The following is a 1130000-nucleotide window of genomic DNA, read 5'->3' on the forward strand; positions in this document are numbered from 1 at the left end:
CTTAACTAAAATCTCCACCTTGGCAGCGATCCCTAAAACAAACCCCTCCCTATCGAACCTACTGCCTTTGAAAAAGGCAAGAACAGAACTACAAGCGCATCTTGCAATAGTCCATGAGAACCACTTAAAAAGACTCAAAATGTCACACTACCACTCACATAATAAAGCAAGCAAACTAATGGCCAATAGAGTTAAAGCAACAAGAGCAAACTCTAAAATCCCATTTTTAATATCTCAGACAACAAACAACAAGGTTTATAGTCCACAAGAAATCGCAGACGAATTTAGTAAATACTATAACTCACTCTACAACCTATCCCATGACAAAGACACTCCCCAACCCAATGACGACTTAATTAATACCTTTCTCTCAAAACTTACTCTCCCATGTCTGTCGCAGGAACAAATCCAAGAACTAAATCTCCCTATTACAGCGCAAGAAATAGAACGGGCTATTCACTCATTAAAACTGGGCAAATCTCCTGGCCCAGACAGGTTCTCAAATGAATACCTTAAAACATTCAGCCCAATTTTACTCCCTCACATTGGCGATTTCTTTAACCACATGATGCTCACAGGCGACACTCCTACCGAAAACTTAAAAGCAACCATAGTAACCATCCCTAAAGAGGGTAAGCCTCCTGAGTCCCCGGGCAACTTTCACCCTATCTCACTCCTTAATTCAGATATTAAGTTATATGCCAAAATCATAGCCAACCGATTATTCCCTATTCTACCTCAACTCATTAAAAACGACCAGGTGGGTTTCACTAGGGGGTGCCAGGCCCCAGATGGGACAAGACGACTAATCAACCTCATAGCTAGAGTGGGCGCTGCTCGAATGCCTTCTCTGCTCCTGGCTCTGGACGCGGAGAAGGCATTCGACAGGGTGCACTGGGGATTCATGCGCCGAACGCTGGAGAAATTTGGTCTATCTGGACTGATTCTTTCAGCCATAACTGCTCTCTATACTTGTCCATCAGCCTCGGTTTTGACAAACGGCATACTCTCTAAACCGTTCCAAATAACCAATGGCACTCGCCAGGGGTGTCCTCTTTCCCCGCTCATCTTCTCAATGCTAATGGAACCACTAGCGGAAGCAATAAGATCCAACCCTAATATTAGGGGCATCCCGGTAGGAACAAACATGCATAAAATTAATCTATTCGCTGACGATGTAATACTAACCTTAACAGACCCGAAAATGTCACTCCCCCAAGTGGAGACTATCTTGAAACAATTTAGAGCTATCTCCTACTATAAGGTAAACTCCACCAAGTCACAAATGATGGGCATTCACATATCAAAAATAGATGAAAAGACCTTAAGAACCACATTCCCATTCCAATGGTGCCCCTCCTCTTTACCTTATCTAGGCATAAAGCTAACCCCATCAGTGGATGACTTGCCTTCAGCAAACTTCCCTACATTGAAAATATCAATACAAAAGGAACTGGACCGTTTGGCCAAGTTCGAGCCCAGCTGGATGGGCAGGATGATACTGTACAAAATGCTTATTTTCCCCCGCATTCTATATTTTCTTAGAACTCTTACTGTGCCCATTCCTGACTCTGCTTTCCTGATGTTCCACCAGCAAATGAGCAGATTTATATGGAGAGGAGCAAAACCCAGAGTGGTGCTCTCAATTATGTAAAGGGCCCTTAAAGTTTGGGGGTATGGGACTCCCCAATCTTCGCAACTATCACAAAGCTTTTTTAATCGACCAAAGTAAACACTGGTGCAACACGGAATCAGACAAAACATGGGCCTTTATCGAATCTTCCTTAGCGGGTATAACCGATTGGAAAGCGTTTCTTCTGGCAAACTCGCTACAAGCACAGGGAACCTCACAATATCCCTCAACAGTGAAAGCTACCCTACAGGGGTGGAATGCAATGTGCCATTGGTCAAATCTAGATCCAAACATGGCAACAAAAATCCCTCTTCCATTACTTAGCTTAAAATATCTGATCCCTGACCTTTCCTTAAATAACTGGCCACACAGAGAAACTATGACTATCTCAGACTTATACCAGGGGAATATCATGCTTTCTTTTCCCCAGATACAAGAGGAGTTCGCAATTCCAATCTCTGAACACTATACGTATTTACGTATCCGCAGCTTTCTAGGAGCCCACATGGCTCTCTTCTCAAGCTTACCAAACCCTCTAAATGACCTACTAAATGCAAATACAAAACCGCAGAAAAAACTTTCAAAACCTATCTACACTTACTTATCAGGTGGTCACTTCTTTAAAAAAACGGTCAACTTCTTAAACTGGGAAAGAGACTTGAACAAAAAATTTCCACCAAAGGCGTGGTGTGAGGCTCTAAAATGGGCTTATAAATCTACCTCCTGCGCCTCCCACTGGGAACAGTATCAAAAACTACTGACTAGATGGTATTGCACTCCACTAAGACTGTCACAAATGAAAAGAGATATTTCTCCCCTTTGCTGGAGGGGATGTGGCGGAGTTGGGTCACTGCTCCACATATTCTGGTCCTGCCCCCTGTTACACCAATTTTGGACCCAGGTCTCACAATTCATAATTTAATCTGCTACCCTCCTCCAAGAAAGCAGAGCCGGAACTGGCCTTGCTCCTTATAGGAATAGAAAATTTCCCTAGGAGCCATAGAGTAATTGTATCTCACATATTCCATACTGCTCGAATCTTAATAGCGAGGAACTGGAGATCTAAATACACACCTTCTATAACAGAAATGCAAGATGCAGTCTCTTTGAACTGTGTCCATGAGAAACTGATTGCAAGTCAAAAAAACACTCTGGTTCAATACAGAAAGGACTGGGCAGTTTGGATTCGGATGAAAAAACTGCCGGTGGGATTTGACTAGTCACTACCCCCCCCCCCTCCCTCTTGTCATACTGCTTTGTCCCTTCTCACTGCTTACCCAGTCCTATCAGATCTGGCTCGAATATTGCAGAAATTACAATGTTCTTCGCCTTATTTGAACATAATTTTCTATCACTGTAGAACCCATATTGGACTACGCTAAACTTACATGGCTGTAATTTGCTGTCTAAAAACTAAAAACAGAACATACATATCAGCAGGGCACCCAACAAGGTTATAAACTATTCCTGTTTCATTTCCATATATCCTCTTCTCCCACCCCCACCCCATCTTTTTCCTTCCTTCCCTACCCTCCCCATACAGTTGTAATATGCAATTATTCGACTTTGCTGTTGAAATTCAATATGTTTTCAAATGTATGAATATACTGTACTTTATGGAAAATGCCAATAAAAATCTAATGTTCAAAAAAAAAAAAGGCATACTGTACAGGTGAACATAGCCCATTTTCTGTTTGGAACACCCAACTTTGTGAGACCTCCTAAATACTTTAATTAGAACAAACAAAAGCCAGCTAATATGGGAGGCCATTCCCACTAGACATGCGCATGGTAACTATTTCAGCAAGTGGCAATACTGGTATGCAAAAATGTCCAGTAGTAGGAATAAACTGTTTAACCTTTAATAAATCCTTTAAAAGCAGAGTGCAAATCCATTATTCCTACGACTAAGGACTGCAGTCCGAAACTCGTCAGCGGTCACGTAATGCATTTACACTTTGCTTTAAAAGACTTTATTAAAGGTTAATCAATTTTATTCTTACTATTGGACAAGCTGGACATTTTTGCATTTCAGTCCTAAATAATTTCCTTGCTTTAACTGGACTAACGATGTACCACCGTTTATTTATTTTGCTACTGTATTTCCCTGATAGTTAGCCCTATCCTGATAATAAGCCCTACCATGATTTTAGAGGGAGGGTGGTGGGGGCTTGAAATTTAAGCCCTCCCTCGAAAATAAGCCCTACCAACACTACTTGTAAAAGAAAAACAAAACAATACTCACCTAGCAGCTGGCATACAGGTCACTCGCGCTGGTCTCCGTCACTGCTGCAGGCTTCCGTGTTCTCCGGCACGCCAACAGAGCAGTTCTTCCTGGTAGCAGAGCTTGAAGGTATTAGTGTATCTTGACACCACCAGAAGCTAGGGGTTTGACAGGAGGAATGCCCCTCTCACACCCCTAGCTCCTGATAGGGACAAGGGTGTAAGGTCCTAGCAGCACACTGTGCATTGCTTTGTCCCAGTGCTGCAGGCTTCAGCTGAAGGAAACTTTTCTTCGTAGTCTGACATTATTATCTGTAAATACTGGCATGTTTCCTGCTGTAACATGGCACTATTAACTTATAATAATGTCAGACTAAGAAGAGAAATGTTCTTCAGGCGAAGCCTGCAGCACTGGGACGAAGCAAGGCACAGGCTGCAGCCAGCAGTGTAAGCGGACCAGCTGTTCCCCGTTAGATGTGTAGGGTTAGCACGGCCGCGGTGTGTGTAAGCTGTGTTGTGCACGGCTTTGTACTGGAAAGGCTTCTCTAACCTGTGTGACAGCCGTGGCCTCTGTGATCCCTGATGGCTGCTTCCCCACCGAAAACAGCCAATAGAGAGAACTTTGGGCATGAAGGATGCAGAACGTGTGCTGCCACGTGCACACCCGTGTGCCCCACAGCCGCCGGCAAATCACAGTGCATGGGAAATGAAAATTCACTTCTGGCATCTCCCCCACTGCCCTTCTAGCACCGCTGGGGAAGCCACATGCAGCTCCAAGCTGCCCTTCTACCAGCGCCCCAGGGAAGACACTTGCTGCAGTTCCTCCTTCATGGCCATTTCAGGACCTGCAGCACAAGCAGCTCAGCAGCCAATCAGATACAGGGGGCGTCAACCCCCTGTCAATTTTGGCACCACCAGGACTTCCTGGTGGCGACAAGATACACTAATACCGAGCTTGAATACCCAACTTCCAGTAAGCTATTGCTCTGATTGGTTAATCGAGCACCACGTCAGCCAATGAGAGCCAGTGCTCGATTAACCAATGACAGCCACTCAGTAAATGGCTTTGATTGATTAATCGAGCGCCGTCTCTCATTGGCTGACATGGCGCTTGATTAACCAATCAGAGCATTAGCTTGCTGGAGGCAGGGTATTCAAGCGCCACTACCAGGAAGAACTCCTCTGTCGATATGCCATAGGACACGGAAACGTGCAGCAGTGACAGAGACCAGCATGAGTGACCCGAACACCAGCTGCTAGGTAAATATTATAAGAGACCCCCTGAAAATAAGACAAAATGTGCCTCTTTTGAGGCAAAAATAAATATAAGACAGGGTCTTCTTTTCAGGAAAACACGGTAACTATAAGTCTACATGGTCGCCCTCATCCACTCCCGGCTTGACAACTGCAACTCGCTACTCATCGGCCTCCCCCGCACTAGACTGGCTCCACTCCAATCCATACTAAATGCGGCAGCTAGGCTCATTTTTCTTTCCAGCCATTAATCAGACGCCTTTACATTATGCCAGTTGCTGCATTGGCTGCCCATCCACTGCAGAACTAAATTTAAACTCCTCTACCTTACTTGGCCATGCAAGCACACATCGCCTCCCTCCTGTCAGTACACCACCTAGCCCGCACACCCCAATCCGCTAACACACTCAGACTAAACACCCCTGTAATACGAACCTCACATGCTCGCCTACAGGACTTCACCATAGCAGCACCCATCCTCTGGAACGCTCTACCCCAAGCCATCCGGACAATTCCCGATGCACGAAATTTCAGACGTGCCTCAAAAACTCACCTCTTCAGGAAAGCTTACAAAATCTCCTGACCTAGTCCCCCGCCCCTCCCAACGGCGCCCCACCCCGCTTGCCTTCTAATAACTGATTTCCACATGAAATCCCATATTGCCGGTGTTCCCCATGCTTTGCTCCTCCCCGCCACCCCTTGCACCTCCTGTACCATCCCCAACCCATTTGTGTCAAACCAAATGTACCTCACATTGTAATTGTTGTATTGTTTCGCATTTATCCATGCCTGAAAGCGCTGCGGAATAAGTTGGCGCTATACAAATAAAGATTATTATTATTATTACATTACTATGTAGTAAGATGTAGAAACATAATGTAATACACCTTTAAACCAAATTATTATAATGCAATATTCAACATCTCCTCCTCTGAGAACTTATTAATTACTTTTTAAGCACATTTGATGCTTTACACTAATCACTTTAAAACATATTTTATAAAATTTGGTTAGAAATATTGACACTTGTGTTTACAAAAATCCAACTATATATATTTAGCAACAAGATGAAAGACATTTAACATGACACTCCAGGCAAAAGTTGCCCATTACCCAAATGTCTCACTAATATGGTCCTTATTAATCAGGTGATTCACAAGTATATCCTGGCAGCCCGTCAGGGTTGTATTTGTCACTAAACAGTGAAGAGAGAGTATTCAATGAATGGCTGAGTGCTGTGACCAATCAGAGGCAGCGCTTTCTCAAGGCAGGTATTTTTCAATACCTGGCTTCCAGAATACAGATGAAGACTGCTGGGGACAGGGAGAAGAGCTGGACAGCGTTTCTAGGTGAGTTCATTTTTTTTAACAGATAGGGATGATTTTCGGGGTAGGCAGGGGATTCTTTCATCCCCGCTGGGAGTCCCATCATCACTGAAGACTGTGACAGTGCTGTCACACTGTTCAGTGATGAGGGGACCGTTGTGGAGCATCTGCACTTCTACAAGCACAGTTACTCCAGTAGCACGTAGCTTCAGTCAGCGCATTTTGCACATCCATGGAGTGCATTTTTTTGTGCATGTAGGTGCGCTAAAAAAATCGCTCATCTGATCGAGGCCTTAAAAGCAACAAACTACTTGGCTTTCATGAGTCAGTAATAAGTTGTAAGCTTAGTAGTAGAAACATGGTCGGTTTTAAAGGCGTAATATCACCGAAATGATTTATCAGCTATCCATAGGTGACAAATGTCATACATGTCACTAGCCAGTGATTTTACTGTTTTGGCTGATCTATATATCTGGCTGCAGGAGTATTCCTCCCTTGCCCTGTCCCAACCCATATGCCAACTGAAAATGCAAACCTTCCTTTAACGAACATGCAGAAAACCCTGCAGACAGACAGCACTGGCAAGTTTATATTCGGCAGTGCCCCTTTAAATTTAGGGGAAAGCCAATAGCCTGTCTATCTTGAAGACCAAACGTATCTTAATATAATCTATTACATAGTATGATAATTTCCTTTTGCATTTTGGGGTACTAAATACAAGTCTGGCCTCCAACTTCCTCCAGGACCCACAATTTTTGAGAAATAATATTTTATAGTACCGGTAGTATCAAAAATATAGAAAGCGGTACTCCCATGTAAAGTTTTTGTGGGTTTTTATCAAAATTTGAAGGTAATATTAAGGGAGTTATTTATACCTGTGAATTTTTATTGTATAATCATATGTTCAAACATGGTGTAATGTCCATACAGTTACATGAAAAATGAATTTCTGAGCTATAACACATTTTAAGGACTTCTTCACAAGGGCGTGATTTTGTCCCGTTAAGCGGCCGTGATAAAAAATATTAAAAAAACACTCATGTGCAACTACACTCCGTAGCGGCAAGTGTAGTTATGCATACAGCCATGTGTTTTTGACCTGATATAATTTTAGCTGTATTGGAAATTAAAATTGTGCTAACCAAAGCTAAAAGAACAAAAAACAAAAAATTGGTAAAAAAAACGCATGACTTTGCTCGCCTGAACCAAAAATTCTTCCATATTAGTGATGCCAAGCTTAAAGAGGTTTTGTCCTAAAAAAAAATCTATACTTACCTTTTCCTCCTCAGGCAGTCCACTTACTGCATCTTCTCCTCACCGGTCTTCTCCTGGGTCCTGCAGTCCTCGGGTCACGTCACCACAAGCTGGATGGGTTCTTCTTCCTGTTATGCAGCTGCAGTCTTTTTCCGGCTGGTCAGTGTAGGCACCCAGCGCTTCATGCTAGGCTGTGAAAGCTACATCACTCACTAGTGACGTAGCGTACATTGACCTTCAGGAAGAAGACTGCAGGTAATGGACGCTTCGTCACCGAAAGAAGAATCAGCCGGCTGGAGGTGAGGTGACCCAGCGGGACTGCAGGAATCAAGGGAAGATCATGTGGTAAGTAGACCTCTTGGGGAGGAATACGTAAGTATTGGTGTTATATTTTTGTTTTAATGACAGAACCTCTTTTAAGAAGGGATTTTAATTCTCCCACAAGACAGATGAGCTTTAAAATACCATTACTTCATAAGAAAATTGAATTGGCCAGAAAGAAGAGCTTGGGTAGTGTTTAGCGAGGTGGGCATGAAGCTTTTGGGGAACTTTAAAGAAATAGTGGAGGAGCCGTTATCTTCATACCAAACATTAGGTTACATGACATCTCTCAAATTTCATTTCCTACATGCACATTTGGATTTCTTTCGACCTAATCTGGAAGCTGTCTCAGATAAACATGGAGAGAGGTTCCATCAAGATATCATCCAAATGGAAAAACATTACAGTAGTAAATGGATTGAGAACATGTTTTCGGACCATTGTTGGGCCCTTCAGTAAGAGGCTACTGCTGAAGGATATTATAGATAGCAAGTGACTAAAGATACCTGTACACAAAGCGATTATCACCCAAAAAAGCAATTATTGATTTTTCACAGAAGCCTTCTACATCTCCAAAAGGATGGATGAACACTTCTGCTTTCATATTCTGATTCAGCACCCTCAAATCTTTATAGTTAAGGCATCATTTCGAGAAGGAGCAAGAACACTTTTTTCCAGACCAGTGTTATTCTAGTTTTGTAAATATGCAGGTTTTCACTTTCTACTGGTGTTATTTTTTTCAATGCAGTAGAGTACTCCTTACGAACAACGAACTGAGAAATAAGGACATCAACACATACCAAAAACACAGCTATTGTTGTAAGAATATTTTGCATAATTCCCCAGTATAGTTTAGATGTACTCTAGATTTTCTGTTTTTTTTTTTTAACAAAAGCTTAAGTACAGCTTTCAGTTCAGATTATAGCTAAACAAATGGTAATTGGACATAGCAGATAACATGCTATTCAAACAAAAGGATTTGCACTAAATTAGGTCTTTGTCAGTTCAGTCATTACAAAAAAATCACTCTCATTATGCCAAAAAAATGTAAATCAGAAATGGCAACCACAGAATTTAGACAATGTAGACGACAGATCAGAGAGTGAAGAGGGAGGAAAGCCTCTAAATCTTTATGGAGAACGGATTACACAAGCTGTACTGTATCACAGTGTAAATAGGGAGGGAAGCACATACATGGTAGTGTGTAGAGGTGGGGAGTAAGATCTCAGTGGCTGTGTATTTGTGTTAGGGCTTATGCGCTAATGTGCTTGCTACTACAGAGCATATTAGCAACTGAACCAGTGTTTTCTTTTTTTTGACTATTCAAACTTTGTGCTCCTGCGTGTGAGTTTGAATTTAAAAAAACGAGAAGACAGGTCCTGCCCTATCTTTCTTGTAGGTAGAAAAACTATGTGCGAGAAAGATTGGGCAACAATCCTACTAGTGAAAATGAACCCATTGAAATCAGTGGTCTCATCCAACTTTGACCGTGATCTCGACCGTGATTTTTGAATTTAAGGTAACCACTAACATGTAAACATCAATTTTTCCATATCAAAGGTGCCCAGAGCCTTTAAAAGCAATATTCGTCATGATGGGAAATTACAAGAATTAACTTAAGTATACAGAAATGTATTTAACAAAACAAGTTGAGTTGGAAACTTATGTGATCCAGGTATTTTTTCCTGACTGACCAACCAACCATACATCATAAACTTTGACTTCCACTAAATGATGTAATAAACCCATTATGTTAATTTTTGATCAAATAACAATATCAGTAGTTAACAACCTAGCACCTGTTTGTTTTCCCAAACTCTGATTAACTTTGTTTTCTGTTTGATCTATTTAAAGGGGTTTTAAACCTTTAAAAGCCCATTTACACGAGCAGATAATCGCTCAAAGATCACTTAAATGACAGTTTGAGCGACAGCTTTGAGGAATTATTTTGCATAAAAAATTATTGGCATTTAAGTAGCTACTCAGCTACCTAAATACCAATTATGTATGCAAATGAAGCCTTCACTAAACTCAGCTAATAGCCAGATGCTATTATCTGAGCTCAGACCCTTTGTTCTCCAAGGGGAAACAATGCTATCAGTACTCCCCCCACCCCACCCCCTTGGAGAACTACTGATAAAAGTGAGGGATGATTTTTAGGTGAGCTTGATTTTAGGGATGAAGCCAATCACAGGCAGCTCTCGCTGAATGAATGACAGGTGAGAGCTGCCTGTGATTGGCTGAGCGCCTCAGCCAATCAGAAGCAGCTCTTTCAGCAGGCGGGGATTTTAAATTCTTGTTTTTCAGGGAAGGGCGCATATGTAAAGCTCTTCCCTGAAAAACAATTCAGGGGTACCAGGAGACCATTGCCTTCAATGGGGCCGCCGGCAGCAGCCTCGGCTCCATTGAAAACAATGCGTGCATTCCCTATGGTGCACGCATGTCCTATCTTAACATGTGCACACCAAAGGAATGCATTTGTTCTAATAGAAACGTGTTTTTGTTTGCACGTATGCACATACAAAAACACCCTCCTATGAAGCCACCTTAAGTATTCAGGGTTTCAGCAGTGTAGGTGCAGTTAAAAGCTGTGACAATGTTTATTTAATCTAGGATTCCTTGTTCTATATATGCGTACCTTTTCCTGTCTACTTTCACCAGTCAATATATCCCATTCCTTGCTTACTTTTAGTCTAGTGTATGTTTCCTAGTCTGTGGCTTGTCTTATTTGTTTCTTTCCTTATTTATTCCTATTTGTCTTGGTTTCTGCATTGCTTGTTAGCATTTTGCCTGGGCCTCTTGTTCTCAGGGAAAGTGTTTCAGACAAGAATGAGTTACTTAGGGACAGTGGTGTTTGGCGTTAGGGTCAGTGTTAGGGAGAGGTTAAGGAAAGACATAGGTAGGGCTAGTGTTATGGTCAACATTTTTTGGTGGTTATTTCTATTCCACACCATCTGCTCCAGTCTCTATTGCCAGTTTCACTGTCACCCTCATCATGCACATAAATAATCCCCGCAATGGAGGGGATTCAGTGAAGATGGGAACACCTGCGGGGACAAAAGAATCCCCTGCCACAGCTGTGGCAGAGGATCACGATGGAGGATCTCTCATTGCTTTCAACGGGGCTGGCGCTGCCTCTGATTGGCTGAGTGCATTGACCAGTCAGAGGCAGTGCTCAGCTGTCATTTAATGAATGTCCGAGAGCCGCCTGTGATTGGTCACAGCGCTCAGCCAATTAGACCCTATGTTTTCAGGAGGTGGGATTTTTAATTCCCCAGCCAGAAGAAAATGCTTCTAAAGAGTGCTGGGAAGACAGTGCTGTCACAGTGTTTAGTGATGAGGGGACCTTCGTGGAGCAGCTGCGCAAAAATAAATACTCATCTGACTGAGCCCTAACACATAAAAAGCTATATAAATTTGGTATTGACACAAGTATACTAATCCAAATAATTTAGTTAACAGATCATTTATACAACATAGTGAATGCAATGAATAAAACAACCCCAAACCCCTTAAAAACATGCCAGAATTACAGCTTTTTGTCAATTAGGACTCAAGAAAATGGTATAAAATGTGATTAAAATGGTATCAATGAAAACTACAGCTCATCTTGCAAAAACAGGCTCTATTACAGTCCTATCAATGAAACAATAGAAATGTTATGGCCCGTAGAAAGCAGTAACACAAATACAAATTTTGTAAGTGTTTTTATAAGTGCAAAAGTAGTAAACCAGAAATAACCTACATAATCATGCTGATCCATAGAATAAGACTATCATGGTATTTATATCGCATGGTGAATGGTGTACAAACAGAACACAAAACACAATAGAAGAATCTGAGTTTTTTTTTCATCCTCTCTCAAAAATATAATGGAGGTTTTACTGTAAATTGGACGAACCCCAAAATATTGCAGTTAAAAAATACAGCTTGTTCCACTAAAAAAAAGCCCCATATGGCAATGTTCATAGAGAATGAAAAGTTATAGCTCTCAGAATACAACATCAAAATTGGTTTGTCATTGGGGCCCAAAATTGGCAATTCATTAGGGGTGAAAATTACATGTGCGTAACAGCAAAATATTAGGTTAACTGCTGTAAAGTTTATGGAATTCTATTTGCTGTAGCCTGCACAGTAGATATTGTTGTGTATCATTTTACCTTAGCTACCCTATTTTCCCAAAAATAAGACAGGGTCTTATATTAATTTAGGCTCCAAAAGATTTTAGTTTTTTTCTATGAATTGCTGCCTGGACACTATTTAAATTGCCCTTTTTATTTAATGTAGTTAGGGCTTAGTTTTGGAGAATGGCTTACATTTCAAGCATCCTGAAAAATCATGCTAGGGCTTATTTTTGGGATAGGGCTTACCTTCAGGGAAATAGGGTATTTGCTCTCTTTTACAGTGTAAACCATATTTTATCTGCCTTTTAGAGAGAATCAGAGATCAGAGTACTTGTATGATGCACTGAGCTTATATTTTAAAAAAAATTAAGGGATCCCTATTGTGAGCATTCCAGGGCTCAAGGTAAAATAAATTAATTAGTAGGAATAAGGAAATTTTGGGGCCTGATTCGAATTTTGTCAATTTGCCTAAATTAGGATGTATTAGCAAAATTGTCAAACCAGTATAATTATTTTTTATAAAGCAGCGAATTGATGAACTAAGCAAATCCATTATTGTATATGCTTATTATGTCATGTGATCAGCACTAATGTATAAATGACTGCATACATTTACATTTGTAAGACTTTTCTGAGGCTTTTAATGTATGCTGCGTTTAGCCTTTGAAAGTGTAAGTGTGTCTAGTATAAGAACTATGCTTAGGAAGACGGGGGTGTAGCATGACCAACTATAGTGGAAGAGCTACTGTATGGGAATATCTGTGTCTTGGACAGTAGCATGGCCCTCTAAATATGGAGTTGACGATTTGTCAGCTGGGCAATGTTTAATCAAACATCTCTTTGTTGAGCCTGGAAATTGTATTCAAGGAGGTTGTTTAATCACAGACCAGTATTTTCCAACGCCAGTCCTTAAAATCCCCAAATAGTTCATGTTTTCAGATAATTGTATAGAGAGAACACATGCGACCATTTCTGAGACACCGACAATTATTACATCAACTGTGCAATGTTAGAGAAATCCTGAAAACGTGACCTGTTTGGGGGGCTTGAGCACTTGAGTTGAGAAACATTGTAATAGACAATCCTTTAATCTGTGAACTATTTTATCATAAAGCTGACAGCCGCAGGTCTAGTCTTAAGTTTCCTATCAAACAGTTGGATAGATTGGCTAGCTGCTCATTTTCTCTGGCACAGCATGGAATATGTAGTGTTAGGCCGGCTTCACATGAGTGTAAGCGCCATTGCATGCCTCAGCACTGCGTTTTTGTGCACTGAATTAGGCTTTTTTGATCGTGTACTGGTGTATTTTACTGCACTTTTGCTGCCCACAGGGCATATTGATTTGTGCGTTAATTAGTTCTAGATGGTTTATTAACCAGATTTCCAAAGATCCTGAAAAGTAAATCTGCCTACTTATAAAGTGAGATAGGAAAAGCTAAATTATCACGAAATACTTAAGATTTGTCTTTCAAGAGTTTTAGAAAGTCGGGTGACTTTTTTTGTAGTGCTGTAATGGAGGCCCCACATGGCTGTTTAATTATGGCTTCCCTGATGCTACTTGCATGTATAGTATAGGGGCTGAGGAACTGTATACTATAAGAGCAATCAGTACAATTTCTTCTGCCATAAAAATGCCTTCTGCTATGCCAGTGGGAGTCAGTGAGGTACGGCTGTAGTGCTAGTACTGTTATTACAACTGTTAGCTACAGGATTCCTACCAACAAAACAACAATACTGAGGCTTTATTCTCACGAGCGTATATCAGTCGACTTTTTCACGGCCGGCCGATATACACTCCCATCTGATGCATTAGATTCCAATGCATCAGATCACATGGGCGTATTCCCCCAGAGTAGAAGCGCCCGGCCGGCCAATATAGCACTGGGCGCTTTCACGCCCGGCAAGAAAGATAGTCCTGGAACTATCTTCCTGGCTGGAATGCGGCAGCTGCTCCATAGACTCCTATGGGAACCAATGACAGCATGACTGCTAAACTCCCTTCCTTTTCTCTCCTCTTTTCTCCTCCCCTCCGCTTGTTTGCAATGGGAGGGGGCGGAGCTAAGTCAAGCCCCCCCCCTCTCATTGCTGGCTGCGCACAAGAGGCGAGGAGGGGGTGGTAGCTTAGCTCCGCCCTCTCCCACCCACTCCCATTGCAAACAGCATAGGGAAGGAGAGAGGAGGTAAGCCGGCAAGGGGGAAAGAAGGGGAGGAAACGTTGGAATGCCGTCTAAATGGGAGTAAAAATGCCTACGCTCGTGGGAATGAAGCCTCACTGTGTAGACCAAAAGTATACAAGCTAAACCCAGTCTCTTCCTCCCAAACGTCCTTGCTTACCCTCCCCCTAAACTTCCTGGTTTATGTATATCAGATGATGAAAATTGGCTGCCTTTTAAGAAAAGGATACAATGCTTTTCTTTTTTAATTGTTCATTGTGATAAAGGGCAAAACAGAAGCAAACAAAATAAAGATATTACATGAAAGGGCCACTCCAGTGAAAATAAATGTTTATATCCCTGCCCTTAAACTGATTGCCTGTCACATTCTGGAGGTCTCCTCTGCATATTATAACCACCATCTTGATGTTACTTTCACTTTCACATCAATTCACAGTATTACATGATCAGCTACAGCCAGTACCATCTCTGCAAAACTGTCATTGCCTGCTTTATTCTATATTCACCTAAATAAGCTATAGACTATAATTATACAGGCAGGAAGATTAGCTGTGATCTCCTCTATTATAACTGTGACAGCAGCTGTGTGATCGTCATCAGTAACTGCACAGGAGTGTCTGTGTCCTCCTCTCTGTAGTTTCTATAGTTCACTAAGTGGTGCCCCAAGCCTTTATGCTGCCTGAGGTAACGTGGGAAATAGCACTCCACATGAAAAAAAGCACACTCATTTTACAGGCATTGCAAGTGCCAATACACAAGATACCCAACACATATTTGAACCATTAAAACTTGTCTGAAGTGACAGATTAGTAATGCCCCCAATAATGCCCCCTTTAATAGACCGTAGTAGTAATAGTGACCCATTAATGACCCCAATAGTAATAGTGCCCTGTTAGTGGGTCCAGTATTAATAGTGTCCCCCATACTCAGCCCAGTAGTCATAGTGACCCCCATGGTGGTCCCAATAGTAATGCTGATCCCTATAGTAGCCCCAGAAGTAATAGTATTGTAGTAGTGGCCCCAGTGATAATAGTGCCCCCTCACAGTGGCCCCAGTAGTAATAGTGTCCCACATAAACATCCCAGTATTAACAGTGTCCACCTTAGTGGACCTGGGGCAGCAACCTAACAAGCACTGAACTCACTCTGTCTGCGGCTTCCTACTGACAGCCACCACTGTGGTAAGCAGTCTGTGACCCATGGCTTCTTTCTCCGGTCTCCACACTTGCATGCAGTCTATGGAGAGCAGAAGATGTGAGCTCTCTACTTGTGTGTGTTTAGGCTGCTGAAGCCTGTAGTCAAGTAGGATGGTCTCCTCTATCTTGGGGCAGCAGTAAATGTGTTTCTGGTATTGGACTGGACATACCGGCAGCGGGGATTAATGAGTGGAGATGGGGAGGAGATGGAGCCGGGTAGGCTCAGGCTAAAGACTGGGGCATGGTGTGAGTGGCTGTCCCTGTTGTCTATGTATTTGTGGTCCTAGGGTGAGCAGACTGCTCTGTATATCAGTCTGCATGTATGGATACAATGGCAGCGCTGCAACTTTTAGCACCAAACTGTGGGTGGGGAGTACTGGGTGCCCCCAGGGATTTCTGTGTGTTTCCCAGAGCTTGTCAGCTGCACTACTTGCTCGCAGCGCAAATGCTCATGGGAAAGGTCAGGGGTTACGGACTGTTTACAACAGTGGCTGCCGCTAGAAGGAAGTTGAAGACAGAGTAAGTTCCATGCCTGTCTGGTTGGTGCACAGCCGGTTTGCAGCTGGCAATTATCTTTTACCGGCCATTACTATGGCCATTAAAAATGAAATACTGACCGAGTGACAACCTGCCGCTGCCCCTCCGAGGCCCTGCAGACTGTTGCCTGAGGTGGCAGTCTCAGGTTGCCTCATGGAAAGGGAGCCCCTGGGTACACCCCATGTAAAAGCATCAAACGGACTGAGAAACTGACTAGAAACTGAACACATAACCTCAAGTACATCTCAGCTGGTCAAAAATGAGACCACATGACCACCTGAAAAGAAGAAAGCTAGGAGTTTCACTACAGGGCTTGCTACATAACAAAAGAAAAACTAATCAGTGGGGTGGCCTTCTAGCTTACATTTGTTTTTTGGTTTAGATTTTATGTTTAGTGGTCTTTAATGGATCTTTGTCCTCCCATTTCCCATTTAATAATGGTACTGTAGCCGAGACCTGTCCTCTATTCCCTTTGTCATATACATAAGTTTGCTGATGGAACACCAGTACTTGTATATACACTTGTCTCACCGACACTAGGGCCATTTCACCAATGTAGGCAATCACCATCTCACTTTAGCCAATCAGATGTGTAAAATATAAAGCATGGCAGCATAAATGATGCAGACAGCTGTCTAAATAAAAAAGCCTTTATTATTCCATAGATAGATATGTAGGCAACGTTTTGACCTTTACGGTCTTTATCAAGCCTAAAATAACACCAGACAATATAAACAAAGTGAATAAACATACATTATAGTGAACATAAAACACAAGATAAAAACAGAAGGTGAATTACATACCACTATCAATAGAAGCAGAGCAGTAGATCCATGCTCCGGATGTCCACCATGACTGAAGCCCATGCTTATATAGTGATAGCCAAATGACCAAGAAACCTCCCTTCCACAGAACCACTTCTGGTATTAACAGGTCACTATCAGTCACATGATGCTATCCATCACATGATAATCAAGTTGCCATGGCATCTAGCCCTTACTTTCAACAGAACCACTTCCGGTATTAACAGGTCACTACCAGTCACATAATGCTATCTATCACATGATAATCAAGTTACTCAAACACTTTAGCCAATCATCAGCTGCTGCGATCACATGACCTAGTGTCAGGATGTAATTCCCAACGCACTGCCCCTGGAGGTGCAGATCGGTGCGGACCAAGTGCCACCCAAAAAGGAGCGGTAGGGAATTAGGGAAAGTGAGTATATTCTCTTTTATGTTAGTTCTACATTCTGAGCAACTTTTTGGAAAAGATGTCCCTAGACTCTTTAGGAATCAAGGTATACATATCTCTGCTGACATAAACAGACTGCTCTCCTCTCCCTAAAGCTTCTCATACATTGGCCTCATTTGGAGGCATGTCTGTTGTAAAAACTTTTATAGTTCTTTCAGACTATCACCCTCATTCTTCCCTAGTCTCTATTTATTGACATACTCCATTCCTTCCCAACTCATTTTATTTGGGGACATATAGAAGATTAGACTGTACTACAGACTGCTTAACAAACCTAAAGGAAAGGAGGGTATGACTTGCAGTTGTATCACATAGTAGTCCTACCTACACGTGATGTAGACCTTTTTTATTGCTCCTCAACTAAACAAGTGGCAGCACTGGAATCCGACCTGTCTCCAGCTTCCCAAACTGCTATTCTATGGTGGTCTAGGAGGATGGGGAAAGAGCCCTCTTTTCTACCATTCCTCACATGTGCACACCTAAATTTTACACCCAAAGTTTCCTCTGTTCCATCTATTCACGAAATCCGGTCCTTTAACACCTATACCAAACAATATTCACTTTCCTGCTGGCATGGGTAGACATTCCTTTTTTGGGTATTCCTAGAGAAAATAAAATCCAACTTAGACAATTCATCTAATGAAATTGAATGAAACCTATTGCAGAGGTCTCCAAGTCCACAACAGGAATTTGGGGTATTTGGACTTCTACTCTCATCTGGTAGGTTATAACTAGAGATGAGCGAACGTACTCGGTAAAGCACTACTCGTCCGAGTAATGTGCTTTATCCGAGTACCTCCCCGCTCGTCCTGAAAGATTCGGGGAGCGCCGCTGCTGACAGGTGAGTTGCGGCGGGGAGCAGGGGAGAGCGGGCGGGAGAGAAGGAGAGAGAGATCTCCCCTCCGTTCCTCCCCGCTCTCCCCTGCAGCTCCCCGCTCCGCGGCGCTCCCCGAATCTTTCAGGACGAGCGGGGAGGTACTCGGATAAAGCACATTACTCGGACGAGTAGTGCTTTACCGAGTACGTTCGCTCATCTCTAGTTATAACCAATCTCTCACCTGCCTAATACAAATTCACCATAATATTACTCAATTTGAAGAATTGTGTTTTTGAGAAAGCCTGATTGCCATTCTATCACTATACTTTATGCTCTGTAAGGGTCAGGAAATGCAATAGATCTTGCTCAGATGGGATAGAGATAATAGACTGGATGCCATGAACACAGATATTCTAAATTGGAAGCCAGCCTTCTGTGACACTATTTTTGCGTTATATGCATATTAACCACCACCTACCCAAGTCACCTCATCCTCCACCTTTCTATTGCTATTAGACTTTGTTTTACATTCATTAGGCCCACCTCAGAATAGCTATACACATTATCATGCTTTAATGAAAGCAGGCTTGCTTGCCTTACTGTTTTGCTTTATACTTGTGGAGTGAGTTATATACCAAATAAACAAGCATTTACTGTACATGATAGTTAAAGTGACCAGACATCCCGATTTAGGTGGGACAGTCCCGCTTTGGGACCCTGTGTCCCACTTTCCCCAGGGTTTCAAGCAGGACAGACATTTGTTCCGCTTTTGGAATGTCTGGTCACCATGAAGGTGATTACCAGTCGGGGTGCTGCAGCTCCCCATCTGGTAATCACTAACTGCTGCTATGGGATGCACGCATCCTCCCCTGACCTCTCATCATTGGTTCTGCAGGAGGAGAGGGGAGGGGAGAAGGAGTCCAGGTGCACACACTTCTGTTAATGTGTCCATCATGCAGCAGCACTGAGCAAAGGAGCAGGGGCACTCTGAAGACAAGAAGGAGGTAAGTATATCAGTCTCGGGAGATCTCTATTACTACTATGGCTAATTTGGGGTCACTGTTACTACTGGGGTAGATATAGGTGACACTATTAGTAATGGTGTCCCCTATATAACCCTCAGTAGTAATAGTATTACAACTGAGGCCACTGTGGGGGTCGCTATTACTACTAAAGCCACTCTACATGTGGCAGCATACCTCAAGCTGACTTAGGGTATGCTTACATGTGGTGGAAATTCCACAGCATTTCTGCATCTAGAAAATGGTCAGGTCAGGTGGTGCTGGTCAGGTGAGGTCACTACAAGCTGCTGGGAATCATAAGCTGGAGAGTGCTTACAGCAAGAAGCCTTCAGAGGTGAGGGGAGTGCCACGTAGTATGAAATCTATGCAGCTGATTTCCAGTCAAAATCCACACCAGTACTACAGATTTTGATGGTTTTCTGTATTCAGAAATTCCAGTGGAATTAGCTCCCTCTCTTTTTTGAAAAAGGCCCTGTACATTTTATAATGATGGAGGTAAAATAATATGCTGTGATAAGCCCCACACCTGACCACACCCCTTTGTCCCACTTTGACCATCGGAAAATCTGGTCGCCTTATAAAAGTTAATATTAATGGTATTTAAAAAGCAAGTAGTAGTATGAAAATTCAGATGGGTTGGCCAAATTATTATCCAATACCTCGTATTTATATCAGTGACATGCAGTGCAGCTTTGAACACTGCGGGAGCCCAGGGTGGCAGTGCTGTAGTATCCCAGAGTTGGGTACTACAGAACCTATTAGGTCACATCTTATTTAAATGCGTTTATAACTCTAAGTGTAAAAGTTATGTTTTGCACTCAAATTCTGCTTTACCATTCATCTCAGTACCCTATTTACTGACAAGTTCCCCCATTCTATTAGGTCTTCTATCTCCTAGCAACAGGTTTGGAAGTGGTTAGTCAGGTAGCAGGAATAGAGAGAGCCTGTGATTGATGTATAAGCCCTCCTTATGGGTTGGTCTAGAGCAGTTAGCTAAATAGGTAGAGGGGGTTGAGGTTTAGTCAGTCCAAGTCCTAGAAGGGACAGGCAAGAAAGAAAAAACAGAGAAGCCAGTGTGGTGGGAAGGAGGAAAAAGTGAGAACAAAAGCTTGGTTATATTGAAAGCATAGAAAGACAGCAAGAAAGAAATGTAAAGTAAAGAAGAAGATAGAAAGAAGAATTAATAGGTCTTATTTTGGGGTAAATGGTATGCGCTGACAAGCGCATTTCAGCCTACGTATTGCCATCTCCAAACCTTGTTCATGTGCAAGTATGCTCGATTGCGGTGAGTGTATATGTGTATACCTTTGTCTGTTGAAGCCCTAACGAATATATTTGTATAATCACAGGTGACACCAAAAAGAGTGTGACTTTGGCACAGTATGAGTACAGAAGATTAAAAAAAGCTGCAAGTCCTGTCAGAACAAAATTAAACTTTAGATCTTTAGTTTATACTTGAAGATTGCAGAAAGTATTCTTAACTTTGGCATCTATCCAAACAAAGTCTAGGGAGATTCACTGATCACAATACAAAATTTACTCATGTCAAAGCTATCACTGACTATATTGTGAGCAGTGGAGCAGTAATTGAATCAGGAATATTCAATTGCAAAGCCATTGTGCATATTCCAAGCACTCAGCTCTTCAGTTTGGTAATATATGCAAACTGTTTCTATACAGGTTTTGTATCACTAAAATGAGGACACAGCACAAAATGCAATAGAAATAAGCATCTTAGAAGAAATATACAACAATTAAACAATATAAAGAAAATTAAATATTGGAATGTAAAACAGAGACACAATTATCGATGAAGGTTCAGTAACAACAAATGTAACACTTTACATTTGTGTTGAAAATGTGGTGGGTTTCAAAATCACAGTTTTTCACCTCTTACAATTTACATACACATATCTTAGGTAGGGTTATTTGCTTGTTGTACGTTTTAAGGTACAGAGAAGAACAATGTTACTATCCACAATTCCAAGTTTGATACAATGGAGACCATTTATTAATGTTGTCTAAAACATAGCTTAAAAATAGACCAGGCAGGCAAAAAATGCACCAAATGTGTCACAGTGGCACATGCTGTATAATACATATTGTCACACGTTATAAATTTTCTCTTTTTTATACCAAATTTTTAGCACACAATGCATTTTAAGCTATGCCCCTTTTCTTCCAAGCCATGCCCGTCTAATGAGACACAAAAAAGTGTCTTAGGACTCCTTCACATGGGCATATTGCAAAATACAACTTTGCCCACTAGTTCATATGTGCCAGTGCCAGTATTTGTGGATATGCTAGAGGCAGCCCAGCACGGTACTAGAACCTCCCTTCAAGTCTTTAGTTTTCCGCAATAAATTATCCTTTTGCTGTGATATTATAAAGACTTAATTATATCAACGTTATATAAAATATATAAAGTTTCATTCGATTTCAACAACTTTTTCTAGGTGCTTGATTTTTTTTTAAAGTGAGTGTATATCAGACCATCTTCCCCAAATTTCCTCAAACTTAGTCAAACAGCCTATTTTTGATATATCCCCCTTTCCAAAGATGCAACAAAATCTCCTACTGTTCTACTGTTCTCTGAACTCCCAAAAGAATATGCCCATCAAGCCTATCAAGAATACAAATTTTGGGATTAAGAACAATATTAAAAAGATATATATTTTTAATTATCTCTAGTACCCCAATCCAAAATTCAAGCAATTTTACACAGTTCCAGACTATATGCATTAAATCTGCAACATCCATGTAAAATTTCGAACAGCCTGAGTGTAATCTAATACCCATGTTAAATAATTGTAATGGAGTTTGATAAACTCTAAGCAATAAATTCAATTGCAATACTTGACTTTCAGATAGAGATATCATTGGAATCATACGCAATCCCATGTCCCATTTATTGTCACCAATATGGTCAAAATCTTTTCCCCATTTTTTTTTACCTTTATTGGAAATTACTGTAAATAATAAGAAAGCATCTGTCTATATAAATACGATATTACACGTTTCGTAGCTCCAGAACACCCAAGAAAATTCACCAAAGGGTGTTGAACTATAAACACAGATACTGACCTGGCCTAAGCAGCAAATGCGTGTTGTAGTAACTGCAGGAACTGGGAAAAATAACTATATGGAAAATCATAAACTTCTCTGAATTGTTCAAAACTATCAAAAAGGCTCCAGAATGTACCTGTTCAAAAAAGATTACGCCTTTCTTCTCCCATGGTGAAAATCTCTGCAATTTAAAGAATTCTGGCAATGTTAGGGTTCCTCCAGAGGGGGTGTATATAGTAAATCCATCTAGTTGCAAAATATGCTTAAATTTATTCCATAATCTAACTATTAACGTAATTGTTAGATACAGTTTTTTTAATCCTTTAATCGCTCTCTCACATATTATTACTGGGGGCTACAACCTGTCATTTTAGAAACCAATCTGCCATTCAACCCCATCCCATTGTTTTCTTCCCACCCCTTCAAATATGGCAATTGAGATGCCAGAAAATATATCCAAACATTTGCAATTGACAGCCTTCCAGATCATTTATCCCTCCAATTTAATTCTAGCAAATTTTCTATTCTATAATGAATGCCCAAATATCGTATGAAGTCTAAAAAAAATTTCCCTTGAAATTCCTGACCTTGACCTTATCCTCAAACGTTTGTACCAATGGAAGCAAATTGGCAGAAACATGGTCATGAGGCTCAGAAGATCCTACAACTTGCATATATTTGAATTCCTTCACTATTTGTAATTGCATTAGTTCCAATGAATAGTGCATCGCCCAACTAAAGGAAGAATCACACATTTCCCACAATCATTAATGAGACCCAAACCATAATATACCAACATTCCTGGTATACAGCAACAGATCATCTGCATATAATGAGATACATACTTCAATTTCTCCATACAGCAATTTAACTATATTGAGCAACTGCCTTATCAAACCAACCAGGGGCTCGATTACCAAGGCAAAGAGAAGAGGGGACAGGAGACACCCCTGCTTTGTTCCCTGTCCGACACCATCCGTCACAAAATATGACCATTTACCCTCACTCTTGTCTCTAGTATTGAATAGAGTAGATTAACCCATACCAAAAATGTCTCATCAAAAGCTATTCTATAAAGAAAGGCCCACAAATAATTCAAATCAACACTGTCAAAAGCTTTTGCAGCACTGAGTGAGAAAATAGCCCTGTTCCAGCAAACTCAATGATTTGCCTGAAGATTCAGATATACCCTCCTTACGATGATAGCAGTTGATTTATTTGGCACAAAGCCAGACTGATCCTCATGTATTAAATGAGTCATTACTAAGAATCTATCCGCAAGTATCTTCGCTAAGATTTTAACATCATGTTCAACAGAGATATTGGATGATAGGATTCAGAAAGACATAAATCCTTTCAGGCTTTAGGAATTAAAACAATCATAGTATCTCTCATTGATGGTGGAAGCATCCCTCCATGCAGTGATTCATTAAATACCGTCAATAAGTGGCAGAAGCATATCCTGATAGCACTTATAGAATTCATTTGGAAGACCATCCAACCCAAGCGACTGTTAATTAGGAAGTGCTGCTACTGCATCCCTTAACTTATTTAGTGTCAAAGGGACCTCAAATATTGCTCTCTGATGATCAGACAAAGTTGGCAATTGCAACCAAGCCAAATATCCATAAAGATATTCACAATTCACATTGCTTAATTTTCTTTAATTTTCTCTTTGAATTACTTGACATTTTGGGGCTATGAAACCTTGTGGCAACTTTCCTTAGAATTACAGTTTCAATATACATTGTTTTCAACATGCAATGTTATTACTAGTCTACAGAACATGTCATAAGAGTTTCATTCGAGGGAGTATATTCCACTGATCTAATAAACAGAATTAGTATTCAAACAATAGGCTCCAAATGACCTGTTTCTCTTTAATGATATGGAAGTATAGAAAGTGAGATCACTATCCAATATAACAAAACCTACAGGCTTTTTTTCTTGCACCACACTTTGAACCCTTTGCTTGGCCTTTGGTGGATAATTTTGGTGTACATTTGGTACATACTTACCACCGCCGTAAAATTACACCATAAAATTTCAGTTGGATACATTGAGTGAACTGTCAGGCCAGGTCAAAGTTCCTATGTTAAGTCTAGCGGTGCTGCTGTGCTTCAGCCAACACCACTGCTAGGGAGAGTCAAGCGTTGGTAAGCGGCATTCATATCAAGTGCTTACCAGTTTGACTGTTCTCATGTCCTCAAAATGTGGAAGACCAAGCCATGGACGGCGCATAGTTCAAAGGGTACGCTCAGATGGAAGTTGGTACACTGAAAATGCAGTTTATCCTGAAGTACTTGCTAATTAACATAATCAGTTCTTAAAACATGTACAACTATTCGACTAAACATTTCATGTTCCCGTAGCGAACATAGAGTCAATCTAGTGACATAAACTCAGCTTAAAGAAAAGTGCCTACACATGTACAACCATTTGTCCATTAACAGTGCCATAATAGGGATAATAAGGGTCCAAACTTACATACTAGAAAAAAAAAATGAATTCAATGCTCTGAATATTTTGGGTTGTTTTATGTCTTTGGCACTAAACTCCACTACTCCCTCGTTATTTTTCTTTAACCTTTAAACACACCGATCAGTCATGACTAGAGATGAGCGAGCATACTTGTCCGAGCTTGATGCTCGTTCGAGTATTAGGGAACTCAAGATGCTCATTACTCGAGGCGAGCACCACGCGGTGCTCGTCTCGATTAAACAAGCACTGACCATTGAATTCAATGGAGCTGGCAATACAGCCGGCTCCATTGAAAGCAATGGGCTGCCGGCGAGCGCGGGATGAATTTTCGGGAAGGGCTTAAAAATATAAGCCCTTACCTGAAAATCATCCTAAAATGTGTAAAAAGTAAAAAAAAATATATACTCACCTTGTCCCGGCAGAATGATGTTAGCCCATTGAATTCAATGGAGCCGGCAATACAGCCGGCTCCATTGAAAGCAATGGGCTGCCGGCGATCGCACAATAAATTTTCGGGAAGGGGTTAAATATATAAGCCCTTCCCTGCAATTCATCCAGAAATGTGTAAAAACAAAAAAAATATATATATACTCACCTGGTCCCGGCAGACGGAGTTCAGCCACGGCCAGCTGGCAGTTCTCCTGAACTGCTCTCTGTAGTATTCAGCAGCCGGGGATTTAAAATCCCCGCCTGCTGAATGCGCTGCCTCTGATTGGTCACAGCCTGACCAATCAGAGGCAGCTCTCACTCACACCCATTCATGAATTCATGAATGAGTAAGTGAGTGCTGCCTCTGATTAGCTCAGCGCAGCTCTCAGCTGAATGACAGCTGAATGATGAATTCATGAATGGGTGTGAGTGAGAGCTGCCTCTGATTGGTCAGGCTGTGACCAATCAGAGGCAGCTCATTCAGCAGGCGGGGATTTTAAATCCCCGGCTGCTGAATAATACAGAGAGCAGTTCAGGAGAACTGCCAGCCTGCCGCAGCTAAACTCCGTCTGCCGGGACCAGGTGAGTATATATATATATTTTTTTATTTTTACACATTTCTGGATGAATTGCAGGGAAGGGCTTATATATTTAAGCCCTTCCCGAAAATTCATTGTGCGATCGCTGGCAGCCCATTGCTTTCAATGGAGCCGGCTGTTTTGCCGGCTCCATTGAATTCAATGGGCTAACATCGTTCTGCCGGGAAAAGGTGAGTATATATTTTTTTTACTTTTTACACATTTTAGGATGATTTTCAGGTAAGGGCTTATATTTTTAAGCCCTTCCCAAAAATTCATCCCGTGCTCACCGGCAGCCCATTGCTTTCAATGGAGCTGGCTGTATTGCCGGCTCCTTTGAATACAGTGGGCTAACATCGTTCTGCTCTGCCACAGCTGTTACAGCTGTGGCAGAGGAGAGTGATTGTTATGCTGACAGTGCGGGAGGGGGGTGTCTCACTCTTGCCACTATTGTGAAATGCAGCCCTGCATGTTGCTCCTCGCCTGCCCTATCCATTTCTGTGTTTTTTACATAACTTTGGCGATTTGCTATGATTTTCACAAATGAAAACCTTAGCGGAGCACCAGTCATATACAAAAATGCTCGAGTCGTCCATTGACTTCAATGGGATTCGTTACTCGAAACGAACTCTCGAGCATCACTGAAAGTTCGACTCGAGTAACGAGCACTCGAGCATTTTGGTGCTTGCTCATCTCTAGTCATGACATCAAAACCACTGACAAGTAAAGCAATTAATCTGTTGGAAGCAGCATGAAAATGGACAAGCCTGAGTATCTGAGTAACTCTAACAAGGGTCAAATTGTGAAGAATAGTGGCATTTGAAGAAGTCATGGCATCTCCAAATGGCAAGTGCTGTATGATGCATGTAACAAGGAAGGACAATCAGTGAGCTAGAGACAGAGTCATAACACTCAGGGCTCATTGCTGCTTGTGAGGAGTGACGGCTAACCCATTTGGTCTGATCCCACAGAAAAACTATTGGAGCACAAAGTGTTGAGAAGTTAATGCTAGCTATTAGAGATGAGCGAACACGTTCGGCTCCGCCCCTTTTTCGCCCGAACACCGAACTTTGCGAACACTTCAGTGTTCGGGCGAAAAAGTTCGGGGGCCGCCGTGGCAGCGCGGGGGGGTGCGGCGGGGAGTGGGGGGGAGAGGGAGAGAGAGAGGGCTCCCCCCTGTTCCCCGCTACTGCCGCCCGCGCCGCCGCGCATCTCCCCGCCCCCCGGCGGCACCCGGACACTTACGCGCGAACACTGCAGTGTTCGGCAAAGCCGGTGTCCGGGTGCGGATGTGTCCGTAACGGACACGTTCGCTCATCCCTACTAGCTATGAAAAAATGGGACAAAACACACAGGACATTGCATGTAGTTGTGTATGGGGCTGTGTAGCCATAGACCAGCCAGAGTACACATGCTGACCAATGTCCATTTCTAATAGCATCTTTGTGGAGCATGTGAGCATCAGAACTAGACCATGGAAATTGGAAGAAGGTGGCCTGGTTTGATGAACTGCATTTTCTTTTATATCATATGGAATGCCAAGTTCATGTTGCTTACATGAGGGAGATATGGCATCAAGAGGCACTATGGATATAAAACAAGCAGCGGAAACAATAATGCTCTGGGCAATGTTCTGCCCGGAATCCAATGGTCCTGGCATTTATGTGGATGTTACTTTGACATGCACCACCTTCTTTCAAATTGTTACATACCAAGTAAACCCCTAATAACAGCGGTCTGTTAAACAGGGCAATACACCAAGTTATGCTGCAAAACAAATTTCAGGAATATTTAAGAAACATAACAAGGAGTTTAACATGTTGACTTGACCTCCAAATTCACCATATTTATGGCCTCCTGCACACTACAGGGTGGGCTCAAGCATGCAGGATCCTGCAGCGGGATCCAACCCTGTGCCCAGCCAGTGACCCGCTTACCTGTCTGGATTCTACTTTATATGTACTTCGGAAGCACCGGCTGGCGCGCATGTGCAGTACAGATTAAGCCACACCGTTGCTAGGTGATGACGCAGATCCCGTAACCTTTCAGCAATGATGAGTGCGGAAGGGCTGTGGGACGGTCGACTTTCATTGACTTCAATGGAAGCCACCCGGGTGGAAACAGCACAGAAATAGAGGATGCTGCGATCTTTCTGCCATGGGCGGGAATCACAGTTGATTTTCACTCATGTGCAGGAAGCAGCTGTTCTACATAGGAGTCTAGAGGCAGTATTTGCTGCAGAATCTGGGGACAGCCACCAACCCCCGGATTTCGCAAATCAAATACGCCTGTGTGCAGGAGCCCTATATCAAATTGAGCATCTGTGGGATGTTCTGGAAAAAGTAGTATGATCCATGGAAGCCCATGTCCCAACTTACAAGAGTTAAAAGATCTGTTGCTAAATTCTTGGTGGCAGATAACATTGGACACCTTTTGGAGTCTATGCCTTGATGGATCAGAGCTGTTTGGAGGCATAAACGGACCTACACAATTTTAGGTGGTTTTAATGTTATGGCTAGTTGGTGTATATGAAAAATAGATTATAAACTAACATAAAATCATATTAATGCTGAAGTACCGTAACTACTATTCATGAGGTGAGGAGTAAAAGGCCTATCTATAGTGAGTCTTAGCTGAAAAAGAATTTCTGGACATACCGTACATTGTGACTACAAGAGAAGAGACAGCCTACACCACTGATAATAGAGTGACAGAAGGAAGCAAGAAAAATAGAGGCAGATGATAACTCGCAGCTCATTATTTTTATCTTAAGCAAATATGAATAGCCATACAAATCACTATGAACTACAGTGTAGTTGCACAATGGTGCCTGCAATAACCTGAGAGTAGCACAGAATGTGAGAATCTACAGAGCACGGAATTGTGGAACTGCTCAAAATCAAGCTGGAACTTAGAAGTTGACGATATTAACCCCAAACAGACTAAAATAAAATACACAATGACAGTACTTTAGCTGACAAAATGTGAGGTCGCAAATTGAAAAGAAACAGAGTAGTAAATGTTTGAAAGACTTGATGATATAGATAAACCATTCAAGTACTTGGAAACCTGTCAACCCATAGCAACCTATGTGTTTAAATATAAATGGACACATTAACTTTGATGGACTTAACAGACATCACTGAACTGCAACTCTCAACTTCAAGGACAATATTGTAGTTACATTCATTAAACCTGAGACTTTGAAGAATTATGGAAAACTGGGAATGAACCCAACTAAGTATTCCACATGCTGTAAAGTTTTTGAGCTGCAGCATGAGCAAAAGTAGTGTGGCACCTTGTTAGTCAGAAAAGTCAATGTGGTGTTAAATATCTCATTTTTCTGGTTATCCAATAAAGGTATCACCTCAGGTAATCCTTTTGTCTTTTTGAGTATTTTACAGCATATAGAGCTGCAGCAGGAAAAGATTAATTCTCAGTATTCTTTATATGAATATTTATACATAAATATGGCTGTAAATCATTGTGAGCATGAAGAATATTATTTGTGGCTCTGATAGTCCTTCTTACAGATTGTATGGCAGGACTTAACTACAGTATTCCCAAGGAAGAATGAATGTGATTCATATAATCCTGATGTGTGCTTCAGCTTATTCCGACACTTGTTTTAGGTTGGGAATTCTATAGTTATTACTAAAAATATTCTCCTAATGACAACTGGGTATTCAGCTGCTTATTTCAAACTTACTAAACAACACGTAAAGTGTTGAATCTAGAGGAAATTTGGCCATTTTAATACAATTCAACTAATCTAGTAGTTTTGTGGTACGATTCAATCACACACAATGCTCTATATGAACTTAATAATAATTTTTAAAAGCAACACAGAAATAAAAAGTTTGCCATAAAAGAAGCAATCCTCTAAACATTGGTGACACTAGCATAAGATAATCACTATAGAAAAAGGAAATTCCTACTGCATACATGTAGATATGGATGTTCGCTTTATGATATTTATGCACTGTAACATTGAAATGATTCCAAAAATGCTGGAAAATGTACCGTTGGTATCAGAATTTGGAAGAGGAATGGAAACTAATTAATGTGAATAATTTAGCCACAATAATAATCTCAGTTCATGAAAATCATGAAACTAGGTATATTTTATAAGAAATGCAAGTTTAAAAAAATGCATGTTACTCAGAAAGTAATACAACTTGTTATACAAGAGCTAAAAACTACTGTACAATGAAAAATGATAATGGAAGCAGCAGTTACTCTGGACAATTAATAATGCACTTTCCCTATCATGCAGAAATGGTTCCTAACACTATTGCATGGAGGCCTAAGGCACTTTGTTCAATATACATTTGCATTGTCAGCACCATATTAAAAAGAGGAATATTAATGCTAGGGTGTTTTATTGATCACAGTGCTATTAGCAGAATGGATGCAATACCTGCATTGCCCAGGAAAATTATTAAGCAGTATATATGAATTTCACACTACAATTACAATCACTGTACCTGCACTGCATGAAATTGGTCGCCAAATCTTATGATCACTTATTTGACACAAAGGAATCTTATATAGCATGTTCCTCACCAGCCATAGAAATAATGCAATGCAGTTTAGATTCTTTTGTCTGATAAACCCATAAATACCTACTCAACCCTTAACATCCCTATCAGTTTACAAGGTAAATTATGTCAACTGTATATTGTACTACTGAAAAACAGTTTCAGGGCTACGGCATTTGTTTATTATGTCAGGATGGCCATGCTTAAACATATGTATTACATCAATATGAAATAATCACACTATTGGGTATTAATTTGTATGACCCCTGATATTCTCTTTTATTACTAAAAGAATGCACGCTATAGAGAGACATGCTCATCTTCCTTCCAAAGCAATTATGTAATTACAAAGAGATTGCAAGGCCTCATGAAAATCTATCTCTATCTATCTCTCTATCTATCTATCTATCTATCTCTATCTATCTATCTATCTATCTATCTATCTATCTATCTAATATCTATCTATCTCCATTCTCCTCTCTATCTGTCTATCTTTCTCATATCTATCTATCTATCATATCTATCTCATATCTATCTATCTTAAATTTATCTATCTCATATCTATCTCTCTATCTATCTCTATCTATCTATCTATCTCTATCTCTCTCTATCTATCTGTCTATCTAATGTCTATATATCTATCTATCTCCAATCTCCTCTCTATCTGTCTATCTTTCTCAAATTTAGCTATCTTTCTCATATCTATCTATCTATCTATCTATCTATCTATCTATCTATCTATCTATCTCTCATATCTCTCTTATATCTTTCTATCTTAAATTTATCTATCTCATATCTATCTAGCTATCTATCTATCTCACATCTATCTCATATCTATCTATATTATATTTATTTATTTCATATCTATCTATCTATCTATCTATCTATCTATCTATCTATCTATCGATCTACAGCAAACAAAAGCAGCACTGTGCCAAATTGGAGGAGTGCCAGCATCACAACCACAATCCAGGTCCTTTAAATATTCTAAAGCCACGTGGCACATCCAAATCTAGTAAAAAAAAAAATCTGCGTATATATGGGTGTCTATGGGTGAATAAACATGCTAATTATTTAGCCAGACTTGGATGTGCCACATATCTTTAGAATATCTATCTATCTATCTATCTATCTATCTATCTATCTATCTATCTATCTATCTATCTATTTATCTCATATCAATCAGTCTATTTGATGATGTACTAAATCCTTTTTCATAATGTATTTAATACCTTCCTCCACTATTTTATATGGGTATCTAATACAGCTAGCTATTCATGCACAGCTAATGAAGCAGCCCAAGTCAGAAAAGTTTCAGCACCACTGACAGCAACACTGCTGGAGACCATATACTGAAGAGCCTTCACAAAATCACAGACACAAAAACACTTAGATGCAAACTCCACACATCCATTTCCATTTTATTACCATAACTAATTGAACTCCTAATCTGAGAGTAATGGAAAGAGCACAAAGAAATCATAGCATCCCAGCAATATATGCGCCTGGGACAAACTTTTGGCAGCACATACACAGATTGTGAGTCAGCAGAAAAGACATTATGACTGATAAGAGCTTACCATGTTGACTTCAGACACCATGTCAATGCTGGCAATGTCTATATTCATTCCAACAGCTACTGGAGATCCTAGAAAAGGGTCAATAATGGGTATTCTTATTATCAGAAGTTTGTTCACCAGGGTATGGTCACCCTGATCACTGACAAGCTTCACACTGACTATACAAAACGTGGGGCTAGTATCCAACCATCAAATGACTGGGTATATATCTATCTATACATATACATATACATGAAAGAGACTTTAGTATTAGCAGTTGAAACATTTTACATTTACTCATAAAATTAGAGCTGTTTTATCATTTACCTCCAAAGTCCGGTCTTAGTCTGATGTCATAGCCTTTTAACAGTTTGTCCACCGTTTCCTTCACGAAGGACATGTTACCGGGATCATTGACACTGTGGAGACATACATTGGAGGTCATTGGGGAGCAACACTTGTATGAGGAGTTTTCTTTGAATTAACACTTTGTTCACTTGCTTTCATGTTAAACATTATTAGAAGGCTGCAGACTCCAGTTGAGGATGCAGAAATGAAGCTTTAAACCTAATGAAACCATTAAAAGTCATTTCTTATTCCATGCCACAGGCAAACTTACCTTTGGGCGCAGCACACAACTGCAACCAGGACTGGAGCAGAGATCAACCCAAACAGGCGTCCTCCAAGAGAGCTCCACATGCCTCCACTTTTCTCGAGCAGCATGAGGGGCAGCCACTGGGGGCAGATCCACCACCTGCCCCAAGCTTCTGGGTATCCAAAAAGGCTCTAGAGGCAATTCCTGGCCAGTTGCATTAGGGCTCTTCTTAGTGCCATCAACACAATAGTGTGATTGTATGGGGGTGGAGATAGTTCTGCCACTGGGGTCTAAAATGTGTGGATAAAGGGAGGGTGAGTAGTAGGGAAAGCCCTGAATACTATAGCATAAACAGCAATGGAGTTTTCCTCTTAGTAAAAAGGACTTGAGGCTGAAGAAATCTTCCTTTCATCTGCTTTTCTATCACTGGATGATGCTATCAGTACAAATTCCCAGGACGATGAGCTGGTGCATTTCTTGTGTCTTCTGCATTCTCTCAAGCGCTGCTGACATGGTGAAGAAGAGGAGAGGGACAATGCTTGTGTGCGCTGGAGAGGGCACCATGTGTGGTCGATCATCTAAGAAGGCTGCAGATTGTCCCTGACCATGGGGAGCCACATTGCTGCTGGGGAGCCCTTCAACCTCCCAAGTCAGAGCCAGCACTGCAGCATTGCACCTAGAAGTGTCCCTGGCTGAAGCCAGATGCAGCTCTGGTATTTCCCTTTCTTAGCAGAGGCTGGAGACACGTGTATGAGTGACGGGAGGAGATCCTGGGATTCCCTCCCCCAACAGCAGAGCCTGGGAACCTGTGCGAGGCAGGAGCTACTGGACTATAGGAGGCATCACTGCATGGATACTGCTCCCTCTGAGCTCTGCCAGTGCTAGGAGCCTGCAGACTGTGACAGCAGTTATTTAGGATGGAGTCCTCATTGCTATGTCATTTTTAACTCTCTTCTTCCCAGAACAGCGGGTACAAATGGCAGTAGCAGCAAATGTATTCCCTGTGTGGCGAAGAATCCTCAGCAGATCTGTGCCATTTGCTGCTAATAAAATAATGCTAAGAGGCCATCTGGCTTCCTGTGAGAGCTCTGGACTTACAGAGGTAGCATGGCATTTACACATACATTTTGCAATTAAGCTCTTTGTGGTTTTCATGCTTTTTCATTATGATTGCTAGGTTGGCTTAGGGCTCTTTTAAATTAGCGTTAGCAAAAAACGCTGATCGTGCGAATTCAAGCAATTATCGTACGGTGTAAACATGGCCAGCGATCAAACGATAATTCGCTTGCTTATCGTTTATTTTACGCAGACATAAAAATCATCGTTCGGTCATTTACAAGTCGCTACATGCAAAAAGTGATCGCTCAGACCTTACCATTCTCCTGAATGAGCAGGTGAACATGCGAACGGAAAAAAAATGGAAACGATTATCTGCGTGTGTGAACTGACTGCTCTGTGTCAAAGGACTCTTACTTGCACTCCTGGGACAGACAGCCATTTCTTCTACAAATGCAGTGTGATACTTCAATTATTTCACAGCAATGTAATCATTTCACACCTCCAGAGAGTCCCATGTAGCAGCCAGTATTAAATTCTATGTACAGATTGTTTGAGAAGTGGAAAAAAAATAAATAAAATACTATTCTCTGCGGTAAGAGTTTCCCATCAAGTTCTACAATCCGATCGGTGCTGTAATTGACATATTCCAAGCATCACGGCACTTTGTAAGTGCTGCACTTAAAACCCTGCCGCTTGCATCAAATAGGATTTTACTAATTGAAGCTGGCTAATCTTCCTATATTCTATAGTACAACTGACCTCAGCACAGTCTGCTTCTAGAAGCACTTTACTGTACTGCATGGCATTAGTAAGGCAACTGACTGCATGTTTTTTTTTACTTCTTTAGGAATACAAATACTAATTGCAATACTAGATTTATAGAAGTTAATGATCACAAATATAAATCAGTGGCCTATGGCCAGATACCTTTATTATACTGATGGCAATTCAAGCATCTTATGAAAAAAAAAAAATCTTATTGCTTTCTGGCTCATGTCTTGGAGTTGCTGTATAGAACATATTAGAAGAATGCATAGATAACAATTCCCCCATGTATTATCATCAGTAAATATCTCTTTAGCTACAGGAGTCATATAATGAAAACCTGCAGAGCTGCAAAACTTCAGTGCGGTGAGAGAATAAACTGCAAGCGTAAGCTGTCATGATCTGCTGACTGTTTTTTCAAGAGTTTACAATACAATTATAGCCAGAGCTCTATGGCGATGTATTATGGGTGATTATCACACAAGTGTATTTTCGTTAGAGCGCAGTGCGGGAAATGGTACATAATTCGCACATTTATTCATATTGGCTCAAATATAGTTCGGCTGAAGCAAGAGGAATTAGGCTGAAAATGCACCAAATTTTATCACACGCATTGCCTAATGGATTTTGTTAAATGTGGTGCATATATGAAGTTTTTTAACATCTTTATGCCATCTTTTGGATGGGTGAACATGACACCAGTATTGCGCACCAAAAAATGGTGCATGCATTAATATATCTGACATATTTTACATCTTGACTAGAGATGAGCGAACGTACTCGTTTAGGACAATTACTCAATCGAGCATCGCTTTTTTCGAGTAACTGCCTACTTGGGCAAAAAGATTCAGGGGGCGCCGGAGTGGAGCGCGGGGGTAGCAGGGGGGAACAGGGGGGAGCTCTCTCTTTTCCCCCCCTCCACTCCGCACCCTGCACCGCAACCCCCCGCTCACCCCCGGCGCCCCCCGAATCTTTTCAGTTACTCGAAAAAATGATGCTCGATCGAGTAATTGCTCTAAACGAGCACGTTCGCTCATCTCTAACCTTGACAAAGGCATTGCCCCTTTCTCTAGACCCTTTATCAAGAAAGACACACAATGGGGGAAATTTACTAAGACTGGCATTTCCAATGTCGGTTTTAGTATAATTTCTGCAGATGCACGATGCAACTAATATATGGAGAGGTGCATGCCTCTTCATATCTTAGGTACATCTTGGCTGCTTCATTCGCCAACACAGGAACATACACCAGATAGGAGGCGGCATAGATTTCTGGTTTAATTAACATCGGTGCAAGGAGCGGAAAAGTTGCAACATTTTTGCACAAAATGGACTTGAGCTAAAATGTGTGACTTTTCTACACCAGAATTCTGGTGTATGGCACTTTGTAAAAGTCCCCCAATGTGTCTAAAACAGAAATATTGTAAATGTGGGGCATGGCATTTGCAACAGTTTTTGGACACATTACCAGCTAGAATACTAGAGTAGTGGCCTGAGTAAATCTGTCGAAGTGTATTTCTATGGAGTTGCATGACATTGCATGTTTACACGTCACTGTGATGTAGTGCTAAATCACATCACAAGACATTTCATACTATATATCAATTTACTGCTCCAGCCTAACAGAGTCTACAGTATTGTATTAAGGAATTGTATTTCATGCAATTTTTTAAAATAATCATGTGGCTCTAAAGGTGGAGCTTTGCTCTCACCCTGTGAATGCAATGTTATCATTTTGAGATATTGATCATATAAAGACTGTAGTAAGTTGTGCAAGTATTTTCAGACATTGCATTGTTGACCTAAAAATTGGTCTATTGCTGCATCGTCCCAGGATGTTGTTCATCTATGATCGACGGCCTGTTTACTGTGAATAGAGGCAAGCAGGCTGGAACGATTCCCGGCCCACTGAGCCTCTATACATTGAGCGAAGATGCTCCTGAATAAAAGCACATGGTAGATCATTGCTGGGACGGCTTTTGGGCTGCAGTGCCTGACAGTTGTCCTGTGTAAAAGGGACTTTAGTTTTAAATTCCTTAATAGAGGCACCTGTGATGTTTTAGTAGTGCTGCTAAACTCTCTCTGCCTCCCTTTTTGTTCAGCTCCCATAGGAGTCTATAGGAGCCGCCAGCGTATATCGGCCAAAAGATAGGGCAAGACCTATCTTTTCCGGTAGCATATAAATTCGGTCACCAGTTTTGGTCATGTATGTCCTGTTTTTTCTGGTGCAACATTTTTACGCAGCTAAAATTTGGCAATCTGAACGAATACATTGGAGTCTAATACTTCAGATGGTCCCGATTTTGGGACAACGTTTTATTGCAGCTAAATAGCCACATAAAAATGCTGGTGTGAATAAGAAACAGGAAATTCAAATGCAACATAAGTGGACAATGATAACATTATTCCAACAAATATCATGGAGACGGACAACAGCTCGACATATATTATCCAAAACAGTATAGAATATTCAGAATATTGGCTTTTCACAGGTATGATCAGAGGAATAATAGATAGAATATAAAGAAAAGCCCAATGCAAAAATGTATCTCTGTGTATAGGCCCTTTTTAAATCCCAGGAGCTATATTTTAGTACAGAGTGGACTAATTGCACAGTAAGTAGAGATGAGCGAGCACGCTAATTTAAGGCTGCTACTTGATCAAGTAGCAGTCTTATTGAGTAACTGTGTACTCGCCCGAGCAGCATGCGGGGGGGGGGGGGGGGTAACAGCGGGGGGGAGAGAGATCTCTCTCATTCTCTTCGCCCCCCCTTCCCCCTTCCCCCACCCCCCCGCATAGTGCTCAGGTGAGTACGCAGTTACTCGGTAAGACTGCTACTCGATCGAGTATCAGCCTTAAATAAGCACGCTCGCTCATCTCTAACAGTAAGCTTAAAGTGGTTTTCCGAGATTATTGAAATACATTTTTTAAACCAGTTGGCCATGCAGAAAAGTAATAAAATAGCCTATATTTGTCTGCATTCCCTGCAACTCCAGTGGGGAATCTGTTGGTTCCCCCAACGGCACTCCATTTACAAGTTGCAGTCAGCCTATATGTGCAACATCACAGACTATTTGCAGCTAATCACAGAACTGAACATCAATGCGCCATCATAGATTCCTATGATGCTGTAAGTTCAGGTAAGTCAACTCGCTTTTGGGTCTCTAATCTGTAATATGGACCTAAAAATACACCTGCATTACATTCAAGCGATAGTGGCCCTAATGGCACAGAAAAGACCCAATCAACTAAAATCCTTACGAGTCAAAATTAGTGCTCATTAATCATCTGAGCATCTGAAATCATTTGAGAAACATTGTATCAATTCAGAACATATAGAAAAATCAATTACAATGTTTATGTCTGTTATCTATCCAAAAATAATTGTCCCTCTTTGGATATTGAAAATTTAATAATGATAAATGGTGTTGATATGGCGATTACCCTTCACTCATGTTACAGCACAAAGGAAATAATAAATCATATTTCAATTGAGTTTAAAAGACACTTTCTCAAAGTTTAGTTAGCAAGAGAAAAAGAATTCAGTTTTGATAGATGAGTCTACAACACTTTCAGTAGTGTTTGATTATTTATATTACTTGCCACATTGGAGACAGCCAAGAAATGATTTTTTTGGATGTTGTATTTTTAGGGAACCAAAGGGCAGAAGCAATTACAGGTGCACGTCTAAAATGCTTAAGTTGTTATGGCCTATGATAGGACTATTTGAAAAAATAAAGAAACTTGTAGCTTTTCCCTTTGATGGAGCCAGTGTCATAACTGAGAAAAAGTTTGAAATTACTAAATTACTAGAAAAAAAACTGGATCACAATTATTTCATAAGTTGTCATTGTTTAAATCTCAAATTAGACCTGGTAGTTCATGACAGCCAAAAGCTCTTAATTGAATACTTAAAGAAGCAGAAATTGTTTTTAACGGTGGTTTCACACCTGCGCCAGCGGTTCCGCTTTCCTGTTTCATTCAAGGAGCAGGAAAGGGGAATCCCCGTGGCAGAATTGCTCTGTCTCAGAATGGAACCGAACAGTTACAAACAGACTCCATTGACTATAATGGGGTCTTTTCTGTTTCCTCTTAGGTGCCTGGGTTTTGGATGGAAAATAAAACGCTGCATGTAGAAAACTGTGCTTGCACTTGCGGGGTTCACACCCTACCGCCTTTTGTCTGACGAAAGGGCAGCAACAGTTTGGGCTATGACCAAGCCACCTCATCTGTGATGTACCTGCATGCTAAGCCAGCAGCAGAGGGTGATCATGGAGTACCAGATGGTGTATGCCATCAGCAGGGGTTCTATGGAGATTGGGCACTTGACACCTGTACAGTAAATACAGATCAAGGATGTGTGTGTCCTTTTAGCTTGCTTTAAGAAAGTGACTAAAATGGTTAGTCATAATGATGCAGTGATCAGTATGACCATTCCTGTGGTCTGCCTGCTGGAACAGATACCACTCAGCTTAGGGATTATAACGTGTTGTCAAAGGAGGAGGAAGAGGGTCAACACGACAGGGAGGGTGACTTTGAGGGATAAACAGGTACTTCTCCTCTGACACACTTCTCCACTCATAGAGAAGGAATAACAGTGGAAGGAAAAGGAGGAGGAATAATGAGGAGGCATGGGAGGGATATTTCATCCATTACAAACTCCCATGGATGGTGGGACTAGTCAGGGGACACTCTTAGGCTTTACCCCAAGGAATGTGGGCTGTTACTGGTAGGCATTTTGAGGCATATAAGTGCCTTTATGTTGAAGTGCTTGCACAAGGACTGTTGAATAGTCCAGATCAAAACACCAGATCATTACTGGTTGGCCACCCAACTTCATCCTCCTTAATTCAAAATGACAAATCTTATTCTAGCAATGGATAGGGACCTCAAAATGCATCAGTAACAGGACAGACTGTTAAGCAGCTTGAGCAGAACATTTCCCCATGACAGCAGGGTTGCAACCACAAGCGATCACAACTTTGTGGCTCGGGCTGGATGAGCAGGAAGCAACAGCAGCACAACCAACGAGGGCAGGAAATGTCTAACTGAAGTGTGGCATAGTTTTTTCAGCCTGTCGCAGCCTGCAACAACCAAGGGTAGGACTCTTAGTCACAGGCAGCACTTTTCTAGGATGGCCATAGAGTATCAAGGATAGGTGGAGGGAATACTCAGAGGAACTATATGTCTGCAACCACATACCTGGACCATTGCATGACGTGGAGCTTGTGGACTTGGAGCCCTTCATTATGGAGTCAGAAGTGGTTATAGCAATGAAACAACTAGTCAAAAATAAAGCACCAGGCATAGATAACATACCGGCATAGCTATTGCTGCCAGTAACAGTGAAAACCATCACAGCACAGTGCCAGGCAGTATGGGTATCAACACAATGGCCACAGGACTGGAAAAGGCCTGTCTTCATCCGTCTATCAAAGAAAGGCGACTCTCAGAATTGCTCCAACTACCAAGCAATAGCCCTCATTCTGCATGCAAGCAAGATCCTTCTCAAAATTATACAGGAAAGACTGAGATTAGTAGTTGAAATGACACTCCCTAATGTGCAGGCAGGATTCTGGTGAGGCTACCATATTGCAAACCTGTGAGGGACCATGGAAACAGCTTCATCAACTACATCAAGGCCTTCGACTGCATCAACCATGGCCAGCTATCGCCGGCCCTACAAAAGCTTGGTGTATCGGCACATCTAGTCAAGATAATAAAATCACTTTATACCAATCAAGAAGCCAGTGTGAGAACACAATATGGGGACACAGATTGGTTTGGGATCGGCAAAGGTGTTCAACAGGGCTGCATCCTCTCACCCTTCTTGTTTAATCTTATATGCAGAAGTGATCATGTGGAAAATAGACCTAGATAAATAGGAAAATGGGGTGAGAGTAGGTGACTTTAACATCAACAATCTTCATTATACAGATGACACAACTCTGCTTGCAGAAACAGAAGCAGGTCTGAAGCAGCTGATATCTAAGATTAAAACTGAAAGGGAAAAAATGGGCCTCTACCTAAATTTAAAGAATAGATATGAGCGAACGTACTCAGCCACGCCCCTTTTTCGCCCGAGTACCGCGATTTTCGAGTACTTCCGTACTGGGGGGGAAAAGATTCGGGGGGCGCTGTGGGTGAGTGGGGGGTTGCAGCGGGCAGTGGGGGGGAGAGAGAGAGGGCTCCTCCCTGTTCCCCGCTGCTATCCCCCACGCCGCCACGCCTCCCCCCGCCCCCCGAATCTTTTCACCCAAGTACTGAAGTACTCGAAAATCACGGTGCTCGATCGAGTAATTACTCGAAACAAGTACGTTGGCTCATCTCTATTAAAGAAGACTAAAATTATAACAACTACAAAAAATGGCCAAATTCAAATCAAAATCGACAACGAGGCCGTAGAATGCCGTAGACTTCATCTTCCTTGGTTCAAAAATTGACCAGGCTAGAGCATCTATGCTAGAGATAAAATGTAGGATAGCATTGGGGTGAAGCGCAATGCTAAACATGGCCAAAATCTAGAAAAGTAGAGATATCGGCATTGCAACTAAACTCAGGATAGTACAGACCATGGTTTTTCTCATAGCCATGGACTGCCAAAAAGCTGATAGAAGGAGGATTGATGCGTTTGAGCGGAGGTGCTGGTGAAAGCTGCTGCGTATGTCCTGGACGGCAAGAGTAACAAACAGAGAAATCCTGAATCGTATAAGATCAGATATATCACTGGAGGCCAAGATGACTGTGTGAGATGAGGCTCAGACTCATGCATTTTGGCCATGTAATGTGAGCAGAGTCGCTCAAAAATTTATAACACTTGGATAGATCAGTGGCAAAAGAAGGCCTGGATGCGAAAAAACATGATGGCTAGATACTGTCAAAACTGATACTGGCATAGGTATCACACAACGGAAAGAAGCAATGCAAAACTGAAAAACATGGAGGGAGGGAGTCTTTAGGGTGGCCGAGGATTGTGAACAACTAAATGGCTAACAATCACAACAACATAGAGTATGTCAGCTCCCGTGTGGATGTAATCAGACATGGTGATGGCCCCTTTGACTTCTGGGTGTCTAAGCTGGATGATTGGCCAGAACTTGCCCAACATGCCTCAGAGTTGTTCACCTACCCTACTGCCAGCATGCTGTCAGAAACTGTATTTAGCACCTCTGGGGGTGTGATAACTGACAGATTCCTCCGCCTTTTCATAGACAATGTTGAATGTCGGTGACCTTTATAAAAATTAACCAGGTGTATATTTCATGTGACTTTTGTACCCCCATGGCAGATTCCGCTGATTAGTTTCAGCATACTGCCAAGTTTTAAGGCCCTTTTACAGGCAAAGATAATTTTTCAAACGACTGAAAGATTAAAAGATTTAGCGACGTATTTGCAAAAAGTGTTAATGTCCATTAACACTTTATCATCTTCTTTTCCATGTCAAAGGGCCTCTAGGAGCTGTTTGCAGAGCTCGAACTGGGCTTAACCCCTTAGTGACGGAGCCAAATTTTGGAAATCTGACATGCGTCGTTCAACGTAGCATAACTCCGTAAAGGCTTTACATATCCAAGTGATTCTGACATTGTTTTTTCGCCTCATGTTGTCTTTCATTTAGGTGGTAAAAAGAGACCGATATAATTTGTGTATATTTATTAAAAGTACCAATATTGGAAAAATTTTGAAATAATTGTCATTTTTTCACATTTTCAACTGTAATATCTCAAATATATCCAAACATACTGTACAAATTTTTGATAAGATATATATTTCCATCTGTTTACTTTATTCTGAATGCACACTTGAAAAACTTTTGTGTTTTTTTTAACCATTTATAGGACGTACAAATTTAACATTACTTTTCAGCATTTTGAGGAACACTTTGTTTTCCTGCACCAAGACAAGTTTGCAAAGGCTCATGAGTGTCAGAATAATAAATACCCCCCCAAATGACCCCATTTTAAAAACTACACCCCTTAACGTATTCACTAATGAGTATTTTGACCCCACCAGTTTTTTTCAGGAATTAATTCAATTTAGAGGAGAAAAAATAAAATTTCATATATATTTGCAAATATGTCATTTTAAAGACATATATTTTTCCTATAGTGCCCATGAAAATGAGGATTTACACCCCAAAATGGATACCCCCGTTTCTCCCGCGTTCAGAAACATACCCATTGTGGCCCTAATCTTATGTCTGGATGCACAACAGGGCCTAAAATGAAAGGAGTAGTCGGTGTCTTTCAGAACATAAATTTTGCTTGAAGGCGTTTTAGGCCCCATAGCACTTTTGTAGAGCTCTTGAGCGGCCAAAACCAAGGAGAACCCCCACAAGTGACCCCATTTTGAAAACTAGACCCCTAACGAATTTATCTAGGTGTGCACTGCCAATTTTGACCCCACAGTTTTTGAATGAATTCAAGCAAAGCAAAAGGAAAAAAATTAGATTTTCATTTTTTGGCAATTCTGTTGTTTTAAAAACTGTTTTTTTTGTACAGCACACACATGAATGAAGACTTGCACCCCAAAATGGATACCCCTGTTTGTCCCGTGTTCAGAGACTTACCCATTGTGGCCCTAATCTTATGTGTAGATACACAACGGGGCCCAAAATGAAAGGAGTAGTCGGTGGTTTTCAGAACATAAATTTTCCTTGAAGGCGTTTTAGGCCCCATAACACATTTGTAGAGCTCTTGAGCGGCCAAAACGACAGAGAACCCACACAAATGACCCCATTTTGAAAACTAGACCCCTTAACAAATTCATCTAGGGGTGCACTGTGTATTTTTACCCTACAATTTTTGAATAAATCTAACCAAAGCAGTAGGAAAAAAATTACAATTTTCATTTTTTGGGCAGTTGTATCAATTTAAAAACTGGTTTTTTTGTACAGCACACATAGAAATGAAGACTTTTACCCCAAAATGGATACCCCTGGTTGTCCCGTGTTCAGAACCATACCCCTTGTGGCTCTAATCTATTTAAAGGACACATGGCTAGGCCTATAATGGAAGGAGCACCCGTTGGATTTCAGGGTACAACAGAATAAATTCCGGGCCCCATTGCCCCCTTTTAGAGCCATTGAGCGTCTAAAACGATAAAGAACCCCCACAAGTGACCTCACTTTAATAACTAGACCCCTGAATGAATTCATCTAGGGGTATATTGCGTATTTTGACCACACAGTATTTGAATAAATCAAAGCAAAGCAGAAGGAAAAAATTACGATTTTCATTTTTTGGCAATTTTGTCAATTTAAAAACAGTTTTTTTTTGTACAGTGTACATATGAATGAAGACCTTCACCCCAAAATGGATACCCCCATTTGTCCCGTGTTTAAAAACATACCCCTTGTGGCCCTAATCTACTTAAAGGACACATGGCAAGGCCTGTAATGCAGGGAACCCCCGTTGGATTGCAGGGCACAACTGAATACATTCCAGGCCCCATTGTTCATTTGTACGGAATAAAAATTGACTCCCTAAAAATACCCCCCCCCCCGCGCGCCCTTTTTGGCGTTCCCCAAATCTTAGATAAAAGTAATAATGTGAACTGTGTAGTATTTCCAAAGGCCGGGGTAATTACGGAGGCTGGTTGCAATAAAACCGTGTATCCCCCCTCCTCTCATGCTTTATGGGGGTATTTTGTGACCTCAGTAGCGGGTATGGGGTGTAAAAAGTGGCGCACTGTGAGGCTCCGTAAGCTTGCCGAGGTGCGGTGGTCACACACAGTGGGCGCTCAACAAGCTGCTCCTGGAACTGCATGAAGGCGAGCGTTCCCGGGGCTTCTTGTAAAATACGTATTACAGGTAGCAGTCTGAATAATGCCGGGCTCACGCAGCCGTAGGTGGAATCCGCTTGCAGAGGCCCGCAGCAGATCCCAGCTGTGAGCCCGGCTGTAACCCTGCGTACGGCCGCGTAATGTACTGCGCATAACTGCCTACTCACACAGGCGATCATGCGCAGTACTTTTTTTTTGTTTGTATTTCCCGCACCGTCGCTTAGCGATGACGCGGGTACCCGCAGCCCGTACACAACGTAGTAGCGTATGGGCTGTGGGTATATCCACGACCGTGGAGCACAATGGGCTCTATGTTGCGGATATCCGCAGTAAAATAGAACCTGCTGCGTTCTCTTTTCTGCAAATGGATTACACAATTCCGACCCGCTAATGTGAGCGGAATTGTGTAATCCAATGCGATTGATCTGCGAATTACCGCGGATCAGACGCATGTGGAATCCGTAATTCCTATCCGGTCATGTGAGACCGGCCAAAGGTAGATCGCTACCTTTTTTTCACGTGACCAGGAACCACTCACCGCGGCCCCCCGTGAAATCTCCAGGCTCTCAGCTAAGTTTTGTAGCCAGGAGCAGGGAGATTTTAAATTATCCTGGCAATCCACGGCTTTTGCGAATGCGCCTATCGTGGCGACGGGCGCGTGCGCAGAAGCTGGGGTAAGGTCCGCGGATAAATCCGCGGGCCTTAGGTATGTCATTTCATCCTCCCTCATGGATATGATCCGTGGGGGGAGATGAAACGCAAGCTTTTTTAACTTTTTTTTTTACTTTTACACTTTTTTTTTTTTACTTTACATGATCACTGTTATCCATTGGATGACAGTGATCATGTCCCCAGTGACATCCCTCTGCTCCTGGCTACACACGGCAGCCAGGAGCAGAGGGATTTTAAATTTCCCAGGGCTCGAGCCCCTTTGTGCAGTCACCGGGCACGCATGCGCAGACGGGGATTTCGGGTCCTGGGACATCGGGGAGGACTTAGGTGAGTGTTTTCACCTCCGCTCATGGATCGGATCCATGAGGGGAGGTGAAATTGCACCTTTTTTTAAAACTTTTTTAACTTTTTCGCGATCGCCGCTATCGCATGGCCCGGTAACACCTCCTGGTTCCCGGCTACCTTCAGGAGCCGGGAGCCAGGAGATTTCAAATTTGCTGGGGGCTCCCGGGCTTCTGCGCATGCGCCTGACGTCATCGTCTGGCGCGCATGCGCAGAAGGCCGGCGGCGGGTTCGGGAGGACCCGATCTTCGTGGGACACTGCGGACAAGCCGGGTGAGTATTTTCAGCTGCCCTGATGGATCCGATCCATCAGGGCAGCTGATTATCTGACTTTTTCACAACTTTTATTTACTTTATTGCGATCGGCGCTATCCATTGGATAGCGCCGATCGCAATACCGGGGTGGACTGCCCGCATCCTGGGATGACAGCTCCATGCTGTCGGCTACCTGTGGGCTCCGACAGCATGGAGCTGTCACATCCTCAGGCAAGTGGGCATTAATCCAAAGAGGATGCATAAAACTACGTCCTTTAGGATTAAAGCCCACTTACTGAGGACGTAGTTTCCCGATGTTCTCCTTGCAGTTACCTTCAGATTGAATTGTTCTCTCCCGGCTAGTGTAAACATGCCGTGGAGAGAACAGTATTGGGTCTATTGAGAGATAAATGTGTTTGCTTTATCTCTCAGTGGTTGAACAATGGATTTTAAGTTAACCTTAAAATCATTGTTCAAACGAAAAGTGCACGATTCCCACGTTTGCATCTAACGATTATCGCTCATTTTCGGCCATTTGAATGAATTTTCAGTGATAATCGTTGCGTGGAAAGGGGCCTTTAGTCATCTATGACTGAGCATAGATTTCTATAAAAGAGCACAGTCTGCCCTCAAGATGATGTTGGTGCTGCTGCTGTCCTTCTCCTATGTCCACCATTTTCCTCTCCTCCCCCACAACAAAAATATTTAAAAGAAAGATCTATATCTCTAATGTTTTTCCATAGAGAAGGCCCATGTTTGGGTCTTCTCTTCACCTAGTATAATTTTTATTTAGACTCTAGTACCCTGTTTGGCTGCCTCTAGCTTGGATACCAGATGTGATACGGCAGGCATGGAGGTTCTAGTACCCTGTTGTACTGCCTCTAGCTTGCAAGGAAGATGTGATATGGGGGGGGGGGGCATGGAGGCTCTATTACCCTGTTGAAACGCCTCTAGCTTGGATACCAGATGTGATATAGGCGGGCATGGAGGCTCTAGTACCCTGTTGGATCGCCTCTAGCTTGGATACCAGGTGTGATATAGGCAGGTATGGAGGCTCTAGTACCCTGTTGGATTTCCTCAAGCTTGGATACAAGATGTGATTAGGGCAGGCATGGAGGCATACAGGTTCTGTATGGTATCCTGTGGCATATTGGTCCACATTTGCTGTACCTGAGCCTCTAGATTGTGCAAACACGTAGACTATCAAAGTTGGTATCTCAAATGGTCCCATACATGTTCTATTGGTGATAAATCTGGTAACTGGGCAGGCCACGGAAGTGTGGCAATGTTGTGAAGGCATTCCTGTGACATCCTTACTGTGTGTAGCTGAGCAGTTTCCTGATTGAAAATAGCTCTTGGAAGACCTGCCATGTGAGACAACACACATGGCTGCAGGATGTCCTGAACATATCGCTGAGTTGTCATTGTCCTTCGTACCACTACTAAGGGTGACTAACTGTCATATGTGATGCCCCCCCCCCCCCCCCCAGACCATCACACCAGTGCGCTGCTCCACAGCAAAGGCAGGATTGAAGAGCTCAGCCCTAGGTTTCCAGACACAAACACAGCTGTCATAAGTGCCCAAACTAAGCCTGGATTTGTCGCTGAAGACAACCCTGTTCCACTTCATAGCAGTCCAGTTTCGTTGTTAATTTTTTTGTTATAAATGGAGGTGATAGTGGATGGGTGTTACAGGCAGTACATGTAATGTGCCCCATGAGATCAAATGTTCTTCAGCCAAAGGCCTGCAAATAGTTCCAACAGACCCAGGAGCCTATAACGATAGTACCACCTGTCTCTCGTTGGTGGAAAAAATAAAATAGTTGTTTTCTGCTTGGGCTTGTCAGACAATCAGACAATCCCCTCTACAGGTGGTGTGTCGAGGGTATCATGAGCCTGGTTTCCTTGTGTGTGTGCCTTCACATGTCCCAACACCTCCTAGCAGTCTGGTCAGAACAGTCCAGGTGGCAGGCAATTTGTCAATATGATCATCCAGCTTCTCACATTCTAATATGCCCACTCTCAAACTTTGGAGCAAATGGAGAAACAATACTGGCAGTTCGGCGCAGCTCTCCAATGAATTTTAACAGGCAGCGGAATAAGATTTATCCAACTTCTCTTTTTATTGTGTCAATTAAAACCAGCAGATACTCGTTTCGGGGTAGGCCCCTTCATCAGTCAAGGTGGGTTAGACATAACTCTTGGGGCTGGAGAATAAACCCAAAACTGATGTTGTTACCAGAAGGCACTGTGGGCCTACCAGGAAACATCAGGAGAAAGTGGTCTTGACTGTAGATACCATACACACACACTATATATACCATTGTCACATCACTGCCTTACTACAATTGGTTCTATCCTTTTTGGCTATGGTTAATATGTCCTGTCCTGATTAGTTAGGGTTAATTAGGTCTGCTGCTGTTAGCTGAGGTAGTGGCTGGTGATGCATATTACACAACATTTAATATTGGGTTTAGTCCCCATTGAGGTTTACAATCTATACTCACCAATTCGTATGGTTTTGGAGTACATGGGTAAAACCCATGCAAGCACAGGGTGGTGTGGGCTCTAGTTGGGTTTGATTATAGACTGCGGCACTACAAGGCAAGAGTGCTGTTCATGCTTTCTTTAAGATGGGAAAATAAGACAGTGTATCAACATATCTTCACATTTTGATAATTTGCTCAGTTTAAACGTATACTTGTAATAAAACATGCACTTCATCCATGCCCTTTGATCACCGTGCATTAAAGAATAATGGGCGCAGTTGGACAATTGATGCTGGACAAATTAATTGCTGCTGAGCATCCTTTTCGCACAGCTTTGTATTGCAGCAGAAAGTGGTTAAGTCAAGAACTTGTTGATGTAAATGATTTGATCTTCCTGCACTTAAATTATGCAGTTACAAATAAAAATGCATTTTAGGCGTAAATTAATTTTCAATCTGGTTTTTAAACACATACTTTTCTAGCTACGACCTCTGATTTCCTAGCATTACATATGAGCAATGCAGTGAAGACTACTTTACTATTTGCCCTGCCACATTAAGGGCGGTGTTAGACGGCTGTAGGTGCAACTATGCTCGCTGGTACGTAGTGTAGTTGTGCCTAAACAAGTTTTTTTTGTGCAACCTTGCCAGACGTTCAAACTCTGCACCATAGCGCAGGAGTTTGAACAAGAACTCATTGATTTTAATAGGTTCATTCACATGTGCATTTTTTCCCTTCACATTTTGACTGTGCAAAAAAAGCATAATTTGTTCCGCAAAAAATCGCTACTAATTTTTATTACACTTTTCTTTACTTTATTATTTTTGGCCCACTGGGGCACCTGAATTTCATTTGGCATGATTACTCCTATAATACACTGCAATATTTCAGTATTGCAGTGTATTACATTAGCCTATGAGACCTTGCCTCTTGCTGGGCCTCATAGGTCAATGGCAGATCCCAAAGCCATTGTCACATTGCAATTACATTGTTGGACGTCCGATAGGTGAAAGAGGGAGCCCCCTCCCTCTGTCTGCTTTTTAAATTCCACGGTAGCATTGACCACATGTAAAGGGCTAGATGGCTAGGATCGGAGTCTGCTCCCAGTCATTAGAGCTGGAGCTTGGACAGCCAAGCCCCAACTCCCTTTGGCATGGGAGATCCATGCAGGCCTTATTCTGATGCTCTGGTCACTAAGGGGTTAAAAAGTGGAGTTACTTCTATAAGTAATAATATCACAGCACCTGTAAAATATCAGTTCTAGTAAATGAAAGATGCTAATAGTATGTATCCCACGGTAGATTTTCCCCACACAATTGTTGAATAGAACAGATTGTCCCCACACAGTACTGACACATAGCAGATTTTCCCTACACAGTGTTGGCATATAGTAGCTTGCTTCCATACAGCAAAGCACACGTAATAATACTGAGCAGCAGAGTGGCTCATTACTAGAGTGAGCACATACAGTAGTGCTAAGGTATGCTTGTAAGGGGGGTAGAACATGTGCATGTTGTGTACGGGTACATTCACACCTGCATTAGGGCTCTCAGTCACAGTTCTATTTCTCTGTTCTGTTCTTGAAGCAAAAAAATTGAATGAAATTGAATGCTTTAAGTTAGCTTTCCGTTTTTTTAATCTCAACACATAGCACTACAAAATGCGCTGTTTGTTCCGGTATTTCCATTTTTTGGCTCCAAATATGGAACAAAGAAACAGAATTATGACTTAGATGGGAATCTAAGTCATAATTCTGGGACTTAGATGGGAATATACCCTTAGTGGTTACACTGTTCTATTGTGATGACACTAATGGATGTATACAGTAGGGGGTATGTTGAGAGGTACAGTATTTCTGGCCCAGGCTTGTGGACACAGGGGGAGTGGTTTCAGTATAGAGACTGGTGCTGATTTGTATGAATAGGTCGCATGACCATTTTTGTGACCTGGATGGGGGGAAGCATCAGTATATGATGCAGTTCGTTTAGGAAGAAGCAAGAGATCAGAAGGGAGAAGTGAAACTTTGAGAGATAGCTGTGTGCCAGCTACATCGGAGAGGCCACCTGCTACTGAAACTCTTTGGCCAGGAGGTACTGTTAGATACAGGAAGATGCTCATAGTGAATGAGAGGTCAAAACCGACAGTGTTTGAGATCAGAAGGGCTACACCAGCAGCTTTCTCACAAAGTAATTTCTATTATTATTCTGTAAGTACCGGCTAAGGCCTCATGTCCACGAGCTTAAAAATAGGATTGAAGATCCGCAGCGGATCATCCGTATGCGGATCCGCATCACATAGGGATGCATTGACCACCCGCGGGTAGATAAATACCCGCGGATGGTCAATAAAAGTGATTTTTAAAAAAATGGAGCATGCAAAAAAAATGAACCATGCTCCATTTTCGTGCGGGTCTCCCGCGGGGACGGCTCCCGCAGGCTTCTATTGAAGCCTATGGAAGCCGTCCGGATCCGCGGGAGAGCTAAATCAGAATATTCTCACCTGCTCCGGATCTTCCCTTCTTCGCGGCTTCATCTTCTCTCCGCCGCGGCTGGATCTTCTTTCTTCGGGCCGGCGCATGCGCGCGGCACGCAACCGACGTGCCGTGCACATCCACCGGGCCGAAGAAAGAAGATCCGGCCGCGACGGAGAGAAGATGAAGCCGCAACGAAGGGAAGATCCGAAGCGTGCGAGAGGTGAGTTAATTCTTCTTTTCAGCGCTCATGTCCGCGGGGCAGGAGGGACCCGCTACGGATTCTCCATGGAGAATCCGTAGCAGGCCTGATTTTCCCAGTGGACATGAGGCCTAAGAGTTTATTAGTAAACACTGTTCGTGTTATCAACAAGTAGTGTTTCATGTCCTCTTTCCTCGGTATGAAACATGCCTAATAACCCCTGCAACTCTCTGCTATTCAAAGATACTCAAATCCTCTGTATGTGGAAGTACTTTTCAGTTGAGCCAGAACCGCACTTGAGCCGCGGTGACATCAGGAGGTAAGCCAGGGCTTACACATTTGGCATCAGCGAACAGGATAGCCTCAGGGAAACCGAAAAAATAAATCAACATGGCTGGTGATGATGTGTGTGGATTACCAAATATAATGACATCAACTAGAAACAACTGGAGTGATTCAAGAACCGGTGATTATAAATCAACTGGAGTGCTGACACCGAACAAACTTGACATGAGAGCTACTCAGATGGTGGACTCAGAGAAGCCCTCAGCTAGGCAGAGGGACAAATACGGTATGATGATAATGTCACTAGGGAGATGGATGAAAGCAGACATGGTAACCACTACGGTAAACTTAGAGAAGAGCTATTATCAAGGGAGAAAAGAAGAGCTTGAAGAAAGGGTACTCAATTGGGATGAGAGGCCACTGTTTTTAACATGCTCTAAATGGTGGTGCATTAAGCAACAACAGATGAAGTTAGAGTTACATGAACAAAAGATTGAAATAGAGAAAGAGGAAAGAAACCAACTAAGGTCCTACTATTAAAGGGAACCTGTCACCTCATTACAGCATCATAGGCTAAGTTATGGTACTCTTTTCAGATTGACGTGCATGGGCTGTCCCATATAGGTCTATGGGAAAGCACACAAACGGCAATCTGAAAAGAGTCAGATTTCTGTGCTCCACGTGATCTTCAGAGGAGGGACACCATAGAAACCAGGGAGTGGATGAGTATTAAAAATACATCACTGGCTCATTGTCACCTCCCTCTAAAAGCACTATAACTGAATTTATGCTGTTATAGGAAGGTCAAAAGTTCCCTTTAAGCAGAACTCCAATTAATCTGCAGAAACGCAAATGATTAGGGTTGTGATGTGATTGGAGAAAGAGCCTTGCCATCAGAGACACTAAAAGTGGTTCCACCCTTGGTCTATAGAATGGCTCTCAGAGGCTACTTGTGTGTAGTGGACATCTTTTTCTGCTTGTGTACAGCTTCTTGACTATTAGACATGTCTCTACAACCAATGCAACCAAAGGGATTTCACCCAGTTTGAGAGGGGGTGCATTATTGAAATACAAGAAGCTGGATGTCATATTGACGAATTGCCCGTCACTTGAGCCATTCTGACCAGACTGTTAGGAGGTGTTGGGGCCAGTGGATGCGTGAGGGCACACACACAAGGTGACTGGACTCACAATGCCCTCAACAGACCAGTAGTAAAGAGGATCATCTGATCATCAGAAAAGCACAAGCAGCTCTAATTGCTTTGCTGTCTGCCAACCAGAGACAGGTGGTACCATTGTTACACTCCTGTGTCTGTTGGAACCATTTCAAGTTGCTTGGCTGATGAACATTTGGTCTCATGGCGCCTATTACATGCACTGCCTTTGAAACCCATCCACCATCACCTCTGTTTACAGTAGTGTCGTGAACAGCAAAACTGGACTGCTAGGAAGTGAAATTGGGTTGTCTTAAGTGACAAATCCAGGTTTAGTTTGGGCACTGATGATAGCCGTGTTCATGTTTAGAGACTTAGGGGTGAGCGCTTCAATCCTGTCTTTGCTATGGAGCTGCACACTGCCCCCACGGCTGGTGTGATGTTCTGGGGAGCCATTGCATATGACAGTCGGTCACTGCTAATAGTGGTTCAAGAGACAATGACAGCTGAGCAATAAGCTCTGGACATCCTGCAGCCACATATGTTGCCTCTCATGGCAGGACTTCCAAGAGGCATTTTCCAGTAGGATAATGCTAGGCCGCACACAGCAAGGGTGTCACAGGAATGTCTCCACAACATTACCACATTTCCATGGCTTGTCCGTTGGCTAGATTTATTACCAATAGAACAGGTGTGGGACCCTCTGTAATGCCAACTTTGACAACTCACATGTTTGCATGATCTAGAGGCTCAGGATACCATACGGAACCCATATACCTCCATGTCACATTGTTAGGTCTGGCAGATGTAGGCATCATGCTCTGAATCTGTGATTGCCTTTTTTCCAGCACTGTCATGGTTAAATTGGTTCTGCCTTTTCCACCCAGCTGCAGATTGTTGGTCATCTCTTCACCACTATATACAGGCTTCAGACCTGACAGCCCTTTCTGCAGTGTTGGTGTATGAGCCCTCATATACCCGTCTGTCACAGCTGCTCCTGTTTGTTGCTGTGTTTGTAGTTTATGCTTTGTCTTCAGTTTGCTCCAGTACTTCCAGCCTGGTCCTGAACTTGCTCACTTCTTGGTTCTATAGACAGCATGGTGTTATCCAACTTCTTGGCTTCCTGGTGATCAGTCCTGTCATAGGTAATCAGTGCCTAGGTTTCCGAGCAGGGCCGCCCTTGTCAGGGCAAATTCTCTGCTGTTGTTAGACAGGGACTTTCCTTCTCCTGCTTCCAGCATAGGGCTATATCATCATGTCAGCTTGCATTCCAAGTCATGCCTTCCAGCAGTGAGTATCCAGGTTTCCAGAGTCGGCTGTCTGCCCTGCCGGTCTGTTCCATCTATTGGTTGGGTGACACAGCAGATCTACATCAAATCCTTAATGCACATCTTGCATCCAAGCTAGAGTCGGCTAAACAGGGTACTACCATGCCCACCTGCATCACATCTTGGATTCAAGCTAGAGGCAACCCAACAGAGTGCAAGAGCCTCCCTTCATGTGTTCAGTTTTCTGCAATAAATTATCCTTTTGCTCTAATATTGCAATCACTTATATCAACAGCAGAATCACACATAGAAAGTTTCATTTGATTCTGACAACTTCTTCTTGTGCTTGAATTTTTTTTTACAGTGAGTGTATCATTCACTATATGGTTATGGATTCATAAAAGACAAACATTGGGGAGATGTGGTGTTTGTGAGGAGGCTATCAATTATGAAAGCTGAGATGCCATGTGCTCCTGAGAAATTCAGGAGCTTGATGTTTTCTTTACATTTTGACTATATGTGTGTGAGTAGTATCTATTTTTTGTGTATATATGGTATATACGTGTGTGCAATGTATATGCATTAAAGGGGTTTTCCGGGACATTAAAAAGGTTAAATAGGCTTAAAGGAGATGTCCCGAGGCAGCAAGTGGGGTTATACACTTCTGTATGGCCATAAAAATGCACTTTGTAATATACATTGTGCATTAATTATGAGCCATACAGAAGTTATAAAAAGTTTTTTACTTACCTGCTCCGTTGCTGGCGTCCTCGTCTCCATGGTGCCGACTAATTTTCGCCCTCCGATGGCCAAATTAGCCGCGCTTGCGCAGTCCGGGTCTTCTCCTCTTCTCTATGGGGCTCCGTATAGCTCCGTGTAGCTCCGCCCCGTCACGTGCCGATTCCAGCCAATCAGGAGGCTGGAATCGGCAATGGACCGCAGAGAAGCCCTGCGGTCCATGAAGACAGAGGATCCCGGCGGCCATCTTCAGCAGGTGAGTATGAAGACGCCGGACCGCCGGGATTCAGGTAAGCGCTGTGCGGGTGGTTTTTTTAACCCCTGCATCGGGGTTGTCTCGCGCCGAACGGGGGGGGGGGGGTTTAAAAAAAAAAAAACCCGTTTCGGCGCGGGACATCTCCTTTAAAATTAAGAAAAATTGAATTCTCATCTATCCCAGTGGCTCCCTGTTCAGCGCTGCAGCCCTGGTGGCTACGGTACAAAACCTGGAAGAAGTGGCAGTCGGTCATAGGAGATGCTGGGTATGTGGTTGCACCTGGGCCCAGAAGCCTTAGGGGGCCCATAAAAACTCTCTTCTGCATATAGGGAGCCCAGTTCTATAAATAAAGCATTATAGTTGGGGGCCCTGTTACAGATTTTGCATTGGGGTCCAGAAGCTTTATGTTACGCCTCTGATTGTGCACGTAACTGCTCAGCTGCTCACAGGCTTCAGCGATGATTATTCTATGGCCGCTAAAGCCTGTCAATGGCTGAGTGGTCAGATGCACAAAGTACGGCACATGACGGCCCACTGCTTCTGCAAGGTTCCATGTAACGGGACTGCAGCACTGGTTGTGAGTGGTTGCTATAGGTAACACAGATGTTTTTCTTTTAGACAGTTTTACAAATATCCTCCCATGGTGTGGAGAGCCATAACTGCACCCTCTGCGGGACAGTTACTGAGGCAACCATCCAACGCTCAGTAAGTATCTGGAACGCACCCTGTTCAATAGAACAGAATCCATGAATGATAATTGCCTGATGTTTGACCGATTGCTGGTCCGTGGGAGGAGGAATGCAACAAACAGCTAAGCAACAGACTGTGCGGGAAAGGGTTAGACCGAATCCTTCCCCCGCAATTTACCGCGAAATCGCGGTTTTGCGCGATTGCGATTTTAACATTACAAGTCCCATAGACCCCTGCAGAAAAAAAAACGCTGTGAATTTTGCAGTGAAAAAAAAACTGTAGTGGGTAGTCACCCTAAGATGGAACTTTCGTCTGTCATGTATAGCTTAACCTCCACAATAATAGTAGTTCTCAAGCAATGTTCTGTTGTCTAACTTAACACCCTGCACCGACAGAGGCATTTAACTGGAAGATCGATAGAGTCACTGATGCCATTAAGAAAACTCAAGCTGTTTAATTGACCAAGGTTTCTTCAGTGACTGGATAGATTTAGATGTTATCACAGACAGCTCTAGGTATTATTCCCAGACCTCAGTGCTGCACAGTGGCAGTTCCTACTGCCAAGGCACTGTCATAACTATATGGAATACAGGGGATACGGTTGCACCCGGCTCCAGGAGGCTTAGGGGGCCCATATGGCCTCTCTTCTCCATATAGGAAGCCTAGTACTATGACTAAAGCATTATACTTCGGGGTCCTGTTACAGGTTTTGCATTGGGGCCTAGCAGCTTCAAGTTATGCCTATGTCTTAAGGGGTAAAGAGAAGTTGGGGGTTCCAAGATAAACTTTTGCACCCGGGCCCTTGAGCCTTTAGCTTTGCCCCGTGGCAAGACTTTAGTTACTATGCCTTACTTTGGTCTAAATATATTATAGCAATAGTTATAATATGACTAGCGAACTTTTACCATAACGTTTATTTCAGTTTTTTAAAGTTGTTAAAAAATAAACCTGTAAAAAATAAAAAGCAAAAAATAAACATATATGCACAGCATCAACGACGCCATGACTTCCTGATTACCGGCATTGGTCTAGGATGACATCACAATTTCAGTCCCAAACCATCTGGTGCACCAGGTGGGGCATGCACAGTCTCATGTAGTTATACGTCTTGTGTTTTGGACAGTGTAAAGTGGCTCTATGTTCCAGGACCCATGTCTAGAGCTTCTGTGCTGAGTAGTTCTATTACAAGAAGTTTAGTGTTCTGTTCGCTGTGGTTTAGTGTTTGGTGGTGGTGTCGCTTGTTTATCTCGGCCCTGTTCCCTGCTTCTCTCCCGCAGTTGAGTTGTCCTTTTCAAGGCTGTTCAGGTTTGAGTGTTTCAGGCAATACCCTGTCACCATTATCTCAATTCCAAGCATTCGTCCATTCCAATTACCTACGTTTGACCATAGATATCCCGGTTATCTACCCTCCAGTTTAATGCCATACTTAGTTCCAGAATCAATCATCTTCAGTTGCACAGACTGGTCCAATAATATGTAATAGTATATTTAAAAATTAATTTTGCAATAACTGGGAATACATTATTTACTCTATTGCAGGAAAGAATAATGACATTTTCTAGTTTTTTTTTTTTTACTAATATTACGATTTTCCCTACAATATAAGCAATATCCATTTTTAAAAATTTCTCAAAATGGTAGAACAAAGCAGTTTTTTGTAAAGGCATCATCCATCTTCATAAATTAAAAAAATATATATTCTGGACCTAAGGTTCAAAATTGCCTACGTTTATGATGGTTCTCAAGGGGTTAGGTGCACTGAAATGTAAAGGCGAAGTCCCCTGGTGCAAGCACCGAGTCATGACTGACTTCTTAGGGGATGTCTTTTTGACAAACTGTTTTTGTGGGGTGGTTTGCCATTACCTTTCTCAGTCATCCTTTACCCCCCAGCAAGCTGGTTACTCATTTTACCGACTTCAGAAGGATGGAAGGCTGAGTCAACCTTCAACCGGCTACCTGAACCAACACAGGGATTGAACCTGCAACCTTCAGGTCGTGAGCAAGAGCAAAAACATGCCATTAAAATGTTAATAAATTTGTCTCATATGTGACAGTTATCTGGTCTTCCTTTGTCACTAGTGTTAAGTGCTACTAGCTTATGGTTGCACTTGTTGTGATGAAAATCATCCATTAGCTTCTTGGCAAGTTTGTGGTTGGCATATGCAGCAGTATAAGACTACTTTCACACAGTGAATTTTCTCCTGCAGATTTTGTTTTGGATTTGTGTCAAAAGCCTCACCAAAATAGTGTAAAAATCATCCTTCAAGACCTCTTTCACATGAGCGTATGCACAAATGTGCATGCTTCAGTGCAACATATTTGAGCTATAGACACAGTTGATTTGTACTCTACTTTTTTGTGCTTGTAGGGCCTGTTCCTATGTGTGCAGGATCCATGAGGGGAGGTGAAACTTTATTTAACTTTTTTCAACTTTTCCGTGATTGCCGTTAACCAATGGTTAACGACGATCACGGGCCCGGGGACCAGACACAGCAGTCCCTGGTGACATCTCCTGTCTGCTAATTACCTGTAGGTAGCCAGGAGCCAGGAAATTTTAAATCTCCCGGGCGATCTGGGCTTCTGCGCATGGACCTCCAATTTTTCATTGGTGTGCATGCGCAGAAGACAAAGGAGAGTCCGCTCCGGAGCAGGACATCGCCAGACATCGCGGAGGACCTGGGTGAGACGTTTCAACCCCCCTCATGGATGTGATCCATGAGGTGAGCAGAAACTCCATCTTTTTTTTTACTTTTTATTTACCTTAATGCGATTGCCTTTATATGTCAGCCCATTGACAGCAGAAGCACTTCCAGGTAACTTGAAGTGCATCTTATAAAAATACCTTGAATGTTATGTTTGCTATGCTTGATAAAGGCACCATATGTGCGCAGAAACGCGTTGCAGTGTTTTAACCAGAAGTTGGGCTTGAATTTCCTCTGCCTACTTTTAGTTTAACTTTTTTGTAAAGCTATTTTGTGATTTTATTTCCCCCAGTATGGGGTAATAAATAATTCCTTCTAATGTATAGGAAGTTGAGAGCGCAGAATATTTCTTTTTCCTGCTCTAGCAGTATTTTTCTTCAATCAAAAAAGTCGGGCATAGTTACCGCATGACTCATGATTTAGGAAGTCTTTGCTACTGCAATGGTGTCAGATGACAGCCTGGCACTTGTTCTAATAGTGGGGACCAGAGAAACTGCTGATCCCCACTATTTAGCCCTTTACATGCCATAGTCAATGCAACCATGGCATGCAAAGGGCTGACAGAGGAAGGGGTCTCCCTCTGCCATCCATCGTACCCCTGCAATGTGATCGCGGGGTTCTGATGGATTGCTATGGCACCTGGAGGCTTGAAGGTAACCTCTGGATTGGCGGTCTATAAGGCTTAGTATCTAGCTCAGCTTTAGAGGCTTTGCAATACACTGCTATACTGAAGTATAGTTGTCTATTATAAGAACAATCAAAAGTGGTGAAATTCAAGTCCCCTAGTGGGATGAAAGAAAAAAAGAAGTGAAAAAAATTGTAAAAAATACAAAACTAAAGCTATATAGATAGGGTATAGCTGTAATAGTACTGACCCCCAGGCTTAACTTATTGATACCGTACAGTGAACGCCTCAAGCGACAAACAAAAAAAAATATCAGAATTGAACAGATTGTTTATCTTTCCTATAGAAAAAAATGGAATAAAAATTGTTAAAAATGTTATATGTTCCTAAAAATTGAAGACTATAGCTCATCCTGCAAAGCCCTCATAGAGATCCATTGAGCAAAAATTAAAATATTATGGCTCTTGGAATGCGGTGAAACAAAAGCACAGGTTTTAAAAAGAGTTTTTAGTGTATAAAATAGAAAAATATAAAAAACTGTATAACTTTGTTTCACCAGAATTGGTCTGACTCTGAGATGTTATCATATTATTTATTATTTATTTTGCATGCTGAATGTCGTAAAAATTAAACCGAAAAAACAATGGCAGGATTTTTTTTTCTGAATCCCACTTAAAAAAACCTAATGAAAGTTATACAATGCATGTACCCCAAAATGATAACATTAAAAAATACAACTTGTCCCGCAAAAATAAGCTTTCATACAGCTATATCGTAAGAAAAATTTAAAATATATGTCTCTAGGAATACAACAAAGAAAAAAACTGAAAAATTAGTTGGTCATTACAGTGCAAACAGGCTTTGGTACTAAGGGGCTTAAAGGGGTTCTGTCATTAAAAACAAAACATTTTATACTTACCTATTGCTCCCCAGGCAGCCTGCTTACCTCTTCTTCTTATCCCAAATCTTCTCCTGGAGCCGCTTGTCAATTCGGTCACGTGACCTCCAGCACCCGATTTTCCTCCATCCGGTCAAAAAGCGTACACTGCCTACCTTCCACTTCCTTCAGGTCAATGTATGCATACGTCACTAGTGACGTGTGCGTACATTGTCTTGTGAGGAAGCGCGGAATGAAGGTAGCCGCGCGACACAACGGCGCGACTGCGCACACGCGAATCCGGCACACGACTGCGCATGCGCGAGGCTGCAGCGCGCGCTCGCTCGCCTGGGAGCACTTTACACATGCACGGGCACACTCTCTGCCAATAGAAATGTATCCCTAACACTGTTGTCAGGCAGAATATATTTCTATTAGCCAATGGAAATGCAAGCTTCTGCATATAAGCATATATATATATATATATATATATATATATATATATATATATATATATGAGTGACTGCTGTGAGTGGCTACTGTGAGATTGCAAGGAAGATCTGGAAGCCCTTGGGAAACTCTGGGTGTTCAGAGACAGAGGCAGGGAGAAACACTAGCAGATTTTTGTAGACTGCAGGCAGGACTATTCACTGCACTGGATGGGTGGAAGTAGCTTTGTGAGTCAGCACAGCAAGGGGTGCTGGGAGATGACCTCCTAGCAGGAGGGGCTGAAGATGTAAACAGAGCATGGAGGTGCAAAATGGAGCCTAGGTAAGTACTACTTCTGAAAAAAACGTTTTATATGTGTTATTTACAACAGGTTGTGCCAGCGGGGCAGATTTACTGGAGAAAGAAAATACAGATTGTAATGACAGAACCCCTTTAAGCAGATAGCAGGTGCTACAGTATCATGCCAGGGGTTTTCTAACAAAAAAATGGTGACAAGTTTCTTTTAACCCAGTGAACAGATTTTAAACCTGGCTTTTGAACTACCAGAATAGTCAAAACATTTAGCTTTGGAAGCTTTTTTACTTTCTAACAAAGATAGAAGAGGTTTGTTATCAAAGGTTTGCTTTATAGGCTGAAACTTTAAAGCCAGTTCTGAAGAGAAGCACTTCTATTTAAGTGTTTTATGTTTACTTTAGATAAATTAGATAAAGTTGTTATATATGCTGGAAAGGATATGTCCATTATTCTGCACCATTTTATAGTTTGGAAGTAAATGACTGCATAAAAGTTGAGCTTACTTTGTATATTGCATCACATACTTTACATTGATATTCAATTACAATATATATATTATAGACTGGAATTACATTCACAACTCAGCTGTTTGTCAGTGAAAACAGTAAAAAAAACCTCCTCAGACACAACCATATCAGTTTAGGTTCTGTTTTACTCTATATTCTGGGGTTCAATCCCCCATAGTCAACTATTCTATTCCGTCTGACACAAATATCAAAAAGGAGAACTGCTCAAATGTAGACCTCTTTGGTTTACATGTTTGTATGTGTATCTGTGCTCACATAATAGTGGGTTTACTAAACATTTCACCAGAATGTCTCTGGATGCCTAAAATTGGGACAAACACAGCTTGGCTCCTCCTACAGCAGTGACGTCACCACAGGTCCTTTAAAGCTCACCGGATCTCTGTGGTGGTGGTAGGTCGGTGTCTTCTGTCAGGACCGCAGAGTTGTGTCTGAGATAGTAATGGCTCATGTATTCTATTTTGTTATTTTTGTCCCCCCCCCCTTCCAAGAGCACTAACTGTGTTGTTCTTCTCCATCGGTCAGGCTCTGTGTTTTATATTTCCTATAGGACCTGCAATGATGTCACCAGGGGGCGGAGCATGAGAAGAACCCACATACAGTACTTTCTACCAAACTGCAGAATGGCTCCTCCCACAGCAGTAACCTCACCACATGTCCTTTAGCTCACCAGATCTCTGTGGTGGATACATAGGTCGGTGTCTTCTGTCAGGAATGCTGAGTTGTGTCTGAGATAACTGCTTAGTTGTATTCTCGCTGGGTAATTTTTGTACTTCTCTTTTCAAGAGCCTTAACTTTGTTGTTCTTCTGTCTGTCAGGCTCTGTTTTATGTTGTAGGACATTCAATGACGTCACTAGGGGGTGGAGTGATAATGTAACCAGGGGTGGAGCATGAGAAGAACTCACATACTCACTGAAAAGTGGTCCTTTGTAGTTTAATGATTGACTATTAGAGATGAGCGAGCGTACTCGTCCAAGCTTGATGCTCGTTCGAGTATTAGGGTACTCGAGATGCTCGTTACTCGAGACGAGCACCACGCGGTGTTCGAGTCACTTCCATTTTCTTCCCAGAAAATTTTGCGTCGTTTTCTGGCCAATAGAAACACAGGGAAGGCATTACAACTTCCTCCTGTGAAGTCCCAGCCCTATCCCACCCCCCTGCAGTGGGTGGCTGGGGAGATCAGGTGACACCCGAGTATTTAAATCTGCCCCGCCCGCGGCTCGCCACAGATGCATGCTGAGAGACATTAGGGAAAGTGCCGTCCTGCTGTAGCTGCTATAGGGAGAGTGTTAGGCTGTCATCTTCATCTTCAAGAACCCCAACGGTCCTTCTTAGGGCCACATCTGACCGTGTGCAGTACTGTTGAGGCTGCTTTTAGCTTCTTTTTTTTTGTATATCGGGCATGCAGACCATAGCATCCTCAGTCTGCAGTCATTTTACTGAGTATAGGGGCAGTACTGGTGAGGCAGGGACAGTTGGACAGGGAAAGAGATATACTGGCTATATAGGCAGTGGGCTTTTTCAAAAAAATTGGAAAAAAAATCTTTGGGCTGCCTGTGTCCGTGTTCAGTTTACTGCGTGTCTGCAGGGGGTAGTAGTCGTTCATTAATACCCAGCCTTGCGCATAATTTTTTCTGGCTGCACTGTGCCTGCCAACCCTCTGCAGTGTGTGCCTCCGGTTCCTCCTCATCACAGAGGCAATTATAAATTGACATGAGGGTGGTGTGGCTATGAAGTGAGCGTGTGGCATGGGGGCAGCTGAAGGCTGCGCAGGGACACTTTGGTGTGCGCTGTGGACACTGGGTCGTGTGGGGCGGTTGGGCAGCATGTAACCCAGGAGAAGTGGCAGCGGAGTGTCATGCAGGCAGTGATTGTGCTTTGTTGGAGGTAGTGTGGTGCTTAGCTAAGGTATGCCTTGCTAATGAGGGTTTTTCAGAAGTAAAAATTGTTGGGGGGGGGGCACTCTTGCCGCTATTGTGGCTTAATAGAGGGACCTGGGAACTTGAGATGCAGCTCAACATGTAGCCCCTCGCCTGCCCTATCCGTTTCTGTGTCGTTCCCATCACTTTCTTGAATTGCCCAGATTTTCACAAATGAAAACCTTAGCGGAGCATAGGTCCCATACAAAAATGCTCGGGTCGCCCATTGACTTCAATGGGGTTCGTTACTCGAAACGAACCCTCGAGCATCGCAGGAAGTTCGACTCGGGTAACGAGCACCCGAGCATTTTGGTGCTCGCTCATCTCTATTGACTATATACTGTATATGCAGTACATGTACTGTATTAAATACCATTATCCCAAGAAGGAATGGAACAAAAGATGTAACTGAAAGTTCCATTTAGTCATTCACATGTATTCACAATTATTTTCAGTTTGCAAGTAAAATCTAAACAACTTCATACCTTGTATCATAAATTGCATATAGTCTTTTGTTTTCTTCAACAGCATTCCTGCAAAAGAAAAGACACATTTACTTCCTCTGCATTCAAGAAGGTTACCCTCATATATCCATATATGTGATTCTAAGAATGATTTATATTGCCAGAGTAAGCTATTTTTCTATATTGCCTTCAACCAACCGTCACAGGTCTGTGGGTACTATGAAGAAGCATACTGCTTGAAATAAACATGTTGCTGACTCTAGTAAAATTCTATTTTTGCACTGTAATGAAAACAGAATACAAAGAAGTTAATGAGACCTAATTAAGGAATATAATTTGCACCCAATGTACTATAAAGCACAGATTCTTTAAAGATTTATTTGCAAAAGGTTTGCATTGCATTACTGACTGGACTGCATGCATTACAAAAGAGTGCAAAAAAAAGAAACTGAATACACACATTGGCATGTTTTCACTATATTGAGAGCTATGATCTACAAAAAGGTCACAAAAATACTGTACAACACCAGGACCATTTTAAGTTTTTGGAAAAGGGCAATTTGCCCTTAAAACTACAAGATACCTCAAGAAAAAATGCACAGTGTGAATAGAAATCCATATTTTCCATTCACTCATGGCTTTTAAAAGAGTAATCAATAACCATACATCTAAAGTGTCATGTGTGAACCTGGCTTAAGACTGCTAATTAGAGAGGCAGAGAACAGAGCACAACAATTACTACCATGGAAACATGTAACTATGTACAATGAATTTCCAGCCTTTGCTTTATGAAATCAATAGGTTTCTCTGTTTAGCCATTCTAAGGCATAGAAATACCCAACTCAAAGGTCAAGTGTTTCATTCAGGATAATCATGTTGGCAACAGCAAGAGACCATCCTGGTGATTTTCTCATGGATATATTTCTTACCTTTTTATATGAATTAAAGATCTACTATACGATAAAATATCGTACAGTTGCAAGAAAAATTAAGTAAATCCTTTGGAATAACTTGTATTTCTGCATTGATTACTAATAAAATGTAGTCTGATCTTATCTAAGTCAAAATTATAGACAAACACAATCTAAATAAACTAATAACACATGGGCAGTTATACTATTCATGTCTTTTATTGCATGCTAATGGAAGATGGCATGTGCAGTTCAACTATTTGATGGTGGCTTCCCTATAAATCAGTGTCCAACCTTCTAAGAATATAACTCAAATTACAATCTTCTCTACAAAGAAAAGATACCCATGTACAGATAGCTGTTTTGAGGCACTTGTCCCTCATCAGTGCTCATTACAGTTCTAGTTGGCTGGGTGAGAGAGAGAGTCAGGAGAAGTACTGTTTCTTCTTGTAGAGACTGCCCTATTGTCTTTAATTGAGCACATTGAATAAACATCCACAGTGCAGGGAAAAAAGTAAATAAACCTTTGAATTTGATAACCTGTTTATACCTGTTTCACACCAATCCCCTCTACCAAATGTTTCCTGTAGCTGCAAATAATATTTGCACAATGTTGAGGAGAAATTCTGACCATTCCTCCTCAGTGCTGTGTTTAGGTTCATGAATATTTTTGGGATGCCTTTCATGTGCAGCCCTTTTCAGGTCATGCCACAGCATCTCGATTGAGTTAAGGTGAAAAAGACTTGGGCATACTAATCGATCATTGACTGAACATGAGTCAACAATGTGATGCAGCAGCAAAAAAGGTGAACACAATTCTGGGATGTATTAAGAGAAGCATAGAGTCTAGATCATATAAGGTAATTATTCCCTTTTACTCTTCCTTAGTCAGACCTCATCTGGAATACTGTGTTTAGTTTTGGACACCGCAATTTAAAAAAAGACATAGACAAACTGAAGCAAGCTTATAGAAAAGCTACCAGGATGGTGAGCGGTCTGCAAATCATGTCCTATGAAGAACAGTTAAAGGATCTGAATATTTGTAGCTTGCAAAAAAGAAGGCTGAGAGACTTAATAGCTGTCTACAAATATCTGAAAGGCTGTCATAGTGTAGAGGAATCAGCCCTATTCTCATTTGTACAAGGAAAGTCTAGAAGCAATGGGATGAAACTGAAAGGGAGGAGACACAGATTACATATTAGAAAAAACTTTCAGACAGTGAGAGTGATCAATGAGGGGAACAGGCTGCCACAGGAGGTTGTGAGTTCTCCTTCAATGGAAGTTTTCAAACAGAGGCTGGATAGACAACTGTCTGGGCTGATTTAGTGAATCCTGCACTGAGCAAGGGGTTGGACCCGATGATCGTGAAAGTCCCTTCCAAGTCTACCATTCTATGATTCCATAAGGTCAGGGCTCTGATTTGGCCATTCCAAACACAAACCTTCTTCTTTAGTTATTTACTTGTTTTGGGCCATTATCTTGTTGCATCACCCAACATCTCTATAGCCTGCGGTCATTAATTACTGCTCTTACATTCTCTTGTAAAATGTTTTGATGCACCTTAAAATTTATTGTTCTATCAGTAATTACAAGGTGCCCAGGTTTTAAGGTAGCAAAGCTGCCCAAGCCAGGATTCTCCCTCCGCTATGCTTCACAGTGTGGATAAGCTTTTGGTGTTGATGTGCAATGTTCTTTTTCGTCCAGGTAAAGCTCTGTGCATTTGTGCTAGAAAATTTCCACTTTTCCCTAGATATTTGGTACCAGGGGGATGTACCGCCAAGTAATTCAGTTTTGTCCAAAGTATTTAGATTAAATGAATCCTTGCCCTGTGTGAAGGAAAGCCTTGCTATGACTCTGCATAATGTTATAGGCTGTAATTATCGCTGTAGTTGTCATACAAAGAGCTAGCATCTTGTCTAGTAATTCTAATCAGTAATAAAGCAGTCAGTGGTTCCTTGGCTTAAGGGTCCTTTCATATGGGCGTACTACAGCTCCAATACAACCTCCAAAAAATCTGTATCATCATATGCCTTTGATTTCACATAGAGGCAAAAGAAAAACTGTGGCATGCTCGAGGGATGTCTTATTATGGATTTATTCTCTCCTAAAAGCATTGCCATAATTTAGTGCCGTACTAGGGAGCTGAAGGGATTCCGTAGGTTTCTGTGTAGGCTCCATGCACACGACTCTGCTATGTGAATAAAATATACCACAGTCAATAAAAGATTGATTTTCTATGATTAAACTCCCTGTGTATGTACTTTACATATATATTAGACCAGTGAGCAGTATTTTTTCGGGGGATCTTAGAAGCCAATTGCAATGTAATGTATAGGAAAAATGAAACATATCAATATGAACACACAAATTACACAGATGTATATAAAGGAGCACAATTTAGACATGACATATTCAGGGAGTTCTCATGTCTTTTTAGCATGTAGTATCAGTAATTTGGATCTAATGGTATTATGAATATATGTAATCACTCAAGCACATCTAGAGTTTTTCATGAAAAAAATCCATATCAAGGTTTTGGAACAAACCATTTGTAGATAGTTTATTAATAGAGATGAGCGAGCACCCAAATGCTGGGGTACGCGTTTTTCGAGTCGAGCTTTTCGTAAAATTCGAGAGCTCTACTCGAGTAATGAACCCCATTGACTACAATGGGAGGCTCGAGCATTTTTGTATGTGGAACATATGGTCCCGAACTTTTTTTTTCTTGGTTTGTGTTTCCCTCTCTCTCTCTCTCTCTTCCCCTTCCTGCCAGACCAAAAATTTTCAAATGACGCGCGCTGCGTCGTGGCAGGAAGGGGCCAAAACAGGCACGTCACAGCGGGGAGGAGCCAAAAGCTGGAGCGGGGTCGAACACGATTTGATGCTCGTTTGAGTAACGAGCACCATCAAGTACGCTAATACTCGAACGAGCATCAAGTTCGCCAGAGTATGTTCGCTCAACTCTATTTATTAAACATTGTATTCACTTTAACTATCATAAAATAAACATTAATCACAAAATTATAAAAGCACAAGGAATAATTAATGTCATTTAAAAAGAAAAAATACTAGATGTTCAAAATATGCAGTGAAAATGTAACAAAAATGCTATGTATAAATGTACCTGTATGGGAGTAAGCATTATCCTACCAAGGGTATGTGGATACCTGAGCAAATATGGTGATGGACGGCTTGTGTGCAGGGGCATAACCTGTATATCCAATAATGTGCAGTCCCCATGATATGGTGCTGACACTAACTTGGTTTCTACTCGCTCGCTGATTCTCAGTTTTGTTCCTGGATAGTAGAAAAGTGAGCTGTGCGAACAATCCCTCCTAGCTGTTGTTTGTTCATTTGGATTAGCATTTTGAGTCATCTGCTTCTTAGTTTATGTCCTCTCTCTTCCGCCTCGTGACATAACTCAGGGCAGTTTCAGACAAACATGGTTTTCTTCCATTATGTGGCCGTAGTAATCATGGCCGCATAACGGGACAAAACGAAACCATTGATTTCAATGGTTTCATTTTCATTAGCACTTTTCTCAGCTGTTAATTGTACAGCCAGGAAAAGATAGAACCTGCCCTATCTTTCCCGCACTTAGTGAATACTGCATGTGGGAAAGATCAGGCAGCACCTAACTTCCTGCATTTTTTTTCAAACTCCTGCATTATGGCATGGAGTTTGAATGGCTGAAGAAAGACCTCATTCAGGCTCAACTACGCTCCATAGATGCGAGCAAAGTTGCTCCTACGACTGACTGAACCCGCCCTTAATCTGGACAATTAAGTTTTAGCAGAAATATCACAAACCAATAGCCCACTAATGGGACAACCAACAGTGATACCACATGTGAACTCTTTAAATTCCTTGGAACGAGGCTTATGTAACAAACTATAGCTGACACCTCCAAGAGTCTGCATCTCATGTAGCATGGTTTAGGACACATGACATGCTAATAAGACATGACCCATTCTACTGATAGGGGTGTACAAATATTTTAAGCTGGATAGCGCATATTTGATGTATCTGATATTTCCAAACTTCTATAATTGAAAGGATTGTGGTCGGCATTTGTATTTGACTTTTGTTGTGCACATGAAATATCCCAAAAATGATAACCTTAAAATGTATTAAAGATTTCTAGAAGGGTTACTGCAGTGCTTTAAGAAGAAGCTTTGTGATTCAATATGATGGATTTTTTCCAAACACTATAGAAATAGTATTCAGCCTCACAATGAAATGAAGTACAGATCTGCAGTTTTCTAGCAGTTTGTACTGTTTCATAATAATTTAATGTAAGTTGAAGTGTTTGGTAAAATGGACTAAAAGAACAACAAATAGAAAAAAACCAAATGCACTCAATCTTATATTAATAACAGCAGGAAAGCAGCCTGTGCAGTATTTCTGCTTGTAGACATTTTACAAATCTGCATCAAGGTTATTTTCTAGCAGTTTTCTAAAGACTTAGCAGTAGAGAAAACGACATATTCAGGATTATGGCAGTTAAGGTATTATGGTTTGGCAAAAAGTGCCATGAATTGTGTACTAGCAGCTTTTGAGGTGCTGAGATGTGCACTTGACAAAGCACATATTGTACTGCGTATTGTAGTAGTATACAGCACATAAGCATTTTCAATAGCTGCAGCATGTTTCAACAGTTGCAAAATAACTACACGGGTTTGCCATTTGAATAGACACCATGGAAGGAGATGAATAAATACTGTACTAGGGGTGTAACTATACTGGGTAGAGAAGTGACAGTTTCACCCTGACCCTAGTGTCGGAGCGGAAACTTTCCATCACATTGGAAGACACTAATATTACAAATGGAATATAGCAAGTCTGAGTCCTATTTAGAGATTTTGCATTGGGATCCAGAAAGATTCAATTTATACTTCTCCATATTACCAAAGTTGTGTATCCCAATGTTGATGCATATGGTGCCATAATCATATCTGTAACCCAGCATTTTAAAGACTTTGAATATTTTTGATTTTTCCTTTCAATGGAATTACACAGAGATTTGTCATTCCATTACCGTATACCTTCATGTGAAGATAGTAGCAGATTCCTGTTGCAGCACTAATATAAAGGCATCTTGCCATAAAAAAGGAGAACAGACACTATTATGGTTTTGAGGTTGGCATTGGTTACACTGTCCACAGAGTTCCCATGCACTTTGCACTTATGCTATGCCCTTTTTTCAAGCTCATATAATCCAATATGGAAGTTTCACAATATTGTGAAAATAATATTCAAAAAGTCTTGGATAAATCATTGTTGTCATTGCTGTTATTCTTCTTTCTGACTAATGATGTTTCTGAATATAAGATTTCATACTACTCTGCTAAAATACTATGCAAATAGAAAGAAATATCATCAGTAACTAGACTCATTTTTAAACTTCACATTTAATATGAAGACTACGATTTTCTGGAAGAGTTGCATAAGCTAATTTCCAGGAAAATACATGCTACGTCTAGTGAAATATACAAAGGGTCCCTCCACCAAACCACAAAAGCATAATGAAAGGGGTCAGATGAGGATCTCAAGACTCCTTAGGATGAACAAGCGGTGCACAGATAAGCAACTTGCAGCTGAATAAAGGGGTCAGATGAGGATCTCAAGACTCCTTAGGATGAACAGGCGGTGCACAGATAAGCAACTTGCAGTTGATGCTCGTTCTCTAACTTTTGATGAATGCGCTATAACAGCAGAATACCGGTTTGAATGGTATTGCTGTCTAAGATAAACAAAAAGAAAAGACTCCAGTGGGCAAAAGACAGCAAAATTGGATCACTAAGCAGTGGAAAAATATGGCCAGGTCAGATGAATCCAAACTTCTGTTGCACCATGCTGATGGAAAGATCAGAATTTGGCATAAGCAGCATGAAACGCTGAACCCTTTCTGACAGATGTTCAGAGAGTCTTGTACTGGCCCAGAGCTGATAGGGCCCTTCCATAAATGTTCTATGTTTGTCTTATTTGTGGAATGCATCAGGGTTGTGTGTTTCATAACTGCAGGACTGAAAGGGTTAATGTCTGATATGTGCTGTCCTGTCTGATAAATGTATTGTTTTGTGTGTGTCATGTGACATCATTGTATATATGTGTTTGCCAGAAGAAGAGAAAAGAGAGAAAAGAAAAAGTAGAAGGAGCAGTACAAGTGGTAGATGTAGTAGTAAGAGAGAAGTGAGCAGTTCAGTCAGTAAGAAAGGAGCACGTTGGCCTGTATGTAGGACATGGAAGAGGCCGAGCGACGTCCCCATGCCCAACCTGGGTCCATTCTACCCAGAAGACCTCAGCACTGCTACTGAGCACTGGGAGTAGGACAAGCCACTCATAGCGAGTAGTGGACTACTGGAGTGAGTGTTGGCTGGTAAAGAGAGAGTTGCCGGGAACAGGATCACATGGATAATTGGGACTGTGGATTTTCCACAGACCCCGAGAATCCTCCCTGTCGCACTACTCTAGTTCTACTATTTTTATACCAAGACTGTTGAATTGGAGTTTCCCCAAGGTTATAGTAAACGGACAAAACTGACTATTCCCGGTTCTTGTTCAGAAAGGTGCCCTGTGTGTGGACTACTTTATTTTGTCTGGAAGATCCATCGCAGCAGACAGAATAGTGGTGTCACGAGTGACAATTGGACTTGAGGTAATCCCTGGTCACTACTCCTTTGATATCCCTCAGCTGCACCGTGGTCAGGTCAGGAGCTACCCACAGGGAAAGAGAGGGTAGAGCCCTGTGACAAGGCCTTTCTCTACCTTCCTATCTGCTCAGCTGTGGGTCAACTCCTTGGATGCTGCAGCGTCAGTACCTACATGTAATTTGTGGCAACTGCCAGAAGCTATACTGTACACAGGGGCCAATATTCCTTCAGATCAATTTCAACATTTAATAGAATCTATGTCATGATGAACTGCTGTAGTTCTGAAGGCCAAGGGAGGTTCAATGATACATTTTAACGCTAACAAAAACTGCTACACCGAGCTACGAAAACTACTTAGATCTCCTTTTCAGGCATAATAAAACAAATTATCTGAAGAAACACTATGTACATATATACACACACATACAAAACAGAAGAGATATGGTATGATTAATTGGCATCCCAGGAATAGTATTGTATTTAGAACTACTGTTTGAACCTCCGATTGAGCTACATGTTGGATATCCTCTTGTCTATGCAGAAGCTCATTTGGCTGATTTCTTCAAGGTTTCTGTTAACGGATTCACTAGAACAATCCACATTTAGTGCTCGTTCACACGGGCGTGAAAACTGCGCAAAAGATTGCCATGCAAAAAGCAATTATTGTAAAATCACACAAAAATCGTGTGAATGAACGATTGTCCATGATTCAGTCCTGAGCCTCATTATGAAAATCATCCATTCACATAATTGGGAGCAGCATGTTGCAGAAAAAATGTGGGGCTGAGAGAGTGAGATTTTTATTTAATCCAGGCAGCACAAAACCTCCAACTAACTACATACACCCATCTGACATTCTTTATCAGCACTGCCCACTGCTAATCTAACTTCCCCTCCCTCTGCCATTGTTTCACAAACTACCTGCCAATGCCATTGTTTTGCAGCATTAGCATGGCATCATTTAGCTAGAGCTGCTGATCTCAATCCCCTTCCCACTCCCTTTTTTTCCAGCTTCCATAGGAGTCTATGGACACTTCTGCGCTTTGTGCACCAAAGATAGGTCAAGACCTATCTTTTTGCGCACCAGGGAATTTCAGCTGCTGAATTTAAGTCGCTGATGTCCTTTCTTTTGAGGCCTCAGTCACACGGGCGCATCGGCATCCGTGCTCCGGCGCCGATGCGCCCGTGTGACTGACAGTTAGAAGACTGCCGGACCTGAAGACGGCCGTCTCTTTCCAGCGCTGATCATAGAACACATGACCGGCAATGGAGCTGGTCACATGTTCTTCCTCCCGGCGCTGCAGAGAGACGGCCGTCTTCAGGTACGTCCGTCTGCTGGTGTCAGTCACACGGGCGCATCAGCGCCGGAGCACGGATGCCGATGTGCCCGTGTGACTGAGCCCTTAGGTGCGGTTTTTTTGCGCGGCTAAATCTCCATCGCCTGAACACTTCCATAGGAAACCATTGGTTCTAAAAGTCGTGATTTTTTTGCACGTATAATTTAGCTGCGCAAATTCCTTCATGTGAACAAGGCCTTAACAGTATTTCTGCCGCAGATGCCTGCATACCAATATTTCTGCTATAGATGCCCCCAATATATGTGTGGCTGCCACAGTTTAACCATAAGGCCTTAGTCAGATGGGCGTTTTTAGCCGCGATTTGCGCATGCGCATGCGTCCGGCGATTTTATAAAACCATTGCTTTGCAATGGTATCGGACACATGAGCGCTTTTTATGCGCTCGTCCGATAAATTATAGAACAAAAAATCGCAGATCACACCTATCTGCGATCTGCGATTCCTGTTCTCTTCTCTATATGCGCTCAATGGGGCCGGCGGCAGCTGTGGCAGAGAAGAACGATGTTTGCCCATTGAATTTAATGGAGCCGGCAATACAGCCGCTCCATTGAAAGCAATGGGCTGCCGGCGTGCGCGGGGTGAATTGTCGGGAAGGGGTTAAATATATAAGCCCTTCCCTGCAATTCATCCTAAAATGTGTTAAAATAAAAAAAAAATTGTATACTCACCTTTCCGAGTCCAGCCGCGGCCGCTGTCAGTTCTCCTGAACTGCTTCTCGGCACTAATCAGCCAGCGGGGCTTTAAAATCCCCGCCTGCTGAATGATCTGCCTCTGATTGGTCACAGCCCTGACCAATCAGAGGCAGGTTTCACTCACACACCCATTCATGAATTCATGAATGGGTGAGTGACTGCTGCCTCTCAGCGCTGAGCCAATCAGGGGCAGGTCTGACTCACATCCATTCATGAATTCATGAATGGGTGTGAGTGAGACATGCCTCTGATTGGCTCAGCGCTGAGCCAATCAGGGGGCAGGTCTGACTCACACCCCCTTCACACCCACTGCAGGACGGCCGCGCGGAGCTCCGGCTGCCGGGAGAAGGTGAGTATACAATTTTTTTTTTTTTTAACACATTTTAGGATGAATTGCTGGGAAGGGCTTATATATTTAAGCCCTTACCGACAATTCATCCCGGGCTCGCCCGCAGCGCATTGCTTTAAATGGAGCCGGCTCTATTGCCGTCTCCATTGAATGCAATGCGCTGGACAGCTCCGGCCCGTTTCTAATGAAACGCGGCTAGGAGCAGATTTTCGGGCGACTTGCGCGCACCGGTCACGCGATTTGCGGATGCGCATCCGTCATGCGATCCGCAAATCGCGCGAAAAAACGCCCGTCTGACTAAGGCCTAACTATGTAACTTTCACAGATTTCATATAACAGTATCTTTGTCATCCATGCCCCCTACCTGGTGTTGCAGTCAGAGATGTCCACAGAAAAGTGAACAATTCACAGACGGCCCCATAACAGTATGTCTCCCACAAATTCTCACATACTAATGTGCCTGCCATAAATGCTACCAAAAGAATTTGCCTACCACAGATACCCCCATAACAAGGTATGTCTACCCAGGTGTGCCCCCTGCAGTATATGCCACATTAGCATTGTGTTTGCCACTGATACCACCAGAATGTAGAAAATAACAGCAGATTTCAATAGACGAGGGCAGGCACAAGATTGTAACTGTTTGTAATATACTGTCTTTGGAATTCCAAAAAGTTGAACACCTATCAGAGACATATTAGATATATTTATGGCACACCGTTAAGCCATTTCTTTTAACGAGCAAGCTATCTAAAAGAATAAGCATGCAAAATGATGACATTTTAATACCATTTAACCAGATGACTGCCATCTTTTAAAGAGCTATCCAAAAAGCATTCACTATACCCTCCTCATAAGAGGACTACATAGTTTTCACAATGCCATAATGGACGTAGAAGAGCTGGTAACTGCAAATCAGGGAGGTAAAAGCTTCTAATTCTATAGATCTATTTTGTTAGAGTGTCCTTCAATGCGCTATAAGTATGTTATGCATGTTCAGAAAATTGTCAAATCAATGCGTATTGTATGGGAGAATAGAGGCAGCATTCCTTCCAAGCAACATACTGTACATCTCGTAAATTCCTTCTTGTAACAGTCTCTCAAGGCATTTACAATGCTGTGAAAATGCATTATATACTTGTCTATTATTGGATATTTATCACAGTGATCAAAATAAGACAAAGGGACGTTGAAAAATAGTAAGAACGCTTTTGGAAAGATTACTGCATTTATTTAAAGAACAATGCTATCCAATCTCTTAAGAAAAAAGTAACTGCCCGCTGCAACTGGTTGCAACGAAAAAAACTATAAAGGGTATTCATATCTTGTATTTTACTGCATCCCGGGATTCTGTCTATATTTGGTGGGGATTCAGATGGAAGCATAGACTGCCTAAATGGAGATCAATAAGGTTTCTGCTTGGGCAGCTTGCAGTTCATTTGAGATATCTATGCCAAACAGAATAGTGCAGTCGGCTACACTATTCTGGCTGGCACAAAATCCGGAACGAATGGGAAGCTTCACAAATGGAGGCCTCATTGCTTGGGTAACCCTCTTACAGAGGAGTTCCACATTGTATAGTTTTCTTTTAAATATCCCTAGCTATTGCAGTGTGGTTGCTGGTGATAGCAGTAAAGGCCCATTTAGACACAACGATTAACACTCACAATTCGCCATCTTTTGAGCAATAATCGTTGCCTGTAAATGGGCCCATCTTTCACTCTTCTGCCGAATGATGGACTTCAGTTTGGCATGAAACCCATCGTTCAGCAGAACAGTTGATAAGACGGACCGCACGCTGTGTTCTGCCCGTGGAGCGCTGATTACATTGTCTCAGCTGTCAGCCCCATGGCAGAACAAAGGGAATTTATTCAGAAAACAGCGGGTGGTCTGTTCTCTGAATACAACTCAGGGCGGCTCACAGGCTACTAATTGGTACTAATAGACATTAGTACCAAGTAGTAGTTTATGCAAAATGATCACTCAAAAGCCATATTTTTAATGATTATCTTTGTGTCTATATGTACCTTAACAATCTACGTTTATTCCAGTAATCCTTGTTTAATTCGATACGTTGTTCTAGTCCAGGTTGTTCTTGTCAGTGTGCTCCTGTTCTTATGGTTGCCTAGTCCAGTCTTAGTTACCACCCTGTGCTTTTTGTATGCTCTTTCCTTGTTTGTATCTGCCTAAGGGCTCAGTCACACGGGCGCATCAGCACCCGTACACCGGTGTCGATGCGCCCGTGTGACTGACAGAAGACGGCCGTACCTGAAGACGGCCGTCTCTCTGCAGCGCCGGGAGGAAGAACATGTGACTGGCTCCATTGCCGGTCATGTGTTCTATGATCAGCGCTGGAGAGAGACGGCCGTCTTCAGGTACGGCCATCTTCTAACTGTCAGTCACACAGGCGCATCGGCGCCGGTGTACGGGTGCCGATGCGCCCATGTGACTGAGACCTAACTAATTTATTATTCAGTTTGCTTGTTTCTCTTTTTATCTGTGTTTTAGTACCCTCTTGTTCTCAGGGATAGTATTTCAGACAGGATCACTAGTAGAGATAACTAAGAGCTTCTTAGAGACAGTGGTGCCTTGTGTTAGGGTCAGGGAAATATTCGGGATAGACACAGGGGAAGCTAGTGTTACAGTCAACATTTCTCTGGTTGTTATTTATACTCCAAATCATCTGCTCCATTCTACACTGTCAGTTTTATTATTATTTTCATCATCGGGGAACCATCACCTTCTGCCCCTGTTATCTAATGATGAGCCCCAACTTCGTATTTTTGCTTTCATTTTGTTGATTCATACTTCATATCTACTATTATTACAATGATCAAGTTTTTTACACTATTCAGCTCTACTGTAAGTCTTGGGGTTATCTGAGTACTGGGAGATACTGTTGGTACCCAGGAAAAGCAACTTCTATAGATCGAGTCAAGTTCTGCTGTTTAGTATCCAGCCAATGTTGTTACAATAATAAATTAAATTACAGTTTTTCAAAACACTGGATATACTACAGCAGGTTGTGCCATGGGTGCTATTAGACCTTATGCTCCTAATCCCATTAAATAGACTCTCTGGGCCAGGAGAAACAAAGATGGCTGCAGCAGCTTCCCTGACTACCTGATGCACACTGTGCATGAGCAGTGCAGGCCAGTTAGAGCAGCATGCAGTCTCTTAGACTACCAATGCATACTAATGCACATTATAAACCCAGTAGTCAAAGAAGTGATGTGAACATCTTTGTTTGTCTAGGCCAGAGGGTTGCTTTAAAAGAAGTCTGTCACCTAAATTTTCGAATGGTAACTGAATATACTTTTAAATATGTATAAAGCATGCAGTGATACTTTTATCTTTTCCAAATATGTCTCACATGCCAGATGTTTGCCAAAAAGCTTCTTGTGCACTATATGCTAATTAGCCGAGGAGCGACTGATGGGCGGTCCCCTTGGCCAGCGGTCAGGGCTATATTCCTGCCTACTGTACTAAAAACTACCACTTTTCTTTGAAAATTATGCCTCTAGCCCTCTAGGGTCCTTGAGTGATCAGGCGCATGCACAATGACTTGTTCTTGGGCTGGACCAACGTAATGTGGTGTCATCTCTGCAGCACATCAACAATAACTCATTGCGCGTGCATCCGATTGCTCAGTGTGACACAAGCACATTACAGGGTGGGAGGCATCACTCAGAAAAAAGGGGTGTTTTTTTAGTATAGTAGGTAGGGAGAAAGCCTGGACTGCTGGCTGAGATGGACTGCCCTTGGCTAATTAGCATATGGTGTGTGAAAAGATTTTTGGGTGATATCTTAACATGAGAGACACATTTGGAAAAGATAAAGGTGAAGCTGCATTCTTTATGCTGTCACACATTTAAAAGTATATTCAGTTACCATTCCAAAATTTAAGTGCACCCGATTGCTCAGTGTGACACAAGCACATTACAGGGTGGGAGGCATCACTCAGAAAAAAGGGGTGTTTTTTTAGTATAGTAGGTAGGGAGAAAGCCTGGACTGCTGGCTGAGATGGACTGCCCTTGGCTAATTAGCATATGGTGTGTGAAAAGATTTTTGGGTAATATCTTAACATGAGAGACACATTTGGAAAAGATAAAGGTGAAGCTGCATTCTTTATGCTGTAACACATTTAAAAGTATATTCAGTTACCATTCCAAAATTTAAGTCACCGACTTCCTTTTACTGCTTTCCCCAGCTGCTAAAAAATGTGCAATATGTCAGTGATTAGATTAAATGATGTGACATAAAAACTATATACTATATTTTGAACTTTCAGATTGTTAATCCAATTTTGCAAGTACAGTGCCGCCTTGGTTTTACAAGTTCACACATGTACATTATTCACCTACTGTAGATGCATTTTTCAGCCACCCCTAAAAGCAACCCTATAATTTATCCCTGTTTTCTACAGGATGCAGAACACCGCACTTTAACAGTTTTTACAAGCTCATTGTTACATACAAGATTGTTAATGGCATGCTGAGTTAAATATGTTTCCAACACATGAAGAATTTGTGCCAACAGTATATTTCCATCTTCACAGGTCAGCTAAAAGAAAAGCAATGCATGGTATCCCAGATCACCTTTGTTTAGAGGTTGGATATGGAATAATTCTAATACACTGAACATTTCATAGTGTAATTGCTCCACCCACAGATGAGACAAAGAAATATCACACGCAATTATTCTACAACTAACCAGTTTCCTTATGGAAACATAGTGACCTCTATTGGCAGAAAATCAGATTGCACACCGTGTTAGAAAATGCTGACACAAAATCATAAACTGAATCTTTTTCAAGCTTGTTAAGTTCTTGCTGTTATAAAATACTTATAAATAAAATGATCAATAAAGAACTGCCTATCGATTATCTGTCTACATATCTAATTACCTATCTAATATCTATTTATATTATGCATTATTAATGGGAATAGCTGAATACACATACATGATCTGTATATTCATTGTTTTCAAATACTAATTCCAATAATTGCTGTGATTTGTATATGGCAGAAGGGACCTTATACAGAGATCGCACACACTTTGCAGGTCATATACTCAGCAGTGTAATACCGGTAGTTCTCTTGCTGTGATCTAGAAAAGCTGAAATATTCTGCACCTGGCTTCATACAAAGCACACACTGCAGTTTCTTCATAGTACTATTAAACGATCTATATGTGTCCAATAAAGCAGCTTGTTTCACTCCTGCAGCCAAGGGCGAAGCTATAAATCTAGGAGAGCCTTGCACAGGGAGAACCAGTGAGTCGGATAAGGAAATGAGAAGCATCATCCAGATTTGGCATCTGTATCAAATGACACGTATGATGTAATGACAGGCACATGGATGATATTCTAGACTGATGTTTAACACAATGGAAAGTCTGTCTTTATCCAATGTCACACAATGGCATCATTGCCTCCCTCCCCTTCCAAACCATTCAGATGCGGGGAGTACAGGATGATCAATGAGCATTCTGTTATAGCAGATATGAATGGGGAAATGCATGCTATTTACTTGGCAGAAGACCCCCGGAGTTGTGCTCCATGCTGGTGACCTGCTGAATCCTGTATATCGGAATGTGTTGGACACTTCCTTCTCTGAACTTGTGGATCTCTCAGGGGATCTCATTATGAGGCTGAGTAGACTCTGTGATCCAGTCCTCTACAGAGATCCCAGCAGTTACTGTGAGTGCACAGTCCATGGACTCAGGGAGGACAAGAAGTAGAGAAGATATATAGATCATAGGGAGAACAGTAGTTCATTAATACAGGAGCTGTTCATCCCTGAGGGAGGAGCTGAGCAATATCAGGACTAGAGGGGCCACCAGCAGCAGCAGCACCGCGTCTACTGAGGGACCACAGCCAGGGTGTGAACAGATCATGAGGTGATAGGAGATGAAGGACATCTGACACCACCTCAGGCCCCAATACAGCACTAATCACAGCTCACAAGGTAAGTCCTTTGCTTTCTTCTAGTAAGATGTGGTTGCCATGCATGATTGCTGTCAGGAAGAGTATAGAGATCATCTACATTGTAATGTCTGCAATAAGTACTGATCACCTGCTGAGGGACCAGGAAGAACAAGCAGCATGAGGTCTTCCTGCACCAGTGCACATACACATGCTAGATAATGGATACCAGACTGCAAGAATTGCCCGACTGATTTGCAGACAAGGCAAACGCAACATTGCATGCGTCTAATGTCCAGCTGTCGGGCGCACATCTGCGGACGTGGAGAAGCATCGGGACATGGTGTGCAGGATTACATGTGGGGATGTGTTGCTCTGCAGCTGACCTTTGTGGAGCTGCAGCTCCGTTCATTGGAAGCACAAGGGCTTTGTGTAGAAAGACGCTGGAGGATCATCTGTGGGGACGGGTGATAAACCAGCTTTGTGAGCTGCGATACCGGCGTTGGTGCAGTTTATATTGTAGAGCTAAGTAGATTTAATAGCGACAGCTCTAACGTAATAATAATAGCGCTGCTACATGCTGCTGCTGGTACGGGTCACAATAAGGGAGTAATGCTCGGCACCAGGCAAGTGGACAGCGCCAGTCACTGCTGATATAAGCTGATGGAGGTTCAGGTCGAAGTGATAGAACAAGCTTCAGCACCTGCCAAGTAATCTGCTACAACCTGCAGCTGGGTGTATATGTCACAGTGGTGGCTTAGGGCTCAGGACTACATCAGTAGACACCTCTTGTCACTTGTACAACCTGCAGCGGGGTGTATGTGTCACAGTGGTGGCTTAGGGCTCTGAGCTACATCAGTAGACGCCTCCTGCCACTTGTACAACCTACAGCTGGGTATGTATGTCACAGTGGTGGCTTAGGGCTCAGGACTACATCAGTAGACACCTCCTGTCACTTGTACAACCTGCATCTGGGTGTATATGTGACAGTGGTGGCTTAGGGCTCTGAGCTACATCAGTAGACACCTCCTGTCACCTGTACAACCTGCAGCAGGGTGTATGTGTCACAGTGGTGGTTTAGGGCTCAGGACTACATCAGTAGACACCTCCTGTCACTTGTACAACCTGCAGCTGGGTGTATATGTAACAGTGGTGGCTTAGGACTCTGAGCTACATCAGTAGACACCTCCTGTCACTTGTACAACCTGCAGCGGGGTGTATATGTCACAGTGGTGGCTTAGAGCTCAGGACTACATCAGTAGACACCTCCTGTCACTTGTACAACCTGCAACTGGATTTATATGTCACAGTGGTGGTTTAGGGCTCGGCACTACATCAGAGGGCATCTCCTGCCACTAGTACAACCTGAAGCTGAGTGTCTATGCCACAGTGGTAGTTTAGGGCTCTCTACTACATCAGTAGACACCTCCTGTCACTTGTACAACTGCAGCTTGGTGTATAAGTAGTAGTGATTGTTTGGGACTCAGCATTACATCAGTGGACACTTTCTGACACTTGTAGAACTTGCAGCTGGGTGTATTAGTAATACTGATTGCTTAGGGTGTAGTACTACATCACTGGACACCTCCTGTCACTCGCACAACTTGTAGCTGGGTGTATATGTCACATTGGTGGTTTAGGGTTCAGGAGTACAATCAGTTACCACCTTCTGTCAATTATACAACTTGCAGATGTGTGTGTATTGCAGTGATGCTTTAGGTTTTAGGACTTTACTAGTGGACAGCTCCTTTCTCTTGTGCAACCTGCATTTTGATTGTGTCACAGTGGTCTACAGTTCGGGACAATAACAATGGGTAGTTCCTGTCACTTATACAGTCTGCAGCTGGGTGTATGTGTCACAGTGTTGGTTCATGTTTCAGCACTCTACTAATGGACAGCTCCTGTCACTTGTACCACCTGCAGCAGAGGGTATGTGTGACGGTAGAGGTTTAAGATTGAGCGCCGGAACAATAGATAGTTCCTGTCACTGTAGGAGTAGTGAAGCAAGGTTCAAGTGACAGCAACCATCACTGGCACTAAATACTGATGTATGTTCATGGCAGTAGGCCATGTTGTGTTCACAGGTCATTTATAATCCTAATGAACATATGAGAACTAGCAACATTCTATGTACAATAAGGACTAATTGTCTGTTAAAGTAAAGTTGGTTGACTGGCACAATTAGTAGTAATTATTGATAAACAGCATGTATTATAAAAATATATACTGTATCAGAAGAAATATAGGCATGTAATAATAATAATAAATGATTATGGTGATGGATATATTGTTTATAATGTTTTTAGATTTTTAAAAAATGGCATCAATTTATGTTCTAAAATCTTTTTCCAAATTTAGAGTGGGTGTGGACAACAACATTAGCATCTGCATAAAAAGCAATCTGTTCACCTTTGTACTGGAGATGGACTGTGCAGTCAAGTCATCTTTCACATTCATCAAAAACATACTCGTGCCCTATTTTATTTTCAGTTTGCACATTATGAACAGGTAAGTGTAATTTTTAACTAGCTGTTTTCTTGGCCTTTGCAATTCAATGCAATGTAAACTGTTCTTTAACTTAATGATGGTCATGAAAGTATGTGTTCAACTATTTAAAATTGGAAACACAGCATCAAACTACTAATGACGATCTGTCAATCCGTGAGTGACGTACGTGCTCCGCCCCTGAGCACATGATGGTGACATCATCAAAGGTCCTTCATCCCCATTGAGGGAGTTACTTGCTCTGCCCCTGATCACATGCTGGTGACATAATGACAGGTCCTGTACACACATGGCTGCTGTCTGGCTAGGTATTTGTTAGTAATTCATAGCAACTGAGGCCGCAGGGGGTTTGTAGTCCACCCGTAACCTGCACAAGGATGCAGGACCTATGATGATGTCACTGTCCTGTGATCAGGGGTGAAGCATGTAAGCCATGCACTCAGGGTGAGCATCAACATCATGTGCTCAGGGCTGGAGCATGATGTGGCATCATCACAGGTCCTTCATCTCCAGTGCTGTGCTGCCTTGTTGTATGGGATGAACAATGTATGTAGCAGTGCTGTGTGTGTGACATGCATGCAGCACAGGTGTGTGGCGCATTGTGCCACCAGAAATACTGGTACTATATTTTTCCTAATAATTACTGGTATGTTAACTAAAAGTCAGCAGTATGAATATGTTGCAAGCATGTCCATTGTAGTCCATTAGATGATTACATCATGGTGGACTACTGGCACAGACTCAATATAAAGCTAAGATTTATATTTGATAATTACAATGAAATCATAATTTTAGTCTTAGTGATTTTGTATCACCTTATAATACAGAACTAAAGCAGATCGAGTGTCCATAGAATATTTATTATTCTAGAAGTTAAATGTCATTTTCCTTAACCAACCAACCATGTGATTCAAGAGAGTCCATCACTTCCTTTGCTCACATTATTACCCAAGACATTATACATAATTTTGTTTGTTGAAATGTGAGACAAATCATTACTTGCTTAGTCAGATGAAGCAAAGAATTCTCCAATAACATTATTTTTTGCTGCTCAATTATCATTCATACTACAAGCATCCACATCCACATTTACAGTATGAAACATAAATGATTAAAGCATTCAGCAACAGGAAGATAAAACTTACAGACAAGCTTATCCGAGGCAATCATTGGATTTCTCTGGGACTTTTCTGCCACAATATTACTGGTTTTACCATCCTTGTTTATTACATACTAGCTGATTACCCGGCGTTGCCCGTGTATTTTATTTTTAGACACGAAAATAATTTAAATATGTGTGTGCATGTATATATGTGTGTACTGATATAATATATTGGTATATGAGGAGGAAGAGATCATCTGTGTAATATTTTAGTATATGAGGAGGAGGTCGTCTGTGTAATATCTTACTGCATGAGGAGGAGGTCATCTGTGTAATATATTGGTATATGAGGAGAAGGAAGTTGTCTGTGTAATATCTTACTGCATGAGGAGGGGGTCGTCTGTGTAATATCTTACTGCATGAGGAGGGGGTCGTCTGTGTAATATCTTACTGGATAAGGAGGGGGTCGTCTGTGTAATATCTTACTCCATGAGGAGGAGGTTGTCTGTGTAATATATTGGTATTTGAGGAGGAGGTCGTCTGTGTAATATCTTACTGCATGAACAGGAGGTCATCTGTGTAATATATTGGTATATGAGAAGGAGGTCATCTGTGTAATATCTTTCTGCATGAGGAGGAAGTCGTCTGTGTAATATCTTACTGCATAAGGAGAAGGTCGTCTGCGTAATCTATTGGTATATGAGGAGGAGGACACCTGTGTAATATTAGTATTTGAGGAGGAGGCAATTGTCTGTGTAAGATATTATTATCTGAGGAGCAGGAGGTCTGTGTAATACTGGTGTAATTAAAAATTCAAAACTTATCGACTTCCTCTGTAACTTTTGTTGCCCATAGCAACCAATCACAGCTCATCTTTCACTTGTTATACTGCTGCCGTAAAATGAAAGCCGCGCTGTGATTGGTTGCTATGGGCAACGCAGATTTCTTTTTGGACAACTTTCATAAGAGTGGGTGCTGGGCTCATATCTGTGTGGTACATAGTGGCTCAGTGCTGGTGGGAAGCTGTGTGGTAGTTGGAGCAGAGAGGGAGGTTGTCTGTGTAAGATATTATCTGAGGAGCAGGAGGTATGTGTAATATATTAGTATTTGAGGAGGAGGTGGTCTGTGCAAGGGCTCAGTCACACGGGCGCATCGGCACCCGTACAGCGGTGCTGATGCGCCCATGTGACTGACAGTTAGAAGACGTCTGTACCTGAAGACAGAAGTCTCTCTGCAGCAATGAAGCCGGTCACATGTACTTTCCTCCGGCGCTGCAGAGAGACGTCCGTCTTCAGGTACGGCCGTCTGCTACATGCAGTTACACGGGTGCCGATGCGCCTGTGTGACTGAGCCCTAATAGATTAGTCTATGATGAGGAGGAGGTCATCTGTGTTAGATATGACTGTTAAATAAAAACCATCTGCTCAAGTGCAATTCTGGCATTCCCTCCCCCTCCCCTCCAGGAGTAGTGAGGTTGTCTTATCCCCCCAAATCTGTCCACATGGGATGAGTTATATATGTACCAAGTTTGGTTGAAAATTTTCCAGGTATTCATAAGTTATGATGGCACATACATACATACATACATACATCCTATTTTATATATATAGATTATAATGTGGCTGCAGATTTGTAACTTTAACATGTCATGGGAAAAGACTGCAGAAAGCATATCACTGATACATTTATAGCAGCATGTTCTCTGATAATTCCATGCAGCCTACAAGCAAAACCTCGTTATTGCAAATGCTGTATGCGATGATCATGGAGTATTATGGAAGAAGTCTGAATTTAATTTGGTTTCAAAATGTTAAGACATAGAGATCTACATAATGTATGAGTAATAAGCTTGTTAACTTCTGCACACCTGTGACCTAGTAGTAAGATATTTTATTACTACAGTCACAGTGCTCTTCTATTAATAATGTTCTCTGCAAAAGTAGAACAACATTTAATAATATTATCATTAGAATATCCTGAAACATTTCTTTGAAAAGCTATCGGATATTGATGAATACTTCTTATATTTGTGGAGAACAGTGGACCTGGCACCTACAGTTGAGTCCACCCTTACCTTGCATCTAATTTGGTTAGGAACTGCAATTTCTCATGAAATCATTTCAATACAATATTGCAACATGCTAGTAAAAGCATTGGACACTACAATTCACAACACAAAGAATGGGTGGCCACAATAGACACATATAAGGTAGAGATCTCATGACAGAGTATCGCAAAATCCTACTTGTTTGGAAAAGTTGGTTATTATCTCATGACACATATATCCAATTGAGAGAAAAGGTAAGGAAGGAAATATCTGTGTCTAGTCATGGCAAGAAAGAACTAACGTAGATTATTAAACTTATTAGTATCACAAATATAAATGATAGTACTACCTGAAAATTGTGTACACAGACAAAATCTAACAACCAAAAACGCAATTTACTAAAGTGACATACAGCATTGAATATAACAAATGTGATTCTACCATATGTGTGGGTAAAGCTAATCTCACACAGTCATATTGTTATTGCCCGTGGCGCCCCGCAATTTTCTTGCATGCAATACACAATGCCAATAGCCCATTGATTTGTATTGGGCCACTTACATCTGCGATTTTTTTTTTTTGCACGCTTGTATTACTCACGCATACACACCAAAATAGTGTATGAGTTTTGGCTGCACACAGCCAATACCAATGCACTAATAAAACATATAGGTAGAGTATGTCCAGCTATGAAAATCAATTTGAGTAGTAGTTTACCCTATTCATGACCAAGTGAATAGACACACCTGTTCCCAGGTCACATTCTGCAGTTCTAGTATTCCCATTTTCAAAGAAATCATAACTTTTTTATTGTTCCTGTGACATATCTATATGAGGTCTTGTTTTTTTTGCAGGATGAGTAGTGTTTTTCAATTAAATGTACCATTTAATGTATTGGAAGACTTTTAAAAATTTCTAAGTGGGGCAAAATAGGAAAAAAAAAACACAATTGTGCCATTTTTAATTTTTTATTTTTATGGTGTTCGTGGTGCAGTAAAAGTGATGTATTTCCTTTAGGGTGCATTCACATGAGTGTGTGCATGTGCCGTACATAGGTGTGCACAAAACCGCACAACCACGTACGTGCACAAACACGCATGAATGTTGTCGGTATCCCTATTGAAAGCAATGGGCTGCCAGCAACCCTCGCAGTGATTTTCGGAGAAGGGCTTTAAATATAAGCCCTTCCCTGAAAATCATTCCTGTTTGTGTAAAAAAATAAAATAAAATAAAATAAAAAATATATATGTATTCACCTCTCCACCGCTGCCGTGTAAATATTCCCCATGGAGAGTCCCCTTGTCACTGAACACTGTGACAGCACTGTCACAGTGATCAGTGCCAAGGGGACTTCCCACAGGAAGTAAAGAATTCCCTGCCACAGCTGTGGCAGCTGTGGCAGAGGATTTATTCATCTCTACAGGGAGTAAAGAATCCCCGCCACAGCTGTCAAAGCTGTCACAGCTGTGGCAGAGGATTGTGATGTTCTCCCATTGCTGTGACAGCTGTGACAGGGAATTCTTTACTCCCCGCGGGGAGTCCCCTTGTAACTGAACACTGTGATAGGTGCTGTCACAGTGTTCAGTGACAAGGGGACTCCCCGCTAGGAAATATTGACGTGCACCACGGACCTATGGTGCACGCATGTTCTATGTTTTGCAGGTATGTGCGTTTGCATGCCTGTAAAACACGGACATGTGAACACACCATAGGGAACCAATGGTTCTGGTAGGCGCATGTTTTTGTGCACACAGCTGTATGCACATAAACACGCTCGTGTGAATCCCCCTTTATCCTGTGGGTCAGTACAAGTACAGTTATGCGAAATTTATATAGTTATTTTATCAAGTAATAAAATACCTTTTTTGACCCTTCATAACTTTTTATTTTTTTTGTCCAATGGGCTGTGCCAGGGCTCATTTTTTGTGGGGCGACCTGTAATTTCTATTGGTTCCAATTAAAAGAACATATCACTTTTTATTCAAATTTTCTTGCATGTTTATTTCACAGAGCTAACCAGGCAGGATTAGTAACATCATATTTTATTAAATTAGATTTTCATGGATGTGGCAATAACCATTTTTAGGTTTTTTTTTTTGTTGCAAAGATTGGAAATGGCTTTTTTATTGTAATATTTTTTTATTTTTATAATAATTAAAAGATCTTTATTTTACTTATTTTTACCTTTTAAATTAGCCCCCATAGCGGACTTGACCTTGTTATTGTTTGATCGCTACAGTATAATGCAATATTGCAGTATTTTAAAAGACTGCCTACTAAAGATATGTTCCTAATAGGCGAAGGGAATCATGGCAGACTTGGGGGTCTTCAGAAGCCCCCCGGCTGCTATGACACCTGGACGGCACCCCCATGATCTTATTATTGGGGAGGCCATTTGGAGCATTTAAATCCCAATCGATCAGGACATTTAAATGGCGTTGTCAGAATTGACATTAGTGTTTAAAGGGATAACAACTGCGATCGAAGTTATCTCCAACTGCGGCCATTGCAGAAGGGTGTCGGCTGTTAGAGACACGGATCAGATTCAGCTCTCGAGTCCAGCATAAGTTTGGGATGGCTAAATAAGTGCTAAATGCATGGGGTATCTGCAGTTAGAATGTAAAAGTGTGATGGAAATTGGTAATGTCTTGAATCATCATTTTTAAGTAAAATGATAATTCATGTACATACTACAACATACCATAAGGTACAGTACAGCTTTTTGGAGCTGTTTTATTTTAACTCTCTGTATAAAGATTTACATATAGTCCTATGTTAAATCTCTGATAATAAATTTTGATAAGTTCTGCCAAATAACTCATCTTTCCTACATCTGACAGACTTCACTAAACTAAAATTTTAGCTCTACCTTTGATTGATATTACCTTTAAAGCCAGCATCATTATATTTCTGTATTTCCTTACCTTCATTATCTACTTCCATTGCTGAAACCATCAGCAAACAGCTGCTGAAAGGTCTGTTAACTTAATTGTGTGTCCTTGTGCATAAAGTGCGAGACCAGAGTAGCACCAGTTATTAATGACCCAAGCTGCAAAGTCTATTAAGGTTTACCAGCCATAATTAGAATAAAAATAAATCCATAAACCATTAAGTCTTGCCTCAGCCACTAACCTGCTTAATGTTAGTTTCCAAGCAGCAACATATTTTTTTTACACTTCATCAAGTAAAAAACAAACTCACCAACAAATGCTAACATTTAGGATAATTTAAAGACCGAGAATGGGGGAAATTTATCATGGCTATGTGGTAGTTTTTTGTCATCAAAAAGCCACAATCTTTGCTCAAGCAGAGTTTTGCTCAAAAGTTTTGTCGCCTTTTGCTGTTGTACGCCTCTCACTCCACTTTCCCAAAGTGTCTAGAAAAGGGTGTGTGGTTGAAGTGGAGTGAAGTTTTCAGACAGATTTAGGAAATGTGAATCTTTGAAAAGTCGAAAAATTTGTCACAATTAGAGATGAGCGAGCATACTCGATAAGGCAAACTACTCGAGCAAGTAGTGCCTTATTCGAGTACCTGCCTGCTCGTCTCTAAAGATTCGGGTGCCGGCAGGGGGCGGTGAGCGGCGTGGGATAGCGGGGAGGAACGGAGGGGAGATCTCTCTCTACCTCTCTTCCCCCCCGCTCCCTCCTGCTCACCGCTGCAACTCACCTGTCACCCGGCAGCCGAATCTTTAGAGACGAGCGGGCAGGTACTCGAATAAGGCACTACTTGCTCGAGTAGTTTGCCTTATCGAGTATGCTCACTCATCTCTAGTCACAATCTCACTCCAGTAGTTGAGTGGCAAATAATTTTGCAAATAAAGGCAATGTTCCCAGCAGCAAAACTAGCTTAAAAAACCCAGCAAACGATAACCCCCCGATTTCATGAACTCCATAAAAATCAATAATATGAAGTTGGCACTACATAGTGCTACTGAAAGGCATTGTATTCTCCTCTAGAAGTAGTTCATTTTGATAAGGATGCCCTGGTAATATGGCATGCAAGATTGTGCTACAATTTATTTCTTACTAACTCTAAATGAGCCTGTTTGGAAAAAAAAAAACACTTGAAGGTACAGTCTATCCACAGCAGACTACCGGCACAATATAATGGATCTGTACAATACATCGATTGAAAAAGCTGTGCGTGGGCCTTTAAAGAATAATATTGATTTGTGCATGTTTTCAAATCATTTTGAGTTGTTCAAGTTAACAATTATTGACTGAAATGTACAAAAATGTCATAGAAACATTGTTTTAATATGCGGTAGAGGGCTACAAAGCACAGCAGATAATTTAAAACCAAGAGTTGAAATATTTGCCTGCATAGCCTATAGAATTCATTGACTTGAGAGCAAGTTAAGATGAAATGATTTGTTCAAGGTTATTTTATGCTGGTTTCAAAACTGTTCGAACTTTTGCATTTCAAAGATACATGTTGTTTTGCTTTGCTGTAAAATGTGTATCAAAGCAAAATGCCATCTGAATTTTGCAATCATCAGCTGTATTTTAATGAAGACTCTGTAGTAATTTACTTAGAATTAATGAAGCGTGTTTAAAATGTTTTGTTTTAACCACTCAAACATAGTTGTATTGATTTAGAGAACTATGTTTAATAAGATATCAATATAAAAGTAATATATTTCTAAACTGAAAATATGGGTGGATATGTCCAAATTCATCCAAATACTTAAGAGATTGTCTCATGAACAAAACCATTTCCATATGGCCTATTATGGCATGTGTACATCATAGAGGACCCTCCTCACTAAAGACCCCACTCAAGAGTGAATTGCTGCTCACAAAAAAAGTTCTCACTTTGGCAAACCAAGCCCATCCATGTCCAGTATAGTCCGCCATTAAACGCAATAGTCAGTATGTACAGATGTAGCAAAAAGAATATATATATGCTTGAAGAAAAAAAAAAAATCCTTTATCAGATACATTCTGTCATAAGCCTGATGAAGACGCCTTGGCAACCTGAAAGCTTTCTGTAACATCATTTCATTTTCTTAACCATTAAAAGGTATCATGTCTATAAGATTATTTTGTCTCTCTTTCTGAGAACAATAACAATTTTACATGACATTTTTGATGTGTATTGAAAAGATGGGATAATCAGCTCATCAGTTAAGCAAACAGTCCATTAAAGTCCATTAAATACTTGCAATGACGAGAGTGATAGAAGAACCAAGCACTCTGGTCTGCTCAATTTTTTTTTTACATTTTTATCCTTTATTGAAAAAAAAGAAATATAAAAATATAATAATTTGTAAGCTGTCTTCTATGCTGGATTCCTCTGCCTTTTATTACAATTCCTATACAACAGCTAATGTAGGGGAGATGTATGGTGGTGAACAGTTATGGTGTAGATGATCCATTTGTTATATTGAAGCTGTCCGGCTATCAACTGATGCTGCCATGTTTGGCATACAATGAGTTTATAGAAAGTTATAAATCTACAATCACAATATATAAAAGTAATTAGACAAGGGCATGATGTATGCTTTGGTAATAAAATATGAGCCAAAGTTGAATTTTCACCTTTTTTATCTCAGTATGTATACTTTAACACCCTTGTTCCTCTTTTGACCTCAACTCTTAATTTGCCATGCATTGGAGTTATTGAATCTTTCAACCTCATTTCTGTACAAGTGCTTGAATCATTCTCTCATTATCTCTCATATCTTCTGGTCTGTGATAACATTCATTTCACCCACCTTTCTGCTGCCTTGTACCTTTCCTAAGGGAGAAACTACCCAAACATGAAGGTCATGTCTTATTAGAATTTAGCCATCACTTTTCCTCTATTCACTTTTACTTGTTACCTTTCCAAGTGTAACTGCACAGTTATTTTATCATCCAGTGTCTTCAGTGTTTTACTCCCTCAAGGAGGAAAAAAAACTATTGCTAAGCATAAAAACCTAAATTCAAAAAATCTCCAACCTTGAAATGTTACTGGCCTGATTTCTATTAGAATAGCCCTTACATTAGAGTGCATCATATCATTAAGTGATATGCTTGCTCATCTATCCTTTTGTGTACAACGTAATGTAACAGGTTAAAATGATAAACATACAGAAAGAACTACGTATATCTTACCTTAAAGGAAAACAATTGCCTCATTTGTCTTTTATTGACTTGAATTCACTATAGATATAATCACTTTGTACCCAAACACGCATACAGATATGTTTCCTTATTACAATGGCCATGCTGTAAATGCAAACAGGGTACCATGGACACACTTCATCAATACTGCTGTACGGAAAATCAAAAAGTTGTCGAAAGTTGCACTGAGTTTATGAGAAATCCCCATATATGTTAGGCATGCTAGATACTAATCTCTTCTTCATAGCTGCCATACATGTACGTCATAATTGAACACAAAAATGATGCATTTCTTTAATGAATTTAGGAGCATCTTTTTTTTCTTGACACTTAATATTCTGAAAGTAGGCACTAAAAATGTCTAAATCACACAATAAATGTGGTGCATACCATAAAGCACATTTGTAGCAGCCAAATTTGCAGTTGAATTATAGTGCTTTTTGATCACCGAATGAAGTGCAACATCTGATGTGCATTTATCCACTGCAAATAACAGAAGCTTTAAGTGTATATGTGTATACAGTAGTTTCCCATTTAAAAAACCTAGTATTACATCTATTGTTGTTTTCATATTAGGCTACAATCCTGCAAAAATCATGCAAAGCCCTTTTATAACTGTAGTTCATGAAACTATAAATGGGCCTTCAGACTCCTCTACATGTACTAGGTACTGCCACAAACTTGTCCAGACATTCAGAAAAATGCATTATATTCAACAGATTTTTTACTTTTAGTTTTACATCTATCCCATGATGCATCAGCACCGGTAGGGGGATGTAATCATTGTTACCTTTCATAGTCTTCTAAATAAGCTACAGACCATAAGTATATAGTCAGGAGGGTGAGCTGTAATCTCCTCTATTATTACTGTGTGACAGGAGCCGTGTGACCATCATCAGCAACTGCGGCAGATTTTATCTTCTCCTCAACACAGTTTCTATGGTAGGGATCATGTAATAGCAACACAAACTGAGAATTTGACTAGAAAAGGAATATATAACCCCAAGTAAATCTGAGTTGGACAGAACTAAGATCACATGACCACCTAAGGAAAAAGAGGCTGGGAGCTCCAGACAGAAAGAAATAACTAACCAAGGTAACACTAGATCACTTAAATGCACTATGGGGATAGCTACATAACAGATAAATTTAAAAAAATCACCAGAGTGGCCCTTTAAAGATGTTTTATCATCTGTGTCCTGTCCCTGTCCTTCCTTATCTTCTTTTCCTGGCCACCAGATCCAGGCTGTGAGAGATGGTCTGGTTGGCCAGAAACAGCCAAGCACCTTGTGTTTTTCCATAAGTTGTGTGATGCAGAAACAGTGAACCTTTTTGTGCTGCTCCCATTTACTTTTATGTCAGTTGCAGAAACAGTGTAGTACAGAGCGCTCAGCTGTTTCCATAAAACATAACCACTTTTCAGAGACTGAATGAAGTGGCCTGTAGGATGGGGTTAGGCGTGACGGGGGCCTCTTGTTCCAAAGACAAATGTGGGTTGCCAGAGGTGGGGCTTGTATTTGAGGATATGCCATATAGATAGAGATACCTCTTCAATAGTCTAATGTACCATTGACTTTGTGTTCTATATTATCACAGGCCATATCATGCTCTTAATAGCTGTTTGATAAACAACACTACATCTTCTTAGCTAAGTATGTTGGTTTTGACTTAATCAGGGTATATTGGACCTTCAGGGACAGACAATGTTTAGCTCTTTTAGTATGCAATAGTTAAGTGTAGAGATGAGCGAACGCGTTCGTCCGAGCTTGATATTCGTGCGAATATTAGGGTGTTCGGGATGTTCGTTATTCGTAACGAACACCATGCGGTGTTCTGGTTACTTTCACTTACTTCCCTGAGACGTTTGCGCGCTTTTCTGGCCAATTGAAAGACAGGGAAGGCATTACAACTTCCCCCTGTGACGTTCAAGCCCTATACCACCCCCCTGCTGTGAGTGGCTGGGAAGATCAGGTGTTCGCCTAATATAAAAGTCGGCCCCTCCCGCGGCTCGCCTCAGATGCCTGGTGAGTTAGATGAGGGACAGTGCTGTTTGTACCGGAGCTGCTGTAGGGAAAGAATTGGTAGTTAGTGTAGGCTTCAAGACCCCCCAAAGGTCCTTATTAGGGCCACTGATAGCTGTGTGTTGGCTGCTGTTAGCAGTGGCATTTTTTTTTTTTCTCAAAATCGGCTCTGCAGAGCGTTGCACCTGGCATTAGGGACAGAAGTGCTGCATAGGCAGGGAGAGTGTTAGGAGTGAGTGTAGCCTTCAAGAACCTCAACGGTCCTTTCTAGGGCCATATTTATCCGTGTGCAGTACTGTCCAGGCTGCTGTTAGCTGTGCTGCATTTTTTTTGGGCTTCTCAAAATCGCCTCTGCAGAGCATTCCACCCTCCATTGATACTGCAGGGAAAGAATTGTATAGGCAGGGCCACAACACAGTTATTATTCATTGAATATACGCAGTGCGGCCTTTTGCTTGTAAAACAAGTGAAAATAATTCTATTTGTCCTGCCTCTGTCCGTCCTAACGCCGGTGGACACGTGTGAGCTGCGTGAACAACATTGCTAAATCAGACGCACCCAGCTACGCTTTACTGCTGGCTTCGCCATTTGCTTTCCTTAATTGGGAAAAAAATACCTGCTCTGCCAGAGTTATAATAACTCTGCTACCCTCACGTTCTGTGACACATAAGCAGGGACACAGCACAGTTATTAAACTTCTCATGCTCATAGAATATACGCAGTGCTGCCTTTTGGTGGAAAAAAACTGAAAACAAATCTATTTGTCCAGCCTCTGTCCGTCCTAAGGGCGGTGGACACGTGTGAGCTGCGTGAACAACATTGCTAAATCAGACGCACCCAGCTACGCTTTACTGCTGGCTTCGCCATTTGCTTTCCTTAATTGGGAAAAAAATACCTGCTCTGCCAGAGTTATAATAACTCTGCTACCCTCACGTTCTGTGACACATAAGCAGGGACACAGCACAGTTATTAAACTTCTCATGTTCATAGAATATACGCAGTGCTGCCTTTTGGTGGAAAAAAACTGAAAACAAATCTATTTGTCCAGCCTCTGTCCGTCCTAACGCCTGTGGACACGTGTGAGCTGCGTGAACAACATTGCTAAATCAGACGCACCCAGCTACGCTTTACTGCTGGCTTCGCCATTTGCTTTCCTTAATTGGGAAAAAAATACCTGCTCTGCCAGAGTTATAATAACTCTGCTACCCTCACGTTCTGTGACACATAAGCAGGGACACAGCACAGTTATTAAACTTCTCATGTTCATAGAATATACGCAGTGCTGCCTTTTGGTGGAAAAAAACTGAAAACAAATCTATTTGTCCAGCCTCTGTCCGTCCTAAGGGCGGTGGACACGTGTGAGCTGCGTGAACAACATTGCTAAATCAGACGCACCCAGCTACGCTTTACTGCTGGCTTCGCCATTTGCTTTCCTTAATTGGGAAAAAAAATACCTGCTCTGCCACAGTTAATAACTCTGCTACCCTCACGTTCTGTGACACATTAGCAGGAAAACAGCACAGTTATTAAACTTCTCATGCTCATAGAATATACGCAGTGCTGCCTTTTGGTGGAAAAAAACTGAAAACAAATCTATTTGTCCAGCCTCTGTCCGTCCTAAGGGCGGTGGACACGTGTGAGCTGCGTGAACAACATTGCTAAATCAGACGCACCCAGCTACGCTTTACTGCTGGCTTCGCCATTTGCTTTCCTTAATTGGGAAAAAAATACCTGCTCTGCCAGAGTTATAATAACTCTGCTACCCTCACGTTCTGTGACACATAAGCAGGGACACAGCACAGTTATTAAACTTCTCATGTTCATAGAATATACGCAGTGCTGCCTTTTGGTGGAAAAAAACTGAAAACAAATCTATTTGTCCAGCCTCTGTCCGTCCTAACGCCTGTGGACACGTGTGAGCTGCGTGAACAACATTGCTAAATCAGACGCACCCAGCTACGCTTTACTGCTGGCTTCGCCATTTGCTTTCCTTAATTGGGAAAAAAAATACCTGCTCTGCCACAGTTAATAACTCTGCTACCCTCACGTTCAGTGACACATTAGCAGGGACACAGCACAGTTATTAAACTTAGATTATTCATTCACTAAAGGCAGTGGGGCCGTTCGTTTTCCAAAAAGTGCAAAAATTATATTTGGCCTGCAGTCTTGCGCCAATTTATTTCCTGCCTGTGAAATCAAATCACTGGTAATACAGCATGCTGAGGGGTAGGGGTAGGCCTAGAGGACGTGGACGCGGCCGAGGACGCGGAGGGCCAAGTCAGGGTGTGGGCACAGGCCGAGCTCCTGATCCCGGTGTGTCGCAGCCGACTGCTGTGCGATTAGGAGAGAGGCACGTTTCTGGCGTCCCCACATTCATCGCCCAATTAATGGGTCCACGCGGGAGACGGTTATTAGAAAATGAGCAGTGTGAGCAGGTCCTGTCCTGGATGGCAGAAAGTGCTTCGAGCAACCTATCGTCAACACGCAGTTCTGCGCCGTCCACTGCTGCAAATCCGAATCCTCTGTCTGCTGCTCCTCCTTCCTCCCAGCCTCCTCACTCCACTACAATGACACCTGCTCAGGAGCGGGAACACTCCCAGGAACTGTTCTCGGGCCCCTGCTCAGATTGGGCAGCAGCGGTTCCTCTCCCACCAGAGGAGTTTATAGTCACTGATGCCCAACCATTCGAAAGTTCCCGGGGTCCGGGGGATGAGGCTGGGGACTTCCGCCAACTGTCTCAAGAACTTTCTGTGGGTGAGGAGGACGATGACGATCAGACACAGTTGTCTTGCAGTGAGGTAGTAGTAAGGGCAGTAAGTCCGAGGGAGCAGCGCACAGAGGATTCGGAGGAAGAGCAGCAGGACGATGAGGTGACTGACCCCACCTGGTGTGCAACGCTTACTCAGGAGGACAGGTCTTCAGAGGGGGAGTCAAGGGCATCAGCAGGGCAGGTTGCAAGAGGCAGTGCGGTGGCCAGGGCCAGGGGTAGAGGCAGGGCCAGACCGAATAATCCACCAAGTGTTTCCCAAAGCGCCCCCTCGCGCCATGCCACCCTGCAGAGGCCAAGGTGCTCTAAGGTCTGGCAGTTTTTCACAGAGACGCCTGACGACCGACGAACAGTGGTGTGCAACCTTTGTTGCGCAAAGCTCAGCCGGGGAGCCAACACCAACAGCCTCACCACCACCACCATGCGCAGGCATATGATGGCCAAGCACCCCACAAGGTGGGACGAAGGCCGTTCAGCGCCTCCGGTTTGCACCCCTGCCTCTCCCCCTGTGCCCCAACCTGCCACTGAGATGCAACCCCCCTCTCAGGACACAGGCACTACCGCCTCATGGCCTGCACCCACACCCTCATCTCCGCTGTCCTCGGCCCCATCCAGCAGTGTAGTTCAGCGCACCGTCCAGCCGTCGCTTGCGCAAGTGTTCGAGCGCAAGCGCAAGTACGCCGCCACGCACCCGCACGCTCAAACGTTAACCGTCCGCATCGCAAAATTCATCAGCCTTGAGATGCTGCCGTATAGGGTTGTGGAAACGGAGTCCTTCAAAAGTATCATGGAGGCGGCGGCCCCGCGCTACTCAGTTCCCAGTCGCCACTACTTTTCCCGATGTGCCGTCCCAGCCCTGCACGACCACGTCTCCCGCAACATTGTACGCGCCCTCACCAACGCGGTTACTGCCACGGTCCACTTAACTACGGACACGTGGACAAGCACAGGCGGGCAGGGCCACTACATCTCCCTGACGGCACATTGGGTGAATTTAGTGGAGGCTGGGACCGAGTCAGAGCCTGGGACCGCTCACGTCCTACCCACCCCCAGAATTGCGGGCCCCAGCTCGGTGCTGGTATCTGCGGAGGTGTATGCTTCCTCCACTAAAGCACCCTCCTCCTCCTCCTCCTCCTCCTCTGTCTCGCAATCAAGATGTGTTAGCAGCAGCATGTCGCCAGCAGTCGGTGTCGCGCGGTGTGGCAGCACAGCGGTGGGCAAGCGTCAGCAGGCCGTGCTGAAACTACTCAGCTTAGGCGATAAGAGGCACACGGCCCACGAACTGCTGCAGGGTCTGACACAGCAGACCGACCGCTGGCTTGCGCCGCTGAGCCTCCAACCGGGCATGGTCGTGTGTGACAACGGCCGTAACCTGGTGGCGGCTCTGCAGCTCGGCAGCCTCACGCACGTGCCATGCCTGGCCCACGTCTTTAATTTGGTGGTTCAGCGCTTTCTGAAAAGCTACCCACGCTTGTCAGACCTGCTCGTAAAGGCGCGCCGGCTCTGCGCACATTTCCGCAAGTCCCACACGGACGCTGCCACCCTGCGCACCCTGCGCACCCTGCAACATCACTTTAAGCTGCCAGTGCACCGACTGCTGTGCGACGTGCCCACACGGTGGAACTCTACGCTCCACATGTTGGCCAGGCTCTATGAACAACGTAGAGCTATAGTCGAATACCAACTCCAACATGGGCGGCGCAGTGGGAGTCAGCCTCCTCAATTCCTTTCAGAAGAGTGGGCCTGGTTGGCAGACATCTGCCATGTCCTTGGTAATTTTGAGGAGTCTACCCAGGTGGTGAGCGGCGATGCTACAATCATTAGCGTCACCATTCCTCTGCTATGCATCTTGAGAAATTCCCTGCAAACCATAAAGGCAGCTGCTTTGCGCTCGGAAACGGGGGCGGGGGAAGACAGTATGCCGCTGGATAGTCAGGGCACCCTCTTGTCTATTTCTCAGCGCGTACAGGAGGAGGAGGAGGAGCATGAGGAGGATGAGGAGGAGGGGGAAGAGACAGCTTGGGCCGCTGCTGACGGTACACCGGCTGATTGCCTGTCATCCTTTCAGCGTGTATGGCCTGAGGAGGAGGAGGAGGAGGAGGAGGAGGATCCTGAAAGTGATCTTCCTAGTGAGGACAGCCATGTGTTGCGTACAGGTACCCTGGCACATATGGCTGACTTCATGTTAGGATGCCTTTCTCGTGACCCTCGCGTTGCACGCATTCTGGCCACGACGGATTACTGGGTGTACACACTGCTCGATCCACGGTATAAGGAGAACCTGCCCACTCTGATTCCCGAAGAGGAAAGGGGTTCGAGAGTGTTGCTATACCACAGGACCCTTGCGGACAAGCTGATGGTAAAATTCCCAGCCGACAGCGCTAGTGGCAGAAGGCGCAGTACCGAGGGCAAGGTAGCAGGGGATGTGCGTAGATCGAGCAGCATGTACATCCCAGGCAGTGCAACAGTCTTTAAGGGCCTGGCCAGCTTTATGGCTCCCCACCAAGACTGTGTCACCGCTCCCCAGTCACGGCTGAGTCGGCGGGAGCACTGTAAAAGGATGGTGAGGGAGTACGTAGCGGATCGCACGACCATCCTTGGTGACGCCTCTGCCCCCTACAACTACTGGGTGTCGAAGCTGGACACGTGGCCTGAACTAGCCCTGTATGCCCTTGAGGTGCTTGCTTGTCCTGCGGCTAGCGTCTTGTCGGAAAGGGTGTTTAGTGCGGCTGGGGGAATCATCACAGATAAGCGTAGCCGCTTGTCAACCGACAGTGCCGACAGGCTAACACTCATCAAGATGAACAAAGGCTGGATTTCCCCAGACTTCTGTTCTCCACCAGCGTAAGCAATACGTAGGCTGCACCCGCGGATGGAAGCTACGTTCTCTCTCACCATCCAAAACGGGGACATTTCTGCTTCATCAATCTGTGTCTAATATTCCTCCTCCTCCTCCTCCTGCTCCTCCTCCTGAAACCTCACGTAATCACGCAGAACGGGCAATTTTTCTTAGGGCCACAAGGCTCACTCAAATAATTTTTCAGAACAATTTTTATAAGTTTCAATGCGCTTAAAAGCGTTGGAACTTTAACTTGAACCAATTTTTCGTTACACTGGGCTGCCTCCGGGCCTAGTTACCACTTAAGCCACATTAACCATTGCTTACATGGAACGAAGACTGCGCTCCCGCTATACTGCTGCTTCAGAATTGTTACTGGGGCCTGTCTTGAGTGCTACTATTGCTTACATGGAACGAAGACTGCGCTCCCGCTATACTGCTGCTTCAGAATTGTTACTGGGGCCTGTCTTGAGTGCTACTATTGCTTACATGGAACGAAGACTGCGCTCCCGCTATACTGCTGCTTCAGAATTGTTACTGGGGCCTGTCTTGAGTGCTACTATTGCTTACATGGAACGAAGACTGCGCTCCCGCTATACTGCTGCTTCAGAATTGTTAATGGGGCCTGTCTTGAGTGCTACTATTGCTGACATGGAACGGACACGTGGAGAGGACACGTAGTGCCTCAAAAACATCCCCCTCCTCCTCCAACAGGGAAAACATTGTTGGCAAATGCCTTTGCATTGGTTCGTCTGGTGGCAGTCCAAGAATTTCACCTTTACCGACACTACAAGAGAGCCCCCCCACCATCCCCCCGCCACGGCCTACTTAATCCTGGCCACATTCCGAAAACCAACAAAATACAACCGTGCTACTAGGTCCGCAGTCACCACCACATTACCACCAACGCGGTTACTGTTAAGGTGCATATAACCACGGACACGTGGAGAGGACACGTAGTGCCTCAAAAACATCCCCCTCCTCCTCCAACAGGGAAAACATTGTTGGCAAATGCCTTTGCATTGGTTCGTCTGGTGGCAGTCCAAGAATTTCACCTTTACCGACACTACAAGAGAGCCCCCCCACCATCCCCCCGCCACGGCCTACTTAATCCTGGCCACATTCCGAAAACCAACAAAATACAACCGTGCTACTAGGTCCGCAGTCACCACCACATTACCACCAACGCGGTTACTGTTAAGGTGCATATAACCACGGACACGTGGAGAGGACACGTAGTGCCTCAAAAACATCCCCCTCCTCCTCCAACAGGGAAAACATTGTTGGCAAATGCCTTTGCATTGGTTCGTCTGGTGGCAGTCCAAGAATTTCACCTTTACCGACACTACAAGAGAGCCCCCCCACCATCCCCCCGCCACGGCCTACTTAATCCTGGCCACATTCCGAAAACCAACAAAATACAACCGTGCTACTAGGTCCGCAGTCACCACCACATTACCACCAACGCGGTTACTGTTAAGGTGCATATTACCAGTCTGACTGGGGCATGCAGACACCTTGACAGAATGAATAGTGTGTGGCACATAGGTTCCCCATTGCTATGCCCACGTGTGCAGCTCCTGATGGCGGTGGCACAGGATTCTATTTCTCATTGCTTCTGTACAGCATTGTGGGCTATCGCTCCGCCACTTTTAAAGAGGGTCGCTGCCTAGCCGTGCCAACCTCTGCAGTGTGTGCCTGCGGTCCCTCGTCATGGCAGACGCAATTCTAAATAGACATGAGCGTGGTGTGGCATGAGGGCAGCTGAAGGCTGCCCAGGGACACTTTGGTGTGCGCTGTGGGGGGGAGGGGGGGCGGTTGGGCAGCATGTAACCCAGGAGAAGTGTCAGTGGAGTGTCATGCAGGCAGTGATTGTGCTTTGTTGGAGGTAGTGTGGTGCTTAGCAAAGGTATGCCATGCTAATGAGGGCTTTTCAGAAGTAAAAGTTGTTGGGAGGGGGGGGGGGGCCCACTCTTGCCGGTATTGTGGCTTAATAGTGGGACCTGTGAACTTGAGATGCAGCCCAACATGTAGCCCCTCGCCTGCCCTATCCGTCACTGTGTCATTCCCATCACTTTCCTGAATTGCCCAGATTTTCACACATGAAAACCTTAGCGAGCATCGGCGAAATACAAAAATGTTCTGGTCGCCCATTGACTTCAATGGGGTTCGTTGTTCGAAACGAACCCTCGAGCATCACGGGAAGTTCGTTACGAATAACGAACACCCGAACATTTTGGTGTTCGCTCATCTCTAGTTAAGTGGCTATAATGGCTATAACATTGCTAATTACTCAGCTTAAAATTTGATTTTCATGGCATTTTCTCATGAATAGTCACTTCTCTCTCTATATATATAATGCTTGATTTTTTAGAAATTTTTATATGATAAATATACTTTGTATATTTTGAAAAAAGGAAACAAGATTTGATGGCAGAAAAGACTGCATGGTCCAGCTAGTCGGCTCTTAGGTTATTTCCTTTTTATTTTTCTCTTAGGATAGATATGCGTTTATCCCAGGCATGCTTCAATTCACTTAGTGTTGATTTTCCAACCATCTCTGCTATAAAGTTTTTCCAAGCATCTACTGCTTCTCTTTTAATAAAATAATATTGTCCTATATTGCTTCTGTTCTTTCCCCCAACTAATTTCACATTGTGCTCCCTTGTTCTTGCCTTTAATTTCTTATTAAAAACACTTTCCTCTTGACCCAAATTAGGTAAAGCATCATGCCCAGAAGGGTTTTCAAATGAATATTTCAAAACATTTCATTTAACTTTAACTCCACACTTATGTAACCTCTAAAATCTAACAATGAATAAGGGAGTTCTTTCTCAAGAAATGCTTCAAGCGACAATTATAACTTCGCCTAAACCGGGGAAAGCCCTGGACCCGCTAGCCAATTCCCGCCTATCTCTTTATTAAATGCAGATGCAGATCTATGCTACGTTGTTAACATGGGCACTCCTTCACGTCCTTCCATCATTAATGATGCAAGACTAGTTTGGATTTACAAAGGGCAGACAGGCCCAACAGCCACAAGAACTATTGACCTTATCACAGCAATGGTATCCTCTCAGGTGTCTTTTCTCCTCCTCTCTTTGGATGCGTAGAAGGCATTCGACACATTGGGGTTTTCCCTTTAAAAAATTATTGTCTTTTTAGTTTTAGAAGTCCAATTGTATTTGCTGTTAGGCCTTAAACTCCTGCCTTTTTCACACACAAATTAATAACCTTATATGGCAGAATAAAAAATCCAGGCCTGCCTTCTTGCTAATCAGAAAGAGCATGTGCTTAAGTTGTTTGGGCATTCCAGACCTCTCCCATTACCCCAAAGTATTTGCCCTGGAATAGGCTAGACATTGGTGGTCACTTAATTCTGATAAAAATTGGCCCACAATGGAGGTACATTTGACCAGTATAAAAGACTGGGAAGTACTTCTTCTTAATCCGTATGGCCGTATTCACCTTTTCTAATGCTCCCTATCTTCAGTGGTATTTACATTTGATAGCTGGAAAACCTTCCTTCACATGATGTGTTCAGATGATGCATCTGTATGTTTTCCTGCATGAACCTCTTCACTCTTCTTACATATTCCCAATATGTCATAAGACTCATGGAATGACTATGGAATTGCACCTTTAAATAATAAAGTTCTATGACAAAAAAATTCACCCAGATAGAGATGTTAGATTGCTGCAAGACTCCACAGTTATGTCTCAGGTAAATATGCAAAAAATTATATTTGTGGTATGAGTTCACACCAGGTCTTTCGACCATGGGCCATAAAAGAGCTCCCCGCGTTGCCCTATAAAACGTCTCTCAGAGGCTACTTTTGTGTAGTGTACCTTTTGCTGAGAGGTCATTGACTGCTAAACATGCTACTCTGATGCACTAAAAGGCATTTTGCCCAGTTAATAGACTTTGAGATGGAGCGCATCATTGGAATGAGAGAAGCAGAATGGTTGTTTTGACGATTTGCTTGCCATCTAGGCTGTTTTCACCAAGCTGTTAGAAGGTGCTGCGAGCTGTGGTTACATGAGGGCATGCACACATGACAAGCAGGCTCCAGATGGCCCAGACAAACCAATAAGAATCTTTTGATCCACTGACAAGCACAAGCAGAACCAACAGTTTCTTTGTACACCATCTAGACACTAGTAGCACCTTCATTACTGACCCTGTCTCTGCCCGGACCATTTCCAGCTGCTTAGCAGAATAAAATTTGGTGTTACAGTGCCCATTATGTGTCCAGTCATTAACAGCCCAACACTGTTGGCTTCATTTGCAGTGGTCTCATGAAAGAAAACCTGAACTGCTGTGGACTAGAAACGTATCATCTTTAGCGATAATTTTGGGTATTGTTTGGGAGCTGACAATAAATGTATTCGAGTATGGAGGCTTTGTGGTGAGCTCTTCAATCCTGCCTTTTCTGCTCCAACTGCTGGTGTGATGGTCTAGGGAGCCATCACAGATGACAGTTGGTCACTCTTACTAGTGATCCAGGGACACTGACAGCTCAGCAATATGTGCCAGAACTCTTGTGGACACATATGTTGCCTTTCATGGCACGGCTTCCACCAGCAGGATAATACTCACATATACACAGGAACAGTTTCCCAGAAATGCCTCTGCCAGGTTGCCACACTTCCTTGGCCTGTCTGGTCAGCAGATATATTGCCAATCAAGCACTTATGGACACCCCAGGATGACAATTCTATCAGCTTCCAAGTGTGCAGTATTTAGAGGCATAGCTGCAACATTTATAAGCAAATGTGCCACAAAATAACATGCAGAACCAGAATGCCTCCATGCCCAACCATATCTCATCATGTATCCAGGCTAGTATAATATTTGCTCTTATATTATAATCACATATGTCATAATATTCACATATACAAAGATTCATTTGATTCCAACAACTTCTTCTTGGTGCAATATTCTTTTTGTCAATTAGTATACAAATCCAACATCTATTCCATAGTGCAAGAAGCAACTCAGTTAATTATCCTAGGCAGGTAGCATCTTTTTTTCAATCCACCTAAAGAATTCAATCAAAGGGCCAAAACTGTTTTAAAATATTGTAACTAAAAGTATTTCTTTCACCAAAATTGCTAATATACTAAACTAGGAAAGGGACTTTAGAAAGGTGTCACCTGAAAACCATCGAGGTAGTGCAGTACTCTGGGCACACAAATCCAAGAACTGTGACAGTCACAGAGAATAATACTGTATAAAAAGCTTTTAAGTTTATACACTCAAACTCATCACCTTTTTGCTGGAGAAGCAGCAACGTGCGCTCTATATTTCACATACTTTTGGTCTATAATTTCGTAAGGCCTATTGGGGCAAACATTCAAGCATTGATCTTCAGTTTTGCCCAAGTTCCTTGCCCTATGAGCCCAGAATTTGTAATGTTCCTGGTGGGAATTAAAGGAATTCCACCAACTAATTTGAATTTAATTTGTCATGTACTACACACTGCCAGACTGGCTCTAGCTAAAAACAAGAAGTATACCATCCCCTCCATGACAAAAATGAATGAGATGGTGTATACCAATTACCTCCATGAGAAAATGATTGCCTTACACTGGAGTTACATAGAAAAATTCAACTGTGCCTGGTCTCCATGGTCACAGAAATTCTCCATATTAACTTAAACCTTCTCCCATGTATGTTACTCTTTTTTGTTCTGCAGTATCAGCTGTGTGGCCACCATGTTGTTGTTTACTTTTTTCCTCAGTGCATTCAGGCACATATCTATGTTCTGCAATGATTTTATACAATAAGTTAATATATTGTGTGAATTCACACATTCCATTATTTATTCTATATTGTAGATGTTTGTATTTCAAAATAATGTTGTTCTGTAATTACGTACTCACTTTTGCGGCATATTGTTTTTGTTTTGGACCCAGTGGTTGCCCCTATTTTACCATTTAATAAATAAGATAGTTTACAATAAAAACCCACTTGAACCCTCCTGAATCCCCTTTTAATCATTTCACATCATTAGAGGTTTCACTCATATCCCCCTCTTATGGTATGTGCACATATTTTGCCATAGATTCACATGTGGCTTAAGCCTGTGAATGGACAAAATCCACATGTGGAATTTCCAACCTAATTCCATGCAGGTCCAAGTTAAGAGTGACTTGTCCCACGTAGGTGAGGTCTACAGAGCTAAACATGGTATTCCACATGCGATTTTACATCTCTGTAAAATAAAAATTACAATCTCCCTCTTTTTACTGGTTATACAATGAATATAAAAAGTCTACAATTCCCTTTTGTGTTTTTGTCATGTTAAAAAATCCAACAGGTGAATAATTTCAGATTTATTTCCACCTTCAGTGTGACCCGTTATCTGTACAATTCCATTGAAAAACAAGCTGAAATCATTTATTGTGAGAAAAAAAAATTAAAAACTCATATAACGTGGTTGCATAAGCGTGAATACCCTCTTAGGCCTAAGTCACACAGGCGTTTTTTCCCGCAATTTGCAGATCACATAACGGATGCGTATCCGCAAATTGCATGACCGGGGCCGACGATTCGCTGAAAAATCTGCACCTAGCAGCGTTTTCAGCGAAAGGGCCCCGATCAAAGGAGTGCTGCCCGCTATCCTCTGCCACAGCTGTGGCACAGCTGTGGCAGAGGAGAACGATGTTCGCCCATTGAATTCAATGGAGCAGGCAATACAGCTGCCAGCAAGCGCTGGATGAATTTTCAGGGAAGGTCTTAAAATATAAGCCCTTCCCTGAAAACCATCCTGAAAATGTGTAAAAATAAAAAAAAAAAGTATTCTCACTAGAGATGAGTGAGCATACTCGTCCGAGCTTGATACTCGTTCGAGTATTAGGGTGTTCGAGATGCTCGTTACTCATGATGAGTACCACGCGATGTTCGAGTCACTTTCATTTTCTTCCCTGAGAAATGTGCGCGCTTTTCTGGCCAATAGAAAGACAGGGAAGGCATTACAGCTTCCCCCTGCGACGTTCAAGCCCTATACCACCCCCCTGCAGTGAGTGGCTGGGGAGATCAGGTGACACCCGAGTATTAAAATCTGCCCCTCCCGCGGCTCGCCACAGATGCATTCTGACATAGAGGAGGGAAAGTGGTGTTGATGCCGGAGCTGCTATGAATTGTCGGTAAGGGCTTAAATATATAAGCCCTTCCCTGCAATTCATCCAGAAAAGTGTTAAAATAAAATATATATATATATATATGCTCACCTGCTCCCGGCAGCCGGAGTTCCGCGAAATCGCGATTTTGCGCGATCGCAATTTTAACATTACAAGTCCCATAGACCGCTGCAGAGAAAAAAATGCTGCGAATTTCGCAGGGAAAAAAAACGCTAGTGGGTAGGCACCCTAAGGCCTTAGGCCATAGAAATCGCAGATTGCACCTATGTGCGATCTGCGATTTCTGTTCTCTTCTCTATATGCGCTCAATGGGGCCGGCGGCAGCAGCGCCGACCCCATTGAGAACATATAGAAGACAAATCATTCTTCTCTGCCACAGCTGTAACAGCTGTGGCAGAGAAGAACGATGTTTGCCCATTGAATTCAATGGAGCCAGCAATACAGCCGCCTCCATTGAAAGCAATGGGCTGCCGGCGATCGCAGGATGAATTGTCGGGAAGGGCTTAAATATATAAGCCCTTCCCTGCAATTCATCCAGAAATGTGTTACAATAAAAATATATACCGGCGTATAAGGTGACGGGGCGTATAAGACGACCCCCCAACTGTCACCTTATACGCCGGCAATACAGTGGAGCAAAGAATAAAAATCATTACTCACTTCTTCTGACTTTCTGCGGTGCTCCTGCAGGCTGTCGCTCCCTCCTGGTTCCCGGCAGAGCATTGCTTTCTCTACGAAGGGCTTAAAATCCCCGCCTCCAGAAACACACGTGCCTTCAGCCAATCACAGCCAATGACAATGATGTCATTGAATGGCTGTGATTGGCTGTGTTTCTGGAGGCGGGAATTTCAAGCCCTGGGTCCAGAAAGCAATGCTCTGCCGTGGACCAGGAGGGAGCGACAGCCTGCAGGAGCACCGCAGAACGTCACAAGGTGACAGTTGGGGGGTCGTCTTATACGCCCCGTCGCCTTATACGCCGGTATATATTTTTATTGTAACACATTTCTGGATGAATTGCAGGGAAGGGCTTATATATTTAAGCCCTTCCCGACAATTCATCCTGCGATCGCCGGCAGCCCATTGCTTTCAGTGGAACCTGCTGTATTGCTGGCTCCATTGAATTTAATGGGCAAACATCGTTCTTCTCTGCCACAGCTGTTACAGCTATGGCAGAGGAGAACGATCTTTACGCTGACAGTGCGGGGGGGGGGGGGGCACTCTTGCCGCTATTGTGGCTTAATAGTGGGACCTGGGAACTTGAGATGCAGCCCAACATGTAGCCCCTCGCCTGCCCTATCCGTTGCTGTGTCGTTCCCATCTGAATCCCCACCTGCTGAATGGGCTGCCTCTGATTGGTCACAGCCCTCACCAATCAGAGGCAGCTCTCACTCACCCATTCATGAATTCATGAATGGGTAAGTGAGTGCTGCCTCTTATTGGCTGAGCGCAGGGACCAATCAGAGGCAGCTCTCAGCTATTAAATGACAGCTGAGAGCTGCCTCTGATTGGTCCCTGCGCTCAGCCAATCAGAGGCAGCACTGACTCACCCATTCATGAATTCATGAATGGGTGAGTGAGAGCTGCCTCTGATTGGTGAGGGCTGTGACCAATCAGAGGTAGCCCATTCAGCAGGCGGGGATTTTAAATCCCCACCTGCTGAATACTACAGAGAGCAGTTCAGGAGAACTGCCGGACGGACGCGGCTGAACTCTGGCTGCAGGAAAAAGGTGAGTATACTTTTTACACATTTTATGATGGTTTTCAGGGAAGCGCTTATATTTTAAGCCCTTCCCCGAAAATTCATCCAGCGCTTGCTGGCAGCCCATTGCTTTCAATGGAGCCGGCTGTATTGCCATCTCCATTGAATTCAATGGGCGAACATCGTTCTTTCTGCCGCAGCTGTTACAGCTGTGGTAGAGGAGAACGATCTACAGTATATGTTCTCAATGGGGTTGGTGCTGCTGCTGCCGGCCCCATTGAGTGCATATATAGAACACAACGATTCGCAGAACGCAGATAGGCGCGTTCTGCAAATCGTTGTGTCCTATAATTTATCGCACATCCGCATAAAAAACGTTTATGTGCCTGCTCCCATTGGGATGCATTGGGTCTATAGATCTGCAGATCGCAAGCCCGTCTGCAGATCGGACGAAAAAACGCCTGTGTGACCGAGCCCTTATATTTAGGAATGTGGTTGTGTTCAGAATTGATCAATCACATTTAAACTCATGTTAAATAGTATTCAGCACACACCTGCCATTATGTAAAGTGATTCTGATTTACCCCATATAAAGTTCAGCTTCTAGTAGGATTTTCCTGTCATTTTCTTAGTTGGTCTGTAAAGAGCTTACAGCACATTAGATGGATCTGATTGTTGGAAGGTATCAGTCAGGAGAAAGGGACCAAAAAATTTCCAAGGTGTTACATATACCATGGAAAACAGTGAAGACGATCATCATGAAGATTAAATTCGGCACAACAGTGACATTACCAAGAACTGGATGTCCCTCAAAAATTGATGGAAAAAAAACTGAAGAACATTGGTCAGAGAGCCTGCTGAGAGGCCTACAGCAACATTAATGGAGCTGCAGGAGTTTCTGACAAGTACTGGTTGTGTAGTAAAGGGGACAACCATTTCCCGTATTCTTTATATGTCTGGGTTGTGGGGTAGGGTGTCAAGATGGAAGTCTTTTCTAACAAAGAAAAATATCCAAGTATTGGGTATCCAAAATATTGCCAAAGCATACGTCAAGTTTGCCAAAAGTATGTGGGAGAACAGTTTTTGCTTGTATGATATCAAGGTTTAGTTTTTTGTCCATAATTCCTGAAGGTATGTTTGTTAAAAAGCCAATACTGTACATCACCAAAAGAACCTATACCCACAGTGAAGCATGGTGGAGGCAGCATTATGGTTTGGGGCTGCTTTTCTGCTGCTGGAACTTCAGTCAGGGTGGAGGGAATAATGAACACTTGCAAATATCTATCCATTTTGGCACAAAACCTTCAGGCCTCTGCTAAAAAGCTGAAGATGAAGTTCACCTTTCAGCACAACAACCCACAGCATACCTCCAAATCATTGCCAGAAGAAGACCAAAGTTTTGGAACAGCCCAACCAGAGCCCAGACCGAAATCCCATTGAAGATGTGTGTGTTTACCTGAAGAGGATGCTACACACGAGGTGCCCTCACAATCTAACAGATTCGGAGCGCTTTTGCAAGGCAAAGTGGGCAAAGCTTGCCAAGTCAAGATGTGCCATGCTAACAGATACCTAGCGAAAAAGATTTAAGGCTGTCATTAAGTAAAAGGTTACCACATTATTTTAGGTTTATTTTCCACCCTAAAATATTTCAGTTTGTCTTTCAGTGGAATTGTACAGATAGCAGGTCACATTGAAGGTGGAAATACACGTGAAATCATTCATGTTTGTTTGATTTTTTTACCATGACAAAACCATGGCATTTTAACTGTACCTCTAGCTATACAGCTAAGCATCCTACTTGCTTTCCCTGCTGCTAGATCGCACTGTTGACTGACTTTGCAGCTGTCAGAAACCAAATACTCTAAAAATCTCCTCTTTTGAGCTTCTGGCAAAGACAAAACTGCCAGGATAATATTCAGAGGATCTATTGTACTTGAGTACATTATTTTCAATTTGTCATTACGTACTTCCTGTGTGATTGTGAATGGAATGCTAGCATACACATTCATGTGAGCCCGGCTATAGACATATGACCCAATTGCAAAATTCAGCAGTAGCATGTGAGAAGCAGAAATCCACTTTCCACATCTCTCTAAGACTTGTGGGACCGCGGTTATGACTGAAGTAAGGAAAGCGTACTTGAAGTGCCCTCCTTCTGCTACGATATATGCACGGAGCTGTCGTTGCATCTATGTTTATTTAAGGGACACTCAATGCAGATTAGTACCTGAATCTCCTGCAGATGACAGTGGATGACGTATGGGATGATGTGCCACTATCGTAGCAGAAGGAGGCTACTTCTAGTACGCTTCCCTTACTTCAGTCACAGCTGTGTCCCACATGACTGAGAGACGTGGAAAGCAGATTTCTGCTTTTCCCACGCTGCTCTTTAACTTTGGGTTTTACCATCTATCTTTTACAGGGGCCACAACACCAAATGGAAATATATGTTTTGGGGCCTGTATACCATACCATCATGTAGCACATCCATACCTTTCTATTAATGTATGCTATTGTTTTTTCAATATAGGACACCCGTATTGAGATATAGTGCTGGATCAGTCTTTTTGACTACACCCTGTATACTGAGTCATAAAAGTTAGTCTCTCTCTGTGCTTTGTCTTCATGATAACTTTTAGTCATGTGACTGTCATAGTAAAACTGGAGTGACCTGAATGTTTCAATCTTAAATGACCTTTCACGTAGGACGGAATATTCCACATCAGTGTTACAGAATATGGCCTCCTATCAAAAATTCAGCTCCAAAAGCCCCACTGGTAATGTGCAGATTTTGGTGTGAAATTAAAAATAGCAGAAACCTCCCAGCAATTTCGCCTCAAAATCTGCAATTAGCAGTGTAGAATTCAGGGACACCATAATCCACAATGTTGTATGAAAGGTCCCTCAAGTTTCTCTTTGGGACCTTTCATACAAAGAATCCTAGAATCCTAGAACGGTAAAGTTGGAAGGGACCTCCAGAGTCATCTTGACCAACCTCCTGCTCAGTGCAGGATTCACTAAGCAGGGGGTTGGACCAGATGACCAAATACGGGATGGAATTACGCTGCAGGACACAATCAAATCCATAGTTGCGGAATTGCAGACATGTTTAAAGCCATTTTCAACGGCTTGCGGTGTGTCATGTGGCCTATGCTGTCCCAGGGCAAGAAGAAGTTATGATAATCAAGCGCAACATTCTCCCTTTTGAAGAAAGGACATATGAATGATTTCTTTTAAGAAGTTGAACCTTTTGTACTATTTTCATACAATTATTGACATACTAGGCCTGAACATGTTAAAAAATCCTGCAAAATAAATCACAAGGACACATGCAAATAAAATTCATGCGGCGGTTAAATATGGATGATGTTTTATGTATTTGCTCTTGTCAAAAAATATACAACGCAGCAATAGATCCCCAGAGGGGCTGATATATCAAACTCAATTACACACGCTAACATTACATTTCTGTCAGGAAGTTATTGCCTGGAACAGCTGTGTTCTCCTGTAACAGAGTTTGATGATTTGCTACAGTGTTTTGGTGATATTTATCTGGTTCATGTACTTCAGTTACAGATGCTGAACTAGCATCAGCAAATGATTCCATTAGGTTTTATCTGTTCACACATTTAGCCAAGCAACACTTTAGACAAATTGAAACTACATTTTCGGATAGACTTGAGCATTTAAAATGATAATGCTTAATCCATGGGAGTTTGTAAATTTACAGAAATACAGTACAGCTGTAGGATGCATATTTCATGGCCATCTGTAAACTTTACATGCTTGTAATGCTACTGGACTGCAGCAGGTACAATGAGGCATTATGTGATGGTCACACAGGTGAAGGACTGCTTACGGTTATACTACAGGTGTTAGTGCTGAGTCAGAGAACCTGTGTGCCCATCACTTGACCAAGATAGATTTTTGTCCCATGGTAATAAACAATTAAAGTTCCTATGTAATGACAGCAAGCAGAGGTCTTGAAATTTGGGGAGTTAATACAAAATGTATATTGGAAAATCATACAACTGTTCACAGGGCTGGGATAATGGGTAGGTGAACATATGCACCCAACTACTGTAGGGTTTCATCCAACTTTACTTGTAAAGGAGCGCAATGTTAAGAAACAACTTTGTCTTTTTAACCTCTTAGTGACCAAGCCTGTTTGCGCCTTAATGTCCAGGTCAAACTTTGGAAATCTGACATGTGTCACTTTAACATAGAATAACTCCAGAAAGGTTATGCATAGCCAAGTAATTATTACATTGCTTTTTAGCAAAATATTGTACTTCATTTAGGTGGTAACAATTGATCAAGAGAATTTGTGTATATATTTATTAAGAGCACCAAAATTGGGAAAAATGTGAAAAAAATTGTCATTTTTTTTCACATTTTCAACTGCAACATGTCAAATACGTGCAAATATACTGTAGAAATTTTTGATGAGATTTTTATTTCCATCTGTGTACTTTATTCTGGAAGCACATTTAAAAAGCTTTTGTATTTTTTACCATTTAGGAGAGAGATTTAACATCAATTATTAAAATCTTGAGAAACATTTTGTTTTCCTACGCCAAACCAAAATTGCGAAGGCTCATAGGTGTCAAAATGGTAAATGCCCCCTCAATTGACCCCATTTTTTTAAATGCACCCTTAAATGTATTCACTAAGGGGTGTCATGAGTATTTTGACTCACAATTTGTTTTCAGGAGTTATTGCAATTAGAAAAGAAAAAAATATATATACATTTTTGTAAAAATGTCATTTTAAAGGCCATTTTTTTCCTATAGTGCACATGAAAATGAGGATTTGCACCCAAAATGCTTACCCCTGTTTGTCCTGTGTTTAGAAACATACCCATTGTAGCCATAGTCTGCTTGCTTGACCCATTGCTAGGCCTTTGGCTTTCAGGCCATAACTGAATAAATTCCAGGCCCCATTGCTCACTTGTAGAGCCATCAAGCTGCCAAAATGATAGAACGCCACTCAAAAGTGACCCAATTTTGAAATCTAGACCCCACAGCCAATTTATGTGTACTGAGCATTTTTGCCCCACAGTTTTTTGAAAAAATTATAATAAAGCAGGTGAAAAATAAATTAAATTTTATTTTTCTCACAAGTATGTCACTTTCATGACAGTTTTCTTTGTTTCAATCAGAAAAATTTGGGGGACACACCTTAAATTTGATAGAACTATTTCTTCTGTGTTCAGCAATACCCACACTGTAGCCCTAATCTGCTTACAGGACACATGGCTAGGCCTATAATGGGGGCAACTTCGATTGGCTTTAAGGGCACGACTGAATAAATACCAGCCCCATTGCACACTTGTGCAGAAAAAAATTGACTCCCTAAAAAGATTCCAGCCACCCCCCCTCCCCCCCCCCCCATTTTTGGCATTCCCTAAATCTTTGATAAAATTAATAATGTAAACTGTTTGTTTCAAGACAGAGGTGTGGTTGGTATGGGCACATGGGGCAATAAAACCAGGTGTGCAGGTGTGTAAAGTGTGTGTTTGGAGTGTGTATACAGGTGTGCAGAGTGTATGCAGGTGTGTGTTTGGAGAGTGCATAGTGTGTATACAGGTGTGCAGAGTGTATGCAGGTGTGTGTTTGGAGTGTGCATAGTGTGTATACAGGTGTGCAGAGTGTATGCATGTGTGTGTTTGGAGAGTGCATAGTGTGTATACAGGTGTGCAGAGTGTATGCAGGTGTGTGTTTGGAGTGACGCAGATTTTCACAGTGGTTTTTAGTTATTACATTGGAGGGAATGAAAAGCATGGCAAAAATCCATTGCTTTTCTGCAGCATCTAAAGCATGCTGTGTGTTTGAAAATCCGCAGCGTGACTAAATTCCACTGCGCCTTTCTTTCGCTTTGAGTGATTGAAGTTTGTTAAAACCCCATGCACTTACATTGTAGCAGAATTTCAGGGGGCATTCCATAACTCTCATTCTGCAACAATTTTGCTGCGTGTGACTCACCCCTCCGCCTCTTCCACTCTACAGTATTTAGCCTCCATATTTGTACCCAAAACCAGGAGTGGAATCTACAAAGATAGAAACTATGATGGAATAATTTGCACCTGTTCCATATTTTACACTCACATCTGGTTTTGACTTACAAATACTGACGCAAAATACCAACCAAAATGCCTTTGTGAAAGTTACATTATGTGATCAGTGTTGGGGCGATCAGAGCAACGAATAGTGTCTAAGGGCTCCTGCAGAAGAGCATTTGCATAGATACGCTGGCTATAGCGTGATATAATTGCACTGTGAAGGGTGTGTTCTCGCACCGCGATTGAACAGGCTGATCAGCCTAATTTCGCCTCAGTGTTATCGATTAACACTGCAAAATCGCGGAGTTCAGTGCACAATATTGTGTGCGGACGGGGTATACATTTGTGCACCCCCATAGACTCCTATGGTGCTTTCTGTGTGCAAATGCAAACAAGAATAAAGCATGTCGCATAGATTTTTTCACGCTAGAAAATATAGAGCAAGAACACTGAATGTGAGGGAATCCATTGAAATCAATACGTTCTATCATATGTGGTTTGCATGAGCGATTTTGCGTCCAGGAAAACGCATGCAGAATCGTCCGCCTGCAGAAGCCCTTAGATTACCAATGCACAATCTGAATGAGATAGTCAGAGAAGTAGCATGGCATTCTTGGCTAGCTCAGGTCTGAAGTGTTGCAGGGTCTTTCATGATATCTTCCTTTTCTCCTTTCATAGAGTCGGTGTTGCCAGAATGTTCAATCATTTCTTGGCTATCACACTGATGTATGTGGAGGAGGGGAAACATTTTGAAGCAATTCCCTTAGGCGGCCCATACACGGGCATTTGCTTCATTTTTCAATGCTGTGTTTACTGCGGTTTCAGCTGAAAAGAAAAAAAGAAATACTCACCTAGCAGGCACCAACCGGGTTCCTCCTGCTGTTCTCCGCCATTCCTGCAGGCTTCTGTGCAGTTGTCAGCGCCGACAGAACATCTCTTGCTGGCAACGGAGATTGAAAACCCTTCCTCCAGTAAGAGATTGCTATGATTGGTTCATCGAGCGCTGGCTGTGATTGGCTGAACCAATGCTCGAGAACCAATCAGAACAATCTCTTGCTGGGGGCGGGATTTTCAATCCCCATTACCAGTAAGAAATGTTCTGTCGGTGCTGACAAGTGCCTGGAAGCCTGCAGGAACAAAAAATTGTTTTTTTTTTCATGTAGTGTAGCTAGGGCGTTTAACGCAGTCAAAAACGCGGTAGCAAGTTGTGCCGTGTTTTCAACAGTGCTGAAAACACTGCCCATTCATTTTAATTGGCGACGAACAAGGTTTAAAAATGATGAAGTGCCCAAGAATAGAACACACACTGCTCGAAAATCTTTTCAGCACAGCGATCGAACAGCTGTCTGCGTCAGTGTGAGCAGTCCCATTGAAGATAATGGGAGCATTGTACCACGATTAGTGTGGTGCTGAAAGCACGGCGCTGACTGCGGTAAAAAGCACCTGTGTGAGGGGGGCCTAAGACAGTAAAGGAGTTTGTCCTGGCTCTGACTGTTCATTATATAAAAACATTTATTTGTTAAAACTAGAGTACTCCATTTAAACAGATCTGTCATCATTATGCTGCCCTCCTTCTGTCCTCCGCATGTGATGGCAGCCACTGTGCACAAGCTAATCAATCATTAGTGAAAAGGGCATGGCGGGGGGGGGGGGGGGGTAGGACAAAAGCAATGCCCTCATGACTACACAAGACAGGCATAGAGTATAGATAGCTATTGATACACAAGAAGTATCCATACAAGCTGTTATATAGATGCGATATCATTAGCAGTATAACACAATTATACTTTGCTTTTCGTTATCAGTTTTATTTAAATAACTGTAAGTAACCCTTTCTACATATCTGACTTCTTCTTTGTAAGCATACTAAAGAATTGACTGCATGATCCTTGGAGGATATTAATCTAAATTCCATGTATTCAATTAGAGAGGATTATGCAAGTTTTATATCCATTGCTAATAAATGCAGTATTTTCATAATGATGTATCCTAATTACACTAATTATACTCTAATTATGTTAAGCTGTTTCTTTTCCATCTGTCCTAAGATGAGGAGCTGAATGTGACCATGAAATATAAAGTGCTGCTATTACATTCCACAATCATAATTATGGAGCACCTAGATGTTTTTACTTCTTGGATTAAATTCTTGATGTATAAGTAGACTTTAAAAGAAATGATCCAAACATTTAAAAAAGTAGCAATCCAAAGATCAAACCATTTGGTTCACACAATAGGCACTCAGAAACAGATCAAAGCTGACATTTACAGCTTAGGAGAGATGTGTCTGTACTTCTTTACAAAATGTAATAGATTTTCGGATTTTGGTATTAAATATTGAAGATTATGCTTTTTATGAGAAAAAAAAATTCAAAGTTCTAACATATTTGTAATCCTTAAAATGACACATTCTCATCTACGTTAAAACAGCACTTCACAGATGACTACTGCTTCTATCAAGGAAGACACAAATGATAATATCACCATATTTACCCGAATACTTGACGGTTTGCTGGATGGTTACGACAATAGACTACGGCCTGGGCTTGGAGGTAAATGATTTGTGGGTATATTTGTGAAGTACTTATGAAAGCTCTTAAACATGAATATTACAGGCTAAACATTAACCCTTTTGAATCCACTGTCTGACCTCTGAAGACATTATGATTTAAGGCTGTACAGCTCCGATGTTGGAAGACATCCGTCGGGGTTCTCTTACTGTATATTGCCAGCCTCTCTGCTGTTGGAGTCTATCCAATGTGTCACCTCATGCAGTACTGGCTTGAGCCAGCATATAGGGCCGTTGTATAACAGCAGAAAAAGAGTAATCCCCCTAGGAAACCCAGGATACAAATTGGATTGGAAAGGGTTAAGCTGTGGTCATGCTTGTGACTTGCTTTATACAGAACCTTTTATTTAAAAGAAATCGCAATAACTCTTTAGATGGTTGTAGAGGTGTATAGGATGTTTTTGGTCTCTTCCTAAACAATGTTGATTTTTTGTAAGTGATGCAAATGTGGAGTATATTTTTTGTCTTAACGTACTTACTGCCTTCTGTTGTGATGTCATAGCTGCGCTGTGCGCTGAACTAATAAGATGTCTCTGTTTGCCGCTCCCGCTCTCCTTCTACAGTATGAGTATCACACATACACACACACTGAGGGAGACATACTGCAGCTGCATCTCCCCTCCTTTAACATCTAGTACTTTCTATTTTACTCTAGACAGACTGAGGTCTCTAACCATTTACAGTACTGTGCTAAAGTTTTAGGCAGGTGTGGAAAATGCTGCAAAGTAACAATGTTTTCAAAAAGTGTTATTAGTTCATTTTTGTCAATTAACAGATGCAAAGGCAAAAGAGAATCACATCAATATTTGGTGTGATTATCTTTTTTCTTCAAACCAACATCAATTCTTCGACGTACACTTGCACACAGTTTTTGAAGGAAGGTTGTTCCAAACATCTTAAAGAACTAACTGCAGATCGTTTGTGGATGTAGGCTTGCTCAAATCCTTCTGTCTCTTCATGCAATCCCAGACAGACACAATGATGTTAAGATCATTACTCTGTGGACCATATAATCACTTCCAGGACTCCTTGTTCTTTTTTACACTGAAGACAGTTCTTAATGACATTAGCTTTATGTTTCAGGTTGTTGTCCTGCTGCAGATTCATTTGAAATCAATCAGATGTCTTCTATTTTTGAAAAAACATTTTTGCAGCAATTTCTTCACACCTAAAACCTTCGCATAGTACTATATATAAAGCCTGCATACCGGAAATAAGGTACATTACAGAAACCCATATATTTACATATACTACTGAATTATAAAGAAAAAGCTAAAACTATAGGTACAATTTAGCTTTGTACCATCAAATTTCAACACTATATTTTTGATTCTAGCCACAGCTGGCAATCAGACTAATTAATCAAATGACCAAGGAAACTACCACATTTAGAGAACGTATGGTAATGTGCCTCGGTTGATAACATATCATACAGTCATAGAAGTTTTAACAAACTGTCAATGTCTATTATTTTACCGTGTTTCCCCGAAAGTAAGGCAATGTCTTATATTAATTTTTGTTCAAAAAGGTTTAACTTTTTTACATGTGTAGCTGCCTGGACACTATTTAAATTGACTTTTTAAATTAACTGTTACCAGGGCTTAATTTTGGAGTAGGGCTTATATTTCAAGCATCCTCAAAAAGCCTGAAAAATCATTTTGCATCCTCAAACATTCTGAAAAATCATGCTATGTCTTATTTTCAGGGTATGTCTTATATTCAGGGAAACAGGGTATTAACAAATTTACAAAGTTAAGTTGAAATATTTCACAGTTATTATTACTAATTAGTATTTGCACTTAGCAAAACGTTATGCTTGTAGCTTGATCTGCCATTGGCAATGGACTGCATGTTACGTGTTTTCATTACATGTTTGATAATGTTTAGAAACAAACCATATAGGATTTCATTGATTCAAAAATAAGAAAATTGGTAAGGTCTTAATATACTCCCAATATCCTCCATACTTTGCCGTCATTATCTTATCACTGTCAGGCATGCCATTATTATATTAGTACTTATAGTAATACTGGATAATTATTTTAGATGCTTGAGAGAATCGTGACAACTGGATAATACACCAAGTATATCAACATGTACATATGCAGAAGAAAGCAACTCACAATAGTGTTATGTTTTGATGAATATATGTCAAGTTCACTCATCTTAAGTACTTCAGTCAATTAGTTGCTGTGGTTACATGTAGGCTTGGGTTAATATTAATTAAGCTGTAAAGGCAACTTTTCTCAACAAGTGTGACAGATTTGCATTACTTAAGCTCAATGTGACAAAAAGATTGATACTGAGCTCATGCTACTATTTGGACATTCATATAGCAACTACTACAAATAAGACTGTCAGGACTAATAAAATGTTTCATACATGCAATCAGAATTCCTAGGGTGATAATTATAATGGCACGAAAATCCTTCTCGCTGAGAATGCAGAAGAGCTTATTTAGGGGACACTTATTACTTGGACGAGGTTTATTGGAGTTTTGGGCAGCTTTGACATAATTCAGGCATCGTCTCTCATCTTTGAAAAAACAGTGTTTACTAAACATTTCTGCTTAGTGTGTATGGAAGCGTAAAACCCAAAATAATCTAGCATCATTCGGGATGTCTTCTAATCAAGGTCCAGACCAGAATAATACCAGTTTATTGTAAAAACAAAATAGAAAATTAGGTTTGGGGTTCAGAAACATTTGCTTAGTGTGTAAAGATGGATTATAATCTCATTTACTATGAGAAAATAGCATGCCGATATGATGCCCTTTTGTGCAGTATACATTATTAGAATAGTCTAGAATTACTCATGAAAACTGAAAATTGATGATCTATTAAAACTGATAAATGCTCTCTCCATTTCTGACTACTCTGGTTGCTCGCTTCAGATAATCTTTAAGTGAAAAAAAGGCACAAGTCTGTTTAGAGGGTGATCTAAGAACTAGGAACATGGATATATGTATATATAAACTACCAGTCAAAAGTTTTAGAAAACCTCAAATTTTCCAGTTATTTTTGACATTAACACAGGTCAAGCAAATCATGTGAAATGGTTCAAAGGCTCAAAAGCATGTTAAAAACATGAACATATTATGAAAGTTTAACCTGAAATGCATCGATAGCCTGAATTTATGATTTCAACCAAAGGGTTTTTTTTTTCCGGGAACACACCAAGGACAGCTGCTTTGCAGAACAGAAAACAATTTATGGTTTGAGATTGGATGCAAACTATTCCTACAGGTGTCTCAACTTTACTTACATACACTCTGATTCTACCTAACAAGTGATGGAATAGACTGCAATAAAACAACCTCTAGGGCAGGATTTGGACAGTTTTGCTATAGAGGACAGAGTACATTGCTACCATAATTGCAAAAATGGGAATTAACTTAAAAAGATAGAAATACATTTATAACCATTAGAAGTGCAGGTCTGTCCTACAGAGAAATTGCCAAGAAAGCCAAGATGTCCGTCAGTACAGTTTCCTAAACCATCAAAAGGCACTCTGAAATTGGAAGAAACTCTTACAGGAAGAGGTCTGGCAGACCAAAGGCCACTGCAAAATCAGATGACAGCACAAAATCTCAAGCACATCTTAATGCAGCAAAAAATAAACAAGTTTCCATTTCAACTGTGAAGAGTGGATTTCTATCTGTAAGTTTGAGAAGTAGAGTATCAGTAAGAAAGCCACTACAACCACTGCAAAGTAAAAAAAAAAAGATGTATCTGGGCTAAGCATCACCTCCGATGGACTAGTAAAGAGTGGAAAATGGCTTCATGGACTGATGAATCAAAATTTGTCATCTTTGGTACATCACGTAGGGTTTTTGTATGCTGTTGAATAGGTGAAAGGGTGGTTCCTTAGTATGTGACACAAAGTGTGGAACATGGAGGAGGAGGTGTGGTGGTCTGGGGCTCTTTTCTTGATTCAGAGCTAACAACTTGCACTGGGTAACTAGCACACTGGACAAAAAGGGCTATCATAGCTTTTTGATATGCCTTGCAAAACACTCTGGTGTACCCCTAGTTGGTCAGGGGTTTAGATTACAGCAAGAAAATAATTCAAAACATAAATCTAGGTTATGTCAGAACTACTTAAGAAGACAAAAAGTAGCCAGTGAATTTCAAATGGAATGGCCTGCACAGTGTCCAGACTTATACCCCATTGAGATAGTTTGGAATGAATTGGACAGAAGGGTGAAAACAAAGGAACCTACAAGAGCAGCACATTTGTGGGAACCTCTGCAACAATGTTGGGAAAAAATTCCTGCACAATATATGAATGCAATTGTACAAAGAATGTCTTTATTGTTTAAAGCTGTTATATCAGCCAGAGGTGGCTACTTTGAAGAGTCAAAAATTTAGATTTTAATTTGGTGAAACAAAATGAATCCATTATTTTTATTAATCTTAACTTATTTATTTTTGTGTTTAATTGTTTTGTGCTTTCAGTTCAAAGTACATCTGAGACATTAAGCTATAAACATCAATAAAAACTGGAAAATGTTAAGTGTTCTAAAACCTTTGACTGGTAATATATATATATATATATATATATATATATATATATATATATATACACATACACACGACATCTAGAAGAATCAACAACATCACATATGAATTATTTTATGTTCAAGCAATGAGGGATGTTGTCATGGCTGCTGTATTGAAAGCTTTTGAGATAGATATAGATGCCTTTCTTAAAAAATATAATGTAACAAGCTAAATCTACTAAATTGTTGGAGATGAGTGATTGTTTAATGAATTATTGTGAGTGTCATATTATGACAAGAAAGGAATTGTTTTCCACTTATATGGTATAGTTTGTAACCACCGCACATATTATTTTTGACTTTGGATCAACATTGCAGGATAATAAGTAGAACTTGATGGACTTGTATCCTTTTACTCCATTTTACTACGTTGTGCAAGCTGTTGTATAGATTCTGGGCTTTGTTTTTGATGTTTCATGCATGTATAAAATGTCCTGCATGTACTTTACCCTTATTGGACCAAGATATCATAAATAAATCATTAATGTACCAATGTGATATAAAACAGTTGTGACTTTAATGGCACCTTCACACAACTGCTTTGGCGGCCTCTACGTTCAATGTGTTAATGTGGTGTTTCTAAACAATGCTGGGTCACCATTCCTTTTTTTTACTGTTTGAGTTTTACGATTATAGCTCTCTGAATGTGCTGACTGTTACTTCCTTAATCTGAAGGATACCTATATGGAAAATATAATGTCCCTTATGTTAAGCCCTGTTCAGCAATGGATTATTTGAGCACTTATTTTACATTAAATCCAGTGCTTTGAAAAACAATTACCCCCTTCCAGAAATGCCCTATTATTGGTTATTTGTGGAATTGAAAGCTATCTGAACTAAAAACAATTGTTTATTGTGCCAAATGTTCATTCAGTGTGCTATGCTATTTGCATAGGCTTTGCATTGCAATACAAAATATTGCTAATCAAGACAACATCTTCTCTAAAGACAGCTGTCCCAGGATGGACAAACATTAATACAAACAATCATTCCCAAGACATTTTCATCATCAGTATGAGGAGATTTGCTGCCAATAATGATGACTTTTGGGGCTGCATAAAAGATGCGATCATTTGCTCATTTGTTGGCTGATCCCCGGTTTCGTCACGTGAGGCACTTATCGGATGACAAATGCTTGTTCCCAATCATCAGCCCATATAAAAGGGCCTATAGTCATTCAGTTGTAATGTTGCTTTTATGCTTGATATTATTGCATTACTATAGCACAAGTGAGTTATAGGATCATTTTAAAGAAAGAGATAAGTTCATGACTCTTTCAGTAGTGACTACGTCTTCGATAGTGACAGGTGGAAAAACACCTTAACACCACCATGACTGTTATTGAAGTCACATCTATTGGCAAGCACAATCTAACTAAACTAATAAGACACAAATAGTTGTTCCATTCATGTCTTCTATTAAGCCCATTAAGTAAGCATTAGAGATGAGCGAGTATACTCGCTAAGGCTAACTACTCGAGCGAGGGGGCAGGGAGCGGCGGGGGAGAGCGGGAAGGAACAGGGGGGAGATCTCTCTCTCCCTCTCTTCCCCCTGCTTTCCCTGCTCACCGCCGCAACTCACCTGTCACCCACGCCGGCAGCCGAATCTTTAGAGACGAGCGGGAAGATACTCGGCTAAGGCACTACTCGCTCGAGCAGTTAGCCTTAGCGAGTATACTCGCTCATCTCTAGTAAGCATCCATCCACAGTATAGGGAAAAAAGTAAGATAACCTTTGTGTTAACTTCTAGACAACATACCCGCTGCCTTGGGGTCATATTCGACTCTGATCTCTCTTTTGCCCCCTACATCCAATCTCTCACCCGAACATGTCATCTGCACCTCAAGAACATCGCAAGAATCCGCTCTTTTCTCACTGTGGACACGCTAAAAACTCTTAGGGCTCATGTCCACGGGCAAAATATGATTTAAGATCCGCAGCGGATCTCCCGCATGCGGATCCGCACCCCATAGGGATGCATTGACCACCCGCGGGTAGATAAATACCCGCGGATCGTCAATAAAAGGGATTTAAAAAAAAATGGAGCATGGAAAAATCTGGACCATGCTCCATTTTCGTGCGGGTCTCCCGCGGGGACGGCTCTCGCGGGCTTCTATTGAAGCCTATGGAAGCCGTCCGGATCCGCGGGAGACCTAAAATAGGAATTTAAAGTATTTACCATCTGTAGCGGACCGGGAAGGTCTCCTCTTCCTCACGGCCGCATCTTCCTTGCTTCGGCTCGGCGGATGTGCCCGGCGCATGCGCGCGGCACGTCGACGACGTGCCGGCGACGTGCCGCCGGCGTCAGGAATTCATCCGCCGGCCGAAAATGAAGATCCGGCCGTGAGGAACAGCTGACTTTCCCCGCCCGCGCCGGATAGGTAAATGCTTTTAAATTGCTATTTTCGGCGCTCATGTCCGCGGGGCAGGAGGGACCCGCTGCAGATTCTACATTGAGAATCTGCAGCGGATCTGATTTTCCCCGTGGACATGAGGTCTTACTGTTGCGCTCATCCACTCCCGGCTCGATTATTGCAACTCATTGCTGATCGGCCTCCCCTGCACCAGACTCTACCCTCTCCAATCCATCCTGAATGCAGCAGCCAGGCTCATCTTCCTGTCCAGTCGCTACTCGGACGCCTCTGCCCTGTGCCCGTCACTGCACTGGCTGCCTGTTAAATACAGAATTCAATTTAAACTTGCTACCTTCATCCACAAAGCCCTCCACAGTGCAGCGCCCCCCTATATTGCCTCCCTCATCTCAATCCATCAACCAGCCCAGGCTCTCCGCTCTGCTAACAAAACCAGACTGCGCGCCCCTTTAATTCGAACTTCTCATTCCCGCCTCCAAGACTTCTCCAGAGCAGCACCGGTCTTCTGGAACGCACTACCAAAGGATACCCGGGGAATCCAGGACTCGCAGAACTTCAGGCGTGCTCTAAAAACAAACCTCTTCAAGGAGGCATACCCTAAACAAACCCCTCTGTACTCCGCCTGATAACATGCTCCCTGACCTATAGACTGCAATCCCTGCTAGCCATCATAAAGTCATCCTGCAGTCATACCGATTCTGCCGTCACATGGCTAAATGTCTGACCATTGTCTATGTGTATAGCATCCCTCACTCTCCACCTCGCTATACCTCGCACATCTCCAGCCCCTTTACCTTCTGTATCACCCCATTACTCGTAGTATGTAAGCTCGTTGGAGCAGGACCCTCACCAATATTGTTTCCATCAACTGATTACTATGTAACCGTGGTTCTGTAATTGTACTTTTGTCTTTCTGTATTCCCCCTGTCTATGTAAGCGCTGCGGAATATGTTGGCGCTATACAAATAAAGTTTATTATTATTATTATTAATAATGATTTATCCAAGAGCTAATTGGCTGGAGGTACAGGGTTATTTTAAATGATCTTCCCAATTTGAAACACTCATAACTCACATTTAATAACACTCAAATACCTAAATTTGATATCAGTGTAAACAGAAACTCACAACATTTTATTGCAGAACATCAAACATGTTTTCCAAATCAGATGTGTTCAATGTGAGCCCCCTTTGTCACTTGACACATTTTGAGTCTGTAGTCAAGTTCCTGCCATACACATTGTAGCGTGTCACGATTGACTGATGCATGGTGGGGGGTAAAGGTGGCATGTAGACTCTATCGTTAACAGTCCCTCAAAGAAAAATATCACAAGGTGTAAGGTCCAGGGAACGTGGAGGCCATGAAAGAAAGCCTTTGAATGAATACTTAAACAGAGCCAGCTCTCTTCTTTTCCTAGCGCTGTATGCCGAGTAACGTCCTCACCCTCCCTTTTTTTTTCGCTTCCCTAGAAGTCCTTTGTATCTTAGCAAAAGATAGAGCAGGACCTACCTTTTGACGTGGTGTATAAAATCGGCAACTGAAAGTGGTCGCCAATGAGTTTTTTTTTCTGGTGCAATTTTTTTATGCGTTCATTTGAATGAATACATTGGAGTCCAATGCTTCAGATGGTTGCGATTTTTGTTCAGTTTTTTGACGCGGCTAAAAAGCGGTGTATATACAGTCGTGTGAATAAGGACTAAGGATTATTTCTCAGAAGCTCAAGATTAGCTGGTAAAGTGGTTACTTGCACACCTGGGAACTAGTGCTAGTGGTGGATACAAGGTTATCAGCAACATAAGAGGATGCCAGTACTGCATATGATAACAGTACCATATTACCATGCCTGTAAAATTTGAAGGCCCTGCTACAAATTTTGTAAGGCAACCAAGGAAATTAGTGGATACCAGGAATACAATATTATGATATAGCAGAGAGACTGTAAATGTTATTCCTGAAACATTCCCATGCTTACTGTATATTTCATTAGTTGCCGTTATGCATCCTCTTCCCGTATTTTATGCCAGCAATGAGTATGCAAAGTGCCATAAATTCAGAATTTAATAACATACGCATTATTAAGACAACTGTTAGTAATAAATATTTCTTTCTGTTCTTTTCTAACAGTGATGCACATTTTGTAGGCTCTATTTCCTCCTCTGATAAGATCTCGCATCCTTTCCTGTCATTTCCACTAGCCTGCAAGAGTCCCTAAGAGCTTGATTATTTTGTATCAATTATGTAATAGGAAAGTTGAAGCTGCCTACTGAGAGTATAGACCTCCTACTTACATCACTAGATGCTTCATGCATATTCATGAGCCTCCATATGAAAGGTCTCTATACAGTAGAGTTATTGAATGAGAAAAATATTGGTGTGCACATTTTTCTCATTATTCATGGAAGAACTTGTAGAAGTAGCAGCAGCTCTAAAGGGTATTTATTTCACAATTTTAAATATTACCTCGGCTCTTTTCAGTAATTGGTAAGAATTGTAAGATTTATAGCCAGTGCAAGAACCAATATTTGTGCCTTTGCTGTGCAGCTGGTTTTAATAAACTGTATTATGTAAGTTATGTCAATTCTTTCCATCTATTTATTCTATCTCATATCTATCTATCGATCTTATATTTATCTATTAACTTGTCCATCTCAAATCTATCTATCTTTTATCTATCTCATATCTATCTATCTATCTATCTCATATCTATCTATCTATCTTTTATCTACCTCATATCTATCTATCTATCTTATATCTATCTATTTATCTCATATCTATCTATCGATCTCATATTTATCTATTAACCTGTCCATCTCAAATCTATCTATCTATCTTTTATCTATCGCATATCTATCTATCTATCTTTTATCTATCGCATATCTATCTATCTATCTCATATCTATCTATCGATCTCATATCTATCTATTAACCTATCCATCTCATATCTATCTATCTATCTATCTAATATCTATATCATATCTATCGATCTCATATTTATCTATTAACCTATCCATCTCATATCCATCTATCTATCTATCTATCTATCTTTTATCTATCTCATATCTATCTATCTATCTATCTATCTATCTTATATCTATCTATCTATCTATCTCATATCTATCTATCTATCTTTTATCTATCTCATATCTATCTATCTTATATCTATCTATCTATCTATCTCATATCTATCTATCGATCTCATATTTATCTATTAACCTGTCCATCTCAAATCTATCTATCTCATATCTATCTATCTATCTATCTATCTATCTATCTATCTATCTATCTATCTATCTATCTATCTATCTATCTCATATCTATTTATCGATCTCATATCTATCTATTAACCTATCCATCTCATATCTAATAGAGATGAGCGAACGTACTCGTAATGAGTACTTACGCACCCGAGTACCGCCATTTTCGAGTACTTCAGTACTCGCGCGTAAAGATTCGGGGGGCGCCGTGGGGCGGGGAGAGGCGCGGCGGTGCGGGGGGGAGCAGCGGGGAACAGGGGGGAGCCCTCTCTCTCTCCCTCTCCCCCCCACTCCCCACTGCTACCCCCCGTGCCGCCACGGCGCCCCCCGAATCTTTACGCGCGAGTACTGCTGTACTCGAAAATGGCGGTGCTCGGGTGCGTATGTACTCGTAACGAGTACGTTCGCTCATCTCTAATATCTATCTATCTATCTATCTCATATCTATATCATATCTACCGATCTCATATTTATCTATTAACCTATCCATCTCATATCTATCTATCTATCTATCTATCTATCTATCTATCTATCTCATATCTATCTCATATCTATCCATATCATGTCTATCTATCCATCTATCTATCTATCTATCTATCTATCTATCTATCTATCTATGTCATATCTACAATATCTGAATTATAATTATATTTACCTATATTTCCCTGTATATTATTATCGTTACTTTAGAGCATACCTTATGTTTAAGATATATTTAGAACTTTCAATATACAGTATATGGTTGTCTAATATATCGAGGGAGATTTAAAGTAACCCTCTGATCCCAGATGAACCAAGATGGCCACACTGTTTCATTTACTACCTGATGCACTTTATAAATTGGTAGTTTATCGTTAATCTAAAACACTATACACTGCTCTGATTGGCACATGCTGCTCACATGAACAGCACTAGCCAATCAGAGCAATATTTAGTGCCTTAGATTACCAATGCACAGCGTGCACAAGGTAGTCACGGAAGCATTGCCGGTTGCTTTAAGCAAAATACACCAGAATTATGTGATGCAAATTGCATCAAAAAAGGAAGTATGTTGCATGCAAGAATTTTATTGTGAAAAGTGACTAGAAAATGGGAGTGGCAAAATACATTTTAAAGTTGCTTCCTTGCTTGAATCCTTAATTGCTACTGAAGATTTAAATTCCTCAATTTTTTCTTGTCACTCAATCTACTGTTAACTGACTTGTTCCAAGAGCAATAGTGAAGAATCTAAATTTCCAATTTATTTTATATCAAGCCTGCTAAAAATAATAGGACAGATTTATCAATGTATTTATGCTGATTTCACACTTGGGATGAGCATTCAATTATTTTTACTTATGTAGAAAAATATTGGAAAACAATGCCTGGTCTGAACCAGCAATGTTTTTGCTTACTACAGTTAATGGCCCATTTACACGTAACGATTATCGCTCAAAATTAAGGCCCTTTTACACGGGACGATTATTCTTCTGGTTGTTCAAAACCCCATGCTCCTGAATGCTAATTGTCCCGTGTAAAAGCATGCAAAAACTGAATGGCTGCCTCTATTTGCCCAATTACTATTGTTCCTGTGTAAAACCGTGATGATAGGCATTGTGATAGATATTGGGAGAAGTGTTGGGCACTTATGTGTAAAGGTACATTAGGACCCTTTTTAAACTATCATCAGAAGCTCCATAGCGGGCTTTCTCTAGTAGACTTGACAGATCTGACGGGCAGCACAAACCTGCATGCAGCAATATTTTTTCATAAAAGTAATGTACACTGCACTAGAATGCAATTGATCACATTATAAGTCAATCTTCAGTGACCTAGTAATGTGTGAACAGTAGAGATGAGCGAACACGTTCGGCCCCGCCCCTTTTTCGCCCGAACACCGAACTTTGCGAACACTTCAGTGTTCGGGCGAAAAAGTTCGGGGGCCGCCGTGGCAGCGCGGGGGGGTGCGGCGGGGAGTGGGGGGGAGAGGGAGAGAGAGAGGGCTCCCCCCTGTTCCCCGCTACTGCCGCCCGCGCCGCCGCGCATCTCCCCGCCCCCCGGCGGCACCCGGACCTTTACGCGCGAACAATGCAGTGTTCGGCAAAGCCGGTGTCCGGGTGCGGATGTGTCCGTAACGGACATGTTCGCTCATCTCTAGTGAACAGTGCCTAAGAGAATAGTATGTAAGTAAATGAATGACCAGCATACGTCATAATCATTGCAGGCTCTGTTCACGCTTCCATTCTGGAAATCTATTGGGGTTTCCCTCTAGCTTTCTGATATTTTTGACAATGGGAATAGCTCACTCTACAGCTTTATTCTTGCCATCAAGAAATCCAGAACCCCAACAAGACCATATTAAAGCCTAAAGAAGTCAATTGGATCTAACTGTCCCCTTTGAATATTTTGCAAAATAAATCCACCATAGGGGCTATGGCCATTGAATAAGCAGAGAAGCCATGATATTAATGTAAACATAGCCTTAAACTCAAAATACAGAGGAAAGGCAACACTGGACTCGGTCACCACTTCTTACATTCTCTATATAATTTATATGGGCATGCGTCTTCTATAATATTGTTTTTAAGTACAAATGATATGTTTTACATAACTGGTTTCCATAATTATTGTTTGACAAGTTTAGTGACTGAGTAACTTAGTAGCCAGTAACACTAGCCTTCATATGTGATTTTTCTATAGGAACCCCTATGATGTAAGGAGTTCCTCAATATTCTTTATTTTCAGGCAAAGCCCTGGATGAGAAACTAGTGATTTATTGGAAATCCTTGGGTACTATATAGTCATGAGAGAAACTAAGTATGATACAACCTCTTTGAATTCTATGGGCTTGTGCACAGTATCAAGACAAAATGAAAAAAATCTGGTCCTCAGAAGGTCTTAAAATTAGGTATATACAACGTGAGATGACAAATCGGTGCCTTGTGTGGAGCAGAGTGTTAGGGCAACAGAAATGCAGTTCTAGGCTCCCACTGAGGGCCTGAAGGTTGCGAGTTAAATCCCCACCTGGTTTAGGTAGCTGGCTCAAGGTTGACTCTGAGGTCGCTAAAATGAGTACCTAGCTTGATGGGAGGGTAATAAATAAATTACCTGAAAGTGCTGCGGAATAATTGGGCACTATACAAGATTTATTTTATCTTTTTTAATTACCCCATTTCATTATTTATTTTACAAAACTAGACGAAAGTGCAGAACAGTGTGTGAAAAATTAAGCGCATCCTTACTGCTTCTATTGGAATTAAGAGAGTAAGTGGTAGGCAGGTGCTACTATTCAAATTTTCTTGATCAATTGATTATCAGTAGAGATGAGCGAGTATACTCGCTAAGGCACATTACTCGAGCGAGTAGTGCCTTAGCCGAGTTTCTACCCGCTCATCTCTAAAGATTCGGGGGCCGGCGAGGGGCGGGGAGCGGCGGGGGAGAGCGGAGAGGAAAGGAGGGGAGATCTCTCTCTCCCTCTCCCCCCCCCCCCCGTTCCACTCCGCTCCCCGCCGCAACTCACCTGTCACCCACGCCGGCCCCCGAATCTTTAGAGACGAGCGGGGAGATACTCGGCTAAGGCACTACTCGCTCGAGTAATGTCCCTTAGTGAGTATACTCGCTCATCTCTAATTATCTGCAAGTGTGACCACCTCTATAAAAGCATAAGTTTTAGCAATTTGCTGGTTTGCAGCATTCAGGCATATGTTAACACAAAGAGGAGAGACATCAGTAATGATCTTAGAGAAGCTATTAACGACACTTTAACTTGAGACACTTTAACTCCTAAAAAGCATTAACATTTACATTGCTTCTGTCAATAAACATTAACACTCTACTTCATCTCTTTAACTGAACTCTAGAGGCTGTAGCATTTACCCAACTTCACTAGATCAGCTTTCTCATCCCCCCTTACGTGTTTATTAACAACAAAATTCTCCATCCAAGTACATTTTAATTGACTGGACAGAAAATAATGTTTAACATTAGGGTCTGATAACCCACATTTACTAGAGTCAGTTTGTAATAGCTTTTGTTTAACCCATGGCTTCTTGTCCACCCAAAATTATATTACAAAAAGGTTTTCAAATGCCATCTACACTATTTGCAGAGACAAACTGAAGAGCTGTACAGAATGTATACCAGATATGGAAGCAATAGCAGTGCTATCCTATCTGTATTGAAAAAGGGTAAGGACTTCTAAGGGTAAGCTGTCACGTCCATTCTATAAATAGTGGACAGGGACAGGTTAAATTATGTAGAGAACATGGATTTAAGGGTAGCTAAATGCCCAAGAAAACAAAACTCATGGTGATAGAAATGGAGGTAAGGCCTAGGGTCTTTCCTTACTCTGCCCCAATTGGGCCTGCCAATAAAGCGGAGCACCCATCCTGAAAAGGGTGACCCCATATCTGGAATCATATTGATTCCCTGTACATCCTGAGATGTTATATGTAGAAGAAGGGATATCTGAGGACAGGCAGGCCTGAATGAACAAATAAGCAAGCTGAGAGAGGCAAAAGTTAGAACCAGAGAGAGAATCAGACAGACGTAGCCCGAAAACAGCTCAGCCAGCCTATCAGCTTTAAAATGGAAGTGAGATGTTTCTCCATCGGCACATGTGCCGTCAAGCACATCATACTGGACCCATTCATACACTTGTTGCCCGTCGGTGCCTTGATAACCAGCAGCGCTGTGACACTAGCCTTCTTTCTACATTTTTTTTGAAAAAGAAAGAACATTTAAAGGAAATTATTTATTCAAAGCATTCCCCCTTTCCAAGCACCAATATTGCTAAAGTATAGTCTTCCACATTCCCCCATAGGCAAGAGAACTTTCCACATCTAATATTGGATAATACATACACACAGAAAACATTCTGTACCCTCCAGGAACCCCACCAACATTGTTTTTTCTTTCTATCTTCCATTTCTTTTCCTTTGGCCAGTAGATTTTTATACATGTTTTCAGTTTCTTTTATATCCACCTTTAAGATTTTATTGTATCCCTTAAGTTGTGTTCCACTATTTTCCATCTTGTTCCACCGCTCTTTAATCTTACTGTAGTTAAATCCCCTCTAAAAAAGAAATCAGCTGCCAAATGAACATCCAGCCCCCTATGCTATTAATTTAGCTGGCTATAAGGCTCTATGCTATTTAGATAGCACGATCATTCTAATAGTGTATGTACAGTGCTCTATTTAGCTCTTATTCAGCTATGATATCAGCATAGATTGCAACAGCCATTAGTTTTTGCAGCTGTTACATTTTTCTATGACCATTCGATTTTGCAGCTGTCCTCTTTTGGTATTAGAGTTTTTCACTGAATATGATATATTTCTTTTAAAAATACATTTTTAGTTCTTGTAAGGTAGTTTCTTGAATGACATATCTGATGAGGTACTAGAGCAGCTAATCTGCAGTGCAAACTCTCTGTTACTTTTATAATTGTCAGACGTCGTACGGGGTTTATAAAGTTATCAATTTTTTATTTCCATGTTGTTAGATCCTGCTGCTATCCTCTGTGGGGTAAGACATCCTGCTTCCTCACTTGTGCAATATGTATTCAACATGGTTTTACCCTTAGAACAATGTAAAAATCCCACATATTAAATACAACAAAATACAACGCTTGTAATGAATTAGTAAAACAGCACAAAAGACAAAGAGTTCATACATATGTTACATACGATCGGTACCATAACCATATGCAGACCAGCTACTTGAGTGGAAATGAATGAGAACTGTAATAGATACAATATCACATGCTGGTGAAGTTGCCTATTAGCCTATGCCCTGCTGGTAAAGGATGATAATTCAATGCACTTAGCAAAGGAAGAATTGAGTTGGAAGGATATGGGAGAGAGGAGCAGAGAGCCACAAGCTAATGCTGCGTCAATTGCTCACCACTGCCAATTACTAGGTATTCGCATGTAAGCACTGTTCCCTCAGCTGTATGTTCAGGAAATTAGTTGAAATAACATATTAATTAGGCCGCCTGCACACGGGCAGAAATCCCGCGGCGGTATTTCCCGCGGGATTTCCGCCACTGAAAGTTTGCATAGGAGTGCATTACAATACGCACTCCTATGCAGACGGCCGCGGTTTGGCCGCACGAAATCTCGCGCGGCAAACAAACCGCGGCATGTCCTATTTTTGTGCGGGGCACGCACTCACCCGGCCGCCGGCTCCGGTCTGCGCATGCGCCGGCTGCGCGGCAGCCGGCACATGAAAGAGCCGGGGCCGCCAGGCGCGGGTGAGTACGCGCTTGTCTCTGCAGGCTCTCGGGTCGGCTCCCGCGGCGAGAATTCTCGCTGCCGGATCCGACCCGCTCGTCTGCAGGCGGCCTATGTCACAGAAATCTAGACAAAATCAACATATTTTAGGCAAAATTGAAATAATGTAACACATATTCTGAAACTGAAATCTTCATTATATTTATGTCTATTTCCATTGTAAATCAATGTGTGCAGCTCTTTATAATACTGCAAACAATATGAGATAGGCACAGTAAATAGTTATTATTTCACAGTATCACAATGAAATTCAGATTCACATTTTATGCATAATTAATTTTTATTGAAAACATTTTTGTTTTAACAAAACCAGAAATAAACAATTTTCCTGACAAAACTATATTTTTTCAATATATAGCATTTAATATATCACCTATTACGTCAGAATCCAGCCTATTGATTAGATACCAGAAGTGATAAATTCCTCATTAGACTGCTAAATCTTAATCAACGTCCATTGAATAACCCAAGAATTGTACTTTTCTAAACCCAACTCTGAGCTTTCCTATATCCTAGCTCCTAGTACGACTACCCAAATTAAAATATCCTAATTAGAGATGAGCGAACCTACTCGACCACGCCCTTTTTTCGCTCGAGCGCCGCGATTTTCGAGTACTTCCGTACTCGGGGGAAAAGATTCGGGGGGCGCCGTGGGGGAGTGGGGGGATGCAGCGGGGAGTGGGGGGGAGGGGGAGAGAGAGAGGGCTCCCCCCTGTTCCCCGCTGCTACCCCCCGCTCCGCCACGCCTCCCCCCGCCCCCCAGCGCCCCCCAAATCTTTTTTTACCCGAGTACAGAAGTACTCGAAAATCGCGGTGCTCGATCGAGTAATTACTCAAAACGACTATACTCGCTCATCTCTAATATTAATGTACAAGCCCAGTAGCAGGTTTTTTTTACAAAGTCCGGAACTTTTAATTCTTTCAGTTCCAAAGGGCACAGCTTAGAGAGAACATTGCATGTAACAGTATGACATGAACACAGGTATTACCAAAATGCCCTTTAAATGTTTCTTCTATGCATATAAATATTGGCCATAAAGAATCACAGTATTTTATTTATTTATTTCAGAAAGAATTACTCAAGTTAAAACAGACATTTATGTTACAAGCTTTGGACCAGTATCAGATACAGAAATGGTAAGTTATACAAGAACAAAGAAGGAATTCATACTATGATAATTATAATTAAGCCATATAATATAATACTTTCTTATGTTTCTGATATTCAGGTCTGATATTCAGGCATTTTCTGAATGGACAGGTAGTGATGAGCATTTATTGGAAAAATCAGATCGGCCTGATTTTCCAAAAATAATCAGGAATTGTGACAACCTAATTAATGTTAATGGGAGTAAAAATCAGTTTCACTAATTTGACCTCCAGAAGGTACCTGATGATTATGAAGGAGGAGAAAAACACATAAAAACACCATGAAGATATTGTCCTTGGACAGATTTGATCCTAGGACACCAGCTAAGGAAAACATTGGGTTGGAAGGACATAAGGGAGAGGGACTGATTGTCACAATCTAACACTTCAGCACCTGCTCATTAGTGCCGATGACTAGGTATACACGTATAACCAATGTTCCTTCTAAGCTGTGCACGTTTTTTATGTTCTTTTTGTGTTTATTCGTCTCCATATTCTCCTCCTCCATTGGAGAAGAAAGAACTAGTGTTGGTACAAATGCTGCCTTGCAGTGCTGGAGTTCTAGGTTCAAATATGTCCAAGGACAACATCTGGATGGATGTTCTCTTTATGTATATTCTTCTCCATCTGCATGCAGTTTGTATGTTCTCCCTGTGTTGTGTACTATTCACTTTTAAGTATATAGCACATAGATATTATACATTGCTTTACATCACTTTATATTTTCTGTGCTCATTGGGGCTCACATCTAGCTTCACCTATTACTCTGTACACAAACAAAGGGAGATTGTATACTCTGATTGGCTGAACGCTGTGACCAATCACAGGCAGCACTCAGCCATTCATTGAATTCAATGAATGGCTGAGCGCTGTGACCAATCACAGGCAGCGCGCAGCTGTCATTCAATAGTGATTAGAGATGAGCGAGCACTAAAATGCTCGGGTGCTCGTTACTCGAGACGAACTTTTCACGATGCTCGAGGGTTCGTTTCGAGTAACGAACCCCCATTGAAGTCAATGGGCGGCTCAAGCATTTTTGTATATCGCCGATGCTCGCTAAGGTTTTCCTTTTTTGAAAATCTGGGCAATTCAAGAAAGTGATGGGAACGACACAGCAACGGATAGGGCAGGCGAGGGGCTACATGTTGGGCTGCATCTCAAGTTCCCAGGTCCCACTATTAAGCCACAATAGCGGCAAGAGTGCCCCCCCCTCCCAACAATTTTAACTTCTGAAAAATCCTCATTAGCAAGGCATACCTTAGCTAAGCACCACACTACCTCCAACAAAGCACAATCACTGCCTGCATGACACTCCGCTGCCACTTCTCCTGGGTTACATACATGCCACCCCCCCCCCCCCGCACGACCCCGTGTCCACAGTGCACACCAAAGTGTCCCTGCGCAGCCTTCAGCTGCCCTCATGCCACACGCTGGCCTCATAGCCACACCACCCTCATGTCTATTTATAAGTGCGTCTGCCATGAGGAGGAACCGCAGGCACACACTGCAGAGGGTTGGCACGGCCAGGCAGCGACCCTCTTTAAAAGGGGCGGGGCGATAGCCCATAATGCTGTACAGAAGCAATGAGAAATTCAATCCTGTGCCACCTCCATCAGGAGCTGCACACGTTGGCATAGCAATGGGCAACCCATGTGCCACACACTATTCATTCTGTCAAGGTGTCTGCCTGCCCCAGTCAGACCGGGGTTTTTTATAAATAGTCACAGGCAGGTACAACTCCGCAATGGGAATTCCGTGTGCACCCACAGCATGGGTGGCTCCCTGGAACCCACCGGCTGTACATAAATATATCCCATTGCAGTGCCCATCACAGCTGAGGTAACATCAGGTTTAATGCAGGTGGGCTTCGGCCCACACTGCATGCCCCAGTCAGACTGGGGTTCTTTTGAAGTGGACACATGGAGCTACAACTGCGTGTGGACCGACAGCATAGGTGGGTCCCAGGAAGCCACCGGCGGTACATAAATATATCCCATTGCAGTGCCCATCACAGCTGAGGTAACGTCAGGTTTAATGCAGGTGGGCTTCGGCCCACACTGCATGCCCCAGTCAGACTGGGGTTCTTTAGAAGTGGACACATGGAGTTACAACTCTGTGTGGACCGACAGCATGGGTGGCTCCCTGGAACCCACCGGCGGTACAAAAATATATCCCATTGCAGTGCCCATCACAGCTGAGGTAACGTCAGCTTTATTGCAGGTGGGCTTCGGCCCACACTGCATGCCCCAGTCAGACTAGGGTTCTTTAGAAGTGGACACATGGAGTTACAACTCCGTGTGGACTGACAGCATGGGTGGCTCCCTGGAACCCACCGGCGATACATAAATATATCTCATTGCAGTGCCCATCACAGCTGACGTAACGTCAGCTTTAATGCAGGTGGGCTTCGGCCCACACTGCATGCCCCAGTCAGACTGGGGTTCTTTAGAAGTGGACACATGGAGTTACAACTCCGTGTGGACCGACAGCATGGGTGGGTCCCAGGAAGCCACCGGCGGTACATAAATATATCCCATTGCAGTGTCCATCACAGCTGAGGTAACATCAGGTTTAATGCAGGTGGGCTTCGGCCCACACTGCATGCCCCAGTCAGACTGGGGTTCTTTTGAAGTGGACACATAGAGCTACAACTGCGTGTGGACCGACAGCATAGGTGGGTCCCAGGAAGCCACCGGCGGTACATAAATATATCCCATTGCAGTGCCCATCACAGCTGAGGTAACGTCAGCTTTAATGCAGGTGGGCTAAAAATTAGTAGGATTACACTGTAGGCGAGGGCCCAAAAAATTGGTGTACCAACAGTACAAATGTACTTCAGAAAAATTGCCCATGCCCAACCAAGAAGGCGGGTGAATCCCATTAATCGCTTTGGTTAATGTGGCTTAATTTGTAACTAGGCCTGTAGGCAGCCCAGTTCAAATAAAAATTGGTTCAGGTGCAAGTTTCAACGCCTTATTGAATTGAGAATTGAAACGTATAAACATTGTTTACAAAAGTTATATGACTGAGCCTTGTGGGCCTAAGAAAAATTGCTCGTTCGGTGTTATTACGTGAGGTTTCAGGAGGAGGAGCAGGAGGAGGAGGATGAATATAATACACAGATTGATGAAGCTAAAAGGTCCCCGTTTTTGATGGTGATAGAGAACGATGTTTCCATCCGCGGGTGCAGCCTACATATTGTTTAGGTATCGCTGCTGTCCGCTGGTGGAGAAGAGAACTCTGGGGAAATCCAGGCTTTGTTCATCTTTATGATTGTAAGCCTGTCGGCACTGTCAGTTGACAGGCGGGTATGCTTATCCGTGATGATTCCCCCAGCCGCACTAAACACCCTCTCTGACAAGACGTTAGCCGCAGGACAAGCAAGCACCTCCAGGGCATACAGCGCGAGTTCAGGCCACGTGTCCAGCTTCGACACCCAGTAGTTGTAGGGGGCAGAGGCGTCACGGAGGACGGTCGTGCGATCGGCTACGTACTCCCTCATCATCCTTTTACAGTGCTCCCGCCGACTCAGCCTTGACTGGGGAGCGGTGACACAGTCTTGCTGGGGAGCCATAAAACTGTCAAAGGCCTTGGACAGTGTTCCCCTGCCTGTGCTGTACATGCTGCCTGATCTCCACGCCTCCCCTGCTACCTGGCCCTCGGAACTGCGCCTTCTGCCACTAGCACTGTCGGATGGGAATTTTACCATCAGTTTGTCCGCCAGGGTCCTGTGGTATAGCATTACTTTCGAACCCCTTTCCTCTTCGGGTATGAGAGTGGAAAGGTTCTCCTTATACCGTGGATCGAGCAGTGTGTACACCCAGTAATCCGTAGTAGCCAGAATGCGTGTAACGCGAGGGTCACGAGAAAGGCATCCTAACATGAAGTCAGCCATGTGTGCCAGGGTACCTGTACGCAACACATGGCTGTCCTCACTCGGAAGATCACTTTCAGGATCCTCCTCCTCCTCCTCCTCCTCAGGCCATACACACTGAAAGGATGACAGGCAAGCAGCATGGGTACCCTCAGCAGTGGGCCAAGCTGCCTCTTCCCCCTCCTCCTCATGCTCCTCCCCCTCCTCCTCCTCCTCCTCCTCAACGCGCTGAGATATAGACATAAGGGTGCTCTGACAATCCAGCGACATACTGTCTTCCCCCACCTCCGTTTCCGAGCGCAAAGCGTCTGCCTTTATGCTTTGCAGGGAACTTCTCAAGAGGCATAGCAGAGGAATGGTGACGCTAATGATTGCAGCATCGCCGCTCACCATCTGGGTAGACTCCTCAAAGTTTCCAAGGACTTGGCAGATGTCTGCCAACCAGGCCCACTCTTCTGTAAAGAAATGAGGAGGCTGACTCCCACTACGCCGCCCATGTTGGAGTTGGTATTCCACTATAGCTCTACGCTGCTCATAGAGCCTGGCCAACATGTGGAGCGTAGAGTTCCACCATGTGGGCACGTCGCACAGCAGTCGGTGCACTGGCAGATTAAACCGATGTTGCAGGGTCCGCAGGGTGGCAGCGTCCGTCTTGGACTTGCGGAAATGTGCGCTGAGCCGACGCACCTTTCCGAGCAGGTCTGACAAGCGTGGGTAGCTTTTCAGAAAGCGCTGAACCACCAAATTAAAGACGTGGGCCAGGCATGGCACGTGCGTGAGGCTGCCGAGCTGCAGAGCCGCCACCAGGTTACGGCCGTTGTCACACACGACCATGCCTGGTTGGAGGCTCAGCGGCGAAAGCCAGCGGTCGGTCTGCTCTGTCAGACCCTGCAGCAGTTTGTGGGCCGTGTGCCTCTTCTCTCCTAAGCTGAGTAGTTTCAGCACAGCCTGCTGACGCTTGGCCACCGCTGTGCTACCACACCGCGCGACACCGACTGCTGGCGACGTGCTGCTGCTGACACATCTTGATTGCAAGACAGAGGTTGCGTAGGAGGAGGAGGAGGGTGGTTTAGTGGAGGAAGCATACACCGCCGCAGATACCAGCACCGAGCTGGGGCCCGCAATTCTGGGGGTGGGTAGGACGTGAGCGGTCCCAGGCTCTGACTCGGTCCCAGCCTCCACTAAATTCACCCAATGTGCCGTCAGGGAGATATAGTGGCCCTGCCAGCCTGTGCTTGTCCACGTGTCCGTTGTTAAGTGGACCTAGGCAGTAACCGCGTTGGTGAGGGCGTGTACAATGTTGCGGGAGACGTGGTCGTGCAGGGCTGGGACGGCACATCGGGAAAAGTAGTGGCGACTGGGAACCGAGTAGCGCGGGGCCGCCGCCATCATGTTTTTGAAAGCCTCCGTTTCCACGAGCCTATACGGCAGCATCTCTAGGCTGATCAATTTGGCTATGTGCACGTTTAACGTTTGAGCGTGCGGGTGCGTGGCTGCGTACTTGTGCTTGCGCTCAAACACTTGCGCTAGCGACGGCTGGACGGTGCGCTGAGAGACATTGCTGGATGGGGCCGAGGACAGCGGAGGTGAGGGTATGGGTGCAGGCCGGGAGACGGTAGTGCCTGTGTTCTGAGAGGGGGCTTGGATCTCAGTGGCAGGTTGGGGCACAGGGGGAGAGGAAGTGGTGCAAACCAGAGGCGGTGAACGGCCTTCGTCCCACCTTGTGGGGTGCTTGGCCATCATATGTCTGTGCTGGTGGTGGTGGTGAGGCTGGTGGTGGTGGCTCCACGGTTGATCTTGGCGCGACAAACCTTGCACACCACAGTTCGTCGGTCGTCTGCACTCTCAGTGAAAGACTGCCACACCTTTGAGCACCTCGGCCTCTGCAGGGTGGCATGGCACGAGGGGGCGCTTTGGGAAACAGTTGGTGGATTATTTGGTCTGGCCCTGCCTCTACCCCTGGCCACTGCACTGCCTCTTCCAACCTGCCCTGCTGCTGCACTTGCCTCCCCCTCTGAAGACCTGTCCTCAGTAGGCTTAGCAAACCAGGTGGGGTCAGTCACCTCATCATCCTGCTGCTCTTCCTCTGAATCCTCTGTGCGCTCCTCCCTCGGACTTACTGCAATTACTACTACCTGAGTGATAGACAACTGTGTCCATCGTCGTCGTCCTCCTCACCCACTGAAAGCTCTTGAGACAGTTGCCGGAAGTCCCCAGCCTCATCCCCCGGGAACTTTACAAAGGTTGGGCATCGGTGACGACAAACTCCTCCGGTGGGAGAGGAATCATTGCTGCCCATTCTGGGCAGGGGCCCGAGAACAGTTCCTGGGAGTCTGCCTGCTCCTCAGAATGTGTCATTGTAATGGAGTGAGGAGGCTGGGAGGAAGGAGGAGCAGCAGCCAGAGGATTCAGAGTTGCAGCAGTGGACGGCATAGAACTCTGGGTGGTCGATAGATTGCTGGGTGCACTTTCTGCCATCCACGACAGGACCTGCTCACACTGCTCATTTTCTAATAAAGGTCTACCACGTGGACCCATTAATTGTGAGATTAATCTCGGGCCGCCAGAAACGTGCCTCTCTCCTAATCCCGCAGCAGTCGGCTGCGATACACCTGGATCAGGAGCTCGGCCTGTGCCCACACCCTGACTTGGGCCTCCGCGTCCTCGCCCGCGTCCACATCCTCTAGGCCTACCCCTACCCCTCAGCATGGTGTATTACCAGTAGTGCAGAAACAGAACGCTGTAATTAAATGTGCCGCTTATTGGCCTGTGGTTGGAGGCTGACTTCGCTTATGGAACGTACAGCAGAGCCAGGAAAGAATTTTGTGCAAGCCTGTAGTGAGACGTAGGTGCGTATGACTGAGCTAGTGGAATTCACAGCGCAGAAGCAGTCAAGTGTCCAAAGGCCACTAGTAGGCCTTAAGTATTTTGCTTCTATTTTTTTAAAGGCTGAGCTGAGACAGCAGACAGATACTGTAGGCAGCGTATATATGTATACTGTTTCCCCCTGGACGGGATGACGGCGGTGATGTAACGGGCAACGCAGAGCCAGGAAAGAATTTTGCGCAAGCCTGCTGTAACACTTAGCTGCGTAATAATTAGGACTACTACCCCCAGCAGAGATGCAGTACACTCAAGACAATCACAGACAGCCCAAAGATAGTATTTTTCCCAAATTTGTTTGAAAAAGCCCACTGCCTATATAGACAGTATATCTCTTTCCCTGCCTCACCAGTACTGGCCCTATACGATGTACAAGGACTGCAGACTGTTTCCCTCTGGACGGGATGACGGCGGTGATGTAACGGGCAATGCAGAGCCAGGAAAGAATTTTGCGCATGCCTGCTGTAACACTTAGCTGCGTAATAATTAGGACTACTACCCCCAGCAGAGACGCAGTACACTCAAGACGATCACAGGCAGCCCAAAGATAGTATTTTTCCCAAATTTGTTTGAAAAAGCCCACTGCCTATATATAGACAGTATATCTCTTTCCCTGCCTCACCAGTACTGGCCCTATACTATGTACAAGGACTGCAGACTGAGGACGCAATGCTCTGCACGCCCGATATACAAAAAAAAAAAAAAGTGCAACACTGCAAAAAGCAGCCTCCACACTACTGCACACGGTTAGATGTGGCCCTAAGAAGGACCGTTGGGGTTCTTGAAGCCTAAAATACTCCTAACACTCTCCCTATAGCAACTCCAGCAAGACAGCACTTTCCCTGATCTCTGTCAGAACGCATCTGTGGCGAGCCGTGGGCGGGGCAGATTTAAATACTCGGGTGACACTTGATCTCGCCAGCCACTCACTGCAGGGGGGTGGCATAGGGCTTGAACGTCGCAGGGGGAAGTTGTAATGCCTTCCCTGTCTTTCTATTGGCCAGAAAAGCGCGCTAATGTCTCAGAGATGAAAGTAACTCGAACATCGCGTGGTGCTCGTCTCGAGTAACGAGCATCTCGAACACCCTAATACTCGAACGAGCATCAAGCTCGGACGAGTACGTTTGCTCATCTCTAATAGTGATGCATATATTGTTTTATTTTTTACAGCAGCTAGGGATAATTTTCAGGGAAGGGCTTCTATTTCAAGCCCTTCCCCGAAAATCATTTTGGGGGTTGCCTGCAGCCCCGTTGAAAGCAATAGGAGAAGATCGCAATCCTCTGCCACAGCTCTCACAGCCGTGGCAGAGGATTCCTTCATGCCCGTGGGGAGTCCCCTTGTCAATGAACACTGTGACAGTGCTGTCACAGTGTTCAGTGATGAGGGAACTCCCCGTGGAGATATTTTGCGTGCAGCATGGACCTTGCCACTGCACAGATGTCCTATCTTTTGCAGGGGTGAGTATTTTGCGCCTGTAAAACATGGACATGTGAACACTGCATAGGGAACCAATGGTTCTATCAGACGTGCTTTTGTTGCACTCATAGGTGCACGCAAAAAACGCTCATCTAACTTTGCTCTAATCAGGAATTTAACTGAATAAAATACAAGTTATATTGATTCTTATTCCAGAAAACTACAGTATATATCAGTCTGCTCAGCTTGCTTTTGTATAAGGCCATCCAGGATTCCTAGGGGCAAGTCTGTACTCAGTAATCGGCTGGGTATTCTCCCCTCTCCTGAGTGAGTACCCTCTGATCCTCTGGACTTTTTCTGGTCTGAGCGCATTTGGGCTGTCTACTAACATGTTAAAACATTGCTTTTTCCTATGTAGAGGCGATATGAATCATGATGTTATCCTAAGCAAAACATGTTGAGATCTTCGTTGTTCCTGGTGAACAAAGCACACTTGTCTTCATAGAAGATTTTGACCAATGCCACCCAAACAGGCCTGCCATTACCCACAGGGCAGTTGCCAAACTTCCTGCTAAATCTGCTTTATCACTAAATAATATCTAATAGGGAAACAAGGGTTTATCTAAAGTTGTTGTGTCGCTGATTCTGCAAATTCAATCTGACAGTCTGGATCGTTCTCATTCAGGTTTTAGAGCATATGAATTTCAAAAGTGTAGACAAAGTTTGTTGAATTGAGTCACTGGCAACCACTCATTCCTGAGATAGACAGAAAGTGCTGCATGCTGTGTCTTACTAAATGAAGCCAAAAGAGCAGTTGCTACATCCATAGCTGTTTTTGGTTGTCCGGTTTTCGGTTAATTGGTAACTGCAATGTGGGGAATGGAAAGCCTGTTTGGGTGGCATTGCTTGAAATCTTCTGCATTGACACATATGCTTCTTAAACCCAGAAATTAGGAAGATCTCTACATGGATAGCTCCATCATTCACATTGTGGGTACAGAAGAAAAATCACTATTTTAACACAAGAACAAATGAAGTTGCATGAACTTGAAGGGCACCATCGTTTTTGTGGTGAAATTCTCTACCATTTTGTGTCCAAAACTATTTACATTTTATGTGTACATTTCCTTACTTTTGAGACACCTTGTATATTAGCTAACATTGATAATAAGTAGAAAAGTTAAAACCTTTGACATTGTTTTTCAGGAATATACCATTGATGTATTTTTCCGCCAGAGCTGGAAAGATGAAAGACTTAGTTTTCAAGGACCTATGCAACGTCTTCCTCTTAACAACTTACTGGCCAGTAAAATCTGGACACCTGACACTTTTTTCCATAATGGTAAAAAATCAATTGCTCACAACATAACGACCCCCAACAAACTGCTACGCCTCGAAGATGATGGCACACTGCTATACACAATGAGGTAAGATCAACTACCGGTACAATTTATGGCTTGTAAACTATGAAAAGGGATAATTGCCCAATATAGGAAAGTGTGGCATTCCGTTATTAAAACTCTTGGTTAGACTATAGTCTAGTATAGTCTTGAGGAAATTCAAGAAGGGGCAAAGTATAGTCAGTATAAGGATTGGCAATCGCTGAATGTAAGATGAAGGCTCAAATCAAGGGCAAATACTGGATTTTTAAAGCAGAGCTTTGAACCATGTTAGTGCCCATGGTGGAAACAACACAGCAAAATATTACTCCTTCTCTACATTATACAAGACTGAAAATTTACAGCTGATTGTTAACAATAATGGATAGAAATGGATCACTTCCATTATATTATTTTATTAAACTACTTATAGAAAGATAATCTTTTTTCTAATGCTTTCATATTTTTGAAATATTTTCTGAAGTGCAGCTATCTTGCCTGAGTTGCTGCTCTGTTAACACCTTAAGGACCAAGTTGTTTTGTACCTTAAGGACCAGACACTTTTTAGGGATTTTAGACAGGTGGTAGTTTTACTGCCCTATTTTTTTTCTTTAGTTACCAAAATTATTTTTGCTGTGTTTTCTTTCCATGACATATACAGCTATTTTTTAAATATCTTTTTCACTGACTTTTCCCCCGTTTTTTAGTTTAATTTTAGCTTAATGGAGGTAAAAACAAAAAAAAAAGATTTTTTTAACATTCATAGTTATTTTTATTAAATTAGTATATTTACGCTAAAATAAAGTATGAGAATGGGTTCCTCATTTTGTTTCGGACGTTTTGATATATAATATGTATGGTTTTGGATTACAGCGCACATATAGCGATGGTTTTGGCTGGTGTCGGCTTTGGATTATTTTCTGTATATATTGTTGTTTCATTCTGTAATTTTTATTTATTTATGTAATTACTTTTTTACTATCTATGCCCCATGTAAGACCTCTGGTGGACATTCACATGTTTTTTTTCTTTTATTTGACATTTTTTCACTGTAGCTGGGGCATCCATAGGAGCTCCAGTTACCTTGGGAAAAAAACCCTGCAGTGACATTAGTCACTGGCAGAGCTGGCCAGGGTCTTCTAGGATCCTGCTGCAGCAGGGAATTCCGGTGGTCACATGAACCCCGGGCTCCCGTAGTAGAGAAACATTTCCACTTTAACTTTTTAGTACATATCGCTCATTGAGTGCTGTGTACTAAAGAAAGGAGGAGGCAGAAAGGGTTAAAACTAGAGATGAGCGAGTATACTCGTTTCGAGTAATTACTCGATCGAGCACCGCGATTTTCGAGTACTTCTGTATTCGGGGGGCGGGGGGAGGCGTGGCGGAGCGGGGGGTAGCAGCGGGGAACAGGGGGCAGCCCTCTCTCTCACCCTCTCCCCCCCACTCCCCGCTGCAATCCCCGCTCACCCACGGCGCCCCCCGAATCTTTTCACCTGAGTACGGAAATACTCGAAAATCGCGGTGCTCGGGCGAAAAAGGGGCGTGGCCGAGTAGGTTTGCTCATCTCTAGTTAAAACCCATTTCCTCCTCCTCCGGGTTATCAGCTGTGACTAAAAGCTGTCAATTCGCCTTCTTCTGATTAATTCCATAATTTTACATACGTCTGGGCTTTAAGCTCGGGACCAGGCACCATAAATTTACAGCGCCTGGACCTTAATGGGTTAATAGCATTCTCAGATTTGCCACGTGGATATAGGAAACTATGGTCTGGAGATGGCTCATTGACTTCTATGGAAGAATGATCTAGGCTCTGTGATATGCAGAGGTCAATGTGCAGGGTGGTTTTGAGCTGCAGCCATCACCTATCATCAGTGGTGGATCCTGTGTTATCTTCTACCAGCTTTATAATATAGATGTTAATTTTCATTCTAATTTTGCCTGTGAGGACAACAAAATGATTGATGAAATGTGATCTCCACAATATAAAAAGTGTCAGCTTGTAGGTGAAATTCAGTGATCTGAGTGAAAACTGCAATAATTTGTGTTTCTTCTTAATATAGATAGGTAGACTAAATTAATCAATGCAAAAGGTTTTCTTCCCATGACATTAAGTAAGAGAAGGCCTCATAGATTAAAGAGTGAAAGCACTGGTAGGGCCACTAGTCGATTTATGAAAGCAATGGGGACAACAGTCCTATATAGGCAGCATCACCTCCAGTGGTATAACACCAGTCATTGGTGAATGTAGGTCAAGCTTTATCAGTCATGCAGCCACTGCTGTCTGACACGGCATGGCTCCTTGCATAGCTAGAATACTCGCCTTTCTCTTGCTCATACTGAACTCTGAGAGCAGGAGAGGGGGGATTTTTCAGGCTATGCACAAAGCACCTCTACAACTACAGGGATTTAGGTAGTGGATTAACTATACCATAGACCCCAAACTGCTTCCCAAACTTGCTCCTCCTAACCCCTCAAAGCCTTGCTACACCATGTCTATTTTCAATACCAACTTTTTGTGCTAGCATTGACAACTGGATGTTACCATTCTCATTGCTAAACAACTGTGCCCCTACACCCTAACTGTCAAATCCTCTCTGTCAGTATTAGATAGTGTAGAAACCCATGCCTTTAATAAGAGGAAAAGTAACACCTAGTTGTCAATTAAGTATGGAATCCCTAGAGACTCTTTGTATCCTTTTTGTGAAATACTAGCATTGAATAAGATATTTCAGGAGAGGGGATAAATTTGCTATAAATTCCAGGTAACAACTTTAGTTATTGTTGTTGGTCTCTTTCCCTTTCATCCCCATATGGTCCAGACCTCCATGATAATTTCTACTGAGTGTGCTGCCAGGACATCTTTGATTCCTTGCTTCTGCAGAACTTCCACAATCACTATAGCAACACAAATGAATTCAGACCCCAGACCAGATCCTGGAATAAATACAGACCCCTGACCAAACATCAGAATAAATACAGGGCCTAGACCAAACCATCTAAACAAATGCAGACCCCTAAACTCTTATAGTCCACAGATCAGACCCTGCTAAACAAATACATGTTTTTCAAAATCTAACAAAAAAATGTATTGTAACATTTAATTATAGGAAAGCTCCTTTAATTGAAACAAATCTACACAAAATTATTGAATACAATAACATAAAAAATTGTATGAATAGTGCCTATTGGGTTTACCTGGATTTACAATGATACAGGTATAGCAGATTTAACTTGCCTGTGATGACTTGTTCTCTCTTATTCATTTTAAAAATATTTAAATAACATATGTACCATTTAATAGCTTATCATATGTAACTGTAAAACATAATTAAACATATCAGTAAGTGCTGAGTATTATAAGATCAATGCTGTAGTATCATCCCCCCCGCGCGCGCCGTAAAACAAGAAATAGGCATATATCCACCTCTCATTGTGACATCATGTTTACAGTCTGCCACAGGCAGTTTATGGGAGATCACAGGCTGCTGCAGCCAATGATAGAGCTCGGCGATTGAGTGGTGCTCCCCCCATAAAGAGGCAGTACTGCAGCATCTAAACAAACAACAAGAGTGAGGACCAAGCGGTGGTGTGGGACACAATGGGGGAGGTGGGTATATGCCTTGTTCTTGTCTTATGGCAGGGGGAGCTGTTTTTTAAAGAAAAAAAGATCTCAGACAACCTCTTTAAAAACTGTATGTGAGTCATAAGAGTACAACATGTATGCTGACAAATGCAATGTGAAATATATAGATTTAGAAATGAGTTAATAGTCAGTTTCTGCATCTTTATTTATCTTCCATTAGACATAATTTGCCACTAATCTCCACTTCGGTAACAATGTAGACAGTGAACAAATGTCCAGTGGATACTTTACAATTAGAACATCATTGTTACTCTGAGGCAATAGTAAGGACATTTACAATGCAGTTGTGGCAATTACCAAGCAGTAAAATTAACAAGCTATATCCACAAATTGCTCCAAAGGATGATCAAGTGTAAAATGAGTGACATAAAGCAAATTGAATGCACTGAAAAATTTGTGAGATTGCTCCGTATTAATGGATTCAGTTTAGAGGCTGCTCACAATAATACAGCTTAGATATTGTGTGTGCAGATCGCTATAGAATATTTGCGGGCTTGAGGAAGGTAAAATATTTAATTCGCAATAACTTCACACCATGAAATTATAATAAAACTGGGAAGATGTAATGTAAGGTGAATTTGATGTTGACATTTAATCTGGATTTTCAGCAGAAATCGGCTGAGATTTCTGCAGTGGCATATCTGCGCCATTTGATGTACATTTGCAAATTTCCTGCTTTCATTGCTTTTAAATAATAAAGTACACTCATCCTCTCTATCTACATCTCACTCACATGCTCTCCTGACCTCCAGCAATGAAGTCTCCACTCGTGTAACCACTGCAGTAGTTATGTTCTTATACTACATCACTGGAGGTCAGGATGCAAAGAGCGGCGGGGACCACACAAGCCTCTGCATGGGAGTGGAGAGATGATGGAGAAAATGGATGATTTTCTAAAACTGATTTTACAGCTTTTTTTCTATTTTACAAGACCCTACCTGTGAATTTTGTTACAGCTTGTAGGTAATTTATGGCAAAATCTGCAACTGTTCGCATGTTTTGCGTATTTTAACTCCCCCTTCTAACTCAATGAGGAACATCTGCTATAAATCCTAAACCAATCCGCAGTATAAATTGCATTTTTTTTGTAGCATGTGGATGATATTTCTTCAAATTTCTTTCGTTTGGATTGTACTGTAATGCAATATTAAACACTAGAGTTGAGGGAACTTACTCTGCCGAGCAGGATGCTCATTCGAGTATTAGCATACTCGATGGCACTCGCTACTCGAGCGACCATCACGTCGTGTTCGATCCCACAACAGTTTTGGCCCCTGCCCACTGTGACGCTGCGCATATCAATGGTAGTTTGTGGCTGGTTTGGGGGGGGGGGGGGGGGAGGAGAGAGAGAGAGAGGGAACAAAAAAAAGCTCGGCAATCGGCAGGTCCCATACAGAAATGCTCGAGTCTCCCATTGAAGTCAATGGGGTTTGTTACTCGAATAGAGCTCTCGAATTTTACGAAAAGCTCAACTCGAATAACAGAAGTGCCGGCACCATTGAAAGCTATGGGGTAGCAGTGACAGCTGTAACCCAAGATTCTTTCATCCCCACTGCAGACCCCTCATCACTAAACACTGTGACAATGCTGTCACATTGTTCAGTGATGAGGGGGCTCCACGTGGGGATTAACTGAACCCTCTGGGAGCTCCCTCATCCCCGTCACCTCTGTCTTTATGCGCAGCATGGATCTTATCAAGTCCTTATGCGCATTTAAGGCACGCGTGTCCTATCTTTTGCAGGTGCAAAGATTTTGCGCATCTAAAAAACGGACATATGAGCACTTCATAGGGAAACAATGGTTTTAATAGACACGCTTTTTTGGCGCATATAGGTGCGTACAGCAAAACACTTGTCTGACTGCACCCTAAGGTTGCGGTCAAACGAGCACTTTTTTTGTGCATCTATGTGCGCAACAAAATTGCGTCTATTAGAGCCATTGGTTTCCTATGTGTTCACATGTCCATTTTTTAGAGGTACAAAATACTCACACCTGCAAAAGATAGGACATGTGTGCCTATAATGCGAGCAGGTAAGGTCCATGCTGCATGTAAAGACATTGTGTGATGTCCGTTTATTACCGCGGGGACTCCCATCAACACTGAACACTGTGACAGGACTGTCACAGTGTTCAGTGATGAGGGGTCTGCAATGGGGACGAAAGAATCCACTGTCACAGCTGTCAAAGAGGACTGCAATGCTATTCCATTGCTTTCAATGGGACTGGCGCTGCTGCTGCCCCATTGAAAGCAATGGGATGAAGGCAACCCCTGTAGCATCCCTAGCTGTTAAAAAAAAACGTAACTCACCTAGAAGGCTCTTCTCCCCATCCCAGTCAGTCTTCATCTGTATTCTGGTGGCCAGGGATTGAAAAATCCCTGCCCCCAGAAAGTGCTGCCCCTGATTGGTTGAGCGCTGTGACCAATCAGGGACAGCACTCAGCCATTCATTTGAGTGATCATTTTGCATAAAGTACTAATGGGCACTAATGCCCATTATTACTTTATCAGCTTCATTTGCGTACATATGAGCCTCTGGGAGCTGTTGCAGAACTCAGCAGGAGGTTTGAGCTCTGTAAGTAGCTCTATTGTTCAGCCAGGGGCTGCTAAGAGAAAACAATGTAATCTCTAGCTCCCGTGTAGATAACAGCCTTGGGGGCCGTTATCAGCCATAGGCTGCACAGACAATACAATGTTATCTCTAGCTCCCAGTGTGCGGTCTGAATGATGGTTTTTATGCTAAACTAAAAATCATCATTTAAACGAAAAGTGCACAATGGTAGCATTTAAACACAACGATTATCGCTCAAAAGCCATTGTTTTAACGAATTTTGAGTGATAATTGTTGCATGTAAAAGTGCCTTAAAAGTAGAACTTAGAAATTAATTTGCACAGTCTGATACAGAAATAAACTTGGCCTTTCGGTCAAGTGTAAACTACCGCTATGCAAAGACCAATATAACTGATATTACTGTCATACAGTGATCATATACAGTAGTGGTCAAATACCAGGTTCATACAGGCATATATCTGTGTGTGACTGTATGTATGTGTTACCATACAGCGTGGCACGGGGTCCCGCGGTCGGCGCGCGTCGCTCCGGCGGCCTGGAGCCCTGTGTCGAGGTTATCCCAGCAGCGTGGGGCGGCCAGCGGGCGGCGGCGTGGGTGTGTCCGCCCGTAGGGTGCCGCCCGCACTCCTCCGTTCTTCTTATACAGCAGTGGGTGGAGTTGCCTCCTCCCACTCTCCGCCCCTGGGCGGAACCTTGTGGTTAAAAGACTGGCAGTGAAGTGAGCTCACTGCCAGTTATTGGTTTTGCTTGCACCTAGCCAGTCTGTCTGCGGTTTCCTCAGCCAGTCCCTAGTTGCCGGTCAGCTCCCTCTGGTTCCCTTTTGTTCTGTCTGCTCTTGTCGGTTCTGTTAGCCTCTAGTTTAGTCTGGCCCAGTCAGCACTAGTTGCTATCCAGTATCCTGTCAGTTTGTCTGTGAGCTCCATCTCCAGCTTGGTAGTTTTGTTGGTCGGTTCCATCTGCCTCCCCTGTCGGCACTCTGTTCCCCCCATTAGGTAGCTTGCTTCTTGTCAGTCGCCAGGTCCCTAGCCAGGGCAAGAACCGTCGTCCAGTTGTCCGCCTGGGGTTAGCCAGGGCCGAGGCAAGTAGGCAGGGACAGTGGGGTGCGGGAAGATCAGGGCACCCCATCTGGCGCTCGGGGGGGCAGAGTGCCGTAACATAATAACTGGCCCTTAAAATACTGTTTTTCTTTTCATGGCGGCGATCAGCGCCCTTGCAAACCAGCTGCAAGACCTGGTGCCGGTGATCAGGGATTTGTCAGCTCGCATGGTGGCCCAGGAGCAGTGGGCGTTGTCGCAGGGGCAGAACGCCTTTACCAGTCCCGAACCCAAGTGCCCTCTTCCTGAGGTATTCTCTGGGGAGAGGAACAAGTTTTTCGTTTTTCAACAGGCGTGTCGCCTGTTTTTTCGGATGCGTCCCCGTTCTTCCGGCTCGGAGGCCCAGAGGGTCGGGCTTATAATGTCCCTGCTGCGGGGCTCTGCCCAGACTTGGGCCTTTTCCATTCCCGAGGGTTCCCCCTCCCTGCAGTCGGTGTACTCCTTTTTTCAGGAACTCGGGGGTATCTTCGATGAACCGGACCGAGTGGGGTTGGCGGTTTCACGGTTGCTGGCGCTGCATCAGGGGTCGCTTTGTGTGGAGGATTATTGCTCCAATTTCAGACGCTATGCGGGTGACACTGCATGGAACGATAGTGCCCTGAAGGACGTTTTTCTGCAAGGTCTCTCGGACGCGGTCAAAGAGCTGTTGATCTCCCATCCTGTTCCCGGGTCCTTAAAGGAGGCTATGGAGCTTGCGGTGAAGGCACATAGGAGGCTCAGGGCTGGAAGCAGGACAGGCAGACCAGTAGAGTCAGGGAGGTCGTTTGTCCTGTTCCCTCCTCTTCCGTACTAGTCTCTGTTCCCGAGCCTATGGAACTGGACCCGCTGGACCCCAAGGAGCGACGCCGAGTTCGGTTATTGCATCATCTCTGCCTCTACTGCGGGAAAGCTGGACATCGGGTGATAACCTGCCCCCTGAGGCCTCAGCGTCCACAGTCTGAATCGACAGAAAGACTCCCAGTCCTAGGCGATTGCAGGGAGGGTCGCCTAGGACCACAGGTACGTCCTAGACTTCTGATACCCTGCCAGGTTAGATTCCGGAACTTCTCCCGCCTAGGGCAGGCGTTTATTGATTCCGGAGCAGCCGCTAACCTGGTAAGCATGCGTCTCGTTGAGCCCCTGAGGGCTGAATTTGTGGCGCTGAAGACGCCAATTCGTTTTGCTAGCATTGATGCTACTCCTCTTGCTTCGGGCTTGGTACGATGGAGGACCCCAGTGTTACAACTCACGGTGGGGGGTCGCCATTCGGAAGGTCTATCATTCCTGGTGATGGAGAAAATGTCGGTAGACATGGTACTAGGGATGCCGTGGCTGGCATTGCACAACCACCAATTCGATTGGGCCACTGGGGAGCTAACCCAGTGGGGGCCGTCCTGCCATAGCCATCGCGCTTCCCTTCCTCCCTGCTCAGTCGATACCGCACTCAGTCCCCGAGGTCTCACTTACCTTCACACCCCATCCGCCTGCCCTGCTGCTGATGTCGCCACCGATGCCCTGCAGGGGGGACGGAAGAAAGGGGTGGGGTCTCGTATGCAGTTGCGTTGTGAGGAGAGTCTGTCGGTATTTGAGCCGTACAGGGTGGGACAGAAGGAGTACCGGTCCTCTGGAAATCGCAAAAGGAGGGGTCGCAGGGGGTTCCATAAGTCTTTGTCGAAACCTGTTGTCCCTGAAGGAAATGGGGCAGCCACAGGCTACCGAAGTCATGGACCTGAGGATAAGTCAATGGTGACCGCTCGGGAGGGTCACATTCTCGGGTTGGTACAGCATTTTCACAGCCGTTTTCTGGATAAGCCTGGTTGAGTTTCCGGGGGCCCGGAGGTCCCCCGTCAGAGGGGGGGTAATGTTACCATACAGCGCGGCACGGGGTCCCGCGGTCGGCGCGCGTCGCTCCGGCGTCGGCTCCGGCGGCCTGGAGCCCTGTGTCGAGGTTATCCCAGCAGCGTGGGGCGGCCGGTGGGCGGCGGCGTGGGTGTGTCCGCCCGTAGGGTGCCGCCCGCACTCCTCCGTTCTTCTTATACAGCAGTGGGTGGAGTTGCCTCCTCCCACTCTCCGCCCCTGGGCGGAACCTTGTGGTTAAAAGACTGGCAGTGAAGTGAGCTCACTGCCAGTTATTGGTTCTGCTTGCACCTAGCCAGTCTGTCTGCGGTTTCCTCAGCCAGTCCCTAGTTGCCGGTCAGCTCCCTCTGGTTCCCTTTTGTTCTGTCTGCTCTTGTCGGTTCTGTTAGCCTCTAGTTTAGTCTGGCCCAGTCAGCACTAGTTGCTATCCAGTATCCTGTCAGTTTGCCTGTGAGCTCCATCTCCAGCTTGGTAGTTTTGTTGGTCGGTTCCATCTGCCTCCCCTGTCGGCACTCTGTTCCCCCCATTAGGTAGCTTGCTTCTTGTCAGTCGCCAGGTCCCTAGCCAGGGCAGGGACCGTTGTCCAGTTGTCCGCCTGGGGTTAGCCAGGGCCGAGGCAAGTAGGCAGAGACAGTGGGGTGCGGTAAGATCAGGGCACCCCATCTGGCGCTCGGGGGGGGGGGCAGAGTGCCGTAACAGTATGTGTGTATATATTGATTTTAATGAAAGACCTCTTATTCTGTCCAAGAATTTGTTTCTTCTTCATACCTTTCCAGGTTAACTGACTGTTTAGTCTTAATGTCTTTACTACATTTATACTTGTTTAACATCCAATACATTTTTTACATATCTTTTACTGTTGGGCTGGGTTCACCCAGGACAGAAATCCCGCGGAAATCATGCAGAATGTCTGCAGTGGAACCGCACAGAAATTCTGTGAGATTTCCACCGCTTGAAGTGGGAGCTCGGAACAGGTGGGAGTCCTCTCTCTCTCCCTCTCCCCCCCACTCCCCTCTGCAACCCCCCACTCACCCACAGCGCACCCGAGTACTTTTCACCCGAGTAGTGAAGTACTCGAAAATCGCGGTGCTCGATTGCGAAATCGGCCTTACCGAGTACGTTCGCTCATCTCTAGTAATTAAGAATACGCTTTGCATGTGAATAATTACAGATGAGTTTTCGTCTTATCAACTGCATATACACTTGGTACTTTGGTACATGAGAATGCTGTTTGCTGAGGACTAGCAAGTTTAATCATCCTACATTGTAAGTGATTAGCACTGCTGCTAGCGGGTGTTTAATGTACCCTTTTTTGGGGGGTGGGACGGTGAGGGGTCTCCAGAAGTTTCTAATTGTTCCTTCTTTCCTGATTGAGCATATTTCAAGAACAGGGTGATTCAAAAAGAACAGTGCAAAACTAAAATTAATTTCGTCATACTTGAATTGACATACAACAGTCACAATGACATGAAAAGATAGAAGAACTCTTTAGGTTTTCAGTGCACCTTACAGATGTTGGATGTGGGTGCGGTTGGTGGGTTTGATGTAATGGAGCATTAGCTTGATAAAGACCCGAGCACAGGGTCGATACGTGGCTGCTTTCTTCCTCATGCTATTCTAATAAAGAAGAGGATTTTTAATGAATGCTGCCTGGTTCTTCTCCTTTTCTGCACTGATGACCAACGGTGGACCTGGGGAGTCGGGACCCTAACTGGGCTATTGCATAGTGCCTTGCACCAGCGGTGTGACTGAACTTTTGGAGTGCTGCTGTAACTCTTTTTCTTCTTGTGGTGCCGTTGGTGGAACAGACAGATGGCAAGTTGGTTGTTCAGATGCATTCTGGCATATATTATGTTATCGATTTCAATGCAGCGGAGATGTGTTGTTTTAGGTCGTCTAGTGTCACCAATGGCGCCACATGGAACATCTCTAAGGTGCATTAAAAACTTCAGCTCTATCATTTCATGTCATTCTGCCTGTTGTATGTCAGTTTTTCTATGAAGAAATCTGCTTCACTTTGCACCACTAGTTTTAAATAACCCTGTATTTGCACATAGGTAAAAGTCCCATTAATGAATAAAATGTAACAAGCGTGATAACTTCTGCTAATGACCGCAGCACCTGCTGTCCAGACATCTTTGGCCTCTCGCTTCTGCTGTCATCCCCTGTCTCTATAGATATACAAATAAATTCAGCCCCCAAACTAGACCTCAAAATAAATTCAGACTCCAAACCAGACGTATACTTACTTTCCTCGTGTCTTATTGCCAGCAACATCATTGGCACCAAATACTACTGTACATCATGGTGTTGCACAGTGTAGGTGGTACACAGAGATGAAGAGAAGTCAAGGAGAAGAAGGAATTTACCAGTTGTTATCTATTGGAATAGTGCAATAAATGATGGCAATTTAGAGAAGAACAAGAAAATAATGGCCCACTTCACTGCCAATCCTGGTCTCCTCCTGGTCCCCTGCTGCTCTCCATATCCTGCTGCAGTGGTCACATGTCAGGACGTTATCACTACTGCAGTCGGAAGGTGAGAGCAGCAGAGGACTAGGCACTTCCGGAATGGGAGATGTGGGGGATTGGGTGAGGTAAGCATTACTTCTTTTATCTCTTTGTATCAGATTGAGCAACTTTGAATTGTTGTCCCTGGATAACCCCTTTAATGTCTTGGGGTTATACTGGATTCAGATTTGTCATATCCTTCAGTCCACTGTCAATTCCTGTCAACTTCATCTAAAGCACAAATATGGCATCCAGGATCTGAGGAGTTAGTACATGTCATTGGGAACTAAAGATTGCTTCAGAGAGAATCCCTGGGTCATGCACTGCCCTTATCCCTCCCCCAGGCCTTGGACACAATGTATCATTCTAGCCCCGAGAATTTCTGATATCCCTCTCATTTAATTACCTCTATCAAGAATGCAGTGGACAGATTAATTTCTCTATCTAATGGTTATGCTTTTTGCTCTGCATCTCTGCTTTACTTCAGTGTATAGACTTATTGAACAAAATGTAACATTTTTAAATTTTTTTGCTAATCTGTATAGCTCTCCCCCATGCTGCATCTTCTATACCGTCTCTCTAATTGCTTTTATTTATCTACCTGCATTCTCTATTCTGTCAGTGACTCATTGTCCTACATCCTTTTATACCTATATCAAGGCCTTCTTCTATACTGGATATTTACTAATTAATGTTTTGCCTTCAACATGCAGACTAATTAGCAATCTCTGTAATTGTAATAGTGCCTCAAACACGATCATGTCACCTTTTACTCAAAATTCTGTATTTATACGTTCATAATTATGTATTTTGTGTAAGGACAAACCATGGGTGAATGGTTCTTGCAACAGTATTTATATTCTTCTTTTGTATGAGGGGTTTGCCTAGCCTTTCTGCTGCCTGAGGCGAACAGCAAAATGGTGCCATCCCCTTACTTAAAAAAAATAATTTACTATATATAAAATCTGAACACACACAGATAGGCCACCTGCATTCTCACCGCGGGACCCGACCCGAGCGCCTGCAGGAACGAGCGCGTACTCACCCGCATGCGCAGACCGGAGCCGGCGGCCGGGTGGGTGACGTTTCTGTGTGGGGCTCTGCGAGCCCCGCACAGAAATAGGACATGCCGCGGCCGTCTGCATAGGATTGCGTTTGTTAACGCAATCCTATGCAGGCTTTCAGTGGCGGAAATCCCACCACAGGGTTTCCGCCCGTGTGTAGGCGCCCATAGACTTACCGAGGAGTTGCCACTTGTGCTTCTTCAGCTGACTTTCTTGACCTCCTGCTGGCTCCTTGCTTTGTGCACAGTGAAGAAGGGTGGCGCTGTACCGCCAGCCTGGAGCGCTCGGTAGCCTATAGTCTAACTATTTGGCTTGGCATTTGAGGCACAAACTTTGAAGCTCTGATACTGCCTGGTAAAGTTGTTGTACTATAGTTCAAACAAGCAGCATAAAAAATTGTCCTGAAACAAAAAACCTCCTTCTTGCTGCACAGTGCCTGTAGTAAGAAGGGCAGGCAATCACTGAGGCCAGTCACTGACACATATATATTGGAACAGTATATATAGCACATCAATGCTGGCAGCCAGAGGCGTAACTTAAAGCTACTGGGCCCCAATGCAATATCGGTAACAGGGCCCCCAACTATAATGCTTTATTCATAGTACTGGGTTCCCTATATAGAGAAGAGAGGCCTTATGGGGCCCATAAGGCTTTTGTGCCCGGGTGCAACCGCATCCCCTATAGTTACGCCCCTGCTGGCAGCCTGTAAGCAAAAATCAGCAGGCAGCCACTGGACCATCTATGCTGGATCAGAGGCAGTTAGTGGAGCCAAGAAGGTGATTGCTGATTTATTTAGGTTTTTTTAAAGTGTACAACGTTATCTGTAACCTTTGTAACTATTAACACTTAAAATGCCACTCTCAAATTTGACAGCAGCATTTAAATGTTCCAATCGGTGTTTGGGGGTTCTAAACTGTCCCCTCATGGTGAGATTATGAGATGCCATTTGGCAGTAATGGCAGCTGGGACCTTCTGAATGCCCCTAAATCTGCCAATTGAGTCAGACCTGTGGCCTGCAGAATGCTTGCAGAATACCATATACTAAATATTGAAGTACTGCAGTATATGGTATAAGCAATCAAATGATCACAAGTTCATGTCCCCCATGGGAACTAGAAAAAAGTAAATATAGTATGTTTTTTTTTAACTACTGTAAAAATAAAGGATATTAAGAGTTTAAACTCCTTTTTTACATAATTTTAATTTTAAAAATCTAAAGAAACAAAATTGGTATTGCTGTGTCTATAAAGGTTTAATCTACCAAAGTAACAAATTATTTATCCTGAATGCTGCTAGAAAAAGGCTTTTTTGGTCACCCTATTTCCAATTTAAAAAAAATAAAAAAGTGATCAAAACGTTGTATACACTCCAGGATAGTACCAATAGAAACTACATGATGTCTAGCAAAAAAGAGCCCTGACACAGCTATATTGATCAAAATTAAAAAAAATGTATGTCAGTCAGAAGATGGCGGCAGAAAATATATTTTGTTTTTTAAAAGTAGTTTTAAAAATTAGATGAATCTGGTCAGGTGATTGTACCGACCCACAGAATAAAGTCATCATGACATTTTTGCTGCAGTGTGTACGCGGAAAAAACTCCTTCTATTTGATTTATTGTCATATGAATGCTTCTGAAAATGTGCTTTTGTGTGTATACTCATTTTCCTGACTGGGAAGCACTGCAGAATGTTTTGGCACTATAAAAATAAAGTGAATTATAGTTATTGAAACAAAAAATTAAATATTTAATCAAAATATGAATTCATCCAGCTCTAGAGAAGGGACTGCTTCAGCGCAACATTTAAAAGTATTCATCTGGAAAATTAGGGAGGATAGGGACCTTCTTGACCAAACAGCTTTTCCAAGTGTCTAAATTATGTATGTGATGCTCATGTTAAAAACAAACGTGGTACAAGCTTTTGGCTAAATACATGCTGATACCTTAAAATGCATCAATGGTTCTCAATATTTTTGGAATACAGAACTATATCAACAAAGTCTTTTATTATGCTGAAATCAATCCAAACAGCCAATAGCAACTAATAATGAGCTAGGTTAGCTTTAAAAATTACATTTATATGAAAAATTTACACTATGAGGGGTTAAACTCGTGTGGTGCAGAGTGTAAGCTCTCGCCTACGACCTGAAAGTTGCAAGTTCGATCTCTGCATGATTCAGGTAGCCGGCTCAAGGTTGACTCAGCCTTCCATCCTTCCGAGGTCGGTAAAATGAGAACCCAGCTTGGTGGGGGGTAATAAGTAATAATTACCTGAAAGCGCTGCGGAATAAGTTGGCGCTATACAAATACCAAGATTTATTTATTTTAAACTATATGGAAGTTGTTAAAACTAAGTTTGAGATATATAGATAGATAGATAGATAAAGACAAAATTTGCATAAGCTACATCATACAATTTGTTAAACTAACTATAAGACATAAACATTGGTTCTTAAACAGGTAATCCTCCCGAAAACGAAAGTAAATAAAAACATTTTTAAGTGATGCATGTAATAGCACCTCTTACCACTAGAGGTCAGAATGAGTCCATCCTTTAGCACTACAAGGTGAGGAAAACCTGGCTAAAATACATTTTGTTATATTTTTATGTTACAGGGTTGTTTAAAAATATAATAGTTGCAGTTTGCAAAAGTTCAGATTGTATACTTACACAATACAATATTATAAGCATATTTACAGATACAATTCAATAAGTATAGAGTTTAGTTTTTAGCTATTGTAAATTTTCTGTCTGTCACAGTACTTTGAAATGTCAATATTGTGGTACAGACAGTTGTACAAAGATTCTTTTTGACTGAACCTATACAAATTCAATGAAAGAAATTGTGGCATACTCTATTAGATGCCATATGTATAGAGGTATTCTCCTATATAGGAATTCTAACAGAGGCCGTAAGGCATAATATGGAGCCAAACAGGTTCTGCCCAAGTGCTCATGAGTCTTTAAACTGAGTGTAAAATAATCAGAGATTAAAGTGATCCTCTGGTTTAGGCTTTAGGGACAAAATTCTGTGCCAGGACCAGAGGGTGGAGGGAGTATAATACCTGCACTCAATTTTCTCCTCCGTCTCTCAGTTGTTCCAGTTTTGGTCCTGTTTTTGGCTAGCCAAGATGGCATCTGTCATTTTCTAACTAGCTTATGCACAGTTGTGCAATTGGCCAGTGTTGATCACATGAGAACAAACCCTAACCATATTGACACATACAGTATAAGTGTTTGTCTAAAAGTAAGAAAACACCTATATAAAAAATAAGCACTTTTAGACACGAGCTGTGAAGGATGAAACCTGGTAGGCCATGTCACCATCAAGGCAAATAGGGAAGATGGAACAATATCTCTGCAGCGCCACCTACTGGATGGCAGCATTACTGCAAGTCAATGTCAGACTCTTTAGACAAGCCTTATAGCACTGACTGGGAATTAAAAATCAAGCCAGAATACCATACACAGACAGCTGTTTCTGGGTTTTTACCCCTTATCAGTGTGCAGTAAGTTTTTGGCTTAGCTAGTGAAAGACCTGTGACGTGGGTTGGGAAGGGTATTGCTTCCCCTTAAGGAGAGCACCTAGCAGGTGAGTAAAGAGACTTATAAGGCCATCCATGCTCCTCTGGGAAATATACAAATAAAGAAGATGGAGCAATACCTTTGCAGCATCACCTATTGGAGGACAGCATTCCTGCAAGTCAATGTCAAACTCTTTAGACAGTCATCTTAATCACCGCCTTCTAGGATTCAACGTGAGATTTTTCAATGAAAAGGTAGGTAAGTGTGTGACACATGAAACTGGTAGAGAATTTCACCGGAAAAACAATGGCAGTGTTAGAAATGATAATTATTTTGTACAAGCAATTTGATAGATGGTGTCATCCCAATCAAAATGTGCTGAGATCATCCCCATTTCTGGTCACCAAAGCACACATGTAACCACAGAAGGTTTCAACCAATGTCACCCAAAAAATCCTCTCCTTGAATAGTATAAATAGAAATGTAGTGTAGCAATTGCATAATTGGATGCTCATATAAGGTAATGTTATTGTGCTTGAGGCACAGCTGCCTTAAGCCTGTATGGCAGTTCAGGTGGGTATACTGCACTCACTAGACCAATGCTCCTGATTTACCCAGAGCTTGAGTTCCATAACACAAAGGGCAAACAGTAGAGTATGTGCTCTCCAATCAATAATGGCATGCCAGTGTCAAATGATATCAACTAAGATCATTTTAATTCACAATAAGTATTATAAAAGATGGTTTTTGAAGGATGGAGCTCCTTTCTGAAGTTCATAGACAAATAGCAAAATCCACACCCAAGGATCCTTATATATAAAATGGAGAAGCCCCAAACATACCCATATTACCTCTTCAAGGAATCCTACACCATATATCACATAAAAATTGCACTATAATATAACCCATAAATGATAGGCAATCATTCATAAGCACAGATCCATCTTTAAGCATTAATATTTATCTAAAACCAGATGGCCATACATTGCCCAGCTATATTTAGTTTTACTCTTTGCTTGTTCGGTACCCTCATGTCATAACAGTAGGTAGGGACTTGAACCAGAAAAGTTATGATCATCGGAAAAGTTAATTGTACTGAGATGCACTATTGCTCACAATAGCTATCACAGGCCATGGCAGGCCTGAACACCAGTCATGGCAACCTATCAGCCCTCCGCAATTACATAGGGGAAGGCCTATGACATTACAAAGGGAGTGCGCTCCCTCTGTAAGATCTTCACAGGCTATGATCTACTTAGATCGTGGCATGCGAGAGGTTAACGGTGGGAATTGATGTTCTCACCAACCCCCTCCCTATTGCAGTGGAAGACTCTGGCATCCACAGGATGTAAGTAATTTCCAACTCGGACAGAAACCTACATCCTGTGACATTAAGGGGTTAATCAGTCCCTTCTAACAGGTGATGTTCCTGATGATGATGATAATAATAATAAATGATCTTGGGTGATATAATTTGACACTGGTATCCCATTATTGACTGGGGAGCATATAGTCTACTTTTTCCTTTGTCTGTTATGCTACCCATAAATGGCACCCTTATACAAATCAGATACTGCAACACCTGATGATCCAGGCCGTCGGATAGAAATCACAGAATGGGTGACACAACAAGTCCATGTAAACCCTCGTATTCTATATCAAATGCTGTTCAGTGATGAAACAGATTTAGCAAGGAGTTTGGCAGTTGCACTGTAGGTAATAATCAGCCTGTTTGGGTGGCAATGGTTGAAATCTTCAATGATGATGTGTGCTTTGTTCACTGGAAAATGAGGAGCATTTAATCACGTTCTGTTGGGATAATGTCATCAGTCTATACAGAAAAAACAGCACTCTTTTAACGTGAGTACAAATACACTAACATGAAGCACACCATTGTTTTTCTGGTGAAATTCCCCCCCAGTTGGATGTGCCACATATCTACCTTGACATTTGAAAAGCTGAAGTTGGGTCCAAGAATGGTTAAATTTAAAATGGCCGCAATAATGGTCACATGGCTTAACAGGTTTCCTCTTTCCATCTTCAGCTTGTGTCTAACACAGGATGACCATCATTTTATATGTGCATCTGTACTTTTGAGACACCCTGTGTATTATACATATGACAGCAAACAGAAAGCACATTCCTGCTATGAAATAACAAATGTAAGTCCAATAAGATAATACATTTTTGAAATATATAAATGCTATAAATGCATCGGATACTGGGCTCTGGCTGGGCTACATACTGCTGATATCGCAACTCCCAATCTCTAGTCGATGGCAAATTAGCATGTCCTGAAACATAGTACTAATAGGTCTAAACACTGGCCAAAATAATTTAACTAATTTAGCAGATTCATATGCAAAAATAAAGACAGCAAAAATATCATAAAATAAAATTTATTAAACATTGAATTTTGCGTAAACTTGATCATATATATATATATATATATTATATACTAGTATACAGAAGAATCATTCCTCTAAATGTTAAAGAAAGCAAATTACAGCATATACGAGGTGAAGCAAAAGTCTGCACATTTAACTGTTGTAATAATGAGAAAATTGACTTCCAATATGTGAAAGTATTGGGGGAGGCTGTATTTTAGGGGAGGAAATGTTTTTAATGACCATTTTGAACTGCCATATTGAATTCAGCTCAGATTTTCAAATAAGAAGGAGGTCTTGTGGCATATAAGTCTTGACTAGAATTTACTCAGAAACACAGTAAAAGTGTCAGTTTTGTCCCATATTTACTTGTTTAAGATTTAAGTAAGGGTAAAGTTTCACAAAGTGCTTTACATGACTTGTTCGATGTGTCCAACATTCTGCCAGATGCACATGGTTAAACATTTAACCCGGTCTTTGTGAATATGCTGAAGGATTGCAGGTGATATTTCTTCACAGCACTGTAGGATTCACTGTTTGAGGTGAACCAAATAGTGCTTTTTTTCCTGCACTGTTTTATGTGAATGGTGAGGTCAACAGCCACAATCTCCAGTACTGGTCTGATGATAATCCTTTGTGGATTGAAAGCTTTACACCACTGTCTGGAGTAAAAAGGCACACGTTTTTGCAAACGGGTACTTGTGCAACACTTTATAACCTCTGAACTTTGTGCACTGGCCCCACCACTTTTTCTAAAAGAAGATGGTACTTGCAGGGAGTGGGGCGTGGCCACCCAGACCGACAGATTTATGTATGATTTATGCCAGAAAGTATTAAAAACAAATGAACAGCATCTTGTATAGTTGTAGCATCTAGTTAAAATGCATAGAGAAATTTAAAGTGCATAAAAAGAAAGGACTCATAAAAAGGTTCCTCATAAAAGAATAACCCGCCAGCACCTCTGGGTCCTGGTTCGCTATATGTTTGTGGTGGCGACCCTTAGATCCCGTCCTTATCCAGATAATCCGGAGAGTCGTCAAGGAGAGTATGCCTGCTGGTCCTCAGTGCGCATAAGCATATATCAAGGTTATGGTCCAAAACGAGAATAAAGGAAAAAATTTTCCACGCTCAGTGGGTCGGGAAAGAAGTTGTCACTATACCGTAGCTAAATATTTATATATTCTATATTTATTAGCTATAGAGGTTTATAAAGTTACTCCTATAAAAGTTAGGGCAGAACTGACACTTTCAGTGAATTTCTGAGTAAATTCTAGCTAAGACTTTGATATATCACATGACCTCCTTTCCTTTTAAAAAATCTGAGCTGATTGCAACATGGCAGAGTTCGAAATAGCTGTCAAAAATGTCTCGTATGCCAAAAATACAGCCTCCCTCCCAATTAATACTTTCACACATTGGATGCTCATTTTCTCATTATTACATAAGTTAAACATGTGTCCAGACTTTTGCCTCACCCTGTATTAAAGGGGTTGTCTCACGGCAGCAAGTGGGGTTATACACTTCTGTATGGCCATATTAATGCACTTTGTAATATACATTGTGCATTAAATATGAGCCATACAGAAGTTATTCACTTACCTGCTCCGTTGCTAGCGTCCCCGTTGCCATGGTTCCGTCTAACTTCGGTGTCTTCTTGCTTTTTTAGACGCGCTTGCGCAGATGCATCTTCTCCCTTCGGCTGGTCTTGGAAGCATCGGCGTTTTGGCTCCGCCCCCTTGTACGCATCATCGCGTAGCTCCGCCCCCATCACGTGCCGATTCCAGCCAATCGGGAGGCTGGAACCGGCACACGTCATGGGGCGGAGCTACGCGATGATGCGTACAAGGGGGCGGAGCCAAAACGCCGATGCTTCCAAGACCAGCCGAAGGGAGAAGATGCATCTGCGCAAGCGCGTCTAAAAAAGCAAGAAGACACCGAAGTTAGACGGAACCATGGCAACGGGGACGCTAGCAACGGAGCAGGTAAGTGAATAACTTCTGTATGGCTCATATTTAATGCACGATGTATATTACAAAGTGCATTAATATGGCCATACAGAAGTGTATAACCCCACTTGCTTTCGCGAGACAACCCCTTTAAGAGTTATATTCACATCTCAGCAATCAAAGCTAACATGGTAGATAATGTAAAGAGTTTTGCATATACAATTATTTTTCAAAACTGTACCATTCTTTAGATCCTGCTTCAGCTCCACTATCTCTGTCTTTGTTTTTTTTAGCAGGCATGGTTATGGCCACTGTGACGGTCCGATAGAGGTGGCCATGTTTGCACACTTATTCCTAAACAATTTACATTGAGTATGTCTGGACTATCAAGATGGTGCATGGCGGAGCATACACAGTAGCTCCCTGCCCAGGCAGCAGCTCTATTCACATGTGTGTAGGGTGACCCCCAGCCAGCACAGTAGACTGAGAGATGTATTCCTTACCTCCTATCCATCTCCTCTGCTTACAAGGGAATAGGATCGCCCTTGAGCATGCTCTGTAGCCAAGAGACTACTTCTGCACACAGCACACATCTGCCTAGTTGCATGGGGAACAAGCACATTGAAGCAAGCAGTGCTGTAAAGTTATTACTGCACCTCTTGGTTCTGTCTTGGGCACAAACAAAAGTCCTGAGATGGGAATATGCATTTAAAATGTATACCTCTTACAGACCTAAAGTATTAAGTTTGTATTTTAAAAATATTGTAAATTAAACATGAAAAAGTGAGGTCTCTTAAAGCTTCTTTGGCGCAATTGCAAAGCCCGTAATAGCCCCCCTATCCACTAGGAGTCATTTATAACACTGCTGTTTTCTTATTTTGTAGTAGCAGTGCCTTTTGGCCTCCTCAGACACCAGAGCCCAGATGCAACTGTTACCTCTAAACCTCCTATAGCTGCACCCCTGGTTAGTTCTTCATGTTAATGTTCAACAACATGCAGTTCTCTCATTTTCCACTAGATGGCAATAAAGCATTTCTAGTGACCATATATGTCAATGTTCCGTCTTTGCCTTCACCGTTAATGTGAGTAATCTGTTTTTAATCTAATGTACTTTCCACAAAATAGATGTCAAATGACTTAATAAATACACCGCATAAATATTGCAGGTCTGACTTGCAGCGCTCTCTACGTCTAGTGATAATGATATCCATTTGTCTTGCTAAACAAGAAAAGAAAGCAAAAATCTGTTTATTTAGAAGTAAAATCCATTTTAAAAGATAGCCCCACCCAGAACTGGACAATCAATGCTTCCAGCTACTCCATAGAAATACAATGCAGCCCCATTTGTGGGTCCCTGGGAGTGCCCCTGTGCAGGGAATAAGCCGGAGTGACATTAGTTCATCCATACTTGTGGCCCACAGGTTGGATCCCTAATGTTTATGGCATAGCCTGGCAATGGGCTGTAAGTTTATAAAATATGGCTACAGTTATTTTTAGACTTATAGACCAATGGTGTCTAATACCCACATCTCATAATCCACATGTGTTTGGGTGACCAGGTACACAGTTTGCAACACTTAGCTGACATTCTCTCTGCAAAGTGCAGATGTGGGATGATGCAACAATAATGCTAGGTACAGGTAGTAGAATTTGCAGCAACTTTACATTTCTATTGAAAAGACACACAGTCCATCATTTATGGCAATTACACTCGATAAGATACTAGTATGTAAACAGTTCATGAGCTTTGCGGTTACTCATAAGAACCACAGTCCATGGTTATCCTATGTAAAGCTCATATACAGTCCATACAATATATACAGGCCTGATAGGTGCTCTCTGCCTCCCTATAGGGTATACAACAGCCTCTTCTGGGCCTTAGATGCTGCTAACTTGGGGTCCTTCTCTCCTTTTTACAGTCCCACTCAATGCTCAAATAAGCAACAGATAAGCGGTGCCAAAGTTGTAGCAGTTTTAGCTTTATTAGCAGAACCAGCTTATTACTAGTTAACCCAAAGTTATGGTTGCAAGCTATTTCTGGGAAGCAGGAGGCTGTGTGTAACGTCTGCAATCCACCTTACGTGCGCAATGGAAAGCAAAGAATATGAATGAGAGAAAAGTCACAGACAGAGAAGTGTCTGAGAAAGAAAAAGCTAAGGGGAAGACGAACAGTAATAGACAATAGTGGAATGAAAAGAGTGTGAAATAAGTTGTGGGAAGAGCCTGGATATGGATGATACATTGTACTTTTCTAAAGTATTTTTAGATCATGTATTAATGACTATTTTGGGTACTAATAAATCAGTGATGTGCTATATTGTACAGTTCTATGGTTCTGTTCACATCATATCAGAACAATGCATTGAAGGTACTGCATATATCAGGAGTATTCTCCACCATATACCTCCAACATATGCCACTGTATAGCCATACAGCTGCATATATTAGCTATTAACCACAATGTTAAAAAAAAGTATTGTATAGCTGACCGGCGTGTGTAATATGTCAGTTATCACTAGGATGGTACTAGTAATTAAACTACATCGGAATGGTGTACCTATCTTTCCTATACGTCTCTATATCTATTTCCCCTATATTTACTATGCAGAGGTCGTTTAGTGCCCATTACAAAGTGTATATATCTGAAGAGATTGTCAGTTGTGGTCCTTTGATGAAGACAATAGTTACATCTGAAGGGCTTACAACATTGCAGGTTGTTCACTACTAGTCTGGACAAATGTATTTTTATTCGTCACCCATCCATTAGATGGATAGTCGTCTGAAACCCAAATTTCAGAATAGAATAGAGTTTGAGGGGAGAGAAAAAGGCTCTCTCTGGTTTCAGTAGTTCTACCAGCCGACAAAGCAACAAGAGACACATATCAGTATATTCTCACTTCTGGTGGTTGTACAACTTTGGCTCAACTCCATGTACTGCATGTCAGTCATCATACCAGAAAAATGGGGATCGGGAGCTGCAGGCTACATTGATCCTCTACAGACTAAAAGTTGGAAAATGATCATTTGGATCATTACTGCTCATGGACCCCAAGCCAAAAAGTAATTTCTGTGGATTTCTGACAATTGGCTCCTCTCTAGCTTCTCTTACCTTGGTGATCAGCCATTATTTCCAGGGAACGTCATACAAGACGTGAGCGCTCATGCCAGGAGAATGGATGGTAACACAGCAGCCTCTGATTGGCTGCAGTAGTCACCTGACTTCCTCTGTAAACAGAGAGCAACTGGAGCTGTTGCACTGCTTACGCGAGCGAAAAGAAGTGAGTATTGCTTCTTTTATTATTTTCAGAGATGACCAGCTGTTTTTGTTTTTGTTTTTTAAGTGGGACCAGTCAACTATTCTTATGCATTTATTTATTGACTTTTCCCTGCTAATTACTCTGTTAATGATTTTGCAAGTGGGAATGGTGTACTTTTTTTCTTACTTGATTTTTAAATGTTGGCTTAAATTTCAGAAAAAAACACTATATGTTAAAATCTGCTGTATTTTTATACATGTCATGTATTAGTTTATGGACGTTGGTGAGCACCACACAATTGTTATTTGGGCTTTGATAAATAAAGTATAGTATTGAAGGAGGGGGTACTTTCTATTTTCCCTCCCTGTAATTATTGTCAGAATCATACAAAGTATGGCTAGCTTAACTAATTATGAGCACACAAAGAATGGTTAGACCTTAAATTGGAAAATATTTCGATATTGCACCTCCAAACTGTTATGTCTGCAGGGCGCCAGAACACCATGCCCAGCACGGACGCAGGGAAGTGTCCTAGTAAAACTGCAAATACACTCACAGGCAAAGAAAGAAGGAGACCCCTGTCCCTCACTAATCAAGAGAAGTGGAAAACCCCTGACTACAAGTGGAGTAAGCGGCCTGATAAGAACGACCCTATGGTCTTCACCTAGGACACAGGACATGCCCCTGTTCACACCTACACACAGAACAGGACTGCTCACACCTCATGTCCAGCCACCAGCACAGACACACAGAACACATTACTGTTCACACCAACACACACAGAACAGGAACCCCACTGAGAACTCTCAGGCATACAGATAGTAATTAATAGTTAGTGCAAGTGTCCTCACACCAAGTGGAAAGAGTCAGACACCCAACTGACATAAAGGTAACAGTGTCAGGCATCACCCACCTGATAACACCCAAGCTCAAACATCTGGAGGCCACACCCATCAAAGGGAAGGAGAGAGGGGGTCTGCATTATATGCAGACAGGGAATACAGGTGTTCAGACCGTCCTCAGGGAAAGTGGGAGAAACACTTTAGACTAAATATGTACAACACCAAGCTCAAAGTGGGGATAAGACAGAATGAATAAATGACCAAGATCATCTAGCTAGAGGAGCAGGTATTTATGTGCAGCGGATCATTGGGGATTGGTTGGCTGGAGAACTCCACAGCTAGCCAGCTCAATTATCGCACACCTGTGCAGCTGTGCTGCTGGAAACCCATATACAACAACAGATCCCAGCAGCACAACCTGACACAAACTTTATCTTAAGGCCACTTTACATACAATGATTGTTGTTTGAATGAACAAATGACTCAACAACTTTTTTCTCACAAATTTTGAGTGTTTATACATAAAGATAATTGTTTGAATTCCTTGCAATTTCCCTTGTTAGCTATGTAAACACTGTATATATTGTTTAGTCAGGTGGGCATGTGTATATGCAAAGAATGTCTAGGTGGGAGGTTTTTAATTAGTGCGAAGAAAAATCCATTGTCTTCCTAGGCATGAGTCATTGTGTTTAGCTGGGCAAACAATAACCCCTTCTCTCAAAAACTGAAAGATTGCCATAGCGACAGGCAAACAAACTAAAGAGTATTTTTATGCAGGCTGAAACTTGGCGATAAATGACAAGTGAGCGAATAGTGCACAGTGACTTTGCGTTTACATGTAACGATTATCGCTCACTTTTGTTCATTTGAACACATTTTGAAGGATAATCTTTGTGTGTAAATAGGTCTTCAGGGTTTAAATGCAATGTGGATTTTCATACATTTTTTCTTATTAAATGATGAGCACCAGTACAAAATAATTTTCTGCATGTAAAACACGTTTGAAGTGGCAGCCGCTAGGGGGTCTCCCCTTCAGTTTCTCAATAATCCACTCTCATTTCTTAGGTACAGGACTTCTGTAGTAACAAGGACACAGGGAAATTAGCAATGGAGGAGGAGATATCTTCACTCCTGTGCACTCAGGGGCTACAGGTTTACAGACATTGTAACAAGAACCTAGTGCAGGTTCCAAAAGCAGGGAGGGACTATGGTCATTTCTGGTGAGGTTTAGAGAGAGCGAGTTGTACTGAACGTTTGCTCCAGCATTCCACCACTTCAAGTGAAGACCAAGTTCCACTCAGGAATATGGTCTACTGGGAACTCCGTTCGCTGTTGGACCGTCAAAAAGGGAGAAATGCTCTCTGTTTCTGGGATTTACTGCTGAGACAGACTGCTTCCTGCTACACTTCTTTGTTCTGAAAAGCTGACCGCCAATGTTACTTACTTTAGCCATAACTGTTCAGTGAGAGACTTTCCTCTGTGACCTCCTACTACTGCTGTGCTGTGCCAGACGCATGCAGTGAGCACCCATGTGTTTTGTTCAATTGTTGCTGTTGAGAAATAAATCTATTCAAAAGCAATATGACCTATACCTGTTCTACCAGTTATGACTTCTCTGCATGTGCCCTATGTGGGAGACTACTGGTTGCATCCTTCTATGCAGCTGCATCCATGTCCTCTAGATTGCTGTCTCCACTACTACCCGTTGCCGTCTGTCCCACCTCTAGACTTATTTTCACTTGGCATCAAGAACAAAATGGGTCACAAGGCTGATAGGGCAGCACCAGATGTAGTACCAATGTTAGACACTTGTCCTGCAGTCCAGGTTTCATAACCACCAGCAGTAGAGGAACCCCTGCTGCCAGCATGAGTGCCATTACCACTCCAGGTGCACCATTACCACTAACATATGGAAAGAGTAAGCCGGGTTGCTCAGAAAGATTTTTCTTTTTCATTACAAAATGGCCTTTCTCATTACACACAAATAAAACTGCTAGATGCGTTTCGGCCAAAAAACGCCTGTCTCACAGCTGTGAGAAAGGCCGTATTTCAAACGAAACGCATATAGCAGTTTTATCTGTGAGTCCCACCATCTGATAAAAGAAAATAATAAAGGAAAAAAATATTTTGCAATGAGAAACCCGGCTTACTTGTTTGTTATGGGGAAATTTCACTGCTGCTGGGACTTGCAACTCACCAGAGTTACCTGTGCACTTCCAAAGAGGCAGTGGATTTAAAGCCCATTGAAAGAGATGAGATTACAATCTCTCCTTTATTATTGCACCAACATTTTGCTTTGCAATGAGAATTAAGAGCGAAGGGGTGGAGAGAGCAGTTGACCAGATACACAGCAGAGGAACATGCAAAGTATCAGCGTTATGGCACAGTACTGCAGTTTGATCTCCAGGCCAGATATGTCTTTGAGACTTTTAAGCACTGGCTCTCTGTGGCATGGCTCAATCTCCCTATTAAATGCCATGATTTGATTAAAGGTAAACGCATATTCCTTACTAGTGTGAAGGGCCCAAAGGGTGCCCGGGCAGCCTCAGGGCATTGTCCTAATGAAAGAAGTGGCTGACTGACCGTGATATAGGCTGGCTGGTATATAGAAACATACTTGGAACTGGGCTTACTAGGTCCAGAAATATGGGCCCCACCACCATCGGGGCCTTATCCCAACTGGGACCATTTGCAATGGGTACATCGCTGCTTGGCTGAGCGTGCTATGCCTAAACCCCAGCCCTATATGGGCATCTGCAAGTAAACGGCTTCTGCTTCCACTAGTCAACCACCCTCCATTGGACCTGTACATCACAGAAAGGCTGCAGTGAATGTCAACCCGAACCCTATGCTAATGGTGACTGTTGGGCGAGTTTCTCCAGTGCCATCCCCACACTCCTCATGAGCATACTGTGTGCAGTTCAATAATTGCAATATTTGTTAATGCCAGTGTTCTTGTTTTTTTTTCTGTTGCTGTTGGGTGTTGGGTCTTTGGTTATGTCATTGGGGTTTTCTGAATCAGTGGTCGAAGACAGCCATAGAAAAAGGGGGGATTACATAGTGAGGGACACACTTGCTTTATATCTTTGTGTACATTATATATTATAATATTTTATATATGTTTTCTACATCGTAAAGAACATTAAGTACACTGTTTAAGGTGGAATGTGTATTGCGCTGGGTGAGCTCTCATCTTAGTGTGGGTTTCGGAAACAGGGCCCATAGCCAGTTCCAGTAAGGTTCAGAGACTGCCAGTTGTACTGAAAGTTTGCTGTGGCATGCCACTGCTCCAGTGAAAGCTGAGTTCCACTCAGAAATATGTTCTTCTGGGAATTCTGTTCCCCACTGGTTCCTCAAAAAGGTAGAAACCCTCTCTGTTTCCTGAATCCGCTGCTGAGAGAGACGGCTTCCTGCTACTCCTTTTTGCCATGGAAAGCTGTCCACCAATCCTGTGGCCGTAATACTTCGGAGTGAGAATTTCCTCTATGATCTTCTGCTACCGCTGAGCTGTGCCAAAAACAATGTAGTAGGCAGCAACATGTTTTTGTTTGATTGCTGCAACTGAGGTCTTGGCCTGTTCAACTAGTCACAACTTCTCGGAATGTGCTCTACGTGGGAGAACATCGGTTGAGTCCCCCTGTGCAGCTGCATGCATGTCCTCTTGATTGCTGTCCCCACGATCGCACACTTATTTTTACAAACAGCAGCAAATGAGTGCGTATTGAGAACTTCTTATATTTTAGAAAACTTTTCCAAACTCAGGTATTCTTTAAGATCACCATTTAAGTAGCATAAGACCATTTCATGCTGTTTATGCACTAATGTATATCAACTAACTCTCAAGCAATCACTTTTTTTTATCAGGCAAAGTGTTTGAATCTAACATCATAGAATGAAATCAGTAGCAAGCAGGCAACCAGGAGACCCATTTAGTTTCATGCCACTGAAGGGAAAGTACATTACATTAAGAATGGTAAATGGATATCCCCTGGGAAGCCATAGGCTGCCTAGAGGATAACACGCCTCGGCTTCAATTTAGTATTTTTAATTCTCTTCGGTGTCTTGCTGCCTGGTACATGCCTCTTTGAACAGGAACATTAACATGCAAACAATACTGCTTCACCCAGACATAAGACAGATACTGTACCGAGGAAATAAACAAAGGTATGAAATATACTAGCTTATGCTTGCAAGGCAAGACAACAGAGGAGATTAAAGAACAAAACACAGTGTATTGGATTTGTCTTCTGCAATCGGACGGCTTTTATTTATATATAGCCCATCTCATTTGTTAGAAGTATGATAATTAATAATTTCATTTGTATCGGTTTATCGTCGGCAATTTCTGCACGTAGGATTAGAAATGTGTTTGTAAAAGTAAATATCCTTGTACATTATTTCTATGCATTATTAATGTGATATAATACCTGACAGAGAACACAATCACTGAGTTATGTGCGGATTGGGGTGTTCACTCACATTAAAGAGCCTGTCATGTTTTATGATATAAATTCCACTCGTCTGAACACTAAAATCAATGTAACGTAGTAAAGTACAGTGCTTAAGATGAAAAGGTGGTTCCTGCTCGGAGGTCTTGGGGACTTGTCATTTTTTAGTTTCTTGTATATTAGCAGCAAATGGACTGTTGTCTTGAACTGTTATATATACAGTAAATTGCTGGGAAAAACCTCTGTCTTGTGGATATATCAGGAATGTCTTCGATACATTTGAAGTTTACATTGAAGAATCAAATTAAATATAAATGTCTTTCAAATTGTGTCGAAAAAAAAGTTTCTATAGCAACCTTGGTTGCTTTACAATTTCCCATTAGTGCCATACAAATTGAAGTACGCATTAGAAATATATCAGCCCTCGACTATTTTGCCTTTGGTGCTCCTGTTGAAAAATTGCGGGTCCCCTCTGTTTTAAAGGAAATTCAGAAGATATGCATTTCATGCTCAGCATATAAATATGCTAGCAGTGAGACATTTGGCTCAATGATAAGAGAGCTGTCCTTTGAGGAATTGTGCCATGGGAAGAAAGGCTGTACTTTACATGAAGAGATAGACAGATTGGAGTATCTCATGTTAATGCAGTTTGACAGCAATGGGACTTAACAGGTAAAATCTGCCACATCTGCTTTTTTCTGTCTGTATAAAAACCTAAAATATTTTGAGGGATGATAATATACTGCTGAACAATTTAGCTAGTCCCCAGGTTTCATATAGCAGTGCCACAACTGTCATGTGTAAGCAAATGTATAATGATTGGATGCCCACTGGCAGGATTTTGTATAATTTTGTTTCCTTTTCTTTAATCCCAAATGATTTGGACAGATTGACAATTTCAGCAGAATGCCCCATGCAGCTAGAAGACTTTCCTATGGATGCTCACGCATGCCCTCTGAAATTTGGAAGCTGTAAGTTGTATTTAAATATTTTTCCTAATATTCTCACCTATTTCCTAAATATGTATTAGCTTGTGTCTTTTATATTGTGGCTTAGATGGACCATATAGTGACAAGCCATTATATTTGTGTAAAATTAGAGACAATATTTTGTTTTGGATTAGATGTCTACACCTATAAAGCATATTATTTAAAGACATCCATCACCTAAAACAACCCTCCAGTTCTGGATAAATAAAGATGGCCACATTGCTTCTCTGACTACCTGGTGCACATTGTGTATTAGTATTCATCGGTAGTCTAAGACTCTACATACTGCTCTAATTGGCCAGCACTGTACATGTGGTAAGCACTGGTCAATCAATCTCTCACAAGAACCCGAATCTGCAGTACCACTCTGGACCACTGCTCAATACCTGTAACAGCGGACAGCAGCATCACCAGATCTTGAACCTCCACTCTTTTATTGCTGACTAATCCTGATGATAGGTCACCGATAACAAAAGGCTGGAAAATCCCTTTAACAAAGCCAAATGAACATTAGCAAACATTGAGAAAAAATGAAATGACAGGAGTGACACAGTTTGTCAAGTGCTTCTAATCAATCAATCAAACATACATACAATAGGGAATATAAATTAAGGGGTTCTCTGCAATTCCTACCTAATGGAAGAGTTCCGGACAACAAGCTGATCACAAAAGGTCCTCTGGGTGACATCACCAGCAAGCAACTTGTAAACTACTGTATGGGAAACCTTGCAGGAAATGTTAAATTCCTCTGCAGAGTAACTACAGTGGAAATGAAGCATTCTACTGTGTCAATTAAAATAAATGCACTATGTAATGCAAGACAGAGCAAGTGCTCCAGAGCAAGAGATGTTCTTTGCAGCTATGCTCTACTGTCGCCAAGAAATGATAATCCTGAACACAAAACAACCCTCTATTAACCCAGAATTCCTTAATAGAGTACATAAACTGAGAATTTTTAAAATCAGACAACCCCTCAAAGATTTCCCAGAGCTCTATTTGTTTTACTGGAAAAGGACATTACAGTTTTGAATGAATAAGGTTTGGTCTACTTCAAATAGCTGTAGCACTGGGTCTAACAGTCATGATTCTTGGCTTTGAAATGATACCGAAAGCATGTATGTTATTTCCAAATGAAAAAACAAGTAGCTCATCTGAATGTAACCACGCATTTTTTCCATTAGTCCACTGAAAGCATGTGTGGAGCCTTGGCTAGCTGCTAGTCCAGCCATCATGTAAGCGGCGCTGCAGCCATTTGAAGTGGGGTTGGGCATACAAAATTTATAGCTGTCACTTGTCTGTGTACAGAGCAAAGGTAGGGGGAGGACATTCAGGGAGAAGAAGACAATAGAGAAGGATCTGTGATTCTCTTGTCTGTCCCAGGGTAACATGAAAAAATACTAGGCTTCTAAAACAATCTTTTCTTTTATTTATATATTCAATAAAACATCATGATAAAGTGTATCCGCAAATAACTTTATGCCCCGGGAGCAGGTGCGATTCAAGGATCTAATAGCAGAACACTTCTGAAACTCATGTTTGGTGGATACCTTATAAGATAAAGTATTGTCGTAATGGTAATTATCCATAGAATAAAGATAGCATAATATTTATTCCACATCGTGAACGTCATAAAAACAAACCTAAAAAAAATGGTGAAATACATTTGTTTCTCAGCTCCTCAGCAAAAAAATGCAAAGTAATCCAATACATCATATGTACAGTACCCGAAATTGGTTCCTATGAAAACTAAAGCTTGTTCTGTAAAATAAAAGGTGCCATATAGATAAAATGTTTGCTGGGTCTTAAGTAGGGATGAGCGAGTATACTCGCTAAGGCACTACTCGCTCGAGTAATGTGCCTTAGCCGAGTATCTCCCTGCTCGTCCCGAAAGATTCGGGAGCCGCCGCAGCTGACAGGTGAGTTGCGGCGGGGAGCGGGGGAGAGCGGGCGGGAGAGAGGGAGAGAGAGATCTCCCCTCCGTTCCTCCCTGCTCTCCCCCGCAGCTCCCCGCCCCGCGGCGTCACCCGAAACTTTCGGGACGAGCAGGGAGATACTCGGCTAAGGCACATTACTCGAGTGAGTAGTGCCTTAGCAAGTATACTCGCTCATCCCTAGTCTTAAGGTTAAAATTGGTTACTTCAATTAAGGCCCATTTACACGGAGCGATGATCGCTCAAAGATCGCTCAAACGACAGTTTGAGTGACAGTTTCAAACAATCATTTTGCATAAACTATTAAGTAGCTACTCAGCTACTTAATAGCTTATTAGTGTGCAAATGAAGCCTTTAGCTGAATGCAGTTAATAGCTCGAGGGCTCTTATCTGCTTTCAGTTCCTTTGTTCTCCAACAGGAAGCAATGCTATCAGAACATCTTGTGGAGAACTCCTGATAAGGCTGAATGATGATTTTTAGGTTGGACTGAATTTAGCGATAAGCTAGCAGTGCCCGAAAAGTGCACGATGGCCATGCGTTTAGACGCAACGATGATCGCTCATTGTGACTTTATAGCGATTTTTGAGCGATCATTGCTCCGTGTAAATGAGCTTTAAGTGGTTAAAATGGACTTAAAGGGAATCTGTCACCTACTTTCAGCCCTATAAGCTATGCTTATGGGCTGAAAGTAGGTGACTCATGGAGTCCGGTCATGCAAGTTTTATACTTATTTCCCCCGTTGTTCCCCCAGTGTCAGTCCTGGAAACCGCTGTGCATTGAGCAGCGTGCTAAGTAATCCGCCTATTTTAAAATTAGAACATGCAAACTACTTGGCAGCGCTGTTTGTGTATTTGCTTCTGTATTTGTATTCTTTTCTGTTGGGTATTTGCCCAATAGAAAATAATTAAAATACAGAGGCAAAGATAAATGAAAAATTGATGACATATAAATGTAATGTCTTTTAGAAAACGTAATATGGGCGTCTTTTTATTGGCTCATCTGAAACTGACCTTAATGAGCTAACTAGACATCCTCAATGAAAAGGTTTTCATTTCCTTCCGAACTAATGTTAGATCAACACAGCACTTTCGGCCATTAGAGGGTAACAAAATAAAGATCTCCTGAGTTAATATAGTGCTTTTCTCTATAATAATAGTCAGCAAGCAGAATTCTGGACTGTGACTAGAGATGAGCGAGATTTTTTGCCTGATTCACTGTCATGTACCATTCACAGATTCACCAGTCCAGACAATAAAATGGGGAAACTATCGTATCTAATATTTTTTAAATTTAAAGAAAATGTCATAAAAAATTGATTTGCTGATGCATTTTATTGGACAGCAAATTCCAAACCCATTGTTAAATCAGTAAAACTCAAATCTGCAAAAAGATACTTTCTCATCTCTAGCTAGAATCATGGACTTCAAAATCAGCAATAAAAATAATGTGAACTATTCACTAAGATTTGAGTCTTTTAGACTTTAAAATTTTAAATAGCTAAATGTTTTTAATCTTAAAAAAAAGAGTTTTTATATTATTTACTATTTACAGCGAAATAATGGCAATGTAGGCAAATTGATTCAAAAACTGATACTCAAAATGACAGTTTTGAGCATCAGATGGCTGTTGTAATCTTTAAAATCACATATTTATAAATATTAGTATTTGCTCATTCATCCATAACATCAAATTCACACATTATTTTACAATTCTGTAAAAAAAAATAGGTTTACATGCAAAAGTAAAAATGTGGTAGAGTTTTTTGTGTTCTTCATATAAAGCTAACCTTTCAATGCACTCCATATATAAAGAAGCTGTATGTCATCCTGACCATAGAATGTTATTTTAAGCACATTGTCAAGAACTATGACAGCAAATTGAGTGACATGCTGTATCTAGCCTAAAGTATCCATGCCCGGAAAAACTGTTTTCCACTGGTGGTTTAATGTAAAATCTGCTCTGCGGGGGTGACATTTCATTGGGTGTTGGAGCACCGCCAGAAAAGGGTGAAATAGCCCTGAGCAGACTAGATTTTAAGCTTACACCACTCTGTAACATGATCATTTTCATTGCTTCAATAATCCAGCTTTGATGTTACTACATGATTGTAAGCAATCTGTACACTTTAGCGCTTCCCAATCTGATAAACCTGGAGTGTGACTAAATAATAATTCAGCTGAATAGTACATATGTCATAATCCCATCCTGCCATATGTGGTTTCATGAAAAATTGGAAAGAGAACTAAAATTATTATCGCTAAAGAAATCAGCTGTTTTGCATTTATACAGACTTCTGCAGTGGCTTGATAAAAATAGTAGTGATGGAGAAAAATAAGGAAATATGGGATTTGAGAGGAAAACAGAAGCAATGACTTTATTTATTGCACAGATTGTCTTTAACATTTTCAAATAAGCCATTAATTTCAAAAATGGACCTAGACATACAGTAGGTACTGTATAGTGTTATGACTTATGTGACACTAATTCCCTCAAGCATATAAATAGTGTGTCTTCAAAATGTCCAGACTTCTCTTTATGGCTTCTGTGTTTCCTATATTGATGGTCATTAAAGGGGTTGTCCCGCGAAAGCAAGTGGGGTTAAGTACTTCTGTATGGCCATATTAATGCACTTTGTAATATACATCGTGCATTAAATATTGGCCATACAGAAGTTATATACTTACCCCCCCGGTGTTGGCGTCCCCGTCTCCATGGCGCCGACCGAAGCCTTCTTCTGCCTCGATTAGACGCGCTTGCGCAGTCTGCTCTTCTGTTCTCTTGAATGGGGCCGCTCCGGCGTGCTCGCGCCGGAGAGCTGGTCTGCGCATGCGGCCCCATTCAACAGAACAGAAGAGCAGACTGCGCAAGCGCGTCTAATCGAGGGAGAAGAAGGCTCCGGTCGGCGCCATGGAGACGGGGACGCCAACACCGGATGGGTAACTGTATAACTTCTGTATGGCCAATATTTAATGCACGATGTATATTACGAAGTGCATTATTATGGCCATACAGAAGTGCTTAACCCCACTTGCTGCCGTGGGACAACCCCTTTAACTACAGAATTGTGACTAGGGCAAAATAATTTCCTGGTTTTCCATAAACAAAAATGAATATATATTAACTGATATCAATAATTGCATGACCATAACTTTAAGAATAATGTATATGTTGATAGAACCGATGGATCTTACAACAAAGATGGTCAAACATCTATTTGACAGTTTTGGGCACTTTTGCGATCATTGCATTTTTTTCGCTTCAGAATGAGAAATGAGCAATTCAGCACAAAATTGAGTTCAACATTGATTTTCTATTACAGAACCATATTTCCCTCAGATTAGGCAATGGAGGTTGAAATAGGGGTCTCTGTTAAAGTATTTGAGCCTCCATCATCATTAGAAAATGATGTTTTGTAACAGTAAATTTACTTTTCTGTTAAACACCGATCTATGCATCTCAAGAAAATAGAAAGTCATGAAGCAGCTTTGTAAATTGTCTTCTACCATCTTATATTTTTGGTATGCAATCATGAAGATACGTATGTCTGTGTTGAAAAAGAATTGCAAATGTTGGTGCATTTGCCTTAAAAACCTGTGACTTTTTAACATTTTGTATGTTTATTTCATATTCAGTGGGTGGGGCTTAGCAGAAGGGGCATGGCCTCCACAGCCAGACACATTTACTATAATTTATACCACAAGCTGGCATGAATTATAGCGCCTGTTATACTGGCTCATAGCTGGCTTACTGTAGTCTTGCTTTTCAGGCACATGGACTGGTCAAAGATCAGCCAAATTTATTAAAAGGTGGCCGCCTTTTACTAAATTTGGCATATCTTACTTTGCTGCAAAAGACTAACGCTAGATCAACAGTTCCTAGTGAATTTCTCCCACAGACCTTAGAGGATAGACCAATCAAAGGGCTTAACAAATGACTTTGAGGTCAGACTGCATATGATTTGCGTTTAGTCTGCAACCATGGTGACATAAGTCCACATAGAGCTGTAGACACAAATGTGTTACTCTAAATCACAAAACACTCCTTACCAAAAAAAGGACACATTTATAAAAGGTTTACGCTCGTTTATGAATAAACGTGTAGGGGCTTGTTGGAGGGAGCATGACTGCCCCAGGCCAGCAGTTTTTCACATGAGCATGATGTGATTGCACTGTGATTGTGCATTGTCATGTCCTCTCACAAGTGTAACCACACTCCCCTACTGTAATTTTTGCACTACTGGGCCTGTTCACATCGGTGCAGGACACAATTGCGCCATGTTTGAAACGGCAGGGCGACCAACTTAGTAGGCGGGCCAGACTAATTTGTCCCGGCGTTATCGTTATATGGAGGAGCATTGCATATGTGAAGGACGCTTAATAAATAAATGAATCTTGTTATTTGTATAGTGCCAACTTATTCCACAGCACTTTTAAGTAATTTATTTATTACCCCCCACCAAGCTGGGTACTTATTTTACCGACCTCAGAAGGATGGAAGGCTGAGTCAACCTTAAGGCAACTACCTGAACCAAGCAGGGATTGAACTTGCAACCTTCAGCTCATGAGTGAGAGCTTAGGACTGCATTTCTGCTTTTAGTACTATACTTGCATGTAGATAAAGCATATATAAGATGTCAGGCAATATAGTATGTGTAGCATACCATGCAGGCTTACAATCTATTAGTGACGCTATATGCCCTGTTAGGACACAAAGAAAAGAGTTGTTTTAATAAGACGCCCTTTAAGTCTAGACAATTAATATAAAACAGACAATCTCTTCTGAAACTAAGGAGAGGATCACCTGTAGCGGGAGCTTCAGCTTTGTGCTTAGGGTTCATACACACGGCAGGGGTGTAACTATAGATGATGCAGGGGATGTGGTTGCACCCGGGGCCAGGAGCCTTAGGGGGCCCATAAGGCCTGTCTTCTCCATATAGGGAGCCCAGTACTATGAGTAAAGCATTATAGTTGGGCGCCCTGTTACAAGTTTTGCATCGGGGCCCAGGAGCTTCAAGTTATGCCTCTGACACACGGCATTCTTCCAAGAATTCCAATGTGGATACCACGCTAAAATCCACATGCATTCTGCCTCCCATTAATGTCAATCAGAATCTGTAGCATAGTTCATATAGCACTGATTTTTCTGCATGCAAATTTCATATTCACAGTGTAGAAAAATGTGAACCATCCGCTATATGAGTACAATAAAACCTCTACTAACATTGATATCTACTAAGGCTGATTTCGAGGAGGGCCATTTTTTTAGCCAAAATTTTGTCTCTAGTGACATAGGTTACCTCTAATAACACCGGCGTGTGCGGGCCCACGTGACCTTGCTACTGAACCCACGTGATCTCCTGCTCTGCGTCTCCTCCTTCTCCTGCTGCTGCTAATGCAACCCACCCTTCTCCATCATCATTGAATACACTAGTACAGTACAGTACTGTACAACTGCTCTCCAATGTAACGGAGAACACAGTGATAATGCTGAGGACAGATAATGATGTCACCTGCAGTCCTATGTAACACCACAGAGAACACAGTGATAACACTGAGGACAGATGATGTACTGTAGTACAGCAGATGTCACCTGCAGTCCTATGTAACAGCACAGAGAACACAGTGATAACGCTGATGACAAGTGATGTAGTAGATGTGACCTGCAGTCCTATGTAACACCGCAGAGTACACTTAGTAACATGTTCAATAGCATGTTAAATGTTCATTTATTCTTTACAGTAGTCTTTTATATTCATTTATTATTGTTTTTTGTATTAAAGACCATATTTATCCTCCATTAAATGTGCTTTGGTGTGTTTTTTGGAATGTCTAGAACGAGTTAATTGGATTTATATTGATTCCTATGGAAATAATTACCTCGTGTAGCAACAGTTTCAGGTAAAGCCGATTGCTTTCGGACGGATTACCAATGTTAGTAGCGGTTTTACTGTATACCCTTATTTGTCCTTTAGCCTGTGTGTTCAGAGATTCAAAGACAGCAGCAATGAACATTGACATGTACTTGTTCTGTGCAGTGGAGGCTGATCCCCCACAATAATCTCATTTGGTGGGTTCAAAGTGCTCCTGTCAGAAACTGATGTTAATACGAGTGTTCTCCTACAATTAGTAAAAGTCAAATGAGTACAGCCTGGGGTATACTTATTTATAATGTCTATCTCTCAGACAGAACAAAGACTTATGTGTCAGTTTGCTAAACTTATTGCTGGCAATTTAAACAAGTCTTCTATTTTAGCTGTGACCTTGAGCAGCATATGTTCACATATTGCAATGTTCATGCATCACTTCTGAAGGCTGCTACAATTGGTTTGAAAGTTACAAACTATTCTTTAAGAGCAACTTGTATTTGGGCAATTGTTTGAAATAATGACTTACCATGTAAATGTTACATCCCTCCTGGCCATTCATTACTGACATTGTAAAACCTCTATTTTTCAAACTATGTTTTGTATAGTAATCCCTATAGGAAAGAGGTCTCATTATCATTGCTTATTTAATAGTGTAAATTATCTTACACTTAAGGTGCATTTACACACACAGATGATCGCTCAAAATTCATCAGAAACTGACAGTTTTAAGCGATCATTTTGCATAGGTTCTAATGGGCTAAATCAGCCCTTTAGTACTTCATTGCATGTATTTAGAGAACAGCGGATGGTCTGTTCTCTAAATACATTACTATTGTTCTCCAGCTGGACAGCTGATGTTAACAGCTGTCAAAGAATGTTCAGAAGAATAAGCTGTTATCGTTCTGAGGGACGAGGATTTCATGCGGCACACATTTACACACGATTATCACTCAAAAGATGAGAAGAGCGCTGGACAGCGCTTCTAGAGTAGCTAAGTTTTTTTTCTTCTTTAGCTGGGGATGATTTTCAGGGTAGGGCTTATATTTCTCCCCGCAGGGATTAACAGACATCACACGATGTCTTTAAACGCAGTACAGATCTTACTGGCACGCATTATAGGCATGCATGTCCTATCTTTTGCAGATGCGAGCATTTTGTGCCTCTAAAAAATCCACATGTGAACACTTGGCACATAGGCACACTAAAAAAAATCGATCATCTGACCGTGGACTAATTGTCAAGCAGTTGGAGAATGAAATTTGCTCTGATCAAACGGCATCCAGAGGATATAATATAGTATTGCAAATTGGGGTGAAATCCTTTTTTTGCTTAATATTCACAAATTTCTCACTTTACCAGCAGCAAAGCATCCCAGGCTATCACATCAAAATTCCTCCACACGTTTGACAGGTGGTGTAAACAACTTTTTATTCGTTCTGCAGTTGACAAATGTTCCTCTCTATGATCCAAATTCAGGGCTTATTCAGATGGCAGCGCAATGTATTAGCCCAGTGAATGAGGTTTGGTTTGCGCAAGTATCAGCGCATAGTACTGTACTTTTTGCGCAAGCAGAGCATCTTCACATGTGCACGCAAAACACACGAGTCCTGATTTAAAAAGCTATTTTGTCTAGTAAGATTCAGATGTGTTCTGTTTTTCATGGAATTGTGCAGCCTATTGCGCACCTTTCATAGGCTTCTATGGCAGTCTTTACTGCACAATAGGCAAAAAGATAGAGCAGGTCCTATTCTGCGTGTGCATAACATATCATTGGGTTCTATTCTCTGCACATTGGGGGGTGTACAGCAGATTTCACCAGGGCAATATTTGATGCTGTACACTAATGCTATGGTGTATAATGCAGCCAATGAAAGGATTCTGTCAATCTGTAATTCAGATCGGTACAGTACGACTGTAATGCTATGACTTTCACGTTGCCTGAACATGCCTAGCTGATTAAACTTTATTATCGACGAGGTGGTAACAAATTCATCGAACATGTACAAGGAGCAAACATTGAACCATATCTATGGGTTTTTCCAACATGACAAATCACTGAGCCATAGTACAGTAAACATAATACTTCATTGTGATGCACTCTTTCCTGTTTTACACTTCAATAGCCCCAAATATTCGCCTGGTGGCCACAAAAATGCACTCTTTTTTTTCAAGAAGTCCAAACCCCATAGCTCACGGAGTATCCGCACCAACTTTTATTGGGTTCTGCCCCATTGTTTTTTTTGCCAGAGACCTTTGAACACCTTTAGTTTAATTATAATCAACCTGTGTATATAAACAAATTAATTCTTCTAGTAGAATCATGACTGTATCTATAGTTTGTCCCACTAAAGCAACTGAGTTGTAATGGTCAAAAGTCCTCATAAAAGTTTCATTATTTTCACAATGTAATGAGGCTTGGACAATGATACCACGCAAATTGTAATAAAATGTGATATATTGTGTTGTTGCAAAGAATGTGGCCATTTTCTGTAGGAGAGTGCGGAATAAATGGAAACATAGTAATTCTGAAATGCCATTTTCATAATGTCTGGCTCAATAAGGATATCAAAATTTTCTACACACTAATGGTTCTAGTGAGATTTTAATGCTGCAGATAAAGGAAAAAGAAACATAAGAGAAAAGGGAAACACTTAAGTGGCTCGTTAAAAGTATAAATGTGCCTTTAAAGTTCAATATATAATTCGTTTGTGAATACAGAATTTTAAAACTATACAAGAGATTTGATGTGTTTAGAATAGTTATGGCATCAAGAGTAGCACCTTCAGGCTGGAAATACACATGCGGTTTTTGAGCCACTCGTTTAAATTGACTCCTGGCTTTGCTTCTTCCACAAAAAAAATTTTTAAAGAGGTTTTCTGAGATCTTTTTTATTTTTATAAAACCCAGCTTCCCCAGCTAGATAATAACAGAGAGTTATATATTAGTATTCAAAAAGACAACATTGAATAATATTTAAAATAAAGGTGAAAATGGTGGTAGCAAATGAAATGTGACCAGCAGTCACCTCACTGTAGCCCTGGTTGTTGTTCCCCCTGAGGATGCCACAAGGTGAAACGTGTTGGGTGCCTCTAGATTAGATTTTAATAGAGTTTTGCCGGTGCTGATGTATTAATTTCCACATAGGCTTTTGGAAGTTGGCCATCCAGGCCTATGTTTTAGTGTGTTTATGCACAATTACACACATGATTTAACTGATGACTGCTGGTCACCTTGCACTGCTGCCACCATTTGCCACGAAAAAAAAATATCATTCAATGTTGTCTTTGTCTTTTTGAATAACAAAGTATTTAGATGATATTTTAGGGGATATTACCTATGGGTATTTTTTGTCTTTGGCAATTAGAATTGTGTTTGTATGGCTCGGAGTATTCCTAGGGCAATTTCATAATATATTAAAGAATCACATATTCAACTCTCCCCGCTGTGCCCCACGCTGCCACTCGGTCCTCACTTCCATTGGTTGTTTACAAGCTGCAGTACCGCCTGTTTTTGAGCTCTGCCATTGGCTCTGGCAACCTGTGATGTCCCATAAATAGGCTGTGGCAAACTATAAACATGATGACCTAGAGGATGCAGGACACAGCAGGGAGCGGGGGGGGGGGGGGAGGGTGTGATGCCCATATGCTAAACTACAATTCTGATAGGGGGGCAGAGGAGAACCCATTATTTCCATAAAGAGTGGATTTGACACAAATCAGGTAGAGTGCAGGTGAATCCACATGAGGTGTTAGATCTAAGTGCTGAGGACATGTGTAGTAAATAACATGTTTCCCCGATAATAAGACCTACCCCGATAATAAGCCTTAGCAAGGCTACATGTAAAAAAAACAATACTGAACTGGCATCCGGCATTCAGGTGCCTCACGATGGCCTGTGGCACTGCTGCAGGCTGCCGTGTCCTCCTTCACGCCGACAGAGCAGTTCTTTCTGGTAGCAGGGCTTGAATACCCTGCTTCCAGCAAGCTAATGCTCTAATTGATTAATCGAGCGCCGCGTCAGCCAATGAAAGTTAGCACTGGATTAACCAAGGATGTAATTCAATGGAGTGAGCTAGCAAGGGGACCATTATTAGTCTTGAGAATGACAGACTTTAGCCATGTAGGAGGTGGGCTCACCAGTGTACCATATAGGTTGCCCCCTATTTTCTGAGGGCTAAAGTGTATTTTCAGTTTAAATGGTTAACTCTGTTGAGTCTTCTGAGACTGTAGTTAGCCTGGAAAGAGATCCAGAGGTGGGTTGAAAGGTATTCTGCTCAAACCCAGGGGAAGCGATAGCTAAGTATTGTTGGGGATTTTAAAGTATCCCATAAGTCATTGTCTCTGTGGGTTGGTGAGACAGCTATGGCGAAGTCTAGTTCCCCTGCAGGCATGTGAAGTGACCTGTTAGTACGGTTCTGAACTAGACTACACTGGGTGGGATAGATAGTGATGATAGTGTAGCTGAAGCGCTTGAGAGTCAGAGCCAAGTGGAAAGACTTCCATATTGTCAGAGTAAGTAAATATAGAGTAATTCAAGTGCCCTGTAGTGAGATTATATATGGAAAATATTCTTAAAGGAAGTGTTTGAGTAGACAGAACCATTGCAGTGTTGCAGGAGATGGTTGTGGTCCATTGCACACAAACTAAGGATACCTGCCGAGACACCAGTAGCATGCATTGAAAGCCTAGAAATACAGTATGACTGCTGTAGGAATGCAGAAGAATAGTACTAGAATGGTAAGCAGCTGGTATGTAACTGGACGGTACGTAACACTGTGTTTGCAGTTGTGCTCAGTAAAGTTGGATTTTATTTGTCTGCAATTGTCTTCTGTTAGGACTCCGGCAAACAAGCGTATGCATATATATGCTCACAAGAGGATGATGTGATTGTGCTATGCATGGAGCGCTATCACGTGCTTTCGCGTGCGTTCCCATGTATTTTACTATACTTGTTTGCACTGCCGGGCCCATTCACATCTGGATTTTGAACTGGTTCAGCAGCTGAATAAGTCTTTGGTGTTATCAATTAACAGTGCAAAATTTCGTGCGAACAGGGTGCATATTTGCGCACCCCCATAGACTCCTATGGTGGCTTGGGTGCACAAATGCACACCAAGAAACAGCATCTTTTATTTTTTCGCTCGAAAAAAAATGCAAATACGTTGAATGTGAGGCAGCCCAATGAAATCAATGGGTTCTCTTGTCAGAGGTTTGCGTCAGTGATTTTGCATGTGCAAAATCGCCCCTGTAAAGGAGTCCTTAGAAGGGAACCTCGCAATGGAAGTTACCCCATCTTACAACTTTAACTACTAAATAAATGAACTGCATTATGGGTTATTCCTGTATATCATTATCGTATAATGTGTTTCCTTTTCAAGCAGAGCTCATCTGAAGGTATTTATCAGCATGCCAGAGTATTCATTTAAATGACCTACCAAATTCTTGCCAACACCATTAGAAGAATACAGGCTGCATTTTTAAAACATGGAATTCCGAGAATTATATCTTCTCTAGGGCTAAGATATATAAATCTGTATGCAATAAACTTCCCCTAGTGGAAGTTGCAGTCAGGCAGAATTTTATTGTTTAGTGAAGCAGGAAATGTGGTGCTCAATATAGGAATAACTAAGCTATGACCCCAATAAAGCTTTACAGTGCAATTTCTAGGTAACAGATTGTTGGCCACCCAAATGCTGTGGGAGTTTCAGAAGTACTTGACTGCCTGAACAGTTTTAGCATAATGGCATGTCATCGTCAAATACATAATGGCCAAGATATTTCTCTCCCAATGCTGTCAGAAGCATAAAGGTATATTCACATGTGGCAGAGGTGCTACAGAATTTTCTGTGACTACGAATACATTCTAGCTATCTAAACAAGGCAGTTTATTCATGGATCTCTATGAACCCTATTCAGATGAATAGAACAATTGCAGAAATTTCTGCAGCAAATCTGCTGTGTGTGAGACTATTCTAAAGAAGTTCTTTGAAGCTATGTATATTAAAATAAAGAACCTTTGAAAGTGTTGTCATGCTTTGTGTTAGCTTTGTTGGCTACTCCAAATGGGGCTCGCAGTCTGTAGATGGTGTCTGAACAGGAGCATAGCTAAAGGTTCACAGGCTGTGGTGCAAAAGTTAAGCTTGGGACCTCCCCCACACAACTTGTCGATGTGGCCTCCTGCTGAACCCCGTATGTAACATTCAGCTGCATCAGGGGGTTTCTTAAGACCCATTTACATGGAGCGATGATCGCTCAAAAATCGCTCAAACGACAGTTTGAGTGACAGTTTTGAGCAATCATCTTTGTATAACTCTAACTAGCTAATTAGCTACTTAAGAGTTATGCAAGCGATACAGGATACTGCAGCAATAGCTCAGAGAACAATGCAGCTGTTTTGGATATGCAAACAGCTGCATTGTTCTCGGCACCTTTAGCTGGTGTCCCACTGAGAACTGTCAGCAAGATACCAGCTGAAAGAATGCTATCAGCACCGCCCGCTGAGATATCAACTCTGATAACGCTCATCACTAATTTTTAGCTGGCTAGAAATGAGCGATGAATGAACAGTGCACAATGGCCGCGCGTTTAGACACAACGATTATCGCTTAAAAGATGGCTTTTGAGCAAATGTTGAGCGATAATCGTTGTATCTAAATCGGCCTTTAACTGACCCAGTGATACAGCATTAATAGCTAGTGGCATTGCTAGGCTGGTAAAAGATCACTGGCACAAGCCCCAAAATATATCCATTTACCATCCCTCATAAAAGATAAACATATACATACATACAACGGAGACAGCATATCTATTATATAAATTAATAGTGCACCCCCACAATATAAAAATTATCCCACATTGGGACCATAAAACTACCCATATTTTCATAACTTATATGGTGAGGAAACTATTCCATTACACTCTGTATGACTGCAAAATTACTTATATCATACTGCATAATTATAAAACTACCTTCTCATGCAATGTGTGACCTTAAAACTACGCCCATCATACTCTATAATGAAAAAACAACCAAATATTACTATGTGTGAGAATACTGCTTTCACCATGCAATCTGGCTAGAAAACTGCCTCATCAAGAAATATATTTCCTTTGCTGGATTTGCAAAATGAAATTTCCTTGATTATCCACAGTTTATAGCATTTTGTCTCCAACATTAGCTTTTTTTCCCCAAACTACAGTGAAGTCCATAGTTTTTCGGACTGTACTATTACTTTATTGCCCCCTTCCGGATGCACTAGTAGTATGGGGTAGTATCTGAATCTTGAACCCTCCTCCCCTGTCACCTACCCTTCTGGCAACTTAGCACTCTAGAGGAATCAAAGAGTAAAACCTGCTGCATGCCAACTGGGTTTCAAAAATAAGTATATTAAAGGGCTTGTCTGGGTGTAAGACAATTAAAAAATATAGATTGAAATCTGTTAAACCAATAAGGCCCAATCCCTGTTTCCTTCCCTTCTCTGCTCCCTTCCTGAAATGTGATTTGGCCAGACCATTGTTCATTATTGTATAATTTTCTTTCTGAAAGTAGCAACAAAAGATGTGAAATATGACAACAATTGATTGCTATTATTTTGTTTCATATTTTTTATTCAGAAGCTGCAAGGCTCGTAGCTACATTATTGTGTTACGACTAGAAATCTTTTCATACTGCTAAGCCCTTGTATGCGTAATTGAAAATTCAATAAAAACTATTGTTATAAAAAAAAAAGAACAATAAGGCCCAATGTCTATGGATGGACATGAACTGCGGACAATCTGCAGTTCAAACCACCAGTAGAGAAATATGGGCATCTGCAGCTCAGTTCAAGCATGTGGAATTGTTTTGCTGACCTTTTTGTCTGGAAAACAAATCGCAGCATGCTTTATTTCAGTGCAGTTTCCGCATGGACGGCTGCCATTGAAGCCAATGGAAGCCGTCCGATCCATGGCTCATCCAGATATCAATTGCCGACGAGCTGCGGATTCCACAGAAAAGCAAAAGTTAAAAAAAAAAACCCTTCACTGCGCCTGTGCAGCGGTGCGCCGGCCAGCTCTTCCGCACACATCCTCAGTAAAGCAAATAGAAGCCCTGGACGGGTAAGCAGAAGACCGCAGTGTCCTCGGCCATAGACAGGGTCATATTCCGCTGTGGGTTCCCGCATGCAAAATTTAATCCGCATGTGGACATGGGGACTAAAAGCAGCAGTAAATACCTGGTTTCTCTACTGGCGATCCAGTGCTGCAACCCTGTAGTCCTCTTGCTTTTGTTTAAAAATGGCTACCCCCCCTTAGTACTACAGTCAATCAGAGGATGCAGTGGGTACGTACTGTTGTCCCAGCATTACCACTCATATGCTTTGAGGCATGATGCTAGGAGAATGGCACTTAACCACTGCAACCTCTGATTGGCTGCAGCATTCAAGTGGTACTCTTTCTTAAATGAAGACTGGAAGGACCAAGGGTCTGCAGCACTGAATTGCCAGAGGAGAGGTAGGTACAGCTGATTTTATTGTCTTAACAAATTTGAATCCATTTTTAAAAAATCATATCACATCCTAACAACCCCATTAAAGCAACAGTACAGTCAGTTTCTGTATGGTGATGGGTGCCTAAAGGTTTAGGGGCCCAGTCTCAACTATAACCACTGCAACAACTACAGCTACGCCACAGTAACTGAAAGGAAGCAAGAGGAAACTTGAATTTTATTGCAGATCCATTAATAGAATTTTTCTCACAAATAAAGGAAGTCATTTTGATATATATTATAAGGGAGAATTGATCATATTGTAGATCTGTCAGGATTCCAGTTTTAGGCCTCCCTCACACAGGCAATTGCAGAAATGCAACATTTCTCAATGCTGCGTTTACTGCAGTTTCCGCCCGGTTTCAGCAGAGCTGGCATGCGTTATGTCAGCGTTTTGGCTGAGTTTTTAGTATGGCTGAAAGCGCAGCCAAGGCTGCTGATAAAAGAAAAGTATCTATACTCACCTAGCTGATGAAGTCGCTGTCCCCGGTGCCACTGTCAGGAACCTGTGAAGCTGACCGATTGCTCTGATTGGATAAGCGCCGCTGAGTTACAGCTGGCTGAGCCAATCAGAGCCAGCACTGGATGCGTCCAATCACAGCCATTCAATGAATGAATGACTGTGATTGGACGCATCCAGTGCTGGCTCTGATTGGCCGAGTGGGCTGTCACTCAGCAGCGCTCAGCCAATCAAAGCAATCTCTTGTTGGAGCCAGGAATTTCAAATCCCTGTCACCAGAGAAAAAATTCCCTTGCTAGCTGACAAGTCCTGAGAGCGCCGCTGGGGACAGCAACATCACCTATAAGTTGAGTATTGTTTTTTTTTTTTTAACTCAGGCAGTGTAGCTTGGGCGTTTAGCGGTGCCAAATGCACAGTACCAAGTTGTGCCACGCTTCCAGCAGCGCTGAAACGGCTGCCCATTCAGTTCAATGGGCGACACAGGGCTAAAAATGGCCAAAAAAAGAACATGCAACTGTTAGGACTGGCAGCTTTCAGGGTCCTCGCGTCCGCACCACCGGTCCTATCACCCGAGCGGATCGGGTGCGGTGCAGGGAGCTCCGGTCTTGGTGACCTCCCCTGGCCATCGGGGTCCCGGACACTGGCTCCAGGTGTGTGCCCCTGTGCTCGGGCGGCGGCGCCTGGGCGATCGAGTTGTTGGGGATGCGGCTGATGCTGTCCACATTGCCATGACATCCTGACTAGCAGCATCTGCACTTGTTGCTGGATGTCTGGGATCTGCACTCACTGCCTTTTGCTTGGGTCTGGCTGCTGGCAGGCTCCCCGCCCCAATCAGCTGCTGGGGCGGGAGTTCTGACAGCATTTAAATGTGCCTGTTTCTCTCTAGCATTGCCAATGTATGTTTGTCTCTAGGCTACACCCGCGGTATTCCTATCTGATTTCCCGTTGTGACCCTCTGCTTTTGGACCTGACTCTGACTTCGCCTGATCCCTGGTACCGCGTATTCTCCTGTTGCTGACCCGGACTTCCTGACTTGCCTCTGTGTCTGTTTGTCTCGGTATTTGTTTGTTAGTCTGACCCCCTACCCCCACTTTCCTAGCAAGTATAGGGACCGTCGCCCAGTTGTCGCCCTGGGGCCTAGCCCAGGGGGGCAAGTAGGTAGGGACAGGGGTTGCGGGTAGCTTTTAGGGACTTCCAGTACCCGAACCCCAGTTCCGTGACAGCAACGCTGTCAAAGTGCAGCGTTGAAGACGCTGCATTTTCAGCCTTGTGTAAGCAGGCCCATTGAAATGAATGGGAGCCTTGCATGGCGTTTAGTGCTGTGCTGAAAAAGCAGCGCTAAACGCTGTACAAAAATGCCTGTATGAGGGAGGCTTAAGTACTTTATACAATCACTGTTTATTAAATATAGAATATAAAACATACATACTATACAAATGAAGCCACAAAGGCCACAGGAAAGATACAGAGTGCATACAGTGTAAAAACAAACAACCTAATAAAGTAAATATAAACAAAAAGCAAAGGAAAGAGCGGTCATTCCTAATCCAGAAACAAGAGATAAATTATTATGCTTGGAAATTACAGGAGAAGAGAATTGTGTCCATTGAGTTATGCCTACTTAGTCCCAGGCGAGGCCAGATTTATAGAAACTTGCTTTTAGTGCAAGACTCCTAATCTGAAAGATTTTATTTCCCCATAGATCTCTAGAGGATGAAACAGAATCTTTCTATTTCATTGGACTCAATAATTTCGCAGCTGTTAATAGCATGGTGGAAAAGCTCACATGAGGATATAGATGTTGAGTTGGCTTCCACAAGAAGACTAATTCTGGGGCCAGCATAATAGTAGTCGAGCAAATTTTATTGATCTGCTCATTGACTATTGTAAAGAAAGGTCTGATCAAAGGACACTCCGACCAAGTATGGAATAATGTACCATTATGCTTCTTACATCTCCAGCAATTTTTGGACGACGCTTAGTCTAAAATAAAGAGGTAGGCAGGAGATCGGTATCATCTTTTAAGCACGTTCTATGAATTTTCCTAGATTCTCACACTTTTAGAGAAACCATGTGCGTTATGAAGAACACTATCCACATCTTTAGAAAGAGACATATTCAATTCCCACTCCTTGAAAAGCCAAGGTTTATTAGGGAAAGACTCAAGTTACAAGCTATTATATAGATGTGATATGAGTTAGCCAGGTAATTTAGGCAAACAAAGTTATATTTCATACCAAATTGGGTCTTTCAATGAGTCACCAAAGGTTTCTAGGATTTTTTTAAGTGTTGTAAGAAGAGCATATTATTCAATATGATTTAATAAAGAAATTTGAAAAAAGGTCCCCAAATTATCAAGTCTGTTTATCTTTAGCCTTTAGGATTTCTCATACCCCCAAAGCTTCCAATTTACTCCAGACCTGGGACTTAAGCAATGATTAACCTGCAAGAAGGGGTAGTATTTGAGAGGCTGGGGTCATAGAGGAGAGTTAAAGGGGTTGTCCCGCGCCGAAACGGGTTTTTTTTTTTTCAACAGCCCCCCCGTTCGGCGCGAGACAAACCCGATGCATGTGTTGAAAAAAAAAAACCGGATAGTACTTACCCGAATCCCCGCGCTCCGGTGACTTCTTACTTACCTTGCGAAGATGGCCGCCGGGATCTTTACCCTCGGTGGACCGCAGGTCTTCTGTGCGGTCCATTGCCGATTCCAGCCTCCTGATTGGCTGGAATCGGCACACGGGGCGGAGCTACGAGGAGCAGCTCTCCAGCACGAGCAGCCCCATTCAACACGGAGAAGACCGGACTGCGCAAGCGCGTCTAATCGGGCGATTAGACGCTGAAAATTAGACGGCACCATGGAGACGAGGACGCTAGCAACGGAGCAGGTAAGTGAATAACTTCTGTATGGCTCATAATTAATGCACAATGTACATTACAAAGTGAAACTTTGTTTCGCGGGACAACCCCTTTAAGACTTATCAGAAGAGCTAGAGCCTAAATTATGGATAGCTTGTTTAGTACCTTTAGAGAAAGAACTAATAGAATTCAATTTCTTCTGCTTCTTCTATGCTATCCAAATAGGATATGGAGGTGTCCACCAAAGAAAGCCACCTGGCTAAGCGAGTTGTTTTAAAATATTTACAGACATCTGCTAGGCCAAAGCCACTTTGTTGCTTTTTTGATACTTAAATGCTAATCTTTTGGCCTATAGCTATTCAAAATGAATCTACTAAAGATCTATTTAGGTTTAGAAAATAATTATTTTCGGATAGCTAAGGGAACCATTTGGAATATATGTAGAATGCTGTTAATATATTTTTACAACCTATCCATGAAAGGATGTCTTTAAAAGTGGGCCATAGTTTAGTTTTTATAATAAATTTAGATTTGAAGGCAAAATTATACCCAAATATTTTATGTCAAATTGAGACTAAACAAAGGGAGAGTGTTTCTTAATTTGTGTAATAATTGTAGCCAGAGCAAAAATGTTTAAGGATTTGAATTTGGTAAAGTTGACTTTAAACTTTGTGATCTTACAGCACAATTCAAACATCTCAAGGACTGCCGGGAAAGCTTGTTTTTAATTAGTAATTGAAACCAGTATATCATCAACAAAGGCAGCCATAGAATGAACTCCTTCATTAATTTTTAGACCTTTGTTGTCACATGCAATTTTTCGAGGGAGAGTCTCCATAACTAATACAAATAGCATGAGGGAGAAGGGGTACCACTGTCTGGTGCCATTCCTAATTTCAAATGGGGACGAAAGAGTATCATTAACTTGGACCCTAGCAGAAGACTGATTGTATTAGGTTAAAAGGGCAGATACAAAGGGTTTAGGAAAGAAAAATTTAACCAGCACCTCTTCCATAAATGACCAACTTACTTTGTAAAATGTCTTCTCAGCATCAGTTCTGAGAAAGGTAAATGGGATGTTGTTTATTCTAGCAAAGTGTATAGCATGTATAACCCATGAGGTAGTAAATCTACCCTCTCTACATGGAACAAAACCCACTTCTTCAGGGTGTATAATTCTGGGAATAAATGGCTAATGTGATGAGCGAAATGTTTGACGCACCATTTTAAATCAGCATTAAACAGCGACATAGGACAGCAATTGCTACGTAATTTGGGATTGTTGCCTTCTTTGAGTAAGATGGTAACAAAAGCTTCTAATGCCTGTTTAAGACATTGTGATCCGCTCAAAAGTGTGCTACACAAGTGTAAAAATCTAGGGATTGGAACATATAAAAAAAATGTTAAGTAATAAATAGGCCATCAGGGCCGGGCTTTTCCAGTTTAATATAGAAGCTAAGATTTCAGATATCTCAATACTTGTAAAGAGTTTGAGAAGCCCTTGCCTCTCTTCTTCAGCAAATGTAGTCTATTTCAAAGAAAGTTTTAATAAGTAAAGTGCCAGTTCGCAAAGGGACAGGTGTAGTTAGATGTAGCAAATTACACAGGGATTCATAGCAAGCTTTACATTTTGTTGCAATAGTGGTGGTGATGGTAACATAAATGTCTGAAAGCATCTTTGTTTTTTGAATGAGGGTCTACTCTCTCTGCTTTTAGATTAGCTTTGACATGGCCTTAGAGCTTTTGTCTGAATGCACATAAATTGTATGTTTAGAGATAAGAAAGACCTTTCTGGATCTCGTGTTTAAGACATCTGAAAAAGGAATATCCTACTGCGCTCGTGCATAGATGGATGGGAATATACTCTCTCGGGAGAGGGGAGAAAATCAACCCAACAGTCCCAGGGTAGATATCTCCCCCTCTAAATCCAGAAAAGCTTTGCATAGATATGGTGTAGAGTCCAACGTCCTGTGCCAGGTCTGTAGATATTCACAATTACTCCATATAGTAGAATGGTCCAATTTATTATATACGACAAACACATACCACGCGCTTCGGCTATACAGCCTTTTTCAAGTATACAAAACATTTCAAATTCCTAGCTTATATACTATTCTAATACACACACCGTTACAAGTGCCATACAGTGCAGGAAGCCATTGTTCTGGTGTGGGGGGGGGGCGGAGCTACACGTGACGAGACAAGATCACATGACCGCCGCCTCCAGACAAGTCGGGGGAAAGGAAGGCGCCGGCAAAAGCATACCTGGCATCATGCACTACAGATTACCGTGATTGTGACGTAGGGGGAGGGACAGAGGTATGCGTCACATGACTAGGTCACATGACCGCCACCTCAGAACGGAAGCCCAGAAGTATCTCTGTGCCGTAGGAGGAGGGGCGGAGCTATGCGTCACATGACCGCCATCTCAGAACGGAAGCCGAGAAGTATATCAGTGCCGTAGGAGGAGGGGCAGAGCTATGCGTCACGTAACTATGTCACATGACCACCGCCTCAGGACGGAAGCCCAGATGCATCTTGTGGGCCCTCCAGTATAGGGCACCATATAGGGGCCGAACTAATACTCACATGAATGGGTCACAGGACTGCTGTCTCTAGATGGAGGCCCGCAATTTCAAATAAACAGCGAAATTGCATTACATATGTCAGGGATCGCATAACTGACAAAACATTACAGGGCCACACAGACTATGTGGTCCACAAAATAGTGTAGACTCCTAACAAGGGTTTACAAATTAAACAGAGGGGACACAAAAAAATGTCACAAACAGGAGACATCCCAGTACAAAAGCACATGGACTATAAGGTCCCCTGAGATAAAGTGCTCACATGTGTGCCACTTAATCTCATATATCTCCTCCCTCTGTGTATCCAAAATCACACAATATTAAAAAACATTCATATAAATATATAAAAAAAATCAAAATGTTTTTACATGTAAAACATTTCCATACACTGATATGCTCAATGGGGGATAAAACATAGTCACTTCCAATGAACAATTATTTAAAATCTTTAAAATCATAAGGAGATATCATGGTAAAATAATCAGGACTTTTTGATGGGAAACCATCAGTTTATAGGTGAGGAATATACATAAATACATAGAGGAAAAGGTAAGGGAGGGAGAAAAGTTAAAAAAAATGTTTAAGACATCTGTTAATCAATGACAAAGCTTACGGTGATCAGTTCATCTCTCATAAGTGCTTTATGCGATTCCCACAGAATAGGGTCTGAAACAGAGGCGTAACTTGAAGCTCCTGGGCCCCAATGCAAACCCAGTAACAGGGCCCCTAACTGAAATGCTTTATTCATAGTACTGGGCTCCCAGTATAGAGAAGAGAGGCCTTATGCCAGGGTGCAACCAAATCCCCTGCATCCTCTACAGTTACGTGAGTGGTCTGACATATCTGTGGGGTCGTTAAGTTTGAAAACTCAAATACTTTTTTCATAAGAGAATGAAAATGTTTCTCCTCTACTATAAATGTATCATTATGATGCTATGACCAGTTTCTGACAGTAAGGCTATGAAAAGAGACAGTTATGGTCACTGGGGCGTGATCAGAAAAAGTAATTGTAGCAATAATAAATGAGATATATTTATCAGGGATAAACAATATGGGAGTACAAGGTGAAGTCTCTTACTTCTGGGTCCACCAATCTCCCGGTATCTCTAAAATGCAGATCTGCTAAAGCTACAATTTAAATCTAATATGAAAATGCGCACACACAGCATACAGGAATGCCCTCTGTATATTGTGCCAGGTTGCCATGTATTCTGCACTGCCCTGACCTACAGAAAGAAAGTCTAATACTAGACCCTGATTCTTTGTTTAAAATCTGATTAGTAATGGGTCACTTTCCAAGTCTGCGCTCAGCATTTTCTAAGGAATCATGCTTAAACGCATTTCAGCATTTTCTATCTAATCCCATTCAAGTAATTTTAAGAGCATTTTAGAAGAATATTTGAAGCGCTTCAAATATGATGCCTTAAAGTATGATAAAGAAGTGTCATTGTTGATGAAGGCTGGCACACACTAGTCTTTTCATCCATAATCTTAAATAGATATGTAGTTCCATTAAGCACTGGAAATCTGCTCTATTATTATTAGCAGTGTTATGATGTACTACTTTCATAGCATTTCCTTTTATGTGGTTTAATAAACTCTACTTAAGGTAAACAGATAAGTAGCAAAAATTATCTTTAATATTGCAGAATATACAGTAGATTTTAATTTAAAGTTCTGTGTAATTCATCTTGGACAGAAAAACATGTTTTTCTTTACTACTTATCCATTTGTGAAATGTCTGCCCATTTCTTTTCTAGTTTGCTGAGTAGAATCTACTGACTACAAAGCTAATCTCTCTGATTGGATTTGGCAATTATGCTAATTGCTTACCACAACATTTGGTAGCTGTCACTTTGCAAGCATGTTAGATCTCTTTCTCTTCTTTCCTAGGCTCACATTTAATGGCGTCAAAATGGGGTCAATGAATACAAAATATATAGCAAAGGGGCAATTTCAAGGGGATCATATAATATCAAAACATCTTAGGAAGTTACATTTTTTAATATTTTGAGATGTACTGGCTAAATGTATTGTATTAAAGCTACATACAGTACAGCATATAATAAGATTATATCATTGTGTCCAGATAGTAGTGACTTCTGAGTGACATTTACATATTTTTCACTGTCCAATGCCACTTTCTAATAATACAATTATTTTAGGGTTTCTATATAAAAAATCGCCCAACAGCTCTTTTAGGCCGCGGTCAGATGAGCGATTTTTTTCGCACATGTATATGTGTGTAAAAAATATCGGCTGTATTAGAACTAATGCTTTCCAATGAAAGCAATCACATGTCCGTTTTTTAAAAGCGCAAATAAAATCGCACCTGCTAGAGGTAGGACAGTGTTTAAAGTGAAGCCTTCCTCTCCATTGAAAACATAGGAAAAAGATTGCACTCCTCTGCCACTGCTGTGATAGCTGTGGAAGGGGATTTCTTCATCCCTGCGAAAAGTCCCTTGCCACAGCTGTAACAGCAATAATCTTCTATTTCTTTCAACCCTACCCCAAATATATCCCCTAGCTGCAGGGGGGGAAAAAAACATTACCTAGAAGCGCTGTCCGGGGCTCTAATGTGTCTTCTCCCTGGTTCCCCCGACACTGTGCTTCTTCATTTTTTCTGCCTGGGTTTGGGAAATCCCTGCCTCCTGTAAGCACTGCCTCTGATTGGCTGAGCGCTGTGGGAGATGGACAGCGCTTTTAGGTGATGCATTTCTTTTTTTCCCTGCAGCTAGGACTTCTTTTCAGGGTAGGGCTTATATTTCAAGCCCCCTCTCACCTCCCCACCGAAAATCCCTGCAGGGGTTGCCTTCATCCCATTGCTTTCAATGGGGCCACACTATTTAGGTGCAGTTTTTAGCTTCGGTCACACGTTTTTTACACATGCGTCCAGCAAGGTTTTTTTAGCGTGCATATTCATGCGCTAACAAATCGCTCCTCTGACCGAGCCCTTATTGCATGTCAAAAGTGTGAACAACATTTTTTAGTAACTGCTGTCACCGCTAATGATAGACCACCTTCTATGTGAAGAGCTGAGTGAGGAGCATTTATACTGAGTGACAAGCCTGTGATCCAAATTTGAAAGAATTTTGAGTGATAATTGTCCCATGTAAATGGCCCATTATTCCTATCTGCTAATCCATTGCTCCAGTGTCACCATGGCAATGCTTACTGTTCTGTGGTCTGGAATCCAGCAAATTCATGCCATTTGGAATGGTGACCCTGTCGTACAGTAAATAGGGATCTCAATTTGTACAATGATTTTGTGATACTGAATTAACTGAGCATAAGGGTGGCTCCACATGAGTGTGTTTTTGTGCATACATAGGTGCATACGTAAGTGTGCGTACATTCATGAATGGGTGAGTGAGTGCTGCCTCTGATTGGCTGAGCGCTGGGACAAATCAGAGGCAGCTCTCAGCTATTCAATGACAGCTGAAAGCTGCCTCTGATTGGTTCCTGCGAGACAACACTCATCCATTCATGAATTCATGAATGGGTGAGTGAGTGCTGCTATGGGTCCCCAGCTGTCATTCAATAGCTGAGAGCTGCCTCTGATTGGTCACATTGCTCAGCCAATCAGAGGCAGCCCATTCAGCAGGTGGGGAATCCCCGCCTGCTGAATACTCCTCACAGCAGTGCAGGAGAAGAGTCGGCTGGATGGGGCTCAGCCCCAGCAGCTGAAGAAAGGTGAGTATAGATTTTTTTTTAATTTCTATCGCCATTTTTTGTTGTTTTTCAGGAAAGGGCTTACAATTAAAGCCCTTTCCTGAAAAACAATTACAGGATGCAAGCATCTGGATCCTCTACCGCAGCTATCATCTGTTACAGCTGTGGTAGGGAATTCTTTATTCCCCGCTGGGATGAAGAATTCCTTTGCTGCATCTGTCACATATCTGGCAGGTGCAGCAGGGAATTCTTTTTCCTTGAGGGAATGAAGGAAACATCTGCCGCAAGCGGCAGATGTGTTCTTCATCCCCTCGGGGACATGGCAGCAGCGGACAGGTAAGTGATTTTTAATTTATTTTTTTTACACTAAAATTCTGTTTTTTTCAGGGAAGAGCTTATATGTAAAGCTCTTCCCTGAAAGACAATTCAGGGGTGCCGGCAGACCATTGTCTTCAATGCAGCCGCGGCTCCATTGAAGACAATGCGTGCATTCCCTATGGTGCACGCATGTCCTATCTTTACACTTGAAAAAGACGTGTATGTCGAAACGTTGTAACCATTTCTGAAGGAATAAAGGATCTTCCTGTGGAGAAATTGCACTGTACATGCTGCCATCCTCTTTACTTCATTTTGTCCTATCTTTACAGGCACGCACCTGTAAAACACAAACATGTGAACACACCATAGGGAATGCATTGTTTCTAATAGAAAGGTGTTTTTGTGCATGCGCATGCATGCACAAAAACACGCTCGTGTGAAGCCACCCTAAGATAGGAAAAGAATACTGTAGAGACACTAAAAATCACAGTATTAGTAACCTAGTACAGGTATGGAAGTTAAGAAAAATCTATGTATAACAGATGAACTAACTGTAGAACTTAACTTTTGTTGATATTTGCTAAAATATACCCATAAGCTCAAAATATACCAAATTAAGTATTACAAAATATAACAAAATACTACAAAGTGTATGCACAATAGCACAAGTGTCGATGCACAAGACGTATACACCCACTAACAGGAAATCAAGGCTGATATATAGACTATACGCTCACTCTAGTAAACTCCTTCAAGTCAATTCCTACCTAGCAGAAGCTGGAATGACCGCTCTGACAAGGATGATTCCAAAAACACAAATTCTAGGGCGCAATAGGACAATAATAGGAGGCTCCTATTGGACTTATACTTGTCAGGACGGACATTGCAGCTTCTGATAAACAGGGATTGGATTGTAGGGTCTTACCAGGGTGAGCATATTTTCAATGTATGGGCCCCGATCTCCTGTCAGTGGTTGTATACTTTTTGTTCATTGACATATGTGTCACTGGCCATACACTTTATAGTGTTTTGCTATACACAACTTAGTGATACTTTATTTGGTATAATTTGAGCTTATGTGTATATTTAAAAAAATATGTATAAAGGTCAGGTTTTATGGTTAGTCCTTCTGTAGGGATATAGGAAAAGAAAGCTACAGTTATCACACCTGGAATTAAGCAACGAATCAGTTATTAGCATCTTTAATGTTCTAAAACTGCTTGAGATTGTTTTTTCTAATATTTGTAGCATGCTGTTATTTATAATATAATAAAGATAATTTTGTATTTTCCATAAAAAAAGTGTGGAGCTATTTTTAATAAAATGGATATTAACTAAGTATAAACATGTTTTATATATTGTTTCATTAAAGATGCATATCCTAACTCTGAATTGAGATATGAATGGACCAATTTGACCCACAAATCTGTGGTAGTGGCAGAAGACGGCTCTCGTTTAAATCAATATCATTTGATTGGTCAGACCGTCGGAACCGAAAATATCAGCACAAGCACAGGTAAGAAAGCTTCTTAATGTGATATAGGCCTATATAATGCATATATATATATATATATATATATATATATATATATATATATATGCACACAGTGGTTATTAAAAGTCTACACACCCCTGTTGAAACGCCATGTTTTTGTCATGTGAACATATCCAATAAAGATGAATAATTTCAGATTTATTTCCATCTTCGATGTAACCCATTATCTGAAAAACAAACTGAAATCTTTTAGGGTGAAAAAAATAAAAATAAGAAATTAAGATAATGTGGTTGTATAAGTGTGAATATCCTCTTATGTTTGGGGTTGTAGTCAGAGTCAATCACATTTAAACTCATGTTAAATAGTCAGTACTCCACTGCCATGATTACACTGATTCAGATTTACCCCATATAAAGTTCAGCTCTTCTAGTTGCATTTTACAGCAAAAGCCAAGGTCCGTAAAGAGCTTACAGCACATCAATGGGATCTGATTGTTGAAAGGTATCTGTCAGGAGAAGGGGAACAAACAATTCCCAAGGCATTACATATACCATAAACACAGTGAAGACGGTCATCAAGAAGTGGATTAAATTCCGCACAACAGTGATATTACCAAGAACTGCAAGTCTCTCAAAAATTGATGAAAAGACCAGAAGAAAATTGGTCCAGGAGGCTGCAATGAGGCCTACAGCAACATTAAAGGAGCTGCAGGAATTTCTGACAAGTACTGGTTGTGTAGTGCGTGTGACAACCATCTACTGTATTCTTCATATGTCTGGACTGTGGGGTTGTGTGGCAAGAGGGAAGCCTTTTCTAACAAAGAAAAACATCTAAGCCTGGCCATGTTTTGCCAAAACCTACATCAAATCTGCTAAAAGTATGTGGGAGAATGGGTTATGGTCTGATGAGACCAAGGTTGAACATTTTGGCTATAATTCCTAAAGGTATGTTTGGTGCAAAGCGAACACTGCTCACACCAAAAGAACACTGTACCTGCAGTGTGGCATGGTAGAGCCAACATTATGCTTTGGGGTTGTTTTTCTGTTTCTGGAACTGGGACTTTACTAAAGGTGGATGGAATTATGAACAGTTCCAAATATCAGTCCATGTTGATACAAAAGCTTCAGGCCTCTGCTAAAAAGCTGAATATGAAGAGGAATTTCACTTTTCAGCATGACAATGACCCAAGGAATACCTTCAACTCATCAAAAGAATAGCTTTGCCAGAAGAAGATAAAAGTTTTGGATTGCCCCATTTAGAGCAAAGACCAGAATATCATTTGAAATCTGTGGGTTGATCTGAAAAGGGTGGTACACATGAGATTCTCTCACAATTTGATAGTTTTGGAGCACTTTTGCAAGCAAGAGTGTGTAAAGATTGCTAAGTCAGGTTGTGCAATGCTAATAGACAACTAATCAAAAAGACTGAATGCTGTCATAAAGTGAAAGGATACATCAACAAAGTATTAGTTTTAGGGTGTGCATATTTATGCAACCACATTAGTTTAGTTTTTTCCTACCCTAAAAGATTTCAGTTTGTTTTTCAATGGAATTTCACAGTTAAAGGGTCACATTGAATGTGTAAATAAACCTGAAATTATTCATCTTTATTGGATTTTGAGAAAAACCTGGCATTTTAACAGGGGTGTGTAGAAATTGTAATATTCACTGTGTGTATGTATATATAATGATGTGTGAACTAGCGAAAAAATAAAGTAAGAAAAGTGTACGGGAAAAGGCAAGCACATTATGATGGAGTAACACTTTGATCACTGGCTATCCTCTTTAATTGTCTTCCATGGCTGTTCTTTCTTCATGTTAAGCATAATATACTGTGGAATACTGTGTCCAGCTCTGGGCACCCCACTTTAAAAAAAGACATAGACAAACTGGAGCAAGTTCAGAGAAGAGTTACCAAGATGGTGAGCGGTCTGTAAATCATGTCCTATGAGGAACGGTTAAAGGATCTAGGAATGTTAAGCTTGCAAAAGAGAAGGCTGAGAGTTGACTTAATAGCTATCTACAAATATCTGAAGGGCTGTCACAGTGCAAAGGGATCAGCCCTATTCTCATTTGTACAAGGAAAGACTAGAAGCAATGGGATGAAACTGAAAGGGAGGAGACAAAAATTAGATATTAGAAAAAACTTTCTGACAGTGAGGGTGATCAATGAGTGGAACAGCTTGCCACGGGAGGTGGTGAGTTCTCTTTCAATGGAAGTGTTCAAACAAAGGCTGGACATCTGCCTAGGGATGATTTAGTGATCCTGCATTGAGCAAGGGGTAGGACCCTATAACCCTAGAGGTCCCTTCCAACTCTACCATTCTATGATTCTATGACAGTAAAACACAACTGAATATGGGTGTAAAGCACCTGTTTTATAAAGGAAGCTTTTAGTGGATGCTAGGACTAATAGAGCAACAGCTGAGAATCTTGACTTTATTTTAACCTTATTTTTGTATCACCTTTTGAGATATCATTTATTTATTTGTTTTACAGGGAACCTGTCAAGTAATTCATGCTATCCTCACTGAGGCTAGCATAAAGTATTGTCAGACAGACTGATTTCAGCACTTTGTCACTTATGGCATAATGATGCAGTGGGTTCTAATAATTTACAGCTTGTTTCTGTATGCTCCTGCAGCACACAGTAAGAAATTAGTCCAGTTTATTCATGAGCACCCAGTAGCTCCACCCACCTTAATTCGGCAGTTTTCTAGCTATAGCATACTGAGAAAACTGCCAATCATGGAGGTTGGACAGGAGTGTTAGGTCCTCATGAATAAACTGGACTCATCCCTTGCTGAGAGCTGTAGAAGTAGACAGAAACAAGCAGTGATTTCCTAAAAACCACTGCACATTACCACATAAGTGACAGACTGCTGGAATCTGCATGAATGTCACTACTTTATGCTGCCCTCAATGAGCATAGTATAAAGTACCTATCAGATTCCTTTTAAGCTGAGCTTAAAGAGTACCTGCAGTTTCACTTCAGAGCGCTCCTGCTTCATCAACCATTTTGGCCGCTCCCGGCAGCTGAAGATAGCCCCATATAACACTATACAAGCACTATATGTGGCCATCTTTGTCTGCAGGAAGTAGCTGAAAACGGGCAAAAGGAAAGTGCAGGTATTCTTTAATATATCAAGAAATATTCATTATGCCCCCACCTCTCACGTTTTCCCTAAGGCCCGATTTATCTGGTGTAATTTCGCCATAAATTATAGCATAATTTTTTGGCATGCGGATTTCAAATCTGCACATGGAAAAATAAAAGTAACATGTCACTTCGGACCAAATCTATGTAGGAAAATGAGCACCTAGATTTGGTCAATGAAAACGGCTAAATCCGAGCTTGGATCTGTGGCAAACCTAAGTGCAAATCTACGGCAGAAATCTACAACTCAATTGAATATTTCTAGGATGGATTTTGAAGCAAAACATTAATTCTGCGATCTGAACATAGCCTAAGGGCTCAGTCACACGGGCGCATTGGCGCCCGTGTTACTGCAGCCGGCTGTACCTGAAGACGGACGTCTCTCTGCAGCGCCGGGAGGAAGAACATGGGACCGGCTTATTATGTGGCAACTTTTAGTGATCTGTTCTTTTTGTATTGATGTAGAGCAGTGTTTCCCAACTTCAGTCCTCGGGGACCGCAACAGGTCATGTTTTCAGGATATCCTACATTAAGAACAGCTGTGACAATGTCTGAGGCACTGACAATAAGTACAACACCTGTGCAATATTTGGGAAATCATAAAACCCTGACTTTTGGGGTTCCCTGAGGACTTGGGATGGGTTACACATTATGTTACCTATGTGCTTACCCTGTTTGACCCTGGCAGCTAACTGATATTAGCTGATGTCTGGCTTCTGGTGAGTTCATTTACCAAGCACAGAACTATTTTACTATAGTTCCTGCAGCCAAAGAGTAAACAACACAGTTTACATTTCCTTTTATACTTTTGAAGCCTATAAGCCACATTTTACATTTTTTTCGGAATCGACTGACTAAAGCCCAGAGCTAATGGACTATCTAACCCTAGCAATAGCTGCTAGTCACATCTTTCAAATCCCTCACTGCACCCATGTTGACGGTACTATGGTTTCCAACTAGACTTCATACTGAGTGCAGGGATCAATTGTCATACTAGACACCTAACCACATTATGGATGGCATGTCAATGCTGCAGCCAGCAATTCCTTATTATGGCAATGGGTCAAGTTTGACATGTAATTGCTTTCCAAATAGAGGATTCATTGCTATTTTAAAACCAAACAGCAGAGTGACTCTTGGAGTTCAGTGACATGTGCCTGATGTAAAGTGTGGTTGTTTTAAGTTCTTATCATTAAAAATGCATATATTGTTATATTTAAAAAAAAAAACATTGAATTTGGTAGCGTGTTTAATCTCCAGTGACCTGCACAGGTGATTAATTAAGCACAGGTTACCCATTTAAGGTCTGCTAAACTGCACCCGCTGAACTTCCTGGGTCCATTCCAAATAGCGGATTCATTACAGGGGTTACTGTTGCTGATAGATATTTAAACCAAACAAAGGAGCGACTTTTGGAGTATTGCAATGTACTTGTAAAGTGTGGTTGTTTTAAGTGTGTGTGACTTAAAATATGGTGACTTCAAAGTTTGAGGACTTTAGAAAAGAATCACTAATATATATCTACTGTTATTTTTTACTTGTTTAAATTAATTGATTACTTGATTTTTATCTGTACCATCCCAATTTAGTATGTGCTCCATGATTGACAATGCTTTCCAGTGTCCAGAAGTAGATGGAAACGTTGCAGGAATTCTAGTCCTGTACTGGCACACCCCATTAAGGTTATAAAGTTGGCAGATGAAGGGAATGCCATTACAGGATTCGCACTGCTGCAAAGCGACATGCCCTCTGACTTCCAGGGAGATGTCTGCTCCAGTAAGAAGGTGAATAAGAGCGCAGGAAGGCTAGACAGATCCTGGTAGTGGGGGGACTCAATTATTGGGGGGACAGACAAGGCAATCTGCTACAAAGACTGGGATCATTGAACAGTGTGTTGTCATCCTGGTGCTCAAGTTCAACACATAGCAGATCGCGTTGGCAGCTCACTAGGAGGGTTTGATTAGGTTCCAGCGGTCAAGGTATACATTGGCACCAGTGACAAACATAGAAATAGTAAATGTAATCTTAGGGCAAGGCCCTCCAAAGTAGTATTTTCTGAAATGCCACCTGTGCCATTTGCTGCACCAGAAAGGCAGCAGGAGATTAGGGAGGTAAGCAAGTGGTTTAAGAGTTGGTGCAGGAAAGAGGAATTTGAGTTCCTGCAGAACTGGGCTACCTTTGCTGTTTGCTACAGGTTTTACTGTAGAGTTGAGCTGTATCTCAGTGGGGAGGGTTGGAAGATGGTTGGAAGGTTGGATGAATGTTTAAACTAGAGACTAGGGGGAAAAGGCAACCCGAAAGAGAGAGGGGAAGATGGTGTAAACAGTGATCTGGGACTAAATAATGAAAATGGGGGTGGAGTGGTGGTGGGGAGTTTGCACAGTTGGAACTGGCAGAACTGTTAATAGGGATATACTTAACATAAAGAATAGCCAACAATTTCTGAACTGTATGTTGACTAATGCTAGAAGTCTGACCAATAAGGTTGACAAACTGGAAGTAATTATGTGTGAGTAAAATAATGACATAGTGGAAATAACAGAGACCAGGTTAGATGAAAGCTGTGACTTGGCGGTTAACTTACAAAGTTATGTTTTTTTTAAGAAGGGATTGAAAAAAACAGAAAAGGGGAGAGGCTTATGAAGTCCTCTTTAAAGCCCACACTACATAAAGATATATGTGAGGGAAATGAAAAAGTGGAGTCTCTATGGGTAGAGATTAGAGATGAGCGAACGTGTTCGTCCGAGCTTGATATTCGTGCGAATATTAGGGTGTTCGGGATGTTCGTTATTCGTAACGAACACCATGCGGTGTTCCGGTTACTTTCACTTCCTTCCCTGAGACGTTAGCGCGCTTTTCTGGCCAATTGAAAGACAGGGAAGGCATTACAACTTCCCCCTGTGACGTTCAAGCCCTATACCACCCCCCTGCTGTGAGTGGCTGGGAAGATCAGATGTCACCCGAATATAAAAGTCGGCCCCTCCCGCGGCTCGCCTCAGATGCCTTGTGAGTTAGATGAGGGACAGTGCTGCTGGTACCGGAGCTGCTGTAGGGAGAGAAATAGCAGTTAGTGTAGGCTTCAAGAACCCCAAAGGTCCTTATTAGGGCCAGTAATACCTGTGTGTTGGCTGCTGTTAGCAGTGCCTTTTTTTTTTTTTTCTCAAAATCGCCTCTGCAGAGCGTTGCACCCGGCATTAGGGACAGAAGTGTTGGATAGGCAGGGAGAGTGTTAGGAGTGAGTGTAGCCTTCAAGAACCTCAACGGTCCTTTCTAGGGCCATATTTAAGCGTGTGCAGTACTGTGCTGGCTGCTGTTAGCAGTGCTGCATATTTTTTTTTTCTCAAAATCGCCTCTGCAGAGCATTGCACCCTCCATTGATACTACAGGGAAAGAATTGTGTAGGCAGGGCCACAACACAGTTATTATTCATTGAATATACGCAGTGGGTCCTTTTGGTGTAAAAAAAGGGAAACGAAATCTATTTGTCCTGCCTCTCTCCGTCCTAAGGGCTGTGGACACGTGTGAGCTGCGTGTACAACGTTAAAAAATCAGACGCACCCAGCTATGGTTTACTGCTGGCTTCGCCATTTGCTTTCCTTAATTGGGAAAAAAATACCTGCTCTGCCAGAGTTAATAACTCTGCTACCCTCAAGTTCTGTGACACATTAGCAGGGACACAGCACAGTTATTAAACTTCTCATGTTCATTGAATATACGCAGTGGGTCCTTTTGGTGTAAAAAAAAGGGAAACTAAATCTATTTGTCCTGCCTCTGTCCATCCTAAGGGCTGTGGACACGTGTGAGCTGCGTGTACAACGTTAAAAAATCAGACGCACCCAGCTACGGTTTACTGCTGGCTTCGCCATTTGCTTTCCTTAATTGGGAAAAAAATACCTGCTCTGCCAGAGTTAATAACTCTGCTACCCTCAAGTTCTGTGACACATTAGCAGGGACACAGCACAGTTATTAAACTTCTCATGTTCATTGAATATACGCAGTGGGTCCTTTTGGTGTAAAAAAAGGGAAACAAAATCTATTTGTCCTGCCTCTGTCCGTCCTAAGGGCTGTGGACACGTGTGAGCTGCGTGTACAACGTTAAAAAATCAGACGCACCCAGCTACGGTTTACTGCTGGCTTCGCCATTTGCTTTCCTTAATTGGGAAAAAAATACCTGCTCTGCCAGAGTTAATAACTCTGCTACCCTCAAGTTCTGTGACACATTAGCAGGGACACAGCACAGTTATTAAACTTCTCATGTTCATTGAATATACGCAGTGGGTCCTTTTGGTGTAAAAAAAGGGAAACGAAATCTATTTGTCCTGCCTCTGTCCGTCCTAAGGGCTGTGGACACGTGTGAGCTGCGTGTACAACGTTAAAAAATCAGACGCACCCAGCTACGGTTTACTGCTGGCTTCGCCATTTGCTTTCCTTAATTGGGAAAAAAATACCTGCTCTGTCAGAGTTAATAACTCTGCTACCCTCAAGTTCTGTGACACATTAGCAGGGACACAGCACAGTTATTAAACTTAGATTATTCGTTCAATAGAGGCAGTGGGGCCTTTCGTTTTCAAAAAAGGGAAAAAATTATATTTGGCCTGCAGTCTTGCGCCAATTTATTTCCTTCCTGTGAAATCAAATCACTGGTAATACAGCATGCTGAGGGGTAGGGGTAGGCCTAGAGGACGTGGACGCGGCCGAGGACGCGGAGGGCCAAGTCAGGGTGTGGGCACAGGCCGAGCTCCTGATCCAGGTGTGTCGCAGCCGACTGCTGCACGATTAGGAGAGAGGCACGTTTCTGGCGTCCCCACATTCATCGCCCAATTAATGGGTCCACGCGGGAGACGGTTATTAGAAAATGAGCAGTGTGAGCAGGTCCTGTCCTGGATGGCAGAAAGTGCTTCGAGCAACCTATCGTCCACCCGCAGTTCTGCGCCGTCCACTGCTGCAAATCAGAATCCTCTGTCTGCTGCTCCTCCTTCCTCCCAGCCTCCTCACTCCACTACAATGACACCTGCTCAGGAGCGGGAACACTCCCAGGAACTGTTCTCAGGCCCCTGCTTAGATTGGGCAGGAGTGGTTCCTCTCCCACCAGAGGAGTTTATCGTCACTGATGCCCAACCATTCGAAAGTTCCCGGGGTCCGGGGGAAGAGGCTGGGGACTTCCGCCAACTGTCTCAAGAACTTTCTGTGTGTGAGGAGGACGATGACGATGAGACACAGTTGTCTTGCAGTGAGGTAGTAGTAAGGGCAGTAAGTCCGAGGGAGCAGCGCACAGAGGATTCGGAGGAAGAGCAGCAGGACGATGAGGTGACTGACCCCACCTGGTGTGCAACGCCTACACAGGACAGGTCTTCAGAGGGGGAGGCACGGGCAGCAGCAGGGCAGGTTGCAAGAGGCAGTGCGGTGGCCAGGGGTAGAGGCAGGGCCAGACCAAATAATCCACCAACTGTTTCCCAAAGCGCACCCTCGCGCCATGCCACCCTGCAGAGGCCGAGGTGCTCTAAGGTCTGGCAGTTTTTCACAGAGACGCCTGACGACCGACGAACAGTGGTGTGCAACCTTTGTCGCGCAAAGCTCAGCCGGGGAGCCAACACCAACAGCCTCACCACCACCAGCATGCGCAGACATATGATGGCCAAGCACCCCACAAGGTGGGACGAAGGCCGTTCACCGCCTCCGGTTTGCACCCCTGCCTCTCCCCCTGTGCCCCAACCTGCCACTGAGATGCAACCCCCCTCTCAGGACACGGGCACTACCGCCTCATGGCCTGCACCCACACCCTCACCTCCGCTGTCCTCGGCCCCATCCACCAGTGTAGTTCAGCGCACCGTCCAGCCGTCGCTTGCGCAACTGTTGGAGCGCAAGCGCAAGTACGCCGCCACGCACCCGCACGCTCAAACGTTAACCGTCCGCATAGCAAAATTCATCAGCCTTGAGATGCTGCCGTATAGGGTTGTGGAAACGGAGTCCTTCAAAAGTATCATGGAGGCGGCGGCCCCGCGCTACTCAGTTCCCAGTCGCCACTACTTTTCCCGATGTGCCGTCCCAGCCCTGCACGACCACGTCTCCCGCAACATTGTACGCGCCCTCACCAACGCGGTTACTGCCACGGTCCACTTAACAACGGACACGTGGACAAGCACAGGCGGGCAGGGCCACTACATCTCCCTGACGGCACATTGGGTGAATTTAGTGGAGGCTGGGACAGAGTCAGAGCCTGGGACCGCTCACGTCCTACCCACCCCCAGAATTGCGGGCCCCAGCTCGGTGGTGGTATCTGCGGAGGTGTATGCTTCCTCCACTAAAGCAGCATGTCGCCAGCAGTCGGTGTCGCGCGGTGTGGCAGCACAGCGGTGGGCAAGCGTCAGCAGGCCGTGCTGAAACTACTCAGCTTAGGAGATAAGAGGCACACGGCCCACGAACTGCTGCAGGGTCTGACACAGCAGACCGACCGCTGGCTTGCGCCGCTGAGCCTCCAACCGGGCATGGTCGTGTGTGACAACGGCCGTAACCTGGTGGCGGCTCTGCAGCTCGGCAGCCTCACGCACGTGCCATGCCTGGCCCACGTCTTTAATTTGGTGGTTCAGCGCTTTCTGAAAAGCTACCCACGCTTGTCAGACCTGCTCGTAAAGGCGCGCCGGCTCTGCGCACATTTCCGCAAGTCCCACACGGACGCTGCCACCCTGCGCACCCTGCAACATCGCTTTAAGCTGCCAGTGCACCGACTGCTGTGCGACGTGCCCACACGGTGGAACTCTACGCTCCACATGTTGGCCAGGCTCTATGAACAGCGTAGAGCTATAGTCGAATTCGAACTCCAACATGGGCGGCGCAGTGGGAGTCAGCCTCCTCAATTCTTTTCAGAAGAGTGGGCCTGGTTGGCAGACATCTGCCATGTCCTTGGTAATTTTGAGGAGTCTACCCAGGTGGTGAGCGGCGATGCTGCAATCATTAGCGTCACCATTCCTCTGCTATGCATCTTGAGAAATTCCCTGCAAAGCATAAAGGCAGCTGCTTTGCGCTCGGAAACGGGGGTGGTGGGAGACAGTATGTCGCTGGATAGTCAGAGCACCCTCCTGTCTATTTCTCAGCGCGTACAGGAGGAGGAGGAGGAGCATGAGGAGGATGAGGATGCTAGGATGTTAGGATGCCTTTCTCGTGACCCTCGCGTTGCACGCATTCCGGCCACAACGGATTACTGGGTGTACACACTGCTCGACCCACGCTATAAGGAGAACCTTCCCAGTCTCATTCCCGAAGAGGAAAGGGGTTCGAGAGTGTTGCTATACCACAGGACCCTTGTGGACAAGCTGATGGTAAAATTCCCAGCCGACAGCGCTAGTGGCAGAAGGCGCAGTACCGAGGGCAAGGTAGCAGGGGAGGTGCGGAGATCGAGCAGCATGTACATCCCAGGCAGTGCAACAGTCTTTAAGGGCCTGGACAGCTTTATGGCTCCCCACCAAGACTGTGTCACCGCTCGCCAGTCAAGGCTGAGTCGGCGGGAGCACTGTAAAAGGATGGTGAGGGAGTACGTAGCCGATCGCACGACCGTCTCCGTGACGCCTCTGCCACCTACAACTACTGGGTGTCGAAGCTGGACACGTGGCCTGAACTAGCGCTGTATGCCCTGGAGGTGCTTGCTTGTCCTGCGGCTAGCGTCTTGTCAGAGAGGGTGTTTAGTGCGGCTGGGGGAATCATCACAGATAAGCGTAGCCGCTTGTCAACCGACAGTGCCGACAGGCTAACACTCATCAAGATGAACAAAGCCTGGATTTCGCCAGACTTCTCTTCTCCACCAGCGAACAGCAAGGATACGTAAGCAATACGTAGGCTGCACCCGCGGATAGAAGCTACGTTCTCTCTCACCATCCAAAACGGGGACATTTCTGCTTCATCAATCTGTGTCTAATATTCCTCCTCCTCCTCCTGCTCCTCCTCCTGAAACCTCACGTAATCACGCTGAACGGGCAATTTTTCTTAGGGCCACAAGGCTCACTCAAATAATTTTTCTGAACAATTTTTAAAAGTTTCAATGCGCTTAAAAGCGTTGGAACTTTAACTTGAATCAATTTTTCGTTACACTGGGCTGCCTCCAGGCCTAGTTACCACTTAAGCCACATTAACCAAAGCGATTAATGAGTTTCGCCTGCCCTCTTGGCTGGCCATGGCCAATTTTTTGGATGTACATTAGTACTGTTGATACAGCAATTTTTGTGGGCCCTCGCCTACAGTGTAATCAAATGAATTTTTAGCCCACCTGCATTACAGCTGACGTTACCTCAGCTGTGTTGGGCAATGCAATGGGATATTTCTATGTACGTCCGGTGGCTTCCTGGCACCCACCCATGCTGTAGGTGCACACGGAGTTTTTACTACATCTGTACACTTGAAAAGAACCCCAGTCAGACTGGGGCATGCAGTGTGGGCCGAAGCCCACCTGTATTATGCACGACATTACTACCTCAGCTGTGTTGGGCAATGCAATGGGATATTTTTGTGTACCGCCGGTGGGTTCCAGGGAGCCACCCATGCTGTGGGTCCACAGGGACTTCACAATAGGGAGTTGTACCTGCCTGTGTCTATGAATTAAAAACCGCGGTCTGACTGGGGCATGCAGACACCTTGACAGAATGAATAGTGTGTGGCACATAGGTTCCCCATTGCTATGCCCACGTGTGCAGCTCCTGATGGCGGTGGCACAGGATTCTATTTCTCATTGCTTCTGTACAGCATTGTGGGCTATCGCCCCGCCACTTTTAAAGAGGATCGCTGCCTAGCCGTGCCAACCTCTGCAGTGTGTGCCTGCGGTCCCTCGTCATGGCAGACGCAATTCTAAATAGACATGAGCGTGGTGTGGCATGAGGGCAGCTGAAGGCTGCGCAGGGACACTTTGGTGTGCGCTGTGGGGGGGAGGGGGGGCGGTTGGGCAGCATGTAACCCAGGAGAAGTGTCAGTGGAGTGTCATGCAGGCAGTGATTGTGCTTTGTTGGAGGTAGTGTGGTGCTTAGCAAAGGTATGCCATGCTAATGAGGGCTTTTCAGAAGTAAAAGTTGTTGGGAGGGGGGGGGCACTCTTGCCGGTATTGTGGCTTAATAGTGGGACCTGTGAACTTGAGATGCAGCCCAACATGTAGCCCCTCGCCTGCCCTATCCGTTGCTGTGTCGTTCCCATCACTTTCTTGAATTGCCCAGATTTTCACACATGAAAACCTTAGCGAGCATCGGCGAAATACAAAAATGCTCCGGTCGCCCATTGACTTCAATGGGGTTCGTTATTCGAAACGAACCCTCGAACATCGCGGGAAGTTCGTTTCGAATAACGAACACCCGAGCATTTTGGTGTTCGCTCATCTCTAGTAGAGATACATGGATGGAAAAAATAAATACATTTCATATAGGGGGTTTGTCTATACAACAGAAACCACTGAAAAACTATTATAATTAGGTAATTATTATAGGAGACTTTAACTATCCGGATGTAAAGTGAGAAACCGAAGCCTGCGAATCTCATAATGGAAATGAGTTTCTGCCAATAACTAAAGATAATTACCTTTTCCAATTTGTGCAGGATCCAACTAGAAGGACAGCCATTTTGACCTGATATTAACCAACAGATCTGCCAGAATAATAACAGGGGTGCAGGTTGGGAGGCAACTGGGAAGTAATGACCATAAAATAATACATTTCAATTTGTCTTTCAATAGAAAGTCTTATCAGGGAGCTACAAAACTACTAAACTTTAGGAAGGCAAAGATAAATCAGCTTAGAGATGCTCTTAAAAGGGTTAGGAACAGGAAAAAAAACTATGTGGCTCAATAAGGATGTAAAAGGGGGTAATAAACAACAAGAATGAAGCATTTAAACTACTAAAACAAGAAGGCAGCGAAGAAGCATTACAAGGCTATTAGAAAAAAAAAACATTATCTAAAAATCAAAAGTGGGGACTGAGAAGCTCATTGACAAAGAAAGTCAATCTAACCCTAAACTGTTCTCCAACTATATAAATAACAAAAAGATTACAATCGAAAATGTTGGCCCTTTTAGAAGTAATGAGGGAAATATAGTAGAAGGTGAAATATTTTGGAAACTACAGGCCGGTAAATCCAAGTTCTATTGTGGGTAAAATGTTTGAAGGGTTTTTAAGAGATGCTATCATGGAGTACCTCAAGGAAAATAGCTGTATAACTCCATATCAGCATAGGTTTATGAGGGGTCATTCTTGTGAAACCAATCTGAGTCGCTTCTATAAAGAGGTACATTTTTGACTGGACAGGGTAAAGTCATTGGATCTCATATATCTGGAGCGTTTGATACTGGGTTACATAAAATGTTGGTATATATAATGAGAATGCTTGGTCTTGGCGAGAATGTGTGTATATGGGTAAGTAACTTGCTCAGTTATAGAAAGCAGAGGGTGGTTATTCATGGTACATACTCTGATTGCATCACTGTTACTAGTGTGGTAGCACAGGGTCAGTACTGGGCCCTACTCTTTATAATATATTTATTAACAACATTGTGGAAGGATTGTACAGTAAAATATCAATATTTGCAGATGATACAAAATTATGTAAAGTAATTAACACAAGAGAGGGCAATAAGTAGTTGCAAATTGATCTGGATAAATTGGGGGCTTTGGCAGAAAAGTGGCAAATGAGGTTAAACACTGATAAATGTAAGGTTATGCATATGAGCAGAGGAAATACATGTCACCATCACACACTAAATGGGAAAACATTGAGCAAAACTGACATGGAAAAGGACTTAGAATTTTAATTAACAGTAAACTCAACTGGAGCAATCAGTGTCAGGCAGCTGCTGCTAAGGGAAATAGGATCATGGGGTGCATCAAAAGCAGTCTAGGGGCACATAACGAGAACATTGTTCTTCTTCTTTACAAAAATTACTCGTTAGACCACATGTGAAATATTGTACAGTTTTGGGCACGGATACTGAAGAAGGACATATCAGAGCTTGAGCAGGTACAAGGGTGGGCAACTAAATTAATAAATGGAATGGGCAGACTACAATACCCGGAGAGATTATCAAAATTGGGGTTATTTAATTTTGAAAAAAGATGGCTGATGGGCGACCTAATAACTATGTATAAATATATTGGGGAACAATACAGAGATCTGTCCCACAATCTATTTATACCCAGCACTGTGACAAGTCTACACCAACATAGAAGGGAGTTCTTTACTGTAATGGCAGTCAGGCTATGAAATTCTCTGCCTGAGGATGTGGTGATGGCAAACTGACTAAAAAGTTCAAGAAAGGTCTGGACATCTTTCTTGAGTAAGGGCTCAGTCACACGGGCGCATCGGCACCCGTACACCGGCGTCGATGCGCCCGTGTGACTGACAGAAGACGGCCGTACCTGAATATGGCCGTCACTCTCCAGCACTGATGAAAGAACACATGACCGGCAATGGAGCCGGTCACATGTTCTTCCTCCCGGCGCTGCAGAGAGACGTCCGTCTTCAGGTACGGCCGTCTGCAGGCTGCAGTAACACGGGCGCCGATGCGCCCGTGTGACTGAGCCCTAAAGCATTTTCACATGTTATAGTCACTGATTACTTCAGAAGGGTCAGTAATCCGGGGAAGTCAGGAGGAATTTTTCCCCCTAAAATTAGGAAAATTGGCTTCTGTCTCATAGGTTTTTTGCCTTCCTCTGGATCAACATTGGGGGGCAATAGGCTGAACTAGATGGACACCAATCTTTTTTTCTGCTTTACACATTATGGTACTAAGTTTGATATTTAATTGCTGAGGTCAAATACAGCACTAACAGCTACTAACAAATTAAACAACGGGGAATTTGAAAACAAGTATATGCCTATTTGTCATTTTCAGCTATTCTCAGTTATTACTAGGGTTCAGAAAATTCTGGTAAAATTCCTCCTATCCTTTCCTGCTGTGGCTTTTCCCTGCTGCTAATGAGAGAAAATGCATTAATAACAATACTAGAGATGAGCGAGCACCAAAATGCTCGGGTGCTCGTTACTCGGGACGAAATTTTCGCGATGCTCGAGGGTTCGTTTCGAGTAACGAACCCCATTGAAGTCAATGGGCGACCCGAGCATTTTTGTATATCGCCGATGCTCGCTAAGGTTTTCATTTGTGAAAATCGGCGCAATTCAAGAAAGTGGTGGGAACGACACAACAACGGATAGGGCAGGCGAGGGGCTACATGTTGGGCTGCATCTCAAGTTCACAGGTCCCACTATTAAGCCACAATAGCGGCAAGAGTGGGCCCCCCCCCCCCCCGCACTGTCAGCATAAAGATCGTTCTCCTCTGCCATAGCTGTAACAGCTGTGGCAGAGAAGAATGATGTTAGCCCATTGAATTCAATGGAGCCGGCAATACAGCAGGTTCCACTGAAAGCAATGGGCTGCCGGTGTGCGCGGGATGAATTGTCGGGAAGGGCTTAAATTGAGCGCATATAGAGAAGAGAACAGGAATCGCAGATCGCACATAGGTGCGATCTGCGATTTCTATGGCCTAAGAAGGACCGTTGGGGTTCTTGAAGCCTAAAATCACTCCTAACGCTCTCCCTATAGCAGCTCCGGCATCAACAGCACTTTCCCTGAACTATGTCAGAATGCATCTGTGGCGAGCTGCGGGAGGGGCAGATTTTAATACTCGGGTGACACCTAATCTCGCCAGCCACTCACTGCAGGGGGGTGGTATAGGGCTTGAACGTTGCAGGGGGAAGTTGTAATGCCTTCCCTGTCTTTCTATTGGCCAGAAAAGCGCGCAAATTTCTCAGGGAAGAAAATGAAAGTGACTCGAACATCGCGTGGTACTCGTCTCGAGTAACGAGCATCTCGAACACCCTAATACTCGAACGAGTATCAAGCTCGGACGAGTATGCTCGCTCATCTCTAAACAATACATATGGGAGTTACTGTTTCTATAGTTTCCTAACATATAAGCGATCTCTCGCTTTACCTTAACATTTACTTGGCACTCAAGTACTTCCCAGTGGAAAAGTAAGATTATTGAATATAATACATAGGAAATAAGTACTGTAGCAACCCCCAAGCTACTGTTTGACAATCAGTGCCATCCTTTCTAGAATCTCATGTGTCAGTGTTAATAGCTGCGATACTACTGCTATTAAGCTGATAAATACTGATCGCACCAACCCAGCATAACGTTCTGCTTCTATTGCTGGTCTTAATCTTCTACACAGAATCCATCTCTTTATCTTTAGTAGTTAAGGGTTGTGTCAGGTTGATCTGTACTGAAAAAAACTGTGTCAGTCCTCAGTGTCATTGAGGACACACATTTGTGATAATGAGCAAAGCCGCACAAGGAGTGAAAGCAAACCTAGCATCAGGACATTTCGGATACTAGAATACTATTTCCAGCTGAACTATTATCTCTAGTATGATAAGTGTGTATAAAGGGCATCATTTCAGGATTCTTTCTTTTAATAACATGTTTTAAAAAGGCATTAAGCACAGTGTAATTTTGGGGTGATGATGAGCTTTTCAGAGGTAGCAGCTTTATTTTATAAATTTTTGAAACAAATTGTATAGCTATACATTGAGCATAACAGTTAGAAGTAGTGTTGAGCAATTAGGGAAATATTCAGGTTGGGACTCCCTGACCCGATTTTTGAAAAATTTTCATGAATTGGAATAGTTGATTCTGACTCCTATTGAAATCAATGGGGGTAGAAATTGTGTGCGTGTCTTAGGGCGCCTACCCACTGGCGTTGCCGATTTTCGTGCGTGAAAAACGCACCGTTTTCACGCGTTTTTCGCAGCTTTTTCGTTAATTTCCATTGACAATCATGGGTGCATTAAGAGAAAAATAAGGAGACATATGCAACTGACAGTTCCTATGTTAAAAATGGCAACAGACCGGAAAAAAAACCCCAATGGACAAGAACACATTCTATACTAATTGCTCTTCAGAAAAAACGCAAAACGCAATTTAGCATCGCAGGAAAAAAAATCGCCAGTGGGTAGGCGCCCTTAGTTGTTAGCACTGTTGCTTTTTAGTGCTGGGGTCCTGAGTTCCAATTACATCAAGGATAACATCTGCATGGACTTTGAAAAACTGCCTCCAGATGTTGCTCTTGGACAGATTTCAACCCACAATAATAATAATAATAATCTTTATTTATATAGCGCTAACATATGCTGCAGCGTGTACAAGACAGGGGAAACAGAAACAAAACCACGGTTACATGTAGTAATCAATTGATGGAAACAGTAGGAGTGAGGGTCCTGCTCCAACAATCTTACAGACTACAAATAATGGGGTGATACAGAAGGTAAAGGGGCTGGAGATGTGTACGGTATGCGGAGGTGGAGAGTGTGAGATATATACACAGACAATGGTCAAATTGAGCTGAATAGTGGCCGAATTGGTATGACTGCAGGCGGGGTGAGGTGGATGATGGCTAGCAGGGATTGCAGTCAGTAGGACAGGGAGCATGTTATCAGGCGGAGTACAGAGGGGTTTAGTTTAGGAGATTGGTATGCCTCCCTGAAGAGGTGCGTTTTTAGAGCACACCTGAAGTTTTGTGTGTTGGGGACTGACCGGATAGTTTTGGGTAGTGCATTCCAGAGTACTGATGCTGCTCTGGAGAAGTCTTGGAGGCAGGAGTGAGAACATCAGGTTAAAGGGGCGCTTAATCTGATTTTGTTAGTGGAGCATAGGGCACGGGCTGGGTGGTGGATTGAGATGAGGGAAGCAATGAAGGGCAGCGAGAGCTTCATGGATGAGGGTGGTGAGTTTAAATTGAATTCTATATTTGACTAGCAGCCAGTGCAGTGGGTGGCACAGGGCAGAGGTGTCTAAATAGCAGCTGAACAGGAAAATGAGCCTGGCTGCAGCATTCAGGATTGATTGGAGAGAGGAGAGTCTGGAGCGGGGAAAGCCAATCAGCAGCAAGTTGCAATAATCGAGCTGAGATTGAGGGAAGCAGTGAGCATTTTTAGTGTGTTCCTCAACCCACTCACCCCCTAGGTGTATCCACACACGTTTTTGGTGCTTCACTTCAGGAGACATGACAGCCCTCCTGATCAATGTCGCAGGCCTCTAACCAGCTAAGCCAGAAACCTATTGCACACTGATAAGGAGTAAACACTCCGAAACAGCTGTCTGTGTATGGTTTCATGGCTTGGTTTCCTATTCCCAATCATTGTTAAGACTTGTTAAAAAGTCAAATTGATTTATAGGAATGCTGCCATCCAATAGGTGGTGCTGCAGAGGTATTTTTTCATTTTCCTTTTTTGCACGGTGAGAAATGGGCAGATTCTTGTGATGTTCTTGAGGTGCAGGTGACATGTTCAGGCAAAAGGTTGGATGTAGGGGTAAAGGAGAGAATATAACCTTAAGACGGCAGGCGTGCTGTCTGAGAGTTATGCTGATGCTAACAAATGAGCCACCACAACGCATATAAATACACAGCAAGTGTAAAAGAGCCCATCCAGATGTTCCCTTGGTCAGATTTAAACCTACACCTTTAGCATTACAAAGCAGCAGTGCTAACAACTGAGCCACCACACTTGTCTGTTCCACTGTCCTCTGCAGCGCTGCAGAGCAGTAGTGCTAATTGAGCTATATGTCTGCTAAATGTCTGCTCCTCTCTATCTTCTCCTCTTCTGGGGAGAAGAAGTATGAAGTAACCTAGCAAATAAGTCCAAGGACAACATCTTTATGTTCTTTCATGTTTATTCTTCCTGTTCCTCTCCTCTCTATTGCTAAAGAAACGGTGTGGTACTTCAGTTCTCAGCACTGCTGCTTTGCAGTGCTGGAGTTGTTGGTACAAATCTCACCAAGGGCAATATTCAGATGAAGTTTTTACATTCTCTTTGTGTTTATTCCTGTCATTGCTCCTCTTCTCTGGAGCAGAACAGACAATGTGATGGCTCCATTAGCACTGCTGCTTTACAGGTTCAACTCTGACCAATGGCAACATCTAGATAGAGATTTTCAAAGTCCAGGCAAATGTTATCCTTGATGGGATTCAAACCTAGGACCCCATCACTAAAAGGAAACAGTGTTAACAGTTGTGCCACATTAATAGAATTATGTACATAAAATTTTTTTTACAAAAAAAATTGTGTTGGGATCACCCTATCCAATTTTGCAAAAGTTGACATGATTTTATTGCCCAGCTGATCACAATGAGCAATACTACCTGTATGCATTCTGCAATCCATTTTCTTTACTAAACTTTTCATGCACACTACAGCGTTGGAACTCTGTAACTCTGGGATGCATTGATCAACAGTATGCACCCATAGAAGTGTATCGGGCTCTACTTTACTTTATTATGTCTTAAATGGGCACGAAGTTCTCAAATAACTTGTGCTTATGTGATAGCCGGTATGATAATTAGCAACACTACTAGGAATTTTATTTGCCTAAAAATTAAATTTTTGTGCTAAAAGAATTAATCTGCAATGCTCCTTCCCTTCCCCCTAGATTGCTGTTCACTGACTGCTAGCTCTTTATTGATAAGTGTGAATGCTAGGACAGAGCTTAGAATGGGTAGTTAGTGTTCATTGAGCTGAATGCAGAAAGGAGGGGGAGGGAGAGACACGCACAGAGAGCTACTAGTAGAGATAATGGTGAAATCGGATGTCTATAAACAGGTAAGCTGCAAAGTCTTTTTGCACACTCCTGCCTGATGGGATTATGTCTGTGTGTGTAATTACCATTTAGAAAGCAAGAATCTCTGTAGTTCTCTAGGAACAGTCTATTGGACACAGAACAGCAGCAGCCATTTCTTCCAGTCCTGATAGACTGGAGAAACAGATATATACCCTGCACATGGGGAAAAGGAATAAATACAGGATATAAGCCATATAATGGCCAGAAAGAGGGCTGTTCCTCATGTACACACACGGCAGCTTATTCTGAAAAGTTTTCTGAAAGCTCAGGTACACTTTAAATGTCATACAGAGGGACAATGAAAATTGATCCATTGGATACCATATTAACTATATTATATTCAGGCCCCATGGAAGGCCATATGGAGTACCTACAACTCAGCAATATTGAGCTGCAGGGACTTTAGACACCTCTGCATAGATTCTGCGATCATGGCTTTCCCATGTGCATGAGGACTTAGTTACCATATCTGCTCCCCATAGAAATTTCCAAAAAAAACTTGAAGTTAACTATGAAGCATGAGTTATTAAGTGGGAGCAATGAGAACAAGATACACTGTTGATTCATTGTGATTGAGGTGCCATATGGCATTTTGGGATATGAAGTTTCCTTTTACCAAAATTAACTAAGGATAATGGTGGGGACAGAAATCCATGATTGAGCATCTTGTGCTTATAGTTGATCAGAAAGCAGTATAGCTCTGTTCCAACATCAGTCAGCTTAGTTGAAAATATGGATCATGCCTGAAAATCTGCAAGGATTTTTTCGTATGCATATAAATAGAGTTTTGCAAAACGTCATTTACGAGCACTGTAGTGTACCTTATTGCAAATTTTCAGTGTTAGAAAACGCAATCCTATGCAGATGGCCGCAATTTGTCTGCGTGAAATCTCTCGCGGAAGACACATCATGGCATGCTCTATTTCTGTGCGGGGCTCGCAGAAATGTCACTTCCCGGCCGCTGGCTCCGCTCTGTGCAGGCGCCGGCTGGGCGGCAGACGGCACATCACAGAGCCGGAGCCGCGGGAGAAGGTGAGTGCCACGTTGGTCCCTGCAGAGGCTCGGGTCGGGTCCCACTGCGAGAATTCTCGCAGCGGGATCCGACCCGGCCATCTGCAGGTGGCCTAACTTGTAGTAAACACAGTGTTATTAAGTCAGAAAGGAAAATGAGGTAATTCTCTTCAACACATACAGTGAGTAACAAATGATATCTCCAGTAAATTGCCAGTGAATTATATATAATTTACAACAATGAAGATACTTTTGTATACCATGTTTATATACTGGGAGCTTAATCTGAATTTCTTTTCTCCATCCCTCATCATATCTACATCTCCTTATCTCCCTCTCTTCATCTCAGCTCTCTCTCTCTTATCTCTTCTGTCCTCTGCATCTGATCATCTCCTCTTCTCCTCACTGCGACAGCTCACATTCCCTGTGACAGCAGACTCCCCTCTAATCACTGTCACAGCTGACTCCCCTTCCCTGCTTCTCTCTGTTTCTCCACTTCTCTGCTTCTCTCTTTCTTCTCCCCTTTCTTTTTTCCTCTGCGACCGTTGTGTCCCCCTATATATCACTTCTGTCATCTGACTAGTCTGACTGCAGCCAATCGCAACCTATTTGGCTGCTAGGCTACCTGCATTTTCTCTATCCTGTGCAGCTGAATAAAAACGACCTAACTGGTTGCATCACCTGTGCCAAATGACTCAGATTAATTATTATTATGTTACCGGTCCCCACAGCTAAACAGCACTATGTAGTGCCCTTTTTCAGGCCACTTCATATGTTAAGTGTATATTTGGCCTTATGACTTATGCTATATTGCAATATGGCCTTATATGAAAGTTGGTTTTGTATTTCTTAGATCTTATGATTTTCCTATGTGCAGATATTGTATTCTAGGACAGTAAGGTAACTTTAACTTTGTCTGTTTGGGCATGAGTAGACACAGGTAAATTTCATGTTTAAAACTTACCTTATAAGCATCAAATGAAACTTTGTAATGTACACCAATCATCCATAATATTAAAAGCACTGACAGGTGAAATTAATAACATTAATTATCTTGTGATGATAAGACCTGTTAGGGGTATTATATTAAAACCCAATTGGTAGCATTCCCTGGTTAAAGCTTGCTGTGGTGAAAATCCAGTGTTCAAATTGTCATGGCCTCCTCAGTATAGCATAATACAGAAGAAAATGATACAAATAAAGATTTTATTGGAAATTCTCCCAATTTATGCAGTAGAGGTCAGGGCTTCATTTTGGGCCAGAGCCCTTTATCAAGCCAGAGGAAATGAGGATTGGGACCAAAGGTCACAAGAGTTGTCTTTGCTCTTAGTTCTCTGGCTTGACAAATGGCTGTGGCCCAAAATGTTGCCTCAACCTCCATTGAATACATTGGGAGCATTTCCAATAAAATCTTAAGATTTATTTGCATTATATTAAGTGTGTGCTGTCCGCTTCTGTGTTATTCTAGGGTGAAATATATTAAAGGCAGCAAGTGAAGAGTTAATTTTTGAGGTTTATGGGACATATCTGGTTAGGAATGGTCTTAGATAAGTGACACTATCGTAAAATGTGTTAAATGTAATAACAGGTGCCAGCCTCTTATTACATTTGTTGCTTCTTGGTGCTCTGTGCCACCTGCTGAAACCTACCAGAGGTAAAACAGGCCATACATTTCCGCTTTACTTTACGCCAATTTGTGGAGTAAATTATAGTTGGTTTAATGACCATAGGTATTCCCAACTGTCCCATCCAACTCCACCCACTATATTACAAAAGTGGTGACAGTGAGGGCAACCGCATAAAAGCCGCAAATTTTGGTGCAAATGCCACAACATTTTGATGCCAGAATTTTGACAAATTGTTTTAAGAATTTCCCTCTATGTGCTGCAATCAAGAAAAATGGTCAAGTGTAAGGATCTGATTGACTTTCATTTGGGGTGAATTGTGATGGCTAGATGACTGAATATAAAAAAGAGAAATTGGACATCAACATACCATGATAGCATGTTTGTTTAGACAAGAAATACACCCAAAGATGCCTTAGTTCCAAATATGAGCCTTTTTCAAGTTTTGGAGCAGAAACATCACTGATTGTATTTCATGAGTAAATTCACTTGCAGTTGTAGTATGCTGATTAGAGATGAGCGAGCGTACTAAAGATTCGGGTGCTGGCGGGGGAGAGCGGTGAGTTGCGGGAGTGAGCAGGGAGGAGTGGGGGAGAGAGAGTGAGAGAGAGATCTGCCCCCTTTTCCTCCCTGCTCTCCCCCCGCCGCTCCCCGCCCCCGCCGGCACCCGAATCTTTAGAGACGAGCGGGCAGGTACTCGCATAAGGCACTACTCGCTCGAGTAGTTAGCCTTAGCGAGTACGCTTGCTTATCTCTAATGCTGATGTCTAATTCCCCATTCTCATATTCATATTCTCATATTCAAGTTTTGTGGATGAGGGCTGCAAAGTTTCCTTCTCTCAGTGTCTGTGTGAAAAAAATTGGGAGGGGGAAAAAGTAGTGAGGGACAGTTCTCCTTTGACATCATATCAGGAAGACACTATTCACTAAGCAAGCAGTGAGAGAAATGCATGTTTATAAAAAAACATCAAAAGGAAGAAAGACTTACAATACGAAGGTTGCACTCAACATGTCTGCAATTCTGGCTGTATAGCTGCTAAATGATGGATTTTTACTTTTTGAAATATTGATAGGTATGGTTTAAAGCAACCCACTGATTTTGGGACACAATTCAGTCCTGGGACAAGAGAGGGAAGGAGTTTTATTACCGGTAGTTGTTCTTCCCTGCTATCTCACCGATTCCACAATTTATTTTTGGCCATGCCAGAAAGCCAACGCAATCTTCAGACTAAACTAATCCCTACAGTGCACTGGTGGCATTAAACTAGTAATGCACTATATCTCCCCTCTGATTAGCATGGGCTGCTCAGGTAATCAGTGGTTGCCAACCAGAGAGTAGTAGTGCTCAGTGTGCTTGAGGTAGTTAGAAAATTGAGGAGGTCAATTGGACAGCTAAAGAACCAGCAGATCGGAGGGATGACAGAGAAGAACAACTGCAAGTGATGTACCTCCTTCCCCATCAAGTCCTGGGACATAATTTTGACCCAAAACCAGAAGGTAGCTTTAACTTTTCATTTACACTATAACTGTACAAATGACATCAGATACCATGGAGACCATTATAGTGGTCATATGTTTACAAAGCCTAATGTGGCACAGAGTGTTAAGGCAGCAGAATGCAGAGTCCTAAACTCTCATGCATGACTTCACTTGCAAGTTCAATCCCCACATGGTTCAGGTAGTGGCTCAAGATTGACTCATCCTTCCAAGGTTGGTAAAATGAGTACCCAGCTTGGTGAAAAAGAAAATACCTGAAAGTGGTGTGGAATAAGTTGGCACTACACAAATAACAAGATTTATTTATTTTACAGATACTAGAATTACATTTTGGTTTAAATAAAGCCTGTTCCAAAGTGAAATTTGCCAATTGGTAAGTGGTAAGCACGACATAAAAATGCCTGATAGTTGTTGCAGTACCAGTCCTGGCCACTGCACAATGCCTGGAGCTGTGTGTTTCAGAAAACATGGCAGCTCTGTATACTAGAATAGCGGCCATGGTGAACAGTTGATCATTGAAGGTTCCGAACGATGGATCTGTGTTGATGGCCCACTGATGACTTATCCTAAGGATATATATACACATACACACTATATTGGTAGTCCCATCTTTATGTTGTGAGGAATGCAATTTGCTGTAAAATCTTTTGTACTATACGAGGAATTATAACACTGTTACAATTGTTACTTAAGCAATGTTAATTAGCAGTTGAGCTTATATGCCCTTTGGCAGTTGAGCCTTGTGTTGGATTTATCAATGCTCTGAATGGTAATCTGTCTAAGTCTTTGTACACTGGAATGTTTTGCGTAAAACCTTACATACAGTATTTCCAAGTACTAGTTTTTGTTAAACTGAATGAACCCTTTTTTTTACTGTGTATGTCCTTGACTGCATGTATCAGGCCGGTGTTACATGACCGTAAGCATATTTATATGTGCATTTGCTCTGCATATTTGCGCAAAGCGTGTTGTGTATTTACATATGGATGTTTGTGTTTTACATTACTTTTTGCGTGCGGAAATGTGCACGATTTGCACGCGCAAAAAACACAGAACCAAGCCCCATTCATTAAAATAAACAATTAGTATAATTAGTTCAATATTTGTCAATGGGACTTTCTAATGTTAAAATCGCATTGCCCAAAAATCGCAAACTTGTGTTCCTGCGATTTTTGTGCAATGCGATCTTAACATTAGAAAGTCCCATTGACATTTTCAGTAAAAAACACAGCGATATTGCAGCATTAAAAAACACTAGTGGGTAAAAGCCCTTATGCAGTGAATTTTGCATGAGATGTGTAGGGTGTCTCTAACTTACTAAAAAGATGCCCATAAACCAGGTGTGACCCGATCAACATTGATATACAGTTTGTAGTAATTTAACAAATTCAATAAACTCATGTTTTAACTACAGGTGTAGCTACAGTACAGGTGGTGCAAAGTGACAGCACATACCGCAGCCATTCATATGGTATAGGTAGGCTTCTACTGTATGCAATGTACATGTTTCACCGTCCATTGGTGGGTGATAGATTGAGAACTATATAAATAATCAGTTTTTCACCTCTCCCTTGAGTCAAGGTAACAAAGATCAGTAAATAGGTATCAAACTGTAAGGCTATATTCACACAGCTTATTATTAAGGTGGAAAAACTTACAAATAAGCATTAAAAACTACATCAAGCTGACACTGTGTAAACAATCAAAATGCTAAAAAAAACATGGTACTGTTTTAGCCAGTGCATACCAGCCTGATAAAGAGGCCTAAGTAGTTTTGAAAGTTCACTGTAACATAGTTTATTTTTATTATCCATTAAAAGGTATCATATCTGCAAGATTATTTTGTTTCTCTTACTGAGAACAAAACAATTTCAATCCAAATGCAATACATCAGCAAGTATGTGCACTCCACGGGGTCTGTTAGGCAATAAAAAAAATCCTAAATCCAGGGGTCTTGTCAATCAACTCTCTAGTTACCCCGATGATGTAGAAGCATCATCATCTCTAAAACATTCAGACACGTGTCATTGAGGTGCACAAGCAGCAGGGGCTCCCATTATTACCTCTGTGTGTGCAGACACAGCCGCCAGATGTGTAAGCATTAGATGAAAAGAAAGGTTTAATCCGGATGGGACACGTGCTGATCGCCTCTTAAAAGCTTGCTGCTCTGGTAGCTCCATGCTTCCCAGGGCTGATCTGATTGTATGCTGGGGAAGAAGGGAGGAGTGAGGAATCCTGACATCACGTGGCCCCTAGGTCACAGAAATGCATCTTTCTTATATAATACAGTCAGGATCAACACGTAATGGTATCACTCTTCCCTCTGACCTTTACACTTCAGAAATGATAGCGTTAAAAATGAAAGATCCTGCTATCTGGCTCATCAGCTGCTCATGGAGAGGTCCTCAGGAGAATGATATACTTCTTATTACAAGCAGTAGCATAGCATCACATATCAAATTACATCTTTTATAGAAAGATCAAGTATGTATATATATATATATATATATATATATATATATATATATATATATATATATATATATATATAGTGGAGCAACATGTTTATGAAAAGCAGTACTTCCAGTGACTACAGCACAAGTGATATACAGTACATCAAAGTGCAGTAAATACAAGAATATCATAGTGTCTGATGTTCTAAAAGTATAAAAGCTTGACCTACACCATCTTGCCCACAAAAGACTTCTGTATACTATTAATTCTATTTGCATTTTGCATGTGGGACAGCATCAGTCAAGTACCAGGGTCACTTAACATTCTTCAATGAAGTACAAAGTGTCTATTTTTGGAATTTTTTCCCGTTTTTCTCAAACATGCATAGTAATTAAACAACTATTTCTAAATAAAATAATAATTATTGTATGGAACATTGCATCTGCTCACCAGTTCACCATCATGGCCGCATTGTTTTCAGCAATAAATGGCAATTCTCCCCTGACTTGTACAAGAAGCAGCAGAGAGCAGAGGCTGAGGATGCAGAGGGACATGTCTTGAGTATCCAAATGAAGTGTGTCAAAAACTTAGGTCAGCACTCTGTGGTTCTGAATCCTGTATCCACAGCTAGTGAGTCCTGTGTGCCCAGCGCAGTGGGTAGTGCAGCCCATATACAGTCCATCTGGGCAGGGAGGATTCTGATTGCAGGATGCATGACAAAGAGCAGGACACAGATTGTAACCAGGGATTAGTAAAATACAGAAATCCGATTTTGCACAGAGAAAGCATCAGTCATCAATGGATTTTCTAGACCTCATCATGCTCTCAGTAATCACTTTTCTACGTTGTGGCTTTTCATTTGTTGCTGTGTTCCCTGTGCACAGGATTGTTTGCCGTGTATTTGCTGTATGTAATATTTGGTCTGCTCATGTTACAATGTATCTCTTATTCCTTCCTAGGTGAATACACGGTGATGACTGCACATTTTCATTTAAAAAGGAAAATTGGCTATTTCGTTATCCAGACCTATCTGCCCTGTATAATGACCGTCATATTATCCCAGGTGTCGTTCTGGTTAAACAGAGAGTCAGTTCCTGCTCGAACAGTATTTGGTAAGTGCAGAATCAGCTACAGGATGATACAATGTTATATAAAAGCTGCCACTTGTTGCTGGCTGATATACTGCACTGTATAGTTTTCTTTGCAGCATTGTATTACAATATATTCCATTTAGCTTCTCATTTGTAGTTAAAGCAGACCTATCCGCTCTTAATGGATCACCATCTGGGGACATCAAGTAATACTACAAGGATTATGGTGTTAGAGGATGGAAGTTTTATTTTAGAAAGTGCCAGCATTACCTCATTGAGGATAAGGCGCGCTATATGAAAGTGGTTTTTCAATGAGTGAGGAGGACACCCAAAGTCACAGCGAAAATCACATGTTTGATATATATATATATATATATATATATATATATATATATATATATATTAGAGATGAGCGAACGCGTTCGTCCGAGCTTGCTATTCGTGCGAATATTAGGGTGTTCGGGATGTTCGTTATTCGTAACGAACACCATGCGGTGTTCTGGTAAATTAAACTTTCTTCCCTGAGACGTTAGCGCTTTTTTTTGGCCAATATAAAGACAGGGAAGGCATTACAACTTCCCCCTGCAACGTTTAAGCCCTATACCACCCCCCTGCTGTGAGTGGCTGGGGAGATAAGGTGTCACCCGAGTATTGAAATCTGCCCCTCCCGCTGCTCGCTATGGATGCATTCTATATGCGCTCAATGGGGCCAGCGGCAGCAGCGCTGACCCCATTGAGAACATATAGAAGACAAATCCTTCTTCTCTGGCACAGCTGTAACAGCTGTAGCAGAGAAGAACGATGTTTGCCCATTGAATTCAATGGAACCGGCAATACAGCCGACTCCACTGAATGCAATGGGCTGCCGGCGATCGCAGGATGAATGGTCGGAAAGGGGTTAAATATATAACCCCTTTCCTGCAATTCATCCAGAAATGTGTTACACTAAAAATATATACCGGCGTATAAGGCGACCGGGCGTATAAGACGACCCCCCAACTGTCACCTTATACGCCGGTAATACAGTGGAGCAAAGAATAAAAAGCATTACTTACGTTTTTAGATGATCTGCGGCGCTCCTGCAGGCTGTCACTCCCTCCTGGTCCACGGCAGACAAGCTTTCTCCACGAAAGACTTTAAATCCCTGCCTCCAGAAGCACATGTGCCTTCAGCCAATCACAGCCAATGACAATGATGTCATTGAATGGCTGTGATTGGCTGTGTTTCTGGAGGCGGGGATTTCAAGCCTTGAAATCCCCGCCTCCAGAAACACAGCCAATCACAGCCATTCAATGACATCATTGTCATTGGCTGTGATTGGCTGAAGGCACATGTGCTTCTGGAGGCAGGGATTTAAAGTCTTTCGTGGAGAAAGCTTGTCTGCCGTGGACCAGGAGGGAGTGACAGCCTGCAGGAGCGCCGCAGATCATCTAAAAACGTAAGTAATGCTTTTTATTCTTTGCTCCACTGTATTACCGGCGTATAAGGTGACAGTTGGGGGGTCGTCTTATACGCCCGGTCGCCTTATACGCCGGTATATATTTTTAGTGTAACACATTTCTGGATGAATTGCAGGAAAGGGGTTATATATTTAACCCCTTTCCGACCATTCATCCTGCGATCGCCGGCAGCCCATTGCATTCAGTGGAGTCGGCTGTATTGCCGGTTCCATTGAATTCAATGGGCAAACATCGTTCTTCTCTGCTACAGCTGTTACAGCTGTGCCAGAGGAGGACGATCTTTATGCTGACAGTGGGGGGGGGGGGGGGGCACTCTTGCCGCTATTGTGGCTTAATAGTGGGACCTGTGAACTTGAGATGCAGCCCACCATGTAGCCCCTCGCCTGCCCTATCCGTCACTGTGTCATTCCCATCACTTTCCTGAATTGCCCAGATTTTCACACATGAAAACCTTAGCGAGCATCGGCGAAATACAAAAATGTTCCGGTCGCCCATTGACTTCAATGGGGTTCGTTGTTCGAAACGAACCCTCGAGCATCACGGGAAGTTCGTTACGAATAACGAACACCCGAACATTTTGGTGTTCGCTCATCTCTAATATATATATATATATATTACACACACACATATTTATATATATATATCATTTTCTTGGGCTTTCAAAATAAATGAGAAGTTCAAGAACACATTCCTAAAGGTATTTCTATGGAAGATACACATATTTTACTATTTATAAAAAGTATACCCCATTTTAATCTGTTTTCTTTTCTTCTACTCTTAGAGCATTCAGGGCATGCTGTGGTTTAAAAAAAAAAAAATGGCTACTCCATGCTATAATTAAAACAAGATAGGCAGGGATGAGATTCAAATTTTTAACAACAGGTTGTCTACTTGGCATGCAGGATGCCTGCGGTGTAGTGCGCCGCTGAAAATTATTCCTACTCTAATAATCCAATAAACGAATTGCCAAGTCAGATTAACCCCTGCTGTAGAAGTTTGTACCTTGTGAAATTGCAGTTTCCATTATTTTACCTAAACAATGATAAGTCCACGCTTTGAGCTGTTTCACAAGCAAGAATTGTATGACCCATCACCTCTCTGCAGACCTTACATCACTGAGGCAACTCGTTCAGAACAAACATTTGCATTCAGTGACTCACAGGTGAGGTCTTCTGTGTTTGCAGACATTCTCTTTCCTTTTTTCAGGATATGATAAATTCTTCCAAATACTTCTCACTTTTGCAGAGTTTGCTGTGCTAATGTCGTTGGCACTGTAATTTTAAAATTAATCTGCACTTGCTATAACAATCTGAGTTCCTTATGTATTCACTGTAGTCATTTATGTGATAATGTGCCTGCTGTAATCAATAATGGAACAATATGTCCCCTATAATCAATAATGCAACACACTGTGGCCGCTGTAATCAATAATGTTGTAGTAAAAAATAAGACTGGGTTTTGGGTTCTTGGAGAACTGGGCTGACTTTGCTGTCAGCTACAAGTTGCACCATAGGGACGGGCTGCATCTCAATGCGGGGTGTAGCTGTGCTGGGGAAGAAGATAGCTAGAAGGCTGGAGAAATGTTCAATCTAGGAACTAGAGGGAAGGGCAACCACAGAGAGATAGAGGGTAATATAGTCTAGACTGATCTGCGACTAATGGTCCTTTTACATGGGACACACTGTTGGGCAAACAATGCCCGATACTCTTCCTAGTGATGCTCACACATGTGCTGTTGCACAGGAGCAAGTATTATTGGCATTGCTCACAGCGCTGCCGGAATGGAGGCGGGCGGCCTGAGAGCGTTCTTCCTCCGCCCTTCTCTTTTCACAGTGAGCGGACAGTCGTTCAAAGGTGACTGACTGCTGTTTACACTGAATGGCTCATCCAGTTTTGTGCATGTATGCATTTACACAGAGCGGTTATCGTTCAGAAACTCGCAGGAGCGCAGGATTCTGAACAATTTTGAACAATAATTGCCCCGTGGAAAAAAAGGGTGTGGAGTGGTGGGAGGGGTTAGTGCAGTTAGAACTGGCAGAATAGTTAGTAGGAATACAATTAGTATGAAAATCTTCTAAGCTGCATGATGACTAATTCTAGAAGTCTGACCAATAAGATTGATGAACTGGAAGTAATAATGTCTGAAGAAAACTATGACATAGTCAAAATAACAGAGACCTGGTTGGACAAAAGCTGTGACTGGATCGTAGAAACTGGAAAATGGGAGAAATTTGGGTTTATATAAAATCCTGTTTGAAGCCCAAACTACGGGAAGATATATGCGAGTAAGATGAACATGTGGAGTCTCTATGGGTAGAGATACATTGAGGGAAAAACAATAATAAATTCCACATAGGGGTTTTCTGTAGGCCACCAAATGTAACAGAAGCCACTGAAAATCTATTACTAAGTGCTTTTACCCACTAGCGTTTTTTTTAACGCTGCGTTTTTTTCAATGGGACTTTCTAATGTTAAATTCGGAACGCACAAAAATTGCAACAGCACAAACTTGCGATTTTTGGGCGATTTTAACATTAGAAAGTCCCATTTGAAAAAAATGCAGCGACACCGTAGTGTTAAAAAAAAACGCTACTGGGTAAAAGCCCTAAGGCAAATGAATGAAGCGGGAAATCACAATGAGGTAATTTTTATGGGAGGCTTTATTTGGATATAAACTGAGAAGCCGAAACCTGCGGATCTCATAAAGGTAACAAGTTTCTGTCAATAACTAAAGATAATTACCTGACCGAATTTGTACAGCACTCAACTAGAAGGATGGCCATTTTGGTCTTTGAATTCAATGAATGGCTAAGCGCTGCCTCTGATTGGCTGAGCGCTCGGCCAATCAGACCCAGCACTTTCTGGAGTTGGGGATTTTTAAATCCCCGGGCAGCAGAAAGTGCTTCAGAGCAGTGCCAGGGACCAAGTGAGAAGACGCGCCGGAGCCCCGACAGAGGTGGAAGGTGATGTATATAATTTTTTTATTTTTTACAGCAGCTAGGGATGATTTATTTTTAGGGAAGGGGTTATATTTCAAGCCCTTCCCCAAAAATCACTGCAAGGGTTGCCTGCATGCCATTGCTTTCAATGAGGCGGCTGCAGTACTGGCCCCATTGAAAGCAATGGGAGAACATTGATGACAGGACTCCCTGCGGGAATATTTTACGCACAGCACTGACCTTCCTGGCACACAGACGTCCTATCTTTTGCAGGCGTGAGTATTTTGCGCCTGTAAAAGACAGACACTACATAGGGAATCAATGGTTCTATCAGACGCGCTTTTTTTGCACACATAGGCACATCCAAAAAAACACTCATCTGACTTCACGCCAAAAGAATAGCTTCAATCAGCTGATTAGCAGTGGTGTTGGGAGTGGAACTCCTGCACATCTGTTATTGATTGCCTATCCTAAGGATAGGGTATCAATATCTAAGTGATTGATATTTTACTATGCAAGACATGCATCTTTAATTTGTAGCTTTCACCCCTTATCTCATGTTATTTTACTATATCAGGAAGAAATCTTTTTCAAGTGAAATTCAAAAGACTTGTGATTATAGAACAAAGACCTGAGAATCAAGAGAGCACTCCTGGAAAGTTTTATAGTAGTTCATTTGTTCTAAATGTATAGAAAATAGATCAAATTCAACATGATTACATTAACATTTAAAGCAAAAATAAGGTTGAAGGGGTTGCAGTTTCTCCTTGTGGAGAGCACCTAGAAGACTTAAAAGGCCATGCAATGCTCCTCTGGGACATCTGGTATGCAAATGAGAGATGTTACAAAGCCTTAGCAGCATCACCAAATAGAAGGTAGCATTCCTAGAAGCCAAAGTCTGACCTTTCAACATGACTGAAATACATGCAATACATGAAAATATAAAATTGTATTACCTAACTTATCTTTATTCTGTTTCCAAGTCACTAAATTGATGTCCAGAGTTTTCCAACTGTCCTGTTATAATCTGTCAAGCTAGAGAAAAAAAAATCAGTCCATTTGCAACTCTATTAAATCTGTTTAGGGTCTGAGGAAAAATGTGCAATACTTCAGAACATTTGGAACTGCATTGGCATAATAAAGCGTCTGGCATGAAGTGTCTGGCAACTGCTTATATCCACATGCTGTACAGGAATAAGGCTCAGTTTAAATCTGATTTTGTCTCTATGTTTTACATACACCAAGCAATTCTCCTGATGTACTGCAGACATATAACATGTCTATACATTAAAATTAAACATATTGGAAAAAGAGTGTCCTTTTGGCATACATTTAGTCGTATTAGAAAATGGTTTACAACATTTTTCAATACCACTATGTAAAAAAATAATAATAAAATAAAATAATGAAAAAAGTACTGGACACTGTGAGGTATACTTTTTTCTGATGGCAGATAAATGGAAATTGCACAACAATATAGCTGAATACATAGGGTGTTTGGTGGAACGTTTCAAACAGTCTAGCTGAACAAAATAGCTAGACGGAAATTTAGCTTTTTATGCACGTTCAGCCAAATGTATATGGGACCCCACAGCAAAAACCAAATCCTGCTTAGAGAAGTTAAGGGCAAAAAACAGGGCTGCCTCTTCAGCTAGCCCAAAATCAGACCTGTTTGTGGTAAAGTGGTTTCACGTCCACCTTCTTGACAGTTTACTTAAGCTGTGGATCCCAATGGCACGGCATCCACCACTGCAGATCCAGCCACACGTGATCGCACATTGCAGGACCAGGTCTCATGAATCGTACTGAATGTCGCAACTGGCCTGTACTTCCTGGAAAACACATGATCTGCAAAGGTTGCTATTCAAGAAGCTTTTCAAGATGCTACACAAATGGTAACACAGCTAACTAATCAGTTGCCTAATCTGCCTGCAGCTCAGACTTTTTCTCTGACTTCAACACCTGTTCCTGTCTCCGGACAATAATTTCTATTGCCATCACACTTTGATGGAGACCACAAGTCCTGCCAAGGTTTTTCGAATCAGAGCCAGATACACTTTAAACTAAAACCAGCAGTTTCCTGCTAATCGCACCGAGTCAGCTTTTATCATCTCCCTGTTGTCTGGTGAAGCCTTAACCTGGGAAGGCAAAAATGCCTTGACTAGTGGTCATCTTCAGACATTCCTGATTACCTTCAATACTGTATTTGAGGAACGAGGTCAAGTTTCTTCAGCTGCTTCAGAACTCCTATGCCTATACTAAGACTCCAAAACTGTTGACCAATTTGCTATACAGCTTTGTACATTAGCCACAGAATTGGAATGGAATGACAACGCAATACAGCAACATTCTGGAAGGAGCTCTCCTTAGCATTAAAGATGAGCTAGCTGGGAGAGATCTGCCCACATCTCAGGAGGAACTTATCTCTCTGGCCTCCAGAATAGATATACATTTTAGGGAATGTCTACATGATGTTACCTGTGAAAAGAAGAACATTTGTATAGCTCACAGTTTCTATAGACCACTGCAGCCTCTGTCTGCTCCTTCTGCAATAGAATATATGGAGATTCAAAGAAGTACACTCTCATCCAAGGAAGCCTGAGAAGGCAAACCCAAAATTTATGCCTCCATTGCGGTGGTAATGGACATATTTTTAGATCATGCCCAGTTAAGCCAGAAAAACTCTGTCACCTTGTGCCAGCGGGAAAGACTGCCCTTAGTTACATTGAGCAATCACAAGCGTTTCTGATTCCTGGATCCCCAGTTCTCTATGAGACATACGTAGGCTCCGGTTCCACCAGAAACTTCATCCACCAGGCTTTGGTAGTCAAGCACAGGATACCTATGCAATCCCTGAAGAAGCCTGTCTCCGTCACTTCAGTAGATAGTAAGCTTCTGTCCGACGTCATCAGATTTGTTACAGTACCTCTGGATCTGCAAACTCTGCACAGAGTGGGGATTTCCCACCTGGTTCTATCTTGGTCCATAAACTCGGTTTTGGGGCTTCCTTAGCTGAATCTGCATTCACCAGTCATCGACTGGCATACTGGGCAAATCTGTCATTGGGGCACTTATTGCTACACCCACTGTCTACAGTCCGTTGTTTTAGTTTTGAAACACATGTTCCACCAGAGCTTCCAGGCCTAACTCTTCAATATGCTTCATATGCTAATGTGTTTACCACCACACAGACTGTTTGATTGCCCTACTGGCCTCCTGCCAGGGGCTTTACATCATAGATGTGTATACCTGATTTACCTGCCAGAAAACTAAACCATATCAGAGTACATTAAAGAAAATCTCGAAAGAGGATTTATCTAAAAGTCTTCCTCACTAGCTGACACAGTTCATCTTTTTAACCCCTTCATGACGCAGCCCCCTTTTTTTTTTCTATTTTCGTTTTTTCCTCCCCCCCTTAAAAAAATTATGACTCCTTTATTTATCCATTGACGTCGCTGTATGAGGGCTTGTTTTTTGCAGGACGAGTTGTATTTTTCAATGGTGCTATTTATTGTACCATATAATATACTGAAAAACTTTTAAAAAAATCTATCTGAAGTAAGATGAAAAAAACCCCGACATTTCGCCATCTTTCAGTGCATCTTGTTTCTACGGCGCAAAAACTGCAACAAATAAAACATGATAACTTTATCCTATGGGTCAGTACGATTACTACGATACCAAACTTGTATAGGTTTTTTTTTACTATACTACTCTTTTTTTTTCCAAAGACATTTAATTTTTTTCAATTATTTTCTGCCGTCATCTTGTGCGCGCAATAACTTTTTTATTTTTCTGTCAACGTAGTTCAGCAATGGCTCATTTTTTGCGGGTTGTCCTGTAGTTTCTGTTGGTACTAATTCGGAATTCATATGACTTTTTGATCACTTTTTATTGTGTTTTTTTCTGTGAGACGGGTGACTGAAAAAATGCATTTCTGGCGTTCTTTATTTATTTTTTGGACCCGTTCACCGTGCGGGGTAAATAATGTGCTACTTTGATAGATCGGACTTTTACAGATGTGACGATACCACATGTTTTCTTATTTTATTATTTAGACTTTTTAATTATAGATATGGCAAAAGCGGGGTGATTTAAACTTTACTTTTAAGTCCCCCTGGGGGACTACAATATGCGATACTTTGATCGCTCCTGCAGTATGACGTAATGCTGTAGCATTACGTCAGACTGCATTCTGACAGGCAGCCTATCAAGCCACCCCATGGGAATGGCTTGATAGGCAGTCTCTCAAGGCAGCCCTGGGGGCCTTTCAGAAGGCCCCCGGCAGCCATGACACCTGCATGGCTCCTCCGATCTCACCGCGGGGGGGCCATACGGGACCCCCAAACAGTGTTTGGGGGCTTTAAATGCGGCTGTCAGAATTGACAGCGGCATGTAAAGGGTTAATAGCCGCAATCGGCCAAATGTCAGATCACGGCTATTGCCCGCGGGTGTCAGCTGTAGTAAACAGCTGACGCCCGCACTGTATATATACAGAGATGTCACCGCACGACCTCTCTGCATACATAGCCAACACTCCAGGACCTAAATGTACGTCCTGGAGCGGGAGGGGTTAAAAAAGAACTATGGCTCCATGCGACCATGCATCAATTACAGAGGTCTCAATGTTGTCACAGTAAAATACAAAAACTCACTACTGCTAATTTCTGAGTTGTTTGACCGAATTCAGGGGCTACCGCTTTCACCAAACCTGAACTCTGCAGTGTCTAACATCTCATTAATATATGTGAACAATATGAGTGCAAAACAGTATTCAACACCAGAGGTGGGCATTATGAGTACCTTGTTAAGCTTTTTGGTCTGTGTAACATCACTAGTGTATTTCACGAATTTATAAATGATGTATTCCATGACCTCCTGTATTTTTCAGCCATTGTCTACCTATGTGACATATTGATTTTTTTTGCATGATGTTTCCTTGCACAGCAAACATGTAAAGATTGTCTTATAGCATCTGTTTGCCAACCTTGAAAAATGCCTCTCTGAACAAACCAGTCTGCCATTCCTAGAGTACATAATTTCTGCCCAGGGTATTGGCCTAGGGACAAAGAGAAGTTGTCTGTTGTTCTCAGTTGTTTGAAGCCTCTAAGTTTGAAGGCTATCCAGGGTTTCTTAGAATTTGCTAATTATTATTGGCAGTTCATCCCATATTTTTCTTTTTCTACTCAATTGTCTGCCATGGCCCTTCAAGGTGCTCAAGAACTCCAAGAACTCGTCTCATAGAATCAGAGAATGGTAAAGTTGGAAGGCACCTCCAGGGTCATCGGTTCCAACCCCCTGGTCAGTGCAGGATTCACTGAATCATCCCAAACAGATATTTGTCCAACTTTTGTTTGAACACTTCCATTGAAGGAGAACTCACCACCTCTCATGGTAACCTGTTCTACTCATTGATCACCCTCACTGTCAGAAAGTTTTTTCTAATATCTAATTTGTGTCTCCTCCCTTTCAGCTTCATCCCATTGCTTCTAGTCTTTCCTTGTACAAATGAGAATAGGGCTGATCCCTCTGCACTGTGACAGCCCTTCAGATATTTGTAGATGGCTATTAAGTCTCTTCTCAGCCTTCTTTTTTGCAAGCTAAACACTCCCAGATCCTTTAACTCTTCCTCATAGTACATAATTTGCAGAGCACTCACCATATTGGTAACTCTTCTTTGAACATGCTCCAGGTTGTCAATGTCTTTTTTAAAGTGGGGTGCCCAGAAATGAACACAGTATTCCAGATGAGCTGAGAAAAAAGTGGAGGATAGCTGCAACCATAAAACTCCTCTTTTATTAGCAAAAGAGCATTGCATACACGAATGTGAAATGTGAGGACACTGAACGCGTATCAACCGTCAAGTCTTTCTCATGGGCTGTTGAGAAAGACCTGATGGTCGATACATGTTCAGCGGTCTCACATTTCACATCCATGTGTGCAATGCTCTTTTGCTAATAAACGAGAAGTTTTATGGTTGCAGCTATCCTCTATTTTTTTCTTTGCTCTTTATTGGACTTCAGCTGCTTGCCGACAGCTCTATGAGGATTCAGCTCCAATTACATCTTCAACCAGAACATTGAGGCGTTGCAGGAGAGGTGAGCTCTGTTTTTTGCAAATTTTCTTTGCGCTCCTTTGCCTTTATATTCCAGATGGGGTCTGACTAAGGAAGAGTAAACGGGGATAGTTACCTCACGTGATCTAGACCCTATGCTTCTGTTAATACATCTCAAAATTGTGTTTGCCTTTTTGTCTGCTGCATCACATTGTTGACTCATATTCTGTCTATGATCTATTAGCATACCCAACTCTTTTTCACATGTGCTGCTGCTTAGCCCAATTCCTACCATTCTGTATGTGCTTTTTTTCATTTTTCTTGCCCAGATGTAGGACTTTGCATTACTCCTTGTTAAATGCCATTCTGCTAGTCGCTGCCCACTGTTTAAGCTTTTGTAGATCTTTCTGAATACTTTGTCTCTTCCCTAGTGTTAGCTATCCCTCCTAGCTTTGTGTCGTTGGCAAATTTGATCAGTTTCCGATCAATTCCCTCCTCCAGATCATTTATAAAAGTGTTAAACAACACTGGGTCTAGGACAGAGCCTTGTGGTACCCCACTTGATACATTCTTCCACGTGGAGGTGCAGCCATTTATGACCACTCTGTTAATACGATCACTCAGCCAGTTGTGAATCCACCCAACAGTTGCCTTGTCACACCCATATTTGGTTATTTTTTTAATAAGTATGGTATGAGATAGTTTGTCAAATGCTTTACTAAAGTCAAGATATACTATATCCACCGCATTTGCCTGATCATCCCAGTCGGTGATTCTGTCATAGAAAGAAATTAGATTCGCCTGGCATGACTTGTTTGTTACAAACTCATGCTGGCTCTGGTTAATTACACCATTTTTATTTAAGTACTTGCATACATGCTGTTTAATAATTTGTTCAAAGATCTTACCTGGTATAGAAGTCAGGCTCACAGGTCTGTAGTTTCCTGCATCCACCTTCTTCCCTTTTTTGACTACAGGGACAACATTTGCCCATTTCTAATCTTCTGGGACTCCTGTTCTCCAGGAATTTTCAAAGATTATGGCAAGTGTTTCAGAAATTACCTCTGCTGCTTTCTTTAGTATCCTAGGATGTAATTCATCTGGACCTTGAGACTTGAATTCATTTGTTATCTATGTGTTCCCTCACCATCTCTCCGCCTATAGATAGCCTGCATTCCTTTATTCCCCAAATAGCACAGGGAAGATTAGTTCATGTTCCATCTACGTTCTAAGAGAAAACAGATACAAAATAGAAATTTAAAAGTTAGGTCTTGTCAACATCATTCTTAACCAATTCAACATTATCATCTTGTTAGCATCTACTAGTATCTTTAACTTTTCTTTTGACATACCCCCAAAATCTTTTTTTTATTGCTTTTGGCCTCTGTTGCAGGCATCAATTAATTATTAGCTTTCGCTTTTCTGACACTTGCCCTACAGTTTCTGCAGACCCGAGGCTTAAGAGCCCATCACTAACGTTAAGCAGATGTTTACCAGTGCCCATATTCTTCACTACATGGACACCTAAAAACATTTCTATTTGTAGGTCAATGTCTCCTTCCTTAAGGCAAGAACCTTGTTATAGAAAATAACTTCAAGGGAAAAAATATTACCTGCAGTTTTTCTCCATGTTTTTCACATCCAGCTGAATTGCTAGCTACAAAGCTCGTTTTTGAAGAATGAAGGCGCATATTGGAGGGATCTTCTCATTTTTTCCATACTTATGCTGACCATAAGAACTTAACTAATATACAATCTGCTCAATTCCTGAATCCTCATCAAAGTTGCTGGTCATTGTTGTTCGCCAAGTTTAACTTTCTTCTGCACTTCTTTCCTACCTACAAGAATATTGAAGTTGATGTTTTGTCTAGGTCCTTTGACACATCAGATGACAACCCTTTCCAAACAGAGGATTTATTGCAGGAGTTATTGATACTAATTGCTACTTAAAATAAACAGAGCGACTGTGGGCACAGGGTAATATGTGCCTTCAAGTGTGGTTGTCTTAAGCATGTGTAACTTAAATTTGGGTTGAATCTCTGCTTATTTTTATTTGTATTTATTTTATTTTTTTATAAACAAGTCACAGTGGCCTAATAGCATATATAACATAGAAGGGGGTTCTCTACTGTTAGAGCAGTGAGACTATAGAACTCTCTGTCTGAAGATGTGGTGATGGTAAACTCACTAAGGCTTCATGCGCACAGCCGTGGCAGACTCCGCTAGCAGAATATCGGAGCGAAGTCCGCCACGGTTTCCCCTCAAAACCCCCATATACTCACCTCCCGGATCTGCCGCTATATTCCTGTCCCTCGAGCCGGCGCGCATGCACAGTACAATTCAGCGGTAGAATTCTGCAGCGTGAACATTGAGCTATTAGGTTCAATCGAAGCTAATAGCTGCGGCATAACACCACGGATTTCCGCTGCCTAAAACGCGGCAGAAATCCAGCCATGGGCATTAGCCCTAAAAGAGTTTAAGAGGGGCCTGGATGACTTTCTTGAGTGTAACAATATTACTTGTTATACTCACCTATGACTTCAGAAGGGTTGTTGATCAAGGGATTTGTTCTGATTGCCAGATTGGAGTTGGTAAGAGATTCTTCCCCCTAAAATGAGGAAAATTGGCTTCTACCTCATGGGTTTAATTGCCTTCCTCTGGATCAACATTGGGGGTAATAAACTGAACTGGATAGACATGTTTCTTTTTTCGGCCTTATATACTACGTTACTATGACTAGAGACTCATTTTCTCACGTCACTAATCTCATGAAGAAATCTTCAACCAGTAAAAAGAGAATTCCTTCCAAATACTGGGGATCAAGTATGATTTTCCTCAAAAAATATACATCTTAGGATGCTATTATTCAAATTTGAGCCCCGTTCCCTTTTATGCACAAGCTTTGACTGCCATTCCCCAGGAGAATTCCAAATTGTTTCCATGTCTCTCTCCTCAAGCTGTTGATTCTTATGTGAAATTCTCAGTCCTCTGTGTCTCCCCCACTCTCAGCTGTTTTTTAAAAAAATATGAGGTCAAAGAAATTCTTGATGCTAAAAAGATAAGAGGCAAGCTTTTCTTTCTGGTGAATTGGAAAGGTTAGTACTGTGGCGAGATCCTGGGTGCCCCAAGAAAACATTAACAATCCTGATTTGATCAAAGAGTTTTAATCAGCAAGGAGGGGGCAGATGGTTACAGTCACATCATGCAGCCGCTGCTTTCCTTTCCCACCTGCTACTTGGGCAGAAGTTGGGTGCCATTATCCTTCATGTACTGTACACTGTGTCTGTTTCACTGCTGGCTTCCTAGCACCTGCCCATAGAGCTCATACGTACTCTCGCCCCTGTTCTTAAAGGGTCAGTACATGCTCCCCTATTCTGTCCCCAGCTATATTATGTATTCTTCCCCTATAGAGGATCCTTAAGCATTCTACATTGTGACAAACCCCGCTGTGTTCATTCGGGTTCTGACCTCCTGCCTGTGTACTGGTTCTGTCTGTATTCTGTGCTCCCTGATCTCTACTCTGTTTATTGAACTTTTGTTATTGCTTGCTGCCTGCCCTGACCTCTGCCTGTACATTCTTATTAGTATTGTGCCCCCAGCCCAGACCATTGCAAGTTCTCCAGTGACGCACCTGTACACACCATCAGGTGCTACACCTTGGGTCAGTGCAGGATCAACAGTCACACTACTGGTATCTTTGCTTAGGGACCCTATTCTGAATACCACAGGCATAACTTGAAGCTCCTGGGCCCAATGCAAAACCTGTAACAGGGCCTTCAACTATAAAGCTTTATTCATAGTACTGGGCTCCCTATATGGAGAAGAGAGGCCTTATGGGCCCCATAAGGCTGCTGGGCCCAGGTGCAACCGCATCCCCTGCATCACCTATAGTTACACCAGTGGTAAATACCAAGTCCCGCTTGGAGGGGTCAAGGGTGAAAATTGGGGTTCCTCAAGATAGCCCAAAGTCAGGTAGCCTCCTCAGATAGCCCAAAGTCAAAATGGTGTGTGGCAAGGCAGATCCACAGCTGCCTGTCTGACAGAACTGCATAGTTCAAAACAAGAGATGAGGCCGTTTCTTAATGTGTAAACCTCTGGATAATGCATCATGGTAATAGTTGATCATTGGTTAGTTTCATCACATGCGTAATGTCTTTTTACACGGGATTACAGTCGTCTAACCGACTGCACAAGTGCTGACATCATTGCTAAGGTCATTAGCACTCATGCAGAGCATTCAGACTGGCAGACTTCACCCCAGGATCGCGGGCTTCACTCTCAGAGCTTTACCTTCTTTGAGAAGCGCTGAGTGGGGAGCGTTTACACTGAACAACAAGCTGCGATCCAGCGATGGTTTTTATGTTGACTAAAAAGTCAGCGAAATACAAAGAAGTGAAAGAACAGTAAACAATGTTTTTGCCTTTACACTGGATGATTATCGCTCAATTTCAATCGTTTGAACAAATTGTGAGCGATAATCATACTGTGTAAATGGCCCATTAGTTAAAAAAACAGACAAATGTCATCAGTAGTAAACGATGTAACTAAATTATCTGACATATTGAGGTATATTATTTGAATTACTATAATTATCCCAGCTTGGGAAATATTAAAGGGAGTATTATTCTTTGTAGGACATATCATGATACTCATATGGTTTACGTCTTTCTGTAAAGATACACCTGAAGACAATTACCTGCAAATTGTAAACCAACTCATGGTAAACTCGTTTTAAGTGAATTGTAAGTTAGCTCATACATTGTTATTATTTAATCTCTTGATTGAACATGATCAATGTATTGCATGATCCATTCCAAAAGGCATTTTAGAATATGTGCAGCTAATTGGTTAGAGGTTTATTGCTTGGAAGACAATATGTAGAGCTAATGGGGTGGTGGCCCTTTGCTTGGAAGACAATCTCCTAGCACATTAAGTAAATCAAGAGCCATTTCAGGATATAGCTGTTGGCACTGTTGTTCACCTTGTCCATTACATGCAATAAAGCTCCATACTAGAGGATTACAGAAATGTAGATGAGCTAAATTAATGGGTTATACTTTACGGAGGAAAAGAGCGCAGAATATTGCTTCAAGTCAACTTAATTGCTGGACTCAATAGTTTCAAAATATGGAACCCTCCTTCTTTGACTGGTTCTCCTGACACATTTGAGGAGCTGAACAAAATTAAACTTCTTTAAAGAAGACGTTACTGAAAGGACCACTAAAATTAAAATTTAACTTTTATTAATTAATTTTTAAAAAGGCGTATGTTACATGTATCTTAAATGTGACCGTGGTCACACACTAAATTAAAAAGGATCACTGAGGTGAATAGTTTCCGCTCTTTTTATCTCCAAATTGAGGATGCAGATATATCTGTTTTCACCTCTAAGCTGTTACAATTAGAGATGAGCGAACGTACTTGTCCGAGCTTGATACTCGTTCGAGTATTAGTGTGTTCGAGATGCTCGTTACTAGAGGCGAGCACCACGCGATGTTCGAGTTACTTTCACTTTCATCTCTGAGACATTAGCGCGCTTTTCTGGCCAATAGAAAGACAGGGAAGGCATTACAACTTCCCCCTGCGACGTTCAAGCCCTATACCACCCCCCTGCTGTGAGTGGCTGGCAAGATCAGGTGTCACCCGAGTATATAAATCGGCCCCTCCCGCGGCTCGCCACAGATGCATTCTGACAGAGATCAGGGAAAGTGCTGCTGATGCCGGAGCTGCTATAGGGAGAGCGTTAGGAGTGATTTTAGGCTTCAAGAACCCCAACTGTCCTTCTTAGGGCCACATCTGACCGTGTGCAGTACTGTTGAAGCTGCTTTTAGCAGTGTTGCACAATTTTTTTTTTGTATATCGGGCGAGCAGAGCATTGCGTCCTCAGTCTGCAGTCATTGTACAGAGTATAGGGCCAGTACTGGTGAGGCAGGGAAAGAGATATACAGGCTATATAGGCAGTGGGCTTTTTCAAAAAAATTGGGGAAAAATACTATATTTGGGCTGCCTGTGACCGTCTTCAGTTTACTGCGTGTCTGCTGGGGGTAGTAGTCCTAATTAATACGCAGCTAAGCGTTACAGCAGGCTTGCGCAAAATTGTTTCCTGGCTCTGCTGTCTCTGTTACATCACCGCCGTCATCCTGGCAGAGGGAAACAGTATACATAATATTATATGCTGCCTACAGTATCTGTCTGCTGGGGGTAGTAGTCCTAATTAATACGCAGCTAAGTGTTACAGCAGGCTTGTGCAAAATTGTTTCCTGGCTCTGCTGTCTCTGTTACATCACCGCCGTCATCCCGTCAGAGGGAAACAGTATACATAATATTATACGCTGCCTACAGTATCTGTCTGCTGGGGGTAGTAGTCCTAATTAATACGCAGCTAAGCGTTTCAGCAGGCTTGCGCAAAATTGTTTCCTGGCTCTGCTGTCTCTGTTACATCACCGCCGTCATCCCGCCAGAGGGAAACAGTATACATAATATTATACGCTGTCTACAGTATCTGTCTGCTGGGGGTAGTAGTCCTAATTAATACGCAGCTAAGCGTTACAGCAGGCTTGCGCAAAATTGTTTCCTGGCTCTGCTGTCTCCGTTACATCACCACCGTCATCCCGCCAGAGGGAAACAGTATACATAATATTATACGCTGCCTACAGTATCTATCTGCTGGGGGTAGTAGTCCTAATTAATACGCAGCTAAGCGTTACAGCAGGCTTGCGCAAAATTGTTTCCTGGCTCTGCTGTCTCCGTTACATCACCACCGTCATCCCGCCAGAGGGAAACAGTATACATAATATTATACGCTGCCTACAGTATCTGTCTGCTGTATCAGCTCAGCATTTTTTAAAAAAAGAAGCAAAATACTTAAGGCCTACTACTGGCCTTTGGACACTTGACTGCATCTGCGCTGTGAATTCCACTAGCTCAGTCATGCGCACCTACGTCTCACTACAGGCGTGCGCAAAATTGTTTCCTGGCTCTGCTGTGCGTTCCGTAAGGGAAGTCAGCCTCCAACCACAGGCCAATAAGCGGCACATTTAATTACAGCGTTCTGTTTCTGCACTACTGGTAATACAGCATGCTGAGGGGTAGGGGTAGGCCTAGAGGACGTGGACGCGGGCGAGGACGCGGAGGCCCAAGTTAGGGTGTGGGCACAGGCCGAGCTCCTGATCCAGGAGTATCGCAGCCGACTGCTGCGGGATTAGGAGAGAGGCACGTTTCTGGCGTCCCTACATTCATCTCACAATTAATGGGTCCACGCGGTAGACCTTTATTAGAAAATGAGCAGTGTGAGCAGGTCCTGTCGTGGATGGCAGAAAGTGCATCCAGCAATCTATCGACCACCCAGAATTCTGCGCCGTCCACTGCTGCAACTCTGAATCCTCTGGCTGCTGCTCCTCCTTCCTCCCAGCCTCCTCACTCCATTACAATGACACATTCTGAGGAGCAGGCAGACTCCCAGGAACTGTTCCCGGGCCCCTGCCCAGAATGGCCAGCAATGGTTCCTCTCCCACTGGAGGAGTTTGTCGTGACCGATGCCCAACCTTTGGAAAGTTCCCGGGGTCCGGGGGATGAGGCTGGGGACTTCCGGCAACTGTCTCAAGAGCTTTCAGTGGGTGAGGAGGACGATGACGATGAGACACAGTTGTCTATCACTCAGGTAGTAGTAATTAGAGTAAGTCCGAGGGAGGAGCGCACAGAGGATTCGGAGGAAGAGCAGCAGGACGATGAGGTGACTGACCCCACCTGGTTTGCTACGCCTACTGAGGACAGGTCTTCAGAGGGGGAGGCAAGTGTAGCAGCAGGGCAGGTTGGAAGAGGCAGTGCGGTGGCCAGGGGTAGAGGCAGGGCCAGACCGAATAATCCACCAACTGTTTCCCAAAGCGCCCCCTCGCGCCATGCCACCCTGCAGAGGCCGAGGTGCTCAAAGGTCTGGCAGTTTTTCACTGAGAGTGCAGACGACCGACGAACAGTGGTGTGCAACCTTTGTCGCGCCAAGATCAGCCGGGGAGCCACCACCAGCATGTGCAGACATATGATGGCCAAGCACTCCACAAGGTGGGACGAAAGCCGTTCACCGCCTCCGGTTTGCACCGCTGCCTCTCCCCCTGTGCCCCAACCTGCCACTGAGATCCAACCCCCCTCTCAGGACACAGGCACTATCGTCTCCTGGCCTGCACCCACATCCTCACCTTCGCTGTCCTCGGCCCCATCCACCAATATCTCTCAGTGCACCGTCCAGCCGTCGCTAGCGCAAGTGTTGGAGCGCAAGCGCAAGTACACCGCCACGCACCCGCACGCTCAAGCGTTAAACGTGCACATAGCCAAATTTATCAGCCTGGAGATGCTGTCGTATAGGGTTGTGGAAACGGATGCTTTCAAAGGTATGATGGCGGCCGCGGCCCCGCGCTACTCAGTTCCCAGTCGCCACTACTTTTCCCGATGTGCCGTCCCAGCCCTGCACGACCACGTCTCCCGCAACATTGTACGCGCCCTCACCAACGCGGTTACTGCCAAGGTCGACTTAACAACGGACACGTGGACAAGCACAGGCGGGCAGGGCCACTATATCTCCCTGACTGCACATTGGGTGAATTTAGTGGAGGCCGGGACACAGTCACAGCCTGGGACAGCTCACGTCCTACCCACCCCCAGAATTGCGGGCCCCAGCTCGGTGGTGGTATCTGCGGCGGTATATGCTTCCTCCACTAAACCACCCTCCTCCTCCTCCTTCTACGCAACCTCTGTCTCGCAATCAAGATCTGTCAACAGCACGTCGCCAGCAGTCGGTGTTGCGCGGCACAGCAGCACAGCGGTGGGCAAGCGTCAGCAGGCCGTGCTGAAACTACTCAGCTTAGGAGAGAAGAGGCACACGGCCCACGAACTGCTGCAGGGTCTGACAGAGCAGACCGACCGCTGGCTTGCGCCGCTGAGCCTCCAACCGGGCATGGTCGTGTGTGACAACTGCCATAACCTGGTGGCGGCTCTGCAGCTCGGCAGCCTCATGCACGTGCCATGCCTGGCCCACATCTTTAATTTGGTGGTTCAGCGCTTTCTGAAAAGCTACCCATGCTTGTCAGACCTGCTCGGAAAGGTGCGCCGACTCTGCGCACATTTTCGCAAGTCCCACACGGACGCTGCCACCCTGCGCACCCTGCAACATCACTTTAAGCTGCCAGTGTACCGACTGCTGTGCGACGTGCCCACATGGTGGAACTCTACGCTCCACATGTTGGCCAGGCTCTATGAGCAGCGTAGAGCTATAGTGGAATACCAACTCCAACATGGGCGGCGCAGTGGGAGTCAGCCTCCTAAATTCTTTACAGAAGAGTGGGCCTGGTTGGCAGACATCTGCCAGGTCCTTGGAAACTTTGAGGAGTCTACCCAGATGGTGAGCGGCGATGCTGCAATCATTAGCGTCACCATTCCTCTGCTATGCCTCTTGAGAAGTTCCCTGCAAAGCATAAAGGCAGACGCTTTGCGCTTGGAAACAGAGGCGGGGGAAGACAGTATGTCGCTGGATAGTCAGAGCACCCTCCTGTCTATATCTCAGCGCGTTGAGGAGGAGGAGGAGGAGGAGGGGGAGGAGGATGAGCAGGAGGGGGAAGAGACAGCTTGGCCCACTGCTGAGGGTACCCATGCTGCTTGCCTGTCATCCTTTCAGCGTGTATGGCCTGAGGAGGAGGAGGAGGATCCTGAAAGTGATCTTCCTAGTGAGGACAGCCATGTGTTGCATACAGGTACCCTGGCACACATGGCTGACTTCATGTTAGGATGCCTTTCTCGTGACCCTCGCGTTACACGCATTCTGGCCACTACGGATTACTGGGTGTACACACTGCTCGACCCACGGTATAAGGAGAACCTTTCCACTCTCATACCCAAAGAGGAAAGGGGTTCGAGAGTGATGCTATACCACAGGACCCTGGCGGACAAACTGATGGTAAAATTCCCATCCGACAGCGCTAGTGGCCGAAGGCGCAGTTCCGAGGGCCAGGTAGCAGGGGAGGCGCGGAGATCAGGCAGCATGTACAGCACAGGCAGGGGAACACTCTCTAAGGCTTTTGACAGCTTTCTGGCTCCCCAGCAAGACTGTGTCACCGCTCCCCAGTCAAGGCTGAGTCGGCGGGAGCACTGTAAAAGGATGGTGAGGGAGTACGTAGCCGATCGCACGACCGTCCTCCGTGACGCCCCTGCTCCCCACATCTACTGGGTGTCGAAGCTGGACACGTGGCCTGAACTCGCGCTGTATGCCCTGGAGGTGCTTGCTTGTCCTGCGGCTAGCGTCTTGTCAGAGAGGGTGTTTAGTGCGGCTGGGGGAATCATCACTGATAAGCGTACCCGCCTGTCAACCGACAGTGCCGACAGGCTTACACTCATCAAGATGAACAAAGCCTGGATTTCCCCAGACTTCTCTTCTCCACCAGCGGACAGCAGCAATACCTAAACAATACGTAGGCTGCACCTGCGGATGGAAGCATTGTTCTCTATCACCATCAAAAACGTGGACCTTTTAGCTTCATCAATCTGTGTATAATATTCATCCTCCTCCTCCTGCTCCTCCTCCTGAAACCTGACGTAATCACGTCGAACGGGCAATTTTTCTTAGGCCCACAGGGCTCAGTCATATAATTTTTGTAAACAATTTTTATACGTTTCAATGCTCATTAAAGCGTTGAAACTTGCACCTGAACCAATTTTTATTTTAACTGGGCTGCCTCCAGGCCTAGTTACAAATTAAGCCACATTAACCAAAGCGATTAATGGGTTTCACCTGCCCTCTTGGTTGGGCATGGGCAATTTTTCTGACGTACATTAGTACTGTTGGTACACCAGTTTTTTGGGGCCCTCGCCTACAGTGTAATCCAATTAATTTTTTGCCCACCTGCATTAAAGCTGACATTACCTCAGCTGTGCTGGGCACTGCAATGGGATATATTTATGTACTGTCGGTGGGTTCCAGGGAGCCACCCATGCTGTCGGTCCACACGGAGTTGTAACTGCATGTGTCCACTTCTAAAGAACCCCAGTCTGACTGGGGCATGCAGTGTGGGCCGAAGCCCACCTGCATTAAACATGACATTACCTCAGCTGTGATGGGCAATGCAATGAGATATATTTATGTACCGCCGGTGGCTTCCTGGCACCCACCCATGCTGTCGGTTCACACGGAGTTGTAACTGCATGTTTCCACTTCTAAAGAACCCCAGTCTGACTGGGGCATGCAGTGTGGGCCGAAGCCCACCTGCATTTAACATGACATTACCTCAGTTGTGATGGGCAATGCAATGGGATATATTTATGTACCGTCGGTGGGTTCCAGGGAGCCACCCATGCTGTGGGTCCACACGGAGTTGTAACTGCATGTGTCCACTTCTAAAGAACCCCAGTCTGACTGGGGCATGCAGTGTGGGCCGAAGCCCACCTGCATTAAACATGACATTACCTCAACTGTGATGGGCAATGCAATGGGATATATTTATGTACCGCCGATAGCTTCCTGGCACCCACCCATGCTGTCGGTCCACAGGGACTTCACAATAGGGAGTTGTACCTGCCTGTGTCTATGAATTAAAAACCCCGGTCAGGTTGGGGCATGCAGTGTGGGCCGAAGCCCACCTGCATTTAATCTGACGTTAGCTCTGCTGTCCAGGGTACTGCAATGGGAAACATTTATGTACAGCCGGTGGGTTCCAGGGAGCCACCCATGCTGTGGGTGCACACTGAATTCCCATTGCGGACTTGTACCTGCCTGTGACTATTTATAAAAAACTGCGGTCTGACTGGGGCATGCAGACACCTTGACAGAATGAATAGTGTGTGGCACATAGGTTCCCCATTGCTATGCCCACGTGTGCAGCTCCTGATGGCGGTGGCACAAGATTATATTTCTCATTGCTTCTGTACAGCATTGTGGGCTATCGCCCCGCCCCTTTTAAAGAGGGTCGCTGCCTAGCCGTGCCAACCCTCTGCAGTGTGTGCCTACGGTTCCTCCTCATGGCAGACGCACTTATAAATAGACATGAGGGTGGTGTGGCATGAGGGCAGCTGAAGGCTGTGCAGGGACACTTTGGTGTGCGCTGTGGACACTGGGTTGTGCGGGGAGTTGGGCAGCATGTAACCCAGGAGAAGTGGCAGCGGAGTGTCATGCAGGCAGTGATTCTGCTTTGTTGGAGGTAGTGTGGTGCTTAGCTAAGGTATGCCTTGCTAATGAGGGTTTTTCAGAAGTAAAAATTGTTGGGAGGGGGGGCACTCTTGCCGCTATTGTGGCTTAATAGTGGGACCTGGGAACTTGAGATGCAGCCCAACATGTAGCCCCTCGCCTGCCCTATCCGTTGCTGTGTCGTTCCCATCACTTTCTTGAATTGCCCAGATTTTCACAAATGGAAACCTTAGCGAGCATCGGCGATATACAAAAATGCTCAGGTCGCCCATTGAGTTCAATGGGGTTCGTTACTCGAAACGAACCCTCGAGCATCGCGAAAATTTCGTCCCGAGTAACGAGCACCCGAGCATTTTGGTGCTCTCTCATCTCTAGTTACCATCTTAGTTCATGATCAACGCGTTTCTACAGCCGGGTGTATCGGCTGTTTCCTCAGGATGGAGCGCAAGCAATAATATGGACCAGCTCTGTCAGCTGTCCTTCATGAAATGAGCTCAAATGAACTAAGATCTGATCTCTTCCACAGAGTACATTGATGGCTTAGAATTAGAGATGAGCGAACGTAGTCGGTAAAGCACTACTCGTCCGAGTAATGTGCTTTATCCGAGTACCTCCCCGCTCGTCCTGAAAGATTCGGGGAGCGCCGCGGAGCGGGGAGCTGCAGGGGAGAGCGGGGAGGAACGGAGGGGAGATCTCTCTCTCCTTCTCTCCCGCCCGCTCTCCCCTGCTCCCCGCCGCAACTCACCTGTCAGCAGCGGCGCTCCCCGAATCTTTCAGGACGAGCGGGGAGGTACTCGGATAAAGCACATTACTCGGACGAGTAGTGCTTTACTGAGTACGTTCGCTCATCTCTACTTAGAATCAAAATTAGTAACATAATATGCCAGGCAGGGATAGCGATACAGCGATTCTATTGGGCTGAACAGAAATTTAAATAAAATATCAGAGATTAACCTACAGCTAGCAGTTGCATATATTGTGATAAGATCACCCACCATCAGCCCTGTACAGGAACTATTCAGGGTTGGGGGTCAGTGCACTTCTCTCCCATACATGTAAGGGAGGGAGGGTGTAATAATTAAATCATCACATGGATAGCTCGAATTAAATTCTAGTCTGAAAAAACATATATACAGAATGGGCTTCAAAAGTGTACACTTATAGCATGTGTGGTGATTTATGACATGGTGCAACAATAGGCACTACATGAATCACACTATACGTTGGTTAAGCATATGTGGGGATCAGAGGACTACATATCAATTAAGTGTGGTCATGTCATATCGGTAATTAATTGTGGACCTTGAATGCCGAGGTTGGGCACACTGAACACTATCTATATGACATATTAAAAGTGATCACAGTTATGTACAAATGAATGCGAGACATCTGGTTTTCCATTGCTCTCTATGGGCGACAGAAAAATGCAAAACGCTGAAACAATCCTCCTGCTGCGATTTTTAATCCTTGTATCGCAGCTTGCCCTTAAACATCGCTAGTGGAAAAGTTGTCATAGAACAACGTGTGGGACTTTCTTGCGAGAGCTCGCACTCTCGCATCGCACTGAAAACGTGCGATTACCTCGCCAGTGGAAAGGAGCCCTTAGTGTGCAATCAGTGTTGACAGTCTCAGACTGTATAGGGATACGCTCCTGTAATATGAGGAGTGGTAACACCCAGTTGTCCAAATATTTATACATTTCCTGGAGCAATAACAGGGGGAAAGCACAATACAAAGTTTTAAGAAAAAAAAATGCTTTAAAATAAATATATGTTAGCAATCAATTAGTTTTCCTATTTTATATCAGATCCCAGGGTTTGTGCTCTTATTCTCTGTAATAAGGACACAAACTATTATATACTATTAAAGACAAATAAGTACTTGTGTACATAGCTGTATTATTGGTGTGTGTGTTCTGGATTTGTGATATGGCACCGATACATTTCTATGGGCCCATATTGTAGCTTGTTGCGGCTCTGATTTCACAAGAAGGCATACAGGTATATTTCTTAAAAACAATAGAAAATTGAAAACCAAATCGCGGTATCACTGTGAGAAACTGCAGCAATATCGCACAGACCAGCGATGCGATATCGCTGCGATTTTCTCACGGCGATGCTGTGTCGCTTGAGTGAACGAAGCCTAATGACTAGGTGATTTCACCAGGGTCTCGAATATGGCTCAAATAAGAATATAAAGAAAGGTTAATGTGATAGGGGAGTGGTCAGACCAAGAAGTAATGTCTATTTCAGAGGATCTAACTGAGGAAAGAGTCCATCTGTCCACTAAAAATAAGTCAATCTGGGAAAAAACCTGTGGCGCAGGGAATAAAATGTGTATTCTCTAGAGGAAGCATTTAAACATGTGTCAATTCTTTAAAGAGCGAAGGCATAACAGTGGAAGAGTTTTTTTAAGTGATCTGCATAGTATAGGTTTTTATCTGGGACGATATTAAAGTCACCGCAAATAATAATCTTGCCCTTTTGAAGTTTTCAAATTTTCTTGACAATTTTATTTAACCCCCTAGTGACAAAGCCTGTTTGTGCCTTAATGACCAGGCCAAATGTTTGAAATCTGACATGTGTCACTTTAACATGAAATAACACCAGAAAGGTTTTGCATATCCAATAGAGATGAGCGAACGCGTTCGTCCGAGCTTGATATTCGTGCAAATATTAGGGTGTTCGGGATGTTCGTTATTCGTAACGAACACCATGCGGTGTTCTGGTTACTTTCACTTCCTTCCCTGAGACGTTAGCGCGCTTTTCTGGCCAATTGAAAGACAGGGAAGGCATTACAACTTCCCCCTGCAACGTTTAAGCCCTATACCACCCCCCTGCTGTGAGTGGCTGGCGAGATCAGGTGTTCGCCTAATATAAAAGTCGGCCCCTCCCGCGGCTCGCCTCAGATGCCTGGTGAGTTAGCTGAGGGACAGTGCTGTTTATACCGGAGCTGCTGTAGGGAAAGAATTGGTAGTTAGTGTAGGCTTCAAGACCCCCCAAAGGTCCTTATTAGGGCCACTGATAGCTGTGTGTTGGCTGCTGTTAGCAGTGGCATTTTTTTTTTTCTCAAAATCAGCTCTGCAGAGCGTTGCACCTGGCATTAGGGACAGAAGTGCTGCATAGGCAGGGAGAGTGTTAGGAGTGAGTGTAGCCTTCAAGAACCTCAACGGTCCTTTCTAGGGCCATATTTATCCGTGTGCAGTACTGTCCAGGCTGCTGTTAGCTGTGCTGCATTTTTTTGGGGCTTCTCAAAATCGCCTCTGCAGAGCATTCCACCCTCCATTGATACTGCAGGGAAAGAATTGTATAGGCAGGGCCACAACACAGTTATTATTGATAGAATATACGCAGTGCTGCCTTTTGGTGGAAAAACAAGTGAAAACAAATCTATTTGTCCAGCCTCTGTCCGTCCTTACGGGCGGTGGACACGTGTGAGCTGCGTGAAAAACATTGCTAAATCATACGCACCCAGCTACGCTTTACTGCTGGCTTCGCCATTTGCTTTCCTTAATTGGGAAAAAAAATACCTGCTCTGCCAGAGTTATAATAACTCTGCTACCCTCACGTTCTGTGACACATTAGCAGGGACACAGCACAGTTATTAAACTTCTCATGTTCATTGAATATACGCAGTGCTGCCTTTTGGTGGAAAAACAAGTGAAAACAAATCTATTTGTCCAGCCTCTGTCCGTCCTTACGGGCGGTGGACACGTGTGAGCTGCGTGAAAAACATTGCTAAATCATACGCACCCAGCTACGCTTTACTGCTGGCTTCGCCATTTGCTTTCCTTAATTGGGAAAAAAAATACCTGCTCTGCCAGAGTTATAATAACTCTGCTACTCCCACGTTCTGTGACACATTAGCAGGGACACAGCACAGTTATTAAACTTCTCATGTTCATTGAATATACGCAGTGCTGCCTTTTGGTGGAAAAACAAGTGAAAACAAATCTATTTGTCCAGCCTCTGTCCGTCCTTACGGGCGGTGGACACGTGTGAGCTGCGTGAAAAACATTGCTAAATCATACGCACCCAGCTACGCTTTACTGCTGGCTTCGCCATTTGCTTTCCTTAATTGGGAAAAAAAATACCTGCTCTGCCAGAGTTATAATAACTCTGCTACCCTCACGTTCTGTGACACATTAGCAGGGACACAGCACAGTTATTAAACTTCTCATGTTCATTGAATATACGCAGTGCTGCCTTTTGGTGGAAAAACAAGTGAAAACAAATCTATTTGTCCAGCCTCTGTCCGTCCTTACGGGCGGTGGACACGTGTGAGCTGCGTGAAAAACATTGCTAAATCATACGCACCCAGCTACGCTTTACTGCTGGCTTCGCCATTTGCTTTCCTTAATTGGGAAAAAAAATACCTGCTCTGCCAGAGTTATAATAACTCTGCTACCCTCACGTTCTGTGACACATTAGCAGGGACACAGCACAGTTATTAAACTTCTCATGTTCATTGAATATACGCAGTGCTGCCTTTTGGTGGAAAAACAAGTGAAAACAAATCTATTTGTCCAGCCTCTGTCCGTCCTTACGGGCGGTGGACACGTGTGAGCTGCGTGAAAAACATTGCTAAATCATACGCACCCAGCTACGCTTTACTGCTGGCTTCGCCATTTGCTTTCCTTAATTGGGAAAAAAAATACCTGCTCTGCCAGAGTTATAATAACTCTGCTACCCTCACGTTCTGTGACACATTAGCAGGGACACAGCACAGTTATTAAACTTCTCATGTTCATTGAATATACGCAGTGCTGCCTTTTGGTGGAAAAACAAGTGAAAACAAATCTATTTGTCCAGCCTCTGTCCGTCCTTACGGGCGGTGGACACGTGAGAGCTGCGTGAAAAACATTGCTAAATCATACGCACCCAGCTACGCTTTACTGCTGGCTTCGCCATTTGCTTTCCTTAATTGGGAAAAAAAATACCTGCTCTGCCAGAGTTATAATAACTCTGCTACCCTCACGTTCTGTGACACATTAGCAGGGACACAGCACAGTTATTAAACTTCTCATGTTCATTGAATATACGCAGTGCTGCCTTTTGGTGGAAAAACAAGTGAAAACAAATCTATTTGTCCAGCCTCTGTCCGTCCTTACGGGCGGTGGACACGTGTGAGCTGCGTGAAAAACATTGCTAAATCATACGCACCCAGCTACGCTTTACTGCTGGCTTCGCCATTTGCTTTCCTTAATTGGGAAAAAAAATACCTGCTCTGCCAGAGTTATAATAACTCTGCTACCCTCACGTTCTGTGACACATTAGCAGGGACACAGCACAGTTATTAAACTTAGATTATTCATTCACTAGAGGCAGTGGGGCCTTTCGTTTTCCAAAAAGGGAAAAAATTATATTTGGCCTGCAGTCTTGCGCCAATTTATTTCCTGCCTGTGAAATCAAATCACTGGTAATACAGCATGCTGAGGGGTAGGGGTAGGCCTAGAGGACGTGGACGCGGCCGAGGACGCGGAGGGCCAAGTCAGGGTGTGGGCACAGGCCGAGCTCCTGATCCCGGTGTGTCGCAGCCGACTGCTGCGCGATTAGGAGAGAGGCACGTTTCTGGCGTCCCCACATTCATCGCCCAATTAATGGGTCCACGCGGGAGACGGTTATTAGAAAATGAGCAGTGTGAGCAGGTCCTGTCCTGGATGGCAGAAAGTGCTTCGAGCAACCTATCGTCAACACGCAGTTCTGCGCCGTCCACTGCTGCAAATCCGAATCCTCTGTCTGCTGCTCCTCCTTCCTCCCAGCCTCCTCACTCCACTACAATGACACCTGCTCAGGAGCGGGAACACTCCCAGGAACTGTTCTCGGGCCCCTGCTTAGATTAGGCAGCAGCGGTTCCTCTCCCACCAGAGGAGTTTATCGTCACTGATGCCCAACCATTCGAAAGTTCCCGGGGTCCGAGGGAAGAGGCTGGGGACTTCTGCCAACTGTCTCAACAACTTTCTGTGGGTGAGGAGGACGATGACGATCAGACACAGTTGTCTTGCAGTGAGGTAGTAGTAAGGGCAGTAAGTCCAAGGGAGCAGCGCACAGAGGATTCGGAGGAAGAGCAGCAGGACGATGAGGTGACTGACCCCACCTGGTGTGCAACGCTTACTCAGGAGGACAGGTCTTCAGAGGGGGAGTCAAGGGCATCAGCAGGGCAGGTTGCAAGAGGCAGTGCGGTGGCCAGGGCCAGGGGTAGAGGCAGGGCCAGACCGAATAATCCACCAAGTGTTTCCCAAAGCGCCCCCTCGCGCCATGCCACCCTGCAGAGGCCGAGGTGCTCTAAGGTCTGGCAGTTTTTCACAGAGACGCCTGACGACCGACGAACAGTGGTGTGCAACCTTTGTTGCGCAAAGCTCAGCCGGGGAGCCAACACCAACAGCCTCACCACCACCACCATGCGCAGACATATGATGGCCAAGCACCCCACAAGGTGGGACGAAGGCCATTCACCGCCTCCGGTTTGCACCCCTGCCTCTCCCCCTGTGCCCCAACCTGCCACTGAGATGCAACCCCCCTCTCAGGACACAGGCACTACCGCCTCATGGCCTGCACCCACACCCTCATCTCCGCTGTCCTCGGCCCCATCCAGCAGTGTAGTTCAGCGCACCGTTCAGCCGTCGCTTGCGCAAGTGTTCGAGCGCAAGCGCAAGTACGCCGCCACGCACCCGCACGCTCAAACGTTAACCGTCCGCATAGCAAAATTCATCAGCCTTGAGATGCTGCCGTATAGGGTTGTGGAAACTGAGTCCTTCAAAAGTATCATGGAGGCGGCGGCCCCGCGCTACTCAGTTCCCAGTCGCCACTACTTTTCCCGATGTGCCGTCCCAGCCCTGCACGACCACGTCTCCCGCAACATTGTGCGCGCCCTCACCAACGCGGTTACTGCCACGGTCCACTTAACAACGGACACGTGGACAAGCACAGGCGGGCAGGGCCACTACATCTCCCTGACGGCACATTGGGTGAATTTAGTGGAGGCTGGGACAGAGTCAGAGCCTGGGACCGCTCACGTCCTACCCACCCCCAGAATTGCGGGCCCCAGCTCGGTGCTGGTATCTGCGGAGGTGTATGCTTCCTCCACTAAAGCACCCTCCTCCTCCTCCTCCTCCTCCTCTGTCTCGCAATCAAGATGTGTTAGCAGCAGCATGTCGCCAGCAGTCGGTGTCGCGCGGTGTGGCAGCACAGCGGTGGGCAAGCGTCAGCAGGCCGTGCTGAAACTACTCAGCTTAGGCGATAAGAGGCACACGGCCCACGAACTGCTGCAGGGTCTGACAGAGCAGACCGACCGCTGGCTTGCGCCTCTGAGCCTCCAACCGGGCATGGTCGTGTGTGACAACGGGCGTAACCTGGTGGCGGCTCTGCAGCTTGGCAGCCTCACGCACGTGCCATGCCTGGCCCACGTCTTTAATTTGGTGGTTCAGCGGTTTCTGAAAAGCTACCCACGCTTGTCAGACCTGCTCGTAAAGGCGCGCCGGCTCTGCGCACATTTCCGCAAGTCCCACACGGACGCTGCCACCCTGCGCACCCTGCAACATCACTTTAAGCTGCCAGTGCACCGACTGCTGTGCGACGTGCCCACACGGTGGAACTCTACGCTCCACATGTTGGCCAGGCTCTATGAACAACGTAGAGCTATAGTCGAATACCAACTCCAACATGGGCGGCGCAGTGGGAGTCAGCCTCCTCAATTCCTTTCAGAAGAGTGGGCCTGGTTGGCAGACATCTGCCATGTCCTTGGTAATTTTGAGGAGTCTACCCAGGTGGTGAGCGGCGATGCTACAATCATTAGCGTCACCATTCCTCTGCTATGCATCTTGAGAAATTCCCTGCAAACCATAAAGGCAGCTGCTTTGCACTCGGAAACGGGGGCGGGGGAAGACAGTATGCCGCTGGATAGTCAGGGCACCCTCCTGTCTATTTCTCAGCGCGTACAGGAGGAGGAGGAGGAGCATGAGGAGGATGAGGAGGAGGGGGAAGAGACAGCTTGGGCCGCTGCTGACGGTACACCGGCTGATTGCCTGTCATCCTTTCAGCGTGTATGGCCTGAGGAGGAGGAGGAGGAGGAGGAGGAGGATCCTGAAAGTGATCTTCCTAGTGAGGACAGCCATGTGTTGCGTACTGGTACCCTGGCACACATGGCTGACTTCATGTTAGGATGCCTTTCTCGTGACCCTCGCGTTGCACGCATTCTGGCCACGACGGATTACTGGGTGTACACACTGCTCGATCCACGGTATAAGGAGAACCTGCCCACTCTGATTCCCGAAGAGGAAAGGGGTTCGAGAGTGTTGCTATACCACAGGACCCTTGCGGACAAGCTGATGGTAAAATTCCCAGCCGACAGCGCTAGTGGCAGAAGGCGCAGTACCGAGGGCAAGGTAGCAGGGGATGTGCGTAGATCGAGCAGCATGTACATCCCAGGCAGTGCAACAGTCTTTAAGGGCCTGGCCAGCTTTATGGCTCCCCACCAAGACTGTGTCACCGCTCCCCAGTCACGGCTGAGTCGGCGGGAGCACTGTAAAAGGATGGTGAGGGAGTACGTAGCGGATCGCACGACCATCCTTGGTGACGCCTCTGCCCCCTACAACTACTGGGTGTCGAAGCTGGACACGTGGCCTGAACTAGCCCTGTATGCCCTTGAGGTGCTTGCTTGTCCTGCGGCTAGCGTCTTGTCGGAAAGGGTGTTTAGTGCGGCTGGGGGAATCATCACAGATAAGCGTAGCCGCTTGTCAACCGACAGTGCCGACAGGCTAACACTCATCAAGATGAACAAAGGCTGGATTTCCCCAGACTTCTGTTCTCCACCAGCGGACAGCAGCGATACGTAAGCAATACGTAGGCTGCACCCACGGATGGAAGCTACGTTCTCTCTCACCATCCAAAACGGGGACATTTCTGCTTCATCAATCTGTGTCTAATATTCCTCCTCCTCCTGCTCCTCCTCCTGAAACCTCACGTAATCACGCTGAACGGGCAATTTTTCTTAGGGCCACAAGGCTCACTCAAATAATTTTTCAGAACAATTTTTATACGTTTCAATTAGCTTAAAAGCGTTGGAACTTTAACTTGAACCAATTTTTCGTTACACTGGGCTGCCTCCAGGCCTAGTTACCACTTAAGCCACATTAACCAAAGCGATTCACCTGCCATCTTGGTTGGGCATGGCCAATTTTTACTGAGGTACATTAGTACTGTTGGTACACCAATTTTTTGGGGCCCTCACCTACAGTGTAATCATAGTAATTTCTATGTTCTTCGCCTGCACTCATGGTACAGAAAGGTGTGTGGGGTTGGCCTACACTTTAGCTACATAAATGTCACTTGTGCCTTGGCTATACTAAGGCTACTGAAATGGAACTAAGACTGCGCTCCCGCTATACTGCTGCTTCGGAATTGTTACTGGGGCCTGTCTTGAGTGCTACTATTGCTTACATGGAACGAAGACTGCGCTCCCGCTATACTGCTGCTTCAGAATTGTTACTGGGGCCTGTCTTGAGTGCTACTATTGCTTACATGGAACGAAGACTGCGCTCCCGCTATACTGCTGCTTCAGAATTGTTACTGGGGCCTGTCTTGAGTGCTACTATTGCTTACATGGAACGAAGACTGCGCTCCCGCTATACTGCTGCTTCAGAATTGTTACTGGGGCCTGTCTTGAGTGCTACTATTGCTTACATGGAACGAAGACTGCGCTCCCGCTATACTGCTGCTTCAGAATTGTTACTGGGGCCTGTCTTGAGTGCTACTATTGCTTACATGGAACGAAGACTGCGCTCCCGCTATACTGCTGCTTCAGAATTGTTACTGGGGCCTGTCTTGAGTGCTACTATTGCTGACATGGAACGGACACGTGGAGAGGACACGTAGTGCCTCAAAAACATCCCCCTCCTCCTCCAAAGGGAAAACATTGTTGGCAAATGCCTTTGCATTGGTTCGTCTGGTGGCAGTCCAAGAATTTCACCTTTACCGACACTACAAGAGAGCCCCCCCACCATCCCCCCGCCACGGCCCACTTAATCCTGGCCACATTCCGAAAACCAACAAAATACAATCGTGCTACTAGGTCCGCAGTCACCACCACATTACCACCAACGCGGTTACTGTTAAGGTGCATATAACCACGGACACGTGGAGAGGACACGTAGTGCCTCAAAAACATCCCCCTCCTCCTCCAACAGGGAAAACATTGTTGGCAAATGCCTTTGCATTGGTTCGTCTGGTGGCAGTCCAAGAATTTCACCTTTACCGACACTACAAGAGAGCCCCCCCACCATCCCCCCGCCACGGCCCACTTAATCCTGGCCACATTCCGAAAACCAACAAAATACAACCGTGCTACTAGGTCCGCAGTCACCACCACATTACCACCAACGCGGTTACTGTTAAGGTGCATATAACCACGGACACGTGGAGAGGACACGGAGTGCCTCAAAAACATCCCCCTCCTCCTCCAACAGGGAAAACATTGTTGGCAAATGCCTTTGCATTGGTTCGTCTGGTGGCAGTCCAAGAATTTCACCTTTACCGACACTACAAGAGAGCCCCCCCACCATCCCCCCGCCACGGCCCACTTAATCCTGGCCACATTCCGAAAACCAACAAAATACAACCGTGCTACTAGGTCCGCAGTCACCACCACATTACCACCAACGCGGTTACTGTTAAGGTGCATATAACCACGGACACGTGGAGAGGACACGTAGTGCCTCAAAAACATCCCCCTCCTCCTCCAACAGGGAAAACATTGTTGGCAAATGCCTTTGCATTGGTTCGTCTGGTGGCAGTCCAAGAATTTCACCTTTACCGACACTACAAGAGAGCCCCCCCACCATCCCCCCGCCACGGCCTACTTAATCCTGGCCACATTCCGAAAACCAACAAAATACAACCGTGCTACTAGGTCCGCAGTCACCACCACATTACCACCAACGCGGTTACTGTTAAGGTGCATATAACCACGGACACGTGGAGAGGACACGTAGTGCCTCAAAAACATCCCCCTCCTCCTCCAACAGGGAAAACATTGTTGGCAAATGCCTTTGCATTGGTTCGTCTGGTGGCAGTCCAAGAATTTCACCTTTACCGACACTACAAGAGAGCCCCCCCACCATCCCCCCGCCACGGCCTACTTAATCCTGGCCACATTCCGAAAACCAACAAAATACAACCGTGCTACTAGGTCCGCAGTCACCACCACATTACCACCAACGCGGTTACTGTTAAGGTGCATATTACCAGTCTGACTGGGGCATGCAGACACCTTGACAGAATGAATAGTGTGTGGCACATAGGTTCCCCATTGCTATGCCCAGGTGTGCAGCTCCTGATGGCGGTGGCACAGGATTATATTTCTCATTGCTTCTGTACAGCATTGTGGGCTATCGCCCCGCCCCTACTAAAGAGGGTCGCTACCTAGCCGTGCCAACCCTGTGCAGTGTGTGCCTGCGGTCCCTCGTCGTGGCAGACGCACTTCTAAATAGACATGAGGGTGGTGTGGCATGAGGGCAGCTGAAGGCTGCGCAGGGACAGTTTGGTGTGCGCTGTGGGGGGGAGGGGGTGCGGTTGGGCAGCATGTAACCCAGGAGAAGTGTCAGTGGTGTGTCATGCAGGCAGTGATTGTGCTTTGTTGGAGGTAGTGTGGTGCTTAGCAAAGGTATGCCATGCTAATGAGGGCTTTTCAGAAGTAAAAGTTGTTGGGGGGGGGGGGCCCACTCTTGCCGCTATTGTGGCTTAATAGTGGGACCTGTGAACTTGAGATGCAGCCCAACATGTAGCCCCTCGCCTGCCCTATCCGTCACTGTGTCATTCCCATCACTTTCCTGAATTGCCCAGATTTTCACACATGAAAACCTTAGCGAGCATCGGCGAAATACAAAAATGTTCTGGTCGCCCATTGACTTCAATGGGGTTCGTTGTTCGAAACGAACCCTCGAGCATCACGGGAAGTTCGTTCCGAATAACGAACACCCGAACATTTTGGTGTTCGCTCATCTCTAATATCCAAGTGATTCTGACTCTGTTTTTTCGCCACATGTTGTACTTCATTTAGGCAGTAAAAATAGACCAATAGAATTTGTGTTTATTTATTAAAAGCGCCAAAATTGGGAAAATTTTGAAAACAATCATCATTTTTTCACATTTCCAACTGCAATATCTGAAATATGTGCAAACATAGTATAGAATTTTTTGATAAGATATATATTTCCATCCGTTTACTTTATTCTGGGCGCACATTGTTTTTTAACCATTTAGGAGATGTACAAATTTAACATTGATTGTCAACATTTTGAGGAACACTTTGTTCTCGTACACCAAGCCAAGATTGCAAAGGCTCATAGTTGTCAGAATGATAGATACCCCCACAAATGACCCCATTTTAATAACCACACCCCTTAATGTATTCACTGAGGGGTGTCAGGAGTATTTTGACCTCACAGTTTCTTTTCAGGAATTAATGCAATGTAGAGGAGAAAAAAATAAAATTTCATATTTTTGCAAATATGTCATTTTAAATACAGGAATTTTTTCTATAATGCACATGAAAATGAGGATTTGCATCTGAAAATGGATACCCCCGTTCGTCCTGTGTTCATAAACATACCCACTGTTGCCCTAATCTTCTGTCCGTATGCACAACAGGGCCGAAAATGAACGGAGCAGTTGTTGGCTTTCAGAACATGTTGCTTGAAGTCGTTTTAGGCCCCATTGCCCACTTGTAGACCCCTTGAGTGGCCAAAACGACCCACCCCAAATCACCCCATTTTGAAAACTAGACCCCTTAACGAATTCATCTAGGCGTGTACTGTGTATTTTGACCCTACTGTTTTTGAATGAATCGAAGCAAAGCAGAAAGAAAAAAAAATATGATTTTTGTTTTTCTGGCAATTGTGTCATTTTAAAAATAGTTTTTTTGTATAGTACACATATGAATGAAGATTTTCACCCCAAAATGGATCCCCCCGTTTTTCCCGTGTTCAGAGAGATACCTATTGTGGCCATAATCTTTTCTCTGGCTGCAAAACGGGCCCAAACCGAACGAAGCATCAAACTTTAACTCTTTAACTTTTACGTGATCGCCATTATCCATTGAATAACAGCAATCACGTGACCAAGGACCGCTCACTGCGGCCCACGTTTATGGCTCCAAGCTCTCGGCTACCTTTAGTAGCTCTCCAGCTTCTGCGCTTGCGTTCGCCATTTTGGCGATGGGCGCTTACGCCAAAGCTGAGGAAAGGTCCATGGATAAGGATCCCATCGTGGGACATCACCAGTTCACTTAGTTAAGTAATTTCACCTCCCCTCATGGATCGGATCCATGACGGGAGGCAAAACATTAGCTTTTTTACTTTTACATGATTGCTGTTGTTAACCATTTGATCACAGTGATCATGTGACCAAGAACCGGGTACTGTGCCCCCCCCCCCATGAAATCTTCAGGCTTTTGCGCATGCATCCACCATTTTGGCGATGGGCGCGTGTGCAGAAGCCGGGGTAAGGTCCGTGGATAACTCCAGGGGCCTTGGGTACCTAATTTCATCTCTCCATTGGATAACAGCGATCATGTGCCTGGGAACCGCATACAGCGGCACCCGATGACAGCTCCCTGCTCTCGGCCACTCATACTAGTCGGAAGCAAAGAGTTCAAAAATTTTTCCCGGCCCTCTGCGCGTGATAAATGCCGTCAGGCGTGCATGCGCAGATGTCAGCGTTAGGTCCTGCAGGATCAGAATGCTTGGGGACATTACAGAGGATTGGGGTGAGTGTCCTCAGCTCCCCTTACGGATCCGAACCGTAAGGGGAGCTGAAACTTTAACTTTTTTTTTTTTCATTCACTTTAATGCGATCACCAGTATCCGGTGGATACCGGCGATTGTGTGACCAGGGGAGGGGTCTCGCGGCCTGGGATGACAGCTCCAGCATATCGGCTACCTCTAGTAACCAATAGCATGGAGCTGTGATGTCCAGAGCCTGCAGGGCTTTCATTCCCAGAGGAAGCGTGTTTTTACGTCGTCTGGGAGTAAAGCTCAGCAAGCCAGGACATAAAAAGGCAATGGGCTGGTCACTAAGGGGTTAAGGATCTGATCTGGGAGAAGTTTGGAGAGTGAATCTACCTATGGGATCAATCAGTTGCTCAGAAAGTTAACATTTTCACTATGCAAATAAAACCCCTGCCTGCTTTCTATCCCAGCATGCCATAAACATTTTTGAAACAATAAATATAGGAAAAAAATCGGAGTAGCAGAGTAGGCCTGACAAAGAAGTCTGTCTGACTTTGTAATGCACAGACCTAAAGAAAATGATTCCTGATTCCTTCTGGCCCCACTGATAAAAGACAGCAGCGCTGATAGTATGTTTTTTTCATACAGTTATTGTTTTGATATACTGGAAAAGGTCTTGGTGTCCCGACTGGAGATAGTCTGCGGCAGTTCCATTGCACCCTCCGTTTGCACCCTAGAATCCTGGGTATCTGCCTTTAACAAAAAAAAGAAAATATAAACAGCCCTGGCAGGAAACAACTCCTGCATGTGGGGAAGCAAGTTCCTCCTTAGGAGGACCGTATTTACTTAAGCTTTTAGCCGCGTAAAAAAATCACCCAAAAAACGTGGCCATTAGATTCCAATGTATTCATTCAGATGAACGATTTTTTTTTTAATGCTTAAAAAGCAAAAGCAATGGAAAAATAACACATACGTGACTGTTTACGGTCACCAATTTTATACACCGTTTGAACAGATAGGTTTTGCCCTATATTTTGCCGAAATATGCAGCAAGCTCCCATAGACGTCTATGGAAGCTGGAAAAAAGGAAGGGGGAGGGAGTTACCCTGTGTACAACGCTGGGAAAAGAAGACATCTGGCCCTAATTAATCATTATTGGTCATTCCGAGCATATTACAGCGATCGCTGGTATTCATAGCTTCTGCATATTTCTTTGCCTATACACAGCAGTGCCCCGTGTGAATAGCTGGAAATATGTGAATAAAGATCAGGACTCGATCACATCAAATCTTAGTCATGCGATGCGTACAGTTGAACGTATAAATGCATACGGTTGTGTGAAGGAGGCCTTAGGGTTCGCTTGCACAAGCGCTGTGGACATGCAGTATAGCTGCACACAGAAAGCGCTTCTATAGGAACCAATGGTTTCCTATAGAAGTGTTATCATGAAAGAATGTTAGACGCGCTAAATTCGCGCAGCTAACAAAGATAACACATGCGACTGCATGTCGCATCTAAGCTCCGTGGTGCGCGCAAAGATAGGACCTGACCCATCTTTGGTCTGTAATTTCCATACACTCCCTGAATTACCCGCACCTCCGATCGTGTGAACGGGCTAATTTAAGTAGCTGGAATTAACCAGTTCATGCGATCTTTAGTACAGTATAGCCGCAATCTTTGCACGTGGCTATACTGCACGCCCACAGCGTTTGTCTGAATGAGCCCTTAAAGTGAGAACATTGTAGGTATTACTACAATGGGAAGAAGTCTTTTGGGAACAATCCTGGGGCACTTTAACCCTTTGCAATCCAATTTTGGATTCAGGGTTTCCTATGGGCCTTTTTCTATCTGCCATTCTACAATGGCGCCATCTGCTGGCTAGAGCCAGTACTGCGGTATGGGACATGCTGGAGAGGCCCCCGACAACAGAGCGGCCAGTAATACCCAGTAAGAATACCCTGTCGGACGTCTTCCGACATCGGAGCTGTACAGCCTTCAATCAGAATGCCTTTAGACGTCAGACAGTGGATTGGAAAGGGTTAAAGGATCGGTTCACACATGAGTTTTGTTGCTCTTCCGACACTTGGATGCTTACAGATAAGCAGCCGTCTTGGCATCTGGACGTGCCACAAACAAATGTTTTTCATGCATTTTGAGCTGCAGGTTTTTAAGCAAAAGCCAGAAGTAGTTCTGACAGAGAGAGAAATATTTCCTTTATAACTTTCCTTTCTCTTTCTCATTCCTTTTAAATCCATTTCTGTGTTTTACTCTAAATATTCATAGTCTTTTAACCCGCAAAAAAACGTAACAAAAACCCCTGTGAAGTAAGTCTTAGGGTAATTTCACATGGACAAGTGCAATATCGGGCCGTGAAACCCGATTCGATATTGAGCTCGCCAACTTGCGATATCCCCGCGGACGTGAGGAGTTTTTGTGTTAAAGCTGCCTTGCATCACTTCAGGGAAGTAGAGCTTTTAAAAGCAGCGGTTGAGGAACACAGAGTGTTTCCTATTGTTTTGAATGGGCAAACCTCGCATCGCCCGTACATGTACCTCGCCCCCCGTGCGATGCTGTGCTGGCCCCAATTAAACACTATGCGGTACGTTCTGAGGTAATGCCCCAAGATAGGACATGCAGCGATGTGTATGACCCCATCCAAAAGAATGGGATTCGTATTCGTGCAGGATACGCAAGGAAATGCATGAAGCAGTGCATAATAGCACTGGAAAAAGAACACGTGGAACTAATTAGCCATTTCAATCAGTGCTTTTGTTTGCTGCAAATGAATACGCCATGCAGGCAGAAAAAGTAGAGTAAAATATGGAGAACAGAAAATACTCATTCACAGTGCAAAAAAGTTGCACTAAAGAGTGCGCAATTGTGCTTACACTCGTGTGACACCAGCCTTAGGGTATGCTCAAGCATAGCTGATTTTTTGCAAATGTTGTTGTGCATTCTAGTACAGATCTGCAGCAGATTTCACTCCTTCAATTTCTGTGTGAACATACTCTAAGGCCTCATTCACATGAGCATAGTTTTAATGCTTAGATAGCCGCGCTAAAACATTGCCCACGACTGCTATTCATTCCCACGATGTAATGCTCAGAGTGCCGCGATGTGTTAGTGCAGCTATCTGAGCGTTAAACTGATGATCGTCTGACCTTAAGGTTGTGAAGCTGCAGCTATTGTGGCAGTTTTCTGAGCCAGTGCCAGAATTAGGTTCCAAATCAACAGGAAATTTTGTATAAAAGAAGGACTTATATGGATCCACTTCTGGTTTTCGCCCAAAGAACTGCATCAAAGACTGCCTAAACCTCCATTAAACACTGGTAAAAATAGGTACTTGCAAAGAAGAAATAAATTGCCTGGGTTAGCTTGTTTTTATGAGGCATTATGGGGTTAGAAAGAAAAGATTTTTTTTAACTAGTTGTATTGAATGTAAGCTGGAGAGGAAATGTTAAAGCCGCTTACATGCTTCTATTTAGACAAAATTCTCTTGGGTCATACTTCACATAACGATTATGGTGAAATCTTAATTGCTGTGGACACAAATTATAGCATGAAAATATTTTCGACTTGTCTTTGAGTATTATAGTGCAGAAATAGACACATTCTCACCGCAACTTCTAAATCCTCTCTTTTCTAATTTATTTTCACTTTTATCACCTTGTACCAAATATCTTTTGACACATTTAACAAGCATAATTAGCACTTTGCTGTTTTCCTTTTTCGCTGTGTTTAGAATATGTACACACATTTCCATGATTCCCTTTGTTTTGCCATAAAAAATTTTTGTACTTTTGTTTGGTCAGTTTGACATTTTAATATTGTAGACTGTAAAAAATACAGGATAATTCAAAAGTCAGGGCCATGCAGAAAATCTTCTGAATGAAAAGAGATCCAAGTAGGAAACTTTGTAGAACACGTAGATGGATGAAGGAAAACGTTTTAGCACTGTGGTGGTGACTGTTGGCCATCTTGGATCCAGCCCAAGAAACTTCAATAGAAAGGCAGCCATGGGATAGATGATTTAAGAGTAGAATTTCACCAGAAAATGATAGGTACTGTCAATTTTTTCAGTGTCTTCAACCATTTTTGAGTTATGTATGATGTAATGTTGAGTATTAATAGAGTAACATAGTATGTAAGGCCGAATGAAGACAATGTCCATCTAGTTCAGCCTGTTTATCCTCCTAAGTTGTTGATCCAGAGGAAGGCAAAAAAAACCCCAAGAGGCAGAAGCCAATTAGCCCTTTAGGGGGAAAAAATTCCATCCCGACTCCCTAATGGCAATCAGACTAATCCCTGAATCAACCTCTAATAGTTCCTACCTGTCTGTATACCCGGATCTACAACCCACTGGTCGCCTAAAATTTATATCCTGTAACATCCTTCCGCTCTAGAAAAACATCAAGTCCTCTTTTAAACTCCACTATGTATTTTGCCATCACCACATCCTCAGGCAGAGAGTTCCACAGCCTCACTGCTCTTACAGTAAAGAACCCTTTTCTGTGTTGGCGATGAAACCTGCTTTCTTCTAGATGTAGCGGATGCCCTCTTGTTACCGTCGCAGTCCTGGATATAAACAGATCATGTGAGAGATCCTTGTATCGTCTCCTCATGTATTTATACATAGTTATTTGATCACCCCTTAGCCGTCTTTTTTCCAGGGTAAATAATCACACTTTGGATAGCCTCTCTGGGTATTCCAGTCCTCTCATTCCATGTATTAGTTTAGTTGCTCTTCTTTGAACCCCCTCAAGCACTACAACATCTTTCCTGAGCACCGGTGTCCATAACTGTACACAGTATTCCATGTGGGGCCTGACAAGTGCCTTATATAGTGGGAGGATAATGCTCTCGTCCTTCACCCTTATACCTCTTTTAGTGCACCCCAGACTTTATTGGCTTTTGCAGCAGCTGACTGGCATTGGTTACTTCAGTTTAATCTACAATCCACCAATACCCCCAAGTCTATTTCCATATCACTTTTCCCTAGCAGTACCCCATTTAGTGTATATTGGTGACACCCGTTTATCCTGCCCATGTGCATAACCTTACATTTATCAACATTGAACTTCATTTGCCATTTTTCTGCCCAAGCCCCCAGCTTATTTAGGCCCATTTGTAGCCGCACATTGTCCTCCATTGTATTGATTATCTTGTATAATTTTGTGTCATCTGCAGATATTGATATTTTGCTGTGCAGTCCCTCTATCAGGTCATTGATAAATATATTGAACAGAATGGGGCCTAATACTGAACCCTGTGAGACCCCACTAGTGACTGTAGCACAGTCAGAGTGTAAAATGTTTATTACCACCCTCTGTTTTTTTTTTATCTCTGAGCCAGTTCTTTACCCAGATACACACGTTTTCACCCAGTCCGAACTGTTTCATTTTGTATATCAACCTATTATGCGGCACAGTGTCAAATGCTTTAGAGAAATCCAGATATGCAAGATCAATAGACTCTCCCAGGTCCAGCCTAGAACTTACTTCATCGTAGAAGCTGATCAGATTGCTCTGACATGATCGACCTTTAATGAAAACATGCTGCTGAGGAGTTATTCCGTTGTTCTCCTTGAGGAATTCTTCGATAGCATCTCTGAGAAACCTCTTGAATATTTTTCCAGTTACTGAAGTGAGACTTACCGGCCTGTAGTTACCAGGCTCACTTTTGGACTCCTCTTTGTATATTGGAACTACATTAGCAATGCGCCAATCCAGTGTTACAGCCCCGGTCTTGAAAGTATCCATAAATATTAGATATAGTGGCCTAGCTATCACATCACTTAGTTCCCTTAGAACCCTTTGGTGTATTTCATCTGGGCCTGGCGATTTATCGATTTTAATCTTCTTTAACTGGTTCCGCACTTCCTCCTGTGTTAAGTATGCAATATTTTGTGAGGGGTTCGTTCTATTCCCGTGCATCATATGTGGCATTTCCTTTTCGTTCGTGAATACGCTTGAAAAGAAAATATTTAATAGGTTTGCCTTCCCCCATCGTCTTCTATGATTTCTTCTACATTATTTGTTAAAGGGCCAAGCTCTTGGTGCAAATCCTTTTGCTGTTAATATAGTTGAAGAATAGTTTAGGGTTGTTTTTACTCTCTTTGGAAATCAGTCTTTTGGTCTCTTACTTGGCAATTTTGATCTTTTCTTTGCATATTTTGTTTTTTCCCTGTATGATTTTAGCGCTTCTTCGCTGTCTTCTTGCTTTAATAGTTTAAACGCTTTTTTTTTTCATTTATTGTCCCCCTTACCATCTTGTCGAGCCACATTGGTTTCCTTTTACTTGAAGTTCTTTTGTTTTTAAAGGGTATGAACTCCTCACAATTAGGATCTTTTTAAACTTATCCCATTTGTCGTTTGTACTGATATTTTTGCTTTACAAAAGTTTAGTTTAATTGTTGCTCCATGATAAGGCTTCCTATCGAATGACAGCTGTAAGTTAATTATATTATGGTCATTGTTCCCTAAGTGCCCCTCAACCTGTACCCCCATTATTCGGTCTGGTTTGTTGATTAATACTAAGTCCAGAGTGGCCCTCCCTCTAGTTGGTTCTCACTCAAGTTGAATAAAGTAGTTATCTTTAATTGTTCTCAAGAGTTTTTCACCCCTATGAGATTTGCATGTCTTTTTATCCCATATTATATCCGAATAATTAAAGTTCCCCATGATAATTACTTCATTGCGGATTGACACCTCTTCTATCTGCCTTAATAGTAAGGTTTCAGTTTCTTCTGTTGCTTTTGGTGGCCTATAGAAAACCCTATCAGGATTTTGTTATTTTTTTCTCCTTGAATAATAGAGATTCCACACGTTTCTCTCCTGCACCTATATCCTCCCGTAGCCTTGGCATTAAAGGGGTTGTCCCGCGCCGAAACGTTTTTTTTTTTTTTCAACAGCCCCCCCGTTCGGCGCGAGACAAACCCGATGCAGGGACTTAAAAAAAAAAACCGCACAGCGCTTACCTGAATCCCCGCGCTCCGGTGACTTCTTACTTACCGGTTGAAGATGGCCGCCGGGATCTTCTCCCTCGGTGGACCGCAGGGCTTCTGTGCGGTCCATTGCCGATTCCAGCCTCCTGATTGGCTGGAATCGGCACGTGACGGGGCAGAGCTACACAGAGCTGATCTCCGGCACGAGCGGCCCCATTCAGAAAAGAAGAAGACCCGGACTGCGCAAGCGCGTCTAATTTGGAGCTTAGACGCTGAAAATTAGACGGCTCCATGGCAACGAGGACGCTAGCAACGGAGCAGGTAAGTGAAAAATTTCTTATAACTTCTGTATGGCTCATAATTAATGCACAATGTACATTACAAAGTGCATTAATATGGCCATACAGAAGTGTATAGACCCACTTGCTTTCGCGGGACAACCCCTTTAAGTAGGATTTAACGTACAGGAATACCCCTCTCCCTTTCTGGTTTCCACAGTCTCTTCTGAAGAGATTGTAACCTTGTAAATTCACCGCCCAATTGCACTTATCATCAAGCCATGTTTCCATTATTCTGACTATATCGTAGTTTTCATCGGTCCTTCTCGCTTCAAGCTTACCCACTTTACCGAGCAGACTTCTTGCATTTGCGGTCATACAATTTATACAGTTGGTTTTGTTCTTTAGATTCATTTTGCCACTAGTGGTACTATTGGCTGATCTGACATTTCTAACTATACTAACCCCACCCCACCCCCCTGCTCGACCCCCATTCCCATTGCTTAGACCCAGGTCACTAGCTACACTAACTACCCCCTTATTTCTCTTTTTGCCCTCCCCCCAATTCCTCTGTTTAAACATTCCCCCAGCCTTCTAGCCATCTTCTCCCCCAGCACTGCTTTACCCTCCCCATTAAGATGCAGCCCGTCCCTACGGTAGAGCCTGTAGCCGACAGCAAAGTCAAACCAGTTCTCCAGGAACCCAAATTCCTCCTTCTTACACCAACTTCGGAGCCACTTGTTTACCTCTCTAAGATCCTGCTGCCTTTCTAATGTGGCTTTAGGTACAGGTAGTATTTCCGAGAAAACTACCCTGCAGGTCCTCACCCTAAGCTTGGCCCCTAAGTCCTTGAAATCATTTTTGAGGGCGCCCAATTGACCTCTAATTTGTTCATTGGTGCCAACGTGCACCATGACCGTTGGATCCTCACCAGCCCCTCCCAGTAATCTGTCCATCCGATCCACGATGTGTTGAACCCGAGTGCCAGGAAGAAAACACACCATTTGACAATCCCGGTCTTTATGGCAGATTGCCCTATCTGTCTCCCTTATAATTGAGTCCCCCACCACTAGGACCTGTCTAGCCTGCCCTGCGCTCCCCGTCCCCATCTCACTGGAGCAGTCATCTCCCTGACGTTCCGAGGGCATGTTGTGCTGCAGCGGTGCTGGCTCTGTGTAGTTATGTTGAATTATGTGGTATGTAAAATACTAATTGGATGTCTTCTCAACTACTAGAAGATGCAGTTAACAATCCAGGACAGACTTAAGATTATTCTGATGGTCGGTAACAGAAGTTACATGAGATGGCTGAGGCTTTTAATCAGGAAAACTCAGAAAGACTGCCAGTGAGAGCACAATCTGTCAGTAAACTGATTCAGAAGTTTGTGGAAACCGGTAGTGTCCAGGACAAACTAAAAACTGGATGCCCAAGCAGTGTTTCCAATTTCCAGGTGTTGATAGCTGTGCTAGCTCTTTTCACGAAGAGTCCACAGAATAGCAACAAGAGACTAGTATTGGTGCATGATGTGAGTCAAGTTCTCCAGTTTTTAGCTTGACCTAGACACTACCAAGTTCAAGGAACTTCTGAATCAGTTTCATGATAGTTCATCCACTCACTGTTTGTCTTCATGCTTGTTCTTCATTGAAAGCATTGGCCACATCATGTGAACCTCTGTTACTAACAATCAGGATGATCTCCATTGAAGCTGTAATATATGTAGACATTTTTACATAATACTGAAATAATCATATTGACGTTTTGAATTCTTAAGAAATGCGGACTCTACTTAATGTGTTGGGAGACTGATAAGACCACAATTACTGTGTATAGCCACTACTACTGTATGGGGTACAGAAGTGGAAATATTACTTTATGGAGCACAAACAGGGCATTTTTAAAGCGTGTTTCACTATTACTATCTGGAAGCATATTATGGGCACTATTTCTTTGGCACGATTATTTTTGGGGTAATTTTAGTTTTGACACTCTTATTTCTGAAATTATGTATTTAGAGCATTGTATAACACAACAGGTACAGTAATAGGGGTAAATGGAGCATCAGCAAGCACAGAATTGTGTACAGAAGAATGTAACTAGAGCTGAGCGAACATACTCATCCGAGCTTGATGTTCGCTCGAGTATTAGGGTACTCGAGATGCTCGTTACTTGAGACGAGCACCACGCGGTACTCGAGTCAATTCCATTTCCTTCCCTGCATGTTTAGCGTCATTTTCTGGCCAATAGACATGCAGGGATGGCATTACAACTTCTTCCTGTGACGTTCCAGCCCTATCCCACCCCCCTGCAGTGAGTGGCTGGTGAGATCAAGTGACCGCCAAGTACTTAAAGTAGTCCCGCCTGCTGCTCACCTCAGACACACGCTGGCAGAGATTAGGGAGAGTGCTGCTGCTGCTATAGGGAGAGTCTTAGCATCTTCAAGAACCCCAACGGTCCTTCTTAGGGCCACATCTGACCGTGTGCATTACTGTTGTGGCTGCTGGGAGCAGTTTCGCACAATTTTTTTGTTTTCATCTTGAGCTATGCAGACTATTGCGTTGTCAGTCTGCAGCCAATTATACAGAGTATAGGGGCAGTACTGGTCAGGCAGGGATAGTAGTAGTGTAGAATCCTGTCAACAAGTACCCCAAAAAAGCTCCTCAGGGCTACCTGTGAGCGTGTGCATTACTGTTGTAGTGGCTCACTATTAGCCAGCTAGGCCTTTCTGCAGCCCAGCGTATAATTTTTTCGGCCTACAGTGCGCGTTACATAACCGCTGTGACCCTCCAAGTGCAGGCCAATAATTACCTAATTTTTTACACCGCTCTGTGCGTCCCGTCAACTTCATGTACAGCGTATGCCCACAGCCGCTGATAGAGGGAAAGACATATACACGCTATCTAGGCTGCTGTTTTTTTTTAAAAAAAATCTGAAAAAAACCTCCTCCTTAGGGCTACCCGTGACCGTGTGCAATACTGTTGTAGTGGCTCACTATTAGCCAGCTAGGCCTTTCTGCAGCCCAGCGTATAATTTTTTCGGCCTACTGTGCGCGTTACATAACCGCTGTGATCCTCCAAGTGTAGGCCAATAATTGCATCATTTTTTACACCGCTCTGTGCGTCCCGTCAACTTCACACACAGCGTTCGCCCACAGCTGCTGATAGAGGGAAAGACATATACACGCTATCTAGGCTGTTTGCTTTTTCAAAAAAATTTGAAAAAAAGCTCCTTCTTAGGGCTACCTGTGACTGTGTGCATTTTACTGTGTGGCTGCTGGGAGTTGTAGTGGCTCACTATTACCCAGCTAGGCCTTTTTGCAGCCTAGCGTATAATTTTTTTTGGACTGCAGTGTGCGTTACATAACCGCTGTCAGCCTCCAACTGCACGCCAATAATTGCATAATTATTCAGCCCGCTCTGTGTCTGCTCTATTCGTAATACACCATGCTAAGGGGTAGGGGTAGGCCTAGAGGACGTTGCCGTGGACGCGGGCGAGGACGCGGAGGTACAAGTGAGGGTGTGGGCACAGGCCGAGTTCCTGGTCCAGGTGAATCACAACCGGTTTGCGCGGGATTAGGAGAGAGGCAAGTTTCTGGGGTCCCCAGCTTCATATTACAATTTTTGGGTCCACGTGGTAGACCTTTGTTACAAACTGAGCAGTGTGAGCAGGTCCTGTCGTGGATGGCAGAAAATGGATCCAGCAATGTATCGACCACCCAGTCTTCTATGCCGACCACTGCTGCAACTCTGCATCCTCTCGCTGCTGCTCCTCCTTCCTCCCAGCCTCCTCACTCCATGAAAATGACACATTCTGATGAGCAGGCAGACTCCCAGGAACTGTTCTCGGGCCCCTCCCTTGATTGGGAAAAAATGGTTACTCTCTCACCTGAGGAGTTTGTCCTGACCGATGCCCAACCTTTGGAAAGTTCCCGGGGTCCGGGTGATGAGGCTGGGGACTTCCGGCCAAGTACTAAAATATGTGGGTGTCTAAGAAGTTCTCTCCAGTTAGTTGTAGATCTAAGAACTGATTGTGTATTCAGGGATCTACAAGGACAATCAGTCTAAAATGATTTTGTACTCAACATTATCCATTATTTATAACAATAGTTCCACCTTTATCAGAGAGTTTAATGACTACTGATTTATCCTCTACAAGACTGACCTATAGCAGTCTTGCAGAGATTGAATTATAACTAATGTATGTTATGGCGACTCTCTAGTTCCCGAGTTACAACCTTAGTAATAATATCACCCATCAAGGCTATTCTTTCTTGGTGGTGGGGAGCCTAAGGAGACTTGCAACACATGTGGCTCCAGGATGTTACATTTTTCTGGATCTTCACTCCTTTCTCTTTTTTTGAGATTCACTTTTTGCTATATTAAATGCTACCTGGATCAGATGGTGCGGATATCCCTCCACTTAATGATATTACTCTGGAATACGAAATCTTTCTTGTATAATTACATTGGAGTCTTTTGAATTGACCAGATTGTATACTTGTTTTCCATTTATTATAGTGAGAGCTTTTATACATAGTTGGCTGTTTGTATCTGTGCTTTTACAAAACTTTTTGGTGATCATTTAAAATCTTCCCATTGTGGTCTTCTACCTATCTGGCCCCCAAAAAAACCCAGACTGACTAGGGCATGGATTGTGGGCCGAGGCCAATATGTATTATCTCTCACGTAACCTCAGCTATCCGGGGCACTGCAATGGGATTTCTTTCTGTACCGTCTGTGTGTTCCTGCTAGCCACCCATGCTGCAGGTGCACACAGACTTGCCATAGCGGAGTTGTACCTGCCTGGCACTTTTAAAAAAAACCTGAATGTCTAGGGCATGGCGTGTGGGCCACAGCCAACATGTATTTCCTCTCACGTAACCTCAGCTATCCGGGGCACTGCAGTGGGATTTCTTTCTGTACCGTGTGTGTACCTGCTAGCCACCCATGCTGCGGGTGCACACAGACTTGCCATAGCGAAGTTGAACCTGTCTGTTCCCAAAACACTGACAGACTTGGGTAGGGTGCAGAGTGCAGATGGTTTACCCCTTGCGTTGTCGATGAGGTATCCGACACCCAAACAGAATGAGTAGTGTGTGGACACATGGAGTCCCAATTGCTATGTTACTCGCAGCACCTTGGGCCACACAAGGTGTTTACTGGGACAGAGGCTGACCCAGGGCCCGCTCACATACTTCCCGCACCGAGTATTGCTGCATTGTGGAGATGTGTAGAAGTGCTGGGCTAGCAGCGGACTCCCCTTTATGCCCACGTTTGCAGCTCCTGACGGAGGTGGCAAAGGATTGGAAGGCAGATGGAACGTCAATCTATTATCAATTCTCAACAGCATTTTGGGCTATCACCCACACTTTCAATGAGGGTCGCTGCCTGGCCCTGCCAACCCTCTGCAGTGTGTGCCTCCGGTTCCTCCTCATGGCAGACGCACTTATAAATAGACATGAGGGTGGTGTGGCTATGAGGCCAGCGTGTAGCATGAGGGCAGCTGAGGACTGCGCAGGGGCACTTTTTTGTGCGCTGCGGACGCAGGGTCATGCGGGGGGGGGGGGTTGGGCAGCATGTACCCCAGGAGAAGAGGCAGCGGTGTGTCCCGCAGGCAGTGATTGTGCTTTGTTGGAGGTAGTGTGGTGCTTAGCTAAGGTGTGCCTTGCTAATGAGGGTTTGTCCGAAGTAAAAATTGTTAGGGGGGGGGCACTCTTGCCGCTATTGTGGCAAGAGATGCAGCCCTGCATGTTGCCCCTTGCCTGCCCTATCCGTTTCTGTGTCGTTTCCATCACTTTCGTAGGTTTTGCAGATTTGCACAAATGAAAACCTTAGCGAGCATCGGTCATATACAAAAATGCTTGAGTTGCCCATTGACTTCAATGGGGTTCGTTACTCGAAACGAACCCTTGAGCATCGCGGAAAGCTCGACTCAAGCAACGAGCACCCGAGCATTTTGGTGCTCGCTCATCTCTAAATGTAACGCTTGTATATGTTGGGAAATAGAAGGGAGGGTGCTGGTAAGGTAAAGAGCCCAAGATGTCTGGGCAGCACAAATTGTGGCTGGAAGAATTCATCATGGTGGTGTGGACCAGATGGAAAAGACAGGAGAAGTAAACACCTGCAGAGAAAATATGAGCTGTGAATCCTTGATTTAACTGTACTTTATTGATTTATACAGTCTGCAGACCACTTGTGTATAATATGGTTATTGTATGGTATAATATTGGTCTCCATGCAGTGTTTCTATTTAGTAACACTATGGTAATATTATTAAACCTTCTTGTAGTGGTAGTAATGGTAGTGGTCACTATATGTACATTGTAGGCCTTGTTTTGTGGTGACATTGGTAGTATTGGCATTGTATTGTATTAGAGATGAGCGAGCGTACTCGGAAAAGCACTACTCGCTCGAGTAATGTGCTTTATCCGAGTATCGCTGTGCTCGTCCCTGAAGATTCGGGTGCCGCTGCGGCTGACAGGTGAGTCGCAGCGGGGAGCGGGGGAGAGTGGGCGGGAGAGAGGGAGAGAAAGATCTTACCTCCGTTCCTCCCCGCTCTCCCCTGCTGCCCCCCCCCCCCTCCGTGCCGCCACCCGAATCTTCAGACCCGAGCACAGCGATACTCGGATAAAGCAAATTACTCGAGCGAGTAGTGCTTTCCGAGTACGCTCGCTCATCTCTATATTGTATGTTTTGTTCAATAATATGGATCTAATATTTAATCAGACATGTTGGTAATAGTTGGCCCTGCCCGCGGCTACTGCCGGCGTCTCTATTGAAAACAATGGTCTGCCAGCACCCCTGGGCTGCCGCGGCTCCATTGAAGACAATTTAGTGTGTGTCCTGTTCATCTGCACTATATAACAAGGCTGTACTCATTTTACACTGTCTATTTTTTGCTAAAGTGTATGCAAAATACTATTTTGCATACACTTTAGCAAAAAATAACATGTGGGGAGGAGAGTGTGAAATTTTCTCGAGCACGCAAGCGCCGCGCGGTGTTCGCTCGAGTAACGAGTACTTACGAGTATGCTAATGCTTGAACGAGCATCAAGCTCGGACGAGCATGCATCGCTCATCTCTAATTATCAAGCATAATAACAGTGTTATTTTTAATATGCATTCAATAAATGGCTTTTGCAATTCAATGTCTGCATTTAAATTTTAATCCACTAAGTATTCAACTTACTTACATATGTGCCTTTCCTTGAATTGTCTCTATGGGTACATGCACACAAGCTGCTTTTTGGTCCGATATTCAGAGTGAAAAATTGGTCCAAAAATAAGATGGCAATAGCACCGGCTGGGTGTATGCATGCAGGCTTTTCTTCTACTTGGACTGTTAATCCAAGTAAAAAATTTGCAACATATCCTTTTCTTGTTTTAGTTTTGGATAAGAATAGCCCATCAATGTGCAGTGTCCAGCACATTGGACAGCATATGGACAGGATGTCTGAGTGCCGTCCAATGCAAATTATGCCTGAAAATCTCAGGGGCAACTTTTTGATTGCCTGTGTGAAAGTAGTCTAAGCCTGACATATCTTGAGATGTATGGTGCGAGATATTAAGCACATATTTTTAAAAAACTATACATCTATGAGGAGATCTGTTGGCCATCAGTCAATCATCCATTGCCTACAGGTTTCCATTTCAAAAATGTATATGGGTATTGTATACTTTTTACTAGCCTTTTCTCATGGATGACATTTGTCATCCATAGACTCCCATAGGCTCCCACGATAAGCATACATTTTTTTGCAGATTGGCATGAGATTATATGGAATTGGTATCATGACAAATTGTATTAGTTAACACAAATCAAGAAAGATTAAGTGGATAAACATCTGTATGTTTTTGAAATAATATCAAATTCAGGATTCTGTTTTAATTGGTGCTGTTTATTGGATGGGAACTACAGGCTTAGAAAACCCTATCACTAGTAAAGAAATAGGATAACCCATATAGTTAGTGTTCCATAGAACACAGTGTATAAACTGTGTTGGATTTGCCGAGCTGTCAAATCAAGTGTGCCGCACTTACTGTTTGATTCATTGCTGTTTGTTTCACCATGACTATTGTAGACTCCTATTCCAGACTGAATCTCATAATTGCTAGAGCAGACTGGAGATTCAGTGTGTAACTTTACCATTTCATTTCTCACTTTACTTGTAAATTGGAATCTATTGATCATAATTAGAGATGAGCGAGCACCAAAATGCTCGGGTGCTCGTTACTCGAGACGAACTTTTCGCGATTCTCGAGGGTTCGTTTCGAGTAACGAACCCCATTGAAGTCAATGGGCGACCCGAGCATTTTTGTATATCGCCAAATGCTCGCTAAGGTTTTCATTTGTGAAAATCTGGGCAATTCAACAAAGTGATGGGAACAACACAGCAACGGATAGGGCAGGCGAGGGGCTACATGTTGGGCTGCATCTCAAGTTCCCAGGTCCCACTATTAAGCCACAATAGCGGCAAGAGTGCCCCCCCCTCCCAACAATTTTTACTTCTGAAAAACCCTCATTAGCAAGGCATACCTTAGCTAAGCACCACACTACCTCCAACAAAGCACAATCACTGCCTGCATGATACTTCGCTGCCACTTCTCCTGGGTTACATGCTGCCCAAACCCCCCCCCCCCGCACGACCCAGTGTCCACAGCGCACACCAAAGTGTCCCTGCGCAGCCTTCAGTTGCCCTCATGCCACATGCTGGCCTCATAGCCACACCACCCTCATGTCTATTTATAAGTGCGTCTGCCATGAGGCGGAACCGCAGGCAAACACTGCAGAGGGTTGGCACGGCCAGGCAGCGACCCTCTTTAAAAGGGGCGGGGTGATAGCCCATAATGCCCTACAGAAGCAATGAGAAATCCAATCCTGTGCCACCTCCATCAGGAGCTGCAAACGTGGGCATAGCAAAGGGGAACCCATGTGCCACACACTATTCATTCTGTCAAGGTATCTGCATGCAACAGTCAGACCGGGGTTTTTTATAAATAGTAACAGGCAGGTACAACTCCGCAATGGGAATTCCTTGTGCACCCACAGCATGGGTGGCTCCCTGGAACCCACCGGCTGTACATAAATGTATCCCATTGCAGTGCCCGGCACAGCTGAGGTAACGTCAGGTTTAATGCAGGTGGGCTTCGGCCAACACTGCATGCCCCAGTCAGACTGGGGTTCTTTAGAAGTGGACACATGGAGTTACAACTCCGTCTGGACCGACAGTATGGGTGGGTCCCAGGAACCCACCGGCGGTACATAAATATATCCCATTGCATTGCCCATCACAGCTGAGGTAACGTCCGATTAAATGCAAGTGATCTTCGGCCCACACTGCATGCCCCAGTCTGACCGGGGTTTTTAATACATAGACACTGGCAGGTACAAATCCCTAATGTGAAGTCCCTGTTGACACACAGCATGGGTGGCTCCCTGGAACCTACCGCCGGTACATAAATATATCCCATTGCATTGCCCATCACAGCTGAGGTAACGTCCGATTAAATGCAAGTGATCTTCGGCCCACACTGCATGCCCCAGTCTGACCGGGGTTTTTAATACATAGACACTGGCAGGTACAAATCCCTAATGTGAAGTCCCTGTTGACACACAGCATGGGTGGCTCCCTGGAACCCAATGGCGGTACATAAATATATCCCATTGCATTGCCCATCACAGCTGAGGTAACATCAGGTTTAATGCAGGTGGGCTTCGGCCCACACTGCATGCCCCAGTCAGACCGGGGTTCTTTAGAAGTGGACACATGGAGTTACAACTCCATGTGGACCGACAGCATGGGTGGGTCCCTGGAAGCCACCGGCGGTACATAAATATATCCCATTGCATTGCCCATCACAGCTGACGTAACGTCAGGTTTAATGCAGGTGGGCTTCGGCCCACACTGCATGCCCCAGTCAGCCTGGGGTTCTTTAGAAGTGGACACATGGAGTTACAACTCCGTGTGGACCGACAGCATGGGTGGGTCCCAGGAAGCCACCGGCGGTACATAAATATATCATTGCATTGCCCATCACAGCTGAGGTAACGTCCGATTAAATGCAGGTGGTCTACGGCCCACACTGCATGCCTCAGTCTGACAAGGGTTTTTAATACATAGACACTGGCAGGTACAAATCCCTAATGTGAAGTCCCTGTGGACCCACAGCATGGGTGGCTCCCTGGAACCCACCGGCGGTACATAAATATATCCCATTGCAGTGCCCATCACAGCTGAGGTAACGTCAGCTTTAATGCAGGTGGGCTAAAAATTACTAGGATTACAATGTAGGCGAGGGCCCCAAAAAATTGGTGTACCAACAGTACAAATGTACTTCAGAAAAATTGCCCATGCCCAACCAAGAGGGCAGGTGAAACCCATTAATCGCTTTGGTTAATGTGGCTTAATTCGTAACTAGGCCTGTAGGCAGCCCAGTTAAAATAAAAATTGGTTCAGGTGCAAGTTTCAACGCTTTATTGAATTGAGAATTGAAACGTATAAACATTGTTTACAAAAGTTATATGACTGAGCCTTGTGGGCCTAAGAAAAATTGCCCATTCGGCGTGATTACGTGAGGTTTCAGGAGGAGGAGCAGGAGGAGGAGGATGAATATAATACACAGATTGATGAAGCTAAAAGGTCCCCGTTTTTTATGGTGATAGAGAATGATGCTTCCATCCGCGGGTGCAGCCTACGTATAGTTTAGGTATCGCTGCTGTCCGCTGATGGAGAAGAGAACTCTGGGGAAATCCAGGCTTTGTTCATCTTTATGATTGTAAGCCTGTCGGCACTGTCGGTTGGCAGGCGGGTACGCTTATCAGTGATGATTCCCCCAGCCGCACTAAACACCCTCTCTGACAAGACGCTAGCCGCAGGACAAGCAAGCACCTCCAGGGCATACAGCGCGAGTTCAGGCCACGTGTCCAGCTTCGACACCTAGTAGTTGTAGGGGGCAGAGGCGTCACGGAGGACGGTCGTGCGATTGGCTACGTACTCCCTCACCATCCTTTTACAGTGCTCCCGCCAACTCAGCCTTGACTGGGGAATGGTGACACAGCCTTGCTGGGGAGCCATAAAGCTGTCAAAGACCTTGGATAGTGTTCCCCTGCCTATGCTGCACATGCTGCCTGATCTCCGCGCCTCCCCTGCTACCTGGCCCTCGGAACTGCGCCTTCTGCCACTAGCGCTGTCGGATGGGAATTTTACCAACAGTTTGTCCGCCAGGGTCCTGTGGTATATCATCACTCTCGAACCCCTTTCCTCTTTGGGTATGAGAGTGGAAAGGTTCTCCTTATACCGTGGGTCGAGCAGTGTGTACACCCAGTAATCCGTAGTGGCCAGAATGCGTGTAACGCGAGGGTCACGAGAAAGGCATCCTAACATGAAATCAGCCATGTGTGCCAGGGTACCTGTACGCAACACATGGCTGTCCTCACTCGGAAGATCACTTTCAGGATCCTCCTCCTCCTCCTCCTTCTCAGGCCATACACGCTGAAAGGATGACAGGCAAGCAGCATGGGTACCCTCAGCAGTGGGCCAAGCTGTCTCTTCCCCTTCCTCCTCATGCTCCTCCCCCTCCTCCTCCTCAACGCACTGAGATATAGACATGAGGGTGCTCTGACTATCCAGCGACATACTGTCTTCCCCCGCCTCCGTTTCCAAGCGCAAAGCGTCTGCCTTTATGCTTTGCAGGGAACTTCTCAAGAGGCATAGCAAAGGAATGGTGACACTAATGATTGCAGCATCGCCGCTCACCATCTGGGTAGACTCCTCAAAGTTTCCAAGGACCTGGCAGAAGTCTGCCAACCAGGCCTACTCTTCTGTAAAGAATTGAGGATGCTGACTCCCACTACGCTGCCCATGTTGGAGTTGGTATTCCACTATTGCTCCACGCTGCTCATAGAGCCTGGCCAACATGTGCAGCGTAGAGTTTCACCGTGTGGGCACGTCGCACAGCAGTCGGTGCACTGGCAGATTAAACCGATGTTGCAGGGTGCGCAGGGTGGCAGCGTCCGTCTTGGACTTGCGGAAATGTGCACTGAGCCGGCGCACCTTTCCGAGCAGGTCTGACAAGCGTGGGTACCTTTTCAGAAAACGCTGAACCACCAAATTAAAGACGTGGGCCAGGCATGGCACGTGCGTGAGGCTGCCGAGCTGCAGAGCCACCACCAGGTTACGGCCGTTGTCACACACGACCATGCCCGGTTGGAGGCTCAGCGGCGAAAGCTAGCGGTCGGTCTGCTCTCTCAGACCCTGCAGCAGTTCGTGGGCCGTGTGCCTCTTCTCTCCTAATCTGAGTAGTTTCAGCACGGCCTGCTGACACTTGGCCACCGCTGTGCTGCCACTCCGCGCGACACCGCCTGCTGGTGACGTGCTGCTGCTGACACATCTTGATTGCGAGACAGAGGTTGCGTAGGAGGAGGAGGAGGGTGGTTTAGTGGAGGAAGCATACACCGCCGCAGATACCAGCACTGAGCTGGGGCCCGCAATTCTGGGGGTGGGTAGGACGTGAGCGGTCCTAGGCTCTGACTCGGTCCCAGCCTCCACTAAATTCACCCAATGTGCCGTCAGGGAGATATAGTGGCCCTGCCCGTCTGTGCTTGTCCACGAGTCCGTTGTTAAGTGGACCTTGGCAGTAACCGCGTTGGTGAGGGCACGTACAATGTTGCGGGAGACGTGGTCGTGCAGGGCTGGGACGGCACATCGGGAAGGGTAGTGGCGACTGGGAACCGAGTAGCGTGGGGCCGCTGCCGCCATCATGTTTTTGAAAGCCTCCGTTTCCACAAGCCTATACGGCAGCCTCTCCAGGCTGATCAATTTGGCTATGTGCACGTTTAACGCTTGAGCGTGCGGGTACGTGGCTGCGTACTTGCGCTTGCGCTTAAACACTTGCGTGGCACCTACTAGTGGCCTTTGGACACTTGACTGCTTCTGCGCTGTGAATTCCACTAGCTCAGTCATACGCACCTATGTCTCACTACAGGCTTGCGCAAAATTCTTTCCTGGCTCTGCTGTGCGTTCCGTAAGCGAAGTCAGCCTCCAACCACAGGCCAATAAGCGGCACATTTAATTACAGCGTTCTGTTACTGCACTACTGGTAATACACCATGCTGAGGGGTAGAGGTAGGCCTAAAGGACGTGGACGCAGGCGAGGACGCGGAGGCCCAAGTCAGGGTGTGGGCGCAGGCCGAGCTCCTGGTCCAGGTGTATCGCAGCCGACTGCTGCGGGATTAGGAGAGAGGCACGTTTCTGGCGTCCCTAGATTAATCTCACAATTAATGGGTCCACGAGGTAGACCTTTATTGGAAAATGAGCAGTGTGAGCAGGTCCTGTCGTGGATGGCAGAAAGTGCATCCAGCAATCTATCGACCACCCAGAGTTCTACGCCGTCCACTGCTGCAACTCTGAATCCTCTGGCTGCTGCTCCTCCTTCCTCCCAGCCTCCTCACTCCATTACAATGACACATTCTGAGGAGCAGGCAGACTCCCAGGAACTGTTCTCGGGCCCCTGTCCAGAATGGGCAGCAATGGTTCATCTGCCACCGGAGGAGTTTGTCGTGACCGATGCCCAACCTTTGGAAAGTTCCCGGGGTCCGGGGGATGAGGCTGGGGACTTCCGGCAACTGTCTCAAGAGCTTTCAGTGGGTGAGGAGGATGACGACAATGAGACACAGTTGTCTATCACTCAGGTAGTAGTAATTGCAGAGCAGCAGGACAATGAGGTGACTGACCCCACCTGGTTTGCTAAGCCTACTGAGGACGGGTCTTCAGAGGGGGAGGTAAGTGCAGCAGCAGGACAGGTTGGAAGAGGCAGTGCGGTGGCCAGGGGTAGAGGCAGGGCCAGATCGAATAATCCACCAACTGTTTCCCAAAGCGCCCCCTCGCGCCATGCCACCCTACAGAGGCAGAGGTGCTCAAAGGTCTGGCAGTTTTTCACTGAGAGTGCAGACGACCGACGAACTGTGGTGTGCAAGGTTTGTCGCGCCAAGATCAGCCGTGGAGCCACCACCACCAGCCTCACCACCACCAGCATGCGCAGGCATATGATGGCCAAGCACCCCACAAGGTGGGACGAAGGCCGTTCACCACCTCCGGTTTGCACCACTGCCTCTCCCCCTGTGCCCCAACCTGCCACTGAGATCCAACCCCCCTCTCAGGACACAGGCACGACCGTCTCCCGGCCTGCACCCACACCCTCACCTCCGCTGTCCTCGGCCCAATCCACCAATGTCTCTCAGCGCACCATCCAGCCGTCGCTAGCGCAAGTGTTTGAGCGCAAGTACGCAGCCACGCACCCGCACGCTCAAGCGTTAAACGTGCACATAGCCAAATTGATCAGCCTTGAGAGGCTGCCGTATAGGCTTGTGGAAACGGAGGCTTTCAAAAACATGATGGCGGCGGCGGCCCCGCACTACTCGGTTCCCAGTTGCCACTACTTTTCCCGATGTGCCGTCCCAGCCCTGCACGACCACGTCTCCCGCAACATTGTACGCGCCCTCACCAACGCAGTTACTGGCAAGGTGCACTTAACAACGGACACGTGGACAAGCACAGGCGGGCAGGGCCACTATATCTCCCTGACGGCACATTGGGTGAATTTAGTGGAGGCTGGGACCGAGTCAGAGCCTGGGACCGCTCACGTCCTACCCACCCCCAGAATTGCGGGCCCCAGCTCGGTGCTGGTATCTGCGGCGGTGTATGCTTCCTCCAATAAACCACCCTCCTCCTACTCCTACGCAACCTGTCTCGCAATCAAGATGTGTCAGCAGCAGCACGTCGACAGCAGTCGGTGTCGCGCGGCGTGGCAGCACAGCGGTGGCCAAGCGTCAGCAGGCCGTGCTTAAACTACTCAGCTTACAAGAGAAGAGGCCCACGAACTGCTGCAGGGTCTGACAGAGCAGACCGACCGCTGGCTTTCGCCGCTGAGCCTCCAACTGGGCATGGTCGTGTGTGACAACGGCCGTAACCTGGTGGCGGCTCTGCAGCTCGGCAGCCTCACGCACGTGCCATGCCTGGCCCACGTCTTTAATTTGGTGGTTCAGCGCTTTCTGAAAAGCTACCCACGCTTGTCAGACCTGCTCGGGAAGGTGCGCCAGCTCAGCGCACATTTCCGCAAGTCCGAGACGGACGCTGCCACCCTGCGCACCCTGCAACATCGGTTTAATCTGCCAGTGCACCGACTGCTCTGCGACGTGCCCACACGGTGGAACTCTACGCTCCACATGTTGGCCAGGTTCTATGAGCAGCGTAGAGCTATAGTGGAATACCAACTCCAACATGGGCGGCGTAGTGGGAGTCAGCCTCCTCAATTCTTTACAGAAGAGTTGGCCTGGTTGGCAGACATCTGCCAGGTCCTTGGAAACTTTGAGGAGTCTACCCAGATGGTGAGCGGCGATGCTGCAATCATTAGCGTCACCATTCCTCTGCTATGCCTCTTGAGAAGTTCCCTGCAAAGCATAAAGGCAGACGCTTTGCGCTCGAAAAAGGAGGCGGGGGAAGACAGTATGTCGCTGGATAGTCAGAGCACCCTCCTGTCTATATCTCAGCGCGTTGAGGAGGAGGAGGAGGAGGGGGAGGAGCATGAGGAGGAGGGGGAAGAGACAGCTTGGCCCACTGCTGAGGGTACCCATGCTGCTTGCCTGTCATCCTTTCAGCGTGTATGGCCTGAGGAGGAGGAGGATCCTGAAAGTGATATTCCGAGTGAGGACAGCCATGTGTTGCGTACAGGTACCCTGGCACACATGGCTGACTTCATGTTAGGATGCCTTTCTCGTGACCCTCGCGTTACATGCATTCTGACGTTACCTCAGCTGTGATGGGCACTGCAATGGGATATATTTATGTACCGCCGGTGGGTTCCAGGGAGCCACCCATGCTGTGGGTCAACAGGGACTTCACATTAGGGATTTGTACCTGCCAGTGTCTATTTATTAAAAACCCCAGTCAGACTGGGGCATGCAGTGTGGGCCGAAGCCCACCTGCATTAAACCTGACGTTACCTCAGCTGTGATGGGCACTACAATGGGATATATTTATGTACCGCCGGTGGGTTCCAGGGAGCCACCCATGCTGTCAGTCCACACGGAGTTGTAACTCCATGTGTTTACTTCTAAAGAACCCCAGTCTGACTGGGGCATGCAGTGTGGGCCGAAGACCACCTGCATTTAATCGGACGTTACCTCAGCTGTGATGGGCACTGCAATGGGATACATTTATGTACAGCCGGTGGGTTCCAGGGAGCCACCCATGCTGTGGGTGCACAAGGAATTCCCATTGCGGAGTTGTACCTGCCTGTGACTATTTATAAAAAACCCCGGTCTGACTGGGGCATGCAGACACCTTGACAGAATGAATAGTGTGTGGCACATGGGTCCCTCATTGCTATGCCCACGTTTGCAGCTTCTGATGGAGGTGGCACAGGATTGGATTTCTTATTGCTTCTGCACAGCATTATGGGCTATCGCCCTGCCCCTTTTAAAGAGGGTCACTGCCTGGTCGTGCCAACCCTCTGCAGTGTTTGCCTGCAGTTCCTCCTCATGGCAGACGCACTTATAAATAGACATGAGGGTGGTGTGGCTATGAGGCCAGCGTGTGGCATGAGGGCAGCTGAAGGCTACGCAGGGACACTTTGGTGTGCGCTGTGGACACTGGGTCGTGCGGGGGGGGGGGGGGGTTGGGCAGCATGTAACCCAGGAGAAGGGGCAGCGGAGTGTCATGCAGGCAGTGATTGTGCTTTGTTGAAGGTAGTGTTTTGCTTAGCTAAGGTATGCCTTGCTAATGAGGGTTTTTCAGAAGTAAAAATTGTTGGGAGGGGGGGCACTCTTGCTGCTATTGTGGCTTAATAGTGGGACCTGGGAACTTGAGATGCAGCCCAACATGTAGCCCCTCGCCTGCCCTATCTGTTGCTGTGTCGTTCCCATCACTTTCTTGAATTGCCCAGATTTTCACAAATGAAAACCTTAGCGATATACAAAAATGCTCGAGTCGCCCATTGACTTCAATGGGGTTTGTTACTCGAAACGAACCCTCGAGCATTGCGAAAAGTTCATCTCGAGTAACGAGCACCTGAGCATTTTGGTGCTCGCTCATCTCTACTAGAGACCATGTAGGTGACGTTTTGGTGTTGAGGTAGGATCTCCTACTCTTTCCTTTTTGCAATTGTTGCACAACAACTTGAAATTACAAACTCCCATACTACAATAAGTCTGTATATGCAATGGTCCTGAAAAAGTTGTTGCTGCTCCCTAAAACAACCTTTAATAAGCTGAAAACTAAATCTCTATCTCTTGAAGTAGTTACAATTCATGGCTGTATTTGTGGAAACTAAAATTTAATTTTCAATGTAAAAGACAAAATGAAAAAGGCAGAATTTCTACATAAAACCTTATGAACAGATGGGTTCTTCTCCAGTTTTATACAATAATATAGGTCACGTTGTTGACATTAATAACAGAGTAGTCTGACATTGGAAAATATATTTCATTACTATTCAGCTTCCATTTTTAAAAGACTCAAGCAACAAGGGGTCTAGATTTCTTTTAGAATTTGATGTTGATATTGTGATTTCTATTATGACATTTTCCATCACTGTTCCGGAGCTTTTTATATAAATGGTAAATGACTTGTATAAAGCTTGTTCCATTGTGGCAATCTACTGCAATCCAGGTTGCATGTACTGAAGCTACCTTCAGGTTTTTATTTTCAGTAGGTGGATTTCTTTCAATTTGTACTTGATAAGAGGATAAGAATTATTATGTTACCATTTTGGTTGAGAATTAATGTTTCTTTCTAACAATACATATTCAGTTTTTACTGTAGTTCCAAAATATTTTGCTGTTTAATTGCATATTATGACTGGTACTGTATAAGAAGACAAGGGCAAGGCACTAGAACAGAAGATAGCCACAATAGGTGAAACATTAGGTGAGCACCAAAGGGGTGGGAAAGGTGCTGCCAAGCCTGGATCTCTACCAGGCGAACAAAGATGTTAGTGCTGTGAAGATTCCACAGGATCACGAGGAAAAGACCAAGATCTGGTGCAACCTGGTAGAAGAAGGCACCACTGGAGGCCAATGAGAGAAGCTTCATTTCTGTCTATAATATCCAGCAAATGATGTTTCCAGTAAGGGCATTACACAATTAAGGGCTCATTCACATCTGTGTTAGGCCTTTCAATCTCTCTGTTCAGTGTTTGGAGCAGAGAAATGAAATGAAAACAGAATTAAATATTTCCATTTTTCTCCATTGATTTCAGTTGTTTTTCAGAAAGAAAGAAAAACTTTCAGTTCGCTTCAGTTCTGTTAGATTTCCGTTTTTTAATGAAACAAATAGCACAGCATGGCTATTTATTTTGTTGAAAAAACAAAAACCTAATGGAATGGAAAGAACAAGTAAACTTTCCGTTTGTTTTTTGTTTTTTTTAAACCATTGCAATCAATGTGGAAAACGAAAGCATTTAATTCCGTTTTAATTCTGTTTGTCTGCTCCAAAAATGTAACACAGAGACAGTAAATTATAATGGAACCCTAACACAGATCTGAATGAGCCCATTCATATATAAAAAATAGTTAATTACAAAGATAGTAAAATGCCATAGAAGAAGAAAGGCTGAACAAGAATATATATGGATTTGTGAAGTGCAAATGAGGGATAGAATAATCTGCCACAGCATCATCTGTTTGAAGACAGCCACCCTATGAGTCAATATCTAACTTTTTAATAGACCTTGTAACATGACATGGGATGTAAGCCAAAACAGTATATATACATACAGCTCTTTGGGGTTTTAGTTGGCTAGTAGAGATGAGCGAGTATACTCGCTAAAGGCAATTGCTCAAGCGAGCATTGCCTTTAGCGAGTACCTGCCCGCTCGAGACTGAAGGTTCGGTTGCCGGCGCGGGGGAGCGGTGAGTAGTGGCGGTCAGCAGAAGGGAGCAAGGGGGGAGAGAGGGAGAGAGAGATCTCCCCTCCGTTCCTCCCCGCTCTCCCCCGCAGCTCCCTGCCCGCCGCCGGCACCCGAACTTTCAGTCTCGAGTGGGCAGGTACTCGCTAAAGGCAATGCTCGCTCGAGCAATTGCCTTTAGCGAGTATACTTGCTCATCTCTATTGGCTAGGTAAGAGGCCATTAGCATGAGTAAACCCCCCTTCCCCAACTATATATAAAGAAAATGGAAAGCAGTGGTTCCCAAACTTTTTCAGCCATGGAAACCCATGTACTTACTTCCTCCTTGTAGTCAGCGCTGCTTCTCCTCTACTTGGCTCTGATCCCCCGTGCACACTGACAGCAGTGTGCACCCGGAACATTTCTTCCCTTGTCCTCTCCTACAGAACTAAGAAGGAGAGGACTCAGGGAAGGAGGATCCCGAGTGCATACTGGCGTCATAGTGTGCGCCAGGATCAGTGTCACTGCATGATTGCCATCAGGGAGCTGCGGCACCCCGCTGGTAATCACTACAGTGGTGAGCAGCTGTTGGCATATGTGCCATAGGCTTGTCACCACGGACCCTTGGTCGGAGCCCCTGACTGTTGCTCAAGGAGCCCCAAGGGCTACAAGGAGCACAGTTTGCTACAGTAAAAACTATGATGATAAAATAGTAATAAACTATTAAAATAATAAAGTTACTTTGAATCTGTAGCAACTTACGGAAATAAGTAATGGAAATCAATATGATATCATAAATTCATCGTAATGTCTAATAAAACATATAATGCCGAAAGCCACAATAAATTACATATTACGGTATATTTTTATAAGGGTCAGGACTTCTAATCCCCAAACTCTTCATATACCTATAGTATAAGAGAAACACGCTGAAAATTAAGTTATACAGCTGCCATTGAATGTATTAAAAAATTCAATTTCTGTAAATTCCTAACCCCCATCACCCCATAATTTTATGCATTTAAAGACTATGCACACTTCATCTAAAATAAGATAGATTTTGTGTCTCCATCTGCTATCCAAAATTCTTTGTCACCACAGTTACAGACAAAGAAGCCTCTGTTTAGTCTTTTCATGTAGATGTTGCATTTGCCTGCTCCCCCACCCCATTTCTACTGTCTAGAAGTTACAGTAGCAAGAAAAGTTCACGAGCGGAGTAGAGCAAAGTAAGACTTCAGGATTATCCTACACTCAAGGTTTGTTGTGTTTCATGTCATGTAACTATGTAGACACATTGCTCTGCATAGGAGCTGAATACAAGAAGACATATAGGTCTTCACTAGAGATGAGCGCGCGTACTCGGAAAAGCACTACTCGCTCGAGTAATTTGCTTTATCCGAGTATCGCTGTGCTCGTCCCTGAAGATTCGGGTGCCGGCACGGAGCGGGGAGCTGCAGGGGAGAGCGGGGAGGAACGGAGGGGATGATCTTTCTCTCCCTCTCTCCCGCCCGCTCTCCCCTGCTCCCCGCTGCGACTCACCTGTCAGCCGCAGCGGCACCCGAATCTTCAGGTATGAGCACAGCGATACTCGGATAAAGCAAATTACTCGAGCGAGTAGTGCTTTTCCGAGTACGCTCGCTCATCTCTAGTCTTCACAGAAGCTGAATAGAAAGGACAGCATTCACCTTTATATAACTGTCATTGAATACAATAATACATTGTCTTCTGTAAACCTATGCAAGTCATGCTGAACATTCGGATACTATATGCATAGCAAAAACTAAAACTAATACTCAAACAATATACAAATATTGGGCATGGGCAACTTTTCAAAGGCTGCTACATCTGTAGGTTTAAGTACATTGAGACACACAGGTCTGCATAGGGGCCCAATGCACAAAACGGTAATTAGAATTAAACCTTACATTATTATAGCTGCCCCTGAATGCAATAATAAATCTGTCTTCTGTAATCTCCTAAACCCTCTCTCTCCCAATGGCAGTCACATAGGAGCTGTGGTTAATTTTATAAATGGAATGGAATAATATTACTTGGCAGATAATGTACATTCTAACTGTTATTTCAGATTAAGGCTTTTTCTGAGCTCTCCCTGAGTGTGACTTTAGTACATCAACTACGGTAAATAATGTGGGGTAACAGCAGAATAACAATAAAATTACATTGTTAAATAGCTGCAATAAATGTTATCAGATGCGTTTGAAAGTTTTTGCAGATCCTTATTACCATCCGTGAATAATGTCCTCCGCAGGAACGGTAAGTTGGGCAGTTTAAATTCTTTTAGCGGAAAAAATCTTTTCTATCACATTAAAAGTTAAAGGGAAACTATAGTAAAGCAGATTATTATAAATCATTCATCTGGTTGGTCTTTCTACAATTTTATAAATAATTGTACATCGGAGCTGTTTACAGGGGACAAATCAAGCTATAGCTTAAGCTCCGCAGCACGTTATTGTTGCCTGATGTCAGCAGAATCAGCCGATAATGGAATATAAATAGGGGCATGCTGATTGTTCCACAATGCAAATGCTGGCGAAAATGAAGATCAGCTACTCAATGTTATATTGCACTCCACTTGATCATTTGTCTAGCATCAGCTTATTTCCCTCAAGCTGGGCATGCACATTTATGAGAGGTCATGAGGAATAGCTGTAGGCAAGCTATCTTATGTATGTATGACTAGCCGAATTCATAAGGTGAATGGGTTTTTTAAAAGACAGTTTATCTAAAGACTATTTAGCTGCGATTTTCAATAAATATATCAGTGTCACATAATGATGAAAAATTTGTTGCATCTTTTTATCCCATTGCTCTACTGGATTGAGATTGCAACAAATTTTTTGAGACTTTTTTAGGAGCCAGAATTCTTAAGCATCACACAAACACAAACTTTACTTGCTACTTTTTAAAAGTGGCAACAGAAGCATAAAACATCTAAAGCGCATGGTAAATGTGAAACCTCTTAGTGCCAGAATTCTGGTTCATAAATTCCCCCCATAGGGTCTACAGAGAGCATGTGCACTAAACTACTGTGGCATCTAGTGCTGTCATTCACTATGCTACTGAATTGATGCATGCTAAGTCTAAAGGACATCGGTGGTCTACACAAAATATGTATATCATTCCCAATCACTGAAACATGGATTGTTAGGTAAATAGTTTTAATTTTCTTTCTTAAGTTGGCAATAAGGAAAGGAGAGGGGTTGCACCACGGGGAACACCAGATTTACTATTAAAAATACAAAGGTTGCACCACATTTATGATGTGTTTTGGACACATTCAGAGACTTTTCAGCCTCATCCAAAATGAGGCATGACTTCCTGGAAAGTGGTGTGTCTTCACGAAAATGGGCATTGCTTAAATGTGTCAAATTGTGGCAAAATCTAGGCAAACTAAGCCAAACAGCAGATGCTGTGAAGCTACACTAAGCAGCTTAAACATACTCCATATATCCGACTGAGTCTTTGTGATAAATCTGGCAATTTTTAAGACTATCTTGTCTAAATTTGCACTGTCGATTTATTAGAAATAGTGATAAGCCAACATTTGAAGAATTCAGCTCAGCTGGTTTGCTGAACTTTTGCAAAGAGTTTTGTTCGGTCCAATTTAGTTTGAACAGAGCCAGAAGTTCACCAAAACCCTTAAAGCTGCCGCATACCACTGCCTACAAGTCTGAAAAGCCCTGTATAACATTCTGAGATTGTTATGGACAAATTGTATAATGCTCTGAGAGTTCTTTACTGGCATTTATGGCTCTTAGACAGTGTTATACACCAATTTTCAAATGAGTGAACCGAACCAGTAGTGCTCTGTTTTGGGTAGAATTTTGTTAAAAGCTTGATTCGGGTTTGTGCCAAGTATGGTTCTGTTGCTTAGGTCTGCTCCACACTAACTAGAAAGTATTACTAAATCTGACACATTGTATTTCTGAAAGAGACAATGGGAGAGATTTACTATTGGAAATATACTAGTTTTCTGGTGCAAATTGTGCCAAAAATTGTTTTACATTGTCTGCATGGTGCATTTATTACATGTTTTTAAACAATTTTGGTCATTCTTTATGTCTTTTCCAACAAATTGGCATGGCTTTGTGAAAAGAGGGAGTGGCCTAAATTGCATCAAATTTGCACTAACATTTTGGCACAATTTTTGGTACAAGCTAAGCAAACCAATAGGTGGTTTAAAGACTAGAAAGTCTAAAAATGCACCAGATTTATTATCCAGAAGGAGGAATTGTGATAAATCTGGCACATTTTAAATCTTATCTATAGTTAGACAGTGAAAACGATATATATTATTAGATACTAATAGTAAATCTACCCCAATGTATTTATCTGTCACCCAATTTTTATCTTCCTAATATTTTGCTCAAAGAATTATACATTGAACTAGATGTCTTAAATCAAAGATCCCAAACTTTTTCTAGCTCATCAGCCACTTTCAGATATGACAGGTGGTGTTAAACCACAGAACATATTAAATGGGTTGTGCCAATATACACAACCACTTTTCAAATGCAAAGTCTGAGGCAAACAGCTAGCAAACTACTGATATTGCCAGGGAAAATCATGTCCAGACAGAAATTTCCCCTATAGCAGTTGTTGCAAGAGAAATGTAATGTTACTGGATGGGCATTCAGATAGATGGCTTTTTTGAAACACAATGACAGCACTAGATTGACCAAAATGGGGTCAGCTCTCACAAAGTGGCGTTTTGTTGGGACCATAGAGAGGGGGCTACTGATTGGAGGACTAGGTAGTATGACTTTCAGATGCCCTAATATAAACAAAGGCTGTGATGCTGACACAACCCTTTTAAGAGGGAAAAGAAGTCATAACATTTCAAATGAGCGATGTTGCTCTTACCTTAGTGGCAATGTTCAACAATACTAAGTCATCCCTGATACCATTAGTATACAATGTTCTTTACAGCTGCCAACAACTGGAGAGCCATGTGCAGAAAGTCTGGGAACACAGGCAACAGTTGGAGAACAATTTCTTAAAGGGAATCTGTAGTGACAGGTGTGTCGATTACAGCTGTCAATCAGGGGTTGGATGGTGGAGTGGGTGTGGCTAGTGTTATGGGTGGGAGGAGATTATGCAGCTCATGAATATCAAGGACTAATCCTCCATGTGTAGCTGCAGGCTTACTAACCTGATTTTATCTTTTTTTTTTCTGGTCAATTTAACCAAAAATCACAAGCAACCAACATTTTATTATGCACACATTGGAAAACCATTATGAATGATAAAGAATAAATAATACATGTAATTACCAGCATTTATATGATCTGTAAAATGATGATAATTACAATCACAAGAACTTGCTAAAGTAGCACCAACTTCATGGACACACCTATTTTTTTCATGGACACTGGGTAAAGGTCCCCTATTGCTACAGACTGTCCACTGTATAGCTGCTACCAATATAATGTAAGCTTCTGTCAAACTATTGCACAGATTCCTAAAACAAACATATTGCTATAATCAGCATGCTTGTCACTGTCTTATGATGCCCTCGGAGACAACACCATAAAGGTGGTGACAGATTCCATTTAAATGAAAAATTGGGATATTCAAGTAGAACTTTAGTATAGGCTGCAAACTGTATGTAACTTTTATTTATTTTTTTCATGCTAAATTTGTTTTTTATTGATATTGTCATTGTGAACTCTGAGGAATATATGCTTTGTATTTGTTCTTTTTTTAATTGGTACTTTCCAACCAAGATATATTTTAGATGATAAAATCAATGCAGTACTGACTAAGCTAATCATAGGCACAGGCTTTCGCTATCTGTATATACAGTAAATGTTTGTTGTAAAGATTTAGAAGTGTTGAGGACAGCAGTAAACAGAACATTTGGATGCTCATTGGATTTTCTCAAACATTTTGTAGAAATAGAATTCTCAGAAAGATAACACAGTTTTTTTTACTGCCACATCTTCTATTTATAAACATTTAATGCTATTTTACAGTATTTCACAGTATTGTCTTTGAATTGCTTTTTTAAATATAAGTGATCCCTAAGGCCCATTTACACGGGGCGAATGTCGGGCAAACGATGCCCAACACTCGTCCCTGTGTTTCCTCACTCCTGTGCTCCTGCACAGGAGCTAGCAGAGCTGTCTCGCTCATGGAGCAGCCAGCAGGGGACGGGGCAGTGCAGGAGATTTCTCTTCTCTCGCTGAACAATGTGCGATGAGCTCATCGTTAATGCAGCATACAAGATCAGCGATGAGCTGATTGCTTAGTTTAAGCAGCAGCCGTTCAGTAGTAAACGGCCGCTGTGTTATCTCAATGGAGAGGGGCGGGGGAGTGAGAGGAGAGAAATCTCCTGCACTGCCCCGCTCCCCTGCTGGCCGCTCCATGAGCAACACAGCTCTGCTAGCTCCTGTGCAGGAGCACGGGAGTGTGGAGACACAGGAACGCGTGGTGGGCATCGTTTGCCCGATATTCGTCCATTGTAAATGGACCTTAACCTAACAAGTGATCAAAAAGGTGTATGTACAGAGGAATCAATTTGACAGACAGTGTACAACACTATTAACATATTGTGCTATTCAAATAGTAAGTATACTCCAATGGTATGCTATGTTAACTAGTGTAGCATGCCATCTGTTGCACACCTGGCTGGTCTCATCCCATTTAACACTAGCTAGAGGAGAACTCATTTCTTCAGATGAACTACATTGTTAAAAGGTCAGGAAATAAAGAATTGGCCTATGAAATGTGACAAGTGATGTAAAGAAGTAATGAAACACCAGGGTTTTCTATCATAAGTGACAAACTTTAGACTATAAAGGAGTTCCTATTTTATCTTTGACTAGCAGAATTATCTGCCTTTGCTTGGGTTTGTTTCATTTAACTGTTTGTTGTTTGCATGTGCTTAAAATGTCTTTTGCTACTAATACAAAGCCAACATCTTTATAGCATCAAATTAGCCACATGGGTTAATCAGGCACTATGGAAAGTTGTAGATGAGGTTTCAGCTCATATTTGCTTTTATATTCTGATTTTTTGCAAATATGTTTAGAATGGCTAAAACCTGGTCTACAACCTGCCAAAGCACCCAATTTACCTATGTGGCAAATCTTGTACAGACTGTCCTAGTCATTTGACTGTATTCCATTTTTTTCATGAATATGTCATGAACAGTAGATCCTAGAGAGCTGAAACACAGTCCGAAACCTCCGGAAGCTCCTGATTTACCTTTGGGGCAAATTTGGTACAGATTGGTGCATTCATTTGGTTGCATTCTTTTTTTTTTTTGGAGGGGGGCGATACGTCACTAACAGTAGCTCCTAGAGAGCTGAAACCGAGTCTAAAATCTTCCAAAGTGCCTGATTTACAAATGTGGTATGTTTGGTGCAGATTTTTCTAGTTGTTTGGTTGTGCACAAAGAACAGACAATATAAATAATTTTATATATATATATATATATATATATATATATATATATATATATATAATATCTTACAAGCAAAGGTGTGTAAAGTTATTCTATAGTGTATATTTTAAGAAGGGTGTCCCACCTGACTGCTGGGAGCCCACCAATTATAAGAACAAGGTTTTAAAGGTCTTCGATTGAATGAAATGATAGACAAGCATGTGCAGTATCACTCCATTTACTTCAAAAGGACTCCTAGAGATAGCCATGTGCCAGTTATTTGCTACCTTCAGCAGTCCTATCAACTCAATTGACTTTAGGATCCCTCATACTCTTGATTAGTGGGTTTCCAGTGGTTGGACCCCACTGATCAGATAGTTGCCCCTTATACTGTGGATAGAGCATAACTTCTTTTTGTGAGCCAACCCTCTGAAACCCAAAAGCAGTGAATCATCTTAATGAAATCTTATAGGGAATTCAAGCATATCAAGCAGGAACTCTGCTGACTAGTTCAAATAAGAAACAGACACTCCAACAATATAATGGCCCTTTTACACAGGCCAACAGTTTAAACGACTGCGTGAGCACTGACGTCACTGCTAAGGTCATCAGCTCTTGTGCAGAGTGTTTAGACTGAAAGACATTGCTGGCTTCTCACTCAGCACTTCATCTTCTATTTGAATTGCTGAGCGGGGAGTGTTTAAACAACGAGAAGCCAGCGATCCAGAGATAGTTTTTTCATTAGTCAGCGATAAACAAACAGTGAGTGGTTTTTTTGAACAAATTTTGAGCAACAATTATAATTATTATATAAAAATGGGTCATCAGAATGAAACCTAATTCTACATTGAGTCCATTCAAAAAAAGGTGAAAAAAACAAAATGGACCCTTGGACAAGGATTTACCAAGTTTTTCCTGATATGACACAATTGGACAAAATGTTATGACTCAAAGGAGGTAGAACCTTACTTACAGGCACCCAATGAACTATTTTTTGTCTTAAAATGCATTCATTCTCTCCGAAGTACTCCTTTAGTTGAAATTCACACAGAAAGGGAAGTTTTATTCCTTTTACGGTTTCATTTATTATTTATGTTTTACCTTTTGTTTTTGCTTACTTATTTATTTTTTTACTTTACATTGATGTTGACAGAGTTCAAATGAACTAAATATTTGCTACTTTTATTTAAAGGTGTTACAACAGTGTTAACCATGACAACACTGAGCATAAGTGCTCGGAATTCACTGCCAAAGGTTGCCTATGCTACTGCAATGGACTGGTTTATAGCTGTGTGCTATGCCTTTGTTTTTTCGGCACTCATCGAATTTGCGACTGTCAACTACTTCACCAAAAGAAGCTGGGCCTGGGATGGAAAGAAAGCTCTTGAAGCAGCAAAAATAAAGGTACCCATTTTACGCTATGACTGTAAACCTGAATGTGTCCATTTTTACAGTTATAATAGGATTACTTAGAGAAAAAAATTGAACTCGTGGATAAACATGTGATGTTAGAAGATGATTTCTTGAAAGCCCATGATTATCTTTAGCCTACACTTAAATAATTCATAGTTACTTTATGAAAATTGTAGAATTTGGAAAGCACAGTGTTAACAGTAAATACATTTTAAAAAATACATATTTGTAGGACTGAAATAAAGAATAGATCCTTAATGGATTTGCTCCAGGTGGAATCTTCCCTTGTGTTTTAAATGCATTTATTTCTAAAATGTATTCTAAAAGCAGGTGCATACAATACTGGAAAAAGGAAAACTTGTGAATTCTATTTTAAAATATTTCACATTTTGTGAGTATTGTATATAACAAAAGGGGAAACGGCTAGAAAAAAAGATGTGTGTAAATAACATAATTTTGTTTTGCCTGAACCCTCTATCTGCCAACATTACTACCCATTGTTGTATGCAGCTAGGCAACAAGAATGGATGTGATGGTTCTACTAAAAAAAACACACTTATAACCTCGGTATTTTTGTTTTACATTGACATTTCTTATATTTGACTTTTCTATTGCTTGACTATAAAAATTTGGAATTTTAATACAAAGTGTTACTCAAAACCATGAACCTTTAACATACTGCATGGTTCATGCTTATAGGTCTCATTTATTTTATTTTACATTCTTTTCATTTTTTTAAATGCGAGTTTCTACGATAAAACAAAAATAAGGAAGCAGGTAGATTGTGAAAATATGCAACATTTTATAAGGTATAAAGTTACTTGCAAATTTAAAGGGGTTGTCTGCCTAGAAGATAGAAGAAAAGAGAGCAGAAAACTGTACTTTCTTTACGGTGCCTAACAGCCGAGCAGGCACAATAATATGCATAGTCATATTGTGCTGTTATTTGCAAAGTACCTTAAAGTGTTCCCTAATGGGGCAGAAGAAAATGTTCAAATAATTAGTAAGTATGAGGGCTCAGCCATGCGGGCGCATCAGCGCCCGTGTTACTGCAGGTAGCAGACGGCCGTACCTGAAGACGGACGTCTCTCTGCAGCGTCGGAGGAAAGAACATGTGACCGGCTTCATTGCCGGTCATGTGTTCTTTCATCAGCGCTGCAGAGAGATGTCCGTCTTCGGGTACAGCCGTCTTCTAACTGTCAGTCACACAGGCGCATCGGCGCCGGTGTACGAATGCTGATGCGCTTGTGTGACTGAGCCCTTAAGTGGAATAGTTTGATAGGTTGGTGAGCACACTGAGCATGCATCAGATCTGACTGCATAGCTGGGAAAAGGACATACATGAACTTAATTGATCATACTATAGATATAAATATAGTATGTTTATTACAGCTGACACCCACCGGCAATAGCTGCAATCGGCCATGCGGCAGATTGTGGCTATTAACCATTTGAATGCCACTGTCAATTCTGACAGCGGCATTTAAATCATCCGAACGATGTTAGGGAGTCTCGTATGGCCCCCCCGCTTTGAGATTGGGGGAGCCGTGCAGGTGTCATGGCAACGGGGGACCTTCTGAAAGGTCCCAGGCCTGCCTTAGCAGACTGCCTATCAAGCCATCCCCATGGGGTGGCTTGATAGGCTGCCTGTCAAAAAGCAGTATGACGTAATGCTGTAGCATTATGTTATACTGCAGGAGCGATCAAAGCAACACATGTTGTAGTCCCCCAGGGGGACTGAAAAGTAAAGTAAAAATAAGATCAATAAAGTTTTCGTAAAAAACTTGTAAAAAAAAAAAGTTATAAAAGTTTAAATCACCCCCTTTTGCCATAACTATAATTTAAAAATCTAAATCATAAAATAAAAATACATATTTGGTATCACCGCATCCATAAAAGTCGAATCTATCAAAGTAGCACATTATTTATCCCGTATGGTGAACATTGTCTGAAAAAAAAAATAAAGAACGCCAGAAATGCACTTTGTGGCCTTAGTCACACGGGCGTTTTTTGCTGCGATTTGCGGATTGCATGACGGATGCGCATCCGCAAATCGCGTGACCAGGGCCGAAAAATCGTCCGAAAAAACTGCTCCTAGCCACGTTTCAATAGAAACGGGCCGGAGCTGTCCAGCGCATTGAATTCAATGGAGTCGGCAATACAGCCGGCTCCATTGAAAGCAATGCGCTGCGGGCGATCGCGGGATGAATTGTCGGGAAGGACTTAAATATATAAGCCCTTCCCTGCAATTCATCCAGAAATGTGTAAAAAAATAAAATATATATATATATATACTCACCTTGTCCCGGCAGACGGAGTTCAGCGTGGCCGGCCTGCAGTGGGTGTGAGTGGGTGTGAGTGAGAGCTGCCTCTGATTGGCTCAGCACTGAGCCAATCAGAGGCAGCTCTCACTCACACCCACTCACACCCACTGCAGGACGGCCGCGCTGAACTCCGTCTGCCGGGACAAGGTGAGTATATATATATATTTTTTTTTACACATTTCTGGATGAATTGCAGGGAAGGGCTTATATATTTAAGCCCTTCCCGACAATTCATCCCGCGATCGTCGGCAGCCCTTGCTTTCAATGGAGCCGGCTGTATTGCCGGCTCCATTGAATTAAATGGGCAAACATCGTTCTTCTCTGCCACAGCTGTTACAGCTGTGGCAGAGAAGAAGGATTTGTCTTCTATATGTTCTCAATGGGGTCGGCGCTGCTGCCGCCGGCCCCATTGAGCACATATAGAGAAGAGAACAGGAATCGCAGATCGCAGATAGGTGCGATCTGCGATTTCTGTTCTATAATTTATCGGACGAGCGCATAAAAAGCGCTCATGTGTTCGATACCATTGCAAATCAATGGTTTTAAAAAATTGCAGGATGCATGCGTATGCGCAAATCACGCGAAAAAACGCCCGTCTGACTAAGGCCTTTCAGTCACTTTGTCTCCCAGAGAAAAAGCAATAAAAACAATCAAAAAGTATAAATATGAATTCCGAATTGGTACTAATGGAAACTACTAGACATCCCGCAAAAAATGAGCCCTGCACAACAAAGTTGAGAGAAAAATAAAAAAGTTATTGCGCGCACAAGATGACCGCAGAAAATAATTGAAAAAAATTAAGTCTTTGAAAAAAAGAGAGTAGTACAGTAAAAAAAACTATACAAGTTTGGTATCGTAGCAATCATACTCACCCATAGAATAAAGTTATCATGTCGTTTTTGTTGCAGTTTTTGCGCCGGAGAAACAAACGCACTGAAAGATGGCAGAATGTCTTTTTTTTTCATTTTACTCCACTTAAAATTTTCTTATTTTTTCAGTACATTATATGGTACATTAAATAGCACCATTGAAAACTACAACTCGTCCCACAAAAAACAAGCCTTCATACAGCGACGTCGATGAATAAATAAAGGAGTTACGATTTTTTTTTTAACGTGGGGGAGGAAAAACGGAAATGGAATAAAAAGGCGTCACGTCATTAAGGGGTTAAAAAAAAATAATGGCTTGCCATTGCATGAAACCGGTACTTGTGTACCTCTTATGTCACCTCTATTTCTTTGTAGTCTGCAAACTCTTGTGAGTAGGTCCCTCACTCCTACTGTTCAAACTGTCAATTGGTCTAAATACTATATGTCATGTCTTATTTTGTCTGTTCCCTCTGACATGTAAAGTTCTGCAAAATATGTTGATGCTATACAAATTAACATTATTATCATTGTGGACCTTAAATTGTATTTGTTTCAATAAGTCTTTACATTTTTCTTTATCAAACAGAAAAAAGAGCAAGAATCTCTTGGAAGAAAGCCCATCAATACTTATGGTGGAGGAAGAATAACCTACACACCCAATACCTCTAAAGACCTTACTTCCTCGGTCATCTCAAATCCTGCTTCGTTGCATATGAAAGTTGAAGAGAAGTGCCCAGAAAACAAAAAGACTTACAACAGTGTCAGCAAGATTGACAAAATGTCTCGAATAGTTTTCCCTGTCATGTTTGGAACATTCAACTTAGTGTATTGGGCAACATACTTAAACAGAGAACCTGTCATCAAGGGGGCAGCCTCATCCAAGGCGTCTCAAGTATTGCCAATACACATCTGAGCCATATTTTTGCACCTGACTATACCAATGAAAGTAATACAGTAGGTCTGGGACATTTTTTGTGGAATACATTAGACTTTTTATGTTTGCTTGATGGCATGAACAGTCACTGGCTCTATCTGCTCATCTGAATGTCTTACCTATTTTTTTATCAAAGGGAAAAAGACTAATGCCAAAAACCTGTCTTATTTGCGTCGCTACTTTAACAATTACAATCATGTCAGCGTTTGATCTATATAGTGTATCTAGTTATTTTCTAGGCGGCAATCTTAAGATACTGGTTTCTTTATCATGTGACAGTCATTAGACCTGAGTAAACCTATGGAAGTAAGGTATTATGATATTTCTGTGAACTTTTAGGTCTTAAGCCATATTTAGTATTCTTAATTAATAATCAAGGAGAGTACATGTCTAGTTTTATTAGGATGAACATGGTCTATCATGCCAGAGTTAAATTAGCGCTTCCCTTAAGGACCAGTATTTCCATAGGTTTATATATTTCAATTAATTCTGTCCTATATCTTATTCCATACAGTAATGTCACTTCCATGTGACAATGTAATCTGCTACGTCTCAGCTACTACAATGTAATATGTTAAATCATAGTAGTTAATGTATGTGCCATTTTTTTTTAATACACAGTATTTTGGTGATAGGAGAGTGCAACAATAGATTTTCAGTAACTAGCAGAAGGAGGCCATAATGAGTAAAATACTATTCTATATGCATTGCCTTCTTACACTTTACATATTTGGGTGTCTTGGCTTAGATGAAGGATAACTTTCTTCTGTTACCAATGTATATTTTTCTTCACTATTCAAACCTCTGTTTACTAATATGTTAATGTGTCATGTATCAATAGTTACTTTTAGCCAAAATAACATATCTACAGATATTTCCATTGGTTTGCTTCTATGAAATAATCACCAGTTTCATCAGTTTAAATATTTTGTATTCTGGCATGCATCATTTAAATGAATTTATTCAGCACTGCACATCATGCTAAGCCTAAGAAAACAACAATAACATGAATGGGTATACCACACATAGAGTACAATCAAAAGCAGCTTTCACATTCCTTTCTGCATCCTGCCTGCCATGCATGATTTACTTTTAGCATTACGGTATATTTCATGTAAATCACCCTTTGCTTTACTTATGCATATCTTCAACATTCCACAGTTTATATGTATGTAAAAAGTAATCTTGCACAAAATTATATCTAAAGGCTGCTTTCAAATTCTGTTAGTTCCTTTCTGGAATTTGTGTTGCCTGACAGCTTTGCTCTAACTGTATACAGTAACTGCCATCAAAGTTCCCACACTGCTTTCTGGTAAAAGAAAACCAGCATTTGTTTGAATGCAGTTGTATATTTCAATAGCTTTTAAAGTTTCTCTACCATTATACTATTGGAGCATTTCCTTAAAATACTTGCAAAGTACTGTCAGAAGAAAGAGAACTAGCTCCTTAGTGACGATTATAGGTGGCTATTCTGTAAGTCAATGTACCCCTCAATGGACCCTAAACATGACTCAGGTTAGCAGTCATGTTAGACAGAAACATACTCCCTACTAGCTGGATCTCTGGTAGGAGAATATGTACCTTGACAGAGGGATCTCTTTGGTGCAGAGCATTTTCTTGTGTTCCAGCTCACACATACTGTATGTTGTCCCCACTAGGGAGTCTGTTATAATTGCTTACTACAAGGGAGTACACAGGCAGCAAATGGCCCTTGTGCAATTAAAGTACATGGCCCATTCACTTGTAAATAGCTCATGATAAACCACCCCCTTTAAATCTCTTTATGCAATGTACAATTCCCCAGTAGCTGTGAGCCATGACATTCAGTAGGTCAATTTCTTCCATGCAATTTTACAGACAGTAGGAAGCTACTTTTAAGGTGACATTGCCTCCTTACCTACTGGGCATATGTACAAATGCACAGGTTGCACCTATGGTATGTCCTTCTCTGATATGCTCCACCTACTCCATCATTGAGCTGCACATGTACATAGTGCTACCCTCTAGTGGTGAAAAATGCAGTTGACAGTTTCAAGGCATATTTGTAGGGAATCAGAAGAATGATGCTCTGTGCTAAGGATATTACTGTAGCTTTGGCAAATAAATTAGGAGAATTAGGCAAATCATTTATGCTGCAATTAAAAAAACTTAACTTTATGATGACTAATTTACATTCTCACATTTTCATTCTATTTTATACAATCCCAATCATCAATCTAGAGAGGGTTGTAAATGTCAGAGTATGTGATAGCTGAGTTTTTCTTTAATTTATGATGTGTCAAGATAAATTTAGTAAAGCACTTGCCTAGTTGCTTCATATTTTACATCTATGTTTATATAAAGTCTACAGTAAACCTAGCTGCAGCCTCAGTATACCTGTATGGCGGAGTGTGAGTATTAGATAAGGACCGTATATAGATATTACTTAAATAGTAATGACTAATAATGAGATAAATCAGAATAGCTCAGGCAGATTACAGTGTGTGATTATTTAGTGTTTTAATGAGCTTTATTAATTTTTTTGCCTTTTCTCTTTCAATTTAAGGCAATTTTACAGATTAGGATATTTGATGTTTTCATCCATCGTTTTTACTCAACTACTGAAAATAAAATGGCATTGCACCATGTACATCACCTCTGTTTTTATATACGTTGTTCTGTTCAACACACTAGTACGGTAGTATTTCATTATGGTGCAATGTATCCTATACAGTCCTATTGACAAATTTGCTAGACGTCTGGTTTATTTGTCTGGATACAGGTATGCTTTATTAGGCCACTTTCACATGGCAGTATTTTGGGCAGCATATTATTTCAGCAATTGTGAGCCAAACCAAGAATGGAACCTACATAGAAAAAAATATAAACAAAAGCTTTGTACCAGTTCAGGCACTTGCACACGGGGCTGAATTAGCCTGCGTGGACATTTTCTGCACCACAATGTTATCCCTATGGGCCTGAATTCTGCATCTGTTCAAATCTGTGTGCTTTCTTCAAAACAGTAAGATTAAAGTCTGCTATGCAAAAACTTTCTATGTTAAAATTAAGGACATCTTGCAGAATTGTTGTTGCTGATTTCTAACATACAGATGTGTAATTCTGTAATTTTAGTCTGCGGAAAAAAACGCAAGAAATTCCACAAAGCATTTCAGTTTAAAACACAACATTATCCACACTGTTTGTCAAAATCCACAAGTGCTCTGCATCCTGCAGAATAATTCCCCTTGTGTGAAAGCACCCTTCTGCTTATTCTACCCACTCCTGGCTTTGGCTTACAAATACTGAAGCAAAATACTGACTAAAATATTCCAGTGTGAAAGTGGCCTTAGAAAGATTCACCAAGTCAAAGAAGTACTCTGCTTTTTTTGTTTTGGGAGAGAGATGTACCACAATATCACTGACCTCCGCAGTGAAGAAACCAGGTTTGTAGCTTGTCTCCTCTAGGCTATCTGCGCTTTTCTTCTGGCCTCCAGGTGACATGACAAGCAGTCATGTGTATAATAGTAGCGACAGGCACAACTACAAATGAGATACTGGAGGTGCATGCCGTTGGGCCTAAAATACAAACTTGCAAAAACTAAAACAGAACGCAAGTCCACACAGAAAGTGTGCACCCAAACAAATAAGAATACAACCTTTATAAAAAAAAAGGAGGCAAATGGCCCCCCAAAAAATCATTACAAACACTTTAAAAATTCAAAATATTATGCTAGCTAGCATGGTGTTACCGCTGTAAATTAACAGAAAAAGTTTCCTATCCATGAAGTACACAATGATAGCAGGCAAATAAATAATATCATGCTAGTAATTTGGTTTTAAGTGCACATATAAACAGGATTGATGAGATCAAAGGAGTTTTAATGCATACTATCTAGTATACCATATATACTCGAGTATTAGCCAGCGCGAGTATAAGCCAAGTCAATAAGTTTTAGCACAAAAAGCTGGTAAAACGTATTGACTTGAGTATAAGCCGAGCTATACTAGAGTATATACTAGGTAAAGAAAAACCCTCACTTCCCAGCCAGCATTTGTGTCCCCGGCGTGATGGTCTCCCCGGCGGTGCAGCAAACTGCTTGAGAATTCTCCCCACTGTCATCTCCCTGCTCGGCTTTGAATTCCCCTGTCGTCAGCACTGTGAAAGTAAGCCCTATGATTGGATCGAGCGCCAGCCAATCATAGCTGGCGCTCGATCCAATCACAGCTGGCCACACTGCCGGGGAGACCATGCCGAGGGACACAGACACAGGCTGGTAGGGGAGTATTGCAGTTTTTTTTTACCTCACTCGAGTATAAGCCGAGGGGGGCTTTTTCAGCATTAAAAAATGTGCTGAAAAACTCGGCTTATACTTGAGTATATATGGTAATCTATAGAGTTCAAGAAAGAACATTACAGGCTACTTACAATCAAAGAATGTTACACTTGATATATATTACCTACAATAGTGAAAAAGAAGCTACAATATAACACATATCAGGGATTACAAAACAGTTTCTAATTGTAAATGAAAAACATAATAATAAAGGATATAATAGCTTGTGTATATGACCTGAGGTTGGAGGATGTGGCCCTTGTGTATCTCTGTACACTTTGCAAATTCATCAGTGGTAGTTAAGAGCTTGGCAATCGTGCCCAGACGAGTATCCCTGCCTAATTAACTAATAATTATAATACTAATTATAATTAGTCATCATTAGCCATTATCTGTGTAAAGGTGCCTGCAAAACAAGTAGTCCATATGCTGCATACAAACAGAAAGATAGGAGTATTCCAATATTGTACATATGCCGTTCCAATCTTTAACTTTTGGTTTACCAGCCATAACATCACGCTAGCTGGCATGAGGCTGTGATTTTTTTAAGTGTTTTTAATGAAATTATTTGTTTTTTGTGCCTTCTCCGACTTTTACTTTGTTAATGAAGATTGTATTCTTTGCTATATCTATGAGTTTACGTCTTTTGTGCAGACCTGCTTTCTCTTTACGTTTGAGCATGAGCAGCACTCTGACAACTCTCTGTTTCCTGCAGATTTCTAACAACTGTCCATAGCAAGCAATCATACAGTAGATTTCATTTCGTATCCTGTTCCTGAAAATGAAAACCGCTATGTGATTAGTTGCTATGGGCAAGAAGAAAGTTTTTATAAAGTTTACCCATTAACTGCAAGGCACAGAACGTTATCAGAGTGCTGCTCATGTGACTTGGAAGCCTGAAAAAAGTGCAGAATACACAGCCAGGAAGAGGCAAGCTACATAACGGGATTTTTCATGGCAGAAGTCAGTGGAAGTGGGATAGTTTGCCTCCCACCCCCCAAAAAGTGTGCTTCTTTACATGAACAAGCACTGAATGTATTCATACTTGGTAAACACATTGGACACTAAATGAGAATTAAGAACAGATCTTGGAGGATCTTTGTTTTCCAACTGCACATTAGGGATTGGTTTTATGAATACATAACTTGTTTCTTCCAATCACCCATAAAATACATTTAACTGTAAGAATAATTTGTTGGTCGATTGCTAATAATGATCAGAAGTTTAATACTACATCATGTTTTACTTGTGAGGCCCAGAAATCCCCTTTAGAACCCTGATACTTTGTTTGTAGTGGTCTGTTATAGAACATGGAGTCCACATTTCTTCATAATTATAAAAAACAAGCAACTATTGGAAGGGTTCAGATTCCATTTAGAGACACTGAAGACGTTACCTTAAAGCAAGGCAATAACAGCTAGATAAATATATTCTAAAAACTGCCTCTGTATAATTATTCTTTTTTTTTTCTTTTTATAAAAGTTAACTCCTATTTAAAGTTCTCCTCTCCATTATATGTTATTCACAGAAGGGTTTAATAGAAATTGGTGACTAGACAGTGTGCAGTGTGCAGTGCTTTCAGTTATCTCCTTAGTCCATTCTTCAATACATTATTGCTTTGCCATATTGATAGTAGAATTAGCATTTTAAGAATGCATGATTAACAGTGTTTAACAGGGTCAGTGAGCTGTAACAACAAAGCTGTAAAACTAACAAGTCAAAGGCATTTATAGAATAATTTCCAAATGACTGCAAATATTCTGTGTGGGAAGAAGCGCCACTCTCATAATTTCCGTCTATTGTCGATGTTATATGAAATTAGGAATGTTTGTATTCAGAATATGACTGCTACAAAACACCTTCAATCCAGAAAGCCAGCTATTGTATATTTTTGCTCAAATAGAATGAATAGTCAAAATCAGTAATTCTTTATATTAAAGAAACAAAGATGTCTCTTTTAACATAGTTTTAAAATATTCATACAATGTCAAATATATTGCTGTTTCTCAAACTAAATGTATGCTCTGTACACTATAGATGATTTTACTGCTTCACTTCAATAACTCATAAAACTAGCTCTTAATTGTTTTCTCATTAATCTGATACATAATGTATATTAAAGATAACTTGTGATTTCATTATTTTTGGGGTTTCCTAGTTTTTATTGCATGCTTTCAAGAATAATGCTCCATAAAAGGTTCGCAAAATTAGTGGAAATTATTTTTATAAAGATTTATGCTATGTGAATAAACTATGGAATAAAGAATGGCTACAGCTGTTACTATGGATCCGAAGGTTCACAGTCCCTTTGGATCCATAGTAACAGCTGCAGGCATTCTTTATTCCATGTGCTGCTATATGCTTTCATATGTTTTTGTAAAACCTGCAAATCTTCTAGTGTAGAATGCTTACTTGGCATTCCAAGCATTTAAACCATCATTTTTATATCTTATTTATTTGAAATGTGTTTTGACTAGAGATGAGCGAACGTACTCGTCCGAGCTTGATACTCGTTCGAGTATTAGCGTGTTCGAGATGCTCGTTACTAGAGGCGAGCACCACGCGGTGTTCGAGTTACTTTCACTTTCATCTCTGAGACGTTAGCGCGCTTTTCTGGCCAATAGAAAGACAGGGAAGGCATTACAACTTCCCCCTGCGACGTTCAAGCCCTATACCACCCCCCTGCAGTGAGTGGCTGGCGAGATCAGGTGTCACCCGAGTATATAAATCGGCCCCTCCCGCGGCTCGCCACAGATGCATTCTGACAGAGATCAGGGAAAGTGCTGCTGATGCCGGAGCTGCTATAGGAAGAGTGTTAGGATTGATTTTAGGCTTCAAGAACCCCAACGGTCCTTCTTAGGGCCAAATCTGACCGTGTGCAGTACTGCTGAGGCTGCTTTTTGCAGTGTTGCACATTTTTTTTTTTTTGTACATCGGCTGTGCAGAGCATTGCGTCCAGAGCATTGCGTCCTGCAGTAATTTTACATAGTCCAGGGCCAGTAGTGGTGGTGAGGCAGGGACAGTGAAAGACATATCCAGTCTATATAGGCAGTGGGCTTTTCCAAAAAAATTTGGGAAAAAAAATCTATTTGGGCTGCCTGTGACCGTCCTGACTGTACTGCGTCTCTGCTGGGGGTAGTTGTCCTAATTCATACGCAGCCAGCTAAGTGTTACAGCAGGCGTGTGCAAAATTCTTTCCTGGCTCTGCGTTGCCTCTTACATCACCGCTGTCATCCTGTCCAGAGTGAAACAGTCTGCAGTAATTTTACATAGTCCAGGGCCAGTAGTGGTGGTGAGGCAGGGACAGTGAAAGACATATCCAGTCTATATAGGCAGTGGGATTTTCCAAAAAAATTTGGGAAAACAAATCTATTTGGGTTACCTGTGACCGTCCGGACTGTACTGCGTCTCTGCTGGGGGTAGTTGTCCTAATTCATACGCAGCCAGCTAAGTGTTACAGCAGGCTTGCGCAAAATTCTTTCCTGGCTCTGCGTTGCCTCTTACATCACCGCTGTCATCCTGTCCAGAGTGAAACAGTCTGTAGTAATTTTACATAGTCCAGGGCCAGTAGTGCTGGTGAGGCAGGGACAGTGAAAGACATATCCAGTCTATATAGGCAGTGGGCTTTTCCAAAAAAAATTTGGGAAAAAAAAATCTATTTGGGCTGCCTGTGACCGTCCTGACTGTACTGCGTCTCTGCTGGGTGTAGTTGTCCTAATTCATACGCAGCCAGCTAAGTGTTACAGCAGGCTTGCGCAAAATTCTTTCCTGGCTCTGCGTTGCCTCTTACATCACCGCTGTCATCCTGTCCAGAGTGAAACAGTCTGCAGTAATTTTACATAGTCCAGGGCCAGTAGTGGTGGTGAGGCAAGGATAGTGAAAGACATATCCAGTCTATATAGGCAGTGGGCTTTTCCAAAAAAATTTGGGAAAACAAATCTTTTTGGGTTACCTGTGACCGTCCGGACTGTACTGCGTCTCTGCTGGGGGTAGTTGTCCTAATTCATACGCAGCCAGCTAAGTGTTACAGCAGGCTTGCGCAAAATTCTTTCCTGGCTCTGCGTTGCCTCTTACATCACCGCTGTCATCCTGTCCAGAGTGAAACAGTCTGCAGTAATTTTACATAGTCCAGGGCCAGTAGTGGTGGTGAGGCAGGGACAGTGAAAGACATATCCAGTCTATATAGGCAGTGGGCTTTTCCAAAAAAATTTGGGAAAACAAATCTATTTGGGTTACCTGTGACCGTCCGGACTGTACTGCGTCTCTGCTGGGGGTAGTTGTCCTAATTCATACGCAGCCAGCTAAGTGTTACAGCAGGCTTGCGCAAAATTCTTTCCTGCCTCTGCTGTGCGTTTCGTAAGCGAAGTCAGCCTCCAACCACAGGCCAATAAGCGGCACATTTAATTACAGCGTTCTGTTTCTGCACTACTGGTAATACAGCATGCTGAGGGGTAGGGGTAGGCCTAAAGGACGTGGACGCGGGCGAGGATGCGGAGGCCCAAGTCAGGTTGTGGGCACCGGCAGAGCTCCTGATCCAGGTGTATCGCAGCCGACTGCTGTGGGATTGGGAGAGAGGCACGTTTCTGGTGTCCCCACATTCATCTCACAATTAATGGGTCCACGCTGTAGACCTTTATTAGAAAATGAGCAGTGTGAGCAGGTCCTGTCGTGGATGGCAGAAAGTGCATCCAGCAATCTATCGACCACCCAGAATTCTGCGCCGTCCCCTGCTGCAACTCTGAATCCTCTGGCTGCTGCTCCTCCTTCCTCCCAGCCTCCTCACTCCATTACAATGACACATTCTGAGGAGCAGGCAGACTCCCAGGAACTGTTCTCGGGCCCCTGCCCAGAATGGGCAGCGATGGTTCCAAATCCTCTCCCACTGGAGGAGTTTGTCGTGACCGATGCCCAGCCTTTGGAAAGTTCCCGGGGTCCGGGGGATGAGGCTGGGGACTTCCGGCAAATGTCTTAAGAGCTTTCAGTGGGTGAGGAGGACGATGACGATGAGACACAGTTGTCTATCACTCAGGTAGTAGTAATTGGAGTAAGTCCGAGGGAGGAGCGCACAGAGGATTCGGAGGAAGAGCAGCAGGACGATGAGGTGACTGACCCCACCTGGTTTGCTACGCCTACTGAGGACAGGTCTTCAGAGGGGGAGGCAAGTGCAGCAGCAGGGCAGGTTGGAAGAGGCAGTGCGGTGTCCAGGGGTAGAGGCAGGGCCAGACCGAATAATCCACCAACTGTTTCCCAAAGCGCCCCCTCGCGCCATGCCACCCTGCAGAGGCCAAGGTGCTCAAAGGTCTGGCAGTTTTTTACTGAGAGTGCAGACGACCGACGAACAGTGGTGTGCAAGGTTTGTCGCGCCAAGATCAGCCGGGGAGCCACCAGCCTCACCACCACCAGCATGCGCAGACATATGATGGCCAAGCACCCCACAAGGTGGGACGAAGGCCGTTCACCGCCTCCAGTTTGCACCGCTGCCTCTCCCCCTGTGCCCCAACCTGCCACTGAGATCCAACCCCCCTCTCAGGACACAGGCACCACCGTCTCCTGGCCTGCACCCACACCCTCAACTCCTCTAACCTCGGCCCCATCCACCAATGTCTCTCAGCGCACCGTCCAGCCGTCGCTAGCGCAAGTGTTGGAGCGCAAGTACGCAGCCACGCACCCGCACGCTCAAGCGTTAAACGTGCACATAGCCGAATTTATCAGCCTGGAGATGCTGCCATATAGGGTTGTGGAAACGGAGGCTTTCAAAGGTATGATGGCGCTACTCAGTTCCCAGTTGCCACTACTTTTCCCGATGTGCCGTCCCAGCCCTGCACGACCACGTCTCCCGCAACATTGTACGCGCCCTCACCAACGCGGTTACTGCAAGGGTCCACTTAACAACGGACACGTGGACAAGCACAGGTGGGCAGGGCCACTATATCTCCCTGACGGCACATTGGGTGAATTTAGTGGAGGCTGGGACAGAGTCAGAGCCTGGGACCGCTCACGTCCTTCCCACCCCCAGAATTGCGGGCCCCAGCTCGGTGGTGGTATCTTCGGCGGTGTATGCTTCCTCCACTAAACCACCCTCCTCCTCCTCCTCCTCCAACGCAACCTCTGTCTCGCAATCAAGATGTGTCATAAGCAGCACGTCGCCAGCAGTAGGTGTCGCGCGGCACGGCAGCACAGCGGTGGGCAAGCGTCAGCAGGCCGTGCTGAAACTACTCAGCTTAGGAGAGAAGAGGCACACGGCCCACGAACTGCTGCAGGGTCTGACAGAGCAGACCGACCGCTGGCTTGCGCCGCTGAGCCTCCAACCGGGCATGGTCGTGTGTGACAACGGCCATAACCTGGTGGTGGCTCTGCAGCTCGGCAGCCTCACGCATGTGCCATGCCTGGCCCACGTCTTTACTTTGGTGGTTCAGTGCTTTCTGAAAAGCTACCCACGCCTGTCACACCTGCTCGGAAAGGTGCGCCGGCTCTGCGCAAATTTCCGCAAGTCCCACATGGACGCTGCCACCCTGCGCACCCTGCAACATCGGTTTCATCTGCCAGTGCACCGACTGCTGTGCGACGTGCCCACATGGTGGAACCCAACACTCCACATATTGGCCAGGCTCTATGAGCAGCGTAGAGCTATAGTGGAATACGAACTCCAACATGGGCGGCGCAGTGGGAGTCAGCCTCCTCAATTCTTTACAGAAGAGTGGGCCTGGTTGGCAGACATCTGCCAGGTCCTTGGAAACTTTGAGGAGTCTACCCAGATGGTGAGCGGCGATACTGCAATCATTAGCGTCACCATTCCTCTGCTATGCCTCTTGAGAAGTTCCCTGCAAAGCATAAAGGCAGACGCTTTGCGTTTGGAAACAGAGGCGGGGGAAGACAGTATGTCGCTGGATAGTCAGAGCACCCTCCTGTCTATATCTCAGTGCGTTGAGGAGGAGGAGGAAGAGCATGAGGAGGAGGGGGAAGAGACAGCTTGGCCCACTGCTGAGGGTACCCATGCAGGGTCATCCTTTCAGTGTGTATGGCCTGAGGAGGAGGATCCTGAAAGTGATCTTCCTAGTGAGGACCGCCATGTGTTGCGTACAGGTACCCTGGCACACATGGCTGACTTCATGTTAGGATGCCTTTCTCGTGACCCTCTCATTACACGCATTCTGGCCACTACGGATTACTGGGTGTACACACTGCTTGACCCACGGTATAAGGAGAACCTTTCCACTCTCATACCCGAAGAGGAAAGGGGTTCGAGAGTGATGCTATACTACAGGACCCTGGCGGATAAACTGATGGTAAAATTCCCATCCGACAGCGCTAGTGGCCGAAGTCGCAGTTCCGAGGGCCAGGTAGCAGAGGAGACGCGGAGATCAGGCAGCATGTACAGCACAGGCAGGGGAACACTCTCTAAGGCCCTGGACAGCTTTATGGCTCCCCACCAAGACTGTGTCACCGCTCCCCAGTCAAGGCTGAGTCGGCGGGAGCACTGTAAAAGGATGGTGAGGGAGTACGTAGCCGATCGCACGACCGTCCTCCGTGACGCCTCTGCCCCCTACAACTACTGGGTGTCGAAGCTGGACACGTGGCCTGAACTCGCGCTGTATGCCCTGGAGGTGCTTGCTTGTCCTGCGGCTAGCGTCTTGTCAGAGAGGGTGTTTAGTGCGGCTGGGGGAATCATCACAGATAAGGGTACCCGCCTGTCAACCGACAGTGCCAACAGGCTTACACTCATTAAAATGAACAAAGCCTGGATTTCCCCAGACTTCTCTTCTCCACCAGCGGACAGCAGCGATACCTAAACAATACGTAGGCTGCACCCGCGGATGGAAGCATTGTTCTCTATCACCATCAAAAACGTGGACCTTTTAGCTTCATCAATCTGTGTATAATATTCATTCTCCTCCTCCTGCTACTCCTCCTGAAACCTGACGTAATCACGCCGAACGGGCAATTTTTCTTATGTCCACAAGGCTCAGTCATATAATTTTTGTAAACAATTTTTAGACGTTTCAATGCTCATTAAAGCGTTGAAACTTTCACCTGAACCAATTTTAATTTTAACTGGGCTGCCTCCAGGCCTAGTTACAAATTAAGCCACATTAACCAAAGCGATTAATGGGTTTTTCTGAGGTACATTAGTACTGTTGGTACACCAATTTTTTGGGGCCCTCGCCTACAGTGTAATCCAATTAATTTTTTGCCCACCTGCATTAAAGCTGACGTTACATCAGCTGTGCTGGGCACTGCAATGGGATATATTTATGTACCGCCGGTGGCTTCCTGGCACCCACCCATGCTGTCGGTCCACACGGAGTTGTAACTGCATGTGTCCACTTCTAAAGAACCCCAGTCTGACTGGGGCATGCAGTGTGGGCCGAAGCCCACCTGCATTAAACATGACATTACCTCAGCTGTGCTGGGCAATGCAATGGGATTTATTTATGTACCGCCTGTGGCTTCCTGGGACCCTCCCATGCTGTCGGTCCACACGGACTTCACAATAGGGAGTCGTACCTGCCTGTGTCTACTTATAAAGAACCCCAGTCTGACTGGGGCATGCAGTGTGGGCCGAAGACCACCTGCATTAAACATGGCATTACCTCAGCTGTGATGGGCAATGCAATGGGATATATTTATGTACCGCCGGTGGCTTCCTGGCACCCACCCATGCTGTCGGTCCACAGGGACTTCACAATAGGGAGTTGTACCTGCCTGTGTCTATGAATTAAAAACCCCGGTCAGGTTGGGGCATGCAGTGTGGGCCGAAGCCCACCTGCATTTAATCTGATGTTAGCTCTGCTGTCCAGGGCACTGCAATGGGATACATTTATGTAGAGCCGATGGGTTCCAGGGAGCCACCCATGCTGTGGGTGCACACGGAATTCCCATTGAAGAGTTGTACCTGCCTGTGACTATTTATAAAAAACCGAGGTCTGACTGGGGCATGCAGACACCTTGACAGAATGAATAGTGTGTGGCACATAGGTTCCCCATTGCTATGCCCACGTGTGCAGCTCCTGATGGCTGTGGCACAGGATTTTATTTCTCATTGCTTCTGTACAGCATTGTGGGCTATCGCCCTGCCCCTTTTAAAGAGTGTCGCTGCCTAGCCATGCCAACCCTCCTCAGTGTGTGCCTGCGGTTCGTCCTCATGGCAGACGCAGTTATAAATAGACATGAGGGTGGTGTGGCATGAGGGCAGCTGAAGGCTGCGCAGGGACACTTTGGTGTGCGCTGTGGACACTGGGTCGTGCGGGGGGGGGGGGGGGGGTTCGGCAGCATTTAACCCAGGAGAAGTGGCAGCGGAGTGTCATGCAGGCAGTGATTGTGCTTTGTTGGAGGTAGTGTGGTGCTTAGCTAAGGTATGCATTGCTAATGAGGGCTTTTCAGAAGTAAAAATTGTTGGGAGGGGGGGGCACTCTTGCCGCTATTGTGGCTTAATAGTGGGACCTGGGAACTTGAGATGCAGCCCAACATGTAGCCCCTCGCCTACCCTATCCGTTGCTGTGTCGCTCCCATCACTTTCTTGAATTGCCCAGATTTTCACAAATGGAAACCTTAGCGAGCATCGGCGATATACAAAAATGCTCGGTTCGCCCATTGACTTCAATGGGGTTCGTTACTCGAAACGAACCCTCGAGCATCGCGAAAATTTTGTCCGGAGTAACGAGCACCCGAGCATTTTCATGCTCGCTCATCTCTAGTTTTGACCCCTCAAGGACCAAGCATGGTAAATATATATGGTGCTTGGTCCTGGGCTTCAATCCCAGCTCGATAGAAAAAATACAGTGCAGGATTAAAGCCTCTGCTCAGCTTGTGTACATAGTGCTCAAAAATGAAAGTGTAAGTATTACTTCCACTATGCGAGCCACCAGTTGCCCCCTGCCACAGCAGAGCTGCAGGGTCTTAGCAGACCCTGATCAGCTCTTCTAGTGACTATTGCCACTACAAGCGGATGTTTTACCCTGTAACTGGGGCTCCTATGGAGGCCCCAGCTACAGTGGAAAAGTGTTAAATTAAAAAAAAGACAATGTGAATGACCACCAGAGATCTAATATAATGTAAGTTTAAAAAAATTACAGAATAAAATAAAAATATATGCATAAAAAAGAAAACGATCCAAAGCCGACACTAACCAAAACAGTCACCGTATGTGCCCTGGTCCAAAATTATACATATTATATATTGAAATGTCCGAAACAACAAGACAAACCCATTCCCATACTTTATTTTAGCAGCAAAGACGGGACGTGGCTGAGCCCCGGCAGCTGAAGAAAGGTGAGTATGTTTTTTTTTTAAATTTCTTACACCAGTTTGGCTTATTTTTCAGGGAAGGGTTTATATGTAAAGCCCTTCTCTGAAAAACAATTAAGGGGTGCTGGCAGCTGGATCCTCTAGCGCAGCTATCACCAGTGACAGCTGCGCTAGGGAATTCTTTATTCCCCGCAGGGATAAAGAACTCCTTTGCTGCATCTGTCACATCTGAGACAGGTGCAGCAGGGACTACTTTATACCCCACAGGGATAAAGAAAACATCTGCCACATGTGGCAGATGTGTTCTTCATCCCTGCGGTTGACACGGCAGCAGTGGACAGGTAATTATATGTATTTTTTTTATTTATTTATTTTTTTTACACTAAGAGGGATAATTTTACAGGGAAGAGCTTATATTTAAAGCTCTTCCCTGAAAATCACTTCAGGGGTTCCGGCATACCATTGCAGCAGCCGCAGCTCCATTGAAGGCAATGCATGGACCTTCATACATGCGTGTTTTTGTGCGTAAGGGGGTGTGCACCTATGTACGTACAAACACACGCTCGTCTGAAGCCACTCTAAGGCCTTCCTAACACAGGCGTTTTTGTACAGCATTCAGCGCTGCGTTTTCAGCGCTGTGCTAAATGCTGTACAACACTCCCATTCATATCAATGGGGCTGCTCACACAAGCATTAACCCTTTCCAATCCAATTTGTATCCTGGTTTTCCTAGGGGGCTTACTCTTTTTCTGCCATTGTACAACAGCGCTATCTGCTGGCTAAAGCCACTACTGCATGAGGTGACACATTGGATAGGCTCCAACAGCAGAGAGGCTGGCAGTATACAGTAAGAGAACCCCAACGGACGTCTTCCAACATCAGAGCTGCACAGCCTTAAATCATAATGTCTTCAGAGGTCAGACAGTGGATTGGAAAGGGTTAAAATGCAGCATTTTCAATGTATGTTCTATTTTTGGCTGTTTTCAGTTGTGTGTCTCTCATTGAAATGAATAGACAGCGGTTTCAGCGCTGCTGAAAACGCAGCACAACTTGGTACCGCTTTTTTGGCAGCACTAAATGCAGGTTGCTGCCCTGATTTTCGGGGGGTCGAAGGGAGTGGGGCCTGAAATATAAGCCCTACCCTGAAAGCTACACTACGTGAAAAAAAAAAAAGCAATATTCAACTAGCAGTCGCCACCCAGGTCCCTCCCGCTACTCTCCTGCTGTGATTAGTGCATTGAGCGCTTTGAGCACTGGCTCTGATTGGCTGAGCCCACGCCGATGAACAACGGGAGGGACCCAGACGGCGCCTGCTAGATGAGTATAAGGCCTCTCTCACACAGTTCTGGCATTCAGCTTCCTTGGCTACGTTTTCAGCACAGCTGTCAAATGCTGAGAAAACGCATGTCAATCCTGTTGAAACCACAGTAAAGGCAGTGTTGAAAAATGCAGCTTTTTTGCAAATGCTTGTGTGAGGGAGGCCTTAGCCTGCAGTACCAACTGGGACACCGCACAATGTACGGAGCAGTCCATTTCCTGTAGCAAAATAGCTGGAAGAGGGACAACCCCTTTAAGGTTTGTCTTAACTTACTTAAAGGACAGAAGAAAAAATGTCTGCCAGCATCTACTGTATTTTGTAATTGACTAGTTGAGATTTACTTTTTAGCAGAGGACACCCAAGAGGCAGACATTAGGCTTTACAGTGTTAGTCATGTCAGATTCTCACATATTGGATCGTATCATGTCAATAAGCAATTACAAAACCCAATTAAATGGGTCTATTCTGGGAAGAATAAAGATAGAAATTGTTCATTGTGTCGGGGATGGAACTTTAAAAGTGCATTTATTTTCTCAAACAACTGTTGTCTACTATTTGATGCACATTCTCTATATGAGATCTATTACAAACCTGACAATTGCTATTATAATTCTAGTGGAAGGCTATAATTCACTTTAAAATAGATTGTAGAATGTAATTTGCTATCCTGCCTCAACTTCTGTAAAGATTTACTGTATGTGAGTTAGCTCATGTGTATAATAGTTTTAATGGTGTATAAGATGATACAGTATACTTTTGCCTCCCTCATAATCTGTCTCATAATGAAATGCCTAGTGTTGTGCTCCAGGGGGCATCATACAGATATTTAAAGAACACTAAAGACAGAATACATGCACTAGGGATAAATCATTTCTTGCAAAAATGTCCCAACTGAACGACCTCTGCATATATGCTTCACTAAGGCATATGGACATCGTAGAGAGAGGTTCCCACTATTTGTCAAAGTGGAGTTACACTGTAATAAAGAGCGCTTTCCTCTCTGGCGGACTTGGTGCGATCATGCATTACATGGTTTTCCATTAATCTGAATAGACACTGGGAAATATTAGGTTTCTCCTGCAGGGAAAATTTGTGACTGAAGCTTCCTCCAATAATGACAGCTAGAGGTGTAAGCAGTCAGACTGAAGGCAACCAGCTGATCGTCAGAGCTGCTTATTTTTAAAAAGTGGTTATCCAGATCTTTTAACAAATTTTAGCGTAAACTGTTACATCAAAAAAGATAAAATGTATTTTTCAACTCCATCCATCAGAAAAACATTCTTTTTCCATTGGTGACATCAGTGTCATATTGATACCTGGTATATCTATATCAAAAATTGCAATAGGTTTTACTGAATTATTCCAGAATGGATTGAAAGAAGAACTTCAAGGTTTTGCATTGTGTTGCTGAATGAAGCTTGCATACAATATATTCAATGTAATATTTAGTTCAAAACAACTGGTTACCATATCTAAAAAGACTATATAACACCTTAATGATCTATATACATATATATATATATATATATATATATATCGTGGGTCACAATTAGAGGAATGGAGAGGGCACAGGAGTTTAAACCAAGTGGATATCAGCTGCTTTTAATAGCTGACAGCTACTGGCAATGGCTGCTGTCATAGCTAGTCGAGCAATTTAATCTGTCTGTTTAGTGAATCTTGCATTGAGCAGGGGGTTGGACCCGGTGACCCCGGAGGTCCCTTCCAACCGTACCATTCTATGATTTAATGCTTAAATGAGTACAGCATCTAAGCAGCTGCTGGTAAAGGGGGCTTGCTCCAGTGTCCCATCAGCACTCCCACTATTTAATTGCATGGATGTATGTATATTTAATTGGAAAATGTGCAATATGCTGCAACACTTAATTGTTACAGCATATTGTACAAACGATGAAACAATTGCAAGCTCATATCCCCTATAGGGATGGCAAAGAATGTAAAATTGAGTTTACTTTAAAAAAAAGTTTTAAAAATTTGAAAAAAAATTAAAAGTTCAACCCCCTTTCCATATTTTTGTGTAAAAAATCAAAACAATAAATAATTAACATTAGAGATGAGCGAACACCAAAATGTTCGGGTGTTCGTTATTCGTAACGAACTTCCCGTGATGCTCGAGGGTTCGTTTCGAACAACGAACCCCATTGAAGTCAATGGGCGACCAGAACATTTTTGTATTTCGCCGATGCTCGCTAAGGTTTTCATGTGTGAAAATCTGGGCAATTCAGGAAAGTGATGGGAATGACACAGTGACGGATAGGGCAGGCGAGGGGCTACATGTTGGGCTGCATCCTAAGTTCACAGGTCCCACTATTAAGCCACAATAGCGGCAAGAGTGGGCCCCCCCCCCCCCTCCCAACAACTTTTACTTCTGAAAAGCGCTCATTAGCATGGCATACCTTTGCTAAGCACCACACTACCTCCAACAAAGCACAATCACTGCCTGCATGACACTCCACTGCCACTTCTCCTGAGTTACATGCTGCCCAACCGCACCCCCTCCCCCCCACAGCGCACACCAAAGTGTCCCTGCGCAGCCTTCAGCTGCCCTCATGCCACACCACGCTCATGTCTATTTAGAATTGCGTCTGCCATGACGAGGGACCGCAGGCATACACTGCAGAGGTTGGCACGGCTAGGCAGCGACCCTCTTTAAAAGTGGCGGAGCGATAGCCCACAATGCTGTACAGAAGCAATGAGAAATAGAATCCTGTGCCACCGCCATCAGGAGCTGCACACGTGGGCATAGCAATGGGGAACCTATGTGCCACACACTATTCATTCTGTCAAGGTGTCTGCATGCCCCAGTCAGACCGGGCTTTTTAATTCATAGACACAGGCAGGTACAACTCCCTATTGTGAAGTCCCTGTCGACCCACAGCATGGGTGGCTCCCTGGAACCCACCGGCGGTACACAGAAATATCCCATTGCATTGCCCAACACAGCTGAGGTAGTAATGTCGTGCTTAATGCAGGTGGGCTTCGGCCCACACTGCATGCCCCAGTCAGACTGGGGTTCTTTACAAGTGGACACATGTAGGTTTAACTCCCTGTGGACCCACTGCCTGGGTGGGTGCCAGGAAGCCACCGGCGGTACATAGAAATATCCCATTGCATTGCCCAACACAGCTGAGGTAGTAATGTCGTGCGTAATACAGGTGGGCTTCGGCCCACACTGCATGCCCCAGTCAGACGGGTTCTTTAGAAGTGTACAGATGTATTAAAAACTCAGTGTGCACCTACAGCATGGGTGGCTCCCTGGAACCCACCGGCGGTACACAAAAATATCCCATTGCATTGCCCAACACAGCTGAGGTAGTAATGTCGTGCGTAATACAGGTGGGCTTCGGCCCACACTGCATGCCCCAGTCAGACTGGGATTCTTTACAAGTGGACACATGTAGGTTTAACTCCCTGTGGACCCACTGCCTGGGTGGGTGCCAGGAAGCCACCGGCGGTACATAGAAATATCCCATTGCATTGCCCAACACAGCTGAGGTAGTAATGTCGTGCGTAATACAGGTGGGCTTCGGCCCACACTGCATGCCCCAGTCAGACGGGTTCTTTAGAAGTGTACAGATGTATTAAAAACTCAGTGTGCACCTACAGCATGGGTGGCTCCCTGGAACCCACCGGCGGTACACAAAAATATCCCATTGCATTGCCCAACACAGCTGAGGTAGTAATGTCGTGCGTAATACAGGTGGGCTTCGGCCCACACTGCATGCCCCAGTCAGACTGGGATTCTTTACAAGTGGACACATGTAGGTTTAACTCCCTGTGGACCCACTGCCTGGGTGGGTGCCAGGAAGCCACCGGCGGTACATAGAAATATCCCATTGCATTGCCCAACACAGCTGAGGTAACGTCAGCTGTAATGCAGGTGGGCTAAAAATTAATTTGATTACACTGTAGGCGAGGGCCCACAAAAATTGCTGTATCAACAGTACTAATGTACATCCCAAAAATTGGCCATGGCCAGCCAAGAGGGCAGGTGAAACCCATTAATCGCTTTGGTTAATGTGGCTTAAGTGGTAACTAGGCCTGGAGGCAGCCCAGTGTAACGAAAAATTGGTTCAAGTTAAAGTTCCAATGCTTTTAAGCGCATTGAAACTTATAAAAATTGTTCTGAAAAATTATTTGAGTGAGCCTTGTGGCCCTAAGAAAAATTGCCCGTTCAGCGTGATTACGTGAGGTTTCAGGAGGTGGAGCAGGAGGAGGAGGAGGAGGAATATTAGACACAGATTGATGAAGCAGAAATGTCCCCGTTTTGGATGGTGAGAGAGAACGTAGCTTCCATCCGCGGGTGCAGCCTACGTATTGCTTACGTATCGCTGCTGTCCGCTGGTGGAGAACAGAAGTCTGGGGAAATCCAGCCTTTGTTCATCTTGATGAGTGTTAGCCTGTCGGCACTGTCGGTTGACAAGCGGCTACGCTTATCTGTGATGATTCCCCCAGCCGCACTAAACACCCTCTCCGACAACACGCTAGCCGCAGGACAAGCAAGCACCTCAAGGGCATACAGGGCTAGTTCAGGCCACGTGTCCAGCTTCGACACCCAGTAGTTGTAGGGGGCAGAGGCGTCACCAAGGATGGTCGTGCGATCCGCTACGTACTCCCTCACCATCCTTTTGCAGTGCTCCCGCCGACTCAGCCGTGACTGGGGAGCGGTGACACAGTCTTGGTGGGGAGCCATAAAGCTGGCCAGGCCCTTAAAGACTGTTGCACTGCCTGGGATGTACATGCTGCTCGATCTACGCACATCCCCTGCAACATGGCCCTCGGAACTGCGCCTTCTGCCACTAGCGCTGTCGGCTGGGAATTTTACCATCAGCTTGTCCGCAAGGGTCCTGTGGTATAGCAACACTCTCGAACCCCTTTCCTCTTCGGGAATCAGAGTGGGCAGGTTCTCCTTATACCGTGGATCGAGCAGTGTGTACACCCAGTAATCCGTAGTGGCCAGAATGCGTGCAACGCGAGGGTCACGAGAAAGGCATCCTAACATGAAGTCAGCCATGTGTGCCAGGGTACCTGTACGCAACACATGGCTGTCTTCACTAGGAAGATCACTATCAGGATCCTCCTCCTCCTCCTCCTCCTCCTCCTCAGGCCATACACGCTGAAAGGATGACAGGCAATCAGCCGGTGTACCGTCAGCAGCGGGCCAAGCTGTCTCTTCCCCCTCCTCCTCATCCTCCTCATGCTCCTCCTCCTCCTCCTGTACGCGCTGAGAAATAGACAGGAGGGTGCCCTGACTATCCAGCGGCATACTGTCTTCCCCCGCCCCCGTTTCCGAGCGCAAAGCAGCTGCCTTTATGGTTTGCAGGGAATTTCTCAAGATGCATAGCAGAGGAATGGTGACGCTAATGATTGTAGCATCGCCGCTCACCACCTGGGTAGACTCCTCAAAATTACCAAGGACATGGCAGATGTCTGCCAACCAGGCCCACTCTTCTGAAAGGAATTGAGGAGGCTGACTCCCACTGCGCCGCCCATGTTGGAGTTGGTATTCGACTATAGCTCTACGCTGTTCATAGAGCCTGGCCAACATGTGGAGCGTAGAGTTCCACCGTGTGGGCACGTCGCACAGCAGTCGGTGCACTGGCAGCTTAAAGTGATGTTGCAGGGTGCGCAGGGTGGCAGCGTCCGTGTGGGACTTGCGGAAATGTGCGCAGAGCCGGCGCGCCTTTACGAGCAGGTCTGACAAGCGTGGGTAGCTTTTCAGAAACCGCTGAACCACCAAATTAAAGACGTGGGCCAGGCATGGCACGTGCGTGAGGCTGCCGAGCTGCAGAGCCGCCACCAGGTTACGGCCGTTGTCACACACGACCATGCCCGGTTGGAGGCTCAGCGGCGCAAGCCAGCGGTCGGTCTGCTGTGTCAGACCCTGCAGCAGTTCGTGGGCCGTGTGCCTCTTATCGCCTAAGCTGAGTAGTTTCAGCACGGCCTGCTGACGCTTGCCCACCGCTGTGCTGCCACACCGCGCGACACCGACTGCTGGCGACATGCTGCTGCTAACACATCTTGATTGTGAGACAGAGGAGGAGGAGGAGGAGGAGGGTGCTTTAGTGGAGGAAGCATACACCTCCGCAGATACCAGCACCGAGCTGGGGCCCGCAATTCTGGGGGTGGGTAGGACGTGAGCGGTCCCAGGCTCTGACTCTGTCCCAGCCTCGACTAAATTCACCCAATGTGCCGTCAGGGAGATGTAGTGGCCCTGCCCGCCTGTGCTTGTCCACGTGTCCGTAGTTAAGTGGACCGTGGCAGTAACCGCGTTGGTGAGGGCGCGCACAATGTTGCGGGAGACGTGGTCGTGCAGGGCTGGGACGGCACATCGGGAAAAGTAGTGGCGACTGGGAACTGAGTAGCGCGGGGCCGCCGCCTCCATGATACTTTTGAAGGACTCCGTTTCCACAACCCTATACGGCAGCATCTCAAGGCTGATGAATTTTGCGATGCGGACGGTTAACGTTTGAGCGTGCGGGTGCGTGGCGGCGTACTTGCGCTTGCGCTCGAACACTTGCGCAAGCGACGGCTGAACGGTGCGCTGAACTACACTGCTGGATGGGGCCGAGGACAGCGGAGATGAGGGTGTGGGTGCAGGCCATGAGGCGGTAGTGCCTGTGTCCTGAGAGGGGGGTTGCATCTCAGTGGCAGGTTGGGGCACAGGGGGAGAGGCAGGGGTGCAAACCGGAGGCGGTGAACGGCCTTTGTCCCACCTTGCGGGGTGCTTGGCCATCATATGTCTGCGCATGGTGGTGGTGGTGAGGCTGTTGGTGTTGGCTCCCCGGCTGAGCTTTGCGCGACAAAGGTTGCACACCACTGTTCGTCGGTCGTCAGGCGTCTCTGTGAAAAACTGCCAGACCTTAGAGCACCTCGGCCTCCGCAGGGTGGCATGGCGCGAGGGGGCGCTTTGGGAAACACTTGGTGGATTATTCAGTCTGGCCCTGCCTCTACCCCTGGCCACTGCACTGCCTCTTGCAACCTGCCCTGCTGATGCCCTTGACTCCCCCTCTGAAGACCTGTCCTCCTGAGTAAGCGTTGCACACCAGGTGGGGTCAGTCACCTCATCGTCCTGCTGCTCTTCCTCCGAATCCTCTGTGCGCTGCTCCCTGGGACTTACTGCCCTTACTACTACCTCACTGCAAGACAACTGTGTCTGATCGTCATCGTCCTCCTCACCCACAGAAAGTTGTTGAGACAGTTGGCGGAAGTCCCCAGCCTCTTCCCCCGGACCCCGGGAACTTTCGAATGGTTGGGCATCAGTGACGATAAACTCCTCTGGTGGGAGAGGAACCGCTGCTGCCCAATCTAAGCAGGGGCCCGAGAACAGTTCCTGGGAGTGTTCCCGCTCCTGTGCAGGTGTCATTGTAGTGGAGTGAGGAGGCTGGGAGGAAGGAGGAGCAGCAGACAGAGGATTCGGATTGGCAGCAGTGGACGGCGCAGAACTGCGGGTAGACGATAGGTTGCTCGAAGCACTTTCTGCCATCCAGGACAGGACCTGCTCACACTGCTCATTTTCTAATAACCGTCTCCCGCGTGGACCCATTAATTGGGCGATGAATGTGGGGACGCCAGAAACGTGCCTCTCTCCTAATCGCGCAGCAGTCGGCTGCGACACACCTGGATCAGGAGCTTGGCCTGTGCCCACACCCTGACTTGGCCCTCCGCGTCCTCGGCCGCGTCCACGTCCTCTAGGCCTACCCCTACCCCTCAGCATGCTGTATTACCAGTGATTTGATTTCACAGGCAGGAAATAAATTGGCGCAAGACTGCAGGCCAAATATAATTTTTGCCCTTTTTGGAAAACGAAAGGCCCCACTGCCTCTAGTGAATGAATTATCTAAGTTTAATAACTGTGCTGTGTCCCTGCTTATGTGTCACAGAACGTGAGGGTAGCAGAGTTATTAACTGTGGCAGAGCAGGTATTTTTTTTCCCAATTAAGGAAAGCAAATGGCGAACCCAGCAGTAAAGCGTAGCTGGCTGCGTATGATTTAGCAATGTTTTTCACGCAGCTCACACGTCTCCACAGGCGTAAGGACGGACACAGGCTGGACAAATAGATTTGTTTTCAGTTTTTTCCCACCAACAGGCAGCACTGCGTATATTCAATGAACCTGAGAAGTTTAATAACTGTGCTGTGTCCCTGCTTATGTGTCACAGAACGTGAGGGTAGCAGAGTTATTATAACTCTTGGAGAGCAGGTATTTTTTTTCCCAATTAAGGAAAGCAAATGGCGAACCCAGCAGTAAAGCGTAGCTGGCTGCGTATGATTTAGCAATGTTTTTCACGCAGCTCACACGTCTCCACAGGCGTAAGGACGGACACAGGCTGGACAAATAGATTTGTTTTCAGTTTTTTCCCACCAACAGGCAGCACTGCGTATATTCAATGAACCTGAGAAGTTTAATAACTGTGCTGTGTCCCTGCTTATGTGTCACAGAACGTGAGGGTAGCAGAGTTATTATAACTCTTGGAGAGCAGGTATTTTTTTTCCCAATTAAGGAAAGCAAATGGCGAACCCAGCAGTAAAGCGTAGCTGGCTGCGTATGATTTAGCAATGTTTTTCACGCAGCTCACACGTCTCCACAGGCGTAAGGACGGACACAGGCTGGACAAATAGATTTGTTTTCAGTTTTTTCCCACCAACAGGCAGCACTGCGTATATTCAATGAACCTGAGAAGTTTAATAACTGTGCTGTGTCCCTGCTTATGTGTCACAGAACGTGAGGGTAGCAGAGTTATTATAACTCTTGGAGAGCAGGTATTTTTTTTCCCAATTAAGGAAAGCAAATGGCGAACCCAGCAGTAAAGCGTAGCTGGCTGCGTATGATTTAGCAATGTTTTTCACGCAGCTCACACGTGTCCACCGCCCGTAAGGACGGACAGAGGCTGGACAAATAGATTTGTTTTCAGTTTTTTCCCACCAACAGGCAGCACTGCGTATATTCTATGAATAATAACTGTGTTGTGGCCCTGCCTATACAATTCTTTCCCTGCAGTATCAATGGAGGGTGGAATGCTCTGCAGAGGCGATTTTGAGAAGCCCAAAAAAAATGCAGCACAGCCAACAGCAGCCTGGACAGTACTGCACACGGATAAATATGGCCCTAGAAAGGACCGTTGAGGTTCTTGAAGGCTACACTCACTCCTAACACTCTCCCTGCCTATGCAGCACTTCTGTCCCTAATGCCAGGTGCAACGGTCTGCAGAGGCGATTTTGAGAAAAAAAAAAATCCCACTGCTAACAGCAGCCAACACACAGCTATCAGTGGCCCTAATAAGGACCTTTGGGGGGTCTTGAAGCCTACACTAACTACCAATTCTTTCCCTACAGCAGCTCCGGTATAAACAGCACTGTCCCTCATCTAACTCACACCGCATCTGAGGCGAACCGCGGGAGGGGCCGACTTTTATATTAGGCGAACACCTGATCTCGCCAGCCACTCACAGCAGGGGGGTGGTATAGGGCTTAAACGTTGCAGGGGGAAGTTGTAATGCCTTCCCTGTCTTTCAATTGGCCAGAAAAGCGCGCTAACGTCTCAGGGAAGGAAGTGAAAGTAACCAGAACACCGCATGGTGTTCGTCACGAATAACGAACATCCCGAACACCCTAATATTTGCACGAATATCAAGCTCGGACGAACGCGTTCGCTCATCTCTAATTAACATACTTAGTAATTAGTATAATTAGTAAAAGTACAAAATATCACATTATTTATCAAATACTGGATGCTAGAATAGTCTCCAAAGTGACTTTTTAAATAGGCTTTTCCCCATAGCAGTATGGTGACGCAGCATTTCAGCACCATCATACACTGCCCCATTCTAGCACAAGGCTCTTCCTGGGCTTAACCAGTTCAACCTACCACCCACTATTACATCCTGCCAAAATACTCCATCTTCTGTACCCTCATAGCATCTCAATCACATCTACTCGTCTCACCTCCAGCAGCTTCTTGCATCATTTACTGGTTCCTGCTGCAACACAGGCATCTAGCAGCCAAAACAGAATATGGTAACATATTTACAACATAACATGTATTTATAGTATATACAGCAGCTCAGACAACATGCAATGCAAAACATATTTACATCGCAACACAATGTATACAAGTATGCATTGTAGTTCATTATCTAAAGGCAAAGGGTATTTACTTCACCCCTCTAACAAATTAGCACCTTTGGCTGTGAGAGCATTTCAAATACAACAAGACAATAGCAGGAATTTCAAGAAAAGTTTCCCTTTCCCAGAGATTTGCTAAAATTCTGTTGAAAGCATTTTAATAATAAACTGCAAACTGCCACTTTGTTACTAATAGTAATAGTTGACATTTTGGCATTTTATGGAGTTTTCTGCAGAAAACCTCAGTGAATGTACCCATAGGTGATCTCAGCAGCTTTGAATTTAACTCTGAAAATCTGTCAGTAACTTTTATCTGCAAAAACTAGAGTGGCCTCAAGGCCCATTGCCCTCATATGCCCACTGCCAGCTGTCCCTTTAATATATGGAAGCTATCCAGACATATTTGCATCACTGCTTTGAAACTTATTTTGGCATGTATCTATCATACTTAATTGCATCTATACACGATTTGATCTTAAGTTAAATTTGATCAAAATACAGCTTGCTAAACAGTGATGTATAATATGTGAGCTATACTTGATCCGAAATATGTGTACGTCAGAATAAAAATTGAATGTAATACGACTGGCAAAACTGATACTGAAGTGCATTTGCAACAAACTCTGTATATTTGTGATAGATAGATATATAGATAGATAGATATGAGATAGATAGATAGACAGATATTAGTTAGATAAATATAAGATAGATAGATAGATAGATAGATAGATAGATAGATGAGATAGACAGATATTAGTTAGATAAATATAAGATAGATAGATAGATAGATATGAGATAGATATTAGATAGATAAATGTAAGATAGATAGATATGAGAGATAGATATGAAATATATAGATAGATATGAGATAGATAGATAGATAGATATGACATAGATAGATAGATAGATAGATAGATAGATAGATAGATAAGATATAGATAGATAAATAGATAAGAGATAGATAGAAAGATAGATAGATAGATATGAGATAGATACATATGAGAGGGATAGATAAGAGATAGATAGGAGATAGATAGAAGATAGATAGATAGATAGATAGATAGATAGATAGATAGATAGATAGATAGATAGATAGATAGATAGATATGAGAGATAGATAAGAGATAGCTAGAAGAGAGATAGATAAATATGAAATAGATATGAGAGATAGATAGGAGATAGATAGATATGAGATAGATAGATTGATAGATAGATAGATAGATATGGAATGGATAGACAGACAGATAGATAAGAGATAGATAGATAGGAGATAGATAGAAGATAGATAGATAGATAGATAGATAGATAGATAGATAGATAGATAGATAGATAGATAGATAGATAGATATGAGAGATAGATAAGAGATAGCTAGAAGAGAGATAGATAAATATGAAATAGATATGAGAGATAGATAGGAGATAGATAGATATGAGATAGATAGATTGATAGATAGATAGATAGATAGATAGATAGATAGATAGATAGATAGATAGATAGATAGATAGATATGAGATAGATAGATAGATATATGAGATAGATAGATAGATAGATAGATAGGAGATAGATAGATATGAGATAGATAGATTTATAGATAGATAGATAGATATGGAATGGATAGACAGACAGATAGATAAGAGATAGATAGATAGGAGATAGATAGATAGATATGAAATAGATAGATATGCGAGAGATAGATAGATAGATAGATAGCGCTTGGAAGAAAAATAAAGCAATAGATGACATGTACTGAATAAACTTGACTCAGTGTACAGTATGCACTGGAGCGAGGAAGGATTTAACATTGCTTCTATTAATCTGGCTAGCCTTTTACTCTAGACTCTCTATATATTAATATTAATTAGTAACAGTAATTAGTACGTATATTTTCTTGCTCAGTGAATCATGAAGCTTTCAGTGCTACATTTTCAAACTGAAGACAGCTGATGACGTGTGATTTTGATGAACATAAACGGTTTTTATGTTTCAAGTTTATTTATTTTAGTAGAGACAGATTTTGATGGCATAAGTTCATAGATCACAGTTATCACAATGAAGCATGTGTGATTGCTGCTTTGATAGAGAATACATTCTGCTTGTACATTTTGCTGTTTGACAAACTCAAGCTCTCTGGTTGTATTAGACTGCTGATTCTATTTCTAGCTGATAAACTACTGTAATTTAGTCTTTATTTGATTTAACCCTTTTTACTGGAACATTAGCTGTGAAATCTGCATGTCAGAAACAGATTGGTAGCCTGTGTTCACAGTTATATAGAAGCATAGGAGGGTGAGCCACTGTTGAGCTTTGACTTTTGATGTGATTTCACGCAAAACTCAAAGGATTGAACTTATATTTATCACTAACCCAAATATTGGAATTTTGAGAGACATAAATATAACATTTTATTAAGGCTGCTTTCACACATGCCGCGGGGATTCTGTCTTCCTGCTCCATTCGGGAAGCAGGAACGGTAGTTCCCTGGTCGAACTTATCCATCTTATGACGGAAAACAGAACAGCGCTGAACAGACTCCATTGACTATAATGGGGTGCATTTGGTTTCTGCTCAGCTGCATGGCATTTTACTGGAAAAAAGGGGCTGCATGTGGTTCTATTTTCATTTGCATTTTGTGTTGGATCTGCAACAGAACCTCTGAACGGAGAGACCAATGCAGATGTGAGGGCAGCCTAACTCTCTTAAAATATCAAACTGAAAATGTGATCCATAAGTACAATCTCCAAGCTGTGTAAAAAGCAAGCACACAATGCTATATGTGATCAGATGTAGCAAAGTTTAACTTGATACTTAGGATAAAAACATACTGCCATAGGCGCAACTACGCATGCTGGTATGGAGCGTAGTTGTGGCTGAAAAAGGAAAATTTCTTCCCCTTTGCCGGCTGTTCAAACTCCACATCAGAGCGCATGAGTTTAATAATAACCGCGGGAAGACAGGGGCTGGCCGATCTTTCCTGCACGTAGTATTCACTAAATGCGGGGCAGATACGGCAGGTCTTATCTTCTCTTGTTCATAGTATTCATGGACAAGAAATCCCAATAGTGAAAACGAAACCATTGAAATCAGTGGTATCATTTTGTCCCGCTATATGGCCCTGATGATTATCACAGCCATATAAGGGGAATAAGACACGCTCTTGTGTTTTTGCCCTTAATACGTAAATAGAGCTTTCTGTGGCACAGTTTGTTTATCATTTTAATTGCTTTGCAATGGCTTTTGTTGTGTTAACAGTGTTGATTAATGACAGGTTTTACCCATCCTATAGACATCCCAGCTGCAGCTCATGTATGGTAGTGAGTGACCACACATGCACACCACTACTCTATTCACTTCGAGGGGACCACCAGAGATAGCAAAGCCAGTTTTCCTGAGACAACCCCTTTAAGATAAGAAAACAATAGCTTTTTAATGGCTTAAGCTAAGACGACTTAAATTAAATGTGTAGAGGGGAAATCTGTTATTTCTTACCTCACCTACTCTAGTAACACTTACATATTTGAAGTGAACAGTGTTTCCAGAATTTGAGGCAACATGTTCAAAAGGAATATTTTTTCTTCAAAATAATGTTACTCCCCCCAAGGACAATGTGATAAAAATATTATTAGTGTAAAAGTAGGTGAAATAGGTAAAGCCAAAGACTTATCAGCACCCCTTTGTATTATGTAGATTCCCCTCACAGATCTGACCTGGCAAGCCATAAACTATACAAAAGCCCAGAATATGCCTGCATTCACCTTTTTAACCATATATCCTACAGCATCAAAGAACTTGGGACACCCACAACCCTGTTGATGCTTTACTGGTTGTCCTTCCTCCTACCCACTGCTTTTAGTAGGTACTAACCACTACATACAACAAACACCCCACAAGACCTGATATTTTGGAGATACAGTCCTATAGCTAGTACAATTTGGCTCTTGTCAAGGTTACTCAAATCCTTTTAAGAATGGCTATTTTCCGTGCTTCCAGCACATTAACTTCAAGAACAGACTATTCAATTGCTACCTGGTTTATAACAGCCCTTGACAGATGCCATTGTCAGTAGCTAATCCATGTTACTCACTTCTCCTGTCAGCTCTTTTATTGTTGTAACTGATTGGTTTATGTGCCTAATGGCAGTCTATGTGCATGTTAGATGTGTACAGAGAATTCTTCAGGATGAACAATGTAGAGCTCAAACATGCTGTGAACAGAAAAAGCACTGCCGGTGCTGGAGGCGTCAAATAGGACCTGTAAGGTCATGACTAAGAGACTATTTTTTTTCTAAATGTATAGTTTGGTGTGGCACAGGGGAGTTGCTGTTATAAAATGGCATAAACACACTTCAACTGCAGCAACTGACGAAGTTTACTGTTGGGCACAGCATTATATCACAACAAGCACCATGGTCTACTCTAGTAGTTGGGAACAGTTTCTTAAATAATGCAATAATAGTTCCTTTTACAAATGTCTGTAGGGCTAATGTGTCAATGGTGATAACTAGAGATGAGCGAACGTACTCGGTAAGGGCGATTTCGCAATCGAGCACCGCGATTTTCGAGTACTTCACTACTCGGGTGAAAAGTACTCGGGTGCGCTGTGGGGTGGGGGGTTGCAGAGGGGAGTGGGGGGTAGCAGCGGGGATCAGGGGGGAGCCCTCTCCCCCTCTCCCCCCCACTCCCCGCTGCAACCCCCCGCTCACCCACAGCGCACCCGAGTACTTTTCACCCGAGTAGTGAAGTACTCGAAAATCACGGTGCTCGATTGCGAAATCGCCCTTACTGAGTACGTTCGCTCATCTCTAGTGATAACCCCTCTATCATGCATGATTTCTGATAGTTCCCTGATGCAATGGTATTGATGACTTGGTCACCTTTGCGGCTTGATCTGCTCATTGGACTGCATTGCCTTTCTGGTAGCCAAATAAATCCTTAGGTCCTGCAATATGCTACCAGGATCTAGTTTGAAGCCTCCTTTAATCTCCACCGTGTACAGGATTGCACACCATGTTTTCACTTTCTCGTGGAAAGAAAGGTGAACTGTACAGAGTGGTTCTATTACCAGCTTACCCTCCTCTAGCATTATGAGTCGTGTCTCTCTCTGCACAGGGGCACTGTCACTTGCTGAAGACATATGCCCCAACTACCCCTTTGGTGGGAAAGAGTGTCCCTTACATAATCGCTGCTACCTGGTACACATGAGGAATGTGGCACATGAATGCTTATGTGTTTAATGCTGCTATGGATCAATCACTCTCTTGCTGCCCACCAATCATGGAATCTGAGCTAAATTTACTGGTATCATGTTCGTTGGGCACGGCCAAAGTCTATACCCAGGAGAATCCACAATATCTTACAGGAAAATCATCTAAATAATCTTAACTCCTTCCCTTGATTTGAAAATGCAATTTCTCAACTTATTAGTGCCTATGATCATCATTTGACAACTTGTCAGAAGTCAGTTCTCCATATCCTCTTGGTTGTCAAATGACAAACGCCTTATAAAACATATTTGACAAGTCTAAAAAAAAAGAGCTGTTTTCTTGTTTTCTGTTGTCTATAACATATTTACAACATATTTCGCAATGTGAAACAACAATTCTGAAAGAAATAATTTGAGCACTAATGGATTAAACAATGCACAGCAATATTTCACTAATGCAGTGTATTGTGTCTATGGCATCATCCTGTTAAGCCCTACCTCTGCCAGGGCTTAATAGGAATGCTATGACAGGAGGCCTGGGGGACTTCATTAGTCTGACTGTCACAGCAACCACTTGACACCAGCGATGACGTCGTGGGGTGGTGGGTGATCAGATGACTAATCGCCCATATGCCATAGTTACTACTGATGGCGGCATTTGAAGGGTTAAACAGCTACAGATACACGTATATACAATATATCTCAGTTTAGCTTGAACCTCTGACAATTGGAAAAAAACACAAAATATAGTCCCGCTAAGTAGGATATGCTGTACTACAGTCATTGGTCATATAACTATATATATATATGGCTGGCAGTAACAGTCCCAACATTTGTAGGAGAGAGCACCTCCATACCTTACAGACCCACTAAGGATTTTGATTAGAGATGAGCGAACGTGTTCTTAACGAACACTTACGCACCCGGACACCGGCTTTTCCGAGGACTTCCGTGTTCGCGCGTAAGTATTCGGGGGGCGCCGGGGGGCGGGGAGAGGCGCGGCGGCGCGGGCGGCAGCAGCGGGGAACAGGGGGGAGCCCTCTCTCTCTCCCTCTCCCCCCCACTCCCCGCCGCAACCCCCCGCGCTGCCACGGCGACCCCCGAACTTTTTTCGCCCGAACACGGAATTCCTCGCGAAGTTCGGTGTCCGGGCGAAAAGGGGCGGAGCCGAACACGTTCGCTCATCTCTAATTTTGATCTTTCAAAATATTACACTTCTATAAAAGTAAGTCCTAATCTTGCTTAAATGATTTCTTCTGACACTGACTTAACCAGCCCATGTTAAATATTTGTTCAAGTTTTAACAAATTCATTTGATCAATTTCTACCAGTTTACACCTTTTCAGTGGAAAACTGCTGTTAACTGTAAATGAGCTGACTCTAATGGAGTTCCAAGAGTTTATACTGAATAACTGTAGATGTTACCTATTTCATTCACATTGGAATGTAAAGTAGATAAGGTAATTGGGTAAGAGTGGAGTGCGTGAATCTGAACGATAATAGTTCAGTTTAAATGCCTGCATGATCTGAAAAAACATTTTCGGGGTATCTATGAAGAGAGGTTGAGGGGCGACTGTTTACTACAGCTGACACCCGCGGGCAATAGCTGCAATCGGCCGTGTGGCCGATCGCGGCTATTACCCTTTAAATGCCCCAAACGATCTTCAGGGGTCCCATACGACCCCCACGTGGTAAGATCGAGGGAGCCGTGCAGGTGTCATGGCAGCCGGGGTCCTTCTGAAAGGCCCCAGGGCTGCCTTAGGAGACTGCCTTTCAAGCAATCCCCGTGGGGTGACTTGATAGGCTGCCTGTCAGATTGCAGTATGACGAAATGCTGTAGCATTACATCATACTGCAGGAGCGCTCAAAGCATTGTAGGTTGTAGTCCCCCAGGGGGGCTTAAAAGAAAAGTAAAAAAAATCAATAAAGTTTTTTTAATTGTAAAAAAATAAAGTAATAAAAGTTTAAATCACCCCCCTTTTGCCATATCTGTAATTACAAAATCTAAATCATAAAATAAAAATACATATTTGGTATAGCTGCGTCCATAAAAGTCTGATCTATCAAAGAAGCACATTACAAAGAACGCCAGAAACGCACTTTTTCAGTCACCCTGTCTCCCAGAAAAAATGCAATAAAAAATTATCAAAAAGTCATATGTATTCCAAATTAGTACTAACAAAAACTACAGGACATCTCGCAAAAAATGAGCTCTTGCTCAACTATGTCGACTGAAAAATAAAAAAGTTATTGCACGCACAAGATGCCTGCAGCAAAGAATTGAAAAAAATTAAATGTCTTTGAAAAAAAAAGAAAAAAGAGTAGTATAGTAAAATAAAAACTATACAAGTTTGGTATTGTTGCAATCGGACTGACCCATAGAATAAAGTTACCATGTCATTTTTGTTGCAGTGTATGCGCCGTAGAAACAAGACGCACTAAAAGATGGCAGAATGTCGGGTTTTTTTTCATTTTACCCCACTTAAAATTTTTTAAAGGTTTTTCAGTATATTATATGGTACTTTACATAGCACCATTGAAAACTAAAACTTATCCTACAAAAAAAAAATCCTTCACACAGTGACATCAATGGATAAATAAAGGAGTTATGATTTTTTTAAAGAAGGGGGGAAAAAACTAAAATGGAAAAAAAGGGGGCCTTATAGTTGAGAGGTATTTTTTTCTTAGACACATTTATTTTTCTGATGGGATTCACTGTGCAGGACTAATAATGTGATATTTTAATAATTTGAACTTTTATGAACACAGCAAAACCAATTTTTATTTTTAGTTTTTACATTTTTTTATTTTCTGATGCAATGACTGGGGATTGTGCTTTTTGATTTTTTATATTTTTTGCATCAATTGTACATTTTTCGAACTATTTCTTCCTAATCTTAAATTTTTAAAGCTTGTTTCCAAATTTCTGGAGCATCAATTAAAAACTTGGACGACGCTGACTAAAGTTGATTTGTAAATGTCTTTCCTTTTTCATCCCTAATGCGAATCAGCAACCCTTAACAAGATAGAGTAGGGTGTTTTTAAATGGGATGAAGTTTCTGAATCACAGAGTGATAAATAGGTTCTGGCAGAAGCTACAGTCACAATAAGGGAAACCTAAAACTTAACCTTAATTAATGTTAGATTAAAAAAGAAGCACACATAGCTGCATTAAACTACAATACACTAAATCCATAAACACACATGGTTAGTGTGATAATCATATTTCTCCCACAGGTTACCTTTTAGGATCTCCTTTCTGTGACTGTAGCTTCTCAGAACCTATTTAGCCCTCTGTGATTTTTGATTTATTTTGGCCATAATATGGCGGTCTTCTTATCCAGTGAATTAGATAAAAATTAGTGGGTGTATGATGCCAAAAATGTTTTCTCAGATAAACATTTTGTGGCACAAACTCAAAACACATCTATCAACCAGTCCTTTAAAAATCTCACCGGCATGTACAGGGAACCACTTAGAGAATGGTGGGAGGTCCAAGCACTCACTAATTATATGAAGCATAATATTATCCCTCGGGGATTAAAAATATAAAGCCCATTTACACAGGATGATTGTCAGGCAAAGGATGCCTGACACTCATCCCTGTGTATACTTGCTCCCATGCTGTTACACAGGAGCAAATATCGCTGGCTCTCTGACTCCATGCTCTCCGCTGCCCCTCTCCTTTCACTTAACACAGCAGCAATTCAGTACTGAGAGGGAGAATACGTACCTGACAAGCTTAGACATATAGGTGCTACATAATTCAATACCACATTTAGGTGGGTATGGAGCTGTAAGACACTTTTTGGCCCAGAGGGGACTGCAGTACAGATTGCACAATGAGTTCCTCATCAAGATACTTCATTTTATTTTGGAACACAATATTTTCCTTTTTAACGGAAAGCTCTTCCACTAGCTCAGAGGTGCCGTAATGGGGAGCTACAGTGCCCCCACGTATGCTATCTTATACCTGGGCTGGTGGGAGAAGTGTTGCATTTTCAGTGACGCTAATAAAATATGAACCAACCACATTTCATCATGGATAAGATATATAGATGATATGTTGATCCTGTGGATGATTACTCTAGAGGACTTCATAAATTTTGTGAAATGTTTCAAGGACAACGAACTAGGACTTTGTTTCATCTCTGAGATCCATCAGGACTCACTAACATTTTTGGACTTGAAAATTACAAAGAGGGCAGATGGTTAGCTTTCAACTACTGTGTTTCAAAGGCCCACGTCATCAAACAGCTTGTTACATTGGAACAGCTATCACCCTGGTCGTTGAGAGGTGGGATCCTGAAAGGACAACTATTGTGACTAAAAAGAAACTGCTCAGACCCTCATGATTTCCCAAAAAATAGTTTTAAGACCTGAGATTACCCTGATAAGGTAATTGAGGTAGCACACGAACATGTATACAAAACAGAGACCAACTACGTAAACCACGAGTGGACAGAGTTGACTAATCTAAGGCGGGGATAACACGCATTATTGTCATATATTACCAACAGGCCAGGAAGGTACTCAATATTATCAATCATTATTGGTGTATTCTACTCTCTGCCAGAGATCTGGTAAATAGTGTAACAAAAACCTCAGCTATTACTTACGAAAGGTCAAAATCTAAAAGACCACCTGGTCAAGAGTAGAGATGAGTGAGCATACTCGCTAAGGGCAATTGCTCGATCAAGCATTGCCCTTAACGAGTACCTGCCCGCTCGGAAGAAAAGGTTCGGCTTCCGGCGGGCGGGGAGCGGCGGGGAAGAGCGGGGAGGAATGGAGGGGAGATCTCTCTCTCCCTCTCTCCCCCCCCGCTCCCACCTGCTCATGGCCGCAATTCACCCGCGCCGGCAACCGAACCTTTTCTTCTGAGCGGGGAGATACTCGCTAAGGACAATGCTCGATCAAGCAATTGTCCTTAGCGAGTATGCTCGCTCATCTCTAGTGAAGAGTCATCTGAATCCTACAACTCATGCATAAACCCTCTGGGGCTTAACACATAAACCAGGGACGTACTACTGTTTAGGTTGTAAAGCATGGAAACATCTGAAAAAGAGTAGCACTTTTACAAGGGCCTTTGATGGATGAGTTTTTTTTATAATAGGAACATGATCAACTACAAATCTCAGTTCGCAGTCTATATGCTAACGTGTATGTGCCCGAAAAATTATATAGTCAGGACAATACAACAGCTCCGAAGATGAGTATTGGCCCATGTGAGCAACATTTTGAGAAAAGAAGATACCCCCTAGCTCTACATATTTGCTAGGTTCATGATAACAATATCAATGAACTTTCTCTTCAAGGCATTGAGCTACTAAAAAACAATGGAAGAAAGGGAGATCAGGATAAGAAACTCATGTGTAGGGAGACAGAGTGGATATATCGGATAAATAACTGTCATCCCTATGGGCTTAACGAGACTCTTGGGATATGCTTCGGTTCACACTTGGCCTGTTTGGTTCTGTTGCTCAATATACTCTATTGAATTACATTTGACCTAACTGCTATTGAATACAGCTTTTTGTTTTCTCTTTCTGAATTAATTTTTTATGGCACATGTCACCAATGTATAAGTCATTTCCCCAGCTCATACGACTTTACTCCAAATTGGACGTAATCTTTGCAGATGGAATTTCTTTAATGCAGGTGTCTATTACAAGCTACTAGAGATGAGCGAACGTACTCGGATAAGCACTACTCGTCCGAGTAATGTGCCTTATCCGAGTACCGCTGTACTCGTGCTGAAAGATTCGGGACGCGCTGCGGAGCGGGGAGCTGCAGGGGAGAGCGGGGAGGAACGGAGGGGAGATCTTTCTCTCCTTCTCTCCCGCCCGCTCTGCCCCGCTCCCCGCTGCGACTCACCTGTCAGCAGCGGAGCGCCCCGAATCTTTCAGCACGAGTACAGCGGTACTCGGATAAGGCACATTACTCGGACGAGTAGTGCTTATCCGAGTACGTTCGCTCATCTCTACAAGCTACCTATCAATAGCTGTGTATTACAGTCCTCTTACTATCAGAGATTGGTCTGTCATCCATCATTATTTTATGTTTACACTATACATGTAATTGTATATCTTAGTGTATAGTGATGGACATACCATGATCACACTGCAGAGATGTGGCAGGTAGAGATATTGCATTTATGCAGTACAGAAACACATTGAGTTTTAAAACTGTATCCTAACACTGGCATTGAGATTGCCTAGTCAGTGTTTGGATTGTCTTTTAACATCATTAGCCAGGATAGTAGTGTTTATTCCAGCAGCTAGCCTACTGCAGGTGCAACTACAATAGGAATAAGCTACTTTAAGTAGTGCCATTGGACTAAATAAGCTCATACCCAGGGAGGTTATTGCTGCAGTGGGCTTGTTCATCTAGAGTTAATGGTTAACAGAAAAGCCATCATAGTATTCCTATATTTGAGTTTTTAAGCTGTATCCTAATGCTGACATCGATTACCTATTCAGTGTTTGGACTGTCTTCTAACCTCATCAGCTAGAAGACTAATGTTCATTTCAGCAGCTAGCCAAGAGCAGGCACCACTGACAATAGGAATAAGTTACTCCGAGTAGTGCTATGGAATTAAAAGAAGCTCATATCCAACGAGGTTGCTGCAGTAGTGGGCTTGCTCGCTTAGGGTTAATCCTAAACAAAAGTAATCACAGCACTCTTATCTTTTACAGTAATTGGCACCTCAACTATAACTATTTGCAGTAAGGGCAAATAAGCCAAATTCATCTATCTGATTAGGCTGGCTCATAGATATGGCAAAAAAATAAAGTGGCAGCTATACAGCAAGACACCTTCCCAATTTGTTACATCTGCTAATAGTAATGTTAAGGTAAAGTTTTAGCTTTAAATTCCAACTGCAAGATAGTGCTCAAAACTGATGTATATTATGAGGAATAGCGCTTACGCGCAAGATTTTGATATTACGCAAGCTACAGGATTAATATTAACAATTTGTTTTTGCAAAACAACCACTACACTTTACAACATTATGTATTGACAATGGCATTTGTGCTTACAATCTACATATCTGTGCTGTTCCTCCAAAAATACCTCCAAATATATGAAAATAGTCAAAATTACGACACAAATTCTTGTCAGTCAGTGATTAAGGACTGAACAGCAGACGTCTTGGTAATCTGTGTTGGAACAGCCTTGCAATTTGCCTCCACGACTTGAAGCAACAGTTGTTTTTCTTCTTCATCATTAGTAAAAAGTCTGAACATTCATGGTCTTTTAGGCACAAACTTGTCGTAGACATAAGAATCTGAAACTCTGCCCCAAATAAAAGTTTGCTAAAAGGGAAAACAATTAGAGGGTGTCTTGCTTTGTAGTTGAAAGTTGAGTTTTTTCGGCCACCCTAGCGTGCATATTAGAGAGAGAGATGATCCATATGTCTCATCTGACCAACTGAATAATAACTGCTTTCTGGTGGTCTTGTGAGAAACAAACAAAATCAGTGCTTTTTTCACTTACATAGTGTGGATGGTTCTTTAGATTCACCAATATACTATACCGTCCATGACCTGTGAGTGAAATTTGATTATCACACTAACCATGTGTGTCTATGGGTTTAGTGTATTGTAGTTTAATGCAGCTATGTATTCTTTTTTTTTTTTAATCAAACATTAATAAAGGTTACGTATTAGTATCTCCTTTCTGTGACTGGATGAAGTTCCTGATAGCCATCCCAATGACTATCATCCCTGTGCTTTCACACAGAAGCGGTAGTCCTTCATTGAATAGAGCTAGAGCGCATTGAAGATCTCTTACGGCCACTCTCCTCAATTCACTGTGCACAAGCAGTCGCTCAAGACAAACAACTACCCCTGTACACTGAGAAGTTGCTCATTAGTTCCTTTGTTTCAGTGAACTGAAACGAAGAGTCTAGTGACTATTGAATGTTTTCTCACTCAATACCCTGTCAGGTCCCACTTCTACACATGTTGACTATCACTGGATATTGCTTGATTGAACGATTTCTTGGCCAATAGTCAACCAGTGAAAATGTGGCCTAGATTTATAATAGCCCTTTCATGTAATGCTGATTGTAATGGTTCAAAATATTTAGAACAGCTCAACTAGGGAAAGAAATAAGTAGAACCATCATGAAACTTAGAGATGCATGTCAGTTAATGTGAAAGACTTTAAGGATTTTGAAAGCTTCTTCTAGTGAAATGGCAAAGGGGTTGCATCAAGACTGTGTTTTATCACTTAACCAGAGGTTAGGTGATAAAAGTCTGATTGGTGGGGATCACTGCTGAGACCCCTACTGATCCCAAGAACTGGGGTCCCTTGTCCACCTCTTCTCCTCACTGTAGGCTCAGTATACCGACTTGCAGTGACTTGGAAAATGAATGGAGTGCAAGTGCTCAGCTATCTCTAGCAGTCCCATTGAAGATGAATGGAGCTGCGCCATGCATCATAGAGTGGCACTCGATTCACTTTCCTCTTCCTTGTGAGTGAGTGCAGTAAACCCACAGTGAAGAGGACAGGGGGCATGAGAACCCCATTCTCAGCAGTAAGAACACCACTGATCAGATTTTGATCACCTAAAATGGATAGGTGATCAAAGTCAACCTTGGTATAACCCCAGTAAAGCTGTATTTATTTACAGAATAGGAAATTATATGATTATTATATTATATATGTATTTAAAATTCTGCTCACATACATTTCTTATATTGTGCTGATTACATTTCAACACAAACTTTATTTTTTCTTTTTTTCAAGTTATGTTCTATTTATTTGAAAGGCCAAATCTTTTACTTTTAATATAAATCTCATTTATTGTAAACTGTATACAAAGCACTAAATAATTTATCCTTCATAACATATGTACCATAGTTCAAGAGTTCAGAGGATAATTGCTGCCTCACAGCTAGCAATCTTTCAAACGTGGGCTCCTTTTTGCTAGAGCTACTTTGTATATGTAGAGTATTTAATTATATTAAAGATGTAATACGTTATATTAAATGATTACATTATTTTTCTATCCCAGGCAGAATTTGCAGTTTTTATGAATTCTTGCCATTTACTGAGTGACTATAATTGGATATCTCTTGGGTAGCCCAGAGATACAAATTGTTTTCAGAAACATTGACCATTTATATAAGATTAACAGTGGTCACATTAATTATTTCTAGTCAAACTGGTAAACACAAATGTTATGTTAGCGATCCACCTTACTAAGAATCAGTCTACATCGAATATGCTGTGGATTTTCCAGTTTCTGGCATAAGTTATATGAATGAGATATACAAATGAATACAGCAAATGATTGTTACCTTGTCGTGGTGCTGGAGCTTGAGCACCTCAATAATGCCATGAGCAAAACCGTGAAGGAACACCCAAGACAGGAAGGTCATGATGGAGAGGTCAGACTAAATACAATCCCTGGGGAAGGTAATGGCAACCCACCCCAGTATTCTTGCCATGAAAACTAAATGGATCAGTACAACCAGAGATATGTCGGTATACCATGGAAAAATGTGATTCCCAGGTCAGAAGATGGTCAAAATGCTTCTAGGGAGAAACAGAGGATAAGTACAGCTAGCCCCAGTTGTGATGACGCAGCTAGCTCAAAGTCGAAAGGAAGGCTAACAGCTTACAGTGCTGGTGGTGAATGACAAATCTGATGTTCTAAAGATCAACACACTATAGGAACCTGGAATGTAAGATTAATGAACCAGGAAAAATTGGACATGGTTATTGGTGAGATGTCAAGATTAAATATAGATATTCTGGGTGTCAGTGAACTGAAGTGGACTGGAATGGGCCAATTCACAACAGATGACCATCAAATCTACTACTGTGGACAAGAGGACCACAAAGGAAATGGAGTAGCTTTCATAAAGTGGCTAAAGCAGTGCTTGGATGTAATCCAAAAAATGATAGAATGATCTCAATTCGAGTTCAGGGTAAGGCCTTTTGCCTTAGCCACACAGGTGTTTTTTGCCGCGATTTGTGGATTGCATGACGGATGCGCATCCGCAAATCGCGTGACCGGGGCCGAAAAATCGCCCGAAAAAACTGCTCCTAGCCGCGTTTCAATAGAAACGGGCCGGAGCTGTCCAGCGCATTGAATTCAATGGAGCCAGCAATACAGCCGGCTCCATTGAAAGCAATGCGCTGCGGGCGATCTTGGGATGAATTGTCGGGAAGGGCTTAAATATATAAGCCCTTCCCTGCAATTCATCCAGAAATGTGTAAAAATAAAAAAAATATATATACTCACCTTGTCCCGGCAGACGGAGTTCAGCTGTGGCAGAGAAGACTGATTTATCTTCTATATGTTCTCAATGGGGTCGGCGCTGCTGCCGCCGGCCCCATTGAGCGCATATAGAGAAGAGAACAGGAATCGCAGATCGCAGATAGGTGCGATCTGCGATTTCTGTTCTATAATTTATCGGACGAGCGCATAAAAAGCGCTCATGTGTCCAATACCATTGCTAAGCAATGGTTTTAAAAAATCGCCGGACGCATGCGCAAATCGCGTGGAAAAACGCCCGTCTGACTAAGGCCTAAGACATTTAACATCACAGTGATCCAAATATATTCCCACGACCTCAGCAGAAGCAGATCAATTCTATGAGGATCTGCAGCACCTGCTGGATAATTGTTACGATCGTGTGGGCAGACTAAGCACAGGGCCCACACAATCATACCAAAAAGGGATGGATGCAGACTGGTTGCACCAGGGTCACACGGGCTTCACGCAACTGACCCTGTTCTACACGGGAGGATGGCATGACTGTAAGCGGGGGATTTACCCCAATAAAGGGCGGCCCAGCGGTCTTCGGAACTGGGCCCTAGCTGATCCTAGGAGCCACGCAACCGAACAGCAGACATACACATGCCAAATGACAGGGACTGAACAACTGGCTACACAGAGACAGAAAACAGCATACAGCAGCCAAAATCTGGCAGAAGTGCAGCACGCTCTCCCATTGCTTTCAATGGGATCGGCGCTGCTGCTGGTCCCACTGAAAGCAGTGGTTTGTAGCAAACCCTGCAGTATGATTTTCGGGGAAGGGCTTGAAATATAAGCCCTTCCCTGAAAAGCATCAATAAGTGGTAAAAAAATAATTTAAAAAATTACTCACCTCTCCGCCGCTCAGACGCCTCCTGAAAGGGCTGTGCTGATTGGCTAAGTGCTCAGCCAATAGCAGCTAGAGCTTAGTTATTAGCTAAGCGCTCAGCCAATTACAGATAGTGCTTAGCTATTCATTTATGAATAGCACTATCTTGGCTATAAATTTAGTATTGTATGGTCGTCATTCAAATAAGTGGCTATCCATATAATACATTGATGGGTGGGCCTTTCACAGAAGGAGCTACTGTTGCAAAGTAGTCCTCAGTTCTAAATCATGCAGGGGGGCTATAATGTTCTTGTTGCCTAATAAACCATATAGACACTGGGTTGTCTTTATGCGGCAACCCCTTTAAAGTCAGACTGGCTGTGTACAGAACACTATAAACCGTGATGTGTATAATTCTGAAAATCCTTCAAATGCTATTTAGATTTTTAAAAGTAACCATTCTGAATATATTATATTAGTCTTTGTTTCATAAAAAATATGACAGTTGAAATATGCTTATTGATGTGACTTGTCAATTTCAAAGGAATCATCCCAAGTCTTGTCAAGAATTTGACAAATATAAAACTTTTCAGTGTCTGTCATTTTATGTCCTTTACTATGCAAGTTATTGCTTTTCGTCACTGATGCCCTGAAGGAATTAAGACATTGCCTGTAAAGTCCTTCAAAAGGCCTTCAAATTCAAACTGAGAATAAAAGGGGTGATCCATAAAGTAGTATAAATTGTGATAAAAAAAAATAAATCATAGACTTTAAAGGGGCTGATGTGCTGTATATTGGGATAACCTTAGTTGAATAAATTGGCACAAAGATACTAAGTTACAGTATATCTGTCACTGGCTGTTGCTCTTCCATATGCTCTCACTTTTTGTGGTATCAACAAAGCAAAAGAGGGGTCAGTCCACCCATATAAAGAAATAGAAAAGATAATGACTGAGAGCGCTGCTGTTATATACTGTATGAACATGAAGGAATTCACATCCTAGAGATCCTTTAAAGATTTATTGCAAGAACTGCCACATGTTTCATACCTAAGCCCTTTCTTTCAGGCACGGCAAGTTCCAGTTCTTACAGTATTATATACAACATATACTGAAATGAAGAGGAATTTACTGCAGAAAAGAAGACAATATAATTGTTGTAGTTCATAAGAAAGGAAATGTTGCTACTGAAATTGGAGGGGATTACTTTCCTCAATATTGTAAAGGGAACTATTAAAGGTGATCTGTTATTTCTCCTGGCGTGTCTGTTATAGCAAATACTTGTATTATATACTATAACAATTCTTATAACTTTGCTCTATGCTGTTCCTCTGTTATAAAAAAATTGACAACTGGGAGTTACCATTCCCTTTATCAAAGAGAAGAGATGTGTCACTACATAGTCTGATAATGTGAGCACTGACTGGCAATGAGAGAGTGTGTAGAGGCACTCCTAACTGGTAACATCCAATTGTCAATTTATTCATAGATTTCTAAGAAGCATTATAGAGGAATGGTATGATGCAGAGTTTTAAGAAAGGATGATCCAGAGTTGCTATTTCATGGGGAATACAATTATTTACTTTAACAGACATGTCAAGAAAGCTAATAGGTGCTCTTAAAAAAAAAGAGAATAGTTCTGATTTAATTATTAAATCAAACCACCAAATATACACAAATCATAAAGTAAGCAAATGTTACCTTTATTTATAATTCATAATAAAATAAATTAAGGTTGGGCTCATATGAACGTTTGGTAAAATGCTGTGTGTATAACACAGTCTTTCACCACTGTGTAAGGGCTCAGTCAGACGAGCGTTGTTTTTTGTGCACCTATGTGCGCAAAATAAAAATGCTCCACACATGTTAAAAATGTGCAAGACCGAAGCTCCATGCCCATTGCTATCAATGGGGCCGACGCTACTGCAGCTGGCCCCATTGAAAGCAATAGGATGCAGGTAAACCCCGCAGTGATTTTTGGGGAAGAGCCTTCCCTGAAAATCATCCCTAGCTGGTGTAAAAAAAGCATATATATATATATATATATATATATATATACATCACCTTCTGCCGCTATTGGGGCTCTGGCGTGTGTTCTTTCTTCCCTGCCAGCACTCTGAAGCACTTTCTGATGGCCGGAAATTAAAAAATCCCCACCTGCAGAAAGTGTTAGTCTGATTGGCTGAGTGCTCAGCCAATCACAGGCAGCGCTCAGCCATTCATTGAATAACAGCTGAGTGCTGCCTGTGATTGGTCACAGCACTCAGCCAATCAGAGGCAGCGCTCAGCCATTCATTGAAAAAGCGCATCTGATAGAACCATTGGTTTCCTATGAGGTGTTCACATGTCTGTTTTTTAAAGGTGCAAAATCTTTGCATTTGCAAAAGATAGGACATGAATGTGCTGGCAAGGTCCATGCTGTGTTTATTAAATTCTGGCAGGGAGTCCCCTCATCATTGAACACTGTGACAGCACTGTCACAGTGTTCAGCCACCCCATTGAAAGCAATGGGATGCAGGCTACCCCTGCAGTGATTTTTGCAATCAACCAGAGACAGGATAGGTTTTCAGCTGTTAGTCACAGCTGATAACCGGGAGAAGAAGGCAGGAGGGGTTTTTATCTCTTCCTGCCTTTTGCTTCCCTGAGTACACAGTGCTCAATGAAACCGCGGGGGTTCCCTGCTTCAGCAGAGCTGGAGGGTCATACTAAACCCTGGCCAGCTCTGCCAGTGACTAATGTCACTACAGGGGTTGTTTTCCCCTGTAACTGAGGCTCCTATGGATGACCCAGCTATAGTGGAAATATGCCAAATTAAAAAAATAAATAAAAAAATGAATGTCCCCCAGAGGTCCTATATGACGTCATGGGGTACATAGATAGTAAAAAACATAATGACATAAATAAGTAATACAAAATTACAGAATACAACACTAATAACTACATAAGAAAGAAAATAACCCAAAACCGACCCCAACCAAAACCGTCGCCGTATGCGCCCTGTAAACCAAAACCACACATATCATGTTTCAAAACATCCGAAACAAATAGAGGAACCCATTCCCGTACTTTATTTTAGCATGAATATACTAAATAAAAAAATAAATAAATAGAAATGTTAAAAAAATCATTTTTTTAGCTTTTTACCCCCAATAAAACTAAAAAACAGAAAAAAAAAGTTAGTGAAAAAGATATCAAAAAATCGCCCTATATGTCACAAAAAAATGCAGCAAAAATAATTTGGTAGCTAAAGGAAACAAAATAGGGCAGTAAAACAACCACATGTTCTCCTCGGGTCCACGGCACTCTTCGTCTTCATTTTCTTCTGACTGGGGATTGAATGGCTTTGATTGGTCAAAATGCTCAGCCAATCACAGGCAGCACTTCCAGGAGGCAGGGATTTTCAATCTCCAGCCAGAAGAAATGAAGAAGAACAGGGGGGAAAACTTGCCTTAGCCACTCAGCGATGAGTGGACTCCCCGCAGAGATGAAGCAATTTCCTGCCACAGCTGTCACAGATCGTGCTCCTCTGCCACTCCACTGTTGTGACAGCTGTGGCAGGGGATTCCCCTCATCACTGAACACTGTGACAGCACTGCCACAGTGTTCAGTGATGAGGGGACTCCCCGCGGGGATGAAGGAATCCCCTGCCACTGCTGTCAAAGCAGCAGCAGAAGAGCGTGATATTTTCCCATTGCTTTTTCGTCCTGTTACATTAAGTACCACCCTTCCAGGACATAAACTTACATCCTGTAGTGTTAAGGGGTTAAAGAGTCACTTTGGTAATTTTTTTCATTCATTATGTAGCTATCCACCAGCATATATAAGTGAATCAGGGCTACCTTAGTTTGTTTTTTTTCTCTATCTGAAACTTTCTCCTCAGTTAGTCATGTGACCGCTGTTTTGACTAGCTCATATCTAGTTTATGTTTGAAATTTCTAGACAATTACTCAATCTGTATTATGCTGTTGCATGAATCCTATTACAGAAACTGCCTAGAGGGAGACACAAGCACTGCTATCACACTTATTGATATTATTAGAGGCTTCTGTCACACAGTTATAATAGAGGAGCTCAAAGATCATCCTTCTGACTGGAAACTTATGAGCTGTAGCTGATTTAGATGAATATAGAATGTAATAATACTTCAGCGGGTAGAAATGGTATAGCCTCTAGCTAATACAATGCTGATGCATCATGGTATTGATTGAAAGTTACTCTCAAGATGGTGGCTGATAAGCACTAGACAGGGCTGCACTGCATGGAAATGACTACAATACACAAAGGAGACTTCCAGAGTGTGACAGGCAATCAGGTAAGAGGGGCAGGCGTGAGTGATCTTTAAGGCTAAATTTTGCTACATCTGTACCATACAGTAGATCAACGTCAGGAACGATTCATGCGTATGCATATTAGAGTATACTTGTATTATACCCTAATTGGTGCCTACTGTATTTATATGCACATAAAGTGCAAAAAATGCAACAGCCTGTAGTCTTTCATTTGAAAAAATGTTCTTTGCTTACCACGTGTCCACTTAACCTTATAGTTCACTTAAGAGGTTTTCTCAGATTATTGTTTGATGTAGTTTTCCTATTGCTCCAATATGCAGTATTCATATTGGAACATTCAACAACTGCTCATTTGTGTTTAATAAAAAGGGAATGTGTCATCAGAAAATAAATTATATTTTTGGGTTAAACATATTTTGTAAGAATTCTTGGTGTTCTTTTTTTAAAGATTTTCGTTAACAATCTATATATTTAAAAATCCTTAAATCCTTTTTTTCACACTGACCACAGAGCCTAATAATAGTCTGACACTTCCTGATCTGTAGAGAGCCTTGCAGTAGTCATCTCACTAAAGACTTATTTACAGCCAACAATTATCGCTCAAAATTTGTTCAAGCAATGGCTTATTGGTGATCGCTGCGTGTAAACGCTACCATCATTCACTCTTCAGCAGAACAATGATTTTAAGGTGAGCTTAAAATCCATAGTTTAGCCGGAGGCAGATAACAGAGACCACACGCTGTATCTGCACAGGATTTGGAGATTACATTGTATTCTGCTGACAGCGATGGCATATAAGTGTTTGTTGCATGTAAATGCTACCATCGTTCACTCTTCAGCAGAACAATGATTTTAAGGTGAGCTTAAAATCCATAGTTCAGCCTGAGGCCTTAGTCAGATGGGCGTTTTTTCGCCCGATTTGCGCATGCGTCCGGCGATTTTTTAAAACCATTGCTTTGCAATGGTATCGAACACATGAGCGATTTTTATGCGCTCGTCCGATAAATTATACAACAGAAATCGCAGATCGCACCTATCTGCGATCTGCGATTCCTGTTCTCTTCTCTATATGCGCTCAATGCGGCCAGCGGCAGCAGCGCCGACCCCATTGAGAACATATAGAAGACAAATCATTCTTCTCTGCCACAGCTGTAACAGCTGTGGCAGAGAAGAACGATGTTTGCCCATTGAATTCAATGGAGCCGGCAATACAGCCGGCTCCATTAAAAGCAATGGGCTGCCGTCGAGCGCAGGGTGAATTGTCGGGAAGGGCTTAAATATATAAGCCCTTCCCTGCAATTCATCCAGAAATGTGTTAAAATAAAAAATATATATATACTCACCTTGTCCCGGCAGCCGGAGTTCAGAGCGGCCGGCCTGCAGTAGGTGTGAAGGGGGTGTGAGTCAGACTTGCCTCTGATTGGCTCAAGGTGAGTATATTTATTTTTTTTATTTTAACACATTTCTGGATAAATTGCAGGGAAGGGCTTATATTTTTAAGCCCTTCCCGACAATTCACTCTGCGCTCGCCGGCAGCCCATTGCTTTTAATGGAGCCGGCTGTATTGCCGGCTCCATTGAATGCAATGCGCTGGACAGCTCCGGCCCGTTTCTAATGAAACGTGGCTAGGAGCAGATTTTCGGGCGATTTTCGGGCCCCGGTCACGCGATTTGCGGATGCGCATCCGTCATGCGATCCGCAAATCGTGCGAAAAAACGCCTGTCTGACTAAGGCCTGAGAGAGGTTACAGGGACCACACGCTGTGTCTGCACAGGATTTGGAGATTACATTGTATTCTGCTGACAGCCCATGTGAGAACAATGGAGTGCTGTGCTGAGCTCAGACCCCATGCTGTGCTCAGCAAACAGCTCATGGAGACCCTTTTACATGCAAATGAAGCTGATAAAGTGTTAATGGACATTGGTGTCCAATAACACTTTATGTCATCAGCACTTTATGCAAAACAATCGCTTAAACTGTCAATCTTTCAATCGTTTGAAAGATTTTCTTTGCATGTAAATTGGCCTTAACATCAAGGACAGGATTAGGCCTTAGTCACACGGGCGTTTTTTCACGCGATTTGCGGATCGCATGACGGATGCGCATCCGCAAATCGCGTGACCGGTGCGCGCAAGTCGCCCGAAAATCTGCTCCTAGCCGCGTTTCATTAGAAATGGGCTGGAGCTGTCCAGCGCATTGCATTCAATGGAGACGGCAATAGAGCCGGCTCCATTTAAAGCAATGCGCTGCGGGCGAGCCCGGGATGAACTGTCGGGAAGGGCTTAAATATATAAGCCCTTCCCTGCAATTTATCCTAAAATGTGTAAAAATAAAAAATATATATATGCTCACCTTCTCCCGGCAGCCGGAGCTCCGTGCGGCCGTCCTGCAGTGGGTGTGAAGGGGGTGTGAGTCAGACCTGCCCCCTGATTGGCTCAGCGCTGAGCCAATCAGAGGCATGTCTCACTCACACCCATTCATGAATTCATGAATGGATGTGAGTCAGAACTGCCCCTGATTGGCTAAGCACTGAGAGGCAGCAGTTACTCACCCATTCATGAATTCATGAATGGGTGTGTGAGTGAAACCTGCCTCTGATTGGTCAGGGCTGTGACCAATCAGAGGCAGATCATTCAGCAGGCGGGGATTTTAAAGCCCCGCCGGCTGAATAGTGCCGAGAAGCAGTTCAGGAGAACTGACAGCGGCCGCGGCTGGACTCCGGCTGCAGCGGAAAGGTGAGTATACAATTTTTTTTTATTTTAACACATTTTAGGATGAATTGCAGGGAAGGGCTTATATATTTAAGCCCTTCCCGACAATTCACCCCGCGCACGCCGGCAGCCCATTGCTTTCAATGGAGCGGCTGTATTGCCGGCTCCATTGAATTCAATGGGCAAACATCGTTCTTCTCTGCCACAGGTAACAGCTGTGGCAGAGAAGAATGATTTTTCTTCTATATGTTCTCAGTGGGGTCGGCGCTGCTGCCGCCGGCCCCATTGAGCGCATATAGAGAAGAGAACAGGAATCGCAGATCGCAGATAGGTGCGATCTGCGATTTCTGTTCTATAATTTATCGGACGAGCGCATAAAAAGCGCTCATGTGTCCGATACCATTGCAAAGCAATGGTTTTATAAAATCGCCGGACGCATGCGCATGCGCAAATCGCGGCTAAAAACGCCCGTCTGACTAAGGCCTTACAGTGAAGGGTAAACACCTGTATGTAGATAACACAGAATGCACTATTTACAATAGCTGATCAGCTGTGACAATCCGCAATTCCTTCCTGCAAAATAAACTCTGCACAAAACATGCATAGAACAGTCTTCCATACAAGTCAGTGGGTGAATGGCCCATTATGCAGCCACAAAGCATGTCTACCAAATGCTCTAAGTGCTGTTGAAAATATGGCAGCCCACATAGACATGTATAGACAGCAGAATAAAAAATTCTACAGAAAATAAAAACAGATTAGAAAAATGGAAAATCAGTTTTTAATTAAAGGGGTTGTCCCGCGGCAGCAAGTGGGTCTATACACTTCTGTATGGCCCTATTAATGCACTTTGTAATGTACATTGTGCATTAATTATGAGCCATACAGAAGTTATAAGAAGTTTTTCACTTACCTGCTCCGTTGCTAGCGTCCTCGTTTCCATGGAGCCCGTCTAATTTTCGGCGTCTAATGGCCAAATTAGACGCGCTTGCGCAGTCCGGGTCTTCTTCTTTTCTCAATGGGGCCGCTCGTGCAGGATGCCGGCTCCGTGTAGCTCCGCCCCGTCACGTGCCGATTCCAGCCAATCAGGAGGCTGGAATTGGCAATGGACCGCACAGAAGCCCTGCGGTCCACCGAGGGAGAAGATCCCGGTGGCCATCTTCAGCAGGTAAGTAAGAAGTCACCGGAGCGCGGGGATTCAGGTAAGCGCTGTGCGGTGTTCTTTTTTAACCCCTGCATCGGGGTTGTCTCGCGCCGAACGGGGGGGGGGGGGGTTTGAAAAAAACAAAAACCCGTTTCGGCGCGGGACAACCCCTTTAACAAGAAAAAAATTATTTTGAATGGGGTCATACACATGAGCAATGTTTTCCCTCTCTGTGATGTGGCGGGGAAAAAAATTGTGACATGTACTATTTTTTCACGTTCCTCGGAACGCATCGCCCATTGATTTTAATGGGACCTTAAATTCTTTGCATGGCTCTCATATACCATGCAATGTCCATGCGAGTGCGATGCGAGGTTTCCCATTGAAATGAATGGGAAACACATCACAACCGCTATCGTGCGTGAAGCTCACATGAGAAGATTGAAATTTCACAGAAGGGATGCAAGGCAATTTTACATGAATTTTAAATGCAAGTTGATAAGTGTGTTGTCAGGCCGGGTTTTTCAGCCGGATGTAGGTAATCTAAGTAAACTAACACACAAAGAGATGTACTCAGAGGTGTAACTTGAAGCTCCTGGGCCCCAATGCAAAACCTGTAACAGGGCCCCCAACTATAATGATTTATTTATAGTACTGGGCTCCCTTTATGGAGAAGAGAGGCCTTATGGGCCCCCCAAGGCTCCTAGGCCTGGGTGCAACCGCATCCCCTATAGTTACACCCTTGGGTGTACTGTTCATATATTTAATTGAGCACACAGAGTAAATATCAACAGAAAAAGGAGAAAATATACGTAAACCCTAGTATTTAATGACCCATAGATCCCACTTTAGCAACAATTTCCTTCACTGAATATTTTGTCTAGCTGCAAATAAGATTTGCATAATCTTGAGAAGGAATTTTGGACAATTTCTACCAGCAAATGTGTTTCAGTTCATTAATATTTCACAAGTAACTGATGCATTTACCTTACAATATGTACCACTACATCATGGTATACTAGCATAAACTAAAAGTAGGGGCCTTCAGTTAAGAATTGCGGCATATATATATTTTAAGTTACTTTATTATCTTAATGAGTATAGTATAACCTATTTTCTTCATCTATCTGTCCTTTATAACATAGATGATCATGCACATCATTTTTGGTATAATGAAATACATGGATAAATCACAGATAGTATAGTTCTCTACCTAATAACTAAATTCCTGGTTATTTATGTGAAATTTACTGTAAAGAATATAGATTATTATACAAGAAGATTGTAAGAGTTGCTAACTTTAAGGTCTATTTACATGCAAAGACAATATTTCAAACGATTGAAAGATTGACAGTTTTAGCAATCGTTTTGCATAAAGTGTTAATGAACACTAAAGTCCACTAACACTTTATCAGCTTCATTTGTGTGTAAAAGGGCCCCTGGGAGCTGTTTGCAGAACACAGCATGTGGCCTGAGCTCTACACATTGCTGCATTGTTCTTGCACAGGCTGTAGGCAGAATACAATGTAATCTCCAACTCCTATGCAGAACACATCCTGTGGTCCCTGTTATCTTTCTCCGGCTGAATAATGGATTTTAAGTTCACCTTGAAAATCATCATGCAGCCGAAGAGTGAATGATGGCAGCATTTACACTCAACGATTATTGCTCATATGCCAGCGTTTGAACAAATTTTGAGTGATAATCATTGTGCATAAATGGGCCCTTAGGTGTGCTTCAATTGCCAGTTTATACCCATATATTATTTTATCTCTACAACATGAGACCCTATAGTGCTACTGGGGCAAATTCAGGTCAATTTAGAACCTTTTAAAGTTCTCAACCAGCCAGGATACCCTGTACTGTATTATTGAGGGGCAAAATGCTGAAACAGTAATGTCTACAGATGGGTATCTGTAGTCTGATTGCTGTGAGAAAGTTTTTTTCTTCTGCAGGAAAGCTAATTTGCATACATGATCTAAGTTTGATATAGTAGGATCATTGATTTGCAGTGTTGTGGCCAAAATATAGACCCTAAAATATTAACATTTATCGGTCACTCCATTTCTAGCTATATTCATCATACTATCCTAATAAGCAGTTATGATACCACTAGAGCTTTATCTTACATAAGTATATTTATATTTAATGATGAGAGAAATTATCTCCAGCATTTGCTTGTAAAGACGCAGGTCTATCAATCACAAAGGTGATTTTATTGCTGTACATAAAAAAGAATAAAAGCAAAACTGCACTATTAATTTAGCATGTCAATATAATAACTTTTAAGGTTGTTATACTGTGTATAATATGCACAGATCTGGCAAAATATGATTGCAATACTCAGGGCGTAAAAAGAACTCATGATGTAGCAAAACTCAGAATTGCCCCCACCCCATGATGTTGAAGACAATACAGCTATAACATGACAGGCTAATATACAGCAGCTTAGCTGTATTTTACATTTAAATGATTCAGTCCCCACATAACAGATACCAGCTGTACACAATGATAGTGATTACAGTGTAGTTACCTCCAGTGAATACAGGTGACATCTTCTCTGATTGGTGTTATTTGTTTTCCTTTTTCTTCTCCATGCAGACCCAGACCACCATGAAGACTTATTTCAGCCATGATTCAGCTATCCACAATCTCCCCATTAGGGTCTTCCAGCTGCTATTTCCAATGAACATCTTAGCAACACTCCATAATTCTATTGCAATCACTGTGACTCCACGAAATAATAATGTTGCCTCTGTGGCCCCGTAAAAGTGATAGAGCCCACTCTGCGCCCCTCAAAGTTATAGTGCAGTGTCCCTTAAAATAATAGAGCACTCTCTGTACCCTCTAAAGTTATAGTGTGCTCCTCAAAGTTTTATTGTGGCCCCTTTGTGCCCCACATTTAAAATTCCAGCCAGGAGCAGAAGTCTTACAGTCTGGCTGTGCAGCTATTTGCATTCACAAGGCATTGCCCAACTCCTCGCCTGTTTCCTACTCTCAGTACTCTAAAACACCAGAAACAGAGTATGAGTCAGACTGTGCCATGTGAGTGCTCAGAGCTTCGTGGAAGGATTAGGAGTTAGGAGACTTAACATAAAATAAGGTTTAACATAGGGTTTACCATGGCATTTATTGCATTGTAACAACTTTCTGTGTCACTTTATTTGCCCTGTCAACTGCTTTACAGTGGATTTAGTAGTGTTAGGGTAACAATCGCTTTTTATTGGTTCAAGATAAGATTGTTGTAGAAAGTTATGACATTTGGTTACATTGGTATGCTACTATTATTTTGTTACTATATATTAGGCTTATACCATCCTATATATCCCTGACATATAGTATATACTACACACACATTACAGTACACTATAAGGTGTGTGCATATAAAGGTAAGATCTAACTTTTGGAACCACTGCTAATTTGCTGTAAAAGGGGTTGTCCAGTAGTAAACTATAGTAGATCAGTGGCGGTCTGCCGCTCAGGACACTAGCCAATCAGCTATTCTCTGTGCCGTTGTGCTCATACACAGACCTGATTTCTGCAGGGCAACAAATCACACCATTCCTACTGCAGTGGCCATGCTTAGTATTGCAGGTCATTCACGTCAATGGAAAGATTGCCAAGCCTGGCCACTGCAGTGGGAATTGAGCAGTCTGCAGATATTCCCTCAGTGCTTGAGCGCAACAACCCAGTGAACAGCTGATTGGCGGGGGACCCAGGCAACGAGCCTTCACTGATCTACTATTGATGACCTATCCCAAGAATAGGCCATCAATAGTTTACAACTGAACAACCTCTGTAATGGGCCACAGCTCTGAACTGAAAACTTTGTTTATTCTGAGCCCAGTTGAGACTTTTCTGAAGTTCGTAACTCATTCAAAGCACTGATCTATCACAACCTCTAAGTTGATTTCCAGGCACTATTTTAGAGTACTTGTTAAGTCGGTTCATTTAATTGTTCTTGCATACATAAAGTAATTTTCTTTTCTAGGAAACAATTGCCTTTGAATTAAGATTCTGTTCTCATTTTCAGAATGGACATTGTGTGACCAATTTTATACCAGCTTATTATTACTGCAAGTGTTATGTAGCAAAAACAACACATCGAAAAATATCCTGATCGATTTGTGTGTTAACAGCTTGGGCGCTTCCAATTTTAAAAGCTGATCACGCAATGGATTTTTCACATGATTGATACATTATTTTTAGCACAGTAATTACAGCATCGGTGTTTCAGGCAGCATTGAATAGAAAAAGAGATCTTACTGTCATCAAATAATTGCTAGTCAGTCTATATTGGGACTGTCACTAAATTGTGAACATCATGTCCTTTCTTGGTAAAAACAGAATAAGGTTGAGTTTGGTACAGTTTGTTCTGTACTATAGAATACAAGCAATAGGATATGTCCACACTAGTGCTAATCTCATCATGTATGTTCTAAGGGGGCCTTCACACGATGTGTAAATGCTGTGAAATTTCCACAGCATTTACAGTACAGGCCATGTGGAGGAAATTGTTAAACTCTTCTTCATATGGTGTGGAAATTTTCCGCATTGAATACCCAGCATTTTAGAAAAACATTGCTGATTCTAAATCCGCAGCATGTCCATTAATGTGGTAGATTTCTGCTGCGGACTCCAACCTTTGAAAAAAAAGGGTTAAACTATACCCTATGATGTTGAGGACAGTACAGCTATAACATGACAGCTCATATAAAGCGGCTTATCCCTAGTTTACATTTAAATAATGCAATCACCACCACATAACAGATACCAGCGGTACACAGTGATAGTGATTACAGTGCAGTTACCTCCAGTGATTACAGGTGACATCTTCTCTAATTGGTGTGATTTGTTTTCATTTTTCCTCTCCGTGGAGACCCAGACCACAATGAAGACTTCTTTCAGCCATGGTTTATCTATCCCTAATTCCCCATTAGGGTCTTACAGCTGCTATTTTGAAATAATGGTCTTAGTAAAGGCCCATTTAGACAGGACGAATGTCGGGCAAACGATGCCCGACACTCGTCCCCGCAAGTGCCCGCTCACATGCTTTTGCACAGGAATGAGTATCATTGCTTCACAGCGGGGCAGCTGCAGGAGATTTCTCCCCTCGCTCTCCCTCGCCCCTCTCCATTCACTTAACATAGCTGCCGTTCAGTACTGAATGGCTGCTATTTACACTCATCGCTCAGAATTTTAAGCTGCATAAAATTCTGAACGAGGAGCATTCAGTGTCGCCCTGCTGTGAAGCAACGATACTTGCTACTGTGCAAAAGCACGTGAGCGGGTACTTGCAGGGACAATTGTCGGACATCGTTTGCCCGGCAGTCGTCCTGTCTAAATGAGTCTTAACCTCTTCCAAGTTAATTTGTATCCTGGTTTTCCTAGGGGGCTTACTCTTTTTCTGCCATTATAAAATGGCGCTATCTGCTGGCTAAAGCCAGTACTGCATGAGGTGACACGTTGAATAGGTCCCGACAGCAGAGAAGCTGGCAATATACAGTAAGAGAACCCTTACGGACGTTTTCCAACATTGGAGCTGTACAGCCTTAAATCATAATGTCTTCAGACATCAGACAGTGGATTGGAATGGGTTAACTCTCCATAATACTATTGCAATCTCTGTGACCCCACAAAGTAATAGTGTTGCCTCTGTGGCCCCACAAAGTAATAGAGCCCACTCTGTGCCCCTCAAAGTTATAGTGCTGTGCCCCTTAAAATTATACAGCAGTCTATGTACCCTCTAAAATTAGTCTTCTCTTTATTGGGACTGTCACTATTTGTGTACATCAAGTTCTTTCGCGGTAAAAACAGAATAAGGTTGAGTTTGGTTTGTTCTGTGCGATAGATTGCAAGTAGAGAGGAGCGAAAGTGCACGTTTAGAGTAATTACTCGATCGAGCATCGCTTTTTTTGAGTAACTGCCCCCCCACTCCACCCCACCGCCCCCCGCATACCCCGAATCTTTTCGCCCTAGTAGGCAGTTACTCGAAAAAAGTGATGCTCGATCGAGTAATTGTCCTAAACGAGCACATTCGCTCATATCTAATTGCAAGCAATAGGATATGTGCACACTACTGCCAATCTTACACATGTACGTTCAAAGGGTAAGTTCACACATTGTGTAAATGCTATAGAATTTTGAAATACAAGGATTAAACTCTGCAGCAAAGTCTCTAAAAAAATGCAGTCAAATCTGCCCCATTTTCCTGCACATCTGCTGTTGGTTTTCAGAAGCAGTAGCCTGCAATGGATACGACTCGTGTGAATGTCGCCTAAAAGTCAGTAAGAAAATACATTTTCAAGCATTGCACATCTATCTCCATTTTCCATGGGAGTCACAGAAGCAGTTGAGCAAGCCTGGGTACTAACCTTTCATTAAAGTAAAAAGAGAGAGAAATCCACTTAAAATATGCATCTCATTAATTTGAATGGGAGACCGCATAGCTGTTTTCACGCTGTGGATTTTTCTACCATGGATTTCAAATCCACCATGCCCTTTTTCTGCTGAGGTTTCAGAGACAGAATCCATGTGGAAAATTCTAATATGGATTCTGCTATGTGAAGATACCCTTAGGCGACCGCATAAGGATTTGCCCCAGTAACAGGGGCTATATCCATGGCAGAACTTGAAGGCTCAGCCTCTAAGTATTGGTGCAGATAAAAATGTTAGATCAAAGTCAGAAAAATCCAGCATGTATCTGCCAGTTTAATAGTCCGTATAAACGAGCCTATACACACATCTGGAATCCATGTAGGATTTTTCTGTGTGGATGCTTTCTCAAAATCTGTGGCAGAAATCCACAGCTAACCAAGGATTTCAGCTGTGGTTCACTTGTATACTCACTTGTACACATGATCCACATGCAGATTTAGATGGGGATTCAGCACAAAATTCTTCAAATCCACATGTAGAAAGAATATGTACCGTATATACTCTACAGCATGAATTCCCATTACCCCTTCCCCCTCTATAACATACATGTATGTCACCGAGGTGTGCTTTCACTATAAAGTGTGCTCAGGAGCTAAACCCTTTGCATACACAGCAGGTGCCTGCTGTTTCGCATAACCAATACTAGATGCAAACAGCCGCAATAGGAGCTAAAGGCCCATTCAGATGGGACAAATATCAGGCTAATGATGTTTGACACTTGTCCCCACATACACTGATTCCCATGCTGTTGCACGGGAGCTAGTATTGCTGGCTTGCTCACAGAGTGGCCAGCAGGAGGGCAGGGAGGCTGCAGGAGATTTCTCTCCTCACGCTCCCCTGCCTCTCTCCATTGACTTAACATAGCAGCTGTTCATATTTGGTCATCTTTTCAATACGTATGCTATGAGATACTTTGTCAAATGCTTTACTAAAGTCAAGATCTACCATATCAACCGCATTTTCCTGATCAACCCAGTCGGTGGCTCTGTCATGGAAGGAAATTATATGACTTGTATATTACAAACCCATGCTGGCTCTGGTTAATTATTCCATTTTTATCCAAGTACTTGCATACATGCTGTTTAATATGTTCAATTATCTGTCCCGGTAAAGTTTCCTGGCCCCACCTTCTTCCCTTTTTGGAAAATAAGGACAGCATTTGCCCTTTTCTAATCTTCTGCATTTGCTCTTTTCTAATCTTCTGGGACTTCTCTTGTTCTCCAGGAATTTTCAAAGATTATGGCAAGTAGTTCAGCAATTACCTCTGCTGCTTCCTTTAGTATCCTAGGATGTAATTTATCTGGACCTTGAGACTTTCATTTAAGTTAGGTAAGTGTTCCCTCACCATCTCTCTGCTTATAAATAGCCTGCATTCTTCTATTCCCCCAATAACACAGGGAAGATCAGTTGGTGTTCCATCTACTTTCTAAGAAAAAACAGATACAAAATTGAAATTTAAAAGTTTAGCCTTCTCAACATCATTCTTCTTAACCAATTCAACATTTTTATCTCATAAGCATCCAATAGCATCTTTCACTTTTCTTTTGCTATTCACATACCCCCCAAATACTTTTTTATTGCTTTTGGCCTCTGCTGCAAGCCGCAATTCATTATTAGCTTTGGCTTTTCTGACACTTGCCCTACAGTTTCTGCAGACCACATTATATTCTTCTTTAGATATTTTCCCCTCTTTCCATTTGATAAACATATTTCTCTTCCTTTTTAACATGTGTGCAAGTTCTGTGTTCATCCATCCTGGTCTCTTTAAATGCTTCCCATTCTTCTTTGTTTTAGGGATTGTTAAAGATTGTGCTTTGAGAATCTTATTTTGCAATATTTCCCAACCTTCTAGGAAATTTCTCTCCTTATGGACATCCAACCATTGGATTCTTCCTACCCTCTTTCTGAGTTCATTAAAATCTGCCTTTCTGAAATCCAACCTTGAGGTCTGCGTTTTCTCAGGTCTTCCTCCCCTTTTTATCCAAAATTCAAGGATAGCATCATCACTGCCTCCTACGGTCCCAGCAACCCTTACTTCCTCAATCATTTTCTCCCTGTTGGTAAGAATTAGGTTCAAGATAGCAGATCCCCTTGTTTTCTCTTTGACCTTTTGGAAGATAAAGTTGTCAGCAAAAGCGGTTAAGAATTTGTTGGATCCATTACTTTTACCTGAGAGAGATTCCCAACAAAAGTTTGGATAGTTAAAATCTCCCATAATCACTATGTCATGCTTTTTTGAGAGCTTGGCTATTTGATACAGAAAGAGTTCATCCATATTTTCTGCTTGTCCAGGTGGGCTATAGTAAATGCCTACAAGAGTATCCTTTCTGTTGTTCTCTCCTTGTATTCTTACCCAAACAGTTTCTACAGAACTCCCATGCTCTGAAGCTTGAATCTCTGGGGCGATGAATGTTTTCCAAACATACAGCAGAATACCTCCTTCCCAATTTTTAGGTCTGTTTCTTATAAATAAGTTGTATCCTTCAAGCCTTGTGTTCCAATCATGTGTATCATTCCACGAAGTTTCCATGATGTCTATGACATCATATTTCTCTTCCTGTGTTAGGAGCTCCAATTCTCCTTGTTTGTTTCCCATCCTTTGTGTATTTGTGTAAAAACATTTGAGTTTGTGATTTGTGTTTCTTGCTCCTCTACTTGCCTTCTGAATTTTTTGTCTTTGTTCTTTCTTTCCACTTTAATAGTGAGATTCTCAAATGTATTAATTAGCTGTATATTTTTACCTGGCCTTTCACTTCCCTTCCCTAATATTTTATTAGTTTTACACAAGAAAATTATATATTATGAAAAGAAAGCATTTTTGTGTACCTGCATTCCAAGAGCTGCAACTTTCTAAAATTTTTGTTGCTGTAGCCAAATTGTTGGATATTGTTTTGGGGACGAGTTGTAGTCATTACCAGCATCATTTTGGGGTGCAGATAATTTATTGATTAAGTGTCATTACTTTCTTTTGCAGAAGGAATAGAAAAAATAATAATTCCACATAATTTCTTGCTTCTTCTATGCCATGCACTAAGCCTAATGGAATATTTCCATCTTAGATAAATATGGCTGAAATTGTAATATCCTCTGTTTGCAGCAAACAGAGTTGGAAAAAGTCAATCTGGACACTACATTCAAATGAATATTCCTATTTCAGCCATAATTGTCTGAGATGGGAATAAACCTTTAATGTACTAGAACCAAGTTCATTGCATATCTACAACACCTCGAGCCCAGCTCCTTTTCCAAACTATTTTCCATGGCTTCCTCTAGTAAACCTCTTCCTATGGCCCCTCTTATTGACTTCTCCAAATGACCTCCTCTATTAGATTATTACTTATGATGCCTTCTAATTTACTGCTCCCCAGGGCCATCTGAAATACCCTGCTCCCCATGGCTCCTCTAATAACTTGATCGTCATAGCACCTTCTCATAGACTGCTCACCATGACCCTTCTTCTAAACTGCCCATCATGGGCCCCTTCATAGACTGCTTCACATTGCCCCCTCTTATAGACTGCTCCCTATGACCCCCTTCATGGCTTCCTTTTATAGATCGCTGCTCATGGCCCCTTATAAATGGCTGCTGCTCATGGCCCTTTCTAATAGACTGCTCCCTGTATCCCCCAGTAATAGACTGCTCCCAATGGTGTCCCTTATAGACAGCCCTTCATAGCCTCTCTAATAGACTGTTCCCCGTGAACTCCCTCTCATAGACTGATTCTAATATACCCTCTCCCAGATTGTTTCTGATCCCTCTCATAGACTATTATACATGGTACCTCTCAATAGACTGCTTCCCATTGTCCCCATAATAGACTGCATCCCATGTTCCATCAACCTTCCCATTACCCCCTCCCATAACTACAGCCTTGCGGCTCAGTCACACGGGCGCATCGGCGCCCGTGTTACTGCAGACAGCAGATGGTCGTACCTGAAGACGGACGTCTCTCTGCAGCGCCGGGAGGAAGAACATGTGACCAGCTTCATTGCCGGTCATGTGTTCTTTCATCAGCGCTGGAGAGAGACGGCCATCTTCAGGTATGGCCGTCTTCTAACTGTCAGTCACATGGGCGCATCGGCGCCGGTGTACAGGTGCTGATGCGCCCGTGTGACTGAGCCCTCAATGTAACCATTTGGGTGATAGAAACAACATCCCTTATAATTATTTGTCCTCAGCTGCCAGCATTTTGCACTCTTTGCTGCAGGTTGAAAACTAGGTGCTGTCCTCTGAACTGGTGCTGAAATGGAACTTGAGCAACACTCTATACTGAAAATGTTATTTTACTGAAAGGCTAGTAGATGCTAGGAACACACTTCCTGTAGATGCACTATAGAGGCAGACCATGCAACTGTTATGGGCCCATGAAGAGAGAAGCCCCAGCGATGTTTAGTTCCAACCCCTTTTCTTCTGGGTGGCTTGAACCAGGGCAGGATTACCCTCTCCAGAGGAACTGAATTGCTCGAAAACAAGGGGAATGGGAAACGTCTTTAGATTTATGGAAAAAGAAGGAATAGAAACATCAGAGCGTTTTGTCCTGGATGCCAAAATCCATTCCCTTTTTATCTTTAGCATGGGGCCACCTCTCTTGTATGTATGCTACTCTATCTATCTATCTATCAAAATGTAGTAGAGTGAATTGGAAAATAATAATTATAGATTTACTAGTTAGTTAATAAAAGTATATGCATAAAAAACTAAATGGATAGATAGATATATAGATAGATGTGAAAAAGATAGATAGATAGATAGAACCATTTTCACTAGTTCAGCTTGATTTTATTTATCCATGCAAAGGTATCATGATTATGCCTTTCCATATATAATAAACTTCACATTTAGTTAATTATGCTGATTAAGTATTGTAGGGCTCCTTCACCCATCATTAAGGTAATTTATTATACATTAGGTCATTTTTTACACCTGGAGACTGAAAGCAGCAAGATGCTTCTCTGTGCGTAACAGTAATGAGGAAAACCTTCTGCCATTGGAAGGGTTAACGTTGTTCAAGAAGAATGAACTTTCTGCTAGCAGTTTATACTGCTCTGAAGCATCGGTAGCTAATGAAGCAGCATAGTGCACAGTACTGGCACTGTGAAGTCGTGTATTTTCCTTATGAGAAGATGATGAGATTCAACGCTTACAACACTAAGAGCTGATTTATGCTGGAATATGGTGTTGGTGGATTTAAACCCTCACACTTCTATACCTGGTTACAGTGGAGGGAGTCAGACTTCATCTTTCTGATGCCTGTTGGAAGTGAAGGTTTTATTATTACTCTTTGGAAATAGGTGTGCTTCATCCACAGTGCCTTGTGTGCTTCATTGCTTTTGGATCACCAGCTTCAATCTAAAATCCATGTACATATACTAAGTGAAGCAGGAGAAGCTGCATTACTTCAAGCTGAGTATAATTACAATAAAAGTGCAGGATCTTTTCTCCAGATGCAACTAGCACTACTGGTCTAAGGAACCTGCCTCATTCCTTCATTTGGAAGCATTTGTATCAGGGCAGTGCAAACCTACAAAGTATCCAGCCATTCTACTGTATTTGAAGAGGAAGAATCTTACTCTGAGGAGATTTTATGTGCATTACTGTTCTTTTTACTCAATTGCATCTGGTTGCACCCACCACAGTCATGTCTGCTAAGCTCTTAGTGCTTTTCCTCTTATTGTCAGTTTTCCAAGCCTGGTAAGTCACAATGGAATTGTATTGTGATGCTGTGCTTTGTGGTGATTGTACTGTACTGCAATAGAAAACGCTTGTTTGTTCCCTTTCCCCTGCTGTTATTTCACATTTAAGCCATTCCTCATTCAGAGCATCCTGATGAAAGTGATTGATTGTTCTCATATTAGTGAGGAAATTGGACTGAGGCAACCGATAGCATAGATGTACTGATGCCGTATCTCTGCAACAGGAAAGTTCTTGTTTTTTGCATTATAAAATGTAAGAACTTCCAGCAGTCTATAGGTGCAGAGTAGGTGTATTCATGGATGATTGGATAGAAGATAGATAGATAGATAGATAGATAGATAGATAGATAGATGGATAGATAGATAGATAGATAGATAGATAGATAGATAGATAGATAGATAGATAGATAGATAGATAGATAGACAGACCATCATTTCCACCTGTACAGTTTGATTCTATCTATACAGTCAAAATCTCATGATCTTACCTCTCCACATATAAAAACTTCGCATTCAGTTAATTGTGCTAATGGAGTATTGCAAGACTCCTTCATGCATCATTAAAGTAATGCATTATAAGTCATCTTCTCACCCGGAGACTGAAAGCAGCAAGATGTTTTCCCTTTCTGTAACAGTGGTAAGAAAAATCTTCTCTCCTTGGAAGGGTTAACATTGTTCCAGAAGAATGAACTTTCTGCTACAGTTTATATTGCTCTGAAGCTATGATAGCTAATGAAGCAGCATAGTGCACAGTACTGGCAATGTGAAGTCCTGTGCTTCCCTTATCAGAAGATGATGAGATTCAAGGCTTATAACACCAAGAGCTGATTTATGGTCATGTTACTATATTCTTGGTCGCTGAACAAGTCAACAGCTTTGTATTGAACTGATATGTCAGACTCCTGACTATTAGACAATGTTGTACCTCTCATAATAACCAAGTGTTTCCTAGACTGTCATCTGCTGGAATATGTAGATTTCTGTCTCACGATTGTCATCCTCTGTGATTTATGTCTGTCAACTTCTGTTCACATAGTATCCAGTCATGGCTCTCATACTCTATCACTCCGCCTCAATTCTTAAAGGATCGTTTCCCAACTGCAAGGACAGCAAGTACTGTATGACTGGATCTAATGAGCAGTGATGTACTGAGTCCAAGTCGCTAGCTACATGCAGATTGAATGTAGTGACACTATTTCTTTCTGCTATTGGGATGCTCTTTTTAGAGAGTCAACCCTGCTGCATACAAGCACATGTTGCAATTAGGTTCTTGAAACGCAGGAATATGGTGTTGGTGGATTTAAACCCTCACACTTCTATACCTGGTTACAGTGGAGGGAGTCAGACTTCATCGCTCTGATGCCTGTTGGAAGGGAAAGTTTTATTATTACTCTTTGGAAATAGGTGTGCTTCATCCACAGTGCCTTGTGTGCTTCATTGCTTTTGGATCGCCAACTGCAATCTAAAATCCATGTACATATTCTAAAGGAAGCAGGAGAAGCTACGTTGCTTCAAGCTGAGTATAATTACAATAAAAGTGCAGGATCTTTTCTCCAGATGCAACTAGCACTACTGGTCTAAGGAACCTGCCTCGTTCCTTCATCTGGAAGCATTTGTATCAGGGCAGTGCAAACCTACAAAGTATCCAGCCATTCTACTGTATTTGAAGAGGAAGAATCTTACTCTGCGGATATTTTATGTGCATTACTGTTCTTTTTACTCAGTTGCATCTGATTGCACCCACCCCAGTCATGTCTGCTAAGCTCTTAGTGCTTTTCCTTTTCTTGTCAGTTTTCCAAGCCTGGTAAGTCACAATAGAATTGTATTGTAATGCTGTGCTTTGTGGTGATTGTATTGCACTGCAATAGAAAATGCTTGTTTGTTTCCTTTTCACTGCTGTTATTCCACATCGAAACCATTCCTCATTCAGAGCATCCTGATGGAAGTGATTATTCTTATATTAGGGAGGAAATTTAACAGAAGTGACTGATAGTATAGATGCACTGATGCTATGTTTGTGCAACAGGAAAGTTTTCTTAGTTTACTGCTTTATAAAAATACAGTATATGCGCTTCTATTAGACAGTCAGCACCAGAGTACATATATTCAATGGGCACTTGCAAGGTAAAGCAGCACATCGGTAGGCATACCTACCTGTTGAAGTACTACCTTCTTTCCTAATGCATATTGTTATATTTTGTTGCATCTTTGCTGTGTTTGTTCTGTTTTCTCATATTTTAGGATTCTGAATAATATACTGTAGATTAAATAGGCAAAGCAGGACACAGTATTTTCATTGTATTGTGTAAATCAACTAGTAGTAAGTGGATATAGTCAGGACATTTCCATTTTTAGTATCTGGAATTGCTGAAGCTTTATAGTTCTTATTATGATTCAAAGTACTGAATACGATTTTTTTTTAGATATTAATGCAATAAGAAAACTTTCAGGTTGTATTCCTTAGACAGAAACCCTCCAATAATAAAGATGGAGAGAAGGATAGTGCAAACATTCGGGATCCAATTGTGCACTATCTTTGAAAACGGACAGTAAAACAACATCTTATTAAACCTTTCATATATCTGCCCTTGAAAACTTGGACAATGAGACTGCCTGTGAAAAATGTCAAAGAAGTCTAGTGTCTCTGTCTTACTGACTCTTAGACTAATACATTTCTCTTGTAAGGCCTGTGACAGGGATATTAATTCTTTAACATACACTGGTCAACTTGCCTTTTCCAACTGAGCTCTATTACATGTAGTAATGCCTAAGAGCATTGTTAATGTGATGGCTTATTCTTGCTCTTGTCTGATTTAGAGCTTAAACATTGGACTCCAAAATCTTATAGAGAGATATGTGTAGCTTTGTAAGATTTTATTACTATTGATAATCATCATCATCCTAATCATCGAAGGTTCATCTATAAACTGGCAAGATTAAAGCAAACTGTGTCTAAAATGTGTTACAATGGCAATTCTTTGACTTTCCCAAGTATAAATGGACTTTATGAAGGCCAGAATACATGCTATACTAATCAAAGAAACTAATCTAAATCTTCTTAGCTCCATTGCAAACTCTACTGTTCTCAAATCTGTAAGAACATATTTAAAATAAATTGAATTGCAGTATTTTAATTCTATTAAATGTATTCTAACATTCTGCTAACGTACTGTATATAAAAAGAGGTTTGGATATATTCATTTTGAGGTGTTTGACTTCTGATTTACGACTGCATCATGTTAAATTCTATGTACACTGTCCTATCTATTTACGACTTAAAAAACATTTGCCAAGCTTTAAAAAGTAATGTGTCTGCAGATGGTTACTTTGTGAATGCACAGCACTGAATACTTAGCATATTCATTTTCAATTAATTTAATTACACATTAATATTATAAAATCTCATCTTTTGTTGAATTATATCGCTGCAGCTCCAGGAAAATAGAAGAGGATGAATATGAAGATTCAACATTTAACCAAAAATGGGTGCTTGCTCCAAAAACACAAGACACAGATGCTACACTGATCCTCAACAAGTTGCTGAAAGAATATGATAAGAAACTGAGACCGGATATTGGAAGTGAGTATTGTTTAGTACTACTATACAGCATTAATATGTTCAGTAAGGAAAGATACTGGGGCAAATTTATTAATAGTATCTTCAACGTAGATAGCATAAAAATAGGCAAGTCAGGAAAAAGATGCTCTAGATTCATTATGTTTGATAGACTTGGTGCAGTTTAGCACATGTTACACTTCTTACTTCCTTTACCCACCTTTTGGTTGGCTTACTTTAGACCAATATTTTGTACTAAAAAACCTGACCAGCCAATAATAAGCCTGGCACATTTTACAACTGCAGTTAACCACGCCCACATTTCTATTCTAGACATCTTTCAAAAATGTCTGGTGGAGCCCAGAGGCATCTAAAACACATAATAAATGTAGTGCAAAGCATGTACAACAGTTTTGCAATCTGAGATAGATTTCTGGCCTCTTTGATCATAAAATGTTATCGATCTATCTTGAACAAATTAATGAATAAATGAATTTGGTTCTAATTAAGCTTTACAGAAGAACATGTATATGTGAGTGGGTGGTTGTAATGAACCTTCAGAAACATTTATATAGAAATGATATGAACATAGGTAGGCATATAGGCAAAAACAATAATGATTAGAGATGAGCGAGCACCCAAATGCTCGAGTCCGCTTTATTCGAGTCGAGCTTTCGTAAAATCCGAGAGCTCTACTCGAGTAACGAACCCCATTGACTACAATGGGAGACTCGAGCATTTTTGTATGTCGGACGCGCTTTTTTTCCCCCTAGGTTCTCTCTCTCTCTCCCTGCCTGCCAGCCAAAAAATTTGCCAATGACATGTGCTGCGTTGTAGCGGGGAGGGGCCAAAACAGGCACGTCACAGTGGGAGGAGCCAAAAATTGGAACGGGGTCAAACACGGCTTGATGCTCGTTCGAGTAACGAGCACCATCGAGTACGCTAATACTCGAACGAGCATCAAGCTCGGCAGAGTATGTTCGCTGAACTCTAATAATGATCATAGTAATAATAATAATAATCATAATAATGAAAAAATTGTGAATTATTTTAAAGAGCATAAAAAGTGGAGAATCATATGTAGAAATTCAAGGCTGATGATTACCAAAATTCTTCCTGCACCCATCTACATAGTTATTTTATAGCGGACAAAGGAAAGCAGTTATTTCTCACTGAATTAGGCATAAAGTAGTAGATATGAATATTTCAAGCTGTTTAAAAGGCTTCAGTAGATCATTTCACAACTATGTGCATTCCTTATTTAAAGCATGCCTCATCAGCTTATGATATTTGTAGATGTAAAGTAGCACTTGCCATTCTTGAATTTTGTAGATTTCTCATAGGTTTTGATGTTTTTACAATTTGCCATTTACATTGGTCCTACATTCACAAATATACAAGACTGTGCCCTTATTTATATGATATACTAACATTCAATAATAAGGAATATTTTAAATAATTTTTAGTTATTCATGGGAAGTAGAGGTATTGTTCCATCTTGCTTATTTGCATAAATTACCCAGAGGAGCGTGCATGGCCATATAAGTCTCCTCACTCACTTTTCTGGGTGCTCTCCTTGGAGAGAGACAATGATCCCTGACCAACTCACCCACTAGGTGTCTCCACACACTTTTTGGGGAGATGACATCCAATGACCCAATTTCTCCCTGCTCATATTTTCATCAAAAACTGCCGAAATCCTATCTTTAGCAATTGTGCATACTAGGAGAGTGATCAATGCATACAGGTGTAGTAGTTCTCAAGCTCAAAGTTCATGGCTGCACTGATGCATAGCAATACATGCATTCTCAAATTAAAAGACACATGGCTAATAGTTGGTGACAGAACTATCCACTGAGGATATTAAATGATAAAAATTGGACCAAGAAAGACTCTTCCTTAGCTATGAAGAAAGGAAATCATTATTTGCATGTGCATATCCCTCACTGTCACATCATGTGACTGACACCAATCTGAACAGTTTTAGACACTAATATGTGGAAACTAGATTTTTGTCCTCTGATATGTCTATGGAAATAAAAGAACCAAACATGATGTAACCAGTGTGCTCCTCGTATAAGGTTGGCCTGACCTATTTTTTATGTATTTTTCCCAACCTCTTGTATAGTGTAGTTTTCTGTATAATTTATCACATTTAAGACCTATTGTTTTTACTCTGCCTTAGAATTAAGTAAGTCAACATACATTCTATGAACAATACTGTAAAAAAAAACAGTAATTCACTATTTATTGGCAATAAGAAGGTATATAGGCCAGTGACTAACAGAAGCATCATTTGGAAGAATTACTGGTAGAAAACAACACAAATATAAAAAGGCATCATGTAAAATATTACTAGCTGAGCCTTCTGATCCCAGCACTTTTTTTATTTTTAAACATGCAGAACATTTTTTTTTATTAGAGTATAATTTGTCGTTCTAAAAGCTGTTGAGCCTCTAATGCACTGTGCACTGAAATGGTCTCAATAAAGCCAAACAAAATGATAACGCATTACCATTGTGAACTAGTATGTAGAGAAGAGCAGTGTCTAAATGTTAATATAGCATATCCCCTTAGCTGTCTTCAAGGGTGACAGTATGAATTCATGAATGGGTGAGTGAGAGCTGCCTCTGATTGGCCAAGGGCTGGGATCAATCAGAGGCAGCCCATTCAGCAGGCGGGGATTTTAAATCCCCGGCTGCTGAATACTACAGAAAGCAGTTCAGGAGAAGAGCCGGTTGGATGCGGCTGATCTCCAGCAGCTGCAAAAAGGTGAGTATATATTTTTTTTAACTTTTTACACTTTTTTTGGATGCTTTTCAGGGAAGGGCTTATATCTGAAGCCCTTCCCCAAAAATTAATGCAGCGCTTGCCGCAGCCCATTGCTTTCAATGGAGCCGGCTGTATTGTCAGCTCCATTGAATTCAATGGTCGAACATCGTTCTCCTCTGCCCCAAATGTGACACAGTTGTGGCAGAGAATAGTGGGTAGTGCCCGTTTGACCGAGCCCCTTGGGCTGATAAATGCTGCTAGCAGCGTTTTTTCAGCCGTGACACTGGCTTTGGTCATGTGATTTTTTGTGTGCATCAGTTTTGCGCACAAAAAAATCACGCAAAAAAACACCCGTGTGACTGAGCCCTTAGACACCTATAAAAAGTTTTAAATACTTTAGTTTGAAAAAAAAATGTTGATGTGTGGGATCATAAAATCCACTCTTTTTTTCAAATCGTGCACTACTTTTGTTACAAAATATTGGCAAAAATATGCATCACCAATAAGGTAACACATGGAATAGAAATGTGTATAACCAAAGTATGCTGTATTTAAAAAAAAGAATGTCATAGACCCAGAAAAACACCGTAAACCAAAATGCTTTGCATGTAGCACATTTTTTTTTCTTACAGACTTTAATTTAACATCTGCTGAGCCTCATGGACTTGGCTTTGACTGGAGCCTTTTATTGTATCAGAACCATGTCCCATTTTAGTGTGCTCTTTTGGGTCAGTTTAACTTTGCTCTAAGTTTTGACAGCAGATTACAGGTATCATTTTTGCACATTGTACAAGGGAACCATACAAGGCAATGCTGGAGAATTGAAATACCCTACAGCCCAGATGCATTTTCAAATTGGATTTTTTTGGAATATTGGAAATGCTTCTGCTAAATAATAATAAGCAAATAATCTTTTCACTACATCAAATACGTTTTCTAAAGACACACTGTATATCTCTTTGCCATGCCTATCAGAAATTGTAGCAGAAAAGGATGGCCTAATGAATACACGCTTGCTGGTTTGTCAAACCATTCATGTGCATTTAAAACATCTATGATAAGATAATTACTTTAAGTACTGTTTGTTTTGTTTCCATTTGGAATACTTAGATGGTGAATGTATACATTCTTTGTACTCATACAGTCTTACTTTATAACTAAAATTTTCTTGAAAGTGCTGATTGGCTTATAACTAGAGATGAGCAAGCGTACTCGGAAAAGCACTACTCGCTCGAGTAATTTGCTTTATCCAAGTATCGCTGTGCTCGTCCCTGAAGATTCGGGTGCCGCTGCGGCTGACAGGTGAGTCGCAGCGGGGAGCAGGGGAGAGCGGGCGGGAGAGAGGGAGAGAAAGATCTCCCCTCCGTTCCTCCCCGCTCTCCCCTGCAGCTCCCCGCTCCGTGCCGGCACCCGAATCTTCAGGGACGAGCACAGCGATACTCGGATAAAGCCAATTACTCGAGCGAGTAGTGCTTTTCCGAGTACGCTCGCTCATCTCTAATGAAAACATCAAATATCCTAATCTGTAACCCTTTAGTACTCAAGTCTAGTTTTGTTCTATCAAGTTTTTATTGGACATTGATACATATGTATTGCCATGCTATTATTATGTGTTTTATTGGCCAGTCCACCTGAGCTTCAGTTTAGATGTTTACTGAGAACATGAATGTTTATTTTTATGATGTGTTTTAATTTCATATTTCTCTATTAAACTTTCGTTTATTGTTGTTTTTTTTAATTTTAGCTTCATTTTCAATGTACAATATTATTTTGTCCTTTCATTTATTGATATTTTCAGAGTATTCCATTAAAAAATGGTTGTCATTAACTACCTTAAATAAACACTGAATCTGTTAGTCCAGAATGAGAAAAAAGCTAATCTAGCCCTCAACAGGAGACTGAATCTGTTAGATCAGTGTTCCCCAACTCCAGTCCTCAGGGACCCCCAACAGGTCAGGTTTTCAGAATTTCCTCAGTATTGCACAGGTGATGTAATTATTGTCGGTGCCTCAGACATTGCCACAGGTGTTCTTACTGTAGGATATCCTGAAAACATGACCTGTTGGTGGTCCCTGAGGACTGGAGTTGGGGACCTCTGTGATAGAGTAGGTTCACATAACCTTTGTCATTTGTATAAAATATGTATGTAAATGCCCCAGTAACTGTCAGTGGGCTAAGTTTATTTTTGTTATTTGTTTGTCAAATCTAGATTATATTTGTTGAAACAATTTAAAAATGTACCCTACACATATAGTTGGCACATCTTTGTCTAGTGGGCTGCAGATTGAGATCAGAATATGAAATGTTAATCTAGATAAATTCTCTCCATGTACACAGTGCAGAGGAAGGGGCAAAACTACTTTATGCTTCAGTCTTGACAGCAGTTCCAATTTTGATTTTTTTTTTGGAAATTTCTTCCAGAAGTTACATATTTGTATGAACAGTTTAGCAATATTTTCTATAAAATGCAAATTTATAGATGGTTGGCAACCCAGATTCGGTGATCACGATATTGTTGGGTGCTAGAGGACTGCAGAGCGCTGTTGCACTTGGATTATACATGCGCGAAAAAAAAACGCTCATCTGACTGAGCACTTAGGGTGGGTTCACATACAGTTTTTGTTGGAGTTTCTGGAGCCAAAGCCAGGTAGGATTAGAAATATATATATATATATATATATATATATACACACACACACACACACACACACACACACACACATATATCTATATATATATATATATATATATATATACATATATATGTGTGTGTGTGTGTATACATATATATTATCACCTCTGGAATTGGCTCAGAAACAGGATTAAAAATTTTTTTATTTTTTTTTGAAAGCCTACATATCTTTAGCGAGCTACATTTCTTGATCACAATGGATGCAGACATAGCAAGAGCCAGTCAAGTAATGCTTTTGCTGTAGAATTAGAATGTGTGCTTTCAAAAGGTCAGCGATATCGCTTTCTGGGTCGTAACAGCCCATCACTTACTAGCAACATGGGATATTATTCTTGACATCGTTTCCAATGGCACTGGTGAGACTATTTATTTTTTTGGTCATCCCTATAAAGAATCTGAGGTATTTAAAGAAGAGATGTACAGCTTGACCTAAAACTGACATGAATTTTGAAAGACACCTCATGCTCTGTGCATTAGATGCATACTTTAATCCAAAACTCAGTATATGAAACTAACTGCTTTTAAAAAAGAAATTCATACTGTGAATGATAAGAAAAGACAGTGCTTAAAGGAAGGAATTTAGTTTACAATTGTTTGGATTTTGTTATATCCCAATTATTTTTTATTTAATAATTTAATCCGTAAAGTTTGGATCCACAAGGAACAGGCGTCAGTGCTTTGTTCCTTTGTGCCACAGCTCCGAGTTTCAAGCAGTCTTTTCAACAGTTCGAACAATAGAAAGACCAGGCCACTCTAAGACCGCTTTCTCACATGGCGGAACTGCTGCAGACATTCCGCAACGGAATACCTACGGAGATTCCGCAAGAATTCCATGGTGGCTAAATCCACACCTAAATTTAACCCTTATATGGCAAGGGTTGAATTCCACACTACGATTACACAGCATAAGTAGACATGCTGCAGAATTAGAATAAAAAGCTTTTTTCAAAAATGCTACAGTTTCATCACGGTAAATATCCAGACCATGGGAAGGAGATTTTATAAATACCCTCCATATGGCTTGTACTATTAATGTTGTGAAATTACCACAGTCATATCACTAGCAAAAATTCTGCAGCTTTCCCAGCACACGAGAAGGCAGCCTAAGGGCTCCTGATTGATAAAGAGACGTTTATGCACATTCACCAATATGATGTAGTTATAAATATGCCTGTAATAGTAGAATATGTTTGTGCATAGTGCAAAACTAATGTTTGGGTAAACAATTTTCTGCTTATAACTGAAACGCATCTTTCGTCTTAAAGCAAAGGAAATGGGAAATTATTTTCGTTTACAAAAGAAGAGCACTTCAACTGTCAATAACTAATTTGCTGGAACAGCCTTGTGTGATACAAAAGACGCTTTCCAAATGGCAAGAGTAAAGTATTTATATAGCAATCATACATTGTAACCTTCTTTTTACTGATGGAGATGGAAGTAGACATTAAAAAGAAAAAAATAGTATGAGATCTTATTGAGTGCAATATATAATGTTTTCTACAACTGAAGCCATTTTAGTACTTAGTAGATATATATATATATATATATATATGTATATATATATATATATATACATATATATATATATATATATAAAATTATTATTTTTTTTCCCTTACTGAAACATTACTTTTAGTTTTGAAAATTAAAGAAAGTATAATTTTTTCTCATTAATCCCTAAATTGTCCTTTACCTCTTTTAATTAATATTTTTTTCAAATGTCTTCTTAGACATGACCCAAATATGTTCAGGTAGACTGAGTGAATACACTTTATATCCTTACTCAAATTTTATTGAATGAGCTAGCCAATTGGTGAACAGAGAACATATTTTTTATATTATATGTTTTGGTTATGAAAGGGGTTGTCTCGTTAAATAGACAGCAGGAGAAATATTTATTCAGAGAATGATTTCCTCTACTAATAACTACTGTTTGCTAGAGATTAGAAAAGCTGGGCTGCTGTTAATCAGTTGATTTTGGTGCCAGTTTCCATTTCATAAGAAGTTCTTTTCATAAGAAAATCTCTTTAAGGCCTCGGTCAGCCGAGCAATTTTTTAACGCATGAATAAGCGCGCTTAAAAAATTGCACATCGCATGTAGAAAAATCTTGTGAATGAGGAAATTTGCAATAGCATGTCCTATCTTTTGCTGGTGCGATTATTTAGCGCCTCTAAAAATGTACATGTGAACGCTTTTATTGGAAAGCATTGGTTCTAATGGAGCAACTCTTTAAGCGTGGCTATTTGTGTGCTAAATAATTGCTCTTCTGACCAAGGCCTAAAGGATATAGAAACAACTGCATGTATTATTTTTTGCTAATTTACTTCCATTATATAAAATCAAGCAACTTTCTAAATAGTCTTCATTACACATTTCCGACTTTTTTGTTTCAGTAGAGTCTGTGCAATTCCTTTACATAGCTGGTTGTGCTGTTGCACATGGTAATAAATCCTACCTCCACTGAGTGTTAGAGATACCCGCAGTGAGGGGAAAAGGTCATACACATAAGAATAAACTGTACTAGATATAGAGAAGAGCCTCGAGGACTGAATGGTGAGGAGAGATAACACAGGCAGCATCAGTGTAGAGAGAAATATTAAGGAACCCATGACAGATTATGCATAGGTAGGGGGGGAGAAAGAATGCAGACAGCATCAGTGTAAAGAGATAGTAAAATCTGAAAGGGAGATGGGTGAGTTCATGCAGTCAGTATCAGTGTAGATAGAGGACCTATAGCAAGGGGAACAGATATCACATATGGGCAACCCTAGTCTCAGTTTCTGTACTCGGGAGAAAAGATACTACAGGGGCTTTCTAAGAAATCAGTAGATGAATGAAGCTGTGCTAGTGCATGAAAGCTGCTGACAGCAGAAGCATTCTGGACACACAGATCTAACTTCCAGCATGTATTACTGAGAGGGATATATTCAAATAAGAAAACTGTAAATTATAGCTTCTGAAAATTCATAAAACATGGAGATTACAGCTAGAAAATCCACATTTTTTTTTCTTTTAAATTAGCTCTATTGTGCATTTTTTTCACACTATGCAAAGTAAATAGTATACCACACAGCTCTACATTGTTTGTGAAGTGAGGCCATTCTAACACAAATGAACATTTGTGCTATGCAGAGAACATAGGCATGCTATGTTAATGGCATAGCTTACTGAGAGCTTAAAGGGGTTGTCTCGAGGAAGCACTGAATTTTTTTTTTTTGCCCAGTCCCCCTAATTAAGCATACATTACTAAGCCCCCCTGTAAATGACTTTTCTAGCTGGTTTGTACTTACAGTTTCAGCGTTTCAGCAACTTATAAAAATTTTCCCAAGATGGCCGCCAGCTCTTTTCCCATCGCTTGCTGTAGCCCGACGTGCGCGCTCCCGAGACGCTACCAGCTGTGTCTCCCTGACAACCAGACGCCCCGCAGCCGCCGACCGGACCCCTGGATTGAACGCGGCCGACCACGGCACACAGTCACCCACTGCTAGGCAGCAGGTAACCGGCGCAGCCCCCCCCCCCCCGGCACAGTGACAGCCCCCCCCCCCGGCACAGCAACAGCCCCCCCATCACAGCGACAGCCCCCCCATCACAGCGGCAGCCCCCCCCCCCCCGGCACAGCGGCTGCCCCCCCGGCACAGCGGCAGCCCCCCATCACAGCGGCAGCCCCCCCCGACACAGCGACAGCCCCCCCATCACAGCGACAGCCCCCCCATCACAGCGGCAGCCTCCCCATCACAGCGGCAGCCCCCCCGACACAGCGGCAGCCCCCCCGCCGACACAGCGACAGCCCCCCCATCACAGCGACAGCCCCCCATCACAGCGGCAGCCCCCCCTCGACACAGCGACAGCCCCCCCATCACAGCGGCAGCCCCCCCATCACAGCGGCAGCCCCCCCCGGTGCAGCCCCCCCCCGGCGCAGCGGCAGCCCCCCCCCCGGCCCATCACTTACCTGGGCGGCAGGACGGCGGGACAGCTGGGCGGCTTCTCGGCACGGCTGGGCGGCTCTGCACCTTCCTCTAACAGAGGATGGTGCAGAATGGCTGCTCCAGCGCGCTCCCGAGCAGTGACAGCTCGTCTGCGCATGCGCAGAAGAGCTGTAGTGGGGAGCACACTGAAGCGGCTCGTGCTGAAAGGAGAAGAACAGACTGCGCAAGCGCGTCTAAAAAAGCAAGCTGCCAGCGAATTTAGACGGAACCATGGAGACGAGGACGCTAGCAACGGAGCAGGTAAGTGAATAACTTCTGTATGGCTCATATTTAATGCACGATGTATATTACAAAGTGCATTAATATGGCCATACGGAAGTGTATAACCCCACTTGCTGCCGCGAGACAACCCCTTTAAGTCCCATTTACACACAAAGCTCAAAATGAATTTAAACAAGTGAAAGGGAGAGATAATCATTGCGTGTAAATGTGAAGCCATCCTGCACTATTCATTCACTTGTTGTTTATCGCTGAGTTTCAGCCTGCATAAAAATAGTCGTTAGTTTGTTAGCTTGTTGTAAGGTTTAAACGCCATTCGTTCAGTCTTTCAAATGACCTGGGAGAGGGGGGAGTGATTGTTTGCTCAGCTAAACACAATGACTCATGCCACAGTAGACAATGGCTTTTTCTGCATACTAATTAAAAACCTCCTGCTGAAAGATTCCTCGCATAAACACAAGCCCACCTGGGCAAACAACATATTCAGTGGTTACATCGCTAATGAGGGAAGTGGTGAGGATTTCAAACAATTATCTTTACATGTAAACGCTCAACATTTGAAGAAAAAAAATCATTAAGTCATTCGTTCAAACGACTATCGTTGCGTGTAAATGGGCAATTAGTTTCAGTATTATTAGTAAAGTCAGCTTCAGACAAGCAATACGCTCGCTCCTATGTGTATTTGCGCAGGCACTGCTCATTCACAGGGGTGGAAAAATCCCCCCGCCCCTATTTAAATGGCTAATTAGCCTAATGAGGTGCCAGTGATCACGGGTCTATGCAGCATTTTGCTCATACCCGCACATGCAGACCTCTGTGGAGCTCTTTGGTGCACAAATACACAAAAAATAGAGCAAGCCATATTTTTTGCGCCCACAAAGAAGGAAGCAAGAATGAGCCGATTGAAATCGATAGGTTCTATTTTCCGTGTTTTGCAAATGGGAGACTCCCGCGCGCAAAAACGCTCGTGTACAATATCGTCTAAAGGAGCCTTAAAACGAATCTCTCAATATTGAGTTGTGTATTCCACATGCTGTGTGTAGTCAACTTTATTTATACAAATCACATTTCTATTTTCAACTTTCTTCCTGCTCTAGCTTTTAATAAAGAAATAAGAATGTACTATTGTGCTGGAGGGAGCGGCTGTGGGAGATCCAGAGCAATAATGCCAGGAGAGCTTCTACCAGAGCTTAATGAATGCCATCTACCAGCATTCTTCAATAAATTGATTAAGATTTATGAGTCCTGTTACATAGCTTATGTGGTGCAGAACTGTACTAAACTTTTCTACTGCAGAGAATAGCACAATAAATGAAGAGTCCCCAGCATTGTGCAGCAGAGAATAATGATAGCATAAAATAGCTCCACAGTTTTAGATCTATTTACTGTTTAGATTTTGATGTCGCAAAGGAATAAAATTGGTTTATGTTTGTCAACTTTGGACTTTTAATCAAAGAATAAGATTTACATTGTAGTTTGTCTCATGTATGCATTCTATGACAAATATCACTGGCAAATATAATGTACAATAATCGTAAGCAGAGGGGTTTTTTGCACCAAAATGTGTCTCCAAGGTTGCAAATATATAATATTATAGAGGGTGATTCTCTCACTAGCTAACTCAAACATTTCCCAATAGCATTTTTTAATTTTTGTATGGTTTCCTATGCATATTGGCATGGACAATTATTATGGAACAGATTTATGAAGACTGGTTAAAAGAAAAAGTATCCTTGTTGCTTATAGCAACCAATTGCAGTGCAGCTTTCATTTTTCAAGAGCATGAATGAAAGCTGAGCTGTAATTAGCTATTATAGGCAACAAAGACAGAGTTTGATTCACAGTTTCATAAATCAACGCCTATGTCTATTGAAACATCACACCTCTTAATGACGTGGACTGTTCCTGTGATGTCATTTGTGACAGGTGTTTGACTCAGAGTGCCACAAGCATGATCTCAGTTGAATAGCATGTTTTGTGAATGTTGATGAATGAGTTCATTTATACAATTTAAAAAATTGAAAGTTATTTCAGTGATCTATTGTTTTTAGAAAAATTTGTGGCTGTCAAGATAATCAGACCCGACTCCACCTTATTTCTTCTTGTATGGTTTACTGAAGGTTGTGTATATGGCAATAAGCTTTGCATCATTAAAGGGGTTCTCTGGGCAAAAACTATTGATGGTCTATCTTCAGGATAGGTAATCAATAGTTAATGGTCGTAGACTCACTGCTTGGGATCCTCAGCAATGGGCTGACTGCCTGGCCTCCTGTCAGTGTTGCAGGCCAGTCATGCATGATGGGGATGGAAGCAGAAGTGCCATAACTGGTGTCACTCCTATTGAAATCAATTTTAATTGAATTTGGCAATTATGGTTCTGGCACTTCCACCTCTGACGGCCGCGGATGTGTAATAGCCACTTCCCTTCCCATTGATTTCAATGGGAGTGAAGTTACCTAAGGCACTCTCACTGCCATCCCCATCTGAAGAATGCAAAAAAGGCAGACATGCTCACTGTGAAGGAAATGCCTTGATGGTAAATATGTTACAGGCAAAGTGTGAAATGCAGGCCCTGTATAGAATGCCTAGGTACTTTATAGAATGCCTTGCAGGTTTCATGCAAAAAATCAAATTTAATTTGCCTTAACTGAACATGTATAAATAAAGTTCCTTTTACACTAAATGACTATAGTTTAGATTATATTGCTGGATCGTTCAGTGTAAGTGCTGCCAATAACTGAGCAACAAATGATCATTTGTTCACTTTTCATTCAGTTTATGCAGGCATAAAAATCAAACAATGATCGACCCGTGTAAACAGGCAGTTGTTCATCTATGAATGACTGGCTGCTAATTGTGAATGGAGGCGAGCATCCAGAAGCAACTGATGACTGTCAGGTGCTTTAGCGCTCAACAATCATCCCTTCAAAAAGGACCCAAAGTCCTGGTTTCCAAAATGTTGCAGTGCTCAGATAGGATTGGGTCAAGTAGAAGTAGACAGTAGGAAATTTTGGAAATGCATGAATAAAGTAAAAAACTGTTCCACAGTAGCTTTTGCATTTTTAACAAACATGTCCTTATTCACAGCTGTAAGAGCCCTTTTCCTTGAAATGTATAAGCAGACGTGGACAGAAATCTGTCTTTTTTTTTTTACATTTTTTCAATAAATGGCTGAAGGCTGGAAAGGTGAAGGATTGTTGTTCCAGATCCAAAAGGGTATGAAAGATTTCATACTAGATAAAAGTTTATGCGCTCCTTTGTACAACATTTTACAATTTACGTGCAAAATGAATATACATCTAGATACAAAATTATGTAACGCTGCAAATGCATTATGTTTAGAGATGAGCGAACCTACCCGTTTCGAGTAATTACTCGATCAAGCACCGCGATTTTCGAGTACTTCAGTACTCGGGTGAAAAGATTCAGGGGACGCCGGGGGGCGGGGGGAGGCGCTGGGGGTAGCAGTGGGGAACGGGGGGAGCCCTCTCTCTCTCCCTCTCCCCCCCACTTCTCGCTGCAACCCCCCACTCACCCACGGCGCACCCCGAATCTTTTCGCCCCAGTACGGAAGTACTCAAAAATCACGGTGCTCGGGTGAAAAAGGGGCGTGGCCGAGTAGGCTCGCTCATCTCTAATTATGTTACTTATCATGTACTAATCCTGAGCACCAGCCTTCATTATACGTAATTCAGAGATACAATTCTCATTCAGTCCTTCAGTCACTGCATGCATTTACAAGGGATGATTATCATTCAAATTCCCACGCTCATGTGGGGATTTGAATGATTCTGAGCGATAATCGTTTTGTGTAAAAGGGACATAAATCTACCAACATGCCTTGTTAGCTCAGTGTTTGTGTGGCACAATCTCTGATGCTTTCTATGTAGTTTATGGCCCATTTACATGGGCCGATTATCATTCAGAGTTATTGAAATTACTGCACTCCCCCAGGAATTTGAACAATAGTCGTCCCATGGAAATGCATACAGCGACTGAAGACTGAAATAGAATTGTTTAGTCCTTCAGTTTCTGCATGCCGAAAACTGAACAACGTGCCATTCAATGCAAATAGCAGCCATTCACTTCTTAAGGACTATCTGTTAACTGTGAATGGAGGCGGGTAGGGGGAGAACACTCAACGGCTTGCTCCGCCTCCATGCTGGTAGCACTTTCAGCGATGCCAACTCATTCCTGTGTATTGCCAGGCATTGTTTGCCCGACAGCTCGTCGGTGTAAATGGGGCATTAGTCTTCACAGCAGACAGTGTTCAGTATTTCAGGAGAACAGCACACAAGCTCCCTTTGAGAAGCTCAGCTAAACTGTTATACAGCCATGTGTCTGACAGCAAGTTTGTCAGTTGTTTCTAGTGATAAAGGTGAATGCATCTCCAGACTATAATACAAGCTGTACCTCAGGCTGAGTTCAAGATAAGCAGTTCAATGAATTTACTAAGTTCCTCCAGGTTTTATTTAGATGATACCTACGATCTGTTAGCTTGTCCATGCTAAAGCTGCACCCATGATTGATAAATACTATTCCAAATGATGATTGAATGTGCTAATCTGTGTACCTTATCATTCTGAAGCCAGCCAGGTATCACAGGTACATGTGTTCTTTTGTCTTAATTAAAGTAAATCTAGTTAGAGTCTGTTTATACTTCTAATTTTATTTAGCTATGGCAAAAACAAGACATCTGAAGAAAACTCTCGGAAAAAAAAATGTCTACATTAATCTTGCAGAGAGCATAAATGTAAATTTCCTCCTGATCCTTTCGACTTTCAGCTGGCAGATGGCTGGTGCAGGCAGGGTTTGCCTGTTTGTGAGACAGCACTCCTACAGACACATTTTAAAGCTTTCTTCATAAATTTTGCAACCTCTCAAGACATTAAAGTAAGAAATACTGTTTTCTAAACTTGGTTTGCACCTTCTACAGTTATTCTTCTTTAAAACAATTTAAAGCTTCATAACTTTATACCTGGACATTTAAATAAGAAAGTTGATTTGATTCTGAATGTACCTATTAGTTGGCTATTGCTTGGTAAGTGGCTTAACATGCTGGCAATGAATGATGAGTATTGTCCCATTTAGACAGGACAACAGTCATCTAAACGACTGCACGAGGGCTGACATCACAGTTAAGGTCAGCGCATTTAGACAGACAGATTCACGCTGGATCATGGGCTTCTCGCTCAGCGCTTCACCTTCTGTGGGCAGCACTGAGCAGGGAGTCTTTACATGCAGTGAGAAGCCCGCGATTTAATAATGTTTTTATGCTAACTGAAAGTCTGCGATAACGAACAGTGAACAAAGAGTTAATAATTGTTTTGCATTTATAGTGGATGATTTCAATTTAGTTCCTTTGAATGAATTATTAGCGATAATCATACCAGGTAAATGGCCCTTATGCCACATCATGATGAGTATACGTGGGTCATGCTGATTTTGCAGTTACTGCTAGCCTGCTCATATGTTCAGTTGTATACACAGCTGCGATAATCAGAAAAAAACACTGTTCTTTGCCATTTCACCTCCTGAATGCTTCAGCCTACTCTGATTGTAGGAATCAGTGGGAGACATTGTGCTTGGGACTCCTTGATTCCATCAGTGGGAATCTCAGTGATGCAATCATGACCCATACATTATACTATTTTATAACAAAAGTAAACCTAACCCCAATTAAGATTATAGTATCAAAACCAAAACAAATTGATGCCAAATCAAGTTTTAAATTTGGTTGGCCAGTTTCATTTTATTTGGATGTTTATTTCTTTTGTTCTTATTTTATTTCAGGTAATCTATTTTTACTTTAATTGTATTTACTAAATGTATTTTTCTTTCTTATTTGCGTATAGATTTTTTGGCATTGTAACACTAAGGTTTATATTTTTTTCTTTTAATTTTTGGCTGTATTTCGCGTTCACAATTTAAGACTAGAAATTTTGTAATATAAAATAATAACATGGTACAGTCAAACAGCTTTAGATTACCGGTAGATTAAATAGTTATTTGCAATTTAAAATATATAAAAATTACATTATTGTTGTTATTATTGTTTTAAAATATACTTTAAAATAGTTTTAACAAGTATTTTAGAAAAATATGCAAATTCAGTTTTATGTCCTTTTATTATTTTTATATATAATTTTTCAGTTAATTTTGAATTTCTGAACGAAGATTACATACTAGAAGAAAGTCTGTCCCAGGACATGGACTGTAGTCTATCTGTATAAATATTTAGGAAAATTATTCAGTGGAATTGGGAATAATAGTTATAATGCAAAGGTGTCATCTTTTTCTAATACAAAAAATACTCAGGGCAACCAATATGGAGATCCATTTGTATGTTGCCCCACTGGCCTACTTTTGTAGACACTAGTGGAATTTTTCAAAAGCCTCCATAGACTTTTTTCTTTTCCTTAGCCCATCTAATTAAAATATTTCCAACATACCAAAGAAGTTTGCTGTGCAGGGTGGCAATGGAAAAGTAGCCTGGCACCACACTCTTATGACAGCTGACTAAAAGCTTGTGGAAATGTGGCCATATGATTTAAATGTTTAATAATTGGTCCATAATTTATTTTAGGAGGAAGTACCATGTCAGTTTGTTAGTTATAATCAAGAAAGGCGAGTCTTTCGAAACGCGTCTGATGTAGACATGGTGTTACATTGTACCTACCATTTGTAACTTTATGGATTTTCTTGAATAAAAGAAGAATAAATGAAGTGCTTTTAAGGAGCCGTTTTTTTTCCTTTGTTGTTTCTTTTAAAGCTTATTTGACTCACAGTCAGCCTGAGCACCTGAAAACCTTCAAGATAAACCAGGATAAATACTACCTACTAATCAGATGAAGATAATGTTTTACCTCAGCAGTGTAAGAAATTAAAGCTGAAATGTGATTGGTTACTATGGGCAACAAAGGCAGATTTCCTTTTAGACAGCTTTTGTGAGAGTGTGGTGCCAAGATGTATATATATGTACACAGATGAGTGCTGTTTTAGCACTGCTAAGCAATGCTCAAACCGCGCCTGTATAGGAACCAAAACTAAATTAGCACATCTAACAAGATAGGACATTTGTGGCTACGATGCCTGCTGCGTGAAAGAATAGGACCTGTCCCATCCTTGGTGCCCGATGCACAGGAGTTTTCATTGACTTCTATGGAAGCAGGAGTCTATGAAAACCCTGTGCAGGGAGTAGATTCCCTGCTGTTTACAGCAGGCCATATAAAATGTGCTGCCCAGAAGCACATTTTTAATGCCCCATTGTAAACTTCTGTTAGTACCGAAAGGGATGAGGCAACTCCCCCAGGGGTTCCCTTAATCACCACAGGGACTAGCAAGTATTAACAATGGGACATTTAAAATGTGCTTCTGGGCAGCATGTTTATATGTCCTGCTGTAAGCAGCAGGATATTCCTCCTGCCCCCCTGCTGGGGCAAATCCCCAACACCGTGGGGGTTTAGGGGACTCCCTCCCTCTCTCTCGCCAAGGAATTACCCTATATCAGGGAGATAGAAGGGGTGGGGTTACAGGGCTGCCCCTGAGAGCGTGGGATAAGGGTGTAGGGCTAGATGTATCTGCCTTCTAGCCCGCCCTCTCTACTTTTGCTATGGGGGATCTCTGTGAGAAGCCCTATAGCCCCACCCCTCTCTCTAGCTCACCCACTCTCTTTGCACTATAGGCATATCCTTTGGGGATCCCTAGAGCGGGGAAAAAAAGAGAGACGGACTATGAGTTAATCCCCCATAGCAGAGAGAGATTGGAGCTATGGGGAATTAACCCATAGCAAGGAGAGACAGAGCAGGGCTATGGGTTAATCTTTTTCAAGCGTACTTGCTCTAGTTAGCAGCTGCCTGTTCACATGATTTTTAGCACATGATTTTTTGCGCACCTATACTACGCTAAAACAGGGCTTGTCTGAACAAGGCCTTAGATATTTTATAGAATTGGTAAATTTATCACATTAATAATAAATTGACCAATTTACCATTCAGTGTACAGGATAAAAATATGTACTATATTCAGCTCAATCATTGCTGGATTAGATGTTACAATTAAGATATTTTGTATGTATATTTGATTTTTTGCTTAGGATATTTTATTAAGATCAACAGCACTCGAACACGTTACATTCTCATCTAGATTATAATCAATGTCTGCAGTCTGCGATGCTTGCATGTTTGATTCTGTCTGCTTATACAGAAGCTCTCTTTTTAAGTAATACATTTTAATCAATACACTCTAATCTTTTAATCATCCTTTTTTAAATTTGTGTTGTTCACTGATATATAATTGGTTTGGTTAGAAATAGTTGTTCTCCTTCCCTTGCATGCATTATATAAGTCAAATGCACAAACAGACTTATCTTTTTATTTTTATCTTTATCATCACCAATTCCAACAATGTAAACAATTTATACCAAGTTACATTTTTATGAAAGTTGCTGTATATTAAAATTAAGAAATCTGTAGCATTTTTATGTAGTAATATACTTGATAAAATTACTGCCAATAAACAGTTTTGCAATGTTATTCAGGAAGGCTGGAAAGAAAGATAACTCACCGGAGTGACATATCATAAACTCTCGCAATCATTTAGCAGTACTGAAATGGACCTTCTGATGCACTATATGACTCAAAATTAGGAAGGGTACTGCTTGTCCTTGTGGAGAGGGCCAAGTTTGCATGAGGAGACTTATAGGTCATGCAATACTCCTCTGGGAAATTTGGTGTCTCCCATTTACATCGGCAAAACTAGGAGTTCTTTATCTTCAGTGGATGGAACTATACTCAAGATGACTGGGGAAGGCAAAAACAGCCAGATGTGACGTCACCCTAGGAGTCAGTCATGACTCAGTGCTTGTACTAGGGGACTTTACCTTTTACCAAAGCATATTGTAGCCTTACCAATCAGGTATGCCTAATTGTACATACGATGCATTGCAGGAGAATACATGTAAAACAGACAAGATGGCATTTCAAGCTTCTCTTCTTAAGTACATTTATTAATTACATCTTATGTAGTAAGCTTCGTACTGACAGAAGCTGACCAAGAGCGCGCCTCGCCTGGCAGCATCCAATCAAATTACAATAAGCATTTGATAACAAATTATAGTCAAGTTATGGTTCTTGCACATTCATGTAGCTGCATAAAAATAGAGAATTCTTATATGGTAAGGACTTATAGCCCTGGAAATTACATCCAGTACCCAGGCTAGGAATAAAATATGGAGACATAATTACAAATACAAGTACTTTTGTTAACAATTCATTATAAACTGTATAAAATAATACTGCCATAAGGTTTCCAAGTAATGCTACCTTTCTCCGGCAATATGAGAAGTGTCCTATTTTTTTATTCTGTTGTCTGTACAGGACTATGAGGGTGGCCATGTTGCTTTTGCTGCAGATATATGCTTCACAGCAGCATTTAGAGTTATGCTTTACAGCAGCCTCATGGTCCATTCACACAATGGACAGGAGGGGATCCATTGACTTCTATGGGAGACTGTTCTAGGCATGTTCTGTAATCTGTGTGGAGGTTGTTGTGCATGGAGCGGGAATGAATAAACTGTGATCATCACCTATTGTGAATGGTAGATCTTGTGTTATCTATATAGAAGTCTTGCCTCTCACTGTAATCCTGCCTGTGATGATAATGAATTACTGCTGAAAAGTTTTCTCTATGGAAGAGGAAATGTCAGATTATTATTATGCTTGATGTGCAGTTTGAAAAGTTAAGCATTTTATTTTTTTATTTTTAATAGCTAGTAACTTTGAAAAAAATCACCAAAATCATTAAAAAATGTTTCACATAAAAACATTTATACAATGGGTAATTTTCTAATAACACATTTCTATTTAGAACCAGTACATTGTTTTTGTGTTCCAGTGATCGTAATCATTTTTCCTTTTATCAATGTTTTTTAAGACCTTGGATTTTACAGTACGAGTTCTATTTTTGTATTGGAAGCAATTTTGGGTATATACTTTATAATGTGTTAAATAACACATTATAAAGGGGGGGGGGTGAAGAAAGGGGCAAAAAACAACAGTACTGTGCAAAAATTTTAGGTAGGTGTGGAAAAAAAATGCTGTAAAGTAAAGTATGCTTTCAAAAATAGATATGATAATAGTTTATTTTTGTCTAATAACAAAGTGCAAAGTAAATGAACAAAAAATATAGAAATCAAATCAATATATGTCAGTTTTGAAATCTTTGCCTGGAAGAGACCTTGCTTCTCAGTCTTGAAATGTATGAAAGGGAGCTGTCTTCCACAACTACACCTTTGTAGGTTGGCTATTGCTCAACCACTCTTAAGCATCCTACACAGTAATTTCTGTTTCAGTTAATGACTTCATATGAAAATGATAGAATGATATTTTGTTAATTGAGAAAAATAAACTATTAACACTGTTTTTAAAGCATTCTTTCCTTGCAGTAATTTTTCCATATCTGCTATTTTCGGAAAGAACATTACACAAGAATAAACACTGGCCTGGCCAGGGCCAATTCACAATACAGGAAGGAATGGAGAGGTATGGGAAGAGTATTAAGGTGGTGGTGGTGGTGGTGGGGGGGGGGGGGGGGGAGTTAGGATACATTTTTATCCTGCAAGTTATTACAATAATAGCATGATCAAATTTATACAGCGTTTGTTTGACTACTTTAGCACAATAAAAGCACTTTTCTTTACAAAGATGCCGTCACCTTTCAAGAAGAAAACATTTTTATTTCTCCATCAACGGTGCTGTATGAAGGCTTGTATTGTGTGAGACGTTTTATTGAATGGTTTCTATTGGTTTGATTTTACTCCTTGATTTCTTTTATTCCTATTTCAGGAAGTGGCATGAATAGAAGACAGCTATTTTGGCATAGTTTTTTAAGCTTTCTTTTACTACATTTACTGTGCTGGATAACAAACCTAATATTTTATACTATAGGCAATTAGAAATGTGTTGATACCAATTATATGGCGGTGTGTCATTATCACAATGAAGTCATAATCATGACGATGTCAAAGTTACAATGATATTGCAAGGAAAAAAGGCCATAGTAATGACACTGGCTCAATTCATCTAGAATCCAAAGACCAAAAGTGTCCAGAAGACAAACTCAGACCCATCATTGTATCCCCAATTTACCAGGTAGAACAAAGTCCACGGATGCACATTGTTTATTTGTGTTAACAAAACAGCTGCAACACAGTATGGAGTGCCTAATGTGAAGGGAAAGGCACAAAATCATTTCGGTTTTAAAAAAAAATAAAAAATTTTACATTGTTGTATATTGGGTAGTTTACGTGGCCGGACTCCCATGTTGTGTGTCCCATAGGAGCCAATATAAAGATCAGCGCAGTACGGACCAAACAGCCACGCATGTCCTTTTTCCTGTGGTGCGCGCGTTCGAACGCAGGAAAAACACGGACATATGAACACTTCATAGGAAATACATGGTTTATATTTAAAGCCCTTCCCCGAAAATCACTGCAGGGCTTGCCGGCAGCCCATTGCTTTCAATGGAGCCAGCTGTAGCACCAGCTCCATTGAATTCATTGGGAGAACATCACACTCCTGTGCCTCAGCTGTCAGAGGATCGTGATCTTCACTGTATGTTCTCAATTGGGTTGGCACTGCTGCTGGCCCAATTGAGCACAAGGTGAAACCCTTGGGGGTTTCACATCCAGAAAAGACAGATGCTGCAGTTACTTGCGCTTTTAAAAAAAGGGCAAATGACCGCTGCCATTGAAAAGCATTGGTTCTATATAGATGTGGATCGAAAACGCAGGTAACATATGCACATAACCCCCCCCCCGTCTGACTGAGCCCTTATATGGTTTTCATTTATGTTTCTTACATACATGAAATGTACATGAAAGTGCCCATACTGCGATGCTCTGTGTACAAAAGTGTAATGTAATACAGATTTCATAAAATATATGGAGTAAACGGTGGCATGAAATAAATTGCACTGGACAGACTAATATATATTCACTGAAAGTCTGCAGTAGAAAATCTCTATCTCAATTCCTTAAATATTGTTATTAACTGAATCGGGAATTTTCTGAATTTAGAGCATGGCAAAAACTGAAAATAATTCAAGGGGAAAATCTTCTTTCAAGGTCTCTGTGAAAGAGGTCCATCAAAAATTATGTTTATATTTGGGAGGTGAGATTTTGTTCTCTTTTTTATTCTTTAAAATAATTTCTTTCTTTCCGTCTAAGAAAACAAACATTTGAAATTAGAGAAATATTCTTTATTATGTATGAGATCCACTTAGAAAAGTGCTGCATATATTTTGTTTGACAGACGGTGGAGCTATAGTTACTTTTGCACAATTGTTCTGTTAACTGACTATACTGTATGTACAGTATCCGGGGCAAATTAAGCACAAGTGAACCTACCTAGAGAGACTAATACTACATATCTACCAAACTAATCGCTTTTTGAAAAATAGGGGACTGCACGTAAAATTTACTAACCGCACATCTTGCATTACATAAATAGGAAGATATAGCAATAATACATTTTAACTCATAGTCATGTAGTAGAAAGCTACAAATATTACTTCCATTTCAAGTAAAATGATTTGTTTAGTCTTTCTTTCACAAATTGAGGCTTTTTTCACACGAGCGCATATTGGCCGGATATTTTAACAGCTGGCCGATATACGCTACGTTGTTAGTGAAAGATTTGGTGAACGGGCACACAAATCAAACGTTTGTGCGCCCGTTCATATGGCCTGGTGAGGCTGCCACAAATGTGCCAAGCTCACCAGGCCATCGCCCACTTCCCCTCCCTCCCCATCACAGGCTCACCTCTCTTCCTTGTTCCATGTAATGGGAGGGGACAGGGTGTGGGCGGAGCTAAGTGCTGGTCCACCCTGCCTCCTCCTATTGATGGCTATGGACAAGAAGTGGGAAGAGGGTGGGCACTTAGCTCCGCCCCTTGTCCATAGCATCAATGGGACGAGGCGGGGTAGACTGGTGCTTAGCTCCACCTCCATCTCGTCCCATCCCATTGCACAGAACGAGAGCGGAGGAAGACAGGTGAGCCTGCATGGGTTGGGGGGGGAGAACAGAGGTAGGGAGTTTAGCAGCCATGCTGCTAAACTCCCGCCCACCTACGGCAGCTGCCATGGGTTCCCATAAGAGCCCGTGCAGCGGCTGGACATATTCCATCCAAAACATAGTTCCAGAACTATGTTTTGGCTCCAACGTAAAAACGCCTGGTGCTATATTGCCTTGGCCGGGCGTTTTTACATCTCACAAATACGCCCATGTGATCTGATGCATTGGAATTTCACATTTTCACCGCCGGTCGATATGCGCTCGTGTGAAAGAAGCCTGAATCTGTTTGATGTATTTTACCTCAAGAAACTGTTTTTAAATGAGGCCTAAACTGAGCAGAAAAACCACTGGTAATAGTAGTGTAACTATAAATGCAGAAGTTTACAGTGTTTTTTGCTCTTCAAGTACGGTACAGTAACCATTCTTTGTAGAAAATGAAGAGATCTCACTTGTACATGACTAGGTAATGTAAGACATGGTCTACCTTATATGTTACTAATTAGCTGTTAAACATTGTAGCATAATTCTTTCAATCAGTGCAATATATATATAATATCAAATAGAACATTTTAAAGATTGTACATGGTGTTCTGCTCAAACCTCCCACATTTCAGTCAAAGAAATTATGACGAATGAAGGATTGTAATTAGCACTAGATGAAAGAAAACTCAAAGAATTTTGAGACTCATTTATCACATCTGTCTAATAGCAAAACTGTCTTTGTTGGTCATAGCAACCAATCACAGCGAAGCTTTCCTTTGACCAGAGCAGAATAAGAAAAGAGAAGCTGTGCTGTGATCGGCTGCTACGGGCAACAAGGACAATGCTACTATTAGACAGGTTTGATTAATGAAGATGAAAATTCTGTAGTGCTAATTCAAATCCATCATTTGCCATAATTTTATCAAATTGATTGAAATGCAAGAGCTTTGAATGGGGCACCATGTACTTTGGCCTTTTCTTCTCATGTAGTTTTATCAGTTATACTTAATTCATTGAGGGTACCTTCGCATCGGCCTGATTTGCAGCAGATTTTCTGCAACAAATCTGTTGTGAATATGCATGTTGTGCTTTTTTGCAAATCTTACTGCAGATTTCTTGTGTATTTTATCCTATGTATTGTAAAGGGTGTAATCCATGGTGAAAATGCACAGAAATAATTGACATACTGCAGTTTTTAAAATACTGTATACACTACAGGTCAATTTATGCATGGAAAGTATTGACAGTATGTAGATGAGATTTGTTAATATCTACTTTGCTGGTAATGAATTAAAGAATATTCCCATCTCAACAAGTTATCCTCTTTCCACAGATAAAGGATAACTGGCTGATCAGTTGAGTCTGATTGCTGTGATCCCCAATGATCGTGAGGTTTAGTACTGAAATTTTGGCCGCAATGGCCGCTCATTCATGCTTCTGCTTCATTCAGTTCAATGAGACCACTGGAGATTGAGTACAAATGCTCAGAAATTTGCGCTGGTCTCATTGAAATAAATGCACATGTGTAACCATAATTGGCAATCTTTCAGGACTCACTGGGGATGAAATCTCAGGAACGATGGGGGGTCCCAGTAGTTGGACAACACCAATCAGCAAGCTATTCTATATCCTGTGGATGGGTATAACTTGCAGAGATGGGGCAACCCCTTTAATGTTTACATGTATGATATATGAGATTATATAACATGCTAGTAGGTGACACCTGCACACTGGGAAATCTGTCTGTGGAGAATATATTGTTCCCCCGTATATTGTACAGGATATAAGAAAGGGGATGTATGAACGGAACGCTCTGCAATGTTTCCATGCAGGAGCACTGCAGGAAATTATATTTTCTTTAAATAATTTAAAAATTGTTGGCTAATAAAAAAATTAAAAAAATTAAAAGTAATACCTAAGCATGTAGGTATTCAACAAATTGATTTTTATTTTACTAGATAACAGTATATTTTAATTTCGTCTTTCTTTTTTTATTCCCAATTTAATACCGCATCATCCAAGTCAAGTTTTAAAAAGCTATAGAGCTTAAGACGTAGATGCAGTAGAACAGTTATTCATATGTAGTACAGCTATGCTTGTTGCGTGATATGTACTGTGCATCATACTGTTCTTTGCATTGGAATACAACCTACCTACTGAGTTAAGTTATTAAAGGTATCCATACTCTGTCAATAGCTGCCAGTTGTGGCATAAATATTGATGTAATATCAATTAGTTGCAGTTCAGGACTCTAGGAAAGCTGAACTGACATCCTCCCTGCTTATGTCCCCCCTCCCTCACAACTGCCAGGCCTTTGATGACCATGTGGCCTTAGTAAGTCTTTGATCATGCTGGCAATAAGGTTAGTCAGTGACAGGGGAATGATAATTACCTCCCTGCCAGTGAAGTGTGACACCTCGGATGGTTTTTAGAGACATGCTGGCTCCAAACCTTTTATTAAGGGAAAATATGTTAATAAGGGTTATTAGTAGAGATGAGCGAGCGTACTCGGATAAGCACTACTCGCTCGAGTAATTGGCTTTATCCGAGTATCGCTGTGCTCGGGTCTAAAGATTCGGGTGCCGCTGCGGCTGACAGGTGAGTCGCAGCGGGGAGCAGGGGAGAGCGGGCGGGAGAGAAGGAGAGAAAGATCTTACCTCCGTTCCTCCCCGCTCTCCCCTGCAGCTCCCCGCTCCGTGCCGGCACCCGAATCTTTAGACCCGAGCACAGCGATACTCAGATAAAGCCAATTACTCGAGCGAGTAGTGCTTATCCGAGTACGCTCGCTCATCTCTAGTTATTAGTCATGTGAAGCTCCATACCTGATATAAATTATAATTTTGGAATCGGGCAGCCCAGCTGGATGAAACGCATTTACATACGTTGCAGTATGGGTCCCAGGACATCCCCAAATAGCGTATCCGTGTACCTGGTGTAATTTATCTGTCAAGTTTGATATAGCTGAATAGATAAATTCATGACCAGAAATATACTGAGCATATATTCCCGATCGGAGTACCTCCTGCGGAAATATGGCCCAAATGGGGAATTATGCTTTTTTTCAGAGGTCATCCACATCTACCCATGCCTCTTTAAATGACCTCAGAGGGGGCGAGGGGAGAGGTGTGTTCTGGGGAATCCTTTATAACTCAGAGCTCAACATACTCCTATCGTCAGACTTCGGAGATATGCTACGGCTTTCCCATTTGCTTCAGTGATTCTGCATGAATCAGAACCTTGGTGAATATCCCAAATCTAGTTTCTTTCTTTATTTTCTCATCACTTTATTTTAAAATACTGTTTGTTGTGTATGCATGTAAATCTTATCTCCATTGTAACATTCTTTTTCTGTATATTTTTTGTATACATATAGATATTTAACATTGCTAGAATAAATCTGCAATTTATTAGTCAAGCCTTGTCTATTTTAAAATGATCCATAACTTTGAAAACTGTGTTTGTAATTCATGGTTCGGGTTCCAGTTTACCGGTGACATACAAGCTGGTGGTGAGTTTAAAGTTAGCTCTGTAGCAGCATATCAAAGTGCCATTGTTGCAGTAAAAAATAACTTTATTCCTCCATTAAAAGCAATGTTTCGATCACACAATGTGCTCTTTCTCAACCTTGAGAAAGATCATATTGTGTGATTGAAACATTGCTTTTAATGGAGGAATAAAGTTCTTTTTTACTTCAACAATGGCACTTTGATATGCTGCTTCAGGGCTCAGTCACACAGGCGCATCGGCACCCATTCACCAGTGCGATGCGCCCGTGTGACTGACAGTTAGAAGACGTGCTTGAAAAAGGCCGTTTACCGGCCGAAACATCGCAGCATGTATCCTATTTTATGGATTGAAAATAAAAATGAAGTTTTTTATGACATCTCCAGTCTGCTGCGGATCCTCTTTTGCAACTTTGATGACAGTTAGAAGACGGGCACACCTGAAGACGGACGTCTCTCTGCAGCGCTGATGAAAGAACACATGACCGGCAATGAAGTCGGTCACATGTTCTTTCCTCAGGCGCTGCAGAGAGACGTCCGTCTTCAGGTACGGCCGTCTGCTACCTGCAGTAACAAGGGCGCCGATGTGCCCGTGTGACTGAGCCCTCAGAGCTAACTTAAATCTCACAATCTTTGACTAAGGGAGCAGAGGCTTGGGTTCTCCATTTCTGTGGCTCTTGCATTTGGATATCTGCGAGTCCCACCTGGAAATGAGTTGAAAGTGAGTGCTGCTTGTTTATCTGCTATTGATAAAAGCTGGTGGTGGCAGCGGTAGCGTATGGGTATTATAAAGTGCTGGAAACGTTGGACCGACCAGGGGGTGATTTGAGCTTTCACTCTCTATATATGTAAGAGCTTGGGAAGCTGGGTACAAATTTACCTGCATTCTAATGACTTTCAGCTTGCAACCCCGTTAGAGTGATCAATCAAGGCTCTGCTGTGACAATTGGTCACGGTGAGTGCGCTCGAAGTAGTTGATCCATGACAAATCGGTGTCAGAGGTGGGCTTCTACAAGGCAAAGAGAAAAAAAAACGTATTACAAGCCTGTAAAAGAAATATCTGGTGTGGGTTAAAGAGCACCAATACCGGGTGCCTTGTCAGTGGAATTCGATAAGATGGAGTGACAAGTCAAGATTTTAGCCCTGCACTTGCAATGAGTGCAAACAAGTGATCCAAACTTCTGATGGAGCATTTCACCTAGACTGCAGGACAATGAAATTTCCAGCTTCTTTAATGATGTGGAGAACCACGTCAATTAAAGGTGTTGGCAGTCTCCACTTTATAACGAATACTGTCAATATAGCTACAGTATGTACTAAAACATTTTTTGTTCTCTATTCTGAAGCTTCAAACTAATAATGGAGAATTCATATTTTAACAAGATGCAGTGTCCTATCATACAGCTAAGCTGACTAAAGCCTGATTGGCTCGAAATGGCATTCCCACATTTTCCTGATTTGTAAGGAGTCCTGATTTGTTGTTAGTTGAGTCCTTATGGGAAAATACGAAGCAAGAGCTGTGGAAAAACCCTTGTTACACCAAGGACTAATTAAAAGTGAATATCCAGCAAATTTGGCATTTAACCACCGCCGAGGAGTGCCAAGAACTAGTAAATTCAATGCCCTCTTGACTAGAAGAATTCATTCAATGTAAAGCAGATGCAACAAAGTTTTAAATATACTCTTTATTGTTTTTTGCTGGACTAGTTCACTATTTTGGTATATGTCCGCTGATAGACTATTACGAAAGTATAGGCTATGCTTTAACATAAGAAATCTCTTTGTTTCTAGTAGCTGGATATTTGTAAAACACATTTTAATAGATAATTAAATCTTTTTTTTCTGACAAGCTTTGTTTCTTTTTTTTAACTATATTCTTTTTCAAATAAGGTAACTAAACAAGCTGATCTAACTGAAATATAGAGGGTAGCCAGATTAGTAATTGAATCCCTCCGTTGGTCATGTACTGGTTTGCCAAACACTATTTTTTATAAATTTTTGGTTTTTAGGTGTGCTTGATACTGAATGAGCGATTTTCTGCTCATTGACCCATCTGTGGCTATTTGTACACAGGTTGAGTATCGCCCAAATTTGCGCTTTCCAGCGATTATTCACACATTGATAACTGCATGTAAAGGTACCTGTAGTGAAGGTTAAGTGGTGAAACCACTTAACCCTACTATACAGCTTAATTTTACCTCCTCTAGACATACCACTAATCAAATGGCCTGAAACTTACCAGTTTTGTTTTGTCACTCCACAGAACAAAATCATAAAATTTATATTGCTTATTTATATGGTTATGAGCACAATTTTACTTGTGCTTTTGGGTTAGTAGAGGTATAAGTTTGGGCATAAAACCCTTCTGCATTTAGTATGCATCTTACAATGAAGAATCTCAGTACCTGCTGCGACCAAATCTTGCTGCAGATCATTTTTAGTCAGTCAGGTGTTTATGACATCCTCAGGAATCTGATGGCAACCAGTGATAAATTCCTCTTTCTACTACATATAGATCGAGTAGCCAGTGTTCCTTTAACTTTTTAACTTACAAGCTATGCTACCACTGAATCTCTGAAACATCAGTGCCTTTATTATGTTATTGCATCTTTTTTCTTGTTTGTTTCTTGTTTGTGTATCTCTTCTTTTAGTTTTTTGAACCACCCTCAAAGTGATATTTCTAACATAGAATCAAACATCACAGTCAACAAACTCCTAGTAAGTCTAGGAACTTTATGTGCTTTATTTCAAGCACTTCAGATGCAACTAATGAAGCCCCTGATTAGTTCCATCAGGTGCGCTTGGGACAATGCCTGATTTGCAAATGTGTGCTCTTCAAATTCTATTCAGGAGGCTAAAAAATTCTAAGACTGCAGCATTTTGTGTTGAATTTAGAAGAAACATTTGCTATAAATTGTGTTTTTGTTTGTAAATTTTGCAAATACAGTTTATTTGCAATGAAGGTTGAATAATTTTGCTTCAACTGTATATTACCAGGTTAGTGCCAATATATCCCTAAGACCTACCACTATTTGCGTAGCTCATCTTCAGACAATATTTTCATCTGTGAGATCTCCTGAACTGAACACAGTATTCCAGATGTGGTCTTACTAGAACTCTCCACCATGAGAGCAGCCTAGCATCCTAATTGTATATTCTACTGCCTGGCTACACTGTTGATTCATTTTGAAGCTATCTGAAATCAGTACTCGTAAATCCTTCTCTTCAGAAGCCTAGCCTAGGGCCCCTGCATAAAGTCGGAATTTCCGCGTCGGGATTTCCCGCAGAATTTCCGCACGTGGAAGCTGACATAGGATTGCATTAGAAAACGCAATCCTAGGCAGATGGCTGCAATTTGTCCACTCGAAATCAGGCACAGAAAACAAATCGCGCCATTCTGTGCTTCTGTGTGCGGCTTGCAGAGCCCCGCACAGAAATGTCCTTCCCGGCTCTGCTCTGAGCATGCACCGGCTGGCCGGCAGCCGGCAAATCAAAGAGCCGGAGCCGCGGGAGAGATGAGTACCGCGTAGGTCCCTGCAGGGGCTCGGGTCAGGTCCCGCTGCGAGAATTCTCGAAGCGGGATCCGACCTGGCCGTCTGCAGGCAGCCTTACACTGCCAGCTACTCAGAGAGAGGATTCTTTCTCCCCAAGTGAATTATATTGCATTTGGAAACATTGAACTGCAGCTTCCATAGATCTTTGAGTTGTTTCTACACCTTGATTGCAGTTCACCTGTGGTAAATTAAGTTGATTTGACCTAATTTTAAAAGATATACCCCTGTCTATATAAGATCTCACAGCTCAAAATACATATCAGAGCCGAAACCAAAGTTTTGAAAAACAGAGTGGCCTCCATAATTTTTAAATGGAATAAGTTTAAAATGACCAGTACTCTTCCTAGAGTTGGCTCGAAAGAAGCCTGAAAGAAGTCTCTTCTCAGTAAAAGACACATGAAAGCCCACCTGGAATGAAAAAAAAAACAAAAAACACCTAAGGGCTTAGTCATACAGGCGCATCGGCGCCCGTGATACTGCCGGTAGGAGACGGCCGCACTTCAAGACAGACGTCTCTCTGCAGCGCTAGGACAAAGAACATGTGACGGGCTTCATTGCCGGTCATGTGTTCTTTCTTCAGCGCTGCGGGGAGTCGTCCGTCTTGAAGTATGGCCGTCTTCTTACTGCAGTAAGGGCTCAGTCACACAGACGCATCGGCGCCTGTGTACGGGTGCTGATGAGCCCATGTGACTAAGCCCTAAAGGACAAGATTCTCTGGTCTGATGAAACCAAGATTGAACTTTCTGGCCTCAATTCTAAGTGTTATATCTGGAGGAAACCAGGCATTGCTCATCACCTGCTCATTACTATTCCTACAATGAAGTATGGTGGTGGCAGCCTTACTTACACTAGAGGTGTTTTTCAGCAGCTGTGACAGGGAGACTGGTTAGGGTTGATGGGAAGGTGAATGGAGCAAAGCACAGAGTTATTCTTAATGAAAATCTGCTCCAAAGTGTAAGGAATCTCGGACTGGGCAGAAAGTTCACCTACCAAGAAGACAATGACCCTATGCACACACAGCCAAGACGACACAGTAGTGGCTAAGGGGCAACTCTGTAAATGTCCTTCAGTGGCCCAGCCAGAGCCATGAGTGGAGCCCAATTGAACAGACCAGAAAATGGTTGTCCATAGATGATTCACATCCAACCTGGCAGAGCTTGAGAGAATTTGTAGAGAAGAAAAGGCAGAAAATATTCAAATCTAGGTTTGCAAACCTTATGGCATCATACCCAAGAAGCCTGAAGGCTGTAATTGCTGCCAAAGATGTTTCAGCTAAGTACTGAGAGAGGGTCTGAATACTTATATCAATTCAAAATGTTAGTTTTCATTTTTAAAAAAGTACAAAGATTTTTAACATTCACTTTTCACATTATCATTATGGGGTACTGAGTGCAGATTGATGGGGGAAAACGTGAATTTTCTTTATAATTTGCACAAGGCCACAACATAACAAAATGTAAAAAAGTGATAGAGTCTGAAGACATTCCATATATTATGTACACTATATGGGCAAAAGTAATTGAACGCTGCATGTTTTTCAGAAAAAGTGCTTTATTCTTCTATTTAGTAACATGTCGGCCCTCCCTTTGCTTGTATTACAGCGGTAACACGTCGAGGCAGACTTTCCACAAGTTCTCTGTAAGTCTGGGCAGGAATAGCTCGCCATTCCTCGTGCAAGGCTGTTGTGAAGATGGGCGTGGGTGGCGGTGTCGTACCCGTCGCTCCAGTTCGTTCCACAAGGGCTCGATCCGATGAATGAATAGTTATTACAAAATGAGCAGCTTTTTATTTTACCCAAGCCCTTCCCAGCATACCGTTCGGCAAACTGAGTATTTGCATATTTGCTGATTTTCTGCAGTGTCCAAATACTTTTGTCCATATAGTGTATATCGAAAGTCTTCAAACCCTTTCACTTTTTTACATTTTATATATATTAAGTTTCACATGTTGCCCATCCTTACAACTTGCTGCTTTGCCCATTCTTGGGATTAGTGATAAGGTTTCCAGTCTCGAGATCAAGATTTATGGAGTTGAATAGTGTATGCATTAACTTTTAACCTAGAATCTGTGACTAGATTAGTATATTGGTCATGGTAAATTCCTATCTTAATTGCAAATATTATACTTCAAGATTATACTCCCAAGTAAAGACAGTTTTTTGTGCGTCTTGTCTTAACCTCTTAGTCTTATTCTCCAAGTAGACATTAAATCAATCAATGAGAGAGTTGAAAGCAATCCCTTGAGATGAATGATTGAAACTGCACATAAAAAGATAGAGAAATTAGGGAAGTTGCTGACAGTTGATGGAATTTACAATGTTTGAACATTATCATCCTTAATTGAGATGTGCAAGCTGATTAATGAAGATCGGGATGTCACAGAAGATTCTCATACTAGGCATTGGTAAATACATTCATTCAATTACACTGATGCAGAATCAATATCTAGAAATGATACCACATTTTACTTATTTGAGATCCTCAGCATAGAAAATTTCAAAGAAAGGAATATAAAACACTATAAGGCCTCGATCAGTTAACCTTTTTTTTTTTGTGCACAAGTAGCCGCTCTAAAAGAGCGCGGGTATTACAGTCAATAGTTTCCTATTGAAGCGTTCATATGAACGATTTTTAGACGCGCAAGAGATAGAACATGCGTGGCTACAATGCACGCATCTAAGATACATGCTGTGAGAAAAAATAGGACTTGACTTATCTTTGGGGCATTTCGCGCAGAAGTTCCCATTGACTCCTATGGGAGCTGGATAACCACAGAGCACGCACCATGGATCGTGTGAACAAGCAAATTATGTGCAAATGTTGAACGCTCCTTTTGCTTTGTTCACCTGAGGTCTCAGGCACACATTGAAATCAGTGGGTCACATGTGTAATGCATAGATCTGATGTGCTGAGGAAGAGTTATTAAGGGGATGTTTCTAAAGGACCTTTCACATGGTCGGAATTGTTCCACAACTCATACCATAATTTGCTTTTCTGCAGAAAATCCCGTACCAAAATCTATATATCTAAGGGCTCTTTCACATAACCGTACACTCCTGCAATGCCTTATTGCTTATTACAGTGATCACAGGCACTGGCAATTCAGGACGCAGGTACCTGGTGCCCTGTTGCCATGGCAACCAGCCGGGCTCTCTGCGATTCTCTAAATTCTGTGAACCCTTATGCTTGGCTACAATGCACGTATCTAAGGGGCGTGCTGCGAGAAAAGATAGGACCTGCGTTTTGCGCAGGAGGTCCTTTTGACTCCTATGGGAGCTGGTTAACACACGGCACGCACCACGGATCATGTGAACTAGCAAATTATACGTGAATGTCGAATGCACCTTTTGCTTTGTTCACATGATTTTTCCTCATGCAATCCATGATCTTTTTGCACGGCTATTTGTGTGCCAAAAAATGCTCCTCTGAACGAGGCCTTACAGTGAAATATAAACTATCACTTACAGCAAACTGTAGTCTGCCTTTCAGATGCAAATCATAGACTGTAGTTAAATAGTCTATAACCACATGCGAATAGAGGTATATATTCACACTTAATTTCAGGCTTAGGCTGGCTTCACATGGGTGTATTTGTGCGTGCAATACGCAGAGAATGGAACCCATTGATTTCAATCGGTTCATTCACATTTCCATATTTTGCGCATGCAGTTCAGTTGTGTAAAAAGAATAGAACATGTTTGTTTCTGCTCATTTGTGCACCAAAGATCCCCACAAAAGTCAATCAAGAAAGAGGGGGTTGCGCAAATGCACAAAGCAAGGAGATGCATGAAATTCTGCTGCAATTAGAACACTTCTGGAACTAAATAGTCATTTCAATCTGTGTTTTTGTTTTATTTAGATGGGCGTATATCGGTCAGGTTTTCATGCCCAGCCAATAAACGCTACCCCTCTCTGCAAGGGAAGGAGATGGGATGGGCCAGGAGCTAGTGCACTGCGCTGCCACCCACTCGCTGCCCTCTCTCGCCACAGTTTGTAATGGGAGGGGGCAGGGGTGAAACTTAGCTCCGCCCTCGTTCCACCCCTCCCATTGTAAACAATGGTGAAGGGTGGAGAGGGGGCGGGAGCTCTGTGCACTAGCAGAGTGCAGTGTACCCGGCCTATATGCGCTGCCCCTCACAGTGCAGAGCTCAGTGCACAGTGAGGGGCAGCGTATATAGGCCGGGCGTGAAAACTCGATCAATATACGCCCGTCTGAATAAGTCCTCAGTCTGCAAATATGTTGAAAGGAGGTGCACACAATTCTTTTTACGCTTGCGTGTAGCTAGCCTTTTTATAAAACATCAGATTTCAAGGGTATGTATTTTTGTCATTAAATTTATTCCAGAGCACTTCCTGCCATGGCCACCAGGTGCTTGGTAATGATTTCACAATGCTGAGTTTTCAATCGCCAGGACAACTGGATGCAAATTAATTATGGCAGTCTATTTAAACATGCAAGGACCTGCTGACTCTAGCTTGAGAATAGCTTTCTGTTCCTAGCCTGCACTTATTCTATTATTGCCCATGTTGGACTCTTTCTCTTGTGTTGCCCCTTGAATTTGCAGCCTTCAATTTACCTTTTCAGTTTGAATTCTGGCCTAGACTCCTGACTCCAGCTATGTTAAGTCTTCTGAATTTGTTGTTTATGATTGACCTCCTGATTCTGACCCACGGTTTTGACTGATTACTCTCTAATCCCAAAATTCCATGTTCTGCTGCCAATTATGACCTGGGGCCAGGGACGAATTGGCCATTGAACGCATTGGGAAAATTCCCGGTGGGCCGGTCGGGTCCTCATGCCGAAGAAGGGACAGATTTTTTTTTAAATGTATCTGGTTTAATTCACTAAAATAAAATAAAAAACACATACTCACCTTTACAAGTAGGGGAGAAAGGAAAGGAAAAAAAAATCACGCCTAGAAGCTTACTTGAAGTGTATATAGGGATGAAGGAAATTGGAGGTGACCAAACAGTATCAGCAAATGCAATGTAAAAGTTACAGATATTCTTACTATTCACATCAAAGGAATGGTGATTGAAATAAAGATTAAATAAATGAAAAATAAAAAATATATAAAAGAGTATATATTCTGTGTTAAATGAATTGAATACCTATGCTGGTTTGTTCTACAGGAAAAAGGAGGCAGAAAGTGGGGAGGGAAACTGGGTCTAAAGGAGAGCATGTAATGTAAATAAAATTAATACAGTCATACCATAATATTCTTATAATAATAACATAATATCATCATGGACAAAAGCTCAGTATGCAGGGTTCATTGAAAAAGTAAAACAGTTCAACAACGTGAAACCATAAAACAATGGGTTTTGAAGTGTAAGAAGAATAGGGATAAAAAGTATATATTTTTAACAGAGTGAACAAGAAAGTGGAACTGTATTTCCAAATGGCCAATTACTCCATGATGCCTGAAAAGGTATTAGGATAATTTTAAAAAAGGGTGTGGTGCTATCAAGTTGTTGATTCCATAATGGTTGATCATGATGCCTAAATTTATTGAACTATCTGAAATCCTGACAAAATGGTTCAAAGAAAAGGGATACCCAAAAAACTTAGTGCAGTTGGCGTTACAGAGCACAACTCCAAAAACCATTGGCGAAAAAATTTAAGGACATGGAAAGTTCTATGATTCCTTTAATCATTACTCGCTACAACACACAGCATTTCTGTTTAGGCATTATTACCAAGTAGGGACCCATGAGAGGAATTATTACTGAGTGCAGGCATGTGAGGGGCATAATTACTGAGATTCTATGATGGTAACTATTATTGATTGGGGCACTTTTACTGTGTTTGGGGTACTAAAGGTGGCACTTTCTGTGTGGAGCCTACACAGAACACAAAAATGAAGAATATTATTACTGTGTGGGCCACCACAGCTGTCCTTATATATATATGGGGAACTATAAATGAGGAGATTATGTATAAGCATGGAAAATCAAGCCGGGCTGCAGCAAAATTGGATTTCTGTGTCAAATCCTGTAGAGACAAGTTGTGACTGAGCTAGGTTGTCATGATGGTCAGGGCCAGATGAAGAAGAAAAGGGAAAGTCAACAACTCCAGTCAGAGACAATGTCACCTGTGATCACTGCATATAACAATACTATGATCACTCATATGGTCTGTAGCTTTGTGGAGCTGCTATCGACCATGATATTGCACCTCAGAGCCGACATACGAGTTTGCACTCGCATGTTCTATCTTTTGCAGGTGCAAACGTTTTGCGCATCTAAGATTCCTTTTAGTGAATGCTTCTATAGGAAACCATTGGTTTTATTTAGACAGGATCTTTTCACGTGTCACTAATGTGCGCAGAACCCCCTCCTGTGAACGAGCCTTAAAATATACCTCCAGTCCTAATATGTTTTGTGCTTCAAAATACATGCTGCATAGACTTATTGCTTCCTACCACCTTCATTCCTGTGGCAGACAGTTTGTTGATCTCTGCCTACTTGATTTTGCCCTACCTACAATATGGGGCCACTTTGTAATTTTTTTCCATGGCCACTTTTGCTTCTCTGCCTGGGATCTACCTGTCTCGGTCCAAACTTACTTGTGGGGGTTTCTGGTGAAGAAAGGAAGGATCCCTTAGACTCTACACCTCCCATTAGTTAGTAGCAGACTGGTTGCAGTGTCAAGGTTCCACTTTTCAAGGTAGGTACTTATACCTAACAACACAGTTCTGCCATGAAACTAAACCACACTGCTCAAATAATTGCTCTACCAGCGGATGTTTATGATCAAAAAAATTAAACTGTACAACAAGGAAAGTATCAGCAAGAGATTATTCGATTTCTTCAGAGGATTTCCTCCTACCTACTTGTACTCCAGATGGCACCTGATGTTCCTCTAATAGTACTCGCTGCTGCTCCAGACATTTCTCGAGCTTTGCTATTGGATCCATTCAACATCTTGCAGCTCCTTAGGGATTTTATAGGAATCCTAAAACTTGTTTTTTAAGCAGCATTCCATCCATTTTGAACTCTGTGTTGATTAGTTACTCTTCAATCAGACCCAAATTAATCATTTGATTTCAATGCTCTCTGGCATCACCTGAGCTGCACCTTTCTAGGAATTTATCACCTTTTTCTTCACTACAGTGTCCTGGTAACCTTCCACGATGTATCTGAGAAAACTGGGCACACAGCCAACTGCTGATTCTGCAATGTTTTACTTTAGGAAGGACCTTCTTCCACTGGGCTATGCCATCAAATTCTGTACTTTGGCTTTAGACTTAGCTGGAAGAGCAACATTTGGTGTCTGCTTTATGGGAGGAACTTATAGACCCTATAAAAAGAACTAACCTGGCAAGAGATTTCTTCTCCATTGGATTGGACATCTACTTCTGGCAAAAATGGCTTAAGAGAAGGTGCACCACTGAAGCCAATGATTGGCTGCAGTCAGTCTGTGGCATTCCGTGTACAGGATGACTACAAGATGTACACAGAGAATGTTGGAGCTCCAAGGATCTGGGACAGGTGACTGTTTATATTCCATTATTATTTTTCAGGATGGTTAGCAGACTTTCTTTTTTTAACTATCTCAGAAAATTCCTTTACGCTCACTGTTGTCTATTTTAGAGACACGAATAAAGAGAATCAAATTGTATCCAAAAGTACTGGTTATGTCTCAGTTTATTTTTTGTGATTCTCCTTGCTTTTAAAATCTCTTCTAATGCTGAAGCTTTCTTTGACTCCAGAACAGCAGGGAACTTCTTGGATAATAATTTGGTCCTAAAGATTGCAGGTCTCTTTGTTTTCTTTGAATACACCACTTTGTCTAATATCTGTGAAGGGTGACCCCATTGAATAAGGTCTGATACACTCCTGCACATCACATATTCATTTGTAGATTGGTCTGCTACATTGTGAAGAAGTTTCTTTTTTGGTTCTACTATCGATCACCCTGCAGGTTTTAATAGAATTGTATTTACTGCATCTACAAAATCCTGCTACTGGAAGTGCTGGTGTTCCGTCTGTTTCCTATGATGCTTTCAAGTTGCTTCTCTGCCTGCTTCTAAGCCTCTTCTCTTGCTAGGGGCTTCTCCTGGACTCCCTGTGCAGTAATCTGATTTTGTTGAAAATTTCTTAAAACTGAAAACAGGCACTTCTAGGTCCTTGCATCTATGACTGTGTTACTAATCTCCTGCTCAGACAAGATCCTTCTTGGTGTTGAGTTTTCCCCTTCTAATTACTGGTATTATGCATGGTGTAATTTAGCAGCAAAGGTAGCAGTTTCCTAGACGTTAAGGGGATGTTTGTGGCATGAAGTTACTTAGAAAAAGCATAGAAGCAAATAGCAATCCAAAACAAAACTGCTTTATTCAGCATTTAAATGATTGCCAGTATGAAAACAAAATAGCCTAGCCCACTCATAGGGCACTACCTCCCTTCTTGAACCCTAACAAATGTCCAAGGCTAAATAACATTTATGGAGGTCTCTCCTCACCACAATGGCTCTCCCTGTGCTTAGTCAGGTCCTATCAGTAGACCTGTAGTCTTGGAATAGACGATCTGTCTGTTTCTAACTGTTCCACAGGACATCTGCAGGACACAAACAGTACTTTCCATCTCTCTCTCTCTCTGGAATTGTCCAGAGATAAGTGTGGTCAAAGTCCTTTTGAACTCTGATTTAGGTTGCTCTCCAGTGCCCTCTAGATTCACACACTTTCATTGGATACAAAGCCAATGTACACCTATATTCATGAAAACTTGCATATGGGCTTCATTCATACATCCTTGACCCCAGCTGGAACAGGCCTTTTCTTTTGTGAGGAAGTTTGGGTCTTTGAGCAACTGCATAGACTATAGAGGCCTAAACAATATCACATCACAGTGAAGGACTATTATCTTCTCCCTCTCATCTCTGAACTTGTCAACCAGTTAAATAGAGCTACCATCTTCATTCAATAGTGTCTTTGGAGATTTTATAATCTGGTCCATATTAATAAAGGTGATGAGTGGAAGATGGACTTTAACACCCATGATGGATATTACAAATACATGTTCGTGACGTTTGGGCCCTGGTAAAGTTCCATCTGTCTTCCAACATTTCATCAATGAAGTGCTTTGTGACATTCTTGATTAGAGCCTACCTAGATAACATTTTCATCTTCCCCAAAGATCTTTTTTGCAAACAAGAATATATTTGCTTAGTCTCACAGTGTCTACACAAGAATTAATCAAACTACTAATGACCACTTGTCCGTCCAATTTGTGTTTGTGACGTGTAAGTTGCTTGCACAGCCTGACAGCACCTGTGATGATGTCAGTTATTACCATCTCTTAGCTCCACCTCCTGATCACATAACCGTGACATAATCACAGATCCTTTATCCTCCTTTTGTAGTGAGTGAGGAATTATGGGCAGACTACATCCCCCACAAACCCCTGCAGCCTCAGTTGCTATGGATACAGCAATACTCAATCTGCCAGTTTGTACCTGGTGGTCAGACTGCTGCACAGCTCCAATAAATAACACCTCACAAATTTACACATACCATCTCTTAGCTCTGCTCTCTGATCACATGACGGTGACGTTACCACAGGTATTTTACACATACATAGCTGGCAGTGCATATTGACCAAGAAATTGGAAGCATAGTCCTTCACCTCTGTCTTCTCCTGAACAGGATATCATGTCATCTCAAGTGCTAATGCCACCAAAACCAGTCGAGCTTTCATCTGATCGTCAACCATTGTCCAATGTTGGAACAAACCATTGCTGTCATGCAAACATGTCAACACAGAGGGTTCAACACCACCATGAAGCTAATGCAGCTTACATGACATAGCAACAAGCCACAATTTTGTACCTCAGCCACCAGCTGAAGTTCTTAAAACACATGTAGCTCATATGCGAAAGCTACATAGCAAAGCTGTGTGTGTGATGTGCACGTATCAGAGCTGTGCTCTGCTACATTGCAGCACCAGAAACACTGGTACTATAATTTCCAAATAATTCTAGTTATATTAAGCCCATAATAATAAGCAATTTTTGTATTTACACTTATTAAAAAAATCTATCCCCAGATATTCTGGGAATAATGCTAGAATAGCTCCACCCTCTATTTCTATTGGAAAGCCTTTTTTGTGCTGTCCACTTCAGTAAATATTCCAATGTGGTTCCACATAGTCTTGCTTCTCTGCAGTAACACTGTCTCACTCTCTTATCACTTGCTCAGCATCTCTACTGACGTCAAGGAAGATGCTGCAGCTTCAGAAGCAGCCGCTCACCACACAAGGAATCCCTCCACATACCCAGTGGGAGCAGAGAGAGAAGCAAGATTAAGCATGTATGACCACTTTGGAATATTTACTGAGGTCAATACAGAATACAAACAACAAGTGACAATATTCTAACATTAGTCCTGGAATATCTGAGGATGTAAACATTTTTTTTAAATATAAAGGCAAAAAATGTTTAGAATTATGGGCTCGATCTACATCATTTAGTGCAGATTTTGACATGGATTTTGATGAAGATCCACAACAGATTTCACCCTTTTAAATCTGCATTTTGACACGGTTTATGGTATGGATTTTTCGCTGTGGAAAATCCACACCAGTTCAGCTATGTGTGAACATTCTCTTAACAATATTTTTCATGGGACATGCTCTGTAAGGTCTGGAGATGGATCCAGACAAGATTTTTTCTATTCTTTGCTGACCACTTCCTATAGGTTTGAAAATACAACAATGCTTCTAGGATTTTCTAAGTAATACCAACAATTACAAACAAAATACATTTTCTTTGGTAGTGCCTTTTACCACTCTGAATGTTCCTAGCAAGAGAAACCAAGTAATCTTGTAGATATGATACCATTGAAAAATACATGATGTTATAGCAAGCTTTCGAACCTCTCGGGGTTCTTCCTCAGGCATAATTAAATAGATCCGAAGAGGCATATATATATATATATATATATATATATATATATATATATATATATACATGCCTCTTCGGATCTATTTTATTATGCCTGAGGAAGAACCCTAACAGGTCTGAAGCTCGCTATTAACAGGTGACATATCTACAAAATTTCTTGGTATTTCTCACTGAGAAGAATCACATTTTGTTCTACTGGCTAACATGATACCAAACTTTTTTCACTTTACAACTGTCACACATACAAGTGCCAATAGTTGTTTTAGGCCTTAAGTGGCAGTTCATGCCTTCAAACAACTCAAAGCATGCTTGTGTCTGTTTCAGTGCTTTCTAATCTGGACAGTCTCAGCCCTTTCCTTTTTTAATTAGATGGCTCTTTAGTGGTTGTAGGAGCCAACTTGTCTTAAAATCATCCAACGGAAAACCCAATCCATATGCCTTCCTCTCTAAAAAAACATCTCTATAGCAGAATCAAATCATGCTATTGGAGATCAGTAACTGCTGACAGTGAAGTCTGCTTCAGAAGAATGGTGACATCTGCTGGATGAGGCTAAGCATTCTATCATCAAGTCAAAAGGAGACCTATTGTTACATGTTGTGCTTTCATATTTATGCACAGGCTAGCTGACAAGAATAATAGAGCCCATGCTCCTTTTCACTCCTTTGATGATTCTGACTCCTGTCCAGAGAAAGGCCGGACTCACAATGACCAGTGACCCTGTGTACAGTACTAACCTGTATTGAGATGACCACAGAGTCTCACAGGCAGTCATGCGCAGTACAGGTTTTGGGTTTTTTTGCTTGTATTTCCCACGCCATTGCTTAGCAATGATGTGCATACCCACAGCCCATACGTTACTCAAAAAAGAGGATTAGAGAGAGCTGTGCAATATTAAGTGGGAGTTATGCTACACAACCTCTAAAAGAGGAGAGAGGAGGGGGAGCTGAGCTTGTGCAGGAGCCGGTCAGTGCTGGGTACACCTACTAGCCAAAAAACCTGAATGTAGAAAAGCCTGTAAACTGAGTATAAGGGTTTCTAAATGCACGAGAATGAAAACTCAATGCAAAAAATAGATAAGTGCATCTTTTTTTCAACAGAGACTTAGGCCTTAGTCACACAGGCGCATCGGCACCCGTACACCCGCGCCGATGCGCCCATGTGACTGACACCAGTAGACGGACAAACCTGAAGACAGCCATCTCTCTGCAGCGCCGGAGGAAAGAACATGTGACCGGCTTCATTGCCGGTCATGTGTTCTTTCCTCCGGCGCTGTAGAGAGACGGCCGTCTTTAGGTACATCCGTCTCCTTCCTGCAGTCACACGGGCGCATCGGCACCGGTGTACGGGTGCCGATGCGCCCGTGTGACTGAGCCCTTAGTAAGATATGTGTGTATTGATTTTTCAAACACAAAGGTTTCCATATTCCATAGTCTTTAAACAAACCTTTGCCTTTTTTCTTTAAGGAAGGTAGTAATATATGTTTAACCACTGATGTTAAACCAACCTGAATGCATTCAAATTTACTTAGCTTTGTATGACTGGTATTTTACAAAAATTATGTCATTTTTATATTCTTGGATTTTTTTTCTTGAGATTTTATGCATTTTCTTTAAAATATGTTAGGCACATATTTCATTGTTATGGCAATTATAGTGATAAATTATCCACAGGTACATTATTTACATGCATGAAAAATAATCTTCAGCCTGATATGAATACTGATTGGCCAGATTTTGATTTGTCTGCTTCAATTTTAAACCAAAAATATCTGATATTTACTATTTGTCAGTGCATTTAATCATTTTCTCATTAGTAGTCAGTTCATTCTAGCAATTTATGACTTTTCACATAAATGTTTCAGCTCTTATTATTCAGCCATGAATCAGTTTTTAGAATTGCTTGTTATACACAGTTCTACGTCTTATGACCAAGTTTCATATGACTGGTCAGGAAATAATCTATCAGTCTTTTTTCACTAAATCAAAAACTTAGTTTATGCATAAAGTGGCCTTATCTTTATATGCAAGGCAGAGTACAAATCCTCTCTTCTGTTATCTTTACCTACAAGACAGCCTAAATCTTTCTCCATTTACAACTAAACTACTGCTAGTAATTCACTTGCTTGCATTTTCATAATAAAACTAATAAAGAAATGTCATGCTGCTCAGACTGTACTTGCTGAATTTGTTGCTAACAGTGTAATTTCTTATTTATTTTCAGATGCACACATTCAAAATATATACATTTTTCTAAATTATACAAAGAAGAAGTTATCAAAAATAAAGTAATTTTGTTGGGTTAGCCATATTCTTTAGCTATGTTGTGGTATTTCCTATTTATTTTTTTTGCAGATATCGCCTAACTTGCTTATAAGTTGTAGTAGACAGCTTTCCAATTTCTACTGTTGCAAGCAACATTTAATATGTGTCATTTTGACCTAATTTTTTAATTGTTTGACACAACATAAACCGTTCCAGAGGATTCTAGTAACTGCATTGTTTCATCCATTCTGTTGAAATAATACGTATATTTGCATATCATTCAGCTACAAAGCTATAAAAAGCAACTGTGACAGTAAATGTCGCAATATAAAAGAATGCCACTACAACACCACATATTGGAAGGCAGCATTCCTGTAAGTCAATGTCAGACTTTTTAACAAGCCTTTTAACAAAGACTAGAAATTTGAGCCAAAGCCAGAGTCTTCTCCAGAAGAAAAAGATAAACCATACACAGACAGCCATTTCAGGGTCTTTTTTCTTCATCAGTGTACAGTAGGTTTGCTGGCTTGTCTAGTGAGAGACCTATAGACATGGGTCAGGAAAGGTAACAAATTTCCAGTCAGTGTCACAAGACTTGTTAAAAGGTCTGACATTGACGTGCAGGAATACTACCTTCCAATAAGTGGTGCTGTAGAGGCATTATTCCATCTTCCTATTTGCATATTTCTCAAAGGACCATGCATGGCTCTATAAGTCTCCTTAAACCTTCTAGGTGATATCCCAAAGGAGAAACAATAGCTTTCCTGACCCAAGTATATCTCACAATAATGCACTCTAAGATATTACGCAAATATTTATGGGACCATACTATATTTCTACATGCTTCTGATATTCATATGCATGTTCCATCAAAGGCCATGTTATGGTAATATTGCTTCTTATTGTTTTGTTGATTGTTGTTTCTATGAGAGAATACTTCGATAATCATACCAAACAGAAGCATCAGTGGGGACATACAGAGCTATAGTGAATTTGCAAAAGGTGTCATTTTTCTGACCATTGCATGAACCATTGTCAACTTGGCACAAGTACTGCTGTTTAGAAAACTTTTCTACACTGTATGACTTGTCTAAAATGTTTTAGGCAAGCTGCTTTTTACTAGAAAACATAGCAGATACTTTATACATTTTACACATTTGTAATAAATTAGTTCCAATCCTTAAATATAAAACTGCTAGTGATCATGTAAAAAGGATAACAGCTATAGATAAGGTGCATGTGTTTGCTCTATTTTCACATTTTCTCCAAAAACTGTCAGCAACAAATTTTTTGAAAAGTGTGTAATGAAAACTAAAAAGTTTGGGTTCTATTTATTAATGATGCTAAGAATTTAAGTTTTATGAAAACAATATCTTTTAATAGTACACAATTTTGTAATGATAATTTTAGGCATATTGTATCCATGTATAAATACATAGTGAATGAAATAACTCTTTGACCGTTACATAGATGAAGGTGTTGTTTTATCATATACATTATAACCATAGACAAATCATGTTAGGGTGCAAAACACAAGGAGTAAGGGATCAGAGCAGAAAAAAATGGCCCGTCAATTAGCATGACTATTATTGGTCATAACAACGTTCACCCCATTCCCTTCCCAGCCTTAGCTGGGCTGGATCTGGACATAAATCAATGATATTGACATTCTTGTGCTTTTGTAACCAACATTTTTAAAGTTTTATAACCCATATTTTAAAATGTGATTGCCTGAAACAGGCTTTCTGTTTGTTGCTTGTTAGATAAATGGCACTGTTCTTTTCATCCAATCAAATATTACATTTCCACTTTGCTGAAAAAAGAAAATCAGTATTTACAATGTTTGAAAGTGCTGTAGTAATCATATTTCCAGTAAGAGTACAATATTAAATTATTGTAATGTTTGTATGTGGGACAACATTGTAATTATATTTGCTTTTATACACATTTTTAGTTTAAAGGTTTCAAATGCAAAGTTGCAAAAAAAAAAAAAAAGTGTAAAGACAAATTCAAATTTTCGACTCCTTAAAACTTCTCAGAGGTTACGTTAGATTACTTTTATTTTTCACTTTCTTCCTTTTGTTCCTTACTTCCTATTATCATCCAGTACTTTAGCTTCTTTACAGTTAATATACTCTGTATCAAGTATGTGAGTCTGAAATAATAAAACTGTTAAGTAGAGATGGTAGTTATTTGTAGTTTGGAGAAAGCATTCGCTCTTCTGCAGACATGGTTTAATGAATACACCAGGTTAAAGATTTTGTCTGCAAATTGAAATAATTAGCAATTTAGAAAAATCAAGGAGGAAGATTTTTTTAAAGATTTCCTCAGCTTTAATTAGAGTTTTATATTTTATCTTTTCCATAACTATTAAACATAAAAATACAGTGTACCTCAGAATGAATGCCTGAGGGCTCAGTCACACAGCCACATCGGCACCCATACTCTGGCGTCGATGCGCCCGTGTGACTGACAGTTAGAAGACGGCCGTACCTGAAGACGGACATCTCTCTCCAGCGCTGATCATAGAACACATGACCAGCAATGGAGCCAGTCACATGTTCTTCCTCCCGGCGCTGTAGAGAGACGGCCGTCTTCAGGTACGTCTGTCTGCTGGCTGCAGTCACACGGGCGCATCGGCGCCAGTGTACGGATGCCGATGCGCCCGTGTGACTGAGCCCTGAAAGTGTACTAAATAAAATCATGAATTTTCTCAATAAACTCTAACCTTTAAGAAACACACTATCGTTGCTGGTATAATATAAAGGACATTTAGTGTTAACGTTCATTAAATCTTCATTAAATAGTCTCACATATGTAGAGCTTGATCTATAGAAAAGCTATATTCATCAACATCAACAAGATTTGTGGACCAAATCTTAACATTATAGTTACATAATCTGATGTACTCATTTACAATAGTAGAGTAATAATAATAATACATTATAAAACTGCAATAATACTATAATTTTCAGTAACACTTTTCTAATTACATTTTTAATGTAAGCAGTAGTAATACTACTAACAGTTTGAGTTGTATATGTGCAGAAGAAGAATTTTATAGCTTTTGAATAAATAGGCTACTACAGTCTTCACTATATATTTACAATGTGTAATGTATGTGTATGTCTCATTTTTCATAGTTAAGCCTACAGTTATCGATGTGGACATATATGTTAACAGCATTGGACCAGTGTCTTCAATAAACATGGTAAGATATTTATATACTATATGAGTTACATAACAGCCTGGAATGTTGAACCTACTTGTTATATGGTATTTTGGACATAGTTTGTTTTTTTTAAATGCTTGTTGAAGTCAAGGCCGTGTAAATATTAGTTAATGTGATTGTGGTATGTGCTGATTTATTTGTCAGTGATAGCAGAAACACAGTTCATAATTTGTATTTTGAAGATGGAATTGTTATAAGTTGTTATTGCTGACTTGGCAAGAAACCTGCATGGACTTGCAGTTCATATATGATTTACCAAAGTGGACAATATGGTTGATTTTACAGTATATAATCCATGATATTATGTTATATACCGGTATTAGTCAGGGAACTGTGACATGGTGTTGCGTCCTTTTATATGTATTGAAGAAACAATGCGTCAGTTGCCACAAGGCGAAGTGGATGCCCATAAGTTAATTTTTCAGACTGTGTTGACCATCAACATACAATGACTTGCTAGGCTGATAGGACATTAATTATGGAATGTCTTCATTCTCTTACATTTTTGTTCATGTTTCACTTGGGGTTAACAATAGATATAATACTGTAGAGGCAGTTAAATGTAAAACCATATTTCCTGCAGTATGTTTCGTTAAATTTTGTATGGATAAGAAAATGTTGAAGTCTTATGCTTAATACAACCACTAAAGAAACATAAAAAACATGCATTCTCAGTATAGTAATATGCCTTATATACAATACAATCTAAAGATATGTGATCATTTATGCAAAAGTGTAATTAATCTGTAGCATAATGCTAACAGATAAATAAACAGATAAGTAAGATAAATGTAGAAGAATTTGGAATGATCTTCCAGTGTCATTGGTATTTTAATAAATAACCTTAGATGAATAATACACTAGAGAAAGAACTTAAGCAAAAGTTCAGTTGACAATAATATACGTTTTACATAGGTGTACTCCTAGCTTCTGTAGAGTTAACTAAAATTAATTAGTATCCAGGGAGGATTTTCTAAATGTGTCCCCAATGAGGAGGCTACATGATTATTATTATTATTGAGTGAGGCAAACCAGTCCAATCCTGTGTCAGATTGAACTTTGCTAAAAGTTTGGTTCGGAGTTAACCTGAACCTCTAGTGGCTTGTGCCAGCCAAACCCACTAAAGGAAAGTGGTGGGGGGAGCTAGCATTTGTTGCTTTGCAGTGCTTGGGTCCTAGATTCAAATCTGACAACATCAGCATGGGATTTTATGTTCTCCTTATGTTTCATAATAATCACCTTTATTTATATAGCACATGCATACTATCTAGTGGTTTAAATCACTTGACATTTTCTATCTATATTACTACCGTGTTAGCCAGTAGAGCAGAGTGTTCTCAGTAAGAGAAACCAAGTAATCTTGTAGATATGATACCTTTTAATGGCTAACAAAAATACATGATATTATAGCGAGCTTTTGGACTTACTCAGGGTTCTTCCTCAGGCATAATAGCATTATGCTTGAGGAAGAACCCTGAGAGGTTCGAAAGCTTGCTGTAACATAATGTATTTTTGTTAGCCAACTATCGAACTCTTTGGATGCTGCTGTCACTATGACCATAGCACCTAAGGAGTTAAAAAGATTGGAGACAAATGTTATTAATCTCCAATCACCTCCTATGCCCAAGGCTGTTATTAGCAGCCTAGACATTGGGAATGCAATGTACACAGTGCTGCTGTCTTCTATTGAAGTGCAGGCGAGGAAAGACATTGTATCAGAAGTACCCTGAACAGCCACTGTAAAAAGGACTATAAGGCTGTCATTAGGGGGTCAACACACTTTTAGTGTCAAATTAACATATATGTTATGGACTGTGCATAAACTCTCTATAAGATCCTCATTGATCCTTGAAATTGAGTATCTGTGTCTGCAGCTTGGCATAAAAGTTGTGATTTCTACTACAGAATCTCCATATAACCTTGAATATGTCACTATGATTCAGGTGCCAAATAAGACTGTGAGCTCTTCACAGCAGGCATTCACAACAAGTTATTGTTCTGGCAGGCCTATCTAAAAATCAATACGCATCTTGCAACATCTTCAACAACAATGAAAATTGTGATTCGCTACATTGGATTCAGGAAGGATGAGACACTTTGGTAACATTCCAACATCCATTTTCATCCATTTTTAGACAGGCATCTTGAGAGATATTCATTATAAGGCATGCTTTCAATAGGAACAGGTACAGTTTTTCTTTCATATAGTTCACATTTATTATTAGCATAATAAAAATGATCATTCATTTTTCTGCTCCATACTAAGTAAACTGAGGAGATTATTAATGTTCCTACAGCTGCCATCTGTGCAACATCCATTTTTAAAATGATGCATTAGAATAAACTCAGCCATAAACTTGTTTATGCTGTATGTGTCTGTGTGAGAATGTATCAAATTTGTATCAAAAAGTCGGCGGAAAGGTTATGGTTAGGGATGAGCGAGTATACTCGCTAAGGCACTACTCGCTCGAGTAATGTGCCTCAGCCGAGTATCTCCCTGCTCGTCCCTAAAGATTTGGGGGCCGCCGCAGCTGACAGGTGAGTTGCGGCGGGGAGCAGGGGAGAGCGGGCGGGAGAGAGGGAGAGAGAGATCTCCCCTCCGTTCCTCCCTGCTCTCCCCCGCAGCTCCCCGCCCCGCGGCGGCACCCGAATCTTTCGGGACGAGCGGGGAGATACTCGGCTAAGGCACAGTACTCGAGCGAGTAGTGCCTTAGCGAGTATACTCGCTCATCCCTAGTTATAGTAGATACATCTATACATTATCAAACCAATTAGAATTTTTTTCCCTATTCTCAGTAGGCACTTTTCCTTTTCCTTTCTTGTTATCTTAGGGTAGGTTTACGCAGGACAACTATCATTCAAATAGTCACTGGAAATAATTGCTACAGCAATTTGCTAGTGTAAGAACAACTATTGTTTGTATACTTTTACACAGAGTGATTGTTGTTCATGTTCGCGGTCATTGAAGTGTGCACTTCAGTGCAAAGTTTATTGGCTAGTTCTTGAATGACAAGAACATTTTGTACTACATATCAGCAATGATAAAAAAGTGGTAATGTTTCTTGAGGCTCTAAAGATGGTGATGATAGCCTCCTCATCACCATCTGGCAGAACAATCCAAACTACTGGTGCCATTTAGTTAAATGCAAGGACTGGATGATTTCTATAAAGGCAATGTGGTGACATGGATATGACATACCCAAGATTGAAATCCGTTAAATCAATGTTGAGAACAAAGCTGTCATGGCATGTTGGCCAAAACAGTGTAGCGGCATGACATGGAAGAAAGTTTGAGCTGACATCATAATGTCAGTCTGGCCCATGTAACCACAGCATCCATCCTTTCCCACCATTGTTTGTTGCTAGGCTGACTTATTAACATTACTTTGCTTGGTCGATAGTAAGCTGGTACCCCAGTTGGTCACTCAACCTTTTTCTAGTATATAAATTCCTCCCCTTCCTCTCAGAGGGTGCCGGTTATTCCTCTGTGTTGATGAAGTTTTGGTCTGGTTCACAACACCATGGTGTCATCCTCCAGTCAGATAAGTCTCAGGTGTTCATATTTATTTTTGTGGTGTTACGTCTGCTTTCTGTAGATTACATCTATTGTCACTCCCTTTTGGTCTAGGAACAGTCTAGGAAGTCCCCAGGTTCCTGACATGGGACTGCCCTCATGTAAGCGATCAGCTCCCTTTAGCAGGGTTTTTCCTGTTTTAGTATATCAGGGTGAAATTCCTTCCCTACTCCCCCCCCCCCACCCCCCCAACCCTTATTTAGTTTTGTCATCGGTTGTTTAGTTTTCTGAGATATCAGAGTGTATACCCATCCTTTTTGGACAACTATTACATCTGATCTAGAAGAAGTTCTTTGGCATCCAACTGGGACATAACAAATGCTAAGCATCTAGACTGAGCAGTGAATGAAGAGTAATATCAGAGGGCAGGACCAGGATCAGAGTCATGAAACAAAATCAGGAGACGTGTCATAGGGCAGACAGGACCACATATGAGGACCAGAGGGAACCACATGATTAAAACCAGGGTATGAACTGAGGGTCAAAGATAGAAGTACATGAAGCAAACATAGGATTCTAATCATACAGCCACAATATGAAGTATGTGTATGTAAACAGATCTTTAGGTTTAATTATAAACATGATTACAATTTATTCATTCCAGCAGATCAAAACCTAATATACAAAAAGCTGCTGCACAAATTCATTTCATTAAATTAATACATTACTTTGCCAGCAGAGAATGTCAGGTGCAGACAATGAAATCCTGATCCATATAAAGACCATAAAATATCAATTTGCCATGCCTGAATTGTAAGCTGAATTACATGAATGAATATGACATATTCTACACTCTTGTGCTCTACACGTGTCTCTACACTTATTCACATGTAACTTCCACAGAGAGCACCTAATTAACAAATTTATATGAACACTCAGTACAATGTAAAACTAATTTAGAATGGTTCCAGATCAATGTATATTGCCTTAGAAGGTTGCAATAGGTAGTTTTGAAGGTACAAATGTAGTAATTGTTAATATAACCGGCACATCATGAAAATTGAATTTGCAGCATTATAGTATAATGTAATTAGAGGACCTTATCATAATAACAAGTTAACATTTCTCAGTATGATCTTCACCACATCATAGAAAATATTTGCTGCAGCCCTAACTAATCCCTATCTGCACTATAAGTAACAGTATGACTATATGAGGTTCATCTATTATAATTACTATTGAAATACAATTCTAGTGCACTGGCCCCCTTGTCAGGGTCACATGATTCTAAGTGAAAAGTATTTTATGTTGTTTTATCTTATAGTTTTGTATATTTGCGCAGAGGTTTAGAGAAACATTTCTATTTTATCTGTAGTTTGACTTTGCGGATACCATACTTGATGAGGACTTGACTGCAGTGTTATAATTAGGAGCTTTGCTCAGCTGCCTGCTATTTACTTTTCTCTTTTTAATAAATATTTAGATGTATTGAATATTCACAGAAATGTCTGCAATAAATCAGCCTTGTGTGAATCAACCCCAGTGGCTGTATTGTGCTTTGTTCTTCATTAATTTAATGGCAATGTTTGTACAGATCTATTGCAATTGTGTTTTATTATAGAACGAGTTCTGTCTTTAGATAATTTTGCTGTGACACCAAATGTAAAAATAAAATATCATCAGGGAAAACTAAGACACAAATGCAACAAATAATGACCAACAGAGAGTGTAAAAGTTAAAGGGGTTGTCTGCTTTAGACAATTTCTATTTTCCTAATTTATTAGATGGGTCCCTTGACAATAAACTGATGACAAAGTGTCGCCTTGCTAGCGCTTTGGCAATCAGCCATAATCTGTGGAGAAACCCCACACTAAAGGCTTATTCAAACAAACAATTTTCATGTCCGAGTGCTGTCTATCTTACCAACTAACTTCACACAGACAGCACATTGACCTATTGCAGCCAGTGGGGCTATACAGACATGCATCTGTTACCGCAGGCCTATGGGTCTATTCTGGTCAGATTTCTCAGACGACAGCTAGTCATTTAGGTCAATAGGTGTGGATCTATTTTCATGGATCACTGCTAAGCAATGCTAAGTATTAATTTCCTTCCAACACCACCACAGGAGGAATTACACATTACACAGTGCCTATTCAAATCAATGGGCTATCAGTCTAAGGGCAGATTCAGACTAATGTTTTTTTCTCCCGTTATGCGGCAGTGATAATCACGGCAGTATAATTGGACACGATGAAACCACTGATTTCAATAGGATTTTAGTGGTTTTGATTTCACTAGCTCTTTTCTTGGCCATTCATTGTATGGCCTAGAAAACATAGCACCTGCCTTATCTTTCCTGCACATAGTGAATATTGCGTGAGGGAAAGATCAGGCTGCATCTATCTTCCTGTGGTTATTTTCGAACTTCAGCGCTCATTCAGGGGCAACTAAACGCTGTACCTTTGAGTGTAGTTATGCCTACGCCTCTCTAAAACCGCCCTTATACAGTACAGGATAGGCCCTTCGGAATGAGAGATGTTCTTTCCAATTGTTCTCCCTTTATCTAAGAGATATAGATCATGAACAAATAGCATCAAACATTACTGAGACAGAGTTCAGGACATGTTGGAAATTATATTGCAGGTTCATTTCATGTGGTTTTCTCAATAAATGCAATATACAACAATAGATATTCAGCAATCAATAGTCACAGCAGTCAACTAGAACAAAGTCTGAGGTATGTTTCGTCATCTATTCTAATTTATATAATAGAGAAAATTAATGGAATAGGTATAATTCATGTGGCATATATACAGATGTGTACTTGTAACATATTTCTGCAGTTGTGGATAGAGCAGGGGTTACATTAAAGACTTACCAGCATATAGCTGTTAGAAAAGGGGAATGATTTTGATCAATCTGGAGTTGGAGTTTCAGATACCTAGAATGAGGGAGAGATGAATTAGATGTTGGGACTGAAAGGCAAAGGGAGTAACGGCGATATTACATAGACCCATTATGGCCTATAAGGCTATTCATATGTGCGAGTTTTCATATGGGCCAATGGTTCACGTGCAAAAGAATTACAGTATATCTTATTCTAGTCTGTACCATGATCAAGAATAGAACATACAATGCACACTGTCCATGGAAATTGGACAGCACACATGTCTTTATGTGCTGTCTGCTGCAAGTTGCACCCAAGAATTTTGGGCACGACTCGCATAAGGCCTTCTGAATGCAGCCTAAGCAGCTGTCTACAATCGGTACCCAGCAGCAGCTTGGGAGGTTGCTCCACTGAGATGAATATAAATGACTTGTGAAAAGGTGACTGCAGAAATGCTACATGCTATCCTTTCCACAGCACTCAGTCATGTACATCCTTGTATAGCCACTGACGGCGGTCCTGTTGAACATTTTCTGTAAGATAATACAGCTTACTTTTGTTTCAACTCCTCCATTTGTCTTTACTATTTACAGTTAGAAATTATTTGGTTGTTATGCTAATTTGCCTTAAATGAATTTCCTTCAGTTATGGCCCGTTTACTCGTAAAAATTTGCACTCAAAATCTATTCAAACAATCAAATTTGAGTGATAATTGTTCAGTGTCAATGTGAAAAAAATTGCTCACTTGTCGTTTGCAGTTGTTTAAGCTGACTTTTCAGTCAGCTTAAAAAAACCTTGTTGGCTCGCTGGCTTCTCATCCTGTGTGACAGCTCCCCGCTCAACGCTTCCCATAGGAGGTGGAGCAAGAAGTGGACAAGAAGCCCGCGAGCCGGGGGCAAGTCTTTCAGTTTAAATGCTCTACACAAGTGCTGATGACCTTAGCGCTTAGTGGTGACATCAGCGCTTGTGCAGTCATTTAAAAGAGTGTCACCCATGTAAAAGGGCCTTTATTTTGTTCTAGAACAAGCATGCTTCACACCCTGGATAGGAATTTTTGTGGCTACCCTATATATGTTTCCCTAGTTTTTGCATCCATGTAATAGGATTTCAATTATTAAATGTCATTATTATCGCTGAAGAAGTACCGATTGTGTGGTTTATTGTGATCAACAAGAGGCTTTATTTTGGTGCATACGTATTATACAGCTCTGCATCAGAAACATAGCATGTGTATCCTATGTCAGGGGGAGTGGAAGCTCGGCTTTTTAATGACATCCGAGCACCAGCTCTAATGGCATGGATTGGAGAAACATTCGATCTCAGACATTCATTCCTTTACATGCTGTGGCCAATGCGGTCACGGCACGTAAAACACAGAAAGGAAGGGAGCTCCCTCTGTTACCCATCAGACCCGATGTAATTATGGGGTCTTGATGAGTTGCTATGGTACCTGCAGGCTGTAATATGGCCTCTGGATCTGCCACCTATGATGGTCTATGAGGGAAATTATTTCTAACTGTAAAGGATAAAAATAAATGCTATACTGAAATATTGCAATGCATTGTTGAAACAATCAAAGGTGATGACATTCAAATCCCTTAGTGGGCCAAAATTAAAAAAGTTTTCCTGTGCATCAGTTGTGGCTTGCAGACAGTCCTTGCGTGGGAGCCACTGCAGAGGAGCTGGTTTCTGATTTGCATAAAAAAGTTTAAAAGTATAAAAAAAGCAAAAAGTATATAAAAAAAAATTAAAACCCCACTTTCCTTTTTAAGTATATAAAAAAAAAGCCACCATAAATTCGGTATCACCGCGTTCATAATTATCTGCTTCAAATCTGTGAATGGTTCTTTTGGACATCAAAGACACAGTTTCTGTTTAAACACTTTCATAAATCTGCTCCATAACAGTTATTAGCTGTGGTGTTCAGCTTTAATTCCTTTTGAGTTTTCGTGCCTCAAAGACTGCAGTGTTCTATGGCTGAACGCTACGGTATTGCTGTCATTTTTCATACTTATTTGGAGGCACTGATATAATATAACAGATGCCAATGAGCACTCCCCATGAGGACAAATAGAAGATATAAGAATGAGGGTCAGTATGAAAACTCAGTGTTTAAAGGCCAACATCTTAAATGGAATGCGAAAAGGAAAAACCATCATTGAGGCCAGTGGGACTCCTGGAATTGAGACTAAATATCCATCTGGTCTCTTCCTTTAGTAATCTTGCATTTATGTCACCGCATCCATGAACCCATTCTAATCTTTTGCTTTCTTCTTTATCTCTGGCGGACAAGATGCCATATTTGACAAATTGTATTGGGATCCTTTGTCTTTTATCTGATACTCTGATGATCGTGGCGTATTAAATGTTATGATCTGTGAGATATAACAGTGATCTTCAGAAATTCATTCCACAGTGGCAAGAATATATTTGCAAAAGTGTTACACTAATTCATCTGGAACCTTAAGATTTATCCTATTATGTTCTCTACCTAGTGTCATTTATGTCTTACAAGATACAGTACAGTATATATAGAGACATCCCTTTACTAAGTGCCTGATATGAACTACACACGTGCTTGTAATCTCTTATGCTGCTGACTGAGAAAAAATCTAACTCTCCGTATTGTTTCTATGCATGCTGTTTGGGATTGAAGTCTGTGCTGTGCAATGTTTTGCAGAGCAGCATAGCTGAGCAAGCGCCAACATTGGTGAAGGATTGGTCGATTACTGGCATACGTAAGCAGGGGATTGCACCTTCAATATGTCAGTTCAACACCTTGTCCAATAACAATGTGATTTAGACATGGAACACAGGGATTGGCAGTTTGGGAAATTTAGTTACTCCCTTGTGACATAAAAAGGTTATCTATTCACAGATCCCTTACTTATAGCCCCAGTATGTTTTACCTGAGGACGCTGCATTAAGTAGCGAAACAAGTTGGGGAGTTTTGAATTTTAAACATGATTTCCACCTTTTATTCTATTGGCTTGATTCCCAGCTGCAGTAGGTGACTTAGCACGGCTCTATAGTAGAGCCTATATGGACTCTGCCTACTTAGGGAATACATATATATGTCCAGATAGGATGAGATAGTTTATATCTGTTGCTCTAGGCTTTTCATGTGGGCTGACTTTTTAATTATGTTTTTTCTTTTGTTGGGTGGTTTTATTTGAAGATAATAAAGGTTATGTTTTAGGCCTTAGTCAGACGGGCGTTTTTTTTCGCGCGATTTAGGGATCGCATGACGGATGCGCATGCGCAAATCGCGTGACCGGTGCCCGAAAATCGCCCGAAAATCTGCTCCTACCCGCGTTTCATTAGAAACGGGCTGGAGCTGTCCAGCGCATTGCATTCAATGGAGCCGGCAATACAGCCGACTCCATTGAAAGCAATGCGCTGCGGGCGAGTGTGGGATGAATTGTCAAGAAGGGCTTAAATATATAAGCCCTTCCCTGCAATTCATCCAGAAAAGTGTTAAAATAAAAAATATATACATACTCACCTGCTCCCGGCAGCCGGAGTTCAGAGCGGCCGGCCTCCAGTGGGTGTGAAGGGGGTGTGAGTCAGACTTGCCTCTGATTGGCTCACCTTTCCGCTGCAGCCGGAGTCCAGCCGCGGCCGCTGTCAGTTCTCCTGAACTGCTTCTCGGCACTATTCAGCCGGCGGGGCTTTAAAATCCCCGCCTGCTGAATGATCTGCCTCTGATTGGTCACAGCCCTGACCAATCAGAGGCTGAAAACACTCACACACCCATTCATGAATTCATGAATGGGTGAGTGACTGCTGCCTTAGGGGCAGGTCTGACTCACATCCATTCATGAATTCATGAATGGGTGTGAGTGAGGCATGCCTCTGATTGGCTCAGCGCTGAGCCAATCAGGGGGCAGGTCTGACTCACACCCCCTTCACACCCACTGCAGGACGGCCGCGCGGAGCTTCGGCTGCCGGCAGAAGGTGAGTATACAATTGTTTTTTATTTTAACACATTTTAGGATGAATTGCAGGTAAGGGCTTATATATTTAAGCCCTTACCGACAATTCATCCCGGGCTCGCCCGCAGCGCATTGCTTTCAATGGAGACGGCTGTATTGCCGTCTCCATTGAATGCACTGCGCTGGACAGCTCCGGGCCCGTTTCTAATGAAACGCGGCTAGGAGCAGATTTTTGGGCGATTTGCGGGCGACTTGCGCGCACCGGTCACGCGATTTGCGGATGCGCATCCGTCATGCGATCCGCAAATCGCGCGAAAAAACGCCCGTCTGACTGAGCCCTAAGAGTATCTGCTGAGCAGTATCACGAAGCACACAAAATACTTTTTGTGAAAGATAAACCTCTCTATAGAAAAGACTCTTCATTCAGTTTTTAGTTCTAGTATTTTCCACCTTAAATGGATCATGCTACATCCTCATATGTGTTAGAATTTCCAGGAAAGGCAGAGTTTATTATCCTATTCTTCTTTTCAGTAGTCCTAACATTAGTACATATCTACCCTCCCTAAAAAGTTTTTTTTTCTACATCTTCTTGTAGTCTTTAAAAATACACAAGGGGAGGAGCTGAGGTCCTTATTATAGGGTTTGCTCCAAATTTTAATTAACTCTCCGTGTCACCTATCCACGGTACATGGTAGGGGGAATAAATACCCACATGTCTCAAATGGGAAAAAGTGCTCAGCAAATGCTTCCACTATGGAATGTCAAGATTTTATTGCTTTCTGGGATTCCAGCAAGTTGTATTTCAAATTAAGACTACATTCTTCAGTGGATGAGGCTCAAAGATTTAATATTATAATTTCTGTGTTACAGGGAACTATTAGGCATGAGAGTTCTCCCTCTTGCTGACTTTGGCAGCACTGACTTCAGTAGGTAATTATTTTGGTGCTTTTGGCCTCCTTAATGAAGATTCAGACCATTTAGCTTTAGCTTAGAGTAAGAGGTGCACTTTTCAGCAGGGTAAATGACCAGTTGAAGATTATTGTGCTATATTTTGATGTTGGACATATCTTACTCCATAGAATAATATAGTTCTAAAGATTCAAATTTTGTCACAGGTTATCTGATCGGGTTAAAGATATAATGATCAGTTTTCATCATCCCGTACTTTAAAACATCTTTTACAGGCTTTGCAAATTCTAAGGAAAAATGCTTTGTATGCTAAAAAATAAAAATGTCTTTTTGTCTTACAAGATATTTTTTTTCTTAGTTACATTGTTTGTCCTCAAGGATTTTAAATGTGCAGCTATAAAATTGAAAATCCCTTCAATGCTTTCTTGGAGTTTTGAATTATTACAGAAAATAGCTAAGCCCCCTATCGATATGACCAAGAAAATAGCTAATCTAAGTGGTCTCCTGCTGCTCAGGTGTTTAATTTGTTGACAAGATCTTTGTCTTATTTTTCTCTGGGTCCCAGTAAATCTTCTTATTTTGCATCCTTGTGCATTTTTCTCCAGAAAGTGCTCATCAACAGAGCAAAAATTATGACATTGGCGATAGGGAATTATTGGCCATAAAATGAGAATTCGAAGAGTGTAGACATTTGCCTGAGGAGGTTTTACTGTAATTATGGATTATAAAAATCTAGTTTATTTGGAGTCCACTAAAAGATTACAATTAAAACAGGTCCAGAGGTCTTTGTTCTTTCTTCTTCTTGTTTTAATTTTGTTGTTAACTATCAACCTGGAAGTAAGAATATAAAGTCAAGTGTCCTGTCTATATGTTTTGTCCTTCAAATCTCTGAAGGAGCCACCAGCTCCTATCAAGGCAGTTAAAGTGATGGTTTCTGCCCATTATTGGATTTAGAGGGTCAAATAAAAGAGGCCCATGATCTTTCACCTCATAACTTTCCAAAGGAAAGATTATTTGTGCCTATTTAACTGCTTCAAGTTAATCATAGACATGCATTATTCAATTCTAGCAGGACATCCTGGAATAAATAATTCCTGTAAATTGATTTTAGGAGGTTTGGTAGGCATCTATCCATTGTGATGTAGATGGCTATGTGTAAGCTTGTGAGGTTTGTACCAGTTTGAAGTCTCCCTGAATTCTTCTGGTGGGAAAGTTATGACCATTACCAATTCCTTGGACTCATTTGTCAATGGATTTCATTGCAGATCTCACTACTTTTTAAGGAAATACAACTATTTGGGTGGTAGGCAATAGCTTTAGTAAAATGTGTCACCTTGTTGTTTTATCCAGGTTTCCGAATGCTAAGATCTTAGCCAAAAAAAGTCAAAGTTTAGAACAATACTTGCATTGTTTTGTATCTGCTAAACAGGAGCATTTGGGCATCTTTCTTGACTTTGGCATAGTTCGCACTAAATAACCATAATCTTGCATTAACTAGTACTTTACCATACTTCTGCAAAAATGGTTGTCTCCCTTGTTTTGGTTCTTTTTTTTTGCTTTTGTCTCTGATATGCCTGAAGAAAATAAATTTTCATCTTGTTTTGCTGCAGTATGGAAAGAGGTCCAAAAGAACATTAAGTGATCATTTTCAGCATATAAAAAGCTGCCAAAAGAAAGAGGTCTGTAGGTCCTAGTTTTACAGTAGGGTAGAAGATGTGGCTCTATACCAAATATTAAGCTTCAACTCCCTTCTTTAAATTAGGACCTAGGTTAATTGGTTCGAATAGAATCATAGAAATCATTAATGTCATCATTTAGACAGGAGATCCCACAGTCTTTTAAAATGACTGATGGTTTTCATAAATCCTTGCTTAAGAAATACCTTCCTCTCATCCATGACAGAGTTTCTGCTCCACCAGTTATGGATTATGGCGAAGTACAATTTAAGAGTAACAAAATTTTAGACTTCTGTTGAGCTCATAATTCTTTAGAAGATCTTGTACATTGTCATGGTTAGGAACCAGAGGAGAGGAAGTAGTTTCTGGTGGCAGATGTCAATGCTGATCATTTGGTTAAAAAATATCATGAAAAGAATCCTTTGAAGCCTGGTCATAATGCTCCAGAGACTCAATGTAACCCCCCGATGACACGATGCACTGGGCAGTGCATGCACAGTGTCATTTAGCGTTGAATACTGAGAAGCCTATCAGTTTTTTCTGTGAGGGTATTTTAACGAACTCCTTTTTTCAAAGGATGCTAGTTATATTTCTCATGTTCCTGGCCAGTGTTCTGTAAACCCGTGCTCAGTAGTTCTATGCTCAACAGTTCTGTATCCAGAAATTTAGTGCCCAGCTTCCCCATAGTCCATGTCTAGTACTCTAATACTTTGTGGCTCAGCATTCCATCATAAGTGTCACTTGTTCATCCTAGACCTGGATTTGGCTTTTCTACTGCCGCTGCCATGCCTTTCAGGGCAGGTGCCATATTTCAGTGGCTGATTCCATTTGGGCAGATGAAGGGATACCTTGTCGCTACCATCACAGATCCTTGTTGTAGTCTGTTTTAGTTTCCTAAATTTGTCCACAGATATGCTGTTAATCTGTCATCCGGTTTTATCCCATGCTTAAGTCCATATTTAACCACTTCAGGATCACCCACTATAAATATACATCTAGATTTTTATGCCATTTTGCAGAACTGATTTATAATTACATGCACTGGAGTAACTATAGGGGATGCAGGGGGATGCGGTTGCACCCGGGCCCAGGAGCCTCTCTTCCCCATATAGGGAGCCCAGTACTATGAATAAAGCATTATAGGTGGGCGGCCTGTTGCAGATTTTGCATTAGGGCCCAGAAGCTTCAAGTTACATCTCTGCTTACATGCATTCTTCTGCTGCTGATTGCATTCCCCACAGCAGTTCCAACATCCAGATTCTGATCTTACTGACAACTTCTGGTCCTAGTGGCATCTTCAGGACCTCATCGGTTTGGGTCTCAATCCTGTGCTTGGAGCACATAGAAAAAATCTGTTGTAGCAAAAAATTTTACTAGGTTCTGTTCTGTAAAAAAAATCAGTTTTTTCCTCATGTATACTATCAGAGAGAAACTGGAGGAGGAAGAGAAGCTTTTACATGGCATTCACATGCATTTGCATGGAGATAATTAGTTTTTAACCACTTCCTGCCGGTCTTAGATAAATTAGTAGTCTAATGACATAGTCCTCACTATTTCATGCACTCTGTTGGATGGCACTGCCCGTTCCTGTGCACAGTATTATCGCCTGGATCGGGAAGTCATAACAAATTAGTCCTGTACTGTGGCAGTGACGGGAAATATAATTTCCTTGTCTGCAAAATTAATGGAGAGAGGACTCATAAGAAATTAAAATGTAGGCCATGTCCTTGTAGCGTTATATTTCTGTCATATGTTAGACAATGTACACATATTTAGCGTGAGAGAATTAGGGTTAACTATTTAGAATTTTTAGGTTAACTATTGCAGATCAAACCAACTGACTTAGAAAAGAATGTGAAAATAATGAAGAAAAAGTGTATTTTCCCTGTTTCTGCCTATTTGTTACAAGAAGATGTCCACTTCAATTTTTAAGAATTAGAAAGCAGTATGCATTCCACAAAAAAGAAGAAAAAAACCCCAAGAACTATTAAGGTACACCAAGAAACAAAATAAAGAATGCAGTTTAAAATTCAGCATTCTATTATGTGAAGTTTTGCTCTAATCATCAAGACCCAAACGACTCTGGTCATAAAAGGGTTAATCGTCTTCGATTGCACCGACAAGTTGGCTGAAGGTTATATAGTAAAGAGAGAACTTTTTTATATTTATCATAGTCATCATCTGGAACATTGATGGATTGTGGTAAATTATCATAGTAATCATAGTATCCCGTTCGCTCAAATTGTTTTACAGCCTGAAAAATCATTATATTTATCCACATGTAATAGGTGAGGGGTAGAGCACATATTATTAAATTTTCAACATCTTTGGAATTATGTTTTGTGAGATTTGTCCATGGTCCACTGTGCGCACTGCAATGCTGCACAGTATGGGGCTCTACATACTTTGTTTTTAAACCCCTTGTCTTTTGAATGCGAAGAAGACACTAGAACAAGAACGATGGATATTTGAATGTGTTAGCATTTTTGAATGTCCTGTTTGAAGCATTCTTCTAGCAGCTATGCTTGCATGGCACTGGAATGAATTGTGATCATTTTTTCATTTATTTGCCATCACCAACACATTCTACAACATTAGGGCTTAGTCACACGGGCGCATCGGCACCCGTACACAGGCGCCGATGCGCCAGTATGACTGAAGCCTGACTGCAGGAAGAAGACGACGACTCCCCGCAGCGCTGAAGAAAGAACACATGACCAGCAATGAAGTCGGTCACATATTCTTTCTCCCGGCGCTGCAGAGAGATGTCCGTCTTGAAGTACGGCTGTCTTCTTCCTGCAGTAACACAGGCGCCGATGCGTCCGTGTGACTAAGCCCTAAATCTAAAAAAATTCAGGTCCTGTTTAAAAACAGAAAAAAAAAATACTTTGATCGTTTTTTCCTCAAGACCTACAAATATTTTCTTGAACTGATCTTATATGTAGGCAAATTAGAGGAAAGTATACTATTCCAATCAGCATGTAATCTTTCTTTCTCCTTCCTAATAAGCTATGGAATATCAATGATTATAATGTGAGCTATGCAAAAGACATTTAAATGAAATAAAATCAGGAAATGACCTTAATAACTACTCTGGTTATTAAGTAGCACATATTTCCTGCTATAAATGAGGCAGCAAATGTAAAATATGTCTCTGGGCATGTTATCTTTTCCATTGAGTTGTTGTAATAAGAACACTTTGCTTTTACAGTGGGGAAAATGTCACTTTACAGGCAGTTCTCAGCTGTGAGACCACTTGCTGAGTTAATTCCCAGAGCTCGGAAAAGCCACTGTAACAGTTCAAAGTTTCTTTCTTTTGGCATTGACTTTTAAAGCTGTCTGTCTATGAATGCCCTGCACAAAAGTAAAAATCCTTTATATGCTCAATTCTTCCTAGGAGTCCATGCTTCCTTGTCCACGCTAACATCTTTACCTTTTTAGATATAAATGTAGGTTACTGATTAATGGTTGGGGCATAGATGATGAATGCATTTCCTTTGTCTGAAAATAAATTATTCGACAAAACAGGACACGTCACTGACAAATGCATATAGTAGTAAGGATATGAAGCTTTGCAAAGCAGAGTAGAGGCAGGGTAATTGCCAGAGAGTATATGGCAATATATATTTGTATTATTTTTTTTTGAAAGATGGAAAATAATGCCATATTTATTGAGTCTAAGTGCTAAGAAGTTTGCTGGAGTCAGTGAAATGCTAATTTAATGGATATTTCTTCACTACTTTGGCTTGCGCATACTTTGCCTTGGAAGAACTATTAAAGGAAATCTGTCACCCTTGATGTGCACCACAAACTAATTTATGGTGCTTATAGGATAGGTCTTGCTGAGTCTGGGGGTGTAATTTTTAGACTTACCCTGTAAGGTTGGCACATGGTCACTCAGTATGACTATATTCAGTCCATGCATGCACACTCCACTGTGTTATATGGGAGTGAATGAATACAGACTGAATGAAAAGAGTCATACTGACTGACCACATGCTGATTTCCCAGGCTGACAGTGCAAGAACGGGGAGGCCAGTATGTATAAAAATTACAACTCAGCTGGATCTTTCTGAAAGCACCATAATTGGACAGGTTCCCTTTAAAGCATCCTTTAGACACAATTTTTTTAATGGACACTGTCCATAATTCCTTTTCTCTTGTAACTTGCACTGCAAATGTGCAATGAAAACAGAGCATCTTGGTGGGAAAAGAAGGAGAAGGGAGTGCATGAGAAAAAGGGGGCGGATACTTCATTTGGCCAATCAGAGCTCTTCTTATAAGAGATGGCGGGCAGAGAGAGTGTAAGACAGAGTGCAGCTAGGAAAGCAGGAAGGTACACTGTATGTGCGTCACAGGCTGCTGGATAAACGGGCACTCTGCTGTCTGCAGAATTTAGGGCTTAAACAGATGGGCGTGATGTATACAGCTGAGAAAATCACGGCTGCATAATGGGACGAAACAAAACCATTGATTGAACCAGTGTGAAGAAGCCCTTAAGGTGCCTTCCCCTTGGGAGTCTCCCAATATATTGGTTGCATTGTATTATCAGATGCATTATTTGCACTCCATGTGCTGTGCTCTCTTGTATAAACGATTTGTGTAATTTTCCCTGTCAGCATTAGAAACATGCAAACATGGAAGACTGATGGCAGAAAAAAAAACATGGTCCATCTAGTCTGACCTTTTATTATCTCTTTTTATTCCTCTCTCTTGATAGCTCTATGCTTATCCCAGGCAGCTTGAATTAATTTATTGATGATTTTCCAACCAAGTCTGCTGGAACTTTGTTACAAGCATTTACTCTTTCAGAGGAAAAAACTATTTCCTGACATTGCTTCTGATCTTCCTTCCAACTAAATCTCAGACTGCGCCACTTTATTCCAATAAAAACACTTCTGTCCTGAACCTTATTTATACCTTTAACATATTTAAAAGTTTTAATCATCCCCCCCTCCTTTCCTCCAAGCTATACAAATTACCGTAAAGGGAATCTGTCACCATTTCAGCCACTTTGTTGCTACCATAAATGCTTTCAATTTTCCATGCTGAAATTCCTAGATGATCTATTTGGTGAATATTTTCAGTGCTGTTATTTCTTTTTAGCATTCTGATGTTGGATGTTTAGATTTTCTCTTCTCTTTTTGTGAATCATCTATGAAAATTGCTTACATGTCTCTATTGCCTTTTAAGAGAATATATGTAAACCGATTAGTCTGTGCCATCTCTCATTTTTAGGGGACTGTTAATGTATAGTTTCAGATATCTCTCTTCTAAAATGGTCTAAACAAAATATTACAAACATTATTCAGTTAAAGGGGTTTCTAGTGAAATACTATTGATGAAATAGGGTAGGGTATCAATAGTTGATTGGCTGGGGTCCGCTGCTTGGGACCTCGACCGATCAGCTACGAGGGTGAATGGGAGGTTGGCGGAGACTTTCACTTCAAATACACAGAAGTTGGAGCAGAAACCTCTGCGCCAACCTACCATGTAGTGGCCGGCGCTTGTAAGTGCAGGCATGGCTCGCATTGATTTCAATGAGACCTCATCATAGTTACAAGCACCGGCCACTACACGAAGGTCGGTGCAGAGGCTTCCACTCTGACCTCTGTGTTATTGCGGCGCTGACAGCATGCGCCCACACAGCTGATTGATCGGTGTCCTGAGCGGCGGACCCTGGCCGATCAACTACCGGTATTGATGACCTATCCTGAGGATATTTAACTGGAAACCCCCTTTAATCACCTCTGTTTCTCTATGATGTATATCATGTAACAGGCTGCAGCAGTAAGACCCGTATGACTGATACATCACTGCTGTGGCCAGCAATTGACTGCACAGGTATTGTGTGTGTATGCTGCTCATATATACAAGACAAGCAGAGAGTGAGTATTTTTAATAATAGCCACAAAACCCTATTAATTCAGGTACAGAACCTTTCCATCAGTATATGGTCGCAGTGTGCTGCCGTACAGGCGTCATGAAGAACAAGATATTTTGTTCCCTTGGAGAAATAATATTTTTTTTTTTTAGCTCTCTGGATGATTTTTATGGCATACAGAGCTACAGTGCCGTAGAGTTCTCATTTGTCTCTACTGGAGCTGTATTATGGCACTCTACTAAAATGAAGCATAGTATTTTCACAAGACCATGGATGTTATAGTATAACATCAGACTTTCATGGCGCTTAGTTTTTAATCCAAGTACTTTTAAAATACCAAGAAAAGAAACAAATAATTACCACCTCCAAAGAGATAAGTAGAAGCAGGTATTATAGGCTGTTATTTAATTATATGGGGGACTTTGTATGTTTGCCATCTAAGATTAGGAGATATACGTTGTGAGTGATGCTTTTTTTCCCTTTCTTTTAAAAGAAGTAATAGATGCTGTGAAGTTTTACTTTCCCCCATATAGGCTCTAATCTTTCATGTTGTCTGATGTATTGCGCACTTGAACGAATACAGTGGTTTTATTGTTCGTTTCCCTCACCAGAGCTGTGATTTCCAGAGTGCTAATTCATTTTCTGGTTTCCAGCCTTTTAAAGCAAATATTGTTTTCATTAGATAGTTTGATGGGGTCTTTTGTAGCCTCTTCTTGCCTTAATCACCCCAGCTAACTGTCCCTTTCTCTTTGTTTACCTTGTATTAGCCATCCACATCTGTGGTCTAATTAAAATGATATGCTATGTGTAAAAAGCATCTTGTTTACTTACATTCCATCTTTCGTTTCCCTTTGCCACAGCTGTTTCTCCTGCTGTTGGATTCATTTTATTTTGTCTGCTTTTTTAAAGAAAAAGAACGCACCTCTTAGATCGAATGGTAAAATGGCACAAAAATCCACAATACAGATGGCCTATTGTTAGAAAACAGCGCACATAAAAGGAAATGTGTTCTATATTTTAGTATACAGGCCATTTTATGAAACGATTTTATCGTGTTTATCTGTTTTATGGATTAAACGATGCCATACAATACTAATGTAAGCGTATGCAATATGCATCTTGCGCCATTCTCTTAAGACTAATAGATTAGAATGTAAAAGATGCTATGTTCTCTACAAAGCAATCCGTATGGACACAAACTTCCATTTATTAGTAGTGTTAGAAGTAAAACATTTGCTATTACTCCTGTTTACGCAAATGTAAATCTTGCCACATTTTTAATGCAATGAGATTTAACTCCTTCTCAAACAGCTCAACATGTTTGAATGATGCAGTCAAGGAGTTTTATTCTGCAACACAGTAAGGCTGCTTTCACATCTGCGGTTGGGGTTTTGTTTTCCTGCTCCGTTCAAGGAGCAGGAAAGGAGAATCCTCTGGCCGAACGGATCCATCTTATGACGGAACCAAACAACGCCGAATGGAGTTCATTGACTATAATGGGGTCCATTCAGTTTCCGCTCAGCTGCCCAGTATTTCACTAGAAGAAATAGTATGCAGCACTATTTCTTCTGGTATTCTGTGCTGTATCTGCAATGGAGCTTCCCAACAGAGATCCCAGTGCAGATGTGAACCAAACCTTAAAATATCGAATAGGTGTAAGAGAATTGTGAAACCCAAGGATGGGTGTTCCACTCTGACATACAGCAGGATACCCAGTTATTGCCTTTTTAATTGCTATATGCACAGCAGTCAGTAAATAGTGGGTATATATCTCCCACATAGGCTTTTAAACTATCTTGCATTGCTTGCCATAATGAGAAGTAGCCAGGCATCATAGGGCAAAATGACATACCATATATACCGGCGTATAAGACGACTTTTGAACCCCGAAAAATCTGCTCTGAAGTCGGGGGTCGTCTTATGCGCCGGTAATACAAAAAAAAAAGTGTAAAAAAAAAAAATCATTACTCACCTCCCCCGGCGTTCTGTCGCGCTCCGGCAGGATGTCGCTCGCTCCTCGTCCCCGGCGCAGCATTGCTTTCTGAATGCGGGGCTTGAAATCTCCGCTTCCAGAAAGCTAATACACACGCCGTCAGCCAGTTACAGCCATTCAATGACAGCATTGAATGGCTGTGATTGGCTAAAACACACGTGGCTTCAGCCAATCACACTATTCAATGACATCATTGAATGGCTGTGATTGGCTGAAGGCGCACGTGTGTTAGCAATCACACCCATTCAATGATGTCATTGAATAGTGTGATTGGCTGAAGCCACGTGTGTTTTAGCCAATCACAGCCATTCAATGATGTCATTGAATGGATGTAACTGGCTGACGGCGTGTGTATTAGCTTTCTGGAGGCGGGGATTTCAAGCCCCGCATTCAGAAAGCAATGCTGCGCCGGGGACGAGGAGCGAGCGACATCCTGCCGGAGCGCGACAGAACGCCGGGGGAGGTGAGTACTGATTTTTTTTTTCTCCACTGTAATACCGGCGTATAAGGTGAAAGTTGGGGGGTCGTCTTATACGCCCCGTCGCCTTATACGCCGGTATATACGGTACTAATCAGTGTCTGTACAAGCCGTGGTATCAGACTGATTTGAGATTACCCTGATAATTGCCAATTATCAATTGCCAATTACCATTATCAATTATTAATTGATAATGAATTTCTGAACATATAAATTTTGATGTGGATTTCAAACATTGCTTTGATCCAACAATAGTGTAGATAGTTAGCTCGAAATAAGTAATGAGATTGGGGGTCGAGCGGTGGGAGGGGTTACTACAGTTAGAATTGGCAGAACAGTTAATAGGGATACAATAACCAAAAATCTCTAAACCTTGACTACTGCTAGAAGTCTAACCAATAAGGTTGATGAAATGGAATTAATAATGTCTAAATAAAACTATGACATGGATGGAATAATGGAGACCTGGTTGGACGAAAGCTGTAGCTGGGCAATAAACGTACAGGGTTACAGTCTGTTCAGAATGGATCGTAAAAATCAGAAAGGTGGAGGGGTTTGTGTTTATGTAGAATCCTGTTTGAAGCTCACACTAAGGGCTCAGTTACATGAGTGATTTTAAAGCGCATGTATAGGTGCGATTTAAAATCGCATCTACTTAGAACCAATGCTTTCCAATGGAAGCGGTCACATGTGTGATTTTTACTTGCAAAAAAAATTTGCACCTGCAAAAGACTGGGTGACAATGGACCCAGTCACGCGATTTTTCTACACGCAAAGTGCCATTTTTTTTTCACGTGCCTATACATGCGTTTAAAAATCGCTTGTGTGACTGAGCCCTAAGGGAAGATCTATGTGAGGGAGATGAACATGTGGAGTTTCTACGGCTAGAGATGCATGGATGGAAAAACAAGAATAAAATCCCCATAGGGGATTTCTATAGGCAACGAAATATAACAGAAGTTACCAAATAATCTATTACTGAGGCAAATAGATGAAGTGGCAAATGACAATGAGGTAATTATTATGGGGGACTTTAACTATCTGGATATAAACTGTGAAATTGAAACCTGGGGATCTCATGAAGGTAACAAGTTTCTGTCAATAACTAAAGATAATTAGCCAACTTGTACAGGACCCAACTAGAAGGATGACCATTTTGAAATCAATATTAACCAACAAACCTGACAGAATAACATAGGTACAGGTCGGGGGGCACCTGGGAAATAGTAATCATAATATAATAGATTTCCATTTGTCATTCAATAGGGAGTTTTATTGGGGAACTGCGAAAATACTAAACTTTAGGAAGGCAAAGTACAAACAGCCTAGGGATATCCTAGCATCAGCGGTCATATCCTGGCTGCCATGATGCCAGGAGTTTGGGGATTGGCCACAGAGGTCACATGTTTCTGCCCAGCCTATCCACCCAGAAACCCCTGCTGATGCCTGGACTGGCTGTCAGCTGCATCCCAGGGCCCCAGGAAAAATGAGTATACCCTTGATTGTTATTTTAGGCAGGGCCCAGCTGAGCGACAGCATTTTTTTTTATGACAAAACCTCTCTTAGGACTCTATAGTGATGGGATATGTTCCACTGGATTGGCACATAACAAATGTGGTGCCAATATTCAAAATGGTATCAAAAAGTGAGCCTGGTAACTATAGGCCAGTAAGCCTAACTTCTATTCTGGGTAAAATATTTGAGGTGTTCCTTAGAGATGCTATCCTGGAGTACCTCAAGATAAATAGCTGTATAACTGCATATCAGCATGGGTTTATGAGGGGTCGCTCCTGTCAAGCCAATCTGATCAGTTTTAGGAGGAGGCAAGTTCTAGACTGGACCAAAGAGAGCCATTGAATGTTGTATAACTAGATTTTTCCAGAGGGTTAGATACTGTGCTGCATATAAGGCTCTTATATAAAATGATAATGCTTGGTCTGTGCGAGAATGAGTGTAAGTTAGTAAGTAACTAAACAGATGAGATGGATCAGCGCACAGGAACTTAATAAAAGTCACCAATCTTTATTTCTCCAGCAGTTAAAAGGTTGCAGTGTTTCGACCTTTGTAAGGTCTTTGTCAAGCAAAGGTCGAAATGTTGCAGCCTTTTTGCTACTGGAGAAATAAAGATTGGTGACTTTTATTAAGTTCCTGTGTGCTGATCCATCTCATCTGTTTACTGTGAAGGGTCCTTAAGTCCAGACCTATCTAAATGAATCGTGCACAGTTTGTGAATTCTTAACCCCGTGGTGGTGAGTGTGGTTGTGCTGCTGTTTATGCTATTTCTGTTTAGTTGGTAAGTAACTGGCTGAGGGCCTATTCAGACAAGCATGGGCACAACTATGCTTGATGGCACAGGGCATAGTTGTGTCCCAATGAGGGAAATACCTTCACCGGCTTTTCAAACACTGCACCAGAGTGCAGGAGTTTAAAAATAGATGCAGGAAGATAGGTGCCGCCTGAACTTTTTTTTGGCATTCACTACCTGAGGAAAAGATAGAGCAGGTACTATCTTTTCTCGGCCGTACAATTAATAACTGAGAAAAGACCTAGTGAAAACTAAACCACTGAAATCCTATTGAAATCAGTGGTTTTATTGTGTCATGTTATGCAGCCGTGATTATGACACCCGCATAAGGGGACAAAACCACAATAGAAAGCAGAGGGTGGTTATTACTGGTACATATTTTGATTGGGTCACCGTTACTAGTGGAGTAGCACAGGGGACAGTATTGGACCCTACTCTTTTTAGAACCTTTTTAATTTATTAACAACCTTGTAGGAGGATTGCAAAGTAAAATATCAATATTTGCAAATGATACAAAACTATGTAAGGTAATGAACACAAAAGAGTACAGTATACAGTTGCAAATGGATCGGAATAATTTGGGAGCTTGGACAAAAAAGTGGCAAATAAGGTTTAGCACTGATAAATTTTAAGTTATACACATGGACAGGGGAAAGAGGAAAATACTGGGTCAGACTGAAATGTAAAAGGACTTGGAGATTTTAGTTAAGTGTAAATTTACCTGGAGCAACCAGTGTCAGGCATCTGCAGCCAAAGCAAATAGGATCATGGGTTGTATTAAAAGAGGTATAAGGGCACATTACGAGAACATTGTTCTTCCTCTTTACAAACCATTAGTCAGACCACACATGGAATATTGTGTACAGTTTTGGGCACTAGTACTCAAGAAGGACATATCAGAGTTGAGAGGGTTCAAAGGCGGTCAACTAAATTAATAAATGGAATGGGCGGACTACAATACAAGATTATCAAAATTGGGATTATTTAATTTAGAAAAAAGACTGCTGAGTTCTGATCTACTAACAATGTATAAATATATCAGGGGACAATACAGAGATCTTTTCCATGGTCTATTTATACCCAGGACTGTGACTGTAACAAGGGGGCATGCTTTATATCCAGAGAAAATAAGTTTTCTACACCAACATAGAACCGGGTTCTTTACTGTAAGAACAGTAAGACTATGGAACTCTCTACCTGAGAACGTGGTGATGGTGAACTCACTAAAAGAGTACAAGAGGGGCCTGGAAGCCTTTCTTGAGTGTAACAATATTACATGTTATGGTCACTGATTATTTCAGAGGAGTCGTTCATCTAGAAAGTTATTCTGATTGCCAGACTTGGAGTCGCTAAGGATTTTTTTTTCTAAAATGAGGAAAATTTGCTTATAGCCCATTAGTGTATATTGCCTTCCTCTTGATCAATGCTGCAGGAAATTAGGTTGTACAAATATCTTTTTTCAGCCTAAAGCATTATGTTAGTATATTTTAGTATGTTAATGGGATCTGTTAAAGCCCTGTTGACTTACAGTGCACTGAACTTTGTTGCTGAATTTTGGCATGGATTCTACAACTGAACCTCTGAAACAAATCAAACTACTGACGACCACTTGTCTGTATGTTTGTGTGTGAGTGCTTCTCATGCTCCGCCACTGGTAATGCCATCACTCCGCCCCTTGGTGACACCATAGAAGGTCCTACAACATATATAAAACACAGTCTGATCGACAGAAGAACAACACAGTTAGGCTCTTGGAAGGGGAGGCCAAAAATAACAAAATGATAATACAACTAAGCCGTTATTATCTCAGAAGACACAACTCAGCAGTCCTGACAGAAGGCAGCAACCTACCACCACCACAGAGATCCAGTGGGCTAAAGGACCTGTGGCGATGCCACTGCTGTGGGAGGAGCCAAACTGTGTGTGTGGGGTGTAGTAGAGCTGTGTGTGTGTGCATGTGCCATGTAGCAGAGCTGTGTGGCACATTGTGCCACCAGAAACACTTGTACTATTTCTGACACAACTCAGCAGTCCTGACAAAACACATTGACCTACCACAGAGATCCAGTGGGCTAAAGCAGTGCTCCCCAACCTTTTTGGCACCAGGGACCGGCTTCAAGCAAGACCATTTTTACAAGGCCCGGCAGGGTTGGGCGGGACATGGGCGGGGCTTTGGTTATAGAGGGCGGGGTTACGAAGGGGGTTGGAGTTTAGTGCATTCTTATTTAATTATGACATTTAGAATGTCCTGGCAGTACACACATAGGGCAGTATATAATCTATCCCCCCCCCCAGCACACACATAGGGCAGCATATAATTTATCTCCCCCCCAGTAATAGACAGCCCCCATCCCTCAGTAATTAGCAGCCTCTCCCCCTGTAATAAGTAGCCCCCACCCCAGTAATAAGCAGCCCCCCCAGTAATAAGCAGGTCCCCCCCAGTAATAAGCAGGTCCCCCCCCAGTAATAGGCAGCCCCCCCACCCGTAATAGGCAGCCCCTTCGCCTGTAATAAGTAGCCCCCCCCAGTAATAAGCAGCCCCCCTAGTAATAAGCAGGTCCCCCCCCCAGTAATAAGCAGCCCCCCTAGTAGTAAGTAGCCCCCACATCCCCAGTAATAACCAACCCCCTCCCCCATAATAAGCAGACCCCCCTGTAATAGGCAGCCCACCCCAGTAATAGGCAGCCCCTTCCCCTGTAATAAGTAGCCCCCACCCCCCGGTGATAACCAGCCCCCCCAGTAATAAGCAGCCCCTTCCCCTGTAATAAGTAGCCCCCCCCCAGTAATAAGCAGCCCCCCTAGTAATAAGCAGGTCCCCCCCCAGTAATAAGCAGCCCCCCAGTAATAAGCAGGTCCCCCCCAGTAATAAGCAGCCCCCCCCCCAGTAGTAACCAGCCCACCCCCCCAGTAATAGGCAGCCCCCCCCATAATAACCAGCCCCCCCAGTAATAGGCAGCCCCTTCCCCTGTAATAACTAGCCCCCAGCCCCCCGTAATAACCAGCCCCCCCCCCCCCCCCGTAATAGGCAGCCCCTTCCCCTGTAATAAGTAGCCTCCACCCCCCCCAGTAATAGGCAGCCCCCTGTAATAGGCAGCCCCCCCCCATAATATGCAGCCCCCCCAGTAATAGGCAGCCCCCCCCAACCCATATACTTACCTCCTCCCTGCTGTCACTGTCTCTCTGCTTGTCCGGACGTCAGTGTGCAGCCCGGAACGCTTTCTCCCCGAGTCCTCTCCTGCGGAACTAATGAGCAGGGCACTCTGGGAGGGGAATCTGGCTGCACAGACGTAAATGTGTGAGCCGGGAACAGCGCGATTACCAGCGGGGAGCTGCGGCGCCCCTGCTGGTAATCGCTTCAGTGGTCAGCGGCGTCGGCATGCCGCGGGCCACATAGCACAAGTCAGCGGGCCGGATTCGGGCCGCGGGCCTTGTGTTTAGAGCAAAAGTTCCCTGCGGTGCCACGGACCGGCGCTAACCACCCAACGGCCCCGCCCCGGTCCGCAGCCCGGTGGTTGGGGACCCCTGGGCTAAAGGACCTGTGATGAAGTCACTGCTGCCGGAGAAGCCACGCTGTGTATGTCTTTTGTGGTAATCAAGCTACTGTGAATGTGATGTGCCACCAGAAACACTGCTACTATAATATCCTAATAATTACTAGTACACTGGCATATATCGCCCGCATATTACGTACTTATTTTTCATGCACGTGATATGCCGTGTTAAAAGCCCATTGATTTCTACTGGGCCACTCACACCTGCTTTCTTTTCACGTGTGCATTACACATTTGTAAAAAAAACAGCATGCCTTATTTTTTGCACAATCCGCGTGAAAAATACGCACTAATATAGGCTAAGGAAATTTAACATGCAGAACTAAAACATGTATAATGCAAAGCTTTCTATTACACGTATTCTCTGTATGTTCCACTGCTGGTTTTGGCTCACAAAATACTGATGAAAAATATTGACCTGTGAAGGATGCCTTACTTGTGGATTCGCTATGCACTGCGTATTTTACATGTGAAAAATACCGCAGGACACATACACCCTAAGGGTAGATTTACTGCCTCTAATGAGCACTGGTCAGTGATATTAATGGTCTTTTATAAATGTACGCTGGCTGAATGAACATTCATAAGAACATTTCCAATCATTGTCCCACATGGATATAACAGCAATCAGCCAACAAACAAGCAAATACCAAAACATTTTCTTCACTATACGTATATTTATGCTTCATGGTATATAGTGGACATTTTATCGTTATTCTACTCTTGAAGTCTGGTGCAGTAGCTTATCTTCTTACTTGGATTAGTTGCTATTTCCATTGATGGTACTGGAGAATTCTTTCTATCTTCTAAGGTATAAAAAAAGTTCATATAATATACTTTTCTTTGCATCTCTTTATGAATAATTGTCTTAAGAAGACATGGAGAATGGCATAGAACAGGCTAGATTGTACTGTACATGCAAAGCTACAGTTTTTTTGTGCCGACATTGTTACTGCGACCTCCAACTGTTTGACAAAGTTGCATCCAGTCCTATTTGCATAAAATACATTATTCTATTTTTTAACATGTTCCTATGCTTTAGACACTTGACTTATCTACAGTATAGTAATTAGGTCTTTTCAAATTCAAGAGAACTTCCCTAGCAGTCTCTCAAAATGGTACTGTACAATTAGATATGCAAATAATCAGAAATGATATAATTACTTTTGTGTTTAACTACAGCAATTAATAGTGATTGATTGGGAGAGTATTATGAATGCATTACTGTTCTGCTATGATTAATTATGTTAAAACTAGTTGTTAAACACTTTACATTTTGTACTCTTTTTTTGAATTGAGATTGTCAGGGACTTTTTTCACACCTGATTAGCTCTTTCTGACACTGCAGCAGCTTCAAAATAGTTTCTTCCTCCCCTACATGCAGAGGTGGACAGTAATGGATAGATTGATATCACCTTTGGCGATTCCATTTGGCGGGAATATTTTTAAAATTATTTTACTTTGCTTATATAGATGCAACATGTTTTGGATAACTTTACAGACACTGTCATCATTCCCAGCAGTGCCTGTCCCCAAGTGTAGAGTTTACAGTCTAATGTCATTATTTTAGACTCACATATCAGGACCAAATCAACCTTTTGTTTTGTAGTGTGAGAAAAATCTCTAGTTCTCAGACAAACTCATTGCATTTACTACAATTTATGCCAGAAACTGGCAAGAATTATAGCTGTAAGCTTTGCTAGTTTATACCTGGTATAGATTTTAGTCTGGCATATGGACAGTCCAGACATGCACTAAGTTTATTCAGAGGCATGCACATCTAAATAAACTTTGCACACTTTGCTCTGGGGCAGTCTTTGCTTAGACTGGCATATAAAACACTGATCTAAGGAAATCTCCCGCATAGTTTTTGTTTTAGAAAAACACCATGAAATACATTATAAGGGTTTTTTTTACAAAGTACCACAAAAATAAACTATAGTATGCGTGAAAAAAGGTGAGCAAAGACAAAATGGATAGCCGTTTAAGCATGATGAAGTCACTTTAAAAATCTATCCATCCATTAATGGATCAAATAAAAAAAATCTAATAAATATTTTGGTAATTTTGAAATAATCAAGAGTACAAAGCTATCATCAAGTAAAACTGTAATTGCTAGTTGTCTTATGCATCGGACTGATATACATTCAGTACTACAATGATATACAATGTATATAATAATAACTTATTAAAACAAGGAAATAAATACAATTTATTCAAGGCTACTGAATTTGTCATATTACCACAACCCCTAAGGGGCCTTTTACACAGGATGGAATTACACCGCAGGACGCAGGCAAATCCACAGCTATGGAATTTCACTCCAAAATCTGGACTGCTAACTGTGGATTTCGATGTGAAATTGCCGGCAGGATTCTGCTTTTTTCGGTTCTGCACCAAAATCCACACGTTAGCAGTGCAGATTTTGGTGCTGAATATTCCGCAGGAGGACGTATTCTGCAACGCTATTGTGGAATATTCTGTCCTGTGTGGAAGGTCCCTTAAGATAAGTTTATAAACGGCAGACTTGTTGCAGTGTTTGTGCAACTGAAGATCCTTCCCATATATTTGAATGGGTTTCTCTCTGCATCATGTGCAGGTAAAGAACAGTTACAGAATGTTCGGCACAAAATCTGCTACTTTTTGAATATACACTGTAAGAATCCTCGTACATATTAGGAAAAATCAACATTTTTGACATCACAGTATAGTATGTGCATAGAAGCCTCCCAGCAGGTGATGTTGGGGGAAAGAAAGATCAGACATCCGTTTTGTTGGATGCTGCTGCACACGGGCGATTTTGCATGCACAAAATCGATCTTTCAAGTCGCTGACAATAGAGCCCATTGATTTCAATAGCTTCCATCACATTCAGAGTTTTTGCACCCATATTTCCATCGGGTGAAAAAAATTGCAACATATTTTGTGTGCATTTGCGCATCCAAGCCACCATAGGAGTTCATACGAAATTGTACACTTAACTGAGCGATTTTGCAGTATTAATTGATAATACCAGGGACTAATTAGACTGCTGAGCGCTGAGCCCAGTTTAAAACCAGCGCGAGTGTGTTCAGTGCTGATGTCAATGGGCCTGGCAGTGCAGATACGCTTATGAGGATATGTGATAGCACTCCATTCACAGAACAATCACGTTATCCTCTCGCAAGTGTATCTGCAAATTGCAAGAGTTTCTGCAAATGAAAATCCAATTCATACATCTGAGGGTGCGGGCAGACGAGCGTAGGCGTATTTATGTTCGCTAGAGCGCAACGTATAATCGCCCGAGCGATCGTTTTTCACCGATCACGACCAGAGCTAGAAAGCGTATTTTCGTTTGTTCCTACTTTGCAAACGGTCTTTTCGGCGATCGAATATGCGTTGGCGCGTATTTCGGTCGCATATGTTCCGTTTTTTTTCGAATTGCCGTTTTTACGCGCCGTAAAATCGCCCATGTGAACGAATACATTCGAAACCATTGCATCAGATGGTCACGTATATACGTTTGGTCGCAAAAACGCGCCGTTTATGCGCTCGTCTGCCCGCACCCTGAATGGGGTTGTTTCTGCATTATGAGCAGGTAAAAGGAACAGAAAGCTCTGCAACATATTATTCACTTGAGAGTATGCCCTTGTTGTTAACACATTTTTTATGGCTGTCATACACAACAGAGAAAAGTCATCAAAATCACCTGGTTTGTATAGGACTGGCCATCTATAACATGCATGTAAGGGTTTCTCAAATCTTCCCTGACAGATGATATTAGGGTAAAGAAGGCATTTCAATGCCCAGTCTTTTTGGCCTCCCTGGAGTTAATCTGCTACGAGAGGGGTCTGGGATTGCCAGTTTTAAAGAAAGTGTGGTGCTGGGCAAAATTAGAAATGGGGCCCCACATACTAAAATATTGCATTAACAGCACTGCAGTGCTGAACTATAGTATTTCCAAGGGTGTTGCTAGGGTTCGACAAAAATTTTTTATTCCTGTACATTTATATACCAGGACTAAATATTACTTCCATACATTGATTAAATATCCCCCCACCCAAAAAAGAAAACAGTTTTTGAACAAAACACATTATGTAATGGCCAACATTACCAATAATACCTCCACTCCCTGCCCAATTACAGTACCACTATATAGTGAGTATTATTGTCAGAACATGGGGGGGACATGAGTATGGAATAGAGCAAAAGGCAGCTTGATGAATTGAAATGAAAGTGTAAGGGCCCCTTTAAGAAAGCGTCGCCTAGGAAAAACATCAACTGCTGCTCTTGGCAAACAGTTGATTTTGATTAAGGCAACCATGGCCAGCCAGAGTGTATACATATATACAAATGTTATCAACATTTTCCCCCATTCACATCTCATGATGAAATGTGCTGGACTGTAACCCTTTCATTGCTGAAAAAATTAAATGCTTCTCACACAGCAGTAAAGACTAGAGATGAGCGAGCACCAAAATGCTCGGGTGCTCGTTACTCGGGACGAAATTTTCGCAATGCTCGAGGGTTCGTTTCGAGTAACGAACCCCTTTGAAGTCAATGGGCGACCCGAGCATTTTTGTATATCGCCGATGCTCGCTAAGGTTTTCGTTTGTGAAAATCTGGGCAATTCAAGAAAGTGATGGGAACGACACAGCAACGGATAGGGCAGGCGAGGGGCTACATGTTGGGCTGCATCTCAAGTTCCCAGGTCCCACTATTAAGCCACAATAGCGGCAAGAGTGGGCCCCCCCCCGCACTGTCAGCGTAAAGATCGTTCTCCTCTGCCATAGCTGTAACAGCTGTGGCAGAGAAGAACGATGTTTGCCCATTGAATTCAATGGAGCCAGCAATACAGCAGGTTCCACTGAAAGCAATGGGCTGCCGGCGATCGCAGGATGAATTGTCGGGAAGGGCTTAAATATATAAGCCCTTCCCTGCAATTCATCCAGAAATGTGTTACAATAAAAATATATACCGGCGTATAAGGCGACGGGGCGTATAAGACGACCCCCCAACTGTCACCTTATACGCCGGCAATACAGTGGAGCAAAGAATAAAAATCATTACTTCTTCTGACGTTCTGCGCCGCTCCTGCAGGCTGTCGCTCCCTCCTGGTCCACGGCAGAGCATTGCTTTCTGGACGCAGGGCTTGAAATCCCCGCCTCCAGAAACACAGCCAATCACAGCCATTCAATGACATCATTGTCATTGGCTGTGATTGGCTGAAGGCACGTGTTTCTGGAGGCGGGGATTTAAAGCCCTTCGTAGAGAAATCAATGCTCTGCCGGGAACCAGGAGGGAGTGACAGCCTGCAGCAGGGCCGCAGAACGTCAGAAGAAGTGAGTAATGATTTTTATTCTTTGCTCCACTGTATTGCCGGCGTATAAGGTGACAGTTGGGGGGTCGTCTTATACGCCCCGTCGCCTTATACGCCGGTATATATTTTTATTGTAACACATTTCTGGATGAATTGCAGGGAAGGGCTAATATATTTAAGCCCTTCCCGACAATTCATCCCGCGCACGTCGGCAGCCCATTGCTTTCAGTGGAACCTGCTGTATTGCTGGCTCCATTGAATTCAATGGGCAAACATCGTTCTTCTCTGCCACAGCTGTTACAGCTGTGACAGAGAAGAATGATTTGTCTTCTATATGTTCTCAATGGGGTCGGCGCTGCTGCCGCCGGCCCCATTGAGCGCATATAGAGAAGAGAACAGAAATCGCAGATCGCACATAGGTGCGATCTGCGATTTCTATGGCCTTAAGAAGGACCGTTGGGGTTCTTGAAACCTAAAATACTCCTAACACTCTCCCTATAGCAGCTCCACCAAGATACCACTTTCCCTGAACTAATGTCAGAATGCATCTGTGGCGAGCCGTGGGAGGGGCAGATTTTAATACTCGGGTGACACCTAATCTCGCCAGCCACTCACTGCAGGGGGGTGGTATAGGGCTTGAACGTCGCAGGGGGAAGTTGTAATGCCTTCCCTGTCTTTCTATTGACCAGAAAAGCGCGCAAATTTCTCAGGGAAGAAAATGAAAGTAACCCGAACACCGCGTGGTACTCGTTACGAGTAACGAGCATCTTGAACACCCTAATACTCGAACGAGTATCAAGCTCGGACGAGTATGCTCGCTCATCTCTAGTAAAGACCATTTGGAATTTAGGGGTTATTTTAACGTAAACATTTCATAGCTGTTGAGTTCTTTAACAGCTATAGCAAATCTAGCAGAGCTGCGGAAGGCCTATTGGGTGATCTTCAACAGGAGATAGTTCAGGGGCCTTTTGCAGTGACAAAAAGGTGGCAGCAGATTGTCATTTGTAAGTTCATATTATTAGTGAGGAGTGCCATTGGGCCCCCACAGCTTATAGACCCCACAGTTTTGGCTCCTATTGTTATGCCACTGCTCAGGGAGGCTGTTGAAACCTGTATGTACACTTGCAACATTGGCAAGTCCAGTCAGTGCCTCAGATTGCCTGGGGGCCCTGGGCAATTGCCCAGTTTGCCCTCCGTAACGTCTGCTCTGGGCAGAGGTTTATACATTTGTCTCCACTGAAAACACATAAAGGCTTGTTCAATCATTCATATATATGGGGAATCAGGAAGAATAGCTGTCGTTGACAGCCTTTTAGAGTATATAGTCATGTTAGGTTTGATGAGATTCACCCAATGAATTCTTTCAATAATTTGGTTATTTTGAAGATGGAGGATAGAAAATACCTTGTCCAGGCCACAGTGCAAGGTAGCTAGCAGATGATTTAGTACCTCCATTGTACATACATCTATTATAGTCTAAAAATAAGAGACTGCATGCAGGTTTTGGATTTATTGCACATTGTAGTAACCCATAACTGCCCATTCTGTCAACATATGATGAGCTGTTGCTGTAATCCCTTTTCTAACCTTTCCTTGTTCATAATGTTCTTGACATCTGCAATAAGTAATCTTTCTTGCTACAATCAATTCTGCTCCCAACAACTCCTGCAAAGTCATGCAGGTCTATTCTTCAAATTCTCACAGTCTTTTAATATTTATCATACATTTCTTTGTTGAATCTAGATATCTATATATCTATAAAAATGTACATTTCTTTTTGAGTTTTCAGTGCTAAAAATCTATATTAAATGGGAACTATATTTATTCTTGCTTCACAGACTTCAGAATATCGTCTGTGGATATTTATTCTCATCTATGTTTGATTTTATTAAAAGCTATCTCCTCCCGGGCCTTCAGTTTCAGGTCTATTATTTGTTACTTTATAGAGAAACTACAGCAGCCACATGAAATCAACCCACTAACCTCTAACCTGGCCATACTGTAAAAGTGCTATTTTATTGTCTCTGTACTGTCTAACTTGCTTGTTAGAAGAGCGGAATATAGCTTCTGCCTAACATTTCAATAGTAGAAATCACTATCTGCAAGCAGTAGGTGTGGTGACTACAGTTGCAACATAAAGAAAGTGAACCCTTTAGAATTAAGTATTAGTAATCTGCACTGATTACTAATAAAATGTGGTCTGATTTAGTAAGACCTCATTCATATGTACGATGCTTTTTTACGCTGGCTGCATCACGACCGAAAATCGCATCAATTAAGAATCATCGCGAGTTAGTCCCGAGATTAATTAACGTTTATTCACATAGGCATAACATGTAAAAATATGCTGCAGCACAGAATACCGCTGGTCAGCAGGAATCCTTCTAATAACTAAAATACTGTGTTAATAAGTTCTACCTCAATAATAAGGCCTACCCTGATTTTCAGGGTGTGGGGAAGGATGGGCTTGAAATATAAGCCCTCCCCCTAAAATAAGCTACACTACATGTAAAAAAAAACCACAATACTCCTCTAGCAGCCAGCATTTGGGTCCCTCACACTGGTCTCCATCGCTGTTGCCAGCTTCCATGTCCTACAGTACGCCAACAGAGCAGTTCTTCCTGGTAGCGGGGTTTGCATACCCCACCTCCAGCAAGCAAATGCTCTGATTAGTTAAATGAGCGATGAGTCAGCCAATGAAAGCCAGCGCTGGATTAACCAATCACAGCCATTCTATGATGTCATTCAATGAATGACTGTGATTGGTTAATCGAGCGCCGGCTCTCATTGGCTAACGTGGTGCTCAATTAACCAATCAGAGCATTATCTTGCTGAAGGTGGGGTATGCAAGCCCCGCTACCAGGAAGAACTGCTCTGCTGGCATGTCAGAGGACACAGAAGCCTGCTTCAGCGACGGAGACCAGCGCGAGTGACCTTAATGCCAGCTGCTAGGTGAGTATTATAAGATTCCCCACAAAATAAGACACTGTGCCTCTTTTGAGACAAAAATAAATATAAGACAGAGTCTTATTTTTGGGGAAACACGGTATTGGCAGTTGTCTTTTTTACGCAGGTAAACTCCACCCCGCTCCTTTTTTCAGCTCCCATAGGAGTTTATGGGAGCTGCCAGCATTTTTTGTCAAAACCTACCAAACTGAGTAGAGAGGGAAGCCAGAATAGTATTGCTCTAAGTCACAGCTAGAAAAACATCATGTAGAGTAGGATTGTTTTGTATATCATTTTGCATATTCACACTACTAGCTCTTGCTGAAATGGCCTGCAGATGAAGCAGATGAAGTATTAAACAAATAAAACAGGGCCATGCTTACCCTTCTCAATTACAGATTGCAATAATGTATTAAAAGTCCCATCAGAGGAGACAAATACAGCTGTAGATGTTTCATGAGCACTTTTTACCGGGTTCCAGGAGGAGTTGAATGAGCAAATTCCCCAAACCTGTTCTCCGCATCAAAGCATTTCTCAGAAAAACGACCAGAATGGTCAAAACATCTGTGCATTCCGCACGATCACCCTGCTCAATATTCAATACTGCCTCCAATTTTGCACAGGCAGCCTCATGGTGTAAAGTATTTGCAGCAGCTTTTGCAAATATCTTTGTTTGAGTGAAGTGCATGTGTACCACCAGCTTCTTTCCCCCTCATTATCACAACTTGGTTACACAACAGACCAGCCTTTATTATGACTACTTCTCTGCTCCTCCACATGTGGAACCATGGTGCAGCACAATCAAAAGCCCAGGGACCAGCAAGGCAAATAGCACAGCAAAGTAACAAAAACTGCCTCATAAAGAAAACCAAGCTATGAAGCTAGCCTAAGAGGTGGGAGCTCTCTTGGTGTGCCACGACTGCTGACATCATGCTCTAGGCCACACCCCACACCATACTATTTATACATTTTGAATTATTTTGGATAATTGTTGTTTATTGGTAAGCACCCTGAAGGATTAGGCAGTGGGTCTTCTTGTAAGCCATTTTAAGCGTTTATTAACATGTTTACGCCAAACATTTTTTAAAAAGAGTGTGATTTTTGTTAATTCTGGTGAGTATTGCTCATCTCTGACTCTTTGGTTTTTGTGTTTTTTGGCATATGGCGTGCAGCCAGGTTTATTATATAATGGTTATCAAGTTGTGCCAGCTTATATTTTCATATTCCTTAATGGCAGTGGCCTCTTTCCGTATGATAATGTGCCCTGCCATACAGCAAATATTTCAAGGTGTGGACTTGATTACAAATTCCACAAATCTCAATCTAGTCAAGCATCTGTAAGAAGTGTTGAAAACAATCCCATCCATGGAGGTCCCAGTTTGTAACTTGCAGGACCTAAAAGATCTGCTTCTAACGTCTTGCCACAAGATATCACAGGACACCTTCAGAGGTCTTGTTTAATCCATGCTTGGATGTTTCACAGCGGTTTTGAAGGTAAGAGGACAACCTAGATAATATTTGGCCAGTGGTTTAAATGTTCTGGCTGATTGGCGTATGTTCCTCATTCTAAACACAATATTAATGTGTTATTCAAAAGAAGTAAAAAGCAGTAGGATCTTTTTATAGCAAAATCCCTGAAATTGATAATTTTTACCTTCCTTAGCAAAAAAAAACCCCTCTTCGATTGATGTATAGTGTACAGCCAGGAAATGTTATCTGCTCTGAATTGTGTGAAGATGAGTGAATAAAAATATAAATAATGAAGATTTCATACATTTTTAACTACATTATATATTTTGAAGTATTCTTGAAAGACACTGTCCAGTGTTCTGGTACTCAAGAAGTAAGTTATGTACCCTAAGGATACTAAAGTAAAAATAGTGTTCAGAGTGTGCTGATCTGATCTAGTCTTGATATGTACAGGAGTTTTGTTGCTGCTCATTTTGTAATCCTTTACTGTCTTAGTTTTCTAAAAATTAGTTTTCTAAATTCCAGTTTTTTTTGTAAAGATTGCTGCACTGTTTCTTTATTATTTGATTTGCTATGTTTAATTAAGTTGTAAAGGTTCCGTATGGAATTGGAAATAAAGCTGTAAAAGTATATACCATAGATGCTATACAGTTTGAAACAATTGGTATCCATTTGTTTTTATGGACTCATAAGCTCATGTATGTCAGCATGTGTTGGGTATGGAAATCTATAGTTCAGCATCAATGCAAGTGAAACTCCAGCCAGAGATGGTAGACACAGTGATCAAGTTCAGAGCAGATTATTCCTTCTCTGTTAGATCACATGGATAATGAGACCACAGGTTTACACAATTTTTGCTGCATTTATTTTTAGAATTTGCTAACAAATAAAAAAATTAAGATAAATTCATAAGTGGCATAAGTCTCATTTTGGGCTGTTTTAGCACATGTACATAGACAGCGGACAGTTATTTTAATTAAATTTTATCAAATTTAATACATAGAAAAGTTGTACTACTTTTGTTAACTTAACATTTATGTTGTTTAATAGTTTGTTTTAACATTTATTCCATATGTAGTTCCATATGGAGATGTTTACTTTGAAACGTATCTATTTTAATTAAATATGTAAATTAAATATAAATATAAAAATATATTATACTCCAACATCCCACACAAAGATGGACTGACCATCTGCCAGGCGTACCTTGAGGCCTATTGAGTCGCCTCTGAATCCATGTTACAACTTACAAGGTTCATCCTCGCACACAACTATTTCTCCTTACCGGAACAGCCATGGGCAGTAAAATGGCACCGCTATATGCCAACCTTTTCATGGCAAAACTGGAGAGTGACTTTCTGGCCTTCTGCCCCAACAAACCATTGACCTACTTTCGCTACATTGATGGCATCATAATCATCTAAACCAACACCGAACAAGAACTACTAAAATTCCATAAGAGATGCAATGCATTTCACACCACCATAAACCTGATATTAAGCTACTCGCATACAGAAATCAACTTTTTGGACACCACCATAAACATTTCAAGCAACTCAATACAGACATCTCTATACCGCAAGCCAATTGATCCACCCACATACCTCAGATGGGACACTTACCATCCTAGGCACATCAAAAAGTCCATTGTCTACAGCCAGGCCATCAGATACAACTGGATCTGCTCCAACTCAACAGACAGAGAGGAACATTTACACAATCTCAAAAAGGCATTTTTTAAATCAGGGCTACCATCCCACCTCAATTGATGAGCAAATCACCAGAGCTACCAGGGTACTCAGGAATAAACTACTCCAATACAAGGAGAAAGAAAAAAAATAAACATGTGCCTACACAAAGATGACCGTCTGAAAACCATATTCCTGGCCCAACCCCTTCTATGTTACAGGCAACCTCCAAATCTGTGGAACTTTATAATCAGGAGTGCATTGGCCACTGACACACAAAAAGGAACCTATCCCTATAATGTGAGGAACTGCAAGACTTGCTCACATACACTAACTGTGTACAGGATACAGATCCCCAACACACAGCATCACTATAAGATCCCCAGGACATTCACATGTTCCACGTCCAATGTTGTGTGCCTGATCCAGTGCAGTATGTGTCCTGTTGGGGGGGATTTACATCGGGAAAACAGGACAAAAACTGCTCGGACTGTCTTGTGTTTTTTTAAGTCTCAAATTTCTGTGTGTGAAAATTTATTTAGATCAAAAGTGTGTCCCCCCTCCCCTCTGCATCTGTATTTTATAATTGTGTGCCATCCAAACTAGTTTAATTCAATGACCTGATGAAGCATCGATATCCCGAAAGCTTGCTGTCACATCATGTATTTTTGTTAGCCATTAACCCCTTGAGTGGCACGCCCGGAAATTTTCCAGGACAAGCTCCATGGCCCAAAGCGATATAGACTGGAAGATTTCCAGGCTATGTTTCACTATGGGAGCTGCAGAGCACAATGCCATAAGCTGTGGCAGTGAGCTCTGCCTGCACAGTCCCACACAGAACAGTGCAGGACTTTGAGCAAAGAAGCAGGAACATTATTTAACCCTTTAATGATGGGAACCCTTTTTTCTTTTTTCCCCTTTTCTTTTTTTCCTCCTCCCATTTAAAAAATTATAACTTCTTTATTTATCCATCAACATCGCTGTGTGAAGGCTTGTTTTTTGTGGGACAAGTTGTATTTTTCAATGGTGCTATTTAAAGTACCATATAATGTGCTGAAAATCTTTTACAAAATTCTAAGTGGAGTAAAATGAAAAAAATGACATTCCGCCATGTTTCAGTGCATTTGGTTTCTACGGCACACAAACTGCAAAAATGACATGATAACTGTATTCTACGGGTCAGTATGATTACTACGATACCAAACTTGTATTTTTTTTTTTTTTTTTGCTGTAGTACTTCTATTTTTTTTAAAGACATTTAATTTTTTTTTTATTATTTTCTGCTGCATCTTCTGCGCGCAATAACTTTTTTATTTTTCGATCGACGTACTTGAGCGAGGGCTTATTTTTTTGCAGGATGTCCTGTACTTTATGGTACTACCAATTCGGAATACATACGACTTTTTGATTGCTTTTTATTGCATTTTTTCTAGGAGACAGGTTGACTAGAAAAGTGCATTTCTGGTGTTCTTAATTTTTTTTTTTCGGACTACGTTCACCGTTTGGAGTAAATAATGTACCATTTTGATAGATTGGACTTTTTAAGGGCGTAGCTGATATCAATTATGTATTTTTCTTTTATGATTTAGATTTTTTTATTATAGATATGGCAAAAGGAGGGTGATTAAAACTTTTATTACTTTTTTTTAAAATTAAACTGTGAAAAAGTCGTGAAAAAGAAAAAAACTATTACAATTTGGTATTGGTATAATCGTACTGGGCTGTAGAATTACTTTAATATATTATTTACACTGCTAAGGGAATACAGTGAAAAATAAAAATAAAAAACATGCCAGAATTACAGATTTTGTTAATCTTGCCACTAGAAAAAATGGAATTAAAAGCGTTCAAAATTTTACATGTTCCTAAAAATTAGATAAATGAAGACTAGAGTTCATCCCACAAAAAACAAGGCCTTCTAGAGCTCTGGCAATGGAAAATAAAATTAATACGGCTTTTGGAATGTGGCGACACAAAAGCAAACCTTTAAGAAAAACAAAATGTTTCAAATGTACAAAAATAGCGAAACATAAAAACTGTATAAACTTGGTATCGCCGGAATCATGCTGACTCAGAGAATAATGTTATCAAATTCCTTTTTCTGCACGCTGAACGCCGTAAAAATGAAATCCAAAAAACCAATGGCAGAATTTATTTTTTTCCCCAACTTTTACAAAAGTTATGCAATGCATGATATATACCCAAAAATGATGCCATCAAAAAGTACAACTTGTCCCACAAAAAACAAGCCCCTATAGGGCGGTGTCAATGGAAAAATGAAAAAGTTATGGCTCTTGGAACGCGACTGGAAAATTTGTTGAAATTAAATAATTGGCCCATTTAAAAAACCTGCCCTGGTGGGTCTGACAGGGTGGTAAGAAACCCACCACTCAAGGGGTTAAAAGGTATCATATCCACGAGATTAATTGGTTTCTCTTATTGATAACAATCACACTCTACTGGCTAACACGATACCAAACTTTTTTCTCATATTAAATATAGATGTAATGCCAATCATCTATATGAAATTCTATTATTTTTTGCACTTCTAAAATGTGCAAGCATTGGTAAGCACATGCCTGAAGTTTTTCCTAGCTAGCTTTATTACTGGAAAGCCTTGGGGCCTTTTACAAGGCCTTAGGCTAATGGTTTTATATTAACTACATGGAGGGTAAAAATGGCCCAGAGGCAATGATAATGCCTTTAATTAAAATTAAAGATATTTAAGAAATATTTCAGTACTCTATCTGATATTTAATTGTTTTTAGACAATACTAATAATTTGTGACTTTTTAAATAAGATTTAATACTTATGTCACATGAAACTACTATCATTTAATTGCATAGCTACTATAGAAGCTATCTCCCATTTGTGGAATCTTTAAAGCTATACAATACAGTTTTTATCACTACAATAAGAATATTCCTGGTTAATAATCATCTCCAGTGGCATAGCAATAGGGGTTGCAGAGGTTGCAATTGGCACAGGCCCCATAAGCTATGGTGCCCAATGGCCCCCCTCACCACTAATATGAACTTACAAATGACAGACAATGTGCTGTCTTCCTCCTGCCATTTCAGAAGGCCCCTGAGTTATTGTCTGTTGGAAATCCCTTGGTGGGCTCAGTGAGTAATGTGTCCCCCCTTCTTTCCAGCTCTGCTATATGTGCTATACCTGCTACATGGCTTTTGCTATTTTAATTCAAGATCAGCTATTTTTTATTTAATAGTAGGGCAACCCTTTCAACCCTATTATTACTGGGGGTGGTAGTGTATGCAGGAGGTTGGGTAGCGTATGCAGAGAGTGGTTGGGATGGGAGCTGAATGTTTTCACCAGGGTCCATGAACCTGTAGCTATGCCCTTGATCAACTCCATGATACTAACAATGTTACAGTAAACATTTTAATAATAAAGCTTCTGGTAAAATGTAGAACATAAAAAGAGCATGTAAACAGTTCACATGCTTTAACATAAAACCACGTTGGGCAAATGTGAAATAAATAGAAGTTTAGTTCCAGCACTCTTAAAAGAGCCTAGTGATTACATCATTAGTAAGCAAGTAAATTAATGGTATTGTGCTAATTGTTAAGTTAAAGGCCACACGTCTTTACAAAATTGATGCTTTCACACCCAAATATTTACGTTCTCTATTCAAACATTATACAAATGGCATTTCTAGACTAAAACAATTACATAAAAAAAAAAAAAACAGAAAAGACAAACATCACTGACCATTTAATATCTACAAGTCTATTTCCTATATAAATATATAATATCATACAACATTATAGAACAATTAAAAGGAGGGAAAATCCATGTTTAAATTTATTAAGAAGGGCCATTGGCAGAAGACTGAGCTTTTAACACATGCAATCATTAACTTGGATTAAGTAAATTAGGAAAATGTCAAATCCTGCAGCAAAGAAAAAAATCTGGAAAATTTAATCGACTACATTAATTTTAACTGACATTTCTTTGGTTCTTTGTCAGTAAAGCATGACTGGATGCATTTTATAGTATTAAGCCATTTAGAAGGTTTTATACTATTTATGTATTTAACCATGCAAGTAGTTAGTTAATTATGTTGCAGTATAAGGTTCGATTCCCACATTTCTTTGTGCAGACTGGTAGTAATATAAAGTATTACAAAGTTCTTCCTTATTTAGTGTATTTCTCTGTTTCAATCTATTCCATTTCTCTAAAATTAATAACAATAAAAATGCTACAACAGTAAATGAGCCTGGCATACAAAGCATGATATACTTACTGTACATGTAAGGCTTAATTCACGCCACATCAGTGGTGCATACTCACTGCTTAGCATATACTGTACATCTAAGATGCCCATAGACTTCAATGGTAAACTAGCATTTCCCTTTTCACGTACTGTAGGTTTAGCTGATTTATGTCTACTTACCTTTTCTCTAATGAAAAGTGCCATCAAATATGTTTTCTATGTAAATTTATGTAAGAGAAATGGTCTAACATTTGGCTATATCCAATGGCAGAAGAATGCAACTGTGTAGGCATAGAGTTGCACAAGTTGGGGCATCCATTAGGTAGACCACTTTCAATGTAATCAGCTTAGTGAAAGTTGCAGATTTCTTTCAGCAATCTTCCTGTATGAAGTATTTTGACATTCTTTTTGAGCATTTTTGAATTATTTTAATCTCCGAGATGCTTTTTTTTTCAAATCAATCATTAATAGCGACTATTTTAGTGTCCACTGTATGGCTTAGACACTACAATGTAAATGTCACCCTATGATGTGTCCAGAGAAGTCAAATTACAGTATGATAGGTATTCATGTGGTTGAGCACAAATCACATGATTTTTATAGGCAATTCCAACCTTTTATAAAATTCATATAGGTTCAGTGGTGAATTGGTCTATAGCTGACGCAAATAACAGTCTTTCCCATCAATAATTCTAATAGACAACTTGTCTAGAAGTCTTTGAGGTGTGCAAGTACTTTTGAGCGTTTCATTATATACTTTAGCTAGATAAAGGAGAAGGAGTTAGATAGACCATATGGGTCAGGGTATTTGTTTTAGGGAAACTTTTTATCGGCCATGGAAATCTTTGTGAAAGGAGCGCACAGCAGGCTACCTTGTTGTTCAGTGATAACAGGAAGAGAATTCAAATGTAAGAAGTTAATCGGCATATTACAGAAAATGTAACATCGTCTAACTCTTGTTATTTAAACTCTTAATAAAAAGAGATTGAAAAAGAAAAATGTAATTGTGACACATTAAGTAAATCAGTGTAGGTGTTCCCTTACACTAGACTAATTTATAACTAAAAATATTTCAGAAATGAAGTCTTTAAGATAAACATAAGTCAAATTGCTCTTGCAATTATGATAGATGGTTTTACTGTGAAACATGCTGTTGTTACTTTGCCCTTGTGTTGAAATAATGAGTGCAGCGCAGTATGTCCCAATTTATTTAATGAGCGCAGACAGCACTCTTGCGTTCCCCACAAGTTAGTGTTGGTGGCTTGAGGTGTTTCCATCTAAGTAATGTAGCATAAAAGGGATATACAGTAAATAACAAGCCAGTATCTACTTATTGGTTCATGCTGTTCATGTCGGCTACTAATTAGCTCGTAAGTGGAGTTATATGTGGAGCTATATGCTGAGCCCAGATTTCTGTCTGCACATACTGTTCAAATCTTGATTGCTCTCATTGATTGCAGGTTTCTGCCTTTTTTTTCTAACAGAGTTCTAAAAATTAAACTGTTTTTATATAATAACGTGCACTATTGGACTAGCTTAATCTACCGCACATAGGCATGTTTATTTGCCACTTTGTATATCATAGCATTATATAACATATTCTATCTAGCCAGGCTTATGTGGACATCCCTTCCTATTAGTGTATTTTGCTTGCTTTACAAAATCAAGCAGACAGTCATGAAATACCTGTAGACAATCATTAGCAGTAGAATCATTTGTATTGTAGAACGCAGTCATTACTACTTGTTCCTGCTTGAGCTGCCCTTGTAAACTTTAAGTACTGTTGATTATAAAAAATCAGAGAAAAGAATGCTGTGTCATATAATAAAACATGACTTGTATTATTTCTAATAAAAAAAAAATATTTGCACCCTAATCCATCCCATCCACTAATCTGTAGATGATATAGCAGCAGAGCAACCGCCCTGATTAGAATGACCTCGCTCAAGAAGCTAATTCTACCTCACCCTACCTCACCCTTATTAAAAGGAGGGAGGGGGAGGTACACAATAGACAATGGAGATCTGATCCAACTAGTGGACATAGAACAAAAAAGATCAATATTTCTATTGTTCTAGGATTGGTACTCCAAAGGCAAACATTTATAAAGATAGATATACAATATTACTTAGTATGAGATTAATAGCAATAATACTATTGTATCCAGATAATGAACTCACATCCTTTTATCCTACACATTTCCCCCCTAGATCATGGGGCTCATCAGGGACTAGGAACCAATGTCTTGTGTCACGGTAAAAAGTCCAATCAACAACAATTCTTTATAGATATACGTAAATATTAATATATACCATGTGTTGTCACCAACAGAAACAGATATTGACTAGAGATGAGCGAGCACCAAAATGCTCGGGTGGTCGTTACTCGGGACGAACTTTTCGCGATGCTCGAGGGTTCGTTGAAGTCAATGGGCGACCCGAGCATTTTTGTATATCGCCGATGCTCGCTAAGGTTTTCATTTGTGAAAATCTGGGCAATTCAAGAAAGTGATGGGAACGACACAGAAACGGATAGGGCAGGCGAGGGGCTACATGTTGGGCTGCATCTCAAGTTCACAGGTCCCACTATTAAGCCACAATAGCGGCAAGAGTGGGCCCCCCCCCCCACTGTCAGCATAAAGATCGTTCTTCTCTGCCATAGCTGTAACTGCTGTGGCAGAGAAGAACGATGTTAGCCCATTGAATTCAATGGAGCCGGCAATACAGCAGGTTCCACTGAAAGCAATGGGCTGCCGGCGATTCAATGACATCATTGTCATTGGCTGTGATTGGCTGAAGGCACGTATGTTTTCTGGAGGCGGGGATTTCAAGCCCTGTGTCCAGAAAGCAATGCTCTGCCGGGGACCAGGAGGGAGCGATAGCCTGCAGCAGCGCCGCAGAATGCCAGGAGAAGTGAGTAATGATTTTTATTCTTTGCTCCGCTGTATTCCCGGCGTATAAGGTGACAGTTGGGGGGTCGTCTTATACGCCCCGTTGCCTTATACGCCGGTATATACGGTATATATTTTTATTGTAACACATTTCTGGATGAATTGCAGGGAAGGGCTTATATATTTAAGCCCTTCCCGACAATTCATCCCCGCGCTCGCCGGCAGCCCATTGCTTTCAGTGGAACCTGCTGTATTGCTGGCTCCATTGAATTCAATGGGCAAACATCGTTCTTCTCTGCCACAGCTGTTACAGCTGTGGCAGAGAAGAATGATTTGTCTTCTATATGTTCTCAATGGGGTCGGCGCTGCTGCCGCCGGCCCCATTGAGCGCATATAGAGAAGAGAACAGGAATCGCAGATCGCACATAGGTGCGATCTGCGATTTCTATGGCCTAAGAAGGACCGTTGGGGTTCTTGAAGCCTAAAATAACTCCTAACGCTCTCCCTATAGCAGCAGCACCAGCAGCAGCACTTTCCCTGATTTATGTCAGAAGGCATCTGTGGCAAGCCGCGGGAGGGCAGATTTTAATACTCAGGTGACACCTAATCTCGCCAGCCACTCACTGCAGGGGGGTGGTATAGGGCTTGAACGTTGCAGGGGGAAGTTGTAATGCCTTCCCTGTCTTTCTATTGGCCAGAAAAGCGCGCAAATTTCTCAGGGAAGAAAATGAAAGTAACTCGAACATCGCGTGGTACTCGTCTCGAGTAACGAGCATCTCGAACACCCTAATACTCGAACGAGTATCAAGCTCGGACGAGTATGCTCGCTCATCTCTAATATCGACCAAACCGAACACCCCCAGAAGCTCCGATTTTGTATCTACAGTATATCAGTGTATCAGTCCACTTTAATCTCTCGCAGGGAGTGGATCACTGATGATATATACACCCCTAATGCAAAACTAGTGGCAGATGGCAATAGAATATTTTATAAAGCATATAGATGTTAGATGCAGTCTATATAATTAATATATGCTACACCATCTGGTACTTTAAATATCTCATTAATTTAACTGGTAAATGTATTGGAACAATAAACAAGCCTTAAGGATCTGGAAACCAAATAAGAATGTAGCAGAATAGTACTCCTCAAGGTGCGACCTCACATTAAGGTCGGCTGCACATGGTAAAGCCGTATTTCGCATGCAGGAGCCCACAGCAGAATCCGGCCCTTCTTTCTTCATAATCTGTACTGCTGATTGTCTGCACAGCTTGCATGCTATGACTTTGTTTCCACGAGCTGAAAATCGCAGTCACTGTCTGCTTGTGTGAGTGGACATGTGATGCTCTATTCATTCAAATTGGTGTGGAATGCCGCAGATCGTCTGCGCGGGAGACGATTGCAGATTCTGCAATTCAAACCCGGTCGTGTGTAGATGGCCTTATGCAGATATAGTGTTACACTGGAACCACATATTATTAAATCATGGTGACCAAATGTCAAATATACAGCGCAGCACTGCCATGGACAATTGATACTATTTGCTCCATATTGTAATTGTAAACATATCCTGCACACACAGACTGTAAAATACACATTCCTTCAAATATTGCGTGAGAAATCTCCTTGATGGATAGATGGTAAATACTGTGGTAAAACATATTCTCAGGAATGATAACTCATGAAGATCCCAGGAGAATGTATAATGTATGTATGTGTGGGCTGATAACCAAGAGGATGATTAGAGATAATGGTCTGGAGTTATTTTTTGGGTTTGCGCTGGGGAACATTGTTCCAGCAACGGAAAATCTTAATGCTCTAGATCATGCTAAAAAGTCTCATTATACTCCCAACTTTGTGGTAAAGCCCTTTCATAGGATTTGCTGAATTTTGTATCAGGAAGAAGATGGTTTCTTCTTAGGGAGAACACCTAGAAGGTATGAGGAGACTTACAAGCCATGCATGCTCCTATGGAAAATGTATGCAAATGGGTAATTGGAACAATGATTCTACAGCATCACCTACTAGCAGTCAATGTCAGACCTTTTTTACAAGCCTTGTAACAATAACTCAAACTTTGGCTTATATTCCCAGTCATTGTTATGAGGCTTGTTAAAAGGTCTGACATTGACTTGCAAGAATGTTGCCTTCTAAAGTGGCACTGTAAAGGCATTATTCCATCTTCCCATTTGCTTGCATTTGGTGTGAAAGAATATCAAGTGAAAGCTTCATTTAACCCCTTAAGAACCAGGCTGTTTTGTACCTTAAACCAGGCACTTTTTAGGGATTTTACCCACGTGGTAGTTTTACTGTCCTATTTTTTGTCCTCCAACTACCAATATTATTTTGCTGCATTTTTTTTCTGTGACAAATAGGGCTATTTTTTCATATCTTTTTCACTGACTTTTTCCCCATTATTTAGATTTATTGGAAGTAAAAAAAAAAAGTTTTTTTAACAGTTATAGTTTTTTTTTAAAATTAGTATATTTATGCTAAAATAAGGTATAGGGATGAGTTCCTCATTTTGTTTAGGACGTTTTAATATATAATATGTATGGTTTTGGTGTACAGGGAACGTACGGTTGGTGTCAGCTTTGGGTCATTTTCTTTCTTATGTATATATTGTTGTTGTATTCTATTTATTTACTGATGCATGTAATTATGCTTTTTACTATCTGTGTCCCCTATGACGTCATATAAGACCTCCTGGGGGACATTCACATGTTTTTTGCTTTTTTTTTTAATTTGACTTTCCCACTGTAGCTTGGGCATCCATAGGAGCCCCAGTTACAGGAAAAAACAGGCAGAGGTGATCAGGGTCTTCTGGGACCCTGTAGCTCTGCCGTAGCGGGGAATCCCGGCAGTCACATGACCCCCAGGCTTCCATAGTGGAAGTTACACTTCTGCTTTCACTTTTTAGTACACAGCACTTATTGAGCGCTGTGTACTCGGGGAAGGAGCAGAAAGAAAGGGTTAAAAACCCCTCTTGCCTTCTCCTCCAGGTTATCAGCTGTTACTAACAGCTGACAACCTGTCCTACCTCTGATTGATTGCAGAGGCAGAAGGCTTAAATCCTTAAATTTTACATATGGCTGGGCTTTAAGCCCGGGACCAGGTGCTGTAAATTTACAGTGCCTGGTCCTAAACGGGTTAAAGTTCATAAGACATAGTATAATTGCATTGTCATAACTCCAATATTATCACAGATATTCTGGCTTTAAATGTGACGCAGCTCTGAAGATGTAAGAAGTGATATGTTTCTTCTTTAGAGACATGTATGTTAAAGCTATTGGGAAATAGCCGTACTGAGCATGTAATAAAACTAAATACATATGCAAGGATTTGCTTACATTGGCTCATTTTACTGTTTTGTTCTAAGCTTTAGTCAGAGATTAGTCATGTTCGAAGGCCTTTTATGTATGGCTTTCAATTTCCATAACAGATATTAATTGCATGGCAAAATGTATTCATATCTAAGGTTTGTATCCCTCTTTCTCAATAGAGCCTCACAAGTTGTATGGATCTGTATTGTACTTATTAAGACTGAAAGAAAGAACACGTTCAACAAGTTCAGCCTATTCTTCTACTGCTGTTGTATATCAGTGTTAGACAAACCTAATACACTTGTGACAAATTTTCCAGCTGTCCTCATTGGGTGGGATTTTTTTCCTTTGTTCAATAATTGTCAAACTGAATTCAGAATACTGCTAAGTATTTCCTAACAATAGAGTTTTCAAAAACTTTGAAATTCTATAATAATGAAACACACTTCTGTTCTCTGTGCAGAATGTCTTCTTTGCTCTAGGAAAAAGCTCTTTTACTGGGCCAGTGTACTGCATACACGTCTAATCTTGGTAAAAATGTATCTTACCTCTTACACAAACTGTAGAAACTTAGAAATTAATGTCTTTCACACATTCCAAACTTGACTTGGAAGTTTCCTCTTTTAGCTGTCCACTAGATTTTCCGTAAACCCTTCAAGATTTCATCCAGCTGGAACACATTGGGAATTTATCCAGAAGTGGGTGAGCTGACTTACTGCTATTTGCATTTACTTTAAGGGGAGCAATATAACCATTCTTTGCAGAAAGCATGAGGTTACACAATAGTATAATAGATTCATCAAGGAACCCCAATAGGTCTTTTCTTGAGAATTTCCTTAACATTGTACAAGTGTTTTAATTTGTTTCACTAAATCACTAACATCAGGAAGCAGTTATTGTTTTCAGATCATGTTTAGTGGTCCAACTGTGTGAAGAACTAATTAGACATGGATGGATGAATTACAGTGTGTCAAATACTTTTTATTCCCAGGAAGTTCCTGATGTCTGATGTCATAAATGTTTAAAAAATATTTATCAGTAGCTTTAAACTTTGGGTTTGTGGCCAAAAAAAAAATAACTTGACAAATTCCTATTATGCAATAAAACCTGTGATTTTTCCTTTTTCTTGTTTGCCTAAAATCAGTAAACCCATTTCAAATCAAGTAACATTAAAGGGGTTATGCAAGTATCCTAACAACCTTTTAAAAATGGATCCAACTCTATTAAAATAATAAGAGTAATGGTGCTTGCCCATCCTCAGATCCGGCAACTCAGTAGTGCCCAGCGGCCCTCCCAGTCTTTGTTGTGGAATGGCTACCACTGTTGTTCCTGGGTATTTAACACTAGTTTTGTGTTGCCCTAGTCACATGTAACTTGTAATGCATGTTTTTGAATAATAACTTTGGTTTTGTACCAATTGAGCTGGTATTTTAGCTGGCCCTATATCCTATGCAGTATATGATTGCACATATTACACCCAATCATGACAGATTGTAAACAAATGTATCATTGTGTACAGCGCATGCATCCATTTGTGTTTGCAAGTTTGCAGCTGCCTGAAAATTGGAAAAAAAGTTTCTATTGTTTATAGGAGACAAAGTATCTACTGTACATCGATTTTACCATGGCTTTGAGAGGTTGTTAATATATATACACTAGCAACTTTTCTAGGTCACAGGAAAACCAATACAGATACTTTGCTTGGCTAATTATCTTCTTCTTCCAATAACAGAAAAGCATACTTCAGATTTCCAGGCAGCTCCAGACTTGCAAAAATAAACTGATGCATGCTCCATGCACAATGACACATTTGTTTAGAATCTTCCATGACTGGATGTAATGTGTGCAATAATATGCTGCATAGGACATAAGGCCAGCTAAAATAACAACTCAGCTGGTACAAAACCAAGTTATGAGTTAATAAAAGCACATTCCCAGTCACATATGACCTACGCAACATAAAACTAATGTTAAATCCCCAGGAACAAAAAGAATTATTGGTTTGGTACCTACTGTTATGGGTGTTTAGGTGGTTTCGACAAGGTTTTCTTATGTAGTTTTGAATTTAACAAAAATCTAGCATCATACTTCGCAGTGAGACTTCACTATTATCCTGTAATGCAAAGAAAACTCCTACAGCAACCTTTTTGCTCTTATTCTGTACAGAAAATGTCTTCATTGTTTATTAAAGACTATGCATACAACACGTTTATCTTCCAGAACTTATGGTAACTTATGTAGTACTACCACCTGAGGGTTACAGGAAAACTCATTAAAAAGAGTGCTTGGTAATGAATTGATTTTTGTTGTCTGACTTTTACAGTTTTAAGAGTGAACATCAATCAATGTAAAGTTTACATTAGGCTTGTCTGACACTTAGGATAGCTATTAATAATAGCTATAAAATATTATACTAATTGAGCTTTTTTCTAAAGCTTGTCATTTTTAATGGCTAGTATTTAGCTCACATTTATGGAATACAGCAAAAATACATACATGTCGGAGTGTCCATAAAAGAAGAGCATGATCTCATATGACTGTGAAGTCAATGAAATAATAGCTTAAGGCTACCAACACATAGGCGAGCGAGATATCGGGGTGCAAAACTCAGCCCGATATTGTGCTCACCATCGTGCGTTTTCATGCCAATATGAGGCATTTTTCTGGCAAAAAACGCCTCACATCACATCAGGCGTGTTAGAGGATTAGCAAGTGTTTCCCATTGTTTTTAATAGGAAACCTAGCATCGCACTCGCATGCACTGGTGTTTTAATTTCCCATTGAAAATGATGGACGAAGTGTTCCGAGGAACATGAAAAGATAGAAAATGCTATCATTTTTTTCTTGTGCCGCAAGAAACATCGCTCATGTATCTGACTCCATACAAAAAAATGGGGTTCATGTTCATGCAAGTTTTTTGAGTCACACAACGCACCAAACTCATGCAAGATTCTTGGCCGTGTGAAACCGGCCTAAGGGCTCAGTCACACGGGCGCATCGGCACCCGTACACAGGCGCCAATGCGCCCGTTTGACTGAGCCCTTACTGCAGGAAGAAGACGGCCGTACTTCAAGACGGATGACTCCCCGCAGCGCTGAAGAAAGAACACATGACCGGCAATGAAGCCGGTCACATGTTCTTTCTCCCGGCGCTGCAGAGATGTCTGTCTTGAGGTACGGCCGTCTTCCTCCTGCAGTAACACGGGCGCCGATGCGCCCGTGTGACTGAGCCCTAAGGCATGTTTACACTCTCTACAATTGCAATGATAGTTGCTCAATGTAAAACGCTTATCTTTATTGTTGATCTTCATAGATTGTGCATTTATACAAATATTCACTACCAGCTCTGGGACCTGTGAATTTACTTGTTGACCGTAATGACGTGTACTTTTGCGCAATATATACATAGGTCTCACCGGACAGCTGTTGCTAGACAACAATGACAATCCCTATCAGGCTTAGAATAAATTGATTATAAGGATGGAAATGACAATCAGATCCTCAATAGATTTTTGAAACCACATTTGTTCATCTGAATAAAAATGCACTAATCAAAAAGAAGAAAACAAACATTATCAGAGAGAGAGAATTAAAGAAAAATTCTAAAATACACACAGTAATTGTTTGGAAACTATTAGATGCAAAACAAAATCTTATGGGCTGGAGATCTTTGGAGGAGAAAACAACTCCATATAAGCTGTTGCCAAGCATTATTACACTATTACATACTGTATATGTATGTATAGTTTTCAGGTTAAGTAGTTTTGGCTGGAAAACCACTTTGAAGGTTTTTCTCTGTTTCAGTGTTTTGTACTGAGAGGAAGAACACCGTGTTTCAATAAATCTATTCAATATGTTTTATTGACTTTCTGACAGATCTTCAGAGAACCAATGTTGCACAGAGGAAATCTCTGTAGAAATATTGGAAAAATAAAAAATAGAGCAATAATTTCTATAATGTGTCCTAATTCTGTTCTCTTGGACGTTATAGCAAGTGAAGAAGAAGGCAACATACCACCAGCATCATATCTATTTGACAAAGTGACATCCTTTGCTGTGGTTTTACGTACTAATGGAGGTTTTGGTGTGGAATTGCAATTTTTTCCCCACTAAGAATACCATGATACTTAGTCAGACCATTACCTACTACAGAACAAACAGCATGCCATGGGGAATTACTATAAATATCTTCTAGATTTATTTCCTTCTGAATGTTAAAAAACTAATTGCTACTTTACATACTGTGTCATGAGATCAATGTAAAAAGCTTACTTGTAAATTAAGTTTTGAATGAATGGTTGGGTTACTTAACACTTCCATGACAGATGGTCATTGTTGCACTTCATCCATGTCACATTCTGTAGTTCTGTTATTTCCATGTTCAAAAAATCATAACTTTTTATTTTTCGGGTGACATATGTACATGAGAGCTATTTTTTTTGCAGAATGTATTAGAAGACTTTAAAAAAACTTCAAAGTCATGTGAAATCAGTAAAACATGCAATTGCACAATTTGGGGGGGGGGGGTGTTTTACAGCTTTCTTGGTGCAGTAAAAATCATTTGTTGTCTTTATTCTGTTGCAGATGTATTTAGCGATTTTTTTTACTACAACTTTATAACATTCTATTAAACATCCCACTAATTTTCAAATACTATACTTCCTTCAGCCCCTCAGCCTTCCTAATCTCTCCCCAGAACAATGATGATCATTAAGCAGACCTATTACTGACCAGGAAGTCTTTACTGCCATTCTTTAAAATTTGGCAAAGCACCAGGTCCTGTCGGATTTTCAAATGAGTACTTAAAATCACTCCAGGATATTTTAACTTATGTAAAGTATTCAATTTAGCTATTGAAAAGGACATTTCCCAGAGGAAAATTTAAAAGCCACAATAATCACTCTTCCTAAACCTGGCAAAACCTTGATACTCTGAGCATTTCCCTCTTGAGCTCTGATCTTAAATTCTATGCTAAGGCCATTGCAAACAGACCACCCAACTTGATTAAGAATGACCAGATTGGCTTTACTAAGTGTTGTCAAGCAGCAGACTTTACTAACAGCTGTGGCAGAGAAGAACGATGTTAGCCCATTGAATTCAATGGAGCCGGCAATACAGCCGGCTCCATTGAAGCAATGGGCTGCCGGCGATCGCGGGATTAATTGTCGGGAAGGGCTTGAATATATAAGCCCTTCCCTGCAATTCATCCAGAAATGTATAAAAATAAATTTAAAAAAATACTCACCTTGTCCCGGCAGAACGATGTTAGCCCATTGAATTCAATGGAGCCGGCAATACAGCCGGCTCCATTGAAAGCAATGGGCTGCCGGCGAGCGCGGGATGAATTTTCGGGAAGGGCTTAAAAATATAAGCCCTTAACTGAAAAAGAAAGATTTTAGTGTAAAAAAGAATAAAAATGCTGGCATTCTTTTCAATGGAGCCGCTGCTGCTGCCGGCGACTCCATTGAAGACAATGGTCTGCTGGCACACCTGAATTCTTTTTCAGGGAAGGGCTTTACATATAAGTAGAGACGAACGAGCGTACTCGGAAAAGCACTACTCGCTCGAGTAATTTGCTTTATCCGAGTATCGCTGTGCTCGTCCCTGAAGATTCGGGTGCCGCTGCGGCTGACAGGTGAGTCGCAGCGGGGAGCAGGGGAGAGCGGGCGGGAGAGAGGGAGAGAAAGATCTCCCCTCCGTTCCTCCCCGCTCTCCCCTGCAGCTCCCCGCTCCGTGCCGGCACCCGAATCTTCAGGGACGAGCACAGCGATACTCGGATAAAGCAAATTACTCGAGCGAGTAGTGCTTTTCCGAGTACGCTCGCTCATCCCTTCATATAAGCCATTCCCTGGAAATGAATTAAAAGTGATTTAAAAAAAAAAATAGATACTCACCTCCCTTTAGCTATTGGGGCACAGCCGCGTCTTCTCCTGCTGTCCCCTGCACTGTGGTGCTGAACTGCTGTCATTCAACTGCGAGCTGCGCTGAGCCAATCAGAAGCAGCACTCACTCACCCATTCATGAATTCATGAATGGGTGTGAGTGAGATCTGCCTCTGATTGGTCAGGCTGTGACCAATCAGAGGCAGCTCATTCAGCAGGCAGGGATTTAAAATCCCCGGCTGCTGAATACTACAGAGAGCAGTTCAGGAGAACTGCCAGCCGGCCGCAGCTGAACTCCGTCTGCCGGGACCAGGTGAGTATATATATATATATTCTTTTTTTTTTACACATTTCTGGATGAATTGCAGGGAAGGGCTTATATATTTAAGCCCTTCCCGAAAATTCATTGTGCGATCGCCGGCAGCCCATTGCTTTCAATGGAGCCGGCTGTATTGCCGGCTCCATTGAATTCAATGGTCAGTGCTCGTTTAATCAAGACGAGCACCGCGTGGTGCTCGTCTCCAGTAACGAGCATCTCGAGCACCCTAACACTCGAACGAGCATCAAGCTCGGACGATTATGCTCGCTCATCTCTAGTCTCTATACAAAACTCATTTGATCTTGGTACATTACATACTTTGCTATACATTTTCAAAATGTCAATAAAAATGTATTAAAAAGAAAACAAGTATAGTGACCTTCTCAGTCCCCAATTAAATGCTTTTTTCCCCTCAAAAGCGAAAGCCCTGGGAAGTCTTCCTGCTCTCTATCTTAGACAACGATTACTATTTTCTAAGCCAAAGAAAGGCCCTATGGTATGTGACTCTTAGTGTTCCATCTCCCTATTAGAAAATGACATTAAAATCCTGGCCATTATCCAAATCAAAAAGGCTAAAAATAGCAATACTCTCTTTAGGTCCAATGTCCATGGGCGGATTTAATTTGCAGAAAATCCACAGTTCAAGCTGCCTATAGGAAAGCATGGGCATAACGTACCTCAGTTAGCACATGCAGATTAATTTGTGGATTACATGTGTGGAAAACAAATCGCAGCATGCTCCATTTTAGAACGGATCCCGCGTGGATTGGCTCCATTGATCTCTGTGGAAGTGAGTGATCCACAATGCATCTGTAATTCAATTGCGGATGAATTGCGGATTTATAGGCAGATACCTCTCTGGTTGCTTGGAAACCAAGCAGGGAGGTGGGGAAGAGGAGCAAGGCAGTTACTTTGGATGTGCAATATTTTTTCTGTGCGGATGATCCACAGTGCATCCCCAATCACCGGCAAGCATTTAAAAATAATTTCCGCACTGACACGCAGGTCTTCTGCTGCAGAAATTGGCATGTGCCGTCACTAGGCTAACTTAACACTGGCAAACACGATATGGGGCCGTGAATCCTGCCTCCATATCACGCTCACCACCATGTGTATTCCCCCGAGGATGCGAGACATTTTTATATCAAGACAGCCTTGCATCACTTTGGGGAAGAAGAGATCCTCTGCCATGTCTCTCAGCCACGGGAGAGGGTTGCAGAGTTTCCCTCATTGCTTTCAATGGGAGACTTTGTGATGCTGCTGCTGGCCCTATTGAAAATGGGGAGGTAGAAAATGCTGCAATTTGTTTCCTGTATTGCACCACGGTGTAATGCAGAAAAACATCGCTCATGTGTATTACCCCATTCAAAAGAATGGGGTTTATATTTGTGCAAGATTCGTGCGTCTTGCAATGCACAAATCTCCAGTGATTTTCTCGTCCGTGCGAAACCAGCCTTAGTGATCCATGATCAAATGGGCTTTATGCCTTACATAGCCAGTGCCCTAAGCATAAGACATTTATTCACCAACCTACAGGATGCACACAACAACACAAGCACCAGAGTAGCAGTATCATTAGATGCTGAAAAAGCCTTTGTCTGTTGAATGGCTGTATCTGTGCGAAACATTTTTAAAAATTTTTAAATTTGGCTCACATTTCATTGATTGGGCATGTCTCCTGAGTGTGTGTGAATGGGTGGCTCTCTTAGCAGGGGTGTAGCTAAAGGCTCATGGGCCTGGGTGCAAAAGTTTATCTTGGGGCCCCTCAACTTCTCTTAACTCCTTAACACATAGGTGTAACTTGAAGCTCCTGGGCCCCAATGCAAAACCTGTAACAGGGCCCCCAACTATAATGCTTTATTCATAGTACTAGGCTCCCTTATGGAGAAGAGAGGCCTTGTGGGCCCCCTAAGGCTCCTGGGCCCGGGTGCAACCACATCCTCTGCATCCCCTCTAATTACAACAGTGTCTCTAACTCTTTCACCTTAGGTTGTGTTACTTGGCAAAGGAGCACACTATCTTTTCTTTTCTATGCACTGTTAGTGGAACTGCTGGCAGAAAGATTGCATCAGGATTCACAAATTGAAAGCTTACTCAAATGCATACTTAGAAGATACTAATTCTAAATACTAAATAATACTATCAAATTCAGAGAGCACTGAATTTGATAGAGGGATTTGGGAACCAAACTTCAGGGGCTCCTCCCCATTCCTCATGCATGAGGGAGGGAAAGGAGTCCCTGAAATGTCACTGCTGCTGGAGTTGACATGCCACCATGCAGTGCCTCCAGCCTTTGTTTATCCTTGGCCTGCAGATATTTGGACTTGTTTACTTTACTTGGGTGAAACCTGCTTTGATAACTCCTTAGTGACGAAGCCTGTTTGCGCTTTAGTGACGGAGCCAAATTTTGGAAATCTGACATGTGTCAGTTTAACATAGAATAACAGCGTAAAGGTTTTGCATATCCAAGTGATTCTGTCATTGTTTTTTCATCACGTATTGTACTTCATTTAGGTGGTAAAAATAGACCGATAGAAATTATGCATATTTATTAGAAGCGCAAAAATTGGGAAAATTTTGAAAAGATACATATTTCCATCTATTTACTTTATTCTGGAAGCACATTTAAAAAACTTTCATTTTTTTAACCATTTAGGAGACATACAAATTTAACATTGATGATCAACATTTTATAGCCAGGTTTTTTTCTATAGTGCACATGAAAATGAGGATTTACACCCCACAAATGACACCATTTTGAAAACTAGACTCCTTATCAAATTCATCTAGGGGGGTACTGTGTATTTTGATGGCACAGTTTTTGAATGAATCTAAGCAAAGTAGAAGGAAAATATTACGATTTTCATTTTTTTGTAAATTGTGTAATTTTAAAAAGCTTTTTTTTGTACAGCACCTATATGAATGAAGATTTGCACCCCAAAATGGATCCCCCTGTTTGTCCCGTGTTCAGAAACATACCCATTGTGGCCCTAATATAATGCTTCTATGCACAACCAGGCCCAAACCCAAAGGAGCAGCCTGTGGTTTTAGAACAGAAATTTTGCTTAAAGGCCTTTTATGCCCCATAGCACACTTGTAAAGCCCTTGAGCGGCCAAAACCAAAGAGAACCCCCACAAATAACACCATTTTGAAAACTAGACCCCTTAACGAATTAATCTAGGTGTGTACTGCTTATTTTGACCCCACGGTTTTTGAATGAATCTAAGCAAAGCAGAAGGAAAAAATTACGATTTTCATTTTTTTGGCAATTGTGTCATTTTAAAAATGTTTTTTTTTGTACAGCACACATATGAATGAAGACTTTCACTCCAAAATAGATTCCCCTGTTTGTTCCATGTTCAGAAACATACCCACGTTCCCTAAATCTTAGATAAAAGTAATATTGTAAACTGTGTGATGTGTCCAAAGACAATGGTAATTACAGAGGCCTGGTTGGGATGGGCACATGGGACAATGAAACCGGGAATTCCTCCTCCCATGCTTTTTTGGGGTGTATTTCTTGACCTCAGGGGCCGGGATGGGGTGTAAAAAGTGGCGCTCTGCGAGGCTTCATAGGCTTGCTGAGGTGCAGTGGTCTCACACAGAAGGTGCTCAACAAGCTGCTCCTTGAATTGCAGGAAGGCAAGCATTCCTGGGGGTTTCTTGTAAATTACGTATTACAGGTAGTGATCTGAATAATGCTAGTCTCACACGACCATATGTAGAATCTGCTTGCGAAGGCCCACAGCGGATCCCAGCTGTGAGCCCAGTCATGGCCCTGCGTATGGCCGCGTAATGTACTGCGCATAACTGTGTGCTCACACAGGCGGTCATGCGCAATACACCTTTTTTTGTTTGTATTTCCAGCACTGTTGCTTAGCAATGACGCGGGCACCCGCAGCCCGTACACAATGTAGTTATCGGTGACAATGGAGCACAATGGGCTCTATGTTTTGGATATCCATGCTGTGTTCTGTTTTCTGCGAGTGGATTATGTAATTCCGACCTGCTAATGTGATCAGAATTGTGTTTACCAATGCATTTGATTGATCTGTGTATTACCGCAGATCAGACGCATGCAGAATCCATAATTCCTATCTGGTCGTATGAGACCGGCCTAAGGTAGATTGCTGCCTTCTTATCATGTGACTGAGGACTGCTCAACGAGGCCTCCGGTCACTGTGCCAGGCTCTCGGCCACCGTTATTAGCCGGGAGCAAGAAGATTTTAAATTTACTAGGCCCTCCCCGGCTCCTGCGAATGTGTCTGGCATCTTGCTAGCAGGTGCATGCGCAGAATCCGGGTGAGGTGTGTGGAGGAGGATCATGTCAGGGTTCAAATATAAAGGCCTCCGGTAAAAAGTTTCATTTTCTCTCACCGATCACATCGGTAAGGGGAGATGAAACTTCAACTTGTTTTTTACTTTTACGTGAGAGCAGGGAGATTTTAAACTTCTTGGGCAATTCTCGACTTTTGCATATGTGTCTGCTATGTTGCTGATAGGCGCATGTGCAGAAGCTGGGGTAAGGTCCGCGGATAAAGATCCCATCGAGGAACAAATCCGGGGACCTTAGTTATGTAGTGTTATCACCCCTTACAGATTCAAACTGTAAAGGGAGATGAAACTTTAACTTTTTATTCTGACTTTTTTTCAATTTTACATGATTACTGTTATCCAATAGATAACAGTGATCATGTGACCGGGAACCGCACACAGTGGTCCCCGGTCACATCTACCTGCACTTGGCTATGTTTGACCGTCAGGTGCAGGCAGATTTTAAATTTGCCGGGCTCTCCGTGCTTCTGCGCACGTGCTCCACATCGGTGCATGCGCAGAAGCCCGCGGCAGGTCCCGATCACGGGAAATCACGGAGGACCGGGGTGAGTATTTTCAGCTGTACCAATTGGATAGTGCCGATCGCATGTAGCTGTCACGTCCACAGCCCACGGGGCTTTAATCCTCAGAGGATGTACGTTTTACGTCCTCTAGGATTAAAGCGCACTTTGCTAGGATGTAGAAACACTATGGGGCCATCACTAAGGGGTTAAGAAGAGATCAATATAAAAATGTTTTAAAGCTAGTCATGTTTCATGATGTTGCATATTTGAAATACATAAATGCTGCATCTCACATATCTAAACACTTTTGATCAACAAGGTACTTGTCCTTTATTATTTTAATTTATATTTGGATACATGGACATCTTGAACCTGTTCACCTCACTTCTCCTGATTTATGTTCAGAATCTGTTTCTTAAATGCACTATATGAATGAGTAAATGGTTATATAAATGCTTCTTTTATTGTATTTTATAATGTATGTATTTTCTCTAGAACAATCATGTCAAACACAGGGTCCATGGGCCAATCTGGCCCACCTTCTCATTTTATGTGGCCCGCCAGCCTGGCAGCATCCATGTGGGGATTCCACTCACCCAGCCTATAGCTATGCTCTGGCGGCAGTGCAGAGTCTGTGACTGCTGACCTCTTCTCCTGGAGCCTGCGTGCAGCATCCTGTTTAGAGTGCAGATGCAGAAGGTAAAGGTTAGCGGTCACAATCTCAGCAGAGGTTTCTGCCACCGACCTGGAGCTTCATGCTGAGTGAGTGGAATACCTGTAGGGATGCTGCCTGGCTAGAAGCCAATAGGGGGCACTATTAGTACTAAGGCCACCAATAGGGGGGACAATTACTACTGGGGCCGCAATGGGAGTGACTATTAATACTGGGTCCATTATGGGGGTCACTATTATTACTGGGGCCTTTATGGGTGACCCTATAGCTACTGTGGCCACTATGAGGTTTACTATTATTACTGTGGTCACTATGGGGGACCTAATTACTACTGAGACCACTATGGGAATTGTTATTACTACTGAGGCCACTATGGGAGCACTAGTACTACTGGGGTTACTATTACTACTGCAGCCACTATGGGGATCACTATTACTATACAGTCTTACACTTACTATTGGCCCTTTAAAGTTAACCATAAGGCTTATGTGGCTTTTGGTGAAAATGAGTTTAAGACCCCCATTCTATCAGAACCATAAGACACAGAGTTTGCTATTAAGTATTGCTTTCCTTTATTTGCATTATGTTATGTGTCAACAAACATTGCTATTTTACTTTACTTTATTTTGTACACAGATTTGCATGACCCCTATGTTGTTTTTGCTTCTTATTTCAATAAAACCTTTCTTGAATTAAAAAGAAATCTATCCATAACAAAAATGTGCAAAAAATTACAGAAAATGCTGCTAGAAGCTGTGTTTGACCAGATGATTTTTTGCCTAGCGGAAATCATATAAATCTGCTACACCTCTTCTTCAGCAACAGCAGCAGCAGCAGCAGCAATAATCAGTCTTCACCACACCAACACCAGCCTCCTCGCTGCATTCACAGAAGCCAGGAGCCCCCCCCCCTCAATCTGTATAAATAATATCAAAAGCTTCCCCTTCACCATTCACAATAGGTATAAGTAAAATGCTCTCAGCCAATCAGTGTAGTTCACATTAAAAGCTTTACCTCCCCTATGTATAGGATCCAGGCTTCAATCCCGCTATTCACAGTCAATCAGTATAAATGTACAAGTTAACAGAGGGAAGGCACTCCCTCTGTGAAGTCATTTTCCCTCCACCATGAGATCGCAGAGGACTGATGGATTGGTATGGCAACCGAATGCCTGGCTTTTAGCTTGATCTTAGCAATCGTGAGATTGCAGGTTCAAGTCCCCTACAGGGAAATAAAAAATTGTTTAAGAAAAATCAGTATAGTAATAAAAAAAAACCACCTAAAATAGTAACTCCCCTCTTCTTCTTTTTTTGCACACTTTTCCCTTCCAGAAAAATTACCTAATGTGAATCAAGACCTTTGATGATGTGTTATAGACATACATGTGAAGCTGGAAGAAGCTATGAATTCATTACCTGGGCGTGCATCAATCTGTAGTTAGATAAATTATCTACAAATGCAAAAAATCCAGTATTGTTGCCACTGTACTCTTTCTAGCACATTTAGCCAAATGCACAACACTATGCTTGGAGATAAATGAACATTGCGAAGGCTAGCCTGTCTGGTCCAATCCCATAAAACAGCTAATGTAATATAAATTTATGTATGGGCTGTGATAAAAAACAGTATCGGAATACACATTGCTTTACAGATTGCCACATTTAAGGTTTCATAGGCACAGACTATTCAGAGTGCCCATTCTGATCCCTGTCCACCATCAAAAGTAACTACAATTGGCACATGAGCATCAGAACTGGACCATGGAAAATGGAAAAAGTTGACCTGATCAGATGAATCACATTTTCTTTTACATCATGTGGAACTTTATCTATATAGTTCAGTTAGAAGAGAAATGGTGGCTCGGTGGCTAGTACTGTTGCCCTGCCGGGAAAACATACAAACTCTATGCAGATGTTGGCAAATTTGCAAAACAATAGTGCTAGATGCTAAACCACAGGAGAAGAGGACTTCCCTCAAAGGTTTGGGTTCATCACAAACCAAACTTTTAGCAAAGTTTGACTGGTTCCATTCTCTCAGCACTATACATAATGTTACCCTTTCCAGGATGTTTGTTTCCATCTGCATGTACCCGTACCACGTATTTCTTCAGTTATACATGACACTAAGTTCCCAATACTTTTTATCTAGAGTATATTGTAACACATTGCTACTTCTCTTGATTTTTATCATTCCAGTGGGTTTACGGAAGAGCCTAAGGTTTCACATTTTAAAACACAATCCATCCATGATGACATTAAACTCTTAAAATAAAATCGGAAGACCTGCGTTGGTTCTGTGAAATGCCAGTGCACAGTTCATTTGGGCTTAGAAGTCAGGGCATGACACTTTGAGAAGTCTTGCTGCTTGAACTCCATTCAATGAGAGATTGAAGTACTTATATACATGTACACTTAATAGATAGAGGAGAAAATAAAAAGCAAAATCTTCATTTTTTATTATATGAAAGGTGCTCTTTCCTTATCTTATAAATTAAAAGTTCATGTCTATGCACTGTCCGCTATCTCATTTCCTAGCAGTACAGAAGAACCATCTGGCTCACCCTGGTATGTGATATTTATTTTTGAAACTAGGTAGCATTTCAAATCCTAATCCATTTCGCTGTGTTACAGAGAGCTCTCATGATCATTAATCATTCTTTTTGCCCTAATGACATTTTCAAAAAAGTAATTCCTTCACAGAAAGCTGTCATTTTATCAACTTTTCAAATGTCATTTAATAGCTGTTACAGAATTAGATAATCTTTTACTATGAGTGCAAAGCGTTCAGAGCAGCTGTGTTCGGAGCAGCACCAGGTCAGAGCAGGTTCTGCTATCATACACATATGCAAGTGATGCTATACAGAGACAACAGAGTGTCTCCATGCAAGAACAGTATGAGTCCCTTGGTCTCCAACAGTCAATTATGCTTCCATCACACGGGCGACAAAGTCATGCAATTTTTTCGCGACAATGCTACAAATCACATGTATGTGAAGCCCATGCTTTCCTATGGGTAGATTCACATTTGTGATGTTTTGTAGCATGCGACATTGCTAGTCCAAAACCTCGCTGGTTGTGCGATATGCACGCGACTCACGAGGCTTTGTAGCCCATGTTTCCCTATGGAGCCTTCCTCTCTGTTGCATCGCATGGCACGAAAACGCGCTTTTTTGTGTGATGCGATGCAACTTTGAGAGTAGGAAATCCTACTGTCAAAGCCATCTTTATTTGACCTGCAGGAGTATGTTCACAGGTACTGGAAACATGGCCGCCAACAGGACACCAAGCAAGAAATCCCTCACTTATTGGAGTCTCTTGACTTTACGCAAAACGGATGTATGCATTTTTTTGCGCACCTTTGCGCAACATATTTTAACTATAAAGGAAGCCTTTTCTCCCATGTATTGGCAGATTTTGCAGTATTTTTGTGCACGCAAGACATGTTTGATTGTGCGTAGCAGATGAATACGCCCTGATTTAAATGGCTGTTTAGCCTAATAAGTTCCAGATGTGTTCTTCTTTCATGGAATTGCACAGCGTATTGCGCATCTGTGTATACATTGTGCGCACACTTGTGCACCTCCCATAGACTTCTATGGGGACCTTTGGTGTGCAAATGCACACAAAACAGTGCAGGTCCTATTTTTTGGCGTGCACAAAAATGGAAAATATTTATGAACCCATTGATATCAATGGGTTCTATTCTGTGCATATTGTGCACGCAAGTATGCCCATATGAAGCAGCCCTAAAATTCAAGTGACAATTGGGCCATGTAAACAGGAGTCGCTCAGTTTTTGAGCGACTCTTGTTTACTGTGAAAGGAGGCAGGCAGGTCATAATGATCTGCTTGCATTCACTTGAATGGCTATCGCTCCAGTGTAATCACAGGAGTAATAGTCAGACAGAAAGAACCAAATAGTGCCATGTAAATGATCCTTAATTTGGATTTGTCTACCTTCACTGTTCCTGGGTACAGCTGAAGGATATTTCAGTGTAAACTGTTTTAGAGTGGTCTCACATCTGCGTTGTGACCTCCGGTCAGAGGCTCTGTCACAGATCCGGCTCAAAATAGCAGCAGAAAAAGTCCTTTTTTATTAGAATATCCATCTATGAATGTATGTACCTTCGTATTCATTTTGAATTTTGCATAAGAGACCAGCTGATATACCCAGCTTCGCCCAAGTTAATTTGGTACAGGTGTTTACTTGTTGTTCACATGAAAAAGTTTTTGGAGTCATGGTTGCTTCAGAGAAATCACAGTGGTATGTCTAATCTATATATTGTATGTGAAGCCCTTCACAGATATAGATTTAAAAGAAATAAACTTTATTAAATAATTATTAAAATCATGGGCTACCATAAAGACACTTACAAACATAGAATGACAGGACAAAATAGAGTATCAACCCTTAATAAGACTCCATTGGCCCACAGTGTACGGAGCACTGTGAATAACTCCGCCCAGGTGGAGGCGGGCCAGCCTACTTCTGCATCTACTATGGATACCACCGCTGGGATACGCCCCTACGTCATGCTCCTATAGCGAGGCATGTATACACCTCTTGCAGCCTACCAACCAATCGCACGATCCGTTGCGCGGTGATGTCATCACGCCGACCGCACAATCGGGGAGCCGGGAAGACAATCGGACACCGGGAAGCAGGTCAGGCGCCTGGACAAACATCTCCGCTGCTGGCATGTATACAGCCATGTTTCCAGCACTTAGGGAGCACTATCAGGCTCTGGACCGCCCTCACCCTCTCCTGATTGGCTTAGGGGCTGATCACATCCCCGATGGGAGGAGCACTGATATCTTAAATACCACTCCGGGACATCTAGGAGCTCAGATGCCGGCCGCTCACCACTAGAGCCGCAGGCGCTACTCTCTGTCCTTTCCTATTACACTTCTCATCCTATTGGTTACTCGATAGCAAGATTAGCAGTTAGTTAGAAAATATTCTGCCTTGTGCAGATGAGACTATTTGAAAAGCTATTTAGCACTGAATTTAATTCTCTTGAGGAGCAAGATAACAAGATTAGCAGTCAGTCAGATACCACTCTGTCTTGCGTAGAAGAAACTATCTGAAAAGCTATCCAGCCTAGAATTGACTGCCGCAGCTAGTGATAGCCACAAACTACTCTGCCCTGTGTAACTAGCTCTGATAGTCTGGGAACTCGTCTACATCAGTAGTTTCCCGGAGCTAATTGGGCAGCTACTATATATATGGGCTCGGACATGCTCTTTCTAATCGGGGCCCTTTTAGTGTCACTATCAAATAGGCCGGTGTGGTAGCGAGTCACGCTTATCCCACCGTCTTTAGTGACAACTAAGAAGTACAGAATATAAGGGTCACTCCACCATTGCATGGGGTCACTCTTCTAGGCTCCTCAAAGATCTCCTTACTGCATCTATATCACTTTAGGGTTATACATACCCCGTATCGAGTCTTTATCTAACCAGGGACACGCAGGGTGATATAGTAGAGCTCGTGACTTGGTGACCATATGATATAATTGGCATAATCGCATTATCCTAGCATTATAGCCACCATCAATATCACACGTTCTCTCTATATAAACGTTACAGCCCAGGGGCAAGTGAAGTATGATGAAGTACGCCACTGGATTGATTGAATTTCTAAATATGATGGTGTGACTTCGCCATTAGGAGTGGACATTTTAAATAAACCGGGCATTTAAGTACCCATCACAGGGCACAAATCTAGCTTGGGAGAATTTGACAGTCGATCATTCAATTCTGAAGTTTAAGACTGGTATCCACAATTGAGATCTTTCATTAACACACTTTGGGCAATTGTTTGCCCTGCTCCTGATGAACTGTCCCATATGAGGACAGGGAAACGCATCGAGCACTCAAATATACGGTGGATCATCACCATCTCGGAACTCTAAGTTAAACCACTAGAGGGTCTGAGCACACGAATACACTGTGGATTATCACTATCTATGAACTCGAAGCTAAATTATTATCGCATCTGTCCCCAAGGAACATAAACAAAGGGATGATAACCCTTGCAATTGAGTACCCAAACTCCTCCTGTTTATAATTATCGGAGGATTGGTGGCCATCAGTGGCCCTCATATTAGGGTTGATACTCTATTTTGTCCTGTCATTCTATGTTTGTAAGTGTCTTTATGGTAGCCCATGATTTTAATATTTCTTTAATAAAGTTTATTTCTTTTAAATCTATATCTGTGAATGGTTGCTTTAGAGGAACCAAAAAATAAAATATAGAGGAGCATTAGATTCTCCTCAGACTGCATGTACCAATGTCCCTCTGCAGAATGTGCCAACCGACCCACTCTCCTCACTTTTTACCTATAAAATTAACACACTTTTTATTCAAACTTACCCCCAGACTGGAGGTTGCAGCCCCTTCTTAGCCTTAAAGGCATGCTCCATCACTGCAGTCCATGGCCGCTTCCTTATATATAGGTGAGGTAGATTCTCATCAGTATATGAATATAGAGGTGAGGTAGATTCTCCTCAGTATATACACATAGAGGTGAGGTAGATTCTCTCCAGTATATAAATCATTTCTCTAGGCTTTATGGTTTCAAAAAAAAGAACTCTCTCATGTATCACGGATTTTCGCACATTTTTTCATGCTTAGAATTGAATATTGAAGTAGCGATCACTTTACTTTTCCTATTTAGGATGTAAAGAATGATCATCGCAAATTTCACATTTGTGTGGTACAGATGCATTTTATTAGTTACATTACATAGAGGGTCACTTCCTTTTGCACTTAGCATTGTATAATCAAGTTGTGACCTCTTTACTTTTCCTATTTAGGACGTAAAGTATGTTCCTGCAAAACTTCACGTTTGTGCAACATCAGAAAGTTAGAGAATTAATGGCGAGTCAGTCAGTCAGTGAGGGCTTTCACCTTTATGTATATACAATAGGAGCTGAATTAAAGGGACTTACCGAGAGTTTAAAAATACTTACCTGCTAAGTCGGCCACCACTTCAACACCAGTGCTCCTACTGTTCCCAGCCAGTCTTTGTTTACCTAGCAGCAGCAATGGTGCCAATAATCACAGTATGTCAGTATTGCTCTTAGGGCACCTTTATACTGGCGATTGTGATATCGCCATGAATAAATCACGGCAAAATCGTGACTTTTTCTCCCCACAATTTTTGAGCATCATCACTGTTTTTTCTCACAGAAACATCACTGCCACTTGTGATTTTCTTGTGCATTTTTTTCACGCGATTTTGCCAAGGTTTTTTAATGCGAAAGTCAACAGGACCTTCTCATGCTAAAAATGCATTGCATTGCATGAAAAACACAAGTTTGTGCTTTACGATAAAAAGGAGTCTCCATAGGGAAACATGGGAGATTAAAAAAACACAGAAAGACAGAGCATGTGGTGATTTTTTTTCTCTCTCTCGCAACATCGCATGAGTGAAAACATTGCAAATGTGAAGGAAACTATTCAAAATCATTGGTTTCATAATTCTGCATTTTCACTCACTCTCGCATCACATGAAAATCGTGCAATTTTATCGCCAGTGTGAAGGTGCCCTGGAGAGGCGGGAGATTTAACAGGTGACTTTTTTTGTTCTGCTGCTGCAGGATTTTTTTTTTTATTTTAACTATTGGGTAACCCTTTTAATTTTAGAATCCTTATGATTCATGGGAATAGAGTGTGACATGGGGTGTGGTCTCCAAAAATAAGCAGAACATACGCTCCTGAAAATTTGAGGCTGTCTGTGACTTTCAGTATAGCTTTCCAGAAAAAGATATTAAAGAGGAGATTGACATCCCAGCGCTGCACATATGGAGTTTCTATGTCTGCACTTTAGATTACTTTGATAAAACAGTTTTAGATTTCATACAAAATTGTCTTAATTTATTTTCAGAGTAAAGTTGTTTAAATAGGTTGTTAAAGGAAATACATACAACAGAAAGAAACTCATTACTTCAGAACAATTTGCAGGCAATATTCCCAGCGGCATAGCACACTACTAAATCACATCTATCACTGCAATCCATCTTCGCATTTACATTTCAAAAAGTGGATAAATATTAAGTTTTTTCAATTGACAGAGATGGCAAACAGGTGCTCCTCTTATTGTTCTCTGCGTAAGGCATACTCATCCAGAACTACAAATGATGTTTCAGAATGTAATAATAATCTTTATTTATTTAGCACCAACTTATTCTGCAGCGCTTTCAAAGCACAGGGAAACACAAAACAAGACAATAATTACATGTGGTATACACTTATTTGGAGCGAGAGGCAGTTGGGGTGGTTCAGGAGGTACAGAGGCAGGAGAGGAGGCACGGGGGAGCACAAAACAGTACAAAAATTACATGTGGTATTTTATTAGGAAACAGAATGAAGGGGTAATAAGGAGGTACAGGGGCAGAAGATGTATACGATAGGCAAAGTAGAAGGTTTGGTGAGCCATAGGGAGGGGCAGGGGGTATGTTGTGGGGTGATGGGTGTTGGGGGATTGAATCAGGAGATTTGGTATGCCTTCCTAAAGAGGTGAGTTTTTAAGGCACGTCTGAAGTTTCGTGCGTTGGGGATTGTCCGGATGTTTTGGGGGTAGTGAATTAAAATTAGCATTGGTACCATCCCTTGGGACCTTGCTGTTGGTGTTCTCTCTTTATTTTCTTTAGATAAAGATGTAAGTGAGAAAAGTGTTTATACTTCTTACTTTCTACAACAAAAATATTATGAAGTTGCATAAAAACAATACTATATAAAATACATCATTTAACTACGGTGCGCATTATAATCCCATTCTAAATAATTACAGCAGCTAGGTAGAATATACAAAACATATGTTCATGTAAAGGTCCAAGCAGCAATGAGATGAGATAGCTGAGATTTAAAACTTATAAGAGAGCTGGTCACTTTTACATCATACCTAGCTCATTTTAGGAAAAAAAAGATCATGTTCAGGAGTCCAGAGAGGAGAGTGTGAAATTTTCCTTTTTAGGAGAGCAAGAGACATTACAAACCACCATCATAGTAATATAATAACATAGTATGTAAGGCCGAAAAAGACATACGTCCATCCAGTTCAGCCTATTAACAACCAATTTTGATCCAGGGGAAGACAAAGAAAAAAAACCCCAATGAGGTAGAAACCAATTGTCCCCATTTGAAGGAAAAATTTTCTTCCTGACCCCAATCTGGTCACCGAGGCAGACAAGTTCCCTTTATTGTAATAGTTAGAATCACCGAAGAAAACCACTAAATATGAAACTTAACTTTTAATAAAGATTTAAAAAAAAAAAAAAAATTGCGTGATTTGATGTGTATTTTATTATTTCTATGCATTTAGGGCTGATGGAATAATGCCTCTTCTCTGTATCTGATCAGTTCTTTTAATGCAAATAAAATCACCCCTAAATAGGGGGGAATAAATAAACACTAGCTCTGGTTACTGGTTAATACATAAGTAAACCCAGAGATAGATTCTATGAATACCCTTTGATCATTCACCACAGTCCAATCTCAATGAGACTGAGGGAACGATATTCAATAGAGTAGTAATTAGGAGCAATGCAGATGATTGGATCTCACTTATGCATGTTCCTAAAATACATATTGCATTACTGAAGAAGTGACATGTGTTTTGTTATTTACGCAATCATTCCAATAAAGTTTGATTACAGGGAGGCATTCATTTTTATAGGACCAGATTTGCACAGGATCCTATATACTGCTATAATCTAACCTCCATATGGCTAGACCCCTATTCCTCAGTCGTGTCTTATGATACTATGTTCTGTCTCATTAGCTCAGCCATATCATGTTTGATTGTTTACAATCATGGGTAGCTGTCCCTTAAAGCTAGAGAGCTGAATTGTTTCTGTTTTTATCCAGCTCTTCTCCTATCACCATCAACGCGTTTCTGCAGTTGTAATGTTTTTACTGCGTCATCAGGATGGAACATTGAGGAGACAGGTCATAACAGCTCTGATAGCTGTGAGCGTTTGAGCATAGATGACCCCAATCTGGCAATCAGAATAATCCCTGGATCAACAACGTTTTTGATGTTATTAACGATTATATCACGTAATATTGTATTTCTCAAGAAAGTCGTCCAGGCCCCTCTTGTACTTTTTTATGGAATTTGCCATCACCACCTCCTCAGGCAGAGTTCCACAGTGTCACTGCTCTTACAGTAAATAACCCCTTCTATGTCGGTGTAGAAACCTTCTTTCCTCTAGACGTAGAGGATGCCCACTTTTTACAGTCACAGTCCTGGGTATAAACAGATCATGGAGAGATCCTTGTATTGTCCCCTCATATATCTACACATAGTTATTAGGTCACCCCTCAGTTGTCTTTTTTCTAAACTAAATAACCCCAAATAATACCTCTCTGGGCATTGTAGTCCACCCATTCCGTTTATAACTTTAGTTGGCTGCCTTTGTACCTGCTCAAGCTCTGATATGTCCTTCCTGAGTACCGATGCCCAAAACGGTACATAATATTCCATGTGTGGTCTGATCAGTGACTTGTAAAGAGGAAGAAAAATGTTATCATGTGCCCATAGACTTTTTTTCATGCACCACATAACCCTATTTGCTTTGGCAGCAGCTGCCAGACACTAGTTACTCCAGTTAAGCTTACAGTTAACTAAAATCCTAAGGTCTTTTTCCATAGTTTTGTGTTATCTGCAAGCATTGATGTTTTACTGCACAATCCTTCTACCAGGTCATTAATAAATATATTAAAATAATAGGGCTTAAACCCGACTCCTGTGGTATCCGACTAGTAATAGTGACCCAATCAGAGTATGTACCATTAATACCCACACTCTGCAGTAGATCATATTATTGCACATTCTTGGAGGGACTATTTGGCTATTGAATTGGCTATGTAGTGGCCTATCTCTGGAGATAACTAAGTACACAGCAGCCCACCTGCAAGTGTCCACTTACCCCTTTAGGCCTTAGTCACACGGGCGTTTTTTCGCGCGATTTGCGCATCGCATGACGGATGCGCATGCGCAAATCGCGTGACCGGCGCTGAAAAATCGGCCGAAAAAACGCCCGAAAATCTGCTCCTACCCACGTTTCATTAGAAACGGGCCGGAGCTGTCCAGCACATTGCATTCAATGGAGCCGGCAATACAGCCGGCTCCATTGAAAGCAATGCGCTGCGGGCGAGCCCGGGATGAATTGTCGGGAAGGGCTTAAATATATAAGCCCTTCCCTGCAATTCATCCTAAAATGTTTTAAAATAAAAAAAAATTGTATACTCACCTTTCCGCTGCAGCCGGAGTTCTGCCGCAGCCGCTGTCAGTTCTCCTGAACTGCTTCTTGGCACTATTCAGCCGGGGGGGGCTTTAAAATCCCCGCCTGCTGAATGAGTTGCCTCTGATTGGTCACAGCCTGACCAATCAGAGGCAGGTTTCACTCACACACCCATTCATGAATTCATGAATGGGTGAGTGACTGCTGCCTCTCATTGGCTCAGCGGGACCAATCAGGGGCAGCTCCCGCTGAGCCAATGAGAGGCAGCAGTCACTCACCCATTCATGAATTCATGAATGGGTGTGTGAGTGAAACCTGCCTCTGATTGGTCAGGCTGTGACCAATCAGAGGCAGATCATTCAGCAGGCGGGGATTTTAAAGCCCGCCGGCTGAATAGTGCCGAGAAGCAGTTCAGGAGAACTGACAGCGGCCGCGGCAGAACTCCGGCTGCAGCGGAAAGGTGAGTATACAATTTTTTTTTATTTTAACACATTTTAGGATGAATTGCAGGGAAGGGCTTATATATTTAAGCCCTTCCCGACAATTCATCCAGCGCTCGCCGGCAACCCATTGTTTTCAATGGAGACGGTTGCATTGCCAGCTCCATTGAATTCAATGGGCAAACATCGTTCTTCTCTGCCACAGCTGTTGCAGCTGTGGCAGAGAAGAATGATTTGTCTAGTATATGCCCTCAATGGGGTCGGCGCTGCTGCCGCCGGCCCCATTGAGTGCATATAGAGAAGAGAACAGGAATCGCAGATCGCACATAGGTGCGATCTGCGATTTCTGTTCTATAATTTATCGGACGAGCGCATAAAAAGCGCTCATGTGTCCGATACCATTGCAAAGCAATGGTTTTATAAAATCGCCGGACGCATGCGCATGCGCAAATCGCGGCTAAAAACGCCCGTCTGACTAAGCCCTTAAAGCTACCAACTAGATACAATTATAACACCACTAATGCACCTCATGTTAGCTGGTTACTGCAATAATGAGTCGCAGCTCAGTGCAACGTGACACAGCTGCAACACGGCCGCAGCTCAAACTGCAATTAGCGTAGTGTGGCTTTAAAGGCACCTGACAGTCTGCAATGCCTTCAAGGATGGTGATTCTAAGCTGCATATTTAGGACTTTCAGTGCTAAAAAGCCCTGCAGCTGATTGTGTGAAAATTCCGCAGTATCTGCATGATGTATCATTTGACTAGGAGAAGAATTGTTTGTTTCTAGGCAGCTCTGTAGACAGGGTGTACACACAGACATCATAGGGGCATCATTTCCATATTGAGACTTCCTTATAATAATATTTGGCTGAGCTGAATTTGCAACTAAGTAGCTTCTTTGGTTTACTATGATGTCAAAAGGACATATATTTTTGAGATGTCCTATTACCTTTTAACTACTCAATTAATCCCTTGAGGAACAGAAATTTTGCATATTTTTTATTTTTGTTTTTTTTTATCTGTTTTTCAAGAGCCAAAACTTTTTGGAAGCCAGGATAGCAAAAAATAAATAAATAACACAATTCTTGCATTTTGTCCTTATTTTATGGCCTTCGCCGTGTGGGATAAATATCAAGATATTTTAATAGTTCAGATTTTTACGTTGACAGCAATGCCATATATTTTTATTGGGAAAAGGGGAGGGGGTTGAACTTTTAGTATTTTAAAATTTTGTTTTACTGTTTAAAGTTATTAAATCTTTTTTGACACATTTTAGTCCCCTCGGGGAACTCTTGATCATTTGATTACTTATACTATAGTGGGGCTTGAACTTGTGATCATTTGAACACTTATACTACAATCATTGTAAAAAAAAAAGACAAACTCCTAGAAGGGGTTGTCAGAGTTGAATGAAGCTTTCCTTGTGTGATTGTACCATTAATATAATTAAATGATTACAATATCAGAACAAAAGAATAATTTATTGTGGAAAACTGAACACTTGAAGGAAGGCTTAAGTACCCTGTAGGACCGTGTCTAACTTAGATGAAGATGGAATACTGGTTGCCATGGAGGCATTCAGTCTTTATATGGTATCCTGAGGCATATTTGTCCACATTTGCTGTAACTGAGCGTCTTGATCGTGCAAACATGTAGGCTGTGGAAGTTGGCATCATAGATGGTCCCATACATGTTCTATTGGTGATACATCTGGCGACCAGGCAGACACAGAAGTGTGACAAGGGTGTGGAGGTGACACCCTTGCTGCATGCAGCCGAGAATTATCCTGCTGGAAAATGCCTCATGGAAGCCACAACACATGTGGCTGCAGGATGACCTGAATTTAATGCTGAGCTGTCACTGATCCTCCCACCACTACTAGGGGTGACCGATTGTTGCAGGTGAGTTTGTGATGGTCCCTCCAGACCATCACACCAGCAGTGTGGGCAATGTGCCACTCCATAGCAAAGGCAGGATTGAGATGCTCATCCCTAAGTCTCCAGAAATTAACAAGGCCATCGTTAATGCCCAAGCTAAACCTGGATTTGTCGCTGAAAACAACCCGGCTCCACTCTGTAATAGTCCAGTGTTGTTGTTCATGAGATCACTGCAAACTGAGGCAATGGTGAGTGTCAAAGGCAGTACACATGATGGGTGCTGTGAGACCAGACGGTCCTCTACACTATGAAGGGGTGTCTGTGGAGGGCGTCCTGAACCTGGTTACTTTGTGTATGTGCCCTCACACATCTACTGGTCCCAACACCTCCTAACAGTCTGGTCTTGGATTGTGTTGTAGAGGCATGTCTACTGGTCAACAAGTTCTAAACAAGTGGAAAAAGAGGTCCACTACATGTAAGCAGCCTCTGAAAGCCTTTTTATAGGCCAAGGGTGGAACCACTATAATCATTTGCATATCTACCTGAGATGTAACTGTATTCCAAGGTTTGCGACAAAACAACCACACCTACTAGGTGATTGATTTTTTTTTACAAAGAGTTTATATACTGCACTACTTCAGTATTGCATTATATAGCAATTTTTGATGTTGCCTATGAAACCCTACCAGAGGCATGGCTTGATAAACATCTATACATGGCAGCCCTGGGAGCCTTTAGTAGTCTCTGTGCTGTCATGCTACGCCACCGACACCTCCCATCTGCAATGTGGGCAGATGTTGATGGGGCACAGAAAGGGGTCTCACCTTTCCGCTGATTGTTTAGATTCATGGTCAGCTTTGACTGTGGTATCTAAAAAGTTAACTGCCATAATCAGAGCTAACTTCGATTGTGGTAGTTACCAGCAGCCATCTGATACAGCTGATATCCAACTGGTATGGAGTCAACTCTGCTCCTAAATCTTTTCCATACACCCTTTACGACTGCCCAATGTAAATTTACCATTGGTGGTCGTTAAGGGGTTAATGTCTCACTCTGTGGAAGAAATTAATATTAATAGTTGGGAGAAATTAATATTCTATTTTCCAATGAAGGGGCTTGAACTTCCATGTCCTGCTAACTCTTTTAATAGATGAAAGGGCAGGGATTTCACTGGCATATGAATGATGTGCATGACTGTGAGGGCTTCCAGAAGCATGCACCTATAACTGAAAACAGAAGGCTAGGCAGAAGTTTTCTGTCATCAAAACTTGCAAATTTTTGCAAAAGTAGGGTTTTGCTTCGGAATTCTGTGAATTTGCTGTTGCATGCTTTTCACCTTTCCAACGTGCCTGGTAAAAGAGGTATGGTTTGAGTGAAATGAGGTTTTTAGACATGGTGGACTGAACTGGCGAACAGCTGATTGCCAGAAGTCCTGAGTGGTAGGATCCCAATGATCTACTATTGATGGCCTATCCTGAGGAAATGAGACAAATAATGTAAAGCTTGATAATCCCTTTAACTTCACATATCCCAAGATATGCTGTGTGAGATGAGAAAAAAAGAATACTGTATATTTGATGGATGCCATTCGTTACCCATACGCTCCCATGATAACAAAATAAAAAAGCATATGCATTTAAAATACTATTTATGGATACAGATTTGTTGCAATTGATCTGCAGTTTTACACTACCCCCTCCCCCACTAGCTGTAGTACTTCAACCCCTTCCTTCCCATCCATCCCTTACTGGCAGCAGCACTTTAACCCCTTCTTTTAAATCTCTCCTCCACTGATAGCAGCACTTTAACCCCTTTCCACCTCTCCTTCACTGATAGCAGCACTTTAACCCCTTCCCAGCCCTCTTCTACTAGCAGCAGCACTTTGACCTCTAATCATCCCTCCTATTAATGGGGTTCTGACATTAAAAAAAAAACAATTTACTCACCTTGCCTGGCTAGGACCAATCGCCAGGCATGTCCCCTCCAGCCGGCATCTTCTTCTGTGGATTGTAGAAGCAGAGCAGGAGTGGTCAAAATGACCGCTTCTGGCTCTGCTCCGTCCGTCAGTCACTTCCGAGGTGAACAGACGGGCCGCCCACAGCAAGCACGTCACAAGCAGTGCTTGCTGTGGGCGGCCCGTCCGTCCTCGCTGAACTCCGAGATTCTGCGCGTGCGCAGTGGAGACGTGGCCCGTCCTAACTCCTGTCAGAGGGTACCTCTCCACTGCACATGCGCGTGATCCCGGAGCAGCGCGGCTCGTGGAGGAAGAAGAGGAAGAGCAGCGCCTGCTGGGAGATGACCCCCCCCCGATGTCAACATCAACAGGAGACAAGGTAAGTATTATGTTTTTATGTTTTAGCAGCCATTAAACCGTGGGTTCCCTGTGTCCATTAGGCAGACCAGGGAACAATGGCTGCTAAAGCATAAAAACCTTATTCGTGTCAGAACCCGTTTAAAGTATTTTGCTTTCATGTTACATAATTATTTTGCCCTGTGTGTTGATTTTGTTTGATGATGAAGGACCTATGATGTTATCACAGGCTTTAACCTTTCTAGGCTCGGAAACTGCACTGATAATACAGGGCCAGTATTGTCAATGCAGTTTGATTATTGGCAGTGATCGCCAACCCACTCTATAACCATCCAACCGGGAAACTGCCGTAGTTTTGACAGCAGGGCCCATGGTGCCCCCTTCATCTTACTGGAGTGATATACTCTGTACAGTAGCACAAGTTGCAAACCTCATAGAGTGGCCCTGGATGAGACCTTGAATGGGCCCAGAGAGGAAGGGGGCTCACTTAGATTCCTGGGTGAGTGATACTTTCTAACTTCCGTCGAGTCTAAGGTCCCACAGAGAGCCAATGGCCACGTGTCCTGTCACTTACACACTCACATTGGTTAGAAGCCTTACAGGGGGCACAGTGAAGGCACAATTTCTTATGGGGGCACTAATATTGTAGAGGGTATAGTGTGTACACTATTATGAGGGCACAAGTAGGGCAATATTACTATAAAGGAGCACAATGGGTTACTATTGTATTTGGGCACAGTGGATTTACTAATTAAATGGGGGTACAAGGAGGGCAAACATGTATTGAGTACAAAGGATAAACTATTACTGCATGGAGCACAAATTGGGCAGTAATACTGTATGGGGAACAATGGGGTAACTATTACAAGTGGTCACTGTCATTTTATAGGGGGCACACTGGGTAGAGGTGAGTTATATAAGAAAAGTCAGCTCTCCTTCACAAACCTCTAGTTCCAAACTGCACAGATCCCATTGTAATCATGTGTCAGAGTTCCAAACAGGCGAAAGATTCAGCATACAGATGGAGGTGAAATAGACTATGATTAAGGATGTATTTGAGCAACTAAAATGTGTAAGTGGTCCTGTTTCTTTGTGTCCAGTTGTAATTTAATATGTGATAATAAAAAAATGACATTTCTTACCTCCATCTGTATGATGGTTCAGTCGACTGTTTAGAGATGGGTTGTGGCTGCAAGAAGTTGTCACATCCAGCGGGGCGGGATATATATTGTTATTTGTATTCTCCTTTGGGGCAGACATATATTTTTGTAGACCCTATCAGCAACAAATGGGGCAGATCCAAAACATGCCCTGGGGCCCATAGGACCCTTATCAGTGGCTTTTGTTTTGGATGTATAGCAGCAGAGCGAAACATTTACTGAGAAACAAATTAACGGTTAAACCAGCATGTGCTTAATCTGCAATCAAAATTAGGATTTTTTCCCAAAAAAAGTTGCCAACAGTGAATTACAAATTACCAACATAAATGGCATCAGCTGGACTAAATATACTGCCTGTATAGCACTAATCATGCAAATTCTTATGCATATATATTTATTACACACACAAAGTCGTATGATTGGTTTTTCTAATTTTGACTTGCAATTATAGTGTTTTATAAGCTCTCCCATACTAACATTGCATAATTGTCCACATCAGTTTTTTTATATGAATATTTTTAATTCTACAATTTTAGAAGTCTAAATTTAAAGTGTAAACCATGCGTTGATTTCAGGTTTTTCCAAAATGAAAATTTGATTTTCTGTCATGATGATGAGTGAAATATTGAGATTAGATGTCCAAATATTTTAAGAAAAGCTAGTATAATAAACTTGTATATTAGTTGTAGCACCCTGGAAATACCTATTTAAGTAAGATTTGTAGAACAATTGTACTAAAAAGTCAACAATATTTACCCACTCACATGCAGAGAAATCTGAGATTCGTAGGATATGTTCTCACGTGGAATCGCAGAGAATTTTTCTTGGCAAATTCTGCCTCAAAAGGTATCAAAATCCACAGTTTATTCCATAGTTTTTGGGGCAAATCTGCAAGCAGAATTTTGACATGGAAATTAGCATTTCTGCATCAAGAAGTGACATATCCCTTCTTGACATGGAAACTTGCAGAAACTCGATTGAAATTTTGCATGCAGATTTTACCTATTGACAAAACTGAAGTTGCAGATTTTGATGCAGTTTTAGGGCGAGCACCCACTGGCGTTTGCGTTTCCCGCGGGAAAAAAACGCAGCGTTTTCGCCGCGTGTCCCGCGGTTTTTCCGCGCGTTTTTTGCGGCGTTTTCGCGGCTTTGCCATTAATTTCCATGGAGAAAAATAAGGACACATATGCAACTGACAGTTCCTATGTTAAAAACGCAAACGCAATGCAAAAAAAACGCCAGTGGACAGGAACACATGTTATCTCTATGCCTGTGCAGGAAAAACGCAAAACGCAAAACGCAAAACGCAGGTAAAAAAACGCCAGTGGGTGCTCGCCCTTAAGAGGCGAAATTCACGGGGGAAATTCCGCAGAGAATACCGTTGTCTGAACATACCCTTAGAGTCTACTATATTGTACCTGCCCTCTTTTCTTTCGATCTTAATCTTAGTTATCACATCAAATAAAGAACTTATCATCCATAAGTTCAACTGATTTATTTGTGAGCAAATTCTTAAAAAATAACCTTAAATCGCTTAAACGTCTGGGATATCAATCTGTCCAATAAGGAAACATGAGAGATTGTGAATCAATTTCACCTGCCTTGATGCAAATAAAAGTGACAGCAGGTGCACTGGAGAGTCAAGAGCAAGACATCTACCCCAAAAAAGGAATGGTTTTGCAGGTCGTAGCTTCAGACAATTACTTTTTCCTCTTCCTTCTTGACTGATTCTTTTCTTCATTATGCTAATCTATTAATTACCCCTTGGTGACATCCAATGTACATGTTCACAATTTCAAGTCGCATATGGGGAGTAAAAAAAGGAAAAATAAGTTAAATAATGATTTTTTATTTACTACAAAAAATTTTAAAATATTAAAAAAAAATCATTTCACCTATTTTCCAAAGATCTTTTTATTTCTTTTAAAAGATAGTAAACAGGTTGTAACAAACATAATCAAATTACAGAGGATGTGAAGTTCATCAGAGTATGGAACAAATTCAGTAGTTAAAAAGAAAATAGATAAGCTTTGTCTTTTGTAGTAATCCAGTTATCCAGGGAGATGAGTTTAAACCCTAAAGCACCCTATAGTTGCATTAAAACTTATTATCTTAGAACTAAATTTGGATATGTTGGGTCATTGGATACTACTGGTATCCTAGGTACCAGAGCTTAAAAAGGTAAATAGGGAGAAGGGTAAAGAAGAAGGGGGGTATGTGGGGTTGATGCACAACATAATATTACAAGGGTTAAAGTTAGTTTGTGATAGTTGATTATTTTTCAGGGGCTGTTAAGGGGAGTGAGTGGTCAAGGAGAGAAAGAAATCGGAGGAATTGAATTTCCGCCAAGTGTCTCATAGTTTTTTAAAAGAGCTGAATGATCCAGCATAATTGGTTTACCTACCTTAACCAGCTACAAACTGATGGGCACTGTCAGGTCCTCCAAAGAGGAGGTATTAAGAATTTTGTTCCAGCCAGCAGGAGAGCCATGGGGTATATGGTCACTTAATTGGCATACTTGGCTTGAGATTTTGAGAACAGAAATCTAGAATACTTTAAGAAAGGGCATGTTCACCAGATATGGATGTATGTGACAGGGTCCTGATTGCACCTCTGAAAAGTATTTAGCATTGAGGGTAATAAAGTAGTGTTTGCTTAGGGATTGTACCATCTAAGCATGATTTTGTATGAGTTTTCTTAGACTCTAATGCACTTTGATGTCCCATGGGATAGTTGATATACCTCTTTTAATTTGACTATCTGTGAGTACAGCCCCAAGATACTTTTCCCAGAGTAATATGAAGTGGCGTCGCAATGGGACATCTCTACAGAGAATTATTTCGTATAATGTTGAAAGTGTCTTAGTGGGATATTTAAATGTGGAGATCATGTTTTTTAAATCTATTATTTTTCTGTAAAACTGTCCTCTACTTGTTATACAGTATATAACAACAGATATATATCACTTGCTTGATTGCAGAGTATTGCAGGAAATATATTTTGGGTATTGTATGGTTGGACTGTCATTCAGGTGGTTTAATTAAAGTGCCCTCAATTGAAGGGAATCTGTCAAATACTTTTTGCCCTACAAACTAAGCATTGAGCGGGCCTGCTAAGTACTCCGCCCATTATGAAATTAGAACAGGCAAACTACTTAGCAGCGGCACAGAATGCATAGGGCGGTTTCCAGCACTAGCACCGGGGAAACGACAGGGAAAGTCAGTATACCACTTACATCCCAAGACTCCTAAGTGACCTACTTTCAGCCCATACGCTTAGCTTTTAGGGATAAAAGTAGGTTACAGATTCCCTTTAATAATAAGTTGAGGGGGATGTGCAGTTGAAATGAGAAATCGTAAGTGTGGGTCCTTACAGTTGCTGAGTGTGAATCTAAAAGGTCTGAGATAAGTGCTAAAAGTAAAGAGTCTGGGCATAAAATCTGCTGATATCTGAACCAGACATTGAATGTAGTTTTAGTTAACTTGTTTGGTGAACTGCGGTGCTGCTCCTCGGGACTATAATTGCTGACCTTAACGTAAAAGGGAACAGGTAGTTTTCCAGTACTCACCAGAGATTGTTACTGGGCATATGTGTCCAATCTACAACCCTTATAAGGTGTGACACATGGTAATAAAGAAGGACGTTAGGGGCTCCCATACCTCCTAGAGATTTTGGCAAGGCCAATGTGAAGGAACTTATTTTAGATCACCTGTTATTCCATATAAAATTCTATAACAGGGATTTAGCATGTGTTAAGAAAGTGGAATCGATATAGGGAGCATTTGAAAGAGGCAATTACGTTTGGGCAGTATTAGCTCTTTCACCAGGTTTCTTCTTCCTATCCACAAAATAAAATGGGCAGACCAAGAGAAGTGGATATCCCTGCAAGACTATAAGAGGGGTAGATAGTTTATTATCACAAATGACCTTTGTTATCACTAGGTCATTGGTGGCAGAGTCTTTTGCCCAGAAAGGTGATATATTTTGATGGCCACTTATAATGGAACTTTTGCATTAGCATTAATATTAGAGATGACCTGATATTTAAGCTAAATGTCTCAGATTTTTCTAGGTTAATTTTAAAGTTTGAAAGTACAATGAAGAAGTCAAACAGAGTGATTATAGCAGGGAGTTCGAAGATTGGATTTATATGATATGCCTTTAAATTACCGGTGTTGCCTTATAGACTAGTCAAGGTCTCTATCACTAATTCTGGGTTTACATAGGATGACTGTCAGGCTAAATGACTGCACGAGTGCTGACATCACCATTAAGGTTGTTAGTGCTCATGCAGAGCATTTAGACAGGCAGATCACAGTCGACTATTGCTGACTACTCGCTGGCTTCTCACATTCTGTATGAAGCGCTGAACATGGGCGTTTACATGCAGTGAGAAGTCAGTGAGAAATGAGGGTCGAAGAGTCTAAAGATACTTCATTTGTTTTTAAGCAGAACAACAACAAAAAAAATCGATGTAAATTTGGTAACGCCATAATTGTTTTGAACTGCAAAAACCATGTATAACTTAAAACTAATGACCCACCCAAAAAAGGCACAATGGCGTTTTTCTTTAATTTCACCCCACTTAGCAATTCTTAAAAGTTTTCAGGTACATTTTATAGTACATTAAATGGTACTTTTGAAAAATAAAATTTATCTTGCTAAAAAAAAGTCCTCGTTGTGGCTTTCTCGACAGAAAAATAAAAATGTTATGATTTTTTTGAAAGCAAGGAGAAAAAAACAAAAAATAAATAAATAAAAAATGGCTGTGTCTTAAAGGTGTTAACAGACTTCATGTCCTCATATGCAGTACGTTACAATAAAAAATAGTAAGAATAATAGTAATCTGTCTAAGCAACTCATGTTAGACTATGATCATAATTGATGAATTCTGTCCTTTTATCACTCATCATTTATAGCCTTAGCCTGGCCATAAGATGTTCAAGGACACGATGAGGATGAAGGAGAGTAAATGTTGATAAATCAATTTTTCACTTTTTGACCTACAACAGGCATCTGTTAGTTATTGAAAGGAACAACTGAGTATTTTTTAAAACACTGTGACTGATAAATGGGGCATTCCATTATTAATCATTTATCAATGAGGTATGATGGAAAATTATTAATACTTTAATTTGAAGTTGTTTTTCTTAGGAAGGGCTCAGTGGGACAATCATTTTTTTTCACGCATGTTAGGCGCGGGAAGCAAATTTGCAAAATGCATCTATAAAAATCGTGTGACCATAGCTTCAGACGCGTTTTTAAATTTGCACTTGTTGTGCAGTCCCACAATGGTAAAATTTGCACATAAAGTGCGGTCCCATAGCTATTGCCTGCTGCGGCTGTGACAGCTCCAGCAGGGGAATACTTGGATGTGAAACCCCCAGATGCTATCACACCCGGGGGTTTTATCTTGTTTTAGTGGGGCCGGCGGTAGCAGCGCTTGCCCCATTGAAAACATAGGGAGAAGACCGTGCTCCTCTGCCACAGCTGTGACAGCTGTGGCAGGGGATTCCTTCATCCCCATGGAGAGTCCCCTCACCACTGAACACTGTGACAGGGGACTCCCCGCACGGATGAAGGAATCCCCTGCCACAGCTGTCACAGCTGTCACAGCTGTGGCAGAGGATCACAGTGCTATCCCATTGCTTTCAAAGGGGCCAGTGCTGCTGCCGCCCCATTGGAAGCAATGGGATGAAGGAAACCCCTGCAGGGATTTTCGAGGGAAGGGAGGGGGCTTGAAATATAAGCCCTATCCCAAAAATAAGCCCTAGATGCTGGCAAAAAAATATCAATACATCAAGGGGTGTCCGGGGCAGAGGCAGCACTTCCATGAGGTGGGGATTTTTTAATATGCAGCCAGAAGAAAATGATGAAGAACAGTACTTTGAACCTGGAGAGAAGATGCGCCGGAGCCAGACAGTGCTTCTAGGTGATGTATTAATTTATTTTTTTCCCCAGCATCTAGGACTTATTTAAGGGCTTTGACAGTAGGACTTTATACTGTCACAGTAGCATTTCCAACTGTCAAAGTTGCATCGATTCACACAAAAACAACATTTTTGTGAAAATCGCTAAATGCTGTCCTATTTTTTGCAGGTACAAATTGTAAAAAACGGACATGTGACCGCTTTCATTGGAAAGCATTGGTTCTAACAGATGTGAATCCCAAATGCGCCTAACATGCGTGAAAGACAGTGCTCTTCTGACTGAGCCCTAACAGTTGAGAATATCAATGTGGGAAAAATTGTAGAATACCTCAACAGAACATGTTAACCTTAAGTTGTTAAAGGGAAGATGTAGCGTTCACTGCCCAGCAGGAAATGCCGAATGCCTGGCAGCTTCCTTTAGCGTGTGTACTCAGACTATAGCTACGAATGCACATGCGCAGTGTCTCGTCGCGAGTGTTCATATGCTACATCACAGGAAATAGAAGATTTGGCCAGTTTCGGGGATGTGACCCTGGGGACTGAAGAGGCCAGGAGTAGATCGGTGAGGAGAAGATTGCCTGGGGAGGAATAGGTAATTATAGAATTTTTTTTCTAATAACAGAACCCATTTAAGCTTATATATAACTAATAGGCAAATCTATAAAATGTAAGAAAGTTACAGTACCTTATTGAAAATACTACTGACACAGGAATAAAATGATAGTTAAGATTCATGGAACAGTTCATTGGTTATGACGTCATGTTATGTATATCTGTGCACGCCGAGCTGTTGACCTTTAGCTGATGTATTGCATACAATTTAATATATCTGGAAGACATTTATTTTAAGAGTTGCTACATGAATATTTACCGTACACTTGTTAAGTGTTAAGCCACACATTACCATGTATTTAAATATTCCAGGTTGGCAATCTCACTCCATTCTGCTGGCAGAGATTATAGATCTGCATCTCATTTATGAACAGCATTGCATGGAGGTGGAATTCTTGGGTTTGTACTGAGAAACTGTCACTGATTGTCATTTTGTGACTTTTCTTAGTGCCAGCAGAACTGCTTGTTCCTCTGAGGTGTCATACCAAATCACATCATAATAATGATTAATTATTCTTGTCAATAGCAATTTCAAACAGTAAGCCAGGTCCCTCATATTTTCGAGTATATCCACTTTTTTAGGAGATTATATATACATCAAACGATACAACATACATTTATTGTGAATTATGCTATGGAATTATTATTCCTCTTATCAGTTTATTTCAGCCACACCAAAGCAGCAACAAAAAAGTTCTTATATATGCTTATATTCAAGTATTCTCAGTAGAGATGAGCGAGCGTACTCGTCCGAGCTTGATGCTCATTCAAGTATTAGGGTACTCGAGATGCTCGTTACTCGAGACGAGCACCACGCGGTGTTCGAGTCACTTCCATTTTCTTCCCAGAAACGTTTGCGCCGTTTTCTGGCCAATAGAAACACAGGGAAGGCATTACAACTTCCTCCTGTGAAGTTCCAGCCCTATCCCACCCCCCTGCAGTGAGTGGCTGGGGAGATCAGGTGACACCCGAGTATATAAACTGGGGCCGGCCGCGGCTCGCCACAGATGCACGCTGAGAGACATTAGGGAAAGTGCTGTCCTGCTGTAGCTGCTATAGGGAGAGTGTTAGGCTATTATCTTCGTCTTCAAGAACCCCAACGGTCCTTCTTAGGGCCACATCTGACCGTGTGCAGTACTGTTGAGGCTGCTTTTGGCAGTTTTGCACATTTTTTTTTTTTTGTATATCGGGCGTGCAGACCATAGCGTCTTCAGTCTGCAGTCATTTTACTGAGTATAGGGGCAGTACTGGTGAGGCAGGGACAGTGGTACAGGGAAAGAGATATACTGGCTATATAGGCAGTAGGCTTTTTCAAAAAAATTGGGAAAAAAAATCTTTGGGCTGCCTGTTACCGTGTTCAGTTTACTGCGTGTCTGCTGGGGGTAGTAGTCGCTCACTATTACCCAGCTAGGTGTTACTGCAGCCTTGCGCATAATTTTTTCTGGCTGCACTGTGCTTTCAATAACCACAGTCATCCTCCAACAGGGAAATCCATATACAGGCTATATAGGCAGTGGGCTTTTCCCCAAAAATTGGAAAAAAATACTATATTTGGGCTGCCTGTGACCGTCTTCAGTTTACTGTGTGTCTGCTGGGGGTAGTAGTCGCTCATTATTACCCAGCCAAGCCTATGACCGTGTACAGTTTACTGCGTGTCTGCTGGGGGTAGTAGTCGCTCATTATTACCCAGCTAAGCATTACAGCAGGCTTGCGCATAATTGTTTCCTGGCTCTGCTATGTCCGTTACATGATCGCCGTCATCCCGCCAGAGGGAAAGAGTATACATATATACGCTGCATACGGTGTCTGTCTGGTTTTTCACCTCACCATTTTAAAAAATTGAAGCAAAACACTTAAGGCCTACCACTGGCCTTTGGCCACTTGACTGGTTCTGCCCTGTGAATTCCAGTAGCTCAGTCATACGCACCTAGGTCTGACTACAGGCTTGTGCATAATTGTTTCCTGGCTCTGCTGTGTCCGTTACATGATCCCCCTATACTGTGCTCCCCCTATATTGCTGCTAGTGATATGTTACTGGGGCCTGTCTAGACTGCTACCACTACTGAAATGGAACTAATATTGTGCTTCCCCTATACTGCTGCTAGTGATATGTTACTGGGGCCTGTCCAGACTGCTACTACCACTTAAAGGGAACTAATACTGTGCTCCCCCTATACTGCTGCTAGTGATATGTTACTGGGGCCTGTCTAGACTGCTACTACTATTCAAATGGAACTAATACTGTGCTCCCCCTATACTGCTGCTAGTGATATGTTACTGGGGCCTGTCTAGACTGCTACTACTACTCAAATGGAACTAATACTGTGCTCCCCCTATACTGCTGCTTTGGAATTGTTACTGGGGCCTGTCTTGACTGCTACTACTACTGAAATGGGCAGCACTGAGAACATTCTTTCAGCTGCTGTCCCACTGGAGAACAATGGTGATGTATTTAGAGAACAGACCACTCGCAGTTCTCTAAATGCATACAAATGAAGCTTGTTAGCTACTAATGGGCCGATTAGCCCATTAGTAGCTAATGCAAAATGATCGCTGAAAACTGTCAGTTTCTGATGAATTTTAAACACTCATATGTGTGTAAATGGGGCTTTAGCAAAATGTGTAGACCTATGTAACTATAGAAAGTAACTTGACAATAGTTTTGCAGTACATGCTTTTAAAAGAATTATTTACTCCATTGTAATATGAATGTAAAAAATTGCATTACTCAAAATTTACAAGCAAGTTTCTTCTTTTTGGTCAGACAATAAATATTCAAGACCAGTTACGTAGTTATATAGAAAATGATTACAAAATGCAGATGACAGCTGTGGAACGTCACTGGACACAACATTGCCAGTTGTTTACCCTCAAGGTTCATTTCTGTCTTGGATAATAACCAAAGTAAATCAACAGGAAGCTCCTGAGTTTTTCTCACCATATGCTTCACCATTGGATTGGGTTTAATTAGATTTCCTAAGTTAAAAAAACAATTAAAACATATCATATAGCCACTGCTGTGAACATAAACAATGCTATTTTAGCTAACAACCCTATTGCACTTTAACTTCAGATTTTGTATATTTAGGGTTTCTCTGACATATTTAAAAAAAAAACAAGTACCCCAAGGCAGAAAATAATAAGCATACACTTCTCCTTGGTCCCTGAATATTTTGCAATGCAGATCGGCCCACTATGCCAGGTCTGTGATTACAAGCTGCAGTTAGCCTGTGCATGGGATGTCCCAGGCTGTGTACCAAGGTCTGTGATTTCCTGCAGTAGCTTGTGTGATGTCCTGTAAAGATGCTGCTACAGCCTGTAAACATTGCGTTACAGGGAAGACCTGGAACTACCTTTGCAAAACATGCGGAGACCCTGGGAGATGTAAATGTAAACTTGTTTTTTATTTCCTGCCACGAGGAACATGCTTAAAAAAAATCCCAAACAAACCCTTTAAGGGTGACTACCCTCTACAGTTTTTTTTCCCCTGCAAAATTCGCAGCACTTTTTTTCTGCAGGAGTCTATGGGACTCGTAATGTTAAAATCACAATCGCGCAAAATCATGCGTGTTCACGTATACATAGGTGTGCACAAAACCATGCATCTATTAGAACCATTGGTTTCCTATGATATGTTCACATGTCCATATTTTACAGGCATACAAATGCACACACCTGCAATAGATAGGACATTTGTGCATCGCATAGGTCCGTGGTGCGTGTACATATTCCCCGCGAGGAGTCCCCTAATCACTGAACACTGTGACAGCACTGTCACAGTGTTCAGTGTTGATGGCACTCCCCTCGGGGAGTAAAGAATCCCCTGCCACAGCTGTGGCAAAAGATCGCAATGTTCTTCCATTCATTTCAATGGGGCTGCCGCTGCTGAATAAGTCACTGTGATCAGATAACTCTGCAACCATACAACTGCGCCAGCTAGAACAGTGGCTGCTGGTTGGAACATGATGACATAAGTTCATGACACAAGCAAGCATGCTTGGCTATTTCCATGATTCCCTTATTGTAGAAGTGAATGGAGAGAGCCATGCTGCACCAGGGGCAGAGACAGGTGCAGGCAGAGGCTGCTGGGTCCCCCCAACTTCCTTTAACCCCTTAACGCAGAGGCATAACTTATAGCTCCTGCACCTTAATGCACAAACTGTAACAGGCCCCCCAACTATAATGCTTTATTCATAGTACTAGGGGCTCTATATGGAAAAGACAGATGTTATGGGCCCCCTAAGGCTCCTGGGCCCGGGTGCAACCGCATCCCATGCGTCCCAGAGGTAGGACATGCATCTACTAGACATTTATTGTAAATTATGTGAATGTAGCAGAAATGTCAAAGATCGAAAAAGTATGTGGCCGTTTACACCAGTCTGCTCAGAAATTAGAAAAGGAGGAACTTTTTTCTCCTCTTTACAAACACTTCAGCATTAGCACTCAAGAGAGAATAGCAGTCTTGAGATGGATGTATTGGGCTAAACCAAGACTGGCGGACCCCCTGTTTTTCCAAATTTGTATTCATTGATTTTTTTTCTCTTCTTCTTTTTCTGTTATATATATATATATATATATATATATATATATATATATATATATATATATATCAGAAAACACATTACATTTTGTAAACACAATGTGGATTAGGATAAGGAATAGGGGGATGGCCATAGGGATCCTAGGAGTTTGGCCTTGTCATCTCATGGCACCTGCCTTTCAGAAATTAGCAGGACTATTCCTTTCTGAAAGTGTTCCAATGTTGATATATCACTGTATTGTGTATTATAGATAAGACAATGTCAAAAGTCAGTTAGGCTAGACTTCACTGTAAGTAGTCAGGAGTTTTGATTCAGCCTTAAAGAGTTGGAGAAATGGAGTTCTCTACTTCAAACTTTATGGTTAAGTTTTTTGTGGGTTGGCAAGTTTCTTTTTGATGTTTGCTAAGACATATCATCTTCTTTCTGCTTGTTTTTGCATGTTCCTGTATCAATTATGTAAGAAATAAAGTTAATACTGTAGAAACAAATTGAAATATTAACACAGTCCACTTTTTGCAGAACTATCAGACTACTCATACAATAGGAACAGTTATTGACCTCATTGCTGCTTCTCTCAGCTATTATTTTGTTGCTCCAAAATACAATTATTTTCATTTAAGAATTCAATAAAAGCTGCTGTTTTAAAATGTAACCCATATATAAAAATGCACAGCAAAGCTTAGTAAATGCACTATGTGCTTGGAGAAGATGACTCGGTACTGTACTTTTCATTGTGTGTGAATACCATTTGTCAATTTAAATCTCTTTTGCCTGAAATTAATTTAGAAGAATTAAGTTCTTAAGAGAATTCTTCCTAGCCCACCGCTATGTTGTAGCATGCTCTAAAAACAACAATTACATTAGGTTACGGGTTAACTGAAACAAGCTGCTTAATCTCCAGATATATGCATTTTGCCTAGAAGAACCTTTAGGCTAATCCTGGAGGTGTTGCAAAGATTTTCACTTATCTAATAAATAAAAGATCACAATATTTTACTACTAAAGTACATTTCCAGAGATGCTAAGCGTGTTAGGAGTTAAATATTTAGGTACGTTGCGAAAACAAAATTTTAATGTTCCAGTTAAACCCTACGCTGAAAAATTGAAGTAAAGGTTTAATTTTTCTTTACATTTTTTGCTCAATTAGTCTTATTCTATATATATTTAAGAAATTTACAGATCTTTTATATATCAAAAATAGAAAGATATCTGACTACAGTACCATGTGCCCCCAAATGGAAGCTTATAGAGTTTTTTGTGGATATGGACTTCAACAGAGGAATGATTGAGTAAATTTGTGTTGTGTCTTATTACAGAGTTTATATCCCCTAGAAGAATTACATCATAAGATAGCATATTGCAGTGCTTCAGCCTACGATGATCTGCATTGAATCAGTACTACGCCTCTGATTTAGTACTTTGTGGATCTTCTCTATTAGTATCTTTTCTTCTCTAGTTTAGACTATAATTATGATTCTGGTTAAATGCTTCATAGATAATAAAATAAATATTAAAATACCGTTATACTATTTCCATTTTTGAACATCAAAGTGATTCTAATATTTGTGAATTAGTCAGATTACAATTAGCATTTTCTGAAATAAACTAATGAACACAATTAGCAGATTTGTTCATTTTTAACACTAAATAACACTGCTTAAAATACATACATACATGAAATACTGTGCAAAATTTTAGCAGGTGTAGAAAAAATGCTGTAAATTAAGATTTTTTCAAGAATAAAAGGCGTCTGATTGACTCCAATTTTTTTCTGCAGCAGGACAACAATCCCAAACACAAAGCCAATGTCATTAACTACTATGTTCAGAGTAAAGAAGGACAAGGAGTCCTGGAAGTAATAATATGGCCCCCACACACCTCTAATCTCAACTTTATGTCTGGTATTACACGAAGAGATAGAGGGATTTGAGCAAGCCTACATCCATGATCTGTGGTCAGTTCTCCAAGATGTTTGAAAAAACCTTCCTGACGAGTTGCTTTAAAAAATGGTGTGCAAGTTTACCTAGAAAAATTGAAGTCAAAGGGTGGTCACACCAAATATTGATGTGATTTAGATTTCTCTTTTATTAATTCACTTTGAATTTTGTTAATTGACAAAAAAAATATATTAACTCTTCTGTTTTTGCAAGCATTCTTACTTTGCAGCATTTTTTCCACCCCTGCCTAAAACTTTTGCACAATACTGTATATGTCAATGAGGTTGTGCTTGTTTTCAGCACACATCCTTTCAAAAAAGCATCAGCACACATGCAAGACATTGCTAAGCCTAGCGCTAGTCAATATTCTCTTAGCAGTAGATGATTCTCCAGAAATGTTCACATATATAATGTAAGCAGAAAAAAAAAGCCATATGATTTAGGCCAGCTTCACACGGGCACAAGTGTATTAATGCGCGCATTTGCGCAATGGATCTTGCATTTTTGGACGTCTGCGTATTTAAAAAATAAAATCATATCCCTCTTGCTCCGAGAGTTACTACAATTAATAGTTTGATATGCGTATTCATTTGACGCAGGGATAATATATCGACAGCTATTTACTGAAGCATTCATATAAAATGTAGGTTATCAAGTGAACAGACTGTCATCTGGCAACGAGTTTTGGGGGTATTAACAGGGTCCCCCTTTCTCAAGCCCTATGATTAGTTCCCCACACTAACTTCTATATTTGTAGTCTGCTTAATTTGTAATTTGGAGCCAAAATGCCAAGTCAGGTTGTAGAGCATCTGCCCCCCCTGTGTGACACTCTGATCAGCTGATCAGTCATCTGGTCGTAATGATGCATCACCAGAGGTCTTCTCCCTTCACCTAATGCTCTCAACTTGTGTTCCAAAGTGGTACTTCATACATAATGATTAGGAATGTATTTCTACTATTATTGTGACCTCTGGCGGTGAGTTTGTATTACTGCAGTGATACTGCTCATAATGAAATTTACTAGTGGACTACCAAAACCAGGGTGCTGGGAGAGCCAAGAATAGCATTATTTATCTTATTTAAAAAATGTATGAAAGATTTCATATTAAACTTCTGTACATAAAATCTAATCTCTAGATGTACATAAACAAAGCATGCAAAAACATGTAAAATAGATATTAGGTGATAATGCTCACAAAGTTTACTTGATTAGCCTGATAGTTTGTCATTACCTGTATATTTGAAATAACTTAAGTTTGGACTCTAGACATTTAAAGCTAAACCTAAAATCTAAAACAAATTCAAAAATGTAGAACTAAAAGTAGACAGAAAAAATGGATTGTTAAAAACATATACGTGTGTGTATACAAAACAAATAAAAATTGTAGGGCTGTTTGTTACCACTAGTACTGTATATTGGATGTGAGGTGCTCAACAACTAATTAGTAAAAGTATGCATGAGGGTATGTCACTGATCATAGAACTGGTTGCAGTCACAAGTCTGAGTTATTAGGTTGGTCTAACCACTTAGTGTGGTATTGAAATGATACCTAAACATTCTACACCATTGTTTTGGCATTGGTTGTGTCCATTACATCAAATTAATAATAATAATAATCTTTATTTGTATAGTGCCAACTTATTCTGCCGCGCTGTAAAAAAATTGTAAAATCATGAATATATATGTATATAAATATGTATAGATGTACATGTATCAGAATAGGTGTACCCTCATATATGGACATTAACCCCTTAGGGTGCATTGAGACGAGTGTGTTTATGTGCATACATACGTGCACACATAACTCTGCATCTATTAGAACCATTGGTTCCTTATGGAGTGTCCACATGTCCATGTTACTCGAACGAGCTTCAAGCTGTGTTCGACCCCGCCCCAGTTTTTGGCTCCTCCCCACTGTGGAGAGAGAGAGAGAGAGGGCAGGGGAGAGGGGGGAGAGGCTCGGGACTCGGTGTCCCACATACAAAAATGCTTGAGTCTCCCATTGTAGTCATTGGGGTTCGTTACTCGAGTAGAGCTCTAGAATTTTACGATAATCTCGACTCGAATAACGTGGAACCAAGCATTTGGGTGCTCGCTCATCTCTAATAAAAATATCTTCAAAAACTGTACTTACATGTTTCGAACAAAGTTCTTAGTTATAGCTGTTTTTATTCTGAAATCCACGAAGTGCCAGACATTTTTCCCAATTGCTGTTTACGGTGTACCTATAGCTGTCTGAGCACCCAAGGGGACATGTATGCATGCAGTTAGCTGTCGTTTGAAGTTTCAATGTGGAACACAAGTTGCAAGTATTAGGTGAAGGGAGAAGAACTCTGGTGATGCAATACTAGGATCAGCTGACTAGAGCACCTCCCAGAGGGGCAGAAGGTTGGTAGCCAGACGTGGCATTTTGGCTCCAAATATAGAGGTTAGTGTGAGGAACTAATCACAGGGCTTGAGAAAGGGGGATCCTTTTCATACCACCCAAAATTCATTGCCAGCCGACTGTCTGTTCATCTGCAAACCTATACTTTATATTTGTCTGTACCTGATTCAATGAACAAGTATGAATACATTTATCTCTATGCATGCATCTAACTATTAATTGAAGGAACTCTCAGAGCAAGAGGAGTATGGTTTTCCAAACACCCCTCCCAGTGAAATATTTGTTTTTTAATTTTTACTAGATTGTCCCGATGTTTGCTATGCAAACATAAAATGTTTAGAAAAATATTTGTAAATGTTTTAAGAACTGTAGAGTGAGGATTCGGCTTGAACTGTTTGCCACCCACAGCTTGATCTTCCACGTTTTGCAGACATGGCAACATTAAATTAGTGTATATTACATGTCGGTATATTAGACCACCTACTATAGTATATGTTACTGTGGAGCAGTATATTCGTGTATTCGTGCATTGTGCAGTAATATCCTGTATCACTGGTATACTCTACAGATTGCATCTACTACAAAGAAAGAATACAGTCGCAGAGCTGTAGACCACTATATGCCTGCATGTAGCATAGCTGAGTGTATACCTGCTTGTAGCAGAGCTGAGTGTGTCTAGCTGTGTGTAGCAGAGCTGAGTGTGTCCAGCTGCGTGTAGCAGAGCTGTGTGTAGTATTGCTCCCCCTCTCTCACCTCCCCTCTTCCCCACCTCTCATCCCCTTATCTCCCACCCTCTCCTCCCCTCACCTCCCCCTCATCTCTCCTCTCATCTCCCTGCCCTCTCCTCCCCTCATATATATATATATATATACTCCTATATATATATATATATATATATAAATACACACACATATATACATATACAGACACATATATATACACACACATATACACACCCACACATACACACATATACACCTACCCCAGACCCGGACCACTTCTCCATGTGATAGCAGCAGGACAGGCAGCAGCAGCCGCCGCACAGCAGGAGGCAGGGGTAGCAGAATGATTACATCATCCCGGTATTCAACTCCCTGCCGTCCCATGTGACTGCCTCCCTCCTCCTCCTCTGCTTCCTCTCAGGCTGGCCACACTGCCAGCCGCGTGGTGCTGCAGACAGAGCAACCAGACAGTAATGCACTGAATGTGCATATGTATATGGCAGAGGGGGGCCTCTGGGCCCCCTCAGTGCAGGGCCCCGGTCACCATTGTGACCCCTGATGGTACGCCTATGCTGCTCACCTCTCTGTCTCCCGTCCTCTGTATCGCTCACCCTGTGTACTGCTCACCTCTCTGCACTGCTCGTCCTTTATACTGCTCACCTTGTGTACCGCTCGCCTCTCTGCACCACTCTCCCTCTGTACCACTTGCCCTCTGTACCACTCACCCTCTGTACTACTCACCCTGTGTACCGCTCAGCTCTCTGCACCGCTAACCGCTTGTTCTCTCACTGCTTACGCTGCTTAGCAACGGTTCTCTTTACCTAGCAGCGCACACCCATAGACTTAACATAGGAACTTTGGGCTGCCCACACAGGTCACTAGATGTCAAACTTTATGATTTTATGGCAGCAGTAAGGGTCTCACTAATCTAATGACACCTAAATCATCCACCTAAGGTCAAGCAAAGGGGTCAAAATAGGGTACAGGAAAAACCCTGTAGGCTTATTTATATTAGGTTCCTAACCATATATATCAATGTACATTCCACAAAGTGCTGTCTAACTCATGTTTTTCTCTCATTCTTGTGTTCATACAAGAACATAGAAAGGGTGATGGTTACAACAACTGAGGAACAAAGTCTTAATGAATACCATACACACAATATGGAGATGTTGCTTAATGTTCCAGAACACAACCTAAATGAAACAAATAATGTATGTGTCAGTTTCTAACTTAGGTTCCTGTTAACTTCATAGGTGTCAAACTCAAGACTGTGTTACAGTACGTCACACAGGCTTCCATATGCAACATTTTCCATACTCTGTAATGAGTAAATAATGTCTTCCAACCCTGGCCCTGCTCTCAAGAACCCTTATTATATCACCCCTCATAATAACTTGCTTTGTTCAGTTTGCTGCACCCCAAGACTGAACTGACTAGACCATACCTCAGTCCTCTAAGTGCCCAGCTATCCTATACAACTCCTCAATCATCCCCACCGACAAGTCTATAACAGCCTTTAACTGGATCCAACTGTAGCCTTCCCCAGGTATGCATAGTGTGAGCTCAGCACCATTCACCCCTTGCTGGCTCACACCAAGTTGGTCTTTTTTTATAGTCTCATCCAAACACTCCCAGAGCTAAATCCACTCAGGCGAACAATGCACTCAGCCTATACTGCTTTGGTGTCAGTCTGTGCAAAGCACAGCAAACCACTATCTTGCAAGGAAAGACTTCTCTACTGTATCCCCACCTCTTCCCCTGTGGCAACTTTCTATTGCCTTTCTCAAAGTAGCAGTACAACCACCATCTTCCAGAGATTCAACAAAGTAAACCTGTGCAGTTTCTTCTCAGACCATGCCTTTCGCCCCCTGGTTTCCATCACACTGCTAAGGAAGGATAGAAGGAAGAAAAGGAGGAAAAAATGGTGGAAGAAGTAAACAATTGCTCATGCGAATCAGTCCATTCAAATGGATAGATTTCATATTCGTACGAGTTTTGTGTGTCTTGCAATGCACAAAACTCTTGCGAGATTCTCACATGTGTGAATAAGCCCTTATATTGAAAAGCTGCCTTACACACAGAAACCTGGCAATGCCTAGAAGTTGCTTGGCTCCAATACAAAATCATTGACAATGCACCCAAATGTTATAATTCATTTACAGTACTGTTCTCCAAATATGGAACAGCGGGACTTTTTGCCCCCTTGGCCTTCAGGGCTTGAGTTCAACCTCAACCACTGCACTACTAAAGTAAATGGCTGCTTGTTCTTTAACAGGCAAAAGGCGAATTCCCACTGGTGTTTGTTTAGTAATATGATTTAATCTTTTGACTCCTGCAAAATGCTGTAGAAGTTTATGTATTAATAAGTATGATTTGCCATCTTATGCAGATGTCCATGATATACAGATGTTGAACATGACATTCACTGAAATCAGTGTAATCACACTCATATTTCAGATTATAAACACATGGCTGTATTTTTTGTAATTTAGATTTGTATCCTAAATTAAATGAATCTGTTTTTAATTAACGACTATGCTAGGTATTTGTGTATTTAGATGAAGAGCAATGGGAAATGCATGAATGAGCTGAACACATGTGGGAGTGTCATAACCAAACTTCAGACTATTTCAGATTTCCAGTTAGCTGTATTGCAGACATAAATTTGACACTGCTAATTTTCTGCACCATAACAATACCTCACAGATTTCCCATCATTAGCATATAATAAACAGCTTGTGCCACATGTCAAAGTATTTGTTTCATTACCAAGATCAAATCTTCTGCATCTTTATCTCACAAAATATAGTATTTCTACACACTTGGCTTGTTAATCATCAATATGTACAGTAAGTAGGAAAGTATACGTGAATGCTATTTTCTTTTTTAGCAGGTTGCAATGTGTTTACAGGTAGGAAGAATAGTAAAATGTTTAAACAGTAACTGACTTTTCAAACAACTTGTGCTTACATGCTAGCCAATGTGTTAAGTAGAAAAAGTTCAAATGACTTTATTTACTTAAAAGCATGTTTTGTGCTGAAAAGTCACTCTTAAATAAGCACTTCCCAGAAAACACATTTTCTTTCCCTGCACCCCTTACCTGATTGACTGTCACACTCTGGAGCACAGGACTACTTGGTGTCCTAATACTTTTGTCAGTATAGTGTAAATAGCTTAGTCGCGCACCGCATAACACAACCATAAAAGTAGAATTCTAGACTTCTGGTTTGGTAATGCCATATTTGTAGTCACTTTTTTTACTGTATTGTGGGACTGTACCCTAATTCAAAGTTGAAATCACCCCCATTTACATCACTTTCTATATCTTGGCATCTGGAATGTTGAAAGAAAGGGAATTACCGGGAGTAAATCAATACAAGCATAAAAAATGTTGCCCTTATTTTAGTTTTAATTAGTTTCAATGCAAGTTGTTTCTGATATCACTCTTGCTGTATGAGATATAGAACATGCAATATAACATCTGATATAGTTAATTCTCTGAAATATTAACTCATAACTGATATAATAATTACATGATAAAATATGATCCTCACAATACTTTACTGATGGAACTATTATAGAAATACGAAATTGTCTTCACATTTCTATGGGAAATAACAGTAAATGTGTTATATCATATTGTAGACCTTCGGAAAGGTGTTCTGCAAGTTACTGACAGCTTTCACATTTTCCAAATCTATACAAAAGAAACCAAAACACCTGCTTCAATGGAAAGCCTCAAAGGACAACATGGTGCAGGAAATAGCAAAATGGTTTTCAGAAGACTACAGCAATATGACAATATTTTAGCAGGCAACTCATCCTGCACGTAGAGTACCAACAAATACGCCACATGTCCCTGAGGCTGCTGACATCCTGCCAATGTCTGTTGATGTATTTGTTGAGCAGATGGTCAGTGCTTGTCACATTTGTAGAAATATAGAGCAAACATGCTTTCTGTTTTGTTATTTCTTGTTAAATATGCAAATGCATAATATTTATTGTTATCTATTCGGTCAGCTACAATGTAGCATCCCTTATGGCCAAGCGATATTCTGTTTAAATTCATTCTTAATCAAAGATTGTAAACTGTGGTCTAGCCGATAAACACTTTTTTATATTGTGAAAACACCTGCATTTGTTTGACAGGAGCATGAATAACCCTGGAAACAGCATTTCCTATCAAATTGAAGTGACATTTAAAATGTGTTTTGCAAATGCACAATTTTCAGAACATTTAACATGAACAGCATGTGTTTTTAAGAGAAATACTGTACTATATGTTCTGATTTAGTAATACGAGAGGAAATATTATAAGGGATAACAATAATAAGGTTATGAATAGAGATGAGCGAGCATACTCGTCCGAGCTTGATGCTCGTTCGAGTATTAGGGTGCTCGAGATGATCGTTACTCGAGACGAGCACCACGCGGTGCTCGTCTCGATTAAACGAGCACTGACCATTGAATTCAATGGACTGCCGGCTAGCGCGGGATGAATTTTCGGGAAGGGCTTAAAAATATAAGCCCTTACCTGAAAATCATCCTAAAATGTGTAAAAAGTAAAAAAAAATATATATACTCACCTTGTCCCGGCAGAACGATGTTAGCCCATTGAATTCAATGGAGCCGTCAATACAGCCGCCTCCATTGAAAGCAATAGGCTGCCAGTGATCACACAATGAATTTTAGGGAAGGGCTTAAATATATAAGCCCTTCCCTGCAATTCATCCAGAAATGTGTAAAAATAAAAAAATATATATATACTCACCTGGTCCCGGCAGACGGAGTTCAGCTGCGGCCAGCTGGCAGTTCTCCTGAACTGCTCTCTGTAGTATTCAGCAGCCGGGGATTTAAAATCCCCGCCTGCTGAATGAGCTGCCTCTGATTGGTCACAGCCTGACCAATCAGAGGCAGATCTCACTCACACGCATTCATGAATTCATGAATGGGTGAGTGAATGCTGCCTCTGATTGGCTCAGAGCAGTTCTCAGCTGAATGACAGCAGTTCAGCACCACAGTGCAGGGGACAGCAGGAGAAGACGCGGCTGTGCCCCGGCAGCTGAAGGGAGGTGAGTATCTATTTTTTTTGTTTTTTAAATCACTTTTAATTCATTTTCAGGGAATGGCTTATATGTAAAGCCCTTCCCTGAAAAAGAATTCAGGTGTGCCAGCGGACCATTGTCTTCAATGGAGTCGCCGGCAGCAGCAGCGGCTCCATTGAAAAGAATGCCTGCATTTTTATTCTTTTTTACACTAAAATCTTTCTTTTTCAGGTAAGGGCTTATATTTTTAAGCCCTTCCCGAAAATTCATCCCGCGCTCACCGGCAGCCCATTGCTTTCAATGGAGCCGGCTGTATTGCCGGCTCCATTGAATTCAATGGGCTAACATCGTTGTTCTCTGCCACAGCTGTTACAGTGAGACCTCGGAGCCCGAAATGCAGCCCTGCATGTTGCTCCTCGCCTGCCCTATCCATTTCTGTGTTTTTTACATGACTTTGGTGATTTGCTAAGATTTTCACAAATGAAAACCTTAGCGGAGCACCAGTCATATACAAAAATGCTCGAGTCGCCCATTGACTTCAATGGGGTTCGCTACTTGAAACGAACTCTCGAGCATCACTGAAAGTTCGACTCGAGTAACGAGCACTCGAGCATTTTGGTGCTCGCTCATCTCTAGTTATGAATAATTGAAGATGGAGAATTTAAGAAAGAGTCGGATGATAAGTAGAAGAGCTAGGTGTGGGAGAGCTGAATGGAGTTCTACTCTTAAAAGACTGCCCAGACTGCCAAATTTCAAGGAACTCTTCATCGTTTCGATCTAACCATGCTGTTACCTCTTCCAGTCTCTATATAAAATCTATTTTTTCAAGCCAAAGAAGGATATATAGTAGACAAAGTAGAAAAGAACCCTGTGCTTCTCTGCACTTAGGATAATGTAAGCGATACAGGTTTGGTGATAAGAGTGACTTACTTCATCGAGGAGCCCTATGCACATACAGGACTCCTCTAAATCCAGGAGCATCCTTAGTAAGCCAGAGAAAGTCTTTGAAGGTTTCAAATTGGCCATTTGTAGTAATGTCCGCATTACCAGCAACCTAGACCTCCAGATTTGTGCTTGAAAAAGGAGTAGACTTGGTCCGAAATGTGTTGTACTCCACTTTTTTTCCCCTCTATTGTTGCCTGCGTCTGCATATGTTTTCTGCTAATAAACTAGTTGAAATTGGAAACCTCCCAGGACTCCCTCTGGCTCACTAAGGAAACTCCTGGATTTATAGGAGTCTTGTATGTGCATACTGCTCATCAACTAAAGGCTGGTTTACACGGGCTGAGGATTGCTCAAAGATTTCTCAAACTACAGTTTGAGTGACAGCTTTGAGCGATCATTTTGCATAAATCATTGGTATGCGATCATTGGTATTTAAATAGCTATTCAGCTACTTAAATACCAATTAGGTGTGCAAATGAAGCCTTTCCTGAAGGCAGATAATAGCCCAAGGCTATTATCTGCTCTCAGATCTTTTATTCTCCATGGGGAAACAATGCTATCAGCACTCACCCATGGAGAACTACTGATAAAAGTAAATGACGATTTTTAGGTTAGCTTGAATTTAATGATCAGCTAACAGTGCTCGAAAAGCGGATGATGGGCACACATTTACACGCACCGATTATTGCTAAATTGATCGCCAATTAGCGTTTTTTAGCGATGATCGGCTGGTGTAAATGGGCCTTTAGTAAGTTACTCTTATCATTAGACCTGTATCGCTTACATTACAATATCCTAAGTGAGGTTCTTTACCTGCAGGCTCTCCCCAGATGCTCTCCCTAAGGACTAAGAATTCTGCTTCTCTTGATATTTTACTAAGCCTTTCCAGACTGACGGTGTGGACGCTTGTCATCGGACTAGTGCTCCACACCAGGTAAGTCCCACCTTTTATATCTTTACCGCAAGAAAGTAAATCCGCGGCAGCACGCTGATGCAGTTTCAATCAGATGCTTTTATTCCTCCACAGCACCCATGCAACGTTTCGATCAGATTACTGATCTTTATCAAGCATCAAGCATCAGCGTGCTGCCACGGATTTACTTTCTTGCAGTGTGTTTGTGGAGCCGAGGGTTCCAGGCTCCATCTGTGGCTGGCACTCAAGTTACAGTCCCACCTTATTGGTATAATGGAGTAGTGCTGTTTGCATTATCTTTCTATGTTTTATATCTTTACCCACCTATGTATTATTTCTTAGCCAACTCCTTGAAGAAATCCTGTAGATTGGAGCACTAGTCCGCTGATTCTCTCAAAGATGGCATATCTTGATTAAGCCACAATTGTGGTGTTAACAATTTTGCAGCTGTGATCATGAAGGCAGCCAGAGAGTTCCTCTTAGGGCAATAAGTGGTGAAATAGACCCAAAAATGAATGAAGTTCCTTGAAAGTTTAATCCTTAAAGGGGTTGTCCCGCGGCGAAAGCGAATTTTTTTTTTTAAATGGACCCCTGCATTATGCCCTGTTAAAAAGAAAGCATTTGTTAGTTTTTAAAAAGCACATTGCACTTACCTGCATCAGCGTTCTGCAGCTTCTTCATTTCTTCTTTTAAAGATGGCGCCGCTGGTCTTCTCCCACGGTGCACCGCGGGTCTTCCCATGGTGCACCGTGGAGTTTCTTCTTCTGTCTTCCGCGTTCCACTGCTGATACAGCCACCTCATTGGCTGATCGGCACCACGTGACGGAGGCGGAGCTTCGATGACGACGCGGTGACCAGCTTTCCAGCACGAGCGGCCCCATTCACCAGGCAGAAGACCGCACAGCGCAAGCGCGTCTAAAGATGCCAGAAGACACAGAAATTAGACGGCACCATGGCGACGGGGACGCCAGCAACGGAGCAGGTAAGTGAATAACTTCTGTATGGCTCATATTTAATGCACGGTGTATATTACAAAGTGCATTAATATGGTCATACAGAAGTGTATAACCCCACTTGCTGCCGCAGGACAACCCCTTTAAAGCACAGATATCATTAATGTAATTTTCAACCAATTTCCCATCAGATAAGAGAGAGTGCCCACTTCACTCTTACAATGTGATACTTTAGAATTAGAAAGAGCACACATTTTTAGTAAAGCAGGTGATTTGTACCAATGCATTAGAATTTTGTAAGAACTCTCCTGTGTACATCTAGAGAAGCTTATGAATTTGGAGATCATTTGTTGAACTTCCAGTTCAGAGGATGTTGAACATAATTCTTTCTCCCATGACAAAACATAAGAAGGCTTAGGCCTCATGTTCATGGGGAAAATCAGGCCCACTACGGATTCTCCATGGAGAATTCGTAGCGGGTCCCTCCTGCCCCGCGGACATGAGCTCTGAAAATAAGAATAAACGTACCCGCAGCGGACCGGGCAGGTCTTCTCTTCTTCACGGCCGGATCTTCTTTCTTCGGCTGGCGGATGTACTCGACATGCCGGCAGCGTGCCGCGCACATGCGCCAGGCACATCCGCCGGGCCAGAGAAAGAAGATCCGGCCGTGAAGAAGAGAAGACCTGCCCGGTCCGCTGCGGGTAAGTTATTCTTATTTTAGGTCTCCCGCGGATCCAGACAGCTTCCATAGGCTTCAATAGAAGCCTGCGGGAGCCGTCCTTGCAGGAGACCCGCACGAAAATGGAGCATGTCATGTCTTTTTTCATGCTCCATTTTTTTTTAATTCACTTTTATTGACCATCCGCGGGTATTTATCTACCCGCGGGTGGTCAATGCATCCCTATAAGGTGCGGATCCACATGCAGGTGATCCACTGCGGATTTAAAATCATATTTTGCCCGTGGACATGAGGCCTTAGTCCCAGAAGGCAAAGTTAGGCACAATGTATAGAGCTTAGAAATAAGCCTAGGTGTAGAAATGGAAGAAAGGAGTAATTTCTTGAATCATGTGGCTTGCCTAAACAGAGAAAGTAGTTATTGCAGAATAAATCAAAATGGGCATAAGCCAGAAAGTTTGCATTACATAACAGGGAGGAGACTAGAGGCAGGAGGTTTGCCTAATGTGAAGGGCAGTAGAATAGCTGGAAACATCAGTAATGCGTGAGAAGCTAAAAGATTGGAATATTTTTGCTTGATTGAAACCACTAACAAATCTCTAGTCACTGGACCTAATTTAAGGTGGGAAAAAAACAAAGGAGGCTTCCAAAAAGTAGTGGAAACATCAATAAGTTTTTTTTCTCTTGGAGAACCAATAGAGAATTCCCTCCATATTTGTTTGTCTATCCATCATTTGAGTTGAATAGCTGTATGACAGGTTTTCAGATTAGCAAATCCAATACCTTCATATTGCTTCAGAAGTATTAGGGACTGATATAAAATTCGCTGTCAAGGAAAATGTCAATGGAATTTCTGAAAAAATTTATTTTTGAAGAATGCAGGGAATATACATACTGGTGCCATTTGAAAGAAGCATAAAAATTTAGGTACTATATAAGACAGGAGGGTTTTCCTGCTTTACTAGGTAACTTAGGGAATCTTCAACTTGGTTGGATTCTTACATGGGATGGGATTGGGGTAAAGTTATGTTTAGGACCTCCAATTTGCTATAATTAATTTTAAAACAGGAGACTTTCCCAAAATCAAATACTTTTAAGAGAAAAGGGAAAGCTTGAAGAGGGTTGGATATGGAAAGCAATAAATCATCTGTGTAAACTGCTGTGGTATGAGAGAAAGAGGGGAGTAATAACTTTAATTTCAGAATGTTGGCATATATCTTGGATAATGGTTTCCATGCATAGCACAAACAGGCTAGGAGAGAGGGGTAGCCCTGTCTATTTATGTTAAATATCTGAAAAGGCAGGAATAAGATGTTACTTTGAGTCTAGATAGAGGCAATAAACTGTTTTAGGAAATCAAATTTATGTAGGGTCTCCTATAAAAGTGTCAATTGACTCATTTGTGCTTAGAAGTGTAAAGTGCTCAGAGGTGTACTGATCGGCTATTGCTTACAGTGAATGGAGAAGGATGGGGGAGAGAACTCTCCTCCAGTTGCCCCGCCTCCCGGTTGGCTGCGCTGATACTCGCTCCTGTGTAACAGCACGGGAATGAGGATACACAGGGATGAGTGTCAGGCATCGTTTGCTCGACACTCATTATATGTAAAACGGTCATAAGTGGAATCTATTTAGATATGTCATAGTAAACAAGATTAATAACTCTAGTTGAATTGTCTTTACCTTAATGAGCAGGAGGAATCCTGATTGTTTCTTGTTTATCAATAGGTGGATTAACTTTTGTATTCTTCTGCTAGTATCTTCACCCATAGCTTCAGGTCATAGCTTAACAGTGAGATTAGCCTGTATAAAATGGGGTCACTCTATTCTTTAGAGAGAACCGTGACATATGCCTCTAAGGCATGCTTTGCTGATGTAGCACCAGCCGGGAGCTCATGTTAAAACTTCAGAAAATGATGCCCAAGAGTGGAGTAAAATGTATTGTAATAAATAATGGACAATCGGAGGGGTTGGAATTAAGTGCCTTGGTAGCTTCCTCAATACAGATAGGAGCAGGGGCGTAACTTTAGGGGATGCAGAGGATGCAGTTGCAGCAGGGCCCAGGAGCCTTATGGGGCCTGTACGGCCGCTCTTATCCAAATAAGAAGACCAGTACTTTGAATAAAGCTTTAGAGTTGGGGGCCATGTTACAGACTTTGCATTCGGCCCAGAAGCTTCACATTAAGCCTCTGGAGAGGAGCCAGCAATGCTTAGTTATCAACTGCCTGAATGGATGGTAGATTAAAGGTGCATTTAGAGATAACGATTATCATTCAAAAAATCGTAAAAGCAAACTAAATGAAAAAAATGAAATAGCAAAACAAATTTAAAACTGAATCAAATAAACACATACATATTAGAGCTTGTTCACATGAGTATTTTGCTTTTAATGGATTCATTTAAAAAATTAAATAGCAAAGCTGATTTAAAACGGAATCAAACAAAAAACATAGTTTCCATTTTTTAGCGGATCTGGTTGACAGATCTCTAAAGAATAGGACAATTTTCTTTTGTTTTACTTAAATCTGTTTTTAACGGATTTGTTTTGTATTCCTTGTTTGTTTTTTAACCTGTCCAGTGACTATAATGCAAAAAGCTCTCGGAAGTCTTCTTTCCATTTGATTTTCACTTTTTTTCATGGAAACAATAGCGTAACTATTTTTGCTATTATTTATGTTTAAATAATGGAAATCAAATGGAACAGAGGCAGACTGAACTGAACTGAGCTGTAGCACTTCAGTTCCCGTAGAAATGAAGGGGAAATTAAACAGAATAGCTCTTTTCCCTTTGTCTGCTCCTGAGACAAAACAGCTAAGCAAAAAACAAAAGTGCAGATATGAACAAGCCCTTGGTTGCACCTGAACTTGTAATTGCAAGTAGAATAAAACAATTCTGTCAATTATGGTAAACGGCTTAAGGAGAAAAAAAAACCAAAACTATGGCATAATTACTAGAGATGAGCGAACACGTTCGGCCCCGCCCCTTTTTCGCCCGAACACCGAACTTTGCGAACACCTCGGTGTTCGGGCGAAAAAGTTCGGGGGCCGCCGTGGCAGCGCGGGGGGGTGCGGCGGGGAGCGGGGGGGAGAGGGAGAGAGAGAGGGCTCCCCCCTGTTCCCCGCTACTGCCGCCCGCGCCGCCGCGCATCTCCCCGCCCCCCGGCGGCACCCGGACACTTACGCGCGAACACTCCAGTGTTCGCTAAAGCCGGTGTCCGGGTGCGGATGTGTCCGTTACGGACACGTTCGCTCATCTCTAATAATTACATTTTTCAATCGTTCAGCCACTTTTAAAATCAATATGAGTTGATTATTAATTTAAACATAACTCAATATATTTTTTAAAGAATCTACAACTCATATGACAAATATAACCCTAAACAGCTATGAAGAGCTATGTAAAACTAAAAAACTAATTTGGCCAATAGGTTTCTGTGAGGGAAAATTAAAATGTTCCCATGGTCTCTAAAGGGGCAAGTACTGGGTTATTTTTTAAACTAAATAACCATTTTAAAGCCAAAATTGGCTTCATCTACAATTGGTAAAAGCACTTGAAATTTGAAGCTGCATATATAATAGCTGGGTGACCGACACGTGCAGGTTTTTGTGTCTTTCTAAATATTATACAAGAATTGGCTGGACCATAGTACAACATTTACCTCTTGTGTCACATTATTTCCCTGAAGATTGTAAGCTGTTGTGGGTAGGGTTCTCATTTCTCTTGTTTATTATTCAATGTCATGGAATATAAAGTGTTAAGTTTCAGAATGCAATAAGTGTATGTTTCTTACCTTGTATTGGACTAAGAAGTCAACAGACAAATTAAATAAGGCTAAGCTGTGTTAACAGAGAAGACACACAGCTAGAGCAGAAATAGTGTCTAATGCAACAGCAATATCCTGACTTAGGTAATTTCTATGTCTGAGACGGGCCTTAAGAGCTTTAAGAATATTTGGTAGATGTCAATAAGTCTTATGATCAATAAGTATTTTCACCTTTGTAACAGTAAACTACGTAACACTAATCTTTGTACCAAGCAACATTTGGATATGCCCTCTTCTTCCTGTATAAGAGTTGGCAATGTTGACAGTAAAGTAGAATTTCATTGAGATTCTCACTGGAGAAGTGTCTTGACATAACATGGAGTGATTTCATGCTATTGATAGATAATTGCTAGCAAATCTCCTCATCACAGGCTTCCATATCCACCAATTTGGCACCTGGCAACGAGGTCATTAGATCGGTACCGGTGTGGTCCGATAACACTATAAAGTCTGATTTAATTTATATATGTAAACACTAAATTGTTAGGTGCTAAGAATAAGTTGTTGCTATACTAGTATAATTAATTGTGATGATTAATAAATCTTTTTCATTCTGCAGTTATACAACTTTGTAATTTAACTTCTGTTTGCAGACAATGAATATGAACTTCTTTGTTTACAGTTAGTAAGAATCCTATATTTTCTACAGGAAAGCATTTGCTGTACTAGTGTTGGGAAAACCACTCACTATGCAATTTCCATCTCAAAGGTCAGGAAGATTGAATAGCATGAATATTGGCCACCCAGTGTTATGGTGCTGCAGGCACCAGTTTCTCCCATGCCTTGGGATCAGGTTCAGGGTGACATCACTACACGTTTTAGTCAGTCCTGGTCATCAGGATTTAAACATCTCCTTGCTGCTGTGTAGCTGAAAGATTGGCTGGAGATTGACACTCAAGCCAGCTAATCAGTAACATTAGAGTTTCTTAGCTGATGGGCTGGCTGGGTTGATTGACAGTCTAGTCAGCTAGTCTTCTAATCTCTTATGATATATAAGCTGGCTCCTCATTGCTGAGGGCACTGATTACATTACTAGTATTCTGGCCATTTTAGGACTCTCAGCATATCTGTCTATTGTCAGTCTTTTTTTTTAAATTCGTTTTATTTAAAACAGAAATATTTTGCGCAGTACAAAAATCGAAAAAGGTTTGTTAAATACATATCAAACTGTACACAGGTATTACATTGTACTTGAGTTGGAATTGCAAATAGTATACTAATTTCTGGATACTTTTTTAACATTTATAACAATAAACTTAACATATAACCATAGTAACCTGTCTGTGCCGATCCTCTGAATTTGAGTAGTAGAGCTTCGCGTGTTTAGTGATGTATAAAAGAGGGGGGGGGGGGGAGAAGAGGAGGGGGGGTGCAGGGTTAAGAGTTTATTCTGCAGATAGGGTGGATTGGGTATCCAGCCAGGGAGCCCATACCCGTTGAAATTTGTTCGGGCAGCTTCTATTTTGGTAAATAACTTTCTCGTAGGAGATTATTGTGTTCACCATTTGAATCCATTGTGGGACTGATGGGGCTTCGGCAGCCATCCATTGTATGGCTATCGCTTTCCGCGCCAGAAATAGCACCTTTTCGAGGAAGGTACGGGTATGAAACGGCCATACCTCCTCCTCCAGTAGACCGAATAAAGCTATTTTTGGATCCAGATCGATGTTAAATGGGGGTGGCAATATTGACTTTATAAAGTCTATGATTTTGGACCAGAAGTCATTAACTGGAGGACATTCCCAGATCAGGTGCCAGAACTTTGCTTCCGGTTGGCGGCATCTATGGCATGAATTTGTCGAGGCATTGCCCATTTTATAGAGACGGCTGGGGGTAAGGTAAGCCTGGTGTATTATGTATAGCTGTATCAGTTTGTTGTTTACGGCAGGGGAGACAGACAAATAGGATTTAGTAACGTCCAGCCATTCTTCAGGTGATAGGGATGGGATAGAAAGTTTCCATTTGTCCCAAGCTGGAAGTGGATGAATATCCATTTTGGCTGAGAGGAGGTGCGTGTAGAGTGCTGAGATCAGACCTTTGGGCCCTTGTGATTTAAGGATACCTATTGTGGGAAATTTTGATATTCGAGTGGAGGGACGTGGGAATTGGGAGTTTAGTGCATGTCGCAACTGAAAAAATCTAAATAGTTGGAGTTGTGGGGCCTGCAATTTATCGCGCATCTGGGTAAATGTAAGAAGTGTTCCGTCCATATAGATGTCTGCCAGTGAGCGTACCCCTTGGGATATCCAGCATTGGGGGTCTGGAACCGAGTGTAAGGCCACTAAGCCAGGGTTGTTCCATAGAGGGAGCTCGGACACTACCTCTTTATATCGTTGTAGAGTTTTGGCCTCCTTCCATATGCTTAGGGCTAGTCTGTGAAGTGGTATTGTGTCAGAGGAGTTTGTGCATTCTGGAAATTCTAAGTAGGTTAGTAAGTTGTTTGCTTTAACCTGTTTTGCCAAGTATTGATCTGCTATTGGCATCTCGCGGTCCAGGACCCAGGCTCGGATGTTTCGTAGCTGGCCCGCTAGGTAATAAAGCCGTAGGTCCGTGAGGGCCATTCCGGCTTGTTCTTTAGATCTTTGTAGTGTTGGAAGACTTAATTTCGAACGTGAAGAGTTCCATATGAATGAGGTGATGAGGGAGTTAAGGGTTTGGAAGATGCGTTTAGGGACGCTCACTGGCATGTGTTGTAGCACGTATAGACATTTTGGCTGGACCGCCATTTTAATCAAGTTTATGCGTTCTGCTACCGACAGTGGCAGCTTAGACCACTTTTTTAGCTTATGTTTTATATTTTCCAACAGTGGGTCAATATTATCCTCTATGGCCTTATTATGGTCTTGGGGCATAAACATCCCTAGATATTTAAATGTAGTGACTACCTTCAGCCCGTACCTGGATACACAAGGGTCGTTTTCCGGGGCTAGGTTTGTGTACAGGATCGTAGACTTGGACCAGTTGACATACAGTCTGGACAAAAGGGAGAATCTGTCTATTTGGACCATGGCCTGGGAAAAGGAGTTTATTGGGTCTGATAGGAAAAGGATTGTATCGTCTGCGTATAGCCCTACTTTACTTTCAATTCCCCCCCATCTGATGCCGGTTACACCAGGGGTACATCTCAGGCGGATCGCCAACGCCTCAATGGCTATAGCAAATAGGGCCGGGGATAGTGGGCATCCTTGTCGGGTGCCTCTTGCGAGTTGGAATTCGGCCGATGGGATACCATTTACTATCACATTGGCGCTTGGAAGTTTATATATGGTTTTAATCCACTGTCGGAACTGGGGGCCAAACCCGAAACGAACTAGACAGGCTTCCAAAAATACCCATTCCAGGGAGTCGAAGGCCTTCGCCATGTCTAAGAAAACCAAGGCCCATGGCATGTTATACTGCCTGCCCAGCTGAATAGCCGCTTGGACTCTGCGTATATTAATTGTTGTGGATTTCCCTGGCATAAAACCGGTCTGGTCGGGGTGTATAATGGATAGGATTACCTGGTTCAGTCTAATGGCTAAGATTTTTGTCAAGATTTTATAATCTGCATTTACCAATGAGATGGGACGGTAGGAGCCGCAATCTGTGGGGTCTTTATCTGGTTTTAATATGACTACAATGGAGGCCTTATAGAAGGAGGGAGGGAGTGCTTTATCTAGTTGGGCCTGCTGTAATGTCTCATATAATTGTGGGGCTAATTGTTCACTGTACTTAAGATATACCTCTATTGGGAGATCGTCTGGGCCAGGGGATTTGTTAAGTGCCATTTCTTGAATTGTCTGTTTAATTTCATCCAGGGTGATTGGGGTCTCCAGGAGCTCCATCTGCTCCGTGGAGAGTGTCGGGAAAGTCAGGTCCAGTAAGTAGTTCAATACGTCTGCCATAGAGTCGCTTGTGGAAGAACTATATAAGTTGGCATAGAATTCCTTAAAGCAGTTTGTGATAGATAGGGCATCAGTCAGTTCCGCGCCGTGTTGGTTTTTGATCTTAAGGATCGTGTTAGTTTGATTTTCGTGTTTAATTAGATTGGCGAGTAAGTGACTGGATTGATTTCCCAGTTCGAAATAGTATTGTTTAGCAAAGAATAGTTTACGTTTAGTCTTAGTGTGTATATGTTGTTTATAGAGGCGGGAGAGGCTGAGCCAAGCTATTTTATTAGCATTTGTAGGGTCGGAAATGTATAGCCTTTCGGCGTCTAGTGTCTGGGTTTCCAGCTCTCTATCTGTCTGGGATGTTGATTTTTTGATGTGTGTAATAGCGGATTTGAGGAATCCCCTAATATAGGCCTTAAGAGTGTCCCACTTTAGGGCTGGGTGGGTGTTGTTATTGTGTGCGTCTAGAAATAAAAATATGTGAAAGGGCGTTTGGTCATCTGACCCGATTAATTTAAGCCAGAATGGGTGCAGTTTCCAAGTAGGCAGTGTCTTGTGTTGGGGATATTTTAGCGCTAATAATATTGGACTATGATCAGATATTCCTCGTGGGCAATGTGTAATATTGGAGAGATAGACTGCAAGTTCCATAGAACTAAATATATAGTCAATTCTCGCCAGGGCGTTATGTCCAAGAGAGTGGCAGGTATATTCTAGGGTTTCGGGGTGGCGCAACCGCCAGAGGTCGACCCAGCCAACACCATCGATCAGTTGCCGCAGAGGGGAGCTTGTGGAGGTGGTGGTGTTTAAGGGTGCGCGAAATCTATCTTTTGTTGGGTCCATTACTTGATTAAAGTCGCCCATGCAGATCACTCCTGCCATAGGGTATTGATGTGCAAATGTTATGGCAGCTTGCAGGAGATGTGAATTGTTATGAGGGGGATCATAGATGCACAGGATAACATACGGTTTAGAGTCTATTTCGGCATATGTGAATATGAATCTGCCTTCAGGGTCTTTACGGGTGTTGATGGGATTCCATCTCAGTGTTCTGTGGACAAGTAGTGAAACCCCCCTAGAGAAGGAGGTGTGGAAGGAGTGGGCCATCCACTGAACCCATGGTTTTTTGAGGGTGTCAGCTTTATCTGTGGTGAGGTGTGTTTCCTGCAGGCAGACGATGTGGGGATTAATCTGCTTAATGTAGGAAAACACTGCCCTTCGTTTGAGAGCAGTGCCCAGGCCTCGCACGTTCCAACTGAGACACGTCAGAGACATTGATGTTCGCGTGGGTATGGGGCTTTAAGCGGGTAATCTGCACTCAAGAGGTAAGGGTAAAGAGAGGGGCTTTGCATATACTGAGAGAAAGATCGGAACAGCACAGACTTGTCAAGAAAAATAATAAAATTCAATTTAAAACAATTTAAACTATCAACCATTGACATCTTGCTTAAATTTCAGCGTAAATGTCAAACAACTTAAAGAGAACAAAAGAGAAATTAGCTACAGTCTGTCTCAAAAGTAGCAGATGTTATCGTTAGGGGATATCCCTTTGGCCTACAGAGGGTCAAATCTTTTGCCAACTGGGTTTTACATATGTTGTAACGATGGCGTCGAAGCAGAGAGAGACTAAGGGAAATTTGTCTTGCTTCATGGCTTTCTATTTTTGCCCTCCATGGGTCAGGGGGACCTCAAATTCTATTAATCACAGCTAAGTTCAGGGTTTTGCCGCCTGTGTGTTAGGGCTAGGCATTTTTGGCAGATCAGAGTGCATGTCGAGCCACTCCAGCGCCTCGGTGGCAGAGTGCAAAAAGATCACTTTCCCTTGTGTCGCGATGCGTAGCCGAGCTGGGTACGGCATTGAGTAGGGGATGTTCCTGTCCTTGAATTTCCTCTTGACTTCCATAAAGGTGGCCCTTTGTTTTTGTAGGTCCGCGGAAAAGTCTGGGAATATGGAGATGGTTGCGTTATTATGTTTAAGTGGCCCTCTCAGTCTGGCTTGGCGTAGAGCAGCATCTCGGTCCCTACAATTTAGGATTCTTGCCAGGAATGGGCGCGGGGGAGCACCCGGTTGCGGGGGTTTTGCGGGGACACGATGCGCTCTTTCTACTGTAAAGAAAGTCGAGAAGGTGTCATCTCCTAGTAGGGATTTCAGCCAGGTTTCAGCGAATACTTCCGGTTGGGAGCCTTCTGTCTTTTCGGGGAGACCTATTATTCGTAGGTTATTACGGCGCGAGCGGTTCTCTAGGTCATCTAGCTTAGACTGGCAGAATTCAGTTAGTCTTTCGACTTTCTTCACCGCCACGGGGAGCGGACAGAGAGAGTCCTCTGCATTAGAGATGCGGTCTTCCATCTCTCGCATTCTGCCCCGTATGTTTTGTAGATCCTGTCTTAGTAAAGTGACGTCTGACTTGACTTCTTCTATTTTATTAGTAAGGGAGGATTTACAGGTGTTAATAGCCTCCAGAAGTTGCCGCAAGGTTGGTTCCGGGGCTTGTCTTGTGTCGTCTTCGAATTCTCTCGCTTGAGTAGGTCTTGTTGTTCGTGGAGAGTGGTCGGGGGTTTCAGTGCGGGAGAATTCCTTTAATTTGTCGGCTGCAGAGCCACTTTTAGCGCGAGTGCTCATGGTGACGAGTATCAGATATGCGCGTTGATTTAGAGAGGTCAGTGGACGACTTTTTCTGTGTCCTCCTCCGGTTATGCAGCGCGGGCGATGTCGGGTGACGTTGCTTATGGAGGGAATAGGTTAGCGATTGAGATAGTGTAGAATGTCTACTTTAGGAGTTTAGACGTGTGGGTCTGCAGAGTTCTAGAGATTTAGTGGTCACAATTTCCAGATAGCGGGAGTCTCGTAGATTAGATAGCTAAAGGGGATCCAGCTAGGGCTTGATCTGGCCTTGGCGAGAAAGTTAGTCAGTGGTGATGTCTCTAGCTAGCCGCCCCGTCAACCAAGGTTTTGGGTTTCGGGCTTTCAGCCTGTATAATGTAATTCAAGGGTCCAGGAAAGATTAGTGTCCCAGATGGGCCTTAGTATTTTGTCGGTCCGGCTAGTTGTGTTCTGGTTAGATTTAATGCAGAGTAACGTCTCTTTCCCCCAGAGGGTCACTATGTAAGTGCGTTAAGTGATAAAAAGGATGCTTCTCTAGGGTGTAGGGGTGTCTTCAGAGTCAGTTCTGTCGGGCTGGGGTGTTGTCCCCCGTCGCCCTTCAAGAGATAAACTCACGGTTTGTTGCCGGCTCCGCAGGGCCGGGTGTGGGATCGCGATCTCGCAGCCTCGGAGTCCGATGCGATGTGGAATGTCGCGGTCCAATGGCAGCAAATAGTTTCAGGTCGTAAGGCTGTTGTTGGACCTGTTGGGTGGCTCATGGTCTTCAACAGGATTACCTCTCAGGAGCTGTCTTCCACTCGGTGGGTCTTCTGACGGTTACCCCGCCACAGAATGTAGGGTTCCCGCGGCCCAGTTGAAGCAGAGCGCCTCCGGGGGACAGGCCGACCCGGGAGTTCGGGCGAGGATGAATCGTTCCCCTCCACAGAGTGGTGTAGGTGGTGGCTACACCGCAGCCGGGTCCCGGCACGGGGCCGCGCGGCCGTCAGATGTCCTCCGATCTCGGCGGGAGCAGGAGCAGGAGGGTGAGCCGCTCACCTCTCCGGAGCCAAGTCCGGGCCGCTCCGCGAACAGCCCGCGGCCGGATGTAGCGCGCAGCAGCAGCCGCCGGGGATCCGGAGTCAGAGGAGTACTGGCGCGGGGTCTGGCGAGCGGCGGGTCCCCCGGGCGCCCCGCGGACAACCCGGGACCGGGTGTGATGTGCCGCGGCGGCCGAAGGAGGTCCGGAGCTGAGGAGTGTCGGCGCGAGGTCCGATAAGCAGCCGTTCCCCCGGGGCCGTCCCGCCGATCGTCCGCGGCAGGGTATGGTGCGCTGCGGCGTCTGAAGAGGGTCCGGAGTCGGGAGGGTATTAGTGTGGGGTTCGGTGAGTCGCGGGGCCCCCGGGGCGCCCCGCGGACAGTCCACGACAGGGTACGGTGCGCCGCAGCCGCCGAGGGGGGCTCAGGATCAGAGGGGTGCCGGCGCCGGGTCCGCCGAGTGGCGGGCCTTCCAAGGGGTCTTACGCTGTGTCAGCCACTTCCAAAGCGAGGGGGTCGGTCCGCCCGGGTCCCGGATCGGCACACCGGTGAGGTAGGGCAGCGAGGCGGGGGCTGCCTGCTCCGAGGATGAGCGGGAAGGCCGCAGGGCGCTGGCGTGGCGCCGCTTCCACTCCGACGGCGCCAGGAAGAGTTATTTTCTTTTGGCTGTAATTTGGTCACCTCCGCAAGGTTCTAGAGGTCCAGTTGGCTAGTTTACAACACTTGGTGCCGTGTTAAGGCCAGGATTTTGGAGGATTTTGTAATTCCCCTGGGGAGCTCCTCTCAAGTGCGACTGTACATGTCGGCCGCTGGCTCCGCCCCCGTCTATTGTCAGTCTTGTACTCTCAGCTTATATGTCTGTTATCAGGTTGTCAATCTTGTATGGTAAGTCCTTCTGTAGTCCCCAGTCAGTTCCTCTGTGACTTTGTATCTTGCCTCATACAAGAAGTGAGGTCGTCTTTTTTGGGTCGGGTGCTTTGCTTTGACACAGACCTAGTTGGAAAGATTCAGGGTGTTCCATTCAGATCTTAATCACAGTTTTTTTCACATTTTTCATGTAGTTAATTATAGTTTCCCATATACATGCTCATTCAGAAAGCTCCAGTATCCTACTAACTTGGTAAGCATTCCCAAACAGATGTGTTACACAGATGTCATGAACATAGTAATAATAGGCCAGGGTAATAAGCAAAGCAAATGTTCTGGGTCCCAATAATAAGGGGCTTACTTCCATTTAGAGTTCAGCTGGTACCGTGTTTCCCCAAGAATAAGACACTGTCTTATATTAATTTTTGCCCGAAAGAGGCACAGTGTCTTATTTTCAGGGAGGGGGGCTTATGCTCACCTGGTCCATGATGTCTGGGTCTCTGGCGCTACGGATCTCCGGCAGCGATGCGGCAGGCTACAGGGTCCTCGGTGTTCACACAGAACTCTCTTTCTGGTGACAGGACTTTGAATACCCCGTCTCCAGCAAGCAAGTGCTGTGATGGGATCAAACGCCAGCTAATCAGAGCTGGCGCTTGATAAGCCAATCACAGCCGTTCAGTGATGTCCATTACTGAATGGCTGTAAATGATCAAGCGCCGGCTCTGATTGGCTGGTGTTCAATCCCATCACAGCCCTCGTTTGCTGGAGGCAAGGTATTCAAAAACCTATCACCAGAAGGAGAGTTCTGTGTCAGTGCAGAGGACATGGCAGCCTGCCGCAGCCCCGGAGACCATCGCGAGAGACTCAGACGCTGGCGGCTACGTGAGTATTGATTTTTTTTTATTTGCTAGGGCTTATTCTTTGGGAGGGCTAATATTTCAAGCTCCCCCCCCCCTCAAAAAAGGGGCATAGCTTATTATCAGGGTGGGGTTTATTTTGGGGGAAAACAGTAGTTTCTATGGATGAGGAATATAGGACAAATAGAACATTGAATGAAGGTATATGAGAACAATTCAAGGAGAAAATATGTATGATCAAGAGGAGTTCAAAATAATCATTAGCTTTACTCAATTTACTGTACTTGCTGTTGATGGTGATTATGATGGAGAAGGGCCCATTGCATGTTTTGCATGTTATATGTAATGGCTTTGATAATGTAATACTGGTACAGAAATATAAGAGTAACTTAGAAATATCATTGGCCTTTTTTGATCTGGTTAAATAAGCGCTCAAGAAAGCATACTGTATAAATGTAAAGTTTAAAAGTAGATTTTGCATTCTTTGTTCTACTGCTTACAACATTTTGGTTGAAATTCAAATGTAATTTAATTCAGTTGCTGTTCCAACTGGGCTTCTTCCAACCAATGTTGGCAATTTGCAGTCCATTGTTGATACCAGTCACTTATTGCCATTTTATGTTGTAGAAATCACTGTGTACTACTGTAATGCTTTTAAAAAGATTACACAAGAGTGCAATCACCGATAAATAGTTATGTCAACCACAGAAGCAAGCACAGAAAGCATAAGCAATTGGCTAAAAGCACACAAAAATACATGTCTTGTAGATGATAAAATCAGGCTCTGACTAATTCACCAGTAACATAGTATGTAAGGCCAAAAAAAGACATGTGTCATTCAGTTCAGGCTATTACCCCCCCCCCCCCCCTCCCAATGTTGATTGAGAAGACCCAGTGAATTCTCCGGGAGGCTCTCAAGTTGAGTGTGGGTCCCACCCCCAGTGAAAGTGCAACAGCACACATTATTAGATTCCAGCACAGCACAGACCCCGCAGGTGGGGTGTAACATCAAACTGGGACATGAGAACACTCAGCAGAGTCATACCGGCACGTGAAGTGCAGAACTACGAACTGGACACGAAACTCGCTGACATTTGAACTCAGTAACAAATAACCCACAGACAGACAAAACACACTGACTGACAAATGCTTAAAACACTCACCTACATACCTGCATACATAGCCAGAAGGAATAACTATAGAATGTACAAGGTATTAGTTCATATTTTGACCAAGGTATTTAAGCCCACAAGCCTACCTTCAAGGGTCCTCATTGTCTCACAGGTCCCTATACTAATGATACAACTAACCTCAGGAAACCTGCCTGCAATGAGGGGTGATTGTCCCAATAAGGACAACCTCACGGTAGAAACCTATCTTGTCCTAGATGATAAAGGACCCATAGCAGGACACAGTTCACACTACATGTACCGAGAGCCGCAGACATGTAGGAGCATGACACTGATCACACTGAACATCCTGAACACTGCAGAGACACCTCATGTCCAACCACATGCACAAACACGCAGGACTGTGACACTGAACACACTGAACAAACAGAGAAGAGGCCAGCAGACTCTAGCAAATGAGCTGGTATATATGAGCAAGAGACCTTTGGGATTGGCTGGCTGAAGCAAGCCATACCCACCCAGCTCAATCAGCCTCCACCTGTGGGGTTGTGCTGCTGAGAAGCTTTGTAGTTCAACAGATCCCAGCAGTGAAGCCTAACAGTACCTTCCCCTTAAAGAGGTGCCTCCAGAGATACAGGCACTTTACATACAGAGGTCTAAGACTCGAGGGACAGACTGGCTGAAGAAATTCACCTCTAGCCAGGGCAATCAACACCACCTGTGGGGCTGTGCTGCTGGAAACCCATGTAGTACCACAGATCTCAGCAGAAACCCTAACATGGAGGTTGATTGAGCTAGCTTAGTGTGGATTTCTCCAGCCAGCCAGTACCCCAGGTGTGTTGGCCACCTGTGTCTCCAGAAGTCCCTCTTTAAAGTGGTGGTGCTGGCTTGGACCTGTGGTTTTACATGGGTTTCCAGCAGCATAGCCCCACAGGTGGGGGTTGATTGAGCTGGCTGGTTCTGGATTTCTCCAGCCAATTCCCCAGTTTTGCTGCTCATATAAAGCAGTTCCTCTGCTAGAGGCTGCTGGTCTTTTTTCCCCCTGTTTGTTTAGTATGTTTAGGTGTGAGCGGTGTTGTGTTCCTGCATGTCTGTGCAGGTGGCTGGGTTTGAGGTGTGAACAGTCCTGTTCAGGGTGCATGGTGTTCTGTGTTGTATGCAAATCCCTAGTTTGTTGGCGTGAGTTGCGTTCAGTCAGGCTGTGTTTCATTTCTAAGTCTTGGTAGGTCCCTGGGTTCCTGCTTGCCTGCCCCACATACAGGCAGCTTTCATGTGGAAGTTGTCTCATTAGAGTAGGCACCCTAGGGACAACGAGCACCCTTGGGGTGTGCTTGTGTGCTTAGGTATCTTGGCAGAATGCAAACTAGCGCCTTGTGCATTCTATAGTTGTTTCATCTAGCTGCGTGTGCAGGTATGTAGGTGAGTGTTTTGAGGACTTGGCAGTCATTGGCTTCTGTATGTTCATGAGGATGGAGTCAGTTTCATAGTTTTTGCAGCTTTTGTAAGAAGTGGACGTAACACGCATACAGCTATTGCAGTGTATACAGCTGTATCTTTTGATGTATGTTCTGTTGAAAGCCCCAGAACCCTATCTCTTGGCAGAGCTGGCTCATTTATATCCTGCTCAGCTATAGCTCTCTGTCTGTAACACAGGAGGGAAGAGTTTGGGAATATGGTTTTCAGATGGCCATCCTTGTGTATGATGGAATTTCTTTGCAGTCCTCCTTAGTACCTCTAGTTGTTAATTGAAGGTCACTACCAGAAGCACATGTCTGTTTTTTTCTTTCTCCTTGTATTGAAGTAGTTGATTTCTGGGTATCCTCATGGCTCTGGTGATTTGGTCATCACTTCAGGTGGGATGGTAGCCCTGGCTAGAGCCTCGGCTACCATCCCACCTCAATTGATGACCCAATCACCAGTACTCAGACAATCAAAGGTAGCACTCAGCCATTCGTTGTATTATGAATAGCTGAGCGCTGCCTATGATTGGCTGAGCGCTCAGCCAAACAGAACATTGCTTTCTAGAGGTGGGGATTTTTCAATCCCTGGCCGTCAGAAGACAGAAGATGACTGCTGGGGCTGGAAAGAAGAGCCAGGCGGCTGTTCTAGGTGAGTAAATTATTATTATTTTTTTTAGCTATGGATGATTTTCAGGGAAGGGCTTATATTTATAGCCCTTCCCTGAAAATCGTTGCTGCGGGGGTTGCCTGCAACCCACTGCTTTCAATGGGACCACAGCAGCGCCGGCCCAATGGAAAGCAATGGGATAGCATCGCGGACTTCTGCCACAGCGCTGACAGCTGTGACAGCTATGGCAGAGGATTCCTTCATCCCTGCGGTTCCCGAAGTCTGCAATGTACTCCCTATGTTTTCAATGGGGCTGCGGCTGCTGCCGCCGGCCCCATTTAAAACATTAAGCGATGCTGCTGCGTTTTCTTAGTGCTACGAGGCTTGCGTTTTCACTCGCTTTCACATAGCAAGAAAACATATAACTAGTGGGTTGGCGCTTTTATGGAGACCTAAGGAGACAATTAAGAGAAAGGTTATATGATGCAAGCCAGACATAAATAGGGAAAAACAAGGGGACAGATTACAGATGAGGAGTTACCATCTATTATCCCACAGATTATAAAGAGTGTTATCAGATTATATCTAGTATGGTATCCAGGGATATTAAGATATGAGGTTCCCCAACACATAAATAAGAGCTGAGTAAAACATGGTTGCTTTATGTTACACTTGAACTACAATAGCTCCGGCATGTTGGCATTTGTGAAAAACGTCTAGTATATGGATAGAAAGTCTAATTAAATATCCCATATATCTAAATAAAGTCCATTATGACATACGATTATTTACATAAAACTTTGCTTCCCACACACTTTGGTCTGAATCTACCAACGTTCCCTCCATGTATAAATATTCTTGCACATCATTTGGATATAGGATCAAAAGTATAATAAATGTGGATGCCAATGTCTTATTAAATAAAGAACAGCAATTTAAGACCCCCAATGAAACTTTTGCTTATGGTGGATACGTGTTGGGTCGCCATTTGCAAAAGAGTACAATTATTTAATTTTCTTCTCTCCATTAAGTTGACAAAATTATCCCTAAATTATTGGAGAGTAAAAGGAAAGAAATTTGCTTTTGGGACATAAGAAAAACGCAGTATGTCCAATGGTGTGTTTGTAAGCCTAGAAATAATACATCCAACACTGAGTTTGATATCATTTTTTAATATAATGAAATAACACTATATCTATGTAGTAGCCTCCAGATTACTACTATTATATATTGTGAGGGATTAGCGTTAGGATCGGTAGCAACCTGGGCATAATCAGTCAGAGACAGTGACACACGGGATACAGTCTGTAGTCCAGGCTTCGCCTGGGTTTATTTCAGTACAAGCAAAGCCAAAACACAGGCCTTAACATCAGGCCAACATAAAATAACTCCTGCTCGTCTGAGCACTGACTAGACATAGATCAACCCTGTCTACTTGCAAAACAAATGCTTATTGCGTACAACCAGCCAGGCTCTCAGACCTGTAGAGGTCTCAGCTCTCCACACCAGGACCTGCAGGCCCAGGCTTTATAAGGCCTGGTACCAGCCTCACCTGGTACGTGGGTGTGGCCATCCCACCCTTCGCTTTGACCACTCCAGGAAAAGCCGGCCCGTATTATGCGGCTTGGAGCCACTTACATACTACAACGTGTCAGTAACTTAATGTTACTGACACCCAACTGCCGGCCCAGGCTGCTCGGTGGCACGTATCTGCCCAATTGCTCCCTAAAGCCGCATAGGAGAGCATCCTAGGTGAAATGTATTGGCCCTCCAGCACTTTGCCGGTCACTGTCTCACAATATATAGAGAAAGGGAGAGAGTGTACAAATTGTGAGATATAGCAACAACCTATATCTTTCGTTATTTAATACACATGCTTGGTTCTGGTGCCATTTCTATGCAGCGTAAGCTTTGTTTTGCTGCCATATTTATGCAGTAAGCTTGATTTTAGTAAGTACAGCATCTATATAGTAGGTTTGGTTCTGTTCGTGTATGTAAGCGGTAAGATCGATTCTGGTACTATTTCTACATATTAAGCTCAGTTCCTGTATTGTATCTATGTTGTAAGCTTATTTCTGCTATTGTATCTATGCAGTAAGCTTGGTTTTGTTACCATAACTGTATATATACATTCTACCTATCACCTTCTGCTCTCATTTAGCTTTCGTGTAGGACATAGCAATGTATTAAATATCTGAAAAACATAGGAAAAAAGACGAGTTTCAGGATATTGCAAACATCTTGATAAAATTCAGTGATAATTCAGCACTAAAACTGAACATGCATTATTATTATATTAATGGAAGGTGGATCCTCAGAATCAATTCCACTGATGGCCCTGTGTACCCCAGTCCAAAACTACATAGACTTAATTTCTAAACCTTCCCCAGTTCCTTAATTTGTTCACATCATAGTACTTGACATTATGTTGAAGTTATTCATATTCAGGACTTTAACTTTCATTATTTCCTTAATCAGCTTTTCTCTTTCAGCTTTACTTCTGCTAACTTTAATTGCTAAGAGATCACTTACATTGCTGTCAAAATGGACAAACAGCAAGGTATGAGGATGTCTATCAATCAAATACAGACTTTGACCTTGCTGACAGTAGGAACCTATATTACAATTGAGTCGGAAATTTTCAATGTCAAAGCTAAACAACATTGGGGACTAAATGGATTGATGGATAGAGTACACAATGTGAGCTATAACAACAACCTTGGCCATTTAACATCCAAAAAACTCATTGAAAAATACATGAATCAAGGAGACTTTCTGACAGGAGCTAATTGTGGAGTTACAAGATACTTTGGCAAAAATGACACATTCAAAGAGTCTAAATGCAGTATATGAACTGACATATCTGAAGCACAACACAACAATTGGGCAGTTAATATGCATGATCTATAGTGTTTCCACTTATCAATGTTTTAGAAAACTTTTTGGTATAAGCACAAAATAGGCTTGTATTTTCTTTTCTTGCAAGAGAAAGGAAGCCATCAAACTTTCCCTACATTGTCTCTAAGTTAAAATAATAAAATTATTATTTTAATAATAGCACTAAAATTATTAGCAACTCGGTGTAACAGTTTCACAAACACAAGAATTAAGCTATTCAACCACGAATCATAGCAGAATAAAATAATTAAGAATATCCCGCAGCAGATAAAATAAAACATCTCATCATGAAAAAGAGGATTGGAGTATAAGTAATAAATGTTTATATACACTGAATAAAAAGTGTTATCATATTACATAATCATTTATTATAATAAGTATATATTATAGTACAGATATAAAAATCTACGATGCTGGATAGTTAAAAATAAAATGCCTGGCACAGTAAAGTCAAATAAAACTATATTAATGGCCACTTTTATTATATAGTATAAAAGGCGCATGTATATTGCACAGTTGTGGATCAGCAATCCATTAATGAATAGAGTAAGAGAAAAAATATTAGATACTGAAAAGAAACAGTGAAAAAAATCACAATTTTACTTTATAGGCTAATTAGAATAAGTCACAATTGTACTATACAAGAGTGAGTCAAAAATGATCCACACACCAGTTATATTAAAATGCCTGCTGGCCACAGTGTCTTATCAACGCTTTTCATTGTGGGTCACTGTCTCCCTAGTCACTGCTGTGCAGGTTTGAACATGTTACGTCAGTTAATTTGTGACTGCAGTGCAAGAAAAAAATGGCTGCCCAACGTGTGATTTGCATAAAAGAAGAGCAATGTGCAGGGATTTTTTTTTTTGTGGACTGAAGGTCTGTCTGGTGCCGATATTTATTGAAGACTTTGTGCACAGTATGGAGAAAGTGTTTTGTTGCATAGAAGCATGTATGAATGGATAGAGAAGATAAAGGAAGGTTGCACAAGTGTCGGCCATGAGGAAGGAGTTAGACACCCGTCCACAACTTGCGTACATCCTTAAGTGTGCATGTGAATTGATTTTTTTATTGTTTTGAGGTGTTAAAGCATACTTGCTATGGTACTGATGTTGCCTCATCAGACTATCACCTGTTTGGCCTCCTGAAAAAAAAGCCCTACGAGAACGAAGGTCCACATCTTATAAAGAGGTGAAGACAGTGATGCATACATGGCTCACAGCTCAGCCTGTAACATTTTTTAATGAGGGAATACAAAAAGCATATTGACAGATCAATAAAGTGTATTGAAAGAAAGGAGTCTATATCGAAAAAAGAATCTATTTGTCTTTTCTGAAAGTTGATTAAAGTAAAATTTACAGCCAAAGTGCAGATAATTTTTGACTCACCATTGTAATAGTTATACATAATTAGGTCATAGATATTAATGATCATAATATATAAAGAGTTTAGAACTTATAATATCTACAATGTGGCATTTAATAAATGTTACTACAGCTATGGTGACTGAATCTGGTATAAAAGCCTGCTCAAGGCTCGCTGTACGCTAGCATATTTAGAGCTGTCCATGTTAATCCATGGGCAGCACACAGCCCCATTATACTTGATTAGGCTATGCACATTGATGTTTTTTTCATGTGGATCATCAGACCAGCTCATCACATGTCCTATTTCTGTCTGTATCACGGGCAAGAAGTGGACTGGTATTTGTGTGCTGTCCGATGTGAGTTGCACCCAATCCCCTTGGGCACAAATTCCGATCACGATTTGTCTACACCTAGCCATAATCTCATAATGCATTAGGTATCATAACATTATTAGTTTTCCCTTTACTTGTTTAGTTGCATTTGAACATTGGTCTTAATTACATTGCATGTAAGTTATGTTTAGTTTTATTGTTTGAGCTAGTGGTCTTTCCCCTGTGACTTACGAATTTTTATTACTGTCTGATGGTGATTTGGTCTTTCTAAAGACAACAATTAGTTGGGTTTTGTGATTTGGTTTCCCCAGTGACATTGGCAAGAAGTATGCAATAGTCAACGGCATTTAATGAACCTGTTTATGGTGATCGGTTGTTAAATGTTCCTAAGATCAGGCAGAATTCTTCTCTAAATATACAAGAGTCTGCTACCTACAGTATATATTATTGGCTGCATCATGTACCTGAAGTAAAATATAATTAGTGTGTTAAACTCATGGATATGAATCTATCATCGTTGGAATAATCAAGAACAAGACTAATTATTAAAATAAACAATATAAATGGATTAAAATAAAGTTAATAATCAACAATACATAAAAAAAACTGCAAAAGTCTGAACATATTTTGGAAAACAGTTGTTTTTCTTTTATTAAATTCAACAAGAAAGTAATTGTATTTTAATCATAACGATGATAATTATAATGCATATTTTAAAATATTGGATGAAGTAAGGCAGGGTTCACACAGGGCGGATTCCCATTGGAATTCTCGCGGTTTGGCCGCAGCAAAAACCGTGAGATTTCCGCCGGGAGAACCGCCGCGGTTTAAGCTGCGGCTGCTTTGAAGCGGTACGGCCGCATGCTTTTCCGTTGCGGCCGGCTCTCCCATAGAGGAGAGCGCGGCCGTAACATAAATAAACAAAAAACCGACTGTAAACAGACATGCTCAATCTTTTGAAACCGCGGCTGCGGCCGCCGCAGCCGCGGTTTCAACTGGATTTACCGCAGCGGATTAGCCGTCCCGTGTGGACGAGGTTTCTGAGAAACCTCGTCCACATGGCTGGCTAATCCTGAGATTAGCGGCCGTGGGCGGTTTTGCCGCGGGCGGATCTGCTGTGGCAGAACCGCGGCAAATCCGCCCTGTGTGAATGCAGCCTAATGGATATTTTCTACCAGACCAGAGTACAGTATATAGAAGTTAGGGACAGCAGATTTCCTTATAGTGTATTCCTTGTGCCGCTAATAGCTCTGATAGGTCGGGAAATTTTTTCTTTCAATGAGATTTGGGCAAAATAGCCTGTTTATGCTTGGCCTGTCTTTTCCACTATTTTGATTGGTATAACAGGCAAAGTCTACAGTAATTTCAGTTCAGCTTTATGATTCTTGGTTTTCTCAATCTTCTTCACTGTTTTTGTATGTAATTTCCATCTGGTAAAGAAAAAAAATCTAAACTTGATAAAAGTTTAGGCTGCAGAAGGTACTAGTGTCTTTTCTGCGACAGTCCATATCTATGAAATAATACTACTAACACAGTTTGTAAGGATAAAAAATATTTGACCTTCTCCAAGAACATTCAAAAAGGATCCACTCAAAGTAGATTTATTTGGAAGACCTGTCTAAGTATTACCTGTAATATAGTCTACCTAGGTTCTGTACAGAGCAAGAGTAATATGCATATTTTATAGAACCCACTTTTGGAACTGATAAGACACAGCTTTACCATTGGGTTACATAGTTTGCATGTTTCCAATTTCATCAGGAGTCGGGGGAGCATTTAGCAACCTTAACTAGATAGCTTGTAAACCCTTCAACCCATGAATTTATTGAGATCATGTGCCATCCTCATATTGGGGGGGGGGGGGGGATAAGTGTGATGGGTAAAGTGATGTCAGTTTAATATGCAAAAGTTTATTATATGTGTTCACTTTTTAGAGGCTGATTAATCACAGTGCAGCATTGTAACAACGTGCTACTTGCCATGAGTGTGAAATCTTTCTTTAGTTGCTTGCACAACTTTGATGCTTTTTTTATACATATCTGATACTTTACTTTCTTATGACATTTTTTTGTGATAATGAAATATACACAATTGCTAAAAATTCTTATACAAAGTAATGTAAATGCAGGACATTAATGTTTCGAGATACGTAAATCAGTGGAAATTTACTTTGCTGGCATTTTCGGAACTTAGAAATCTCCTATTAATAACTCATATTTCCCTCAGAAATAGTTTTTATCATCACTTTTTACCGTGCACTTATGATGTAAATATGTTTTTATATGACCTTGCCATACATATTATCTGCAGTGTCCAAGGAAATATAGTATTATATGGTAAGCATTTATATGACATGCCTGAACATTCCAGAACTGCCGGAATAAGGACTGCTGCTCTCCTGGACTTATACAAAAAGCAGGCAACCCTACTCTTTAATGTGAGAGTGCCCTAATAGGTATATGGAAAAGGGTCTTAGTGAGACAATCCTTTTTACATAACATACCTTTAGCACATTCAATAGGTAAAGTTAAGCAGATTTATTAGTTTTTTTGGTGTACTGTAAAATAAGTGATTCACTTACATAGGTATTTTGTACTGCATTTATGATTTATGAGTGCCTTTACCTACTGGTAGGATTCATCCCAACCTGTCATAAGTTGAAAATGACAGCACAAATAGCTCTCATCTTTATATAATTTTCTTTTCATTTTTCAGAGAGCAGAACGGCCCAACCTCCAGTGTAACATGTCAATATGTCTGAACCCAATTAAATAAAGACAAAATGTAAAAAACTATTTATGCTAGTATGAAATAGTAGTTTATGATTGTCCCATACGGATACTTGCTCCATACATGAACCTAAAGGAAACATATACTTATCCTGCAAAGTGTTCAGTCCAATAATATTTAAAGAAGCTGAGATGTAATATTTAATCTATTTTTCTAATCTATTTTTTACCTTATTTGTTTTTTATTTAGCGAATGCTAACATGAATGATGATAGTCCAGTATTGTTTACCGATATATCAGATCATTAGAATTCATCCCAGCATACTGTGTTTTTAAAATTGTAGAGGAGATTATTCCAAATCATTTAATCTATCACTGGAAGTCCATTTCATGGGTAACACACATAATTGTTTTTTATCCATTCAGAAACAAAAGATTCAACTGAGCATTTCACTTTTAAGAGTTTTTTTTTTTGCTCTAATTGCTGTATTTCTCTATGTTTAATCATGGGTTGACTTAATGCCTATGCCATGATTTTGTTAAATGTATACCGTATCATTTTCAGATGCACTTGCTTGTCCTTAACTTACAATAAATCATGCTCTGTAATGAGCCATGGCCACCTGTCTTTTGTGAGCGAGTAACCATCCATTATTATGTGTAACATGTACTTATCCCAAAATAATATGGATGAAACCTGGCAAGTCCGCTCTTCCTCATATTGCTATTCTTTCAGATAGCATGCAGGCTTTGTTCTTGGTCTTTTATATAAAATGAATGGAATAAACAAAACCTCACAGCTTTGTAGATTTAGCAGTTTTCTATGCACCATTAGGCACAATAAGGGGGCAATCATTTTGAATAGACAAGATAGCAAGTTAAAGGCACAATTCCTTTGCAGAAAACAAAAGACTGAGCAGAGGAGTAGATAATTTGATTATCTATTGGCACTTGAAAAGTACAATAAAATTGCAAATCTCAGTTGCTTGTAAAATGTTATATAACTGTATGAATTATATACGTTGTTGTGCCTAAAATCGATAATTTGAAGTATTTTGGTACTATTTTGAAAGAAGAAGCAACAAGGAAATATAAAGAAAAAAACTGAGAGAATACAACAAACAATACTTTTCTTTAAATTTATCTATGGACCAATTTCAATACATCAGGCTGAGTAGAGCTGGACTGTGTAATGCCTAGCAGGAGGCCTAAGGGAACAGTGCATGATATAAGATTCTGCATTTGGTGTTCTTTGAATCCAAGTAAAATGAAGATGGTAAAATGCCTCCGCAGTGCCACCTATTCAAAGACAGATTCCCTGTAAGTCAATGTCCGACCTTCTAACACATCTTGCAACATGACTGGGAATATAACCCAAACAAGAGTCTTCTGCAGAAGGAAAAAATAACTATGAACGCACACAGGCTGCTTCAGGGTTTCTACCCCTCAACAGTGTACAGTAGAGTGATGGATGGTTGGATGAGAGGCTACAGTTTCTCCTTGTGGAGACTCTCAAGTAAGTGTGAAGAGACTTATAAGCCATGCATGCTCCTCTGGAAAACCTGGCATGCAAATAGGAGATGGTAGAATTCCTCTTTAGTGCCACCTATTGAAAGGCAGCTTTCCTATAAATTAAAGCCCTATAAGCAAACTCCCCTGAAGCAGCTTGTCTATACATGGTTATCTATTACTTCTGAAAAAGACTCTGGCTTTGGCTTATATTCCCAGTCACATTATGAGGTCTCTTTGAATGTCAAATATTCATTTAGAAGGAAGTTACCTTCCAATAAGTGGTGCTGCAGAGCCATTTTTACATCTCTGATTGGCATATCAAACTTCCCAGAGGAGAATTGCATGACCTATAATTGTCCTCACACCTACTTGAGGAGACCCCCATTGATCCCAATACAGGGTTCCCATTTTTCCGATTCTTCTCACTGTAGACTCGCTGCACCTCCTGCAGTGAGGAGAAGATTGAAATGGAGCAGCGGTCATGCATATGCAGTACCACTTCAGTGGTACTGCAGGGTTAATGGGGATAGATGAGTGCTTTTACTCAGCTATTTCCATTGAAATGAATGGTGCAGTGCTGCGCATGCACAACCACCTCTCCATTCAGTCTGATGTCACTGCAGGTAAAATGAACCCACAGTGAAGAGAGGAGGATGACATGAGACCCCTATTCTTGGATCAGTGGAGGTCTCAACAATGAGACCCTCACCAATCAAACTTTTATCATCTATTCATATCTTAGGATAATCCCTTTAAGGCTAGTTCCACACAAGCATATTATGGGCCCATTTATGTAGCCATAAAAGAGATGAGTATCCTGGTCTGACTGCGGGTCTGCTGACGTGAACTCAAAACATCCTAGGGATCTATGATACTCTGCGTTCAGGTCCCTAGACCCATGGTTGGACACTTGTCTGTATTATGGAAACATAAACACCCATAGTACAGTACACTTGTGTGAAACTGGCCTAAACCAGACTTTTCATATTATAAATAGAAGAATAGAAAGGTACATAGGGCATATGGTGAATAGTCAGTCAAGAGCTTAGGTCTTCATGAAGTGCAGATTTAATGAAAAATATTGAGGTTGACTCATAGGTAGTAATACTTAAATAAGCTCAATAACATATCTGAAGGGGTTCTAAAAGATTTAAATGAAGAATAACACCATTTATTAATGGACAGTTATTTGCCTCTCCATCTCTTGATTTCCTAACTGTAGGAATTTTTCTGATACTGTATTTTCTCTGGGATTATTGTAGAATAAAAAGGATTGGTGAAGCAACATTATAGTGGTGCCTGAAGGGGAAGGCTATAGTGAGGTCCTAGAGTTGGGTTAATAGGCTAAATGGAGGTGCTTCGAGTCAGGCTTACTGGTGGTGGTGTGGAATAATACAGAGAAAAGAGGTGTACGAAAATATCTGGCACATGGCTCAACCTTTCTTAAAAGAGACTCTTAAAGCTTAGGAGGCTTCCTACTGTTATTATTTTATCTGTGTAATCCTAATAATAATTTTCACTACCTGTTCCATTCCATTTTTATTATTTGTTATTTTTGTATTCTTTATTTTAAACTTGTCTGCACTGCATTTTCTGACTTCCTTTAACCCTTTCCAATCCACTGTCTGATGTCTAAAGACATTCTGATTGCAGGCTGTACAGCTCTGATGTCGGAAGACGTCCGGCAGGGTATTCTTACTGTATATTACTGACTGCTCTGTTGTCTGGGGTCTCTCTGGCATGTCGCGTACTGCTCTAGCCAGCAGATGGCAGCATTGTATAATAGCAGAAAGAGAAAGCCCCCTAGGAAACCCTGAATCGAAAATTGGATTGCAAAGGGTTAATTGTCACAATATTTCTGCACTTTTACCTCATACTGCTTTTGTACTGTACATATTCTACATACTATGAAACTTTGATTTTTCTGTTTTTCTGTTTAATTTTGCTCCCTTTCTGTAACCCATTCACCCTTCCCATGTTTCTCACTCTGTTTTTAATTGTAAGTTTTTACCTCAGCCTCACTAAAGAAGACGTTTTTTGCCTCAAATGCATTTTATGCTGGCTTATTGCTTTTACCATTCAGTGGAAAAACTTGATCCTTCTCTTCTTGTCTAAATGTTCACATCTGGAAGGTGGTGCTGTGTGCCAGTTACTTGCTCATACCTCTTGTCTCTGTTTTCTCTGGGATTGACATGGCAGTATTAGCAGACTAAAGGGCCTTTTACACGCACCGATAATTGGGTAACAGTGCTCGTTTGTCCAATATTTGGGCTGTGTAAATATGCCCAGTACCAAATGAGCAAACACTTACTTGCTAGTTTGTTGATTGGCTCATTTGTGCAAGCATTAAAATGCTTGTTGGTTTAAACAGGACATGTGCAGCCAATGAATCATATTTTTACGGAAGCAGCTGACTGTAGTAACAATTGTTCATCACCATACTGCAGATAGTCTGCCCATATCCACAAAAAGAATGATTGCTCATTGACATGCCTATTGTCAATTAGTGCTTTTTAGCATGGGCAGATTATCCTACTGTGTAAAACCACTTTAAGGACTCTGGCACATGGGCATAAGCATAAATTCGTCTGCTCCTGCGCAATGTATTTGCACAGTGAATGGGTTTATTTTCTGCATGTAACATCAAATATTTCTCTTCTCTTTTAGTTCACAGTAGCTGCGCCTTTGTGTTCGCATAAAATCCCACTAGCAATACGTCATGCTGTCATCATTGACCCAGCCCTCTGTAATCGCCCATAAAAATTCAACATATGAGGAAAGATGCTATTCAGCAGTGTTTTTGGTACTTTCTGGCTTTCGGAGAGAGTAGTTGATGTTGAATACATGTCTTCTGATGACGAGGATGCTCTTTTGCTTTGGTAGCTGTCATGCGGATGTTGACAGGCATGTGAGATGGTGGAGTTTGTTTCAAAAGGAGGAGGTTGGAGGTTTATTCTCTGGGGTCTCAAAGTGCCAGCTTTTGATCTACTAAATTTATGAGTAATTCCATCTCCACACAATGGAAGAGGCTTCCAAAAGAAAACTATTCTAAACACTCTACAAAATATCTGCCATGTCTTGCCTGCAATTACCTGCAAACTTTATAGTGCCCTGACAGGTAACTGTGGAAAAACGATGTTCGTGTGCATTTTCGCGCCCCCCATAAACTCCTATGGGGCCTTTGGTGCACAATTCCACACAAAAATAAAGCATGTTGCATATTTTCTCATTTCTCAACTAGCACACGGAAAAACAAGCAATCTGAGGGAACCCATTGAAATCAATGAATTCTATTGTATGTAGTTTCTGAAAAAACAGATGCAATATCACCTGTGTGCAGGAGCCCTAAGGCTGAAGATTGCTAAGTGTTCGGCCAATGGTTATCTTGCCTGAGACCTCTATGTACATGCATGCTTGACTTATGTTGTTAATATAGAGGGGGAGAAAGCCAATGCTAGACTCTTCTCCCAGTGGCTTAACTTCCAAGAACAAAGGGATCAGGCAGTTAAAATCAATCCTCATCTGCCCTAACATTTGCCATCAGGGGAGGGTTGGAAGACCATTATAGACATTAGATGAATGTCTAGTCCCAGAAAATCAATGGGTTTAGCCAATCTAGTTCTAATGTATATGGCCATCCTATCTCTGTATGCACATCCAGTTTTGTGAGTTTCAGTCATACAAACATTCATAAGAGTAGAGATCACATGACAAGATAATAATAGTAATCTTTATTTATATAGCGCCAATATATTACGCAGCGCTTACAAGACAGGGGAAAATAAAAACAAGACCACGGTTACAGGAAGTAATCAGTTGATGGAAACAGTAAGGGTGAGGGTCCTGCTCCAAGGAGCTTACACACTACAAATAATGGGGTGATACAGAAGGCAAAGTGGCTGGAGATGTGCACAGTATGGCGAGGTGGGGAGTATGAGATGCTATACATACAGACAGTGGTCATGCCGTATAGTGGCTAAATTGGTATAACTGCAGCTGCCGGTTGATTACAGCTAGCAGGAACTGCAGTTAGCAGGACAGGGAGCATGTTATCAGGCAGAGTACAAAGGGGTTTAATTTAGGGCATATGGTATGCCTCCCTAAAGAGGTGCATTTTTAGAGCACGCCTGAAGTTTAGTGTGTCAGTGATTGCCTGGATACCTTTGGTAGTGCATTCCGAAGGACTTGTTCTGTTCTGGAGACATCTTGGAGACGGAAATGAGAGGTTCAAATTAAAGGGACACTTAATCTGATTTTTCTAGCAGAGAGGAGGGCGCGCGCTGGGCAGTGAATTGAGATGAGGGAGGTAATGTATGGCGGTGCAGTGTTATGGAGAACTTTATGGATGAAGGTAATGAGTTTAAATTGTATTCTGTATTTAACGGGCAGCCAGTGCAGTGACCGACACAGGGCAGAGGCGTCCGAGTAGTGGCTGGACAGGAAGATGAGCCTAGCTGCTGTATTCAGGATGGATTGGAGAGGGTAGAGTCTGGTGCAGGGGAGGCTGATCAGCAGCAAGTTACAATAATTGGGCTGAGAGTGGATGAGGGCAACGGTAAGCATTTTTAGCGTGTCCGTGGTGAGAAAAGGGAGGATTCTTGATATGTTCTTGAGGTGCAGCTGACATGTTCAGGCCAGATATTAGATATAGGGGGTAAAGGAGAGATAAGAGTTGAATATAACCCCAAGACAGCGGGCGTGCTGTCTAGGAGTAATGCTGGTGCCACATACTGAGATTGAGATGTCAAGATGAGGTCGGTTAGTAGAGGGCGAAAACACCAGTAAGTCAGTTTTTGAGAGGTTCAGTTTTAGGTAGAAAGAGGACATAGTTTTAGAAACAGCAGACAGACAGTCGGTGGCGTTCTGGAGGAATATTGCTTAGATGTCACGGGAAGAGGTGTATAACTGGATATCATCAGCATAGAGATGGTACTGAAAGTCAAAAGTTTGTCCAATAGGAGCTGTGTAGATTGAGAAGAGGACGGGGGCGAGAACTGAGCCCTGGGGGACCCCAACAGCAAGGGGAAGAGGAGGGAAGGTAGAGCCAGCAAAACAGACACTTAAAGAGCGGTTGGATAGGTAGGAGGAGAACCAGGAGAGAGCGGTGTCCTTTAGTCCAATGGAACAAAGCATACTGAGGGGGAGTTTGTGGTCAACAGTGACAAATGCTGCAGAGATGTTCATGCACCATATAAATGTGTCTAAAATGACAACCCCAGAGCAACTCTAGTAACATTAAAGCATTTAGATGATTAGAAGAAGAGAAAGGCAAAACAAAGTATAGTTTGTATATATTAGAAAGCGCCTTTATTTTAGGCTTCATATCTGTTAAGCTACAGAAGATACAGTAAGTATAGAAATCCTTTAAGTCCTGTCCTGTTTATTGATACAGCCATACCTCTGAACACAGTATTCATAAGGTGTGATCAAAGGGCTTTTTCTTATAAATTATTGATTTCCTCTTCCAGTTCATTGCAAGTGTTCATTCTAATGTATTACTGTCTTTAATTGAAGGTTTCTGCTTAGGGTGCTGTAGTGAACCATGCCATTAGAAAAAAAAATGTTTCTGGAACTGTTTGGTTACATGTATGAAGTTGATTAAAATCTGAGGAGCTAGTTGAGTTATATGGTGTGGTAGGCATTGGGGTCCTCAGTTGCATAGTTGGAAAACTTTGCTCTTTGTTTTGCAGGGCTCCTGGTGGATGAGGTGCCCACCAGGATCGGAAGGAGTTCGATGGTTCTCTGTCTTTGTTATTGGGAGAGTTGTCTGTGTTCTACTCTTCAGTATACCAGACTTTCAGGAGGGGCTCAGCAGGTAGGCTGCAAGTTTTGCCATGCAAATCTTCAAGAGTATATTTTCCATTGGAGAATGGATGAAGGTTGTTTTAACTGGAGTTGACTAGATAGTATATGAATAGTATGACTTGTAAAATATATATTTTTTTTTATTGCCAATTATATCTGGAATCTCTAGTGTTATGTGAACTTTGAGATTACTGTATGTGCATGGTTAGAACAGTGCCCATTAGTACAGAATTGCAGAATCTAGAAGAAATTTTTTTGACATTTAGTCTTTTTGCTTTACCAACTTGTTATCATATTTTATGAATTCAGTAGAAATCCCAATGCAGTAGCTTTTTTGGTGATTGATGCTAGCTGCTGTGAATCTGGTGTGAAGTTCAAGTATTGTCACTAAGTATTAAGTATACATTGTTGCATAGTACCAGCACTTCCAAACCCTTATTATTTTCCTGGTTAACTATAGTAAAGATGGGCCTCCAGCACTGGAAATATAGATTAGCATGTAATAGGATACTTTATTACTTTTAATGCAAAAGAATTTTTGAGCAGTGAATGATGCTGAGGTGCGTGATAGTCATTATTCCACTGTTAGAGAGTTAGTTTTCTGGTATGTGATGGATTTTATTTGGAGACATGGAACTGGTAAAAAGCTGCTTCTGTAATTACACCATTGCAACCATCACTTTTATATCATTCTGATTTAGGTAATATAAGCCAAGTGTGGCTCACAAGAGCCATATGGTAAGAAAGAAATCAGTGAGTACTAGCTTTAGAATTATAAAACACAAACCTCAGGAAATCCCCACTGCATTTTTCAACTTTGAAAGACAGCAGCTTATCTTTTCAGCCTAATCTATGTCATCTGTAATGATTCTTTATATTGAGTTTCTGTCACTCAACTCATATAATTTGCCAACTTATCAAAAGTATTACACCTTGCCATAAATGACTGGGGAAGTGACAATTGTGATGGGGCTGAGCGTACTGAAGCTGTTAACATGCAACAAACTATTGGACGAGTATAAGAAAGAATCTATATAAACATTATATACTGCAGGTCCAAAAAGTTACTATAATCAAGACTGTTGGTGTGGTTGATTTAAGCAACCTTCTTATAAAAAAAGGTAAAGTTTTGATTTCGCAGTGTAAACCATCCATTTTAAAACCTGAAATAATATACAAGTAGGCTTAGATGCCTGTAGGCAATGTTACATTTCAAATATAAAGTACAGTAGTTAGTTGCCAGGTTGTCAGTATATTGCATAATTTAAATAGAAATTCTGCTGTGGGTTGGTTAATCAAGAAAAAGTGATTCACCTACTGTATATTCGAAGGGATTTCCTAAAGATATAATTTGACAGCCAAGTTTGAAAGCAAGATTCATGTGCATTTTTGTCAAATCGTATAAGAAATGCATAGTGGAAAACAGATGTTCAAAATGGATTTGGTGATCCCTATGTAAAAGAGAAAATAAAAGTAACCCACTGTGTAAAAATGCTGTGTATTATTAGGATAATAATTTGGGTGGATTGGTAAAGTGAAGGGAGTAATTATTCTAATTAAATTTATTACAGTAACTGTAGTATGCAGAACCTAAACTAGCTTAGAGGATAAATGACAATAGAAATGTGACAACAGAGAAATAACAGTATAATGTGGAAACACAGTCTTCTGATGTCACACAGAAGAATAGATCACATATGTGTGAATAGATCACATTGTTGAGGTCTGTGGACTACACCACTCACTTATATTCCGAATGAAGAGTGCCTATATGGCATTTACAACCCAGTTGACGATGCTCAGTGATTTCTGGTACAGAAAATCTGAATAGATATTTTAACTGAAGGGCCATTCAGGTCAATGGGACGTATTAAGATTGTTGTGTAACATTTCAAATCCATTTATTGGAAGGGCAATTCTAAAGAGCCCGAAGTTTTGTTTTCTGCAACATATCAGAGAACTGTATGAACATGAATTCCCCTTTAAAGACACTACTTTGGAAAGATTAAAAGAATGATCAAGGAAGCTGTAAACTCAGCATCTAGGCAGAGAAACAAACAAAAAAATAAACCAGAGTGCGGCCAAAGTAACTTGCTGAAGATGTTTTTCTTTTTCACTCTGACCATAGAGTAAGTTCATTTAATATATTCATACTAGGGCAGTTTTTCAGTAAAAAAATGAAAAAGATAAAACATCACAACAACCAGTCAGGAAGTATTGAGTGTACATGTCAAGTTGTTTGAAGCCTTAAGGGGAGACTTTAGCAGGCAATCAAGTTAAGCCCACGAATCCTGAATTTGTTTTCTTTCCTCTTGTCTGTCCTATATTTGCACTGTCCTTTCTCACCTGTGGTTCCTCATCTCCTGTGTGCGTGTCTGTACTGTAGTTCATGGTTGGTGGATGCTTGATAAGTTGGTGTGGTATCTACAGTGTAGCTTGTCACATTTTCCTTGCAGGCATCCCAGTTGTTAGGAAACAACTCCCCTGAGTGGCATGGTAGTGAGGAGGGGGTCAGGCATCACCAGGCTCACCTATGAGCCCTGCACTAACATGTTAAGTCAGGTGAACATACCACTTAACCTGATCACTGTGATGCCAGAGAGAGAAGAGGGGGTTAAGAACTAAAGAAAGAGTGTGTGAAGGGTGAGTGTTGTGTAGGTGCCAAGCAGAGGGAAGAAGTGATTAACTGTGCATGGAGGAGAAGTGAGAATTAGAATTACAGTTAGAATTGGCAGAAGAGTTAGTAGAGATATACATAATATAAAACAAATAACCAAAACCTTCTAAACTGTATGATGACTAATTCTAGAAATCTGACCAATAACAATAAAGTAGCTGAACTTGAAGTAATAATGTCTGAGGAAAACTAAGACACAGTGGAAATAACAGAGACTTGGTTGAATGAAAGCTGTGACTGGGCGGTGAACATACAGGGTTACAGTCTGCTCAGAAGGGATCACAAAAAACAGAAAGGGGGAGGGGTTTGTTTATATGTAAAATCCTGTTTACAGCCCACATCATGAGAAGACATATGAGAGTGAGATGAGTCTCTATGGCTGGAAACATATGGAGGGGAAAACAACAATAAAATCCTCATAGAGGTTTTCTATAGACCACCAAATATAAGAGAAGCTACTGAAAATCTATTATTGAAAAAGCAGCAAATAACAATAGGGTAATTATTATGAGATATTAACCAATTGGATATAAACTGGGAAGCTGAAAACTGTGGATCTCATAAAGGTAACAACTTGCTGTCAATTACTAAAGATAACTACCTTACCCAACTTGTACGAGACACAACAAGGGGGATGGCCATTTTGGATTTAATGTTAACCAGTAGAATTAAGAGAATAATAGGGGTGCAGATTAGGGGACAACTGTGAAACTGTAAAACCAAAATATAATACATTTTAACTAGAGATGAGCGAACACGTTCGGCCCCGCCCCTTTTTCGCCCGAACACCGAACTTTGCGAACACCTCGGTGTTCGGGCGAAAAAGTTCGGGGGCCGCCGTGGCAGCGCGGGGGGGTGCGGCGGGGAGTGGGGGGGAGAGGGAGAGAGAGAGGGCTCCCCCCTGTTCCCCGCTACTGCCGCCCGCGCCGCCGCGCATCTCCCCGCCCCCCGGCGGCACCCGGACACTTACGCGCGAACACTGCAGTGTTCGCTAAAGCCGGTGTCCGGGTGCGGATGTGTCCGTAACGGACACGTTCGCTCATCTCTAATTTTAACTTGTCCTTCAAGAGAGGGTTTTATAGGGGAGCTACGAAAATACTAAATTTTAGGAAGGCCAAGTTCGATCAGCTTAGTGATGCACTTAACTTTATTGCCTGGGATAATGTCCACAAAAATAAGAGTACAAACAATAAATGGGAAGCTTTAAAAACATCCTAATTACATAAGGCCCATTTACGCTGAGGGAATGATGGGCAAAAGATGCCCGACACTCGTCTCCACTAGAGTTGAGCGAACGTACTCTGCCGAGTTTGATGCTTGTTCGAGTATTAGCGTACTCAATGGTGCTCGTTACTCGAACAACCATCACGCTATGTTTGACCCCGCCCCCCTGTGACATGCCGGTTTTGGCCCCTCCCCACCGCGACGCAGCGCGCATGTCAATGGCAATTTTTTAGGCAGGCAGGGAGAGAGAGGGAGAGAGAGAGAGGGAGAGAGAGAGAGAGAGAGAGAGGCTCGGGACCCGGCATCCCACATACAAAAATGCTCGAGTCTCCCATTGTAGTCAATAGGGTTCGTTACTCGAGTAGAGCTCTCGAATTTTATGAAAGACTCAACTCGAATAACGCGGACCCAAGCATTTGGGTGCTCGCTCATCTCTAGTCTCCACACATACTCGCTCCCGTGCTGTTACACATCAGTGAGTATTGCTGGATTGTGGCTGGAGGAGATTTCTCTCCCCCGCACCTCTCTATTCACTTAATGCAGCCGTCATTCAGTACTAAACGGCTGCTGTTTACACTGAGCGATCATCGTTCAGAATGTAAAGTTGCATGGGAGCAAGTATATGCGGGGACGAGTGTCGGGCATCGTTTGCCCAACATTCGTCTAGTGTAAATAGGCCTTTACTGTGAGAGGTTCATACCTTACAGGAATAAAAACTTAATAATAGGAGAAAACCTATATGGCTTAATAAAGATGTAAAGGGGGCAATAAACAGCAAAAAGAAAGTATTTAAACTACTAAAAGAAGAGGGCAGTGAAGAAGTACTAAAAGCCTATAAAGAAAAATATAAATAATGTAAAAATCAGATAAAAGCAAAAGATGGAGACAGAGACTTATTGCTAAAGATAGTAAAGCCAATCCTAAACTGTTCTTCAACTATATAAATAATAAAAAGATTACTATTGAAAGTGATAGCCCTTTAATAAATAATGTAGACAGAGTGATAATGTCACCAGTCTAACCCAGGAAGGAGTGCAGAGCTGTCTTAAAAAGATTAAAACAGACAAATCACCAGGTCCCGATGGCATACATCCCCGGGTTTTAAGGGAATTAAGTAATGTGCTACATAGACCCTTGTTTCTTATACTTAAGGACTCTATAGTGACACTGTATTGGCATGTAGCCAATGTGGTGCCAATATTTAAAAAGTGGTCAAAGAGCATACCTGAAAATTACAGGCCTGTAAGTCTTCCTTCTATTGTGGTTAAAATGTTTGAAAGGTTTGTAAGAGATGCTATCCTGGAGTACCTCAAGGAAAATGGCTATATAGCTCTGTGTCAGCATGTCAAACCAACCTGATCCGCTTCTACGAAAAGGTAAGTTCTAGACTAGACCAGGGAGAGTCATTGGAACTTGTGTTTCTGGACGTTTTCAAAGCATTTAATACTGCGCCACATAAAAGGTTGGTATATAAAATGAGAATGCTTGGTCTGGGTGAGAATGTGTGTAAGTAGGTAAGTAACTGGGCCAGTGATAGAAAGCAGCAGGTGGTTATAAATGGTACCTATTCTGATTGGGTTACTGTTACTAGTGGGGTATCACAGAGGTCAGTTTTGGGCCCTATTATTTTTAATATATTTATTCATGACCTGCTAGAAGGATCTGGATAAATTGGGGGCTTGGGCAAAAAAATGGTCAATGAGATTTAACACTGATAAATGTAAAGTTATGCATATGGGCAGAGGAAATACATGTCACCATTATACAGTAAATGGCAAACTGCTGGAAAACACTGACAAGGAAAAGGACTTGGGAGTTTTAGTTAACTGTAAGCTTCACTGGAGCAACCAGTGTCAGGCAGCTGCTGCAAGGACAAATAGGATCATGGGGTGCATCAAAAGAGGTATAGGGGCACATGACAAAAACATTGTTCTTCCTCTTTACAAGTCCCTGGTTAGACCACATAAGGAATATGGTGTACAGTTTGGGGCACTGATGATCAAGAAGGATATATTAGAGCTTGAGGGGGTACAAAAGGTGGGCAACTAAAGTGATAAATGTAATGAGCAGACTACAATACCCAGAGAGGTTATCAAAATTGGGATTATTTTGTTTAGAAAAAAGACTGCTGAGGGGGGAGCTGTTAACTATGTATAAATATATCATTGGACAATACAGAGATTTTTCCTATTACTGTGTTTCCCAAAAAATAAGACCCTGTCTTATATTAATGTCTGCTCCAAAAGAGGTACTAGGTCTTATTTTCAGGGAGAGTCTTAGTATATTTACACAGCAGGCTTGGTCCACGTCCCTCCCACTGCTCTCCACAGCTCTGAAGTGCTTCATGCATACATCACTTCCTGGTTACAGGATTCATAAACTGTGCCTCCGGGAAGCGATGGTTGTGATTGGTTCTTTGACCGCTGCTCAGCTAATCAATGCAGCACTGTATGAACCAATGCGATGGCTGTGATTGATTTATCCAGCACTGCATTAATTATTGGCTGAGCAGCGGTGAAAGAACCAATCAACAGCCATTGTGTTGTAGAGGCGGGATTTATAGATTGGCTGAGAGCAGCTGAGGACTGTCGGAACCACACTGAACCCCACCGAACCTCTAAAGAGCAGCTGAAGGGACCTGGACCAAGCCTGCTAGGTAATGTATTCTTTTTTTAAATTTTATGTAGTGTAATTAGGGCTTATTTGCAGGGTAAGGCTTATATTTCAAGCCTTCCTTAAAACGTTGGCTAGGGCTTACTTTCTGCATAGGTCTTATTTTCAGGGAAACAGGGTATCTGTTTATACCCAGGACTGTGACTGTAACAAGAGGGCATCGTCTGCATCTAGAAAAAAGATTTCTACACCGACATGACATTGAAGGGGGTTCTTTACTGTAAGAACAGTGAGACTATGGAACTCTCTGCCTGAGGATGTTGGTATGGCAAATTCTATAAAAGAGTTCAAGAGGGATGTCTTTCTTGAGCAATACAATATTATATGTTAGGTCACCGAAAAAGAAACTTTAATAAAAAAAACTAACCTTTATTATTTTATACTTAGAATATTTGGACAGACTCAAAACATAAATATCCAATCCTACGTGGACTTGGTTATTGATTAGAGCCCAAGACCCACGCTGCACAACCCAATAACAGTGATTGTGCTGTTGCCAAGGAAATCAACAATCCATCCAATCACATTTAGATATTGGTGTGAAATATTACTGATTAATTTCTTGTTAGAGCAGAATCACTAAATTGGTGGTAGTTTATTTCCTTTTAATTAGCCTGAGAGCTGCTTTTCTTGCTTTACAGACCAATAGTGATTCAATCCACAAGATCATAGGCAGTGATTACATTTCACCTGTGATATTTCATTTATAGTGTTTCCACACTACCCTCCAATCTTACATGTACTGCACACAATCAAAATGTTGTTTATTAACCCTTCATTCACGGCCGCTACTAAAAAAGAGAGTAACCAATGTGTTATCACCTTACATATTCCTTAGCCTGCATTCCCACGAACGTATATCGGCTGGGTTTTCAAGCCGAGCCGATATACATTGTCTCTCTCTGCAGGGGGGGGGGGGAGAATGGAAGAGCCAGAAGCAGGAACTGGGTTTTCAAGCCGAGCCGATATACATTGTCTCTCTCTGCAGGGGGGGGGGGAGGATGGAAGAGCCAGAAGCAGGAACTGAGCTCCCGCCCCCTCTCTGCCCCTCTGCACTATTTGCAATGAGAGGAGGTGGGACGGGGGTGGGGCTAAGGTCCGATAATTCGCCCCGCCCCTGTCCCACCTCTCCCCATTGCAAATAGTGCAGAGGGGCGGAGAGGAGACAGAGATGGGGCGGGAGCTCAGTTCCTGCTCCTGGCTCTTCCATCCTCCCCCCCTGCACACGAGGATGACGTATATCGGCTTGGCGTGAAAACCGAGCCGATATACGTTCGTGTGAATGCACCCTTAAGCTGTAAGAGAGAAATAGTGACCAAGGGGTAGAGACAGAATAAGTATGCTACTTGATGAATAGATCACACTCCACTCCTCTCTGGTCACCTATAGTCTCTCTTACAACGTTTCTAGGTTTCTAATATTATATGTTATAAGCATTAATAACCTCAAAAGGGTTGTTGATCCAGAGATTATTCCAATGGCCAGATTGGAGTCTGGAATTAATTTTTTCCCCCTAAATGGGGAAAATTGGCTTCTACCTCATTGTTGTTTTTTTTTGCCTTCCTCTGGATCAACATTGGAAGTTAATAGGCTGAACTGGATGGACATATGTTTTTTTTCAGCCTTACATACTATGATACCATGAGGGACATTATTATTACTATAAAGCGGTCATCAAGTGTGTCATTGGTACTAGGAAGAGGCCATGAGGGACATTATTATTACTATAAAGGGGCCATGAAGAGCATTAATATTAGTAAACTGAGTCTATGAGAAGGCAATTATTATTACTAGATGGAGGCTATGATGGGCAATTTTACTAAAAGAAGATCATCATGAGGGAAGCTATTACTGAATGGAGGCTATGAAGGGCTTTATTATTAAATGGAGGAGATGAATTACATTATTACTTAAAGAAAGGGGGCACATTACTGAAACTTACTGTGTGGGTCCTACAAGAAGTACAAAAAGCAATATTATTATTATGTGGGACAATTGACATTATTACTATCTGAACCACCATTGATGGGGAGATTATATAGAGGTTTGAAAAACAAAAGAAGGTGGCTGTAAAATTGAGGAATCAAAGTTGTCTGTGTGTCAGAGTACGCTGAGACAAGTGTGGTGGTGGTGGTTTGGGCTGGATGGAGAAGAAAAGGGAATGTGAATGACCGCATTTAGATGGGAGATCTCCTATGACCACTGGAGATAACTGTACTGTAATCAGTTATACAATCTGCAGAGCATCTGTGTAGAACTCGTATGTACTGCTATATGGTCACTGTATTCAGATGCTCTTATTGGTAATATTGATGTTTTCATAGTTATTTAGTAACAGTATGGTGGTCTTGACCTTAACCCTATCTCCCTATCTAGATGCTGTGGCATAACCTGAAAAGGAAGAGGGGGGTGCATACTAGGGATACTAGGAATATTGATGAACTGAAATATGTTGTGTAAATCTTATTTTCAGCGGCAAGAAACATTTAGTGGAAGAGATTGCTACTAAAGGTTATTATATTCAAAGGCTTGCCTGTGGATGTTTACTCAATGTGCTCAACAAAATACACGAGAGGCGCAACTGTTTGTCTTTTATTAGTTTAGTTAGATTGCATTTGTCTATAATTGTGACTTTGATAAGAATCAGTCCACATTTTATTAGTAATCAATGCAGAAATCCAGTTACTTCCAAAGGGTTCATTTACTTTTTCTTGCAACTGTATACTTATAAGCTATGTAAAAAATAGTTTGTGAAGAAAAAAAAAAGTAGTCTTTTTGATGGTTTGATCTGTAGAACAACCAGATCTTAACCAAATTGAGCTTTTGCAAGATTTGCTATCACTGAATACTAAACCAAAATGACCAATCGTACCTTGAGGAAAAACTATTAAAGTTATAGTTTGAAAATTTCCCTTCTAAAATAAGAAAATCTGGAGGAGTTGTTAAAGGGGTTGTCCTGCGGCAGCAAGTGGGTCTATACACTTCTGTATGGCCATAATAATGCACTTTGTAATGTACATTGTGCATTAATTATGAGCCATACAGAAGTTATAAAAAGTTTTATACTTACCTGCTCCGTTGCTAGCGTCCTCGTTCCCATGGAGCCGACTAATTTTCGCCCTCCGATGGCCAAATTAGCCGCGCTTGCGCTGTCCGGGTCTTCTGCAGTCTTCTGTGGGGCCGCTCGTGCAGAATGCCGGCTCCGTGTAGCTCCACCCCGTCACGTGCCGATTCCAGCCAATCAGGAGGCTGGAATCGGCAATGGACCGCACAGAAGCCCTGCGGTCCACGGAGACAGAGGATCCCGGCGGCCATCTTCAGCAGGTGAGTATGAAGACGCCGGACCGCCGGGATTCAGGTAAGCGCTGTGCGGGTTGTTTTTTTAACCCCTGCATCGGGGTTGTCTCGCGCCGAACGGGGGGGGGGGTTAAAAAAAAAAAAAAACACGTTTCGGCGCGGGACAACCCCTTTAATGAATGTGTGGCTTGCAAAACTGTTGTAATAAATAAAAATAATACATGAGGACTTTGTTCATTGTGGATAGACTTTTTTTTCGTTAAAGGGATTGTCCAGTTGTAAGCTATTGATGGCCTATCCTTGGGATCCCCGCTGATCAGCCATTAGTTGTGCCAGTGTGCTCTTGCACTGAGCTGATTTCCGCAGAAATCACACAGCTCTGTTCCCACTGTTGTGACCTGACTTGGTGTTACAGGCATACTTCCTATTGCCTTTGATATCAAGCTTAGCCACTGTAATGGAATAGCACTATCTGCTTCCTGCTCAAATCATCTTAGTACACAAGCACACTGGCCTCTGAAACATTAGTTCAGCAGGGGTCTAGATGCCAATTCCTGTTGATTCACTATTGAAAGCCTATCCTAAGGATAGACCATCGATAGTTTACAACTGGACAAGCAAGCATTTAATTTTTGTTGGTAAACATTAAAATTAGATCCAAAAATATTTTTTGTCAAACACAAAGGAATTTCTTTGTGAATCTAATAAGGTATTTTCTTATATTGTTTGCATTAAAGGGGACATGTATGAGATATGTATATAGTGTTGACAAATGTCAAGCAAATGAATACTCATTGAAATAGAACTACATTAGAAGCTACATTTCTAATTTTATTTACCTCCAGAGTTGTGCACAAAGTACTTCTAATGCCAAAACATGTTTGATTCAATGTGCAGTTTCATTATGTCTCTGTTGAGGCGGTTATAATATCACTGCTTTACTGGTATTCTGGTGCAGGTTTTGTAGATGTTTCTCCATCTTCTGGCTCTGGTGGGAGTGGTATTAGGTGAGACGTGCTTGGTCTCACCTGTGGGTATTTGTAATATTTAGCCCGGCCTGATGCTGAGCTGAAGTGCTGTTTAAACTTCAGTCTCTCTCTGGCTATGATTGCAGTCAGAGCTGGGTCTTGGATTCTCCCATTTACATGCTGCATCTCAAAGCTATGTCTGTGCTTGTTTTCATTTCTATATTGTTTCCCTCTCCCTACGTAGGGTCAACTAGTAGCTGAGGTACGAAACCAGGTTCGTCCTTATCAGGACGGGTTGCCTGCATTTAGGCAGGTCCCTTCTCTATGTTAATTTATATAGGGATAGTGTTTCCTGTGCTTTGGTTCTGTATTGTTTTGACACAATTTGTGTGCATTTGTGTGAGATCTGTGGGTAACTCATTCAACACGTCTTGGAAGGACGTGACAGTCCCATATTAACATGCTGGAGTTTTCCTTCTGTATAGTTAGAGTCATACAATATCTGCATAGACATATTTTTTCTACTTTGCCTCAGGCTGTTATTGAATTTCCCTGAGTGTTCCAGTGTAGGTGCACTAATTGGGTTTTCAAACTCTATTTTTACCCCTTTGAAACTTACAGAATATTCAGCTTTTATGGTACTGAAAATGCAGCTATTATTAAGATTATTAAGATTTTTGGTGACAGTACACAGCTACTTTGGAAGTAGTTGCTTTCAATCAGTCAAAAGGACAATTTCATTTTACATAAGAGGGTTTAAACATTCTTCATCTCTTCTGTTAAAATAGTTAGACAGGATATGTGAATTGTGATTGTACATTTTAAACATTGCATGTTTTCTATGGTAATGCCAGATATGGATAAGCAAATCATATGGGCAATGGGCTCCATCACCAAAGCAAATATTTTTGGCATTAGTGGACATCCCTGGTGTGTCCCATTCAAAATATTAAATGGATTGGAAATTGAACAAGATGTGTATACCAGAGCTGATTGGTAGGAATATAAGGCTGTTATAGAAGAAATCAAGGGGACACCAAAGCCGAATTTTAGCAACACCTCCTTGAAATTACCCAATGTACATAGACAAATGCCTTCTCCACATCCAAAGTGAGAAGCAGAGAAGATATTCTTTAGCGGACACAGTGGAAATAAAGTTAATAAATTGGCACGTGCCGTCAATTTTCTAACGTCCCTTGATACATTAAATTCGACATAACCTCTGAAAATCTATTTGCCAATATCTTAGCATATAATTTTATGCCTGTGTTTAAAAGAGAAAGGGGTCTAAATTGGGGTGGATAGTCTGGGGTTTTGTCTGGTTTATTTAGGGTAATATTACGTGCTTTCAACCTTTCTGGTGAAGCATATCCTTTGGTGGCCATTTTGTTAAATACTCTAGATAGGTGAGGTGCTAAGGTGAATCTGTGGGTTTTGTAATACGCCATCAGGCCCAGGGGATTTATTAGATTTGAGAGTTTTGATAGCACCCAGGACTTCCGCAGAGTTAAGGCTCATTTACACACAAAGAAAATCTTTCAAACGATTATAAGATTGACAATTTTAGCGAACATTTTGCATAAAGTACTAATGGGCACTAGTGAGACTCCAGTAGCTGCTTGCAGAACTCAACAGGTGGTCTGAGCTCTACAATCAGCTCCTTTGTTCTTGCATGGGCTGCCATGGGCTAATGGAATGAATACAATGTAATCAGCCACTCACATGCAAAACACAGTGTGTCTTCTGTTTTCTTCCATGGGCTGCAGAGAGAATATAATGTTATCTCTAACTTCCATGCAGAACACAGCTTGTGGTCTGAACCATGGTTTTTAAACTCACCTAAAAATCATCATTAAGATGAAAAGTGAACTATGGTAGAATTTACACGCAACAATTATCAGTCATATGTAGAGATGAGCGATCGTACTCATCCAAACTTGATGCTCGCTTGAGTATTAGGGTACTCGAGAGGCTCGTTACTCGAGACGAGCACCATGCGGTACTCGAGTCAATTCCATTTCCTTCCCTGCATGTTTTGCGCCATTTTCTGGCCAATACACATGCAGGGAAGGCATTACAACTTCCTCCTGTGACGTTCCAGCCCTATCCCACCCTCCTGCTGTGAGTGGCTGGCGAGATCAAGTGACCGCCGAGCATTTAAAGCAGTCCCGCCCGCAGCTCGCCTCAGACACACGCTGGCAGAGATTAGGGAAGGTGCTGTTGCTCAGTCAGGCATAGCGTTAGCATCCTCAAGAACCCCCAACGGTCCTTCTTAGGGCCACATCTGACCGTGTGCATTACTGTTGTGGCTGCTGGGAGAAGTTTTGCACCAAAATTTTTTTTCTTCATCTCGGGCTCTGCAGGCTATTACAGCTATAGTGTTCTCAGTCTGCAGTCAATTATACAGAGCATAGAGGCAATACTGGTCAGGCAGGGACAGTGGTAGTGTACAATCCTGTCAACAAGTACCCCAACGGTCCTTCTTAGGGCTGCCTCTGACCATGTGCATTACTGTTGTGTCAGCTGGGAGCAGTTTTTTTTTTTTTTTCATCTTGGGCTCTGCAGACTATTGCGTTGTCAGTTTGCAGCCAATTATACAGAGTATAGGGGCAGTACTGGTCAGGCAGGGACAGTGATAGCATAGAATCCTGTCAACAAGTACCCCAAAAAAGCTCCTGCTTAGGGCTACCTGTGCGCGTGTGGCAGTTTACTGAGTGGCTGCTAGGAGTTGTAGTGGCTCACTATTAGCCAGCTAGGCCTTTCTGCACCTTAGCATATAATTTTTTTGGCCAACAGTGTGCGTAACATAACCGCTGTCAGCCTCCAAGTGCAGGCAGATAATTGCCTAATTTTTTACACCACTCTGTGCGTCCCGTCAACTTAGAAGGAAAGACATATACACGCTATCTAGGCTGCTGTTTTTTTCAAAAACATCTGAAAAAAAATCCTCCTTAGGGCTACCTGTGCGAGTGTGCAGTTTACTGTGTGGCTGCTAGGAGTTGTAGTGGCTCACTATTAGCCAGCTAGGCCTTTCTGTAGCCCAGCGTATAATTTTTGGGCCTACAGTGTGCGTAACATAACCGCTGTCAGCCTCCAAGTGCAGGCAAATAATTGCCTAATTTTTTACAACGCTTTGTTTCTGCTGTATTCGAAATACACCATGCTGAGGGGTAGGGGTAGGCCTAGAGGACGTGACCGTGGACGCGGACGTCCAAGTGAGGTTGTGGGCATAGGCCGAGTTCCTGGTCCAGGTGAATCGCAGCCGGCTGCTGCGGGATTAGGAGAGAGGCAACTTTCTGGGGTCCCCAGCTTCATATCACAATTTATGGATCCATGTGGTAGACCTTTATTACAAAATGAGCAGTGTGAGCAGGTCCTGTCGTGGATAGCAGAAAATGCATCCAGCAATGTATCGACCACTCAGTCTTCTACGCCGTCCACTGCTGCAACTATGAATCCTCTCGCTGCTGCTCCTCCTTCCTCCCAGCCTCCTCACTCCATGAAAATGACACATTCTGATGAGCAGGCAGACTCCCAGGAACTGTTCTCGGGCCCCTGCCTTGATTGGAAAAAAATAGTTCCTCTCCTATCTGAGGAGTTTGTCATGACCGATGACCAACCTTTAGAAAGCTCCCGGAGTCCAAGTGATGAGGCTGGGGAGTTAAGGGAACTGTCTCGAGAGCTTTCAGTGGGTGAGGAGGTCGATGATGATGAGACACAGTTGTCTATCTGTGAGGTACTAGTAAGGGCAGTAAGTCCGAGGGAGGAGTGCACAGAGGATTCGGAGGAAGAGCCGCTGGACGATGAGGTGACTGACCCCACCTGGTTCGCTAAGCCAACTGAGCACCGGTCTTCAGAGGGGGAGGCAAGTGCAGCAGCAGGACTGGTTGAAAGAGGCAGTGGGGTGGCCAGGGGTAGAGGTAGGGCCAGAGCGAAGACTCCCCCAACTGTTTCCCAAAGCACTCCCTCGCGCCAAGCCACCCTGCAGAGGCCTAGGTCTTCAAAGGTGTGGATTTTCTTTCAGTGACGAACAGTAGTGTGCAACCTGTGTCGCACCAAGATCAGCCGGGAAGCCACCAGTACCAGCCTCACCACCACCAGCATGCACAGGCATATAATGTTCAAGCACCCCACAAGGTGGGACGAAGGGCGTTCACTGCCTCCGGGTCGCACCACTGCCTCTCCCCCTGTGCCCCAACCAGCCACTCAGATCCAACCCCCCTCTCAGGACACAGACACAAGCGCCTCCCGGCCTGCACCCACACCCTCACCTCCGCTGTCCTCGGCCCCATCCAGCAATGTCTCTCATCGCAGCGTTCAGCTGTCGCTAGCGCAAGCATTGGAGCGCAAGCGCAAATATGCCGCCACGCACCTGCACGCTCAAGCATTAAACGTGCACTTTGCCAAATTTATCAGCCTGGAGATGCTGATAAAGGCTTGTGGAAATGGAGGCTTTCAAAAACATGATGGCGGCGGCGGCCCCGCGCTACTCGGTCCCCAGTTGCCACTACTTTTCCCGGTGTGCCGTCCCAGCCCTACACCAGCACGTCTCCCGCAACATCAATCATGCCCTCACCAACGCGGTTACTGGGAAGGTCCACTTAACCACGGACACGTGGACAAGTACTAGCGGGCAGGGCCACTATATCTCCCTGACGGCACATTGGGTGACTTTGGTGGAGGCTGGGACCGAGTCAGAGCCTGGGACCGCACACTTCCTACCCACACCTAGAATAGCGGGTCTTTCCTCGGTTCTGGTATCTGCGGCGGTCTATGCCACCTCCTCTAAACCCTCCCCTCCTCCTCCTACGCAACCTCTACCTCTCAATTAAGAAATGTTAGCAGCGCGTCACCAGCAGTCGGTGTGGCGCGGCAGCACAACAGTGGGCAAGCATCAGCAGGCCGTGCTGAAACTACTCAGCCTAGGTGACAAGAGGCACACGGCCCCCGAGCTGTTGCAGGGTCTGACTGAGTAGACTGACCTCTGGCTTTCGGCCCTGAGCCTGCAACCGGCCACATGTCTTCAATCTGGTGGTTCAGCGATTTCTGAAAAACTACCCGCACTTGTCAGACCTGCTCGGCAAGGTGCGCCGCGTCTGCACACATTTCCGCAAGTCCACCATGGATGCTGCCATCTGAGGACCCTGCAACATCGGTTTAATCTGCCAGAGCACCGGCTGCTGTGCGATGTGCCCACACAGTGGAATTCTACGCTCCACATGTTGGCCAGGCTGTATGAGCAGCGTAGAGCAATAGTGGAATACCAACTCCAACATGGGCGGCATAGTGGGAGTCAGCCTCCCCAATTCTTTACCGAGGAGTGGGCCTGGATGGCAGACATCTGCCAGGTCCTCGGAAACTTTGAGGAGTCTACCCAGATGGTGAGCAGCGATGCTGCAATCATTAGCGTCACCATTCCTCTGCTATGCCTGCTGAGAAGTTCGCTGCAAAGCATAAAGGCTGACGCTTTGCAGCCGGAACAGGAGACGGGGGAAGAGAGTATGTCGCTTGATAGTCAGAGCACCCTCATGTCTATATCTCAGCGCGTTTTGGAGAAGGAGGAGGAGGAGCAGGAGGAGGAGGGGGAAGAGACAGCTTGGCCCACTGCAGAGGGTACCCATGCTGCTTGCCTGTCATCCGTTCAGCGTGTATGGCCTGTGGACGAGGAGAAGGAAAGTGATCTTCCTAGTGAGGACAGCGATGTGTTGCGTACTGGTACCCTGGCACATATGGCTGACTTCATGTGAGGATGCCTTTCTCGTTAGACGCATTCTGGCCACAAGGGATTACTGGGTGTACACCCTTTCTTAACCCCCGGTATAAGGGGAACCTTTCCACTCTCATTCCCGAATAGGAAAGAGGTTCAAGAGTGATGCAATACCACAGGGCCCTGGTGGACAAACTGATGGTAAACTTCCCATCTGACAGCGCTAGTGGCAGAAGGCGCAGTTCCGAGGGCCAAGTAGCAGGGGAGGCGCGGAGATCAGGCAGCATGTTCAGCGCAGGAAGGGAAATACTCTCCAAGGCCTTTGCGTCTTTTCGTCACCACTCCCCAGTCAAGGCTGAGTCGGAGGGAGCACTGTAAAAAGATGGTGAGGGAGTACGTATCCGATCGTACCACCGTCCTCTGTGATGCCTCAGCTCCATACAACTATTGGGTGTCAAAGCTGGACACGTGGCACGAACTTGCGCTGCATGCTTTGGAGGTGCTTGCTTGCCCTGCCGCTAGCGTCTTGTCAGAGAGGCTGTTTAGTGCAGCTGGGGGAATCATCACGGACAAGCGTACCCGCCTGTCAACTTCCAGTGCCGACAATGCTTACACTTATAAAGATGAACAAAGCCTCGATTTCCCCAGACTTCTCTTCTCTACTGGCGAAGAGCAGTGGAACCTAAAGAATCTTTTCGCTGCAACCGCAGATAAAAGCACTCTTCTCTATCACCGGGAAAACGGGGCATTTATCTTTGTCAATCTGTCTCTGACATTAGTCCTCCTCCTGCTACTCCTCCTCCAGAAACGACATGTCATCGTACTGAATTGCCAATTTTTCTGCGGCCCAAAAGGCTCATATACATCTACCAATTTTTTTTAACAATTTTTCAAAGTTTCAAAAGTATTGAGACTATAACATGAACCAATTTTTTCAACAGGGCTGCCTCCAGGCTCTGTTACAAATTAAGCAACAGTGAGCTGTATCTTTAAAAAAATGTTTATGGGTTTCACCGGCCCTCTCAGTTGATACATTTTTCAGAGGTACACTTGTACTCTGGGTACAGTTATTTTTCTGGCTCATGCCTACACTCTTATCCAACCAAATTTTCCGGCCTACGCTCATGGTACCCCAATGTTTCAGAGGTTGGCCTATACTATTACTACAGAAATTTTACTGGGGTCTGCCTGCCTATACTTCTGCTACAAGAAAGTTACAGAGGTCTGCCTATACTGCTGCCACTTAAATAATACAGGGGTCTGCCTATACTGCTGCCACTTGAATGTTAAAGGGGTCTGCCTATACTTCTGCCACGTAAATGTTGCAGGGGTCTGCCTATACTGCGGCCACAAGGACGTTACTAGGGTCTGCTTATACTGCTGCCACTTTAATGTTTGAGGGGTCTGCCTATACTTCTGTCACGTAAATGTTACAGGGGTCTTCCTATACTGCTGCCACAAGGATGTTACAGGGGTCTGCCTATACTGCTGCCACGTAAATGTTACAGGGGTCTGCCTATACTGTTACTACAAAAATGTTACTCGGCTCTGTCTCTACTGTTACTACAGAAATTATACAGGGGTCTGCGTATACTGCTGCCACAAGGATGTTACTGGGGTCTGCCTATACTGCTACCACGTAAATGTTATAGGGGTCTGCCTATACTTCTGCTACAGAAATGTTACTGGGATCTGTCTATACTGTTACTACAGAAATGTTACAGGGGTCTGCCAATACTGCTGCTACATAAATGTTACAGGGGTCTGCTTATACTGTTACTACAGAAATGTTGCTCGGCTCTGTGTATACTGGTACTACAGAAATGTTAATGGGGTCTGTCTATACTGTTACTACTGAAATGTTACTAATACTGGGCTCTGCCTGTACTGCTGCTACTGAAATGTTACAGGGGTCTGCCTATACTGCTGCTACATAAATGTTACTGGGGTCTGCCTATACTGTTACTACAAAAATGTTACTCGGCTCTGTCTATACTGGTACTACAGAAATGTTAATGGGGTCTGTCTATACTGTTACTACTGAAATGTTACTGAGGTCAGCCTATACCTTTGCTACAGGAATATTACAGGGGTCTGTGTATACTATGGGTGCACTAAGTCTTCCCATCGCGGTATTTTACCTATCTGGCCCCCCAAAAAACCCAGACTGACTAGGGCATGGATTGTGGGCCGAGGCCAACATGTATTTTCTCTCACGTTACCACAGCTATCCGGGGCACTGCACTGGGATTTCTTTATCTACTGTCTGTGTGTTCCTGCTAGCCACCCATGCTGCAGGTGCACACAGACGTCCCATAGCGGAGTTGTACCTGCCTGGCACTTTAAAAAAACCCAGACTGACTAGGGCATGGAGTGTGGGCCGAAGCCAACATGTATTTTCTTTCACGCAACCTCAGCTATCCGGGGCACTGCAATGGGATTTATTTATGTAACGTCTGAGGGTTCCTGCTAGCCACCCATGCTGCGGGTGCACACAGACTTCCCATAGTGGAGTTGTACCTGCCTGGCACTTTTAAAAAAACACAGACTGACTAGGGCATGGAGTGTGGGCCGAAGCCAACATGTATTTTCTCTCACGTAACCTCAGCTATCTGGGGCACTGCAATGGGATTTATTTATGTAACGTCTGTGGGTTCCTGGGAGCCACCCATGCTGTAGGTGCACACAGACTTCCCATAGAGGTGTTTTACCTGTCTGTCCCCAAAACACTGACAGACTTGGGTAGGGTGCAGAGTGCAGATAGTTTACCCCTTGCATTGTCAATGAGGTATCCGACACCCAAACAGAATGAGTAGTGTGTGGACACATAGATTCCCCATTGCTATGTCACTTGCAGCACCTTGGGCCACACAAGGTGTTTGCTGGGACAGAGGCTGACCCAGGGCCCGCTCACATACTTCCCACACCGAGTATTGCTGCATTGTGGAGATGTGTAGAAGTGCTGGGCTGGCAGCGGAGTCCCCTTTATGCCCACGTTTGCAGCTCCTGACGGAGGTGGCAAAGGATTAGAATGAAGATGGAACGTCAATCTATTATCAATTCTCAACAGCATTTTGGGCTATCGCCCCCCCCCCCACCTTTTGAAGAGGGTCGCTGCCTGGCCCTGCCAACCCTCTACAGTGTATGCCTCCGGTTCCTCCACATGGCAGACGCACTTATAAATGGACATGAGGGTGGTGTGGCTATGAGGCCAGCGTGTGGCATGAGAGCAGCTGAAGGCTGCGCAGGGGCAATTTTGCGTGCGCTGCGGACGCAGGGTCGTGCGGGGGGGTTGGGCAGCATGTAACCCAGGAGAAGAGGCAGCGGTGTGTCCCACAGGCAGTGATTGTGCTTGGTTGTAGGTAGTGTGGTGCTTAGCTAAGGTGTGCCTTGCTAATGAGGGTTTGTCCGAAGTAAAAATTGTTGGGGGGGGGGGGGCACTCTTGCCGCTATTGTGGCTTAATAGTGAGACCTGGGAACCTGAGATGCAGCCCTGCATATTGTCCCTCGCCTGCCCTATCCGTATCTGTGTCGTTTCCATCACTTTCGTAGGTTTTGAAGATTTCCACAAATGAAAACCTTAGCAAGCATCGGTAATATACAAAAATGCTCGAGTCGCCCATTGACTTCAATGGGATTCGTTACTCGAAACGAACCCTCGAGCATCGCGGAAAGCTTGACTCGAGCAACGAGCACCAGAGCATTTTGGTGCTCGCTCATCTCTAGTCATATGCCATCATTTTAGCGAATTTTGAGCGATAATCGCTGTGTGTAAATGGGCCTTTAAATGGCTGGGACAGGGCATTCAATTCAGTTGAAGAGAGTGTAGGCAAATTAGGTTTATTCAAGGATGGGGATATGTCACCATGTGTGGGTTGGGTGATGGAACTATTATCAGTTATAATAGCTCACTACTATATCAACAATGCCTTGGGGGTCAAATACTTGGTTGTCTGCAGTGTCATGAATGAAGGGTATACAAAGTTTATCTATGTGTGTTTTTGCTTTTTTTTATGAATATAACTCCTGGTTTTTACCATGCCAGTAGTATGTAATTTTCAGTTTCTATAAAGCTAGGGCATGTTCATAGATATTAAGCTCTTGAAGTTGCTGATGTAAATAAGATATTTCTTTGGCTCTGTCTGAGGAATACAATGCTTTTTTCAGTCTATGTAATGTACAGAGTTGTATTTGCAATGATATTAATAAAGCGTCCCTTTGATTTCTATTGCAAGATGCTTGTTTTATGAAGTGGCCTCTTATGAGTGCTTATTTAGGACACTGTAGAGTAGAGTCGGTAATTTCACTGTTGTCATTTAGCTCAAAATAATCTAAAAATGATTGTGATGAGTGGGGAGCGTATGTTGGATGTTGTAATATATAGTTATTAAGATGCCATTGTTAATAATATATTAAGATATATTGTCTTTCATTCTAAAACTGACATTATTTATAAGGTTTTTATTTATTAAAATAAAATCAATTCTACTATATATCTTATGGGAGTGCAAGAAGAAGGTGTAATCATGCCGAGTAGGGTATTGTAAACGTCAAATATCAAATGTATTATTATTATGAAAAAGCGAAACAATAGAAGTTGATTTGTGGGTTTTCATAGTGGACAAATCCGTTGTGCTCCAAAGTATTTTGTCAAAATTACCCAGTAATTTTAAAGAGCCTGCTCTGAATTGTTTTATTATTTTGAGAGAGTTTTTTTTTTAAATATCTGTTTAATAGAATTGGGAGCATACAATGAAGTTATAATATATTTGGCATTGTTGATGTAGAAAGCCAAAAGGACATATTCTTCATCGTCAACAATATTTTTATGAAGAGAAAATGCAACAATGTCTTTGATGGCTATAGATACTCTGCATCTGTTATGCATTTCAGGGGAAGAAAAGATATGAGAAAATGTTTTTATTTAACTCCTAGTTGACCAAGCCTATTTGAGACTTAATGACCAGGGCAATTTTTGGAAATCTGACATGTGTCACTTTAACATAGAATAACTCCGTAAAGGTTTTGCATATCCAAATTATTCTGTCATTGTTTTTTTCGCCACATATTGTACTTCATTTAAGTGGCAGATTTAAAAAACTTTTTGTCCTGTGTTCAGAAACATATCCAGTGTGGCCCTAATTTTATGTCTGTATGCATAACAGGGCCCAAAACTAAAGGAGCAGCCGGTGGCTTTTGGAACAGAAATTTGTTAAAGGGTCTAGTTTTCATACTTCGGTCCTTTGTGGGGATCTAGGAGTATACTGTATATTTTGACACCACAGTTTTTGAATGAATCTGAGCAAAGCAGATGGAAAAAAATTACGATTTTCTTTTTTTTTTCAATTGTGTAATTTTAAAAGCATTTTTTTTGTACAGCACACATACGAAGGAAGACTTGCACCCCAAAATGGATACTCCAATTTGAACTGTGTTCAGAAACATACCCATTGTAGCCCCAATCTGCTTATAGGACACTGGGCTATGCCTATAATGGAGGGAACAGCAATTGGCTTTCAAAACAGAGGTAATTACATTGGTAAATATTTGTTGGGATGGACACATGGGGCAATAAAACTGGGTATCCCTCCTCCTCCCTTACTTGCTGCAAACCCACTTTTTGGGGGGTATTTCTTGACCTTAGTGGCAGGAATGGGGTGTAAAAAGTGGTACTATGTGAGCCTTCACACCTCCTCAGACTCACTAGCTTGCTAGGGTGTGATGGTCTCAAACAGAAGGTGCTCAACAAGCTGCTCCCGGAACTGCAGGAAAGTAAGCATTCCCTGGGACTTCTTGTGAATTACATAAGCATTATAGGTAGCGATCTGAATAAGGCTGGGCTCACATGGCTGTATGTGGAATCCGCTTGTGGGGGCCCGCAATAGATTCCAGCCGGGCCGTGACCCTGTGTACGGCCACGTTATATACTACGCATAACTGCGTACTCATGCAGGTGGTCATGCGCAGTACACCTTTTTTGTTTGTTTTTATTTCCCAGGTTGTCTCTTAGCGATGACATGGGTACCCATACCCTATAAGCAATGTAATATCCGCAGTAAAATAAAACATACTGTGTTCTATTTTCTGCAAGTGGATTAAACGATTCCAACCGACTAATGTGAGTGGAATTGTATAATCCAATGCATTTGATTGATCTGCGGATTACCATAGATCAAGCATTTGCCGAATCTGCACTGTTTGGTTCTGTCTGGTTGTATGAGAACAGTCTACCGTAGATCGCTACCTTTTTATACCATTGGATTTAGAAAAAAAAACTATAAATGTTAAATCATTTTTTTAGCTTTTTACCCCCAGTAAAATTTAAAAAATGGGAAAAAGTCAGTGAAAAAGATATTAAAAAATAGCCCTATATGTCATGGAAAAAAATGCAGCAAAAATAATTTTGGTAGCTGAAGGAAAAAAATAGGGCAGTCAAACCACCACATGGGTAAAATCCCTAAAATGTGTCTGGTCCTTAAAGTACAAAATAGCCTGGTCCGTAAGGGGTTAATACATGCACGTCAACATTCTCTGCTGCAGGGGTGGCTTCTTCCATAGTATCTGCATCTGAGGTGGTTAGCTTGGTTTGTTTCATGGGCTATTTTTTTGCATCTTTTCTAATATAATTTTAGCTTCCGTTTCACTTTTGCAATCTTGCATTGCTTGTAATTGCATTTCAGCAAAGGTCAAATTTTACCAGGTGAGCAGAACAGGGAAATTATGCTATATAAATAATAAAATGTAACTTTTCTTTCATCCATTAAAAAACACCCTGTTTGTGTCCTATATGCTAGCCTGATAATAACGCAGGGTGACCTTCTTGGAAAGGACAAGTCCTCCAGGAACCTATGCCCTAGTAGCCCTATTTCACCCTATTTTAGTTTCTGACTAATTTTGCGTGTAAATGGGGCTTTAGCATCCATTAACATTACATCAGCTTCATTTGCATGTAAAAGGGTCTCAGAAGCTGTTTTCAGAGCACAGCATGTGGTCTGAGCTCTGTACACAGTCCCATTGTTCTCGTACAGGCTGTAATCTCCAACTCCCTTGCAGAACACAGCGTGCGGTCCCTGTTATCTCTCTCCATCTGAACAATGGATTTTAATCTCATTTTAAAATCATTGTTCAGCAGAAAAGTGAATGATGGCAGTGTTTACACGCAATGATTATTGCTCATATGCCATTGTTTGAACGAATTTTGAGCGATAATTGTTGCGTGTACATGGGCCTATAGAAGGGTTCAACCAACCAGTGTCACTGTGAAAAGGATCAAAATTAAATAATCATCAATTATCAACCCTCAAGGTGCAGCACACTCTCAATGGATCATATTATTAAAAAAAATATATCAAACTGTCAATGGATGTTTTCGGAAGTATCCATCAGATTATGAAAATGCATACTGCTGGATAGGAATAGAATTAGCATATAGATATATTAACTCACTCATGATGCAGAAGACCATATTATGTAAGATCATAGCATTAGATTCTGGATACAATTGATTCCTCCAAATTAATTTACATAGATAAACAATCTAAATAAATAAGCAGCCCACAAGATGTGATGAGTTATCGCTAGTCGGAAAAGATATACCATCAATCATATAAGACTTGATGTAGTCAGCTTAAGAACTTATGTCTCTTTGGAAATGTGTCAGCAAGATTGATACCAGGAGCGCATGGTAAAGCACTTCCACTCAGGATGCGTAGAGGAAGTAAAAGTGAGCCCTAAGAGAGCAATGTTATAAATTTTGCAAAGGACAAATTCTAGCAGGAGAACAAGCATGAGCCTTCTCCAAGAGCTACCAAAAATTGCGCTAAGTAAGACAGCAGGTGTGCTGCTTGTTTTAAAAGCAGTGTCATTAATTTTACAAGGACAAATTCTGCCAGGTGAAAACAACACTCAAGCACAGGCCTGCTCCAAGGACAGCTGTTTCTTCTGCTTTAGAATACTTGCATTTTGTGAGAATGAGGAAGAAGAAACATGGCGGAAGCTGGAGAGGGAAGCAGCAGCACCACCATCAGCAGCAGTACCTTGAGGGCAGAGTGTGTGTCTCGTAGAAACATGAGAGCTATAGCTCCATATTTCCATATGGATATACTTTCATTTGGGGAAGTAGGAGAAGGAAACATGGCGGAAGCAGGAGAAAGAGAGCAGCAACAGCACCTTGAGAGCACAATGTTGTCTTTGATGTAAATCTCTGCTCAGACGATTCACATTGTCTGTAGACAGGCAGATCAGCTGTCACCCTTCCAGCTGTGCTGGACACTCTTTCTGATAGCACACTGGCAGCAGGGGAGTAAAGCTCCTCTAAAGCATATTGTACAAGCTCCAGCCACTCATCCAGCTTAGACAGCGGAAGTAAAAGAAAAAGGCAACACGATGTCTGAATACAACCACTTTTGGACTATCATAGGTAAGTGCTGCCTGTGACTGAGAGTCCTATCCTGTGCTGTTGCTACAGGCTGTGACAGACTGAAAAAACTTTGGCACACCTCTGTTAGACTTCCCCTGCTACCATTGGTGGTGCTACTGCAGCGACTTCATACTCATCCACGATGAGCCACAGAGCTGCGATCCATTGCACATGCATCCCTGATGCTACAGAGAAATGTTCTGCTCAAGCTGCTTACCAGTCTATACTGATACTGCTACATTTTCAGGTCCCTCACCAATCCTGGAATTAGATTTGTCATTTTGCCTTACAGTGGGGATCAAGTATGGTGGCCACCCAGTAAGAATCTAATGTTTGATGTGGACTATGTGATGGTCCTTCTGCAAGCACTGTAGCACAAAAGACATTCATATGCCTCTTAGTGCCTAACAGTAATGGCCCACATTCCACAGGGTCAGGCCTGAGAGTGTCCTCTAGCTGGTCCTGTTGCACATGAAGAATAGCTGGGGGTAGTGATGGATGGAAGCAGCATTGTGTAGCCCCCTCCCCTGCCTCTGGACCCAAATTATCCCCCTTCTCTCCTCTTCTAGATTTCTCTAATGGGTGGAGAAACTTGTCTGAGAATATGCCAGTCTTGCTTGCCAAAAGCCACCCTCTCTGCAGTGTTGAGTAACGGCAGACTGGACAGACGGTTGGGAGATTAGTATCCCTTCCTCCTCCAGTAACAACACAGATGATAGGAAGAAGTGGAGGAAAAGAATTTCCCACAAGTCTTGAGAAAAACATTAAATGTGGACCACCCCTGTCGGCATCATGCCCCACATGCAGGACATGACCCAGTGTGTTGTTAAGGATATATTACACCACTGTCCATGTTTGCTGGACCATGTGCACCCTGCAATTGACACTGTTCTGCTGCACCATGGAGACTTTATTGCTCACATGATGGTGCAGGGCAGGGATGACGTTTTGGGTAAAGAAATGGTGGCCGGGCATTTGGCACTGTGGGTCAGTATGGAAGCATCATGTTGCAGAAGATGAGTATGCTTACTAGCCTGAAGGGCAGCATTTCCCTCGCCAGTATCTGTGCAATGTTTGCGTTCAGACTTTGTGCTCCGGGGGCTTGGGATGGTATTTCTTCTCTTACATTTCAGCTGGGGGAATAAATGGCTGACTGCTGACCTGGGACATGCTGACAGTGAAGAGAGTGGTGATAGTGGCAGCTACCCCTTCCCGAAAACTGCCTCTCTGTGCTCAAAGGCTACTGCATAAACAGGGAGGGAGTTGGAGGAAGATGCAGCTACAGCAGTGGAAGAGGGGGCAGAATAAGACTGACTCTTTGACCTCTGGCCCAGGTGAGCTCTCTAAAGCAGTGGGTGGTGGGAGTTTATGTGCCTATTCATACATCTAGTGTTGAGGTTGTTTACGTTCTTGACGCATTTTAAATGCTTACCACAGATCTTTCAGGTAACCACTGTTCTGTCATTAACTGCAATTTCAAAGAATGCCAGGCTGTGCAAGTTCTGTGAGCTAACTTAGCTGTTCTTCTCATGTTGCTGCTGCTGTGACCAGTAGTAGCTGACAGTAGCGGCACTGCCTTTTTGTTTTAATGAGAAGAACTGTCATGGTAGGGTGTGGCACCTCAACATTCCGCCTCTTCCTCTTCTCTTGTCAACTGCTATGATGACTTTCCTTGTTTCTCCATCTTAGATCGAGTACTTCATCCTCTTTCATCTCCTCTTCCTCAACATCATCTTTCTCTTCCTGAGCAGACTCTATGTCACAGTAAGCACTGAGAGCTGGAACTTTCATTTCCACATCCCACCCTAATTTTCCTCTTTGGAGAAAAGCAATGGGTCCCTTAAGGAGGATTGCATCGGGGTTCAAATGCAGAGGTCTCCAGTAAGAAATGTCATTGCTTCTCATCGATCACATTAGTGAGGGGAGATTAAACTTCAACTTTTTTTCAACTTTAACATTGGATAGCGATCACGTGACCAGGAACTGAATACCACAGCCCCCCATGACATCTCCCGGCTCTCGGCTACCCTTGGTAGCCAGGAACAGGGAGATTTTAAATTTCCTGTGCAATTCTTGACTTTTCCGCACGCGTTGGTCACTTTTCTGATGGGTGCATACCTAGAAGCCATGGTGAGGTTCACGAATAAAGAACCCATTGGTACGATGAGATGAAACTTTAACTTTTTAAACTTTTTTTACACTTTTTAACTTTACATGATCGGCGTTATCCAATGGATTACGGCGAGTATGTGACCGGGAACTGCATACAACAGCCCCCAGTCACTTCTCCTTGCATCTTTGACAGTCAGGTGCAGGGAGATTTAAATTTACCGGGCCCTCCGACCTTCTGCGCATGCGTGCCGCACTGGCGCATGCTCAAAAGCCTGGAGCAGGTCTAGATCACCGCAGTACATCAGAGAGGATAGAGGTGAGTCGTTTTAGCTCCACTCTTGGAATCCGATCCGTGAGGGGACTTGAAACTTTAACTTTTTTTCACTTTTCCGTGGTCGCCGTTATCCATTAGAAAACAGTGATCACGGGCCTGGTGCTCAGTGACATCTCCAGCCTGAAGGTAGCCGGGAGCCAGGAGATTTCAAATTTCCCATGCTTCTTGGCCTTCTGTGCAGGCGTGTGATGTAACAAGTCTGGTGCGCTTGCACAGAAGGTGGCGTAACATCCTTTCTGGACCAGATCGCCATGGGGCATCATAAAGGACGAATTAATCTTTTTTTTACTTTCTATTTACTTTGATGCAATCTGCATTATCCATTGATAACGCCAATCATGTAACCGGGAGTTGGATATCCCGGCCCCCCCATGACAGCTCCAGGTTGTTGGCTACCTCTGGCAGATGACAGCATGGAGCTGTCACCTCTACAGCCCATGTGGCTTTAATCCCCAAAGCAAGCAAGTTTTTATGGCCCTGGGGATTAAAGTCCACAAAAGCAGCCTGTAAAAACACTATGGGGTGGTCACTAAGGGGTTAATAGAAAAAAGGAGTATATGCTTTCTTGGTATTGTAATACCTTATCTAACCTTATTTCTTCCTTAATGGAATTGTTCACCATGAAAACTGCCCAATAATGCATGAATCACTGAAGAGATATAGACGTTTATGAAACAGTTGAAAAACTGTTGTTGTTGCCCATAGCAACCAATCATAGCATAGCTTTAATTTTTCAAGAGCAGAAAACAAAATGAAACTTGTGCTGTGATTAGTTGCTATGTGCTTTACTATTAGTTTTCTAAATCTCCAGATAGAGATTCCAATTTCAATAATGTAATTTTATCTCTGAACTCTCTTTAATTCTCCTGTAGTAATCTTGGAAATGAGACGTTGTTATGTTTATGCAGGCCGTGGGAATAACGGCCTACATGAACACAGCCTAAATAAGGGCTGGAAGAATGGTGAGTTGGGACGTGCATACAATCAACCACAAAGACGGTAATAGGTGGGGAAATTCTTACCAATGAACTAATACACATAGGCAGATGGAATTGCTAATAAGTATGTATGAGGTATTGGTTTGCATTAGGGCCAGAATATGTAAGCTCATGAGCCCACTTCAAGGTTCCTCATTGTCTTGTGAGTCCCTACTCTAACAAGACAACTAAAACCACAAAAAGGGAACCCTGCCACACCTACAAGGGAACACTAACAAGACACTGTTAACAACTAATGTCTGAACCCCTGTAAACAGACACTGAACAAGTCACTGTTCACACTAGGTGTCTGCCACACCTCCAGACAGATACTAACAAGACACTGTACACACCTAATGTCTGAACACCTGTAAACAGACACTAAACACCTAACTGTTCATACCAGGTGTCTACCACGCCTCCAGACAGACACTAACAAGACACTGTTAACACCTAATGTCTGAACACCTGTAAACAGACACCAAACAAGTCACTGTTCACACCAGGTGTCTTCCATGCCTCCAGACAGAAACTAGCAAGACACTGTACACACCTAATGTATGAACACCAGTAAACAGACACTAACAAGCCACTGTACAAATCAACAGACAGACACAAGAAAATCCCACCCAGAACCTCATTCAAGAAACTTACACTGAAACAGAACACGCATGACTCCAAGCATCAGAGTTCTGAGAGATAAATGGCAAGATAAGAGGGGCAGGTATTTATATGCACCATCAGCTAGCCAAATCAAACACACCTGCAGCAATGTGCTCCTGAAACCCCATAGAAGTACATGTCCCAAGAGCACAACGTGACACCCATGCTCTGTATGCTAATGAAGCATCTAGGTGTCTTGCTGTACAGCTTCTCAGAGCTGGCAAGTCCGGGGGATGCATTACAATGTAGAACCTTGCTGTTTGCAAGTTTATGGGGGGGGGGGGAATTCAGAAATACAATTTACATCTTTGGAATCTGTGTCTCTTCAGCTAACAGAAGACACAACACTGTTTCCTATCTGTTCTATCTATTTTAGGATGAATCCCAACTGTTCCTGGCAAACCACATTAACTTATAATGGGGTCTGTTGGGGTTCTGTTAAAGTTTCAGTAGTCACTAATTGCTTAGTTTCAGCTCACTAAAATGAAGCAACTAGTGAATGACTTCTCGCTCAAGGTGAATAGGAGTTGTTCACTCTTTGAAAAACTGCCTGTTCACAGTGAATAGAAGTGGGTGGGTGCTCGGAATTGATCTCCAGTGCACTCCGCCTCCATTCACTGAATGACTATCCTTCCTGTATGAAAGCACAGGAGTGATAGTTGTTAGTGTTAGGAAGACTGTCAGATGCTTATCTGCCTGACAGTTGTTCCATGTAAAGTTATCTTTTGAGTATACTGTGGCTGTATGCAAAACCCTATTGCCATTATTGCTTCGTCCTGGACACATGTAGGGTTTAAATGCACAAATTGAACAAAAGTTCCTAAAAAAGACAGATAAGCATGCAAGATAAGGTTAAAACAATGTCTACATTCTAACAGAATACAATATTTGACCCTAGTCAAAACTGAAATCGAAGCCAGTGTTTAATGTTTCACATTATCTTAGCTAATAAGTAACCCCAGAAATGTTTGGCATAATTCTCATTTAAGTGACTATAATAATACTTTATAAAAACTAGACTCCAGTTCTGTACATTTCTTCTATGTGGCAGTTAATGATCTTACACATAAAACACATAGAACTCTGCTTGAAATTGTCTACTGTTTTATCAAAGACCACATATATTCTTTCAAAATGACAAGTTGTCATAAAATAAAATATTTTAAAGAAATATTCTAATCAGAATGGCTTTTTCTCAAATGAATTGAATATTGGCTGCCTTTCCTCTCCCAGGAGATTTTTGTAAGTTTGGCAAGATCATTTTATCATTTTACTTTAAATACATATTTCTACTGCCAAACGATGTCTGTATAACATTATAGCATTACATAAAAGGTGATAGACGGTGAGACTATTGAAAACTATTTTATTCTGGTAATATTTAGCTGGTATTTTAACCTTTTTGTAGTTCATTTTGTAGTTTTATATTCAAAAATGACATTTGGGACTGATAGTTAGCAAACGTGTTATTTTTCTTAAATCCAATTTATATAAAAAATAGCACAAAAGGGCGGATTTCCTATTAAAAATTCAACAGTTTTTTGGCAAAAGAAACAGTCTTACATATTTTGCACCGCATTATGTGTTTAGATCATGTGTTTTATACACTTTCAGAAGATTTTTTCATAGCGTTCAACATGAGGGGTGTGGCTTTCTGGAAAAGATAATGTGATCTAAATGCAAAATTGTATGCCAAAAATTGTGCAAAATGTGTGTAAAATTTTGTATGAGAATGTGGTTTGAACTAGGCCAAGTAATAGACATCATAAAGTTAAACTAGAGATTCTAAAGATATGCCACAATTGCCATTCAACATGTGCTACTATGATAAATCTGGAGAATTAAAAGACTGTCTAGCCTAAGTTTTTGCTGTCTATTAAAATATTACTATATCCACCCTAACGTTCCTTATTTTTTAAAAAAAACAATGTCATTGATTTTGATGACATTATGGTCAAAGATTTCAAAAAGCACTAATATGTTTAGATAACAATGACCAAAATGTGTATACGACAATAATGAAAATAGGCAATTTACTAGAAGCTAGCAATTGCAATGTTTTCATTAATCAGTGCACTATGTAAACAATGTGGCCTATTCATTATTTCAGATGTGCCAGAGTTGTGGCCGAGAAAAGTTACAATTTTGGTACAACTGCCAAAATTGCAACTTTTCTGTGATTTATGCCAAATCCTGACACTTTTTCAAAAAGTGAGTGGTCCCCGGCATTAGGGAGTGTGGCTGTACATGGCCAGTCATATTTACTACATATTTACAAAAACTTTCAGATGTAAATTATAGCAAAAACATACTCCAGGTCCTAGCTTGAGTAGGTTTTCATCTGGCACACGGAGACACTGCCAGATGAAAAAATGTATTTAATATATTTGTTGCTCATAGCCGTGAGCCTCATTTACTTAAACCGGCAATTAAAGTACTAGCAAAGTAAATAACACCAAATGCGGTATATTTATCACTGATGTTGAGCCAGAATTTTGGTGCACATTGCTCCTTTTTTTTGACACAAACCAATTTAGACAAATTTATTATTGATGTTTGCAAAAAATGAACACGTTACGACTCTGACTTCACTTTTCAAAAGTGTCTAGCAAAGGGGGTGTGGCTTATGGCTTACACCTTGACTAGTATTTGGAGACATTTATGACATGTGACCTTTTAAAAAGTCACAAAATTTGCCCAAATATTTACAAGGTGCAAGCAATTAATCAGCATTGGTTAACATTTGAGAAATTAGCTATTTAACAGTGTTAGGCCTTAGTCACACGGGCGTTTTTTACCGCGATTTGCGGATCGCATGACGGATGCGCATCCGCAAATCGCGTGACTGGGGCTGAAAAATTGCCCGTGTTTCAATAGAAACGGGCCGGAGCTGTCCAGCGCATTGAATTCAATGGAGCCGGCAATACAGCCGGCTCCATTGAAAGCAATGCGCTGCGGGCGATCGCGGGATAAATTTTCGGGAAGGGCTTAAATATATAAGCCCTTCCCTGAAATTCATGCAGAAATGTGTAAAAACAAAAAATATATATACACCCACCTTGTCCCGGCAGACGGAGTTCAGCCGCGACCGGCGGCAGTCCTCCTGAACTGCTCTCTGTAGTATTCAGCAGCCGGGGATTTAAAATCCCCGCCTGCTGAATGATCTGCCTCTGATTGGTCACAGCCTGACCAATCAGAGGCAGCTCTCACTCACACCCATTCATGAATTCATGAATGGGTGTGAGTGAGAGCTGCCTCTGATTGGTTAGGCTGTGACCAATCAGAGGCAGCTCATTCAGTGGGCAGGGATTTTAAATCCCCAGCTGCTGAATACTACAGAGAGCAGTTCAGGAGGACTGCCGCCGGCTGCGGCTGAACTCCGTCTGCCGGGACAAGGTGAGTATATATATATTTTTTATTTTTACACATTTCTGGATGAATTGCAGGGAAGGGCTTATATATTTAAGCCCTTCCCAAAAATTCATCCCGCGCTCGCCCGCAGCCCATTGCTTTCAATGGAGCCGGCTGTATGCCGGCTCCATTTAATTCAATGGGCAAACATCGTTCTTCTCTGCCACAGCTGTTACAGCTGTGGCAGAGAAGAATGATTTGTCTAGTATATGTTCTCAATGGGGTCGGCGCTGCTGCCGCCGGCCCCATTAAGCGCATATAGAGAAGAGAACAGGAATCGCAGATCGCAGATAGGTGCGATCTGCGATTTCTGTTCTATAATTTATCGGACGAGCGCATAAAAAGCGCTCATGTGTCCGATACCATTGCAAAGCACACCACATTACTTGTAGTATGTAAGCTCATTGAAGCAGGACCCTCACCCCCATTGTTTCCATTAACTGATTACTGCATGTAACCGTGGTTCTGTAATTTTTGTATTTTTGTCCTTCTGTGTTCCCCCTGTCTTTGTAAGCACTGCAGGATATGTTGGCGCTATACAAATAAAGATTATTATTATAGTAGGATTACTTTCTCCTTGTGTAGCAAGTTAAGCAGACACAGATGGCACAGGGATTTGATTGTAAAAGATAAGATCAGGAAAAAGTTTTGAATCCTTGTATGCAGCTGAGTGCAAGAGATCAGAATACTGAGTTCCATGGGCCAAATTTACTTTCTATAGTTAAACTTCTAGTCCCCAGCAGAGTAAGGGTCCATGCACAACCCAAAGATATGGACAAAGAAAGCGTATCTCAATGCTGCTCAGAGAGAATGCCTATGTAATACAAAATGGTAGAATACTTGTGCAATTGAGAATGGCAGATTTTTTTTGTCTTCAAATGAAGAAGAAAAAACTTTGGGGGATATATATCATTAAGGGAATATTTCATGCCTCTTTTTTGGCATACGTTCATTTTCTTCCCCACTTTAAACTGGAATACATTTATCAAATGTTGCACAATGTTAATACATTTGTTGCATCTTTAAATATAACTAAAAATGTGGATTTGCTTTGTATGCCATCCAGCTATTGGAGTGAGATTTTAGCAAATTTTGCAATTTTTTAAAAATTTGCATGCCATAAACGTTTCTGATACCTGACCCAACAGCAAGCCATGCCCACTTTTCTAGACATTTTTGAAATGTCGAGTGAGAGGTGTACAAACTGTGATTTTGGCTCAACTGAGTTGTAAATCTGTCTAAACTAATTTGCACCAAAAATGGTGCGCAAGATATGCCAGAGTTCTGCCCCAATACCTGTGATCAATGTGCATAAAATCCAAATGCAACAAAAAAAAAATTTTGTCATCACTTTCTACAAATAAATGAAATGCATAGGTGCATGTATGCCATGGCTGCGACAAAGCATTATATGCAAACACAAGTTGCACACATTTTAATCAATCGGTTTAAGCCGATCTATCATTACAAAGCAATTTCTTCTAGATGGGACTCTATGGACATTCTCACCTTTCCTCGGGCTTAAGTCTCCAAATACATTTAATGAAATTGGTATCCGACTGTTTGTTCTAATAAGAAGGGTCTGGTAGAGATGGGTGAATAGTTTATAAAATCAAAGACGCACGTAGCTATAGTATGGGCCAATACCAAGCAATGGGCGTCGTATTGTGGATCTGTACAAACTGGATCCAGCATTGTGCATGAACTATTAACAGAAGAAATGTGAAGCATGTTGTTTTGCAGAGTAACATTCATGAAAACATGTAAAATGTTATTACTTGCATGCAAGTAGGCTGTAATTATTGGAAAAAAACACACTTGCATAAGAATAAAATTTGCTAAAGGCTAGAAAAAGAATCATGGGGAAAAATGTTTTTTGATGAATAAGTTTCAATATAATTGCCTAAACTGGATAATCATGATTTAAATAGTTGTGCAGAGTTCATGTCACAATCAAGCAGATGTTAACAATAATACTAGATATCAGCAAAAGTTTGGAAAACTGATTGCAAATACTTGTATAATAAAGATTTGTTCATCTAATCATGATTTGCAATCTGTTTTGCATTCATATTGCTAAAAAATAATTGATGAAAATATACTGTTTAATTTATTTATTTTTTCTTTCTGCAGAGAGTGTTGACACTGAAAACTACATTTCCCAGAGTACCATTCTGCTTAGTTTAACCCTTTAGCTGCTCTTAGACATTAGAATTGTATTAGTGGAACTACATACAATATGCTCACTAGATCTATTACAAGATCTAGCCCCTGTACAGGAGATCACTGATGATGTGTTGTACACTTGGGAAGTGGATTCCCCACATGACCAACACACAACATTTTGTCTTTAAAGGAAATAGTCATTGATGGAGTGGTCACATGCCCTGCAATGGGAAATCCTAGCACAGCCACTTGATAACATTTAAGCATATTAGAAAGTGTTTGCATGTTAGATTTTTAGAATGGATGACTGATAATAGTTTTCAAAAACTCCTTTAAAGCAACATTTTCACCTTATAGTAAAATCAGCTAAAGGTACCCTTTACATTGATGTTAGTCGCCCCAATAATTGCTCCATTATGGGTGACTGCCGGCCTGTGTGCAGATGGCCCAAGAAGTTGCTTGTCATTCTGTTTCAGTGAGCTGAAACAGAATGACTACCAGGCAACTTTTGACTCAGTGTAAATAGGAGTCGCTCAATCTCTGAACGACTGCCTGTTCGCAGTGATGGGAGTCTGACATCCAGAAGAGCTCCATGCTCCACCTCCATTCTATGAATGACTATTGCTCCTATTTAAAAGCACAGAAACAATAGTTGCTGGAATGGCTGTTGAGTTCATTCATATTTTATAAAGGTACATTGACAAGGAAGAGAATGTAGTCTTAATGACTAAGAAATATTACAAGGTTGAAGCTTTGCGCCTGTTACTAGTGAAGGACAGATGTTGAATTGAATATTTTGCCTAAAAAGTTACTGAAAAAAAATCCTTAACTGGTATTCAAAGCCTAACTGGTATGATTTACAAAAGAAATCAATAAAATGAAAAAGAATTTCCCAAGAGACCAATTATGACACCTATGTAGCTTTTAGACACAATGCTATCTTATGGAATTTGGAGCAATTAAAGGGGTTGTCTCGCGAAAGCAAGTGGGGTTAAGTACTTCTGTATGGCCATATTAATGCACTTTGTAGTATACATCGTGCATTAAATATGAGCCATACAGAAGTTATTCACTTACCTGCTCCGTTGCTGGCATCCCCGTCTCCATGGCTCCATCTAATTTCAGTGTCTTCTTGCTTTTTTAGACGTGCTTGCGCAGATGAGTCCTCTTCCTTCGGCTCGGCAGCAGCGGCGTTTTGGCTCCGCCCCCTTGTACGCGTCATCGCGTAGCTCCGCCCCGTCACATGTGCCGATTCCAGCCTCCTGATTGGCTGGAATCGGCACATGTGACGGGGGCGGAGCCAAAACGCTGCTGCTGCCGAGCCGAGCCGAAGGGAGAAGACCCATCTGCGCAAGTGCGTCTAAAAAAACAAGAAGACACCGAAATTAGACGGAGCCATGGAGACGGGGACGCCAGCAACGGAGCAGGTAAGTGAATAACTTCTGTATGGCTCATATTTAATGCACGATGTATATTACAAAGTGCATTAATATGGCCATACAGAAGTACTTAACCCCACTTGCTTTCGCGAGACAACCCCTTTAAATTGGCAGAATACATGTAACCTAGACACAGTTAATCTGATCAGCCTATACAATGAAACGCACACTGATATATATCAACTTGTTTTAACTCAGAATGTCAGAATGTTTTTTGTGTAGGGAACCAGTGGTAGAAACAAAGAAATTGGGACGACAACAGGGTGGCAGTGGCATAAATGTTTGCCCATTTGGTTCTTTCACAGTGTTAAAAGGAACTTGTCAGCAGATTCATGCTGCCCTAACCACAGGCAGCATGAAATTCCAGGCTTTCTCGTTACAATGTACTATATTTTAGTGGCACTTCAGAAAGACAAAGGTGAAAGTTTTTCAATGGTTTTGTGACAGTTTTCAGATGGAAAAGTCACTGACTTTTTACACTGCTGTTGATATTTTTCAAAACGTGTATAGGAGTTAGTGGAAGAGTTCTTCTACAGCCCAACAGATGCACTACAACTTATGGCAAAAATTTCCCAAAATTTCTGTGCGAATCTATGTCAGCTCATTGCTGGTGTAAATTTCACTTTCTGGCACATGGTCAGTGAAACGTGCACCAAATTTATTAAAAAGTATGTACCTCTTAATAAATATGCTACATCTTACTCCAATACACTTCTGATTAAGACTGCCATATGTAATGCTAGTTTTAATAAATTTTAATAAAATTCCTCACATATTAGAAAGTACTGGGCTCAGGGAGAAATGTTCACTGGGCAGGACTTCTCTCTTCTGAGCTTGGCTGGATTGACAGGTCTTTCCCTACATGCAAATAGTAAGAAAACTGTAATCAAGTTGAATTTTAAATAATGCAAAGTAAAACAGAGTAAAACACAGTTCATTGTAACGAGGAAGCATGTCAGTATTTCCTGTTGCCCGTGTTTAGGGCAGGATGAATCTACTGACAGATACCCATTAAAAAATATATTTATGATTTCATCAAATATGTATTAAGTATTGCCATTAAGGACATTTATCTCCTATGCAAGATATGGGATACATGTCTCATCATTGGTCGTCTGCCCACTGAGATCCTCTTCAATCCTGGTATCCGTGTACTCCAAATGTCCCATAAGAATGGAGTAGTGATGTGCATATGTGACCCCAATCCATTAACTTCTATGAGATGGAGGAGGATCAATGTGCTGAGTAATCAGCCTCCATCTCATGAAAGTGAATGAAGCAGTGGTCACACATGTCCCTCATTCTATTCACATGCAGCATTTGGGGTGCACAAACATCAGGATCATCGAGGGTCCCAGCAATCAGATATGCATTCCTTGTCCTGTGAATAGAGGAAACATCTTTACTAGAGATGAGCGAACACCAAAATGTTCGGGTGTTCGTTATTCGGAACGAACTTCCCGTGATGCTCGAGGGTTCGTTTCGAACAACGAACCCCATTGAAGTCAATGGGCGACCAGAACATTTTTGTATTTCGCCGATGCTCGCTAAGGTTTTCATGTGTGAAAATCTGGGCAATTCAACAAAGTGATGGGAATCACACAGAAACGGATAGGGCAGGCGAGGGGCTACATGTTGGGCTGCATCTCAAGTTCACAGGTCCCACTATTAAGCCACAATACCGGCAAGAGTGGGCCCCCCCCCCTCCCAACAACTTTTACTTCTGAAAAGCCCTCATTAGCATGGCATACCTTTGCTAAGCACCACACTACCTCCAACAAAGCACAATCACTGCCTGCATGACACTCCACTGACACTTCTCCTGGGTTACATGCTGCCCAACCGCCCCCCCTCCCCCCCCCCACAGCGCACACCAAAGTGTCCCTGGGCAGCCTTCAGCTGCCCTCATGCCACACCACGCTCATGTATATTTAGAATTGCGTCTGCCATGACGAGGGACCGCAGGCACACACTGCAGAGGTTGGCACGGCTAGGCAGCGACCCTCTTTAAAAGTGGCGGAGCGATAGCCCACAATGCTGTACAGAAGCAATGAGAAATAGAATCCTGTGCCACTGCCATCAGGAGCTGCACACGTGGGCATAGCAATGGGGAACCTATGTGCCACACACTATTCATTCTGTCAAGGTGTCTGCATGCCCCAGTCAGACCGGGCTTTTTAATTCATAGACACAGGCAGGTACAACTCCCTATTGTGAAGTCCCTGTCGACCCACAGCATGGGTGGCTCCCTGGAACCCACCGGCGGTACACAGAAATATCCCATTGCATTGCCCAACACAGCTGAGGTAGTAATGTTGTGCTTAACCCTTTCCAATCCAATTTGTATATGGTTTTCCTAGGGGGCTTACTCTTTTTCTGCCGTTATACAACGGCGTTATATGCTGGCTAAAGCCAGTACTGCATGAGCTGACACGTAGGATAGGCTCCGACAGCAGAGAGGCTGGCAATATACAGTAAGAGAACCCCGACGGACGTCTACCAACAACGGAGCTGTACAGCCTTAAACCCTAATGTCTTCACAGGTCACACAGTGGACTGGAAAGGGTTAATGCAGGTGGGTTTCGGCCCACACTGCATGCCCCAGTCAGACTGGGGTTCTTTACAAGTGGACACATGTAGGTTAAACTCCCTGTGGACCCACTGCCTAGGTGGGTGCCAGGAAGCCACCGGCGGTACATAGAAATATCCCATTGCATTGCCCAACACAGCTGAGGTAGTAATGTCGTGCGTAATACAGGTGGGCTTCGGCCCACACTGCATGGCCCAGTCAGACGGGTTCTTTAGAAGTGTACAGATGTATTAAAAACTCAGTGTGCACCTACAGCATGGGTGGCTCCCTGGAACCCACCGGCGGTACATAAATATATCCCATTGCATTGCCCAACACAGCTGAGGTAACGTCAGCTGTAATGCAGGTGGGCTAAAAATTAATTTGATTACACTGTAGGCGAGGGCCCACAAAAATTGCTGTATCAACAGTACTAATGTACATCCCAAAAATTGGCCATGGCCAGCCAAGAGGGCAGGTGAAACCCATTAATCGCTTTGGTTAATGTGGCTTAAGTGGTAACTAGGCCTAGAGGCAGCCCAGTGTAACGAAAAATTGGTTCAAGTTAAAGTTCCAATGCTTTTAAGCGCATTGAAACTTATAAAAATTGTTCTGAAAAATTATTTGAGTGAGCCTTGTGGCCCTAAGAAAAATTGCCCGTTCAGCGTGATTACGTGATGTTTCAGGAGGAGGAGCAGGAGGAGGAGGAGGAGGAATATTAGACACAGATTGATGAAGCAGAAATGTCCCCGTTTTGGATGGTGAGAGAGAACGTAGCTTCCATCCGTGGGTGCAGCCTACGTATTGCTTACGTATCGCTGCTGTCCGCTGGTGGAGAACAGAAGTCTGGGGAAATCCAGCCTTTGTTCATCTTGATGAGTGTTAGCCTGTCGGCACTGTCGGTTGACAAGCGGCTACGCTTATCTGTGATGATTCCCCCAGCCGCACTAAACACCCTTTCCGACAAGACGCTAGCCGCAGGACAAGCAAGCACCTCAAGGGCATACAGGGCTAGTTCAGGCCATGTGTCCAGCTTCGACACCCAGTAGTTGTAGGGGGCAGAGGCGTCACCAAGGATGGTCGTGCGATCCGCTACGTACTCCCTCACCATCCTTTTACAGTGCTCCCGCCGACTCAGCCGTGACTGGGGAGCGGTGACACAGTCTTGGTGGGGAGCCATAAAGCTGGCCAGGCCCTTAAAGACTGTTGCACTGCCTGGGATGTACATGCTGCTCGATCTACGCACATCCCCTGCTACCTTGCCCTCGGTACTGCGCCTTCTGCCACTAGCGCTGTCGGCTGGGAATTTTACCATCAGCTTGTCCGCAAGGGTCCTGTGGTATAGCAACACTCTCGAACCCCTTTCCTCTTCGGGAATCAGAGTGGGCAGGTTCTCCTTATACCGTGGATCGAGCAGTGTGTACACCCAGTAATCCGTCGTGGCCAGAATGCGTGCAACGCGAGGGTCACGAGAAAGGCATCCTAACATGAAGTCAGCCATGTGTGCCAGGGTACCAGTACGCAACACATGGCTGTCCTCACTAGGAAGATCACTTTCAGGATCCTCCTCCTCCTCCTCCTCCTCCTCAGGCCATACACGCTGAAAGGATGACAGGCAATCAGCCGGTGTACCATCAGCAGCGGCCCAAGCTGTCTCTTCCCCCTCCTCCTCATCCTCCTCATGCTCCTCCTCCTCCTCCTGTACGCGCTGAGAAATAGACAGGAGGGTGCCCTGACTATCCAGCGGCATACTGTCTTCCCCCGCCCCCGTTTCCGAGCGCAAAGCAGCTGCCTTTATGGTTTGCAGGGAATTTCTCAAGATGCATAGCAGAGGAATGGTGACGCTAATGATTGTAGCATCGCCGCTCACCACCTGGGTAGACTCCTCAAAATTACCAAGGACATGGCAGATGTCTGCCAACCAGGCCCACTCTTCTGAAAGGAATTGAGGAGGCTGACTCCCACTGCGCCGCCCATGTTGGAGTTGGTATTCGACTATAGCTCTCCGTTGTTCATAGAGCCTGGCCAACATGTGGAGCGTAGAGTTCCACCGTGTGGGCACGTCGCACAGCAGTCGGTGCACTGGCAGCTTAAAGTGATGTTGCAGGGTGCGCAGGGTGGCAGCGTCCGTGTGGGACTTGCGGAAATGTGCACAGAGCCGGCGCGCCTTTACGAGCAGGTCTGACAAGCGTGGGTAGCTTTTCAGAAAGCGCTGAACCACCAAATTAAAGACGTGGGCCAGGCATGGCACGTGCGTGAGGCTGCCGAGCTGCAGAGCCGCCACCAGGTTACGGCCGTTGTCACACACGACCATGCCCGGTTGGAGGCTCAGAGGCGCAAGCCAGCGGTCGGTCTGCTGTGTCAGACCCTGCAGCAGTTCGTGGGCCGTGTGCCTCTTATCGCCTAAGCTGAGTAGTTTCAGCACGGCCTGCTGACGCTTGCCCACCGCTGTGCTGCCACACCGCGCGACACCGACTGCTGGCGACATGCTGCTGCTAACACATCTTGATTGTGAGACAGAGGAGGAGGAGGAGGAGGAGGGTGCTTTAGTGGAGGAAGCATACACCTCCGCAGATACCAGCACCGAGCTGGGGCCCGCAATTCTGGGGGTGGGTAGGACGTGAGCGGTCCCAGGCTCTGACTCTGTCCCAGCCTCCACTAAATTCACCCAATGTGCCGTCAGGGAGATGTAGTGGCCCTGCCCGCCTGTGCTTGTCCACGTGTCCGTAGTTAAGTGGACCGTGGCAGTAACCGCGTTGGTGAGGGCGCGCACAATGTTGCGGGAGATGTGGTCGTGCAGGGCTGGGACGGCACATCGGGAAAAGTAGTGGCGACTGGGAACTGAGTAGCGCGGGGCCGCCGCCTCCATGATACTTTTGAAGGACTCAGTTTCCACAACCCTATACGGCAGCATCTCAAGGCTGATGAATTTTGCTATGCGGACGGTTAACGTTTGAGCGTGCGGGTGCGTGGCGGCGTACTTGTGCTTGCGATCGAACACTTGCGCAAGCGACGGCTGAACGGTGCGCTGAACTACACTGCTGGATGGGGCCGAGGACAGCGGAGATGAGGGTGTGGGTGCAGGCCATGAGGCGGTAGTGCCTGTGTCCTGAGAGGGGGGTTGCATCTCAGTGGCAGGTTGGGGCACAGGGGGAGAGGCAGGGGTGCAAACCGGAGGCGGTGAACGGCCTTTGTCCCACCTTGCGGGGTGCTTGGCCATCATATGTCTGCGCATGGTGGTGGTGGTGAGGCTGTTGGTGTTGGCTCCCCGGCTGAGCTTTGCGCGACAAAGGTTGCACACCACTGTTCGTCGGTCGTCAGGCGTCTCTGTGAAAAACTGCCAGACCTTAGAGCACCTCGGCCTCCGCAGGGTGGCATGGCGCGAGGGGGCGCTTTGGGAAACACTTGGTGGATTATTCGGTCTGGCCCTGCCTCTACCCCTGGCCACTGCACTGCCTCTTGCAACCTGCCCTGCTGATGCCCTTGACTCCCCCTCTGAAGACCTGTCCTCCTGAGTAAGCGTTGCACACCAGGTGGGGTCAGTCACCTCATCGTCCTGCTGCTCTTCCTCCGAATCCTCTGTGCGCTGCTCCCTGGGACTTACTGCCCTTACTACTACCTCACTGCAAGACAACTGTGTCTGATCGTCATCGTCCTCCTCACCCACAGAAAGTTGTTGAGACAGTTGGCGGAAGTCCCCAGCCTCTTCCCCCGGACCCCGGGAACTTTCGAATGGTTGGGCATCAGTGACGATAAACTCCTCTGGTGGGAGAGGAACCGCTGCTGCCCAATCTAAGCAGGGGCCCGAGAACAGTTCCTGGGAGTGCTCCCGCTCCTGAGCAGGTGTTATTGTAGTGGAGTGAGGAGGCTGGGAGGAAGGAGGAGCAGCAGACAGAGGATTCGGATTGGCAGCAGTGGACGGCGCAGAACTGCGGGTAGACGATAGGTTGCTCGAAGCACTTTCTGCCATCCAGGACAGGACCTGCTCACACTGCTCATTTTCTAATAACCGTCTCCCGCGTGGACCCATTAATTGGGCGATGAATGTGGGGACGCCAGAAACGTGCCTCTCTCCTAATCGCGCAGCAGTCGGCTGCGACACACCTGGATCAGGAGCTTGGCCTGTGCCCACACCCTGACTTGGCCCTCCGCGTCCTCGGCCGCGTCCACGTCCTCTAGGCCTACCCCTACCCCTCAGCATGCTGTATTACCAGTGATTTGATTTCACAGGCAGGAAATAAATTGGCGCAAGACTGCAGGCCAAATATAATTTTTGCCCTTTTTGGAAAACGAAAGGCCCCACTGCCTCTAGTGAATGAATTATCTAAGTTTAATAACTGTGCTGTGTCCCTGCTTATGTGTCACAGAACGTGAGGGTAGCAGAGTTATTATAACTCTGGCAGAGCAGGTATTTTTTTTCCCAATTAAGGAAAGCAAATGGCGAAGCCAGCAGTAAAGCGTAGCTGGGTGCGTATGATTTAGCACTGTTCTTCATGTAGCTCACACGTCTCCACCGCCCGTAAGGACGGACAGAGGCTGGACAAATAGATTTGTTTTCACTTGTTTTTCCACCAAAAGGCAGCACTGCGTATATTCTATGAACATGAGAAGTTTAATAACTGTGCTGTGTCCCTGCTTATGTGTCACAGAACGTGAGGGTAGCAGAGTTATTATAACTCTGGCAGAGCAGGTATTTTTTTTCCCAATTAAGGAAAGCAAATGGCGAAGCCAGCAGTAAAGCGTAGCTGGGTGCGTATGATTTAGCACTGTTCTTCACGCAGCTCACACGTCTCCACCGCCCGTAAGGACGGACAGAGGCTGGACAAATAGATTTGTTTTCACTTGTTTTTCCACCAAAAGGCAGCACTGCGTATATTCTATGAACATGAGAAGTTTAATAACTGTGCTGTGTCCCTGCTTATGTGTCACAGAACGTGAGGGTAGCAGAGTTATTATAACTCTGGCAGAGCAGGTATTTTTTTTCCCAATTAAGGAAAGCAAATGGCGAAGCCAGCAGTAAAGCGTAGCTGGGTGCGTATGATTTAGCACTGTTCTTCACGCAGCTCACACGTCTCCACCGCCCGTAAGGACGGACAGAGGCTGGACAAATAGATTTGTTTTCACTTGTTTTTCCACCAAAAGGCAGCACTGCGTATATTCTATGAATAATAACTGTGTTGTGGCCCTGCCTATACAATTCTTTCCCTGCAGTATCAATGGAGGGTGGAATGCTCTGCAGAGGCGATTTTGAGAAGCCCAAAAAAAATGCAGCACAGCTAACAGCAGCCTGGACAGTACTGCACACGGATAAATATGGCCCTAGAAAGGACCGTTGAGGTTCTTGAAGGCTACACTCACTCCTAACACTCTCCCTGCCTATGCAGCACTTCTGTCCCTAATGCCAGGTGCAACGGTCTGCAGAGGCGATTTTGAGAAAAAAAAATGCCACTGCTAACAGCAGCCAACACACAGCTATCAGTGGCCCTAATAAGGACCTTTGGGGGGTCTTGAAGCCTACACTAACTACCAATTCTTTCCCTACAGCAGCTCCGGTATAAACAGCACTGTCCCTCATCTAACTCACACCGCATCTGAGGCGAGCCGCGGGAGGGGCCGACTTTTATATTAGGCGAACACCTGATCTCGCCAGCCACTCACAGCAGGGGGGTGGTATAGGGCTTAAACGTTGCAGGGGGAAGTTGTAATGCCTTCCCTGTCTTTCAATTGGCCAGAAAAGCGCGCTAACGTCTCAGGGAAGGAAGTGAAAGTAACCAGAACACCGCATGGTGTTCGTTACGAATAACGAACATCCCGAACACCCTAATATTCGCACGAATATCAAGCTCGGACGAACGCGTTCGCTCATCTCTAATCTTTACCAGAAAATTCTTTTTAATGGTATAGCCATAGACACAACAGCAATTCAATGAGTTTGAATATACATGCTGTAAAAAATAGATGTTTTATTTGGCAGCCATACATTTTTTTTTATATATTTGGAATTTGTTTTTCTTAACCTGCAATAAGTGCTGAAAATATTATATAATGATTTTCAAATGAATTCTGAATTTATAGAAGCATTGAGATTGTAGCACAATATCACACTGACTTGCCAATTGGCAATCACTGTACATAAACAGGACATTAGAGAGAATAATGCAATGGCACTGACCTTTACAAAATACAGTATGCTAACTCAATCAAATTTACAGATAGGATCAGTTCATTTTTCTTTGCGAGTGAAAATATGTGTTTTATGCATGCTGTTGAGCTAAAGATCCACCTCTTAACCTCTACCATTTATAAGACAGTACTACTGCGCCTAGTGATAAATCTATCCTCATTTTCTACATAATGATGGATCATGCTTGCATAATAAGATTGGTTATTTAGTTTCAGACAATTTCACCAGGTAGTTTTCCTCTAATTTATCAAAATTTAAAATGGAATCCATTACAAGTGCAGGAAAACCACACATCATGCAAATTAGTCCAATTAGATACTTTGGTTCCTTTTTCACGAAACTCCAAAACAAGAACAGATGGTGTGCAATGTACTGTATACAATGCACACATAAAACAATAATTTCACATATTAAACCAAAAAGTATCAAAGCGTATTATATAACATTTGCAACATGCAAAGTTAATAACAGTAAAAGGCACTACTGTGCTTTATATGGCACCAAGGAGTGATTGCTATTGTGGACAATACTCTTCTTAGCAGCCTTAGAAAATGTAGTAAAAAGAGTATAATAAAAACTGAAACTATAAGTAAATAATATTGCAACATATGATATAACCTTGCTGACAAAGTAACATACCAGTTAATAAATATAAGATTTATATAAGCACCATATTACCCAAAGGTCACCAGGGTAGGCATAAACTCCCCACTTGCATAGCCATACACTATGGCTTCTCAAGGGCCATGGTTCCCCTTTTAATTTCAATGGGTAACACTTGGGAGCTAACATGGAAATTTCAGTTTTTAATCAACTTTTTGGAATGATGTTCAACTTTATTTACAAGAAAAGAGTAGAGAGTTCACATACTATCCAAGTAATCTTTATTTGGCCAAACACCTACAAATGCCTACAGTATACCACTGATTACTGGTGTCTTTGGACAAACAAATATTACTTGGATAGTATGCTTTGGGACAATGTAAAATCCCCTATGGAGGGACTTTTATCAATTATATCTGATGTAGAGATCAACACAGCATAATTACCAATTGTTACATCTGTCCAGTCCTGTCAAGAAAATCAACCTATAGATACAGAGGATACAGACAGGCTAAATGAGGCATAGAACACAGGGAGTATCAGAGTAGCTAGACATGGAGATTAGACAAGAGATTGTGATAGATATGTCGATGAAACCTTGGATCTGTCCCTGATCAGCCCCAACTAGGCCTGCCCATAACGCAGAGCATCTGCCCTGACAAGGGCGATCCTGTATCAAGGACCTAGATACATTCCTTATGCATCCCTATGTGGAATTAGGAAGAGATGGATTGACTAACAGGGCACTACAGGGCAAACAAACAAGCTGTGGACTAAGCTCAATAACTACTGTAGTCAGCACCAAAAGAAGGGGCAGACAGATAAGGTCAGAAGTGCAAAGTCAAAATGACACATTCTCAAACACTGGGGCAAAATACCCCTAAAAGACTAAGCAGCAACAGTATACACAAATATATTACTGGCATCTTCTGTAAAGAGGAACCAAAATAAATACCCTAAACTAACCAGTGATAGGCTGACTGAGACGATAGACAGCTCAGCCAGACTATTAGCATTATAACAGAAGAGAGATGTTTCTTCATTGGCTCATGTATGAGCAAGTGCATCACATGGCCTGGCACTGACACTGTGACTTCATCTCGGACCCATGTATACGCTGGGTACCTGTCAGATGTTATGTATAAAAAAACTTAGGCTTTCAATCCGTAAAAGCAATGAAAAAATGTACTCAATGTACTCTGCTTTGGTCATTTGGTAAGTTCAAATGTCATCAAAAATTAATTAAAAATATTTGTATTTTATTCAAATATAATATTCAATTCTGCACACTCAATGTTTTCTGCACATTAATAACCTGAGTAAAATCGTTTGAAATATTAATATCGTCCTTGGGAGCAGGACTAGGTTCTACAATATTGTCAACTTACTTTAATTTATTCTTTTTTCACTTTATTTTATGAAGTCAGGAGCAGATCAATATTTGTATATATATATTTATAAACCCGCCTGTTATTCTCTACCATTGACAGTAATCAGTGCTGGAAGGCATGAGCTTCTTTTAGAATAATTAAATCTGTGTGATTGAAGGTTTTTAGCAAATGAATTCTTGATACACTACGTATTCTTTATTCATTTTGTATTTCTCATTGTTAGTACTGCATTTTGTTCCACGGTTCATTTCTTGACAATATGAAGCACAATGTTACACTGCTTTATTGTTTTGCAACCATGTATTGACCAATGCAAAACTAAAAATCAATTAATAATGGTCGAGTCAACTGCAAAGTCAAGCAACAATAGGGTTGCCAATTTGTAGTTATAAACCTATCATAATAAAGTGTAATATTAGAGACAATTACTGTCTCCTTAACATTCTTGATTAATTCATCTCAAGTTTCATGTTTTGCTAGTGTCCTTGTCACTACTGGTAGCATGGGGTGGTAGCTGCAGCCTAATCAAATTGCACCGTTAGTTTTATTCCTCCAGATGAACACATCCACACATGCCATTGCAAGGAGGTTTGCTATGTCTCTCAGCACCATCTCAATAGTATGAAGCAAATACTACGATATGGGCAATTAAAGAAGGAGAGCTGAACAGGGTTGTAGAAGGGAATCAGGCCAGCATCGGGACTGGTATCTGTTTCTTTGTGTGAGGAGTAACAGGAGGAACACTGCCAGAGCCGTAAAAATGGACATCCAGAGTGTGCATATTTCTGACCAGCCTGTAAGAAACAAAGCCCATGAGGGTGGCATGAGGGCCCAACATCATGTAGTGAGAGCTCTGCTCAGAGCCCAGCATCTTGCAGCTCGATTTGCATTTGCCAAAGTACACCAGAATAGTCAGTTCTGTCACTGGCATCTCATTCTCTTCACATAATTTTTCTTTCCATCAGCCCTTGATATATAATTTGTTCTCAACTAATTGCGTCAGCACAGATATGTCAGGATATACATACTTTGGCCATTTATTATGAAGAGTTCATTTAAAATTTGAGCTAACCCTCTGTAATTTCTGGGAAAGGTAGATTCTCGGACACATTTAGGGCTCAGTCACACGGGGGCATTCCGGGTGCTGATGTGCCTGTCTTCCTGCACGAAGAAGACGGCCACACTGCAAGTGCGGACGTCTCTCCGCAGCACCAGAAGAAAGAACACATGACCGGCAATGGAGCCGGTCATGTGTTCTTTCTGCCGGCAGTGCGGAGAGTCGTCCACACCTGCAGTGTGGCCATCCTATCCTGCAGGAAGATGGGTGCATCGGCACCCGGATGCACCCGTGAGTGAGCCCTTAGTGTCAATAAACACCTTTTTTCCTCTGAGGTAGGTTCAATGCAGAAGGCTGGCAGAACCATCAATGAGAAACATTTGAGCCTGACTCAAGGCAGAGTCAACAATATCACTCACGTCACCTGCTGAAAAACTGTGTACTTGACAGTTGTCATAAAAACATTTTAATCAATACTAATATCATAAATGCAAAAGTAACTCTATCCATCTGTCTGTCTGTTACCTTTTCCCAGCTAAACCACTATAGCGATTTAGATGAAATTTGGCAGGGACATAGCTTGCATCTGGAGGAAGAGCATGGGCCTCTTTTTATCCCAAAAATTTATAGAGTTCTCTAGGAGGCAGGACAAGACAGATTTATTTGCTGATGCGCAGGAGTACCTCCGCTGGAGCCGCGCGGCAAGGTGGAGGGAAAGGGGGTGCACATCATAAGCCTGGCCTCCCCAATGCGGCAGACACATGAGGGCAGATGCTATTGACGCACATATGCAATTATTAAGGTATCAGGGATACCCGGCGTTGCCCGGGTCTAAAACTATGCTGCTTTTATTTTACATCAGCTGTGTAAAGGTCCTTTTACACGGGACGAATGTTGGGCAAATGATGCCCGACACTCGTCCCTGTGTTTCCATGCTCCCATGCTGTCACACAGAAGCTACTGGTGCTGGCTCACTCATGGAGCGGCCAACAGGGGGACAGGGAAGTGCAGGAGATTTCTCTCCTCTCACTCCACCACCCCTCTCCATTGAGAAGACACAGCAGCCGTTCAGCATAAAAGATCAGCGATGAGCTCCCATAAACTGAGATTAAAGTTGGTGTTCCAGTCCTATTAATGCATAATCTTGATGAGCCAAAACTGCAACCGCACACCATTATAAATATACACGTGGGACGAAATATTGCAAGAGCCGTTATTATGACTGGAATAGCAAAAACGGGAAATTTTTAATTCCACACATTCCGATGATATGGAAGGATTTGCCTTTTCAATTTAAAAGGCTGCAATTCCCTCTAAAAACAGGATTTGTGATGACGATCAATAAGGCTCAAGGGCAAACACTTAAGGTAGCAGGTGTACATTTAGAAAAAACATGTTTTTCTCATGGACAACTATATGTGGCGTGCTCACTTGTATACAGCCCAGAAAACCTTTATATCCTAGCAAAAGATGACAAATCCAAAACCGTAGTATACAGAACTTTGCTGACAGCAGATTGCAGTCACATTCCTTTCACTATTTCAACATTTTATTTTTCAATATACAGGAAAACACAGATTACATAAAACAAAATACAAATTCCATGCGAACAAAGTGGCGGGTAACAAGCTAGTCTAAAATAATGTTTATTTTTGGCAATCTTTAAGGTGTTAATGAGACAATTTTGTACTCATAATTATTGCTCTAAAGTCAAAATTTTTATATATCATAATCAATATACCAAAAATCACTACACCTTGTTTTAAATTAATTATTGACCGAGCAATGAAATATAGCTGTATCAGATTGAGACTACAAAAACAAAGTGTACTAGTATTGAAAATCAGCCACACGCTTTGTCAGTAAATTAAAAAGTCAGAATGCATCTAGGGACTTTTAACATACCCTTTCAGAGTTACAAATTCAAATGCTTGGCTTCTCTCATGCATTCTATACTCCACATCTCTCATAGGAATACTATGCAGCCTTGAAGCTTTCTACAAATAACATAGTATATGATATATTCTGTTACACTGACCTTAAAATGTTCAAATCACTCAACCATTCCTATTTAAATCTAAAATAACTGATGATTTATTATTATCTTAAAGTACTTTGACTTGTTGGGAATGTTCCTAAGATTCATAAGACATTACTCTTATATGTTCACTTAAGTGAACATGTGAAGATATATGCTAACTGTAAAAATAGTAGCTATTCTAGTGCCATATACTGTATCCCGCACTGATACTTCTAACCCAACCCCATGTATAAATGTTTACTGACTACACTGAATAAGGCAGCAGAATTGCTGTGGAATTCCTCAAGAATCCACAGAGACATCCTTACCAAATTATGTACATTTTGCTGTTGCTTTCCCTGTAGAAAGCAGCTGATTTTGCCGAACAAACAAACAAACAAAAAAAAGCATACTTCTCAATACTTATTTTGTCACCATCAGTTTCCTGGGCATGTGTTGTCTTATGTAACGACTGCAGCTTCTGATTGGTTCTTGCAGTCATATGTGACAGACAGCACATTATTGTCGGAGATTGGATGAGACTGGCAGGGAACCATGGAAGTATCAAGTAAGCACCACGGAATGTAGTTTTTATTTTAAACTTTCAGTCATGAGTTTTTTGGACTTGGATTGTTTACAGAATTTGAATTCCCCAGTGAACTTAATGGGGAAATTTAACAATGAATTTGCCACCAATCCACATTAGAAACTGAAATGCTGTGGATTTCAAAACAACACTGCAACTCAATTTCTGAATAGAAATGTTCCAGGGAGTGTGAAGGAGATTTGTGCAAATTGTATTCACTTTTTTCATACTGTATCCCACTGCAGATCTTTCCTTAAAAAATCTGGACAGAAACCCCCCGTAAAAAATTTCAAGGGCCTTACAGTGTTTGATATACACAAACCTAGTAGTGTCATAGAAAAAATTATAGTTCAGTCTTATCAGATCAACATCTATTGTATTTCAAAGTATTCTGCATGGATTTTGGCATACTGTAGCTAAGCATAAATTTTAATCAACAATGGGTTTTGGAGCACTTTGACAAGAGATCTTGTAGGGATAAAGAATTCCATAATAGTTACTTGTTAGAAACTTGTTAAGGCCCTTTTACATAAGCCGATGATTAGATAAATGAATGTTCATATAAACATTCAATCCACAAAATTGCCCTGTAGAAATATTCCAGTGATCAGCCAAGAAACAAGAGGACAAGTGTTGATCACATCTTTTATACGGATGTTAAAATAATTGTTTATTGGCAGCATGTCTCCCTGTGTAAATAGGAAATGCACTATTGACAATGATGAAACTATGTGTAAACAAACAATCATACCTAAGAACGATTGTTCGGTCACCACGATTGCTACACGTAAATGGAAAAAACAACTGCCAATCGAAATGCCAATATCATAAATCCAGAAGGACAAAATATATATTTTTCTCATTGGTAACCTATAGAGATGAGCGAGCACCAAAATGCTCGGGTGCTCGTTACTCGAGTCGAACTTTCAGTGATGCTCGAGAGTTCGTTTCGAGCTGAGAGCTGCCCCTGAGCCAATCAGAGGCAGCCCTCACTCACCCATTCATGAATTCATGAATGGGTGTGAGTGAGGGATGCCTCTGATTGGTCAGGCTGTGACCATTCAGAGGCATCTCATTCAGCAGGCGGGGATTTGAAATCCCCGGCTGCTGAATACTACTCACAGCTGTTCAGAGCAGTTCAGGAGAACTGCAGCCTGCCGCGCTGAACTCCGTCTGCCGGGACCCGGTAAGTATATATATATTTTTTATTTTTACACATTTCTGGATGAATTGCAGGGAAGGGCCTATATATTTAACCCCTTCCCGACAATTCATCCCGCGATCGCCGGCAGCCCATTGCTTTCAATGGAGTCGGCTGTATTGCCAGCTCCATTGAATTCAATGGTCAGTGCTCGTTTAATCGAGACGAGTACCGCGTGGTGCTCGTCTCGAGTAACGAGCATCTCGAGCACCCTAATACTCGAACGAGCATCAAGCTCGGACGAGTATGCTCGCTCATCTCTAGTAACCTATTTTAATTTACTTATCCCTTCCTTGCACAATTTTGAGGACAGCCTTCTTTAGGCAAAATTAGAGAGTAGCTAGTAAAATTGCTTTGTAACATATATTTAGTGAAATTGCCTGTGCCCCATCTGGCACTTTCCAGTGTCTATTGCACTTTTGTTGTGTGTTCTTTTTCGCTTTAGTGAAGTTTTTTGGAATGTTCCTGCCCCCCCCCATGCGATCATGTGTATTTATTAAATACATCTTTAGATTTGTTCCATTATTGCCCATGGAAGGACCCTGTGAGGTCTGAAAGCTCGTTATGACACCATGTATTTTTGTTAGCCATTAACCCCTTTAGTGGCACGCCCCGGAAATTTACCGGGACGAGCTCCACTGACGATAGTGGTATAGCCGGGAACGTTTCCGGGCTATATTTCACTATGGGAGCTGCAGAGCACAATGCCACAAGCTGTGGCATTGTGCTCTGCCTGCACAGACCCACAGTGAACACTGCAGGACTTTGAAAAACAGAAGCAGGAAGATATTGCCGATCTGCCGGAAATCTCCCACTTCTGAATTCAAAGTCCTGCTTTGTTTACAGGTTGCCATAGCGACCATCGGCTTGTCAGAAGCAAGCCGATGGTCTCTGTGGCAGTGAGAGCTGGTGCTTGGCTGTCAGAGGACAGCCAGGCACCAGCTCTTACACAGCAGAGATCAGAGAAAACCTCTGATCTCTGCTGTGTTAACCCTTTACATGCTGCAGTCTATGTGACTGCAGCATGTAAAGGCTGTCACCACCAGACCCCCAGAATGTGATCAGGGGGTCCTGATGGGTCTCTGTGGAAATTCCCTAAAGGGACAAAAATAAAAAAAAGTTTAAAAAAGTAAAAAAATTATTTAAAAAAAATAAAAATAAAAACACTTGTTTCCCTTTACTTAGTAAAAAATGTAAAATAAAATTACACATGTATTCCTGTGTCGTAATGACCCAGAGAAGGAAGTTAGTACATTATTTAACCTCTTAATGACACAGCCCTTTTTTTTTCTTTTTTCCCTATTTCTTTTTTCTCCTTTCCCCGTTTAAAAAATCATAACTCCTTTATTTATCCATCAACGTCGCTGTATGAGAGCTTTTTTTTGTGGGACAAGTTGTACTTTTCAATAATGCTATTTAAAGTACCATATAATGTACTGAAAAACTTTTACAAATTCTAAGTGGAGTAAAATGAAAAAAAAATGACATTCCACCATCTTTCAGTCGGTTTTTTTTTTACGGCACACAAACTGCAACAAAAATGACATGATAACTTTATTCTATGGGTCAGTACGATTACTACTATACCAAACCTGTATTTTTTTTTTTTGCTGTAGTATGTGTATTTTTTTCAAAGACATTTCATTTTTTAAAATTATTTTCTGCTGCATCTTTTTCCTCATTTTTTGCAAGATGTCCTGTAGTTTACGTTAGTGCTAATTCAGAATACACATGACTTCTTGTTCATTTTGTATTGCTTTTTTTCTGGGAAACGGGTGAGGCCTTAGTCACACGGGCGTTTTTTCATGCGATTTGCGGATCGCATGACGGATGCGCATCCGCAAATCGCGTGACCGGTGCGTGCAAGTCGCCCGCAAATCACCCGAAAATCTGCTCCTAGCCGCGTTTCATTAGAAACGGGCCGGAGCTGTCCAGCGCATTGCATTCAATGGAGACGGCAATAGAGCCGGCTCCATTTAAAGCAATACGCTGCGAGCGAGCCCGGGATGAATTGTCGGGAAGGGCTTAAATATATAAGCCCTTCCCTGCAATTCATCCTAAAATGTGTAAAAATAAAAAATATATATATACTCACCTTCTCCCGGCAGCCGGAGCTCCGCGCGGCCGTCCTGCAGTGAGTGTGAAGGGGGTGTGAGTCAGACCTGCCCCCTGATTGGCTCAGCGCTGAGCCAATCAGAGGCATGTCTCACTCACACCCATTCATGAATTCATGAATGGATGTGAGTGAAACCTGCCTCTGATTGGTCAGGGCTGTGACCAATCAGAGGCAGATTATTCAGCAGGCGGGGATTTTAAAGCCCCGCCGGCTGAATAGTGCCGAGAAGCAGTTCAGGAGAACTGACAGCGGCCGCGGCAGCGGAAAGGTGAGTATACAATTTTTTTTTATTTTAACACATTTTAGGATGAATTGCAGGGAAGGGCTTATATATTTAAGCCCTTCCCGACAATTCACCCCGCGCACGCCGGCAGCCCATTGCTTTCAATGGAGCGGCTGTATTGCCGGCTCCATCGAATTCAATGGGCAAACATCGTTCTTCTCTGTCACAGCTGTTACAGCTGTGGCAGAGAAGAATGATTTGTCTTCTATATGTTCTCAATGGGGTCGGCGCTGCTGCCGCCGGCCCCATTGAGCGCATATAGAGAAGAGAACAGGAATCGCAGATCGCAGATAGGTGCGATCTGCGATTTCTGTTCTATAATTTATCGGACGAGCGCATAAAAAGCGCTCATGTGTCCGATACCATTGCAAAGCAATGGTTTTATAAAATCGCCGGACGCATGCGCATGCACAAATCGCGGCTAAAAACGCCCGTCTGACTAAGGCCTGACTAAAAATGTGCATTTGTGGCGTTTTTTTGGGTTTTTTTTCAGACTACGTTCACCGTGTGGGGTAAATAATGCACTACTTTGATAGATCGGACTTTTACAGATGCATCAATGCCAACTATGTATTTTTCTTTTATGATTTAGATTTTTTTTATTATAGATATGGCAAAAGGAGGGTGATTTAAACTTTTATTACTTTTTTTTTTAAAGTGGGAAAAAGTCGTGAAAAAGAAAAAAAACTATTACAATTTGGTATTGGTACAATTGTACTGGCCTGTAGAATTACTTTAATATATTATTTATACTGCTCAGAGAATGCAGTGAAAAATAAAAATAAAAAACATGCCAGAATTATAGATTTTGTTAATATTGCCACTAGAAAAAATGGAATAAAAAGCGATCAAATTTTTACATGTTCCAAAAAATTAGATAAATGAAGACTAGAGTTCATCCTGCAACAAACAAGGCCTTCTAGAGCTCTGGCAATGGGAAAAAACTAATACGGCTCTTGGAATGTGGCGACACAAAAGCCAACATTTAAGAAAAAAAAATGTTTTAAATGCACAAAAATAGCAAAACATAAAAAAAAACTGTATACACTTGGTATCGCCGGGATCGTGTTGACTCAGAGAATAATGTTATCACACTATTTATTCTGCACGCTGAACACCGCATAAATGAAATCCAAAAAACAAATGGTAGAATTTCTTTTTTTCCCCAATCTCCCTACAAATTTTTTTACAAAAGTTATGCAATACATTATATATACCCAAAAATGACACCATCAAAAAGTACATCTTGTCCCGCAAAAAACAAGCCATTATATGGCTGTGTCAATGGAAAAATGAAAAAGTTATGGCTCTTGGAATGCGACTGCAAAATTAGTTGAAATTAAATAATTAGACTATTTAAAAAACCTGCGCTGGTGGGTCTGACAGGGTGGTACGAAACCCACCACTCAAGGGGTTAAAAGATATCATATCTACAAGATTACTTGGTTTCTCTTACTGAGAACAATCACATTTTGCTCTACTGGCTAACATGGTACCAACCCCCCTTTTTTCATTGCGTCCCAGTTAATAATGTCATTAGGTAAACTCAATGCTTGCTCTACTTTTGGTCTTTAGGAAGTAACCTTTTTAGATTCTACTAGGAAACCTTTTTTTTTTGCCACAGATGCCCAGAAAACATTCCATGAGTTGGCAGGGATTTCTGCAATAAGCAATACCATAAACAATTTGCAATAAGAAATTTGCCATTTAGTCCAAGCTTACGTTCCTCCTTGCCAACTTCTCAACAGAAAACTGATATATTGAATTGAATAGAATCCATATGTATTGGTAAGTAAATGACTACAGCTGTAAAGAAAAGCAAAATTTAACATGTTGAGGGCTCCTTCACATGGGCCCTGCAATTTTTGTCCAGCCGCATCATGGCTGCATCTCCGGTTTAAGCACCCATTCAGATGGCCCAGGTTTGGTGAGTATACATGGCAGCCCGGAATACCGTCAGGCGGGGAGAGACAGTTTAGCTCTGCTAAACTCCCTCCACCTTCCCTCCCTCTCTCTGCCCCCCGGTTGATGGCAATGGGGCGGGATGGAGCAGAAGCTTGTGTGCTAATCTCCCATCCCCTCCCTTTGCAGACAGCCAGCTAGAGCTGCTACTAATCTCCCTTCCACCTCCCTTTTCTGGCAGCTCTCCTCATAAGCTCTCATAGGAGTCTATGAGACCATCCGACATATTCCGTGGAAAAGATAGGTCCAGACCTATCTTTTCCAGCCAGCGTAAAAATGGCCAGCTGAAATGAGCACTGTAAGCACTATGTTTTCCAGCCGGCCATTTTTACGCAACGGAAAATTGCCCATCTCAACTGATGCATTGAAATCGTATGCATTAGATGGTCGCAATTTTCAGCCAGTGCTTCATCGTGGCAAAATTGCCGTGATAAAACGCTTATGTGAATAAAGCTTGAGTCTATAATTTTGAAGAGTTATCATAGCAAAAGTTGTGAGAAACAAGAATTAGCAAGGGTCCATTTGCTAAGAGAGACTATCCCTAAGATACAAAAGAAGACCATGAATAGGATAGACTATATGATTGTTAAAGGCACTAGATGCAGATATTTGGGCACTGTTTAGGGCTCAGTCAGACAGGCATTTGTTTGTTTGACAGATGCAAGCGTCACGCTTAAAAAAACCACACTTGACTGCATTCATGCGCACATAAAGTGCGCTGACCGATTCCTTGGATGTGAAACCCCTGGATACGGCCACATCCAGGGGTTTCACCTTGTGGTCAACGAGGCCAGTGGCAGCAGCGGCGGCCCCATTGACATACAGAGAAGATCACGACCGTCTGCCACAGCTGTGACAGCTGTGGCTGAGGATTTCTTCATCTCCACGGGGAGTTCCCTCATCCCTAAATACTGTGCCAGCATTGTCACAGTGTGCAGTGACAAGGGGACTCCCCGAGGGGATGAAGCAATCCCCTTCCACAGCTGTCACAGCTGTAGCAATACTATCCCATTGAATTCAATGGAGCCAGTGCTAGAGCCGGCTCCATTGAAAGCAGTGAGATGCTAGCAGCCCCCACAGTGATTTTCCCTGCAAATCACCCCTAGAATGTGTAAAAAATAAAAAAATATATATATTCTCACCTCTCCGCAGCTGCTGGGGCTCAGGTGCATCCAGCTGCTTCTTCTCCTGACCTGCTATGAAGTGCTTTCAGCTGGCAGGGATTTGAAATCCCTGCCTGCTGAAAGGGCTGCCTCTGATTGGCTGAGCACTGTGACCAATCAGAGGCAGCACCCCGCGGGGATGAAGGAAACTCCTGCCACAGCTGTGACAGCTGTCACAGCTGTGGCAGAAGTCCACGGCATTCTCCATATCTTTTCAGTGGGACTAGCACTGCTGCCGCTGGCCCCATTGAAAAGACTGGTGATGTCGCAGCGATATCCCACTTACTCTTGCAGCGCAGTGGAGAAAAAAACACCAGTGGGTGGGAGCCCTTATAGTTACATCAGTGTTAAAAGGTATTATTTTATAAGATATGTTTGGGGCTATGAGGCTGGTATTCTATGGTAGATTTATATATGCAATAGCATCATATAAAAATTGCAGCCTATTGATTAAATGGTGTCATGTTTCATTTCATTGCCTAGACAGTGTTATCCAAACTCCATTCCTCACAATCCTCCAACAAGTCATGTTTTCAGGATTTCCTCAGTATTGCACAGACCAGATAAACAGCAAAGATTCACTGCGCTCCTCGGACACAATTTAAGCTTACATTCAAATGACCAATAGGTCTATATGATGATAAATCTAAAATTCTTTTAATGCAGCTTTTCAAAGACAACACGTTTTGGCGTATCGGAACGCGTTTCTGAAGTATATATAAATTAATTCGCAGTAACACACTTATATATAGGCATGCTATACTTACGGACCGTCTTGTACCGGACGCCGATAGTATGACACAATTGGATGGCAGGAGAGTTCGTCTCTCTGGTCAGTCACGTGGTGCAGTATGTGGAGCGCTGTGTAGGATGGTGTATGGAACGCTATGTGCGTTCCAATCTCAGGTCTATTATTTGGAGCACAAGCGTGCGTTCCATCTTCTAGAGCGGGGTGACATCACAGATGGAGATTAGTTAAATGTGACTTTTCAGTGGGAAGTATGTTACTATAGATCCAAAGATGTCATAACTGCGCCTATAAAATGCAATAGTTCAAAATCCATTATATCGCATCTATATAGGCACGGTTATGACATCTTTAGATCTATATTAACATAATTCCCACTGAAAAGTCACATTTCACTAATCTACATCTGTGACGTCACCCCGTTAGTCTGACCGAGGCATCATATGTGTAACATCTTGGTATGTCAATGAAAATCAGGGACAGATAAAAGTATTCAGTAACAATACTTGTAGAATGTCGTGATTGAACCTTATGAATAATCGTTTTCTATTTCGTATTGCATCCTTTTTGTGAAAATCCACAAAGTTCATTGTAATCTCTTACATATAAAGCATTTTTAAAACAAATACATTTATACAAATTAACTCTAAAATATGTTTTATTTTTATATGTTGCTAGCAATATATTAGCTCCTAATATGTTGAAAAATCTTCTTGCTGCATCACATCATTTCACTAATCATTTAGTATTTACTACCTAAAGTGTATTATCTACCTCATGCTCTAGAGAGACAAACAAAAAAGCTATCAGTAAAGTCAATGATCTGAAAAATTGAAACAAATCTCTCTTCATTTTATGCACTAAAGCAATACTTTGAAAATGTTTACAAATGGCAAAAAATAGGGTTTTCTTAATCTTTCAAATATTGCTTCTTCTTATTGTCTGTGAAATTGCACTTTGTTACACTCTGTACAATCTATTTTAAAAAATCAGAAAGATGGTTGTAATAATATATTTTCAAAATTGTTGCTGTGCCCCCACTTAGCACATGAATAACTCACAACAACCACACGACCTTATTTTGATGAAAATTGCTAACGAAAGAAAATTCAACTCTTCCATAATTGTTGTTTTTGGTGGTGGTGCAAGGCAATAGTGCTAACATCTAAGCCACCACACTTGTTCTTTCTTCTCCAGAGGAAGAGAAGAACAAAAACGAAAAGAACATAAAAGCTTTATACAGATACTGTCCTTCAACAGATTTGAAACTAGAACTCAAAATCCATGAAGATGCTGTCCTTGATTAGATTTGAACCAAGGCAGCAGTGCAAACCACTGAGCCACATTGACTGAAGAACCACCATCACCCACTTCCATGAAATTTGTCTGCAGTAGGAACCTGCATCTGGAGGCCAAATTAGTGAGCCTAATTTTTACACCGTTGACCTTAATGGGAATCAGGGACAGGTCATCCCAATTCCTGACAATCATTAGAAAATTGATCTAATCACTCTCAACAGGAATATTCTGATGACCACTTTTTACGATCACCTTATAGTCAAGTAGCAATTGTACAAACGTAAAGAACCCCTTTATATAAGTTGCATGATCATTCAAATATTTAGAAACCGTTAAGTCAAATGAGTATGAAACTCTCAAAGAAGACATACATTATGTCTCAGCATTGCCTTTCGTGAATAATATATATTGGGTTTCATCTTAATGTATATACCATACAAGTTTCTGGGTAATGAAAATTCTGTATACATATATGTATGCAAATAAGCGAACTGTATTATACAGTTATGCATATAACTACGTCCCAGCTATTTCTCTGGGGCTCTTTAACATTTGGTAATTAAGATGATAAAATTGCAGAAATAAAAGAAATGGGTATACAGTAAATGAAACAAAATGTTCAAGAGGGATCGATGCAAAGAGATTCTAAGAAAGCAATCTAGGAGTTTAAAAATAGACAAAATAGCTTATGGCACTTTACACAGTTAGAATTTCAGAATGCTTATATCTGGAAAATGTACACCCTGGGGACTAAGCACAATCTTTTTCATAATCAACTGAAATAAGCGTGCTGTGTCTGCCCAAAAGAAGGGATTTCCGGATAATTCATACGACTATATTTTGTAATTTTCCTATTATATGTTTATTAGCAGTGACTACTTATGTAGCAAGAAGTTTAAATGTATTCAGAAGAGTCAATAAAGAATACAATAGTCATAATCAATATAAGCTGCAAAGAACTGCTGCGTTGCTGAGCTAGTTAGCTCTGATACTACCAGTGATTCCAACCTCTTCAAAATGTATCACGGCTTTGTGATACCAGAAATATAGCCTTCTGTTTTACTTGCATTGTTTTACAATGCAGCATGTTGTCGATATCCTATTACTCTTTGAGCTCATGTACACGACCAAGTTGTCACCGCGTAATACGTAATACGTAATACGCGGTGAAGGGATTCAATGAGGATCACTGGACTTTCATTGATCCTTGCACATGTGCGTGAAGACACTGTATCGATACACACGAGAAATAGTTTACAGTATGCTCTATTTCTCTGTGTGTGATATGTGGCCATGTGCAGTGCACTCACAGACAGACGTGGTCTCTGCTGGCTACCTACCGGCATACCTGATATTCACAAAATCAGTAATACGCTGCGGGGAGGCCCCGCAGCATTTTGCGAATGCACCCGTGGACAGGAGCCTTTAAAGAATCTTGCCCTAATTTGGGGTTAAATTGTGATTCTACTCCATGTAAAGGGAGTAAGGCGCACGTGTGAACTGGCATTTCAAGCGCAAAAATTACAGTAATGTGTGCTAGCATGTGCGTATTAGACTGCTTAGGGCCATCTTCAAACATGGTTCATGCGCAAGTACACTCCATAGCAGTGAATGTATGTAGACATACGTTTGTCTGTTTAAGCCCTAAATGTGTTAAAAACTATTCAAATTGTGTTAAAATGTGTTCAAAACTATTCAAATTCTAGCATTCCATTTCACCAGGAATGAAAAGAAACCAACAACAGTAGTCATGTTATCTAGAATGTATTGGCACTACCAGGCTTATGTACTGTATCTGATGATACATAAGTTCTAACCAGCAATACATTTTTATCGCATTGCTTTAACCAAAAAGGTGTGTGTGTTGGGGAAACCTTTAATTACCCTTTTTCATAAACACACACTTGATTCAATATTTCAACATCACTTTACAGTTTTGGGGCTATCATACCCTACATACATAGTAACATAGTATGTAAGGTCGAATGAAGACAATGTCCATCTAGTTCAGCCTGTTTATCCTCCTATGTTGTTGATCCAGAGTAAGGTAAAAAAAAACAAGAGGCAGGAGCCAATTATCCCTTTTGGGGGAAAATTCCCAACTCCCTAACGGCAATCAGACTAATACCTGGATCAACCTCTAATAGTTCCTACCTGCTTGTATACCCGCATTAACAATTAACCTAAAATTTATATCCTGTAATATCCTTCCCCTCTAGAAAGACATCAAGTCCCCTTTTAAACTCCTCTATCGATTTTGCCATCACCACATCCTCAGGCAGAGAGTTCCACAGTCTCACTGCTCTTACAGTAAAGAAACCTTTTCTGTGTTGGTGATGAAACCTGCTTTTTTCTAGACGTAGTGGATGCCCTCCTGTTACCATCGCAGTCCTGGGTATAAACAGATCATGGGAGAGATCCTTGTATTGTCCCCTCATGTATTTATACATAGTTATTTGATCGCCCCTTAGCCATCTTTTTTCCAGGGTAAATAATCCCAATTTTGATAGCCTCTCTGGGTATTCCAGTCCCTTCATTCCATGTATTAGTTTAGTTGCCCATTTTTAATCCTCCTCAAGCACTGCAACATCCTTCCTGAGCATCGGTGACCAGAACTGTATGCAGTATTCCATGTGAGGCCTGACAAGTGCCTTATATAGTGGAAGGATAATGTTCTCATCTGTTTCCCGCATCTTTCCCTCTTCTTTCAAACACGCCATCATATCCCCACTGCTAAAGAAGCCGACTCTTGACGCGAGTGACGTTGCCAATTACCGACCCATCTCAAACCTCCCCTTTATCTCCAAACTACTAGAACGGTTGGTTTACTCCCGCCTTGTAAGCTATCTAACAGAGAACTCTCTCCTCGACCCCCTACAGTCTGGCTTCCGACCCGAACACTCGACAGAAACTGCCCTTACAAGGGTATCAAACGACCTACTGACAGCCAAATCGAGGGGCGACTATTCCCTACTGATCCTCCTCGACCTCTCCGCAGCATTTGACACTGTCGACCACAAACTCCTCCTCAGTATGCTTCGCTCCATCGGCCTAAAGGACACCGCTCTCTCCTGGTTCTCCTCCTACCTATCTGACTGCTCCTTCAGTGTCTCCTTTGCTGGTTCTACCTCTCCTCCCCTTCCCCTTGCTGTTGGGGTCCCCCAAGGCTCAGTCATCGGCCCCCTCCTTTTTCTCTATTTACACATCCCCTGTTGGACAAACCATCAGGAGCTTTGGCCTCCAATACCACCTCTATGGTGATGACACCCAGCTATACACCTCTTCCCGTGACATCTCTGCACCTTTCCTCCAAAACAACACCAACTGTCTATCTGCTGTCTCCAACACTATGTCCTCTCTCTACCTAAAACTAAACCTCTCTAAAACTGACTTATTGGTGTTTCCTCCTTCCACTAACCGACCTCATCCTGACATCTCCATCTCAGTGTGTGGCACCACCATAACTCCCAAACAGCATGCCCGCTGCCTTGGGGTCATATTCGACTCTGATCTCTCATTTACCCCATACATCCAATCTGTGGCCCGAACCTGTCAGCTGCACCTCAAGAACATCGCAAGAATCCGCTCTTTTCTCACCATAGACACACTGAAAACGCTTATTGTTGCCCTCATCCACTCACGGCTCGATTATTGCAACTCGTTGCTGATCGGCCTCCCCTGCACCAGACTCTACCCTCTCCAATCCATCCTGAATGCGGCAGCCAGGCTCATATTCCTGTCCAGCCGCTACTCGGACGCCTCTTCCCTGTGCCAGTCACTGCACTGGCTGCCCGTTAAATACAGAATTCAATTTAAACTTACTACCTTAATCCACAAAGCCCTCCACAGTGCAGCGCCCCCCTATATTGCCTCCCTCATCTCAATCCATCACCCAGCCCGGGCTCTCCGCTCGGCAAACGAAACTAGACTACACACCCCTCTAATTCGAACTTCTCACTCCCGCCTCCAAGACTTCTCCAGAGCAGCACCAGCCCTCTGCAACGCACTAACAAAGGCTACCCGGGCAATCCAGGACTCGAAAAACTTCAGGCGTGCTCTAAAAACGCACCTCTTCAGGGAGGCATACCGCATTCCCTAAACAAACCCCTCTGTACTCCGTCTGATAACATGCTCCCTGACCTACTGACTGCAATCCCTGCTAGCTGTCATAAACTGCCCCTGCAGTCATACCGATTCTGCCGTCACACGGCCAAATATCTGACCATTGTCTACGTGTATAGAATCCCTCACTCTCCACCTCGCCATACCGTGCACATCTCCAGCCTTTTTACCTTCTATATCACCCCATTACTTGTAGTATGTAAGCTCGTTGGAGCAGGACCCCCACCCCTATTGTTCCCACCAACTGATTACTATGTAACCGTGGTTCTGTAATTGTTGTATTTTGTCTTTCTGTATTTCCCATGTCTATGTAAGCGCTGCGGAATATGTTGGCACTATACAAATAAAGATTATTATTATTCTCATCCCTCGCCCCTATACCTCTTTTAATGCATGCCAAGACTTTATTAGCTTTTGCAGCAGCTGACTCCAATGCACAGCTATTTCCACATAAACATGCATGTCATTTTTATCTTGTTGGTAATCCATGCATGCATTCTTGTGTATGAATTATGCATGATGTGAAGATGTTGAAATGACTTATATTCATAGCTTTAGTCAACATTTTGACTCACAGTATCATTAATGATTGCACAAGTGACTGCAAATCAGACAAAACTGAGAAAGCACTTTTCATTTTCATTCTGAAGCATGTGCCTTACTCTTTGATCTTTGATCATTTAATGCTTAGGATTGTATTAGAAAGATTACATGGTTATAAGTCTCAAATAAGATTTTCTTTCATGCTGTACGGTATATGCCTTTTAATTAAATGAAAAAGTAAATGTGATTAAATAAAACAGTGCATTGGATAAAATTGTGAAATGTGGTCCAAATGGGTCTTATGGGTTTTACATTATAGATATTGCAATCTATAGACAAATGTATGTGTAGTTAAACAAGACAGCTCCATACATTTTTCACCTCCATTTGTTAGACTCTTTAAATGAGCACCAATGAACTTGTTCACCACAAGCATCCCCAGGGCTGTTACTGTACATCATATTTAGGAGGAGGCTGAGAGTTTCAATCTATATATATAAAATTGAATGTCTGTCTGTCTGTGTGTGTGTCTGTCTGTCTGTCTTTGTCCTTTATGCGCTACTACACCATTCATCCGATCGCCATGAAACTTTGGGAAGTTGTTGAGTACACTCCTGGGAAGATTATAGGCATAGTACATTTATGCTATGATAAATGGCGCGCGTGCGAGCGTCGTCGACAGTTACGCCCCCCCCCCCCCACGTAGATCGTTCGATTTCCATCATTGCCACTAATTCTCTCACTTCCCGATATTGTAGAAACATGAAATTTGCCACGAGCATTGATTATGTCATAAATAGGAAAAATTGATGGGTCCCGACTCGATTATTCAATTTTAAGCGCAAAAGAATTAGCGTCCAAATTTTACGTACAGAATCTAATTTTCTCGCTTCCCAATGTCATAGAAACTTGAAATTTGGCATAAGCATTGATTATGTCATAAATAGGAAAATGTAATGGGTCCCAGCTCGATTACTCAATTCTAAGCGCCAAAGAATTAGCGTCCAAATTTTACGTACGGAATCTAATTTTCTCACCTCCCAATGTCATAGAAACTTGAAATTTGGCACGAGCATTGATTATGTCATAAATAGGAAAAGTTAATAGGTCCCAATTTGATTATTCAATTCTAAGCGCCAAAGAATTAGCGTCCAAATTTTACGTACGGAATCTAATTTTCTCACCTCCCAATGTCATAGAAACTTGAAATTTGGCACGAGCATTGATTATGTCAAAAATAGGAAAAGTTAATGGGTCCCAACTCGATTATTCAATTCTAAGCGCCAAAGAATTAGCGTCCAAATTTTACGTACGGAATCTAATTCTCTCACTTCCCAATGTCATAGAAACTTGAAATTTGGCACGAGCATTGATTATCATAAATAGGAAAAGTTAATGGGTCCTAGCTCGATTATTCAATTCTAAGCGCCAAAGAATTAGCATCCAAATTTTACGTATGGAATCTAATTTTCTCACCTCCCAATGTCATAGAAACTTGAAATTTGGCATGAGCATTAATTATGTCATAAATAGGAAAAGATAATGGGTCCCAACTCGATTATTCAATTCTAAGCGCAAAAGAATTAGCATTCAAATTTTACGTACGGAATCTAATTCTCTCACTTCCCAATGTAATAGAAACTTGAAATTTGGCACGAGCATTGATTATGTCATAAATAGGAAAAGCTAATGGGTCCCAACTCGATTATTCAATTCTAAGCGCCAAAGAATTAGCGTCCAAATTTTACGTACGGAATCTAATTCTCTCACTTCCCAATGTCATAGAAACTTGAAATTTGGTACGAGCATTGATTATGTCATAAATAGGAAAAGCTAATGGGTCCCAACTCGATTATTCAATTCTAAGCGCCAAAGAATTAGCATCCAAATTTTACATACGGAATCTAATTCTCTCACTTCCCAATGTAATAGAAACTTGAAATTTGGCACAAGCATTGATTATGTCATAAATAGGAAAAGTTAATGGGTCCCAACTCGATTATTCAATTCTAAGCGCCAAAGAATTAGCGTCCAAATTTTACGTACGGAATCTAATTCTCTCACTTCCCAATGTCATAGAAACTTGAAATTTGGCACGAGCATTGATTATGTCAAAAATAGAATAAGTTAATGGGTCCCAACTCGATTATTCAATTCTAAGCGCAAAAGAATTAGCATCCAAATTTTACATACAGAATCTAATTCTCTCACTTCCCAATGTAATAGAAACTTGAAATTTGGCACGAGCATTGATTATGTCATAAGTAGGAAAAGTTAATGGGTCCCAACTCTATTATTCAATTCTAAGCGCCAAAAAATTAGCATCCAAATTTTACGTACAGAATCTAATTTTCTCACCTCCCAATGTCATAGAAACTTGAAATTTGGCACAAGCATTGATTATGTCATAAATAGGAAAAGTTAATAGGTCCCAACTCGATTATTCAATTCTAAGCGCCAAAGAATTAGTGTCCAAATTTTATGTACGGAATCTAATTTTCTCGCTTCCCAATGTCATAGAAACTTGAAATTTGGCACGAGCATTGATTATGTCATAAATAGGAAAAGTTAATAGGTCCCAACTCGATTATTCAATTCTAAGCGCAAAATAATTAGCGTCCAAATTTTACGTATGGAATCTAATTCTCTCACTTCCTGATGTCATCTATATATATATAAAAAGGAATGTATGTCTGTCTGTCTGTCCTTTTTGTGCTACTACACCATTCATCTAATCGCCATGAAACTTTGGGAAGTTGTTGAGTACACTTCTGGGAAGATTACTGGCATAGTACACCTATCCTGCAAGCATCGTCGACAGTTATGCCCCCCCAAACAAAGATCGTTTGATTTCCATCTCAAGCACAAAAGCAAAAGGCATTACGAGCAACGGGATGCGTGTTCAACTACAAAATGATGCATCCGCTGAACGTTTCGCAAGACAATTGCTGGATATTGAGAATGCTGAGGTAAAATGAAAGCTGTGCTGTGATTGGTTGCAATTTCTTATACTGCTGAGGTAACATGAAAGCTGTGCTGTGATTGGTTGCTATATATTATACCGCTGAGGTAACATGAAAGCTGTGCTGTGATTGGTTGCTATATATTATACTGCTGAGGTAACATGAAAGCTGCTGTGCTGTGATTGGTTGTTATATATTATACCGCTGAGGTAACTTGAAAGCTGCTATCTAGATATATAAAAACGAATGTATATATGTATGTCTGTCTTCGCAGCAACGCGCGACGGGTACGCTAGTTGTTTATATTAGGAACAGTACATTTGCAAGCAGTATGATGAAGTATTGTGCAGAGGTGTATTTGAATGTTTGATTGAATCTTGGAGTGGTGGTGGAACTCTGGGCAACTTATGCACAGCTATTTCCACTGATATTGCTCGGGAAACTTTTCTGCTGTTTGAGAAAGAAAATTATGTTATTTAGTAAGCTGTAAAGTCAGGGGCATAAGTAAAGATTTTTTGGGACAATGGATATTGTCAACAACCTTAGAGCAATGAAGGGATTTATGTCTTAACCCTTTCCAATCCACTGTCTGACCTCTGAAGACATTATGATTTAAGGCTGTACAGCTCCGATGTTGGAAGACATCCGTCGGGGTTCTCTTACTGTATATGGCCAGCCACTCTGCTGTTAAAGCCTATCCAATGTGTCACCTCATGCAGTACTGGCTTTAGCCAGCATATAGCGCCGTTGTATAACGGCAGGAAAAGAGTAAGCCCCTTAGGAAAACCAGGATATAAATTGGATTGGAAAGGGTTAATTCCTTTTAGTTTTCTAGAAGTAAAGGTGTTAGTTTCAGCATTTCTGATGATCCAGGACAGTTAAAAGGTTATTGCCAATATTTATGGTGGTCTATGCAATGAATGGAGTTACTGTTATAATCCTTGGTGGTCTAGGCAATTAAGGGGTTAATGTAAGGCTCTCTGGGGGAAAGCAGCAGTTAGGTGAAATACAGGATGGGTTAATGTTGCATACCTGCAATCCAGTAGTTAATCATCTCTCCAAACTCCAGCGTTGCCCTGCCTGTAACTTACTGCTTCCTCCCAGTACAGTTCAAAGAGATGAGTGCAGGGAGAAGATAGAAAGGATGTTGCAGCTATAATTGTACACCTGCACAGTTCTATAACCAGTCAGAGTAATTCAGGTGCACTCTGTGTGATCGTTAATGGCATAATCAAAGTGTACCAAAGTGAGCCTGCGGGCTCTCTGGCCTAGAGGCTTATTGTCTTCTGTCACCTCTGTGACTCGCTATAACTACTCCCCTGTGTTAAGCAGTTTTAGTGCATTTTTCCTGAACCTGGAGAAATTCTTTGAAAAATACTGCAGCCATCTGGTATTACCGATCGAGTTCTGCTAAAACGAATAATGCATAAAATGGCACCAAATCATCAAAGCTTTCAATCTGATGATTAATAATTATGCTCCCAAAGGGAAAGAGCTACAGAGTACACTTAGCATGGCCTAATTTTTCATTAATTTTGTCAATACTAGAAAAAAAATGAGCTAAAACAAATATTAATGCATCAGTCTATTCCGAGGGATGTCCCTATTGTATGGCCTATTTCCTCCTCCTTTCCTGCAATGTTAATAAATACTAAAACAGTAGAGCTTTATAGTAGACACTAACAGGAGGATAGGAGGAATTTACATTGTGACACACAATAGGACTAATCAAAAAAAATAAAAATTTTACAAAAAAATCCAGTGCTCATAAGAAGGACATATATTAAGTTCAAGTTTATATACACTATAAAATTGACATAATATATGTCCTTCTTTTGAGCGCAGGATTTTTTGTTTTCTTTTGTTTTATGCTTAAGAGAGCTCCTTTTAGAGCCCTCTTAAATCCATGCAGCTCTCCTTTATATGACTGTATGCCTAAAGCATGGGAAGGATCAATTCAGAAACAAAGACCAGACTACAGGTGTGGTACCTGGTTATCCCTAATCGGGTCCAGGTGTCCACACCAGGTGAGTCCTTATATGTTTTTTATATAAACTTTAATATTTTTTGTTGATTACCTTTCCGAGGCACTTTCCTAATTTTGACACAATAGGACTGGAAGAAAACAGAAGGGTTTCTGCTTTCTTTCCAACCCTCTTCCTGCTAGTTTCTCCTGTTCTCTGCCTCTACTTCTCACTCTTGCCGCCATGAAATATTCTGAAGAACATTTCCAGAGAAACAAGCAGAAAAATGGCCTGCTCACTCGAGACATGCCCAGGATCCAAGAAACTCCAGGTAAACCTACAGGAAAAAAAAAAAAAAGATTTGGCATTCATTGAGGTGCAATACTTCAAATGCTTTATTTTATGTATAAGATCAGGACAGAATGCAAGACAGTAATGGTGATAACAACAAACAAAAGGAGGGACTCGGTAAACACATTTCAGGCTGAAAGCCCTTAATCATGACCACACATGCCAGCTGGACATGAAAGGTACAGTATGAAACATGTTGACAGAGTCCTTCCTTTTGTTTGTTCTCTGTGTTTATTGTCTGATGTTACCAATGTTACTGTTTTCAATTATATCCTGATCCAATGGATTAAATAAAGCATTTGAGGTTTTATACCCCATCTGATGCTAGATCCTCTTTTTCTGTGAGAACATATAGAATGTCATTAAATGTATAATATACTGCAATAGTAAAGTATAGCAGTATATTGTACACACTAGTTCACGTCCGTTATAAGGGCCAGGAAAAAAAATAAATAAGATTAATAAAGTTTCTTCTATATGAGTAAATTTAAAAAATATTAAAATAAAAAAAAAACGTTTTCCCAGTTGTTACATAAAAAATGTTATTGCCACATATGTAAAAGTCCAGTTTAATAAAATATTGCATTATTAATCCTGCACTGTAAATTTTGTCAGAAAAACAAATCATGCAAAGCCAGAATTTATTTTTTTTGCCAGCCCCTCAACAAAAAAACTTGAATAAAAAGCAATCAAAAAGGTGGGTTTACTCCAAAATAGAACTAATAGAAACTACAGCGCTGTCTGCAAAAGTTCTCCCAAAGGAACATTAAAAAATAAATAAAGTGGAAAACTTAAAGCAACAAGGCAAAAAGCATTTGAGGTGAAAAGGGGTAAATAACTTCTTATCTGTTTGAAATGTAGGTCTATTTTGAACTCACTTTTAGTACATTTTACAGACTATCTAGTAACTGCACTTTATGTCAGGGGAAGCACCATTTGAGTAAATAGTGTTAGAGCTACGAAAATGCCAAAAGTAAGTTAGATTTGCTGTATTTGTTATACACTCTTACTGAATACAGAATACTGTAAGTCTAGAGCATAAATGGCTGATCTTATCAAAGGCAGACTATACAAAGTTATAAGGAATTTGTATTATTTGTTATTTGCTGGATGTATACCCTGGAGAAATCTTAGTCTTAAATGGAAAGTTCAGTCCATTATTGGTTTTGTTCTATACTAATGCTCTAGTATTCATGTACACTTTTTAACCCAGCCTGTATTAAGTTAAAAGAACATACATTCAGCACCTTCTTACATGAATATTTATGATCATCTCTCTATTACTGAAGACTAATTTTTTTTGTCTTCATTCTTCATATCTTATTCATGTACTCCACCATGAATCACAAACACACAATTTAAAGGCTTGCAAACAAGATGAAATTATAACTATGAATGAATTAGAATGATGGTTTTGCTCATTTTTTTGTTTCACGATCTGTCCATCATTTGCTGTTTTATTAGACATCTTACAAAATGACGCACATTGCCACAATGTACATGAGTTATTGAAACTTGACAGTGTATATGTTAACATAGTAAAATTGTTTATAAGGCTGAAAAAGACAGTTCAAGCTACTATCCTTCAATATTAAACCAGAGGAAGCCAAAAAATGAAGTGAACGCCAGTTTTTTAAATTTTAGGTGAAAAAAATGATTTATTGACTACAACTCTGGCAATTACAATAACCCCCTTGATCAACCCATTTAAAAATTCAGTTAAACAAGAACCTCAGGCGATTTATTTCTCCTGAACCCGAAGTTCGTAAACACCCCTAAATATAACACACTGTGGTATTAGGTTCAAATCTGAAAATATCTGCATGGACTTTGTAAAACTCCACGCAGATGTTGTTCTTGACCACATTTGAACCTAGCAGCACAGAGCCGCAAGTCAGCATTGCTAACTGCCAAGCCTCATCTGTACCCCCACTGTCATTTCAGGACGCTTAGACAGCGTTCAACACTAACTTTTGTGGTATTTATGAACAGAGAAAAAGCTGGAGGCGTTGCAGCATCAAGATTAGTAAATTATGGCATATTTTTATTTGGAACCTCAACAGAATCTAAGAGACTCCATTATACACCAATGTAATCTGTGTAGATGTATTTAGATCATTTCAAAAAAGGTTCTAGCATGGCTGTCATGGCTCAGTTATGAAAGAGGAACCATGACAATATTGCGACATTCTATTTCTATGGTGTTGTTTGTTTAAACACAGCAGATCCAAACACCGCAGATCTGGAGCCACGGGAATCAAAGCCATTCTCACTTACCACTGGGGTGTTTGTTTGCATAAAAGGATTGTGAATGGAATGATCAACACAATTCTATGACAGATAATTATTTTTATTTATTTGATTTTGGAAAATATCTGTATATCTAAATCAATTGTTTCCAGTTGCTTTTGAGCAGAATGTCACAATTATTGGGACAAAAACCTAATAATAAAACTTTAGCTAAAAGACATGGATAGAAACTTTCTTATAGTCTTCCCAATTACTGCATTTTACTCAATTCCCAGTGGATGCAAGCAAACTCATTGCTTACAAATCAGCAGTAGGTTATACAGAATATATGCTGTACTCTATTTTATCTATTTATAGTTACTATATCTATACCATGCATTTTTTTGATTATGACAGGCAACGTTTTTTTAAATAATTTATAATAAGGAATTAGGTAGAATAAGTGTAGAAATGACATATTAGGAAGGAGTTTCTGATGAGACCCTGAAGCTCTCATTAAAAGAAGAGGTCAGGAAAATGTAGCGCTCTACAATACATATTCTGCTCCTAATTAAAAGAAACATGCTATCGCAACTCAATATAGGCACACTTATGCTTTATTTTTTTTTCCCGAATAGTCACTCATCATACAAAAGAGAGAGAGAGAAATGTAATATCAGAGGAATTCCCAAATAAGTTGTGGAAAAAATGTCCAAGACATTACAGTAAGGATTATGGCATAACAAATCCTTGATTCAAATGTAAACTGTGAGAACCCTAATCAAAGCAAAGAAGGTAAGGAATACAAATAGAGATGAGCGAGCGTACTCGGAAAAGCACTACTCGCTCGAGTAATTTGCATTATCTGAGTATCGCTGTGCTCGTCCCTGAAGATTCGGGTGCCGGCACAGAGCGGGGAGCTGCAGGGGAGAGCGGGGAGGAACGGAGGGGAGATCTTTCTCTCCCTCTCTCCCGCCCGCTCTCCCCTGCTCCCCGCTGCGACTCACCTGTCAGCCGCAGCGGCACCCGAATCTTCAGGGACGAGCACAGCTATACTCGGATAAAGCAAATTACTGGAGCGAGTAGTGCTTTTCCGAGTACGCTCGCTCATCTCTAAATACAAACTAACATTTCTCTTTGTTGCACACTCATCTAAATTACAATGGGCTTGAACAGAACAACACACCATATAATATACTCCTGGATTCTCTCCTAGTTTTGACAAAGTAACATTTTGTCCAACAGTCACTTCAAATTGTAGACAACGCCTTTTGATGCTTAAGATATTCCCACCTTTTACCTCTTGCTTCCACTATCCTCAAAGGCCAAAGTATTTGTCCAAAACTGTAGATTCTACATATTGTTTTCAAGAACAAAACCCAGTGTATTTTATTCGATTTTGTTTGGTCCATTAGATTTGACTTTAGACACTGTAATTGAAAATTGTACCAACACAGTAGAAAAAGGCATGAAACGCACATTTAAATGTTATACATTGAACTAGTGCTTCTCAGCAATATTTGTAAACACGAGTCTACATATTACATTTTGTTTAGGTCACTTTATGGAGACTTCTTTATAGTGGGTCCATATGCTACTAGGTTTGGCACCACATGGCGACCCTCACTGCCATAATACAGCACCCACAAGGGGTCGACACAGTTTCCCAACAGCACCACGGCTTCCAGGCTAATTTGCCCACAGTTCTGAACCATATTACCCCACAGATGCTGCACCACACTATGTGAACAGGCCTTTAGGGCCTACTTGTTCATGCTCCCAGAAACGGTCTGAGATCCAAATAGGAATTACCATTATGCAGTCTCCTGCTAATTTAAAACATCTGGGCCAAATTTGTTGGAGTGCTGTTACTGAGGAAAACAAAAAGTGAAGTGACAGACTATAAACATTCACTAACATTGTAGACATGGACACACATCCGCATATTCACACACAGGTCTAATGCATCTCGGAACTAAGTGGTCCATGTCTTATTTGCCATGCAGTGCCCAGTAGCATAGGGACCCACTGAAAAAGGGTTAATGTGAAGTGACTAATGGGTTTATACAATTTGTAAAAAATGTACTGCATCAAAGACCCTCATGTTTATCAATATTGCTGAGAAGCACTAGATGATTATATGTAGAGATGAGCGAACATACTCGTCCGAGCTTGATACTCGTTCGAGTATTAGTGTGTTCGAGATGCTCGTTACTAGAGGCGAGCACCACGCGATGTTCGAGTTACTTTCACTTTCATCTCTGAGACGTTAGCTCGCTTTTCTGGCCAATAGAAGGACAGGGAAGGCATTACAACTTCCCCCTGCGACGTTAAAGCCCTATACCACCCCCCTGCAGTGAGTGGCTGGCGAGATCAGGTGTCACCCGAGTATATAAATCGGCCCCTCCCGCGGCTCGCCACAGATGCATTCTGACAGAGATCAGGGAAAGTGCTGCTGATGCCGGAGCTGCTATAGGGAGAGCGTTAGGAGTGATTTTAGGCTTCAAGAACCCCAACGGTCCTTCTTAGGGCCACATCTGACCGTGTGCAGTACTGTTGAGGCTGCTTTTTGCAGTGTTGCACTTTTTTTTTTTTTTTGTATATCGGCCGTGCAGAGCATTGCGTCCTCAGTCTGCAGTCATTGTACAGAGTATAGGGCCAGTACTGGTGAAGCAGGGAAAGAGATATTCAGGCTATATAGGCAGTGGGCTTTTTCCAAAAAATTGGGGAAAAATACTATATTTGGGCTGCCTGTGACCGTCTTCATTTTACTGTGTGTCTGCTGGGGGTAGTAGTCCTAATTAATACGCAGCTAAGCGTTACAGCAGACTTGCGCAAAATTGTTTCCTGGATCTGCTGTCTCTGTTACATCAGCGCTGTCATCCCGCCAGAGGGAAACAGTATACATAATATTATACGCTGCCTACAGTATCTATCTGCTGGGGGTAGTAGTCCTAATTAATACGCAGCTAAGCGTTACAGCAGGCTGGCGCAAAATTGTTTCCTGGATCTGCTGTCTCTGTTACATCAGCGCTGTCATCCCGCCAGAGGGAAACAGTATACATAATATTATACGCTGCCTACTGTATCTATCTGCTGGGGGTAGTAGTCCTAATTAATACGCAGCTAAGCGTTACAGCAGGCTGGGCAAAATTGTTTCCTGGATCTGCTGTCTCTGTTACATCAGCACCATCATCCCGCTAGAGGGAAAGAGTATACATAATATTATACGCTGCCTACAGTATCCATCTGCTGGGGGTAGTAGTCCTAATTAATATGCAGCTAAGCGTTACAGCAGGCTGGCGCAAAATTGTTTCCTGGATCTGCTGTCTCTGTTACATCAGCGCCGTCATCCCGCCAGAGGGAAACAGTATACATAATATTATAAGCTGCCTACGGTATCTATCTGCTGGGGGTAGTAGTCCTAATTAATACGCAGCTAAGCGTTACAGCAGGCTGGCGCAAAATTGTTTCCTGGATCTGCTGTGCGTTCCGTAAGGGAAGTCAACCTCCAACCACAGGCCAATAAGCGGCACATTTAATTACAGCGTTCTGTTTCTGCACTACTGGTAATACAGCATGCTGAGGGGTAGGGGTAGGCCTAGAGGACGTGGACGCGGGCGAGGACGCGGAGGCCCAAGTCAGGGTGTGGGCACAGGCCGAGCTCCTGATCCAGGTGTATCGCAGCCAACTGCTGCGGGATTAGGAGAGAGGCATGTTTCTGGCGTCCCCACATTCATCTCACAATTAATTGGTCCACGCGGTAGACCTTTATTAGAAAATGAGCAGTGTGAGCAGGTCCTGTCGTGGATGGCAGAAAGTGCAACCAGCAATCTATCGACCACCCAGAATTCTGCGCCGTCCACTGCTGCAACTCAGAATCCTCTGGCTGCTGCTCCTCCTTCCTCCCAGCCTCCTCACTCCATTACAATGACACATTCTGAGGAGCAGGCAGACTCCCAGGAACTGTTCTCGGGCCCCTGCCCAGAATGGGCAGCAATGGTTCCGAATCCTCTCCCACTGGAGGAGTTTGTCGTGACCGATGCCCAACCTTTGGAAAGTTCCCGGGGTCCGGGGGATGAGGCTGGGGACTTCCGGCAACTGTCTCAAGAGCTTTCAGTGGGTGAGGAGGAGGATGACGATGAGACACAGTTGTCTATCACTCAGGTAGTAGTAATTGGAGTAAGTCCGAGGGAGGAGCGCACAGAGGATTCGGAGGAAGAGTAGCAGGACGATGAGGTGACTGACCCCACCTGGTTTGCTACGCCTACTGAGGACAGGTCTTCAGAGGGGGAGGCAAGTGCAGCAGCAGGGCAGGTTGCAAGAGGCAGTGCGGTGGCCAGGGGCCAGACCGAATAATCCACCAACTGTTTCCCAAAGCGCCCCCTCGCGCCATGCCACCCTGCAGAGGCCGAGGTGCTCAAAGGTCTGGCAGTTTTCCACTGAGAGTGCAGACGACCGATGAACAGTGGTGTGCAACCTCTGTCGCGCCTCACCACCACCAGCATGCGCAGACATATGATGGCCAAGCACCCCACAAGGTGGGACGAAGGCCGTTCACCGCCTCCGGTTTGCACCGCTGCCTCTCCCCCTGTGCCCCAACCTGCCACTGAGATACAACCCCCCTCTCAGGACACAGGCACTACCGTCTCCTGGCCTGCACCCACACCCTCACCTCCGCTGTGCTCAGCCCCATCCACCAATGTCTCTCAGCGCACCGTGCAGCCGTCGCTAGCGCAAGTGTTGGAGCGCAAGCGCAAGTACGCCGCCACGCACCCGCACGCTCAAGCGTTAAACGTGCACATAGCCAGATTTATCAGCCTGGAGATGCTGCCGTATAGGGTTGTGGAAACGGAAGCTTTCAAAGGTATGATGGCGGCCGCGGCCCCGCGCTACTCAGTTCCCAGTCGCCACTACTTTTCCCGATGTGCGGTCCCAGCCCTGCACGACCACGTCTCCTGCAACATTGTACGCGCCCTCACCAACGTTGTTACTTGCAAGGTTCACTTAACAACGGACACGTGGACAAGCACAGGCGGGCAGGGCCACTATATCTCCCTGACAGCACATTGGGTGAATTTAGTGGAGGCTGGGACAGAGTCAGAGCCTGGGACCGCTCACGTCCTACCCACCCCCAGATTTGCGGGCCCCAGCTCGGTGGTGGTATCTGTGGCGGTGTATGCTTCCTCCACTAAACCACTCTCCTCCTCCTCCTCCTATGCAACCTCTGTCTCGCAATCAAGATGTGTCAGCAGCAGCATGTCGCCAGCAGTCGGTGTCGCGCGTCGTGGCAGCACAGTGGTGGGCAAGCGTCAGCAGGCCGTGCTGAAACTACTCAGCTTAGGAGAGAAGAGGCACTTGGCCCACGAACTGCTGCAGGGTCTGACAGAGCAGACCGACCGCTGACTTGCGCCGCTGAGCCTCCAACCGGGCATGGTCGTGTGTGACAATGGCCGTAACCTGGTGGCGGCTCTGCAGCTCGGCAGCCTCACGCACGTGCCATGCCTTGCCCACGTCTTTAATTTTTCGTTCTTCAGCGCTTTCTGAAAAGCTACCCACGCTTGTCAGACCTGCTCGGAAAGGTGCGCCAGCACATTTCCGCAAGTCCCACACGGACGCTGCCACCCTGCGCACCCTGCAACATCGGTTTCATCTGCCAGTGCACCGACTGCTGTGCGACGTGCCCACACGGTGGAACTCTATGCTCCACATGTTGGCCAGGCTCTATGAGCAGCGTAGAGCTATAGTGGAATACCAACTCCAACATGGGCGGCGCAGTGGGAGTCAGCCTCCTCAATTCTTTACAGAAGAGTGGGCCTGGTTGGCAGACATCTGCCAGGTCCTTGGAAACTTTGAGGAGTCTACCCAGATGGTGAGCGGTGATGCTGCAATCATTAGCGTCACCATTCCTCTGCTATGCCTCTTGAGAAGTTCCCTGCAAAGCATAAAGGCAGACGCTTTGCACTCGGAAACAGAGGCGGGGGAAGACAGTATGTCGCTGGATAGTCAGAGCACCCTCCTGTCTATATCTCAGCGCGTTGAGGAGGAGGAGGAGGAGCATGAGGAGGATGAGGAGGAGGAGGAAGAGACAGCTTGGCCCACTGCTGAGGGTACACATGCTGCTTGCCTGTCATCCTTTCAGCGTGTATGGCCTGAGGAGGAGGATCCTGAAAGTGATCTTCCTAGTGAGGACAGCCATGTGTTGCGTACAGGTACCCTGGCACACATGGCTGACTTCATGTTAGGATGCCTTTCTCATGACCCTCGCGTTACACGCATTCTGGCCACTACGGATTACTGGGTGTACACACTGCTTGACCCACGGTATAAGGAGAACCTTTCCACTCTCATACCCGAAGAGGAAAGGGGTTCGAGAGTGATGCTATACCACAGGACCCTGGCGGACAAACTGATGGTAAAATTTCCATCCGACAGCGCTAGTGGCCGAAGGCGCAGTTCCGAGGGCCCGGTGGCAGGGGAGGCGCAGAGATCAGGCAGCATGTACAGCACAGGCAGGGGAACACTCTCTAAGGCCTTTGACAGTTTTCTGGCTCCCCAACAAGACTGTGTCACCGCTCCCCAGTCAAGGCTGAGTCGGCGGGAGCACTGTAAAAGGATGGTGAGGGAGTACGTAGCCGATCGCACGACCGTCCTTGGTGACGCCTCTGCCCCCTACAACTACTGGGTGTCGAAGCTGGACACGTGGCCTGAACTCGCGCTGTATGCCCTGGAGGTGCTTGCTTGTCCTGCGGCTAGAGTCTTGTCAGAGAGGGTGTTTAGTGCGGCTGGGGGAATCATCACAGATAAGCGTACCCGCCTGTCAACCGACAGTGCCGACAGGCTTACACTCATCAAGATGAACAAAGCCTGGATTTCCCCAGACTTCTCTTCTCCACCAGCGGACAGCAGCGATACCTAAACAATACGTAGGCTGCACCCGCGGATGGAAGCATTGTTCTCTATCACCATCAAAACGTGGACCTTTTAGCTTCATCAATCTGTGTATAATATTCATCCTCCTCCTCATGCTCCTCCTCCTGAAACCTGACGTAATCACGCCGAACGGCCAATTTTTCTTAGGCCCACAAGGGTCAGTCGTATAATTTTTGTAAACAATTTTTATACGTTTCAATGCTCATTAAAGCGTTGAAACTTGCACCTGAACCAATTTTTATTTTAACTGGGCTGCCTCCAGGCCTAGTTACACATTAAGCCACATTAACCAAAGCGATTAATGGGTTTCACCTGCCCTCTTAGTTGGGCATGGGCAATTTTTCTGACGTACATTAGTACTGTTGGTACACCAATTTTTTGGGGCCCTCGCCTACAGTGTAATCCAATTAATTTTTTGCCCACCTGCATTAAAGCTGACGTTACCTCAGCTGTGATGGGCACTGCATTGGGATACATTTATGTACAGCCGGTGGGTTCCTGGGAGCCACCCATGCTGTCGGTCCACACGGAGTTGTAACTGCATGTGTCCACTTCTAAAGAACCCCAGTCTGACTGGGGCATGCAGTGTGGGCCGAAGCCCACCTGCATTAAACATGACATTACCTCAGCTGTGATGGGCAATGCAATGGGATATATTTATGTACCGCCGGTGGCTTCCTGGCACCCAACCATGCTGTGGCTCCACACGGACTTCACAATAGGGAGTTGTACCTGCCTGTGTCTATGAATTAAAAACCCCGGTCAGGTTGGGGCATGCAGTGTGGGCCGAAGCCCACCTGCATTTAATCGGACGTTACCTCAGCTGTGATGGGCACTACAATGGGATACATTTATGTACAGCTGGTGGGTTCCAGGGAGCCACCCATGCTGTGGGTGAACACGGAATTCCCATTGCGGAGTTGTACCTGCCTGTGACTATTTATAAAAAACCGCGGTCTGGCTGGGGCATGCAGACACCTTGACAGAATGAATAGTGTGTGGCACATAGGTTCCCCATTGCTATGCCCACGTGTGCAGCTCCTTGCCGCTATTGTGGCTTAATAGTGGGACCTGGGAACTTGAGATGCAGCCCAACATGTAGCCCCTCGCCTGCCCTATCCGTTGCTGTGTCGTTCCCATCACTTTCTTGAATTGCCCAGATTTTCACAAATGGAAACCTTAGCGAGCATCGGCGATATACAAAAATGCTCGGGTCGCCCATTGACTTCAATGGGGTTCGTTACTCGAAACGAACCCTCGAGCATCGCGAAAATTTCGTCCCAAGTAACGAGCACCCGAGCATTTTGGTGCTCGCTCATCTCTAATTATATGCAATCATTGTCAAAAAAATCAAGCACCTAGAGGAAGTTGTTGTTATCAAACAGTTTCTATATATTGTCCTGTGATATATCTGTCCACATTTGCTGTAACTGTGCTTGTAGATTGTGCAAAATCGAAGGGCTGTCAAAGTTAGCGTCCCATCTGGTCCCATACGTGTTCTAGTGGCAATATATCCAGCGACAAGCCAGGCAACAGAAGTGTGTGAATGATGTGTAGGCATTCCTGAGACTCCTTTACTGTGTGCGGCTGAGCATTATCCTGCTGGAAAATACCTCTTGGAAGTCCTGCCATGAGAGGAACACATGTAGCTGCAGGATGTCCTGAACATATCGCTGAGCTGTCATTGTCCCTCATACCACTAATAGGGGGGACCAACCCCTATGTGATGGCCAGCAGAAAATCACACCAGCAGCGGGGGCAGTGTGCGGCTCCACAGTAAAGGCAGGATTGAGGCGCTCAGCCCTAAGTCTCTAAACACAAACATGGATGTTATCTGTGCCCAAATTAAACCTGGATTTGTCACTGAAGACAACCTGGTTCCACTTCATAGCAGTCCAGTTTTCTATTTCATGACAGAACTGTGTCATCAAATAGGCGATAGTGTGTGGGTGTCGAAGGCAATACACACAATGGGCACCATGTTACCAAATATCATTCAGTCAAGCACTTGGAGATGGTTCCAACAGACACAGGGTCTTGTGATGATGGTGCCACCTGCCTTTGAATTGCGGACAACAAAACAGTTTGTCGATATTACCATCCAGCTTCTTACATTCCAAAATTGCGCCTCCTCTCAAACTCCTGTCACCTAGTTGAAATTTCTTCAAAGTGTTGTAAAAGTATGTCGTGTGATCAACAATCTCGACAAAAGTAGAAAAAGACGTCACTACACACAAATAGCCTCTGAGAGTCTTTTCATAGACCAAGCATGGAACCACTTTTAGGGCTTATATGGCAAGACCGATATACGCACGTCTGAATAAGCCCTAAGGAAAACAATGTAGAACCTTGCCTGTGGTAGACTAAGTAGTGAAGGAGGATTGAACAGGTTTTGGAAATATGTGATTATTATAAATAATAACTATAAGTCTTTGAATACATTGACCAAAATTAATAATAGAAAAGTATTAAAAGCTACTTTACTCAACAGCAGTGAAGTGCCAGTAATAGTGTTGAGAGCCATATTGGCCAACAAGCGCAAAGAAATTTAAACTTTTTTCTTGTTGAAGTATTCAGTTGAATTTATTTGTCAAAGAGATAGTTCCACTTTCACAGTAGAAGCTCAAAATATAAAAACTAAATTGAAGGTTTTCACACAATAAAACTTATTTTATAATAAGGAACTATTATTGTGAAATTCATTTTGTTCATCTCCCAAGTTTGGAAGACCATGCTGAGCTTTTTTTGTATCCTGCAACAGAAACTAAAGTAAGAATGGGCATTCATTTTAAATGAAACAAATGCCTCCACCAGTGCATGACTTAATCATTGCTGGGAGGCAGGCAGCAGCAAGCAAGATAATGTTTTTAAATAGCATTTAAATATACATAAAAGCCTTACTTTGTCACATTTTGCAGTTTAGCCAGCTGTATTCGAAGATAAATTAACTGCATTTTATTTTAATGACAATTAGCAGATCCTGAAGTTCATTGTGTTACCATTTCAATGAAAAGGCAAAAAGAGTGCGAGAAGAAATATTTTCCTTAATTTAAAATAATTTCACAACAATAATTCTAACTGAAATTAAAAGTTTTGAGATTCTGGATTTCTGTAGGATTTGGTTTTAATCCACACAATGGTTGCAAGGGGCTTAGGTGAACACATGACATACAAGAACAGCTTCATTGTCTATTAATTATAAACAGCTTGGATGGGTGGAAAGAATGCATAACCAGCATGGAGGCAGTCAATATATAAGTGTCTTATTAATTACAGATGATAATAAATCTCACATAAAGCAAAGCGAATGACGTCTGAATGTTCTGTGATTACATTATGTAACTGATCAACTCAAACAGGGACTAAGCAATGTAGCATAACAGTAAGAGACTAAATCAGGGCACGTGCTTAAATAAGGCCAAAGTCCAATTAAATAGCCAATATATGGCTACAAAATATTAGACTTTTGGACTAGAAAGGAAAAAATGTTACTGTTTAACCCCTTAATGACGCGGACCCCTTTTTTTTCTCCCCCCTTTAAAAAAATCGTAACTCCTTAACTTATCCATCGATGTCGCTGTATGAGGGCTTGTTTTTTGCAGGACGAGTTGTATTTTTCATTGGTGCTATTTAAAGTACCATATAATGTACTGAAAAACGTTTAAAAAAGTCTAAGTGGAGTAAAATGAAAAAAAAACAAAAACATTCCGCCAACTTTCAGTGCGTCTTGTTTCTACGTCACAAAAACTTCAACAAAAATGGCATGATAACTTTATTCTATGGGTCAGTACGATTGCTACGATACCAAACTTGTATAGTTTTTTTTTTTTTACTGTACTAGTGTTTTTTTTTTCAAAGACATTTAATTTTTTTCGATTATTTTCTGCCGCCATCTTCTGCGCGCAATAACTTTTTTATTTTTCCGTCAACGTGGTTGAGCGAGGGCTCATTTTTTGCGGGGTTGTCCTATAGTTTCCGTTTTGATTCGGAATACATGCTATGCTATAGCATTATGTCATACTGCATTCTGACAGGCAGCCTATCAAGCCACCCCATGGGGATTGCTTGATAGGCAGTCTCCCAAGTCAGCCCTGGGGCCTTTCAGAAGGCCCCGACAGCCATAACACCTGCACGGCTCCCCTGATCTCACCGCGGGGAGGCTGTGCGGGACGATTTAAATGCCGCTGTCAGAATTTACAGTGGCATTTAAAGAATTAATAGCCGCGATCGGACACATGGCCGATTTCAGCTATTGCCCGCTGGTGTCAGCTGTAATAAACAGCTGACGCCTGCGCTGTATGAAGACATAAATGTACATCCTGGAGCGGTAATCGATTAAAGATGCTGTTCCACCATTAAATATTGTATTCAATGTATAGATTATAAGCATTAATACTGTTAGTTGTAACTTTTCAAAAGATTTTGCTAATGTGTGGAGCACATATGTGAGCAAAAAAAAAAACACTCACCTGACTGAGTCCTTAAAGAGTGAAAATGCACATACAGTGGATACCTAATCAACCAGTTTGAACATCTGGGTTTATTGCATATATACGCCTTAAAGGAGTTTCATAGCCCTCAACTAATTATGGACAGGTCATCATTATTTGCTCAGTGGGTGTCCACTAGCCTGGACCCCTATCAATCAGCTGATCGCTGGGTTGTAAGTAGCTGATGTGTTGCCAGAAACACAAGCTCCAAGTACATTACAGTGGTCTAAGATGGTATTAAAGCATAGCTTCCACTACTAAGAATAGGGTATCAGTAGTTTATTCTTGAAAAAAAAATTAATGTGATGTGACATTCCATTTAGAAGCTTGATATCTAGTGTATGTCTTATAGTAACACGTATTTAAGTACTGACGTGTAAGAGAAAAAAAGTCCATTAGTCCAACACTAAGCTAGTTCACAAAAAAATAATTGATATTCAATCTATATGCTATATGCAACTTATGTGATCACATTTTCATCACACAAGCAAAACAAGAAAGCATATTAAAACCTATAATATAAAATAGTCATTTTACCTACTGTTTTGTTCTTTACAGGAATACCAAATAGACATATTTTTTGCTCAAACGTGGATTGACAATCGTCTCAGGTTCAATAGTACCATGAAGATTTTAACTCTCAACAGCAATATGGTTGGATTAATATGGATTCCAGACACTATTTTTCGTAACTCTAAAACTGCAGAAGCTCATTGGATAACAACTCCAAATCAACTTCTAAGAATATGGAATGATGGGAAAATTTTGTATACATTAAGGTATGATGCCTGCCACTTTTTATTCTCATGATTTTGTCTGTTTAAATCTCTGTTTGCTTCATGCATTCTTATTCTTGAATATCATTGCACTTGATATATTTGTGACACTCGTGGAGCCATAAAATATCTATTACATTCAATTGATATTCTGTAAGAGGGAGCATTGTAGGTATAAATAGTACATCTCCAAATCTCATTTTTGAATAGCTTTTCCCAGGTAAGCCTGCAATCTGAGCAAGAGTTGTCGAAACCAGACTGATTTTTGAAGGCTCAAATGAGTCTATAACAAATTAAAAAAAGGATTACGACAATATTTTTTTCTAAATCAATTTTTGTTACATTTTACAGATTTAACATTCCTTCTTCCCCAACAGGAGACAACACAAAATACATTTTATATCTTAAAGTTGTATATTACAATGAGATATTGAAAAACAGATCATAATTATCCTTCTGCTACTTAGTTGTGTCATCACAGAAGTGGCGATTGCCCAATCATATTGTGGTTAAGTCAAATGAGGGAAGAGGGATAAAAGGGGGGAGGGGAATCAGGTAAGAAGGGGTGGTGGGGTAATAAAGAGAGGTGATAGACCTTGATGGTATGTCAGAAATATTTTCTACTTCGTTACATATGTCCTACTTCTGCCATGACGCCTATCGACCACTCACATCCAGTTTCTGGTCACTGTCCATTTCAATGTCCTCTCCGCTGAATATTTATCTAGGAAGCGGGTACAAACATTCTGTGTCTGATGTGAACAAAGAGGGGGGAGGGAACCTTCAGCCCCCCAAGTCTCTACCCTTATTGTGTTGGCAGGACTCCTCTCCGGGCAAAAGGTCTAAATTAAGCTATCTGTCTCCAGGGGCCCCATATCTTCACAAATCTATCATGTGACCCCCTATTCCAGCTGTATAGTTCCTCCAAATTGTAAATTAAGTCTACTTTTGCTTTTCATTGATCTAAAGTTGGCGGGGTCTTCTGAAGCCAAAGGAGAGGTATTAGGGCCTTTGGCGCGTCTAGAAGATACGCCAACAGTCTATCTTTAAGAGGATGAAAAATCGTGGAGGGCTTCTATAGGAAGATCATCTCCGTCATTATTGAGAAGTCTGGTTTTATAGACTGCATCACTCCTTTGACATCCTTCCAGAACATATCAATAACTGGACACTCCCACCAGATATGTCTGAAGGAGCCTACTTCTGTATTACATCTCCAGCATCTATCGTGTGGAGCAAGCTTATAGGCAAAGATCCATTGTAGGGTTTTGTACTATCTAACTAAAAGCTTATAGTGGCTTGCTTGAAACAGGATAAATAGAGATAGGCCGAAGGCAGTTTGCAGAATTAGTTTAATATCAGCAGAGGATAGGGATATGTTAAGTTTCTTTTCCCAAGAACTGAGGAAAGCTGGTTTATAAACCCCAGGGGGCATAATAATCTTCTTGCGAAGAGTAGTGATCATTTTATGTTTAGGGCGGTTTTTATGAAGTAGATTTTTGAATGGAGTCTCTGGTCTAGTAGACCTCTGTGTTTTTCGAAACTCATCAAACACTTTTGTCACATGGGCTTTCTGTAGAAAAGAAAGGGACGGATGTGGGATTAGAGTTGTAATAATATCAGAGGCCCTTCTATGGGCTTGCGCTTGTAAGTCTCTTATCTTTAGAGTAGCAAATTTCCCCCAGATGCTTCTGACTGACCTAACTGTAGTCCAGCCCAAGAGTTTTCAAAGGGCGCTCAGCGGGGCGGACGGAGATGGTTCTGGTGCCAGGGATTTTCTCAGTTTATCCCAGATCTCACAGGGGCCTTGCATTAGTGGGTTGAAATTTTTAGATCTGTATAGGCTTCTGGCCGGGTACCATAGGTCCTCTAGCAGAGTATCTCCATAAGAACCAACTACTAGACGTTGTAACAATTTGTCTTTTGTAGTAGAGATCAGTTCCATGCAATAATTGAGTTGGGTCTAGCCTGAGAGAAATCGTGGACACATGGCAAGCCGATCCCCCCCTCGTCTCTCCTCCTAATCATAAGGCTATAGGCCAAGCGAGGTCTTCTCTGTTTCTAAACATATCCAAACAACACTGAGCGGAGAGTTCTAAAGAATGTCTGGGGTAGGGAAATTGGGAGCATTCTAAGTTTATACAGAATTATTGGGAGAACATAAGATTTTAGTATGTATTTTCTACCAAACCAGGAAATGTACGGCAGATCGTATGCGTGTAATAGGATCATGACCTGCGCTAGTAATGGAAGAACGTTGTTACAGTACAGATCTTCTGCTTTTTTTGTGATCTTGATTCTCAGATACTCTATCGAAGTGTCTGACCATTTGAAGAATGAACCGGATTTCAAGGATTTGCTTCGAGTTGAGGGAATAGAGACATTTAGGATAGTAGATTTGAAAAAGTTGATTTTAAAGTTGGACATGATGCCGAAAAATTTTAAAAATAAGATCAAGTTAGGGATGCCTGTCTCTGGTTCTGAGATTATGAACATAATGTCATCTGCAAACGCAGCTGTGGTCATAGAATTTGTGCCCAGCTTAAGTCCTCTTAAAGTGGGATCCATCCTTACCCCTTGCAGAAGAGGTTCTATAGAGAGAATGAAAAGGGTCGATGAGAGCGGGCAACCCTGTCGGGTACCATTGCGGATATTGAAAGGTGGGGAAAGTAAATTATTAATCTTCACCCTAGCGTAAGGTTCTTGATACAACGAAAAAATTGCAGAGATAAATAAGGGGGGGGGGGGGGGAATAAATTGAGCCAAAACTCTTTCCATATAAATCCAGTCCACCCTATCGAATGCCTTTCCGGCATCTGTTCCTATTAATGCTAATGGGATTCTATGGGTCTGGGCATATCTGGTGGCATTTAGCAGCCTACAGCAATTATCTCTGCCTTCTCTGCCCTTAATAAAGCCTCTTTAGTCTCTGTATATTAGGGAAGATATCAAATTCTCTAATCTTTTTGCCAGCAATGTAGCCCAAAATTTATCATCTAAATTAATAAGAGAAATGGGTTTGTAGCTGCTACATAGTTCAGGGTCTTTATTCTTTTTGTGTATAAGCGTAATATGTGCCTCCTGTGCTTGTTTGGGCAACGGGCTCCCTGGCATAAGCGCGTTGAAAAGGTCCTTCAGCTCTGGGGCCAAGACCTCCTTGAACTCTTTATAATATATGATCGGAAAGCCATCTGGGCCCAGTTTTTTTCCAGCAGGACAGAGTACTATTATATCTTCTAATTCTTGTAAGGACACTGGGTCTCGCAGAGATTTAATTGCACTGTCTTCCAATTTTGGGAGTTGTAGAGAGCTCAAGAATTGGTCTATTTGCCCCATAGTGCTACTCTGGTTCAAAAATGGATCTTGTCCTTTTAGATTATAGAGATTTGCATAGAACCTCTGAAAAGTCTCAGCTATTTCTTGGGATGAGGAAGAAGTTCTACCCGTATGATCTATAATTGATGCACTAAAATTTTTTGGTTTAGTCTTTTTGATCAAAGCGGATAAGAGCTTACTCCCTTTATTTCCGTGTGCATAAACTGTGTACTTAAGGTGGAGATTAGAGATGAGCGAGCATACTCGTCCGAGCTTGATGCTCGTTCGAGTATTAGGGTGCTCGAGATGCTCGTTACTCGAGAGGAGCACCACGCGGTACTCGTCTCGATTAAACGAGCACTGACCATTGAATTCAATGGAGCCGGCAATACAGCCGGCTCCATTGAAAGCAATGGGCTGCCGGCGATCTCAGGATTAATTTTTGGGAAGGGCTTAAAAAATATAAGCCCTTACCTGAAAATCATCCTAAAATGTGTAAAAATAAAAATAAAAAAATGTCAGCATAAAGATCGTTCTCCTCTGCCAGCTGTGGCAGAGAAGAACGATGTTAGCCCATTGAATTCAATGGAGCCGGCAATACAGCCGGCTCCATTGAAAGCAATGGGCTGCCGGCGAGCGCGGGATGAATTTTCGGGAAGGGCTTAAAAATATAAGCCCTTACCTGAAAATCATCCTAAAATGTATAAAAATAAAAAAAAAATGTATACTCACCTTGTCCCTGCAGCCGGAGTTCAGCCGCGGCCGGCCGGCAGTTCTCCTGAACTGCTCTGTGTAGTATTCAGCAGGCGGGGATTTAAAATCCCCGCCTGCTGAATGGGCTGCCTCTGATTGGTCACAGCCTCACCAATCAGAGGCAGCTCTCACTCACACCTATTCATGAATTCATGAATGGGTGAGTGCTGCCTCTGATTGGCTCAGCGCAGGGACCAATCAGGGGCAGCTCTCACTCACACCCATTCATGAATTCATGAATTGGTGACTGCTGCCTCTGATTGGCTCAGTGCAGGGACCAATCAGGGGCAGCTCTCACTCACACCCATTCATGAATTCTGTATTGCCGGCTCCATTGAATTCAATGGGCGAACATCGTTCTTCTCTGCCACAGCTGTTACAGCTGTGGCAGAGGAGAATGATCTTTGTAGTATATGTTCTCAATGGGGTCGGCGCTGCTGCCGCCGGCCCCATTGAGCGCATATATAGAACACAAGGAATCGCAGAACGCAGATAGGCGCAATCTGCGATTCCTCATGTCCTATAATTTATCGGACATCCGCATAAAAAGCGGCCATGTGACCGATGCTATTGCGAAGCAATGGTTCAATATATGTGCAGATCGCATGCGCAAATCGCGCGAAAAAACGCCCGTCTGGCCGAGGCCTAATAACGACGTATTGAGTCTCCACTTCCACTCCTTAGGGCCATCGCCCTTGAGCCGAATGTCAGCATGTAAAGGGACATGGTCAGAGATGGTGATTGCATCTATTTTGGCTCCCTCTAATTTAGTCAGGATGTCGTGAGAGACAAATATGTAATCGAGGCTTTGAAAAGAGGAATGCACTTGGGAAAAATATGTGTAGTCTTTTGTTGAGAAATTAACAGATCGCCATGCATCCACGACTCCCAGGTCTTGGAGAGTTTTGTTTAGTTTTCTAATTTGCCTCTGAAAGATCCAGGATTTACCCCCCGATAAGTCCAACAAGGGATTTTTTATGATATTTAAATCTCCACCCAAGACAATAGAGCGAATTTCCTCAGGATTCCCAGCTGCTCCACTAGCCTGCTCACTTGGTTAGAATTAGTGGCATACAAGTTAGCTATTGTTAATTTAGTATTATTAATAGTACCTTTTAGAAATAAAACCCTGCCCAACTTATCCGAGTATTTGGCCTTGAGGGTGAACTCAACGGACCTGTGAAACATAATGGACATCCCTTTGGATGCGGACACTGGGTGAGAATTATGAAAACTTTGAGGAAATAATTTCCCAGGCAGATTTCTGTACCCCCTTGCTTTAAAGTGTGTTTCCTGTAAGAGCAATATCTTAGTATTATACTTTTTTAACAGTTGAGAGATATTGTACCTTTTCTGAGGCGAGTTGAGACCTCGGACATTGAAAAATGTGAATCTTATTGCTTCCATGGCGTTACAGATGAGCACAGTCGTTTGTCAGGAAGGACCTCTAGGCTAAAGGAAAAGATAACAGTATAAGTGAGGGGTGTTACACAGCAATGTTCAATGGATCTATAAATGTAGGCAGTGACATGATGATCTGATTGTTCTGCCTAGTGGGAGCGGGTAGCGGAAGAGACAAGAAAAATGCGATAAGTAGGGAAGGAAAGGGGAGGGAAGAAAAGTAGGGGATAAACTAAAAATAAAGAATAACATGGGAGAAATCAGAAATCAAATAGTTATCAAACCAGTGAATTCTCTTATCCAAGAGACACAGGTGAGTTCTCCAAGAATTCTGGAACTCAGTTGTATATGTGGGGGCGACAAAGTAACTATGAATCTAAAAAGAGTCAAAAGTTTGCCTGATCGGAGGGGCACAAACAGGCACCTTCTTCAAGGGGGGATGCAAGTAGAAACTTCTTGACAGCATATGGATAGAAAGTCTATTCCAGGATCTGGTCCACTTGAACGCTTTATGAAGGACATAACAGAACCAGTTGAAGAGACTTGTCGGTCGTAAACATAGTAAACAAAGGTAGTTGAGGGATCCCATCCTGTTGGGATCCAAACCAGTAGGTTGGATAAATAGATGGTTTATCTTAAAGTTCAGGTATCTCCGAGAGCACTTTCCTCTTTGTGCTTCTTCCTTTGTTTGCTCCTTGGGGATTTAGAGTAACTAGCTGTGTGCCAATTTTTGGGAGTAGGGAGGTATGTAAGAGTCAGGAATTACGGCACCGGAAGCCAATTGGGGAGCTCGATGGGTTCTAAGCCCAGAAGTTGCCAACTTCCCTGAAGGTCTTCTGGGGTGTGGATATTTAGTCTCTTTCCTTTACATGTAATCCCAATCCCGAAGAGACCCTTTATGTGCATCTTGTTGCGGCGATTTCAATTTTCTAAATCCTCTTGCGTGAGTAGCATTTTATTGAGTTGGAGTTCTGTTCTTTAACCACTGAAGCTAATTCCCCTGCATGTGTTGTAATAGTGGCTGACGATCCCTCTAGGTCCTCCACTCTTCTCCCCATATGTCTCACCTCTTCCTTGATTTCTGTGAGCTCTGCTAGTACTGGGCCCATGGTTTTGGAAAGTAGCTCCCTCAGAAAGCCCTTTGATAGAGGCTCATCTTCCTCTCCATCTGAGGAGATCTCTCCCTCCTGCGCTGTGTGAGAAGCTGCAGCCGCGCCTGGCGCCATCTTGCCTGCCGCATGTGGAGACCGAGCGCTCTGGTTTTGTAAGTATTTTTGCAGATCAGACTGACCTCGGGCTGGACGAGGAGTCCCCAGGTGTTCTCCTCCTTTCTCCTTGTTTATTTTTCCCATTTTGGGTAAGAATCGCTGCTGATGAGTGCTTGTAGCAGTGCCTTAGTGACGGAGCACAATCTCTATGCTGCCATCTCTGTCCGCAGTCAGGCTCCCACGACAATAATTTTAATTTGTATCAGCATTAAAATATTTGTAAGCTTAACATGTAGAAGTGAATTGATAATACTACATAATAACTATACAAATTAATGGTCATATATAAAAGATAGAAAACACATTATTACTATTAGAATTAGAAAAGGGAAATAGACAATTAAGCACTAGAAAACAGCAATTTATTTTAATAAGCAATATAAAAAGCAGGCATGAGTAGGAGTTTAGAATAAGTTTTATTAGATGTAGTAGTACAGGAGATTGAGGAAGATGATTATACAGTTGACGAGTTATATGCCAAATAGGGAGAATTATATGAAGGAGGTACATGACGCACAGAAAGAAAAAAAAAGTTCAAATGGTGTTCTTAGTAAAATACATAAAGAATAAAAATATTATTATACACAAAAAAGCAGTACAACACAAGCTCAACATCACCGCTTGGTAATTTGTCTTCATAACGCATTGGGATCCACCCAGAATTCTAAGATGATGACATGCATTGGCGTAAGATACTTGCAGAACCCAACAGTGTGGCAAGTTTGGAATTGAGCGATGTTAAGTTAATCTATATTGAGTTGTTTTAAGTACCAATTATGGTACAACCCATAGATAAATGTCTCTTATTCGTCAGTCACGTAATACAACTTTTACCAATATGTAAACTGTTTATATATAACGATTTCCGATCAAATCAACCTGAACAGCTGGTGTTAAAGAGTCAAGCAGTAATGCTTCATGCCAGCCACTTTTACCTGAAGTCTTGATGTTAAACAGTTTCACTCCCTTTTCCCTTATGCTACTGCCTTCTTCTGATTCTTTGACACAAACTTAGACTTAATGTGATATTTGGTTGGTTAAATGGATAGTATTTTTTTGTTTTTCTTTAAATCATGTTATGCAATGTGCAAATGAAGAAAATAATCAATAGAAGGAAAATAGATATTGATGTATAAAAGACAGTTTAAAGCAAAACTATGGATTTGGGAATAGCATTTTGTGTAATAAGTATGGCTAAGAATATAAAGATTAAAACTACAAGCAGTTGAAAATATAGAGTGGAGGACAAGATGATAAACATAGGAAATTACTAATAAGAACAATTGACACATGAAGATCTTATAGATTAATTCAGTTTTCTATCGATATGGAATCTATGTCTTAATCAGTGAAAGGCCTTGAAACTAAAAGAAATTTTATTGTTACTAAAATTAAAAACCACTTCCTCAATCTGGGTTGGTAAAAATAAACAGACACACATCTACCGACAGGAGAACACTTAGACAATCATCTACCGACAAGATGATATAGGGGTTGGCAATTGCTAGGAATTAGGCAAAGTATATGTGCCTCAGGGTGTCATGGAGTTGCAATACCTGAGCCGTAGCCAATGACAAGACGACGCTACATATAGGGGCAATTTGTCTCCCATGTAGTGATATAACTAATTATTGATCAGTAGCTTATTGGTCCACTAATATTGATTCCTCCAAGTGCTATTATTGGTAAGAGCACTATAAAGATTCCATGTAATTATTTATTGCCCCCTAATAAAACAATACTCATGGTCTATCCGATCTAATAACATATACAGTCACAGGATGTCCCGTGGCTAAGTTATTAGATTACCAATACAATTTGACAGTGTAATGAACTGGCTGGCAAAAAATTACCTAGAGAAGCAGACTCTAGTTACAAGCCTGCTATATGTGCCAGATTATATTGATACTAGATCAGTATTAGGATCCAATATCAATAAGAATTATTATGGTACGATAGTAATAAGAACTATCGTCAATCACTATCGTCGACGCGTTTCCACAGTGTAACCACTGTTGAACACTGCTTCATCAGGACGAGATGGTAAGTATTGTATTGCTCATAAAAGGAACAGCAGAACATAGGTTGTCCCGGTGTTTGATATAGACAACGTCTGCCTTGGTGTTCCTTAGCTAAGTGAGGTTCAATCAGGGGGCAGGTCTGACTCACACCCCCTTCACACCCACTGCAGACCGGCCGCGCGGAACTCCAGCTGCCGGGAGCAGGTGAGTATGTATATATTTTTTATTTTAACACTTTTCTGGATGAATTGCAGAGAAGGGCTTATATATTTAAGCCCTTCCCGACAATTCATCCCGTGCACGCCGGCAGCCCATTGCTTTCAATGGAGTCGGCTGTATTGCCGGCTCCATTGAATTCAATGGGCAAACATCGTTCTTCTCTGCCACAGCTGTTACAGCTGTGGCAGAGAAGAATGATTTGTCTTCTATATGTTCTCAATGGGGTCGGCGCTGCCCCATTGAGCGCATATAGAGAAGAGAACAGGAATTGCAGATCGCAGATAGGTGCGATCTGCGATTTCTGTTCTATAATTTATCGGACGAGCGCATAAAAAGCGCTCATGTGTCCGATACCATTGCAAAGCAATGGTTTTAAAAAATCGCCGGACGCATGCGCATGAGCAAATCGCGGCTAAAAACGCCCGTCTGACTAAGGCCTTAGACTTACTCTGTTATTCATATAGTTAGCCTTTTCAGCTGTAACAAAAATGTTATGGCTAATGGCAAAATTCTTCAAAGTGTCTGTACAGAGTCAGTGTAAGAGCTTTTTAATAGTTATTTTAAGCTAGTGCTCAAAAATATAGTAAAACATGTACCTGTATCTAAAAGGTATTAGGAAACACCAAATAGAAATGGCTCATTCAAAATCCATATACATGCCAACAGTGTATACGCTTGATATGCTTGATTTGATTTTTAGAACTTAGCTTTGCAATCCATACTTTCCAAGCCATTTATATAATCCCCTTACAGATAAAGGTATTTTGCAGTCATGTTGTAATGGTGCCAACCATAAACAAATCAGCAAAGGAAATAAGTTGCCTCCACTTTCTCAAATATATTTCATATTCTTCTTCTTATGTAATGAATTTACATACTTCATACTCGTATATACATGTGCCAAATTATATTGTTTGCCCAGGGCATGCTTTGTATGATATAAATATATAATGTCATAGATGTGTTTACATGTTTTTGCAATTTAAGATTCATTTCAGTCATGCCCATTGTTTTTTAGACAGTAGCATATTAATTAGTAAATCCCACCATTGGGTAAATGAAAATATCCATCCACATCCATGTTCACATGCTAACTGCCACAATTAAAGACTATTCACGATACTCATATTCTTTTAAGGCTACATTCACACTTGCTCGATATCGGGCTTGTCAACATGCGTTTCTAGCCGCGGATGCAAGGCATTGTTCATGCAAATATGCCTCGCATTACTTCAGTGAAATTGCAATCCTCCGGTGTTTGATTTCAATAGGAAACATCACATCACACAGAATGTGATTTGTTTGACTGTCCCATTGAAAACAATGGGTGATGATTTAAAAGACAAGCGAAAAAATAGGACATACTGTGATTTTTAAGTGATTTCAAAGTTGCTCATGTGCATGACTCCATTCAAAAAAATGGAGTTCATATTCACGTGAGTTTTTATGCGACATTCATGCTTGTGTAAATGCAGCCTAAATATATTTATATATATTTTTTTAGGCTACATTTACACAAGCAGGAATGCTTCAAATTGGGAAGATATATATATCTCTTCCCAATTTGAAGCATTCACAACTAATGTTTAATGACACTGAGATACATAAATTTGAAATGAAAACAGAAACTCAAAAATTTTCATTTAGCAAAACTGTCTGACAGTTGCCCATAGCAACCAATCACAGCGCAGTCTTCATTTCTCCAGCTGCTGAGATAAATGAAAGTCGTATTTCTATTTATAACAGTCTGACTGTTATAAATAGAAGTGTGTGTGTGTATATATATATATATATATATATATATATATATATATATATATATATATATAAAATGTATGATTGTGTAATTTTGAACCTTTTACTTGGTTCATTTTCTACTGACCGAGACTTTCAGGATAAAAATAGATTATCCAGAGATCATAGAGCCTTGCAGAAGTAGTATGCTAGCTGATAGATGCATAGGCCAAAGTTTAACTTTACTGAATACACAGTCCTCTGAATGTGTAGGTTTCTAGGGAGCCAGTACACATGACTGTAGGCTTGAAAAGAACAGCTCTTCGCCTTTCATGTTGAATAAATGTTAACTGTGGACAGAAACAATCAATCCATGAAAACAGAAGATACATCATTAACCACTTCCTGCTGTTCTTTTGTTTCCATTTCTTCATCCCTACTTTTAACCCCTTAACGACCACCGGTACGCCTTTTGACGGCCTGCAGCTGAATGGAGATTGTATCGTGATCTCTTTCCATACATCGTGGCTGCCAGCTATTTCTTACAGCCAACACCCGCTGGCAACAGCTCTAACAAGCCGCGCGGTTCATCAGGGCTGTTAACCCTTTAAATGCCACTGTCAATTCTGGAGTTCGGGGGCCCTGAACTTCCCACCACAATGAGATTACAGGGTGCCATTTGGTTACCAAGGCAACTTCTGAAAGCCCCAAGGGCTGCCATTACAGATTGGCTGTCAGATCACGGTATAAAGTAATACTATGGCATTACATCATACTGCAGGAGCGATCAAATCATTGCAAGTTCTTGTCCCCTCTGGGGGCTAAAGAAAATGTCACAATCGGTTTGAAAAAGTTTTATTAATCATTAAAAAAAGGAAAGGCAATAAAAGTTAAAAAAAAAACAAAATGTTTTGCCATATTTATAATAGAAACTGTAGGATGTCCCGTAAAAAGTGAACTCTTTCACAACTATATCGACAGAAAAATTTAAAAAAAGCTATGGCTGCATAAAATGATTTTTTCCAAGACATTTTATATTTTGGAAGTAACACAGCGAAAAAAAACCTATATAAATTTGGTATTGTAGTAATTGTACTGACCCATAGAATTAAGTTATCATGTCATTTTTGCTGCACTGTGAACAATGTACACCTCCCCCCCCCCCCAAAAAAATGGCGGAGTTTCGCTTTTTTTCCATTTCACTCCGCTTAGAATTTTCAAAAAGTTTCCAGCACACTATATTTTACATTAAATAGCATCATTGAAAACTACAACTGGTCCCACAAAACACAAACCCTCAGACAGTTATACTGATGGATAACTAAAATTTGGTTTTAGTTTTTTAAAAGGTGGGAGAAAAATAAGGAAAAATGGCTATGTCCTTAAAGGGATTAATGTTCAATATAATGTCACTAACTTGTGCTGCTCTCTGTGAAGACTTTGAAAAGATGACAACAGATTTTTAAAAAATAAATAAAATATCTTTAAAAAAAAATGCTTTCTGTTGTCAACTTTTGACCTTCCTGCCTAATCTTTTTTAATTTTCCAACGATGCAGCTATGTGAGGGGTATTTTTTGCAGGGCAATCTATAGTTTTATTGATATAATTTGGGAGTACATGTGACTTTTTGATCCCTTTTTATTCTATTTTTTCTTGTAGATAGGGAGACAAAAAATAACACAATTTTGACATTGTGTAGTTTTTTTCTGATGACGTTCCTCATGTGTGACATTTCACAAAATTGGACGGTTTTGGTTTACGGTTTTGGACCTTTATTAGAGATGAGCGAGCACCAAAATGCTCGAGTGCTCGTTACTCGAGTCGAACTTCCCGCGATGCTCGAGGGTTCGTTTCGAGTAATGAACCCCATTAAAGTCAATGGGCGACTCGAGCATTTTTGTATATTGCCGATGCTCGCTAAGGTTTTCATTTGTTAAAATCTGGGAAATTCACAAAAGTGATGGGAACGACACAGAAACGGATAGGGCAGGCGAGGGGCTACATGTTGGGCTGCATCTCAAGTTCCCGGGTCCCACTATTAAGCCACAATAGCGGCAAGAGTGCCCCCCCCCCCACTGTGAGCATAAAGATCGTTCTCCTCTGCCACAGCTGTAACAGCTGTGGCAGAGAAGAACGATGTTAGCCCATTGAATTCAATGGAGCCGGCAATACAGCCGGCTCCATTGAAAGCAATGCGCTGCGGGCGATCGCGGGATGAATTTTCGGGAAGGCTTAAAAATACAAGCCCTTCCATGCAATTCATTCAGAAATGTGTAAAAATAAAAAATATATATATACTCACCCGGTCCGGCAGACGGAGTTCAGCGGCGGCCGGCGGCAGTTCTCTGAACTGCTCTCTGTGGTATTCAGCAGCCGGGGATTTAAAATCCCCGCCTGCTGAATGAACTGCCTCTGATTGGTCCCGCTGAGCCAATGAGAGGCAGCAGTCACTCACCCATTCATGAATGGGTGTGTGAGTGAGACCTGCCTCTGATTGGTCAGGCTGTGACCAATTAGAGGCAGCTCATTCAGCAGGCAGGGATTTTAAAGCCCCGGCTGCTGAATAGTATAGAGAAGCAGTTCAGAAGAACTGCCGGCGGCCGCAGCTGAACTCCGGCTGCAGCGGAAAGGTGAGTATATATATTTTTTATTTTTACACATTTCAGGATGAATTGCAGGGAAGGGCTTGTATATTTAACCCCTTCCCGACAATTCATCCCGCGATCGCCCGCAGCGCATTGCTTTCAATGGAGCCGGCTGTATTGCCGGCTCCATTGAATTCAATGGGCTAACATCGTTCTTCTCTGCCACAGCTGTCACACCTATGGCAGAGGAGAACGATCTTTATGCTGACATATTTATATTTTTTTATTTTTACACATTTTAGGATGATTTTCAGATAAGGGCTTATATTTTTAAGCCCTTCCCGAAAATTCATCCTGAGATTGCCGGCAGCCCATTGCTTTCAATGGAGCCGGCTGTCTTGCCGACTCCATTGAATTTAATGGTCAGTGCTCGTTTAATCGAGATGAGTACCGCGTGGTGCTCGTTTCGAGTAACGAGCATCTCGAGCACCCTAATACTCGAACGAGCATCAAGCTCGGATGAGTATGCTCGCTCATCTCTAACCTTTATGCTAGGTTTTTGTTTATTTATTTTTTATGTAATGACTGGGCAAAGAATAGGGTTAAACTAGTAATATTTCTTAAATTTGCGAAATTAAAAAATGTTATTAATCTCATTTGTACGTTTTTGGTCCCCATAGGAAACTTGAATCAACAATCATTTAATCACTTTTACAATACACTGCAATACTTCAGTATTATAGCATGTTGTATAGTTAAAGGGGTTTGCACATTTCAAGGATTTCTTCTAATCAGTAGAAGACAAAAAATCCTCCTGCGCTCTTTGTCTGGGGCTTTTTGCAATCTGAAATAGGGACTTCCAAATCACCAAAATATACAGTGAAGTATATTTTATTTATACAAAAAGGACTATAACAATCTTGCAACGCGTTTCGACGCTATTCAGAGCGTCTTTTTCAAGCATGATGCTTGAAAAAGACGCTCTGAATAGCGTCGAAACGCGTTGCAAGATTGTTATAGTCCTTTTTGTATAAATAAAATATACTTCACTGTATATTTTGGTGATTTGGAAGTCCCTATTTCGGATTGCAAAAAGCCCCAGACAAAGAGCGCAGGAGGATTTTTTGTCTTCTACTGATTGTATTTTCCCCATTGTGGGGTGTTATCACCCACTGGGGTTTTTTCCTACTGCTGCATCTCCTTTAAGGATCACTGGGGATCCCTTTTTTTGCAAGAAGAAAACAGCTTTATTTCTACAGGCAAACGGGGATCATCGGTGCAAGCGGGTTCTTTGCGTTCACGAAGAATCCCGCTGTGCACCAGGTGAGTAAAAATCCCCTTTACTTCGGTTCATTTGTGTGGTGGCGCGGATCTATATTTGTAAGGATTTCTTCTAGTGATGACCCATCCTCAGGTTTGCTCATCAATAGATGATTGGTGGGGTTCTGCCACTTGGGTTCCCTGCTGATCAGCTGAATCCTAGCACCACTGTCAGTGCAGACAGAGCAAGAAGCTGAACACGCCATCCATACTGCAGCTGCATTGGTTTGGTAGAGGAGGTGCAGCTCCCATTCAATCCCCACTGATAACATATCTCGAGGATAGGTCATCTGTAGAAAAAAAAGCCCTGAAGTCCTGCAAAACCCCTTTAAAGGCATCCTATATGTACTCCATAATATTTCAGAGGAGAGCAAGACTGAGCAGTAGCAGGGAGTTAGACGACAGGAAAGAGTTGCAGGAGGAGGGTCATATGGAAGGCAGAAGGGCAGAAGCTTTTCTGTTTTCTTTCAGTCTATTAAATGTGCACTAGCAGCTGCCCCTAATGCATGCGTTTCCTAATGACTGCTGGGTTGTAGCTGCAAGTTCAAGTGCAGCCAGTAATTACATGAATGTTAATGACACTCGACAACCTAAATAGATTATGTGATAATCATTATGGTAATTATAGTAAAGTGTAATAAAGTTTACACATTCAGTATAATTACACTTTAACATTTTGTGTGAATACGAGAACGGAAAATAGTTTCAGTTGCTATATCCATTAGGGATTTATTTGTGAATCCTATCCATATATGAAGATTATGTGCAACAGTTACTCTGGAGTCAACCTATTCCACACATATGCTTTTAATAAGGATGACTTTGTAAATTGGTGATTAACTATGTTCTTCAGTATTGCTGATTATGCTGCTAAAGTGCCCAGGAAAATATCTACATATCTTAGTGACGTCTGCATATGGTGATGTAAGAGAAAGCATACCAATGCAATAATTCGGATATACCTATTTATATTGAACTCTTTAGCAATTTTTGACAGTATTGCTGCATGGAGAGGGTGCGGGGCCGGAGCTTAGCAGTGCTAGTCGTGCTAAACTTCCTCCCATCCCTCCCCAGCCTATGGGAGCTGCTGGCAAGAGGATGGGGAGGGACTTTAGCAATGCGAGCCACTGCTTAACTCCCTCTCCTTCCCTTTTCTAATGGTTGTCATAGGCTCCCATAGGAGTCTATGGGAACAGCCGGCATATTACAGGAAAAGATAGGACAAGACCTATCTTTTCTGGCTGGCCAATTTTTTTGCACCAGAAAATCGCCCATCTGATCAAATGCATTGGAACCCAATGCTTCAGATGGTCACGATTTTCAGCTGGCGTTTTATTGCGGCAAAAATCGTTGCAATAAAATGCTTGTGTGAAACTAGCCTAACAGCAAATATTGAACTAATTACACTAGTTGCCCATTTCCAAGAATTGGAGCATGATTGAGCAACAAGTACAGTAAAACATGCACATGCGTGCACAAGTACGTAGCGCCCATTGCACAAATATGCAGCACAAATGCGCTTACACCTGTGTGACACCAGGTCAGGGCTACACACACAAATGTAGTGTATTTTTTGCAGAGGAAAATACATTGTTGATTTTGGCATAGATCTATATTAAAATCTGCACCAAAATCATCATGTAATGTGCAGATTTTTGAGATTTTACCTCCTCATTCGAAGAGGTGGAATGCGCACTGAGAGCATACAGGATAAATTGACGTACTGCAGATTTCAATTCTGCTGTGGATTTTGTGCACATTTTCTCCATGCAATGTGTTACATCTCATTTACATGGCTTGTATTGTAAAGGCTCCTTCACACTGGTGAAAATTGCGGCAAAATCACAACTTTTTCCCTGCAGTTTTTGAGCATGCCACTTGCAATTTCTTCGCGCGATTTTGCCACAATTTTTTAGTGTGAAACTCAATAGGACTTTCTAATGTTAAAACCACATTGCACAAAAATCGCAAATTCTTGCTTTGTAATACGATAAAAAGGAGGCTCCATAGGAAACCATGGGAGTTTAAAAAACGCAAACCACAGAAAAAAAGGGCATGCCAGAATTTTTTCTCTTGCAACATCACATGAGTGAAAACATCGCAAACAGGAAGGAAACCAATGAAAATTGTAGGTTTCATAATTCTGCATTTTCACTCACTCTTGCATCGCGCAATTTTATCGCCAGTGTGAGGGCGCCCTAAATGCTGCAGTTTTTCTCCGTGGAAGTTTAGCACTGTTGCATATAAGCACCACACATATGCAATGCAATTGCTTATGTACAATGTTTATTAAGTGCTCATAGAGAACAATAGGGCTGTATCACTCCTAATATGCAGTAAAATAGAACATGTGTTCTTTTTTCCGTGTGTATTATATGCAATAAAAACCACTAGTGTGAGTAGGTCAATGAAAATCAATGTACTTTCTTTGACTTTATTCACTGCGTATTACGTTCGCATACATCGTACATGTAATGTGAAATCAAATTATGCTCGTGTGAGCCGGCCCTTAGTCTGTCAATTCCCTAAATTGTTTGCTATGGCATATTAATCTTTAAGGGCTCTTACACCCTTATCCAAACTGTTCAGTAGAAGGCCCCAACTGCCTATGTATGGGCTATATGAACATTATAAAGCTATTTTCTCTGCGTTTTTATTTATTGCTTATCCAGAAACGTATTTGAGTAATTGACATGGCTATGGCCTAAGCAGTAGTTTTTAGGTACAGTGACATTCAGTCATACATAATTTATTTAATCTCCATGCAATATTTCATCCATTTTATACTGTAAGAACTCGTTCACACGGGGGACAAAATCACATGATTTTGTCGCGTTGCATTGCGATTTTGGAAATCCTACTGTCAAAGCCATAACCTAAGCCCTAACTGCAGGGAACATTTTTAAAAAACTATACATCACCTTAGAAGTGCTCTCCGGCTCTAATGCATCTTATCCCCGGGTCCCGGCACTATTCTTTTTAATCTCTTCTGGCCAGGGATTGAAAAATCCACGCTGCCTGGAAGCACTGCCTCTGATTGGCTGATGCTTAGCCAATCACAACCAGCGCTCAATGAACCATTCATCAAGCGCTGGCTTTAATTGGTTAAGCATCAGCCAATCATAGCCAGGACTTCCAGGAGGCAGAGATTTTTCATTTCCCGGTTGGAGGAGAAGAAGAAGACCGGAAAGAAGCTGCAGCAGCGTCGGACAGCGCTTCTAAGGTGATGTATACTTTTTTTTCTGCAGCTAGAGCTTATTTTTGTGATATCGCAGTGATTTTCTCACAGCGATGCCATGTAGCCTGTGTGAATGAGGCCTAAATAGCACAAAATATTTGCGGTCTGCTTTATTACATTGTTAACCAGTTAAGGTAGATCCATAAATACTGCAGAAACTTTTTTTTGTGTTAAGGAGCTGACTATAAACCTTGCTTGAAATATATTCTGTATCATACAGATAAAAAACTTTTGCATTCAACATTTTGTACATGACAACTCTAAATCACACTGGGACTTTTTAATGAAATTGGCTGATGACCGCAGAGGCCAATTAGCAGCATAGTATTTTCCACAGAAATATTCTTCTATTATGTGTCTATCCTAATAAACAACATGCAGTAAACAAGCTCCACTTTTACGACTCAGGGTAGTTAAATACTGACTGGCCAGCAAATTTATAGTCTATTGTTGTAACTTATGAACAGCTCATCTCTATTTACAAGCACAACAATATAATTTTATGGCAACTACTTTACAACCAGATATACAAATACAATGTCTCATATTGGTAAATATGTAGTTTGTATACAATATATGTAACATATATTCCTGAAGCTGATTTCTTTTATTTCATCCATGATAAGTAAAGGGATTAGAGCATTTACTTTTATCTGTATTTTCCATAAATGAGCAGATATGAGAGTTTCATAATGTTTATTATTCAATTAGTAGAGTGATACATAATCTCTTTCTAGGCTCACTATCAATGCTGAATGTCAACTACAACTGCACAATTTTCCCATGGATGCACATTCATGCCCACTCATATTCTCAAGCTGTAAGTATTCAATCTGTGTATGCATGTTTTGTGTCCTGTTCTTTTAGCAAAGATTACCAATCCTACATGATTTTGTACCTGCACATTGACATTTATTGCAGCCATGTAGCACTTTAGTTGAATGACATGTTTTTCTCTTCGCATTGTTGTAGTAATGATAATATAAATGTGTTTCTTAAATCAACCTTCATAGAAAATAGCTAGCGAAATGGAATGGTTAACTGGTTCAATACTGTACACTGTGTGTACAGAAGTTGCATTCTTCTGCTGGTATCTCCAACACTCTTACGCAAGTTCCCAAGAGTTAACAAGGTCCTGAGATGTGTTTCTTATGAGAAAGACCTGTCATGCTCATCGCTCATAAGAGGGGGGCTGCTCCTTATCTCTTCCCTTGGATTTCTTGGTTCAGATTGGAATATTAATAAAGCCTATGCTACTTGGGTATATAGGAATTATGTGTTCACATAGCAACATAAACCTGGGGTGTAAACATATGTTAATCATCAGAGTCATTATATACTAGGCCAATCATGAATTGTTATGGTGTTGGGAGGGGCATGCATGTAATTGGTGCGTTATATTCGGTATAACTGTATTGTACTTCCTTTCAATAAACCAGAAGGGTATGTGGCTCACGGGGAATATTTGTGAGTTCAGATACATATATTCATGCATGAAGCTTCTCATTATAACCAATCTGGAGCAAACCAGTAAAATCTTCTGGAATATGAGTTATTCCCATAGCAGCATACTGATTTGGAAAAACTATCAAGTTAACATTAAATTTCCATATGAAGCATAATTTATTACATGGTTTAATTATGAGATGAAATAACATGTTTTCTTCCTGAAACAGCATTACTCTTCCTTATGATATTGCATCGCAGCCACATTTACTTGAATACAACTTGTGCATCAATGTAGTCAAGAGACAAAGAAAGCAGCTGTTTTATTTTAATCTCATACATCAAAAATCCCTTTATTTTTTATGTTAATAAACATTATAGTTTTATGAAATGCTCTAATAAATGAATTCCTTTCATGAAAGAGACTTAGGCAAGGGGAATATCATTTGAAAATTTTGGAGTAATTGTCCACATTTGCTACTGCATTTTTTTTAAAGGTGTTACAATATACTAACATATTATACCATATATTCAAGGTCCTCAAATTTTTGTGCCTTGTGAGCTTTATTCAACTCAAAAATGGAGGAGAGCCATATCAAACCTATAAAACTGCAAAGATTTACATATAAATATCTTCTAAAAAAATGACATATTGCACATCTTCAGTTACAGATTGGTTGAGTTGAAGAAATTGGTACAAACAATATTGCCTACCTTAAGTGGTATATTCCCAAGATAATAGACATTAAACCACTCTGTGTTTTACTGCTTAGGGGTTAGGATTTGTCTGTCAAAGTATTATTGTTACCAATGTAGCTTACAGGATTGTTGTCTCCTGGGTTAGAGGAGCAATTCTGGCACTTCTCGAACAGAGGAACACTGTAGATGATTGTGGGCAACTAGCCTCTACAAGTTTTATTTGATTTTCAGGCGGAAAGAAAAGTACAAACTAAAGATCCTAGACCTGTCTGGCCACGTACTTCACATAAATTAATTAACTATCAGATGTGAACCTAATGTGCAGCATCCAAACCAAATGCACAATCAGTAGCTTTAAGGCCCATTTACACGATTATCGTTTGCCTGAACGAACAATCTTGGGTAGCCTGTCTAAATTACAAGACTCTCATTGAGGATAGTGCAGTTCTCATGCACTAGTCATTCAGTGTTTTACATTTCTATGCGTTTGAACTGTGCTGTTTTTTTGCCGGCTGAAACTGAATGACAAGTGAGGGCCTCGCAATTCTTGCTCGTTGTTCAGTCGTTGGCTCGCATTTAAACTGAACGATCATTCAGTTTCTCTCATTTTATCTGCTTTCTGAGCGATAATAGTTATGTCTAAACGAGGCACTACTCTCAAATGCCAGGAACAAATTTAAAAAAGAGTCACCGTGTTGTGAGCTTTCTGCTCTTTTAATGCATACTTCAACCCACTCATTAATTATCCACAGCCATGTCCAATACCTGGCTAAACAAGAAGAAACACACCCAACATTCCACACTGCAGCAACAAGGACTTTTACTTAGGTTTTACCTGAAACCCTGAAACAAGGATTCATTGTTTCCTGGTTCAAAAGCCCTTGTTTACCATTTATAACACATAAGATAGGAAACATAAGTCAGAACTGCCAACGCAAGCCACACACCTGGGTGCCATAAGCCAGATGTGGCTCCTGACCCCTTTTTGGGGACCATTGTTTTACCTAAACAATGCAAGATTAAAGCTGAAGAAGAAATGTTGTATCAGTACTACTACTCTTATCACATGGATTCAGTAAATAACTACCATCTTATTTTATGTGTTTTAGTGATTGCAATGAAATGTAAAGCTGGCACAGGAATATGTAAATAGTGTAATAAGACAATTAAAATCTAATTCACTAAATGAACTGACAAATCAAAAAAATAATTTAGCAAAATGTTGCTTTCACTCAGAATTACCTACCTGAGGCAACAATAAACCTAGCTTAGTCACCTTCAGAATTGTTGAATTGTTGATATTTTTTCTGATTTCCTTCATCTCATGTGTTATAGTCTCCTAAGAAAGACTAAAACATTTTATGTTCACTAGCTGTCATTCATTTAAAAGCAATATAAAGAAGAACATTGCTTAGTCTGCACAAAGAGGAAATAAAAATCTTCCTGTATAGTTTCTTTGTATTGATTATATCATTGGAATTTGTTACTATTATATTTGCCTCTTAGAAAATGTACGAGTTTAAAAAAAGTTTTTTCCCCAGCCTTACAATAAATGGGCATAATACACAGCCTATGGATATATTCAGAGGGGCTAGACAAGGATGCCCCCTTTCACCCCTACTATTTAACCTCTCGCTAGACTACCCTACTACACAATCTCCAACCGCTAACCTTACAACAAACAACCCGCTCATATCGCGCCAACGTCTCAGTGACAGCTTTTGCGGATAATGTTATTTTGATTATCAAAAACCCACCTGCCACTCTGCCGCTGATGCTCCATGACCTTCAAAAAATAGAACCCTTATAAGGATACACCCTCCATTTGTGAAAACAGAAGCCCTTTTGATAAATGGCCCATCACAACCAGAATGGACCCTTTAATATCCCTAATCAGTGGCAAACAAGTTACATCACATACCTAGGTTTACACATATCTAAATCATAACAAACTATACATGGTTAATATCAATCCCTATATTACAATATTGGATCAAACCCTGTTAAAGTGGCTCCAGCTCCACTGTCCTACATAGGCAGGTGCCACCTGTTCAAAATGGTGGAATTCCCTTGTCTGAATGTGCAGCCACTACACAAAACTCCAGCGCACTATCTGAGCCCTGTTGGGGCCATGCAGAAAGAGAGTGATGCTAAAAACTAACCTTAAAATTACTTATGAAGCCAACAACGTTTGCTGTTCAGTTTACATTTGTCATAGAGGTCTAGTTACAAGACCCCATACCTCCCTCCCTTCCTCTTTGTATATATGGATAAAAGGGGAAGGTTCTGAGAGAAAATGTAGAAGAGAGGTAAATAGTGAAGAGTTAGATTAGGGATTTATCTTTAGGTCACTGGTGACATTTAGAATTATTGTTATATATGTTGTGCACTTGTAACACTTTTCAGCTGTTGAGAAAGGCCACTCGTCCAAGACGCGTTCAGCATTCACGTGTACAGTGTCTGTCTGGTGTATGCTTTTTTAATCAATGAAGAAGACTTTAGTGATAGAAGCTTTCCTCCTATTGCTTTTTTCTTGGACATTGAAAATTAACCTGGTTGTCTGCGGTAGTTTTGGGGATGTTAGTGGGAGGTTTGGATTGAAAAGTAAAGTAGTATAAGGTCATTAGTAGGATGGAAGGCATGGGTAGTGTGGTAGGCACAGGTGATGGAGGAGATATAGTGCAGTATAGCACTGTGGAGAACTTTGAGACATCAATGAGTTTATATTGTACTACCTGATATACCCGGCTTCGCCCAAGTTAATTTGGTACGGGTGTTTATCTGTTGTTCAAACAGATAATAGTATAAATTCGTGGTTACTTCAGAGGAACCAAGGAATAAAATATGTATACACAGAGGAGCGTTAGATTCTCCTCAGACTGCATGTGCAAATATCCCTCTGCAGAATGTGCCACCCCTCCTACTCTCCTCACTTTTTACCCTTAAAGGTAATGCCCCTTTTTATTCAAATTTAACCCCAGACTGGAGGTTGCAGCCCCTTGTTAGCCTTAAGGGCATGCTCCATCCCTGCAGTCCATTGCCGCTTCCTTATGTACTTTACAGCCTTTCAGTATATGCACACAGAGGGCAGTTAGATTCTCCTCAGTATATACACATAGAGGTGAGGTAGATTCTCCTCCATATACACACAGAGGTGAGGTAGATTCTCCTAAGTATACAAATCATTTCCCTAAGCTTTATAGTTTCTGAGAAAACAACTATTTCATGCATCATGGATTTTCACAGTTTTTCACACTTAGAATTGAATATTGACATTGCAACCCCTGTACTTTTCTTATTAGGGCATAAAGAATAATTGTGGCAAATTTCATGTTTGTGCAGTCCAGAAGTGTGCTATTAGTTACATTACATAGGGGGGGGGGGGGGTCACTTACTTTTGCACTTTGCATTGAATAATCAAGTTGCTGCCACCTAAACAAACTAAACAATGGTTGTACTAAATTTCATGTTTGTACGCCACTGGGCAGTTACAGAATTAGAATAGGTACATAACATGAAGGGCAAGAGAGGTGGGAGGTCACTTACTTTTCCCCTTAGAATTATATCAAGTTGCAACCCATTTACTTTTGCTATTTAGGAACTAAACAATGGTTTTGCCAAATTTCTCATTTGTACGACACCGGGAAGTTGCATAACATAGGGGATTACTTACTTATGCACTTAGAATTGAATAATCAAGTCTCAACCCCTTTACCTTTACAATATAAGAATGGTTGTGCCAAATTTCACCGGGAAGTTAGAGAATTAGATGATTGCAGTTGAAAAAACTGTAAGCCTGGTTACTGCATTCAGGATAGATTTGAGAATGATCACGGTAACAATAAGCATTTTTTATATATTCACACTAAGAAAAGTATAGATTCTGTAGATGTTTTTCAGGTGCAGGTGACATGAGCAAGCAAATAATTAAATTGGAAGCAAAGGAAGGATCAGAGTCAAATATGACCTCAGTACAGGGTTGAGCTCGATTATGTTTTTTTTAAGCATTTGATGTGAATTTATGATCTATATAACCAGTTTTACATGTCTAGCTTTAAAGGATTATTTGAGGTTAAAAAGGGATTTTATGTTTTATACTTTCACAAAAAAATACCTGAAAGGCATGAGTCTCACCTTCATTGAAATCAATGGTTTTTACAGAATGAGACAAGCAAGTAATATTATTATGGATAATCAAATGTATCAAATTTACTGACAAAGAATACTTTTGGGGCATCTGATAGTGCCCATTCTGGATACCTCTGATCTAGACATTTAAGTTTGGGAGGCGATAGCATTGTATAGGGAGTTTTATAAATGAGTTTATTGAAAACACTAACACAATCTGTCTAAAGACTGTAGTTGTAAATTATGCAGAACTGATGCACTACCCTTCTGGCATTCTATCAATCGATAAAGCCACTATATATGAATTAAAGGGACCTTTCATTCCTCGACAAACAAAAATGGCTACACCAATTCTCTGACTACCTGATGCATAGCATGCATTGGCAGCACTACATGCTGCTCTGACTGGTCAGCACTGGCCAAGCAAAGCAGCATGTAGTGTCTCAGATTAATGATGCATACTAATGCACAATGTACATCAGAAAGTGAGAGACACAGTGCGGCCATCTGTGTTTCTTCAGGACTACAGGGTCACTTTAACAGAAGGCATAGCAATCCTTATGTGAATTGTATTATGTGGCAGATTTTATTGTTTGAAGATTCAAGGGAGTAATGAACACCATATTTAGGGATATAAAACATTTCTTTCATATCATAATATCAGATGTCAAGTGGAATTACATATTGATCAAATCAAGCTGTGCTGAAAAGTATTCCTCATCTATCAAACGTATAGCCGATGGCAGAATGCTGACAGAGATGTAGTTTCTAATGCAGCCCAGAAAAAAGAAGACATTACAAAAGAAAAAGCAAAGGATCAAAACATCTATTAAAACAGTGAAAGAAGCCTCACTTTTGTTACAAGAGATGTGAGGCCCAAACCATAGTCTCATTTCATACAGCTTGAAAATTAATTTTTACAAAAAAAATAAGAATATGACTGAAATACCAATATCACTGTATTCAGAATATTGACATTAATTTCTGCACAAAACCTCAGCTAATGAAAAAGGCAAATATAATACAAAATATAATACAAACCATAATGGTCACAAAAAACGGCAATTCTGCTAACAAGTGAGATGTTAACAGGAATATTTAAAAAAATTATATTTTAGGCCTCAGTCACATGGGCGCATCGACACCCGTACACCAGGGGCGATGCACCCGTGTGACTGACACCAGCAGACGTACGTACCTGAAGACGCCCGTCTCTCTGCAGCGTCGGGAGGAAGAACATGTGACCGGCTCTATTGCCGGTCATGTGTTCTATGATCAGCGCTGGAGAGAGACGGCCGTCTTCAGGTACGGCCGTCTTCTAACTGTCAGTCACACGGGCGCATCGGCGCCGGTGTACGGATGCCGATGCGCCCATGTGACTGAGCCCTTTGTATGAAAAGTTATTGTGAAATTTGATCATTCTCTCACACTTTTTTTTACTTACGGCTCTAAGCAGGTGTTTAGCGAAGAATATATTGGAAAAGAGTAAACAAATTGTGCTTACTTTAAGAAAAGACAGACCTTGTTGGTAATTGTTCATGATTCACAAACAATTAAAAATAAATATATATATTTATAATATTCCTATTATATATGAAAACAATTTGCTCTACCTCAAATAAGAAAGCATTATGTAAGTTTAGTTATAAAAGTTTACCCACCAATAATTGTAAAGCAACACTGGGCTAGTTTCACATGGGCAATCGCGATTTTGTCATGATTTTTGAGCGTCAGCGATGCTTTTCTCACAAAATCATTGCTGCCGCTCATGATTTTCTCACGCATTTCTATCAGAGGATTTTGCCATGATTTTTAGTCAAAGTCAACAGGACTTTCTAATATTAAAATCGTATCGCAACACAATGGACTTATAGAGGTTTCTCTATGCAAACCACTTCGGTATCATGGTCACTATTGACTGCAGCATCTAAGGGGTTCAACAAGTGAGAGATGTTCCTCTGATTCCGTTCATGCAGGAGTTTCATTGCCATTAGATATCAAAGCACTTGATCACTCCAACAGGGAGCATAAATACAGGGTTTAGGACTCGTTCAGATGAGCGTGGTTTACACACTGGTAAAACAGTGTGTAAACCACGCTGATGTCATGCAGGAAATCTGCAGTGAATGACCTGCTCCGTGCTCCACGGAGCAGTCTGTTCACATCTCAGTGCTGCGAACACAGTGCTGCCTTGGCTTCCATAGGAGCACCATGGACAGCAGCGCAGCATAGAGCTGACAGGTGAGCTGGCACACATTATCCTATCTTTTTTACCAGCGCAGAAAGCTCCATGTGAGCGCTTTCATAGCAACCTATTGATTGCTAAAGAAAGAGTGGTTTCACACTCTGCTGTAACAGCGTGTAATCCACGCTCGCCTGAATAAGGCCTTACTCTACATCACTAAAGTAGTGGCACATCAGAATAAAAGATGCTTTATTATTGCTATAAAAAGTCTTAATGGTTACTAAAGGCTTAAAGGGGTTGTCTCGCGAAAGCAAGTGGGGTTAAGTACTTCTGTATGGCCATATTAATGCACTTTGTAATATACATCGTGCATTAATTATGAGCCATACAGAAGTTATTCACTTACCTGCTCCGTTGCTGGCGTCCCCGTCTCCATGGCTCCGTCTAATTTCGGTGTCTTCTTGCTTTTTTAGACGCGCTTGCGCAGATGGGTCTTCTTCCTTCGGCTCGGCTCGGCACCATCGGCATTTTGGCTCCGCCCCTTGTATGCGTCATCGCGTAGCTCCGCCCCCGTCACATGTGCCGATTCCAGCCTCCTGATTGTATCTAATATGCTTGAAAACTATATTATAAGTGATTCAAACGTATCACTTTTAAGCAAATGAAGATAATAGGAGAGTAGTGGGCCATTGCTTCTTTGTGGTATAATATCCTATACTATTACCATTGTATTAATACTGTGATTTGGATGCATTTTCTACAGCATTATCTATTGATTGAATTGTCCATTTAATTTGAGATACCAGTACTTTAGTTAGATTGTGAATTGTTTCTTCATCTTCTATCCATCAGTTAATCAAATATGTAGAAGTTTATATTTTTATATCCATAGTAAGGACACTATTAAAATTATGATTTTTTATATTCCTGCACTTCAATAATTTCATTTGCACGTTTAGTAATTTTCAATGGTTTCTGTCGTTTCTGACAATAATCCACTCTGTGTACTACGTGCAGCACACAGTACTTCACAAGCAGCTGAGGGTTAAGGGTAGAAGTGATGCTAAAATGGATGAAGAGGTACAATGTCACAATTAGCCATTTATTTGCTGCTAAATATATACACTAACAGCATAGCAAAAGTAAAGTCAGTTACAATGTGATGTATTTGTTAATGTAGTAAATTTAATTTTTAGGTTTCTGAAAATAGAACTCTTTGTATTTCTGGTATATTATAATTGTAGGGATTTTTACATTCATTGAAATGTTAATTACAATGAAAGGTTTGCAGAAACAATAATATTTCCTGTGGGTGCTCTACAGTTTCCAATGAATCATTTTTTACCCACATTGCGATGTGATATACACATACACAAGAACAGAGACTGAAAAAGTGAATTTGGCATTTATGTGAAGCCCTAAAGTCATCCATAATGGATTTTCACTTACCCTTTGCCACCTGCACTTCCTACTTTCTGAATTGCTTTTGTACTCACTGATGTTCTGGAAAGCTGTCTAATCAGTTTGCTCTTCTCTAGGTCTATTGAGTAAGTGGTGTATTGTCACTAGTGAATTATAAGGGAAAATAGAATTAACATAAGATAAAGTACGAGCTTTTATTAATTTGCGCTATAAGCATTACTAATACTTACAGTTTGAATTACACATTTATGCTATTATGTCATTCCTGTGACCCCCTTACTGGGTGTGATCGAGCATTACCCTACTGGAAAATGTCTCTTGGAAGCCGCCATGAGGGGAACACCTGTGACTGCAGGATGTCCTGAACATATCGCGGAGCTGTCATTGTTCCTCGTACCATTACTAGCGTGATCAATGGTCATATGCCATGGCACCCCAGATCATCACAAAGCAATGGGCAGGGCAGGGGGACGCTCCACATTTAAGCAGTATTGAGGCGTTCTCCCATAGCTTTCCAGACATGACCGGTGTAAGTGCACAAACCGATTGACAAAGAAACAAAGAATTAAAATGGCAAGATCATATCTATCAGTAGATTCAATCAAATATCTCATAGTGTGCATCTGATCATGCAGTCATCAGACCATGACTACAAGTCCAGACTACATGCATAACTCTGCATATGAGCTTTAGAAACAGAATGGTAGGACATTTTAATCAAAATTCTGAGTATTTGCAAAGTGTCTTTTAAAAACATTGTATGTATTTACTTAAGACAGGAGAAATACCGCCTCATGGCATCCTGTTATTAAATGTATAGTGATGCCTGAGTTTATATTTTTTTCAAGATTTAAGGAATATATAACCATTCAACTTATAGAGTCATTGTTAAAAAAAATCAAGCACCTCGAAGGAGTTATCAGAATGGAATATGGGATTGTAACGTATATATAAGTAAGTGATTACAATATCAGAGCAGAATGATTATTTATTGCTGAAAACTGAACACTTGAAGGGGTGGCTCTAGTACTCTGTATCGTCTCTAGCTTGGATGCAAGATGGGATACGGGGGTAGATGGAGGCTCTAGTATCCTGTTGTACTGCCTCTAGCTTGAATGCAAGATGTGATACGGGTGGGCATGGAGGCTCTAGTACCCTGTTGCATCGCCTCTAGCTTGGATGCAAGATGTGATACAGGCAAGCATGGAGGCTCTAGTTCCCTGTTGTATTCCCTCTAGCTTGGATGCAAGATGTGATATGGGCAGGCATGGAGGCTATAGTACCCTGTTGTATCGCCTCTAGCTTGGATGCACGATGTGATACGGGTGGACATGGAGGCTCTAGTACCCTGTTGTACCACCTCTAGCTTGGATGCAAGATGAGATATGGGCAGGCATGGCGGCTCTAGTACCCTGTTGTATTACCTCTAGCTTTGATGCAAGATGTAATATGGACAGAAATTGATCTACAGGTTCTATATGGTATCCTGTGGCATATAACTTCACATTTGCTGTATTTGAGCCTGTAGATCATGCAAACTCATAGGCTGTCAAACTTGGTATTTCTGATGATCCCATACATGTTCTAGTGGTGATAAATCTAGCGACCGGGCAGCCACAGAAATGTGACAATGTTATGGAAACATTCCTGTGACACCCTTGTGTGTGACTTAGCAATATCCTGCTGAAGCCACCATGAGAGACAACACATGTTGCTACAGGATGTCCTGAACATATTACTGAGCTGTCAGTATCCCTCATACTAGCGGCAATGAAGTGTCGTATGCAATGGCATCCCAGAACATCACACCAGCAGTGAGGGCAGTGTGCCACACCACAGCAAGGCAGAATGGAGGAGCTCATCTATAGGTCTCCAGACACAAACATGACCACCATAAGTGCCCAAACTAAACCTGGATTCATTGTTGAAGATAACCTGGTTCCACTCTGTAGCAGTCCAGCTTCGTTTACAACACAACTGCAAACTGAAGCAATGGTGGGTCAGTATCAAAGGCATTATACGTAATGGGTGCCGTGAGACCAAATGTCCTTCAACCAAGGACCTGTAAATGGTTCCAACAGACATAGAGACCAGTAATGGTGCCACCTGCCTTTAGATGGCGGACAACTAAGCAGTTGTCTGCTGTTGGATGATCATATGATCCGCTCTACTGGTCTCTATGCAACAACTCTAATGAATTGTATATCTGCCTGAGATGGAACTGCATGACAAGTTTTGCAGCAAAACGACAACTCTTTCTAGACACCTAATTTTTTTTTACAAAGATTGTATTTTTAGTAAAATTAAAGAGTACTTTACTCTTGACAATTGTGAATTATAATATTGCTGCAGAGATAATGTAATTTTCCATATGTCTTAGTTACTTGCTGTACAGTTTTGCACTAATATCTAGCTGGAAAATATTATTACAATACTTGAAATATGTTAATTCACTTACTTTGTTCCCTAACATTGTAAAGTAAAGCTACTTCCTAAAACAATGTTATTTCTGCTACTGATTTCACAAGAAAGCTATCATATCTATCAAAATGATATTTTCAAATTTTTAACACTTGTCTTGTGGGAATATAGTATTGAAAATATGCAGATTTAACTAGTGATATTGTGGTGTTTAAAAGGCTTAAATCCCTATAAAGTGTCTATATTTTCTAAAATGAAAAGTCCTTTTTTTAAATTAAAATCCTGTGTAATTTCCTGACTGGATGTCCTTCGTAGCCCCCTGGAGTATACATAAGACTGGTAGGGGCTCTAAAATTAGTACCCACCTCACTTCTATTCTTCCTTTACTCCTTTTCTAGCCACCAGTTTCTGGATTGAGCTCCATACAGATAGACTCTGAATATACAGACTCTGTTATTGATTTGAACATATTTCAGACTACCACTTTTACAAATATTGCCATTGGGGAATGTAGCAAACTGAAACTTATTGTGAAGGTATGTCAAAATGGTCATGTGACGTATCACATTATTCCAATTAACTCATCTCCAAGGTCCTTCCGCAATACTGCTGCTCCTCATTTATTATTTATTTATTCTTTACACTGTAATCATTTGGATTTTACTATATTTTTTACATGTGGCCACTATACTTTATTTTAGGTCTTTCTTATTCTGGCACCACTGTGTTTTATATGCTTTACTTTATTTTATGCCTTTTTACTCAGATTCTAGTAGTCATGTGACTTGATCCAATGACTGTTGTGATGTCACTCACTGTCTTTCCCACCATTTCTTTAAATGTTTTATAAGACCATTTAGCTTGGTTTACTCCTTGTGCATATAATTGGCCAGATGAAGGTGCTGATTAGAGATGAGCGAACGCGTTCGTCCGAGCTTGATATTCGTGCGAATATTAGGGTGTTCGGGATGTTCGTTATTCGTGACGAACACCATGCGGTGTTCTGGTTACTTTCACTTCCTTCCCTGAGACGTTAGCGCGCTTTTCTGGCCAATTGAAAGACAGGGAAGGCATTACAACTTCCCCCTGCAACGTTTAAGCCCTATACCACCCCCCTGCTGTGAGTGGCTGGCGAGATCAGGTGTTCGCCTAATATAAAAGTCGGCCCCTCCCGCGGCTCGCCTCAGATGCGGTGTGAGTTAGATGAGGGACAGTGCTGTTTATACCGGAGCTGCTGTAGGGAAAGAATTGGTAGTTAGTGTAGGCTTCAAGACCCCCCAAAGGTCCTTATTAGGGCCACTGATAGCTGTGTGTTGGCTGCTGTTAGCAGTGGGATTTTTTTTTTCTCAAAATCGCCTCTGCAGACCGTTGCACCTGGCATTAGGGACAGAAGTGCTGCATAGGCAGGGAGAGTGTTAGGAGTGAGTGTAGCCTTCAAGAACCTCAACGGTCCTTTCTAGGGCCATATTTATCCGTGTGCAGTACTGTCCAGGCTGCTGTTGGCTGTGCTGCATTTTTTTTGGGCTTCTCAAAATCGCCTCTGCAGAGCATTCCACCCTCCATTGATACTGCAGGGAAAGAATTGTATAGGCAGGGCCACAACACAGTTATTATTCATAGAATATACGCAGTGCTGCCTGTTGGTGGGAAAAAACTGAAAACAAATCTATTTGTCCAGCCTCTGTCCGTCCTTACGGGCGGTGGACACGTGTGAGCTGCGTGAAAAACATTGCTAAATCATACGCAGCCAGCTACGCTTTACTGCTGGGTTCGCCATTTGCTTTCCTTAATTGGGAAAAAAAATACCTGCTCTGCCACAGTTAATAACTCTGCTACCCTCACGTTCTGTGACACATAAGCAGGGACACAGCACAGTTATTAAACTTCTCAGGTTCATTGAATATACGCAGTGCTGCCTGTTGGTGGGAAAAAACTGAAAACAAATCTATTTGTCCAGCCTGTGTCCGTCCTTACGCCTGTGGAGACGTGTGAGCTGCGTGAAAAACATTGCTAAATCATACGCAGCCAGCTACGCTTTACTGCTGGGTTCGCCATTTGCTTTCCTTAATTGGGAAAAAAAATACCTGCTCTCCAAGAGTTATAATAACTCTGCTACCCTCACGTTCTGTGACACATAAGCAGGGACACAGCACAGTTATTAAACTTCTCAGGTTCATTGAATATACGCAGTGCTGCCTGTTGGTGGGAAAAAACTGAAAACAAATCTATTTGTCCAGCCTGTGTCCGTCCTTACGCCTGTGGAGACGTGTGAGCTGCGTGAAAAACATTGCTAAATCATACGCACCCAGCTACGCTTTACTGCTGGGTTCGCCATTTGCTTTCCTTAATTGGGAAAAAAAATACCTGCTCTCCAAGAGTTATAATAACTCTGCTACCCTCACGTTCTGTGACACATAAGCAGGGACACAGCACAGTTATTAAACTTCTCAGGTTCATTGAATATACGCAGTGCTGCCTGTTGGTGGGAAAAAACTGAAAACAAATCTATTTGTCCAGCCTCTGTCCGTCCTTACGGGCGGTGGACACGTGTGAGCTGCGTGAAAAACATTGCTAAATCATACGCAGCCAGCTACGCTTTACTGCTGGGTTCGCCATTTGCTTTCCTTAATTGGGAAAAAAAATACCTGCTCTGCCACAGTTAATAACTCTGCTACCCTCACGTTCTGTGACACATAAGCAGGGACACAGCACAGTTATTAAACTTCTCAGGTTCATTGAATATACGCAGTGCTGCCTGTTGGTGGGAAAAAACTGAAAACAAATCTATTTGTCCAGCCTGTGTCCGTCCTTACGCCTGTGGAGACGTGTGAGCTGCGTGAAAAACATTGCTAAATCATACGCAGCCAGCTACGCTTTACTGCTGGGTTCGCCATTTGCTTTCCTTAATTGGGAAAAAAAATACCTGCTCTCCAAGAGTTATAATAACTCTGCTACCCTCACGTTCTGTGACACATAAGCAGGGACACAGCACAGTTATTAAACTTCTCAGGTTCATTGAATATACGCAGTGCTGCCTGTTGGTGGGAAAAAACTGAAAACAAATCTATTTGTCCAGCCTGTGTCCGTCCTTACGCCTGTGGAGACGTGTGAGCTGCGTGAAAAACATTGCTAAATCATACGCACCCAGCTACGCTTTACTGCTGGCTTCGCCATTTGCTTTCCTTAATTGGGAAAAAAAATACCTGCTCTCCAAGAGTTATAATAACTCTGCTACCCTCACGTTCTGTGACACATAAGCAGGGACACAGCACAGTTATTAAACTTCTCAGGTTCATTGAATATACGCAGTGCTGCCTGTTGGTGGGAAAAAACTGAAAACAAATCTATTTGTCCAGCCTGTGTCCGTCCTTACGCCTGTGGAGACGTGTGAGCTGCGTGAAAAACATTGCTAAATCATACGCACCCAGCTACGCTTTACTGCTGGGTTCGCCATTTGCTTTCCTTAATTGGGAAAAAAAATACCTGCTCTCCAAGAGTTATAATAACTCTGCTACCCTCACGTTCTGTGACACATAAGCAGGGACACAGCACAGTTATTAAACTTCTCAGGTTCATTGAATATACGCAGTGCTGCCTGTTGGTGGGAAAAAACTGAAAACAAATCTATTTGTCCAGCCTCTGTCCGTCCTTACGGGCGGTGGACACGTGTGAGCTGCGTGAAAAACATTGCTAAATCATACGCAGCCAGCTACGCTTTACTGCTGGGTTCGCCATTTGCTTTCCTTAATTGGGAAAAAAAATACCTGCTCTGCCACAGTTAATAACTCTGCTACCCTCACGTTCTGTGACACATAAGCAGGGACACAGCACAGTTATTAAACTTCTCAGGTTCATTGAATATACGCAGTGCTGCCTGTTGGTGGGAAAAAACTGAAAACAAATCTATTTGTCCAGCCTCTGTCCGTCCTTACGGGCGGTGGACACGTGTGAGCTGCGTGAAAAACATTGCTAAATCATACGCAGCCAGCTACGCTTTACTGCTGGGTTCGCCATTTGCTTTCCTTAATTGGGAAAAAAAATACCTGCTCTGCCACAGTTAATAACTCTGCTACCCTCACGTTCTGTGACACATAAGCAGGGACACAGCACAGTTATTAAACTTCTCAGGTTCATTGAATATACGCAGTGCTGCCTGTTGGTGGGAAAAAACTGAAAACAAATCTATTTGTCCAGCCTCTGTCCGTCCTTACGGGCGGTGGACACGTGTGAGCTGCGTGAAAAACATTGCTAAATCATACGCACCCAGCTACGCTTTACTGCTGGCTTCGCCATTTGCTTTCCTTAATTGGGAAAAAAAAATACCTGCTCTGCCACAGTTAATAACTCTGCTACCCTCACGTTCTGTGACACATAAGCAGGGACACAGCACAGTTATTAAACTTAGATAATTCATTCACTAGAGGCAGTGGGGCCTTTCGTTTTCCAAAAAGGGCAAAAATTATATTTGGCCTGCAGTCTTGCGCCAATTTATTTCCTGCCTGGGAAATCTAATCACTGGTAATACAGCATGCTGAGGGGTAGGGGTAAGCCTAGAGGACGTGGACGTGGACGTGGCCGAGGACGCGGAGGGCCAAGTGAGGGTGTGGGCACAGGCCAAGCTCCTGATCCAGGTGTGTCGCAGCTGTCTGCTGCGCGATTAGGAGAGAGGCACGTTTCTGGCGTCCCCACATTCATCGCCCAATTAATGGGTCCACGCGGGAGACGGTTATTAGAAAATGAGCAGTGTGAGCAGGTCCTGTCCTGGATGGCAGAAAGTGCTTCGAGCAACCTATCGTCTACCCGCAGTTCTGCGCCGTCCACTGCTGCCAATCCGAATCCTCTGTCTGCTGCTCCTCCTTCCTCCCAGCCTCCTCACTCCACTACAATGACACCTGCTCAGGAGCGGGAACACTCCCAGGAACTGTTCTCGGGCCCCTGCTTAGATTGGGCAGCAGCGGTTCCTCTCCCACCAGAGGAGTTTATCGTCACTGATGCCCAACCATTCGAAAGTTCCCGGGGTCCGGGGGAAGAGGCTGGGGACTTCCGCCAACTGTCTCAACAACTTTCTGTGGGTGAGGAGGACGATGACGATCAGACACAGTTGTCTTGCAGTGAGGTAGTAGTAAGGGCAGTAAGTCCCAGGGAGCAGCGCACAGAGGATTCGGAGGAAGAGCAGCAGGACGATGAGGTGACTGACCCCACCTGGTGTGCAACGCTTACTCAGGAGGACAGGTCTTCAGAGGGGGAGTCAAGGGCATCAGCAGGGCAGGTTGCAAGAGGCAGTGCAGTGGCCAGGGGTAGAGGCAGGGCCAGACCGAATAATCCACCAAGTGTTTCCCAAAGCGCCCCCTCGCGCCATGCCACCCTGCGGAGGCCGAGGTGCTCTAAGGTCTGGCAGTTTTTCACAGAGACGCCTGACGACCGACGAACAGTGGTGTGCAACCTTTGTCGCGCAAAGCTCAGCCGGGGAGCCAACACCAACAGCCTCACCACCACCACCATGCGCAGACATATGATGGCCAAGCACCCCGCAAGGTGGGACAAAGGCCGTTCACCGCCTCCGGTTTGCACCCCTGCCTCTCCCCCTGTGCCCCAACCTGCCACTGAGATGCAACCCCCCTCTCAGGACACAGGCACTACCGCCTCATGGCCTGCACCCACACCCTCATCTCCGCTGTCCTCGGCCCCATCCAGCAGTGTAGTTCAGCGCACCGTTCAGCCGTCGCTTGCGCAAGTGTTCGAGCGCAAGCGCAAGTACGCCGCCACGCACCCGCACGCTCAAACGTTAACCGTCCGCATCGCAAAATTCATCAGCCTTGAGATGCTGCCGTATAGGGTTGTGGAAACGGAGTCCTTCAAAAGTATCATGGAGGCGGCGGCCCCGCGCTACTCAGTTCCCAGTCGCCACTACTTTTCCCGATGTGCCGTCCCAGCCCTGCACGACCACGTCTCCCGCAACATTGTGCGCGCCCTCACCAACGCGGTTACTGCCACGGTCCACTTAACTACGGACACGTGGACAAGCACAGGCGGGCAGGGCCACTACATCTCCCTGACGGCACATTGGGTGAATTTAGTGGAGGCTGGGACAGAGTCAGAGCCTGGGACCGCTCACGTCCTACCCACCCCCAGAATTGCGGGCCCCAGCTCGGTGGTGGTATCTGCGGAGGTGTATGCTTCCTCCACTAAAGCACCCTCCTCCTCCTCCTCCTCCTCTGTCTCACAATCAAGATGTGTTAGCAGCAGCATGTCGCCAGCAGTCGGTGTCGCGCGGTGTGGCAGCACAGCGGTGGGCAAGCGTCAGCAGGCCGTGCTGAAACTACTCAGCTTAGGCGATAAGAGGCACACGGCCCACGAACTGCTGCAGGGTCTGACACAGCAGACCGACCGCTGGCTTGCGCCGCTGAGCCTCCAACCGGGCATGGTCGTGTGTGACAACGGCCGTAACCTGGTGGCGGCTCTGCAGCTCGGCAGCCTCACGCACGTGCCATGCCTGGCCCACGTCTTTAATTTGGTGGTTCAGCGCTTTCTGAAAAGCTACCCACGCTTGTCAGACCTGCTCGTAAAGGCGCGCCGGCTCTGCGCACATTTCCGCAAGTCCCACACGGACGCTGCCACCCTGCGCACCCTGCAACATCACTTTAAGCTGCCAGTGCACCGACTGCTGTGCGACGTGCCCACACGGTGGAACTCTACGCTCCACATGTTGGCCAGGCTCTATGAACAGCGTAGAGCTATAGTCGAATACCAACTCCAACATGGGCGGCGCAGTGGGAGTCAGCCTCCTCAATTCCTTTCAGAAGAGTGGGCCTGGTTGGCAGACATCTGCCATGTCCTTGGTAATTTTGAGGAGTCTACCCAGGTGGTGAGCGGCGATGCTACAATCATTAGCGTCACCATTCCTCTGCTATGCATCTTGAGAAATTCCCTGCAAACCATAAAGGCAGCTGCTTTGCGCTCGGAAACGGGGGCGGGGGAAGACAGTATGCCGCTGGATAGTCAGGGCACCCTCCTGTCTATTTCTCAGCGCGTACAGGAGGAGGAGGAGGAGCATGAGGAGGATGAGGAGGAGGGGGAAGAGACAGCTTGGCCCGCTGCTGACGGTACACCGGCTGATTGCCTGTCATCCTTTCAGCGTGTATGGCCTGAGGAGGAGGAGGAGGAGGAGGAGGATCCTGAAAGTGATCTTCCTAGTGAAGACAGCCATGTGTTGCGTACAGGTACCCTGGCACACATGGCTGACTTCATGTTAGGATGCCTTTCTCGTGACCCTCGCGTTGCACGCATTCTGGCCACTACGGATTACTGGGTGTACACACTGCTCGATCCACGGTATAAGGAGAACCTGCCCACTCTGATTCCCGAAGAGGAAAGGGGTTCGAGAGTGTTGCTATACCACAGGACCCTTGCGGACAAGCTGATGGTAAAATTCCCAGCCGACAGCGCTAGTGGCAGAAGGCGCAGTTCCGAGGGCCATGTTGCAGGGGATGTGCGTAGATCGAGCAGCATGTACATCCCAGGCAGTGCAACAGTCTTTAAGGGCCTGGCCAGCTTTATGGCTCCCCACCAAGACTGTGTCACCGCTCCCCAGTCACGGCTGAGTCGGCGGGAGCACTGCAAAAGGATGGTGAGGGAGTACGTAGCGGATCGCACGACCATCCTTGGTGACGCCTCTGCCCCCTACAACTACTGGGTGTCGAAGCTGGACACGTGGCCTGAACTAGCCCTGTATGCCCTTGAGGTGCTTGCTTGTCCTGCGGCTAGCGTGTTGTCGGAGAGGGTGTTTAGTGCGGCTGGGGGAATCATCACCGATAAGCGTAGCCGCTTGTCAACCGACAGTGCCGACAGGCTAACACTCATCAAGATGAACAAAGGCTGGATTTCGCCAGACTTCTGTTCTCCACCAGCGGACAGCAGCGATACGTAAGCAATACGTAGGCTGCACCCGCGGATGGAAGCTACGTTCTCTCTCACCATCCAAAACGGGGACATTTGTGCTTCATCAATCTGTGTCTAATATTCCTCCTCCTCCTCCTCCTGCTCCTCCTCCTGAAACCTCACGTAATCACGCTGAACGGGCAATTTTTCTTAGGGCCACAAGGCTCACTCAAATAATTTTTCAGAACAATTTTTATAAGTTTCAATGCGCTTAAAAGCATTGGAACTTTAACTTGAACCAATTTTTCGTTACACTGGGCTGCCTCCAGGCCTAGTTACCACTTAAGCCACATTAACCAAAGCGATTAATGGGTTTCACCTGCCCTCTTGGCTGGCCATGGCCAATTTTTGGGATGTACATTAGTACTGTTGATACAGCAATTTTTGTGGGCCCTTGCCTACAGTGTAATCAAATTAATTTTTAGCCCACCTGCATTACAGCTGACGTTACCTCAGCTGTGTTGGGCAATGCAATGGGATATTTCTATGTACCGCCGGTGGCTTCCTGGCACCCACCCAGGCAGTGGGTCCACAGGGAGTTAAACCTACATGTGTCCACTTGTAAAGAACCCCAGTCTGACTGGGGCATGCAGTGTGGGCCGAAGCCCACCTGCATTAAGCACGACATTACTACCTCAGCTGTGTTGGGCAATGCAATGGGATATTTCTGTGTACCGCCGGTGGGTTCCAGGGAGCCACCCATGCTGTAGGTGCACACTGAGTTTTTAATACATCTGTACACTTCTAAAGAACCCGTCTGACTGGGGCATGCAGTGTGGGCCGAAGCCCACCTGTATTACGCACGACATTACTACCTCAGCTGTGTTGGGCAATGCAATGGGATATTTCTATGTACCGCCGGTGGCTTCCTGGCACCCACCCAGGCAGTGGGTCCACAGGGAGTTAAACCTACATGTGTCCACTTGTAAAGAACCCCAGTCTGACTGGGGCATGCAGTGTGGGCCGAAGCCCACCTGCATTAAGCACGACATTACTACCTCAGCTGTGTTGGGCAATGCAATGGGATATTTCTGTGTACCGCCGGTGGGTTCCAGGGAGCCACCCATGCTGTAGGTGCACACTGAGTTTTTAATACATCTGTACACTTCTAAAGAACCCGTCTGACTGGGGCATGCAGTGTGGGCCGAAGCCCACCTGTATTACGCACGACATTACTACCTCAGCTGTGTTGGGCAATGCAATGGGATATTTCTATGTACCGCCGGTGGCTTCCTGGCACCCACCCAGGCAGTGGGTCCACAGGGAGTTAAACCTACATGTGTCCACTTGTAAAGAACCCCAGTCTGACTGGGGCATGCAGTGTGGGCCGAAGCCCACCTGCATTAAGCACGACATTACTACCTCAGCTGTGTTGGGCAATGCAATGGGATATTTCTGTGTACCGCCGGTGGGTTCCAGGGAGCCACCCATGCTGTAGGTGCACACTGAGTTTTTAATACATCTGTACACTTCTAAAGAACCCGTCTGACTGGGGCATGCAGTGTGGGCCGAAGCCCACCTGTATTACGCACGACATTACTACCTCAGCTGTGTTGGGCAATGCAATGGGATATTTCTATGTACCGCCGGTGGCTTCCTGGCACCCACCCAGGCAGTGGGTCCACAGGGAGTTAAACCTACATGTGTCCACTTGTAAAGAACCCCAGTCTGACTGGGGCATGCAGTGTGGGCCGAAGCCCACCTGCATTAAGCACGACATTACTACCTCAGCTGTGTTGGGCAATGCAATGGGATATTTCTGTGTACCGCCGGTGGGTTCCAGGGAGCCACCCATGCTGTGGGTCGACAGGGACTTCACAATAGGGAGTTGTACCTGCCTGTGTCTATGAATTAAAAAGCCCGGTCTGACTGGGGCATGCAGACACCTTGACAGAATGAATAGTGTGTGGCACATAGGTTCCCCATTGCTATGCCCACGTGTGCAGCTCCTGATGGCGGTGGCACAGGATTCTATTTCTCATTGCTTCTGTACAGCATTGTGGGCTATCGCTCCGCCACTTTTAAAGAGGGTCGCTGCCTAGCCGTGCCAACCTCTGCAGTGTATGCCTGCGGTCCCTCGTCATGGCAGACGCAATTCTAAATAGACATGAGCGTGGTGTGGCATGAGGGCAGCTGAAGGCTGCGCAGGGACACTTTGGTGTGCGCTGTGGGGGGGAGGGGGTGCGGTTGGGCAGCATGTAACTCAGGAGAAGTGGCAGTGGAGTGTCATGCAGGCAGTGATTGTGCTTTGTTGGAGGTAGTGTGGTGCTTAGCAAAGGTATGCCATGCTAATGAGCGCTTTTCAGAAGTAAAAGTTGTTGGGGGGGGGGGGCCCACTCTTGCCGCTATTGTGGCTTAATAGTGGGACCTGTGAACTTAGGATGCAGCCCAACATGTAGCCCCTCGCCTGCCCTATCCGTCACTGTGTCATTCCCATCACTTTCCTGAATTGCCCAGATTTTCACACATGAAAACCTTAGCGAGCATCGGCGAAATACAAAAATGTTCTGGTCGCCCATTGACTTCAATGGGGTTCGTTGTTCGAAACGAACCCTCGAGCATCACGGGAAGTTCGTTACGAATAACGAACACCCGAACATTTTGGTGTTCGCTCATCTCTAGTGCTGATGCAGTGCCGAAATGCTTTGCTTCAATGAAAGACTCTTAAAAATTCTTCAGTCTCCTGTCAAGTAAGCCAAGTCTCCCCTGTTGATTTCGAGCTTCCAGTGAACTAATAGTGATCCTGACAGTAGACATGACAACATACTTTGCCATAACTTTCAGTTTACTACTTTTCTCCACGACAATATTTGGAAACTAATATTAGTAGTTTAAGATTATGTTGAAATCTATAAGAGCAGGCACAGCTGTTGACTTCACTCACAAACATCTGGAAGCTAGAAAAGAAGCAACAGGAGAATAGAGGTGAGGTAGGTACTAATTGTGCCTTTTTTAGAGCCCCCTACCAGTCTTTTGTATACACTAGTGGACCATGAATGCCAGCCAGTAAGGAAAGTCAGGAAAGAAGGACTTTTTATTTTAGAGAATATAGACACTTCATATGGATTTTAGACTGTTTCAACACTACATTATTACTAGTTAAATCAGCATGTTTCCAATACTATATTTCCACAAGACAAGTGTTAAAAATGTGAAAATATCATTCTAATAGATTTGATAGCTTTCTTGTGAAGTCAGTAGCAGTAAAAACATGGTTTTGGAAAGTTGTTTTACTTAACAACGTCCTGAAAAATCTATTTAAATCAAAACATATAAAACAACACTGGACAGTTTATTTAAAGGAAATCAGTCACCATCTTTTTGAAGCTCTGTCTGAAAGCAGCACAATGTAGTTATGGTCACACTGATTACAATGATATGTCTACCTTATGCATCCATGAAGTACTTTGAGAGAAACTTGCATTTTATTAGTAGCAAACATTCATAAAGGATGAGTCCTCAGTATTCAAGAGCTACAGCTAGCCATGGTCATCCCAACCTCTGGCCACTGATTGACAGCTGTCTCTCTATGCACAGTAATAGGCAGAGAGTGGTCAATCAGTAGCTGAAGGGCGGTATGGCGAGATACAGCTCATGAATATTGAGGACAACTCACTGTAGCCCTCTATATGTAGCTGCTACTAATAAAATCCAAGCCTGTTCCAAACTACTGCACAGATACATACAGCAGACATATCACTGTAATCAGTGTGCCTGTCAATACCTTGGGCTGCTGTCATAGAGGACTGCAAAAAAGATGGTGACAGATTCCCTTTAATGTTCTATTGCAGAATCTCTTAGGCATGGCTAGCTTGTTTGCAAGTACTTTAATCATTAAGGGTTAAAAATCATAATGTATTGCTGGAGAACTAGCCGCACATTTCAAAGGAAAAAAAACATCCGTAAAGAAATTTCCAAATATTACACAGTTAACCCCAACTCTGGTCTCTTTAGCACTGCATCCACTATCTATGTTAGAACCAACAACAGAGGAAGAAGTCTCCAGACTGCTTTCCGCTGCTTGCCCCACCACCTGCGCTAGCAACACTTTCCCCACACACCTACTCAGGTCCCCCCCCCCCGCGGTCATTATCCACCTCACCCCCATCTTCAACCTCTCCAAAACTTTTGGCATCTTCCCCTCCTCATTTAAACACTCTATCATATCCCCTCTACTAAAGAAACTGAGCCTTGACTCAACTGACGCTGCCTACCACCGACCCATCTCCAACCTCTCCTTCATCTCCAAACTACTTGAACACCTGGTCTATTTCCACCTCATACACTTTCTCTCTCATAACTCTCTCCTCGACTCCCTCCACTCTCACTTCCACCCCTTACACTTGACCGAAACTGCCCTCACTGAAGTATCAAATGACCTGATGATGGCCAAGTTGAGGGGCAACTATTCCCTACTAATCCTACTTGATCACTCTGCTGCATTTGACACTATTGACCATAACCTCCTCCTTGCTATGCTTTGCTCTATCAGCCTAAAGGACACTGCTCTCTCCTGGTTTTCCTCCTATCTCTCTGACCACTTTTTCAACATCTTTTTTGCTAGAGAAAATTGCTAAAATCTGGCCATTCCTGACCATGGACACACTAAAGACATTTGTTTTCGCCCTCATCCATTCCCAACTCAACTACTACAACTCACTGCTCATCGGCCTTCCCCGCACCAGACCTATCCCTTTCAATCAATAGTAAATACGGCAGCTAGACTCATCTTCCTATCCAGCCACTTCTCAGATGTCTCTGCACTATGCCAGTCACTGCACTGGCCAACCATACATTATAGAACTCAATTTAAACTCCTCAATTACAAAGCTCTCCATTGCACAGCACCACTGTACATCTCCCCCTCCTGTCCGTACTTCACCCAGCCTGCACACTACTCTCCGCTAACACATTCAGACTAGATGCCTTTCTAATTCGAACCATGCATGTTTGCCTCCAGGACTTCACCAGAGCAGCAGCAATCCTATGGAACGTTCTACCCCAAGACATCCGGACAATCCCTATTGCACGGCATTTTAGATGCACCTCGTCAAAGATGCATACCACATCTCCTGATCTAGTCCTCTGCCACATAATTCGCCTATCATGTACATTTCTTGCCCCATACCTCCTGCATTACCCACACCCCATCTGCTCCATTTTCGGCGCATTGTAGTGTTCCTTCCTCACTATCGCCCACCCAGTACTTTATGTATCTTCCCCACCCTTCTTTTGCTTACATAACTTTTAAATACCATTATTAACCTTTGTATTGTTTTAGCTCCCTTGTGCTCCAAAATCATTGCAGAATAAGTTGGCGCTAAACAAATAAGGGTTAAAGGTTGAATAAAAAAATGGGTGAGAATCTACTGTATTTAGTGGAACCAGCCAGCAAGTATCCAGTGCAATTCTCTAGAATTGCGATTTTGTCTTTTACTTTTCTTCATCTTGTTACAGATAGTATGTCACATTTATAAAACCTAGCAAAGAAAAATAGTGAACATGTCTTTTTTTCTGAACTAGTCATTATTTATTATATTTTATTTTGTGGTCAGTGTACATTGATACCTGTTAGTGGATGTTTTGGGAATTACAGAAGTAGTTTATAAATAAAATGATTAAGTTACCATTTTTATTTGATGTATTATCAAAAGTGGGCAAAATGTTTAATATTCAGTTAATCTTACTCAATGCTGACCTGTGTACTCTACAATTACATGAAAAGAACGGCAGCTGTACAAGGTCAAGATAAACTACTGTAATGATACAGCTAAAACATCATTAATTTCCCTTGTGTAGAGGTAACAGCAAGTTTACATCATTAGGTAGGACTGAAAAAAAATTTTGCTTTCACATTTTTTTGAAAGAATACAGTAAGTGAAAGCTTTTTTGCATATGATGACAAAAAATGGCTTCATCTGTAATATTCATGCCTTCTCATCTCATTTTCTTGATGTTGGTAATCTAAAGAAAAAGAACTACTAGTTTCTTTAGTTTATTAAACAATGGGTTATATTTACTTCAACCAGAATTTCTTATGCAAGTCTAAGTAAACCCTGCACCCCTCTTCCAGCAACAAATGTATTAATATGCACAAGCTTCTTAAAACATGTGTTCCATCACGCAGTACCTCCATCTGCCAGCTAGGAGCTCGCTAGGTTTTGGCTGTAATCTACACCAGTTTCTGGCATGATGATGATTATCCGTTCAGTTGCATCCGACTCTCAGTCCCTCTATGGATCAATGTTCTCCATGCATTTCTTTCTTTTACAACTTTTTTCACTTTCGCGCTTCACATGTTTGTGGTGGCCTTGATTTTATCTAGCCATCTTGTTCTTTGTCGTCCTGATCTTCTCTTCCCACTGACTTTGCCAAGCATCAGTACTGTTTCCAGTGAGTTCGCGCACATCACGTAGTCAAAAAAAGAGAGCCGCTGTTTGATGATTTTGCCCTCCAGTGATATTTTCGGTTTGACGCGATCTAACACTACCTTGCTCGTTGTCATGGCAGTCCAAGGTATCTATAGCATTCTCCTCCAGCACCATAGTTCAAACGCATCAATTTTCCTTTGATCTGTTTTTCAGAGCGTTCAGCTTTCACAACCATACGTCATTATGGGAAAGACAATTGCATTGACCAGTCTGGTTTTTGTTGCAATGCTAATGTCCTTGCTTTTCCAGATCTTTTCCATTCATTGAATTACATTCCTACCAAGTGTAATCCATCTTTTGATCTTAGGTTCAGATTGCCCGTTGCAATTGATTTTGGATCCAAGGAAAATGAAATCTTGGACCAACTCGACTTAACTTTGTTGTTAATTCTAGTTTCTGGCATGGATTATAGTAAAAGTGATAGGCTACATGCAGCCATGCTCCCTAAATCTGGGCCTTGCCCACTTATTGAGAAGAGGCATGGCGGGGCATAAATGACTAAAAAGTCACAGCTTTAACGAGTGCTCCAAAATTGTGATCAGAATACAAGCCATAATAAAGAATCCACAATATATTTAAAAATAGCCAGATATTACAACATCTTGTATAAAATTTGTTTTTATCCATGTAGATCGACCCAAAATAAGAGAACTACTTCCATATCTTACATTTATAAATTCAACAGCTTCATTCTTCTTCTACTACCACTAATTTTTCCTTTTTTTCTTCTTGTTCGCCATACAAACTCTCAGGGTATGTTTACATGCTGCAGATCCACTGTAGATTTTTCACAGTGAAAAATATGCAGCAAACCTGTAGTGGCAAATCTATGATAGATTTTGCTGTGGAAATTCTTCAAATTTATCCCAGATTTCGCCCCCTTCATTTCAAAGTGGGAAATTCACACTGAAAATCCACAGCATACATTGGCATGCTGTGGATTTCAAATTTGCAGCACAGGTCAATTTATGGGTGGAACTAGTGCAGATTTTTCCCATAGTGTGTGGATCAGATTTTGAAAGTGTCATTCACTTTGCTGCTACTGTAAATGCTATGTGTAATTTTGCAAAATCCGCAGCAAATCTGTCACATGTTAACATGGCCTCATGGAGCCAATAACTCTGTCAACTAGCCAGGCACACAGCCTAGAATTATGTTTCAATATATAATGATTCATAACTTCTATTTTTATCTCCCTAAGCAGTTCCTGGAAGCTAGTCAACCTTCTCACTGTGCACATAAGTAGATAATTGGGTTGCTATAGAGATCAAGGTTGTGCACTGTTATACACTTACATTTCATAGGCTACATCCGGAACATGTCTTTTTTTTCAGTGAATAGGCCAAAAAGATGTACCGCATAATGGATTCATATCATAAGTAAAAATGCCTATGCCCCACACATTTACATCAGCGGTCTCCAACCTGCATTTCTCGAGCTGTTATGCAACCATGTTTTCTATCATGCAATCAATGTAAGTAAAAGGGATTTTAACAAACTTAATTCACAAATAGCAGTACAAATCTGCAACAGATTCTGGGCATGCTATGGTTTTACTGCAATGCAATAAATTAAATTCCCATCCAAACTAATGACACAATAAAATGCACGTATGAATCTTGTTACGGATTTTAAAACAGACAAAAAAAATCACAGAAAGTGGCCATAAACTTACTGATACACTAATAGAAGAGGGCAGGTATAAACACCACATCCTTCAACATGCAGACAGCCAGACTGCCATATGGAGGAGCATTGCACAGGTGCAAAACACTGATGAACAACCACTCACATGCCTTCCTTATACTGAGGGGGAGGCTGCTTAGTGCTATTCTTGCACAAAAAGAGGGCATATACAGGGTGTCAGGCCACATGATATGTGTAGTGCAACATGCAGGCTTACTACCCATTAATGATGCCATATTTCAATCCAGCAGGCTGTGCTGCACACCATAGATGAACCGCACTGGCACCTTGGGCTTCCCCAGTGTTCAAAACCACATTGCATGTTATAGATAAATACCAATAAATACAACGTATTGGTTAATATTTTGGCCAATACTTTGTTCGCGGGTATGTGCAGTGTTCTGTGCGTACTTCCACTACAGATGTGCACATTTGCACACCCCTTAGACTCCTATATGGACCTATGGTGCACAAAAATAGAGCATGTTACATTTTTTTCTCACGCACAAAAAAACCCCACTGAGAATGAACCTGCTGAAAACAATGGTTTCTATTACCTGCATATTGCAGGTGCAAATACGCTCGTGTGAATAAGCCCATTTGGCATGTTTTGTGCTTTAGAATTGTGTTTTAAGGTTTCAATATTTTCTGACGAGCTCTTGAAATGCTCCATATATGTGTATTAAAGATCATTAAACCATATCTGCTCTAAATACCATTAAAAGAAAATCAAGAGCTTCACATAATGCATATTGCTGACCATTGATTTTTCATGTACCATGTACAGATGTACAATGGCTGGCACATTATGATAACTCCATTTACAGCATGGATAGCATTTAGTTATCATCATAGCACATTAAATGTCAAGTGGATGTTTACTACAGCTGTAGTCGGTAAACTACTACTAGATATAGTGCCCTTTGAAACAAAGAGTGTGATTTAATTAATCAGTAAACTACATTCATTGCTAGATGTTACATCAATTAAATGAGCATTTAAATCATATTTTTCTGCATGGCTTGATAGTTGTAGAATGAATGTTTTTTGCAGTATCATTTGGATTATCATGACAAATATTATTTAAAACAGAATATTAGCTATTTCTGTATATTTTTGTGCGTTGGATACATTGGAGTCAAACCCCTGATCTCCCTAGACTGTAATAGTATCTAAATCTCAGTTTATTTACTGTATTTGTACTGTTTGTACTGTTCATGTTATTACGCCAGATTTAATCTGTTCACCATTTAGGATGGGTAAGAGTGTCATACATAAAATATCTCTTATGGCTTTCTTTATCCTTTGCAAATGCAAAATTTTGTATCCTGCAGGTCATCTTCAGTTTGCAAAGCTAATGTATTTTCCTCAGAAGCTTCTAAGGTCTCCATTGGCTTTTCTTCTAATTCTGTTTTTCAGTTCTAAAATGATCTATCATCACCTAAGAAATGTTTTGCCTTCTGATTTGAAGGTTTCGACTGACTAATATAGGATTCTTTAGCTCCAGTCTGAGGTTGTTGTATTGGTTGTTGTTTATTGCTGTCAAACCACTCAGGTTGCTAAAAGTATTCTTTGCCATCAAAAGTTTCAGAGGAGTTCTCCTCAGATCTATCTGATTGCTCTTTGGCATACTAATGAAATCACAGAGGTGAGAGGGAAAACAAAATCATTATTTATTGGAAAAGAGCCAACAATGCAGTACCTGATAAGGTGCAGAGCAGGCACAATCGCCATAAGACCGGCACAATCGCAGTAGGTTAGGCTCAATCACCGTAGACCCTAATAATATGCAGTAAGCCAGACTATAAACTGGAGGAGCTAATTGTCCAGTGCAGACTTATATGCAGCCACCCAATCAACCCAGCCGAGATTGGAGAGGAGGGACTGCAGATGAGCCTAGTCTGCAATGTGAATGATACCATAGAAGCCAGCCAATGGATGAGTGCGTCCCACCATACAGGATTACAACTCACACTGACATAGCAGTGGGTTGCCCTGTATCTCAACAGTGGGTCACACTGGCTGACATCTTGGGCTCCACCAGATGTCTATAGCAAACTGCATAAAGGAAATACTGATATAGACTAATAAAATGCGAGTTAGTTCTTAATTTTGGCAAAGATACATAAGCTGATGGGCTGATGGCAAGGTCACCATGCGTCCATCAGAACCTACGCTATCCTAATAGTCTGGCTTACTGCATATTATAGGAGTCTATGGCAATTGTGTCTACCCTACGGCGATTGTGCTGGCCTTATGGCGATTGTGCCTGCTCAGCAGTGATTGTGCCTGCTCTGCACCCTATCAGGTACTGCATTGCTGGCTCTTTTCTAGTGAATAACTCTTTGGCATACTAGTAGTTTTCTGCTTTCTTTCATTTGGAGAAACATCATTCTCTACTGGAAAATCAGTAACTGGAAGCAGCAATTTATGGTGAATGACTTTTGAAGGTTCACAATTTGTATATGGTTTCACTATGCAAACATATTCTTACCCTACTTGTTCTATTACTCTATAGACTTATTTTTACCAGTGAAGGGATGAAGTTTTCGTGAGCCACTTCTTTCTGACAAGTTTCTCACCAGAACACAATCAGCAGCTTGAATTACTACTCTCTTTACTTTCTGATGATAATATATTTTACCTTTCTGGGAAGACTTTTGCAGAAACAATTTTATAAGCTTGCTTTATTTTTGTAGCCCAGTTTTCAACATATTTTTGAGGTGACACAGCCTCTTTATTTTCATCCATGTCAAATAATAGATTTACTGATATCAAGTTTGGTAATTGAGGATTCCTGCTGTATAGCATAAGAAATGGAGCATAATCAGTTGTATCATGTCCGGCACAAACAATCTGTGGCAGATATCCTTTCCATTGTGATTTTTTTCTTTCTCTAGGGTATAATAGGTTCAAATGGTGCCCTGGTTATAATAAATCCTAAAGGGGGCTTTTCTGTCATAATATTTTTCTGTTTGATACACATTTTGCAACATAATCTGTTTTTGTATAAAAGACTAATAGAATCTCTTTTTTGCCAGTTGGCTGACTTTGTCTGATCCACAGTGGTTCATCTTATTATGAAGATTTTTCAATCACTAACTCATTTAATTCCTGTGGAACTGCTCTCTTTTTATCTCAATAGAATACCATCTTTTACTGTTTATTTTTTCAATTTTTGTAGTAGCTGTCTTCCTCCTATCTAGAAATGGCTTATCTTCTTTTGTGGGTACCGCTCTTAGATTTTTCAATTGAATTATATATTTTATGGCCTTATCTTGTAACCAGGCATTAGTGAATTGATTTGCTGTGATAGTCATCTCTGAAAGCTCTCATTCCACGGATAGAGACAAAACTCAGAAGTCCTTCTGATCCACCACTCCCCTACTTCCCTGCCACACAGCTGAGATAGCCTCAGGTGTGCTATAAAACCTATAAATTCTTAGTTATCCACAACACTATCTAGGGGATTTCGGGACAAGGTATCTGCATCAGCATTTCTTTTTCTTGGCTAATACTTAATGTTAGAGTAGAAAAAAGCTAGTTCTCCCAGCGAATGATAACTAACACTATTTAGTCTTGCTAAATTGAGATCATATGCCAGTTCGTTGTTATCAGGATGGTATATGCTGTAAATAAAGGAGCAAAGTATAGGTAGTCCTGGAATTTATCACAAATCATTCATGCTACAGCTAAAAACTCATTTTCTTGAATGTAGGTGGTAATTTTTCTTTGATTTATGTACGTGACCCGTACCATGTTACTCCCAGTTTACCTTAGTGATAAAATACAGATTCTAAGCATTCTTGTGAAGTGCCTGTGTGTAATAGAAATGGAAAGGTAAAGTTATGGTAAGCTAGAATGGGATACACAGTACGCACCTTAATAAGCTTGTCAGCAAGGTTCTGATGAATTAATGTCCATTGAATTGGGGTTCCAGAAGAGAGCTCACCCCTTTTCTCTCTATTGTGGCTTGTTTTTTTTAATATAAACTACTCATTTGTTTCGCTACTTCTTTGATGTGAAGCATATTGCATAGAAGCTTAGCAATCTAAAAAAATATTGTAAAGAGCAGATAATACCTAAATAGCTTTAATACTTTTCTCTGGCCTTCCATTGTTTATGTTACTTTTCTCTTATAGCATAAACTGCTACTAAATCTTTTGGGCCTACCCTAATTTCATCACTTGGAACTAATTATCCTAGGACCTCTACTTCTGTCTTTAAAAAAATCATATTTCTTTGGTCGCAATTTGATGCTGTACATACGTAACCTGTTAGAAAACTTTTCTTAATATTTTTACATTTTCTACAAAAGCTCAGGAATAACAAAGAATATCATCTAGGTAAGGCTAACAATGCTCATCTTTCAATCCCTCAAGTGTTTCTTCCATAAGCTTTTAAAATGCTGCTGGTACATTCATCAGACCATTCATGTAGACGCCATGGAGTACCAACTGCTGTCATATGTTTTGACTCTTTAGACACAAAATCCTGTTGATATGCACTGCCCTGATTAGCCCCTTCATGCTGCAGCTGTTTTGGCATTTTCATTTTTTCCTCCCCTTGGTCCAAAAAATCTATTTTATTTTTCTGCTAATACAGCTACATGTGGACATGCTCTTTGTGGGACAAGCTCTAGTTTTATTTAATACAATTTATGTACTGTATAATGTATTGGAAAAAAGAAAAAATTTCATGGGAGGAGAAATGAAAAAAATGCAGTATCCCCATTTGGGGGGCTGGGGGAGGGGGGGTGATGGTTGCCTTTATGGCATTTAATGTGCAGTAAAAAAGACATCTTATCTTTATTTTGTTGGCAAGATTATAGTGATACAAAATTTATATAGTTTTTGGAGCAATGGGAATGATGGGCGCTGTTATAGTTGTTCTACCTTATATGTGGGTGATTATTAGGTGCATCATTATAAAGCTTCTCTATACTTATACTATCCTCTATATACATTTCATTCCTGAAGTGCTGTTGGGGATGGTATGATATTCCCCTCTACTAATTTTGTTTTTCCAATGTATTAATGGCTAACCATCTAACTTTTGTTTCTTGGAATGTTCAGTGTAAGGGGACCCAGTTAAGCATCAAGTTTAGATATGTTATGCTTTTTTGTCTGCTGCTTTCTGCTTTCAAGAAACCCATTTGACTGCAGATACTTTATGTTGCTTAAATAAATTGTGGCTAAATTCTTAACATACCATCCATACTGGGTATTCTAGGGCAGGTGAGGGTCCTTATTCACAGATCAGTTCATTTTACCTGCATGCAAAAATAAATAGTTCACAAGGAGAGAGATATTTGTATTTATTGTACGTTCTATACAATTGAGTGTATTCTTGTTGTATTATATATCCCTCCTCCGTTTCCTAGTGATGCTCATAAAAAAGGTTCTCTTATTTAAGGAAACGATTACACCTGTCCTGTTATTATTCTTGGATGACTTTAATACTATTATACATCGGGGATGGGGATTACCCTGCTCAGACTCATGTAAAGTTATATTGAAAAGTTTTCTGTCAGTAGATCAGTTATTTGAAGTCTTAGTGACACATAAATTTAAGATTCATTCCAAGAGACTACCTATGCTATATACAGTACATAAGCTATAGTGAAATGTGTGGGATATGATTGGTATCCAGGGTTGCACCCAGGCAACATCAATCTGGGTCATGCCTTGGTTATCTGAATTGTCCAGTTTGGAGGGTTTTTGTAAATGAAACATTTAAGGGTATAAGATGTATATCCCATATTTTGGCAGAGAGTCATCTTAAACTATTCTCAACTTTGCAGGAAGAATTTAATTTATCACACACCCAATTTTATAAATGTTTACAACTTTGTTATGCACTTGATGCTGAGAAATCCATATCAGTAACTAATCACCCAATTAAAGCTATGATAGGGGAGGTAGAGAGATTGACGGGTTTCATTTCAAGCTTATGCTAATTCTAAAGTCTGTGTTCCATTGTCCAACACTTTTGAAGATAAAAGTAAAATGGGAAAGAGACTTGGGCCCATTGGAGGAAGGGCAGTGGCGGATGATACTAGAAAGTATTCCTAAGCTCCCTCTCAGTTAAGCTCATAAGATTTCACATAGGTATTTGAAACATAGAGTATATAAAACCCCACTCTTCCTATATAATAATGGCCCGAGGGCAAAAAGCACAAGCGGTAATATGCTCGTCACTATTGATCGCATTAGTGCATGAACCAGGGTTTTTTTCACTAAAAAAGTGGGAAGATAGGTCCTGCCCGATTTTTCTCACACGTAGTTTTCTTAGTTAGGGCAAGTCCTATATTTTATTGTGGGTAGTATTAACGTGCGAGAATCCCAATAGTGAAAACAAAATCAATGGTTTAGTTTTGTCCCATTATGCAGCTGTGATTTTCATGACCACATAACAGGCCTAAAATACGCCTATCTGAAGAAGCCCCTACTTTACTTTCCAATCACTGTAAAACTCCTTCTGCTGATTTTCTCCTTCAACAAACAGATAATTTAATAAACCTAATTGGCTTGCGGGTATGGAAAAACATATCTATTTGAAAAGAGGAGCAGCAAAGAAGCTTGAAGCTCTTTAGCCCACGTAGATCCGGTTTGGCCACTTATACTTTAGTTTGCAATAGAGTGCTATCCTTATTCTAGTAGTGCTGGAAGTAGAAATGGTTAATAAATGCTTATTATTTATGCACTTTTCAGAATAGTTTAACCTTCTCACCATGTTAGGCACTACACAAAAGCCCATGTACAGTGATGTACCTTATTTGTAATAGGGGGTATGGGTGAGAGTTAGATTCACTGCGATTTAATTTCTCTTTTGTTGTTGGTTATATAAAATTTCAATAATAAGTATTTGATTTTTAAAAAATTGTTTTCTTGAATGTAGTACTAAAAAAATACCTTAAAAAACTGATTCCTGTCACTATCTTTTGACCCCCATAATGTTTTTAATTTTTCTGTGAATGTGGTTTTGTAAGGGCTCATTTTTATGCAAGGTGATCGGTGGTTATTATTGACACTATTTTGCGGTATACATGACTTTTTGATCACTTTATGTTTAATATGTTTTATTTCTTAAAGTTGGAGTGACCAAAAAGCGTCATTCTGGAATTACGTATTCTTTATTCAGCATGAGGGAATAATGTAATATTTTATGAAACTGGACTTTTCCAAATGTGTCGATTCCAAGTTTTAATTTTTATTTTTAATGTTTGATGTAATGACTGAGAATATTTTGTTCCTTAACTTTTACTACTTTTTTTTTTCCTTATAAGGGGAATTGAACTTGCGATGATCTGAGGAGGATACTAGTGCAAAGAGATTTGACCAGATTCAATATATTCTACACATTCCATAATATATTTTGCCTAGTGATATCTGACCTTGCAATCTTCGGTCTACCTGTATTTAATCTGAATTGTCTATTTGCTATTTGTCTATTTGCTTCTATTCTGGCTGTCACCAGTTCTCATATGACATCATCAGTGGTACTAAAATCTGAAACATATGGTTTACCCTTTACAGCTTCCCATACTACAAAACTACAACTAATGCCACCAGAAAAAAAGCCCCACACAGCACTGTTGACAAAAAAAACTAAATCCTAGGGGTCTTTGAATGCAGTGATAAGAAAAAAAATGTTTTTTAAATCGTGAAAAAGTTGCATTAAAAAAGAAACCTATATACATTTGGTATTGTGGGAGTATAGCTCGGTAGTGTGCGGGTGTAGCGATATTCAGAAACGGAACACCAGCGGATGCAGTCCAAAAGCAGATGGTTGTCCTCCTTGGGCCCCCTGGGGGTGGGAGCTCTGGCTTGCTGTAATCGCCGGCCGTTGAATCACCATGGCCTCTCGCAGTGTTGCCATTTGCTCTGTTAGGAGGCGATTAGTTTCTTGTTGCATTTGCCTTGCCTCTGCCTGGGCGTTTTGTTGCTGTAAATATATCTGCACCAGCTGTCGCACCAGGTCCTTCATGGCAGCAGTCTTTTTCGATAGGGCACCAGCGGCTTTTATCCAGGAGATGCAGTGTTAGCCGCCGGTGTCAATTCGTTGCCCACATCCGAAACACCATATGTGGGAGGATAGCTCGGTAGTGTGCGAGTTTAGCAATATTCAGAGACGGAACACCAGCGGACGCAGTCCAAAAGCAGGCGTGACCTGCGTTTATTTTTATAACAGCAACATAAAAGTCCAACCTTAGCTTCAGGCAAACAAATAATAGTCCAAAATCCGGCTATCAGGCCGTCCCGGCCTGATCAGGTTGCACTTAGCAGGTGCAGCGCACAACAGGGCTTCTATCTCCAGCCGGTCACACAGGCTGCCAGGGTCCAGCAGCCATCTTAGCTCCCCTGTGTCCGTGCACCTGCTATTTATGTGCACCCTTGATCTGGCTCAGCCTCAGCACCTGGGCTGATTGAGCTCGAACACACCCTGGAGTGGAGGAGGTGGAATGGACAGCCCCTCTAACCAACCTGCCATCTATTCCAAAAACAAACAGGCCCAGATATTTTTAAAGGACAGATCTCCAGCAACTGCTTGCTGGAGACCACATTACGCTCCTGTTTTCTTACGTCTCCGAGAGTGGGACATGACCTTCCTCCAGTCCCCTTATGCATAGTACCGGAACCAGGGGGTGACGTAGCGACCGTCCACCACTACGCCCCTCAGTACCTCACAGTATTGACGTAATTGCACTGGCCTTCAGAATTTATTTAACATATTATTTATACTGCAGTGTGAATGCCATTAAAATAATTTAAAAAAAACATGCCAGAATTATAGAATTATAAAATCCTGCCTCTAGAAAAAAAATGGAATAAAAAGGAATCAAAATATTACATGTTCCCAAAAATAGGATAAATGAAGACTAGAGTTCATCCTGCAAAAAAGAAGCCCTGAAAGAGCTCTGTCGATGGAAAAATACAAATGCTATGGCTCTTGGAATGCAGCAACACAAAAAGCAAATCTTTTTAAAAAAGTCTTTTTAGTGTACAAAAATGTAAAAACTTTATGAACTTGGTATCATTGGAATCGTGCTGACGCAGAGAATAATGTTATCATGTTATTCATTTTGCATGCTGAACACCATTAGAAGGAAATCCAAAAAGCAAATGGCAGAAATTCTTTTTTCCCAATACTCCTGAAAAAATGTAATAAATTTATACAATACATCATACGTATGTACCCAAATATGATGCTATTAAAATATACAACTTGTCCTACAAAACACAACCCTTGCATGTTATCACAATGAAAAAATTAAAAAATTATGGCTGTATGAATGCGATGATAAAAAAACTGAAAAATTAATTGCTCATTAAAGAGCAAACGGGTTCTTAGGTGACACCACACTTTACTTAGTGGTCCCTTGGGACTTCTTTCAATCCTTTACTATCCACAAGGGCCACGGTGTCATCTACGCTACAAGGGTTATAGTATCCTCAAACTCTAGGGACCTCCTAGATTGATTTTGTGTGTGTCTGTCCTGTCAGCCCAATTATATGTTTTTAATTAAGTATTAATAAAGCTGTTCTTTTAGTCTACTCTGTGAAGGACTTCTATAGGTATACTTAAAGGAGATGTCCCGAGGCAGCAAGTGGGGTTATACACTTCTGTATGGCCATAATAATGCACTTTGTAATATACATTGTGCATTAATTATGAGCCATACAGAAGTTATAAAAAGTTTTTTACTTACCTGCTCCGTTGCTAGCGTCCTGGTCTCCATGGTGCCGACTAATTTTTGGCCTCCGATGGCCAAATTAGCCGCGCTTGCGCAGTCCGGGTCTTCTGCTGTTCTCTATGGGGCTCCGTGTAGCTCCGTGTAGCTCCGCCCCGTCACGTGCCGATTCCAGCCAATCAGGAGGCTGGAATCGGCAGTGGACCGCACAGAAGAGCTGCGGTCCACGAAGGTAGAAGATCCCGGCGGCCATCTTCAGCGGTAAGTATTGAAGTCACCGGACCGCCGGGATTCAGGTAAGCGCTGTGCGGGTGGTTTTTTTAACCCCTGCATCGGGGTTGTCTCGCGCCGAACGGGGGGGGGGGTTTAAAAAAAAAAAAACCCGTTTCGGCGCGGGACATCTCCTTTAAGGAGCAAACAGGCTTCATCACCAAAGGCTCATTTACACACAAAGACAATCTTTCAAACAATTGAAAAATTGACAGTTTTAGCTATGATTTTGCATAAAGTGTTAATGGACACTAATGTCTATTAGCACTTTATTAGATTCATTTGCATGTAAATGAGCCTCCATGAACTGTTTGCGGAACACAGCAGGTGGTCTGAGCTCTGCAATCAGCTGCATTGTTCTTGGATGGGCTGTCCGCTGAATACAATGTAATCGGGTATACATTTCATCTCCTAGTGAAGGCGTGGGAAAAACAAATATTAAAAAAAATCTGTACTGCGCATGATTGACAGCGAGTGTCCACGGTCATCTGCAATACAAAGTTTGCAGGTACGTGGGGTCACAGGCCAGGGTCAGAGCCAGATTCCGTTGTGGCCTCCGCATGCGGCTTCACACAGGCGTGAGCGAATTTACACATGCATTTGTGGTATGTACTTGCGCAATGGGCATTGTGTTTTTCCGCACATGTGTGCATATTTTAGTTTTTTTAATGTGTGCATGCCTTTTGTCTTTGAGAATACAAATAAATGCACACATGCATCAATTGATTACAATTGACAGTTAAATTTAATATATGCTTTTTTGTGTGCTGTACACACGAAAATGGAACACGCTGCATTTTTTGCGTGACTGAAATGCGCATGCAAAAAATGCACATTACTGAAAATTTTGCATGCGTAAACTGCAGTATAAGGCCTTAGTTAGACGGGCGTTTTTTTGCGCGATTTGCGCATGCGCATGCGTCCGGCGATTTTTTAAAACCATTGCTTTTCAATGGTATCGGACACATGAGCGCTTTTTATGCGCTCGTCCAATAAATTATAGAACAGAAATCGCAGATCGCACCTATCTGCGATCTGCGATTCCTGTTCTCTTCTCTTAGTCTTTGGTTAATGCCTGTCTGCGAGTATGTAGTCCGTCTTTCTGTCCTGCTGTTCTGTTTGAGTTCTCCTGAGTTCGCCTGTTGGCAAGTATTAAACTTTGTCGTGAATTTTGTTTCACTATTTCTATCTTCAGTCTGAGTTCACCTGTCAGTGTGCGTGAAGTCTGTTTCTCAATGTCCGTATTCTGTCTGAGTTCCTGAGTTCTGCAATACCATCTGAGTTCTGTCTGAAGTTCTGAGTTTGGATCTTTGGAAGACGTAACAGCGTTGCAGAGCAAAAATGGCTTTTTAGGCAAAAAAATGGTGGTTGGGCATCTGGTACTGTGGGATAGCATGGAGCATCACGTTGCAGAAGGTGTCTGTGTCCAATCGCCTGAAGGGCAGCATCTTCATTGCAAGTAGCTGTGCTTGCGGTTGTTGGAGTGGTATTTTTTTTAGATTCCCATATCTGGGGGATGGAGGGCTGTCTGATGACCTGGGACACATTTTAATATGGGCTAGATGTCAATGTCGGTGAAAGTGATGGGTTTTCTTAAGCCTGCAGCCCGATCATCAATTGCGGAAGAGAGGCTTGAAGTAGGTATGCTACTGCCTCTATACAAAAATGACACTGTGCTCAGAAGCACATTATATGAAGAGGGAGATGGAGGAAGAGGTAACTGCAACATTGAAAGAGGAAGTAAGATGAGATTGGCTGTTCATAAACGTTGTGCTGAGGTTGTTTACATTCTTGCCGTTTTTTAAATGCTTACTGCAGATATCACAGATGACCACTCTTCTGTCAGAATGTGCAGTTTCAAAGAATGCCCAAGCTACAGAAGTCCTGTAAGCATACCTAGCTATGGGCTTGATGTTGGTGCTGCTGTAACTAGTAATAGCTAATGGTGACTGTACAGCCCTTATGTTTGTCTGTGGCACCCTATTCTGTCTTAGCATGGTGCTGCCCTGCAACACCCACCTTTTCTTCCTCTCTCTGCAAGCTGCTACTATGACTCTCCCTTTCTATCAATGTTGGAAGCTGGCACTTCCATTTCCACCATGGCAACACTAGTCCTCTCAACTGTCTACATCACTGACAGGAGGGTATAATATCGTTACATTTATCACCATTTATCAGATGAAGATAGTCAATCTGGGGCTGACTTTCTATTACTGCATCCCAAATGTCTACTGAGTGAGAGATTTGGATTGGTTATAATTATAGAACTAGGAAGAATTATTGTTACTGCTAAATTCTGTTATCTCCTACAGTTATGTCCAATGTTAATTCATCTTAAATTTTGTGAAATTCTACAGCTTCTCATGATGCTAATTCAATACAATCTTGTGCTACCCAGTTAAAAAAAAGAATACATTAATGAATGATTTTTTTTATAACATGGTAGCCTATGGCTTACCGATATTCAATAGGTGCTCTACCTGGTAAAAGAACCAGTCTGGTTCTGAAATTTACTTATTGTACCTGACAAAGTGAATAAAAGGAAATCTGCTTCAGCATGTACTGCCTCTGTCCACCTTGCTTTTTTCTTTGTGTCGGCAGCACCTGGATACAATTTATTTTCACACATCTCAGGCTTATGTTCCATTAGCCAGAGAATCTGAACATATTTCAGGCTACATCCTGGGCTCTTTATAAAAGCACCATCGAGTGTTATGTTCCACCACAACAGCATCAGGTTATCATAATACCTTTCGCTACTGCTCTTAACCTGGTTACCCCAGTGGTATCCTATGTGTGCACTTCTATGTTGTTGTTTTTTTCTACTTCCAGATATTCCAATGGTACACAGATGGTATTTATCAGAAACATCTGTCACAACCATCTAGTAGAAAAAGTATACTTTTTAAACGTGGAAATCTGTGGTGACCTATGGCTGACAGATAGCATCCAAGTTTCTTTAACCTCTTAGTGACCAAGCCTGTTTGCGCCTTAATGACCAAGCCAAAATTTGGAAATCTGACATGTGTCACTTTAACATAGAATAACTACCCTTTCCAATCCAATTTTGGATTCAGGGTTTCCTAAAAAGCGTTCTCTTTTTGCTGTTATACAACTGTGCCATTTGCTGGCTAAAGCTAGTGTGTGTGTGCCAGAGAGGCTCCGACAACAGAGTGGCTGGCAATATACGGTAAGAATACCCTGTCGGACATTTTCTGACATTGGAGCTGTACAAGCTTCAGTCAGAATGTAGGAAGACGTCAGACAGTGGATTGAAAAGGGTTAATGCTAGCTTCTTTCAGTAAGTTATGTAATATACTATTTGACTAGCAGTGCAGTTGGTGTGTGGGATGCCAGTTAATCCCCTACCTGTGAGTTCATTTTTTATTACTTTTCAGCAAATGAAACTCAGAAAGGGACAAATGACATTACATTAGCTATTGGTGTAATATATAAAAAGCATTTGTTATCACTTCTCATTACCATTTACATATGTATGAGATATAATTAACCTTATCATATATAAATAAATAATTTATTTAATTTCAACACTAATTATTTATCATATATTTTTAGGTGGGTTATGGGGCAAAGAATATATTTTTTCGTTTAATAAAAACAGATAATCAGTTCGGAGGCCAGTCTTGACTATAAGGCATGCATGGATTCACAAATTGGAGCTGAGGCAGCAGGTGTTGACCAGTTTTTTTCTGCTGAATTAACTATAAAAGGTTATAGCTGAATAATTCTCTCTCAACAAAATGCTGAACACCTCCAGCATTTTCTATTGAAAGGCCCTTTGAATCACAGGTCAGTAATATGTGATTCACTACACAGGCTGCTTTGTAGCTAAGGTTCTTGCAGTGTGCTCTACATTCATAGCATCCATATACTCTTGTTACAGTAAAAAAGTAAACTAGTGAGGTGGAAATTCTGACATATTGGATAATCTGTCAAAATGCTGAAAACAAGCAGCGGTTTGACAGGAGCTAGACCTCTGTACAATTATAAGAGCTAGCCTCCTTTGCCTGATAATCATATAGAAATACAGCACAGAAACTATAAAAAATGACCACAGAATAGCAGTTAGAACCCTTTGTATGACGAATATAGAACACACATGGTGAACAATAAAAATCTATTTGGAGAGGAACAGGTTTGCTAGAACTTTCATTTTATATGTTTTTTTTAGATTAAAGGGGTTGTCTCGCGGCAGCAAGTGGGGTTATACACTTTTGTATGGCCATATCAATACACTTTGTAATATACATCGTGCATTAAATATGAGCAATACAGAAGTTATTCACTTACCTGCTCCGTTGCTAGCGTCCACGTCTCCATGGCTCCATCTAATTTCGCTGGCTTCTTGCTTTTTTAGACGAGCTTGCGCAGTCCGGTCTTCTGCTCTGAGCACGAGCCGCTTCAGCGTGCTCGCCGCTACAGCTCTTCTGCGCATGCGCAGACGAGCTGTAACTTCTCGGGAGCGCGCTGGAGCGGCCATTCTGCTACCATCCTCTCTTAGAGAGGGGTGCAGAAACTTGAGCAGCCCAGCAGCCCAGCCCAGCAGCCCAGCCCAGCAGCCCAGCCGAGCAGCCCTGCCGTGAAGCCGCCCAGCCGTGAAGCCGCCCAGCCGCCCATGTAAGTGAGGGGTCGGGGGTGATGTGTGCGCAGGGGGGACTGTATAGGTCCCTGACTAACTGGCGTGGGCCGCTGCTTTACTCCGGGTGTCCTACTGCTGGGCCCCAGAGCCTACCGCTGTGGCCCCGGAGCCTTCGTCTGTTGTCAGGGGACTGCCGCTGGGCCCCGGGGCCTACCGCTGGGCCCCGGAGCCTACCGCTGTGGCCCCGGAGCTTTCGTCTGTTGTCAGGGGACTGCCGCTGTGGCCCCGGAGCCTACCGCTGTGGCCCCGGAGCCTACCGCTGGGCCCCGGGGCCTAGCGCGGGGGAGCCGGGGCCTAGCGCCGGTTACCTGCTGCCTGGTGGTGGGTGACTGTGGCCCAAGAGCGTGTGCCGTGGTCGGTCGGTGGCTGTGGGGTCCGGTCGGCGGCTGCTGGGCGTCTGGTTGTCAGGGAGACACAGCTGGTAGCGTCTCGGGAGCGAGCACATCGGGCTACAGCAAGCGCGGTGCACCATGGGAGAAAACCGCGGTGCAACTTGGGAAAAGAACCGGCGGCCATCTTTGGGAACCGTTTTATAAGTTGATGAAACACCAGAACTGTGAGTAGAAACCGGCTTTAAAAGCCGTTTACACTGCTGCATAGTAATGTATGCTTAAGAAGGGGGACTGGGCAATAAAAAAAAAATCACTGTTGCCTCGAGACAACCCATTTAAAACTATAACATAGTGTGTCAGAAATTTACATGTAGGCAAATCAGCCCATTGGTATAAAACTTATATATATGTTACATCCACTGGGCTCACCTTGCCGCAGAACAGATGCCAAAGTGGTATCACGTTCAAACAGGGCGCGCTGGCTGAAACACCCATGTGAGAGTGAACTGAGAACTGGACTCACAGACAGACATAACATAAGGACTGACAAATTACCAAAACACTCACCTTGCATACCTGCACACATAACAGATGGAATTGCTATAAAAGTATGAGGTATTAGTTCATGGATTGGCCAAGTCACTTAAGCCCACGAGCCCAAACTTCAAGGGTCCTCGTTGTCTCACAGGTCTCTACTCTAATGAGACAACATCCACCAGAACCATGCCTGCAAGCAGGGCGATCGCCCAAATTAGGGCGTCCCTGCACTGAAACCTAAGGGCCTAACTAGCCCAAAGATGACAAACGATCCAGCATGACAGGACACAGTTCACATCAACACACTAGGGCTAGCATGCAAGACAGAGCACACACAGAACAGGACTATCCACACCTGATGTCTGGCCACTTGCACAGACACTGGACAAGACACTGTTCACACACATAATACATATAACAGGCATGCAGGAAAACCAAACCCTAGAGTGAAGGGATACCAGTTTCCTCTTGCAGAGGGACTGGTATATAAAAATGCAGCAGAATCGTGGGGATTGGCTGGTGGGAGGAACTCCACACCCAGCCAGCTCAATTAGCCCTCACCTGTGAAGCTGTGCTCATGGAAACCTGTAGAACCACAGGTCCCAGACACACAACCTAACAGTAGACTGATCAAAAGTAACAAGTTCTTTTTTTGTGCAAAAAACATAATACTTCTATAAGTCTAATCATACATGCAAGAACAAAAAAAAAAGACTAAATAATACAGTAGTCCTTAATATGTGGTACAAAAGGTGAATAACTCACCAAGACTTTTACCGTACTCAAGTCATCCGCAGGCATTCCTTTAGCTATAGCTACAGCATTTGATAAGATTTTTGACAAATTTTAAAAACTTTGAAAGTTATAACTTTATGTAGCCTTGCCCTTTGATCTGAAGGACTCAACATGAGGGACCTCACATGTATTGAACTTTTAAAGATCATGGTAAATAATTGATTATTTTCAGATTTTTCTTTTACTAAAATTTTCCATTTACAGCTCAGCTTAAATTGTTTTCAGCCTTAAAATGTCATTACATAATTACCAAATTTACTCCATTTGGCATGGGTATAGCGATGTTGGAATGACACATTGTGATGTGTTTGACAGATTTCAGCAATATTATGTGATATATTATAAATAGATATATTTGAATAAAACATCTTTTCTATTCGTGTGTCTCCATTAGCCCAAGGGTCTTCTGTCTGTGTTTTTAATCCTTAAAGAAGCTAATTAGAATATAAGTATTGGGATGAAAAGATCCCCGGACATCAAACATAAGCACTAATGTTCTTCATCTCTGTCATGTCTTATTAGCAATTAACATCGTATTTTAGCAGATTTTGCTTGTCTCTTTTTTTCTGGACTTTGTTTCTTTTTTTTCTTTATCTATATAGATTTTCTGTCTCGGCCAAATGTGTTTGGAAGACGTGTTCATGTTAAATTTAGGTGGTGCTGGCCACTGAGAAAAAAGTACTGTATATAAATTTGTTAAGTATATTTTAAATTCATTAACCAGTAAAGTTTTCATTCTTAAGAACAAAAATAGAATATCCTTATTTCCTACTCGTACATTGCAATTGAGCATAAAGATGTGTTTAGGTTATAACATTCTTGAATGATTTCTGAGCTGTTATATAGTTTTAGTCTGGTTTTAGATGAGCGTATTTTTGCTCCGTATTATATTTATGTGGAGGCGGCTATAGTACGGAGCTAATATAAATATCTGAGGCTAATCACCTGGCTGTATTTTTTACAGTCTGCTCCATTTTTTGTGTCTTTGGTGTTTTGTGTCTTTGGTACTAGTAATACTATAATAACTCGTTTTCTTATACAGGTCAGTATTTGCTCAATAGCAAAAAATACAAAGACAAGAAAAATGGAGCAGGCTGTAAAAAATACAGCCAGGTGATTAGTCCCAGAGATATATATTAGCTCCATATTATAGCTGCCTCCACATTAATATAATACGGAGCAAAAATACGCTCATCTGAAAGCAGCCTTAGCCAAAGTTGTAATAGTTACAAAACTAATTAGTGCTGCCATTTTATACAAATATTATCTTTTATCCCCTTAAGGGCCAGGCTGTTTTGTACCTTAAGGACCAGACACTTTTTAGGGATTTTACCCATTTGGTGTTTTAACTGCCCTATTTTTTTCCTTCAGCTACCAAGATTATTTTTGCTGCATTTTTTCAGTGACATATAGGGCTATTTACTTAATATCTTTTTCACTGACTTCCCCCCCCCCCATTTTTTAGTTTTATTGGGGGTAAAAAGCTCGTTGAATGCTTTGTACTAGGGAAAGGGGAAGGCAGAAGGGGTTAAAAACCACTTTTCCCGTCTCCTTCAAGTTCTCAGCTGTGACTAACAGCTGAGCATCTGACCTGCTGCTGCTTGATTGCAGAAGCAGGGGCTTTAATTCCACGCCGTATTTTTGCTATTGGGTGGGATTAAAGCCCAGAGCTAAGCACTGTATATTTACCGTGCTTGGTCCCTAATGGGTTAAAGCACCCCTCTTGTTGTTGAGCTGTGTTTGATATTACTGCTCAGTGCTCATTTAGTGTAATACCAGATGTAAAGTATAGAGAACACTAGCTCTGTTAATCCAATATGAAGTATTTAAAGTTAAATTGCAACTTTTTATTTGTATAGCAATCAAGTATTTACTATTGTTTGTTGAGATTGAATTTTTAATAATATTCACGCTATTTCCAGAGCCTATTTTAACTCCTTTTTGTCTCTGCTTTCCAAGAGCCATAATTTTTTTATTTTTATCTCTGTATGAGGGCTTGTCTTTTACAAAACAAGTTGTATTTTTAATGGTACCATTTAAGAAAGTTTAAGTGGACTGTAATGAAAAAGCCATTTCTGGGGGGCGGGATTGTTTTTACGGCATTCGCGATGCAGTAAATATCATGTGTACTTTATCCTCTGGTCAGTATGATATTGGTGATACCAAATTGATATAGTTTTTATATTTTACTCCTTTCAAAAAAGTAAAAAAAGGATTTTTTAAACAAAAATTCTTTTCCATCACCATATTCTGAGATGCATAACTTTTAAATTTTTTGGAATACGCAGGTCAGTTGCAAAATCAGGCTAGCCTGGCATATAGGTTTGTGCTGCATGAAACTACACCTCCAAGTATACCATTAATAAAGGTAAAGATATGCTGGGAATTGAGATCCTTCATTTAGAGGATTCTTACTAAGATATTAGAGCCAATAGCAAAGAAGCTAGTAGACATCAAGCAAGAGCTACTCCAAGAAAGCCGCAGTATGGGATCACTTAAAAAAGTTTAATCAACTATTCTAGATCACAGAACAGAAAGATAAGTACCTGCTTTAACGCCTTGAGTGGCGGGTTTCTTACCACCCTGTCAGACCCACCAGGGCAGGTTTTTTAAATGGGCCAATCATTTAATTTCAACTAATTTTGCAGTCGCGTTCCAAGAGCCATAACTTTTTCATTTTTCCATTGACACAGCCATATGAGGGCTTGTGTTTTTGCAGGACAAGTTGTGCTTTTTGATTACATAATTTTGGGGTATATATAATGTATTGCATAACTTTTGTAAAAAAATTTGTAGGGAGATTGGGGGAAAAAAGAAATTCTGTCATTTGTTTTTTGGATTTCATTTTACGGTGTTCAGCATGCAGAATAAATAATGTGACAACATTATTCTCGATTCCAGCGATACCAAGTTTATACAGTTTTTTTATGTTTTGCTATCTTTGTACATTTAAAACATTTTTTTTAAAGGTTTGCTTTTGTGTCACCACATTCCAAGAGCCGTATTAATTTTACTTTTCCATTGCCAGAGCTCTAGAAGGCCTTATTTTTTGCAGCATGAACTCTAGTCTTCGTTTATCTAATTTTTAGGGACATGTAAAATTTTTATTTTTTTTCATAATAATTTTTATTACATTTTGTGAAGAAGTAAGAGCATATACATATCATTGCATATATGAGTAATAATTAAATACATCATTACAAAGTTTACATAATGTAACGACAGGTATTTCAAGCTTCACATTTCACACAGCGATATGTTTTAAATGTGATAAATTACTTTTTGTGTTTAAGCAGTAAGAGAAAGAGATCAACTAAACAATTTTAAGCACGTCAGAACTTATTTTTTAGTTCAAATTGCTGCCAATTATTCCAAGTGCTGTTAAATTCAGAGAGACAATTGTTAAATTTTGCATATATCTTGTCGTAGCAATAGTGGTCTGAAACTGCGCCCAAGAGGTCCCCAATCAAGGGAGGAGGAGCTTTCCTCCACTTTTTGGCTATGATGTTCATGGCAATCAATATAAAGTGGCATATCCATTTTCTTTTCTTTTTGGTATTTCTTGGCAGTCGATAAGAAGGAGTGCTAGTTGAGGCGAACACTCAAGAAGAATGCCAGTTATGGATTGAATGGTGTTGAATACCTCCTTCCAGTAGTTACGGATTTGGGGGCAATCCCAAAACAAGTGATATAAGGTGCCTGCTTGACCGCAGTTTCTCCAGCATGAATTAGAATGGGTCGGGAAAAATTTTGTCATTTTTGAGGGTGTATAGTACCAGTTGGTTAATACCTTGTAATGGGTTTGGAGAATGTTGGCCAAAAGAGTGGCTTTATTGGCCCATTCAAAGGCTCTCAACCACGTTGGGAGTGGTATGTTTTCTTTTATTGTATGCTCCCAATTTAGAAGGTGTATCTTTTTTGATCTATTGGTATTTTGAGTAATTGCGCTGTAGAAGGTTTTGATTTGGGAAGCTTGGGAGGTTTTACACCTGGTAAATATGACTTCCAATTCTTTCGGGAAAGAGAAATTGCATATATCAGCTTGTTTGAGAAAGGAGAGAATTTTTATATATGAAAAAGCTTCTGAATCAGGTATACTGAATTTGTTTTGGATTTCCTGAAAAGAAAGAAGTTTACTTTTATTCAATATGTCAGAGATGAATTTTACTCCCCTAATTGTCCATTTGTTTAGATTTAAATCCCGAATGAAGTAAGAAAAGACTTCAAATTGAAGTTCAGCTGGAGGGTCTCTGGAGTCAGCCCTACACCCAAGTGCTAGTTGGTTCCAATAACGGAGGGTGTTTGACATTAGTAGAGAGATATCTTGGAAATATATCAGTGGTGAGATCTTTGGAATCAGAGCTCCAAGGATGGAGGCCTTAATTAGAGAGCCCAGGTGTCTGTCTCCATTTCTGTTTTTCTCTATATGGCACCAAGATGGGATTGATTGAGATTTCAGCCAGGCACCAGATTGGCTTAACAGAGAAGCCTTGTAATAGGTTTGGAGGTTGGGCACACCAAGACCCCCCTGTTTCTTATGCTGGTATAACATTGATGCCGCTAATCTCAGTTTTTTATCACAGCAAATAAAGTTAAGTAGCTGTTTCTGGAATTTTTGAATCATGGACGGGAGAATTGGGTAGGACAGTGTGCGAAAAAGATATAAGATTTTCTGGAATAGCAACATTTTATAAAGTGCCATTCTGCCAAACCAAGATGGTTCTTTTTTACCCATTTCCTCCATCTCTGCTTGAAGGGAGATATATAGGGGATCAAAATTTGCAGAAATTGTTTCAGGTAGGTTTTGGCATATTTTGGTGCCTAAGTACGATATCTCAGTTTTCCATTGAAAAGGAAACTCCTTCTATATATCCAATTTTAAGTCAGGTTCTACATTGATTCTTATTATCAGGGATTTGTCAGAGTTTAGTTTGTATAAAGAGGCATTGCTGTATTGGGTGATGCAGTTGTTTACACCCCTTAGGAAGTTAAGAGGGCCTGTCATGGTAATGATAATATCATCGGCAAAGAGGCCGATTTTATGTTGTCTTAAGCCAATTGATACGCCTCTGATCTCCAGAGAGGTTCTAATCATTTCTGCGAGGGGTTCTATTGTCATGAAAAATAACAATGGGGATAGGGGACACCCCTGTCGGGTGCCATTCGATATGTAAAAAGATGAGGACAACACCCCGTCAACCAAAACTTTGGCCGAGGGTTTAGTGTAAAGAGCTTGGACTGCACGCAGGAAGCCCTCACCTACCCCATACCTCCGGAGCACTTCAAATGCGAAGCCCCAATGTACTCTATCGAACGCCTTCTCCGCATCTAGGGAAAGGAGGAGAGAAGGCGTCCGACTCGAGGCGATTCGTTCCAGCAAATTCTGTATCTTGCGTGTATCATCTGTGGCACTTCTTCTTTTCGTAAAGCCCACTTGGTCATTATGAATAACCGTGGGCAAAACCTCCAGAAGTCTGCCGGCCAATATTTTAGCATATATTTTTAAGTCAGAGTTCAGGAGGGAAATAGGCCTGACATTTGCTGGTGTTGTAGGGGACTTGCCTGGTTTGGGTATGGTGATGATAGTGGCCTAGAGTATTTCTTCATGCATGGAGCCCTGGTCCATCGCTTCATTAAATAGTGAATTTAGGTGAGGGGATAGTAGTTGAGCAAAGTTCTTGTAATACTCATTTGAAAGACCGTCAGGTCCAGGGGATTTGTGATTTTTTAGATCTTGTATGGCCTTATGTATTTCTGGATTTGATATTGGTTTGCTTAATATGTCTCTTTGGGTGTCTAGCGTGGGGAGATCCAATCCATCCAGGAATTTATTTATTACCTCTGGGGTGGGCTGAAAAGTGTTGGGATTGTTTTTAAGGTTGTAAAGGCTGTTGTAGTATTCCCTGAATTGTTCAGCTATCTGCTGGGGGTGGGAGATTTTAACCTGGGGGGCATTGTTGTTAATGATAACTGGGATTTCTGTTTTTAATTGTTTTTTTTTTACAAGGTTGGCCATCATTTTTGAAGGCTTATCCATGTAGGAGTAGAAGTTTGCTTTAAAGTAAGTCAGACCCCTATTGTAATTGTCTAGAAGCATTTTTTTTAATTCCCTCCTCAAGGAGGATAGCTCCATTAGGAGGTTGTTTTGTGGAGATTCTTGGTGGAGAGATTCCAGGTTTTTTATTTTTCCTAATAGGAGGTCTATCTTTTCTCGTTTGTTTTTATTTTGTTGTATTTTGAGTTTTATTAGTACCCCTCTTATAACTGCCTTGTGGGCATTCCACAACGTGCCATTGCTTACATCAGATGTGGAGTTAAGAGAAAAGTATTCCTCTAAAGCTTAGTTGATCATTTTTTGATTCTCAGGGATATTGTATAGATTGGTGTCATTTCGCCACATTTTTGATAGGGTACAGGGGGCGCCCACGTTCAATTTCATGTATATCGGCGCATGGTCTGACCAAGTGGAGACTCCAATCGTGGAGTCAGTTATTGAAGTGAGAGTCCCTCGGTCCACCAAGAACATATCTATCCTTGAATATGTTTTATGCCTTGGGGAGAAAAAGGTAAATTCCCTTGAAGAGGAATTGAGACATCTAAATGTGTCGTATAAACCCTCTCTATGTAACCAAGGGTGGAGAACCGACACATTCCTGGTGGATGCTGTGGAGTCCACCTCTTTGTCTGCTATTATGTTGAAGTCTCCACATAGTATTAATTTGCCCATAAGGACTTTTCTGATCTTATTTATTACTTTGTTCAGAAAGGAGATTTGGGATTTGTTAGGTGCGTAATTGGTGAATTATTTATGGTGCCTTGCAATATCAGGTATCTACCCTTGTCGTCTGAAATTTGTTTATTAAGAGAAAAATGGAGACTATCTCTCAGGGCAATCAGTACTCCAGCGTGTTTTTTATAGGCATTTGAAAAGTAAATATGCGGGTATTGTTTATTTGAAAATTTAGGGCAAGACTGTTGGGCAAAATGCGTTTCTTGCAAACATAAGATGTCTATTTTGGACGCTTTAGTATCCTTCCAGACCATGGAGCATTTGAATGGGGAGTTTAATCCCCTAACGTTCTGGGAGCAGATTTTTATATGCATTGTAAAAGTGGGTTATGAGTGTATTTGTTTGGGATACATTAGCAGCATAGCAAATATACGAACTTAAAACAAAGGTACAGGCAAAAACAGTAATATGCCTGTTAACATTAAACGATATATGAGTTGCGTTATTCATGTTATTCGTGAGGGCATACTTAAGATAATCTATCTTATTGTATGAAAACATCAATATGAGCCCTCCACGGGAAGAGCAACGAGACTGTAAAATTAAACAGTTAAAACTTTAGATAAGAGCAGGTATAAAAACCTGAAACCTGTTATGGGGGGGAAAGTTCGGCTTGCAGACCATCGGCCCGGTATTGAAGGTCAGCGAGAAATGTGTCCAGCATCATACGAGGAAGAATACTTGTGATGTTCATGCTGTTTTCACGGAGGAGTAGTAGGAAGCGTGCGGCGATGGGAGGATTTCGGGGGTCTGTGAGGTTTGCTTCATTGTGGTTCCTCTGGGAGTAAGATATTCCATTTTGAAAGGACATTGGCACCGTCTTCTGGTGAGTTTAGAGCATGCACTGCGTTATCTTTGTGGACTATTATTTTTGCAGGAAAGCCCCATTTGTAGGAAATTTTTGCAGCTCTCAGGGATGAGGTGATTAGAGAAAAAGCCTTTCTCACTTGGTTTGTATTCTGTGACAAGTCAGTGAAAAGGCTTATGTTTGTAAATGGAGATGGTAGGGCACCCTGCTTTCTTGAAGCTGTCATCAGGGCATCTTTTATATGGAAAAAATGAAATTTGGCGATTACGTCTCTTGGGACTGAGTCTGGTAGAAAGTTCGGCTTTAGCAATCTGTGCGCTCTATCGATTGTGCAATCTAATTCTGAGGCATCTGGAAGGATGCTTTTGATTAGCTTGGTGAGGAAGCTTTTTAGATCATGCTGTGGGACACTCTCTGGGATGCCTCTAAACTTGACGTTGCATCTCCTGCTCCTATCTTCCAGATCTGTAAGTTGTTTCTTTATGGCTTCTACTTCCTCCTCCAGGGAGTAGTGTGCATCTATTAACGTATTGTGGGATGCAGTTACTTCTCCCATTTGTGTTTCAATATGATCGTCCCTCTCTTCTAGATCTATTATAGAGGTGTTTAGGGTATTTGACAGAGACTTAATGTCCTTTTGCAAAGATCCCCTTAATGCTAGGATCATTTGTTTTATAAAATCTTCCGTAGCAGGCATATTGGAAGATGGGACACTTATGATGGGGTCAGGCTCAAATGTGGGGTCCCCTTGCTGTTGGTTAGTATGTGAGGAGAGTCGGGGGTGCTGTTTTTCAGGGCTTGATAAAGGAGAGGAGAGGGCAGATGATGGCTGCGAACCCGATGGTGCCATTTTGCGGCCATGTGGAGCGGCACCAGCACTTTCCCTTAGAAGAATCACTCACCCAGCGTCTGGATGTGGTCTTCGGTGTCTCTTCTCCTTGTATTTCTTGGTCAGCGTTTTGTCTTCTCACGCCGGGTGACCGAGAAGGAGAAACCTCTGTGTCTTCTCTGGGGCTTGCAGGTGAGAGGGAGCCCTCTTTGTTCACCGGTCCCTGCCTCCTCGAGCCGCGGGTGATGAAAAAGTCCGAGACTTTGTTGAGTGGCGTTTTGGTGTTTCTTCTTTTAGGCATTTTATTCAGAGGACCTTCGGACTGCTTTTGGGTGTTTTTGAGGGGGTTAGGATCCCTCTTGGACACTGCAAGGACTGTAAGCAGGCAAGGCTCTGTGTTATGTAACTGTCCTGGTTCTCGTTCGGGCCACTCCTCCCACAAAAGAGCTTTTTGTTAGGTTCAAGTATAGTGAAGGCAAGACAGTGCCCGTCCCAATTTACAGCCTGTTTCAGCTCACACTACTTCAAGGGAGCTCAATCTGGAAGCTTCAGTACAGGGGAGCCACGATCTCCAGAAGCTCTATCACCAGAACTCAGATGTTACAGAGCTATTCTCTCTGTTATCAGCTCGCTGCCTAGCGTGGTCAGCGAGCTTTCCTGAGCCCAGCCGTTTTGTGTGGATGAACAGCTGTAGTTGGCTGTCCTGCAACAGGAGGCTCGGGGAGGCAAAGTGTGAGCTGGTGATTTCTCCTTCCCTTCTTTCCACACGCCGCGCTCGGCTGTGGCTGCCAGAGTTTAAGATGGCGCCCCGTTCCCGCGCTTCAGCAGGCTTCTGCTTATATCAACTCACCGGGAGAGTTAGCGGGGGTTGCGCTGGAGCTCCAATGTTACTATTCCGCTGTGGGGAGTTCTGCTGGAGACGGGTGAGTCCTCCGATATTGTACCGCATGCTTTTGCCTCTTTGGGTAGCTTTGAGTGCCGGGGGTCTTTGCTCCCCTCGGCTTCACTTCTCGGCATCCAAGTTTTGCCTTTTTGCAGCAGGAATCTTTAGATTTAGTTTAGGCAGGATTTGTTGAGCTGGAAGTGCTTTTAAAGTTGCTTGTATACCGGGCACGAGCAGAGCTCAAGGAGACACGTCTGCTCGGGTCTGCATCTAGGCCACGCCCCCCCCCCCCAGGACATGTAAAACTTTAATCGATTTTTATTCCATTTTTTTCTAGTGGCAAGATTAACAAAATCTGTAATTCTGGCATGTTTTTTTATTTTTATTTTTCACTGCATTCTCTGAGCAGTATAAATAATGTATTAAAGTAATTATACAGGCCAGTACGATTATGCCAAAACCAAATTGTAGTAGTTTTTTTCTTTTTCGTGACTTTTTAACAGTTTAAAAAAAAATAATAATAAAGGTTTAAATCACCCCCTTTTTCCATATCTATAATAAAAAAAATCTAAATAATAAAAGAAAAATACATATTTGGTATCGCCGGTATCCTCCGACAGCCAAGCATCAGCTCTCCCTGCCACAGAGACCATGGGCTGGCTTCTGACAAGCCGATGATCTCCATGGCAACCTGTAAACAAAGCAGTGCAGGAGTTTGAAAATAGGAATGGGAAGTTGCCGGCAGATCGGTAATATATTCCTGCTTCTTTTTTCAAAGTCCTGCACTGCTCTGTGTGGGTCTGTGCAGGCAGAGCACACTGCCACAGCTTAAGGCATTGTGCTCTGCAGGTCCCCTAGTGAAACATAGCCCCGAAATCTTCCGGGCTATATCGATATGGGCAGTAGAGCTCCTCCTGGAAAATTTCCAGGCATGCCACTCAAGGGGTTAATGGTCATCTTAATGGTCATCAAGAGAATATTAGAAGACCATGAGAATCAAGATAAGAGAAATAAGGTAGAGATTGGGCCCTCAGAATAATTTCCTCTGTGAATTAAAAAAAAAAAAACACAGTCAGATATTGTTGTTCTGTGCAGTATTCCATAATGAATATTTCATATCTGATATATAATGTATAATAATAAAATGTATTTAGCTTTTTCTAGCTTTTAAGTATTAGTTTTCTTATCAACAATTTGACAAATATCTATAAAATATCTGTCCATCTACATAATGCTCTTTACAGTGTATGTAACATTGTAGCTGTTTGTATGTAGTTTTCTAACACTTTTTTTTACTTAGAACATATCAAATCATCGTGGATTTGGAAAAGATGGAATGCTCTGAGAGTTGTAGTCTTTCAAACAGAGCTGTGAAAGTCTATACCTGTATTGGAACACTACAGCTCCTAGAACTTCCAAGTCTCTCAGATCTTCACCTTCTAGAACTTCTGAATACGTCATGTTTTCAACTCCTAAACCATGTCTCTTGTATTCAAACCTGATGGAATGCCAATCTAATAGGTATTCTATACCCCCAAGCTTTAAAATTAACATTTTGAAAGACAATGACATTTCTCAATACTTCAAGTATTTACAAGGTTTCATATCTTCCGATATGTATTTGAGATAAGTGAATTCTACAATGCAATAATACATTTAAAATACTAATAGGTTTTGTTAGCATATATTGCTATTATGATAAAAGTGATTAAGTAACAAATCTATTACCTAGGGCTAGCTAGGATGACAATTGTAAGGTCATTGCTAGAATCATAGATCTAGAATAGGGGATGGTCTTTATCAGAAAAGCTCTGCTTTATTTGCTTGAGTGACAGTATGAATGAGAAAACAACTAGGAATTTAACGGGATAGAGTATTATTTTAGTAATATTTCCTGCTTATTTACCATGCTATTGTGGCATACATAGAAGAAAATGAACCCCATAGCAAAGGGGGCTAACTATTCTAAGACAGAAGTGTCTGGTGAAATATTTTCCATGTGATGCCTTTACATGACAATTTATCATCTCTGAATTCTCCAAATTTGATTTGATGCCTTTAATTCACAAGGAATTAAAACAATCCTCAAATAGGTAAGCATTTTCAGTCTTAAAATATGTATTATATAAGTTGTATATTATGTCACACCATGGACAAATTCTTGCTGGAAGCTAGCTGATAGAGATATTATTCACATATCGAACCCCACATGGGTATCATATTTAAGCCAACTAGTGCCCAGTGAGACTCTGTCCGTGGTGGGTCATACTACTGTATACAACGTGCAGTCTGAAGGTCTCATGACCAAAAATGTTCCTTTATTGGTGGAATGTCTAAATGTCTAGTAAAAAAAAAGTCTTGCCTCAGATTTTTGAGAGTGTGGAGTTTTTCATACTATTTGGATCTGGGTTGGTAACCTACTCCAAGCGCCCTGGATACTTATGAGTGCCATGTTTTGCCTACTACTTATTCTTTACACGACCTTTGTGTCAATACCCCACTCAATTTTTTACTTTCAATTTAGTTTATCTGCAAAAGGAAGTCCTACCTAATCTCTCAATAGCCAATACTAAAGGTGATGGGCTCAACCTGGGCGGGGACCACTCTCAAAGGGCCCCTTAACAACATATCCTTGAAGGAAGATCCCTTTAACATGTATCTGTTTCTGAGTGTTTATTCTTTTATTGTGCTTTAATATATGGCATTAAAAGTTCAATTTTAGTAATACCCAGAGTGACTTTCCTTTGAGTGAGATTAATAGCTATGCTTGATATTATAATGCCCAGATACTGACAGTGGGATCCCTGATTCCAGTATCTGCCTAAAGCAACATGAATATACACGGGGTTACTTGTAGATAACAATGTCAACATATTTTTTATGTGTTTTCCAAACGGGAATATGAATATTTATGAATGATACAAATCTAAAAATGAAAGTATTAGTTCAAACACTTATCCCTTCAGAAATACTAATATACTATAATAAATCAATGCTTTTATATCCCTTTGTTACATTTAAACATAAACTCATTTACGCAGGGCCACTATACTGCCTTCATAGTTATTTAATGTAGTTGTAACTTAGCCATTGGCCTAAAATTTTGGCCCTTCAAAAGAAATTTATACACTGCTTCACGAAACAAAATTACACACCACAAACAGAAAATGTGATACCATGAAGATTTTGTCTCAGCATTATGCAATTTTCAGGGTATGTTCATATAAACAAATTATGCAAATGAATGCAGTTTTGGACCAATCACATGTAAATTGCTTTCTGTCATTGGTTTTTGTGCCTGGATACAGACTAAGTAGAGAACATGCCTCCGGACACAACTAAGAGCCAGTTCTTCAATCGGTTTCATCATGGGGCTACATACAGTTGGTTGGTCACGTTGGGATGCCACAAACATTGGTCGAATTTGGAGACAGTCAAGTCATAGTGCACAGATTGCAACATCAAATGTCATGCAATGTGATGTGATGACAGCAACTCACAGCACACCTCAGGATTTTCAAGTCAGACTCAATAGTCCCTCTTATGCACGCCAAAGTACAGGGGTCAGAGCCATCGAGCCCTCCAAGCATATGTATGTACATCTCTATTAAACAGGCTCGTTAAGCCTTGGTAATTGATATATTCAGTATAAGAATTAAGGTTGGACTATATATGAGACCCCTTATCATCCTTCTAGCGCTATTATTTGTATTGACATTGACAGGGTTATTTCATGCTCCCGGTACTATATCTATGTGAGATCGCTGAAGTACTTTGCACATGCGCAGCAGTAAAGGAAAATCCTAAGACCCTTACGTCATATGTGAGGTTCTCGCGGCGCTCTGAACACCCCGCGCATGCGCAGTGTTAAGACAGAGACGCCGGCTGGTGTATACAGCGTTATGCTACGAGGGGACCGGAGGAATTGAGAAGGGGGAACCCCCTAGATACTGATGTCAGAGAGGAAGCCCCAGCTATGCACTGGACATCTAGCGCATGCTCAGTATAGAAAGAGAAACGGCAGCAAGTCAGTACTACAGCAGGCATGGAGAGAGCCGGGGGCAGCGAGGTCTGCTTGTTAAGTGATGGAAAAACACCAGTGAAGGAGATTGAGCAACAAGGTAATGAGTGTTGTAATACACCTGTATTTTTGCAGTGGTGATTGGTGGTGGTGTATTTGTTTTATGCTTGACAAAGACCCCAAGTGGGTCGAAACGTTGCAGTTTTTATGGAGGAATAAAATATAAGGAATTTGATACGCCTTTAACCCTTTCCAATCCACTATCTGACCTCTGAAGACATTATGATTTAAGGCTGTACAACTTCGATGTTGGAAGACGTCCGTCGGGGCTCTCTTACTGTATATTGCCAGCCTCTCTGCTGTTGGAGCCTATCCTACGTGTCACTTCATGCAGTACTGGCTTTAGCCAGCATATAGCGCTGTTGTATAGCAGCAGAAAAAGAGTAAGCCCCCTAGGAAAACCAGGATACAAATTGGATTGGAAAAGGTTAATGCTGTCATCGTTCCTTTTCATATAATGCAATAGTGGCTCTGCAATCCACAGCTGGCAATATTCTGCTGAGTGTATGGACAGATCTGAATGCTACAGTATCGACAATTACACTTTTTCTAAGGCAGCAGGTTTGTGGTCAAGCTGTCCACTGTGAAGTTTGCCTCTCACACCATACTATCATTGTGAATGCTTCTTGGTGTCTATTTGGATTGTGAGTTAGGATTCATATCCTGATTGTACATTGACTGCCTCCCTGCATTTGCGGTTTGAGGAGTGCTGCTAGAGTTGCTACTTGCTTGATCTGGTTGTGAATAACTGCAGTGTTGTCATTCCAGAGCTACCTAGCGTGATGAATAGCACAGTGCTGTGTTCAGCCATGAATTGAGACTCTGTCTCAGCAATGATGATCGCCAGGCAAGGGTCTGGAGCAAAGTGGCAATTAGACTGCAACTTATATATTTTTAGAGCACCGGGCAGCTCATTACCATGGAGTCATGGTTTGGGTGCCATTTCTAGTATGCATCATGTAAAAAAAAGAATCCAAACTGGAAAAAAGCCAAGAGATACTGCTTGTAGCGCACAGATTTTTCATAGTGTTAGAGTTCTACAAGGTAAATCGGCACTATATGATTGTGGATGGTGAAACGGAGTCAGAGCCATGTCTGTATACTGCAGATTCTGGAAAACCCAAAGCCTACATAGATTATTTATCATATCGAACACATTAAATCCATGTATATTTGTCATATCGTACACATTAAATCCAAATTACATTGCTATGATAAAAATAAATCGTTATGATAATTAAGTTACACAACTTCGTAACATAGCATGCAAAGCCGAAAAAAAGACATATGTACATCTACTTCAGCCTGTTTGCTCACTAATGTTGATCCAGAGGAAGGCAAAAAAAACCCCAATGAGGTAGAAGCCAATTTTCCCTATTTAAAAGGAAAAAAATCCTCCCTGACTCCGGCAATTTGAATGATCCCTGGATCAATATCTTCTGAATGTATTATTGATTATAACATATATTATTGTATAGCTCAAGAAATCATCCTGGCCCTTCTTGAAGTTTTTTTATCGAATTTGCCATTATCACATCCTCAGGTAGAAAGTTCCATAGTTTCACTCCTCTTACAGCAAATAACCCCCCTCTGTGTTGGTGTAGAAACCTTCTTTGCTCTAGACATAGAGGATGCCCTCTTGCTACCGTCACAGTCCTGGGTTTAAATAAATGATGGGAGACATCTCTGTATTGACCCTTCATATATTTATAGATAGCTATTAGGTTGCCCCTCAGCTGCCTTTTTTGAAAACTACATAGTCCTAATTTTGATAATCACTCTGGGTATTGTAGCCCACCAATTCCATTTATTACTTTAGTTACTCGCTTTTGTACCCGCTCAAGCTCTGATACTTTGGCATGTAATTCTCAAACTGGGCCAAATCACTATTCAATTACATTCCTTTTACTCCCATTCCACTCATGGTATTTTGAACTTGGATAAATGATAACCCGAAGAACAGAAGCAGGATGTTCATACTATGCAAGTACACACTAAACCTCTTCTTCCACATGAATATAGCCAATAAAAATTAGTTGCATGCGTTATGCAACTGCCTGCAATTTTCTGCAAAATAAAAAGTGAACTAAAATGTTAAGTAAAACTAAACTAAAAACTAAAAAAATGAACTACAAACTAAATAAGAAAAACAATAATAAAAAAAGGATAGGATAGAACTGGCCCTCACTAAAGCAACAGCTTCACGTTTTGCATGAAGTGAGGCAAGCCTGCTGCCATTCCTTGGAAGTGGTTCTGCCCATGTATTACATCCACAGCATGTAGAACAGGTTGTAGTGGGGATGACACAGCATGTCTCAAGCACCACCACTTCCTCTTCCTCCCATTTGCAGGAACCAGTCGGTCATGAGCATCCCCCCTTTACTTGACCTCATGTCAAGCCTCCAACACAATCTGAAGCAGTCCACATGGATCAGTCTGAAGAGCTGTTTAATCATTCAGTGTCATTGATGTAGCAAGGCAGTCCAAACAACCAGAGGGAGAAAACCAAGACATTGAATGCATTGAAGCCCAATCATGTTTTCACCCCTTGGAGGAAGATGAGGGTGGATCAGTGTTCAGACCTCCACAGGCAATGTGTATTCAGGGCATACAGAGGTGGGAGCTCTCAGTGCTCATTCTGGCATACAGTCTACTGAGGAGGAGAAGAATTACAAAGACGAAGTGGAGGTAGAAAATGGTGATGTAATTGACCCAACATGGAGAAGTAGGGATAATCATTATAGCAGCTCGGAAGGGGAGGAGCAAGAGGTAGACATTGCAGGGTAGCACCCTGCCAAAGCAGGGATTAGGGTGTTGCAGAAAAATATAACTGCCATACCGCTACCATCAACTGCTACTAGTTGTAGCAGCAACATCAGAACTACAGCTAAGTCTGCTCACAGGACTTGTGCAGCCTGAGCATTCTTTAAAGCAGCAGCTGATGACAGAACAATAATCATCTGTATGATGTGTGATAAGTGTTTGAAATATGGCAAGAATGTAAACAACTTCAAGACAATATGCAATAAACAGCCGCATGAACTTCCACCACCCACTGCCTTGGAAATCGCATCTAGATCAGAAGGCAAAGAGTCAGTCTCACTCTGCTCACTCTTTCACTGCTGTAGCTGTCTCTTCCTCCATCTCCCTCCCTGTTCATGCAGTAGGGGCAGTAGCACACCTACTTGAGGCCTCTCCTCTGCAATTGACAATCAGGCTGAAGGCTTCAGAGCAGCACCTTTACGGACGTTGACATCTACCCAATATTCCAGCGTTTTCTAGGTCATCAGACAGCCCTCCATCCCTTAGTTATGGTAGCATAAAAAAAGTACCACCCCAACTATCCCGAGCTCAGCACCTAAATGCAAGCATTGCAAAGCTGCTGATAATGAAAACGCTGCCTTTCAGGCTAGAGAACGCTGACTCCTTCCACAATGTGATGCTGCATGCTAACCCACAGTACCAGATATCCAGCCGCCATTTCTTTACCCAAAAAGCTGTCCCTGCCCTGCATTGCTATGTGAATAACCATGTGTCCATGGCATTACAGAAAACTATCAGTGGTAGTGTACACCTGACCATGGACACATGTCTAGCAAGCATGGCCAGGGTATTGCATATCTTTAAGAGCACACTAGGTCAATGTAGGTGGAATATGAAGCTCTTTCTCCAACAACCACAGAGTGTTTTCGGTCATTAGATAGAGAGATCTGAGGAGAGATTTGTGTGCAAAAAAAGAAGAAAAAAACAGTTCATCGTTAATGTAGTGTAATGAGGATGAGTGTCAGGCATTGTTTACCCGACATTCGTCCCATGTAAAAGGGCCTTTAGTGTAGGTAGTTTAGTGTGATCAATGTATTAGTGTAGTTAGTAAAGTGTGTCAGTCAGTGTAGTGTTAGCCTCACCATTGTTTCTAGTGCAAAAAACCCCCACAAAATATAAAAACAAAAACAGTTTTTGTGGTGTTCTTATCCCCATCTTCATGTATCATAGTCACCAATCCCATGGTCAGTCAGTGCAGTGTAATATATGGTTAGTCGCTGTAGTGTCAGCATATCCGTCAGTGTTAAAAAAAAAAAAGATTCTACTGTGTTCCCATTCCACAGTCATACATTCTGCTGTCAGTCAGTGTAGCATGTGGTTAGTCATTGCAGTGTCAGCATATCTGTCAGTATAAAAAAAAAACAACAACACAAAAAACCAAAAGCTCCTGCTGTGTTTCTGACTCTGTCCTGTGGTCACCCACCCAATAATTTTTTTTGGGTGCATAATATATTTATATATCTATAGTATTGCCCATAGGAAGTTTTCTATGGAGGAGTCTTATGCAGTTAATGCATCTGGGTCAGTCTTAGATAGTGAGGATGACCCCAATTTTCTGGTGTTATCCTCTTCATTATCAAGCAAGTCCAAACCCCACGTATCCCCAAGAAGGCGTCCATGGACTGCCACTTCAGAGGCCCCTAATTCAATTGATTCTCAGTGGATTGCCCCAGAAAATTTCAGACCCCAGATCCCTGATTTTACTGGGAGCTCAGGGATACAATTTGATGTAACAAGATTTAAAGGGAGATACATTTTTTAAAGATTTTTTTAAGATAATTTTATTACCCACATTGTTATCCAAAATAATTTATATGCCCAGAATTTCATCTGAGAAAACCTCGATTCCAGTTTTGCAAAACCCCATAGGTGGACTCCATGGATGTATCAGAAATCGTAAACTTTGGTGGCATTGTATAATGTATGGGGCTAATAAAAAAGCTGAGCACTAACACCTACTGGCGCCCCAATGTTTTATACCACACCCCAATGTTTCACATGGCTTTGTGATGGACGCGTTTTGAAGTGATCATAAAATTCTTGCATTATAATAACAATAAGCAGTGACCACCCAGCGATGACTCCAATTATGATCACTTATATAAAATTAGGCCGGTAATAGAGCATTTTAATGCTAAGTTTGTCCAGACATACACCCTTGAGAAAAATATGTCTATAGATAATTTGCCGGTACACTTCAAAGGAGGAATTGATTCTGCCAGTACCTGCTGAGTAACAGGGCATGGTATGGTGCAAAAATGTACTCCTTTTGCCCTGGCAAAATACTGGGGCTAAACACACATATTAGGCCTCAGTCACGCGGGCGTTTTTTCCCGCGATTTGCGGATCGCATAACGGATGCGCATCCGCAAATCGCGTGTCCGGGGCCGACGATTCGCTGAAAAATCTGCACCTAGCAGCGTTTTCAGCGAAAGGGCACGATCAAAGGAGCACTGCCCGCTATCCTCTGCCACAGCTGTGGCACAGCTGTGGCAGAGGAGAACAATGTTCGCCCATTGAATTCAATGGAGCCGGCAATACAGCCTGCTCCATTGAAAGCAATGGGCTGCCGGCAAGCGCTGTATAAATTTTCGGGGGAAGGGCTTAAAATATAAGCCCTTCCCTGAAAAGCATCCTGCAAATGTGTAAAAATAAAAAAAAAAGTATACTCACCTTTTTTCTGCAGCCTGAGTTCAGCCGCGTCTGGCCGGCAGTTCTCCTGAACTGCTCTCTGTAGTATTCAGCAGGTGGGGATTTAAAATCCCCGCCTGCTGAACGGGCTGCCTCTGATTGGTCACAGCCCTGGTCACATTCATGAATTCATGAATGGGTGAGTGAGTGCTGCCTCTGATTGGCTGAGCGCAGGGACCAATCACAGGCAGCTTTCAGCTATTCTCTGCTGCGTTATAGAAAAAAATGTTTTTTTTATTGTTAAATTCAACTAATTTGTGATGTTTAACTGTGTCTTCAAAGCAAAAAAAATTGGAGAATTGTGAATTTTTCCAACTTTATAGTAAATTTTCATTTTTTTTTTATTAATAAAGACAAAATGTATCGCTGAAATTCACCACTAACATAAACTACAATATATCATGAAAAAACATTCTCAGAATCGTGCCAATAAGTAAAAGCATACAATAGTTATTACCACATAAAATGACAGATGTCAGATTTGAAAAAAATATATCTTGGTCCTTAAGGCCAAAATAGGCCATGTCATTAAGGGGTTAAGGTAGGAGGGTGGCAAATATTGCACGTATTGCATTTCCTTCTGAAATAGTGGTGAAAATGGATCGTTCCAGACATATTTCTGATGAAGGACATACTTTGATTAAAAAGTTGATTGGAGGGAGAAAAACATGTAGAAAAGTGCAACAAATTATAGGCGGCTCAGCTAAAATGATCTCAAATGCCTTGAAGTGGCAACCCAAATCTGAAAGACACAGAAGGAAGCGGGGAACTACTGTGAAGGAATCAAAGAATAGCCAGAGCAATCACCTCTGGAATGGTCAAAAAACTTCTGATCTTACCAAATGAGTACTGCTACAATCAGAAGTGAGGCCAAGTTGCCAGCAAAACTCTCTGCAAAGTCCCCTTGTTAAAAAAAAAGACATGTCCTTAATAGATTAAAATTTACAAAGGAACACATTGACTGGCAAAACATTTTGTGGACTGGTAAAAGCAAAATTGTTGTTTTTGGGTCTAGTAGACAGTATGTCAGATGAACCCAAGCACTGAATTCAAGCCACAGTGCAAAGTAAAGACAGAAAATCATGATATGGGAATGTTTCTCATACTATGGTGTTGGGCATATTTATAGCATACGAGGGATCATGGATCAGTGTGAATATATCAAAATACTTGAGGAGATCATGCTAAACTATGCTAAAGAAGAAATGCAATTGAAATGGGTGTTTCAACACGACAATGACCCAAAACACACCAGTAAGCAAACAACATCTTGGTTACAGACAAACAGGATTGAGATTATGGAGTGCTCAGCCCAACCAACTGACCTCAATCCCATAGAGAACTTGTGGGGTGACAGCTAAAATTCAGTTTATGAGACAAAACCAAAATATGCTTTGGTTTTGAACTGTGGAATGTGCAACTATCTTCTTGGACTGGAATTCCTGCCTATGAGGGGCATTATTATTCAGCAGGACCTATGCGGGGCATTATCACATAGTGTGGCCTATGAGGGGCATTATTATATAGTGGAACCTATGAGGGGCATTATTACAAAGAAAGGACCTATAAGAGGCCTTATTATGGGTATTATGCAGTCACTGTGTGGTGGTAATATTTGGTCACGGTGCATATAGTGGTATTATTGATCTTGCTATAGTTGGTTTTGAACAGTTACAATATTGCTATAATTATGTAGAACATGATGATTGCTGTGATATCGTGTGTGTAGACCCTTCCCTCTAACCACCTGGATACTATGGTCTCTACTGACCACGGCATCTAGGAAGTTAAATGACAGGTATCAGAGTTTTCCCTGATCCTGGCCATTATAGCGGGAGTCCAGCTGTCAGTCAATACAGGGCTTTTGTGGTGATCATGTGGGCATAGGAACCATGACATAATTGTCCTTCATAGAGGCCTAAAGAGGTGCTCCTATCTTGTGATAGTGAATGAGAGTTATAGAAACAGAGTAGCACAGTGCTCTATGCTAAGTCTGCAACTCCATGAGTTACAAAAGCAGTGTAGCGCACTGTGCTACGCTGTTTCCATAGTTCCCATTAACTTCGAGGGGAGCTAAAGAAACAGCGCTGTGCTGAAGCACTGAGTTGTTTTCGTAGTTATAGTCCAAGTTGCTGGTAACTATTTTTAATCTTGGCTATGCCGTTTAAGGCAAGCTAGTTTATGACGTTCATTTAGACTTAACAGGTTAAAAATAGGTGATACCTTAGTGTATACCTAAATTTTGCCGCAGTGAGTTATGCACATCATATAGGCTTTTCCTCCTGTACTGCCAATGTGACTGTGGCTGGCTGTTTTGCCCTACTTACTGCCTGCTTTGGTCCACCTACATCATACGGCCACTTTACAATTTTTTTCCAGGGCCACTTTGGGTTTCCAATCCATGCCTAAGTAGTCATCTATTTTCAGAACTTGTATGATTGTTAAGAAAATATGTTTGTCTTTCTTTTCAACATCTGTCTTTTCAGTTTTGTTCAGTTATAAATCATGACAGGAGGCAGATAAAGGGAATATAAAACACAAACATAAAAAATTGAAGTAACTTTAAGGAATATATCAGCCTATTTTTAAAAAACTTTGTAATTTAAATGAGAACTCATATGTTGCATAACGTTATAGCAAGGAAGAAGTTGTTACTTGCTTATATTGTGCATCCTAAGGGCTCGGTCAGAAGAGCGTGCTATGGAAGCGCTCACACAGACCTTTTTAAGAAGTGCAGAATCTACGCTTCTAAAAAAGAAAGGACAGCGAGTGCTGACTCGCCCGTCAGCTCCATGGTGCGCGCTGTCCAGGGTGCTTGCCATAGGCTCTTATGGGAGCGTGGAAGTAGGCTGCCCACACCACAGACATGTGAACAGGCTGCTCCGCACAGCTAGGGACAGCCCATTCATGCGCAGAATTTCCTGCATGTCAACAGCATGGTTTACACGTTGCTTAGCAGCGTGTAAACCACGTTCGTCTGACCACGGCCTAATAATTTATATAAATGTATATGACTGTATAAAGATATTTGCCCCTTTCCAATATCTTCTAAGTTTGCATGTTTGTTACACCTGCATGTTTCAGAACATTTACTTTTAAGATTAGCTAAAAATAACCAAGTAAACAAAAAATATTGTTTTAAATGGTGATTTGATTTATTGAAGGAAAAATGCTGTTCAGTCTCCCTGAGCTTGTGTGAAAGAGTTATCGCCTCCTTAGCTACTAAATCAATCAGTTAACCATATTCAATTGACAGTTGGGTTTACTTTTACTTGCCTGGGCATGATCACTGCCACCCCTGTTGTAGCTAAACATCATTTAAATGGAATCTGTTTGGTAATGTAAAGCAGGCTAGAAGGTCTCAAACATTATCATAATTCTAAAAAGATTCAGGTATGGATGTAAAATAAAGTAATTGAAATCTACAAATCTGGAAAGGGTTATAAAGCCATTGCTAAGTCTCAGTGGCTCTAGTGAACCACCGAGAAAACCATTATCCACAAATGGAGAAAACTTGGAACAGTGGTGAATCTTCCCAGCGCATCAATAACTTATCATGGAGGTCACAAACATCTATTGAGCTGCAGGCCTCACTTGCTTCAGTTAAAGGAACGATTATATTATTTTATTTTTTCACATATGACCTTGCAATATGTCAGTATTACTTACACAGTATTTTTTTAAATCGGTGATTAGTTTGATGCTAATTTTTTTCCAAATTGTTCCATGTGAGCTCTTTGCGGTCCATTCCCTTATCTATCTCCCTCTGTAAACATGCCAGACAGGCCCACTTCTCGGTGTATTTGCAGACGAGTCTCCAATAATAGGCAAAGGCAGAGGATAGTGAGACGAATACAATGGGAAAAACCCAATAGGGGTTTTCCTGTAGCCCTTTTTAATGGGTGACGCCATAGTTCTATCCTTTCCTCTGAGGTGAAGTCTAGATGGAATAATAAAGAGTCCACACATGCAGAGTTGACTTTTTAAAGGCAGTATCGGGAATGGTTGGTAAAGCTATTTATTGTAAGATAACTTGCAAACTCAGAATAGTCAATAGCAACTTTAAATCCACTGGTAAAAGACACTGGTGCAGGAGGACACACTGTTGAAGATCCACACTCAGCACTACACAGTGGGTTCAGCTGGTCTTGCGGTTCCTTTTGCGATACTGCATAGGGACTTGATGAGATACGCCCTGGACTCACACAGCATTCTGTCTGCCTCTTCCATCCTCTGTGTCCACAGACTGAAGGTGTCTGTTGTGCCCACATGCTCCTCTCAGGAGACTCTAAGTAGGAGACTGCCAGAGAAAGAAGACAACCCCCCGCTCATGCACCTTGCAACCACATATATATGACAAGGTCACATGAAATACAAAAGATACATTTCCAGACATGACCCAGACAGTAACCTTTTCAGTGCTGCAGCTAGGCAATAAACATCATATTCACTCACATAGAACACATTGACAACATAGACCACTCAGAAACATCCAGAAAGTTTGGTCCATTGACTTCTGTACACTACACTAGCACTCGTGCAGAGCATTCAGACAGGCAGGTCATTGATAGGATTCGCTCACTTGTCCAACTGCTAGCTTAGTGCTTCACATTCTATGTAAAACACTGAGTGGGGAGCATTTAAACGCAGTGATAAGTGAGCGAACCAGGGATGATTTTTAGGCTGTTTGAAAGTCAGCAGCAAACAAGCAGTAAACGGATAGTGCACGATGGCCTTGCATTTAGACATAACGATTATCATGCATTTTCATTCTTTTCAATGAATTTTGCTCTGAAATAATACCCTGTAAATGGCCCTTAAATTTATTATTTTAATATGAAGGAAAGTATTGCTACTGCAGGGGCAGTATGGCTGTTACTAAAGGGGACATTACAGCTTTGACTAAATGGGACAGTATGGCTACTACAGGGGATATTATGTCACCTTTTGAAGTTAACTACACTGGCACCAACACCCTGGGCGCCCCCAGCACTCAAAAACACTGATTTTAGAAATCTCCTCAACATGGCTTATACTGTAAATGCTGTGGATTTCCGTGGCAGAATCACCTGCGAAAAACTCCACAGCACTTACACTGGGTTTGAAGCCAATTCACACAGCCATATGCAATTTGCTCCTGAGATTCTCGAGACACAGCTTGCATTGGACAGAGCATAGACAAACATATTAGTCTGTGTTCTGCTTTATACCTGCAGGCCGAGAACATTGCATGTCAAATTTTAGTCTATGATTCGGTAAAGAAAAGCATATGCTGCAATTTTTTTCACGCAGACCATCAGTCCATGAGAAAAAACACCCATTTAAGTAGCCTAATTACTATAATGGGTCTGTGTGCTGTCCATAAAATGCAATGTGTGAATGCAATTGACATTTGTAGCATTATCTCCTATGATGATTTCCTAGTGACCTAGAAAATTGTTGCTTCATCATTATAGCATTCTCAGAATTTATTTCTGGTTTCTATTAAAACAGCAAGTGAGCTCCAGAATAGTCAGTTGAATGGAAGAGGGGAAGGTGGGTTAGAGTTCCAAACAAAAAGCAAAATTCAGAATTTTAAATTTTTGCCCAAAGTTTAGACTTTGAGCATTTTTTTTAATCTCACAACATTTTCAGTATAGCAGTAAACGTCTATTTTTTAAGATTACAACTTCTGTAATAAAGTGCATGTATGCAAGTACATATCTGCACGTCTTGCAGCAGCCAGATGTACATGTGTAATACTATGCGTAAGTTCCTTAATAAATGCAATGATCCTTTAACAGCTGCATTTTACCTATGTTGCCTTTCCTATGGTAAAATTTGTTGGATGATGTGAAGTATTTAAATGTGACAAATTGACAAAAGTAGAAGAAATTGAGTGAAGGGCAAATACACATCATTGCACTGTACATGCATTGTATAGCCAAAAGTATGTGATCATGGGAACACCCGACCATCACACCTATGTGAAGTTGCTGGACCCACTTTTGTAGATAGAACAGCCTCAACATTTCTGGGAAGGCTTTCACAAGATTTTGGAATATGTGTCTAAAGGAATTTATTAGAGATGAGCGAACGTACTCGTCCGAGCTTGATACTCGTTCGAGTATTAGCGTGTTCGAGATGCTCGTTACTAGAGGCGAGCACCACGCGATGTTCGAGTTACTTTCACTTTCATCTCTGAGACGTTAGCGCGCTTTTCTGGCCAATAGAAAGACAGGGAAGGCATTACAACTTCCCCCTGCGACGTTCAAGCCCTATACCACCCCCCTGCAGTGAGTGGCTGGCGAGATCAGGTGTCACCCGAGTTTATAAATCGGCTTCTCCCGCGGCTCGCCACAGATGCATTCTGACAGGGATCAGGGAAAGTGCTGCTGATGCCGGAGCTGCTATAGGGAGAGTGTTAGGATTGATTTTAGGCTTCAAGAACCCCAAAGGTCCTTCTTAGGGCCACATCTGACCGTGTGCAGTACTGTTGAGGCTGCTTTTTGCAGTGTTGCACATTTTTTTTTTTTTGTATATTGGCCGTGCAGAGCATTGCGTCCTGCAGTAATTTTACATAGTCCAGGGCCAGTAGTGGTGGTGAGGCAGGGACAGTGAAAGACATATACAGTCTATATAGGCAGTGGGCTTTTCCAAAAACATTTGGGGAAAAAAATCTATTTGGGCTGCCTGTGACCGTCCTGACTGTACTGCGTCTCTGCTGGAGGTAGTTGTCCTAATTCATACACAGCCAGCTAAGTGTTACAGCAGGCTTGCGGAAAATTCTTTCCTGGCTCTGTGTTGCCTCTTACATCACCGCTGTCATCCTGTCCAGAGTGAAACAGTCTGCAGTAATTTTACATAGTCCAGGGCCAGTAGTGGTGGTGAGGCAGGGACAGTGAAAGACATATACAGTCTATATAGGCAGTGGGCTTTTCCAAAAACATTTGGGGAAAAAAATCTATTTGGGCTGCCTGTGACCGTCCTCAGTGTACTGCGTCTCTGCTGGGGGTAGTTGTCCTAATTCATACGCAGCCAGCTAAGTGTTACAGCAGGCTTGCGGAAAATTCTTTCCTGGCTCTGCTGTGCGTTCCATAAGCGAAGTCAGCCTCCAACCACAGGCCAATAAGCAGCACATTTAATTACAGCGTTCTGTTTCTGCACTACTGGTAATACAGCATGCTGAGGGGTAGGGGTAGGCCTAGAAGACGTGGACGCGGGCGAGGACGCGGAGGCCCAAGTCAGGGTGTGGGCACAGGCCGAGCTCCTGATCCAGGTGTATTGCAGCCGACTGCTGCGGGATTAGGAGAGAGGCACGTTCCTGGCGTCCCCACATTCATCTCACAATTAATGGGTCCACGCGGTAGACCTTTATTAGAAAATGAGCAGTGTGAGCAGGTCCTGTCGTGGATGGCAGAAAGTGCATCCAGCAATCTATCGACCACCTAGAATTCTGCGCCGTCGACTGCTGCAACTCTGAATCCTCTGGCTGCTGCTCCTCCTTCCTCCCAGTCTCCTCACTCCATTACAATGACACATTCTGAGGAGCAGGCAGACTCCCAGGAACTGTTCTCGGGCCCCTGCCCAGAATGGGCAGCAATGGTTCCGAATCCTCTCCCACTGGAGGAGTTTGTCGTGACCGATGCTCAACCTTTGGAAAGTTCCCGGGGTCCGGGGGATGAGGCTGGGGACTTCCGGCAACTGTCTCAAGAGCTTTCAGTGGGTGAGGAGGACGATGACGATGAGACACAGTTGTCTATCACTCAGGTAGTAGTAATTGGAGTAAGTCCGAGGGAGGAGCGCACAGAGGATTCGGAGGAAGAGCAGCAGGACGATGAGGTGACTGACCCCACCTGGTTTGCTACACCTACTGAGGACAGGTCTTCAGAGGGGGAGGCAAGTGCAGCAGCAGGGCAGGTTGGAAGAGGCAGTGCGGTAGCCAGGGGTAGAGGCAGGGCCAGACCGAATAATCCACCAACTGTTTCCCAAAGCGCCCCCTCGCACCATGCCACCCTGCAGAGGTCGAGGTGCTCAAAGGTCTGGCAGTTTTTCACTGAGAGTGCAGACGACCGACGAACAGTGGTGTGCAACCTTTGTTGCGCCAAAATCAGCCGGGGAGCCACTACCACCAGCCTCACCACCACCAGCATGCGCAGACATATGATGGCCAAGCACCCCACAAGGTGGGACGAAGGCCGTTCACCGCCTCCGGTTTGCACCTCTCCCCCTGTGCCCCAACCTGCCACTGAGATCCAACCCCCCTCTCAGGACACAGGCACTACCGTCTCCTGGCCTGCACCCACACCCTCACCTCCGCTGTCCTCGGCCCCATCCACCAATGTCTCTCAGCGCACCGTCCAGCCGTCGCTAGCGCAAGTGTTGGAGCGCAAGCGCAAGTACGCCGCCACGCACCCCCACGCTCAAGCGTTAAACGTGCACATAGCCAAATTTATCAGCCTGGAGATGCTGCCGTATAGGGTTGTGGAAACGGAGGCTTTCAAAGGTATGATGGTGGCGGCGGCCCCGCACTACTCAGTTCCCAGTCGCCACTACTTTTCCCGATGCGCCGTCCCAGCCCTGCACGACCACGTCTCCCGCAACATTGTACGCGCCCTCACCAACGCGGTTACTGCCAAGGTCCACTTAACAACGGACACGTGGACAAGCACAGGCGGGCAGGGCCACTATATCTCCCTGACGGCACATTGGGTGAATTTAGTGGAGGCTGGGACAGAGTCAGAGCCTGGGACCGCTCACGTCCTACCCACCCCCAGAATTGCGGGCCCCAGCTCAGTGGTGGTATCTGCGGCGGTGTATGCTTCCTCCACTAAACCACCCTCCTCCTCCTACGCAACCTCTGTCTCGCAATCAAGATGTGTCAGCAGCAGCACGTTGCCAGCAGTCGGTGTCGCGCGGCACGGCAGCATAGCGGTGAGCAAGCGTCAGCAGACCGTACTGAAACTACTCAGCTTAGGAGAGAAGAGGCACACGGCCCACGAACTGCTGCAGGGTCTGACAGAGCAGACCGACCGCTGGCTTACGCCGCTGAGCTTCCAACCGGGCATGGTCGTGTGTGACAACGGCCGTAACCTGGTGGCGGCTCTGCAGCTCGGCAGCCTCACGCACGTGCCATGCCTGGCCCATGTCTTTAATTTGGTGGTTCAGCGCTTTCTGAAATGCTACCCACGCTTGTCAGACCTGCTCGGAAAGGTGCGCCGGCTCTGCGCACATTTCCGCAAGTCCCACACAGACGCTGCCACCCTGCGCACCCTGCAACATCGGTTTCATCTGCCAGTGCACCGACTGCTGTGCGACGTGCCCACACGGTGGAACTCTACGCTCCACATGTTGGCCAGGCTCTATGAGCAGCGTTGAACTATAGTGGAATACCAACTCCAACATGGGCGGCGCAGTGGGAGTCAGCCTCCTCAATTCTTTACAGAAGAGTGGGCCTCGTTGGCAGACATCTGCCAGGTCCTTGGAAACTTTGAGGAGTCTACCCAGATGGTGAGCGGCGATGCTGCAGTCATTAGCATCACCATTCCTCTGCTATGCCTCTTGAGAAGTTCCCTGCAAAGCATAAAGGCAGACACTTTGCGCTCGGAAACAGAGGCGGGGGAAGAGAGTATGTCGCTGGATAGTCAGATCACCCTCCTGTCTATATCTCAGCGCATTGAGGAGGAGGAGGAGGAGCATGAGAAGGATGAGGAGGAGGGGGAAGAGACAGCTTGGCCCACTGCTGAGGGTACCCATGCTGCTTGCCTGTCATCCTTTCAGCGTGTATGGCCTGAGGAGGAGGAGGAGGAAGAGGAGGAGGAGGATCCTGAAAGTGATCTTCCTAGTGAGGACAGCCATGTGTTGCGTACTGGTACCCTGGCACACAAGGCTGACTTCATCTTAGGATGCCTTTCTTGTGACCCTCGCGTTACACGCATTCTGGCCACTACGGATTACTGGGTGTACACACTGCTCGACCCACGGTATAAGGAGAACCTTTCCACTCTCATACCCGAAGAGGAAAGGGGTTCGAGAGTGATGCTATACCACAGGACCCTGGCGGACAAGCTGATGGTAAAATTCCCATCCGACAGCGCTAGTGGCAGAAGGCGCAGTTCCGAGGGCCAGGTAGCAGGGGAGGCGCGGAGATCAGGCAGCATGTACAGCACAGGCAGGGGAACACTCTCTAAGGCCTTTGACAGCTTTCTGGCTCCCCAGCAAGACTGTGTCACCACTCCCCAGTCAAGGCTGAGTTGGCCGGAGCACTGTAAAAGATGGTGAGGGAGTATGTAGCCGATCGCATGACCGTCCTCTGTGACGCCTCTGCCCCCTACAACTACTGGGTGTCGAAGCTGAACACGTGGCCTGAACTCGCGCTGTATGCCCTGGAGGTGCTTGCTTGTCCTGCGGCTAGCGTCTTGTCAGAGAGGGTGTTTAGTGCGGCTGGGGGAATCATCACAGATAAGCGTACCCGCCTGTCAACCGACAGTGCCGACAGGCTTACACTCATCAAGATGAACAAAGCCTGGATTTCCCCAGACTTCTCTTCTCCACCAGCGGACAGCAGCGATACCTAAACAATACGTAGGCTGCACCCGCGGATGGAAGCATTGTTCTCTATCACCATCAAACACGTGGACCTTTTAGCTTCATCAATCTGTGTATAATATTCATCCTCCTCCTCCTGCTCCTCCTCCTGAAACCTCACGTAATCACGCCGAACGGGCAATTTTTCTTAGGCCCACAAGGCTCAGTCATTTAATTTTTGTAAACAATTTTTATACGTTTCAATGCTCATTAAAGCGTTGAAACTTGCACCTGAACCAATTTTTATTTTAACTGGGCTGCCTCCAGGCCTAGTTACAAATTAAGCCACATTAACCAAAGTGATTAATGGGATTCAACTGCCCTCTTGGTTGGGCATGGGCAATTTTTCTGACGTACATTAGTACTGTTGGTACACCAATTTTTTGGGGCCCTCGCCTACAGTGTAATCCAATTAATTTTTTGCCCACCTGCATTAAAGCTGACGTTACATCAGCTGTGCTGGGCACTGCAATGGGATATATTTATGTACCGCCGGTGGCTTCCTGGGACCCTCCCATGCTGTCGGTCCACAGGGACTTCACAATAGGGAGTTGTACCTGCCTGTGTCTATGAATTAAAAACCCCGGTCAGGTTGGGGCATGCAGTGTGGGCCGAAGCCCACCTGCATTTAATCTGACGTTAGCTCTGCTGTCCAGGGCACTGCAATGGGATACATTTATGTACAGCCGGTGGGTTCCAGAGAGCCACCCATGCTGTCGGTCCACACAGAGTTGTAACTGCATGTGTCCACTTCTAAAGAACCCCAGTCTGACTGGGGCATGCAGTGTGGGCCGAAGCCCACCTGCATTAAACATGACATTACCTCAGCTGTGATGGGCAATGCAATGGGATATATTTATGTACCGCCGGTGGCTTCCTGGCACCCACCCATGCTGTCGGTCCACAGGGACTTCACAATAGGGAGTTGTACCTGCCTGTGTCTATGAATTAAAAACCCCGGTCAGGTTGGGGCATGCAGTGTGGGCCGAAGCCCACCTGCATTTAATCTGACGTTAGCTCTGCTGTCCAGGGCACTGCAATGGGATACATTTATGTACAGCCGGTGGGTGCACACGGAATTCCCATCGCGGAGTTGTACCTGCCTGTGACTATTTATAAAAAAACGCGGTCTGACTGGGGCATTCAGACACCTTGACAGAATGAATAGTGTGTGGCACATAGGTTCCCCATTGCTATGCCCACGTATGCAGCTCCTGATGGCGGTGGCACAGGATTATATTTCTCATTGCTTCTGTACAGCATTGTGGGCTATCGCCCTGCCCCTTTTAAAGAGGGCTGCTGCCTAGCCGTGCCAACCCTCTGCAGTGTGTGCCTGCGGTTCCTCCTCATGGCAGATGCACTTATAAATAGACGTGAGGGTGGTGTGGCATGAGGGCAGCTGAAGGCTGCGCAGGGACACTTTGGTGTGCGCTGTGGACACTGGGTCGTGCGGGGGGGGGGGGGGGGTTGGGCAGCATGTAACCCAGGAGAAGTGGCAGCGGAGTGTCATGCAGGCAGTGATTGTGCTTTGTTGGAGGTAGTGTGGTGCTTAGCTAAGGTATGCATTGCTAATGAGGGCTTTTCAGAAGTAAAAATTGTTGGCAGGGGGGGGCCCACTCTTGCCGCTATTGTGGCTTAATAGTGGGACCTGGGAACTTGAGATGCAGCCCAACATGTAGCCCCTCGCCTGCCCTATCCGTTGCTGTGTCGTTCCCATCACTTTCTTGAATTGCCCAGATTTTCACAAATGGAAACCTTAGCGAGCATCGGCGATATACAAAAATGCTCGGGTCGCCCATTGACTTCAATGGGGTTCGTTATTCGAAATGAACCCTCGAGCATTGCGAAAATTTCGTCCCGAGTAACGAGCACCCGAGCATTTTGGTGCTCGCTCATCTCTAGAATTTATGCTGTTCCAATTCATCACAAATGTGTTTGATACGGTTGAGGTCAGGACTCTGTTGCTGGTCAATTAAGACTCTCTGCACCAAAGACATGTCTTTATGGACCTTGTGCTGTGCACAGTGACTATTCTGCAAAACTGTGCAGAGTTGGCTGCTGTAGGATTGACATTACCCTTTACCAGGCTTAACTCAAATCCTGAAAAATGCCATTATGCCATACCATATCCTTTCTTCATCACATCTCACAGTAGGCACTATTCATTGTATTCTATTACCTAGCATTCTCTGTGTGTCTACGAAACCAGATTAATCCATTAGAATGCCCGCGAAATGTGATTCATCACGCCTGAGATCCTTCCCGAGGACAGAGGCAAAGTGTTTTATACAATTACTCTACGCTTGGCAGTACACATGGTAATCTTAGACTTAAACATGGAAACCCATTAGATGAAGCTCCTGATGCAGAGTCCTTTTGTGGATGTCACTTCTAGAGACAGATGAAATTCTGTAGTGAGTAATGCCACAAAGAATTTTTACATGTTTTTAAGCACCCAGGTGACTGAGATTGCATTGTCTACCAATTCGTGGCTGAGCTCTTGCTATTCCTGGATGCCTTCACTTCACGGAGATAACACTTACAGTAGATAGGGCAGATCTCGCAGATCAGAAATTTCATAACCTTTTTTTGTGGCAGAGGTGACATCATATGATAGCGCCTAGAGATGAGCAAGCGTACTAGCTAAGGCAAATTACTCGAGCGAGTATTGCCATTTTCGAGTACATGCCTGCTCGTGCCAAAAGATTGATTCGGGGGCTGGCGGGGGTGAGTGGTGAGTTGCGGGAGTGAGCATGGAGGAGCGGGGGGAGAGAGAGATCTCCCCTCCATTCCTCCCCGCTCTCCCCCGCCGCCCCCCACCCCTCCAAATCTTTTGTCATGAGCGGGCATGTACTCGAAAATGGCAATACTCAATCGAGTAATTTGCCTTAGCGAGTATGCTCGCTCATCTCTAATAGTGCCCCATTTATCTTCATTGGGCTCAGCAGTTTTACTCACACTACTACCGATGTTAATCCATGTATTGCATGGTTGTGTGCTTGAAATTGTGCAGCTATTGATAAAAGGTATGGTTGAAACATCTGAGCACAATAATTCAGAGAGTTGTTCTTATCATCAGACAAAAATCCTTATCATCTTAGATTACAATTTCTAATTCTCAATGCTTTTTCTGATATGACACTTTAATGATACAACACTCATGCAATAGATTTTAGTACTGCAGCTATAATTTCTGTAATATATGCCAATCATGCTTGCAGACATTCTAAGTTTGCTGCATATATTAATTCAGTAAAACAGGGTTCAAGAAATGCTTATATAATAGATAGCACAGTATGGATGTCATATTCATTTAGTATACCGTATATACCGGCGTATAAGGCGAGGGGGCGTATAAGACGACCCCCCAACTTTCACCTTATACGCCGGTAATACAGTGGAGAAAAAAAAAAATCATTACTCACCTCCCCCGGCGTTCTGTCGCGCTCCGGCAGGATGTCGCTCGCTCCTCGTGCCCGGCACAGCATTGCTTTCTGAATGCGGGGCTTGAAATCCCCGCCTCCAGAAAGCTAATACACACGCCGTCAGCCAGTTACAGCCATTTAATGACATCATTGAATGGCTGTGATTGGCTAAAACACACGTGGCTTCAGCCAATCACACTATTCAATTACATCATTGAATGGGTGTGATTGCTAACACACGTGCGCCTTCAGCCAATCACAGCCATTCAATGCTGTCATTGAATGGCTGTAACTGGCTGACGGCGTGTGTATTAGCTTTCTGGAGGCGGGGATTTCAAGCCCCGCATTCAGAAAGCAATGCTGCGTCGGGGACGAGGAGCGAGCGACATCCTGCCGGAGCACGACAGAACGCCGGGGGAGGTGAGTAATGATTTTTTTTTTTACACTTTTTTTTTTGTATTACCGGCGCATAAGATGACCCCCGACTTCAGAGCAGATTTTTCGGGGTTCAAAAGTCGTCTTATACGCCGGTATATACGGTAGTTTAATATGCTTCAATACCAAGACAAAATCACTTGTCTCTCCCCTACACTAAATACTAATGAATAAAAGTGAAGCCTAATAACTCACAAAAGAGTGGACAAAACATTGCTGTCATTAATATTTTTCAGTACCAATATGTGACTTCTGTACAACAAAGCAACATACTGCTTGGTATAAACTATATGACCTGCTATAACACATAAATAAAAAATTATTCATAGCAGTGTCTAAGGCTTTAAATACATATTCTATTCATTAAGTTGTGCCAAATAACGATACACTGTACATTGAGGGCTTAGTCACACGGTGGCATCGGCACCCGTACACAGGCGCCGATGCGCCTGTGTGACTGAGCCCTTACTGCAGGAAGAAGACTGCAGTACTTCAAGACGGACGACTCCCTGCAGCGCTGAAGAAAAAACACATGACCGTCAATGAAGCCGGTCACATGTTCTTTCTCCCGGCGTTGCAGAGAGACGTCTGTCTTGAAGTACGGCAGTCTTCTTCCTGCAGTAACACGGGCGCCGATGCGCCCGTGTGACTAAGGCCCCAGAGTATTTTCACACGGACATATATGTATTTCAGTAGCATAAATGTGCAGTGTATATCCTGTGTATTGAGGGTTTTACGCACGGTAAAAAATTGCTCCTAGGATTTCATAGGGCAATTGACTTTAATATAGGCGTTAGTTATTATTCATATAAATATAGAACTGTGTGAAAGTTTTTGGCAGGTGGGAAAAAAAATGCTTCAGAGGAGTGAGAAAAGGACCCTCTGTTCTTTTTTATGCTGTGGATAGTTGTTAATGACATTGGCAGTATACTTGGGGTTGTTATCCTACTGCAGAAAAAGATTGTAGTCAGACACCTTGTAATTTTTGGTTTCCACTAGCAGGAATCACATACGCTAATACTACACACAAGGAAAGACAGGACCTATCTTCTGGCTTTTTTTCAAACTTGCATGCTATAGAGCAGAATTTGAATAGTCCGAAAAGAAAAAACAGTTCATGCGCTAATATGCTCCGTAGCATATCGAGTGTATTAGCCCATGCCCCATGTGTTTTTGCTCTTAACCCCTTAGGCCTCCCTCACACAGACATTTTTGTGCAGCGTTTAGTGCTGCCATTTCAGCACTACGCTAAACGCTGTACAAAGCTCCCATTAAGTTCAATGGGGCTGTTCACACAAGCGTCAAAATGCAGCATCTTCAATGCTGCACTTTTCACAGCGATGCATGTTCTAGCTTTGGCCGTTTTTAGCCGTGTGTCACCCATTGAAATGAATGGGCAGCATTTTCAGCGCATTTCCAGCATTAGCTGCACAACCTAAAAAAAAGTTCTCACCTAGTTGCCACTGTGCGGGACTCTCCAGAGCTACATGCAGGCTCCTGGTCATTTGTTAAGCCAATACAGGATTTTCTGCTAGTGACGGGAAATTCCCCGCCTCTAGCAAGAGATTGTTCTGATTGATTGAGGCCAATGAATGTCCTCTGGCTCCTCCAATCACAGCCAGCGCTGGATGCATCAATCACAGCTATTCAATCAGCACTGGCTGTGATTGGAGGAGCCAGCAGACACTCAGTGGCCTCAGCTAGTCAGAGCAATCTCTTGCTGGAGGCAGAGATTTCAATCCCCGTCATTAGCAGAAGATCCTCTATCAGCTTGACAAGTGCCCAGCAGCCTGCACGGAGCCCAGGAGAGCAGTTAGAAAGTCCCAGATGGCGGTAGCTAGGTGAGTATTGATGTATATTTTTTTCAGCATCCTTATCTGCGTTTTCAGCTATGCTGAAAGCGCAGCCAAAACGTTATATAAAATGCATGACAATGATGCTGTAACCGCAGTAAATGCAGCGTCGAAAAACACTGCGTTTCTGCAAACGCCTGTGTGAGGGAAGCCTTGTGACCAAGCCTGTTTGCGCCCTAATGACCAGGCCAAATTTGGAAATCTGACATGTCACTTTAAGGCCTTAGTCACACGGGCGTTTTTTTCCGCGATTTGCGGATCGCATGACGGATGCGCATCCGCAAATCGCGTGACCGGGGCCGAAAAATCACCTGAAAAAACTGCTCCTAGCTGCGCTTCAATAGAAACGGGCCGGAGCAGTTCAGCGCTGTCCAGCGCATTGAATTCAATGGAGTCGACAATACAGATGGCTCCATTGAAAGCAATGGGCTGCGGGTGATCTCACAATAAATTTTCGGGAAGGGCTTAAAAATATAAGCCCTTCCCTGAAATTCATCCAGAAATGTGTAAAAACAAATAATATATATATACTCACCTGGTCCCGGCAGGTGAGTATATATTTTTTTTTGTTTTTATACATTTCTGGATGAATTGCAGGGAAGGGCTTATATTTTTAAGCCCTTCCCGAAAATTCATCGTGCGATCGCCGGTAGCCCGTTGCTTTCAATGGAGCCAGCTGTATTGCCGGCTCCATTGAATTCAATGGGCGAACATCATTCTTCTCTGACAGAGCTGTTACAGCTGTATACTATATGTTCTCAATAGGGTCGGCGCTGCTGCCGCCGGCCCCATTGAGCGCATATAGAGAAGAGAACAGGAATCGCAGATCGCAGATAGGTGCGATCTGCGATTTCTGTTCTATAATTTATCGGACGAGCGCATAAAAAGCTCTCATGTGTCCGATACCATTGCAAAGCAATGGCTCTCTAAGATCGCAGATCGCAGGCGCAGGTCACACAGAAAATCGCCCGTGTGACCGAGGCCGCACATAGAATAACTCTAAAATTTGTGTATATTTTTTAAAAGCACCAAAATTTGGAAAATTTGGAAAAAAAAATTTTTTTTTCAAATTTTCAATTGCAATATCTCAAATATGTGCAAACATTCTGTACAAATGTTTTCTTACATTTTTGATGAGATATATATTTCTACCTGTTTACTTTATTCTGGAAGCACGTTGGAAAAAATGTTTTCAGTTTTTTTTAAACCATTTAGGAGACGTACAAGTTTAACATTGATTACATTTTGAGGAACATTTTGTTTCCCTGCACTGAGCGAAGATTGCAAAGGCTTATAGGTGTCAGAATGATAGATACTATTGAATAGTGGTGATCACATGACCAGAGACCGCGTATCGCAGCACCCCATGAAATATGCAGGCTCTTAGCTATGTTTAGTAGCCAGGAGCAGGGAGATTTTAAATTACCGCAGCAATTCACGTCTTTTGCGCATACGTCCACCATTTTGGGAACAGGTGCGTGCGCAGAAGTTGGGTTAAGGTCCACAGATTAATTCGGGGGCCTTAAGTACGTAATTTCATCACCCCTCACGGATATAATCCGTGAGCAAAGATGAAACTTAAACTTGTTAAACTTTTTTAACATTTTTTTTTTACTTTAAATGATATCTCTCTGCTCTTGGCTACATATGGTGGCTTGGCTGGGAGCAGAGGGATTTTTCAAATTTCCTGGGGCACGAACCCTTCTGCGCACACGCCTGACATATGACGTCTGACGAAAGACCAGAATGTTGCGGGACATCGTGGATGATGGAGGTGAGCACTTTCAGCTGCCCTCATGGATCTGATCCATGAGGGGAGCTGAATCTTTAACTTTTATTTACTTTTCATTCACTTTTATGCGATCGCTGGTATCCGGTGAATACCAGAGATCACGTGACCGTGTGGGGCTTCCTACGGCCTTCCATAACAGCTCTAGGTTGTCGGTTACCTCCGGTAACCAACAGTATGGAGCTGTCATGTCCTTAGCCCATGTGGCTTTTAATCCCCAGAGCGAGTGTGTTTTTACGGCCCTGGGGATTAAAGCCACCTAAAGCAGGATGTAAAACGTCTATGGGGTGGTTACTAAGATTTTGAGATGAAATGTATGTGGAAAAATAAAGGGACGTATTTCACCGCTGTCGTGGAACCTTCTTTTTGGAACCACGGCTTACTCAATTTGGAATGTTTACAGCCCTCCATATTAATTCTGAATTGATAATGCGCATAAGAAGTTCCCACACTGACACGGGGTTCAGCATGCATAGCTTCCTCAATTCTAACTTTAATGATCGGCGTGTAGCCTATTTTAAGAGTTTAACAAATCCGCCCATCTGGGCAGGTCAAATATTACATGCATACAACGTATTGTTTAATTATTGGATAAGCATCTTGCAATTCTTCCATCCTCCGGTCATCTGTGATTGGCCATCAGGTGGTGGATGAAATGAGTGGGTTGTCTTGGAGCCACGTGGGGTTCCTTCGATATGATTGGATGTTACATCATGAACTATAAATTGCACAAACCTCCCATGTTATTTGCATACGTTTCCAGTAAAGTCGCTGGGGAAATTTCTGCGGTTGTCCATGTCTGATTCCTAGTTCCGTATTAGTGCATGCAGCTGGACAGTCAAATATATTTATACATGTTGGTTACGGGCTAAATTGCTAAATTCCATCTTTGTCAGCAGAGTTTATAAAACAGATATTTCATATAAGCGGAAGTACCTATTGCATAACTTGTAGCAAGACATTATCCTTGTAGCAAGACAGAAATATGTATACAGAATGTTCAATTGACAACTGTCTACTGCCAAAGCCCACCGATCCATAATATAGGAATACTGGACTTCCACCACAGACCCCCCTTGAAACTATCTGTTTCACTAAACTCGCCCTGCTCCGTTTCACCCCAATCCCCCACCGCTGACCCTAGACTCGTATTGTGTTGTAGACGACTAGGCCTACTACTGCCATGGGGGTATAGGATGGTTCGACATCATCACATTCTGGATCCATGATGACGACGGTTGCGCTGACAGTGGGCTTTTTGTTGGACGTCGTAGTGGGACAGGTGGACCAGGCAGTCATCAGGGTCGGAATACACTGTATGCAACGACAAACAGAAATTAGAATGACTATAAAAGTGACAACCATAATTAGGTTAGGAGAGGTGCGACTTTTACTATCTCAGGTAAACACTGCATAACTTGTATAGAACCCCGCCTTCTTGACGTTACCTCGATTCATCAACAAGAGTGCAAAGTCAGGACTATCTAATGACTGATCAACATGACTGAACCCCTGTCTTATTAGTAAGTGCATTATCATATATATTAGTCTCGAAGGAAAGAGTTACAAGCTGATTATTCCCACTTCCCTTTTCCAGAGGCGGCAAGGTAACAGGACCAGGGGCGTTGTAACACCGGCATGTTGCGTGGACATAAGCAGAGTGCACTGCAGATAAAATAAAGCAAAGTCTTAGCAAAACCCTATCACAGTGTTCTAAATACACAATGTTCCAAAACTTATTTTTCTATATTTTTTCCTTCTCCTGTTAGGTACCTAACTGAGGAAAACAGACTAAGGTTAGCTCTTTTTAGTTAGTGCGGTCAGCTTCTTAATGGCAACTGCGTTTTTACCTGTGGGTCACGTTTTGTCTGGAATGTAGGTACAAGTCTCCCCTATCATCTTACAGACACTCCCTTTTTTGGCTAAAATCGTACCTAGTGCCATTCTATTTTGAAAAGTCGTAGTCGAGGTAGGTTCTATTGGTCGACTAGTCCCTATAAGGCGTCTCTAGTATAATTTATAAACCGCTGTTAATTATACTAAACATAATTAATCCAGTCAACATTTATTTACCCTAATGATCGGAAAAATGGACTCGAATCTAGTTTTAACTTGGTCTCTAATTTTTTAAAACTTGTCAGGTACCCCCCTTGGCTATCCTATGATGTCAATGTATACGTGTAGATCAAAACTATCACCAGGAGCCTCTCTTCTCGCTCTAGCATAATGTTACAATACTAATAGCGTGCACAGGTACGCACGGCGTGGGACTCCTTAATCTTCACCCACACCAATGTCCCTCCTGGAGATAGTCCTAATGGTGAACACGTCCAGTTCGCCTCACCCTTGCATCAGGGTTTCCCCACTGCCCGTAAGTCCCTACTCCTAGGGGGGGGGGATCCCTACCTCACCTCAGAGGGAGGCCATGGATTCCCTGGGCTTATTTCCGGGCATCCATACCCTCTATCTGTACGAGTTAACACCCCACAGGGTGTGCCCTCGCCGGAACCTAAGGTCTTCTGCACTTTCCCTAGGCAAATGGGAAGTCCACTGACAGTCCATCTTATGAGACTGAGGCAGGCGCAGTACTGGTACATTTCTCCATTCTTCTGGTAACGTACGTGGTTGGCATTATCGGAACTGGCTCTTCATTTTTTTCAAACAAGGGAAACATTGGTCACATTAAAGGGAGAATACACGTACAGGAAATTACATACCCCACCTCTTTCTGCGAAAATCATATCCACGGCCACTCTATTTTGTAACGCCATGGATGCAGTGGGCCCTAACTGGTTAGCTAACCCTTGCAAAGCATCTCTGGTGTAGTTTACAAACCTCTGCTGATTGTAAGAGATATAATTCATCCAATCTACATTATTATTAACAGTGACAAAAGCAAATGAGGAATCAAAACCTGCTTTAACCTGATCTCTAGAATTAAATTAATCTCGCTCCCCCCTTGGCACTCCTATTACATCTATGTGTACATGTGGATCAAAGTTACCACCTGGAGCGTCAACGTCTCTCTTAGCACGATGCAGTGTTAGATTCTCACCCTCAGTGTAGTCTACATATTGCACATTTGATTGTATTAATTTGTTCTGAAACAGGGAGCTAGTGTACAGTAGTCAAAGCTGTGTGTTAGAGGAATTGTACCACATTATAGCATGTAAGGATCATTAGTTTTTTTCAGTGCGAAGTGTGGATCCAAGTGGGTTTTCCTTTGAGCTTGACTGCAGTTGGGGTGGTGAACAACATCTGGTAGGGACATTCAAACAGGGTTTCTCTCTTAGCCTTTTCCACATAGACCCTGTCACCTGGTTTTAGATTGTGACACTCATCTGTAGGACCTGGGGAAAAGCAGAGACTGCAGAATGCATTACTAACAATTCCTTGGAGAGGCATATGACGAAATTAACAAGAAAATCATTCCCCAAATTCAGCTACTGTGGCATGTATCCTCCTAAGGAAAAGAAAAACTAATGAAAGACACTCAATTCAAAATTTACCCATTTTCTCTATTGCCTTTCGTATCTACTTTCCCACTACTCCGTGGATGGTAGGGTGTGTGAAAAGCTTGAAATATACCCAAAACAGACACGATGTGTTGCATTATTTCACCTGTGAAGTGTGTACCTTTGTTCGACTCAATCACTTCTGGTACCCCATATCTGCAGATTACCTCATTCATGTATTTCTGTGTGGTTATCTGCTCATTTACCTTAGTATCCGGGTGGGCCTCCAACCTGAAAAAGACTCGAGCAACAACAAGCACATGTTCATACTCCCCAACAGGTGTGAGATGAATGTGGTCAAATTGGCAATCTCTGAAATGGGTAGAGTGGTCAAGGCAAGTGTTATATGGCCACCTTACTTCTGTCCGGACTCGCATATGGCAAAGATCATGCTAACTGGACAAATGATGCAGCAGCTACAGAGAACCCAGGTGTCACCCATTCTTGTTCAGTGTCGCTGTCATCGCTGCTTTTGATTCTGTATACCAGCTGGGCCATCATGGGGAACAGGGACCTCTGTAGGCAAGTTCTGTTGATTGTTCGCCATACGCCGTCCTGTGCTGTCGCTCCCGTATTTTAGCCCATCTGCTTTCTTTCCTCGTTGACTTGTAACTGTAAAGTCCTTGACATATCAAAGTCCAAAGTTTTTATCAAAGTTCAAAGTTTTTATCAAAGTCCAAAGGTTTTATCAAAGTCCAAAGGTTTTATCAAAGTCCAAAGTCTTATCACTGACTCATGCTGTCAGTATCTATTCTTCTTTCTTCCACGGCTTGAGGGCCGCTGCCTTTGCTGTGTTGTCGGCGAGGGAGTCATCTCTCGCTTCTCCGTTGTAGAAATCGGTGTGGATTCTCCATTGCCAGGTAGTAGTAGTAGGGTTTCCATGAGACTCTGCACCGCTGCACCATTCTTAATTGGCTGTCCTACAGAGATAACAAGCTGTCTGGCCTTCCATATTGGGCCATAATCATGAGCTATGCCAAATGCATTCCAGGAGTCAGTGTAAAAAGTTGCCGACTTACCTTCTACCACTCCACACGCCCCAGTGAGGGCCTCCGGTTCCGCTTCTTGCCCTGAGACATGCGGAGGCAGAGCTTCTGCGTTTAGGACATCTTGTTGTGTGACCTCTGCATATCTGGTTCGGAATCATCAATCCTCACCCTGATACCATCTACAAAAGAAAACTCAAAATATGCATCATTAACAGTGTGTACATCACTACAATAATGCTATTTAAAAAAATAGCTGATCCGCCATACTCAAATCACCTATGCCTCCCCTCCCCCCAGGAATACCTGATTAAAAGAAGAGTAGCCGGATTCAAGGTATTACAACATTGGGAAGCTCAGAGCAATATTGGGGGAGGCATGGAAAGAGCACATTGTAGCCGGATCTAATAGGCCAGAGCTAAGTGCTTGGGTTGCACTTGCATGAGTATGTTCTGGGTGTCATTTGGCGTGTGGACCACTATGGGGTAGTCCAATACCAACTTAGAAGATTTGTCAACCATTGCCTGTACTGCTGCCATCGCAAAAGCAGGTGAGGGAGCTCCTGTTGGAATCTGGAGGCTGTTGGAATCTGGCACTGCGGTTCTTGCATGAAGATAGTAGCCGGAGGAGCCTGGACCTACAACACCACCTCTGCTGTCACAGTGAAATTGTGGCCGGTTGGCAGTTTTTTCCAAAGCATCAGCACACAGCACCTAACATGTGTGGCTGACCCTTCACCCCCCTTTTTTTTTTTTTTTTTTTTTTTTTTATTATCTAGAGGGATACTGTTTGACCCAGGGGTGTGTATCTGGGTCTCGTATATATTATCACGGTCGATACATTCAATTTCCCTATGCCTGTCTTGCAGGTGTCCCATAATTTGTCAGGAACCGTGGAAAGCTGAGTTTGAGACAGGAGAAAAAAAACAAAACTTTTTCTTCTGGCTATCTATGATTCTTACCCCCTCCTTGGATAAGAGACGTGTTCTTGCATCATCTAGCTCCACCCCTCTGACTGTGGCTAATCACTTACTTCCTTATTCCCTCATTCAATGTTTGGCAGTCCATGGGTCACAACTCAATAAAGATAAAGTCTTATGCACCACACAATTTACATTTTACAAATTACGGGTCAATCCTGTGGATACCTGGCCTTATCGTTACCTGCTTGTTTCCTATTCCTTGGCTTCTCTACTGTAGTTTATTAATTTTTTTTTTTTTTTTTTGTCTGTGAATATACGTTACTTGTGCTGGGACTACAGGGCAAGTAACTTCCTCTTTTTCCACCAGCTGAACATATCCTAAGTATACATTTAGATATTGCAAATGCAGTATAACAAAAACAGAAAAGGTCAGGCGCTTTCCTTTTTCCTAAGGGCTCAGTCAGACGACCGTTTTTTTAAACGCATATTAGGTGCGTTTTTGATTCACATCTATTAGAATCAATACTTTTTACTTAAATCGGTCACATGTGTTTTTCACATGCAAATAAAATTCACACCTGTAAAAAATAGGGCAGCGATTTGCTAAACGCTCACAAGCACCTAAAATTAGCACATAAAGTGCGCTGCCCGCTATCCCATGTTGTGGCTTTGACAGCTGCAGTAGGGGATTCCTTGGATGTAAAAACCCTGGATGATGTCACATCCAGGGGTTTCACCTTGTGATCGGACCCATTGAGAACATACAGAGAAGATCGCGATCCTCTGCCACAGCTGTGACAGCTGTGACAGAGGATTTCTTCATCTCTGTGGGGAGTCCTCTCATCACTGAACACTGTGACAGCACTGTTACAGTGTTCAGTGACAAGGGAATTCCCCTCAGGGATGAAGAATTCCCCTGCCACAGCTGTCACAGCTGTGGCAGAGGATCTCAATGTTCTCCAATTGCTTTAAATGGGGCCGGCGCTTCTGCAGCTCCATTGATAGCAATGGGATGACGGAAAGCCCTGCAGGTATTTTCAGAGAAGGGCTTTAGATATAATGAGCGCTGCCTGTGATTGGTCCCTGCGCTCAGCCAATCAGAGGCAGCATTTTCAATCCCCAGCCACCAGAAGACAGAAGAAGATGCACATGCACACGCTCGTGTGAAGCCACCCTTAGTCATAGTAAACCACAAAAAGGGCTAAAATTGACTGATGCATGCACTAATATGCTCCATAGCAGCATGTGTATTTGTGCATATACCAGGTAAAATTCTTTTTGTTTTTAACCACTCAAATTCCGTGCTAAAAGCAGAAAGATAGGTCCTGCCCTGACTGTCTTCAATGTAGAAAAACTACGTAGAAGAAAGATGGGGCAAGTCCTATCTTTTCTTATACGTAGTAAGAATCTCACTCGTGAAAATGAAACCACTGAACACAATGGTTTCATTTTGTCAAGATTTTCACAGCCCCAAAAGATGACAGTCGGCTTTTTCTGACTTTTTCCTTCCCTTTTCCATCCCCTTATTGGATACTGATCTTGTTGGATAATTCCCCAGGACACCTTAAAAGGGATATCTAAAATTAGAAAAAGGTTTGCTCTGTACTGGAAACATTGCCAGACTTTTATTATTGGGTTGTGTGTTATAGCTATGCTTTATTTTTATGTATAAATAAAAAAAATAATAATTTTGGTTAAGATTTAGTTTACACTACAGTTGTCATTTTTATCTTTTATTTAGCAAAACAGTTTACAGTTTTTCCTATCTATAAAATAAGGTGAATTGCCCCCATTAATTCAGCTCTCTAAATGTGTTTTTGAAATTTGTTTTTTAGCTTAGACTCATTTCTTCCAAATAATTAGGTTTAATCTATGGTTTTCTAATTCAGTGCATTTGAACAATTTCCTAGTAAAAGTCATTATTGCACACCTGAAATGGCACAATAGTAAAATATATAAAATTAAACTTAATGATCTGAGCACTGTGGTTATGAGCTTATTCTATTCAATTTTGTCTTATCTTCATGAATGTTTTTATTGCACTGAAGATATTTATTTTCACACATCTGTAGAACTTCCGCAAAGTATTGGACATGTACATCTGGTTACTGTAAGACTTGTATAAATGTACTTGTATTCATGTGCTTTATTACATGAGTTTTAATCTTAATAAATAGGAGCAGACGAAAATCCGCATGACCATCTCCATTGCCACTCATATGCTTTTTTTTTTGACAGGTGTGACTAAGCCCTAAGGGGCTAAAGTGCACAGTAATTTTCTTTCAGGCTGCTGCGTTTTTGTGCTTTTGTTGTGCACAAGAGAATCCTGCCCGCAAAACACTTCAGAATAGAACATAAAATGGGGTTTATTCTCACTTTTTTTATTTTTCTGGGCAGAAATAAATGTGATCTGCTCTATTTTGTGCGTATTTGCACACTAAAAAGCTCCATAGAATGGAGGTGCACAAAAATGGAAATCTGCACACGTGGGTGTGCACAAAACGCTGCACATACCTGCGATCACCGACATAGCGTTAGGCTAATTAGCCATTTAAATCAATGCGGGGTGATTTCCTCGCACATGTGAATGACCAATGCTTGCGCAAGTACGCACATTATTTGGACAGGCACTCTCACAAAATACACTCTTTCTCTCTACAATAAAATGTGCAGGAGCAGGCGTATTTTGGTATACAAACATCTGGTGTCACCCTAAAGGGCCATTTACACAGGATAATTATCACGCAAAAATCATTTAGGCAAACAAAAATATGCGATAATCATTATATCTAAAGGCAAAGCTATCATGCACTGTGGACTTTTCGATATCGCTCACTTTCAACCAGGATAAAAATCATCGCTGGTTCGCTTACTTCTCACTATGTCTAAAGGCTCCCCCCCAAGAAGTCAGCGATACTCAGCGGTGATCTGCCTATCTAAATGCTCTACATGAGTGCTAACAATTAGCGGGGACATCACCTGCTCATTCGGAATGTTCAACCAACAGTCATGCTGTGTAAATGGGGCATAATTTGTATAGCACATTTTGCTACCATATAGTAACATAGTATGTTAGGCTAAAATAAGACAATGTCCATCTAGTTCAGCCTGTTTCCACCCCCCACCCCCCTTCCCCTCCTTGTTGATCCAGAGGGAGGCAAAAAAATCCAAATGAGGCAGAAGCCAATTTAGCCTATTTTGGGAGAAAAAATTCCTTCCCGACTCCATAATGGCAGTCAGAATAACCCCTGAATCAACGTTTGAAAGTTCCTACCGGACTCCAAGACTCAGATCAACAACTCCACTGGTTATTTAATGTCTATATCCTGTAATATCATAGCGCTCTAAAAAGACGTCTAGTCCCCTCTTAAACTCTTCTATCGATTTTGCCATCACCACTTTCTCAGGCAGAGAGTTCCACAGTCTCACTGCTCTTACAGTAAAGAACCCCCTTTTAGTTTGGTGATGAAACCTGCTTTCTACTAGAAGTAGAGAATGTCCTCTTGTTACCGTCACAGTCCTGGGTATAAACAGATCATGTGAGAGATCCTTGTATTGTCCCCTAATGCAAGGTTCCCCAACTCCAGTCCTCAGGGACCGCCAACAGGTCATGTTTTCAGGATTTCCTCAGTGTTGCACAGGTGATGTAATTATTGTCAGTGCCTCAGACATTGCCACAGGGATTCTCACCATAGGATATCCTGAAAACATGACCTGTTGGTGGTCCCTGAGGACTGGAGTTGGGGACCCCTGCCCTAATGTATTTATACATAGTTATTTGATCGCCCCTTAGCCATCTTTTTTCCACGGTGAATAATTCCAATTTTGATAGCCTCTCTGGGTATTCCAGTCCTTTCATTCCATTTATTAATTTAGTTGCCCTTCTTTGAACCCCCTCAGGCACTGCAACATCTTTCCTGAGCTCCGGTGTCCATAACTGTATACAGTATTCTATGTGAAGCCTAACAAATGCCTTATATAGTGGAAGAATAATGTTCTCATCCCTCGCCCCTATACCTCTTTTAATACACCCCAACTAGAGATGAGCGAACGTGTCCGTTACGGACACATCCGCACCCGGACACCGGCTTTAGCGAACACTGCAGTGTTCGCGCGTAAGTGTCCGGGTGCCGCCGGGGGGCGGGGAGATGCGCGGCGGCGCGGGCGGCAGTAGCGGGGAACAGGGGGGAGCCCTCTCTCTCTCCCTCTCCCCCCCACTCCCCGCCGCACCCCCCCGCGCTGCCACGGCGGCCCCCGAACTTTTTCGCCCGAACACCGAGGTGTTCGCAAAGTTCGGTGTTCGGGCGAAAAAGGGGCGGGGCCGAACGTGTTCGCTCATCTCTAACCCCAACACTTTATTTACTTTTGCAGCAGCTGATTGGCATTGATTGCTCCAGTTATGTCTGCAGTCAACTAGTACCCCCAGGTCTTTTTCCATATCACTTTTTCCTAGCAATACCCCATTTAGTGTGTATTGATGACATCCATTTCTTCTCGATATTGAACTTCATTCGCCATTTTTCTACCCAAGCCCCCAGTTTATGTAGGTCCTTTTGCAGTCGTACATTGTCCTCCGTTGTATTAATTGTATAATTTTGTACCATCTGCAAAAATTGATATTTTAGGGCTGAGTCACACGGGCGTTTTTACGACGTTCACCGTGCGGGGTAAATAATGTGCTACTTTGAAAGATCAGACTTTTACAGATGTGGCGATACCAAATATGTATTTCTCTTTTATGATATTGATTTTTTTTATGATAGATATGGCAAAAAGCGGGGTGATTTAAACTTTTATTCCTTTTTTTTACAATTAATAAAACTTTATTGATTTTTTTTTTTTACTTTTTTTTAAAGTCCCCCTGGGTAACTACAGCATGCGATACTTTGATCGCTCCTGCAGTATGACGTAATGCTGTAGCATTACATCATACTGCATTCTGACGGGCAGCCTATCAAGCCACCCCACCCGACCTCTCTTCATACAAACCCCGACGCTCCAGGACTTAATGTACGTCCTGGAGCGGGAAGGGGTTAAAGGAAATGTCTCATCAGAAAATGACCTTTTATATAAAAAATATTTTTGTGTAAAACATTTTTAAAGAATTTTTGATGATTTTTATTTTATTTTTTTTCTGTCAAAATCTTATTATCTAAAATAAAGCCCATAAAGTTTTACATTTTCACACTGGCCACAGAGCTTAATAATAGGCTGATACTTCATGATCTGTAAAGCTTTGCAGAAGTCATTTTACTAACATCACAGGTGGGACTACAATGAAAATTAAACATCTATACACAGATAACACAATATCCACCATTCACAATGGGATGTAAGCTGTGACTATCTACACACACTCCCTGCAAAATGACCTCTGCGCAGGTCACAGAACATACCTAGAACAGTCTCCCATACAAGTCAATGGGTTCCCTCTTGTCCTTTGTGTGAATGACCCATGAGGCTTCTGTAAAGCATATCTTCTAAATGCTGTTATGTGCAACTTAGGAAAGATGGCAGCCCACATAGTCATGTATAGACAACAAAATTTAAAAAATTACAACCAGGAAATAAAAAGAGATTAGAAAAATTGAATATTTTCTCTATCTGTAATTAATTAAAAAATGATGATGCAGTCCCTTTAATCTTTTTTTTGCTGATTAGTGTGGTAACATAATTTATGTTACTACACAGCCCAGTATGTTATTAAATGTCCAAGCTGAGTGAATACTATGCAAAGCAACCAAAAACCGTAAGCAAGAAATGGATATATGATAGTTTTGTTTGTTTTTGCCTCTTTTTATTGAATGAATAAATAACAAGAGTGTTTCAATATGTGTCATTAAAAATGCAATGAAATAATATAAATATTTCTAACTAATGTCTGTATGCCTATTTTTCTTAATTTATCCACATTCAAACATAGTATCCTCAGGCCTTAGTCAAACGGGCGTTTTTTCGCGCGATTTGCGGATCGCATGACGGATGCGCATCCGCAAATCGCGTGACCGGGGCCAAAAAATGGCCCGAAAAATCTGCTCCTAGCCGCGTTTCATTAGAAACGGGCCGGAGCTGTCCAGCGCATTGCATTCAATGGAGCGGCAATACAGCCGGCTCCATTGAAAGCAATGCGCTGCGGGCGAGCGAGGGATGAATTGTCGGGAAGGGCTTAAATATATAATCCCTTCCCTGCAATTCATCCAGAAATGTGTAAAAATAAAAAAAAATGTATACTCACCTTCCCGCTGCAGCCGGAGTTCAGCGGTGGCCGCCAGCAGTTCTCCTAAACTGCTTCTCTATAGTATTCAGCAGCCGGGGCTTTAAAATCCCCGCCTGCTGAATGAGCTGCCTCTAATTGGTCACAGCCTGACCAATCAGAGGCAGATCTCACTCACACACCCATTCATGAATTTATGAATGGGTGAGTGACTGCTGCCTCTCATTGGCTCAGCGGGACCAATCAGATTGGTCCCTGCGCTGAGCCAATGAGAGGCAGCAGTCACTCACCCATTCAGGAATTCATGAATGGGTGTGTGAGTGAGAGCTGCCTCTGATTGGTCAGGCTGTGACCAATTAGAGGCAGCTCATTCAGCAGGCAGGGATTTTAAAGCCCCGGCTGCTGAATACTATAGAGAAGCAGTTCAGGAGAACTGCCGGCGGCCGCCGCTGAGCTCCGGCTGCAGCGGAAAGGTGAGTATACATTATTTTTTATTTTTACACATTTCTGGATGAATTGCAGGGAAGGGCTTATATATTTAAGCCCTTCCCGACAATTCATCCTGCGCTCGCCGGCAGCCCATTGCTTTCAATGGAGCCGGCTGTATTGCCGGCTCCATTGAATTCAATGGGCAAACATCGTTCTTCTCTTCCACAGCTGTTACAGCTGTGGCAGAGAAGAATGATTTGCCTTCTATATGTTCTCAATGGGGTCGGCGCTGCTGCCGCCGGCCCCATTGAGCGCATATAGAGAAGAGAACAGGAATCGCAGATCGCAGATAGGTGCGATCTGCGATTTGTGTTCTATAATTTATCGGACGAGCGCATAAAAAGCGCTTATGTGTCCGATACCATTGCAAAGCAATGCTTTTAAAAAATCGCCGGATGCATGCGCATGCGCAAATCGCGCGAAAAAACGCCCGTCTGACTAAGGCCTCAGAGGCACTGACCCTTGTTTCCATAGAGTTGGCCTCAAAGTTATAGCAGTCATTAGCACAAACTGTCAGAATTGTTTAACCAGAAAACATTCTACATTGTTTGTTTTTGCAACCTTTGGATTTTCATACTACAGTACCTACAATTATACCACATACCATATAAAATAAACAGTAGTGGGAATATTTTATTGCACATAACTTTATATTTCTTATTAACATGCAGTTTTTTTTCCCCCTTACTACAGTTATTCTCAGTTAGGCTACATTCACAGGGCCGAGCATGATATAGGGCCGTGAATCTTGCCCCACTATCACGCTCACCATAAATGGGATATCCCCGAGGATGCGAGGATGTCAGCCATGGTGGAGGTTTGCAGAGTTTCTACCATTGTTTTCAATAGGAGATCTCGCATTGCATCGCGTGCACCTAGCATGATGTGCAAAACTGCCGCCGGCCCCATTGAAAACAATGGGCGCTGCAATGCGAGAGCATGCAGCATGATAGAACATGCAGCAATTTGTTTCCTGCATAGCATCACATGAAGCCATGCAGGCAAACATTGCTCATGTGTATGAGCGGGTTCATATTTGTCCGCTATTTGAGCGTCTCACAATAAACAAATCTCACGCGATTTCAGTGCCCATGTAAAGCCGGCCTCAAAAACTTACAGAAAAAAAATATATTGTACTCAATGAAATAGCAATATTTTGCGTATTTTGTTTGTTTGTTAAGGGCTTCTACCCACTAGCAATGCGATAGCAGGTGAAAACACATAATTATGAAACCAATGATTTTCAATGCGATTTTTCACTCAAGCCTCACAGCGCTAAGAAAAAATCTGTTATATCATGCATTGTTTTCAATGGGGCAAGTGGCAGCAGCGCCAGCCCCATTGAAAATATAGAGAGTACATCGTGGACTTCTGCCACAGCTGTGACAGCTATGACAGGGGTTTCTATTATCCCCGCGGGAACCTCAGGGATAAAGGAATCGTCTGCCACAGCTGTCACAGCTTTTGCAGAAGTTTGCGATGCTATTCCATTGCTTTCAATGGGGCTGGAGCTGCTGCTGCCCCATTGAAAGCAATGGGTTGCAGGCAAGCCCCGCAGCAATAATTTTTAGGAAAGGGCTTGAAATATAAGCCCTTCCCTGAAAATCAGCCCTAGCTGTAAAAAAAGTGAAGAATTTTTTTTTTACTCACCTAGAAGAGCTGTCCTGCTCTTCCTTCCAGCCCCGGCAGTCATCGTCTGGAGGCCGGGGATTAAAAAAATCCCTGCCCCTAGAAAGCACTGCCTTTGATTGGCTGAGTACTTTAGCCAATCAGAGGCAGCGCCCAGCTGTCATTCAATGACAGCTGAGCCCTGCCTGTGATTGGTAATAGCGTTCAGCCAATCATAGGCAGCGATCAGCCACTCATTAAATTCATTGAATTGCTGAGCACTGCCTGTGATTGGCTAAGCGCTGTGACCAATCACAGGCAACACTCAACTGTCATTCAATAGGATAGCATCATGGATTTCTGCCACAGCTGTCACAGCTGTGGCAGAGGATTCCTTTATCCCCACGGTTCCCGCAGGGATGAAGGAATCCCCTACCATAGCTGTCACAGCTGTGACAGATGTCTGCAAAGTAATCCCTAAGTTTTCAGTTGGGCTGGCACTGCAGCCGCTGGCCCCATTGCAACCAATGAGCGATATCGCAGATTTTTCTTAGCACTGCGAGGCTTGAGTGAAAAACTGCAAATTAGTATGAAACCATTGAAAATCATTGGTTTCATAATTATGCATTTTCACTCTTGCATCGCAAGAAAACATATCGTTAGTGGGTAGGAGCCCTAAAGGACATGTTATAATTGATTTTTTTTAGCTTTTCCATTAGCATTGAAGTTGCAGATCAGCAGAATACATATAATGTTCTGACAATTTGGTCCATAACCCCCCAATCTTGGGATCTCTAGCTACGAGTGATTAGATATGCTTAATGGATTTTTTTAGGTTTCAAACTTATTTTGTAGTATAAATAAAATGCAAAATTATACCTTTTCATATACCTGTTTACCTTATCAGTGCACATGCATACCATATACCATGGGTTTCTTTGGTTCCCTGTCTCTTCTTGTTGACGAGCCTGAATGATGATGTGCAGGGGCGTAGCTAAAGGCTCAGGGGCCCGGGTGCATGATCTAGCCCCTTTGCATAAGCTTTCCAAACATGACTGCTCATATTTTTTTTAGTCATATGTACAAAATTCCCGAAGTATACCAGCATGACCCATATCACTATATACGGGGAGAGATGTAACTTATACTAGCTGTACATATATTATTATATACAGAAGATATCCAAGTTATACCAGAATGGTAACTATCACTATTTAAAGGGGGATGTATAACGTATACCAGCCATACATATATACTTATATACAGCAGATACCCAGGTTATATTAGCATGGTCTATATCACTATATACAGGAGGCATCTTCTACATATTGTGATATCGACCATGCTGGTGTAAGGACAGTTTCACATCTATGTTGGAATCTCCGATTGAGGCCTTAGTCAAACGGGCGTTTTTTCGCGCGATTTGCGGATCGCATGATGGATGCGCATCCGCAAATCGCGTGACCGGGGCCCAAAAATCGCCCGAAAAATCTGCTCCTTGCTGCGTTTCATTAGAAACGGGCCGGAGCTGTCCAGCGCATTGAATTCAATGGAGCCGGCAATACAGCCGGCTCCATTGAAAGCAATGCGCTGCGGGCGAGCGCGGGATGAATTGTCGGGAAGGGCTTAAATATATAAGCCCTTCCCTGCAATGCATCCAGAAATGTGTAAAAAAAAAATATATATATATACTCACCTTGTCTCGGCAGACGGAGTTCAGCGCGGCCGGCCTGCAGTGGGTGTGAAGGGGGTGTGAGTCAGACCAGCCAATCAGGGGCTGGTCTGACTCACACCCCCTTCACACCCACTGCAGGCCGGCCGCGCTGAACTCCGTCTGCCGGGACAAGGTGAGTATATATATATATATATATTTTTTTTTTTACACATTTCTGGATGAATTGCAGGGAAGGGCTTATATACTTAAGCCCTTCCCGACAATTCATCCCCGCGCACGCCGGCAGCCCATTGCTTTCAATGGAGTCGGCTGAATTGCCGGCTCCATTGAATTCAATGGGCAAACATCGTTCTTCTCTGCCACAGCTGTTACAGCTGTGGCAGAGGAGAATGATTTGTCTAGTATATGTTCTCAATGGGGTCGGCGCTGCTGCCACCGGCCCCATTGAGCGCATATAGAGAAGAGAACAGGAATCGCAGATCGCAGATAGGTGCGATCTGCGATTTCTGTTCTATAAGTTATCGGACAAGCGCATAAAAAGCGCTCATGTGTCCGATACCATTGCAAAGTAATGGTTTTAAAAATCGCCGGACGCATGCGCAAATCGCGCGAAAAAACGCACGACTGACTAAGGCCTGAATCTGGTATAAGATGCCAAAAAAAAGGTGCTGCATGCAGCATTTTTACTTCCATCCAAAAGCTGGACAGCTGGATGGAAAACGGATGGACCTCATTATAGTCAATGGGGTCTGTCCAGTGCTGTTTGGTTCTGTTCAGAGACAGAACCATTTAGCTGCAGGGATTCCCCTTTCCTGCTCTCTTCTGTGTATAATTATTAAGTACAACTGGTATAACTTATACCAGCTGTACATGTATAGTTATATGCGGTACATACCTTGTAACACTGCATGGTCGATATCACTATATACATCTCCTGTATAAAATGATATGGACCATGCATGGTATAACCTGGGTATCTACTGTATATAATTATATATGTACAGCTGGTTTAAGCTATATATCCTTTATATAGTGATATCGACCATGCTGGTATACCATGGTCAATATCACTACCAGTGTTTCTGGTGGTGTCACTTGCTAATATAATATAGTGAAACAGATTGGAGTTGGTCAAAATACTTCCGTGCAAGATTTGCAAACTTTAGTTGGTGGCTGAGGTGAAATCGTGGCTTGTCGCTGTATCATGTAAGCTGCATTAGCTTCACAGTGGCATTGAACCCTCCGTGGGGACATGTTTGCATGACGGCGACAGTTTGTTCCAACACAGGACGATTAGATGAAGGCTCAGCTGGTATTAGCGGCATTAGCACTTGAGATGACATGATATCATGTTCAGGAGATGTGAAGATAGTGGTGAAGGACATTGCTTCAATGTTGTTGGTCAATATGCATCGCCAGCTATGTATGTGGACATTTGTGAGGTGTCATTTATTGGAGTCTCCACACAGGTGTGCAGCAGTCTCATAACAAACTACAAACTGCCAGACTGAGTTCTGCTGTATCCATAGCAACTGAGGCTATGGGGGTTTATGGGGAATGTAGTCTGCCCATAATCCCTCATTCAGTGCACAGGGATGAAGGACCTGTGATGATGTCATCATCATATGATCAGGGGAGGAGCTCAGAGCCCCGGTGACTGATCACATGATGGTGACATCATCACGTTACTCACACAGTCACTCATAATTCACAGGCAGGAGGTCATTAGTATTTTGATATAGGAGATGTATAACTTATACCCGCTGTACATCTATAATTATATACAGTATATACCCAGGGTACCCAGAGTATACCAGCATGGTTCATATCACTACATAGGGGGTGTTTAACTTATACCGGATGTACATATATAATCATATACAGAATATATCCAAGTCATACCAGCATTTTCCATATTACTATATACAGGGATATGTACATTCCCCTGTATAGACTGATATGGAGCATGCTGGTGTCACCTGAATATCTGCTGTATATAATATGTTTGTACAGCCAGTGTAACTTATACCATCTATAGATACATGTTTTTATCAGGACATGCCTGGTTGCACCGCATGATCGCCTGCTCTCAGACACTTTAAAGTCACACTCACCTTTGACCACCCTTAAACGATTTCTGGATTTCATACAGCATATTAAACATTACATTTAAACTCATTAAATTTAAAGTAATGAGCTGTCCTGTAACTGACAAAAATATATTTTTCTACTAAACATAATGGTCTACTAACTGTACAACACATAATAACCTTATCACAATGTAGCAGACATGCTGTAATATAATATGACACTTTTTAATATCATGCTATTACCAATGAACACTGTTTTGGCAGATGCATCTTATTTAATGAAAGTGTTTGACCATGAAGTGAATGTATTATTCATTAACACAGCCTAATATTAAACAAATTAAACTTTATTTAGTAAATTATTATTCCATCTCTAGTCATGTGGAGATTGAGAACACTTTAGTTCTACTCGTAAGTAAATGCTCCTCAAATTTTCTCTGAAATGCAAATTAGCACTAGAGATGAGCGAACGTATTCGTCCGAGCTTGATATTCGTGCGAATATTAGGGTGTTCGGGATGTTCGTTATTCGTAACGAACACCATGCGGTATTCGGGTTACTTTCACTTCCTTCCCTGAGACGTTAGCGCGCTTTTCTGGCCAATTGAAAGACAGGGAAGGCATTACAACTTCCCCCTGTGACGTTCAAGCCCTATACCACCCCCCTGCAGTGAGTGGCTGGGGAGATCAGATGTCACCCGAATATAAAAGTCGGCCCCTCCCGCGGCTCGCCTCAGATGCCTTGTGAGTTAGATGAGGGACAGTGCTGCTGGTACCGGAGCTGCTGTAGGGAGAGAAATAGCAGTTAGTGTAGGCTTCAAGAACCCCAAAGGTCCTTATTAGGGCCAGTAATACCTGTGTGTTGGCTGCTGTTAGCAGTGCCTTTTTTTTTTTTTCTCAAAATCGCCTCTGCAGAGCGTTGCACCCGGCATTAGGGACAGAAGTGTTGGATAGGCAGGGAGAGTGTTAGGAGTGAGTGTAGCCTTCAAGAACCTCAACGGTCCTTTCTAGGGCCATATTTAACCGTGTGCAGTACTGTCCAGGCTGCTGTTAGCAGTGCTGCATTTTTTTTTTTCCTCAAAATCGCCTCTGCAGAGCATTGCACCCTCCATTGATACTACAGGGAAAGAATTGTGTAGGCAGGGCCACAACACAGTTATTATTCATTGAATATACGCAGTGGGTCCTTTTGGTGTAAAAAAAGGGAAAAGAAATCTATTTGTCCTGCCTCTGTCCGTCCTAAGGGCTGTGGACACGTGTGAGCTGCGTGTACAATGTTAAAAAATCAGACGCACCCAGCTACGGTTTACTGCTGGCTTCGCCATTTGCTTTCCTTAATTGGGAAAAAAATACCTGCTCTGCCAGAGTTAATAACTCTGCTAACCTCAAGTTCTGTGACACATTAGCAGGGCCACAGCACAGTTATTAAACTTAGATTATTCATTCACTAGAGGCAGTGGGGCGTTTCGTTTTCAAAAAAGGGAAAAAATTATATTTGGCCTGCAGTCTTGCGCCAATTTATTTCCTGCCTGTGAAATCAAATCACTGGTAATACAGCATGCTGAGGGGTAGGGGTAGGCCTAGAGGACGTGGACGCGGCCGAGGACGCGGAGGGCCAAGTCAGGGTGTGGGCACAGGCCGAACTCCTGTTCTAGGTGTATCGCAGCCGTCTGCTGCGCGATTAGTAGACAGGCACGTTTCTGGCGTCCCGATAGTCATCGCACAATTCATGGGTCCACGCGGGAGACGGTTATTAGAAAATGAGCAGTGTGAGCAGGTCCTGTCCTGGATGGCAGAAAGTGCTTCGAGCAACCTATCGTCCAGCCACAGTTCTGCGCCGTCCACTACTGCAAATCTGAATCCTCTGTCTGCTGCTCCTCCTTCCTCCCAGCCTCCTCACTCCACTACAATGACACATGCTCAGGAGCGGGAACACTCCCAGGAACTGTTCTCGGGCCCCTGCTCAGATTGGGCAGCAGTGGTTCCTCTCCCACCAGAGGAGTTTATCGTCACTGATGCCCAACCATTCGAAAGTTCCCGGGGTCCGGGGGAAGAGGCTGGGGACTTCCGCCAACTGTCTCAAGAACTTTCTGTGGGTGAGGAGGACGATGACGATGAGACACAGTTGTCTTGCAGTGAGGTAGTAGTAAGGGCAGTAAGTCCGAGGGAGCAGCGCACAGAGGATTCGGAGGAAGAGCAGCAGGACGATGAGGTGACTGACCGCACCTGGTGTGCAACGCCTACACAGGACAGGTCTTCAGAGGGGGAGTCAAGGGCAGCAGCAGGGCAGGTTGCAAGAGGCAGTGCGGTGGCCAGGGGTAGAGGCAGGGCCAGACCGAATAATCCACCAACTGTTTCCCAAAGCGCCCCCTCGCGCCATGCCACCCTGCAGAGGCCGAGGTGCTCTAAGGTCTGGCAGTTTTTCACAGAGACGCCTGACGACCGACGAACAGTGGTGTGCAACCTTTGTCGCGCAAAGCTCATCCGGGGAGCCAACACCAACAGCCTCACCACCACCAGCATGCGCAGACATATGATGGCCAAGCACCCCACAAGGTGGGACGAAGGCCGTTCACCGCCTCCGGTTTGCACCCCTGCCTCTCCCCCTGTGCCCCAACCTGCCACTGAGATCCAACCCCCCTCTCAGGACACGGGCACTACCGCCTCATGGCCTGCACCCACACCCTCACCTCCGCTGTCCTCGGCCCCATCCACCAGTGTAGTTCAGCGCACCGTCCAGCCGTCGCTTGCGCAACTGTTGGAGCGCAAGCGCAAGTACGCCGCCATGCACCCGCACGCTCAAACGTTAACCGTCCGCATAGCAAAATTCATCAGCCTTGAGATGCTGCCGTATAGGGTTGTGGAAACGGAGTCCTTCAAAAGTATCATGGAGGCGGCGACCCCGCGCTACTCAGTTCCCAGTCGCCACTACTTTTCCCGATGTGCCGTCCCAGCCCTGCACGACCACGTCTCCCGCAACATTGTACGCGCCCTCACCAATGCGGTTAGTGGCAAGGTCCACTTAACTACGGACACGTGGACAAGCACAGGCGGGCAGGGCCACTACATCTCCCTGACGGCATATTGGGTGAATTTAGTGGAGGCTGGGACAGAGTCAGAGCCTGGGACCGCTCACGTCCTACCCACCCCCAGAATTGCGGGCCACAGCTCGGTGGTGGTATCTGCGGAGGTGTATGCTTCCTCCACTAAAGCACCCTCCTCCTCCTCCTCCGCAACCTCTGTCTCGCAATCAAGATGTGTTAGCAGCAGCATGTCGCCAGCAGTCGGTGTCGCGCGGTGTGGCAGCACAGCGGTGGGCAAGCGTCAGCAGGCCGTGCTGAAACTACTCAGCTTAGGAGATAAGAGGCACACGGCCCACGAACTGCTGCAGGGTCTGACACAGCAGACCGACCGCTGGCTTGCGCCGCTGAGCCTCCAACCGGGCATGGTCGTGTGTGACAACGGCCGTAACCTGGTGGCGGCTCTGCAGCTCGGCAGCCTCACGCACGTGCCATGCCTGGCCCACTTCTTTAATTTGGTGGTTCAGCGCTTTCTGAAAAGCTACCCACGCTTGTCAGACCTGCTCGTAAAGGCGCACCGGCTCTGCGCACATTTCCGCAAGTCCCACACGGACGCTGCCACCCTGCGCACCCTGCAACATCGCTTTAAGCTGCCAGTGCACCGACTGCTGTGCGACGTGCCCACACGGTGGAACTCTACGCTCCACATGTTGGCCAGGCTCTATGAACAGCGTAGAGCTATAGTCGAATACCAACTCCAACATGGGCGGCGCAGTGGGAGTCAGCCTCCTCAATTCTTTTCAGAAGAGTGGGCCTGGTTGGCAGACATCTGCCATGTCCTTGGTAATTTTGAGGAGTCTACCCAGGTGGTGAGCGGCGATGCTGCAATCATTAGCGTCACCATTCCTCTGCTATGCATCTTGAGAAATTCCCTGCAAAGCATAAAGGCAGCTGCTTTGCACTCGGAAACGGGGGCGGGGGAAGACAGTATGCCGCTGGATAGTCAGGGCACCCTCCTGTCTATTTCTCAGCGCGTACAGGAGGAGGAGCATGAGGAGGATGAGGAGGAGGGGGAAGAGACAGCTTGGCCCGCTGCTGACGGTACACCGGCTGATTGCCTGTCATCCTTTCAGCGTGTATGGCCTGAGGAGGAGGAGGAGGAGGAGGATCCTGCAAGTGATCTTCCTAGTGAAGACAGCCATGTGTTGCGTACAGGTACCCTGGCACACATGGCTGACTTCATGTTAGGATGCCTTTCTCGTGACCCTCGCGTTGCACGCATTCTGGCCACAACGGATTACTGGGTGTACACACTGCTCGACCCACGCTATAAGGAGAACCTGCCCACTCTCATTCCCGAAGAGGAAAGGGGTTCGAGAGTGTTGCTATACCACAGGACCCTTGCGGACAAGCTGATGGTAAAATTCCCAGCCGACAGCGCTAGTGGCAGAAGGCGCAGTACCGAGGGCAAGGTAGCAGGGGAGGTGCGGAGATCGAGCAGCATGTACATCCCTGGCAGTGCAACAGTCTTTAAGGGCCTGGACAGCTTTATGGCTCCCCACCAAGACTGTGTCACCGCTCCCCAGTCAAGGCTGAGTCGGCGGGAGCACTGTAAAAGGATGGTGAGGGAGTACGTAGCCGATCGCACGACCGTCCTCCGTGACGCCTCTGCCACCTACAACTACTGGGTGTCGAAGCTGGACACGTGGCCTGAACTAGCGCTGTATGCCCTGGAGGTGCTTGCTTGTCCTGCGGCTAGCGTCTTGTCGGAGAGGGTGTTTAGTGCGGCTGGGGAAATCATCACAGATAAGCGTACCCGCTTGTCAACCGACAGTGCCGACAGGCTAACACTCATCAAGATGAACAAAGGCTGGATTTCCCCAGACTTCTGTTCTCCACCAGCGGACAGCAGCGATACGTAAGCAATACGTAGGCTGCACCCGCGGATGGAAGCATTGTTCTCTCTCACCATCCAAAACGGGGACATTTCTGCTTCATCAATCTGTGTCTAATATTCCTCCTCCTCCTCCTGCTCCTCCTCCTGAAACCTCACGTAATCACGCTGAACGGGCAATTTTTCTTAGGGCCACAAGGCTCACTCAAATAATTTTTCTGAACAATTTTTAAAAGTTTCAATGCGCTTAAAAGCGTTGGAACTTTAACTTGAACCAATTTTTCGTTAAACTGGGCTGCCTCCAGGCCTAGTTACCACTTAAGCCACATTAACCAAAGCGATTAATGGGTTTCACCTGCCCTCTTGGCTGGCCATGGCCAATTTTTTGGATGTACATTAGTACTGTTGATACAGCAATTTTTGTGGGTCCTCGCCTACAGTGTAATCAAATGAATTTTTAGCCCACCTGCATTACAGCTGACGTTACATCCGCTGTGTTGGGCAATGCAATGGGATATTTTTGTGTATCGCCGGTGGGTTCCAGGGAGCCACCCATGCTGTAGGTGCACACGGAGTGTAACCTACATGTGTCCACTTGTAAAGAACCCCAGTCTGACTGGGGCATGCAGTGTGGGCCGAAGCCCACCTGCATTAAGCACGACATTACTACCTCAGCTGTGTTGGGCAATGCAATGGGATATTTTTATGTACCGCCGGTGGCTTCCTGGCACCCACCCATGCTGTGGGTCCACAGAGAATTATAAATGCATCTGAAAGCACATCTAAAGAACCCCAGTCAGACTGGGGCATGCAGTGTGGGCCGAAGCCCACCTGCATTAAGCACGACATTACTACCTCAGCTGTGTTGGGCAATGCAATGGGATATTTTTATGTACCGCCGGTGGCTTCCTGGCACCCACCCATGCTGTGGGTCCACAGGGAGTTGTAAATGCATCTGTTTCCACTTGTAAAGAACCCCAGTCTGACTGGGGCATGCAGTGTGGGCCGAAGCCCACCTGCATTAAGCACGACATTACTACCTCAGCTGTGTTGGGCAATGCAATGGGATATTTTTATGTACCGCCGGTGGGTTCCAGGGAGCCACCCATGCTGTCGGTCCACAGGGACTTCACAATAGGGGGTTGTACCTGCCTGTGTCTATGAATTAAAAAGCCCGGTCTGACTGGGGCATGCAGACACCTTGACAGAATGAATAGTGTGTGGCACATAGGTTCCCAATTGCTATGCCCACGTGTGCAGCTCCTGATGGCGGTGGCACAGGATTCTATTTCTCATTGCTTCTGTACAGCATTGTGGGCTATCGCCCCGCCCCTTTTAAAGAGGGTCGCTGCCTAGCCGTGCCAACCCTCTGCAGTGTGTGCCTGCGGTTCCTCCTCATGGCAGACGCACTTATAAATAGACATGAGTGTGGCGTGGCATGAGGGCAGCTGAAGGCTGTGCAGGGACAACTTGGTGTGCGCTGTGGACACTGGGTCGTGCGGGGGGGGGGGGTTGGTCAGCATGTAACCCAGGAGAAGTGGCAGCGGAGTGTCATGCAGGTAGTGATTGTGCTTTGTTGGAGGTAGTGTGGTGCTTAGCTAAGGTATGCATTGCTAATGAGGGCTTTTCAGAAGTAAAAGTTGTTGGGAGGGGGGGGGGGCCCACTCTTGCCGGTATTGTGGCTTAATAGTGGGACCTGTGAACTTGAGATGCAGCCCAACATGTAGCTCCTCGCCTGCCCTATCCGTTGCTGTGTCGTTCCCATCACTTTCTTGAATTGCCCAGATTTTCACACATGAAAACCTTAGCGAGCATCGGCGAAATACAAAAATGCTCGGGTCGCCCATTGACTTCAATGGGGTTCGTTATTCGAAACGAACCCTCGAACATCGCGGGAAGTTCGTTTCGAATAACGAACACCCGAGCATTTTGGTGTTCGCTCATCTTTAATTAGCACAATTGAATTTTGAAGGTAATACTGAAGTATAACCTGATGGGCCTGGATATTGATGCTAAATCTATACCATTACCATCAACTGATATATTGTTTCCTTCACATACATTTTTTGTAAAACCACTTTTATACATGGCTGTCTTTTCTTTCTGGAGAAGACTCTGGTTTTGGCTTTTATTCCGAGTCATGCTACAAGGCCTCCTGGAAGATTGGACATTGACTTATAGGGAAACTGCATCCAATAGGTAGCACTGCAGAAACATTGTTCCATCTCCCATAAGCATATCACCACTATAGTATTTGCATCTTCCTCTGACTCTGCAACCTCTCTTCCACTTAAAGCTTCTTCACATGAGCATATGCGCAACTACGCTTGCCGCTATGGAGTGTAGTTGTGCATGAATGAGGTAAAAATCTTTTTTTCTTTTTACTTTTCAAACTCCACACTTCTGCGCGAGTTTGAAAAAAAAATGGGAATATAGGTCCTGCCCTGTCTTTCTTACTATAGTATTAACTAAGTGCGAGAAAGATAGGGCTAGCCCTATCTTTTCCTGCCAATACTATTAACAGGTGCAATACCGCTAGTGAAATCAAAACCATTGAAATACATGGGTTTTTTTTATCTGGTTATCCCGCCGAGATTTTTACGGCTGCATAATGGGAAAAAATGACGCCCATCCGTTTAAGCCCTTATAGTTACGCTTTTGAAGTAATAATATGTAGTACATAAATTAGTAATTAAATGATGTAATAATGGTCCTCACCACTCATTGTTAATGGGTGATGGCAGACTGTCAATCAAGTTCCATGTCACCCATTGAGTGAGTGGCAGGGACTACCTACTTTTTTTTTAACTTCTCTTTATTTATCACACATAATATACGATACAGAAGAAAGAAATATAGGGTATCAAAATACAATTCGATGTTGTACTTAGGATTTCCCGTCTGGAGTTTACTTTAGCTGTATCTTCATGTTTTATTCACATGTTTATTATTTTTTATTTAACAAAATAAAACTTGTGTTATATATGTCTAAAGTCTGAGATAACTGAATAACTATAAACAATTGAACTGAAGCAATCCGTGCTGGTCTTGTTTTTATTTCTGTTTATATGCTGTTTAGTCTGTAGATAGCGTGGAGTAGGACTCCAGCCATGTGCCCCAGATCTTGTGGTATTTGTTTGGGCACCCTCTCTTTTTATATATAATTTTTTCGTATGGGATTATCGAGTTTACCAATTGAATCCATTGTGTGGTCGAGGGTGGGTCCGTGGCCATCCAGTGCATGGCTATCTCTTTGCGTGCTAGGAAAAGCACTTCTTTAAGAAATATAGAGGTGTATTTTGGCCAGTGCTCCTCCTCCAGCATGCCAAACAGAATTATCTTGGGGTCAGTGTTTATGATGTAGGGAGGTTCTAATAGTTGGTTTATTCGGACTATTACATTGGACCAGTAGGTCTTGATAGCTGGGCAGTTCCATATTAGGTGCCAGAAGTCCGCGTTTGGTTGGTTGCACCTATGGCAGGAGTTTGACTGGGTGTTTCCCATTTTAAATAGACGACTGGGGGTTATATATGCTTGATGGACAATGTATAGTTGAATCAATTTGTTGTTTATAGCGGGGGATACTGTTAAGTGGGATTCCTCTATTTCTGTCCATTCTTCCGGTGTTAGGGAAGGAATACAAGTTTTCCATTTATCGAAGGCGGGAAGTGGATTAGAGTTTAGCTTTGCAGAGAGTAGGTGTGTGTAAAGGGTTGAGATCAGACCCTTAGGGCCTTGTGATTTTAGTATGCCGATCGTGGGGAATTTTGATATTTGGGTAGAGGTCGGAGGGAACTGAGTGTTCAGCGCATGTCTCAGCTGAAAAAACCTGAATAATTGCAGTTGGGGGGTCTGGAGTTGTTCACATATCTGGGTAAATGTAGGGAATACTCCTTCCTTATATATGTCACCTATCGTGGTAATTCCCAAGTTGGTCCAATAGTGGGTATCTGGTATGGAAAGTAAGGCGGTCAGACCGGGGTTATCCCAGAGAGGGAGATCCGACATCACGTCGTGGAAATTTTGTAGTTTTTTAACTTCTCTCCAGACACTGAGTGCCAGCTTATGTAGGGGTAATACTTCGGCTGAGTTTGAGCATTCTGGGAATTCTAAGTAATTTAGTAGGTTGTTGCCTTTTACTTGTTCCGCCAAGTAACTGTCTGCTGTGGGCATCTTTTTAGAGCGGAACCATGGTTGGATATTCCTCAGCTGTCCTGCTAGGTAGTATAATCGGAGATCTGGGAGGGCCATCCCCGCTCGGTCTTTTGGCCTTTGTAGTGTCGTAAGGCTTAGTTTGGGGCGGGTGGAATTCCACACAAATGACGTGATGAGGGAGTTGAAGGATTGAAAGAGCCGTTTAGGGATCTGTAGTGGCATGTGTTGAAATATATATAAACATTTAGGTTGAATCGCCATTTTGATTAGGTTTATACGGCCTGCTACTGATAATGGTAATTTGGACCATTTCTTAAATTTGTGTCTTAGAGTTTCTTGCAAGGGAATAATATTATCTTCTATGGCATTATGGTGTTCACGCGCCATGATTATCCCCAGATATCTAAATCTGGAGACTATTGCCAGGTTATATTTGGTAACATAGGGATCAGTTTTGGGATTAAGGTCAGTGTATAGAATTGTGGATTTGGTCCAGTTCACAAATAGTCCGGAGAATTGGGAGAATTGGTCTATGTAGGTCATGGCTTGGGAGAAGGAGATATCCGGGTTTGAAAGAAAAAGAATGGTATCGTCCGCGTATAGGCTCACTTTGCTTTCTACTCCCCCCCAACTGACACCCGTCACATTATCGGAAGATCGCAACCGGATTGCCAAAGCTTCTATAGCTATGGCGAACAGAGCTGGGGATAATGGGCACCCTTGACGGGTGCCTTTCGTAAGTGGGAATTCTGCCGAGGGGACCCCATTTACTATTACGTTAGCCTTTGGGAATTTGTATATGATGTTGATCCATTGTCTGAACTTGGGACCGAACCCGAAACGCGTTAGGCAGGCTTCCAGAAAATTCCACTCCAGGGAGTCGAATGCTTTTTTCATGTCTAGTGAGACGAGGGCCCAAGGCATGTTGTATTTCCTGCCAAGCTGGATCACTGTTTGTACTTTTCGAATATTAATCGTGGTGGATTTACCTGGCATGAAACCGGTTTGATCAGGATGTATAATGGATAGTATTACTTGGTTCAGCCTGGTAGCTAGGATTTTGGTGAGGATTTTATAGTCTACATTTACCAATGAGATGGGCCGGTATGAGTTACAGTCCACTGGGTCCTTGTCAGGTTTTAAAAGGACTATAATAGACGCTTCATATAGAGAAGGAGGGAGGGAAGTTCCTAGTTGGGCCTGATGAAGAGTTTCGTGTAGAAGTGGGACTATTTGCTCGCTGTATTTCCGATATATTTCTATTGGGAGGCCGTCAGGTCCAGGGGATTTATTGGGTGCCATATCTTTAATTGTTTGTTGAATTTCCTCTATTGTTATTGGGGCTTCCAGCTGTTCTATTTGTTCGGTTGATAGTGTTGGAAATTTTAGGTCTTGTAGATAATTAAGAGTGTCCAGGAGTGATTTATCCGAGGATGACTTATAAAGGTCTGCATAGTATTCTTGGAAGCGAGCTGTTATAGATTGTGCATCTGTTAGTTCTATGCCCTGCGTGTTTTGAATTTTTAAGATCGTATTTGTTTGATTTTCCTGTTTGATGAGATTCGCCAGTAAATGACTTGATTGGTTACCCAATTCAAAGTAGTGTTGTTTCGTAAAGAATAATTTACGTTTGGTTTTTTCATGTATTTGGATTTTGTATAAGCGGGCTAGACCGAGCCAATTTGTTCTGTTAAAGTCTGTGGGGTTGGCAACATAGATTTTTTCGGCTTCTGATGTTTGAGTCTCAAGGTCTTTATCGGCCTGGGATGTTGATTTTTTAATATAGGAGATGGCTGATTTGAGGCTTCCCCTAAGGTATGCCTTGAAGGTATCCCACTTCAAGGCGTAGTGGGTGTTATTCTCATGGGCCTCTAGAAACATTGAAATATGTATTGGGGTTTGGTCATTAGTTTTTAGGAGTTTGAGCCAAAAGGGATGTATTTTCCAGGTGGGGGCGAGTCTACAGCTGGGGAATTTAAGGGTTAATAGTATTGGACTATGGTCAGACGTGCCTCGTGGGCAGTGTGTTACATCTGTTGCATAAAGTGCTAATGTCGGGGAAGATAATATGTAATCTATTCTTGACAGTGTGTTTTGGCCTGTAGAGTGGCATGTAAATTCAAGGGTGTCTGGATGTTTTGATCGCCAGAGGTCTATCCATCCTATACTTTCCACAAGTTGTTGCATTGGGGAGTTAATTGGGACATGTGGTCTGGGAGACAAGTGGAATCTATCTTTATTTGGGTTCATTACCCGATTGAAATCTCCCATGCAGATAACATATGCCGAGGGGAACTGATGGGCGAACGTTATTGCCGCCTGTAAAAGGTGGAGGCTATCGTGGGGCGGGTTGTAGATGCACATAATAACATATGGTTTAGAATCGATTTCGGCGTATACGAATACAAATCTGCCGTCAGGGTCTCTTTTTACATTTATGGGGTTCCATCTTAGTGATTTGTGTATAAGTATAGAAACCCCTCTGGAGAGAGAGGTGTGGAAGGAATGGCTCGTCCATTGTACCCAGGGTTTTTTGAGGGAGTCTGCTTTATCTGCGGTGAGATGAGTTTCCTGCAGGCCCACAATATGGGGGTTAAATTGTTTGATGTGTGAGAAGACTGCCTTGCGTTTGTTAGTAGCGCCTAGCCCTCTCACATTCCAGCTAAGACATATCAGAGACATTAAAAAGTATTGTGATATATGGCTTATTCGGATGTTTCGGATAGTTGGGATGCATTTCTTTGTGCATTAAGGAGGAAATGTTATACCAGCACAGATTGGCTTGTACCTCAACTAGTACACATCTATAACAGTTTGAACAATTAACATTCTGCTTGACCTAAATATGTCGCAGATATCTGAATTTAGAAAAAGAAATAAGCTACAATCTGGTTGAGAGTAGCTGTTGTTGTGAGTGGGGGAAATTCTACTGGCCTATAGGGGATTAGTTCCGGACTTTGGATCGTAGGCTATTACCGCTATGGCGGTAGTCGGACTGCCGGCCGGTGCCTCGGAGCCCACCTGTAATTAAAGGAGATCTGCTGCTCCTTGACATGTTCTTTTTCTCTCTGCCATCACCTATATGCCAGTGAATTATAAATCTAGATCTACTTTAAAGAAAATCCACATTATCTTTGGGTTGCTGCACGAGTTATTTCGTCTCGGGTGACACCGGATGCATGTGGAGCCATTCCGTGGCCTCGGCTGGGGACTGCAGAAAGATCACTTTGTCGTTCGCCACGATCCGCAGGCGAGCTGGATATGCCATTGAGTATTGGATGCCTCTATCTCGGAGTTTCTTTTTGATGTCCATGAAGGAGGCTCTTTGTTTTTGTAAGTCCGCTGAAAAGTCAGGGAAGATGGAAATTGCCGCATTATTATATTTGAGGGGGCCTTTCAGCCTGGCCTGGCGTAGTATTATGTCCCGGTCTCTACAGTTCAGAATTCTTGCCAGAAATGGCCGTGGTGGGGCGCCCGGAATTGGTGGTTTGGTCGGGACTCGGTGGGCTCTTTCTACCGTGAAGGAGGCTGAAAAGATGTCTTCGCCCAGCATAGTTTTGAACCAGTTTTCTGCAAAGGATTCTGGTTGGGAGCCTTCGACTCTCTCTGGGAGGCCTATTATGCGTACGTTATTACGTCGAAGCCGGTTCTCAAGATCATCCGTTTTGGATTGGCAGAATTCTGCTTGCCTCGCGGCTTTTTGGACTGCTTTAGGGAGCGGATGCAGGGTGTCTTCTACTTTCGAGATTCGGTCTTCCATTTCGTGCATCCTGCCCCGTATGTTTTGTAAATCTTGACGCAATAAAGTAACATCTGATTTAACTTCATCTATTTTCCCAGTAAGGGAGGACTTGCAGGTATTTATGGCGTCTAATAGTTGGCGCAGTGTAGGTTCTGTATTTTGTCCCGAGTCGGTTTCGTTATCTCTGGCTCGTTCGGCTCGGGACAGACGTGGTGACTGTTCTGTTCCCTCGGTGCGGGAGAATTCTTTAAGTCGTTCTGCGGCGGCGCCGCCTTTAGTGCGGGTGCTCATGGTGAGTAGCTATGTGATCTATATTATTGGTAGGATCCTTGCTTGTATCGTTGTCTTGTTTAATTTAATGGGGCCGGTCGTGTTTCTCCTTTATGGGTCTTAGAGGTTACTCTAGTTCTGGATGAGATCCCAGGTGGTCGTTTAGTTTCAGTGACGTTGGGCTAGTGTAGCTGTATAGTGCCTGGTAAGTAAGGAGTATAACTGTATTGTTTGCTGATGTCGATCAAATTAATTTGTAGTTATCGCAGACTGCATAGTCTTTTTACTGAAAGGCCTATGATAGTCCTCTGTGTTTTCGGCTATAGTTGCCGGCTGATTACCAGACAGTGTCTTCTGGGGGGGGGGGTTTCTCTGTGACTATGTGGTTGGTAAAACTTCCCAGGATGTCCCCCCTTCCCCCGTCGTCTACTCACTTTTTTTGGGGTGGCTCCTCCCGGAGCTGGGGTCCAGCCTCGATCGGTCTTCCCCGTTCCTTAGGTGCGGGGGTCTTCCCAGGACGTGCACCAGGTAGTCTCTAGGTCGTGGGTTTCTGCGTCCGAGAGCTCTGCGCGGCCGAATGTTCGATGCGGATGCTGCGGTCTCCCTCCGGATTTCCTGGTCTATGGTCTCAGGATATAGATGAGGGGTAGGGCGATCTCTTCGTGTCGGCAGGGGCAAAGTGCTGCGCGGCGCAGGGGGTGGAGGCGCGTGTTGCAGTCTTTTCCCGCGAGGCGGATGTTACGGCTGGGAGCAGGAGAATCCCCCTGTCGGCAGAAAGTGGGGGGGTGGAGGTGGAAGCCTTCTAATGGGGTCTGTCTAGCGCCGTTTGCCCACTAGCTCTCGCAGGGGTTGAGAGCGGTCCAAACTGTCACTTGTGCTCAGAGTCGGCAGTGGAGGGGTGCCGATGTGCCCAGTTCCCCCAGGTGCGGACCGTCCTCCGATGTTCAGCGGAGGTAGAGGGAGACTAGCTGTGGAGGTTCGGCAGGGATCTCCGGCTCCGGTGGCTTTGCGGAGATAGAAGGAGGCGGGCTGTGGAAGCTCGGTGGGGGGTCTCCGGCGCCGGCCGCGGGGAGAAGGCAGCGGCGGCTTGCGGAGGTAGAGGGGAGCGAGCTGTGGATGCTCGGCGGGGATCTCCGGCGCCGGCCGCGGGGCGAAGGCAGCGGCAGCTTTGCGGAGGTAAGAGGCAGACCGTGGAGGCTCGGCGGGGATCTCCGGCGCCAGCTGCGGGGCGAGGGCAGCGGCGGCTTTGCGGAGGTAGGAGGCAGGCTTTGGAGGCTCGGTGGGGGTCTCCGGCGCCGACCGCGAGGCGGGGGCAGCGGCGGCTTTGCGGAGGTAGGAGGCTGGCTGTAGAAGCTCGGCGGGAGTCACCGGCGCCGGCCGCGGAGCAAGGGCAGCGGCGGCGCCTTGCGGGTATGGACGCAGGTCCGCTCTAGCGCCGTAATCATCCGACGCCGGGCGCTCCGGGGGTTGACTGGTAAAGGGCACACTCACCCGGTGATGACAGAGTCCCGCCACGGAGCGCCGCGTCGGGTATGTCCGAGTCCGGCGGTGAGGGGGTGTCAGGCGCTTGGTCTCTCCCGCTGTCGCTGCGGTGTCTTTCCCCTGGAGGATAGGCAAGGTGCTCGCCTGTCGTCAGCGGAGGTAGGGGAATGCAGGTGCCTATCGGGTGCCGACTGCAGGCCTGGAGGTAATGGCGGCGGTTGGCGCGCTGGTCATTCCCGCCAGTTCCCGCTCCGTGCAGGGGAGTTCAGGAGATAGGTGGGCTCCTTGGCTCAAGCCAGCAGTCGCAGCTGGGTTAAGGCAGTGTTCGGGTCCGGTCCGGTAATTAAATTAAGAGAGAGCGGCCAGGATATTAACAGGATTATGTGATCCCCTGGGGAGCCTCACTCAGTTGCGACCGTCCATCTTGGTCGCTCCAGGGACTACCTACTTGACATATTGACAGCGCCAGCAGCCAGACTTAAGAAGAGCACGCCTGGGCAGAGGGAGGTAAGTATGAAAAAAATGGGGATAAAGATACCAGGGCCATAGCCACTGGTGTAACTAGAGGGGATGCAGAGGATGCGGTTGCTCTCTTCTCCATATAGTGAGCCCAGTACTATGAATAAAGCATTATAATTGGGGCCCTGTTACAGATTTTGTATTGGGGCCCAGGAGCTTCAAGTTACGCCTCTGCCTCAAGGGGTCCAGAGAAGTTTGGGGGGCCCCAAGATAAACTTGTGCACTTGGGCCCATGAGCCTTTAGTTATGCCCCTGGCCATGGCTACAAAGCCATGCAACCAGCCACTCTCATTTTACCCCATGGCAGGTCTCTTTAAGCATTTTGTATTTAAAAAAAAAAGTATTTTTCTCTCTAGTGCTTTAGGAAAGAAGAACACTATTAAATGTCTTAATTAACTATCTAACCTTTAGCTAATATATTTTCAAACATAAACTTAAATTAGCTTATGTAAATGTACATGCCATTTTAAACTTCAGCTAATCCACAAGGGGAAATACAAGCAGAAAAATATTGCAGTCTTAATATGTATTAGGCAAGGTTTTCTGTGTGAATTAGAACACATAGTGTTAGGGAAAACTTTAGCATTTCATAAACGTCTGGTGTAAACCCAAGGCTCTAAAACTTTGCAAGGTTCTTGACAAGATGCTTTTGCTATTAAAGTTGGTGTTGTGAAAAATTAATAAAATATATATAATTAAAATTCTAAAATACATTTTTAAATATATTTATTCTATTTATTCTCTGAAAAGCAATTTGAGTCTTTTAACTTTTACACTTGAATGGTACTTCAGATGTAAATTCCAGAAATGAAAACTTAACAGCACTTTAGCCTTCACAAAAGGCTACTTTCTGTCAGTTATATTAGGTTTATTGGGGCTAATTTACATATGTAGCAAATGTTAACTTGATATTTAAGGTGTTATGATAAGTTAATAACAATGTACTACCGTGCCGCAAATCAAATTATCACGATGCATCAGTCATGTTAAAGATTGCTACATCTGCATTAACTGGTTACTACGTAGCTGATGCCAACTGAAAACAGTATTTTGATGGATTCGTTTAACAGATGCATCGAAAAACGGATAGTTAGGTTCTGTTTACATCAGTTTATTATTCCTTAGGGCTCAGTCACACGGGCGCATCGGCGCCCGTGTAACTGCAGGTAGCAGACGGCCGTACCTGAAGATGGACGTCTCTCTGCAGCATCGGGAGGAAGAACATGTGACCAGCTTCATTGCCGGTCATGTGTTCTTTCATCAGTGCTGCAGAGAGACGTCCGTCTTCAGGTACGGCCGTCTTCTTTCTGCAGTAACGGCTCAGACACACGGGCGCATTGGCGCCGGTGTACGGGTGCCGATGCGCCCGTGTGACTGAAGCCTGAAGGCGGACTCAGGGCGCTAAAAGTCACGCTGTCGTGTGCGTTTTGCGCTTACGCTCGTGTGGAGAAACCCTTATGGCCACTTTTAAATGAATCCATTTTTTTTCTTATTTTTCAGTTCCAGTTTTACAACTGCACATGTGCAATGTGATTTATCGATCTGTTGAACTTAAGCTTAAATGAATAGAAATGAAATGGCTTCCACTTGTGTCCACCCTTCCCATTCAGTACAATGTAAGGGCTTAGTCACACGGGTGCATCGGCAGTGTTACTGCACTAAAAGACGGTCGCACTGCAGATGCGGACGAATCTCTGCACTGCCGAAAGAAAGAACATGTGACCGGCTCCTGAAGTGCGGTCGTCTTCTTCGTGCAGTAAGGGCTCAGTGACACGGGCGCCAATGCGCCCGTGTGACTAAGCCCTAAAAAAAGAAAATTTTTAATCTGTTTCTTTTCAGTTTTGGGGGGATAGAAAAAAAGTCCTGAACTTCAGTCTTTTCTTTCCGTCAAAAAAAATGTAAGCTCTTCCCTGAAAATCATCCCTTTAAGTGTAAAATAAATAAATATATGTATACTTACCTGTCCGCCGTTGCTGTGTCCCCCAAGGGGATGAAGAACACATTTGCCACATGCGGCAGATGTTTTCTTCATCCCCACTGGGAATAAAGAATTCCCTGTTTCACCTGTCACAGATGACAGCTGTGGTAGAAGATCCAGCTGCTGGTACCCCTTGATTGTTTTTCAGGGAAGGGCTTTAAATATAAACCCTTCCCTGAAAAACAACCCAAACTGGTGTAAAAAAAAAAGCATACGCATCGCATCCTGTCTCTGCTGTCCCCGGCTCTACACTGAAGGTTTTTCAGCATTTAAAATCACTACCTGCTGAAAGAGCTACTTCTGATTGGCTGAGGCGCTCAGCCAATCATAGGCAGCTCTCGCCTGTCATTCATTGAAAATGCCTTAAAGCCTGCCCACAATTCTACATCAAAATCCACTGTTAGACCTGTGGATTTTGACGTGGAATTCCACAGCTGCAGATTTGGGTGCATCATCTGGGCTAATTCTATCCCATGTGAAAGGTCCCCAAATTTATTCTCTGGATCCATACAATTGCAATACCAATTCATATACCAAATTTATATTGATGTTTTGTATGTTATAATATTTTGCACACATTTAACCTCTTAACAACCATCCATACGCCATTTCACAGCCTGAATCAGTTGGCTATGTATGAAGAGAGATTGCGTGGTGATCTCCCTACATATATCGTGAGCGCCGGTTGTTTCTTACAGCTGAGACCCTCTGGCAACAGCTCCGATGAGCCACGGGTATTGGCAGGTAGCTCTGTTGGTGTCATGGCAGCTGGGGGCCTTTTGAAAGACCCCAATGCTGTCATGGCAAAATGCCTGTGGCATGGCTTGATAGACTGCCTGCCTGATTGCAGTATGATGTAATGCTGTAGCATTACATCATACTGCAGCAGCGATCAAAGCATCGCAAGTTGTTCTCCCCTCTGGGGAATAAAAAAGAAGTAAAAATAAGAACAATAAAGTTTTATTAATTATTATAAAAAAGAAGTAAAAGTTTTGAAAAAAGCCTTTTGCCATATTTATAATATCGAAAAATACAACTCGTCCTGTTAAAAACAAGCCCTCAAGCAGCTACATCGATGGATAAACAAAGGAGTTCCAATTTTTTAAAATTAGTACCATTTTGGGATTCATACACCTTTATTATCTGTCTTTGCTACTTTTTTAGGGTGCAGTCACACATGCGATTTTTAAGCGCATACATAGACACGATTTAAAAACACATCTACATAGAACCAATGCTTTCCAATGGAAGCGATCACATGTGCAATTTTTACAATCATGAAAAATTTGCACCTGCAAAACATAGAACCTATGGGTGACAATGGACCCGGTCACGTGATTTTTCTACACGCGAAGTGCGATTTCTTTTCACGCGCCCATACATGAGCTTAAAAATCGCTTGTGTGAGTGCAACCTTAGGCCTCGTTCACACGAGCATGCATTTGCATGTGCACAAATCCACGTGTCCATGCATGTGCCAAAACACGTATGAACGAAGCTCCTTGCAGCATTGCTCTCAATGGGGCCACCGCTGCTGCTGGCATCGTCATCAAAAGCAATGAGCCCTGGCAGCGGTGGACAGGTGAGTATATATTTTTTTAATTTTTTACACATGCTAGAAATGATTTTCAGGGAAGGCTTATATTTAAATCTCTTCCCCGAAAATCACTGCGGGGTGCCGGCATCCTATTGCTTTCAATCGGGGCCGCCGGCCATGGCAGCCCCAATGAAATCAATAGGAGAGCTTTGTGCTCCTCTACCACAGCTGTCACAGCTGTGACAGCTGTGGCAGGGGATTCCTTACTCCCTGCGGGGAGTCCCCTTGTCAATAAACACTGTGACAGTGCTGTCACAATGTGCAGTGAGAAGGGGACTCTCCGCGGGGAATGTTGATGTGCACCACGGACCTATGGTGCAAGCATGTCCTATGTTTTGCAGGTACGTGCGTTTGCAAGCCTTTAAAACACAGACATGTGAACACACCATAGCGTGCCAATGTTTCTAATAAATGCACAATTTTGTGCAGACATATGTACGCACATAAACATGCTTGTCTGAATGAGTCCTTAGAGATAAGATTAACAGAAGATAGCAATTCTGGCCTTTGTAATTTTTTTTTTACAAAGTAGCATGAAGGCAACTTACGTAGTTTATTTTTAATCAAAAAATGTTTTTATTTAATACATTTTTTTCATTTGGCCTCTAAATTTTAATATTTATTGTTAGCTTCACTATAGTGCTTTGGCATGCGATCAGTTCACCAGTTCTGTAAGTTTTACTGCAATACGACTACAATGCTGCTTGAAGGGGTTTTCCAAGCTCTACAATTTCTGTAAATCCAGACCCCCATACAGTAAAATAAAAAATAAGCATATGTTCACTTCTCCCAGCTCTACCTGTGTCTCAAGCCACTAGTTTCCCCTCTGACGTCATGCTTGTAGAATTCCCCAGCCTGTTTACATGACAGGCACTGTAGCCAATAACAAAGCTCAATGCTCAATCACTGAGCTCTATTATTGGTGGCAGCACCTGTGACATCCTGTAAACTGGGCAGGATTGCAGCCTGTACACAAACACAGGTGCGGAGGGCCGAGCAGCACCGTGAAAAACAACAGAGATGTAAGGTTATGCATATTTGTTATTTTACTGCATAGTGGGTCTGGATTTGCAGAAATTGTACAACTTGGAAAACCCCTTTAACATTGATAGATACCCTATTAGACCTTGCCTTTAACACGGCAAATAGGTGTGCAAAGATAAGAGAATTGACTTCCATGGCAACCAATCAGTACCCAATGACTAAATCATCGGGGCACTGATGGGGTAACAGAGAAAGCCCCCTCCTATGTAAACAATTTAGGTGCCATGAACAATATTGACTGCGGAATGTAAAGGCTTAAAGGGGTGGTCTCGCGAAAGCAAGTGGGTCTATACACTTCTGTATGGCCATATTAATGCACTTTGTAATATACATCGTGCATTAAATATGAGCCATACAGAAGTTATTCACTTACCTGCTCCGTTGCTAGCGTCCCCGTTGCCATGGTTCCGTCTAACTTCGGTGTCTTCTTGCTTTTTTAGACGCGCTTGCGCAGATGCATCTTCTCCCTTCGGCTGGTCTTGGAAGCATCGGAGTTTTGGCTCCGCCCCCTTTTCGCGTCATCGCGTAGCTCCGCCCCCGTCATGTGCCGATTCCAGCCAATCAGGAGGCTGGAACCGGCACACGTCATGGGGCGGAGCTACGCGATGATGCGTACAAGGGGGCGGAGCCAAAATGCCGATGCTGCCGAGCAGAGCCGAAGGGAGAAGAAGGGAGAAGACGGATCTGCGCAAGCGCGTCTAAAAAGGCAAGAAGACACCGAAGTTAGACGGAACCATGGCAACGGGGACGCTAGCAACGGAGCAGGTAAGTGAATAACTTCTGTATGGCTCATATTTAATGCACGATGTATATTACAAAGTGCATTAATATGGCCATACAGAAGTGTATAGACCCACTTGCTTTCGCGAGACCACCCCTTTAAACAGCTATGATCAGAGGTTACTTTAATCCTAGCTATTAGGTGCTCAGGTGTTCTTAGGCATCTAAGTGAGCACTCTACCTATTACACGACCCTTGTACAGGACTTATTTTCCAGCATCATAAATCAGCATCACTACTGAATAAAGCCACTTAAAGCTATAAAGACACATATTGGCAGTCACTAAGAGTTTTAGAAAAGATTCAACGTTAAGCCTTGAGTTTGTCTGCAAGGTACCCCGTCCTTACTATGGGGCCATGGTGGAATACCATATGTACAATTTCTGCAACTGCACAGGGGCCTTACAGGCTCATTGCTCTGTCTAAAGAAATACAAATACTCCCTACTGAGCATATTTAAGAAACTACTACTAATCCTATTCTAATCCACATCTCTCAATAACTGGTGAATTTAGACACTAGTGAGGTATTTTGAAGAGCCATGAATGAGGCTCAGTTGAGGTTTGTTGAAAACCCTGATATAATTGCAAAAAATAAACTTGTAAACTTTTAAATATAAAAACTCTTTAAAAGTTTTATAATTCATTCTCAACAAGTTTTAAAGAGTTTATTCAAGCCATGAATATTTATCACATATCCATGGTATGAGTGATAAATGTTATATTTATTTGAAACTAACCAATGCAATTGCATTGAGAATTGTTAATAGATGGACACTCTAGCAATTAGAGGGAGAGCCAATGAAGTGTCTTTCAACAATCCACCATTTATCACTAATGCAAAGGATAGTTGAAAATTGTTTGTTCCTGAATTACCAATATAAACATGACATCTTTCTACAAATGCTGTATAAATTATAACATTATTGTTTATTTGCTGAATTATTTATAAAAATGAGTGGTGTGTTCCAGTAATATTAGTAAGTAATTAAAATAAATTTAATAGCAAAATCAACCTTTTTTCCACTAGATTGTTTTATGACAGTTCAATAGGGCATGTAATAATATACTGTTGGGACCCCAACTCATCCCAATAGGCTGCTCATGCAAACCACTTGGCAGTTCCATAACCTCTATTTTCCTAATAGTATGATTATGTGGTTAGGTGCATGCTGGAGCTCCAGGGAATGTTCAAACATTTGGACATACTTCCAGTCTCAAATTAGTGACAGCCTTTTTGGCATTATCACAGCCTTGAAATGATTCTAGTTTGCAGCTGTCTTTGTATTCTTTATTTAAATTTCTAAAAGCCAAATTAATGTAAATGAGCCTGTGAAAAGAATTTTTAGGAAACAACTTCAACTAGTTTATTGTAGTCTACTAAAAGTGTGCTCTAATGGAAAATGTTATACAGCAGTCATTCATCATTTACAAACAAATTCTATTGGAGTGGGGCTCCTACAACAAAGTTATCTCATAGATTATGGAAATTGTATGCATTTGATCTATGTATGCCATAGGCTGCACTAGAGAGACAACATTCTTCTCTTTAGAAGAAAATTAGAGGAAAAATTAATTTGTATCCGTTTTCTCAGGGTGCTTTGTTTGTAAGACTGACTGTATCAGTTGGATTTCTACAAGGATCGGTAGCCCCCAAGAAGCTTAGTGTAACAAATAATGTGTGTCCTAATGTTTTTGTTTGCATTACACCTACAGGAAGGACTAATTTCTTTAGTATGAAAATAATTTTCTAATAAATGTGCTGCACAAGTCCTATATATATATATATATACAATATATACACATGCTCTTGCAGTAACACAAATCTACATATACACCGATCAGCCCAAACATGTCTAATATTGTGTAGGTCCCCCTCATGCTACCGCAGCAACTCTGACCAGTCAAGGCACAGACACTTTTGAAGGTGTTCTGTAGTATCTGGCACCATGACGTTATCAGCAGATTCTTTGAAGGGAACCTGTCACCAACTATGAGCACCATAAACTGGGAGAATAATTGGAGTGTGTGCGCACAGACTGCAGACTGTCCATGCGTTTTGCGGGAATAGGGAGCCATGTAAGTATGAGGGCTCCTTCACACTGACAGGAAAATCGTGTGAGATTTGTGCATTACGAGAAACACAAATCTCACACAAATATGAAACCCATTCTTTTGAATAGATTCATTCACATTTGTGATGTTTTTCTGCATGGCACCGCATTGTGATGCTATGCTGAAAACAAATCGCAGCATGTTCTTCCTTTTAGCGATATCATCCATTGTTTTCACTGGGGCCAGTGGCCCCAGCGCATTGGAGAGGAACGTAAAGGAATCCTCCATAGCAAGGAGAGAGAGGGGGATGGAGGTACAGGGGATATGCTAGAGATCTACACATATTTGGAGAGATAGAGGGCGGGGCTAGAGGAGGTTCTCATAGTGTTTCCTTCCTAGCCAAGAGGCATTGGCCCTCTTACACTGCCCCCTCTCTTGGCTAGAGAGGAAACACTATGAGAACCCCCTCTCGCTTCGCCCCTCTCTAGCCTCACCCCCTCTCACATCAACTCTTGGGGAAGCCTGGGGTAGCCCTCTAGCCCAGCCCCCTATCTCTTTCCTCGCTATGGGGACTCCTTTAGCCCTGCAGGAATGCAAGACTGTTTCCATGTGAAAACGCCGTGCATCCAGGGGTTTTCAGAAAGATTGTGAAGGCAATATCTGGTGGTGAATCACAACCCGATATCGCTCTGGCCAGTGTGCAAGGTCCCTGAGAAATACACTCCTGGCATCCTGGGTACCTTCCCTATGAGCACCATAATTTAGTTTCTGGTTCTCATAGGTAGTAACAGGTTCCCTTTAAGTTCTGTAAGTTGCGAGGTGAGGCCTCCATTGTTTGAACTTATTTTTCCAGTACATCCCACAGATGCGCAATGAAATTGAGATCTTGGAGATTTGGAAGTTTTGTTCAGCATATCAGTGAGCATGGTTATGCCATGGAGTGGTGTACTTGGTATCTAGCTAAGTCTAAGTGGGTAGTACACGTCTAAGCAACATCCACATGACCCAAGGTTTCTCTGTTGAATAAAGGCCAGAGCATCATACTTTCTCTGCTATGTTGTTTTTCACTTAGTTATGAAGCTTCAAAGCTCCTTAGTATCAAATATTTATTGAAGTATCTTGAATACCATGCCTATGGCTTGTTTCTCTTCTAACTAAATCTGACTGAGTGCATGTAATTCCTGATGATGATACTTCTATCCATCAACCAGGCTTCTAGTTATAAATCTTATTGACATTACCAATTCAACACTTGCATTCTGGTGCATTCCCAAGTAAAGGATTCACAAAGACCTAAGCCTCCTTATGATGTTATAAAGTCAGGAATCATCAGATCAAGCCACCATCTTCCATTGCTTCATGTTCCAGTTTTGATGCTTACACTACCCTTATAAAAACTATTGGCAGTGGGCAGGAACCAGCATAGGTACCCTGACTGTCTGCATCTGTGCAACCTGATATACAGCAAGATGCAAAAAACTGGTCATCAGGATTTGGTCCTTGCCAAACTAACTCAGATTTTTTCACCTGCTCATTCTTCTGGAACTGTGAATCCAATAAATTGAGCACACTGATAATTTACAGCTGGGCGCACAGAAGGAAAGTTCCCCCGCTCACAGACCTAAAGAAATTCTGCTACTCTCTGATGTCTACTGTGATAAGGATTTTTATTGCATCAAAGCAGCGTACCGGCCACAGTTTGGTTGTAAACCTTTAACAAATGCAATACAAAGTTCAGGTCTAGTATTAAGATGTTATCTTTGCATAATGGAATATAATTTGAATAATGTCATATGTCAGAGATGATTAGTATGGAGCTAATATTGTTTATATAGGCTACTAGGATGATTAATGTATGCCATTTATGTGCAACGCCATTTGATTATATATTGTCATGTGACCTAAACTTTGTATGGCAGCCGGAATGCTTCCTGTATGTTGCTTTTAATGCAATAAAGATCCTTATCATAGCAGACATCGACGAGTGCCGGGATTCCTTTTGATTTGCAATCTTCAAGAACTGACTGTTAACTTGCTGCCTAATATATCAGATCCCTTGACAGGTGTCATTGTCATAGTTACACATGTCTAATTAAAAGAGCATTTCAAATTCATTTTGTGTATTACATAAAAATACATTGATTTGTCTGCATACATTCAGGTGAAACCAAAATTAAATATTGGAGGGGCACTAATTTTTCAGACAACTTATGCTCATTTAATAGGCTGTGTGTGTCCCAATAATGTTAAAATATACTTTTATTAAAAGTTTTTTGTTTTACCACTGAAAATAAAGTTTGAAGTTGCTGCCACTAGAGGTCTCCTTTTGAATCCCTCTACAATCCACTGCCTCTTGCTAGGTACTGAGCTTCTGTAGTCGCTTCACTTATCTTATCAAACATATTTCTATATAAAGACTATGGGGGTCATATAACCTCTTAATTAGAGATGAGCGAATATACTCGTTTTGAATAATTACTCGATCGAGCACCGTGATTTTCAAGGTACCACCAGATGAAACAAATATATTAAGAGTAGAGATGAGCGAACCTACTGGGCCAGGCCCCTTTTTCGCCCGAGCGCTGCGATTTCGAGTACTTCCGTACTCAGGTGAAAAGATTCGGAGGGCGCCGGGGGGCGGGGGGAGACGTGGCGGAGTGGGGGTAGCAGCAGGGAACAGGGGGGAGCCCTCTCTCTCACCCTCTCCCCCCCACTCCCCGCTGCAACCCCCCACTCACCCACGGCGCCCACCGAATCTTTTCGCCCAAGTACGGAAGTACTCGAAATCGCGGCGCTCGGGCGAAAAAGGGGCGTGACCGAGTAGGTTCGCTCATCTCTACTCTTAATATATTTGTTTCATCTGGTGGTACCTCCATGCACCAGATGAAAACCGACACCAGGTAGGAGCTGGATTAGGTTTTTTTCTATAATCTATGCCAGGTTTTAGTATAAATTATAGTAAATATGATGGGCCAAGTGTGGCTACACCTCCTACAACTGGGCTCATTTCACTTTTTGAAAATTCGCGCGATGATAATTAAGCCCCTATATGTCTAAATATATCTCCCTTGTTTCAAATTCTCTTTAGAATTACAACCACAGGTGATTTTATATGTGTAAGTAATTCTAAAAATTACATTCATACTAAAAATATTTCTGTTGAAATTATGTTAATTTTACCCTTGTAGCCTATAAATTCTAGTAGTTTATGATCCATAAAAATTGGTCCGGCATCAAATAAGTTTGTGTAAGTTTATATATGCTGAATAGTATATTCTACAGCTTTTATATTAAATTGTGTTGTGTAATGTTCCATGTAATAGTAAATTATCTAAACTGATATTCTATCTAGCACAAAAGAATATGTTCTACACTTGATTGATAAAGATAAGGTTTTTGTTTGTCAACAGATGGTTATCCAAAAGAGGAGATGATATACCGATGGAGGAAAAACTCAGTAGAGGCAGCAAATCAGAAATCATGGAGGCTTTATCAGTTTGATTTTATGGGCCTCAGGAATACTACTGAAATTGTGCAAACGACAGCAGGTAAGAAGCAATTCAATACCACTCTAATCAATGTTTATTGAAAATAGATCTGCTGGACTCTCAGAAAAGTTGTGCACGTAAAAAAAATGGAAGTTGCAGGTTCTTATTGCTAAAATATAGATTTTGCGTTCAATCCCACGTCGTCTTAATTGCATTTATGCCGACTCAGCATATTGCTACCAGTCTTATACTCTAACATTTATAATCCTTATAGCAACACAATGTCTGATAGTATACCAGTGTACAATAAGCTTGGGGGGATCATTATAAGGTATTATTCGGTTAACATTATTAGCGTTAGATTTGCTACCAGCAGTTATTTCTGCAATGTACATTATATGCAATTATATATTTGTTTCCCTCTGGATCCTGATCAGGAGTCTGATGATCTAAAGCAGTGAGAATAGGGTTTTCTGTTGGTATCACACGTATTTATGTTTTAAAATGCACAAAAAAATCATTATGTGTTTCAATGAGACTTACAGCATTTTTAGTTATGTAAAATTACCTTTTTTTTCGGGAGTTTGTTTTCTGTGACATAATCTGCTAGCGGTTGACATGTACAGGATTTCTTCCCTTTTGTTCTCAACATATTTATCTTGCATCCTCATTATGCCTTTTCAATAGTTTATAACATAATGCATTTGGTAGTTATAATCCAATTTCATCTACCCCGTATAAGAAAGTGATGGATTTTCTGTACTAGTCATGTGATCGTGTGTTTCTTATGTATTACTGTGAGCTTTTAGAGTATAGTAGTGAAGATATTGAAATCCACTGAGCTTCAAAACTGTACATGCATTCATGCTTTTCGCCTATTTGTACATATCACTGCAATCTGAAAAAGTTCTTTGTGCAAATGTAAAAAGTTAACAAAAATATAGTTATGCCTTGACGTATGAGTGTAATCCGTTCTGTGGCGGAGCTCATTTCAATGGGGAAACTAACTGCAAGTAAAAAAAAATCAATACTCACCTACCGCTGGCGTTCTGTGATGGTCTGTGGTGCTGCTGCAGGCTTCCGCGTTCTCCTCCATGTCAGCAGAGCATTGCTTTCTGGATGCAGGGCTTGAATGCCTCACCTCCAGCAAGCTACTGCTCTGATTGGTTAACTCAGCACCGTGTCAGCCAATGAAAGCTGGCACTGGGTTAACCAATCACAGCGATTCAATAATGTCATGAATGAATTAACTAATCAGAGTAGTAGCTTGCTGGAGGTGGGGCATTCAAGCCCTGCATCCAGAAAACAATGCTCTGCTGATGTGAAGGAGGACGAGGCAGCCTGCAGCAGTGCCGCAGACCATTGCAAGGACCAACACGCCGGAGATAGCTGAGTATTAGACCCCACTGAGCCTCAGCTTGTGAGATTTTTGACTTGCAAGAAGGCTTGTAACCCGAGTTGTTGCTCTTAAATCGGAGCAAAAATTCGGGAGAGAAAAAAACTCGCAGACTGAGGTTGCTCGCATCCCGAGGTACCACTCTATACCCTAAATATATCACTTATGTTTGAGCATTAAAAAGCAAAAAAATCAAGCTCTGCCCCAGATGAAGCAACTTCTCACTTTCTCCTCTAACTGATCAGAGCTGCCATACTGTAGATGGGATGCAGTTTGACACTTTTAGGAATATATTCACGAAATGTGAATTTGCAGCAGACATTTCTATGAATTTCACGTTCATCTGAATAAGGTTTGCAGAAATGCATGAGGGACATTGAACCACCCCAATTCAGATAAATCAAAATGATTTTTAATAGCAAAGCTAACAATATAATTGGCGCAGTCAACTATACTATCCTGTTTTCCAAAAACAAAGGACATGGTCATTAAAGTCTATGCTTCCATTCAGAGTTCTGTCTGCATACCATTTTTAGTTATTCAGATAGAATCCTGAGATGGAAAGCCACAGCATAAATAAAAACGCTGTGGGAAAAAAAACTGTGGGGAAAGCCTGACTTCACATGAGCGTAGTTGCAAGTGTATTTGCACTACATAGTGGACAGAACCGTTTAATTTCAATGGGTTTGTACACTTTTTCTGGATTTTGCGTGTCCATTTTTTTAGCACAAAAAATATAGAACATGTTTTATATTTCTGCATATTTGCTTACTAAAAGTCCCCAAAGACGTCAATGGGGGTGCACACACAATACGCAAGGAAATGCGTGAAACATCATAAGCTCAGTTTCGATGAGGAATAACCTGATGATCAGAATTTTTTATTTAGGGGCAGAGAAGTCAATTTTAATAGCACATCAAGCCACTGAGTCAAAACACCAAAAATTACTTTAAGGATCTGCGCTGCGGCTAATTAGTTTGCTGGCTGTAATGGCAGAATTCATATTTTCTTGAATTTTGATGTACTGTTGCAAATGTCCATAGATTCAGAAAGATTTTCAATTTGACAGGAAAAGAATTATGTAGAATCACATAAAATAATCATTCTGATGTGTATAATAAACTTTCTTGCTGTAGTGAAATACATGTTTTTATTTTCTTTATAGTATACCTTACATGTTACACATGTTGGATTAATTTAGCTAAATATTTAAATGGTAAATGTATTTGTCAATATCCACAATGAAACACGTTTATCCTTTTCTGAAGTTCTAATGACTTCCAGAAGATGTTTTTTTTCTTCTTGAAATTCACATATACAGTTTGACTTCAAACAAGGTTACCGACAGGTATTGGCACGCTTCCAGAGAAAAAGACATCTTTCAGGACACATAGGGGAAAAAGAGGCAAAACATTTGCTCTCTCCAATTTGTCACACCATCATGACAGTTAATTCAGTTAGATCCAGGTGGTTAATAGGGGTTCTGTAGCAGGGGATTCCACAAATACCTGAAAGTCCTTACACAAATCTTCAGTCAGAATCATTTTAATAATGAAGTTGGTGCACTCTGCTAGCAGCTGTCTCACCAGAACTGTAGATTTATATGGGCAGTGCTGATAGATATTTTCCGTTGTGGCCAGTCATTTGTCTTCTCTTCCAATTTTGCTGTTTTATTTCATTTTACACATCATAAAACATATGTAAAAAGTAAGGCGTATTTTTTGTTTATAAAAAATAATTTTTGACAATGTAATGGAGACCCGGCAGAAGTTTTGATTGATGGTTGATTCCAGTTGCTGAACACAAGAATCAAGGCAGAAATGCTCAGTTGAGCGCTATGCCCCTTTAGCTACGTTTGCTATTTTCTGCCTGTCTTCAGAGAGCAGTGGATACATGGCACCCAGACATCGCTAATCAAAACTGATGATGTGTCAGAGGCTTTTGCAATAAGTAAGCTTTAAAATCTTTACTTTCCTAATGCAACTATGAAAGTTGTAGTTAAAAAAAGTTAGATGTTTCCCACTATTATTTACCCTTTTATTTTCCATTTATGCTTATCAACCCTGAAGAGAATACTCCTGTTTTAAAAGTGGAATTGCCTCCATAATTAAATTCTCTACTAACATGATTCCACCCTTATGGTACTAGTTAGAGATTGCCATGGCAATGGGTGTGAGTGAGAGCTGCCTCTGATTGGTCAGGCTGTGACCAATCAGAGGCAGCTCAATCAGCAGGCGGGGATTTTAAATCCCCGGCTGCTGAATACTACTCTGAGCAGTTCAGGAGAACTGCCGCCGGCCGTGGCTGAACTCCGTCTGCCGGGACAAGGTGAGTATATATTTTTTTTTGTTTTTACACATTTCTGGATGAATTTCAGGGAAGAGCTTATATATTTAAGCCCTTCCCGAAAATTCATCCCGCGCACGCCGGCAGCCCATTGCTTTCAATGGAGCCGGCTGTATTGCCGGCTCCATTGAATTCAATGGGCAAACATCATTCTTCTCTGCCACAGCTGTTACAGCTGTGGCAGAGGAGAATGATTTGTCTACTATATGTTCTCAATGGGGTCGGTGCTGCTGCCGCCGGCCCCATTGAGCGCATATAGAGAAGAGAACAGGAATCGCAGATCGCAGATAGGTGCGATCTGCGATTTCTGTTCTATAATTTATCGGACGAGCGCATAAAAAGCGCTCATGTGTCCGATAGAATTGCAAAGCAATGGTTTTATAAAATCGACAGACACATGCGCATGCGCAAATCGCGCGAAAAAACGCCCGTCTGACTGAGCCCTTAAACAGATGAACATGTTTTAGTCCCATTATGTGGCTGCGACAATCACGGCCACAAAATGGGTCAAAATGAAACCTTTGATTTCAATGGTTTCATTTTCACTATTGGAATTCTCACCCATTAATAGTACAGGCGAGAAAAGATAGGATGTGCCCTATTTTTCTCGCACGTAGTTATTACTGCGTGTGGGAAAAATAGGGCAGGACCTGTCTTCCTGCGCTACGGTGCGAAGTTTGTACAGCTGAGATAAAAAAAAAACTTGATCTTGTTGAACTAGGCTCTATGTGCGAGCATAGTTGCATGTACGACCGTGTGGAATGACCCTAATGGCAAGCATGAATCTCTCCTTTGGTCAATTTAACCCTTGTGTGCCCCATAAAATGGCTATAGGTCCCCACTATGGATCCCTGTGATGGTTGATCAAAAAGAGAATTTGCAGTAGCTGAGCTTAACATTATAAGACCCTATTCACATCATGTCTGTGTTGCTTCTGTATTGCTGTGTATTGTGTTGTCAGCACTATTCTATTATTCTCTACCTCTGGCATAATATGGCTAGCAGGAATCAGGATATAATGGGTCCTTTTAGACGAACCAATTCTCGCTTGGCTCGTTCAAAGGATAATCATTTAGTCATTCACATTTGCTGTATAAGCAAATGTGAAAGACTGAACAAGCTCTGTTTAAACGGAATAGTAAGTGAACGAGCCAACAATGGTTTTTATGCCTTCATAAAATGAACCATTAGCAAAACGTGAACGATTCTTGTTCATTATTTAGTCGTTGGCTTGCGTTTAGACTGAACGGTTATCGTTCCCTTTAGCTCCTTTGAATGGTTTTTTGAACGATAATCTAAAAGCACTTTAAGGGCTTATTCAGATGACTGAATATCGGCCGGGTATTTGCACCGGCCGATATACGGCGTCTCTCTCTGCAGGAGGAGGCTGGAAGAGCTGGGAGCAGTGCTCTGAGCTCCGGCACCCTCTTCACCCCCTCTCTGCCCCTTTGCGCTATTTGCAATGAGAGGAGGCGGGATGGGGGTGGGGCTAAGTTTCTGGAATTAGCTCTACCCCCACCCCGCCTCCCCTCATTGCAAATAGTGCAGAGGGGCGGAGAGGGGGTGGGAGCTCAGAGCACTGCTCCTGGCTCTTCCAGCCTCTTACCCCTGCAGAGAGGGACGCCGTATATCGGCCGGCATGAATATGCAGCCGATATACGGTCATCTGAATAAGCCCTAACAGTAGGAATTTTAAATTTCCACCTTAATACCACATTTATTTGTATACAGCTAATACTATATTATTTCTTCTCCACATGATCATTGGATTGCTATTTATAAGCATCTCTCTACTTTTATTTCTCAAGCTCACCGACAGTGTATAAGTTCATACAGCACAATCCCATACAGTGTATTTGTAAACAGAACAATAAGGAACTTTATTGCACATTCCCATTTGGGAAACATTCTCTGTTCTATCTTTGTTCAGGCAATAAATTATATTTTCTGTTGCTACATTGTTCTAAGAACAGTTACATATTATGCTACAGCTGTGGGAGCTCCATGAAAGTTTGTCAAGCAAAACAAGCAGAAAATATAGCTTCTCTCTGCCATGACTAGCTTTTATTAGTTTGGACACTAGATTTAGTTTATTCACTGTCATCACTTCTCTTTTATCAGTGGAGGTGAAAGAGAAGCTTTAATGGAGTTCAGTCAAATTTCCATTCGACTTCACTTTGACAAGCACAAAAAAACCTTTATGTTAGATATGATGTCCAGCAGTAAAGGCATCTTTACATGCTTAGAACTAATAATATAGGCATGTTGATTTTTATCACTATAGGATTTAGGGTGAGAGTATGCTGCATTTTAGCAGATGTCACTATACCCCTAAGGACCAGGGTGTTTCAGTTCAAAAGGACCAGACACTTTTTAGCGATTTTATCCATGTGGTTTTACTGTCCTATTTTCTTTTTTTTTCAGCTACCAAAATTATTTTTGCAACATTTTTTTTTTTCATGGCACATAAGGCTATTTTTTTCACTGAATATTTTTCTGTTTTCTAGTTTTATTTCTGGTTAATTTAGAGTTCTTTATTTTTTTTTTTAAATAGTATATTTATGCTATTCCTGGGTTCCTCATTTGCACTGAATGATTATCTTTTATTCTCGCTTGTTTGAATGATTTTTTTGGATGATTGCACTGTGCAACACAATTCTTGAAACTGGAAAGCAAATAGGTGGCTTAGGGCTTTTACCCACTAGCGATTTTAACACTAGAAAGTCCCATTGAAGAAAATGCAGCGATATCACAGCGTTAAAAAAATGCTAGTGGGTAAAAGCCCTTATAGTAACTTTAGTGCACTGAATTCAAATATGATATCCGTTTTTTTTCTGCCATGTAATCTTTTCCAGTTCTGGGGAATAATGTAATCCAATTGCCGTTGTATGGTATTTTTTGGAAATCTGCCTATATAATTAATCCAGTCGGCTCGCCATTATCCTTGCTTAATAAAAAGATTAACAAAAGTGATCGCGCAACTATTTCACCATCACTGTTAGGCTGCATTCCCACGAACGTATATCGGCTCGGTTTTCACGCCGAGCCAATATACGTCATCCTCATGTGCAGGGGGGGAGGATGGAAGAGCCAGGAGCAGGAACTTAGCTCCCGCCCCCTCTCTGCCTCCTCTCCGCCCCTCTGCGCTATTTGCAAAGAAAGGAGGTGGGATGGGGCGGGGCTAAGTGCCGAGCATTAGCCCCGACTCTCCCTGGGGCTAATTGCAGAGGGGCGGAGAGGAGGCAGAGAGGGGGCGGGAGCTCAGTTCCTGCTCCTGGCTCTTTTATCCTCTGCCCCCTGCACATGAGGACGACGTATATCGGCTCGGTGTGAAAACCGAGCCGATATATGATCGTGGGAATGCAGCCTTACACACCGCGTGCTAATGAACAGTATAAGGGAATATTTATGTAACATATAGGGTATGTTTCCACGTGGTGGAAACACTGCGGATCATCCACCAGTAAGTTGTAATTAATGAACTGTGTTTTACAGGTCATTGGTTAGACTAAATAAAAGAATCGAAATCATAAAACAAAAATACCTGTTTGGTATTGCTGTGTTGGTAAAAGTCCGATCTAACAAAGTAACAAATTATTTACCCTGCATGGTGAACTTTGTCTAAAAAACAAATTAAGAATGCCAGAAATGCGCTTTTTTGGTCATTCTGTCTTCAAGAGAAAATGCAACTAAAAGTGATCAAAAAGTCATATGTATTCCAAAATGGTACTAACCAAAACTACAGGACGTTCTGCAAGAAATAAGCCCTTGCACAGCTATGCGCAGTTACGATTTTTTAAAACCAAAAAAAATCTTGGTCACTATGGGGTTAGAGAACTTGAAAATGAGACATGCTGCTATTATTCAGTTTTACCAGTGTGATCAGCATGTTTTAATTTTACAGAAACATATCAATTACTTTCTGTTACAAAAATGTTTAAAAAATGTGTTGCACAGTGTAATCATTCCATGTAAAAGGTCCTTTAGTGTATTCCAGAAGCTTTAGTGATGACTGCCCTGTTCATCTGCAGTACTGTATTTTATACATCAAAGAGCTGGTGAGTGGTTTGTTTTGTTCTGAAAGCACCTCAACTGTTCCATACTCTTGACAAGTGCATAGAGATGGCAACTTAGACAAAAACCTATTACTGCATCCTCTTGATAGCTACCTTTGTAAAAGTCAAGGAGCAAAATAAAGAAGAACGCACATGAAGAAGAAAATAGAAAGGGAAAGATTGAATGAACAATATGACACCTAAATTACAGACCAAAACATTTGATGAAGTGATTTTATATTAGTAGTGAAATATAATACCCTGCTGGCCGTGTGTATCTAATTTTATAAACATCTACTCTACAGTGTCTGTTTTACTGACAGGTATTTGTATTGAAGATTAGTGATGCAAGTCGGTTTTTAATTAATTCAGCGATCCCCTTTTTTCTTGTACATGAATTAGTTCTAGTGCCTCTAACTCTAACCCTTAATCAGCAGTACATCTAAAGCCCAAAGTATATAAAGGTTGAAGGAGACAAACATAGTGAAGGGTACAGCTTCACTGGCTAAGGCTAGGAATGACCTCTTTGTATTTATGCATTGATCCCTAGAAGAGATCAACAGTGCAAGAAAAATGTTAAGGCTTTACTCACATTATAAGCACTTTATGAAAAAAGAAGAAATCTCTGCTTATCTGTACCAATGTATACTGCATAGGTTAAAACACTCCTTTCTCTTTTTGTGCGCATCACCTTTTGATTCAAAAAAAGTTCTGCCTTCCTCACCTGATTTCTGCAAGAAGCAGATAGCTCTGTTCCCACTGCAGTGGCCAGACTTGGTTTTGCAAGTCATTCACTTCATTAGGAATTTGGCCTGTAATTCTAAGCCTGTCCATTACAATGGGAATGGCACTGTCTGTTTCCTGTAGATTTCAGCTCAGTGCATGAGCTCAAATAGGTCAACGAAGGGGTCCCTGCCAATCTAGTGTTGACTGCCTCTCTTGTGGACAGGCCATCAATATTTTACAACTTGACAGCCCCTTTAAATATGTGTGTTGTGTGAATGTATATGTGTAACATGCCTGAATGTCTGTGTATTGGGTATGTGATTTCTGTGGTTTTATGTATCAGGACTAGAGATGAGCGAACGTACTCATTTCAAGTAATTACTCGAACGAGTACCGCTATTTTCGAGTACTTCAGTACTCGGGTGAAAAGATTCGGTGGGCGCCGGGGGGCGGGGGGAGGCGTGGCGGCACGGGGGGTAGCAGCGGGGAACAGGGGGGAGCCCTCTCTCTCTCCCTCTCCCCCCCACTCCCCGCTGCAACCCCCCACTCACCCACGGCGCCCCCCGAATCTTTTCGCCCGAGTACGGAAGTACTCGAAAATCGCGGTATTCGGGCGAAAAGGGGGTGTGGCCGAGTACGCTTGCTCATCTCTAATCAGGACACAATAAAAAAAACATCTGGTCCTTAGAAGGTCTGAAAATTAGGTAAATATGACTTCAGATGAACAACACATGGCAAATTACACCGTGTCATTCTTTATCTGACAAAAACTAGACCAAAAGACAGAGTGGTGTGTAAAAACTTTAGCCATGAATCAATTTTTATGTAGAACTACTTTTAGCAGCAATAACTTGAGGGAATCATTTTCTATATGACTTTATCAGTCTCTCACATCATTCTGCTTAAGTTCATTGAGGTATGTGGGCATTCATTTATGCGCCACTCTAATAAGGTCCCACACAGCATTGCCACACACTTGCTTGATAGCCAGACCACCCTCATGTCTATTTATAAGTGCGTCTTGGATGAGTAGGAACTGGGGACGACACACACTGCAGAGGGTTGGCAGGGCCTGCCAGCGACCCTCTTTGAAAGTGTGGCCGATAGCCCACAATGCTGATGAGAATTGATGAAAAATTAACATACGATCATAGTTCCAATCCCATGCCACCTCCGTCACGAAATTGTGAGGAGAAATTGTGAGGGCATAAAGGGGACTCAGATGCCAGTACTTCTACACATCTCCACAATTCTGCAACGCATTCTGAAACAAAAGATTGCGTTGAAGCAGGAGGTGTCACAAAAGTAGCCACCACAGGTATACATTGAAACTGTCAATGTCTCATGAAAATAGTTACACATCCTTTGATCGCTACAAGGATCGGGTGATCTGAATTTGAGTGGCCAAAGCAGGACCCCATGCAGGGCAGCAGATCTGGAGCAGATTATACATACCAACCAGCGCTGACCCCCAGGGATGTGTGCATTTATCAGGCCTAAACCAATCCGGCTGTTTACCACGCAGGGTATTACATGTCCGCAGACATCTAAAAACAGACAGTATGCAATGAGTTGTCTTGCTATACAGTGCTGATCAGAATTGCAATCCCGTGCCACCTCCGTCACAAAATTGTCAGGAGCCACAAACCATAAAGCGGACTCAGATGCTAGCACTTCTAACCATATGCACAATTCAGCAACGCATTCTAAAACAAAAGATTTCTTTTAAGCAGGAGGTGTAACAAAAGATGCCACAACAGGTCTACAGTGCAACTGTGAAAGTCTCATTAAACCAGTTACGCTTCCTGTGAACACTCCAATCCAGTGTCTCAGATAACTGTGGTAACACAAGAGATAATACATGGCGACCAGCACTGACCCTCTCGAATGCATGCGTCTATCAGGCCCAAACCAAACCGGCTGTTTACCACAGTGAGAAGAGTTATAGTCCTAGAAAGGACTGTTGGGTTCAAATTATTCCAATCCCGTACCACCTCAGTCATAAGATTGTCAGGAGCCACAAACATGGCCATAAAATGGACTCAGATGCTAGCACTTTTAACCATATGCACAATTCAGCAGGAGTGACACCTCCTGCTTAAAAGATTTCTTTTTAGATGCCACCACAGGTCTACAGTGCAACTGTGAAAGTCTCATTAAATCAGTTATGCTTCCTGTGAATGCTCCAATCCAGATTCTCAGATAACTGTGGTAACACAAGAGATAATACACGGTGACCAGCGCTGATCCCCAGACCCCCAGGTGTTAGTCTGCCAAGCTGCAGAGTCGCCACCGGGTTACGCCCATTGTCACACACGACCATGCCCGGTTGGAGGTTCAGCAGCAAAAGTCTCAGATCTGTCTGCTCCATCAAACCCTGTAACAGCTCTTGGGTGGTGTACCTCTTGGCACCAAAGCTCAGGTGTTTCAGCATGGCCTGTTGACGCTTCCCCACCACAGTGCTGCAGCGCCTCGAGCTACCAAATGAAGGCAACGTGCTCACACATGGTAATTGAGAGGTGGAGAAGGAGGAAGTAGCATAATAAGCCTGAGAAACTGTGACCAAGGCAGGACCCGCAATCAGGGTCAGACTCGGTCCCAGCCTCCACCTGGTTAACCCAATGTGCCCTCAGTTACGGTTCCTTTCATCGCTTCAAAGACTGCATGAAACATATAGAAATTCTAGTGGCCAAACCTGGCACAGTTGCACCCTGCCCCGGACCTTGGCCTCTGCCCACACCCTCAACAAACGTGGGCATAAAGCGGATTCGGATGCTAATACTTCTGTGAAAGTCTCATTAAATCAGTTATGGTTCCTTTCATCACTCCAAAGACTGCATGAAACATGAAAAAATTCTAGTGGCCAAACCTGGCACAGTTGCACCCTGCCCAGGACCTTGGTCTCTGCTCACACCCTCAACAATTATAACTTCTTTTTTTTTTTTTACAATTAATAAAACTTTATTGCTCTTATTTTCACTTTTCTTCTAAGCCCCCCTGGGGGAATACAACATGTAAAGCTTTGATCGCTCCTGCAGTATGACGTAATGCTATAGCATTATGTCATACTGCGATTTCACAGGCAGTCTATGAAGCCACTCCACGGGTATAGCTTGATAGGCAGTCTCCTAAGGCAGCCCTGGGGGCTTTCAGAAGGCCTCCGGCTGCCATGACACCTGCACGGCTCCCCCAATCTCACCAATGCAGGGCCGTACGGGACCTCCAAACATCCTTTGGGGATTTCAATGCCGTTGTCAGAATTTACAGTGGCATTTAAAGGGTTGATAGCCGCGATTGGTAGCGCGTCCAATTGCAGCTATTGCCCACGGGTGTCAGCTGTAATAAACAGCTGACACAGACGCTGTATGAAGATAGGTCGCCCAGCGACCTCTATTCATATATACCCCAACGCTCCAGGACGTAAATGTACGTCCTGGAGCTGGAAGGAGTTAAACCTAGGACCCTAGCACTGCAAAGCAACAGTGTTAGCCACATTCATTAAAGAGCCACCACCACCTACTTTTGACAAAAATCATAAAGGGCTGATCCAATCCAATGTCTGTGAAAATTGGCCCAATCACGACAAGCAACACTATTTACAACTCTTTTACATTTTGTCTTAGAAGAACTCGATTTAGATTATTTGCTAAATAAATCTTTTATAGGCTGAATTTGTCAAAAAAATCAGTTTCCATGTATCTACACAAACCATAGTATTCCATATAAAAATTGAGTTCAAGAAACGTAGGTAATGTTGTCTATATAAAAATGGCGATAATTCCTACGTATAAAAGAAGACTAAACAGTAGATCTGAATACATAACAAGGTTACACTTACTGTATTTTTTCCATTTAATAAGAAGAGATACCCTTATTAGCTAGACTTATTTTATTTTGCTACATCAATGCTAATGAATATTCACTGGGTCAGTGCCTGTGCTAACTTCATGGGAAATACAATTTTGCTATTTTTATTCCGCTGGAAGATTTCTTGCCTTAAGATATCATTTTTTTCTCTTATACTAAATCTGTCATGAATTATTTTGCTTGAAGGAACATTCTTGATTTCATTGCTTTTTAGATGCAGTCTGACTTAGCCACCAATCAGAAGTTCCTAGAGTATGAAATCTTCTACACTATTTATCTAATGTCAATTCAATGTTGTTAGGAAAAAAAATGCTTATTTGGTAATGAGATAAGATTTGTCTGCACATGCAGTTGATTCCTTTGACAGGCAGACTATAAACTTCACAATGACATCTTGGATAAATGTGGGATTGCTTGCACCTGGACTGAAGCCAAAACTGGGTCATTTATTAGCACAGAGAGTGAAGGTTAATAGAAAAACCAAGATGTCACATTGCCAAATAGCTATAAACAGAACATCTGCCTTTGAAATTATGCAGCAGATACTTAATTACAGAATTTTTATTAATAGCATTGCAAACATACAAATTGGATTAACCATTTGAAATAGTTTGTAAGTGACATATGCACGCTAAAACATATGGCGTTCTGTGCAAAGCTGATATAAATAAGAAACTTTCAATATATGTCACTCATTTTATCACAATGATGTACAGTACACTATTACTGCGTGTCTTATTCTACTATAGAGAATATAAAAACTATATTAAAAGGGTATTCCCATCCTAAACGTTTATGCCATATCCATAGTATGTCATAAATTCCTAATAGGTGCAGGGCACATTTCCAGGACTCTGGCCTGTTGGGAGAATGTGTCCTGTGAGGTGTATGGAAGTTACAGAAAGTGCCTAACATCATCCCCACTGAACTCCATGGAGCATGCAGTGAATAGAAATTGATGAGTGCACATCACCAGACCACCATTCTTGTGATAGGTTGGGATTTCATACCACCTAATCAGTCGTACATAGATTGTGCTGTACTATGTTGTCCTTTTTTATTTCAATCTCATCATGCCTAGGGATGGACTCCAGATTAGTTTTACCCATGAGGGTGCTTTTTTAGCACTCCTCTACGCATGCTGAGGTAATGCACTTTATATGGCAAATCAAGATACTTGAAGAAAGGATGAAGCAATAGTTCTGAGAGTATTTCTGGCTTGTAAAAATGATTGCCACTTAAGTCTATTTACAGCCAATGATGTGAAAAGTTAAATTGAGTAGTTTAAACGTATAAAAAAGTTGTGGAAAAAACATTTAACTGAAAAGTTTATGTTTATTAAATAATTTAGTCAATAAGGCTTAGAATTTGACACAATTTCCTGTGCTTATAATGAAAATACTGCACACAGTTATTATTCATTTAGGTGCACTGTCGTCACTGATCACCACACACTTTAAATAGCATATTTTTAATTATACATCATATTACTGTTCTATGCTTGTGTATTAATATTATTATTAATTAACATTTTTAGATTATTTGGATTACATTTTTCAATTAGCTATAAAAAAATTTATATTTGAAAAATGATTAAAGTTATGTTGTAGCTGTGATTAGTTATTAGCATTCATTTTTAGTAAAGTAAATTCATGACTAGACTAAAGTTATGTCTAGTAATCTAATTTAGCAAATATACAGTAGATAATGGCAACCTCTGTAGCTGAATTCTCTTATGATCTCATAGTTAATTCAAATCTGTCATTTCATATGGCAGTCCGAAATCTAAAAGAAGTGTCATCCGTCAACATGTTAGAAATAATACCACTTATATAAATTACATTAAATGCTTTTTATTTTTCAAAGGAGGCAGTTAGCTAAACACCTAGGTATGGAAAACTCTTAGTTTCCCACAAAAGGTCAAAGTTAAGCTTTTGCAAGCTTAAATATTCGATCTGGGAGGTATAAATTAAGAGCTATAGATTTAGAACTATTAATTTTCAAACCTAATACCAAATCAGACTTATCCAAAAAATTGTACATGTTGGGGAACAGCGTGAGAGGGGGCAAGATAAAGACTGAAACATTGTCTGCCAATAAAGTTCATTTGTGTTCCTGGCTTCCTATGCGAATCCCCTTCAGATTTGGATCCATCCATTGTAAGTACACCAGGGGTTCAATAGCAAGTGCAAATAAGAAAGGTGAAAGAGGGCAACCCTGCCTTGTGCCTCTGTCAATAGCTATGAGACTAGAATCAAAACCATGTACGAATTGACACTACCTCATAGGCATGTAAGGATTTAATGAGAGACATAAAAGGGTCTCCGAAGGCTATCCTGTCAAAAATAAAAAAAAGATAGCTCCAAGAAATCGAAGGTTTTTCATAGATCTAAGTTAACAAGGAGACTGGATATGGATATCAGATATTCCATCCCACCGCAAGCGTACAGTTGAAATTATATCTGTAGTCCTCCTAATCTGGTCAGGAGCCTGATGACCTCAGATAAATCCTACGATCAAAGCCCTTAAATAAGCCTTAGCTGCAGGGGAAAAAAATACATCACCTAGAAGCGCTGTCATCTCCAATGCATGTTCGCTCTGGGTCCCCGGAACTCTTCTTCTTCTTTTTTTTCTGGTCGAGGATTGAAAAATCCCCGCCTCCTAGAAGTGCTGCCTCTGATTGGCTGAGTGCTGTGACCAGCCTCAGCTATTCATTATTGCCGCTGGCCCCATTGACAACAAGGTGAAGCCCCTAAATGTGACAGCATCCATGGGTTTCACATCCAATGAATCCCCTGCTGCAGCTGTCACAGCCACAGCAGGGGATAGCGATCCTCTCCCATGGCTTTTAATTAGGCAGCACTATTTATATGGGAATTTTAGCTTCGGTCATGCGTTTTTTATACAGGCTCTGACTAAGCCTCTATAGTAGATATTAGAAAAACCGTCAGGGCCAGCTGTTTTGTCTGGACGGCACATATGTAGATCTCTATCTACCATAGCCAAAACATTAAATATTTACAGTGAAGTGAATAATGCTGTTAAACTCATGAAGATAGCATCTGCCCAGGCATGGGATGCTATATATTAGGAAGCAAGTGAACCATTAGTTTTTGAACTCAGTGTGCTTGAAGCAGCAGAAATTCGCAAGCATAAGGATTTGAATGAGTTTGATAAGAACAAAATTACGATGGCTAGAGGACTGAGTCAGAGCCAATATTAAAGTAGATGTTATGAGTTGCTCACCTGATATGGTTGTGCCTCACACAACACTGGTATAGCATTAGAATGAGTTCCTAGCACTACTGCCGCGTACTCCATAGATTCCAAGCACAAGCTGTGCAGAAGGTGATTATACAGCTGCTGTAGGGCAACAAAACACTGAATAGCTCAAGTCTGGACAGGATCAATAGGCCATGATAGCGGTATGTAATATCTAGGGATGAGCGAGTATACTCGCAAAGGCACTACTCGCTCGAGTAATGTGCCTTAGCCGAGTATCTCCCCGCTCGTCCCGAAAGATTCGGGTGCCGCCACGGGGCTGGGAGCTGCGGTGGAGAGCAGGGAGGAACGGAGGGGAGATCTCTCTCTCCCTCTCTCCCGCCCGCTCTGCCCCGCTCCCCGCCGCAACTCACCTTTCAGCTGCGGCGGCCCCCGAATCTTTCGGGACGAGCGGGGAGATACTTGGCTAAGGCACATTACTCGAGCGAGTAGTGCCTTAGCGAGTATACTCGCTCATCTCTAGTAATATCCCTTATTCAAGTACATGAAACAGTATGTTTCAAATGTGGATGAGATTCTTCTTTAAGTAAGTGTACTGCCTTGTGACAACCTTAGTACTCTTATGTGAGGAAAAATCTTGTCTAGATTCAAAATATGTTGTTTGCTTCACTTGAATAAAGGATATTATATTTTGCTAACGTGTCCTGATTGATCCTATGCAGATTTGCTTTATTCGGTACTCTGTTTCTCTACTGTAAGAATAAATAGGTATACACACAGTCACTAAGTGAATAAATATAGTCATATAAAGTTATATATAATATACACCTATTCGCCAGAAACAACGTTTTAGTCCTTTTGGGACTTTTTCAAGCAATATGTATTGTGCGGTCTTATTATGAATTACTCTTTGTGACTGGCTGGTGGATAACTGGATAAACTAATATTTATAGTTCAATAACACTTTCCTTACTTTTATTAAAACATAATAGCCATATTAATCTCTCCTTAAAAATTCAATAACTTTTTCTTAGGCACCTATTATGCATTCATTGTTCTCCATATATAATTATAGAGCTTCCTGCTTAATGATTTTAAGAGTTTGACCTTCCTTAATTGCTAATTATTTTTTATTTAATGGTTTGCCTTCATCTTCCTTCAGCCTTATGCTCAACAATTGTTTCCATGTCAAATATTTTGATTAGAGCTTGAAATAAATGGTCCAATTATGATCATAATACTTCATCTTAATGAAACTCCTATCAGCTGCTATTACCGGGATGTGAGGTTATCTTTACTGAATATCCTTAAATGGACTGTAGGCTCAAATTAGCTATTTTAGGATATTTCATAATATAGTTGTGCTTTATAGACATATGATTTTTGCAAATATATAGCAGAAGCAAGGCGCTTAATGTTACATAGGTAAAAGTGAATATTCTTTAAACAATAGGACAATGTTCTGTAATTTGATTGCATTATTTTTACAGTGTTATTTAAACCACATAACATCTTAAAGCAAATACATGTATATTTACTGATGATTTAAAGCTTGAAATTTAAAAAACATTTTTTTAAATATAGATTTTGATAAGTTTTACATGTAGTATGTAGTATATTAATGTAAAAATGTATGTAAGATGCCTGTTCAGTAAAATGGGATCATTCACACGTGTAAGACTCTGAAGACATTTTATCCTTTCATTATCATAAAGAAAGGAAAATGAGGACGAAGCTGAGTCTATCATTTTTTTTTTTTTTTTGGGGGGGGGGGGGTCAGTTTTGTGTCTCCTGAAGCGGGTTCAAAGTAGCTCTACACATACTACCCAATGTACATCATAATGGTGATGAACTTTAGTATTAGGGCTTAAACATACAATATGATAGCAAGTGCTATATAATTTTATACAGCAAAGGCTCTGCAGTATTTCTGTTTTTGATTCCTTTCCCTGATTTTCCTGACTGTGGACTTTTATATGTAATGCTAAGTGACATGTATATATTTTATTGTGTTGGTATTTTAATTTCTTTTTATTAACCCCTCTAATAAAAGGACACTCTGTCCCCCTCACCTGTTTGCTGGTCACACTCCGAATATCTCCTCTTCTATGTCTCCTCTTCTATGCAGTGCAGCCACCTGCCTACTTAGAAGAGTGTAGATTGTTATAACGTAAAGAGGGGGCCCAATCCTTTGTTAATGCTTATGGCTTTGAAATGGTATCTCCATTTGGGCTCAGTCAAACGAGCACATTTTTCACACATTATAGGCGCGGTAAAGAAAAAAAAAATCACACATCGTGTGTAGAAAAAATTGCGTGGCCAGGTGTATTTGCACTCACTTGTCTTATCTTTTACAGGTGCAAATTTTTTCTGTTTTTAAAAAAACGGACATGTGACTTCTTTCATAGGAAAGCATTGGTTCTAATACATGCAAATTGCAAACGCGCCTAATATGCATGCAAAAAAAAGTTCATCTGACTGAGCCCTTTAGCTTATATTCTGTAGATGTTATGATCAGGTGTCCAAACAGTTTTGGTCATATAGTATGTGTATTGCTACATTTAGTCAGATATCTATTCTATTATTATTCTATCAGATTTTTATTAAAAAAATACCACATTCTTTATTTTGTAATTTGAGGTCCTGACTAGAGATGAGCGAGAACCCAAATGCTTGGGTACGCGTTATTCGAGTCGAGATTTTCATAAAATTCGAGAGATTTACTTGAGTAACGAACCCTATTGACTACAATGGAAGACTCGAGCATTTTTGTATTTGGGACGCCGGGTCCTGAGCTTTTTTTTTTTTTCTTGGTTCGTGTGTTCTCTCTCTCTCTGTCTCTCTATCTCTCTCTCCCCCTGCCTGCCAGCCAAAAAATTTGCCATTGACCCATGCGCTGCATCACAGCGGGGAGGGGCCAAAACAGGCATGTCACAGCTGGGAGGAGCCAAAAACTGGGGCGGGGTTGAACACGGCATGATGCTCGTTTGAGTAGCGAGCACCATCGAGTATGCTAATACTTGAATAAGCATCAAGCTCGGCAGAGTACGTTCGCTCAACTCTAGTCCTGACACCTTCTCTTATGTATATTTCCAAATTCTTGACCCTATTGTGGCTAGCCATTAAACCGAAATCTTCAATGTCAGCATCAAAATAGTTAGATCCCTACGCAAAATTTCACAAGCTAATATTATTACTATCCGTAAACCAGGGAAACCCCACGTCTCTTGAGTATATTATAGACCCACCTCTTTAGTTATTTGCATAACTAAATGATATGCTAAAATCTTAGTACAAGATGGGGAAGGGACAAGATTTCAATGTACACAGGCAATATACTGTGTTTCTTAAATAAAACAGCTGTATTTTTAGGACAAGAGCTTATGTGGAACCACAAAACAGTCACATTAAAACAGAAGATTCTGACACTCCCAATTGATAGGAGGGGAGGAGAGAACTGCAGTTTCCAACGTACACATCTTGCAGCACATTTAGCACTTTTGACTGATTGGTTTGGGCATGATTATATAAAAGAAATAGTAAACGATATTAATGGGAACAGGACAAATATTTCTGAAGCATTGGAAGCATAAGAAATTGGTATGGTTGCTAAAGGTAAAGGTAGGGCGTTTTAGCTTAAAGGGGTTGTTCCGCGGCAGCAAGTGGGTCTATACACTTCTGTATGGCCATATTAATGCACTTTGTAATGTACATTGTGCATTAATTATGAGCCATACAGAAGTTATAAGAAGTTTTTCACTTACCTGCTCCGTTGCTAGCGTCCTCGTTTCCATGGAGGCCGTCTAATTTTCGGCGTCTAATGGCCAAATTAGACGCGCTTGCGCAGTCCGGGTCTTCTTCTTTCCTCAATGGGGCCGCTCGTGCTGGATGCCGGCTCCTTGTAGCTCCGCCCCGTCACGTGCCGATTCCAGCCAATCAGGAGGCTGGAATTGGCAATGGACCGCACAGAAGCCCTGCGGTCCACCGAGGGTGAAGATCCCGGCGGCCATCTTCAGCAGGTAAGTAAGAAGTCACCGGAGCGCGGGGATTCAGGTAAGCACTCTCCGGTGTTCTTTTTTAACCCCTGCATCGGGGTTGTCTCGCGCCGAACGGGGGGGGGGGGGGGTTGAAAAAAAAAAACAACCCGTTTCGGCGCAGGACAACCCCTTTAACAATAATGTTTTTCATCAAAATACTTAAGAAAATTCAGAAAATAAGAGATGGCATAATGCAGGACCCTTTTTTGTTAAAGGGATTGTCCCACAAAAAATATTGTTTCTAGCTAAATCCACCCCATAATTATAAACATTTTTTGGGTTTTTACACTTACAAGAAAAATGTTTCTACTGCCAGATATTTTAGGACTAATGTTAGAATAGCACCAACTGTGGTTTCTATTCTGTGTCCCCCTCAGTAACTGTTCTACCTGCTCAATCTTGCTCTTCTTTCGGTTCCTTTGGGTATGTGGAGGGATCTTTGGTGTGGTGAGTGGCTGCTTTTGAAGTTGCTACAGCTTCTATAATGTCAATCAGCAAGTGATAAGAGAATTAGGCAGCGTTATTGCAGAGAAGTAAGACTAAGTATGTGTCACCCTCACCACCTTAAGGTAGACTGGACACAGGAAGGCTCTTCAATAGAAAGCACAGGTGGCACTATTCTAACATTATTTCTGGAATATCTGGGGATATAGTGTAAATGCAAATACAAAAACGTTTAGCATTATGGGCTGGATTTAACTACAAACACTATTTTTTTGTTGTTGAACAACCCTTTTAATGGTACTGTACATTAAAAACACATAATAAACTAGTGGTGGAAGGTAACACAGCTTCCTCACATTGTAAGTATTGACAAATTAGAAATGCAGCAATAAAAGCCCAGGGTAATACTAAATTTGGGAGTTACTAAAAAAAGGATATGTCACATATGTGGTAGAACTGTAGAGATGTACTGTATAAGAACATTAGAGTAAAATATTTGGGTAAACAGGCTAAGAAGTTTGATAATAGAGGATTTAAGTAAAATCTAAGGGAACATGAGAAGGAAGGGTATGTTATATGATCCGTTTTTTTGCTGCACGGTTAGTTATTGTAAAAGTGTGGATGTCTGATAAACTTTATACTACTGCTCAATCCAGAAACATTGTTGATAAAATCATTTGCTGAAAAACTATTAGGAATAATTTAAGAAAAAACGAAGAATAAAAAAATCGTAAGAGTGGCAAAAAAGGGGAAAATACTGGAAATGAGGTAGTGGAAAAGCATTAGGGTAAAATATATCTGATATGTCTGCATCTTACTATTGTTTATAAATAAAATAAAACAATCTTGTCCCTGCAGTTCTGGACCATCCTGCCTTCATTAATCTAAAACAACCAAGTAGGTTTTACTAAACAGAGACAGGCTACTGATAATTTTATTAATCACAGCATGTTCTATTTTTTGAATGATATCGCCCATTATTTTCTATGAGAGCAAAAACAAATTCTATCGCACCTGCATGCAGATGTAATTTTGATGTGAGTGCGCAGTGATTTTTAAAAATCTTTCCTATTGAAAAAATGTGTGATTTTCTCGCGTGTTAAAATCACATGTGTAGTGATGCGTTTTTCTTGCAAAATGCATTGCAATCATAGGTAAAATCGACATGTGACATATGTGACATATCCTTTTTTTAGTAACTCCCAAATTTAGTATTACCCTGGGCTTTTATTGCTGCATTTCTAATTTGTCAATACTTACAATGTGAGGAAGCTGTGTTACCTTCCACCGCTAGTTTATTATGTGTTTTTAATGTACAGTACCATTAAAAGGGTTGTTCAACAAAAAAAAAAATAGTGTTTGTAGTTAAATCCAGCCCATAATGCTAAACGTTTTTGTATTTGCATTTACACTATATCCCCAGATATCCCGAAATAATGTTAGAATAGTGCCACCTGTGCTTTCTATTGAAGAGCCTTCCTGTGTCCCGTCCACCTTAATGAATGTTCTAAGGTGGTGAGGGTGACACATACTTAGTCTTACTTCTCTGCAATAACGCTGCCTAATTCTCTTATCACTTGCTGATTGACATTATAGAAGCTGTAGCAACTTCAAAAGCAGCCACTCACCACACCAAAGATCCCTCCACACACCCAATGGAACAGAAAGAAGAGCAAGATTGAGCAGGAAGAACAGTCACTGAGGGGGACACAGAATAGAAACCACAGTTGGTGCTATTCTAACATTAGTCCTAAAATATCTGACAGTAGAAACATTTTTCTTGTAAGTGTAAAAACCCAAAAAATGTTTATAATTATGGGGTGGATTTAGCTAGAAACAATATTTTTTGTGGGACAATCCCTTTAACAAAAAAGGGTCCTGCATTATGCCATCTATTATTTTCTGAATTTTCTTAAATATTTTGATGAAAAACATTATTGTTAAGCTAAAACGCCCTACCTTTACCTTTAGCAACCATACCAATTTCTTGTGCTTCCAATGCTTCAGAAATATTTGTCCTGTTCCCATTAATATCGTTTACTATTTCTTTTATATAATCATGCCCAAACCAATCAGTCAAAAGGGTGGATTTAGCTAGAAACAATATTTTAATAACAAAAAAGGGTCCTGCATTATGCCATCTATTATTTTCTGAATTTTCTTAAATATTTTGATGAAAAACATTATTGTTAAGCCCGCAGCGCATTGCTTTCAATGGAGCCGGCTGTATTGCCGGTTCCATTGAATTCAATGCGCTGGACAGCTCTGGCCCGTTTCTATTGAAACGCGTCTAGGAGCAGTATTTTCGGGCCATTTTTCAGCCCCGGTCACGCGATTAGATGTCTTTTGACATTGAGAAAGTTTTACCTTCAAAGGCAACATATTCTTGGTAGAGATGAGCGAGCGTACTCGGAAAAGCACTACTCGCTCGAGTAATTTGCTTTATCCGAGTATCGCTGTGCTCGTGCCTGAAGATTCGGGTGCCGGCACGGAGCGGGGAGCTGCAGGAGAGAGCGGGGAGGAACGGAGGGGAGATCTTTCTCTCCTTCTCTCCCACCCGCTCTCCCCTGCTCCCCGCCGCAACTCACCTGTCAGCCGCAGCGGCACCCGAATCTTCAGGGGCGAGCACAGCGATACTCGGATAAAGCAAATTACTCGAGCGAGTAGTGCTTTTCCGAGTACGCTCGCTCATCTCTAATTCTTAGCCATTCAAGCACATGTGCTTCACCCTGCTAGAGCTATGGCTAAGACCTAATTCACACTAGCATGTGTTTTGAGTACGCATAATGCACACTTCTAAAAGAACCGATGTCTTTTCTTTATCTTGATTTCTTGATTGTTTTCGCTACTCTATGTCCTGATATTTTAAACCTGTACAGGGAGGCTCTCCTTTCGAGGACCTCCTCAAACTATTTTGTTGATGTTGGATATAGTTTTATATATGGAAGACTCGATACTCATATAGTGAAAATTATATGAACAAGATATTTTTTTTTTTTTGCTGTGACTATGTGTAAGAATCTGTTCTTATTGATTGATTGTACGATCAAATAAAATGCGTTTGAACCATAAAAGAACCAATGCGTTCCTATAAAAGTGTTCATATGTGTGGAATTTCAAGTGCAAAACAGCGCCTAAAACACCTAAAAAAGATATGAAATAGGTGAGCATTTTGCAAAAAGTTTCTATTGACTCCTATGGGAGCAGGAGTTAATCAGGGGAAACACAGACCTGCAGAGCGGACAGCTTCCAGGGCCTCTGATGATGTCATGTCATGTGATACCCTGTGTGGGAGGAGCCAGGGATCACATGACCATGGGGGAGGGGCTAAGTACATGTCTGGATGGATGTAGTGAGTGGAGCTGTGTGTGTGATGTGTGGGGATCAGGATGAATGTAGCAGAGCTGTGTGTGTTATGTGTGGGGATCAGGATGGATGTAGTGGAGCTGTGTGTGTGATGTCTGGGGGTCAGAATGGATGTAGTACAGCTGTGTGTGTGATGTCTGGGGGTCAGTTTGGATGTAGCAGAGCTGTGTGTGTGTGTTGTGTGGGGGTTAGGATGGATGTAGTGGAGCTGTGTGTGTGTTGGAGCTGTGGGGTTCTGGATCGATGGATGGATTGAGAGAGTGAGTGGAGTTGTGTGTGGGGGTCAGAATGGATGTAGCGGAGCTGTGTGTGTGATGTCTGGGGATCAGGATAGATGTAGTAGAGTTGTGTGTGTGTAATGTGTGGGAGTTAGGATGGATGTAGTGGAGCTGTGTGTGTGATTTCTGGGGATCAGGATAGATGTAGTGGAGTTGTGTGTGTGTGGTGTGTGGGGGTTAGGATGGATGTCCAGTGTCGGAACTTGAGGAGGAGAGCGGAGGAGCAGCACATGCGGTACGAGGTATGCACCATGTACTGCATGTAATCTTGCATGCTTAGAAGGTATACGTTATACCAGCTGTACATATAATTACATACAGGACATATCTTCCTTACATCAGCATCACTATGTACATGGGAGGTATATCTCCTGCATATAGTGATATGGACCATGCTGGGGTAACCTGGGTATCTCATGTATATAATTATATATTTGTAGATTGTATGCGATGTGAGCATCTGCAGCGTGTTCCCACGAGTAGATGACATGTGAATCACACTAAATGTCATCTACTCGCGAGAACATGCCGGCCTGGATCCCGCACATGCGCACAGCCGCTGGACAGACAAGATCCAGGAGATAGAGGAGGAAAAAAATGCTGTGATAAGCCATGCCCCAAGTCACTCCCCTGTCACACCCTTTTTTAACCATGGCTGGTATTTTTTCGTGACAAAGTTGGCAACCGTCCTCCCAATGCTGTTTTGAGTTGTGGTAGGTTTTTTTTTTGTGGTTTTGTGATCAGTGGCATTTTAAAAAATTGAAACATGCTCTGGGCATGCTGTTTTCTATAGACTTTTTTTTTAGCTTTTTTAATAGGCATAAACAATGCATTGAAAGTACATGTACAACAAACATGTAAAAACTGAGATTTTTAATCTACAAAAAATTCTGCATGAACCTGGCCTTCTATATCTGACAATCAGGGCAGTATGCTATGCAGGAGAATTAAGTATTACAAGCCTGTAAACAGCAGTAATAATAGGAATCATAAAGAGAAAATATAGCCTAGAAACAGCAATAATGTACAACTTCCTAAATTGAATTGAATGATCATCTTCTGAAGGCTCGTCAGGAGGCACTGTAAAAGCCAAATTAACATTATAATGATGGACGGTGACAGGCACATTTAGAAAAAGAGGTTTGAAGTAGTGAGTAATGGTATACTGACCTCTAACAGAGTTGTTTTACGAAATTGTTTAGTACAGTTGTTTATATGGTTGAGTGCTATTTTCTCTCAAGTACAATAAAAAAATAGTAGATGTATTTGAAACTTTAAGTCCCTGCTCATATTGGTAGCTTCAATAGATAATAGGACACAAATAGAAATACAAGCTGAGCAGCAATGAAGTGCAAAAGATTCTTCACCTTATGGAAAGGAAATGTTTTTTGCTCCACATAAAACAAGCAATGTTTTAGCCACCTTAGTAGCCTTTGCAGTACATGAAGGCTGCATTGCTCTGAATTAAAGGATTTGCATAGCCCATGCAATGATTGACTGTTTCTGTCCCTCAATACAAATTTCCGTCCACACTGGTGTTTGTCGGATGCGTTTTTTCTAAAGATGAGCGAACACCAAAATGTTCGGGTTCGCGTTATTCGAAACGAACTTCCCGCGATGTTCGGGTGTTCGTTTCGAATAACGAACCCCATTGAAGTCAATGGGCGACCTGAAAATTTTTGTATTTCGCCGATGCTCGCTAAGGTTTTCATGTGTGAAAATCTTGGCAATTCAAGAAAATGATGGGAACCACACAGCAAGTTCTCCTCTGCCACAGCTGTAACAGCTGTGCAGAGAAGAACGATGTTAGCCCATTGAATTCAATGGAGCCGTCAATACAGCCGACTCCACTGAATGCAATGGGCTGCCGGCGATCGCGGGATGAATTGTCGGAAAGGGGTTAAATATATAAGCCCTTTCCTGCAATTCATCCAGAAATGTGTAAAAATAAAAAATATATATATACTCACCTGGTGCCGACAGACGGAGTTCAGCGCGGCAGGCTGCAGTTCTCCTGAACTGCTCTGAACAGCTGTGAGTAGTATTCAGCAGCCGGGGATTTAAAATCCCCGCCTGCTGAATAAGATGCCTCTGAATGGTCACAGCCTGACCAATCAGAGGCCAGCCCTCACTCACACCCATTCATGAATGGGGAGCTGCCCCTGAGCCAATCAGAGGCAGCCCTCACTCACCCATTCATGAATTCATGAATGGGTGTGAGTGAGGGCTGGCCTCTGATTGGTCAGGCTGTGACCATTCAGAGGCATCTTATTCAGCAGGCGGGGATTTTAAATCCCCGGCTGCTGAATACTACTCACAGCTGTTCAGAGCAGTTCAGGAGAACTGCAGCCTGCCACGCTGAACTCCGTCTGCCGGCACCAGGTGAGTATATATATATTTTTTTATTTTTACACATTTCTGGATGAATTGCAGGAAAGGGCTTATATATTTAACCCCTTTCCGACAATTCATCCCGCGATCGCCGGCAGCCCATTGCATTCAGTGGAGTCGGCTGTATTGCCGGTTCCATTGAATTCAATGGGCAAACATCGTTCTTCTCTGTCACAGCTGTTACAGCTGTGGCAGAGAAGAAGGATTTGTCTTCTATATGTTCTCAATGGGGTCGGCGCTGCTGCCGCCGGCCCCATTGAGCGCATATAGAAATGATTTCTCAGGGAAGAAAGTTAAAGTAACCCGAACATCCGAACATCCTGTGGTGTTCGTTACGAATAACGAACATCCCGAACACGCTAATATTCGCCCGAGCATCAAGCTCGGACGAGTACGTTCGCTCATCTCTAGTTTTTTCCAGTCTGACTGTATGCGGTCAAAATCCTGGATGCTGTGCCTTGTGATACAGCAAAAACTACTGCTACCTTTGTTACAGAGGCACCCACCATATAGGCCCAATAATTTGACAGCATTGGAAATCCGTCATCGCTGCCATGATTCCCCCACAACTGCGCAGAACGCTGTCTCGAAGACAAATGATGCTTATCACGTATTGGTGCTGTTATACAAATAATTGCATCATGCGACAACTACAACACTGCCTACTAAGTCAGATTTGGAAACATGTATAGATCCTGGACCATTAAGAGTGGTCCGTATGGAATTTTAATCATTTGCACTGATCTGCCCTTTTGATATAGTTAAAATTTACTGGTGGTATTGTGAAAAATTATTTATAATCCCATGTAACTTAAGGCATGCATATCATCTGGTGTTTCCATATTTTTGTCCACCCCCTGTATATAAAGGACAATACCTCAGTACCTATGGAGTCTGATGGAATAAGCCATGATCATCAGATCTGTAAAAATCCAACAGGAAAATACCTCTGTATGCCTCCATATATGGCTAGAAGCATATGGAGGCAAAGAAACAAGCTTTGTGAATCTCCATTTCATAGTAACATAGTTCGTAAGGCTGAATGAAGACAATGTCCATCTAGTCCAGCCTGTCTAGCCTCCTGTTTTGTTGATCCAGAGGAAGACAAAAAACCCCAAGAGCAGAAGCCAATTAGCCCTTTTGGGGAAAAAATTCCCTCCCAACTCCCTAATGGCAATCAGACTGTTCCCTGGATCAACCCCTAATAGTTCCTACCTGCTTGTATACCCGGATTAACAAATAATCTTAGATTTATAGCTTATAATATCCTTTCTCTCCAGAAAGACATCAAGTCCCCTTTTAAACTCCTCTAAGGATTTTGCCATCACTACGTCCTCAGGCAGAGAGTTCCACAGTCTAGCTGCTCTAACAGTAAAGAATCCCTTTCTATGTTGGTGATGAAACCTGCTTTCCTCTAAACGTAGCGGATGCCCTTTTGTTACTGTTGCAGTCCTGGGTATAAACAGATCCTGGGAGAGATCCTTGTATTGTCCCCTCATGTACTTATACATGGTTATTTGGTCGCCCCTTAACCTTCTTTTTTCAAATAAAGAGTGTTTATTTCTGATTGATATATAAGCCCCACTAGGAAAACATCTTGAAAATTAAAAATAAAAAATAAAATGTTTCTTAGGCCTTAGTCACACGGGCGTAAATACGCGCGTACATACGCACATAAAAACCCACGGGCGTATTTACGCGCGTATATACGCGCGTAAAAACGCACCTACAAAAGATAGAACATATTGGTGGCAATGGACATGGTCACGCGTTTTTTTTTTACGCGCGTATTTACGCCCGTGTGACTAAGGCCTAACACATATATATTTTTTAATGATTAACACAAGATATTGAAACATATTCTATTTTTCCAATCCATTTTTATTTCCTGATTGTAGATTTGTATATCCTAGTGTCTGTAAATGACTATAGGGGCAGGCAAAATATGCCTAAGCTATATGTAACCAAATGTACAGCATTTAGAGATGCTTTACGATAGCCTGTAATGTATGGTAGACACCTATTTACACCTATTGTAGAGTGTTGTTGGCATGTTCATTAGAGGTCATCGTACAGGAAGGAGTAAATAAGCTATGACCATCACCTATTGTAAATGGAGGATTTGTGTTACGGCCCTTTTATATGAGCCGACAGCCGTTTAAATGATTGTACAACGCTGATATCACCAGTAAGGTTGTCAGCAGTCGTGCGGAGCATTTACACAGAAAAACTTCCCTCTGGCTTCTCATCTGCTTCTTGCTCAGCACTTCACCTCCTATGTGAAGCGCTGAGCAGGGAGAATTTACACAAGACAAGATGCCTGCGATCTAACAATGTTTTCTAAGCTTAACAAACTGTGAACGAAAAGTCAGTAATTTTTTTGCATTTACACTGAACGATTATCGCTAAAATTCGTTTGCTGGAATGAATTGAGCGATAATCGTTACGTGTAAATGGGCTATTATCTATATGTAGATCTCACCTTTCATTGTGATCCTGCTTGTGATGAAGATGAGATGGCTACTGAAACTTTTACTTATAGAACAGGAAGTGTCAGACTATTATTAGGCGTAGTAGTCAGTATGAAAACTGCAGAATTTTAGGATTTTTCTTAAATACAGAAAAAAATCAACAAAAATACCTAAAATATATTTAATAGTGCTAAGAGAACAAAAACAGTGGAATCTTGTTTCGGTTCGAACTGTGCTAAAAGTTTGGTTTGGCATAGAGATGAGCGAGCACCGAAATGCTCGGGTCCACGTTATTCGAGTCGAGCTTTTCGTAAAATTCGAGAGCTTTACTCGATTAACGAACCCCATTGACTACAATGGGAGACTCGAGCATTTTTGTATGAGAGCCGCCGGGTCCCGAGCTTTTTTTGGGGGGGGGGGAATTTGCCTTTGATGTGCGTGCTGCATCGCGGTGGGGAGGGGCCAGAACAGGCATGTTACAGCGGGGAGGAGCCAAAAACTGGGACAGGGTCGAACACAGCATGATGCTTGCTCTAGTAACGAGCACCATCGAGTATGCTAATACTCGAACGAGCATCAAGCTTGGCAGAGTACGTTCGCACAATTTTAGTTTGGCATGAACCCAAACATTGGATGGTTTGTCAACTTTTTGAAAATTCTTCTACTTCTTTTTCAAATAAGGAAAAAGGAGGAGAAAGAAGGAAAAGATCATAGAATCATTGAGAATCATAGAAAAATACTATGTTTCCTTCTTTCTCTTTCCTTCTTTTTTTTAGTTTTTTTCCCTTCTTTTTCTTTATTATCTTTGCCTTAAAAATAGCTAAAAACTACTTAAGATAGACTTTTAGATGACCTAAAAGTATTGTACGGGGCCTGTATGGCTCTAAGAAAGTGTTATACACCAGTTTTAAGGGTATTGATGACATTCTGATTTGGTTTAAAGTAATTCAAACCAAACCAAACTTTTGTTGAACCAAACATTTTTAATGTTCGCTCATCACTAATGTCTAACATAATAACTTAATTTATACAAACAAGGTCATTTACTGGTGACTAGAGATAAGCAAGCACCAAAATGCTTGGGTGCTCATTATTCGACCCGAGCTTTTTGTAATGTTCGAGAACTCTGTTCAAGTAACAAACCCCATTGAAGTCAATGGGAGACTCGAGCAGTTTTCAATGGACCCGCCGGGCGCCGAGCTTTTTTTTTTCTCTCTCTCTCCCCCAGCCAGACACTGCTGTAGACGTGCGCACGCTAGGCACATCACAGCAGGCAGTGGTAAAGGGGGGAGGGGCAATAAAATTTTCTCGAACACGGCATGGTGCTCGCTCGAGTAACGAGTACCATTGAGTATGCTACTACTCGAACAAGCATCAAGCTCAGATGAGTATGCTTGCTCATCTCTACTGCTGATATATTCACTTTAAGACTCCTCAATTCCTGAATTGTCAGCAGAATCTTGATAAATTTCAGAAACAAAAATTTGCCTAGAGATTTCCTGTAGTATTTTTTTTTTTTTTTACAAAATTATATTACCTTTTGCTAATAGAAATTTGATGTCAAGAATGCTTTGCCTTTGTCTCAACAGGTGATTATATTGTCATGACTGTGTACTTTGATTTAAGCAGAAGAATGGGATACTTCACTATTCAAACATATATCCCTTGCATATTAACAGTTGTGTTATCCTGGGTATCATTCTGGATAAAAAAAGATGCCACTCCAGCAAGAACAGCATTAGGTAAGATATTTAAAAGACAGTTCTGTCATTTCTGCTTTGTCTGCGTATTGTCTAAATTGCATGTCAGTGATAAGTGCTGACAACTCAGTATAACAAAGCAGGAGAGCTTTGGGACCACACAAATACAATCTCTGACTTGCAGTGACCAATAATAGTTTCTATCTTCGGTCACTGACAGGTTTTCTTCTTGTCGTTCTTAAATTATTCTGAGACCACTTCCCAGACTCTCAATAATGCATATGAGTTAAACATAGAAATCACCCAGTGTTACCATTAAATCACATAAATTCAGAAAACCGTTTCAAATATTGTGTAATGAAATTATACAACGCCTTAATATTATTCAAGCTTTAATATAAATTAACATTCAGAGCCTAAAAACTAGTGCTGCCAATGTCTTGCTGACACAATGCAGAACTCTTTACAAGATAGACAAAGACAGAGCAGTTCTAACAATGTTATTCATTGTAGCAATATTAAAAACCATGAAGAATAAGTATGCAAAGTATATTAGAACAGTTCATAACTAGAGATGAGCGAACGCGTTCGTCCGAGCTTGCTATTCGTGCGAATATTAGGGTGTTCGGGATGTTCGTTATTCGTAACGAACACCATGCGGTGTTCTGGTAAATTAAACTTTCTTCCCTGAGACGTTAGCGCTTTTTTTTGGCCAATATAAAGACAGGGAAGGCATTACAACTTCCCCCTGCAACGTTTAAGCCCTATACCACCCCCCTGCTGTGAGTGGCTGGGGAGATAAGGTGTCCGCCTGATATGAAAGTCTGCCCCTCCCGCTGCTCGCTATGGATGCATTCTATATGCGCTCAATGGGGCCAGCGGCAGCAGCGCTGACCCCATTGAGAACATATAGAAGACAAATCCTTCTTCTCTGGCACAGCTGTAACAGCTGTAGCAGAGAAGAACGATGTTTGCCCATTGAATTCAATGGAACCGGCAATACAGCCGACTCCACTGAATGCAATGGGCTGCCGGCGATCGCAGGATGAATGGTCGGAAAGGGGTTAAATATATAACCCCTTTCCTGCAATTCATCCAGAAATGTGTTACACTAAAAATATATACCGGCGTATAAGGCGACCGGGCGTATAAGACGACCCCCCAACTGTCACCTTATACGCCGGTAATACAGTGGAGAAAAGAATAAAAAGCATTACTTACGTTTTTAGATGATCTGCGGCGCTCCTGCAGGCTGTCGCTCCCTCCTAATCCACGGCAGAGTATTCCTTTCTCCACGAAAGACTTTAAATCCCTGCCTCCAGAAAGACACGTGCCTTCAGCCAATCACAGCCAATGACAATGATGTCATTGAATGGCTGTGATTGGCTGTGTTTCTGGAGGCGGGGATTTCAAGGCTTGAAATCCCCGCCTCCAGAAACACAGCCAATCACAGCCATTCAATGACATCATTGTCATTGGCTGTGATTGGCTGAAGGCACATGTGCTTCTGGAGGCAGGGATTTAAAGTCTTTCGTGGAGAAAGCTTGTCTGCCGTGGACCAGGAGGGAGTGACAGCCTGCAGGAGCGCCGCAGATCATCTAAAAACGTAAGTAATGCTTTTTATTCTTTGCTCCACTGTATTACCGGCGTATAAGGTGACAGTTGGGGGGTCGTCTTATACGCCCCGTCGCCTTATACGCCGGTATATATTTTTAGTGTAACACATTTCTGGATGAATTGCAGGAAAGGGGTTATATATTTAACCCCTTTCCGACCATTCATCCTGCGATCGCCGGCAGCCCATTGCATTCAGTGGAGTCGGCTGTATTGCCGGTTCCATTGAATTCAATGGGCAAACATCGTTCTTCTCTGCTACAGCTGTTACAGCTGTGCCAGAGGAGGACGATCTTTATGCTGACAGTGGGGGGGGGGGGGGGGGGCACTCTTGCCGCTATTGTGGCTTAATAGTGGGACCTGTGAACTTGAGATGCAGCCCACCATGTAGCCCCTCGCCTGCCCTATCCGTCACTGTGTCATTCCCATCACTTTCCTGAATTGCCCAGATTTTCACACATGAAAACCTTAGCGAGCATCGGCGAAATACAAAAATGTTCCGGTCGCCCATTGACTTCAATGGGGTTCGTTGTTCGAAACGAACCCTCGAGCATCACGGGAAGTTCGTTACGAATAACGAACACCCGAACATTTTGGTGTTCGCTCATCTCTATTCATAACGTTTGTGTGCATAAGGCATTTAGGAAGGATTTATGTACTGATACAGTGTTGTGATACTGTGTCAGGTCCTTTTACATGCAAAGATAATCTTTCAAACAGCCAATAACTTGACAAAGATAGCGGCCGAATTGTTGTTTTATGTGGACGCAATAAAGAAACATGTCCTTTTAGGATGTGAGTATGGGACTTTTTTTGGCACCCCAGATGCTGCTCTATATTTGAAGATATTTGTGGATGGATAGTCCAAATCCATTTTTGGAGAGTGCATACTATTCCCATCAGTTTGCTTCCCCTCTGGTTTGAGGTATATTTAGAGTGCTGTTGCCAACTACAACTGTTGCCAGATAATTTTAAAGGTGTGCCTGATATTTTCGGGTGCAAAAGCATCAAGTCCATGGGCTGTCCAATGTACAAGACCCTGCATGCGTACAGAATTGGACAAGAATAGTACATACTACGATTTTGTTGTTACTCGGACACTCCGTCTTGTCCATGTGCATATACCCTTATAATGAATCATTCCCAATTAAACTATATAATAATCTGCTCAGCTCCTTCTGCTCTATAACATGTTGCCTGCAGTTTGGACAGCATGTTCAAGCTATCCCTTTCAAGTTAGGAAAAAACTTTATAAGAACTCACAAGTATTTGCCAACACTAAGATAAAGAAATCCTTCACCCTAATTCTTAGCTACTAAATGTTAACTTATACCAATGACCCATTTTACATTAGATCAGTTTGTTATTTGGTGGGTTATCCATATAGTAATAACTTCATGCATTTAAAGGGGACCTGACACGTCCCCATAAACTGAGTTATGGTAATGTTAGGGGACGTGACATGGAGCCAGGTTATGTATTTTCATACTCACCTGCTCTCTGGTTCCTTTAGTACCTGCTGCTGAAGATCACGAACCGCACTGAAAATCAAGCTCTTTTCATAGAGCTATGTATGCGCTCCCCCATACAAGTCTATGGGAGAGCACGCACATTGGCACCGTGAAAAGAATCAGATATTCAGTGCAGCACGTGATTTTGAGCGACGTGGGCACCATCTGGCTCCCTTCCACATCCCCTAACAGCACTGTAACTTAGTTGATGGTGCTGTGAAGATGTGACAAGTTCCATTTAAAGCTAATGAGAAAATGTAAAATGTTTCATTATTTTCAGAGATGTGAACAGTTCAGTACTAGTTCTCTAGATTTTCATATTTATTGATTTATATCTTATTTTTTCACTACATGTATTGATTTACTGTGTTTTTTGGCATTGTTTTGAAAATCCAACATACAGTAATTACCCACTTTTAGCAGACTCTGGTATACATCAGTTTTGCTCCTTTTTATGTATTATGTTGCCAACCATGAAAATGTGTATATTTACTTGTGTGTAAAAACTTAAATGGGTTCTACATTATTGTGTCTGCTGCCCACATCCCAACATTAAAGGTGTTGTCCGAGTTCTAGCTGTTTTGTTGCAGGAGGCAGAAATGATGCATTCAATGATACTCCATTAAGTGGGACAACACGGCAGAACTAGAACAACCTCTACAAATAGTATGGTGCTCTGACTACATACAAGATTGTACTCGCATGTAAACTCTGAAAAGGCTGCAGCATTCTCATGAGTTCCGCAGACTCTTCAGTCATCTGATCAGTGGACTTCCTAGGCAGCGTGCCCCTTACTTATCAGATATTGATTACCGATCCTGAGGACAGACCTTTAGTTTTCAAAAGCTAGATAAGCCCTTTAATGTTTTAATTTTTTTGAAAAATTTTCATATTGGATTTGACTGGATGCAAGTTATTTAGTTTATTTTACATTTCTTCTCTTTATTAACAGAAATGATTTCTGTATAATCCTTTTGCCTTACACCTCAAAAGAGTAATCTATTTTTCAACACATCTGCAATATCCGTGGTATCCATTTCAGATTGTATAATTAAAAAAAATAAAACAGGACTGACTTTAGGATGTAGAATAGTAAAGAGAGGTTTCAGGGCAGAATGTTTATATTTCTAGAAAGACTAAAGGCCCGTTTAGATGGGGCGAATGTCAGGCAAACGATGCCCGACACTCCTCCCCCCAAGTACCTGTTCACGTGCTTTTGCACAAGAGCAAGTATCATTGCTTCACAGCAGGGCGACTGCCGGAGATTTCTCTCCCCCGGCCCTCTCCATTCACTTAACATGCAGCTTAAAATCCTGAACGACGATCGTTCAGTGTAAATAGCAGCCATTCAGTACTGAATGGCTGCTATGTTAAGTGAATGGAGAGGGGTGGGGGGGGGGGAAGCGAGGAGAGAAATTTCCTGCTTCGCTGTGAAGCAACAATACTCACTCTTGTGCAAAAGCTCTTGAGCGGGTACTTGCGAAGTCGAGTATCGGGCATCGTTTGCCCAACATGTGTCCCGTCTAAATGGGCCTTAACATTCCTTTAAGATCTATATAACAAATGTATATAGATTGGTCAATTGCTATGACAATGACCTAACTTCTCTGACTTGTGCCAGTTGATTGTCTTTTCATTAGTTAAGAGCTGTGAGTGTCTCAGAAATCTTCCAATGATATTCTTTTGTAAGTACCTACCTCCAAACATGTTGAATGATCAAAAAAGAAACCAGCTAGTGATTAAAATTTCCAATTGTTTTAAATCTACAACTACTACTATGTAGCCATATATGTTTTCATGGAAACGGAGAGCAAACAGACTTTATGTAGCATGATCCTGCAGTCATACATCTTAACATTTGTCCCCTACTATATGCTAACATAAATATGGTACCTCACTTTAGATGTTTTACATTCTCTTAAATGGTGGAAGGTGTAAAGATAAAATGTATGAGCAAAGACTTAAAGAACTTTATTTGTAGAACCTGGAAGAAAAAAGGGAGAAGGGGAACATGATCAAAACTTTTAAATATGTTAAAAGTTTAAAGATGGCTCAAGAGGGAAGTGCTATTTTAGGAAACTAAGTAGAAACACAAGAACAAGCGTGCACAAGATGAGATTAGTTGAGAGAAAAGGCATAAGCAAATGTTGTTTTACTGAAAAAGTAGTAGATCCTTGGAATGAACTTATAGACGTGATTTTAAAATCAACAATAAATTAATTCAAGCATGCCTAGGGTAAGCATATATCTATCCTAGCAGAGAAATAATAAGCTAACTAGATTGACCATATGGCCTTTTATCTGTTCTGTTTTTGAACTCATTAAGGAAGATGAGGATTTTTTTGGCAGAGCAGAAGTAACTTTTCAAATTGTTGAAATAGAATAAATTTTAAGAAGCAGAGGAATGGCAGCTTGTGACCCAAAGCAGTAGGAGGATCAGCAGGCAGCCAGCACCCATACTGCTCAGGAACCGGTACCAGGCTCTCACACAGGAGAACAATGAAGAGGTGCATCAAAAAATGACTTTGCCCACTAAGAACAGTCTAGTAAGCACTTGGAATCCTCTTGAATGGATAAAAAGAAATGTTGTGAAGAAGAAAAGGAGAGTAGTGGTTGTGGGGGATTCCCTGTTGAAAGGAACAGAGGCCGCTGTCTGCAGACTTGACAAAGACTCACGATAGGTGTGCTGTCTTCCAGGTGCAGAAATCAAAGATGTGTTTGATAGTCTATCAAGACTCTTGAATTCTACAGGCTACTACCCATTTCTACTAATATATGTGGGGACAAATGACACAGCAAAAAAGGATCTTCCAAATATCTGCAGAGACTTTGAAGATCTAGGCAAGAAAGTAAAGAAACTAGGACCACAGGTAGTTTTCTCATCCATCCTCCTAGTGGATGGTCATGGAATAAGGAGTTTGAACAGGATTCTAGGGGTGAACAACCGGCTAAGTGAATGGTGCCATCAGCAAAGATTTGGATTCCTAGATCATGAAGTGAAGTATCTATATGATGGATGCCTTGTTAGAAACAGGTTGCACCTTACAAGGGCAGGAAAACATATTTAGCAGGCGCCTTGCTACACTCTTCAGCAGAGCTCTAAACTAGAACAATATAGGAAGGGAAGTGAATGGCCAGTCAAAAATTCAGAAGAAAAATAATAATAATATAATAATAATAATAATCTTTATTTGTATAGCGCCAACTTATTCCGCAGCGCTTTCACTGAGAAATAGAGAAGTAAGGGTCCGTTTAGACCTGCCGATTTCTCATTTGAACAAGCAAACAATGTCAATGTTCGCTCTGGCAGCCCATTTATACAGGCACACACATTGTTGGCTCGTTCAAACCAGAAATATTCAGTCATTCACATTCAGTGTATAAGTGAATGAGAAACAACTGTATGATCAGTATTTAAACCGGGTGATTAGTGAATGAGCCAACAATGATTTTTATGCCTGCATAAAATGAATGATGAAAAATAAATAAACATTGTGTCATTCGATTGTTGGCTGCTTTTACACTGAACAATTATCGTTCATTTTCACTCATTTAAATTATTTTTTGAATGATAATCATTCTGTATAAAAGGGCCTTAAGAGACAGCAATGACAAACTAAAATGTTTCTACACAAATGCACAGAGCATGGGAAACAAACATGAAGATTTGGAGCTTCTAAAACGAGAAGAGAAATATAATGTCATAGGCATCGCAGAAACTTGGTGATATGATACTCATGCTTGCAATTCAAGGCTTGAAGGATATGACTTATCTTTAAGAAACAAACTTAATAAAAGAGGAGGTGTAAGGAAGAGGGTCTGGATCAGAGTCCTCAGGTTGTGGCCAACTCAGCAAGAATAGTGTAGCTAGAGGAAGCCGGGGTCATACACGAAGCAGCAGATACAGCAAGGCAGCTATGTGGTCAATGGGAAACCGGGGTCATACACTGAGCAGGAGATACAGCAAGGCAGCAGGCAGGTACGAACAGGAACTTGACTAAAGGCTTAAGGCTCAATAATCATGTAAGGGAGGCATGCCAGGCAAGGTTTAAATACCCAGACTAATTAATGAAAACTAGGTGGATTCTTCCCGGGAACAGAAGCCGGAGCAAGGAACCAAGAACAGAGTTCAGCAGCGAAGCTGTCCACAGGAGTAATAGCTCACTGGGAAGAGTAGATGTTGCATTGTATGTTAGGAAAGCATAGCTCTCCATAGATTTAAGCTTCAGAGCATGGTAGTTCTGTAGAAACTGTTTGAGTAAGAATACAAGAAGAGAACAACAGAAAGGACACCATTGTAGGCATTTACTATAGACTACCTGGACAAGAAAAAGATATGGGCGAACTATTTCTACATCAGAGTTCTCAAAAAAGTATGACATAGTGATCATGGGGTTGTTTCAAGATATTTGTTGGGAATCTTTCTGAGGCAAAATAATGGGTCCAACAAATTCTTATCCCCTCTTGCTGACAACTTTATCTTGAAAAAGGTAGAAGAGAAAACAAAGGGGTCTGCTCTGCTTGACCTAATTCTTACCAATGGGCAGGAAATTGTTACGGAAGTAAGGGAGGTTGGGACCTTAGGAGGGATCATGCTATACTTAAATTTTGGAAAACAAGTGGAAGAAGAACTGAGAAAACTCAAACTTCAAGGTTGGATTTCAGAAAGCCAGATTTTAATGGACACAGAAAGGACGGATCTAATAGATGGATGTTCTTAAGGACAGAAATGCCTAAGAATAATGGAATGTATTGCAAAATGAGATTCTCAAGGTACACTTTTAACAATCCCTAAAAGAAGGACGAATGGGAAGAATTTAAAGAGATCAGGATGGAACACATGCTAAAAAGGAAGAAATAAATGTTTATCAAATGGAAAGAGGAGGGGCATTACGAAAGAAGATTCTAATACTGTCTACAGAAGCTGTAGGGCAAGTGTCAGAATAGCTAAAGCTGATAATGAATTGAAACTTGCAATAGAGACCAAAATCAATTAAAAAGAATTTTGAAGGTATGTCAAGAGCAAAAAAAGCCAAAGATGCTTAAGGATGTTTACAGGATGAGAATGGTGAATTGCTTAAAAAATGATGTTGAGAAAGCTGAACTTTTAAAATCCTATTTCATGTCTGTTGTCTCACAGAAAGTATATGCAACATTAACTGATCTTCCCTGTGCTATTGGGTGAATAAAGGAATGCAGGCTATCTATAAATAGAGAGATGGTGAGGGAAGACTTAGCTAACAAAAATTAATTCAAGTCTCCAGGTTGAGATGAATTACATCCTAGGATACTGAAGGAAGAAGAAGGGGTAATTGTTAAATCATTCGTCTTAATCTTTGAAAATTGCTTGAGAACAGGAGTAGTCCCAGAAGATTTCAGAACGGCAAATGTTGTACCTATGTTCAATAAAGGGAACAAGGTGGATCCAGGAAACTACAGTCATATGAGCCTGACTTCTATCCCGGTAAACGTCTTTGAACAAATTAATAAACAGCATGTATGCAAGTACTTGGATGAGAATGGAGTAACTAACCAGAGCCAGCAAGGGTTTGTAACAAACAAGTCATGCCAAATGAATCTAATTTCCTTCTATCACAGAATCGCCGACTGGTTTGATCAGGAAAATGCGGTAGATATACTATATCTTGACTTTTTAAAGCAGTTGACAAAGTATCTCATACCATCCTTATTGAAAAAAGTACCAAATATGGGATCAACAAAGCAACTGTTAGGTGGATTCACAACTGGCTGAGTGATTGCACTCAAAGAATAGTAATAAATGGTTGCACATCCAATTGGAACAACGTCTCAAGTGAGGGACTACAAGGCTCTCTTCTGGGACCAGTGTTGTTCAACATTTTTACAAGTGATCTAGATGAAGGAATTAAGGGGGAAATGATTACATTTTCTGATGACACAAAGCTAGGAAGGATAGCTAACACGAGAGAAAGAGAATTCCAAAAGATCTAGACAAAGTTGAACAGTGGGTGGGGACTAACAAAATGATATTTAGCAAGGAGAAATGCAAAGTACTACAACTGAGCAACACAAATGAAAAAAAGCACTACAGAATTGGAGGGATTGGGCCAAGCAGCAGCACAGGGGAAAAAGACTTGGGTATACTAATAGATCACAGACTGAACATGAGTCAACAATGTGATGCAGCAGCAAAAAGACAAACATATTTCTGGCATGTAATAAAAGAAGCATAGAGTCTAGATCACGTGAGGTAATTATTCCCTTCTACTCTTCCTTGGTCAAACCTCATCTGGAATACTGTATCCAGTTGTGGGCACCCCAATTTAAAAAAAGATATTGACAAACTGTTCAGAGAAGGGCTACCAGGATGGTGAGGGGTCTGCAAAGCATTCCCTCTGAGGAACGATGAAAGGATCTGGGAACGTCTAGCTTAGAAAAAAGAAGTCTGGGAGGAGGCTTAATAGCTGTCTACAAATATTTGAATGGCTGTCACAGTGCAGAGAGATCAGCCCTATTCTCATTTGCGCAAGGAAAGACTAGAAGCAATGGGATGAAACAAAGGGAGGAGCGAGGGTGTTCAATGAGTGGAACAGGTTGCCATGGGAGGTAGTGAGTTCTTTTTCAATGGAAGTGCTTAAAAGTAGGCTGGGAAGACATCTGTCTGAGATAATTTAGTGAATCCTGCATTGAGCAGGGGGCTGGACCCTGAAGGTCTCTTCCAATTCTACGATTCTATGATTCTAGAGTACAGAGTTTGTTTGCTCTTTGTTACCCTAGTCTACGTAGGAACTGTAGATACAAAACTGTGGGAAATTTGTACTAAAGACATATTGCAAAGTTTTCACATTCTTCATTTTAGATATATGGAGGATTAGCAAAGAGTAGTATCAAGTTATACCATTTAAGAGACATTGTAATTGATACATACTTAAATATGTCCCCAAAAGTTTTTTGGAACTGTCTTATTTATCTTTCTAGAGCTTTCAGAAATCTATTCACATGTTGCATAAATGACCCCATTCACACATATTCAGTCACAGAAATATCTGTAAGATTCAGTATTTCACATGTGAATTGACCCATAGCAGTATCTCTGATAGATATGTTGTTCAGTCCTATTCCCTATTTACTGCAAGATTAGTGCTAGTTATTTCATACATGACTCTTAATATATCTAAACCTTTTACCAAAATTAGGACCCATCCAAAGAAATACGTTTAATTGCAATCTTTTCTGTCACCACTAGATTCAAGGATTCTAATCTAGTGATGGAAGAAAAAAAATGCACAGAAAATTTTAGTTGTGTGGTTGTGCCGCTCACCATTCATTTTAATATGACCCTTCTCATGAACTTGTCTCCTCATTCCTGGGTTCCTCTTAAACTCTGGGTGCGTACATAAGGTCCTAATGGCATTCTGTGAGAAAGAAGAACCTGGAAGCAAGTTCTAAAGCAGTAGATAGCCAATTTTAAAAGGGCACACTCATTGGGAGGGAATTGGCTCAATCCTCTCCCCTAAATCTTTCCTTTGACATATTAGCAACTTTTTTGTTTGCCTCACCATTTTTTGCATACTAGAATCATTTTAATTATAGTCTTGGTAAGTTCTATGTTTCAAGCATGGTTATTCACTAAAATCTGATGTTGCAATTGAGTAAAGAGGTTTTCTGAGACTTAGGATTGATTATTAATATCAGATTTCTGTGGGTACTACTCCTGTAACCCTACTAACCCAGCATGTGAAGAGGATACAATGCTTAGGAGAGTTATGCAGCTTATTCCTTGGCCTCTGATGTCACCTTCATTGGTCACCTTCATGCAGCTCAGTCCCGTTTAAGTGACTGTGATTGAGCTGCATTATCAGGCACCACTGCCATGAAATATACAGCACTGTGTTTGCCATACAACAAAGATGACAGAGCACCTTGGCTTCTTCAAGTAACTGTTGGGTGGGGGGTTCTTAGGGGTCAAACCAGCACCGATCAAATATATTTATAACCTATCCTACGGTTAAAGCATTTAAGTCCCAGAAAACTCCTTTAAGTTATATGAAAAGCAATTAAGTAATGACAAGGTTTTTGAATCTGGATATCAAGGTTACACATACATCATAAATCCATTGTCTACATCTGTTTGTATATTACAACTTATAACTACACATAAGCTATGGCCAACAATTATGCTCTAATATTTAACAGCGTTTTTAAATCACTGCCTCAAGTCATCTTTATAGAGTTAATATATCTTTTTTGACCATTTTTAACAATCAATTTAACATTTATTGCTAAGCCCATTGTTATAATTTCAGGATGTATGGCATTTATACACATTTCATTATTAATAAGTACATAATTGGAGTTGGGAAGGGGTTTTTTTGCTAAAATTAGGAAAATTGGCTTCTACCTCATGGGGTGATTTGCCTTCCTCTGACTCTATGTTGCAGGATAATAGGCTAAGCTGGATGGATATATGCCTTTTTTTTCGCCTTGCATAGTATGTTACTTTAATTGTTGTTGAATAAACTTGAATACTTTTAGTTTCCCATTAGTGTAGAATACGCAATCACTTTGGAATTTAATCATTATTGTAGATTCTCAACTTTTGTTATATACTTTTTGCCTTTTATTGCTTAATTAATTCTAAGCTTTGTACAGTTATTTTTTCTATAGCAGGTGAGTAGTCTTAGGTTTTTATATGATTATGACATGGTTCAATATTGCCTACAATTTATATAAGCTCAAGTGAGTTGGAGTAACCAGTAAGAAAGCAGAATACCCCTAAATTAATAAGATTTACTTTTGTCTTTGTTGTGATCTTTTTTCAAGTTCAGTTCAGAGAGGGCTACTGCTTCTCATTGAAGAGATGCAGCTGATGAATGGAGAATTATTTTCAGGCAATGCTTCATGGGAAAAAATATGAAACTTAGCTGTTCTCCAAAACTAAAAAAAAATGCTTCAGTGTTTAGTTGAAATGAGAGACAAACCTATGTAGTGTGAATGTGAATGCAGCCTCTCCAAAAGAAAAGACACTTGATTCATCTTAAAATGTAACTTCAAAATCACTTGAGGCAAATCAACCTGATTCACAGAGAATAGCTCACATTGCAAATCATCATTGTCATTATTTTCACTTTTTTATTTTTACTAAAATACTTTCTTGATGGTTTCCAAGAAAATACATCAAGGTTGTGTAAGTTTTCCTGCTATAAGCTGAGTGGATTTGTTTTTCCATTCAGGTATCACCACAGTATTGACAATGACAACATTAAGTACGATAGCAAGAAAGTCCTTACCAAGAGTTTCATATGTCACCGCCATGGATCTATTTGTGACAGTCTGTTTTTTATTTGTATTTGCGGCACTGATGGAGTATGCAGCGCTTAATTATTACTCAAGTTGTAAAAAGCCAAGATGTAAAAAGAAGAAAAAATCGGTAAGTTTGACAGCTTTTCTATGTGTTATCTCATTTGCATTTCATACAACAAAGTTAACTTAAATACTGATTCAATGAAATATCATGACAAGCACTAATGTATAAAGGATATTTGGATTAAAAGTGTAGTTTAGAGTTTAGGCCACCCAGGAATTTGTATTGGAAACCATCCACCTGCTAAGAAGTGCAATTGGCAGTTGTAGTAGTTAATGTGCTAACTTCCAAGTGGCTCATGGGAGTGCTGCAGGATTGGCATGTTGTCAGGGCCAGTATAGGCTTAAAGTAGTTTTCAGGTAGTGCCAGCTGTCAGTACGTGAATACCATTGCTCTGACCCCTGTGTAGGGGCCGTTGCTTGTAATTGCAGGCGTAGTTCTAATTGAAATCAATGGGAGCTGCATCTGCAATTACAAGTGCAGCTCCCATTGATTTCATTGAGAGCTTCGCCTGTGATTACGAGTACTAGCCACTACACAGGGGTCAGAGCAGCAGCTTTTGCTCCACCCCTGGTGTATAAAGGTATAGACAGCCGGACCTGCTTGAAAAACCCCTTTAAGCTACAGCCTTAAAGAATATAATAGTAATATTTGGAAGAACACTGGTAAAACTTTTTAAATAGAATTAAAATATGAATTTTCACTTTTTCTCTGGAGTTACAATTTAAAGCAACCCTCTGATTTAAGGATAAAATGACTTGGAAGCAGAGAGGTTGGGGGTATATTTCCTGGACTTGTTCTTCTCTGCCATCTGTTAAAGCCAAGGGCTCTGGTCCTAGTTTTCAGCTGTCCAACAATTTTCTATCTAACTAATACACACTGTATACTGTTCTCTGATTGGCTAGTGCTGATCACGTGAGTCTAATACTACCAATACACTATAGATTTAAGGTAGTTTGAAAATTGTGTTGGCCTCTTGGACAGATAAAAATGGCACCTGAAACCAACAGCCAAGAAAAAAAGTGCAGGTAATATAGTATCTGCCCTTTCCAGTACTGGGACAGAAATTTGTCCTACAACCAAAGAGTCACTTTAAGTGGTTCCTGAACAGATATAATGTCATTGTGACTTTCTTTGGATTTAGTAGAACTTTAAACCAATAGTTTTATTTTTCAATTTTATGTCAGTCTTGATTTGCCAATTCACAAAAGTGGCAGATTCTCTAGTCCATTTTTTAGTCCATAGAATACACTGGGAAAATTGGTTTGCCCATTACACTACCTATTACATTGCAAAAGATGAATTCCAAACCTGCACCCTAATTCCTATAGCTGATGTATCTGCAACACATTTTTCCAATGATTGTCAAAACTGAAACTGGATGAAAAACATGCTTGACTCTAATTCCAAGTTTTTAATCTTGTATTTTTAATTACTGAATAATAAGGTAAAGTTCAAAAAGTAGAGATGATGTGAAAGTGATGTTAGCAATCTATAGAAGAACAGATGAAGAGCAAAAGGAAAGAAAATGTATCTCATATTTTTTTCTATTATAGATTGTGGTTAGCTTAAAGTATTCAGCCCTGAATCTAGTATTAAAACTTGGTGAGTCTTCAAACTGTTGACAGGCTGATAAAAAGCAATATATGTGTCAATGTTTAATGAGACTGTGCTGACTAATATTTATTATTTTAACTTGAAGAATATATTTTATTTCAAGGACAGGACCATTGTCTTTCAATGAAGGAGTATCTGGTATTTCAAGTTTATTATGTTTGAGAGAAAAACAATCCAATATAGACAACAGTATTAGTAGATTTAATAGATGTCCTTGAAAATAGCTTATTTTTTTTCTTTTTAAAATTTTCCTGATGAAAACAGGATGTAATGTGTTTACCTTGGAGGGAGACAAGTACCTTCCATGAAAACATGCAACTATGTGTATATTTCCAGTTATTATTTCTATAATAACTCTGTTTGTATAGCTCAAGCCATGCAGTTATCTACACAGAAATTATTTCAGTTTATCATCAGTCTCTACTGCAAGTTAAAGGGTTTTTCTATATATAGTTATTTATTTTATATAGTTTTGGTCTCCACATGACTGTATAAAATACAGTGCAGTGCCAGACAACCGTTTGTGAATGTGGACGGGCGGCTGCAGTGATCTCTAGCCAACTCTGTCTCCATTCACTGAGCAATCCTCACACCTGTGTGAAAGCACCAGAGCGGTTATCGCTGGAATGGCAGTTGTCCCGTGTAAAAGGGCCCTAAAGGTATGAATTAAAGTCCTAAGTTCAGATATTCACACATATTAGCTGGTTACAATGAGCTTGCTTGTTTTGTTGTTAATGTATTTTATAATCTGGTTCAACAATTGTCTAAATAATAGAAGTGGTTCTTTTGATGACATAAACCCAAGGATGCTGTTCAGACTTTTGAGAGATTGAGTGATTATTCCTTTGTCTAATTGAAAAAAGATTGCAGATTTCAGTGTCTCAGCCAAAAAAAGAGTTAGTAAAGCCCCATTTAGACGCAACGATTATGCCACAAAATTCATTCAAATAATGGCACATTAGCGATAATCGTTGTGTGTAAATGCTGCCATCATTCAGTCTTCGTTTGCACAATCATTTTAAGGTGAGCTTAAAATCCATTGTTTGGCTGGAGAGTAGATAACATAGACGGTTTACTGTGTTCTGCAGTTGGAGATTACATTTTTTTTAGCTGACAGCTGCTGTGAGAACCAAGGAGCTGATTACAAAGCTCTGACGACCTGCTGTGTTCTGCAAGCAGCTCCTGGAGGCTCCTTTACATGTAAATTAAGCTGATAAAGTGCTAATGGACATTTGTGTCCATTAGCACTTTATGCAAAATGATCGCCAGAACCGTCAATCTTTCAATCATTTGAAAGATTGTCTTTGCGTGTAAATGAGCCTTAAGGCATCCAGCTATCTACAGTACTATAACTGTTTTTTGGGATACTGTTATCAAATAGGGATGTAATACTGTTTTTAATTAGAGCATTCAGTGCTATGTAATTAAATTACTTGCAAAACTTTACTTCATTGTACAGAACCTAAAAATACAATTGTTACGGCATAGTAAATGTATTGTTACATAGGATAAAAATTGAAAAAATTGAAAACCGTATTAAATACTTTCTGATTCAGTGTAACTAATTTTAAAAATGTGAAATTTCTGGCAGCTAAAAATACAACATTTCATCCCTTGTAATAAGCGTCCACGGCAAAAATAGAAGTTTATTGAAAGGGATAAAACAGGGTACACAATACTTAAATGTCACACTGCTTTCTCAGCATGCATAAGATCATTCAGTTCAAAACAACCTACCACTTTACTGCTGCTTTAGTTCCTTATATAACTTTTTTTCTAACGAATACTATGACCTCACTCCAAGCCCAGTGTAAGAAGTCAAATGGGAGCACAATGTAAGCAGACATTAATGCTTAAAAAATTATGTTACAAATATAGCATAATCTTCCTACTTCTCCAAGACCCTCTGCTTGAAATTTTCTAATAGAATTTTTTCACTGTATAAAATATTATTGCATTGGTACAATAAAAAAATGTACCAAGAAAATTGGTACTTGCCAAGTACTAGATGTTTTGACCTAGTTTGCCATTGAAAGCTATAGGATGAAAGCATCACCCACAGGGATTTTTGGGAAGAGGGGGCTTGAAATATAAGTCCTACCCTGAAAATATGCCCTAGCTGCAGGAAAAAGAAAAATACATTACCTAGGAGCGTTGACCAGGGCTCCTTTGCATCTTCTCCCCAGGTCCACAACACTGTGCTTCTTCATTTCTTATGGCTGGGGTTTGAAAAATCCCTGCCTCCTGGAAGCGCTGCCTCTGATTGGCTGAGCGCTGTGACCAATCACAGCCATTTATTGAATGGCTGTGATTGGTCACAGCACTCAGCCAATCAAAGGCAGCGCTTCCACGAGGCGGGGATTTTTCATTCCCGGCCAGAAGAAATGAAGAAGACCAGGGGAGAAGATGCACCGGATCCGGACAGCGCTAGGTGATGTATTATATTTTATTTTATTATTTTTTTCTGCAGCTAGGGATTATTTTTTTTTAAATGTGCCTATACATGCCTGAAAAATATACTCGTCTCACTGAGCCCTTACACATTTTTTTTGGTTCTTCATGTTTTTTTTCTTTCAGGTCTGATAACCACATTTTACTATATATAGACACCCATGCAACAGCGGGGATGCATAAGGACAGCATGTAGATCGCGCCATGTAAAGGGTTCACAAAGAGAGAGCCCTCCCTCTGTGATGTCCAGTTTTGGCATGAAGAAGGTGCCATAGAGCACAGAATAAGTGCCATTTTCATACATTATTTCTAGCAATATTTGTAGTTTATGCTATACAATCCAGGAGCACAGGACTTTTTTGCTTACAGTATATTGCATTTCTTTTTGGGGGGAGATCCTCTATTCAGAGAAACCCCCAACTGCCTTTGCAGCTCTCCCTGTTCTCAGAGGATGGGATTTCTCCAGCAGATAACTGACTGGTGAACCCTGAGGCGCTCTCTGATCACTATTCTCTGTTTGGATAACAAGTGATAAGGCATTGCAGCACAGAAGTCCTACAATGCCTTACCACAGCGATCATAACTGCTATGGTTGAGGTCCCCTTCAGGGACATAAACATTGCAAAAAAAAAATTGTGTAAAAAAAAACCATGTAAAACCCCCACCCCAGAAAAACCCTTATTTTTCCCTATTTGTATAAAAAAATTTAACATTTAAGAAAAACCCAACATGTGTTGCATCATCATGTCTGTAATGACCTGTACTGCAATTTGAGAACACTATTAATCCTGCGCAGCAAAAAACATAAAATAATTGAAGGCAAAATGTGTATTTTGTTCATTTTACCTCGCAAAAAGCGCAATAAAAATGATCAAAAAAGCCATATGTACCCCAAAATGGTACTATTTAAAACTGCAGCTCATGAAAGCAAGCCCTCCCAGAGCTCCGTTCGTGGAAAAATAAAAATGTTGAATGATGATGATTATCTGTTCAGTCGCATCCAACCTTCGGTCACTCTATGGACCAATGTTCTCCATGCATTCCTGTCTTTAACCACTTTTTTCAGTTCGGCGATTGACATGTTCGTGGTGGCCTTGATTGTATCTAGCCATCTTGTTCTTTGTCATTTTGATCTTCTTTTTTCACTGACCTTGCCAAGCATCAGTACTGTTTCCAGTGAGTTCGCACACATCACGTGTCCAAAAAAAAAAAGAGCCGCTGTTTGATGATTTTGCCCTCTAGTGATATTTTCGGTTTGACACGATCTAACACTACCTTGCTCATTGTCATGACAGTCCAATGTATCCGTAGCATTCTCCTCCAGCATCATAGTTCAAACGCATCAATTTTCCTTTTTTCCAATCTGTCTCTTGATCTCAGGTCCAGATTGCCCATTGCAATTGATTTTGATCCAACGAAGATGAAATTTTGGACTGTCTCAACTTCTCCGTTGTTCATTTTTATGTTCACTGTACTGTTGCCTACCGTGGTCATGAGTTTTGTTTTCTTGCTGTTGAGGTATAGTCCCATGCATTTGCTTTCCTTTTGCACTCAGTGGATAAGGTATTCCAGGTCCCTTTCACTTTCCACAACAGGGTGGTGTCATCTGCATATCGAAAGTTGCTGACATTTCTGCCACTAATTTTGACTTCGATTTCTGATTCATCCAGATTGCATCGCCTCATGATTGTTTCTGTGTACAGATTGAAAAGGACTGGTGACAGAATGCAGCCTTGCCGTACACCTTTCTCAACTCCGAACCAATCCGTGTTTCCATGTCCCAACTGTTGCTTCTTGCTTATAAGCTGTTCAGTGTGTTCTGTGACACCCATTTGATTCAGACACTTCCAAAGCTTGTCAAGTTCAACACAATCAAATGCCTTGCTGTGATCAATGAAACACATTTACACATCCTTTTGATACTCTCAGGTTTTCTCCATGATCCAGCGCAGGTTCACGATTTGGTCTCTGGTGTGGAAGCTGGCTTGAACATCCGGCAGTTCACATTTAACAATTGTCGCAATGTGTTTTTGTATGATCTTTAAAAGAATTTAGCTCTTTTGAGGTATGAGGGTGATGATTTGGTAATTAGAAAATTCTTGAGCATCACCTTTTTTTGGAAGTGTGACAAAGACAGATCTTGTCCAGTCTTTGAGCCAGAATTTCGAGCTCCAGATCTTCTGACATAGTTCGGTTAAGAGCTTGACTGACACTGGTTTGAGCAGTTCAGCTGGTATGTGATCAATGCCCGGAGCTTTCCTGTTTGGTAGCTGTTTCAGGGCCCATGTGACTTCTTCCTCCAGAATGCCCAGTTCTTAGTCTACTTGATGTACATGATCCAATGGGTTTTTTTAAACTAAAATCTTTCTTTTTCAGGGAAAGGCTTATATGTAAAGCCTTTCCCTGAAAAAAATGCAGGGGGCCGGCAGAGCATTGTTTGGAGCCGCCGGCAGCAGCCACGGTTCCATTGAAAACAATGCGTGCATTTCCAATGGTGCACACATGTCCTATCTCTGCAGGCACGCACCTGCAAAGTACGGACATGTGCACACACCAGAGGAAATGCAATGTTACAAATACAAGCGTGTTTTTGTGCGTGCATATGCACGCACAAAAACACGCTTGTGTGAAGCCAACCTTTAACAGGTTGTCCAGGGTTTTAAAAAAAGGAGTAAACAGCAGAAAAGTCGATAAAATACCCCTTTCCCAATACATACCTGTTTAATCTTACACAGCTTCAGAGTTGCCATTCTGGCCCCAGCAATTTGTGTACTTTCCTGCCACAATGATGCCATGTAAAGTATATAAAAATTCTGTGCCATAAATGCTGGCATCACCACTGAGGCTTGTAATTGGCTGCAGTGGTCATATGCATGTATGGCACGTTATCACTGCAGGAAAGTAAATTAATACCGGTGAGGTTCACCAGAAGAGCTGCACTGGAGTGGTCGAGTATTAAACAGGTGAATATTGTTTTTAGTTATTTTATTTTATCAACTGTCTTGTTGGTCCATTTTTTTCAAAATCGTGGACATTTACTTCAAAGGGAACCTGGTACTTATTGGGCTTCCACCCCCCTGTCTCCCTGGGAAGTCAGCAAAAGGTCTGTCCATGTAACTCTTTTCTTCAGTGAGTGTGCACGCACACCCAGAGAGAACAATGGGAGTGCCCAATGAGTATAAAAAATGCATCCCTGGACTCCTCGGCCCTGATCTTCTAAGCACCATAACTTAAGTTATGGTACTTATAGAACTTGACAGCTTCCATTTAAAGACTTTGAAGATATTCAGATTTATAATGCAGTATCCTATCATTTTATGGCATAAATTGTTACTCAACGAAGGTACACAATAACTATTGTATATATGACTTAAGGTACACAATAACTATTGTAGATGCTAACTTAAAGGGATTTATATAAGCTCATCTGACTGAAAGTTGAAGAGCTTACCCCTCTGACATAGGAAGGACATTGAAGCTAACCACTGTAGAAGCTGACTAAGATTAAGATTTTAGCTGACTACTTTGGGGATAATGCTTTATATACTAGGTTGAAGTGGGTAATGTGGGAGTCGTGCTTTGCATGATGGAGTGACCAGGACCAGGAGTAATACTCTTCAGGAGGGGGTCACATGCGAGTACTTTCTGCATGAGAGGTCTATGATTTTTACTGACTTTCATCTAATTCTTGCATATATCAGTTGTATTATGGTTTCAAACATCGGTAAGTGTGGCAAAAATGATATTTTTGTATGCTTCCCTTTGGAATTGCACTAGACTTACTATGTACCTTTTTTGCTATAGTATGTTCTTAAATACCCATTTCTATAGTATGTGTGTCTTCAGAACAAAATTCAAATCTGTTGAATGTGGAAGATTCTTGGTGCTGTTTAAGTTTTGAAGTACTATAGTCTTTGTTTACTGGTTTATCACTTTTCATTTTTTGAAGAAACCAAAAAACCTATTAAAAATATACACAGGAGTATTTCCCAATAAAAAACAGAAATGACATCTCTTATATATTATTAATTGCATTTTTCTTTTTTTGTCCCAACTGAAATCAATGCATAACAAAATGCCATAATATAATAGTCTATACAGGAGTAAAGAAAACATATGTGCAACTGCATAATGGCTCTGTAAGCAAGGGGGCTTACAGTCTTAAAACAATTGACAGTACTTCCTACTGGTTTGCATGCAAATGATTATACTAATTATTCCCATGACTAAATTATGGTTTACAGTCTACCAACAAAAAGTGTAACCATTTTATAAGAGAGCCAGCTGGATGGTGATGAATAATGTGCGCTTTACTCTTTTCCATATGGCTGTACTTCCATATACAGTGTGCTTCTGATGTATATGTAAAGGGCTGCACTAATTATTCCCATGGCTAAATTATTGTTTGCAGTCCACCAGTGAAATTCATAAGATCTTTAGAAGAGAGCAAATGGGGGATCAATAATAAGCGTTTCCCTATTTGTAGTTTGGCGGCAATTGATGCTGTTAAGAATAAAACACATTGTAATATTAATGTTCTTCATACAATGTGCACTAATGCGTGTAGCTTAAGCAACAAGCTATGTGAGCTAATAGTGTCATATTTAGGTATAATTTGGAGCTGGATATAATAACAGAGACATGGTTTAAGGTTTATAATGACTGGAAAATATACATACCCAAATACACATTGTACTGTAAAGAGATAGTAGAAAGAAGGCGTGTTTGAGTAGTCATTTATATCAAGGATTGTATGAAATCAACAATAATTCAAAATACACACATAGAGCTATCAAAAGTACTGATGAGCAATTAGTGGAATAATTGGTTTGTGTTGGTATGGAATGAATTTCACAAAAATCATTGCGAATTGGGACAGTCGATTTTGACTCCCATTACAGTCAATGGGAGTAAAAATTAAGTTCACTAATTTGCCCTCCAGAAGGTCCCCAATGCAGCAAAAGCCAGAGAAGGAGAGTAATAGCAGTTCTACCACCACCAGCAGCAGCACACTGAGGTCTGAGTATGCTTGTTGTGGACACATGTAAGCTTTAGCTTCGAATTTCCATATTGACATATGTTTTATTTGTGGGGAATTAAGAGGAGGAAACATGGTGGAAGCTGGAGAAGAAAAGCAGCAGCATCACCAACACCAGAAACAGCAGCTAGTTGTCTGACGTTTATAAAAATTTAACCTCACTTCTGCTCTCCCATGGCGAATACCATTGTTCAGTTGGCATGCTGGCAATTTTTGTCACATATGACTGAGTATAGATTTATATCAAAGACCATATTGTCTCCTCAAAGTGCTGGTGCTGCTGTTCTCCTTCTCCCACCTCTGCCATGTTTCCTCCTACTACTCCCTGCCAATTGAAAAACATGTCAAAATGGAAATACAGAGCTATAGCTCTCCTATTTTGATGAGGAGCACACTCTGCCCTCAAGATGCTGTTGCTGTTGGTGGTGGTACTGCTGCTGCCCTTCTACTGCCTCCACTATTTTTCTCCCCAAACAAAAATTTTCTAAAGCACAAGAAAAAGTTGAAGCTCTACAGCTTTTCTTTGGAAAAGGCCCTCCATTAAGTGTTCCATTCACCCTATAAAAATACTTGTTTGTAAAATGTATGATATTGCTTGTAAAACAAGCACCACATCTGCAGTTTTCCTTGGTGTAATTTTTGGTAGCTCTACTGTGTTTCCTTTGCAAGTTGTCCTTTGCAAAATTTATAATGTTGCGTTTAAGAAAAGCACCACACCTGCTGTCTTGCTTGGTAGAATTTTGCTTTGCTCTACAGCTTTTCCATGGACATGGCCCATGCTTGGTAGCTGTGTTCATCTGGTAAGATTTGGCCTTTGTAAAACATATGGCATTGCTTTTAAAACAAGCACCTCACCTACTATCTTGCTTAGCGTCATTTTGGGTTGGGTAGCTCTATACTTTTTCCTTGGAAAAGGCTGTGCTTGCGTATTCTGTTCATCTAGTGAATTTGTCTTTTGAAAAATTTATGACATTGCTTTTAAAACAAGCACCCCACCTGCTGTCTACCTTGGCGTAATTTTTGGTAGCTCCACCTCTTTTTTTGGAGAAGGCCCATATTTGGGTGTTCTGTTCACCTGGCAGAAGTTTTACTTTGCAAAACTTATGATATTGCTTTTAAAACAAGTACGACACCTACTTTCTTCCATGGCATAATTATTGATCTAGGAGAGACTATGTAGGCCTTATTTTGTTTTCAGTGACACTGCTGTTGTACAAGTGACCCCCACACCACTACACTACTTTTTACCAATTCTTGGTAGGAGCACAATGTTTCCCAGATGTTTGGCTGTATTCCCATGTACTTTAAGAGGTTGGGCTGTATAAGGCACCTTCTGGAGGGCAAACTAGTGAATCCAATTTTTAATTCCATTGATTTTAGTGAGAGTTGAAATCAGCCATCCTGATTTATAATGATTTTTGCAAAATCCGCCAGATTCCAACCTGAGACGATTATTTCACTACTTACTCATCACTAATAATAACAGAAGTCAGCTGTGCAAAGAACAAACCAAAAAAAATTTTTGGTATATAACAAAGAGCAACAGGGGAGGTACATATGTGCCAAAAATCTCCACCTGGTGAAATAAACTCTCAGAGTGTATAGGAAATGATAAATAATGAACTATTTTAACCTCTTCCATCCCGATGACGTAACGGTACATCATGGGAGTGGGGTAGTTCCCGCTAAATGACGTATCTTTACATCATAGGAAGAGCGCGAGATCATGACAGATCTTGCGCTATGCGGCAGCGGGAGCCGGCTGTCACTGATAGCCTGCCTCCCGCTGCAACAGCGGGGGTGCATCAGAGATGCGTCCCTCGCTGTTACCTCCTTCTCTGCCGTGATCTAAGTAGATCATGGCAGGGAAAGGGTTCACAGAGGAAGCGCGCTCCCTCTGTGACTTCAGCCGGATCTCGCGATGTTATCGCAGAGAGCCTAGCTGGTTGCCATGGCAACAGGACGCAAGATACAGGCGTCTTGTATGGCCAGTGCCTGTGATCATTGTAATAAGAGATAAGGCATTGCAGGAGAGAAGTCCTGCAATGCCTTATCGTAGCGATCATCGATGCTACAGAGGGACAAAAATAGTGTAAAAAAAGATCAAAATAATGTACAAAAAATAAAAATGTAAAAAAAAACACACATATTTGGTATCATCATGTCCGTAAAGAACATGTACAATAAATTGAACACGCTTTTTATCCTGCATGGCAAAAGCTTAAAAAAAACCACTAGAAGACTGAGGCATTTTGCCTCCCAAAAACCGCAATGCAAAAAACAAGCCCTTATATGGCCGTGTCAACAGAAAAATAAAAAAGTTATGGCTTTTGAAAAATTGAGATGAAAATCTACCAAAAATCGTTTGGTTCTCAACGCCAAAATAGGCCATGTCCTTAAGGGTGGCTTCATAAGAGCGTGTTTTTGTGTGTGCATACGCACACAAAAACACACTTCTATTAGAACCAATGCATTCCCTATGGTGTGTTCACATATCCGTGTTTTACAGGTGCGTGCCTGTAAAGATAGGACATGCATGCACCATAGGGAATGCACGCATTGTCCTCAATGGAGCCGTGGCTGCTGCCGGCGGCTCCATTGAAGATAATGGTCTGCCGGCACCCCTGAATTGTTTTTCAGAGAAGAGCTTTACATATAAGCTCTTCCCTGAAAAACAAGAATTTTAGTATAAAAAAAAATACTTACTTGTCCACCGCTGCTGTGTCCCAGCGGGGATGAAGAACACATCTGCCGCATGCGGCAGATGTTTCCTTCATCCCTGCGAGGAAAAAGAATTCCCTGCTGCACCTGCCACATCTGTGACAGATGCAGAAAAGGAATTCTTCATCCCTGCGGGGAATAAAGAATTCCATACCACAGCTGTCACAGATGACAGCTGCAGTAGAGTATCCAGCTGCTGGCATCCTGTAATTGTTTTTCAGGGAATGGTTTTAAATATAAGCCCTTCCCTGAAAATACAAGAAAAAATGGTGAATAAAATAAAAAAAACAAAAACCTTTCTTCAGTTGCTGGGGCTCAGCCGCGTTAAGTTGGCTCTTCTCCTGCACTGCTCTGAGGACTATTCAGCAGTCGGGGATTTAAAATATCTGCCTGCTGAATGGGCTGCCTCTGATTGGCTGAGTATCGTGACCAGTCAGAGGCAGCTCTCAGCTATTAAATGACAGCTGAGAGCTGCCTCCGATTGGTCCCTGCGCTCAGCCAATCAGAGGCAGAACTCACCCATTCATGAATTCAAGAGCTACAGGGAATTACAGTGGAAGGAATACCAGCAGGTAGAAGCTCATAGATGGCTAAAAAACATGCAGCCAAGTGTTAGGATGTATTTTTCAGCATTTTGCTATGTGCTTGCACATGCTATCTAAATATTCTAATGATGCAAACTAAGTTTATAAAAACTTATTTTTGAAGAACTTTTTCTACTAAACACTCTACTAGACACTAAGCTGCCTATTGTACAACAGTACAAATGAGGGTCTGTTGTCTGAGCTAAAAGTAAAAGAAAATTTGGGTTCCTGTGACTATCTAGGTCAATGTTTTGACATTATTTTTAAGGAAATGTGGTTGAGAATTTAAAACAATGAATTAAAAGCATAAGATAAAACAGCAGGACTGAGTGCAAGGTGAACACTATTGAAAATGGCCACCATAAAGGCAACTAAGCTATATGTCAAACAAATTAAAGTAAAAGGTAGAAGAAACTGCCATAGTTTACAAAAGAAGTAAGTACAAAAGCAGTAAGTAATGTAGTCGTAAAAGAAGTCTGATTGAGAGGTATAAAGAAATTGGAAGTGTAGCTGATCAGACAGAAGGCGACAAAACATATTATCAAACATCAAAGGAGGAAGAAGTGGCAAAATCTATTATGGAGTAGGATAAAACCTTTCTAGGTATATTATCGATGGAGCAAAGGAAAACTGTACAATTACAAAACATAAAGATGGAGAAGATAGCTATATTGATGGGCATATGGTTGTCGCTGACTATTTGAATAGCTAATTTCATTTAGTATTTTCAGAAGGTCACTTTTAAAATCATAATACAGTTCGGCATGGCATTACCTCTAATTGTAAGGGTTCAATGCCAGTGCTTTTAGAAACTTATGTTCTAGGTAAACTTGCAAATGTAAAGTTTAATAAGGCAATGAGTTCAGATAGTATCCAACCCAGGGTTCTTAAATAGCTACAATCTGTAATTGCCACACCTCTAACTGATTTTCTTGGTTTAGCTGAATAGCTAAATGTTTGTTTAAGCTTGGCTGTGTAGCTAGAGTTATAACCAGTAGAAAGAGGAAGATTTTGATCCTGTTAAATAAACCTTTAGTAAGACCATATTCGGTATACCGTGTTCAGCTCTGAAGACCTCACTTACAGAAAGACATTGATAAAATAGAGCAAAAACAGATGTGCTTCAAAATGATATAAGGCTTACCTGGAATGACTTAAAGAATTTGTGTAGCTTTGAGGAAAGAAGGGAAAGGGGGACATGACAGAAACCTTTAACCCTTTCCAATCCAATTTGTATCCTGGTTTTCCTATGGGGCTTACTCTTTTTCTGCCGTTATACAATGGCGCTATATGCTGGCTAAAGCCAGTACTGCATGAGGTGACACGTTGGATAGGCTCTGACAACAAAGTGGCTGGCAATTTACAGTAAGAGAACCCCGACAGACGTCTTCCAACATCGGAGCTGTACAGCCTTAAATCATAATGTCTTCAGACGTCAGACAGTGGATTGCAAAGGGTTAAATATATTAAAGTTTTAAATAGAAAGTTTTGTTTCAACAAAGCATGCATAAATCAGTTGTGCAAATGAATATATGACGCACATATAACTTATGAAATCGTAGTACATATGCCTAAATATGTTAGTGGAGAAAAACTCTTCTTTCTCCACTTATGGGACAATATACCTCTCCTCTCTCTGCCTTCATTCACTCTGAAATGCTGCTAAAATCTATCTTTAAATCTGTTTACTATGGCAGCAGATTACATTCTGCTCATAGAAATTCATGGAGAGGGAAAGGGAAAAGGTGAAAGTTCATCTAAAATGACGGGTACGCTTTAAATAGGGTTCAGGAAAGATGCGTTTAGTTAAGAAACCAAACAAGGGGACACAGCCTGAAATGAATTGGGAGAAAATCAGAAGCAATATCAGAAAATATTATTTTACTGAGAGAATACTCTATACTTGAAACAAATTTCCAGCAGATGAGAAAAATCAACAGTAAATTATTCTAAATCTGTCTGAAATAAAAATATAACCTAAGATAAAAAAATAAAAGCAAATAATATAAGGAAAGCCTAAGTGGACCATATGATCTGTTTTTGTCTTTAAGCTTCTATGGTATGTTTCTTTGTTTATACAAGGGGGTGCTGATAAGTATTGAGCCTTATCCAGAAAAAATGAAGCTAGGAAGCTGAAACTGCCACACTGTTCTACATATTTCCCAGGATGTCAATGCACTTGTCACGTCTCTCCTGCAGCTTTTTAAGTCCCTGCAAATGGAGTCTTCCGACTGCTAGTCAAACCACTCATTTGCAGCATTAGTTGCCTCCAAAACATTCCCAAACCATTGTCCCCTTAGGTGTTTTTGAGATTGGGTAACAGATGGTAGTCAGATAGAGCCAGGTTGAATAGGGTGGATGGGACATCAGTTGAAAGCCTAAGAAGGTCATTTCTGCAATATGTCACCTGCAGTGTGTGAAGGGGCATTATCATGCAACAGGATGACACCTTTGGAGAGCTTTCCTGGATGTTTTTCTTTAAGATATTGCCTCAGCTTTGTCAATAATGAACACTAATATGTTGAATTGATGGTTGAACCCTTTGGGAGGTAGTCCATGAGCAGAATTCCCTTCTTATGCCAAAAATTGGTTGGCATTTGCTTCTGCGCTGACCTTTGCACACAGAACTTCTTTGTCCTGGTGAACCACTATGCCTCAATTCCTTAGAATGTTCCTTTGTCTCTGGATCATAACTGAAGATCCATTTCTCATCATCAGTTAGCAGTTTGTCCAGAAAATCTGACTCATTCCTTGCAAAATGCTCCAAAACAGCCACCGATGTCTCTACATGTCTCCTTTTCTGTATGGTTGTCAAAGGTTTCAGGATCCACTTGGCTGTAAGCTCTCTCATTCCCAAGTCATTGTGTATAATGGCACCAACTCTCTCACGTGATATCCCCAGATATGTAGCAATACTTCTGGCTAATATTCGGCGGTCCTCCATGATTATGTCATGGATGGCTTTCACATTTGCAGGCAAGGAGATGGAGACAGGCCTTCCACTAAGTTTCTGACTTTCAACACCAAAGTGGCCAGTTTTAAAATTTGCAACCCAACATTTAACTGTTGCATTTGAAGGGCCACTGTCACCCAAAGTTTGTGACATTTTATCATTGATCTGCTTTGCACCTTTTCCTTGGAGAAACAGGAACTTGATTATGGTCCTATGCTCTTCCACACTGAATGTTTTTGGAGATGCTGCCATATTCACTTTGGACAGGAAAAAAAAGATAAGTTAAAATTATAGGTAGTTGATTTTTGCATCATTAAATATGAACAAATAGACAAATACACCCTGCAATTTACAGCTTCCTAGCTCAATTTGTTTGCGTAAGGCTCAATACTTATTAGCATCCTTCATATAGCTGTTAGAGAGCATGATTACCTTTCAGTCTATGCTATGGTTGGAAAAATTGTCGCACTTGTAACAGATAATCAACAATGCAGTTTCCCACTGCATTGTAATGAGAATTCATAATTTCTTATTCGCTAACATGTAGCAATTGACTGAAGCAGTCTTTTATATTTATAATAAAATACGGCACCACATACTGAATCTACATTCTGAAGTAAACAACTTAGCTTGAAATCCCATGTACTCATTAGCAGCTTTGGAATAATTTACTCTCTTTTCTACCAATTTTCAGTTGTGTAACTGAAAACCAATAACAGTATTGTACAGTAATTAATTATTGTTATTAGAGAGAAAGTCCGCATATCTTAAACCATATACATGAGTAATTGCTGAAATATTTATAGAATAGTATAGCTCCTAGTGCTTAAGTAGACACTAATGTATCTCCCCTAATGCTTTAAACCAAAAGTTCTAATAAATAAATTGCATTTTCCTAGTCTGCATGAATAATTTATTAGATGGGAAATGTTTTCTTTAGTTATTTGTGTGAGTACAATTATTGAGCTCTAGTTGTAAGAGAAAACATGTTACAGGCGCTGGTCAATATGTTTAGAGACAAATTTTCTGACAATATACCTTATTAGGTACATTATACATAATTTTGTCAATTTATAGTTTGAAAATTATCTAGGGCAGTGTTTCTAAACCTTTTTAAGCCAAGTTCCTTCTATTAACAAGAAGCTCCAAAGGGGTAAGTCGTGCCCCCCCCCCCCCCCGCCTTCTCAAGGAAGCAATTAGTCACGAGGCTCAGTTAACACTACAATCAACGGCTCATTTCAGATCCTCTATCATAGATTCTGTCAGATTTGATAGGAAGAATAGCTCAGTATGCAGAACTATTATTTCTATTAAAATGATGGACACCATGATGGGACCCTGGTAGACCCAACATTATGTCAGTAGTGACTGTGAGGGTGCCTATTATATGATGGATCTGTCATTGCATCCCGGTTTCCCTTCAAAAGATGGGAATAAGTAGTGTTGTACACTACTACATTTTCCCTTATTCCTGCCAATCTAAATAGGATATACCCCCAACTGACAGCATTTGATTTAAAAATACTACATACTTTATGACTCCTTCAGTACACCCCAAAATGAAGACAGACAATACATCAAAACTCCTAAATAAAAATATACCCCAGTTCAGACCTACCTTTTTGTAGAGTTAAACTCAGTCCTGCATACAGACCCCAGTCCAGAAACCCCATGCATACAAACTCCCCGTATACAGACTCCCCTTGTATATACTGCCCAAATACATAAATATACTGACCCTCTACCATTCTCCTCATTTACATACCCCTGATCAGATTCTCTAAAAATTACAGACCCCAGATTAGACCCCTTACAAATAACCCAGATCAAACCACCACTTTACACATCCTATAACCACAACAATATGTCAACTAGATACCCTACTTCGCTCATAATGATGAGTAAGCTAGAACAGGTAGTTGTAGCAAAAGCAGACTGCTACCTTTTCCTGTTTCCCTGGTTAGATCTGTACAGGAGACTAGGATGAAGACGAGAATCATGATGATGGCAATGGAAAGAGTATCAGGACACTCACGGCAGAAACACTAGCAACAATGGAATTATTGAGAACAACAGGCTTTCTGGACTGAGTAGACTTTAAAACGATTGTGTCATCAGAAATGACCTCTTATATAAATAAAGTTTTTATGTATAAAATCGTTAGAACAATTTTGGTGAGTTTACAAAGAAAAAACAGTCACAATCTATATATTTAAATAATCCTAAAATCCTGCATTTTTCACACCAACCATTAATCCTAATAATAATCTCATACTTCCTGTTCTGTACAGAAAACTTTACAGTAGTCATCTCATTATGATCACAGGCAGGATTAACCCCTTAAGGACCAGGCTGTTTTGTACCTTAAAGACCAGACACTTTTTAGGGATTTTACCCATGTGTCGGTTTTACTGCCCTATTTTTTTTCCTTTAGCTAACAAAATTATTTTTACTGCATTTTTTTTCCGTTACATATAGGGTGATTTTTTAAATATCTTTTTCACTGACTTTTTTTCTGTTTTTTAGTTTTATTGGGGGTAAAATGATTTTTTTAAACATATATAGTTGTTTTTTTATTTAGTATATTTATGCTAAAATCAAGTATGAGAATGGGTTCCTCAATTTATTTTGGATGTTTTGATATATAGTATGTATGGTTTTGGTTTACAGGGCGCATACGGCGATGGTTTTTGTTGGCGTGGGCTTCGTGTTATTTTCTTTCTTATGTATGTATTGTTGTTTTATTATGTAATTTTGTTTTACTGATGTATGTAATTATGTTTTTTTTTACTTTCTATGTCCCCCATGACATCATGTAAAACCTCTGGGGGACATTCATTTTTTAATTTTTTTTTTTATTTGACACTTTCCCACTGTAGCTGGGGCATCCATAGGAGCCCCAGTTACAGGGGAAAACAGCCCCTTCAGTGACATTAGACTCTGGCACAGCTGTCCAGGGTCTAGTGTGACACTCCAGCTCTGCTGTAGCAGGGAACCCATGCGGTCACATGACCCCCCGGGCTCCCGATGAGAAAGTTACAGTTTACTTTCACTTTCAGTACACAGTGCTCATTGAGCACTGTGTACTTGGGGAAGCAGAAGGCAGGAAGGGTTAAAAATCCCTCCTGCTTTCTCTGGAATATCAGCTGTTACTAACAGTTGATAACCCATTACTGTCTCTGATTGATTGCAGAGGAAGGAAGCTTAAAGCGCCACCATAATTTTACTATCGGCAGTGCTTTAAGCCCAGGACCAGGCGCTGTAAATTTAAACTGAGAGGTAAGCAACATCTATATGTAGATAACACAAGATTCACCGTTCACAAATGGTCATAAACTGTGACTATCTACTTCCCTTCCCTGCAAAATGACCTCTACACAGGTCACAGAACATGCCTAGAACAGTCTCCTATACAAGTCAATGGGTTAGCTCATGTTTATTGTGTGAATGGCACATAAGCATGGGTTTATGCAGGACAGCTATCATTCGAATAGTCACTGGAAACAGTTGCTACAGTGAGTTGTTAGTGAACTAATGACTGTTGTTCGTGTGCTTTTACACAGAGCGAAGTTCCCTGCAAAGTTTATTCGCTAGTTGTTGAAAAAGAAACAATTGCAAATTTACAGCAGATGATGATTAATCAACCACATAATATTTTTAGGTGAGCTGAAATAAAGCGACTATCAACTAGTGAATGAATTATCACTCATACCCCGTTGATGGTCGTGTTTACACGGTACAACTATTGCTTACATTTGCTTGACTGAGCAATTATTCGGACACCAGGTTCCATGTAAAACCACCCTTAAATGCTGTTAAATGCAGCTCGGGCAAGATGGCAGCCCCCATAGTTATGTACGGACAACAGAAGTAAAAAACAATCTACAATCAGAATTTAAAAATAGATTAGAAAACATATGCTGCAGAAAGAGGTTTCTGCCTTTAGGAAATACTATTGTCATGAAGGGATGTAATGGTATGCAACCATGTTTAAGTATTGTAGGTGGGAAGCATTAAAGGGGTTGTCCCGAGGCAAACATCAAAACTTTACATTAGCCCATTCCCCCTGTCACCCCCCTGGCATAAAATAGCAATTTAAAGCGGTTTTTAAACCGCTTGCTACTCACCGGTCTGACGAAATATGAAGTTATAAAAATCTTCTTCCCAAGATGGCCGCCGGTCCTTTCCCAGGGATGCACCGCGGTTTTCTCCCATGGTGCACCGCGGATCTTCTCCCATGGTGCACCATGGGCTCTGTGCGGTCCATTGCCGATTCCAGCCTCCTGATTGGCTGGAATCGGCACACGTGACGGGGCGGAGCTACGATGACGACGCGGTGACCAGCTCTCCAGCACGAACGGCCCCATTCACCAGGCAGAAGCAACGACTGCGCAAGCGCGTCTAAAAACGCCAGAAGACATCAGAATTAGACGGAGCCATGGAGACGAGGACGCTAGCAATGGAGCAGGTAAGTGAATAACTTCTGTATGGCTCATATTTAATGCACGATGTACATTACAAAGTGCATTAATATGGCCATACAGAAGTGTATAACCCCACTTGCTGCCGCGAGACAACCCCTTTAAAGTAGCATCCACATGAATGCCATGAACTAACATTTGCCAGTAGAACATTGCCAAGGAAATAAGCTTGCTAACTGTTCACTTAGGCCTGCCTCACACAGACGTTTGCAGAAGCGCAGTGTTTTTCAATGCTGCATTTACTGCAGTTTCAGCAGCGCTGTCATGCATTTTTGACAAAGTTTTTAACAAGGAAGCTGGAAAAAAATCAATACTCACCTATCTGGCGCCATCTGGGTCCCTGCCGCTGCTCTCCGGAGCTTCAGGCATTTGTCATCCCTGACATCTTTTCCTAGTGACGGGGTTTAAAGACCCCACCGCCAGCAAGAGATTGCTCTGATTGGTGATTGGCTGAGCTCTCAGACTTTCATAGCAGCTGCCATTTAACTAGATGGATCCACGTTTTAATTGTGCTCCTGAGCCTCAATTTAGACTTTTGTTATATTCTTTTTAGTGTTCAGATGGTTTTTCTCTCTTCTCATTAATGAATTTAACTGAAATGAAAAGCTAAATCAATATAAAATGTCAATTTTAGCTGAAACATGTAAAGCATTTTCTCTAAAAGCCGCAAGGAATAATATTCTGTCTACTGTTGTAGGAAGCATTTCCTAATGAACAAGCTAGCAATGACAGTGAAATGACACCTTAAATGTTAAGACAGCTGCTAAAGCAACATTTGGTACATGAATTAAGTATTGTAGACCTTAAAGCTCTATTCAACTGGGCATAATTCATATTTGTGTTTTGTCCATGTGTTCACAAACATTAAATAGATCCATAATAGTCAATCAGGCTATTCGCACAGCAATGGCCCTTGTGAAAAAAATGCTGCATGTCCTATTCTGGTCTGTTGTCAGACTAAAATAGCCCATGCAGTATAGGGCATCCATATCTGACAGTACACAGAATGTATCCATGTGTTGTAAAATATTTTTTGTGCCTCATTTCTCTGGGTGCAACATGGCCACGATCTTATAAATCAGGTTTTAGTCAGAAAAGGCCAGCCCACACTCATTTTTTACTAAATTCAATTTTTTTAGGAAAACCTAGGACTTTGTACTCTTTCAAAATGTTTGGAATACTTTATTTTTTATCAGATAAACATGTAATGAGTTTTTTTTTTGTTTTACAACAAACAAAAACAAGGCTCCAACAATACCCTCTTTCTTCATGAATTGTTCTGCCATGTAGTAGATGAGAGCCATGTCCTGTACAACATTCCAGATTCAAATGAGTGTTTTATTAGTCATATGAGTAAAACAAAATGGACATATTAGTACAAGTGTACATAGCAAATACATTTTTAGGTTTATATGCAAGTACCAGGGGCGTAACTAAAGGCTCAGGGGCCCTGATGCAAAACATGAGCTGGGGCCCCTCCTCTATCTGTATCTGTACCTGTACCCATACCTAAACCATGCTGCACAGAGACATAACTTGAAGCTTCTGGGCCCCAATGCAAAACCTGTAACAGGGCCCCCAACTATAATGCTTTATTCATAGTACTGGGCTCCCTATATGGAGAAGAGAGGCCTTATGGGCCCCCTAAGGTTCCTGGGCCCGGGTGCAACTGCATCCCCAGCACCCTCTATAGTTACGCCCCTGGCAAGTACAGTATGTGATAATATGCAGCATACAATCATTTATATTTATTTTCTAATTAGCCTATAAATAACATTCATTTTTGAGCAGAATAGGCATCATATTGTGACAAAATACAGTCCTTTTTACATTTGTTTAAGAGTAAAGTTGTATTGGAATGTATTCAGATCCATTTTCAAGCTTTTCCACACCATTCTGCACTTAATACCTTATAAAGTGAAAACAGAATTTTTAAACTCCTTGTAAATTGCAAAACTAAAGGACATTCAAAGTGCTGTCTTTGCTGTGTGCCCAGGGTCATGGTCTTGTTGGAAGGTCAACCTTCTGCCCAATTTGAGGTCCCCTGCGCTCTGAATTAGTTTTCATTAAGAATACCTTTCTACTTTACTCCATTAACCCTTTCCAATCCAATTTGTATCCAGATTTTCCTAGGGGGCTTGCTCTTTTTCTGCCGTTACACAACGGCGCTATATGCTGGCTAAAGCCAGTACTGCATGAGGTGACACGTTGGATAGGTTCTGACAGCAGAAAGGCTGGTAATATAATAATAATCTTTATTTGTATAGCGCAAACATATTCAGCAGCGCTTCATAGACAGGGGGAATACAGAAAGACAAAAAATACAAAAATTACCGAACCACGGATACATAGTAATCAGTTGATGAAAACAATAGGGGTGAGGGTCCTGCTCCACAGAGCTTACATACTACAAGTAATGGGGTGATATAGAAGGTAGAAGGCCGGAGATGTGCACGGTAGGTATGGCGAGGTGGAGAGTGGGGGATTCTATACACAGACAATGGTAAGACATTGACGGCAGAATCGGTATGACTGCAGGAGCGGCTTATTATGGCTAGCAGGATTAATATACAGTAACAGAACCCCGAAAGACGTCTTCCAACATCGGAGCTGTACAGCCTTAAATCATAATGTCTTTAGATGTCAGACAGTGGATTGGAAAGGGTTAAGCTCAGCCAGTCTACTCACCCGACCCACTGAAAAGCACCCTCTCAGCATATTTCCCTATAAAGATGGTATTGGGCAGGTGATGAGCAGTGTCTGCTTTCCTCCAAACATAGCGCTTAGAATTGGGCCAAAAAGTTTAGTCTTGGTTTTATCAGAGCAGAGAATCTTAAGTCTTAGGTTTGTAAAGGTCCTCTCGCTCCCCCACCCCTCTCCATTGAGATAACACAGCGGCCGTTCACTACTGAACAGCAGCTGTTCAAACTGCATGATGAGCTTCATCGCTGATCGTTCATTCAGCATGAAAGATGAGCGATGAAGCTCATCGCGCATCATGCAGTTTAAACAGCCGCTATTCAGTAGTGAACGGCCGCTGTGTTATGTGAATGGATGGGGACGGGAGAGCGAGAAGAGAGTAATCTCCTGCACTGCCCGCCCCCCTGCTGGCCACTCCGTGAACCAGCCTGTTCTGCTAGCTCCTGTGCAGGAGCACGGGAGTGAGGTAACACAGGGACAAGTGTCGGGCATCGTTTGCCCGACATTTGACCCATGTAAAAAAACCTTAAGTCCTTTAGTTGTTTTTTTGGCAAACTGCAAGTGGGCTTTCATGTGTATTTTACTGGAGGTAGATTTCTTTCTGGCTACTTTGCCCAGATTGGTGGAGTACTGCAATGATAGTTGACCTGCTCGAATTTTCTCCATCTACACACAGGATTTTTGGAGGGAAGCCAGAGTGACCATTGGATTCTTGGTTATCTCTCCCTTCTCCCCCGATTACCTAGTTTGGTGGGTTGGCCAGCGATAGAAAGAGTCATGGCTGTTCCAGACATCTTCCATTTAAGAATTATGGATTAGAGATGAGCGAACGTAGTCGTTAAGGCAAATTATTCAAGCGAGTATCGCCATTTTCGAGTACATGCCTGCTCGTCCAAAAAGATTCAGGGGCCGGCGGGGGTGAGCGGTGAGTTGTGGGAGTGAGCAGGGGGGAAGAGAGACAGAGATCTACCCCCTTTCCCCCCCCTTCCCCGCTCACCCCCACCGGCCCCCGAATCTTTTTGGGCAAGCAGGCATGTACTCAAAAATGCCCATACTCGCTCGAGTAATTTGCCTTAGCGAGTACGCTCACTCATCTCTATTATGGATTAATTATGGAACTGTGCTCTTGGGAACTTTGAGTGCAGCACAAGTTTCTTCAAAGGCTTCTTCAGATTTATGCTACCACTATCTTTTTTTCTGAGCTCGACAGGCAGTTTTTTCCTCCTCATGGCTTGGTTTTAGCTGTGATATGCATTGTGAGCTGTGAGATCTTATATAGACAGGGGTGTGTCTTTTAAATTTATGTCACATCAACTGAATTTACCATATTTGGACTCAAATCAAGGTGTAGAAATATCTCAAAAATGATTAAGAGGAATAGGCAGTATTGAGTGCAGAATGATGGGGAAAAATTGATTTTTGTTTTTAATTTGGACAAGGCCAAAAAATAACAAAATGTTGAAAAATGTAAAGGTTCTGAAGACTTCCCAATGCAAGCCAGTGCATAACAATTAATTATGTTTGCTCACCCCAACCATTCTGGTGTTGACACTGCACTGCCAAGTAGTATATCCAGGGTTTGGGAATGGCAAGGCCCACTTCATTTTTCTTTGCAGTGATTCTAATATAATTTTTGGCTTGGCCTTATATTATATATAGTCCCTGAACAGTGCATTGATGTATTAATACTGGTTCAATTATGTTCATATTTGAGTAGTATGGAGGACTTATAGTAACTGTGGCATTAACATTATTTTAAAAAGAGTAACATTTCCAACTACAAAAAAGTAACTTAAACCATACTGCAATTTTTTGTTTAAATCTTTTTGGCAGAGGTGTTAGATTTAATCTCTTAAAACTGGGTGAAACTATGATGCCTAAGTATTTAAACCAAGTCACGCTTGAAATACCTTGTGTTATGCATGGAGCTGTTAAGGGATCTAATTAGAGATGAGCGAGCATACTCGTCCGAGCTTGATGCTCGTTCGAGTATTAGGGTGCTCGAGATGCTCGTTACTCGAGACGAGCACCACGCGGTACTCATCTCGATTAAACGAGCACTGACCATTGAATTCAATGGAGCCGGCAATATAGCCGGCTCCATTGAAAGCAATGGACTGCCGGCGAGCGCGGGATGAATTTTCGGGAAGGGCTTAAAAATATAAGCCCTTACCTGAAAATCATCCTAAAATGTGTAAAAATAAAAAATATATATATACTCACCTTGTCCTGGCAGACGGAGTTCAGCCGCGGCAGGCCGGCAGTTCTCCTGAACTGCCATGAGTAGTATTCAGCAGCCGGGGATTTAAAATCCCCGCCTGCTGAATGAGCTGCCCCTGATTGGTCACAGCCTCACCAATCAGAGGCAGCTCTCACTCACCCATTCATGAATTCATGAATGGGTGAGTGAGAGCTGCCTCTGATTGGTGAGGCTGTGACCAATCAGAGGCAGCTCATTCAGCAGGTGGGGATTTTAAATCCCCACCTGCTGAATACTACAGAAAGCAGTTCAGGAGAACTGCCGGCCAGACGCGGCTGAACTCCAGCTGCAGCGGAAAGGTGAGTATACATTTTTTTTTTATTTTTACACATTTTAGGATGATTTTCAGGTAAGGGCTTATATTTTTAAGCTCTTCCCGAAAATTCATCCCGCGCTTGCCGGCAGCCCATTGCTTTCAATGGAGCCGGCTGTATTGCCGCCTCCATTGAATTCAATGGGCTAACATCGTTCTCCTCTGCCACAACTGTTACAGCTGTGGCAGAGGAGAACGATCTTTATGCTGACAGTGCGGGGTGGGGGGGTGGGGTCTCACTCTTACCACTATTGTGGCTTAACAGTGAGACCTCGAAGCCCGAAATTCAGCCCTGCATGTTGCTCCTCGCCTGCCCTATCCATTTCTGTGTTTTTTACATGACTTTGGTGATTTGCTAAGATTTTCCCAAATGAAAACCTTAGCGGAGCACCAGTCATATACAAAAATGCTTGAGTCGCCCATTGACTTCAATGGGGTTCGTTACTCGAAACGAACTCTCGAGCATCACTGAAAGTTCGACTCGAGTAACGAGCACTCGAGCATTTTGGTGCTCGCTCATCTCTAAATGTCACCAAACTGGGCAATAACTGACTTTGCACTTTCCAGAGATCCGTAGGATCACTCAAAAACTGTAGATCATCCACATAAATTTTTCTGTTCTCCACATTTAAAGCATATTACTGTTACAGCACTCTGACCCCCGAGCGCCAGGCGGGGTGCCCTGAACTTCCCGCACCCCACTGTCCCTGCCTACTTGCCTCGGACCTGGCTAATCGCAGGCGGACAACTGGACGGCGGTCCCTGCGCTGGCTAGGGACCTGGCGACTGACAAGAGAAACTAACTGATCGGGGGACAGAGTGCAGACAGAGAGGCAGATGGAACAGACCAACAGAACAAACAAGGCTACAGGCAGGCTGAAAGAAACTGACTGGCAAACTAGGGCTAGGTGAGAGTAGCTGCAGGCAGACTAGCTAGTAGCAGACAGAACCAGAACAGAGTAAAAGGCAAACTAGAGAGAGACTGACTAGCAACTAGTACTGACTGACACAGGCAGAACTGACTAGTGGCTAACAGAACCAATAACTGGCCGTGAGCTCAGGTCACTGCCAGCCTTATAAACGAAAGACTCTGCCCCGGGGCGGAGAGTGGGAGGAGCCAGCTCCCCCACTACTGCACAAGAGAGGTGGAGGAGTGCGGGCGGCGCCCTACGGGCAGACACGCCCACGCCGCCGCGCACCAGCCGTTCACGTCGCCGGGAGAGCCCCGACGTCAGGGCTCCAGGACGCCGGAGCCGACGCCGGGGTGGCGCGCGCTGACCGCGGGATCCTGCGCTGCCCTGCATGGTAACATTTACCTCAGGAGATGATTACTGCTGCCAATGATTTCACCACAATGGCAAAAAACAGGGGTGATAGGGAGTACCCTTCCCCCTGTACTGAGTGAACTTCTTAGGCAAGTGACCATTGGCCCTCACCCTGTTTATAGCAACAGAGTATAGTAATTGGACCCAAGATATAAACGTGGATCAGGACCCCATGTTCCATAATGTAGTGCACAATTTCTCTCACTGTACCAAATGCTTTTGCAGCATCTAAAGATGGTGTCAGTCTATGGCCAATATTCTTCACAGGTACTTTTATGTTTAAGAATAGTGGCCCTAAACTAAGGACTGTAGATTTGTTTAAGCATTAACAAAGTGTGATTTGGAGTATCACAGAAGATGCAACTCCAACCAGATAGCTACTACTACCAATATTTTGATATTAACCATCAAGAGTGATATCGCTCAATATGATTCAGGAAACTATGAATTACTTTTACTACAGCTTCTTGCATGGGGGTAACTATAGAGGATGCAGGGGATGCGGTTGCACTTTGGCCAAGAAGCCTTAGGGGGCCCATAAGGTCTCTCTTCTCCATATAGGAAGCCTAATTCTATGAATAAAGCATTATAGTTGGGGGCCCTGTTACAGATTTTGCCATGGAGCCCAGAAGCTTCAAGTTACGCCTCTGGCTTCTTGCATAGGTTTTCTCCTGAAAATAGGCATCATAAGGTGCTAAGTGGTAGGGCAATGGAATATCACAATATCTCTTGTGTAGTTCTACTGGCTAACCTTAGTTCCCGGTGTTTTATCGTTCGCAATTGAACTCTAATTCTGCTCTTATTCCTTTAAAGTTAAGGGCTTAGCCAAAGAGTTTTGTGGTTCTGCAAGATAGGGAGTCTCACTCTATCCTAGAACATTTGAATACTACTTTCAGAAGAATGTACCTAGAATACATATGCTTCTATAAAGTTCTGGCATAATATCTACATAACTACATCTCAACTTTGAGTACACATGCTACGTAAAAATGTAGAACCACAATGTACTGCCATTACTGCAAACATAAAATGCCTTGCCCTTTTACCATCCTCAAAATATTTCAGTTTCTGAAGGAATTATAGCTGCTTTCAACAAATTTTGAGTAGCAAAAGCTTGAGTCAAGTTTAGCCTGCTATGAGTTGTTAGGGTAGAATTACATACAAGAGCATTTTTAGCATCTCTAAGCTCCTTCGAGCTGGTCTAGCTGACAGGTATGTTTCTTTAATACATTTCTCTAATAAATACAGTTCTCAAAAATGCCTTCATGACATGCCATATAGAAGGCAGGCAAACTGAGCAAGTGTTAAAGACAAAGTATTCATGCAAGGTCTCAGCTACTCAACCACAGGTATAAGGCACTTTCCACATGGATAAACTAAGGGCTAAGGATGTGGACAGGTCCAGTATTACATACATGGGGGACTTATCAGAAAATGCTCTAGGTATGGATGTGTTTTTTCTTAATTGTCCTCTCGGGTCAAAAATTTATGTTTTTCTGTTGTACTTGTTTATGCTATAAGCATTGATGTGAGAAAGTATTGAATTTGTTTCGTGAGATATTAAATACTTTCATGAATTCCATGGAAAGGTAAAGTTGACACGTCGGTAGTAGAGATGAGCGAGCACCAAAATGCTCGGGTGTTCGTTACTCGGGACGAAATTATCGCGATGCTCGAGGGTTCGTTTCGAGTAACGAAGCCCATTGAAGTCAATGGGCGACCCGAGCATTTTTGTATATCGCCGATGCTCGCTAAGGTTTTCATTTGTGAAAATCTGGGCAATTCAAGAAAGTGATGGGAACGACACAGCAACGGATAGGGCAGGCGAGGGGCTACATGTTGGGCTGCATCTCAAGTCCCCAGGTCCCACTATTAAGCCACAATAGCGGCAAGAGTGGCCCCCCCCCCTCCCAACAACTTTTACTTCTGAAAAGCCCTCATTAGCAATGCATACCTTAGCTAAGCACCACACTACCTCCAACAAAGCACAATCACTGCCTGCATGACACTCTGCTGCCACTTCTCCTGGGTTACATGCTGCCCAACCCCCTGCACGACCCAGTGTCAACAGCGCACACCAAAGTGTCCCTGCGCAGCCTTCAGCTGCACTCTTGCCACACCACCCTCATGTCTATTTATAAGTGCGTCTGCCATGAGGAGGAACCGCAGGCACACACTGCAAAGGGTTGGCACGGCTAGGCAGCGACCCTCTTTAAAAGGGGCGGGGTGATAGCCCACAATGCTGTACAGAAGCAATGAGAAATAAAATCCTGTGCCACTTCCATCAGGAGCTGCACACGTGGGCATAGCAATGGGGAACCTATGTGCCACCCACTATTCATTCTGTCAAGGTGTCTGCATGCCCCAGTCAGACCACAGTTTTTTATAAATAGTCACAGGCAGGTACAACTCCGCAATGGGAATTCCGTGTGCACCCACAGCATGGGTGGCTCCCTGGAACCCACCGGCTGTACATAAATGTATCCCATTGCAGTGCCCTGGACAGCTGAGGTAACGTCTGATTAAATGCAGGTGGGCTTCGGCCCACACTGCATGCCCCAGTCAGACTGGGGTTCTTTAGAAGTGGACACATGCAGTTACAACTCCCTGTGGACCCACAGCATGGGTGGGTGCCAGGAAGCCACCGGCGGTACATAAATATATCCCATTGCATTGCCCATCACAGCTGATGTAACGTCAGCTTTTTCACAGGAGCAGGTAAGTCTATAGTATTCACAATTATGCCCTTCACAGTTATAGACTAAAATAATAATTTTTATTAAGATCCTTTTTAAAAAAACACATATATGGGCTATGAAGACTCACATAACATAAACACAAAGGGATGTCACAATATCCCTACCACACAACAAATATTTTCTTTTATATTTTAGTCAAGAGGTCCCAATGATAATCAATAACTGGAAAACCCTATGATCTTGACAGATAGTGTATATGAACAATAGATGTGATCAAAGAGGTACAAGTGAGCTACAGAGCTCTTCAATGTATTGTAATGAGAATCCATCTATCACGCAACACAGTAGTGTGTATACTAACACAAGTAGTTAGCCCAATATAGGCTCTGCTCCTGATGAACCACGTATTTGTGGGGAAACGCGTTGAGCTCGAACTGAGCCCGAATTTGAGCTCGAATTTATAGACTCATTCGTATCTCTCAGACTATATCAAAATGATCTGAGTATAGACTTATGGGTCTATCTATATTCTCTTGGATCTCATTAATTGATCTACTTATGATCATCTATACTACTTGCAAATACAATACATTGAAGAGCTCTGTAGCTCACTTGTACCTCTTTGATCACATCTATTGATCATATACATTATCTGTCAAGATCATAGGGTTTTCCAGTTATTGATTATCATTGGGACCTCTTGACTAAAATATAAAAGAAAATATTTGTTGTGTGGAAGGGATATTGTGACATCCCTTTGTGTTTATGTTATGTGAGTCTTCATAGCCCATATATGTGTTTTTTAAAAAGGATCTTAATAAAAATTATTATTTTAGTCTATAACTGTGAAGGGTGTAACGTCAGCTTTAATGCAGGTGGGCAAAAAATTAATTGGATTACACTGTAGGCGAGGGCCCCCAAAAAATTGGTGTACCAACAGTACTAATGTACCTCACAAAAATTGCCCATGCCCAACCAAGAGGGCAGGTGAAACCCATTAATCGCTTTGGTTAATGTGGCTTAATTGGTAACTAGGCCTGGAGGCAGCCCAGTTAAAATAAAAATTGGTTCAGGTGAAAGTTTCAACGCTTTAATGAGCATTGAAACGTATAAAAATTGTTTACAAAAATTATATGATTGAGCCTTGTGGGCCTAAGAAAAATTGCCCGTTCGGCGTGATTACGTGAGGTTTCAGGAGGAGGAGCAGGAGGAGGATGAATAGAATACCCAGATTGATGAAGCAAAAAGGTCCCCGTTTTTGATGGTGATAGAGAACGATGCTTCCATCCGCGGGTGCAGCCTACGTATTGCTTAGGTATCGCTGCTGTCCGCTGGTGGAGAAGAGAAGTCTGGGGAAATCCAGGCTTTGTTCATCTTGATGAGTGTAAGCCTGTCGGCACTGTCGGTTGACAGGCGGGTACGCTTATCCGTGATGATTCCCCCAGCCGCACTAAACACTCTCTCTGACAAGACGCTAGCCGCAGGACAAGCAAGCACCTCCAGGGCATACAGCGCGAGTTCAGGCCACGTGTCCAGCTTCGACACCCAGTAGTTGCAGGGGGCAGAGGCGTCACCGAGGATGGTCGTGCGATCAGCTACGTACTCCCTCACCATCCATTTACAGTGCTCCTGCCAACTCAGCCTTGACTGGGGAGCAGTGACACAGTCTTGCTGGGGAGCCATAAAGCTGGCAAAGGCCTTGGAGAATGTTCCCCTGCCTGCGCTGTACATGCTGCCTGATTTCTGCGCCTCCCCTGCTACCTGGCCCTCGGAACTGCACCTTCTGCCACTAGCGCTGTCGGATGGGAATGTTACCATCAGTTTGTCCGCCAGGGTCCTGTGGTATAGCATCACTCTCGAACCCCTTTCCTCTTCGGGTATGAGAGTGGAAAGGTTCTCCTTATACCGTGAGTCGAGCAGTGTGTACACCCAGTAATCCGTAGTGGCCACAATGCGTGTAACGCGAGGGTCTCGAGAAAGGCATCCTAGCATGAAGTCAGCCATGTGTGCCAGGGTACCTGTACGCAACACATGGCTGTCCTCACTAGGAAGATCACTTTCAGGATCCTCCTCCTCCTCCTCCGGCCATACATGCTGAAAGGATGACAGGCAAGCAGCATGGGTACCCTCAGCAGTGGGCCAAGCTGTCTCTTCCCCCTCCTCCTCATGCTCCTCCCCCTCCTCCTCAACGCGCTGAGATATAGACATGAGGGTGCTCTGACTATCCAGCGACATACTGTCTTCCCACGCCTCCAAGCGCAAAGCATCTACCTTTATGCTTTGCAGGGAACTTCTCAAGAGGCATAGCAGAGGAATGGTGACGCTAATGATTGCAGCATCCCCGCTCACCATCTGGGTAGACTCCTCAAAGTTTCCAAGGACCTGGCAGATGTCTGCCAACCAGGCCCACTCTTCTGTAAAGAATTGAGGAGGCTGACTCCCACTACGCCGCCCATGTTGGAGTTGGTATTCCACTATAGCTCTACGCTGCTCATAGAGCCTGGCCAACATGTGAAGTGTAGAGTTCCACCGTGTGGGCATGTCGCACAGCAGTCGGTGCACTGGCAGATTAAACCGATGTTACAGGGTCCGCAGGGTGGCAGCGTCCGTCTTGGACTTGCGGAAATGTGCGCAGACCCGGCGCACCTTTCCGAGCAGGTATGACAAGTGTGGGTAGCTTTTCAGAAAGCGCTGAACCACCAAATTAAAGACATGGGCCAGGCATGGCACGTGCGTGAGGCTGCCGAGCTGCAGAGCCGCCACCAGGTTACGGCCGTTGTCACACACAACCATGTCCGGTTGGAGGCTCAGTGGCGCAAGCCAGCGGTCGGTCTGCTCTGTCAGACCCTGCAGCAGTTCGTGGGCCATATGCCTCTTCTCTCCTAAGCTGAGTAGTTTCAGCACGGCCTGCTGACGCTTGCCCACCGCTGTGCTGCCACGCCGCGCGACACCGACTGCTGGCGACGTGCTGCTGCTGCTGATACATCTTGATTGCGAGACAGAGGTTGCGTTGGAGGAGGAGGAGGAGGAGGAGGGTGGTTTAGTGGAGGAAGCATACACCGCCGCAGGTACCAGCACCGAGCTGGGGCCCGCAATTCTGGGGATGGGTAGGACGTGAGTGGTCCCAGGCTCTGACTCTGTCCCAGCCTCCACTAAATTCACCCAATGTGCCGTCAGGGAGATATAGTGGCCCTGCCCGCCTGTGCTTGTCCACATGTCCATTGTTAAGTGGACCTTGGCAGTAACCGCATTGGTGAGGGCGCATACAATGTTGCGGGAGACGTGGTCGTGCAGGGCTGGGACGGCACATCGGGAAAAGTAGTGGCGACTGGGAACCGAGTAGCGCGGGGCCGCCGCCATCATGCTTTTGAAAGCCTCCGTTTCCACAAGCCTATACGGCAGCATCTTCAGGCTGATCAATTTGGCTATGTGTACGTTTAACGCTTGAGCATGCGGGTGCGTGGCGGCGTACTTGCGCTTGCGCTCTAACAGTTGCGCTAGCGACGTCTGGATGCTTCCCTGAGAGACATTGCTGGATGGGGCCGAGGACAGCGGAGGTGAGGGTGTGGGTGCAGGCCGGTAGGCACTCGTGCCTGTGTCCTCAGAGGGGGGTTGGATCTCAGTGGCAGGTTGGGGCACAGGGGGAGAGGCAATGGTGCAAACCGGAGGCGGTGAACGGCCTTCGTCCCACCTTGTTGGGTGCTTGGCCATCATATGCCTGCGCATGCTGGTGGTGGTGAGGCTGTTGGTGGTGGCTCCCCGGCTGATCTTGGCGCGACAAAGGTTGCACACCACTGTTCGTTGGTCGTCAGGCGTCTCTGTGAAAAACTGCCACACCTTAGAGCACCTTGGCCTCTGCAGGGTGGCATGGCGCGAGGGGGCACTTTGGGAAACAGTTGGTGGATTATTCGGTCTGGCCCTGCCTCTACCCCTGGCCACCGCACTGGCTCGGCCTGTGTCCACATCCTGACTTGGGCCTCCACGTCCTCGCCCGCGTCCACGTCCTCTAGGCCTACCCCTACCCCTCAGCATGCTGTATTACCAGTAGTGCAGAAACAGAACGCTGTAATTAAATGTGCCGCTTATTGGCCTGTGGTTGGAGGCTGACTTCGCTTACAGAACGCTCAGCAGAGGCAGGAAAGAATTTTGCCCAAGCCTGCTGTAACACTTAGCTGGCTGCGTATGAATTAGGACAACTACCCCCAGCAGAGACCCAGTACACTTGTGGACAGGAATACAGCGGTGATGTAAGAGGCAACACAGAGGCAGGAAAGAATTTTGCACAAGCCTGCTGTAACACTTAGCTGGCTGCGTATGAATTAGGACAACTACCCCCAGGAGAGACCCAGTACACTGAGGACGGTCACAGGCAGCCCAAATAGATTTTTTTTCTCAAATGTTTTTGGAAAGGCCCACTGCCTATATACACTAAATATGTCTTCTGTCCCTGCCTCACCACTACTGGCCCTGGACAATGTAAAATTACTGCAGGACGCAATGCTCTGCACGGCCGATATACAAAAAAAAAATAAAAAAGTGCAACACTGCAAAAAGCAGCCTCCACACTACTGCACATGGTTAGATGTGGCCCCAAGAAGGACCGTTGGGGTTCTTGAAGCCTAAAATAACTCCTAACGCTCTCCCTATAGCAGCTCCGGCACCAGCAGCACTGTCCCTGATCTCTATCAGAATGCATCTGTGGCGAGCCGCGGGAGGGGCCAATTTATATACTCGGATTACATCTGATCTCCCCAGCCACTCACTGCAGGGGGGTGGTATAGGGCTTGAATGTCGCAGGGGGAAGTTGTAATGCCTTCCCTGTCTTTCTATTGGCCAGAAAAGCGCGCTAACGTCTCAGAGATGAAAGTGAAAGTAACTCGAACATCGCGTGGTACTCGTCTCGAGTAACGAGCATCTCGAACACGCTAATACTCGAACGAGTATCAAGCTCGGACGAGTACGTTCGCTCATCTCTAGTCGGTAGGTATTGTAAACAACACATGAAAGCCAGCATCAGCAAATTCCATGAGGCCAGCTATGTCCTCAATAATGAAGATTGTGTGGAGTCACAATTGGATTAGTGATATGTGTTACAGGAGTACATTCTCCACAAATTGCGTAAAACAAGTCTAAAAGGAGTTGTGTCACCCGTAGCTCTAACTTTATGCCTACTTTTATACTAGCGAGCATCTAGAATATTATTGATGTCTCCTATAAAAAAGGAATGGAATTCATGGTATCTTACCAGCAAAGCTTATAGCTTTTTGTAATTATCTACTACAATATGGAGGTAGTATATATAGAAATTCTTAAAACAGTTTTGTTTTTATAATTTACAAGCCAAACATACATATTGACTGTCAGTATATACCGACACATTTTGACAGGGCTCACACGAGCATAATTTTACTGCGTATTTCGTGCACAATGTACATCTGACCTCGGTCTTTTTCCACTGCCACATTTTTGCCTGCTCCTTTGGTACCCCAATACTGTTACATTGATCAGTTTATCAATATGTCAACTGCCACAACACAAGGACTACTTTTCGGGTGGTGATCTAAGTAACCCTGCAGTGAAAGCCAAGGCATATTTGGTAGAGTTAAAAGGTTAATATAAGAAGAAGCCCCAAATCAAATTGGTTTGTGGCATAGTGGGTCCCACATCTATTGTTCTGACACAGATACTATTTTCCTTGACATGTTTTTGAAACTAAGCAATTTCTTCCAGATCTTTTCAAATGTTTGATATTGTATAACCTACATTATTTAGATTCCCGAATCTAAAAGTCTAACCAATGCTTTGTCTCATAATAGGAATTAAACTAGACAGACAGAGCCTGCCATCAATTTATTTGCTATAAACACTTTTTTAAAGGGATTGTCCAAGAGTTGGATATGTTAAAACAATAAAAGAAGCTCTACTCACCTGTGCTATTCTCCCTGGTGGTTCAGTGTTGCAGATTCCACAGTCCTCCTGTTTTTTTCTTTACAAACAACAACCACCTGATGGCTGCAGCCAATCAGAGACTGTAGCAGTTATGTACCACTCTTCTGGCATAATGGCTCCCAGCTTCAGCTGTTCTATGCTCCAGAGACAGGGTCTGTGCAGGCAGCATATGCTAATGGAGCATGAAACAGCTGATAAGTCAGCTTTCCGGTACAGAAACTCTGCAGTCCTTACATCACTTGCTAAGAAGTGGTTATGGATTAAGCAGTGATCTGTAGCAGCTGTTAGAAGCTGTGTGCAGAGAAATTCACAAGCATTTTAAGGAAAAATAAAGCAAAATCCTATTATTAAGTGTACAGGAGTGTCTTAAAATCATATTTTAAGACACTCTTACTTTTTAGGTTGCTGTCCAATTCTTTTCATAGTCAGTATCAGTGATGCAATTTCTTGAAATTTGTTGTTACATTTATCTTTAATGTTGGTTTGTAACACATGGGTCTCCTTGTACACTGCGCTAGATAGGAAAGGGTTTCTGTATCATACTCTGAGAAAGGTGAACAAGTGAGCATAGTTAAAAGAAAAATAGCCCTTCCAACTACCAATCAGAAACCAAAATAATCACAAAGCCCTCGATCTCCACAAAAACCATGTCCTCATAGGAACTTAAGGCTGAAGTAAAATATCAGATAGCCCTTGCTGACTCACTGGGAGAGCTCACATAGACAAACTATTTTTAAAGCATCTAATCCGTTTTTGTGAAGTAGTTTTGCAAGTGTAATTGCACCTGCTATTTCAGCAATGTTTTACTTTTTTTTAGTGGTATTTCTTTTTGTGCAGATAAGAATTGAGTTGGAGTGTGTAGGGTGTGAGGGATACAGTGGGATGAAGGGGTCAGCTTCCGAACATAGAAGAGGGGTAAACGCAGAAGAATTAGTATTAGTAGAAGAAATATGTTTTTAGGTCACGCTTAAAGCTGTGGGTGTTATGGGTTAATCTGATCGTCTGGGGTAGTGCAATCCATATCCTCTTATGCTTGGTACTGCAGTTTACAGCAACTTAGTTCGATTTAAGTGAAGTATTGTACCAGGAACATTTACAATTAGGCCTTAGTCACAAGGGGGTTTTTTTTCCCGCGATTTGTGGATCGCATGACGGATGCGCATCCGCAAATCGTGTGACCGGGCCGAAAAATTGCCCGAAAAAACTACTCCTAGCCGCGTTTCAATAGAAACGGGCCGGAGCTGTCCAGCGCATTGAATTCAATGGAGCCGGCTTTATTGCCGGCTCCATTGAAAGCAATGCGCTGCGGGCGATCTCACAATGAATTGTCGGGAATGGCTTTCTGAACTGAACTTGCAGCATTATATATTCCTATGATGCTCTGAGTTCCGGTCAGTAAATGCCACAGTCGGGCTGAGATAAATGTCCATATTACAGACACAGAAATGAGTGAAACCGAGCTAAACATCTACCACCACATCATTCAATTAATTTGCACAGCTGCTAGGATTCAGATCAAATATGGATGGCCTATCACAGAAAAAACTATTAAGAGATAAATAGATTATCTAAAAATGTTTTATCATGGTATTTACCATATACATTTTGCATTCCATTTGAATAGCTAAAAAAAATAAAGAAAGCATATTTGTACTGTAGCAAAATTTATGAAGTGATAAATTAATAAAAGAGTATCCACACTTTCCCCTTCAGAGTGCTCCTGGTCCGTCAGCTGTTTTTGGCTCCTTTCGGCAGCTGAAAACAGCCCCATATAACACTATTTAAGGAGCTGAAAACAGCCATTGGAACAGGCCTGCTTGGAAGGCGAAAGTGTAGGTACCCTTTAATTGTTATTTCCAAGAAAAAATTAAATTAACATTGTTTTTTTTCTTTTTTAAGAACTATTCTGTACTGGATATGAGACCTCCCCCGACTGTCATTACTTTGAACAATGCCATGTACTGGCAAGAATTTGAAGAAGCATGTGTCTATGAGTGTCTGGATGGTAAAGACTGTCAAAGCTTCTTTTGTTGCTATGATGAATGTAAATCAGGCTCATGGAGACGAGGACGGATACATATAGACCTTCTAGAATTGGACTCCTACTCCAGAGTGTTTTTTCCAACATCATTCTTGTTATTTAACCTTGTATACTGGGTTGGATATCTCTACCTATAAAGACTCGCATTGTTAAGACTGCTTTTATTTGAATTAAACAGACAAACCAACCTAGAGGATATACAAAAGACTTCCTCTCCTTATACTGACCAGGAAATTCTTTGGAATACTTTTGTTGAGGACAATGCAAGAACAAAAAGACTCTATTTAAAGAGTTTAATTGTGAAACGTTATTACTAATGCCTAAATACTGTACTTTTTATCACAAAACAAGGCTTATAAGTTCTTATATACTAAAATCTATATTTGGCATAGAAAATTATACTGAAAAACTACTATGAAATTATATTGTACATTAAAAGGTAACAAAAAAACACCACTGCGTCCTTTTATTAAACTTATCTTTAATTTCTATATAAAATAAAGTGCTTTTTTTAAATCAAAAGAGCACAAACTCATTCATTTGAAAGCTATGTCTTCGTCTACAGGTAAAGTGGAAAGTGTAAAAAGAACATCAGAATAATATTTTAACAATTACATTTTAGTAGAGAAAATCTAAGCTTGAGTGTACAGAATTTTGATATTTTTGATGAAATCTTAAGTTAATTAAATTCCTTATTTATATATCTGTTCATGACCAGGAGTCTTTTTGTCCAGACCAATTAACTTAATGCCGCATTCTGATCATGAGGAATTGCAGCACTCCAATGCAAATGTGTTGTTTTATTCACAAGAATAAGCCCAACGTTTCAGCCCTATCTGCAGTCTCTTCCAAGCTAATAATAAGTGCGTAAATAGACATATATTTGAATTGGAATGCTGGGATTCCTCTTATTTTATACCTCTAATCCATTGAACCAAGGAATTTCGTTGTGGGCACCCTGCCTCTGTTTTCCAAGTTGCTGAAAGTGAGGGGTGCTACTAATTTGGGTTTTTGTATTCGAGTCATGAAGATATTTTTGTGTTTCCTAGACTGCATTTTTTAGCAGGGATAGGAAGTAAATTAAATCTAATGCATTTCTTTAGTTGTTTCCCTTTGTTCTATAATGTAAGTTTTTTCTTACAAATAAAATTAACCATCATGATTAGAGATGAGCGAACGTACTCGTCCGAGCTTGATGCTCGGGCGAATATTAGGGTGTTCGGGATGTTCGTTATTCGTAACGAACACCACACGATGTTCGGATGTTCGGGTTACTTTAACTTTCTTCCCTGAGAAATCATTTCTATATGCGCTCAATGGGGCCGGCGGCAGCAGCGCCAACCCCATTGAGAACATATAGAAGACAAATCCTTCTTCTCTGCCACAGCTGTAACAGCTGTGACAGAGAAGAACGATGTTTGCCCATTGAATTCAATGGAACCGGCAATACAGCCGACTCCACTGAATGCAATGGGCTGCCGGCGATCGCGGGATGAATTGTCGGAAAGGGGTTAAATATATAAGCCCTTTCCTGCAATTCATCCAGAAATGTGTAAAAATAAAAAATATATATATACTCACCTGGTGCCGACAGACGGAGTTCAGCGCGGCAGGCTGCAGTTCTCCTGAACTGCTCTGAACAGCTGTGAGTAGTATTCAGCAGCCGGGGATTTAAAATCCCCGCCTGCTGAATAAGATGCCTCTGAATGGTCACAGCCTGACCAATCAGAGGCCAGCCCTCACTCACACCCATTCATGAATTCATCAGAGGGCTGTATTTACAGAGTTTGAGTTGACCTATACGTATGTAGTTATGACACTTTATTATATGAAGCACACAAACTGATTTTTTTTATCTTTAGAACAACACCATTTTAAAGTATACAATACTGTGTAATAGTTAGTGAAAAAGAGAAACTCAGAAAACCACTTTATTTTCAGAAATAATGTAATTAATTTTTCTAAGAAGCCTAACTTTAATTCTTTTACCCCTAAAGACTAAAAATGATCAATGTGAAATTGCATGTGGCTTAATGGATTGCATATCAAAAGCCATACACATGTTTAAATACTATTGCCATACAATGTGCTAATAATTGCACCATACCAATTGCAAGGATGAAATCTGCTGTGAATCAACATCAAAATCCACAACTTTGTATTTTATTTCATTTTCAGTCACGGTTTTGAGGTGGAATTTGCCCGCTGCAGACAATCCACACCATTCTCTGCTGCGTGGGAACATACCATGAGGGCAGCTTCACACAGCAAGTTTTAGCTGCAGAAATGATGCTGCTGGATTTCTGTTGACTTTCTGCAGATGAGCAGAGTTAGGGCTCCTTCACACCGGCTTATTTGTGCATATTTTTGTGTGCGCAAACCGCATGCAATAGAATCTACTGATTTCACATTACTCGTTTTTGGAGAGCATTTCCATCATGTGAAAAAATACTTGAAATGCTCTATTTTTTGTTCACATTTGCACACCAAAGATCCCACAGAAGTCTATGGGAGTGGCAAGAACATGCGCAAAAACTGCGCAATTGTGCAGCCCTCTGTCAGGATGCTATAAAGTTTGTCGCTAGTTCCAGGGAGGCACGGCAGACATTTTGAAAAGTGTTTTCTCTTTTAGGAAGCATGTTCATCCGAGTTGAGATGCTCATCAATTTAGTTAGTTGAGCAGAGGCCAGCACTCTAGGACATCAGAGGATGAACCGTGAACCACTGAAGCCTCCTTCTAGGGACATCGTCGGCATATCACGTGACTGCCCAAATCTGCGAGAGAGCAACCAAGGCAAAAGAACATCCTCGTCATCCGAATACAAGTCTCAGCTACTCTCTCACAAACCCAGAAAGTACCTGATAGCTTCACGCCACACATGTTGAATTTTTAGGGGTGGTAACAGAGGGCTGGGTCAATGATGACAGCATGATGTATTGCTAGTGTGTCTTTGTGTGCGGGCAAATGCGCAGCTATTGTGAATGAAGAGAAAAGAAATATATGCCATTACATGCGCAAAAAAAATCATTCACTGTGCAAATACATTGTGCAGAAGCGAGTGTATTTACACTTATGCTCGAGTGTCAGAGCCCTTATTGAATTCTTAAGTGTGGATTTTCTGCTACAGAATGTGTTGTTTTTTTGTGATATTGTAGTAGTACCGGTAGTTCTTTCTTCTGAGCTCACACTGGCAATATGTATTATTAATAGAGATGAGTGAGCACCAAAATGCTCGGGAGCTCGTTACTCGAGCTGGGCTTTTTGTAATGCTTGAGAGCTCAGTTCAAGTAACGAACCCCATTGAAGTCAATGGGAGATTCGAGCATTTTTCAAGGTGACCCATGCTCTGCATTGTTTCCAATGGAGCCGCGGCTGCTGCTGGCGGCTTCATTGAAAACAATGGTCTGCCGGCACCCCTGAATTGTTTTTCAGGGAAGGGCTTTAAACATAAGACCTTCCCTGAAAAAGAATAATTTTAGTGTAAAAATAAATAAATAAATGAATAAACTTACCTCTCCGCCGCTGCCGTGTCCCCCGTGGGGCTGAAGAACACATCTGCCACATGTGGCAGATGTTTCCTTCATCCCTGTGAGGAAAAATAATTCCCTGCTGCACCTGCCACATCTGTGATAGATGCAGTAAAGAAATTCTTCATCCCTGCAAGGAATAAAGAATTCCCTATCACAGCTGTCACAGATGACAACTGCAGTAGAGGATCCTGCTGCCGGCACCCGGTAATTGTTTTTTTTTTAGGGAATGGCTTTAAACATAAGTCCTTCCCTGAAAAACAAGAAGAAATGGTGAATAAAATAAAAAAAAGAATACTCACCTTTCTTCCGCCGCCTGGGCTCAGCCGCGTCCAGCCGGCTCTTCTCCCTGCACTGCTCTCAGTAGTATTCAGCAGGCAGGGATTTAAAATCCCTGCCTGCTGAATGGGCTGCTTCTGATTAGCTGAACACTGTAACCAGAGGCAGCTCTCAGCTATTGAATGACAGCTGAGAGCTGCCTCTGATTGGTCTCTGTGTTCAGCCAAACAGAGGTAGCACTCACCCATTTATGATTGGGTGAGTGCTGCCTCTGATTGGCTGAGCACTGTGACCAATCAGAGGCAGCTCTCAGCTATTGAATGACAGCTGAGAGCTGCCTTTGATTGGTCCCTGCACTCAGCCAATCAGAGGCAGCACTTGCCCATTCATGAATTCATTAATGGGTGAGAGCTGCCTCTGATTGGTCACAGTGCTCAGCCAATCAAAGGTAGCCCATTCAGCAGGCGGGGATTTTAAATCCCCGCCTGCTGAATACTACTGAGAGCAGTGGAGGGTGAATAGCTGGCTGGACGCGGCTGAGCCCCGGCAGCTGAAGAAAGGTGAGTATGCTTTTGTTTTTACCAGCTGTGACAGCTGTGGTAGGAAATTCTTTATTCCCCGCAGAGATGAAGAATTTTTTTACTGCATATGTCACAAATGTGGCAGGTGCAGCAGGGAATTCTTTTTACTAGTGGGGATGAAGGAAACATCTGCCGCATGCGGCAGATGTGTTCTTTATCTCTGCGGGGGACATGACAGTGGCGGAGAGGTAGGTTTATTTATTTATTTATTTTTTTTACATTAAAAGAATTGTTTTTCAGGGAAGGGCTTATGTTTAAAGACCTTCCATGAAAAACAATTCACGGGTGCCTACAGACCATTGTTTTCAATGGAGCCACCGGCAGCAGCCACGGCTTCATTGAAAACATGTGAGGAGGAGAGGGTGAAATCTTTTCGACAACCCAAGCACCATGTGGTGCTCGGCTCAATTAACGAGTACATTGAGCAGGCTAATGCTCGAACGAGCATGCTCATTCATCTCTAATTATTAACAAACATCAAATGAGGATTTTTATGCAGATTCAGAGCATTTCCCCAGCACAAAAGCTGCAAAAAATACAATACTCTATTTGCAGAAAAATTTTGCAACGTGTGAAAGAGATTTGTAAAATCACTTTCCTTGCACTGTGGAATTTCATACCTTCATACAGACAGTAAAATGCTGCAGAAATATCTGCTAGTGGAATGCCTGTAGAAATTCTGAATTATTTACCGTACAAGTAAGTGAATACGATTGTACAAATCTCCTTCACACCTTGAGCAATTTTTCTGTTGTGGAAAAGAATGAGATTTGAAAAATGCTGCAGTGTACAAATCTGCAGAATGTCGATGTTCTGGAAACTGTGCAGCGGATTTTCTCCATAGAGATCAATGGGTAAGAAGAATGAGATAAAAACTGTACCATAATCTGCGGATAAAGAATTGTTATGGTTTTTGCAGCTTTTATGCTGTGTTAAAGCTCTGAATCTACATGAAAATCCATATTTGATGTTTAGTAATAAGGTTTGCCAGTGTGATTTCAGAAGCAGGAACTATGACTACCATATCATAAAAATGCACATAAAATATGATTACATATGCAAATTCTGCAACAAAAAAGCAGCAAATTCTGTACAGTTCGTTAACTCTGGCCATCTGTAGGAATGCAACAGAAATTCCACAGCAGATTTTCTGAAGCTAAAACATCCTGTGTGAAGGTTTCCTCAATGTTCCAATGTGGACACATCTACTCAGCCTTGCTTCTATGGAGTAGAGCAGAGAGGGAAGCAAGGGAACAATTACTGAGGTGGACACAGAACAGAGACCACAGGTAGAGCTATTCTAACAGTAGTCCTGGAATATTTGGGGATAGAAACATTTTTTTTTAAATAAATGTAAATAGGTTTTTAATTATGGGCAGGATTTAAAAAGTAACTACACATGTTTTTGTTTAATGTGCAGAATAGGTAATTCTGAGCATTTTTGCCTTAGGTGTTATTAGATAATTCTGTACATATTTCATCCTAAACCCCTCTTCAGCTATGCAGCTAGGTGAAGATGGGGCTGAGAAATCCATCTTCACCTAGCTGCATAGCAGAAGAGAGAGCTCTAGTTGTGCCTGCACTGTTCCATAAAACAGTGCCTAAATAAAGCCTATTTTATAGATTTTACAGATGTTTTCATAGTACTTACTTTTCCACCTCTGTGATCTGTCCCTTGCACTGTTTATTAATCACTGGCCTGTTCTGCTCATCCCCTGGCATTGTTATAGAGAGAACAGTAAAGATACAGCTATTGCTCATTCTTCTGCTATGCAGTAAGGTGAAGACAGATTTCCCAGGCTAACACCAATTCCCCTGGTATAGTTATCTCTGTGCCGCTAGTGAAAAATGAACCTTCTCCAGAACTCCTTTATTCACAAATTCTTTGATTAGCTGTGTGTGTTCTCTGGGTTAAGTAAGAGTACATTTAAGTAGCTAGAGAAAACTCTGGGTAGGAACCCCATTGAAATAGAGAACTAACCCAGATATCTGCTGTAGTATCTTGCCTGGCTAGCACAGTACCCACACTGGTGTGTGTTATAAGCCAAAGCCCATGGGGCTCTGAGAAAAGGGCTTCTTCTTACAGGATGACAAAGAGGAATCTTTGGGCTTGAAATTCGTCTGCTTGCCTTGCTGTCTGGTCATTCCCCTGTTCCTAGGAGATGACCTGTCTTGTCTCTGAGAAGGTCAAAACCACTGTTTCTTGGGTCTCCTGACCATGCCTGAAAGGGGTTCTGTCATAAAAAAAAATTATACTAACCTATTCCTCCCCAGGCAGTCTGCTTACCTTATCTTCTCCCCGCCGATCTTCTCCTGTCTCATGCAGTCCCGGGGAGGGGGGGTCATCTCACCTCCAGCTGGCTGATTCTTCTGCTTCCTGAAGCGTCCATTAACAGGCATTCTTCTTCCTGCCCTGTAATGTACGCTACGTCACTAGTGATGTAGTGTTCATAGCCTAGCAAGGAGTGGCAAACTATTGCATAGACTGTGCATGTGTGCTGTCTCTGCAATAGATTAGCATTCCTTCCTAGCCAGTGAATAGTACGTCACAAGGACCTGCAGGAAGAAGAACGCAAAGAATTAGCATTTCATAACAGGGAGAAGAGGATCCGTCCGGCTTGCGGTGAGGTGACCTGGGGGACTGGAGAAGATCAGCGAGGAGAATATGCGGTAATGAGTCTGCCTGGAAAGGAATAGGTAAGTATAGAATTTGACAAAACCTCTTTAAGCCATAAAACCCTTCTGGGTAAGGTCAGAAGCTGAGAGCTCAATCTCAATAAATTTCAGAGCAGATCGGCAAAAAAATCGGCAGGTAGCTTCATATCTGAGAGGTTGTTAAAAAACTTTTTCCTAAGAGCGCCATCCTGTAAATCTTTTGTGAGATGATTTAGTCAGATTCTTTATGGCTTGGTAACAGGCACCAAAGCTAGAAATGCCTTGCAAACAGAGGAAGGCATCTGCTTTTCAATCTATCGGGCCCTTCAGGGCAGAGGATTCCTCTGAGGGAAACCCGGATTTTCTGGATAGCTACACTAGCTCTGGGCGACGCCGACTCATCAGAATATTTTGGATCAATCTTGTATAATGATTTGAACCAGGAGTTTACCTTTGTTGCTCAGTTCGTCCAATCCACTGGCATAAATTCTGCCACTAGAGGATTCTCAAGAACTTGAAGGTTTTTAAGGAAGTATTATAGTACCTCCTTTTTAAGCAAATTCTTAACTGCTTCAATCTCAACCATTTTCTTCACTGCTTTAATTAATTTAGAACATGTAAATGGGAATGGTGATAATAAAAATGATAGTAGTGGTGCTGATAATGAAAAGAAATGAAACAAAACTGCATGTATATAAATGAAAATAAAATGCGACTCACACAAAATGAATCATCATATATTGAAGCCAACAAGGACATTCTAGCAAATAAATGACAAAATCAGAAGAGCAATTTAGAAAGGATTTTATTTGGAATTACTCTTTTGTAACACCGTTGTGGAAGCTGACCGCTCTATTCTCTCTCTCTATTATTACAACATTTGAATTGTTTCTTCCCACAACAAAATGTACCTATTAATTTAGGAAAAAGCTGCCAGTGTGGTGATTTGTTAAAGGGGTTGTCCCGCGGCAGCAAGTGGGTCTATACACTTCTGTATGGCCATAATAATGCACTTTGTAATATACATTGTGCATTAATTATGAGCCATACAGAGGTTATAAAAAGTTTTATACTTACCTGCTCCGTTGCTGGCGTCCTCGTCTCCATGGTGCCGACTAATTTTCGCCCTCCGATGGCCAAATTAGCCGCGCTTGCGCAGTCCGGGTCTTCTCCTGTTCTCTATGGGGCTCCGTGTAGCTCCGTGTAGCTCCGCCCCGTCACGTGCCGATTCCAGCCAATCAGGAGGCTGGAATCGGCAATGGACCGCACAGAAGAGCTGCGGTCCACGGAGGAAGAGGATCCCGGCGGCCATCTTCACCGGTAAGTATAGAAGTCACCGGAGCGCGGGGATTAAGGTAAGCGCTCCGGTAAGCTTTCTTTAGGTCCCTGCATCGGGGTTGTCTCGCGCCGAACGGGGGGGGGGGGGGTTGAAAAAAAAAAAACACGTTTCGGCGCGGGACAACCCCTTTAATTTTAATTCTCTTCAAATTACTTGGTGCAACTTGGGTTTTAAACTGCATATTCTTCTGAAAGTGATACAATAATAATAATGATCTTTATTTGTATAGCGCCAACATATTCTGCAGCACTTACAAAAAGAGGAGGATATAGAATGACAAAAGTACAAAAATACAAAAACTACGGTTACATGTAGTAATCAATTGATGGAAACAGTAGGGGGCGAGGGTCCTGCTCCAATGAGCTTACATACTACAGATAATGGGGTGATATAGAAGGTAAAGGGACTGGAGATGTGCGAAGTATGGCGAGGTGGAGAGGGAGGAATGCTATACACATAGACAATGGTCAGACTTAAAGGGGTTGTCCCTCGCCGAAACGGGTTTTTTTTTTTTCAATAGCCCCCCCGTTCGGCGCGAGACAAACCCGATGCAGGGGTAAAAAAAACAAAACGGATAGTACTTACCCGAATCCCCGCGCTGCGGCGACTTCTTACTTACCTTGCTAAGATGGCCACCGGGATCTTCACCCACGGTGGACCGTAGGTCTTCTCCCATGGTGCACCGTGGGCTCTGTGCGTTCCATTGCCGATTCCAGCCTCCTGATTGGCTGGAATCGGCACACGTGACGGGGCGGAGCTACGAGGAGCAGCTCTCCGGCACGAGCGGCCCCATTCAGAAGGGAGAAGACCGGACTGCGCAAGCGCGTCTAATCGGAAGATTAGACGCTGAAATTAGACGGCACCATGGAGACGAGGACGCTAGCAATGGAGCAGGTAAGTGAATAACTTCTGTTTGGCTCATATTTAATGCACGATGTATATTACAAAGTGCATTAATATGGCCATACAGAAGTGTATACCCCCACTTGCTTTCGCGGGACAACCCCTTTAAGCCTTATAGTGGCTGAATCTGTATGACTGCAGGGGTTGATTGCGGCTAGCAGGGATTGCAGTCAGTAGGACAAGGAGGATGTTATCAGGGGGAGTACAGAAGGGTTTGGTTTAGGAGATGTGGTATGCCTCCCTGAAGAGGTGTATTTTTAGAGCGCGCTTGAAATTTTGTGTGTCAGGGATTGCCTAGATAGTTTTGGGTAGTGCATCTCAGAGGACTGGTGATGCTCTGGAGAAGTCTTGGAAGCTGGAATGAGAAGTTCGGATAAAAGGGGCACTTAGTCTGATTTTGTTAGCAAAGTGGAAGGCTGAGCCTGGGTGGTGATTTGAGATGGGGGAAGAAATGTAGGGCGGCGCGGTGCTATAGAGAGCTTGGTGGATGAAGGTAATGGGTTTAAATTGAATTCTGTATTGGACGGGCAGCCAGTGCAGTGACTAGCACAAGGTAGAGGTGTCCAAGTAGTGGCTGGATAGTAGGATGAGCCTGGCTGCCGCATTCAGGATGGGTTGGAAAGGGGAGAGTCTGGTGGGGGGGGGGGGCTGATCAGCAGCTAGTTGCAGTAAATCGAGCCGAGAGTGGATGAGGGCAACAGTGAGCGTTTTTAGTGTGTCCACAGTGAGAAAAGGGCAGATTCCTTCAAGGTTCTTGAGTTGCAGGTGGCATGTTCGCGCCTGAGATTCAATGTAGGGGGTAAAGGAGAGATCAGAGTCAAAAATCACCCAGGTGTGCTGTCTGGGAGTTATGGTGGTGCCACACACTGAGATGGAGATATCAGGATGAGGTCGGTTAGCCGAGGGTGGAAAACCATTAGGTCAGTTTTAGGTTTAGAGAGAATGCTATCTGCTACAAATAGGTAGTGTTTCTCTAGAATGGTACGGATCAATTTATGGCAATGGTTGAATATAGTAAAGTTATGCCACACCTTGTCAGTGGCACTATTCTTACCCCCTCAAAACTCCATGATGTACAGTTAAGTCATGAAGGTTTCGGATTTGTGTGGAGCGGGATTGGGTCATTTGCCTCACATGGAGAATCATCACTGTTGACAGCACATCCCTTGTTCACACATGGAGATGTGCAGCCAACAGCAATAATTATTTGGCTGTACAAATGATTCGATCAATCAACAAATGCGTGTTTGCTTTACAGGGTCCCACAGTTAGTCAAGCAAGCTATCATACTAATATATTCATGCTAGATTGTTATTCCACATAAAAGGGCCTTAAAGGGGTTGTCACGCGAAACAAAGTGGGTCTATACACTTCTGTATGGCCATATTAATGCACTTTGTAATGTACATTGTGCATTAATTATGAGCCATACAGAAGTTATCAGAAATTTTTCACTTACCTGTTCCGTTGCTAGCGTTCTCGTTTCCATGGAGCCATCTAATTTTCAGCGTCTAATCGCCAGATTAGACGCGCTTGCGCAGTCCGGGTCTTCTTCTTTTCTGAATGGGGCCGCTCGTGCCCGAGAGCGGCTCCTTGTAGCTCCGCCCCATCACGTGCCGATTCCAGCCAATCAGGAGGCTAGAATCGGCAATGGACCGCACAGAAGCCCTGCGGTCCACCGAGGGAGAAGATCCCGGCGGCCATCTTCAGCAGGTAAGTAAGAAGTCACCGGAGCGCGGGGATTCAGGTAAGCGCTGTCCGGTGTTCTTGTTTAACCCCTGCATCGGGGTTGTCTCGCGCCGAACGGGGGGGCTGTTGAAAAAAAAAAAACCCGTTTCGGCGCGGGACAACCCCTTTAAATATTTTCATGCTTTTTTCCAAAAATTTTTTTTATTCTTTAGCTAAGTCTTTCAACAATTTGGTAGTAATATTAGTGATGTGTTAAATAGTAATATTATTCTTATAGTCAATAGTAAGTATAAAACTTTGCAGTTCTATATAATATATAACACTTTGACTGTTTTATGTTACTTAAGTTCAGTTTATGAGCATCTTGTCTCAATTAGGGAAGGATACCTTTTCCAGCATTAAAGAAAACTAGTTTTGTGATTGAATCTTCTCTTGATGAAAGTCAAACATACTCTGAGTTTCTTTTACTATTGTACTATTTTCAAATAGCACCTTTCATCTTCCAAATTATGCTAAGATCACTGTATCTCTCACTGAAAAAAATTCTATATCATGAAGCTTCCAATCTTCACTGAGAATGCCATTAATATGCTTGATTGATGTCAGTGGCATGATGTATGCCACTTCTCAATCAGCCAGTAATTTCCAATTTCATCTACTTTGTGGCATATTTTCCATGTAATATACATATTATTTCATACTGTAGATTCTTACTGGGGCAAGTTGCAAGTTTTTCAAACCTCAGAAACTTTTAGTTACATTGCATGGACTTTGTTGACACATTACTCACTATTTGCAATATCAGAGACCATTAGGTTTTAGTGTTTGTGAGCAACAATTTCTCTGGTAAAGTATTTTACTTGACAGAAAACAGTAACATTACAAAGTGTGACTCATTACTCAGTTACTTATATTTCCATACATCACAAATTGTGCTGCTTTGACACTGAACATGAAAACTTACCATTCAAATTTGCTTAAATTACAGTTATACCTATGATTTAATGACATCTATTCAGAGTTTCGATGAGAAAATGTCTAGATACAGCATGTGTATGTATCAGAAAGGTTGAGTTGGAAGATGAAGTGTTGATAGGGGGAATGACAATTGAGAATATGTAATGGTGAAAATTCAAGAAAAACTGTGAAGTTTTAAAATAATGAGATACTAAAATAGAAAGTTGCTAGCAGTTTGTAAGAGAGATATACTGTATGGCAAAATGAATGCAGTACTAAGCAAAAGATTGTTTATAAATATGAATTCCCTTGTGATATGTAGCAACCATAAGAAATGTATCTCTACAAACATAGAATTAATTTGCATGTCATGGGATTTGCAGAAAATCAAAGTGATTCACATTTTACAAGATCAATGGAAAATATGTTGAATGTACTGTAGATACAGTATTTTAGAGATTCACTCCTCTCTGGAAATGGCAAAGGACTGATTTGCTAGTTTTAATATTTTCTGCAAATCATATTGCTCTAGATTTCAGGAGAAAAGCAAAAGTAGAATTTGTTCTCAATTCAGTTTAGTAAATAAATTAGCAAGGACATGTACATTGTATAGTATTTACATAAACCAGGTCCACAACGCTAAATGAAGGAGGTGCTATATTGTCATGTGTCTTTTTTGGTGGTCCGTTTTCCAAAACATCATTATGCAATCTTTTTGATTGCTTGACACCTACATGTAGGATTAAAATTGTTTTACAGATAATTAATGAAGTTTGTGTAATAGATTTTTATGTTACATGCTTGATGCTAATGATAAATATTCTTATATTTCTAGAAAGCATGCTTATCATTACGCATATATAGATTAGTAGTGCATGTGAATATATTAAAATTTATAATATATCTTATTAAGAAAAAGTGGCATCATCGTCATCATCTTCCTGCAAGCTCTTAGGGACCTTTCACATGGGACGGAACTAGTCTACACAGATAATTCTGCATCATAATTTTATCCCTATGGGGCTAGAATTCTGCACCTGTTAAAATCTGTGCATCTTTCTTTTAAGGCCTCATGTCCACGGGGAAAATCAGATCCGCTGCAGATTCTACATGTAGAATCTGCAGCGGGTCCCTCCTGCCCCGCGGACATGAGCGCCGAAAATAAGAATTTAAAAGTATTTACCATCCGGCGCGGGCGGAGAAGATCAGCTGTTCCTCACGGCCGGATCTTCATTTTCGGCCGGCGGATGAATTCCTGACGCCGGCGGCACGTCGCCGGCACGTCGCCGACGTGCCGCGCGCATGCGCCGGGCACATCCGCCGAGCCGAAGCAAGGAAGATGCGGCCGTGAGGAACAGCTGACCTTCCCCGCCCGCGCCGGATGGTAAATACTTTAAATTCCTATTTTAGGTCTCCCGCGGATCCGGACGGCTTCCATAGGCTTCAATAGAAGCCCGCGGGAGCCGTCCCCGCGGGAGACCCGCACGAAAATGGAGCATGGTCCGGATTTTTCCATGCTCCATTTTTTTTTAAATCCCTTTTATTGACGATCCGCGGGTATTTATCTACCCGCGGGTGGTCAATGCATCCCTATGGGATGCGGATCCGCATGCGGGATATCCGCTGCGGATCTTAAATCATATTTTGCCCGTGGACATGAGCCCTAAAACTGCAAGATTAAATTCTACAGTGGAAAAGCTTTCGGCTGCAGAATTAAGGATGTCTTAATTGTTGTGGATTTCTAACATACAGGAGATGTAATTCTGCAATTAAAGTCTACGGAATTGACAAAATCCACTTTGGCGCTGTGTTCTGTGAAAATTCCATCGCAATGCAAAAGGTTCCTAATGTAGGGCTCAGTCAGACAAGCGTTTTTTTCAAGCATGTATAGGAGCGTTTTAAAAAACGGCTCAATTAGAACCAATGCTTTCCAATTAAAGCGGTCACATGTACTTTTTTTTTTTTTTCAGTGCTTAAGATTTGCACCTGCAAAAGATAGGACATGTGAGTGCAAATGCAGCCAGACACACGATTTTCTTTCTACATGTGATGTGTGTTTTTATTTCCTTCGCCTGTACATGCGTGAAAAATTTGTTTGTCTGACGGAGCCGTCATTGTTCAAAAATTCCCTTAATCACCCAAAAATACAACTAGAGTAGTACAGTGAACAGAATACAGGAAAAAAGGGAGATGATGCAGCTGCATTACTATGCCTTTTCCTGTGTCAGTGAGGGCCCAGTCACAAGGGCAATTTGACGCACAAATTTTTGAACGTATCAGTTATGCGTTGAAAAATTTGCATAACCAAAGCGGGCATCATGGCGGAAAAAACACTGCTAGCAGCGTTTATCCGCTCAATAAGATCGCTGCCCGCTATCCCCTGCTGCGGCTGTGACAGCTGCAGCAGGGGATTCCTTGGATGTTAAACCCCTGGATGCTGTCTCATCCAGGAGTATCACCTGTGGTCAATGGGGCCAGTGGCAGCTGCAGCAGCCTCATTGACATACAGAGAACTTTGCGATCCTGTGCTACAGCTGTGACAGCTGTGGCAGCGGATTTCTTCATCTCCGCGGGGAGTCCCATTGTCACTGGACACTGTGACAGTATTGTCACAGTGTCTAGTAAAAATGGGACTCCCTGCGGAGATGAAGAAATCCTCTGCCACAGCTGTCACAGCTGAGGCAGAGGAAAGCGATGCTCCCCCATTGAATTCAATGGAGCCAGCAATACAGCCAGCTCCATTGAAAGCAATGGACTGCTGGCAAGCGCTGCAGTGATTTTCGGGGAAGGGCTTAAAATATAAGCCCTTCCCTGAAAATCAATCCAAAAATGTGTTTAAAAAATGTATACTCACCTCTCTGCAGCTGCTGGGGCTCAGCCGCGTCCAGCCTTCTCTTTTCCTGCTCTTAGGATTTTAAAGCAGACGGGGATGTAAAATCCCCGCCTGCTGAAAGGGCTGCCTCTGATTGGCTGAGCACTGTCACCAATCAGAGGCAGCTCTCAGCTATTGAATGACAGCTGAGAGCTGCCTCTGATTGGTCCCTGCGCTCAGCCAATCAGAGGCAGCACTCACCCATTCATGAATTCAGCGACAGCATCCAGGGGTTTCCCCATACACAAAACACCGGTTTGACGCAGAACGCAGTTACATGCGTTCTGTGAATCAGTGTCTTATCATTTTTGACGCATGCATTTGTGCGCATGTAAAATTCGCACATGTGCCCATTCCCATTGAAAAGCATTGGTTCTATTTAGATGCGGCCGGCAAATGCAACTGACAGACGCGTGTACAAACGCCCGTGTGACTGAGCCCTAAAGGAAACTTTAGGCCGAAGTCAGATGAGTAATTTTTTTGCACACCTATGTGCGCATAAAAAAATTGTGTCTATTAGAACCATCGGTTTCCTATACAGGGCTCACATGTCTGATTTTAGAGGCGCAAAATTCACACACCTGCAAAAAATAGGACATACGTGCCTACAATGCGTACCAGAAAGGTTTGTGCTGCGCATAAAGACATTGTGCCATGTTCTGTTAATCCCCGCAGGGAGTCCCCTCTTAAAAAGCACCAAAATTGGAAAAATTTGTAATTTTTTCACATTTTCAACTGCAATACCTCAAATATGTGCAAACATACCGTACAAATTTTTGATGAGATATATATTTCCATCTGTTTACTTTATTCTGGATGCACATTAGAAACAATTTAGATGATGTACAAATTTAACATTAACATTTTGAGGAACATTTTGTTTTCCTACACCAAGCTGAGATTGCAAAGGCTTATAGGTGTCAGAATGATAGATGCCCCCACAATACCTCATTTAAAAAAATACACATTTTGCTTGCTAGCAGTGGACGCAGAAAAGGCATTCGACAGGGTCAGGTGGAGGTTTTTGGAGGGGACCCTCCATCGGGTGGGCCTAGGGCAGAGGATGAGAGAATGGATTATGGCACTATATAACGGGCCATCGGCTAGAATCAGGGTGAACGGTGCCCTGTCGGACTCCATCTCGATTCACAACGGCACATGGCAGGGTTGCCCTCTCTCGCCTCTGCTCTATGTACTATCCATGGAGTCACTGGCCAATGCCATTAGGAAAAACGGATCCATAAAGCATATGACGGAGGGCCCCTCCAAACATAAGATGGCTTTGTTCGCGGATGACCTCCTCCTGTTCCTGTCGAACCCCAGGGTGGGGCTACCAGTGGTAATGAAGGTATTCGAAAGATTTGGGCAGGTGAGCAGTTTTAAGGTGAACCTCCAAAAATCAGAGATATTAAATTTAACTATCCCCCAAAAGGAGGCGGAGGTCTCAGAATCTTTCCCCTTCAGATGGCGATCCTCGGCTATTAAATATCTAGGGGTGCAGCTCCCTGCAGACCCTGCCCGGATATTTGAATTAAACTTCATACCCTTCCTTAATAACCTCAAAGCAGATCTGAATAAATAGAACCCCCTCTACGTGTGCTGGATGGGTTGGGTCAAGGCCGTATGGACTCCCTGCCGAAGTTTTTGTACCTATGTCAGACCCTTCCAGTTCACCTAGGCAGACAATTTCTTCTCAGTATACGTTCCCTGATAATCAACTTCGTATGGTCAGGGCATAGATCCAGGCTTAGCTTTAGATTGCTCACAAGGACCAAGGAAGGGGGGGGGGGGCTTAGGGCTCCCGGATTTTTCACTCTATTATAAGGCATGTCTGGCAAACTTCATCCTTACTCTGATGCAGGGAAAAACATCTAAGCTGTGGGTCGAAATAGAACACACACCAGATTGCAGAATGACGCAGGGCTCCCAATGGATCCCAAGGCGGTCAATAGGGGGCCTTAAGTCACTATTGCCACTCCTACTGAATGTTCTTAGGATATGGGGGACATTTGCGCTGAGGCTAGGCTTGACATCCCTCCCAGGCCCCCTTACCCCACTGGTAGCTAATCCGAAATTCACGGCCACATGGAACACAGACACTATCTTGTCCCTTCCTAGTTCCCCGATCCCACGAGTTCGAGATGTGATGTCACAGGAGGGAGTGAAGCCCCTGAAGGAGTTTTACTTAGGCTCCAGACCCCCTCCGGGAGCATGGCTAAGCTATCTGCAGGTGAGGGGCTACGTGGAGTACCTGACGCCCAACCGCTGCGGAGGATGACAGCTGACACCATTCGATAATCTCTGTATGACGTCGTCCCCTGTCGAGCATGGGATCTCAGTAATTTAGAAAATGCTGCTTGCCGGCGAGACGGGAGATTCCCTCCATGGCTACTCGGACCAGTGGGAAAGGGAGTTGGGGAAGCAGTACCCCAGATCGGAGTGGCAGAGAGCCTTCCTTCTCTGTCACAAGAGCACCAAATTTGGGAGAATCCAGGAGCAGAATTTCAAAATACTCACTCCCTGGTACAGGACACTGACGAGGCTGCATCAAATGGACGCCCGGGCCTCCCCAGTGTGTTGGAGATGCCAGGTCAGTCCGGGTACAATGACGCACATCTGGTGGGAGTGTCCTGCTGTAAACAACCTGTGGAGCAGTGTGGAATTGTTATATAATGCCATGACCAGGTCATAGGTGTCCATAACAGTTGAGATGGCCCTTCTCCTAATGCACCCAGGGTCGATTGCCAAAGCTAAGGTGAAGTTATTGCATTTGACTGTACTGGCGATGAGGATGTCGGTTCCCAGTCTGTGGCGATCTACCTCCCCTCCATCAAGGATCATCTGGACAGAGAAACTAGACTTACTCATGAGATATGAGGAGGAGAGCTCTGAGGTTGGTCAGGAACGGATCGATGCCAGCGAACTATGGAGTCCCTGGATAGCTATGAGGGCTTCAGACCCATTTAAAGTGTGGCTCGAAAAAGGTCGACTAGACCCCCTTGTGAGTTCGCTGCATCATGTGAGCAAGGTCATATCTCCTATCCCCCCACCCCCTTCTACCTCTTTTCCTCTTTTTTCCCTCCCCCCACACCCCCATGTTTGTCTTCCCTCCTTGTTGTTGGATTTCGTTGTGTTTTCTTTTTTGTCTTTACTTTTAGTTAAGATCGTGGATGAGTCAAGTGGAAATGTGGGGAAAACCAGATATCTTAAGGAATGCCAGAAATGGGTTCTAACTATGTTTGTAATGTACATTTTCTCCAGCTCAATACATTACTTTATAATGCTGATGGATATTGCTTGAAAATGTTAATAAAAATGATTGAATCATAAAAAATACACATTTGAATGTATTCAATGAGGGTTGTCATGAGTATTTTGACCCCACAGTTTCTTTTTAGGAATTAATGCAATTTAGAGGACAAAAAATAAAATTTCATATTTTTGCAAATATGTTATTTAAAAGACAGAACATTTTTGCAAAAAATAAAGACATTTTTTTCTATAGTGCTCATGATAATGAGGAATTGCACCCAAAATGGACCCTGTTTGTCCTGTGTTCAGAAACATACCCATTGTGGACCTAATCTTGTTTCTCTATGCACAACAGGGCCCAAACCAAAAGGAGCAGCCTGTGGCTTTCAAAGCAGAAATTTTGCTTGAAGGTGTCTTAGACCCAATAGCACACTTGTAGATACCTTGAGCGCCAAAAAAATAGAGGACCCCGACAAATGACCCCATTTTGAAAACTAGACACCTTAATGAATTAATCTAGGGGTGTATGGCATATTTTGACCCCACAGTTTTTGAATGAATCTAAGCAGAAGGAAAAAATTACGATTTTTTTATTTTTTTGGCAATTGTGTCATTTTAAAACCATTTTTTTGTACAGCACACATATGGATGAAGACTTCCACCCCAAAATGGATACACCGGTTTGTCCTTTGTTCAAAAACATACCCATTGTGGTCCTTAATGTTATGTTCGTATGCACAATGGGGCTCAAACCAAAAGGAGCGTTAACTTCAACTGTGTTTTAACTTTTACATAATTGCCATTATCCATTGAATGCCAAAATGTGCATAGGTAAAATCTCCATGCTCCAGGGATTGCGGGTTACAATGGAAATGACCCAATGGTCCCAGGGTTATAATAACCATATTTTATTGAATCCTATGCAATGTCTTTTTGGTGCTTGCAAGTGCCTTTTTCAAGCATAAAGTAGAATTTAAATAAATATAGATACTAGAGATGAGCGAGCACCAAAATGCTCGGGTGCTCGTTACTCGAGCCGAACTTTTTGTAATGCTCGAGAGCTCATTTTGAGTAATGAACCCCATTGAAATCAATGGGAGACTCGATCATTTTTCAAGGTGACCCATGCTCTGCATAGCGGAGGGTGTGTGATTCACCTGAAAACATCAGGAAATGATGGAAACACCACAGAAATGGATAGGGAAAAGCAGGGGCAGCATGCATGGATGCATTTGAGGCTCCCAGGTTGCATTATTAAGCCAAATTGTGGGCAAGAGCCTGGTGGTCACCCCCCCTAACAATTTAGTTGGGCCAGACCAGCCCAACAGCAAGGCACACGCGCTGGCACATCTTAGCTAAGCACCACACTAGGTGGAATGAAGGCCAATCACCCCCTGCGGGTGACAGCACTGCCTCTTCTCTTGTGTTACATGCTGGCATTGCTGTCTAATCTCTCCCAGGACGCAGGCACGAGCCTGCATCCACAGCGTACTGAAATTTTTTCCAGCGCAGCGTCCAGCTGTCCCCATCCTAGACTGGGTAAGGTGCACCCCTTCACCTACTCAGTAGTCCACAGAGTACTGAAATTTTTGCCAGTGCAGCGTTCAGCTGTCCCTATCCCAGACGAGTAAGGCGCACCCCTTCGCCTACTCAGTAGTCCGCAGCATACTGAAATTTTTCCCAGCGCAGCGTCCAGCTGTCCCCATCCCAGATAGGGTAAGACGCAAACCTTCGCCTATTCAGTAAGCCACAGCATAATGAAATTTTTCCCAGCACAGCATTCAGCTGTCCTCATGCCACACAGTCACTTGATAGCCACACCACCCTCATGTCTATTTATAAGTGAGTATTGGATGAGGAGGAACAGGAGACACACACTGCAGAGGATTGGCAGGGCCTGGCGGTGACCCTCTCTGAAATTGTGGGCGATAGTCCACAATGCTGATGAGAATTGCTGATAAATTAACGTATGATCATAATTCCAATCCTGTGCCATCTCCGTCACAAATTTTATGAGCCACAAACGTGAGCATAAAGGGGACTCAGATGCCAGTACCTCTACACATCTCCACAATTGAACAACCCATTCTAAAACAAAAGATTTTTTTACCCAGAGTGCAGATGAACCCCTGAAAGATTTGCTTACCAAGAGTATAGGTGAACCCTTGAAAGATTTGTTTATTAAGAGTGTAGTTGAACCCCTGAAAGATTTGTTTACCAAGAGTATAGGTGCACCCTTGAAAGATTTGTTTACCAAGAGTGCAGGTAAAAACCTGAAAGATTTTTTGAGCAACAGCTCGTACTTGCTTAATGGGATTCAGGTGGCGGTCCACCGACAGGCAAGCTACCGCCTGTCCCAGCCCTGCCTCTCACCGAGGGGCTTGTTAACCAGTGCCCCAGGGAAAGACAGCATAAACTGTGAAGAAATTAGTGGCCAAAGATGGACACTGCGCTGGGATACGTTTCCATACGCCGTGTGATCCTTTTAAAATTGTGCTTCACAGCATACAAATCGCAGACAAATTAATGTACGATTTTAAGTGCCATCCCATGCCACCTCCGTCGCAGCATTTCATTAGCCATAAATGCCAGCATAGAGGGGACTCAGAGGCCAGTACTTCTGCATTTTTAATGAAGAAAACAACCCATTTTAAAAAAGAAGAAATTTGTTTTACCAAGATTGCAGGTGAGAACCTGAAAGATGTTTTGTGCGAGAGTGCAGGGTATTTGTTTACCAAGAGAATAGGTGAACCCCTGAAAGATTTCTTTACCAAGAGTATAGGTGAACCCCTGAAACATATGTTTACCAAGAGTATAGGCGAACCCCTGAAAAATTTGTGTACCAAGAGTATAGGTGTACCCCTGAAAGATTTGTTTACCCAGAGTGCAGGTGAACCCCTGAAATATTTTTTTTAACACAGAGCTCATACTTGCCTAATGGGATCCAGGTGGCGGTCCAGCGACAGGCAAGCTACTGCCTGTCCCAGCCCCAGCCTCTTCGCGAGGGGCTTTTTAACCAGTGCCCCAGGGAAAGACAGCATGTACGATGAAGAAATTAGAGTGGCCCAACCAGGACAATTCATTCTGTTTCAGTGTCAGACAGCTGGACACTGCGCTGGGATACATTTGTGGATTCTGGGTGTATGAAGCTGGAACTAGCACGTTTGCTGAACTCTAGTGTGGTGAACCTCTTCAAAATTGGGGGCGAGAACCTAGAGACAGCCCTGAGAAAAAATTGTTTTGACAGAGTCTGGAGGCAGCCCTCTGAAAAAAAAGGTTTTACACAGCCTTTTAGCCCTCTGAAGAATTGGCTGTTCAGCATGCTGACATGCTAGTTTAGGATGAGGAGGAGGAGGAAGATCAAAGAAAGATAGACCAAGCTACTTCTACCGTTTTTTTGGGTGATAGGGGGTGCATGGTTCTCCAGTTCCAACTTAAATATATTTTATGTTAAGCTGCTTTCCACCAGTGGAGAAGAGAAGTCTGGGGAAATCCAGGGTTTGTTTATCTTAATAAGTGTAAGCCTGTCAGTGCTGTCAGTTGACAGGCAGGTACGCTTATCCATGATAGTAACACTAAACACCCTCTCTGATAAGACACTAACGGCAGGGCAGGCCAGCTCCTCCAAGACGTACAGCGCAGGTTCGTGCCACGTGTCCAGCTTTGACACCCAATAGTTGTATGAAGCGGAGGACATTGGTATGGTCGGCTATGTACTCCCTCACCATCTTTTTACACTGTTCCCTCCTACTCAGCCTAGACTGGGGAGTGGTGACACAGTCTAGCTGGGGTTCCATAAAACTGGCAAAGGCCTTGGAGAGTGTTTTCCTGCCTGTGCTGGACATGCTGCATCTTACCCTCGGTTTCCCTGCTAGTTGGCCCACTGAACTACGTCCTCTACCGCTAGCATTGTCAGATGAGAACTTTAGTATCAGCTTTTCCACCAGGGCCTTGTGGTATTGCATCACTCTCGTACTCCTTTCCTCTTCAGGAATGAGAGTGGAAAGGTTCTCCTTATACCATGGGTCGAGCAGAGTGAACACCCAGTAATCCATATTGGCCAGAATGCGTCTAATGTGAGGGTAATGGGAAAGGCAGCTTAACATGAAGTCAGCCATGTGTGCCAGAGTCCTAGTACGCAAGACATCGCTGTCCTCACTAGGAGGATGACTCTCAGTCTCCTCCTCCTCTTCAGCCCATACACACTAAACAGATGTGAAGGAAGTAGCATGGGTACCCTCTGCAGTGTGAGCAGCAGTCTCTTTCCCCTCCTCCTCCTCCAATATGCACTGAGAAACAGACCTGAGGGTGGTCTGGCTATCAAGCAACGTATTGTCACCCCCCCCCCATCTCCTGTTCTATCTGCAAAGCATCAGCCTTAATACTTAGCAGCGACCTTCTCAGCAGGCAAAGCAGCAGGATGGTTACGCTGATAATGGCCGCATCGACACTCACCATTTGTGCTGACTCCTCAAAGTTTCCTAACACCTGACAGATGTCATACATCCATGCCCACTCCTCTGTGAAGACGTGCGGAGGCTGACTACCACTCTGATGGGCATGTTGCAGCTGGTATTTAACAGTGGCTCTACGCTGCTCATAAACCCTGGCCAACATGTGCAAAGTTGAATTTCAGCGCGTGGGCACATCGCACAACAGTCAGTGCACTGGCAGCTGGAAGCCCTGTTGCAGTGTCCTGGGGGTGGCAGCATCTGTGGTGGACTTTCTGAAATGTGCGCACACGCGAAGTACCTTGCTGAGCAGCTCAGACAAACTGGGGTCGTTTTTAAGAAAGCGCTGAACCACCAGATTGAACACGTGAACCAGACATGGCATGTGTTAGTCTGCCAAGCTGCAGAGCCACCACCAGGTTACGCCCATTGTCACACACGACCATGCCCAGTTGGAGGTCCAGCGGCGAAAGCCACAGATCTGTCTGCTCCGTCAAACCCTGTAACAGCTCTTGGGCTGTGTGCCTCTTGTCACCTAAGCTCAGGAATTTCAGCACGGCCCACTGACGCTTCCCCACAGAAGGGCTGCAGCGCCTCGAGCTACCGACTGAAGGCGACGTGCTCACAGATGGTAATTGAGAGGTGGAGGAGGAGGAGGGGGGGTTGGAGCAGGTGGCATAATAAGCCGGAGAAACCATGACCAAGGTAGGACCCGCAATCCTCGGTGTGGGTAGCACGTGAGTGGACCAAGGGTCAGACTCGGTCCCAGCCTCCACCTGTTTAACCCAATGTGCCGTCAGGGAGATGTAGTGTCCCTGCCCGCCAGCACTTGTCCACGTGTCAGTGGTTAAGAGGACCTTCCCATTAACCGGGTTGGTGAGGGCCCGGTTGATATTGTATGACACGTGCTGGTGTAGGGCGGGGACGGCACAGCGGGAAAAATAGTGGCGACTTGGGACCGAGTAGCGAGGGACGGCTGCTGCCATGAGGTTGTGGAAAGCCTCAGTTTCTACCAGCCTATATGGCAGCATCTCCCGGCTCAGCAGTTTAGAGATATGCACGTTTAGCGATGTGCATGTGGGTGGGTGGCTGCATATTTGCGCTTGCGATCTAATGTTTTTGTCGTGGACAGCTGAATGCTGCACTGGGACACATTGGTGGAGGCAGTGGAGGACCGTGCTGGTAAAGGGGTGGGTGCAGGCCAGGAAACGCTCGTGCCTGCATCCTGGGAGGGGGATTGCATCTCAGTGCCAGCCTGTAACACAGGGGAAGAGGCAGTGGTGTGACCCGCAGGCAGTAAATGGCCTTTGTTTCACCCCGTCAGGTGCTTAGCTATCATATGCCTGCGCATGCTGGTGGTGGTCAGGCTGGTAGTGGTGGCTCCCCTGCTGATCTTGGTGCGGCACTGGTTGCTCACTAATGCTCGTCGGTTGTCCGCACTCTCATTAAAAACCTCCAGACCTTCGAACACCTAGCCTTCTGCACGGGAGCTTGCAGCGAGGAGGTGCTGTGGGGAACAGTTGGGGGATTACTTGCTCTGGCCCTGCTTCTCCCACTGGCCACCCCACTGCCTCTTCCAACCTGTTCTGGTGCTGCACTTGCCTCCCCCTCTGAAGCACTGTCTTCAGTAGGCTTACTAACCCAGGTCGGGTCAGTCACCACATCATCTACCAGCTCTTCCTCTGAATCCTCAGTCTGCTCCTCCCTCAGACTTACTGCCCTAACAACAACCTCACTGACAGACAACTGTCTCATCATCATTATCATCAACAAATACCTCTTGAGGCACTACTTGGAAGTCCCCACCCTCATCACCCTGAGACTGTGAAAGGTCCAAATTTTGGGCATCAGTCACGACACCCTCCTTAGGTGGCTCATGAACCATTGATTGCAACTCAGGGAAGGAACCTAAGAACAGTTACTGTGAGTATGTCTGTTCTGAATCTCTCCTTTTTGTGGAGTGACCAGGCTGGGAGGAAGGAGGATCAACGTGAGGATTCACAGGTCCAGTCCCCTGGCTAGCATGAGTCGACTGCATGTAAGACTGGGTGGTGGATAACTTACTGGATGTGTTATCCGCTATCCACGTCATTACCTGATCGCACTGTTGTGCTTTTAATTTTGGTGTCTCACGTAGACCTGCAAACTGTGGGATGAAGCTATGGAGCGTAGATACACGGCGTTCTACTTCTCCCTCAGCAGCAGGCACTGTTTAATCCTGCCCAGGACCTCGGCCTCTGCCCACACCCACATTCAAACACCCACGTCCACGCCCTCGTCCTCGACCCTTACCCCTTGTGTTGATCATGCTGTATAATGCACAGCGTCAAAATGCAACGCAAACTGCGAGGTATTTTGCCTATGCTTCAAGCCAAAAATAAACAGTGTATAATGAGTAAAATCTTGTTATATGGTATGGATCGACAGGACACACATAGGGGTATTTTGCATACACTTTAGCAAAAAATAGACAGTGTAAAATAACTACAGTTTTGTTATATAGTGCGGATTGACAGGACACACACTAAGGGTATTTTACGTATGCTTTGGGACAAAAATAGACTGTGTAAAATGTGTACAGTCTTGTTATATAGTGCAGATCGAGAGGACACACACTGAGGGCTTAGTCACAAGCGGGGAATCGGTGCCCGTGTTACTGCATGTAGCAGACGGCCGTACCTGAAGACGGACGTCTCTCTGCAGCGCCGGAGGAAAGAACATGTGACCGGCTTCATTGCCAGTCATGTGTTCTTTCATCAGCGCTGCAAAGAGACGTCCGTCTTCAGGTACGGCCGTCTTTGTTCTGCAGTAACGGCTCAGTCAAACGGGCGTGACTGAGCCCTAAGGGTATTTTACATACGCTTTAAGCCAAAAATAGACAGTGAAAAATGAGTACAGTCTTTTTATATAGTGCAGATGGACAGGACACACACTAAGGGTATTTTGCATACACTTTAGTAAAAAATAGTGTAAAATGAGTACAGTCTTGTTATATAGAGTGGATCAACAGGACACACACTTGGGCCTATTATACAAATGCTTTCAGCCACAAACAAATAAAAAAATGAAAAATGAGAGGAGTTTTGTTAGTTCCTATTTAGTCTGTGTACACCAGTACAGGTAGTCCCCGACTTGCAAACAGGTTCCGTTCCGGGAGCCCGTTCGCAAGTCCGTTTTGTTCGCAAGTCGAACAAATGGTAGTATGGAGGGGATCGCGGGTGGATCCCGCTCCATACAACGTCGGGTGCCGGCTGTTTCTTACAGCGGGCACCCGGCGGCAGCAGTTCCGACGAGCCGCGCCGCTTGTCCTAACTGTTAACACTTTAAATACCGCTCTGACAGCGGTATTTAAAGTGTTAACAGTTCTGACGAGCGGCGCGGCTCGTCGGAACTGCTGCCGCCGGGTGCCCGCTGTAAGAAACAGCCGGCACCCGACGTTCAGGGGGCCCGTACAGCGTCCCACGATGAGATCGCGGGACGCTGTGTGGTTGGTAGGCAGCCGGGGACCTCCTGAAAGGCCCCAGGGCTGCCTATGCAGAGTGCCTATCAAGCGCACGGCTTGATAGGCGCTCTGCATAGACAGCCCTAGGGCCTTTCAGAAGGCCCCCGGCTGCCCCGCAACCGCGATGTGACCGGACAGGCTTCTATCAGGCTTGATAGAAGCCTGTCCGGTCCCTGCACAGTATGATGTAATGCCATAGCATTACATCATACTGTGCAGGACAGATAGTTCGTATCTAGCGAAATTCGTAACTCGAATGTTCGCAAGTCGGGGACTATCTGTATTAGTATACTGTATAGAACCGGTAGCAGTATGCAGTATACAGCCGGGATGCTTGTGAATGCTTTGTGCGCACTACTGGTCCCAGGCAGCCAAACTGCTGATGCACAAAAGTGGAGTTGTAATTCTAAAAAGGACTGTTGGGTTCTTTGAAGATGGATCCCTGCCTAAACGCTCTAACGCTTCTAACCTACACTAACACTCTCCCTCATTCACAGCAGCTCTGTCCCTCAGCTAATCCAGCCTCCGTATGAGGAGAGCATCAGGTGACCTGAGTTTTTATGATCCTAGGTCCCGTGATCCAGCCAGCCAATCACTGCTATAGATGTGCACAGGGTTGGCACGTCATAGCAGAAGGTGCCAAAGCCTTCCCTGCATGTTCATTGGCTAAAAAAGCTGCTACACATGTGGGGAGGAGAGGGTGAAATTTTTTCGAACACCGCGTAATGCTCACTCGAGTAACGTGTACTTTAGAGTATGCTAATGCTTGAACTAATAGATACATATACACTTACTCTGAGTGGTCCGCGTTAGACGCTGGGATGTTTGCCGGGACGTCATCTGTGGGAAGGGCTTTCGCTTTGCTTTGACGTTAGTCATGTGGTTATCGTGGTGGAACGCAATGTGCGTTCCAATTTCTAAACACTTTGGAGTGTGCGCTTCAGCATAGCGTGATGACGTCACTGCAATATCCATACCGGGTCCATTGCAATAATTTCCATAGGTATGAAAAAATACACCATATCAACTCAAACAAAAAAAAACATGATTTTAATATGGCATACTTACAACTACTTTGTGTTTTATAAAATACATTAGAATAAATCATATTCAAATACTACAGTATTTCTTTAAAATATTTTTAATGATAAATAAAACCAGGTATTATCTGGATAATGTTTATTTCTTAGTGGTTTTTATCCTTACATTTTTTTCAGAACTTCGTTTAAACCAATCGGGACTAATGTTTTTAGTTGATATATCCAGAACATTTCTTTTTTGTGCAGGGCATTCAAAGATTTTGGTTGTATGTATTCAAGCGGTGTTTCTTTTAGTCCGCTGCTCTTGCAGTTATAAACTTCAGAGGAAGGCCACAGTATACTGTGATCTTTAAGGTTATTTTTAATGTTTGATCTGTGTCTGGCGATTTGTGCTCTTAGGGTGCATTCACACAAGTGCATGCGTGTGCGTACATAGGTGCGCACAAAACCACACGTCCACGTAGGTGCACAAACACACATGAATGCAGGTCCATGCCCATTGCCTTCAATGGGGCCACGGCTGCTGCCAGTAGCCACATTGAAAGCAATGGGCTGCCGGCAACCCCTGCAGTGAATCATCCCTGGACCAGCGCTTCTGCAGCCCTATTGACAGCAATGGGTGGATGGCAAGCCCTGCAGGGATTTTTGGAGAAGGGTTTCAAATATAAGCCCTTCCCTGAAAATCATCCCTAGAATGTCTTAAAAAAAAAAATATATATATATATATATATATATATATATATATATATATATATATATATATTCACCTCTCCCCTGCTGCCAGGGCTCAGGGGAGTCCAGCCGCGTCTTCTCCCTGCACTGCTCTGAATCTCCTTCAGTAGGTGGGGATTTAAAATGTCCGCCTGCAGAAAGGGCTTTAGCTGTTTGCTGAGCGCTCAGCCAATCACAGGCAGCACTCAGTTATTAATTGAATGACAGCTGAGCGCTGTCTGTTATTGGTCATAGTGCTCAGCCAATCACAGGCAGTGCTCTGCCATTCATTGAATTTCTATTGGAAAGCGGCAATCACGTGACCAGGGACTGCATACTACAGCCCCCCACCCCCCCATCCCCGTGAAATCTCCAAGCTCTTGGCTATTTTTGGTAGCCAGGAGCAGGGAGATTTTAAATTACCCTGGAAATCCATGGCTTCTGCACATGCGTCCACCATTTTGTCGTGTGCAGAAGCCGTGGTAAGGTCTGCGGATAAATCTGGGGGTCTTAGGTGCATAATTTCATCTCCCTTAATGGATATGATCCGTAAGGGGGATGAAACTTAAACTTTTCTCTTTTTTAAACTTTTTTTTTACTTTACATGATTGTGGTTATCCATTGGATAAAATACAGCAGCTCCCGGTGATATCTCTCTGCTCTGGGCCACACACGTTAGCCGGGAGCCAGAGAGAATTTGAATTTCCCGGGTCAGGCATGCATGCGTAGAAGGCACCATCGGAACCAGGAGGCCAGAACGTTGATGAACATTGCAGAGGATAGGGGTGAGTACTTTCAGCTGCCATGATGGATTCGATCCACCAAGGCAGCTGAATCTTAACTTTTCTTAACTTTTCATTGAGTGTAATATGATCGCCGGCATTCAGTAAATGCCGGCAATAATGTGACCGGAAGAGGGTCCCGCAGTGCTGGGAGCCGGCAGCATGGAGCGTTCACATCCACAGCTTGCAGGGTTTTAATCCCTGCAGGGAGCATGTTTTAACATTCCTAGGGATTAAAGCCCAACAAGGCAGGACGCAAAAACTCTATGGGGTGGTCACTAACGGGTTAAGTACAGGAGAATATTATTACTGCTGCAATGTAAATGAAGCATGGGAGCTAGACTGACGAAAGGTGAGAATTCTGAATTTTTTAATATGCTGTTGCTAGAATCGTTTTTCAACTACCATACAACCCCTTTAGGCTTGGAGTTTTGTGATGCAAAGACATTATGTTGACAGCATATTGAGGGTATAATGAAGGGATGTGGTCTCTAAAAATAGGTAGAGTGTATATCGATAAAAATTTTGGGCAGTCCATGATTTTTATTTCAGTAGTACAGAAAAAAATTGAAGAGAAGGTTGTCCAGTTTATATAAAGCTCTATGGACAACATGGACCACCATACAGGTGTTGTGTGCATGTGGTCTTGCATATATAGTAATCAGATGAAATTGTAGTGAATTAGAAACCATTGACTTTCCATGTGCTATTCTACGCTTCTGATGATGCAGAAATATGAATACACTAAACTGCCTGCTGTGTGAATGTTATATGAAGAGAGAAAAGATAGGCTTTGGAAAATGAACTGATGACAAGGTGAAGGACTCTACAGAAGCCCAGAAGAGTGAGAATCTATAGCAGGAAAAACCAATCTTCTAGACACAGCTGTCAAGTTATAAAATAATGAGAAATGGTATTAGGAAGCTGATAGTTCTTTGTATGACAAATTTCAATGTAATCTAGAAAAGGTTGGTAATATAAAATAAATAAAAAGGGAACAGCTTGTTGTTTCTAATTATAAAACTACTTGTGGTGCTATGATGGTATGATAGATCGAGGTAAGTATACGCCACTTTCTACTTCCCTCTTAAATACCTGTATTTATCATTTTAATGCTGGATGACATACACTTGCTAGACAATTATTTCAGTTTACTATGGAATCTGGCTATTGTTTACACAAATTCCAATTAGTCTGCTGTTTATGTAATCATTGCTTCCATTAATCAAAAAACCCAAGTGATGAGTATTTAACTAGATACTGTTTCTCAGCGCCTTCCTTACCAGAAAGATAAAGTATTCTGATACAAGTGCTAGAAATAATGTTATTATTTTAATTTACAAAATATATGTTTGTGCAATAGGTGTGTGCCATCGTATTTAGTCAGTTCCCTTCTAAAATATTCATGTTTAAATCAAATATTTTGTTCTTCTGGTTTGTTTTGCTTGAAATTCCCACAATAATTGCATACTAATTGTTTCCTGAGAGAGTTTCTGCATTCACACAGTCACATTACACTAAATTATTTCATGGCAACACTTAATCGTGCAGCTTAATGAAATGCAACTCCCATGTTTACCAATTATCTTTGCTAAGAAAGTAATTATAAAAACTATGTATAGTCATTGATTTGGGTATGACAAGGAGCTAGCCATAAAAATCTTCTTTTAAATGATGCCCAAAACAACAAATGTAATTGAAAACAGTCATTTAAAGTATACAGTATATAGTCTATACTGAGATTCTGTGATAAGGTGGGCAAGATCATCATGGGGGGATTCTGACTAAAGGAGTTGATATCCCATGATTGTCTGGGTGGCATCCTAGACTACAGCTCATTAATTTCAAAACACCGCAAATAAGACCAATAAGCATGCTTTACACACATTATATACAAATAAATTGAGGCTTGATTTTCTTAAATTTTGCTCTCATCAAAGTATCCTCCCTTAGTAGTGATCACAGTACTTAATTATATGCCTAAATAAATCCATATTCCTCACAACCTAGCTTCCTTTGCTTATTACCAAACAATCTTTGATTTGGGCAGTGATTGTAAATTAATGAGTTGCCGTTTGCCTTGAAACCTTGATTTGATGGAGAGAATGGGATTCTGTGACCCCTTATAGGGCTCTATCATAGTTTTCATGGCCAACATACGATATGATCTGATCCATTGGATTCCAATGCATCAGATCACATGGCCGTATTCCCGTGGCATAAAAGCTCTTGGCTGGCCAATATAGCACCGGGCGCTCCAACCCCCCACCCCACCCCCCGCCCCCTCCCATTCCTGGCTGAGGACCAGCGGTGGGCAGGGGGCAGGAGCTTAGCTCCACCCAACCCCCTCCCATAGCAAACAGCCAGAGGGGAGGTGAGAGGAGGTGAGCCATCGAGGGGTAGGGAAGGGGGAGAGATCTAAGCTGTCTCCTCATGCCCAACGGCATGGCGGCCTTGGCGTATATGCGCCGGGCCCTATGCCGTCAGATCGGGTGCACAAATGTTATATTTATGTGCCCATTCACACGTCTTTACAGCGCCGGTGGGTGCACGTAAAAACGCCTGCGGCCATGTGGATGAGCCCTCAAATTGTAGAAGCGAGTAAACTATGGCTGGAAAAGTGTTGAAGAAGGGGAAAGGATGGATTTGATCTCTCCAATAAAGTCTTGTGAATTAAGATAATCAGATCAATTTCCTTGTTTTTCCTCTTTCCTGATTTGGTACCATATTAAATATAATAGAAGAATCATTTTCCTATATAGTTACCAAAATCAACTTTCAAACCTAGCACAACCATAAACTTAACCTTTTGATGGCTCACACTGTAATAGTATGGTGCAGGCAGAAGTCTGCAGAGGGCCAACATGGTTTGCTGATTATTTGTTTCTTTTAAAACTGACACTGTGTAATTACTATGCAAGGTAAACAATAATAAATTAACTGACAGGCTGTTTATGACAAAGGCAAACAATGGAACAATAGGGCAGAATATTTTATGGAAAAATAAAGAATAAGCTAGATTATCTTTATTTGTAACTAACAGCTTTAGTAAAGTGTCATCCAAGTTGGCATCAAAATTAATTGAATCCATGAACTTTATTCTGTTTCTGTACTAAGTCTACTTTTTTGTTGACATATTACATTTAAATATAAAGCAATGAAACAACAGAACACTATTATTAATATGCTAAATCATTAAGGAGGCCAATACTTGCTTTAAGCAAAGTGAATGCTTCTCGGGTTTTGCTGACTAGAGGCATTTAAATTGCATCTACACAAAAACACTTCATTATTTGTAATATTGTTTCTTTATTGAAACCCACCATACGTGAAGTTGGAAGGACCTTGCTTAAACAAAAAACATAAAATCAATTTTTATATGTAGGTGGCATTGTAGCTTATCCTTACAGAGTATTTGTGTTAACTAATGTCAATAGAAGATAAGAAAAAACATTGTGTAGTATTTTATTAATATTCATTAAACATCTTTCACACATTGTACTGTTCAATGTATAATCAAGCAACATTCTACGATGTCCTTGATGGAGTATAATTTACCATGTATCTACAGTACTGTGGTCAGACAATAATTTCTTAGACTCTATTCAACCTGATACTGGGTTCTCTCGAGTTTCTATTGAATTGTAAATGCAAGAATAGTATGTTCTTCAGCATTATTCTTGCCATGAAAAAAAGAAACCTAGCCGCCACTTTATAAATCAACGAGTCAATAAATCCTTGTAAGTCGAATTTGTTAAAGTTGTCATGGCTCCGTTATGAATGAAGGCCATGATGCTATTGCAAACATGAGCATTAAATTAGCTTTCTTTTTCTGTTTTTTCTTCTACATTAAAATCAACTAGCGTCTAGACAACAAATATAAGAGAAAAGGATTAGAAAACAGGATGGCAATGGCTTCAAGAATTATTGAGCTTAGAGTCAAATGGGAACCTAAATGCTAAACCCATACAATTTAACTAGAGTTTCCAATATAACAGCCATTATCAATCAGTTAATTATTAATTTAATTAAAAGGTTGTCTCATCACAGCAAGTTATAGTCACAAGATAGGGGATAATTTGCTGATTGATGGTGGTCCAACTGCTGGGAACGACACTAATTCCTAAGAATGCTGCTTTCAGATCCCCACCAATCAGCCAATTATCCCCTATCCTGTTGATATGGTATAACTTGCTGTGGTGGAAATACCCATTTAGGCTTCTTTCACATGAGCGCATATTGGTGGGCCGTTTACACAGCCAGCCCATATACGCTACGTTGTTAGTAAAAAATCTGGTGAACAGGTGCACAAATCAAACGTTTGTATGGCCTGGTGAGGCCGTCGCAAATACGTCAACCTCACAAGGCCATCTCCCATTTCTCCTCCCTCCCCTTTGCAGGCTCACCTTTCTTCCTCCCCACTCGTTCTGTGCAATGGGAGGGGGCATGACAGGGGCAGACCTAAGCACTGGTCCACCCTGCCTCCTCCCATTAATGGGTATGGACAAGAGGTGAGGATAGGGCTGGTGCTTAGCTCCACCCATGTCCCGTCCCTTGTCCAAAGCCATCAATGGGGAGGCGGGGCAGATCTGCGCTGAGCTCCGCCTCATCCCACCCCTTCCCATTGCACAGAACGAGCAGGGAGAAAGAGAGGTGAGCCTGCATGGGGAGGAGAACAGAGGGAGGGAGTTTAGCAGCGGCCCACGTATTTCGACCCAAAACATAGTTCCAGGACTATGTTTTGTGTCTGACGTAAAAATGCCCGGCGCTATATTGGCTTAGCTGGGCATTTTTACATCTCACAAATACGCCCATGTGATCTGATGCATTGGAATCCAGCCGTGAAAACTGCCGTTTATGCACTTGTGGGAAAGAGCCCTTAATTTGCGTCTTTGCAACTTTTGTTACATGTACCAGTCCATAAAAGTAAAATCTTGAAGAACTTTGTTTTTCTATCACTGAGTTTGATTTTTTAGTCTCAGCTTGGCAAGTTGCATGCATTAAATATAAATGTCGTTATTTGAGTTCTATTCTTATTCTAAACAGTATCCATTCACATTTTAACTGCTTATTTAAAATTTTTAAATCTCTACTGTTAGATTTCATCTGAGCTGGGAAAACTCTCAGGCGATAGCTACCTCTTTAAAGGGTTTCTGTCATCACCTTTGAGTCCCACAAACTATGTTATGGAGCTCAAAGGTGAGAGGATAGGGGGGTTTAAGGGAACTTATTTTTATATGCATCGGGTCACCCGTTCCAGCAAATGAATGAGAAAGTGCACTCATATGGCCTTGTGAAAACAGATGAGCTTGGTGCATATTGCACAGCACCTAAATGGGGGACCCAGAGAGTATAAATAGCAGCTCCCTGGACCCCACATCCCATCTCCTTTGAGCTCCATAACATAGTTTATCAGGCTCAAAAGGTAATGACACATGCTTTTTAAGTCAAAGATAAGGAGAGGTTTATGTTCCCCTAGCTTAATTAAATATCATAAGGCAGTGATACTGTTACAGTATACTACCCTTGATACGCCAGCCCGGGTGCCCTAGATCTCACCCACAAACCCTGTCCCTGCCTACTTGCCTCCACTCCTGGCTAACCCCAGGCGGGCAAATGGGCGGCAATCCCTACTCTCACTAGGGACCGAAAAAGGGACACTGGCATACCTGCATGGAAAGGGTAGAATACCAACAGAAAAGGCAGATGTAAATAACCAACACGAGCAATACTAAGCAAAACTGCGGCAGATGGAAAAACCTGGTGAATGATAGCAAAGTATAGCAGACAAGATGACAGAAGCAGGAGACCAACCGAGGCAGACTAGCTAGCACACTGAAGGAAACCAATAATTGGCAGTGATTGTCAGTCTCTGCCCGACCTTTAAACAAAAGCCTCCGCCCAAGGGCAGAAAGAGAGAGACAGCCAACTCCCAACAGAACATAATAAAAGGGAGCTCATGCATGGCAGCTGCACTCACAGGTGCGCACGGTGCCGCGTGCCACCAGCACTACGCCACCCACGCCGGCCAGGCACCCGCGCCCCCGACAGCCGGAAAACAAGCCTGGGGGGATGTGCCCCGATCGCGGGACCCCGCACACCACCGCCCCTGGAGGACCAGCAACCGCCGCATGGTAACAGATACTTTCATATATCCTTCAGTGGTTTCACCACGAGAATAATAAATAATGGGTGAAAATTGAAGCATAATGTTTGGGATCCTCCTCTTTTAGACCTAGACTCTGTATATACTGTTTCTCACTTCTCAGATTTTTAGTTTCTGAGACTAAAAGGTGACAAAATTAAGTCTCTCTATATTTACCTCCCCTTTAAATCCTATATTTAACAGCCCGGTGTAACAATGAGCATTGTAGCATCACAACTATTGGGCTATGTCCAATCAATATACACTCAAAATAGATATTTTTCAGAGGGTACATCAATTTGTCTCTTGTCCACAATTTAAGATAGTTGTCCAAGTGGGCCTGGTTGACACATGCTAAAAACCCCATGTTTAAAGAATTTGGGCACAATAATCTCTAGGCCGGGCCCAAATAGGCATATGGTATTCCGCATGCGGGAGGCCCACATCGGATTCTGGGTGTGAACCCATATAGTGACTCTGCATATGACTGCAGTGGCTTGCCATCAGTTATGCGCAGTACAGGTTTTTTCTTTAAAGTTTGTGTTTCCCAGGCTGACGCTAAGCGATGATGCAGGCACCGGCAGGCCATACGCAATGTTAATTGCGTATGGGCTGTGAGTCGGATGGCCTCCATTGACATAAATGGAGGCTGTCCACTTTGTTTTTCTTCCACTTCGAGAGTGTGAATGAGAAAGAGAAAGTACATGCCTTTCAATGCCTGCATTTTGCCATGGATCAAATGTCGAGTAGATGGCGATTGCATATTCCACAACTGGAATCCACCCGTGTTAGCCTGGCCTTACAGATTCAAAACCCTTTCTGCTAACAATCTGTCCCATCCTTCTCATTTAGTGTTACTGTTGTATGCACTGCTACAGGAAGAAGCTGAATTGACTCCCTCAGCCGTATTTATTAGATCATGGGAATCAAAATTTGGTCAATAACATGATGCAGATACATGGTTCCTTCAGGTTTCAGAAAAAATATTCTAAAATACTGTTTTGGTGGTACTGAACACTTCCACGAAATCTATCCCCAGTATTTTTAGCCCTACTGGAGATGTGGAAGTGAAGTGGGTACACATTTACACATTTGGTGGGAACCTTGAATTATTTTGCCTTTATATTTCACCTAACTTTATATTTAGGTCTTGGGAGATCGAGTAAGGAGGACATCTGTGATAACCCTTGTGATAGCCTTTCTTTCTATGTTGCCAGGGAAAATATAATACAAAAAAAAATAGAATTCAAAAATGTTTTCCTTCAGGTAGCCAGATTAACAATTCATAGAGACAGAAAATTGAGGTAGGCACCATCTCTGAAGACTGGCTCTACAGGTTTTCTAATGCACAAAGAATGCAGAGATTATTAGCCATGGACACTGAACAGATCCAGAATTCTTTTCTACTTTTTTTCAGTTTTTTTCTACTTTTTCAACTTTTTTCTACTTGTTTAACTAGTCCTTCACCTTTATAGTTGGCTTTTGGGTTAAACAAATCATCCAGCAGTCCGACATACTGTACTTTATAATTTTTTTTCCTTTCCCCATTGCCTCTTCTCATACCTGTTTTTGTGGCCCATGATGTTTACTTGGAACTATAAGTAGACAGTTTCACTAAGCCTACTTTGTTTTTGTCTCAGAATACTAGTTCATACTTATAAATAGCTCAAATCTAACCTTTTGGGGGTTTTTGATGTGTAATATAATCCAGGCATATGTGTGTTAATAAAATTTCAACAATAACTTCCTGAATTTGTACTTTATTAAACTGCTTTTACTTACCAAAGTATTTTTTGCATGTCTTCATTCAACCTTGCTGTTTAACTCCAGTAGAACAATGAATCAAAAAGTTGTGCACTGTTGATCCACAGAAGGCTCCCTACAGAAACTTAATTTTAAGTACAGAAAGATCTAGATGTTAATTTGAAAATGGCTAGCTTGCTCTTAAGTATTGACAATTTTATCAATTACATGTCCATGGGATATAGTAAATCCCATTCACTCCCTTGAAAATTATCATCACAGAGTGCATATTGAAAATTCGAAGCAGGTTTGTTATGTATAATCATGAATCTATATTAGCATATTAAGGCAGATTTACTAATTCTGTCTCAAAAACAGTTCAAGTTCAGACTAGATAGTCTTAAAATGGCCAGATTTATCACTGTGCCTCATGCTGGCGCATCTTTAGACACCCTTTTCTAACTTTATATTACCTATTAGTTGGCCAATGGCTTTGTTTATTTCAATTTTTTTTTACTTTGTTTTACTTATCACTTAACAAAATTAGGTATACAAGTACATTCAACATGTCATTGTTGGTACTATGGCAATAAACTCAATTACACAGTTCTCACTTGCTTCTTCGTATCATTTGCAACTTCCATTTTCTGATATATGTATCTCAGACACGATTATAATAACAATAAAACATTTTCTAATCTTCAGGCAATAAATAACCAATAACCAATAAATAAATCTGCATTAGTATTGGTTTACTTTTGTGGCTATAAAGTGGCATTAGTGCTATCGTACAGTAGTACAGTTATCTACCCAAAGACCCCACATTTTTTGAAGTTTATTTCAATATTTACATCAATTTTGAACATTAGTACTAAAACTGACACATTTTACACCTCGACAAATCCATGCGTCCTTTTCTAGACACTTTTAAAAAGTGTCTGGCGACATTGGGCTGTGCTTCTGGGACCTGTAGGTTCTACAGGGTTCCTTGTGAACACCTTCACATTTAGGGGTTAATTGAGCTGGCTGAGTGTGGTATTCTCCACCAGCCAATCCCCCTGGTCTGCGGCAAATAAATACCAGCAAACTCTTGTGAGAGATTGCTGGTCATTTTAGTGCTTTACTGGTTTTCTCTGTGTTAATCCCACTCAGAGCTGGTGTGTGCATGCTTGTCTGTAGTGTCCCTCTCTCCTCCCCTGAATATGGTCTGGACACCTGTAGTCCTTGTCTGTATCATATGCAGACCCCCTCTTCCCTTCCCTCTGACAAGTGTGGCCTCATGACATCTTATGTCTTGCATGTGTGTCAGATGGGTGATGCCTGACACTGTTCCCTATGTCAGCATGGTGGCTGACTTTCTATTCTCCTGGTGTGAGGACACTTGGACTAGCTTTGGTTTACCATCTGTATATATGTTTGCTCTGGGTAGGGTTCCTGTTATATGTTGTATGCATAACCATGTATGTTGGTGTGAACAGCGACATGTGTTATGTCTGTGCAGGTGGCCAGACATGTGCTCAATGTGCAGTCCTGTTCTGTGTATAGTGTGTGTGTGTTCAGTGTCATGTCCTATGTGTGTTTTTGGTGCATCTCTCCAGGTTCCTAATCAGGGATAGCCAGGTCCCAGACGAAGACAATGGGGCCCATCTTATTGTGATGAGCACCCCGATTGTAGGCAGGGGTTCCCCACTTTCCCTGATTAGTAAGGGACAGGGTCCTTCTATCATTGCCTGAAAAGGTACAATTGGTCCTTGCAATACTACATATGGGATTGCGGTTTTAAATGGACACTCTTGCGTCCCTGCTGCGGCGAGGTACGCCCGACAGATGTAACACATTTGTTGTTTTTGGCAGAAATCATCAATAAATTTATCTAAATTAATTTTCCACAAAATTTTGGTGCAATTAATGGTAGAATTATGGTGCAAAAGGAAATAGTAAATCTGTCCCATTGTTTTTAGGATATAAACAATTTAATATCTGCTATTATACATACCTATTTAAGTGGTTAGACATAGTACCTTTTATATAAACTTTGTCTTTATGACTTTTAATGTTACCAAGCAACTCTCAAGGTCCTGGAATTGTTCTGAGAGATGCACATCATGTATTTCAGTAGATTTTTTTGCCTGACATTGAAAGCTTGAAGCAGTCTAAATTGAAAACAGTGATGTGCCAATTTCTAAAACATGAGCCGAATTGTTGTGGAAGCAGCTTTGTACTGTGCTGATTATAGCAACTTTTATTCAATCACTTGCAACACCCACTTAAAAAACGCTGCGTCTATGCATTGAAAGTGCAGTCATAGAGTTAAAATTAGTCCTTTATATTAAAGTCTTGTTCTGTGTAAGAAATATGCAAAAAATGACAAGAATGGTTTACAGTGGTAGTGTGTTTACAGAAATAAAAGGAAGGGCGAATGTAAGATATGTCACTGAAACCTGGTAAATATTAGCCAGAAGTATTGGATAATTGATTACCATCAATGCAATTGGGACTGCCTATAATTAGCTCAAGGTTGTCAGATATTAAAAGAATAGCTTGTTTACATGCTTTCCCGTGATTACATTCTTCTTACATAAATATTTGATTGCATCTGGATACCTGATGATTACAGAATGCAGGATTTTGTATGGTTGTACAGACTATGATGTTTGTTCATAAGAGACAATATTAATCTCCTGGTATGTGCCTATTATTTATTAAGGATTGGAGCACCAGAAATGGAGAAGGTTGGCTTTGTAAACAATATATTCACTAGAAAATATTCTTCTAATACAGTAGCTACATAAACTGGACTACATCAGGTGTTAGGAACCTGTATCCTTCATGGATTTCCAGCATATTGTAAATCATTTATTGGACTTAAAGCATCTATTTCATGTTTTTTTTTAAGTTAATTAGATTTTGAAACTCTATTTTGTGTCAGAGTTTTCTTTTAAATTCTACTCATATCTGAGCTTCAAAGGAAAACTGGATATAGCAAAACAAGTGGGAGGATCATCTTAGTTAGGTCCAACCAATGCCCGACCAAGGTCTCTTCGCCTGGACTTGTTCACCCAGTTGGTAGATAGATGAGGCATACCAGAGCTAGATTTTATGGCAACAAGAACCAACATCAAACTCAACATGTTTTGCTTGATCTTGCTTTATGGCAGACTCTACACTCTAAATGTCTTTTTATCATTCCACAAAATTTCAAGTTGGCTTAAATATTCTTTCTGTGCCATTGGTCACAAGACGCAATACTAAGGCTTTGTGGTTTCTCTGGACTGTCATACCACTCTGGTCAAGAAGAGGAAGGTTTCCCCTTCTCATGAGAACAAGTCAGGAATACTATTGAAAGCTTTTGCTCTGACCTGGTATCACAGAATTGCCAACTGTCCAACAGCTAGAGGTGTTCATCGAGATAGCTTGGAAGTTGATGGATACTTACTAAGAATCATAGACTTATCAGATGCCTTCATTTAGATTTAAATGTCCTTCTTGCGCCAATATTAATCAGGAAATGGGGTCGCCAGACTGTTGTACTAAATTTAGTAGACACATGATGTGAAACTGTGTAGATCTACTTATCACAGACTGTGGGTTTCTGGAGAATGAATCATCATTTTTTGTCTTCTGAAACCCAAAGAAAGAAGCCCAGCAAGCCCATCGTAACTAAGTAACTGAGGGACACTGTCAGCACCTGCTATAAAAAAAGAAGTAAAATGAGCTTAAGCTTATAAAGCTAGAACTACAGCTATTTTGTGGGCAGATGGAGCTTATGTACCAACTGAGAGCATCTGTTGTGTGACCCTGTGAAGCACATTAACCACTTTCATTCATCATGGCAGATTGGACTTATCATCTTTTGTACATTCAGTGTTAACCTCAGGTATTTTCCACTGTTAAGAATTTCCAAGACAGTTATTTCATTTACTGCTGTAAGGGACTCACCAAAAAGGGTTAAAGTTTCCATAAAGATGCACTGAGAAAATGTCCCACGAATTGTGCCAAAATTGCAGTGTGCGCCAAAATTTGCATCAATTTTTCTGGTAAGATGATTCCCTGGTATAAAGAGGGACAACTTCTCGTTGCATATGAGCAGGGAAGTTGTTGTATAGAGGAGAAGAAGAAATGGCTGTCGATAAGGAGAAGGTACACCGGGATGGCAGTGAACAGAGCCAAGCTAGAGAGAAGCAAGAGCAGTGCTGAAGAGACACAGGACTGAACCCGAGATAGCTGGAGATGATGCTATGCAGGTTCATGGAGGAGCAGGATCACTAGTCGTCAGTGGAGAATTGAATGGAGAGTAACACTCCTGGCCCCAGATCATGCTACAGTGTTGTCTGGTTCAGTAGTTGTGGTAATTCCCACACAACAGAATTGTAAATGAGGCCATCCACAAAAAGACAAGGGGTGTGCACACCAGAAATGGTTAAACGATAATTACTCAGTAGGCCTGCTGAAGAACATAGGGCTATGTTAAGCTTCTGTTGTTCGAGACTCTATTTATGAACTGAATTATTTGTTGGACAGGGGAGAGTAAAATATCACCTGGGATATCAAGCAAGGCTTGAAGAAACATTGTGAATATATACTGTGATCTAATAGACTATATTGGAGTGTTAACCCCTAATGGAAAGCTATGTATACTATTTTAAACCTGAATTTCACTGAGATGGTATCATTATTAGTCATTGTGAATTACTTAAAAGGTATTATTACTCCTATGTTTTAGTTAGCAGTAGATAGTGCATAGATATCTGAAGGTATAAGTTTAATTACTTAACCATTATATTCTATTAACCTTTTTATTTTTGTGTTTGCAACTAAAAATTGTACAACTTGGTTACTTCTTTTGGTGCATCATATCATAAATACCGTGTTGCTGCAGCTCCACCTATGACACTGCAGTCCAAACAGCAGCACGTTATTACCCTCCCGGGATTTTCTTTTTAAATCTTATCTCGGTGTGATTTTTAAAAATATGCATAATGGTTTGCATGAAAGAATTTGAGCAATAATTATGAGGTGCAAATGCAAGAAAATCACTCACAATTCATTTGCAGTTGTTTATTGCTGACATAAAAAAAAACAACCGCTGGATCGCTGGCTTCTCGTTACATGTAGACACTCCCTGCTCCGGGTACAATGAAAAAAGTTTGGTACTGTGTTACTCAGTAGAGCAAAATGTGATTGTTCCCAGCAAGAGAAACCAAGTAATCTTGTAGATATGATACAATAATGGCTAACAAAAATGTTAATGTGAGCTTTCAGACTTACTCAGAGTCCTTCATCAAAGCAAAATGAAATGGATCCACGTGCAGATTCATTTTTGATTAAATCATAATTTCTTTTTATTGAATTGGAAGGTTATATGAGGCAATGACAGACATTTGCAAGAATATATACCTGCATTGTATGATCTCAGGGGGTTAGTCACTCACTTGCTCACATGGGACCACCATCTTTTTGCTCAAGATGGGTGGTGAACTCTCAGTTACTCAGTCCACAATAATGTTTTTTGTTAAATATGGCACATTCTTGTTTTATTGTGTCACAGCTAGTTCACACAACACTTCACCCATTTACAGTCCACAGGTACAAAAACAACTGGTCATCTGGGCTCTTACTCTACAATTAATATTGCCCTTATTAGTAAGCCTTTTGCCCCAAAAAGTCACATCAGCATAACTATAAATCATCAATCCTCTACCAGCACCTCTGGCAAGCTCTACCTCCACGTCTTTTTCACAAGGCCTCTCAGGTGAAGCATAATAAGATTGATTTACATCAGAGAACCCTTTTTCTACTGAGACTTTTAAAATACTATCACCATTTAATGGCTGTAACTCATCATTATGGTTGCTGCACAAGTGGCATATATCTGGGTAAATGTACAGTGTGAGCAGAACATACAACCCAAACATAATGTTAATGGAGCCTTAAACTCAACACCCCAATAACAAGCAGATGGAGCCATTGACTATTATTCTATATAGCTTTCAGTGATTAATCTTGAAAATGTTGTTGACAGATAATGAATCATCACAAATCTCTCTAGCAGAGGTGTAACTTGAAGCTCCTGGGCCCCAATGCAAAATTTGTAACAGGGCCCCCAACTAAAATGCTTTATTCATAGTACTCTGCCCCCTACATGGAGAAAAGAGGCCTTATGGGCCCGGGTGCAACCGCATCCCCTATACTTACGCTCCTGCTCTCTAGTTTCCTTCTGCACTTTTTGACTGTCAGCGATCGCTTATGGTTGTGTACAAAATCTTGCCTAGGTGTCCCTGCTATGCGCAAAATATGTAATAGCCCTCTCTAATAATTGAAAAACACTGGTGAACATTCATTGACGGCCTAAGATGTTGTTTAACTTTGAAATTCCATTGTAGAAATGAACATAACTAATGTTCTAGGAAATCTTTCACAACCTTATAAAATCAGTTATGCACATAGTTTGCTGAACAAATCCTCGAATAATAGTCTGTCAGTCAGGCAACCATCTGCTGGAAATGTTTGACAGGATAATTAATTTAGCAATATCTGGAAAACCAACAGGCTTATAAGCCCAACATGAAAAGTACAGTAGTCTTGCACATTTTATTTTCCATTAATTATATAGCATAACATTTTAGTTCCTTTTTAATGAAAGTATGCTTTCGAATTGAGAAAAATCATTGCCAACATATTACAGAAAAACAAAACAATACAAAACCGCTTGAAAGGATAATTACTTTAATTATGTAATGAAACAAAAGCATTCAGTAATCATTTAATTCAAAGATAAATCATGAAGCCTGAACCCTAAGGGTTATTCAGAGATTCTGAGAATTATGCGAACAAACCCTACAGGGTTATAATCAAACCAAACCTGAAAGCTGATTAGGACACTGATCAAGGTGCGATATTCATTGTAACAGTGAGCGACAAAACCAGCAACAAACTACAACACTCATTGGCTATTGTTTAGCTTTAGGAAGGCAAAATAAAGTGCTCCCTGGTGGCTGTTAAACACAGTATGCCTGGTATATATGTACACAGTTAAAAGACAAATAGTTAAAAAAGACCATGGAGTTCTACAATAGTAGAGAAGATGTATTTTGATGGAAAGGAAGGAGTAAACTTGGAATTTATGGTATTGCCTAACAAGTGCCTGTACATATTGATGTGCATAGATACAATGTACTAGCTCAGAGATGTATGCCAGTACAATGTTAAAAAAGTAAAACATAAAGTCAATTAAAATGAAAAAAAAAGTTATGAAACGCACACTTTGTACTCAAAATAACTATGTGAACATATAAACTCGTTAAAACAAATTACACAGCTATAGAAAGTTTTTTTCATGTTTGTAGTAGCATCTACATTAGGATACAAAGTAGAGGTAAAGGGTGCTATTAGCAAAATAAAAAAATCTATGCTCACCTGTACCTCTGCCATTCACCTGGAACCTGCTGCTCTTCTGATGTCCCGCCTGCAGCCTTTCTATCGCAGTACAGAATTTGGCAAAGATCCAGCTTCTGCCATTGCTCTGACCAGTGCCTGACGGCAAGTACTGCTGCCCGGGTCAGTGGGCGACGCATCACAAGTGACGCGCCGCGTCTAACCTGTGACGTCCAATGGGGAGTCGACGGCGAGTGCGCATGCATCCTCCTTCCCAGTGCGCGCACTGTGGGTGGAGCTACATCGCACTCCTCACATTGCTGCGAGACCAGGAAGTATGCCATAGCTGTGAGACCGACGCTGGTGGGAACAAGGAAAGAAGCGTCAGCGCACAGGTGCCGATGGGAGATAACCCCCTCACGTGCCAGGTAAACAAGAGTGGGAACAAATATAACAGGATTAGGTAAGTTTTAGAGATGAGCGAGCACCAAAATGCTCGAGTGCTCGTTACTCGAGTCGAACTTTCAGTGATGCTCGAGAGTTCGTTTCGAGTAACGAACCCCATTGAAGTCAATGGGCGACTCCAGCATTTTTGTATATGACTGGTGCTCCGCTAAGGTTTTCATTTGTGAAAATCTTAGCAAATCACCAAAGTCATGTAAAAAACACAGAAATGGATAGGGCAGGCGAGGAGTGACATGCATTGTTGCATTTCGGGCTCTGAGGTCTTACTATTAAGCCACAATAGTGGCAAGAGTGAGACCCCCCCCTTCCCCCGCACTGTCAGCATAAAGATCGTTCTCTTCTGCCACAGCTGTAACAGCTGTGGCAGAGAAGAGCGATGTTTGCCCATTGAATTCAATGGAGCCGGCAATACAGCCGGCTCCATTAAAAGCAATAGGCTGCCGGCGAGCGCGGATGAATTTTCAGGAAGGGCTTAAAAATATAAGCCCTTACCTGAAAATCATCCTAAAATGTGTAAAAATAAAAAAAAATGTATACTCACCTTTCTGCTGCAGCCGGAGTTCAGCCGTGTCTGGCCGGCAGTTCTCCTGAACTGCTCTGTGTAGTATTCAGCAGTCAGGGATTTAAAATCCCCGCCTGCTGAATGAGCTGCCTCTGATTGGTTACAGCCTCACCAATCAAAGGCAGCTCTCACTCACCCTTTCATGAATTCATGAATGGGTGAGTGAGAGCTGCCTCTGATTGGTGAGGCTGTGACCAATCAGAGGCAGCTTATTCAGCAGGCGGGGATTTTAAATCCACGGCTGCTGAATACTACTCACAGCAGTTCAGGAGAACTGCCGGCCGGCCGCGGCTGAACTCCGTCTGCCGGGACAAGGTGAGTATATTTTTTTTTTACTTTTTACACATTTCTGGATGAATTTCAGGGAAGGGCTTATATTTTTAAGCCCTTCCCGAAAATTCATCCCGCGCTCGCCGGCAGCTTATTGCTTTCAATGGAGCCGGCTGTATTGCCGGCTCCATTGAATTCAATGGTCAGTGCTCGTTTAATCGAGACGAGTACCGCGTGGTGCTCGTCTCAAGTAACGAGCATCTCGAGCACCCTAATACTCCAACGAGCATCAAGCTCGGACGAGTATGCTCGCTCATCTCTAGTAAGTTTACTTTGTTTTTTTAACTGTTTTCTTTGCACGGGTTAGAATGTATAGGGATGCAGGGCACATTTAAAAGGGCTTTTGCTGACAGAACGCCTTTAAAGTTACCCCCAACATATAAGAAACACCTTAACAGATGTTCTAGGAGACAAAGAAGTTGGAGAAATCGTTACTCTTGTGACTGCTGTTGGGAAAGCAGACATTTATTAACATGATTAATATTAAACAATGGAGTTCTAAATCCAACAGAAATGTTTAAAATTGTACTGCAAACTTTAAAAGGTATTTTTACATCAGTGAAACATCTCACATACAGTATGTATACACACATAGTTTGATAGTACAGTAATGTCTAGCAATTCACTGTTTCTTGGACTATTCTTCCAAGCACCCATGGGGCTCGTTACTTTCACATTCAACTCTACCAGTCTACTTTGGGCGACTGTCGCTAGTGGGGTGCCACAGGCTTCAGTGTTAGGCCCCATTCTGTTCAGTATATTTATCAATGACCTGATAGAGGGAATGCACAGTAAAATATTTATATTTGCAGACAATATAAAATTATACAAGATAATTAATACAATGAAGAACAATGTACGGCTGCAAATGGACCTAGATAAGCTGGGGGCATGGGTAGAAAAATAGCAAATGAAGTTCAATGTTAAGAGATATAAGGTTATGCACATTGGCAGGAGAAACGGATGTTACCAATATACACTAAATGGGGTGCAGCTAGGGAAAAGTGATATGGAAAAATACCTGGGGTACTAGTGGACTGTAGACTTAACTGGAGCAATCAATGCCAGTCAGCTTCTGCAAAAGCAAATAGAGTGTTGGGATGCATTAAAAGAGGTATAGGGGCGAGGGAGGGACGAGAACATTATTCTTCCACTATATAAGGTACTTGTCAAGCCTCACATGGAATACTGCGTACAGTTATGGACACCAGAGCTCAGGAAAGATGTTGCAGTGCTTGAGGGGGTTCAAAGAATGTCAACTAAATTAATAAATGGAATGAGAGGACTGGAATACCCAGAGAGGCTAACAAAATTGGGATTATTCACCCTAGAAAAAAGACGGTTAAGGGATGACCAAATAATTATATATAAATACATTTGGGGACAAAACAAGGATCTCTCCCATGATCTGTTTATACCCAGGACTGTGACGGTAACAAGAGGGCATCCTCTACGGTTAGAGGAATGAAGGTTTTATCACCAACACAGAAGGGTGTTATTTACTATGAGAGCAGTGAGACTATAGAACTTTGTGCCTGAGGACGTGGTGATGGCAAAATCAATAGAGGAGTTCAAGAGGGGACTAAATGCCTTTTTCTAGACTGCTATGATATTACAGGACACAGACATTAAATAACCAGCAGGGTTGTTGATCCGGGTCTTGGAGTCAGGTTGGAACTTTCAAAACGTTGATCCAGGGATTATTCTGACTGCCATTATGGGCTAAATTGGCTTCTGCCTCATTTGTAGTTTTTGTCTTCCTTTGGATCAACAAAGCAAGGGGTGGGGGTGGGGGGGTGGTGGAAACATGCTGAACTAGATGGACATTGTCTCCTTTCAGCCTAACATACTTTCTCTACTGGAATTGCATGAACAGATAGCTCACTAGGCCTCAGTCTTAGCAGTCAGTCCAACTCTGGACTGGTGCACAGTCCCCTCTAAATCAGCAATGGCTCCCAAGGTCTCAGAGTCTCTCTCTAGCTCTCTCTGTGCTCACTGTCTTTTTCTTTAATGGCAATCACTTGGACCTACTTGTGCAGCACCAATGAAGTACTTTGGATAACCTGGGCCTCGACTCTGAATCGCTGGTAGTCTGTACTTCAGCTATACTGGGCAATGTCACATGGCTCTACTTAGGTGCTCCATCATTGTTTCTACCTACAGCCTACCAGCATATGTCAAGGTCCCTGTACCCAGGCTTGTTTTCATCTACACTCTTAGCCAATTCCCCAGGAACTTCATGCGGTCACACAGCACTAATGTCTGTAGTACCAAACTTCCTCTTTATAATACCTTTCCTACCCTCTCATGAGCATTGTGGCATACAAATAAGCTGTGCATGGGCTCTACATCCTCTAAGATGGCAGTCAGAAAGCAACATTTTCTGGTGTGCAGATATATTGGCAGAACATGGCAGCACCATCATGTACAGCAGTCATAAGACCTTTACATGGGTTAAGAAGTGTACAAACAGCTCTTGGGCAACATAAGGCACACAACAAATCAACAGTAAGACGTTAAAGGGAAACACACACAATATAAATGTAAGGTGGAATGGTCAGGGCAGCATGGAACACATTACAGATTACCTTTAAACAAAGTCCAAATAAGTTATTGACAAAAATAAAATAACAGACACATTAGCAGTAAAAAGGAAATAGTAGGGCTATAAGACTATATATTTAAACCCTTTGTAGTAGAAACTAGTGAATATTAGAGATTTGTATATTTTACATGCTGTGTGTTTCCATATCCCAAAATAGGCATAACTAAGGGTGCACTCACACTTGCTTGAGGGCTTTTTGGGCTTTTCATCTCTCTATTCTCTTTTTGAATTAGAGGAACAGAATTAAAGCAGAAAATAAAAAACGCTTTTGTTCTTCCCCCCATGATTTCAATGGGTTTTTTAAAAGATGCAATACTTTCAGTTTGTTTCCGTCCCACTGTGGTTTCCTTTTTACTAGAACAAATAGTGGAAAAATTGATACATTTATTTCTGTTTTAGTTCCATTCCTCTGCTTCAAAAGTGGAACACAGAGACAGAATTATAACTGACAGCCCTAGCGCAAATATGACTCTAACATATATCATAATAGATTTTTTACAACAAATTGGTTTAACATCAGCTGACTTCAAATTTAATTTTGGTCCAGCAATATTAAATAAGGAGGATTATTAAGGATAATACCTGTCAAACTACTAACGACAACCTGACCGTGAGTATGTAGGTTTGTGTATGATTGCTTCTCATGCCCCGCCCTTGGTGACATCATCGCCCTGCCCCCTGGTAACGTCATCGCAGGTCCTGTAACATATATAAAACACAGAGCCTGACCGACATAAGGACAACACAGTTAGGGTTCTTGGAAGAGGATGACAAAAATAACAAAATGAGACTACTACTAAGTCGTTATTATCTCAGACACAACTCAGCAGTTCTGACAGAAGATACCGACCTACCACCAGCACAGAGATGTCACTGCTGTGGGAAGAGCCATTGCGCAATTCGGTAAAAGAGATCTGATGGGCTGTAGGACCTGTGGTGATGTCCCTGCTGTGGGAGTAACCATTGTGCAATTTGGTAGAAAGTACTGAATATTGGATAAGCCAACAGCAGCAACCAGGTTCTGTGATGACGTCACTGTCATGTGATCACCTGTGTGGGTGGAGTCAGGGATCACATGACCAGGTGCTGATCCCTGTATCAGCATGGATATACCCTAACTGTGTGTGTGAATCAGGATCATGTAGTAGAGCTGTGTGTGTGATGTGGGGGGATCATAATGGTTGTACCATGTAGCACAGCTGTGTGGTGCATTGTGCCACCAGAAACACTGGTACTATAATTTCCTAATAATTACTAGTCTTTGTAAAGGTGTTATTTCTTCATTCTTTATATCAAAAGTCCAAATGGACTATTTCAGGAGCAATACAGAAATGGTAATATTATAAAATTGAGACAAAGTTCAATTTCTTGGTATATATATCTCTTCCTGTTTTATAATTTTTGATTTCATGCTATCTGTAAACTTTTGCCCAGCTTTTTGATCCTCATTAGATTTTATGATACACGCAAGCCAGAAAGTTTACTTGATTTTACTATGCTTAGTATTCATAATTTATGTGTTAATTGCTTAACTAGCTTAATTATCCCTAAATGTAAGCACATATGAGATTTATCATATGCACATTTATCATTTTTGTTGCAATTATTTTATGCAACTTTTGGCTATGCTTATGCCTAAGATGCATCTGATTATTCAAAATGCTGTATGTTCAAATACCTTCTTTCGCTGTGGTGTGAAAGTTTGTGTTAAAAATACGCCTCTGAAAGGGACTCTGTCATCTACTTTTAGCCCTATGAGCTAAGCTTATGGGAAGAAAGTAGGTGAACTGCTAAGTCATTGGGCTGTAAGTGTTATACTTATCTCTCCCATCATTCCACCACTGCAGTGCATTAAACAGAGCTGTTAAGTAGTTCAACAGTTATAAAACTTGAACAGGCGGACATCTTAGCGTGTCACTCAATGCATTGAGTAGGGGCTTCCAGCAGTGACACCTGGGGAATGACGAGGGAGGTAAGTATAAGGGCTCAGTCACACGGGCGTTTTTTCGTCCGTTTTTTTGTGCACAAAAAAATCGCGTGATCGAAGCCCGTATCACGACTGAAAAAAACGCTACTAGAAGCGTTTATCAGCCCAAAGGGCTTGGTCACACGGGCTCTGCCCGCTATCCACTGCCACAGCTATGCGACAGCTGTGGCAGAGGAGAACGATGTTCGCCCATTGAATTCAATGAAGCTGGCAATACAGCCGGCTCCATTGAAAGCAGTGGGCTGCCGGCAAGCGCTGTATTAATTTACGGGGAAGTGCTTAAAATGTAAGCCCTTCCCTGAAAACCATCCAGAAAAAGTGTAAACAATAAAAAAAAATATATATTCACCTTTTTGCAGCTGCCGGAGTTCAGCCGCGTCCAGCCGGCTCTTCTCCCTCTTCTCCTGAACTGCTTTCTGTAGTATTCAGCAGGCAGAGATTTAAAATCCCCGCCTGCTGAATGGGCTGCCTCCGATTGGTCACAGTCCTCAGCCAATCAGAGGCAGCTCTCACTCACCATAAAAAATTCAGGTGCAATAACTTTAATAAATCTCCCCCGTTGTATCCTTCAAAATTTAAAACCATTCAAGGAACCTTTAACATGGGCAGAATAATTTTGCTGGGACACAGCAGAATTTGCCGCTGAGGAGTTCTGCAGCAAAATGCAGAAAATTCCTCCCGTGTAAAAGGGCCCCAAGGGAATATTTACACAAATGATTTTTTGTTAGACCAAAAAAAATGTTTTAAAATTCGACAGAAACAGAAAAAAATAATGTCAATGTGGATTACATGGGTACCATTAAAAAATTTAAGAGAACCGGGAAGTGCAAAGGCTATACATTTATGTTTTTTTACATGCATAAAAAACTGATGCAAATCACACCTAAAAATTGCAAGAAATGCATGGAAATTGCGAGAAAAATCAAACTCATTTTTCAGAACCAAAAAACTGCTCCTGTGTATATAGCCTAAGAGTACATCCACACCGGATTTGCGTTAGATTTTCCATGTGGAGCCTTCGTTTTTAAAATTTTAATTCTCAGGCTTTATTAGCACGAGCGTATATCAGCCACACTTTCACGGACAGCTGATATATGCTGCCCATCTGATGCATTGGTTTAGAAAGCATCAGTCCAGATAGGCGTATTCCCGTGGCATAAAAGCGCCCGGACGGCTAAGATAGCATATAGGAGCACATTTCGGCTCCTTTTACTTTTACGTCGGCCAGAACTATCTTCCTAGCGAGAATACATTGGCGGCTCCCGTAGACTCCTGCAAAATGGTAGCTTGTGGAGAATGGAGGTGGGAGGGAGTTTAGCAGCGTGACTGCTAAACTCCCACCCCCTTCCCTCCTCCTCTCTGCCCCTTTCTGGCTGCTTGCAATGGGAGGGGGCGGGAGCTAGTTGCTAAGCTAGATGTGATATAGCTGCAATTTTCTCACAGCAATATCACTGTCACCCGTGTGAAAGAGACCAAAAGGGAATATGTAACCAGAAGCCTCACCCACGTGAACTACTATAATGTCTGGATAGTTGAAGGGACACAGATTCCAAAGACGAAATTATTTTCTCATGAACTACTTTCACTTTGCACAGTAATTTCTCTTGTTATATCACGCCACATAACTGGACAAAAGAATGCCCATCTGTTTAAGCCCTTAGGGCTCGTTCAGACGAGCGTGTTTTGGTGCGCACTTAGGTGCGTACATACGTCTGCACCTGAGTACGAGCAAAAGCACGCGTGAACACAGCTGCGTGCTTGTTGCCAATGGAGCCGCGGCTGCTGCCGGCGGCTCCATTGAAAACAATGCTCTGCCGGTCCCCTGCATTCTTTTCCAGGGAAGGGCTTTACATATAAGCCCTTCCCTGAAAAAGAAACATTTTAGTGCAAAACAAAAAAAGAATTTAAAAAAATTACCTCTCCGCTGCTGTGACCCCCGCGGGCATGAAGAACACATCTGCCGCATGCGGCAGATGTATCCTTCACCCCCGCTAGTTAAAAGAATTCCCTGCTGCTACATCTGCCACATCTGTGGCAGATGCAGCAAAAGGGATTCTTCAATTCTCAACCGCAGCTGTCACACATGACAGCTGCGGTAGAGAATCCTGCTGCCAGCATCCTGTCAATGGCTTTTCAGGGAAGGGCTTCATAAGTCCTTCCCTGAAGAGCCATTTAAAATAGTGCAAAAAATAAAAAAATCTCACCTCCCTTCAGCTGCCGGGCCTCAGCCGCGACTACTAGCGCTGTCCCAGGCTCTGTAGTTCTGAGCTATCAGCAGCCGGGAATTTAAAATCCCCGCCTGCTGGTAGCTCTGATTGTGGTTGGCTGAATTGCTTCAGCCAATCACAATCAGAGCTACCAGCAGGAGGGGAATTTTAAATCCCCAGCTGCTGATAGCTCAGCAGCGTTACAGAGCCGGGGACAGCGGCAGAAGTCCCTGCTGAGCCCCGGCAGCTGTTAGTGGCTTTGCACGGAAGGGCTTCATAAGCCCTTCCCTGAAAAGCCTTTTAAAATAGTAAAGAAAAAAATAGGTACTCACCTCCCTTCAGCTGCCGGGGCACAGCCGCGTCTTCTCCTGCTGTCCCCTGCACTATGTTGCTGAACAGCTGATCTATCAGCAGCCGGGGATTTAAAATCCCCGCCTGCTGAAAGAGCTGAATGTAATTGGCTGAGGTGCTCAGCCAATCACAGGCAGCTCTCACCTGTCATTCATTCGGGGAGATCAGCAGTTCAGCACCACAGTGCAGGGGACAGCAGGAAAAGACGCGGCTGTGCCCCGGCAGCTGAAGGGAGGTGAGTATCTATTTTTTTTGTTTTTGAAATCACTTTTAATTGATTTCCAGGGAAGGGCTTATATGTAAAGCCCTTCCCTGAAAAACAATTCAGGTGTGCCACAGACCATTGTCTTCAATGGAGCCGCCGCCAGCAGCAGCGGCTCCATTGAAGTGAATGGCTGCATTTTTATTTTTTTTCACCAAAATTTTTACTTTTCAGTTAAGAGCCTATATGTTAAGCTCTTCCCTGAAAAAGAATTCAGGTGTGCCACAGACCATTGTCTTCAATGGAGCCGCCGCCAGCAGCAGTGGCTCCATTGAAGTGAATGGCTGCATTTTTTTTTTCACTAAAATTTTTCCTTTTCAGTTAAGAGTAGAGATGAGCGAACGTGTTCTTCCGAGCTTGATATTCGTGCGAATATTAGGGTGTTCGGGATGTTCGTTATTCGTAACGAACACCATGCGGTGTTCTGGTTATTTTCACTTCCTTCCCTGAGACGTTAGCGCGCTTTTCTGGCCAATTGAAAGACAGGGAAGGCATTACAACTTCCCCCTGTGACGTTCAAGCCCTATACCACCCCCCTGCTGTGAGTGGCTGGGAAGATCAGGTGTCACCCGAACATAAAAGTCGGCCCCTCCCGCGGTTCGCCTCAGATGCGGTGTGAGTTAGATGAGGGACAGTGCTGTTTGTACCGGAGCTGCTGTAGGGAAAGAATTGGTAGTTAGTGTAGGCTTCAAGACCCCCCAAAGGTCCTTATTAGGGCCACTGATAGCTGTGTGTTGGCTGCTGTTAGCAGTGGCAAATTTTTTTTTCTCAAAATCGCCTCTGCAGACCGTTGCACCTGGCATTAGGGACAGAAGTGCTGCATAGGCAGGGAGAGTGTTAGGAGTGAGTGTAGCCTTCAAGAACCTCAACGGTCCTTTCTAGGGCCATATTTATCCGTGTGCAGTACTGTCCAGGCTGCTGTTAGCTGTGCTGCATTTTTTTTTGCTTCTCAAAATCGCCTCTGCAGACCATTGCACCCTCCATTGATACTGCAGGGAAAGAATTGTATAGGCAGGGCGACAACACAGTTGTTATTCATTGAATATACGCAGTGCTGCCTTTTGGTGGAAAAAAACTGAAAACAAATCTATTTGTCCAGCCTCTGTCCGTCCTAAGGGCTGTGGACACGTGTGAGCTGCGTGAACAACATTGCTAAATCAGACGCACCCAGCTACGCTTTACTGCTGGCTTCGCCATTTGCTTTCCTTAATTGGGAAAAAAATACCTGCTCTCCAAGAGTTATAATAACTCTGCTACCCTCACGTTCTGTGACACATAAGCAGGGACACAGCACAGTTATTAAACTTCTCATGTTCATTGAATATACGCAGTGCTGCCTTTTGGTGGAAAAAAACTGAAAACAAATCTATTTGTCCAGCCTCTGTCCGTCCTAAGGGCTGTGGACACGTGTGAGCTGCGTGAACAACATTGCTAAATCAGACGCACCCAGCTACGCTTTACTGCTGGCTTCGCCATTTGCTTTCCTTAATTGGGAAAAAAATACCTGCTCTCCAAGAGTTATAATAACTCTGCTACCCTCACGTTCTGTGACACATAAGCAGGGACACAGCACAGTTATTAAACTTCTCATGTTCATTGAATATACGCAGTGCTGCCTTTTGGTGGAAAAAAACTGAAAACAAATCTATTTGTCCAGCCTCTGTCCGTCCTAAGGGCGGTGGAGACGTGTGAGCTGCGTGAACAACATTGCTAAATCAGACGCACCCAGCTACGCTTTACTGCTGGCTTCGCCATTTGCTTTCCTTAATTGGGAAAAAAATACCTGCTCTCCAAGAGTTATAATAACTCTGCTACCCTCACGTTCTGTGACACATAAGCAGGGACACAGCACAGTTATTAAACTTCTCATGTTCATTGAATATACGCAGTGCTGCCTTTTGGTGGAAAAAAACTGAAAACAAATCTATTTGTCCAGCCTCTGTCCGTCCTAAGGGCGGTGGAGACGTGTGAGCTGCGTGAACAACATTGCTAAATCAGACGCACCCAGCTACGCTTTACTGCTGGCTTCGCCATTTGCTTTCCTTAATTGGGAAAAAAATACCTGCTCTCCAAGAGTTATAATAACTCTGCTACCCTCACGTTCTGTGACACATAAGCAGGGACACAGCACAGTTATTAAACTTCTCATGTTCATTGAATATACGCAGTGCTGCCTTTTGGTGGAAAAAAACTGAAAACAAATCTATTTGTCCAGCCTCTGTCCGTCCTAAGGGCGGTGGAGACGTGTGAGCTGCGTGAACAACATTGCTAAATCAGACGCACCCAGCTACGCTTTACTGCTGGCTTCGCCATTTGCTTTCCTTAATTGGGAAAAAAATACCTGCTCTGCCAGAGTTAATAACTCTGCTACCCTCACGTTCTGTCACACATTAGCAGGGACACAGCACAGTTATTAAACTTAGATAATTCATTCACTAGAGGCAGTGGGGCCTTTCGTTTTCCAAAAAGGGCAAAAATTATATTTGGCCTGCAGTCTTGCTCCAATTTATTTCCTGCCTGTGAAATCAAATCACTGGTAATACAGCATGCTGAGGGGTAGGGGTAGGCCTAGAGGACGTGGACGCGGCCGAGGACGCGGAGGGCCAAGTCAGGGTGTGGGCACAGCCCGAGCTCCTGATCCAGGTGTGTCGCAGCCGACTGCTGCGCGATTAGGAGAGAGGCACGTTTCTGGCGTCCCCACATTCATCGCCCAATTAATGGGTCCACGCGGGAGACGGTTATTAGAAAATGAGCAGTGTGAGCAGGTCCTGTCCTGGATGGCAGAAAGTGCTTCGAGCAACCTATCGTCTACCCGCAGTTCTGCGCCGTCCACTGCTGCCAATCCGAATCCTCTGTCTGCTGCTCCTCCTTCCTCCCAGCCTCCTCACTCCACTACAATAACACCTGCTCAGGAGCGGGAACACTCCCAGGAACTGTTCTCGGGCCCCTGCTTAGATTGGGCAGCAGCGGTTCCTCTCCCACCAGAGGAGTTTATCGTCACTGATGCCCAACCATTCGAAAGTTCCCGGGGTCCGGGGGAAGAGGCTGGGGACTTCCGCCAACTGTCTCAACAACTTTCTGTGGGTGAGGAGGACGATGACGATCAGACACAGTTGTCTTGCAGTGAGGTAGTAGTAAGGGCAGTAAGTCCGAGGGAGCAGCGCACAGAGGATTCGGAGGAAGAGCAGCAGGACGATGAGGTGACTGACCCCACCTGGTGTGCAACGCTTACTCAGGAGGACAGGTCTTCAGAGGGGGAGTCAAGGGCATCAGCAGGGCAGGTTGCAAGAGGCAGTGCGGTGGCCAGGGGTAGAGGCAGGGCCAGACCGAATAATCCACCAAGTGTTTCCCAAAGCGCCCCCTCGCGCCATGCCACCCTGCAGAGGCCGAGGTGCTCTAAGGTCTGGCAGTTTTTCACAGAGACGCCTGACGACCGACGAACAGTGGTGTGCAACCTTTGTTGCGCAAAGCTCAGCCGGGGAGCCAACACCAACAGCCTCACCACCACCACCATGCGCAGACATATGATGGCCAAGCACCCCACAAGGTGGGACGAAGGCCGTTCACCGCCTCCGGTTTGCACCCCTGCCTCTCCCCCTGTGCCCCAACCTGCCACTGAGATGCAACCCCCCTCTCAGGACACAGGCACTACCGCCTCATGGCCTGCACCCACACCCTCATCTCCGCTGTCCTCGGCCCCATCCAGCAGTGTAGTTCAGCGCACCGTTCAGCCGTCGCTTGCGCAAGTGTTCGAGCGCAAGCGCAAGTACGCCGCCACGCACCCGCACGCTCAAACGTTAACCGTCCGCATAGCAAAATTCATCAGCCTTGAGATGCTGCCGTATAGGGTTGTGGAAACTGAGTCCTTCAAAAGTATCATGGAGGCGGCGGCCCCGCGCTACTCAGTTCCCAGTCGCCACTACTTTTCCCGATGTGCCGTCCCAGCCCTGCACGACCACGTCTCCCGCAACATTGTGCGCGCCCTCACCAACGCGGTTACTGCCACGGTCCACTTAACTACGGACACGTGGACAAGCACAGACGGGCAGGGCCACTACATCTCCCTGACGGCACATTGGGTGAATTTAGTGGAGGCTGGGACAGAGTCAGAGCCTGGGACCGCTCACGTCCTACCCACCCCCAGAATTGCGGGCCCCAGCTCGGTGCTGGTATCTGCGGAGGTGTATGCTTCCTCCACTAAAGCACCCTCCTCCTCCTCCTCCTCCTCTGTCTCGCAATCAAGATGTGTTAGCAGCAGCATGTCGCCAGCAGTCGGTGTCGCGCGGTGTGGCAGCACAGCGGTGGGCAAGCGTCAGCAGGCCGTGCTGAAACTACTCAGCTTAGGCGATAAGAGGCACACGGCCCACGAACTGCTGCAGGGTCTGACACAGCAGACCGACCGCTGGCTTGCGCCGCTGAGCCTCCAACCGGGCATGGTCGTGTGTGACAACGGCCGTAACCTGCTGGCGGCTCTGCAGCTCGGCAGCCTCACGCACGTGCCATGCCTGGCCCACGTCTTTAATTTGGTGGTTCAGCGCTTTCTGAAAAGCTACCCACGCTTGTCAGACCTGCTCGTAAAGGCGCGCCGGCTCTGTGCACATTTTCGCAAGTCCCACACGGACGCTGCCACCCTGCGCACCCTGCAACATCACTTTAAGCTGCCAGTGCACCGACTGCTGTGCGACGTGCCCACACGGTGGAACTCTACGCTCCACATGTTGGCCAGGCTCTATGAACAACGTAGAGCTATAGTGGAATACCAACTCCAACATGGGCGGCGCAGTGGGAGTTAGCCTCCTCAATTCCTTTCAGAAGAGTGGGCCTGGTTGGCAGACATCTGCCATGTCCTTGGTAATTTTGAGGAGTCTACCCAGGTGGTGAGCGGCGATGCTACAATCATTAGCGTCACCATTCCTCTTCTATGCATCTTGAGAAATTCCCTGCAAACCATAAAGGCAGCTGCTTTGCGCTCGGAAACGGGGGCGGGGGAAGACAGTATGCCGCTGGATAGTCAGGGCACCCTCCTGTCTATTTCTCAGCGCGTACAGGAGGAGGAGGAGGAGCATGAGGAGGATGAGGAGGAGGGGGAAGAGACAGCTTGGGCCGCTGCTGACGGTACACCGGCTGATTGCCTGTCATCCTTTCAGCGTGTATGGCCTGAGGAGGAGGAGGAGGAGGAGGAGGATCCTGAAAGTGATCTTCCTAGTGAAGACAGCCATGTGTTGCGTACAGGTACCCTGGCACACATGGCTGACTTCATGTTAGGATGCCTTTCTCGTGACCCTCGCGTTGCACGCATTCTGGCCACGACGGATTACTGGGTGTACACACTGCTCGATCCACGGTATAAGGAGAACCTGCCCACTCTGATTCCCGAAGAGGAAAGGGGTTCGAGAGTGTTGCTATACCACAGGACCCTTGCGGACAAGCTGATGGTAAAATTCCCAGCCGACAGCGCTAGTGGCAGAAGGCGCAGTACCGAGGGCAAGGTAGCAGGGGATGTGCGTAGATCGAGCAGCATGTACATCCCAGGCAGTGCAACAGTCTTTAAGGGCCTGGCCAGCTTTATGGCTCCCCACCAAGACTGTGTCACCGCTCCCCAGTCATGGCTGAGTCGGCGGGAGCACTGTAAAAGGATGGTGAGGGAGTACGTAGCGGATCGCACGACCATCCTCGGTGACGCCTCTGCCCCCTACAACTACTGGGTGTCGAAGCTGGACACGTGGTCTGAACTAGCGCTGTATGCCCTGGAGGTGCTTGCTTGTCCTGCGGCTAGCGTCTTGTCGGAGAGGGTGTTTAGTGCGGCTGGGGGAATCATCACAGATAAGCGTAGCCGCTTGTCAACCGACAGTGCCGGCAGGCTAACACTCATCAAGATGAACAAAGGCTGGATTTCCCCAGACTTCTGTTCTCCACCAGCGGACAGCAGCGATACGTAAGCAATACGTAGGCTGCACCCGCGGATGGAAGCTACGTTCTCTCTCACCATCCAAAACGGGGACATTTCTGCTTCATCAATCTGTGTCTAATATTCCTCCTCCTCCTCCTCCTGCTCCTCCTCCTGAAACCTCACGTAATCACGCTGAACGGGCAATTTTTCTTAGGGCCACAAGGCTCACTCAAATAATTTTTCTGAACAATTTTTATAAGTTTCAATGCGCTTAAAAGCGTTGGAACTTTAACTTGAACCAATTTTTCGTTACACTGGGCTGCCTCCAGGCCTAGTTACCACTTAAGCCACATTAACCAAAGCGATTCACCTGCCATCTTGGTTGGGCATGGCCAATTTTTACTGAGGTACATTAGTACTGTTGGTACACCAATTTTTTGGGGCCCTCACCTACAGTGTAATCATAGTAATTTCTATGTTCTTCGCCTGCACTCATGGTACAGAAAGGTGTGTGGGGTTGGCCTACAGTTTAGCTACATAAATGTAACTTGTGCCTTGGCTATACTAAGGCTACTGAAATGGAACGAAGACTGCGCTCCCGCTATACTGCTGCTTCAGAATTGTTAATGGGGCCTGTCCTGAGTGCTACTATTGCTTACATGGAACGAAGACTGCGCTCCCGCTATACTGCTGCTTCAGAATTGTTAATGGGGCCTGTCCTGAGTGCTACTATTGCTTACATGGAACGAAGACTGCGCTCCCGCTATACTGCTGCTTCAGAATTGTTAATGGGGCCTGTCCTGAGTGCTACTATTGCTTACATGGAACGAAGACTGCGCTCCCGCTATACTGCTGCTTCAGAATTGTTAATGGGGCCTGTCCTGAGTGCTACTATTGCTTACATGGAACGAAGACTGCGCTCCCGCTGTACTGCTGCTTCAGAATTGTTAATGGGGCCTGTCCTGAGTGCTACTATTGCTGACATGGAACGGACACGTGGAGAGGACACGTAGTGCCTCAAAAACATCCCCCTCCTCCTCCAACAGGGAAAACATTCTTGGCAAATGCCTTTGCATTGGTTCGTCTGGTGGCAGTCCAAGAATTTCACCTTTACCGACACAACAAGAGAGCCCCCACACCATCCCCCCGCCACGGCCCACTTAATCCTGGCCACATTCCGAAAACCAACAAAATACAACCGTGCTACTAGGTCCGCAGTCACCACCACATTACCACCAACGCGGTTACTGTTAAGGTGCATATAACCACGGACACGTGGAGAGGACACGTAGTGCCTCAAAAACATCCCCCTCCTCCTCCAACAGGGAAAACATTCTTGGCAAATGCCTTTGCATTGGTTCGTCTGGTGGCAGTCCAAGAATTTCACCTTTACCGACACAACAAGAGAGCCCCCACACCATCCCCCCGCCACGGCCCACTTAATCCTGGCCACATTCCGAAAACCAACAAAATACAACCGTGCTACTAGGTCCGCAGTCACCACCACATTACCACCAACGCGGTTACTGTTAAGGTGCATATTACCAGTCTGACTGGGGCATGCAGACACCTTGACAGAATGAATAGTGTGTGGCACATAGCTTCCCCATTGCTATGCCCACGTGTGCAGCTCCTGATGGCGGTGGCACAGGATTCTATTTCTCATTGCTTCTGTACAGCATTGTGGGCTATCGCCCCGCCCCTATTAAAGAGGGTCGCTGCCTAGCCGTGCCAACCCTCTGCAGTGTGTGCCTGTGGTTCCTCCTCATGGCAGACGCACTTCTAAATAGACATGAGTGTGGCGTGGCATGAGGGCAGCTGAAGGCTGCGCAGGGACACTTTGGTGTGCGCTGTGGGGGGGAGGGGGGGCGGTTGGGCAGCATGTAACCCAGGAGAAGTGGCAGTGGAGTGTCATCCAGGCAGTGATTGTGCTTTGTTGTAGCTAGTGTGGTGCTTAGCAAAGGTATGCCATGCTAATGAGGGCTTTTCAGAAGTAAAAGTTGTTGGGAGGGGGGGGGGGGGGGCCCACTCTTGCCGGTATTGTGGCTTAATAGTGGGACCTGTGAACTTGAGATGCAGCCCAACATGTAGCCCCTCGCCTGCCCTATCCGTTGCTGTGTCGTTCCCATCACTTTGTTGAATTGCCCAGATTTTCACACATGAAAACCTTAGCGAGCATCGGCGAAATACAAAAATGCTCTGGTCGCCCATTGACTTCAATGGGGTTCGTTGTTCGAAACGAACCCTCGAGCATCGCGGGAAGTTCGTTCCGAATAACGAACACCCGAACATTTTGGTGTTCGCTCATCTCTAGTTAAGAGCCTTTATGTTAAGCTCTTCCCTAAAAAAGAATTCAGGTGTGCCAGCAGACCGTTGTCTTCAATGGAGCTGCCGGCAGCAGAAGCGGCTCCATTGAAGAGAATGGCTGCATTTTTATTTTTTTTTTACACTAAAATCTTTCTTTTTCAGGGAAGGGCTTATATGTAAAGTCCTTCCCTGAAAAGCAATGCAGGGAGCCAGCAGGTTATTGTTTTCAATGGAGCCGCCGGCAGCAGCCGCGGCTCCATTGAAAACAATGCGTGCATTCCCTATGGTGCACGCATGTCCTATCTTTGCAGGCACGCACCTGCAAAGTACAGACATGTGCACACACCATAGGGAATGCAGTGTTGTAAATACAAGCGTGTTTTTGTGCATGCGTATGCACGCACCAAAACACGCTCGTCTGAACGAGCCCTTAGGGCTTATTCACACGAGCGTATATCGGCCAGCCGTTTTCATATATGCTACTGTGTGATTCACTAGGAGGTATATATGCCGTCAGGCTGTGTTCCCTTTCCCCCTACTTCCCCCTCACCGTCTCTCTGCAAGGGGAGGAGGTGGGTCGAGGTGGAAGCTAGTGTGCTGAGCTCCTGCCCCTCTTCGTCCCTTGTCACTGTTTGCGATGGGGCACGCATGTCCTAACTTTACAGGCGCAACATTTGAAAACATGAACATGTGAACACACCATAGGGAATGCATTGGATGTAATAGATGCGTGTTTTTGTGCGTACGTGTGAAGCCGCCCTAAGGTGGTTAACGAACATAGCATTTTGGGGGAAAATGCAACATTTGTGTTTTTTGGATATTTTGGGAGGCTAATAACACTCTGGCTTGATGATAGCTGTAGGTTAGGGAACTATAAAATGCACTAGAAAATGTGTCTTTATATTATAGTATTTTTTTCAACGGACACCAGAATTATGGAGTGCAAAGCATAGTAAACAGTGTTATCTACATCCCTTTTGCTGCCATTTTCCCCTTTCTTTTGAGAAAAAAACACTGTGTTTAGATTTTACATGTAGAGCAATAGAGAGTGATGAAATATACTAGAAACAACGCAACTTTTTTTGGTGACTTTCCTCAATTTTGGTGTGTTCTTTTGTGGTCAATGGCATGTTTTGTAAATCATAACAGGTACTGGGTATGGCATTTTTCAGGTGGTTTCCATTGAACCTCTCTATAGGGATAAAAAAAAAATTAAGAATGATGTATATAATAATATCACCAAAAAAAGCTTATAAAAACATGAAATTCATGTAGTTTTACAAGCTACAAAATATACTACAAAAGCTATGTATGAAAGACGCCTTTTGATGTTCTTTTTTTGAGAACTACATTTAATATACTCCTTTAATAAACTAATCACTTTAAAGCATAATAGTAAAACCTTAAACAATACAACAGCATTTGATTACTTTGGAAGAGACTCGTAATTGCTAATAGTTTTTCCTGGAAAAAGTTTAGCAAGCCACAGAACAAATAATTTGTTTCCTGCATTATGTAGATGATTGTTGTAACACTATTACTTCTCCATAATTCCCAGATGTAGAAATGATTACATTATAAAATGAAACTTATGAAATAAAAATTACATAAATGCATTAAAGTATGATAGTTTCTCGAATAAAACAAATGCAACAGTTGTAGGCAATTCTCAATGCAAGTGATTGTTTAACAGTTCAAAAAAGGAAATTGGATACATGACAACAGAGCCAAAACTTACAAAACGTACAGCAGGGTAAGTGTAATTTATAGTAGTAAACATATATTTATACAGTCTGCAGGAAACAATTTTCTACTCCAGAGACCTTGATGTCACAGAGGCCACACCAGAGACCTCCAGGTGCATGTGCGGGTTCTGTGTTATGTTGCAGCGTCAGCGCTGCACCATGTTATGTGCCTACTGGCGGATGCACTGTGTTGTCAGGGTAATTTCTGCGTACAGCACCAATCAGGCCCACCCCAATGCCCCGCTGCCGGCGGTAAAGAAGAGACACCACACACGGAGGTCTGGTATAGTTCCTCACACGGGGACATGACTGCGCACTTTATTACAGATTACATGGGATCTTATACCCTTTGGTCTCATCACTAGGAATGGGTGATGGGCTCATTGGCTCAAATTCACCGCATAACCGTATATGGGAAGTCCGGATTTCCGGCCTGAGACAGTGAAAGTTATATACGTAGTTGAACAGTTGTTATCTTGATATGGCGCTTCTGGGAAAACAGCCAAGCACGCGGCCTTCGTGTCTGGTTCTGTATCATCTCTGAATTTCTGGAAACATCTCTCTCAGCCTTGCAAACTTTTGGAATATCTGATGTAAGGCGACATATAAGTTTTTCTCATTTTAACTATGAATAGAACTTGCATACAGGTATAAAAGCATAAAAAACATATGGCAATATATACATATACCCTCACAAACCACCCTAAAAACTTATATGGAGATCAAGCACCAGACCTTGCACTCTTCCTCGGTCGCCTCTCCCTTGTGTCAGGGTTTTTCCACTGCCCGTAAGGCCCTACTCTTAGGAGGGGGGATCCCTACCTCACCTCAGAAGGAGGCCATGGATTCCATGGGCTCATTTCCGGGCATCCATACCCTCTATCTGTACAAGTTAACACCCCACAGGGTGTGCCCTCACTCGAACCTAAGGTCTTCTGCACTATCCCTAGGCAAATGGGAATTCCACTGACAATCCATCTTATGAGACCGAGGCAACGCAGTACTAGTACATTTCTCCATTCTTCTGGTAACGTACCTGGTTGGCATTATCGGAACTGGCTCTTCATCTTTTTCAAACAAGGGAAACGTTGGTGTCACATTATCCAGTCCCTTACTCATACTCTTTTTGATCAAAGGGATAATACACATACAGGAAGTTACATACCCCACCTCTTTCTGCTAAAATCATATCCAGGGCCACTCTATTTTGGAACGGCATGGATGCAGTCGGCCCTAACTGGTCAGCTAACCCTTGCAAAGCATCCCTTGTGTAGTTTACAAACCTCTGCTGATTGTAATAGATATAATTCATCCAATCTACATTATTATTAACAGTGACAATAGCAAATAAGGACTCAAAACCTGCTTTAACCTGATCTCTAGAATTAAATTCATCTGGCACCCCCCTTGGCACTCCTATTGCATTTATGTATACATGTGGATCAAAGTTACCACCTGGAGCGTCAACTTCTCTCTTAGCACGATGCAGTGTTGGATTCTCACCCTCAGTGTAGTCTTCATATTGCACATTTGATTGTATTAATTTGTTCTGAAACAGGGGGCTAGTGTACAGTAGTCAAAGGTGTGTGTTAGAGGAATTGTACCACATTATAGCATGTAATGGATATGCAGGATCATGAGTTTTTTCAGTGCGAAGTGTGGATCCAAGTGGGCTTTCCTTCGAGCTTGACTGCAGTTGGGGTGGTGAGCAACATCTGGTAGGGACATTGAAACAGGGTTTCTCTCTCAAACTTTTTCACATAGACCCTGTCACCTGGTTTCAGATTGTGACACTCATCTGTAGGACCTGGGAGAAAAGCAGAGACTGCAGAATGCATTATTGACAATTCCTTGGAGAAGCCTATGACAAAATTAACAAGAAAATCATTCCCCAAACTCAGCTACTGTGGCATGTATCCTCCGGAGAAAAAGAAAAACTAATGGAAGACACTCAATTCAAGATTTGCCCGTTTTCTTCATTGCCTTTTGTATCTACTTTCCCACTACTCCGTGGATGGTAGGGTGTGTGAAAAGCCTGGAATATACCCAAAGCAGACATGATGTATTGCATTATTTCACCTGTGAAGTGTGTACCTTTGTTTGACTCAATACCTTCCGGTGCCTCGTATCTGCGGATTACCTCATTCATGAGCTTCTGTGCGGTTACCTGCTTATTTACTTTGGTAACAGGGTAGGCCTCCGACCTGAAAAGAAATCAACAACAACAAGCACATATTCATACTTCCCAACAAGTGGGAGCTGAGTGTAGCCAATTTGCAATCCCTGAAATGGGTAGAGTGGTCTAGGTAAGTGTTATGTGGCAAATTATACTTCTGCCCTGTTGCTTACGGCAAAAATCATGCAAAATTGGACAAATGATGCAGCAGCTACAGAAAACCCAGGAGCCACCCGTCCTTGTTCAAGCGTCGACATCATTGCTGCTTTGAGAGGTGCGTCTTTCCGTGCATCAGCTGGGCCATCATGGGGCACAGGGACTGTGGTAGGCAAGTTCTGTTGACTGTTCGCCATACGCCGTCCCTTTTTAGTCCATTTTTCCTTTTTCTTTCTTGCTGGCTTGTAACTGTAAAGTCTTTAGCAGATCAAAGTCCAAGTTTTTATCAAAGTCCAAAGTTTTTATCAAAGTCCAAAGTATTTGTTAAATTCTTCTTTTCTTCTTTCTTCCACGGCTTGAGGGCCGCTGCCTTTGTTGTGTGGTCTGTGATGGTGTTGCCTCTTGTTTCTCTGGTGTGGGAATTGGTGTGAGCTCTCCACTTTGTCAGGTAGAAGTAGGGCCTCCAAGAGACTCTGCACCGCTGCATCATTCTTAATTGGCTGTCCTGCTGAGGTAAAAAACTGTCTGGCCTTCCATGTTGGGCCGTAATCATGAGCTATGCCAAATGCATACCCGGAATCAGTGTAAATGTTTGCCGTCTTACCTTCTGCCACTCTACACGCCTCAGTGAGGGCCTTTAGTTCCGCTTCTTGTACTGCAACATGCGGAGGCATTCTGCTTTTAGGACATCTTGTTGTGTGACCACTGCATATCCAGTGTGGAGTCGTCAATCACCCTGGTACCATCTATAAAAAACAACTCAAAATATGCATTGTTAACAAGGGCTTTCAGTAACTTTTTAAAACTTAAATTTTCTTGTTGCATCAATGCTAGACAATCAGGCTGATATTCTATTTCAAAAAGATCAGAATCTTGTTGCAAAAGAAAATTTAAAAATGGCTGATTTGCAATACCTAGATCACCTATGCCTTCTCCTCCCCCCCTTTGAACCAGGGTACTCAATTGTAAGAAGAGTAACCGAGTTCAAGGTAGTACAACATTGTAAAAAGATTTGATGGATGCAGATAAGGACTGTAAGATGTTAGCACCAATAACAGAGACATGAGTTACATCGGGGCAGAATAATCTACAAACCTCTATTAATATTTGAAATGTGATATTTCTTTAAGCAAATTCATTATTAATCTGATCCTGCCTGCAATGTCTTATCAAATTTGAGAGAGAAAAAAAAAAACAAAAAAAAAAAACTTTTACTAGCTGCTCAAGATCCTCACCCCCTCCCTTGTGGACAAGAGGGATGAAACATTACATCCTTTACATCATCTAGCTCCACCCCTTCGATACTGGCTGCTTTCTTTTTTTTTCACAACTTCATTTCAGCTGTACAGTCTAAGCATCCACATCACAACCAAGTAAAGTCTTATGCATGGGGGGGGACTTTCATCCCCAGTCAATACCTGCATCACACATTTTACATTCACCACAGCCTGAACACTGGGCATTAACTCTCATCCATCCATGCGCTCAAATCTGCTCCGTCACCCCCTATTGTAGTTGGACCAGTACATACAGATGCACAGACAAAAAAAGTTTGACAAACAAACATACATCAGTTGAAAAACATTGAGGTGAGTGCTATAATGTTACAAAGTACATGATTCTATTGAGATGAGATTGTGAATGAGCGCTATCTTTGACAAATTATGTGAAAAAAAATTTGCTAAGTGACTGAGACATTCTATCTTTCTTATTTACTGAAGCTATTATATGCTATATTAAACGCTGAAGTATTTTAGAATCTGTGACCCTGAGCTTTAGAATGAAGTCTGAAAGCCCCCCCCTTTGCAAAATAACTGTTATCTCTCCGAATATGCAAAACCAACTGAACAGAGTTGTTTTAGTTTAACTATTCCCTGCATTTGAACTCATAAATAACACATATGCTGGGACCTTCTGACAGCTTACACCTGTATGAAAGAGACCAAGACGTCTCCATTTGTGACCAGAACCCAGTAAGAATATACCTTAGAAATTGCTATATTTCCTGCCTACTAAGACAGTATAATTAATTAAATTCATTTCAAGCCTCCATTCCATTTCAGCAGGCAAGGCTATTTTCCAGGGTATTTCATTCTCTCTGCTTTGTTATCGCTTGACCTTGAAAACTAGACACAAGCTGCAGCTTCAAGTAAACAATCCTTCTCACACTAAAAGCAAGCTCAGTTAACCATTTGCACATATATACGTATACACACACACACACACACACACACACACACACACACATATATATATATATATATATATATATATATACACCTAGTATTATACACCTTTAAACAAATAATGTGTACATACTTAACTTTCTCTGACTGTCTCTCTCCTCCTCACTTCAGCATTTTCTAGCAACCCTTGGTCTTTCAAGGCGCCCTTTTTGGTCCTAAGGACCTCCTCCCAGTCACCATGCTGTAATCTACCGTGCGGGTCCTTGTTACACATTTTCATAAGTTTTCTTACATTTCACAGATTGGGACCCTTGTCTCTCCTACTGTCTCTCCTCCAGCAATTGATCCGCACGGCGGCGGCCCATAAAGGGCTCCGTCTTCTTTAATAAGGTCTTACGCATATTAGAACATCAACAACAATAATAATAATAACACGCTCCATAGAATGCATCCCTCTTAATTCCAAATTGTCAGCCCCTTATATACCGGCAAAACAACCGAGGGTCCCTTCTCCTATGGAACCAGCCTCACAGAATGCATCTCTCTGAAATCAAATCGTTAGCCCCATATATAAGGCAAAACAACCGAGAGTCCCTTCTCCTATGAAGCCTGTCTCACAAAATGCATCCCTCTTAAATCAAATTGTTAGCCCCTTATATACTGGAAAAACAACCGAGGGTCCCTTCTCTTATGAGACTAAATGAAAAGAAAGAGAAAAAAATTCTGCAGATACAACAAACAACCTTCACTATCGTTAAAAACATTATGGACTTCAGCAACAAATTGACTAATGACTAGTTCCTGGGTGAGCGATTGGTGCGCATATCACGGTCAGTGGTCCGTGACGGCAAACCCGAAGCCCACGAGTTACCGTGTAGAACTCTTAACCCAACCCGTCCGGTCACAAAACACAGATAGTCGTTCCCACTGCAAGACTCTCAGCGTAAAACACAACATAAATATATGCTGGTCTTACCTCGAGTTCTGTGAGTTGATCAGGCTCGGTTTGCAGCAGGACGGCTTCCCCGTGGTGTGGATCTGGGTGGACTGCGCTGGACGGCTCCGGTTTTACCATCCCACTTTAGTTGGGCGCCATTGTCAGGGTAATTTCTGCGTACAGCACCAATCAGGCCCACCCCAATGCCCCGCTGCCGGCGGTAAAGAAGAGACACCACACACGGAGGTCTGGTATAGTTCCTCACACGGGGACATGACTGCGCACTTTATTACAGATTACATGGGATCTTATACCCTTTGGTCTCATCACTAGGAATGGGTGATGGGCTCATTGGCTCAAATTCACCGCATAACCGTATATGGGAAGTCCGGATTTCCGGCCTGAGACAGTGAAAGTTATATACGTAGTTGAACAGTTGTTATCTTGATATGGCGCTTCTGGGAAAACAGCCAAGCATGCGGCCTTCGTGTCTGGTTCTGTATCATCTCTGAATTTCTGGAAACATCTCTCTCAGCCTTGCAAACTTTTGGAATATCTGATGTAAGGCGACATATAAGTTTTTCTCATTTTAACTATGAATAGAACTTGCATACAGGTATAAAAGCATAAAAAACATATGGCAATATATACATATACCCTCACAATGTTATTTGGGGATGAACACTAAAGAGATACAATCTCCCTTTCGTGGTAATCTGATAGACTGGCTGAGGTGAATAACAATCCAGTCAACCTAAGAATATCTGTTAAAGTATTCTTATTCTGGGACCTCTTGTCAGAGGACATTGGTTATATTAATGTATTCCTGGTCAAGAATAGTGCTGAATCGTGTCCGCCCTTTTCAGCTGTGCTAAGTTGCTGTTGTAGCCTGTAATTCTTGTTGGTTTGTCCTCCCTAGTCATAGTACCATTCCCTCCTTCTTGTGCCTGTTGTCAAGCTAGTTTTGAGTTCTGGTGTATCTGTCCTAGCAGGTTCATTCCTACAGTCCCATTCCCCCACATTTCCCATCTGGGGGTGTTTAGGGAAGGTTTATGTCGCAGGTTCGCCGTTTGCAAGGTGGGGGCTCTGCCATTACCCATGTTCAGCCAGTGTAAGATCAAGAATAGACCCCTGGTTTTCCTCATCTGTTGCCGAGTACATGTCACTTCTCTGTTTCCTTTTTTGGTGTGCCTCAAATCCTGCAAACCTTTGCCATCCTATGTCATGATTTCAGTTAGGTCTGGTCAGATTTGGCAAGTGAGCTACAGAAAAAGGAAATATTAACTTATTGTGACCTCTTCTGTGGACAGTGTGAAAACTGCAATAATTCAAGATTTTTTAATGTGCATATTCAAATTAAAAAAAAAGTTTTGTTTTTAAAGATACGCTTAGAATAAAATAAACACCTGATCTTAATAGTGCTAAAAATACAATATATGACATGTAGTAATCTGTAAGCTACAAACATAAGGGTGCCCATGCACGGTGTTGCATAGATGCAGTTTAAGACTTGTGTCACAGGGGTGTATTTCTGCAGCATTTTGCGTGCACAATACGCAGTGAAAAGAACCCATTGATTTCAATGGGTTCATTCACATATGTGTATTTTGTGAGCGCATTTCGATTGCCAAAGAACATACACTGTTTGATATGTGGCAAAGATTATGTTAACTTTATTCTATAGAGCAGTGCACACTGGCGATACCAAATATGTATATTTTTAGTAGTTTCGTATTAGAACAATTTGTTTTTGCATTCTGAGACCCACATATCTTTCTTCTTTTGAGGTAAACACATGAGGGCTTGTTTTCTTCAGGATGAATTTGCTTTTATTGGTACCCATTGCTACTATTTTGGGGTTTATTAAATTTTTTTAATACATTTTTTTTGGAGTGGGGAAAAAAGACAAGTCTTTTTTTTATTACTTTCTAGCTTTAAACATCAATATGCTTTAAATAGAAAAAAGAAAGATTAATTTAGGGTGGCTTCACACGAGCGTGTTTTTGCACAAATTGCACAGGCTGCTGGCCACCAGCTGCTCAGGAAGTGGCAACACAGCAGTGACCAAATCCCTTCTCCTCCCCTTCCCTCAAAGAAGCCAGCTCTCTTTCCTTTTAACAGAAGAGTAGCTGATAACAGTGTCCTGCTGTAGGAGGGCAAAGTCAAATGAGCGCAAAAAAAAGAACATTTGATAGAACCAGTGGTTTCTGATATAATGTTCACATGTCTGTCTTTTGCAGGTGCAAAATACTCACACCTGCAAAAGATAGGACATCCGTGTGCAGGAAGGTCTGTGCTGCGCGTAAAAAAAACCCACGGGGAGTCCCCTCATCACTGAACACTGTGACAGCACTGTCACAGTGTTCGTTGACAAGGGAACTTCCCGCGGGAATGAAAGAACTCCCTGGCTAAGGGACATGATGTTCTCTAATTGCTTTCAATGGGGCCAGCACTGCTGCCGCCAGACCGATTTAAAGCAATGGGATACAGGCAACCCCCACAGTGATTTTCAGGAAGGAGGTTTAAATATAAGCCCTTCCCTGAAAATCATCCATAGGTGTAGAAAAAAAAACATTACTCACCTAGCAGCTCTCAGGGCTCAGGTGTGTCTTCTCTCTGCAATCCTGTCACTGATCTAAAGCATTTTCAAGAGGTGGGGATTTAAAAATCCCCACCTTTTAAAAGTGCTGGTTTGAATGGCTGAGCGCTCTGCCAATCACAGGCAGCGCTCAGCCATTCATTGACTGACAGCTGAGCAATGGCTGTGATTGGTGACAGCGCTCAGCCAATCACAAGCAGCACTCAGCCATTTATTGAATTCAAAGAATGGTTGAGCGCTCAGCCTATCTACACCTAGGGATGATTTTCAGGGAAGGGCTTATATTTCAAGCTCTTCCCCAAAAATCACTGCCGGGGTTACCTGCATCCCATTGCCTTCAACTGGGCCGGCGGCAGCAGCGCTGGCCCCATTAAAAGCAATGGGCACGGAGCTATGGTCATGCGCATTTTGCTAATGCGTGGAGCAGGGTTTTATTGTGCAATATATATATATACACATATGTGGGAGAAAGATTTAAAGAGAGTGACATACTGTGGGAGCAAAACACTGGGGGGAAATACAGGTAGGGAGAATATACATTAAATGGTGTCATTAAAAAATATAACTCGTTCTACAAAAACAAGCTCTTATATGACTGTAAAAGAAAAATAAAATAAAAAGTTATGGTTCTTAGAAGGTAAAAATGGAAACCCACTCCATATTTCCAGTTTCATATGCTTGTGTGAAATTGGCCTAAAACACATAATAAAAAGCTTGCGTTTTTAAACAGCCCATGGAAGTTCTACCCAGTGATTTACCTAATGTTTCTTTTATTATGATAGGGAAAAATAGAAAGGCAGGCTCCATTAAAAATCTTTGCAAGAGCCCATCTAATCTATGGCTTGCCTTGCCTTTGAATACTTACTTTTTCAATGCAATATTACTATAAGTGTAACATTGACAGGCAATCTATCATACCCTTATAGCCTTCTAGGTTTAGACCTATGGGGGCCTTTGTTAGGCTTGTAGTTGCAATGGTAACTCATCAGCAGCCTGCAATTGTGTACAGAACACCTGTGGGCAGACAGTGAAAGCTACCTCTATCTATCAAGCTCCTTACTTGTCTTAGTTGCTATTTACCATTTCATAGGAGCTGTTAAACAGCCAAGATCAGAGGTTTATCTGATTCCAGGCATTATTGCAGGACCCTGCTTGTCAAACACTGCTGGGCTCCTGCTGTTGATCACGCAAGCACAGATCATATGCCCGTGTGATCATTTTGCTGTACATCATAGTGCCTTAATGTACAGCATTTCAATCCCTGCTGCATTAAGTTATTATCTAGCAAACTCAATTTCACTGCAGCACCAGAGAAAAGAGAACCATCAGTTTCTGAATAGAGTAAGATTTTCTTGTGGGGTGTGATCTTCAGCGGGTGACAGTGCAGAATTGGGAGAGTGGGTGAGTATAAAAAATATGTCACCCAGTTCCCTGTCACCTCCCCTAATAGCAACATAACTTCTAAGTAGTACAGAAAATTCATGGAGAACAGAAATCTCAGAAGATTGAAGAAGGGCAAAAGTTGTCCCTATCTTCAAAAAAAGAAAGGAGGTGGACCCAGGAAACTACAGGCCTGTGAGCCTGGCTTCTATATGGGAAGAATCATTGAACAAATTGTTTAACAACATGTATGAAAATACTTGAATGAGAATGGAGTAATTAACCAGAGCTAGCTTGGGTTTGAAACAAAAAGTCATGCTAGACAAATGTAATTTCTTTCTATGAAAGAATCATTGACTGGTTGGATCAGGGAAATGCGGTGGATATAGTATATCTTGACCTTAGTAAATCATTTGACAAAGTATTTCATACTATACTTATTCAAAAAATGGCCAAATATGGGATTGACTAGGCAATAGAGATGAGCGAACGTACTAGTCCAAACTTGATACTCGTTCGAGTATTAGCGTGTTCGAGATGCTCGTTACTCGAGACGAGTACCACGCGATGTTCGAGTTACTTTCACTTTCATTTCTGAGACGTTAGCGCGCTTTTCTGGCCAATAGAAAGACAGGGAAGGCATTACAACTTCCCCCTGCGACGTTCAAGCCCTATACCACCCCCCTGCAGTGAGTGGCTGGCGAAATCAGGTGTCACCCGAGTATATAAATCGGCCCCTCCCGCGGCTCGCCATAGATGCATTCTGACAGAGATCAGGGACAGTGCTGCTGGTGCCGGAGCTGCTATAGGGAGAGCGTTAGGAGTTATTTTAGGCTTCAAGAACCCCATTGGTCCTTCTTAGGGCCACAACTAACCGTGTGCAGTAGTGTGGAGGCTGCTTTTTGCAGTGTTGCACTTTTTTTTTTTTTGTATATCGGCCGTGCAGAGCATTGCGTCCTGCAGTAATTTTACATTGTCCAGGGCCAGTAGTGGTGAGGCAGGGACAGAAGACATATTTAGTGTATATAGGCAGTGGGCCTTTCCAAAAACATTTGGGGAAAAAAATCTATTTGGGCTGCCTGTGACCGTCCTCAGTGTACTGGGTCTCTGCTGGGGGTAGTTGTCCTAATTCATACGCAGCCAGCTAAGTGTTACAGCAGGCTTGCGCAAAATTCTTTCCTGCCTCTGTGTTGCCTCTTACATCACCGCTGTATTCCTGTCCACAAGTGTACTGGGTCTCTGCTGGGGGTAGTTGTCCTAATTCATACGCAGCCAGCTAAGTGTTACAGAAGGCTTGCGCAAAATTCTTTCCTGCCTCTGCTGTGCGTTCCGTAAGCGAAGTCAGCCTCCAACCACAGACCAATAAGCGGCACATTTAATTACAGCGTTCTGTTTCTGCACTACTGTTAATACAGTATGCTGAGGGGTAGGGGTAGGCCTAGAAGACGTGGACGCGGGCAAGGACGCGGAGGCCCAAGTCAGGGTGTGGGCACAGGCCGAGCCAGTGCGGTGGCCAGGGGTAGAGGCAGGGCCAGACCGAATAATCCACCAACCTTTTCCCAAAGCGCCCCCTTGCGCCATGCCACCCTGCAGAGGCCAAGGTGCTCTAAGGTGTGGCAGTTTTTCACAGAGACGCCTGACGACCGACGAACAGTGGTGTGCAACCTTTGTCGCGCCAAGATCAGCTGGGGAGCCACCACCACCAGCATGCACAGGCATATAATGGCCAAGCACCCCACAAGGTGGGACAAAGGCCGTTCACTGCCTCCGGTTTGCACCACTGCCTCTCCCCCTGTGCCCCAACCTGCCACTGAGATCCAAGCCCCCTCTGAGGACACAGGCACGAGTGCCTACCGGCCTGCACCCACACCCTCACCTCCGCTGTCCTCGGCCCCATCCAGCAATGTCTCTCAGCACAGCCTCCAGACGTCGCTAGCGCAACTGTTTGAGCGCAAGTGCAAGTACGCCGCCACGCACCCGCACGCTCAAGCGTTAAACGTGCACATAGCCAAATTGATCAGCCTGGAGATGCTGCCGTATAGGCTTGTGGAAATGGAGGCTTTCAAAAGCATGATGGCAGCGGCGGCCCCGCGTTACTCGGTTCCCAGTCGCCACTACTTTTCCCGATGTGCCGTCCCAGCCCTGCACGACCACGTCTCCCGCTGCTGCCTTACTGCCAAGGTCCACTTAACAACGGACACGTGGACAAGCACAGGCGGGCAGGGCCACTACATCTCCCTGACGGCACATTGGGTGAATTTAGTGGAGGCTGGGACAGAGTCAGAGCCTGGGACCGCTCACGTCCTACCCACCCCCTGAATTGCGGGCCCCAGCTCGGTGCTGGTATCTGTGGCGGTGTATGCTTCCTCCACTAAACCACCCTCCTCCTACTCCTCCTCCAACGCAAGCTCTGTCTCGCAATCTAGATGTGTCAGCAGCAGCACGTCGCCAGCAGTCGGTATCGCGCGGCGTGGCAGCACAGCGGTGGGCAAGCGTCAGCGGGCCGTGCTGAAACTACTCAGCTTAGGAGAGAAGAGGCACACGAACTGCTGCAGGATCTGACAGAGCAGACCGACCGCTGGCTTTCGCCGCTGAGCCTCCAACCGGGCATGGTCGTGTGTGACAACGGCCGTAACCTGGTGGCGGCTCTGCAGCTCGGCAGCCTCACGCACGTGCCATGCCTGGCCCATGTCTTTAATTTGGTGGTTCAGCGCTTTCTGAAAAGCTACCCACACTTGTCATACCTGCTCGGAAAGGTGCGCCGGGTTAGCGCACATTTCCGCAAGTCCAAGACGGACGCTGCCACCCTGCGGACCCTGCAACATCAGTTTAATCTGCCAGTGCACCGACTGCTGTGCGACGTGCCCACAGGGTGGAACTCTACGCTCCACATGTTGGCCAGACTCTATGAGCAGCGTAGAGCTATAGTGGAATACCAACTCCAACATGGGCGGCGTAGTGGGAGTCAGCCTCCTCGATTCTTTACAGAAGAGTGGGCCTGGTTGGCAGCCATCTGCCAGGTCCTTGGAAACTTTGAGGAGTCTACCCAGATGGTGAGCGGCGATGCTGCAATCATTAGCGTCACCATTCCTCTGCTATGCCTCTTGAGGAGTTCCCTGCAAAGCATAAAGGCAGATGCTTTGCGCTCGGAAACGGAGGCGGGGGAAGACAGTATGTCGCTGGATAGTCAGAGCACCCTCATGTCTATATCTCAGCGTGTTGAGGAGGAGGGGGAGGAGCAAGAGGAGGAGGGGGAAGAGACAGCTTGGCCCACTGCTGAGGGTACCCATGCTGCTTGCCTGTCATCCTTTCAGCGTGTATGGCCTGAGGAGGAGGAGGAGGAGGATCCTGAAAGTGATCTTCCTAGTGAGGACAGCCATGTGTTGCGTACAGGTACCCTGGCACACATGGCTGACTTCATGTTAGGATGCCTTTCTCGAGACCCTCGCGTTACACGCATTCTGGCCACTACGGATTACTGGGTGTACACACTGCTCGACCCACGGTATAAGGAGAACCTTTTCACTCTCATACCCGAAGAGGAAAGGGGTTCGAGAGTGATGCTATACCACAGGACCCTGGCGGACAAACTGATGGTAAACTTCCCATCCGACAGTGCTGGTGGCAGAAGGTGCAGTTCCGAGGGCCAGGTAGCAGGGGAGGCGCAGAGATCAGGCAGCATGTACAGCGCAGGCAGGGGAACATTCTCCAAGGCCTTTGCAGCTTTATGGCTCCCCAGCAAGACTGTGTCACCGCTCCCCAGTCAAGGCTGAGTTGGCGGGAGCACTGTAAAAGGATGGTGAGGGAGTACGTAGCCGATCGCACGACCGTCCTCGGTGACGCCTCTGCCCCCTACAACTACTGGGTGTTGAAGCTGGACACGTGGCCTGAACTCGCGCTGTATGCACTGGAGGTGCTTGCTTGTCCTGCGGCTAGTGTCTTGTCAGAGAGGGTGTTTAGTGCGGTTGGGGGAATCATCACGGATAAGCGTACCCGCCTGTCAACTGTAAGGAGAATTTATGTGTTTATCAAAGAGAAGACGATCCCAGATCTCGTGCAGAAGTCTGGGCCCAGGAGAAACACATCACACCAGCCTGTGCTGTATCAGATGATTTCCTAATTTATTCTAAGGTGGTCAAAGATTATATACTATAAATGACATCACAGCAAAAGTATATACACCTCCAAGATTAATAATAATACATGATAGGCTAAAACAAAAAATGATTAACATAAGTTACACCTCCTTAACTGTATCTATTACATACAATAAGACCGTCATAAATTCAGGAGAAAGGAAGGCCTGGGAAGCGCCTTACAGTCTACCCCGTCTTCCTGTATACATTATCTATAAACCTACATGGGTGATTTAGTAGACTGTCTTATCTTCTAATCTTTCTTCCTCAGAAGACATGCAGGCCTATAGAAGAGTTTCGTTTAACCCTTTCACTGCTATATATTCCTAGTCTACAATGCAATATAGAATAATTAACTGATACATTGATCTACAATTTTCTTAACATTCCCCACTGTAGATCAATACATCAACACAGTATAATAGTAAATACAAATATAAAATAACTACCACAGACCCCCTGGCTTCATCAGGCCCAAAATTTTATTGCCAGAAGATCCGGGTTCACACTTCAAAACTAAGTATGTAATTATTTCACATAAAAGTATTACACTGATGTGTGTATATATATATATATATATATATATATATATATATAAAGTCATTCCACCAATTGTACCTAAAATCAGGCCCGCCCCCCCAAGAGAAGCTTGGCCTTGATTTATTATCCAATTGATGCTTCTTTCTTCATATATAAATGATTGTCCATCAGGATATAAAATCTTATTTATCGAAGTGTCCATCAGTTATTTAGAGCGATCCTCCGGTACAATCAGGACACACTGGAATCAAAATGTCACACTTCAAAATCATCAAAGTAAAATGGCGCTTCCTTCATACAACTTTTACCCATCACTTGTCAGACAGAGGTGGTCACCTGACCCAGTAAGCCATCTTGTTCTTCGTCATCTTGTATATTTTGGAACATAGTTTTGGTGATGGAAGTGTTAATAATAATAAGGTTTTGTAACAGTCCTCGGATACAGCAGCAACCGCAGAGTACTAGAATGGAGGCAAATACTGACATAGAGACTAATGTGGAGTATATGACTTGTGACCAGTGTCCGAACAAGTTTTCCAACCAGTCTGTGAATGGATCGTCTATGCCAGAGTTATCAGCTAGTTCATTTTATTATGCATTTAACCCTTCCAGTGCTCGGGTATCATCTGGTGCCGTGTTATTAGGAATGATAGTACAACAATGTCCTCCAATCATTTTACAAACTCTGCTAGTAACATAACAAGAGCCATTCTATTTTGCCATGCAATAAGTGAGGTATGTCCTAGTTGTTCCTCTAGGCCCTTGATTGCATCTCTTGTATAATTAACAAATCTCTGTTGGTTATAGTATGTGTAATTAATCCGGTCTACATCTTTATTCACTGTTACCCACCATACGAGAAGAGACTCAAACCCCCTGCAGCCATCCGATTTCTCGTCCCATACTCGTCCGGTACCCCCCTTGGGACCCCGATCAGTCAGAGGAACCTTTGGGAGAGGTGTTCCTAGTTCTCCGGACACGGCCCTTGCTGTTGCCCTCGGAGGTCATGAGGTACACAGGCATTATCAGTTGTACCAAGCACAATCCCGTTAGGGGCTGTACCTGGCACCTGTTCTAGGCCCGGTCACCACACAACCATCACACGTCTGTGCGTGCTCTCTGCAGCTCAGGCCATATCCCAGAGACAGCGTGCCCTTACAGTTCTCCTCTCCGCACAGCATCCCTCAGGCAGTCTCCCGTAGTCTGCCTTGGTCCCATTACCAGGTAGCGCGAAGCAAGTATAACCCCAGGATCAGAGGCAGCAGCAGGTATTTGGTCCCCGCTCACAGGTGGAAACAGCAAACTCAATGTATAACATGGATCACTTATCTGTGGGGGGTAGGTACAGTTAAGAAGCTTAATCACACATTTTACGTTCATCACAGCGTGAGGACTTGTCATTAACTTTTATCTATCGTGGGGTCAAGTCTTTCTATCTCATATAATTATTAACATTCTCTATACACAATATTTACTGCATAACATTAAGATTCACACAACTACTACTACTCCAATCATCTGCAGTCGCTTGATCCTCCAACGTTAACAACCCCCCTCAGGAATTTCTCTTATCAGGGAGAGGTGATGGAGTAAGATAAACAGAGCTTTAGCTGTGTCTGCCTCCTACAGCTAACTGCAGCATCCTTGTGCTATCCTTCCCGTAATAGGGACACTCAGCTCTCACATTAATCAACAACTTCATTATTATTTTTCTCTTAATGACATTATCACATTGAAAACACCATTTAACAATCAAACTCACTGCAAACCAATCACAGAACTGACATGTACACAAATAACAGCAAGAATGGACATTCCCTATTCACACAGGTTTATACTAAACTTCATTCCTGATCATCTTCATTACAGGTCTATTCATTTCAAGCAAGCAGAGCATGGCTAGAGTCAGTCACATACCCCCTCCCTCCCTCACTGAACTCTAAAGCTGAAAGGTGGGGGCGAGGGTAAAAGAAGCATTCCCATGTAACAGAGGATGTAACCATTTGTGAGCTGACCCCACCGCACAGAGCAGCACTCAGGCCGTTGTCATCTTCATCTAATACTACTGTAAACCTTCATTCCTTCACTGTGTGATCCCAGGACTGTCTGCATCATGTAATCATCCCTTCTGTCCGGCTGCCTACTATCCCTGGTCCTTGTCAGCAACACCGTCACCCATAGCAACCTGTCCCCTCACTACCGTCACCCATAGCAACCTGTCCCCTCACTACCTGACACTTATCTGAAGGAGACCGTACATATTCCTCTGCTACGACTAAATATCCCGCAGTATCATACTGACCCCATCTTATAGCACACACCTCAGGTAGACAACATATCATCAACACACAGAGGACAGTGATGGAGGCTTCTGACTATTCCTATGCAGTTCAGAGAAGGCCCTAATCACTGGTGTTGTGTACTACAAGCGCAAGCATTGGGATGCCAGGTAAAAGATACATCTAGGGGAGATAAGAAGCCAAGATGGCGTCTGGGCGGCGGCTGAAAGTATTACAGCAGGTACTAAAATGGCTGCAGGCCATGACTGGCACTAAGATGGCCACCAGGGACGTGGCCTGACTAGGAGTACTATCAAGCCAGGCAAGCATCTAGCCACGCCTTACCCCTTTGTGTGCAATGCCAACAAGTCCCTCATCTGACACACATCTATAATAATCTGTATTTGTATAGCGCCAACATATCCCGCAGCGCTTACATAGACAGGGGGAATACAGAAAGACAATACAAACATTACAGAACCGCAGTTACATAGTAATCAGGCGATGCGAACAATAGGGGTGCGGGTCCTGCTCCAACGAGCTTACATACTACAGGTAATGGGGGGTACAGGAGGTAAAGGGCTGGAGATGTGCACAGTATGGAGAGGTGGAGATGTGCACAGTATGGCGGGGTGGAGATGTGCACAGTATGGCGGGGTGGAGATGGGCCCGGTATGGGGGGGTGGAGATGTGCACTGTATGGCGGGGTGGAGAGTGAGCGATGCTATACACAGACAATGGTCAGACATTTAGCCGTGTGATGGCAGAAACAGTATGACTGCAGGAGCGGTTTATGACGGCTAGCAGGGATTGCAGTCAGTAGGTCAGGGAGCAGATCTACCAGTATGGCGCTCGTCACTCCTTCTATAGAAGTTACACTCAGAGCTCTCCCAGCATCCCCCATGTGTCGGACGGCGCCCCCTCCTGGTCTTATACTCCCTTCTGCATTGTTTAGCACAAATAATACAAGACAAAAAAATTTTTTTAGAGTAGTTTGTAAACCCCTAGGCTGTGAACACTGTCCATATGAGTGCCACCATCCCCCCTGTTGAGACATGACACAGGCCATGGCTCACAACTGCTGCACATCTGAAGAACAATTTAGGTAAGATAGCTTTTTTTTTTTTTTTTTTTAACGGAGATGTACAGTCCATCTACAAGAGTGTATTCAGCATCTACAAGAGTTACCTCCTGCAGATCTGGTCTGAGTAATACCTCATGTGCCATCTCTCCTAGACAGTTGTATGGAGGACCGTCTGAAGAAATGGGCAGTAAGGCAGATGGATGGAACGTAGTACATCCCTAGGTTGTCAGGTGTGGCTGTGAGCAGTAGTGTCCTGCAGGGGGATGTCTAGAAGGACTAAGATATGAGTATAACTAACTGCGTGCGGTACTCTATGTGTGGGGGGACAGCACTATAGTGGCAGAAGGTCTGACTACCACTTGTATACAGGCTGGGAGCGCTCGGCCACTGGATCTAGTCTGCTTCCCACCGTGTTCCTGAGTTAACACAGAGGTGATATATCCTTCCCCTGAGTCAACAGTTAGCACAAAGGGCTTGCTGTAGTTCAGCAGCCCCCCAGACTGATGTGCCCACCAGAGTCTGGTAAGAAGCGCTGTCAGAGATGCAGAATTTGAGATCCAGGAGCTGCAGAAGTTTGTCTGTTACGATCGTGTGGCCAGGCAAAGCACGGAACCCACATGATCATGACCAAAGGGGACACATACTGGTACTACCAGGGTCACACGGGACTCACACCGGTTTCAGGCAACTGACCCTGTGCTACAAGGGAGGATGACAGTGGCCCTACCTAAGCGGGGACATTGCCCTAATAAGGGCAGCCCAGCGGTCTTCGGATCTGGGCCCTAGCTGATCCTAGGAGCCACACACCAGAACAGGATGCATTCACATGCCACATGACAGACCCAGAATACACTGCACACAAAATACAACCACTAGTACCAGATTAGAAGCTGAATATAAATACCAGGTATTAGTTGACATGTTGTACAATATGTTGAAAGCTAGCAGGCCACTTCACGGCTCCTGGTTATACTGCTAGTCCCTACACTAACCAGGAGTCCAACAGAACCGGACACCATTCACACAGCATGCTGCAACAGGACAGGACACAGCTAGCAGGACACACAGCAAGCTAACACAAAACTGACAGAATATAAACGTACAAATGGACATGAACCTGATCACACTGCAACCCTCACCAGACAAGCATTCATGACTGCTCGCCTGAGGGGCCATATAGATTGACCAGGGGATTGGCTAGCAGACAGTACCACACCCAGCCAGCTCAATCATTAACCCTGTGAGTGCTGTGCTGCTGGAAACACAATAGAACAACAAATCCCAGCAGCACACGTAACATTGTCATTCCCAAAGAGGACATCATTTGCTCATAGTTTTGGGACCTCCAGAATTGCTTGCCTACCTTCATCTGACAGGTTATACCCCAAATATTTAACAGTTTGCTGACCGTATTGGAGTTTCTACATGTTTACTTTATGGCCTTGCTCATAAATAAACCTCAAGAGTATGACTGTGTCCCCCCCACAATTCTCTCCACTGTCTGCTGTTAGCTACCAACATACAGTAGTAGCTGACTACCTCTAAGAGGCTGGAACTGGGCTAAGTGTGCTGACATAGCCTGGGAGAACATTGTTGGAGATTCACAGCAGCCCCGAGGTACTCTGGTGAAGGTATACCTAATGTTATAATAATATCTCATCCCAACACATTTACTGGACATATTCAAGACTACATAATCTGACATTTCACAGGCTTATTTGTCTCTAGGTCTGTTATAACTGGTTCAGAGAGGGATTCCCTGTGGGTCCGGCCATTAACCCCTCTGACCAGGATATGACTATTAATACATTTTACATTGGCTACATATTGGGATGTATTAATGTCCTGGTCGCTCCTGAGCCCACCAGGAAAGTAATCATCCGCCCATTCACCTGGAGATCTATCTCAGGCAGTGGAAATTGCCATGAGATCCTCCAAGTGTTATACATCGACCCCTCCTAGTCATTTTTCCCCAAGGTCGCTGAGAACATTGTTTCTCAGGGCACTCTCGGGCAAAATCACTAGACTTCCATTATTCAAACACACATTTAAATCCCCGAGCTGCATCCCACCTCTGCTTCTTCCTCTGTCTCTACTTTCACATCCTCTCGCTGTCCAATGACCTCTCTTGACTTTCTTGAACCATCTTATCACATTCTTCTCCCCATATAAAAAAACCTCACTTTCTCACCCTTTTCTTTGTAACACTTTTCTCCGCATGTTTTGCATACGCCAAAACATCCTGCAATGATCCTGTTCTAAGGGTAACCATGTACCTCAGTATATAACCTCCTATTTCTTTCTTCACTCCACTTACAAACGCATTCTTTAACTGCTGATTATATGCAGCATTCGGATCATCTCTCTCTTCCTGATTTCCCTCTGGTGCCTCTAGTCCACTATAGATGTCAAATACTTCCTTCAGTCTGTGATAATACTGATCTACATCCTCATCATCTCTCTGAGTACATCTATTTATTTCCACCCAATTTGTCCTTCTAGCCCACCTGTTCCTACATCTTTGAATTAAATTGTTTGTTCTCTCTGTTAAATCCTGATTATCATGTGGAAGGGGTCCACCATCTCCTCCCCTCCCATTCCAATTGCCTTCTACAGAACTCCAATCTGGCCATAGAATTCTTCTATCTGCTCTCTCTATTTTTCATTCAATTGGAACTCCTCATTAACCCTTTGAATTGTTCATCAAACTGTCGGGGGTCTATTTTTTTATGGGCGTGACAGTTTGGGGCTTCTTTTAACCAGACTTCAGCAGCGGATAATCCGTATTTCTGCTGATCTTTTAGCTGATTTTGTCCGTATTTTATCACATAATTCTTTACAACTAGGAACTCTTAATTTATTTATTTATTCCACTCATCTCAATCACTCACACATTCGCTTCATGCAATATAAGACAGCAATACAAATAGTACATTATGTTAGTAGGCGGCCGCCCTCTTCATATTCTTAGTTACTCTATAACACAATATCAAAGAGAAAGTAATAGAAAGATAAGAAGTAAAGTTCCTGGACACCCCTGTGTCCCATGACGTCATCTAACCACTTTTTACGTGTCGCACGGAGTTAATTCTTTCCTGTAGCCTTCTCACAATGGCTATGGTCTCACATAGACTACTGCTATTGCCCCTTTGGCAACCCATTCGTCTATACTTCTCATTTACCTTACACATTTCACATAGACTACTGCTATTGTCCCTTCGTCTATGATTGCCTCACATTTACAATACACATTGTAAATTCTACTAACACTAAAGTATACAGAAGAAGAAGAAGAGAGAAGAGAAGTTTAACCATTGTTATACTTACTACACGTTATCTGGGAGGCTTCTAAATTCTCCGGCTAGTTCGGAAAAACGTCACTGTTTCAGACAGGATGCCCGACTGGCCTCTAATGACGTCTAAGCAAGACGGAGGTCTTTTAATGATCGGAGAGTACTTCAGACCCACCTTTTCACAGCCAGGCTGTCCTCTCCCTCTGCAGTGAGTGATTCCGGCTCGAAGGACCAAAAATGTAAGGAGAATTTATGTGTTTATCAAAGAGAAGATGATCCCAGATCTCGTGCAGAAGTCTGGGCCCAGGAGAAACACATCACACCAGCCTGTGCTGTATCAGATGATTTCCTAATTTATTCTAAGGTGGTCAAAGATTATATACTATAAATGACATCACAGCAAAAGTATATACACCTCCAAGATTAATAATAATACATGATAGGCTAAAACAAAAAATGATTAACATAAGTTACACCTCCTTAACTGTATCTATTACATACAATAAGACCGTCATAAATTCAGGAGAAAGGAAGGCCTGGGAAGCGCCTTACAGTCTACCCCGTCTTCCTGTATACATTATCTATAAACCTACATGGGTGATTTAGTAGACTGTCTTATCTTCTAATCTTTCTTCCTCAGAAGACATGCAGGCCTATAGAAGAGTTTCGTTTAACCCTTTCACTGCTATATATTCCTAGTCTACAATGCAATATAGAATAATTAACTGATACATTGATCTACAATTTTCTTAACATTAACCGACAGTGCCGACAGGCTTACACTCATCAAGATGAACAAAGCCTGGATTTCCCCAGACTTCTCTTCTCCACCAGCGTACAGCAGCGATACCTAAGCAATACGTAGGCTGCACCCGCGGATGGAAGCATCGTTCTCTATCACCATCAAAAACGGGGACCTTTTTGCTTCATCAATCTGTGTATTATATTCATCCTCCTCCTCCTGCTCCTCCTCCTGAAACCTCACGTAATCACGCCGAGCGGGCAATTTTTCTTAGGCCCACAAGGCTCAGTCATATAATTTTTGTAAACAATTTTTATACGTTTCAATGCTCATTAAAGCGTTGAAACTTTCACCTGAACCAATTTTTATTTTAACTGGGCTGCCTCCAGGCCTAGTTACCAATTAAGCCACGTTAACCAAAGCGATTAATGGGTTTCACCTGCCCTCTTGGTTGGCCATGGCCAATTTTTCTTAGGTACATTAGTACTGTTGGTAAACCAACTTTTTGGGGCCCTCGCCTACAGTGTAATCCAATTAATTTTTTTGCCCACCTGCATTACAGCTGACGTTACATCAGCTGTGATGGGCAATGCAATGGGATATACTTATGTAGCGCCGGTGGCTTCCTGGCACCCACCCATGCTGTGGGTCCACAGGGAGTTGTAACTGCATGTGTCCACTTCTAAAGAACCCCAGTCTGACTGGGGCATGCAGTGTGGGCCGAAGCCCACCTGCATTTAATCGGACGTTACCTCAGCTGTGATGGGCACTGCAATGGGATACATTTATGTACAGCCGGTGGGTTCCAGGGAGCCACCCATGCTGTGGGTGCACACGGAATTCCCATTGCGGAGTTGTACCTGCCTGTGACTATTTATAAAAACCGCGGTCTGACTGGGGCATGCAGACACCTTGACAGAATGAATAGTGTGTGGCACATAGGTTCCCCGTTGCTATGCCCACGTGTGCAGCTCCTGATGGCGGTGGCACAGGATTATATTACTCATTGCTTCTGTACAGCATTGTGGGCTATCGCCCCACCCCTTTTAAAGAGGGTCGCTGCCTAGCCGTGCCAACCCTCTGCAGTGTGTGCCTGCGGTTCCTCCTCATGGCAGACGCACTTATAAATAGACATGAGGGTGGTGTAGCATGAGTGCAGCTGAAGGCTGCGCAGGGACACTTTGGTGTGCGCTGTGGACACTGGGTCGTGCTGGGGGTTGGGCAGCATGTAACCCAGGAGAAGTGGCAGCGGAGTGTCATGCAGGCAGTGATTGTGCTTTGTTGGAGGTAGTGTGGTGCTTAGCTAAGGTATGTATTGCTAATGAGGGCTTTTCAGAAGTAAAAGTTGTTGGGAGGGGGGGGCCCACTCTTGCCGCTATTGTGGCTTAATAGTGGGACCTGGGAACTTGAGATGCAGCCCAACATGTAGCCCCTCGCCTGCCCTATCCATTGCTGTGTCGTTCCCATCACTTTCTTGAATTGCCCAGATTTTCACAAATGAAAACCTTAGCGAGCATCGGCGATATACAAAAATGCTCGGGTCGCCCATTGACTTCAATGGGGTTCGTTACTCGAAACGAACCCTCGAGCATCGCGATAATTTCGTCCCGAGTAACGAGCACCCGAGCATTTTGGTGCTCGCTCATCTCTACTAGGCAACTAGGTGGAGTCACAGCTGGCTCAGTGATTGTACTCAAAGAGTGGTCATAAATAGCTACACATCCAAGTGGAAGAATTACTCAAATGGGCTACCACAAGGCTCTGTCCTGTGCCTAGTGTTGCTCAACATTTTTTAAATGATCTGGTGCATTTTCAAGTCGAAAGGCAACAGGTTTGGATGCAGCTTTTAAAAAGGACAAGTTGGTTGATACAACAATTTATTTAATAAGATAATAAATGAACAAAATTATATAAAATAGGTGATAATTAAACTAAGTTACATGAACTAGGTGATCTGGACAAATTTGAACAGTGGGCGGCGACTAATGGAATGGTATTTAACATGGAGAAATACAAAGCTCTACATTTAGCGAAGAAAATGAAAAAAGCACATACAGAATGGGAGGAATTGAGATAAACAGCAGCACAGGTGAATAAGACTTGGACATACTAAGAGATCACTGACTGAACAGGGGTCAACAGTGTGATGCAATAGCAAAAAAGGCAAACACAATTCTGGGATGTATTAAGAGAAGCATACAGTCTAAATCATGAGCGGTAATTATGCCACAGCTCTTCCTTGGTCAGACCTTATCTGGAATACTGCTTCCTATTCTGCACACACCAATTTAGAAAAAACATAGACAAACTGCAGCATGTTCAGAGAAGAGTTACCAAAAGTGTGTGTGGTCTGCAAACAATGGTCTATTAAGAAATACTTAGCTTGTAAAAAACAAGGCTGAGAGGAGACTTAATAGCGGTCTACAAATATCTAATGGGCTGTCACAATTCAGAGTAATCAGCCCTATTCTCATTTGCACAAGGCAAAACTAGAACCAATGGGATGAAACTGAAAGGGGGGGGGGAACACAGATTACATATTAGTAAAAACTTTCTGATCAATGAGTGGGACAGGTTACCACAGGAGGTGGTGAGTTCTCCTTCAATGAAAGTTTTCAAACAGAGGTTGGATAGACATCTGTCTGGGATGATTTAGTGAATCCTGCATTGAGTACTGGGTTGGACCAGATGACCCTGGAATTCTAACTCTATGATTCTACGATGCAGCATAAAAAATATATAATTTTGGCGGGAGGAACCTCTATAGCCATTCACAAATGGCTCCCCCACAAATTCATTTCCTCGTCAATTGATGAAGACGGAAGATATATTTTTCTGAAAATCCAAATATGTAATGAGATTGTTACCATCGCTAATATATATTTCCCAAACCAAGCACAGGTACGCTTCGAAATCCGGGTACTGGGGGCCTTGAAGACCTTTGCAGACGGCTCCAACATACTGCTAGGTGGGGACTTCAACCTCTGCATGGAACCCTCACTCGACTCCTCTGGGGGTAAGTCCGCAATTACACACACATCACTGCGCAGACTACGCAGGGAGTTAGCTAGCCTTAGACTCGTTGACCTATGGAGGACCCTACACCCCAAAGAGAGAGACTACAGCTTCTTCTCCCCTTCCCATAACTCGTACCAACGCCTAGATTATCTGTTCATCTCGCACAAACTTCTAGACCGCGACCCCCAAAGTACTATAGGCCCCATCATCTGGTCGGACCACGCTCCGGTATGGGGATCGATCAGATATGCCACACGAGACACTACTAACATCAGCTGGCGTCTAAACGACAACTTGCTGATGGATTCAGCTTGCATACAGGCAATACGACAGGCCATCGAAAATTTCAACATAGACCATTCAGCAGATAGCACACCAGACCCTACAAAATGGGAAGCTCTCAAATGTGTACTCCGGGGAATTTTTATTTCCCACGGGGCGCGCCTGAAAAAAGAAAGAGCTACCACCTTGAGGGGTCTGTTGTCTCAATTGACTGACCTTGAGAATACAAACAAGAAAGACCCGTCAAATACGAGGGCGTCGGAAATATCGGAAATACGCGGCCGGGTCCTGCAACTGCTAGATCAGGCCTCTCTGTGCCAACGGGATAGAGCTAGAGGACACTTTTATGAATACGGGAATAAATGTGGTAAAGGATTAGCTAAAGCATTAAACCCACAATCCCCACAGACCTACATCTTCGCAATCAACACGCCAGATGAGGGTCTAGTGAACTCCAACACCAAAATAATAAACGGCTTCCATAAATATTACCAGGATCTATATAATCTGCCGGACGGGCCTGGCGACCAAGATGAAGCTCTGCTACAGGACAGAGATAATTACTTACTTGACTTTGCCCCCAGGCACATCTCGGAAACAGAAGAGGGCGAACTCGAGGGAGACATCACCCTTGAAGAAGTAAAAGAAGCCATTCGGTCCTTGAAAATCGGGAAAAGTCCAGGGCCAGATGGCTTCACGCCCCGCTTCTATAAACTCCTTATAGAGAATTTAGCTCCCCTGATGCTTAACGCATTCAACTCCATATCCGGCTCTTGCCCCTTTCCTGCTCAAGCATTACAAGCAGTAATAACAGTAATCCCCAAGACAGGGAAAGACCCCGCCTCCTGCAGCGGCTACAGACCGATATCCCTCTTAAATGTGGACACAAAAATTTTTTCAAAGATCTTGGCTACCCGCCTGCAATCCCATATTCCCTCACTAATTCATAGAGACCAGGTGGGCTTTGTCCTGGGGAGGGAGGCAGGGGACAACACAATCAGAACACTTGCCCTCGTGTCCCGGGCGTGCGCCTCCGGGGATCCCCTATGCCTGCTCTCGGTGGACGCAGAGAAGGCGTTTGATAGGGTGGGATGGGGGTTCCTGGGGGCGGTGCTGGGACGGGTGGGTATGGGCCCGAGATTCAAGAGCTGGATAATGGCGCTATACAAGTGCCCCTCCGCTCGGGTCCGGGTCAATGGTCAACTCTCACCACCCATACAAATACGTAATGGCACGAGACAGGGTTGTCCTCTGTCTCCCTTCCTGTACATCCTAGTGATGGAGACCCTAGCAAACGCCCTCCGAACAAACACTAACATTAGCGGTATTAGGATAGGTAACAAGGAAAACAAAATAGCCTTATATGCGGACGACCTGCTGATATATGTAACAAACCCCAGAATCGCTCTACCTAGCATTCTGGCAGAATTTAAAAGGTTTGGGAAACTTTCCAACTTTAAAGTGAATCTCAGCAAGTCAACAATTCTTAATGTCACTCTAACGGACTCGGAAGTGGAGGCCCTGAAACCCACGCTCCCATTTAAATGGAAACAGGATGATCTCAAATATCTAGGTGTCATAATCACAAAAGACCCAGACAAGCTCTTTATTAAAAACTATAAACCCCTACTCACCACAGTAGAAGCAGACTTTAAAAGATGGAAACTGGTCCCCATGTCCTGGTTCGGCAGAATAAGTGCAATAAAAATGAATGCTCTACCGCGATTTCTCTATCTGCTCCAAACAGTACCGATTCACATACCCGGGCCATTCCTAACTCAAATTAGGAAAACCATCATGGCTTTTATCTGGGGGGATGGCAGGCCCAGACGTAACTGGAGGGCCCTCGCCGGTCCCAAGAACCGGGGAGGCATGGGTATCCCAAACATTGCCTTATATCACAAAGCGACACTGACTAAACGGGTCCTGGACCTACTTCACAGCAGAGACCAGAAACTCTGGGTGGAGATGGAACAGGACTCAGTCCCCTTCCAAAGCGGAGGACTCATTTGGGTCCCAGGCAATGGGAAACATAAAGGCCTGGGTTGGTCCCCATTTATAGAAGACCTAGTCTCGTCCTGGCTTAGACAAGCGACTAAAACGGGCATGATCCTTAGACCAGGCCCTCTTACTCCCTTGGTCGGTAACATAGATATCCCTAACTTCTTAAAAGGCACCCCCCTGACGAATCCTATCACAAATACGATTCTCAGGGTCAGAGACATAACGCTAGGGGAAGGATTCAAAACCCTACACGAACTATTGGAGGGACAAAGACCCCCACCCGGAGCGTGGTTTCAATACCTGCAGCTACGTCATTACGCAGGGGCCCTAGGCGATGCACATCAGATAAGACCGCCTTTGACCACCTTTGAGAAAATGTGCCTCTCAACCCCTACGGCTCAACAAAAAATATCATCACTATACAGGATGTTAGTGGAGGAAGACAGCTGTAATAGTAACAAAGATCTGGAGCGGGAGTGGGAGAGGGACCTCGGAATCACACCCCCAGAGGAGTCGTGGAGGAAGTCATACACTCTAACCCACAAAATAAATGTATCCAGCAAATTACAAGAACTAAACTACAAAATCCTAACAAGATGGTACCGAACCCCAGCGAGACTAGCCAAGATATTCCCCCAGTACCCGGATACCTGCTGGAGATGCCAAAGAGAAACCGGTACCTTAGTTCACATATGGTGGTCTTGCCCCCTGATCCGCCCCCTCTGGCAGGAAGTCAATGCCTTGTATTCCTGTGTATGTAGATGCAAAACTACCTTCACACCAGAAATGGCCCTGCTTTCCATGTTCCCTGGTTCAATAGCTTGCGCCAAAGGTTCCCTACTTAGATTCTTCGTTCTGGCCATGCGTCAGATAATCCCCAGAAACTGGAAATCCGCGACAACCCCTTCCAGACTGATGTAGCTGGAAGCCCTGGACCACATAAGATATATGGAGGAACTCTGCGCGAAAGACGAACTGAGACACAACAAATATATCTCAACGTGGCTGATCTGGAACCAATTCCGACTCTCCCCTGACTTAAATGCGTGGCTTGACAACGGTGCCCTACCCGCACCCGCAGCCACCCCCACAGCCAACCCCACCAACTAATAAACCATGATCCTACCATTGTCTACTCGAAAATCAGGGTCACCTACTCCCCACCCCCGTCCACCTTCCACCTGTTCCCACTCCTCTCTACCCGTCCAAAGCTTCCCCTCCTTCCTCTCATTCCCTCCTGTCTTATTTCTGTTGCCTTTTGCTTGTTGTTAAATATCTAACTTTTGGCCCATCAAGGGACATAATTGTTATAATAGTCTTGTTTATACAGAAAAACAAAGAAACCGCCACAGAGACAGAGAACGTGGATGGATAATGAAGACAGATTGAGTATATGATAATTATAACTATGCTGATTCATAACGTTTCTCCACAAGGTTGTAATCAATGTTTATTCATGGCGGACCAAATAAAAAAAAAAAAATGTTTGAACCATAAAAAATATATAATTTTGGTATCGCTATATTCGCACTGATCCACAGAATAAGAATACCATTATTTTTACCATATAGGCACAATAGTTCAGACAGCGCCAACGGATATTAAACAGGCTCCCAATGTGCTTTTCTCCTATCCCCCGTGAAGGAGGAGAGCTGCAATGACAGTAAGGGGGAACTCTCACCAGGAGAGTGAACCCCCAATAAAAACAAACAGTAGGGTTTCAATAAAAAAGCTATGCGCTCATGAAGATAGCAGACAGGTCAAGCGGAATGTATACGATATCCGTCCTGTAAGGGACGGAAAATAAAATAAAATAGAAAGGCACTTACTCAAAAGGAGGGGGGTGTATGAAACAAGAAGCCCCCTCCTCTAAGTGCTGACTCCTCTAGGTCCTCTTAGTCGCCGATGGAATTTGCAGGAAGCAAGTTGATTTGTTCGGTTTTATTTATCTAAAAACAAATTTACAAAAAGGCAACGCGTTTCGGTGCAGCATGCACCTTTCTCAAGCCTATGCATACATAAGTATAAACATACATTTACTCACATTTATAAATCTCTGAGTAGCACTTTCGATCTGTGTATGGCTCCATTTTCTGGGTGGAGTTATGTGATTCTAGAGGGAGGAGACTGTGGTGATAGGTCCGTATGTGTCACATGTTCAGTATGGTGACGTGGCCGCATTCACCGGATGTGCTACGTGGCACTGTGTGTTTTACTTTCGCTTCGGAAGTTGCGTGGTAACGCTGCTTAAGCGTGCCACGTCATCACGGAAGGTGATTGGTCACATGACCTGATGACGCGATCGCGCTGTCAGTGCGTGCCGCGACATCCTGGGAGAGCCGGTGGATTAGTGATGCGGTCACGTCGGGCGTACGTACCGCCTGTACTGTGAGTCACATGATCCTGAGTTAAAGTCTAAGATATACTTTGGTATATATACATAAAACATATATGATGACACTACATGTTTTTTTAATAATGAATAAGTTTCTTTTATGTAAAACCTATTAATCAATATATATTTGTATTTATATTCATTTGTATCTATTTTTTATCGGATGTTATAGAACAAGAAAAATTTACTGTTTGTCTTTTTAAAAAAAATAGAATGCATATTTACTTTTAAATATGAGGATTTTATGCTACTGTGCAAAAAATACACACTTACCCTACAAACAACGGTTACACGTTCTATAGCGATTAAACTGCACAGTCTCTATAGAGACAGAGAATGCTAGAATAGCATTCTATTACACCGAACAGTCACGTGACCGCTCTCCATAGCAACATAAGAAGGTTAGACTTTAACTCAGGATCATGTGACTCACAGTACAGGCGGTACGTACGCCCGACGTGACCGCATCACTAATCCACCGGCTCTCCCAGGATGTCGCGGCACGCACTGACAGCGCGATCGCGTCATCAGGTCATGTGACCAATCACCTTCCGTGATGACGTGGCACGCTTAAGCAGCGTTACCACGCAACTTCCGAAGCGAAAGTAAAACACACAGTGCCACGTAGCACATCCGGTGAATGCGGCCACGTCACCATACTGAACATATGACACATACGGACCTATCACCACAGTCTCCTCCCTCTAGAATCACATAACTCCACCCAGAAAATGGAGCCATACACAGATCGAAAGTGCTACTCAGAGATTTATAAATGTGAGTAAATGTATGTTTATACTTATGTATGCATAGGCTTGAGAAAGGTGCATGCTGCACCGAAACGCGTTGCCTTCTTGTAAATTTGTTTTTAGACAAATAAAACCGAACAAATCAACTTGCTTCCTGCAAATTCCATCGGCGACTAAGAGGACCTAGAGGAGTCAGCACTTAGAGGAGGGGGCTTCTTGTTTCATACACCCCCCTCCTTTTGAGTAAGTGCCTTTCTATTTTATTTTATTTTCCGTCCCTTACAGGACGGATATCGTATACATTCCGCTTGACCTGTCTGCTATCTTCGTGAGCGCATAGCTTTTTTATTGAAACCCTACTGATTATTTTTACCATGAATGCTGTAAAATCACGCCCCTTTTCCTGGCAAAGCTGCATATCGTTTTCCATTTAACCCTACTTGGAAAGAAATCCAAAATAAATAGATGGTATCCTAAATGGCACCACTGAAAAATACCACTTTTCTAGCCAAAAAAGCCCTTTTGTAGTTTACTAAAATATGATTTTTTTAAAGTGAGGATAAAAAAATGAATATAAAATGAAAAAGGGCTGTGGCTGGAAAGGGTTAATGGTGTGTGTTGTACACTATGCAATGCAAAATTACACAAGATTTATGAAGTAGAAACTGTGTCTAATATTTGGGTAAGCCAAAATAGTTGAACCCTGTTTTGGGTCAAACTTTGCTAAAAGTAGCAGCAGCAGTCAATACAGTTTGCAGAACAGGATGACGAAGTTTTTACATCCAATGTCAACCTGACAGACATCATCATCAAAGGAATGTTTACACCATCACCTGAACAACCAGGTTCAGTTGTACCTAGACTGTGTCCTTTCTATTTGTATGGCAAATACCCTGAGACCAGATACCATGAATTTCAAATGCAGCAGATTGGAACATTGGTAAAAACTGGTCCAGTGTAGCATCAGAGAGGGTATTCATCCATAATCCATAACATAAATTGTCCACCAGAAGCTTAGAAAAACTAATGTTTCTGAAAATGAACCAGGTATGTATTGGTTAAGATTTTAAAACCCCCATGCCTGATTCCAATGATTATATCTGCCATTGCTGCTGTTGACTCATTACTACCACCACCAATCCTGTTGTCGACTTACTATTACCACCAGTCCACCACACCTGTAGCCTCCTACAACTACAATCACAGCTCAACCACATGATCCCACAAAGGGACATCTTTTTTTTTGCTTTGCATTTGTAAAAAGCTATTTCTTCTTTACTTTACTGGATGCCAATCATGTTACTACTCTGAAAAATGGGATTATTTTTTGACACCTTGTAAAAAGCTATTGCTTCATCTTCACTTTCCAAGCACAAGATATGTTGCTACTCCCAAAAAGGGATAATTTTTGGACTCCGATAATAAACTCTACCCTGATTTTCAGGGGGAAAGGGTGGCTTGAAATATAAGCCCTCCCCCAAAATTAAGCGCTTGCTACACTACATGTAAAAAAACCAAAAACAATATTTACCTAGCAGCCAGCGTTCATGTCCCTCGTACTGGGCTGCGGCGCTGCTGCAGGCTTCCATGTCCTACTGTATGCCGACACAGCAGTTCTTCCTGATTGTGGGACGTGAATACCCCGCCCCCAGCAAGCTAATGCTCTGATTGGTTAATCAAGCACCACATCAGACAATGAAAAGCGGCGCTTGATTAACCTATCACAGCCATTCAATTATGACATTCAGGAGAATTTATTCAGACTGGTGATATATACTGTAAATCTAATGGAGATTTTGAGACTATAGTTTCATATTGATGTATATATTTTCCAATAACATCTTAGCAGTAAATACACTTCATCATTATTTAACTTTTGGCTTTGACTGTAAGCCAAGCATCTCTATTTGGCCCAATGCATATGGGCGGAATTGCACTGCGGAATCTGGAGCGGGCGTCCATAGTGCCCATAGAAATGCTATGAACAATCACTTTTCCATGTCCATGAGCGGAAATCAATTGCTTTAAAATCAGCAGACAGCAAAAATAACATAACAAGCATGATATCAAAGATTTTTCGCAAGAAAAACAAGACTGACACATCCCCATTCTAAACAGGATATTAAAAACAGCACAAAAATATCCAATAAAGAGTAGCAGTAGAGCAGAGGAAATATTATCATGAGAAACATATACTTTCTCATGTAATGCTGATAAAAATTGAAACTATTCATAGGATGCTGAACTTTGCAATGACAAAATTGGTGAGAAAAAGATGATGTGAAATGCATAGAACTTACTCAATAACTCATCTCTTTTAACAGAAATTACAGTATCATTTCATGGTGGTTCCATAAATCCTTGTATAGCCATTAGTCCTAGCAGAAAAGGTAACTTTGTCTTCATTTGCACACCACAGATAAAGCCAGCTGCTGATGACCGAAGATGAATTATAGGGCAAAAGAGATTACTTTGTTTCCAATGGAGAATTAATTATTGTACAAGCCCTTATGAAATAGCAATCCACAATATTACTAGAAGTTAGAAGATTTTACAGTATACTTTGAATTATCATCTAATGTAATGTATTTTTGGAGAACAGTATAAAATATGCGTTCACTATGTAATTTCCTGGTTTTCTAAGTGACATTTTACAACTAACATTAAATAAAAAATAATATAAAAAGTTGACAGTTGACCATATAACATCTTTGATATCAGATAGTTGACAGGCTGGCATGGACAAAACTTAGTAAAAGCCACATAATATGAGATCGATTTTGAATTTCCAAAGTACTGAGCTAGACTTAATCTACATAAAGCCACTCATGAGAAAGCTGTCAGCCCGAAGTTGCTCGTCTGACAGCTATCTTTTCCGATCCCCCATACACATGCACACATGACCAAGTGTGCAAATGTAATAAGATGAGAAAGATGATACCAGACTGCTCTGGTAGTAATTTATCTCCTGAAAGCAAAAGAATTGGACAGTAGAATTTCAACTGCAATACCCTTATCTCTCCCAATATCTACTATTGATGAAGGTCGGTAGGCCGCAATGCACATTAGATGTAGCTACTGTAAGACAAATCTATATAAATTCTTTATACATTATTCCTTTGAGTTATTGCAACTTGACTCAGTCAAAAAGAGGAACAGCCTGTAGACAGAAGTATATTTGACCTGTCCAAGGCTAGTTCCTGTGCAGAAAATGTTCAGGCATTACTGCATATGGTTATAGATATTTGGTTGCTCATAAGATTAATAAATTCATATATCATATATTATCCTTTAAGATGATTCGCTGACAAAAAATGTTATACATGGTGTCAAATATTGATTGGATAACTATAGGGTGCTGTCTGACACTAATTGGTTAACATTGTCTACAAATAATAAAAAAGAGAACTGGGGTTCAGAAGGGCTTGCGATTCAAAGAGTTGCGATTCAAGCATTTCGGCAATGTGTCCAAGTGTTTCTCCAGTGCACTATACAGATTTTCAGACATATAAGATTGATAAAGCTACAATACCCTTTGAGAATTATCCAAATTAAACCAAACACTCTCCAAACAAAATCAAAATCGCTGTGTTCACCCTGACCACTTAAATAAGTTTTCCAGGCATTTTTTAATGATGACCTATCCTGAGGTTAGGTCATTAATCACTAGGGACCCCAACTGCTTAGCTGTTCTTGTGCCTCTTGTCACTGTGGATAGGTCATCAATAAAACAAATGCCTGAGAAACTCCTTTACATAACAATGACACCTTACTTATGAATATGCATATTTTCTTGAAATACTATCATTAGTATAAGTCATTAGACCTTAGCAGTAGTAGTGATGTCAACCCTTTTATGTAGGAATTCCTTCCTCCCACACCAACCACACCCTGCCTGCCTTAAGACTCTTTTACACACAAAGATAATCTTTCAAACGATTAAAAGTTTTAGCGATCATTTTACATAATGTACTAATGGGCACTAATGCCCATTAGTACTTTATCATCTTTATTTGCGTGCATATTCATCTACATGCTACATAAAAAAATACATATAGAGAATTATCATCTGTTTACCAAACAGACTAATATATGTAACTTTATATATTAATACACATTTTTGTGAGAAAAGTCCAGTCTAGTTGGCCCCTCCTTCACCCACACCTCTCCCTGGGGAAGGATGGGGGAGGTGGGTTCAGTTGCTATGCACTCTTAAATGCGAAGAGAGAGTTAACTGTTTCTTGGTATCTGGTTGAGGCTGGTAGGAAAGCTGCGATTCCTAACTTTCTGATGCCCAGACAAAGTTTACTTGTAAAAGGCACAGGAAGTTACCTTTAATATAGAAGTCACAGAATAGCAGTAAAATGGAAACAGTGAAATAATATTTACTTCTCTCACAGGTGCTTCCTTCGCTCCTAATAGTAACTTAGCGCTCTAAAGCGGATAAAAGACAGGATCGGAGACAGGAAGGAACACTATGCTGAATTCTGTATGTGGCACTGCTCTGCCATGAGTGTAAGCACTATTGATGTGCTGTTTTTAATAAAAGAGGAAAAAGGGGTTGCATGGCCCTAAATGTTTATGGGTGTAGGCCCGAAGGTACTTGTCCCCCTGCCCCAGTCCACTCCTGTGATACGTGTACCTCTAGTCAGTAATGTCTCATGCCTATTTATATTGCACCAAATAAATGGCTTCATTTATTTAAAATTTACCCCTGGGCCTTTATAGCTCCATGACATTTGGTAATTTTAGATTCAAGTCAATCTGCATATAATTTTCCAATGTGACGGATGTTAGTTTTTTCACAGCATATGTTCTCAATCAAAAGCAATTTTACTATAGTTATTTTTATGATTTTGTGAAAATAATGACGGACATTTTAGCCTAAAATGATTCTGCAAAGTAATACCCCTGCAGACAGCAGAGGAAAGAAAACAGTCTCTATAATGTCACTTATAGGTAGCTGCCTTGTAAGCCAATGTCCAATACATTTTAGAGCCTTGAGATATAACTAGGGATATCAGAAAAAATAGAGACATCCATCCATAATGTGGATAGCACTGTTTCTGAGTTTTTATCATCAACAGTAGATAGAAGGGGTCTGGTTGGCTGGGTGATTTGTCTTTGTAGTAGCTCTTTGGAGGTATTATTAACTGAATCTCCATGGAGATGAATTTAGTCTAAAGTATCTTAAAGGAAATGTTTCCTGGGAAAAAAATATATAAAATAGTTCTCCAGAAAACTACTTAAAGACTAAAATTATAACAACTGCAAAAAATGACCAAATTCAAATCAAAATCAACAATGAGGTCATAAAATGCGTGTGAGACTTCATCTTCCTTCGCTCAAAAATTGACCAGACTGGAGAATCTATGCCAGAGATAACAAGTAGGATAGCACTGTGGAGAAGCGCGATGCTTAACATGGACAAAATCTGGTAAAGTAGGAATGTCAGCATAGCAACTAAAGGCAGGATAGTACAAACCACCATTTTCCCCATAGCCATGTAAGAGTGTGAAAGCTGGACTGTGGAAAAAGCTGATAGGAGGATTAAGGATTTGATGCGCGTGGTGCTGGCTAAAGCTACTGTGTATGTCCTGGACAGCGAGCGTAAAAAAAACAGAAGTCCTGAATCGTATAAGACCTAATATATCACTGGAGGGGAAGATGGCCGGACTCACGGATTTTGACCATGTAATGTGAGCAGAGTCGATAGAAAAAACTTTAATGCTTTGACAGATCGGTGGCAAAAGAAGACCCGACCGCCAAAGAAGAAGCCTCACAGGCTGTTCTCTTATTCTTAGTGAATCTAATTGAATTATTTCCTGATAAACAAAATTACAATGAAGTATGTTGTGTTGGATGGGCCACGGAAAATTAGCCTGGCACCACACTCTTATGTAAGCTATCTTAAAGATTTTTTTTACCCCCAGCAACCAGCTATAGCACAGGTATTATTTTACCTCAGCAGTTTAAGAAAAAAAGCTGCAATGTGATTGGTTGCTATGGGCGACAAAGACGGATTGTCTGTTAGATGGCTTTCATAAAAGCATGATGTCGGTCTACTGATTGTGTGGTTATGATGAGTGAGTGCGAGGCATAGCATGTAGAGATGAGCGAGCACCAAAATGCTCGGGTGCTCATTACTCGGGACGAAATTATCGCGATGCTCGAGGGTTCGTTTCGAGTAACAAACCCCATTGAAGTCAATGGGCGACTCGAGCATTTTTGTATATCGCCGATGCTTGCTAAGGTTTCCATTTGTGAAAATCGGGGCAATTCAAGAAAGTGATGGGAACGACACAGCAACGGATAGGGCAGGCGAGGGGCTACATGTTGGGCTGCATCTCAAGTTCCCAGGTCCCACTATTAAGCCACAATAGCGGCAAGAGTGGCCCCCCCCCCCCAGCAACTTTTACTTCTGAAAAGCCCTCATTAGCAATGCATACCTTAGCTAAGCACCACACTACCTCCAACAAAGCACAATCACTGCCTGCATGACACTCCGCTGCCACTTCTCCTGGGTTACATGCTGCCCAACCCCCCTCCCCCTTCCCGCACGACACAGTGTCCACAGCGCACACCAAAGTGTCCCTGCGCAGCCTTCAGCTGCACTCATGCCACACCACCCTCATGTCTATTTATAAGTGCGTCTGCCAGAGGAACCGCAGGCACATACTGCACAGAGTTGGCACGGCTAGGCAGTGACCCTCTTTAAAAGGGGCGGGGCGATAGCCCACAATGCTGTACAGAAGCAATGAGAAATATAATCCTGTGCCACCGCCATCAGGAGCTGCACACGTGGGCATAGCAATGGGGAACCTATGTGCCACACACTATTCATTCTGTCAAGGTGTCTGCATGCCCCAGTCAGACCGCGTTTTTTTATAAATAGTCACAGGCAGGTACAACTCCGCAATGGGAATTCCGTGTGCACCCACAGCATGGGTGGCTCCCTGGAACCCACCGGCTGTACATTAATGTATCCCAGTGCAGTGCCCATCACAGCTGAGGTAACGTCCGATTAAATGCAAGTGGGCTTCGGCCCACACTGCATGCCCCAGTCAGACTGGGGTTCTTTAGAAGTGGACACATGTAGTTACAACTCCGTGTGGACCGACAGCATGGGTGGGTGCCAGGAAGCCACCGGCGGTACATAAATATATCCCATTGCATTGCCCATCACAGCTGAGGTAATGTCATGTTTAATGCAAGTGGGATTCGGCCCACACTGCATGCCCCAGTCAGACTGGGGCTCTTTAGAAGTGGACACATGTAGTTACAACTCCGTGTGGACCCACGGCATGGGTGGCTCCCTGGAACCCACCGGCGGTACATAAATATATCCCATTGCAGTGCCCAACACAGCTGATGTAACGTCAGCTGTAATGCAGGTGGGCAAAAAATTAATTGGATTACACTGTAGGCGAGGGCCCCAAAAATTTGGTGTACCAACAGTACTAATGTACCTCAGAAAAATTGCCCATGCCCAACCAAGAAGGCAGGTGAAACCCATTAATCACTTTGGTTTATGTGGCTTAATTGGTAGCTAGGCCTGGAGGCAGCCCAGTTAAAATAAAAATTGGTTCAGGTGAAAGTTTCAACGCTTTAATGAGCATTGAAATGTATAAAAATTGTTTAGAAAAATTATATGACTGAGCCTTGTGGGCCTAAGAAAAATTGCCCGTTCGACGTGATTATGTGAGGTTTCAGGAGGAGGAGCAGGAGGAGGAGGAATATTATACACAGATTGATGAAGCAAAAATGTCCCCGTTTTTGATGGTGATAGAGAATGATGCTTCCATCCGCGGGTGCAGCCTACGTATTGCTTAGGTATCGCTGCTGTCCGCTGGTGGAGAAGAGAAGTCTGGGGAAATCCAGGCTTTGTTCATCTTGATGAGTGTAAGCCTGTCGGCACTGTCGGTTGACAGGCGGGTACGCTTATCCGTGATGATTCCCCCAGCCGCACTAAACACCCTCTCTGACAAGACGCTTGCCGCAGGACAAGCAAGCACCTCCAGGACATACAGCGCGAGTTCAGGCCACGTGTCCAACTTCGACACCCAGTAGTTGTAGGGGGCAGAGGGGTCACCGAGGATGGTCGTGCAATCGGCGACGTACTCCCTCACCATCCTTTTACAGTGCTCCCGCCAACTCAGCCTTGACTGGGGAGCGGTGACACAGTCTTGCTGGGGAGCCATAAAGCTGGCAAAAGCCTTGGAGAATGTTCCCCTGCCTGTGCTGTACATGCTGCCTGATCTCTGCGCCTCCCCTGCTATCTGGCCCTCGGAACTGCACCTTCTGCCACTAGCGCTGTCGGATGGGAAGTTTACCATCAGTTTGTCCACCAGCACCCTGTGGTATAGCATCATTCTCGAACCCCTTTCCTCTTCGGGAATGAGAGTGGAAAGGTTCTCCTTATACCGTGGGTCGAGCAGTGTGTACACCCAGTAATCCGTAGTGGCCACAATGCGTGTAACGCGAGGGTCACGAGAAAGGCATCCTAACATGAAGTCAGCCATGTGTGCCAGGGTACCTGTACGCAACACATGGCTGTCCTCACTAGGAAGATCCCTTTCAGGATCCTCCTCCTCCTCCTCCTCAGGCCATACACGCTGAAAGGATGACAGGCAAGCAGCATGTGTACCCTCAGCAGTGGGCCAAGCTGTCTCTTCCCCCTCCTCCTCATGCTCCTCCCCCTCCTCCTCCTCCTCAACGCGCTGAGATATAGACATGAGGGTGCTCTGACTATCCAGCGACATACTGTCTTCCCACGCCTCCGTTTCCTAGTGCAAAGCGTCTGCCTTTATGCTTTGCAGGGAACTTCTCAAGAGGCATAGCAGAGGAATGGTGACGCTAATGATTGCAGCATCCCCGCTCACCATCTGGGTAGACTCCTCAAAGTTTCCAAGGACCTGGCAGATGTCTGCCAACCAGGCCCACTCTTCTGTAAAGAATTGAGGAGGCTGACTCCCACTACGCCGCCCATGTTGGAGTTGGTATTCCACTATAGCTCTACGCTGCTCATAGAGCCTGGCCAACATGTGGAGCGTTGAGTTCCACTGTGTGGGCACGTCGCACAGCAGTCGGTGCACTGGCAGATTAAACGAATGTTGCAGGGTCCGCAGGGTGGCAGCCTCCGTCTTGGACTTGGGAAATGTGCGCTGACCCGGCGCACCTTTCCAAGCAGGTATGACAAGTGTGGGTAGCTTTTCAGAAAGCGCTGAACCACCAAATTAAAGACATGGGCCAGGTATGGCACGTGCATGAGGCTGCCGAGCTGCAGAGCCGCCACCAGGTTACGGCCGTTGTCACACACGACCATGCCCGGTTGGAGGCTCAGCGGCGCAAGCCAGCGGTCGGTCTGCTCTGTCAGACCCTGCAGCAGTTTGTGGGCTGTGTGCCTCTTCTCTCCTAAGCTGAGTAGTTTCAGCACGGCCTGCTGACGCTTGCCCACCGCTGTGCTGCCACGCCGCGCGACACCGACTGCTGGCGACATGCTGCTGCTGACACATCTTGATTGCGAGACAGAGGTTGCGTACGAGGAGGAGGAGGAGGGTGGTTTAGTGGAGGAAGCATACACCGCCGCAGATACCAGCACCGAGCTGGGGCCCGCAATTCTGGGGGTGGGTAGGACGTGAGCGGTCCCAGGCTCTGACTCGGTCCCAGCCTCCACTAAATTCACCCAATGTGCCGTCAGCGAGATATAGTGACCCTGCCCGCCTGTGCTTGTCCACGTGTCCGTTGTTAAGTATACCTTGGCAGTAACCGCGTTGGTGAGGGCGCGTACAATGTTGCGGGAGACGTGGTCGTGCAGGGCTGGGACGGCACATCGGGAAAAGTAGTGGCAACTGGGAACCGAGTAGCGCTGCCGCCGCCGCCATCATGCTTTTGAGAGCCTCCGTTTCCACAAGCCTATACGGCAGCATCTCCAGGCTGATCAATTTGGCAATGTGCACGTTTAACGCTTGAGCGTGCGGGTGCGTGGCGGCGTACTTGCGCTTGCGCTCAAACAGTGGCGCTAGCGACGTCTGGACGCTGCGCTGAGAGACATTGCTGGATGGGGCCGAGGACAGCGGAGGTGAGGGTGTGGGTGCAGGCCAGGAGACGGTAGTGCCTGTGTCCTCAGAGGGGGGTTGGATCTCAGTGGCAGGTTGGGGCACAGGGGGAGAGGCAGTGGTGCAAACCGGAGGTGGTGAACGGCCTTCGTCCCACCTTGTGGGGTGCTTGGCCATCATATGCCTGCGCATGCTGGTGGTGGTAGCTCCCCAGCTGATCTTGGCGCGACAAAGGTTGCACACCACTGTTCGTCGGTCGTCAGGCATCTCTGTGAAAAACTGCCACACCGTAGAGCACCTTGACCTCTGCAGGGTGTCGAGGCGCGAGGGGGCGCTTTGGGAAACAGTTGGTGGATTATTCGGTCTGGCCCTGCCTCTACCCCTGGCCACCGCACTGGCTCGGCCTGTGCCCACACCCTGACTTGGGCCTTCGCGTCCTCGCCCGCGTCCACGTCCTCTAGGCCTACCCCTACCCCTCAGCATGGTGTATTACCAGTAGTGCAGAAACAGAACGCTGTAATTAAATGTGCCGCTTATTGGCCTGTGGTTGGAGGCTGACTTCGCTTACCGAACGCACAGCAGAGCCAGGAAATAATTTTGCGCAAGCCTGCTGTAACACTTAGCTGGCTGCGTATGAATTAGGAGGACAACTACACCCAGCACAGACCCAGTACACTGAGGACAGTCACAGGCAGCCCAAATAGATTTTTTTTTCCAAATGTTTTTGGAAAGGCCCACTGCCTATATTCAATAAATATATGTCTTCTGTCCCTGCCTCACCACCACTACTGGCCCTGGACTATGTATAATTTCTGCATGGCGCAATGCTCTGCACGGCTGATATACAAAAAAAAATAAAATGTGCAACACTGCAAAAAGCAGCCTCCACAGTACTGCACACGGTTAGATGTGGCCCTAAGAAGGACCGTTGGGGTTCTTGAAGCCTAAAATACTCCTAACACTGTCCCTATAGCAGCTCCGGCACCAACAGCACTTTCCCTCCTCTATGTCAGAATAAATCTGTGACGAGCCACGGGAGGGGCCGATTTTTATACTCGGGTGACACCTGATCTCGCCAGCCACTCACTGCAGGGGGGTGGTATAGGGCTTGAACGTCGCAGGGGGAAGTTGTAATGCCTGCCCTGTCTTTCTATTGGCCAGAAAAGCGCGCTAACGTCTCAGAGATGAAAGTGAAAGTAACTCGAACATCGCGTGGTACTCGTCACGAGTAACGAGCATCTCGAACACGCTAATACTCGAACGAGTATCAAGCTCGGATGAGTACGTTCGCTCATCTCTAATAGCATGTAGTTACATAATGCATACACATGAAGGCAGAGTTGTTTTTATAGCAAACTGTACCTTATCAGGCTAAGATGTATATATGAGTATATTACATGTGTCCTATAGGATAACCCTGTTAAGGATTATTTACATGAATCTGGAAATTTTCTTTAACAAATCAATTTAGAAGTCCAATTAACATCTAATATAACACCAAAACATTTCATACTTGTCTTATAACTTATAATGGAGAAAGAATAATGTTTCCACATGTTTTTTTAAAATAACTCTCTCTTCTTCATTGGATTAGAAACAGAAAGGGTTCTTGTTAAAGAAAATTAAATTAATTCACCATTTGTCTGATAAGCAGTGAGAAATTAGCAGTAAACCAAATCTAAATGAACAGATGTTTTAAGATCCAACATTAATGCTCAATAGCTATAGCAGGTTCTAATAGTCTGTGTCTGCCAGCTAGTGCAATCAGTCTTTTTTTTTCTTGGAAATCTGTGATTCTCTGAATTCCTAGAGTGGTTACTTCTCAGCAATTAATTTTAAAGTAAGTATTATAAGATGTAACCGGTATATGTCTAATTAAATAATTGTAAACTGTATGATCACATGATAACATTGTATTGTATTTGTAGTGAATGTCCATTTTCTGCCACCATTACAGTACTTGTGTCATTACCTAGTGACGGTGCAGGAAATACAAATATTTAGAAAAAAAATCTGTACTGCACATAACCGACAGCGAGCGTCCATGGTCAATCGCAATACTGAACCATCCAGATTCTGCAGGTACTCGCATGCGGAATCCGGATCATTCATATTTCACAAAAATACAATTTAAAGGGGTTGTCTCGCGAAATCAAGTTGGGTTATACACTTCTGTATGGCCATATTAATGCACTTTGTAATATACATCGTGCATTAAATATGAGCAATACAGAAGTTATTCACTTACCTGCTCCGTTGCTAGCGTCCTCGTCTCCATGGTTCCGTCTAAATTCGCTGGCAGCTTGCTTTTTTAGACGCGCTTGCGCAGTCCGGTCTTCTCCTTTCAGCACGAGCCGCTTCAGTGTGCTCCCCGCTACAGCTCTTCTGCGCATGCGCAGACGAGCTGTCACTGCTCGGGAGCGCGCTGGAGCGGCCATTCTGTACCATCCTCTGTTAGAGGAAGGTGCAGAGCTGCCGAGCTGTCCGGAGAAGCCGCCCAGCTGTCCCGCCGTCCTGGTAAGTGATGGGCCGGGGGGGCTGCCGCTGCGCCGGGGGGGCTGTCGCTGCGCTGGGGGGGCTGTCGCTGCGATGGGGGGGCTGTCGCTGTGCCAGGGGGGCTGTCGCTGTGATGGGGGGCTGTCGCTGCGATGGGGGGGCTGCCGCTGCGATGGGGGGCTGTCGTTGTGCCGGGGGGGGGCTGCCGCTGTGATGGGGGGCTGTCGCTGCGATGGGGGGGCTGCCGCTGTGCCGGGGGGGGCTGCCGCTGTGATGGGGGGGCTGCCGCTGTGCCGGGGGGGGGGCTGTCGCTGCGATGGGGGGCTGTCGCTGCGATGGGGGGGCTGCCGCTGTGCCGGGGGGGGGGCTGCGCCGGTTGCCTGCTGCCTGGCGGTGGGTGACTGGTTGGCCGTGTTCACTCCAAGGGGCCGGTCGGCGGCTGCGGGGCGTCTGGTTGTCAGGGAGACACAGCTGGTAGCGTCTCGTGAGCGCGCACGTCGGGCTGCAGCAAGCGAAGGGAAAAGAGCCGGCGGCCATCTTGGGAAAATTTTTTGAAGTTGCTGAAACGCTGGAACGGTAAGTACAAACCAGCTAGAAAAGTCATTTACAGGGGGGCTTAGTAATGTATGCTTAATTAGGGGGACTGGGCAAAAAAAAAAATCCACTCCTGCCTCGAGACATCTCCTTTAAGTATATTACACATAGTATGTCAAACATACTGTATTAAAGTCAGTATATAGATCTGTATACTTATATATAATATATGATCCTTTTACATGCAGACCATTTTTTATACAACAAGTATAATGTATTATACTTTTTTACTGTAAGACCATGGAGCTACAGATTTATTAAATGCATTTAGGAAGTAACTCAACTTTTTTGGGAGAGGAACTGAGTTGCACATACGTATGATTTTAGGATATATTGTAATATATTTAAATAAGACAATTTTGCTTAGTTTTTTTTATTGCTTCTGAACTTCTGTTAACCAAGAATATGACAGCTGCTGCAGATCAGGAAGTTTACTATGGGTCTGAAGTGTCTATGTATGGAGCTGTGTTACCTTTGTATAGAGGAACCATCTTATCAGCTTTATCTTATGGCCCTTTTACACAGGCCGACAGTCGAGTAAACAACTGCATGAGCGCTGATGTCACCGCTAAGGTAATCAGCGCTCATGTAGAGCCAGTCACTGAAAGACTTCTCTACTGGATTGCAGGCTTCTCGCTCAGCACTAATTTTTATACCTCTTTTCATAAACTATCTTGATATCTTGTATGTATATTCAATTTTTTCCGCTTTAACTCCTTAAGGGTGCCTACCCACTTGCGTTGCCGATTTTCGCGCGTGAAAAACGCGGCGTTTTCCGCGCGTTTTTCGTGCGTTTTTTGCAGCCCTCCATTGACAATCATGGGTGCATTAAGAGAAAAATAAGGAGACATATGCAACTGACAGTTCCTATGTGAAAAAAAACCACGAAACGGAAAAAAAACCCCAGATGGACAAGAACACATTCTATACTAATTGCTCTTGAGAAAAAACGCAAAACATCACAGGAAAAAAAATCGCAAGTGGGTAGGCACCCCAAGGCCTATTTGCACACAATGATTGTCATTTGAACAAACGAATCAACTATTTTTTTTTTGCCTTTAAATGTAAAGATAATTGTTTGAAATCCTCGTCATTTACCTCATTCTTTTGGTAGGGTTTATAGGTAAAGTGGATTTCGAGAAGAAAACATAAGTGGATGATTGGGTGTGTGTATATGTGAAGAATGTATAGGTGGGCGGTTTTTAATTAGTGTGAAAAAAAGACATTCGCTACTGTGGCAGTATGTGGATTGGCTTTTGAATGAGTCCCTTTTGCTTTTTGGGCAAACAGTCCCCCCCCCCCCCTCTCAAGTTGTTTGAACGACTGAACAATTCAACAACTGTTATTTAAACCTAATGGCAACAAATTTTGAGAGGCAAGCGTTGCGTGTAAATTGGCCATTAGTGACAAAGCCTTTTTGCACCTTAATGACCACCTAATGTTTCATTGTTTTTCATCATTGCATTCCTGGACCCATAACTTTTAAATTTGTCTATTGACATAGCCATATGAGGGTTTGTTTTTTGTTGGACAAGTTGCATTTATCAATTACATAATTTTGGTGTAGATATAATGTATTGCATAACCTTTAATAAATTTGTAAGGGCATTGTGAAAAAAAAAGTAATTCCACCATTAGTTTTTTTTAAATTTTATTTGTATAGCGTTCAGCATGCAAAAAAAACAATGTGATATTATTTTCTTTGTCAGCACGATTGATACCAAGTTTATACAGTTTTTTATGTTTTGATTATTTTTATACACTAAAAACTCTTTTTTGTAAAGATTTGCTTTTGTATTGTTGCATTCCAAGAGCCATAGCATTTTTATCTTTCATCAACAGAGCTGTATAATGGCTTGTTTTTGCCGGATGACCTCTAGTCTTCATTATCCAATTTTTTGGAGAACAGAACATTTTGTTTGCTTTTTATTCCATTTTTTTCCAGAGGCAAGATTAACAAAATTTATTTTATTTCTTTAAGTGTTCACAGTGCAGTAAAAATATGTTAAATTAACTTTGCAGATCTGTACAATTATGTCAATACCAAATTTATATAGTTTTATTTTACTTTTTCCCCACTTAAAAAAGGGATTTTTTTATTGCTACATTCAAAGACCCCATAACTTTTTTTTTCACAGTGCTGTGTTAGGCCTTAGTCAGACGGGCGTTTTTTCGCGCGATTTGCGCATGCGATTCGCGCATATGTAGAACCAATGGTTCGCTATGGTATCGGTTACATGTCCGCTTTTTATGCGGATATGCGATAAATTATAGGACACGATGATTCGCAGATCGCGCCTATCTGTGTTCGGCGTTTTATGTGCGCACCAAAATCATTTTTTTCGCCGGCCAGCATTTTGATGCGCACGACGATTTTTCTCCGGTCAGATGGGCGTTTTGCTGCGACAATTAACACGGCTAGGTGCAGATTTTTCCCGCGATTTTTTGCCCCCGGTCACGCGATTTGCACATGCGCATCCGACATGCGATCCGCAAATCGCGCGAAAAAATGCCCGTCTGACTAAGGCCTAAAATGGTGAGGGTGGGTTCACACTAGTGTGTTTTGGTGCGTGCATACGCACGCACAAAAACACGCTTGTATTTACAACAATGCATTCCCTATGGTGTGTGCACATGTCAGTGTTTTACAGGTGCGTGCCTGCAAAGATAGGACATGCGTGCACCATAGGGAATGCACGCTTGTTTTCAATGGAGACACGGCTGCTGCCGGCAGCTCCATTGAAAACAATGGTCTACCGGCTCCCTGCATTCTTTTCCAGGGAAGGGCTTTACATATAAGCCCTTCCCTGAAAAAGAAAGATTTTAGTGTAAAAAAAAATGCAGGCATTCTCTTCAACGGAGCCGCTGCTGCTGCCAGCGGCTCCATTGAACACAACGGTCTGCTGGCACACCTGAATTGTTTATCAGGGAAGAGCTTTACATATAAGCCCTTCCCTGAAAATAAAAAAAAAAATAGATACTCGCCTCCCTTCAGCTGCCGCGTCTTCTCCTGCTGTCCCCTGCACTGTCCCGTGGTGCTGAACTGCTGATCTATCAGCAGCCGGGGATTTAAAATCCCTGCCTGCTGAAAGAGCTGAATGTGATTGGCTGAGATGCTCAGCCAATCACAGGCAGCTCTCCCTGAATGAATGACAGGTGAAAGCTGCCTGTGATTGGCTGAGCACCTTCAGCCAACCACAATCAGAGCTACCAACAGGTGGGGATTCTAAATCCCCGGCTGCTGATAGCTCAGAACTACAGAGTCGGGGACAGTGCCAGAAGTCGCGGCTGAGCCCTGGCAGCTGAAGGTAGGTGAGTATTGGTTTTTTTGGTTTTTTTTGCACTATTTTAAATGGCTTTTCAGGGAAGGGCTTATGACGCCCTTCCCTGAAAAGCCATTAACAGGATGCCGGCAGCAGGATTCTCTACCGCAGCTGTCATGTGTGACATCTGCGATTGAGAATTGAAGAACTCCCTTTGCTGCATCTGCCACAGATGTGGCAGATGTAGCAGCAGGGAATTCTTTTAACTAGCAGGGGTGAAGGAAACATGTGTTCTTCATGCCCGCGGCGGTCACAGCAGTGGCGGAGAGGTAAGTTTTGTTTTTGTTTTGCACTAAAATGTTTCTTTTTCAGGGAAGGGCTTTACATAAAACAATGCAGGGGGCTGGCAGAGCATTGTTTTCAATGGAGCTGCCGGCAGCAGCTGCGGCTCCATTGACAACAAGCACGCAGCTGTGTTCACGCGTGTTTTTGCTTGCACCTAGGTGTGGACTTATGTACGCACCTAAGTACACACCAAAACAGGCTCGTGTGAACCCACCCTGAGTTGTGCATTTTAATGGTCCCATTTGTTTATTTATATGTTTTATAAGGTGAAATAGGCAGAATTTTCTATTTTTGCCGTGTTTTTTTGTATATTTTTTTTAATGGCGTGTCCTATGCAGGTTGAATAACGTACTAACTTTTTTCTCAGGTTTATTACAAATGCGACAATATGAGATTTGTGATTTTTTACGTTGTAAGGTCTTGGTTAGATGAAATTTTTTTTTGCACACCAATAAGTGTGCAAAAAAAAAATCACTGCTCACATGTGTCATGCGCATGAAAATCGCCCATTCACTGGAGCAGCTTTGCTTTAAAAAGCACAGCTGCTTTAGGAGGAGAGAGAGAGGAAGCCCCGAAGGGCTTTGGAATTTCCCCATAGCAGGGAGAGAGAGCGGAGCTGTTGGGAATTAACACATAGCAGGGAGAGATGTAGCGGGGCTATGGGTTAATCTCTCTCCCTGCTTTGGGGAAATCCCCCATAGCTCCACTGTCTCTCCCTGCTCTGGGGACACCCGAGGTATATCCCCATAGTGCAGGGAGACTGGGCAGGGATAGAGAGAGTTTGCGGGGCTATAGGATTTCTCACAGAATCCCCATAGAAAATACAGAGGGGGCGGGGCTGGAGGGTGGATACCTCTCACACTCTCGGAGAAAGCCCTGTAACCCTGCCCCCACTCTCTCTCCCTGCTATTGGTGCACAAAAAAAACACTCATCTGACCGAGGCCTAAGGAGGAAAAGGTGGGGGCTTTATGTTTTTATTTTTTTTCCATATTTTTTAACTTTTTTATTTTTGGCCTACTAAAAGACTTGAATATAACCATCATTCTTATAATACACTGCTATAATTCAATATAGTTGTGTATTATAAAGCCTATGAAGCTCAGCCAGAGGCTATGACTTATGAGCCATTGTAGCTGGGTCTGTGTGGGTCCAATAGATAACAGAGGGAGCCGTCTCCCTCTGTCAGTCTTTTACATGCTGTAGTTGCATTAGCAGTGGCATGTAAAGGGGTAAAACAGTGGTGATTGGAGGTTTCTCTGGTCCCCACTATTTGAGCAGATGCCAAGCTGTTATCCAACACCCCAGTATAGAAGACCGGTGCCAGGCTTCTGATGCAGTCCTGTAAAAAGGCGATTGCATCAAAATAAAACCCCTTAACGGCTGCTGTGGAAATGTGTATGGGCAGTCGTTAAGTGGTTAAGTAAACTTTATTATTGCTTAGCCTGTGTGTCTGTGAACCTATAGTATCTTAGAACTCACTATAAAATGAATATAATGATAGTTTATCTTTAGCAATAAGAAGGCTAATTCCCTAATATGAGTGTGATACAAGGACTGTTTGCCTTCATTTGGATCAATATTGCAGGATAATATGATGAAGTATACAGCATTGTGTCTCTTTTCAATATTTCTGTATAACTATGCTCCAAGATTGGATAAAAGCTGAACTCCAAAGCAAACTGTTGATATTTTTATTAAATGTAAGTTATAAATATGAATGAGACACCCTCCACATCAGATATAAAAAAAACCTCGCCCACAAACCTTATGCACTCCTCTGACTAATTATGTGCTTAACAGCCAAAGACGCGATTCATGTAATATATTGTTAGTGTTAGGCAAGAAGGAGTTGCCTAAATTAATGGAGATTCATAAATGAGTAATAGAAAATGATATAGCTACAGTAAATGGCAGGACATTCTACGAAGCTTCAGTTAAAGTATAGAAAACTAAACACCTAATAGAGTCCTCATTATGCATCTTACAAATGCTATTGCTTATAATCATATTTTAATCTTTTATATAATTATGACACTGTATAACTCGCAGTGTAGCAAGTGATAAAAAATGACTTATAAGTTATAACATTAAAGCCCTTAAGGTTAAAGCAGATCTATCAATTTACTATGCTGCCCTGTGTAAGGGCAGCATATTACAGCAACAGATCTGTGCTCATAATAGCCAAAACAGAACAGTAAAAATGTGTCATTCAGCTAATAAGAGCACTGAAAAAAATATATCAGACCCTGCATACGCATCAGTCTGCCAACCACCATTCTAAGGGGCAGGGAAGGTGAGGAGTGCACTTCCCTAGTAAAAACACTGGACTGAGAACTATAAGTCTACTGTATTCTTTCAGTGCTCCTATCAGACAAATGGCAATGCTGTTGTGGCTATTAGGCATACAGACCTGTTGCTGTAATATTCTGTCCTTTCATCCTCACATTTGACAGCATATTAAACTAACAGATTTTTTTATTTTGTTTTTCATCTCTGCATTTTTCCATTGACATATCTATATGAGAGTTTATATTTTGTAGAACAACTTTTAATTGCAACATTTACCTCTTCCAGCCATTTGCAGTTTGTTGCTATTGTTTTTTTATCTCCGCTTTTAAAAAATAAAAACTTTTCCATCTTCATACAAGTTAGCCACATCAGTTATGATTAAGGACTAGAGATAAGCGAGCATGCTCGTTCCAGCATTAGCATACTCGAAAGTACTCGTTACTTGAGCGAGCACAGTGCGGTGCTTGTGTGCTCGAGAAGATTTCACACTCTCCTCCCCACATGTTTATTTTTTGCAAACGTGTATGCAAAATAGTATTTTGCATACACTTTAGCAAAAAATAAACAGTGTAAAATGAGCACATTCTTGTTATATAGTGCGGATGGACAGGACACAAACTAAATTGTTTTCAATGGAGCCACGGCTGCTGCCACTGGCTTCATTGAAGACAATAGTCTGCCGGCACCCCTGAAGGGCTTACATATAAGCCCTTCCCTGAAAAAACAATAATTTTAGTGTAAAAAAAAAAACTCACCTCACCGTCGCTGCCATGTTCCCCGCAGGGATTCAGAACACATCTTCCGCATGCGGCAGATGTTTCCTTCATCCCCACTAGTTAAAAAAAAATTCCCTTCTGCTGCACCTGCCACATGTGTGACAGATGTAGCAGAGGAATTTTTTACACATGACAGCTGCGGTAAAGGATCCTGCTGCTGGCTCCCTGTCATTGTATTTCAGGGAAGGGCATTAAATATGAGCCCTTCCCTGAAAAACCAGTAAAGGTAGCGTAAGGCCTTAGTCAGACGGGCATTTTTAGCCGCGATTTGCGCATGCGCATGCGTCCGGCGATTTTATAAAACCATTGCTTTGCAATGGTATCGGACACATGAGCGCTTTTAATGCGCTCGTCCGATAAATTATAGAACAAAAAATCGCAGATCGCACCTATCTGCGATCTGCGATTCCTGTTCTCTTCTGTATATGCGCTCAATGGGGCCGGCGGCAGCAGCGCCGACCCCATTGAGAACATATAGAAGACAAATCATTCTTCTCTGCCACAGCTGTAACAGCTGTGGCAGAGAAGAACGATGTTTGCCCATTGAATTCAATGGAGCGGCAATACAGCCACTCCATTGAAAGCAATGGGCTGCCGGCGTGCGCGGGGTGAATTGTCGGGAAGGGCTTAAATATATAAGCCCTTCCCTGCAATTCATCCTAAAATGTGTTAAAATAAAAAAAATTGTATACTCACCTTTCCGCTGCAGCCGGAGTCCAGCCGCGGCCGCTGTCAGTTCTCCTGAACTGCTTCTCGGCACTATTCAGCCGGCGGGGCTTTAAAATCCCCGCCGGCTGAATGATCTGCCTCTGATTGGTCACAGCCCTGACCAATCAGAGGCCGGTTTCACTTACACACCCATTCATGAATTCATGAATGGGTGAGTGACTGCTGCCTCTCAGCGCTGAGCCAATCAGGGGCAGGTCTGACTCACATCCATTCATGAATTCATGAATGGGTGTGAGTGAGGCATGCCTCTGATTGGCTCAGCGCTGAGCCAATCAGGGGGCAGGTCTGACTCACACCCCCTTCACACCCACTGCAGGACGGCCGCGCGGAGCTCCGGCTGCCGGGAGAAGGTGAGTATACAATTTTTTTTAATTTTAACACATTTTAGGATGAATTGCAGGGAAGGGCTTATATATTTAAGCCCTTACCGACAATTCATCCCGGGCTCGCCCACAGCGCATTGCTTTAAATGGAGGCGGCTCTATTGCCGTCTCCATTAAATGCAATGCGCTGGACAGCTCCGGCCCGTTTCTAATGAAACGCGGCTAGGAGCAGATTTTCGGGCGATTTGCGGGCGACTTGCGCGCACCGGTCACGCGATTTGCGGATGCGCATCCATCATGCGACCCGCAAATCGCGCGAAAAAACGCCCGTCTGACTAAGGCCTAAAAAACAAAAAAATATATATACTCACCTCCCTTCAGCTGCTGGGGCTCAGCCGCGTCTTCTCTCCGCTGTCCCCGGCTCTGTAGTGCTGATCTATCAGCAGCTAAGGATTTAAAATACCCATCTGCTGAAAGAGCTGATTGTGATTGGCTGAGCGCCTCAGCCAATTACAATTAGCTCTTTCAGCAGACTGAGATTTTAAATCATTTTGCTTTACACTAAAATTATTGTTTTTCAGGGAAGGGCTTATATGTAAAACCCCTTTAATTGAAAAACAATTCAGGGTTGCCTGCAGGCCATTGCTTTCAATGGAGCCGCCGGCAGCAGCCACGGCTCCATTGAAAAATGCTCAAGGATCCCATTGACTTCAATGGGGTTCGTTACTCGAAATGAGCTCTTGAGCATAACAAAAAGCTCAGCTTGAGTAAGGAGCACCAGAGCATTTTAGTGCTCACTCATCTCTATTATGGACTCAAACTGTGTCGGAAACTTGGTTTTTATGGTTTGCATACAATGAGATTTTAAAACCTATGTTCACTAATAAAGCACGAAGTTTTAATTTTACCTTTGGTGCTGGAGTTCACCATTGGAACAGCATAGCCACATGAGTGCTTGCTTTTTATGGGCTGAGTTGTATTTTTTCAATGTTACCATTTCATTTTATAATGTGCTGGCAATAGAGATGAGCGAGCATGCTTGGTTAAGGTAATTACTCAAGTGAGCATCGGCATTTTCGAGTAATTGCCTGCTCGTCCGAAAAGATTCGGGGGGGAGAAACGCTATTCACCAATTATATTTCGGTGGGTGTTTTGCCATAAAAAGATCTTTGTAAGCAAAAAATTGTCTTATGTACAGAGCAGACATGGGGGCCACTGTTAGGCTTTCAGCTGCCATGATAATCCATTGGCACCATGCCATTTTTTTTTACAGTAACAGTAGAATGACATAGGCAGAGCCTTCCCTCTGTCAAATTATTTAGATGTCAAAGTCAGCATTGACTGTATCATCTAACAGGTTAAGGAATCCCTCCAGGGAGAAAACATATATCCATTACTGCACTGCTCGTCTGATTGCCGATTACACTCTAGATGTCTGCTATATACACTGTACTCCTTTCAATGCAGTGCAGCCTTTTGTCTGATGCTTATCAGACACAATCTTGATTTTTACATTTCTCCCTGATTTATTTTCCTTTTTGCTGTGCTAGCAATCCCATAATCCATTAGCACAGCATCAGATGAGCAGCCATTACTTTCTCTGCATGCTGGGAGGACAGTGTAAATATAATTAACCTCTACATTCACCTAAGCTAATTTTTATAAGTATGTGACTAAGGAGGCTGAATTGTGATAAGGTAATACTAACTGTTTTATACATACTGAGGACTAGTTTCATAACTAATGAAAAAAAATCACTGGAGTATCCCTTTAACTATCCAGGATTGAAGTTAATGGTTGGGATGGCCACCACCTTAACATCCTGTAGAATAACGTTAGCTTATTATTCAACCTGTTTAGTACATGACAAAGCAAAAATATGACAGATTTTACATTTTTTCCCAGTTAATGCTGCAGCAGTTTCTTTAGATTAAGAGTCCTTATCTCCATGATCCTTGCCTTTCAAAAAGTCTGTTAATACATTTCATGGAGTCTCTAGATTGGATGGAAAAACATTCTTATTTTTTCATTTTCTAAGTGAAATTTAGCATTTCCATAAAGCGTATCAGTGCTTTCAGATGACTTTCCAGAATAAGCTGCCATGTGTGCATATGAGGACCTACATTATTTCTGGCCATTATATGACTTGCATATATCATTTCCCACCAACATTTTTCACCAGTTTTACCCTTTTGCAGTCTGAATCTATAGTCTGCCACTAGTGTCACTTAAATGTCACTAGTCTAATACAGGAGTAAAAAGCCACCTTAAATAGATAAAATTAGACAAAACGCTGGGTCCCGCATAAAACCCCAGATTATAGGGTAATAATTAATGTGATAGACATACCCTTGTTTCTTATATTTAAGGACTCTATTGTGATGAGTTCTGTTCCACTGGAAGGGCACATAGCAAATGTGGTGCCAATATTCAAAAAAGGGGTCGAAAAGTGAACCCAGAAACTATAGGCAGGTAAGTCTTACTTCTATTGTGGGTAAATTGCTTGTGTTACGTTCATGTGGGCAAACAAACACTGGACCCACATGAACGTGACCCAGAAGGGGTTACGAACCACCAAAAACAGTGTCAGGAAACCGACTCAGACTGGACGTACAGGCAGAAGACACAAACAGGAACTGACTGACGACACACACTCTCCATGCATACCTGTACACATAAGCAGATGTTATAGCTATAAAAGTACAAGGTATTGGTTCGTATATTGGCCAAAATACTTAAGCCTGCAAGCCGCAATCAAGGCTCCTAGTTGTCTTGTGGGTCCCTACACTAGCAAGACAACATGTACCAGAGGACTCTAAGGGCCACCCTAGCCCAGAAATGGCAAGTGACTCAGCAGGACAAAGCAGAGACAAACTGACATAAAACTGACATAAAATAAATATAAGAATGGACATGAACCAACAAGACACCAAACACACTAGGGCTAGCATGCAAAACAAAATGACCGCATAGAACAGGACAGTTCACTCCTCATGTCTAGCCACCTGCAAAGACATACAGAACATGACACACTGTTCACACCATATACACAAAACAGGGCTATCCACACCTAATGTCTGGCCACCTGCACAAACACTGGACTAGCCCCTGTTCAAATACAAAACACAGATACAGGCATGCCAGACCAACAAACCCTAGAGTGAAGAGAAACCAGCTTCCTCTTGCAGAGGGAGGATATTTATCTGCAACCAGACCGGTGGTGATTGGCTAGCAGGAGAACATCACACCCAGCCAGCTCAAACATTCCACACCTGTGGAGATGTGCTGCTAGAAAGCTATGTGCTACAACAGATCCTAGCCAGCACAACCCTTACAGCTTGAAGGGTTTCTAAGAAATGCTATCTGGGAGTACCTCAAGGAAAATAGCTGTATAACTCTAAATCAGTATGGGTTTATGAGAGATCACTCCTTTCAAACCAACCTGATCAGCTTCTATGATGAGGTAAGTTTTAGACTGGACCTGGGAGTGTCATTCGATCTTGTGTATCTGGACTTTTCCAAAGAGTTTGATACTGTGTTACCTAAAATGTTGGTATATAAAATAAGAATGCTTGGTCTGGGCGAGAATGTGTGTGATTGGGTAACTGGCTCAGTAACAGAAAGCAGAGGGTGGTTATTAATGCTACAAGATTTGATTGGGTCACTGTTACTAGTGCGGTATCACAAAGGTCAGTATTGGGCCCATTCTTTACAATATATTTATTAACGATGTTGTGGAGAGATTATACAGTAAAATATCAATATTTCCAAAAGATACAAAACTATGTAAAACAATTAACACAAGAGGGGAAAGTATACAGTTGTTAATGAATCTGGATAAATTGGAGGCTTGGGCAGAAAAGTGGGAAATGAGGCACATGGATACAGAAAATATTTGTCACCATTACACACTAAATGGGAAAACACTGGACAAAAATGACAGGAAAAGGATTTTTGTTAACTGTAAACTTAACCAGAGCAACCAGTGTCAGGTAGCTGCTGTCAAGGCAAATAGGATCATGAAGTGCATAAAAAGAGATATAGAGGCACAGGATGAGAACATTTTTCTTCCTCTTTACAAGTCACTGCTCAGACCACACATGGAATATTGTGTACAGTTTTGGGCACCAGTACTCAAGAAGGACATATCAGAGCTTAAGCGAGTACAAAGAAGGGCAATAAGGTTAATAAATAAAATGGCAAGACTACAATGTCCAAAGAGGTTATCAAACTTGGGATTTGTTTACTTTAGAAAATAGAAGGCTGATGGGTGAACTAATAACTATGTATAAATATATTAGAGGACAATACAGAGATATCTTCAAGGATATATATACCAGGGACTGAGACAGTAACAAGGGGACATCCTCTACATCTAGAGGAAAGAAAGTTTCTACACCAAAATAGAAGAAGGTTCTTTATTGTAAGAGCAGTGAGACTATGGATCTCTCTGCCAGAGGACATAATGGTGGCAAACTCACTAAAAGAGTTTAAGAGGGATGGCTTTCTTGAGTGTAATAATATTATATGCTATAGTCACTGATTACTTCAGAAGGGTTGTTGATCCAGGAATTATTCAGATTACCAGCTCGGAGTCGGAAAGGAGTCCCCCCCCCCCTAAAATTAGGCAAATTGGCTTCTACCTTATTGGGTTTTATGTTGCCTTCCTCTGGATCAACCTTGGGTATAATAGGCTGAACTAAATGGACATATGTCTCTTTTCAGCCTTACACACTATGTTACTATGTAATTTTCAGTTAGCTCTAGCAACAAGTTGATATGAGTCACTGCCTCTCTCACCTTCCTCCTCCCTCACCCCTCATCTCTCGATAGACATCTTTGGGCAGCATGAGTCATTACTAGAGATGAGCGAGCACCAAAATGCTCGGGTGCTCGTTACTCGAGACGAATTTTTCGCGATGCTCAAGGGTTCGTTTCGAGTAACGAACCCCATTGAAGTCAATGGGCGACTCGAGCATTTTTGTATATCGCCGATGCTCGCTAAGGTTTTCATTTGTGAAAATCGGGGCAATTCAAGAAAGTGATGGGAACGACACAGAAACGGATAGGGCAGACGAGCGGCTACATGTTGGGCTGCATCTCAAGTTCCCAGGTCCCACTATTAAGCCTCAATAGCAGCAAGAGTGGGCCCCCCCCCAACAACTTTAACATCTGAAAAGCCCTCATTAGCAATGCATACCTTAGCTAAGCACCACACTACCTCCAACAAAGCACAATCACTGCCTGCATGACACTCCGCTGCCACTTCTCCTGGGTTACATGCTGCCAAATCCCCCCCCCCCACGACCCAGTGTCCACAGCGCACACCAAACTGTCCCTGCCCAGCCTTCAGCTGCCCTCATGCCACGCCACCCTCATGTCTATTTATAAGTGCGTCTGCCACAGGAAAAGCAGGCACACACTGCAGAGGGTTGGCACGGCTAGGCAGCGACCCTCTTTAAAAGGGGCGGGGTGATAGCCCACAATGCTGTACAGAAGCAATGAGAAATCCAATCCTGTGCCACCTCCATCTAGAGCTGCACACGTGGGCATAGCAATGGGGAACTTATGTGCCACACACTATTCATTCTGTCAAGGTGTCTGCATGCCCCAGTCAGACCGCGTTTTTTTATATATAGTCACAGGCAGGTACAACTCCGCAATGGGAATTCCGTGTGCACCCACAGCATGGGTGGCTCCCTGGAACCCACCGGCGGTACATAAAAATATCCCATTGCATTGCCCATCACAGCTGAGGTAGTAATGTCATGTTTAATGCAGGTGGGCTTCGGCCCACACTGCATGCCCCAGTCAGACTGGGGTTCTTTAGAAGTGGAAACAGATGCATTTACAACTCCCTGTGGACCCACAGCACAGGTGGCTCCCTGGAACCCACCGGCGGTACATAAAAATATCCCATTGCATTGCCCAACACAGCGGATGTAACGTCAGCTGTAATGCAGGTGGGCTAAAAATTCATTTGATTACACTGTAGGCGAGGGCCCACAAAAATTGCTGTATCAACAGTACTAATGTACATCAGAAAAATTGGCCATGGCCAACCAAGAGGGCAGGTGAAACCCATTAATCGCTTTGGTTAATGTGGCTTAATTGGTAACTAGGCCAGGAGGCAGCCCAGTTAAAATAAAAATTGGTGGAGGTGAACGTTTCAACGCTTTAATGAGCATTGAAACGTATAAAAATTGTTTAGAAAAATTATATGACTGAGCCTTGTGGGCCTAAGAAAAATTGCCCGTTCGGCGTGATTATGTGAGGTTTCAGGAGGAGGAGCAGGAATATTATACACAGATTGATGAAGCTAAAAGGTCCCCGTTTTTGATGGGGATACAGAACGATGCTTCCATCCGCGGGTGCAGCCTACCTATTGCTTAGGTATCGTTGCTGTCCGCTGGTGGAGAAGAGAAGTCTGGGGAAATCCAGGCTTTGTTCATCTTGATGAGTGTAAGCCTGCCGGCACTGTCGGTTGACAGGTGGGTACGCTTATTTGTGATGATTCCCCCAGCCGCACTAAACACCCTCTCTGACAAGACGCTAGCCGCAGGACAAGCAAGCACCTCCAGGGCATACAGCGCGAGTTCAGGCCACGTGTCCAGCTTCGACACCCAGTAGTTGTAGGGGGCAGAGGCATCACGGAGGACGGTCGTGCGATCGGCTACGTACTCCCTCACCATCCTTTTACAGTGCTCCCGCCGACTCAGCCTTGACTGGGGAGCGGTGACACAGTCTTGCTGGGGAGCCATAAAGCTGTCAAGGGACTTAAAGAGTGTTGGCCTGCCTGTGCTGTACATGCTGCCTGATCTCCGCGCCTCCCCTGCTACCTGGCCCTCGGAACTGCGCCTTCGGCCACTAGCGCTGTCATATGGGAATGTTACCATCAGTTTGTCCGCCAGGGTCCTGTGGTATAGCAACACTCTCGAACCACTTTCCTCTTCGGGTATGAGAGTGGAAAGGTTCTCCTTATACCGTGGGTCGAGCAGTGTGTACACCCAGTAATCCGTAGTGGCCAGAATGCGTGTAACGCGTGGGTCACGAGAAAGGCATCCTAACATGAAGTCAGCCATGTGTGCCAGGGTACCTGTACGCAACACATGGCTGTCCTCACTAGGAAGATCACTTTCAGGATCCTCCTCCTCCTCCTCCTCAGGCCATACACGCTGAAAGGATGACAGGCCAGCAGCATGTGTACCCTCACCAGTGGGCCAAGCTGTGTCTTCCCCCTCCTCCTCATCTTCCTCCTCCTCCTCCTCCTCCTCACCGCGCTGAGATATAGACAGGAGGGTGCTCTGACTATCCAGTGACATACTGTCTTCCCCCGGCTCTGTTTCCGAGTGCAAAGCGTCTGCCTTTATGCTTTGCAGGGAACTTCTCAAGAGGCATAAAGAGGAATGGTGACGCTAATGATTGCAGCATCGCCGCTCACCACCTGGGTAGACTCCTCAAACTTTCCAAGGACCTGGCAGATGTCTGCCAACCAGGCCCACTCTTCTGAAAATAATTGAGGAGGCTGAGTACCACTACGCCGCCCATGTTGGAGTTGGTATTCCACTATAGCTCTACGCTGCTCATAGAGCCTGGCCAACATGTGGAGCGTAGAGTTCCACCGTGTGGGCACGTCGCACAGCAGTCAGTGCACTGGCAGATTAAACCGATGTTGCAGGGAGTGCAGGGTGGCAGCGTCCGTGTGGGACTTGCGGAAATGTGCGCAGAGCCGGCGCACCTTTCCGAGCAGGTCTGACAAGCGTGGGTAGCTTTTCAGAAAGCGCTGAACCACCAAATTAAAGACGTGGGCCAGGCATGGCACGTGCGTGAGGCTGCCGAGCTGCAGAGCCGCCACCAGGTTACGGCCGTTGTCACACACGACCATGCTCGGTTGGAGGCTCAGCGGCGCAAGCCAGCGGTCGGTCTGCTCTGTCAGACCCTGCAGCAGTTCGTGGGCCGTGTGCCTCCTATTTCCTAAGCTGAGTAGTTCCAGCACGGCCTGCTGACGCTTGCCCACCGCTGTGCTGCCACGACGCGCGACACCGACTGCTGCCGACGTGCTGCTGCTGCTGACACATCTAGATTGCGAGACAGAGGTTGCGTTGGAGGGGGAGGAGGGTGGTTTAGTGGAGGAAGCATACACTGCCGCAGATACCACCACCGAGCTGTGGCCCGCAATTCTGGGGGTGGGTAGGACGTGAGCGGTCCCAGGCTCTGACTCTGTCCCAGCCTCCACTAAATTCACCCAATGTGCCGTCAGGGAGATATAGTGGCCCTGCCCGCCTGGGCTTGTCCACGTGTCCGTTGTTAAGTGGACCTTGGCAGTAACCGCATTGGTGAGGGCGCGTACAATGTTGCGGGAGACGTGGTCGTGCAGGGCTGGGACGGCACATCGGGAAAAGTAGTGGCAAATGGGAACTGAGTAGCGCGGGGCCGCCGCCGCCATCATACTTTTGAAGGACTCCGTTTCCACAACCCTATACGGCAGCATCTCCAGGCTGATAAATTTGGCTACGTGCACGTTTAACGCTTGAGCATGCGGGTGCGTGGCGGCGTACTTGCGCTTGCGCTCAAACACTTGCGCTAGCGACGGCTGGACGCTGCGCTGACAGACATTGCTGGATGGGGCCGAGGACAGCGGAGGTGAGGTTGTGGGTGCAGGCCAGGAGACGGTAGTGCCTGTGTCCTCAGAGCGGGGTTGGATCTCAGTGGCAGGTTGGGGCACAGGGGGAGAGGCAGCGGTGCAAACCGGAGGCGGTGAACGGCTTGGCCATCATATGTCTGCGCATGCTGGTGGTGGTGAGGCTGGTGGTGGTGGCTCCCCGGCTGATCTTGGCGCGACAAAGGTTGCACACCACTGTTCGTCAGTCGTCTGCACTCTCAGTGAAAAACTGCCAGACCTTTGAGCACCTCGGCCTCTGCAGGGTGGCATGGCGCGAGGGGGCGCTTTGGGAAACGGTTGGTGGATTATTCGGTCTGGCCCTGCCTCTAGCCTTGGACACCGCACTGCCTCTTGCAACCTGCCCTGCTGCTGCCCTTGCCTCCCCCTCTGAAGACCTGTCCTCAGTAGGCGTAGCAAACCAGGTGGGGTCAGTCACCTCATTGTCCTGCTGCTCTTCCTCAGAATCCTCGGTGCACTCCTCCCTCGGACTTAATGCCCTTACTACTACCTCACTGATAGACAACTGTGTCTCATCGTCATCGGCCTCCTCACCCACTGAAAGGTCTTGAGACAGTTGCCGGAAGTCCCCAGCCTCATCCCCCGGACCCCGGGAATTTTCCAATGGTTGGGCATCAGTCACGATAAACTCCTCTGGTGGGAGAGGAACCACTGCTGCCCAATCTGAGCAGGGGCCCGAGAACAGTTCCTGGGAGTCTGCCCGCTCCTCAGAATGTCTCATTTTCATGGAGTGAGGAGGCTGGGAGGAAGGAGGACCAGCAGCCAGAGGATTCTGAGTTGCAGCAGTGGACGGCGCAGAACTCTGGGTGGACGATAGGTTGCTGGATGCACTTTCTGCCATCCACGACAGGACCTGCTCACACTTCTCATTTTCTAATAAAGGTCTACCGCGTGGACCCATTAAATGTGCTATGAATGTGGGGACGCCAGAAACGTGCCTCTCTCCTAATCCCGCAGCAGTCGGCTGCGATACACCTGGATCAGGAGCTCGGCCTGTGCCCACACCCGGACTAGGGCCTCCGCGATTTTTATACTCGGGTGACATCTGATCTCCCCAGCCACTCACTGCAGGGGGGTGGTATAGGGCTTGAACGTCGCAGGGGGAAGTTGTAATGCCTTCCCTGTCTTTCAATTGGCCAGAAAAGCGCGCTAACGTCTCAGAGAGGAAAGTGAAAGTACCCCGAACATCGCGTGGTACTCGTTACGAGTAACGAGCATCTCGAACACGCTAATACTCGAACGAGTATCAAGCTCGGACGAGTACGTTCGCTCATCTCTAGTCATTACCCTCCTTCACTTCCCTTAATCCATCCAAAATTTTGTTAAAAGAGGCAGATTTTATATGACAACAGGAGCGGAAGCAAATTAGAAGAAAGGGAGACCTCTAGTGGCCAGTACTTTAAAAGGATTTTTCAGCACAAAAATGTTATTTTAAGTAAAGAAAGTAATTTGTACTTTCACTAGTTTTCACAATGCCTATCATATTAACATATGTTATGAAAATTTTACAGTACAGCACTCTCAATTTGTAATTTCCATTTTGCATTAATTCAAAGCTACAAAAAACTAAGGAGCTGAAGTGCTTTCCCAGACTGCTAAAGATGTTCAGGGACAAAATGATTAGAAAATCATGGTTTAGATCAAATCTTCCTGCACATTAGCAGCAGGGGTGTAACTATAAGGGATGCAGAGGGTGTGCATCCAGGAGCCTTGGGGGGCCCATAAGGCCTCTCTTTTCCATATAGGGAGCCCAGTATTATGACTAAAGCATTATATTTGGGGGCCCTGTTACAGGTTTTGCATTGTGGCTCAGAAGCTGCAAGTTACGCCTCTGGGTTGTAGGATACATTACATAAGTGCTAAACATGTTTTGTAGTTTGCATATATAGTACCATGACCAAAGCAATAAAATGGCCTATGGCATTTATTCTATGTCACAGCCACCATCTGCCTATAGCAGCACTACATGTACAATTCTACACTTCTAAAGCTACTTTTCAAAATCTTTTATTCACTTAGGATCCATCTTTTATATGCACATTCTGTATTTAGTTCTATGTGTGGGGCATCTAAATTTTTATGGGTGTATACAGTTGTTGACCTTGAAGGACATAAACATGTAGCAGGTGCCAATTATCAATGTCATGAAAATGCTGCTGTTGTCATCATGTCAGATGGCATTGCTTTATATTGGCATAGCATCAGTTGATGGAAAATAGTGACAAATTGCTTGTCACTGAGCATTGCATTGCTGTGCTCACTGACTGAGGACTGTAATGCAATACTTACGAAAAGACAGCATGAGCCAATTATTACGTTTCTGCTTTCAACCACTGCCATCTACAAATCCCTAAAACAGAATTAAATTCTTCTTGCTCTGGTTATATAAGAAAAACTCACCGACCATTAGTTACTGTTTTGTAGGAGTTTTTTCATTTATTTTTAACTTTAACAATATCACCTGAGGAAATATTTCTTATCTGACTATAAATATGGATAGTATGGTTATGAATAATTAACACAAAAGTAATAGTATAACAATAACAGTAACAATAAAAATATAAATCTAGATTTTTGACTCCGGAAAGTAGCCACCTCTAGCTGATGGAACAACTTTACATAATCAAAGCGTTCTTTCTATAATTGCATTCAAATATTGTTCAGAAGTTTATTCCCAATATTGTTGCAGATGTTCCCATAAGTGTGCTGCACTTGTAGGTTGCTTTGTTTTCACCCCTCTTTCAAGACCATCCCAAACAAGCCCAATAGGGTCTATGTCTGAAGATTGTACAGGCTATTCCATTGTTTTAAGTCTACTGGCTTCTTGTCTTTTTTAAGTAGTTCTGACATAACCTAGAAGTATGTTTTGGATCATTGTCTGACTGTAATATGAACTCCTAACCAACTAGGTATACATAAGAGGGTATTGCATGGTGTATCAAAATGCTGTGCAGCCCTTTTTGTCCAGTATGCCAATCACCCTGTGCAAGTTGCCAACTTTGAAGACAGCAAAAGAGCTCTTAATCATCATGCTTCCTCCTCTAGGTTTAAAAGTTGGTGTCACACATTCAGAAACCTTTCACCTACATGACAGCATACAAAATCCCTGTGTCATGTGCCAAAGATGGCAAATTCTGATTCATCGGTCCAAAAGACCTTCTCCCATTCTTCAATAGACTACTGAAGGTGTTGCTTGGCCCAGGCAACTCTTTTTATATTTTGCAATCATAGCAATAGCTTTCTAACTCATTCTCCACCTCTCAAACCTGCAGATAGAAGTCTTCTGCTTACAGTTGAAATTTGAAACTTGTTTGTTTTTTGCTGCATTAAGCTGTGCTCGAAGATTTTGTGTTGTGAGGTGCGGATTTGTTGACTCTAAAAAAAAAATTGTCATCTCAATTTGTATTGGCCTATGGTCAGTCAAACCTCTTCCTGTCAGAGTTTTCTCGAGTTTCCATGTGCTTCTGTATTGAATGCCACCTTTGCATTCTTGGCAATTTGTCTGACATGCATACACTGCTAAGGGTTATAATTGTTTGTAAGTCCTATTTGGTTAATTGCCTTTGTCTTGCTGTATCATAACAATGTGCTCTGTCCTGAAGAGAAAAACTGTCCAAATCCTACCCTAGAAGGTGTTGCAATGCAGTCTGTTCCAACACTGGTTATATAGAACCAGAGAGTTTGAAAGTGGTCTACAATGGTTGAGACGCCTGTAGGAATAGTTTGCATCCAATTTCAAACCAAAATTTGCTTTCTGTCCTTGGTGTGTTCACTCAAAAAAGCCCTTTGGTTAAAATCATAAATTCAAACTACTGTTGCACTTCATATTTTTAGGTTCTTAATAGAGATGAGTGAACCTACTCGTTTCGAGTAATTACTCGATCGAGCACCGCGATTTTCGAGTACTTCCGTACTCGGGTGAAAAGATTTGGGGGGCGCCGGGGGGCGGGGGGAGGCGTGGCGGAGCGGGGGGTAGCAGTGGGGAACAGGGGGGAGCTCTCTCTCTCTCTCCCTCTCCCCCCCACTCCCCGCTGCAACCCCCCACTCACCCATGGTGCCCCCCGAATCTTTTCACCCGAGTACGGAAGTACTCGAAAATCGCGGCGCTCGGGCGAAAAAGGGGCGTGGCCGAGAAGGTTCGCTCATCTCTAGTTCTTAACTTACTTTTCAGCCTATGAACTATTTCATGCTATTTGCTAGACTTGAAATGTATTAATGTCAAAAATAACTGGAAGAAATTAGCTGTTCTGAAATTTTTGGCTAGTAGTGTGCATACATGCTAAAGAGAATTATTTAGTGGAAAAATGAATAACAGTTAACCCTTTCCAATCCAATTTGTATCCTGGTTTTCCTAGGGGGCTTACTCTTTTTCCGCCGTTATACAACGGCACTATCTGCTGGCTAAAGCCAGTACTGCATGAGATGACACGTTGGATAGGCTCTGACAGCAGAGAGGCTGGCAATATACAGTAAGAGAACCCCAACGGGCGTCTTCCAACATCGGAGCTGTATAGCCTTCAATCATAATATCTTTAGACGTCAGACAGTGGATTGGAAAGGGTTAAATTACAAAGGCATCAGATATTTATAATACATAAAATACCCTAAGCAAAACCAACATGGAAGTCCCTTCATTGTCTCATTCTCTCTGTTTCCTCAGTCTGGAATTTGTTAAATCAAGAATTTGCAACTTTATGAAACTATTATCACAGAATCTCAGCAGAAGTTTGATGAATAAGTGTGAATTTTATGATGTAGGCTTGTGTATTTAATTGATAGAGGTAGCTTTGCTCCACTTGTGTGGAAGTAGATGTGGGGAATGAAGGTTGCTGTTGATCCACAGAAAAAAGTTATTATGTCATTTTTACTACACCCTGAACACCATAAAAATTAAACCCAAAAAGTAACAGCGTGAATGCATTTTTTTTCTTTAAAATTTCACTTTTCTTAATTTTTTTATGTTTTTCAATGCCTTGAATGGTAAATTAAATGGAACCATTAACCATGAGAAAATGCAGTTCATCTTGCTAAAATCTATTGACAGGTGAAGTAAATAACATTGATTACCTTGTTACAATACAACAGTCAAGGGGTGGGATAAATTTGGTAGGAATTGAACAGTCAGCTCCTGAAGTTGATGTGTTAGAAGCAGAGAAAATGGGGACGCATAGGGATCTGAGCGACTTTGACAAGGGCCAAATTATGATGGCTTGTGTCTGATGCAGATGGATTAGACTGGAGACAAATGACCCACACTGTGCAGTTACAAGTTAATTTACTAAAGAAATTCAGAATACACTTTTCAAACAGCAGCAATACACAAATGAACAGGTTAACTGATACTCAGTGACAGCTAAAACCGTTTCCTCCATAATAGTGGCAGGAACTGAACTGTACTAGAATCACTTCAATAGTCTCTTACATAGTAACAGTTTCTTCCTAATATTTGGAACTAAACCGCATTGCAACTTCTTACAAAACTCTCCGTGATACTTAGCAACACACCTTTGCGAGTATTGTGATCTTTAGCTCCACTTGCATTCAGCGTCTCTGTATACTAAGTGCCCTTTTTAGTCTCTGTAGCTCTTCTATTCTGTTATGCAAGGCTATTGTATCTCATGCTTAACCCCATCACTCTGCTGACCTCACTGATTCTCACTGAGTCCTACGGTTTGTTCCCTGAGCTCACAGATCTCCCTGGCACTCCATTTGGCCCAGGCCACACATTGAAACACTTGCTCTTGCATATCTATTTTTAAAAAATTTAGCCTTAGGCCGCCTGCACACGGGCGGAAATCCCGCGGCGGGATTTCCCGCGGGATTTCCGCCGCTCAAAGCCTGCATAGGAGTGCATTACAATACACACTCCTATGCAGACGGCTGCGGTTTGGCCGCGTGAAATATCGCACGGCAAACAAACCGCGGCATGTCCTATTTTTGTGCGGGGCTCGCAGAGCCTCGCACAGTAACGTCACTCACCCGGCCGCCGGCTCCGGTCTGCGCATGCGCCGGCTGCCCGGCACATGAAAGAGCCGGGGCCGCTGGGCGTGGGTGAGTACGCGCTCATCTCTGCAGGCGCTCAGGTCAGGTCCCGCGGCGAGAATTCTCGCCGCCGGATCCGACCCGCTCGTCTGCAGGCGGCCTTATGAAGACATCTAATAGCCACAAGTAACATTGCAACATTTTACAGGAAAAATGTATAATTAAACAAAGCTTCAAATGGTGATAACAGCTGATTTCAAACCTGGCTTCTTTTTTAAAAGAAGTTGTCTTTGTGAGACAACCCAATTAAATGTTATTTTTATAAAGCCAAACAACTTCTGTAATTAATTGTATTACTTAATATTTTGATCATGAATATGTTACCAGAAAAAAATATTATTAAACACAAAGCAATAGAAAGATAATATAGTTTCCACCAATTATCTGCTTAACTAAATGTGATTATTTTCATTATTTTAAAGATCAAGGATCCATCATATATTAAATGAGTTTTTAAGTTAATAAAATGTCATATTACATCCTTTTTGCTTCCACTGGCATTGCTGTATCTTGAAGAATTATTTCTCCAGCCTTGACAGATCAGTTTAGACATAATAAATCACTTTTATTTTTCAAGTTATAAATTTATGAACAAATATTACTTCTGCATGGGCTCTTATTTCACTGTTGTGTCAAAAATAATCATTGTTAATAAAACAATGACTTTACATTGTGTGCATTCACAAAAAAATTAGATTTAAAAAATTCACAGAAGTCGACATTTAGAAACCCATAGCATATAGTATGAAATCATATTAAAGGTCTATAGCAAAATGTACTGCATAGGACCTAATTAAAAAAAAAATATATATATATATATAACATGTACACATAATATATGTTTATATGTATACACATAATGAAACAAGTTTGGTATTGTGTTAGCCAGTAGAGCATAATGTGATTGTTCCAGCAAGAGAAACCATGTAATCTTGTAGATATGATATCTTTTAATGGCTAACAAAGATACATGATGTTATAGCGAGCTTTCAAACCTATGCAGGGTTCTTTTTCAGGCTTCAATGAAACAGATCCGAAGAGGCATGGATATTTAAACGCACATACTTATGACAAGGCAAAGACATGGGTGTGAATAATTTGCACTTAAAAGAATACTGCCACAGAAATACAAACATCTTCAAAAAGTCACTGATAAGAGAGTGAAGGTTTTATAGTCCATGAATTAGTGTGTGTGTGTGTGTGTAGGGGGGGGGGGGTTTAGGGGGAAGGGTCACTAGGACGGCATTGCTATCTTTGCTATAGATTTCTCATACTTTCCATTCATGCATAAATCCTCATGAATAATTTAGTCCTGTATTGAAGGTGTCAAAAGTTGTTATAAATTTATATTCCTAAATTTTTCTATGGTTTTGTGAGTTGAAATTGCCTTTCAGTATCATAACTTTCATATCTTCTATGTCGTGTCCATGACTAGAAAAGTGCTCAGCCACAGGTAATTCAGTCTTTCTCCGTTTAACCCCTTGAGTGGTGGGTTTCCTACCACCCTGTCGTGCCCACCAGGGCAGGTTTTTTAAAATGGTCTAATCATTGAATTTCAACTAATTTTGTAGTTGCGTCTCAAGAGCCATAACTTTTTCATTTTTCCATTGACATGGCCATATAAGGGCTTGTTTTTTGCGGGACAAGTTGTGATTTTTTAAACAGGGGAGGAAAAAAAGAAATGGGGAAAAAAGAAAAAAAGGGGCCATGTCATTAAGGGGTTAAATAATGCATTAACTTTCTTCTCTGGGTCATTACGATGCACACGGATACCACATGTGTGATTGTATTTTTGATTTTTTACAAAGTAAAGGGAGACAAGTGTTTTTATTATTTTTTTTATAATTTTTGTACTTTTTTAATTTTTTTATTTTTTTTGTCCCTTTAGGGGACTTTCACAGGGACCCATCAGGACCCCTGATCACATTCCAGGGGTCCGATGGTGACAGCCCTTTACATGCTGCAGTGACAGCCCTTTACATGCTGCAGTCCCATAGACTGCAGCATGTAAAGGGTTAACACAGCAGAGATCGGAGGTTTTCTCTGATCTCTGCTGTAAGAGCAGGTACCTAGCTGTCCTCTGACAGCTGAGCACCAAGCTCTCCCTGCCACAGAGACCATCGGCTTGCTTCTGACAAGCCGATGGTCTCTATGGCAACCTGTAAACAAAGCAGGAAATTGCCGGCATATCGGCAATATCTTCTGCTGGTTTTTCAAAGCCCTTGCACTGCTCTGTGTGGGTCTGTGCAGGCAGAGCACACTGTCACAGCTTGTGGCATTGTGCTCTGCAGCTCCCATAGTGATACATAGCCCGGAAATCTTCCGGGCTATGTCACTATGAGTAGTGGAGCTCGTCCCGGAAAATTTCCGGGCGTGCCACTCAAGGGGTTAATTGTGTGGCAATGAGGTTAAGTTTTTGTCCCATTTCTCCAACATAAAAGCCATCAACAGGAGACTTACTACACAGGATCAGGTACACAACATCTGACGTGGAACATGTGAATGTCCCCAGGATCTTTAAGCCCCATTGTGTGTTGGGGATTTGTATCCTGTCCGCGGTCCATACATGTAAGCAGGTCTTGCAGCTCATTACATTGCAGGGATAAGTTCCTTTTTGTGTGTCAGAGGGCAATGCACTTCTGACTATAAAGTCCCACAAATTTGGTGGTTGCCTGTAACGCAGAAGGGAATATGATTTTCAAACGGTCATCCTTGTGTAGGGAATGGTGGAGTTTCTTTGCGTTTTCCTTAGTACCTCCAGCTGTGGATTGTAGGTCACTAGACCTACTAGAGGTACATGATTGTTTCCTTCCTTCTCTGTGTATTGGAGTAGTTGATTTCTGACTATCCTGGTAGCTGTAGTGATTTGGTCATCAATTGAGGTGGGATGGTAGCCCTGATTCAAAAATGTCCTTTTAAAATGGTATAACTGTTCCTCTGTGTCCGTTGGGTTGGAGCAGATCTGGTTGTATCTGATGGCCTGGCTGTAAATGGTGGACTTTTTGATGTGTTTAGGGTGAAAGCTGTCCCATCTGAGATATGTGAGCCAATCAATCAGTTTCCGGTATAGGGATGCCTGTATTGAGTTGTTTGAAATTTTTATGGTGGTGTCCAAAAAGTTGATTTGGGTATATGAGTAGCTTAATGTCAGGTTTATGGTGGGGTGGAATGCATTGAATCTCTCATGGAATTTTATTAGTTCTTGTTAGGTGTTGGACCAGATGATTATGATGTTATCAATGTAGCAGAAGTAGGCCAGTGGTTTGCTGGAGTAGGAGGCCAGAAAGTCACTCTCCAGTTTTGCCATGAAAAAGTTGGCATATTGCGGTGCCAATTTACTGCTCATGGTGGTTCCAGCGAGTTGCAAGAATATCTCTTTGCCGAAGGAGAAATAATTGTGTGCGATGATGAATCTTGTGAGTTGTGACACGGATTCAGAGGCAACCTCATTGGTCTCAAGATGTGTCTGGCAGGCGGACAGTCCATCTTCATGCAGAATGCTGAAATATAAGGATTCTACATCCATGGTGGCCAGGATGGCACCATCAGGGAAGGGACCTATGGTTGATAGTTTGTTTAGTAGGTCTATGGTGCCTTGCAAGTAGCTGGTTGTGTTTCTCACAAGAGGTTTAAGGACCCCTTCTACCTATCCTGAGATTGCTTAAGTGAGGGTGCCCATAAATGAGGATGAGATCTCATCACCACACGATTAAACAGAGAAAGGCAGAATTGCCTGTGGCTGATCACTTTTCTAGTCACAGACACGACATATGATATGAAAGTTATGATACTGAAAGGCAATTTCAAGTCACAAAGCCATAGAAGAATTTGGGAATATAAATTCATAACAACTTTTGACACCTTCAATAGTGGGCTAAATTATTCAAGCAGATTTATGCATGAGTGGGAAGTATGCGAAATCTCTAGCAAGGATAAAACTGCTGGCCTGGTGAACTCCCCTCCCCTGAACCCCCCAAAACTAATTCAGGGACCATAAAACCTTCACTCCCTTATCAGTGACTTTTTGAAGATGTTTGTATTTCTGTGGTAGTATTCTTTTAATTGCAAATTATTCACATCCATGTCTGTGCCTTGTCATAAGTGTATGTGTATAAATATGCATGCCTCTTTGGATCTATTTCATTTAAGCCTGAAGAAGAACCCTGCGTCAGTTCGGAAGCATGCATTACCCATGTATCTTTGTTAGCCATTAAAAGGTATTATTTCTACAAGATCACGTGGTTTCTCTTGCTGGGAACAATTAAAATATCTAAGCACAACTGCGGTCATCTATAATGGGATCTGTTCAGTTTCCGTTCAACTGTCCGCAATTTTTACTGAAACCTCCGATATTGAAGTAGACATAGCCTTACCTGTCAACATACATGCAGTAATATTAAAAAAAAAAAAAAACATTGTGTATGACATGGACAGGATTGAAGGCATCCTTTCCTCATACTCAGTTGCACAACCTTTAGCAACAATGTTTTTTGCAGCCATTTGTGAAATTCTTGCACCTGTATGTTGATAGTTTCACTCTTCCACTTCAGTTCTCTCATGCTTTTGATAGTTTACAGGATTCTTTTTCCCAGTAGCAGATTTCAATTTTTAATCCATACTTTCAATTTGCTTGAGATCAGGATTCATTGTGGCCAGTTTAAAACAGTCAATTTTTTCTTTCTTAGCCACTCTGTACTTTTGGGTCAATATCCTGCTATAGGACCCATTTTGTTTAAGTCAAACCTATTTTTTTTTATGCTCGTGTCATGCCATGACACCATAGCTCATCTTCTCCTAGGTGGGTGCAAGCACAGATATGCTTGCCGCTATGGAGCGTATTATTGCATGAACCAGGGTTTCAGTTTTTTTTTAACGATTCAAACTTTGCACTACTACACAAGAGTTTGGGGGAAAAAAAGAAGGAAAATAGGTTCAACCGTATCAGGGCAAGTCCTAGTTTTTCTACCAGATAGTATTAATGTGCAAATATCCAGCTAGTGAAAACGAAACAATTACAATATATGGTTTTGTTTTGTCCCATTTTGCGGCCATGATTTTCACGGTTGCAAAACGGGACAAAATCACACCCATCTGTTCAAGCCCTAAATGTAGATAAGCAAAAATGGCACCCCCTAGTCATGTACAGACAACAGACTAAAAATGCCATAATCAGCAAATAAAAAGATTCGAAAAATACAAAATACTTCATTATCTCATTTTAGTTAATACAAAATGGTGATATGTTCCCATTAAAACAATTCTTCTGCATATCTTAATGTTTTTTCTGTACTATTGTGGAGGGGACAGCTAACAAATATTTGAATTTCCCTTCAGACAATACAGAATACAAATTACAAAATATTATATTGATGTGTAGGCTTTTTTCATTACTTAAAAGTAATTTGTTACAAAACTATTGATTGAAATGCAGATGCATGTACTACATAACTGAGTAAAATGCACATTATTGCTTTGAATAGAAAGAAAAAGTCATCTTAAACTGAAAGACATGTAGAAATTATATAGAATATTGCACTTTTGTGAGCTTAGTTTTGTCAGCAGGGCTTCATTGCTTCTATCAAACTTTGATCTCTCAGAAACAGTGTTGGTATAATGTAAAAGTGTTACAGTATTACTAGATTGGAAATCAGAAAGCAGTGGGGAAAATATTACGGTTTTATGTCATAATTTAAAATTGCATATAAAACAGTATAACTGTTGCTTTAATTTAGACGACCTTTATTCGACACTTTGATCTTCTTACCTTCATGTCACCCTATCATAGCAGATTGTAAGGAAAGGAGACAGCCGTAGGGTATACCTGGCTAGACAAACAATTACAAAGAAAATTGCCAGAGGCAAGAGAGTAGCCTAATGGTTATACCCTACAAAAACACAAAATAATAAATGGTATACTTTATTAACATATATGTCCTTTAAATAGGACAAACACTTTAAAATAAAGGAGTGGCTAAGCTAGATCTAGCCAGGCGAAGGGGGTGAGGTATCCCCGAAAGTTTGCTGTCACATCATGCATTTTTCTTAGCCATTAGGGCTCAGTCACAGGGGCGCTGATCCACCCGTGTTTCTGGACAATAAGACGACCGCACCGCATTCGGACAAATCTCCGCATGACCGGCTCCATGGACGGCCATATGTTTTTTTTTCCGGGTGGTGCGGAGAGTTGTCTGCTCCTGCAGTGCGGTCATCTTATTGTCCAGAAACATGGGCGGATCGGCACCCGTGTGACTGAGCCCTTAAAAGTTATCATATCTACAAGATTCTTTGGGTTCTCTCACTGAGAACAATCACACAATGCAGTACACTGCTAAGGTATGCTGATTGTGCATTGAACACAGTTGTGATAGAGATTAGCAATGTCAGAGTAGTCTCTATTATACACACACATCATGCAGTGTTTTGCGAATTGGTGGGACTTTTGGCAGTCACATAATTCTCTATTAAACTAGAAATCGACTGCCTAGATGCTTAGCTATCTATAAACATAAAATAAATGGACATGGAGTGGTGGGAGGGACACAGTTAGAACTGGCAGAATGGTTAATATGGATACACTTAAAATAAAAAATAACCAAAACATTCTAAATTGCATAGTGACTGATGCTAGAAGTCTAACTAATAAAGTAAACAGACTGGAAGTAAAAATGTCTGAGAAAAATGACAACATAGTGAAAATAATGGAGACTTGGTCGGATGACTGGGCAGTGAACTTACAGGGTTACAGTCTGTTCAAAAGGATCTTAAAAAAACTGAAAAAGGGGGAGGGGGTTGTCTTTATGTAAAATCCTGTTTAAAGCCCACATTACAGGAAGACATATGAGATTGAAAGAGCCAAAAAAGAACGAGGGGCGGAGCCCGGAGCTCCCTCAGCACGGCGCCCGCAGGGGACTCACAGCATCGCTAACAGCAGCAAAATGCCCAAATCATTAAAGGATTAAGGAGGAGAACATGCCAGCACACCCAGGACATCTAAAAACCAGACGGGGATGCAGCGCTTTCTGAAAGAGCGAGGCTCCCGCTCTCCTCACCCATCCAACAAGATGGCGCCGGCTTCGGAGGCTGCATCTGCTTACAGTAAGGAGGGGGAGGGTGAACTATCCTCTGATGAGGAAGACTCAGGAACTGTATCTCGGGATTTTATGAAGGAGCTAATAACAAACGCTCTGCGCCCCCTCATCAATGAGCTGACAGAAATAAAAGATGATATAAGGCAGATGGGCACCAGAGTTGAAGAGTTAGAGTCTGCCTCTGCATCAGTAACATCTCATGCCCTGGCTATGGCCAAAGTATTAAAGGAGCAGCATGACAACTTAAATAAAGCCCTAATTCTCCAGGAGGATCTGGAGAACCGTAATCGGAGGTGTAATGTCCGCTTTAAAGGCATACCCGAATCCTGGCCAGCGGAGGCCCTGTCTAAAGTTGCCATAGAAATATTTGGTCAGCTACTTGGACAGGATAGAGCAGCGACAATCTCTGTGGAATGCATCCACCGCGCTCTCAGACCCCTCCCCGCTCCAACAGAGCCCCTCAAAGATGTTATCTGCAGGCTCCTCACCTTCCAAGACACGTCCGCTCTCCTGAAAGCTGCCAGACAACATAAAGATTTAACATACGGGGACTCTCCGATTCAAATCTTCCAGGATCTTTCCCCTGCTACCCTAACAAAGAGACGAATTATGCGACCTCTATTAGAAGCCCTCAGAGCAAGAGACATTCGTTACACATGGCTCTTTCCCTTCAGCATCAACATCTCTTACAAGGGCCACAGATTACTGATTCGCACCCCAGACGATCTCAGCAGCTGTTGGGAGCACCTTGAGATGGACCCGATAGACTTACCAAATTGGCTACCCCTCCCGGAGTTCCCTAAGCTCCCTAAGTTAGCCCTTCCGGAATCCTGGCAAGTAGCGGGCAACCTCAAATCGCCCAGAAGTAAAAAGAAGAAAGCTAAAGATCCTCCTATTGCCCCCGACGGCTGAAGAAAGGGGAGGCATTCAGATTCTCCATTTTGTCTCCCACTTGACGCCTCCTCGGCTCCACTATCCCCCTGTTTGGCTACCTTTAGTGTCTACGAACACTTTGAGAAGTGTATCCATGTTGGACATGCCTCCTCCTAATGGCGGACTTGGGCCACTGTTTATTATGAATGTAATGTTCTTGTTGTTGCTGTTCTAAGCAAGTTATTGCATTAATGCTGTTCTTTCTCCCTTAGCAGCGGATAATTGGCTACAGCATTTACTCTTTAGATTTGAGTTCCTGTGGGCGCCTGCCTGATCAGGTTGCTATTGACGTAGTTGGTGGACCTTCTTTGTAAGGCTCAGACAACTCGCCCCTCACCCCAGCAGGGTCTGTATTCTTAGGACCCACTGACCTAAATTTACTATTTTAGTGTTGCGGTTTGCAACAAATTTTTCTGTACCCGATCTTCCCTCTCGTGTCTACCCCTTGCCTCCTCCTCTCTTCCTCTGCACATCTCCCCCCCACCCCCCCAACTCTTGCGCTCGCCCAGGAGACGACGTTTTGGACTTGATATCTAAAGCCTCCATTTACATAACTCTGTTTCCTTTCCTCCTTCCCTGGCAAGGAAGCCGCCAACCCGCTCCATGTTTCCGAGATGGTGAGACCTCTTCAGTTCACTACCTTTAATGTTAATGGACTGAATTCTCCAAACAAATGGCACCACGTGGCCCTTCTCCTGAAAAGGTATGGCTCTGGGGTAGTGTTTCTGCAGGAGTGGGTACTTTAAAGGGGACAGATGTTTATCCCTACCGGGGGGTCAGTTTCCTGCGACGTTTCATAGCTCTCACCCCTCCTCCGCCTCCAAAGGAGTGTCAACTTTAATACACAAATCCCTCAATTTTATCTGTGAGGCTCGCTACGCAGATGAGGAGGGCAGGGTCCTCTTCCTGAGAGGACGCCTTAACGAAACTAAAATAACCCTCGCTAACCTCTACGCTCCTAATAAAGATCAAATAGAATGGCTTACGAAACAACTAGAAGCACTCAAGCACTTCGCCATCGGCCAGATCATTGTAGGTGGGGATTTTAATCTCACCCTTTCTCCCTGTCTGGACTCATCGTCTGGGAAATCACAGATATCGCAAAGAAAATTAAGTAAACTCGTCCGATACCTCGCTCAACTCGATATACTCGATGCCTGGAGATGCTTCAACCCGTCCACTAAGGACTATACATTTTTCTCGCAGGTCCACTCCTCCTTCCAGCGCTTAGATTACGTTTTTGTCTTTTCCTCCCTCTTGCAACACACAAAAAAAGCCCTGATAGACACCATCACCATATCGGACCACGCCCCAGTCCACCTGACTCTCCATCTCCCAAACTCTCTTCCTCGTGAATGGAGATGGAGACTCAACCCCTCTCTCCTTCATTCGGCAGAAGACAGATCCCAGCTAAGCAAAGCTCTGGAAGAATACTTCCAACTCAACACATCAGAAGATCTGTCAGTCCCGATAATATGGGAGGCCCATAAGGCCTTTATGAGAGAACTTCTGATTGCCGCTGGCTCCAGGGCAAAGAAGAAGCAACAAAAAGACATTGATGATAAACTTATCCAAATTGCCAAATTGGAGCGCCTGACTAAACTTTCACAAAGTAAAGCCGCTACAGAGAAACTCACTTCCCTTCGAACAGAACTTAAACTTCTTCTGGAAGCTAAGTTTAACAAAAAATACTTATATCTCAAACATATCTCTTACGCCCAAGGAAACAAGGGTAGCAAATTTACATCGTCCCTTATTTAAAAAACTCAAGCAAGAAATCTCATAAAGGCCATCAAATCCCCTACGGGCCATCGAGTCACATCCACTCCTGATATAGCTAAAGAATTTCAAATTTTCTACTCCCGCCTTTACAACCTCAGAGACCCGCTCACCCCCGAAAATAGCTCCATCGTAAAAAAACAAATCGACTACTTTCTCAAAGACTTAAACCTCCCCAAAATTCAAGAGGATGATACCGCAACCTTTTTGTCTCCGATCACTCCACAAGAGGTAGAGGACCTCCTAAACTCATCCCCCCCTGGCAAGAGCCCGGGTCCAGGTGGCCTTCTCCTTCTATATTATAAGGCCCTGAGTACCTCTCTCATCCCTAGATTAATCGAGCTTTATAACTCTCTCTTGAGTGGGACCCCCCTGCCTAGACAAGCGCAGGAAGCGCACATTACCCTTGTGCACAAAGAAAATAAAGATCCCGAATCCTGTGGGAGCTACCGCCCCATCTCCCTGATTAATTTCGACATGAAATTATGGGCCAAAATTTTAACAAAACGCCTAGAGAAACATGTCACTAGCTTGGTCAGCCCTGAGCAAACGGGCTTTGTAGGGGGCAGGGAGGGGGGGGACAATTGTTTAAGACTCCTATATGCGGCTAGATTCTCCCAAACCCACAATATACCACTCGCCTTAGTAGGCACAGATGCCGAAAAGGCGTTTGATCGTGTGAATTGGCTATATATGGAACAAGTCTTGCTGCGCTTCAATATTCCCCCCCAATTTCGTGTCGGTGATTCTCTCTCTCTACGCTATGCCCCATGCAAGGCTCAAGATCAATAACTCTCTTTCCCCACCCTTTGACATAAAGAACGGCACTAGGCAGGGGTGTCCCCTCTCCCCCACGCTCTTTATACTGGCCCTGGAGCCATTCCTCCAAAAGATTAGACTAGACCCTATCATACAAGGACTAAGAATTGAGAGTGATACTCTCTCGGCGGAGGCCTACGCCGACGATATTATCTTTCTTATTACTAACCCTGAAGAGGGGCTTCCCCGCCTTGCCTCTATGCTGGAGAATTTCGGAGACCTCTCTAATTTTAAAATTAATTTCACCAAGTCTGTTGCCCTAAACGTATCCATCCCCACCAACCGATTTAACGCCATCAAAAAAGTATCCCCCTTTGCGTGGTCAGATTCGGCAATTGATTTCCTGGGCATAAAGATAACTAAGAAAGCGGAAGATTTGTTTGCGACAAATTTTCTTCCCACCCTAGCCAAGATTAAGAAGCTACTACGTTCCTACGATCTCCCCTTTATCTCATGGCTAGGTCGTAAGAACATCTTAAAATCTTAGGTTATTCCCATAATCCTCTATAAGATGAGGCTTCTCCCTATATCTCTCCCATCCAGCTTCTTTAAAACGCTTCGCTCAATCTTCTCCAGATATCTCTGGATGGGAAAGAAACCTAGACTGGCCCATGGCCTGCTGACCAGGAGGCGCACGGAAGGAAGAGTGGACCTCCCCTGCCCACGGGAATTCTACCTTGCCACCCTTCTGAACCATTGGATAGAACTAACACATCCAAATAGAGATCCACTGATTCAACGCCTAGAAAAGGGTTCCTACGGCCCTACCCTATTGGAGGACCTCTGGTTCCCGGGGAGAAAGGGTGGCAGAGATCGCAAAAAAAATCCCCTCTTGGAGGGAGCGATGGAATCCTGGGACGCCTTGGGGAAGACCCTGGCTCCACCCCCTCCCCTTGCACACCCCTGTCCGCCTTATATAAATATATGAATCTCCCACTAGACCCTTGCTCGACACGGGTTTGGAGGATGCTCTTGGAAAAACGCTTCCAAGATGTACTTGCTCTCAATCAGGAGGTACCCCTCACTACCCTGGAGACCTCCTCCCTGATCGCTCCCTCCCCTTCCTGGTTTTGACCCATTTGATGAGAGTCCTAAATGATTTTTGGAAAACCAGCAACCCCTCTAGGCCACTTACGCAATTAGCAACCTCTCTACTCCCTCTCTGAGGAAAATCTCTCTCATTCGCAAGAAGTTTATATCCCGCCCTGCTTGTACGAAACCTTCCTTCCTCATCTCCTGGGAGAAAGAACTTCACATTACTCTATCAGAAAGCGAGACCAAATTGATTTTAAAGACAGCCTTCGGGCTCTCCTCATGTGTCACCGCCCAGGAGTCCCATTACAAGCTCCTGGCGCGGTGGTACAGAACCCCGCAATGGCTGCATGACCACAAACTGGTGGCGGGAGACGTGTGTTGGAGATGTGAGAGGTCCACGGGATCTTACCTGCATATCTGGTGGGACTGTCCGATCATAACCCCCTTTTGGAGGGCTCTGGCCGAAGAGATGAAAAAGCTCTTACCTGATTTGGTGCTTTCCCCAGATGTGGTCCTCCTGTGGAGACCTACCCCTACCTTCCACCTGATCAAGCACAGGCTGGTTGCTCTCCTGATCGACACAGCTAGATCTCTTATTCCGGTGATGTGGAAACAGAAGGACCCTCCCACGTTAGCTCTTTGGAGGTCCAGAGTCGATATGTTAGCAAACCTAGAGGAGCTCTCGAGCTGGTCCAGCGGAACGCATGACAGATTCCTGCAGACCTGGGGACCCTGGCGTGTCATTAGGAGAGCTGATCAGAGTTGAGCCGCTGAGGAAACATACGTGGAGCGGGCGGCGTGTCTCTAGACTACAGCACTCTCGCCACCTTCGGTCGGGCCCCCTCTCCTCCCTGGGATGGTTGACCCCAGAGAGAACCCCTTATCCCCACAGCCTTTAGAATGGAACCCTCCTGGTGACCCTCCAAACGGTCTCCCTGGATACTGAATATCTTCGGGGAGTGTTAATCTCCCTCCCCCCCCTATCACACCCCCACTCCTCCCCCCCCCTCTCCCTCCCTTCCTTCTCACCAAACATATCTTCCCCTTCCCGTTGTCTGCCCTGTTTTGTCATAAAGTGGCAGGTGGCTGACTACATTTTCACAGCTATCTTTGCTCTGGTTATAGCCCCCCGTTGCAGAAGAGCTTCATGTTGCTCATGTATATCAATTGTGCCCCCCACCTCGGTCGTTCCTCTAGTTACACTCAACATTTCTGGACTGCGACTTATAGGGGAGGTACAATCGTGCTTCATAGATGATGCCTGTACCTCTTATTATTATTATTACTGTTATTTTTGTCTTTGTATATTCCACAAATCTAATAAACATTGATTTACAAAAAAGAAGAGCCAAAAAATGCAATACCTGATAGGCACAATTGCCATAAGGTAGGCACAATTGCCATAGGGCAGGCGCAATCACCGTAAACTCATAGAATGCAGTTTGCCAGACTATGATAAACAAGAGCTACTTGTTCAGTGCAGACTATTATGCAGTTACCCATTCAACCAAGCCTCTATTGGTGTAGAGCGACTATAAACAAACATAGCCTGCACATGTGAATGATACCAAAGAAGTCAGCTAAAGATGGGTGTGCCCCACCCATACAGGATAGCAACTCTCACTGACATAACAGTGGGTTGCCCTGTATCACCAAAGTGGGCCACGCTGGCTGACATCTTGGGCTCCCCCAAAATCTTTAGCAAAAAATACTAATATATACTAATAAATGCGAGTGTTAGTTCTAAATTTTGGCCAAAACGCATAGGCTGATGGGCCACGTCGAGGCCACCACGCATCCGTCAGTACCTACGCTATCTCACTATTAACTACATTAAAATCACAGAAGTGAGAGAAAAAAACAAAGGCATTCACTGAAAGAGCCAAAAAATGCAATACCTGATAGGCACAATCGCCATAATAGTTTGCACTGAACAAGTAGCTCCTCCTTATTATAGTCTGGCAGACTGTATTCTACGAGCGTTAACGGTGATTGTGCCTGCCCTATGGCGATTGTGCCTATGTTATAGCGATTGTGCCTGCCTTACAGCGATTGTGCCTGTCAGGTATTGCATTTTTTGGCTCTTTCAGTGAATGTCTTTGTTTTTTTTCTATCACCTCTGTGATTTTGATATATGGGATTGAGTTGAACATGTGGAGTTTCTATGGGTGGAAATACAGGGAGGCAAAAACAAAAAGAAAATCCTCATAGGGGGTCACCAAATATAACAGAAGCCACTGAAAATCTATTATTGAAGCAAATCACAATGAGGTAATCATTATGGAAGGCTTTAACTATTCAAAGATAAACTGTGAAACTAAAACCTGCAGATCTCATAAAGGTAACAACTTTATGTTGATTACTAAAGGTAATTACCTTATCAAACGTGTAAAGGACCCAAATGGAGGGATGGCCGTTTTGGAATTGATATCAGCCAACAGACCTAACAAAATAACAGGGATGGAGATTGGGGGGCACGTGGGAAATAGTGACAATAATACAATAATGCTTAAAGAAAGCAACTAATAGTAGAAGGCAGTAAAGTATCATTAACAATCTATAAGGAAAAAATAAATGATGTAAAAATCAGATAAAGCAACAAAGATGGAGACAGAGAGACTTATTGCCAAAGAGAGTAAAACAAACCATAAACTGTTCTTCAACTATATTAATAGTAAAAAGAGTAATACTGAAAGTGTTGGCCCTTTAATAAATAATATAGGAAAATTGTAGAGGCTGATGAAGAGAAAGCAAATCCATTAAATAGCTTTTTCTCCAGTGAATTCACAAAGGAAAATGAAATGTTAGATGAGATGCAGAGTGATAATTTAAATTGTCCACTAAATGTCACCAGTCTAATGCACCATTTAGATGGGATAAGCTATTGGGCAAATGATGCCTGACAGCATGTCCCAGTAATGCTCGCTCTTGAGCTGTTATACAGGAACGAGTATCACTGCCATCGCTGAAAGCACTACCGGTATGGAGGCAGAGCAGGCGGTGATTTCCCCCCCCAACCCCTTCATTTACTTTCAACAGACAGTTGTTCAGAAGTGAACACAAAAAGACACATTGGCAATCGCAACATTGCACTCACCTATGTGAATGTAGCTTCTGCAGGGCTTTCTGCTGCTCCAAATGACACAAAGTTCAGACAACGGCCACTTCAGACAATGCACTCATCATTTATGAAAAAGAATTTAGTAAAAAAAACAAACACTGATTGGTGGAGCTGTAGTGGACCAGGTTTACCATGACCCACATCAGTGTCAGATGTGAAGGACAGCACTCATTAGAAAGTTTTATTAATTAAAGTTTTTTCGCTGCGTTCACCAGTTCAAAACATTGAGTGTTGTTGAAAACCATGGGCTACTTATTGAAGATTTGCAGCATGATTTTCATAGCTACAGCTCCACCCATCAACAACTTTTTTCATAAATGCTGAGCGCATCATTTGAAGTTGGCAGTTATCCAAATTTATCCTCATTTTGAGCAGCATAATGTCCTGCAGAAGCCTCTTAATTGGGGAGGTCTTAATTTCACTAAGGCTACACGGGTGAGTGCAATATTGGGCAGAGAAACTCAAGAGGCCTCAGAGTTGGGGAAATTTAATTTCACAAACTCTGTACATAGAGACCATATACTTGCATTCGTCTATTCAAAGATGTGCAAATGCAGTACATTTTTTTTAACAGTGATGAATAACATAATAGGCTACAGTATTTAGAACCTATGTGTAATCTATTCTGACAAATGTATGAAAAAAGGCACTTTAGTGCAAATTATGAGAAACTATAAAAATGTTGCAATAAATGTTTGAATACATTTTAGTAGTGGCCAAATGTGGTATGAGCGCAGTACTATGCAATGTTAGTATCATTTCTAGAATAAATATAACAGCTGGTCTTGGTCTTTGCGTTATTAACACCTCCAGGCCTCCTGCAGAGAGTTTACCAAGCTATAGCTGACATCCAGAAATATATAGCTTCTCTTTAGTTGAATAAGCAATGTTGAAATTATTTTCTCAACACAGACAACAGCAGGCAGAACAGAAGTTTTATGACTTTCAGAATTTTCCTTGACTCTTTCATGCAATTCGAGTATTCTGCCTGTTGCTGGCTGAAAAAGATTAGCAATCTTAAAATTTTCCTAGTAAAGATAGACCAGATGTTGCTGGGAGCAAAAATATTATTATTATTGTCATCTATGGTAATAATAATCTTACATAATAATGTACAAGGTATTTTGGTGACAACTCCTTGAAATCCGTATTGGAAAAATGTGACACGGATTTCAATGAAATTACAAATCAGAAATCCCTGTGGTTGCTACAGATTTCTGACAAGGATTTTCATTTGAAGATGCTGTGACTTTGCGTGTGAATAAGCTCCATTTCAATGGGTAAAATCCGTGCGCAAATTTTCAGACATAAAAGCCGTATCAAAAATTGACATGTTCATCCTATTTTTTTCCACATGTGGATTCAAAATCCTTGTATGGAAAATGTGCACTGTACAGGTTACCACTAGTGTTGTGCATTGTGATTGGCCAGCTAATATAATTAAGCCGATATTCGCAAAACCAGAAAGGGTTATTCCGACAGATTTTTAGCAAATACCGACTGAAAAGCATTTTACAAATAAAAACGAGAGAGAGAAGAAGAAGAAAGACAAGGACAACATCAGCCGTGAACTTCGAACCACAGTGCAATAAGGCAGTAGTGCTAGTCACTGAGCCACAAAGCTTCTTCAACAGAGGAGGAGAAGGAGACAAAGTAGTAAAAGATTTTATTTTCCTTTTTTTCTTCCTTCTTCATCTTCTCCTTCTCCTCCCTTATATCATACAACTCCTTCTCTTTGTTCTTCTTCCCCTTCACATTCTCACATTCAGGAGAGGGAAGAAGAAATAGGAAGAAGGAAGAACAAGCATGGTAGCTGAGCCATTAGCACTGTTACCTTGCTGGAGTTCTAGATTGAAATCTGTGCAATGGCAACATTAGGGTGGTGTTTTTATCTTCCCTTTATGTTTATTTTTTCTGTCCTTCTCCTCCTCATGAGCAAAAATCAAAGGCGTGTTGACTCAGTTATTAGCATTGCTGCTAGAGATGAGCGAGCGTACTCGCTAAGGCAAACTACTCGAGCGAGTAGTGCCTTATTCGAGTACCTGCCCCCTCGTCTCTAAAGATTCGGGTGCCGGCGGGGGAGAGCGGTGAGTTGCGGGAGTGAGCAGGGAGCGGGGGGGAGAGAGTGAGATGGAGATCTCCCCCCTGTTCCTCCCCGCTCTCTCCCGCCGCTCCCCGCCCCCGCCGGCACCCGAATCTTTAGAGGTGAGCGGGCAGGTACTCGGCTAAGGCACTACTCGCTCGAGTAGTTTGCTTTAGCGAGTATGCTTGCTCATCTCTAATTGCTGCCTTTTAGAGCTGGAGTTGTAGGTTCAGCTGTAACCCAGGGATACATCTGGATGAGTTTTTTACATTCTTTGTATTTATTCTTGCTGTTGTTCTTCTCATACAGAGTAAAATAGACAAGTGTGGTGGTTAGTTATTAGCACTGCTGCTTTGCAGTCCTGAAATTGTAGGTTCAAATCTGACCAAGGACAACATCTGGATGAGTTTTTCAAAGTCTTTGTAGATGTTATCCTTGATGGGACTTGAACTTAGAACTCCAGCACTGAAAGCCAAGAATGCTAGTAACTAAGCCACATTCATAGAAAAAGGGGTCACACATGTTAGCAAAACAGATTTTAGATATTGAGCAAAACATTAATCTAGAGTCTGTTGCATTTTTTCATATAATGGGTTTTATTGCTAGTCCCTTCCTGACTGCCGTACAGCTATTTACATCCTAGCTGCTTATGCCCTGTGCAGTTAGGATGTGTATAAACACCAGTATATGCTGTGCCTGAAGTGGGCTCAAAAGCCAACCCCGTTCCATACAGGGTAGGTTTCGGCTGTCTTTAACAGCTGACACCCACCAGCAAAAGTGAAGTAAACATACAGCCAGTAAACATACAGTATAAGGGCACAGTCAAACGAGCGTGTTTTTTTGCGCATCTATGTGCGCGAAAAATAAATGTGCTCCTCACATATGCTGAAAACGTGTGACCAGGCAAAATTTCATATGCACAGTACATGAAACTTTGCCTATTCACTGGAGCAGCTGCACTTGGAAAAGCGCAGATGCTTTACGAAGAGAGAGAAGAAGTCTTGCAAGGCTTCAAGATTTTCCCAGAGCAGGGACAGTGAGTGGAGCTATGGGGGGTTTCCCCAGATTAGGGAGAGATGGAGTGGGGTTATAGGAAAAAAACCCCATAGCTCGGCTCACTGTCCCTGCTCGGGGGAAATCCCTCATAGCAGCGCTGTCTCTCTCTGCTATGAAGAATTCCCATAGCAAACCATGGAGGGGCGTGGCAAGAGGCAGGACTAAGGAGGCAGGTCCTCTAGTCCCGCCCCTCCTCTTATGATTTCAGTGGGAAACTCTGAAACCCTGCCCCCTCTCTCTTCCCACTAAAGGGAATTACCTTGAGGAGAGAGGTGAGGGGAGTCCCCTACTACCTCCTAGTGCTGGTGAATTTCCCCTCAGTGGGGAAGTCGGAATCCCCCACTGCTTACAGCAGGACATTTAAAAGGTGCTGCCCAGGAGCACCTTTAGAATTTCCCATTGTAAAATCCTGTCAGTCCTCACAGGGATCAATGGAACTCATGGGGAGTCCCCTCATCCCCACGGGAACTAAGGAGTTTAAAGAGAATCATTTAAAAGGTGCTTCTAGCCAGCACCTTTTAAATGCCCTGCTGTAAGGAGTGGGGAAGCTATTGGCAATGCAGGAGTTTCCATTAACTCCTGCTCCCATAGGAGTCAATGGAAACTCCTGCCGGTGTGCACCACAGCAGTGCATGTTCTATCTTTTTTAGGTGCATGCCATTTTGTGCTGCTAATTCCTGGCATATAGGTTCTTTTAGAAGCGTCACATAAAACACGCTCGTCTGACTTCACCCTAATTCAATACTATGGTTTTACATTATACCGTATAAGCAATCAAATAGTTGCAAGTTCAAGTCCCTTATGGGGACTAAAAAGAAAATATAAGTAACACTTAAAGTTTTTTTAATTACAAAAAATGTAAATATTAAAAGTTAAAAAACCTTTTCCCAGTCATAAAAAACAAATATTGGTACCGCTGCATCTGTAAAAGTCCGATGTATTAAAATTTCACATTTTTTTGTTTCAAGTCATGTGCATATGTGAGCAAAACACATTTTGTAATATATGACTCTATTTTTTTTACAATAATGAACAATTAAATTGAAGATGCTAAAAACTGGAAGATAAAACAAAAGGAAATAGAAAAGAAAGCATGTAGGTATAGGAATAACTACCAGAATGATAAACAACACATAATAATTATTATTCCACGCAATTGCCATCTTGCCCTAGTGATTTATTAGTTTAACTCAAGGGTGAGAGTTATGACCAACCCGCTACACAATAACTATGCACTCCATATATAATGAAATTTAGAAAGTGTGAGGAAATTGCTTGCCAACATTTTCTGATATATGTGCATCTGGTTTATTAAATTAAGTCTGTCCTATATTAGGAGCATCTGTGCTTTTCCAGTGTCTCAGTATTGTTAGATTAGATAACAACAATATTTTGCATCCTAATAGTCGAAACGTTGGTGGAATTGCATGAAAATGTTTTGCACACAAATGGAGATAATATTGCTGGTAAAGTTTTATAACTTGTAAGACTTTCTGGCCCTTACCCATTGGTAAAGAGTTTATATGGTACTTAGGTTATTGGGGAATCAAGTTTTTTTTTTGGAGGGGTGGGGGACAGCGGAGAGGGTGGGTAGATTAATCTTTTGTAATAATTCCTGAATATTATGGACTGTGATTGGAAACATGAAAGGTTCATCTTTTAGGTTATATAATGCTAAATAGTAACTGTGCAATGTTTTCCTATATCCATTGGAATAATTAATTTCCCTATATTGTTTGGGCTTATTACACTGGTACACAAAAAAAACATTTTTTTTTCTCTGGCAGGGAAAGTTAGAGCTGTTATACACTTAAATCTGATTTCAAATTTGTTCTATCACAACACGTTTTTGTGCTTTCAAAATACCCGATTTTCATGGATTTTACCAGCAATATTAGCTTTTCCTTACACGTGATCCCAGGTTGTTACTACATAGCTTAATGTATAGGATTTTTTATTACAAACTATACTCTCAAGTATATGCAGAAATATTTTTCTGGTGACATCTGGAATTGTTTTGTGCTTTTCAATGTGTTTTACTTCACATTGGAAACAGGTATGGTTCAATCCCAGTAGGGCACACTGTAAAGATGAAAGAAGAATATGGCAGCATCAAGATTTTTCTGGTGAGGATGAAGTATCATGTACATGGATGGGTGAGAGCTCTGTACCAAGCAGCCACGCAGTTCAGCAGCCAAGCCACACACCCAAATATATCACATTATCAATCCCACATGGTGAACAAAAAATAAGCAATGCCAGAACTGAGCTTTTTTGGTCATCCCGTTTTCAAGAATAAATTAAATGGAAACGATCAAAAATATCATATATATCCCGAAATGGTAGCAAGAAAATCTACAGGTCACCTTGCAAAATATGTGACCCACGCAGCTGACGGAAAAAAAAAAATTAAAGGTGTTCTGTGTCATTTCTAGCATATGCTTTTACAATAGAGACATCATGCAATACATTTTTTGCAAGTCCATGCTGCACCCAGTTACCAGTCCCTGGAATGGTCTTACCACCCTCAGACTTGTCTTGTGCTACTGCAGCTCCTTAGAACACACTGATGTTAGACCTTGGACACCGTTCACAATATCAGACAGAGGAACTCCAACCACCATCTGCTTAGAAACTTCTTTCTGGCTCACCTGATTAGACTGTTGTACAGCAGTCTCTGCAGGAGTTTCACATGATCCTCTCCCTCCCACAACTTCCAGAAATATGGAAAGTCTTTGCCCAACACAAACATGGCGTTCAGTTTTGCTCACTGGACCAGGGCATGCTGTAAAGTTCCATAGTAAGGTAGAAAATGAAGCAGAATAGTCTCACCAGTGTCTGTTTCCTTCTTGATGAACACCAGTATGTACGTTAGCACTTGTGAAACCTCTTGGCTAGGGTTCAACTTAATTGACTGTCAGATTCCACTGCCTGACAATTCACAGGTCCTCTTCTTCATCTTTACTAGCTTCCTGGCCACTGAGCACACTCAGGCGCATAATTAATCACTTTGTTGCACCTCCAACAAATGTATTTTTGCACATTTGTGACAGCAACTTGCTGTCTGTGTTTGTTACCACTGGTAAGCGGAACAGTCTGGCTCAGCCCAATTGGCTTCATGGACTGAAGCACACTTCTGTGGGAACCACTTACAACTAGACCACTATATGAATACAATGGAAGCTGCCTGATCCGCGGCACACCTACAGCTCTCACTGTGGACGTGCTGCGGATCCGCTGGAAAGCAGGAGATTCAAAAAAGAAAAAAGGCAGTATGTATGCATCGGGCGCGTCTGCCAGCTCGCCCGGACACATCTGCCATATTGAACAAAGAAGATCCGGCTGGCATGGAGGAGACCCTCGCTGGGTCTAGAGAGGTAAGAAACTGTCTTTTCCTCTCCATGTCTGCAAGCAAGGCTGGTTTCCGCTGAGGGATTCAGCAGTGGAATCCATGCGTGCAAGTGCACATCGGACCTCAAATATAGGGTAAAAGTCTATCATATCATACAAATTCAGGGTGCCAACCTGGAGGTAGTCCACCCCTGTGACGTTTGTGGCTATTCAAACGGCAGCTGGAGCTTTTTTTTTACAGTGATCTCCAAATGGACCTTTCTCAAGGACCAGAATGTGAGTAACAAAGATGAAAAAGGAGGGTTGAGCAAGACCCAGTGAGAATGGTGAAATGGTTCTGGAGTAAGAAGTGTTACAAATGATGGAGGTGCTGCCAACCAGATAACGCTCCACGGGCTCATCCTCAAAACATGTTTTCACTTTCTGGTTGTTTATTTTGTTAAAAGAAGTGCTTTTACTATCACATATTGGACCTTAATCTTTTACTACTTTATAGTGTTCACACCAGTATTTTTCCACACTCTCTTTTCATAAGGGCCAGAATGGACACAGAAGTTAGCAACAAAGGGGAATTTCTATTCTGCAACAACACTTACCTATATATATATATATATATTAGGAGTGCATTACAAAAAGTGGCCAGTAGGAGGCTTTTAGGGAAAGTGGTCTGAGGAAATCTCAGGAATAAAAGGGGTTTCTGTTTCTAATTAATCAGCTATCACATGGGTGGGTGTGGTCGCTGAGCAGAAGTTTCCCCCTGTTGCTGGATTCTGAGTCCATTCTGGTCACTAGGGGCTTTTACCCACTAGCATTTTTTTAACGCTGCGATATTGCTGCGGTTTTTTTTTTTACTGCAATTGTCAATGGGACTTTCTAATATCAAATTCGCACCACACAAAAATCGCAGAAGTGCAAAGTTGCGATTTTTGTGCCATGCGATTTTAACATTAGAAAGTCCTATTGACATTTGCAGTAAAAAAAAACCGAAGCAATATCACAGCGTTAAAAAAACGCTAGAGGCTAAAAGCCCTCAGAGAGGTCTATTTTTGTGTGTATATATATATATATATATATATATATATATATATATATGCTCTTTGCAAACAAAATCTGGAACGTAGGAGGAGTTATCGTTTTGTTCTGATATCGAACATACAGTTACATCTCAGATATGCAAATAGAGTCGTGGCTTGATTAGACGAACGGTCTTGATGCCTGAGACATCCTTGGCCTATAAAAAGGCTCTCAGATCCTAGTTTTGTGTAGCAGACTTCTTTTTCCACTTGTGTAGAGCTTGTGACCACTAGACATGTCTCTACAATGCAATCGAAGAGATTATGCCCTGGTAACCGAGTTTGAGAAGGGGCACATTCTTGGAATGAGAGAAGCTGGATAATCATTTTGACAGATTGCCTGCCACCTAGGACCAGTAGATGCATGAGGGTATACACACAAGGCAACTGGGCTTAAGAAGCTCTTGGCAGACCAGCAGTAGAAAGGATCTTCTAATTGTGCGACAAGTAAGCGCAACTCCAACTGTTTCAGTTCCCGCCATCCAGAGAAAGGTGGCACCATCACTACAGGCCCCTGTATCTGTCAGAACCATTTCTAGGTGCTTGCCTGCAAGACACTTTATTTGTACTGCCCTTTACTTGTACTGCCATTGACATCTACTCACTGTCACCTTCGTTTGCTATGGAGTGGAATCACAGTGTCTTTGGCAACTGATGCAGGTTTATTTTGAGAACTAACAACGGCCTTGTTCATGTCAGGACACTTACAGGTGAGTACCTCAATCCTGTGTTTGCTGTGGAGTGGCATCCTGCTCCTACTGCTGTTGTGATGGTCTAGGGGGCCATCACATACAAAGGTTGGTCACACCTAGTAGTGGTACGACGGACAATGACAGCCAAATGTTCAGAACATCCTGCAGCCACATATGTTGCCTCTCATAGCAGGGCTTCCAAGAGGCATTTTTCAGCAGGATAATGCTCGGCCGCACACGGCAAGGGTATCACATTTTCATGGCCTGCCCAGTCGACAGATTTATTGCTAACAAAACATGTACGGGATCATCTGGGACGTCAACCCTTTGGCAGTCTACAAGTTTGCATGATCTAAAGGCTCAGTTACAGCTAATGTGAATGAATATGCTGCAGGATAACTTATGGAACTTGTATGCCTCCATGTCAGCCCATATCATATCTTGCATCCAAGCTAGAGATGACCCACCAGAGTACTAGAGCCTCCATGTCTGACTGTATCACAGCTTGTATACCAAGCTAGAGGCGGTACAACAGGGTACTAGAGCCTCCCTTCAAGTGTTCAGTTTTCCGCAATAAATTATCCTTCTGTTCTGATATCGTAATCACTTACTTATATCTATGTTACAGTCACACTTATAATCGTTTCCAACAACTACTTCTAGGTGCTTGATGTTTTTGATAAGGAAATATGTAACAACGAGGCTTATAGGACGAGTAATACCACAGCTGTTCCTTAATCTGCTTCCATTGACTACAATAAAAAAAAGCCGTCTGTGCGTATACCCGCAGCAAATAGGACATGCCGTGGGTAATTTCACTGCAGAATTCCGCAGCATGTACATTGAGCTATTAGGTTCAATAGAATCTAATAGCTGCAGTGAAACACCGCAGATTTCCGCCACGTTTTACGCGGCGGAAATACGGCCTTGTGCATTAGGCCTAAGTTAGTGGATATAAGTAATGCCATAGAGGAGGAGATAGGAGCACTGAAATTAGAAGTGTCAGATTGGGAAGACCAGTCTCATGATACTAAGGCCCCCTGTCCACGGCAGTTTATTCGCCGGCGGTAAACCGCCGGCTAATCATGCCGGCCGACGCTTCCCATAGTTTTGCTATGGAAAGCGCTGGCACCTGTCCACGAGCGGAGAATCATTGCGATTCTCCGCTCGCGGCGGGCAATTCGTAGCATGCTGCCCCGATTCTCCACGGTCAGCCTATCTATTAGATATGGATGACCGGTGGAGATTCGCCGGCGGCTTCTGCTCACGTGGGGGTGGCTCCTGCGGCGGAGCTTCGCTGCGGGATACCTCATCGCCCGTAGACGATGCCTGCAGCATGCCTGAAACAGTTAAAGCGGAGCAGCTTGCAGAATATTTTACAAATTTCTTTGTTGCAATTGTGCCTGCCCCATTGAGAGAAATGGGGTAGCATCATGGACTTCTGCCCTAGCTGCAATAGCTGTCACAGCTGATACAGCTGTGTCAGGGGAGCGCAATGTTCTCCCTATGTCTTCAATGGGGCTAGCGCTGCTGCCGGCCCCATTGAAAACAGATATCGCAGATTCTTCTTTGCGAGGCGAGGTTACAGTGAAAACATCGCAAAAAAGAATGAAGCCATTGAAAATCATTGGTTTCATTATCATGCGTTTTCACTTACTCTCGCATGAACTGTAAAGAAATTAGTGGCCAAAGATGGACACCGCGCTGGGATACGTTTTCGTACGCCGTGTGACCCTTTTAAAATTGTGCTTCATAGCTGACAAATCGCAGACAAATTAACCCTTTCCAGTCCAATGTCGGGCCTGCCCCGACATCATCATTTTCCTCCACAGCTCCGATGTCGGGGCAGGCCCGACACTGCAGTGCAGGAGTGGATCTGCACCCGATCGTCAGACACATCGGGTGCAGATACACTCCTGCACTGGTCCTCATCGAGGACCACCGAGGAGAAGGCAAAAAGGGTTTTGCAGCGAAAATGTATTTTTTCTCACCCATTCTCCCCAGCTCCAATTTATTTGGAGCTGGAGAATGGGTGAGAAAAAATAAATGGATTGGAAAGGGTTAATGTATGATTGTAAGTGCCATCCCATGCTCCCTCCGTTGCAGCATTTCATTAGCCACAAACGCCAGCATAGGGGCCAGTACTTCTACATTTTTAATGAAGAAAACAACCCATTTTAAAAAGAAGACATTTTTTTGTTACGAAGATTGCAGGTGAGAACCTGAAAGATTTTTTGAGCAAGAGTGCAGGGTATTTGTTTACCAAGAGTATAGACGAACCCCTGAAAGATTTGTTTATCAAGAGTATAGGTGAACCCCTGAAACATATGTTTACCAAGAGTATAGGCGAACCCCTGAATCATTTGTTTACCAAGAGTATAGGCGAACCTCTCCTCGAAGTTTCCTGACACATGTCAGACATCTGTGCCCACTCCTCTGTGAAGAACTGCGGAGGCTGACTACCACTCCGATGGCCATGATGCAGTTGGTATTCAACAATGGCTCTACACTGCTCATAAACCCTGTGCAAAGTTGAATTCCAGTGCGTGGGTACGTCGCACAACAGTCAGTCAGTGCACTGGCAGCTGGAAGCGATGTTGCAGTGTCCTGAGGGTGGCCGCATCTGTGGTGGACTTTCTGAAATGTACGCACATGCGACGCACCTTGCTGAGCAGCTCAGACAAATTGGGGTCGTTTTCAAGAAAGCGCTGAACCACCAGATTGAACACGTGGACCAGGCATGGCACGTGTGTTAGTCTGCCAAGCTGCAGAGCCGCTACCAGGTTACGCCTATTGTCACACTACCATACCTGGTTGGAGGTTCAGTTGTGAAAGCCACAGATCGGTCTGCTCCTTCAAACCCTGTAACAGCTCAGTGAATGGCCTTCGTTCCACCTCGTCTGGTGTTTAGCTATCATATGCCTGCGCATGTTGGTGGTGGTCAGGCTGGTAGTGGTGGCTCCCCTGCTGATCTTGGTGTGGCACAGGTTGCACACCACTGTTCGTCGGTCATCCGCGCTCTCATTAAAAAACCTCTAGTCATTCGAACACCTAGCCCTCTGCACGGGAGCTTGCTGTGAGGAGGTGCTGTGGGGAATAGTCGATTACTTGCTCTGGCTCTGCTTCTCCCTCTGGCCACCCTACTGCCTCTTCCAACCTGTTCTGGTGCTGCACTTGCCTCCCCCTCTGAAGCGCTGTCTTCAGTAGGCTTACCAACCCAGGTCAGGTCAGTTACCGCATCATCCACCAGCTCTTCCTCTGAATCCTCAGTCTGCTCCTCCCTCAGACTTACAACCCTAACAACAACCTCACTGACAGACAACTGTCTCATCATCATCAACAAATATCTCTTGAGACACTACTTGGAAGTCCCCACCCTCATCACCCTGAGACTGTGAAAGGTTAAATCTTGGGCATCGGTCACGACAAACTCCTCAGGTGGCTCAAGAACCATTTTTTCTGACTCAGCGAAGCGACCCGAGAACAGTTCCTGTGAGTATGCCTGTTCTGAATCTCTCCTTTTCCTGGAGTGACTAGGCTGGAAGGAAGGAGGAACAGCCTGAGGATTCAGAGTTTCAGTCCCTTGGCTAGCTTGAGTAGACTGCGTGAAAGACTGGGTGTTGGATAAATTACTGGACGCGTTATCCACTATCCACGTCATCACCTGATTGCACTGTTGTGCTTTTAATAATGGTCTACCAAGCGGACCTGCAAACTGTGAGATGAAGTTAGGGAGTGTAGATACGCGGCGTTCTACTTTTCCCTCAGCAGCAAGCAGTGTTTCACCCCGCCCGGGATCTCGGCCTCTGCCCACACCCTCATTCAAACGCCCATGTCCACGTCCACGTCCTTGTCCTCGATGTCTTCATCATCTTGTATAATGCATTCCGTCAAAATTCTACGCAAAATGTGAGGTATTTTGCATACGCTTTAAGCCCAAAATAGACACTGTAAACTGCGTATTGTGTTGTTAGATAGTATGCATCGACAGGACACACACAGGGGTATATAGCGTACGCTTTAGGCCCCCCAAAAAACTGTAAACTGCTTACAGTTACGTTAAATAGTATGCATCGACAGAACGCACCCAGGGGAATACAGCGTATGCTTTACGCCCAAAATACACACTGTAAACTGCGTATAGTCTTGTTAGATAGTATGCATTGACAGGACGCACACAGTAGTATATAGCGTACGCTTTAAGCTCAAAATACACATTGTAAACTGCGTATAGTCTTGTTAGATAATGTGGATTGACAGGATGCACACAGGGGTATATAGCGTATGCTTTTGGGCCCCCCCTCCCCTCAAAACAAATACAAAAATGAAAAATGGGAGGAGTTTTGTTATTTCCTATCTACTCTGTGTACACCACTAGCAGTATACTGCATAAAACCGGTAACAGTGTTTAGTATATAGCCGGAATGCTTGTAAACTGTTGGTGCGCACTACTGCTCCCAGCCAGCCAAACTGCTAAGGCACAAAAGTATAGTTGTAGTCCTAAAAAGAACTGTTGGGTTCTTGCAAAATGGATCCCTGACTACTTGCTCCTCCTAAACTACACTGTACTGTAAACTACACTGATTGACAGCAGCTCTGTCCCTCAGCTAATCCAGCCTGCGTGTGAGGTCAGCATTGGGTGACCCAAGTGTTTATGCTCATAGGTCACCTGATCCGGCCAGTCACTGCTATAGACATGCACAGGGTTGGCACGTCATGGCAGGAGGTGCCAAAGCCTTCCTTGTATGTTTATTGGCTGAAAAAAGCCGCTAAACATGTGGAGAGGGGAGGTTGAAATTTTCTCGAGCACAACGTGATGCTCGCTCAAATAACAAGTACTCTCGAGTATGCTAATGCTCGAACTAGCATGTTCACTCATCTCTACTTATTAACTATGTACATCTTAACTTCTAAACCCCTGTTTGCATCAGCACTAAATGGTCATTGCATACTCAAACATATGTTGCTATTAGTTTTCCAATTGTGCTTGCAATTTGCTAGATGTCTACAGAAGATTCTGTACTAGAGATGAGCGAGCACCAAAATGCTCGGGTGCTCGTTGCTCAAGTCAAACTTTTCGTAATGCTCGAGAGCTCGTTTCGAGTAGCAAACCCCATTGAAGTCAATGGGAGACTCAAGCATTTTTGTTTGGGCCCGCATAGGTGATGACTTGTCAAACACCAGAAAACATGAGAAAGTCATGGAAACACCACAGAAACGGATAGGGAAGGGCAGGGGCAGCATGCATGGTTGCATCTAAGGCTCCCAGGTCCCACTATTAAGCCAAAATGGGGGCAAGAGTCTGGCGTCACCCCCTAACAATTTACTTCGGACAAATCCTCATTAGTAAGGCATATGCGCTGGTGCATCTTAGCTAAACACTACACTACCTGCAACCAAGGACAATCACTGCCTGGGGGTGACACCGCTGCCTCTTCTCCTGGGTTACATGCTGGCATTGCTGTCCACCCCCCCCCCCCCCCTTGCACGACCCTGCGTCCACAGTTCACCCAAAATTTTCCCTGCACAGCGTTCAGCTGCCCTCATGCCACATGCTCGCTTCATAGCCACACCACCCTCATGTCTATTTATAGGTGCGTAATGGATGAGGAGGAACCGGAGGCACACACTGCAGAGGGTTGGCAGAGCTAGGCAGCGACCCTCTCTGAAAGTGTGGGCGATAGCCCACAATGCTGTTGAGAATTAATGATAAATTGACGTACGATCATCATTCCAATCCCATGCCACTTCTGTCACAAAATTGTCAGGAGCCGCAAACGTGGGCATAAAGGGGACTCAGGTGCCAGCACTTCCACACATCTCCACAATGCAGCAATACTCTGTGTGGGAAGCACGTGAGCTAGCCCTGGGTCAGGCTCCGTCCCAGCCTCCACCTTGTGTGATCCTAGGTGCCGTGAGTTACATAGCAATGGGAAATCCATGTGTCTCCACACTATTCATTTTGTGTAGGTGTTAGATAGCTCAACACCGCAATGGGAAGTCTTTGAGTTCCTTGGGCTTGCCTATGCTGTCGGTGCACAAAGATGGTATTACACAAAAAGAAATCAGAGTGCCCAAACATGGGAGAATTTCAACCCGCCAAGGACCTCGGCCTCGGCCCACATTTCTGCCTTAGTCAGTCAGAGTATTTGTGCCAGATAGGTAAAACACCGTGATGGGAAGTATTTGTGCACCCACAGCATAGGCAGACTCCTGTAATATTTCTGTGGCAAAACTATAGGCGAACCGCTGTAACATTTATGTAGCAATAGTATAGGCGGATCCCTGAAACATTGGTGTACCAAGAGTATAGGCGAACACCTATAAAAGTTTGTTTATCCAGAGTGTAGGCGAAGCCTGGAAAAATTAGTTTGCTAACAGTATTGGCAATGGCCTGAAAAATTGGTGTACCAAGAGTACAAGTGTACCCCTGAAAAATTTCTCAACCGCGAGGGCAGGCGAAACCTACAAACATTTTTTGAAGATACAGCTCATTATTGGTTAATTTGTAACAGAGCCTGGAGGCAGCCCTCCACAAAAATTGGTTTAAGTTTAACTTTTAAAACTGTAAAAACTGATAAAACTTTTAAAAGTTTTAAACAGAGTATTTTGGGCCGCATAGAAGTTGGCAGTTCTGTGTGATGACATGGTGTTTTAGGAGAAGGAGGAGTGATAATATCCGGGAGGGATACACAAAGCTAATTCTCCCCTATTTTGGGATGATAGAGGATGCATTTTTCTCCTGTTGCAGCGAAAAGATTCTTTAGGATCTGCTGCTTTCCACTGGTGGAGAAGAGAAGTCTGGGGAAATCCAGCCTTTGTTCATCTTTATGAGTGTAAGCATGTCGGCGCTGTCAGTTGACAGGCGGGTAAGCTTATCCATGATGATTCCCCCAGCTGCACTAAATGCCCTCTCTGACAAGACTCTAGCGGCAGGGCAGGCCAGCACCTCCAGGGCATACAGCGCAAGTTTGTGCCACGTGTCCAGCTTTGACATCCAATAGTTGTATGGAGCAGAGGCATCACGGAGGACGATGGTACGATCGTCTACGTACTCCCTCACCATCTTTTTACAGTGCTCCCTCCGACTCAGCCTTGACCGTGGAGTGGTAACACAGCCTTGCTGGAGAGCCATAAAGCTGGCAAAGGCCTTGGAGAGTGTTCCCCTGCCTGCACTGGACATGCTACCTGATCACCGCGCCTCCCCTGCTACTTTGCCCTCGGAACTGCATCTTCTGCCAATAGCGCTGTCAGATGGGAAGATTAGCATCACATTTTCCACCAGGGCCCTGTGGTATTGCATCACTCTCGTACCCCTTTCCTCTTCGGGAATGAGAGTGGAAAGGTTCTCCTTATACCGGGGGTCGAGAAGGGTGTACACCCAGTAATCCGTGTTGGCCAGAATGCGTCTAACGTGAGGGTTATGGGAAAGGCAGCCTAACATGAAGTCAGCCATGTGTGCCAGGGTCCCAGTACGCAAGACATCGCTGTCCTCACTAGGAAGATGACTTTCAGGATCCTCCTCTACAGCCCATACACGCTGAACAGATGACAGGCAAGCAGCATGGGTACCCTCTGCAGTGTGCCCAGCTGTCTCTTTCCCCTGCTCCTCCTCCCCCTCCAAAACTAGATATAGACATGATGGTGGTCTGGCTATGAAACGACATACTGTCATCCCTCATCTCCTGTTCCAACCGCAAAGCGTCGGCCTTTATGCTTAGCAGCGAACTTCTCAGCAGGCAAAGCAGCGGGATTGTAACGTAATGATTGCCGCATAACAGCTCACCATCTGGGTAGACTCCTCAAAGTTTCCGAGGACCTGGCAGATATCTGCCATCCAGGCCCACTCCTCAGTAAAGAATTGCGGGGGCTGACTACCACTCTGCCGCCCACGTTGCAGCTGGTATTCCACTATTGCTCTATGCTGCTCGTACAGCCTAGCCAACATGTGCAGCATAGAATTCCAGTGGGTGGGCACGTCGCACAGCAGTTGGTGCTTTGGCAGCTGAAACCGACGTTGCAGGGTCCTAAGAGTGGCAGCGTCCATGATGGACTTGCGGAAATGTGCGCAAACGCGGCGCACATTGCCGAGCTGGTCAGACAAGTGGGGGTAGTTTCTCAGAAACCGCTGAACCACCAGATTGAAGACGTGGGCCAGGCATGTCACCAGGTTACAGCCATTGTCACATACGACCATGCCCGGTTGGAGGCTCAGCGGCGAAAGCCATAGGTCGGTCTGCTCTGTCAGACCCTGCAGCAGCTTGGGGGCCATGTGCCTCTTGTCACTTAAGCTGATTAGTTTCAGCACGGCTTGCTGACGCTTGCCCACCACTGTGCTGCAGCGTGCTACCAACTGCTGGCGACGTGCTCACACTTCTTAATTGAGAAGTAGATGTGGCGGAGGAGGAGGGGGAGGGTTTGGAGGAGGTGGCATAAAATGCCGCAGATACCAGCACCGAGGTGAGACCTAGTTTTCTGGGTGTGGGTAGGAAGTGGGCGGTCCCAGGCTCTGACTCGGTCCCAGCATCCACCAAGTTCACCCAATGTGCCGTCAGGGAGATATAGTGGCCCTGCCCGTCAGTACTTGTCCACGTGTCCGTGGTTAAGTGGACCTTCCCAGTAACCGCGTTGGTGAAGCCACATTTTATGTTGCAGGAGACGTGCTGGTGTAGGGCTGGGACAGCACACCGGGAAAAATATTGGTGACTGGGGACCGAGTAGCGCGGAACCACCGCCGCCATCATGTCTTTGAAAGCCTCCATTTCCACAAGCCTGTACGGCCGCATCACCAGGCTGATTAATTTGGCAATGTGCATGTTTAAAGCTTGTGCATGTGGGTAGGCAGTTGCGTATTTCCACTTTCGCTCCAACACTTGTGTTAGTGACAGCTGTACGCTGCGCTAAGAGACATTGCTGGATGGAGGGGAGGACCGTGGAGGTGAGGGTGTGGGTGCAGGCTGGGAGGCGCTTGTGCCTGTGCCCTGGGAGGGGGATTGGATCTGTGTGCCAGGTAGTGACACAGGGAAGAGGCAGTGGTGTGGCCCGGACGTGGTGAATGGCCTTCAGCCCACCTTGTGGGGTGCTTGGCCATTATATGCCTGCGCCTGCTGGTGGTGGTGGTGAGGCTGGTAGTGGTAGCTCCCCAGCTGATCTTGGTACGACACATGTTGCACACCACTGTTCGTCGGTCGTCCACGCTCTCACTAAAAAACATCCACACCTTTGAACATCTAGCCCTCTGCACAGAGGCTTGCCATGAGGGGTTGCTTTGGGAAACAGTTAGGGAATTCTTTGCTCTGGCCCTGCCTCTACCCCTGTCCAGTCCACTGCCTCTTCCAACCTGTCCTGCTGCTGCACTTGCCTTCCCCTCTGAAGCTCTGTCCTCAGTAGGCTAAGCAAACCAGGTGGGGTCAGTCACCTCATCGTCCAGCTGCTCTTCCTCCGAATCCTCTGTGCGCTTCTCCCTCAGACTTACTGCCCTTACTACTAGCTCACTGACAGCCAACTGTGTATCATCCTCTTCATCCAAAAAAAGCTCTTGAGACAGTTGCCAGAAGACCCCAGCCTCATCACCTGGACTCCGGGAACTTTCCAAAGGTTGGGCATCGGTCACAACAAACTCCTCAGCTGAGAGAGGCACCGTTTTTTTCCAACTGATGGCAGGGACCCGAGAACAGTTCCTGGGAGGTTGCCTGCTCAGAAATTGAATATGTCATTTTCATGGAGTGAAGAGGCTGGGAGGAAGGAGCAGCAGCCAGAGGATTCAGAGTTGCAGTCCCTAGGCCAGGAGTAGTGGACTGGGTAGAAGACTGGGCGGTCGATACATTGCTGGACACGTTTTCTGCCATCCACGACAGGACCTGCTCGCACTGCTCTGTTTGTAATAAAGGTCAACCACGCAGACCCGTAAATTGTGATATGAAGCTGGGGAGCCCAGAAACTTAGCAACCTAATCCCTCAGCAGCTGCCTCTGATTCACCACGCCCAGGAACTCAGCCTGTGCCCACACCCTCACTTGGACGCCCGCGTCCACGTCCCCGACCCTTACCCCTACTCCTCATCATGTTGAATTAAGAATAGAGCAGGGCCCAAATAAATTACCCCACTGTACAGCACTGACAACTGGGGCTAAGTCACCGTGCACAGAGACTTGTAGATAGCAGAGGCTCTATGCTGTGACTTAAAAAAATTAAACCGCTGCCTTGTGCTGATACCTAGGGGTAATTTACCGCTCACAGAGACTTGTAGATAAGAGAGGCTGTATGGAGTGGGAGAAGACTCTAAAGCCAGTGGATAGTGCTGGTAACTATGGCTATCGCAACCCCACCAAGAAAAGGGTATTGTGAGACGCTCTGCACAGTGGCAGAGCTGAAATAGTTTGCAGTAGCCCAGGAAATATTACAGTACTGTATAGCGGTGAGACCTCTGTGTAAAGCACTGCAGACACAGAACGGTATAACTGAAGTAGTTTGCAGTAGGCTAGGAAATGTTAGAGTGCAGTTTCACGGTGAGAGCTGGTTGTACGGCACTGCAGGCTGAGAATGCTATTACGTAAATGCGTAATACAAATGTGGGTGCACTACTGCTCCCAGCCAGCCACACCTGTAAAGAACACAGTCAGATGTAGCCCTAAGAAGGACCATTAGGGTTCTTGCACAGAGGATCAGGAGTCCAGTAAAACTTTCCCTATATAGGCAGCTGTGTCCCTAAACTCTGCATAATACACTGCAGACTGAGAAAGCTATAGTTGAAATGGCCTGCACAGCCCGAGATGCTTAAAAAAAAATTAGTGCACTACTGCTCCCAGCCAGCAACAACAGTAATTCACACGATGTGGAGTAGCCCTAAGAAAGACCGTTGGGGTTCTTGATGACAGGATCCTACTCTAACACTGTCCCTATATCAGCAGCAGCACTATTCCTAACCTCTGCCAGCATGCGTCTGAGGCGAGCCGCGGACGGGACCAGTTTAAGTACTCGGCGGTCACCTGACCGGCCCAGCCACTCACTACTGGGGGGGGGGGGGGCTGGCACGTCACAGCAGGAAGTGGTAATGCCTTCCCCACATGTTTATTGTCTAGAAAATGGCGCTAAACATACAGGGAAGGAAATGCAATTGACTCGAGTACTGCGTGGTGTTCGTCTCGAGTAACGAGCATCTCGAGTACCCTAATACTCGAACGAGCATCAAGCTTGGACGAGTGTGCTCGCTCATCTCTATTCTATACCCATAAATTGTTAGCTGTGTACAAGGTGTTTCACTGCATTTATATAAACTCTAGAAATAGTCTTACACGTAACCTCGCCCAATTTAAAAGGACTTAGCAGTCCTTTTAAAAGGTCTCTACTTAGAAAAAATGCTAAAACCTTGAATGCAGATACCTTGTGCATACGAGCATCACACCTTAATCAAATGGACATTTTCCAGTCGAGACACAGACATTTCCCATATAGTCTTGCTGTTCCAGCAATTAACAGGGAAAGAGGAGTAATTGTGGTGAAAAGTATTTTAGTTTTTGCTCCATTTCAGACCTTTATCGACCCAAAGGGATATTATCTTGACACATGATAAAAAATATAAATTGTACTATAAGAGTAATTTATGCCCCAAACCAAAAACAAACTAAATTTTGTTGTGCTTTTTTTTAAAGAAAAACAACCATTATGAGAATGTTAAAATCTCCTGCAATCAGGACAGATCCAGAGTTACAGAGTTATGAGGCTATCTCTAGACTCATCTGCTTCTAGTTTAACAGATAAACCCACCGATTTATATCAATTTACACAAAAGAAAAAATACTTTATTTATATAGGTTGCAAAACCTTACTGAAAAAGAGTGCACTTTTTTCACACAGACACACACATACACTAACAAGACCTGTTCTTAATTGATAATGTTTTTTCAAAGTGTAGTAACTTTTCAAATTATTAGAATTACTTGTTCTAATCAGATGTCAAATCTCTAATTATTTCTAAAACATGTAATACATTCCTACATTTCCTTGGAAACTGAGCAATTACCAATTACAGTTCTCTAAATATTTGACCAAAATGTCCTCATTGCGCCTTGATTTTAAGTATAACAACTGCACACCTGAAATACAGCCATTCACAATATGGTGTCCGCATAAAACTTGTATTATGGAACCTCTGCAGATTTTAGGGGAGAAAAATGTTTTTGGATTACATTTCTCAAATAATATTCACTTGAGTCAATCTAACAAAGCAAAATACTGTGCAGCTAGATCTGTCATGATACGTAACCTCCAATCAGTTGCATCAACTAGATTTCTAAAAACATGCACAAGAGTTTTGGAAAATTAAAGCCAGGTAAGCAGACAGAGTTTGCAGATGTCCAGAAAGGAAGCACGCCAGCTGAGCTCCCGCGAACCCTACCAGGAAACCCCTGCATAAAGCACCACAAACGGTCCCAAAAGATCCCTTGAGCAGCTATGGTGAAGTGGAGAGGAACGGGCAGAGCGCAAGAGACAGCAGAGGACAAATCACTGAATATTCAGCGGTACTTTGGGAGCCGCGGCCAGCTAACTCCTGCACCTAAGATGGCTCCGGGCTCCCACTACAACTAGAGGCAGCAGAGAAGAGCAGCAGGCAGCGGAGGACTCTTGAACCCCTGTCAGTGAGGAACCAGATAAATGCAACAGCACATACACCAACAGGGAACATGCACAGCAGAGTGGGGGTGGTGGTCCTTCTCCCCAGGCTGCCTCTGACCACGCTGCAGCCCTGCATACAGCCCATGTAGCACACCTAAGTGCACCAGCCAGCCCATATGCCTTGAATAGCACCCCACAGACACAGGTTTCGGGAGGTGATTTAACAGGGAGCCAGGCTCCTCTAGTTGGGAGACCATCAAAAAGTTGGACAGCCACATAGGAGGAGAGGAATAGTAGTCCCCCACACAGACACCAGAAGAGGGAGGAGGCAGCAGCAGCTACCACATCAGCCTGTTCTCCATCTTCATATGAACCTTCTTCTGGTGAAGAATGGGACTGGAAGGAACATTTGAGATCTCTCCCGACAAAAAAGATTTTCAGCGGCTGGAAGCCTCTCATAAGGAAGCTTTATCCCTTATACAACAAGAACTTAAGCATGTAGGGAACTGCTTGAATGTGGTGGAAGAGTCCCAGGATAAGGTTCTCACTACACTAGATGTCCACAGCCAAGTTATTAACGTGCAAGCCTTACAATTAGTGGACATTCTGTCGCACCTCGATGAACTTGAAAATCGCCATATGCGCAACAACCTGTGATTATGCGGTATATCTGAAGTGACCCCACCTTAGCTGGAGGACTGGACCTGCAATTTTTTTCAGTTCCCTGCTGCAGTGAGGTCCGGAGCAACTAGTTGAAATAGATCACATTCATAGAACCCTGGGGCCCAAGACAGATGACCCGGGCAGGCCACGTGATGTACTATGCCGCATTCATTTTTTCAAGGACAAAGGGGCAATACTAAAAAACGCACAAGATAGGAGAGAGGCATTAACACACAATGGCACCCCTATTGCAGTCTTCCCGGACTTGCCTAGGTGTACTTTACAATTGTGAAAAGCAGTTTGACTAATCCTTGATGTTCTCAGTGCCAACAACATACTGTACAGATGGGGTTACCCCTTCCAGCTCACTGCTTCCAAAAAAGGCAGATCAGCAACCTTTAGATCACCCGCAGATCTCCCTAAGTTTCTGTACACATTGGAGCTCCCCATGGAGGCACTACCGGATTGGCCACAAATTCCAACCTTGCCCATTTAGGCCCCTAGGAAGACTTGGCAGAAGGGTGTAGACCCCAAGGACCTGTAAGCGTCTGCCAACCCAGCAAACCAAAGCCAAAACATTGCTATACTGCCGCAAGTGTACCTTTGCTATATTACGATTTAAGAGGATCTGGTTTTTTTTAAATTAAGACTTGGTTGCAATTGTTGAGCCTACCTCAGTCGGTCATTGGCCGAGCCAGTATTGCGATGCCATACAACCTACCAGTTAATATTAACTACATGTAGGAGTCAGTTAGAGTCATGTATTTGACTTGCATTTAGAGTTTATTCTCTTTTTGTGTTCTCTTTGTGGAGGTGGCGGGGGTTGTCTGGACTGCTTGGGTGCCCTCCATCTCCCTCTCCACTGGGTAGATGCCACTTAGTGCCGGCAATACCTGACCTTTTGGTCAGTTTCTCAGTTCGCAGAATGTGTGTCTTCTGTCTCCACACTCTTACCCCAGTTCTACTTCACCTATCTTTTATCTCCCTCTTCCTTCTTAATTCATCTAGTGCCTTGTGCTCCAGCTGACGGAGCAGCTCGTCTTAGCGTCTATAATTTGCCACCATGACCAGCCTCTCCTTTTGTACGTACAATGCCCGAGGTCTGAACTGCCCCACTAAAAGGGGACAGATTCTGGCTCACATTCACAAAAAATGGATACTCATAGCGCTTTTTCAGGAGACACATTATCGAATGGGTCAAATCCCCAAATGTAACAACAAACATTACAAAAACTGGTAGCACAGTGTGCATCCTGAGAAGAAGGCTGGTGGGGTATTCGTAGCAGTTCACAAACGTTTCCTGTATAACCTCCTTGCTTCCAAAGAGGACAACGAACGCAGATATATATTTTTAAAGTTGGAGCTAGGATGTCGTATACTTACAGTAGCTAAAATTTACTCTCCCAATACAGGTCAGGCCTCATTAGGACATCGCATATCAGGAGAACTGGCACAGTTCGCTCCTGGCACCAACGTCCTTCTTGGAGGGGATTTCAACCTCTGTCTAGAGCCAAGCCTGGACTCCTCCTTGGGTAAGTCCAGCTCTTCCCTAGTAGCCCTGCGTTGCGGAGATGGTTGTCTGAGCTGCAACTCATTGACCTCGGGAGGACTTTACATCCAGGGGTCAAGGATTACAGCCATAATTGCTCCTCACATAATAGTTATGGGAGGCTGGATTACATCTTTATCTCCAATGGTCTCCTGGACCTGGCCCCACGAAGCTCTATGGGTAACTTCATATGGTCGGACCATGCGCTTTTCTATGGGGCACTCCTGGGAGGTGAGACGGGAGGGGGGGACTGAACACATGGCAATTTAATGACAACCTTTTGGGCGACTCTCTATGTCTGGCAGAAATTAAGCACTCTATAGAAACTTTCGTTGAAGTTCATAAAACGGATACAACATTCCCAATAATACAATAGGAAGCTATGAAATATATCTTGAGGGGTATTTTTATCTCCCATGGGTCTAGATTTAAGAAAGATAGGACAGGAAAATTGACAGAGTTGATAGACAGTGTTTGAATGAGGAGGGGAAAATGCCAGAGGTCAGGGAGAGGTTGAAGATGGTGGTGAAGTGGGTAATCACAGCCGGGGAAAAGGACTAGAGGAGATGTGAGAGAAGTGGGTCGCCAGCGCAGGTGGTGGGGTGAGCAGCGGAAGGCAGTCTGGAGACTTCTTCCTCTGTCATTGGTTCTAGTATAGATAGTAAATGAGGGATGGATGCAGTGCTGAAGAGACTGGGATCGGGGCTATCTGTGCAGTAGAGTCTGTAGGGAGCCATTTTAGGGGCTGGCATGCTAGCAGTGCCAGTGACGCCTCTTCTACTGGTGGTCAAGAAGATCCTTTCAATGAACAGATGAATGTGGAGATGGCTGGAGGTGTCTGCAGGGCTTCGGCTGATTGGTGTGGTCTCTAAGCTGGGTCATAAGGATTTCATGATGGGAGGGTAGAGCAGTGGGGAGCAGACAGGTGCTGCAAGGCAGGGTGGCTGGGTGCCAGGGACAGCCCGAGGCAGGAAAGACAGTCAGGTGTTACCCCTCAATGAGACCTCTCCTACAGGCACTATGTGACCACTGTGCATAGGGCTGTAGATGTAGCCAGGGAGGCAAGATGGCGGCACCTGGGATGGAGTAGCACATGCTGAGGGGACAATGGGGCTCCTGTGCTGTGGAGCAACAAGCTCTCTCTCCTCCCTTCACGGGCACACTGTTGGGTTGGGAGAAACACGCGTGCTCAATGGAATGGTGAAGGATTCCCTTTATCAGTGCTCCGCTGCACCATAGAGTGTGCTGACAAGGTCCCCACAGCTGTCGAGTGGGCCAGGTATCAGCACCGGTGGTGCGCAGGAGCAGGGAGGCAGAGAGAAGCAATTCCTACAGAGATTCCCAAGTCTCAGCAGGTCTGAATGGGCTATGGGCAGTGGGGCCGTAGTGCGGACGGGCAGTATCTTCAACAAGCTCACTACTGGTGTTGGAGGTTTCCCAGGTGTAGCTGCTTTTCTGGGGGCTGCTGGCGGTTTCCCCACGAGCTCTGGAGCTTGGGAGCTTCAGACCGTGCGTCCGTGCAGGTGACCAGCCAGAAATGAAAATCCAAGGTAAACCTGGAAACTTTCTCCCTTTTTATTAGTTGACACAAACTTTAAAATATATTCAAATATTTTAGGCACTAGGTTGGCAGATATTTTTAGCACTTTGGTTTTTCAAGATCAGGTAAGATTTGTTAAGGTTAGGTACTTGGTTGACAGTACCCATGGATTTGTAAACAATAATTTTATTGAAAAAAAACTTGGACACCTTCTCTGCTTTTTTCCCTTAATGCAGAGAAGACATTTGATTGAGTCCATTGTGAATGCCTAAATTAAATTGTGCTCAAATTTGGAATATCTGGAGTAACATGACGTAATTATGCCACTATACTTCATCCAATCTTCTGCTGTACTATCTTCAGTATACATCTCTTCAACATTTAATATCTCCCATGACACTTAGCAAAGATGTCTGTTATCACCTTTACTATTTACTCTGGTCATGGAGCCCTTAGCTGAAATGGCAATGAATGCAAAACATGTATCTAGAATTACTGTTGAGGAAGAGAACAAAAAAGCTTTTTTGTTTGCGCACGACGTAATTATAGCCCTTACCAACCCAGAATCTTCATTACCTGAAATGTTAGAAATACTAAGTGAATTTAGCAGCATCTCTTTTCAAGTTAAATGTTACCAAATCTCAAATCTTAGATATGTATTTACCTGACTGTTATTTCCAGTTTAAAAAGAAAATTCTCATATCCATGGGTATTGGACTTACACCAAGATATTGAGCATGATTTAACCGATTTTCTTAAATTTGAAGTATTGTAGGTCAGCAGAATTTCAACCATCAAGATGCTAATAATTCCAAAAAACCTATATATGTTTAGAATTCTCCCTATCCCTGTTCCAGTGTCTTATCTTTAAAACTACACAAAAGTCTTAATAAACATGTTTGGAAAGGGCAACGCCCCCATGTGGGGGCCCTCAATTTATATCTTCCCTTCCATAAAGGCAAATTAGGTTTACCACAACCTTCATATTATTACTTTGTGACCATAATTGATCAAGTCAGACTTTAGAAAGCCAATATCGTCACAAAGCATTGGGTGAATATGGAAAAATTGTTTACAAACACTATACTTGCTAATGTTTTTTAGGGCTTAGTCACATGGGCGCCGATGCGCCCGTGTGACTGAGCCCTTTACTGCAGGAAGAAGACGGCCGTACTTCAAGACGGACAACTCCCCGCAGCGCTGAAGAAAGAACACATGACAGGCAATGAAGCCAGTCACATGTTCGTTCTTCCGGCGCTGCAGAGACACGTCCATCCTGAAGTGTGGCCGTCTTCTACCTGCAGTAACACGGGCGCCGATACGCCCGTGTGACTAAGCCCGCCAGGCTAATAACTCAGTTTCAGATTGCCTGAATTATGTTTACAGGTGATATCCTTTATTACTCCAGATATTTCAATTAGTAACTAGATCACTGCAGGGATCATTTTAATCTCAGATATATGGAAAGGTAATCACCTGATGTCCTTTAATGACATTTCTGCAAAATTTCAAATGCCTAACAAAGATTTTTATAATTTCCTCAAAGTATGCCATTTTATAACTCATAATTAGTGTTCTCTTCGCAAAACTACATTTGAATTATAATTCTATTATTCAAATAAAGTTTCCAAAGGTATCTCGACTTTATATGGTTCTTTTAGATCTCTGGGGTAGAGGAACCCTTGCTTACTTCATTGAGAAAGAGATCTAGATATCTCTGTAGGCATAGAAGGCTAGAATAACATGTTTACATTAGCAAGCTCGCTTTCAAAATGTACATCTCATTTAAAATTGACAAGGAAGCTTCTCTATCATTGGTATCTCACTCCTATACACCTTGCTGCTATTTATTCTGTGAGTTAAAATAAATGCTGGAGATACTCCGGTGGCAAAGAAACCTTTAAGCACATTTTTTTGGGAATTGCTCAAGTGTTAACTGCTTTTGGAACCAAACTAAATTCCTTCTTGAAAATACTTTGAGTATTCCAATAATATAGAGCTGCTCCTTAAAACTGCTACACGTAGACGTGGTCTTTTGTGTCCTAAAATAGCAGGAAAGGCTTTGATTGCTAAACTTTGGAAAATCTCTAGGGTTCCTGTGAGGGCTGAGCTTAACGCCTATGTTAGCAACGCTTGCAGGTTGAAGGGTACATTAGCAAGTATGCAGGGTAACTATGCCAAATATACTGTTAATTGGGGGAGGTGGATACATTTACCATATTTATTCTTCTACTTTGTTTTAACATTACATAAGCTCATTGAGTTTTTTGGAAGAACCTTATTGCAGGTATTATATATTTGCATGCCACCTATTAGCTCAATTTCTTTTTTTTTAAATTACATAAAAAATAAGCTTAATAAGATATTTCTATGTAAAATTGTTTATCAGCTACAATTACACTGTGCAACAAATTTTAAAGCAATTTTCATAACAGAGTAATTAATATGTTTCTGTAAAACCTGCTGATTACACTGGTAAAACTGAACACTAGCTAGCATATCTCATCTTCATGTTATGAACCACTTACTTCACTAAGATGATAATGGTTTGGACATGCCGTAATATTATTATTCAACTATTTTTGGTGGAAAATGATGCTTAGTTCTTGACTTCCTCCTGTAAGAAACATCACTTTCTCTCTGTAAGAACCAGAAAAGATGCCCATCATATTCAGATTGTACTTCCCTTTTGTAATGGTGTTCAGAGATTTCTGGTGTGCGTAATACACAGTGAATAGAACCCATTGATTTAAATTGGTTCGTTCACATGAGCGTATATTTTTGCACAATGTACAATTGCATGAAAAAATACGCAGCATGACCTTGGTAGGGTGTATTACACACTGAAATAAGCTATTGAAATGAATGACACAGGAAATCTGCTTATTTGCACACCATTTCAATGAGCGATGTTTTTTTTTGCACGTGCAAATATGCAGTGTATTTGTGCACTTAAAAACACACCAGAGCAGGCGAAAAGCGTGGGCATAAGTGATTTGTGGTAGTGCAAATATATATCGCATTTTCATGACTGAAATGCGCTTATGTCCATGGGAATGAGCTCCAATATTGGCTCCCATAGTAGCCCCAGTAGTAATAGTGACCCCAATAATGGCCTCAGTAGTACCAATGTCCCCTATATTGGCCCAAGTAGTGATAGTGACCACCATTGTAGTTTTAGGGATGCTACCCAGCCACAGGCCAAAAGCAACCCTGCCTTGCAGAAGGTATATCTGGATACAGAATTTCATCTTTCTGTTTACTGGAGAAACCTTTTGTATTTGTCATGTAGAATTAACAGGCAGTATGGTGGTCTCTTTGTTCTCGCCATACCATTGGAATGGCAAATGGCATTCTACTCTTGCCTTTCAGCTGCTGTGAGAGGAGCGTTACATGACATACAGATGATGTGGGGTGCCACTTTTTATCTTGATCACCAAGCTGTATTCCAAAATACTTGTTATAGGCCCACTTTACCAAGGATGTTATTATCCTCCGCTGTGTCTTTGCTGTGAACTGTCTGCAGGCATATCAGAAATTGTCTGGGTTGTTCAGACATCTGTGCCGGTTAGCCATATTCATAAATTTTGAAAAATAGTCCTAGTCTAACAAATGACCTAAAAAAACACAGTTCGTTAATTAAAACGTAATGGTGGATGATCTACAGCATTTCCGCCATGTGGAAACATACCTTATATGTTGTAACAACTGTGGGTGTGGAACCACTGTGTCAACCTACCAGGTAGGTGATGATCCAGTCCAGCACATTGACAGCCGACCCCAGTGTGGGAGGTAAGATACTGGATGTACGAACCCCGTATGCAGATGGACACTAGGGAAAGTATCTTGTCCTGAACTAATAACCAGAAGAAGGAAACCCCTGCCTCTAAGCAGAGCACTCGTCCCAATAAGGATGACTCCACGGTCTTCTTCTGGGTGCTGACAGACTCTTACAGGACCGAACACCTATAAAACAAATGACAGAACAATACCGGGGCATACAGGAACAAAGGAAGTACAGGCTGACAAGGATAAACAGAGGTAGACTCACGAGGATAACAGACAGCTGGATACATGAACTGAGGACACAGAAAATGAGCAGAAAGAAAGGTAGCCGGAGCAGCAGCTAAACATGGAGTTACGGACATGAATCACACAACAACACTATAGCACTGACTGAAAGGCCCAGGGCAGCTATATAAGGAGATTATTAGAAAAAGTACCTCATCTGAGCAGAAGGACCAGAAGCAATTAACCCTAGTAGTGCTGCAAGAGAATAAATGTAAGTTCAGTGAACAGGGAGAGCAGGACGACGTCCTCGCCTGCCAGATATAGAAGCAGATGATTGTGTCTGAACAGTACCCCCCCCCTACGCCCCCTTCCCCTCCTGCCAGTTCTTCGCAGAAATTCCTGAATCCGATGTTCTCAGATGGCTCCCATGACCTCTACTCCAGTCCATAACCCTTCCAATCCACTAGGAGAAAGATCTTGTTTCTCACCTTCTTAACCTCAAGAATATTCTTCACCTCAAAGATGTTCTCTGAACTCACCAGAGTGGCATCTGGTGTGGGATTTTTGGAAAACCTATTGAAGCACAAGTGGTTTGAGAAGAGAGACATGGAAGGAGTTGGGGATATGCAGGAAGGGAGGAAGTCGCAGCCTGTAACAAACAGAATAAATTCTCTCCAAAATTTCAAATGGACCCAAAAAACGTGGGGCCAGCTTATAAGATGGAACTCTCAGCCTGATATGTTTGGAGGAAAGCCACACTTTATCCCTCGGCACAAATTGCGGAGAGGGATGACGCCTGCAATCGGCAAACCTCTTCATGGAAGTGACTGACCTCTCCAGATTCACCTTGGTCTCCTGCCAAATCTTGGCAAATCTCACTGCTGAAGAGGCTGCTGCTGGAACCTCAGAAGTAGTGGAGACTGGCAGGGGAACTCTGGGTTGATGCCCATATACTATGATGAAGGAAGAAGTCTTTGTTGAGTCGCTAACATGCTGGTTATGAGAAAACTCTGCCCAGGACAGTAGACTGACCCAATCATCCTGGTGGGCATTGCTAAAATGAGAGGTATCCAGTCAGTATTTGGTTGGTGCGCTCCACCTGCCAATTGGATCATGAATAATAGGCCGAGAAGAAGTCTAATGATATATCCATAAATTTACAAAGAGATCTCCAAAATTTAGATGTAAATTGCACCCCTCTATCTGACACAATATGCTTAGGAAAGCCATGGAGACGAAAACTGTGATCAATGAATTTCTCCACAAGTTGACTGGAGGACGGCAAACTGGGCAGAGGCACAAAATGGCTTCTATTTTACCATGTATATCCACAACATAGAGCCCATTGTGCTCTATGGTCGTGGATATGCCCGTAGCCCATATGCAACTACATTGTGTACGGGCTGCGGGTACCCGCATCACCGCTAAGTGATGGTGTGGCAAATACAAACAAAAAAAAGGTGTACTGCACATGACCGCCTGTGTGAGTACGCAGTTATGCGCACTAGATTACATGGACATATTCAGGGCCATGGCCGGGATTTCCTTCTGTTTGTTTGAGACCACCGCAGCTCAGCAAGTTTACAAAGCTTCACAGAGCGCCACTTTTTACACCCCATCCCTGCCGCAGAGGTCAAGAAATACCCCCCAAAAAAGCATAGGAGGAGGGATACCGGTTTTATTGCTCCTTGTGCCCATCCCAACCAGGCCCCCATATTACCCCTGTCTTCGGACATACCACACAGTTTACATTACAACTACAGATGAGCGAGCACCAAAATGCTCGGGTGCTCGTTGCTCGAATCGAACTTTTCGCGATGCTCGAGGGTTCGTTTCGGGTAACGAACCCCATTGAAGTCAATGGGCGACTCGAGCATTTTTGTATATCACCCATGCTCCGCTAAGGTTTTCATTGGTGAAAATCTGGAAAACCCAAGAAAGTGATGGAAGCGACACAGAAACGGATAGGGCAGGCAAGGGGCAACATGCTGGGCTGCATTTCAGGTTCCCAGGTCCCACTATTAAGCCACAATAGCGGCAAGAGTGCCCCCCCAACAATTTTTTTCTTCGGACAAACCCTCATTAGCAAGGCACACCTTAGCTAGGCACCACATTACCTCCAACTACATGCTGCCCAACCCCCCCGCATGACACAGTGTCCACAGCGCACACCGAAGTGTCCCTGCGCAGCCTTCAGCTGGCCTCATAGCCACACCACCCTCATGTCTATTTATAAGTGCGTCTGCCATGAGGAGGAACCGGAGACACACACTGCAGAGGGTTGGCAGGGCCAGGCAGTGACCCTCTTTAAAAGGGGCGGGGCGATAGCCCACAATGCTGTACAGAAGCAATGAGAAATCCAATCCTGTGCCACCTCCGTCAGGAGCTGCAAACGTGGGCATAGCAATGGGGAATCCATGTGCCACACAGTATTCATTCTGTCAAGGTGTCGCATAGCTCAATCGACACTGCAAGGGGAAAGCCGTCTGCGCTCTGCCCCCTACCCAAGTCAGTCAGTGTCTTTGTGCCAGACAGGTCAAACACCGCGATGGGAACTAAGTTTGCACCAACAGCATAGGTGTGTCCTAGGAAACCCAAGACATGAACCAAAAATTGATCTGAGCGGCCAAACATGGCAGACTTGCACCGCGCCCACGACATAGGCCTCGGCCCACAGCTTCAGCAATCGTAGGCAGGAAGCGAACTTTCACTGCACCCAGGACATAGGCCTCTGCACAAACCCTCAGCAATCGTGGGCCTACAGCGGACTCCAATTCTAGCGTAGCTGTGCACGTCTCATTAGCGCTGTATTGCTCCTGAAGTTTGGCCCAATGCAGTGCCCCGGATAGTAGAGCTAACGTCAGATGAAATACAGGTGGGCTTCGGCCCACACTGCATGCCCCAGTCAGACTTGGGTTTTCTATAAGTAGTCACAGGCATGTACAACTCCGCAATGGGAATTCCGTGTGCACCCACAGCATGGGTGGGTCCCAGGAAGCCACCGGCGGTACATAAATAAATTCCACTGCAGTGCCCTGCACAGCTGAGCTAACGTCACATTAAATGCAGGTGGGCTTAGGCCCACACTGCATGCCCCAGTCAGACTGGGGTTTTTATAAGTAGACACAGGCAGGTAAAACTCCCCTATGTGAAGTCCCTGTGGACGCACAGCAGGGGTGGCTCCCTGGAACCCACCGGCGGTACATAAATATATCCCATTGCAGTGCCCTGGACAGCAGAGCTAACGTCTGATTACATACAGGTGAGCTTCGGCCAAGAATGTTTTCATTGTTGGAGAAGGAGGGGGATGTTTTTGAGGCAGTACGTGTCGTGTCCCTGTGTCCGTGGTTATATGCACCTTCCCAGTGACCGCGTCGCTGAAAAGTTGTCGCGCCTGGGGACCTAGTAGCGCGGCCTTGCCACCATCATGTCTTTGGGAAGCCTCCGTTTCCACAACCCTGTAACATATCAGTAGCAGCAGTATAGGCAGAGCCGAGAATTAGTAAAATTTCAGTGGTAAGAGTATGGACAGACCCCTGTAACATTTCATTGGCAGCAGTGAGGACAGACCCCACTGACATTTCAATAGTATCAGCTGCGACATGCCCCAGTCACATTTCAGTTCCAGCAGTGCAGACAGACCCCAGTAACATTAACGTAGAAGCAGTATGGGCAAAGCAGCCGATTCACATTTCCCTGGCAGCAGTGTAGGGAGAGCACAGCATTTGTAACATTTCAGTAGTAGCAGTATAGTCAGACCCCATTAACAATTACGAAGAAGCAGTATGGGCAAAGCAGCAGATTCACATTTCCGTGGCAGCGGTGTAGGGAGAGCACAGCATTTGTAACATTTCAGTAGTAGCAGTATAGTCAGACCACAGTAACAGTTACGTAGTAGCAGTATGGGCAAAGCAGCAGATTCACATTTCCCTGGCAGCAGTGTAGGGAGAGCATAGTATTTGTAACATTTCAGTAGTAGCAGTATAGTCAGACCCCAGAAACATTTACGTAGAAGCAGTATGGACAAAGCAGCAGATAAACATTTCCCTGGCAGCAGTGTAGGGAGAGCATAGTATTGCTAAGATTTCAGTAGTAGCAGTATAGACAGGCCCCAGTAACATTTACATAGAAGCAGTATGGGCAGAGCCCACTATTAGTTACATTTCTGTTATAGCAGTATAGACATGCCCCAATAACAGTTCCGTTCAAGCATTATGGGCAGAGCCCAGTATTAGTAAAATTACAGTAGTAACAGTATAGACCAACCAAAGTAACATTTCAGGAGCAGAAGTATCGGCAGACCGAAGTAACATTTCTGTTGCTGAAGTATAGTCAGACCCCTGTAGCATTACTGTGGCAGAAGTATAGGTAGGCAGAACAGAGTTACATTTCTGTAGCAAAAGTGTAGGCCAACCCCAGACACAGTGGTGTACCATGAGTGCAGGCGAAGCCCATAAAAATTACTTGGATTACATTGTAGGTGAGGGCCCGAAAAATTGGTGTACCGACAGTACAAATGTACCCCAGAAAAATTGCCCATGCCCAACCCAGAGGGCACGTGAAACCCATTAATCGCTTAGCGTACTGTGGCTTAATTTTTAACTAGGCCTGGAGGCAGCCCAGTCAAAATACAAATTGGTTCAGGTGGAAGTTTCAATGCTTTAATGAGAATTGAAACAGATAAATATTATTTAGAAAAGTTATATGAGCCTTTTGGCCCACAGAAAAATTGCCCGTTCGCGGTGATTACGAGAGGTTTCAGGAGGAGGAGCCGGAGGAGGAAGACGAATATCATACACAGATTGACAAAGGTCTTTAGGTAGTGCTGCTGTCCGCTGGTGGAGAAGAGAAGTCTGGGGAAATCCAGGCTTTGTTCATCTTTATGAGTGTAAGCCTGTCGGCACTGTCAGTTGACAGGCGGGTACGCTTGTCCGTGATGATTCCCCCAGCTGCACTAAACACCCTCTCTGACAAGACGCTAGCCGCAGGGCAAGCCAACACCTCCAGGGCATACAGCGCAAGTTCGGGCCACGTGTCCAGCTTCGACACCCAGTAGTTGTAAGGGGCAGAGGCGTCATTGAGGACGGTGGTACGATCGGCTACGTACTCCCTCAAAATCTTCTTACAGTGCTCCCTCCGACTCAGCCTGGACTGGGGAGGTGTGACAGTCTTGCTGGGGAGCCATAAAGCTGGCAAAGGCCTTGGAGAGTGTTCCCCTGCCTGCGCTGAACATGCTGCCTGATCTCCACGCCTCCCCTTCTACTTGACCCTCGGAACTGCGCCTTCTGCCACTAGCGCTCTCAGATGGGAAGTTTACCATCAGTTTGTCCACCAGGGCCCTGTGGTATTGCATCACTCTCAAACTCCTTTCCTCTTCGGGAATGAGAGTGGAAAGGTTCTCCTTATACCGTGGGTCAAGCAGTGTGTACACCCAGTAATTCGTAGTGGCCAGAATACGTCTAACGCGAGGGTCACGAGAAAGGCATGCTAACATAAAGTCAGACATGTGTGCCAGGGTACCTGTACGCAACATATGGCTGTCCTCACTAGGAAGATCACTTTGAGTATCCTCCTCCTCCTCCTCAGGCCATACACGCTGAATGGATGAGAGGCAAGGAGCATGGGTACCCTCTGCAGTGGGCCCAGCTGTCTCTTCCTCCTCAGGCTCCTCCCCCACCTCCTCCTCCTCCACGCGCTGAGATATAGACATGAGGGTGCTCTGACTATCCAGCGACATACTGTCTTCCCCCGCCTCCATTTCCGCCCGCAAAGCATCAGCCTTAATGCTTTGCAGGGAACTTCTCAACAGGCATAGCAGGGGAATGGTGACGCTAATGATTGCAGCATCGCCGCTCACCATCAGGGTGGACTCCTCAAAGTTTCCAAGGCCCTGGCAGATATCTACCATCCAGGCCCACTCCTCTGTAAAGAATTGAGGAGGCTGACTCCCACTTCGCTGCCCATGTTGGAGTTGGTATTCCACTATAGCTCTACGCTGCTCATACAGCCGGGACAACATGTGAAGCTTAGAGTTCCACCGTGTGGGCACGTCGCACAGCAGCCGCTGCACTGGCAGATTAACCCCTTAACGACCAATGACGTACCTGGTACGTCATGGAGCGTCGGGGTATGTATGAAGAGAGGTTGCGTGGCAACCTCTCTTCATACAGTGCGGGCATCAGCTGTTTATAACAGCTGACACCCGCGGGCAATAGCCGCGAGCGGCCGCGCGGCCGATCGCGGCTATTAACCATTTAAACGCCGCTGTCAATTCTGACAGCGGCATTTAAATCCCCCGATGTTCGGGGGTCCCGCGCGGCCCCCCCGCGGTGAGATCGGGGGAGCCATGCACGTATCATGGCAGCCGGGGGCCTAATGAAAGGCCCCAGGGCTGCCTTAGCAGACTGCCTATCAAGCCGTCCCCGTGGGGTGGCTTCATAGGCTGCCTGTCAAAAAGCAGTATGACGTAATGCTATAGCATTACGTCATACTGCAGGAGCGATCAAAGCATCGCATCTTAAAGTCCCCCAGGGGGACTTCAAAGTAAAGTAAAAAAAAGAATCAATAAAGTTTTTTTTTAATTGAAAAAAAAAAAAAGTTGTAAAAGTTTAAATCACCCCCCTTTTGCCATATCTATTATTAAAAAATCTAAATAATAAATTAAAAATATGTATTTGATATCGCCGCGTCCGTAAAAGTCCGATCTATCAAAGTAGCACATAATTTTTCCCGCACAGTGAACGTCGTCCGAAACAAAAAATGAAGAACGCCAGAAATGCACTTTTTTAGTTACCCTGTCTCCAAGAAAAAACGCAATAAAAAGCGATCAAAAAGTCATATGTATTCCAAAATGGTACTATCAGAAACTACAGGACATCCCGCAAAAAATGAGACCTTGCTCAACTACGTCGACGGAAAAATAAAAAAGTTATCGCGCGCACAAAATGACGACAGAAATAATTGAAAAAAATTTTATGTCTTTTAAAAAAAAAAGAGGAGTATAGTAAAAAAAAACCTAAGCAAGTTTGGCATCGTAGTAATCGTACCAACCCATAGAATAAAGTTATCATGTCGTTTTTGTTGCCATTTGTGCGCCGTAGAAGCAAGACGTACTAAAAGATGGCAAAATGTTGTTTTTTTTCCATTTTACTCCACTTAGAATTTTTTAAAAGTTTTTCAGTACATTATATGGTACTTTAAATAGCACCATTGAAAAATACAACTCATCCCGCAAAAAACAAGCCCTCATATAGTGACGTGGATGGATAAATAAAGGAGTTATGATTTTTTTAAAGGGGGGAGGAAAAAACGAAAATGGAAAAAGAAAAATGGCCGCATCATTAAGGGGTTAAACCGATGTTGCACGGTGCGCAGGGTGGCAGCGTCCGTGTTGGACTTGCGGAAATGTGCGCTGACTCGGCGTACCTTGCCGAGGAGGTCTGACAAGTGTGGGTAGCCTTTCAGAACCCGCTGCACCACCAAATTAAAGACGTGGGCCAGGCATGGCAAGTGCGTGAGGCTGCCGGGCTGCAGAGCCGCCACCACGTTATGGTCATTGTCACACACGACCATGCCCGGTTGGAGGCTCAGTGGCGAAAGCCAGCGGTCGGTCAGCTCTGTCAGACCGTGCAACAATTCGTGGGCCATGTGCCTCTTCTCTCCTAAGCTGAGTAGTTTCAGCACGGCCTGCTGACGCTTGCCCACCGCTGTGCTGCCGCGACGTGCGACATTGACTGCTGGCGACGTGCTGCTGCTGACAAGTCTTGATTGCGAGGTAGAGGTTGCGTTGGAGGAGGAGGAGGAGGAGGAGGAGAAAGCTTTAGTGGAGGTGGCATACACCGCCGCAGATACCAGCACCGATCTGGGGCCCGAAATTCTGGGGGTGGGTAGTACATGAGCGGTCCCAGGCTCTGACTCGGTCCCAGCCTCCACTAAATTCATCCAATGTGCCGTCAGGGAGATTTAGTGGCCCTGTCCGCCTGTCCTTGTCCACGTGTCCGTTGTTAAGTGGACCTTGCCAGTAACCGAGTTGGTGAGGGCGCATACAATGTTGCGTGAGACGTGGTCGTGCAGGGCTGGGACGGCACACCATGAAAAATAGTGGCGACTGGGGACAGAGTAGCGCGGGGCTGCCGCCACCATCATGTTTTTGAACGCCTCAGTTTCCACCAGCCTGTAGGGGAGCATCTTCAGGCTGATCAATTTGGCTATGTGGACATTTAAAGCTTGAGCGTGCGGGTGTGTGACGGCGTATTTGCACTTTCGCTCCAACGATTCTCTTAGCGACAGCTGGACGCTGTGCTGAGAGACATTGCTGGATGGGGCCGAGGACAGCGGAGGTGAGGGTGTGGTTCCAGGCCAGGAGACGGTCGTGCCTGTGTCGTGAGAGGTGGGTTGGATCTCATTGGCAGGTTGGGGCCCAGGGGGAGAGGCATTGGCGCAAGCTGGAGGCGGTGAACGGCCTTCGTCCCACCTTGTGGGGTGCTTGGCCATCATATGCCTGCGCATGCTGGTGGTGGTGGCTCCCCGGCTGATCTTGGTGCGACAAAGGTCGTCCGCCGTCTCAGTGAAAAACTGCCACACCTTAGAGCACCTTGGCCTCTGCATGGTGGCTTGGCGCTAGGGGGTGCTTTGGGAAACAGCTGGTGGATTATTCGCTCTGGCCCTGCCTCTACCCCTGGCCACCCCACTGCCTCTTCCAACCTGTCCTGCGGCTGCAATTGCCTCCCCCTCTGAAGACCTGTCCTCAGTTGGCTTATCACACCAGGTGGGGTCAGTCACCTCATCGTCCAGCGGCCCTTCCTCCGAATCCTCTGTGCACTCCTCCCTCGGACTTACTACCTCCAACAAAGCACAATCACTGCCTGCATGACACTCCGCTGCCACTTCTCCTGGGTTACATGCTGCCCAACCCCCCCGCACGACCCAGTGTCCACAGCGCACACCAAAGTGTCCACAGCGCAGCCTTCAGCTGCACTCATGCCACACGCTGGCCTCATAGCCACACCACCCTCATGTCTATTTATAAGTGCGTCTGCCATGAGGAGGAAATGCAGGCACACACTGCAGAGGGTTGGCAGGGCCAGGCAGCGACCCTCTTTAAAAGGGGCGGGGCGATAGCCCACAATGCTGTACAGAAGCAATGGGAAATCCAATCCTGTGCCACCTCCATCAGAAGCTGCACACGTGGGCATAGCAATGGGGAACCCATGTGCCACACACTATTCATTCTGTCAAGGTGTCTGCATGCCCCAGTCAGGCCGCGGTTTTTTATAAATAGTCACAGGCAGGTACAACTCCGCAATGGGAATTCCGTGTGCACCCACAGCATGGGTGGCTCCCTGGAACCCACCGGCTGTACATAAATGTATCCCATTGCAGTGCCCTGGACAGCAGAGCTAACGTCAGATTAAATGCAGGTGGGCTTCGGCCCACACTGCATGCCCCAGTCACACTGGGGTTTTTTATAAGTAGACACAGGCAGGTACAACTCCCAATTGTGAAGTCCCTGTGGACCCACAGCATGGGTGGCTCCCTGGAACCCACCGGCGGTACATAAATAAATCCCATTGCAGTGCCCAGCACAGCTGAGGTAGCGTCAGGTTTAATGCAGGTGGGCTTCGGCCCACACTGCATGCCCCAGTCAGACTGGGGTTCTTTAGAAGTGGACACATGCAGTTACAAGTCCATGTGGACCGACAGCATGGGTGGGTCCCAGGAAGCCACCGGCGGTACATAAATATATCCCATTGCATTGCCCATCACAGCTGAGGTAACGTCCGATTAAATGCAGGTGGTCTTCAGCCCACACTGCATGCCCCAGTCTGACCGGGGTTTTTAATACATAGACACTGGCAGGTACAAATCCCTAATGTGAAGTCCCTGTGGACCCACGCATGGGTGGCTCCCTGGAACCCATCGGCGGTACATAAATGTATCCCATTGCAGTGCCCTGCTCAGCAGAGCTAACGTCACATACAATACAGGTGTGCTTCGGCCCACAGTGCATGCCCCAGTCAGAGTGGTAATATGTACCTTAATAGTAACCGCGTTGGTGGGAATGTGGTGTCGACTGCGGACCTAGCAGCGCGGTTTTATTTAGTTGGTTTTCGGAATGTGGCCAGGATTAAGTGGGCCATGGCGGGGGGATGGTGGGGGGGCTCTCTTGTTGTGTCGGTAAAGGTGAAATTCTTGGACTGCCACCAGACGGACCAATGCAAAGGTATTTGCCAAGAATGTTTTCATTGTTGGAGGAGGAGGGGGATGTTTTTGAGGCACTACGTGTCCTCTCCACGTGTCCGTGGTTATATGCACCTTAACAGTAACCGCGTTGGTGGGAAATGGCCTCGCCACCATCATGTCTTTGGGAAGCCTCCGTTTCCACACCCCAGTGACATAGCATTAGCAGCGGTATAGGTAGAGCCCAGAATTAGTAACATTTCAGCGGTAGCATTAGGAACAGGCCCCAGTAACATATCACTAGCAGCATTATAGGGGGAGCACAGTATTAGTTCCATTTCAGTAGTAGCAGCAGTCCAGACAGGCCCCAGTAACAATTCCGAAGCAGCAGTATAGGGGGAGCACAGTATTAGTTCCATTTCAGTAGTAGTAGCAGTCAAGACAGGCCACAGTAACATTCCTGTTGCAGCAGTTTAGGGAGATAACAGTCTCTTTCACATTTCAGTAGTTGCAGTATAGAAAAGGCCCCAGTTACATTTATGTAGCACTAGCTTACCCGTCGCGCGTTGCTGCGAAGACAGACAGACATACATTCATTCGTTTTTATATGTCTAGATAACAACCAATCACAGCGCAGCTTTCATGTTACCTCAGTGGTATAATATAAAACAACCAATCACAGCGCAGCTTTCATGTTACCTTAGCAGTATAAAATATAACAACCAATCACAGCGCAGCTTTCATGTTACCTGAGCAGTAAGAGAAAGCTCAACTTTTATTCTGCCTCTGCAATATAAAAAATAGCAACCAATCACAGCGCAGCTTTCATTTTACCTCTGCGGTATTATATATAGCAACCAATCACAGCGCAGCTTTCGTGTTACCTCAGTGGTATAATATATAACAACGAATCGCAGCGCAGCTTTCATGCAACCTCAGTAGTATAAGAAGTAGCCACCAATCACAGCACAGCTTTCATGTTACCTCAGCAGTATAAGAAATAGCAACCAATCACAGCACAGCTTTCATTTTACCTCAGCATTCTCAATATCCAGCAATTGTCTTGCGATACGTTCAGCGGATGCATTATTTTCTGGTTGAACACTCATCGCGTTGCTCGTAATGCCTTTTGCTTTCGTGCTTGAGATGGAAATCAAACGATCTTTGTCTGGGGGGCATAACTGTCGACGATGCTCGCACGCGCGCCACCTATCGTAGGATAGATGTACTATGCCTATAATCTTCCCAGGAGTGTACTCAGCAACTTTCCAAAGTCTCATGGCAATTGGATGAATGGTGTAGTAATGCATAAAGGACAGACAGACAGACATACATTCATTTATATATATCAGGAAGTGAGAGAATTAGATTACGTACGTAAAATTTGGACGCTAATTCTTTGGCGCTTAGAATTGAATAAATCGAGTTGGGACCCATTAGCGTTTCCTATTTATGACATATTCAATGCCCGTGCCAAATTTCAAGTTTCTATGTGAGAAAATTAGATTCCGTACGTAAAATTTGGACACTAATTCTTTGGCGCATAGAATTGAATAATCGAGTTGGGACCCATTAGCTTTTCCTATTTATGACATAATCTATGCTCATGCCAAATTTCAAGTTTCTATGACATTGGGAAGCGAGAAAATTAGATTCCGTACGTAAAATTTGGACGCTAATTGTTTGGCGCTTACAATTGAATAATCGAGTTGGGACCCATTAACTTTTCCTATTTATGGCATAGTCAATGCCCGTGCCAAATTTCAAGTTTCTATGTGAGAAAATTACATTTCGTACGTAAAATTTGGACGCTAATTCTTTTGCGCATAGAATTGAATAATCGAGTTGGGACCCATTAGCGTTTCCTATTGATGACATATTCAATGCCCGTGCCAAATTTCAAGTTTCTATGTGAGAAAATTACATTCCGTACGTAAAATTTGGACGCTAATTCTTTGGCGCATAGAATTGAATAATCGAGTTGGGACCCATTAGCTTTTCCGATTTATGACATAATCAATGCTTGTGCCAAATTTCAAGTTTCTATGACATTGGGAAGCGAGAAAATTAGATTCCGTACGTAAAATTTGGACGCTAATTCTTTGGCGCATAGAATTGAATAATCGAGTTGGGACCCATTAGCTTTTCCTATTTATGACATAATCAATGCTCGTGCCAAATTTCATGTTTCTACAACATCGGGAAGTGAGAGAATTAGTGGCAATGATGGAAATCGAACGATCTACGTGGGGGGGTCGAAACTGTCGACGACGCACGCACGCGCGCCATTTATCGTATCATAAATGTACTATGCCTATAATCTTCCCAGGAGTGTACTCAAGAACTTCCCAAAGTTTCATGGCGATCGGATGAATGGTGTAGTAGCGCATAAAGGACAAACAGACAGACAGACAGACATACATTCAATTTTATATATATAGAAAAGTGTAGGCCAACCCCACACACCTTGCTGTACCATGAGTGCAGGCGAAGCCCATAAACATTACTAGGATTACACTGTAGGCGAGGGCCCCAAAAAATTGGTGTACCAACAGCACTAATGTACCTCAGAAAAATTGCCCATGCCCAACCAAGAGGGCAGGTGAAACCCATTAATCGCTTTGGTTAATGTGGCTTAATTTGTAACTAGGCCTGTAGACAGCCCAGTTAAAATAAAAATTGGTTCAGGTGCAAGTTTCAACGCTTTAATCAGAACTGAATCGTATAAACATTGTTTACTAAAATAATATGACTGAGCCTTGTGGGCCTAAGAAAAATTGCCCGTTCGGCGTGATTACGTGAGGTTTCAGGAGGAGGAGCAGGAGGAGGAGGATGATTATAATACACAGATTGATGAAGCTAAAAGGTCCCCATTTTTGATGGTGATAGAGAACGATGCTTCCATCCGCGGGTGCAGCCTACGTATTGTTTAGGTACCGCTGCTGTCCACTGGTGGAGAAGAGAAGTCTGGGGAAATCCACGCTTTGTTCATCTTTATGAGTGTAAGCCTGTCGGCACTGTCGGTTGACAGGCGGGTACGCTTATCCGTGAAGATTCCCCCAGCCGCACTAAACACCCTCTCTGACAAGACGCTAGCCGCAGGACAAGCAAGCACCTCCAGGGCATACAGCGCGAGTTCAGGCCACGTGTCCAGCTTCGACACCCAGTAGTTGTAGGAGGCAGAGGAGTCACGGAGGACGGTCATGCGATCGGATACGTACTCCCTCACCATCCTTTTACAGTGCTCCCGCTAACTCAGCCTTGACTTGGGAGTGGTGACACAGTCTTGCTGGGGAGCCATAAAGCTGTCAAAGGCCTTGGAGAGTGTTCCCCTGCCTGTGCTGTACATGCTGCCTGATCTCCGCGCCTCCCCTGCTACCTGGCCCTCGGAACTGTGCCTTCTGCCACTAGCGCTGTCGGATGGGAATTTTACCATCAGTTTGTCCGCCAGGGTCCTGTGGTATAGCATCACTCTCGAACCCCTATCCTCTTCGGGTATGAGAGTGGAAAGGTTCTCCTTATACCATGGGTTGAGCAGTGTGTACACCCAGTAATCTGTAGTGGCCAGAATGTGTGTAACGCGAGGGTCACGAGAAAGGCATCCTAACATGAAGTCAGCCATGTGTGCCAGGGTACCTGTACGCAACACATGGCTGTCCTCACTAGGAAGATCACTTTGAGTATCCTCCTCCTCCTCCTCCTCCTCCTCCTCAGGCCATACATGCTGAAAGGATGACAGGCAAGCAGCATGGGTACCCTCAGCAGTGGGCCAAGCTGTCTCTTCCCCCTCCTCCTCATGCTCCCCCCCCTCCTCCTCAACTCGCTGAGATATAGACATGAGGGTGCTCTGACTATCCAGCGACATACTGTCTTCCCCCGCCTCCGTTTCCGAGCGCAAAGCGTCTGCCTTTATGCTTTGCAGGGAACTTCTCAACAGGCATAGCAGAGGAATGGTGACGCTAATGATTGCAGCATCGCCGCTCACCATCTGGGTAGACTCCTCAAAGTTCCCAAGGACCTGGCAGATGGCTGCCAACCAGGCCCACTCTTCTGTAAAGAATTGAGGAGGCTGACTCCCACTGCGCTGCCCATGTTGGAGTTGGTATTCTACTATAGCTCTACGCTGCTCATAGAGCCTGGCCAACATGTGGAGCGTAGAGTTCCACCGTGTGGGCACGTTGCACAGCAATCGGTGCACTGGCAGATTAAACCGATGTTGCAGGGTCCGCAGGGTGGCAGCGTCCGTGTTGGACTTGCGGAAATGTGCGCAGAGCCGGCGCACCTTTCCGAGCAGGTCTGACAAGCGTGGGTAGCTTTTCAGAAAGCGCTGAACCACCAAATTAAAGATGTGGGCCAGGCATGGCACGTGCGTGAGGCTGCCAAGCTGCAGAGCCGCCACCAGGTTACGGCCGTTGTCACACACGACCATGCCCGGTTGGAGGCTCAGCAGCGAAAGCCAGCGGTCGGTCGGCTCTGTCAGACCCTGCAGCAGTTCGTGGGCCATGTGCCTCTTCTCTCCTAAGCTGGGTAGTTTCAGCACGGTCTGCTGACGCTTGCCCACCGCTGTGCTGCCCTGCCGCACGACACCGACTGCTGGCGACGTGCTGCTGCTGACACATCTTGATTGCGTGACTGAGGTTGCGTAGGAGGAGGCGGAGGAGGAGGAGGAGGAGGGTGGCTTAGTGGAGGAAGCATACACCGCCGCAGATACCAGCACCGAGCTGGGGCCCGCAATTCCGGGGGTGGGTAGGACGTGAGCGGTCCCAGGCTCTGACTCGGTCCCAGCCTCCACTAAATTCACCCAATGTGCCGTCAGGGAGATATAGTGGCCCTGCCCGCCTGTGCTTGTCCACGTGTCTGTTGTTAAGTGGACCTTGGCAGTAACTGCATTGGTGAGGGCGCGTACAATGTTGCGGGAGACGTGGTCATGCAGGGCTGGGACGGCACATCGGGAAAAGTAGTGGCGACTGGGAACCGAGTAGCGCGGGGCCGCCGCCGCCATCATGTTTTTGAAAGCCTCCGTTTCCACAACCCTATTCGGCAGCATCTCCAGGCTGATCAATTTGGCTATGTGCACGTTTAACGCTTGAGCGTGCGGGTGCGTGGCGGCGTACTTGCGCTGGCGCTCAAACAGTTGCGCTAGCGACGGCTGGACGCTGCGCTGAGAGACATTGCTGGATGGGGCCGAGGACAGCGGAGGTGAGGGTGTGGGTGCAGGCCGGGAGAAGGTAGTGCCTGTGTCCTGAGAGGGGGGAAGGATCTCAGTGGCAGGTTGGGGCACAGGGGGAGAGGCAGTGGTGCAAACCGGAGATGGTGAACGGCCTTCTTCCCACCTTGTGGGGTGCTTGGCAAGCATATGTCTGCGCATGCTGGTGGTGGTGAGGCTGGTGGTGGTGGTTCCACGGCTGATCTTGGCGCTACAAACCTTGCACACCACAGTTCGTCGGTCGTCTGCACTCTCAGTGAAAAACTGCCACACCTTTGAGCACCTCGGCCTCTGCAGGGTGGCATGGCGCGAGGGGGCGCTTTGGGAAACAGTTGGTGGATTATTCGGTCTGGCCCTGCCTCTACCCCTGGCCACCACACTGCCTCTTCCAACCTGCCCTGCTGCTGCACTTGCCTCCCCCTCTGAAGACCTGTCCTCAGTAGGCTTAGCAAACCAGGTGGGGTCAGTCACCTCATCATCCAGCTGCTCTTCCTGCGAATCCTCTGTGCGCTCCTTCCTCGGACTTACTGCAATTACTACTACCTGAGTGATAGACAACTGTGTCTCATCGTCATCATCCTCCTCACCCACAGAAAGCTCTTGAGACAGTTGCCGGAAGTCCCCAGCCTAATCCCCCGGACCCCAGGAACTTTGTGGGTGATAGGTTAATGTCACTATTTAAAGCGATCATTGTCTGCTGGTGTATATGCCTGAGAAAGATCACAGCGGATGATCGAAACGTCGCAATTTTTTGTATGTGGATCATGAATGAAAACCTTTTTATGGACATCTACTGGTAAGAGGATCTATTCCAGTGTGCTGCCTTTCTTATACTTATTGCATGCATTCATTTATGGACACTTGGAGTCCAGTGTCCGGATAGGCATGCACTCATTGGGGGGGGGGGGGTTTCCCCCAATTTCCCTCAGCTGTTTCTTCAGCTGTCTTGGTGGTGCTGCAGTCCCTCCTCTATTATTATGCTCCTCAGAATGTGTCATTGTAATGGAGTGAGGAGGCTGGGAGGAAGGAGGAGCAGCAGCCAGAGGATTCAGAGTTGCAGCAGTGGACGGCGTAGAAGTCTGGGTGGTCGATAGATTGCTGGATGCACTTTCTGCCATCCACGACAGGACCTGCTCACACTGCTCATTTTCTAATAAAGGTCTACCGCTTGGACCCATTAATTGTGAGATGAATTTGGGGACACCAGAAACGTGCCTCTCTCCTAATCCCGCAGCAGTCGGCTGCGATACACCTGGATCAGGAGCTCGGCCTGTGCCCACACCCTGACTTGGGCCTCCGCGTCCCCATCCTCTAGGCCTACCCCTACCCCTCAGCATGGTGTATTACGAGTAGAGCAGAAACAGAACGCTGTAATTAAATGTGCCGCTTATTGGCCTGTGGTTGGAGGCTGACTTCGCTTACGGAACGCACAGCAGAGCCAGGAAACAATTTTGCGCACGCCTGTAGTGAGACGTAGGTGCGTATGACTGAGCTAGTGGAATTCACAGCGCAGTAGCAATCATGTGGCCAAAGGGCAGTGGTAGGCCTTAAGTATTTTGTTTCGATTTTTTTAAATGGTGAGCTGAAACACCAGACAGATACTGTATGCAGCGTATATTATGTATACTGTTTCCCTCTGGCGCTATGACGGCGGTGATGTAACGGGCACAGCAGAGCCAGGAATCAATTTTGCGCACGCCTGTAGTGAGACGTAGGTGCGTATGACTGAGCTAGTGGAATTCACAGCGCAGAAGCAGTCAAGTGGCCAAAGGGCAGTGGTAGGCCTTAAGTATTTTGCTTCAATTTTTTAAAATGGTGAACTGAAACACCACATACTGTATGCAGCGTATATTATGTATACTGTTTCCCTCTGGCGCTATGACGGCGGTGATGTAACGGGCACAGCAGAGCCAGGAAACAATTTTGCGCAAGCCTGCTGTAACGCTTAGCTGCGTATTAATTAGGACTACTACCCCCAGCAGACACGCAGTACACTGAAGACGGTCACAGGCAGCCCAAATATAGTATTTTTCCCCAATTTTTTGAAAAAGCCCACTGCCTATATAGACAGTATATCTCTTTCACCTTTCCCACTGTCCCTGCCTCACCAGTACTGCCCCTATACTCTGTACAATGACTGCAGACTGAGGACGCAATGGTCTGCACGCCCGATATACAAAAAGAAAAAAATTGTGCAACACTGCTTTAAGCAGCCTCAACAGTACTGCACACAGTCAGATGTGGCTCTAGGAAGGACCGTTGGGGTTCTTCAAGACGAATATAACACCTAACGTTCTCCCTATAGCAGCTAAAGCAAGACAGCACTTTCCCTGATCTATGTCAGAATGCATCTGTGGCAAGCCGTGGGCGGGGCAGATTTTAATACTCCGGTGTCACCTGATCTCCCCAGCCACTCACTGCAGGGGGGTGGTATAGGGCTGGAACGTCACAGGAGGAAGTTGTAATGCCTTCCATGTCTTTCTATTGGCCAGAAAAACGCGCAAACGTCTCAGAGATGAAAGTGAAAGTAACTCGAACATCGCATGGTGCTCGTCTCGAGTAACGAGCATCTCGAACACCCTAATACTCGAACGAGTATCAAGCTCGGACGAGTACGCTTGCTCATCTCTAAAAATGATATGATATGGTCACTATTTCCTAGGTACCCATTAGTGGAATATAATATATAGTGTACAATATTCAGCTGTAAGAAAAAGTAAGTGGACCCTTTGGAATTACCTGGATTTCTGCATAATTACTTATAAAATGTTGTCAGATTGCTATCTCAGCCGCAATTATAGAGAAACACAATCTAATACCACCCAAAGAGTTGTGCCGTTCATGTCTTTTATTTAGCATGTTGAATATACATCCACAGTGAAGGGGAAAAAAAGTGAGCCCTTGGATTTTATAAGCTGTTGCTTCCCCGTTAGCTGTGATCTCCTCCACCAAACTTTCTGTATCTGTAAATATTTGCACAAATATATTTCAGTTCATTAATATTTCTAGGATGCCTAACATGCAGAGCTCACTTTAGGTCATGCCAAAGCATTTCAATAGTGTTAAAGTGGTTCTGTCAGGAAAACAAAAAAATGTCATGCTCACCTGTGCCTTACGGGGCCAGTCACCGGGAACATGCTGGTCTTCTCCTCTCCCTCCGGCTGCCATCTGATTGCAGGGCAGAAGCTGGCAAAGTTCCAGCTTTCGCCGCTGCTAAGACCACTGCCTGACGGTAAACAGTGATGCGTTGCTCACTGATTTGCCTGGCCACGTCTAACCTCTGCCTTCCTCGGAGAGTCGACGGCGAGTGCGCATGTGCCCCCCGTCCCGGCGCACTTGTGCACTCGCTGTCGACTCTACATGGACAGCAGAGGTTAGACGCTGCCAGATCGGCGTGAGTGTGCATGCGCGCGTAGGAGCTGCTGGAGCTGACAGCTCACACACCAGGTAAACAGAGGGACCAAGTACAATGGGGTTAGGTGAGTTTGCTTTGGTTTTTTTTTTTAAACTCTTCTCTTTCCACAGGTTAGACTCTACAGGGATGCAGGGCAGGATGCAGATGAGTATATTATTTTTTTATTTTGCTGGCAGAAGCCCTTTAAGGTCAGTACTCTGATTTGACCATTTCGAAACAGAAATCATGTTTTTTAACCATTCTATAGTTGATTTACTTGGGTCACTGTCTTTTTACACAACTCAATGTGTCTTTAGCTTAAGGACATGAACTACTGCACTTACATTTGGCTGTAAAATGTTTTGATGCAACTTAGAATTCATTGCTCCCTCAATGATCCTAAGTCCTTCAAGGCCTTATAGCAACAAAGCAGCTCCAAGGCGGATTTTAGAAGAATGTTTTTTTGCATCCGTAATACAGATGTGTGTCCCGACCTGACCGCAGGTTTTACTGATATAAAATGGTATAAAGTATATAAAATAACTGATAGTTGGAATTTTAATATGAATATGAATAAATTGGATTATATGAACCTTTTTGTTATTGTTTACAATACTTTTTCCTGTTTGGAAAGCTGATACTTTAAGTTTATTTTACCTCCTTTACTTAAACTTTAAGACTTTAGCTGTCTGACAAGAAATATTAATTTTCACACAAAATTCTTTTTTAGTCTTTTATAGCATAAGTGTCACAGCACACCATTGCAGCTGCCACCTTGGCTCTTCAGCTCCTGCAGTTGGTCGCCATTCACACTCCCTTCCTTTATGCAGCAGGTGCCGTGTCTTTCCCAGTTTCCAGTCTCATAGCTTTGCCCAATAGGGTGTGTTTATGCACCCCCATACTTAAAGGACTAGTGAGCATTCTGCTAATCTTTTCCAACCTATCCCCACATGGTCCTAGCTATATTAGGCATCCTTCTCCAAAGATGGATGCCAAAGCAATTAGGTTCCACCTATTGTTTAAGGCTGATTAGATTTTGTGTGCTCTTCTGATTTTGTGGTTCCTGCCTGTTCCTGACTATTCTGATTTCTCCATCCCTGACCTCAGTTACTCTTGTTGGACTACTCTTCCTGCCTGCCCCAACTAGAACTGTCTATTGTATTTCTCCTGTTCTGACAGCCCTGACCTCTTGCCTGCTTCCCGTAGAAAAAGTTTATGCTGCCTACCTTGGCCTTGGCTGTTTCCTGGTTTAGTCTCTGTTTACTGTGCAATTGTGGAGCATTAGCTGTCACATAAATGACTACTTCTGAAAGCAATGACCTGGGGACCCCGCAGCAAAGACCAGATACCAATTGATGGGATAAAAGGGTGAAACCTAGGGTGCCCCTGATCCTGCCTCCAAATACAGCCCAAATTAAAAATAAGTGTGTCGCAAAGTAAATCCACATCCACTTGCTGATGAATAGACACCAATCTTGAGGGAAAGATTCAGATTTTTACATTCACTTTTAGCCATATTTTTTTACTCACTAAATCATTTTATAATCGTTCAGCTTAATTTTGCCATTAAAATCAAAGGGATCAAGAAATGTTTCTCCTTTAAGCCTTCTGCACATGGCAAAGCCGGATTCTGCATGCAGAATCCCACAGTGGAGTCCGGCTCTGCCAGCAGCAGTGTCCGAACATACCTGATCACTTTCATTTTCATCTGTACTGTGGATGGCCCGCACAGCTCACCGGCGGTCATTCGCAATACAGATTTATTTTTTTTTAGGAAACTCCTGCTTTTCCTGCATTATTGCCCAGCAGTAACCCAGAATCCGTGACCTTTCCGCAATGTCATTGTGGAAGGAGCACGGATGGGACAGTTGCCATTGACTTCAATGGAAGCTGCCTGTGCAAAATCCGCAGAAAAATGGAGCATGCTGCGATTTTTTTCCCTCCACTTGCCGAAACTGCAATTGGTTTCGACAAGTGTGCAGGAGGAATCGATTTCCTATAGCATGCTATGGGCGCTATTTGCTACAGATCTGCGGTGCGGGCGCCAACTGTGGGTTCCACAGCAAATATCCGCCCGTGGGCAGGAGGAACCCTTAGGCAGCAGAAGAAAATGTAAGGTGCATTAAAGATAGGACATTCTAGAAATGCAAAAGATTGCTATAGTAAACTGTTTGGCTTTTGGAATGAATTAAGGTGTAATAAGCAGGTGTTAGTATGCGAGAGGAAGATCACAAAGATAAAAAGTTGTACCTCTGTTCGTAGTTTCTAGAAGTCATACCACTGCACAGAAAATGAACTATATCATCTTGAAATGACAGGCGTGGTGCTACATTTGTAGAAGCACTCGATATCTCACAGCAACAGCTCCATACTAGCAGATATGGAAATCTGAAGTTGGCTGGATAAGATGCCACATTCATTTAAAAAACTGATAAGACCATGTCAATTTATCAAACACACTAGACAAGTTACCATACAAAAATGCAATAGATACGGAGCAGCCAAAACAAAGAAATAGACACACACATCTGTTATGCTTAATTTAAAAAAATCTCTTATTTCTGATGAGTCAATTCTCATTTTCGCTCTGATAAAGACATTTTAAAGGCATCTTAAAATTAACACCTTAGCAATAAGTACTCTTGTGGTGCTGCAGTAAAAAAAAAAAGGCATAACTGGTGATTCATCAAACAGCTTTATGGTCGTACTGTGACTCTATATTTGAAAAGTACCTGTCGGCTCTCTTGACAAGTCTGTTCTAGTATATACTTACATATTTGCATTTCCCATAAAATATACAATTGTGAAGTATCTTTTCTTAGAACTCTGCATCATGCTGTGCCGCTATTCTTATTGGAAATGTATCAAAAGATTGACAAGTAGGCGTTAACACTTCCCTTGCTGCTTAATATGTTTGTCTCTACGCACAGTCTATTGCCATCAAAGCAGTAATGACAATGTTGGACTGTGTAAGGACAGACCACATTGACAAGGAGAATGATAACACTTTTCCAGGAGAAGTAGCCATGCACAATGCAGAGTTCTAAGAAAAGATTCTCCAGAATCAGTATTTCATGGAGAATACAAGTAGTTAATAAAACTAATCCTACTTAAATATGAAGTTGCTAACTATGGAAAAGAAATAGATTTTTTTTTCTCCACAAGACCATAAAGTGTTCAACACTAAGCATATAGAAGAATTTAAAAAAATGTTTACTAATAGACAAAAATGTGCTATTAATGACTAGACCTAATTATATGAGGAATGTGAATAAATGAGACTACCTCTGCAGCAGATGGCTTTAACCTTGGAATCTGTTCTGTTGCTCAATAGACAAACATTAAGCTGGTTTCATTTTATTAACTTCATCCTAGCAGGTGTGCAGCACACAAGAGTGGAAGAAGATGAAATAATCTTTCCGGCAAAAGTAAATGACATGATCTTATTAATGAAATATAATAGCATTTGGTTATAATGAAAGTAGTAATTTAATACTTTCGAATCATTTAGCCAGTTATCAGCTTTCTGTGAAACATTAGTAAATGACTGAGGCCTATTCTTCATGGGCTTTCAACAATTCCATTCAGCAAGAAAAATTTGCTATTTCAATCCCAAGGTTAAAGCGTACTTCCAGTTTCAGAACACTTCTGACATGTCAGAAGCTTTGATTGTGATTAGAGTTGAGCGAACATGCTCATCCGAGCTTGATGCTCGTTCGAGTATTAGCATACTCGATGGTGCTCGTTACTCGAGCGAGTACCACGCCGTGTTCGACCCCTCCCCACATTACCACTTCCTGCTGTGACGTGCCAGCGTGTGCACTTCCACAGCAGTATGTGGCTGGCTGGGAGATAGAGAGAGAAAGAGAGAGAGAGAGAGGAGAAAAAAAAAAAAAGCTCGGCACCCAGCGGGTCCACTACAAAAATGCTAGAGTCTCCCATTGACTTCAATGGGGTTCGTTACTCGAATAGAGCTCTCGAATTTTATGAAAAGCTTGACTCGAATAACGAGCACCCGAGCATTTTGGTACTCACTCATCTCTAGTTGTGATGGTCTTGGTGCTAAGAGCGCCACCGATTGCTGAAATAAAGAGGCAGAAGGGCTCAGTTGAGTACCATGCCACATCTCTGTTCTGCACAGGCTTAGCTGACCCTCGGAAAGGCAGGGACAACAATGCTTATAGAAGGTACACTGCTCTTCTTGGGTTTTTGAACAGAAGTGAACATAGGCAAATGAGCACAGCACTCAACTAAGCACTCTTTTGTTCCGGTGATCAATGGGGGTCTCAGTACCCAGACCCTGCGTGATCAAAACTTCTGATATCACTATGACATGTCAGAAGTTTACTGAAATTAGAGGTATATGTAGTAGCCCAGCACATCATCCTGGTCGCCTCCATAAATGTCATACGTTTGTCTCATGTGGATATACTGTTCAAAATCTGTCTGGTCATTTCCAGTGTGTATGTTGCACAGCTGCGGCGCTTGAGAGGTTAAATTTATTAAAAATCCAAGTCTGCATATAAATGTGTCACATTTGTCATGTCATATGGTATGAGAAAGGGTATGTATAGGAGTGATTAAGAGCGGGAAGAGAGTTCCATTTCTGGAGTAGCAAGAGTTCCATCTTGTCTGCTCCCTGAGTTTCACTGATCACAGAACCACAAGGAAGCACCTTCAGCTTTTTTCAGATTTTCCTGTGATGTCTGAATTCTGGATGTGAGTGGAGTGAGTCCCCAATAATGAGAGAGCAATTGTAAGTAATTACTTCTTCTGACAAGCCCAGTGCAGAGGTAATACCTCTGTCTATTTTTTTCTACCCGGGCATCCAGAGCCAGGATCACTGCATAGAGGTACACCCTTAATTGTCACACCTACGCGTCTCTGAGTCAGGGTGGAGGTACTGCAAGAGAATAATCTTTACTACGTTTGAAAGTCATTTGCCTGCACTGTAAAGTCTTAAAGTGAACTGCCTTGTGTAATCTGTTCAAGTTTTCAAGTAAAAGCTTATTCCGGGCCCTAATCATTCCTAGCGACCTGTGGTACTCAGAGACTGTCTCTGTCTGCATTTATTCTCTGCCAAAGGTCATTCCGGTGTGCAGGAAAAATGGCGTCACCCATGACAACTACAACCCCCATTTTCCCTGTCTTATTGGCATTCCCTATCATAGGGGTGTCTACGGTGGCCTGCAGTGATACTCTGGCCTTGACTGCATGTATCCCTCTGGGAAAAGAGTTTGCTAAATGTCTCTGTGATAAGCCATCACTTTACCCTCCCAGCTCCCCACATATGTCAGGTGTCCGGGGGCTCCCTATGGGACGCTGCATATACTTTAATCTACAAAACCTATAGGCATAATAATACATGTTAAAGAGGTTGTCTGACCATAGGTATACTTTGGCAATCAGTAAATTATGATAATACATGTTGATATATCACGAGTGCATGAGTATTTTTATTGATCACTTAAATCAATCACGAAGACCAGGCTTTGGGTCCACCCTTTCCCATTCAGCTGCTGCTTGCTTCCTGCTTTTGTAGGCAGGAAATGTATTTTATAAATATATATTTTTCCTAGCTGTAGGGGTTGCAATGGTCACAGTTGTGACAGAGCCCACAAGCCCTCTCTCCACGAGCTGGCTCTCCCTTTAATGATTTAGCAGAGTGTTTCTTAATTGTTTTGTCGAAACATAGAGAGCTGTTTAATTGTGTAGTTGTATCTATGTGGTTCTCTTTATCCTCTACCTGAACCCATCTCTGTGATCAATGCAGGGAAGAAGCAGTAAGTCACATCTAGGGCAATGTTGAAGTTTGGATGGGTGAGTAACCACGGGATCTCAGATATGCCCTCCACCAGAGTTAAAACCTTCACTGCTATAGAGCAGCAAGGAATCCTTTTGTTAGCACCTTCACTGCCCTATAACAACTTGGATACTGGAATTAATGCCCTCACTGCCCTAAACTACCAGGAATACTGACATTAATGTCTTTATAGTCTTATACCACAAGGTATTCTTGCATTAACTGTTGTTACGTGGCCCTGTGTATCTGGTTTCTTCATAGCAGCCTGTTAGGGTTGTGTATGTTATTACTTATTTGATGCAGTTCTATATTTGCCCGACTTAAAAGGAAAAGTGTCCCATTCACTAACTATAAAGGCTTAGAAGGTATCACTGCAAGCAATGCAACTGGAAGTTAGGGCTCCTGCACACTTGCGTTTTTTTCACGCGTTATAGCTTGCCTTTTTTTCATGCTATATTGCTGCTTTTTTTTTCATGCGATTCTCTATGGGACTTTCTAATGTTAAAAGCGCTTTGCAAGTTGGTGCGTTTTTAACATTAGAAAGTCCCATTGACAATCGTGTGAAAAAAAAGCAGCAATATAGCATGAAAAAAAGGCAAGCTATAATGCGTTAAAAAAACGCAAGTGTGCAGGAGCCCTAATGGGTGGGCCATGGCCAGTGTATGTGAAGAGAAGTTGCTTAGGGCTCATGTCCACGGGCAAAATAAGAATTAAAATCCGCAGCAGATTTTAACTCTTCTCCCGCGCGCGGATCCGCACCCCATAGGGATGCATTGACCACCCGCGGGGTAGATAAATACCCGCGGATGGTCAATAAAAGTGATTTTAAAAAAAATGGAGCATGAAAAAATCTGGACCATGCTCCATTTTCCTGCGGGTCTCCTGCGGGGAGGGCTCCCGCAGGCCTATGGAAGCCGTCCGGATCCGCGGGAGACCTAAAATAGGAATTTAAAAGAATTTACTCATCCGGAGCAGGCGGGGAAGGTCTTCTCTTCCTCACGGCCGGATCTTTCTTGCTTTGGCTCGGCGGATGTGCCCGGCGCATGCGCGCGGCACGTCGGCGATGTGCCGCCGGCGTGACGAGTTCATCCGCCGGCCGAAAAAGAAGATCCGGCCGTGAGGAAGAGAAGACTTTCCCCGCCCGCTCCGGATGAGTAAATTCTTTTAAATTCCTATTTTCAGCGCTCATGTCCGCGGGGCAGGAGGGACCCGCTGCAGATTCTCCATGTAGAATCCGTAGCGGGCCTGATTTTCCCCGTGGACATGAGGCCTTAGAGAAAGTTTAAACTGAACTTTTGCACCAAAGTTCATGAAACTTTAGCTATGCTCCTGCACGGCATGAAGAAAAGAGAGATTCTTTTGTACAGTCTCTTTTTCTTCTAAATAAACAAATGCAAAGCCATGTTAGAGCTATAAAGAAACTATCATGGTGTAAAGTCAGCAGGGCTGGCTGCAGAACTCTGCAGCCACACCCTCAACGACTCTGTTTGCTTTTTTCCATACTCACCTGGCTCCCTATGCTGTCAATGTGCAAAGTCCCCACCATTCACAGTCAAGGGGTAACATCAGACTGTTGGGACTGCCCACTTGACAGAGCTGGTAACTAGACCTAAGAAGAGTTTGCCTAGGCAAACAGAGTGCAAAAAACCAAGGATAAATTCCGCGAAGCCCTGCTGACTTTACATCTTGACAGATTCTCATTAAGGGCTCATATCCACCAGCGTTTTGCATGCGAATTACACATGCATGCGATGCGCGGCCACATGATATGCGGTGAATACACAACCCTACTATGGAACAGAGTGGGGAATTACGTGCGATTCGCAGGCATGCGCAGTACACTTGCAGCCATTTGCGGTCTCTGCTGGCAGACCAAGTATTTACAAACAGCGGTAAAGCAGCATTTTAACGATATGGCTATGGACATAAGGCCTAAAGGAGACCTTACAGTTCTTCTAAGCTACCTGGGCTGCGAGTAGCAGGGTATAGTGACAGACACTGTGCGCATAACCTGTCAATCAGCATTTGGACGGAGGAGGAGGGGTCTGCATAAGGGAATATACATGAATTTCATTGGACTCATCTCTAGTCCAGGCCTCTAAAGTTTTAAAAGCAAGATTTACAAAACCACTAAACCAATCCATATAAATGGCAGACAACTGAAATCAGCGCATCTGTCATTGTATCCTGATGACTACAACCAAGCAGCTTAAGAGACCTGACAAGTTCCCTATAACAGAAGACATAGGTAGTGCCATCTTAACAGCATTATAGCCCCCTGGGCAAAACAGTGTACTGGAGCCCCTACGACAACTACTCATGCTTAAGGTACTGGGTGGGATTCAATTGTGCGTTTTTGGTGTGAACAGTAGAAGAAAGTCAGAAATGCTATATTTTCTCCTTAGGGAGAGCACCTAGACGGTGAGTGAGGAGACTTAAATGGCCATGCACGCTCCTATGGGTAATATGCAAATAAGGGAGATGGAAAAAACCTCTACGGTGCCACCTATTGAAAGATAGCATTCCTTCAAGCCAAAGTCAGACTTTTTATACAAGCCTTGTAACAATGACTGGGAATTAAAAGCAAAGCCAGACTCCATGTATATACAGCTGTTGGAGTCTGGCTGAGCCCTCCCCTCTGATAAAGGCCCTAGCTAGGCTTTATCACAAGACATCATCCCCCAGGTTCAAAACTCCATGCTTGGGAATTTTCCGTGTGAACATCACACACAGTAGGAACTTCAACGTGTTCCTCACTCATCTGCATCATAGTGGCAGCCAGTTTCTTCTGACTATCTGTAAAGTGACCCTTGATGTCACCTCTGGATGCTTTAGTGTCTTCCAACTCTCCCTTGCAATTTTTCAGTTCCTCCTGCATCTCTTGCAGTTTCTAGATAGCTTCTTATATACAATTGTTTACAGAGGCTATTTATTCCCTTTTTAAGACCTTTTCATTTTTTTCAAGCTGTTCACTTATAGTCCCCAGGCTACCTTCTAAGCACAATTAGGATCCTTCAACAAGGTTTTCCTTTCTTTTTCTTGCTGTCTGAACTGGGTTTGACCTCTCTAGTCTCTGAACCTTCCTTTCAGCAACACGATTAACCAACACCCAGTGCTTTTCCTTCATGCTCAACTTCATGGCAAGCCTTTGAAACATAGCCTTTTCTTCTACCACCACTTTCAGAACACGAGTCACTAAGAGAGCTTCAGTTTCTTCCCCACAAGCACTTTCCTCAGAATGGTCACATTCAATGGCATATCTTGTACACGTTTTTCTCTTCAGTAAGGCACTGTTCACACATCTTTTGTTTTTTCTCCTGTTCATCATAAGCAGCTGATTTTTCTTCATACCCTTGATTTGCAGCTTCCAATTCTTCTAGGATTTCTCTCTTTTGCTCTTCAACAGAAACTAGGCATGCAGTGATTGTTCTCAGCAAGAGAAACCACGTAATCTTGTAGATATGATACCTTTTAATGGCTAACAAAAATACATGATGTAATAATAGCGAGCTTCCGAACCAACGCAGGGTTCTTCTTCAGGCTTCAGGCTTGAAGGGGTTGTCTCATGAAATCAAGTGGGGTTATATACTTCTGTATGGCCATATTAATGCACTTTGTAATGTACATCGTGCATTAATTATGAGCCATACAGAAGTTATTCACTTACCTGTTCCGTTGCTAGCATCCCCGTTGTCATGGATCCGTCTAAAATCGCCGTCTTCTGGCGATTTTAGATGCGCTTGCGCTGTGCGGTCTTCTGTGCGGTGAATGGGGCCGCTCGTGCCGGAGAGCTGGTCCTCGTAGTTCCGCCCCATCAAGTGTGCCGATTCCAGCCAAACCCGTTTCGGCGTGAGACAACCCCTTTAAGTTGTTCTGTCAAATAAATTTAGAGGCCATCCTTCTATATGTGTACAAAATATTACCTTGCAGTAATTTTTCAACACCTGCCTAAAACATTTGCTCAGTACTGTATATATGCCTTTTGATGGCATATGAAACTGTACTGATTGCCGCCTTGGCTTTCTTGGCAATGTTTCTGTAGGACAGACCTACACTTCTAAAGGTTATTTTTGTTTGTCTGTCTTTGGTTAATTGCCTTTTTGGTGGCTTTATGATAGCAATGTGCTCTACTCTGAAGAGCAAAACAATCCAAATCTTGTTGTAATGCAGCCCGTTCGAGCACTGGTTATATTGAATCAAAGGATTTGAAAGGAAGTACAAAAGTTGAGACACTTGTAAGAATAGTTTACATCAAATTTCAAATCAAAATTTGCTTTCTGTGCTGTCCTCGATGTGTTACCTAAGAAAAATCATTTGATTAGAATCACAAATTTGGACTATTGTTGCATTTCAGGGTGAAACATCATAATATTTTTAGGTTTTTAACTTGCCTTTGAACCTGCAAACCTTTCATGTTATTTGCTGGACTTGATCTTTGTGAATGTGAAAAAATTACTGAAAACATTGCAGTGCTCTAAAACTTTGGACCAGTAGTGTGTGTGTGTGTATATATATGTGTATATATATATATATATATATATATATATATATATATATATATATATATATATATATATATATATAGATAATCTGTTTTAAGATCATGATCTTATAAACACCTATAACATATATATATATATATATATAAAATGAGTGTGTATAAATTGCTTTGGAGGCTCACCTCACATAAAATGCGTATTGTGTGATGCAAGTGTCAAGATAGTAATTGATTATGGGATAATCTATAAATATAGAGAAATACTGATACTGACTAAAATACTGACAGCTTGTCGCAAAATTTACTGTAAGTTCTGCTGAAATGACTATTCAACCATCACCTGATTTGATGAAGAAGAATACCATAGAAATGAGAAGCTCACCCAATGGACTGTCATATTTTCTAGGCTTGTCACACATTATGAAATGCTCAGAGGAAAAGATCATAAAATAGAACAGGATTCAAAGAAGGCAATATATACTTATGGGGTTTCTTGAGCATTTTTATGTACTGCCTAGAATTTATAATACATTACATTCCACTACTTTGTATTGTAACATATTGCGTTTCTCTATGCACAAAAGAAAAGTTCTACATTGTCCTGAAAATTCTACAAAACTGCAATCTACAGTGAAAATTGTATTGGGCAAGAGAATGTGCTGTGGAAAACCCTCTGCTTAGCAGGTCAAATTTATATAGCTCACGTTCTGAAACAGTATATTACATCCAAAGCTAATAGCTAAAGATTTTTGCATGAAATGAATTTCCTAGATTTTATAACTGACAAGTACACTGAAATAAAAGAGCAATATACATAGAATTGTATTACAATTACTTTTGTGTTCCTCAATGAAAATAGAAGTTTACAAAAGTATTTGCTATTCAATAAAGTGCCTCACCAGCACTACCAGAACAAAGGGGTTGCAGCATTCTGGCCAATAGTTGTGTCTCCTGGACAGTTTTTCCCTACAGAGCAATGCTTGCAGCCAACAATCGTATCTCCTTGCAACTCCAGAGAAGTTTTTTTTTTTAACTGGGAATACCCATTTCAGCCCTTCCTGGCTGAGGGCTCAGTCAGACGAGCGTTCTTTTTTTTTTTGCGCACCTATGTGTGCAAGAAAAAGCATGTCTATTAGAACCATTGGTTCCCTATGGCATTGGTCAGATGTCCGTCTTTTACAGGCACAAAATATGCGCACATGCAAAAGATAGGATATTGCTGCCTCTCAGGCACGGCACAGACCTAACTGGCGCGCATAAAGAATCTCCGAGGGCAGTCCCCTCATGAACTAAGCTCTGCCCCCATCCCACCCCCTCCATTGCAAACAGTGGCAAGGGGCGGAGAGGGGGCAGGAGCCCGGACCCCCCATCCCCCTCCCCCTCTGCAGAGAGTGACAGCGTATATCAGCCGGGCGTGAAAACCTGGCCGATATATGCATGTCGGAATAAGCCCTAATACTGAGGAAATCCTGGAAACATGACCTGTTGGGGTCCCCGAGGTCTGGAGATGGGAAACACTTTAGAGCTTGCATTTTCCTGAAAATTTAATTTAAATTATAATCACTGTAAAGTTTGTGATCTTCAATCCGTACAGTCTTTATATCCTGTTTTGCAAAGGTGTAGTCAAAGACATAGTAAATAAAATATAGTTGTAAGTAAACCATTACAAATGGAGTGGAGCAGCAGATGTTATCTGTCAATAAAATCAATTTGCAATGTTCTGTAATATTAAATGTTAGAAAAAAATACTCAGAATACAGGATATATCTATTTTGTCTAATACCATGAAATTTTATTGTGATTCTTACAAGATACATCATCAAATGGTGCTCTAAAAAGTCATTCCTGCTATTCAAATCATTTATAATTGTGAAGAATCACATAGTTTACAAAGATCATTTATCTGTTTTGCAAAGTAATTAATGTCAGAGTGACAGTATGCGATAATTAATGTCATTATATATGCAGAACGCAGCTAAGCAAGTAAATCAGTTTAACAAGAGCCCACAGAGAATTACAACTTACTGTCTTTGCTCTTCTAATAAAATAGAGATTTCATTTGGAGGGCATGTGGAAAAGGAAAACAAACAGTATTTCATGTGAGAGGATTTCACAAAGCCTCAAAAACATAACAAATATTGATAACATTGACCTCAGACTACACAGCGTTCCTAATGCTCACGAGTCCTTCTACTATGCGGTATGACAAAACTTATAAAGCACAATACAGTCCCTCACACTGACATACTGATCACCTACTGCACGGTTGTTCTATAGGAATCCAGCTACACGGTGTCTTTGTGTCTTTATGTCCTCATGTTCTTTATAGCATCAAGTCGGTAGGGCTGGCTGCATAGTTTTGCAGACACAACCTTGCTGACTTCTTCAATGTCGCCCTTTGGCCTCTACTTCTTCCCATTCTCTCAAAGGGACTTTTAGCTTCCTGTTCACACAAAGAGATGTTTAGATGAGCAGTGAGTATTTTTCTGCTTGCTGAAAATCAATGATCAGCCAAAAAGAGTCCGCTCGTTCATCACTGATCGTTAGTCATTTTATTTGGCCTGAATGTCGAGCAAAGGATGTTTGTGCAATGGGGTCATGTAAAAGAGCCTTGAGAAGAGTCTTCCTGGAGAAAAGCAGGAAGTAGAGAGAAAAGAAAGATATTGTTGCAAGCAGACAGGCTGTAGCTGCAACTCTATGCAGTTGGGCCCACTGACACGAAGACATGACAGCTCCTCTTTAAATGTTTAATTCTGTCAAATGAACTAGCATACAGTAGTTGTCTTTACATGAATGGTGCATGTCCACTTAAGAAATGACTATTATTCACATAGAGTCTATCCTGCTTTAGCTTTTGCACATTCATACAGAACTGTTCATAAACAAGATATAATCAAAGGTCATTGACATTGATGTTAATTCTGTACTAAAAAAGGCCTTAAAAAACTATGAACCCCATAAACTTCGGTTATGAGCTGGTAGGACTGGGGGCACTGAGTCCAAGGATATGACTTTCATACTCACCTGGTCCTCCATTTCCTGTTATCTTCCAGCCAGCACTCCGTCCATTGAGCGGACTCCTTCATCTGCCCTCGTATTATTCATCTTTCTGTAGGAACTAATGCCAAGATATAATTTCTCAGCAATTAGAGAGCCACAGGTTAGAGGCTACTTGTCTACTCCCTATTAATCAGTAGATGATATTTAGTCGTCTGGTTATTTTTTGTTCCATCATTTAACTCAATGCTTTTGGCTACCAAGAAATGCTCAGAACACTGAAAATTTAGTCTCTGTGGAAGATAATGTCTTAGAGGCCAATGTCTTCAATTTGTTATTCCTGTACAGATGGGCATGCACTCCTTGCCCATACTATTGTTGTATATGTTCTCTATACATATCATGACTGATTAATGTGCATGATTGCAACCTCCGATCTATGCCATTGCTATCTGATAACTGTATGTATGATAATGTCCATAAGAAAAATTGTCGTATTATTGCTACAAAGCAATTTAAATTGCTCAACTTGGTCCATGTTTTAGATATATATTAAAACATAATATATTTACCATATCTTACAAAAGAAACAAAGTGTTCATTTAATCAATATCATGCGTCCTGATCAACATAAAAGGTTGTTTCACAGTATGATTTAGAATAATTAAAATAACTAAAATGTTAACTTGCTCAGTGAAAAGAACAGAAATGTCTTACCTCCAGGAGGTACCCAGCATCTGTTAGATATTTACATCTTTGCATTTAAACTATCTACACTTTTCATTGTTTTTTTCCTTAGGTTAGTAATTTCTTTACAATTTATTTTTAGTAACAACTTTCTGATTGCAGTTATAGGAGGGATCTAATTGAGATATGTATTTTGAAAAAATGTTAATGTTAGATTATTATGTTGGGTACAGTAATAAACTGTTTTGCCCAACATTCAATATGCATGATGATAGGGTGAGGGCTCAGTCACATGGGCGCATCCGGGCGCTGATGCGCCCGTGTTACTGCACAAAGAAGACGGCCGCACTGCAGGTTCGGACGACTCTCTACACTGCCGGAAGAAAGAACACATAACCGGCAATGGAGCCAGTCATGTGTTCTTTCTCCGCACCTGCAGTGCGGCTGTCTTATCCTGCAGGATAATTGAGCCCTCAAGCTGTATTCTTACTTTAAAGGGGTTATCCAGGGATGTTTGTTTTTTGAAAACACCGCTCAGCCTGTGTACTAAAATAAAGAAAAGATATACTCATTTTTCCTGGTCTTTGCCACTGCCATTTTGCCATTGCTTGAACCTTGCTGGTCTTCACTTCTGGGTGCAGGGAGTCAGCTTGATGTCATTGGCTTCAGGGGTGACATAGCCCCAGTTGCAATCACCAGCTCCCTTTAACCAGTGATAAGCTGTAGGGGTCACATGACCTGGTGTCAGTGATGTCAGTGCTGTGCACCCAGAAGTGAAGACCAGCGAGGTAAGGATGCCAGCCACATGGTAGTGGAGAAAAAGTGTGTGGGGGGAGAAGTTGAGTATATCTTTTTTATTTTAGAACATAGACTGAGTGGGTTCTTTTAAGAAAACAAATGTCCCTTGATAACCCCTCTAAAGATACAGCCTGGTCCACATTACTTTTTTTTTACTCTTCGTTAAATATTTTAAAGTCAAACTCTGATCAGCAATGTAAATTCAACTGTGACCAGTTTCATAGAGCTCTACAGCTTGCCCAAGTTTTACTTATTTATTGCTGCGATTTCAGAAATAATCTGATGGAATAATATTGCTACTCAGCCTAGTGGTTAGGGATCTCCAGAATAACTGCATTCAGGTAAGTATAGTTTGGACATTTCTGCAGTAAATAAGTGAGTCTTAAAACTAAATTTACATTTTTAACTGGAACTATGCTTTAATTGCTTTATACATATTTTGTAACATGGTTTGAGGAAAAGAGAATTAAGTTGTAAATTGCAAATTTTAGTTAATTTAGATGCATGTTCAAAGCAGTGCTAAAACGAGTCGTCTTGTAAACTGTCAACATTTGGTCTGCAAGTTGATTGAAAAAGACTAACACAGTTGAAACATTGCATGATGGAGAAATAAAGCAGATTTTTTAATACTGTCTTTGCAAGTTTTAGAGAAAATCACCTGATCGTCAGAAGGCCTACCGTTGAAGAGGTAAAGGCCTAGCTTGACAACATCTTTACTAATTATAATAGGACAAAAATAAAACTGCATCATATAATCAGCTTTCCAACACAAACATCATTCCTTTTAAAATACTATTCTATTTTTACCCATAACTGTCTTTAGTTTTCTCTTGAGAAGGTATGGTATTTTAGAAAGGGCACATAGATAAACTCTTTATATTCTTGGTTTAGAGTGCAGTCAAATAATTAGCATTAAATTACACAGAGGATGGTACAAAGGATAATTGTGGACACCTAAAATACATTTGAGATGCTAAGAATATTAAACAGGCTTATCGTATAATGAAATTACGTACTGATCTCTAAAGTCTGTCTGGAAGTGTCATAAAAGCAATAAGGGTACCAGAATAATTAACGCATAAATTAAGTTTAGTGGCAAAAGCAAAATTTAATATGTTCCCTTTCTTATTTTATGTTGTATCTCTTCATTTAAAACTCTAATATTACACTGCATTGTTTATAAGAATATGCAGTTATAAATTCTGGAGCAATTACATAACAAGAATTCAACATCAAAATGACCATCGTTGGTCTGCTGAGGTTTCGATATTATGTGGTGGTCATCTTGCCATGGGAACAGTCTACCATTATGAAGGGGAGGGATTGCACAATGCATGTGGATAGTGTGTTGAAATCCCCATTCACCTATAGCAGAAAAAATACTAAGAAAAACAAGTACATTGCAGATTTTCAAACCCATAGTTTGCTCATTTTTTTCTGGAAATGCTGTGAATTTCACCTTTTCAGTGGTGGATACACAGCACATTCCATGACAAAGTTCACTTGCAATGCATGCAAGTTCTGTTGCAAATTCACCAGGATTGCAAGATCTATGGTGGATTTCTTGCACAACATATAGACATAGCCTGACATTATTTCAAATATGCTATATATCAACACTGTATATTAATGGGAATATCAAATAGATATTTTCTTTATGTATTGATAGTGTTCTATATTTATTTAAACTGTTTCAACTGTAAACACCTGAGTTCAGATCTGCAGTAGACATCTGAAATAAATCATGCCAGTATATAGACATTCAGCCTTATGAGCATTGCTTATAGGGGAGAATATAGTGCCTCACAGAGTGCCTATGGGTCCATAATTCAAACCAGAAGGTACCTGGTATGCTGCCACACAAAGTTTGTGCAGGTGATTCAGTCTTGTGCTTAGACTCCAACAACATATTGCTTTTTTTTGTTTTTTTACATCATGTTTTTTCTTTTTTTTTTGTGGGGTGTGGGTTTATATATTTTTTGTTTTTGTTGTATTTTTGTTTTGTGACTTTTTGGGTGGAAGCAGAGGGGGATATCAGCTTTTCATTGTAAATCAAATAGTCTACTAGCCCCCCATTGTGTTATCTTTCATTACTGTTCTTCTTTCAGCAAAGATGTCAACTTTATCACGACATTCAATGTCATCTTCAAGTACAAAAGTACGCATTACAGACAAATTAAATCCAAAGATACAGTATTTCACATTAGTACCTTTTCCTATTTCTGTCACAATCTCATTTATTTTTTTCACACTGACCATTACTTCAGACTTCACTTCTTTCCAATATTCATTACATTCTTTCCAACTTTAAACCCATCTGAAAATTCAACTTAAAGATATAATTTTCTTACATTATTCATGGCTGCTGAACAAACTCAGGATTTTTAAAGTTCTATGGTAATATTATTTTATATGCACTTCTTTGTCCTACTATGAATGCACAGCTTTTGTTAGAATGCTAGATGATTTATTTATAGTAATGGTCAGTCTTTCAGGGCAACATATCAAAATCTCATTTCAATGAAATCGGAGAGATTAGAAGAACTATTTGTTTTGTTCCTGGATGGTAATAGAAACATTATGAATCAATTGTTTTTTTGCAGAAAATAAAATTTGTAGTATCCAGTGAATCAAATATGATTACAGGAAAACAGAATACTGGCACGCTTCATATTTTCTCATTTGGGACTTAGTCACACAGGTGCATCGGCACCTGTACACAGGCGCCGATGCGCCCATGTGACTGAGCCCTTACTGCAGGAAGAAAACGGCAGTACTTCAAGACGGACGACTCCCTGCAGCGCTGAAGAAAGAACACATGAGCGGCAATGAAGCCAGTCACATGTTCTTTCTCCCGGCGCTGCAGAGAGACGTCCATCTTGAAGTACAGCCGTCTTCTTCCTGCAATAACACAGGCGCCGATGCGCCCGTGTGACTAAGCCCTTGAGCCGAGGTCAGATGAGCGTGGTTTACACGCTGCTAAGCAACGTGTAACCACACTGCTGTCATCCTGAAAAAGATTGCATGACCGGGCTGTCTCTAGCTCCGTGGAGCAGCTTAGTCACACATCTGTGGTGTGGGCTGTGTGCTTCCACAGCTCCCATAGGAGCCTATCGAAAGCACCCTGCACAGCGCGCACCACAGAGCTAAATCTGCTAAGTGTGAATGCACCCATATAGTACATATATCCACAGCTCTGCAATGCACACATTATTCACACACGCAGTTCTACTACATATAGGTGCATTGCGGAGGACCAAAAACAATATGCACATGCATCATATACAGCTTGACTGCACACACCGCAGAAACATAGGATATAGTTCTTATATAGATGCATACACACTTTATTTGCACACAGCTTTGTGCAGAGATTCTGCTTTTAATAAAGATTATAAATGCTTGTGCACACTAATAAGAGAGTTTATAATTTGCACCACATCTCCTACATGTGAACATGCCATATATGCAGCTTAGCTGGGGGTCTATCTATAGTGTTTACTGGAGACCGGTGTGTGTGTATAATCTCATTAAGGTCTCATACACATATGCACCCACACTGCAGATCTGCTGTACTAGTCGTTCATAGGAAAGCATGGAGCTTCCTCAGCTCCAGACACACATGTGGATTTGATTTGCGGATTCCGCGTGTGGAAAAGAAATTACAGCATGCTCCATTTTATTGCAGATTTCGCGCGGAGTGGCTCCATTGATCTCTATGAAAGTGAGCAATTTGCAATGCATCCACAATTCAATCAGGGAGGTGGGGAGGAGGAGGAACGCAATCATTTTTGGCTTGCGTTTTTTTTGGTTTTTTTTCCTATGCTGATGATCCGCTGTGCATCCACATACATCCGCGATCCTCGGCAAATATTTAAAAATCATTTCTGCACTGACTTGCAGGTCTTCCGCTGCAAAAATCTGCATGTGTGTGCATGAGACCTTAGGGTGTTAAATAATACCTAAAATTATAAAAAAAAACAAAGCTAACAAGACATGTTATACAAGATATAGGGTAGATAGCAAAATGCAAAGCATGTATGTCTGCTGTAGCAATTTGCTTCAGTAGTGAATACATAAGGACGCATTATATTTAACAGGAGCAGACTGTTGGCTATTAACTCCTTCATCTACCAACTAGAATACCAAAAGAGGAAGGACTACCCTTGACCACCAAAGTTAGTGATGTTGGCCTCTCATCTTCATTAGACCATCAGGAGTTTTAATTTGTAGGAAACATTTTTTTCCATTTTTAGTTCAAACCAGTCAGGTGTGTCTTATGGTCTGAAAAATTCAGTATATCTATAAATTTTTTAAGGGGTAAGTCTGATACTAAATTCTTTCAATTTCTTCTTGCCCTGAGCTTACTAAATGTCAATCCAGTGCATGCAATTTTTCCACGAACTGCAGATAGATCCTACAACTGTATGAAATAAATGAGAAATACGGTGTATAATGTGCAGCTGTACAGAATATGAACTGTGTGCTTCTGCATAAAGGACACTCTGAGGCTGATGCTGAATCTTCTATCTGTATGTGTCGCTCTCCAGCATTCTGCTCACAATTGGGAATGATCTAAATAACCTCTATATAGCTGATATATGTGATCTGTCCAAACTTTTGCAATGCCTTAGTAAGATATCATGATCATAAAAGAAGATTGATACCAGCTCACCACCCAGAAGGATGCACAGATCTTGTGAGATACAAATGGAGGCAAAAACAAATGTGATTGCTCCAGCATCTGGCTTTATTCTAACAAATTAAATCCAGACAAGAAAGACAGATATAACGCACCTTCTGACACATTTCAGACCGACGTGTGGCCCTTAGTCATATCCATTTGAGATGATTTGGTAAGATATCATGGTACATTACAGTAATTACTGGCTGCAAATGTTGGAGGCTGCATTGGAGGAAAATAGAATGTGAGCAATGGTAGTATCTGGTATGAATAGATCTTTGTGTCTGCTGGATGCACTTTGAAAAGCAAAACATCCAAGTTTTACCTTTTAGATTATTCATCATTATCTTCATTTAAGAAATTTTCGTCTTCTCAGCTTATGTTTTAATTGTTATACAAAGTTATTTTATCATACCATGCATCTCTTCAGCCCACTGACACATTTTATTCAGGTTGACTAAGGTGATATATGGTATGAGTGGCAGATATATAATTGCACATATTAATCATCTTGCTACAGCATTTATCACTGCCAACATGGTTCTCTACATCAAACCTTTACTTCCCCAGTAAAGTATTAAGCCTGAATGTTGTCCTCTTTGCAGTTACATTAACATTTTTTACATTAACAAGAACATTATTTGAAGGGCTCCGACAAAGAACGATCAAAGTCCACTTCTACTGAAAATTGATCATTTTAATGTGAAAGTTTCACAAGTTGTCAAAATCTAAAGTATCTAATGAAATTGAATTGTGAACCATACAATACATGTATGGAACATTTCTTAAGCTGAAGACCTAGCTGAAAGTTATATAAGAAAAAGAAAACACTTTTATTTTTCCCTTACCCATCATCTGCAACATTGCCCGATTGTGACAAATTGTCATAGTAGATATGGTATTACTTTGCAACAAACTGTTTTAGAACCTGCAGATCATTGTTCTTTTAGCAAACGTGTTTTCCTTGCACGACTCTGGAATGGAATATGATATTTATTCATTTATGTGCCCAGGCCCATTCTATAACTGCATGTCGGCTGTCTTTGACAGCTGACACTCTTCTGCAACAGCTCCATTTGCAGCTTTTGCAGAAGGGTGTCAGCTGTCAAAGACAGCCGACATCCACCATATATGCAGTTGGCCAGACTCCTGAGCAGATAAATTAATAAAGATCATAGCTCTGATCATAGCTGTTAACTATTTAGATGCCTCAGTCAAATATGCTAGCAGAATTTCAATGGCCCAACAGAGGAAGCAAGGTCCCTCCATCTCTTAAATGTCCCTCTCACAATGAAATCATGTAGGGTCATTCAGTAGTTCTGGCACCTCAGGGCCTTGTGAAGGCCCCTAAGACTGTCATGTATTTGTCTATTAAGATGTGTGTGGCGCTTCTTAATTGATTACCTGCAGAAATATTATGTTAAAAGTTATTGGGCTCAGAAGATGGCAATAGAAAGAAATATAAAAAAAATATTTTTCAAATGTAGTGCAACAAAAAAGCACTATGTAAATTTTGCATTGCTGTAATCATACTGACCAACACAATAAAGTCATTTTTGCCATATTCTGTATGCCATAAATACAAGATACCTCTAAAAATAGCTAAATTGTAACTTTTTCTTATTTAGCTATTCCTTTTTATCTGAAAATTCTCTTCAATTGGGTCACATGACCTCATGGTGACCCCCTAGGAATTACTTGTCTTTCTGATCTCTCAAGGTTGTCACCAGAACTTTGTGTATAATGAAATTGCTTGGATTGTTCCTCTTAGGCTTAAATTGTGGCATGTTCTATATTTCTGCGATTTGCAATATTTGGAGCCTTACCTATGGAGCCTTCATTTTTGTTGCATTGACTTTGACAGGATTTATGAATTGGCTGAGCCGTGGTATTGATTGGCCAATTTATAAATCCGACCGCCACAATGCGATGGCTATGATTGGTTCATCCAGCTTTGCATTGATTGGCTAAGCAACGGCTGAAGAACCAATCACAGCCATTGCATTGGTTCATCCAGCAGTGCACGGGTTGGATGAGCAGCGCTCAAGAACCAATCAGAGTCATCGCCACCTGGAGGTGGGCAAACGAGCACTGAAAGATGCATGGCAGAGTTTCGAAGAGCAGCGGGAGGGACCGGACCCAGCCTGCTAGGTAAATATTTCTTTTTTTAATTGAATGCAGTTAGGGCTTATTTTTGGGTTAGGGCTTAACCTTCTCACAATAAAATTTTAAGATTTTATCACGGGTAACAGCAATGCGATGCACGATTATTCACAAGGAAAAGCATTGCTGATGCTACAAAATCATGGGGACAAATCTGTGATATTGCCGCAATTTTGTAGCGTGATATCGCTGTCGCCCATGTGAAAGAGGCCTAATACTTTCCTGTCACACAAATTGTATGTTACCCAAATTTAAAATAATACCCCGAGCTCCCAATTTTTTCCTATACTATCCCTATCTTTATTTGCACCTTCAATTTAAAAAAAAAAAAGCCTGCAGAGTATCTAGCTGATTTTAATCCATGTAGAAAAGCTATGTCTAAATCTAAGGTAGAGATACATCCACAACTAAAATAGGGTCTTGGTTCTCTGTAGCATTATCATATGTTACACAATGTACACATTTAGCATCATTAGTAAAGATGAGCAAGCACCAAAATGCTCGGGTGCTAGTTGCTCGAGTCGAACTTTCCGTAATACACGAGAGCTCGTTTCGAGTAACGAACCCAATTGAAGTCAATGGGCAACTCGAGCATTGTTGTATGGGACCGATGCTCCGCATAGGTGATGACTTGTCAAACACCAGAAAACATCAGAAAGTCATGGAAACACCACAAAAACGGATAGGGAAGGGCAGGGGCAGCATGCATGGCAGCATCTGAGGCTCCCAGGTCCCACTATTAAGCCAAAATGGGGGCAAGAGTCTGGCATCACCCCCCTAACAATTTTTACTTTGGACAAACCCTCATTAGCAAGGCACACCTTAGCTAAGCACCACACTACCTGCAACCAAGGACAATCACTGCCTGTGGGTGACACCGCTGCCTCTTCTCCTGGGTTACATGCAGGAATTGCTGTCCAACCCCCCCGCACGATCCTGCATCCACAGCGCACCCAAAAGTTTCCCTGCGCAGCGTTCAGCTGCCCTCATGCCACACGCTTCATAGCCACACCACCCTCATGTCTATTTACAAACGCGTACTGGATGAGGAGGAACCGGAGGCACACACTGCAGGGGTTTGGCAGGACCAGGCAGTGACCCTCTTTGAGTGTGTGGTCGATAGCCCACAATGCTGTTGAGAATTGATGATAAATTGATGTGCGATCATCATTCCAATCCCGTGCCACCTCCGTCACGAAATTGTCAGGAGCTGCAAACGTGGGCATAAAGGGGACTCAGGTGCCAGCACTTCTACACATCTCCACAATGCAGCAATACTCTGTGTGGCAAGCACGTGAGCGTGCCCAGGGTCAGGCTCGGTCCCAGCCTCCACCTTGTGTGACCTAAGGTGCCGTGAGTTACATAGCAATGGGAAGTCTCATTAATGCAGTAACGCTCCTTTTGTTTGGCCCAAACCAGTGTCTCAGTGCACAAAGATGGTAATACACAAGAAGAAATCAGAGCGCCCAAACATGGCAGAGTTTCACCCCGCCAAGGACCTTGGCCCCTATTTCTAGTCAGTCAGTGTATTTGTGCCAGACAGGTAAAGCAACGCAATGGGAAGTCTTTGTGCACTCACAGCATAGGCGAGCCCAAGGAACTCAAGCATGGTATTACACATGAGGAAATCAGAGTGCCCAAACATGGCAGAGTTTCACCCCGCTAAGGGCCTTGACCTACTTTTCTGCCCTAGTCAGTCAGTGTATTTGTATCAGACAGGTAAAACACCGCTATGGGAAGTCCTTGTGCACTTACAGCATAGGCGAGCCAAAGGAACCCAAGGAAAGTATTAAGCATGAACCAATTACAGTGCCCAAACATGGCAGACTTTCACTCCGCCGAGGACCTTGGCCTCTGCATACACCCTCAGGAATCGTGGGCATAAAGCCCACAATGCTGTTGAGAATTGATGATAAATTGATGTGCGATCATCATTCCAATCCCGTGCCACCTCCGTCACGAAATTGTCAGGAGCTGCAAACGTGGGCATAAAGGGGACTCAGGTGCCAGCACTTCTACACATCTCCACAATGCAGCAATACTCTGTGTGGCAAGCACGTGAGCGGGCCCAGGGTTAGGCTCGGTCCAGCCTTCACCTTGTGTGACCTAAGGTGCTGTGAGTTACATAGCAATGGGAAGTCTCATTAATGCAGTAACGCTCCTTTTGTTTGGCCCAAACCAGTGTCTCAGATAACTATGGTAACATGAGAGAAAATACATGTTGCCCAGTGCTGATCCCTTTACCCCAAGCCAGAGAAGGAGGTGGCATAACAAGGCCAAGAAACCATGACCGAGGTAGGACCCGCAATAGTCTGTGTGGGAAGCACGTGAGCGGGCCCAGGGTCAGGCTCGGTCCCAGGCTCCAGCTTGTGTGACCCAAGGTGCCCTGAATTACATAGCAATGGGAAATCCATGTGTCCACACACTATTCATTCTGTGTAGGTGTCAGATAGCTCAACACCGCAAGGGGAAGTCTTTGAGTTCCTTGGGCTCGCCTATGCTGTCAGTGCACAAAGATGGTATTAAACAGGAAGAAATCAGAGTGCCAAACATGGGAGAGTTTTACCCCGTCAAGGACCTAGGCCTCGGCCCATATTTCTGCCCTAGTCAGTCAGTGTATTTGTGCCAGATAGGTAAAACACCGCGATGGGAAGTCTTTGTGCACCCACAGTATAGGCAGACCCCAGTAACATTTCTGTAGTAAAGCTTTAGGCAGACCCCTGTAACATTCCTCTCACAAAGGTATAGGCAGACCCCAGTAACATTTCTGTTGCAGAAGTATAGGCAGACCCCAGTAACATTTCTGTAGCAGAAGTATAGGCGGACCCCTGTAACATTCCTGTAGCAAAGGTATAGGCAGACCCCAGTAACATTTCTGTAGCAGAAGTATAGGCAGACCTCAGTAACATTTCTGTAGCAGAAGTATAGGCAGACCCCTGAAACATTCCTGTAGTAAAGGTATAGGCAGACCCTAGTAACATTTCTGTAGCAGAAGTATAGGCAGACCCCTGTAACATTTCTGTAGTAAAAGTTTGGCAGACCCCTGTTACATTCCTGTAGCAAAGGTATAGGCAGACCCCAGCAACATTTCTGTAGCAGAAGTATAGGCAGACCCCAGTACATTTCTGTAGCAGCAGTATAGGCTGACCCCTTTAACATTCCTGTAGCAAAGGTATAGGCAGACCCCAGTAACATTTCTGTAGCAGAAGTATAGGCAGACCCCAGTAACATTTCTGTAGCAGAAGTATAGGCAGACCCCTGAAACATTCCTGTAGTAAAGGTATAGGCAGACCCTAGTAACATTTCTGTAGCAGAAGTATAGGCAGACCCCTGTAACATTTCTGTAGTAAAAGTATAGGCAGACCCCTGTTACATTCCTGTAGCAAAGGTATAGGCAGACCCCAGCAACATTTCTGTAGCAGAAGTATAGGCAGACCCCAGTACATTTCTGTAGCAGCAGTATAGGCTGACCCCTTTAACATTCCTGTAGCAAAGGTATAGGCAGACCCCAGTAACATTTCTGTAGCAGAAGTATAGGCAGACCCCAGTAACATTTCTGTAGCAGAAATATAGGCAGACCCCTGAAACATTCCTGTAGTAAAGGTATAGGCAGACCCTAGTAACATTTCTGTAGCAGAAGTATAGGCAGACCCCTGTAACATTTCTGTAGTAAAAGTATAGGCAGACCCCTGTTACATTCCTGTAGCAAAGGTATAGGCAGACCCCAGCAACATTTCTGTAGCAGAAGTATAGGCAGACCCCAGTACATTTCTGTAGCAGCAGTATAGGCTGACCCCTTTAACATTCCTGTAGCAAAAGTATAGGCAGACCCCAGTAACATTTCTGTAGCAGAAGTATAGGCAGACCCCTGTAACATTTCTGTAGCAAGAGTATAGGCGAACCCCTGAAACATTGGTGTACCATGAGTGTAGGTGAAGGCCAGAAAAATTAGTTAGATAACAGTATAGGCGAGGGCCAGAAAAATTTGTGTACCAAGAGTACAAGTGTACAACTGAAAAATTGCTCAACCGCGAGGGCAGATGAAACCCATAAACATTTTTTAAAGATACAGCTCACTGTTGCTTAATTTGAAACAGAGCCTGGAGGCAGCCCTGTGAAAAAAAATATTTTCTGTTAAAGTATCAATACAATGCTTTTGAAACTTTGAAAAATTGTAAAAAAAATTGTAAGCAAAGCCTTTTGGGCCGCAGAAAAATTGGCAGTTCAGCATGATGACATGCTGTTTTAGGAGGAGGAGTAATAATATTAGAGAGTGATTGACAAAGCTAATTCCCTCTTTTTTTCCGGTGATAGAGAATGCTTTTTTTCTCTGGTTGCAGCGAAAAGAATCATTAGGTTCTGCTGCTTTCCGCCGGTGGAGAAGAGAAGTCTGGGGAAATCCAACCTTTGTTCATTTTGATGAGTGTAAGCATGTCGGCACTGGCAGCTGGTACGCTTATCCGTGATGATTCCCCCAGCTGCACTAAACACCCTCTCTGACAAGACGCTAGCAGCAGGGCAGGCCAGCACCACCATGGTGTACAGCGCAAGTTCGTGCCATGTGTCCAGCTTTGACACCCATTAGTTGTATGGAGCTGAGGCATCACGGAGGACGGTGGTACGATCGGCTACGTACTTCCTCACCATCTTTTTACAGTGCTCCCGCCGACTCAGCCTTGACTGGGGAGTGGTGACACAGTCTTGCTGGGGAGCCATAAAGCTGGCAAAGGCCTTGGAGAGTGTTCCCCTGCCTGCGCTGGACATGGTGCCTAATCCCCGCGCCTCCCCTGCTACTTGGCCCTTGGAACTGCATCTTTGGCCACTAGCGCTGTCAGATGGGAACTTTAGTATCACTTTTTCCACCAGGGCCCTGTGGTATTGCATCACTCTTGTACCCTTTTCCTCTATGGGAATGAGAGTGGAAAGGTTCTCCTTATATCGTGGGTTGAGAAGGGTGTACACCCAGTAATCCGTGTTGGCCAGAATGCGTCTAACGTGAGGGTCATGAGAAAGGTAGCCTAACATGAAGTCAGCCATGTGTGCCAGGGTGCCAGTAAGCAACACATCGCTGTCCTCACTAGGAAGATGACTTTTAGGATCCTCCTCCTTCTCCTCCTCCTCCTCTACAGCCCATACACGCTAAACAGATGATAGGCAAGCAGCATGGGTACCCTCTGCAGTGTGCCCAGCTGACTCTTCCTCCTCTTGCTCCTCCCCCTCCTCCTCCTCCTCCTCCAAAACGTGCTGAGATATAGACATAAGGGTGGTCTGGCTATCAAGCGACATAGTGGCATCCCCCGTCTCCTGTTCCAACCGCAAAGCGTCGGCCTTTATGCTTTGCAGCGAACTTCTCAGCAGGCAAAGCAGCGGGATGGTAACGCTAATGATTGCAGCATCGCCGCTCATCAAAGACTCTTCAAAGTTTCTGAGGACCTGGCAGATATCTGTCATCCATGCTTACTCCTCAGTAAAGAATTGGGGAGGCTGACTACCACTATGCCGCCCATGTTGCAGCTGGTATTCCCCTATTGCGCTACGCTGCTTGTACAGCCAGGCCAACATTTGCAGTGTAGAATTCCACCGTGTGGGCACGTCACACAGCAGTCGGTGCTCTGGCAGCTGAAACTGATGTTGCAGGGTCCTCGGGGTGGCAGCGTCCGTGGTGGACTTGCGGAAATGTGCGCAGACGCGGCGCACCTTGCCGAGCAGGTCAGACAAGTGGGGCTAGTTTTTCAGATACCGCTGAACCACCAGATTGAAGACATGGGCCAGGCATGGCACATGTGTGAGGCTGCCGAGCTGCAGAGCCGCCACTAGGTTACGGCCGTTGTCACACACGACCATGCCCGGTTGGAGGCTCAGTGGCGCAAGCCAGAGGTCGGTCTGCTCTGTCAGACCCTGCAACAGCTCGGGGGCCGTGTGCCTCTTGTCACCTAAGCTGATTAGTTTCAGCACGGCTTGCTGACACTTGCCCACCGCTGTGCTGCCGCGTGATACCGACTGCTGGCGATGTGCTCACACTTCTTAGTTGAGAGGTAGAGGTGGTGGAGGAGGGGGAGGGTTTGGAGGAGGTAGCATAAAATGCCGCAGATACCAGCACCGAGGGAAGACCCGCTATTCTGGGTGTGGGTAGGACGTGAGCGGTCCCAGCCTCTGACTCGGTCCCAGCCTCCACCAAATTCACCCAATGTACCATCAGGGAGACATAGTGGTCCTGCGCACCAGTACTTGTCCACGTGTCCATGGTTAAGTGGACCTTCCCAGTAAACGCATTGGTGAGGGCACGATTTATGTTGCAGGAGACGTGCTGGTGTAGGGCTGGGATCGCCCACCGGGAAAAATTGTGGCGACTGGGGACCGAGTAGCGTGGGACCGCCGCCGCCATCATGGTTTTGAAAATCTCTGTTTCCACAAGCCTGTACGGGAGCATCTCCTGGCTGATTAATTTGGCAATGTGCACGTTTAAAGCTTGTGCGTGTGGATGGGTGGCGACGTATTTGCACTTTCGCTCCAACGCTTGTGTTAGCGACAGCTGAACGCTGCGCTGAGAGACATTGCTGGATGGAGTGGAGGTCGGTGAGGGTGTGGGTGCAGGACGGGAGGCGCTCGTGCCTGTGTCCTGAGAGGGGGGTTGGATCTGTGTGGCAGGTTGGGGCACAGGGGAAGAGGCAGCGGTGCAAACCGGAGGCGGTGAATGGCCTTCGTCCCAACTTGTGGGGTGCTTGGCCATCATATGTCTGCGCATGCTAGTGGTGGTGAGGCTGGTGGTGGTGGCTCCCCGGCTGATCTTGGCGCGACACAGGTTGCACACCACTGTACGTCGGTCATCTGCACTCTCAGTGAAAAACTGCCAGACCTTTGAGCACCTCGGCCTCTGCAGGGTTGCATGGCACGAGGGGGCGCTTTGGGAAACAGTTGGTGCATTATTTGGTCTGGCCCTGCCTCTACCCCTGGCCACCGCACTGCCTCTTCCAACCTGCCCTGCTGCTGCCCTTGCCTCCCCCTCTGAAGACCTGTCCTCAGTAGGCGTAGCAAACCAGGTGGGGTCAGTCACCTCATCGTCCTGCTGCTCTTCCTCCGAATCCTCTGTGCGCTCCTCCCTCGGACTTACTGCCCTTACTACTACCTCACTGATAGACAACTGTGTCTCATCGTCATCGTCCTCCTCACCCACTGAAAGCTCTTGAGACAGTTGCCGGAAGTCCCCAGCCTCATCCCCCGGACACCGGGAACTTTCCAAAGGTTGGGCATTGGTCACGACAAACTCCTCTATTGGGAGAGGATTCGGAACCATTGCTGCCCATTCTGGGCAGGGGCCCGAGAACAGTTCCTGGGAGTCTGCCTGCTCCTCAGAATGTGTCATTGTAATGGAGTGAGGAGGCTGGGAGGAAGGAGGAGCAGCAGCCAGAGGATTCAGAGTTGCAGCAGTGGACGGCGCAGAAGTCTGGGTGGTCGATAGATTGCTGGATGCACTTTCTGCCATCCACGACAGGACCTGCTCACACTGCTCATTTTCTAATAAAGGTATACCGCGTGGACCCATTAATTGTGAGATGAATGTGGGGACGCCAGAAACGTGCCTCTCTCCTAATCCCGCAGCAGTCGGCTGCAATACACCTGGATGAGGAGCTCGGCCTGTGCCCACACCCTGACTTGGGCCTCCGCGTCCTCGGCCGCGTCCACGTCCTCTAGGCCTACCCCTACCCCTCAGCATGGTGTATTACCAGTAGTGCAGAAACAGAACGCTGTAATTAAATGTGCCGCTTATTGGCCTGTGGTTGGAGGCTGACTTCGCTTACGGAACGCACAGCAGAGTCAGGAAAGAATTTTGCGCAAGCCTGCTGTAACACTTAGCTGGCTGCGTATCAATTAGGACAACTACCCCCAGCAGAGACCCAGTACACTGAGGACGGTCACAGGCAGCCCAAATAGATTTTTTTTCCCAAATGTTTTTGGAAAGGCTCACTGCCTATATATACTAAATATGTCTTCTGTCCCTACCTCACCACTACTGGCCCTGGACAATGTAAAATTACTGCAGACTGTTTCACTGTGGACAGGAATACAGCGGTGATGTAACAGGCAACACAGAGCCAGGAAAGAATTTTGTGCAAGCCTGCTGTAACACTTAGCTGGCTGCGTATGAATTAGGACAACTACCCCCAGCAGAGACCCAGTACACTGAGGACGGTCACAGGCAGCCCAAATAGATTTTTTTTCCCAAATGTTTTTGGAAAGGCCCACTGCCTATATACACTAAATATGTCTTCTGTCCCTGCCTCACCACTACTGACCCTGGACAATGTAAAATTACTGCAGGACGCAATGCTCTGCACGGCCGATATACAAAAAAAAAAAAAAGTGCAACACTGCAAAAAGCAGCCTCCACACTACTGCACACGGTTAGATGTGGCCCTAAGAAGGACCGTTGGGGTTCTTGAAGCCTAAAATAACTCCTAACACTCTCCCTATAGCAACTCCAGCAAGACAGCACTTTCCCTGAACTATGTCAGAATGCATCTGTGGCGAGCCGCGGGAGGGGCCGATTTATATACTCGGGTGACACCTGATCTCGCCAGCCACTCACTGCAGGGGGGTGGTATAGGGCTTGAACATCGCAGGGGGAAGTTGTAATGCCTTCCCTGTCTTTCTATTGGCCAGAAAAGCGCGCTAACATCTCAGAGATGAAAGTGAAAGTAACTCGAACATCGTGTGGTGCTCGTTTCGAATAACGAGCATCTCGAACGCACTAATACTCGAACGAGTATCAAGCTCGGACGAGTACGTTCGCTCATCTCTAATTTTGAGCAATCATCTGTGTGTGTAAATGCACCTTTATATTAAGCAAAGTCTAGGTCCATTGAAAAGGATTAACCCCTTCATGACGGCCCCATTGCCTTTTTACGTACTCCCTAAGTGGGCTTTAATCCTCGAGGACGTAAATACATACATCCTCTTAGGATTAATGCCCTCTTAGCTGAGGACGTGACAGCTCCATGCTTTCGGTGCCCGTAGGTAGCCGACAGCATGGAGCTGTCATCCTGGGCAGCAGGCAATCCCCCACGGCAATGAGATTGGCGCTATCCAATGGATAGCGCCGATCGCAATAAAGTAGAAAAAAAGTGAAAGAATTTAAAGATTCAGCTACCCTGATGGATTGGATCCATCAGGGCAGCTAAAATTACTTGCCCGGCTTGTCCGAGGTGTCCCGCGGTGAATGGGTCCTCTGGGACCCGGCGCCGCTATTCTGCACATGTGTGCAAGACGTATGACGTCACGCGCATGCGCAGAAGGCCAGGAGCCCCGGCTTACATTTCATCTCCCCCCATGGATCATATCCATGAGGGAGGATGAAATGACGTACCTAAGGTCCCCGGATTTATTCGCAGACCTTACCCCAGCTTCTGCGCACACACCCATTGCCAAAATGGCAGATGCATGCGCAAAAGCCGTGGATTGCCAGGGTAATTTAAAATCTCCCTGCTCCTGGCTACAAAACTTAGCTGAGAGCCTGGAGATTTCATGGGGGGCTGCAGTGAGCGGTTCCTGATCACGTGTTCGCCGTTATCCAATGGATAATGGCAATCACGTAAAAGAAAAAAAAAGGTGAAGCTTCATCTCCCCTCCCCGATGCGATCGGTGAGAGGAGATGAGCCTTTTTACCGGAGGCCTCCGTATTTGCACCCCGACGCGATCTTCCTCCGAGAACTTTCCCGGATTCTGCACATGCGACCACCGGCAAAACACTGGACACATGCGCAGGAGGCGGGGAGACCACGAAATTTAATATCTGCTTGCTCCCAGCGACTAATGGTTGCTGAGAGCCTGGAGCAGTGACCTTGTTGAGCGGTCGCTGGTCACATGATAAAAAGGTAGCAATCTACCTTTGGCCGGTCTCACATTAATTACGGATTCCGCATGCGTCTGATCTGCAGTAATACGCTGTTCAATCGCATTGGATTACACAATTCCACTCACATTATTGGGTCGGAATTGCGTAATCCAGTCGCAGAAAAGAGAATGCAGCAAGTTCTATTTTACTGCTGCTATCCGCAACATAGAGCCCATTGTGCTCCATGGTCACGGATATACCCGAAGCCCATACGCAACTACATTGTGTACGGGCTGCGGGTACCCGCATCATCGCTAAGCGACGGTGCGGGAAATATAAACAAAAAAAAGTGTACTGCGCATGACCGCCTGTGTGAGTAGGCAGTTATGCGCAGTACATTACATGGCCGTACACATCGCCATTGCCAGGCTCACAGCTGGGATCCGCTGCAGGCCTCCGCAAGCAGATTCCACATCCGGCCGTGTGAGCCCGGCTTTATTCAGACCGCTACCTGTAATTCGTAATTTACAAGAAGCCCCGGGGACGCTCACCTTCATGCAGTTCCAGGAGCAGCTTGTTGAACGCCTTCTGTGTGAGACCGCCGCACCTCGGCAAGATTACGAAGCTTCACAGAGCGCCACTTTTTACACCCCATCCCTGCCGCTGAGGTCAAGAAATACCCCCCAAAAAGCATGAGAGGAGGGGGGATACCCGGTTTTATTGCCCCATGTACTCATCCCAACCAGCCTCCATAATTACCCCTGCCTTCGGAAATACCACACAGTTCACATTATTAGTTTTATCTAAGATTTGGGGAAGGCCGAAAAGGGTGCAGAGGGGAAGGGGGGGAAGAATTTTTTTAACGTGTCAATTTTTATTCCGTACAAGTGAGCAGTGGGGCCTGGAATTTATTCAGTTGTGCCGTTCAATCCACTGGCTGTTCCCTCCATTACAGGCCTTGCCATGTGTCCTATAAGTAGATTAGGGCCACAATGGGAATGTTTTTTAAGGTTTATGTCTTCATTCCTAGGTACACTGTACAAAAAATGTTTTTAAATTGACAAAATTGCCAAAAAAATGAAAATTGTAATTTTTTCCTTCTGCTTTGCTTAGATTCATTTAAATACTGTGGGGTCAAAATACGCAGTACACCCCTAGATGAATTCCTTAAGGGGTCTAGTTTTCAAAATGGGGTCATTTGTGGGGGTTCTTTATCGTTTTGGACGCTCAATGGCTCTACAAGTGGGCAATGGGGCCTGGAAATCCAACAGGTGCTCCTTCCATTATAGGCCTAGCCATGTGTCTTTTAAGTAGATTAGAGTCACAAGGGGTATGTTTATGAACACAGGACAAATGGTAGTATCCATTTTGGTGTGAAAGTCTGTATTCATTTGTGTGCTGTACAAAAAAAACAGTTTTTAAATTGATACAACTGCCAAAAAAATGAAAATTGTAATTTTTTCCTACTGCTTTGCTTAGATTTATTCAAAAATTGTAGGGTAAAAACACACAGTACACCCCTAGAGGAATTCGTTCAGGGGTCTAGTTTTCAAAATGGGGTCATTTGTTGTTGCTCAACGGCTCTACAAGTGGGCAATGGGGCCTAAATCCCCTTCATGCTAAATTTCTGTTCTGAAACCCAACTACTACTCCTTACATTTTGGGCCCCGTTGTGCATCCAGAGACAAGATTAGGGCCACAATGGGTATGTCTCTGAACACAGGACAAACAGGGGTATCCATTTTGGGGTGCAAGTCTTCATTCATATGTGTGCTGTACAAAAAAAGCTGTTTTTAAAATGACAGTTGCCAAAAAAACGAAAATCACAATTTTTTCCTTTTGCTTTGCTTCAATTCATTCAAAAACTGTGGGGTCAAAATGGGCAGTACACCCCTAGATAAATTCATTAAAGGGTCTAGTTTTCAAAATGGGGTCACTTGTCAGGGTTCTCTATGGTTTTGGACGCTCAAGAGCTCTACAAGCTTGCTATGGGGCATAAAAGGCCTTCAAGCAAAGTTTATGTTGTGAAAGACACTGATTACTCCTTTCGTTTTGGGCCCCGTTATGCATCCAGACGTAAGATTAGGGCCACAACGGGTATATTTCTGAATACGGGAGAAACAGGGGTATCCATTTTGGGGTGTCAATCCTCATTTTCATGTGCACTATAGGAAAAAAATATGTCTTTAAAATGACATATTTCCAAAAATATGAAATTTTATTTTTTCTCCTCTAAATTGAATTCATTCCCGAAAAAAAAACTGTGGGGTTAAAATACTCATGACACCCCTCAGTGGATACATTAAGGGGAGTAGTTTTTAAAAAGGGATCATTTTGGGGGGTATCTATCATTCTGACACTCATGAGCCTTTGCAAACTTGGCTTGCTGTAAGACAACAAAGTGTTCCTCAAAATGCTGAAAAGTAATGTTAAATTTGTACGTCATCTAAATGGTTAAAAAAAACAAAAGTTTTTCAAATGTGCATTCAGAATAAAGTAAACAGATGGAAATATATATCTTAGCAAAAATTTGCACAGTATGTTTGCACATATTTGAGATATTACAGTTGAAAATGTGAAAAAATGACAATTGTTTCCAAATTTTTCCAATATTGGTACTTTTAATAAATATACACAAATTATATCGGTCTATTTTTACAACCTAAATGAAGTACAACATGTGGTGAAAAAACATTGTCAGAATCACTTGGATATGCAAAACCTTTACGGAGTTATGCTATGTTGAACGACACATGTCAGATTTCCAAAATTTGGCTCCGTCACTAAGGCGCAAACAGGCTTCGTCACTAAGGGGTTAAAGGAGGAGAGGCAGAGACTCTATTGGAATCTGCTCTCCAGTTCAGTTAGTACATATGGGATAAGTGCTTAAAGGGTCCACGGCTTGCCATTACCATAATAGTTTTAACTATTCCCCCCCCCCCCAAAAAAAAACCCAAATTTGATGACATATGCTCCAATTTTTAAATGAACTGATACCCCTGTGTGTCTCTAAAAAAAAAGAATTGTGACAGACTAAAGCATAAAAAAAAATTGTTCTAGGCATCAAAGCCCAAAACACCCTCAGTGCTACTATTATTTACTTCTCTTTCTCTTTGGACACGTCCTCCGTGGTTTGTAAAGCATGCTTTGGTACAATATTTATGTGCTTTATAAGTAATTATCTACTTCTGAAAACATTGTCTCACAGTTGATTTTTGAATAGCTGCTGTTGTCTTGCTTTCTGGATTCATGATGTGATTTTTCTTATTATTATTCTCCAAAATGAATAGCTCTTATATTTTGTTGAGGCTTATTGAAAAATGAATAATTGGCTGACTCTGTTATCTGTACAAACAAGGGAGGAATGTTTGAATAAGAACTTTCTGATTCATTCTAAAAGGCATTATCTCTCACCAAACATTTATCGCCTATGTACAGACCTCATTTACTATAATGTCAGATAATGACAGAGTTTGTCAGGTTTCTGTCATGCTGCAGGCATTTTCACACCCTTTTTAAACTGGATCTATTTCCTCAGAACAAAGGGAGCACTATTAATCTATGTAAGCAATATTACTATATTGGACACAATGATAGAACTATTAATATATGGGGACTAGAGATAAGCGAGCACCAAAATGCTCGGGTGCTCGTTACTCGAGACGAATTTTTCGCGATGCTCTAGGGTTCGTTTCGAGTAACGAACCCCATTGAAGTCAATGGGCGACCCGAGCATTTTTGTATTTCGCCGATGCTCGCTACTGTTTTCATGTGTGAAAATCTGGGCAATTCAAGAAAGTGATGGGAACGACACAGCAACGGATAGGGCAGGCGAGGGGTTACATGTTGGGCTGCATCTCAAGTTCACAGGTCCCACTATTAAGCCACAATACCGGCAAGAGTGCCCCCCCCTCCCAACAACTTTTACTTCTGAAAAGCCCTCATTAGCATGGCATACCTTAGCTAAGCACCACACTACCTCCAACAAAGCACAATCACTGCCTGCATAACACTCCGCTGCCACTTCTCCTGGGTTACATGCTGCCCAACCCCCCCCCCCACCCGCACGACAGTGTCCACAGCGTACACCAAATTGTCCCTGCCCAGCCTTCAGCTGCCCTCATGCCACGCCACCCTCATGTCTATTTATAAGTGCGTCTGCCAGAGGAAAAGCAGGCACACACTGCAGAGGGTTGGCATGGCTAGGCAGCAACCCCCCCCCCATAAAAGGGGTGGGCCGATAGTCCACAATGCTGTACAGAAGCAATGAGAAATCCAATCCTGTGCCACCTCCATCTGGAGCTGCACACGTGGGCATAGCAATGGGGAACCTATGTGCCACACACTATTCATTCTGTCAAGGTGTCTGCATGGCCCAGTCAGACCGCGTTTTTTTATAAATAGTCACAGGCAGGTACAACTCCGCAATGGGAATTCCGTGTGCACCCACAGCATGGGTGGCTCCCTGGAACCCACCGGCGGGACATAAAAATATCCCATTGCATTGCCCATCACAGCTGAGGTAATGTCGTGGTTAATGCAGGTGGGCTTCGGCCCACACTGCATGCCCCAGTCTGACTGGGGTTCTTTACAAGTGGACAGATGTAGGTTAAACTCCGTGTGCACCTACAGCATGGGTGGCTCCCTGGAACCCACCGGTGGTACATAAAAAAATCCCATTGCATTGCCCATCACAGCTGAGGTAATGTCGTGGTTAATGCAGGTGGGCTTCGGCCCACACTGCATGCCCCAGTCAGACTGGGGTTCTTTAGAAGTGGAACCAGATGCATTTACAACTCCCTGTGGACCCACAGCATGGGTGGGTGCCAGGAAGCCACCGGCGGTACATAAATAAATCCCATTGCATTGCCCATCACAGCTGAGGTAATGTCGTGGTTAATGCAGGTGGGCTTCAGCCCACACTGCATGCCCCAGTCTGACTGGGGTTCTTTACAAGTGGACAGATGTAGTAACAACTCCCTGTGGACCCACAGCATGGGTGGGTGCCAGGAAGCCACCGGCGGTACATAAATAAATCCCATTGCATTGCCCATCACAGCTGAGGTAATGTCGTGCTTAATACAGGTGGGCTTCGGCCCACACTGCATGCCCCAGTCAGACTGGGGTTCTTTAGAAGTGGAAACAGATGCATTTACAACTCCCTGTGGACCGACAGCATGGGTGGGTGCCAGGAAGCCACCGGCGGTACATAAATAAATCCCATTGCATTGCCCATCACAGCTGAGGTAATGTCGTGCTTAATACAGGTGGGCTTCGGCCCACACTGCATGCCCCAGTCTGACTGGGGTTCTTTACAAGTGGACAGATGTAGGTTAAACTCCGTGTGCACCTACAGCATGGGTGGCTCCCTGGAACCCACCGGCGGTACATAAATATATCCCATTGCAGTGACCTACTCAGCAGAGCTAACGTCAGATACAATACAGGTGGGCTTCGGCCCACACTGCATGCCCCAGTCAGACTGGTAATATGTACCTTAACAGTTACCTCGTTGGTGGTAATGTGGTGGTGACTGCGGATCTAGTAGCGCGGTTTTATGGAGTTGGTTTTCGGAATGTGGCCAGGATTAAGTGGGCCGTGGTGGGGGGATGGTGGTGGTGCTCTCTTGTTGTGTCGTTAAAGGTGAAATTCTTGGACTGCCACCAGACGGACCAATGCAAAGGTATTAGCCAAGAATGTTTTCATTGTTGGAGGAGGAGTGGGATGTTTTGGAGGCACTATGTGTCCTCTACACATGTCCGTGGTTATATGCACCTTAACAGTAACAGCGTTGGTGGGAAATGGCCTCGCCGCCATCATGTCTTTGTGAAGCCTCTGTTTCCACACCCCAGTGACATACCATTAGCAGCGGTATAGGCAGAGCCCAGAATTATTAACATTTCAGCGGTAGCATTAGGGACAGGCCCCACTAACATATCACTAGCAGCAGTATAGGGGGAGCGCAGTCTTAGTTCCATTTCAGTAATAGTAGCACTCAAGACAGGCCCCAGTAACATTCCAATTGCAGCAGTTTAGGGAGATAACAGTCTCTTTCACATTTCAGTAGCTGCAGTATAGCCAAGGTCCAAGTTACATTTATGTAGCTAAAGTGTAGGCCAACCCCACACACCTTTCTGTACCATGAGTGCAGGCGAAGAACATAGAAATTACTATGATTACACTGTAGGTGAGGGCCCAAAAAAATTGGTGTACCAACAGTACTAATGTACCTCAGAAAAAATTGGCCATGCCCAACCAAGATGGCAGGTGAAACCCATTAATCGCTTTGGTTAATGTGGCTTAAGTGGTAACTAGGCCTGGAGGCAGCCCAGTTGAACGAAAAATTGGTTCAAGTTAAAGTTTCAACGCTTTTAAGAGCATTGAAACGTATAAAAATGGTTTAGAAAAATTATATGAGTGAGCCTTGTGGCCCTAAGAAAAATTGCCCGTTCGGCATGATTACGTGAGGTTTCAGGAGGAGGAGCAGGAGGAGGAGGAATATTATACACAGATTGATGAAGCAGAAATGTCCCCGTTTTGGATGATGATTGAGAACGATGCTTCCATCCGCGGGTGCAGCCTACGTATTGCTTAGGTATCGCTGCTGTCCGCTGGTGGAGAAGAGAAGTCTGGGGAAATCCAGGCTTTGTTCATCTTGATGAGTGTAAGCCTGTCGGCACTGTCGGTTGACAGGCGGGTACGCTTATCTGTGATGATTCCCCCAGCCGCACTAAACACCCTCTCTGACAAGACGCTAGCCGCAGGACAAGCAAGCACCTCCAGGGCATACAGCGCGAGTTCAGGCCACGTGTCCAGCTTCGACACCCAGTAGTTGTAGGGGGCAGAGGCGTCACGGAGGACGGTCGTGCGATCGGCTACGTACTCCCTCACCATCCTTTTACAGTGCTCCCGCCGACTCAGCCTTGACTGGGGAGCGGTGACACAGTCTTGCTGGGGAGCCATAAAGCTGTCCAGGGCCTTAAAGAGTGTTGCACTGCCTGTGCTGTACATGCTGCTCGATCTCCGCACCTCCCCTGCCACCTGGCCCTCGGAACTGCGCCTTCTGCCACTAGCGCTGTCGGATGGGAATTTTACCATCAGCTTGTCCGCCAGGGTCCTGTGGTATAGCAACACTCTCGAACCCCTTTCCTCTTCGGGAATGAGAGTGGAAAGGTTCTCCTTATTCCGTGGGTCGAGCAGTGTGTACACCCAGTAATCCGTAGTGGCCAGAATACGTGCAACGCGAGGGTCACGAGAAAGGCATCCTAACATGAAGTCAGCCATGTGTGCCAGGGTACCTGTACGCAACACATGGCTGTCTTCACTAGGAAGATCACTTTCAGGATCCTCCTCCTCCTCCTCCTCCTCCTCAGGCCATACACGCTGAAAGGATGACAGGCAAGCAGCATGGGTACCCTCAGCAGTGGGCCAAGCTGTCTCTTCCCCCTCCTCCTCCTCCTCAACGTGCTGAGATATATACAGGAGGGTGCTCTGACTATCCAGCGACATACTGTCTTCCCCCGCCTCCGTTTCCGAGCGCAAAGCATCTGCCTTTATGCTTTGCAGGGAACTTCTCAAGAGGCATAGCAGAGGAATGGTGAATCCAATGATTGCAGCATCGCCACTCACCACCTGGGTAGACTCCTCAAACTTTCCAAGGACCTGGCAGATGTCTGCCAACCAGGCCCACTCTTCTGAAATTAATTGAGCAGGCTGACTCCCACTGCGCCGCCCATGTTGGAGTTGGTATTCCACTATAGCTCTACGCTGCTCATAGATCCTGGCCAACATGCGGAGCGTAGAGTTCCACCGTGTGGGCACGTCGCACAGCAGTCGGTGCACTGGCAGATTAAACCGATGTAGCAGGGTGCGTAGGGTGGCAGCGTCCGTGTTGGACTTGCGGAAATGTGCGCAGAGCCGGCACACCTTTACGAGCAGGTCTGACAAGCGTGGGTAGCTTTTCAGAAAGCGCTGAACCACCAAATTAAAGGCGTGGGCCAGGCATGGCACGTGCGTGAGGCTGCCGAGCTGCAGAGCCGCCACCAGGTTACGCCCGTTGTCACACACAACCATGCCCGGTTGGAGGCTCAGCGGCGCAAGCCAACGGTCGGTCTGCTCTGTTAGACCCCGCAGCAGTTTGTGGGCCGTGTGCCTCTTATCTCCTAAGCTGAGTAGTTTCAGCACGGCCTGCTGACGCTTGCCCACCGCTGTGCTGCCACGCCGCGCGACACCGACTGCTGGCGACGTCCTGCTGCTGCTGACACATCTTGATTGCGAGACAGAGGTTGCGGAGGAGGAGGAGGAGTGTGGTTTAATGGAGGAAGCATACACCGCCGAATATACCACCACCGAGCTGGGGCCCGCAATTCGGGGGGCGGGTAGGACGTGAGCGGTCCCAGGCTCTGACTCTGTCCCAGCCTCCACTAAATTCACCCAATGTGCCGTCAGGGAGATGTAGTGGCCCTGCCCGCCTGTGCTTGTCCACGTGTCCGTTGTTAAGTGGACCTTGGCAGTAACCGCGTTGGTGAGGGCGCGTACAATGTTGCGGGAGACGTGGTCGTGCAGGGCTGGGATGGCACATCGGGAAAAGTAGTGGCGACTGGGAACTGAGTAGCGCGGGGCCGCCGCCGCCATTATACTTTTGAAGGACTCCGTTTCACAACCCTATACGGCAGCATCTCAAGGCTGATAAATCTCGCTATGTGGACGGTTAACGCTTGAGCGTGCGGGTGCGTGGCGGCGTACTTGCGCTTGCGCTCAAAGACTTGCGCTAGCGACGGCTGGACGGTGTGGTGCGAGACATTGCTGGATGGGGCCGAGGACAGCGGAAGTGAGGGTGTGGGTGCAGGCCAGGAGACGGTAGTGCCTGTGTCCTCAGAGGGGGGTTGGATCTCAGTGGCAGGTTGGGGCACAGGGGGAGAGGCAGCGGTGCAAACCGGAGGCGGTGAACGGCCTTCGTCCCACCTTGTGGGGTGCTTGGCCATCATATGTCTGCGCATGCTGGTGGTGGTGAGGCTGTTGGTGGTGGCTCCCCGGCTGATCTTGGCACGACAAAGGTTGCACACCACTGTTCGTCGGTCGTCAGGCGTCTCTGTGAAAAACTGCCAGACCTTAGAGCACCTCGGCCTCTGCAGGGTGGCATGGCGCGAGGGTGCGCTTTGGGAAACAGTTGGTGGATTATTCGGTCTGGCCCTGCCTCTACCACTGGACACCACACTGCCTCTTGCAACCTGCCCTGCTGATGCCCTTGCCTCCCCCTCTGAAGACCTGTCCTGAGTAGGCGTTGCAAACCAGGTGGGGTCAGTCACCTCATCGTCCTGCTGCTCTTCCTCCGAATCCTCTGTGCGCTCCTCCCTCGGACTTACTGCCCTTACTACTACCTCACCGATAGACAACTGTGTCTCATCGTCATCGTCCTCCTCACCCACTGAAAGGTCTTGAGACAGTTGCCGGAAGTCCCCAGCCTCATCCCCCGGACCCCGGGAACTTTCCAATGGTTGGGCATCAGTGACGATAAACTCCTCTGGTGGGAGAGGAACCACTGCTGCCCAATCTGAGCAGGGGCCCGAGAACAGTTCCTGCGAGTCTTCCCGCTCCTGAGCATGTGTCATTGTAGTGGAGTGAGGAGGCTGGGAGGAAGGAGGAGCAGCAGCCAGAGGATTCGGATTTGCAGCACTGGACGGCGCAGAACTGTGGGTGGATGATAGGTTGCTCGAAGCACTTTCTGCCATCCACGACAGGACCTGCTCACACTGCTCATTTTCTAATAAAGGTCTCTCGCGTGGACCCATTAATTGTGCGATGAATGTGGGGACGCCAGAAACGTGCCTCTCTCCTAATCGCGCAGCAGTCGGCTGCGATACACCTGGATCAGGAGCTCGGCCTGTGCCCACACCCTCACTTGGGCCTACGCATCCTCGGCCGCGTCCACGTCCTCTAGGCCTACCCCTACCCCTCAGCATGCTGTATTACCAGTGATTTGATTTCCCAGCCAGGAAAGAAATTGGCGCAAGCCTGCAGGCAAAATAGAATTTTTGCCCTTTTTTTTAAAAGGAAAGGCCCACTGACTATATTCAATCAATAATGTGTTGTGGCCCTGCTGTGTGTCACAGAACTGCAGTGCTATTAACTGCAGCAGAGCGGTGATTTCCCAGCCAGGTAATAAATTGGCGCAAGCCTGCTGTTAAACTTAGCTGGCTGCGTATGATTTTTTTTACCTTCTCCACCCAGCACACACGTACCCAGAACGCTGAGGACTGTCAGAGGCAGGCCAAATAGAATTTTTTTGCCCTTTTTTTTAAAAGGAAAGGCCCACTGACTATATTCAATCAATAATGTGTTGTGGCCCTGCTGTGTGTCACAGAACTGCAGTGTTATTAACTGCAGCAGAGCGGTGATTTCCCAGCCAGGAAATAAATTGGCGCAAGCCTGCTGTTAAACTTAGCTGGCTGCGTATGATTTTTTTTACCTTCTCCACCCAGCACACACGTACCCAGAACGCTGAGGACTGTCAGAGGCAGGCCAAATAGAATTTTTGCCCTTTTTTTTAAAAGGAAAGGCCCACCGACTATATTCAATCAATTAATAAATGTGTTGTGTGGCCCTGCTGTGTGTCACAGAACTGCAGTGTTATTAACTGCAGCAGAGCGGTGATTTCCCAGCCAGGAAATAAATTGGCGCAAGCCTGCAGGCCAAATAGAATTTTTGCCCTTTTTTTTTAAAGGAAAGGCCCACTGCGTATATTCAATCAATAAAATATGTCTTCTGGCCCTGCCTACACAATTCTGTCCCTGGAGTATTACTGCAGGGCGCAATGCTCTGCACGGCCGATTTGGAGAAAAAAAAATGCGCAACACTGTATGGGAGCACTCTTACTGTGTGGCCGCCCAAATGAAGTAATATTATAGTTTAAGGGTTGCTTCACACAAGCGTGTTTTTTTGCATGCATACGAGCGCACAAAAACACACTTCTATTAGAAACAATGCATTCCCTATGGTGTGTTCACATGTCCGTGTTTTACAGGTGCGTGCCTGTAAAGATAGGACATGCATGCACCAAATGGAATGCACGCATTGTCAGTAATGGAGCCGCGACGGCCGCCGGCGGCTCCATTGAAGGCAATGGTCTGTCGGCACCCCTGAATTGCTTTTCAGGGAAGAGCTTTACATATAAGCTCTTCCGTGAAAAACAAGAATTTTAGTGTAAAAAAAAAATAAAAACCTACCTGTTTGCAGCTGCCGTATCCCCACGGGGATAAAGAACACATCTGCAGTGTGCGGCAGATGTTTCATTCATCCTAGTGAGGAAAATGAATTCCCTGCTGCACCTGCCACATCTGTCCCTGCGTTCAGCCAATCAGAAGCAGCACTCACCCATTCATGAATTCATGAAGTGTAGGAAAAGAGCTGGCTGGACGTGGCTGTACCCCGGCAGCTGAAAAAGGTGAGTATAGATTTTTTTTGTATTTCTATCACCATTTATTCTTGTTTTTCAGGGAAGGCCTTATATTTTAAGCCCTTTCCTGAAAAACAATTACAGGATGCCGACAGCTGGATCCCCTACCGCAGCTGTCATCTGTGACAGCTGTGGAAGTGAATTCTTTATTCCCAGCAGTGATAGAGAATACCTTTGCTGTATCTGTCACAGATGTACATCTGCATGCGGCAGATGTGTTCTTCATCCCCGCGGGGACACGGCAGCGGCGGGCAGGTAAGTTTTTGGTTTTTTTTTTACACTAAAATTCTTGTTTTTTCAGGGAAGGGCTTATATGTAAAGTCCTTCCCTGACAAACAATTCAGGGGTGCCGGCAGACCATTGCCTTCAGTGGAGCCGCCGGCAGCAGCCGCGGCTCCATTGAAGGCAATGCACGGACCTCCATTCACGGACCTCATATGCACATATGTACACACCTATGTACGCACAAAAACACGCTGGTGTGAAGCCACCCCAAGGGCACTACTACTTTGTGTGCACAAAAGTGGATCCTAATACTTTGTAGGGCACCAAGAGGAGCATTATTACCATCTGTCGCCATGAATGAAATGTCTGTGTAGTGGTGGGAATGTTCTGAAAAAGCAATGAGCCAAATATGTGTGTTAAATTCTTAACAGATGAATTATGACTGAAAGAAGTCATCATGGTAGTTTCAGTCAGGTGGAGAAGAAAATTTATAGTGAAAAATGCAAATCAGAGATGATGTGACTTATGAGTCACTTGTTTTAATTGTACCATAATTACTTAAAAGATCTAAAGAGCAGATTAACACGCACACACACACACATAAATACATGTACATACCATATACACATGCATATGTTTATAGACCCTGGTAAAGTTACTAGGAGCCATGTATCCAAGCAACAAGCTGGGGTAAGATGAGGTCCAAAATTTGTCCTGAGGTCCCTTCACTCTAGTTACGTACCAACAGACACATTATATCTATGTCTAAGCACTGAACTCTATGTGTAATGACTTGCGTAGTTACAGATTATGTAATTTAGTACAGTTTGGGGAGTAAATGTTTCTCATTACTGCAAGTCATTTTTAACTATGGCAGTAATGCTAAATAGTGCTAAGCCAGCCTAAATGTCTAGGAAGATTCAACTGCAAGTAGTTATATTAGTCTCCTTCTATATGTTTCTGCTACTGATCAACTGCTACTTCCAGATCCTGTGGTGTTGCTGTCATTTTGAACAAGGTTTCCAATAATCTGATAAGGGCCAGCTACTACAGCATATAGAGGGAAGAGTGGAAGGGAACAATGCAGTGCAAGAAAAAGAGAGAGGGCACTGAACCTTTCATCTTCAAGTCCACTCTTTCTGGTTGTGTGGCACTCAGAGTTTAGTGGCTCACTCAGCTAATCCCCTCTCAGCTTGTTTTTCTTCTTGAGCCAACTATGATATAGGCTGGTTGTACTAATGTTGGCATGTTCTAGAGGGGGACTGTGGCTATGCCATAAATGCCTAAGGTTGGATTATTCATTTAACCCTGAGATTTCTTTAAGTTAAATTTTGGGATTGTGGTCTTCAGAGGTTGGTAATCCTGGTGTTTACCCTTCATCTATCCACCTGCTTTCAGCAGAGCAAGGCAATATATCTTTGGATCCATGTAGTCAAATAATGTTAGCAAGAGAATTAGAAAGATGTTTATTTGCTTGAGTGGCAGCCTTCAAGCCTAAATCCTATTAGGCATCTGTGTAACATGGTAAGAGATGTGGGCGGCATTGGTTTATTACCATGTAAGTTGCAGCTATGTGTGTTTAATAACTTGACAATTAATGTGCTTAATTATGTGATTTTTCTTTTGGCTTAGGGCCTATTTGCACAGGATGAATGTCGGGGCAAACGATGGCCGACACTCGCCCTTGCGTTTCCTTGCTATTGCACGGGAGCTAGCAGAGCTGGCTCACACAGAGCGGCCAGCAGGGGGGGGGGGGGGGGTGCAGTGCAGGAGATTTCTCTCCTCTTGTTCCCTCGCCTCTCTCCATTCACTCATCGCTCATTGTTTATGCTGCATAGACTTGATGGTGATCTTTACTTACATGTGCATACAGGAGTTGCAGAATTAAAGGGGTATTCCCATCTCAGCCAATCATGGTCACAATGGGAAAAGCCCTATGTATTATGTGGCCAAGAGAGTCGGCAGTCACGTAAACTAATAGGCAAGCTGTTTTATGCTGTTTACATAACTCCCATACAAGTGAATGGGACTTATAGAAACAGTGTTGTATAGTGAGCTACTCCATTTACATAACTCAGGAGTTACAAAAACAGTTTTGCTCACTGTGCTACCGTCTTCTACATCTATTCATTTATATGGGACTTGCAGAAACAGTATAGTGCAGCATGCTTGGCAGATAGGCTCTCACAATTTGATTAAAATGTGCAAATAATCTTAAATCTATAAGTACAGTAGTACAAATGTCTTAGCGGTTAAAGTACTGTGCTGCTTAGGTCCCTTTACGGAGGACAAATGTTGGGCGTATAAGTGCCTGACAGCCATTCCAATGACCACAGCCCGACTATCACTCCTGTACTTTATACAAGACCAATAGTCTTTCAACGAATGGAGGTGGAGCAGACCAGGGATCATTCCAGCTGTCCACCTCCATTCACAGTAAACATGAGTCACTCAAAGATTGAGTGATTTATGTTTACACAGCCTGATAGTTGCTTGGTTTTTAGTTCTACTGTGCGTACAGCCTTTCCGTCCTGGGGTTCTGTCGGAACGACTGAAGATGGGATTCAAACAGAACCCAGGATGGAGCTATAGATTTTAATTAGTCAAAGCTGTCCCCATTTGACATGGTTTACATTCTTTTCCATTTATTTCTGGAAGATGGAAGGGCATAGTCAACTATAATACAAAAAATAAATAATTAAAGTCTGTGATCTCAATTTAACTCAATAAACTCTACTATTCCATTGGGGGTACCATCTGAAGATCATTTTTGGTATTTCAGATGGAGCCCCAGAATGGAATGCTACAGCATAGTGAATAACGCTGTGTGACTGAACTCTTAACCCCTTCAGTGGCAGGTTTATTATTACCATGTCATGCCCCACAGAGGAGGTTTTCTAACCCCTTCATGCAACGGCCTATTTTGGGCTTAAGGACGCAACAATTTTTGGCGGATTTTCTTCTCCGTTTATCAAAAGTCATAACTTTTTTATTATTCCGTCGACGCGGCCGTATGAGGGCTTGTTTTTTGCGTGGCGAACTGTACTTTTGTATCGGTGCCACTTTTGAGTACATAAACTATTTTGTAAAACTTTTTTTTTTTTTTAATGATAGCAGGGAGAGAAAACACATCAATTCTGCCATAGTTTTTTTTTTTTTTTTTTTACAGCGTTAATCATGCAGCATAAATGAGACATTCCATTTTTTCTGTGGACCGGTACGGTTACAACGATACCAAAATTCTTAAATTTTTTTAAAGTTTTCCCACTTTTCTGCAATAAAAACCCTTTTTTTTGGAAATCTTTTTTTTTTCTAAATTGCTGCATTCAAAGTCCTGTAACTTTTTTATTTTTCGATGTACGGAGCTCTATGAGGGCTTATTTTTTGCGAGACGAGCTGTAGTTTTCACTGGTACCATTTTGGGGTACATATGGCTTTCTTGATCACTTTTATTGCGTTTTTAGTGAAGCAAAATACTAAAAACTAGCATTTTGCCTCAGTTTTTTAGCGTTTTTTTTCCGTGCACAGTCAAAAGCATGTGCAACTTATTGTACGCGTCATTACTAGAGATGAGCGAGCACCAAAATGCTTGGGTGCTCGTTACTCGGGACGAAATTTTCGCAATGCTCGAGGGTTCGTTTCGAGTAACGAACCCCATTGAAGTCAATGGGCGACCCGAGCATTTTTGTATATCGCCGATGCTCGCTAAGGTTTTCGTTTGTGAAAATCTGGGCAATTCTACAAAGTGATGGGAACGACACAGCAACGGATAGGGCAGGCGAGGGGCTACATGGTGGGCTGCATCTCAAGTTCCCAGGTCCCACTATTAAGCCACAATAGCGGCAAGAGTGCCCCCCCCCCCCGCACTGTCAGCGTAAAGATCGTTCTCCTCTGCCATAGCTGTAACAGCTGTGGCAGAGAAGAAGGATGTTAGCCCATTGAATTCAATGGAGCCAGCAATACAGCAGGTTCCACTGAAAGCAATGGGCTGCCGGCGATCGCAGGATGAATTGTCGGGAAGGGGTTAAATATATAACCCCTTCCCTGCAATTCATCCAGAAATGTGTTACAATAAAAATATATACCGGCGTATAAGGCGACGGGGCGTATAAGACGACCCCCCAACTGTCACCTTATACGCCGGCAATACAGTGGAGCAAAGAATAAAAATCATTACTTACTTCTTCTGACGTTCTGCGGCGCTCCTGCAGGCTGTTGCTCCCTCCTGGTCCCTGGCAGAGTATTGCTTTCTGGAGGCAGGGCTTGAAATCCCCGCCTCCAGAAACACAGCCAATCACAGCCATTCAATGACATCATTGTCATTGGCTGTGATTGGCTGAAGGCACGTGTGTTTCTGGAGGCGGGGATTTAAAGCCCTTCGTAGAGAAATCAATGCTCTGCCGGGAACCAGGAGGGAGCAACAGCCTACAGGAGTGCCGCAGAACGTCAGAAGAAGTAAGTAATGATTTTTATTCTTTGCTCCACTGTATTGCCGGCGTATAAGGTGACAGTTGGGGGGTCGTCTTATACGCCCGGTCGCCTTATACGCCGGTATATATTTTTATTGTAACACATTTCTCGATGAATTGCAGGGAAGGGGTTATATATTTAACCCCTTCCCGACAATTCATCCTGCGATCGCCGGCAGCCCATTGCTTTTAGTGGAACCTGCTGTATTGCTGGCTCCATTGAATTCAATGGGCAAACATCGTTCTTCTCTGCCACAGCTGTTACAGCTGTGGCAGAGAAGAAGGATTTGTCTTCTATATGTTCTCAATGGGGTCGGCGCTGCTGCCGCCGGCCCCATTGAGCGCATATAGAGAAGATTTATGGCCTTAAGAAGGACTGTTGGGGTTCTTGAAACCTAAAATACTCCTAACACTCTCCCTATAGCAGCTCCAACACGATAGCACTTTCCCTGAACTAATGTCAGAATGCATCCGTAGCGAGCTGCGGGAGGGGCAGATTTCAATACTCGGGTGACACCTAATCTCGCCAGCGACTCACTGCAGGGGGGTGGTATAGGGCTTGAACGTTGCAGGGGGAAGTTGTAATGCCTTCCCTGTCTTTCTATTGGCCAGAAAAGCGCGCAAATTTCTCAGGGAAGAAAGTGAAAGTAACTCGAACATCACGTGGTGCTCGTTACGAGTAACGAGCATCTCGAACACCCTAATACTCGAACGAGTATCAAGCTCGGACGAGTATGCTCGCTCATCTCTAGTCATTACGGATGCGACAATACCAAATAGGTGGGGTTTTATTTTTTTTTACCTTTTTTTATGCTAATCTGAGAAAAGCATAAAAAATGTTTTTTTTACTCTTTTTTTAATTTTTTTTATTCATTTTTTTAATCTTTGTTTTTTTTTACAACATTTGTGTCCCTCTGAGGGACTTTAACCACTGCCCTGATGATTGCTGTCATAGGGCATGGCAGAGCTACTGCTCTGCCATGCCTTATTGCTTATACAGTGATCTCAGGTATAGGCAATACAGGACGCCAGTGTCTGGCGTCCTGTTACCATGGTGACAGGCCAGGCTCTCGCGATGTTATCGCGAGAGCCGGCCGGAGACACAGAGGGAGTCCGCTCCCTCTGTGAACTCTTTCTACTTAGATCGCGGCAGGGAAGGGGTTAACAGTGGGGGGTCGCATCTCCGATGCCCCCCCCCCCCCGCTGTTGCAGCGGGACGCCAGCTGTGACTGACAGCCGACTCCCGCTGCGGGATAGCGCGGGATCATATGTGATCCCGCGCTATCTCCAGGACGTAAGTTTACGTCCTGTTGTGGGAAGTACCAGGCTGCCAGGACGTAAACTTACGCCCTGCAGCGGGAAGGGGTTAAATGAGTCAACAATGCAATAAAAACCCCAGAAGATTTCAGATGACAGCTCAGTGCTCTGCACATTTCAGCACTAGAGCTGTCCACGGAAATCTTCTGGGGTTTAACTGCATGGTCAGTGCAGCAAGCCCCAGAGATTTTGCGGGCATGCCACTAAAGGGGTTAATCATACTTTTAAGAATGCACATCAGGGACATTCTGAAAAGGTGCATAAAGTATACATACTATTTATATACCGTTTATGTACAATATTTCCCTCAGACTATGATCTTTCACCAGAGTCCATAAATATTAACCCTCAGACCTGACTCCCCCTAATTACAGACCCCAAATTAGAGCCCTCCTCAAAATAGATTCCAGGCTAGATACGCAGATTTTCACATCTACCTGTTACTGCAGTCTTATTCACTCCCTGCACCACTGCAATCCACAGGCATCAACTTTGTGCAGGAATGGCACCCAGGAGTGAGGATGGCTGCAGTAGAGGTGAGTATATTTCAAATGAGACATGGTAATTAGGAGATTAACTGACTAGAGGGTTTTGATTACTAGCAGAGGGTGGGTGTGAGACACGAAGAGCATCAATTGAACACAGATGGCCTTAAAACCTTTGATCCACTTCAGATTGAGTTTACCCTAATACACTCACAATTCTATGACTATCTACAACTCAGACATGCTTTTTGTGCAGAAACTACGTAATATAGTATACAGGTTAAACGTCTGCTCCCACCAGATTGGATAGGCTATGCAAATACAACTGCGGGCATAATGTGTTATTGAGCAGAATTTGAGAGTTTTTTCCATCTACACTGATAGAGAAATGGGAAACTAATCTAGGCCTGATTGAATAGGGACCATGGACGTAGATTCTGTGGTATATTCCTAATTATCATTAAGGGAGGCATATTGTCTGTCTTATCTTTATATGATTCCCAGGGTCTATAGAAAACTGAAATCTATATATATAAAATTGAATGTATGTCTGTCTGTGTGTCTGTCTGTCTGTTTGTCCTTTATGCGCTACTACACCATTCATCCGATCGCCATGAAACTTTGGGAAGCTGTTGAGTACACTCCTGGGAAGATTATAGGCATAGTACATTTATGCTATGATAAATGGCGCGCGTGCGAGCGTCGTCGACAGTTACGCCCCCCCCCCCCACGTAGATCGTTTGATTTCCATCATTGCCACTAATTCTCTCACTTCCCGAGGTCGTAGAAACATGAAATTTGGCACGAGCATTGATTATGTCATAAATAGGAAAAGCTTATAGGTCCCGACTCGATTACTCAATTCTAAGCACAAAAGAATTAGCGTCCAAATTGTACGTACGGAATCTAATTTTCTCACTTCCCAATGTCATAGAAACTTGAAATTTGGCACGAGCATTGATTATGTCATAAATAGAAAAAGTTCATGGGTCCCAACTCGATTATTAAATTCTAAGCGCAAAAGAATTAGCGTCCAAACTTTACGTACGGAATCTAATTCTCTCCCTTCCCGATGTAATTTGGCACGAGCATTGATAATATCATAAATAGGAAAAGTTAATGAGTCCCAACCCGATTATTCAATTCTAAGCGCCAAAGAATTAGCGTCCAAATTTTACGTACGAAATCTATTTTTCTCACTTCCCAATGTCATAGAAACTTGAAATTTCGCACGAGCATTCATTATGTCATAAATAGGAAAAGGTAATGGGTCCCAACTCGATTATTCAATTCTAAGCGCCAGGAATTAGTGTCCAAATTTTACGTACGGAATCTAATTCTCTCACTTCCCAATGTAATAGAAACTTGAAATTTGGCACGAGCATTGATTATGTCATACATAGGAAAAGTTAATGGGTCCCAACTCGATTATTCAATTCTAAGCGCAAAAGAATTAGCGTCCAAATTTTATGTACGAAATCTAATTCTCTCACTTCCTGATGTCATCTATATATATAAAAAGGAATGTATGTCTGTCTGTCTGTCCTTTTTGCGCTACTACACCATTCATCTAATCGCCATGAAACTTTGGGAAGTTGTTGAGTACACTCCTGGGAAGATCACTGGCATAGTACATCTATCCTACGATAGGTGGCGCGCGTGCGAACATCGTCGACAGTTATGCCCCCCAGACAAAGATTGTTTTATTTCCATCTCAAGCACAAAGGCAAAAGGCATTACGAGCAACGGGATGAGTGTTCAACTACAAAATGATGCATCCGCCGAACGTTTCGCAAGACAATTGCTGGAAATTGAGAATGCTGAGGTAAAATTAAAGCTGTGCTGTGATTGGTTGCAATTTCTTATACTGCTGAGGTAAAATGAAAGCTGTGCTGTGATTGGTTGCTATTTCTTATACTGCTGAGGTAACATGAAAGCTGTGCTGTGATTGGTTGCTATATATTATACTGCTGAGGCAACATGAAACCTGTGCTGTGATTGGTTGCTATATATTATAGTGCTGAGGTAACATGAAAGCTGCTGTGCTGTGATTGGTTGTTATTAGAGATGAGCGAACGTACTCGTCCGAGCTTGATACTCGTTCGAGTATTAGCGTGTTCGAGATGCTCGTTACTCGTAACGAGTACCACGCGATGTTCGGGTTACTTTCACTTTCATCTCTGAGACGTTAGCGCGCTTTTCTGGCCAATTGAAAGACAGGGAAGGCATTACAACTTCCCCCTGCGACGTTCAAGCCCTATACCACCCCCCTGCAGTGAGTGGCTGGCGAGATCAGGTGTCACCCGAGTATAAAAATCGGCCCCTCCCGCGGCTCGCCTCAGATGCGTTGTGACATAGCTGAGGGACAGTGGTATCGTGTTGGAGCTGCTATAGGGAGAGTGTTAGGAGTTAGTGTAGGCTTCAAGAACCCCAACGGTCCTTCTTAGGGCCACATCTAACCATGTGCAGTAGTGTGGAGGCTGCTTTTTGCAGTGTTGCACTTTTTATTTTTTGGTATCTCGGCCGTGCAGAGCATTGCGCCCTGCAGTAATAGTCCAGGGACAGAAGTGTGGAGGCATGGAGAGCGTTAGGAGTTATTGTAGGCTTCAAGAACCCCAACGGTCCTTCTTAGGGCCACATCTAACCGTGTGCAGTAGTGTGGAGGCTGCTTTTAGCAGTGTTGCACTTTTTTTTTTTTTTTGGTATATCGGCCGTGCAGAGCATTGCGCCCTACAGTAATAGTCCAGGGACAGAAGTGTGGAGGCAGGGAGAGTGTTAGGAGTTATTGTAGGCTTCAAGTACCCCAACGGTCCTTCTTAGGGCCACATCTAACCGTGTGCAGTAGTGTGGAGGCTGCTTGTAGCAGTGTTGCACTTTTTTTTTTTTTGGTATATCGGCCGTGCAGAGCATTGCGCCCTGCAGTAATACTCCAGGGACAGAAGTGTGTAGGCAGGGCCAGAAGACATATATTATTGATTGAATATACGCAGTGGGCCTTTTCTAAAAAATATTGGAAAAAAATTTATTTGGCCTGCCTGTCACTGTGCTCAGTGTTCTGGGTCCGTGTCTGCTGGGGGTAGTAGTTCTTCAAATAAATACGCAGCCAGCTAAGTGTTACAGCAGGCGTGCGCCAAATTATTTCCTGGCTCAGAAATCACCGCTCTGTTGCAGTTAATAACAGTGCGACACTCTGCAGTTCTGTCACACACTCCAGGGCCAGAAGACATATATTATTGACTGAATATACGCAGTTGGCCTTTTCAAAAAAATATTGGGCAAAAAATCTATTTGGCCTGCCTGTCACTGTGCTCAGTGTTCTGGGTCCGTGTGTGCTTGGGGTAGTAGTTCTACAAATAAATACGCAGCCAGCTAAGTGTTACAGCAGGCTTGCGCCAAATTATTTCCTGGCTCAGAAATCACCGCTCTGTTGCAGTTAATAACAGTGCGACACTCTGCAGTTCTGTGACACACTTCAGGGACAGAATTGTGTAGGCAGGGCCAGAAGACATATATTATTGACTGAATATACGCAGTGGTCCTTTTCCAAAAAATATTGGGCAAAAAATCTATTTGGCCTGCCTGTCACTGTGCTCAGTGTTCTTGGTCCGTGTGTGCTGGGGGTAGTAGTTCTACAAATAAATACGCAGCCAGCTAAGTGTTACAGCAGGCGTGCGCCAAATTATTTCCTGGCTCAGAAATCACCGCTCTGTTTATTGACTGAATATACGCAGTTGGCCTTTTCAAAAAAATATTGGGCAAAAAATCTATTTGGCCTGCCTGTCACTGTGCTCAGTGTTCTGGGTCCGTGTGTGCTGGGGATAGTAGTTCTACAAATAAATACGCAGCCAGCTAAGTGTTACAGCAGGCGTGCGCCAAATTATTTCCTGGCTCTGAAATCACCGCTCTGTTGCAGTTAATAACAGTGCAACACTGCAGTTCCGTGACACACTCCAGGGACAGAATTGTGTAGGCAGGGCCAGAAGACATATATTATTGATTGAATATACGCAGTGGTCCTTTTCCAAAAAATATTGGGCAAAAAAATCTATTTGGCCTGCCTGTCACTGTACTCAGTGTTCTGGGTCCGTGTGTGCTGGGGGTAGTAGTTCTACAAATAAATACGCAGCCAGCTAAGTGTTACAGCAGGCGTGCGCCAAATTATTTCCTGGCTCAGAAATCACCGCTCTGTTGCACTTAATAACAGTGCGACACTCTGCAGTTCTGTCATACACTCCAGGGCCAGAAGACATATATTATTGACTGAATATACGCAGTTGGCCTTTTCAAAAAAATATTGGGCAAAAAATCTATTTGGCCTGCCTGTCACTGTGCTCAGTATTCTGGGTCCGTGTGTGCTGGGGGTAGTAGTTCTACAAATAAATACGCAGCCAGCTAAGTGTTACAGCAGGCGTGCGCCAAATTATTTCCTGGGGTTCCGTAAACGAAGTCAGCCTCCAACCACAGGCCAAAAAGCGGCACATTTAATTACAGCGTTCTGTTTCTGCACTACTGCTAATACACCATGCTGAGGGGTAGGGGTAGGCCAATAGGACGTGGACGCGGGCGAGGACGCGGAGGCCCAAGTCAGGGTGTGGGCACAGGCCGAGCCAGTGCGGTGGCCAGGGGTAGAGGCAGGGCCAGACCGAATAATCCACCAACTGGTTCCCAAAGCGCCCCCTCGTGCCATGCCACCCTGCAGAGGTCAAGGTGCTCTACGGTGTGGCAGTTTTTCACAAAGACGCCTGACGACCGACGAACAGTGGTGTGCAACCTTTGTCGCGCCAAGATCAGCTGGGGAGGCACCACCACCAGCATGCGCAGGCATATGATGGCCAAGCACCCCACAAGGTGGGACGATGCCCGTTCACCGCCTCTGGTTTGCACCACTGCCTCTCCCCCTGTGCCCCAACCTGCCACTGAGATCCAACCTCCCTCTGAGGACACAGGCAGTACCGTCTCCTGGCCTGCACTCACACCCTCACCTCCGTTGTCCTCGGCCCCATCCAGCAATGTCTCTCAGCGCAGCGTCCAGACATCGCTAGCGCCACAGCTTGAGCGCAAGCGCAAGTACGACGCCACGCACCCGCACGCTCAAGCGTTCAACGTGCACATTGCAAAATTGATCAGCCTAGAGATGCTGCCGTATAGGCTTGTGGAAACGGAGGCTTTCAAAAGCATGATGGCGGCGGCGGCCCCGCGCTACTCGGTTCCCAGTCGCCACTACTTTTCCCGATGTGCCGTCCCAGGCCTGCACGACCACGTCTCCCGCAACATTGTACGTGCCCTCACCAACGCGGTTACTGCCAAGGTCCACTTAACAACAGACACGTGGACAAGCACAGGTGGGCAAGGCCACTATATCTCCCTGACGGCACATTGGGTGAATTTAGTGGAGGCTGGGACAGAGTCAGAGCCTGGGACCGCTCACATCCTACCCACCCCCCGAATTGCGTGCCCCAGCTCGGTGGTGGTATCTGCGGGGGTGTATGCTTCCTCCACTAAACCACCCTCCTCCTCCTCCTACGCAACCTCTGTCTCGCAATCAAGATGTGTCAGCAGCAGCACGTCGCCAGCAGTCGGTGTCACGCGGCGTGGCAGCACAGCGGTGGGCAAGCGTCAGCAGGCCGTGCTGAAACTACTCAGCTTAGGAGAGAAGAGGCACACAGCCCACGAACTGCTGCAGGGTCTGACAGAGCAGACCGACCGCTGGCTTGCGCCGCTGAGCCTCCAACCGGGCATGGTCGTGTGTGACAACGGCCGTAACCTGGTGGCGGCTCTGCAGCTCGGCAGCCTCACGCACGTGCCATGCCTGGCCCATGTCTTTAATTTGGTGGTTCAGCGCTTTCTGAAAAGCTACCCCCACTTGTCATACCTGCTCGGAAAGGTGCGCCAGCTCTGCGCACATTTCCGCAAATCCCACACGCATGCTGCCACCCTGCGGACACTGCAACATCGGTTTAATCTGCCAGTGCACCGACTGCTGTGCGACGTGCCCACACAGTGGAACTCTACGCTCTACATGTTGGCCAGACTCTATGAGCAGCGTAGAGCTATAGTGGAATACCAATTCCAACATGCTCGGCGCAGTGGGAGTCAGCCTCCTCAATTATTTACAGAAGAGTGGACCTGGTTGGCAGCCATCTGCCAGGTCCTTGGAAACTTTGAGGAGTCTACCCAGATGGTGAGCGGGGATGCTGCAATCATTAGCGTCACCATTCCTCTGCTATGCCTCTTGAGAAGTTCCCTGCAAAGCATAAAGGCAGACGCTTTGGAATCAGAAATGGAGGCGGGGGAAGACAGTATGTCGCTGGATAGTCAGAGCAACCTCATGTCTATATCTCAGTGCATTGAGGAGGAGGGGGAGGAGCATGAGGAGGAGGGGGAAGAGACAGCTTGGCCCACTGCTGAGGGGACAGATGCTGCTTGCCTGTCATCCTTTCAGCGTGTATGGCCAGAGGAGGAGGAGGAGGAGGAGGAGGGGGAGGAGCATGAGGAGGAGGGGGAAGAGACAGCTTGGCCCACTGCTGAGGGTACAGATGCAGCTTGCCTGTCATCCTTTCAGCGTGTATGGCCAGAGGAGGAAGAGGAGGAGGAGCCTGAAACTGATCTTCCTAGTGAGGACAGCCATGTGTTGCGTAACAGGTACCCTGGCACACATGGCTGACTTCATGTTAGGATGCCTTTCTCGTGACCCTCGCGTTACACGCATTCTGGCCACTACGGATTACTGGGTGTACACACTGCTCGACCCACGGTATTAAGGAGAGCCTTTCCACTCTCATTCCCGAAGAAGAAAGGGGTTCAAGAATGATGCTATACCACAGGGCGCTGGTGGACAAACTGATGGTAAACTTCCCATCCGACAGCGCTAGTGGCCGAAGGTGCATTTCCGCGGCCCAGGTAGCAGGGGAGGCACAGAGATCAGGCAGCATGTACAGCACAGGCAGGGGAACACTCTCTAAGGCTTTTGACAGCTTTATGGCTCCCCAGCAAGACTGTGTCACCGGTCCCGAGTCAAGGCTGAGTTGGCGGGAGCACTGTAAAAGGATGGTCAGGGAGTACGTAGCCAATTGCACGACCGTCCTCGGTGACGCCTCTGCCCCCTACAACTACTGGGTGTTGAAGCTGGACACGTGGCCTGAACTCGCGCTGTATGCCCTGGAGGTGCTTGCTTGTCCTGCGGCTAGCGTCTTGTCAGAGAGTGTGTTTAGTGTGGCTGGGGGAATCATCACGGGTAAGCGTACCCGCCTGTCAACCGACAGTGCCGACAGGCTTACACTCATCAAGATGAACAAAGCCTGGATTTCCCCAGACTTCTCTTCTCCACCAGCGGACAGCAGCGATGCCTAAGCAATACGTAGGCTGCACCCGCGGATGGAAGCATCGTTCTCTATCACCATCCAAAACGGGGACCTTTTTGCTTCATCAATCTGTGTATAATATTCATCCTCCTCCTCCTGCTCCTCCTCCTGAAACCTGACGTAATCACGCCGAACGGGCAATTTTTCTTAGGCCCACAAGGCTCAGTCATATAATTTTTCTAAACAATTTTTATACGTTTCAATGCTCATTAAAGCGTTGAAACTTTCTCCTCAACCAATTTTTATTTTAACTGGGCTGCCTCCAGGCCTAGTTACCAATTAAGCCACATTAACCAAAGCGATTAATGGGTTTCACCTGCCCTCTCGGTTGGGCATGGGCAATTTTTCTCAAGTACATTAGTACTGTTGGTACACCAATTTTTGTGGGCCCTCGCCTACAGTGTAATCCAATTAATTTTTTGCCCACCTGCATTCCAGCTGACGTAACATCAGCTGTGATGGGCAATGCAATGGGATATATTTATGTACCGCCCGTGGCTTCCTGGCACCCACCCATGCTGTGGGTCCACAGGGAGTTGTAACTACATGTGTCCACTTCTAAAGAACCCCAGTCTGACTGGGGCATGCAGTGTGGACCGAAGCCCACCTGCATTAAACATGACATTATTACCTCAGCTGTGATGGGCAATGCAATGGGATATTTTTATGTACCGCCGGTGGGTTCCAGGGAGCCACCCATGCTGTGGGTCTACAGGGAGTTGTAAATGCATCTGTGTCCACTTCTAAAGAACCCCAGTCTGACTGGGGCATGCAGTGTGGGCCGAAGCCCACCTGCATTTCATCTGACGTTAGCTCTGCTGTCCAGGGCACTGCAATGGGATACATTTATGTACAGCGGGTGGGTTCCAGGGAGCCACCCATGCTGTGGGTGCACACGGAATTCCCATTGCGGAGTTGGGGATTCCCAGTTGTACCTGCCTGTGACTATTTATAAGAAATCGCGGTCTGACTGGGGCATGCAGACACCTTGACAGAATGAATAGTGTGTGGCACATAGGTTCCCCATTGCTATGCCCACGTGTGCAGCTCCTGAGGAGGTGGCACAGGATTATATTTCTCATTGCTTCTGTACAGCATTGTGGGCTATCGCCCCGCCCCTTTTAAAGAGGGTCGCTGCCTAGCCGTGCCAACCCTCTGCAGTGTGTGCCTGCGGTTCCTCTGGCAGACGCACTTATAAATAGACATGAGGGTGGCGTGGCATGAGGGCAGCTGAAGGCTGTGCAGGGACAATTTGGTGTGCGCTGTGGACACTGGGTCGTGCAGGGGGGGGTTGGCCAGCATGTAACCCAGGAGAAGTGGCAGCGGAGTGTCATGCAGGCAGTGATTGTGCTTTGTTGGAGGTAGTGTGGTGCTTAGCTAAGGTATGCATTGCTAATGAGGGCTTTTCAGAAGTACAAGTTGTTGGGGGGGGGGGCCCACTCTTACCGCTATTGTGGCTTAATAGTGGGACCTGTGAACTTGAGATGCAGCCCAACATGTAGCCCCTCGCCTGCCCTATCCGTTGCTGTGTCGTTCCCATCACTTTCTTGAATTGCCCAGATTTTCACAAATGAAAACCTTAGCGAGCATCGGCGATATACAAAAATGCTCGGGTCGCCCATTGACTTCAATGGGGTTCGTTACTCGAAACGAACCCTCGAGCATCGCGATAATTTCGTCCCGAGTAACGAGCACCCGAGCATTTTGGTGCTCGCTCATCTCTAGTTGTGATATATTATACCGCTAAGGTAACTTGAAAGCTGCGCTGTGATTGGTTGTTATCTAGATATATAAAAACAAATGTATATATGTATGTCTGTCTTCGCAGCAACGCGCGACGGGTAAGCTAGTGTTTGTATAAAATTGGCCTGAGAGATAATCCATTATTTCATAGATATAGAATACACACGGTAGATCTTTTACATATGATGTGGAGATGTTCCAAGCTGGTACGATATTGGAAAGAGAATCTGGATTTGATCACAGCTTTATACTAGGGCAGATCGGAGACCTCTCCTCTCTGTTGTGTGTATGCTAGGTTATGTTATGAACTTACCACGTCACTACAGGTAGGATAATTCCATGATAGGGTCAAATGGTTACTAATAGAGATGAGCGAACGTACTCGTAACGAGTACTTACGCACCCGAGTACCGCCATTTTCGAGTACTTCAGTACTCGGGCGTAAAGATTCGGGGGGCGCCGGGGGGCGGGGAGAGGCGCGGCGGTGCGGGGGGGAGCAGCGGGGAACAGGGGGGAGCCCTCTCTCCCTCTCCCCCCCACTCCCCACTGCTACCCCCCGTGCCGCCACGGCGCCCCCCGAATCTTTACGCCCGAGTACTGCAGTACTCGAAAATGGCGGTACTCGGGTGCGTAAGTACTCGTACCGAGTACGTTCGCTCATCTCTAGTTACTAACCATGGAAAAGGGAATGCACTGCAAAAGCAATGCTGTTTACAAATATGACAGGTGGTTAACTATGCCAGGATTAGCATCTCTACATTTAATTACAGATAGAATAATTATCATTTTGTGCTGCTACTGTTTGCACTCTACATATAATAATAATAATAATAATAATACACATAGGAAAAGGAATTATAAAGAAGAAAGAATTTAAGCTTCCAAATGGAGACATTATTGATTACATGGAAGACGGAGAGATCTACAAGTATTCTGAATTCTAGCAGGCCAAACTTACAGAACATGCACAAACAAACAACTATTATCTAAAGCATAGAACAACAGATTACACTCCATTCTAAGAACACACAATCAAAGCTATAAATACATATGCCATCCTACTGCTGACTTATTCCTTTGGAGTTATTCACTGGACACACACAGAATGGGAACAACTCCAAAGAAAAACGCGAACAACATTAACAAAGCATAAACAGCACCATCCAAAGTCTGCAATAGAGAGGCTAATTCTTCCTCGTAAAGAGCGAGGACGAGGCTTTGTCGACATAATAAACTTACACTAGAAACAAATACAGACTTTCTGAGAGTTCCTTTACAGAAAAAAAGAGACAACACAGCTAGAGATGAGCGAACGCGTTCGTCCGAGCTTGATATTCGTGCGAATATTAGGGTGTTCGGGATGTTCGTTATTCGTAACGAACACCATGCGGTGTTCTGGTTACTTTCACTTCCTTCCCTGAGACGTTAGCGCGCTTTTCTGGCCAATTGAAAGACAGGGAAGGCATTACAACTTCCCCCTGCAACGTTTAAGCCCTATACCACCCCCCTGCTGTGAGTGGCTGGCGAGATCAGGTGTTCGCCTAATATAAAAGTCGGCCCCTCCCGCGGCTCGCCTCAGATGCGGTGTGAGTTAGATGAGGGACAGTGCTGTTTATACCGGAGCTGCTGTAGGGAAAGAATTGGTAGTTAGTGTAGGCTTCAAGACCCCCCAAAGGTCCTTATTAGGGCCACTGATAGCTGTGTGTTGGCTGCTGTTAGCAGTGGGATTTTTTTTTTTCTCAAAATCGCCTCTGCAGACCGTTGCACCTGGCATTAGGGACAGAAGTGCTGCATAGGCAGGGAGAGTGTTAGGAGTGAGTGTAGCCTTCAAGAACCTCAACGGTCCTTTCTAGGGCCATATTTATCCGTGTGCAGTACTGTCCAGGCTGCTGTTAGCTGTGCTGCATTTTTTTTGGGCTTCTCAAAATCGCCTCTGCAGAGCATTCCACCCTCCATTGATACTGCAGGGAAAGAATTGTATAGGCAGGGCCACAACACAGTTATTATTCATAGAATATACGCAGTGCTGCCTTTTGGTGGGAAAAAACTGAAAACAAATCTATTTGTCCAGCCTCTGTCCGTCCTTACGGGCGGTGGAGACGTGTGAGCTGCGTGAAGAACAGTGCTAAATCATACGCACCCAGCTACGCTTTACTGCTGGCTTCGCCATTTGCTTTCCTTAATTGGGAAAAAAAATACCTGCTCTGCCAGAGTTATAATAACTCTGCTACCCTCACGTTCTGTGACACATAAGCAGGGACACAGCACAGTTATTAAACTTCTCATGTTCATAGAATATACGCAGTGCTGCCTTTTGGTGGGAAAAAACTGAAAACAAATCTATTTGTCCAGCCTCTGTCCGTCCTTACGGGCGGTGGAGACGTGTGAGCTGCGTGAAGAACAGTGCTAAATCATACGCACCCAGCTACGCTTTACTGCTGGCTTCGCCATTTGCTTTCCTTAATTGGGAAAAAAAATACCTGCTCTGCCAGAGTTATAATAACTCTGCTACCCTCACGTTCTGTGACACATAAGCAGGGACACAGCACAGTTATTAAACTTCTCATGTTCATAGAATATACGCAGTGCTGCCTTTTGGTGGGAAAAAACTGAAAACAAATCTATTTGTCCAGCCTCTGTCCGTCCTTACGGGCGGTGGAGACGTGTGAGCTGCGTGAAGAACAGTGCTAAATCATACGCACCCAGCTACGCTTTACTGCTGGCTTCGCCATTTGCTTTCCTTAATTGGGAAAAAAAATACCTGCTCTGCCAGAGTTATAATAACTCTGCTACCCTCACGTTCTGTGACACATAAGCAGGGACACAGCACAGTTATTAAACTTAGATAATTCATTCACTAGAGGCAGTGGGGCCTTTCGTTTTCCAAAAAGGGCAAAAATTATATTTGGCCTGCAGTCTTGCGCCAATTTATTTCCTGCCTGTGAAATCAAATCACTGGTAATACAGCATGCTGAGGGGTAGGGGTAGGCCTAGAGGACGTGGACGCGGCCGAGGACGCGGAGGGCCAAGTCAGGGTGTGGGCACAGGCCAAGCTCCTGATCCAGGTGTGTCGCAGCCGACTGCTGCGCGATTAGGAGAGAGGCACGTTTCTGGCGTCCCCACATTCATCGCTCAATTAATGGGTCCACGCGGGAGACGGTTATTAGAAAATGAGCAGTGTGAGCAGGTCCTGTCCTGGATGGCAGAAAGTGCTTCGAGCAACCTATCGTCTACCCGCAGTTCTGCGCCGTCCACTGCTGCCAATCCGAATCCTCTGTCTGCTGCTCCTCCTTCCTCCCAGCCTCCTCACTCCACTACAATAACACCTGCTCAGGAGCGGGAGCACTCCCAGGAACTGTTCTCGGGCCCCTGCTTAGATTGGGCAGCAGCGGTTCCTCTCCCACCAGAGGAGTTTATCGTCACTGATGCCCAACCATTCGAAAGTTCCCGGGGTCCGGGGGAAGAGGCTGGGGACTTCCGCCAACTGTCTCAACAACTTTCTGTGGGTGAGGAGGACGATGACGATCAGACACAGTTGTCTTGCAGTGAGGTAGTAGTAAGGGCAGTAAGTCCCAGGGAGCAGCGCACAGAGGATTCGGAGGAAGAGCAGCAGGACGATGAGGTGACTGACCCCACCTGGTGTGCAACGCTTACTCAGGAGGACAGGTCTTCAGAGGGGGAGTCAAGGGCATCAGCAGGGCAGGTTGCAAGAGGCAGTGCAGTGGCCAGGGGTAGAGGCAGGGCCAGACCGAATAATCCACCAAGTGTTTCCCAAAGCGCCCCCTCGCGCCATGCCACCCTGCGGAGGCCGAGGTGCTCTAAGGTCTGGCAGTTTTTCACAGAGACGCCTGACGAGCGACGAACAGTGGTGTGCAACCTTTGTCGCGCAAAGCTCAGCCGGGGAGCCAACACCAACAGCCTCACCACCACCAGCATGCGCAGACATATGATGGCCAAGCACCCCGCAAGGTGGGACAAAGGCCGTTCACCGCCTCCGGTTTGCACCCCTGCCTCTCCCCCTGTGCCCCAACCTGCCACTGAGATGCAACCCCCCTCTCAGGACACAGGCACTACCGCCTCATGGCCTGCACCCACACCCTCATCTCCGCTGTCCTCGGCCCCATCCAGCAGTGTAGTTCAGCGCACCGTTCAGCCGTCGCTTGCGCAAGTGTTCGAGCGCAAGCGCAAGTACGCCGCCACGCACCCGCACGCTCAAACGTTAACCGTCCGCATCGCAAAATTCATCAGCCTTGAGATGCTGCCGTATAGGGTTGTGGAAACGGAGTCCTTCAAAAGTATCATGGAGGCGGCGGCCCCGCGCTACTCAGTTCCCAGTCGCCACTACTTTTCCCGATGTGCCGTCCCAGCCCTGCACGACCACGTCTCCCGCAACATTGTGCGCGCCCTCACCAACGCGGTTACTGCCACGGTCCACTTAACTACGGACACGTGGACAAGCACAGGCGGGCAGGGCCACTACATCTCCCTGACGGCACATTGGGTGAATTTAGTGGAGGCTGGGACAGAGTCAGAGCCTGGGACCGCTCACGTCCTACCCACCCCCAGAATTGCGGGCCCCAGCTCGGTGCTGGTATCTGCGGAGGTGTATGCTTCCTCCACTAAAGCACCCTCCTCCTCCTCCTCCTCCTCTGTCTCACAATCAAGATGTGTTAGCAGCAGCATGTCGCCAGCAGTCGGTGTCGCGCGGTGTGGCAGCACAGCGGTGGGCAAGCGTCAGCAGGCCGTGCTGAAACTACTCAGCTTAGGCGATAAGAGGCACACGGCCCACGAACTGCTGCAGGGTCTGACACAGCAGACCGACCGCTGGCTTGCGCCGCTGAGCCTCCAACCGGGCATGGTCGTGTGTGACAACGGCCGTAACCTGGTGGCGGCTCTGCAGCTCGGCAGCCTCACGCACGTGCCATGCCTGGCCCACGTCTTTAATTTGGTGGTTCAGCGCTTTCTGAAAAGCTACCCACGCTTGTCAGACCTGCTCGTAAAGGCGCGCCGGCTCTGCGCACATTTCCGCAAGTCCCACACGGACGCTGCCACCCTGCGCACCCTGCAACATCACTTTAAGCTGCCAGTGCACCGACTGCTGTGCGACGTGCCCACACGGTGGAACTCTACGCTCCACATGTTGGCCAGGCTCTATGAACAACGGAGAGCTATAGTCGAATACCAACTCCAACATGGGCGGCGCAGTGGGAGTCAGCCTCCTCAATTCCTTTCAGAAGAGTGGGCCTGGTTGGCAGACATCTGCCATGTCCTTGGTAATTTTGAGGAGTCTACCCAGGTGGTGAGCGGCGATGCTACAATCATTAGCGTCACCATTCCTCTGCTATGCATCTTGAGAAATTCCCTGCAAACCATAAAGGCAGCTGCTTTGCGCTCGGAAACGGGGGCGGGGGAAGACAGTATGCCGCTGGATAGTCAGGGCACCCTCCTGTCTATTTCTCAGCGCGTACAGGAGGAGGAGGAGGAGCATGAGGAGGATGAGGAGGAGGGGGAAGAGACAGCTTGGGCCGCTGCTGACGGTACACCGGCTGATTGCCTGTCATCCTTTCAGCGTGTATGGCCTGAGGAGGAGGAGGAGGAGGAGGAGGAGGATCCTGAAAGTGATCTTCCTAGTGAGGACAGCCATGTGTTGCGTACTGGTACCCTGGCACACATGGCTGACTTCATGTTAGGATGCCTTTCTCGTGACCCTCGCGTTGCACGCATTCTGGCCACGACGGATTACTGGGTGTACACACTGCTCGATCCACGGTATAAGGAGAACCTGCCCACTCTGATTCCCGAAGAGGAAAGGGGTTCGAGAGTGTTGCTATACCACAGGACCCTTGCGGACAAGCTGATGGTAAAATTCCCAGCCGACAGCGCTAGTGGCAGAAGGCGCAGTACCGAGGGCAAGGTAGCAGGGGATGTGCGTAGATCGAGCAGCATGTACATCCCAGGCAGTGCAACAGTCTTTAAGGGCCTGGCCAGCTTTATGGCTCCCCACCAAGACTGTGTCACCGCTCCCCAGTCACGGCTGAGTCGGCGGGAGCACTGTAAAAGGATGGTGAGGGAGTACGTAGCGGATCGCACGACCATCCTTGGTGACGCCTCTGCCCCCTACAACTACTGGGTGTCGAAGCTGGACACGTGGCCTGAACTCGCGCTGTATGCCCTGGAGGTGCTTGCTTGTCCTGCGGCTAGCGTCTTGTCGGAAAGGGTGTTTAGTGCGGCTGGGGGAATCATCACAGATAAGTGTAGCCGCTTGTCAACCGACAGTGCCGACAGGCTAACACTCATCAAGATGAACAAAGGCTGGATTTCCCCAGACTTCTGTTCTCCACCAGCGGACAGCAGCGATACGTAAGCAATACGTAGGCTGCACCCGCGGATGGAAGCTACGTTCTCTCTCACCATCCAAAACGGGGACATTTCTGCTTCATCAATCTGTGTCTAATATTCCTCCTCCTCCTCCTGCTCCTCCTCCTGAAACCTCACGTAATCACGCTGAACGGGCAATTTTTCTTAGGGCCACAAGGCTCACTCAAATAATTTTTCTGAACAATTTTTATAAGTTTCAATGCGCTTAAAAGCGTTGGAACTTTAACTTGAACCAATTTTTCGTTACACTGGGCTGCCTACAGGCCTAGTTACCACTTAAGCCACATTAACCATTGCTTACATGGAACGAAGACTGCGCTCCCGCTATACTGCTGCTTCAGAATTGTTACTGGGGCCTGTCTTGAGTGCTACTATTGCTTACATGGAACGAAGACTGCGCTCCCGCTATACTGCTGCTTCAGAATTGTTACTGGGGCCTGTCTTGAGTGCTACTATTGCTTACATGGAACGAAGACTGCGCTCCCGCTATACTGCTGCTTCAGAATTGTTACTGGGGCCTGTCTTGAGTGCTACTATTGCTTACATGGAACGAAGACTGCGCTCCCGCTATACTGCTGCTTCAGAATTGTTACTGGGGCCTGTCTTGAGTGCTACTATTGCTTACATGGAACGAAGACTGCGCTCCCGCTATACTGCTGCTTCAGAATTGTTACTGGGGCCTGTCTTGAGTGCTACTATTGCTTACATGGAACGAAGACTGCGCTCCCGCTATACTGCTGCTTCAGAATTGTTACTGGGGCCTGTCTTGAGTGCTACTATTGCTGACATGGAACGGACACGTGGAGAGGACACGTAGTGCCTCAAAAACATCCCCCTCCTCCTCCAACAGGGAAAACATTGTTGGCAAATGCCTTTGCATTGGTTCGTCTGGTGGCAGTCCAAGAATTTCACCTTTACCGACACTACAAGAGAGCCCCCCCACCATCCCCCCGCCACGGCCTACTTAATCCTGGCCACATTCCGAAAACCAACAAAATACAACCGTGCTACTAGGTCCGCAGTCACCACCACATTACCACCAACGCGGTTACTGTTAAGGTGCATATAACCACGGACACGTGGAGAGGACACGTAGTGCCTCAAAAACATCCCCCTCCTCCTCCAACAGGGAAAACATTGTTGGCAAATGCCTTTGCATTGGTTCGTCTGGTGGCAGTCCAAGAATTTCACCTTTACCGACACTACAAGAGAGCCCCCCCACCATCCCCCCGCCACGGCCTACTTAATCCTGGCCACATTCCGAAAACCAACAAAATACAACCGTGCTACTAGGTCCGCAGTCACCACCACATTACCACCAACGCGGTTACTGTTAAGGTGCATATTACCAGTCTGACTGGGGCATGCAGACACCTTGACAGAATGAATAGTGTGTGGCACATAGGTTCCCCATTGCTATGCCCACGTGTGCAGCTCCTGATGGCGGTGGCACAGGATTCTATTTCTCATTGCTTCTGTACAGCATTGTGGGCTATCGCTCCGCCACTTTTAAAGAGGGTCGCTGCCTAGCCGTGCCAACCTCTGCAGTGTGTGCCTGCGGTCCCTCGTCATGGCAGACGCAATTCTAAATAGACATGAGCGTGGTGTGGCATGAGGGCAGCTGAAGGCTGCCCAGGGACACTTTGGTGTGCGCTGTGGGGGGGAGGGGGGGCGGTTGGTCAGCATGTAACCCAGGAGAAGTGTCAGTGGAGTGTCATGCAGGCAGTGATTGTGCTTTGTTGGAGGTAGTGTGGTGCTTAGCAAAGGTATGCCATGCTAATGAGCGCTTTTCAGAAGTAAAAGTTGTTGGGAGGGGGGGGGTCCCACTCTTGCCGCTATTGTGGCTTAATAGTGGGACCTGTGAACTTAGGATGCAGCCCAACATGTAGCCCCTCGCCTGCCCTATCCGTCACTGTGTCATTCCCATCACTTTCCTGAATTGCCCAGATTTTCACACATGAAAACCTTAGCGAGCATCGGCGAAATACAAAAATGTTCTGGTCGCCCATTGACTTCAATGGGGTTCGTTGTTCGAAACGAACCCTCGAGCATCACGGGAAGTTCGTTACGAATAACGAACACCCGAACATTTTGGTGTTCGCTCATCTCTAAACACAGCTACATAAAACTGTAACTCTTGCAGACAGAAACAACACAACACTAAACTTACATTCCTGTAATCTAGACATTGCACAACACATGAAAAACGCAGACACCATTAAGCAATCATGGGCCAAAAAGGAGCTCCATGGTAGGTGTGAGAGATAAGGGGATATATATATTATAAGTCCCCTAGACTGGGCAAGAGATATAGCACCCTGATAGTATAAGCAGCAGCTAAATAGTTAGCGTGTTCAATATTCTATGCTTGCATGTCCAAGTTTCTTCTATCTACCCCACACTTTGTTCTCATGGGAAAAATACCTTATTGTATATCTCTGTTTTTTTAATGAGAAAAAGCTTCTCCCATCCTGTTGATAATGAAGCAGCTCTAACCCCCATCCTTGCATTTTTCATATAAGCAATCACTGTACAAGTTTTAGAAGTTTCTTTCCTTTGTTCATCTCCATTTCTTAGAAATCATGTGTCTAAATAGGAATATGTCAGTAAGCAACACCTCAAGGCGTAAACATATGTTAAGCATTAGAAGTTAGAACCTATCTAAAATACTTATGAATTTTAAGGGTATATACATCTGTGCAGGAATGTCATTTTGTGTATATAAGCAACCTGATACTATGAATATATTAGAGAATCATCTGATTGCACAAGAAGCTGGTGTCTGTTTTTGTTTTCTCTCCGAGCTCACTAAAACTTGTTGTAATACTAATTTGAAATCCAGCATGAGAGGGTTAAGGACTTATTAGTCCAGCGATGACATAGGCATGCCTTTGACCTCCATAAGGATCATGTTGACAAAACTGCCTCAAACTGCTTGGGTAACCCCTTTGGAGAAACAGCAGGGTTCATGATTGCTATAATTATAAACACAAAAAACTACAGAAGAAACCATGATGACACACACAGAAAATGCCGCATGGTGGCATAAACAATACAACACATCACCTGCAGTTTCAAGCTCCTGGCACATCAATTAAATAGCAAATATAATCCAGCAGGAGCTCGTACACAAGCACAAACTATTAGACATATTCCATACTAATACCATACCATTCATCATAGCCATCTCCATCCCGAACACTCACAACACTTACAATACATACACTGAGACAATCACTAAATACTCTGAACTCGCTCAGGAGATGAGACACCAGTGGAGAATGGATGGGGTACTTGTGGCAGTCATCCTTTCTACTGCTGGAGTTGGACCACGTACACTACACAAAAGTCTACAAACTTTACATCAAAACAAAATCATTCATGTTACTGCAGAAAGCAGCTGTACTAAATACTTGTCACAATATCAGGAAGTTTCTAGACCCAGACACACAAACACTCAGGTTTCATTTTTGCATTGCTTTGGTCACTCTTCCTTGACCATTGTCTATCTTAGCACTTATTAAACATTTGACACACCCCAATAAGTGGTGTAGCCTCACTATGAAGCACTTCTTTGTGGTATGCCCTTACAGGTAAGATATTTTTTCTTTCTCTGTATTTGTTTGGGGGATAAATGGAGCAGCTACATGAAAAAATGACACAATAAACACTAGATAGATCGAGAAAAAACTAAACTGTTTATTTTATGGATGTGCACTAGCTTATCAACTCTTGTGTATTGTGGGAGAGGGGATGGGGGTGGAAGGGATATTTTTGTTTCTTGATAATCTGTTAAGTGAAAAAATGCAATACGAAACATTTACATTTTTTTAAAAAAAGGAAATGATTTTCAAGTTAATTCCTGCACAGAATTTCTTACACTCTAGGCCACAGGTGTCAAACACAAGGCCCGCAGGCCGAATCCGGCCCGCCGCCTCATTTTCTGTGGCCCGCCGGCTGTGCAGTAAGTTCCCTCACTCCTCCGTGCTGCTGTCAGTAGGTGATCTTCTCTCGGCTTGTTCTGTCTAGTGCAGACACTTATAGAGGAGTGCCGATAGCAGACTGACAACGGCCGCGGAAGAGGGAAGGGGAGTGCAGAGAACATGATCTCTGCAGCAAGAAGAGCGACGCTGAGGAGGAGCAGCTGCAGGGTGGGATCCTTGTGTGTGTGTGTATGTGTGTATATATGTGTGTGTGTATATGTGTGTGTGTGTCTGTTTATATATATGTGTGTGTGTCTGCATATGTCTGTGTGTGTATATATATATATATATACATATATATATATATATATATATATGTGTGTATATGTGTGTGTGTCTGTATGTATATGTGCAGAATGGTATGCGTCTATATGCGCAGAATGGTGTGCGTCTGTATGCGCAGAATGGTGTGCGTCTGTATGCGCAGAATGGTGTGCGTCTGTGCGGGTGTATGCTCAGAATGGTGTGCATGTGTATGCGCAGAATGGTGTTCGTGTGTATGCGCAGAATGGTGTGCGTCACTGGCCACTATGGAGGACCTTATTACCAATCGGGCCACTGTGGGGTTTACTTTTACTTTACTGTCTTACAATTAGAATCGGCCCTTTGAAGGCAACCATAAGGCTGATGTGGCCCTTGGTGAAAATGAGTTTGACACCCCTGCTCTAGGCAAATACAATTTATGTGGAATCCATTTACTTGTCAGAAAGAGACTGGCACTTTCCTCCAGTCTTAGTTCTGTTCTGAGACAAAATAAACAGTTTGAATTATTAATACTTTGGGTTTCCCAGAATTCTCTTCTCTAAAATCTGCCCCATTGGCCTCATAGATTCAGTGGGCCATCAGTTCCCATAAACGCCTTTATTATGTTAAAAGATTTTCTATTATTTGTACAAATGTCCACTGGTACGTAAATATGGTTTGTGATGTTTGCATTTAACAATACTGTAAATACTGTAAATGTAAACACTTTTACCCTAAATAAAGCTAGATCAATAAGAAAATAAACTCTTTTTGGGACAGAATTATTTTTTGTTCTACCATCACCCAGCAAAATTGAACACTGTACACCATGCATAAGAAATTATATAACTAGGTTCATATGAAGACTAACAAATTACTATTACAAGCCACATAACAAGTTCCCACTAACCTACCAGAGATGGCTAGATTGGACAAATGGACAATTCAGGATTGCAGGGCAAATAATTAGTAAGCCACTCACTAAACAAATATAGTGCAGGCACCACCCTCAACTGTAGACTAGTCCACCATGGGTTGTTAGTAGTGATGAGCGAGCATACTCGCTAAGGGCAATTGCTCGATTGAGCATTGCCCTTAGCGAATACCTGCCCGCTCGGAAGAAAAGGTTCGGCTGCTTGGGCGGGGGACAGGAGAGCTGCGGCAGTGAGCAGGGGGAGCGGGGGGGGGGGAGCGAGAGATCTCTCCTTCATTCCTCCCCGCTCTCCCCCGCTGCCCCCTGCCTGCCGCTGGCAGCCGAACCTTTTTTCTCGAGTGGGCAGGTACTCGCTAAGGGCAATGCCCTTAGCGAGTATGCTCGCTCATCACTAGTTGTTAGCTCTCCTTAAAATGACCACCAAGAGTCAGAAGGTTTGTTGATCTCAAATGTTGAGCCAGGGATTACTTTGACTGCTGTTATTGAGTCAGAAAGGATTTTTTTCCTCCAGTATATTGGCTTCTGCCCACTGTGTTTTTTTTGCCTTCCTCTGGATCAACAAAGGGGGGTAGGGTGGAAACAGGCTTAACTGGATGGACATTTGTCTTTTTTCAGCCTAGCATACCGTGTTACTATGTAGAACATTTAGTGTATCATTGACCACTCATAATCACCCACTGCTTATACCATTCACTACCAAGAAATCAGTTGCTTGACATTGCACTAACTACCAAGTAATTGGCAATGAATGATTAATGTTCTACTGTTCACTAAGAACCACAGTCTACCAATGCATGGACAGGAACATTACTCTGAAGATTTGACAAGTTTATCACACTGGTGTCTGAAAAGCCTCAAAGCTGTTTTGCCACCAAAGAGGATAGCAATGCTAAAAATGGCGCATGAAAGCTTTGGGGTCCAGGCACAGAATACCAATAGTCTGAGTTGGCACCTCCAGAGTTTTAACTACTTCTTTTAGCTACTCAATTGGATACATTTTATACTAATCATTTATGAATCAAGAGATTGCCGCTATGCACATCACAATTATATACAGTAATAGTCCATTTGCATTGGGACTCATAATGACAAAAATATCACATGATTAATAACTGATGAGATTTGACCAGTTCATTTCATATTGCTAGTGTAGGTGACATTTTCATTTGTATTCTCTCCTAAGTATGTACCATTTTGGTAACTGCATTTTGGTAACTGCATAAGTGGAACTCATTAAAAAGTGTAGTGTAGGTGACATGCTTATTTGTAATCTCTTAATTAAGTACGATTTTGGTAAGTGCATTGTGGTAACTGCATAAGTGGAACTCATTAAAAAGTGCCTGACATCTCTGGCAGCCAAGAACTAAAATATATTTGCACAAGAGGAGAATGAATCATAGGACAACCCAATAGTATAAGTTGTGTGATTGTAGAAGCGTCTCTCAAAGGGAACTGCCTTGTTGAATCTGCTCATATATGTCTGTTCTTCTGTGAACAAAACACCTCTCATGGCGAATGAAATATGAACTACTGCTGTTTGCTTCTCTGGATCACTATGGCCTGTAGGTTGATATATAAGACGATTAGAGTGACAAACAGGTTTGTCATTGGACTGCACTGCTCACCAATTCTATTCCATCTTACACAAGACCCGATATATACTTTTTTGCATGAAATTAGGTTCCAATTTCCTGTTTCATAACAATTCTTTCCTACTAAGATAACTTAGTTTGCAGTATTAGGCCTCAGTCAGACGGGCGTTTTTTCGCACGATTTGTGCATGCGCATGTGTCCGGCGATTTTATAAAACCATTGCTTTGCAATGGTATCAGACACATGAGCGCTTTTTATGCGCTCGTCCGATAAATTATAGAACAGAAAACGCAGATCGCACCTATCTGCGATCTGCGATTCCTGTTCTCTTCTCTATATGCGCTCAATGGGGCCGGCGGCAGCAGCGCAGACCCCATTGAGAACATATACTAGACAAATCATTCTCCTCTGCCACAGCTGTAACAGCTGTGGCAGAGAAGAATGATGTTTGCCCATTGAATTCAATGGAGCCGGCAATACAGCCGGCTCCATTGAAAGCAATGGGCTGCCGGCGAGCACGGGATGAATTTTCGGGAAGGGCTTAAAAATATAAGCCCTTCCCTGAAAATCATCCAAAACTGTGTTAAAAGTAAAAAAAATATATACTCACCTTGTCCCGGCAGACGGAGTTCAGCCGCGGCCGGCTGGCAGTTCTCCTGAACTGCTGTGAGTAGTATTCAGCAGCCGGGCATTTAAAATCCCCGCCTGCTGAATGAGCTGCCTCTGATTGGTCACAGCCTCACCAATCAGAGGCAACTCTCACTCACCCATTCATGAATTCAATGGCTCAGCGCAGGGACCAATCAGGGGCAGCACTCAGCTGAATGACATCATCATCGTGAGATCGCCCGCAGCCGATTGCTTTCAATCGAGCCGGGGTATTGCCGGCTTCATTGAATTCAATGCGCTGGACAGCGCTGCACTGCTCCTGCCCGTTTCTAATGAAACGCGGCTAGGAGCAGATTTTTCGGGCGATTTTTCGACCCCGGTCACGCGATTTGCGGATGCGCATCCGTCATGCGATCCGCAAATCGCGGCAAAAACGCCCGTGTGACTGAGGCCTTACTTAGCAGTGCTACTCAATCTACAGTATAGTTAAAGAAAACTATTTGCTTGTCTGGAACATGTAAACTCAAGTTCTAAAGCTCATTCAGAAGGATTGCCTAGAGTACACATTCTCTATGCTTTGCTTAGGACATATGATTCCAATTTGGGTCTTCTGTGTGTGTTATTATTCCTGGAGTAGCCATTCAGGAGCAATAGTTATTAAATATTGTGTACACACTCACATGCTAAGCTACACGGCACAGAAATATTTGCATCTCAGAAATACAGTACCCTTAGTAAGTCATGGTTTAAAAATGCAACAGGAGGTTCTCACGTTGTGCTCCTGGGATACGTAGTTATATGGGTTTCCAGGAGCACATTGCTGCAGGTGTAGTTGATTTGGCGAGCTGATGGTATGGATGTCTTCAGCCAGCCAATCACCTTGCGTCTGTATATATGAATCTAGCTCACTTTCTAGAGGTTGCTGGTCATCATCCATTCGTGGGGGCCATCCTTATTGATGCAAATGCCCCACTTGTAGGCAGGGTTCCCTTTCATGTGGTTCAGTTGTCTTGTTAGTGTGGGGACTCACAAGTCAACGAGGACCTTTGATGTGGGCTTGTAAGCTTGGTCAAAATAATAACTAATACCTCATACTTATTGGTATTTCCATCTGTCCTTGTTGGGTTAGTACCTTTGGTAAGTATTTTGCCATCTGGTGTTGTTGTAGGTTCTGATGTCCCTGTTTTCCCTTTGGTGCATGCACATTTGATTTTATGTTTGGTGTGAACAGTGTCCGAATATGTGTGCATACCCTATATCTTTTCCCTTCATCTTTAATTATATTGCGTCCATGCAGGAAAAATGAATAAGACCTGCATGTGAATGTAACAGAGATATAAATTAATCTCCAAACTCTTACACTTTTTAATGAATGGAAATTTAATGGAAAAAAAAAACATTTTTTTCATTTCATTTAAAACGCCCTTATTATTTTACATATAGGAAACCACCTAAGCATATTTATATTGGTGACATATGATTCAATGGGCATTGAATCTAGTTTGTTTTTTTAAAAATAGATTTCCTGTAAATCCAGTTTCATCTATTCAAAAATTGCAACCACCTTATATATTACAGGGGAGATATTTCAGATTTAATTATACTAATTGAACTTTTTTTAATGACTGCAAGTCTATAGCATAATTTAAAATCAAATATATAAATGACAGCTACGGCATGCTGTTTCATAAAAATTACATGTATAAAAGTTTCATATATTTTACTAATACCGTGTTTTAAAGAATCTATCAAATGTCGCTTTATAGGTTATAAAAGGAAGAAGACGGCCGTACCTCAAGACGGATGTCTCTCTGCAGCGCTGAAGAAAGAACACATGACCGGCAATGAAGTCACAAGTTCTTTCTATCAGCGCTGCAGTGAGACATCCGTCTTGAGGTACGGCTGTCTTCCTCCTGCAGAAACACGGGCGCCAGTGTGCCCGTGTGACTGAGCCCTTAAGTAAAAAAAAATAATCTATGTGACATGATAACAGTAATCATTAAACTGTTGGAGGCAAATGGACTAAGAAAAATATCCTTGCTTATCAAATCCAACATATTGAGAAGATGTTTCAAAACATAAAACATGTTAAATTATGACTTGATTAATATCTCTATTCATACAAATTTTAGACAGCTGTCAAAATGTTAAAAAGATCTTTTTAAAATCCTTCAAAGCACTTAAATATGATCTGTTCACTGGCATCATTGTTTCCAGTTTTTCCCAGGATACGATAGAGGATGATCCTTTATCAATTTGAGAGATCTATCATGATTCCTTGGATTGATTTTCTACCCTACTTACTTTGTAAGGATTTTATTAAGTTTCCATTTTTATGGAATAGACAAGTGTAGCATGCTTTTCAATTTTTCAAAAAGCAAGAAAACCTTATAGAAACCTTAAATGACAATAATTGTGAACCATATATGAAATGTTATGCTTTTAACTAGAGATGAGCGAACGTACTCGTCCGAGCTTGATACTCGTTCGAGTATTAGCGTGTTCGAGATGCTCGTTACTCATAACGAGTACCACGCGATGTTCGGGTTACTTTCACTTTCATCTCTGAGACGTTAGCGCGCTTTTCTGGCCAATTGAAAGACAGGGAAGGCATTACCACTTCCCCCTGCGACGTTCAAGCCCTATACCACCCCCCTGCAGTGAGTGGCTGGGGAGATCAGGTGTCACCCGAGTATAAAAATCGGCCCCTCCCGCGGCTCACCACAGATGCGTTCTGACATAGCTGAGGAAAAGTGCTATCATGTTGGAGCTGCTATAGGGAGAGTGTTAGGAGTTATTGTAGGCTTCAAGAACCCCAACGGTCCTTCTTAGGGCCACATCTAACCGTGTGCAGTACTGTGGAGGCTGCTTTTTGCAGTGTTGCACCTTTTTTTTTTTTTTGGTATATCGGCCGTGCAGAGCATTGCGCCCTGCAGTAATACTCCAGGGACAGAAGTGCGTAGGCAGGGACAGAAGACATATTAATATTATTGATTGAATATAGGCAGTGGGCCTTTGCTAAAAAAATTTGGGCAAAAAATCTATTTGGTCTGCCTGTCACTGTGCTCAGTGTTCTGGGTCTGTGTGTGCTGGGTGTAGTAGTTCTACAAAATCATATGCAGCCAGCTAAGTGTTACAGCAGGCTTGCGCCAAATTATTTCCTTGCTCTGTCTGGGCTCTGAAATCACCGCTGTGTTGCAGTTGACAGTGCAACACTCTGCAGTTCTGTGACATACTCCAGGGACAGAAGTGTGGAGGCAGGGACAGAAGACATATTCATTGAATATAGGCAGTGGGCCTTTGCTAAAAAAATTTGGGCAAAAAATCTATTTGGCCTGCCTGTCACTGTGCTCAGTGTTCTGGGTCTGTCTGTGCTGGGTGTAGTAGTTCTACAAAATCATACGCAGCCAGCTAAGTGGAGGACGTGGAGGCGGGCGAGGACGCGGAGGCCCAAGTCAGGGTGTGGGCACAGGCCGAGCCAGTGCGGTGGCCAGGGGTAAAGGCAGGGCCAGACCGAATAATCCACCAACTGTTTCCCAAAGCGCCCCCTCGCGCCATGCCACCCTGCAGAGGTCAAGGTGCTCTACAGTGTGGCAGTTTTTCACAGAGACGCCTGACGACCGACAAACAGTGGTGTGCAACCTTTGTCGCGCCAAGATCAGCTGGGGAGGCACCACCACCAGCATGCTCAGGCATATGATGGCCAAGCACCCCACAAGGTGGGACGATGCCCGTTCACCGCCTCCGGTTTGCACCACCGCCTCTCCCCCTGTGCCCCAACCTGCCACTGAGATCCAACCCCCCTCTGAGGACACAGGCACTACCGTCTCCTGGCCTGCACCCACACCCTCACCTCCGCTGTCCTCGGCCCCATCCAGCAATGTCTCTCAGCGCAGCATCCAGACGTCGCTAGCGCCACTGTTTGAGCGCAAGCGCAAGTACGCCGCCACGCACCTGCACGCTCAAGCGTTAAACGTGCACATTGCCAAATTGATCAGCCTGGAGATGCTGCCCTATAGGCTTGTGGAAACGGAGGCTTTCAAAAGCATGATGGCGGCGGCGGCCCCGCGCTACTCAGTTCCCAGTCGCCACTACTTTTCCCGATGTGCCGTCCCAGGCCTGCACGACCACGTCTCCCGCAACATTGTATGCGCCCTCACCAACGCGGTTACTGCCAAGGTCCACTTAACAACCGACAAGCACATGCGGGCAGGGCCACTATATCTCCCTGACAGCACATTGGGTGAATTTAGTGGAGGCTGGGACAGAGTCAGAGCCTGGGACCGCTCACGTCCTACCCACCCCCAGAATTGCGTGCCCCAAGTCGGTGGTGGTATCTGCGGCGGTGTATGCTTCCTCCACTAAACCACCCTCCTCCTCCTCCTCCTATGCAACCTCTGTCCCGCAATCAAGATGTGTCAGCAGCAGCACGTCGCCAGCAGTCGGTGTCACGCGGCGTGGCAGCACAGCGGTGGGCTAGCGTCAGCAGGCCGTGCTGAAACTACTCAGCTTAGGAGAGAAGAGGCACATGGCCCATGAACTGCTGCAGGGTCTGACAGAGCAGACCGACCGCTGGCTTGCTCCGCTGAGCCTCCAACCGGGCATGGTCGTGTGTGACAACGGCCGTAACCTGGTGGCGGCTCTGCAGCTCGGCAGCCTCACGCACGTGCCATGCCTGGACCATGTCTTTAATTTGGTGGTTCAGCGCTTTCTGAAAAGCTACCCACACTTGTCATACCTGCTCGGAAAGGTGCGCCAGCTCTGCGCACATTCCCGCAAGTCCCACATGCACGCTGCCACCCTGCAGACACTGCAACATCGGTTTCATCTGCCAGTGCACCGATTGCTGTGCGACGTGCCCACACAGTGGAACTCTACGCTCCACATGTTGGCCAGGCTCTATGAGCAGCGTAGAGCTATTGTGGAATACCAACTCCAACATGGGCAGCGTAGTGGGAGTCAGCCTCCTCAATTATTTACAGAAGAGTGGGCCTGGTTGGCAGACATCTGCCAGGTCCTTGGAAACTTTGAGGAGTCTACCCAGATGCTGAGCGGGGATGCTGCAATCATTAGCGTCACCATTCCTCTGCTATGCCTCTTGAGAAGTTCCCTGCAAAGCATAAAGGCAGACGCTTTGGAATCGGAAACGGAGGCGGGGGAAGACAGTATGTCGCTGGATAGTCAGAGCAACCTCATGTCTATATCTCAGCATGTTGAGGAGGAGGGGGAGGAGCATGAGGAGGAGGGGGAAGAGACAGCTTGGCCCACTGCTGAGGGGACAGATGCTGCTTGCCTGTCATCCTTTCAGCGTGTGTGGCCAGAGGAGGAGGAGGAGGAGGGGGAGGAGCATGAGGAGGAGGGGGAAGAGACAGCTTGGCCCACTGCTGAGGGTACACATGCTGCTTGCCTGTCATCCATTCAGCGTGTATGGCCTGAGGAGGAGGAGGAGGAGGATCCTGAAAGTGATCTTCCGAGTGAGGACAGCCATGTGTTGCGTACAGGTACCCTGGCACACATGGCTGACTTCATGTTAGGATGCCTTTCTCGTGACCTTCGCGTTACACGCATTCTGGCCACTACGGATTACTGGGTGTACACACTGCTCGATCCACGGTATAAGGAGAGCCTTTCCACTCTCATTCCCGAAGAGGAAAGGGGTTCGAGAATGATGCTATACCACAGGGCGCTGGTGGACAACCTGATGGTAAACTTCCCATCCGACAGCGCTAGTGGCCGAAGGCGCATTTCCGCGGCCCAGGTAGCAGGGGAGGCGCAGAGATCAGGCAGCATGTACAGCGCAGGCAGGGGAACATTATCCAAGGCCTTTGCCAGCTTTATGGCTCCCCAGCAAGACTGTGTCACCGCTCCCCAGTCAAGGCTGAGTTGCCGGGAGCACTGTAAAAGGATGGTGAGGGAGTACGTAGCCGATCGCACGACCATCCTCGGTGACGCCTCTGCCCCCTACAACTACTGGGTGTCGAAGCTGGACACGTGGCCTGAACTTGCGCTGTATGCCCTGGAGGTGCTTGCTTGTCCTGCGGCTAGCGTCTTGTCAGAGAGTGTGTTTAGTTTGGCTGGGGAATCATCACGGATAAGCGTACCCACCTGTCAACCGACAGTGCCGACAGGCTTACACTCATCAAGATGAACAAAGCCTGGATTTCCCCAGACTTCTCTTCTCCACCAGCGGACAGCAGCGATACCTAAACAATACGTAGGCTGCACCCGCGGATGGAAGCATCGTTCTCTATCACCATCCAAAACGGGGACCTTTTTGCTTCATCTATCTGTGTATAATATTCCTCCTCCTCCGCCTGCTCCTCCTCCTGAAACCTCACATAATCACGCCAAACGGGCAATTTTTCTTAGGCCCACAAGGCTCAGTCATATAATTTTTCTAAATAATTTTTATACGTTTCAATGCTCATTAAAGCGTTGAAACTTTCACCTGAACCAATTTTTATTTTTACTGGGCTGCCTCTAGGCCTAGTTACCAATTAAGCCACATTAACCAAAGCGATTAATGGGTTTCACCTGCCCTCTTGGTTGGGCATGGGCAATTTTTCTCAGGTACATTAGTACTGTTGGTACACCAATTTTTGGGGGTCCTGGCCTACAGTGTAATCCAATAAATGTTTTGCCCACCTGCATTACAGCTGACGTAACATCAGCTGTGTTGGGCACTGCAATGGGATATATTTATGTACCGCCGGTGGGTTCCAGGGAGCCACCCATGCTGTGGGTCCACAGGGAGTTGTAACTGCATGTGTCCACTTCTAAAGAACCCCGGTCTGACTGGGGCATGCAGTGTGGGCCGAAGCCCACCTGCATTAAACATGACATTATTACCTCAGCTGTGATGGGCAATACAATGGGATATATTAATGTATCGCCGGTGGCTTCCTGGCACCCACCCATGCTGTCGGTCCACAGGGAGTTGTAACTGCATGTGTCCACTTCTAAAGAACCCCAGTCTGACTGGGGCATGCAGTGTTGGCTGAAGCCCACCTGCATTAAACATGAATTTATTACCTCAGCTGTGATGGGCAATGCAATGGGATATATTTATGTACAGCCGGTGGGTTCCAGGGAGCCACCCATGCTGTGGGTGCACAGGGAGTTGTAACTGCATGTGTCCACTTCTAAAGAACCCCAGTCTGACTGGGGCATGCAGTGTGGGCCGAAGCCCACCTGCATTAAACATGACATTATTACCTCAGCTGTGATGGGCAATGCTATGGGATATATTTATGTACAGCCGGTGGGTTCCAGGGAGCCACCCATGCTGTGGGTGCACAGGGAGTTGTAACTGCATGTGTCCACTTCTAAAGAACCCCGGTCTGACTAGGGCATGCAGTGTGGGCCGAAGCCCACCTGCATTAAACATCACATTATTACCTCAGCTGTGATGGGCAATGCAATGGGATATATTAATGTACCGCCGGTGGCTTCCTGGCACCCACCCATGCTGTCGGTCCACAGGGACTTCACAATAGGGAGTTGTACCTGCCTGTGTCTATGAATTAAAAACCCCGGTCAGGTTGGGGCATGCAGTGTGGGCCGAAGCCCACCTGCATTTAATCTGACGTTAGCTCTGCTGTCCAGGGCACTGCAATGGGATACATTTATGTACAGCCGGTGGGTTCCAGGGAGCCACCCGTGCTGTGGGTGCACACGGAATTCCCATTGCGGAGTTGTACCTGCCTGTGACTATTTATAAAAAACCGAGGTCTGACTGGGGCATGCAGACACCTTGACAGAATGAATAGTGTGTGGCACATAGGTTCCCCATTGCTATGCCCACGTGTGCAGCTTCAGATAGAGGTGGCACAGGATTGCATTTCTCATTGCTTCTGTACAGCATTGTGGACTATCGCCCCGCCCCTTTTAAAGAGGGTCGCTGCCTAGCCGTGCCAACCCTCTGCAGTGTGACTGCTTTTTCTCTGGCAGACGCACTTATAAATAGACATGAGGGTGGCGTGGCATGAGGGCAGCTGAAGGCTGGGCAGGGACAGGTTGGTGTGCGCTGTGGACACTGGGTCGTGGGGGGGGGGTTGGGCAGCATGTAACCCAGGAGAAGTGGCAGCGGAGTGTCATGCAGGCAGTGATTGTGCTTTGTTGGAGGTAGTGTGGTGCTTAGCTAAGGTATGCATTGCTAATGAGGGCTTTTCAGAAGTAAAAGTTGTTGGGGGGGGCCCACTCTTGCCGCTATTGTGGCTTAATAGTGGGACCTGTGAACTTGAGATGCAGCCCAACATGTAGCCCCTCGCCTGCCCTATCTGTTGCTGTGTCGTTTCCATCACTTTCTTGGGTTTTGCAGATTTTCAAAAAAGAAAACCTTAGCGAGCGTCGGCGATATACAAAAATGCTCGGGTCGCCCATTGACTTCATTGGGGTTCGTTATTCGAAACGAACCCTCGAGCATCGCGAAAAGTTCGTCTCGAGTAACGAGCACCCGAGCATTTTGGTGCTCGCTCATCTCTACTTTTAACCCTTTTCAATCCAATTTCCCTGCCCCTTGGAAATACTCAACAAAAAAACACATAAAATAAACTGTCATGATGATTTCATTAGCAATTTTTTTTAAAAATTCAATGTGAGTTTTGAGTGTTTCACATCGGGAAGATCATTTTTAATAAATATATGTATATTTATATAACATACATTTACATTATAAGTTCCTGATCAAGGATATTGCACAAGCACTTCTAGATGATTTTCAGAAGCACCTTGCTGGTGTGAGGAAGTGCTTGGGCAATATCCATGACCAGGAACTTCCTGATGTTCAAGCTGAGTTCTGCAAGGGCAAAAGGACCCATGACCACATCAAAAACCTGAGGTGGATCATAGAAAAGGCAAGAGCGTATCAGAAGAAGCTCTACCTATGTTTCATTGATTACACTAAGGCTTTTGACTGCGTTGAGGGAGGTAGGAGTACCATTACACCTGATCACGTTGATCAGTTCCCTCTACAGTAATCAAAAAGCGACAGTGAGAACCAGATATGGGGATACAGATTGGTTCAAAATCAAAAGGGCATAAGACAAGGATGCATCCTCTTTTCTTTTCTTCTCAAACTCTATGTGGAAGGGATTATGAGGCAGCTCGACATAAATGATCAGGGTATTGGGTTGAAAATAGTTGGAAGAACTATCACTAATCTAAGATATGCAGATGATATGAGCCTGGTAGTAGAAACAGCTAAGCATCTGAAGATACTGATCTTGAAGCTAAAAGAAAGGGAAGATGAGGCTTCACCTAAACTTTAAGAAGACAAAGATCATAAGACACTGCCAACAAGGAAGTCCATATAAAGGCCAACAATGAGAAAATCAAAGTGGGTAATAGTTTCATATTCCTTGGGTCCTTCATTTGATCATAGTGGCAGCTTGAGATAAAGCATCAATTAGCACTAGGGTGTATGTCCATGGTGAGCACAGGATGCAATATGGAAGTGCAAGGATGTCTCAGTCACCATCAAATGAAAGTTAATGACAGCTATCACCTTCCTGATTGCAATATGAATCTGTGTGACATGCACATGATGTCCCTGGAAGGCAAAATCATGAGACAGACTGACTTACTTTGAACATGTGATGAGTAGGAATTTGCTGGAAAAAGAGGCACTACTTGCGATGGCTAGGGTTAAAAGGAAACATGGAAGACAAAAGACACATTGGTTGTACAACATCAAGAAAAACACGGGAATAGACTTCAGGCAATTAAAAGCAGCCATAAAGAATAGAGAAGCATGGCTAGGACTGGCCTATAGATTATCCAAGAGTGTGACATGACTGAACGGATAGATTTGGAATTGGGAAAAAAAAAATTCTTAATGATAATTAGATTATGTCATTAGAGAAATTAGAAATGAATAGAGTCTTATTAGACTGGTAGAGTTGGAAGGGGCCTCCAGAGTCATCGGTTCCAACCCCCTGCTCATCCCAGACAGATATTTGCCCAGCCTTTGAACACTTCCATTGAAGGAGAACTCACTACCTCCCGTGGTAACCTGTTCCACTCATTGATCACCCTCACTGTCAGAAAGTTTTTACTAGTTTCTAATTTGTCTCTTTCCTTTCAGTTTCATCCCATTGCTTCTAGTCTTTCCTTATGCAAATGATAATAGAGATGATCCCTTTGCACTGTGACAACCCTTCAGATATTTGTAGACAGCTATTAAGTCTCCTCTCAGCCTTCTTTTTTGCAAGATAAACATTCCCAGATCCTTTAACCATTATTCATAGGACATGATTTGCAGAGCGTTCGCCATCATGATAACTCTTCTCTGAACTTGCTCCAATTTGTCTATGTCTTTTTTTCAAAGTGGGGTGCCCAGAACTGGACACAGTATTTCAGATGAGGTTTGACTAAGGAAGAGTAGAGGGGGATAATTATCTCATGGGATCTAGACTCTATGCCTTTTTTTAATACATCCCAGAATTGTGTTTGCCTTTTTGGCTGCTGCCTCACATTGTTGACTCATGTACAGTCTATGATTTACTAATATACTCAAGTCTTTTTCACATGTGCTGCTGCTTAGTCCAATTAGTCACATTTTGCATGTGCTTTCTTCATTTTCTTGCCCAGATGTGGGACTTTACATTTCTCCTTGTTAAATACCATTCTGTTAGTCGCTGCCCATTGTGCAAGTTTTTCTAGATCTTTTTGAATACTCTCTCTCTCTTTTCCATAGTGTTGGCTATCCTCCTAGCTTTGTGTCGTCGGCATATTTGATCAGTTTCCCATCAATGTTAAACGACACTGGGTCTAGGACAGAGCCTTGCGGTACCCCACTTGATACATTCTTCCACTTGGATGTGCAGCCATTTATGACCACTCTTTGAGTACGATCACTCAGCCAGTTGTGAATCCACCTAACAGTTGCCTTGTCAATCGGATATTTGGTCATTTTTTCAATAAGTATGGTATGAGATACTTTGTCAAATAAGGTCAAGATATAGTATATCCACCACATTTCCCTGAACAACCCAGTTGGCGATACTGCCATAGAAGTAAATTAGATTTGTCTGGCATGACTTGTTTGTTACAAACCCATGCTGGTTCTGGTTAATTACTGCATTCTCATCCAAGTACTTGCATATATGCTGTTTAATAATTTGTTTAAAGATCTTTCCCGGTACAGAAGTCAGGCTCACAGGCCTGTAGCTTCCTGGATCCACCTTCTTCCCTTTTTGGAAGATAGGAACAGCATTTGCCCTTTTCCAATCTTCTGGAACTTCTGCTGTTCTTCAGGAATTTTCAAAGATTATGGCGAATGGTTTAGCAATTACCTCTGCTTCTTCCTTTAGTATCCTAGGATGTAATTCATCTGGACCTTGAGACTTGAATTCATTTAAGTTAGCTAAGTGTTCCCTCACCATCTCTCTGCTTATAGATAGCCTGCATTCTTTTATTCCCCCAATAGCACAGGGAAGATCAGTTGATGTTCCATCTACTTTCTGAGAGAAAACAGATACAAAATAGGAATTTAAAAGTTTGGCCTTCTCAACATCATTCTTAACCAATTCACCATTTTCATCTTGTAAGCATCCAATAGCATCTTTTACTTTTCTTTTGCTTTTGACATACCCCCAAAATCCATTGTTATTGCTTTTGGCCTATGTTGCAAGCCTCAATTCATTATCAGCTCTATTATTAGCTTCATTATTAGTTACATTATACAGAACAGAGATCCGACGTAAGAGGCTGTTCTGCATAGTGTAATATACATATGCAGAATTGGGTTCAACATCAGAGCTCCGTTCTGCATAGTGTAATATACATTTGCAGAGCAGCCTCCAACATCATAGCTTTGTTCTGGTCGACATCAGAACTATGCAGTGCAATCTGAATGTCAGATGAACTCCAACACTGGATTGAAAAGGGTAAATAAATGTTGCTTGTCATGATTTGCTGGGCAATAAAATCCAGCTGAATTTTGCAGCACTCATCTGGATGTTGCCCTTGGTCAGATTTGAACCTGCAACTCTAGCACTGCAAAGTAGCAGTGCTAAAAACTGAACCAGGACACTTATGTTTTTATCCAGAGGAGGAGCGGATGGAGAAGAATACAAATAATAATCATAAAGAGAATAGACAAGCTCAATACAGAT

At 43.0% G+C, this 1130000-nt stretch overlaps 3 protein-coding genes across 3 annotated transcripts in view; 2 read left to right on the forward strand and 1 right to left on the reverse strand.

Annotated features, from left to right (window-relative positions):
- Nucleotides 1-32486, reverse strand: part of GABRB3 (gamma-aminobutyric acid type A receptor subunit beta3) — a 169822-nt gene extending 137336 nt beyond the window's left edge. The window contains exons 1-3 of the mRNA XM_066579271.1: nt 32407-32486; nt 32115-32206; nt 31809-31876 (exon numbers count right to left, since the gene is read on the reverse strand). Coding sequence (XP_066435368.1) covers nt 31809-31876; nt 32115-32206; nt 32407-32486 — 240 coding nt within the window. The remainder of the gene's footprint in view (nt 1-31808; nt 31877-32114; nt 32207-32406) is intronic.
- Nucleotides 32487-50806: 18320 nt separating this feature from the next.
- On the forward strand, nt 50807-303238 carry GABRA5 (gamma-aminobutyric acid type A receptor subunit alpha5). The gene is made up of 15 exons (XM_066588715.1): nt 50807-50987; nt 52893-53000; nt 62728-62828; nt 64463-64561; nt 70140-70283; nt 78165-78364; nt 80911-81060; nt 115277-115398; nt 132942-133009; nt 142402-142622; nt 172586-172668; nt 200274-200417; nt 227741-227893; nt 298912-299123; nt 302912-303238. The coding sequence occupies exons 1-15, from the start codon at nt 50807-50809 to the stop codon at nt 303236-303238; spliced, it is 2313 nt and encodes a 770-aa protein (XP_066444812.1).
- Nucleotides 303239-365798: 62560 nt separating this feature from the next.
- GABRG3 (gamma-aminobutyric acid type A receptor subunit gamma3) lies at nt 365799-855512 on the forward strand. Its single transcript, XM_066579283.1, has 9 exons — nt 365799-365851; nt 369285-369433; nt 415498-415565; nt 632267-632487; nt 651077-651159; nt 775399-775536; nt 805665-805817; nt 818113-818309; nt 855234-855512. Exons 1-9 carry the CDS (start codon nt 365799-365801, stop codon nt 855510-855512), a joined length of 1341 nt encoding a protein of 446 aa, XP_066435380.1.
- Nucleotides 855513-1130000: the final 274488 nt, after the last annotated feature.

This window comes from Eleutherodactylus coqui, chromosome 1 (assembly GCF_035609145.1).
Source record: "Eleutherodactylus coqui strain aEleCoq1 chromosome 1, aEleCoq1.hap1, whole genome shotgun sequence".
NCBI lineage: Eukaryota > Metazoa > Chordata > Amphibia > Anura > Eleutherodactylidae > Eleutherodactylus > Eleutherodactylus coqui.

Bases quoted from the DNA above. Each gene is read 5' to 3' on its own strand.
- GABRA5 (XM_066588715.1), top strand. From the start codon at position 50,807: ATGGCTGGTGATGATGTGTGTGGATTACCAAATATAATGACATCAACT. The intron at 62,829-64,462 runs GTAAGCTATTTT...ACTCTTCCTTAG, and splicing joins GAATGATTTATATTGCCAGA to TCAGACCTCATCTGGAATAC. The intron at 299,124-302,911 runs GTACCCATTTTA...TTTATCAAACAG, and splicing joins TTGAAGCAGCAAAAATAAAG to AAAAAAGAGCAAGAATCTCT.
- GABRG3 (XM_066579283.1), top strand. From the start codon at position 365,799: ATGTCTGCTAAGCTCTTAGTGCTTTTCCTCTTATTGTCAGTTTTCCAA. The intron at 369,434-415,497 runs GTGAGTATTGTT...CATTTTTCATAG, and splicing joins ACTGAGACCGGATATTGGAA to TTAAGCCTACAGTTATCGAT. The intron at 775,537-805,664 runs GTAAGAAGCAAT...TTGTCTCAACAG, and splicing joins AATTGTGCAAACGACAGCAG to GTGATTATATTGTCATGACT.